This window comes from Eschrichtius robustus, chromosome 13, assembly GCF_028021215.1.
Source record: "Eschrichtius robustus isolate mEscRob2 chromosome 13, mEscRob2.pri, whole genome shotgun sequence".
Classification (NCBI taxonomy): domain Eukaryota; kingdom Metazoa; phylum Chordata; class Mammalia; order Artiodactyla; family Eschrichtiidae; genus Eschrichtius; species Eschrichtius robustus.
The window spans coordinates 21,371,831-22,373,821 of record NC_090836.1 but is presented as its reverse complement, the minus strand read 5'-3'; the positions used below and the strand labels follow the sequence as shown (position 1 = coordinate 22,373,821).

The 1,001,991-nt window shown below is 39.0% G+C and overlaps 5 protein-coding genes, 1 long non-coding RNA gene, 1 other non-coding gene and 2 pseudogenes across 11 annotated transcripts; 6 read left to right on the top strand and 3 right to left on the bottom strand.

Moving 5' to 3' along the window:
• Positions 1-74,867: 74,867 nt before the first annotated feature.
• Positions 74,868-115,223, bottom strand: SSPN (sarcospan). The gene is made up of 3 exons (XM_068561411.1): positions 114,707-115,223; positions 84,886-84,972; positions 74,868-78,998 (listed from the first exon to the last, which is right to left on the bottom strand). Exons 1-3 carry the CDS (start codon positions 114,983-114,985, stop codon positions 78,633-78,635), a joined length of 732 nt encoding a protein of 243 aa, XP_068417512.1. The 5' UTR covers positions 114,986-115,223; the 3' UTR covers positions 74,868-78,632.
• Positions 114,576-126,759, top strand: LOC137775488 (uncharacterized). Its single transcript, XR_011076029.1, has 3 exons — positions 114,576-114,625; positions 123,763-123,879; positions 126,391-126,759. It is a non-coding gene; the product is annotated as an uncharacterized lncRNA (long non-coding RNA).
• A 73,790-nt stretch (positions 126,760-200,549) lies between these two features.
• On the top strand, positions 200,550-204,326 carry BHLHE41 (basic helix-loop-helix family member e41). Its single transcript, XM_068560770.1, has 5 exons — positions 200,550-200,858; positions 200,994-201,057; positions 201,399-201,506; positions 201,832-201,943; positions 202,407-204,326. The coding sequence occupies exons 1-5, from the start codon at positions 200,797-200,799 to the stop codon at positions 203,510-203,512; spliced, it is 1,452 nt and encodes a 483-aa protein (XP_068416871.1). The 5' UTR covers positions 200,550-200,796; the 3' UTR covers positions 203,513-204,326.
• Positions 204,327-239,419: 35,093 nt separating this feature from the next.
• Positions 239,420-369,619, bottom strand: RASSF8 (Ras association domain family member 8). 4 transcript variants are annotated; one of them, XM_068560980.1, is made up of 7 exons: positions 369,545-369,618; positions 328,094-328,190; positions 317,371-317,523; positions 257,601-257,806; positions 246,708-247,597; positions 244,261-244,405; positions 239,420-243,628 (listed from the first exon to the last, which is right to left on the bottom strand). In XM_068560980.1, the coding sequence occupies exons 4-7, from the start codon at positions 257,701-257,703 to the stop codon at positions 243,507-243,509; spliced, it is 1,260 nt and encodes a 419-aa protein (XP_068417081.1). In that variant the 5' UTR covers positions 257,704-257,806; positions 317,371-317,523; positions 328,094-328,190; positions 369,545-369,618; the 3' UTR covers positions 239,420-243,506. The 4 variants fall into 4 exon arrangements, with proteins under 4 accessions (XP_068417081.1, XP_068417080.1, XP_068417083.1 ...); XM_068560979.1 differs by having other exon boundaries at positions 317,440-317,523; positions 369,545-369,611; XM_068560982.1 differs by lacking the exon at positions 317,371-317,523.
• On the top strand, positions 329,510-331,786 carry LOC137775766 (developmental pluripotency-associated protein 3-like). The gene is made up of 3 exons (XM_068561928.1): positions 329,510-329,942; positions 330,311-330,409; positions 331,647-331,786. Exons 1-3 carry the CDS (start codon positions 329,510-329,512, stop codon positions 331,784-331,786), a joined length of 672 nt encoding a protein of 223 aa, XP_068418029.1.
• A 516-nt stretch (positions 369,620-370,135) lies between the features above and the next one.
• LMNTD1 (lamin tail domain containing 1) lies at positions 370,136-815,621 on the top strand. 2 transcript variants are annotated; one of them, XM_068560487.1, is made up of 15 exons: positions 370,136-370,612; positions 377,101-377,165; positions 377,513-377,585; positions 393,897-393,956; positions 472,478-472,656; positions 522,864-522,940; positions 674,193-674,277; positions 756,419-756,537; positions 765,279-765,514; positions 768,238-768,433; positions 794,654-794,840; positions 795,379-795,498; positions 797,372-797,586; positions 798,190-798,360; positions 815,063-815,621. In XM_068560487.1, the coding sequence occupies exons 8-15, from the start codon at positions 756,449-756,451 to the stop codon at positions 815,103-815,105; spliced, it is 1,257 nt and encodes a 418-aa protein (XP_068416588.1). In that variant the 5' UTR covers positions 370,136-370,612; positions 377,101-377,165; positions 377,513-377,585; positions 393,897-393,956; positions 472,478-472,656; positions 522,864-522,940; positions 674,193-674,277; positions 756,419-756,448; the 3' UTR covers positions 815,106-815,621. The 2 variants fall into 2 exon arrangements, with proteins under 2 accessions (XP_068416588.1, XP_068416589.1); XM_068560488.1 differs by lacking the exons at positions 370,136-370,612; positions 377,101-377,165; positions 377,513-377,585; ... (4 more) ...; positions 756,419-756,537; positions 765,279-765,514 and adding an exon at positions 767,487-767,499.
• Positions 461,118-467,749, bottom strand: LOC137775524 (protein FAM32A-like; annotated as a pseudogene).
• Positions 694,062-695,825, top strand: LOC137775765 (tigger transposable element-derived protein 1-like; annotated as a pseudogene).
• On the top strand, positions 705,693-705,764 carry TRNAK-UUU (transfer RNA lysine (anticodon UUU)). Its single transcript has one exon. It is a non-coding gene; the product is annotated as a tRNA-Lys (tRNA).
• Positions 815,622-1,001,991: the final 186,370 nt, after the last annotated feature.

Genomic DNA, 1,001,991 nt, shown 5'->3' with positions numbered 1-1,001,991 from the left:
TCAGTTGCCTGAAAGCTATAGATGGAGATGCAATAATCGCAGTGTATTTTGAGTTTAGTTAAGAAGGACCAAGATTTGCATCAAGTTTTACAATGCTTTAACATATGGTATTACTTTTAATCCCCCTAGTAATCCTAAAGGTAGGTATTTAATATCCTTCCAAGGTAATATTTAATATCTTTTCAATTTTGAGGAATTGAAGTCAGTTGTGTTAGTGATCACACAGTTAACAGTGGAACTACAACTGGACCACCTCCTTCTACCTTTGCCTGTAGAGAGAAACCATCCTCATGAGACTGCAAAGCCACTGAGGTCAGAACTGGTCTTGTTAATTCTTATGATTCTGATGTTTATCACAATGCCCAGAGTATGGTAGCACCAAATCACTGGATTTATTCGTTTGTGGAATGAAGATATGGATGACACACATCTAACATTCTAGAATTCTTTACTTTGTTAAAATAACACGATTACATTCCTGAGTAAATATTTTCTTGGAAATGAAAAATTAAAGATATTAGGCAGGTGTTATTTCTTGTGACAAAGTTTGGGAGAAAGGGTAGATTCCATTAGCTAAAATAACACTGTGGGAGGCGGTAATATTATAAAGAGAATATATAGAAAGAGATATTTCCATATAATCTAATTCATTTCCCATGCTGCTGGCAGGAAGACCCTGTCCTGAATCCCACCTGAACAAGCCTTTTCATTGTTGTCTTTCCAAGAGTGTGCCTATACACCGACTTCTCGTCTTCTCTGCCTGCCTCTCTCTATTTTATTACAGGACATTTTCATTGAGCTATCGAAATTGGATGTGTCAGACACATTAAAAGCAATGGCAGTTGTGGCAAGTTAGTTGATATATTTTAAAATAAACCAAGAGGGCCATGTTGATGTCAGGGGAATAAATTGCTCTATTTAGCAACAAGTGATTTATCTAACGGCAGTAGACAGGGTCCAAGGGATGCCAAGCTGCATACATTTGGGGAAGAGCTGAGCTGTTTCCTCAGAAATCTCTCATATGGGACCAAAATAAGAGCCAGAGAAGTTTGTGAGAAAATTAATTAAATTCTTGATTTGGGAATGACCCCAAGGAATAAATTTTATTTCCCATGTGCTGCAAAATTGACCTCGTAGCATCTCTGAAGGTGAGACACATTCTAGAAGCATCAGGTATGAGCACTGACCCAGACTTCATGGGTTTTCCTCAAACTGCAGCAGCAGCATTTTCCTGGCTCACCTCTGAGGACAAAGCGTGATGTTGCCAAAAGTGCGGGAAGCTGAGAGGCAGAAGTCTGGGACTTCACTCTTTCTTCCTCCCCCCATTCAACCTTGGTTGCTGGCTGCTAGATACAAGGTAATCAACACATGTGAATTGACTGAAATCTAAAGTTGCAGAAGTACAGCACAGCAGCTAAAAGCACGGGCCCCCATTCTAGAAGGCCCTGATTGGCCTCCTGGTTCTGCCTTTTATTCACTGGCTGACCATGAACAAGTTTCTGGCCTTTCTGTGCCTCATTTTTCTCATCCGTAGATGAAGATAGTAGTAGTACTGATCACATACAGTTAATGTGATGTTAAATGAGTTACTACAATTACAGAGAGGACCACCTGCGATTGTTCCTTCTCTTATCATCGACAATTCCCTCTCCATTGGTTAATTCCCCTCAGCAACACATCTACTGTAATAGCTCCCTTGAAAGAGAATCCTTGATCTTACATCCTTCTCTAGTTTTGACCTTATTTCTTTTCTCTCATTCACATAAAAACTCCTGGAAAGGATTGTACATTTGCTCTTTGACCCATTCCATTCAGACGTTTATCTTTACTATTCCAATGAAATTGTTCATTAGAATCACCGGTGACCTCCATCTTGCCTAATCTGAAGGTCAATTCTAAAGGTTCTCTCATGGGATACAACGTTCAGCAGCATTTGACCCATCCTGTATTCCCTCGTTCTGCAACACAACTCTTTCTTGGTTCTTTTCTTACTCCACTTGGCCACTCTTCCTTAGTCTTCTTTGCAGGCACTTCCTCACTGGACTGCCCCAGGGGTCAGTCTCTGGAACTTCTCTGTCCTTTTTCTATGCTCCCTGAATGATTTCATTCAGTCTCACACTAACTACAGATATAGATTTAAATACATGGCAATGACTCCCAAATCAATACCTGCAGCCCCAGTGTTTCCCCTGGAATCCCCCAGAATCCAACTCTTTTTTCACATCTCCACATGGATGAACAATAGGTCTCTTAATCTTAATTCAGTCAACCCTCATTGTTCGAGGATTCCATATTTGCAAATTTGTCTATTTGCTAACATTTATTTGTGACTCCCCAAATCAATAGTCATGGTGCCTTCTCAATCATTTGTAGACATGTGCAAAGCTGCAAAAAATTTGAGTCATCCAACATGCACGTTCCAACTAAGTTCACATGGCAACACTCTGGCTTCTTGTATCAGCTCCCACAATGCAAATAAAGCATCCTTTAGTGATCTCTTTAATACCACATTTTAAAAATTTGTGGGCTTTTCTTGGTAATTTCACTGTTTAAAATGATTCCTAAACACTGTGCTGAAACACTGTCTAGCATTGCTCCGTTCCGCAAGAATGTGGTGATGAGCTGTATGGAGAAAATACATGTGTTACATAAGCTTCATTCAGGAATGAGTGATCATGCTGTTGCAAATGAGTTCAATGATAATGAATAAACAACATATATTAAGTAAGGTATCTTTTTTTTTTAACTTGAGGAAATTAAAGAAGTTTTGAAGTAGATACATGTCATTTTAGATAGCTAAAAAGTGATCCGCTTTTCTACTGCATGAGTCTTGGTATCAGGCAAAGGCTACCACTTACTCTAGAAATCAAAAGATCCAGAAACTCACTTTCCCATCCCCTTTGCACCTAGAGTGAGGGGACTTGAACTAGGTTTGAGCATTCAAGCTCAGCAACACTGAATTTGTAATATGGAGTGGAAACAAAGGGACAGGGAAAAAAGAATTTTGGTTGCAAAGTCAGCCAAGGCAGCTATATCAAGACTGCAGCAAATGTATCCTGTATCTGCACCAACTGCATTGTGACCGTGAGCTGTGGCATCCAAAGTTCAACAGCAGTGATAGGAGCTCATTTTGAGCAAGTGTAGGGATTTGATTTTGCCTGTTGTCTCACTGTATTGCTTTCTTCTATTCCTGCCCATTTTTCAGCTGATTCCTCCAATCTCCCTGGACTTTCTATGTTATTGTCACTTTCCATGCAACTGACTAATATTCTGTTACAAACAAGTGCCCTGGCTTTAACCAAAGCGATATAAGGGAGAGACCAGAAGGATATACTGGGCAGAGTGATCAGAGAAGCAGAAGGGAGACAGGAGAGTTGAGTGTTGTGGACATAAAGAGACAAAAGACACAAGGACATAATGAAATGCAGCACCAACTGGCAAGACGAATGCTGTGGTAGAACCATGAGTGAACAGAGATCACTGAGTATGGGAAATAAGAGATTTTAGTGCCTTTAGTGGGAGTGGTTTCCAGTTTAAGATAGAGTTGATGCCAGAGAATAGTGTGAAATGAAAGGGAAGCATGGTGCACAACATGAGGTGTCTTTAAACAGAAGCATAGGTCATGTACTGGTCCATTGACAAAAAGATTGTAATCAAGGTCATGTTTTGATCAGTTGACAAAAATAGTGTAATCAGGGGCTCGCTGGAAGCCAACTCTATATTCCCCCTAGGAGCAAGGGTTCAGTATTCATTAATTCAGTGTTCATGATGACTTTGTAGAATATAGCTATTGTGAATGACAATCCATTGTATATCCAAAGCTTATCTGTGAATTCCTCCCACCCCATTCTTAATCTCTGAAAATAACTTCATTCCCCTAGCTGCTTGGGCCAATCAGTTACCTTTGTTCATCTTTTCCTCTTGCCTCCAACATGCAATCAGCCAGTCCTTTCATATCTTCCTTTGAAATTGCTCCACTTCTTACACCTTCATTCTTTCAAGCCTGGTCCAAACCATGATCACTATGATGATGGCAATAGCATCCTAATTGGTTACCCTGCTCCCATCCATCACCATGCCCACCCTTCACATTCAGGTAAGTCAGATCGTGTCATTCCTCCACTGAGAACCTTCCAATGGTTTCTCTTCTTATTCAGAGCAAAGGCCAAAGTCCTCACCATGGCTTTCAGCTACACTGTTATCTCTCTTGATCCTCTAACACATCATGACATGCATGCCCCTTAAAACCTTGCACTTTCTCTCTTTTCTTCAAATATTCGTCCTGCAAGGATTCACATGTCTCACTTCCTCGCCGCCTTTGTGTCTCTCCTCAAATGTCAGCTTATCAGAGAAAGCTCCCCTCGGTACTACTCCACGTAGAGTTGCACCTCCCTCAATCTCTCTCTCCTTTCCCCGCCTGATTTTTCTTCATATCAATTATCACTCAATATATTATATACCTGTTTAATGTTTCCTCTCAATAGAATGTAAGCTTTTCGAGGGCAAGAACTTTACCTGTTTATGTTCACTGCTGTTTCCCCAGTGCCTAAAACGGTACCTGACACAGAGCAAATGCTAAATAAATTAGTATTCTGATTGATTATTTGATTTCTTTTACGTGAAATGGAGATAATATTATTCCTATTTCACACTGTGATTTATCCGTAACAATGTTAAAATATACTTCCGACTGCCTTCCCTCTTTACTGGGCATGCCCCTGGGCTATCTTCAACAAGTTTGCTTAGGGAAAGCACATGCTCACTGCTGCCCTAAGCAACGCATCCCAAGCCAGGTATCAGGAATGGTGAGGTTATCTACTGCCCCGGCCTCTTGGCTTTGGTAAAGGGGATTAAGAATGATGGTGTTGGTTCAGAATATCATCTTGAAAACTCCATGGATCATGGGTTCTGATTGTCCCATAAATTACCTGTTTTCTTCCCAGCATGAATTATGGAGGAGACAGCTTTCTTCTCAAAGGAAGATGTGCCATTTGAAAAGTTTTGTTCCCACGCAGGGTGCATCACAATGAGATTACCATCCAGCCAACCGTGGAATTGTGACTCAGGACATTTCGTGTAGATTTGATGCTTAAGAAGTTAGCTGCATGATTCCCAGCTGTTAAGGCCCCTGACCAAGAATGTTTGCTTAACTTTGAAAGAAAGGTTTCCTTTGGAACATAACTTCCTGGTGAACAGGATCGGGTGTTGCTTAATATATATGAAATGGATACAGAGTGAACCATGGGCTTATGCAGGGTAATTAACTGTTTAGGCAAACTCACTCTTCAGTTTTGGTCATCAAGCCAAAATTTTAGGCAGTCAGGGCTGGAAGCCACGTGCACTGAGGGTCTGTGAAACCACCCACAGAGTCATCATTCTTCCAGGCTCAGGCTCCTCAAACAAAAATCCCACTCTGTTCCCAGGCCGGAGAGCCTCCAGGGCTGGAATTGCTCAAGCCTCAGTTCACAGACATGTCACTGTATTCATTTGCTGCATAGGTATGCGTGCAGGTTGGCCCCATACACGACAGTCCCAGTTAATAGAGACTCAGGGAATGGATGTTTATGGCAAAAAGAACACATGTTCATTGTGAAAAATTTGGAACCTACAGGAAACATCATGAATAAAAAAGGGACTCATAATTCTAAGGCCCAGAAACTAAACTGTTAACAATTTAGTGTATATCCTTCCAGCCATTTATTATACGTGTGGCAGTATGTATAGTTTTAAATAAGTTGGATTATTCTCACGTTTTTTCATAATCCTTTTCTACTTACTATTTTATTGTGGACATTTTCCCAGGTCATTAATTATTCTGCTATAGTGATTTTTTGAATAGCTGTCCACTATTCCAACATATAGACGTACTGTATTTTATTTAATAATGCTTTACGGCTTAACATTTAGATAATTTCCAGTTTTCCATTATTAAAGACAATGTTGTGATGAACATTGTTGAACATAAAGTTTGTGTACATCTCTGATTATTTTCTAAGAATAAATTCACCGGAGGAAAATCATACAATCAAAATGTATGAATGGTTTTAAGGCTTCAAAAAGTTTTTGGCCAGTATATACCCTTACTCACAGAGCAGGCAAGGGTCCCCTTTCCAGAGGTGGCTTTTAGAGGCGGCTACCCTGGGAGTCCCTCTCAGGGTCTCCCTGCCCCTAATGGATCTAACCTGTACCCCCAGAAGCTGCCCCAGGGAAGTAGTGTGCAGAAGGCTGTCTCTGCCCCTCAGGGCCTTCCGGGCTGCATTTATTCATCTCTACAGCTGGGCCAGCTGAAGCATGTGGAGGTCAGGTGATGTGCGTGGGGTCATGCAGCCAGCGGTGACTCAGCCAAACCGCTCCAGCTCCTGAACCTTGCTCAGATCACAAGGTTGAGAGCACTTGCTTCCCTGAGGCCCATTATTCCCAAGTAATTAAAAGAGGCCACATGCACTTGAGTTTGTGGATATTCAGTTTGGGAATGACTGGTCCAGCCCCATGACTTTGCTAATTGGTGACACTAAATGCTGTACAATCCTGTTTTCCTTTTCCTTTTTGGAACCAGTCAGAGAATGAATTGTAGAGTTTCCCTCCACAACATAATTTGCAGTCCAGCTGTGCGATGGGTGTCTCCCGGCGTCCACCTGAAACTCTCAAACTCAGAGGCATAACTGCTGAACTGGATCAAAACAAAATTCTGATTCATTATGACTCACACATAAAACCCAAGCTGCCTAGTAAGGCACCAGAACACCCTTAGCAACATAAGAAAACCTCTGGTGACACAGATTGGCCCTAAGATGGAGGCCTCTTGTCTACTTAATCCTTCATCCATTAAGATGGATTAAATTCAGGTGACCCATAAGTCAGCAACCCTAGTAAGACTGAGTCTTTGCAGATGATTGGGCCAGTATGAGGGATGACTGCATCTGACTCACTATGGGTCCATGCTTCCAATGGTTTGCTGTCCCTGGATTACTCCCTGGAATGGTGCCTATGAATTCAGGGTCCTCCACGGACATTGTGCTTTGTTCTGATATTCAATACTTAGCCATAGACAGTGGGAGTTGAAACCCAGATGTTCCTCTACTTGCTGGCACCACTTGCACAAGGGGTAAGAGAAAGTGGAAAAGATCAATTCAATTTTTTAAGTAGATATACGCCTATTCAGATTGCCTATTTCTTCTTGTGTGAGTTTTGGCAGATTGTATGTTTCAAGGAATTGGTCCGTTTCATCTAGGTTATCAAACTTGTGGTCATAGAGTTGTTCATGGTATTTTTGATTATCCTTTTAAGGTCCATGAGATCTGTGGTGATGTTCTTTTTTCATTTCTGTTTTTCATTTCTGTGTCCTCTCTCTCTTTTTCTCAGTTAGCCTGGCTACAGGGTTATTGATTTTATCGATCTTTTCAAAGAACTGGCTTTTGATTTCATTGTTTTTCTCTATTGATTTCCTCTTTTCAATTTCATTGATTTTTGCTTCACTTTTTACCATTTCTTTTCTTCTGCTTCTTTGGATTTAATTTCCTCTTCTTTTTCTAGCTTACTAAGATGGAATCCTAGATGGTTGATTTTAGATCTTTTTTCTTTACTAATACATGCATTCAATGCTATAAGTTTCACTCTAAGCACCACTTTCACTGCATCCCACAAATTTTGATAAATTGAGGTTTCATTTTCATTTAGTTAAAATTTTTTTAAAATTTCCCTTAAGATTTCTTCTTTGACACATGTTTTATTTAGAAATGTGTTTTTTAATCATTAGGGAGTATTTTGGAGTTTTCAGCTGTTTTTCAGTTATTGATTTCTAGTTTAATTCCATTGTGGTCTGATAACAGGCTTGTATGATTTCTAAACTTGTAAATTTGTTAAGGTATAGTTTATGTCCCAGAATGTGTCCTATCTTGGTCAATGTTCCACGTGAACTTGAGAAGAATGTGTATTCTGCCATTGTTGGATGATGTAGTCTATAGAAGTCAATTATATCCAGTTGATTGATGATATTTGTTGAGTTCAAGAATGTCCTTACTCATTTTCTGCCTGCTGGATCCATCCATTTCTAATAGAGGGTTCTTGAGGTCTCCAACTATACTAGTGGACTCATCTATTTCTCCCTGCAGCTCTATCAGATTTTGCCTCACATATTTTGATGCTCTGTTGTTAAGCACAGAACACACTAAGGATTTTATTCTTGAAGAACTGATACCTTTATCATTATGTAATGTCTTTCTCGATCCATGATGACTTTCCTGGCTCTGAAGTGTGCTCTGTCTGAAATTAGTATGGCTAGTCCCACTTTCTTTTGATTAGTTTTGGCATAGTATATCTTTGTCCATCCATTTACTTTTCATCTACATGTGTCTTTATATTTAATGTGGGCTTCATATAGGCAGTTATATAGTTGGGTCTTGACTTTTGATCCACTATGACAATCTCAGTCTTCGAACATAAATTTTTATGTGTATTTCTGATGAAATTCATATACATATAACAACATATTTAATATTGTGCCTATCCACTTAAAATCAAATTTATCCTGTTATAAGTTGTATGTTAGTACTATTCACATATGTTAAGTATATAATCTGATGACTTTTTATAAATATATACAACGTGTAATAACCTCCCCAACCAAGATGTAGGATATTTCCATCTCCTTGGAAAATTCCCTTGTACTACTTTACAATCTCTCTCCCCTCCTTATGACTCTCCAACAATCATTGATGTGATTTCTATCACCATAGATTAATTTTGCCAATTCTAAAATTTCATAGAAATGGAATGATACAGTATATAATCTTTTGTACCTGGATGGTGTCACTTAGGGTAATGTATTTGAGATTTATTCATGTTGTTGTCTGTATCAGTGCGTTCCTTTCCATTGCTAAGATTCCATTTTATGAATATGCTCCAATATATTTACTCATTTTACTGTAGATGGTAATTTGGGTTGTTTTCCAAGATTTTACAAATAAAACTGCTGTGATTATTTCAATATGTCTTTTTATAGACATGTGCTTCGTTTCTCTTGAGTAGATACCTAGGAGTGAAATTTCTGGATGGTTTGATAAGTTTGTGTTTAAATAAGAAACTGCCAAACTGTTTTCCAAGTTGCTGTACCATTTTGCACTCCCACCACCAAGAGTTCCCGTTGTTCTACATTTTCACCAACACTTGGAATTTTTAGTCCTTTTAATTTTAGCCATTCTAGTGGGTATGAGATATCATCGTGGTATTAATTTTCATATCCCCAATGACTACTGATAAGTACCTTTTCATGTACTTATTGGCCATTAATAGATCTTTTTTAAAATTATTATTATACCTTTCAGGTGCACAACATTATAGTTCAACATCTGTATACACTGCAGAGTGATCAGCCCCACAAATCTAGTTACCATCCATCACCATACATTGACCCCCTTCATCCATTTTGCCCATACCTCAACCCCTTTCCCCTTTGGTAACCACCAATTTATTCTCTGTATCTATGAATTTACTTTTTTATTTTGTTTATTGGTTGGTTTTGTTTAGTTTTTTTTTTTTTTTATTCCACATATGAGTGAAATCATACGGTATTTGTCTTTCTCCATCTGACTTATTTCACTTAGCATACTACACTCAAGGTCCATCCATGTTGTCACAAATGACAGAATTTCATTCTTTTTTATGGCTGATCGCATTTCATTGTATATAGATATACCATATCTTCTTTATCCTTTCATCCATCAGTGGACACTTAGGTTGTTTCCTATCTTGGCTATTGTAAATAATGCTGCAATGGACATAAGGGTGCATACATCTTTTCAAATTAGTGTTTTCATGTTCTTCAGATAAATACCCAGAAGTGGAATAGCTGGGACATATGGAAGTTCTATTTTAAATTTTTTGAGGAATCTCCATACTGTTTTCCATAGTGGCTGCACCAATTTACATTCCCACCAACAGTTTACCAGGGCTCCCTTTCTTCCACATCCTTTCCAACATTTGTTATTTCTTGTATTTTTGATAATAGTCATTCTAACAGGTGTGAGTTGCTATCTCACTGTGGTTTTGATTTGCATTTCCCTGATAACTAGTGATGCTGAACACCTTTTCATGTGCCTGTTGGCCATCTGTATGTCTTCTTTGGGAAAATGTCTATTCAGCTCCTCTGCCCACTCTTTAATCAGGTTGTTCAGTTTTTTTGTTGTTTAGTTGTGTGAGTTATTTATGTATTTTGGATATTACGTCTCTTTGAATATATGATTTGCAAATATCTTCTCCCATTCAGTGGGTTGCCTTTTTGTTTTGATGATGGCTTCCTTCATTGCGCAGAATATTTTTAGTTTGATGTAATCCCATTTGTTTATTTTTGCTTTTGTCTCCCTTGCATTCAGGGTGAGATCCACAAAACGTTGCTAAAACCAACGTCATGAGGTTACTGCCCATGTTTTTTCTAGGAATTTTGTGATTTCGGGTCTTACATTCAAGTCTTTAATCCATTTTTATTTAATTTTTGTGTATAGTGTAAGATAGTGGAAAGTATTATTCTTTTGCATGTGGCCATCCAGAGTTCCCAACACCATTTATTAAAGAGACTGTCCTTTCTCCATTGTATGTTCTTTTTTGGTATTTTCTTCCATTCCTTTCATCAGTGTCTTAAGGTTTTCAGTGTAAAGGTCTTCACCTCCTTGATGAAATTGAGATTGTTTTCTTACTTTCTCTTTCTGATGGTATGTTTTTAGTGTATAGAAACATCACAGATCTCTACTGGTTTTTTATTCTGTGACTTTACTGAATTCATTTACTAGTTCTGTCCGTTTTTTTTTTTTTTTTTTTTTTGGTTTTCTATATATAGTATCATGTCATGTGCAAATAGTGGTGGTTTTGCTTCTTCTTTCCAATTTGGATGCCTTTTATTTCTCTTTCTTGCCTACTTGCTGTGGCTAGGACTTCCAATACTATGTTGATTAAAAAAGTGGCAAGAGTGAGTATCTTTGTCTTGTTCCTGATTTTAGAGGAAAAGTTTTCAGCTTTTCACTACTGAGTATAATGTTAGCTGAGAGTTTGTCACATCTGGCCTTTCTCATGTTGAAGTACATTCCCTCTGTATCAACTTTGTTGAGTTTTTATCATAAATTGATGTTGAATTTTGTCAAATGCTTTTCCTGCATCTACTGAGATGATCATATTTCTCATCCTTCATTTTGTTAATGTGATGTATCACACTTGTTGATTTGCAGATGTGGAACCATCCTTGCATCACTGGAATAAATCTGACTTGATGGTGGTGTATGAGCTGTTAAATGTATTGTTGAATTTGGTTTGCTAATATTTTGTTGAGGATTTTTGCATCTTTGTTCATCAAGGATATTGGTCTATAATTTTCTTTTTTGTGGTGTCCTTGTCCGGTTTTGGTATCAGGGTAATGCTGGCTTTGTTTCCCTTCTCCTCAGTTTTTTGAAAGAGTTTAGAAGGATAGGTATTAATTCTTCTTTGAATATTTTGTAAAATTCACCAGTGAAGCTGTCTGGTTCTGGGTTTTTATTTGTTGGATTACTGTTTCAGTCTCCTTACTAGTAATTGGCTTATTCAGATTTTCTATTTCTTCATGATTCAGCCTTGGAAGATTACATGTTTCTAGAAATTTATCCATTTCTTCTAAGTTGTCCAGTATATTGGCATGTAATTGTGTGCAGTAGTCTCTTATGATCCTTTGTACTTCTGTGGTATCATTTGTAATTTCTTCTCTTTCAGTTATGATTTTATTTATTTGAGTTTTCTCTCTTTTTTCTTGATTAGTCTTGTTAATGGCTTGTCATTTTTGTTTATCTTTTCAAAGAACCACCTCCGAGTTTCATTGATTATTTTTATTTTTTAGTCTCTATTTCATTTATTTCCTCTCTGATCTTTATTATTTGTTTCCTTCTACTGATTTGGGGCTTCATATGTTCTTCTTTTTCTAGTTCCTTTAGGTGTAAATTTAGACTGTTTATTTGGGATTTTTCTTGTTTCATGAGGTAGGCCTGTGTTGCTATGATCTTCCCCTCTCAGACTGCTTTTTCTACATCCTATATGTTTCGGTATGTTATATTTCTGTTCACATTTGTCTCTAGGTATTTTTGATTTCCCCTTTGTTTTCTTTGATGACCCTTTGGTTATTCAGTAGCATGTGGTTTAATCTCCATGTTTTTGTGGGTTTTTTCCCCTTTTTTCCTTGTGCTTGATTTCTGGTTTCATACCATTGTGGTTAGAGAAGATGCCTGATATGATTTCAGTCTTCTTGAATTTATTGAGACTTGTTTTGTGGCCTAGTATATGATCTATCCTAGAGAATGTTCCATGTTAACTTGAGAAGAATATGTATTCTGCTGCTTTTGGATGCAGTGTTCTGTTTATATCTATTAAGTTCATCTGGTTTAATGTGTTACTTAAGGTCAGTGTTTCCTTATTGATTTTTTGCCTGGATTATCTATCCACTGATGTAAGTGGAGTATTAAAGTCTGAATATTATTGTATTGTTTTCAGTTTCTCCTTTTAAATAGTTAATAATTTGCTTTATATATCTTGGTGCTCCGATGTTTGGTGCATGTACATGTATAGATGTTATATCATCTGCTAAGTTGACACTTTTATCATTATATAATGCTCTTCTTTGTATTTTATTAGTCTTTATTTTAAAGTCTATTTTGTCTGATATGAGTATAGTTATTCCAGCTTTCTCTTCATTTCCATTTGCTTGGAATATCTTTTCCTTCAGTCATTGTGTATCCTTACTTCTGAAATGAGTCTCTTGTGGGTAGCATTTAGATGGGTCTTATTTTGTCATCCATTCAGCCACTCCATGTCTTTTCATTGGCAAATTTAGTTTATTTACATTTAAAGTAATTGTTGATAGATATGTACTTATTGCCATTATATTAATTATTTTCTGGCTGTTTTTGTGGTTCCTCTCTGCTCCTTTATTCTTCACTTTTTTCTATTCCCTTGTGTTTTGGTGGTTTTCTTTAGCGTTGTGTTTAGATTTCTTTCTCATTTCCTTTTGTGTGTTTACTAAATTCTTCCTGTGGCTACTGTGAGGCTCACATGTAACATTCTATGTAAATAACAGTCTGTTTTAAGTTGGTAGCAACTTAAATTGAACACATCCCAAATTTTTACTCCCCCGCCCCACATTTTAAACTTTTAATGACATGCTGTATCTTTTTATTTTATATCCCTTAACTGATTATTGTAAGTTTAGTTAGTTTTACTACTTTTGTCTTTTAAGCTTCATGCTTTTTATTTTTTTTGACACAAAACTTAATTTAATAGAAATTTCGTTTGTAGTTCTCACATTCTCAGTATGAGCCAAGTTAGAACCCCCTGCCCCACTCGGAACTGGCCCAGTCCTTGGGGTAGGGGAGAAAGGAGAGAGGGAGGTCAGAGCTCAGGCCTTAGGAGCCCCATTCTTTCTCAGTGCTGGGGAGCTGGTGATGCCACCCTCTTCTCCTACCCCCCTGTGGGATCCAGGAAGGAGAGCAGATGGAATCTTGGGCCTGGGGCTTCTCCTCCATGCCACACCTCACCCTGAGTCCCCAAGTTGGAGGGGAACTAAGGGATCTGGGGAGATAAGGGGACAGCAGAAAGCAAAGATGTCAAATCAAGAAAGATGAAGGCCAGGGGTGAGGGGTGAAGGAGAATCAGAGACAAAACACCAGTTAAAAAAAAAAAAAAAAAAAACTTTAAAAAAAAAAAAAAGGGAGGGGGAGAACAAAAACAAAATCTACCCCAAATTGGAACCTGCCTGGAAAAAAATGAAAGTTCTCCAGTCTCATAGAGACATTATTTGGTGCAGCCGGCTCTGCGGCAGGAGTACTCGGGCCTCAGTCCAGCACTGGAGGCGGCATGGTGGCCCCTACAGCTCATCCTTGGCCTGGCCGGAGGCAGCATCTTCCTCCTCCTCTTCCTCTTTCTCATCCTCATCCTCCTCATCTTCCTTGTCTGCCTCCTCCTCTTCCTTGTGTTTCTTCTTCTCCTCCTCCTCCTTTAGCCTCTGCTCTTCGTCTTGCTTGTCCTTCATTTGTAATTGATCCACTACTTTTATTATATATTTACCCTTTCCTGTGAGATTTCTACTTTTGCAGGTTTTTCTTAATATTAATTAATGCTATTTCTTTTTATTTTAAAAAAGTCCCTTTAACATTTCTTATAGGGCTGGTTTATTGTTGGTGAACTCCTTAAACTTTTGCTTATCTGGGAAACTCTTATTCTTTCCTTCCATTCTAAATGATAACCTTTCTGGGTAGAGAATTCTTGGTTGGAAGTTTTTTACTTTCAGCACTTTGAATATGTCATTCCACTCCATTCTGACCTGTAAAGTTTCTGCCAAAAAATCTGATGATAGTCTTTTGGGGTCTCTCTTGTATGTAATGAGTTGTGGTTGTTGTTGTTTTCTTGCTGCTTTTAGGATTCTTTCTTTATCCTTAACTTTTACCATTTTAATTATAATTTAATTATAATGTGTCTTGATGTGTGTCTCTTTGGCTTTATCTTTCTATAAATCTCTGGGCTTCCTGGACCTGGATTTCTGCTTCCCCAGATTAGGGACATTTTCAGACAGTATTCAAAAAAATTTTCTGGACCTTTCTCACTCTCATCTCCTTGTGGGACCCCTATAGTGTGAATGTTACTCCATTTGATGTCTGAAATGTCCCTTAAGATATCTTCACTTTTTTATTTTTTATTTTTTTTATTGGAGTAAATTTGCTTTACAATGTTGTGTTAGTTTCTGCTGTACAATGAAGTGAATCAGCTATATGTATACTTATATCCCCTCCCTCTTGGATCTCTCCCACCCCCACCCCCCATCCCACCCATCTAGGTTGTCAGAGAGCACCGACCTGAGCTCCCTGTACTATACAGCAGGTTCCCACTACCTATCTATTTTACACATGGTAGTGTATTTATGTCAAACCTAATCTCCCAATTCGTTCCACCCTCCCCTTCGCCCCTGTGTCCACATGTCCGTTCTCTACGTCTACGTCTCTATTCCTGCCCTACAACTAGGTTCATCTGTACCATTTTACCAGATTCCACATATGTGCATTAGTATATGATATTTATTTTTCTCTTTCTGGCTTACTTCACTCTGTATGACAGACTCTAGGCCCATCCACATCTCTACAAATGACCCAATTTCATTCCTTTTTATGTCTGAGTAATATTCTATTGTATATATGTACCACATCTTCTTTATCCATTCATCTATTGTTGGACATGTAGGTTGTTTCCATGCCCTGGCTATTGTAAATAGTGCTGCAATGAACACTGGGGTGATGCATCCTTTTGAATTACGGTTTTCTCAGGGTATATGCCCAGTAGTGGGATTGTTGGGTCACATGGTAGTTCTATTTTTATTTTTTTAAGGAATCTCCATACTGTTCTCCATAGTGGCAGTATCAATTTACATTCCCACCAACAGTGCAAAAGGGTTCCCTTTTCTCTGCACCCTCTCCAGCATTTATTGTTTATAGATTTTTATGGCCTTCACTCTGACCGGTGTGAGGTGATACATCATTGTAGTTTTGATTTGCATTTCTCTAATAATTAGTGATGTTGAGCATCTTTTCATGTGCCCCTTGGCCATCTGTATGTCTTCTTTGGTGAAATGTCTATGTCTTCTGCCCACTTTTGGATTAAGTTGATTATTTTATTGATATTGAGCTCCATGAGCTGTTTGTATATTTTGGAGATTAATCCTTTGTCCGTTGCTTCATTTGCAAATATTTTCTCCCATTCTGAGGGTTGTCTCTGTGTCTTGTTTATGGTTTCCTTTGCTGTGCAAAAGCTTTTAAGGGTAATTAGGTCCCATTAGTTTATTTTTGTTTTCATTTTCATTACTCTAGGAGGTTGGTCAAAAAAGATCTTGCTGTGGTTTATGTCAAAGAGTGTTCTTCCTATGGTTTCCTCTAAGAGTTTTATAGTGTCTGGTCTTACATTTAGGTCTTTAATCCATTTTAAGTTTATATTTGTGTATAGTGTTAGGTAGTGTTTTAGTTTCATTCTTTTACATGTAGCTGTCCAGTTTTCCCAGAACCACTAATTGAAGAGACTGTCTTTTCTCCATTGTATATCCTTGCCTCCTTTGTCATAGATAAGTTAACCATAGGTGTGTGGGTTTATCTCTGGGCTTTCTATCCTGTTCCATTGATCTATATTTCTGTTTTTGTTGCAATACCATACTGTCTTGATTACTGTAGCTTTGTAGTATAGTCTGAAGTCAGGGAGCCTGATTCCTCCAGCCTGTTTTTCTTTCTCAAGATTGCTTTGGCTATTCGGTGTCTTTTGTGTTTCCATACAAATCGTAAAATTTTTTGTTCTACTTCTGTGAAGAATGCTATTGGTAGTTCAATAGGGATTGCACTGAATCTGTAGATTACTTTGGGTAGTATAGTCATTTTCACAATATTGATTCTTCCAATCCAAGAACATGGTATATTTCTCCATCGGTTTATGTCATCTTTGATTTCTTTCATCAGTGTTTTATATATAGTTTTCTGAGTACAAGTCTTTTGCCTCCTTAGGTAGGTTTATTCCTAGGTATTTTATTCTTTTTGTTGCTATGGAAAATGGGATTGTTTCCTTAAATTCTCTTTCTGATTTTTCGTTATTAGTGTAGGGGAATGCAAGAGATTTCTATGCATTAATTTTGTATCCTGCAACCGTACCAAATTCTTTGATTAGTTCTAGTAGTTTTCTAGTGGCATCTTTAGGATTTTCTATGTATAGAATCATGTCATCTGCAAACAGTGACAGTTTGACTTATTCTTTTCTGATTTGTATTTCTTTTATTTCTTTTTCTTCTCTGATTGCCGTGGCTAGGACTTCCAAAACTATGTTGAATAAGAGTGGTGAGATTGGACACCCTTTTCTTGTTCCTGATCTTAGTTGAAATGCTTTCAGTTTTTCACCATTGAGTATGATGATTGCTGTGGGTTTGTCATATATGGCCTTTATTATGTTGAGGTAGGTTCCCTCTATGCCCATTTTCTGGAGAGTTTTTACCATAAATGGATGTTGAATTTTGTCAAAAGCTTTTTCTGCATCTATTGAGATCATCTGGTATTTATTCCTTAATTTGTTAATATGGTTTATCACATTGATTGACTTGCATATATTGAAGAATCTTTGCATTGCTGGGATAAATCCCACTTGATCATGGTGTACGATCCTTTTAACGTGTTGTTAGATTCTGTTTGCTTGTATTTTGTTCAGGATTTTTGCATCCATGTTCATCAATGATATTGGTCTGTAATTTTCTTTTTTTGTGATATCTTTGTCTGGTTTTGGTAACAGGGTGATGGTGGCCTCATAGAATGAATTTGGGAGTGTTCCTCCCTCTGCAACTTTTTGGAAGAGTTTGAGAAGGATAAGTGTTAGCTCTTCTCTAAATGTTTGATAGAATTCCCCTGTGAATCCATCTGGTTCTGGACTTTTGTTTGTTGGAAGATTTTTAATTACAATTTAAATTTCATTACTTGTGATAGGTCTGTTTATATTTTCTAATTCTTCCTGGTTCAGTCTTGGAAAATTGTACATTTCCAAGAATTTATCCATTTCTTCGTGGTTGTCCATTTTATTGACATATAGTTGTTTGTAGCAATCTCTTATAATCCTTTGTATTTCTGTGGTGTCAGTGTGATTTCTCCTTTTTCATTTCTAATTTTATTGATTTGCGTCCTCTCCCTTTTTGTCTTGATGAGTCTGGCTAAAGGTTTATCATTTTGTTTATCTTCTCAAAGAAACAACTTTTAGTTTTGTTGACCTTTGTTATTGTTTTCTTCGTTTCTGTTTCATTTATTTCTGCTCTGATCTTTATGATTTCTTTCCTTCCACTGACTTTGGGTTTTCTTTGTTCTCCTTTCTCCAGTTGCTTTAGGTGTAAGGTTTATTTGAGATTTTTCTTGTTTCTTGAGGTGAGACTGAATTGCTATAAACTTCCCTCTTAGGGCTGCTTTTGCTGTGTCCCATAGGCTTTGGGTCTTTGTGTTTTTGTTGTCATTTTTTTTAAATGTATTTTTAAGTTTCTTCTTTGATTTCTTCAGTGATCTCTTGGTTATTTAGTAGTGCACTGTTTAGCCTCCATGTATTTGATTTTTTTTTTTTTACAGTTTTTTTTCCTGTAATCGATTTCCAATCTCATAGTTTTGTGGTCAGAAAAGATGCTTGATACGATTTCAATTTTCTTAAATTTTCCAAGGCTTGATTTGTGACCCAAGATGTGATCTTTCCTGGAGAATGTTCGATATGCACTTGAGAACAAAGTGTATTCTGCCACTTTCAGGTGGAATGTTCTATAAATACCAATTAAATCTATCTGGTCTATTGTGTCATTTAAAGCTTGTGTTTCCTTATTTATTTTCTGTTTAGATGATCTGTCCATTGGTGTAAGTGGGGTGTTAAAGTTCCCTACTATTATTGTGTTACTGTTGATTTCTCCTTTTATGATTGTTAGCATTTGCCTTATATATTGAGGTGCTCCTATGTTAGGTGCATAAATATTTATACTTGTTATATCTTCTTCTTGGATTGATCCCTTGATCATTATGTAGTGTCCTTCCTTATCTCTTGTAACAGCCTTTATTTTAAAGTCTATTTTATCTGATACAAGTATTGCTACTCCCGCTTTCTTTTGATTTCCATTTGCATGGAATATCTTTTTCCATCCCTTTGCTTTCAGTCTGTATGTGTCCTTAGGTGTGAAGTGGGTCTCTTGTAGACAGCATATATATGGGTCTTGTTTTTGTATCCATTCAGTCAGCCTGTGTCTTTTGGTTGGAACATTTAATCCATTTACATTCAAGGTTATTGTCAATATGTATGTTCCCATTACCATTTTCTTAATTGTTTTGGGTTTGTTTTTGTGGGTCTTTTTCTTCTCTTGTGTTTCCTGCCTAGAGAAGTTCCTTTAACATTTGTTGTAGAGCTAGTTTGGTGATGCTGAATTCTCTTAGCTTTTGCTTGTCTGAAAAGCTTTTGATTTCTCTGTTGAATCTGAATGAGATCCTTGCTGGGTAGAGTAATCTCGGTTGTAGGTTTTTTTCTTTTATCACTTTAAATATGTCCTGCTACTCCCTTCTGGTCTGCAGAGTTTCTGCTGAAAAATCAACTGATAACCTTATGGGGATGCCTTTGTATGTTATTTTTTCCTTTTCCCTTGCTGCTTTTAATATTTTTTCTTTGAATTTAATTTTTGTTAGTTTCATTAATATGTGTCTTGGTGTGTTTCTCCTGGGGTTTATTCTGTATGGCCCTCTCTGTGCTTCCTGGGCTTGGGTGACTCTTTCCTTTCCAATGTTAGGGACGTTTTCCACTATAATCTTTTCAAATATGTTCTCAGACCCTTTCTTTTTCTCTTCTTCTTCTGGGACCCCTATAATTCAAATGGTGGTGCATTTAGTGTTGTCCCAGAAGTCTCTGAGATTGTCTTCAATTCTTGTCATTCTTTTTTCTTTATTCTGCTTCTCAGCAGTTATTTCCACCATTCTTCTTCCAGCTCACTTATTTGTTCTTCTGCTTCAGTTATTCTGTTACTGATTCCTTCTAGTGTATTTTTCATTTCAGTTATTGTACTGTTCATCTCTGTTTGTTTGTTCTTTTGTTCTTCTAGATCTTGTTAAACATTTCTTGTATGTTCTCAATTTGTACCTCCATTCTTTTTCCGAGATTCTGGATCATTTTTACTATCATTACTCTGAATCCTTTTTCAGGTAGCTTACCTATTTTCTCTTCATTTATTTGGTCTTTTAGTTTTTCACCTTTCTCTTTCATCTGTGACATATTTTTTTGTTGTCCCACTTTTTTTTTTTTTTCTGATGGGTGGTATTGTGTTCCTGTCTTACTGGTTGTTTGGCCTGAGGCTTCCAGCACTGGAATTTGTAGGCTTTTGTGTAGAGATGGGTCTTGGTGCCAAGATGAGGACCTCTGGGAGACCTCACTTTGATGAATATTCCCTGGGGTCTGAGGTTCTCTGTTAGTCCAGTGGTTTGGACTCGGAGCTCCCACCGCAGGAGCTCTGGCCTGACCCCTGGCTCATGAACCAAGATCCTGAAAGCCGCAGGATCAGTTCAGTTATACTTCTGTTTGGTATTTTCTTATATTTTCTATCTCTGTGTTGAAGTTCTCACTGTTTTCATACATTTTTCTCCCAAGTTCAGTGAACATCTTTATGACCATTATTTTATTTTATTTTATCATGTTTTTGGAGTATAATTGCTTTATTGGAGCATAACTGCTTTACAATGTTGTGTTAGTTAGTTTCTGCTGTATAACAAAGTGAATCAGCTATACATATACATATATCCCCATATCCCCTCCCTCTTGCATCTCCCTCCCACCCTCCCTATCCCACCCCTCTAGGTGGTCACAAAGCACCGAGCTGATCTCCCTGTGCTATGCAGCTGCTTCGCACTAGCTATCTGTTTTACCTTTGATAGTGTGTATATGTCAATGTTACTCTCTCACTTCATCCCAGCTTACTCTTCCCCCTCCCTGTGTCCTCAAATCCATTTTTTACATCTGCGTGACCATTATTTTAAATTGTTTATCAGGCAGGCTGCTTATCTCTGTTTCTTCAGTTCTTTTTCTGAGGTTTTGGACTTTTTCTTTTGATTAGAACATTTTCCTCTGACTCCTCGTTTTGCCTAATTCTCTGTGTTTGTTTCTGTGTATTAGGTAAATCATCTACGTCTCCCATTCTTGATGGAGTGGACTTATGTAGGAGATGTCTTGGGGAGCTCAGAAGCACAATTCCCCCTGACCACCAGAGCCAGGTGCTCAAAGGGTGTCCCCTATGTAGACCGTATGTGCACTATCTAGTTGTGGCCAGGCCATGGCTGTTGCTATGGCATGCTGACGGGGGCAGCTGGCTCCCAGAATGGCAGCTGAGCCTAGATGTGGCAGCTGCTGTGTGCTGGCGTGTTGGGCTGACACTCAAATGGCTGTGGGGTCTTGCCACAGTGGCTGCTGGGTGCTGGAGGGAAGGTTATTGCCCAGCCTGCTGTGCGGCCCAGCTGAGTTTCAGGGGTGAGGTATGCCCAGTGGAACTGACAGATTAGATGGAAATTTCCAACATTGTGCCCTCCAGCACCTCCAATACCTCCAGTATTAGCAAGGTAGCCTGAGGTCACAAAGATGATTCCCTCAAGCATCTCAGTTCTCAGGGAGCATCCCAACTGGTTCCTGCCTCTCTAGCAGATGCTTCAAGGTAAGTAAGTGCCTCTCCTTCACCTATTGTCCATGAGCTTTTCAATCTGGTATTTTTGGGCTGGTTTTCAGGTCAAGTGAGCCTACACACAAGCCTCTACCAATGGATTTTTTGTTCTCCTTAGTTCTATAGTTTTCCTAGACATATTCCTCATTGATTTTCAAAACCAGGTGTTTTGGGGCCTCATCTCCCCTGTGCATTATTTAAGGGTTGGGACCCCTGATGTGGAGCCCAAATCCCTCATTCTTCAGAGAGAGGATCTGTATCTTTATGATCCTTCTGATTGTGGATCACCACATCTGGGGTGTGGTCTTTTTCCTTGGTATGATCATGTCTCTGTATCTGTGTTTCTCCTATCCATCTCAGTGCTGTCCTTTTACCCTTTGTTGTGGAGACTCTGTTCATTCAATTTTCAAACCTTTTTCAGAGGGAATTATTCCATATGTAGTTGTAGATTTGTTGTGTTCGTGGGAGGAGGTGACTTCAGGAACTTCCTATGCTGCCACCTGTAGCTCTCTCGTAGATCTTTTTTTGTGAACTTTCTGTTCACATCTCACCAATATTTATTTGTGTTACTTCTTACTATTGAGTTACAGGAGTTTTATTATTCTGGGTTCAAGTTATTTTCCAGATACATGTATTGAAAATATTTTTCCCAGTTTGCCTTTTATTTTCTTTCTTTGAAAAGCAGGTTTTAACTTTATAAAGTCCAATTTATCGATTTTTTTCTTTTACAGCTAATAAAATTAATATTTTGTATGAAATTAGGAAAAAGTATTTATCTATTTTTAACACTCTAAATAATCTAACGTTTACAATTGACCAAGTTCTATATGATAATGAGCAAAGGACAAAGCAAGCAAGCAAGCAATCAAGCAAGCAAACAAACTTTTCTTTCAAAAGCTTAACTACAAAGCAACTTAATGCAAAAAGTCTGAGGTTTCGTAAAAGGATCAGAGGTCGTAATTAATCATTTTCCAAAGCAGAATATAGAACAATAATATCCACCTGTTGTATACATGTTGCCATGCACTTATAGTCTTGAAAAGGACTCTCTTGTTTAGCTTTCTTGTTTAGCTTTTTCTTCTGCCTATTGACTCCCTTAAAGGAGGGAATTTGGAACCCATTCTGCTCCCAGAGTCTGTTTCCTTGTGACTGATGCTATAGAATAACAAAGTAGCTACAGGTTTTGTTTGTATTTATTTGAAAATACAACTGAATGGCAGTTTTGCAAATAATGTAGAAACATATAGAAACGTGGTCTTCTACCTCTTTCATGTTGGACAAAAGCATGGTGCTCATCTAGGCCTTGCTACTGCATAGACTGATTAAGGACAGACAGTGTAATGGATGCCAGAAGTTCCGCTGGCTATAAACATCATCAGTTTTCTGCAGAAGCTGAAAGCTCTCCATTAGTGAGTGGACAGGACACTTCCCTTGGGTTAGAACTCAGCTTTCTTTGACTTTCAGCAAATAAATTACCTTTTCTGAGGCTCTGGATTTTCCTTTTTAAAGTAGGGATGCTACCTTACATGGTTGTTATAATCATTAAATGATATTACACTTGTGGGAACATCTAAGACAACACCCTGTGTTATCTAACAGGGAAGGTACTCAATAGAGTATGTTTAATCTGAATGAGTTGCATATTCAAGGTTGCTATTTAAACCAAAGGATTCTATTAAGTTACCACAGGCCATTAGCACCTTATTTCAAGGTAGCTTTTCAGATTTGCCTGTTTTCTAGCAAAGACCTCACGGGAATGCACCACTAGACAGTCACTTTTGAGCAGGGGAAAAATGTCATATCCAAGAATGAAGAAGAAAATGTCAAAGACATAGGTATTTCCCAAAGTGGTTTTCATTTCTCGAGTGGGGTTTCACCTTTTGACTGAGGTTTCACACTAGGGTAGCCAGAGTGGATTATGTTGACTGGGTGCCCTGGGAGGGAGAAAAGAAAGCCATAAAGGGCACAGTAAATAGAAGGAAGCAGAATGCAAGATCACCAAGTCAGTGTTTTCTTATTTGACATTTAGCCCTTATCTTAAATCATTTATTATTTCAACAAATCTTTTTCAAATCACAGTGGACCTAACATTCTGCCAGATACTATAGATAATTCAAAAACCAGTACCCATATTCTCCAATAAGTAAACCATATAGATATAAAGTAGTGATTCAAGGCCAAACTTATTGGCACAGACTGTGGTGGTTAAATACCCTTCTAGTGGTATCAAGGTAGGGATTGTAGTGGAGTCATCATGGGGATTAGAACATATGCTTATGTCATAACAAACTTGTGCCAAGAGCTATCTGTGATTCACCTTCCACCATCAATGGTCTCCTCACTGCCAGCCAGCAGTCAAAACCTAATTTCTGCCTATGTTACAGGACCACTCCTAGACTGGGTTCCCCAGAAAGAGACATGGAGACAGAGTTTGGCATCAAGATATGCATTAGGGATGAACACCTATAAAGGAAGTATAAAGGAGCAGGATTAGGGAGAGAAATTTGAATGTGGTAGGGAGCCCAAGAGCTAGGATTGCTCATCAGTCATCCTGCAGGGGGGTGAACTAGCTGAGACTTTGTTTTTGCTTTCCTCAGTTATAGATGTGGGCCACTCTTATAAGGATGTGAGGTCAGGCAAGGCAACTCTCTGCAGCTGAAACAGACTCTGAAGGAGCTGACACTGAAGATTGTTACAGATAACATTGCCCACAGCTGGGCAGCAAATCATTCCTTCAAGGGGGATCTGGACAATGTATCTCCAAGTCTACCACAAGACCTGAGCCAAGATGGATACCATGAGGTGTTTTAGATAGATAGATTGATAGATAGATGTATTCAGACACACACACACACACACACACACACAAGGGGAGCGAGAGAGAGAAGAAGGAAGAAGGGGAAGAATTATGAAACAGAATTAGTATTTTCTATAAATTAAAAATGCAAATTAATTTGTGAAGATCAAGGATGGCGTGGCTGGATATTTGAAGAAGATGGAGCATTTGGAAATATCAACTGGGAGGAATGTTTTAAGTCTTCTGACAGAATTTTTAAATTGCCCTACAGTTCAGGTGAAGTTTATAGTGTAAATTTGCAGAAGACAAATCCTGTAAGATTTTGAATCTTTATTGCATGGTCTCAGATTGACAAGAGTAGCTCCAGAGAACATAGTGGGTGTATACAGTTTGGGGTTGGCATGATGGACTTGGCAAAATGCCAAATGGATAAAGGCATCTAGGATGATGGGGGCAATGTTATAATAGCTGACTATGGAGCCCAAGCTGAGTGAAGCATCCAGAGGAGTTAGAAGGGCTCCTAGGTGTTGGTGTTGTAGAAAGAATAATAAGTAATTGAAGCTAGCATAAGGGTAGAAGAGGACTTTTAGTTCTTGTGAGTGAATGAAAGAGAGACTAGATGAAGAGGTTGCAATAGAGAAATGAAAGGACCAATTTGAGATCTTGGTTGGGAAATTTCTCATGAAGAGACTCAGGATGTAGCTATGCAGGTAGAAAGTTGGCATGGACTGGAAATGAAGGCTCCTAAAGTCATATAAGGCATATAAGGTGAATGTGAGGTCAACAAGTTATCATCCTTGCCATTAAGAAGATTTTAGTAAAGGCTGGAATAATCAGATTTGAATGTTAGGTGCTGCACAGGGCAAGGTAATAGTTACCATGTCCAGTCACTAGGAATTTATCATCAGAAACCCCAGAAAGGAGGTGAAAACCAATTTCCCCATTCCTGAAGAAAAGTCCTCACTTGCTTTTTCCAAACTGAGAGGAAACAGAAGAATGTTTTGGTGAAAAGTATTAGGTCTAAAATGCAAAAATATGTTGAAATCTACTTTAGTGGATTGAGGGTCAGAACACACTTTTTAAAAAACACACATTGAATGGCCTCTTCTTTCACTTTCTGCCACAGTGTCTGCTAGGCAAGGAAAATGACTCATTAATACATTTAACGCCAGAGGCCTGACTCATTCAGAAATCTCTTAACAACCACGTCACCAATCTTACTATACTTTAGCTAATGATATTCTGCAGCTCAGGCTGTCAGAATTATGCCTCACACGTGGGTAATGGGTTTTATAGCTTGTACCAGAAGTAGGCTAGTAGTATTAATTTCTATTTTAATGATGTAGAAGTTAAGTGAATCACCTTAGGCTAAACATTGAACAGAGGCTGAAACTGTACTTCTTCTTACCATCAAAATTAGCAAAGTGTCCACAGCAAAACACTGACTTCTAGAGCAGACACTTCAGGTATTGTTTGAGGTCTAAACCCAGTGACTGCACAGAAATAACTGCTACCACATTTGAAGAAGTGACAACATGTCTACTAATGAGCAAATCGAGGGCAGGAATAATTTTTAATCCAACTTTCTATTTCCTGGGCCTAGCACAGAGCTTGGTAATAAGTATTCAAAAAACATGTCAAATGAATGAAGGAAATATCTTAAATATCAATTTTGTGATTACTGTCTTTCCTGAGAGGACTATAATAAAATGCATGCTTTGTCTCTGAGACAAACTTTGTAGTTCTCAGCAGTGAATTGTACTCAAGTGCAAGTATCAAAGAAAAAGATCTATTGCATTACAGAATTTTCTGTCTCCTTGGTCTTACTCTTTTGATCAGAGTTTGATGCTAATACACATGCAGTCCTGAGCCAGAGGTAGAGAAGGAGCACATGATTCCAAACAGACCTCCAGCTTTCTGGGCTTAGGGTCTCCAAAGCCTTATAATTTTTAATTTTATCATCTGAAACTTAGAAATTTCCATTGCATTTTCTGTGCTCATGAAGTAGAGAACGTAGTGACTCTCAGAGAAGTCAAATCCAATCAATAAATATTTACTGACATCTACAAGAGAGTCATTTGGGGGTTACAGTATGGAAGATATTAGCTTTCTCTCAAGCTGTTTGCCATCTACTTGGGGAGAAAAGATATAAAAAATATGAAAAGGTGACAATAAAAAGGATAAATAGTCAATTCAAGATAATGAACATTGTCACAGGACAGCCTGTGACTATGCAGCATTCATCTTCCCCTTCTTGATTCCTACCAGCAGCTCAACTTTATTCAAGTATCCACTCATCCCAGGTGCCAGAGGGGAAGATGACCTTCTCCCCAGACCCGGTTTAGGTCCTAATTAGTAAAGACAATTAACATGTGACATTCCCTGTGCTACTGTTATTGGTCCAACAGTGGACATGTGACCAACGCTGGCTCAAGCCAACTGAGGGAAACTGATAGCCACTGCTCGGGTAGAGGGTTCCCATTCTCTGCCACTAGATGTGAGCAAAGAAGAGAGTGTAGCCCCAGCTGCATTTGGCAGCCCTCTTATGACCACGAAGAAACCAGACATGGGATGGCAGAGTGGAGAAAATTTGGGTCTTCAATGATGTATTTGAGTCCCTGAATCAACCTCGGAGCCTCTCTTAACTCAAGGCTTCCTGCTACATGAGATAATAAATCTCCTTATTGCTTAAGCTGGCTTGGTGGGGGATTTGTTTCCAAAAGGATCTCAAGGAGACAATGACCAATTGCCAAATGTGTGGGCAGATAATAATTACTGTGAGAGTTCAGAATGGGGAGAGTTCACATCAGGCCAGAGTGGTCAGGACAGTATTCAGAGAAACAGAGCCTTTAAAAATGAATAGAATTGTACAGAAGGAGAGGCCAGAGAAAGACCTTCCAGGCAAAAAGCAGGAGGTGAAAGGAATTTGAAGAGCAATAAAGGAATAGAGGCTGCAAAGTGAGAAAGGAAAGGTCAGATCAGACTTTAGAAGACCTTGAAGATCAAGTTAAAGTACCAGGGACTCTGATATTTAGGCACCAAGGCTACAATAAAGATTTTTAAACAAGCAAATTGTCCCTGCCTGAGCATTTGAAATCAGGTCCACCTACCACCACATTATACTCCTGCTGGTCCATAAAAACAGTTTCAGACATTCATGGGTGTTTTAAGCAAATGGCCCACCGCACCCCACCGCCCCTTCACCTTGACCTGCCTATACTTTGGTCTCATTTCTCTGGCTCCACACTTGTGGCTCTGAGATTCTGACTTTGATCCTATGCCTTTGACCTCTGCAGATTAATCTTTCATCCTGTTCACCCCATCATTTAGTCTTTGTTTCTTCTGTCTCATGAACTCTGGGGTACTGTGCCTTCTGCATTGGCGCCCCACTGTGTTCTTGTGGGATGCTGTACTTCCTCCCAGACCAATCTCCAACTCAGGTACTCAGGAGAGAAGAAGAGGGGGGAAGATTCAGGTAGAAATGACAGTGCAGAAGTGAGCCGGACATGGTTGTGCCCATGGTTAGAACCAAGGTTGTTTTAAGGGAACTCATGAGGATTTAATATATATGCTATACAAATAGCTCTTAGAAGTTGACAAGAAAGATACAAGCAACCCAGTAAAAAAATGAGTAAATGGCTAACCGACCTGAAAGTGTGCTTGAATTTCTTAAAATGATGGGAGTGCAAATTAAAGAAAAAATGCAATATCACTTTACTAATACCTATTACTTTGGCAAAAGTAAAAAAGAGCTCTACTACCTACTGCTGGTGGGAATGTATGGAAAAGTGCACTCATACATTACTGCAGGAAATATGAAGACTTACAGCCTTATTGGTGAGGGCAAAATGGCAGCATCTTAAAATTAAAATTACATGTAGACTCAAATCCAGCAATCCGCTCCTGTTTTAATCTCATAGAAATAAAAGCAGCAATACAAAACACATAAGCACACATAAATACATATTTCAGTGCTATTTGTATGAGGGGGAAAATACTGGAACAAAGAGAATACTCATGAAATGAAGAGGAACTGAGTAAATTATAGAATACTATACAGCCATTACAGTCAATTAGTGCTCTGCCGGTTGACATGGACAGAATTACATGAGGAATAATAATGACCCTGATTTATCTGGTGCTTACTAAATGCTAGGCACAGTTCTAAGTGCTTCACATGTATGAACTCATTGATCCTCATAATAACCCTATGAACTAGGTATTATCATAGAGAAGTTGAGTAACTTGTCACAGTTAGTGACAGTAAGTGGCAGAGCTGACATTTGAACCCCTAGGGGTGCAGAGCTGCTGAAATGAGTGGAGTAGGGAGAATAAGAGGGGAAATACAAGATTAAAAAAGGAAAAGAAACACGTCAGACTTTAAAAAAAAAAACCCAAACAGCAGGTATGACATAATAGCATTCATGCATTATAAAACCATATAGTTGTGTGTATAAAGAAACTTGACTTTTTAAAAATGAGAAGTCATGTAATCATAGAACCTTATGGTTGGATGGGGAATATAAAAATCATGTAACACAATCACCCATCTGAGGCTTGGAGCACATAGTATCTGTGCTCAGTAGTTGGCAGACATACCAGGATGAGAAACTTAATATATTTTTCACCTAGCCCCTATTTTGAGCCTCTGATTTTTATCAACTAGCCCTTGTTCTATCACTTGGATGTCATACAGAATAAGCCTGTTTTCTCTTCCACAAGGGAGCCCACCAAGTGTTTTAGGAAAGGTATTGTATCACTTCTAGGTATTCCCTTTTCCAAGTGCTGAGTTTCTTCACTGAGGCTTCAACATGGTTTTGAGTTTCCATTAAATTGATCATCCCTTTACAAATATAATCTGGTTTCTCTATATCTCTTTTTCAAGGGTGATACTCACAGTTGGACACAACACTATAGGTATGGCTGAGATACGTGATTACCATTCAAGGTTCTGACCCTATGTTGATGTAAGCGAAAATCATTTTAGTTTTTGTGATCACTGAACCATGCTGTTGGTTCTAAATGGGCTTACTGTCAACTAAAACCACTGTCTTCATCACTGCAAAGCTCTCTGACACACACTTTAAGTCAAGAGTTGTTTTTCAGATGCAAGTGACATAATGGAACAATCTTTGTAGAGAGACTGACCTGGTTTGAATCTTGGCTCTCTGGTATCCTATGAGACTTCAGGAAAGTCAATTACTTTACCTAATCTCAGTTTCCTCAACAGTAAGTATAAGGATTCCACTAAAGAGTTGCTTTAAGGGTTAGAAATAAGGTATATTGAAGCTAGTCCATATAAGTACACAATTTAAAAATATATTTTTTTAAACCAATTTATTGCCATTAGTAGATTTAGGTCACTGTAACGACATTTGAGGGCCATTTGGGATGGAGATTATAGCCTCTTTATGTTAATCCTTCACCCCTGCTTTCTGTCAGTTGCCACCAGAAATATCTTCTGATTAATCTTCATCCATTGGATAAGGTCAGCAACTATTCATGTTTCCATCTAATTATCCTCTTCTCCAGTAGTTCTTTGGCTATTGTGCAGAGAAAGAAGGTAGCTTCTTTCTTGAAGTCAGAACCCTTACCTATTGCCAACATTATTTTATTTTTTCACAGTTCCACAAAAATCACCAATATTGAATTCAGTGATCTCATGAGCCAGGAGAGTTGAGCTCATTTAGAGCAGATAAGGGAATCATACCGCTTTCTCTCTAAATTCCCATCAATTTCACTTTCACCAAGACATTCTTCCTTGTTAAAGTAGAAGCTGTCCCTGTCTCTGCCTCCACTTACTGACTGATGATTCTGTCAGTAAGACAAGAATTCGTCAGATGCTCTACTTTTAGCCAAATGAGATTCCCTGCAGGTACCCTCTTGGTTAGAGTAGCCTTCTAAGCTGTGTTGAGATCTGGGTCAGGAAAGTATCCTCTCAGCCAGCTGGGCCCAAGTATGTTCTTCTTGAAACCACCCATATGCCTGTGTGGTGTCCTCATCCTCAAATTTATACATTTCTACACTTTTACAGAGGTGTACAACTTCTTGACAGGCGGCTAAACTGCATCCCCTCCTATAAGGTTAGATATTTTTAAATCTATTGAGCCTAGAAAAGTTTCACTATCCATCAGCCCCCTTCATGTCCCCACTTCCCTCCTTAGTGAGCTTAAATTCCATCATTAAAATAACTGAACAAGCATCTCAGATCTCTTCCTCTTTTTCCCTTCATCATACTCACCTGGTTAAACTCTGGTCCTGACTACATCCTATATTGTGCCCACATCCTTAAATCTTAACGTTTCTGGAAAAAAATCACAGAACCATGCTGAGTAGTCTCACTTAAATTCATGACCACAAACCTCAAATGGGCACCCAGCACTGCTTGCCACACCACATCATTTCTCTAGTAGTAGATTTGTCACTCTCCTAAGTTGACTTTTTTCATACAGCTCTTTACTCCTCAAATACCCAGCATCCACCCCTCCTCCCTCCCACTGACCTTCTACATACTAATGCCCTTTCTGTTTATTTGTATTTGTTGTTGTCCTGCCTTGAATGTTTCTCCCCTGACCCTCTTAACTTCATGATTTACTCCTCCATTTCATTCATGTCTTCGTTCAGGTCTTCCCTAAACAACTTAGCCCGGAGGGCACTCTCCATCACCAATGCTCTTTTTCCTTCATAGTACTTATTTCTACCTGAACTGTTTTGTGTACATATTTTCTCTACTGTTTGCTGAAAAATTTTTTTTAAATTTCACTTTCATAATTTGCATATGCATATTCTTAATTTTTTCTGGATGCTCCCTCACGTTACCATCTATAGTATCTACCCTATTGAGTTTGGATACCTGTCTCCTAAGCCCCCCATCCTGCCGTTTCAAACTGTACAGATTGTTCTCAATGTAGGTTGTGTAGTTATTATCCTAAGTCTTCACCATCTCCTAAGTTGAATCCAGCCTTTTCTAGATAACATGTTTTGCTCTTTCACAGTTTACTTGTTCTTTGTGCTGGAGCACATCTTCTGGGAACTAGGGCCTCCAGACTCACAGAGCCCAGAGCTGTAGGGACAGAGCCCAGAGTTGTAGGGACAGGAAGCACACATTTCCCAAATGGGTCACTGGGAATGATGGTAAGAAGGACCACTCCTACTTTCCCCCTTATTTTCTAGACCCATTTATGCTACCTATTGGAGGCACAGCACAATGTAATGGTCATTGATTTATGGCAGCTATTCTTAACAAGGATTCTCCATGATAATCAAGCCCTAATGCCCTAATGCATCCGTTATATATTATGAATTAACTTTCCTCCTAAGAGCTACGGATCATCCTTGACAAAATTGAGAAAATAGTCAGTCCAATAATTTTGGGTTTGGCTTAAATCTCTCATGGAATTCTGATTGAGAAAGACTGAGGGTATGTCCTCTACCCCAGAGGATGGCATATCTACACAAGGTAGTATCTCCAAGCAGGCACTGTACTTTCAAAAGACCATTTCTTCTTGGTGGTACAGTATGTGATACAACCAGTAGATATTATGGTCAGATGCCCAATGCCACATCTTCTTTGCTATTAAAAAAGTAGTTCTCAAACATTAGTGTACATTAGAGTCATTTGGAGGGCTTTTTAAAACACAGACTTCTGGACCCTACCTCAGTCTCATTTAAATCCTTGGGTGGGATCCAAGAAATTGCATTTCTAATAAGTTCCCAGTTGATGATGATGTTACTGGTCCAGGAACCACACTTTGAGAACCACTGCTGTAAAATGAGTTTGTAGATCCAATGTATTGTTATGTAAGATCCCAAATCAATGGATCAGATACTCTATAAACTTTTCAATAGCAGTGCAAGCTGAAGCCCTGGGAAAGACAAACCCACACCCAGAATACATGCCACTCTCCTTTCCAGGTGGAGGGGACCCAATGTAATCAACTTGCCATCAAGCAGCTGGTTGATTCCTTGAGGGATGAGATCATATCATGGGCTTAGAATTGGTTTCTGTTGGTAGCAGATTGGACATTTGGCAGTAGGAGTATCTATATCAGCCTTGGTGAGTGGAAGTCCCTGTTACTGAGTCCATGAATAGCCTCCAACCATGCTACCATGGTACTCCATTCACACACCCATTGTGCCAGCACTGGAATGACTAATGACAGAGGTTTGCTGATGTCAACTAGTTAAGTCATTCTGTCTACTTGATATTTTATGCTTTGTTTGTGGTTGATGCTATCTGGTATGTAGGTAATGTGTAATACCAAGATTTTCACACTTTGTGTTCACTCCCATACATCCATCCAAATCATTTTCTTGAATTTGTTAAGACTTGTCTTGTGGCCTAATGTAAGATCTAGTCTAGAAAATGTTCTCTGTGTGCTTGAGAAGAATGTGTATCCTGCTGCTATTTTATGAAATATTCTGTTTATGTCTGTTATGTACATTTGTTCTATAGTGTGGTTCAAACCCACTGCTTCCTTATTTATTCTCAGTCTAGGTGAGCTGTCGATTGTTGAGAGTGAGGTAGTAAAGTCTCTAACTATTATTTCATTGCTGTTTATTTACCCTTTTATTTCTGTTAGTATCTGCTTTATATATTTAGGTGCTCAAGTTGCATGCATAAATATTTACAATTGTTATATCTTATGGATGAATTGACACCTTTATCATAGTATAATGACCTTCTTTTTCTATCATGACCATTTTTAGCTTAAAATCTATTTTGACTCATATAGGTATAGCTACTTCTGCTTTCCTTTGGTTATCGTTTGCTTTGACTATGTTTTTCATTTCTTCAACTTCAGCCTAAGTGTGTCTTTAAGGCTAAGTGTAGGCAGCATATTGTTGTATCTTGCTGTTTTTTTGCTTTCCTTTTAGTCATTCAGCCATTGTATATCTTTTGATCAAATAATTTAACTGATTTACATTTAAAGTAATTATTTATAGGTAAGGACTTACTATTGCCATTTTGTTCATTGTATTCTGACTGTTTGGTAGTTCCTTTGTTACTTCCTTCTTTTCTTGCTCTCTTCATTTATGATTTGATGACTTTTTGTGGCAGTATGCTTGATTCCCTTATCATAACCCTTGGTGTATCTACTACAGGTTTTTCCTTTTTGGTTACAGTGAAATTTATATAAAATATCTTATAGTTATAAAATCCTATTTTAAGCTGATAGCAACATAACTTTGATAGCATACTGAAACACTATGCTTTTACTTTTCCTCCCCTCACATTTTAGGTTACTGATGTTACAATTTAAATCATTTCTATACTCTGTGTCTACTAACAGATTACTATAGTTATATTTATTTTTAATGTGTTTCTTTTTTAACTTTTCAATTAAAGTTGTAAGTGATTTGCACATCACCATTACAAGATTAGAAAATCTAACTTTGACTATCTATTTACTTTCACTGGTGAGTTTTACACATTCATATGTTTTTACAATGTTGATTAGCATCCTTTCATTTCAGCTTGAAAAATGCCTTTAGCATTTCTTTTAAGGCAGGTCTAGTGGTGATGAACTCTTTCAGCATTTGTGTGTTTGGGAAAGTCTTTATGTTTCCTTCATTTCTGCAGAACGATTTTGCCAGGTATAGTATTCTTGGTTTACAAATTTTTTCTTTCAATATTTCGAATATGTCATCCCACTTTCTTCCGGCCTGCAAAATTTCTGCTGAGAAATCCACTGATAGTCTTATGGGGGTCCAACAGCTTCCTATTATACTTAGATAGGAATCCAAATTCCTCACCATTACTCTCAAATATTTGCATGATCAGGCCCTGTCTACCTTTCCAACCTCTTATGATCCTCCAGTTACTCTGGCTTATTTTCTGTTTGAAACTTTCCAGGTAGGGTTCTCCTTCGGGGCCATTGTGAATGTGGTTCCTTCTGCTTGGATCATTCTGTGTCCATTTCTTCACGTTGTGGATCCAGCTCATAATTCAGGACTTCATTCAAATAGTACATCCTCAGAGATGCTACCCTGACCACCTCCCCATCTGAGTTGACTGCCCACCACATTACATCTCCACTGGCAGTCTTTCAATCTTCTTTTTTTTTTTTTTTGATATGGACCATTTTTAAAGTCTTTATTGAATCTGTTACAACACTGCTTCTGTTTTATGTTTTGTTTTTTTGGCCACGAGGCTTGTGGGATCTAAGCTCCCCGACCAGGGATCAAACCGCACCCCCTGCAATGGAAGGTGAAGTCTTAACCAGTGCACCACCAGGGAAGTCTCAGTCTCTCAGTCTTATCACTTTTTTTTTCATAGTACAAATCACCATGTGAAATACTCTTATTAACGGAATTACTATCCTGTTACTGTTTTGTCTCTTTCCCTCCCATTTTTAAGTTAAGCTCCATCATTGAAGGGCTCTTGCCTCTTTCATTCAGTGCTCTATCCTCAGCTCCCCAATAATGTAGGCACTCGGTTCATATTTGTTGAATAAATAACTCAGTAAGAAACTCTACCCAGTTTTATTAATGTGTATGAAATTAAGCCCAAAGGTGTATTTTTGGCACAGCCATAGGCCTTTTAACAAGCTAACCTCCACTCATCACCTCCTAAGCATATACATTAGTCAGTCTGAATAACCCTTTGCAACCTGGAAAAGATCCAGCCTACTTCTTGAACCCAGTCACTACAACCCACTCTGGGATCAAATTCACAAACTCTTTCTGCCTCGCTGCCTCCTGGCCTCTTGCCTTACTCCCCACCTAAGCTGTGCCCTTGCTTTGAAGTTTCCACCGACCCCCTTGACAGAGGACCAAATCCCCGCATCATCATCTCTAGCTCCCCTTGTGAACTCCTCACACTCTATGCACTGATATGGAAGGCTACTCCCCATCACACTTGTGACTCACCATGCCTCTTCCTTCTCGATTTCTTCTTTCCATGTTTCTACCTGCCACCCTCCATGGTAACTGTTTTCCCAGGTTTATCTGTTTTTCTCCTTCCCCCACTATATTGAGTTAAAAGCCTTCTAGTTCTCTCAGTCTAGCCTCTAGGCAGACACATTCTTTCTGTGCCTGTGAAACGTGAACCACCCGTGGCCAAGAATCCAGTATTCCAATATCTTAAGCCAATGGGCCCCCAATCCAAATCTAGTTCATCAACACTATCTGGACAGGCAATCACTGATCTCTTAGCTCTTTCTCTTTCATCTCAAATCCATACTCTCAGTAGAATTAAGTGATAAAAACAGCACCTGTATCCCAAGTAATTTGTAGTTGTTGTTCAAGAGTTTATATTCTCTAAAGACTCTTCCCTGAGAGCTTCAGATTTTCTCTGTTTTCAGACTCAAATGCTGCCTCTCTGTTTTCTCTTTGCTGCAGCAGCCAGGTTTCCTGTGGGCAGGTCTGGGCTTTGAACATCTCTTTACAATCAATTTTGATGCAGGCCAACAATTTCTTTGTCCCCATACTTTCATATACCTCAGAGATCTTTCCATCAGATATACCGGAACTCTTCATGCTTTAAAATGTAGTTCCTTATAGAGTGAAAATCCCAGAGTCAGGAGATCTGCAGGAGAGCTGAGGGAGAATGAGCAGATGAACACAAAAAAGAAATGATAGAGGAAAATGAGCCCAATTCCTAGGCAAGAATTATGATGCCCATGGATTATCTGAAAACTTTTAAAACATCCAAATGAAAATGGAAGAATCAATGAGGTGAGCTCATATTGCACTTTTTTGCCTTTTATCTCATACCATAAACCTTGCAGAATAATCTGCCTCTGAATCAAAAATTTTGTTGGAACATCTGCCCCATTTAAGTTATAGCTACAATATTAAACAATAATAACTACAGTACTGGGGAGATGGAACATCAAGCTCTTTTCCAAATTGATTAGTCAGTTTATTTATGTAATTATGAATGCAGCTAATGTTTCAAGCTATAAAGCTATAGCATAAAGTGTTTGAAGAAATAAGTCGTTCAAATTATTCCCCCACCAAGAGAATAGAATCCAGCAGCACCATGGGGTTTAGAATCAGACCTAGATTTAAATATCAGGTCTATCAGTTATTAGCCTGTAGCACTTAATCTCTCTGAACTTTCCTATACTCATATGTAAGAATGGAAGCGAAGACTCCTTTCTGGGTTGTTCTAAGGATTTAATGACACAATCTATAGGAAAAAGCACCAGCATGGTGCTTGACACCTGATTACTCAATAAGTGTTTACTCTTCTTCCTACCAGAAGACCAGCCCAAACTCTGAGATTTTAGACCCCATATAAATATTAGACATTCATAGCTCTTCCCTTTTAAAAAGGGGAACAAAAGTAGCTTTGTTCCACCTCCCTAAGAGGTCATTGGTTAGAACAACCCTTCTATGCCTATTCAATAGTGTTTGGAAAGGAGAATCTCAAGTTTTACTGCCAGTGGATGTTTGATGTTGGAACATAGAGAGTGTCATGGTATCAATGTTTCAGCCTAGTGGGAATTTCAGTTCCAACTTGAAACCAGAAAAATCTTAATCCTATCCAAAAAGTGTGTACAAAGAAGAGGAACAACAGAAGTAGATGAATCAAAACTCAGTGAGAACAAAATAATCAGGTACACTGATCTTGTTTATTGGATTAGTGATGAAAATCTGGACATTCATGTCAAATCTCACCCCAGGTCCTTAATTTGCTGTGGACAATTTTGTTTAAATTAATGTAAAGTAAAATGTAAAACTAGGGTCTCATTTCAATTCATGGTCTCAGTCATTCTTGGCAAAATATTTAGTTGTCTCATGAAGTTAATGAAGCAAAACCTCAGGAAGGAGAAACCATGGCCATGGCCAGTGTGCCTTCAGTCTCCCCTCCTGTTCCCACAGCAGACATCACACCATGTCACTCATTCCTACTGACCTTGGATGTGGTCTCAGAATTGCAGCCAAGGTTGCAGGGCCTAGAACAAGTGAAGGCAGGTGAGCAGCTCTGGTTACGGGTCGTCTGTCTGTCTAGGTGTTCTATGTTGGTCATGGGTGGAGTTGTCTTCTCAAGGAAGAGGAGAAGCAGGCTCTATCAGAGGATGTCAACCCATATTTGCTCCTGATTGGCCCCAAAGAGCTTGCTTCTCTGTTTCTACTCATTTGGCTTGGACTTTTGACCTTACCTCCTTGGCTGTCACTGCCTTTGCTCCTGCTTTTCTGAAGGCCAGGCCTGCCCCTCTGAGGCACACAGCTCTGCTTCTTCCCCAGCACACACTTAGCTCCAGACCTCACTCCAGATGCTCACTTGGTGCTGCTTTTTCTCACTGAAGAGAGGTCTCAGGACTTCTCCGGCAACCCACTGCTTTCTGCTACTCCTACTGGGCAGAGCCTGCTGTGGCCTTAGCAGGTGGCCACTCTCCGCTGTCCTCACCTCTTCTGATTAACCCAGTTCTGGGAAGCTGCTCTGTGGGACCCAGCCTGGCCCGCCCTGGCCTTGTCTGGCCTTGGCGTGGGGGGCAGGGTGGTCTTCAGAACCCACATCTTTCCTCAAGGGACAGCCTGTACCTGAGTCAGCCCACGCCAAAAAGGCGGCCTCTTCTTCCTTTTCGGGATTTGTGGTTCACTCGTTACTCCTCAGGCCTACCACAGTTGCCTTGGCAGCAACACACCCTGGGGCCCGCTGGGAAAATTCCACACTCTGATTTGGCACCTGTCGCTGGTAGCAGACAGGCCTGAACTGCTGGGGAGGGACAGAGCCATGATGAATTAGATATTGAACCGATTGGGGCAGCGGCGGAGTCCCTTTCTATGACAGTGGACGGCAAAGCAGTGTTAGGGAAATGACTTCTTTTCTTTCTTCTGTTAGCAATCAATCCTTGTGCCCCAGGACGGCCTCAGCTTGGCAGGTTGACACCCAGATGATTTCTGATGGCCTACGTGCCGACCACAAGGCAAGCTCGAGTGCTGCCAACTCAGTCCCACAGAGAATCCCTTCTCTGGGGATGAGAGGTGCCGTTCCAAACCCCAGCAAGCTGGAATGCATCCACTCCTATCCCTTGCATGCAGCTACAGTGAACAGTGGTCAGCCGAAGCAGAAGAGCAGAGGCATGGCCTGTCTGTGCGGGAAATGTTAGTCTATGCTCTGAAATCTGAGACATGAAGGGAAATTTGGCCACGGAAGAGCTGTGGTTCCAAAACTGATAAAAATGTTCCAAAATCCTGCTCTGTCATATGCTTGATTACACCACTACTCAGGATGACAAATGAGCTTCCATCTTAATTATAGCTTGGGAAAGGATGTATAGACAGTTCTTTGACTTCTGTTTTGTTCTGTCCATTCCAAATAGCTACTTCCAAAAGCAGGAGTGTAGAAGAAGAGACATAAATAACACTCCATGGACTGTCTCATTTGCTCTGGAAAATCCCCTAAAAGGTTAATGTTGCATCTCATGCTTCTGGGCATGTGCGGGTCACATGCTGGGAGCTGGGAAGCAGCTCCTGACTCCTGCTGTGGTGAACCGCCAACCAGGCGGATAGGGAAGGACACCAGGCAGCACAGACACAAGCTCTGGTAAACCAGTGTTGACTTCAGGATTACATCCATGGCTAGAAATCACATGAGGAGAGAACTCTCAGTTTCCTTCCCTGGGAGAAGGATGGAGCAAGAGAGGAAAGGGCACAGTGATTTAACACTTCCAAGGTGTCGAGAAGGGAGAAAACCCCTCAGACAATGTGGAGACAGAAGCCACTCTCTCCAGAAGCTTCCAGAAGATGCTGGAAGCATCTGGATTCCCGAGGACAAAGGACACCTTAATTCCTGGTTGGCACATGAAGAATCTCCAGTGCCAAGTATCCTGACCAAGGCATTCTGTGGCGAGGAGAAAGGAGAGGAGGAAAGAGATCAAATCCTACTGGAGACTGTCTCATGGGGAAAAGCCAAATAGCTGAGTTCCCTGTAGTCTAAGAGTCCTCACACTTAAGGCAGGGAGCCCAAGCCTCACACAACTTCACAGGCAATAGGATGCCAGGGGACCTGGCCAGAGTTGCTTTTCTGTGGGGGAGAAAGTGGCTCCATCCTGCTAGAAGGTTTGGGATTCCTTCGGTGAGGATGTCAGTGGAGAGGGTATAGAAGTCACCCCCAAAAGAGTTAGAGATGGAGGGTTCCTGTGAAAGTGAGGCGGGAAATGCAGCTGGAGCAGGTTAAAGACAAATATGGCTGTAAATGCAGCTGCCTTAGGCAGGCTAATGGAGAAATGGACCAAGGCCTCTGAGGGCAAGAAAAGCAAGAAGATGCTGTGAGCTTGGCACCATGATGGCCTGGGCGTGAGAATTCACCTCCCCCCATCCCACCTTCCCCTGCCACCTCCCAGCCTCATGCAGTTCTCATGTGCCAGCAGAGGCTCTTGGATCCATATGAAATCTGCTCCCACTGGTGTTGGAGGCAGGCCGCGTGCCCGGATGCCCTATGAATCACCTGCAGCAGGAGGAGATCATCACTCTCCCATCTGCTGCCCCTGCTCTCAACCTCCAAGTAGAGCTGGCAGCTGGGAATATGTCCGGGATCTCAGCCTTCTCCCTCTCTCCTGCCCCGTTCACCAGAAGTGGTGGGCCTCGACCTCTAACCTTACTGCTCTCTGGCTGTCCGGGGTGGGACCGTTGTAGCTGCCGGAGACCCCCAGCAGATGCAATTGCTTGTGAATGATGTTTGAATGGGTCCCTGGAAATAAGGAAGTAAACAATCTGTCTGGGGACTCCAGGACCAGCCCCTCATGGATCAGGAGAGCCTCGTCTGCGCTCCTGGGGAAGATGGCTGGGGATGTAGCACAGGCATGGCCATCTGAAGGAGCCTGGTTTTGTCTCTTTGTTTGTTTGTTTGTTTTTAGCCATTTGGGATGGGCAGCCTGTAGCAAATTCGTGTTGTGCTTTTGATTCTCTTAATATTCTTCAACGTGACCACATTTATTTAGGGAATCAGGGACCTCCCGGGGGTCTTCTGGCCGGGTCTCTTGCTGCCAGGGAGGTCTGTGCCATGAAATCAAGAGAGACGAGGAATGATTTTTAGCAGCAAAGATTTGTCCTCCTCCCACCTCCAGCATCTGCCAGACGCCCCGAAAATTTCACAGATCAGAGTCTCTCTGTTAACAATAATATGTACGAAATAAAATTTATAGTGGAAGCTTGGATTGATCTCTTTAAAAAAAAGTTATTGATTGCTTAGTATATACCAGGCACCAATGAGACTAAGGCTTAGAGAGATTTATTAACTTCCATGTAGACATAGGTGGTACGAAGGAGGATCAGGGCTGGAAGCCACATCTTCTCAACTCCCAGTCCAGTGTTCTTACCATAACGCCATAAAGAAGGAAAGGAAATAAGATGTCTGATCTTTAAAATATTAACTATGGAATTTCTTTTAAACAATACAGTTTGCAAAAAATATTTGCAAAAAATATTTTTGCCAGTTAAATTCATAAGAGATCTAAATCGTGTATAATCAGTGCTTCTAAAACTTAAGAAAGCAACATTTTCACTAACAAGGTGAGCCTGGTCCTGATAATTTGGTCTTCTGATACTGTGCTTAGCAAAACCCTTTCTCCTGGCCACTCCCGTCTTAATGAGAATGAAACCAAACGAGTGGGATCCTGAGGAAGGAGGGTCATGGCCTCTCCTATGGTGAGGTAAGCTGGCTATACGGCCATGTGATCCACTGACACACTTTCTTTAAGAATCAGAAAGCAGGAATTCCCTGGCAGTCCAGTGGTTAGGACTTTGTGCTTTCACTGCTGGGGGCGCAGTCGGGGAACTAAGATCCCACAAGTTGTGTGGGCTCAGCAAAAAAAAACAAACAAACAAACAAAACGGATCAGAAAACACTTATAATTTCCCCGGCTGAAGCTTTTGAGAGATGGGATCAAAGGCTCTTTCCCAGTTGGTCCTTGTCAGCGCATCTCCTACCTCAGAGTTGGCAAACTTGGTAAAGGTAGGCTGGTACTCTCCCATCCCTCACCCATGACAGTCATAGCTAATCTGGCATGGCTGTCTTTCCCACTGACCTTTGGGGTGACTCAGAATCCTTCTCAACACAGCACTCAAGACAGCAGCTGTCAACAGAGAGAAGTGACATGTGAACTGACACCTGATTGCCAGCAAGGTTTTACCGGCTCCTTTTCACTCAGAGGGGTGCCAGATGTTCCCACTTTTCTCTGCAGTTTGCTCTTTGCTTCCATTCGACTGTGGTAGGGTTACAAATTTACTTAGGGTACACTGAGCTGTGTAGATAAAAAGTAGTTTCATATTGTGCTGTAGTTGTTGTAGTCGCTGTTACTGGACAATGGGGAAGGGACAGAGAAGGATTCTGTAATTTAGACCAGTGCATCTCAAACTTTTATGTGCATCCAAATGAATTATCTAGGGATCTACTTAAAATTCAGATTCTGATTCATGAGGTCTGAAAGGCATCCTGAGTTCTACATTTCTAATGAGCTCCCAGCTGAAGCTGTTGATTTGGGGCCCACACTTTGGGTAGTAAGGCTTTTAGACACTGCAATAAACTTAGTCTGATAATAAATTTCAACAGTCTCCTTATGTAGCTCTTTGGTCTCTCTTACATTAAATACTTAGTCCATCAGAGGTCCATTAGATCTCATGGTGGAATGGGAAAATGGTACCTATGAATCCACATGGAATCCTCTGGATCATCCCTAGCCTCTGTTATGCAGTGGCTGGTCTGGACTGCTCTACAGACTGGTGACCACTAAGGTTTAACTAGTCTCTTCTCTGGGCCTGATTGTGTTCAGACTCTCAGAAGCAAATCCGAAAAACTGATCTTGTGAAGATACTGTGAATGGTATAGACTTCCTGTGCTGACACAGAGAATCTGTGACCATTTAGTGAATTGTAAACAAGATGGCAGGCTAAAGTTTGGGGTGGGGGGTTTTCAATGCTCTCAAATCACAGGTAGCTACCTAGGGATAAGACCACATTAAAGGCTCAATGTCTCCAAGCCTTAGTTTCTTCTTCTGTAAATCATACTCATACCATAGGGTTTTTGCCATACACAAACTGTACTTTTTAGTGTTTTCCCACAGCTGCAAGGAAGCATAGTGAATCTGCTTTTGGTTTCACCTCAATCCAAGCGAAACTTGGACTCTGCTGAAGAGGATGTAAGTTAACATCAAGTATGCCTGAGGATCCTAAACCCCAAATCTTGAGAATTCCAGAGCAAGGGTGAAACTTAACAGCAGGTGATTTTCTACTAACCAAGATTTAGCCATCCATGCATCCATCTCTCTGGCCAGAAACATTCGTTAAGCATTTAAATGTGACACAGGCAGAGCCATGCACTAGATGTGAGTTCATCGTTTGCAGTAACTGAACATATCACATTCAAGGCCACAATTCAAAGAAACAAATTTCAAGTTGCCTTAACTTAAAAAAGGAATATAGCATAATTTCATTCCTACATAAAACTTGCTTCAAAATGGTCTTAAGTCTTTTTGAAAGCCACTCTAAGTAACACTCTGAAGAGTCCCTGACATTTTCTCTGGATGCTGCAGACCAGAAGCTTTTAGAATGCTCTGCAGATTGCTGATGAGAGCTCCCATTTACTTGCAAATTCTCTTGACTATCAAAAGTGAAATGCGGAGAGGAGCCAAAGTCTTATAAATAGAAAGAGGTCATTATTGCACTGAAGGAACCAAGTTGCTCAGACCTTTCTACCAAACTAATGAATTCTCCCTGCTCCTTTTTGGGTTGTTTCACATTTTGGAAAGAAGGAGCAGACAGATTGGATGACTTGCCCAAGGCCAGAGAATGTGCCACCAGCGGACTTTGGAATGAGACGTATCATTCTTGGCTCTCCGGACCTTTCCCTGACAGCCTTACCTCTTTTTGGCTCCAGGGATACTGGGGTTGCTGTGAAGAGTAAAAGAAATGAGTTAGAAAGAGTCCTGCAGCTGTATTATTTTTATAGTCCTATTGTATGTGACATCTGCCCCTTGTGAATTTGCTCAGTAGCTGAGGAATGCTAAGGATTTCATTATTCAGACAGCAAATAAGGCCTGGTCACCAGTCCTGGAACTGACGGGAGGGCTGCCAGGCCTTGAGTCTTTGAAAAGGGAATGCCGGTGGGCCTTCCCTGCAAGCCTATCTTGGCTTGAGCCAACTGGGTCAAAGGCAGGCAGCTTAGCCCTCTACTACAGAGCAGGGAATTAACTCGTGATGTCAGTAGTCCCAATATTGGAGGTGTGAGCGGGTGACACACTGTGAATGAGCAAGTGTATCTCATCCTCAGCACCCCTGCCTCTCCCAAAATGTTGACCCAGTTCACAAAATGAAAATGAGTCGTCTTGCCCAGCACCTTCATAACCCACTAAAACGGGAAGACAGTCCTAAGGCCCACATCCCTTAGCTGGCTCTCGCTAACTCCCAGCCCTTGGCATCCAGGGGCGCTGGATGGATTCTGTTCTTCAGTCAGTCAACACCTGGCTGGATCTGGGACTGGAAGGGACATTCCAGCCCAAGTCATGCTGCTCTTCACGTCCCTGCACATCACTCAGGGGTTGGAACTCCCATAGTGATCCCAGCCTGAGGGATGGGCTCTCCCTGGCAGAGTAAGTTATGTAGGCTCTCTTCCCAGGGCTGTACATCAGTTGCCTGGAGAAATGGCCTTGATGACCTCATGAATGTGACATGCACAGAACCACCCTTAGATCTGGCAGCTGGCCCCCTGCCTCTATCCTGTGCTGTAGAGGTCCCCGCTCTGACCCTTACCCAGATGAGTGAGCGTCCACAGGTCCCACCCAGCACACATACTGTCCCTTCTGACCACTCTCCAGGGCGCTGGAATTCCTTCCAACAGCTCAAGGCCCATTTTCAGGACCAGCCTTGGGCCTTTCCCCCAGGTTCACCCCTGACTAGTGGACAATAAGTGCTGTGTATGGAGAGAGTGGTGGAGATTGGGGGTTGTACACAAGGGGCTGGGGTCTCCACACATATGTACATGAGGCCCCTCCTGAAGTGGCTTTAGAGCCTCTGTGTGTATTCCTGCCCAGGGGCCCATGCAGGCCAGGGCATAAGAAATCCCCAAATATTCTTTTCTGGAATAATTTTCTACTCCCCATCTACTAGGTCAGTTCATCAATTCCCATGGGCTATACCAGCTTCATGCTAATGACATCTTAATTTATATTTTTTCTTTGCTGAACTCTAGAATATCTACTTGGTATTCCCAGTTAGATATATCTGATGTCTCAAACTTAACATGGTTAAAACAGATTTCTTGGGTTTTTTTCCCGCCAAGTATTGTGCTCCCATCGTGCTTTTTCATCTTAGTAAACGGTGTCACTATCCACCCAGTTGCTCAAGCTAAAGACCTAGGAGCATCCTTACTGGATCTCTCCCCTTCCCCCTCACCCATGTCAAATCCACTGGCAAATTCTATTGGTTCTACCTCAGATCTCTTTCTTCTCTCCCTTTTCACTGCCATCCCTTTGGCCCAAGCCACCAACACCTCTTGCCTGGACAACTGAACTAACTTCCTAAATGGTTTTTCTGCTCCTATTCTTGTCCTCCTATGGTCCATTCTCCCGAGTGACAGAAATGCTCTTCTTTCCATGTAAGTTAGATCATGCCTTCTCACCTGGCCCCTGTGCAAAAGGGGGAAATGTCTTCTCACGCCTAATGGATGTAGTCCTTGCCTATGCCTCCATCCTTGTCTCATGCGTCCCTCCCTCTCTTCCACTGCCTACTCAGGCCCTTCAGTTCCTCCAGCGCCCTCTGCTTTCCCACACCTTATACAGCCAGCAACATCTCCTCATGAGGGTCTCAGCTTAAATGCCACCTCCTCTGAGAGCCCTCCCGGAGAGATCCAGCTAAAAATGGTCCCGATCCCTTGCCTCCTGCATTGATTCTCCTTCTTAGCCCCTTATTTGTTCCCTGCATAACACTTATATTTGAAAGTATTATTTTATGTGATTGTTTTCTTGTCCTTCTATCCTACTAGTCTCTAAGCTCTTTAAAGGCAGGGCCATGTCTGTCTTGTTCACAGTTCGGTCCCCTGTGACCAAGACAGTTCAAGGCAAATAGTCAGCGCTGGGGAAACATTTGTTGTACGTATAATGAAGGTGGGGACAGGACTGATGGGTGTGGAAAACATATAAGTAAGAACAGCATCTTTTGCATCCCTCAGGGACCCAGGCCTAGTTATTTTCCCACAGTCCAAGGGTCAACCGCCGATGTCAGAAGATCCCTTTTCTTCTGATCGCTCATGTTGGTTTCTAGATCCTCTGTATGTGTTCTCAGAGGGCCCCTTCTAATCTATAGAAAGAATGTAAGACCTTGGCTAAAGCTGAAGCTGAGAAATTCCCCTGGGCCTCAGAGATCCAGAGAAAGCCCTGAGAGTGACAGGTTATAGCTCTGCTCATGGGGCAGCCCGGTCCTGAGAGCCTGGTGGGGTTGCTTGGGCGCAGACATTACAGAAAGCCTCTCTGTTCGGGGTGGGTTTCCTTCGCTTTGTTTCTTTGTGTGCTCCACAGCTTGTTCCTAACTCACGGCCAATCACCACACTGCCAGATGGTGCGAAAGATTTACCGGAATTTCGTTTTCAAATAAACCACAAGCTTGGATGAGTTAATGTTGTTCCACATAAAAAAGCCACAAAACTGGACAAATTAGCGTTGTTTCAAGAAAAGAAACTTGTCCAAGCCGTCAGCTCTGCCTTTCTCAAAGGGCTCTGATAGCTGCACGAAGACACTGGGGGTGGGTCACTCTCGTGTGAGGCCACCACACCAAAGGGTGGGTGGGGAGGGAGCACCCCTCCCGCTCCCGCTGACTCCGCAGAATGACTTGGCAGAGCCGTGGGGAATTTCATTCTCCCGTGGAACTGGATCGTGTCTGTCGAGTTCGTCTCAGTTACACCAAGAGCCCAAGGATGGCAACGGCCTCTTCCAGCCTGTCAGCAGAGGCTGCAGTCCCCCCTCAAACACAGACCGGCTGCGAGCTTTCCTGGACGGCGAGTCACCTGACAGCTGACCAGCAGGGATGTGAGGACAAATGATTTATACGCCACATTTATATGCTGCTGGGGGTGTTTCACGTAGCATCCCCTCCCCAGCAGTAACGGCAACATAGCCTGGTAGACAATGCATCCAAGTTCAAAACCTAGATCCTAACCCCAGCTGCACCGCTTACAGCTGTGGGGTCATGGGCAGATTGCAGTTCTCTAAGGAACAATGTTTTCTCGTCCTTTAGATAGAGGTAATAATCCTAAAACGACAGGGTCATCTTAAGAATAAAACTGAGATAAAAATCCTTTGCACCCTAAATGTGGGAGCTGTATGGGCTGATGATGATGATGGTGTCAGTTTTGCGGCCGCCCCCCAAACCCGTCCTTAGAGCACTCAGAGCCAGTCTCAGAGGAGGTGTGTCATCTGCTTCCTGTGGTCAAAATACCATGAAGTAAATCAAGCCAAGAAAGCAATCAATATAGCTCAACCGAAAGAGCCCTTCTTGAAGAATCTAAAACATCGCCTTTTCTTTTCTTGACCACACATCAGGTTAGGTCCCTTCTGACCTTTGTGTTAAATTAGAATTCTACCGCTTGCCTCCTTTTGGAAATTTTATATCATAAGTATATGTAGAAATACTCTAAAGGGATGTCTGTGATCTGTGTCTTGGAACTTCATTTTGTTACATGGGATAAAGAAATCTGGAACTTATTTGAGCAGAGATTCAGGTTCACGAACTTAATAATAATAACCAAAGTATCTACCATGGATTGAGTACTTTCCAAGCTAAAAAACTTTATATCCTTTATTCTAGTGTAGTGTAGTGTAGTCTAGTGTAGTGTCCTTTATTCCACTATAAATCTGCAATATTTCCCCCATTTTACAGATGAAAATACTAGAGAAAAATTGTACTAGTTGTAAAAAGCCCAGATCTGCTTCACCGTAAGGTCTGCTCATGCTGTTCTACTTGTTTTTTGGGGTAGAAGTCACTAGAGAGGAACAAAATAACAAAGATAATAATGGTAACGATAATATCACTGTTATTATCATTATTGAATGTTTAAAAACCATTTAAAATGTAGAAGTTTTGCCTCAGAACTCACAACCACCCTACAAGGTGGAGACTCTCATTGTCTCCATTTTACAGATGAGGGAGCCCAGCAGAGAAGCTAATGGCACGTCAAAGCCACTTAGCTGGTGGTAGGTAGCAGAGCTGGGATTGAAGCCCAGGCAGTTTGACCTTGACCTCTGTGCCGTGTGACTTCCCAAGGGCAGAGCTTGAAGCCTCCTGAAGCTCTGTGCAGTGAAGAAAACGTTCCCAACATCATTCATCAAGCCAGACGCCCTGAAGCTCCTGTCGCATCCCCACAGCATAAGGTAGACCCACCGGCTCTGTAAGGGATCCCTGTGTAAGCACGCAGATTTGGGTTGTGACTTGCTAAAGAGGCACAGTAAAGGCTGTGACTTCTTCCTGCGCCTGGGAAAAAGCATCTCAGGGGGCGGGGAAAGGGGTCACGAGAAACCATTTCCTGATGCGAAAACTCTACAAAGTTTGACTGGATTTCTTAGAAACATGAAGAGGGACAAATAATTTTTGGTCCATTTTCTTACAGGGCTTAATTTCGTTTCCTCAGGTTCTTGTTTGTTTTACCTCAGAATGTGATCATCAATAGCATATCTTAATTTCTTTCTTCTTTCTGGCTGAAAGCAAAGCTTTTAACTTCTCAGTTGATAGAAATATGCCCCTCCTCCCACCTCTCAGATTTGGTTCATTTCTTAGGGTTCAGATGAGGTTTGGAGAAAGCTCTGTTCATTTTGAAGCCTCATGTCTGGGGCCTGGAAGAAGGCTACACCTGCCCAAGATAGGAAATCCCCTGTCAAGTCAGCCACAGGCCTAAATAAACAGTGAATCTCCTCACATAGTGCCCAGCTGAGCTTCAAATGCCCCCAAGTCCCTTCAGCAGCTCCACATGCAGGTCTGGTGGGAGCCTGTGTTTCAGGGCCCTCTGGGGCGCTTTCCCTTCCCAAGGCTGACGTCCCCAGCCACTGACTCACCGCTCGTCCTCCTTTACTAGAAGTTCTGGAGGAAGCAACGCAGGGGAGAAATTCACTGTTTCTACTCCCTAAATCTGACCATGACTCATTATTCAGCAAACACCAAATGGTTCCACATCCTCCTCCTGAGAAGGAGGGGCCGGGCGGTTACATAAGCAGCCGTGTACGGCTGCTCTTGGGTAATTGAAAGTGAAGCCCTTCTGACTGGAAGCCTGGTTGGCAGGGACGTGACTCTTTTCTCACCCCATGACACCAGTCTTGATGAGGGGAGAAACTTCTCCGGGAGAGGGCCCCCAAAGCCAAGGTGTACCGCGGGGGGGGGGGGGGGGTTTGTTCTTTGCACAGTAGGCCTGATGGTTGGCATAGCCGGTATTTTCTGCCTTATCAAAACAGGGCCCTGCCACAGTGTCTCTGATCTTATCTCTTGACAAGCTGGAGCTCAGCTTTGTGGGGCAGACTCTACCCGGCACGCTGAACAGAGGAGGAAGCATGGCGAGGGGCTTCTGTGACCAGGGACCAACCAAGAAGGACCACCCGGGAAGGATCATCTGAGGGAGAGGATTCACAAGGGCTGCTTTTGTGTAATAAGCTCAGCGCTGTGATCATAGAAAATAGAGTTGAATTGCAAAGCTCAGAGTACAGGAGGCAGTTGTTTTTCTGGTTCAGGGAGAAGAGAAGTGACTTTAAATTGCTCTTCGAAAGATACAGAGGGGTTAGACGGATCTTCGCTAGGCTCAGTAATCCTGTGCTCCTTTCCAGCCTGCATTACCAAGGAATGACTTTTGAGGAGCGGTGGGAAGCAAAACAAAATCTGAACATCCATGTCTGGAACCTGCTACACGCAGAGAAGCCCTGCTTATAGACACCACAGGAAGTTCCAGCTGATGAAGGGAAAGCTATCTTTTTGAATGCCATCCCTGAGGGGCTTGCGGGTGTATATACCTGGCTTCTTGGACAAGACCACGGTTCTCCTTAACTGGGCGTGGTTGTCTGCTTGAGCGGAGCTGGGCAGGGCCTGCAGGGGAGGGGCGGTGGCTGAGGGAACACAGTGGCCTCCAGCTCGGCAAGGCTGCCATCCTCAAGAGGAATGTTCCAGGAAATGTCCGCGACACACAGAGAAATGAGATCCTGGAGAAGACTGGCCTAGAGAGCTCAGGAAGGCCAGTAAAACTGAAGCATTTGGTAAGAGATAGAGATGGAATGGCATTGTTGGGTTATCTAAATGTGGTGTGTCGCCATGAGTGGGGGGCTGCCTTGAGGTTCCCAGCCATAGACATGGTATCATAGTATGGTATACTATGATATGATATATGGTATAGACATGGCACCATAGTATGGTATACTATGATTGATACGATATAAGGTATAGACATGGCACCATAGCATGGTGCACTATGATACGACCTATGGCATAGACATGGCACCGTAGCATGGCACACTGTGATACGACCTATGGCGTAGACATGGCACCATAGCATGGCGCACTATGATACGACCTATGGCATAGACATGGCACCATAGGCTGAGTTATGTGTCCCCACCCCACCACCAAATTGATATGTTGAAATCCTAACCCACCCGCACCCCCGCCCCAGTATCGCAGGACGTGACTATATTTGAGATAGGGCCTTTAAAGAGATAATTAAGTTAAATTGAGGTCATAGGTGGGCCCCACTCCAATATGACCAGCTTTCTTATAAGAAGAGCCGATTAGGGCATAGACACAGGCAGAAGGAAGCCCATGTGAAAATACAACCTGTCCCTTTTATGGGTGGTTCTCGGAAGATAAGCTAAGGCAGATAGAGAGAGAGGGCTTCCTGCCCCCATTACAGTCCTGAGTATAAATGGAGCTGTGGAGACTGGGTTCCTGAGCGTTTTGAGAAAAATTACGAAGGCTCATACACTCTGGTACAGGGAAGTCTAAGAGTCTCCAAACGCCCTAGTGAGGAAATGCAGTTCTGTGGGCCTTCTTCTCCAGGGCGTTCTAACCAGCACTGTCTCAACAGTGTGCTCAATCCAGGGGCATTCTCCTCAAGCCCCGCTTTACAACCCCTGTACCTGGAGCCCCGCCAGGCCCTCCAGCAGCCCCATCTCAGTTAAGGACCTGCCAAAGGAATGGTTTATCCATGTGCCTCATGTATATCAAGGGAAAGTAATCCTAGGTTCTGGCTGAGAGGGTCTTAATGGACCCTTCAGGAAGGAAGCCTGCCTGATAACACAGGGTTAGACAGCTGGCTGTTTGCTTTGCTAGAGCTTAGTTTTGTGTTCTCTCTTCTGAGAGGCAGGGGTTGGACACCAGCATGAACAGGATAAAATGCCCGAAGGATTAACAACTGGGTCCCTCCCCCGCTCTCCCACCACCTCCTTCTCAATTATTCCAATTTTAGTCTTTTCTCACCTTCCCTAAATCTGATATTTTAACTACACATTCTGGTTTTGCGTTCTTCCTTCCTTCCTTTATTCCTTTTTAAAAGTCTATTTTAATGAAATGCTCTCTGGCTCCCAGCAAAGCTCACCTCCACTGTGCGTGCCCCTGGAGTGGGCAGGAAAGGATGAGTCCTAGCTGCCTTTCAAAGCTTCCCCCATCCCTTCCCCCTTCCACACCGCCCACGCCTACATGAGGATGAGAGACAATAGGGCACCAGTGTCTCAGGACGGTTCCCCAGAGCCACTTCCCCTAATACTGCTCTTCCCTCGGGGCTGGCAGCTGTGGGTGGGGCCTGAGAGAAGCTTCTAGCCTCATCATTTTCTTTGAGACAAAATTTAGAGAAGCGTTAAGAAGCAAACGGAGCATAAACCAATGTCTTAGCAAGTGCTGCCATTCAGAGATGAAGTGTATTTAGGAGGAAAAATGCAACTCTGGACCCATAGGTAAGAGCTAAATCCCGACATAAATACCTCATAAACTTGGAACTTCCAACCCAGCCCTGAGAATGCCGTGCTCTCCCACGCACTGACGGCAGACCTGGTCCTCGTCCAGGGAGTTCAGTTGCAAAGCTGGAAACTCCCTGACTTAAAACAATGTCTGGGTGTTTTCTGCTTCCTAGGAGCTTGGAAGGAGAGTAAAAAGTTTAATAAATGTGTTGCTTAATTTGACTTCTCCTACCTTGCATACCTATTGTTTCATCCGGGTTCGTTAGATGCGCCAGCCATAAAAGGTGAGCTGTAGAAAACTCCGTGAGGCAAACGAAGAGATTACTTCATGGCTCCTGCCCAGTGTGTAGCAGTGTGCTCGGGTATCGTATAAGACAAGCACCTCCACCCGCAAATAATAGGACGTAGTCCTTGCATTCTTTGAGTTGATAAACCAAGGAGTCCAGAGAGATGGCTGATCAACGCTTCAGATGCCCATTTCTTCAAAAAATTTATTTTTCTTTTCCATTATGGTTTATTACAGAATACTGAATATAATTCCCTGTGCTAGGAACTTGTTGTTTATCCATTCTCTATATAATTGTTTGCATCTGCTGGTCCCAAACTCCCAATCCATCCCTCCCCTGTACCCCCTCCCCCTTGGCAACCACCAGTCTGTTCTCTATGTCTGTGAGTATGTTTCTGTTTCATAGATAAGTTCATTTGTGTCATATTTTAGATTCCACATATAAGTGCTATCATATGGTATTTGTCTTTCTTTTTCTGACTTACTTCGCTTAGTATGATAATCTCTAGATCCATTCATACAGCTGCAAATGGCATTCTTTCGTTCTTTTTATGGCTGAGTAATATTCCATTGTGTGTGCGTGTGTGTGTGTGTATATATATATACCTACACACACACACACACACACATATATATATATATATATATACATATAGTACATCTTCTTTTATCCATTCATCTGTCGATGGACATTTAGGTTGTTTCCATGTTTTTGCTATTGTGAATAGTACTGCTATGAACATAGGCATGCACGCAGATACGTGTTTCTAATACCCATTTTCTTTTTCTGCTTCACCTGCTTCTTCCTCTTCTTATTTCCCCTATCCTTTAACCTCCCCCTCCCCTTCATGCATTCCTTGCCCTTTCCTCCTCCAGGTCCTGCTTTACTGGGCTAGAAGTGAAGAGCACAACAGCTCTCTCATTGCTCTCAGCGTCAAGGGTAAAAGGAAGTGACCTGGAGTTAGTTGTCTTACCTTCTCAACCCAACTTCTCTTGGCTGAAGTTAGCTTTTAGGAGGAGTAAAATAAGAAGGGAAGAGAAATAGATGTGGGAACACCTCGTCAAAAATTATTTGCTGTCAGGGAAGCATATAGGTGAATACATAAATGGTAAATCACAGAATTACAGAGAAGGAAGAGGACTTTGAGCCTTGAAAACTTACTCCCTCACTTTACAGATAAGGAAAATGAGACCCAGAAGTTTGGTGATCTTCACAAAAAGGGACCATCATCATAAAAGGGTCTAAGACTCAGGCCTTCTTGTTTCTAAATCAATGCTCCTTCCCTGGGTAGACTTCCTCCTAGATGCCAGATAAATATATGTGATTGGGGAGGCCATCCGTGGGCCTAATCCTACCCCACCTTCACCTTTGCCTGCAAGTTCTCTCATCCCATCACATTAAATGAAACTGCCCGGGGATGTCATGTTAAGCTCTTATCTATCCACTATGTCTCCATGTAAATGAGTAATGTGAGAATGGTGGTTTGGAGAGAACACTGAGTTAGGACCACAAGTCCCGACCTGTCTCCTATGATCTGGGCAGAACAATCTGGATCAGTGCTATCCAACAGAGTTATAACATGAGCCACAAGGGAGAGCCACTTGTGTAATTTTGAATTTTCTAGTAGTCACATTAACAAAAGTAAAATGAAACAGGTGAGATTCATTTTATTTTATTTTTTAAAAAATATTTATTTTGGTTGCGGGATCTTTTAGTTGTGGCATTCGAACTCCCTAGTTGCGGCATGCATGTGGGATCTAGTTCCCCGACCAGGGATCAAATCTGCGCCCCCTGCATTGGAAGCATGGAGTCTTACCCACTGGACCACCAGGGAAGTCTTGAGATTCATTTTAATATATTTTATTGGACCTAATCTATCTTAAATATCATACTAACGGACCATCAATTTAAAAAATGTATCAGTGAGATATTTTACATTCTTTTGTTTTGGTACCAAGTCCTTGGCATTTTGTGTGTGTGTTGCACTTACAGCATCTTCAGTTTGGACCAGCCATTTCAAAAGCTCTGTGGCCACACGTTCCTAGTGGCTACCACATTGGACAGGGCAGATCTAGATCTCTTTTCTCGTCTGTAAAATAAGAAGCTAAGACCATCAGGGATTTTCAAACTTCTCTGCTTAGAGTCCTAGGAATTCTTTAGAGGAGCCTCAAGGAGTGTGTGTGTGTGTGTGTGTGTGTGTGTGTGTGTGTGTGTGCGTGCGTGTGTGTGTGATGGATTTGGGAGGGGTGGAGACAGCTAGCTTTGGATCATCTACTTCCATTTCATGCCAAATACTTCCAGCATTAACTGTTTTAAATATTTGCCTTTGGTGTGAGATTTTGTTGTGAGAAGATGTTCCACAGCTAAATAAAGATGCTAAAAACCCTTGAATAGCATAACCTGTTAATTTCACCGAGTACCCCAGCCTAGCTTCTGGAAGAATGGAAAAGGAGCAAATAGTTACCTGCCAGGAAAGAAAAGGGCCGGGTGACAAGTGTGGGAGTAGCCCAACACTCCAGCTGGTTGTAAAAGTTATGGCTGAGGCCTGTAAACTAGTGTGTCAGGCACAGACTGTCTCCCACCTGGTCAGGTTAATGGATAACAGTTTGAGTTATCAACTTGGGTTTTGTCTGCTAGGGCTGTCCTGGGGCCCTAGCCTTTTCCATAGGCCAGACTGTCTGCAATCTGGGCTGACTGATACACAGAGGTCACAGAAGGACAGGCTTTTTGTGGAACACGGTACCTTGGTTCTCTTGCTCCGTAAGCACCCCAGCTTGAGGACACCCTGCCCAGGGAGGCTCTACATGTGGCTCCAAAGACTTTATCCTGTTCTCTTCATTTTAAACTGGAATATACAAGAGAATACGCACAGCAGCAAAACAGCTGCAAGATTCAAACAGCTATACCAGCAAAGGATGCAGTGTTGGAGGATATCAGTAAATCCAGGTTCACGGCCAGCCGTCAGCCCACCCACTCACTTCCCAGGGCCACGCCAGGATGAGATGGAGCTCGTGGCCACAGTCCTTTGAAACTCAACTGCTCAGGGAATTCACACATTTTTGTTAGATTATTATTCTTCATTTAATGGGTTATTAAGTAGCCCCACTGAGTTCAGTTAGACACATGGTCTCCACCCTTCTGGAATTTCTTAAATATTATGGTAAAATGAAGATGTCCTGCTCTTCAGTTGGCTAAAAATTCCCAGAATCTTAAGCAAGCTAGAGATGAAAAAATATATAGCAGTCCATGACATGTTTATATTACCAAGGAGACAATTAAAAACATAGCCTGAAAAGGCTATTTCCTCAAAAAATTAAAAATAGAGCTACCATATGATCTAGCAATTCCACTTCTGAGTATTCATCCAAAGGAAATGAAAAGTCTAACCCAAAAAAATATCTGCACCCCCATGTTCACTGCAGCTTTATTTACAATAGCCAAGATATGGAAACACACACACACAATGGAACATTATTCAGCCATAAAAAAGGAGGAAATCTTGTCATTTGCAATGTCATAGATGGACCTTGAGGGTATTATGCTAAATGAAATGTCAGACAAAGAAAGACAAATACTGTATGATCTCACTTATATGTGGAATCTTAAAAAAAACAACAAATAAGGAATTCACGGATTCAAAGAACAAATTGGTGGTTGCCAGAGGTGAGGAGTGGGGTGTGGGCAAAATGAATGTGGTCAAAAGCTACAAACTTCCCGTTATAAGATAAATAAGTAAATAAGTTCTTGGGATGTAATGTACAGCATGGTGACTATGGTCAATAATACTGTATGGTATATTTGGAGGTTGTTAAGAGAGTAGATTCTAAAAGTTCTCATCATAAGAAAAAAGAAATTTTTAACTTTGTGTGGTGATGGACGTTAACTAGACTTATTGTGATCATCATTTTGGAATACAGGCATATATTAAATCATTATGTTGTGCACCTGAAACTAATGTAATGTTATATGTCAGTCATATCTCAATTTTTTAAAAAGTGAGATCTAGTCCCAGATCTATCCCTTAAAAGAACACTTATAATAAAGATGTTTCTAAGAAAAACAAACAAACAAAAAAAACATAGCCTGCACATTTCCCACTTTCCAACTCTTCTCCATTTACTTACCTCTCTTTAGTGGTATCTGCTTCTTTGGATCGAGTATAAACAGAAATCCTCTAGATGTTTCTTCAGGTACAAGGGAGGATACCGCCTAAGTATCTAGCAACATACAAACAATAACAGTAGCCATTTCTGTGCCAGACATTGTGTTGCACATTTACTCTGACAGGTTGCTTCATTTGATTTTACAATAACCTTCATCAGTCCGTGATTTATGAAAGAGACACTGGCTCAGTGAGGATCAGAGGCTTCCCTGGCATCACAAATTTAGGGTAGAACTGGGATTCTAACTCAAGATTAAAGTATATGCCAGAGCCTCTGTGCCTTATGTACAGCAGTCTCTTGCCATCCTATACGTGGCCCAATCTGTGCATTTTTGAAAAAGACAATTCTGGAAAATTTATTAGCCACAGTTGTACAAAAGAGGACAACTAAATATGTTCCTGCTCAGTATTTATTAATTTTGGAGGGGATATTAACTAAATGACATATATTTAGGTTTGATAGACACAGAGAAGGCCCCCCTAATCGTTAACTATAATTATTGGTCTGGAAAAACTTACCTCCTGTAGGAAGCCGCTTTCCTCCTTTCTAAGAACAAATGTCTTTCCTTACCCCACTCTTTGATTCCTGGCGAAGGCCTGGACTTATGTCATATTTCTATAGGGGAAAAAAAATGGGCCAAGTGGGTTGAGGAATTATTTTTCTAATATGTGGATTTAATTATATTAAATCTTGCAAAGATTTTCAAATGAATTACACTCAGTTCTACGTTAATAACTTACTTTTCTTGAAGAAAAATGAAATGAAGTAAAATTTAGATTTCCCAGGAAAAAGAGAGTAAAAGCATCGTGACCTGAGGGATCTCACTCCCAGCGGTCTGACAACTCAGACACCTTCTGATACGAATGTGTTACACAATAAAGCCCACTGAACAGCACTTGGGCTTCTAAGTATCTGCATTTTAATAGGGTCCTCTTGAAAATCAAACTTTTCTAGATCCCAGTAATGGGACTTTAATGATGGGCTGACCTGTGGTTGAGCGAATGTTTTGGATAATAGTCCTCATTTTCCTAGATGTTCATTTCACAACTTTGCTCTCCTCAAAGCTCCAGTACTTCTTCTGTCCTCTTTCAGCTTATGACTTTTTTCCAATTTCACCGAGAAAAGAGAAGCAATCAGAAAAGAACTTCCACAAATGTCAACCACATCTCCCCACATAATTGCATCTATCACCGTATATCCTGCCTCCCCTCCATTTACCAAGAGATGAATTGTCTCTGCTTCTATCTAATCCAAGCCCTGTACTTTACCCTCCTCTCTCATCAGCTCACTAACATCATTTAATCTCCTCTCTCCTGTATCAACATTTTTTTCCTTTTCCACTGGACCGTTTCCATCCGCATACAACTATGCCATAATTTCACCCATCTTTAAAACAAAAGAAAACAACAACCCTCCCCCCAAAAACCCTCTATTGACTTTATCGATACTCTTCTCTGACTGTTGCCATATTTCTCTATTCCTCTTTAAAGGAAACGTCTCAAAAAAGTTCTGTTTATTCATCATTTCCTTTACTCCTCCTCCTATTTTTTCTTGACCCCATTTGCACTACAACTTTCATCACTACCACTTAATGAAATAGCTCTTTTCAAAGTAAGCAATGGATAAGTTCTCAGCTCCCTCTTCCTGGACCAAGCTGCGGCACTGAACACAGTTTCTCACCCTCTCCTCCTTTGCTGTCTTCACTTGGCTTCCAGGATGTCGAGCTTTTTGGCTATTGCTCTGTCTTCTTTGATACTTCATCCTCATATCCTCATTAATACTGGATGCCCTCAAGCTTGGTGCTTGGCCGTCTTCTCTGCTGGATCTCTACTCTCCTAGAGATGTCATCAAGTTTCGGGGTTCTAAATACCATCTTTACACTGAGTGTGTATCTCCAGACCAGATCACTCTCCTTAACTCCAGTCTTGCATAACCAACCACCCGCTTGGCATCTTCACACAGTTGTTTCAGTCTTCTCAACCTTAACACATCAACTTGAACCTGCTCTACACATACTCTTCCCTCTCTCAGTCTTCCCTCTCTTCCCCTTTATCCTCCCAGCTTCTCAGAGCCAAAACCTTGAAGGCAGGAAAAGGAGGACAAAAATAGTACTTATCTCAAGAGCCTATTGCAAAGATTAAATGAGTCAATATTTGTCAAGAAAGTGGAACAGTGCCTGGCATATAATTAGTACTACATAAACTTCTGTTAAATAATTAAAATAAATCATCATCTTTGGCTTTTCTCTTTCTTTCACACCCTGTATCTAATCATCAGCTAATCGTGTTGTCTCTTCCTTAGACATATGTATGAAACATGGTCTCTTCTCATCTCTCCCATTGCTCATACCCTGATCTAAGCCACCATCACCCCTTGCCAGGATTATTGCAATAGTGTCTTAACTGGTCTCCCAGCTTCTGCCTCTGCCCTACTACAGTCAATCTCAACATAGCAGCCAGAGTAATCCCTTTAAAACAGAAGTCAGATAGTATCACTTCTTTGCTCAAAATCCGTCAGTAGCTCCCCTTTCATTCAGAGTAAAATCAAAGGTCTTAAATGCCCCGCAAGGCCCTTCATGCTCTACGAGCCACACCACCTCTACCACTCTGAACTAATCTCCATCATGTACCCGCCTCCACTCTGTGCCATACCCACGCACGTGCCCTTCCTGCTCTTACATGAATATACCCAGAGTACTCCTGCCTACAATCCCTTGTATATTGTGTTTTCTCTCTGCCTGGGTTGCTTTTTCCCAAGGGAGCTGCATGATTTTTTTTTTTTTTCCCCCCTCCCTTGTTTCCTACAGAGGTACTAAATGTCATCTTGGTAGAAAAGCTTTGGGCGTCCACTCCGCATACAATGCTGACTGCCACCTCCACCATTCCCATTTCACCCTTTCCTGCTTTTCAGGGTTTTCCAAAGCCCTTACAGGCCAAACATCAGTAATTATTTGTTTAGTGGTTATCTCTCTCCCAACTGCAGACCCCACGAGGGCAGGAACTTTGTTTTGTATACTGCTGCACTTCCAATATCTAGAACAGCGCTTGGCACAAAGCAGTTGCTCAATAAACATTTGTTGAGGAATTAATGAATGAAGCCCCATTACTAGTGCAGCTGCCCACTTGCTCCCTCATAAGACTGGCTTTTGTGTGCATACAGCCCAAGGAACCCACATTTTGGAAAAGTTCTGAAACATGAGATCCTTCATATTCAACATTTGCTGAGGAAAAGAAAAAGATTTATTCTATGAGTGTGAGTTAAATTTGTCTAAGCATACCTGATAAAGGCCCTCTTTAGTCTGTGACTACCTAACTAACAAATGGCCTGTTTAAATAGCGTGTTTTCCTCTTTCAAACTACCCTGAGGTCTTTTGATTAGCAATGAAGCTACAAGTGCCAAAAGTACCACCTAGTGGATGAAAGGCACAGCATGAGCAAAGGCTCAGAGATGAGAAATGGGTACAAAAACCTGCTTTGAGGGAAACAGAGTAGAGAGTAGAGAATAAGTTGTAGCAAAGACATGTAATAACTTGAATGCCAGGCTATAGGTTGCATAGTCCATGGAACATGGTTAGTTTTTAAAATCTCAATTGAGTAAACTACTAAAGATTGATTGAGCAATCTTAATGAGCTGTGCTCCAAAGAGAACATAGTAAAGGTACGCTTTTGGCCTATAGCAGCTTCTACTGATAAGAATTAAACACCTTAGGCATTTTTTGTTTTTTTATAATAGCTACACTGAGGTATAATTTGTGTATAATAAAATTTATCACAATTAGATGACTGCAGTAAATTTAGAGAATTCAGAAAGCATCACTACATCCACAGGTTGGAGAAATTCCCTTCTATTCTTTGTGTGTTGCGAGTTTTTTTTTGTGAATGAATATGATGTTTTGTCAAATGCTTTTTCTGTATCTATTGAGATGATCATGTGGTGTTTGTCCTTCATATTTTAGGTTCATTTTCAGATCTTGAACCAACTTTGCATTCTTGGAATGAATCCTACTTTGTCTTCACTTTTTATGTTGCTGGATTCAATTAGCTAAAATTGTCTTAATTATTACTGTGTCTGTATTTATAAAGGTTATTGGTCTGTAGTTTTCTTTTCCTGTGATGTCTTTGTTTGACTTTGGTATCAGAGTAATACTGGCCTCCTAAAATGAGTTGGGAAGTGCTTCCACTTTTACTTTCTGGAAGATTTTTTGAAGGATTGTTATTACTTCTAAATAATAGAAATAGTATTAATATATTTATATTAATAAGTATAATTATTCTATCTAAATATTAGATAGAATTCACCAGTGAAACTCTCTGGGCCTGAACTTTTCTTTGTGGGAAGATTTTTAATTACCAGTTCAGTTTCTTTACTTATTGTAGATCTATTTCAATTTTCTATTTCTTCTGAGTCAGTTTTGGTAATTTGTGCCTTTCTAGGGATTTGTCCACTTCACCTAAGTTGTTGAAATTATTGGCATACAGTTATTCATAAAATTCCCTTTTAATCCTTTTAATTTCTCAGGGAAGAGAATTAGCTCTCAGCTTAAACTTCTTTGTACCATTTGATTTTTTAACTTATGTGCATGTATTATGTTGACATAAAAAATGTTTAAGAGTTTATAGTTTTTTCAACAAGTGAAGAATCAATGCTTTCTATATGGTTAGTACTAAAGTTGTACCAGCCAATATGACCTAGATACTATCCATTTTTCTTTGAAGAAGTTGTGTGTACTAAACAATGAAATAAGTACTGTGCTTTACTCCTCTGATACAGAAATCAGATAATTTTTAATGCTGCCTCATTAAAAAAAAATTCTCCTGCCCCCTCACAGCTATTTTTACTCCTTTTAAGATTTCAGCGTGTGTTAATTCAGAATGCCTTTTTGTGTTGGTTTCCTATGGCTGCTGTAACAAATTACCACAAACCGGGTGGCTTAAAACAATAGGGATTTATTCTCTCACAGTTTGGGAGTCCAGAAGTCCAAATCAGTTTCACCTTACCAAAACCAAGGTATGGGCAAGGCTGCAGCCCCCTCCAGAGGCTCTCAGGAAGAACCCATCCCTTGACTCTTTCAGTTCCAATGGCTGCTGGCACTCCTTAGCTTGTGGCCACATCACACCAACCTCTGCCTCAGTGCTCACACTGTCTTATCCTCCTCTGTGTCAACCGCCCCCTCCTCTCTCTTATAAAAATACGTGTAATTATGTTTAGGGCTCACCTAGATAAACCAGGATAATCTCCCCATCTCAAGATCCTTCACTTAATCACATCTGCAAAGTCCTTTTTTGCCCTATAAGGTAACATTCAGAGGATCCAGGGATTAGAACATGGATATCTATTGGGGGGCCAATGTTCAGTCCCCCATACTTCTTTAGATTTTTAGTCATTGAGTTAACTTCCAATGTCTATTCAAATGAAGGAACTATTTCTGAGGTAAAAATGAAATTTAAAAATCTAACTTATTTAGGGCTCTGAATCACTGTGAAAATAAAATATGTGATGGCAGAAAGTGTCCACATTTTTCAGAGTTAAGTATTTTGCTTAATTAGAGTAGCTTTTCCTACTCTTTTATGTATACTCTCCTTCTTTTACTCTCTTAAAATATTTTGTCTTTCATTATGTCTTTAAGATGGCACAGGATTAATGTGATGAACTGAATAAAAATATATCTACAAGTAATTCATGTTTTCATTTATTCTTTGTTAATAACTACTCTGCCCAAGTCCATCATAATTTTTCTTCAGACATTAACTTTGTTATGTAAAAAATTATGTGTTTGACTTTTGTACATATTTGCTTTAGACAACAAGAAATTCTGTGGGTATGCAGTCTCTGCTTACTTGTAGTCTGAAAAATGCCTCTAATCACTAGGTGTTTAAAACTTCATCCTTTTACAAGAATAACGTTATGTAATTTTAGCCATATTAGACACAATCACAGTTTGTAATAAAAATCATCTCCCTTTTCTCTCAGATTTTCCTTTCCTTTCCTTAAAATTCTTGAGGAAGAAAGAAAAAGAAGAAAGAAAGAAAGAAAGAAAGAAAGAAAGAAAGAAGAAAGAAAGAAAGAAAGAAAGAAAGAAAGAGAAAGAAAGAAAGAGAAAGAAAGAAAGAAAGAGAAAAAGAAAGAAAGAAAGAAAGAAAGAAAGAAAGAAAGAAAGAAGAAAGAAAGAAAGAAAGAAGGAAAGAAAGAAAGAAAGAAAGAAAAAGAGAAAGGATGGAAGGAAGGAAGGAGGGAAGAAAAAAGAAAAGAAAGGAAGGAGGAAGGAAAAGAAGGGAGGAAAGAAAGAAAGCAACATAGTAAAGGAATATTTGAAGGAGTTTCATAGGTCAGCACCCCAAAACATTTACTGTACTTGTTCAAGTCCTTTCATTGACTGGGTCTTCCAGCTTGGTGCCAATGTCCTGGAACAAAGAGAAACCACTGTGGTTAAACAAGTGAGTAAAGCTGAAGGTTCTCGTCTGGGTCTCAGACGGAGACCTGGTACTCTCTGCAAATATGGATAAACCACGCCACTTGTAAATTACCGGTTACTGGTTTCTTAAACCAAGTCGTGCCTTCTCTTAAGGGATATGTAAGCCCTGGGGACTTAATGAGAGAGCCGTCTAGCTTTCTCTTCCTTATTGTGTCCCTGTTCTAGTCATAGCAAAATATCTTAAGAGTGGTCATTGAAAGATTAATGTCCCCCATGACTTGTGTGTGGATGGCTCCATTCCATTTCAGGTATTAATTTTATAAAAAGGCCTCAAGGAAACATTTGCCTTATTTTCCAACATAGCCCTTCCTCTTGCATTTCTGAGAAAGCGTTCAACCTTTTAAATATCAAATCTAAAGTAACATCCAATTATAAATATGGAAAACATTTTCAAAATCTAAACTCAGTTTCTACCCTACGTATCTTCCCTGTGTGTGTGTGTGTACGTGTGTATGTGTCATATGTGGGAATGGGAAACAGAGAGGTAAAGTTCCTGTGAATACACTGCTTACAAACACTCCAGTGGCTCCCAAACTCTTTTCCCTGGCCTACAGATACCTATGAGGTCTGACCCCAACTTACCTCCTCACCCCCATCTGGTAGCAGCCTGCCCCTCTGACACTCTGATCAAGCTTCCTTCATCTTCTTTCTCTTTCTCTGACTGCCTAACCTCATTCCTGGGCATGAACTCTTGCTGTTCCTTCTGCCTGGAATGCTTTTCCCGCAAGATCATTGCATGGCTCATTCCTTCTCATTACTGAGGTGCCAGATCAAATGGTATGTCCTGAAAGTGGTCTTCCCTTACCATCTCAGTGTTACCCTGCCCCTTCGCTCTCTCCCATAAGACTCTGTTCTTCATAATACTTACTGCTATCAAAAATGTTCTATTGGGGCTTCCCTGGTGGTGCAGTGGTTGAGAATCTGCCTGCCAATGCAGGGGACACGGGTTCGAGCCCTGGTCTGGGAAGATCCCACATGCCACGGAGCAACTGGGCCCGTGAGCCACAATTACTGAGCCTGCGCGTCTGGAGCCCGTGCTCCGCAACAAGAGAGGCCGCGATGGTGAGAGGCCCGCGCACCGCGATGAAGAGTGGTCCCCACTTGCCGCAATTAGAGAAAGCCCTCGCACAGAAACGAAGACTCAACACAGTCATAAATAAATAAATAAATAAATAAATAAATAAAAGAACGTGAATTTCTTTAAAAAAAAAAAATAACATGTTGTTGCTTTCGATTTAAAAAAAAAAAATGTTCTATTTACTTGTTTATATTTTGATTGTCTATTTCTCCTGCATCAATATAAGCTTTGTTAACCTCTACACATCCAGCTCCTAGAATGATGACTAACACAAAGTAAGTATTCAATAAACATGTATTGGAGAATTGAATCTTTTACATTTCCTTTTCCTCTTGACCTTGTTTTTTTAATCCTGTGAACCAAGAGGCACAGGTGTTCTGGAAAAGCTCAGAGTATTCAAAGATCTATGGATCCAGTTAAAATAAAAGTCACCTTGGGGCAGAAGACCAGTTATGGGCTTGGAGTGCTAAGATCTTGAACACTTGGGGATTTGGCGATGAGAGATGATACCCACCCTCTACCCACCACATTCCCATCCATCCACCCCCATCTCAGCTGGCCTAGCACAGCCAAGAAGTATCTTCCTGGTCACCTCTTCCCCAAAAGACACTTGGAATATGGAGTACAAAAATAATTTAATGATCCAGGTGCTACTGGCCATTTCTAGTAGATGAGCTTTGGGAGAGCGAGAATAAGCAAGCTGGAAAGAGGGCACACACGCCCACAGCCACATTACAAGCTCCCTGCCCTGTTCCCACCCTGCAAGTGGCTGCTTGGCTGAGTCACTCTGGGGGGGGGGGTAAGGCTGGGGGAGAGGAGCCAGCTGAGGGGACAGCCTCCTTCTGGAGCTGTGCTTTTCTTGTCTCAGAGGAGGAGAGCTGGAATGGAAACGTCTAGCTAAATGAAATTGGAGGGTAGGGAGCAAGGATAGTGGTGGTCCTGTCTTTCTGCCCCAGGCCGAATTACTTTCATTCTTGCTCAATTTGAGTTAGGCTAAAAGCAGACAGATTGTCTTTTCAGCCTTTTTTCTCCCTTCAGTAGGTATCCAAAAGCCTAGAAATTGATATAATTTAAAGTTAATGAAAAGAAAGTTCAGCAGCTGCATCGTATTTCATGCCATTCTTTCCTTCTCCTTGGTCAGGCCTCTCCCAGCTCCCGCAGTCTTCTGTTGTGTGGCCAAGGGCACCGCACTGAGCGGAGTAGCCTGTTTGGAGGCCGTGGCAGGCTTCCCCGTGGCTGATTTCATATTAGTCACTTACTTCGCAGGAGATAAGCAGGAGCCAGGTCATTTTTTCACGTTGAGCAGGTGAAGAATCTTTCTAGCTTTTCTGGTGGCATTGACCAATGATGGTGCTTGTTTCTGTTTTACCTACTGCCTCCAAAGTCCAATGTTTTTTAGCTTTAAGTTGCATATGTGATTCCTCTGTCAAATGCAGTGGGGAGGGATAATCCTGAGTGCTTTGGAAGGAGTTTACGCAATTCACCAGCTTCTCCAGTCATTGGGCATGTTGTGTGTTTGCATTGGAGGTTGTACACAAGACATAGATGAAAAAGCAGAAGCAGTGGAAGGTTCTCTAGCAGCATGGTTCCATTAGCGTCATCAGGGATTCCCAGATCACTGTTTTTCTTCCTAGCATAAAATGGCCTTCAGAATCTTCTGGTGTCAGGCCAATTAATTGCCATTGGAAATTTTCTTTACCTCCCCTCCTTACTTTTTTTTGTATTACGTGATATTTCCTGAGAGGTCCACTGCAACCCCACTAAAGGCAAAAGGATTGACACAACACTGGAAAGACTGATGATTTGATGAAGGAGAGAAATGTCTCATTATTTGCACACCAAACCTCTTCATGCATCTAGAAGGGCTGGCTCCAAAATCCTGGTGCTTTTTAAAAGTATCAGCAGGTATCTCCCCAGAGGACAAGTCCAGCTTTGAAAAGGACATCACCAAAGGCACAGGAAGGTGACTCGGAAGAAGCAGCTACTGCTTATTGACAAGGAGCATTTGGAGCAGTCTAAAAGTAACCCCGCGTATGAAGACTTGAGGTTGGTGGGACTGTCATTCCCTTTGTAGATCTCATTCCACATTGAGAAAACCCGGTGCATATTAGATACAGAGAGGCTTGCTAAACCAACCAGAGACCAGACTTTAATCTAAAAGTTTGGAGCCTACCAGAAAGTTCTCTAAGAAAGCATGTTTTGGAAACTGCTCTCTGTTTTGCATGTTAATTGTGAGCAAGTATGCCTTGATGGTTACAGCTGGGTTTAGGGACAGGAGAAAGGGTTCCTCCTTGTCCAGTCAAGATATGACTGCGTTGTTTTCCTGAGCACCTTCTTAAACATAATAAAACATTTCCTCTCCTCTTCCTTCTCTGGCCTTTATTTTCAGATTTAAAGTTGGGCTGGGAAACAGGGTTCATAATAGGTAATGATAATAATAAGCATAGATTGAGCCCTTAGAATGTTCCAGGCACTGTTTCCAGCACATTACAAACTCTTGCAATCTTCACAATGACCTTGTGAGGTAGGTGCTGTTATTACTCCCATTTTATGGATGAAAGAATGTAGGCATAGAGTAGTTAAGAAATTTGTCCCAAGTGTCTGTAGCTAGTAAATGGTAGAAAAACCTAGACTTGGACCTTTAGCAATCTGACTGGCTCTGGAGTCTGTGTCTTTAATTGAGGCCGACAGCAGCTCCCTCAAGGATTCCAGTCACCAGCGTCATCTAATCAGTACCAAGTGCACAATCGCAGAGGGGCTGCTTGGTCTGCCCCTCAGTATTCCCCAGCCACTCAGAGCTACTCCTCTTCAAGTGGGCTCTTGGGTCCCCCTGAATCACCTTTTCCTTTCCTCCACTCACCCAGTGTCATTGAGGTTGGAAGCAGATGAGAAACTTTTATTTTATTACTTTTTTTTTAACATCTTTATTGCAGTATAATTGCTTTACAATGGTGTGTTAGTTTCTGCTTTATAACAAAGTGAATCAGTTATACATATACATATGTTCCCATATCTCTTCCCTCTTGCGTCTCCCTCCCTCCCACCCTCCCTATCCCACCCTTCTAGGTGGTCACAAAGCACAGAGCTGATCTCCCTGTGCTATGCGGTTGCTTCCCACTAGCTATCTATTTTACGTTTGGTAGTGTATATATGTCCATGCCACTCTCTCACTTTGTCACAGCTTACCCTTCCCCCTCCCCATATCCTCAAGTCCATTCTCTAGTAGGTCTGTGTCTTTATTCCCGTCTTACCACTAGGTTCTTCATGACCTTTTTTTTTTTTTCCTTAGATTCCATATATATGTGTTAGCATACTGTATTTGTTTTTCTCTTTCTGACTTACTTCACTCTGTATGACAGACTCTAACTCCATCCACCTCACTACAAATAACTCAATTTCGTTTCTTTTTATGGCTGAGTAATATTCCTTATTTGATTCTAAAAAGAAGTTTAGAAGAAATGTCCTGGAATATGTTAGCAAAATGAAGGTGGGGTTTTCACCCTGTCCCAGAAAAATACGAAACCATGCTTAGTCTCCTTGGGCATATTGAACAGGGATTTCCAATTTGTTGAAGTCAGAGTGTGTGTTATTGCAGGTCCCAATATGGCAAAGAGTAAAAAAAAAAAAAAAAAAACAGAAAGAGAAACTTATGCCAAGACTTACGTTAAATAGAGAAAAAGAGAGAGAGATTGAGCCGAGTAAACTTGAGCAAGTCACTTACCCTCATTTGGCCTCAGTTTGCTTTTCTGTAAAAGGAAATATGGTGGACGAGAGGCTTCCTTCCCCCATGAATGCAACAATTTTAAGATAAGACGTAAATGCCAAGGAGAAAGATTTGGGAGTAAACTAAAGAAATTGTAAAACGTTTTCTTTTCCCTTTTCATATTTTTTCCTTATTACAATAAAACAAATGTAATAAATAACTGATCCTGTAAATAACAAGACAATATTTAGAACTTGAGAGCAGACAAACATTTCTCCTTTTTGATTTATGTCAAGGGCCCTGACTGCACTTGGAGAAAAATACAAGGATGTAGAGTTTGGAAGGGAGTATAATCTGGGAGTCAAAGAAGAGAAATACTATTTCTAAAAAACATTTTAAAATCTGATAATTTCATTAAAAAAAAAAAAACACCTGAAGCCTAAATCCTCTTGCAAAAGGGTACATGGACCTTCAGTAAATCCCAGGTTTCCATAGAACATGGTATAAAAAATCCTGGTGCTTCTGAGTCCCTCACATGTTTATTCACTCTTACCTTCCAACTCTTTTCCATCCAGAACTGCTTTTGTGTTATAGGAGGAAAGAATACAAAACTCTGCAGGCGAATATCCTATCCCCACTCCCAGCCCTGCCCTGCTGTGCTGCGTCTTACTCTGCGTGAAAGAAAAGCAGGCGGAATAGAGTGAACTTGGGGCAGAAGTGGAGGTGGTTTGAGGTCAAGGGTAGTATTGGCTGTGTCCTAGTTCTACAACTGTCGGAGTAATGGATGTGGCTTGGAGTGTCTGCTGGTGGTCAGATGAAATCTCACCACATTTCTCCTAAAGGCAAGGGAGGTGCGTCCCCCCAACAGGGTAGCTTGCTCATGTCTGTATATAATTTCTATTTTTAATGCACAGACATGCTGTGAATCTAAATCTCATCTCTCTTAGCTCTTCAGAGTACCCAAGATGTCAATTTATAGAACTCTGCCTACTTCTGGCACCAGCCCCTGGGGCCTCTGGGGCAGGCGAGGTGGCCTGGTAAGAACAGCTTTGAAAAAGTCCTCTGCAGATTTTATCTTTTGGATTCTAGGGCTGACCTTGGCTATCTAGACATGGATCCAAAAAGTTCAAAGATCCCAGTCTGCTATGAGCCATCTTACTGTCACACAGAGGTCCCTACTAGGGCTTAGCCAAGGTCCTGTCCCAGTGTAGAGCCTGGTGCTGGGCAGGGACTCAGAGCTGATGCATGGGTAGGAAGAAAACAATTCTGCCGGCTAGGTTTGAAGAAAGAAGTCAATGTATCTGTGCAAACACTTAAGTCATAAACCCACCAGTGTCTCCAAAGCAGAGATGGTGGGTTGCCCTTCCCAGTGGGTAGTACCCATTGTTGGAAGCTCTCTGTGACTTTTTTCTCCCTCAAAGGCTACATGAGGTATTTCTTATCACCTGGGGTCCCCTGTATCTATGGGAGTAGTGGAGTGGCCCACGGTGTGGCTCTGGGCTCTAAAAGTCTTACTCTGGCCCTGGTATGTCATCCAGTGAGGTCAGTGAGACTCAGGCTTCCCAGGTGCCGGGACTTGAAAGCCCTAATCCAGTCTGCCCACTGAGTAGAGATCACGGCTGGGAAACAAACACAAAAATATCATCTGAATTGAACTTCCAGTGTTTGCAATGGGCAGAGGGATCACTGTTTTGTACTTAGGCTCCAGAAGATGGAAACTATTAATTTGTATGTTCCTGCACCGTGCTTTGCTATAGGAATTACAGGTGCTACCACTCTTTTCCTGCTTTCCTGATGCACCCCTGAATTTCAATTTGTTGCAGTTTATACTCATCAACATCGTCACCATCACTTACACAGCATTGACCATAGGCACTGTTCTAAATCTATTACAGATAATCATTCATTCATTTACTCACCGGTTTATTCTTCACAAAAGCCCTATAATTACCCTTCAGATGAGGAAACTGAGGCAGAGAGGCACAGAGAGGGTAGTTGGCTTGCCCAAGGCCACACACTGGAATTCAAATCCAGGCTAGAACCATGTTCTTAATGACCATAATATATATATATATATATATAGCCTCTCAAGTGCATATAAACACAGAATACAAAGAGTCCTTAAAATAGCGTTCTGGGATTTCCCAAATCTAGTTAAACAGAACTGTGTTTTTGCATATTATTTTCATGTATATACTTAAAATATGTAACCTAAGCTTAAGGATTGTTTTCATTAAATTTTATTTTTATGGCACCTTAAAATAATAATTTGATATTTCAAATCTACTCCTATCTCCTGTCCCTTAAATTCCCTACTTTTGACTCTGTCTCCAAAATTCCCCAAGACAGAAGTATTTTTAGAGATATAAGAGACCAGGAGACAAATAAAAAGGGAGAGTGACAACATTAGAAATCTGTTGGTTTGGTAAATTCCCATGATTTACCGTTGAAGGAATTTTTTTCTTATAAACTTGGGGTAGGATTTGAATGAAGACATTCTAGAAAAAGAATTGTGTACTATTTTATTAATAATCTTCAGATAAGATTATTTAATATTCCGGAGGGATTGGGATTCTACAGTAATTCCTTTGGTAATTTCTTCCATATCTGACACATTCATAGTTAGGAATGTCATTCTAATATGTATTCTAAATCCTTCCTACACAGCCAGGTAGCATTAAAAAGGAAGATGGGTTTGTAATGACACTTCCATTAGCTATGATGAGTTGCCTTTTGAGTTGTTCTTGCAGTAAAAGTAGCCCTCACCCATTTTTGGATGCAGGTTGTGTTCAAATAAAATGGAAACTATCCGGTTTTCTTACTTGAGGTGGACTTGAACTCCACTTTGTCTCCTGGAAATCAGAAACCATAAGAAGCAAAATTTTTTTCTTATTATTTTAAAGTTGGTTGCGATTTTCAAATTATGTGCCCTAAAATTTTTCCCTGCAATGTAGGCAAGTAGCTCCCACTACTTGTGGCAGCTTGGGCTGCAGAGATCCTTGTGGAAATCACTCGTGTTAAGCCAGAAGGGAAGCCCCCTTCTACTCTCAGCTTTTGCTAACAGAGCGAGCTGAAGGTGATGAGAGCTGGAGCCACATTTGCACACGAGACCCAGCACAGCAAAATTTCTTACGTGCTTAGATTGGCTGCTGCTGTCCAGAGACCCATGCATTGCACTTGGTAGACTGGTACTTGATACAGAGGCATTGAGGAAATGGCAGGGGGCAGCTGGCACAGGGGGAAGCAGCCCCTCACCTCTTCTCTTCAGGCTGCCCAGGTATGCTTCCCGAGGCAGTTGGAGAGGGCTGCCCTCCACCAAGTTCAGAGAGGGATCCTTTCTGAAAGCTGGGCTGAGGGCTCACATGTCACTGAGCAGGGACAGAAATGTGCCTCCATCTGAAACTAATCACATAGCTTGTCCCAGGTGAGACTATGTCTGCTGCAGGAAGAAATGAGTAAGAGCCTTGAGGGATCCTTGAAAGACTGTGAGGTCCGTGGGGAAGAGAGAGCAGGCTGAAGCAGGCTGTCTCCCCTGTCTCTCCAGCTCCTCTCCCCAGGGCTGCTCTGGCAGCAGAACCAGATGGAAATCTCACCTAACGCAGAGTGTTTTATTTGTCCTGGTCTACAGTCCTGCCTTATGCAGTGAAAGCTCCTTGGCCACCCCATGCAGAGGTTCTTCTCGTTTTTAATTGAATCCCGAGGTATATTTTTTTTTTCTAGAGGTGCCAGCTTAAAGTAATTACTAGAATTCCCAGCAGGGCTAATCAGAGAGTCACAGAAAATAAAGATGGAGGAGAAGACCTTACCCAATGGGTTTCTGTCATTCTGCTCAGAAGGTTCTTGCAATCCAGGGCAGGGATCACAGTTCTTGGCATGGTGGGCTATTAATAGGAGCCCTGAAATAAATCCCTGCCCAGCGAGATAAGAGAAACTGATTTCACTGCCTGGGTATCTCTCCTCTGGTGACCAGACACCTTCCATTTTCATCAGCTGTTTATCAAAATCAGATTAGTAAGAGAATCATCAGATCAGAATTGTTTATGCCTGTCTCGATCTTGAATTACAAATGACTTTCTTGTGCTGCTTGAGCGAAAAACCATGACCTACAGATGAACCAGGCTTTGTATTTCCTGCACCTTGTCCTGAACTTATAATTCCCCAAAGACCACAGTTGTGAAGTCTCGTTGGTGATCTAAGGCAGGTGAGGCTTGCTTTGTGGGGATGTGGCTACGTGGGTGATAGATTCCATCTTTGTGATAAGTCATAAGTCACCAATGGGTTATTTTGAGCTCTCCCAAGTGGAAGACAATGGAGCATTTAGTAAGCTGGCGGTTATGTAAGACATCTCTTTCCAAACAAAGAGGAGGCGGGACACCCAGCCAAAGGGTTGAGCACAGGAGGCTGTGTGGTCTGGTGGTTCCAGGGGGAGACGTGGGGTCAGGGCTTCCTGGGTTCAGCTACCAGCCGGGGCTCTGACTCAAGGGGAGCAGAGCCAAGTCTCTTGGCTTGAGGCAGAGAGACTGTAAAACCCAAGAGAGAAAACCGCAGGTCTGTGCTCAAGGACTCTGGGGGAAAAGCACATTTTGGAAATGAAAAAAAAAAAAAAAAATCACCCTTTTAAGTTACAATTTGGGCCTTTTTCAATAAGACGTGAGCATTTTTTCCCTGCTTATTGCCTGACACAGCCTTCTCCAGGCAGCAGCGTGAAGCCAAGCCAGGCTCCGAGGGTGTTCTGTGTGGGATGAATAGAGGAGCCCGGAGGAGGTCCGAGCAAACGCAGTCGACCTGGGCGCGTTGTCACCGGCGGTGCTCAGGGAGCCGGGCCCTGGCGGCAACGAGGTTCTGCGTGGATTCTTCCCTTTGCCTCCCCATTCTGCCTTCCACAATCAAGAGCCCTCTGAGATGCTGGGAGGAGAGAGCCCTTCCCGCAGACTCTGCGCGTTTCCCTTCCACGAGTCTCAGCCGGCGTTTGCTCAGCTGTAACCAGCGGCCGGAGCCTCCGCCGACCCACGCGGGTCCCCAAGCCACAGCCCGAGCCGAGGCCCGGGACAAATGTTGTCCACCTCCCGCCAGCTCTGAAACTCTTTTTCCTCTGCCCAGACAGAGTAGATGGCTGCCTGCAGGGTCGGGTTGGGAGGACAACTGGGCAAGGCTCCCCTCCCGGGCATCACACCTCCTTTCTCTGCACCACAGACGTTTTCTGATCTTTAGGAATCACTTATGGAAATGAAAGCCATGCTTATAGGGATCTCTGTATTTAAGGTCTTCACCCCCAGCACAGGACTTAACAACACCTTAGTTGAGTCTCATAGACGTGGGCCAGGGCATGAAGGAGGGGGAGGTTTGGCTGTGGAATGAGGTGGTGGGGAGAGCAGTCTCTTTGCTGGAAGAGAGGGATATACATCCCAGAAGTGGAGGTGGCCTTCTAGGTCACTTGACCCAGAGCTGTCTGGGCAATGTGGAAATCTGGCAGCGGCGGCTGTGAGGCTTGGAACAGGATGGTTGCTTTTACTCTAAGCCAGGCTAGGCCAAATGGAGTCCAGGTTCTCGCTCGTGGTCCACTCATCCACCCCCAGATACACTCAAGATGTCACTTCTCCCTATGTTTCTCCGAGGGGACGTTCCTTGCCACTGGCTACGTATAGCCAAGCTCCCTGTCCCACATTCTAAACTTCTCTATATTAAAATAAATAAGCTCTCTCTCTCCTTTCAGTTGTATAACCATCTTTTGGTCACTTTTGTTGCAATCTAGAAAAAAGTTTTAATAAAAAATTGTAAGTCTACTCTTACCCATAAAGGTATCTGTGGGAACATTGCCTATTTTGTAAGAATATGTGAATTCTATCCTGACTGAAAGAGAAGTAAAAATAATCCATTGAGGCTAGTGACAACTTTAATCCCATAATTTTCAGACTCTGGTCCCTCTACTTGACAGTTCACTCTGGCTGGCACACCACTTTCACACCGCCCTAGGTACCAATAGTCTATTAAACACATGCCTAGGAAGATGTAGGGAGAAGAGCTGGGGGTGGGTTTCATGAGATTACAGTCATCTTCTCTGGTCACAAGTGCCACTGCTTCCTGTGGTCCTTGAGAATCATCCTCTTGCTCTCTACAAGGACACCTGGTCAGAAAGACAACACGCTGAGTTTCTGGGGAGAAGGGTCTGAGTAGAAAGCCAAACAGAGTAGACAGTGCACCCCACCCAGAGAGAGATATCTCCAAAGTGTCCAGGTTCAGAGACCCCAAAGTGCCTGCTGACATCTCATTGTTTAGCCCCTCCTCAGGCACTGTCCAAGCCTCCTCCGCAATTCCTGGCAGGAGCTTCCGGGCGACCCCTGCCTCCTTCTCCAGCAAGATCCATGTGGAAGAGGAAGAAGCAGCACAGGTCCCACAAATGAATCTCCAGACCTCCCCACCCCCATCCCCCCACCCCTCGCCCCAATCACAGGGTCTTGTTAAACAAAAGGCTTCATGTCTCAGTTGAAATCGTGTATTTGGATTCTTGCCCTAGTATCTGCTTTTCCCCAAGAATAACAGCTGAGTATACATCCCACGGGATCTTTCTGATGACCTTTCCAAACAGGAAAAGACTTCCTCTAAAACCCATGCTTTGGGAGGGATCAATAAACATATAAATATCTGTTGGAAAGAAATAGAAGAATGAATTGTTGTCTCCAAGCTGGCATCATCCCAATGTATTAGTTTTATTTTCATTTGCTTACAATCTGAATTTTAAAAGTGCAATAGCTGATATTAGTCCTGCACTTCATAAATACTAACTTATTAAAGATGAATCTGTCAAATGAAAAAATAATTTATAATAATTTGTCATGAACTACAAAGATAGATAGACCCTGTCAAGGGAAAAAGTAGATTTCTGGCTGTAGTGTTTTAATGATTAAATTTGCCACCAATTTAAAAATTCATATGAGTGTTTTCCTATCCAGCCTGGAGAATGAAGTTCCAGCTGGTATTTTCTGACTATACTCAAAAGGAAACCCTTTTATGATTCTTGGATGAGAATCAGTGATCCACAGAGTCAAGCACATTAAAGGTGCTTGATGGTTGGTTTTTAAATAAATGAGGGATTGTATGTTACAACCTAACATGCAGTAGACCGATAATGTACCAAAGCTCAATAAAGCTTCACTTTTAAAAGTTGGGGTTAAACACGCTTCTGTTACATTAAATTCAAAGGGCTATGAAAATCAGGAGAAATGTCTCAGCTTCTACTTCTGCCTGAGAGAAGAGCTGAGAGAAGGTGGCCACATTCAAGTAACACCCAGATGTGTAAACCGATAAATAGGGATCCAGCCAGCACATGATTCCATGCACATCGTCAGTAAGATTGGTACTATCTTATTTTAAAAGCAGAATTTCTCTTTGAGGCCCATTTGATAGACTTTCTGGCTTATAAAAAGGAAGTCCCAGAAGGGGACAGCAATGCAGAGACACTTTTCTAGTTGGATGCGGGGACTGGAGCCGGCATCAACGAGAAGGCTATGTAGAACCCAGCTGGAAGGAGGAAACCAAATATTTATCAAGCCACTGCTATGAGCCACTTTGTTAAGTGCTATTTCATTTAACCTTTCCCATGAGGCTGTGAGGCAGTTACACTTTTCTCCACTCTACAAATAAGGAAACTAAAGACTAAATGGTTTGTCCAAAGCCACATAGCTAGAAAGTGGCAGTCAGATTTCCAACCCTAGGACCTGCAGCCTTAGGACGAAGGATAGGAAGTCCAGCTCAGAGCATGTGTCCTAAATCGTTATCCCTTTCCTTTGGCACTCTACAAGCTTTTCTAACTAAATTAGAGAAAAAGAACCACTGCATTTTACAGTATAATCAACTATTTAAATTGTCTCAGAGTTGGTAAGAAGGAGCCCTTGTTTTCAGATTTGAAATGGAATAGGCTGTCTGTTTTTCCATATAATTCAATGTCGAATATGATTGCGCCTATAACATTCGACATGTATCCCATTCTTTAGGCCAAGCTTTAGTTGATATTAATAGGTGTAAATGAAGATCAGCATTCGAAGCATCTTCTGCAAAATTTTTTTTCCAGCTCAGGCTCCCTTTGCCTGGGGAGCATTTACAGCCTTGACTTCGACAATGTACCAAAAGAGAGACAGCCCCAGGAACAAAGGAGTCACAATGCATATTGGTCCTTGTCTATTCCAAACCCAGACTTTTGCTGTAAACACTAAGTTGAGAGATTTTATGTAGACCAGTTCATGTGCAACGTACCATCACCTTAAAACACATCCAAACAAGTTTTCAGAGATTATGAAAATTTTATTAACAAAGAAAATCTTCAGTATACACACCCCCTTAAAAACAACCGCCTTAAACGTGTAGGAAACACTTTGTTTTCTACTCATTATACCCTCAATGCCAGAAGAACAAAACTGCAACACCAAAGTACAGACCAATATTTTTGAAGGGGATAATTGTTTGAGATAATGAAATAGTAGAAAATTAGAAGAAACCAATCAAGGTATTCATTTCACAGGCTGAACCACTGAACCTTTATCCAAATGAATGTTTCCACTGTGAGTCAATATATGTGGCCATCGGCTCTTTGTAACACTACCCTGAAAACACAGTGTACATCTAAAAACATGATCAAGTTCTTTGAGTACAGTAAGAACTGAGGGCCAGCCTGATTCACAGGCTGTGTGTATGGCTGCACAGCAATGGTTCAGCGACAATCACTAGAAAATGTAAAGGTATGCTTCATGATAGGATGCAATTAGTTTTTCAGGGCAACTTTTCAGTTCATTTCTGACCATCATTAACCGATCCACCGCTGTCCCCTGGAATCTCCCTTGGATACCCTCTACCCCACCCTTTACTAAACAAATCTATAAACATATTGCAGATATACTGCATGCAAGAGAGGAAGTATGAGAATATGAACAGATTCTAATGTCCTGGATACAAATAGAAAACACATAACGGGTTCTCGCTGTCAGAACACACTGATGTCTGCAGCTGAAAGCCCCTCAAAAGAGATCTTATCGAGATTTAACTCAAGGAAGGAAAAAAGTTAGGCCTGTTACTTGACTACAGTTTCTAGGGCCTGGTGTAGCTATATTTTTAGGAATGGCTCCAGGGATCTGCCTGCACAAATTTGGATGGAGCGAGGGAGGCACAGATGGTGGTCACGTGAAGGCACAGACCGATTGGGTGGGCTCAGTTACAAAGTCTGCACATTTAGGCTGCTGTATTCCTCCTATTTCAAGTGCTGCCAAGTCCCGGCTGTTCGCCTTCTTTCCAAAGTCTTGATTCATTTAATTCTCCTAAAGGAGGTGGAAGAGAAGGAGGATTGTGCAAATCTTACTGTTTTATGGTTTAGAAGAGACAGTCACCATCTTGGCACCTTGTCAGATTTTAAATGTAACATTTTGCTAAGTGTAAAGCTCAGTATCTGTTCCTTTTCTGTTGCCATTACTGTAACTTCAATATTTGCAAAACACAACCTCAAAATACTTCAAATCCAGCCCAAAGCAGTTTGTTATTCATGCAACACAATTCTCACATGTATCAATACACAGTGAGTTTGCAGCACAGAAATCTTTTCTTTCTTTCCTTTCTAATTTTTTCATTTTATTTTTTGTTTCTCCTTCACTTATGAATTTTTTCTCTCTTTAGGGATTTAAGAATGATTCAAGCACCAATAGCAAAATCCCCATTATATATATATTTTATATATATATATATATAATGTGTATATATATACACACATTATATATATACACATTATACATATGTGTGTGTATATATATATATATATATGTATATATATATCTCCTGATTATTACCAAGCTTATCACCATGTCAGTTCTTACTGGTTGCATTATTTAGAAAAAGGAAGCACATAAGCCAGAGTTATTCTACCATTTGAAATACCCTGTGAATCGCTTGTAAAGCATAGAGCACCTTAGTGTTGTGTAGAATTTAATTTTCTGATAGAAAAATTTGTAGTGTTTGCTATAAAAAATTGTTTAAGGTATTCAGGATGTGATTCCAATGATGCCTTATTCATAGTCATTAGCATTAAAGCACTGGTTTCTCACTCTTTAAAAAAGAGCCCACAGATTATCAGTCATTTTCTTTTGTAGGAAACTGTCAAAATCAAAATGGATTCAGTTATTGGAATTTTTTTAACAGGGTACAAAGTATTTTTTTAGGTCATCATCAGGAGGCTTGGTGTGTGTTGATGTAATTTTTGTGTATCAAACCTCTGCTCCAGAGTCATCCATTAAGCCCCCGATGTGCATTTTTGGCCTGAGCTAGTGTGTAGGAAGGCCATTTTTAAAGCAAGTCAATACATAAAAAGGTTTTAACATCTATCAGGTGTTTTATCTGGAGGGCATAAAATATATTTACAATTCTCCAACTAACTTAACATTTCCCTTTTTATTTGGATATTCATATCATGTAATAATCGACACTATTGTCACAATCGATGGAATTATTCATATACCTCTTAAGGCAAACAAGGAAATGATTTTTTTAGAGTAGGATTTAATGATTAGTAAAATATATCAATAGGCAATGTGGAGAAGCAAATTAAGCTCAATTATCTTGAATTTCTGCTTTCAACAGAGCATACTAATAGAGAAACTTTTTGGTAACATTTATGCTACATGAATTTGCATTCTGAGCTCCTTCCTTAAAACATTGATATTGTTCCAAATTCAATGATAACAATAACTAGAGAGAAAAGTCTCCCACCATAGGGTAGCTGTGCTCTTTTAAGTCGCAGTCACTTCAAAACAAAACCAAAAACTACCCTCCAAGTCAACGGCCAAATGTTCAAATAAGGACCTCAGAAAACATTAGTTTAAGGCTCTAGTTGACTGTGCATACAAATCAATAATAAGATTACATAGCAAATATAATTTCATGAATGGGACACTTCAGCATTACTCAATCTTCATCAAAAGTACTTAGCTGCCAAGAGAGATACTTTACAACATATCACAAATGTGCTATTTGTATAAACATTTCCCATTACAAATGCTCTTGTTTTCATTTAAATGAGTATTTTTAACCTGAGCTATTCATAAAAAAAATTTTTTTTTTTTTCTCCCTTGTAAAGCTTGGCTTTCAGAAGAAAGAATCTTTAAGCCGTCTCTCTTGTGAGAGTAATTTCTCCAAATACCGACAGTGCCACGTAAGTACAGCCAGGGCTCATTAAATAGACTTCTGAGCATAATTATAATTAACAATTAGCTAGAAATTAGTTTTAATGATTTGTTTTAGGTGACAGAATAGAAGCATAATGTAATTATTTTTAAACCTTCTATATCATTAAGAATACAACTACCACCAGCTTTCAATTACTGAGAAGCAGACAATCACCCAAAGCATTCACTAAGTGATCTATTTACAGATCCAAAATAAGGGAGCAGAGGGAAAAGGCCAGGGGCCCCAACACAGGTGTTTGTAATTATTTAGCCTTTTGCAAAGTCTCTTCCTTTTCTACTCTGCTCTTTTAAGCTGTTTCATGCCTTGAAGACATCTCTACCAGGGAAAATAGAGAAAGACAAGCTGGCTGTTCAGCTCTCCCCCTCCTCCTGCCCCCTGCCTTTCTCTGAGTCGTAGTGAGGATCACGGCGGGAGGGGGGAAAGGCCTGAAGGAAGATCCTACAAAATTTAGCAAGTGGGTCTGAAACTGTCCAAATCAAACTGGACTAACAGGAAAGAAGATTATATCAGTAATAGATAAAATGAGTATTAGGAATAGACTCCAGACTTTAAAGATAGCGCTATACCACTCTTTCCCTGTACCGCGTTCTTTTAATATCCCAAAGTCAGTTTAGATCTTAAGACTTAAAAAAAAAAATACTATGGAAACCTGAAGAAATGCTCTTTCATTTCCTGAAAAATATAAAAATATTCATTTAGAACAGTGAATATCAGTTATGGTCAAATTTCATTTTTTCTTCATTTTCTTTCCCTTTTTTTCCTTTTTAAAAAAAGCTCAGCTAGTCAGGGTGCTGTTTTCTCTCCCACCTGAGAGCAAGAACGTCAGACCTTTGGCTGCTGACCTTCGGAAGTTGTCAGGGAACACATCCTGACACCCACGTAAAAGACCTGGTACCTGTGTTTCCACATCACAAAGCAGGCCAACAAGCACACAAGGCCGCAGACCAAGTTCAGAATCATCTGGATGAGTAAGAACAGTTTGAAAGTGCCAGTGATGCTGGTACAGTCAGTCACATCCCGGTACACAAAGGTCCTGCTGAGGGGCTCGGACGAGGGCAGTTTGCACTGGCAGGCGTCGAGCGTGGTTCCACAGGTAAACTGTGTGAGCTGTGCATAGTGGTGAGCGGCGAACGCCACGGCCAGCACACAGACCGTCAGGCCAAGGGCGCTCAGCAGAAAGTACAAGAGCTGCAAGAAAGCAGAAGAAAACCTTTCCAGTTACGGACAGCGTTGGATGACTATTGACAAAGCTAATAAAGAAAAGCTCTTCTTCTCTCCCAAGAAGCTCCCTGATGGAGGGGCTGTCTCTCCTCAGAAACATGGTACCCAAGACATGGCAATGGCTCGTTATGGACTGTTAGTGAGCAATCTGATCACAATCTGAAAAACTCTGATCATATTTTCATTCGTCGTACAGATGTCGGGTGTTTATCATGAATTGAGTCAACATTATTTGCTTGATTTGGGGATGTTTGTATATGGATGTAGCAGGCAGCTTAGATGACGCCCAAACACAAGAGCCATCCCTGAAAGGCATACTGTGCTTGTTTTGACCTTAACAACTGCTGATATAAAGACTGAAACAAGACTAGGAAGGAGAGAACAAATTTCTTCAATGTCAACACTGTGTTGGCCAAAATTGTCAATGATTGGCCAACTAGCAACACGGGTTAATAAAAAAGACTATATTCAATGGAGTGGTTGCCAAACTATGTCCAGGAAGGCCAGGATCCCCAGTGAGAGGTTGCTGGGAGAAAAAAAAATTATGGTTCCAGAAGGTAGGTGACTTGATCACCTACAAGTCTCATCCCAAGTCCACCTATAACCATGTAGTTTCTGAGCATAAAAATAAGCTGTAAATGGTCCCTCGGCCACCAAGGTTCTGAACACCGTTGGCTTATGTGTTAGCCTTGGAATGGAAAAGTCTGGTTAAAGTTCTAACTCTGCTACTAAAGAACCATGGAATCCCTGAACAACTCAGACATTTACCCTACACCTGAAATATTTTGATCAAAAATTGTGGGTGCTTGTTGACATGGCCACAATGTAAACCATTTTACAGAACAAGAAATCTCGTGATTGGACTTCCCTACTGAAAACCTTTCTCTTAATGGCCTGACCTCCTGAGGATCTAGATAAGGAACAGAGTACCCAGCTGCTGGGACTGGTGTACTGAACTCAGTTCTTAGTGCAAGATTTACATTCTCATAGTCAGAAGTTGCTCATAGAGCAATTCTGCTGAACGTGAACTCTTCAGAGGAAGATTAGTCACGTCCAGGTTCAGATGAAAGTTACTCTGAAAAGATTATGCCCTCCGCCCCGCCTCCAACTAATTGCAACTCAAAATAAAAACATGTATGCAAGATTATAAAATATGTGTGCATAAGTCCTCCAGATGAGTGATTTTGCACACAGGGACAATTTCAAATGTTTTCAAGCCTTAAATATAGAATACTTAAAATTTTATTTTTTCTTTCTTGACTGGTGTGTGTGTGTGTGTGTGTGTGTGTGTGTGTGTGTGTGTGTGTGTGTGTGTGTTGTTGCCCTGAGCATGTGTCTGGTTTGCTTGGAAGCTTCACTGTGGACACAGGAAGAGAGTGGACCCGTTTCATCTTCCTATGGCTGCACGAGCAAAGAGTGCAGGGGTTCTTTGGATCTTCTCATCAAAAATATCTTAAACACGCACTCTCTTTTTCATTTTCAAATCATACGAAGGATTGTCAAATACAACCCACATTTCTTCATCTGTGAAACAGTTTATGGAAACATCTATCTCAGGGACATAACAAGGATAACTTATACTGAACACGTTTAGCCTCCCTTGGAGGAAGGGAACCAGAAAAACACACAGTGGCACCATTTCAAAAATTTAAGAGGAAATATTTAATCTGTGCTATTGAATGCATCACCTTGGTCCTGCTTGTCGCCCAAATATTCAGTGGCCATATTTTCTGCAAAAAAAAAAAAAAAGTAGTTCTTGGGCTAAAAAGTATGGATTTATTTTGTGGGGCCATTGGGGCAGAATATTTGAATTATTCTGGGTTGTTTTGAAATATTCAGGCGACGACTGACTTCAAACTCTTGATGCCAAGGGCCGAATTAAATTGTGTTGGCCGTGTCGTGCGTGCCTGCCCATGGCAGCTGCATTTCCAGTGCCGGCGTCAGGGAAATGGGAACAATTTGCTCTGGGAACACAGAGACATGAGTGACTATACCAGCAGGGAGGGCCCAAATTAAGGGATAATTTTTCACCTGAGAGTCATCTGCTTAGCAGAATGGCCCCAGTTGGAGTTTTCTTCATACACTTTATTGCCATCAGTGGATGGGACTACGGAGGTCCTGTCATAACTCTCTCCCACACACTCATCCTTAAGATAGAGAATTTCTATAACATCCACCGGGGCATTATCTTGAAACAATGACAATAATCCCTCATTCTCGATCTGTAAATTATTCAAATACCTGCAAAAAATATTCTCTCATAACCATCACAAAAATCCGTTTGCTGAAATGAGAGTTTTGTCTCTTCTTAAAAGATAACTTTTGGGCCCAAAGAGCAAAAGATTTGCCCAAGACTTCTACCAAGTACACAGCAGTGCCTGGTGATGGTTACAGGCATGGACTGGGGAGCAGACAGCCTGAGTGAGAATCCCGGTTCTCCCCTCCATAACTATGAACCTTGGGCAAATTAAATCAATCCCACGGGTACCTTTGTTTCTTCATCTAGCACCTAAGTCACAGGATTACTCTAAGGATCAAAAGAATTGATACATGTAAAGGGCTTAGAACAGTGGCTGGTAGGCAGTAGCACTATTTAAGTATTCTTGAAATGAATAAACACATTAGTAGCCCTGGAAAGAGCTGCCAGTTCTCAGGACTTTTAGGATATCAACCCTATACTGGCTTTGTGTTATTCTATGTCACGTGGGAGTAACAACACACCCTTGGCTTGTAGAAAGGATGTGCACATTTACACAAGCACAGAGACTGCTCACTTTTAATTGAGCATCTTAAATATGCTAGAAGCCTCAAGAGCACAAACAAAAGCCATGCCCCTCAGCTCCTTTAAATATGAATACATTTTCATTGGTGCATTAGCTCACACATTGTGATTCTGCCTCTCCCACTGCAGGAAAGCATCGGGCCAAGTAAGCAAGAGTGGGCCACAGAATCAAGTTTCTTATCCATTTCAAGACATAAATATAGACTTGATCGGCCAAGGCCTGTGGGCTACATCTGCAGCGCTGTAGCATTTTTCCTTCGCGGCTTTTAACTCAGCTGACAGCAACAAGCTTCTGGGTCAGAATCTGTAATTTAAAATCAAGTGGCTTGTTTTACCTATACGGCACGAATAACTATCAATAAGAGTGTTTACGATGACCTTGGGAAGGCCAGCAAATATATTTTGATACCAGCGGGGCTCGGGACGCATCTGTCTTGCCTGTGTCAGTCCGGGCGGCCGGCACTGCGCAGCGGGCGGAGGCGGGCGCCCCCGGCGCTTATGTAACCACAGCGCCCGGGCGCGCCCCGCGCTCGCCGCCTCTAATTGGTACCCGGCCGCCGCTTCAACGTTCAGAGGCTTCGGGAGGAGGGCGGTTCGGCTTCGATTTAATTACCTTCCCGGTGGCAGGCATGGTAAAGCCCCTCTGCTCCTCGACGTGCAGGAGGCTGCGGAGGTAGCCCGGGGGCCTCCTGGATGTGGGCCCCGGGCCACTGCGCCTGCAATGCCCTCGTGGGGAATGTGCCCCGGAGTGTTTTTGCACGCACACGAACCAGACACGTTTCTGAAAATCATCAAGGTGAGCCCCGAGAAAACAGGGCCAAGAGGATAGGCAGGAGGCCCAATCAGCGGCCGGATGGCCCGCCGAGCCCAGGAGCAGAACTTGGGAGCAGAGCCCGGGGAGAAAGATGGAAGGCGCCGGCGGCTTACAGGGCTTGCCAAAGGGCCGCCAGAGAAGACTGTGCTAGCTTGAGATGAAAAGACAAGCCCCCGTGGCCACTGTCTGTAAGGAAAAGGGAAGTGTGTGGGCGTGTGTGGGTGTGTGGGTGTGCACGCGCGCGCGCGCGCTAGCGCAGGCTGCAGTAAGCGCGGGCATCACCCCTGTATTGCTTGTCCTATCTGGGCGTTCAACAGAAGGAAATAAATTCGCCACCAAAGCTTGGTCCAGGGTTATCAACACGTAAGCACTAAAATGCGGTTTTGCTAGTGAGAAACACCTCATGAAGATGCATTTTATTCCTTCTCCCCCAAATGATGTGAGGAGCACAAGGGAAGTCCGCTGTAACCTGTTGTGCCTTTGGAAAACCTGGAGATTGACGGAGCTCATTTTCGACCTGAAGGTAATATAGCAGGCACCTTAGAGAGCTGGCAGCAAGCATCACTAAAGGTCACATTCAGGAGAAGAGAAAAGTACCTCTGTATTTGTCAGTGTCTGTCACAGGTGAAAAAAAAAGATAGTTAATGAGATCTTCCTAGCGGTGAATTCTCAGTCTGGCTGACATTGGCAGTGACTTTTTTATTTTTTAATTTTTTTGTCCTTGCTCCTTATTTTAAATGCAGACGTTGAGATGGCTTTAGGGGCCTCTGTGAAGATGTTTCTGCTGTTTGCTGGGATCATGGTGGAGAGGGGGATGAGGGCATTTCACAGAAACTGGTGAACCTAGCTTAGAGCCCTTTTTACCTAATGAATGAAATTCCCTTAATTTAACAGATCATTTCTTACTAGGCTTTAAAAAAAAAAATCATCACTAAGCCTTGCAGTTTATTCAGACTTCTACCAAAAAAGTAAACATGCACTGATGTCTGCTCTATCTGGCCTTCTTTTAAGGGACACCCTCAGACAGAAAAAGTAAAATTTCCAAGGTCGGGGCGGGCGGCATATCCACCAAAATTGTAACTCTATCAATTTTTAAAATAGCATCCATTGAATTTTTAAATTAGAAGAGTTACATCTAACTATTGAAGAACATCTCAAAATTGAAGAAAAAGACTACACAATGTAGGTATAATCCCACCACCCAGAGAAACTATTTTTTCTATGCACATAAGAGCTATTTGTTTAATTTCCGTAGGATCATAGCATACATTTTGTGTAGCCAGTTTCTTTTTGCTAGTTAAAATAATTTGAATATTTTATTCACTAATTACTCTTTTATGACATGACTTAAATATATATATATGTATGTATATATGAGCACATTGCTTTTTTATGTCAATAGCTTTTATATCAATATACTAGAATATACTAACATCTTACAAAAGAGTATCCAGTTTTTATGTGTTTTCTTATAGAAGAAAAGAGACAATGTGACTAGACCCCAAAAACAAAACAAAACAAAACCAACATTACAGAAAGCTTTTTGTTCTCTGCTACAGGAGTTGAAAGAAAATGTAGGAATTTGATTTCTACTAACTCTGATTTCTGAGTGGGGTGTTTATCTCCCTAAACTCTGAAAGGGTGTGTCTGTGTTTCCCTTTGGAGCAGATTCTACTGTGCAGTGAAAATGCTGTGTACTTGAATTGGCTCCAACCAAACGCAGTGTCTCTAAAAAAAAAGGCACTCAAGGAAAGGCACACACACTTGTTAAACCAAGCATACCCCAACCTCCTGCCTTTGCCCTCAGATTCTTGGCACAGGTCATTTGGATGCACCCAATGTACTTTTTCTGTCTCAGTGATCCCACCTACCAAGGGAAATACACTTAGACTGCTTCATTATTAAAACATTCTAAAAAAAAAACCCCAATATGGGGAAGTGGGCACTGATATAGACACTTTTTCCCTGGCCAAGTGTTTTGCTGAACTGATGAATTTTCAATTTTCCTTTTAAGGGCATTGGAGGGCACTTCATATGCTCCGTGCCAATCCAGTTCATGGAAATTAAGACTTAAAAAAAAATAAATCAGCATTACCTTTGGGGCCTGGATGAATGCCCTCCTAAAACATTTTTTGGCCTGTCTAAAAATGCAATTTCTAGAATAATCAGATTTACAACCCCTTAAAAAGTCCTCCTTAATTTTGTACTCGTGTTTCCTTCTATGTGATGATAAAAGAGAAAGAAAAATGACAACTTACTTTCATGGCAAACTGGATACATGTCCGTTCATCAACTTGATAGGAGACACAAAGCATAAACAAACCAAGATAGGCCACTAAGCAGACCTGCAATGGAGAACAGGGATGAAAGGTTGTTATCAAGGAAAGCTGTGCATTCTAATGACATCAATCTCAGTGTCTTTCACCAGTAACGTCCTTGTTATCAAGGTGTTCATTTCATTTGCTTATCTTTATGTGCTATTTTTCCTCAGCTTGTGGAACAGAGTTTTAAAACTAGGAAAATCAATTTATTTCAATTTAGCCAGTATTTATTAAGTCCTTTTGATGTGCCAGGTGCTGTACAAGGTCCTTCAGCGCATACAATGATGAACAAAATTTCCTCAACCTCAGTAACTGTACGGTCCAGGCCAGGCCACGATAAGTGCACACACTATTCTAAGGCAGGGCATTCTGTGTCAAATGCTATTCAGAGAAGTACAAAAAGAAGAAAAAAATAACATTGAATTGGGCAATTAAAAAAGCCTTCACTAAAGAGGTGGATTTGAAATGGTCCTTGAAAGGGATGGTGATAATAATAATGATCACTACCAGTTACTGAATACTTACTTTGTGCTGCGGCTCTTCTAAGGCCTTTGTATGGATTTCTTCAAGTAATCAGCACAAACCCCTATGAAGTAGGTGCTATTATGACCCTCATATTATAAATGAGGAAACAGAAGCACAAAGCTAGTAAATGATGGAACCAGCCCTCAAACCAGGTAGCTTGGGTGAAACAGTATGAGCGCAGGCGGACGCAGGACCGTGTGTGGAAAGAATAGCAAACATGTATCTACAGTTGAAATAACAAAATATAGAGCAGAAAATGTAGGTGGAAAGTCTGGGGATGTAGAACTGATTTAGGAAGTAGTGGGGTTCCCTTGAACATTTCTGAGCAGGGGAATGACATGATTCAAGACATGTTTCTGGAAAATGAGCAGTGGTGTTGGGTGGGTTGGCGATGAGAACATCAGAATCTTATTTTACTAATCTAAGCAAGATTAATCTATCAGGTGAGCCAGAGCTCAGAGGGTGGTGGGCAAAGTCAGAGAAAGAGGTGAGAGGAAAGGTGTAGTAAAAGTAAAATGTATACATCTTGGCTATTGCATGACCAGTGGGAGGACACTGGAGTGGGAGAAATAGAAAGCCATCTCCAAGTTCTTGAATGTCAGTGATGGAAAGAGTGGGGGGGTGCACCTGACCCAAAGAAGGCTGGCAGGAGGCATGGCAACTTTGAGAGAAAACATACTCCATTTTTAAAACAATTTTTTAAATCGAAGTGTAGTTAATTTACAATGTTGCGTTAGCTTCAGGTGTACAGCAAAGTGATTCAGTTATTTATATATATATTTAGGTTCTTTTCCATTATAGATTATTACAAGACATTGAATATAGTTCCCTATGTGATACAATAGGTCCTTGTTGTTTACCTACTTTATATACAGTAGTGTGTATCTGCTAATCCCAAACTCCTAGTTTATCTACCCCCTCACCCCCCGCTATCCCCTCTGGTAACCATAAGTTTGTTTTCTATGTCTGTGAGTCTATTTCTGGTTTGTAAATAAGTTCATTTATATCATCTTTAAGAGTCCACATATAAGTCATATCATATGTATTTTGCTTTCTCTGTCTGACTTACTTCACTTAATGTGATAATCTCTAGGTCCATCCATTGTTGCAAATGGCATTATTTCATTCCTTTTTATGGCTGAATAATGTTCCATTATATATATATATATATATATATATATATATATATACATATATATATATATATATATATATATACACATACATATATATATATGTATATCCAGAGAAAACACTAGTTCGAAAAGATACACGCACCCCAATGTTCATTGCAGCTCTATTTACAATGGCCAAGACATGGAAGCAACCTAAGTGTCCAGCGACAGATGAATGGATAAAGAAGATGTGGTATATAAAACCTACTCGATTTGATTTTCTTTTTAGTGGTGCATTGGAGTTTCTTAAACTGTGATTTAGAGTTTCTAATCAAAGCATACCTATTCACACTCAACTTTGGAAACCTTAAAAGGTTGCTAAGTTCTACTTTAGGATGAAAAACATAAGCAACAGAATTGCATTTTCTGATAAGCACAATTTTCCTAGAGACGATGTTGGAAGGGTGGCTAAGAGTCACCCAGCAAGTCATTAGATGGCTGGTTTGGTGGTACTCATAACTCCTACCCCCAGGGCCAGCTTTGAACCTCGGACCTGCTAGGGTGGTAGAGCTGTTTATTTACAAAGCCAACACAACATTTTAAGGTAGCACCTCTATCCTATTCTCCCCTTGATTACAAAATCAATAAGTGGCTTGTGCCCTCACTGGTTCCCAAGCTGCAGGTTTAGGTTTCCACTGGACTGTGAAGCCAGAAGCCAAGCCTTCCTTGAGTACAGGCTGTTTTCAGGGTTTTCCACCATTAGGACAGGCTGATGGTTAAAAGCAGAGATGACATTCCTAGTTCCAGAGACAAAGCGTGGGCTGGAGAGGGCTGGGTAGAAAACAAAGCAGATAGGACCCACAGAGACAGCTTTTCAGCAGAGCACCGGCAGATGTGGAGGTAATGACACTGAAGTCGTTTGTGTAACCCACAACGTGGCCGTATTTCCAAGGCAGGGATGAAGTTCCTTTTCAAAACTCTTTTAAAAATATATCTAACCAATATATCTAATTGAGGTATAAGTTTGATAAGGCCTGTAATGGCTTACTATGTATTTTCAAATTAAGAATTTACGGAACTAGGGACTTCCCAGTGGTAAAGAATCCACCTTCCAATTCAGGGGACGCGGGTTCGATCCCTGGTCAGGGAACTAAGATCCCACGTGCTGCGGGGCAACTAAGTCCGCACACCACGACTGCTGAGCTTGCACGCCTCAACGAGAGAGCCCATGTGCCACAAACTACAGAGCCCACGCACTCTGGAACCCACGAGCCACAACTAGAGAGAGAAAACCCGCCCGCCACAACTAGAGAGAAGCCTGCACGCCACAACAGAGAGTCCACGCTGCAACGAAAAGATCCCTCGTGTCTCATTGAAGACCCCTCGAGCTGCAACTAAGACCCGAAGCAGCCAAAAATATAAAGAAAATAAATAAGTAAAATTTTAAAAATGCTTTAAAAAAAAGAATTTGCAGAACTAAAACAATGGAAGAAAGACCTTTTTTTTGGTTTATTGGCAAGAAACCCAATGGAAGCTTCTAAACTTGCTTGTGGGGATGGTTAGATCCCTAAGTACGTGCCTGGGCTCACTTGTTAGCATCTGTCTGCAGGTGCACGGGGTCAGGCTCTCTCCTACATAACTATCTTTGTCCCTAGAGGCTATTGTGAAGTTGGCAATTGCCAAAACTCTCCCCTTTGTCTTCATGAGAGACACATTCCAACAATCGAGCCTAAATGACCAGTATCTTAAAAATCTGACTCTGCCTTCCTTGAACAAATTTTTCTACTTCAGTAGTGTCTACTTCTGTGAAGCCTTAATTTAGCCTGGTTTCCAGCAAGAAGTTGCACAAGAACATATAACCTCACTCTAGAGTATTTCACTTAGTCAGTCGACAGAACTCTTTTTGAGGCCAGACTCTTTTAACAGCTTCAGGAACTGAGCGGTGAAAAACCAGTCTCAGCCTTCAAGGAGCTCTCAGTTCAGTGGGAAAGAGAGGAGAGTGAAGTTACAATACCATGTAAGTTTTAGGACCATGTCTGCTGTAATACACTGAAGGGGTGATTAACCTGAAGGCAACTTGAAGAAACTTCCTGGAGGAAGATGGATTTTGAAAGGTAAGCAGAAATTAAGCAGAAGGATGTTAGGAAGAGTAGAGCAAGTACTAGTGAGTACAAAAGCATGGAGAAATGCAGAGTAAACATTGAGGTCTCCCAGAGCTCTGGTGCAGAGGATGGGGGAAGAAAAAGCCAAAGGTGAGCTTGTAGAGATGGGCAGGAAGTAGGTCACGAGGAACTTTTATTTCAATCTAGGACATTTGAAGCAAGGGAATCATGTGATCATCGTTGCCTTTTAGAATGGTCTTTCCGGCTGTGAAGAATGGATTGGGAAGGGAAGACCAGCTGGGAGGCTGTTCTCCATCTATGGAGAAATGATGAGTGCCTGAGCTCAGGTAGCAGTAGGGACCGAGCGTAGGTGTGTTTGAGTGATGTTAAGGAAGCAGAATCCAAGGCTCTAAGAACTGATTAGAGGTGAGGGCTGAATGAGAGGGAGGAGTAAGCAAGGTGCTCAGCTACCTGATTTGAGCTGCCAGGTGGATGGAGTTCACGTTTAGTAAGGCACAAGATACAAGAGGAAGAGCAGAATGGGAATGGAAACCGATAATGCCCACATGAACTCAAATCTCAGACACGTGGGCCTAGAACTCAGGAAAGGGGTCTTAGCTGAACATAAGCCCTTAAAGCAATGGAAACCATCAGAAATGCTGGATCACCCAGAAACAGTCTAGGGAAAACAAAAAAAGGCCAAGGAAGTTACCCAGTTATGAAGAACCATTGAATAGTTTGAACAGAAAGCATCTCAAATACACTTCGTATAACTTTGGTTGTACATCATGACATGTCTAAATACTATGAAACTGATCATCCTTCTGGATTTTTGGAAGTTTCACTTCTAGGTCCTAGTGTAGGATATTTGCTATAAAGCCTGGATCAATCCAACATATTTTATTTTATTTTGATATTTATTATTTATTTATTTGGTTGCGCCGGGTCTTAGTTTTGGCAGGTGGGCCCCTTCGTTGCGGCTTGCAAACTCTTAGTTGCGGCATGCATGTGGGATCTAGTTCCCTGACCAGGGATCAAACCCGGGCCCCCTGCATTGGGAGCGAGGAGTCTTAACCACTGCGCCACCAGGGAAGTCCCAATCCAACATATTTTAATTTCTTGGCCTTCTGATAGGGCTCAATCAGCCCTGGGAGGGGGTGGGGAGTTCATTTTCTTACCTACAGATTTGCATATTAGAACAATACTTCTTTATCAGAGAGTTTATTGGAGTTTAGAATGCAAGCACTTTATAGAAGAGTAGTATTTATTGAACACTTTGAAGGCTTTTATGAAGGCTTTATTGAAGGCTTTATGGCCACGGGGAGGAAACCAGATTTCTCATGCCAGACTAAGGGTCTTGTTTTCTGAGTGGGCAGGACGTGGGCGCACTAGGAAGACAGGGTGTTCTGGCTTCCCAGGGCGGGGAAGGAGGAGCTCTTGTTAATGAGTAGTGATACTCGCCAGGCCTCTCTGGGACAACATTCTTGGATTCTGGGCCAGGGCTTCCACTGGATATGGTGAGGTGAGGCCCATGGAAGAGGAAAAAGGCAGTTACATAAGATTTTCAAGAAGGCACCCATTGGACCAGGGGCAGACAGGTGGTATCACTGAACACAAAACCAGACAAGACGTGGGTGGCACTGGGAAAACTAGTGCTGAAAGGGCAGCTAGCCCTGAAGAGCTTGTGAACATTTAGTTCATGTACAGATGGATAATTATGTTGATAAAAGCTTGAAAAGATTTTTTCAGTGAAAAAAATCCCATTATTTTAAACCTGTTTTTGGATGCATGTTTCTGCAAGCTGTTTAGCAAGAAGAGAAAACCTAAGTCGCAAACTCCACATTCTGTCTAAAGATGTTCTTTGTCTGCTCAGAGTGAAGACTGCATTCTCTCTTGAGAGTTAGAAAGTTAAGCAGAGTTGAAATGTTCTCTGAATGTTAAATCCATTTCTAGATGTACGAGTCCTGAGTCTTGTCACACTTTGTTTGTGTTATTCCTGCAGTTGTACCTTTTGAGGACTGGCTTATTATGAATAAAAAGTGAATGGTGGATGGACCAGGGTCTTGGAGATTTACCTACATCTCATTTTTTTCCTTTTCATTTTGGCATAGCTAGAAGGTATCACCCTAAAACATTCTGTGAGAATGCGAATTATTGGTATTTACTTCGCTCCATGTCATATTTATATTCTGGTCTTGTGACATTCACACAACCTCCAATTTATTTGTTTTCTTCTTTTGGTTGTTGACAGAGCTGCTTGACAGGGCTATCTGGAGAATACAACCTCCCCTGTCAAATGTCTTTCAAGGTTTCTCTCCTCCTTCCATCCCCCCCTTTCATTTGTGTACCTGAAATGTGACTCTATTTCTGTTAATCAATTGTTCACCTTTGTATTTAAAGTGCTTTATTTCAGTCAATATAGTAACAAGATGAACTCTCCTCTCATATTTGCACAGCCAGTTGATCAACAAGAGATGTAGCAGAACTGTACATATTTCTCTGGATATTTCTTAAGAGAACGTCTATGGGTTTTCACCTATTTAATAGAATTTAAGGTAGAGTATTAGAAATAATTTTCAACAAATGATAGATATATTGCACTATGTCAAATGAATGCAGTCTCACTCAGGAGAATTGCTTATTAATACATAGTTTATCAGAGATTTAAATAATATACAAAAGAATATTTCATGAGAATCTATTAAAGGCTGTTTATTGGATCAAGATTTCAGAAGGATGGGATAGAATATTTTAGCATAACTTAAGCATTTTTACTAGATTCTCATTGCCACTGCCTCTGGTAAGACAATGTCTAAGCTAGTGGTTCAGAGTTACTTGGAGGGCTTGGTGAAAACTCCCTTATCTCCAGAATTTTTGATCCAATAGGTCTGGGGTGGAGACCGAGAATTTGCATTTCTAATAAATAAGGCCACACTTTGAGAACAATTAGTCTAAGCTAAAAACATAGTCTTCTAAATGCTGATGCCTAGTATGGGTTTTATCTGAACGGTTAGGGGTTAGGAGTTATACACTGACCAGTGGAGTTTCCTATAGAAGAGTTGTTTATTATAAGTAATAATGGGATGTAACAACAATAGTTTCCCCATAAATAAATTTAGTCATGGCTATTGTAGCAAAATTCCTTAAAATTGGAGGGAAAAATCCTTCGTCTTCATCACTTCTTAAATATGACCTCATTCTAGAGCCTGTGGCCTCAGCGAGTGTGGTTGATGGTTTGGGAGCATCTCTAAATCATCACTTAGTGTGATGTGGCACTCTGCTACTGTTGACAGGCAAAGCCCACTCCACTGCAAGCCAAAGCAAAGCAATCATCCAAAACTGGACCATCTCTCCATCGGTGTGCTGGTAAACGTTTAACAACCAGCTGTAGGGGTGGGAGCTGCTATTTGTAGCACTTGCTAATTTCCATGGTATAAATACTTCTACCAGTGCTGCTTTCAAGCTACCGATGTGAAGTCACTGAACACAGGGTTGGAAAGAGATGTGCACAATCAGCTTTCACGAGCCCATCAGAGGTGCCCTAGGCACCCCGCACCCCTACCACACTGTCTGCCCACTGGAGTCCCTCCTCTTATTTTAGAAGCATCTGGTTACCAAGTGGGATTCGTTTGTAACTAAAGAGTAAAGTTTGGCACATTACTCTTTATTAGTTGTTTGGAATCCCTGAAACCAGCCTACAGAATCAGTATAAAGGTGCAGGGGAGTGAGCCAGGGAGAAATCCTAGTACTCAGTTCCTAATTTGTGAAAATGGAGTAAGAATCATGGCAACGTAATCTTTGAGATCTTGTTATTCACGGCCACCCCAGTGAAGGTATCACTCCCCAGCTGAGTCGAGCTCAACAACTTTTATTGTGGTAGGCGCTAGGGATATGCAGAATAAGATATGGTCATTGCTCTTTAGAAATTTACAGTTTAAGCCCCACTTTGCAGAGAAACTGAAGTACAGGAAAATTGATTGCCATGGGTAATGCCATCTGACCAGGCTAGGCCAGGTGTAAAAATGAGCAGCCCACAGCAGCTCATTCAAAGCCCTCCTTCCTGGTCACTCATCAAAATCTATCATGCTTTCTATAATGTAAGGGACATTGAATCAACTGTGATTTTTTTTCCCTGCTGTGCATTACTTTTTAAAGACAACAGAAAGTTTGGTGTTAATCAGATAGGATTTAAATATGGTAGAATGATGAAGTCATCCCTCCCCACATTTATTATTATTATTAATTATTATTATTTTAAATTGCATTTTAAGGTAAAAGCAAGATAATAGGATTAAAAAATAATCAGATGAGGTAAGAAAGGTAAAAATAACTCTCAAAAGCATGAAACATCAAGTAACAGTTCATTCAACTGGTGGTTACTGCTTCTTTAGTTTTGTTAAAACCAAGTCTAGAACTACAATCAAGGAGACAGTGTTGCATAGTGGAAGAAATGTGGGCTTTAGAGCCTGAATCTTGACCTGCTGCTTTACTAGCTAAATGATCTTGGACAGAGCAATTTAATTCTTCTTAGCCTTGGTTTCCTTATCTATGAAATGGAAACAATAGTGCCTTCTTTTGATGGTTAATTCAAGGATTAATGATAATGCAAGTAAAGGGTCTAGTATAATACCTTAACAAATAGCTGTAGAATAACTGGTAGTGATTACTACCATAATTATTATTGCAATTAGAATCACTCATACATTTATTACAGTAGGCCAAATTTAGAGTATATTTCAGGGGTCAGAAATGTATTACCAACTTAAGCAGGTTTAGAATTGATAACACACATACTGTCTTGGTTACAAATATCGCATAGTCTACTTTTTATTAGCACCAATGGATACTTGGTGTGGTCTTTATATTTATGTAAGGAAAACTAATTAACCAGTATAGATGGTTTGACATTTTAATGCTAATATTGAGCAGTTTTACGTGCCAGGCATTAAACTAAGCTCTCTTTGTAAATTATCCCATTTGGTCTTCATAAAAATCCTTGACGTAGTCGCTGTTATTAGCCCATTTTATAGATGATGAAACTAAAGCTCAGAAAGGTTTTATGCTCGAGGTCACATAGCAAATACAGAACTCTAAGCTGTACATGTCCGAGTACAGAGCCTGGCTCTTAACCATTACACATCCCGGTTGCCTCCCTGGAGGAATCTGGACAGCCCTATAAGTGAAGTGAGAACTGCAGAAATTTGGATAACTTTCCATCATCTGCTCCTCTCCTGTGTGGGGTGGCAGGAAGCCCTGGTCCTGAGGTATCATGCGAAGACCAGTCTTTGAGATCCAGACACTGTCCAAGCTGAGGGAATGGGACACGGCCTTTGAGACTCAGTCTCATCATGTATAAAATAGAAAAAATAATACTTTATAATTTAAGGATCATAAGTAATGTGCCTGGAACGGTAGTAGGTATTATTTTTTCCATCTCATATGACCTCAAACTGTGCCAGTACAACTTACTCTGAAATTTGAGCTGAAATGAGTAATATATATAAATGTAGCCCTCTCTCACATCTTAGAAATAATCTCATTCTCTTCACTTAACAAGTTTTCATTGTGTATCTACCATGTGCCAGAAACTCTCTGAGACTCTGGAGATACCACAGTTAACAGAAGAGGCAAAAGTCGCTGCCTTGATAGTACCAATGCTTTAAAGTGGAGAGGCAGACCGTAAACAAACAAATAAGTAGAAATATAATGTATCAGTCGTTGAGAAGAGTTATGGAGAGCATAGCACTTACCATCATAGCTTCTTTTTCACACAAACATGACATATAGTAAATAGCAAAATACAAACAATAAATCCTTAAAGTGATATGTTCTCCCTAAAAAATGAATTGGTAATCCTAGCAACCCCTTAAGAAAAGACGGTAGACTCAAGATTGTTTCTTATGAGAACCTTGTTGATTGTTATTCCAACAACACATATCCACTATAAGCTGTCTAAGACCTCACAGGCTCTATAAAAGAGAACACATCCGTGACCCCAGAGAAGGGGCAACAGAGGGTAACCACAAAAAGGTTTACAGCAAAATGGGCTGCATCCAAAGGATAGAAACTGGGGCAGTGTCTCTTAGCTCTGGATCTGACAGACCTCGGTTCAGAACCCACCTCCACCACTTTTTTGCGTTGGGCCTTGGACAAGTTAACCTCTTTGAGCCTCAGTCTCATCATCTGTGGGGTGATAACCACAGTGGCTACTTCATAAATTGCTGTGAAGATTAAAGAAGACAGCATGTGTAGAAGGCTTATTATAGTACCAGCACATATGAAGCAGTCAATACTAATTTGTCAAATAAACGAATCCATTCATTGAGAGACTTGGGCTACTTTTGCTTTCATAGCAAGGACCCACTTTTCAAAAATATCTCCAATAATGTTAACGTAAACAGTTTGCAAACACCTGAGAGTTATAAAACTTCTTTTTCTGCGTCTTTTCCTTTCTGCCACAAGACTGTTTATTATCTACTACTCAGGAAATGCCAGTCTTGGTAAACATACCAAGCTGTATATGTTTCTCTGATAACACTATTGTTGCTTTACAAAGATAAGCATTTAATTTCTGAAAACAAAATGCCATTCAGCTAAAAATATTTTCTATCCATAACAGATCCAAAATTAATATTGCTTTTTAAAAAAAAGTGAAATTGTTTCAGCCACACTTAGTGCACAGATATTAATAGGAAGTTCCAAAAGTGATAGGCATGTAAAAGTAAAGGTTCCAAATCAACCAGAGTTTATGGCAGAATTGAACATCAGGATGAGAGAGTAACGTACTTATGGTCAATTAATCTACAACAAAAGAGGCAAGAATATACAATGGAGAAAAGACAGTCTCTTCAATAAGTGGTGCCAGGAAAACTGGACAGCTACATGTAAAAGAATGAAAGTAGAACACTCCCTAACACCATATACAAAAATAAACTGAAAATGGATTAAAGACCTAAATGTAAGACAAGAAACCATAAAACTCCAAGAGGAAAACATAGGCAGAACACTCTTTGGCATAAATCGTAGCAATATTTTTTTGGATCTGTCTCCTAAAGCAAAGGAAATAAAAGCAAAAATGAACAAATGGCACCTAATCAAACTTAAAAGCTTTTGCACAACGAAGAAACCATTTACAAAATGAAAAGACAACCTGCTTAATGGGAGAAAATATTTGCAAATGATATGGTGGATAAGGGGTTAATATCCAAAATATATAAACAGCTCATACAACTTAACATCAAAAAAACAAACAACCTGATCAAAAAATGGACAGAAGACCTGAATAGACATTTTTCCAAAGAGGAAATGCAGATGGCCAACAGGCACAAAAGAAGATGCTTAACATTGCTAATTATCAGGGAAATGCAAATCAAAACCACAATGATGTATCACCTCACACCTGTCAGAATGGCTGTCATCAAAGAGAACACAGATTACAAATGTTGGCAAGGATGTAGAGAAAAGGGAACTCTCTTACACTGCTGGTGGGAATGTAAATTGGTGCAGCCACTGTGGAAAACAGTATGGAGGTTTCTCAAAAAACTAAAAATAGAACTACCACATGATCCAGCAGTTCCACTCCTGGGTATACATACATGAAAAAAACAAAAACACTAATTTGAAAAGATACATGCACCCCAGTGTTCACAGCAGCATTAAATACAATTGCCAAGATATGGAAGCAACCTAAGTGTCCATCAACAGATGAATGGTTAAAGAAGATGTGATATATACACACACACACACACACACACACACACACACACACACAATGGAATACTACTCAGCCATAAAAAAGAATGAAGTTTTGTCATTTGCAGCAACATGGATGGGCTTGGAGGGTATTATGCTAGGTGAAATAAGTCAGACAGGGAAAGACAAATACTATATGATAACCACTTATATGTGGAATCTAAATACAACAAACTAGTGAATATAACAAAAAGGAAGCAGACTCACAGATAGAGAACAAACTACTGGTCACCAGTGGCGAGGCGGGGAGGCGGCAATCTAGTGGTAGGGGATTAAGATGTACACACTATTATGTATGAAATCAGCTACAAGGATATATTGTACAACACAGGGAATATAGCCAATATTTTATAATAACTATAACCTTTAAAAGTTGTGAATCACTATTTTGTACACTGTAACTTACATAATATTGTACATCACCTATACTTCAATAAAAATAAATTTCAACAAGAAAAAAAAAGATGAGGGGTAAACTGTAACTATCTGTCTCTAAACACTACAAACATCAGTATAAGCATTAAAACCTAGAACACTAATCATAATTTTGAAAAAATGTTTCTTCTTGGTTTTTATTAAACTAAGCTCAAAATAGCAGCTTCTTTTCTTCTACAAATAAAACTATTGCTAGCAACAACTTTTTATAGATAGTAAGTTTTTATAGATAGTAAGTTTTGCTAAGGAGTGTTTTATTTGGCCTATCTTCTTAGGAAGATATTTAATGCCTTTCCATCTGCCTTAGGAATCTACAACCCCAGAGCTTCATTGCTCTACTCTTTCTATTTTTATTTTTCCATTAGAGTAAAAGTTGCCAATGAAGAGCTGTAGTACAGAAATACTCTCTTCATCTAAGGGTTAAATTCCGCCTGGCCCAGGAAGAGTTTGGGTTTTGACACACATCCCCATCTGTGCATTTCTACATATTTCTTGGAGGGAACAATTTGGAATCTTTAGTTTGCAAGTTAAGATTATTTTCTAAAGAAGCTGGTAGAGATCCAGGTCAAAATTTCTCAGCAAAAAGGTAATTCTAGATGACGAATTCTCTCACAGAAAATTATTTCTTTGCAGAGTCTAAAGAGAAAAGACACTTGCCGAACCACACCTAAGCTGAGCTCATCTATAACATCCCCTCAATCTTTTTCTTCTCCTTTGTTATTATCATTGTCCTTTTGCCTGAGGAGTTGATACCTGACAGATCTCTGTCTAATTACTGTAACTCTATGGACTTTTCATATATGAGTATGCAAAGACATTCCAACTGAATCAAAATTAATGATTTATGTGCTAATTAATTAAATTAAAAAACAAAAGCAGGCCTATCATCACCTAGAACTTTCTTAAATCTAGATCGCTTTGGAAAATAAATTGTAGAAATAAAATTTCTAAGAACTTATGAGGCAACTTCAGGAACTTCAGGAAATTACTGCTCATGCAATTGCCAGCAGCAGAGAATGGATTCACCTGCTTTGCTGTGACAAAAGGTCTGATTGGTTGGTCAAGAAGTATGGAGTGTTAAGAAGCACTTACATACCAGACCGAAGTCCTTTGTTTGGTAAAATACATCCTTTCTAATTCCAAGTGGTGGGTTTTATCATGATTTGAAACTATCCAATAACCAGAATTTTTTATCTATATCTTTATTTTGATATTAATATAGCTATATATCTTTATATATAATCTATCTTTACATATAGAAAGTATATATGTATAATTCATGATATATAGAAAGATAGACTTTATATATGTATTTAAAAAATTTTTTTAACCAATGTTGCATTGTACTTTGCATTGCTGTGTAGTTTAGGCAGATCTGTTGTACAAACACAAAAAGAGTGCGAAGGACAAAGTGACTGCCCTATTTCTTAGCACACATTGTGTTTTGCAGATGTTCACTTATACCTCCTATGTTGCTTTAGAAGATACTAGAAAACTATCCTGATGGAACTGATAAAAAGGAGTTGGAACTTGTGACCAGCGGCTGGATGAAGGGAGCCTGAATCCCTCAAATCCTGTGGATATAGTGTGCTTTCCTTGATGTTCCTGCCAAAATAAGGCTGGAAAGCTAAAGAGATCTGCAAGAGATGTGCCAGCACAAAGTTGCTACAATTCCTAAGTTCCAAAAACCTTGCTTGAAAACGATTGCAAATAGCTCATAATTTTAAACCAATGAATCTCACAACTGAGTGTTTCATCAAATCACTTACAGAAAACAGAGAGAAAAATCCGACAACTAACCTAGTGCATGACTTATGCAGACATTCAAACAGAATCCCTTTAGTTTGGGTTTTACTTTAATATTACAATGCAGATTTGCGTATCTGTGCTGAGATACATATTTTACAGGAACTGCTGGGAATTTTGCAGTTACACCCTCAAAAGACTGAATTAGCACAAACAAAAGAATTGTGGAGCAATGAAGTTGGTTATGGATAAAAATTGGGCGTAATAGTCATAGGACAAGAATTGTGCCTTTGAGCTAAAATGTCCTTTTACTTCTTTATCATCCTGGTATAGTACTCTTCCTTCAACCATTTTGAATCCAGTAATATTCATTCTTCAAACTCTGCTCAAAGATCTTCTCTACCCAGAAAGGGTACCCTTTTTGCATTACCCACTTTGTATACATTAGCTCATTTATTCCCTAAAACAGTGTAATAAGAAAAAAAATTTACCTCATTTTATAGAACACTGTCACTTAGAGAGGTTAAGAAACTTTCAAGTTGATCCAAAGAAGATTTTTTAAAGCATCAAGAGGTTCCATTTCTGCATAATATTAAGGACTAAATTATATGAAACCCTTCTCCCAAAAAACACTTTCAAATGCACTGAGCTTCTATAGGCTAAGGGTGGAACCAAGACCATGGCATAAATGTGGGCCCCTAAGTGGCTACACCCTTAAACTGCTATACCCTAAATGGCTACTAGAAAATAATTAATCCACTAGCACTAAAGTTCATCAAGAAAATTGTTCTGTCTCAGCTGATGAGGTGGGGTAGAGTTTTGAGAGTTTTCTGCTACTTGCACAGTCCTGGCAACTATGAAGATGAGAAAGTAGAAAGTAACATGAAAGTGACCCTGAAAAAAAAAAACAACTGTTTTTTTCAACAAATAAATTGTAAGAGGGAGAGGGATGGAAGGATGGAGGGAAGAAGAGAGAGAGGGAAGAGAGAAAAGGTAAATCTTTGAGAAAAGGAGATATAAGAAATATATGAACCAATTGCAGTTCGTGGATCCTATTGGGATCCTTATTTTGACAAACTGTGAAGAAATATTCATGAGTTAATCATGAACATTTGAACTCTGATTTGAACCTATTAAGAAATTGTTAACTTGTTAGGTGTGATTGCTATTTTGATTATTTTTTAGTCTTCATCTTTTGACTTACATAGTGAAATATTTATAGATGAAATGATATAATATCCAGGATTTACTTCAAAATAATCCAGTGTGTGGTGTGTGAGTATGGAAGGAGTACGGGAATATACAAATGAAGCAACATTGATCACCACTTAATAATTATTGAAGCTGAGTAATGGGACCATAGGCATTCACTATACTATTTTATCTACTTTTGAGTATGCTTGAAATTTTCCATAATAAATAGGTAAATTAAGAAAAAGGTGGCTCTTGGATCATGATACCATTGGGACACTTGGCAAGACAAACCATCTGGAAGGGTTACATCCTCAAAAATAGCCCACACCGAATTATCACACATAAAGCCTCTTAGAAAATGAACTCACAGACCAATTATAGCAAACATACGAAAAATCAATTCATTAGTGAAGGCCAGCACTCACACGCATATAAGTTTGTATGCATGTACACACACACATTCTCTCTCTCTCTCTCAGAATTAAAGCCACATGAATTTCAAATAGCAGAACTAACAAATAGAGCCTATAAAAGTACATTCAATATATAACTATATTATTTGTTTACAAAATGATTTTATATTATATATGTGATTTGTAACTATTTTTTTACATAACCATCTACTGTGAACATATTTGAATAAATAACTAAACATATTAAAGTATCTTCCAAATAAACAGATGTGAAAGAAGGAATTGAAAACATGAATAAAGAGCAGGGCACTCTTGAAGATACCAGGAATATATTAAAAAACCAACAATAACAACAAAATAGGAGTTCTAGAAATGAAAAATAAAATCATTGGAATTAAAACTCCTGGACAAGTAACAGGCAGATTAAAGTCAACCGAAAAGGGGAATAGTGAACTAGAAGGTATATCTGAGGAAATAACCTAAAATACAGCACAGAGAGACACAGGGAGATGAAACATAGTAGAGGGACTTCCCTGGTGGCACAGTGGTTAAGACTCCACGCTCTCAATGCAGGGGACCCGGGTTCGATCCCTGGTCAGGGAACTAGATCCCACATGCATGCCACAAATAAGAGTTTGCATGCCACAACTGAGGAGCTGGCAAGCCGCAACTAAGGAGCCCGCCTGCCACAACTAAGACCCAGCACAATCAAATAAATAAATAAAATAAATATTAAAAAAAAGAGAAAAGAAACATAATAGAGAGGTTGAGAAATAAGGAAAATAAAAAACAAGAATGTCCAAACATACATCTGATAGCAGTTCCAGGCAAAGTGACTAAAGAGAAGAGGGAAACAATATTGGAAAAAATAAATAATGGCTGAATTTTTTTCTAAATTGATGAAAGACACAAAAATCTTAGATTCAGGAAACATATAATCAAATCCACAAGTAGGCACATTGTAGCTAAACTACAGCACCCTCAAAAACAAAAAGAAAATCAGAAAAGCAACCAGAGAAAAGAGGCATGTTATCTATAAAGGAACAACAATTAGATATTTACCAAACTGCTTAGCAGCAATAACTGAAGTCAGGAGACAATGGACTGATATATATTTTTAATGGGAGAAAATAGCTATTAACCCAAGACTAAAGAAATATTTTATAATCATTATCTTGTATGTAGTTATTAAGTAGATTAAAAATGTTTAATGAAAATGGGAAGAAAACAAGGAGAAATAGATTCCTCTAATGTTGGGAAATCTGAATACACATCTCTCAGTAATCTTTAGATCAAGCTGAAAAATATTAGTAAGGATGTAGAAAATTAAACAACATGATTAAAAAGCTTGATTTTTAAATTGAATACAGAACTGTAAATTTCAAAATGAGAGAATCCACATTTTTTTTCCAAGCATAAGTGGAATGTTTATAAAAATTAGTCACATACTAGATCACAAAGTAAGTCTCATATAATATCAAAGAATTGATAGTATGAAAAGCACATGAACTGAGCACAAAGCAATTCAGTTGAAATCAGTAATCAAAAGATAAGCAAAAAGGACATTAGAGAAAACCCAAATAACTGGTGAGGTATTCTTTGCTTGCATAGAAAGTACAAACTGAATGAAAATACCAGAAGTATTTTTCTTGGAACTTGAGAAGCCAATTCTAAAATATATAGAATTTATATTCTTCCCTGGCGGTCTAATGGTTAAGACTTCGCCTTCCAGTGTAGGGGGTACGGGGAAGATGGGGCTCGGGGGGGCGAGCTGCTTATGCCATCACCTTTATAACAAGATGCTTTATAGTGCTATTTTAATGCAGACAGTGTGATATCAGCAGAGTGACAGACAAAACAATGGGATTGGAGAGGATCACAGACACACTCCTCAAATCTAATATGGAAACTTGATAGATGATAAATGGAAATAGCAGATCAGTGTGAAAGTACTGAGTATTTACGGTACTAAGACAATTAACACTCCAAAAATAAAATCTGGACATTATCTCACATCCATATGCAAAAAGTAGACCACTTAGATTAAAGATATAAATATAAAAGCAAACCTTCAACATTTTCAGAAAACAATATAGAAAAATATCTTTTTGACCTCGGAGTAGGGGGAGATTTCTTTAAAATATATTAAAGCATATACCATAAAAATATTCATATAGGTAAATACATTAAAATTAAATCTTTTCCTCAACAAAGCCACCATAAACAAAAGTAAAAGACATGATACCAACTAGGAGAAGATATTTGCAGTACCTAAAACCACAAAGGCTAAGTAACAAAGATAATACATCTTATAAATCAATAAGTAGGAGAGAAACAACTCATAGAAAACATTTGTTGAATAAATAAAGGATAGAAAACATAATTAAATGGTCAATAAACATATATGTTCAACTCCAGCAGTAATCAGAAAAATATAAATTAAAATAAGATGTCATTGCATACAAATAAGATAGGCAAAAACTAAAATTGTCTGCTACTTGGCCATAAGAAATAACGAAATTTTGCCACTTGCAGCAACATGGATGGACTTGAAGGGCATTATGCTAAGTGAAATAAGTCAAACAGAGAAAGACAAAAGACAAATACTGTATGATATCACTTATATGTGGAATCTAAAAAATACAACAAACTAATGAATATAACAAAAAAGAAGCAGAGTCACAGATAGAACAAACTAGTGGTTACCAGTGTGGGTCGAGGGGCAATATGGGAGGGGGTTGGGAGGCACAAACTGTTAGGTGTAAGATAGGCTCCAGGATGTATTGTACAACACGGGGAATATAGTCTGTATTTTGTAATAACTGTAAATGGAAAGTAACCTTTTAAAATTGTATTAAAATTTGTTAATTAAAAAAATAAAAGATTTTTTAAAAATTAAAATTGTCTGACAGTAACAAAAGTTGGCATATATATAGATCAGTGGAAATTCTGACTTGCTGGAGTGTAGATTTGTACAACTTTGGGTTTGCGGTACTGATTTGGCAATATCTAATAAGTTGAAAATGCCTATATCTTAAGACCCAATCATTCAACTCCTAGGAATGGTCCTTTAAAAACTTTGAAATACATGCATAGAGAGCCATGGAATAGAATGTCCATTGTATCACTGTTTGTAATTGCAAGAAAAAAATAATCTTTTGAAAACAACCTAAATTTTCATCAACAGGAAAATGAATAAATTAATTGTTGTATATTCCTATAATGACATATAGTATAGCAAAAATGAATGAATGATATCCATGAACTATTATAAATAAATCTCAAAAACAATATTGAAAAAATATATTATGCTACCATTTATAAAAGATTTAAAATATTGTAAACAACATTAATTATTGGTTATGGATATATAGATATAAAAAGTATGAAAACATTCATAGGCATGACAGATATCAAATTCAGGATAGTAGATACCTCTGGAGAAGGAGGATGGGGTAGGAGAATATGATTAAGAAAGGAAACAGGTGACTTCAATATATTGCAATGTTTTCTTAAAAAAATGAAAACAATTATGACAAAATATTAAAACTTGATGAACCTGAGGCTGCTTTATTAGTCTGTCTATGCTATTATATACTTAGAAATTTTCATAATTAAAATCATAGGATGGTATAGAATTGCCCATACTTGTTCAAACTCACACAAAAATAAAAATAAAAATCATAACCTAAATTTTTTGAAAATGGTAGATCTGGGATTCTACCCACATGTGTTTTATTCCAAAGTTGAGGCCCCTCCTGCAGTTTCAGGCCCCCTCTCCTTGCCTTTTCTGATCCTGCCCGGACAGGATGAATCACACCTTCCTCTCTGCCACCTTCTTTAGAGCACCAACTTAACACTTGGTTTTTCAACTGTATCGTAGCTGGTTGTGTGTGTGTGTGTGTGTGCCCTCTCCCAGACACAGCTCCTGGGGGTAACGCACTTGGCATATGCAAAGACACAGGGAGAATGGCTAGATGTGAAAGGTTTCTGTTTTACAAGTAGGTACTCTTTCGTTGATAGGCTTCTGTTCTGTTGCTTATCAACCACCTAACTCACTCTTGTGGTAACTTATCAGAAACTAATCATCAATAGGGTCTATAAGTACCTACTTTTGCAAAATAATCCATTTTCAAAGAATATAAGAGAAACAAAATTGTGTTTCAGCATTTCTCATGAGTTGACACGAGGGGTAGAAGTGCTACCTATTTGTGGGAAAAATAAACTACTACAGTTCATTTGTTTCACTTAAAAAATTTTCAGGGGCTTCCCTGGTGGCGTGGTGGTTGAGGGTCTGCTTGCCAATGCAGAGGACGCGGGTTCGAGCCCTGGTCTGGGAAGATCCCACATGCTGCGGAGCAACTGGGCCTGTGAGCCACAACTACTGAGCCTGCGTGTCTGGAGCCTGTGCTCTGCAACAACAGAGGCCGCGATAGTGAGAGGCCCACGCACCGCGATGAAGAGTGGCCCCCGCTTGCCGCAACTAGAGAAAGCCCTTGCACAGAAACGAAGACCCAACACAGCTAAAAATAAATAAATAAATAAATAATTTTTAAAAATAAAGGCATTCCTTTAAAAAAAAAAAAAGACATTTAGAAAAAAAAATTTTTCAAATCCTCAGAAGGGAAAGGAATTTTATAAATGTGGATTTAGCCTACTGCAGAGGTATAGAGATAGGCTGAATTTTATGATTCAGGCATAATTAAGTAGGTTCTCAAATTAGGTCCCACTTCAGAAATGATTGTGCAGATAATTCTACGTTAATACGCCTGGGTCCATCTATCTGAAACAGTACAATAAATAGAATTTGATGAAATGGTACAGTATATAGAAATTATACAGTAAATCAATATAAATTCAATTATAGCAGGAGCGTAAATGAGAGAACCATCCTGTTCAATCTTTAAAAAATATTATCAAGTGGCTTTTCTAATTAAGAGCACTTTTTACCAAAAAAAACACAAAAAACAAAAAACCACACACACACACACACAAAGGATATAATGGAACATTAAGTAATATATAGTAACATTACTTCTTTAAAAAGTTTTTTGTCCTTTTCATCATGAGGTTAGTGTCCCCAGGCAGCCTGCAGCCTCTCCCGCATTTCCTCTCTTCCCTTCCATGGCAACATGGGTTAGCTAGACACTGAGCTTTTTGTGATGTGTGTGTGAGGACGGGGAGAAGGGGAGCGAGGCTTCAGGGAGGTCTCCAGGTGGAAAAGTTTGTGACGCACTAGATTCGGTGACTGAATGAGTATTTATCGAGGGTTCTCGAACACAATAGTTACGGTCACCCTATGTTCATTTTTAAAATTATGTTTGGTCTCAGAGACCTTAACTCAGAGGGAAACCCTTTCATAGGCATCCCAAACCACTTGTTCATGAAAAGATTATGCGACAAAGCCAACCTGCGTGGGTTTGATCCTTCTGTTTCAGAATCTGAGTAGCGAGCGCATGAGAGACATGCATAAACTTACTGAACGTGGAACATGTGCACTAAAATGGTTGAATTCTGTCTTTCATCAGTATGCAGTCATGGAGAAGTGATTTTGCATTGGTTATAAAGCGTGTCCACCTTACGGAGACCTCGTTTGCCCTCTTGCTGCCTCTGAAGCTCCACCCCTTCCCTGAGACCGGGATAGTGGCCCTGTGTTCGTCTCCATAGCTGAGCAACCTCCACCCTCCAACAGAAAGGATGAAGGCTGAAATGCTGTTTCCCTTATCTTGGAAAAGGCCCCTTTTATAGCTTTCCTGGCACAGCTAAATGGCGCAGGTAATGGCCTGATAGGTGTGCCACACCTGATACTTTAGAAGGAAGCTGGTAAGTGTTCTGTTTTTCCCTAGCAATAAATCGAAAATTCTCTCCCTAGTTAGGGTCTAGTTAACACATTAGCAAGTCCCCCTCTTTTCTCCTCACCTGTCATTATCTTCCACACAAGAGAGAGGTCTTGATAACAACCTATCTTAATGGGATTTTAATGGCTCATTACAGTGAATGCTGAATCCAACACTTTCACAACAACAGTTGAGTGGGATGCTGATAAAACAGCATCCTCGAGGTTTCTGCAGCCTCTCCCAGCCAGGGGGAGTTGCTCATTTTCTGCAACAACAGAAGCAGCCCCAACCGAACTTCTTCAGCAGAACGTGAGAATGCTTATTTGTGAACAAACCATTTGCTTTCTAACATGCAGGCACTTACCAGCCTTTTGCCAGAGTGAGGAAACACAGCACTGAAACACTCACATTCAGGACTGTGTTAGGCAGTGCACGTTGCTTAGCAACCTTAGATCAGAGAGCATCAACTTTAAATATGCTCAAAAACCAAACCAGCGATATTCCAGCATGTGTCTGGAACCATGGCCTCGCCTTTTGTTTGCTACTCATTTTGGACTCGGATTGGACCAAAAGGTGGCATATTGGATGGTTCTACTCGGTCTTCTCTAGTTTTCCCCTCTGGGATGGTTTGGATTTGTGCAGCACTTGTTAAAGTAAAGCAGAGACCCTTAGAATGTTTAGGGTTTTTAAGCTGGACAAACAGGATCAAACGAGAAGCCCTGACAGTGTACCTAAGGAGGATCCACCAGGAGCTGCACGCTCGTCCTGGAGGCTGTGACAGCATGAGGCCCCAGGTGGCAGCACCCTCAGGGTTTTATTTTGACCCATTCCACAGAACAAAGAGTGTTCATCTAATTTTCAGAATCATCCTCAAAAATGAAAGCATCAGGGCTTCCCTGGTGGCGCAGTGGTTGAGAGCCTGCCTGCCGATGCAGGGGACACGGGTTCGAGCCCTGGTCTGGGAAGATCCCACGTGCCACGGAGCAGCTGGGCCCGTGAGCCACAATTACTGAGCCTGCGCGTCTGGAGCCTGTGCTCCGCAACAAGAGAGGCTGCGATGGTGAGAGGCCCGCGCACCGCGATGAAGAGTGGTCCCCACTTGCCGCAACTAGAGAAAGCTCTCTCACAGAAACGAAGACCCAACACAGTCATAAATAAATAAATAAATAAATAAATAAAAGAACGTGAATTTCTTTAAAAAAAAAAAGCAAACGGGGCTATTTAAAAAAAAAAAAAAAATGAAAGCTTCAGCTGCATATTATAAAGAAGACCTGAGAGCGGGCTTCCCTTGAGTTCTAGAAAGACCAAGCCTGAGATCACCGCTCCCAGATGCCAGAGGGCTCATCTAATTGCTGAAAATCTGAGCATCCGCCACCAGCAGGGCTCAGTCAGCTACCCTCATTTTCTTGCCTCGGAGGCCAAGGTGGCATGTAGCTAGATCCTGATAGCGACTCACTCCCGGAGCAGCCAAGAAATGCAGAGATTCACTAAATGGTGGGTCCTAAGCCTTAAAGCTAAGGCAACAAATGGAACGCCTAAGCTACCCTTAGAATTGTAGGCACCGGCTACATCTACTTGATTTTATTTTTACTGAAATTTGACAAAAGAAGCAATCCGTAAATGCGTTGAAAACACCCTCCTCCATATGTTTCACTACTGGCATGAGACTGAGCCACGCCACCCCGCTGCACTGCCAAGTGCCAGCTTACTGGTTCAGAACCCTCATCAGAAACATTCAGACTTCTAGCTGTTCCATGAAAGCCACAGGGCCTTCCTGAAGAAGCTGAGAAACACACTTAAGAATCACTGAGGTGGCTGTACAAACTGATATTCCTCACTGAAAAGGCTATGGATTGAATTTTGCACACCCGCCCCCAATTCACATGTTAAAGCCTTAACGCTCAATGTGACTGTGTTTGGAGACAGGGCTTTTAGGAGGTAATTAAGGTTAAATGAGGTTGTAAGGGGGAGGTCCTAATCCTACAAGACTGGTGACCTTAGAAGTAGAGGAAGAGAGTGAGATCCCTCCCTCTCTCCAGGCACATGCACCAAGGAAGGACCACGTGAGCACATAGTGAGAAGGTGGTCATCTGCAAGCCAGGAAGAGAGCCCCTCACCAGAACCCACCGTACTGGAGCAGGCTAAGACAGAAAGGAAAATGTATTTTAGTTATTGCCGTATGTGGAAGCGTACACATATGAATTTTAAAATCTACCAGGGTGATCGAGTGAGCTGCCTCGCTCAGTCATCTAACAGTTACTCCTGCCAAATTGTATCTCAATACACTGAGATCTGAGGTAGCATCCAAACCATCTGAAAGACGACATGCCTCTGAAATAGGCTTTTATATAGTTTATGCTACAAATACTGTTCCCAACATCCATTTTTTAAAAGAAGATCACCTTCAGCTTATGAACTCATCATTGTAATAAACCTAGACTTGAATAAACCTAGACTTGAATCCAACCCTGGATTTTAATGGGCTCTTTTGAGCAGCATTTCTCTAGTTTGCCAGGATCTAAGTCCTAAAAATGAACTGTACTTTGCAGTGAAATGGTATCTAATTAAAGTTTAATGACTAGATTCCATTCCTATCCTACAGCAACATAGAAATATGCACACTGAACTCTTCACATTATCTTGTGTGTATCCTTTAATGTTTATGCCAACCCTTCAGGGTACAACACGGGCAAGTGGACCCAGTTAAAGAACACCCTTAATAGAAATGTCATGGACAAGGTTAATGGGAAGAAAAAGTCCAGAAAATATCCATTTCCTCAGACCAAACTGAAAGTGGACATCATAATGGCAATCTATAAAACTATTGGACCAAATATTAGGGAAATCTTTGCCATTGCTTTCTTTATAGAAGGTAAGGATGGTAATATTGGCATCTAGCATTCAGCCCCATCGATCCTGATTTGTCCTAATTTATTCAAGTTAGGGGAATGCAAAATAAGTCACGTGACTTCTTTCTTTTTTAGATCCTGCAGTCATTTTATAACATGAGATAAAATATCTCAATAATGCTAAGTTAACATGTTCTGAATATTTCTGGAACCCAAGGGCCCACAATGGGGTAATAACACACTCCTTATTATCACCTCTTACTTCTTTTCAACATTATCAATAAACTTAAATTTTTCTATATTGGAAAATACAACTGTATGTTATTTCTCAAACCATAGTTTAAAAATGGATATATGTAAGTTCAAACAGAAACTCTAATAATGGCAAATATGGAATAGAGTTTGGTTTAACACATTGGATACCGCTATGTGTCAGGGATAAATAACGGCCCCATGGACACATAATATACTTAAAGGGAATTAATTGCTTTACTTTTTATTTGATTATCCCCGAATTCTATGCACTACTCTTTCTACCATAAAAAAATAAAACCAAAATGATAATTGTCAATATTAAAAGTTTCTAGAGATTGAATATATCCATAATACAGGTTGAAAAATATCAGAAGCTGTCCCTTCTCCTCCTTTTTTAAAAAGAGAAAGGAAGTTCAGGGATAATTTCCTCATTGTATAAGCATTCCCTTGGCCTTTGCATATCTGGCTTAGTATGAAGCTAGCAATAGAAGTGAAAATACATTCTCCTAATGATTCTAAGCATCTAATGATTTTGTTCCAAGTTTACTTATTCTTTCTTAATTTTTTTTGTTGTTTTATTATTAACTTTACTTATTCTTTATTCAGTATTCCTAAATTTCTTTCAGAGAGCATGTCACCAAATTCTTGAATATTCCCTTTTGTGTTCATACACTTATTAAAATTAATTTTTTTCCAAATTAATCCAATTACATTCCATTTCTAGACTTACTACAACAACTTCATGTACCTATAAGATAATTATCCTCTCATTACTTATTATACATACTCAGTGGAGACTGAGTTAGGCCATGGGATTGTCACTCCTCAGTACCTAACTATCCTGTGACAGTTGCTATAATCAAAATTATTTCCCAGTGGTACTAGAGATGCAATATTAAGTTTTGGAAGCATATTAAGGCCCCAATATGAAAAATAATGTACTACTATGCAATGTGTTCCTAAAAATATAATTCCAGATTAAATTCTCAAATGTCAATACACATATGTGGAAAATTGACATCATTTTTTTGCTTCTTGACTTGTTTAGGGTCTATCCAAAACCCCAGTGCCAAATCTTTCTCACTTCCAGTTTTTCTTCAAAACCATGATCAAATCATCTAGGCAAACCATCATGTCGCAGTCTCTCCACTTATAAATTGCGGATAATAATAATATCTGTTCCTTACTTGCTATATGTCATATATCTACTTGTGAATTTCAGGGTGTATTCTTTTTTAAAATAAATAACCACCCAATTTTCCCTTCCATTAAGTCAAGATTAAAAATAGATTTAAAAAATCTGACTACACCTGCATTTTGAATTCCTTAGAGTAAGTTAACATATGAAAACTGTTATTGAAATTCTTGACAGTACTCTTAATCATTACAGATTCATACGATAAGTTTTATGAATGACATTATGGAAAGGAAATAGTCTTCCCTTTAAGCTCTTTCCTTAAACTTTCTAATGTGACTACTGTGGTATATATCTCAGGGATTTTATTCCAGGGGGATGGGGGATGGGAGGCAATGGAGCAAGAGTGAGGAAAACTAACAAAGCACAATAAGGCAAATAAATTCCCACTTTCCATGGGAATATTCCCTACAAGGGCCAAGGAACTAACAAACACTAAACATCCCCATTGGGGAAGAGAAGCAAGAGTTTGCTCTTAAATTGACTTCAGATAGAGATGCCAAAGCAAATAAATCATGGTAAGTGAAACACTTTGAAAGGTAAATGGACTTTAAAAATATTTGCGTAGGTTAAATTTTTTAATCAGAAGTATTCATTACTGTCAGATAAGATAAGGCCACATGTCCATCAGGATCTCTGGAGATCTCCTCCTTGTATATGATTCATTATTTTTAGACCAATGCCGAGCTAATCAGACATCCCCAACAAATGCTGCCAAATGAAAAAAATAAGCCAAAGTTCAAAACATGTTATGCTTCACCTAAACCAAAATTGTATTAATTTGAGTAAGAAGTAAGTAAAGGCCCCAAAGTTCTTAGATTTCTTCAATCCTTACACATTTTTTCATCAATAAGAATTCTGGAATGACGTGCAAACTTGAATGTCTATTCGACCCAGCTACTCAAGCCATTAACGGAATAAAATGCAAACTTCTGTTTCCTAGGATCCCTTGCCCCTAGCCAAGTTCATCCTCAAAGACCCTGTTTCACTTTGTGTTGTCCTTGTGGAGTGACTTGCAACCCTCAAGCCATGTAGAAAGAATTTTGAGAGAAGAATGGCACTTTTACAGGTTACGTGGTGTCCAGAGCAGCTCCATTCTTTTTTTTTTTTTCCTTTACGGGAATCTTTCGTAATTGAAGTAAAAAGACTTCAGTCATGTCTCTGATGGAGAGTGAGAGGAGTCATATTTACAGGTAGGTAAGAAATAACCTATTTGTTTTTCTAAAATTCCTCTGGACATAAATCTCTGATTGGAGATTACCAATGGCTTTTTTTATAACTAGAATTTCACTGAATATTCATCAAGCCACCCAGATATTGGTCAAGAAGAAGTTGCCTAAGTGAATTTATCCGTATACCTAGATTCTATCATGGGAATGGTGATACCCAAATCCCAAAGTAATGCGATAGCAAACCTTGTAAAATGAAGTAGGTGTCACATGATCAGAGGCAACCAGTATAAACAGAAATAGAAGAGTGAAGCAGGCCAAACTGTCGATGGGGCGGGTGCCTCAGTCTGGGGGCCCTGCTTGAATTCAGCGTAAATTCCGGAAACAGGTTTGACTCTGCCTCAGCCTCAGGGATTGACCTGTACTGCTTTGGTCTAACAGGTCTGCTAAATAGGGCAAACTTTCCAGTATTCCCTGGGGAATATACCAGACTAGAATCATTCCACGTCCCTAGGGAAAATGACCCTGAGGAGGCCCTTTTCCCCCAAGTTAATTTTTATAATCCTCCAGAAAGATTCAGAAAGTACTGGACTCATCTAATACCGCTGATACTGCTAACAGTAACTTGGCTGGCATCAGAGAAAGGTGAGATGGCCGAACTGATAGCTTCTTCAGGGTTCAAACTGGTTTGGGAAATGCAGCAAGTCCAAAGTGACTGTTCTGCATGATTAGAGATAAAATAGAGCCACTGCTACTTCGAAGAGCGCCACTACCAATGACTGCTCCACTCATCGCTAAGAAAAAGGGCGAACTCACTGAACGCTTACCGTGAGCCAGCACTGTTCTAAGTATTAGAACATGTATTCATTTATTTATTCCGCAGGACAACCCTAAGAGATAGGAATTATTATTACCATTCTGATGTCATCAACGAAGACACAGAAGCCTAGAGAAGTTAAGTAACTTGCTCCAAGTTATTCAGTGAATAATGGCCGGGCGGGAGCTCAACACCAGGTGCAGTGTTTCCGCTTCTGTACTTCACCACCCGGCCTCCCTGCCTTTTCCCTTCCTTGAAAGCTTGGAAGAGTGCCCCAGGACCAACCACAGACAGCCTGAGGAGAACAACAAGCACAGAGTCTGTGGGAGACGGGGGCAAGTTGCCTGCAGCTCTGGCCCAGCTGGGATGAGATTTTCCTTGCCCGGCTCCTCAGGGCCCCTCCTCACTTGTCTCAGGCCATCCCCACTAACTGCTCTGCTCTGCATATGCTCTCTGTTGAAAGACAAGATTACAGATATCATCAATACAGATGTTACTACAAGAAAACTTCGAGTGGATCCCAGATTATAACTGAGAAAACTGGAAAAAACAGAGAACTGGCTGCAGATAATGCTCTTTGCACCATATCCAGGGAGCTTCCAAGGGCAACTAGGAGCATGGGCTGCTCCTACAAGGAGCTCATGAAATTTCAGAGCTGCAAGGTTTTGTACGTTCCTGTCTTAAACATTAAGACAAATTTTCCCCACCTAATTTGCTTTTTTCGTACTGGACTTTCTAAAGTTGAAATAAAGAAAGGTTAGAAAACACATTTGTAAATGATATTCAAAACCACTGAATGAGAAGTTTCGTTCCTTTCTTCTTTGAATTCACCTAGCCTTGAAGAACAGACATTTTTTTTCCCTCTGAGTATGTTAACAGTCGTTGAAGTGACTAAAATACCCAGTATATCTTAGTGAAAAGCTATTTTTAAAATCACTTGATTTAGAAAACTCTAATCATGATAATTTCATGGGACTTCTCAGTACACAAATTAAAAGTTTTAAATTACTCTGCAAGAATTTGGAGTTCGAATAATCTTAAATAGAAAATACCTGCGTCAATGCATACTTAATCAGGTGTTTTTAACATCTGTCCCTGATCCAAAATTATTTTGAGGGTTGTTTTATAAGGTACAGTTCTTGTGGTCAGTAATAGCAGTAATGATGCAATGTGAGACTAGGAGCCAGAGGTGTCGATTCTGGTCTCACCTGACTCCACCACTTTTCACCTCTGGGCTTTGAGAATGCCATTTAACTTCTCTTAGCCTGTTTCCTCGTGTCCACAGATGAATAACAGTTCCCACCTCGAAGTGTTGTTTCAGGGACCAAATGAAATAATGCACGTGAAAGAGATTTTAGTAAGCCCGAGGCACTATAATAATAAAATTACAAACTAAATGTGGGAGCAGCATGGCCCAGTGAGGAAAACGCAGATGTAGTCTGGTGCTAAAAGGAATCAACTTGGTTGATTTGCCAACTTTGCCAACTCATGACCTTCAGTGGGTTTGCCCTTGGTTCTCTCATTTGAGAAATGGAAGGATAATAACTATCCCATAAGGCTGATGTGGGGATTAGAAATAATACGTGTAAGGCCTGTAGCAGGACAGGCCCACAGTAGGTGCTCAATAAATGGCACCCATTTCATATCAGAGAATCCGTTTAATTAAGCCAAGTATGCTGTGTCCAAACACTCACTCACAACAGCTGAGTGGTGTTCTGCTTAGACCAGTACATTCATTAGCAGAGTCCCAAATAAGACTCCTGCCACGGCCAGCACCCTGGGCTTATCCCACTTTAGATTCCAGTGGATTAAGGCTGTGCTTGCTGTATTCACATTTCCTGCCTTCAACCACTGTTTTATAAACTTACTACCGGAACCTCAGATTTAAAAAATAAAATCAATTCTACCCAATGTGGCCACTCCAAGTACAGGATTTTTCCTAACTTGCTTTTACAGGATGAACTTATTCACTTTTTTGCTACTTCTGCAGGGACGAGGGTGGGGTCCGCGGGCGAGGAGAAGGAAAAAACCGAAGTGAATATGCTGTTGTTACTGAGGCTGTTCAGTGTGACCAAAGTAAGCAGCCTGTGCCTCGCCTCCCCAGCTCCAGCGCGTGAGGGTCAGGCCTGTCGGAGGCGGAGGCGTTCGGAGCCACAAGCAGGACAAGGGCACGAGCTCCGCCGCGCCCGGCCCGAGCAGACCCGGGGCGGCGGGCATCGGTCACCAAGCAGAGGGCGAGTTAGAGGCGTGGAGCCGGGGAAGGGCGCATGCAGGTGGGTTAGTGGTAACTCGACCATGCGGCGTGGCATTCCTGTCTGGCAAACGCGCTCAGGCAAAACAGACTCGATGCTTACAATGATCCCAGCCCAAAATGGAGTGTCTCTGACTAGCAGGGAGGAGCTGATGCCGGCCATGAGAAAGCCCACCACGGTCACGGCGACGCCCAGCGCCAGCTGCAGCAGCGCGAGCAGCAGCGGGAACCGGCAGCCGCAGCACGTCCGGGCCTCCTCCTCCCCGCACTCCTTGGGGGCCCCCGCGCCCCTCTTCGGCCCCATGTCCTCGGGCCCCGCGGCGTCGGCGGCCGACGGTCCCCCCTGGCTCCGCGCGCCGCGGCCCGGCCGCTCCCTGCCCATGGCGGCTGCGGGGGCGACGGCGAGGGCGGCGCGGGGCGGGCCGCGCTGGCCCTGCTCGGCGAGTTACGGAGGCTGAACAAATATGGCAAACATTTGGAGCGACTCGCCGAGCCTCCGAAGGCCACGGGGAGCCCGCGGCGGCGGGGGAGTCGAGGGGGGTCGCCAACTGCCAACTCGCCGGGCGGGACACAGCGCCCGCCGGCTCAGGCAGGGTGGCCCCGCGCCTCCTAAACCCCAGCGCACTTTAGACAGGCTGCGTGTGAGCGCGCGTGTGTGTGTATGTGTGCGCGCACGTCTGGGTACGCGGCCGTGTGTGTGTGTGTGTGTGTGTGTGTGTGTGTGTGTGTGTGTGTGTGGTGTATGTCTCCCACTCCAAACCCCAGGATTTTTTCGGTTTTGTTTTTGTTTTCTGAGAGGTGCAGTGCAAGGTGATGAATGTTTAAGTCATTTGAGTTTAATTAGTAGAAAATTTAATCCGAAAGAGGCGTTGCTAGGCTCCAAGCTGTGAAGTTCCAGAAGTTAAATTGTTCTTTATTTTCCAAAAAAGGCATGGGCTCTTTCTTTTTAAATTCTGCAATCCTGCTGACAAATCAAGGCATTTTTCCCACTGAGGTATTTGCTTTTGAAATTACTATTTATACAGATGCTGGGTTAATTGGGAACTCTCTCACATGTTTTTTTTTTTTAACATCTTTATTGGAGTATAACTGCTTTACAATGGTGTATAACAAAGTGAATCAGCTATATGTATACATATATCCCCATATCCCCTTCCTCTTGCGTCTCCCTCCCACCCTGCCTATCCCACCCCCCTCGGTGGTCACAAAGCAAGGAGCTGATCTCCCTGTGCTATGCAGCTGCTTCCCACAAGCATCTGCTTTACATTTGGTAGTGTATATATGTCAATGTTACTCTCTCACTTCATCCCAGCTTATCCTTCCCCCTCCCCGTGTCCTCAAGTCCATTCTCTACGTGTGCGTCTTTATTCCTGTCCTGCCCCTAGGTTCATCAGAACGTTTTTTTTTTTTTTCGATTCCATATATATGTGTTAGCATACGGTGTTTGTTTTTCTCTTTCTGACTTACTTCACTCTGTATGACAGACTCTGGGTCCATCCACCTCACTACAAATAACTCAATTTCGTTTTTTTATGGCTGAGTAATATTCCATTTTGTATATGTGCCACATCTTCTTTATCCATTCATCTGTTGATGGACCCTATTTGTTTTTAAAAGCTCTTTTAATCATTTATATAAAGTCCCTAGCCAGTCTTCGCTAATCTCCACAACGGTGCCTATGGGGATTATTACACACTTTGGACGTGGAGGATTTAACTCAGTCCACGTTTGAGCTATTTTTAATGCACCTACAGCGTGCTAGAAAATAAGGATGCTCAAGGTAGATTTGGTCCCTGCCAAAAGTCACCGAACAAATCAATAAAACCGATTATTCTTATTCCCACATACCTCTCCTCAGTAGCACTTAGAGCAAATTTAAGTGAAACCACTCAGAAATGATCCCATCACTTTACAGTATTTATATCTACCTTGGTATGGTCATTTTAGCATTCAGAAAGCTTTATTTTAAAAAAAATGATGTTGCCAAGATGCTAGGATAAAGCCTACTCCTAGATTGTTTGCTATCAGCTAATTTAAAGAAAATCTAACTCCCTGCTTTGTCTCCAAAGAATTAGAAACTAATCATCATCAGCTCTCCCTGGGTACCTTTGAAGGTATAAAATATATTCTTATTTTATGAACTTCAGTGTTTTCCTTATACCTTCCTTCTGGATCAGTGAGAAAAATATGGTCCATGGAACCAATGCAGTAGTTTAAAAAGCAGAAACCAAACTGCACATCCCAGCACTCCCCCTAGAAGCAGTAGAAACAGCGCTCACTCTCACGAGAGGAGCAGAGGGGCTGAGGAAAGGTCATTGTCAGCTTTGGGGCCATTACACCATTAGGATTTCTAGTGAGAACAAATAATAGCTGGTGTTCCATCAAGGTACCCATGTGACTTGTGCCTGATTGAGAACAACCCAAATGACAAAAAGGGAACAATACTTGGTTTTTCTACATAAACCAAGAAAACATTTTTAGGAAGCTGAGTACATGGAAGTAATTATTTGTTCTTACGAATAATGTAGCTACCAGTTACTGAGTATCTATCTGTTCTGTAACAAGCACATGCTAGGTACTTTACATTCTTGACAGTTACTCGTTGTAATTATAGCTTCTTCTTTTAAAGATGAAAAAATGGAGTAGCAGAATCATTTAGTAGCCAGATTATTGGGCCACTCGCCTAGTTAGGGATGTGTGAGGGGAACCAAATGTAAACTCCTGTGGATTACCTGTTTTGTTAATTACTTCTTGTAGGCAAATAAGTGGATGGACTGATTTAAATCATTTGTGATTTTAAACAATTTAATGATCATAGGTAGTACTTCATCTATCACAGAATTAGCTATTAGCCTTGACTCTAAGAGTATTTGAGTACTTTACAAAATATCTTGATCCACCACCACAATGTATGTGATAGTTGACTGAGACTGTTATTTCTGTTCATAATTTATAGCTAGATACAAGCTCTATTTGCTGACCATACTGCTGGGCTGTCAGTTAGTTAAGAATAAAATATTCTTAGCCTTTCCCTCAATATCTTAAATTAGATGTTAAGTGAGAATAGGTAAACAAAATAATAGGGTATTCCTGTAGGTTTGTCTTCTAAGTTTCAGAACTAGTGTGGCTTACAGTTGCACATAAATTCTTGTAATGAAGGCTTACTTTTAACTGCCTAGGTGAGACAAGTTACAAATGAAACCAGTAGCAGTGAACAACAGCCCAGATAAATTGTAATCCTTCTAGTCTGATTACAATTTTCAGCTTCCAGCAAAGGAAGGCAGTAGTAGTATGGGGAGCCTTACACCTGCTCAGATTCCCAACCACACGCGTGAATCTGTGTCCGAGGGGGCCTGGTCTTTGGCAATACCACAAGGTGATAGTGATGAGGATGGTAGTTTCACTTACTTAATGTGAGGAAGTAGAAACAAAGAAGAGGATGACAAGTTGTCAGAAGGTTAGTGATGAAGAGTAATCAAGGCTAAAATGGTATCAAAGGGTCTTTAAAAACAACAACAAAAAAGGTCTTCCTTTAATATGTCCTTTCCACAAGAAAAATCACCATTTCCAGCTCACCACATAGTTTAACAGAAATGAACAGGATTTTTTTAGTATTCATAAGTTATAATGTCTCTGTTTTATAGGTTAAGCAATAACCTCTTCAGATATTTATATTACTGGGAAAAAAGGCAAAGTAGAAACAAAGTGTTTTCAGATACTCTACTGGCTGCTCCCATAACTCAAAACTGACAGAGATGGTAACTTAGAAATTATAGGAGAGTAGTTAATAAAAGGTTTGAGATTATTTTGATCCTGTGAGGAAAATAACAAAAATAAGCTTAGTATTTCTGTGTTTGCTGCATTTCAAATTCAACATTATTTGGACGTATTTATGCTTCAGAAATTCAGAACTGGGGAAAAAAATTAGTGTCATTAACAAGATGTCCTTAGGAAATACGACTAGAAATAATCTCTAAACCAACTTATTTTTGAACACATGATCTTAGATTCACCAAGAACAAAAAAGATTTCATAGGAAAAATTATTACAGTTTCAAGGTCTGTGTCAAGTCTCTTTAATATGTAATGACATATATTTTAAATGTTCAATTAGATTTGATTTAAGGAAGTATCAGATATTCTACAGAGAACAATTGAGAACTCATTTATGATATGCAGCACCATTGGTCTCCGTATCTAAAATAACTCTAGGGATATTGCTGACATGCATGTGTGTACAACAAATAAAAGAAAATCTAATTTTTTTGTATTTTCTTTATTTATATATCATTAGTTCTAAATATTACTTTTGGCTCAAGTTTTTCTCCAAAGAATTGACCCATTTATGATCCTTGTATTGCAGTTTGTCTTTTCAAGTTAAATGTCATATGTGCAGTGTACTCTCTGTGGTTCACATAGGGCTTATAACTTTCTCATTCTATAGAGTGTCCATAGCAACGCTAACTATGAATCCTTTCCTAATGCATTCCACCTATTTATATGATGTTATTTATAATATCAAATTTTTCTACATGCAATTTGTACATGTATTTTTGTCTATATAATTTCGATGTGTGCACTGCATATGATAAGGTAGAAATAACCAAACTTATTATAATTAAGAAATATAGGGAGAAGAATGGATAAAAAATTGTGGTATATTCATACAGGGAATACTACTTGCTAATAAGAAGGAATGAACCATTGATATAGTCAATGACTTGAATGAGTGAAAGAAATTAGACACAAAAAATAAATACTGCATAATTCCATTTATGTAAAAATAAAAATAAAAAGGTAAAAATCTATGATAACTGAATTTAAAAAGAGGTTGTAGAGTTGGGATGAGAGAATTGACCAGAAAGGAGCAAGACAGGATTCTCTGGGGTGATGGAAGTCTTATATATCTTGGTTTGGGTGGTGGTTACGTGGTATAAACCACTGTGAAAGACTCGTTGAACAACACTTAAGATCTGTGCCTATTATTCTTTGTAACGATATCTCAATTTTTGAAATGTAATAAGAGGAGAAATACAGGACGTCATTGTATATCCATCAGTTATTAACAATAGAAAAAGTAAAGTTTCTTTTTTTTTTAATCTAAATTATCTTACTAAACTCTCTTCACTTCTCTCCTGCCATTCTGATTCCTCTGTATTAATTATCTATTGCTGCATAATAAATCACCCAAAGCTTAGTGGTTTGGAATAACAGTAGTTCTTTATTATTTCATAATTTCTGTGGGTCAGATATTCAAGTAGAGTATAGCAGGGATCATTTGTTTCTTCACATTTTCTGGGGTCTCAGCTGAAAGACTTAAAGACTGGGGCCTGGAACCATCTGAAGTTTTGACTGAGGCAGAAAGATTTGCTTTCAAGGTGGCTCACTCATCTGGCTGGTAGGCTGGCTCCTTTCCATGTGGCCTCTCCGTGCATTGGCCTCTCCACAGGGTTGTTTGAGTGTTCTCACAACATGATGGCTGACTTCAACAAGAACAAGAGATTCAGAGATTGAGAGAACAAGACAAAAGCTATCCTTTTAATGATGCAGCCTTAGAAGTCACTTAGCAACACTTGAGCCACACTCTATTCTTTAGAAGCGAGTCACTAAATCCAGCCCACATTCAAGGGGAAAAGAATTAAGATCCGTGTATTGAAAGAAAGAGTATTAAAGAATCAGAGTATCAAAAGCATATTTTAAAACCACCACATTTAGGTATCACCACATTGAGATATGACTGATATACAAAAAATTGCACAAATTTAATGTATATATCTTGATGAATTGGATTTTTTATTGCATAGGGAAAGGGCATGTATGCTACACGTTCCATGGCTTCATCAAAGACTCCAAAATCTAAGGAATCCAGACTTCTTTCCTTAGCTCTAGATCTGAAAATGTAAATACCTACTTACAACTCCATTTGAATATCCCAAATGTACCTCAAATTCACCCTATCCTTGAACTCCACAGAGAAATCAAGTAAGATAAACACAAAGTGTACATAGACCTTAGTGGCAAGGTGGTCATTGGTTGCCCTTGCCAAGAGCAATCCATATAGAGTTTCAAGATTCCAGTGAGTTTAAGAGTGAGTGGGAGGTGATGAAGTGGGGAGAAAATTATCTATGGAAAAGCTTAGCTGTGAAGGGAAAGAAATAGGAAAAGCTATAGCTAAAGGGATAATATAAAGTTGAGGAAAAGTGTGCCTCTCTTTTTTTTGGACAATTGATCAGATAAATTCCTTGAGGTGGGAGAATTAGTCAGAAGGAAAGTCCCTTCACAGGCTGAGATAGAAGGAAAGAATGTAAGATAAGATAAAACACAGTTAAGTTTGCAGGTGTGTGAGGAAGGCAGTTGAGGGAATTTTCTGGCCTCCTCTAGGATGTATACACAACAAATATAGTACCAACATTCTCCTAAATGATGCAGATTTTAGATACAGAGCCAGTCTACTTCCATAGCCTATCCCACAGCACATTTTATTGCTATATCTCATAAGTATAGATTTAATGAAACTATATCATTTTCTGAAAAATTTCTCTAAAATAACAAAAACATGATTTTCTGTAAATTACAATAATAATGATGTCTGGAATGTGTATTTGTATATGTATATATATACACACATACATACATATATTTTATAGGTTACAAAGTACTCAAATTATTACTCTCTAAATCTAACCAAAACCCTATGAAGTCGAAATTTCTTCAGTGGTTAAGTGACTTGATCAAGGCTACATTTTTTTAACCATTTTTAAAAATTGAAGTATAGTTAATTTACAATGTTGTTAGTTTCAGGTGTACAGCAAAGTGATTCTGTTTTATATATATATTATATATATATGTATGTATATATATATATATATATATATATATATTCTTCTTCAGATTCTTTTCCATTAACGGTTATTACAGGATACTGACTATAGTTCCCTGTGCTATACAGTAGGTCCTTGTTGTTTATCTGTTTTATATTCAATCGTATGTATATGTTCATCCCAAACTCCTAATTTATCTCCCCCTACCCCCACTATCCCTTTTGAAGGCTACAAGACCTAAGCTCTAAGTTCTCTGCTCTTGCCATTTATATTTTAGCTGAATGACTTGGATTTTTTAGCTTTATTGCGATATGATTGGTACACCACACAAAAATTGCACAAATTTACTGTATGTATCTTGATGAGTTGGATTTTTATTGCATAGAGACATGGCATTAATACATTGCACGCATAAGCAGTCATGCGTGGTAAGGGCAAATGTGTGCTAATATACACGTTAAACGTGTTAACATATATGTTAAACATGCATGTTTAGGGCTATGCTCTCAATTCCGATGTGTGGGTCTTCTCCCCACACCACCAAGCAGTTCTCCAACACCAGCTGGGTGTCCTACAATTCAACTCAATTCTGACACTATCTAGCCAGAGACAGCATCAGATTCTAGGTGTTGAGGGCTTGGTGCCACAAGACTGCCCCTACTTCAGATATAAATCTCGAGTCCAGATGGTTATCTGTGCTCCTGACCCATTGGTTATAAATCAGAGGTTTCTGCAACCCTTTCCTTGGGCTTAACTTAGGACTCAGGAAACTATTTTACTCACTAAATTGCCTGTTTATTACAAAGGATGTTAACAGATACGAATCAACAGCCAGAGAAAGAGATACATAGGGCAAGGTCCCAAACAAAGGAGCTTCTGTCCTCATGGAGCTTGGGGCTGTGCACAGTGGCATGTGGAAGTGTTCTGGTTCACCAACCTGGAAGCTCTCCGAATTCAGTTTTTTGTTTTCGGTTTTTATGGAGGCTTCATTACATAGGCATGATTGATTAAATCAATGACCATTGGTGACTGGTTCAGCCTGGGGTGGAGGCTCTCTCCTCCCTGGGTGTCTGGAGGGTGGGACTGAGAATTGCAACCCTCTAGTCACGCGGTTGGTTCTCCTGGCGGCCAGCCCACATCCTTAGGTGTGTTCCAAAAGTCATCTCGTTAGCATAACAGAAGACACTTTTGTCACTTTCCTCACTTAGGAAATTCCAAGGATTTTAGGAGGTCTGTGCCAGAAATGGGGACAAAGACCAAATATATATCTTTTGTTATAAATCACAATATCACAAGGGCATAAGTGCTTGGTGCATAGATATCCCTGCTGAGTCCCAGGGTAGTGAGAACAGACGCTGTGTAGAATCTGGACCATAAGCACCGTGAGGACAGACATCTTGCTTTTCTTAATCATCATTGTTTCCACAGTACCCAGCACAGTGCAAAGAACATTGCATGGCTTTAATAAATATTTATAGATCCTAAATAGTCATACAAGTTACACACAAGATTCATCTGGATTCACATATTTCTGATATAAACAGTATATCTTTAAAATCCTTGAATGCATATTTTGTTCGTCCATTTTTCTTTTTCTTTTAAGAGTTGTCTTTAGGAATAACTCAATCGAGACACTTTGGATGAATTATAATCAGGTTTTCTAAATAATAACATTGAAAACACCATAAAGTCATTTTAAATATCCTATGTGTTATAAGCAAACTATACGATTTTCAATTTGACCACTGCTCTTCCTCTTTACAGTAAGTGAGTCACTGTCTGACTCCAAGCCAGACTGACATCTTTTTTCATTTTCATAATATGCAGGTTTCCATAGACTTACAACTCCCTGCATTTGGTTCCATATCCAGTCATCACCTCCTTTAAAGACATCTTTGGCTCTAAGACAAATCTTTATAGGCTGTGTTCTTTTCCTCCTACCATTTTTCTATAAACTCTCTCTCATTTTTAGTGCATCAGTGAGTGCAAACATCGGACTCAGTCCGCCTGAGTTCCAATCCCGGCTCCAATTCTTACCAGCTGTATGATGTGGACATGTTCCCTCACCTCTCTAAGCCTTGATTTCCTATCTGTGAAATGTGACCATTAAAAGTACCTATCTCAGAAGGTCTCTATGAAGTACAAATACAATAGTTCATGAAAACATGGAGGACATTTCCTAGCATGGATAAGTAATCAGTAACTGTTAAGCTATTATCCTAGCTTATCATTCTTGGCTTACACAAGGGGCTCAATCAGTATTTGCTGAATGGTTAAATAAATAAACAAGTCAACAGATATTCCTTTTGTTTAATTACTTCTATCCCTTGAAACTGAAGGTACCCTGACCGATGCTCCCGCCCAGGTGAATCTCAGCACTGCCACGGGCATCCTCGTCTCTGCAACAATAGACCTGCTGTTGTCTAAGAAAACCATATAGGAGTGACAAGTGAGTGGTGAGTGGGTTTTTTTTTTTTTCCTGTCAAATTGTATCAGAAGATATGAAGCCATTGTAGGGCAGGATAGATATTTTATAAAGTTTCTATTTACAATACTTTATCAATGTAGCATATAAGGAAATGCCAAGTGCTATTTTATAATCCACACCACTTTCAGCTTAGGTGTATTTGTATGAGCATTATGCTCAACTAGCTAATTATACCTGGAAATTTTGTTGCTCTTTTACTAGCCTAAATCATAAAATTAAGTAGTAGGTTAGCAGATACTTGTATGCACTGCTTTTTAAGCCAGGGTTGCAGGTCAGAATCACCTGTAGAGTATTTGATACATGTGTTTGTTTTTAATGTCTGACTTAGTTATATTTTAGGTGGGGTCTAGGCAGTTAGTACGTTTGGGATGTACCCCTGTGATTAAGTCCCACTCTGAAAACCTGCCCAGGACACACTACCAGCTAAGCTCAACACTCTCCCCATCCCCTAAGGCAGTAAGAAACATTCCTTTGTCAAAGACTGATTGTAACTTTATCATTTTATTTCTTCTTGGTACCTTTTTCTCAGGAGTGAGTGCCTGTACAGCATTCTTTCTTGAGTTCATTCAATAAACGTTTAATGAGTGCCTAAGATGGCCAAGTAAGCCAGCAGGCACTGACGGTAAAAAGGCAGCAGGTTCCTGCTCTCAAGGAGCCCACATTCAACTGGAGGGAGACAGACACATAAACAGGGAAGTGTAATAAAGTGTTACGTGTGCGAGGACAGAATTGTGTGTGAGGTACAGCAAGGCATGAAGGCACCGTGACTCTACTAGAGAGTGTCACAATCAGTGTCATTTGCCTGCATTCCTGGGAAACATGTGGCATAGCAGAGTAATTATTCATGCCTTGTGGGTTTTTATCTATGGGGTGACTCTGGAGTGTGTCAGCTTGGACCTACTGGTTCAGACTTACAGCACCATGTCTCCCAGCCAACAGCTCCTTCCCTGTGCCTAATCCTTGGAGACAAACCTTCCTAGTTTCACTTTTTTGCTCCTCCACCTCAGGGTAGTAAAGGTATAATCAGACCAGGGCAAGGCGAGAGGAGCTGACCGACTCTCAATACCCAAGCATATTGCTGGCCCCTAGGAAGATAGCCCTCTCTCAACTCCCCTGAAGACTGAAGAACCAAGGTCTTGCTGGAGTTCATGAACCCCATGCCTGTCAATCATTTTCAACTTTATTCAACATCTATTTTTTTACTTAGTCATATTTTTTTATCCCTAAGCAATCTGTAATAAACATGTAGTACACCATGCAGATTTTGGGAAAGGGCATTTTTTCAATGTCATGCATTATTTTTTGTTCTGTTCCTAAAAGCCTAAACAATCCATATTTTAAATAAAAAATAATTTAATTTTCTTATGCATCCTGTTTAGAGAGAGTAGGGGAAGCATGTGAAATGCTTATTGAAGGAAGTTGCTTGAGGTTTAATAAGAATGAAACTAGCACCTAGAAAAAAACTCATCAAGATGCTAAAAGCAGTTGCTTGGGGGCAGTGGGACATGGATAATGTTCTCCTCTTCTTCCTGTTTTTCTGTTGTCCTCGAATGGGCACAATTACATTATGATGTAACCAAAACAAAACACAAAACAAAACAAAACAAACACCCCCCAAAACCCTTAGTTTTCAAAAGAAACTCACTTCAGTAGAGATTGGGTCTTAGATTTATTTTAGAGTCACCTAAACAATGGAGAATTAGGTACATAATGGATGCTCAATTAAAAAGATATTACACTTGGTAGATTGAGAAATTCTCTCTGGATTGAGTCGTCATATATTAATTGAATTTAGTTTCAATAATGAGATGCTGCTAAGATAATATTTTTAAAAGAAAGTTTGTGAAAAGAAGAGATAAGTATAATATACTAAGGTAAAGGCAAAAATTTCTGGAAGTATGAGGGATTATAATAAGCCAGTGGTTCTTATCCCTGACTGTGTATCAGAATCACCCATGATACTCTTTTTAAATGTCTGTGACCTAGACTTTCCTCTAGAAATTCTAATTCAGGAAGTGGGTTGACATACAGCATCTGCACTTTTCAAAGGCTCCATAGATAATCTTGATGCAGAGGTAGGATTGTAAACCATTATTCCAAATGAAATGAATCAATCAATCCAGGCACCAACTAATGCATCTGAAATGACCTGGGTCCTTCAACTTTGTCAATTAAAAGTAGTTAAACTTTTACTTAGTAAAGCTATAGTTGCTCAAACACTTGGCATTTTTCTTTGGGAAATTTCATCAAAGATGATTTAAGAGCCGCCCAAGATAATCACCCTTATTACTTAATGCTTGTGTAAACCTAGCCTGCTAATTTTATTTTATTAAAGATTGATTACCAACTTGGGACAGAAATGTAAAGGCAGAGGTAATCACCTTGTCCCTCCATTCCCATTATCTGCTACCCCCAGTGAATGCTTGATTAGCCTCTGATGAATGAATGAATGAATGGTTCTTCTTCCTCATTTTCACAGATGAGCCTCCGAGCAGTCGTGCCACTTGCCCATGGACTCACTACTAGTTGACGGCAGTGCTGGGACTCAAAAATCAAGAAAGCCCATTCTCAGGGCTCGAGTCCTCCCATGCTGCCACATGCTTTACTCACCTCCAAACAACTGTTGATTGTCCCAAAAGTTAAATCCATCCTTCAAGAATGCTATTATCTTCCATAGAGAGCATTACAAATAATGTACCACAATTCTATAAACATAACTGACAAAAATACTTAAAGCAGCAGTAACACCATGTGAGTGGAATGCCTTCCAAAGTGACTACTTCGAAAGAGACACGATTTCTACATATAAGTTCTGGTTCTTAAAACTCGTAAAATAGATAGCTAGTGGGAAGCAACCGCATAGCACAGGGAGATCAGTTCTGTGCTTTGTGACCACCTAGAGGGGTGGGATAGGGAGGGTGGGAGGGAGGGAGATGCAAGAGGGAAGAGATATGGGAACATATGTATATGTATAACTGATTCACTTTGTTATAAAGCAGAAACTAACACACCATTGTAAAGCAATTATACTCCAATAAAGATGTTAAAAAAAAAAAAAAAAACCCCTCAGTCTTTGATTTCTAAGTTGCACAATGTACCCTCCACTTATATATTGTTCCAATGAGGGGCATCAATGTGCCAGGTTTAGTTATTAGTTTCCTTCAGGTCAGTATCTCACTGGAAAAATTTGGCTCCTATCACCTTACCAAAAAAAAAAAGCTAAACTTTGACCTGTAATTAATTGGTGCCTCTGTTTTCACAACTGTACATTTTTAGATAAGACTGCCAGATTGCCTCCCTAATTGCCTTGTGTAAACTGTCCTGTAGAACCAAAAGAAACTGTAGGGTTTTTTTTTTAATGCATTTTCACCATACCCCTTTTTAAAGCCACCATTGGAGAAAAAAATTATAACAATAAGACAGGACAAGAGGGCTACCATTGTTGACCAATCTCCCTCCAATAATAAGAATGTTGGAGTAGGACTTTGGTCTTAAATAATAACTTTTGTTTTACAACATAATTTTTGCTGCTATCATGTCTTCAAACAGAAGGTAACACAGAATTCGGATAAACAGAGAAGTGGATAAAATTAAAGTTGCCCCAACTATAATGAGAACAGCTTCTTTGGATAAAAAGAGGGGGGGGGAATGAGTATTAAAGTCTAGGAAAGGAAAAAGATTTTCACAAAGATCACAGTTTTTTACTGATATGACCAAAGTGAGAAAGAAAATAGATCCTCATTAAGCAAAAGTAAAACTTGCATGAGATTCTGTGCAGTGTAAGAGAATCATTCTGGTTTTTGTTAAGCCTGCTTCTTGTCTTCAAACAGTATCTTCCCTGGAGCACAGCCAGACCAGCAAGGATTATGGTGGGTACATCAGTGTGTACATCTGAAAGGACTGGCAGACAATAGAGATTGTTTGCCCCTCGGAAATTTTTAATCCTTCCTTCGAAACCTATAAATTCTGCTGCATATCCCTCCACTTTTATTCTTACCATCAGGATGCTTTATGTGTGCAAACAATCCTTGATAGATGTTTAGCTTAGAGCTGAACTCAACATTTGAGTCCCTTACTTGTATGAGATGCTATACGATTCAGGAGAAAATGAAAAGACAAAACAAATCTAATTTCCTCTCCATTCCTCTCAAAAGATCTCAAACGCCTTTCAAGTTTTCTTGTATCTTAAAGTAGTGTTTCTTTCACCCCAGAATATCTCTCTGGACTAAAACTGTTTAGTTATTAAACCGTGAACTTTAAAGTTAAATTTTAGATCCGGGAAAAATACGCTGTGTACCCAGAACATCCAGGGGACAGTTAAATGGGAGGAATCGAATTTCTTAAGTTTAGAGGGGCAGTTTCTGTTCTGTAGCATGAGATCGTGTATCTCATGTTGTATGACGGCGGGGCTATCTGAGGTGGCGTGGGAGGTGAAGTAGAAAGTCCCTTCCCTTGTCGTTGCCTCTGACGAGGTTCTGCAAGCACCCCAGTGTCTAAAGGCGTCGGGACACTCAGTTCATTGTGTCAAGAAAAGAAACCTCACCGCTCTGTGCACGATCGTGTGAATGAATATTCAGCACCTCCAACTCAGATTCACGGCTAATGATCTAGATTCTGAATTTTCAAGGGCCGATTGTGTGGCCTCCTTCTTGCATGCTGCCTTTCTTTTTTTAGTAGTTTCATTATTTGTTCACACCTCCAGGAGAAGAAGTGAAGAAAGAAGATGAAACATAAATTCATCAACTTTTTTCAACTACATCCTCATTGCCAAATTTCTCTGGTTCCAAGAGGGCTTGTGGGAGAGCACAGAACAGTTGGGGGAGCAATCTTCTTGCTGTGCCAACAAAAATGTAACACAGGGCACACTTCCTCACATCAGGACCAACTGAATCCTCTTCAAACAGAAAGACAGCATCCGAAGTTAATATTTGACTATGGCACTGAAAGAAAAAAAAAAAAAAAAAAGCCTGGCTAAACCCAGGATCCAACCACCTGAAGGTTTCAATTACCCAAGTGCTGACCTGAGCAGAGAGACCGCAGCACCGTGTGTGTGTGTGTGTGTGTGTGTGTGCGCGCGCACGTGCGTGTGTGTGTGACACATACAGAGTGTACACAGCTGAAAACGGATTGGCTCTGTTGCCTCCTTCCACAGGTAGCCTTAAACTAAGAGGCATGAGATTTAGTTTTTTCTTGATGACCTTCATATAGTTTGCTGGCACCATTTGGTAAGGCCTCTTAGGAGGCATTTGGAACTAAGGCCATACACAGGACAGCCAGTGTTTCTGATGCCGTTACGGGTACAGTCATGAGAAACTGAAAATACGCCCATGCCGAGCTTTTGTTTATTGGTGATGGTTTGAGGAATACAGAGCCCACAAGCAAAATTGTGAAGTCGAGGGGACTTCTCTTGACACAGGCCTGCCTCTCTTTTGAATCCTCCTGTGTCCTGATGGTACCACCCCTCACCCCCACCCCCGTCATAGTGCCTGGCTCCTGTCCCCAGCAAAACAGGGGAGGACAATCCATCAGGACGAGTGAGACCCAGTCCATAAGTGACAAGCTTAATCTCGTCCACCCCTTCGCATTACCCTCAGTATAAAAGTGCAGACCTCTCAGCCTGACTCCCTTGCTGCCCGCTCCGCCCTCCCCTTCTCTTCTCCGTCTCGTCTCCAGCCACACGAGGGTCCCTTCCTTCCACAAGCTCTGCTCCCTTCTTGCTGCTGGGCCTTTGAACACTCTGTTCTCCATGCCCGGAACACTCTCCTTCCCGCTCCCCCAGCCATCTCCCAGGAAGCCGGCCTTGACCCTGCAGCCTTGCTCAGCTCTGCCCCTCAAGCCCTTTCCTAGATTACCCGTGCTTCTCCTTTGAAAGTCCCCATGTCAGGGTTGGTCTTTCATGTCATGTTGTGTTCCCTCCTCAGTTGTCAGCCTGTGAGTGTCTGAGCTCTTACGTGTGTACTGCTGCAGTCCCAGCACAGAGCATGGCCCACAGCATGTGCCAAATAAATATCTGCCGTGCTCTTAACTACACTTTATTGTTTCCCATGTGTTAGGGATACCTATTGCCCTGACCATGTCAATTTCTGCAGAAGTCCTCTTTCTTAGTCCCTCCTCAATGCGCATCAAAGCATGTGACCTTGCATTTCATGGCGTAAAGTAATTGGACAACTGCTAAATAGCTGACACAGGCGATTTGATCCATAGGCCAACAGTGAATTGAGACTTGGGGCCTTGTTCAAATGACAATATGGGCCAATCAGATTCCTCTCCGGAAAGTCTGGAGTTGGGATATGAGCATTAGTCCCATCATTAGTGGATGTCAGAGATAGCCAGTCCTGATATACATGATATATAGAGAATTGGATGGGGCCGTGTGGGGTCTTGTACGGTTACTAAAGTAGAGAGCTGGTTGAAGCAGAAGAGCAGAACATATAGTCAGAAACAGATGTGAGAGAGACCAGGTGTCACTTAAGACTGAGAGAGACCAACTCCAGCTCCTGATTTTTCCAGTTCCCAGTTTCTGGGATTTCTGTTCCTTGTAACCAAAGGATTTGTGACTAGAACCCATTGCCTGAAGATTTCTAGGCCCCAAGGACCCCAGTTAGCCCTTCCAGGTGAACCCAAGAGGAAAAACAAGCAACACCTGTTGCCTCCCCTCTTTGATGGGAGGGGAAGCAACAGGTGGTGCTGATCCCTGGGGAGCTTCTGTTACCTCCACAGTCCCTCCCCGGGGATGACCCTGACTGAGTACCCACATGGCAGCATGACTGCTCAAAGCTGAGCACCTCTAATGACTGGGGATGCAAGCAAAGGTGCCCAGTGGTACAGCTTTGATCTGAGTGTTCAGAGCCATGTAGCAACCAACCCCATATGCCAGGGTTTCACGAGTCTAGGCTGGAGTAGCAAGCCACTTCAAAGTGAAGTTCTGGTATTCAGTAATGCCAAAGATTCACTGAGAGACAGAAAGGAATAATACTTATATAATGATGGCATTGAAATAACATTTTATGTTTCACGAAACCCTTTTACTTAAACCACCTCATTGGATTCTTGCCGCAATCCTCTATTCCGTCACTGAGCTTTGCTAATTTTATATTCTGAACTTCCTTTGATTCTGTCTCCCTCTGTTCTTATATTCTTACTTCCTTAAGAATAAAGTTCAATGTGAAGAGCCTTGCAAAGTCACGCTAAGAATTTTGAACTTTATTCTTAAGGTAATGTAAAGAAAGCTCTGGCCAAGATTTGAGCAGGACAGTAATGTGTTTAGGTTTATATTTTGAATGCATCACGGGGCTGCAGTGTGGATAATGGACTAATGGAGGGGAAGAATGGAAGCAGGCACGTTGGCAGCAAGGCTGCTGCAAGCACCCAGCAGAGAGACACTGGTGGCTTGGATGAGGTAGAGAACTGGGTATGAGGGCAGAAAGAAAAGTGCCCAAGGTGGGGATGGTGTTTCCATGATAGAGGATTAAGTGACGTCCAAAGAATATCTAAATCACACAACTTCCATTACTTTTGAAGGAATATCTACTTTTATTCTGATGATTTTATGGGTGTATACATATGTCCAAACTTATTAAATTGTACATTTTAAATATGTGCAATTTATTATATGTCAGTCAAACCTCAATAAAGCTGTTAAAAATGGAAAAAAAAAATACATGTGGTCAGTATTTGTGGTCTAAGTAGAACCTGAAGAAAAATCAGTGTTTAACCAAGATAGTATTTGAAGATCAGGTGTGTAAATAAGTTAGTGAAGATGCCCCGGAGTGTGAGTTTGACCTTCAAATGTCTAACATTTTTTTGTGGCTACTGTGAGGAAGTTTCCTGATTTATTTTTACTTCATCTTTACTAGGTTGTAAACAAGGTGTATTTATTTTCTTGGTGATCAATGAAACCCTGGCCATTTCCTCCCTAGGGTACTTTTAACCATGAGAGTTCTGCCTTCCATGTTTTAGGATGTTCCACTAAAATTTATGAACTTAATACAGAAATCTTATGTGTCACATATTTCATTTGAGTTTTTGATAGTTGCAAATGAAAGTTTCCTTATCTACCAGTTTTATGATATTAAATAAATCTCCACTTCATCATTCATCCTTGAAGGCACTATTTAAGCTTAATTATCCACATACATGGGCCACAGTCAACATAATAACAAAAAGAAATAAGAAAAATGATCAGGGCAATACATTTTAATGTACTGGGATTTAGCTTCCACATTTCTTGAAACATAAGATTTGAAGGTATAATGGCTAGTCCATCAATCCTTAAAATAGCTTTTTAAGAAAAATAGTATGAAGACAATGCTCAGAATGGGAGAAAATATTTGCAAACAAAGCAACTGACAAAGGATTAATCTCCAAAATATACAAACAGCTCATGCAGCTCAATATCAAAAAACAAACAACCTAATTCAAAAAAAATGGGTGGAAGACCTAAACAGACATTTGTCCAAAGAAGACATACACATAGCCAACAAACACATGAAAAGATGCTCAACATCACTAATTATTAGAGAAATGCAAATCAAAACTACAATGAGAAGAAGAAGAAGAAGAAGGAGAAGGAGGAGAAGAAGGAGGAGAAGGAGAAGAAGAAGAGGAAGAAGAAGAAGGAGAAGAAAAAGAGGAAGAAGAAGGAGAAGGAGAAGAGGAAGAAGGAGGAGGAGAGGGAGAAGGGAGAAGGGGAAGAGGGAGAAGGAGAGGAGAAGGACAAGGAGGAGGAGGAGGAGGAGGGGGAGGGGGAGGGGAGGGGAGGGGAGGGGAGGGGGAGAAGAAGAAGGAGAAGAAGAAGGAGGAGGAGGAGGAGGAGGGGAAGGAGGGGAGGAGGAGAAGGAGAAGAAGTAGAAGAAGGAGAAGAAGAAGGAGAAGAAGGAGAAGAAGGAGGAGGAGGAGGAGAAGGAGAAGAAAAGAATAAGGATATAAGAGTAAAGAGGAAGGGAAGGAGTCATCAGCATACAAAGGAGATCAACAAATATCTGGACATTGGGAAGAGGAAGGGAGCATGTTGACAGGAGAAGCATCCCTGATTATCCCCCAAAAGAAGGGTTCCAGAGTCAGCATTCTCAGGAGAGCCCTAGGGAGGCTCTGGGCTCTGAATCTTCAGGAATAGAAGGCAAAGCTCAGAGGAGGACCTGAAAACTGGGGACCTAATTAAAAATCTCTTTAGAGAACAGCTGCACTCATCATCCCTATCTCCACCTCCACTCTTCAATGCAGAACTGCACCCTTACACACCACCCTGACATTTACCCCCATGCTCTTTTCTAAAGAAATGAAATAAATTGAGATTCCTAGTTAGCAGGTCATGCCCCAGAGTAAAGTTTCCCCAGTTCTGGAAATTAGAAGTCACCTGCCAGTCATTATATCATATCCCTTTGTCTAAGCATGAACAGGCAACCAAGGATCACAGAATGTGTAAATGAAATCAACAGCACAAAACGGAAGGATCAAAATGAACAGCCCTCAAAAAGAAAAGGGAGAATTGGAGAAACAGAAGAGGACTAGTTAAAATTTTTCATCAGTATCCTCAGGCTATCAATGAAGATATTGCATCCATAAAATAAGAATTGGAAGCTACCAAAATAGCAGATGGGAACAAGAGGTCAGATGATTCAGAGAGAAAATGAGAGAGATCTCTGTAAAGGTAGTAGATTTCTTATAACTAATGATTAAAAATCAGGATATTTTTGAGTATATGCTGAAAGCACATTTGCCTTTTAGGCTGGAAACATTCTCCAAACCTTCAGCTGTTCAGTGACAGTTCAATCAATAAACAGACACAATGTAGGAAGAATAACTTGATACAGGACAAAAATGCTATCAGCTTTGACAATGTGAAATATACACTGTCAGAAATAGGGAAGCAGAAGAGAAGGATAAAGATTGAGGTAAGGCTAAGAAAGTTGTACCTTCTTTCATAGGGTAGAGTCGTGAGACTGTCTAAAAAGGTAATGGAGTAAAAGAGGGAAAAGAGGTAGTGGGGGAGCAAGTAGAGCCCTAATTATCTTATTTATATTTAAAATACTATATTAGCATCTAATTAGGGATAATACAATATACTGAGCTATAGCCCCATCTTTCACAGCAGGGACCTTTTAGATACTGCCTAACATTTCCAATCAAAGTAGGGGCATAACCCTGTTATTTAGAGTTCTGATGGGAACTACCCCTGGAACTGGAAACAGCAACGGATAAGAGCAGATATTTACCTCTGGAGAGTGGGAGTGATAAGACCAGGAGATATTTTGCCCACAACACTCCTTCTGGAATATTTGGATTTTTTACCATGTTCTTGAATTATTTTCACACATATTTAAAAAATTCTAAAGTGTGTGTATAGACTTCACACTGAAATAAGAAGGATCTATTGCCCATCAAATATTATGAGTGACTCATGGGATCTGGGGAAATTTCACATACTTTATCTTATTTGATCTATAACTAGTGAGGAAGGAGGGGCTGCTTTCTTGTAGCAGGGAGAAACCAAGACTTGGTACATTTAGTTGGCTCCCCCCATGCACCGAGGTGATAAGTGGCACAGGTAAAGCCTGAGCTGAAGTCCTCTGATGCCACCTTCAATATTCTTTCTTCTGTACCAGTGGTCCTCAAACGTTTGGTTTCCGCATTCCTTTATACTTTTTTTTTTTTGCAATATTCCTAAGATTTATATTTACCAAATTTTAAAATCAAATATGTAATATAAAATTAGGATGAACACATTTAAGTGTATATGCTCAATGTAAATTAGATCTATGAAATCATATACTAGGGTGTAAACTCATGTATTAAACCTGAATATGAAACAATGACAAACTAGTGTCATGGCAGTTAATCAGTATAGAACCTTGCTGACTTTTCTTTTTTTTTTAATTTTTTTAACATCTTTATTGGAGTATAATTGCTTTACAATGGTGTGTTAGTTTCTTCTGCATAACAAAGTGAATCAGCTATACATATACATATATCCCCATATCTTCTCCCTCTTGCGTCTCCCTCCCACCCTCCGTATCCCACCCCTCTAGGTGGTCACAAAGCAAGGAGTTGATCTCCCTGTGCTATGTGGCTGCTTCCCACTAGCTATCTATTTTACATTTGGTAGTGTATATATGTCCAAGCCACTCTCTCACTTCGTCCCAGCTTACCCTTCCCCCTCCCCGTGTCCTCAAGTCTATTCTCTACGTCTGAGTCTTTATTCCTGTCCTGTCCCTAGGTTCATCAGAACCTTTTTTTTTTTTTTTTAGATTCCATATACATGTGTTAACATACAGTATTTGCTTTTCTCTTTCTGACGTAACTTCACTCAGTATGACAGACTCTAGGTCCATCCACCTCACTACAAATAACTCAGTTTCGTTTCTTTTTATGGCTGAGTAATATTCCATTGTATATATGTGCCACATCTTCTTTATCCATTCATCTGTTGATGGATACTTAGGTTGCTTCCATGTCCTGGCTATTGTAAATAGAGCTGCAATGAACATTGTGGTAAATGACTCTTTTTGAAGTATGGTTTTCTCAGGGTATATGCCCAGTAGTGGGATTGCTGGGTCATATGGTAGTTCTATTTTTAGTTTTTTAAGGAACCTCCATACTGATCTCCATAGTGGCTGTATCAGTTTACATTCCCACCAACAGTGCAAGAGGGTTCCCTTTTCTCCACACCCTCTCCAGCATTTACTGTTTGTAGATTTTTTGATGATGGCCATTCTGACTGGTGTGAGGTGATATCTCATTGTAGTTTTGATTTGTATTTCTCTAATGATTAGTGATGTTGAGCATCCTTTCATGCATTTGTTGGCAATCTGTAAATCTTCTTTGGAGAAATGTCTGTTTAGGTTTTCTGCCCATTTTTGGATTGGGTTTTTTGGTTTTTGATATTGAGCTGCATGAGCTGCTTGTAAATCTTGGAGATTAATCCTTTGTCAGTTGCTTCATTTGCAAATATTTTCTCCCATTCTGCGGGTTGTCTTCTAGTCTTGTTTATGGTTTCCTTTGCTGTGCAAAAGCTTTTAAGTTTCATTAGGTCCCATTTGTTTATTTTTGTTTTTATTTCCATTTCTCTAGGAGGTGGGTCAAAAAGGACCTTGCTGCGATATATGTCATAGAGTGTTCTGCCTATGTTTTCCTCTAAGAGTTCTATAGTGTCCTTCCTTACATTTAGGTCTTTAATCCATCTTGAGTTTGTTTTTGTGTATGGCATTAGGGAGTGTTCTAATTTCATTCTTTTACATGTAGCTGTCCAGTTTTCCCAGCACCACTTATTGAAGAGGCTGTCTTTTCTCCATTGTATATTCTTGCCTCCTTTATCAAAAAATAAGGTGACCATAGGTGCGTGGGTTTATCTCTGGGCTTTCTATCCTTTTCCATTGATCTATATTTCTGTTTTTGTGCCAGTACCATACTGTCTTGATTACTGTAGCTTTGTAGTATAGTCTGAAGTCCGGGAGCCTGATTCCTCCAGCTCTGTTTTTTTTCTCAAGATTGTTTTGGCTATTTGGGGTCTTTTGTGTTTCCATACAAATTGTGAATTTTTTTGTTCTAGTTCTGTGAAAAATGCCATTGGTGGTTTAATAGGGATTGCATTGAATCTGTAGATTGCTTTGGGTAGTATAGTCATTTTCACAAGGTTGATTCTTCCAATCCAAGAACACAGTATATCTCTCCATCTGTTGGTATCATCTTTAATTTCTTTCATCAGTGTCTTATTGTTTTCTGCATACAGGTCTTTTACCTCCTTAGGTAGGTTTATTCCTATGTATTTTATTCTTCTTGTTGCAATGGTAAATGAGAGTGTTTCCTGAATTTCTCTTTCAGATTTTTCATCATTAGTCTATAGGAATGCAAGAGATTTCTGTGCATTAATTTTGTATCCTGTTACTTTACCAAATTCATTGATTAGCTCTAGTAGTTTTCTGGTAGTATCTTTAGGATTCTCTTTGTATAGTATCATGTCATCTGCAAACAGTGACAGCTTTACTTCTTCTTTTCTGATTTGGATTTCTTTTATATCTTTTTCTTCTCTGGTTGCTGTGGCTAAAACTTCCAAAACTATATTGAATAACAGTGGTGAGAGTGGGACAACCTTGTCTTGTTCCTGATTTTAGAGGAAATGGTTTCAGTTTTTCACCATTGAGAACGATGTTGGCTGTGGGTTTGTCATATATGGCCTTTATTATGTTGAGGTAAGTTCCCTCTATGCCTACTTTCTGGAGAGTTTTTATCATAATGGGTGTTGAATTTTGTCGAAAGCTTTTTCTGCATCTATTGAGATGATCATATAGTTTTCTCCTTCAATTTGTTAATATGGTGTATCACGTTGATAGATTTCCGTGTATTGTAGAATCCTTGCATTCCTGGGATAAACTCCACTTGAACTTTATAGTCTTAAAAATTATTAAGAAGCCCAAAGACATTTTGTTTAAGTGGATCACACCTATTGATGTTTACTGTATTAAAAGTTCAAACTGAGATCTTTTAAAATATTTATTTATTAATCCATTTAAAAACAAAATAAACACCCATATAGTAACATATATATTTTAATAAATATAACTATAATTTCCAAAACAAAACATAGTCAAAATGGGGACATGTTTTTAAATATTTGTAAATCTCTGGATTTATGGAAGACAGCTGGGTTCTCATAACTGCTCTGCACTCACTGTGTTGTGATAGCACGCATCAAGTAGCTTCTGGGAAGACTCCACTGTACAGATAAAAAGGGCAAATAATGTCTTAGTATAATTAAGAAAATAGTTTTGAGTTTATAACACCCCTGAAAAGGCTTCATGGACCTCCAGGACCTCCAGACTCTACTTGGGATTCCACTTTTTCAGGAAGTTTTCCTTGGTCTCCCCAGGAAGAATTCAATCAGCTTCAGTGTTGTTCCCACAGTTCATCCCTTGAGCCTCAAGTTAGTCCTAACGTTTGTATAATAGTTGTTGACAAATCCACATCCTTTACTAAGCTGTGAACTCATCTCTGGTTCGGTCCCCACTCAGTGCCTAATACAGGGAGATATAGTAGGAAATAATCATTGTGGGATAAATAAATAAACGAAGCCCAACACAATGTACCAAAATACCACAATAGTATGAGCTAGAGTGTCCCGGTAGAGAAGTAGGGCAACCAAGCTAGAATACAGTGGCATTGTTAAGAAGAGCTAGCAAGTTAAATGAATGGGTTTGATTTGCACCTCTGCCACTTACTAGCTGTCTGACTTTTGAGCAAGATAGTACATCTCAGTTTCCTCATCTGTAAAATAAGGATAAAAATAATTCCGACTTGTAAAGCTATTGTGATGGTGACATGTGATAATTTATGTAAAGTTATTATCTTTATAATGCCTGAAAAATTATGAGCACTTTTACATTTATTATTACATCTATCACTGAACGGGCAAAGCTGGCACTCTATCTCCACCCTTTGACTAATAAGTGGGGCAAAAAAGGGGGGAAAATACCTCACTGGGAAGAAGATCTTGCTCAATGACTATTTATTCAATGAATTTCAAAATATAAAATATCAGATTTTGAACTGAAGCAAATTTCCTCTAGCTTACTTGGAATTAGCAAATCATAGACCACAGGGGAAAATTAGAGTAATGACAATAGATGATTAGAGAATAAGAGGTGAGACATACAATTCATGGATGTTTGTATAGATTTTTCATAGCACTTTGTTACTTTGAAAGGATTTCAATAGTGGTAATCAGTCCACTTGTTTGGATCCTATTAAATACATGAAAACTCAAATTAGGTCTATATTCTGAAGGCTCCTTTAAGGTCATTGGAGGAAGATGGTCTGATAATGGCTTAGGACAGTTCTTACTTAGAGCAATTGGAAATAATGCCATACATTTTGAAGGCAAGTTTCTTAGTTCAGCTTTATCCTATACTTATTGAGTCACACTGAGAATAATTTATTGCAGTCAATCCTCATTTAACTCCTAATTTTAATGATGTGTAGTAGCGCTGAATGTTCACTTACATGGTGTACACTCAGATGTACCAAAAAATGCAGTTTCTTTATTTCATTATAACTTTTCAGATTTCTTAAGTCCCCACATCTTTGGGGGGTTGGAGAGTGTGAGGGTGGCCAGTGGGTACATATTTTGTTTAATCTGTAGATGTTAATGCTATCCAAACATTTGCACTATCTCTTCAGATAACTCAGCTTCTGCTTGGATGACTTCAGGTAAGTGCTCAGCCATTCAGAAGTCGCCTCCCTCCTCTGTTCTTCTCTTTGAAAGCTTCTGGGTGTAGAAAAGGGGGCTGAGGCTTTGCAACCTTATAGGAGGAGCTTAGGGGAGATGCAGGGGGCACTGATCCTTGGACTGGTGACTGCTGAGGTGTGACAGGTGCTGTCTGACTTTTGAAGGTGAAAACTTAGTTCCCAACACTGGAATCTGGTTCAGATTATTTGCCTCTAAGTCTTTAACTCTTTAGCTTCCCCTCTCTGTACCTAAGCCTCTGCTGGTCTATAGGCTCTTTCTGCACCCTTGGGACCCTTCAAGGAGAGTCCCCTTTAAGGTCACATATGTGAGCAGGAGGAAGCAGTTGCTCACCTCTTGACCCGTGTTGTCCTCTGCCCCGATGCCATCTCCTTCACGCCGTCTTTGATGTGTATCAAGCCACAGGCTGGAGCTTTATCTAGGGGCCACAGCCTCTTCTACACTAACCTCAGAAAAGTAAGACATTAGTCCAAATGTCCTTCAGCTTCCATATACCTATCTGGGTGTTTCTAAAACCTTACTTACTAAGCCTTCAACCTCACGTGGGAGATAGGAGTGTGAGTTTGATTATCTGACATCCATCAAACTTCTTGTCTTCCTTGCCTTGGACCAGAAAGGGCAGGATTCAGCCTTTCTGCTTCCGCTGTGTCATATCCTCTTTTCTCCTCCCTCAGCCATCCGCATAGCTTAACTCTCTTAAGGGGGAAGAGCTATCCTCTCTGCACTACGGAAGAAAATCTATGATTTGAATTATCATGGCTTAGTCTTGATAGTTAAAGAAATTTAGAAAGTTCTTTCTTTCTGGGCAAAATCTGGCTTAAATGACTATTGTCTTTTTGAAAATCCTATTTTAATGTCAGAGGCTAAATTCTAACCCTAGGAAAGCCCTTCGCATTCATTCCTTCCATAACATTCTTAAATCCTCTCAAGGCAAATGGATGTTTCTGGAAGAAATAGGAAAATATATGAGAAAATCTAATTAATATATTTCAAAAATATCCCCCATTATGAGTGATTGTCATTACTCCAAATCCAGGCAATATTATTGGACAACATTAATTTGCATATTAACTGAGAGCTTTCCAACTGCTTTTGAAAGGCTGAAACAGCCAAAATTGTTAGTAGAAAGCAGAATCAATTCTTTGGGAGTTTCAAAACTAATGCTTGCTGAATATAGGAATACTTTTCAAAAGTTCCCCTAGAATTCCCTAATTCCTGTCAGCTAACGAGACATTTGATGTTGGATGACTCACCATTATCTTGAATTATTTTTTCTAAAACTAGGCTCAGAATCTTTCTTTTAAAAAATCTAGCCTGCTTTCTTTATCTTTTAATCTTGTTAATGGTACCACATTTCTCCCAACCTGACAATCATCTTCAGCGCATTTCATTCAAACCACATTTGAATCAGTTATACATATACATAACTGATTCACTTTGTTATAAAGCAGAAACTAACACACCATTGTAAAGCAATTATACTCCAATAAAGATGTTTAAAAAAAAAAAAAAGAATAAATCAAAAAAAAAAAAAAAAAACAAACCACATTTGAATGGCAGGTACCATGTTAGCCACTGTGGTTTGTCTAGGGCACAAACTCCACCCTCAGGGAAACTTCTATATAATGTCCTCTATCTAATCAATCACTAAGTCATACAGATTTTTCCTTGGAAATGCGTCTCATGTTTCCTCTTGTCTCTCTTTTCTACTGTCACCATGTCCTCACATCTGAATCACAGCCATGGCAGTTTGATGGCCACCCCCTCCACACCACCTTTCTCTTGCCGCCCAGAACACATCATCTTCTGATACTTCTTAACCTCACTGTTGTTGGTGCTCAATAAATACTTCTTAGATTTAATTCAGTTTTCCAATCTGTGCACAGATGACTCTGACCAGCATAAGAACTGTATCCAGAGGTAAGGAGAGAGGACGGTCTGTAATGCCAATGTGATTTCATTCATATGGAGCAACCATCCATGCTTGCCCCCTCCTCCCACTGGGTGGTCCACTACTGCCTCAGGATACTGGGTCAGATGGATTCCTCTTTGGATCATTCTGGCATTTTTTGAAATTCTTTTCTTCGTCTTTCTATGGATGCCTTATTGCATAATAATTTCTTAGTGCCTCTTTCTTCAGTGTTTTGTGTCAGCCACAAATTTAATCCTATGAATATGTTTTCCTTGCTATCATTTCATTCTTACTGTCTCAGAATATTGAACCGCAGTGTTAAGGAATGGTGATACTATTGTCTTAAAGACTGCAATGTAATGTGATTAATGGCTATGTTCGTCACTGGGGAAAGAGGGGAAAGAGCAGGGTGTTTGGTATCTAGATTCCAGAACCACTTCTACTTCAGAAAAACTCCCACTTCCCCTTGCTCCCGTGTGAGTTCTTAGATCATCATGAAAAACACAGAATACCACTACATCTCTTAAGAGAAAAACTTGCAGTTTTCTCAGATGGTACGACTGTTGGTAAATAAGCTTATCTTTTTTGAACGGAGGGAAGGTCTTCCATGCCTATTGGCTCCTTGGGTTGGTGGGGGTAGAAAGCAGAGATTTTTTAAAGGAAAGCCTGCTATTTTCTTTAATAAAGAGAAATATGGTAAATGAGGAGATAAAGACTGAGAAGTTGTTGGAGCACAACAAGCCACAGACACCAATATCAAGGGTCCCCTGCAAACCCCACCAGGCAGTTTCAGTCTTACAGAGAGCTGTTCATTGTCCCTTTGTGTATTCTGATGCTTTTCCCAATCTTTTTTGATAAGATTTTTAATATGTAAGTAACATAAACATCATACAGAAAAAAACCAAAATAGAGATGAGAAAAAAAAATCAACAAATACAACTTTTTCTACATATAAATGCTTTCCAGGTTTTTTTCCTCTCATGTATATACCTCAATAATATTCTAGCCTCCAATAAACGTTTGTTGGATAACTAAATTAATTGAATGACTAAAGGCTATAATCATACAGTTATACAAGTTGGTGCTCTGATTTTTTTTTCCACTTTAATTAACATAACCATTTTATTTTTCAACACTGTTAGTCATTGCCTTCCTTTGAGTGGATATGACACAATTTACTTAATAATTTCTATATACTTGGGGAACATTTGCATTTTTTCTCAGTTTTTCTATTATAGATAACACTATGATGACAAGAGTATTCCACATTTTGTGGGCCACTTCTTCTGGATAGATTCTCTAGATCAGGAGTAGGCAAACTTTTCTTGTAAAGGGCCAGATAGTAAATTTGTTTGGCTTTCTAGGCCGTATGGTCTCTGTCTCAGCCACTCAGCTCTGCTGATATAATGCAAAAGCAGTCATAAATAATACATAAATGAATGAGCATGTCTGTGTTCAGATAAAACTTTATACATGTGCAATGAAATTTGAATTTATTTAGTTTTCAATGGGTCATGAAATATTAGAGTTTTAAAATTTTGCTTCAACCATGTAAAAACTGTAAAAAACATTCTTAGTCCACAAGCTGTACAAAAATAGGCAGCAGGCTAGATATGGCCAGATAGCCTATAGTTTGCTCTAGAGTCCAGGGATACTGAGTCAAAGGATACACAACCAGCCAGGTCCTTGCTGGTAATTTTGATGGCTACCTTCAACCATATTTCTTGGTTGTTAAACTTCCAAGTTTAGGTATTTAAATAAATAGTCAGTGTTTTCATCCTGGACCACATAATTATTAAGAGACTATGCAAAAGAGCCATCCTTGCAGTTTGTTACCTCTAGCCAGTAACCATTTTCTTGAAATTGACTTAGAGTGATGAGATTGTATGAGAGATCATCTGGTCCAACCTTCTGCAGTGGCCATCTGAAGCAAGAAAAGCCCTAGTTAAAGGACGCCCAGCAGGAGCATTCCAGAATTTCAGCATCTAACCTCAACCTTCTCAGTTCAAACACATTTCATTCTAATTCTTCAGTTGAACCTGAGAACACCTGGCCAGCTGCCACCTTCAAACACTAAGACAATTATTAACTTAATAATCCCTCTGCATTTCTTTCTCTATCCTGGGTTGATAATGATGAACAAGAACTATTTCCTTTTCTGGATTGTGAAACTGAAGTATAAAAGTACCTGTTTTCTGATTGCATGGTGATTCAGAGAAAAGGAAAACCACATTCCCTGCTTCTAGGGCTAACTCTCATGGCCATAAATTAAAATTTATTAAGCATCTACTGCTTACATTCCATTGTGTGAGGCAAAATGCCAATTAGTCCCAATCATTACAGTACATTTTTTCAGTTTTTTCAATTTATTAAATTGTATCCTGGATGATTAGATTGCTTCAGGCCATAAGTACAAAATTGAAAATATTTAATTAGGACGCATATAACAAAGCAGCAGCAGTTAAAACCTGGTGCATTAAAATATCAGCTTGACAGTTACTATTCTCAAAATCCAGAAGGGGCAGATTTACAAGATGTCCTGAGGGCCAAAGGACTTGGTCAGACCAAGAAAGACAGTGAACTCTTTACAAAGAGGAAACCCTTTCCCCAGAGTTCTCTATAGATGGAATTTGGGGCCCAAGATTTGTGATGGCTTATCTTCCAGAGCTTTTTAAAGTTATTTCTTAAAGATATGAAGAAGGTATTTATTCTTATTCCAACTAGAAATTAAGAATCTTTCAAATAAAAATACTCATTCAAGAACTCTTCTTTATATAACCACCCCCCCATGCTCTAAGTATTTTTTTTATGAGATGTTTGTATAAACCAGGCCATAAACTACATACAAAGAAAACAGCATTTCTCTTTATGGGAATGTCACAAAAGTTAAGACCAAAGTTACTCATGGCTGAGGATCACTAATGGGTAGAGTGGTATTCCACAGAAATCAGTTTGAAGAGAAGAGTTAGGAGGGGGTTTGCTTATCTGTATCTTTACAAATAAAAGAAGAAATCAAATATGAGCTTAGTAAATATGTTACTGGTAGTAAATCATATTGAACTGGTGATAAATACTACAGAGAAAAGAGGTAATTTCAAAATAGCTTTAAAAAAATAAATAGCTTTGATTAGATATTTTTAAAGATCAAAATGATGAAACTTAATAGGGACATTTAATAGGATGAAATCCAATAGGAACAAATATAAAAGGATATACCTACAGGGCAATAAAAGTCAACCAAGAATACAAATGCAATATAGGAAAGAACTGGTTAAGTCTCCACATGATAGAAAAGAACTCGGGCTCATATTTGACAATGAACTGAATGAAATTAATAATAGAGTGTCATTAGGAGATAAGCCAATATAAATTTAGGATATTTTGATGTTTGTCACCATGTCATAAGTTCAGATGTGTAAAAATCATTCTGTGTTAAACCCAAATAGCATGATTCTGAAACAATGCCTGAGAACTACCTGGAGATTCTTTAAAACAAAGACTCCAGCACCCAACACTGCAAATATGACATGGTAAGTTCTTGAGAAGGGTCTCAAGAAACTGTATTTTAAACAAGCTTGAAACATGATTCGTATGCAGGTTAGTCTCTGGACAAGGCTTTGAGAAGCATTACTCTAGAGGGTGATCAATTCTTTTTTAGTCACTCTGCCTGCAGTTCAGGTATCTACCCTTGGTATGTGGTGCTGATGTGACTTTCAGTTGAGTGATCTGCTTACTGGGCTTTGTACAGACCTGAGAATTAAGGCTATCTACAAGCGATCCACTTCTGTTTTTTTATTTTTTTTAAACACAGCTCTTTATTAAAACAACTGCTCAAATGATATACACTATGATCAGAATATTCCTCTGTCCTCTGAGCTTCTTGAAAGCAGGGACTGTTTTTGTTCACCCTGGTGGCGTTAGTGCTTAGCACAGTGGAGTTCAATTATATTTTTTGTAGAATGTTAAGCACAATGGTATTGATTTATTAATGTTATAAGATATGCTATATAATATATAACATATCAGTATTAAAGAAATATAAATCTTTAACAGAGTAAAAGAGGTTGCCACTTATATTCAAGCTTTATCACTATGAATAGAAAACTTTTTCTCACTTATTCTTGTACTCCACATTCACTCATTTCTCCAGCTCTGGCTGAGGGCTTCAGAGCTGTTTTAGATTACCTTAACAACTGATTATAATTTATCATAAAAAGGTATTGAATGCCTTCTTAAGAAAAACACTGTGTCTCACTAGCCTCCCTACAATTAATTCTCAGTCCATTCAGGTCTAAACCTGCCCTCTCAAGAAAAACTTCTTTCCTTGCCCTGCGGGTGGGCTTGGCCTGGCCTGGCACTCCCCCACAGCCCTGCCCTGCCAAACCCAGAAGGCGTGCAGTGCACATAGGGGACACCCCTTGAACATCTGGCTCTGGTGGCCAGGGAACTTGCATTTCTGGGCCCCACAGGGCTGAAGCAATCAGAGAGACAATTCTTGGCAGGCTGCCACCCCAGGGCACTGCACAGACAGCAGACAGAAACACAACACCAGTGTTCCTGTGACCACTCCTTCAAGATGGGAAGAGGTAGCTGCTTCACCTAATACATAGAAACAAACAGAGAGTCAAGAAAAATGAGAGTCAAGAATATGTTCCAAAGGAAAGAACAAGACAAAATCCTGGGGGGCGGGGGGGATCTTAGTGAAATAGAGGTAAGTAATTTACCTGATAAAGAGTTCAAAGTAATGGTCATTAAGATACTTACCAATCTTGGGAGAAGAATGGGTGAACACAGAGAGAACTTTAACAAAGAGACAGAAAATATAAGAAAATACCAAACAGAAGTCATAGAGCTGAAGAATATAATAACTGAACTGAAAAGTACACTAGAGGAGTTCAACAGAAGAGACCAGATGAAATTGGAAAAAGGATCAGTGATCTGGAAGACAGGGCAGTGGAACTCATGCAAACACAGCATCAAGAAGAAAAGAGAATTTTTTTAAATCTCCTTAAGGGACCTATGGGACAACATCAAGCAGACCAACATTTGTATTACGGGATCGCAGAAGGAGAAGAGAGAGAAAAGGGACAGAAAAGCTATTTGAAGAAATATTGGCTGAAAACTTCATTAACCTGGAGAAGGAAACAGATATCTCGATTCAAAAGTCTCACTGAGTTCCAAATAAGTTGAACCCAAAGAGATCCTCACCAAGACACATTATAGGTAAAATGTCTAAAAGTTAAAGAGAGAATCCTAAAAGCAGCAAGAAAGAAACAACTTGTTACATACAAGGGAACCCCCAGATTTTTCAGCAGAGACTTTGCAGACCAGATGGGAGTCGCATGATATATTCAAGTGCTGAAAGCAAAATAACTTCCAACCAAGAATACTCTACCCTGCAAGGTTATCATTCAGAACTGAAGGAGAGATAAAGAGTCCTCCAGATGAGCAAAAGCTAAAGGAGTTCACCACCACTAAACTGGTCTTACAAGAAATGTTAAAGGAACTTCTTTAAGATGAAAAGAAAGGGTACTAGTTAGTAACAAGAAAACATATGAAAGGAAAAATCTCACTAGTAAAAGTAAATATATAGTAAAGGTAGTGGAGTAATCACTTATAAAGTGAGTACGAAGGTTAAAAGACAGAAGTAGTAAAAATAACCATAACTACAATAATTAGTTAAAGGATCCACAAAATAAAAAAGATATAAAATGTGACATCAAAAACTTATAACATGTGGTGGAGGGAGTAAAAATGTAGAGTTTTAAAAGGCACTCAAGGGACTTCCCTGGTGGCGCAGTGGTTAAGAATCTGCCTGCCAATGCAGGGAACATGGGTTCGAGCCCTGGTCCAGGAAGATCCCACATGCCGTGGAGCAACTAAGCCCCTTCGCCACAACTACTGAGCCTGAGCTCTAGAGCTCACAAGCCACAACTACTGAGCCTGTGAACCACAACTACTGAGCCTGTGTGCCACAACTACTGAAGTCCGCGCACCTAGAGCCCATGATCCGCAACAAGAGAAGCCACCACAATGAGAAGCCTGCACACTGCAACAAGGAGTAGCCCCCACTCACCGTAACTAGAGAAAGCCAATGCACAGCAATGAAGACCCAATGCAGCCCAGAAAAATAAATAAATTTATTTTTAAAAATATACTCAAATGTAACTTAATATCAACTTAAACTAAACTGGTATATGTATGTGTATATATATATGTATATATATATATATGCCTCATGGTAGCCACAAAGCAAAAGCCTATAGTAGCTACAAAAAACAATAATGAGGATGGAATCTAAACATAACACTAAAGAAAGCCATCAAACCACAAGGAAAGAGAACAAGAGAAGAAGAAAGAAAGAAACAGAGAGAAACCACAAAAACAGCCAGAAAACAATTAACAAAATGGCAATAAGTACATCGCTATCTACAATTACTTTAAATGTAAATGGTAATAAGTATAGACCTATCTATAATTAATTTAAATGTAAATGGGCGAAATTCTCCAATCAAAAGACATAGAGTAGCTGAATGTTTAAAATATGCTGCCTAAAGAGATTCACTTCAGAACACACACAGACAGAAAGTGAAGTGCTGGAAAAAGATGTTTCATGCAAAAGGAAGCCAAAAAAAGCTGGGGTAGCTATACATATATCAGACAAAATAGATTTTAAAACAAAAATTGTAATAAAAGACAAAGATGGGCACTACATAAATGATAAAGGGTCAATCCAACAAGAAGATATAATATTTGTAAATATTTATGCACCCAACATAAAATCACCTAAATATATAAAGCAAATATTAACAGACCTAAAGAAAGAAATTCACAAAAATACAATAATAATAGGAGGCTTTAATACTCCACTTAATCAATGGATAGATCATCCAACAGAAAATCAGTAAGGAAACATTGGCCTTAAATGACACACTAGACCAGATGGACTTTATATATATAACCACCCACACGCACATGCACAAACACACACACATATATATAGAACATTACAAATCATATATGTGATAAGGGGTTAATATCCAAAACATATAAAGAACTCATACAACTCAATAACAAAAATACAAACAATGTGATTAAAAAACGGATAGAGGGTATGAATAGACATTTTTCCAAAGAAGACATACAGATGGCCAACAGACACATGAAAAGGTGCTCAACATCACTAATCATTAGGGAAATGCAAATCAAAACCACAATAAGATACCACATCACACCTGTTAGAATGGCAAGGATGTGGAGAAAAGAGAATCCTTGTGCACTATTGGTGGGAATGTAAATTAGTGCAGCCACTACTGAAAACAGTATGGAGGTTCCTCAAAAAACTAAAAATAGGAGTACCATCTGATCCAGCAATTCCACTCCTAAGTATATAGCCAAAGAAAATGAAAACACTAATTTGAAAAGATACATGCACCCCAATGTTCATAACAGCACTATTTATAATAGCCAAGATATGGAAGCAACCCACAGGTCCCTCAACAGATGAATGGACAAAGAAGATGTGGTATATATATATATAATTAAATATTACTCAGCTCTAAAAAAGAATGAAACCTTGCTGTTTCCAACAACATGGGTGGACCTTGAGGGCATTACACTAAGTCGGACAACAAAAGACAAATACCATATGATTTCACTTATATGTGAAATCGAAAAATACAAAACAATCAAACAATCAAAACAAACAAAACTCATAATAGATACAGAGAAAAGACTGGTGGTTGCCAGAAGGGAGGAGGTTGGAGTGTGGGGAAAATGGGTGAAAGGGTCAAGAGGTACAAACTTCCAGTCATAAAGGAAGTCAGGATATAATGTGCAGCATGGTGATTAGAGTCAATAATATTGTATTACATATTTTGTAACTTTGTATGGTGACAGGAGGAAACTAGACAAATCATTATGTTGTACACCTGAAACTAATATAATGTTATATGTCACTGTACCTCAATTTGAAAAAGAAGGAAGGAAGGAAGGGAGGGAGGGAGGGAGGGAGGGAGGAAGGAAGGAAGGAAGGAAGGAAGAAAGGAAGAAAGAAAGAGAGAAAAGACTGCTTTCAATTTCTTCACGCTGTGATGCTGTGGTTATATTTGTATTCCAAGTTCCAAGGTCCCAGACCTCATGCTTTCTTGTTCTGTTGATTAGCACTCCCTCCTCCCCACCCCATGACCCCGCACACGTTGAAACATACAGTGTTTGATTCTGGTTAATCTTCTTTGTCTAACCTCTCTTGTCCACTCTAGTTAAACTTCCTCCTACCCACTTACCAACTTCATTTGGGTGTCATTCTGTATAACTTGTTTTCAGATAACATATTAACTCATCTTCCCAAGCTTTCAGATCATTATGAAGTTGTATCTTTCTTTTTCCCCCTCCCCGTGCCACATGGTACGTGGGATCTTAGTTCCCCGACCAGAAGAGGAACCCACGTCCCCTGCATTGGGAGCGTGGAGTTTTAACCACTGGACAGCCAGGGAAGTCCCTAAAGTTGTATCTTAATGGGATTTCTCCTACCATGAATATTTTAGTGTTTAAACAAAACAAAACAAAACTCTTTTAAGACAAGTTATACTGTGGTTTTCTCATAAAGGCATCCTTGCTCACCACTGAAGTCTGAGCTTTAGTCAACTGTTGTAGTCAGTAAATCATTGTGAAATATACTTGTTAAAGTGGCATGTTTTCAGAAAAAAATTATGTCCCCTGGAGAAAGATTAATGATATTGTTCTGTAGACTAGAATGCTGAGGGTTAGATTTACTTTCTTCAGCTACATGAAGGGCTTCTTGGGAAGAGATGTCTGGTGACTAGTTTTCCATGTACGGAGAGAATAAAGAAGAAATTCAGGGCTTAAGTTAAAGCAAGAGAGCCACAAGTTTAACAGCAGGAGGAACTCAGCTGCAGCAGTCAACTGAGAACAGCAAACTCATTGGATTTTCACTTGCCTAAAAGCAGGACCTGGCTGAGAAGCTCTCTTGAAGCCTTATGGAACTGGATGAATGATAAAAAGAAAGCACAACTACATGGGTGAATATGGAAATGATTTTTCTCAACTTAAAACAAAAAAAAGGAGAATTTGATACCATTGCATGCAAGATGATCAAATGAGACAGCAACAGGTACCCAAAGGACAAATGGGGTGATGACTGAAAGAACTGGCCAATGACATGTTACACAGAAGGATGACAAAGGTTTGAACAAACTAACGTGCACCACAATATTCATTTGCTCACTCATTCATTCCACAATATGTACTGGGTACCTACTACATGACAAATATTGTTCTAGGCACTTGAACAAAATATAGATCCCTGTCTTTGTGCAGTTTACATGCTATTAGAGGGACACTAAAAGTAAGCAATAAATATAATACATAAGTAAACCATAAGGTACATTAAGACAAGAAATAAAGGAAAAAGTAGAGCAGGTTAAGGTGGATTGTTGCTGAACCAAACTTGGGTCCAACTTGCCCGAGCACAGTCAAGTCAATCTACTGACTTGGGGTTATGGTGAAGGAAAGTGCAGCATTTATTGCAGGGTGCCAAACAAGGAATCCAGGGCAGCTAGTGCTTAAAACACCTGAACTGCACAATGGCTTTCAGGAAAGCATTTTTAAAGGCAAGGTGAGGGAGGAGGAGTCCCCAGGGTATGCGATCAGCTCGTGCACAATTCTCTGATTGGTTGATGGTGAGGTAACAGGGCAGTGTCACAGAGGTTCACATTATCAACCCCTAGGCACCAGTCAGTCTGGGGGCTATGTGCTCAGGGTCATCGAGTAGTTAATTTGTTCCACTTGGTGGTGGTTTTAGCATCTGTAAAACAACACAGAAAATGTGCATCAGATACTATTATCTAGGTGCTCCAGAGAGAGCTAAAGCAGAGGATTTGGAAGAGGGGTCTGTCCTGAGAAGGCCCCATAGTGCCCTGCTAGGTTACAGGATCAGGTGCGGAGAGGTGCGTGCTAAGTTGCAGAATTAGAGAGGTCAGGGCAGGCCTCGCTGAGAACAAAGATTTGAGTAAAGATTTGCAGGAGAGAGGGAGTGAGCCCAATGTCTGTCATTGGGGAAGACTGTCCCAGGCTGAGGGAAGAGTTAACGCAAGGGTTTTAAGGCACAAAGCACTTGAGGGGTTCCAGGGACAGTATGGAGGCCACGAGACTGGAAGGGAGTGAGAGAATAGAAAAAAGAGGAGGTTAGAAGTAAGAGGGGTGAAAACATCTCATGAAGGGCTCTGTAGACCTTGCTCAATGCTTTGAATTTTACTGTGAGTGAAACAGGAGCCATGGCAAGGTTTTAAGCAGAGTGACAGGATGTGACTTTACTTAAAAATGCTCACTCAGACTGCTGTGTTGGGAACAGGCAGAAGCAGAGTGACCTTCCCGAGTCTCTTGCAGTAAGACCACAGGTGGCAGCGGCTCCGATAAGTGAGGGGGAACCAACGTGATAGCAGGTTAGAAAGAAGGAAGAAAAATGGCCCAAGAGCTGCCATCGACAAGTTGTACCTATAAAGGAAAAATTCACACATTCCTTTCTTTTATCAAGGAGACAAAATAAACCACTGTATGTTTACGTTGAATGTTGCTGCTTGCATAATTTCGCAAAATGACTGACAGCATTTGATGTAAAGATGGGCTTGCTCTGGCAGTTATCGTAGAATAGCAGAGTAATTTCTCTTACAACCTAAAACACCGATGTTATTTGTGTTTAGGTGGCAGTGATTACTTGGGTCTGCAAACAAAGTATACTGACTTAAAAATAAATAGGAAATAAAAATAAAGAATAAATTTGAAAGTAGAAAACCATTGGGGGGCATGGGAAAATGAGAAATATAAAATGAGTGTCCATTTGTATTATACACTATATTGGCAGGAGGGTGTGGTCAATGTCATGCCCATGGTATGAGAACAATCTTTCTTTCTTTTTTATTTTTTAATTTCATGATTTATCAAAAATGTGGGTGCTTGTATTGTGTTCTCTTTTTCTCCACTACCCAAAATGAGATGAGAAAAATGAGAACAAAGTAAAACCATTTACTGTGAACAATTAGATAATACAGATAAGGTCGGGGGAAACCCAAATAATACAAATCAGCAAAAGTCCCACTAATAATCACTTTGAACATTTTGGCTTCTACAGCTCCAGCCCTCTCCTATGCTCAAGTATACAGAGTATCTTTTACATATACTTACATAAGTAAAATTATATACATACATACAATTTGAGAACAGTCTTGCGACAGCATTCAGCTGGGATTCACAGCACCTGGCTTTAAAGGGGCCACTACGTGACAGTGAGCAAATCAGAGCGTCCTAAACATTAAAACTAAATGGGATCCTAATGGTCTGCTTCGGCAGCAGCCCTTCCTGCTGGGGCTCCTCAGCTCTCTTTGTTTAGCTACCTTCCATCCAGCTTCCCTCAGCTAGGACCTTATCTGCCTCTTCTGGTTACAGCAAGAATTGCCAGGGCCCTTCAGAGTCAATGAGCACAGTCAGAGGAACTTCCTGCAGATCTGTGATGCAGGTGGTAAGGAGCTCTGTCATTCAGAGCCTGAAGGTGCTACAACTAAGCTGTTAAACCATCTCCATCCTGACCAGTTTGTTGCCTGGGGATGTTAGATGTGGCCAGGAAGTTACAGAACCCGGACAGCGTGGCCTCACACACGGTCATGTCCTGGGAAAGAGGAGGTCTAGAACAGGAAACAGGTAAGGATGTACAAATACAGAAAAATTTAAAACAAAAGGAAGAAAGGAGACAGAGTGAGAGGAGGGAAAGGAAGAAGGGAGGAGGGAAGAAGGAGAGAGAGGGGAAGGGAAGGAGGGAAAGAGGGGAAAAGAGAGAGTAGGAAAGAAACGACAAAAGGGAGGGAGGGAGGGAGGGAGGAAATACAGCGAGGTGAGGAAGAGACTGAACGGTGAATAGGGATTAGCACTTAATCTTCTCCCACATCAATCTACACTGATCAATATCCCACCTCTGTCTTTTGTTATATTAAAACAAACATGTTTTCTACCTTCTAAAACAAAACTTATTCTCCATTTCTAGTTGCCTTGGATTTGAGATTTTGAGCAAAGAAAAAAGATAGAGTAACTAACTACCCCTTTAAGATGACTTTACCACAGCTCAGAAGGTAGATAATGAGATTTGCGTGCTTTTTCTTGTAAAAATACTTTGAATCCTGAACAAACCGTGTCAAAAGGAGAAATAATCAAGCACATCACCCATCTGGACTCAGGAGATAGCTGATTCTTCATGAAGAGTCTGGCTAGTGGTCAAGGCATTGATTTTTGTCCCCTGATTTGGAGTTGACATGCTGCCAATGAGCCACTTAATCTTATTGATACCAGAGAATATTTATTTTATCCAAATGGAATAAAGCAGGGGTGTAGGATATAGGCACGAAGTGTCTAGAAACATTCAACAGTAAACTTTAAAATCACTTTGACTACAGTTTCTAGTGTCTCCTACTCATCCTAGTACAGAAACTGGGGCAGGAAAGCTGGGCATTCTCCCAGATTTCCTTGAAGAAGGAGCAAAAATAGTAATCTGAACAGCCAAGAGTGTCAGCATGCATTGATAATTGTGAGTATATCCAATATAAAGTTTTGTGGGCCAAAATGAGTTGATTCTATTCTAAATGGGCCAGAGTTAATTCAGTCCATTTTACTCACACATGCTTAAGTGTGAAACAAAGACTCCAGGGTCGGGGAGGGGATGCAGGTCGGTGGGGAGGGGCCGTGGTGTATTTCCCAGCTGTCAGTTTACTTCTGTGAATAACATTCAGGTGGCCATCAAAGAATTGCTTTCAGAGGATCACTGTATCCTGGACGGCTGCAAACAAAAGGACCTGCAGTCCAATCCTCAATCACTTTGTGAAGTCAGCGTCCACCTTTGTTAATTATTAGCCCGTACAAGGTTAAGGTTCTATATGAATCTGCACCTGGAAAACACTACCACAACCAAACACAGCATTAACAAGACTGAGCTGAATGTCATTTTCATCTGGAAAACAAGGTTGTTTGTATTAAGAACCAGATCATTTTTTAAAAAGAGCTACCGGTATAGAGTCCTGCTCAAGAATATTTCCCCCATTATCTGAATCTCCAAATTCACCATTAGAAACATATTTCTTTAAATTACAAATGGTTCAGTATTAGGCACACTTGATTTAGAGTCTGACATCTACAGTCTAAAACTTAGGCACCTCGGGCAAGTCCTCAAACTCTGTGGGCCACAGTTTCCTTCTATGCAAAATGGTGATAATAAAACCTACCTTACCCGCTTTGTAGGGTTGTTTTTCATCCCCAGCCATGTGGCTCTCTATCCTATACAGTAACCACACTTCCTGCCAACCACCTCTACAGAGTGTGTCTTCCTGAGCTCCCCTCTGTGTTTATCCCTTTTTAAAATTTTTGTTTTCTGTGAAGCATCTGTTGCAGTCAGCAGTATGTCAGTCAGTATGTCCAATGTCTGGAATCTTTCTTGTCACAGCTTGGGGTTTCTCCAAATCACATGTTTAACAACTCTTAACGTTTCATGCGATGACCCACGTTGGCCCTTCTGAGCCACTCGGTTGCTTTGTTTGTCACTCAGAGCCTTGAAAAGAGACCTCTTTGGCCAAAGGAAAAACAGGTGGTGTGAGCTTAATTATCACCCTGTGGTCCTCCCTTTCTCATTTCCTTTTTTTGTCTTTCTAGTCATGCTTTATTTGCATTTTTTGCCCCACCATTCGAAGGAGATGCCATTTCTGCTCTCTCACACCCAGCCTCAGCACTTCCTTTCCCAAGGCAGCTGTTCGAATGGAAATACTGTGGGCTTTCTAACGCTGCCGACAGCAGTTCTAATCCTGGCTCTGGTATTTAAGAACTCAGTGATTAACGGTGACTTCTCTGCACTTCGATCCCCTCATCTGTGTAAACGGAAATCATGTCTATTTCAAGAGTTCTTGGGTGATGAAGGGAGATTGTATATGTGCTCCTGAGTCCACAAGGTGATCAATAAATATGAATTAAATGTTTTCTTCTTTGCTGTGTCTTACTTTCATTCTAAAATTCTTTAGCATCAAAGTTCTTGGGGCTTCCCTGGTGGTGCAGTTGTTAAGACTCCAACTACCAATGCAGGGGACACAGGTTTGAGCCCTGGTCTGAGAAGATCCCACATGCCACGGAGCAACTAAGCCCATGTGCCACAACTACTGAGCCTGTGCTCTAGAGCCCATGAGCCACAACTGCTGAACCCGCGTGCTACAACTACTGAAGCTCACGTACCTAGAACCTGTGCTCCACAACGAAGAGTAGCCCCCGCTCACCGCAACTAGAGAAAGCCCGTGTGCAGCAACAAAGACCCAACGCAGCCAAAAATAAATAAATAAAAAAATAAATAAAATTAAAAAAAAAAAAAAAAGTTCTTTGTAACTCCCTTCCTGGTCCTTTCCCAATCTTCGTCATCTTCTCTCAGCTCTTTGGGTGCTGTGGAGGAGCTTTTGTCTCGGAGACCCTAGATGTAAAACTCAGATCTCCTGCCTCCCAGATCCATCTCCACAAAGTTACCAAGTTACCGTGTTAAATGGGGCTAACCAAGGACTTATCTTATGGGTCATTGTGATTCATGGCGGTGGTGCATGTAAAAAGCTTGCCATGGTGGGTTTCATGTGTGGTAAGTACACGGTTACTACAGTAGTGTTAGCTCTAATCTTCGTCCCCCTGATTCATTATTAAACCTTGCTCTTTCCTTTACATTCATCATGAATGATCTGCTTTCCTGTTCTTCTAACCTCAGATTTCCTCTTTCAGATGAACTCTTCCCCTTTCTGCCAAATCACTCTCTTGCCTACACACCTATTCCAAAACCATTCAAGGGGCATCAGTCTATTACTGGGCCAGGAGACACTTTCTTAAATGTTAAGGTATTTTTGCTTTGAGGTCTTAAAATTGTATGCTCTAGCCATTTAGAGATAAAGCCTGGGTCATCTTTACATTTTGAAGGCTTGCTTCTCTCTCATTTTTCCCCTCTACCCCCAATCATGTCCTTCTATTTCAGATACCTGCTCCTATTCCCCTTTTCTGTGGCCCTCTTCTGTGTTCACAATTAGTTTTTCTTTAATTTTTCCCCACTTATCTAGTGATTCACCTCTCCTTGATCAATCTGAACCAGTAACTTTAACTCATGATTCACTCTCTATTATTTGACCTACCCAATATTAGAAGAAACAGAAGTCATCCAGTGGCCTGGCTTTATATGATGAATACACTAGTCATTCATTTAAAAACAGCCAACTGCCAAGTTGTTCTAATTCAATGGTCTTAGAACATGGTTTTGCTTTTTTTTTTCTCTAAAAAAATAGATATTCAGTGAAGAATAGAGATTCTCCAGTAGTTTGATAGATATCCAGATACCATTCCTAATAAAATTTTCCATCTATGAAAATTGAACTATTCCTGGGTTTTCTCTGTCATTCTATTGTCATGAGCAACTTTCTCACTCACACCTACCATCATGGTGCCCCAATCTCCGGGCCCAAACTCCACTTCTTCCTAACACAATTCTGGCCCAGGATCTGCTATGACTCTGTGTTATTGGACCCAGTTCTATGGTGCTCTAGACATACCCCTGCCCCTTAATCTGCTTGCTGATAATATGCAAATGCACAACACCCTACAGCTTCTAGTAATTGAACTCATAGTAGGTACCAAATTCTGGGCTAAAATGTTTCCATACTCTTTCTCAGTTAATCCTCATAGGTACCATTTTTATTCCTATTTTACAGATTAGAAAACTCAGAGAGTTTAACACCCTATGAGGAAAGTATTACAGTTCCTTCCATTTAACAAATTACAAAGTTGAGGCCTAAAAAGGCTAAGTAATTTGCTTGAGTTCATGGGAATGAGGTAATGTGACCGAGAGTGGTGATATGGGGAGTGGGAGCTACTTTAGATAAAATCGTCAGGGAAGACTCTCCTAGGACATGATATTAGTCAGAGTTCTCCAAAGAAACAAAGCCAATACAGAAGATAGATAGATAGAGAGATGATAGATAGATAGATAGATAGATAGATAGATAGATAGATAGATAGATAGATGAATGATGAAGAGTGAAAGATTTATTATAAGGTATTGACTCGTGTGATTATGAAGGCTGAGAAATCTCACCATCTGCCTTGTGCAAGCTGGAGACCCAAGAAAGCCAATGGTATAGTTCAAAGCCTGAGAGCCAGAGAGCGAGTCCAAGTCTGAAGGCCTGAAACCAGGAGCCAAGGATCAGGAGAAGATCCATGTCCTAGCTCCAGCAGGCAGGTGAAGACTGAATTTCTCTGCCTTTTCAATCCACTCAGGCCCTCAAAGGATTAGATGAGCAGCACCCACACTGGGGAGGGCCATCTGCCTCATTTAGTCCACCGATTTCAAATGCTAATCTCTTCCAGAAACACTCTCATAGACACAGCCAGAAATAATGTTTAACCAGATATCTGGGCATCCTACAGTCCAGTCAAGTTGACACATAATATTAACTATCACAAGTCCACCCCTTGTCAATCTGGCAGCATACACATCTTCAGCCATACTTAATCTCCAAATAAAGACAATAACAAAGTCATAACTCCACCTAACATGATCAACCTATCCTGCGTACAACCCAAAACTTTCTAACCTCTTCCTCAGAAGAAGAGGGAAAGTCCTTGAGTGATGTTGACTCTTCTCCTTGATTTCTCATAACTTAAATACTATGATGTAAAATTAACAGTACTTAAATACTATGATATAAAATCAATACATCTTATGTTACACGATAAGGGAATAAGAGAGGAAAATAAACGAAGATACATGATACACACACGTATTCATAACTAACTAAGGAGGAAATACTCATTATAATAACAGCCCTCATTTCGGTGACTGGTCACAGGGTATTTATAACTACCTGCTTCCGCTACTCACTCCATATCCCCCTTGCCTTCAGTAAGCACCAAGCAAAGTAACAACCAGAAGCACCGCTCGAAGTTCTGTCCCCTGAGAGGATTTCCCTTCACCACTGTCCTTCAGGGATGTCCCAGAAAGGGGTTGTAGCGCTGCAGCTCTCCACTTTCTGCTGCTGCCAGCATATCATGCAAAACCATCTATATAACAGGCCTGAGTCTCCTCTCTTCCTCTGTGAACCGATCTTAGGGAACTCCCCATGAGGCCTCAGGTACAGTCTGGGAGAGAGAAGCCAGTGCAGCAGGAGTGGGGACCATGGGCATTTGGGCCACTTCTTCATGCAACTTACTTGTGTCTTCAGAGCCTGCACGGGCCTGATCAGAGATACTCAACTTCCATTTGAGGATGGAGTGCTGCTGTACGGCTTGGTGGGTCAGACAACACCCAGTTCATGATGGGCAGCTCAGGCTGCCTGGTAACTTGGTGGCCCATGGCTAAATGTTCAGTCTCTACTAAGACCCAGGAGCAGGTCAACAACTGTTTTTTTTCAAAAGGAGAGTAATTATCTACAGAGAATGGCAGGGTTTTGCTCTAAAGGGCCCGCGCTATGATTCTCCTATAGCGGCTGCTAAATGCCCCAAAGAGCATCCCTATCTGCCACTGACACTTCAAGGACCACTGGATCTGCTCGATCATATGGCCCAAGCAGCTTGCATAGCAGCCTGGACCAGTGGCAGAGTCTTCTCTTGTTCCGGGTCCCACTTTAAAACTAGCAGCTTTTCAGATCACTCAGTAAATCGGCCACAGTAAGACACCCCAGATGAGGAATATGTCGTCTCCAAAATCCAAAGAGACCCACTAGGCGCTGTGCCTCTTTTTCACTTGTAGGAGGGGCCAGATGCAACAACTTATCCTTCACCTTAGAAGGGATATCTTGACATGCCCCACACCACTGGACCCCTAGAAATTTCACTGAAAAAATTCGTCTGAATTTTTGTCAGATTTCTTTCCTACCCTCTGGCATGCAAATGTCTTACTAATAAGTTTAGAGTAGTTGCTGCTTCTTGCTCACTAGGTCCAATCAACATAATGTCCTCAATTTAATGGACCAGTATGATATCTTGTGGAAGAGAAAGGTGATACAGATTCACCCAAATTAAATTAAGATGTATGGCTGGAGAATTGATATACCCCTGAGGTAGGACAGTGAAGGTATATTGCTGACCTTGCCAGCTGAAAGTAAACTGCTTTTGGTGGATCTTATGGACAAGGGTGGAGAAAAAGGCATTTGCCAGATCAATAGCTGCATAGCAGGCCAAAGGGAAGGTGTTAATTTGCTCAAGCAATGAAACTTCATCTGGTAAAGCAGCTACAATTGGCATCACCACCTGGTTAAGTTTACAGCAATCCACTGTCATTCCTCAAGTTTCATCTGCCTTCTGCACAGACCAAATTGGTGAATTTAATGGAGAGGTAGTGGGAATTAACACCCTTGCATCCTTCAAGTCCTTGATGGTGGCACTAATCTCGGCAATCCCTCCAAGTATTGCTTTCAGCTTACTTTTTTCCTAGATAGGGGGAGTTTTTAGTTTTTAGTTTTAGTGGCACATGGCCTTTCCCACCATCATAGCTCTCACTCCACAGGTCAGGGAACCAATGTGGGAATTCCGCCAGCCTCTGAGTATATCTATTCCAATTATGTATTGTGGAACTAGGGAAATGACCCTAGTTCAGGTCATTTCCCACTGTGGGAAGGACCTGAGCTAAAAATCCATTGGTCTCCTGAACTTCATCAGTCCCTATTCTGACTAGGACCACAATAAACTTTTTGGGTCTCCTGGAATTAGTGTCAGTTGAGAGCCAATGTCCAAAGGTCCTGAAAGGTCTGATTATTTCCTTTCCCCCAATGCACAGTTACCTTGGTAAAAGGCCATAGGTCCTTTTGGGGAAGGCTAGGAGAAAGGTTAACACAATAAATTTTTGGTAGTGTACTGGGGTCCTTCCTTGCCTTAGTCAGTTTGGGCTGCTATAACAAGAATACCGCAGACTGGGTGGCTTAAACAACAAACATCTATTTCTCACAATTCTGGAGTCTAGGAAGTCCAAGATTAAGGTGTCAGAAAATCCTGTGCCTCCTGAGGCATTCCAGCGGTTTGCAGATGGCTGTCTTCTCTCTGTATCCTCACATGCTGAAGAGCAGAGAGAGGGAGCAAACTATCTTGTATCTCGTCTTGTAAGGACACTAATCCCATTCATGAAGGCTAATTATCTCCCAAAGGCCCCATCTCAAAATACCATTACATTAGAGATTAGGGTTCAACATACAAATCTGAGTGGGACAGAAACATTCAGTCCATAGCATTCCTCAAGGGAACCCAGCCTCCGCTTCATTCAAGAGGCTTTGGGTCTGTAAACTGGCTCAAGTCTGGGATTTGATTAAAGGGCCATGACCCTGTTCAGGTTAGACTTCAGCTCACTTGACCTAGAACTTTCTTGCTTATAAAAAAGAATTTAGTAGGCGTCCTATATATTGATTTCTAGAAACACCATGATCAACACCATAGCCAACTCCATAGGTCTGCATGAGTCAGTCTATTCTGATTGATTCTACTACTCATTACAGTGACCACGCTCACCGTGCCATTGGTGTTGAGTGCCGCCACTTGGCCCCGGCCACCATGGGATCCAATAGATCCCACTGCATTTCAGTTTCCCAGTTCAGTGACTACAGTTCTCACTGTGAGGACTGGCCTGCAGAGAACAATCACAGGGCTCTTTAAGGATGTCAGGGTTCCCCTCACAAATTGATTTCTCATGGTATTGGTGAAAGGTATGTCTTCTGGATTCTCCCAGTATGGGTGAGTGGGTCTTAAATGACAAATCCACTCTAACATTTCAGTATCCCTAAGCCTTTCAATCCCTTCCTCTACTTTAAACCAAAGCAAGGGGGCTTCCCTGGTGGCACAGTGGTTAAGAATCTGCCTGCCAATGCAGGGGACACGGGTTCGAGCCCTGGTCTTGGAAGATCCCACATGCCGCAGAGCAACTAAGCCCGTGAGCCACAATTACTGAGCCTGTGCATCTGGAGCCTGTGCTCCGCAACAAGAGAGGCCGCGATACTGAGAGGCCCGCGTACCGCGATGATGAGTGGCCCCCGCTTGCCGCAACTAGAGGAAGCCCTCGCACAGAAACGAAGACCCAACACAGCCAAAAATAAATAAATAAATAAAGTAATTAAAATAAAAAAAAAAACCAAGGCAAGTTGGGCATTTTCAATTCATTCACTTGGGCCACTTTTTCACCTATGTTTCAGCCAACCAACCAAACTTTCTAACTTCCTGAGCTATAACATTAATTGCAGAGTCTCTGCTTAGTGGTCCATATCAATAATTTCAGTCTGATGCAACTTTGTGTTCCTTTCTCCATTATCCCACATTCTTAGTATCCGTTCCAACACATGTTCTCTGGGTTTTTATCTGTATAAATCAGAAAACTCAAGTAGTTCTTTTGGACTACAGCATACTTCCCTGTGGGTCACACTTTGTACCTAACATTTAGGGGCCTGCTGGGACCCAAGTCTAGTTATAGGTCTAGAAGCAAAGCAGGTGGTAGGGGTGGGTCCTGAGGAGAAGCAACATTGTCTTGCATGGCAGCTGCTTCAGGAGATGCCTTTACAAATTCTCAGGCAATACAGGGTTAACCCCCTCAGACGGGAGTAGAAAGGCCAATACCACTGAGGGCAGGGATGCCGTTGCCAGTGGGGATGAGGACAGCACTTCTACTGGGGGCGAGGAGGTTACTCCCACCGGGGTGGGCAGATCACTTATACTCGGAGTGGGGAGAGCTCTTCCACTGGCAAAGGGGACTAATCAGAATCTAGGAGCTCAGTATCTCCAGCTTCATAAGGGTCTCTCCCAGCTTCATCAGTGTTTTCCCGCATGTCCCCATCGCAGCTTAGAGGATCCAATTCTTTCCCAATCAATGCCCTTACTTTTATGGTAGACACCTTGCAAGGGTGGAAGTTCAACGTACATTGTAATTCAGCCAGTCACAGGATGAGATTCTGCATTTGATTTTCAGCAATCTCAGCTCTGCATCTCTAAGGGTCTCATAACGGCACACAGAGAAGCTTTCGGGTCATTTGTACAGCATTTGAGCAGGGAATTCAAATCCCTGAGCTCATCCTCTTCTTTTACCACTTTGTCCAAAGACATTAGGAGCTGCCCACCAATGTCATTATATTTGTTAGTTTTCCAAAAATGTTCAAAAGCATTACATACACAGTCATTAAGCTCTTTGCTTCTTATAAGTTGTTGATTAGGAGTATCCAGGGCAGGTATTTGCATACCTCTATTACGAGGTCCACTCCATTAACTATCAGTACTTTCTTTACTATTGGAAATAAAGTCATTAGGGTCTTTAAATCTAAATAGATGAGAAGGCCAATTTCAGAAACCGCAGAAGCAACTCAGAAAACTCGTCCATAAAATGCTATTCCCCTAGAACCATTCAGTACCCAAATCTGTATTAGTCAGGGTTCTCCAGAGAAAGGAAACCAACAGGAGATATATATATATATATATATATAAAAAATATATAAATATGTTTATATAAATATATAAATATTATATTAATATCATATTTATAATATATTATATACTATAATAATATAATATAAATATATAAGTATATTTATATGTTTATATTTTTATATATATATATTTATTTATTTATTATCAGGACTTCCCTGGTGGTCCAGTGGTTAAGACTCTGCACATCCATCACAGGAGGCATGGGTTCGATCCCTGGTTGGGGAACTAAGATCCCACATGCCACGCAGCATGGCCAGAAAAAAAAAAGAAAACAACAACAACAACAAAAAGATTTATTATAAAATATTGGCTTATAGAATTATGGAGGCTGAGAAATCTCACAATCTACCACCTGCAAGCTGGAGACTCAGGGAAGCCAGTGGTACTATAGTTCAACGACCAGGGAAGCAGAGATTCTAGTCTGAGTCTGAAGGCCTGAGAACCAGAGCACCAAAGGCAGGAGGAGCCTGATGTCTCAGCTCCAGTGGTCAGGAAGAGAGTAAATTAATCCTTTATGGCCTTTTTATTCTATTCAGGCTCTCAATGGACTGCATGATACCCACTCACATTGGGGAGGGCAATTGACTTTACTCAGTCAATCAATTCAGATGCTAATTTCTTTGGGAAAACCCTCATATATACACCCAGAAATAATGTTTAGCCAGATATCTGGGCATCCTATGGTCCAGTCAAGTTGACACATAAAATTAACCATCACAGAGTGATTTCACGGAAACCTAATGAGAAGAAGCCAGGACTGGAATGCTGTGAAGGAAGAAGAGCATTCCCAGCAGAGGGAACAAGTGCCAAAGCCCTGAGATCAGTACGTTTTAGAAAAGGAAAGGCCACTGTGGCTGGCATGTAGTGCTTGAGTAGGACGATGGGCAAGATGAAGTTGTAAGGCAGGCTGTAGCCAGATGATGTAGGGTCTTACTGGGCGTCATAAGAGCTTGCGTTTTCTTCTAAGGACAACGGGGAAATGTTAAAGAGTTGAAGATGGGAAGTGATACTGATACAATGTGATGTACATTTAAGAAATATGACTGGCTACTGTAAGGAGAATGGACTGCGGGTATGTTAGAAGTGGTGGCAGAGAGAGCAGTCAGGAGGTTTTGCAGGAACACAGGTGAGACGTGCTGGTGATGAGAACTGTAATGGGAGCAGGGAAGGGAGCGATTCAAGGTATGTTTTAGAGGGAGAGGCAACATGATCTGCTGTTGGACTGAAGGAGAGTGATAAGGAAATTAAAGAGATTATTTATGATTTACTATGGTTTTGGCCTGACATAGTGACTTGTGAGAGTCAATGGTTAAATTTTTAGGAATTCTGTAAGCCAGTTGTTAAACATAGCCATTATTAAAAATTAAATTATATAAATTTATAATTAAATTATATTAAATTTTTAAAAGGTAATAAACTCTCAAAATTCATCACTTCCTAATTGTTTTATTTCTACTACATGTTTACTTATCTAGGATCTTGAAGTCATCTATGGCTACATATCTGTTTGGTGGAAAGAGTACGCAATGATGAGCTATTGCACATCTTTTCTACATTCAGTGACATCACATTGGTAGCTTGAAATCAACCATGGTCAGAGTATTTACACCATGGAAATCATAAATTCTGTAATCAGATCTTGACTTGCTGTTTTGTTGATTGTCTAAACTTACGAAAATAATGGGGGAAATGTTAGTAATGTCAATTAGACTTAAAAGTGTGTTGTATCTGTAGTATTGAATTATGAATAGCACAAAATATTGAGAAAATAGTCTTCCAGCATCCAGAAGTATTATCTGATGCAGCACTTCTTCTTTCAATCTAGAGACTAAGCATTACCCAAAAACAATAGTTAAATTGTTGCACTGGAGGAGAAGAAAATCTAGCTGTTTTGTTTTGTTTTGTTTTCATTTTCGTTTTCTACCGGGCAGGGGCACATAAGGAAGATTAGATCAGGTATAGACAAATTTTAAAAAAGATTTACTTTCTCCATGTCTGAGTGTAATGTGTTAGTGAATTTGCAGACACACTACAAGCAATTTGTAATCGACCCCCTTGGGCCACAGGGATCTTTTAAGCATGTTGAAGTCTGGGTCTTGTCATGCGCAGATATGTTAGAGGCTCTGTGTGGGCTAAATTGCAAGGTCCATGGGGGCAGGGAGATTTGTCTGTCCATGGATGTATCCTGAGAACTTTGAACAGCTCCCAATACACACTAGGCATTTAATAAATATGTGTTGAATTTTTTAATTGTGATAGTGAAACTTTATGTGAAAAAGTGCCTCCAAACAGAAGTTTAGAGACTCAGCTGAGGATTTTAAGAAGCAGTCATGCTGGGTAACAGCAAGAAAAAAATTAACACAATGTATGTGACTATTTTTTTCATGGTTGAGAAGAGATCTAAATAGGAAAATAATGCCAATACTAATCTGAATATACCAGAATTAACTTTATTTCCTTTACTTTCTCTCCTTGCTCTCGTCTTACATCTCCAAAAGGATTCGGTAAAGCTTGATGGTTTCACTTGGGTATTTGAACAAAAGCTGATCTCATGCTGGCGTTATAGCACGATTGTTTTTCCAAAAAACCTGTTCAAAAGACTAACAGGCACTTCAAAGTTCTCTGAGAGAAAGAACGCTCATGGAGATTTTTAAACATATACTAGCCCTTTATTTCCAAGTCCCACCTGAAAACTCCACCAAGATTTGTCTTTCCAGGGCTTGAAAAGCAATGAAGAAGAATTTCTGTATCTTAACAAATTGTGGAGATGATTGTTACAGCAAATCATTTCTCAACCACTGTCCACACTGGCCAATGAATAGCATTCTTGAGTTCTCTAGTGAGCAGAGCCAAACAAGTGACTTCAGGCTTGAGAATCCCAGGAGTGATTTTGGCCTGACTCTTGCTTTCCCAGAGGCAAAATTATCCTCATGCAGAATACATCACAAATCCCAATGATGACTCTCTTTCCAGGTTTTAAGAACGGTCTGAAAAAGAAAAGCCCTATGCCTCCTTCCAAAATCCACTCGCATTCGTAGCACTGGGCCTTATGCTCATTTATTACAAAGTGTCCTGGGCTCAGGGGTCTCAAGGGTCTCCCTTAATACTTTTTTTTAGTAGGCAAGTAGATTATAATGATTTCGATGACTCTCCAAATTAAAAATATACAGGGATTTGTACAAAAAGAAAAAATATGACTTTTCACTTGACTTTTTTTTTTTAAAGGACACATAAACAAGTCCTTTTGGAAGCAGATTTAAACTCTATGCCTAGGAGAAAGAAACAACTTAGTCATTCCTGGGAAAATAAAATCAGTAGCTTAAGTGAAAAAATAATTCAACCAGTTTTATAGCATCAGTATGTAAAACTATAACTGGTCAATAGACTAAAATGTGAGGGTGACATTTTGGGGAGAGTGTCATATAGACATTAACAAAAGCTTTCACAGAAATGTGTTGTTCAGTGTTAGAATATTTAGCTCTGTGATGTTGCCACAGTGCTTTGTGTGAAGTGTACTGTGTGAGAGATGGGTAGGACAATCACAGCACCCCTGTGCTGCCCCAGAGTCCAATCCACATTTTGCTCTCTCCAAAGTGCTTTCTTTCTTTGGGCGAGCTTGGCCTTGAGCCCTCCTGACACAATAAAGAGGGAGCTATAAACCATGGGTGCCCTAGGTTAAGACGGTGTTCAGTCAGCTGGAAGTGTCTTCAAGTTTGAGACAGTGTACCATATTGCATAGTTATGTGCTCATGTTTCTTCCTACATTTGAGAAGACCTGAGACAGTATTGACCTTGAGAATATATGTATCCTAATATAGGAGGATTTAAATTCTAGGACCTCTCCTTAAAAACTTCAGGTGCAGTACGTATGGACTTGTGTGTGTGTGTGTGTGTGTGTGTGTGCGCGCACCTGTACCTGTATGCATAGCTACTATATAACCCGCAGAATAAAAGGTATAGTAATTGAGTCATAGGGTATCACATTAGTTGGTTAATAAAGATTACAACAAACGCCCCACATAGAATAACACATATTTCCAAAGTATTATTAGTATTGCCATTGCTGTTGTTGACAATAGCAAGAGGCAACATTTACTGAGTACAAATTATGTGCCAGACAAGCCATTATGTGTTGGCTTGCTTAATTCTCACAAGAAACTTATGAGCTATATGTGATTATCAGTGAAAGAGAGAGGAGGAAAATGAGGCTGAGAGGTGAAATAACTTGCCCAAGGTCAGAACTAGAAAAAGATGAAGCTGGGCTTCAAGTCTGATGTTTGGCTTCTCCAAAGCCTTTTTTTTTTTTATGCTAAAATAAAATGAATTCATTAGGAACAAAATTTATTCTTTCTTTGATGATTTTTTAAAAAGCCCTATTGTCCCAGTGCCTCTGAATCACCAAATTTGGTCACAAATTACCACATACAGTAAACGTATAAAAAATAGAAAGCATTAGGATTTCCAATCCTGAGAATTACAAATGAGTAAACTTCTACTGGATGCTTATGAATGCAGCAACACAAGCGAACAGAAATAGTACTTTTGAGGTGGAATTTATAAACGGCATCACATTTATAGCTAATTTAAAAATAGTTTTTATACACCAAGTAAAGTAGTAAGCCCTGTATTCATCAATTTATAGTAAGTGATTCTCCACAAAAGATAAATGTTCCAGAAGGAAAATCTACCACTACTTTATTTATTTATTTATTTAACATTTTATTGGAGTATAATTTCTTTACAATGGTGTGTCAGTTTCTGCTTTATAACAAAGTGAATCAGTTATACATATACATATATCCCCACATCTCCTCCCTCTTGCGTGTCCCTCCCACCCTCCCTATTCCACCCCTCTAGGTGGTCACAAAGCACCGAGCTGATCTCCTTGTGCTATGTGGCTGCTTCCCGCTAGCTATCTATTTTACATTTGGTAGTGTATATATGTCCATGCCACTCTCTCACTTCGTCCCAGCTTCCCCTTCCCACTCCCCGTGTCCTCAAGTCCATTCTCTATGTCTGCGTCTTTATTCCTGTCCTGTCCCTAGGTTCATCAGAACATTTTTTTAAATTTAGATTCCATATATATGTGTTAGCATACGGTATTTGTTTTTCTCTCTCTGACTTACTTCACTCTGTATGACAGACTCTAGGTCCATCCACCTCACTACAAAAAACTCAATTTCATTTCTTTTTATGGCTGAGTAATATTCCATTGTATATATGTGCCACATCTTCTTTATCCATTCATCTGTCGTTGGACACTTAGGTTGCTTCCATGTCCTGGCTACTGTAAATAGTGCTGCAATGAATATTATGGTACATGACTCTTTTTGAATTATGGTTTTCTCAGGGTATATGCCCAGTAGTAGGATTGCTGGGTTGTATGGTAGTTCTATTTTTAGTTTTTTAAGGAACCTCCATAATGTTCTCCATAGTGGCTGTATCAATTTACATTCCCACCAACAGTGCAGGAGGGTTCCCTTTTCTCCACACCCTCTCCAGCATATATTGTTTGTAGATTTTTTGATGATGGCCATTCTGACCGGTGTGAGGTGATACCTCATTGTAGTTTTGATTTGCATTTCTCTAATGATTAGTGATGTTGAGCATCCTTTCAAGTGTTTGTTGCCAATCTGTGTATCTTCTTTGGAGAAATGTCTACTTGGGTCTTCTGCCCATTTTTGGATTGGGTTGTTGGTTTTTTTGATATTGAGCTGCATGAGCTGCTTGTAAATATTGGAGATTAATCCTTTGTCAGTTGCTTCATTTGCAAATATTTTCTCCCATTCTGAGGGTGGTTTTTTTGCCTTGTTTATGGTCTCCTTTGCTGTGTAACAGCTTTTAAGCTTCATTAGGTCCCATTTGTTCATTTTTGTTTTTATTTCCATTTCTCTAGGAGATGGGTCAAAAAGGATCTTGCTGTGATTTATGTCATAGAGTGTTCTGCCTATGTTTTCTGTGTTCTGCACTAGTTTGATAGTGTCTGGCCTTACACTTAGGTCTTTAATCCATTTTGAGTTTGTTTTTGTCTATGGCATTAGGGAGTGTTCTAATTTCATTCTTTTACATGTAGCTGTCCAGTTTTCCCAGTACCACTTAATGAAGAGTGTGTCTTTTCTCCATTGTATATTCTTGCCTCCTTTATCAAAAATAAGGTGACCATAGGTGTGTGGGTTTATCTCTGGGCTTTCTATCCTGTTCCATTGATCTATATTTCTGTTTTTGTGCCAGTACCATACTGTCTTGATTACTGTAGATTTGTAGTAGATTCTGAACTCCGGGAACCTGATTCCTCCAGCTCAGTTTTTCTTTCTCTAGATTGTTTTGGCTATTTGGGGTCTTTTGTGTTACCATACAAATTGTGGAATTTTTTGTTCTAGTTCTGTGAAAAATGCCGTTGGTAGTTTGATAGGAATTGCACGGAATGTGTAGATTGCTTTGGGTACTATAGTCATTTTCACAATGTTGATTCTTCCAATCCAACAACATGGTATATCTCTCCATCTGTTTGTATCATCTTTAATTTCATCTTTAAGTGTCTTATAGTTTTCTGCATACAGGTCTTTTACCTCCTTAGGTAGGTTTATTCCTAGGTATTTTATTCTTTTTGTTGCAATGGTAAATGGGAGTGTTTCCTTAATTTCTCTTTCAGATTTTCATCATTAGTATAGAGGAATGCAAGAGATTTCTGTGCATTAATTTTGTATCCTGCTACTTTACCAAATTCATTGATTAGCTCTAGTAGTTTTCTGGTAGCATCTTTAGGATTCTCTATGTATAGTATCATGTCATCTGCAAACAGTGACAGTTTTACTTCTTCTTTTTTGATTTGGATTCCTTTTATTTTTTTTTTCTTATCTGATTGCTGTGGCTAAAACTTCCAAAACTTTGTTGAATAATAATGGTGAGAGTGGGCAACTTTGTCTTGTTCCTGACATTACAGGAAATGATATCAGTTTTTCACCATTCAGAACGATGTTGGCTGTGGGTTTGTCATATATGGCATTTATTATGTTGAGGTAAGTTCCCTCTATGCCTACTTTCTGGAGAGTTTTTATCATAAATGGGTGTTGAATTTTGTCGAAAGCTTTTTCTGCATCTATTGAGATGATCATATGGTTTTTCTCCTTCAGTTTGTTAATATGGTGTATCCCATTGATTGATTTGAGTATATTGAAGAATCCTTGCATTCCTGGGATAAACCCCACTTGATAATGGTGTGTGATCCTTTTAATGTGCTGTTGGATTCTGTTTGCTAGTATTTTGTTGAGGATTTTTGCATCTATGTTCATCAGTGATATTGGACTGTAGGTTTCTTTTTTTGTGACATCTTTGTCTGGTTTTGGTATCAGGGTGATGGTGGCCTCGTAGAATGAGTTGGGGAGTGTTCCTTTCTCTGCTATATTTTGGAAGAGTTTGAGAAGGGTAGGTGTTAACTCTTCTCTAAACGTTTGATAGAATTCGCCTGTGAAGACATCTGGTCCTGGGCTTTTGTTTGTTGGAAGATTTTAAATCACTGTCTCAATTTCAATGCTTGTGATGGGTCTGTTTGTATTTTCTATTTCTTCCTGGTTCAGTCTTGGAAGGTTGTGCTTTTCTAAGAATCTGTCCATTTCTTCCAGGTTGTCCATTTTATTGGCATAGAGTTGCTTGTAGTAGTCTCTCATGATCCTTTGTATTTCTGCAGTGTCAGTTGTTACTTCTCCTTTCTCATTTCTAATTCTCTTGATTTGAGTCTTCTCCCTTTTTTTCCTGATGAGTCTGGCTAATGGTTTATCAATTTTGTTTATCTTCTCAAAGAACCAGCTTTTAGTTTTATTGATCTTTGCTATTGTTTCTTTCATTTCTTTTTCATTTATTTCTGATCTGATCTTTATGATTTGTTTCCTTCTGCTGACTGGGTTCTTTTTTGTTCTTCTTCCTCTAATTGCTTTAGGTGCAAGATTAGGTTGTTTATTTGAGATTTTTCTTGTTTCTTGAGGTAGGATTGTATTGCTATAAACTTCCCTCTTAGAACTGCTTTTGCTGCATCCCATAGGTTTTGGGTCATCATGTTTTCATTGTCATTTGTTTCTAAGTATTTTTTGATTTCCTCTTTGATTTCTTCAGTGATCTCTTGGTTATTTGTAGCGTATTGTTTAGCCTCCAAGTGTTTGTATTTTTTACAGTTTTTTCCTGTAATTGATATATAGTCTCATAGCGTTTTGGTCAGAAAAGATACTTGATACGATTTCAATTTTCTTAAATTTACCAAGGCTTGATTTCTGACCCAATATATGATCTATCCTGGAGAATGTACCATGAGCACTTGAGAAGAAGGTATATTCTGTTGTTTTTGGTTGGAATGTCCTATAAATATCAATTAAGTCCATCTTGTCTAATGTGTCATTTAAAGCTTGTATTTCCTTATTTATTTTTACTTTGGATGTTCTGTCCATTGGTGAAAGTGGGGTGTTAAAATCCCCTACTATGATTGTTTTAGTGTCGATTTCCCCTTTTATGGCTGCTAGCATTTGCCTTAGGTATTGAGGTGCTCCTATGTGGGGTGCATAAATATTTACAATTGTTATGTATTCTTCTTGGATTGATCCCTTGATCATTATGCAGTGTCCTTCTTTGTCTCTTGTAATAGTCTTTATTTTAAAGTCTATTTTGTCTGATATGAGAATGCTACTCCAGCTTTCTTTTGATTTCCATTTGCATGGATTATCATTTTCCATCCCTTCACTTTCAGTCTGTATGTGTCCTCAGGTCTGAAGTGGGTCTCTCACAGACAGCATATTTATGGGTCTTGTTTTTGTATCCATTCAGCCAGTCTATGTCTCTTGGTTGGAGCATTTAATCCATTTACCTTTAAGGTAGTTATCAATATGTTTGGTAATGTTCCTATTACCATTTTCGTAATTGTTTTGGGTTTGTTACTGTAGGTCTTTTCCTTCTCTTGTGTTCCCTGCCTAGAGAAGTTCCTTTAGCATTTGTTGTAAAGCTGGTTTGGTGGTGCTGAATTCTCTTAGCTTTTGCTTGTCTGTAAAGCTTTTAATTTCTCCATCAACTCTGAAAGAGATCCTTGCTGGGTAGAGTAATCTTGGTTGTTGGTTTTTCCCTTTCATCACTCTAAATATGTCCTGTCACTCCCTTTTAGCTTGCAGAGTTTCTGCTGAAAGATCAGCTGTTAACCTTATGGGGATTCCCTTGTATGTTATTTGTTGTGTTGCCCTTGCGGCTTTTAATATTTTTTTCTTTGCATTTAGTTCTTGAAAGTTTGATTAATATGTGTCTTGGCATGTTTCTCCTTGGATTTATCCTGTATGGGACTCTCTGCGCTTCCTGGACTTGATTGATTATTTCCTTTCCCATATAAGGGAAGTTTTCAACTACAATCTCTTCAAATATTTTCTCAGTCCCTTTTTCTTTCTCTTCTTCGCCTGGATCCCTATAATTCGAATGTTGGTACATTTATGGTTGTCCCAGAGGTCTCTGAGGCTGTCATCAAGTCTTTTCATTCTTTTTTCTTTATTCTGCTCTGCAGAAGTTATTTCCATTATTTTATCTTCCAGGTCACTTATCCGTTCTTCTGCCTCAGTTATTCTGCTATTGATGCCTTCTAGAGAATTTTAAATTTCATTTATTGTGTTGTTCATCATTGGCTGTTTGCTCTTTAGTTCTTCTAGTTCCTTGTTAAACATTTCTTGTATTTTCTCCATTCTATTTCCAAGATTTTGGATCATCTTTACTATCATTACTCTGAATTCTTTTTCAGGTAGACTGCCTATTTCCTCTTCATTTGTTTGGTCTGTGGGTTTTTACATTGCTCTTTCATCTGCTGTGTGTTTCTCTGTCTTCTCATCTTGCTTAACTTACTGTGTTTGGGGTGTCCTTTTCTCAGGCTGCAGGGTTGTAGTTACCGTTGTTTTTGCCGTCTGCCCCCAGTGGGTAAAGTTGGTTCAGTGGGTTGTGTAGGCTTCCTGGTGGAGGTGACTGGTGCCTGTGTTCTGGTGGATGAGGCTGGATCTTGTCTTTCTTGTGGGCAGGACCGTGTCCGGTGGTGTGTTTTGGGGTGTCTGTGACCTTATTATGATTTTAGGCAGTCTCTCTGCTAATGGGCGGAGTTGTGTTCCTGTCTTGCTAGTTGTTTGGCATGGGGTGTCTAGCACTGTAGCTTGCTGGTTGTTGAGTGGAGCTGGGTCTTAGCGTTGAGTTGGAGATCTCTGCGAGAGCTTTCACCATTTGATATTACTTGGAGCTGGGAGGTCTCTGGTGGACCAATGTCCTGAACTCGGCTCTCCCACCTCAGAGGCACAGGCCTGACACGCAGCTGGAGCACCAAGACCCTGTCAGCCACACGGCATATCAGCGTGGACTTGACCAGCTGTGTGCAGTGAGGCACTAGGGGCCTCTCTGTCTTTGCGGGGAGTCGTGGTCCAAGGCTGGGGTCTGCAGCGATGGTCAGTGCCAACTGTGTCTCTGTGGGACATCATGAGAACAGCTGAATGACATGGTACAGGTTTTTTAACCTCTCTGCAGCTCTGCTTTCTCACCTTCCCTGCAGGGATGAAGAGAGCAGCAGAGGAGTCTTTACTTTTCTCCCCGCACTGGGTCCTTGGAAAACTGGAAGGGCATTCAACCTCTACCAGTACTTTAAAATACAAGAAAGCTTGATGGTGTTCTAATTGCAAACCTTAAACAGGAATAATGCTTGATGGGGAACAGAGAGAATTTCTGATTTTAAAAAAAAATTCAGGCATTTGTGTGGGGCACCCAGCAGGTCTGAGTGTGTAATAATACAGATGAGAATGGTAATTGCACTAAGATCAGCCAGTAATGAAAGGACAGACACAGCATTTTGTCCACTGTGATTCCTGTAAAGTCTTCATTTATTTTCAAGACATTTCTGAATGCAAATGTCACCTAAGAGCACAACTGAGAGAATCTCATAAGATAAAGTTAGCTTTTTTAAAAAGAAAAATTCACCATGTTACAATTCGTTGGGTTCATGTGTTCACTTCATGTACACACAGTTTTAGAAAGCCATGCTTGAAACAAGGTGGAATTGAGTTGAAATATTATACAATATGAGATGCCAAAAACATAAAACCAGAAGTAGAGGAACTATAGCTTGCTTCAACCCCTCAATTTTTCACTTACCTAAACTCTACAAAGCAGCACATCACGTTGGTCTATTTTTTTTATCATCACACAAGCCTATAGTGTTCATATTTATCTCACAAAGTCAGTTCTAAAGCATTCAACAGGATTACTCACTGTCTTGATTTTATTCAAAACGATTTAGGGTTTCCTCCCCATCAGTGCCCAAAACAAAAACACAAACCAGGCAGTATCTTATTTTATTTACTCCACGATAGCATAAACCTAGGCCATTCCACCTAATTAGAATCTGGGGAAGAAGGCTGGTGACTCCTCAAAGTAAGGCTGAGACACACAAAGCCACAGAGATAACCTGACATTCAGCGAATAAAAAGAAGGGTAGTTGGAGAATGGAAAAGGAGCCAGGGCCAGACCAATACAGGTCCGTAAGAAGTAGACCATATTAATTTATGGGTTGTCATCCACAGATGAGATCTTTGAGTCCCTCCCTTAACAGAAATTCACGTAATAGAATTCCAAACCACAAAATAAAATCTATTCATTATCTTATAATCCTTGGCCATTTCTCTTTTTGAAGTGAAGCTCTTACTTCATTATATAAATATTAAGATGTATTCTAAACTCCAAAAAGTTCTCTTAGATACAATACGGACATGTATTTTAAATACTACTTTTTAGGTTGAATCAATGAACTCTTAAGAGTTTAAAGTTACTTGAGCTTATGGCCAGTAAATTAAGAGAGATCATGACTTCACATGCTTCACTTTGACATTTATCATGTCATTTATTAAAATATCCCTTATGATGTGGAGAAATTAAAACCCTCATATAGTTCTGGAGGGAGTGAATGATGCGGCCATTTTGGAAAGCAGTCTGGCAGTTCAGTTACCCTATGACCCAGCAATTCAACTCCTAGGTGCACACCCGAGAGAACTGGAAGCATTTGTCTACACAAAAACTTGTACATGAGATGTGACCTTCAAGGTGGTGGAGGAGTAAGACGTGGAAATCACCTTCCTCCCTACAGATACAACAAAAATACATCTACAAGTGGAACAACTCCTACAGAACACCAACTGAATGCTGGCAGAAGACCTCAGACTTCCCAAAAGATGCCTGAGGGCGACCTACAAGCAGAGGTGGGGCCAAAACCAAAGCTGAACCCCAGGAGCTGAGTGAACAAAGAAGAGAAAGGGAAATCTCTCCCAGCAGCCTCAGGAGCAGTGGCTTAAATCCCCACAATCAACTTGATGTCCCCTGCATCCGTGGAATATCTGAAGAGACAACAAATCGTCTCAAAATTGAGGCGGTGGACTTTAGGAACAACTGTAGACTTGGGGTTTGCTGTCTGTGACTGATTTGTTTCTGATATTTATGTTTATCTTAATTTAGTTTTTAGTGCTTGTTATCATTCATGGATTTGTTTATTGCTTTGCTTGCTCTCTCTTTTTTTTTAATTCTTATTTTTTATGTTAATAATTTTTAAAAATATTTTAATTTTTTTAATTTTTTTTTCTCCCTTTTCTTCTGAGCTGTGTGGCTGACAGGGTCTTGGTGCTCCAGCCTGGTGTCAGGCCTGAGCCTCTGAGGTGTGAGAGCCAAGTTCAGGACATTGGACCACCAGAGACCTCCCAGCCCCACGTAATATCAATCGGCAAGAGCTCTCCCAGAGATGTCTTTCTCAATGCTAAGACCCAGCTACACTCAACAACCAGCAAGCTACAGTGCTAGACACCCCATGCCAAACAACTAGCAAGACAGGAACACAACCCCACCCATTAACAGAGAGGCTGCCTACAATCATAATAAGGTCACAGACACCCCAAAACACACCACCAGACATGGTCCTACCCACCAGAAAGACAAGATCCAGCCTCATCCATCAGAACACAGGCACCAGTCACCTCCACCAGGAAGCCTACACAACCCACTGAACCAACTTTACCCACTGGGGGCAGACACAAAGAACAACGGGAACTATGAACCTGCAGCCTGCAAAAAGGAGACCCCAAACACAGTAAGTTAGGCAAAATGAGAAGACAGAGAAACACACAGCAGATGAAAGAACAATGTAAAAACCCACAGACCAAACAAATGAAGAGGAAATAGGCAGTCTACCTGAAAAAGAATTCAGAATAATGATAGTAAAGATGATCCAAAATCTTGGAAATAGAATGGAGAAAATACAAGAAATGTTTAACAAGGAACTAGAAGAACTAAAGAGCAAACAGCTAATGATGAACAACACAATAAATGAAATTTAAAATTCTCTAGAAGGCATCAATAGCAGAATAACTGAGGCAGTAGAACAGATAAGTGACTTGGAAGATAAAATAGTGGAAATAACTACTGCAGAGCAGAATAAAGAGAAAAGAATGAAAAGACTTGAGAACAGCATCAGAGACCTCTGGGACAACATTAAATGCACCAACATTCGAATTTTAGGGGTCTCAGAAGAAGAAGAGAAAAAGAAAGGGACTGAGAAAATATTTGAAGAGATTGTAGTTGAAAACTTCCCTAATATGGGAATGGAAATAGTCAGTCAAGCCCAGGAAACACAGAGAGTCCCATACAGGATAAATCCAAGGAGAAACACGCCAAGACACATATTAATCAAACTATCAAAAATTAAATGCAAAGAAAAAATATTAAAAGCAGCAAGGGCAAAACAACAAATAACATACAAGGGAATCCCCATAAGGTTAACAGCTGATCTTTCAGCAGAAACTCTGCAAGCTAGAAGGGAGTGGCAGGATATATTTAAAGTGATGAAAGGGAAAAACCTACAGCCAAGATTACTCTACCCAGCAAGGATCTCATTCAGAGTTGACGGAGAAATTAAATGCTGTACAGACAAGCAAAAGTTAAGAGATTTCAGCACCACCAAACCAGCTTTACAACAAATGCTAAAGGAACTTCTCTAGGCAGGAAACTCAAGAGGAGGAAAAGACTTACAGTAACAAACCCAAAACAATTATGAAAATGGTAATAGGAACATACATATCGATAATTACCTTATATGTAAGTGGATTAAATGCTCCAAACAAAAGACATAGAGTGGGTGAAAGGATATAAAAACAAGACCCGGATAAATGCTGTCTACAAGAGACGCACTTCCGACCTAGTGACACATACAGACTGAAAGTGAAGTGATGGAAAAAGATAATCTATGCAAATGTAAATCAAAAGAAAGCTGGAATAGCAATTCTCATATCAGACAAAATAGACTTTAAAATAAAGACTATTACAAGAGACAAAGAAGGACACTACATAATGATCAAGGGATCAATCCAAGAAGAAGATATAACAATTGTAATATTTACGCACCCAACGTAGGAGCACCTCAATACATATGGCAAATGCTAGCAGCCATAAAAAGGGAAATCGACAGAAACAAAACAATAGTAGGGGACATAAACACCCCACTTTCCCCAATGGACAGAACATCCAAAGTGAAAATAAGTAAGGAAACACAAGCTTCAAATGACACACTACACAAGATGGACTTAATTGATATTTATAGGACATTCCAACCAAAAACAATAGAATATACTTTCTTCTCAAGAGTTCATGGAACATTCTCCAGGATAGATCATATATTGGGTCAGAAATCAAGCCTTGGTAAATTTAAGAAAATTGAAATTGTATCAAGTATCTTTTCCGACCAAAACACTATGAGACTATATATCAATTACAGGAAACAAACTGTAAAAAATACAAACACTTGGAGGCTAAACAATATGCTACTAAATAACCAAGAGATCACTGAAGAAATCAAAGAGGAAATCAAAAAATACCTAGAAACAGATGACAATGAAAACACGATGACCCAAAACCTATGGGATGCAGCCAAAGCAGTTCTAAGAGGGAAGTTTATAGCAATACAATCCTACCTCAAGAAACAAGAAAAATCTCAAATAAACAACCTAATCTTACACCTAAAGCAATTAGAGGAAGAAGAACAAAAAAAAAACCCAGTCAGCAGAAGGAAACAAATCATAAAGATCAGATCAGAAATAAATGAAAAAGAAATGAAAGAAACAATAGCAAAGATCAATAAAACTAAAAGCTGGTTCTTTGAGAAGATAAACAAAATTGATAAACCATTAGCCAGACTCATCAGGAAAAAAAGGGAGAAGACTCAAATCAAGAGAATTAGAAATGAGAAAGGAGGGGCTTCCCTGCTGGCGCAGTGGTTGAGAATCTGCCTGCCAATGCAGGGCACACGGGTTCGAGCCCTGGTCTGGGAGGATCCCACATGCCGCGGAGCAGCTGGGCCCGTGAGCCACAATTACTGAGCCTGCGCGTCTGGAGCCTGTGCTCCGCAACAAGAGAGGCCACGATAGTGAGAGGCCTGCGCACTGCGATGAAGAGTGGCCCCCGCTTGCCACAACTAGAGAAAGCCCTCGCACAGAAACAAAGACCCAACACAGCCAAAAAAATAAATAATAAATAAATTAAAAAAAAAAGAAACCCAGCAGATATTTAAAAAAAAAAAAAAAAGAAAAAAAAGAAATGAGAAAGGAGGAGTAACAACTGACACTGCAGAAATACAAAGGATCATGAGAGACTACTACAAGCAACTCTATGCCAATAAAATGGACAACCTGGAAGAAATGGACAGATTCTTAGAAAAGCACAACCTTCCAAGACTGAACCAGGAAGAAATAGAAAATACAAACAGACCCATCACAAGCATTGTAATTGAGACAGTGATTTAAAATCTTCCAACAAACAAAAGCCCAGGACCAGATGTCTTCACAGGCGAATTCTATCCAATATTTAGAGAACAGCTAACACCCATCTTTCTCAAACTCTTCCAAAATATAGCAGAGAAAGGAACACTCCCCAACTCATTCTACGAGGCCACCATCACCCTGATACCAAAACCAGACAAAGATGTCACAAAAAAAGAAACCTACAGTCCAATATCACTGATGAACATAGATGCAAAAATCCTCAACAAAATACTAGCAAACAGAATCCAACAGCACATTAAAAGGATCATACACCATGATCAAGTGGGGTTTATCCCAGGAATGCAAGGATTCTTCAATATACTCAAATCAATCAATGGGATACACCATATTAACAAATTGAAGGAGAAAAACCATATGATCATCTCAATAGATGCAGAAAAAGCTTTCGACAAAATTCAACACCCATTCATGATAAAAAACTCTATAGAAAGTAGGTATAGAAGGAACCTACCTCAACATAGTAAAGGCCATATACGACACAAACCCACAGCCAACATTGTTCTCAATGGTGAAATACTGAAACCATTTCCACTAAGATCAGGAATAAAACAAGGTTGCCCCCTCTCACCACTATTATTCAACATAGTTCTGGAAGTTTTAGCCATGGGAATCAGAGAAGAAAAAGAAATAACAGGAATCCAAATCAGAAAAGAAGTGAAACTGTCACTGTTTGCAGATGATATGATACTATACAAAGAGAATTCTAAAGATGCTACCAGAAAACTACTAGAGCTAATCAATGAATTTGGTAAAGTAGCAGGATACAAAATTAATGCACAGAAATCCCTTGCATTCCTATACACTAACGACGAAAAATCTGAAAGAGAAAATGAGAAAACACTCCCATTTACCATTGCAATAAAAAGAATAAAATACCTAGGGATAAACCTCCCTAAGGAAGCAAAAGACCTCTATGCAGAAAACTATAAGACACTTAAAAATGAAATTAAAGATGATACAAACAGATGGAGAGATATACCATGTTGTTGGATTGGAAGAATCAACATTGTGAAAATGACTCTACTACCCAAAGCAATCTACAAATTCAATGCAATCCTTATCAAACTACCAATGGCATTTTTCCAAGAACTAGAAAAAAAACATTTCACAATTTGTATGGAAACACACAAGGCCCCTAATAGCCAAAGCAATATTGCGAAAGAAAAGCAGAGCTGGAGGGATCAGGCTCCCGGACTTCAGACTATACTACAAAGCTACAGTAATCAAGACAGTATGGTACTGGCACAAAAACAGAAATATAGGTCAATGCAACAGGATAGAAAGACCAGAGATAAACCCACGTACATATGGTCACCTTATCTTTGATAAAGGAGGAAAGAATATACAATGGAGAAAAGACAGCCTCTTCAATAAGTGGTGCTGGGAAAACTGGACAGTTATATGTAAAAGAATGAAATTAGAACACTTCCTAACACCAAACACAAAAATAAACTCAAAATGGATTAAAGACCTAAGTGTAAGGCCAGACACTATAAAACTCTTATAGGAAAACATAGGCAGAACCCTCTATGACATAAATCACAGCAAGATCCTTTTTGACCCATCTCCTAGAGAAATGGAAATAAAAAGAAAAGTAAACAAATGGGACCTAATGAAACTTAAAAGCTTTTCTACAGCAAAGGAAACCATAAACAAGAAAAAATGACAACCCTCAGAATGGGAGAAAATATTTGTAAAGGAAGCAACTGACAAAGGATTAATCTCCAAAATTTACAAGCAGCTCATGCAGCTCAATATCAAAACAACAAACAACCCAATCCAAAAATGAGCAGAAGACCTAAATAGACATTTCTCCAAAGAAGATATATAGATTGCTAACAAACACATGAAAGAATGCTCAACATCATTAATCATTAGAGGAATGCAAATCAAAACTACAATGAGATATCACCTCACACCGGTCAGAATGGCCATTATCAAAAAATCTACAAACAATAAATGCTGGGGACGGTGTGGAGGAATGGGAACCCTCTTGCACTGCTGGTGGGAATGTAAATTGATACAGCCACTATGAAGAACATTATGGAGGTTCCTTAAAAAACTAAAAATAGAACTACCATACGACCCAGCAATCCCACTACTGGGCATATACTCTGAGAAAACCATAATTCAAAAAGAGTCATGTACCACAATGTTCATTACAGCACTATTTACAATAGCCAGGACATGGAAGCAACCTAAGTGTCCATCAACAGATGAATGGATAAAGAAGATGTGGCACATATATACAATGGAATATTACTCAGCCATAAGAAGAAACAAAATTCAGTGTTTTGTAGTGAAGTGGATGGACCTAGAGTCTGTCATACAGAGTAAAGTAAGTCAGAAAGAGAAAAACAAATACCGTATACTAACACATATATATGGCATCTTAAAAAAAGAAAAATGGTTCTGATGAACCTAGGGCAGGACAGGAATAAAGATGCAGACTTAGAGAATGGACTTGAGGACACGGTGAGGGAAGGGTAAGCTGGGACGAAATGAGAGAGTAGCATTGACATATGCACAGTACCACATGTAAAATAGATAGCTAGTGGGAAGCAGCTGCATCACACAGGGTGATCAACTTGGTGTTTGTGACCACCTAGAGGGGTGGGAGAGATATGCAAGAGGGAGGGGATATGGGGACAATGTATATGTATAGCTGATTCATTTAGTTTTACAGCAGAAACTCACACAACATTGTTAAGCAACTATACTCCAATAAAGTTGTTTTAAAAAAAAACTTTTATGTGAATGTTAACAGCAGATGATTCATAATAGCCAAAAGTGGAAATAGCCCAAATGCCCATCAACTGATAAATAGATTTTAAAAAAATGTGGTATATCCATTCGATGAAATACTATTCAGCCATAAAAAGGAATGAAGTATTTATACATGCTACAACACCAAGGAACCTTGAAAACATTATGTTAAGTGAAAGAAGCCAGTGGCAAAGGACAACATGTTGTATGTTTCCATTTATGTGTGTTTTCCAGAATAGGCAAATCCATGGAGAGAGAAAGTACATGGGTGGCTGCATTAGGGCTAGGGAGAGAGGAGGGGGGAAATGGGGAGTGACTGATAATGGATAAGGGGTTTCTTTTTTGGGCTGATGAAAATGGCCTAAAGTTGATTATGGTAAAGGTTGCACAACTCTGTGAATATACTGAAAACTAACTGTATACTTTAAATGGGTGGATTTTACAGTATGTGAATTATATCTCAATAAAATTATTAAAAAATTTACAAACAGTAAGTTTGCCTTAACTCACTGTCTGCATGTTTTAAAATATTAATAGTTATGTGTGGAGGGTGGAGGGCTCCTATTACTACTAAAGGTAATGTGAATCTGCACTTTGAGAAATTATGCAGATGACTAAATCAACTGATATCAAAGAATCATTCCTGGGGGATACAATTTAACAGCATAAATGTCCCTTACACCTCTTAAATTGAAATGGTCCCAACAGAGGTCAGAATGAGTTCCAGATCTGTCTTGAAGGTCAGTGGTAAACAAAAATGGCAAAGCCCTTACATCCTAGAGCTTATACCTGCCTCATACTGCAAAAATTGCTACAGGTTGCATCCTATTCATTGCTAGCTCTTGTTTTGTATTTGTTACAGAATAATGGGAAAACGGAGCTCTGTTCTTGACAGGCTCACAGTCTGAGGGAGATACAATTTATATGTTATAGGATACAGTTTTAACAGGCCAGTGGGAACAAAGACCATTCCCTGCCTTGCTGTTAAAGAGTAAAGAGCCAGGAGGACTGGCTATTACTACTAGGGCTGCAGCAACAATCTCTCTTAAAGCTCACATAATTTGGGCGCGAAAACCTCTTTGGGTCTTTTACTCCGTTATATTCACTTGTTCTTGCCTTAGAGCAAGGTGGCCAGGATGAGATTTTTGTGCTCTCGTATACCATGGCAAAATTCTGCATCCTAAATCTCTTACTAAATGAACTGATCTTATTCTAGTATTTGTTTCAATCAGCAAGTCTTTGTTTTAAGGTACATCCAAAAAAAAATGCAACTATTTGTTTCACGTGCAAATATATCGGATTTTTATTTCTAACCATTCAAAATGCATACCTGATTATGGACAATTAAAGTAGCAAAATCCTTTGGCAGGTGTCTGAAGTGTCCCTCCTGTACCCTACTTCCCTTGGCTCGGGATTTCCTACAATGTCACCTGAAAGGCACTAGAGAGACAGAGACAGGCTTTCCAGCTTTAAATCTTAGCCTTTTAGTGACTGTGTGATCTTGGGGAACTTAACCTCTCTGAGATTCCTATCCTCCATCTGTGAAATGGGAATAATAATAACGTCAACCCCATAGGTTATCATGAAGATTAAATGAAACCATATGTATAAAGTTCGTGACAGAATGTCTGTGACCATAAGCATTCAATAAATACTTCTCTATTATGACTACATGAGAACTCAGAATGATCAAGTGTATCAACATGATATACTCCAGTCATCTTGAAGAAATACTTTGCTTAACTGTTTGGTATCGTCTATATTTATTCAAATGATTACTATTTTCTTTAAAATATGAATAAATGTTGCTTTCCAAAATATTTGGTACATTCAGTGGTCATATTTGTCATAAGTGTGTATTTGTAAGATATTCTACTGAGAACTACAAGACATGAAAACTAAGTAAGTCATAGTTTCTGCTTTCAAGAAATTTACAATTTAGGAGGGAGATAATTAGACCAGAGTACAAAAAAATTTACAATATAACAATCACCATAAAATTGGTACATGTAAGGAATGGAAGTGATTCAATGAAAAGTAACGGCACCCATGTGAGAGGACCTGGAAGAGGCAACATTTGAAATGGGTGCTAAATCACAGGTGCAGATGAAGAAGCCAGTCATCCCTGGCCATGAGAGCACATTCCTGATTCTTTTCCTTCCTCTCTGACTATTCCATCTTGTTTCCATTCTTGGATTAATCTTCTTCCATCAAATGCATAAAAATTGGTATTCTGCAATGTTCCACCCTCGATCCACTTCTCTTCTAATCTCTGTGTCTGCAGAACTATCTCAACCACTCACATCATGTATGCCATTGACTCTCAAATCTAAATCTCTAGGCTGATCCTTCCCCCAAGCTTCAGATCCAATTATCCAAGTGCCTCTGAGATGTCTCCTCCACCTTCATGGCACCTCAAACATGTCATAGTGAAGTCTGTCTCATATCCTCCTCCTGTACTCCCTATTCATGTTGGTGGTACCACTCTCTGCCCAGTCACCCAAGCCAAAACCCCAAGAGTCATTCCTAATCCTTCTTCTCCTTCATTCCACACAATAAATTGGTCTCCAATCCCATAAAATCTACTTCAAAAGTATTTCTCAGATCTCCCTATCATTCTCCATCTTCATTGCTACTTCCGTAGGGTCTTTTATGTTGACAATGGCCACATCCACCCAACTAATGTCCTGCTCCAGCACCCCTTCCCTTCAGTCTATTCTCAACAGTATCATCAGAGTAAATTTTTTAATTCAAAACTGACACAGCTTACAGCCCTTCAAGGGCCCCTAACTGCCACCTAGACAAATTTACAATCTCTTTGTAGGTCATACAAAGTGCTCCGTGAAGAGGCATTTTCTTACCTTTCACTTTAGGCTCCCAGGTAACCAAACCAACTGCAGTGCCCATAATAACTTCCTATTTCACACCTCTGTGCCCTTGCCCTGCCAACAACCTCTGCTGGAAAATCTACCTGCTCTTTTTTTCTTTTAACCTGGCTTCACTTTCCCACTTTCTTTTTAAGATTCTTCCCAGTAGTCATTCCTCTGGAAAACCTGCCAAGGTGCTTTTCTGATGGATGCCTAGAACGCCGCATATGAACCCCGTTCACAGCATTCATTACACTGTTCTGTAATCATTGTTTCATTCATCTTCTCGCCCATAGACTGTGCATATCCTCAGGCAAGGCACCATGTTGTCATTCATTTTTTCAACAAATATTCACGGAGTGCTTACTAGGTGAACATGGTAGACTAGATCCCTGATTTCGTGAAGTTTCTATTTTAATGGTGCGTGTCTGGTAGGGGGTTACAAAGACAATAAACATAGTACTAAGACAATTTCAGATCTGGATTAAAGCTATATAGAAAATAAAATGCAGATTAAAAAGTGACTAGGGGATGGTGCCTTTCTGAGGAGGTTTCAAAAATCCAAATGATGGAAAGCCAGCTATGTGAAGATCTGGGGAAGAAAGTTATAGGCAAAGGAATAGCTGGTACAGAAGCCCTAAGAAAGAATCCGCTTGTTATGTAGACAAGATGGAAGTGTAGATGGGTAGAGCATGGTGAACAAGTGGAAAGAATGACAGCAGATGAGATCAGATTGACAGGAAGCAGATCTTGTAGGGTCTTATAGGCTCTTGTATTTGTTTCCTATTGTTACTGTATGTAACAAATCGTCAGAAATTTAGCAGCTCAAATAAGGCAAACTTATCTTACAGTCCTGTAATTTAGAAGACTGACATGGTTCTCACTGGTGGTTCTCACTGGTGGTTCTCATGGTTCTCACATGGTTAAAATCAAGGTGTTTGCAGGGCAGCATTTCTTTTGGGAGGCTCTAGAGAAGAAGCCATGCCCTCGCCTTTCCAGCTTCCAGAGGCTGCCCATATTCCTTGGTTCTTGCCCCCCTTCCTCCATCTTCAAAGCCAGTAGTGTTGCATCTCCCTGATCGTTCTGTAGTTACATCTCCCTTTGACTCTCTTCTACCGCCTTTTCCCGCTTTTAAGGACCCTTGTGATTATGCTGGGACCACCTGGATTATCCCCCCATCTCAAGGTCCTTAATTTAGTCACATCTGCAAAGTTCTTTTTGCTGTGTAAGGAAATATTTATTCACAGGTTCCAAGGATTAGGACATGGACATCTTTGGGGGCCCATGATTCTGCCTACCACAGACACAGAAAGAAATTTGGACTTTATTCTAATTGTAATAAATAGCCACTGGATAGATCTTAAGCAAAAGAGTGACATGAGCTGGGTTATATTTTTAAGAGTTAATTCTTCACAGTGTGTGTAAAGTTAGATAAGGGAAAAAGTGGAGCAAGAAGATCAAATGAGAGTCTCTTCCTAGTCCCAAGGGGAGACAGTGCAACTGACGAGGCTGACAGCACTGAAGATGGTGAAGACGGTCCACATTCAGGAAATATTTTGCTACAGAAAAAACAGAACTTGTTGTTGGATTGGATACAGAAAGGAAAGAAGTGAAGGGCCAAGGATGTGTCTTAAATTTGGGGCTCAATCAACTAGTGTACTGTAGAGTCACTGACTGAGAATTGTGAAGAATAGAGGAAGAGTGGTTGGATTTGGGGCAGAAGGTGGACATTAAGATGTCTCCGGCTGAGATAGTCAAGTTTAAGATAACTAGTTTAAGATATCCAAGGGGAGTCATCAAGTAGGCAGCTGGATTTATGAGTCTGGAGCTTGCAGTTGAAAATGGAGGTAGAAACATAAATCTGGAAGTCATCAACATAAAGACGATATTAAAGCCATGAGCCTAGCTGAGATCATCCAGAGAGAAAAAGTAGGTAGAGAAGAGGGCAAGAGCATATCCTGGGCAGGCCTTGCTCATATTTATAGCCCTAGCACTTAGTCCTGGCACAGAGCGGGCCCTCAATAGATTGCTGATGAACACAAGACTAATTCTGGGCTAGCCATTATTAGGAATTAGGTTATATAAACATAACTCAATAAATCATATTAAGAATGAAAGTAACACCATTGTAAAGCAATTATACACCAATAAACATGTTAAAAAAAATAAACAAAAATTTTAAAAATTTTTAAAAAAGGGAAAACAAAGAATGAAAGTAATAAATACTCAAAACTCATCGCTTCCTAATTGTTTTACTACATTTTGCTATTCTCTATGCTCTTGAGATTAATTACGTCTATTGTAGCTTCCCAACCCTGCGTTCAGTGATGTTGCATTGGTAGCTTGAAATTGCTAGTGGTGGGAATGTGTATGCCGTGGAAATTGGCAAGGGCTACAAATTAGGGCTTGGGTTATTATTTTGTCAATTGTTAGACTCAAGAAAGTGAAGGAGAAAATGTTAATCATGCAGATTGAACCTAAAATTGTGTCATGTCTATAGTCATCAGCTTGTGACTAGCACAAAAATTTCAGGAAATATTTTTCCAGAATGTGAAAATTATCTGGTTTAGTGAAGAAGTTGCTCATATCACTGATATGAGTGAGTGAGGTTCTAACAAATGTCTTCATTGTTTCACTTTCACCTTACTCATGAACATAATGACATAACATTTACATAGCAACTCATAACAAATAAAAAATCAACGAACATTCATGTAGGCATTACACTTGTGAATTAATTGCAACCATAGGTTGGCAAGGGATAAAGAGTTTGGCAAAAATCAATAAAAGCATTCAGTGAGAATCAATTGGCTACATGGAGTTTAAAGGAGTAGTCTTTGCTTCATATCCTTCATAACAGTAAAATGTACAATAAACTATACACACACACACAAACACTTTGTATGCACACACTTTCCCTAGAGAACCAGTTAATCGTTTACCAACATACCACTGCTTACATACAAACCCAATAGGCATATGGTATTGTTTGCAGTATTAGAATTATTATATTACTATCTATTTATGGGAAGTGACTAAAATATTCATAGCAAATTCATGATCAAAATGTTGATAAGTTATGTCATTTGAGTTCCAGTAAAATTAAAATGGATCTGTCAAATATCATAAAACCTAGAGACTGAGGGCTATATCTTCTGTTTATTTGCCTGAATTTGTGCTTGATAATTAATATTTTTTCTTTCCTACACAGAGGTCTTAGACACCTTAGAAAAAGAACAGGCTAAGAAACTTACTTGGTCGAGAAACAGATGTAGAGAACAAACGTATGGACACCAGGGGGGAAAGTAGGTGGGGTGGGGTGGTGGTGGTGGGATGAACTGGGAGATTGGGATTGACATGTATACACACCAACATGTATAAAATGGATAACTAATAAGAACCTGCTGTATAAAAAATAAAATAAAATAAAACAAAATTCAAATAAAAAAAAAGAAACTTACTTGGCTTTCTTAAAAGACTTATCTGCTGATCAACTATTTGGACCTGATTAAAGCATCTACACTTTCACTAGGCAATACAATACCCACTAACCACATCTGGCTACTTAAACTCAAATCTCGATTTGTTAAAATGAAATAAAATTGAAAAATCAGTGCCTTAGTTAAACTAACCACATTTCAAAAGCTCAATAGCCACATAAGGCCAGGGGCCACCATACAGGGCAGCACAGGTTATAGAACATTTCCGTCGTCACAAGAAGTTCTACTGAACAGCACCGATGTAGAAGATGCTTTCCACATAGATGCTCTACATTATTAACTGAGTGATCCAATTTTACCCTATTTTTTTTAAGCTGAAAAAGTTAAAAGAAGTCAAGAATTTAATTTTCAGGAGAAAAGAAACCACCAATAATTGCATATTTGGATATATTTAGATATTAAGTAAACAAGGTAGGGACATACTTCTTGGGCATCTCCTACGTGTTAGACATAATATTAGTCACGCTCACAACAGGTATATAATAGCTCCACTTTGTAAACAGTGAGGACGCTGGGGTTTGCAGAAGTTCGATGCGTTGCCTTTCACGGTCAGGCAAACAAGGGGTGGCAAAGTTTAACCTTCTGCCCAGAGTTTCAGACTCCAAAGCCCATGTTCCTTCTGGCACCATGAACCTCTCTTCTCTAAACAAAAGTCATGGATGGTGAATAGAAATGTTCCATTTTCCTCTGGATACTGGGGAGGCCGCTGTGCAGAGAGGCTATAAAACAAGAGACTGTGGAACCCTGGCTCTGCCATTTACTAGCTGTGTGACGTGGGCAAATTGCCGCATCATGTGCCTCAGTTTCCCCCTTTTCTGAATGGCATCATCACAGTTCCCATCTCAAAGGACCATTGAGCAATTAAATGAATTAATATTTGTAAAACACTGAAACAGAGCACGGCACCAAATAGCTGCTACAAAAGTGCTTGCTAGTATTCTTAGGGTAGATGGCATAAAAAGAAATCAGTCACTGTATCTTCCATGGCTGGATAACAAAACTTGAAACTGAACTTAGGCATGTCATTCATTTAAGACCTGAACAAGACTTTAATTTATGACAAAGCATGGGCTGACAGCATCTCCCCACATTCGTGCACAAATATGGAGCTGTGTGACCTCTCAGAAGAGCACTCTGAAAAGTATGATTCAAAAATCATAAGGTTGTGGCCGGTATTGCCTATTTTCAACCAGCACATGAAATAAAACTACATCTCATTAATGGAAAATCACAGTGACAGGTCTGGCCCTCTATTTTATTGTTATTCACCTATTAGTAAAGGAAAGGATAATTGAAAGCAATAGGTTTACCTCTTGAACTTAAAATATGTTACTTAATCTATCAATTATTTTCAAACCATACTCTATGATACCCATAATTTTAACCAGGCTGCTAAAAGAGGACAATAATAGCTACCATTTACTGCTCACCTACCATGCTGTAGGGGTTCTGAATGCATTGTCGCCAGCCTGCACAAAAGCCAGGCAGAGGTAGGCATCGGTACCCCTGTGCTACATTTGAGAAAACTGATGCATTCATAACTTGCCCAAGGTCAGCTAGTCAGGGGAAAACAACATTTGAACGCAGGTCTCCTTGGTCTTAAAGCCAGAGCCCACATCACTCTGCCACCGTAAGCAGGAATATGAAATAATATGAAACAGGAGAGAAATACGTGATGTATCTATTTCATTACTCTCAGTATGTCTGAGGCAGAATTTCTAAAATATTAAAACACCACAGATCCCAGAAAAATCATTAGCATTACTATCCAAAATCACAGTAGGCTCAGTAGTTTACGGGCTGGATCACCAAGGACAACGCAGGCCTGTTGAGCAGATGTGAACTCAGGCCCAGGCCTGCTGACGGCTCGCCATCCCCGGGCTGGGTTTGATGGGCGTAGTCTTTATTTTGCAACCTCGTGACCAGGAAAATCCATGCTGTCTGTCTGAATACATAATTAGGGAAATGGGACCTCTGTGTTTCTGCAAGTGTGAGCGCCAGGAGTAAATGCAAAGTTGGTTTGGGGATGTGAGGGTGGAAGTGGTCCTGCCCCTATTTCCAGAGTCTCGGGAGCATGACTGACCGCCCCGGGGAGAATCCCCCTGCATCAGCAGCATCTTATGCCGACCGGGGTCCTGCCTCCCGTGACTTGCTCCAGCTCTCTTTTGTCTGCACTGACCCCTCACTGCTTGTCTCCTCTGTGCCTACCAGTTTGGCATTCTGATGGGTTTGCTTCACTGGCTCCCCACCCTCCCACTTTGTTCCACAGTCTGAGGCTTGACTCCTTCATCCTGGCCCGGCGATTGTCTCTTTCTGCACTCCTGGTAACGGAGCTCCCTGGCACTGCCCCAGGACGCCGTCCCGTGATCCACTCAGCCCAGCAGACCTGTAAACACAGCCTGCCATGCCAAACTTTGCACCCCCTCCCCACTTCTGGCCTCGCAGAGCCGTGCCCTGGGTGTCACTTCACCAGCCCACGGTCTCTAGAGCACCTGTGGAATTCAGCTGGGCTAGTTCCAGCCCCTGAAGTCTCTGCCTTGCCCATGCACACTGTGAACGGAAGTAAAATTCTGTGAGTCAGAAACGCCAGCTTACCAAGACTTGTAGGGAGCACACTGGCAGAGTTTACTGCCTTCTGGGCACAGAACATGTCCATCCTGGCACAGTGACAACAGCCATTCCAGAGGCACGGGCCCTACACCCCAGCAGAACTGCCCACCACTCCACGAAAGATCCTACCAGGCTCCTGGGGTTCCCACTATATCAGAAGCACCTTTCAATCCTCTGTGCTACCTACTTCCTGATCTTCACATGCCTGGTGAGGCCAAGAAAGAAATATGCAGCACCCCAAGTGCAGTGAGGGTGCCCCAGCTCAACAGAGCCGCACCAGTATGGGGAAGTCCCAGCAGGAGGATGGGAGGGTAGGAGCCAAGACGACATTCTCCACCTCCTGCACCTATGAGGACCCTTCAGATGCTATGTGGCTGGGTTATGACTTGTCCTTCAAGCCTTTTACTGGAACAAGGCTTCAGTTCAGGTGACACCTGAAGGATGAGTAGGAGGAAGAGAGTTGAAGGGAGTTGGGGACGTGGGAAAAAGCATTCCAATCAGTTGGGAAGTCGGGACAACTTAGTGAAGGACCTGAAAGTTCAGGGTACATTAAAAAAAGAAAAATTGAAAGGAAGTAGGCATGCTAGAGTATAGAAAAGAGGCAGAGAAATGAGAGAGGACACAGAGGATGTATAGAGGCAAATCATACAGTGTCTCTCAGGCGACTCAGAGTTTTTATTTTTATTTTAACCTGATGGAAATGGGAAACAAATGGTTTTGATGAAGGGAATGATATAGACAGAAAGACTGCTCCGGTCACAGTGTTGAATTGAATTAGGTGTGGTGGAGGGAGAAGGCATGCCTACACAGTGGATGTGGGGGTGAGATGTCTGTTGTCAACTCTACCCCAGATCCACTGCCTTCTCCATGGGCTCTCATCACAGGTGGGAAGTTGGGAATGACATTTTGCACTCTCCCTTGCCCATAGGGGAGTTTAGATGATGCCAGTGAGAGACCCTTGTGCAAGAGGTGGAAAGTGGAAGAGACACACCATGTTTCTCCAGCGGTGTCAGTGGCTGTGTGCAGATGTGAGGTTCACACTGGCTTCCAGGCAAGCTCCTGCAACTCAGCCTCTTCAGCAAGGCAGGCAGCTGAGCTCAATGGCATTCAGGTTACCCTAAAATATCTGGCTGTCAAGATTTCCTTAAAGTTAGTAGCTGGTTTTCCCAACCTTGATTGCCTTAGCTTATGTATCCAAAGGTTACGAATGCTTCTAATCCCCTCTGTTAAATCCCTCCCACTTGAAATATCTAGAATGGTTTCTGTTTTCCTTACTAAACCCCAACTGTTCAAGGGTTAAAGGAGGTTAAGAAGTTCTCGCAGTATTGGGGGTGAGAAATTATGGGGGCTTGCTCTAGGGTATAGGCAGTGAGGATGGAAAAAATAGGATGGATTTAATGTACATTTAAGAAGTGGCATCTAGGGCTTCCCTGGTGGCGCAGTGGTTGAGAATCTGCCTGCCAATGCAGGGGACACGGGTTCGAGCCCTGGTCTGGGAAGATCCCACATGCCACGGAGCAACTAGGCCCGTGAGCCACAACTACTGAGCCTGCGCGTCTGGAGCCTGTGCTCTGCAACAAGAGAGGCCGCGATAGTGAGAGGCCCGCGCACCGCGATGAAGAGTGGCCCCCGCTTGCCGCAACTAGAGAAAGCCCTCACACAGAAACGAAGACCCAACACAGCCAAAAATGAATGAATTAATTAATTAATTCAAAAAAAAAGAAGTGGCATCTACAGGACATTGTTATTAATTGGATGGGGGGAATAAGGGAGATGAAGGGGTCAAAAATGACCACCAAGTTTTTGGCTTTAAGGTCAAGCCATCTTGCTAAATTTGCCATACATCCCACGTAGCTGGAAGGGGTGTGGACATCAGGCTGCCCCGAGTGGCCAGCCCTACCAGGGCTCCTTTCCAGATTGAAGCACTGAGGCCAAAGAAGAAGTAAGGAAGTCAACAGTATGATGGTGAAGAAGATGTGCCCTTTGGCTGGATGTAAAAATCTGTACCCTGGATGCTAAGGGCCATTGTAATGGCTTATCATCTTTTTCAAAACTGCTCCAACCTGTTCTAGAGCAGAGGAAGTCAGTTAAGCCAAGTTCTGTCCAAATCTCCCCCTAAAAGGAGGCTGCTAGGGAAACGACCAGGCAGCTGGGGTCAGGGTGAGGGCTGAGTGACTGGGATGGAACAGGAGCTTCTTACAGGAGACGACAGAGGATGCGGAACACCAAGAAGGCAAACCAGTTTAAAAGCCACAAGGCAAAGTTTAGATGCAAATACCAAAGAGAGAAAGTTCAAACACTAAGCTACGAGAAGAGAAGATCACAGTATATGTCATGGGAGATGGCAGAATCAGAGACAGAGCAGATCAAGAGCATATAAAGTTGTATATGCTTGGAGGGGGTGGGTAAGGGGGCGTTCCCACCAACATCAGGAAGTCAGGGCAAATTGGGGGAGGGTAATGATGGTCTCGACAGCTTATGGGAGTGGGGCAGATAGTGTTTTCCTTGCCCATCTTTCCATTCAGGGATGTTCTGATTACAGGAGGACAAGGCTTATCCATAGACTGAGGTCACTGACTACACCTTCTGGAATGATTTCTAAAGTGCATTGTTGAGAAGCATAGCTGTAAGTGATTCTCAAATGCACCAAAGAGGAGGTATCTGAGTACTGCCTTTGGAATATGTGAAGGCTTTAGGATAACCACTCCACTTCCTCAGTGATCACCCTTCTTTAAGAAATTATGATCCATTAGATCCTAAGGTTGTTGAAGACAAGGTTCCATATTGAATCCCTAATGCCCCTCACAGTGTACAATAAATATCAGTTTAACAGATGAAGATAGAATAGCAGATTCCAAGACATTGGGCAGCTTTATCCAGTGGGCTAACCACAACTTTTATCCATGTGTCTATCTGTGGGGAAATACACCCAGAATTCCCACTCAAATGTCAGGAACACCACTCCACAACTAGAATGGGATCAAGAACGGCCCCTCTCACCACTTTCTTCATTTCTCAGCAACTCCTCGAAACAGCCTCTGGTGATGGCTCCCAAAGCCTGGAGAAGGGGCTTTACCAAGGGAGGTGAAAGTCTTGGCTGGGGGATCCCCTTGGGGGCTGAAGGGAGAAGTTGGCTGTTAGAACCCTAGACTCCTGCCGGTGACAACCCCAGGAGCACACGTCAGGCCTTGGTTCCCTATTGCCTGGCTTTGCTACTTAGTACACAGCCAAGACGAGTTATCTAAAGCCTCTAAACCTGAGTTTGTCTATCTATAAAGTGGAGCTAGTGGTGCCTCACTCAAAGAATGGAGAGAACTAACTAATGTTTGTAAGACACCTGCCTTAATACCTGTCCACTAAAATGTTCCAAAGCTGCATTCTCTTCCAGAATTCACCTCCCAATTCCAGCCTTAGCGACTGGCTCTGCTGCTCCCATTCTACTGTACTCACATACCTCTTCTCTCCTCCCTCATTTGCTCCAGAACCCAACACAGTCACAAAGCTCTTCTCCTAACCTCCTGACCCCAAAGCCACTGTATCCTATATCAACGTGTCTCGAAGTAGATGAAGAGCAAAATCCAACTTCCTTCAGGTGGGAACTATCAGAAGGTGCATTTTTGCTGGAAGTTGCTCTCTTCAATTCAAATGCCGGGTGCAGAAGGCATAGCTAGAGGACAAATGCCACTACACTAAAAGGAAGACAATCATTTCCCAGAAAACACGCAGCTGCAATTTGCATTCTACTGGAAGTAGAGCAAAGCCTTTTAAATTCCCTCCCTAAGCAGATTTCTGCAATTATTAGAACTTAAAAATACAGATGTTAAAGACCATGGCTTAAGGAGTTAGTTAAATATGCGCAATTGCAGATGGAAAGACTGAAAATTTTCTGAAATTGGTATTAAATACCCTCATACAATAAAGGAACACTGCCAACACATATGGCATAGTGGAGAAAAAACGACCCACTGAAGAAAAAAAAAGAGAACTCGAACAAGCTATTTCCTTTAGTTGGACCACCACAGAGATGGCTAGTGCCAACCCAATATCCATTCTCTGCTCCCTCTTTACTAAAGAACTCCCTACATTATTGGAGGAGCCTTAAATAAAAAACTGTATTTCTAGTCCCTTGTGATAGGATTGGACAAAGCAGAAGTCATTGGGTAGAGCTTATAAGAAAAGCTCTTTAAAGGATACTTGCTCAGCTGGTAGACACCCTTTTATCCTTCCCTGCAGGAGCTCCAGCAGCCATCTTATGACTATGAGGCAATCTTGAGGATGGATGGAAGCTGGTGTAGAATGGAGCATAAGTCTGGGATAGTGACAGCACTCTTACTACTTCACATTACCCCTGGACTCCTTTCCTCTAGACTTCTTTCATGGGACCAAAAAAGAAATTCCTAATTTGTTTAAGCTGCTGTTATTTTGGCTCAAATGCAGTTCTTAACTGATACTCACACCTAGCGTAGGTTTCCATTAGTTTCCTTGTGAATGAGGATTATAAGTTAATATCAGGAACATAATACTTTTTTTGGTAATTATATATGAATTCTTGTTTTAATTTAACTATTGAATAAAATTTATACCAATAGTTCTAAGTGTAGTTAAATCTAGTCTTTTGTTGCCTTTGTCCCTATTACAGATAGCTCTCTGCACTGGGTGGAAACCATCTGAAAATGGATTCAAGGACCATGTCCCTAACGGGCAGGTGAGGTAAGTGGCTGTTTAGCATATCTTATTCCTAGTTGTGTCTCACACAATAACACAAACATGTATCTCTCTGAAGCATTTCTAAGGATTTTCATCAGCAGTGACAAGGGAAACACAGGAATTAAAAGGTCCCCTCTTCATGCAGCCTCTCTTGTTTCCACTATACAGCTAGGCCAGGAGAACCCAGAAAAAGGCAGGGATCACTTTGTGGAAATCCTTATGGATTTGTCATCTGCTCCTCACTCTACTTTTCCAGTCTCATTCTGGATCAACCTCAATCAGTATGAGAAGCACCTGGGCATGGGAGGGACCAGGCAAATACTTACGAAGAGAAGAGCCAGGGAGATCCCGCTACAGTGGTCTTAGACTTGGCTCTCCCCTAGCTGTCTTTTGTATGTAAGAACTCCAGGAACATCGAGCATATGTTAAATTCGGGACCACATGCGTGAGTGTTTATGATAATCACAAAACTACAGATAATTTCAGCAGTAATAAAATTCATTTCCTATATTTAATATTACCTGCTCTGTGATGCTATGCAAAGACTAATAAGTGCATAAATTTCTTGAGCAATGTTACATAAACATAAAATGTGATTCATGTGTATGTTTACAACCACAAAAACACATTAATTGATAGTCTACAGAAAGACTGAAGTTCTTTTACAAATTAAACAGGGCGCTTCCCTGGTGGCACAGTGGTTAACGATCCACTTGCCAATGCAGGGGACACGGGTTTGAGCCCAGGTCCGGGAAGATCCCACATGCTGTGGAGCAACTAAGCCCGTGCGCCACAACTACTGAGCCTGCGCTCTACAGCCCACGAGCCACAACTACTGAAGCCCGCGCGCCTAGAGCCTGTGCTCCGCAGCAAGAGAAGCCACCACAATGAGAAGCCCGCGCACCACAAGGAAGAGTAGCCCCCGCTCGCCGTAACTAGAGAAAGCCCATGTGCAGCAACAAAGACCCGGACACAACTCAGCCAGGAAGGAAGGAAGGAAGGAAGGGAGGGAGGGAAAGAAAGAAAGAAAAAGAAAGGGATTATAAATAGGGGTACTTGTGCTAATTTGCTGAGGCTGCAACTAGAAAACCCAGCTTTCTATTCTGGGATTTTAAATCTGGTGCCTTTAGTAAATAGCATTATCAATGGTTTAAAGTCATATTTGGCTTCTGGTGAATAGCAGTGGGGTTTCTCTTCTCCTAAGATCCTCCTGTGAGACGATGTACCTTCCTCCATCGGTGTGCCTGAAAACACTAACCTTTCCCCCCTGAGAGCAGTGTGCACGCCCAAAGGAGGGATTCCGAGGGGCTTCACACATCCCTGATCTATCATCCCACTCCGCTCCCCGCCCCCCATGGTCCCCACCTTGATTTTAGCATCAACCCTAAACTTTTTCTTTTAGATTTTCTTACACTGATTGATGACGTTTTTGATGTAAAATAATGTAGAATGACTAAATTCTTGTCCACTACCCAAAACAGAGGTGATTAAGAAAGGCATCTGCACACCTGATGGTACATCTCTGCAGCAGTAAAGGCAGGAGGCTCCACACCCCTGGGCAGATCCAGGGCCTTTAAAGCCATTAGAGATGCACAGGTAGTTTGTCCCAAACACCCTAGTCACCTCTCCAGGAGAGTGGCAAGGCTTGTAGAACCCTAAAAAGTCAGAAAACCTCTTCTCCATGGAAACGTTAATGCTCCCAGGAGAGTTCGCTTTCTGTAGGAAATTCAAGACTTTGCAAGCAAACATGATAAGACCTTGCAAAGTCACAAGGTGACTAGAATGAGTGTCGGGCTTAGAATACTTACGCAGGGGTGAGGAGAGAGGGGTGGGACCTGGGGTGTTTCCTTTAATTAGAGTCTCTATAGGTAGTGATTTCCCTACTTAACCAAAAAAAAGCAATGGAAGCAGCTCCCCCGCCTCACCCTTAAAAGGAGAAAGATGGGTATCTTTAATTGAAATCAAAGCATCACAGAATTCTTTAATTATAGGTTCAAAGGGGTTTTGAACTCATCTTGCAGCTCCTTGGCTTTCAGCAGGATGGTATTAAACCCTCCTGAAAAGATAAGACTCAACCTATTTTTAAACATACCCAAAGAGGACATTCTAGTCTTCTGTTCCTTTGTTAGACAGGGGAGTTTTTTTCCCTTTCTAACCTCACCACAGGTGAACTTTCCTATTACTAACCTGAGCCTTCACATTAGAGTTTGGCTTAGTTTGCTCAGTGGAAATGAACTGCTGGCCATCATTAGCCTTCTTCTAAACTGTACTTCCATCTGTCCATATGTATGAAATTATAACAATTAATCAAGATATTTGGGTTTAAATCAATACATTTGGAGCTAGATGCCAATGGAATTACTGACAAAACACTGCCACCCTTCTTTTTTTCATACCTTTTTCTTTCTCTACCATGAGCTCCAATACATTTGAACACACATACACACTACAACAAATGTGCACAGTCACACTGGTAAATTAAAAAACATCCCTGAAACAGCTAGTTAACATTTAGATCTTGGCCCTCACTATTCACATCAGGCGGTAATAGTGAAGGGCACGGACACTGCAGCCTACTGTCTGTGCTTAAATCCTGGGTCTGGGACCATGGGCATATTTTGTAATCTCCCTATGTGTCTATTTTCTCATCTGAGGAATGGCGACAATAACAGTATCTACCTTATAAGATTGTGGAAAGGATTCATGAGTTACTATATTAAAAGCCCTTAGAATGGTGTCTGGACTCTAATCTTAAATGCTATATATTTGTTAGCTGTTGTTACGTCCTCCTTGCAGCAAAGGGACATTCGGAGCCTCGATGTTCCAGAAGGCAAAAGTCTGAGAAAGAAAAGAGTAGGACTCAAGTTTAAGGGGAGTGAATAGCAAGAAGAGTGATCAAGGTGAGAAATTTAAAAAGACAAAAAGCAAATAAGAGAACAAAAGCTACAGGGAAAGAGTAAAAGCAGACATTTAATGGGGGGAAAGGTAGAAAGAGAAAAATATAAGGTGAAAAAAAAGAAAAGTAAAAGGGAAACAAGAATAAAAAGGTGGGCATGAAAAAGGGAAGAAGAAGAAAAGAAGGACTGAGAATAACAAAGGAGACCAAACATTAGAAAAGACTCCACTTACAGCTTGAGCTGGGTATCAGAAAAAGAAAGGAGTGAAAGAGAAAACAGAAATGTTGGAACAGAAGAGATGGGGAGAGGGGAGATAAGAGTGGTAACAGGAAAGGCTTCATTTGCAGCAAGGCCTCTTTGCCTTTGAATTAGGGGAAGCTTACATCCAAAATTAACACCTCTGATCTTCTAGACTTCCTTCCCAATTTCTCCTACTGCCTTTGAGACTGCCCCAGACTTGCCCCCTAAGGTTTGCCCTGATGAGCCGTCTGACTTGTGTCTGGTCCGCTCTACCGACAGAGCCAAGATGCAGTGATCTAGTCTTCACTTCATTTTCACTAAATACTCCAGCCATACTTATATTTATATACACCCTCTTCCTTCTCCAAACCGTCAGAAACCTATAAGGGGAGCTGGTATTTCATTTTTAAAAATTATTCACCTTGACGACATCCCTCCCCCCGCCTCCTCTGCTTTTTTGGGGGCGGAGGGGGTGTCAATTTAGAACAAGAGGACAAAATGATACAGTGCTGCAGGGGTATGCCGCTTTTAGGACTACAAATTGTCCTCCCTACCAAAGGGAATTAATCACACAATCACTTGAAAACAAGAGAGAGGCTGGCTCTAGGTATAAAGTAGAATTAGGATTTTTTAAAAAATACTTTTTCTTTTAAGTATTATCATTATTAAATTGCCTACTTGGTGCAAATAAGCCTCCCTCTTGGAGAAAGTCGAGAGACCTTAAAGGGCCCTCTAAGCAGATGAAGTGGACGGACCGCGAGCGTCTCCTCACGCGGGGGTGAGCTTGGGCCGCCGCCGCCGCCGCCGCCGGAGTCACGAAGCCAGACGCGGCGCGTCTCCGCCCAGGACTCGGGAGACTGCAGCAGCGCGGCCGCGGCCGCGGCCCCGGCGGCTCCAGGAGGCTGGGAAGAGACGCGACTCCTGCAGACACGTGACCTCCTCCCAGCCGCCGCTTCCCGCGACCCAGATCCGTCCCCGGAACCCGCGCTCGGCGGGGCGGGCCGTGGGACACGTAGCGACGGCCCCAGTCCCTGCTGCGCCCCGGTGCGCGTGCATTCGGCGTAGTTCTCCCCTTGGTTCACGCGCCACTGGCAATAAAGAATGTTTCGGGGATCACCCGGGAGAATGCAGGAAGGAAAGACATTTGGTTTGCCGTCTATCTACCTGTATAGAGAGAGATTAATATCTATTCTCTCCATCCCCGCCCTGGCAGACCCGAGCGGCGGCAGCGGGACCGGAGACCCGGGAGTCCCGCAGGACGCGCTTTCCCCGCGGCCTCCAAGGCCCCTTGCCGTCCGCTGTTCCAAGCGGCAGGGGCAGTGCGCAACTGCGGGCACCTCCCGGTAACTCTCACTAGCAGTGAGTCATGCTCCCGGGGTGGCTCTGGGGAAAGGTAGCCCGGCTGGTGCCGGCCTGTGCTTTCCCCGCGCCGGGCGCCGCGGCTGCAGGGCGAGCGCGCGCGCGCACGGGTTCCCCGCGCAGTGATGTGGCAGCAGCTGCAGGTCGGATCACGTTGCTGGCCCTGTGCTGGTACCCGTTTGAGACAAGATTAAGGAGGGAGGCTTTGGAGGTGCCAGCGGTAGTAAACGTGGGCTCTGCACACTCCCGGAGTCGCTTATCACACGAGGGAGGAGGGGGCGGGGAAGGCACGCAGCGCCACCCGAGGCGCGGCGGAGTTTAGCCAGCGAATGATAATGCTGCATCGCTTTCCGCGGTAGCCCCTCTCGTGCCACCCCATGCTCTCCCCCTCCCTCCTTGCCGCGTTCCTCGGGGAGCGCCTGAGGCCCCAAACGTCGTCATCTGCGGCTGTGATTAGTGGCACCGCAATTCCGACTGCTGCGGGAAGTTTGGGTGGCCCAGGGACACTGTGTGGCCGAAAGACACTTGGATTGCGACATTCTGACCCACTGGCTACATATTCGTTTATTTTAAATCCTTCAGGGAGCGGATTTCAAGTTGTCCCCTTTCGGGGCAACCTCCAATCAGGGCTAAGGGGTCCCCGCCGGCCACCGAGCGGTGAGCAAACAAGTCTCCAAATTGTCCTTTGGGACTGAAGTTGACCCACCGCGAATTCCCTTTCTCTTTCCTTTTTCTGGTCCAAACCAATAGCACAGTCGGTGGAAAAGCAAAAAGCCACGTTCACGTTCCCGAACCGCAATGACGGACGGATTGAGGGAGTCGCACTTCCGAGCCGAGGAAGCCCTGGCTGCCCTGCACCCCCCGGCGCCCTCCCCCCCCCCCCCCACACACACACCCCCAGCTGACTGCACCGCCCTCGGGAAGATGAATAGCTTGGCTGAAGTTGTTTTTCCTTTCCGGTGGCCCTGATCAGGTGTCCCCGCCCCCTCCCGCCGTTTGCCCTCCCTCGCAGCTTTCTCCAGACGCCCCCTCCCGGCCCGGCCCCTCCTCCCCCGCCCCCCTCCGGGCTGGACCGCGGATGGTACGTTCCGCACGTGAGCTGGGTGCTGGTCTGGCCGGCGACGCGCGTGCCCTGTGGCCAAACACTGCCCGGAGTGAGTGCAAACTACCAGCGCAGTGGGGCCGGCGCGAGTGTGCGTGCGTGTGTGTGCGTGTGTGTGCGAGAGAGCGAGCACGGTGGGAGGAGGGGACCAACCGCTTCACACTTTCAACACTGCACTGAAGAGGGAGAGAGAGAGAGAGACTGGAGACGTACAGATCCCCCCAAGATCTCCCAAAGCTACCGTCCCACAGATTATAGGACAGAACCCCAAAAATCGAAACAGAGGAAACGGACAGCGGTGGAACATGGACGAAGGAATTCCTCATTTGCAAGAGAGACAGTTACTGGAACATAGAGATTTTATAGGGTAAGGTGCACGCACCCTTGCGAATATCTGTCTAGGCTTCAGTTTGATTTTTTTCTTCTCGGGAAAGTGGTATGGAGCGGGCGAGGGCAGAGCCCCTCCCCGAATGGATGCCTGATGCTGATTTCTGTTTTGCAGACTGGATTATCCCTCTTTGTATATGTGTAAACCCAAAAGGAGCATGAAGCGAGACGATAGCAAGGTAAGTGTAAGTTTCTGATGTTCCCCATAACCTGCCTGGACAGTTAATTAGGGCCATTGATTTCACAGCGAAGCTCTGCCCGCAAATATATTCCAGCCCCTGAGCTTCCCCGACTGTGAATTTTAAGTGGTTTGCGGGATACTCTCAAGGGGAGATTAAACATCATACCTGAATTTAAATTGCATTTCAGAACAGTCCAGAGGAAAGAGTTGTCTTGGGCATAGTTTCTCACATGGTGTTTTTTTTTTTTTTTTTTGGTGGTGGGGCGGCGGTATTGTAATATCCAGTAAATGAATGTTTAGCTTATTGTTTTCTCTCTTCCATGACTCTCATATATTAAGGATACCTACAAATTACCGCACAGATTAATAGAAAAGAAAAGAAGAGACCGAATTAATGAATGCATCGCTCAGCTGAAAGACTTACTGCCTGAACATCTAAAGTTGACAGTAAGATGCAGATTTTTATTCTTTGCCGCTCTCCAAGGGCGTGTTAATAGCCTGGTACTACTCCCAGAGATATAAAGATAAATGTAAATATCAGATTCCTTACAACCTGTGCTATAGGGTAGAGTTTCCTGCAAACTCAAGAGTAGGTGTTCACAACTGAAGGCAAGAAATCATTTATAACCTGTATTGTGGAAAGCTCAAGAAGTATAGGAATAGTACTTCTTTCAGAGTGTTTGCTTAAGTTGCTGTGCTGACTGGAGAGCCAGTGAAGCCAAATGTGTGTTTTTAAGTCACCAAGTGCCCCCTTCTTTTTTTTGCACTGCAGACTCTGGGGCACCTGGAGAAAGCGGTGGTCTTGGAATTAACTTTGAAACACTTAAAAGCTTTAACAGCCTTAACAGAGCAGCAGCATCAGAAGATAATTGCTTTACAGAATGGTAAGTCAGTTCAGGGAGGCCAGCCCACCCCGAGGAAGCCGGGCAGCCCACAGAGGGGCAGTGTTAGGACTCTTCCCCCAGCCCCACCTCCTTCCTGGGGCCCACGGGCTCACTTTCATTTGTTAAATTGCTTACACTTTCCCTTCACTGGAAAGTGCCCATTTCCCGAAGCATCCTAAAGGCTTTCAGCCGAACTCAGAGGAGTCAGATTTGTATTTAAAGTGGCGGCTGCGCCCTCTCCACTTCGGTTTTTCAGCGGGGAGTAGAGCGCCTCCCCCCCTCCCCACTCCTCCCACCTCTGGGCAACCGGTGGCTTATATCACTCGAATACGGAGGAAAAACCGAGATCACTTTAGTCAATGCAGGGCCCACGTGATAAGCAGATGTTTTAACGTCGGTATTTTTCTTCTTGCCTCCATTCCTCTGTTTCCCACCGCCGCCCCTCACCCCTTCCTCATCCTAGGGGAGCGATCTCTGAAATCGCCCATTCAGTCCGACTTGGATGCGTTCCATTCGGGATTTCAAACATGCGCCAAAGAAGTCTTGCAATACCTCGCCCGGTTTGAGAGCTGGACGCCCAGGGAGCCGCGGTGTGTCCAGCTGATAAACCACTTGCACGCCGTGGCCACCCAGTTTTTGCCCACCCCCCAGCTGTTGACTCAACAGGTTCCTCTGAGCAAAGGCACCGGCGTGCCCTCGGCCGCCGCCCCCGCCGGGTCCGGGGCCGCCCCCTGCGTGGAGCGCGCCGGGCAGAAGCTGGAGCCCCTCGCCCACTGCGTGCCGGTCATCCAGCGGACTCAGCCCAGCGCCGAGCTCGCCGCCGAGAACGACACGGACACCGACAGCGGCTACGGCGGCGAGGCCGAGGCCCGGCCGGACCGCGAGAAGGGCAAAGGCGCGGGGGCGAGCCGCGTCACCATCAAGCAGGAGCCTCCCGGGGAGGACTCGCCGGCGCCCAAGAGAATGAAGCTGGATTCCCGCAGCGGCGGCGGCCTGGGGGGCGGCGCGGCGGCGGCGGCGGCCGCGCTCCTGGGGCCCGACCCGGCCGCCCCGGCCGCGCTGCTGAGACCCGACGCTGCCCTGCTCAGCTCGCTGGTGGCGTTCGGCGGAGGCGGGGGCGCGCCCTTCGCGCAGCCTGCGGCCGCCGCGGCCCCCTTCTGCCTGCCCTTCTACTTCCTCTCGCCTTCGGCGGCCGCCGCCTACGTGCAGCCCTTCCTGGACAAGAGCGGCCTGGAGAAGTACCTGTACCCGGCGGCGGCCGCCGCCCCGTTCCCACTGCTGTACCCCGGCATCCCCGCCCCGGCCGCCGCCGCCGCCGCCGCCGCTGCCGCCGCCGCCGCCGCCGCCTTCCCCTGCCTGTCCTCCGTGTTGTCGCCCCCTCCCGAGAAGGCGGCAGCCGCCGCCGCCGCCGCGACCCTCCTGCCGCACGAGGTGGCGCCCCCTGGGGCGCTGCACCCCCCACCCCCGCACGGCCGCACCCACCTGCCCTTCGCCAGCCGCTGCGAGCCGGGGAACCCGGAGAGCTCCGCTCAGGAAGATCGCTCGCAGGCAGGAAAGGAAACCCCCTGAATCCTTGCTCCCCTTAGAAGGGACCCGGGTTCACGCGGAATCATAATAAAACACCCTTAACGTTTTCAAGGGAGGAAATGTAAGAGATGCACGACGGGCTTAAAAGAAAACAAAACAAAACAAGCAAAAAAAACCACAGGTGTTTTGTGTACGTTTGGAGTTCCTGTTTTGCTCATCCCTCACCGCCCACCAACCTCCACACACTAACATCCCTTTCTTCTCCCACCAGTTGTAAAAGAACCTCATAGGTATTCTTTTTTCTTTAAAGAGCTCCCCATAGTAAGTTTTGCCTTCTTTTAGGCCACGTTCCATTGTCTTTTAAAATATAAAATATAGAACCGAATTCTCGAGGAAGTGAGAAGGGTCTGCTCTGCGAGTGAGCTCGCTGAACCAGGGTAAGGGAAAGGTGGCGGCGGAGCTGACGTGGAACCGCAGGTAGCGGCTGTCTGCCTGCGTCTCAAAGCTGTCCTGCTTGCTTTAGGAAGATTTCCACAACTAGAAGGAGGACCTTTTAGAATTCAACTTAGTCTTCACTATTTTATAATGTTCAGCTTTTCAAAAGGCGTATATTTTTCAAAGAGGAAGAGGTGAGGATGCAGTCGCTCACTTTGCAGCCTATTCTGAAGTGGTTTGAATGGTGTCTCTTAGTAACTTGCGCTTGTTTAAAGAGATGCGGAGTTGGGCCAACGTCAGAACTAAGTCAGGGAAGGAGATGGATGAGGAAGGCCAGAGTCATTCTCAGTACATTTGCTAGCACTTTATTGAGAAATTGACCATGAATGAATTAACTCATCTTAATTTCATATATATATATATATATGAAATTGAGTGCATCTATTTTCACCCTGTCATTATTTAATCCATCATGTTTCTAAGTTTGTATCATCTTGGTGTTAAAAAACAAACAAACAAAAAAAGAATGTGCACTGAACTTTAAAGAAAAAAAAAGAAAAGAAAACAAGTCCGAACTGATTTATCCTGTATTCTGTTAATTCACAAGAGTGGAGGAGGAAAGCATTAAACTGGTCCGTTTGGGTTGGAAATGCTGTAAAGATGTGGAATGAAGCCCTGTGAGGCCTTCCTATCTCCAAGTCTATGTATTTTCTGGAGACCAAACCAGATACCAGATAATCACAAAGAAAGCTTTTTTAATAAGGCTTAAACCAAGACCTTGTCTAGATATTTTTAGTTTGTTGCCAAGGTAGCACTGTGAGAAATCTCACTTGAATGTTATGTAAGGGGTGAGACACAACAGTCTGACTATGAGTGAAGAAAATATCTGGGTCTTTTAGTCAGTTTGGTGCATTTGCTGCTGCTGTTGCTACTGTTTGCCTCAAACGCTGTGTTTAAACAACGTTAAACTCTTAGCCTACAAGGGGGCTCTTATGTACATAGTTGTTAATACATCCAATTAATGATGTCTGACATGCTATTTTTGTAGGGAGAAAATATGTGCTAATGATATTTTGAGTTAAAATATCTTTGGGGGAGGATTTGCTGAAAAGTTGCACTTTTGTTACAATGCTTATGCTTGGTACAAGCTTATGCTGTCTTAAATTATTAAAAAAAATAAATAAACACTGTCTGCAAGAAACCAGCTGGTTTAGAAAAGTTTAGTATGTGAAGATAAACTAGAAATTATCTTTATATTCTAGTATTTTCAGCACTTCACAAATTCTATTACCTAAAATAAATACTGCCACGCTATTTTGTGATTTTAAAATTCTTACTAAGGAATAAAAACTTTAATATACGTACGCTATGAGATTGTCTAATAATTAAAAAGACATAATGGATGCTTGGATAGTTTTAAGATAATCTATGAATATAGGGATAAAAGTCATTTAGGTTCTCAGATACACAACTTTATTTGTCACTGGCTTGATATCACACATTTGTAATCTCTTGCAAGCCTCTAGGCTCTGGCTGTGTCTACTTGCTTGTTCCCAATGTATCTACATGAAAAGTGCAAAAGGAAAACCTACCAGTCACTTCCATGGTGTACGTTAGACCCAGTTTGCTGATGTTTTTATGACTGACGGATGTTTCGCTTTTCATCTTTGACACCAGGTAGCCTCTGTTGTGTGGTCTGGTGCTTCTCTTTCACTGGATCCCGTATAAATACTCTATCACTTAGGGGTGGTTAATTTCTCGGTATATTTTAGCTTCTTAACCTTTATAAAATAATTCTCTTGTGGGACTTTATCATGGAATTCAAGGAACAGAAATAATTATTTCTAGACTTCTCTCAAGTTTATAATCAAATGTGTGATTTGATACCAACTGTGCAAAAGATTGTCAGTATTTAGTTTCAATAATGTTCTTCACAAACCCCCTGATTTTTGAAAGGTGTTGAAATGATAGTCAAAATTTATGAGATGTAGAAAAAGTGCTCCCTCTGCTGACTTCATGGCAACCAAACTGCAAGTCATAGAAAGTGGAGCCGGAAGGAACCTCGGAGATCAGCTGTCCAGCCCCTGCCTTTTAAATATGAGAGAAATGAAGCCCAGAGATATCAGATATCTTCCCAAGGCCACAAAGCTACCTGGAGCCAGCACTAGAGGCCAGATCTGTTGTATCCCCCAGTCAGTGACCTACTTCCTGCTGCAGCATCTTGAACCAAATAAACCGAATTTGGGCAGCATTCATGAAACATCATGAATAAATCACAGGAAAAGGAAATAAAAATTAACATTACAAAACCATGTAGGATTTTGAGCATGGTAAGTTACTGAACTTTAAAAAAATATTCTGTCCGAACCAGAATAATGGAAAAAAGTAGCATTTTAAATATTTTGAGTTACATGTTAATGTCATATTGTAATCATGTGTTTCATAGCCAAAAAAGATGCAAAGTAAGTCAGAGGATAATAAAATGTTTTAGCATTTGTATAATTTTGGTATAATAAAACAAAAAACCTTAGGGTTGGACCAGATTTTATAGATTAGTTGTTTAGTCCAAATACCTCTATACTAGCATGGTAATAGGATAAAGTTAGTGAGGATAGAACTGCAAAATAATATTGTCTATATTGCATCTGAAAAATGTTATTTTGGTCATAGATTTATTTTAATGAACCAAAAGACTGGAGTCATTATAATTTGCTAAGGAGGATTCTATACCTACAGCGGTCAAGTTTAGCCTAAACCCTTTGTATTATATGTGATTTTTCAATATACGACAAATATGAATCTTGAGTCAATAATGTTTTACACATATAGTATTATACGAATTAATTTTACACACACATATCTCTTAGCAAAGTTTATATTGAACTGATAAACATCCTTTCCTCCCGCAAAGAGCTAAGGCCACTTTTAAGGCACTAGAAACTACATTTTAATAGCTCTTTAAAATATGACTGGAGTTTTAGTTCCTATCATTGTGAAAACTGTTTTTCATTTAGTTCTCTGTTACTAGCCATACAGGCCATAAATTTTGTTATTGCCCATTACTTGAGATTTGTTCAAAAGTATGTCAAAGAAGCCTCAGGCTGTTCCTGTCTATGTCACAGGTCGATTCTGAACCTCTCCACGGGAGGCGATTGCCATTTGAGGTTCTGGGAAGACAAGGCTGGGCAGACTCGGGGCTTTTACTTTAGACAGAAATGAACAGAGCCCTCGTGAACGAGTTAAGCCCATTATAACGCTAAAAGCTGGCTGTACTGTTGTGATCATAGTATTTTATTTCAGAGAGCAATCTGATGTTTTTCATTAAACAAAAATTCTTAATCTATTGGACACTCAGATCAACATATTCAGGCCCACCCATTGCTCTAACTGTGCTGTTTTAAATAAGTTCAAAATGAATATACAGTGCATGCCTAAGTCCAATGTAAGTTCCAGTTTTTCATAGAATTTAATAGGGGATTGACATGGAAAATTATCACATATTTTCTGTGATTAAGATGGGATTTATACTAAAAAACATGTGCAGCATGTACTTTTAAAAAATGCTCCAGGGACCTCCATGGTGGCACAGTGGTTAAAAACCCTCCTGCCAATGCAGGGGACACGGGTTCGAGCCCTGGTCCGGGAAGATCCCACATGCCTCGGAGCCACTAAGCCCGTGTGCCACAACTACTGAGCCCGCATGCCACAACTACTGAAGCCCGCGTGCCTAGAGCCCGTGCTCCGCAACAAGAGAAGCCACCACAGTGAGAAGCCTGCGCGCCACAACGAAGAGTAGCCCCCGCCCGCCGCAACTAGAGAAAGCCCGTTCACAGCAACAGAGACCCAACACAGCCAAAAAATAAAAATAAAATAAAATGACTAAAAATAAAAATGCTCCAGGAAGAGTCGGACACTTGTTTTAAATTGGGTTTCTTTCACTTGTTCAGTGATTCTGTATTCAAAACTCCAAACAAATGTAAAACTAAACCTTTTAAAAAGTGATGTTTTAAAATCCTGAGTTCAGTGATGCCCAATTTATGTGGCTTCAGGGAATATGTGCCCCCATGAAACAATGGTTGAGAAAACGGAAGCTTCTATGTTCAGGTGCCAACATTGTTTACCTTTATTACTTATTTATTTTTAGTGAAAAGCTTAGTAAAATATGTTACACATGTCTTAGAAAAAAAATACCCTACTGAGAAAGTTAACCTTTCTCAGTAATTCAGGGTCATGATTATAAACATCACTTTTGCACTACACACGTCATCTGGGAGTACTGGCACCTGCACAGAATTCTTTTTGAGTTCTTATACCTGCTTTTTATAGGTTTTTCAGTCTCTTTACTCAGGGTCAGGCTGCCAGCTATCACTTCTTGATGTGTCAGAGCGCCTGCCTAAGTCTTATCTAATTTGCTACTTCTGACTTACTGTGGGCTGGGAAACCATTTAACCAAAACCACACCCATTTGAAATGCGTCTAAAATCAGAGTAAATAGGTTTTAACAGAGTACCTGAGGGGCACTTCTCTAAATTGTGTGAGCTTGTAGAGGCAGTGACATGTTGATCCCGCCAACTTCTTTTCTCCATTTAACTTTCACATTCTCAGCAAGGTTCCATATCAGAACACTTATGCAAAAGCCTTCAGACACTTTATATATTTTTAATCATTTTTATTACACACAAAAAAAATGGTTTTATACTACAGTAACTTCAAAATAAGGAAATTCCCGTGCCAGAAGCAAATTTTTTGATTTGATGAGCACTTCTTTCTCTGATGATGATGGGAACAGGGGACCAAGAGCCTTCAGTGAAAACTGGTACTGCATTTTGATTCATGGATGACCCTGGACCCTGCTTCTGGTGTGATATCTCTGCCTCTGGGTTTTGGACATCTTGGGTGGCAGGTCCAGCTAAAGCATTCTGGGGAACTGGCAGGGAGGACGTGTAGGCCCTGACGCTGCCTCTGAATTTAGATGCAGCCATTGGCGATCCTCTGGTGAGAGGTTTCAGACTCCCTGTGGATTGCAACACATTCCTTTCTCCTTGAGCCTACAGTTTGAAGAAATAGTGGGTATGGGGATTCAGGCATTTGTTTCGCTCCTACTATATGTGAGGTGCTGTGTAAGTGCTGGCTAATCAAAGATTAACAATCTCTGAGGATCTCAAAGTCTATTGGGGGTGGCAGACCCACACTAAAATAAATTACAATGAAACATAGTATGTGCTACGCAGGGGTGATTACAATACTTGGGGGTGAAGGTTGCTAACTTCATCTGGGTGGGTCAGAGAAGACCTTGAGAAGTAGCTGGGGTTTACAGAAGGAACAGGAGAGTGAGTCCATCTCCAAAGGGAAGGCTCTGGCACACTCTGGCCCTGTGCTAAGCGCCAGGACAGTTTAACTGGCTATACTCGACTTGAGGTCTGAGCAAGTAATTCCTAACTTCTCAGTCTCTTTATAACTTGACTGCCGTACTGACTCTCACCATCATCTCCTCCTGAGGATCTGCACCATAAGGTGGGATTGAGGGGTCATGATATTTCCTACTACAAAGAATAGCATTCATAGCCTGATAATATCTAATGAAGTAGCGGGGGGAAAAACAGTACCTCACAAGCAGCTCTGTCTCACCTCATCCATCTGTCTTACAAAAAAAAAAAAACAAAAAACACTAAGGGTGACTTCCTCTCCTTAAGTAGGGGCATGATGATTCATGTTCTCCACTCAGTACCCAAAGGGGAAATGAGAGAGAGGAGCCCTAGAGGGAAACAAGGAATCCTAAAGCCTGTTTTTTGAAACCTCTGGGAGGAAGCTGAAGCAGGCAACTAGTCCAAGGTTACATAGCTCAGGAAGTAGCAGAACCAAGATTGGAACAAGATTTTTTGGTTTTTGAGTCCACTGCGCTTTACCCACAGTGTAGTAGTTAGGAAGGTGATAGGCTGTTTTCTCATGAAACGAGTAAAGCTAGTCCATTCGCCGTCTTAAGAGGCAGAGTATACGTTTTTGGTGGACAAGGAAAGATTATCACGGTAATAGCCTTTCCAAATTATGGCATACAGCATGCAAAATTTAAGATAGAGAAATTCTGGAAAAACAATTTTCGACATCCACAGAAAGAGCCAAACAATTTTGTTGTCTACTCAATTTGGAGACATCCAGAAATGTGTCCTCCTTGGTTTGGAAGTCCCCACATGATCTGGTGAGCTTTCCATCTCTGCCTCTACCCCTCCGTACCTAGTGGGTCTATTGAACTCTAAAGGTTCTCCCCGAAAGAAGGGATCAAAGCAAGCCATGAATCTGGACAGAGGGAACCTTTAGAATTGAGGAAGTAGGAAAGAGGGCGATCTGCTACAGTTTTTATATGGGGTATTTTTAGGGTGTTGTAAACTTCAGCTACGGTTTCAATTTGAAGTCTTTTACATACGTGTTTGCTCATGTGTATACATAGAATATCAAATGCCTCACGGCAGACACACTGAGTATCCGCCACATAACTCGGTAATAAACTTCGCTTTCATATACGGCTTTACAGGTTCAGCAGTGTTTCAAAAACCAGTTTTGACAGGGGGACTTCACCCTGGATCCAATTCCTGAAGACCTCAGTTACTTAATCAGAAAATTCCCTCTGATAGGACATTTTAAAGATACCAGCGTCTCTTTCTGTGACACCTTAAGCAGGGTTTGATTTTCGAGTATATATTGCGTTAACAGGGCTTATCTGCATCGCTATAACGTAGCTGTGTGATCCGCACGTGACCGAACAGGTGAAGAAACCTGACTATATGCCCACACCCTGCAGAGCTCTGCAGACACAAGTGGGCGCGATAAAGGATCTAGTTCTGAGCTCTGTGTTTGAAGCGTACTCATTTAAAAACTGGAAAACCAACCCTAGCTCTGAAATCGCCGCTCGAGCGCTGCACAGTGAGGGAATTAAAGCCGAGGGGAATAATGTCACCAGCCTGGAGATCTTCAAGGAGCTCTAGGATTGGAAAGAGAGAAGCATTCTTAGGTTGCCTAGCGATAAATCTGCCGATGATATCATTCTCGGAGAGGCCGGCCTCCCGCTCCTGTCCCCGCCCGGCTGTCCTGCCTCCCTCCCGACTCTCCCTCCTCGCCCCCCTCCCACGCCCGGGTTCAAAGTACAGCGGCGCGGGGTGAGGGAGCCTGAGCCGGACTCGGCGCTGTCACATGCGCCCGCACATGCCTGCGCGCACGCTGCGCGGCACGTGAGAGGGGGCGGGGCGGGGGCCGGGAGGCTCTGGCGCACCGCCTTCTGCGCGTGCGCACTGGCCCCTGCCCCCGCCTTTACCCTGAAACGGGCTCCGGGGAGCCGGCGAGCTGCCGAGTGGTGGGCGGCCAGGTGGAGGGCAGAGGGCCTAGGGCCGAGGGCAGGGCAGAGCAGGGAAAGGCAGGGCAGGGCAGGGTAAGCCAGGGCAGGGCAGGGTAAGGCAGGGCAGGGTAGGGTAGGGCAGGGCGGGGCGGGGCGGGGACGGGGACGCGCCCTCCCGACAGCTGCGCCGCACCCTGCCGCGCCGAGTCCTAGCGGGCCGGCCCGAGGTAGTCATTCATCCCGAATTAAAGCCGGCTGTGACTTGGTGCTCCTCGAACCATTCTGACACAGCAGTTTCCGAACAGCCCTCCCGGCACGGGTTAGAGGAAGGTCGACAAGCGCCTCGGAGGGCCTTGGGGCGGGAACTTCAAGCCTGGGCCGGCCGCAGCCTGGGGAAGTGACAGGCTGGGGGGTGACACACCGTGACACACCCAGCGGCGCCGGGAAGCGGGCCAGACCCTGGCCTGACCTGGGCTCGTCTTGCTGGAGAAACCCCTGGCAGTGGGTGTGGGTGTGGTGAAGTATCTTTCATTGGTCTCAGTTTTGCAAATTGAACTCCCACTAATTAAGCACTAGGGGATTTAGTTAACTGTGATCGATATACTGGGACTTCCCGGGGAAGGTGTAAAGGAAAAGAAGTGATTTTATGGCCCTGATGGATTCTGCATGGTGCCGTAAACTGAAGGAAATTAATGTAGTCAGGGGCTGAGGGATGGGTTTTTTAAGTTATATTTTTTAAAAAATATGTAGAGACACTTTCTCTTAGGAAAGATGATCAAGTCTCACACTTTCACTTTTTGAAGTGATCACAGGCTGATTTTGTAACACGTCTGGAAACGTGCATGTTTATAAAGGATGTGAAATGAGTAATTCCTTTGGAGGAATTTGGGGTTCATGATACCCTTTGGATAACCGGGTGCACACAGCAGTGTTAAAAAGATTGGGAAGCACCGCTACCCCTCTGCAAATTTAGTTTGGGTCATGTGATGGAAAGCGATCTCGGGGGTTGCCAGTAATATTTGGACAAGTCAGGTGCCAGTATTTGCTAAGACATCCTAGAGTGGTTGTAAGCTCTCCAGCGTAAAGGGCACAGTGAGTGCCACCCTGGAGGCAGACTGGTATGAGCTAACAGACGTTCACAAAGCACAAAACGAATTCATTGTTTGTTGTCTGCCTGGTAATGATATGTATGCATAATGTCCTATAGGTTGAGTTTGAATAACACTTCCCTACCACCCAAACCGTTTGTACGAAACAGCTTAGTTATTAATAACACTCTGCAAGTTGAAAAAGCAAAGGTAGACTTCCAACATTTAGCCAACAAATATATATCGAGCTCTTACTATGTGCCAGGCATTGGGGATACAGCAGTGACCTATACAGACAAATTCATCACCCATCATGGTGCTCAAAACTTGCAATAACGCCTCCCAAGTTCCCAGGCATTTGCTAACCAATTATTGTTTATGACAACTAGCAATTATATCCCTCTGCACTGGATTTTTTTCACTTGGAGCTTAGGAAGATGCCAGACAAAAGGCATCAATTTTCATCCCTTCCTCCTGTCCCCTCTCCCTTCCCTTAACTCTCTGGACCCACACTAGCCTCCCTGCTCCTCTTCCAACAGGACAAGCTTGGTCTTTCTCAGAATATTTGCACTTGCTCATCCATCTGCCTGCAACACTCAGTCCCCAGATGGCGGATAGCTGATTACAACTGCACCCGCACCTCTTTTTTTTTTTTTTTTTGGCCATACCACTGGGCATGCGGGGATCATATTTCCCAGACCTGGGATCGAACCCGCGCCCCCTGCAGTGAAAAACGCAGCATCCTAACCACTGGACCGCCAGGGAAGCCCACCCCTACCTTTTTTTTAGGTCTCTGCTCAAATGCCACTTTTTCAGAGAGGCCCTCCCTGAGCATCCTGTAGGCAATATATAAAGTGCCACCCCTCCATCATTATTTTTGATCTGTTTTTTCTTCATAGCAGGTATTACTCCTGACATTATGTATATACTGATGTATATGAATACACAGACATATTGTTTGTTTATTGCTTCTCTGTCTCGTTAGGATGAACAGGGACTTTTTTCACAGCTATTTGTCTAATGCCAAGAATGGTACCTGGCAATAAATAAATATTTATTTATTTGCCTTTTAAAAATAAACATGTATTGATTCTCAATAGACATTTGCTGGATGAACGAATGAATCTCTGGCAAGCACTTGAGCTTGATGACCTCACCAAAGACAACACAACACTGGCCTCTCAAATCATCCCCTTCCATGTTAAAGTTCATTTCACCAACACTTACTGAGCAACTGTGTGACACAGAGACATCAACAAGTGGTAAGGAGTCAAAGGCAGTTAACATCTGATACCTGCAAATCGGAAAAGACTCGGAGTGAGTTGGAAGCTGATTGGATTTTATTGTCGCAATAAAATTATAGATACAGTATTTAAGCATTAATAGAGTTCCCCTAACAATAGAGTTAATATCACTTTCACCTTAGTCTAAATGATTACATCTTATGTTAAAAGAAATTATTCACTTACTGAGATACCTTCTTTGAAATTTAAAATTAGAGTCTGATCATTTCTCCATCCCCTGAGTCAGAGAGAACAAACCTGTAGAAGAAGTAAGTGTCAAAACAGATTGTATCTCAGCTCTCAGATGGCCACTGAACCTGTGTGGAACTCAGTGGGACCAACTGAATTCCACCCCTGTTGGAATGTACAACACATGTGACTAGGGCTTGAAGGTCCCAGACGCTTCTGCTCTTCACCGGCTGTGCCAGGTGTGGTAAGCTTTGTCCCTTAGGCAATAAGCTTCTTCAAGGCAAGAGCCAGTATCTGTTTATCAGTGTATGCTCAGCACCTAACACAATGCCTGGCGTACAGTAAGCACTCAGTAAACAGCTGTTGAAATCCAAACTCTCCTCCCCATTCCCACAATCATTGTCCTAGTTCCAAGCGTTATCACCTCACACCTGGATTATTGCAGGAACCTGCTCAGTGGTCTTTGTCCCGTCTTCCTTTCGCATGCATTGGCCACACTCCCAGCTCAGTTAACTTTTTAAACACCAGTAGTGCACTAAAGAATAGTTAGGAACAACCCATTACATGAAGAAGGCATGAAAGCTTCAACTTCCCTTCTAGTTTCACTTCCCTTTACTCTGTCCCTTCTCCTATTGCCCCCAACCAGACGATGGGCATCGATTGCGCTTGTTGCACTGAACTACCACAAATGCCTCTGCACTCTCAAATGTTTGCCCTTGGGTAGAATAACCTTATTTGGAGGTCTCCTACTCAGTTGTCAACACTCAACCCAAATTACATCTCCTCTGTGAAAATTTCCAAAACTCTCTGAGTCAAAAAGTAACCTCACCCACTCCTTTGCTTTGTGTTTTCTTAGCCCTTTCTTTAAATCTCCACTTGGCTGTTTAAACTCTCACTCCACAAACATGCGTGTGCAAGAAATTGTGTCCTTATTTCTCTCATTAAGTCTAACTTCAAGCCACCTCCCCAGGGGCTGGTGGGAAATAATCTCAGGCATTGTGGGCTGTCCCGCTCCCACCCTCCTTAGGATTTTACAAGGACCTGGGATTTTCACAAGGAAAGGACCTGTTCATACTCAGACTGTCTGAGATCATTGTCAGCATCCAAGTTGGCCGCTTTCTGGATGGGTGTCTTTGCTGAGGCGGAAAGAGCCAGGCCTTGGGGCCGTTGAGTCCCCATTCCCGTCTGGGCCTTTGCCACATCAAAGGAACCGCAGACCTGTGACCCTGCTGCCTTATTGCTTCTGCCTCTACTCCTTCCTCCTGACATAATCTCCAACTTTGGAGAGGGTTATAGGGACCAGGCAGTTAACCTAAATGAGTGACGTTGGCTGAGAATAAGACCACAGAGAACAACAGGGACCACAGTGAATCAGAGGTTGTACCCCCTTCAAAGGGGCAGACATTACACAGCTCCAACTGATTGTAGCCAGGTGAAAAGGTAGCCCGGGACTGCCAGGTCATCGGATTTTTCCAGGAGAAGCTGAAGTCTAGATTTTAATGTGAAATCTACTCTCAAAATGTTGGCAACTATTTTTAAAAACCTCAAAACACTATTCCTTATAAATGAAGCATATCTGTCGAAGTATTAGCCTGGAGAAGCCCACTTTGAGACCTCTGCTTAAAGAAGGGGGGGGGAAATAAAGGCCTGATGTGAGGTTTCCTTCAAGCACTGAACTCCAAACTTCCCCGATGTAAGTAGCCCTGAAGTCATTCTTGAAAATGGGTGGAGGGAAAAATGCAATGAGAACAGACACCGATAATGTCTCAATAAATCACCCTGTCACGCCTGGGACTCTTCACGTTATGTTGTAATTAATTGGGTGTGTCTCCCACACCTGGGCACTCAAAACACTGCTGCTGCTCAGACGGGCACCACCTCCAGCCTCACTTGGCCCTGGCTGCTGTGACTGTTTACTTGTCCTTAGCGCCTTCTCAAGTTTCTCTTATGACCCTCCCAGACCTCTCTGCCACTTACCTCAAGACCTCTGCTTATCTCCCCAGTCTCCCTACTTCATCAGGAGAATTCAAACCATGGGGCATGTCTCCCTAACTTTCACCCTTCCTACCTCCCTCCTCCCACACCCTTGCTTCCCTTCCTGCCACCGCAGAGGGAAAAGTAGCCCTGCTGCTCAGAGCCAGTCCTTCTATTTGTGCCACTGAGAACTGTTAAAACTCCACTATCCTTTCCACACAGTGGGTCTGGACCTCTGTTAAGGGAGTTCTGTTATTCATTCATCATTGTATTCCTGGAGTCTAGTACACTGCCAGGGACAGGCAAGATGCCCAATAAGCATTTATCGAATAAACGCTTTTTTTTTTTTTAATCTGGGGGCTGTACCACAGTTCCTAAAAATTGTCTAGAGACATAAGACAACTGTTGACACCTGATGCTTCGTGGGTTATTGATATAGAGAGAGTAGTTTCCCCTGACTCTGAGAGTGGGCTAAATTTGGAGGAGATAATCCAGGAGGGAATGTGGCTGGCAGGCTAGGGAGTTCCTCCTGGGTCAGGTCGGTGCCATCCAGCTGTGAGTTTGCCGTATTAATACCTCCTATTTGTCTTTTCTGATTACTGCTGGTGAGGCTGGCCTCCGGCACTTGCTGAGGGGAGCAATGGGGAAGGCTTCACGTCCAAGGTGTCACATTGTTCTCTGTCCCCTCAGGTTCCACCTGAGGACACCACACTGCATTAGCAGATTGTCCCTTGGTGAAAGACGATAGGCACCAAGCTTTCTTTTTCCTTGTATATTTTGAGACATTTTTCTATTTTCTTTTCCTCTAACCTTTAAACCTTTACAAAAATATTTTGATGGTATGTTAGAGTCTGTATAAATTAATTATACTTACCTTTAATCCTACTCTCATATTCTATTTTACATCTTCCTTATTACCCTGTTCACCTTCAACCTTTTCTTATTTTGAATTTCATCTGTTTAAAATTATTTCATAAATAACTTCATTCTTATATTATTTTAACAAGTTATTTTAACCTCCTGGTATCCTTTCAAACTTTATTTTCTTGTTCTCATCTTTAGTCAGCATATTTTATAGTCCATGTTGTACTTCTGTTTTATGAGTTTTTATAATTCTCCTGTTTTAAAATTTTGCCTTACTATTCCTTTAAGATTTTCTTATTTCTCAGTTTTCAGCTTTTAATTGGTTTTAAATCTTCCAGAATCTTTTAGCATCACATTTTAATCTTTATTCTCTCTTCAATTCCTTTTTGACACTATAACTTTTCTACATTTTTTCTTATTTATTATCTGTCAATCAGTCTAGTCTAATTATTTGTAAGAAGCACATTGAAATTAAGAAAACTTCTCTGCCCCTGCCCCACTTCTGCCAACCATCACCGTAAGTACTTTTTTTTTTTTTTTTTTGCATTCATGTTGCCTTTTTGACACAGCATTCTGTGCAATCTTTAGTTTCATATTGTATATTTTTAAATCTATGGTTTCTAATTGTTTTAATTAATTTCTTTTGGTTGCGAGGAACAAACTTATTCCAATTACCTCAAGTGATGGGCATTTTATTGTAAGAATGAATGTGCAAAAGAGGAAGCAGGAATCTCACCCACTATGTAGGCCAGGCATCATGCCTATCCTATGGGACATCCTCAGAAAGAGCTGGAACTGCTGTGGATTTGGTCACTAGAACAAAACAAAACAAAATTCAGAAGCAAATGTAATATCAAAGTGGGAATTTTCATTCTATTGTTTGTTAATACATGTAACCTAACGAAATCTGAATTTCAAAGAAGAGAATCATATGGAGATCCAGGAATAAGAATCAAGCTACCCAAAAGGGAAAAAAAAAAAAGGTAAAAACATTCAAGTAGCTCCAGATTCCTCCATAGCAATATTTACTACAGAAGACAGAGGAGTACCATTGCTACCCAGAAGTGTGATACATGAGCCAGCAACATTGGCATTATCGGGGAGCTTATTAGAAACGCAGAATTTCAGTTGCCATTCCATAGCTGTTGAATGAGAACCTGCGTTTGACCAGGTTTTCGGGTGTTTTCTAGGCTGCTTCTCTGAACTTTGCTTGCAATTTTCTTTGGTCTTCTTCTTTTTTTTTTTCTCTTTCCTGAGAAAGCCTGCTTACGTAATTTCTTTGAGATTGGAGATATTTGTCTGCACATTAGAACCACTTGAGGGATGTTTTTTAAAACTTACATGGATCATACCCTCAGAGAACTTGATAGAATTGGTCTGGAAGGATGGCCAGAAGTCAGTAGTGTTTCAGAAGCTCCCAATGTCATTACAATATACAGCTAAGGCTGAAAATCGCTGAATCAAGGAAAACCAACTCCATGAACCCGTCTTGAAAAAAGTACTGAAAGATGGACACCAGACAACAAAGAAATGAATCAAAATAAAGAGTTCAAAAATGAAGAAGCTGGGTTGAAGTCATTATTGAACTAAATAAAAAATAAACTACAACTAAATACCTTGGAATTTTGGTTAAATAATATAATAATTGGAGCTCTAGAAGACAAACATGTTATCGTGTACCCCCTAAATTTCTACTTATGTTTGGTGCACTCTCTCAACAAATCCATTATTTTCTGGGTTTTCTATCATTCATTCTCAGGGGTTCACACAAGTGATGGCTGCTCCATGTCCCGCTTTTTGCCACCTCACCCCGGGCACACTCTTCTTCAGCTGAGAGACTTGACATTGAAAATGGTGACTTACCTTGCCAGTCTGCTCTGGGTTTCTAAAAGAGAGCCAGAAGTATGGACTAGAAAACTAGGGAAAGCCTTGTGATACTAGATCAGAGTTAGAGGGATCAGAGTGAACTCATGATGATATTTATATAAACTGCACAGCTCCTGCCTCTCTGAGGCCCTGCCTTGCAGATTCCAGTGCTTCAGCTGCCCTAACCCCTGATCTCCTCCTCCTTAGCTCAGAGGGACTGCCGCTCTCTGCTTGGATTCCAGATTGCTACACTGCAGTCAGGAGAATTTCCCCAGGCAGACAGCCAGGAGTCATGAGGCTCACCTCTTAGGTTTCCCTGCCTTCAGGGATTGATTGCAGTCTTGCATTGCCGGCTCTGTCCTGTGTTGCTGCTTCTCCAATGTCTGAAAACACTTGCCTTAGACATTTTGTCTAGCTTTATAGTTAAAGCAAGAGGGTTAGTACCAGATACTTCATCATAGACAAAAGCAGAAGTGCTGAACTATATATTTGATAACAGTATTGTATTAATGTAAAATTTCCTGAAATTGATCATTATAATGTGGTTACGAAAGAACTCCTGTTCTTAGGATATACATGCGGAAGTACTTGGGATAAAGCTGTCTACAACTTACTCTGAAATGGTTTAGTCAAAACAATAATAATACAAATAGTATTAATTCGTAGATTTGTAGAGGGAGCAAGAGAGAGAGAGAGATTGATAAAGTATATATGGAAAATGCTATTGGGGAGAATCTAGATGAAGTGTATACGGGAATTCATCACACTATTTTTGCTAACTTTTCTAGAAGTTTGAAACGTTTTCAAAATAAAAGGTGAACAAAACATCCCCTTGAGTGCGGACTGGACTTAGGCTTCACGTCCAAAGTTAGTACGGAAAGAAAAAATAGTAACTTTATAGTGAAGAACCCTGGCAAGCACCACCTTCACTAGGTGATCAAGGTTGACATCACCAGTTGTAAGTCATGTGGACGTCATGTACCCGCTGATACTATGTGATGAGCAGATTTTCTTACTCAAGATTTATAACCCAAATTAAGAACTAATGGGGATCCTTAAATACACTTTTCCTTAAATGCCTTTTCAAATAGGGTAAATATTAGCCGTTCCATTTACGTCCACCTAATTTAAGTGGCATCTGTCTCTAGAGAAATGAGGATGACACGTGTGTATTTATCAACTTTATTCTAATTTTAGAGTCCTGAGAAATTTATGACATTGCGAAATCAGGTGCTCAGGCCATTGTCCCCCACTACCCAGCCCCATTCATCAGAGCAGTAGTTTGGATCACCCTCGCTGTGTGGCCCCTTTACCTGTTGATGAAGGCCTCTTCTCGTACAGTTGACCCGGCTGGAACCCAGATCACCCGGTTTCAGGGAATGGGTTAGCAAGTTGATGAGTTGGCTTGCCAAGGTTCTGGCCACTTTGAAGGTCAGTGGGACTCCATTCCTTTCTAACCAGCAAACTCTCTGACGCCTGCCTATGGAGAGTAGCACAGGGTTTAGCATCACAGGGTTTAGCATCAGCCTGCAAGACCTCTGGAATTTTAATACTCACTCCCCTCCGCACATTTGCGGCTTTAGTCATTTTTTCTTTCTGGTTGCTGGGGAATATGTACTCTGGCAAAGGTAAAAAGTGAATTGCCCATCTTTACATCTGTCAAGCTCCAAAGCACTGTTATCAAGCATCCAAGGCATGTTTCAGGAATCTTTTTCCTTCAGTTTGGATCTAGGTTTACAATAAACTGTAGTTGTTTTGTCTTAACCTTGACACTTTCTGCCCAAAGCACATGTGGTTGGTTTGGAGTGCATGTCACCTCTTTCCTCTCACAGTGGGAGAATGTGTGCTCTCCAGCTCACACAGAGAACAAAGTAATGGAACCAGAATAGGGCAAAAATAATGTCTCCTAAATTCTATCTTTGAATTTTCCCCAAATGTCTTCACTTAGAATACTTCTGATGTACTTACCTTTCTCATTCCTGCTCATGAAATTATATTGATTATATTGACCAGGTGGGCTATTGGGTTTTGGTTCATTATTAATCCGGATATCCCTAGTACCTAGCACCGTGCCTAGCATTCAGTAAATATTTTTTTAAATTAGTTAATTCGTCCATTCACTGATTCATTCATAAAATGAATGGCCCTTCTAAAGTTTTAATGTCTCTAATATTGAAAATAGGTAAAATTGGGTGGTATTGACAATTTATTACGCAGTTGAGAAAAGCATTGCATTACCTTTTACTTCATGGGTTGAAAATATTTTTGAGGAGGTTTTATCTTGAGAGAATAGTATACTCTACATTTATTATAAATTGATAATAAATTAACTAGATAACGTTAAATAGGTTTTACAATAGAGCCTAAAGGGATAAACTAGTGAAATATTGTATCATGTTTTTTTTGTTTTTTTGTTTTTTTAAATTTTTTTAAATTTATTATTTATTTATTATTATTATTATTATTTTTATTTTTGGCTGTGTTGGGTCTTCGTTTCTGTGTGAGGGCTTTCTCCAGTGGCGGCGAGTGGGGGCCACTCTTCATCGCGGTGCGCGGGCCTCTCACTATCGCGGCCCCTCTTGTTGCGGAGCACAGGCTCCAGACGCGCAGGCTCAGTAGTTGTGGCTCACGGGTCCAGCTGCTCCGCGGCATGTGGGATCTTCCCAGACCAGGGCTCGAACCCGTGTCCCCTGCATTGGCAGGCAGATTCTCAACCACTGCGCCACCAGGGAAGCCCTGTATCATGTTTTATAGCTGAAAAAAATAGTTTTCCAGATGAATATATGCAGTACCCTGTAGGGAGAAAAATGTAGTGAAATGGGAATGAGGTAACTGATGCTCGTAACTCTCTTTTTCCTTTAGACACTAAGGTCCCTATGATTGCAGACCTCCTGGAGCTCACAAAGCTTCCTTGTGGTGCCTGCCAGTGTTACGAGACCAGGCACCACAGAGGCTCAAGGCCAGCTCAGGGGAGTCAACTTTAACAGAGATTGCTACTGGTTATTTCCTTTCTCATGCTGGACAATCCCCTATGGATTCAGCAACTCTCCCCTCACCAGACCTTCTGAAATCCATAGTAAGCAGTAGGTTATTAGATCACAGTAGTGGAATGAGTCTGAAAATGGCACTTCCACCCCCCCACCCCCCCAATTCAGAGATTTTTGTCCTGGGGGTGCGGTGGAAGAGTCTCATCTTGTGACCTTCTTCTGAGTCTTGGCATCTTGGACCGATAGTACTTGCTCACTCACCCTGGAAGGATTTCCATGTGGAGCGGAGTATTCCTGACATGTTACTTTAAGGATACTGCTTAAATCTAAAAGTGCTCTCTCCAATACCCATCTTCAATAGACAAGACATTTCCAGATTATACAAATCCTACATATCATCTAGAGAAAAGTAATGTTTCTAGAATGTACAAATGCAGTAATCAGGATACAGATTATCATCAGGTAATTCTATCCATGTAAAAGTGTTGTCTGGACAGGCAAAGCAAAGGCAAAAATAGGCTAAGGTCTTGGCCTCAGAACTCTTTCCCCTTAAGCTGGGTGCTCGGCATAGCTCACCCCTTTCCATTTGAGCATTTGAATTGTAAATTCTGCTGAGATTCAAGAAGCCTGGGGCACAAATCCTGGCTCCACTACCTAACTGCATAAACTTGGGGAAATCGCTCACACGTCTTTCTGTCTGTTTCCTTATCTGTGTAAAGAAATGGTGATGGTGTAAGCTCCACGAGTGTTTGGAGCTCCGTGAACGTTCAAATGCCAAACAAACATTAGTTGTAGTTGGTTCTTAGGAGGCAGTCTAGCATAGAGGTCAAGAGCGTGGACCCTGAAGTGAAGCAGTCTGGTTTGAGTCTCACTTATCAGCATCATGACCTTAGGTGTTACTTCTCTAATCCTGTGTTTCCTTGCCTGTAAAAAGGATGATTTTAATGAGCTAGAATAGCTATAAGGATTAAATGACATAATCTAAAACCTCCTGTATTTGCATTTCTTTCTGGGTGAGTTCTGTGGCCATGAACTGCTGTGGGAAGCCCGGAAGGACGGAAGACAGATGTGGCCTCCACTGGGGATGATGGGCCGGCATAGCCCAGCTGCGCTGGGCCCTTTGTGGGGCCACAGCGCTGCACAGGGCTCTGCAGCCCATTCCCACACGTGAACTCTATGCCCTGTGAGGTGCAGTGGCCCTGTTCTTCCTGCTCCCCAGACAATGTGAACAACCGGCAGCCACTGGATAGGTTGTAAAACTAGTTTTCTTGGTGTCTTGCCATCTCATCAGTTCTCACGTGAGTGTCTTTCTGGGTCAGAGGATCATGAGTTCTTGGGTTCACTGCGGTCAGAGTCAATAGCCACCTAACAGGAAGTTGCCTCACTAACGAGATAATTCAGAATTTCTTTGGAACTTCAGTCTGTTGCTGGGTAACAAACTCCAATATCTAAAATCCACACAGATCTTCCATTTTTCTAACTAGCACAGTTGCATATCGCTTAGTCAGGAACATCCTAGGAGTCCCAGGCTGTCAAACACCCTTAATTACATTCAGACTGATTGACATCTCATACCTGGAGCCCTAAACTGCTAGGCAAGTCACCTGAGTCTAGTCAGGTCATGATGACTCTTCCTGAGTTAGGCAATTGTTCCCACGAACAGTCTTCATGTTTCTGGTGTGGACGAGAGATATGACAGTGGCTATTTGCTATGTGTCTCTTACTATAGATGCTGGGCACTCTGCTAAGCACGTAACATGTACTAATTTATTAAATTTATGAGGTAGGTGCTACCATATAAGGAAACCCAGAGGTTAAGCAACTTGCTCCTAGCCACACAGCCACCCTTCCCTAGGCTTGTTTTGCCCTTTGCTAGTCCATACCTGATTTTAGCAACAAGTCAGAGGGACAAAAAAAAAAAAAAAAAAAAAAAACCCATAGTAACATTTAATTTGTCTCTAATAATTGCTGAAGACTACTTCTTTCTATCACTAAATTTACTATAAAGAATTTGATTCCAAACAGTCATATAAAAGAACTTTAAAAACTGGACTGATTTTACAGCCATGTAATTCTGACTCTAAAAAATGTATATTTGTGTCAAAAATAATGTATCCTCATTTCATTAATGAGTTTTTTTCCTTAAAAATTGCTTTATCCCCCTAATGTGAAATCTTATTAAAGTTTTATCCTTATTTTTTTCTTGCATGTCTATTCTGATTTTGGCTTATTGAGACCTAACCTGCCTAATATGCATAGGATACAAATTAAATGCTTCCAAAAGATCCAGAGGAAAATTTCACCCAGTCAATTGTTGTGTCACCTATAGTAATATCCTTTTAAGTCCATTTTTTTTGTTTTGTTTTGTTTTTCCAGAAAGAGCTTTTCTTTAGGGTAGCAATGATTTTGTTGCTATTTAGACACTATCTGTTCAACAGCAAAATGCCTTAACACCTGGTAGGTACTTAGTAATACTTAATGAACAAAATTAATTAATATGTACTTTTCACAATACTATATTTATATCATATCATATGAGAATGCTTAATTTACAACTGTTGGTTTAAAAAATTATTAATCAGAAAAAAATCTGTTCATGGGCTAGCTACTAACCATTTCTTGTTACTGACTATTCCCTTCTGTGAAAACATCAAGGGTAGGGTGGGGAGGGAGGGAGGGATGGTGAGGTAGCTACACATGGAAGGGGAACCCTTAGAGCCTTGGATCTCAAACCTATGAGACTCAAAGCCTCTTTTTTATAACAAATATTTTGTTATCCTCCTTTACTACCCTGAAACAAAATCCATAGAAAATATAGTCTATAATACACATAATTTAAAAAATATATAATACCTTCACTGTAATATAAAGGAGAAATAAAAGGAAAGAAATATATATATATGAAAATACATAAATATAGCTCTACTATAAAACATAATGAAGTAGTCAGATACTTAGACTGATAAAATGTTGGAATTTAAGAGATGTAGGAAAATCTGCAAGTTGATTCTTCTTATATTTGACATTATGAATGAAGACTGAAAAGGTATATTTAAATGTACACATAGAATCAACATGAATCAAGAGTTACTGCCACAAACTGTTGCCAGTGCACTTTATTGAGGACTCAGTTCCACAAGCCGAGATGCTGCTGGTGACATGATCTTCAGAGACTTAGTTTCTAGGCTCATAAAATTATACACAACTTTTTCACCAGTAAATTTAAGGCAGGGTGTTAAAAGCTGTGAGACACATGTGATGATACTTTTTCATTGTTTGCAGCTGCTCTGTACGTGTGGAAGGTTTACCATCCCTGCTCTTTCCTGTATTACATGGTGCCTCTGATCACTGGGACCACTGGAAACACCCCTGCAAATTTCCAAATGCCCCTTGTGGGTAGAACCGCCTTCCTTGAGAAGCACCTCCCTGGAGGTTTGTAATAAGCTGGGATCCTTTTTTTTTTTTTTTTTACTAAGTCTTGCCAAAGAGTCTGGAATACCCAACAGTTGTTTCCTAGTATATTGCTTCATTGAACTTTCAATCCACTTTTTATAAAATTTTTATTTGGGAAATCTTGTTGGAGCAATTGAATACAATATATATGTTTGAGCCAACTCATCTGTAGGGCAATGCCACTCTCACTTCAGGCTAACTGAATAACTTTCCATATCCGGGCAAATATAGTCATCTTTGCAAATTATTTCCTTCAAAAATATGGACTTTAGATTCTTGTTTCTATTTAGGACATTCTAATTCTTCAATGATTCAAGGCAAGTTGAGTGAGTGTGGACTTTGTAATGGTTTACTAATCCCTTGTCTTGTCAGTTTCCCTCTGAAATCTGCACACCCTTCATGAGTTACAAAATGATCACTTGACAGCTGCTAAGTGGCCTCAGTGAAATGAGTTGTTCCTTTTGATCAAATCCATAGTGGATAAAAATGACTAATGGCTGTTAGGCTTTACAGAGAAACTAAGTTTAAAACTTTCAAACTACTGTTACTTTGTTACATTAGAAATGAGTCAGGGAGTGTCAGCAAATAAAATACGTTTACTATTATTTCTTTTTTTGGCAAAGAAACACTTTAAGTCCTTGGAGTAAGAGGCCCATACGCTTTCAAATCCAATGCAGCAAGGCAAATTAATATAAAGATAAACAACCAGTTTCTTCGGTAGCGAGTATCTTCATTTTCTCCGGGTCTCTTCAAGTAAGGAATTACCCTAATCCTGCGGCGTTGGAGCCCCAGAAGGTTGATGGACGGTAGCTGCTGCCCCCTAGCGTAGGACTCCTTGTTACTACACACACTGGGTTGGAATAACCAGAAGCCCGCTGCCAAATGCATAGGAAATAAACAAAGGTGCTGTGTTTAAATGATGCAGATAATTGAGAACTTTTTAAAGTATATCATTCTATTAGAACGAGTAGTTATAACACTTTTTTGTAATTGTTTGAAGAAAAAGTCGTTTAAATGTTTTCCTGTCATTGCTTAGAGTTTGACGTTCTCATCATCATTTTCTGCTCTTCCCACTTCAGGGCTGGCTACATAATTTGCAGCGCCCACTGATAAATGAAAATGTGGGATCCTTTGTTTAAAAAACAGGACAAGAGAGCCATTAAAAGTACTAAAATATGTACCAAAATACTTTTTCCTTTCTTTTTCAACCTCTCCCTCGACTTGTTATGGTGGTTTTTATTTGCTATTTAATGTAAATAATGTAAAGTTTTTTGAAATTTTTAATTAGTTGAATGAATTTTATCATTCATTTTTATATTGCGCAATGCAAATTTTAAGTGCAAATATAAGAACAAATATAATTGTATTAAGTGCAAATTAACTCACACTGTGAAATTACTGAAACTATACAATTCATATTTTGTAGCTCATACACACTTATGTATTTTGTTCTTCCCAGACCAATGGAAATGGTAAACAAAAGTACTTCAAATGTTTTTATTTCACTTCCTGATTCATGCACATTCAACCAACATTCTCTACCTTTGGCTTACTGATGAGTAAGTAAGGACTGAATGGAAAAGGGACTATGGGTTGCCCGATCTTTCCCTTTTCTTCTATGTCAAAATATGCAGCATAAGTGCTTGGCTAGGTAACAGGAGGAGGAAAGAATATGATAGGGTTTCTTGGTCATTTCTGTTTCTTAAAACACTTTTGCCTTCTATTTGCATTAGGAGCAAGTTATGGTTCCAAAGGAAAGAATGGCCTCTCGGGGCTCTCAGTGCCCGCATTTACTCAATCATAGATGTAGAACACTTGGGGACTTCCCTGGAGGTCCAGTGCTTAAGACTTCACCTTCCAATGCAGGGGATGCGGGTTCAATCCCTGGGAGGGGAGCTAGGATCCCACATGCCTTGCGGCCAAAAAACTGAAACATAAAACGGAAGCAATATTGTAACAAATTCAATAAAGACTTAAAAAAAAAAAAAGATGTAGTACACTTATCTTTTACTAGCTTTGAATGTCCCTGAACTTCCTGGTGTTGTGGGCCCACTGGAATTCTGTGTTCATGGGATGTGGAGAATGCTTTCTGCAGATGGGGAGCTAAGGAATGATGGACACGCATGTTTTATCTCCTCTGCTCCTGTGCTCGCTCCACTGTCGCACCTAACTTCACTTACAATTCACAAGGTCAAAAATCAAATTATCAAGAATTTCATGACAGTGACAGCAGAGCATTAAACCAAGCACAGGGAGGGCCCCTCTGAGTTCAGGACCTTGTACAGGTTGCCGGCCCATGAATCTGGCCTCTTGTAACTTGAATCAGTTCCACAAATGTACACCCAAAATCTGTTTTGCTTGTTTGGACTTCCATTATTTCCAAATGGGAATGTGTAATTCTGGGTCTTTGGGAGAATGTGGAGAGACTTTTCTGAGTGTACAATCACCAGTCAACAGTTACTTGCAGGCAGGGACAGCTGAAGTGGGATACTGTGGCTGGAGCCTTGTGCCTGGGCCCTGGCCCGGGGGGATGGGGGGAAGGTGGGATGGGGGAGCGGGGTGTGGTGCCATGGTTTCATTCAGAGCCATCATTCTGAGGCAGGGATAAAGATGATTATTGTAGGGATTGTGAGAGAAGGTTTACTACATCTAATGGGGCATGCTCTAAAAGACTAGAAGGGTATTTGCTGTAAAGAAATAATTGTGACAAGAGGCAAACTTAATTTTTTTTTTTAAAGGAATTCCTTTATTTTTTATTTATTTATTTATTTATTTGTGGCTGTGTTGGGTCTTCGTTTCTGTGCGAGGGCTTTCTCTAGTTGCGGCGAGCGGGGGCCGCTCTTCATCGCGGTGCGCGGGCCTCTCGCTATCGCGGCCTCTCTTGTTGCAGAGCACAGGCTCCAGACGTGCAGGCTCAGTAGTTGTGGCTCACGGGCCTAGTTGCTCCACGGCATGTGGGATCGTCCCAGACCAGGGCTCGAACCCGTGTCCCCTACATTGGCAGGCAGATTCTCAACCACTGCGCCACCAGGGAAACCCAAGTTAATTTTTTAAACTTCATAATATTAAGGAATAGACTAGTAATAGTGTTTTTTCAGCGTAACCTTTCAAAATGTGACTAAATATGCCTGGTAGCAGGGCCGAATTTTAGTTGAAAATTTATGAAATCAAGGATTCAATCAAAATGCACTTGTTCTGTGAGTACCAGGCTTAGAGCCCGTGCTGAGGGTGAGGGAGCCCAGAGGTTGAAGGCAAAGTTCCTGCCTTCCAAGACCCATCTGGTTTGGAAATCAGAACAATAGCCACGAAATTATGAAGAAACAGTAGAAGGGCCAGTTTTAAATCTTTTTCTAGTCTAGTAATGAAATTTTATCTTACTCAATTTAGACAAAAATCTCTTAAAGACATAGCTTGGTTCCCTACCCTCTCCAAGGGTATCTTGAATGTGGTTTGATTTTTTTCCTTGATGTCCAACACTCATTGGCATTAGCCCGTTAGAATTTTTAAATTATTTCTTCTCCTCCTCCAAGAAATTTCTTTCTCCTGTTTTCTTCCCTGGGTGTGGAGTTATCAGCTCTTCCTTCTCTGAATGATCAGCGTATGTTTCTACCAAACCTTCTATGTGTTTCTACCATTTCTTCATTTGCTGCCTCTAACATGGTAGAGGCTGAATACCAGCTAATGAAATTGGTATCCAAGTAGAGCTCTTTATTCCTTTGTGTAGATCCATATTTCCAACTGGTATCATTTTCTTTCTGCCCAAAGGACTTCCTTTAACATTTCTTGTAGTGCAGGTATTTTGGCCATGGATCCCTTCAACTTTGTTTATTTCACCTTTTTTTTTTTTTGAAAGATGATAATGATCTTCACAACCAGCCAGATGTGAGATTTGTTTTTGAATGCATGTGCTCCTGTTTTAATGGAGTAAGTTTTTATTCCACTGATCTTGTGACCTGGACCAATTGGTCCACCACTGTAGATATGTATTTGGTTTTCCTACAGTGGAAGATTCCATGGATTTGGCTTCATTTCTGCTAGACTTTATGAAGAAGTAAAGTCTTGCCTCTTATCAATTATTGAAAGCACTGTATAATTAAGCTATAAGTCCAAACCACAGGCCCATAAGAATTAGAATGAATCTTAGAATCACGGAGTCCAATCCCTGCCCTAAGTCCACACAAAAAACTTTCGTATTTTAGAGATAAAGAAGCTGTGGCAATGACGTAAGAATTTTCATTTGCCACATGGATACGACAGAAGCCATATTTTATGTATGAAGATCGTGTTTCTCTGCCTGAGATTATCTGTCCACATCAAGGAGTGTAGTTCCAGTGTCACATCTTTGATGTGAGTTTTGGGATAGAGCAGGAATGATGAAGAGTAGATAGCAGCACATTAACCTCTAAACATACAGGGTCATTTCCTCTTAGCCTTTAATTTACAGGGTCCAGGGTTAGTCTGTCTTTGTATTCATAGCATCTGGCAGAGTGTCTGACTCATATTAGGTGCTCAATAAATGTTTTTATTGTTGGATGATAAAAGATCATTGAAAATTATCCCTGATTCAGAGACTGATGCTGGATACTAAAGAATCTACTGAGTAAAGAAACAGCTAAGTAATACGTAATTTGGAAAGGGGATGGTGAAAAAAAAACCTTTTTTTTTTTTAATTTAAAAAGATGACCACAATGACTGTGTCATTGTTTTTCTTGAAAGATCTTTACGTAAAATCATTGATCTCTGTTTAAGAGAAGACAGCAAATGCAACAGAGCCATAAATATGACCATTAAAAGGTAGGAGATAAAAGTAATTATATGACTTTTTAAAAAAGTGATGAATATTGACAGAGAAGCATAATCCAGGAGGAAGCATAAGGTGACTAATTTTCAGAGCTGGAAGAAATCATGGGAATCATTCTGGTCAGTCCTTTAATTTTACAGAAGATAATGCCAAAGTCCAGAGGAGTGAGATGGCTTTTCAAGGCATCACAGTCAATTGCAGAAAATGAGGCCTAGAGCCTAATTTCTCTCTCACTACAACCCTTTCTACTCTTCAGCTCAGCCTGCTCCAAGTATTTCCTCTTCAGTATGGAAGACCAAATAAAAATAGAGACTTGGGGTAAAGATCTAGAACAAAGGGAAAACAAGAAGATAATTATTTTTATATGCCAAGGGATTTTAAAAATAAATTAAAATCTGAACATGAATATCCATGTCAGGACTTCCCCCCAATTTGAAAACCTGCCAAGCACCAGAGTTTCTTTGTAGGTAGAATTTTTTAAGTGAAATTTTGCAGCATGAAAACAAATCCCCAACCTTAAACAGATGGGAATTTGTGGGGCAAATACAGCTAATATTCACAATGTCACGAGATCAAGCTTCCAGTTGTGTGAAGACTGCAGGAGCGTAACTTGAGGGAGATTCGGATACAGTAAAGCCAAAACGGAGTCCTCCTGCAGGGGGCACCGGCGAACAGGCAGGGAGAGCACGGCTGTGGCGCACTGCGTCCCCCTGGAAGGTGGGAGCCCCTCTTAAATCAGGCTCTGATCCATCATCACACTCCAGGAGCAACTGGAACAGGAAAGATGCAGTGTCAGGCTTTAACTACGTGCTCCCCGCAGGCAAAATTCCCCACTCTTTCTACACGTGTTGTCGGTGCTGCAGGCTGGTTTGGAGAAAGTTAGGCTTTTTCTTAACCCAATGAACGGTCAACAGAGGTGAAGGAAAATGTATGGAAAATGCATTTTCTCTGAGTTGTGATAAATAGAACAACCAAGTAAAAGAATCATTAAAAAGCACCTCGAGCCATTCAAACGTTGAGAATTTGCTTCAATGACATTATAAGGTGAAGAAATGTAGTTAAACTAATTTCCATTTAGGCAAGAATGTGTTTATTCTCTTTATCTTAGAGATATTAAGCCTAATGGAGTTTTGAACAAATATTTTATTTTATTTCATTGAAATATAGTTGATTTACAATGTTATGTTAATTTCTGCTGTACAGCAAAGTGGTTCAGTTATACAGATATATGCATTCTTTTTTATATTCTTTTCCATTATGGTTTATCATAGGATATTGAATATAGTTCCCTGTGATATACAGTAGGACCTTGTTGTTCTTCTATTCTATATGTAATAGTTTGCTTCTGCTAATCCCAAACTCCCATGAAATATTTTAATAAGAGGGAACCATGGGCATGGAAGAGAGAGGGGGAGGTAAGCAGATATAGCAGACGGAGTAGACATGTTGAGGAATGTAGCTCTGGGCAAGAGAGAGGAATTTGAGGCAAAGGACACCTGGGCTTTGGAAATGGACCTCGAGCTTGCTTGGTGGATCAAGGACCAGCCTCAGGTTATATAACCCAGGTATCTGGGACAGAGACGGAATTGCTGCATTAGGAATGAGAGGTGATCCTGTCCATTGGAGAAATACTGTCCGAGTACAATATATTTACTTGAGTGTTCGTGTACCAGAGTCCGTGGATGAAGAGTGTCTCCTGCCGTATCAGTAAACGAACGATGTTGCAGCCATCAAGCCTTCAGCCACTGCAGCCGCCCACGACTGTGCACCCTGAGGAGATTCAGGATGGAACAAAGCAGGATACTCTCTAGATAGATAGTTCAGGTGCATATCAAAGGAATGATTTCAATGAGCCCAAACTCTTGCACCTTCCCATACACAGAAAAGTACTAACTTCATTAACTTGAGGTGTCTGGTTTTCTTAACAGTAATCTTTTGATGTTCCAACTACCTGGGTTTTTGTTGCAAAAACTATACACCCTGGCTCCTCCCTGACCTCTTGGGAGCCGTCCCTCAGCGCTATCTGAGAGGCTGCCTCTCGGGCTTTAGTCCTCAGAAAGTTCACCGAATAAAACATAATTCACAAATTTTAGGTTTGTTTTTTTTTTTCCCCCAGTCAACAAGACCATGATATAGATGAAGGTGGAGGAGAAGTGAGAGGTCATGGTTTTGGATATTTCAATATGACCTTCCACATGAGGGTTAAGGTCATTGGGCCACAGATGCTAAGACCTTCTGCAAACGGGCAGACTATTTTCGGTAGGTGCCGAGTTAATATTCATAGAGTATATACTGAAATTGGTGAACAAACAGAGAAAGGGCAAGTGAGAAGGGACCAGTCCAGAGCTATCTCTGTGCCTGCTTCCCCCTCACCACCTCGTCCAGCACCAGTGCTACTGCCAGGAGACTGAAGTCTAGAGGGAGATGAGGTGCCTTCTGGTGTGGAGGACGGGTAGGTGGTGGGACCAGTGGGAACAGATCCATGCTTCTGTATTTCACTTGCTAGTGATTTGACTTGGCTAATGAGTCTTCATCTTCTCATAGGCAAGATGAAATTCATTCATCTTTTCATTCCATTAATATTTATTGACTGCATCTCATGTGCCGGGGCCTGTGATAGGTGCTGGAAATAGAGGGGTAACAAAAGAGACACGGTCCCTGCCCTTGTGGTGCTTACAGGATAGTAAGATAGACATTAAATGATCTATAGGAGCTAGATATTAAATAATCAGACAAATCACTATCTAATTATGATAACTTCTGTGATAGGAAGTAAAGGATGCTATTAGCATATAACAGGTGAACCTAATTGATGGGGGGGACAAGAAAGGGAGTATGTTAGGTCAAGTTTTTTAGCTAAAGCCAGTAGGGCAGGTGTGACGATTGGAGACAGAGGGGTCTTCATGCAGGGTCAGTCTTTAAGCACAGTGGGCAGCCTGATGTCTAAGGACACCCTGCAGTGAGGGTGTGGGAGGGGGTTAAGTTTTAGCCAGAGAGGTTCCGTCCAGTCACACGGAGTAGGGAGACTGGATCCTCATCTTATGTTTTAGGAGTTATTGACTGTTAATCTGTGAGAAACCACTTCCAATGAAGTCTATCAGAAAAAAAGCAACTCTGGTGGCAATAGAGGGTAAACTAAATGAAACAGGCATAAATTTCTCCAAAACAGTAAAAGTTAAATAAATATCACATTTGTTCTTTTTCTTAATTACATACTATATCAGTCAATTTTTGGCATTTTCCCTACCCTCCTTTTTTCCACCCCTCTGGATAGCACAAGAAGCCCTGGACTACAAAATTCAGGGGCAGAGGTGAGGGGCTTGGTCCTCAGTCCCCGTTGCGGGAGAAGCGCTGGAAAGCGGGAGCCTGTGCTAGCAGCTCTGCCCTCCCCACCTCCACGCGGGCGCGTCCCAGCTGCCCTGAAGCCTCAGAAGCCCTGCGGCCCGCAAACCTCACGGCCTCTCCGTCTTGGTTGATCCCATCTCCAGGTGTTGGTTATTCCTCCCTATTCAACCCTCGCTCCTCAGGCCCAAGCCAGTCTATTTGTTTTGTTGGCCTGTTAACCTTTAAATCATACTGTTTGCAGGGCCGTCTACTCCCATCTCAAAATTCTCTTCACTTACCCTAAATCACCCACACACAAAAAGCAATTTGCCACCCTAAGAGGTAAGAAGAGCCCAGATATTTGGATACTTGGTGATCTTTTCACCCTTTCTGGGCATGGAGGCCAGAAGAGCAGAGAAAGGTGATGCTGTTAATATTCTCTAGAAAATCTGGAGTTGCTGAAGACAAAAACGAAAGAAACTAAAAACTAAAAGGCATTGCTTAACTTTGTCCTCATATCGCCCTCTTACCCAAGTATAATTCGTCTAGACTGGTGTTCTATCATCTGCTCTTAGACCTTTCTCTCGATGTTTTCAGCTTCTGATTCTCCTGGTCTTGCTTTCAAGTCCCTTCTGTCTGTCAGCCTCATAAATGCAGCTGTTCCTCCAGCTCCTGCCTTTGGCCCTCTCCTGGGTGCACTCCAGGACTCCTCCAACGCAGACGTGCATGTGAATAACGTGGGGATCTCACTAACATACAAATTCTAACTCACGGAGTCTGGAGTGTGGCTGGAGACTGCATTTCTAAACAGTTCCTAGGCGACACCGAGGCTGCTGGTCCTCTGACCATACTGCATAGCAATAATATACACTTCTCCTTGAGAAACTTACTTCTTCCTTTAAAAATATATTTGTATGTTTTTTTTTGGGGGGGGAGGGGGGCGGTCTCTTGCATTTTCAACTGTTGCCTCAGTGCAGATAATTTCTGTATGTCAATCTTCAGCTTTGTTTCCTGCTCAAGCTTCACACCTGCATATTCAAATGCTGTCTGGAAACATCAATGTGGATTCTACCAGCATCTCAACAGGACAAGTACAAAACTTGAGTCACCACCCTCTCAATAGCTCCTTTCCCATGGATCCCACCCCCGTGAAAGGTATCACAAAGTAGTGGAATTCCAGAACGATGTCTACCAGCTCCCCAGTGCCCTAAACGGACCTGAAAAACATGCCACTGTTTGTTGATTTGTAAGAATCAAGGATATAATTTTGAGGCAAGAGCAAATGAAAAGAAGTGAAAATCTGGTTTGGAAGCATTCTATCTTTATTTGCTTGTGTCATAAAAGAAGAAACAGTCAAGGCAACAAGAGATTTATGGTTAGATAGAACTGGTTCCTAGCGAACAGGATTTCAAGAATTTGCTTAAAGTTCTATTTGGTAGTTTCACTTGAAGTTCCATTTACCACACTGCAGAGGGGAGCTCGCCAAGAGTGTTTGCTTAGGGAGGACTATGTAAAGGATTGAGACACTGTTTTCTTTAAATCTTATACATTTATTTGGTGTCAGAGCTCTTGGCAAGAGAGATATGGTCAAATAGCAATAGCGATTCCAGTGGTTTACTTGAGACATACTGGAGAGTTTGTACACAGTGGTATTCAGTAAGAAGAAAGGTTTTTATTTGGCTGCTATTGTATGTATTATAATCTAAATACACACACACACACACACACACACACACACACACACACACACACACACTCTGATGGTTAATTTTATGGGTCAACTTGACTGGGTCTTGAGCCAGATGCCAGGCTTTGAAATTTTTGCTGTGCCATCATTTGAGCAATTTCTCCGTATCTGTCCTTGCACTGCAGAGTCTAGGGATTTTCTATTTATGTCCACCTGGGATTTTTTCATGGGCTGTATTAGACGTATGTTCAGGGCAAAATGGTGACACAAGGTGAAGAACTGTCAATGCTATTTATTGGAGTTTGGAGGGGGTGGATATTCAGGACAGTTTTCACAGAAGATATTTAAGCAGGTCTATTACAACTGCCTTCCACGAGGTTCCCCTAAGACCAATCTCTTCCCACTGCACCCCGATCACTCCAAGATTGCCAGAGTAAGCTCTCTAAAAAGCAAACTAATCTTAAGGCTCCTTTGACCCTGTTTGGCTCTCAGTTGCCTACCTGATGAGACTCAATGTCCTTCACAATATGGCCCCAACTCCTATCACTCCCTCCTCATCTTACCCCAACTCAGCGTACTCTCTACTTTTCCACGACCTCCCAAATGTCCATATTAGGAGTCTCTGTACAAGGAACCTCTGAAACCTTTCCTATGAGTCCATGGACTCAAGTTACAGATGCCGTCCATAAACAGAGACTGATCAATATGTGGTAGGGTACCTGACAATGGCTTGTTTTTGTGTAAGATCTTGCATCGAAAAACACATATCTTTAGGTTATAAAGCTGCATTAAATTTGGAGAGGATGTCTAACAAAACAAAGCTTCTTTAGACCAAAGGTATTCCTTTAGCCACTATTTGGAAAAAAGAGTAGGTCGGGTTTGAATCTATTCATAGAAGTTTATGAACTTAATTTTAATTTGGGAAGGATTAAGTTTAGCTCAATTTGAATTTTAAACATTTAAAAATATCTTCTCCCTTCACTTTATTAGATTTGAGAGGATCGACCGAATGAATGATTGGGAGAAGGGGTTGTCAGCTCACGGCCAGAAAAGGACTGTATATTCCGAGTCAGTTGCTTGGAAACAGAAAGCTGGACTCCGCAGTCTCTTCGGGCACCTGGGACTCCGCTTACAGGAGCCGAACGCGGGCTGCGTGGCCCAGGTACCTCCTTTTCATGTCTGCAGGCATGTCACTTTTTGAAAATAAATTTATTTATTTATTTATTTATTTATTTATTTATTTATTTATTTATGGCTGTGTTGGGTCTTCGTTTCTGTGCGAGGGCTTTCCCTAGCTGCGGCGAGCGGGGGCCACTCTTCATCACGGTGCGCGGGCCTCTCACTGTCGCAGCCTCTCTTGTTGCGGAGCACAGGCTCCAGACGCGCAGGCTCGGTAATTGTGGCTCACGGGCCTAGTTGCTCCGCGGCATGTGGGATCCTCCCGGACCAGGGCTCGAACCCGTGTCCCCTGCATTGGCAGGCGGACTCTCAACCACTGCACCACCAGGGAAGCCCAATGTCACCTTTTAAGAGAGGATTTCTGAGGCCACCTACATAAACTTTCAGTCTTTCCTCAACCTTTGGCACTTCCTATCGGTCTTTGCTGCTTTTTTTCCCCCTCCTTTGATCTTATCACAATCAAAAATACTAAATATTTTACTTCTTTGTTCCTCTGTCTTTTCCTCTAAAATACAAGTTCCACGTGAGGAGGGATTTTGGTCTTTTTTGTTCACTGCTGTATCTCCAGTGACCACCACAGAGTAGAAACTCAATAAACACAACTGAGTGAAAGCCTACTAACTCTTCCAGAGCCTAATCTACTTCCTCCATGGAGCCTGTCCTGATTTTCCTGCTCACCTCCAATGTGCTCCGGCAGGACTCTGCCCTCCACAAAAGTAACCTCATGATTAATCTGACGTTAAAGCTCACTTCTTCCTTCTGGGATTTATTACTTTCAGAGTGTTTAGAGATGATAAGTATTTTGATCAATTAGGATGTTGCACCTGCATCCCAAAACTCAATTCCACACATACAAATTAGGAACGATTTCACTAACAGCAGAAAATGTGAAAAAGACAGGATTTCAGCGAACTATCCGCTCAATGACTCAATACCGGGATGGAGTCCACAAAAAACTAACCAACCGCCCACACTCCCACCCACCCAGTTTAGTTTTAGGCTTCATAACAATGAATCAAGTTCCTGCACGTTGACCTGGTCAAATCACAGATGGAGTTTCGTGATCAGTCCTAGCTGACACATTCTCAAGTGTGGAGACTGGAAATTATACTTATTTGAAAGAACTGGGAATATTTAGCCCGGGAAAGAGAACACTAGATGGCATAAGAGATGCCTTCAAATTTCTGCAGTGCTGTCATATTGGTGAAAAATTGTTTCTTCTGTGAGATCTTAAGGAAAGTTGGAAATTATAAGGAAATCTATTTTGGCTCAATCAAAGGGAGACCTTTTTAGCCCGAGGTGGCCCGTGTGGGTCCAGTCCTTGGGGTTTGGCGGGGATGGTGTGGAAGCCGTCAGGCGGTGCTGTGACTGCCACGCTGCGGCCCTCTGGGCTGAGAGGGCGGCTCCTGGTGTATCCTGCACGCCCCTGCTCTCCCCAGCCTCCTGCTTGCTGCTTGTGGCTGCACGGCATGTTAGTTCATTGTGTTCTTTGCGTGAAGTGTCTGTGATTTGCGTTGTTCTTTAAAAACAGCATGATACCAAGTATTCCAATTCACTTATTTGATTTTCACGCTCTGGGCAGTTGCAGGAAACTTGTAAATACTGGCTTGGCATAAACGAAGGTGGGTCTGTATGGTCCGTTCTCCCTTCGCTTCCTTTCATTCTGGACCACAGTCAGACCTTTCTGTCATCGTGGACACACACTCATGGCAGATGAAGGAAAGTGGCAGATATATCAATAGAACACAAAGTTAAGTATAATGCTGGGAAAACAGGATTCCAACACACCAGATTAAGAGACTGGGGTGTTTAAATTTGGTGCTGCAAAGAGCTTTTCCCCCAAACCACAGTTTTCTTGCAGGAAAGCCTCCAGGGGCTGTCTACAAGGGGGAGACTCGTTTGAAGGCCCCCCTCTCAAATACATATTTTCTGTGTCTTCATCCTCTCCCTTCCCTTCCTCCTGTCCCAATCTTTTGCCACCCAGCACACAGAACAGAGTATCTGTGACTACTCATTGAGACTCACGGCACCATTTCCACCATTTAATTTAAGGCTGCGGAGAGCTGTCAAACGTCTGAGGTTTCTTGGATTCTTTTTTTCCTCCTCCACCATTTAAACATCGTATCCTTTTGCTACTGTCTGCTTCAGATGTCTATGATCTCTTTGGCTCTCCTCTTCTCTGGGCGCACTGTAGGTGCTCAATGAGAACTTGTTACTGAATAAACACCAACAGCCTACTTAGTTCAGGTTACCACCACCTCTGGCCCAGACTCCCGCAGACCTCGTATGCTGTCCTTCGTGCCTCTAGTCTTGACCCTTCTTCAGGTGGTTCTTCATGATGCCAGTCAGAAGGATCTTCCTAATATGCTAATCTGATCGTTTCATTTCCATGCTTAAAACTCCTCTGTGGCTCTAAGGATAAAGTCTAGACTCTTACATGGCAACCAAGGCCCTTCATGATCGATGGTTACCTTCTCTTTTAGCCCTCCCAGCCTCTTCATCTTTCTATCTTCTTGTCTGTGCCGGCAGCCCTCTCCAGTTTATATCCCCTTCTCCAGGGCTTGCCAACACCCTGGGCTGGGGTGAAGCCCTCCTTTAATGGTGGTCGCTAGACTGTAAACCTCCCTGAGGTGCAAAACAAATCATATTAACTTCAGTCCAGTGTCTGGCCAACAAGAGAGGCTCTCTGAATGTCTGCAGAAAGCATGGATGTGCCCAGCATGTTTATGCCCATTTTATAGAACGCCGCTGGTCTTTCTTCAGGGAGGCAAGCACTAACACATGGAATGGGCAGCAGGTGAGGAAGACAGGATGGAAATTAAAATTCTAAAAGTCCAAACTAGAACATAGAATAATTTACATTTTGAATTAATGTTTCTCATTTTCTCTTCACTTTTATAACATTCTATTATTCATATGTATAATTTCATGAACAAGATCGAACTTCTACTGGTAAAAAATACAAAGATAATTTATATACTTCCACGTTGAAAAGTGGTTAAGATGTAGAAGCTGGGCATTGTAAAGCTTATTACTCAGCTTTATTGTGGAATACAGGACAGTACCTTGGTATCCGAAAGGACTAAATTCAAGGACCCTAAGAGCTACTTATCAGTTACGTGAGTTGGGAGAAGTTCCTGGATGGAAGAATGCACCTCCTATTGTGCCCGGCAGGTGGGAAGGACTGAATTGTTCCTGCTCTTCCTCTCGCTTGTGGGTTTAAAGAGATCTGGGAATACAGAGCTTCAATACTAAATAATTTTTTCTTTTACTTTTGAAATAAAAGGGAGGCATATTAGTTTCTTAATTCAGTGTCACTCAGATGAAGCAGCTGCCTTGGCAGCAAAAGATAATTCTTTACTTATAATTAACATTACTTTTAGAAAAATGTAATTCTGTGTCACTGATATGCAGACCTTTTCTCTTGGGCATCTTTTAACGGAAATAAAATTACATTTTAAAATACTACATACGTAAGAAACAAACCAGCAATTGTAATGCCCCAGTGAATCCTGAAAATTTATTATTTGGGAGAATATCAGATATTGATCCTTTGTTTTACAGCTCATGATAATAATCAGAAAATATACATTTTGAAATGAAAGTCAAAAGAAAAGAACACTTACATATAATACAGATTACAGATATTTTACTTGTACATAAGCAAAGCAGTACTAAAAGCATATTTATGTGTCCACAGTTAGTGAACATGGCATTTTTCTGTTTAAAGCTGCAGCAACTCAAATCCTCTTCGGGGCAATAAAGAAAGACAGATTGAGAAATACATTTAGGGCTATCACCGTGTCTGGCTGTAAACCTATTTTTAATCTTTTCCCTCCCCCCCATATATATATGTATATACTTTATTGCCTTTATATTTCTGCTGGTTGAATATAATTAGTATACTAAATAGTTATCTGCATTTATTTGGTTTCTAAAAATATAGAAAATGCATTGGAATAGAGCTCCTGCAGCTTTCAAGCAGTCACTGCCCTGGCATCAAAAGCTTACTCTGGAAATGTAAAGCAGCAATACTGAATAAATAGTGATTGTTCGGTCTTCTCCGTGCAGCTGACGGGCCTTCAACCAAAACTGAAAAATACTGTAGCAAACAGTATAAACATGCAACTTAAAAAAACTGACATAATATAAAAGTAATACTTATGAGCTAAATTTAATACAATATGGACTAATAAAGACAACTTTAGGTAGAAGAGGGATGTGAACACAGCATCGTTATTTACATATAAGTTAAGGCCCAATTTTTCAAAGGCAATGCACACAAGGAACCGTCCATCTGCCCATGCCCTTTGCGCACCTGAAATCAAGAGTTTCTGCTTTTTCCATATTGTCTCCTCAATCCATTATTATAGTTGTAACTTGGAAAGATGTTCACAGAAATGGTTTTAAATGAAGTTTCTTTTCTCTAAAGGCCACTTTGCTCTTATTCACAAAGAACATTTTCTTTTAACGCAGGTGCAAAATGTATTTACGTTCTGGAAGCAAGTGCTTATTTGTTCTTCTTAAACATGGTTAAAATTCACATTTCACACCGTAACTTTTACATTTTTACTGTATTAGTCTTGTTTTAGCTCTAGTTTGATTAATTTGAACTACAGAAACTGATGACTAGCTCAGTGATGGCTGAGGGATTTAAATGGGTAACTCCTATTAACACCAATCGAAGTCTCACATATAAATACCCTGTGCGTCAGGGAAAAAAAAAAAAAAAAAAAAGCTAACAAACCAAAATATCTCATAAGAACAACGAAAGGATTGAGGCAAGCCACCACCTCGGATCATCCGCTGAGGATGACAAACACTCAACAGGGTCAAATATACCAATACTATTTCAAATTATTCCTTGGTAAGAAAAAAAAAAATCTTCTAATGTATTTAATACTTGTAGAAAATCACAATAAAACAACTTTCAGTGTAATAATAATTTTAAAAACTTACAATCTAATGTAGTATTCAGCACCTGAATATTCTCCCAGATGCAAAATTTTCTATTTGGTATTTTTGTGTACCATCGCCCACTTCCCCTCTGAAATGTATCCAAAGATGTGGCACTTAATCTAACTCATTTGTATTCACAATAGATAAAAATAATCAGAAATAGACTAAGATATTTTTAAGATGCTTAGGGAAATGAGTTTTCTTTCCTCTATTTTAAAAAAATACTTAGAAAATATTTCTTAGAGATGTGCTTCCAGAAGTGTTGATAATATAACTGATGAAAAAGTACAGCTGCTCATTGTATTAATCAAATTCACATTTATATACTCTTCTCATCTAGGAAACAGTATTTCTATCTGTAGTTAGGTCTGTGAAGATTATTTGGCAGCTTGAAAATTCAGATGAAGTTGTCAGAACCCTACTACCAGTCTTTCTTTAAAGTTATTAGGTTATATATGATATGATAGGTTATATATGATAATAATTTACAACAATTAAGTTGGATACTTTGTGTTTTTCACGGCATGCCCAGGCGTCATTGCAATTAAAAATTGCGAAGTCTAATATATCTAGGTTTAACATTTTGATTTAAATAGAATGTGATCAACTTATAAAAACGTTTTTCTTTGTGAATAAGATCTCAATTTCTCTGAACAACAATAACAAAATGACCCAGTATAGAATGGAACCCTTTAAAAATAAGGCATATATCAGGCATACATAAACCATTATTGTCACAAAATCTACAAATTATTCTGATTTTTTAATTCTAATTTTTAAATATATATGGATATGAAATAACTATTATAAACTGAGAGCAAATGTGTATAGATTGTGGTTATTAGATAAGAATCATTTATTTCTCAAGTTTTTTTTTGCAAAACAATATAATGGCAAGGTCAACTCGATAACTCCAAGAACCCAAAGAATATATTTTTAGTTGAGGTCTGCCATTTAGCTAGACTAGAAAAGGCAACTATGCATTATTACTTTCAGTCCTCTAGAAGCTTCTATATATTGTCATAGCCATTCTTAAAAATTTTCATTGGAAACCTAAATATAGCAGCATTCTCAGCATTCATTAAACCAAGAATAAGTCAAATGCATTTAAAACATCAAAAGTTGCCCTCACGCATAGGATATAACTTACACCTTTTTGTTGTTACCATGGCATTAATATACTAATCCACTTTTATTTTGTTGCATGTAAATAATACAGACAATATGTTTTCCTCAGAATAAAAAACTACTTTAAATTTTAGATTAAAGTCCTAATTCTATTGTACCAAATTCTGATCACAGGGAATGTAAAAATGGCTAAGAAGTATCTGACCACATCCATCTAGATACTCTTGTGCATCTTAGTTAAGTCAGTACTCATGGGAGGGGTGTTGACTCATTTTTGGTTTTATAAACAAGAAAATATATGTACAAATGGAGATTAATGTCCTGCAAAAGTCAAGCTGAAAATTAATAAAAACGAACACTGAATTTAACTTTATTTCCTTGGTAAAAAGTAACTAACTCCAATCTACTTTCTATTTAAGTGACTGGAAAAATTGCAATAGTTCATAATGTACACAGTAAATTATGTGCAAGCAATAACTTATCCATGGGTGCTTACACCAATAGATCATACATATAAAGTGGGTTATTTTAAAATAAAAAAATATCACTTAAAGCAACCTTCCTGAAGATATCCTTGGACATCTCTTTTTTTTTTTTTTTTTAAAAGACATCTCTAATTTATGTATGATGGCGACTCTGAGGCTCCATGAGACTAAAATAATGAGGCAGGGCAGAAACAAAACACGTAATGTATCAGGAAACCCCATGCCTGTTTGGATAGATAGTCAACAATTACATTTTTGTTCAACAGTGTCTGAAGCACTGCAAACCTTTTAAACATGTAACTTACTTCATGAAAATATTTCTGTTCTTGTATGTGGTTCATTCATATGCTAGAAATACTGTAAAGGAAAGATTAAACACCAGATTAAAAAGAAAACCTGAATTATCTCACCTAATTAAGCAGTGGCTACGATGGGTTCACAAGGTAAATGCAAGTCAGTTCTTCTGGAGTCAGTTTCCATGGCGGAGCCCCCTATGACACTTGTGTAGCTGTAATTCAGCAACGCGTGGAGTCTGGCAACATGCACACAAAGTCATCATCACACAATATGCAATGTAACTCAGTCACAGGATAAGTATTAATAAAAAATATTAAAACATCAACATTCACTCCTTAATTGATTACATGGAATAAATAAACTAAGCCAGTCACATATTTCTCTTCATTCTGAAGTCATGGTTTTATTTATGTATACACACAGTATAATACTTTCCTAATGCTCTCAAAATGCTACAAATAAAAATGAAGGCTTTGCATTACAGCTGCTGGACAAAAACATCAACACTGTGGATGTGTGAAAACACAGTTTCTTTGTTCTTTAGCATCAGTGCACAGGGTATGGCTCCAAGTGGTATGCAATTTAGGACAGAAAAAAGATACGGTGGCTTGTGAAATATATCCTCTGTTCATCATTGGCACAAAATCAAAGAAGGAATTTTCACTGTCCTTGGTACCTTTACTGGGTCTCTCCCCTGAAGACAGATAATGTTATACATATATGCCTTCAGGATTAAAACCAGACGAGATAGGATTCTGTAGAATACGAAGATTACTGGGGAGCTGCCGAGAGGACCCAGGTCGCTTCAGAGACCCCGACTGGAATGGTGCCTCTAAACAGGAAACAGAGAAAGTCATCTGATGTTCGCAGTAACCTGGAGTACTTAGCAATATGAAAAATTAGAACTTTTCCTGCTCTCAAGAACCAAATAATATACAGTAACGACTGCAACAACCCCCTGTGGGTCCTGGGTGAGAGGAGAGGTTACGTCTGCTTGACCCTCTCAGTTGATAAAATAGTTTTCAGTGATTTGAACAGTTCATGATCTTTTCTTAAAAGGTGAACATTTTGCTTCTCTTTCTGGGTTGTTCAGATTATATGCATATACAGATTTAGAAGTGTCTTTTAATATCAGCACAAATTAATAAAGACTTTTAGGAGAGGAAGAAGGGGTATTAGGAACAGGGAGAAGCTAAAACTCAATTAATAGACTACGACTCACACATTTCAGGAAAAGTTTGTAAGGAAGCAGTTTAAAACTAATGATAGGATATCTGGTCATCTAAGTAAATAAATAACCTAAATATTATTGATTTTCCCCAGAAACAGTAAGTACATCAAAAATTCTTTTAAGCGGCCCAAGAATTAGCTTTGAATGGTAGGAGAACATTTTAACCGAATGTAAGCAGTTTATTCCAAGTTAACAGAGTAAAGTTTTTTAAAAAGCGATTTCTCAAATCTTACCCCTTTCTAGGTCTGCATGCGAGGCCTCCACTTCGATGGGCTCCGCTGGCAAAACGGTGACTTTCGTCCCCGTCTGCTGGATAAACTGCTGGAGGTTGACTTGCCGCAGCTCCTTGGTCAGCTGCTCCAATTCTTGTTCTTTGTCCTAGATGGGAGTAAAATGCTTTCTAAAATTTGAGGATTCACTATTGGCCAGCTACAGACATCCTGGTGACAGCCCACCTGCTACAAGGGTTGAATGTGGGGACACCTTTCACAAGAACGCATTTAACAAACCTGGTTTATATCGACGTAATGGGCTAAGGAGGTCACTTTCACTCTGTGGCATGGGCCAAAAGTTAAGCAAATAAAGGACAACAACTTCTTCAGTCTGTCCTCTTAAATGTCATGCTTTCCTCCGTTAGGAGTATATACTATGCACCTGATGAAATAAACATATGTCTATGAACTTTCATGAATAAAACACTGGATTCCATCCATCCTGGTGTTTACAGCAAGCTTGCTAAGCTGTTCACAATTAAACTTCCTTATTATCTACTTCATAACTGACTGCAAAATTAATAGTCACTTGGTCCATGAGATCCAGGGTTCTTGTTTTTTTTAAACTGTTTAAGTTTTCATGGGATCCATTATTGAGATTTATATTATAGCAAGGAAAGCAAGGAGAGCAAGATTCCCACTATGGGGTTTTTTAATCCTTGATGAGCAGATCTGAGAACTGAGGAGCGCTAAAGTAAGGAGACCAAGTTTGGACGGCCAGAAAGCTCCAAAAGCAAGGAGAGGCATTCTATTATCAAATGGACTTTCTTCTCTTTCTCTCCTTTAGGGCACTATAAGAAAAAGTGGCAAGGCCTCATCCAAGCTGGTTGTGTCAGAGGATGTGGTAAGGGTAGGGAAGAGAAAATAGAAAGGAGGGGTTTTCCGCTACCTTGAGTGTAGGGGGTACTTGGAGATATGTTAGTAGTTTGACTATTAGATACTTTTCACAGGTAGTGGGGTTTATTAGTAACAACTGTCACAAATTAGTGTCTCCTGTAATATCAAGGCAATACAATTTCCAACTGCACTCGTTTTGTGTTGAAATGAATCCAAATAGTAAAATGCTGACAAGTCACACGTTAACAACCTTCTATTATATGAGAAATTCCTGACTTTGCAAATTCTGGTGGTAGTTCTACCTCTCACTATAGTTAGTGGCAGAGAAAGGAAATCACATCAGTTCTTCCTGAAACGTCAGCTTTCTCTGCTTGTGGAACTGTTCCTACCCTACGGCAGCTCTTCTCAAACTCCAGTGCGCACGGGCACTATTTGGAGATGCTGTTACTACGTACACTCTGAATTTCTAACCAGTAAGCCTCACGGTTCACTCTTTGATCCACGATCACACAGCTTCTAAACCAGCACTGTCCAATTCAGCAGCCACTGCACATGTGTGCTACTGAGCACCTGAAATGTGGCCACATGTGACTAAAACAGAAATTTAAATTTATTTAATATTTTTAAACAGCTTTACTGAATATTATTTAACTTTATTTAAATATAAGTAGCCGTATTATAATCAATTGTGTCTCTTTCTCATTTCAGCTGTTAGAAACTGATAGCTCTTTGCAACTCCCATTAACATTACCACACTGTCTTTTCAAGAATGGGTATCCAAGAAATATAAGCTGAGTGATCATGGAGTAAGTGTGAAATAGAAATGTTCTCGTACCCACTAGAGATGGGGAAAAATCAGAGAAGAACCTGCCCCTCTCCTCAGGGAAGCAAAGGACAGTTACGGGAGAGGGAAGGAGGTGGGGTTAGCAACAAAGGAGACGTGATAGATAAGCAGCCAGCTAGCCGCACAATCCTTGGTGAACCAGTCCTTGGTAATCTCTTTCAGCTTTGGTTTCCCTATCGCTAAAGGGAGAAGGTCAGATTTGCTATCTCATCATTAGTGTCCATTCCAGCTCTGAGATTCTCATCTCCTGTATCCGATTACCTAATGCTATCACTGCCGCAGTAAGAAAGCTTCTTCCGTGGAAAAGGAGCCGTGTGGCTTCAGCTCTCATCTTTGTTTTGGTCTCATATCTTAGCTTTGTCATAAGTCACAGAAATGCTAAGAAAATGATAAACCAAAGTAAGTTTCTAACTTTAAATGTAAGAGAAAATGAACAATCAGTAAAGAAGATGCCAAAATATATTTAATTCTTTTTTTAATATATATATTTCCAGTCAGCTTTCTGTGTTTTATTGAACATTTTCTATTTTCAGATTCTTTTCCATGACCAGTGATGAAAATAAAGGCATTATCATTTTGGAAAATCAAGAGCAAACCTACAGTGATTTGGAGAAATACAGAGTTTAAGAAGCTTCCATGAGGAAAGAAAAAGAGGAGTTCAGTTTTTTAGATTCCAAATATTTAATTCTTTTAAATAGATGAAACATTCTAATAAAAGTGTTCTTACCTGTAATCGTTTGGTGGCTTGTCCGAGAGATCTTTCCACAGCTTTAATACCATTTTCCAGCCTCAGGCTCTGCTGGCCTTGAATGTCAATTTCCCCTCTGACCTTACCGATCTTTCCTTTAACCTCTTCTTCATTGACCTGTGCCTCTTGAACTTCCCGTTGCAATTTTTCTGCTTCAAGACCACTTTCCATAGTCTGGATTTGACCCAAATAGTCCTTTAATTTGCTCTCACATTCTGTTATTTTCTGTCTTATTTCTTGAAGTTGATCTTTCAGCTGTTTTTCATTTTCCTGTTCAATCTGTAATTCATTTTCCCAAAATTCTTCCTCTTCAATTTCTACATCGTTTCTTTTGATCTTTTGCTCCAGGCGGACAATTTCCTCTTCAAGGCTAGAATTATATTTTTGCTCCCAAAATCGTATTTCTATTTCATTTGATTCTAGCTCTTTCTCAATGGATTGGAGCTTCTCTGTCTGCAAATGGATCAGCTTCTTTAACTCATCTGCTGTTGTTTTGCAGTTATTCAGCACCTTTTGCTTAAATTCAGTTTCTTTACCTTTTCCAAAAATGTCCATTAACCCTTTGGCACCTCCTGTAAATGTTAATGATTTCCTTTTAGGCTCTCTCCTTTTGATTGCTTTGTCAATCTGAGGCCTCAGTTTAGCTAAGGGGGGCAAACTCTGCCTGCATAAAGTTCTTTCAGGAACTCGAGCCACACCATCCGACGTGGGCCGCTCACTGAGAGAGGGCCCCGTTCGACGTAGAATCAGCTGTACGTCACTAGCGTACTGCCCCCATTTGTTTAAGGATATGATAGGATTTTCATGAGGTGCTAAGTGTCTTTCAGTATCTCTCCATTTTTCTATAAGCGTGTACCTTCCAGTTCGACCTAGATAAAAAAAGATAAGAATAAATTGTCAAAAAGGGATACGCAACAGCTAAAATAATGCCTCCAGACATAGGACACTATTTGATAACTTTAAAGTTAACTTTTTAACTTTAATTAGCATCAAAGTCCAGCCCATGATGTCTTTAAAACTTTCACTTGAGGATACTGAACTCCTTAAGATACGTAACACATAAAACTATGGGATGTGAACTGCATACGCTCTTCAGACTCGCTTAGCAAGTCATCTTTACACCTTAAACCTCAATGGGAATCTTAATCTACCCTCTTGTCAAATGCCTGACTGCCTAGACCTTGTTTGCGGCAAGACCTCCAGCTGAAACTAAGGAGGGCACAGAGTGTCCTGCTGGAAGCCAGGAGGGCCTGGTCCCAGGAACCAGGCAGGACTTCAGAACTTGAGCAGACTTCCACTTGAGGAATCCCTCTGATTTCTCTGCACATCAGGACTTGGGAAGGTTGGAGCCCCCGTCTCTCCTCCTGAAAGGAGACATGGAGACAGTGGAGGACCTGCTACTCAGCTACAGGTGCTGGGTAGGCCTTTCCTTGCCCATACCTTCCGGCATACCTGTGGCAAATAAAAAATCACCTCAGTGAAAACAACCCTCAAAATAGTCTCATATAAAGAGTGGGGCCTGAAGAGAGGTCTTGTTCAGTTTTGATAAGTAATAGCTTCAAAGAGTCTTTTAAAAAACATTAAAAAGGCAAAAATGACATTATTAAAAAACAAAAGTAGAATAAAATTACATTTATGTTAAAAATATCCTGAATCTAACAGTAATTATGGAAGATAAAGATTCAGAAGACAATATAATGTCATTAGCTTGAATACACTTCCTAAATATTTCCATTTAAGGTGTGTGGGTCAGATGGAAAATATTAATTTTGTTAAGAGTGTCCACTAGACATCTGAAACTAATGTAAGGTTATATGTCAATTACATCTCAATTTTAAAAAAGTGTCCATTAGTAGTTAATATTATTACAAGGAAAAAAAACTCACCTTGCCATCTAGCAATTATCATATTGGCATATACAGCTACTGATTTGTCTTCCCTGTCTTCTTTTTTAATTTCATGAGCTTCTGAACCAATAGTAGTATCTCCTTAATTACTGGGCCAATAAATGGAAATCTGGATATGTACTATGAACACCCACTTGTGCTATTCAAAAGTAGCAGATGAAGAGTGATACTGCTCTAAGCATATGTGTATGTTCGTCTTTAAGGAAACCTGAATCTTGGGTGCAGCTGAAAAGTTGAAACTTTGAAAGCAAACAGACTAGAGTTTTAAGTTCGGGTAAATTACTTGCTGGATAAGTAGCCTAACTTCACTTCTCAAGTGGGGAGAGTGGCAGGACCTCATAGGTTCTGAGAGTCAGAATCAGGGCTAATAAGCACCTGCCATACTGCCTGGCCCGTAGCAGGTTTTCAATACATGGCAGCCATCATTAATTGAAAACACTGTTATTCACATGACAAAAGGGCTGACCAGAGACCTGCTTTAAATAGTGACATGACGCGACAACAATCTGACTAAAGGAATCCTTAATCAACTTGCAGCAACTCCCAGCTACGTAAAGCTGGACAGAGTGGAAAGAAAGAATAAGGGCTCTCTGGAGTCAGAAGGCCTGTTTTCAGATCTGGCGCTGCCATATATTTACCTGATTTGCACAAATTATTAAATTTCCTTCAGCTCTGATTTCTTCATCTATAGAGTGAGACTTGTATTTTCTTACCTGACAATGTTGTAAGAGTTAAGTGAGATATAAAATATAAAAATGTTTTATAACATTGAAAAGTGCTATACAAGTATTAGTTGTTGCTATTATCAAAATACCTGGGCAGACAAGGGGAATGCGAAGCCTTATTAAGCACACTGGATTTGGCTTCTTGGAATAAAAAAATGTTTCTTAAGATTTTCAAGTTAAAAATTACTGTAATTATACCAAGAAAAAACACCCAACAAATCTTCAAGGTTAAACTCGTTCCAGATGTACACACTGCTTCAGAGATCACAGCACTTTGTGTTCCTGGCTCTGCTGTCTATCAACTACTTTTAGGATCTCACTCCTGCTACCTGGACCCTGTGTCCTCATCAGTAAATATGAAGGGTTGGACTAGACCAGTAGAGCCCTCTCTAATCCTACCAGGCCATGAAGCATCTTTAAAAAGAAAACTGAATCATTACATTATATGAGTGAAATTAAAAATTTTAAGGACTCTAATTTAGTCAGAATTAAATATAAAGCTGATTTTTCCAATGCTTAATGGTACTGCTACTCTATGAGAATGTCTTGGTAGATTGTTTAGGATTGCTTTTACTGCTAGCGTTTCCTTTTTGTTAAATAATGCATATTTAGTGCAATTAGGCAAAAAAAAAAAAAAAAAAAAAAAAAAAATCCAGCAATAGAAAAAAGCTTTTTTAAAAAGTAAATGAATTAATACTTTGATTTTATTACAGAAATTGGGTTTTAGATAGCTTATGTAAGAGTTAAATTCCACAGTCATTGGAATTTGAATGCCTATACTTGGCAAGGCCCTACAGAACCTGAATACTTCATTTAGACAGATTCCAATTCCTCCTGCAAAACTTCTTTTATTGCAGTTTATTAAGTGGATACATTTAGTTCTACCTTGCATACTATCTTGATGTAGCCCTAAGACTAATAAAAAGGAACATCTATCTATCTATCTATCTATCTATCTATCTATCTATCTATCTATCTATCTATCTATGGCATTTGTAGTTTAAACTGTTTTGGCTACTGAGGCCTGTATGCCACAATTTGTAATGATAAATAAAATATTGACTATACTTCTGAAGAGCTGAAGCAATTGAGTGCAATCCCAAGAATCATTAACTTCATATAATGAGGAAAATCACAAAGAGATTTTAGTGCATCAGTGGACTCTCACTGGACGACTGATATAAATGTACAATAGATAGCTAGTGGGAAGCAGCCACACAGCACAGGGAGATCAGCTCGGTGCTTTGTGACCACCTAGAGGGGTGGGATAGGGAGGGTGGGAGGGAGACGCAAGAGGGAGGAGATATGGGGGTATATGTATATGTATAAGTGATTCACTTTGTTATAAAGCAGAAACTAGCACACCATTGTAAAGCAATTATACTCCAATAAAGACGTTAAAAAAAATTTAAAAAAAAAAGGAGATAACAGACTACTTTCACCTAACTTAAAGTGGAATATTTGACTGTGAAGTAATATGAAGTTTTAGAAATATACACCAAAACTCGAATACTCAAATATGAGTCACCCAGAAACATTATGCTCTTATTTCAACCATTTAAAAAACTGTAACCATGTTTTTACAATTTTAGGAAATTTCTCCTTAGAGCCAAAAAAATAAAATCATCATTTAAAAGTGTCACTTCTTGTTATGTATTCAACAAATATATAATGAACAAACATTTGTCAGAAATAGTGTCAGGCCCTGGGAATATATTCTATTAGACACCCTGATCATGAATGCTCTTCAGAAATTTTAGTTTTAACTGACATTTGATCTTTTCTTCAGTATGAAATCCTCCTTACCCCAAAGATGAACACTCTATGTTCTTCAAAAGGACATGACAGAGAGCTGGCATTAACCTCTCACGAATTTAATGCTAACATATCCTCCTGTTTCTGGACATACTGTAAATAATGCCAGTTAACACCTGACTTATTCTTTATCTATGGTGAATAACCTATACCTACCCCACTCAGTTTTTCTGATAATAGATACTTTTCTCCTTGAGCTACAAACATTTTGCAATCTTATGCAGAATCTAGTGAACAAAACTAATTCATTCCATAATGACTTAGAATTCTTACCGTAAACATTGCTCTCTGTAACAGAACTTACATTGTAACATTTTATAGTCTGTTAAATGCTTTTGATGCTTTCATATATATATATATATATATATATTTATATTTTAAAGCAATTTCCCAATGATGTACAACTATTCTGAAAATTTGTCAATGAACTTTCTGTAAGTCCTGTGCTATTAAGATAACTCTTACCATAGAGTATTTATCTTATGATGACAGTGGTACAAGAATATCTTTGAGTATAACCTGTCAGCTAGCTGTGCATTCAACCCATAGTTAAATCATTCACAGTATACTTAGGATTTTATTATAAATTTACTATGACTAAAAATAATGAAAACATTTATTGATTTCATAATGATTAACATTTAATATGCCCACTCTTTGCTAGGCTTTGTGCTGGTTACTTTACATAAATAATATTAACCAAAATAATAGCTAACACATCATTATAAACCACTAAGGTTTGGGGGATTATTAATGCAGCATAATCTTACCCATCCTCACTGATGCATGTTGTGAATTACATGTGTTCACATTCATTAAAATAATCTTTTATGGATGTGGAAAATATAGAAGATACTTAGAATTATGGATGATACTTAGAATTATGGATGATATACTACAGTACTGCTATAAATATCAAAATTGTAAAAGATGACCTTGGCTATAAAACAGCAATATACTTTAGTACTAAGGATTTTTAGTTTTTGTTTCAATGTAATTCAGTCGGTAACTATATTTTCTAACAGTTGTCCATTGAGATTATAAGGGATATAAATAACATAGTATAATAGTAGTTAAGAGCAGGGTTCTTGAATCAGACTACTGGTTTGAATCCCAGGACCCTCCTTACCAGCTACGGGCGCTTGGGCATGTCATTTAACATCTCTGTGCCTCTGTTCCATCATCTCTGAAATAGGGATCATAACAGGGCCTTCCTCGTAAGACTGCTGTGAGACTGTTAAATGATGTGGAAAATTTAATTCCCAATTCAGTAATGAAAAGGGGAACTTTAAAACTATGAAGCATTAGAGTGAAATCTTTTTTTTAAAAACTCATCTGTAGGTACATAAAAAGCATTGCTTATAGTGTTTACTTCTAGGAAGCAAGGTCATGAGTGATTCTTTTACCTTCTTTGTGTTTTGCTAAATTTCAAAATAGTCTACAATGGATAGTACTACTTGTAGACAGACACAAAACTAACCAATTTATAAATTTCTAAAATTGATAATTTATATATGAAATTAAGAGTTAAATGTGACAATATAAAATATATTATTTTCTTTATCTTCTAAAGGATCATATAATCTTAGAGACGAATGGGACATCACCAAGTTCAGCCTGTAATTCACAGAAACTTAAAAAAATTCATTCATTTATTCACAAGTAGGTATTGAGTATCTACTACATGCTAGACATGGTTTTAAGCTATGAGAATAAGCAATAACAAAAGAGTGGCAGGCAATACACAACACACTAAGGAAAGAATGTATGTCTACTGTCCATTAACCAACAGCTTTAAGGTCAGATATGCTAAACATTCAGAATTTTTTGGATTATAGGAAGGTAGCACAGTGCTATCCTGCAGGTCTGTAGTCAAACACATTGAAAATTCTAAAGTAAAATATATAAATTTCATACCAAATAGAATAAATATAGATTAAAAGCAGCCTCAGCCTCACATCAAATCAGATCAGTTTTTTACTACCAAATGAGTTCAAGCCATGCCAGGTACGGCTAACAAATTAAGTATGATAAACTTTAAGCTTTCAAAATTTTTTAGGTTTCCAAAATGTGGATAATGGATTGTGGCCTGTATGTAATACGTCGCAGGGGCGGTGGCGGGGGGAGCACGATAGAGAAAAACAGAGTATGGCAGGTGGGGAGTATGTGTGCGTGTGTGAATGCGCAGGCGGTCAGGGAGCAGTGAGCCAAGGGAGTGAATCTGGAAGAGCGCTGGGCGCACAGTATTCTCAGCAGACAGAAGAACAGGTGCAAAGACTAAGGCGGAACTGTCTCCGACACGTTTAAGAGGAAGCAATCAAAAGTGAGTGGGAGGAGATGAGGTTGGAGGTATAGCAGGGATTCATTTAAGGGCCCTGAAGACCATCGCATGGACTTTAACATTTTCTGAGTGAGTCCGGAAACCACTAAGGGGTTTTGAGCACAAGAGTGATGACGATGGACAGTTTCAAAGTATTACTTCAACATACATCTGTCGAGACTAGGCTGCAGGAGACCAGAATGATACAGGGAAAGGAGGTGGAAGGCCAGTGCGAAAATCTAAGTGAGAAACGATGGTGGCTTACATCAAGGTCGTAACAGAGGCTGTGGAGAGAAGCAACAAGATTCTGGATATATACTGAAGACAGTACAGGGAGGATTTACTGATGGATTAGTTGTAAGGTATTAGAGCAAGAAAAGGACCAAAGATCACACAAAAGTTTTAGATCTAATCAATTAAAAGCAATAGTTCCCATTTGTTGAGATGAGGGGGAGGAAATCTGAGGATGGGCAACAGCTGGGACACGAAGCTTGGGTTTGGACGTTTTAAGTCTGAGATACCAGTTAGTCATCTTCTAGAACTGCGCTGTTCACTACAATAGCTATTAGCCACGAGCCACATTTAAACTTTAATTAAAAATTCATTTCCTCAGTTACACTAGCCACACTTCAAGTAGGTAATAGCTACATGTGGCTAGTGGCTACTGTACTGGACGGCACAGATAGAGAACATTACCATCCTTGCAGAAAGTTCTATGGGGAAGCACTGTTCTAGAAACTATGTTTTGTAGAGTACCTACTACTTTAGGCAAAGCAATGGAATAAGAAAGATAAATAAGCAGGACCCCTACTTTGAAGAGACTTCCAGAGAAGAGAAAGAAATATTAACAAATAATAAAACCAGAGATCAGCATAAAATGTGTTTGTTTGAAAACTGATTTTGTTGGGGCAAACTCTATGAAACATGGCTTTTTAGAACAATCCACGCCATCTTGGGCCCCAGCCCCAATCAATTTGTTTGTATTAAATGCTAGCTCTGGCCCCAGTTGAAAAAGATATGGGACAAGATCATCAGAAGTGGGAACAGAGAAAAATTCTGAATCTTCAGTACTTTAAATGGCACCAGGCAACAAAGCAGTGTGAATCAGAAAACCTTTCCCTCAGTCTCCTTGATTTCTTCCTCCTCTTTTTTTCCTCTCTAATCTTTTGTTAGCTGTACTTTAAGTTCTAAGCTACTTGAGGGCAGAAGTACATTCTTTTCATATTTTTCGTTTGTGATTTTGTAAAAGCAAATGCATTTTCTCAACTTAACTTGAGACAGATGAATTGTTTAAGGCTTTCTGTTTCACATACAGATTTGAGAAGTAGTTTGAACTCTATTTTGAAATAATGGCACTTCTGGGATAGTTTATGGGAAAAACAAGGTTGAATATTTAAAATTGGGAATGTTTCAGAAAGCCCAGGGTGTACAGTATCCAACCAGCGCGTTCCTGCTGGGCAGTTTAACCACTTCATGCCAACTGAGTGTCAATCATCGTTTCACTTTTAGTTACTGTCTCCTATAATTTGGGAATATGTTCTATTTCTACCACCTAAATATAACCTGTCAAGGTAGTCAAAGATCAGAGCAGAAAGGATTTCCTTCTATACTAGTAGCTAACATTCAAAATCTTTTATCAAATTATGTTCCGTCTTTAGTTCTTTTCTAACTTGATTTGAGTGATTAGTAGCATTGGGTCAGAAAACGTTAGCTGTCATATATATTTGCAGACTGCCAATATGTATACATGTCTTTATATCATGATGGTTTCCTGAAAGCAATTTTAGCTACCCAGAAAAACTCAATAATCCCTAATCATATATATAGTGCCTCCCCCATGGGCAAATATGTGGACTTTAACTTAAGAAGCTATTCTATATGTTGCGTCACTCTAAATTTTTTAGAAACATCTGCAGTTTCGCTCAGTCAGTCCATATGCTGCTATTAGTGTAACCAAACCTTTTACTGTGTGAAGTCACAGAGATTCTGCAGGTGTTTGTTACAGCAGCAATTTTCCCTAATTAATAAACCCTCTATCATTTCTTACAGTATAAATAAGGTCAAAATACTAGAACATTTTCATTTAGTGTTTAGACTCGGAATACCAATAACTTCCGTGACAATGGAGATAAATATTTAAGTGTCTATTAGAAGCATACTGAATCTGAGGCTGAGAAAATTTTATGGCACAACAGAAGCAAGGATCAACAGTGCTCGCTGGTTGCCAGTTGAATCATCTCTCAGGTGAATTCTGAATTCAATGAAGTATTTATGATTCAGCAAGAGAGTTGTTTAGCCAGGTTTGGAGAAATATCGTAAAGCATCTGTACTCAAGATGTCAGCTTTTCAAAGCAGTTCTGGACTGAGTTATTGAGAAAGCAAATATGGCGGGGGGCAGGTTCAGTTAAAGCTTCTTTTTATCAATAGCTTGGCCACAAAGAAGTACACTCTTTAGTCCAAACGGATTAAACACACACCTGGTACATCTGGACAGTTTCTCCTTGAAATTCTGTGTAGAGAACATGGTTACCATATGGACAGATGCAGCTTACTGCACTCTTCAACGACCTTGACTTTTCTAAAAACTACTCGTTTTTTTAACCACTGTCCATGGCTTGATTCTCAAATATAACAAAGAATCTTAGATTTGACACTTGCTAATTTTAGTTTTCACTAAGCAGAAAAAACCCAACAATGCTTAATATTTTAATTCAAATAAATTATGTGAGGCTTTCAAAAGGGGCAATGACTAAATAAGTTGGTTGCAAAGAATATGAAATAAAATTAAATGCCTTAATTTCCTCCTCTTTAATAATTAAACTTAAGTCCACAAATATAATACTAGTGCCAAACGCAAGAAAATTTCATGGGATGTGAAAGCCTAGGATTCTCAGCATTGTTTTAATATATGAGTGTGCTATATAGTATTTCGGGAAAAATCAAAAGATGTTAGTATTAAAAGAAAGCCTCTGTCTTTGTATAGGGCTATTGCCAACTTCAAACAGTGCACTTGCCACAATGCAGGGGCACAAGCACCTCTACAAAATGCTAAGGTGCCATCGTGACAGTGACTTGTCTCCATCCTGAGCTAACCTGACACGCTTCCAATATAAACTAGCACTATATAAAAACAAACTTTTGATAAGGAGCTCAAAGACAAAGAGGCACTGAGCACCTAGCATGGTGAACACACAGTTTTCTCCTCAATACAGCTGACCCTTGAACAATGCAGGTGTTAGGGGCGCCAACTCTCCACACAGTTGAAAATCTGCATATAACTTATAGTCAGCCGGCCCTCTCTATCTGCAGTTCCTCGTGGATTCAACTAACCTTGAATCGTGCAGTACTGTAGGATTTACTATTGGGAAAAAAGCCCCATATAAGTGGACCCTCGCAGTTAAAACTTGTGTTGTTCAAGGGTCAACTCCACATGTTTGCTAAGTGATGGATTTAAGATGCAAATACAAACTTTAGCCCAAATTACTGGCTTTACTGATGTAGGTGTTTATGTCCTCATCATGTTCCAAACGGAATTATGGCAACTAAAAAACATGCATAAAATATCATAAAGATAAACTGAGAGTAAATAAGAAAAGTTGCAACGGGATAAGTGAATAAGATGGAGCCAGTAAGCATGGATTTGACTACTTCATCTTCACTGTGTAAGATTTAAAAAGTACACATTATCTTTCTAATGAAGAACCATGTCATTTAATTTGTTGCAAATTTCTTTTCTGAAAGTATTCAGAATAAAAAATCGGATTTTGCCTAATGAAGAGTCTGGGAACTTGAAATCTATGTTTTGGCTCAAGAAAACAGTTTTAGTTCCATAAATCATTGTTTAGGATAAACAACAGGTGAGGAGAAGACAGTGCAGACTCTAGACTCAAGACCGGTAAAATCTCGGTGAGGCAGAGAACAAGTATCTTCACAGACTGACCTAAGCTGGAGGCAGGGGACAGTAATAAGTAAAAGTGTGCCTGAGAGATGTATTATGGAACCAAATGAACAAAAACCACAGAACATCTATATTTAAAACAAACAAAAACAACAGGAAGCATAAGCATAAACCACTTTATCTCAGACACCCCGAGAGTTCACTTACCTATCGCTTGAGCTAAGGCTATGACAACTTCCTGGCAAGTTGTGACTTCGGTGACCCCACAAACAATCCTCTGAACTCCGTCCACCCATACTTTAAGTTCCATGGTGCCCCAGCCAGTCACCCAAGGGCCCTGAGACTGGTCATCAAGGCGTCAGGTCATGTCTCTGGCCACGAAAACACGGAAAAGGCAGAGTCTGTGTAGTCAGCTAAAAAGAGGAAAAAACATTTTTAATAAAACAAAGCCTTACCATTTCTTCTAGTAAGTAAATGTTACCAAAACAAATTTTAATATATCATAGTCCTACTACCATTAATGACCATGGGCTTACTTATTCACAGAACTGAATTTAGCAGTGTGAATACAACCATGGCCACCTCTCATGACACCGCATGGTACTGCTATTTCCACAATTAGAATATTAATCATAAAGTCACTCTCCATTGACCAAAGAAATCTTATTTACTTGACCAAGCCCTATTGCTCAACATACAAACTATTTTTTTACAAAAATTACTTCATTAGGATAATTTCTGAGGTTAAAAAAAAGAAAAAAAACGTTTTTTGGTCATTTTAGGAATCACAAATAATTGAACCACTTTCCGCAGCCTTGCCAGCATCTGTTTGTTCTGTGTCCCTTGCCTTGCTCTCTTGGCCAAGGGACCGAGAGTGTTGTCTTCACCACTGAAACTCCAACACCAAATTCAGCATAAGGCACAGGTATGCAGAAAATATTAGCTGAAGGAAATTAATTCTTTCGTTGGCTGACAACTTCCCCATTTATGAACTGCTTGTCCTCTACCCATTTATTTAACTGGAATTTGATAACTGTCTTCAACTTTTTTTTTTTAAACATCTTTATTGGAGTATAACTGCTTTACAATGGTGTGTTAGTTTCTGCTTTATAACAAAGTGAATCAGTTATACATATACCTATGTCCCCATATCTCTTCCCTCTTGCGTCTCCCTCCCTCCCACCCTCCCTATCCCACCCCTCTAGGTGGTCACAAGGCACCGAGATGATCTCCCTGTGCTTTGCGGCTGCTTCCCACTAGCTATCTATTTTACGTTTGGTAGTGTATATATGTCCATGCCACTCTCTCACTTTGTCCCAGCTTACCCTTCCCTCTCCCCGTATCCTCAAGTCCATTCTCTAGTAGGTCTGTGTCTTTATTCCTGTCCTGCCCCTAGGTTCTTCATGACCATTTTTTTTTTTTTAGATTCCATATATATGTGTTAGCATACGGTATTTGTTTTTCTCTTTCTGACTTACTTCACTCTGTATGACAGACTCTAGGCCCATCCACGTCACTACAAATAACTCAATCTCGTTTCTTTTTATGGCTGAGTAATATTCTATTGTATATATGTGCCACATCTTCTTTATCCATTCATCTGTTGATGGACACTTAGGTTGCTTCCATGTCCTGGCTATTGTAAATAGAGCTGCAACGAACATTTTGGTACATGACTCTTTTCGAACTATGGTTTTCTCAGGGTATATGCCCAGTAGTGGGATTGCTGGTCATATGGTAGTTCTAGTTTTAGCTTTTTAAGGAACCTCCATACTGTTCTCCATAGTGGCTGTATCAATTTACATTCCCACCAACAGTGCAGGAGGGTTCCCTTTCCTCGAAACCCTCTCCAGCATTTATTGTTTGTAGATTTTTTGATATGGCCATTCGGACCGGTGTGAGATGATATCTCATTGTAGTTTTGATTTGCATTCCTCTAATGATTAATGATGTTGAGCATTCTTTCATGTGTCTGTTGGCAATCTGTACATCTTCTTTGGAGAAATGTCTATTTAGGTCTCCTGCCCATTTTTGGATTGGGTTGTTTGTTCTTTTGATATTGAGCTCCATGAGCTGCTTGTAAATTTTGGAGATTAATCCTTTGTCAGTTGCTTCATTTGCAAATATTTTCTCCCATTCTGAGGGTTGTCTTTTCGTCTTGTTTATGGTTTCCTCTGCTGTGCAAAAGCTTTTAAGTTTCATTAGGTCCCATTTGTTTACTTTTGTTTTTATTTCCACTTCTACAGGAGGTGGGTCAAAAAGGATCTTGCTGTGATTTATGTCATAGAGTGTTCTGCCTATGTTTTCCTCTAAGAGTTTGATAGTGTCTGGCCTTACATTTAGGTCTTTAATCCATTTTGAGTTTATTTTTGTGTATGGTGTTAGGGAGTGTTCTAATTTCATTCTTTTACATGTAGCTGTCCAGTTTTCCCAGCACCATTTACGGAAGAGGCTGCCTTTTCTCCATTGTATGTTCTTGTCTTCTTTATCAAAAATAAGGTGACCATAGGTGCGTGGGTTTATCTCTGGGCTTTCTATCCTGTTCCACTGATCTATATTTCTGTTTTTGTGCCAGTACCATACTGTCTTGATTACTGTAGCTTTAGTCTGTAGTAGTATAGTCTGAAGTCGCAGTATAGTCTGAAGTCAGGGAGCCTGATTCCTCCAGCTCTATTTTTCTTTCTCAAGATTGCTTTGGCTATTCGGGGTCTTTTGTGTTTCCATACAAATTGTGAAATTTTTTGTTCTAGTTCTGTGAAAAATGCCAGTGGTAGTTTGACAGGGATTGCATTGAATCTGTAGATTGCTTTGGGTAGTACAGTCATTTTCACAGTGTTGATTCTTCCAATCCAAGAACATGGTATATCTCTCCATCTGTTTGTATCATCTTTAATTTCTTTCATTAGTGTCTTATAAATTTCTGCATACAGGTCTTTTGTCTCCTTAGGTAGGTTTATTCCTAGATATTTTATTCTTTTTCTTGCAATGGTAAATGGGAGTGTTTTCTTAATTTCACTTTCAGATTTTTCATCATTAGTGTATAGGAATGCAAGAGATTTCTATGCATTAACTTTGTATCCTGCTACTTTACCAAATTCATTGATTAGCTCTAGTAGTTTTCTGGTAGCATCTTTAGGATTCTCTATGTATAGTATCATGTCATCTGCAAACAGTGACAGCTTTACTTCTTCTTTTCCGATTTGGATTCCTTTTATTTCTTTTTCTTCTCTGACTGCTGTGGCTAAAACTTGCAAAACTATGTTGAATAATAGTGGTGAGAGTGGGCAACCTTGTCTTGTTCCTGACCTTAGTGGAAATGGTTTCAGTTTTTCACCATTGAGGACGATGTTGGCTGTGGGTTTGTCATATATGGCCTTTATTATGTTGAGGAAAGTTCCCTCTATGCCTACTTTCTGCAGGGCTTTTATCATAAATGGGTGTTGAATTTTGTCGAAAGCTTTCTCTGCATCTATTGAGATGATCATATGGTTTTTCTCCTTCAATTTGTTAATATGGTGTATCACACTGATTGATTTGCATATACTGAAGAATCCTTGCATTCCTGGGATAAACCCCACTTGATCATGGTGTATGATCCTTTTCATGTGCTGTTGGATTCTGTTTGCTAGTATTTTGTTGAGGATTTTTGCGTCTATGTTCCTCAGTGATATTGGCCCTTAGTTTTCTTTCTTTGTGACATCTTTCTCTGGTTTTGGTATGAGGGTGATGGTGGCCTCATAGAATGAGTTTGGGAGTGTTCCTCCCTCTGCTATATTTTGGAAGAGTTTGAGAAGGATAGGTGTCAGCTCTTCTCTAAATGTGTGATATAATTCGCCTGTGAAGCCATCTGGTCCTGGGCTTTTGTTTGTTGGAAGATTTTTAATCACAGTTTCAATTTCAGTGCTTGTAATTGGTCTGGTCATATTTTCTATTTCTTCCTGGTTCAGCCTCGGAAGGCTGTGCATTTCTAAGAATTTGTCCATTTCTTCCAGGTTGTCCATTTTTTTGGCATAGAGTTACTTGTAGTAATCTCTCATGATCCTTTGTATTTCTGCAGTGTCAGTTGTTACTTCTCCTTTTTCATTTCTAATTCTATTGATTTGAGTCTTCTCCCTTTTTTTCTTGACGAGTCTGACTAATGGTTTATCAATTTTGTTTATCTTCTCAAACAACCAGCTTTTGGTTTTATTGATCTTTGCAACTGTTTCCTTCATTTCTTTTTCATTTACTTTTGATCTGATCTTTGATTTCTTTCCTTCTGCTAACTTTGGGTTTTTTTTGTTATTCTTTCTCTAATTGCTTTAGGTGTAAGGTTAGGTTGTTTGTTGGAGATGTTTCTTGTCTCTTAACGTAGGATTGTATGCTATAAACTTCCCTCTTAGAACTGCTTTTGCTGCATCCCATAGGTTTTGGGTCGTCATGTTTTCATTGTCATTTGTTTCTAGGTATTTTTTGATTTCCTCTTTGATTTCTGCAGTGACCTCTTGGTTATTAAGTAGTGCATTGTTTAGCCTCCATGTGTTTGTATTTTTTACAGATTTTTTCCTGTAATTGATACCTAGTCTCACAGTGTTGTGGTTGGAAAAGATACTTGATATGATTTCAATTTTCTTAAATTTACCAAGGCTTGATTTGTGACCCAAGATATGATCCTGGAGAATGTTCCATGAGCACTTGAGAAGAATGTGTATTCTGTTGTTTTTGGATGGAATGTCCTATAAATATCAATTAAGTCCATCTTGTTTAATGTATCATTTAAAGCTTGCGTTTTGTTATTTATTTTCATTTTGGATGATCTGTCCATTGGTGAAAGTGGGGTGTTAAAGTCCCCTACTATGATTGTGTTACTGTCGATTTCCCTTTTTATGGCTGTTAGTATTTGCCTTTTGTACTGAGGTGCTCCTATGTTGGTTGCATAAATATTTACAATTGTTATATCTTCTTCTTGGATTGATCCCTTGATCATTATGTAGTGTCCTTCTTTGTCTCTTGTAATAGTCTTTGTTTTAAAGTCTATTTTCTCTGATATGACAATTGCTACTCCCACTTTCTTTTGATTTACATTTGCATGGAATATCTTTTTCCATCCCCTCACTTTCAGTCTGTATGTGTCCCTAGGTCTGAGGTGGGTCTCTTGTAGACAGCATATATATGGGTCTTGTTTTTGTATCTATTCAGCCAGTCTATGTCTTTTGGTTGGAGCATTTAATCCATTTACATTTAAGGTAATTATCGATATGTATGTTCCTATTACCATCTTCTTAATTGTTTTGGGTTTGTTATTGTAGGTCTTTTCCTTCTCTTGTGTTTCCTGCCTAGAGAAGTTCCTTTAGCATTTGTTGTAAAGCTGGTTTGGTGGTGCTGAATTCTCTTAGGTTTTGCTTGTCTGTAAAGATTTTAATTTCTCCATCAAATCTGAATGAGATCCTTGCTGGGTACAGTAATCTTGGTTGTAGGTTTTTCTCCTTCATCACTTTAAATAGGTCCTGCCACTCCCTTCTGGCTTGCAGAGTTTCTGCGGAAAAATCAGCTGTTGACCTTATGGGGATTCCCTTTTGTGTTATTTCCCCCTTGCTGCTTTTAATATTTTTTCTTTGTATTGAATTTTTGATAGTTTGATTAATATGTGTCTTGGCGTGTTTCTCCTTGGATTTATCCTGTATGGGACTCTCTGCTTCCTGGACTGGATTAACTGTTTCCTTTCCCATATTAGGGAAGTTTTCAACTATAATCTCTTCAAATATTTTCTCAGTCCCTTTCTTTTTCTCTTTTTCTTCTGGGACCCCTATAATTCGAATGTTGGTGCGTTTAATGTTGTCCCAGAGGTCTCTGAGAGTGTCCTCAATTCTTCTCATTCTTTTTTCTTTATTCTGGTCTGCAGTAGTTATTTCCACTATTTTATCTTCCAGGTCACTTATCCTTTCTTCTGCCTCAGTTATTCTGCTATTGATTCCTTCTAGAGAATTTTTAATTTCATTTATTGTGTTGTTCATCACAGTTTGTTTGCTCTTTAGTTTTTCTAGGTGGTTGTTAAACATTTCTTGTAGTTTCTCCATTCTGTTTGCAAGATTTTGGATCATCTTTACTATCATTATTCTGAATTCTTTTTCAGGTAGACTGCCTATTTCCTCCTCACTTGTTGGGTCTGGTGGGTTTTTGCCTTGCTCCTTCATCTGCTGTGTTTCTCTGTCTTCTCATTCGTCTTACTTTACGGTGTTTGGGGTCTCGTTTTCACAGCCTGCAGGTTCGTAGTTCCCATTGTTTTTGGTGTCTGTCCCCAGTGGCTAAGGTTGGTTCAGTGGGTTGTGTAGGCTTCCTGGTGGAGGGGACTAGTGCCTGTGTTCTGGTGGATGAGGCTGGATCTTGTCTTTCTGGTGGGCAGGTCCACGTCTGGTGGTGTGTTTTGGGGTGTCTGTGGCCTTATTATGATTTTAGGCAGCCTCCCTGGTAATGGATGGGGTTGTGTTCCTGTCTTGCTTGTTGTTTGGCATAGGGTGTCCAGCACTGCAAATACGCATTCATTTTCTAACTGTCTTAAATTTAAGAGTTATTCTAATAATATAAACTTTTTTTTAACTTGCTGTGTTTCCCCAGTGTTTGATATTTTGTTTAGCTGCATTATAGGTGAAGCAGAAAATTCTGCATTCTCATATGCTCAAACAATATGCCTTGATTTTTTTCTATTGATTAGAATGTTATTATTAGCCTACTAAAAATCAATTACACACAATTCTTTTTTCTGTGGGTTTTTAAAATCTCAACACTTCCTGTGTTAATAAATCTTTAATCAATCTATGATTTGTTTGTCCATTGTCCTGTGATCTTCCTATTTCTTTGCTGTTTTTAAAAAATAATGTTAAAGTTTATGAGATGTAATAAACATTGATTTAATTAAAGAAAACATTTAATTTGTTTAACGGTTTACAATGGCACTGGCATTTCAGTATAAATTGATTATTTAAAACCTTATTTAAAAAACAATACAAACTTTTCCTATAAAATAGTATTTACTACAAATAGTAAGTTAGTCCTTTTACATTCTGTTAAAGGACCTAAGACAGTTCTAGGGTACCTGGTCACCTGGGTAGATGAGTCAGAACACATGTGAGATGAACGAGAATAAACCTAATTACTTTTTCTAGGAAAGGTACAAAAATACTTTTTGTTGGGAGTTCCCTGATGGCCCAGTGGTAAAGAATCTACCTTGCAATGTAGGGGACACGGGTTCGATCCCTGGTCGGGGAACTAAGATCCCGCATGCTGTGGGGCAACTAAGCCCACGTGCCACAACTACTGAGCCCGTGTGCCTCAACTAGAGAGCCTGCATGCTGCAAACTACAGAGCCCATTCACCCTGGAACCCACGCGTCACAACTAGAGAGAAGCTCCCACGCCAAAACGAAAGATCCCACATGCCGCAACTAAGACCCGATGCAGCCAAAAATAAATAAAACAAACAAATAAATAATAAATAAGTCTTAAAAGAAACCTTTTTGTCATGCTGTAATTTCCCAGAGTGCCGCTTCAGCTCTCTCTGCTTCCACTGCAGCGCCAAGTCGGCTTCACTAACCCCCTTTATGCCCAGAGGAAGGACCATCTGCCCCCAGCAAGCTGATTCCCAAACTGTGTTCCTCAGTTAGGAAATACTGTAAGATGTTAAATTTCTGGGAAAAAGGGCTCCAAGGCCGAGGAAATGTAAGAAATCCAGTAAACAAAGTTTAAAAAGTTCCTTTGCTGCCAGACTTCTTTGAGCATTATATAGGCTGGTGTGCACTCCAAGTGTCAAATAAGAGGTTTATATGCTACTGTCCCTAATCCATTTAGAGAACATTTAAGGAAAGGAAACATTAAGAGTTCTGACTTAAAATAAGATTTGTTTCCTTCTCTGCTAGGCACTCTACTTACTAAAAATAGAATATGTATTATTCTTCCTTGGGATAAGTTAAGATGAAAAAACGGTCAAACATTAATATATTGTGTTAAATTAATATATTAAAATTAAATTGTTTTATTAAAAAGAAAAACAGCTGAATTTTTAAAGCTGAATTAAAATTTATTTAATACATAGTCCCTTATGTTTCATTAAAAGATTAAACTTGGACCTTTCAACTTAAAAGTTTTCACACAGCAAAGGAAACCACTGACAAAACAAAAAGACAACTTACTGAATGGGAGAAAATATTTGCAAATGATATGACATAAAGGATTAATATCCAACATATATAAATAGCTCATACAACTCAACATCAATAAAACAAACCACCCAATTAAAAAATGGGCAGAAGAACTGAATAGACATTCTTCCAAAGAGGAAATGCAGATGGCCAGGCCAATAGGCCCATGAAAAGATGCTCGACATCACTAATCATCAGGGAAATGCAAATCAAAACCACAATGAGATATCACCTCACACCTGTCAGAATGTCTATCATCAAAAAGAACACAAGTAACAAATTGTTGGCGAGAACGTGGAGAAAAGGGAACCCTCCTACACTGTCGGTAGGAAAGTAAACTGGTGCAGCCACTGTGGAAAACAGTATGGAGGTTTTTCAAAAAAACTAAAAATAGAACTACCATATGACTCAGCAATTCCACTTCTGGGTATACATCCAAAAAAACCAAAAACACTAATTCGAAAAGATACATGCACCCCAATATTCATAGCAGCATTATTTACAATAGCCAAGATATGGAAGCAACCTAAGTGTCTATCAACAGATAAATGGATAAAGAAGATGTGGTATACATATCCAGTGGACTACTACTGAGATTTTAAAAATAACGAACTTCTGGCATTTGCAGCAACATGGATGGACTTGGAGGGTATTATGCTAAGTGAAATAAGTCAGAGAAAGACAAATACTATACGATATCACTTATATGTGGAATCTAAAAAATACAATAAATTAGTGAATATAACAAAAAAAGAAGGAGACTCACAGATACAGAGAACAAACTAGTGGTTACCAGTTGGTGGGGGGCAATATAGGAATGGGGGAGTGGTCAGTACAAACTATGGAATGTAAGATAGGCTCAAGGATGTGTTGTACAACACGGGGAATATAGCCAATATTTTGTAATAACTGTGGATGGAAAGTAACCTTTAAAATTGTACAAAAATTTAAAAAATTAAAATAAAAAAGTAAACACCATTATTTTAAAAAAGATAGTAAACTTGGGAAACCTAACACAGCAGATTATTAAAAGACAGCAGATCTCATTAAAAGTTCTCCCCACCCCCCAAGAAACCTATTATTTCAAAGAAACTTATGAGGCTCATTATTAAGTTCCATTAAGGTTTTAGTATACCATCACATATTTTCCTATCTGCATTATCACCATTTCACCTTGAACTTTTAATCATTGAGTGAATAAATGAACATAAAACACATATACATCTGTTAAATCTTAAGAGTATAGTAATGCTGTGGGAAAACACTGAGAATAATACTGCTTAGTTAATATAAACTTGCAGGGTATTTATCCTCTTGATCAGAGACTTCCTACCACGGCTCATCACAGAGAAGATCAGCATCTGCGTTTTAAACACCACTAACAATATCTTTCAAAGTTGAATCCTTAAGGAGGGTAAGAAATGCCTTCATGGATCAGATCAATGAACCACATGGTCCAAAATTTTATTATAGGAGGGCCACTTTTTTTAGAATATGGCTTCTGTCAAGTTTGGGGCTGCACTGACAATCATCCCTCCCTTCCCTTATGATCAGGGTTATTCATGAAAGTCATTTGAAGAATGTGCCTTCCCAGCAGAAGCCCCTAGTACTCTCTTTTAGAAGCTCTGACCCTATTCTTTCCTTTACACCCTCCGAGTCTGACTCCGAAGCTCTGCTCCCAGCCTCAGAACTAGACTAGAGGGGAAAATGCAAGGCCTACACTGTAGGTGCGTGTGGCGGATTGGTCATCATTGGAACTAAGGACTCAGGAAGCAGAAGGGCTTTGGCATCTCAGTTGGAATTTGGAATACATTTTCCCATGGAAACCTACCGATTTTGTAGGTAGAAGTAAGGTTCTACTGCAAGGGTATTAACAGAGTTCAGTTATTGTCATTGTGAGGTTTCTATATTCAAACCACTATTATTTTAATAATTTTTATAATGAAGAACTAGGTTTATACAGTAACATGCTACTGGGGAACAAGTGTTCTTTTAGCCAAGAATCATTTATTATCTTAAAAGTCTATTGGACCCATGCACTTACAGTCAATTAATCTATGACAAAGGAGGCAAGAATATACAATGGAGAAAAGACAGTCTCTTCAACAAGTGGTGCTGGGAAAGCCAGACAGCTACACGTAAATCAATGAAATTAGAACATTCCCTCACACCATATACAAAACTAAACTCAAAATGGTTTAAACACCTAAATATAAGACATGACATCATAAAACTCCTAGAAGAGAACATAAGCAAAATATTCTCTGCAACAAACTGTAGCAGTATTTTCTTAGATCAGTCTCCCAAGGCAAAAGAAATAAAAGCAAAAATAAACAAATAGAACCTAATCAAACTTAAAAGCTTTTGCACAGCAAAGGAAACCATGAACAAAAGAAAAAGACAACCTACAGGCTGGGAGAAAATATCTGAAAATGATGCAACCGACAAGGGGTTAATTTCCAAAATGTACAAGCAGCTGGTACAACTCAATATGAAAAAAACAAACAACACAATCAAAAAATGGGCAGAAGACCTAAACAGCTATTTCTCCAAAGAAAGCATACAGATGGACCACAGGCACAGGAAGAGATGTTCAACACAGCTAATTATTTGAGAAATGCAAGCCAAAACCACAACAGGGTATCACCTCACACCAGTCAGAATAGCTATCATCAAAAGGTCTATAAATAATAAATGCTGGAGAGGGTGTGGAAAAAAGGGAACCCTCATACACTGTCGGTGGGAATGTAAATTGGTACAGCCACTATGGAAAAGAGTACGAAGGTTCCTTAAAAAACAAAATAGAGTTACCATAAGATCCAGCAATCCCACTTCTGGGTATATATCTGGAAAAAATGAAAATGCTAATTCGAAAAGATACATGCACCTCAATGTTCACTGCAGCACTATTTACAATAACCAAGACATAGAAACAACCCAAATGCCCATCAACAGATGACTGGCTTAAGAAGATATGGTATACATATATACAACGGAATATTACTCAGCCATAACAAAGAATGAAATTGCCATTTGCAGCAACATGGATGGACCTAGAGAATATTATACTTAGTGAAGGAAGTCAGACAGAGAAAGACAAATACTATATGATATCACTTATATGTGGAATCTAAAAAATAATACAAATGAGTCTACATACAAAATAGAAACAGACTCACAGACATAGAAACCAAACTTATGGTTACCAAAGGGGAGAGGAAGGGAGGGAGGGACAAATTAGGAGTATGGGATTAACAGATACAAACTACTGGGAATTCCCTGGCGGTCCAGTGGTTAGGACTCCACGCTTCCACTGCAGGGGGCATGGGTTCAATCCCTGGTCGGGGAAATAAGATGCCTCATGCAACGTGGTGCGGCCACAAAAAAAAAAAAAAAAAAAAAAAAAAAGATACAAACTACTATACATAAAATAGATAAGCAACAAGGATTTACTGTATAGAGCAAGGAACTATATTCAGTATCTTATAATAACCTATAATGGAATATAATCTGAAAAGAAAATAACTGAATCACTTTGCTGTACACCTTAAACTAACACAATATTGTAAATCAACTATACTTCAATTTTTAAAAATGTCTATTGGAATTAAGCACCTGAATTTGTGGAGACATGTTCCCCCAAGACCAGTGCTTTAGTAAAGTAATGTATTCAATCCTCGTAATTTGTGGATTCCTTATTTGTGAATTCACCCACTCACTAAAATTTATTTGTAACCCCCAAATCAATACTTGTGGCACTTTCATGGCCATTCACAGACATGAAAAATTGGAGTTGCCTGACCTATACATTCCCAGCTGAGGTTGGGCAAAATCAGTGCTCTGTCTTGCTTCAGCTTCCATGCTGTCAACAAGTGTCTTTCCTCAGTCTATTTAGTGCCATGCTTTGCATTTTTGTAGTTTTTGTTGGTGACTTCACTGTTAAAACCAGTTCCCAAGTACTGTGCTGAAGTGCTGTCTAGGGTTCCTAAGGGCAAGAAGGCTGTGATGTGACTTGGAGAAAAATAAGCTTTGTTCAGGCATGTGTTATATAGCGCTGCTGGCTGTGAATTCAATGTTAGTGAATCAACAACGTATATTAAATGAAGTGTCTTTAAATGGAAAAACACATAAGACAAAGTGATATATTGATCAGTTGATGAAACTGTTGTGACCGAAGGCTCTTGCAAATGACGAGAATTGACTGTGTACCTCTAAATGGTATAACTTCCTTATGATGGCAATCATCAAGCTCCTGAGCAAATCCCATCATTCCCTGGACGCTACACACAAGCTTACAGGTGGCTTATTGCCAATTTTAACATTTCCTTCATTGTTAGTTTCGCTCAAGCTCTGACGTTATTGCGTATCAAAGAATTCTTTGTAAAAACAGTATACAGATAAACTGGGTTATAATAAAATCTTCACAATCAAGCTAGTTACTTTAATTAAGTCAAATATTAATGCTAGCCCCAGTGCTTTCTGCATCACAGAGAAAGAGATTCACACAATGAACACGATACATTCTGAATAGTACTTATTAGAACTACTAATAATCAGATACTAAAATTATCCTTTGTGTAGAAAACTGGTAAAAAAAAAAAACAACTACTAAAGGGAGTTTACATTATCTCATTCTAAAACTAATTTGATGTGGGAATTAAATGAAGTTATGTAGAATAACTGCTACCAACTAAAAAAGTATTAACTTTTTAATGTTTAAATATTACTGATGTAAGGAAAAAAATGTCTATGGGTACCTGCTGCCTGAAGATGAAAAACAACCTGGAGAGCATGACAGGATGAAGCACAACGTGGGAGGAGAAGAGGGAGAGTGAAAACACATTAGGAAAAAAAGAGGCGATGAGAAACCAGAATTTGGCCGATACAGGTAACGGTTTTTGGAAAACTGTCTCAGACGCCAGTCATAGGTTACCTGCCCCTGAACTGCAATGTTCAGGTTATGCATGTTTGACACTCTTGTTCTGTATTTTGGAAACTCAGTTAAATGTTAAGTTGCTTTTATCAAGACCATTATTTTGCTATAACGCAGTTCTGCAAATGGTGTCACAGAAATGGGTTGTTACAAAAAGGTACACAATGTCAAAAGCGGTGCTAAGGAAGATGACCTTAGTAATAAAAATAAGAGCCTCCCAAAATGAATTCTTGAGAACAGCAGTCCTGAGAGATGCACCATGGGGAAATAAGGTTCCCCAGTCCAACAATTTTGAGAAACATTTCGTAACATGTCATCTCTGGGAGATAATGAGCAGCAAGATAAAGGTTCTGATACCCCAGGGTAGAGAAACTGGTCAAACTCTGTTAAACTTACTCAGTGACTTAGCATGGCGGGTGGGGAGTGGAAGGGGGCACAATGCCTATAAAATATATTTTATACTATAGGATGCAAACTTCTAACTTTTAGAAAATTTGCCTATATGTAAAAATAAGATTTCTACCAACTCTTTAATGTATTTTGAGGCACTCAGAAGTGGTGATGGATACACTGTTTGAAGTTTTACTTGCAGGAACAATATAGAACAAATGAGAATATTTAATAGAACCCTAGCTTTCTCTTTTGCTTATACAAAAAGTCTTCATTGCCACGATAAAGCCATCTCTTCTAAAAATGGGTTTTATATTTTTCTTTTCAGGGACCTGTCTAAATCATAGGATTTTTCTTTAATAGTATGTTTTTAGAAGTTCTCAAAGCTAAGCAGTATGTGCATATTAACTATTAAATCCAATAAACACATGCTCTTTCCTCTATTACTCATCGTCCTCAGATCACAGCATTCAAACACATGCAACGATCTAACATTTCCCAAGTATTACATGTGCACATGACCACTCCGCAACCATGGCGAGGAATGGCACGAACACCGACCATCTGCCAAGCACAGTGTATCGTGTCTCATTTATTCCTCACAGCACAATTCAGTGAGTTAGGTATCACTGGCCTCATTTTAAAGGTGAGAAAAGTGAGTCTCAGAGAGCTTAAATAACTAACTCTCCCAAGGTCACGAACCTTGCAATTTGGGGGCATATATTCAAAACTGGGGTGAATAAAGAAACTAAGGAATGAGTAAGGCAGGCTTCTCCAAAAGGATTCACTGTACCTAAATAAGTGTTCTTAAAATGTCCTAAATTATACTAAGAGAACTCATCTATCACCTCCTGGAAATTTATTTCTATTAATAAACAACAATCAGACAGTAGGTATAAACTTACCACTCCAGGAGAAAGAGAAGAGGTAAACCAACTGAATCGTGCTAAGAAACTACAGTTTTAATTCAGAGAACCTATGATAAATAAATGCTCATGCCAGCAAAATGAGTGTCTCATAGTCAGATTCATTTTTCAGTGCCAACAAATTATTCCTCCAGTTTTGGAAAATTATGTCCATATTTATTTTACAGAGGCCTAAATAAAATCTGTTTGCATATTTGTGTTAATTTTAAACTCTTGCCTTTAATATTAAGCAAAGCTTCTTAGAGATTTCCGGCATTTTCTTTAAGTTCGCATCATTAAAAACTACTTCCTGGAATAAGCCATTTTTTCCAAGGGACCATTGATTTAGTGGACATAGCATTTACCAAGGTTCAAACCCTGAGTCTATTACTTAAGATGCGTAACTTTTCAAGTGGCATGTGTGAGAAAGAGAATGCCTTTTAAAAAAATGTACCTAGTGCGGGGCTTGGCTCAAAATGTAAATTCAATAAAAGTTTGCTCTGTGTATGGAAGTAAAAATTATAATTCAAAAATTAGAAACTTCTTTTCCTGAAGGAAAAAAATCAACAGAAAAGCAACACTTTGGAAACATTATTTTTATTTTAATAAGAGCACCTGAAAATAAAGACATTTTAGATTATGACACCGTGTACCTAAGAGCAGCCAACACTCTCAAAGTTTTTAAATGGAGATTAGAAATGATAATTGGGATTAGCACCCATATTAAAAAATTTCAGTTGCATCTGGTATAAACATGATACAAATCAAGTTAAAGTTACTGATATGAAAATATTGATCCTTCTACTAAGAACCACCTTTTTTAAAAAAATAAACTTTTAAAATAAATATGACTAGTAACTTTAGTTTCTTTATTTAGCATCAAATTTAGTGTTAGAAGAGCCATTATTTTCAGTTGAGTTTCTTATTCAAAGCTCATCTCCAGATAGCTTACAGACAATTATATTTTTCTAAATCACATATAATGTTAAACCTATATCTATGATTTTGAAATGGAGACTTCTTCCATACCCAGAGGTGTAAACCAACAGGTCACAGAGCAGTATCAAAAATCTTTTGGCAGTACAGTACTTCGTCAGGACAGTACTTATTTCTGAACTAACAATCTGAGTAAATTTTGACCTGTCAATTAGAGCTCTGAGCAGAAATACAGGATTTCTATGTAATAATTATAACTTAAGAAAAAGCAAAATCTTTACAGTTACCCATTTTAGAGAATAGAGAGATATATTTCCAGTAACCAAAGCTAATCTCAAAAGCAAGTTCTTATTCGAAATAATTCTTTTTACTAATCTAATACTAACTGACACCACCAAAAAGTCATTTATTCTCTAGTCCCCTCAAAATGGTTACCATTTGTAAAATCATTCTGATACCCCATGGAAATACAAGGACATGGTTATTAGATTGAATTCTTCTTTGAGTTCTGGCTGACAGAACACTGATAAAGGAAGTGTTTTGCTTGGGAATTTAACCTGGAAATTCATACCTTGAAAAGGGTCACAGGAGAACAAGGCATGGAGAGGCCGGGGAGGGTGGCATGAGACAATGGCCACTCGGTGGGTCTGAAGGGATGTCATAAAAGTGATGGAAATGAACCAAGACCAACACATAAAAATGAACAATTCAGTCTAGGTCAGGGGCTCCAAAAGCCCCTACAGCCCTCATTGTAAGCCAATTCATGATGGTCAAAATCTCTCTAGTGGTAGTAACCCTGAGTCAGCTTTAACTGGAATGCCACCACTCCACACGAATGCTACTAACCATAACACGTGCATCTTTCTTCTTTTTTTCTGCTATTCCAGCCTTGCCGTATTCTTCTTTCCAAGTCACAAGCCTACCAAAATCACTCAAAAATAATTTGGCTCTATGTGGTGAAAGTTCAAAGGAAGCTGTGGATTCCTTGCACCTAGAGATGTCAAGGAGGGATGGGCACATGATGGTACTTTCTCCAGACAGATAAAGGTCACTCATTTCATAGAGTTCACTGACACCAAACGGATAAGATATCTTTCCTTTTGGAGCTAGCAACCTGCTGGCCAACAACTAGTATAATCATTTCACTGAACACAGAAGGCTGAGGTCTAGCCAAATTTCATCATTCGATCCAGGTCACATGGATGGATGTTAGCCAGTCTTTGGAATAATACTAATTTAGATTATTCTGAAAACTGAAATTAAATGATTAAACTTAATTAAGTGCCCAGTACAGAAGATGTTGAGGGAGTTGCTCTTGTAAAGAACTCTAATGAAAATGGACCATAAAATGGGGGTTGCCACTGACATAGGAACATCGGCTTGAAAAAACTATGTGTTGCTTGTTCTTGATAATTCTCTTAAATGTTCATGGAAGGTGGACCTTACAACTTGATTTTACTGGTACAAAATCTAAGTAAAAAATACAAAAATAATATACCATTGGGTTCCATTTCTTGCTGCAGTATTATTTTTAAAAAGGAACATAAAAAGCCATCTGTTTTGCAATTACATCTTCTGTTGGTGTCCCAGTCTACCTTATGGCCCTTTAGAGAAAGCTGGAGGCATATGTGTAGTGCCAAGTTCTGTGATGGTTTAACTCCTGTTGAGCTCCCAGGACTGGGAAAGATATCACACTCTCCAAGTCTTAATGTGAAAAACCCTGAATTCTGGCATCAGTTAAATCGTGCTTTTTACTATGTATGCTATTTCATGGCTCTCTTTCATAATAAGTTCATTGGAAAACTGCCAGTGAGCAATAATGTTATAATGTATTTCTACTAAAAAAAATTACTGAAAACTTGGTGACATTTTAAAAGATAGATGTAAGTACAAATAGATTTGTGTTATTGCTCTGAGAGCAGATACACTTTGGTACCTTGATTGTAAACCAAACCCTTCAAATGAAAACATGTTTTTGTTAATCTAGCAACAACAATAATAAACAGCTAACACGTACTGAATTCTACTATGTGACAGATGCAAAGTTAACTGTGTGTATATATATTTATATGTATTTTATATATTATAATATACGTGTATGTATAAAATTTTATTTAATCCTTCTGATACTCATCTATAGCTCTGTGTGACATGAATTATCATGAAACAAGTGAGGAAACTGGGGTATAGAGGAATCAGTAACTCGGCCAGAGTCACTCAGCCAGCAAGTGATATTAAATTATGTTCAAGGGCTTCCCTGGTGGTGCAGTGGTTGAGAATCTGCCTGCCAATGCAAGGGACACGGGTTCGAGCCCTGGTCTGGGAGGATCCCACATGCCGTGGAGCAACTAGGCCCATGAGCCACAATTACTGAGCCTGCGCGTCTGGAGCCTGTGCTCCGCAATAAGAGAGGTCGCGATAATGAGAGGCCCGCGCACCGCAATGAAGAGTGGCCCCCACTTGCCGCAACTAGAGAAAGCCCTCGCACAGAAACGAAGACCCAACACAGCCATAAATAAATTAAAAAAAAAAAATTATGTTCAAAACTTTATAGCCTCCATTCAGGTATAAGGAATCTATTTCCTTAATTTAGTATTTATGACATTCTACAATGAAACCCACTGTTTTACTTAACAGAAGATAAAAATAAATGTATTTTTCATCTACAGACTTCTCACTCATAAATATCAAGCCCATTAATTCTGACAAGCCCATTTTTACAGTTATGATGAATTAAGCTCACAAACTTTTCAACAAAACATTGTCTTGACTAATGACTACGAGGGTGACTTTAAATAGGCAAACTTTATATATCAAACATGTTCCTTTTCAGGTATATATTTCTAAGCTAAATTAGTATGTAAACATTTCAAAGCCAAAATAAAATACTTTGGGGAGGAAATAGTAATAAAATAAACATATAAAATTAAGGAAAAGTGAGCACCCAACTTTCTTTGACTGACTGTCAAAGTGGCTGCTTGACTATAAACCTTTCTACTAACTTCAGTTTTAAGAGTTAATTAACACAGTATAGAAAGGGTATCAGTTGGTCTTTCTTAAATACAAATTGGATTCCACACTCCTGCTCAGAACGCTTCAATGGCTCTCCACTCACTGCCATCGGGACCTGGCTGACAGTGAGGGACTGTAGGGGCTGCTGGAGGCCTTGACTAGACTGAATTGTTCACCTCTGTGGGTCGGTCTTAGTTTGTTTCCATCACTTTTATGACACCCCTTCGTACCAACCAAGTGTCCACTGTCTCACGCCACCCATGGCTCCCTGGCTTTTCTGTACCTTCTTCTCCTGTGACCAGTTGATTAAAGTACTAAATGCCTTAAGAGTATGGAAGGCAGAAATTATATTTGGCAAAATTAAACATGCATGATCCCTAAGAATCTTTGTTAAACTAGAACTACTTCAACTCACAGAAAATTTCAAATGTATCCATTCAAACAATTTGAAAAGGTAGTTTTCCCTTAATCTTTAAGAGCCAAAAATAATTCTGCTTACTCTACGTATTTCCTGAAGAAAATGTAAGTCAGTTAAGTAATGAAATCCCTAGATGATATGCAAAAATTGCTGCATCTTTTGGTGATATTTTAAAGTACAGGCATACCTCACAGATATTGTGGGTTTGGTTCCAGACCGCTGCAATAAAGTAAGTATCTCAATAAAGTGAGTCTCGCCAATTTTTTTGGTTTCCCAGTGCAATATAAAAGTTTTATTATATTGTAGTCTATTAAGTGTGTAATAGCATTATCTCCAAAAAAACAATGTACACACCTTACTTAAAAAATACTTTATTGCTAAAAAATGCTAACCACCATCTGAGCCTTCGGTGAGTCTAATCTTTTTGTAATAGCAAGATCAAAGATCACTGACCACCATAGCAAATATAATAATAATGTAAAAGTTTGAAATATTGTGAGAATTACCAAAATGTGACATAGAGACACGAAGTGAGCAGATGCTGTTGGAAAAATGGTGGCAATAGACTTGCTCGACGCGGGGTTGCCACAAAACTTCAATTTGTAAAAAAACACAATCTCTAGGAAGGGCAATAAAAGAGGTATGTCTGTAATAGGTATTTTCCATGTAGCGAAATTCTAAATGAGAGTTTAATTATTCCGTGTAATGAAACAAATAATGCTATTCCATAATGTTCCACACTTTATTCTTCACACTGTCTTTAGTTGCCACTCTCTTTAAAGAGATACTCTGTGCTGCTCTGCATTTAAGCTGGGGAAGTTTTGCGCTTCAAATAATCCAGGAAGTGTTGTGTTGCTATAGGAGCATTCAATATTATTTGAAAAGACAGATGCTAATTTTGAGACGTGCACTGTGAAATTTCAGGGAAAAAGACCTGACATTTATTGTAAACATCATTAGTGATGCTGGTCCTCTACTTGACGATATTCTATTTGGAGAACTGGGCTTAGGCCTAGTCCCTGCCCTTTACTGCAACTACAGTGTCAGGGTGAAGATGGCTGTGACTGGTCAATCAGCAGTCAGATGCAATGAGGAAAGCTATACGTTTAACCTTGAGCACATGAATAAATATAAATGGCTCAACTGTAGGGTGCAGCAACTAAAGCAATTGACTGTTTAAAATCCTAGTACACTTTCCAAGTTAAACTGCTTGTTTAAGGGGGAAAAGGCCCCTAGTGTTTTATGTTCAAATAAATTTATTTGCATTTCATTAGTATATCTGATTTCCACAATGTGTTTATATTTCAACAAGCCCTACATGTTCAGAGTAGAGAGCAAAGCTCAAGCACTGCTAATCCAGCAGTTATCCTGGTGAAGGTCACTTGCAGAAGTATCACCCCATGGAACAAAATGGGTCAAAAAAATGTGGCCAAAGACTACTCCAGCAGTCACTAAAACCCACCCCCTGCCTCAGTGAGATGCAAAGTGGGAGGGAAGTAGCAGCAAGGTAATAAGTCACTACTTAGAAGGGAGCTGGGAACGGTACTGCAGTTGAGAAAAGTGGATTTTTGAAGAAGCAGTTTAATTAAAGTATAACATACTGCAGAAAAATTCAGCAGTTTTAAGTGTGATGAATTTTCACAAGGCAAACGCACCTGTCTAATCACTTCCAAGATCAAGAAGAAGCCCTCTCCTAGTCCTGACCCCTCCCTGAAAGGACCTCTTTCGTCACAGACTGGTTTTGCCTTGTTTGGGATTTTGTGTAAATGGACTCCATCGTATGAAGTGGTGGCTGGTTTCTTTGGTGACGGCGTGCTTGCTGATCTTCATCCACATTGCTGTTCATAGCATGTACTTCATTCTTTCTCACTGCAGTAGGGATTCCCCGTTGTACAAATATACCACAATTTATTCATCTGTCTTCTGTCGATGGACAGATGGTTGTTTCCAGTTTGGGGCTATTACAAACAATGCTGCGTAGCTTGGAGTGGAGCTGCTCCAGTCTGCAACTGCCTGCCAAATGGTCCCTCTGCCTTCCTCCTGTCTCTCCCCCTGCACATCCACTTTATACATTATTGCTACAGAAGATCTTTTTTTTTTTTTTTTTAATAAACTTTTTTATTGACATGTAACATATATACAGTACACAAATGTTAAATGCAATTACTACCCAGATCAAGATCCAGAATATAACTGACAGGATTAAAATGAAAAATAGACAAATCCACAATCATAATTAATTATGTCAATTTTTATATATTTTGAAGTTGTATCATTAAGGGCATACATGTTTAGGATTGTTTTGGCTTCCTGCTTAATTGATCCTTTTTCATTATGAAATTTTTTTTTCATATTTTTCAATAATTCTTGCAGTAAAGTCTTCTATGCCTGATATTATTATAGCTATATTGAATTTCTTTTTGTTACAGTTTATATGGTATATCTTCTTTCATTCTTTTACATTTTTCTTTTTTTTTTTTTTTTTTGATAAGAACCTGCAGTACAAACAAACAAACAAACACGAAAACAACTAATACTAAACTTTCTTTGGGTTATTTGTATGGAAATATGTTAATATAAATGTTTCAGACATTACATGAAATTTCTAAAAATCTTATATGCTCTGGTATAATGTTATAAGTCATAATTCTAGTTATTACTTTAAAATGTATACCTCAGAAATAAAAAACAAAACAAAACAAAACAAAAAAACCCAGAAGATCTTTCTTAAACACAAATTTGATTCCATACTCGTGCTTAGAGGCCTCTAATGGCTCGCCACTGCCCTCAGGGTACCGCCTCTTGGTCATGTCGCAACTCTCCCAGCTCCCCTTCGCCCTTGTGCCAAGACATTTCAGTTCTTTGGAGACATCATTCTCTCAAGTATCTTTGCCCCGCATATGCTGCTCTCCTTCCTTGGAAAATGCTTCTGATTCCTGCATATCCTTGAAGCTCATTTTAATCTCCTTCCAGGCATCTTTCCGCAGTCTTTCGGCCCCTGTTCTGATCTGGAGGTGTCCACTCTTCCCCGTGCTTCCAAATCACTGTTTTGGTTTTACCATGGCAACTCTCAAAGTGCTTATCTGCCTAACTCCTCTGATTCTCCTTCTACCCCCTTGAACACTTCAGCACAGTGACTGACACATAGTGGATGCAACATATGTGTTTGTTGTATAACACAGGTGCTAACTGCACAGCACAGAGACTACAGTTTACATTTTATTGGGGAGAAAAAGCACAGTTCTAGTGAGAAAGTATAAGTGTGAACTGAGAGGTGATAAAATTGGCATTCAAGTATTTTAAGCCAAGTAAAGCCCTATTGATTTAAACTCTGGAATAACGGTTAAACCTTACCATTAATGACGCTACTGTGAATATTAAACCACATTGTAAAATTCTTTAATATATCCCAAGGCAATACCTAGAGAAGGAATACTATTGTTTTAATCTATAATTTGTGACTTCTCAAATGAAACATTTAATTTAAATAATTTTAGGGATATTAATTTTTAAATACTCAGTGAAAGGAAATATGCAAGTAAATCATACTTATGAAAGAGTAGATAGAAAAATGATTGCAAAAAATAATGTCTAATGTTCAGAAATGGGAAAAAAAATCAGTGTAGTATAAAACTCTCCTGACACAGCTCTTTCTCAACACCTTATCACTTAAGCAAAGCTTTTCCCTCTCTAAAAACAAATTAATCAAAATAGGCCAAATGTCACCAGTCAAGAAGAAACAAAAGCACCACCCTACAAACTAAGAGGGTTTTTAATAAAAAGAATGTAAGGAATCTAATGAAATCAAAACAAAGGAATTGATAAAAGTAAAGAGCACAGACTTCTCAAGCCATTTTCAGATTCTGGTTTATAAATTACCTATCTGAATAACTTGTCTAAGATTATGAAGATAAATAAACCCATAGGTAGACTGTATTAATATTATCCTCTCCTGCTTCATAGCCTGGGAATATACAGAGTGAACACAACATATGCTCTTCACCCAATTCTTCCTTCAAATATGTTATTTGTTTTCTCAGTCAACGAGTTCTTAAATTGCTATGTTTAGCTTCTTTAGGTGGGGAAAAGATAAACTTTTTTTGACTTATATTATTTCATGATAGAATTAAATAAACATACACCTCATCTCATTTTTAACACTAGACTCTAAAAGTTCCAAAACATTCACTGTTCATTTTCCTAGTATGATTCTGCCATAAATGAAAAGTTATTAATTAAGTTTTGGATATTTTGAATTTGTAAGAGCAATAAATATTTCTGTAGAGCATCCAGCAAAATTAGAAATTTGCATCTAAAGCTGAGAAGACAGATCTAACACATCAAAGTATCAGAGAGGTGACATAAAGCTGTAAAACTCACTCATATATACTCTAATTATGCCCTTAAATAGTATCTCTTTAGCATTATTGTACAGATTTATATCAGGTTGTCTTATGCTTCCATTTTAAGACTGATCTAGACTTGCAATTTAGTATTTTAATATATGTATCTGTGTATACACATATACATGCATATATATTTATGTATATATGTGTGTATCTATATTATGTATATGTATATACCTACACACAAGCACCCACATACACACATACACACTCTCTCTCTCCTTAACTATAGTTTAACCTAGAAATGAGGGTTCCCCCTTCTTTCTAACTATTAATTTTGTGAACATACTGCAGGCTCATTAATTAATGAATTACCCAGTAGATAACTGTTCAAATTATACAATCATCCAATGTCAAAGCCAGGAGATTTATGCATTTCTGATCGCCTAAATGTCCACAAATCTATAATAATATTAATCTGAGTTCCCAAAGAAGCAAAATAGTACAGACCTCTAAGGAACAAACTAAACAATGAAATACTCTGAAAGCCGTATGTATGAAAACTAATGCAAGAAAACTCATGGTTTGTGTTCAATGTGATGGATAACAATATATTCAGGAGAGAAGATAGATTAAGTAAATTACAAAATTTTAGACTATGAAAAAAATCACACAGAATAAAACTATGTAAATCACGGTCTAAAAGATGAAATAAAATATACATGTTAGTTCTATATATTCAGTGCTCAGGAAACAATAAAAGTCAAAGTCCAATAAAGAGTCAGCAGTTACCTCATTAATAAAATGGGAATCAAGGATTCAAGGCCTAAGGAATTTACTGCTGAAGAGGTGGCAGGGAGGGCATTAAGGAGGTTTCCACATTGTAACACAGGATAGATGTTTTCACGGTCAAGAGGCATCTATAGCCAGTCAACTGAGGCGCTAGTAGAAGCATAAACTTGGACTCCTTTTGAAAGTTTTCCCACTGCTCAAGCTTTACCTAGTAGTGGTAAAATGACGACGAAGTTGCTAATTTTGATTCAAATCCAAGGAAACAATCATTTGTGCTTAGCTACTGAACGAAAAAATCTTACATTATGGAGAGACAAAATGTCTTAATTTCTTTTCTTTTAAAATCAAGAATACCAATATGCTTAAAGTTATTATTCAACAATAACTAAAAAAGCAAAAACAATGAGACTCTTACCAAAAACAAAACAAAAAGGCCACTGTTTAAATGAATCCAATACTCAAATTTGTGGAGAGAATGATCAAAGTCAAGGAAACAAAATAATGATTTAATTTTAAACACACGATGCGATTCTCATGCTCTTTGTTAATCCTGATACCACCAGGGTCAGACATTCAGTAACACGCGATTATATAGAAAAAACACAGACAACAAATACTCTTTTTCTTTTTATAGTTACTCCTTAAATCTAGGCAAATCAGGTGTTTTCTCTAAATTAAGCCAGTAGTTATAATCTTTTATTTAAATAAATCCACTCAAGAACTAAATAACAAGTAAAAGAAAAAGTCACCCCTTCAACTCCCAGGTCACAGGCAGATTCCTTTGAAGGCTAAGAGCACTAACGTGAAAATCCCAGTATTACAAAAACCAGGGGAAGATGACATGGAAATCATCAATTACTAGCGCTGCTTACAGACCATGAAGTTTTCCACAATTGACCACAGTGTGAGAATCATTACAACCCCGAGATAACACCTTCTGTTTTTTACCCTGAAAAATTCAAACAGTGTTGGTAAGTGTTAGATAATTTATAAAATTAGGCAAGGCAGTGATCACTGTCATTTTGTTACACCCCCTCCTACCACCAAAGACAAAACAAAACAACAAAACAGCTGGCTAACTGATCTGCTCAAGAGTTAAGTTAAATAAGTGAAGAACTCAGGTCTCCCATCTTCAGTCCTCTGCCTCCGGTCCCAATAGGAATCTACCATAAAACGCTATCCACTCAGACCCCTATCGTCTCCCCAGATTCATCACAGGGGAAGTATAAGCAGCAGATGAACAAAGAGGCCACTTTACACCTGCCTAAGAAAACCCAAGGAATGGAGGCTGACCTATCCACTTAGCAAAACTAATTCTTCCAGAAACGCGGTGCAGGTCCCCTTCTTGACCCTTTGGAGACTGACCTATCCACTTAGCAAAACTAATTCTTCCAGAAATGCGGTGCAGGTCCCCTTCTTGACCCTTTGGAGCCTGACCCTGAGCAGGACGCTCAGTTTCACGAGAGGAGGAGCCTCACAGGAGCCCCCAGCCTTGGATCCTGTTTCCAGCTCAGTCACGAGGAACACCCATGATGCCCCTTTCAGTCCTGTGATTCTAACGCCTCACGCTGTGAGTGCCATTAAAGTCATTTTTAAAAGAAAAGACAACTCAAAAACAAACTTGAAGAATGTAAACATTTTCTCGGGGCGGGGGCGGGGAAATAAGTCCTACAATTATGTAGGAAGAATAAACATCTGTGAATGTTCCACAAATCTCTAAGTAGGAAAGACTGACAGAGACCTGAGTGATGGGAAGGACTTGTCTTTGGAAACAAAGGAGTAATTTATTAGGCCAATAAGTTCATTGTGAAGACACGAAAGTCAAATTAAATAAAACTAACAAGAGACAAAGCAATGTCCCAGTTTTGTGTGCTGGGAGCTGAGGCTTCACTGAGCACTAATTATATCTGTTTGGAAATGAAGCAAATTAAATATGTTCCCTTTTAAATGGTGGGGTTTTTTTGTTTTTGTTTTTTTAAAAATCTTTTAAAGAACAAAGCATTTTGAAGTATTTTCCCAAATTAACCTTGGGAATTAAAGAGTAGGTTATACTAGTAATTTTTTTTCTGACACGCCCTGGGTAACAATGATGAAAGTGTACACTGAAGATGTATTTAAAAGCCAAATATATAGTTCTATAGTTTTGGGCTTTCCAATAACATGCCTCAGAAGCTGGGGTTCTAAACACAAAGTATAAAAATACATAAGTAATTATGCAGGATCTGCGGTGCTCATAATCAATTGAGAATGTAAAATACTTTCAGGAAACTGTCAAAACCACGTATTTTAGCTTATTTGTCTTTGTGGTCGTCATTGCATTTTTTTTTTTTTTTTTTACTTCTAGTCAGTTCTATTTCCAAAAGGGCTTAGGATGTTCTCCTTTGAGACTCTGATCCTGAAACAAAGCTTCACTTCTAAGAATAAAAGTATAACAGTAGGGAAGACATTATTCAGAGAGCAAACTATTTTATTACAGTGGAATTAGTTCATCCCAAACGCATATACTACATAAAGCCTGTTTACAGACAATCACAACTCAGTATGTTAACTGACAGTGGAGGCATGTAGGGTGGAACGACAATATCCCAAAGAGGAAGTGAGACTGTAAGTGTACACACATCACAGGCACTCAAGTTCAGGTCAAGAACTGAGCTGGGCTTGGTTTAATACATACCTGCTTCTCTCTCTCTTTTAAAAACTAAATTGTTTCACACTGAGGTTGGCTGGGCCATTACTTTCCTTTAGTCTCTGACTCTTGGGAAAGTGGTGACCTTTAGAGGCAGCTCTTGATTTCAGGACACAGCCACTCCTCTGAAGCTCTTTCCCCTGCATCCCGTTTCCTTCTCTCTTAATGTGTGTTCATGAACGTGTGCACGCACACACATCCTCACTCCCCCAACACACGCACAAGTTGTAGAGACGCCCACTGAAGCAGTCATGGAGGTCCACCAGCCATACAAACGCTGTCCATGCTATGGAACAGATTTGCTTTTGAAAACAATTACCTAAATTTATTGTGCTAAACTTGTCATTTCAATGCTAACCTGACTGCTGGTTATAAGTCTAATTAAAAAAAACAAGACATTTACTAATCAAATACAATTTGGTAATGTTTAAAAGTGGGATGAAGACTTTGACAAAAGAGAAAATAGAATAGGATCTTGGTAGTAAAAAATTTTAAACTCTACCCTACTTCTAAAAATACCCCCCCAAAGTATACAACATACAAAAACTATACAAAGTAACTTACATGAAATTTTAAATGTGCTTTTAAAGAGTTCACATTTTTAAGAGCATACCAACGAGGGTAAGGAGTGGGGTTGGTGGAAGCAGTGATTCACCGAGGTGAGGGAGAATATTCCATCACTGATATTGTTTAGAATCTCTGCAACATGGTGACAATAAAAGGAAGAATGGCTTTTAGGAATCTTAGTTTCATTATTGTTTGTTTCTAAATTCTCTAGACAACCGCACTACTGCCTGCACCACGGCAACCTCTTCTACTGTCCTGCCCTTGGTGCACAACAGAGTCCAAATTCAGTTTATAAGGTCGTAATGTCACTGGGCAAAGTTTCTCAAACAATTTTTATTAAAAAGGGATTTTAAAAAATCATTAGACAAGTAATAGATGATGCTGATAGAAAAATCAGATAAACTCCAAGATATACAGGGGGAAAAAATCAACTTCTGATCAATTAGATACTACCTGATCACACACATACACACACTTTTTAAAAATTCCAATTACCAACCTTCTGGGCTATGTTAAAGACTAGTTTCACAGCCATGTTAGCTCTTTTAAAATAAAAATAAAACTAAGAATTCCTACACTAAAAAAAGAAAAGTTGTTCTAAGTAGCAAATATATGAAGTTTCTAAAAAATAATAAATCTTCAAAGTATCAAGTTTCCAATAACAGCTGAACTTAAATTTTTGCTAAATAATTTTCTATTTATTCCTCAGTTACAATTTTCCACTTCAGAAAAGAGAAGTCCTTGTCAAAAGGTTTGAGATGAATCTATACACTGAGTCATAGATTTCCCTCTGACACGCACTGCAATCATAGAGGTATGATTTACAAAGAATATTCAGACGGTTTCTATCACCACTGATTTAAAAATTCATTAAGCCAGTTGTTTCTAACTCTTGTCAAAATGTGGGTACAGAAGCAAGAAGAAAGAAACACCATGGAGACCACAGAAACCTTTTAATGAAGATATCTGATGTTACCCAAGGTAATGTAGGTATACGAATCAGCACGTTCTTTTCCATATTAAATTAATTTGAGAGGCTGAAATGGTTTTTCGCCTTGTTTCCTTCCTATTTCTCCTTGCTGCCTACTAAAAGACGGTAATTTAACAAACTCTGAGGAAAACAGTGCTAGACGACACCGAATTCCCTATCTCCTAACTAGTCTGCTTTAACATGCTCCACTTCAGAGAGATATTCAGAACTCACTGAAACATACATGCTACATCACCAGGCTCAACTGCTTCTCCCCTTTTTGTTTTAGGATAGTCTCCCCCACAGTAGTTCTTTAGTAGCAATTACATGCATTTGAAAGGATGCAGACTTCCAGCACTTGAAAGGACCTAGAGATCATCTGGGTCAGGGTTTCTCTGTCTGTTTTCCAGCCCCTACACCACAGGGCCAGGACACACAGTGGCCAAGGGCTGGGGCGGGGGATGGAGGAGATGTGTCCACAGGGGCAGGAGGAAATAGCCCCATGCCCTACCTAGGATTTTTATCACTCTTACTACTTCAAAAACTAAGACTTTTGAGTGGAAATGATCAAACAAATAATCTTCTTAAAAAGATTATTCATTATTTTTTTCTGACAGGCTAAGTAACTCCTTGTCTCCAGCATTTACTGTCCGTATTTCAAAATCAGGGAACTCTGCAAAACTTCCCGCTTCCTTATTAAAATGCAGAGGAGAAAGGGAGGGGAAATCAAACAAGGGTGGGATAAGGTCCAAATACAGCAAATTATTTATTATGTCTTTTCTACATAATGTACCCATTAAAATTTGTGATATTGGATTAAGAATTGCTTTAAAGTCCATCTAACTAAAAATACCATATAGCAGATTCACCAACAAGCTATACAATTGTTCTAATTGGTTTGTTGTAGACTGCTTTTACCTTTCCAGGTACTTTCTATTTATTGAAACAGTTTGGTTTTAATTTCTATGTGCATTAGTCGCTATGAACTTTATCCTATTTTTGAGATTTATGAGATAACTCCACTGTTTCCCTATAAACTTTAATGGGCATTTTTCCAATTGTCCAATACTATTAATAAAAATTATTAACTTCTAGAGGTAAGGTTAATGAACTTCTTTTCTAGGCTGTACCAAGGCACTGACCCCTCTTGTGTGGGCATGACTGTCTGCCAGTTTTACTCCTGCTTAGTTAAGTTGTACAGTTTAATGATAGTCCATCCCTATCTTCACAGTTGCTTAAGAATAAATCACCTGGGTTGAAAAAGAGCTTTTTCATATACTTAACATTTCTTTAAAAAAAAAAAAAAAAAAGGTCATGGGAGGGGGGAAAAAAGCAGAAAATACTGAAAGCATGAAAATATAAAGCCATCCATTCCTCATTCCACTAATGATAAGGGCTCAATCTCAGTCTGAATAGCAGATATCAGACTTCCCTGGAGGTCCAGTGGTTAAGACTCTGTGCTTCCTCTGCAGGGGGCGAGGGGTTCGATCCCTGGTTGGGGAACTAGGATCCCACATGCTGCGTGGCACGGCCAAAAAAAAAAAAAAAAAAACCAAAACACCAGCTATCACGACAACCTCTTAATTTTAGCTTTTTTTCAGGCAAAATGCATCCAAAAGCAACCTGGTTCATTTCCTCATTGATTCCTTCCTTCCTTCACTCTTAATATATACCTGGGCCTCTCTTGCTCAAATCCATGAATGTTTCTCACTGACTTTAGGATAAAGTCCATGTTCCTACCATTGCCAACGTCACTGCAGCCCCTTCCTTAACTACACTTCCCCTTTGTGAGGCAGCCGTATCTCCCTGCCCCACCAGGTACAGTTTTCTCTGCTTAGCACATCTTCCTCCTTCCTGCCCACCTCACCAGGTGAGCGCCAGGAACCCTCTGGTCCCCGCTTGATGAGGTGGTGGTAGCAAAGAAGCACCAGCAGATGCTGAGCGCTTCCTCTAGGCCAGGACATACGTAAACTCAGAACACCGAGGAAGTGTTATCATCATGTCCATTTTACAAGCGGGGATGTAGGGGCTTTGAAAGGTTAATTAATTAATACAATACAGTTAGTACAAGATGGAGCTGGGATTTAAACTGAGTCTGACTCCAGTCCTTGCTGTTAATCTTTACCTGGAGGGTGGCAAAACCCACAGGGATCAGGCAGGTTTGCATATTAAAGGCAAAGAAACAGCTTTCACCTCCACAAAGAAATATGCTTAAACGAAACAAAACAAAACCTAATGACCCTTTAAGTTTATTTCTATGAAGGTGGGTAATATTCACTTTCATATTATATCTACCATAAGAAAACCAACAGCCCTTCCTTCTGTTAACCATTTTCCCTCTAAAATAAGAATCTGGATAATTAATGTGATTTTTCTAGAGAAACCATTTGTATTCTGGAAAATTTTAATGTGCTTTAGGATGAAAGAGTGTGATAATAACTTACTAAAAGCATTCCTTAGTTTAAGAAGGAATACAGTGGAAAAAAATATAAAAGGATATGGAAAAGCTCACTATTCTTGTTGTTTTATGTTGTAAAACCAAAAAATGCTACAAACAATTTGTGGTTCTTCTGTTGCAACCTGAAAGATCACAAGTTTTACTTAGAGCTTCAGTATTTATGTGAACAGATACCAAACGCTTTCGATCAAAGGAGCTCCAACAGATTCTGTAGCCGCCTGGGAGCTGAGCCACACAGTTTTGGTAAGAATTTGATTTCCAACTTATCCTGTTCTGTCTTATTATGGAGTATTTGGGGGTTGAACTGAACTCTTTAGCAACATTTAACCTGTCCTTATTTTTACCTTAGAGGAAAAGTCACATCTCAAGGATGGCTAAAGTATCTGATATATTTAGTTCCTAACATGTCTGTTTTAATATAAGGTCACACACAACAATTGCTCTCTGTAGGACATCTGTGGGTAAGAAGCTCTTTTAACTGATTAGGTAATATTTTAGTTTTGGTAGTAAAAGATTCCAGATGTTTACTCTAGCAGCTTTTGTACACACACAGGATTAATGTTAGACACGTCATCCCTGGTTTTGGAACAGGGCCAAAGTATGTACATATGCTGTTTAATTATGTTGGCACCCCAGGCATTTCAAACATTATCAGAATTTCTCAGCTGATATTCCCATTACTAATCATGTTTTAAATAATCATAGAGGAGTAAAGAAATTGGCATTGCACATACTAATGAAACCTATCTAGCCCCTTTTACTTTTAATAGATTTGGAGGTTTTATGGATGAAAAATTCTCTTAGGCTATAAACACAGGTAAATATAATATAAAAACTGCCAGAAAATATTTTCTTCAAAATCTTTGCTTCACACCAGTGTAGCAATTTCCAAATTCTTTTTTGTTATTGTTCTTCTTTCTAAAAATTCATCTATCCCAAGGGAACCTTTGACTAAGCCCTGAAAGTTTCCCATGAGTCCTCGAACTTGACTTTGGGATATACTTCTCTATACAAACAGTGCTAGAAGTTTGTTTTGAATAAACATTCCAAAGTTCTTTACCTAGATGATTCTGAACAACCTGCTGTGAATCTAAAAGCATACAGACACAGTAGAACTGTTTTATATTAATGACTCAAATTTCTCCCACTTCCTTTTAGGAAAAATGAAGCAACAACAAACATAGTATTTCCACAAATTTTCCAAAAGACATTTAGAAGTTTTATATGTGAAAGTAAATGAGTAAATCATCATGAAAAAAATGGATGAAGTGAGCTAAAAAAAGTGCTACAGACTATCTTAGAGGAAGGATCTTTTCAGTGAAGCAAGCTCAATGGAAAAATTCCTAATCCAGAGTTTTCCAGATATAAAATTTCCAAGTTTCCCAAGACCATATTTTAGTCACTTGCTCTCCTGGGATATGGGAAGTTTCCTTCATGTGCTGTAGGTTGCTGTATCATGCACATAAATTTAAGCTAAACACACACACACACATACATTTCATTAAAATAGCATATGATGATGAGAAACAAGATATTTTGGTAAATTTATCTGGAACATATTTATAAGTAAAACATAGGTCAGATCAAACCATTAAAGCATTTTTTCATATTTTGTGAATTTCGTTGAATAAGAAATATTTTCAATAATGATGGGAATAGCTGTAATTTTACATGTATAGCTGATACTGAAATCTCTAGTAAACCCTCTTCTCTCAAGTTCTCCTACCCCAACTGATTGCTCAGACTTAACAAGCACCTTTAGAAGCAGACACTTGTTTCCCAGTCTGTTACTTTAAAGTTTCTCAATCAATTGTTTGCCATGCCAGTGCACCTGGCCCACTGCCATCAAATCCTACCGTTCCCTAAGCCTGGCTCAAATCTGGTTTGTACCTCTATTAAGCACCACGACAGAGGTATAAGAAAAGGTGGGTAATCCAGCTCAAGAAATCTCTATTGACTTCACAACATCTTGATGAGTAAGGATGGGTCCCAAGTGTAACACAGAGCCAAAATATACTCTGAGAACCCAAGTAAGTGATACAGTTGAAAAGGAAAAGGAAAAGGAAAAAATCTAACCAAATTTCAGTACCTTGGAGTGCTGACATTTTAAAGGTTTGGCAGTTGGCAAAATCAAAGTAACCCAGAAATCTAGCACAATGCAACTCCCCAAATCTACACCTGAGGTATGGAGATTGTAACACTGGCAAGATAAAAATAATATGAAAGAGACCCTGGCATTGTAAAATGCTTCATTAATGGAGTGGCAGAATATCATAAACTCCCAAATACCTCAAAAAATAGAAGAAAAAAGTTTGCAAGTCAAGATACTGGTTATGAAAGAAAGTTTACTGCATTGTTTTGTCAGGCATTATATCACTGTAAAGAATCTTTATTTATAGTGGAAGCAGCAGCAGTCAAGCAGGTTAGAAATCAGATATTTATACTGCTTCAACTTGCTATCTCTATGATCATGTTGCAGGGGTCGGCAAGCTATGTATAGCCTGCTGCTTGTTTTTGTAAGTAAAGTTTTACAGAAACAGAGTCATGCTCATTCATTTACCTGCTGTCTGTGGCTTCGATGTGCTACAGTGTGGGAGTTGAGTAGTTTTACCACATGGCCAGCAAAGCCTAAGATATTTACTGCCCGGCCCTCTACAAAAACAGTTTGTAGACCCCTGACTAGATGATGAAATGTAAGATAACCTTGATGATATGAAGTGCAGCCATAAGAGGTATGGTAGCAAATAAGCTATTTTTTTCTTCTTTACATTAAGGAGCACTGAGGATTTTCTAACCGTATGTTTCAACAGTGAATATTTTTGATAAAGATAGGAAACAATACTGATTAAAATACAATTATGTTTATTTTAAAATTCTGTAAACACAGTACTTGGATGTATGCTTTCTACATATGCTATAGTATATTTGTACTTTATAGATCATCTCCATGGTACTGATACTCTGTAAAACATATTTGCAAATACTGGGTAATTAGTACATTCTTTCTGTAACCAACTACACAGTATCTGTATTGTTTTGTTACTATAGGACATTGAAATACTATGTTTCTATAGGAAATAGTATATTAAAATAGTGCATCATTTGTATCTGTGAAATTAAGATGTCTTAGATTATCAATAGAGTAGTGGTTAATGGTCCAAGAAATGTAGTAATTAAGCACAGTCTGGCTTTTGACTTAATTGCTTTCTTTGTGCCATAGTTTTGATATTTTGTGATACACAATTGACCTTGAAAACTAACCACTTGCCGGTACAGTATGTGTAAAAAGATGCTTTTTGAGTCCTAACTTTGTTCTAGATGTTAATCTGAAGTTGCTTATCTATTAAAATCTAATTCTAGGAAAAAAGAGAAATTCAAAGATAGCTATTTAATTTACAAAAGAGGTTAAATATTGTCCATTAGAATACACTTTTCTACTACATTTAGAGTAACATGGGAATTTTTTGTTTCACACCAAACACCTGAGCAAAAATGCCTATGGAGTGAGTAACCGTTCTGCAGAGGATCACAGGTTGATAATTCTGTGTATGATAGACAAAAACTCAATAATGGATTACAAAAGAATAGAATCCATCCTATCTAGACAAGCGGTTTTAAAAAGTCGTCCTACAGAGCCTCCTAGAAAGTTTTTTGAAAACAAGTAAAATTATGTGGAATGGATTCACTTCTGCTTCTTACAGCCCCATTACTCAGGGTTATAAGGCATGAGAAACAATGCAGGTCTAAACTGTCACACAAAAATTCTGAAAATCATGGCTCCTGAACAAGACAGCTTTTTCTTTTCTCCCGAATAAAGCATTCTTTTGATCGTGGGGAAAAACTACCAAGAATTATTTTATCATTAATTGTAACTATATTAATCACTATAACATTTATCAATTACCTATTAAAAAACAAATGAATTAAAATTAACTTTGAGAAAATTTAGACATACAATAGTACAATCTGTACCCCAAGAGAAAGATACTTTTATCTCTTTTGCCTCATTTTTCTTTTGCCTCATTTTTCTTTTAAAATAATTTTTACCTTTTTTAATAATAGGCCTTTGTTACCCTAAATCCTTTTTTTTTTTTTTTTTTTTTAAACAAAGTGAGGTAAAATAACCAAACCAATGAAGACTGACCTGAAAACAAAATTGACAATTTGGTTGCCATTTACTGATGGACTAAACAAGTTAAGGATAAGTATCTCTGAGGAAGCAACTCAATTAAATATTGGTTAAAGTGTTGATTCAAAGATAAACAGAAGCCAGGAGTATAAATCAGACAGCATAATTTCAGATTGATAGTTTCTTTAACCATTAGGTAAAATTGTTTTTCTAATTAGAATCATCACTAACAATAAGAACTTAAAACTAATAGAAAAGTTTTAAGTTTTAATTATATAAAAGAGTACCAAGGAGATAGTCTTGTTAAGAAATATTCTGTTAAGGAAATATTTTGGATCTTTAATTAAGGCCAAGCATGAATACAGAACACAGGTGATAAGTAACAAAAGATACAGCATTTAAAAATGGTGGCAGAGACATTGATTTACTTGGAATGAGTACATGGGACATTACAAAAAATGACAAAACATGAACATATGCACACAATTTGAGCAGAAATGAGATATCTCAAGCTTTAGCTTTTGAATTTGGGGCTTATTGTTTTAGCCAGCAGAGGTCACCCTTCCCCAGAGAGATGAAAAGCAGGGTTTGTGAAGCACTTGCCACTTGTTGTGTATTTGTTATAAGGATATAATTAAAAAAAAAAAATACACGTTTGCAACATTCTTCTCTCCCCACCCGAACCATATATGAGGATGGAACCACCCCCCGACCTTGCCCCTTAATGCAGACATACTGGTACTGGAGAACAGAAGTGAAAATAGCCTGAGAGGCTAACATGATCTACATAACAGAGTTGAGTCAAGCAATGAGGGATGGGTGGAGGGGATGCAGTTCCTGGGAGAAGTGAGATTTGTGGAAGGCTACCATGCTAGTGAGAGAAAATGCAGAGAACTGGATGAAAGAGATTTCAAGAATTTTTACTGTGTATTATAACCATTCCTGGACATTTTCAGCTAAAGGCTGCAGTAAAGATTTATGTTGCTTTTTAAATCTAGTTTTGCATGTCAAACTTAAATTTTATCTACCAAATCTGGCTTTCAGGAAAAAGCAAATTAGCCAGGGCTCTTTCAGGGTTCAACAAACATATATTTACAATCAAACTGGAGAGAAAAAGACCCTGGCTTCGTCATAGTGTCTTGCACAAAATATGTGGTCAGTAAACACTCTTCCCCACTCACCCCATCTCACATGTAATACAAGAAAGAGCTGACAACCGAAAGTTTCAACCTCTTTTGTTTCAATCCCATTAGGTAAGGGCCCCCGTTCTCTCCATTTGCTGCCACTCTACTATAGCTACAGGTAGAAATAAAATTCAAGGGATAGAATAGGTTTTCTATAATTTCATGTATGTGGATTACAGCAGCCAAGAGGCAATTCAGCATAGACCCTTATGATTACCCAGGGGTTTAGAACTTTCTAAAACACAATTTTTCTTATTCCATGTAGCACTAAAGGAAATTACAAAGAAAAGGGTCTTTAGTAGCCCAGAAGTCCTTAGCAGTTTGTGAAATACTTGTTTAGAAAACATTCTTTCATATTCCAACATATTGGCAAATAAGGCTATTGCACATCATTTTATCTTCTGGATACATAACAACTTTCTTTCCCAACTACAAAGGCAAAATATGTTCATTACAGAATATTCAAAAAATGAAGAAAGGCTCCAAGAAAATAAAATCACCTATAATCCCATAGAATATGAGGAAAGGGAACGAAGTTCTGAATGAAACATTTTCAAATATGCAAAATATTAAATTTATACATGGTTCAAGTTTTTATAATTATAATTCATTTCCATTCAGCTTACAAAATCCACTATAACCTGTCCTCTGTTTACCAATGAAATATTCCCAATAAGTTTCCCAAGAATCTCATGCTTTGTGGGCCATATTTTCATACTCAGTTTACTCTTTCCTTGTACCTTCTTTGACATGTCTACAGCATTAGTACTGTTGACCATTCTTTTGCAAACACTCTCTTGTCCTGATTTCTTACACCCTATTTTCCACAGATTCTCCCATCCATTTGGTCATTCTCCATTAGTCATCATCGTGGGCTGCTCTTTTTCAGGTTAATGTTAACTACCGAACTTCCGGCTCTGTCCTCTTTGCCACTCATTTATACCCTCTCCCTGAGTGACCAAAGTCATTGGCATGGTATCAGCTACGAGCTACATGTTGATAGGCCTAACATACAACAGATGCTTAATAAATGTTTAATTTTATTAATGATTTAATGACTTTCAAACCCAATCTCCAGGAAGTTCTTAGCTTCAAGGCAGAACCCCACAGCAGAAGCCTCCTACCTACTACACTTGAGAATGGTAATTGGCTGGTTAATTGTAAAAGTGGGTTAGGCAGTGAACCATAAAACATGACAAACATTTTACATGTTTGACATTAATCAAATACATGTACAATCATCTGCCAATATTTTTAGAGTCAAGGTCATTATATAATGATAATGGGTCAAATCCACCAGGAAGACAAAACAATTATAAACATACATGAACTCAAAACCACAACGTCTAAATATATGAAGAAAACACTGACAGAACTAAAGGGAAAAACAGACAGCAATACAATAATAATAATAGGGGACGGCAATACCCCACTTTCAACAATGGATGGATCATTCAGAGTAGATCAATTAGGAAACAGAGAACTTGAACAACACCACAGAGCAAATGGACCTAAAGACATACAGAACATTCCACCCCACAACAGTAGAATATATATTCTTCTCAAGTGCACATAAAACATTCTCCAGGATAGATAAAATATTATGTAACAACAACAAAAAATCTTACCAAATTTAAGACTGAAGTCATAACAAGTATCTCTTCTAACCACAATGTAATGAAATTAGAGATCAACAGCAGAAGGAAAACTGGAAAATCCAGAAATATGTGGAAGTTTAACCAGTGGGTCAAAAAGCAAAAGAGAAATTAGAAAACATCTTGAGACAAATAAAAACCACAATATAGCAAAATTTATGGATCAGTAAACTCAGTACTAAGGGGATTGTTTACAGCAGTAAATACCTATATTAAAAAAAAAATCTCAAATAAACAACCTAACTTTATATCTCAAGGAACCAGAAAAAGAAGAATAAACTAGGTGCAAATTTAGCAGAAGGAGGGAATTAATAAACATTAGAGCAGAAATAAAAAAATAGAGAACAGAAAAGCAACAGAAAAAAAATCAATAAAAAGGTTTTTTAAAGATTAACAAAATAAATAAAACTTTAGCTAGACTAAGCAAAGAGAGAAGACTCAAATAAATAAAATTAGAAATTATGGGAAGAAATCACAACTGATACCAAAGAAATGCAAGGGATAAAAGATTACTACAAAAAATTATATGCCAACAAACTGGACAACCTAGAAGAGATGGATAAATTCCTAGAAATTTACAACCTACCAAGACTGAATCACAAAGAGAGAAAATCCAAGCAGATGAATAATTAATAAGAAGATGAATCAGTAATCAAAAATCTCCCAAGAAAAAAATCCATGCAGAGTATGGTTACACTGATGAATTCTACCAAACATTTAAAGCAGAATTAATGCAAATCCCTCTCAAACTCTTGCAAAAAAATTGAAGAGGAGGGAACACATCCAAACTTATTTTCAGGCCAGAATTACCCGATACCAAAGCCAGACAAAGATAGTATAAGAAAAGAAAATTATACACCAATATCCCTGATGAACGTAGATGCAAAAATCCTCAATAATATACAAGCAATCCAAATTCAGAAGCACATTAAAAGGATCATACACTATGACCAAGTGCGATTTAGCCTTGGAATACAAGGATGATTCAGAATACAAAAACCAATTAATATGACATCCCACATTATCAGAGTGAAAGACAAAAATCACATGATCGGGACTTCCCTGGTGGTGCAGTGGTTGAGAGTCCACCTGCCAATGCAGGGGACACGCATTTGAGCCCTGGTCTGGGAAGATCCCACATGCTGCGGAGCAACTAAGCCCATGCGCCACAACTACTGAGCCTGCGCTCTAGAGCCTGTGAGCCACAACTACTGAAGCCCGCATGCCTAGAGCCTGTGCTCCGCAATAACAGAAGCCACCACAGTGAGAAGCCTGCGCACTGCAATGAAGAGTAGCCCCTGCTCGCCGCAACTAGAGAAAGCCTGTGTGCAGCAATGAAGACCCAAAGCAGACAAAAATAAAAAAATAAATAAAATATATTTATTTTTTTATTTTATTTTTTTTGAATTTTATTTATTTTTTTATACAGCAGGTTCTTATTAGTTATCCATTTTATACATATTAGTGTATATATGTCAATCCCAATCTCCCAATTCATCACACCACCACTCCCCCCACCACTTTCCCCCCTTGGTGTCCATACGTTTATCTTCTACGCGTGTGTCTCAATTTCTGCCCTGCAAATCGGTTCATCTGTACCATTTTTCTAGGTTCCACATATATGCATTAATATACGATATTTGTTTCTCTCTTTCTGACTTACTTCACTCTGTATGACAGTCTCTAGATCCATCCACATTTCTACAAATGACCCAATTTCGTTCCTTTTTATGGCTGAGTAATATTCCATTGTATACATGTACCACATCATCACATGATCATCTCAATCCATGTAAATGTAAAAAAGCATTTGACAAAATTCAACACCCTTTCATAATAAACACTCTCAACAAACTAGGAGTAAAGAACATTACCTCAATTTATAAAGGCCATATATGAAAAGCCTATCTATCATCATCCTCAAAAGTGAAAAGCTGAAAGCTTTTGCTCTAAGATTGAGAATAAGGCAAAGACTCTCACTCTTGCCCCTTCTATTCAACATAGTACTGGAATTCCTAGCTAGAGCAATTAGGCAAGAAAAAGAAATAAAAGGTATCCAAATCAGGAAGGAAGAAGTAAAATTATGTGTTTGCGGATGTTATTATCTTATATGTAGAAAACCCTAAATAATCCACACATACAAAAAATCTGTAACAACTAACAGATAAATTCAGTAAAGTTTCAGGATGCAAAACCAACACGCAAAAATCAGTTTTCTATACACTAACAATAAACTATCCATAAAAAGAAATTAAGAAAACAATCCCATTTACAATAGCATTAAAGAATAAAATATTTAGGAATTAACTTAACCAAGGAGGTGAAAGACTTGCATACTGAAAATGACAAAACACTGATGAAAGAAACTAAAGAATACACAAATGGGAAGACATCCCATGCTCATGTACTGGTAGACTTAGTATTGTTAAAATGTCCAAACTATCAAAAGTGATCTATACATTCAATGCAATCCCTATCAAAATCTCAATGACATTTTTCACAGAAATAGAGAAAAAAATCCTAAAATTCATATGGAACTACAAATAACCACAAATAGCCAAAAAAAAAAAAAAAAAAAAAAATCTTGAGAAAGAAGAACAAAGATGCAGGCATCACACTTTGTGATTTTAAAAACATATTATAATATATCCATAAGTAAAGAAATGAAATTGGACCCCCAATTTACAACATACACAAAAATCAACTCAAAATGAATTAAAGATGTAAATGTAAGACCTGAAACTGTAAAATTCTTAGAAGGTAACATGATGGAAGTTTCATGACATTAGGCTTGGCAATAATTTAGATATGGCACCAAAATCACAGGCAACAAAAGCAAAAACAGATAAGTGGGAGTACATAAAACTAAAAAGCTCTGTACAATAAAGGAAAAAGTCAACAGAGTGAAAGGGCAACCTACAGAATGGGAAAAAATATTTGTAAACCATATATGTGATAAGATTTTAATGTCTATAATTTATAAGGAACTCTTACAACTCACCAAAAACAAACAAAAACGAAAAACAAAAACAATGCAATAACCTAATTTAAAACTGTGCAAAAAATTTGAATAGATATTTTTCCAAAGAGGACATACATATGGCCAACAGATACATGAAAAAATGCTCATCACTAATCATGGAAATGAGACATTTCCTCTCACACAATGAGACATCACCTCACAACTCTTAGGATGGCAATTATTGAAACAAAACAAAAACAGGAAGTGTTGGTGAGGACATGGAGAAACTGCAACTGTTGTACACTGTTGGCGGGTGCACTGCCGTGAAGTGGTGCAGGCTCTATGAAAAACAGTATGGAGGTTCCTCCAAAAATTAAAAATGGAACTACCATATGATCCAGCAATCCCACTTCTGGGTATTTATCCAAAATAACTGAAGTCAGGATCCCAAAGAGATTATTGGTACTCCTATGTCCACTGCAACACTATTCACAATAGCCAAGAGCTGGAATAATCTAAATGTCCATGAATGAATGAATGCATAAAGAAAATGTAGTATATACATGCAACCAAATATTATTCTACCATAAAAAAAGAAAGAAATCCTGTCATGTTACAACACAGATGAACCTGGAGGACATTATTAAGTGAAATGAGGCAGTCACAGAAGGACAAATTCTGCAGGATTCTACTTATATGAGGAATTAAAGTAGTCAAATAGAAGCAGAGAATGGTGGTTGCCAGGGGATGAGGTGGGGGGCAACGTGGAATTGCTGTTCAACAGGTATAAAATTTCAGTCATGCAAGATGAAAAAGTTCTAGCGATCTACTGTATAACATTGTACTTATAGTTAACAATATTGTAATGTACACTTGGAAGTTTGTTGAGTGTAAATCTCATGTTATTACTAATTTTTTTTAAAAAAAGAACTTCCTTTTTTAATTCTTGCAAGGATTACTTGCAAGGCGAATCTGTAAGCAAAAATTCTCTTGAATTTTGTTAATCTGAAAATGTCAATTTCAACTTTATTTTTGAAAGACAGTTCTACAGGACATAAGATTCTTGATTGACAATTTTTTCTTTATCATCCTTCTGACCCCCATTGTTTCTGATGAGAAGTAAGCTATTAATCTTAATGAGATTCCATTCTAAGTGAGGGGTTGTTTTTCTTTTCACTGCTTTTAGATTTTCTCTTTGTCTTTCTGCATTTTATAACGATGTGTCTGAGTGTGGATCTCTTTTTGTTCATCAAGGTTTTTGGATGTATAGGTTAATGTTCTTCATCAAACTTGGGATATTTTCAGCTATTATTTAATTCCTTTTTTTTTTTTTTTCTGCTCTTCTGTCTTTCCTCTGTCCTTCTAGTACTGCCATTACACCTATGTTGGTGCCCCAATAGTGCCATTCTCTGAGACTCTGTTCATTTTTCTTCATTCTTTATTCTTTTTTTTTTTTTTTTTGATTGCATGATCTTCTGTCAATCCATCTTCAAGTTCATTAGTTGCTTCAGCCAGTTCAAACCAACTGTTGAGCCCCTCTAGTGAATTTTTCATTTTGGTTACTGTACTTTTTATCGTACTTTAGAATTTCCATTTGGCTCTCTTTTATAATTTCTATATTGATAATTTCTTCATTCTCTCAATTTAATGAGACAGTGTCATCATAGCTTCCTTTACTTCTTTAAGCATAGTTTCCTTTAGTGATTTGAATAACTTTACAATAGCTGCTTTGAGGTCTTTTCCTGTTAAATTCAACATCTGAGTCCTCACACAGGCAGTTTCTGTTACCTGCTTCCCACCACCCCCCCCAACTGTATGAACCACAAGTTCTTATTTCTTTTCATGTCTCATAGTTTTTTGCTGAAAACTGGACATAATATATTGTATGAACTCTGGTTTCTGTCCCCTTCTCTCTGGGACTTCTTTTTTTGTTGTTGTTTGCTGTTTGTTTAGTGACTTGGCTAAATTGTTTCAGAAAGTCCATTTCCCCTGCAGTGTGAAGCCTCCGCTGCTGCTCCTCAGAGGTACAGTCTTGGGCACGCACACAGTCACCAGGGAATGACAGTGTCATGTTAGCAGGGCTCTCTTTGCCCATCTCTTTCCCTTATCTCTATTAAGGTATCTACTTAGCTCTTTGGCTTAAGGAATTGCTGGCCGATTGCTCTACTGTTGTAAACAATGTTCTGGGGCATAGGTTGTTTCACAGTCTGATGCAATTAAGTGTGGGCAGTAGCAGTTTTTTTGGCCAGTCTTTGAGGTTTTTTCTGACTTCAGGAAGGTTTTTCTTAGCTCTTTCCCTGGTTCTCTTTTGTGAAGTAGCTGGCCTATGGTTTAGCATTCTGCTTTTACTAAGAGGGTCTACCAGGCTCCCTTTTTTTTGCTTACTCCAGAGATTTCCATTGTTTTTGACAGCGTCCTGAAAATTAAACTTCCCCACACGCTGTTTCAAATCAGTTCCTTTGGGGAGAGCTTTGAAGCTCTCTGTTGTTATAGCTGCCCCTTCCCCTAGGCAAAATCTCTGAGACACTGCTTCAGGGGCTGAGTGGAAGCAGTAGTCTCTGGTCTCCTTGGCTTGCCTCTCCCAGTGGGGAACTTCTGCCCTTGAAGCAAGACAGAGTGAGAGCAACTGGAGCCCCAGTATTCTAGGCTCACCATATCTGCAATGGAATCTCCATTCTACCAGCAGGGGCTGGGTGATGGAGCTCCTGACCTCTTGGCTGCACTCACCAGGAATCTAGCCTCTGTAACTCAATGTGGGAGGGGAAGAGAGGTGCTGGCAGCCTACCCTCCTGGTAAGACATGGTATCCTTTCATTGGGAGATGAAAGGAAAGGGAGCCCATTTTCGTAGCCACACCTATTGAAAGTAGAGCTATTTTAATGGTGAGCTGGTGGCAGTGGTGCAAGGTAGGGAGCAGGTCAAGGCTTTGCTGACATACTGGTGTTCTTACCAAATGTTAGCAGAGTTTCTTGGATAAATGTTTCTTCATTTGGTATATATCTGTGGGGCAATACCCAGTGACTTTAATTTTTATTTTATTTATTTATTTATTTTTGGAGAGATTTGGCAGTTCTTTATTTTTTTAACATCTTTACTGGAGTATAATTGCTTTACAATGGTGTGCTAGTTTCTGCTTTATAACAAAGTGAATCACTTATACATGTACATATATCCCCATATCCCCTCCCTCTTGCATCTCTCTCCCACCCTCCCTATCCCACCCCTCTAGGTGGCCACAAAGCACCAAGTTGATCTCCTTGTGCTATGTGGCTGCTTCCCACTAGCTATCTATTTTACATTTAGTAGTGTATATATGTCAGTGCAACTCTCTCACTTCGTCCCAGCTTACCCTTCCCCCTCCCCGTGTCCTCAAGTCCATTCTCTACGTCTGCATCTTTATTCCTGTCCTGCCCCTAGGTTCTTCAGAACCCTTTTTTTTTTTTCTTTTTAGATTTCATATATATGTGTTAGCATACGGTATTTGTTTTTCTCTTTCTGATTTACTTCACTCTGTATGACAGACCCTAGGTCCATCCACCTCACTACAAATAACTCAATTTCGTTTCTTTTTATGGCTAAGTAATATTCCATTGTATATATGTGCCACATCTTCTTTATCCATTCATCTGTTGATGGACACGTAGGTTGCTTCCATGTCCTGGCAATTGTAAATAGAGCTGCAATGAACGTTGTGGAACATGACTCTCTTTGAATTATGGTTTTCTCAGGGTATATGCCCAGTAGTGGGATTGCTGGTTCTAGTTCTAGTTTTAGTTTTTTAAGGAACCTCCATACTGTTCTCCATAGTGGCTGTATTAATTTACATTCCCACCAACAGTGCAAGAGGGTTCCCTTTTCTCCACACCCTCTCCAGCATTTATTGTTTGTAGATTTTTTGATGATGGCCATTCTGACTGGTGTGAGGTGATACCTCATTGTAGTTTTGATTTGCATTTCTCTAATGATTAGTGATGTTGAGCATCCTTTCATGTGTTTGTTGGCAATCTGTATATCTCCTTTGGAGAAATGTCTATTTAGGTTTTCTGCCCATTTTTGGACTGGGTTGTTTGTTTTTTTGATATTGAGCTGCATGAGCTGCTTGTAAATTTTGGAGATTAATCCTTTGTCAGTTGCTTCATTTGCAAATACTGTCTCCCATTCTGAAGGTTGTCTTTTCGTCTTGCTATGGTTTCCTTTGCTGTGCAAAAGCTTTTAAGTTTCATTAGGTCCCATTTGTTTACTTTTGTTTTTATTTCCACTTCTCTAGGAGGTGCGTCAAAAAGGATCTTGCTGTGATTTATGTCACAGAGTGTTCTTTGTATGTTTTCCTCTAAGAGTTTTATAGTGTCTGGCCTTACACTTAGGTCTTTAATCCATTTTGAGATTATTTTGGTATATGGTGTTAGGGAATGTTTTAATTTCATTCTTTTACATGTAGCTGTCCAGTTTTTCCAGGACCACTTATTGAAGAGGCTGTCTTTTCTCCATTGTATATTCTTGCCTCCTTTATCAAAAATAAGGTGACCATAGGTGCGTGGGTTTATCTCTGGGCTTTCTATCCTGTTCCACTGATATATATTTTTGTTTTTGTGCCAGTACCATACTGTCTTGATTACTGTAGCTTTGTAGTATAGTCTGAAGTCTGGGAGCCTGATTCCTCCAGTTCCATTTTTCTTTCTCAAGATTGCTTTGGCTATTTGGGGTCTTTTGTGTTTCCATACAAATTGTGAAATTTTTTGTTCCAGTTATGTGAAAAATGCCATTGGTAGTATGATAGGGATTGCACTGAATCTGTAGATTGCTTTGGGTACTATAGTCATTTTCACAATGTTGATTCTTCCAATCCAAGAACATGGTATATCTCTCCATCTGTTTGTGTCATCTTTAATTTCTTTCATCAGTGTCTTATAGTTTTCTGCATATAGGTCTTTTGTCTCCTTAGGTAGGTTTATTCCTAGGTATTTTATTCTTTTTGTTGCAATAGTAAATGGGAGTGTTTCCTTAATTGCTCTTTCAGATTTTTCATCATTAGTGTATAGGAATGCAAGGGATTTCTGTTCATTAATTTTGTATCCTGCTACTTTACCAAATTCATTGATTAGCTCTAGTAGTTTTCTGGTAGCATCTTTAGGATTCTCTATGTATAGTATCATGTCATCTGCAAACAGTGACAGCTTAACTTCTTCTTTTCTGATTTGGATCCCTTTTATTTCTTTTTCTTCTCTGACTGCTGTGGCTAAAACTTCCAAAACTATGTTGAATAATAGTGGTGAGAGTGGACAACCTTGTCTTGTTCCTGATCTTAGAGGAAGTGGTTTCAGTTTTTCACCATTGAGAACAATGTTGGCTGTGGGTCTGTCATATATGGCCTTTATTATGTTGAGGTAAGTTCCCTCTATGCCTACTTTCTGGAGGGTTTTTACCATAAAATGGGTGTTGAATTTTGTCGAAAGCTTTTTCTTCATCTATTGAGATGATCATACGGTTTTTCTCCTTCAATCTGTTAATATGGTGTATCACATTGATTGATTTGCATATACTGAAGAATCCTTGCATTCCTGGGATAAACCCCACTTGATCATGGTGTATGATCCTTTTAATGTGCTGTTGGATTCTGTTTGCTAGTATTTTGTTGAGGATTTTTGCATCTATGCTCATCAGTGATATTGGCCTGTAGTTGTCTTTCTTTGTGACATCTTTGTCTGGTTTTGGTATCAGGGTGATGGTGGCCTCGTAGAATGAGTTTGGGAGTGTTCCTCCCTCTGCTGTATTTTGGAAGAGTTTGAGAATGTTAGGTCTTAGCTCTTCTCTAAATGTTTGATAGAATTCACCTGTGAAGCCATCTGGTCCTGGGCTTTTGTTTGTTGGAAGATTTTTTATCACTGTCTCAATTTCAGGGCTTGTGATGGGTCTGTTCGTATTTTCCATTTCTTCCTGGTTCAGTCTCAGAAGGTTGTGCTTTTCTAAGAATTTGTCCATTTCTTCCAGGTTGTCCATTTTATTGGCATACAGTTGCTTGTAGTAATCTCTCATGATCCTTTGTATTTCTGCAGTGTCAGTTGTTCTCTCCTTTTTCATTTCTAATTCTATTGATTTGAGTCTCCTCCCTTTTTTTCTTGATGAGTCTGGCTAATGGTTTATCAATTTTGTTTATCTTCTCAAAGAACCAGCTTTTAGTTTTATTGATCTTTGGTATCATTTCCTTCACTTCTTTTTCATTTATTTCTGATCTGATCTTTATGATTTCTTTCCTTCTACTAACTCTGGGGTTTTTTTGTTCTTCTTTCTTTAATTGCTTTAGGTGTAAGGTTAGGTTGTTTATTTGAGATGTTTCTTATTTCTTGAGGTAGGACTGTATTGCTATAAACTTCTCTCTTAGAACTGTTTTTGCTGCATCCCATAGGCTTTGGGTCGTCGTGTTTTCATTGTCATTATGTTTCTAGGTATTTTTTGATTTCCTCTTTGATTTCTTCAGTGATCAATTGGTTATTTAGTAGTGTATTGTTTAGTCTCCATGTGTTTGTATTTTTTACAGATTTTTTCCCTGTAATTATTATCTGGTCTCATAGCATTGTGGTGGGAAAAGATACTTGATACAGTTTCAAGTGTTTTAAATTTACCAAGGCTTGATTTGTGACCCAAGATATGATCTATCCTGGAGAATGTTCCTTGAGCACTTGAGAAGAAAGTGTATTCTGTTGTTTTTGGATGGAATATCCTATAAATATCAACTAAGTCCATCTTGTTTAATGTATCATTTAAAGCTTGTGTTTATTTATTTTCATTTTGGATGATGTGTAATTTTTATTTTTTAATAGTTTCTACCAGTTATGCTTGTTTTGCTGTGGGGCAGGTCTGCCATTCTGGAAGTGGAGCCTTTCTTCAGTATCTATATTTCAAGTGCAGGAAGAAGGAAATGGCTTTTGAAATAATCAGGTGAAGAACTCTCCTAGATTAAAAAATTTTTATTCCATTATATATTATACACAAACAAAAACCTAAGTAATATATACTGCACACTTAGAATATGCTAGTCATTGTTTTGAGCACTCAGAAAATATTAGCACATTTAGTCCTCTATAAGTTGTATAGGTTGCTTTATCACGCTCATTTTATAGATGGAAACAGAGGCCCAGGAAGTTTCACTGATTTGCCCAAGGTTGCATAGCTAAGAAGTGGAAAAGCAAGGATTAAGTAAAGGCAAATTTGCTCCACAGGCTGCTTTTTATTTCACATTTCTTTTTCTATGAATAGATAACTAGATACTTCAAATTTGGTTCATAATGTTAAAAAAACATCAATCCTGTTTTTACTTAGGATTATGTGGTAGTCATATTTTTTACCTTAAACATTCTTTGAAAATAGTTTCTAATACTTAGCTCCATAATCTTGTTCCATCTTGCAGTGTAAGAAAATGCTTGTCTCATTATCTCCTATCACTAAATACAATACTGTCTTTTAAAATACAATTGTCATTCTCTTTGTAAAATATTTTCTCTTATGGTTGATTTATCTTATATCTACATTTTATTTTTACATTTGTTTCATTACTTAGTATTTTAGTTCAGGCTGCTGTAAGAAAATACCATAGACTGGATGACTTAAACAATAAACATTTATTTCTCACAGTTCTGGAGGCTGGGAGGTCCAAGATCAAGATGCCAGCAGATGTGTTGTCTAATGAGGGCCCACTTCCTGGTTTGTAGATGGTCACGTTCTTGTTGTATCCTCACATGACCGAGAGAAAGATAACTAGCTCTCTGGTCTCTTCTTATACAACCACTAATCCATCATAAAAGCTCTACCCTCATGACCTCATCTAAACCTAATTAACTCCCAAAAGTCTCACCTCCAAATACCATTACATTGGGGTGAGATCTCAACACATCAATTTTAGGGGGAAACAAACACTCAGTCCATGCACTAAGTGAACAACAAAGAATTTTCTCTTACAGTTCTGGGGGTCAGAAGTCCAAAATCAGTTTTGATTTTGCACCAAAATCAACATATCAGCTGAGCCATGCTCCCTCCAAAGGTTCTAGAAGAGAAGTCTTTCCTTGCTTCCTACCGGCTCAGCTGCAGTTCCTCTGGCAGGGCATGAGGCACAGGTGGCTGCCTCAGTGTACAGTCCTGCAGCAAATGCAGTCTCCCCAGTGCCCAGATCTTGCAGGCAGAGGGCCAGTAGAAGCAGCAGCTTCCCCAGCACCAGTGTTGGCTGGTTTTATGCGGAGCGCCTCTGTTAAGACACCTCCTCAGCAAGTTCCGGGGGAGGATTTCTGTTTACTTCCATCAACGAGGCACCACAGTGACTTTTCTGCCGCGCAGTGAACCACAGCCAGGTTCTCTGCAACAAAGTCTGAACCTCAGTCCCAAGGGCCTCTGGGTATTCCAACTCGGCCTTCGGGCTAGTGGTTATTAAGATCATATTTTATCTGCTATTCTGTATTCTACAGAGTTCTCTTTACCTCATCAATCTCTCAGTTCCAAGCCCCTGTTATATTTACAGTCTTTTCTTTTAAACTTCCCCTGTTCAAATGACCATGTGGTGCCTCTCTCCTGACCAGACCCAGGCTTATCCAGCAATAGAAAGCATTGTTTTCCAATTCTTTGTGTATCTTAGGATAAATATCCCTACTAACAATTAGCTACACTGATGTAATTTTTTTAAAAATCAGAAAAAGTTGTTTTAAAAAAAATATATTTTATTTATGTAATCCTATATAGCTTTCAGTACCACATGAAAAACCAAAGAAAAACAAGTAAGGATGTTTTCTCATTTAATATTATTCATCTCTAGGAAAAAAAATCCAGTAAAAAATATGAAAAATGTGAAGCCAGAACTTTCATGAAGAAAATACTTGCCTAGTTTGTGTATAGCAGAGAAATAAAAGAATCAAGTCAATTTTACAAACCACTAGAAATGGAATAAAAAAAGAAATGGCCTCATCTAATGAATGACCTTCAGATAATATTTTCATTACTTATTCTGTCTTGTTCATATGAGTAAAAAATATAAATAAACATTTATATAATAGGGCAGATTCAAATCAAACAGCATAGAGCAAGAAAAAAGGGAAAAAGAAAATATTTTCACACCTTATTAAGTGGGCTGACATGAACAACTGCTAGCAAATAACTTTATCAGAAACAAATTATGAAAAAGTTTGCTCATTTTTATACTTTAATTATCTAAAAACAATCTTCTCATTCAATATAAAACATGCACAGAACTTAGCAAATTAATAAATGTCTTTCTCAAAGACTCTTACATGTAGATAATAATAATATTAACAAGAAAGATCTCTCCTAACGAACTATCAGAAAGAGAAGTTAAGAAAATAATACCATTTACAACTACATCAAAAAGAAAAGGAATAAATTTAACCAAGTAGGTGAAAGACTGTACATTGAAAACTATATGACACTGATGAAAAATTGAAGAAGACACAATAAATGAAAAGATATTCTGTGCTCCTGGATTGGAAGGATAAAGATTGTTAAAATTTCCATACTACTAGTGATTCCTGTAAATGCAATCCTTATCAAAATCCCAATGGTATTTTTCATAGAAATAGAAGTAAACAATCCTAAAATTTGTATGGAACCACAAAAGACCCCACATAGTCAAAGCATTCTTGAGAAAGAAGAACAAGGCTGGAGACATCACACTCCCTGATTTCAAACTATACTATAAAGCTATAGTAATCGAAACAGTATGGCACTGAACTAAAAACAGATACATAGGTCAATGAAGCAGAAGGGAGAGCCCAGAAATAAACCTTTGCATAATTGGTCAATTTAGTTACAATGAAGGAGCCAAGAATATATGATGGAAGTAGGACAGTTTGTCCAAAAAATGGTTTTGGGAAAACTGGACAGCCACATGCAAAAGAATGAAACCAGACTACTATTTTACACCATACACAAAAATTAACTAAAAGTGGATTAAAGACTTGAATGAAAGACCTAAAACCATAAAATTCCTAGAAGAAAACATAGGCAGTAAGCTCCTTGACATTGGTTTTGATGATAATTGTTTTGAATCTGACTCCAAAAGCAAAGGAAACAAGAGCAAAAAATAAACAAGTAAGGCTACATCAAACTAAAAAGCTTCTGCACAGCAAAGGAAACTCAACAAAATTAAAAGGCAACCTACTGAATGTGAGAAAATATTTGCAAATGATATGCCTCTGATAAGGGGCTAATATCCAAAATATATAAAGAACTCATACAACTCAATATCCAAAAAACAAACAAAAAATACCCCCCCAAAAACCAAAACCAAAATTCGGAAACAAAAAACCAAGCAACCCAATTAAAAACTGTGCAGTGGACACGAGTAGGCACTTTTCCAAAGAAATATGCAGACTGCCAATAGGCACATGAAAAGATGTTCAACAGCACTAATCATCAGGGAAATACAAATGGAAATCACAATATCACCTCACACTTGTCAGAATGGTTATTATAAAATGACAACAAATAACAAGTGTTGGTGAGGATATGGAAAAAAAGGAACCCTGGTGCACTGTAGGTGAAAATGTAAATTTGGTGGAAAACAGGTTCCTTAAAAAATTAAAAATAGAAGTACATACAATCCAGCAGTTCCACTTCTGGGTATTCATCCGAAGAAGAAAAAACACTAACTCAAAAAGATATACGCACCCTTATGTTCATTGTAGCAGTACTTATGATAGCCAAGAAATGGAAACAACCTAAAGGTCCTCCGATGGATGAATAGGTAAAGAAAATGTGGTATGTACACACACCATACATACACACGAATATTATTCAGCCATAAAAAGGAAGGAAATCTTGCCATTTGCAACAACATGGAGGCACCCTGATGGCATTCTGCTAAGTGAAATAAGTGAGAAAAAGACATATCATATGATCTCACTTTTATGTGGAATAACAACAAAACTCCAAGTTTATAGATACAGAGAACAGATTGGTGGTTGCCAGAGGCAGGAGGTGGAGGGGTGGGCAAAATGGGTGAAGGGGGTCAAAAGGCACAAACTTCCAGCTATGAAATAAATAAGCATGGGGATATAATGTATGGTACGGTGACTATAGTTAATAATAGCGTACGGCATATTTGAAAGTTGCTAAGAGAGACCTTGAAAGTCCTCATCTCAAAAAAAAAAAAGTCCTCATTTCAAGAAAAAAAAAATTTTGTTAAGGAGGTGGTGTTAACTTACCATAGTGACTATTTCACAGTACATACAAATATCAAATCATTATGTTGTACACCCAAAGCTAACATAATGTTATGTGTCACTTATACCTCAATAAAATATTAACACATTAAAAAAGCCCACCTTCGTTTCTAACCCCCCACCCTGTGCCACCCCTCAAATCCCAAACTGCAACCCTCTGGAACAGACAGCAAGAATATGCAGATTAATTAAGGTAACACTGCATGAAAAATCCTGGACATGCAAGCCATGGTCCAAGATTACTGAGATATGTTAAAATTAGCAAGAAACTAGTTCTTTATCTAAAGGAACACTATACATGAAGCAAAGAAAAAGCACTGGTTAGACATTAGAACCAGGGAGTGTCATAAAATCCCAAAATGAAACAAAACAAAAATACCAATCAATCAAACAAACAAACCCCAAAACAGCCCTTAATAACTTCCAGGCTTTTAAAAGTTTAAAACAAAAGAAAATGAATGAATTTCTCATGTGTTTCAAGGATAAATAGGCTCCTCCAGTCTCTAGTTAAACAAACTCTTCAGTTGAAGGTTCTGCCTCTACAATTTTGGAAAGTATGACTGCCTGACAGGCAAAATACAGGATGAAAATAAAGATAACAGTAATTTGGTAACAAATTATAAACTCCAACTGGCCACCAGCACTTCAAAGTAACCATTAGTTAGAGTTAGTGGGGTCTGTGGTCACAGTGTTACAGAGAAGTACTATCTTCTGTTTTTAAAGTATGAAGAGCTAGACCCTTATCAATAAAGAAAAAACAGAAACGGTAGGGACTTCCCTGGTGGCACAGTGGATAAGAATCTGCCTGCCAACGCAGGGGACACGGGCTCGATCCCTGGTCCGGGAAGATCCCACATGCCATGGAACAACTAAGACCATGCGCCACAACTACTGAGCCTGCACTCTGAAGCCCGTGTGCCACAACCACTGAGCCCGCATGCCGCAACTACTGAAGCCCACACGCCTAGAGCCCGTGCTCCGCAACAAGAGAAGCCACCGCAATGAGAAGCCCGCACACCACAACAGAGAGTAGCCCCCGCTCACTGCAACTAGAGAAAGCCCGCGCACAGCAACGAAGACCCAACGCAGCCAAAAAAATAAATAAAATTTTAAAAAAAGAGAGAAAAAAACAGAAATGGTATTACTGAGAACAAGCAGAGTGACTAAAGAAACACAACTAATGAGTTATTTCTCTTAATCTCATTCATTTTTCCAAAAAGCACATTCAAATCAGCATTTCGTATTAACACAATAATGGATCATCTAACTTTAGGTATTATATATTCTCTTCTCCTAACAACATCACTATGAAAATAAATACGGAAAATTTTCATTTCTCTGCAAACTGAGATCGGTAACAAAGTATAATGTTACTTAACTTTAACGACACACTCAAAAGATAAGCAATTTTCCATGACCTTACACATGAATTTGGATAAAATCTCACCGTAATCTCTTTGCTGGTAGAATGGCCTATCTATGAATACATATTTTGACAAATTATTTTCTATTTCTCAGATTTGTGTCTCAGATTTCAGAGGAGAAAAATGAAGAGTGCATTTTCTAGAAATGTGAACACCAAGCAGCAGACAGGAATGACAATTTAATATTGTAGGTATTACTGGTCTTTGGCTCAAAAACTCTGACCCTGAAAATCCTGTGACAAGATGCTCTTCAGGGGTTTCCCTGGTAGCGCAGTGGTTAAGAAACCGCCTGCCAATGCAGGGGACACGGGTTTGAGCCCTGCTCCGGGAAGATCTCACATGCCACGGGGCAACTAAGCCCATGAGCCACAACTACTGAGCATGCGCTCTAGAGCCCGTGAGCCACAACTACTGAGCCCTCGTGCCACAACTACTGAAGCCCGCACGCCTAGAGCCCGTGCTCCGCCACAAGAGAAGCCACCGCAATGAGAAGCCTGTGCACCACAAAGAAGAGTAGCCCCTGCTCGCCGCAACCAGAGAAAGCCCACGCACAGCAACAAAGACCCAACGCAGCCAAAAATAAATAAATAAAATAAATAAATTTATTAAAAAAAAAAAAGATGCTCTTCAATAGTCCCGCAGTGGGTGGAGCCCCTTTATATCAAGGGGTCGGAAGAGACATTGGAATGTCTATCTGACCATATGTGGAATTTAAAAAAGAAAACACTATCTTCAGCTGAAGTAGTAGTAAGGTCGAAAGGAAAAAGGACTAACTAACTAAAGCTGTAATCCTAATAATTTCCACAATTTTAACTGAAACACAGAGTATTAAATTCAATTCTTAAAGGATTAGTACTTTGATCGATGATTAAAATTTAATGAAGACTCCACAGCCAGTTTTGGCTGATTGTAAAAAAAAAAAAAGAAAAAATCTAATTTCATGATAACAAACTCCATGAACACTGTCAAAATTTGCTCTTTTATTTCAAATATCCATTTGAGAAAAATTTCAAATAAATAAGCATAAATCAGTAATCAACTTGTCTTACATTTTTTTTGACATGGAGATGATTTTATGTTATTTAAAATGGAATTTAACCTGTATTAAATTCAATTTTCCACTTCAATCAAGACTTCTATAGAAAAATACTGCATGTTTGTTCTTCCTATAAAATACAGCAATTATCTACCTTATTTATTATTTCCCAAAAGCAAAATCAGCCCAATTTCAACACACCACTGGAATTTAGGAGAAAGTTAATACAGGAACATTTGCAGTTAAGGAGAGCACATGTGTTTTACCTTGCCTTCTAAGGCTGCTGGACTACAGATGCCAAGGATGCAATGCTGAAAAGGATTATCAGGCTCAGCACAAACACATACCACAATCAATTAATTATGTCTGCTAGGAACACAGGCAGCATACACACATGACATATTTCACCATCCCTCCTATGGAAGCTGGTGGTTAAGAACACATTTTAGTGGTCAGACAGCCCTGGGTTCAAATCCTGACCTCTCCACGTATTAGGTGTATGACCTTAGACAGATTTACTAGCTTCCTTGGCTCTAACGTGGGAATAATAATCCTTAAATTTGTCAGAGCTAAGTTACAATGAACATGAAGACTTAAATACAACCTGGCATGCAGTCATTACTTTAAAATAGCTACTATGTGTAATATTACAGGAGTTTGAGTCTTTCAGGGCTCATTAGTGACTGATCACTGAATGTGATCTTGAAAGGCAGGTCCCTGCCCAAATCCGCTGCTGTGGTGAGTGAGCTCTCACTCAGCAAGTCACTGGATTTACGGCTCCAGCCAGCTGTGGCTGCACCTGCTGAGCAGAGGCACCGGCAGCTCACGCAGGGCACACGGACACAACTCCACGAAGCAACGAAGGGCCAGGGCCACCCTCTCATACTCCCCAGACCAACGCTACAGGTCTGAGGTCTGTCCACGCAATATAGAAATGTGCCATTTACTCAGAATGAGGTTTAGGAAAATAGTGGTTACAAAAATAGAACCTTTTTACTCTTCCTGGGACCACTCACCTACCTACCAAGTATGGGATAGGAACCGGTAATCACACTCTTCCAAGAATTTCAGAGTCTTAATCTAGGCCTACTCAACACCAGCGGCAGTGAAAGAAAACAGACGTCAATCAACATGAAATCTACTTTAACGACAAAGTATATATATATATAAAATGAAAAAAAGACCTTTAAAAATGTAAAGCTAGATAGAAAATGCTTATGATATATAACCAGGAGAATGAACAATATCACTAAAAGGAAACTAGATCCTTTTATTATAAAAAGTAGTTTTCAACAGCTAAAAACAGTGTCAAATATGACAATATTGCTTGAAATTCTGACTCCATGATGATGATTTCTAATTAATAGGGTTGGCTACTACTCCAGGTCTTATTACAGTATATGATTTTACTGAGCCTGAGTGAATCTGATTGGAAAGCAATGAAAATGGAAGGACACAGGATTTAAAGAGTCAGCAGACCTGGGTTCACTGCTTATTTTAACCTTTTAACCCTGAACTTCCTTAACCTCATGGATGCTCATTTCTCCACCTGCAGAATACTGATAAGACTATTTCCCTCTTTAGTTTGCTGTGAGCATCAAACTAGACTCTTCTACTTCAAAGTGTTATACGAACACTAAAATGCTGCCCCACCAGGTGACTGCTGCTAGAGAAGCCACATCTTACCATGGGTTTATGAAACAGACTTGGATTACTGGGAACAGGAGAGAAGCTGGGAGGGCAGTGCCGTGGGCACACCACACAAGAATAAGTCTGCTCTCATTACTGGGCACAACTGCCAAGCTCCCTGAGGGCGAGCCCATGCCAACACAGGCCCTGTGGATAACACGCTACTGACTGCACGGAAATCTCACCTTTTTTTAAATTCTGGAGATAGTTTCCTTTAATTTGATTCTATAAATTTGGGTGGAGGGACAGAGCATGAAGATGGACAAACTCACATGAAATGCAGTATCACGGATAAAGAACGCCCAAGAAGAAACAAATCTGGATACTAAACATAGTCCCCACCAATTTTTAAAAATCCAACTCACTCATGTGATTAGTAAAGATATAAATAAATAACAAAATAATATATGAGCACAGTTATGTTTAGGTGTCAAGAGTGATATATAGACATGAGGCCAGATGGGAAGACGTCTTCTATTCCTCCATCTTCAGAAATACAAGAAGCTGTTTACAGACATTGAAAAAAGGCTAAATAACTACAGTTCACAGAGACAACACTCAAGCGTTCATTGCCGGTTATAATGCTATTTGGGGAAGAAGCGGAGATTGAGTTTCCTCACTTTTAAAATATTAAATGCCTAACAGCTTTTGTTAAAGTATTAACAAGTGCTAAGTGCTTTGAACGTATCAATTTATTTAACTCTCATAATAATCTTAAGAGACTGGTACTACTATTGTCCCTACTTTTTAGAAGAGGAAACCATGCCACAGGGAAGTTATAAAACTTGCCCAAGATCACACACCTCATTAGGGGAAAAGCCAAGACCTGAATCTAGGCAGTCTGCAACCCTGAATTAATATATACTCTACCATCTAATAAAATAAACAATTAAGCAGACTCTATACTCGTTTCAAAAAGCATCACCTAAAGGCCTACTATTGCTACACGTATGACAACAAAACCTTTAAAGACACTAGATTTAAACAGAAGTTCATGGGTCATCTCCATTTATTAGTTAATTAATCATGTCATCACATATATTTGACTCAGATGCTTGTGGGATTGGACGTAAAGAGGAAGCAAGGGCCTAGGAGAGTAACTACCAGTATCAAAAATAATATTGCTCATCTGGGAAATACCTGACTAATCTATTCCAGTCTTCATAAACAGGATTGATTCTAACCAGTCTCCCTTGTATTCCCAGTCCCTGTACCCTGGCCTCGTAGGGACCCAACAGTCCCTTATGTTGCCCCTTGTCGATCCAAAGGCTCCAATCAACTATCTCCTGCTCTGCCATCACCAACAATAGAATTTTGCAGCCCAGAAACACTTTTCTTCTTCATCAAGTCCTCTTTATGTTGGTTCCAGTGGTTGAAGTCGACTAGACATTAAGGGGGAAGAGGAATATCTGACTAACTAAAGCACATTAACTTCATCTCCAATTGGTAGTATGAGAAGAGATAATTAGGCCAAAGAGCTTTCCTACTGTCCCTTAAACAAATCACAGTGCCCACTCTCAGGGCTGGGGGAATTCAGGGGTGGCAAGCAAGGCACAAAACGTAAGGAGGCATCATTGTCAAGTGCCAATACTACCTGCACGACTCTGAGAGTGAGTGTCTCCTTACATTTTGTGCCCTCCTAGGTGCCTCACTTTACTTATTGTAAAGACCTTGCACCATTCTGCCTGCAAGTCTAAACGGTTAAGATGGTCCCAGTGGACCGGAAGGAAAAACTTTAGCTGCTCTCTGGTCGCTGCCTAAGGAGAAGCGACTGGTTCTACCTTCCCTTCTAATTTTCCACTAATTTCTAATTTAGTTTCTGGCGAAAATCTAAGCTCTTGTTTGGTGGCTGACCAACTTTCCTAAACAAAAAAGAAACACTAGTGAGTGAGAAAGCCTCTGGCCCCAGGGCCTCAAAATCTGTTAGGTATCAGTTAGCTCTTCCTGGGTTGCGGCCTAGAAAATGAGCGCTACAGCCACAAGAGCCCCGTGGGGGACCAGGGTGCCGGCCCGCCCATCTCTGCTCCAACATCACCACTCTGTCCATTGATTTTTATACTGGATCAGAGAATAAACCAGTAGCTACCTTACCATCTTAAAAACAGCAACAACAAAAAACAAAAACAGCTTTCTTCTGATCCCACTTTCCCCACTACCTATCCTTCATTTCTTGTCCCTTTTCATTTTCCTACCTCCCACTCTACTGAGCTCGTTCCTGTCAGGCTCTTACCCCCATACTCCACCAAACCCCTTCATCAAGGTCACCGATCACCTTCATGGCGCTAAATCCAGAGTCAGTTTACCCCCCTCCCCCCTCCTCCCAACACACTTTCTGCTTTTGGCTGCTAGGACACTGCGCTCTCCTGGTTTTCCTCTGTCTTCACCGGTGTCCCTTCTCAACCTCCTCTTCTCTACGCTTTCCTACTGTCTGAGTGTCCCAAATCTGTCCTTGGTCCTCTACTCTTTCTATCCATATTCACACCCTGGGCAATCTCATTCAACTTACCACAACTTGAAATGCCATATACTTGACAATTCCCACATTTACATTTTTAGCTCACCTCAGCCTCACATTCAGATGCCAACAGAACATTGGCACTTGGACGTCCTGCAGGCAACTTGGACTCAACATGCCTCAAAAGGAACTCTTGATCTTACCTCCCTAATCTGTTGCACCCACACTCTTTCATCTCAGTTCAAACCACCCAGGATGCACCCTTTTAGGTGTTTAGGCCAAAAGGCCTACAGTTAATCTTGACTCCTCTCCCTCACTACCCATCATCCAATCTGTCAGGAAATCCTGCTGGCTCCACCTCTACCCACCCTACCATGCTCTCCCCTGAGTTACTCCACTGGCCTCCTGACGGGTCTCACCACTTCCACCCGCACTTCCTCCACCTCCAAATCTCCCATTCCCAACACAGAAGCCAGAAAGAAGAGAAATAAAAGAAAACAAACAGAGACATGAACTTAAATACGTAAGTGACAAGACATAATGAAGTACAGTTGACCCTTGAACAGCATGAGTTTGACTGTGTGGGTCCACTTATACGCAGATTTTTTTCAATAAATACTACAGTACTACACGATCCACGGCTGGTTGAATCTGTGGATGCAGAACTACGGATACAGAGGGCCAACTATGGGACTTCAACATCCTCAAATTTTGGTATCTGAGGTGTGTCCTGGAACCAACCCCCCACGGGCACTGAGGGATGATATTCACACCTATATCATGACTGCAACAGTTGTAAGTGCAGGCTGCTAACAGGTATGGTGATAGGAAACTCGAGTACTACAAGGGGCACTGCTGTCTAGGACACAGTTTTTTAAGTCAGGGGACAACTGTTTTTCAAGTTCTGCATTAAGTACGTTTTCCCTTAATTTGCATAATAGTTTCATTCCTGGAAAACTAATTGTATTTTAAGACAATGCAAAAGTGCTTTGTGTATGTGTGTAAAAAGTTATGTCCAGTTGTGGACTTTCACTGGTAAAGCACAGTGGGCCATTTTTAAGTTTTTGTGTGGGACTGACCTGTGCATGATAGGATGGCTGGCCTCTCTGTCACCCATTCACTAACTGCTGGTAGTACCTCTTCAATCACTGTAGCGACCAGTGATTGAATGTCCTCACAAATGGCATCGCAAATGTCCCAAACACTCTTGGTAGAGGAACCTCTCCTGCTTAGACACACTACTCTAGAAATAAAGGCCACAATCCTATAGCATCTGCTGATTCATAGTTTGATCAAAAGAAGTGTGAGCAACATGCTGAAAAGCACAAAGTGCCATCCATCTTGAGCAAGGGAGTAAAATTTATTCAAGAATATCCTAGTATATCCATCGGTTCTTAGCCCAGATAGTCCCCTTGCCCTAACATGCTGGTGAGCTTGGCTTTCTTGTGAGATGGCGGTGGGATTATAATAGCTGGCAACTACACATGACACATAACTTGAAACCTTGGGAATCTGCTACTATGTAAACCCATTTTGCAGTATGGGGAAGTACCAGTGTGCAGGGAAGAACACTGGACTGATTGGGAATCAAATGATCTGGGTTGTAATTCAGGCTCTGCAAACAAAGAGATGTATTTACCTATTTGACCGATCTTTATCTACCGGCTAGGCAGCACTGAGACCACAGAGAAGAACAGTGAATTTTTACCCTAGAGAAGAAGTCTAGAGGCAGCAGATCAGTCCCCAAATGCGTCTTCCTTTCTTCAACCTCAAATCTGAATCTTCAAAGTACCTTCCAAGTAAAAAATAACATTAAGATTTTATGTATATGCTTGCAAGATGCCATGGTGCTTCACAGGGAAAATACAAAATGACGCCGGCAAGATGGTGCCAGAAGTAAATAAGGTAAAGTCACCCATATGACATTATTTTGTTTTTCACATGAGGATATAAATATAACACTACTATATGAAATTACTACTTGGTTAATAGTAAAAATCACTATTTATATTTCTGCTTTTTGATATAATGAAAAGATAGAGAGTATACATTCAAATGATCCTTGAAAGCAAAATGGAATAGAAATGGCAGTTAATACCAGCCTGTTTTTCTGAAAGCATTATTATATGTTGTATCAAAAAAGTACAATCTTTAATCATTTCATCTGTCACACAATTCCCATTCTGACAAGGCAAAGTTTGCAAAGAATCTGCACAGTAAAATTGTCCAGTGGCTGGAGCAGCTAACAGAAGAAAATGTTAAAGTGAAAGGAACATTAAACCAATGGCCTGGAAACAGTATAGCTTTGAATGTTATCTATTTATACTTATTTTTTAAAGTGAGAATATTTTAAAGTAGCAATATCCTTTTGAAGAATAAAGATATGTTAAATATTTAATTTCTTGAGACTATAAAGAAATTACCAAGAATAAAAAGTGTGAATAAATTTTCTCCTTACAGAGATATCTTAAGTTTAGGTTACTCCAAACCATCAATATTTCTACTTATCCTCCAACTAGAACTTTGTTTACTTATAAATAATTTTGATCCTTTCAACTACCATAAAGCCCAGAGCCCCTAAAAGAAAAGCTTGTTTCTATCAAACTAGAATAAGAATCTATTTTTTAAAATCAGCCATCTCCTTCCTATCCATATTCATATTCACACCAAGATGTACTTGTTTATCCCCAAACACATCATGCTCCTTATGTGCCTTTCTAGATTTTGCATATGCTATTTCCCAGGCTATTTTAGAAGGCCTTCTGCTGCCTCCCTAAAGACCTACTCACTTTTAAATACTCAGCTCAAATGATCTCTACAAGCATCTCTCCTTAACCTCTGCAGTTACAGTACTTCCCCATGTGCTCCCATAGCACCTCCTTCATTCCACTGTTGTGTAAATAATAACATGACCATAACCATTCACCACCTGTCTATCCCCCAGTAGACTCTCTGTAAGCCAAAGGACCGGGCAGTACCATGTCGAAAAGAATTGCTAATGAAATGAACAACTATGGAAAATTATGGTGAAAGGCTCTTATCCTTCTGCAAAAGATCCAAACCTTAAGGTCTACTACTTCCTCCAGATTTGTGTTATTTTTATTTTTTTTGCTTATTGATTATTTATTTATTTGGCTGCGTCGGTCTTAGTTGTGGCACACGGGATCTTTCGCTGAAGCTCCTGGGCTTCTCTCTAGTTGTGCGGGGCGGGCTCCAGTGCACTCCGGCTCAGTAGTTGCGGCATGCGGGCTTAGTTGCCCCGCGGCATGTGGGATCTTAGCTCCCCAGCCAGGGATCGAACCCTCGTCCCCTGCATTGGAAGGCGGATTCTTAACCACTGACCACCAGGAAAGTCCCCAGATTTGTGTTATTTATAAATTAGTGTAAGAAAATCAAATTTGGTATGTATATTATGTATATTCTATCAATTTTCAAGGTTGAGCTAACAGATTTTTTCCCAAAAGAAGAAATACATCTCTACAATTGATGTCCAAAACAAGTGCTTTTGATTCACACAACGTCTATTAAATGCATATAAACATTCATGCTTAACAGATATTTACCAAAAAAAAATTCCCCTATTTAGATTATGATTCATCCAAAAAATAGGAAGCACAAAAGAAAAAAAAGCATACCACAGAGAAAGTAGGTGTGGTTACTGAACACCACAATTCATGCCTTTCAATGTCAAAAAGTGCTTAATTGAAACAATATAGACTAAACCTCCACTGTAAACTGTGGAACCATGTGTGCAGTTAGTTATGATTGCCACCTACAATGTCCGGTCAAAAGAAACAGAAAGGAAGTATGAGAGGTAAGTGCATAACGCAGCAGAAACATCTATACACAAAATTTATCCATCAGTGCCACTAAGGTAATTTGCACAGATGGCGAGGGGATTTAACAGGTATCCAATTTCCAGCTGTACTCCATGCTTTATGAGATCACAATTTCATTTCATCTTTACAGCCACCCTGTGAGATAGTTATTGTTAACCTCAATTTAATGATTTAATGATTTCTGATAAGCTCAGAAAGATAAATGTGACCTTACTTGTCCCATGTCCCCCCTCTCACTCAATGGACAATGGCCCGAGCCCTCTGAGCCTGCACCACAAATCAGGCACTAGGGATATAGGTATACCCAGGGTGACCACTCATCCGGGTTTGCCTGGAACAGCAATGGCTTACATTGTTATCACAGCATAATTACCAACAGTACCATGTTTCACTCTCCAAAGTGTCTGGTCTGAACAATTATATAGTCTCCTTAAGTATAAAAGAGTGAAAGTCTACTTACATAAAAATATATCTAGCCTGTGTCTGAAACAAGACTGAAGCATTTGGGAAAAATGGCACTCTTTTAATAAAAATGATGACAGCTATCATTCATTGAATTTTTTACATACAAAGTCCTTTACGTATATAATTTACTCTTACCCAACATTCAAGTGAGAAAACTGCAGTTTAGAGAATTCAATGTCACACAGTTAACAATGGGTTAAGCTGATTGGTACCCAGATTGATGAATCCTGACGATATGTGGCAATTTCTGAAACTACAGACACAGCTCTTTGGGATATCCTGGAAGGAAGGGATAAGGATGAAGTGAGCGGCCAGGAAGACTACCAAGGGTGCCTTTCTTGCAAAGTGAGTCTCTTTCCTCTAACTCCTTGGTCTTTAGTGGAACCACTAAGTGGGGTTGTGTGTGTGTGTTTGAAATAGAAACCACTTTTAAAAGAAGCAGGTTTAACACTGGGCAGAAGTGAAGACCACACACAGAGGCAAGTCAGACAGATGAAGGGATACTCACTTGACACAGGACTCTAGACTGAGCAAGATCACGGGGAGATTTTCATAAGTTTTGAAACTGGAGGTTCAGGATAAGTTTCCCTAAATTTCTAAGAAGCAAGTACACTCCAGCTGAAATGTGAAAGAGAGGAGGAGTGAAAGAGACGGAGTGTATAAGTTCAGCTGTTGATATAACGTGGTATTACTTGGCAGTAAAAACTTTGTTTTTCCCATCTGATGTGAACCTTTTTTACTTGGTGAGACTATATGTTCCTTAAAAGCAGAAACCATGAACTCCATCCTCTTCTATAACTTTCACGAAATCCACTTTAGATAAAAGAAACTGCCTTTGCAAAATTAGAAAGAGGGTTATAACATTATTACTACCTTAGTAGATCTTAAAAACAAAAAATGATTTTGTATATTCTCCCTATTGCATTCAGGTAGATGTAGGCACTGTCTCAATTTACTGGGACAGAAACCAGGTCATAGAGAATGACTCTACTAAAATGATAGTCACCGGTGCAATCAGGAGGAGATGCGATCACAGTCTCACGTAATTACATACTAACCTCATTTTTACAAACTCAGACACATGGAAGAATGCAAACCAGCAATAAATATTCACTGAACTCTGACCAATTCAACGTGTAATCTGATAATCATATCTGCCTTTAAGATTATTCTGGCAATTAAAGGAGTCAACCTGCAAAGAATCCTATGTAACACACACACACACACACACAGAGCTATAAATTTAAAAAAACATAAATACATGTTCTTTGTACATGAAGATACCCAAGAAACTGTTAACAATGGTCACCTTTGATTGAAGGCTGAAAAATGAAAGGAGGTAACCTTATTTTGCATTTTAAACCTTTCTGTACATTTTAAACTTACTGGATTACTTTAAGTTAGTAATCGTTTTAAATACAGACGTTAATCCTTAGTCACAAAGGGGCTGTGGTGCCCACAAATCCATTAGCATTACTGAAAAAAACAAGGTCACCATTAAGAGCCATATTCAGGAAAAACAGCACAAGTAAATTAAACAAAATAATACTTAAGACTTGAGAGGCACAGTATCTCTGAAAGCGCAGACGGGATAGAAGGGAGACTGGTTATTTCCTAAAAATTCCTTAAATTTCCTGCCCAGATATAATCATTGTAAACAAAACAGTGGAGTCAATGGGGAAGTGGAGCAGAGATAAATAATAAATCAAAATATCTGTGGAATTAAAATAAATGTCCTAATTCTCTCATTTAATCTATAAAGACTTTAACTTTGATTCAATGTCACTGGCAATCAATATTTGAACATTTAAGCTGCTGTGACACTTGATATAACAGGCACAGGGAAAGGGCTAAGATTTAAACCTAGGGACACCCTGCTCTTTATCATTCCCAGGGATGCTGGACCCCACCCTTCCAGGGAACAGGATCCCGATACACAGGTATATACCACAGTCTAATATGAATGGCAGCCTGGGAATGCAGCCTGTTCAACGCTGCACAGAGACTGATGATCTTGATTCCTTACTTGATTCTGTGTATAGTCCATCTCAATAAATATATCTTTATGGTAATTTTTTTTCAATAAGGCATATGAGGAGATCTTAGACATTTGGTCAACCTTAGATTCTCTTAAAAAAAATCTACTTTCAAATTTCTGAATACAAATACATTTGTTTTAGAGAATCGGTAATAATAATGTAATATTAATAATAATTATTATTTTCCTATAATTCTACCCACTTGGAGATAATCATCAACACTTTTGTATATTGCCTCCTTGTTTATTTTCTGCATAAATACAGTTAAAAAATACAAGATTATAATTTATATTACATCCTTATGCTGTCACTTTTTAGATTACTATCATTTTTCCATTCATTAAATGGTAAAAAAAAAAAACTATCTACAGATAAAGAAGTAGGTAGACAGACAGACAGATAGATTCCATTATTGGCTACAGAGTACTAGTCTACCTTCTAGATGCATTATATGAGCATTTTGATCTTTCTTACTTCTCCCACTGCCAATGTTACGAATTACATATGTCTGCTTATGTTACATTTTATGTACAGGTCACTCATATATATGTCATGCACATGTTTTTTTAATCTTTAATAATGTGATATACTAAATATGATATTAAAATTAAACAAATCTTTAGATCTACATCTGTTTGTATTCTTTTTTAAACTACTAGGAACTACTAACTAATTTTTCTTTTTCTTTTTATTTTATACTGGAGAATAGTTGATTAGTAATGTTGTGTTAGTAGCAGGTGTACAGCAAAATGATTCAGTTATACATATACATATATCTGTTCTTTTTCAAATTCTTTTCCCATTTAGGTTATTACAGAATACTGAGCAGTTCCCTGTACTATACAGCATGTCCTTGTTGGTTACCTATTTTAAATATAGCAGTGTATACATGTCAATCCCAGACTCCAAAGGAGACATACAGATGGCCAAGAGGCACAAGATGCTCAACATCGCTAATTACTAGGGAAATGCAAATCAAAACTACAGTGAGATATCACTTCACAAGAGTCAGAATGGCCATCATCAAAAAGTCTACAAACAGTAAATGCTGGAGAGGGTGTGGAGAAAAGGGAACCCTCCTACACTGTTGGTGGGAATGTAAATTTGTACAGCCACTATGGAGAACAGTATGGAGGTTCCTTAAAAAACTAAAAACAGAGCTACAAACTAATTTTTTTAATTAGGTGTTGATTATTTTCTTACTGATCTGAAGTAGTTCTTTACATATGGGTATTAACTCTAGTTATATATATGATAATATATATATACATATATATAGAATACTTTTTGTGATTTGACATATGCAAATTTTAATTATTTTATTTTTAATGTAATTACATATATGAATCATTCCTTTTTAAATCTTTGCATCTGTATTTTAGTTTATCTTTCCCTAAACCCAAAATCAGATATTTATGAACATTCTCTTCTAGTATATTTATTACTACATTTTTATATTTATAATTTTTAATCAATAAAACATTCTTCTGGGCTTTCTATTCTGTTTCAAGTATTTGTCTACTTTATCAACATCATATTATTTTTATTATTATTATTTTTTACAGATGGAGAATATAGCCAATATTTTATAATAGCTTTAAATGGAGTATAATCTATAAAAAAATTGAATCACTATATTGTACATCTGAAACATAATATTCTAAATCAACTATACTTCAATAAGAAAATTCTGTCTTTTATTTCTGATAACTTGACTGTAATGCATCTTTCTGTGGATTTCTTTGGGATTATTTTATTTGGGATCCTTTTTTTTTTTTTAATTTTTGAATTTTATTTATTTTTTTATACAGCAGGTTCTTATTAGTTATCCATTTTATACATTAGTGTATATATGTCAATCCCAATCTCCCATTTTAATTACTATATTTATATAAATATTTTTGGCTCTTATTTTATAAATACGAAATTCAGAATCACTGACCTGTGAAAATTTCCTGCTGAGATTTTGATTATATTAAACTTACAAGTCAATATAAAGAGATCAAAATAATTAATGAATTGTCTTCCATACTGAGTCTCTGCACCCTGAGAGAAAAGTTTAATGGTTTTCTTCCTAAATACCATTCGCATTTCTCACAAAGTTTAATCCTCAGCATACTTTTTGTTGCTACTATGAATGGGCTCCTTCTTTCTCACATTTTGGAACTAGTTATTATTACTATATAGATCATGATATTTCCATTATTTACAATGGAACTTTACTACATTCTATTATTTTTAGTTGACCGTCTTTGTGATTTTTTTCATTATCTACAAATAATTTTATCCTCCTTTCCAACAGTTCTATTTCTTACTCCTTTTTCTTTTCTTAATACACTAACTAGATATTTCAAAGCTATTTTAGATAGTAGTGATGACAGCTGGTATGTTGCTAATTCTAACAGGAGGTAAAATTTTTGTGTTTCACCATTATTAGTATTTTGGCTATTAATAGCTGGATCCCGATTTTGTTTATAAAATTATAGATACTTCCCATAAAATAGAAAGAGTAAATATCTCTAAACTGTGAGATAATGGGTGATTTTATTTTCCTTCACATTTTCACAGTAATTATCTAGGATTTCTAAATCTACCTTTCTATATTTTAGAATTCAAATTTTATTGATTTATGTTTTTAAAAAAATCATCCATTTGATTAAGTTTCTCAAACATATGTGGAAAAGATCTACAAAAGTATTATTACTTTTCATTTACAGATAACTACAGTTATATCCCATAACTGCTAATTTTGTATATATTTGTAAAATTAGACTAGCCACAAACACTTCCAATTTATTTTCCAAGTTTCCTAAAATGAATGGATGCACACATCCTTAACTCACTATTTCTCTTAATGTTCCTTGCTTCAGGAGAACATTTTTAACTCCAAATAATCTTGGTTAGCAATCAGTATCTTGCAGAAGGCAAGAGAGAAGCAAACCCTAAGAAGTTTTCTCTTTAGAAATAACATTGTACTGTTCCTTGTAAAAGACAGCAGATCTAAAGATAATGTCTGGATACAAATTTCTCAAAGTAAACTTATTCTGCTAATAAAAATGATACTTCATCCTTTTTATTAAAATACATTCATGCTTATTAAGACTACAGTACAAGATGCCATAAAATAAAATATTAACAATTTGGTATTAGGAAATTCATAACATTCCCAGATCAGAGCTCCATGAAAACCAGATTCTAACACTGTTAATATTAAGACTTGCATGTTAATAAATGTTTGTGGCAATCTCTTCAAGTCCTCATCAAATCCTGTTTCTTTCATATTTCATTAAGTAACCATTATACTGAATCTGTCTTACCATCTGAAATAGTTTGAGATACATTATCAGAAAAATATATCAGCTTCCAATATAAACAGCTAAATTTTTCATTTTTACTCTACCAGGGAAGTTTCAAAGCACTAAAAAATGCGAACTGCTACCCATTTTCTAAAAACAGAAATGAAATAATTAGGTCACAATAGATGGCTTCTTTCTTAGAGAGAAAAAAAAAAGATGATGAATGCAACTGGAATGTTTATTGTCACTGAAATTCTTCAGGCCTGGATTCCAAGTACATGTCTTGATGCAGGTTACTATGACAACTTAAATTACAGAAAATATCCCCCCTTCTATCAAGTTGTTTTCTCCACAAGGCCATTTCAAGCCTCCTAATATCTGTATGCATGGATTAGTTATAACAACAATAAACATCTCTTCACAAGTTTTATTCAGAAATGTCCCCATCTAAACCCTTAAAACCAAGAACAAGCATATAAAAATAAATTCCATTAAATCTACACGGGACAGAAAACCTAACCTGAAAATACACATACAAAGCTTAAAATATAAAATGTTGAGAGTACTCTGAAACTACTCCCCATTACCAGAGGCACAGGGTGTATTACCACCATATGCTTCATTACAGAAACTATGGGAAATCACTTGCAAGGCAGTTTTCAAAGAAGATTATAGAACTAAGCCTTGTTTACCATTATTTTCCCCTCACTAATGCTTTTTACAGGAAAGTATCAGAAAAGGAGGGTGGGAGAATATTGCAGTCCTATTTATGACAGAAAGAGAAACAAATAAGCAATCTGTAAAATTTAAACTTGTTTTACCTAATCTGTCTTTTACACAAAACATGGGCTTTATGGTTTGCTCTCACACAGCTTCAATTTTATACTCTCACACAGCTTCAATTTTATAAACCTAACAAAAATGCCTTGTGATAAATAACAGTGCGAATTATTCTCTATCCTCATTCTCTAAGAGAATAATGGCTTGGGAATAATTGCATCACTATGGAGAAATGTGATTTAGTACAGATATTCTGATTTTAAGACAGTAAAAATTTAAAGTAGCTCCTTAAAAAAAAAAATAAAGGTAGTTTTACAATGTAGCAATACTAAGAATTTCAAAGCTGGTTTTGCTGCTCACCAAAGTTAACATAACTAAAAATTACATGCTTCCTTTGGAAAGGCTTAGGGAACTCATATACCCTGTTGGTATGAGTAAACTGGCTCAGTATCCAGCATAGGCAAAAAAGTTTCGTAAGTTCAAACAAAGCTTTATTTAAAAAAGAAAAAGAGAGCAGTATGCTAAACGCTAAAGGAGTCTCTTTGCTCTTGAAGTCACGAATCAGACTGTTACTGAGCATTTGAGAACAGCAAAAAATGAAATCTCCTCAGCAGTAAACTCCAAGCAACTCATATCTCTCTCTCCTACCTGTATTAGTAAATAAGTACTAGTGTTCCAAGAGAAACAAAATAACTGAAGTGTTCAAATCCAAATGTACACAATCCCTACACTTAAAGCTGAAACACAGTTCCTTCTTGGTGTAACTTACATATAATGCCTCCTATATAGAAAATAATTAACGTGTACAAGAAAGATCTGCAGAACAGCTTCATCAATAATGGAAGCTAAAACTAAAATTTAAGTGACTATCCAATCATGGAGAGAACTTTGGTCAATGGAGCTACATAATACATTTTTTCCTTATGCTTTTCTTCTTTTGACTGTATTACAAGTAGCAGGGCACTACAAATAGCAGGGCTCAACTAGGAGTTTTCAGCTCTCACATGGATGTAATGAAATCACCTTATTAGAATCAGGCTATCTTTTATTCTCAACACTTGGAGACTTTTAGTCATGGTTTTCCCTAATGCCCGAGCAATGTAGCAGAGTCCACAGGAGAACTGAACCAGTGAGGATATGAACTTGTGTTTTTAGGAATCCGCTCCTTCCACAGAGTCTAGCAATTACTAGAAGGCTCTAAGGGGAAATTAATTTATGTGAGACCTTCAAAATTCATCATCTGGGCAAAAATGCAAGCACATAGCTTTGGCAACTGAGGGACTAAGGAATTTATGTGACAGCACAGTGGTTGGTGCCCTTAAAGAGTTTATTCACCTGTAAAATGTGAACAGTTTATTCATAAGTCATTCACTTACTGCAAACAAGGTCAAATTATTTCCCCTCCTGAGACCAATAAGTCACTTTAATGTTCAAGAGACAAGAGACTATACACATCAAGCATACAAAAAGCAAGTGGAGAATAATTTAGTTGTATATTCCTACCTCAAGGGATTTTGTACCCCCTTTATTTAATGAAGCCAATTATTGACACCGTTACAGAGATGGAAGCCCAAACTACAGGATATATTTCAGACTTACCAAGACCTTCTAACCTTTCACTGTTAGAAATACTCCACTGTTTTACAAGAGGCTGCCGATTTAAAGCGTTAGTAGAACAGTGCTCAGGAAGCCCAAGACTGGTGATAAAACCAGTTTGCAAAATTTTGCCTCAGACCCCAAATTTGAATCTCAAATTTGTAACATAGTGGCAACTATTGCTAACTACACTTTGTACTTATTTAAATAAAGGGTTTACAAATGATGATTCAACAGTGAACACAATCTCTGAAAGTCTCCCAAGACTTTGAAAAGTTTTCTTAAAAAAGTCACTGTAAGTGATACTCTTCTAGGATGTATGGAAGAGTACAAATTTTCAGACTCACCTTGCCGTGCTGGAGTGCCCAGGTGGGAGCAGTGTGAGGTAGTCTTGAGGAAGGGTAGAGCACCAGACAGGTATTCTAGGAGGAGCTACACAGGCACCTGAAAAGGTACACAGTGTCCTTACAGTCCTGGCTAATTTTTATCTTAGAAATGCTGAATCACCCCATTTTAACTTCTAACCAAAGAGCAAAATACACAAGCTTTTAGCTTCAAATGGTTTTTCCAAACAGAATTTTTCCTCCCCTCTTGGGCCCTCTCCGCTAGTCATTTGAATTGCAGTACTTGTGGGGTAGATTTGTTTGGTTTGGTTTGAATTAGTATTTTTGTGCCTTTGAAAAAGGAATTTCAGTTGTTTCTTTAAAAGGTCATTTGATGGGCCCATGGTGTTCTAGGAAAGACTTTGTGCCTTCTTTTTCTCCTGACCAAAGTTCCCTGCAATACCACAATAATTTCTTGAAAGCGGTTTAGCAGTTAGACATTTGGAAAATTGCCTAAAGCCAGGGCCTAAAAATGAAGTTGAAGTTGAAGAGAACTCAGGTTTTCAGTCTTAAAAAACAAAAACAAAAACAAAAACAAAAACATGCCTCATTCTTCCTTGGTGAGTACAACTGACAACCATTGGCTAACCTAAGAAAGAGGGTAACTTGGCACCAGTTCTTTTGACCATTCTATTGCGTGATACTGTGAGAATGTGAAACTCTGCCATGACATTAGTTATAAAGAAAGCCGAAGAAAGAAATCTTGGCCACAAGACAGGAATTGACGCAATTCTTATGTCTGCCACATTCAGACTATGCCCTTAATGCAGATGTTTCTGCATTTATTTATAGAAAGGTTTACTTCAGTAACAAGACCATCTTCCATTAACCATATATTTTTAATATACCAAGACACTGAACTACTTTTATTATGAATAGGAAATACCACCCCCAAAAGTTAACAATCCTTAAGTTCTTAGCTATGAAATAATATGAAATATCAAATTAGAAATAGCGTAAAGGGATTTCCCTGGTGGCGCAGTGGTTAAGACTCCATGTTCCCAATGCAGGGGGCCTGGGTTCGATCCCCGGTCAGGGAACTAGATCCCACATGCATGCCACAACTAAGAGTCCACATGCCACAACTAAGGAGCCTGCGAGCCACAACTAAGACCCGGCACAATCAAATAAATAAATACTAAAAAAAAAAATAGTGTAAGGAGAAAGAACTGGTGGACCCCAAATCTGATGCAAGCTATCAGAAAATATATACATTGGTTGGATTCTTCTCTCACCATGGTGTGTCAGCTTGGATTTTTCTCCCTCTTTCTTAACTCTATAGTTCTTCCAGGCTACTTTGTAGCAATTTGAGTCTAAAGCATCACCTTCCACTGGAACCCAAAGGTCTAGGAGGAGCTTCAAGCTGTGACAAGACTCCCAATGGATTCATCTGAGGTTAACCCAACCTGGATCCTGGAGTCTCCTCAAATGTCCATTGATGAAAACTCCCAGGCAATTCCAGTTGCCTCTCAACCTATGTCTGAAGTGTTAATAAAGAACCTCTGTAACTCGACGCTCAACCCTAGTACCAAATTGTCATTCATTCTACCAGAATGTCTACCTCAACCAACTGGGCGGTTACTTGGTGAAAACATACGCTATAGGAGAGGGGTGAGGACCGTGTTAACTGATCGGAGAGATAAGACGGAGGGGCTGATCCAATCTATTAAAAAACGCTATGGCAAAGGAGTTCCTTGGTCTGACTCTCAAAGAGAACCACAGCAGAATGACACTGAGACTCGATCAAGAGAGCAAAGATTTAGATGTAGCTGTCGTTTTTGCCGGTTTCGTAGAGATCCTTCTGAGGATAATTTTTTTAAAATTAATTAATTAATTAATTATTTTTGGCTGCATTGGGTCTTCGTTGCTGCGCGCGGGCTTTCTCTAGTTGCGGCGAGCAGGGGGCTACTCTTCGTTGTGGTGCGCGGGCTTCTCATTGCAGTGGCTTCTCTTGTTGCGGAGCACGGGCTCTAGGCACGCGGGCTTCAGTAGTTGTGGCGCACGGGCTCAGTAGTTGTGGCTTGTGGGTTGTAGAGCGCAAGCTCAGCAGTTGTGGTGCACGGGCTTAGCTGCTCCATGGTATGTGGGATCTTCCTGGACCAGGGCTCAAACCCATGTCCTCTGCATTGGCAGGTGGGTTCTTAACCACTGTGCCACCAGGGAAGCCCTCTGAGGATAATCACGAGAATTATTACAACAATAAGTATTACAGTAATTATTATGACAGACACAGAGTTGAAGGAGCCATAAACCTTATTCTTGTACTATTTTTTCTTGCTGGTAATTTTAGGATCATTATGAAGCAGCTTGGGAAAGACTGTGCACCAATATTTTGATAACCTATAAATTCTGTGATGTCCTTTTTTCTTGCATCTCTTTTCTACCTTAATACAGTAACTTATAAGGAATCTATGTAGCTTGCATTTGAATGACTTGAATATACTTTAGTTCCACTTTGTGAAACAAATTAACTTGTGTGGAACGAAAGTGAAGAAAACGTTGGGTGACTTGGCCACAGCACTGTTAGAACAGCATGTTGAATTGTAACAAAAATTTTTGATGTGCTGTTTCGGAAAAAAAAAAAAGAAAGAAAAATATATACATATATACATTTCAAACACAACTGAGGAAGCAGGAAGTCAGTCCAAAGTTTTCCCTTCCAGAGCCGGGTTCTCCCTGCTCAGCTTCTACAGCCCTGGATGGAGACACTGTTTCCAAATCTGGTTACTAGACAAGTACTTCATATAAATTAATAGTTGTTATAAAAATGCCATTCATTTCCAGATTACTTTTTCCATGGTGTTATAGCTGCAAGTGCAAAAGTGCATTAGTGCATGCTTCCAAGTTTTAAAAGAGAGAGAGGAGCAGTCACATTAAAATATTTTTCCAATGAAAATGAATAGGCTTTAAGCCAACTAGACACCATAGAACTCCTGTTTCATCCTCTTCCATCAGATGGGTTAGAGCCATCTGGCTTCAACTAGACCTACCTCCTAAAGAAGCTAGAAGACAGACACACATTTGAAGCTGATGCACCTTTGGGAAAAGAGCCTGTCCATGGACCATTATATCATCCAAAACGTGAGGAAGGGTCAACTCTGCTGGGAGAGAGGACTGGGTGACAAATTCAGAACCATGTGAGAAGAGGCGAAATAGACCAACCACGCTGATTCCCACCTCGGGCCTAGAAGCTATCTGGAATCCAGTTTGGTTGGCAAAGGGATTCTTATTTATCGAATTCAAAATTTCTTTTCCTACCCATCTTTTCTTCTTTAAAGCCTCACCACTCTTTTTAATTTTGTTTTCAAGAAAGTTTTTTGGAAATGGGAAGTGGGCACCTGAAAAGTAGTGTCTGGAATTGACATAATCGTTATCTTCTTTTGTCCATAAAATAACGTTATCACTACTAGAGCCAGACATTTAAAGGCCAAGATGATTACGGTGCTTATTCCCTCATATATAGTTCAAAATGACACTAACTTACATGTATGCTGACATTAAAATCTCTCCTTTTCAGATCTTTATAACTGTAAAATTCTGGATGAGTCGAGGCTCTTTACGATAGGATGGCACGTGTCCCAGTCCTGCCAGTGGCCTGGGAAGGTGGGAAATGCCAAACCGGACAGGAAGGCCTCAGTCCTCAGGACTCAGCTCTGATAGACCGCTCCTCACCTCTCTGGTCCCCAGTGAGGTCTCAGTCGTCTCCCCACCAATTACTGCAACCATCCTGACTATTCAACCCATCGTCCACCCTTCAGCCAGACCACTTTAAAAAAGCAAACAAGAAAAGAGCAAATCCTATCATTCTACTGTTTTTAAAAGCCTCCACCAAAGAAGTTCAAACTTCTTTTGTTTGGCCCGTAACTGTAGTGACAATATTTTCCTCACTGCAAATACAGACATAAGATCTGGCAACTGTGAGAGTACTCACAGAGGCGGTAAGAAAGCTGAGATTTAAACTGGGGTGCTCTCAGAGAGTGGACCACATCCCGGTGCTCTACACGAGCCTCTCTGCGTCCTCGCAGAGGATGCCGCTAGCTCATTTCCAGACACCCTCCCGAAGCCACCACATGACATGCCCAGCCTCACCCAGGGCTCAGCCTCTCGGCCTCTAGCCCTCCTCCTTCATGCTGGTGTCCCGTGCCGAGGCCCCACCAACTCACCCTCCAAGAGACTACCCAAAAGTCTCCCAGCGCCTGGAACCTTCCCCCATCCAAACTGATCATTCCACGTACTCCCAAGTGGCTGGCTAACACTACTCACTGGCACTGCTTCCTAAATCCTCACAGCCTGATGAGGTGGGCAGGCTGTAAGAAGGGAAGACCAGGAGAGAAAACTCGATAGAAGGGTTCAATAACTGGCCCAAGGTCATACAGCTAATAAGTAGGGGAGCCAGGAGCTGAACTCAGGCAAACCGACTTCAGAGCCCATGACCTTCAACAACCGACCTCACCATCTCCACTATGTATCCCTACTGTAATATTTAGCACAGATTATAACAAACTGTTGGCTCTGCTTGAGGGCAGAGACCTTTTGCACTGATACTGCCTAGCACATCAGAGGTGCTCAGTAAATGTCAACTGAGGGCTTGATGAATTCAGAGGGTTTTACAGAATGGTAACGGGTTGTTGAGAGGTGCTGAGCTTATCATCAGTGAAAGCCCTGCCTCGCTAAACGATTTCTTTTACCTAGATATAATTCTATGACTACATCTCTGAAAAATAGGTATTTATTATATAAGCAATTGAAATGGACCAATAATCAACTTATACCAACATGTGCAATTTGGGAAAAAAGGGATAAAAATTGGAAACCTCTACATTTCAATAATTATATTATTTTTGTTAAAGTTAAAATTAAGGTTATTTAAACATCCACTGGACACCTCTAAATATGTGTAAGGATCAGACATTCTCCTACTTTGGTAGCCAGCCTCCCAGATAACCCCCAAATATCCCTGCCTCCTGGTCTTCATATCCTTGTGTATTCTCCTCCCACATGAGCAGAGTTAACTTGTAGAGCCAGTAGGATATTGTGGAAATGATGTGTGACTTCCAGACTAGGTCATAAAAGACAATGCAGCTTCCATGTTGCTCTCTTTGATCACTTATTCATGTTATACAGACATTCAAGCAGCCCTATGGAGAAATCCACGTGGTAAGGAACAGAGAGGCCTCCTGCCAATAACCAGTTCAAATTTGCCAGGCTTGTGAGCAAACCACCTTGGGAGTGGATCTTCTAGCCCCAGTCAAGACTTCCTGTGGACTACTTACAACACGGGAGGAAATCTGGGCTGCAACCTTATGAAAGATCCTGAGCCAGAGCTGCCCACCTAGGACATTCCTGGATTTCTAATCCAGAGAACCTAGGTGAGATTAAAAATGTCTATTGTTTTAAGTCCCTAAGTTCTAGGCAACTTGTTTGCAGCTATAGATAATTAATATTTCTACTGTCACCCACACAGCCTTTATTTAAATTAGTTTATAAGAATGCAAACAGAAGCTGGTGACGTAAATGAACACAATATCAGGTTATTGCAACTCCTATACACTGAGCACAAGAAAAACAGAATGATTAAGAACAACTCAAGAGCAAAGTAAATTCCAGTTTCAAGAGGTGTTGCCTTTTTTTCTTTCTTTTTTTTTCATCAGTAAAGAATGCAGGCCCTTCATTTGCTTGTAGATGTCTCTTAATGACTGCTGATTAATTGTTGGATATATTCTCTTCCTCCAAACTAGGCCCACCAGGATGGATAATCAATGGACAATAGGGTCATTTTTATTACTGTAGAAACCAGAAAAGAGCTTATTGCTCTGGCTGTTCAAGTCTCACGGGTGATATAAGAAAAAGTCTAAAGGTTTGGAGGAAGCTACTCTCTACTCTCCAAGATGCCAGAGAAGTTCAAAAAGCACATTTCTTTCTTATTGAAAAGAGAAAACCATCTAAATATTCAACTCTAAATATCCAACTGTAAATAAAACGTGATAGCACATTTTCATGAGTATTCACAAAATAAATTAAAACCACAAATACAAAAATTGGAAAGAAGGGAAGGAACATTCAAAGTTTTTTTTTTTCTTCTTCGACACCAAACTCACAGATATCGTACATCTCTGAATATAATTCAGCTCTGCTAAGAGCAACATCCGATGGTAATAAGAAAAGTATCTTGGGTTTTACATATTCCATATGTAATGTTAAAACCATAAAATGACTACAGAGACAATGAGGTAGATTTTCTGTGGAAATGAATCCATTATGATGCTATCAGCTACATTAGTTTGTAAAGCAGAGGGCAATGGTAATAACAAAAAAAAAAATACACTTTTAATAAACATTTACTAAGCCCTTACTATATTTAAAATACAGGAGAAATTATAAAGGTAAATAAGATATGTATTCCTTTCTATCAACTGTGCAATATTTGTGAGATGTAACTAATATCTAGTAATAATAATACCAAATAAATGTTTTGGAAGCACCAAAGAGACTTGAAAAAGAAAACCTATAGTAGAGTTCATATCCTGGTGGATATTCAGGGAGCCTTTGTGAAATAAGTCATTATACTTGTATTACGTTGTAAATTTTCTGAGCTTTTTCATATTAATATGTTAGAAGTCCCCAGATGACAAAGCTGAGATTCAGAAAGATTAGATGACTTGATTTGAACACAGTCCCTGCCTTTTAAGAAGTAATAGTAGGCACACAGTAAATAAGTGCCTGGCCACACACTGTACAATCCAGCCACTATTCACAACCCTGTGAGGGTAAATCCTACAGTCCCCATTTGGCAGATGAGGAAACTAAGATTTCAGAAAGATTTGGTACCTTTCCAGGTTCACACAGCTAGTAAATGGTGGAGCCCTGATTTGAATTCAGGTGCACTTGATTTCAAAGATCCTGCTTTTTTCCTACCAGACTCCCATCCCAGGTTAGTTCACATAACCCAGGCAGGTCCTAATAAGTGTTCTCACTCTATTACCCCTTCCCTTTCTGGCCTAATAAACTGATCCATAAACCATAGGAATTCAAATGCATCCTTGTTATTTTAGTCTTCTGATTTGTTATTAAATGTCATACAGGAACTCAGAAGAATAACACAGGAGAAGGATACGACAAGCAAAGGACATGATCAATTATTTTTTAAATAGCCGAGCAATCATTTTTCTTTAGGCCAATTTGAGTAATGCATTTTATAAACTTTACCAGACAAGCTATCCAATGATTACTTTCCCCTGGATAACACGGTCATATCTCACACACCAGAGAGTTGTTTTCAGAAGATGAACTACAGAGTTTGGATAAAGTATTCACCAAATTATCTAGGTGTCTTTACTGAAGATCTTTTACTCCAATTGGAGTTGGCAAAAACCCAAAAACACTGTTAAATGCATATAGATTAAATGACAAACATAACCACAATAACAGAAGCTGTGTTTCCCTATAGAACACTTATCAGACAAATGTGATACTGGGACATATTAAAGAAAGGAACAGTATGATCCTTGGTGTGGCCCAGTGATTAGGACAGAACACATGGCTGGGCCAAAGTTTTAAGAGAAAACTTCAAACTGATAGAAATGTTAGGAAGGGAAAAGACCTGAAGAATAGAAAAGGAAGCAGACACAGGCTCCTTCTGCAAAGGAGACATCATAAAGCTGTCTTTACTGCTGCTCAGAAAGTACAAGGTTCTGCAAAGGCACAGTGAGTTTGCAGAAGAATTTAGGCGGAATCGCTATACCCCTCTGAAAGAGCTGCCTTCTGAGATTGGGAAAAACTCAAAGAAGTTAACTGGCTTCTAACTTAAATGAAGTAAACTACAAAGATTAAAAAACACAACAAAACCCCGATAAGGTTGTGAACAGCCCTTCAGCAGATACAAATTTCTCTAAACGTACTGAAAGGATTCTTCGGATGTTTCCACGCTGTTCTGTGTTGTTAGACCCACTCCCCTACTGCACCATGGAATTATGTCTCATTTCTTCTTTATAGTCCCAGCACCTAGCACCAAATCTGGCACCCTCAATAAGCGAGGATGAAGGGAAGGCCAGGAGGAGGGTCTAGAGAAAGCAGGAATTTGACATGCTATTTCCTGAGGTGGCAATGCAGGCAGCTGGCTGACGAATTTCTCTCTTCCTTTTCTCCCTACAAGGAAGGACTGGATCAGAGTGGGGGGTAGGCGGGAGGGGGGTTATTTTTTAAATGAAAGAAAACAATTGTTAATTAGCAAACAAACTTGTGGCTTTTTATTTTTGCATTAACACAAATGAAATCTCAAATGTTGATTTCAGCCACCACTCCCCAATCACCCTGGAAATTTTTCTAAATACTACAGATTGCTCTAGTTAACCTCTTCTTAGCTTATCAGATTTGATTATCCAGCTTTATTGCTATCAATTAACCATCTATTCAATACTGTTACCAAACAACAAGAAAAGTCCCAAGACTGCTTTTAAAGACCTGACAGTTCTGACTATAAGGTTCTCGGCATGGACGTTTTAAACTTTCTCCCTTTTTTTTTCCTAATGGTCTCAAAAGAACTAATTTTAAAGAGACCCTGCCATAAAGAAGAGTGAGTTCAAATATGAGGGATTTCTTTTTTAAATAACACGAATTAATTTCAAGTGACAATGATTTTCATTCTCCATTTAAAACGAGAGTTGGTAGAAAATTTTTAGCATATGTTCAAAAGGCAAAAAATAGAGAGCAAGGAATATTCTACTATTAAAATTGAAAATTACTGTAGTATGTTGGCATGTTCAAGCATGCTTTAAACAATTAACCTAATTTCCTAAATTGCACTATTTCAATATTATGTTAATCTTGAATAAATGTCTTCATTTCAGTGAAAAGAAAAGCATAAGCAACAAAGCTACCTTAAGCTGAAGAAAAGAGCATCTTTATGTTTAAACACTACTTATGCCAGGCACTTGTGCAGATCACACTTTACCTATTTCTGAAACCTTATCATTTCCTGCCTTAGTGTTTTAAGGAAGGGATGCCCTTAGATCATTTCTGGAATTACAGTCTCCCACAGTTTTTGGTCCATTTCTGGTGTACTCTCTCCCCTTGCTGAAAGCATATGGTATTGACTGTAATGCTGTGTTAATAATGTCCTCTTTGGCTCCAGGCTCATCAAAAGAAAGCTGAGAGGCAAGACTGCACAGATCACATGACATATCGTTGATTCGGTTCATACCATGTTCTACTTCGTACCAGCTCACTGCCTAGTGAGGGACCCCCAGGTACAGGAAAAATGGCAGAAACACACAAGGGTCACAAGGGGGGAAAAGGCAATAAAGAAGGGAAAATTATTAAGGCCAAGAGAAGTGGCAGCAAGTAACAAAGAACTTCATCAGGATTGTGAGAAGCCAGTGACCACAGGATACGATAGGTCAGCCACGAGGGAAACTCACGGAAGAAGCCAATGGATGTCTAATCTCCGCACAATTTAGAAAGAAACTGGGTTAAGAGGAGCGGGCAGCAGAGGTACTCGCAGAAGAGGCAAGTTGCCCTGGCGTGACTCGGAAGCCGGCACAGCCTGCACCTCGTAGGCCCCAAAGGGCATGTGGAACCCAGGAGTCTCGATGGTCCAGCTGACCCAAGAAACAAGAGGTCATCCACACTGTGGATCACGGCTCCACAGAGAAAACTGGCCTTGTCCTCTTCACGGTCTGGAGGTAGCACAGACCACGTCCTAATCCCAGCTCTGCTGAAGTGACTTTGGAGCAGTCATAACCTCCTTGAGCCTCGGTTTCTCATCTGCAGAGCAAGCTCTTAGGACTAAGTGCAGCTGTGTGTCTTTTAATTGGCAACATCTCAACGGCCCTGGAAGACGCAGGATCCTGGAGGAGGATGACCTGACGTATGTAAATCATCAAGGCCACTCCTACCTTCTCGGTGCGGGGAGAACCCAACTTGGGATGCTGGGGAAACCAGACTGGATGTAGCTACCTCACCCCTTTCAGACTGAGGGCAGGCTCTGCTACAGGGCCACAGAGACCAGGAGAACTGCTTGCCGTAAGCCAGAGTTAGGAAAACATTTCTCTAAACACTTCAGTTTATAGCCTTTTCTATGTGCCAGGCCACTGTTCTAGTACTTTATGCATATTAATTCATTTACTTCTCGTAACAATCCCTCGTTTTCTGATGAGGCAAGAGACTTGAGGTAGTTAGATAACTTATGACCCAGGTCCCCCGGCCAGCAAACAGCAGAGTGTCTGTACATGTGCCCAGCCCTGCTACTGCAGTCTGTGCTCCTAACCTCCCCCAAACACTGCCTCTAGCCAGGACTCGGCAGCTGGCTCTCCTGACAGGAAGGCCTTCTCTCCCCCAAATACCGATTTCAGCCATCCTTCCCTAAGTTCCACATCAGTAAGATGGGGTAAGGCCACTTTCTTCCCAATGGAACAGACTACTTTTATGTGATAATGACTAACAAACGTATGAAAAGATGCTCGACAGCATATGTCATCAGGGAAATGCAAATTAATACAATGGGATCCACTACACACCTATTAGAATGGCCCAAATCCGGAACACTGACAACACCAGATGATGGTAAGACTGTGGAGCAGCAGGAACTCATTCATTGCTGGTGGAATGCAAGGTGACACAGTCACTCTGCAAGCCAGTTTGGTGGTTTCTTCAAAACTAGACAGACTCTTACCATCCAGTCCAGCAACTGCTCTCCTTGGTATTTACCCAAAGGAGTTAAAAACTTATGTCCACACAAAACCTGCACATGGATATTTGCAGCAGCTTTATTCATAACTGCCAAAACTTGAAAGCAACCACGATGTCCTCCAATAGATGAATGGATAAATAAACGACATCCAGACAATGGAATATTATTCAGCACTAAAAAGAAATGAGTTAATGAGCCATGAAAAGACACAGAAGAAACATAAATGCCTATTACTAAGTGAAAGAGCCAATCTGAAAAGGCTATACACTGTATAATTCCAAGTATATGACATTGAAGAAAAGGCAAAACTATGGAGACAGTAAAAAGATTAGGGGATGCCAGGGGTTAGGAGAGAGGGAGGGATGAATAGGCAGAGCACAGAGGATTTTTAGGGCAGTGAAAATACTTTGTATGAGGCTATAACGGTGGATACATATCATTATTTGTATGTCATTTGGATACATCTGTCCAAACAGACAGAATGTACAATACCAAAAGTGAACTGTAATGTAAACTATGGGCTTTGGGTGATAAAGATGTGTTATTGTAGGTTAATCAGTTGTAACAAATGTACCACTCCGGTGAGGAATGTTGATAATGGGGAGGCTATGCGTGTGAGGGGGGCAGCGGGTAAATGGGAAATCTTAACTCCCCCTTAGTTTTACTGCAAACCTAAAACTGCTCTAAAAAAATTGTCTTAAATGCCCAACAACAGCTGGCACATTGCAGACACTCAGTAATTGCTAATTTACTCTTTTACTTCAAGTAATCATTACCTAGACAAAGGCCACAATCTGCCCAGCCCTCCATGTTTTTAATCTAGCTAAAGCCCTGGTCAAACTGATTCCCTGCACAGCCAAAGAGCAACCCCTGGACTGAGCCTGCCTCTCCCCCAAAAGGCACCAAACTAAATTACCCGCATGTGTGTCCCTGCGATGGACACAACCTGAGTCTAGAGCTGCCCTCAGGAGCTATGGACAGCAGAGGGCTTGCCTGACCCAGCAATGAAAGATCCCGTTTCTGAGCTGTTATTTGGTATATTATAACATGCTACAGGGTCTACAGTTACAGCATTTGACAGAAAAACACAAAACCTTTAGCAAACTACAGAACAACTGTGGGACTTTTTTTTGGAATGCCTTTCTGCACAGTGCAGCAAAAGCACATTACCCTGAGAGTTTACAGACCAGAGTTCACGTCCCACTTCTACCAGCCAACAGACTGGGGGAAATCAAAACTCCTCACACTCAGAACCCACGTGATCTGCATCTGAAAAATGAAAGGCTCAAGACCAGGTTTATACCACTACCCTGGATGTTTTCCTATGGACATATTCCAGTTTGTTAATGTTCATAAAATTTGGCCCCCAAAACTAAAGATGCCTTTCCCAAAATGGCCTGATCAGCACAAAAGATTTATTACCTGTGTTGATCCCTCCTTGGCTTTTTTTAAAATTAAATTATTTTCACTGAATGTTAAACAGGTACAAAATATAAAGAATTACAAAGGAACACTCGTGTATCCACAACCAATTTTACAAAGAAAAACTAAATTACTAACACCTCTGAAGCTCCTTTTGACTCTTCCTTATCCCCTCCCTCATCCTCCACTAACAGGTAATAACTCTCCTAAATTCTGTGTGTACACTTGCCTTTTAAAAAACAGTCTAATCACATGTTTGTATCCCTGAACAATATACTATTTAGTTTGCTCAAATCTCTGAACCTCATATAAATGGAATCAGACTATATATGATCTTTTTTTGCAACCTGCTTTTTCCACTCAACATTATGTTGATGTTTGAATCAGTGATGCATTCATTTTTCAAAGCTGGGAAAAGGGCCGACAGGCACAGGTGTGGGCTGAGGCTGGCTGTTTCCCGGCAGTATCCACTCTGACGGGGTGGTGCCCATGCTGTACTGGTTGTTCATCCTTTTCAGTATCACCCCAGTCCTACAGTACTCCACTTGTATAAACCACACCGTAGGGAATTCCCTGGCGGTCCAGTGGTTAGGACTCCGCACTTTCACTGCTGAGGACCTGGGTTCAGTCCCTGGTTGGGAAACTAAGATCCCCACAAGCCACGCAACGAGGTCAAAAAAAAAAAAAAAAAAAAAAAAAAAACACCACACCATAGTTATGTTTTATACAATCGATGTTTTGTTTTCTTCCAGATTGTTTTGTGGTGGGCCACATGAAGTGCTATGAACAGTGGTGGCCATATGCTAGGTTGTAGAGTATCCATATTTTCAACTTTATTAAAATCAGTTATCTTCAAAACTTTGGTCATGACCATTGTGGTTCATAAAATTTCCTAGATTAAATCCAACTTTTTTTTTTTTTAATGAAAAAGAGTAAATTAGAAAGAAAAAAATAGCACAGAACACTACCCTTAGGAGGATATGATCGGTTTCTCAAAACGTTGACTTAAATTACACACATGTGTCATATGTATACACGTCAGTAAATGAATTCCTTACTATAGGTCACAGTCGAAAAGCTCAGCACTGTCTTACAGTTGACTAATTCTCTCTTTGCCTATGTCAAATTTACCATTAAGCTTGTTTGTTGATTTTTAAATTCCAATTATATATTTAATTGCTCAAAGCTCTATTTAGTTTTTTCAGACCTCCTTTGTCATTTTTATATTCACTTGCTATTTACTCACATTTTTAACCTCATTTCTTTAAAACAAAGTTATTTTACATTCTCTGTCTGACAACTATATCTGAGATCACTACGTGTCTAATTCTGTTCCTACTATTTTGGCTTGTTCTATTCATGATACTTTGCTTTACTTGTCTGTTTTGTAATTTTGACTCTGAGTTAAATTTTCTTGTAGTGATATATTTTGAACTCTTTGAGGCCTGGGTTAAAGCAAGATTCCTCCGGAAAGAATCTGCACCTGCTTCTGCCTTGAGGTACTATGCTGGAGCCACTTTACAACTATATGTATTTGCCCATTTTTTGGCCTACCCAGGTAGGTCTGAATTAGGACTGTAAATGTGCATGAATGTTGGTTATTGGTTATGAAATATCAGATAGGCAGTTTTCTTTAGAGTTGCTGGGGGCTGGGAGGACGTCAGGGGAAAAGTAGTATTTCTAGTTTTAACACTACACTATGGAAGTAGCCTTTAGGTGGTCCCACATTTATGTGGAGACATCTTCTATTAAACTTTTTTCCCTAGCACGGACTCTGGGCTTTGTCTCCTGTCTCCAAAGCAACAGGAGACCAAGGAAATCAAAGCACACATTTGCTGAATTCAGCAAGTGTTCTCATATTGGATGTTTTGCTTACCTCTCTGAGTTCTCACTTTCACTTTCAGGCCAATGTTTCTTTCTTGCCATTTAAAGCCATATTTTATACAATTTATCTAGCATTTTTATTTTTAGTTTGTGGTGGAAGAGTAGTTTAGAGTATCTAGTCTCACAAACCACCAGAAATGAAAGTTTGTGCTAACTTTTATTTTTTTATTTATTTTTTATTTATTTATTTTATTTTTTATTTTTTTAACATCTTTATTGGAGTATAATTGCTTTACAATGGTGTGTTAGTTTCTGCTGTATAACAAAGTGAATCAGCTATACATATACATATATCCCCATATCTCTTCCCTCTTGCATCTCCCTCCCTCCCACCCTCCCTATCCCACCCCTCTAGGTGGTCACAAAGCACAGAACTGATCTCCCTGTGCTATGCGGTTGCTTCCCACTAGCTATCTATTTTACGTTTGGTAGTGTATATACGTCCATGCCACTCTCTCACCCTGTCACATCTTACCCCTCCCCCTCCCCATATCCCCAAGTCCATTCTCTAGTAGGTCTGTGTCTTTATTCCCGTCTTGCCACTAGGTTCTTCATGACCTTTTTTTTTTCTTTTCCTTAGATTCCATATATATGTGTTAGCATACTGTATTTGTTCTTCTCTTTCTGACTTACTTCACTCTGTATGACAGACTCTAACTCCATCCACCTCACTACAAATAACTCACTTTCGTTTCTTTTTATGGCTGAGTGTGCTAACTTTTAAACAGTCAATACTTCCTATTAGCTTATACTGAGCCCATGTTCAAAAAAAAACCATTAGGTCTTCTGCATATGAGCTGTGCTGAGATAAGTTTCCTCATTCCTGTACTTGCGTAACTGCTATTATTTTGAATCTAAATGCAGAAATTCATATTCTGACCCATTAAATTTAGTCTTTTAATGTTTCAGCCCTTATTTTAAGCCATTAAAATCTTTCTGAATTCTCAATCTGTCATTTTCAGATTTTATCTACATCTTCAAACTTTTTCATTCACAAACTTGATTAACATACTTACTATATATTTATTCCAAGTTGAAAGAGATGTGGGATATCATATTATTCAGCATGTGATTCACTATAAAAATGATTTCTGAAAAAAAGTGATACATCCAGAAAGCAGCACCCAGTATCTCCAATTTTATACAATAAAAGATGTTTGCCCAGAAATGTGCTTTTCTAAAATCAATGTTTTATTATCTTTTGCTAAGTGTCCTTTAAGGATGATTATGAAGAATTTTTAGTATAGATCCTTGACTATGCGGCCATCACATACCACAAATCAAATGTGATACAGATGTGAGAGTAGGTTAAAGTTAACAAGGAGGATGCCTTTGAAAGCTATGATGTAGAAATAATCAATCATGCTTTAAATGGTGTTGACAAGTAAAACCCTGACAGCAACAGCAAAGATCCTTCAGGCAAGGCTGACAGAGTCACTCTGAGGTGAAGACGCCTTTGCTTCGATGATTAATTTTACAAGAAGCAGCAAAGCCATCCAGCACACTTGCCTCATTCCACCGTTATGAGAAAGGGACCAGCAACTAAAAAACACTTTAATGTTATATAGGGTGACCAAATAATTTATCATCCAGGACAAAAGGTCCTATTATTATGCCAAAACAAGAGTGAAGCAGGACTGATCCAGGACAGAATTCACCCTAACAATATACATCTTTTGTCTTTTAATAAAGCAACTGCCTCAGTATTTCCTTATACTGCCCGTAGAGACATTAAAAAGTGCTCATCCACTGCTTATCTTCTACTGGACAAAATCTAAATTTATAGGATAATATGCTAATAATGTCCTTCAACACCCCCTCCCAAATATTATGTTTAATATACTGTTTGTTAAAGTAGGCAGTTTGATATCCTTCGTTCTTAAAATGAGTTTTAAAGGAATTTACGTCATCTAAAAAATTCACTGAATTGAAATATCTCATTCCATGAATCTTTTTTAAAAATTAGCTTGAATTTAAATTATTCTTGCAACGAGATAATCCTGACAGTCCAACATTTACATCCCCTGTGGTGCAAAAATTAAATGAGGACATTTATAAGTACCGCCCTTGCCCTGGCTCAGCCCGGGCAGCGGCTGCAAAGGCTCCTCAGGTAGCCAAGGAGCCCTCTCTCACAAGCCTAGGAGCTCAGCGCTGCCTCCGCCCCACTCCCACCAGCTAACGGGAGGCCAGTGATCAAACCTGCAAAGCACAAAGCCACCTTCTAGTTCGTGGGTTTTTTTTTTTGGGGGGGGGGCGCAAAGTAGTGGTTTTCTTTTTTTAAGGATGGAAATCACCCCAAAATTCCACACATATGGCTTCTCTGAAAAAACCTGAAGATCTGTCGAACACTGGTCCCGCCACACGTCCTAAGGGCATAACCAGCTGGAGCTGGGGGAGGGGGCGTAACCGCCCCCCTCAGGTAAGTCGAGTGCTCTCTAATTTGCCACGGTCCTAACCACTCATCTTGACACCAAACCCACTCTTCCCCTTGATGCCACCTGTCTGACTGCTGTAATGAGTGCAAATGCCTGCCATAAAGTGTCTGCAAATAAACACGCACCCACACAGAGAAGGCTAACTTACGCAAGGGCGGGGCACCGGGCACCCAGAGCCCCCGGCGCCAGCCAGGCTACCAGGCGGTCCATCTGAGCTCTCATCCTTCGCCCACTGCAGGCTCTCCCTCACCTCTGCTGCTTCTCCATGTGTTGGCCTCGTTCTCTCAGACCAGCTTCCCCCACGGGGCGTTTAGTTAACTTTCCGTAGTTTAAGAAATCTCTCCAAAGCTATTTTCTCATTTGTTAAATGAGTAAATTTACCTTGCAGAATTGTGAAGATTAATGAAAATGTGGGTAAAGGACCCTGCACATATGATAACCATTTAGTTCATGGTTCTTACTATTATTTAGGTCAATAAACCCTAAAGTAAAAACAATAGTGAGCCATCGTAGTAAAACAACTTTTGTAAATCAACCATACTTCAGTTAAAAAAAAATTTAAAAAAAAAAAACCAACTTTGTTTTATGGAATTTACTGAGTTTAAAAAAGTTATAATTTGCTTGCTTTTAAAGAATAGATAACAAAACTATATAAATGAGAAAGAATAAACTCAGTTATATCACATAACCACATAATGGAGAGAGGGCACCTGTGGCACAGAAGGAAAGTCACTCAGAAGGGCCGGCAAGATTTCCAGAACTATTTTTTTTGCTGATTTCCCCATTTTCCTCATTCAGGCAACAATTTTATTTCTCGTAAGGTGCTTTTAATGAAAGCATAGAAATGATTATGGAAGAAGAGTCTTTCCCACCCATTACAGAAAGCATAACGGTTGCTGCATTTTTTAACCAAAAATACTGACCACGTTACTGTGTATATGTGTTTGCTTTTTTCTTAAAATAGAATACGCGAGGGAAGTCTTTGGTTTTTCTTTCTCTAAAGAGAATGCTGCATATAATTATGAGTAATAGAGCATACTGACCCACCTAGCCAAAACAAATAACAACAACAAAACGTTCACATTTGTGGGTTGAATACCTTGTTATGACAAACTCGCTGGAGACTTAAAGACATGGCATGTTTGCTTAAATCGGTTTTCAACCATGGGGGAAGGGTACTTAGAAAATCTGATAAGAACAGAAAGAAGTAGACCTAAGAATGAAATCCAGCTTCTCATACCTGGTTTTTTTAAACCACCACTCTGAAGTGTGCCAGTGTGAACCTCAGTTTAAGGGTCATCTTCTCCAAGAGGCCTTTCCTCATTCTCCTCTCCCACCTCCAACAACGAAAACTGGCCCCTGCCTTCCTGTGTCCTGACTCCACCACAGCAATGGAAACTACATGTGTTGTTGACCCATCCTCCCAACAAGCCTTGTAAGATTTCCGCAATGCGAGGGACTGTCTCTGTGTCACCATCACCCAACATGGGACAAAGAACACACAAGTACAGACCTCTCTCCTCTGCAGCGAAGCTTCAGCATGGAACGGCAGTTAAAATCTACAGTGGTGGAGCCACGCTTGGGTTAAAATCCTAGCTCTGCCCCACTCTTCCCACCCATATGAGTTTGGGCAAATTATTCTGTGCCTCAATTTTTGCATAGACTAAAATGGGAGGAGAAAAGTACAGATTCTATAAGGTGGTTGTGAGATTTAAATGAATTAATGCACACAAAGTGCTTAGGACCAGGCACATCAGATACATTATAAATAAAATGACCATTATTATTTAAAAATCAGCCTACATTTCCTCAGACTCCTCAGCTCAATGCTACCTCACTCTTCTGTGGGAAGATCACAAATGATCTCCTCATTGCGAAAAGTCAAGCCCTTATCCTACTTGGCTTCCATCTTCAGCTTCAATAATGCGGGCCAGCTCTTTGTTCTTGAGGCTTTCTCCTTCGCTTTTGGGAGGGCAGGGCTCTCATCCTTTCTCTCTGACTTATCATCCTGCCTGGGCCAGCTGCTAGAGCTCCCCGCCACCTGACTCTCTTCTTTACCTGCTTCCAGGACAAGCTTATCTATTAATTGTTCTTCAACTACTACCACATGTGTTAACTACCACCATATGTTGGTAAGCAGAGTGGAAAATTCAATATACTTTTAGTTTGGGGGATAGCTATAGATTATAGCTACATATAGGCAAAATTTGAATGAAAATTTAGGAAAAAAAATAAATGCATGCCATTGTCTCACATCTATTCCACAGGTAATGTATCCAACCTATCCCCCAAAATCATCTATATCAAGTTTAACTACCAAACTGCATCTACCACATACTTGAATGTGTAAATATTTACACAGAGCATTCACCAGGCTGTACCTTGTTTAAAGTGTTTGGGTGGGTGTGAAAACCTTAGCTTTACCTCAGTAGTAATAGAAATGTTTAAATCTTTGGCCCTCATTTTTTCTTAGAAAATTACACCTGAGATTCACTGTCATTAGGCTGTATGAAGTTGATATAACGCAAACAAGCACTAAGCAGATATAATACACACATGTCCTACGCATGCTGCATTAATTTGGGCAAAACCCACTTTCCACATTTTGTCAAGACTATTCTCTAATCAAATGAATGTCCCTGGTAACAAGCACATTTCTCTATTTTATTGAAAAGAGTACACAAATAGTAATGTAACCTTCCAAGATACCTCAACAGCCTAGATGTGTCCGAACATCTATAATACACTTTTGGAACCATTTCAGCGAACAGCCTGTGACAGTCTGTGACAGTGCTTAGGCTAGGCACTAACCTTGACGGGAGTAGGAGTGCACTGTCCAGGGCAGGTCTGGTGGGCTCCAACCAGGAAGCCCATACTTGAGAGGTGGTTACAACAGACAAATGCTTTGGGGACACTTTGCTCATTACCTACTGGATGGATTTTCTTTGGTGGAATCAGCAGCTTGCTAATTAGCATGATGAGTGTTAGAAAGAGGATCACATTGGTGTAATTAAAGGATTCAAGTAAGTGAGCTTGCTCAAATGTTTTAGAGACACTCCACCCTTGAATGAACAGGCTATAATAATCTGATAAAGCCTAAGCCTCTGATGGTAACTGAAAGACCAAGAATCTCCTCTGCCATGCTGTGTTGTCTGCTTTGAGTAAGCAGTCCTCGAAAGCTGTACAAGAACACCTAAAAACACAAAGCTCGGAGCTTATAAGCCAGGCTGTATCAACTGTTTTGTGCCACTTGCCAGCAAACGTTTACCTAAAAATCATCTGCATGTGTAGTAGCTTAGTCAAAACTTGCTTTTACCTGATAGTGAGGTTGTAAGAGAACAGGGAACTCCCACTGCTTCAAGCTTCTTTGGTAGATACCATCACCTACCTAGTCCCTCAAAAAAGACACCTCGGAGTTGGGCAAGACCAAACTGGCCGAGGAAGAATGTTTTGGATAGCTGTTATATTAGACAATGCACAGTCTTTCTATGACTTGACATGGAGAATGTGAACGATGTTTTAGCCTACCATTCTCACAGGTTTGCTGTGACAATCAAATAATTTAAAAGATGTGAAAATAACCTGAAAACCATAAGGCCCCATAATCGTGTGCAATATTATTCCAACCTTATTGATTACACTTTGAAACTGAAGGATGCTGGCCTAGTCGTTGCCCTGCCTCTTTCCTGGATGTTGATTTTATCCATGTGCCTGCCTTTTTAAGACCCTCATCCCGTTGCTTTTGAACCCCCTCCCCACCAAATACATGCAGGCACACAGGTTTCTGTCTAAAATCTAAGACATTCTGGACTGCAAATGAAATAAGCAATATTTATTGTCTATTAACACAATTAATATCATTATTAGCAAAATTATACATAGTACATATATAATTAATATAATATTAAATAAGAATTCATAAAGATAGGAATGAGGGCGCCTGGAGGTTTTGCGACCACCACTGCAGGTGCTCTTACTAGACAGGAGAGGTTGGCCAGTCTGGCTGCCAGACATATACGGGTATTATATTTAGGCCTCATCCCATTTAGGAGCTTAAAAATAACTTGATTTGACCTTAGAATCGAACCAAGTGTTCCAGATCAGCTCTCTCTATTGGAAGCTCAGAAGCCTCTGCATACTCAACTAGAGTCTATTTTATTTTATTTTAATAGTATGTCAGAAGAGTTCCATCTTCATTTCCAAGACAGGTCTGAAAATTTATTGTCATTAATATAATGCCATCTAATTGCATTCACTCAGTGCTGATCAACATGTACTTACTTTTATCTATTCTCTCTTCTGTGCCTTTGTTATCAGACTTGAGGAAATGCCTTCACCTCCCACAATCCCTTCAGAGGCAGAAGGGCCAGGCGGGGGAGTTTAGGCCTGGTCCTCCTGGTAACCGGGAGCACTGAGGATCTGAACAGGTAAGCGTGGCAAATCCTAGTCCCACATCTACCACTAACTACGTGACCTTTCATGCCTCTTCTTCGGGGGCTGCTCTTCTGAAAGAGAATATGGTACAATGACCTCCCAAGTCTCTCCCAGGGTCAACATCACCACATCTCTATAGGAAGTCTACAGATTTAGTATTCGATGTCAGTGGTCCTCCATTATAAAAACTAGTATCTTTACCCATACCATAGCTGCCTCACAACCTATTTGTTCTCAATCGTGACTTTTAAGAGGCCAACCCTGTTGCTCTTGACAAAATCAAAGAGTGTATTTATAAAGCAAGATTCTCCATTTTTTTTCTGTCTTACAAATATTTTAAGTTGTGTACTTAACTTGGCAAGTCCTATTGCCTAAAAATGATTCACAAAAGTAGTACACACTTAACTCTGTTAGCTTGCTAAATATCTGAAAGACGGGAAAACAATTTTCCTGCTAAATATATGAGATTAAGAATAAAAACTCCGATGATTTGGGTGGATTATTTCCAGAAAAAAAAAATCAAAATTATCAGTTGAATGATAGAGGCGTACGAAGAAGTTAGGCTGCTCCTTAAATAGAGAAAAAATAAATAATAAGAAGGTTATGGGCAAACTCCCATATAAGCCAGTTGATTTCTGTCTGTGTAATGATTATGGATGTAACCCATTATCTCAGCCAATTTCGAAATACTTAACTCACACCCAACGGGATGAATCCATGCAAACATCTCAGCGATGCCATAACAACACGGCAGGCATGTATTCATCAGCAGTCAGAATCGTGGAGTGGAAGGCCATGGCATAATGACTTAATGGAAGGAACCCTGGACCAAACAGGGCCGTGAACTCGCTGTTTCTAATCGCTCCTCGAACTTTCATTGCTGAATCATCTTGGCCTACTCATTTAGGCTTTCTGAACGGATTTCCCTAACTATAAATGGTCTGATCTGATTATTTCCTATAACTGTTAACAAATTATATAATGGACACAAAAGTGGTTGAAAACTGAACTGTGGGCTGCAAAAATCTAAGGTGAGGAGAACCAACACTGAGGGATTAAGCTTTCGACCAGGGAAACATCCTAAGATTCTAAACCAAAATCACAACTTTCCTGGTAATCTGTGCAAAACCAGGAGAGTCCCTGTCATGTGGTGTCAGGATTAGGTGTATTGGGTTTTTTTGGCCACGCCCTGAGGCATGTGGGATCTTAGCTCCCCAACCAGGGACCGAACCCGTGCCCCCAACCAGGGACTGAACCCGTGCCCCCTGCCACGGGAGCGCGTGGAGCCTTAACCACTGGACAGCCACGGAAGTCCCAAGGTGTATTGTTTTGAACACAGTAGGTGGAAGGAGACTAGAGACAGTGATGGTCTGGGTCGGAGGGAAGGCCCATAGAAGACTTGTTCATAAAAGGTTGGAATGAAGTCCAGATCCCTCAGTGCATTAGGTAAGACCCCCACTGCTGGGGCCCGGCCACATTTCCAGCCCTGCTTCTCTTCACTCCCAGCCACACACCCACACTGAGTGACTCCAGACAGCACACTATCTCCCAAGGGCACTCCGAACACCCGCACTCCTGGGCTGGTCTCCACTGAGCTCCTCTAGCTGGGGGGCCTCTTTCCAGTCCCCGATCACCTGGGCCCACCTTCACACCACTGTCGACCCATCACCTTTCTTTTGGCCCTTCAGTCCTTGATCAGAGTGCACTGTCTTCTAAATAGATTTCTCTGCTTCCCACTGTTGTAAGGAACCAGCCCTTCCTCTTTCCTTTTGCTATTATCTTTGTTGTCATAAGAGGGCTTTTGAAAGTTCAAGTTTCGCTTTGCTAACTCGACTATAAGTTTCTTGAAAGGCAGAGGCCATTTCCTGTCTCTGTATTACCAACCACAGCAAGGAGAATTTCTTTGACTTAACATGTGCTTCATGAATGTTTGCGGACTGAATATAAGTAAGGTGATCTCTACACTGAATTGGAAGGCACTGAGCCCCAGCTAATTATGAAGCAATCTCAACATTTCCCAATGTAAAAATCTGAAGAGGTAGAACTCTTAATTCAGGACAGAGATGGAAAAACTGTGTTTCTCATAACCAATGTTGGCATCAACAAAAAGCTAAACAGACTTTAGGGCAACGTGATATCCTTTCCCCAGGGGGATAAATTACTCTTATGCTCAGCTCCTGCCATTCCCCACCCAACACTGCACATCTAACTTTAGTGACACCAAGATTATTTGCAGTTCTCCAACAGACCATGTTCTCCGTCCCACACTGTGCCTTCATACCTACTATTCTATCTGTATGGAGTATACAGGGGAGAAAACGCCTTTTCATCCTCAAGTCTTAGCTCAAGAGTGAATTTTCCTCTTAAACCTCCCCCAATTTCCTCAAGGCAGACTTTGGAACACCTTTCCAGTGGCACTCACTTCCAACACCACCCCAGGAACCTACATCTCCATTTTATCCATTATCACATTCCAAAAATTACTTCTTTAAATGCCCAGCCCAGATAAAAAGGATCTAAAAGATAAGACTGGTTCTTTTTTACTTTTGCATAGCCAGCCCCAAGGCATTCAAAAGATACTATCTGAAGGGATCAACAATGAGTAAAGGTGTCTGACAAGCTACCAACCTCATTTATCTACAAATAGCTAACCTTCTACAATGGGTTCAGGATGAGTTGCTCACCCACTGCTTTCCTTGGAAGAGGCCGGCAAGCTGGAGTGCATCTCCAGAAGTTTTCACGGGACCTGAGTACCACTCCCATAGAAACAATACCACCCATGAATAGGGCTCCAGGCTAGCCCTTCAAGCCCCATTCTACTTGAAGGGATCTAAAATAGCTAAAATTGCTAGTGATTTTAGGACTCTCACAGACAGAAAACGTAATACAGGCACACTTCATCTTACTGCCCTTCACTTGATTGAGCTACACAGATAATGCATTTTTTACAAATTAAAGGCACGAGGCAATCTTGTGTTGAACAAGCTTATGGGTGCCATTTTTCCAACAGCACTTGCTTCATGTGTCTGTGTCGCTTTTACATAATTTTCACAATATTTCAAACTTTTTCACTATTATCATATTTGTCACAGTGATCTCTGATTAGCTATCTCTGATGTTACTATTATAATTGTTTTGGGGCACCATGAACCCCGCTAATAAAAGATAGAGAACTTAATAGATAAATGTGTGTGTTCTGACTGCTCCACCCACTGGCCTTTCCCCTGTTTCTCTCTCTCTCCTTGGGTCTCCCTATTTCCTGAGCCACAACAATATTAAAATTAAGCCAGTTCATTTTTCACAGAACTAGAACAAAAAATTTCACAATCTATATGGAAACACAAAACACCCCGAATAGCCAAAGCAATCTTTAGAAAGAAAAACGGAGCTGGGGGAATCAGGCTCCCTGACTTCAGACTATACTACAAAGCTACAGTAATCAAGACAGTATGGTACTGGCACAAAAACAGAAATATAGATCAATAGAACAGGATAGAAAGCCCAGAGATAAACCCACACACATATGGTCACCTTATCTTTGATAAAGGAGGAAAGAATATACAATGGAGAAAAGACAGCCTCTTCAATAAGTGGTGCTGGGAAAACTGGACAGCTACATGTAAAAGAATGAAATTAGAACATACCCTAACACTATACACAAAAATAAACTCAAAATAGATTAAAGACTTAAATGTAAGACCAGACACTATAAAACTCTTAGAGGAAAACATAAGCAGAACACTCTATTACATAAATCACAGCAAGATCCTTTTTGACCCATCTCCTAGAGAAATGGAAATAAAAACAAAAATGAACAAATGGGACCTAATGAAACTTAAAAGCTTTTGCACAGCAAAGGAAACCATAAAGAAGATGAAAAGACAACCGTCAGAATGGGAGAAAATATTTGCAAACGAAGCAACTGACAAAAGATTAATCTCCAAAATTTACAAGCAGCTCATGCAGCTCAATATCAAAAAACCAAACAACCCAATCCAAAAATGGGCAGAAGACCTAAACAGACATTTCTCCAAAGAAGATATACAGATTGCCAACAAACACATGAAAGGATGCTCAACATCACTAATCATTAGAGAAATGCAAATCAAAACTACAATGAGGTATCACCTCACACCAGTCAGAATGGCCATCATCAAAAAAATCTACAAACAATAAATGCTGGAGAGGGTGTGGAGGAAAGGGAACCCTCTTGCACTGTTGGTGGGAATGTAAATTGATACAGCCACTATGGAGAACAGTATGGAGGTTCCTTAAAAAACTAAAAATAGAACTACCATACGACCCAGCAATCCCACTACTGGGCATATACCCTGAGAAAACCATAATTCAAAAAGAGTCATGTACCACAATGTTCATTGCAGCTCTATTTACAATAGCCAGGACATGGAAGCAACCTAAGTGTCCGTTGACGGATGAATGGATAAAGAAGATGTGGCACATATATACAATGGACTATTACTCAGCCATAAAAAGAAACGAAATGGAGTTATTTGTAGTGAGGTGGATGGACCTAGAGTCTGTCATACAGAATGAAGTAAGTCAGAAAAAGAAAAACAAATGCCGTATGCTAACACATATATATGGAATCTAAAAAAAAAAAAAAAAAAAAAAAAGGTCATGAAGAACCTAGTGGCAAGACGGGAATAAAGACACAGACCTACTAGAGAATGGACTTGAGGACACGGGGAGAGGGAAGGGTAAGCTGGGACAAAGTGAGAGAGTGGCATGGACATATATACACTACCAAATGCAAAATAGGTAGCGAGTGGGAAGCAACCGCATAGCACAGGGAGATCAGCTCGGTGCTTTGTGACCACCTAGAGGGGTGGGATAGGGAGGGTGGGAGGGAGGGAGATGCAAGATGGAAGAGATATGGGGACATATGTATATCTATAACTGATTCACTCTGTTATAAAGCAGAAACTAACACACCATTGTAAAGCAATTATACTCCAATAAAGATGTTAAAAAAAAAAAGGATGTAGCACATATATACAATGGAATATTACTCAGCCATAAAGAGAAACGAAATTGAGTTATCTGTAGTGAGGTGGATGGACCTAGAGTCTGTCATACAGAGTGAAGTAAGTCAGAAAGAGAAAAACAAATACCGTATGCTAACACATATATACGGAATCTAAAAAAAAAATGGTTCTGAAGAACCTAGGAGCAGAACAGGAATAAAGACGACACAGATGTAGAGAATAGACTTGAGGACACAGGGAGGGGGAAGGGTAAGCTGGGATGAAGTGAGAGCGTAACAGTGACATATATACACTACCAAATGTAAAATCGATAGCTAGTGGGAAGCAGCTGCATAGCACAGGGAGATCAGCTGGGTCTTTGTGACCACCTAGAAGGGTGGGATAGGGAGGGTGGGAGGGAGGTGCAAGAGGGAGGAGATATGGGGATATATGTGTATCTATAGCTGATCCACTTTGTTATAAAGCAGAAACTAACACACCATTGTAAAGCAATTATACTCCAATAAAGATGTTAAAAAAAAAATTAAGCCAGTTGATAACTATACAATAGCCTCTAAGTGTTCACGTGAAAGGAAGAATCGCATGTCTCTCACTTTAAATCCAAAGCTAGAAATGATTAAGCTCAGTAAGGAAGGTATGTTGAAAGCAGAGAGAGGCCAAAAATTAAGCCTCTTAGGCCAAACAGCCAAGTTGTGAATGCAAAGGAAAAGTTCTTGAAGGAAATTAAAAGTGCTACTCCAGTGAACAGAGAAATGATAAGAAAGTGAAACAGCCTTATTGCTGATATGGAGAAAGTTGTAGTGATCTGGTTAGAAGATCAAACCAGCCACAACATTCCATCAAGCCAAAGCCTGATCCAGAGCAAGGCCCTAACTCTCTTCAATTCAGTGAAGGCTGAGAGAGGTGAGGAAGCTGCAGAAGAAAAGTTGGAAGCTATGAGAGGTTGGTTCATGAGGTTGAAGGAAAGAACCTCATAACATAAAAAGGCAAGGTGAAGCAGCAAGTGCTGACGTAGAAGCTGCAGCAAGTTATCCAGAAGATCTAGCTCAGATAATTCATGAAAGTAGCTTCACTAAACAACAGATTTTCAATGTGGATGAAACAGCCTTCTGTTAGAAAAAGATGCCATCGAGGACTTCCACATAGCTAAGGAGGAGAAGCCAATGCCAGGCTTCAAAGGTTCAAAGGACAGGCTGACCCTCTTGTTAGGGGCTAATGCAGCTGGTGACTTTAAGTTGAAGCCAATGCTCCTTTACTATTCTGAAAATCCTAGGACCCTTCAGAATTATACTAAATCCACTCTACCTGTGCTCTATAAAGGGAACAACAAAGCCTGGATGACAGCACAACCAGTTTACAACATGGTTTACTGAGTATTTTCAGCCTACTCTTGAGACCTACTGCTCAGAGAAAAAAAAAAAAAGAGATTACTTTAAAAATATGACTGTTCATTGACAGTGCACCTGGTCATCTAAGAGCTCTGATGGAGACAGACAATGAGATTAATGTTGTTTTCACGCCTGCTAACACAACGTCCGTTCTGCAGCCCACGGATCGTGGAGTAACTCTGGTTTTTAAGTTTTATGATTTAAGAAGTACATTTCATATGGCTACAGGTCGCATAGATAGTGATTCCTCTGATGAATCTAGGAAAAATAAATTGAAAACTTTCTGGAAAGGAATTAGCATTCTGCATGCCACTAAGAACATTCGTGATTCATGGGAAGAGGTCAAAATATCCATTCACAGGAGTCTGAAAGAAGTTGATTCCAAGCCTCATAAATGACTTTGAGGGATTCGAAACTTCAGTGAAGGAAATAACTGCAGATGTGGGGGAAATAGCAAGAGAACTAAAATTAGAAGTGGAGCCTGAAGATGTAACTGAATTGCTGCAATCTCATGACCAAACTTGAATGGGTAGGGAGTTGCTTCTTGAGGACAAGCAAAGAAAGTGGTTTCTTGAAATGAAATCTACTCCTGGTGAAGATGCTGAAGATGCTGAAGATGGAGATTGTTGAAATGACAACACAGGGTTTAGGCTGGTATATCAACTTAGTTGATAAAGCAGAAGCAAGGTGAGAGGATTGACTCCAATTCTGAAAGAAGTTCTACAGTGGGGAAAATGCTAACACACAGCATTGCACGTTACAGAGAAACCATTTGTGAAAAAAAGAGTCAATCAATGAGGCAGACTTCATTGTTGTCTTATTTTAAGAACTGCCACGGCCACCCCAGCCTTTGCAATCACCATCCTGATCAGTCAGCAGCCATCAACATGGAGACAAGACCCTCTATCAGCAAAAAGATTACGACTTGCTGAAGGCTCGTATGATGGTTAGCATTTTTTTAGCAATAAAGTATTTTTTAATTAAGGTATGTACATTGTCATTTTAGACATATGCTATTGCACACTTAATAGACTACAGTATAGTGTAAACATAACTTGAAATGCACTGGGAAACGAAAAAACTGGTATGACTTGCTTTACTGCAGTGGTCTGGAACCGAACCTGCAATATTCCTGAGGTACACCTGTATTAATAAAAGTTCCCTGCCTGTTCTGCGGGCTAGACTAAAATCTTAGCCCTCCCTTTTAGTGTAAATACCCTTGGAGAAAGATCTCCTAAGTCCTAAATCACCATGGACTCTATGGCGCTCTCTCTGTGGATCAGTCATGGCATTTCTTATGTGTCAGGTGGGCTTTCCTCCTCCTTCTCTTTTCTACCTCCTCTACTTGTATGATCAGGAAGAATCAGTTTAATATTAGCCCAGATAAAATATGATAAACACATCTTCTGGAGGAAAAACTCACACACTACATGCACGTTTATGCTCCCACCGTGGCTGGGCCCTCAACACTGCTGAGCTCGCCCTCCGTTTTCCCTGGAACCGCCAGCTCACGGAGGACTCAGGGGCTACCTGCCCCAAAGCTTCTCTGCTACGCTCAAACTCCCACCTCAAAGCTACGTACTTTCATTTGCAAATAATCCTCACCCCTCACTTCCTAGAGAAAATTAATGGCAACTGGACGGGAGTTCCCTCCCTAGGCATCCACCCTCTCTAACTCCAAATTTTAAATGAAGGACTTTGCCATCCGGCAGACCACCTCAGAGACTCATCATATGATCTCCAGTTAATCCTCATGACCAGTAAGGGAGATACCATCACACCCAGCTGACTGATGGATGAGCAAACTGAGGGTTAAAGGGATTAAAGGATGTGTCCACAGTCCCATGACCACTAAATGACAAAACAGATAGAATCTGGGCCTCAGGACGCTCACTTCACATTGCACTGCACCACATCTGTTTCAGGACAACCTCAACCGACGTCCTCAAGTTCTCAACTCTCCTCCACACGTCCCATGGTCTAACCTAATCTACCCAAGCGCTTTATAAGTAAACTTGCCTTTGCCTCTTTAAAAAAACAAGTACTATCTTTTTCTGATTATAGAATACATACTCATTATAGGAAATTCTGGAAAACATAAAAAGATGAAAGAGTAAGATTAAAAGTCATCCATAATCAATAACATGAATGAACAATCTGCAACTATACACAATATGGATGAATCACACAATACTGAGCGTGAAAAATCAAACACTAAAGAGTACACGTTGTACGATTCCATTTACATAAGGAACAAAAAGCAGCCAGAACTGTGGAATGCCATTAGAAGTCAGGAGCATGAGGGGGCTTGTGGAAATGAGGATAATATCCTATTTCCCAATCTGGGCACTTGTTGCATGGGTATGCTCAGTGTATGAAAATTCAATGAAATATAATTTATGATGTGTAAATGTGTATATATGTACACGCAATTGTACACGTATACACACACACACACACATATAATATACTTGAAGTCAGATGAAATGTTTATATTTTGGCGTGTTTTCTTCCTGGTGCTTTTTTTTCCTTTTGGTATTCTTGTTTAAAAATTATTTTTTAAATTATGATCACACCGTACATATAAGTTTATATTCCATCATTTCACCTAACAAAAAGCATATGCATTTACCCAAATTACTATAAATGCTTCATAAATACTTTTAATGGCTGTATAACAGTCTACCTGGCGCCTGTATCAGTGCCCTGCTATCAACCATTTAGATGTTTCCAATGTTTATTATTACAGATACTGCGGTAGTGAATACCTTTATCCTTTAAGTCATTTAGCCACGCTCTCCTCCGACTCTGCTTTATATATTGATAATATTTATCTCACAACATACACCGCCATGTGTAATCACTTACGTACTTACCATACCCTCATTGTTCATAATAAGATTCCCCAAGCCACAGACCCACATCACCCTTCCTCGTACCCTCTACAGACCCTTACTTCTGAACACAGTAGGTACTTATTATTTGTTGAAGTGTTTTCAAAAGCCAAGGAAAACCTTCATTCTTACCAACCTAGATTTCAGTACCACCTCAATCACCCATGTAAAATGAATGTTTCAGTCAGCTATATTCCAACTCTTCATTTAGTCTGCACAGCTAAATGCTTAGAGGCAGTTTAGCACGGTTCCCCTTGAGGGTATAAATACTAGCCACTGTACTGAATTCATCCAACAACTAACAGTGCCAAGTCCCAAGGATCTAATGAGAATCAGACAAGTTCCTCTCATTAAAGAGCTTACAGTTGGTGGATCATTGAATATGGATCTTGCTTTCAGGAGACCCACAGTCTAGCAGGAAAGGTGACGTGAAACAAATCTCAACTCCTCTACTCCTAAGCTTTCAAATCACAAGTATACAGATGGGTACAAATACCGGCCCCAGAGCCAAACTCTGAAAACTTGGCCTGGGTGGGTGCCTTCATGTTCGTTAGTCTATGAATGAAGGTGTTTGCTGCACTTAAAACACGTTTTAAATAATTTTACAAACATTATTAACCCCATCATATCTGATAATGCAAAAGTACAGTACATGTTTAAAGTGCTAATAAAAAAAGAGACACAATTATGACAGACACAAAAGGAGAGCTAATAAAGATAGTTGAGAATGGTGAAAAATATTTTTCTTTTTTCCTTTTGCATATGGAATGAAGACTGGGGAGAAGCCTGGAGAGCAAAGGATGAATGAGGCGAGGGTGAGAAAAGCTAACCTATACCTATGATAAGCTAGCAATAACAATTAGCCAAACAGAAGAGAGATCTTCCGAAGTTTTTCCATCCTGAATACAACAGGATGATCAGAACCAAAGGTGGAAACTTGGTCCAAAGTTAGTTCAGGAGGCCAGGAAACTGTTCTAGAACAGAAAGGCTGAGCACAGCCAGGACTGAGCCCACTGAAGGCTCCTACAAATCAAGAGGTGACAAGTGACCTTGGACACCAAGGGCTACTAAAGAGGTCCCCAGGGCTCCAAAGAGACCATGAAGGAGCTACCTGTCTCAAGAGATTTTTAATGTAGACAAAGCTGCTCCACTTTAGAAAGAGATGCCAAACAAAACATCCAGTAGCAAAGGCATGACTGGTTGCAAAGCTTCAAAGAACAAACTTAGACTCCTTGAACTGGATCAGGGAACTGCAAGCTTAGAGTCTTCTTAGTCACTTTGAACCTGTGAACAAATGAGCTTAAGAAGAGCCTCTCGGAAGCTCAGCTGTTTGAAGTAGAGAGCATCTGAAATTACAATGCAAAGGAAGAGAAATATACATGAACATGGTGGAGAAGGAAAGCAAGATGGACTCCTATGGGAGTGACCACCTCATTCAGGAACAGGCTGGGTTTTAGAGCTATAGGGTTCTATAGCTCTTTAGAGCTATAGGGTATTTCCTTTTGGAATACCAAAAGGAAAAAAAAGCACCAGGAAGAAAACACGCCAAAATATAAAGGTTAGCCAGGCTGGGTTTTAGAGCTATAGGGTATTTTGGTACGTAAGGGAGAGGTTGAACCATTTTTTTCGTGTGATCAAATAGCATGTTTAGATGTTTCAGCATCAATGTATTAATTTAGTTCTGCTAGAGCCTGGCACATGAGGATGGGGAGGGAGGGAGAGCTGGAGGGCAGCCAAGCAGGGAGGGAGGGCAGCCACAGGGCAGGGGAGCAGAGCCAAATTTCCTGCGGGCTGCAACAGAGTCAGAACTCAACCTTGTAGGCAGTGATGGAGTTGAGTTTTTAGCAAGTCAGTGAGATTTGTGTATCTGAAAGCTCATCTGGCCACATGTAGAAGATGGGTCTCAGGTGGGGAGACCAGTGAAGCGGCAACAGTCTAAATGAGAGATGTTAAATTAGGGTAGTGAACGATGGAGAAATGGAAAAGATTTCCTGAGCTATCCAGAAGGTACAATCACAACCAGATGAATTAGTCAAGGTGAGGTGGCACAGGAAGGTCAAGATTAGGAATAAAGTGGATGATGATGCCAAAAACCCAGGTAGGAAATCAAGGAAGAAGCCAGGAGGCACGCTGATCCAAAGGGATTGCTGTACGGTTCAGTGGAGAGGGGTCTGGAAGTCAGAGTACAGGGCATATAAACAAAAAACATTTTGGAAAATATTCCAGGCAGCTTATAGGCCCTCTGCTGCCCACATAGAACAATGGGTTAAGAAATCCTGGACCTGGGGGGCAGGGAGGGAAGGTCTCAAGCAGCACTTCTCAACCAGCATGCTACTGGCAAAGTACAAGGGACAAGTCTTCACCACGAAGGATGCCGAGGACCCCTGGCTCAGCCCTTGCCCACTGACCACCAGAAATACCCACAACCTAGACTCTATGACAACCAATCTACTTCCAAATGGTACCTGTGTTCGAGAGCCTCTAGTCAAAAGGGAGAGGAGGCAGCAAAGAAGGCTTAGTCTGAAAGAGCAGAGAGGGAAGGAAAAGCAGATCTCACCCTCCAGCCAATAGGTCATCCCCATTTCCAAACACACCACTATGTGACGATTCTCCCACCTCCACCACTAGCACTTTATCTACTCCATCCCTTGCCTGAATTATTGCAATCATATCCTAACTGGTCTTCCTGCTTCAATTCTTATTTTTTTTTCCCTTTTTATTAAGTCACCATACCGTACATGACATCCCCAGGACTTATAATGTAAGTTTGTACCTTTTGACCCCCTTCTCCCATTTTACTCCCCCACCTCTCCATCCCCACGCCTCATTTGTGCAATTTTTAAAGACTGCACATATAAGTGAGATCATACAGTATTTGTCTTACTCTAACTTATTTCACTTAGCATAATGTCCTCAAGGTCCATCCATGTTTGTGGCAAATGATGGGATTCCTTCTTTTTCCTGGCATAATAATATTCCACTGTGTATATATACTACATTTCCTTTATCCATTCATCCACTGATGAGCACTTAGGCTGTTTCCATGTTTTGGCTTCCTACTTCTATTCTTAATTTCCCTTGACAAGCCCTTTCCACATGACAGCAATGTGAACTTTTTCAATTTTACTAATTTTATTTAATAAGCACTTTTATAATACTTACGATCTGCCATGCTCTGTTCCTTACAAATATTAACTCATTGAAACCTCACAACACTGGGAGATAGGTATCATTCCTACTCCCATTTTACTGATGAGGCCCAGAGAAGTTACTGGACTACTGCAGGGTCACAGAGCCAGTAAGTGTAGAGCTGAGATCTTAACCCAGACAGCCAGCTCCAGAAGTCATACTCTTGCCGACTCCTCCACATTATTCTCCAATTCATTCATTCCTCTGTTCAAGACCCTTAACAGCCTTCTCACTCAAGAGTAAAAACCAAGATCCTTGTCACAGCCAATAAGGCCCTAGTGTAGGGGTCCCCATTACCTCTTTTACTTCATCTCCTGCAACTGGTCTGGCTGCTCTGACGTGCACACACCCGTATGCGCCTGCTCCAGGGCCTCTGCACTCACTGACCCCTTGACCTCGAGTGTCTTCCTCCAGACAGCTACAGAGTTGGCTCCTTTGCTTCATTACCATCTCTACTCAAATGTGCTCTCCTCAGTGAGGACTTCCTGCCCATCCAATACCAAATCACACCTCCACTCCCACCCCCAGCATTCTCAATTCCTCCACCTTGCTATATATTTTTCCTCCAAAACATTTATCATTAGATAAAGAATGTAAAATTACTCATTCATTTATTATCTAACTCCCCGTAATAGAGTATGCTTTCCATGAGAACAGGAGTTCTATGTGTTTTGTGCTGTTACAGCCCCGTGCATGGAAGGGCATGCAGTTCATTTTGAATGAATGAATGAATGAACAAAGAAAGAGTGGTGACAAGGAAGTCAAGGAGAAATTTCAAGACAGAGGGAGGCACTTCCCTGGTGGCGCAAGGTTAAGAATCTGCCTGCCAATGCAGGAGACATGGGTTCAATCCCTGGTCCGGAAAGATCCCACATGTTGCAGAGCAACTAAGCCCGTGCACCACAACTACTGAGCTTGAGTCCTACAGCCTGCGAGCCACAACTACTGAAGCCCGCACGCCCTAGAGCCTGCACGCTGCAACTACTGAGCCCTCACACTGCAACTACTGAAGCCTGCGGGCTCTAGGGCCCGCATGCTACAACTACTGAGTCCGCGTACTGCAACTACTGAAGCCTGTGCACCTAGAGCCCGTGCTCTGCAACAAGAGAAACCACTGCAATGAGAAGCCCGTGCACCGCAACGAAGAGTAGCCCCAGCCAAAAAAAAAAAAAAGAAAAGACAGAGGGAGATCGCTCAACAACATGAACATGCTAAAAAAGCTTTGGTCATATTGGGGTGAGAAGCTTCCATTGATTCTGGCAATTAAGATATTGGTACCTGTGGCAAGACATGTTTCTAAGAAATGGTACCTTTGGAGAGCGAGTTGGCAGGTGATGTGGCAGAAGTATTAAGCATAGACGGCTCCTGTAAGAAGTTGGCTGAGAGAGGAGACAGCTAGAAGGAGCAGCAATGTCAAGAGAGACCTCAGCATGTTCTTTCCACGCTGAGGGTCAGGAGCCAAGGGAAAGTGAGATTGAAATTCAATGAGAGGAAGCATTACCAATGGAGAAAGGCCTTGGAGATAGACACCTCCAGACTGTGGTGAGTGGGGAGGGTCCTCCATGTCAACCAGCAAGCGTTCTACTCCCACCCTTGGATGATCTACACTGACAGTGCTTTCTCTAACTCAGGTGCTCCCAGCCCATCGGTCTGGACACACAAAGAGCCCTGAGGCCTGTTCAGACTCCCAGTTCAGACAGAGCTCACTGGAGCTGGGTGAGGGAAAGGTGCTAACTCCTCACTGAGACACTTCATATACATTCATTTCCATACAGAGACACACACAGACACCTCTTTTATTCCAAACTAGCCCTGAGTGACAAATTAGTAGCCCCATTTAAAGATCAGGAAACATGAGGCTGGGCCAGTATCATAACTTCCCTAAGGCTACCCAGGTCTAGCCAGGCTTTTAACTGAAGTGCACTCTTTCAAATATGCACTGTATGTCCGTACTCAGTAGAATATAACAGGAGAAGAGACAGGTAATCAAGACTAGACAAATTACAATGGAGGGCACGAGCTAGGTTCAGAGATTATAGATCTATTCAAATATTTTAAGCAAAAATAAAAGTAAGAGCTTACTGGGGAATTCCCTGGCGGTCCAGTAGTTAGGACTTCAGCTCTCACTGCTGAGGGCCTGTCTGGGTTCAATCCCTGGTTGGGGAACTAAACTCCCACTTTGATTCTGTGAGCCTTATACTTGCTTTCTATTACTTGTGCATTTGCCTCACCCCTTCGACCATTTTTTTTTTTGGCCGTGCTACGGGTCATGCGGGATCTTACTTCTCCGATAAGGGATCAACCCGCGCCCCCTGCATTGGAAGTGCGGAGTCTTAACCAGTGGACCACCAGGGAAGTCCATTTGACCATGTTTTAATCACCTTTGTATCTCCTTAGCTGCTCAGTAAATATTTGAATCAAAAAAAAAAAGTAAGAACTTACTTTTCTGTCCAGTATCTACCCATTAGGAGAACCCTAATTTTTTCAGTGTATATACTTATATCTGGAAGAATAACTTAATGTGATCTTCCAATAATAAAACTACTATAATTAAAGATAAACATGACTTAGCACTCAGAAGTCTATGACAGTTAACAAGAGTGACAAAATATATCACCCACATGAATAAAACCTGGTAGAAAATTATCACAATTCTCCTCTTGTTACAACCTGTATTTATATCTGATTTCTTATCAAAACAAAGAATAAAACATATACTGCTGAATAAGAAAATATCTTTCTCAATGCATAAAACTTGGACAGCACTGGAGTTAACTGTAATGAGATTTGTGATATATCTGAATGTGACAAAAAAAAATTGCCCAAAATAAGTCTTCTAAATCCTATAGCAAGGCTGTGAAATAAATAGGCAATAAATATGATTGGTGCTGAAAAGCTCCAGGAAACTTGTTCAAGGCCACCCAAAGTAGCCAGTAAGCATGTATACATGAGGGAAAGAATAACAAGGGCTCCCAACCAGAACTTTCTTCTCGGGCATATGGTGGCTAGTCCTGATGCAAATGTCCTGGGGGCACAAAGACCTCCCACAAAGGCAAATCACATGATGTGCCCCTCTCCAGCCCCACTCCCAGTATTTTTATACAAGGAAAATCAGGTCTAAATAAGTACCAAGGTGAGGTAAAGGGTCTGGCTAGAGAGGACATCTCTACTTGTCATGCCTTCCCGACTAGAAAATAAAAGGTGGGGAAATGAGGAAACAACAGGGACAACTTCCTTGAGTGAAGCAAATGTATGAAAAGCTTAAGAGTCCTCTTCATGATGTTGACCAGGTGAACTACTCCTCTTTTGTGAGAGCACCTAGCCCAGAACCTGGCATATAATAGGGGGTTAAAAATGCTTTAACCCTCCCTGCTCTGCTCTCCCAACCCAAGGGCATCCAGCTTCTGGCTGGCAAAAACTCAGGGTCCAAACCACAAAGACGTGTAACATTTTGGGGAAACCTAGAGGTTGAGTGCAAAGAAATAAATCCTACAATCAACTCCCAAGTTCCCTGTACCCTTGGTGACCCACCATATACCAAACTAGAAAAGAATTGGAATTACTTCATTCTAGGGTGTGAGGGAAAGTTCTAAGAGGAAACTAAAGCCCTAAAGAACTAAAGTCAAAAGAAAATGTGGGTGATTATGTAAGAAGTAGAGGCCAGAAACATTAATAAAGACACAAGTACTTAAGAGTTATAGTACATCAAGCTAGTATTTGGTAAAGAGCAACCACATGACAAAAACACTCAAAGCTTTAAGCCTTCCTTGGCCTTGGAAAGTCATGAGACTTTTTTGGCTAAAGCAAGGAATGCTTTAGTGAGAGGGAAAAAGAACTTCCAGACCTCTAGGTGGCTCCCATTTTTAAGCAACTACCTCTCTACCTTAACTAAATGGCCAAGCGACACTAGTTATTTATGCAAGTCACGGCAATAGCTGGACCATACTAAACATCCTTAGAACTAAAACTCTCCTTTTTCTACTCCAGTTTGCCCTTTCTTCCTTTGAATTCGAGCACTGGTGCAATCCACAGCTGCTGACTAACATGTTATCATATGACATGTGCAAAATAATGTGACATGGTAAGTTTTTTTTTCTTTCAGTAATCCTGTGCTGATGAAAAAACCATAATTCCTTTAATGATGTACTTAGAAAAAGGATTATCTACAACAGAAAATCACAAGGGTAACACCAATTAAAAGGTGTCTCAATTTATTTATGAATTTTCCACAGAGCTCCAATGTATTCACATTTTACCTGGTATCCGCAAAGGATATTTCATGTTATACATAAAACCAACAAAGAAAGAGTGTAGGAGACAGCCAGTCTGACTTTTGTGTTAGGAGAAGCAGATTTAACAGTGATAAAGAAGGCAATCAATATACAAATCACAAGTTGTATTACTATCTTATTCATTACAACAATAACTATTTATTGAGCATTTACTATATACACACCAGGCACTGGGTATAGACTGGTGAATAAACCAGGCATTATTTCTGCCCTCAGGGGCAAGAGAGAAACATTAAACAAATAATACATAATTATAAACTGTGGTAAATATTTAAAAGGAAAAGATAACTGCTATGAGGGAGACAATCAAGGGGTTCTAAGTGGCATGACGATACAGGTGGCCTTCTCAGGGAAGACTTTTATAGAGGATACCTGAACCAGCACCCAAGGATGAGAAATTACTCAAGGAGGTGGTCCTGAAATAGACCACCAGCAGGAGCCCTGAGGTGAGTCTGCTAGAGAGCTGGATCACGTGGCTGGCCAGAGATGAAAATGGGGGACGGGACCAAATGACACAGGACCTTGTGGGAATGTTGAAGATTTTGTATTTTATCCCAAGAATAAGAACTCTGAAGACTTGAAACAGCAAGTGACTTCTTTTTTCTCCTTCTGGCTGCTGGTGGAAGAGGGATTGGAAGGGGGGGGCAGAGTGTGAGCCGGAGGCCTCTGCAGTGGGAAAGAGGATGGTGGCTTGAACTAGGATGCGAGCATAGTGGAGACTGAAAATCAGGTTTGAAAGAAAATCAGGTTTGAAAGAGACTATGCCCGAAAAGTAGACAGGACTTTGTGACAAACTGGTTGGGTGGGGGATGACAGAACAGAACACAGAGTGGAAGATAACTCCAGCCTTCTGGCCTGAGCCACTCATTAGATGGATGAGATGAAAAACTGAGGAGGAACAGTCTGAAAGGTTGAGTAATCATGAGCTCATTTTTCAAGAAGTCACAGATGCTGCCATTTACTGGCTAAGATGGGCCAGGCACCATGTTAGGTGTTCTACTTGTCACAGCATCGCTCTTAGTAATAATATCCCCATTTTGCAGAAAGCTTTGAAGTTTGAAATCTCTTTAGGGTTGGAGCAAGCTAGCAGGAGAGAAAACAGGTGATACATTATTTTTAAAATCCAATCCTCAGAGTTATGATGCACAATGTTTTCCTATCCCACTCCCATCTCCACTCCACTGCTACCCGCAAAGAGTTTTGCTATGTTTTGAACACCAGCAAGATATCTAGGACCCTAATGGTTTACAATAAATGAGCAAAGCCATTATGCCAGGAATCAACCATAATGGAAAGAGCAACAATATTCAACACTGAACAACATTTTTACTCTCATTACCTACATCAACATAAGACAGACCAATTAATGAGTAAGAAACTCTGAAACACTCATCATTTCTCAAAATGACCAAGTCATTCAAGTCAAAAATTAATGCAAGCCACCCAGTACAGAGGCTACAAAAGCCAAGCATTGAGATTCACATTAAAAAATTGAAACCTTAATAAAAATAAAATACTAGGCAAAAAGAAATGATACCACAACCTCACAGAATTTAAAATCTGCAATTCCTAAATATCTCAACCGAATGCCAAATTCAGGAAACATGCACACTAAAAACAATCCAAATATTCTCACTTCTTTTTAACTGCTTTTCCCTGCAGCATGCTGACACTTCAGCAAACTGAAATGCCTTTCCTCTCTGCACAGTCCCATGATTTCCTCCCTCTCTGAGCTCTCTGACGTCCCCCTCAGCTACTGAAGCCCCCAAATTAGGTCTTATCAATGAACCTAGAAAGAATTCAATGCATTACGCCAACTGTGTATCGAGAGTACCGTCTTAAGACTCTTAAAAGGAGAGAAAATGAGGAAGGGGAGGATTTTTGAAAGGTTTTACCATCTACAGTACAAATTATATTTTTGTTGGGTCTGATCCTTCAAAAGTCCAATCATCAAATTATGTTCAGTCTTCTTTAAGTAGGGTATGGTCACATATAATATTTATAGTTTGGGATAGTTCCCCATGGGGATAAATAGAATTAAAAGTACAATTGATATGCCAGCTAAAAGATAAAATCTCACACAAACCATCCTCCAAAACAATACTGCTCTGTCCTGCCTCCTGACTCCTGTGTGCACGCAGTACCTCTCCCTGCAGAGGGCTAGCTGGCATTCACTACTGCCTCACCCAGGCAAAGGACGGGATGCTGAAAATCCATTAAGAAAGCTTCCCATTTTTCTGTTCCTTCACAACATGACTGCCAACTCCTGGCAACCCAGAGATGAAAGACTTAAGAAAAATGAAAATTAAAAAAATAAAAGACTGGGACTTCCCTGGTGGCACAGTGGTTAAGAATCTGCCTGCCAATGCAGGGGACTCAGGTTCGAGCCTTGGTTGGGTAAGATCCCACATGCCTCAGAGCAACTAAGCCCCTGAGCCACAACTACTGAGCCTACGCTCTAGAGCCCGCGAGCCACAACTACTGAGCCCACGTGCCACAACTACTGAAGCCTGTGCGCCCAGAGCTCAACAAGAGGAGCCACTGCAATGAGAAGCGCCCGCACAGCAACGAAGAGTAGCCCCCCACTCACAACTAGAGAAAGCCCGCAGGCAGCAAAGAAGACCCAACGCAGCCAAAAATAAATAAATAAAACAAATAAATCTAAAAATAAATAAATAAATAAAATAAAAGATTTCCTGGGGCCTCCTACCAGAATGGGTGGTTAATCCCACCGACAGAAAATCGGAAATCTATCCATATTTAAAGGTGCTTCCTGCAGACAAAAGAGATCTAACGAATTGCTGAGACACATTACACTGGAAAATCCATAAATGTTCGTCCCTCTGTGTCACCAGGCTGGAGGAATTTTTTTAACGCAATGCTTTGATGTATTGACACGGTTAACCTGACGGGTTTAAGTCTGCTATGAAACGTGCCCTGCATCTATTTCCCGTCTAAATGCCTAAAGATCAGGGGCAATACTGACCCGCAATTGTATGCAGCGCTTGCACTGCTCAAGATGCCGTTTGATGCTGAGAAAGTAGTGGTTCAGCAACCAGGCGGCTCTAGGATGCTGAAATAACAACGTAACGCTCGATTACGAGCCCAGGTACTCGGCGTGAAAGATCCTGTGCTACACGAGGACCCCACATTCAAGGCTCACGTCCCCTTCGGCTTCAATCTTACTAAGCTTTCCGCGACGTACCCTCTTCAAAGTTTCTAGTTTGCTAAACGGAATTACTTTGAAAGTCCCCTCTTCTGGACTCCCCTCCCCAGACGGGTTGGCGGCAAGGGGAAATAGGCACGGAGGATGGTTAATCGTTCAAACATTTAAAAACCTGTAAACCAATCATCTTTTCAGAGGAAAAAAATAAGCGTTCACCAAGCAGTCGCTCGGCAAGCGAGCATCCGATTTCCATTTGGAGCGAAAAATATTAAAGAAGCCAGACATACATTTCCCTTTCCAACAAAAGTGGCCTCTAAACTCCCCGGCCAAGGACACTAGGAGGAAACAGAGGCTGGAAACAAGCTCGTACTCTCGGTCAAAGCGCGTGTGTGCGGCGAGGAGAACGCGCAAAGGGGAGACAGCGGGGAAAAGGTGAACTGGAGGAAGCTGGAGCCCGCGGCGGCGGCGGCGGCGGCGGGGCGGGGGCAGATCGGACGAAGAAATCCGAGGTGCAGAGAGAGGGGCGGGGAAGGGGGAGCCCGGAGGCTCCAGGAGGAGGAGGGAGGGCTCCCGGACGCTGCCCAGAGATCTCGGCCGCCTAGTAAAGTTAATACTTACTCAGTTTCGCAACTGCGCCGCCGCCGCAGGCCGCCCCGCGGGGCCGGCCGGGGCGCTGGGGACGCGGCGGCGCCCGGCGGCCGCCCAGCGCCGATCCCCGGCCACGCAGCCCGGCGCGCCTCGCTCCCCGGCGCTCCTCCGGCCGCGCGCCCCGCACCGGCGGGAGGCCCCAGCTCCCCGGCGCGCCCTCTCCGCGCACCTCCTGGCCAGCGCTAGGTGAGCGCGGACGCCCCGGGCGGGGGTGCCTGGGTGTGCGAGCGCGCGGGCAGCCGCGGCACCGCCGGCGGGAGCCGCTCCCAGCGCTGCGCCGATGCCGCGGGCCGGCGGGCAGGCGAGGCTGGGCAAGGAGCGGGGCGCCGGGCGCGGTGCGGGACGCCGGGCGAGCGTAGGCGGCGGAGTCCGCGGCCGGCTCGCTCCCGCGGCCGGTGCCTCTGGGCGGGGGGCCGGGCTGGGGGCCGGGCCGGGCGGCTGGCGGCTCCGCCCCTTCGCCGGGCCGCCGGCTGAGCGCGCGAGAGCGGCGGCGCGGGGGCGCCCCCCTCGGCCGGGCGCTCGGGTTACAGCCGCCGCTCCCCTGCTCCCCCGCCCGCGCCTCGCCGGTTCGCCCGCGCCGGGAGACAGTGTAACGGAACTGGGATGCCAGCGCTGCATTGTGGGAGCTTTTAAAGCGGCGGGGAGCGCGGCGCGGCCGCTCGGGCTCTCGGTTCCCCGCCCCATACCCCCTGGCACGGCCCCCACGCCGCCCGGCCGGTCGCACACCCTCAGCCAGCCGAGGCCCGTGGACCCGAAAGCCAGAAATGGTGAGATGACCGGTGCCTCGCTGACTCTCACAGAGCAAAATCTTCCATAGCCCGGGGATGAGACTTGCAAAACTGCCCTCCACCGTCACCCCGGAAAGTAGGAGGCTTTTTCTGCGGACGCTTTAAAAAAAAAAAAAAAAAGGCCCTTCCATCCCCTCAGGACTGGGTTTGAATTGCTTTTCATCTGGAGTGGCAATGATTCAGCGACCCCCTTCTCAGCAGCAGGCAGTGACAGAGACAGGAGACGAAAAACACAGCGAATGAATCAGACGTGAGTAACCAAGTTTAGAACGAGCTGGGCTCAGATTCAGAACACCGCTCCCCACTCCACCACATACACACACGCACACACACGCACGCACACGCATATGCACACGCATCTACCTTTAAATATAGCAAATTGTCAATGAAGGAAAGCAATGGTTTTATGTGGAAACGCAGATGTGTGTGTTGTTTTCACCATTCCACCTCTTTTTTACGGCATGCAAAATTACTCTAGCCACCAGACAGAATCCAGTTTTTGGGCCAGACTTGTGCTCACACAAGCCCACAACTCAGGAACAGCTATCAGTTTGTAGGGAAATGGGATGAGGATGAATAATGGATGAGGTGCAAGGAAGCATTCCAATTATAAAATGTCCCTTTTGATTCTCCAGACACTCGGTTTTTTGGGGTTTTTTTTTTTTTTTTTTTTTGCTTTTTTGCTTTTTTAATCATCGAAACGGAAATATTACATTTGAAGCACAACTTGTTACCGCTCGTCTTACTCAGGGCTTGATTTGTTTTGTTTGGAGTTTGGGTTTGTAGGCTTTTTGTTTCTTCCTCTTTTTATTTTGCCCTTTAGTTATTGCACAGCTCATTAGTTCCTCTACCTCAGAGGTGAACTGAGGAGAGGGATGGTAAGACTCAACTTAGGCTAATCAACATTTGGAGGATTTGGGGACAAGTAAAGTTCTCTATGATTCAAGTGTAAAGCCCGAGGGAACTTTTTAAGGGACTCTGTAGGGCATGGATCCTCTTCCCTGAGGAGTTTTCCAGCCTTAATGTTAACATTTCCTAAGCTCTCATTCCCTTGTCAACCTTTAACTCCACTGAGTAACGTCAGTCACTGCCTAATTGCCAAATCTAATGGAAAAATTCAGTACCCATCTTCTGGTGCCCTTTGTGGCATTTGCCAATGTTGACCCCTCCGTCTTTTTTAGGATCTTCCTCCCTTTTTTTGCTGTGATAGTCATCCTTCTTTTTTTTATTATTATTATTAATTTTTATTGGAGTATGGTTGCTTTACAATGTTGTGTTAGCCTCCACTGCACAACAAAATGAATCAGCCATAGTCATCCTTCTTTTATGGAGGTCTTGAAACAGGGATGAGTGATAACAGGAAGGAGTGTGGCTATTGTTAAACCAGGACTCAGGATCTTACCAAGTAGAAGAACCTTAATCTAGTTTCTGTTGGTCACCAGGAGGGTCCTGACCTCGATTTTATCATGCATCCGGAGGTGAACAAGTTGACTGACTCATGACAGCTACCTTTCATGTCACCAGCATTTAAATCAAGATGAAATTTGCTATGATTAAATATCTGTGTCCACTATTTAGGGGAAGCACTTACTAGGATCCAGGTACCTGGTGAGGTATCCCCACCTCCAAATCAGAGTGTGCCTTACTGGTGGCTGCAGAAGTCAGTGAAGTTACCTCTGTCCAGCCCGGATAAACCCAGAAAAATCTCTTCCCTACCTCAGCCCCATGTGGTTAATGCATTCTTTCTTCAGCATATAGTATAATTTGTTTTGAGCTTTCTTAGCCATAATCACATCCCTGTTAAGCCTTCCTGAGATCACACCAAATGTCCTTGGCAGGATTTGTAAACGACCCTTACTTCTGCTTTCTAATTATATTCCCTGAAAGTAACCTAACTAGATGAGTGAGTATTCATGCACTTCAAGCCCTGTGATGTAATCAGATTTGATTTTCAAGAAAAGAATCTGAGAGGATGGATTCAGAAAAGAGGAGAATCTGGAGGGAGAGAGACATACATGGAGAGCAAAGAGAATGAACAAGCGGGGTCAGCACCTAGAGACATATTGAATGTATTATCAGTTTCCTACTGCTAACTATAAGCAAGTTACCACAAACTTAGTGGCTAATAACAATAAGAATGTGTTATCTAACAGTTTTAGAGATCAGAAATCCTAAAATCAAGGTGGGGGCTGTTTTCCTTCTGGAGACTCTAGGGGAGAATCCATTTCCTTGCCTTTTCCAGCTTCTGCATCCCTTGGCTTGTGACCTTCCATCTTCAAGGCCACAGCATAGTATCTTTAAATCTCTCGCTCTCTTTGTGACTTCTGCTTCATTGTTAGGAGGATGTCTCTTTCTCTAAGCTAGGCAAAGAAAATAGGAATTGATGTAGATACATCTCTAGCCATATATGTTATGAACTGAATTGAATTATTTGCAGGAAGAAAAGATGTTGTCTTCATTACTAGTGAAATTGTCATTTGGATAACTTTTTTGACTGTGTCATTGCTGAAGTGGTGACTCATTAGTTCAACTAACCCTATAACCCTCTGGTGACCCGTGTAACTGAAACCCAACGTGTTAACACACTAAGAGACCAAGTTCCCATCTGCTCTTCCTGGGGATAAATTCCTTTCTCTGGTAATCCCTGGCAACTTTTTCTTTTTTGTGTCAGTGGAATCATATTGCTAAGCTTGAGAAATATGTATCTGGACCAGCACTTCCCAAACAGGTCCACCAGGGAACACCACCTTGTAAGATGGGATGCTGGGAAGAACAGTTGTACCATGCTCGGATAAGGCCCATGGAACACAGTTGTGACTACAGTTTAGGCCAGAAGAAGCTTGTTAGTGGGTCAGATCCGTTAAGGGCCACGTGTCGGGAAATCCGTTCATGAGGAAGTCCAAGGGAGAAACAAATTTTGTCAGAAACAAGTAGGTATGTGTGCTGGAAGGAGTAAATTATGGACTTCTGAGTATAACTTACACATTTCTTTATTGGCTAGTCCCACCTATCTTCCCTTCTCTTTTGCTGCTTCTGTCCCCACTCTGTGTTTCACCCAGACTACTTACAGCTTACTAACCTCAAACGGTGGTTCAGGATCACTCCTCAGTTCTCTTACCATGTGACCCTGAAATTGCTTGTTTACCAGTGGAGCCCTGGCTATCCTCCTCCAACTTCGCCCCACCCCCACCCCCACCCCCTTCTTAAAGCCAGGGGCTCTGTTGTATTTATTGCTATATCCCCCATGCCTGACACAGGGCCTGGCTCAGACTGGGAACTCAATTAATATTAGTTGAAATAACAATTAAATGAATGAATGATAGTATAAATGCAGTAAACTCATGTCACCTACTCATCTGTTATACTTGCCTTGGATCTTCTTCCTTCTAACCTATAACGAGCTGAGAGTTGCATTTCGTCATTAATTTATAAACATAATAAATATGGTATTGTGCTAGTTCTGGGCTTACAAGAATTAATATGACAAAATTAATATTAATATGACCTCACAGGCCATCTGAGGAAAGAGATGCTAAAAGAGAAAATTAGGTAGATAATGCTAGTTACCTATCCCATTCCCTTTCTCCACTCCTTTCTTAGTAATAGAAACCTGATTTTGTGCCCAGTGAGAAGTTTTCTTTCTCAACCTTCCTTGCAGATAGGGGTTACTAAGTATTGACCATGTGGATATGGGCCTTTCAGGAAAACTCATTTGTGTGTCCTCATTTATGAGCAGGGCTGACTCAAGCACTATTTTTGCCTGAAACACAGATGTAATAGCTGGAGTTACAGCAACAATCTTGTGATATCAAGGCTACCTTGAAGCCTGAAGTCATGTACTAAAATTTGTACAAATGGGATCATTTAAAGTTATTCAGCCTATCTTACCAAGCCTGCATTTAGTCACTGTTACTGACAAGTTTGGAAGGAAAAAAAAAATCATCTCTCTTCTCTTCAGTATACGTGTGTAGAAAGCAATTAAATGTGGTTTTCTTCACCATTCCTAGTGAAAATCTTGTACACATACTGAAACACTGCAAGGATCTATAAATATTGTTATTTATTTGACCCACATAAAGGGCCTTTTTAGAAACAACCAACAGTTCTCAGATCTGTAGGAATTTTTAATTTAATGATAGTTTCTTGTTAAAAAAATAATAAAATGTTTAGAGACCAAGTCATAAATAACTCCTTAAAGGACCCTCCAGTAATTTGATGGAGCAGGAGGGTGATGAAAATTTTATTTTGTTAAATAGCGAAGTACAGTATAGAAAGAAAATAAAGCATAAGCTATAAATGGAAACTATAACAGGTTATACCAAAAGGAATAAATACAAATATATTCAGAAATAGGATTTAAAATATGATTGACTTCTTATTTAGGCAGACGTATTTTGAGAGGATAATCCTATGAAAATGAAAGTCTTGGTTTTTTAATTGTAGGCTAGAAGAATGGATTTAGTCAGCTGAGATTAACTATGGGGGACTCCACAAGAGCCTATACTAGGATCTGAATACTGGGGAAAAACAGTGAATGTGGTGCCTGATGTTAAGAAGTTGCATCTTTGTAAATACGTGCAGTAAAATCTGGACTGTCTCTCATTCTTTCCACCTGAATGCCACTCACCAATCTCCCTACACTTCTCCAATGCTATAATTGAGGTTTATAATGATGTCCCCAATATGACTCCTGAATCATAGCAGAAAGATTAAATTATCTTCTGCTTTGCCTTTATGTGTTTAATTATATTTTTATTAATTGCAAACTGGAAATCTGATCTGTTTATAATGCTGCTGGATTAACCAGAGCCTCGTTATCAGGGACCCAATCATTCACGGTAACAGAGTTTATAGTTCTTGAAGGGAAAACAACCCCACAACTGATTTAAAATGTGAGATTTATATGATCATAGTAAGAATAATTATTATAAAATAATTTAGAATCATCCAGCCACATTTGAAAGAATTATAACAAATGTATTAATAATAAATGCTACACATCTAATTCTTTTAATAAGTATAATAACTCATATTCTGTAGAAAGAGAAAAATTAGAGTATGAATAAGTAAATCTTCATTTAGGCATAGGCCCAGGAATATTATAAATTGAGTTGCGTTGTATGTCCAAATTTGCCTTAGGGTCCTGTCAAGCTGCTCCTCTTCTCACCCTTGGTTTCCTCAGAGATGTATTGCTCTGGTGACAGTAAAGGACCTCTAATAAACATGAAATGAGCATGTATCTTAGATCAGGTTTTCTGGAAGCAGAGCCTGAGACAGGGATTCTTGTGCAAGTGACTTATTGAGGGTGTGCCTCAGGAGAAGGGGCAGGAGGGAGGTAGCATAGGGTAAGGGGGATAAAAGCAAAGACAAGACAAGGCCTCAGCTGGAGACCAGCTTTAGCATGATCCTGTGGGGAACTCTAGAGCAGGAATTGGACCACAGAGTTGGTCCCTTGGGGCAAAGAGACTGGCCTTTTGCACTCCTATTATCAGTCACTCATTGACTGAAGGTTGGTGGTAACCCCTAAGGCAAGGCACCTCCCGTTCCCCCCAAGGGCAAAGGCAGTTCTCTGAGAAAGAGGCAGCTGCATTTAGCAGCCAACACTCACAGCAGCTAGAGATGCACATACTGGCCCAAGGAAGGGATCTGAGAAGGGTACCGACAGTACCCATGACACATCATATATGGATAGGTTAGAGCTCCACACCCAACCCTTAAGGATCCTGTAACAACCGAAGCATACTACTAAAAGTACTGCGGAGACCAAGCACCATGTATGGCCTTGTCTCTAAAGGAAAGTATGCTCAGAACACAACTAGGAATGTGAGGAGCCCATCTCTTCTTCCAGCACAGGCTTGGGAACTCCCTCTCTCCTCACCTACATTTTGTGCCAAGCAGTGGCAGCTGGTGGTGGCTTCAGGGACTGAGGCGAAGTGCCCAGTAAGGAAGGAACTAAGGATGTTAGGAAAATTTGAGATAGATCCAGACAGGCTGGGATGGGACAAGGGGACCACTGGGTTAATGCTTATGTCTGAGGCCACTTGCTAACCTCCCCCTTTGTCCTCTTCCACTGGCCCTAGAAATGTACTTGCTTGCTTATCTTTCCTCTGTCAGTCTCTCAGCTGCTCACTAGGGTTTCTATTTCCCCTGGCCGCTGGAGCTGTGTTTGTCTGTCTTCAAACAGCTTTTCCGCCACTCTTTTTTTTTTTTTTTTTAATTATAGTTGATTTACAATTTTGTGTTAGTTTCAGGTGTACAGCAAAGTGATTCAGTTTTTTATATATATATATTATTTTTTTTTTCTTTCTCAGATTCTTTTTTCCACCACTCTTAATATAACAAACATTCAACTTCAGCTTTGCAACACCTTCTAATAGTTTGACGGCTAAGTATGATGGTGGGTGTGGGGAAAGGGAATAGAGTAAAAATCCTTCCCATGCTATTCCCCTTCCTAAATGTAGCCCCATGAGCCAGGTGTAGCGTGGGTGCCACGGGTGGGTCTTTGGGAAATACAGAGGCCATGCTGTTGATTCACCTGCATTTCAGGGGAGCACCCAAAGGCTGTCCTGGGAGGTGCTGGGTGAAGGCTCTGGGGTACAGTGTGGGAGTGAAGGGGGCAGAGAGCCCCAGAGGAGATACACGTGTGGGCAGGTGGTACAGGAGCAGGGACAAGGCTGTGCATGGTGTTCCTCTAGCAAACTTGGGCACTTTCCTTCTCTCTCTCCCCTGGTCCTTCAGCCCCAGACCTTCCGCTGAAGACACCAGTTTAGACTAATGGAAGATACACTGACAACTGAGAATTGGTGAGTGTGAGGCAAGAGTGCAAAATACTGGCTATTACAGGCTCTGAAGGAAGGGAGGAAAATCATAATTTTTTTTTTTTTTTCTAATCTGGGAAAGGAAGAGATGTTCCCTTTACCCTAAGGCTGGGGTAGAAATAAATGACTCCCCAGAACTACTGACATTGAGATTACAAATAGTACCACTTTGGCTGGAATCAGAACATTTTCTAATACTGTACTCAAATAAGTAAGGGGTCCGGGTGGCCTCAGCAGTACAGCCCACGTGGGTGCCGTGTGACACGGTGGAAGGCAGGGTGGGCTGGTTAAGACATTAATGGTGTCATCGTCTTATGCCTGACATCTTCCAGGAGAGACCCTTCCCTTCCTGCTGCTGCCCTTCAGCCTCTGTAGGGATTCCAGTCTTCCTGACCTGTATGGGAGGTAAGGCAACCCATTTAAGTAAAAGAACTTTAAAAGAACTCTAAGGCTCTTTTCTCAGAAAGATTGGGAAGATACCAAGACAGATTTGTGTTCAAGTCCTGACTCTGCTTCTTACTACTTGAGACCTTAGTTTCCTTATCTGCAAAAAATAAGGGGTAGAAGAGAAGAGGATGATATTAGTAGCATGTAAAGACTTACTGTGATTAACTGGAATAATGTGTGTAAAGCGTTCAGCACAGTGCCTGGTACATAAGTGGTGTTGTTGCCATTATTATTATTATTATTATTATCATCATCATCTACAGGCTTGTAGGTGAGAATATACTTCAAACAAAGCCAGTAATTATAATATTCCGATTCAGTATACTCTGTGCCAAACATTGTTCTAAATACCTCTCATATAATAACTTTTTAAATACAACAACCCTATCGGGTATACTGTTATACCCATTTTATAGATTAGGAAGCCAAAACAGAGAGAGATTAAGTAATTTACTCAAGAGTCCATCATTAGATAGCGGCAGAGCTGGGATCCAAACCCAGGAAGTCTGACTTCAAAATCCGTACTCTTTACCACTGTAATTAGAGTGAGGCAAGACTCAAAAAGGGCTGAGAGAATGAAGCATAGAACTGGCAAAGGTTCAGGTGCAAAGATTAGAATGGAATTGCAAATTGAGGTCTGGGTTAGGCCGGTTCCTTCCACCTGGTGCCCAGAGCGTGCTGAGGGTGAGGGCTGGGGAGTGAAGATCAGGCAGCCCCAGCAGCGTCACAGCTTCCTCGTCAGGGACTGCTCACCCTGCAAAATAAGTTAACCTACTATTTGAGAATGATTGATGTTTCCAAGTCAGTTTACAAGCAAATTGGGCGCATAACCCACAGGTGAACTATGACTAAGACAACAGTGTGCATTTTCAAGGACATTCCTGGTCTTACGTGTCTTTTACCAGGTAAGGGACCATCCTAGGAAATAGCCCAGTGAGTGCTAGTTCTTCTGCTTAATAAGCTTTTTCACCCTGGGTGAGTCCCTTTGCCTTCCTGGGCCTTTCTAAGGTGGAAGCGTGGTCTGACAGAGGTCTTTCCTCTTCCACTGTTCCCTGTGTACCCTCCGTGTGTTTATTCCAAGAGGGCCGGACATCCAGGTGGGGCTGCATTGTTCTTAGAGCAAGGGCTTCTAGAATTACCTTATATGTCACATCTAGCTCTAATATTTTGAATATATGCATCATAAATTGAAATAATTGGTGTCACTGAAATAGATGAGACATGGCAGAATAGGCTTGTTCCAGCTTCTAGTAATGACCCAAACAGCAGTTCAGAAATCCAACTAAAGGGCTTCTCTGGTGGCGCAGTGGTTGAGAGTCTGCCTGCCAATGCAGGGGACACGGGTTCGAGCCCTGGTCCGGGAAGATCCCACATGCCGCGGAGCAACTAGGCCCGTGAGCCACAACGACTGAGCCTGCGCGTCTGGAGCCTGTGTTCCGCAACGAGAGGCCACGATAGTGAGAGGCCTGCGCACCGCGAGGAAGAGTGGCCCCCACTTGCCGCAACTAGAGAAAGCCCTCGCACAGAAACGAAGACCCAACACAGCCAGAAAGTAAATTAAAAAAAAAAAAAAATCCAACAAAAAAATCCAGGAAAAAAAAATTGAGTTAGGCTTAATTTGTACCACGAACATAATATTCAGTGAATATGATTCTGTTATTTATTTTTTACCTTATTCTGTGACTTCACTCATAGCATTCAATTTATATATTTATTTCTAAGCATTGGTTTCCAAAAAAGTCATTATCCTGTGAGCAGTAGGGGCCACTAGAGCTTTATAACAAATAAACGGACGAAGAGTGGATGCCCTTTGAAGAAATAGCCTCGTGTTACTTGTTGCCCTCAAAACTGGGATGTCCACATACTAATAGGGGTCACGACAGCATGTCAAACTGCAGAAAAAACTGCATAATACTTCAGTGATTTTAGACAGAAGTAGATAATCAATTCAGCCCCGGGTAGCTTCAGAGAGTAAGTCAAAAGAAGGAAATCTTTTTATTCTCCTCAGGGCAGAGATGTTTTTCTGGTTCTGTGTTTTAATTTTAGCATCTGCTGTTCCCTAGCGAAGTGTTGGTTAAAACAAAAACCACTGTTTATTAGAAGCAAGTGTCAGAACTTAATCAAAGATGAGTAGCATGTCAGTTTCCCTACTCCTGTAATAAAAGAATAATTGTGATTGTACTCTGGGGGTCCATGTAGGTAAGGGGTCTAGTTCTGTCTGGCCATTTCATGTAGAAGCAAATAAGGGGATAAAAAAGAGTTATTAAAAACAAAAGCAAAACAAGCAAGACAAAATGAAATATGGGAGCTAAAATTCCAGTCCTTGGCAATCAACCCCCAGGCCTGGGTGTTATGCAGAAAAAGGAAAACGTTGGAGACCCCATGGCAGTGTCGGTCAAGGCAGGTGATTTTAATTTCTGTTTTTCTAATAGGCTGGAGTTGGAAAAGGGAAGAAGTGGTGATTTGGGGGAAGAACTACTTTGCACATAACAAATAGTTTACTGTGAGCACTCAAGGACATCCTTAGGGTATATTTTAGAGATAGTGAAAAATTCACATGAAAGATTAAAATTCAAATTTCTAAAATTGAGAGAAAATAATTCTTAATTATTTATTAATTAGAATTATTTAATAATTCTAATTTCTTAATGTTGGCAGAAGGTAACACAGGCAGAAGAGAAGATGCGTTGGGAGGTTACATGGCTTTAAAGGAGGGCTGACAGGCTGCGTACAGGACTCTGATCCTCCTAGGGCGAGCACAGCATCTTGGCGCGCCCTCCTCTCCTTTCAGACCTTCTCTCCAGCAGCCAGTTCAGTAGTTACCTTGCATGTAAGAGGTGCTTGAGTGAGTCTTTGTTAGATAAATGAAAAGCAAATTAATGCACTTTTCAGAGCTCCCTTCAGAGACCGGAGCCTGAATGAGGACAATTATCAAAAGGATAGACTCTTTGAGAATGAAATATATTGAAGTCTTCTGATGCTGGTTGTCAGTCCTTCTTCATCCTCCTGGCTACTCTCACCCACCCCAGAGGACAGAACCCTGTAGATGGCTCCAGGTAAACTGTGAAGTGAGTGGATTAGCATCTAGGGTGGGGCCGGTGGGGCTGACTTTGGGCAATTTATTTTATCTGTCTGGGCCTCAGTTTCTGCCTGTGGTGGTGACGGTGGTGGTGGTGGTGGGATGAACTGGGAGATTGGGATTGACCTACATACACTAATACATGTAAAATAGGCAACTAATAAGAACCTGCTGTATAAAAAAATAAATAAAATTCAAAAAAAAAAAGAATGTTTACCAAATAGAGTGATCTGACCTAGAGTAGGCCCCAGTTCAAGGTAGCCTTTATCCTTACTCTTACTATTGAAATCAGAAGTTTCATGTCAGAGGCCTGATCTTTTAGTGAGATGCTTTCCCGAATCTGTCTCATGGTGGGACAGGGAGTCAAGTGTGAGACCAGAAACCCAGCTTCTCAGGAGCGGGAGGGAGGGCACTGATGCCCTGGTGATGATTCAGAAATGAGCAACGGTGCCAGGCGGGCCAACATGAGACAGAAAAGTTTCTTCATGTGCTTATTTGTTTTTGTTTTGGGTCCATTCTGCTGATAAACCTCCTCACTCAGAGGTTATTACTGCAAATGAAAAATACTGGTAAACCAGTATTTTGGCATTAGCGTTCTGAGTGAGAGCTCCAGTGGCAGGGAGGGGCTGAGCCTTGGTTGAAGGGTTTCTTTGTGTTGACTGGGAATGCCTGTTCATCACTTTGTAAAGTTGGCTGAGGGTCTTCAGGTTATAGTGGAAAACCTTAAGAGTCACATGGCAGCTTTTCCAAAAGTCTTTATTGCTGGAATTTCACTGGCTTCATGCCCATCCAAGCAGCCTCTGTCAGAAGGAACCAGAGCAGCTGTGACATGTCTGTTCAGGGCAGTATTGTATAGGCGTGAAGCAGTAGCTCCATCTTCCCAAAACCCAGTAAAGTCCCCTGTCACGGCACAACTGAAGCTGAAAAGACTTGAATTACTGCCTGCCGAGCTGGAAGGGGTCTTAGAGCTCATCTCATCCAATCCCTTCGATTTCCGGTTGAGGAATCAAATCCAGAGATGTCTGAGGACCTGCTCAAGATAACGCAGCTAATTAGGCTCAGAGTTAAGACTCAAGATGGAATACAAACAAACACTTATATTTATTAAACTTCATGTCGATTCCTTGTCTCATAAACTTGTATCTCTCTGCAAAATACTTAAGACAACAGTAAGCTGGGATAAGAGAAATTTGTGAAATTGTGTTAACATGTTTGGGGTTGTCTTCATATTCTCTGAAACCACAAAAGGCATTTGATTAGTTTGCAGCCAGTTTGAGAATTTGTATTTATTTTCAAATGGTGCTTTCATTTTCAGAAGTTAAAGAAATCATTTTTTCGTATTCGGGCTTCAAAAAGGCTGGGTGGGCTTTCGATACCCATGGCGATGGTTCCTTATTGCCAGAGCCACTGTTAGACCAAGTACTGCTTGGAAGGCAATTCGAGGCAATTTCAGAGGAGCCCCATGTCATGTCTCTCTGATTATAGTACGTGTGGTTGTCAAGCGAGAGAAACCACATCCCTTGGTGAGCTCCGCAATCAATGGGCTGTGAGCAGTCAGTCAGGCTCACCGGGAACAGCCTTCCACTGTACTTAAGACACAGGACTTACCCCCAGATCAAGCTGCTCAAAATTGCCTTTTTACTCAAGATCAAGCATTTCAGAAGTCATGCTGCACGCAGTAGGGGAACTATTAAGTTGTAATGAAATAGAACAGCTACAAAGAAGAAAACAAATGTGTACTTCAAAGATGCAAAGGAGTGTCTTCATCAGGGCCCTGTTCAGATGTATCTTTTCTGCCATGAAGATTCTTCTAATTTTCATTTTGATATGTTTTCCTTTTCTTAATTTTAAACCACGAACTCTCCTTGTGCCAATTAACAAAAAGTGAAATAGAAGTCAGTCACTCCCTAAATTCCTCTTAGATGGCGAACATTCTTTCTCTAGCCGTGGTTGCTTGCATGCTGCCTCTTCTAATCTGAGACCCTCACTGCAGGCAGTAATCAAATTCCTGGAGATGGGGTCAGGGAAAACTCAATCCCAAGTTGTCCCCATCCTTCCCCCCTGAGAGATCATGCCTATGTCAGTCTTGGTTCCTTTTCTCCACCCTCATCTTTGTCTTTCCCTCTGTTTAGCTCTTTCTTTATACCTTGTAGACTAGAGACATGAGCATATGAGATTCTTCCTCCCCTCCCTTCTCTTTCTTGGTTACCTTATAGACTTCTCTCCTCCTACACCTCTGTTCATTATATTCTCCCTCCCATTTTGTTCCAAAAATCTACCTGTAATGCATGGCTGATAAGCATATTCATTTTGCTTATGATTAACCTCGAAGGAGGAAAACACATTTTGGTGTGTTTTCAAACTAAAGAACCACTGCCAGAATACGTCTGAAAGTTCGCTTTGACTTTGCATTAAAGTATTCATTTCCCACTCCCCACGGCCCTCACCTCGTCCTTCTCTAATTAAACTTAATTTCCATGTTAAAAATATTAAAAAAAATTATTTCTAGCTCACGTTTTGAGTGCTACACTACCGTGTTGCGTTCCACTGCCTTTTCAATGCAGATGTACCACAGGAGGTAAATGAGCCCTTTTGAAGTAATTTTGGAACCTGGCCATTTTTAGAACATTGTTTCTATGAGAAAATGAATTCCCAGCTTTTAGAACATGATTTATTTTAAGTTGGGTATTTCCTCTCTGTGTTTGGTACAAAAAAAATCTTTTTGACGTGGTGACATAAAATCAAAGAGAGCTGACTTGGTTTTTACCTTGCTGAATATTTTCATAATAGAAGAAAATTAACCTGTTTATTTCTTACATTTTGTTGTGTTTTGTATAACGTTCTAGAGACCTTGAGATGCGTATTGTTGGTAATTCATAATTTTTCATAACCAGAGATACGCGGAGACTGCAGTTGTACACCGTTTCTGTTTTTCCCCTCTTCCTGGGCACGTGGAGAGACTGTATTTTCCAGTCTGCCTTGTAGCTAGGTGTGGCCATGGGAGTGGGTACTTGCCAATGGAATACGAGTACAAGTGATTCGAGGAACTTCTGCCTCATCTGCTTAAGAGGATCTCCCTGGCCTGAGACTCCCTCTCTTTCCCCCACGTAGCCACCTGGACCAGAGCAACCCTGCAAGCCAACTGTGGATGGCAGAGTTATTGCCAGCCTGGGTCTCCAGTGACTGGCTGGAGCAGAGCTGCCCACCAAGCTGGGACACTTGTCTTGCACTGTTACCTGGGAGACAAATGAACTTCATTGTTCTTTGAGCCACTGCATTTTGGGGCTCTTTTTCTTACAGCAGCTTAGCCTACTCTATAAAACTACTACAAAAATTATTTTACAAGATGTCCTATTGTAAAGTATTTTACCAAAATATACTGAATAATCAAAAACTACATAAGCAAAAAGTAATTTTCTTCCAAAAACAAAACTCTAGACATTTTTTTTTGATCCTGCTAGTGTATTTCTCTATATATTAAGAAATGGATAAGGCTAATTTAATCCTCGATTCAAACATAAAAGTCTGTTTACCAAAGCCAGACATGTTTTCCAAAGAGTTGTTATTTGAAAGGGGTAATATGTTCTGGCTTGCATTATATCTATTAAAGGAAAACAAGTAAAAGAATACCCACCTCAGAAGCACATTTGTTTGATATAGTATCCCATAATAATCCCATTTTAATTAGGGCCAAATTCTGCTTATGATCAAATGCAGTCTCAAGAAACAAAATTCTTCCAGGGTCACGTTATAATACAATAGTGAAAGAAGAATAAAGCAAGGTTAACATCATTGAATTTCAAAAAAAAATTATAAATTGGAATGAGGGTAGAATCACACACATATTCATGGTTTATTTTTTATACCACAATTGGTGTATCTAATGGTACTTCTTTGCTGAATATTTTTGTGTATTTGTTGGTGGCTTCGTTTTTCTCACAAAGTAAAGTAACATTTGTAATTTAGGTTTTTCATAAAGTTCTTCCATTAGAATATATATTAAGATAATCTAAAATATGAAAGTTAAAATAAATAGGGCCAAATTGGCCCATGGCTAAAAAAACAAACATCTAAGCCCTGAACGAAGTAGGGATGAATTCATTCCTCAAAATCCTAAAACGGGAGAGTTAGGAAAAGGGGTTACGAAAGAATCTACGACCTTAATAACATTAAAAAAACTAAATGAATATTACGGTATTCTTCGTAGAACTCAGAACTCTGGGTGAATTCTGAGACAAAACATTTAAGAGGATAAAATAGGCATTAGCTACAGGAAAATAATCCATTCTCTCTCTACATATTTTTAACTAGTAGCAAATTCATCTCACTGTATTTTTTAAAAATTTTCTTTTGTTTTGTTTGGCCACGCTGCACAGTTTGCAAGATCTTAGTTCCTGGACCAGGGATCAAACCCGCGCCCCCTGCAGTTGAAGCGGGGAGTCTTAACCACTGGATCGCCAGGGAAGTCCCACTTTTTTTTTCTTTAAGTGCAATACTGGACTTTAACTCTGTCTGCCAGTATCAAGATTATGATAATTGTAATCTAGATCTTCTTTATGCATACGATGATGTCTACTTCAACCTTAAACTGACATCTGTGGAACTTTGCTCTAGTAAACATTCCTTCCCCTCTTCCACCAGTTCCTGGCTGCCTGACATAACCAGCCATCAGACGAGAGAACGTGCTTATAGCATTCTGTAAGGGGGATAGAATGCAATATGGATAGAATGCAGTGTGGGATAGAATGCGATATGGTCTGAAAAGAATCAAGGTTCTTAGGTTTTCTACTTCTCGGTTTCTGTGTTTAAAAATATAAACCCACAGGGACTTCCCTGGTGGTGCAGTGGTTAAGAATCTGCCTGCCAATGCAGGGGACACGGGTTCGATCCCTGGCCCGGGAAGATCCCTGGCCCGGGAAGAACATGTTGCGGAGCAACTAAGCCCGTGCGTCACAGCTACTGAGCCTGCGCTGTAGAGCCCACAAGCCACAACTACTGAGCCCACGCGCCACAACTACTGAAGCCTGCGCACCTAGAGCCTGTGCTCTGCAACAAGAGAAGCCACTGCAATGAGAAGCCCACGCACCACAACGAAGAGTAGCCCCCGCTCGCCACAACTAGGAAAAGCCCGCACACAGCAATGAAGACCCAACGCAGCCAAAAAATAATAAAATTAAATAAATAAATAAGTAAAATTGAAGTTGCTTTAAAAAAAAAATATATATATATATATATATAAACCCACATTATAGTAACTGACCGCTGTGTGACAATTCATCTAGAGTCTTGGTCCAAAGAGTCTTCTAATGCTGGCTTTAGTGCTACTCAACTCTATGACAGATCCAAGCTGGGCCTCCACTTCCTTATCTGGACATGGGAATACTTTATTAATATTTGTTTTTCCCAAGCCCACTGTAGAAGAAGTCTGTACCTGCAGGAAATTACATGGCACACAACTCTTCACTTAAAGCAAAAATAAAGACAGCCTTAAAGAGGAAACAGTATCACGATGGGGAAGGAGGAGTAAATGGCTGAGGGGCATGTGACCGTGGCAGTGCCTCTGGGATGGGTCAGCCGGTCGGAGGGCCAAATCCAGCCTGCTGCCTGCTTTGTTAAGAGCTAAGAAAGACTTCTCCATTTTTAAATGATTTTTTAAAATTCTGAAGAAGAAGAGTATTTCGTAATACATGAAAATTTTATGAAATTCAAATATTAGTGTCTATAAATAAAGTTTTATTGAAACACAGACATGCCCTTCCATTTATGTGTTGTGGCTGCTTTCACACCACAACAGCGAGAGTTCAGCAGTCATGACAGAGACCGTACAGCCTGCAAAGCCTAACACATTTACTAGCTGTCCTTTATAGAATTAGTTTTGCAAACCTTCCTCTAGAATGTTCAAGGTAGAAATGTCCAGTGGCAGTTGGAATTTAGATTTTTGGAATGATCCACAAGAAGCAGTAGTTTAAAATGTGGGAGTTGAGGAAGTCAAGAAGAGATTCGAGAAAAGAGGTCTGGAGAAAGCACCTGTGGAAGATGACTTTGATAAGTTGGGAGAGGAAGGAATCCCTGAAGGGAGGAAAGAAGGCACAGGTAGAACACGGTGGGTGTTCCAAAAGCCAAGCAAGGAGTGAGTTGGTGACAGCAGACATGTCAGAGAGATCAGGTAAACTGAAGATAAAACAGTTTACTGGATTTGGTGACTAGAGGTCATTGGTGGCCCCCGAGAAAGCGATTTCTAGGAAACAATGTGGCATTTGCCAGTTTTCAAGAGGTCCAGGAGCAAACAGATTTGCCCTGGAAAGGAGGCCAACATTTGTCTGCTTGCTTGCTTGCTGTTTTTCATAGAATACTGAGAGTGTTTGTAGGCCTAACAGAAGCATTCAAGAGATGGAGATGAAGAGAGGAGACAGAGAGCTGAGGAAAGGAATAGAGAAAAGGTTGAAGGGATGCCTAAGTTGAATATAGAAGGGGCACAGCTCCCTCTGAAACAGTGAGGAAGGTAAGAGTGGACACACAAAGAAAATTTGAAGGGGGAGGCCAAAAAGGGCCTGATAACATTAAGTGGCAAGGTTAACTACATAGAATAAGGAAGCTGGAATAACAACGGGGCATTTCAGGAGGGTAAACCAGTAACCATCGTGCGTGAAGCTGTACAAAGTCTACTGGAGTGTCTGAAAGGACTGCTGAGGAAAAGTATTTGATATGGTTTTGAAGTCTTTCCCAAAAGTTTGGTAGCTTAGGTGTGGAGATGGAAAAGAAGTTGAAAGAGGCTAAGATTAACATGAAAGACTCCAGAAAAGGTAACACGTGGAATGACTGTTCAAGAAGACAGTGTTGAAACCACTTGTCCTGGAGTCCAGACTGGTTGGTAGAGCAAGGGAAACCAGAGGGAACTTGACCAGCTAGGATTAGAAAGAAGACTTAAGAAAGAAATGAGACTGAAGTGTCATTTCTGTAAGGTGAAGGAAGTACAAAAGATAGAGATCAACGAAGATAAAATCAGAAAGGAGGACTTCTATCATCACTATCACCAAATGAAAGATCTTGGAATATTGAAAATAAGGTGTAAGATCTGGCTGTCATGGGGACTATGGGACTCTCAGAAGAAATCTGAAGATGCAGCTGCTTTATCCTGGAAGGCTCTTGTTCCTCAAGGTTTCTTGTCCATGTATGTGTCCCAGGGTCATGTAGGTGGAAGGTGATCAGAGACCAGATAAGTGATGTCTGAGCTGTTTCCAGTGGGAGTAGATCACAGAGAAAAGTCTTAGCCAGAGAATCTTAACTTGAACCTAAGGGGTTTAGTTGAAACTGAGTAGTCCTTTGGAATGGAGCTGAACAATGACTCAACTCATTGACTTTGGCTCACTGGGCACCCTTTCCCTCCCTCCCAGGGAAACTGAGATTGAATGAATAATAGCTGTGAAATGCCCCTTTGAGAACAAGACTCCTACACACTAATAAATACTAAATGCTTTTCATTACAATTTAAGTGAATGACTTGCTTCCCCGCAAAATGCGTCATAATGAATGGCATGAGAAAGAATGACATTTCCCCAAAATGTTGCACATTAACACTAATTTATTATAGACTCATGAATGTCTATAAATTTTGTTGATTGAAAATTAATTTGCATCAACATTTGAGGAATGGTAGGAGGGAAGTTAATAAGTACCTGAACCATTCAATTATTTGAAGTACCTAAACTTAGCTAAAATTTACTAAAGGATAATTTAAAAACTTATTCATCAAATTAAATTGTGACATTTGGGGGTCATTTGAAATGAAAAACATCTTTTGTTTTCTCAGCTCCCATTTTACCTCTTCTCCCCTTGCCCCTGGTCCCAATCCCCATCCCATCCTTGCTGCCCCTAGATATTCTTTCAAAGATTCGGCAGTGGTAGGAAGGAAAATATTCACATATTCCAGAAAGCAAATAATTTCTTGGTCTTCATGACATAAGAATACTAGCTTTCCCACAGAGAAGCAAATTGGATGACAATTTTAGGATAATTGAATTGCTTGATGCTTTTCAAGTTGTTCGGAAACCAGTGCTGTGAAAACCAGTTTTTTTCAGTGCTACCTGTAGTTTCCTGTGCTAGGAGATTTTCTATTTACCTGTTAAAAACAAAACACAGAGCAAAGGCTTGCAGATTTGTGAGTGGGTTTATGTTATACAGTGGCTTTGAAAATGAAAACTTGGTAAACTAAATTAAAACAAACTGAGTTGCCCGAATTTTCAATAAGTTAGGTGTAATAATTTGGGGTGGACAAAAAAAAATCTGTATAGAAGAGACCCATAGATCTTAATTTTAAATCATTTGAGGGCCAAATGGTCACCCTTTTCCCCCCCTTTCTGGATGGAGATGGAGGGTATCAGGGCTTTCAGGTATGAAACAATTGATAATGATACCAAACAAAATGGTTGGTAATCACAAAGAGAGTAAGGCACAAAAAGAAAAGTATCTGGGCAGAGACAAATCATGGAACTGATCAGAAACTGAATAATGTTGGCCTCTGCTTCTGAACCTTGACCATGCATCAGAATTACCTGGAGGGCTTATAAAAATACAAATTGCTAGCCCCCACCAACAGTTTCTGATTCAGTAGATCTGGGATAGGGCCTGAGAGTTTCCTTTCCACCAAATTCCTGAAAGATCCTGACGCTGCTGGTTCTGGGACCACACTTTAAGAACTAAATTTAGGTTGATTTAGGGCAGTGTCTAAAGACAGAAAGAAGAAATACTAAAGTGTGGAAGACAATGATGAGAGATAGAAGAAGCCAATTTATTGGAGGAAATTAAAAGGAAGAAGGAATTAAGACAACAGGTGATGACTAAATTAAAATTAAGAAAAGCAAAGGAAGGTAAACTTTAATTGAATGCCAAGCCCTGTGCTAGGCACTTTACATTCACATTCCTGCCAGGTAGGTAAAATAACATCCAGAAGAGGAACAAGGTGTTCAAAAACTTGACAAGTATGAGTGGATAATGATGACTATAGTAAAATAGCTTTTCAAGGTCAACACAGTTAAAAAACGGTCCTGAGTTCTAAGCCACTTAAAAGATAGACAAGGAGAAAGATGGAGATCAGAATACCATACTTATTACTGATTAAGGCTGGGAGGGATGATGTGGCTTAGGAGTGCAGCAACGGTGGGCTTCCCAATGCTGCTGCTCCGAAACAGACCGGTCTATCGGGCCAGGCCAGGTGGACATGTTTCCTCCCGTGGGGCCCTCCCCTTGGAAAATTTCCAACATGGAAGATAAGACATGAGTATGGGCATTACTGTGGCCATTCCTCAAGGAAGGAGAGCATGGCAGGGGCTGAGCTTTGCAAGCCCTATTTACTCTTCTCAAATTTACCATTCAAATAATTTGCTTTTCATTCTCTGAGGCAGAGTGGTGAAAGAGTAAAGAGGTTGGGAATGTTACATGAACTGAGGTCTCTCTAGATGCAAGGAAAAACATCAGGAGCCTGGAATAAATATCCTCTCCCTATAGGTAGGTGAACCTAGCATAAATGCAGACTCTTTCCCTCTAAAGCCTGCTCGTTTCAACGATTCTGTTGGTACTTCCCTGGCAGTCTGGTGGTTAAGACTCTGGCGCTTCCACTGCAGAGGGCACGGATTTGATCCCTGGTTAGGGAACTAAGATCCTGCGTGCCACACTGCGCGGCCAAATATATATATATGATTTTGTTGCTTCTAGAAAGAAAGCATGACAAAGATTGGGGAGTAGTAAAGAATCCCAGGAAGATGCAAGATGAAGGAACCAGTACTGTATTTTGGTAGCATGGTAACTTGAATTACTGGTGCCCAACAACGGGGGATTGCTTGCAAGACTAAACACTGGAAGTGGGCCTGGCTGGTGGCCGGGTCAGTATCCCGAGGAGAGGCTGGTTGATCTAAATTTCACACGTGGCTTCCGAGTCTGCTTCTGTCTGTGGCCATTTTTTGACTAGTTTTCGTTTTCTATATTCTGCTGGCCATTTAGTTTGTTCCTGAGGAAAATGGCTCAAATTGACATTTGGACACATTTGGAAAGGAAAAAAAGCACTAAAGAGCAGCCTCATTCTACTTAAACAGTGTGCAATCAGACTAATATTTCCAGTAGTTCAACCTGCTATGAGTCCCAAGTCATCACATCATCAGAGGTTTGTGCTCCGTGGCCGTAGACGTGCAGAGCCTCTTCAGTTCTCCTTCCGCCCTGTCGCTGCGGTGTCAGCTTGCGCTCCGGGAGTTCCCGCAGCGGTGCACACGGCCTCCTACAGTGGATGAGGGTGGGCTGTACCTCATGGAGGGCTCTCACCACGTGACTTTCCAATGTGCTCGTGCTTAGTAGAGCACCTCCTTGGCACAGTGAAAGTTCTTTACGTTGGACTTTGTTGAATGAAATGCCCCTGGAGGCACATTTTAAAGCTGAGATTTTAATTACAGACCATTAACTGCTGCTGCGTCTGTGTCTTTAATTGAGTACCGTATATATAGTTCTAGGGCCCTTGAGGATTTTACCCCAACAGGTGAAGTTTTATGTGTTCAGTGGATTTTTGTTGTTGCTGTTTAAGCGAAAATGTTTGAATTCCGATAATTCTTGCTAGGAACACAAAAGAGGAAGCAGAAGATGCCCAGGAACTCAATAATTGAGTGGATGAAGATGAATATAGGAAAAAAAACAGCAGGAAAATGGTATCTGAGCTGACTGAAGTACATAAAGTCCTAGAACCTTCACACATTTTTATTACTCAAAGAATTCTATTTTTATTTGGCAAACCAGAGGGTTTATATTAGTTTTATTATCTTATGGTTGGGATGATCAGCACACTTAAACCTGAACTCAAACCTAAACCTGAACCTGAACTCAGACCTATAGTTTCGTCAAAATTTTAGCTAAAAACGAGAGAAAAACTTTAAAAATAGCTCTTTCAGAAGTTCCAAACACCTATATAAAATTCTTAACACTTAGAAAAATTGTAAATTTACAAGTATTAGTTACCATAAATGAGTCTTCCTGATTATTTTCTTAACATGAGTAAAATGTCTTCAGAACTTTCTTCTCTTGAATATTCACTGCGGTTAATGAGTGTTCAGTGTAGTTTATAAATGATCGTTTAAACACAGAGATAGGAAGAAAATGAAGAGACCAAGCTTCTGGTCTACATTCTGCCATAAACCAGTGGTATGATCTAGGGGCCAGTTAGTGTTCTCATGATTAAAATACCTGTTGTAGAGCATTCAGAGGTATCTCATAAGGGTAAAAATGAGGTCATGTATACAAAGCACTGAAAAAAAATTTAAAGTGTTATATGACTTTTAAAGTAATCAGCATCATTTAAAATGGACGAATAGCATAAACTGAAGATGTTTAGCTTAGGGAAGGTAAGACAGAAGTGGTAAAGCAAAAGTGTCTTCTGATACTTGAGAGCTGCTCAGTTGATCTGGAGGACAGACTTTAAAAGCGGGTGGAGGGCTTCCCTGGTGGCGCAGTGGTTGAGAATCTGCCTGCTAATGCGGGGGACGCGGGTTCGAGCCCTGGTCTGGGAGGATCCCACGTGCCGCGGAGCAACTGGGCCCGTGAGCCAAAACTGCTGAGCCTGCGCGTCTGGAGCCTGTGCTCCGCAACAAGAGAGGCTGCGATACTGAGAGGCCCGCGCACCGCGATGAAGAGTGGCCCCCGCTTGCCGCGGCTAGAGAAAGCCCTCGCACAAAAACGAAGACCCAACACAGCCAAAAATAAATTAATTAATTAAAAAAAAAAAAAAAAAAAAGCGGGTGGAAATTACAGCCCAGTAGTTTTCAGCATAACATAATAAAACAACTCTCTACAGCAGTGGAGTAGATGGTCTTGTGAGAGCATGATCCAACTGTCCATGACAGCGTGCATGCCAAGTTCCTATACTGATTGTCAGAGATGCCTTTTGTGACATTAGCTGCTATAATTTATTATTGGACCAAGAGCTCTCTAAAATCCTTTCCAACTTTCAGAGCCTTAGTTCCTGTGTTCATCTAAAAAACTAATCAATGAATTTTGTGGCAGTTGATTCTATTGATAATGTTTATATGACAGGATACAATCAAGTGGAAAAATATATTCACTTAGGTGTACCATGAAGATCCTAATGTGTTCTCCAGAGAACAGTGGTATTTCTAGAGCATGGGAGGGATGTATGCTTAGTGGGGATTCCTTAGCCCTCCCAGAAATGCCTTCACTAAGCAGCAGTGCTTTAAGCAATCATTTGATGTTAGCAATAAAAATCCAACTGAAGTTAGTATATACTATATTATACCGTATTCTTTTTCTTCACATGAGAAATACCTTTGGAATTTAAAATCAAGGAAAGCCTTTCTTTTTCTGAGCAACTAGAATATTTCCTTATTCCAGTAACAAAGCTTTGTAATTTAGTGAGCCCATTGTCCTGGCTGCTAGGAAGCTCAAAGCAGATTTGAAATAACCATGGCAACTCTGACAATTCTCAGAGTTGGCATGCTTACATTATCTCTTTTTCCCTTGGTCTGAATTTTCTTTCTCTTTCATAATGTTTTAAACTGTTAAAAAATTTTTTTAAAGATGGTCATACTTTTAAAGTAGTCACTGTAGATACCTTCAGTTGATTTTGCAAAAAAAGTCTTTTATGCTCTTCTTTCTTTAGCCAACCTTGCTATTTTCCACATAGACACAGAAGCACAAACACACACACACGCCAGTGTACTATTTTCTTCTTTTCAAAATATGCAGAAAATAAATTTAATATAACACAGTAAATTATTTGCAGCTCTGAAGGGTTTGACAATCAAATAAATCTGATTATGTTCTCCTTGCAGATGATGCCATATTTACCTAAAGATCAGGATGGTTTGTTCTTTCTTGGTCTTCTAAGGGTTACAGAACCTGTGAAATATATTACTTCACCGTCCTCATGAAGTGTTTTAGTGATGGCCAAGAGGTTTTGGACAGTGAAGAATTTAGGACTCTTTTGAAGCTTATGACAAACATTAATTTGAAGTTCAAAGATGCATAGTCTCTGCCAGTTTTTCTTGCCATTTATTTATTTATTCAAATTTTATTCCTGTACTCCTACCCGCATTCCTGATGATAGCACTTAACCCTTTCATAAAGAAGCTTCCTTTTGTCTTTTTAAGTTCCCTTGGAGTCAACTACTAGATATCATGGACATTGTTTTGCTTTTTCAGAGAACTCTGGAAAGCAAGCAGCTTCCTCTTCATGCCCGAACCTGCCACACGTCTAACATGGTAAGTTTTTGTATTTCATTTTGATACAGATTCTGTAGGCCCTCTGTTGTAAGCAACTAAAATTTTTTGAAAAGAAGTTATCTTTTAAAAATTTAAATATAGTTGATGTAAAATATTGTGTTAGTTTCAGGTATACTACATTGTAATTTGACATTTGCATATACATTACAAAATGAACACCACGGTAAGTCAAGTACCGTCTGTCCCCATTCAAAGTTACTACAATATTATTGATAATATTCCTTATGCTGTATATTATATCCCTGTGGGTTATTCATTTTATAACTAGAGATTTATACTGTTAATTCCCTTCACCTGTTTCACCCAACCCTCCACCTGCCTCTGCTCTAGCAACCATACATCTGTTCTCTGTATCTATGAGTCTGTTTTCATTTTGCTTTGTTTGTTTGTTTTGTTTTTTAGCATCCACATATAAATGAGATCAGACAGTTTTTTTCTTTTCCTGTCTGATTTATTTCACTTAGTAAAATGCCCTCTAGAGTCATCCATGTTGTCACAAATGGCAAGATTTCATTTTTAATGGCTGAGTAATATTGCATTGTGTGTGTGTGTGTGTGTGTGTATGTATCACATCTTCTTTATCCATTCATCCATCCATGGACACTTAGGTTGCTTCCATATCTTGGCTATTTTAAATGATGCTGCAATGAACATTGGGGTGCATATATCTTTTGGAATTACTGTTTTTGTTTTCTTTGGGAAAATACCCAGAAGTGAAATTTCTGGATCATATGGTAGTTTTATTTTTAATTTGTTGAGGAAACTGCATACTGTTTTCCATAGTGGCTGCATCAATTTACAGTGCACAGGATTCCTTTTCCACCATATCTTCGCCAACACTTGTTATTTGTTGTCTTTTTTGGATGATAGCCATTCTGACAGGTGTGAGATGGTATCTCATTGTGGTTTTGACTTGCATTTCCCTGATGATTTGAGACGTTGAGCATCTTTTCATATGTCTGTTGGCCATTTGCATATCTCCTTTGGAAAAATGTCTAGTCAGGTCCTCTGCCCATTTTTGAATCAGGTTGCTGGTTTGTTTGATATTGAGTTGTATGGATTCTTTGTGTATTTCAGGTACTACCCATTATCACATATATCAGTTGCAAGTATCTTCTTACACTCAGTAGGCTGCCTTTTCATTTTATTGGTGATTACTTTCACTAAGCGAAAGCTTTTAGTTTGATATTGTCCCATTTGTTTATTTTTGCTTTTGTTTTGCTTGCCTGAGGAGACAGATAAAAAAAATACATTGCTAAATCCAATGTCAAAGATATTACTGACTATGGTTTTTTTTTAAAAGGACTTTTATGGTTTCAGGTCTTACATTTAAGTCTTTAATCCATCTTGAGTTTATTTTTGTATATGGTGTGAAAAGTAGCCCAGTTTGATGCTTTTGCATGTAGCTGTCCCGTTTTCCCAACAACATTTATTTAAGAGTCTGTCTTTTCCCAGTTGTATATTGTTGCCTCCTTTGTTGTAGATTAATTGACCATATGAACTTCAGTTTATTTCTGGGGTCTCTCTTCTCTTCCATTGATCTACGTGTCTGTTTTTCTGCCAGTACCATACTGTTTTGATTATTGTAACTTTGTAGTGTAGTTTGAAACCAGGGATTGTGATACCTCCAGCATTGTTCTTTCTCAAGGTCGCTTTGGCTATTAGAAGTCTTTTGTGTTTCCACACGAATTTTAGAATTGTTTGTTCTAGTTCTGTGAAAAATGCCATTGGGATTGCGTTGAGTCTGTAGATAACATAGGGTAGTATAGTCACTTTAACAATATTAATTCTTCCAATCCATGAGCACAGTGTATCTTTCCATTTGTTTGTATCCTCTTCAGTTTCTTTCATCAATGTCTGATAGTTTTCAGAGTACAAGTCTTTTACCTCAGTGGTTAGATTTACTCCTAGGAATTTTATTCTTTTTGATGCAATTGTAAATGAGATTGTTTTCTTAATTTCTCTTTCCAATATTTCATTATTAGTGTATAGAAATGCCACAGATTTCTGTATATTAATTTTGTATCCTGCAACTTTACTGAATTTATTGATGAGTTCTACTAGTTTTGGGGTACCATCTTTAGAATTTTCTATATATAGGATCATGTCATCTGTAAACAGTGACAGTTTTACTTCCTCCTTTCCAATTTGGATTCATTTTATTGCTTTTTCTTGTCTGATTGCTGTGGCTAGGACTTCCAATACTATGTTGAGTAAAAGTGGTGAGAGTGGGCATCCTTGTCTTATTCCTGATCTTAGAGGAAATGATTTCAGCTTTTCGTCATTGAGTATGATGTTGGCAGTGGGTTTGTCATATATGACCTCTGTTATGTTGAGGTATGTTCCTTGTATGCCTACATTGTTGAGAGTTTTTATCATAAAATTGATGTTGAATTTTGTCCAAAGCTTTTTCTTCATCTATTGAGATAATCATATGATTTTTATTCTTCAATTTGTTAATGTGGTGTATCACATAGATTGATTTGTGGATATTGATTTGTGGATAAATCCCACTTGATCATGGTGTATGATCATTTTAATGTACTGCTGAATTCACTTTCCTAGTATTTTGTTGAGGATTTTTGCTTCTGTATTCATCAGTGCTATTGGCTTGTAATTTTCTTTCTTTTTTTGTGTGGTGTATTTGTTTTGGTATCAGGGTGATTCTGGCCTCATAGAATGAGTTTGGAAACAGTCCTTCCTCTTCAATTTTTTTTTTTTTTTTGAAGTAGTTTGAGAAGGATAGGTATGAACTCATCTTTAAATGCTTGGTAAATTCACCTGCAAGGCCATCTGGACCTGAACATTTTTGTTGGGAGTTTTTTTGTTTTTGTTTTTTTTAATCACTGATTCAGTTTCATTACTGGTAATTGGTCTACTCATATTTTCCATTTTTTCTTAAGTCAGTCTTGGGATATTGTATGCTACAAGGAATTTCTTCATTTCTTTTAGGTTGTCTGTTTTATTGGCATATAATTGTTCATAGTAATCTCTTATGATGCTGTTCATATTTTCTATTTTTTCCTAAGTCAGTCTTGTGAGATTGTATGTTTCCAGGAATTAATCCATTTCTTCTAGGTTGTCCATTTTATTACCATATAGTTGTTCATAATAATCTTTTATGAGCCTATGTATCTCTCTGGTGTCAGTTGTAACTTCTCTTTCATTTCTGATTTTATCTATTTGGGCCCTATCTTAGTCTCTATTTCACTTGTTTCTGCTCTTTATGATTTCTTTCCTTCTTCTAACTTTGGGTTTTGTTTGTTCTCCTTTTTCTAATTCCTTTAGGTTTAAGTTTAGATTGTTTATTTGCTATTTTTCTTACGTCCTGAAGTATGCTTGTATTGCTGCAAACTTCCCTCTTAAAACTGCTTTTGCTGCACCCCGTAGATTTTGGATCATTGTGTTTCCATTTTCATTTTCCTCCAGGATTTTTTGTTTCCTCTTGATTTTGTCAGTGACCCATTGGTTGTTTAGTAGTATATTGTTTAGACTCCATATGTTGGTGTTTTTTTGCAGTTTTTTTCTTGTAGTTGATTTCTAGTTTCATGCCTTTGTGGCAAAACCTGGGGCCCAGGTTCAGGTTCAATCCCTGGTCAGGGAACTAAGATCCCACAAGCCACGCTGTGTGACCAAAAAAAAACAAAAATAGAATATCTAATTTTATAGGTAATTTCCTATTTTTTGACCTGTCACTATAAAATTTTTTTAACTTTATAATCATTATTGTTTTCAAAATTACATGAAGTATTTTTTAGAAGTGTCAGTGCAAGGTTTACAAAAGATTTCTGACACTACTTAAAATTATATCATTTTAAAAAATGACAATAAGAAGTATATCTATGAAAAATTACGTTGTAATTTTATGTATTCTTATTCTCACTTGTTTCCTGATTAAATTTGCTAATTAGTTCTGTAAATAATATTTTTAGTTGCACCCACTGCTGCCATGTTCCTTGGGATATGAAGGCTTGAAGGCTTTCTGCCTCTTATATCTTATAAAGATTTTGTAAAAAGAATTCAGATGACTCTAAGGGTGATTCATAAACCACACTTAGATAAGGTTAATTTTCCTTCATCAGATTTGGGGTGGGGGGATAGTTTTAATCTCTCAGTGATATTAAAAAACTCAAAGGCAGCAAGATTGTATAATTAATTCTGGGTTTATCTTGATAATTTTTTCAATTGTAAAGTTCAAAAATTATTCTTTTTTATTTGAATTTTATTTATTTATTTTTTATACAGCAGGTTCTTATTAGTTATCTATTTTATACATATTAGTGTATATATGTCAATCCCAATCTCCCAATTCATCCCACCACGCCCCCTCCACTTTCCCCCCCTTGGTGGCCATACGTTTGTTCCCTACATCTGTGTCTCTATTTCTGCCTTGCAAAGCAGTTCAGCTGTACCATTTTTCTAGATTCCACATATATGCGTTAATATATGATTTTTTTTTTCTCTTTCTGACTTAACTTCACTCTGTATGACATCCGTGTCTCTACAAGTGACCCAATTTTGTTCCTTTTTATGGCTAATACTCCTTTGTATATATGTACCACATCTTCTTTATCCATTCGTCTGTCGATGGGCATTTAGGTTCCTTCCACATCCTGGCTATTGTAAATAGTGCTGCAGTGAACATTGGGGTGCATGAGTCTTTTTGAAAAATTATTCTTCTAAACTAAATGTATATTTTTTTCTTTGAAATTAATATATGGGAGACACTTTGAAAATAGGTAAATAACGTTATTTCTCATAAAACTTTTACCCAACTAGTTTTAGTATCCATTGTTGATCTTCTGTCTCCATGATTGTTTTTCTTTATTAGTTGATATTCTACTATAAGGAAGCACTGTCCCTTCTTATTTATTTATTTATTTGGATAGGGACTCACATATTCTTATTTTATTAAATAGGTTATGATCCATTACTATCATCATTTATTTTGATGCTCAAATTATCCTAGATTTGGCTAGGGGAAGCCCCAGTAGTCCTTCTGTGTCATTTTTACATACCCCATTATTTTTTGAAAAATCCTTTACTTTTTTGTGAAGTATGATATTCCAAGCTCATCTTGTACTTTCTCTGCCCCAACCCTGAAATCAGCCATTTCTCCAAGCAGCTATATTTCGTTTTGATAGAGAATGATACCAAGACGAGTGCTAAGTGTGCTCATTTCTACTCGTATGGCATTATTTCCAGGCCCTTTCAGAGGAAAAAAGATAGGTAGATAGATAGATAGATAGATAGATAGATAGATAGATAGATAGATAGATAGATCAAACTATGAGTTCACATATTGGAATATGATAGCTGCAATTCCAGTCCAACACCACAAGCTACATTATAGTTTAGTACTGTGCAATGGGTACAAATGTGAGCCACATATGTAATTATAAACTTTCTAGTTGCCATGTTTAAAAAAGTAAAGAAACAATTTAAATCTATTTTAATAATGTATTTGTTTAACACAATGTATCCTAATTTTTACCATTTCAACATATAATCAAATAAGACGTTATTAGTGAGATATTGTACTTTTTTCCCCCTTGTAGTAAGTTCTTCCTAAGCTAGTGTATATTTGATGCTTACAGCACATCTTCAATTTGGTCTAGCCACATTTCAAGGGTTCAGGAGCCATATGTGGCTAATAGCTGCTGTATTGCACAGCAGAGTCTTCTTACTTTCTGTGTTGGTTATCCCATTCCTCAACAATGAAAAATCTGGCTCCCATTATTTTCAGAAGCCCAGAATTTTGCTCAAGCCTGGAATATACAGGAGGTAGCCTCAGAATGGCTAATTTATACCGCTGAAAAAAAGCAAAATTACTAATTAGTGTTTGTTCTCATTTTTTATATCAAAAACATACAGTGAAAGCCATAAGTCTTACCTGTGCAATTCAATGAGTTTTAATCAGTGCCTACACCTGTGTAACCCACATCTCTAGCATTTTCATCACCTGAGAAATGACCCCTGTGCTCCTTCCTAGTCAGTCCTCTGCCCCTTCCAGAGGCAACAGTTTATCTGACCTTTTCCATTATGGAATAGATTTTCCTCTTCTAGAAATTACATAAATAAAATCACAGTGGATTTTGTGTGTGTGTGTGTCTGGCTTCTTTCCTCTTAGTATAACGTCTGTGAGATTCATCCATGTTGCTGCATTTTTTTTAACTGCTGAAAAGTATTGCATTGTATAAATATACACACTTTGTTTATTCATTGCACTGTTAATAGACATTTGAGTTGTTTCCAGTTTGGGCCAATATGAATAAAGCTGCTAAGAACATCTTTATCTTAGTCTCTGTGAGGACATACATTTTCAGTCCTCTCCAGTAAATACCCAGCAGTGGAATAACTAGGTCATAAGGTAAATGTAATAATTTTCTTTTATATGGTTAAATAGTGTTAACACTGAAATGTTATTAACTGTTTTTGAAACCATCGACAATACTTTTATCTACAGTTTGGCTTTAAAAGCTAACTAAAGGCATTTATATTATTATGACACTTTTTCATGCTGGGTCAAGTAGTGTGCCAGGATAACATTTTCTCCTTTCCAAGTCCATTATCATTTCACCCTTTCCTCCTTCTGCACCCTCCTCTCCTCTCCTTCTCCCGTGGACTGGAATTCTCTCACTCATCCTTCAGGCCTCTCTTCAGACTCTACTCCTCTTGGAAGCCCATCGTGACCTTCCCAGTCTGGTGAGATGACCCTTTCTCCTCTGTTTCCTCCTATCATGATCTGTCTCACCCAGCATTGTGAACACTGGCGTGTGTGTCAGTCTTCTCTTTTTCATTGCGAGCTCCTTGAGAACAAGAATTGTTTCCCATTTTTCTTTGCATACCTGTTGCCTAAGCATATCTGGCACAGTAAGCCCTCAGCAAATGTTGGTTGAATGAATAATGAAAAGTCAGGTAACTACTTAAGGTCTGTAGTGAGTTAGAGGTAGAACAAGAACTCGAATTGAAGTTTGTTTTTAAATTCATTGTTTTCCTCTTAGTTTTCTGGATCATGCATTTTGTTTCAGCCAAAACAAATGTAAAAGAGATTGTTCACACTTGGTTGAGATAAAGAAACTAATAAATCTTTAGAGGCCAGATGTGAGTATCTCAGAGACAAATAGTTGGCACTAGCAGTGGTACCATTGGATTCATGTGTGGGTGAACAGCAGAACCTGTGGAGCCAAGGCAGGTAAAGGATGAGAGCAGGACCCATGGGGATGGGAATCTCCGGAAACACTGGGCCCCTTTTCAGGGCTACTCTTCCTAATGAGAAAGAGCACTGACATCAGTTGCAGCAACAGATACCAACACAATTTTACTCACAATCTACATTTTAGGTCACTTGGCCAGATTTTTCAGTATCCATGGTGACGGGTTGATCTACTATTTCCAGGGCTGGATTATACTCCAGGGGAAAGAGCTGCATGATGCACAACAGTATTTACAGACATACATGTGTGGACAATAATATCATTGTCAGTCACTGTCAAACAAAACAAACTTTATGGTTGTTTTCTTCCCCAGCCATTGTTCTAAGTGATATTTCAGGCTTCATTTTAAAAACTGGGACTGTATAGTGTTCAGAAATCTTTAGTTCCTGTTGTGATTGAAATGGAATTCTAGCCGTTAAGAGTTGCAGAACAGGACCAAACAAACAAACAAAACAAAACAAAACAAAACAAAAACCCAAATGCTAAACATGACATCAAAGCTCCTGATCAATTCACAATCCGTCATCCAACATTTATTTACATTTTTTAGACTGCAGAAGGGTTGATTGAGGCACCTTAGTGAGAACATTACTAATGGTAAACCCAGTATTCTTGGTGTCAACCCAGGATATATTTATATTTTTTTAGACTGCAAAAGGGTTGATTGAGACACCTTAGTGAGAACATTACTAATGGTAAACCCAGTATTCTTGGTGTCAACCCAGGATATATTTATATTTTTTTAGACTGCAGAAGGGTTGATTGAGGCACCTTAGTGAGAACATTACTAATAGTAAACCCAGTATTCTTGGTGTCAACCCAGGATATATTTATTTTTCCTCAGAGCAGCAGCACACAGAGTGTGGACAGATTTTTTTAAATTCAGTCTCTCTGCCATGTTGATAATAAATAACCACAAGTTTTGATTATAGGACTGGTTTTTGTCCTTCCTGAGAGATAAAACCTCAATGTTAGCCTTCCATTTGTTTTCTTTTTTCCTTCTGCTTTGCCTTATCCTTTTTCTGGTTCAGCCACGTGTCCCAAGGCATGTTGATTATAAAATGGAATCTGATTTTTTATCTCTAGGACATATTTTGTGATTATAAAACATTAAAAAAAACTTACATCCAAAAACGTTTAACATAGTGTAATCAATCCTTTTTCAGTTAGTGATACCAGATAGTGTCGTAGCATTAATCCAAAAAAGCAAATTATATTGGTCACCTTCAGCAGCATCAGAAACTAAGTTGCTGATTTAAAAAAATCAATGACCACAAAAGTATTGATGGAAATGCCTGGCACCTTCATAGTGTTTGAACTATGCTGGTTTAAACTCTAAAAATACAGTTGGTGATGTATTTATATTAATAAATACACAGTAATAGAAATAAATATTACTTTTACAAATGAGTAAGGACCCTGTGCTTTTTGAGTAGAGAGAGACAAAATTCAGCTCAGAAGTTACCCTTTTCATTTGTGCATGTAGACACAACTTATTAATCAGGTCTGGTCGATTTTTCCTTTTTTCAGGCCGTCTTAAAAGGGGAATCATGAGTTAGGAAACACTGAGGGGGGCCAACCTAAGGTAGGCCCCAGCTTTGTCTGTAATCAAATTAAGTGACATCCTCAAGTTTTTAAAATTGCCTGTTTAAACATATCCCTTGCTTGTTGGTGATTTGCTCCAGATGCCATAAAAAGAGTATACTTTATAGGGCCTGGCTTCCATGGAGATCAATTATGACTTTCCTCAAGTTATGAGGAGTTGGTTTTATGAATTGGTTTGTTTGTACATCATTGTCTGAGATGTCTGTCTGAAGACTTTATATGGAGAGGATATAGACATGAGATCCTATATGTTTGAGCTATTTTTCCACATGTACTGATATATTAAAATTCTATCACATACTCTTCATTTGAGAGTAATTGAAAAAATTTTCAGGTATATTCTCTTTCAATAAAGAAGTACTTAACTTTATATATATATATTTTTATAGATTTATTTATTTTTATTTACTTATTTTTGGCTGCGTTGGGTCTTTGTTGCTGTGCGCGGGGTTTCTCTAGTTGCGGTGGGCGGGGGCTACTCTTCGTTGAGGTGCGCGGGCTTCTCATTGCGGTGGCTTCCCTTGTTGTGGAGCACGGGCTCTAGGCATGTGGGCTTCAGTAGTTGTGGCACACGGGCTCAGTAATTGTGGCTCACGGGCCCTAGAGCGCAGGCTCAGTAGTTGTGGTGCACAGGCTTAGTTGCTCCACGGCATGTGGGATCTTCCTGGACAAGGGATTGAACCTGTCTCTCCTGCATTGGCAGGTGGATTCTTAACCACTGTGCCACCAGGGTAGTTCCAAATTTATATTTTTATAAAAATATTTTATGGGCAGATATTTCAGTATGTATCTCTAAAAAATAAGAACTCTTTGTAATTAAAAAAAAAAAACCTTCTCCTTGTTATAATTCTCACACCTGAAACATTAGTAACATGAATTTAAGTTTTAAAAAGTTGGGAAATAGGTTAGGTTGTATTGTATAGCTATAATTGTAAATAATAAGTTGATATTATCTGGATGTTAGAGGAATTGCCAATGTCAGCTGTGATTATAATCATTGATGAAGAATGAGGGTTACACCTTTCCTGAACCTGATAATATTCTCTGTTGTGACTCTGGTATCAAATAGAGTATCTAATTCACACCAATCATTTGATATCTGTACTAAGAAGCAAATGGAAAAAATGGGAAGATGATTTTGACAGAATTGTGGAGTTATGTCAAAGAAGGGTCTTACTAACGATTGAAAGCCCTTTGTACCTTGATCTTATCAACTCTGTTAAATCTCAAGTTTGAGTAAAACCCCATTATACATTTTCAGTGCCCTATTCCTCAGTTAATGAGTATTTCTTGAGAAATTCAGTCTGTATATTTGTCTAATCTTTTCCAAACCCTTAATGCACTTTGGTAGTCTTTTAATTGATCCACATTTGACTTCCTATGAAATTTATCATTGCTTGTGATTCCTCTATCACATCATGTAGAAGATGAGGAGTCAGACACATCCAGATGAGCCCCACGGGGACTACTGAAGGGCAAAAGGGTGGGGCATAAAGCTGGAGGACACATTTCAGGGGTCAAATAGTACTAGGGACTCATCATCATAGCCTAGAGAGGAGATAAAGTCACAACTTCAAACTCAGGACCAGATGGAGAGCAGGAATTAAACAACACATCAATTACAAAGTTATCTGGAAAATCCCCAAATATCCCCAAATGACACATTCTAAATCTATGGGTAAAAGAAGAAATCACAAGAAAATTTAGAAACTGTTTTGAACAGAATGAAAATGAAAATACAATGTATATATAAAAACTTGTGGGATGAAGTCAAAGCAGTTTTAGAAACAAATTTATAACATTAAATGCTTATATTAGATAAGAAGAAATTTCTCAAAACAAGGATCTCAATAAAACTAGGAAAAGAGAAGCAAATTTAACTCAAAATAAGCAGAAGGAAGGTAATAACGAAGATCAGAGCAGAAATCAATGAAAGAGTAAACAGAAAAACAATAGGAAAAAATCAGTTAAATTAAAAACTGGTTATTTGAAAAGATTAATAAACTTGACAAAACTTTATCCAGACAGAATAGGAAAAAAAAAAAAGAGAGAGAAAACACTAATGAGCAATATTACAAATGAAAAAGGGAACCTCACTACAAATCCAACAAATTAAATTTTATTTCTTACACATTCAATGAGTCTATCCTTAATTTTGTTTTTTATCAGCCCCAACATTTAAAGGATGATGAGGGTATATTATAAACAACACATAAAATTGACAAATTCCTGAAGAGGTGCAAACCAGCAAACCTCACTCAAGAAGAAATAGAGTACATGAATAGCCTTATATCAATAGAAGTAATAAATTTGTATTCATTTAGCTGCGTCCATCCTAGATTTGTTTGACTCCAAAGCCACTGTGCAATGAAGTGGTCAAAGCTGTTCAACAAAAACTCTCCTACTATTCCGCTTACTCACCTTAAAATGTCTCTATGAGCCCATCTAACCAGTTTTCTATCCCTCGGGACTCTGAGGATAAAGTGTTTCTAGTCACTGATTCTCAAATATACTTGGTTTTGCTCATGCAAGCAGGATGAGTTACTTCTCAAATAGGAATAGAATGAATCACAGAAAACTTCACAGAGGAGACAAAAGTTAATTTGGGTGTTAAAATGTAAGGATTAGTGTACATGGAGAAAAGGTAAGAAAAGGTTTCCCAGTTGTAGTGCGATGCTAGGACATTCTTGATGGATTTCCAGAATGGCCTCCATTCATTGGAAGGGTTACTGAAATAGAAACTACAGCCTAGAATGCTTTATTTCTATACCTGGAATGCAGTTGGAAGCCAAGATTAAGTAGAGATTCATTAAATGACAAGAAACATAATTTATTGGGGGAAAGGTTTATTTTCCTGTAAGGAGACAAGCAAGCATTTGGTCAGGGCAAACTTTTTGAGGAAGGCTTTTCTTTTAAAAAGTTATCAAAGGATTGAAGAACAAATTCTGTCATGGATAAATGACTAGTTTGGAGACCTAAAACAAAAGCATAAATAAGTATTTTCTAAATAAATAGAATTACAATTAGTAGGATTACCTGGGATCAGGACTAGAATTGGCTTTATTTAAAATTTTTATAAATGAGTGAAAACTTCAAATTCACAAATGATATGATATTTTTCTAGGTGGAAAGATGCCAGCTACAAAGGGAAAATCTGAAGCAATATCTCAGAGGCTGAGTTAATGGACAGGAAAGTGGCAAATGGGTTTCTTTCTGACAAACATAGGTTATCATACATTTATGGAAAAATAATTCAAACTGTATTTATCAAATGATGAGTTTCAGTATTTAGTCACACTTCTGAAAAGGAATCCAGGAGTTACTGTAGACTATTGCTATTCTCCTGGTTTTAAAAGGACAATTAAATAAATAGGAGAGAAAAAAATGTTTGTGTGTGCTTGTGAAAATATTTTTGTGTCATTAGAAATGTTCCTCAACTTCTAACCAATGTCGCCAGGCATCATAAATTGCCTAGAAATGGCAGAGTGTTACATTATACTCAAAATTCCATTAAATTACAGAGAAAAGGAGTCATCATTTTAAGAAATCCAGCAGAGTATCTTTGAGTAGATGGCAAAGATGAGGCACAGGTTGTAATTTGTAATTACATCTGTGAGTATAGTCACATATTTACTTCTTGATTTCAGTCAGCGTGAAATAATTATGTGTTCCAGATTGGAGTGCATTCAAAGTTATGTTTAAAAAGTTCATGCAGATTTCCCACTTTGCTCTAAGAAAAATCTGCTCCTAATGTTATGCTCCCCTCCAGCATTCCATAAATGGGCACCCTAGAGATCAGAATAACTAATAAGTAGCACAACTTAAGAATAGCCTCTGGCAAATCAAATTGGAGCAAATGTGAGATCCATCTAGCAGTAACCAAATACATGCTTCCCCAAATCATATACACCCATTTAAGCTCTGAGTATATTCTATTAACAAATTTAGGTTTGAGCCTCCCTGTAGGCTCTAGTAATGCAGTTTAAGAAGTGAAAAAGGCTTTACCTGTTCAAGAAAACTTAAGTAGAATATTAAACAAAGAATATTTAACCCACATTTCCCTTGTGGAATATGATAGCCATCATTTTTCTTTGGTTTAGTCCTCATACACCTCAGTGCAACATTTAGGTGAACATAACAATCTTCCTTTCAGCTCTTTTTTCAGCAGCCTGCACATTTGTGAGGTTTTTTTAAAAACATACTTGAAAATCACGGTCATGGCTGCTTTCTCAGATACATCTGTGCTTAGGTCATGCAGTAAAAATAGTGAATGTTCATGGGGTAAGGTAGGGCACAAGGAGATTCAATCATGAAAGCAATTACAGGTGACAAAATTCTTCCATTTTCCTGCTCACAATTCTAAGAGGATCATTATTCAGTTGCCCTACCCGTTACTCCGAATCCCTTCATCTTCACATACTGAAGAAGTCTGTGTGATACTTAGTTCAGAAAAGTTCTTGAGGAAAGAGTCTGAGTGGTTTTGGTCTCATAGGAAACAAAGGCTGAACTTATTAAGTATAAGAGTACAAAAGTTCCGTAGGTACATGCTGAATGCATTCCAGTTCAACGGCTTAAATCAGGTAGTCTCTAAAGAATCAGAGATTTGGTCCTTCACACACACTTTTGATACTGAGTGAGTGTCCTTGTTCTGGGCAGAGAGGTAATCTTCTGTATGGAGTAAGTGGCTCATATCTCTTGAGTCCACTTTTTACCTTACATACTCAACTGTGTGTGATGCAAGAGCTCAGCAGAGAGCATCAAACTGTTGAGGATCAGCATCTTTGACTCGGGGAGTGTGCCCAGGGCTTGGAGTGACAACTGCACGTGAGTCCTGGCTCAGATGAGTGACAGGAGAAGTTCTCTCCACCAACCTGAGTCTCCTGGTTTGGAGGTAGTAGTAATAATAACAACAGCAAGGCTACTCATCTGGTGGCTTTCCATTATGAAGATGGAAAGGGCTGTGTTTGAAAATACTTTGTAATCTGTAAAACACCCTACTAATGTTCATTATTGTTATTGTTTCTTGTATTTGATAACAATGCTCATGGCATTGTTATTTCTTAAGCCAGTTTTCAGCTAGCCTCTGGATGGATTCTGAATTGTTTGGACAATGAATGGCAGTTGATCATTGCCCTCTGCTTTCTATGCACATGTGGTCCAGAAGCACACAGTGTAGAACCCTGGGCAGGTGTCCAATCATTGTCTCAAGAGCCAGAGTGGGCTTCTCTTTTGCATCCTACAGCACTGATGTAAGCTCAGATTCCCCTTGGACTCTTTTTAGCCCTGCCTTCAATTGCATCACTTAAGATACACACAAGTGGGGACTTCCCTGGTGGTGCAGTGGTTAAGAATCTGCCTGCCATTGCAGGGGACACAGGTTCGAGCCCTGGTCCGGGGAGATCCCACATGCCGCAGAGCAACTAAGCCTGTGTGCCACAACTACTGAGCCTGCGCTCTAGAGCCCACGAGCCACAACTACTGAGCCTGCGTGCTGCAGCTACTGAATCCCACATGCCTAGAGCCCGTGCTCTGCAACAAGAGAAGCCACCGCAATGAGAAGCCTGTGCACCACAACGAAGAGTAGGCCCCGCTCTCCACAACTAGAGGAAGCCGGCGCGCAGCAACAAAGACCCAACATAACAATAAATAAATAAATAAATAAAACTGATTTTTAAAAAAAAGATACACACAAGTGGTTAAGTATTTAATTATCTGGTTTTTGCTTGATATTCAGAATTCATAAAACATTAAAAAAATTCTGTGTGACCTTGGACAAGTCATGTAATCTTTCCAAGTCTTGTTTTTTTTTCACTTCTGAAGGAGGTTAAACTACATACCTTCTGCGTCTTCTCCAACTTAGAATTTTTATGCTGTTACTGTAATGTCTCCCTAAATGGTTAAAAAATAGCAACAAATAGGCATGCTATGTGTAATAGGGATTCCCTGTTTTTAGAATGGATTGATGTTTTTAGAAACTGTTTGGCTAAAGAACTTTCTGTTAACTCAGTGTCACCCACCAACTTGTTGACCTCGGGGTGCTTTAAGTGAACTTAAGAAAGATTACATTTTGACACCCACAGGTATTATCATCTCTGTTTCAAGCTTTTCATGAGTATAACCTGTCAGAGTTACTACCCTACAAATCAAAACGGTTATTAACCATCACAATTCCAGGCACCAAATAAGCAGAATAACCCTTTGTCTCCATGGTACATCTTTAGATATGGGCCTGAGCAGTTCAGGCCAAGATCTAGGGTCCTGTCTTCTAATGTATTCCTTTATTTGCTAGAGAGAAGCCTTCTCAAAGTGAGGGATCAGAGCCCCAGGGGAGAGTGTGGACCCCTGGAGAGCTCAATGGAGCTGTACTTTTGTCCTTTCTAGCTACTCTGCCCAAGGTCATTACAATCTCAGATTCTTATAAACATAAAACAAATAGAGTTTTAGGTAGCTTGACACATACACATACTCTACATATAAACATGTGCATTTACATATACATAGGTGTGTATAAATGTATGAATGTGTGGATAAGTATTTATTTAATCATTAAATACATTATCTTGGCTCTCAAGAAATTTACTTTCTTGAAGGATGGAGTTAAAAATGTGCAAGTGCTCTGGTAACCTAGGTGTTCCTAAATAAAGATATACACATGGACTATCCAAATGTTTTATGACAGCTAGCATTTACTGAATATATACCGTGTGCCGGGACTAATTTAAGCTCTTTACACATGTTGGCTCAGTTAATCCTCTTAAACAGCCTTATAAGGTAGGTGCTATTTGATTCATATATATATGTATGATATAATATAAATATTAAATATATTTGTATGAGGTAGATAGTATTATATATTCAACTTATAGGTACTATTATATATTCAAATTTCACAGAGATTAAGGAATTTGCTCAAGGTCATATGCCCAAGCAAGTGGCAAAGAGGTGGGATTCTACCCAGGCAGTTGGCTCTAGAACCAGGTGCTTATCTTCCCCCACCCAGGCTGCGTCTGTGGTAAATGCAGGTTTCCAGTCAGCCTTTGGTGGGCAGGTACTCTGAGCACGCACCCCCCTGCTCCCTCTGGGTTCTCGCTGAGCAGCTGTGCACGTGGATTGTCAGGAGCCTCACCGGCGGGATGGTCCTACCAGATTCTGTCCTTCATCGTCAAAGGACATGGACAGTCTACAAAATCATTGTAGCTTGATTTTCTTACATAGGCTCCGAGATGGACGTATGCGTGCAGGGAGTTAATTGGCGAGAGCTCCTAGGAACACCTATCAGGGAGTGAGGGAACAGGGAAGAGTCAGCATCCACTCGGAGGGGGCAGACTTGGACGGTGATGCAGTTGCAGCAGAGGCCCCAGCAGACCCCGTGTGAAGTTCTAGAGCTGAGATCCCCTTCCTGAACTGAGGCAACAGTGCAGGGCCTTAGTATCCTACCGCAAGTGGTCACGGGGTGCAGGCTGCCCGAGGAGAGCAAGGCAGCTCCTTTTGGTTGAGAGCCGTTCCTGGGGAGGGAGTGGAGTGTGAAGCAGCCAGCAGGCAACTGTCCCAGCAGCGGAGGGAATGAGAGGCCCAGCCTGCAGGGGGATCTGCAATCACTATAGACCTTCAGCAGTCATGGCAAAATGGCAGGTGTTGGCCGTAGTACTTTGAGAAAGGAGTTCCCTGCTGTTTCCCTGCAGTGTTCATCTGCCTTGGAAAGGCAGATAGTGTTATGGAGAACGATGTGTATATATGGTCGGGGGGTGGTAAGCAGGAACGAGGAACAAGGGAGAGAATGTTATCTCCCCCTCCCACTTCTTTCCATTCTGTGGGTGGATTACCAAAGCTCTTGCAAAACGAGGTCGGGTGGACTCAGACTTGTCAGTCTCTGGGAGGTTATGACGGATGGGCAATCTCTCCCACTCCCTCTCCCTTGAAGAAAATTTCTCGCCTACTCTCTGGGAAATTAAAGTAATATATCCCTCCGGATGGAAGCCGACTCAGTGTAAAATCCATAGCTCAGGTAAATTCTATACTAAACCTGAAATGTTGAAATGATAAAATAACAAAAATATGTTTCTATAGGCTTCTCCTTTCTCAACAGCGTAGAATTATTGCCCCCTTCTCTCCCCTTCTCTTCTCTCCCCACCCTTGTTGTGTGTGTGTTTGTGTGTGTGTGTGTGTGTGTGTGTGTATGTATTTTGGGGAAAACATGGAGATTTGTTATATATTTACAGCAATGTTTATCATGTACTGAAAGCTGCCTATGTGCCAGATACTTTATGTATATTATTGCTGAATATCCCAATAACCTGCACAGTAGGTATTAATCACACTGTTTTGTAGAATGAGAAATTGCTGCTCAAAGAGTTTATGTGACTTGCTCATGGTCCACAGCCAGTAGGTGATAGAAGCACTTTGGGCAGATCCTGAATTCACATTGCCTCTCTGTGAAAAGGGGTTTGAAGTTCCTTGTGCCTCATTTGGGGTGTCTTGGGGTAGATGTTAGCAAGACGAAAGGCAAGAAGATGAATTTAGGGGTGGAGAAATAGGGCTGTACTTAGACTCCTGCCCACCTTCTACAGTGCACTTTATGTATCCTGTGTGCGATGGCAGGAGCTAATGGCTTACACATCCCCAGTAACACACACAGTCTTTAACCAGAAAACTTTAATAACTGGTTTTTGCCTTGCTAGAAACAGCCTCTAATCTTCCTGGTAGAAGGTGTTGAATTTTCCTCTCACAGATGGTATGGGCTTCCATTACAAAAGAATAGTTAACTTTTCATCTGCAGCAGGAACTTGGATAGGAATATGCAGAATACAATTGAATAATGTTGTAATCCAAACTCAAAAGGGTTTGCCTTTAAATGTTGTCCACAGGATTTTTCCATCATATCTAACATTGAAGCTGGTAAACTTATCCAAGAACTTAAGACCCTTCCTGCTGGTTTTTCATGGGGGACATCTGAAAAGAATGCCATTACCTAAATGATTGCTCCTCAAGGTAAATAAGATCGGCTTTAGTGCCTTCCAGTTAGAGAGGAGGACCCTAATCTTTGCCACTTGCTCCCAGGTCAGGAGCAAAAAAAAAGGTCAGTATGAGGGCACATCGGTCCTTATCTTGGAGCCAGGATGGATGAAGATCTGTGTTCTCCCATCTCCCAAGAGCCTCCCCAAAGATGTTTCTTCCACAGGTTAAGTAAGTTTGGTCTCTGGCATGCCCAGCACACAGCCCATGATACTTTTGTCTTAAACAGTACCAGGTTTTAGAAAATGAAGTCAGATTGTCAAATTGAAGCAGGTTAAGTGTTTGTGCAGGTTAAGGCCTTTACTCAAGGCATTGAGTTACTGAAAGATTAGCCTTATGCTGAAATACTAAATGGCTGTAGAAGAAATCTGAAAAATGCCATTTAATATTATTAAAGACTTGAAGAGAGAAGAACTGAGTCACGAGAAAAGAAAGAATTGAGGAGCAGGGTCAGTTAACGAAAGACTTAGAGACAAGTTAGGATCCGTACTGGAGAGAAAAGGAGGAAATAGAAATGTATTCGTTTTTACTGTAGTCAGTTTTTGTACTGTCTTATATCAGTGGTACACAGATGGTTAAACATTGCCTACAGGTCACTTAAGTGACTAAATAGCAGTGTAGCTTTCTGAACTGTGACCATAGAAAGATGAGTGTATTCTGCTTATGACATTGTTTGGTAAAAGATTACAACAAAACCTTTAGTGACAACATGATACATTAGCCAATACAGCGCAACAGGACAGAAACATAGTAAGGCACACGCACTGAGCAAAGGAGGCCATACCAGGGAGGACCCCACAAAGTACACCTTGAAGAGCGATTTCGTTTAGCAGAAACCCCATAGGCATTAGCAGACAACTTAGGACATGAAGACATGAAGGTCTGTGAAATGTTAATCCCGTGTAAAGTTGTTAATCTTATAGCAACCTTATGAAGAAAGGTAAGTGCTGTACAGTAATAAAAACCCTGTGCCACGGACAGTGTTGTACCAAGTTCACCCAACAACCTCTAAGCATGTTATAAACATGTGGTTTTGCAAGGGGGAAAGCTCCAGAACAGAGAGGATGGCCGTTTTACCTGAGGGCTCACAGCGGAATGAGTCCAGCCAGACTGTAGTTCTTAGTACCTCCTGAAATTATGCTTTATGTTTTCCTTCCTGATCCATTGCTCATGATTTTCCTTCCAGCCTGAGAAGGAATGGTTTGACCTTACCCCACCACCCCCTCCTTCTCCTTTCTTTCAGGTTCAGTGCAAGCCTCATCACCTTCTTTCTCAATCACTATGTCCCACTTCTCCCTTCTGCCATCTTTGATAATGCACAGTGCTTATTGTTTTTAGTGTGTTTGAAAAATCTAGATTGCCATGAAGTTCATCTTGATTTTTAAGATATGTCTGTCTTCCCTTAAACAGAAGAAATAGGGATTTACTTATACTCTAAGACTATTCTTATACTTTTTTCTGTTTTTACCCAAACTTCTCAAATAATGCTGAAGTCAGAACAGGCAGTCAGCAAATGCATGGTAGTCAATGAATGAATGAATGAATGAATGAATGAAGTAGTGTGTCTATTAGGAATTGTCGAATCATTAGTAACAATTACTTGATAATAGTGACCTTTAAAAGATAGGTGTTTATTTTCTTTGACATAAAACAAACAAACAAAACTCTGCAAGCAGGAAGTCCAGGGCTATATAGTAACTATCCAATATTGTCAATGCCCTCAGGCTCCTTCTATGTTTCTGTCCCACTATCTTTAGCATGCAGAGACTTTTTAAAGGTTTCCTCATGGTTGTAAAATTGCTGCTGAAGTTCCAGCCATTATATCTCAGTAATGAAGAGGGAAGAAAGGGGAAAGGACAAAAGGAAGCAGACCTCCCAGATGAGTCAGCTCCCTTTAAAGATCTTTCTGGGACCCCTACCCAGATGACTACTGCATATATCTCATTGGTTACCTCTATTTGTAAGGGAATCTGAGAAGTGTAATCTTTGGCTATGCACATTGTCATGCTGAAGAAAATTGGATTCTAATAGGAAGGAAGAAGGATATGGGATAGGCAATTACCAATCTCTGCCGTAAGTAGTGGTCAAAGTTGCCTCCTGATTGGGGTTTAATATCTTAGTATGTCTATAAGATTAGATGTCCTCCCAATATAATGCATCTGGGGGTGGGGGAGAATGAGCAAGGCTTTGGAATTTAGACAAGGAAATATAAAAAGGAGTTATATCAGTCATCCTAGTTGGAAAAGAGGAGTCAAAGATTTGGAGATGTCAAGTTGAGGTTGTAAGGAACTGGAGCTTTTGATGAAGTTGAAAAGCAAGTATCATGGGAATGATAGGCATGAAGGAGCTAGAAAGATAGGCAGCTGTGGTCTGAGGGTGGAACACAGGATTTAAGATTCCAGAGGCTTAGCTGTTCCAGTGAGTGAGGGAAAAGCTTCAGGGCCTGGTTTCCAAAGTACACTGAGGTGAGGGTCATTAGAGTAGAAAAGATTTATAGGCTCCCGTGGAATAGAATCATATCTATTGAATGTGCTTTATATATTTCTTAGCTGTGCCAAGCACAGATGGACTTTCTTTTTGCTGTAAAAATAATATAATTACATTTTAGAAAATAGAGGGGGAGAATCCTCACGTTTCCACCATCTGCACAACTCATGTCTCAGTTCCACATGGTGTATGTGGTTGCAACCATAGCTTACAGATAATTGCCTATCCTTTTATTTTAATTCAACATTATAATGTGGCTACTTGGATATTTGTGCTCTTGGCTATCACATGGGCATCTCAGGATCAAACTCATTATATTTTATAAACGTTAAAACTTTCTCGTTATAGGTTCTACATCTATCCAGCCACCAATTCAGAAATCTGGAAGGATCGTTTACTGTTCCTTTTCTGACACCCCACATAAGTATAATCATATTTTGTGCATTCTATCTCTTATTTTCCTTCAAATCTGTCCCTCCTCTTCACTTCCGTGCTGGCTACATTAGTCACTCCCCCAGCATAAACGGCAGTGGTCTCATAACTTGTCTTCCTAACTCCAGAGTTGCTTCCTCCAAGCCACCCTCTTTTCTCTCAGGGTCTTGTAAAACACTAGTGTTCATAGTACTTGGTCTGCTTAAAGCCCTTCAGTCAGCTCCCCCATTACTTAGAAAAGGGTTAAATTCTTTAATGCGGCAAACAAAGCCCTCGGTAAATGGAACTCAGTCTTACCTTCCTAGTGTCATCTCTTGCCTCTACCGTTCTCCTGCACTCAGTCACACGGAACATTCATTTCAGCAAACGTTCCCATCTTTTACACTGCGCCGTGCTGTCCCACAGCTGTTCCACTTTCTGCTGATGATCTGCTGCTCTTTTGCTGATTCACCTGCTTCCTGACCTCTAAGCAGAGACAGGGGCTTTCTCCCCCCTCTTCCCCTGGTTCTTCCATCACACTGCTATCACCACTCTCATCACATTTTTCTGTGGCTATTCATGTTTCTGTCTCCTGCACTGGATTATGAGTAACTTGAAGGCAGGAACCAGATCTCAAGATAAAATTATCTTCCTAGTGTCTGACATATATTAGATAGCTAGGAAATGTTAAAAAAAAAAAAACCAAAACAAAACAGAAAAGCAAGAACCCTCTTACACTGGGTTCCCTGTAGCTCCCATCTTGCACTCATTTCCCTCAACCTTCTTGAACGAATTGTCAATGCCATGTAGCTCTCCCCTTTTACTTCCTATTCACCTTTCCACCTCAGGGTACTCGATTCCTACCGTCTCCACTTCCAAGAAGTGCTCTTGGAAAAGTCAGCAATGCTGGCATATTGCCAAGCCCCATAAACACTTTCCAGTACTTGACGTAACTGATTTATCACATGCCTTTGACACTGGAACTACTCTCTTTGTTGGAAAGCGCGCTCTCTCTCTTTCTTTCTGACACTGGGCAGTCCTCTGCCCTCTCAAACCCTTTCACCTCCTTTGTAAACTCTCCTCCTCTTGCCCTTCTCGAAGGTTTGGTCCTTAGTCTACTACTGTCCTTATCTTCTGCTCTCAGTGTAGAAAACCTCCACAGTGTCATTTTAGCTCTGCAGTTTTAACTACCACTTACACTCTAATAGGTCTCTCAACTACATCCGGCCCCCATCTCTCATCTGCACTTCCAATTTGAATATCCAGCTGCCCACTGGACATATATATTTGTATGTTCCGTAACCTCCTTAAACACAGTGCTAACCTGAATTAAACATCTGCCCTCTAGCCTTTCCTCATCGCAGTGCAACCCTCCCTCTCCCCACCGAAGGCTCCTTCTGATTTCTTGTGTGAGTCAACAACACCACCAAGGACCCGGTCAGCTTCCAGCCATCGGTGCTCTCTCTCTCCTCCCTCCCCCCACAGCTAATTCACCATCTTCAGTATGGCACCGCACCCTACGTCCTCCACTAAGTAGAGAGATCTTTTGAAACACAAATCCCACCTTGTTCTTCCTTATTTTAAACCTTTGAATAGCTTTCTGTCCTCTAGGATTAAGCAGACATTCTTTTTTTTTGTTTTGTTTTGTTTTTTGGCCGCGCCGTGGACATGCGGGATCTTCGTTCCCCCATCGGTGCCCCTTGCAGTGGAAGCGTGGAGTCTTAACCACCGGACCACCATGGAAGTCCCTAAGTAGACATTCTTGAGCAGGGCACAGCCGACTCACCTTGACCTGGCCCCATTTCCACCTCCATTTCACCTACTGCCGCTCCCCGCTTTGCATTTTTATGCTCTAGTAACCTTGAACTACTTGTAATTCTACCTTAAGTCCTTGTCTTGTTTGTGGTGGTCCATCTGCCTGGAAAGCTCTTTAACCCTTATTCGCTCTGATGATCCTAATCATCACCCCAGCTCTCCAGGCTGGACTGCTCTTTCCTGCACATTCTTGCTTAACACTCTTCCTCAGCTCTTACCACTTTATACCGAGATTGTCTTCCTCTGTTACCATTCAGCGCTTATCACTTTACACTGACATAGTCTTTCTATGTTACTTTTCCCTCATGGAAAGGCTAGGGGCTCCAGTTCTGGAATTACTCTCTTTGGGCTCAAACCCTGTTCCACACCTTATTAGCTGAGTGACCTTGGAAAAGTTACTAAACCCCTCCAATTCTGAGTCTCCCCAACTAGCAAAATGGAGATGAAAATAGAATTTAATTTTACAAAGTTGTTAGAAAATTAAATGAGATGCACAGAGCCTGCCTCAAGGTAAAAACTCAATAAATACTTCATAACGTGATTATCATTCTTCTGCACTTTGCCTTGTTCATTCTTCTATCACCAGAGCTAAGCAGTGCTTTGCATACTGTAGGTACTCAACCTACAGTTTTTTAATTGAATGAAATTAAATGAATTAATGAATGAACTAGAGAATATTTATGCATGGTGGCCCATTAAGAGTGTACAAATGAGCCAGACAGAATAAATCTCAGTTAATAAGTGCCAACTTCTCAGTCTTACAGGTACGTTCCAACATTCTGTTGTAGAAAGAGGCTGACGTATTTAGTTCGCTGGTCGCTGTGAGCACTGCTCCCTTCCACCCTTCAGGATGGAAGCACTCCCGCCTCCTGCTGCTGGCAGTATGATGCTGACTTCTCGCAGCTGAGTGAACGTCCCTCTCTGGTCACTGCACTGGGCTGAAAAGAGCCACTTTACCCAAGGTGCTGCCCCTGCCTGCATCTAAACACTGGTTTCCAAGGGGGACCTTGCTTCAACTCCGGACAGCTTGGCAGGGCCATCCCAGCTGCAGAGCTCCCCCGTAGGACTGGGTGAGGCTCTGTTGGGACTTCATTGCAGCCCAATTGCTCCCTCTGCCCAATCCTACCTAATTCCTTAACATCTGTACAAATATTGACCCCAAGAACACACCTTGTAACATCCAGTGCACAGCTTTCTGTTTTAGGGTCTGTTTCCTGGAGAATCTAATCTGCAACATTTTGTGAAGGATGAGAGTTTGGTGAATTACGTTTTTTTTTTGGCCCTGCCCCGCAGCTTGTGGGAGTCTTATTTCCCAGACCAAGGATTGAACCCAGGCCCTCCACAGTGAAAGCAGTGTCCTAACCACTGGACCGCCAGGGAAGTCCTGTTTTTAGACACAATGTATATGACATGCATATGAAATGACTACCAGTATGGCTGGCACCAAAATGGAAGATACGTTGATGATGATTTTTTGAGGGGTGATAGGATTTAGATGGGGGTGCCAAGATAGAAGTGGCTGGTCATGGCAACTCTAACCCTTGGCTCATGCTGTACCTTGAGTAGTGTCAGTTGTGAGTCCTTTAGGCTCTGTGCCCACTTACATGTATTTTCCATCACTTGTGTCCACTGGGAAGTGCAAACGTGGAAAGCAAAAGAAGTCCCCAAGTTTCCCTGCCCATGGCATGCTCCTGGGGAAACTGGTAAACCCTGAGTTGTGATCATGTATCCCCTGGCAGGCAGTGATTGAGTCAAGTGGTGTGCTGCATTTTTATTCCTAAAAAAAGGCAGTAACATTAGAAACAATATTACCTGTTCATATGACGTTAGAATTTCACTTTAAAAGTATTTGTGATAGAGAAAAACTCACTACATAACTAAAGCTAAGAGGTTTTAGTTATTAAACTTACCACAAGGGTCTAGCTCAGAATAAATTAATTCTTAGCATGGATGGCCAGGACAGGTTGGGTTAAAACATAGGGTATATCATAGTTTCTGCTTATGAATTACAAAGGAAACAGCTATACATTTTATTGTGTAAAATACACACACGTAAAAAATTAAACTGCAGAATCATACAAATTAAAAAGTGAAAGTCCTCCCCAATCCCATTCCGCACGACGTCACTCTTCAGAAATAGTCACCATTAAGAGTTTGGTGTACATCTCGGAGAATGTATCTCTCATATATTTATATTTATAATAACATGGTGAAAATAACACATAAACATGGATAGTGAATCTAAATGTTAAATTTCTTAAGCTAATAAAGGTAGATATGAAAACGTCTACTCTGTCATCCTTCTGTTCAGTTAAATCTCCTGAGTACATAACACAGGAGCCTCACATTGCTAGAATATTGCCAGTTTTCCTTTTCCTTCTTTCCCAAAACAACTTCCCATGAGAACACCAGTGGTGGGACTGCTGTGTGTTTCTTTGGAAGTTCAGCTTCTTTTGAAAATGATGATATCTCATCATATTGCAACCTCATTAGAAGGACTTCTTATTTTTCCCCTTTTATATTTTTAGTCCCCATATTTATGCCGCACTGAGATTTGTTGCTTTCATTAGTTCATATCACTTTCGGCTCAATAACAACAGAAAATTAGAAAGTTTCTGCTTCTAACAACATTGCTAGTATTTCTCTTTCAATTTGTTTTTACCTGTTGTGATTTGTTCTCTCTCCCATCCCCAAACCAACTGTCATGTGTACATGACAGCAAAAGGCCTCAGTCATTACTGCAGAAATCATTAAGAAAGAACTCCAGATTTTGAGGCCTATAAGCCATGAAATGCACTACCATTGAAAATGATACCAGTTTCCTTGGAGAATTCTAAAACATAAAAAGTTTGAACATAGAAGATTAGAAACCATCCAATTTCATTTCACTGAAGATGTACTTTTAACAGCACAGCAGAATAATCTGATATGCAAACATAAAACATGTCAGATCTCTGAGTGGCTTAGATTCAAATGTGTTTAGACACCAGAATCTGGACAGATACATTTGGATAAATAGATTCAATGATTTGATGAAAGACCTTGACCGAGTCCTTTGCATTAAGAAAGGAAATGTTACTGCTGCTTTTGAATATTTGCAGAAAACTGGGCAGAAACTAGCCAAACTAAAATTGTGCCAGTTATGTGATGAAATTTTTTTAAAAAGGGGGTGTTAGCCAAAGCTGGAATTTTTTTATTAAGAAGTTATAAATTTAGATTTTTCAGGTTTAAATGAAAACATATGGTCCTTAATTATAGACAGCTACTGTTTTTCTTATAAGAAACAAAGGACTAATTTATATTCGTGTTTTCTTCGTCATTTTATAGACAACCAAGAAGACTGCCTTTTACATGATGCATCTTACAGGCCCAGAACTTTGATCTTAACATGATCATCCTTCTTAGAACAAAGACAATGGTAGTCAGGGAGGTGGGTAGTGATCTTCAGAATAAAGAAAGGCTACAGATTTTTCAATTGCCACCATGTTTTTGTAACCATATACCATCTGCATTTTTTTTCTTAGTCTATTATAATAAGCACACTTGAGCCAGTCAAGCACAAACTTTCATACGGTAAATGTTTTGAATGCAGTGGCTATTAGACCTTGGCTGTTATTTACTCATACCTAATGCAGTTCACCATGCCTAGATAAATAGAGGACATTCCCCCTGCAACTATCAGCACAGCCGGTGCCTAGGACAACACACAACAAATCTGGCTGCAGCTGCCCCAGGAATCCAAGCCTGAGATTGGCGATTTTACACTGATATTCTGTTGAAACTTCCTGACTCCCATGAGGTTAAAATCTTAGAACATCTAGAGGAAAGAAAGTAAGTACTTCTAACACAGTGCTGGAAAAGGGGCTAATAAATTCTTCAGCATTAACACCAAAATCTGATGCAAATGAATTTAATCTCCATTATATTCAGGGAGAAATTAAAGCTAGTGAATTAAATATGCAAGTCTTCTTTTGTTGAAATTCTCTTTTGCAAATATCACAATAATCTTGCATTGTCAACATTACTGGAAAACTACTTTTTATCTATTTTGAACATATTTCCCTGCTGAACATTTGTACACTTAGAATTTTGATGTTGAGTGCCTTGACTAATTTTCAAGATCCTGAACTCTTTCTTTCATAATATTTTGATTTTAGGAAATAGACAAAGAAGTTTTATATGTATGTGTATGTTATTATACTAGTATCTTTTGAAATAGATAATAAGCTGTTTTAGTTTTGCCATAAGTGTATTGTAAGTCTTTTTCTGCTATCTTAAAAAGATATGCTAACCATAAGGTTTTTATAAGAAAGCAAAAGAGATTAGGAATTTTTAGACTTTCTATCTAATACCAAAGTATCCACAAGATGATGAGAAATATGTTCTCATAGTAAATATTTTCTGTTATTTTTTTATAGCCAAATGTTTCAATAAGATATTTCAAACTCTGGAATCACTCCTAGTCATATGAAGTCTAAATATGTATTTCTCAAGTCATTAATTTATTAACACATTGGTGGAGTATATTTATGTAGCTTAGTGTATTACACTTTCCACTGGTACTAAGCCAAGGACACGTTATGGGTTTGTACTTAGTCTAGGGCTCTTTCTTTGAACTAGGGAGAAGGTGTATTTTTGGTTTTGTAATGTAGCTTGAAGTGAAAGCAGAACATGTCTCTTTTCTACCACCATATTAAAAAAATTTAGTATCTTTGATGACAGCAATTCTAAGATTGGTTGAATTGTCAAATTAAAATTCTTAATCCAGGTTCAGAGGAACCAGAGATTATATTATCTGAAAAGGTCAATGGAAAGCTGTAAGACAAGATTTTTCACCAGAGTGTGTATAAATACTCTACCCAATAAAATATTTAATGTAGGGATATTTAAGCCAAGTTTCATTGAACATTACATTCCTTGCTTGGAATGCATGGGGCAGTGCTCAGTCTACCTGCTACCTTGTGCATGGATTCATTTGAGTTTGCTGGCCTCTACATAAAAGACTGCATTGCCTGGAATTATTTTATTTGCTCAGTGAGACCATATACAGCTTTAAAAAAACCTGGGATGCCAACAATGGTCTCTTCTCCTCCCCACCCTTCTTTTTCTTTTTCTTTTCTTCATTTTTTAAAAAAAGCATAAATCTTCCCTGGAGCAATCAAGGGAATGATAGACAGTCTCCACCGCTTCCTAATTTCCTAAGTGCTACCTACAGTGGATTTGGGGATGTTCTAAAAAGCCTGATGGCAGAACCCTCTGTTTGCTTTCCAAAGATGAATTCTCACCACACACTTCACCTAAGATGGTCCTAAAAAATCTGATGGTGGCATTCTCCCCATTCCCCGCAAAAATGTGACGTCTTTTTCCACTCAGTTAACTAAAGGCTCAAAACTATCTCGTCAAGAGCTGGTGGGACAGTGCCCTAAAGGGGGCTTCTCCAGGAGTCAGAGCACTCAGGCCATGCTGAGTCCACCCACACGGCCCATAGTCTCTGGTGTTTTTCACTACACTCCTCAAGTGCTTGGTGTTAAAGACTTGGACTGCTCTTTTTTTTCAGTTACTGATACCAAGAATCATTTTCTAGTCCGAAATGGCTTGGAAAATAAAACAGATTTAGAGAAATATCAAACCTCTATAGAACATTTTACTAAATTCTTACCTCCTCTGGAAAGTCTTAAGTCTTAAAGAATCATATTCTAAAAGGGAAAATAGTGTTTAAAAAGGAAGGAGAAAACCAATTTTCCCAGTTTAAGAATACAAAGGTAGAGGATTATTTTTTTTTCTCCAAAATGAAAATTAAGGGCATTAGGGTTTAAACTAAACCTCAGTTTAGTTTATTTCGGTTCAGATCAGCTCAGCACATCATTACTGAACATCCACAGGTGCTGGCATCAAATGAGGTGCTGGAGATACCAAGATGAAGAAGAAACAGTCTCTTCGTTCAAGTAAATCAAGGTCTGATGGGGGAGACAGGAACATAAAATGGACACTGAAAAATATGGCAAAGGCTATGATGGAGTTGTTCTCAGGATGCTTTAGGAATCTAGACGAAGGGCACTGCATTTAGCCCAGTGATGGATGGGTGGATGGATGCTGTTGGATGATGATAATGCCTAAACTGTGTTTATAGTGTGAAAAGGAGGTTGCAGGCTAAGGGAGACTGGGGTGGGGAAGGGGAAAAGAAGTGAGGTTGGGGAGTTTAGAAGGCAAGTCAGGCAGAAGGAATAACATGAGCAAAGGCGGAAAGACACAGAATGAGATGTGCTAATTGGAGAGCTATGAATATCTATGAACCATGAGTAAATATTAGGAGGAGGAGAATAGTAGAGGATGGGGCTAGAGGGACAGGTCCACTCGGGTCACTAAGGGCTTTAATGAGAGCATGAAGAGTAGAAAGAGAGTTGAACCAACGACGGAACTCTAGGAAGCGTTAACATTTAAGGGCTAGGCTGTAATTAGGAGGTACCCAAACTTCTTCAGATGTGACATCTTCTTTGCACGTGTGTATGTATGTGTGTGTGTGTAAAGAAGGGATTAGAGAATGCACTTTAATGCTAAAACAAAACAACTCTTCCCAAGACCCTCAACTCTGAAAATCCTCCAAATTTTGTCATTCATTCTTCATCAGGATAATAGAAGGCTTCTAAGAAATTTAAGAGGCACACTCATATTTTTTTCTCTTTTCAATGTGTGATTTTGAGCATAAAGTTAATTAAGAAGGACCTTGGTTAGCCATACTGAGACCCAAACTACTTCCATTAGAATCTAGTTCTTCATTTCATCTGGGAAAGGCATACAGGTGGGTTTGTTTCACTCTTTTCTGAATAGAAATAAGGCGGCAGTCATTAGTTATTCATTTATTTGGTCAGAAATTTGACAAATATTTAGTGAGATCCTACAGTGTGCATAGCTGGGCACTGTGGAGGATAGAAAGATGAATAAGACACAACTTGCCTGTGTTTAAACCAGCGGTCCCCAACCTTTTTGGCACCAGGGACTGGTTTCGTGGAAGACAATTTTTCCACAGACCAGGTGAGGGGGATGTTTTCGGGATAATTCAAATGCATTACATTTATTGTGCACTTTATTTCTATTATTATTACATCGTAATATATAATGAAATGATTATACAACTCACCATAATGCAGAATCAGTGATAGCCCTGAGCTTGTTTTCACTTACCACTCACTGATAGTGCTTTGATATGAGTCTGCAAGCAGTTGATTTATTATGGTCTCTGTGCAGTCAAACCTCTCTGCTAATGATGATCTGTATTTGCAGCTGCTCCCCAGCGCTAGCATCACCGCCTCAGCTCCACCTCAGATCATCAGGCTTTAGATTCTCATAAGGAGCACACAACCTAGATCCCTTGCATGCATGGTTCACAGCAGGGATCGCACTCCTGAGAGAATCTAATTCCGCTGCTGATCTGACAGGAGGCGGACCTCAGGCGGTAATGCGAGTGATGGGGAGCGGCTGTAAATACAGATGAAGCTTCGCTCACCCGCTGCTCATCTCGCCTCCTGCTGTGTGGCCTGGGGGTTGGGGACACCTTGTTTTTGTTTTTGTTTTGTTTTTTTTAACATCTTTATTGGAGTATAATTGCTTTACAATGTTGTGTTAGTTTCTGCTGTATAACAAAGTGGATCAGCTATATGTATACATATATCCCCATATCCCCTCCTTCTTGCGTCTCCCTCCCACCCTCCCTATCCCACCCCTCTAGATAGTCACAGAGCACAGAGCTGATCTCCCTGTGCTATGCAGCTGCTTCCTACTAGCTATCTATTTTACATTTGGTAATGTAAATATATCAGTGCTACTCTCTCACTTTGTCCCAGCTTACCCTTACCCCGCCCCTTGTCCTCAAGTCCATTCTCTACGTCTGCATCTTTATTCCTGTCCTGGCCATAGGTTCATCAGAACTTTTTTTTTTTTTTTTTTAGATTCCATATATATGTGTTAGCATACAGTATTTGTTTTTCTCTTTCTGACTTACTTCACTCTGTATGACAGACTCTAGGCATCCACCTCACTACAAATAACTCAATTTCGTTTCTTTTTATGGCTGAGTAATAGTCCATTGTATATATGTGCCACATCTTCTTTATCCATTCATGTGTCAGTGGACACCTAGGTTGCTTCCATGTCTCGGCTATTGTAAATAGTGCTGCAATGAACATTGTGGTACATGACTCTTTTTGAATTATGGTTTCAGGGTATATGCCCAGTAGTAGGATTGCTGGGTCATACAGTAGTTCTATTTTTAGTTTTTTAAGGAACCTCCATACTGTTCTCCATAGTGGATGTATCAATTTACATTCCCACCAGCAGTGCAAGAGGGTTCCCTTTTTTCCACACACTCTCTAGCATTTATTGTTTGTAGATTTTTGAGGATGGTCATTCTGACTGGTGTCAGGTGATACCTCATTGTAGTTTTGATTTGCATTTCTCTAGTGATTAATGATGTTGAGCATCCTTTCATGTGTTTGTTGGCAATCTGTATATCTTCTTTGGAGAAATGTCTATTTAGGTCTCCTACCCATTTTTTGATTGGGTTGTTTGTTTTTTTAATATTGAGCTGCATGAGCTGTTTATATATTTTGGAGATTAATCCTTTGTCCATTGATTCATTTGCAAATATTTTCTCCCATTCTGAGGGTTGTCTTTTCGTCTTGTTTATGGTTTCCTTTGCAGTGCAAAACTTTTAAGTTTCATTAGGTCCCATTTGTTTATTTTTGTTTTTATTTCCATTTCTCTAGGAGCTGGGTCAAAAAGGATCTTGCTGTGATTTATGTCATAGAGTGTTCTGCCTATGTTTTCCTCTAAGAGTTTTATAGTGTCTGACCTTAATTACATTTAGGTCTTTAATCCATTTTGAGTTTATTTTTGTGTATGGCATTAGGAAGTTTTCCAATTTCATTCTTTTACATGTAGCTGTCCACTTTTCCCAGCACCAGTTGTTGAAGAGGCTGTCTTTTCTCCATTGTATACTCTTTCCTCCTTTATCAAAGATAAAGTGACCATATGTGTGTGGGTTTATCTCTGGGCTTTCTATCCTGTTCCATTGATCTATATTTCTGATTTTGTGCCAGTACCATACTGTCTTGATTACTGTAGCTTTGTAGTATAACCTGAAGTCTGGGAGCCTGATTCCTCCAGTTCCATTTTTCTTTCTCAAGAGTGCTTTGGCTATTCGGAATCTTTTGTGTTTTCATACAAATTGTGCAATTTTTTGTTCTAGTTCTGTGAAAAATGCCATTGGTAGTTTGATAGGGATTGCGTTGAATCTGTAGGTTGCTTTGGGTAGTATAGTCATTTTCACAGTGTTGATTCTTCCAATCCAAGAACATGGTATATCTCTCTATCTGTTTGTATTGTCCTTAACTACTTTCATCAGTGTCTTTTAGTTTTCTGCATAAGGTCTTTTGTCTCCTTAGGTAGGTTTATTCCTAAGTATTCTATTCTTTTTGTTGCAGTGGTAGATGGGAGTGTTTCCCTAATTTCTCTTTCAGAATTTTCATCATTAGTGTATAGGAATGCAAGAGATTTCTGTGCATTAATTTTGTATCCTTTTACTCTACCAAATTCATTGATTAGCTCTAGTAGTTTTCTGGTAGCATCTTTAGGATTCTCTATGTATAGTATCATGTCATCTGCAAACAGTGACAATTTTACTTCTTCTTTTCCGATTTGGATTCCTTTTATTTCTTCTCTGATTGCTGTGGCTAAAACCTCCAAAACTATGTTGAATAATAGTGGTGAGAGTGGACAACCTTGTCTTGTTCCTGATCTTAGAGGATATGGTTTCAGTTTTTCACCATTGAAAATGATGTTGGCTGCGGGTTTGTCATATATGGCCTTTATTATGTTGAGGTAGGGTTCCCTCTATGCCTACTTTCTGGAGAGTTTTTATCCTAATTGGGTGTTGAATTTTGTCAAAAGCTTTTTCTGCATCTATTGAGATGATCATATGGTTTTTCTCCTTCAATTTGTTAATATGGTGTATCACATTGATTGATTTGAGTATATTGAAGAATCCTTGCATTCCTGGGATAAACCCTACTTGATCACAGTGTATGATCCTTTTAATGTGCTGTTGGATTCTGTTTGCTAGTATTTTGTTGAGGATTTTTGCATCTATGTTCATCAGTGATATTGGCCTGTAGTGTTCTTCATTTGTGACATATTTGTCTGGTTTTGGTATCAGGGTAATGGTGGCCTTGTAGAATGAGTTTGGGAGTGTTCCTCCCTCTGCTATATTTTGGAAGAGTTTAAGAAGGATAGGTCTTAGCTCTTCTCTAAATGTTTGATAGAATTTGCCTGTGAAGCCATCTGGTCTGGGGCTTTTGTTTGTTGGAAGATTTTTAATCACAGTTTCAATTTCAGTGCTTGTGATAGGTCTGTTTATATTTTCTGTTTCTTCCTGGTTCAGTCTTGGAAGGTTGTGCTTTTTTTTCTAAGCATTTGTCCCTTTCTTCCAGGTTGTCCATTTTATTGGCATAGAGTTGCTTGTAGTAATCTCTCATGATCCTTTGTATTTCTGCAGTGTCAGTTGTTACTGCTTTTTCGTTTCTAATTCTCTTGATTTGAGTCTTTTCCCTTTTTTTCTTGATGAGTCTAGCTAATGGTTTATCAATTTTGTTCATCTTCTCAAAGAGCCAGCTTTTAGTTTTATTGATCTTTGCTCTCATTTCCTTTATTTCTTTTTCATTTATTTCTGACCTGATCTTTATGATTTCTTTCCTTCTGCTGACTTCGGGGTTTTTTTTTTTTTTTTTTCTCTAATTGCTTTAGGTGTAAGTTTAGGTTGTTTATTTGAGATATTTTTGTTTCTTGAGGTAGGATTGTATTGCTATAAACTTCCCCCTTAGAACTGCTTTTGCTACATCCCATAGGTTTTGGGTCTTGGTGTTTTCATTGTCATTTGTTTCTAGGTATTTTTTGATTTCCTCTTTGATTTCTTCAGTGATCTCTTGATTATTTAGTAGCGTATTGTTTAGCCTCCATGTGTTTGTATTTTTTACAGATTTTTTCCTGTAATTGATATCTAGTCTCATAGCGTTTTGTTCGGAAAAGATACTTGATTCAATTTCAATTTCCTTAAATTTACCAAGGCTTGATTTACGACCCAAGTTATGGTCTATCCTGGAGAATGTTCCATGAGCACTTGAGAAGAAAGTGTATTCTGTTGTTTTTGGATGGAATGTCCTATAAATATCAATTAAGTCCATCTTGTCTAATGTGTCATTTAAAGCTTGTGTTTCCTTATTTTTTGTCATTTTGGATGATCTGTCCTTTGCTGAAAGTGGGGTGTTTAAGTCCCCTACTATTACTGTGTTACTGTCAATTTCCCCTTTTATGGCTGTTAGCATTTGCCTTATGTATTGAGGTGCTCCTATGTTGGGTGCATAAATATTTACAATTGTTATATCTCCTTCTTGGATTGATCCCTTGATCATTATGTAGTGTTCTTCTTTGTCTCTTGTAATAGTTTTTATTTTAAAGTCTATTTTGTCTGATATGAGAATTGCTGATCCAGCTTTCTTTTGATTTCCATTTGCTTGGAATATCTTTTTCCATCCCCTCACTTTCAGTCTGTATGTGTCCCTAGGTCTGAAGTGGGTCTCTTGTAGACAGCATATATATGGGTCTTGTTTTTGTATCCATTCAGCCAGTCTGTGTCTTTTGGTTGGAGCATTCAATCCATGTACATTTAAGGCAATTATTGATATGTATGTTCCTATTACCATTTTCTTAATTGTTTTGGGTTTGTTTTTGTAGGTCTTCTTCTTCTCATGTGTTTCCTGCCTAGAGAAGTTCCTTTAGCATGTGTAGTAAAGCTGGTTTGGTGGTGCTGTATTCTCTTAACTTTTGCTTGTCCATAAAGGTTTTAATTTCCCCATTGAATCGAATGAGATCTTTGCTGGATAGAGTAATCTTGGTTTTAGGTTTTTCCCTTTCATCATTTTAAATATGTCCTGCCACTCCCTTCTGGCTTGCCGAGTTTCTGCTGAAAGATCAGCTGTTAAACTTATGGGGATTCCCTTGTATGTTATTTGTCGCTTTTCCCTTGCTGTGTTTAATATTTTTTCTTTGTATTTAAATTTTGATAGTTTCATTAATATATGTCTTGGCACGTTTCTCCTTGTATTTATCCTGTATGGGACTCTCTGTGCCTCCTGGACTTGATCGGCTATTTCCTTTCCCATGTTAGGGAAGTTTTCAACTCTAATCTCTTCAAATATTTTCTCAGACCCTTTCTTTTTCTCTTCTTCTTCTGGCACCCCTATCAGTCGAATGTTGGTGCGTTTAATGTTGTCCTAGACGTCTCTGAGACTGTCCTCAAGTATTTTCATTCTTTTTTCTTTATTCTGCTCTGTGGTAGTTATTTCCACTATTTTATCTTCCAGGTCACTCATCCGTTCTTCTGCCTCAGTTATTCTGCTACTGATTCTTTCTAGAGTATTTTAAATTTCATTTATTGTGTTGTTCATCATTGTTTGCTCTTTAGTTCTTCTAAGTCCTTGTTAAACGTTTCTTGTATGTTCTCCATTCTATTTCCAAGATTTTGGATCATCTTTGCTATCGTTACTCTGAATTCTTTTCCAGGTAGACTGCCTATTTCCTCTTCATTTGTTTTGTTTCGTGGGTTTTTACCTTGCTCCTTCACCTGCTGCTTATTTCTCTGTCTTCTTATTTTGTTTAACTTACTGTGTTTGGGGTCTCCTTTTCGCGGGCTGCAGGTTCATAGTTCCCGTTGTTTTTGGTGTCTGCCCCCAGTGGGTGAAGTTGGTTCAGTGGCTTGTGTCAGCTTCCTGGTGGGCGGGACTGGTGCCTGTGTTCTGGTGGATGAGTCTGGATCTTGTCTTTCTGGTGGGCAGGATCACGTCCGGTGGTATGATTTTGGCTGTCTGTGAACTTAGTATGATTTTAGGCAGTCTGTCTGCTAATGGGTGTTCCTGTCTTGCTAGTTGTTTGGCATGGGGTGTCCAGCACTGGAGTTTGCTGACCATTGGGTAGAGCTGGGTCTTAGCATTGAAACGGAGATCTTTGGGAGAGCTCTTGCTGATGGATATTACGTTGGGCCGGGAGGTCTCTTGTGGTCCAATGTCCTGAACTCAGCTCTCCCACCTCAGAGGCTCAGGCCTGACACCAGGCTGGAGCACCAAGACCCTGGCAGCCACATGGCTTGTTCAGGGGTCAGAAGATTCAATATGGTTAGGATGTCCATTCTCCTGAGGTTCTTATATAGGTTTGGTGCTATCCGAATCAAAATCCCAATCTGATTTTGAAACTTACATAGAAATTCGGAGGACTTGGAAAACGTGAGAAGTTTGAATCCTAAGCTGGTAGTGGAGAAGGTCAAGAATCAAATCAAATTACATTGCATGACCACAAAAAGGCTCAGGAATTGGCAGCACCAGGTGTCTCCTCTCCACTCATCCCTTGAGGCATTTCTTGGTGAGATATCCAATAGATAAGCAGCTCACAGGGATGTTGTGATATCTAAACCACTATGAGCATTGGAGGCACATAGACTGAGCCCAAGTTCCACTCTCTACCGCCTTTGGGCCAGAAGTTGGGGACCCCTTGTTTAAACAAAATAATGGCAACACCAGGCAGAATATGATCAATGTCTCAAGAGATGGTCACTAAATCTGCAGTGATGCTCTTGGTGTGTTTTCTTTGCTACTCTGTAATTATGCTTAGAAACTTCCAAAAAAAACCCCAGAAAACCATGACTCCATTCTTTTATGTCATAGTGATCTATGGGTACAGATAGAGGAAACCACATGATCTGTCAGATGATTTAAATTAAACCACATGATCTGTCAGAAGGATTTAGGGTAGGAGGGATGAAATTCAGTCAATGCTATTGCCATCTGAGTTATAAAAACAACCCTCTTTGGTAGCTTGTTGAATATACTCATGTTACAAGAGTAGAAAATGCCTGCTTTTAAAAAAGAAATATAAGATCACATGAAGATAATGATATATACACAAATGAGTTTGACTTTAGTTCAAACAATGTTTTTTTAATCTAAATGACAACAGATAATTTTATATCTTTAAAAATATTTTTAAAATTAAAAAAAATTTATGAACTGCTTTAGAGTTATGTAAAAAGCAAGCAAACAAATGAAAAGCAGAGATTCTTTCTTGCTTTAGCTCCAAAATTGAAAAATCTAATATTTATGGGAGAGGGTAAATTATATTGTCACAGGATTTTAAAATTTTATTATGAATACAAAATAAGCCAAACCAATAAATAGGCAGTTTCTTAATGTCACAAGCGTATATCAACATTTGAATGTGAAACAAGTCCGTATTTCCTTTCTTGAATTATTCATTTTTGATTCAGATATAATGTCTGGTTTATGCAAACCAATGAAAATTTGTTTGCTGTGAGTACATTCTTTGGTGGTATACAGTTAGCCCTCCAGCGAAAGAAGCTATAATTTTTACTTCTCAATTTTGATTTTAATTCACATAATTAAAGAATCCCCTAGATTATTAAAAGCAATTACATGTTCTCCTGGAGGATCTATTGAGTCATCCTTTTGAACACTCATTATGGGAGTAGGTAATGTTAAATCACAGCTGAGTTTAGGTACTATTTTTCACACAGCATTTGCATCTTTAAGTAATGGTGATTGTGAAAAATGCCTATTTTTGTTCATCAGAGTAAATTTCTTTGACTGACTAGTTCAATAACAGATCTGACAGGGCCTTTGGTAACTGAGTTCCCTCAAGGCTCATGCAAATGTTGGTTTGATGGGCCCCTCCCCCCTCATTATTTTGAAAGCCTATTTGGAAATTGCAGTCTAACTCTATAACAGCAAATAACGTGGTTCAGCATGATCAGAATCTCGTATTTCTTGTCTACCCAAATCTGCCCCTTAAAGAAGAGGGCACATTCCTCCAGCCCTGAGTTGATCAGAATTAAAGAAGATTGTAAATGAATAAAGATATATTTGAAAGATCTTATTTCCCCCATTAATTTTGTAACAAAGCTTAATGAACAGTATTACCTATACTCAGCCCTCACATATATATGCTTCTAATGTCACCTCATAAATGCTTTATGTGTTTTGGCTCCTGCCCTTCTTCAGATCCTCCTTAGCAAGTGTCTGATAAGTGCAAGTGCATCTTAAATATAACTCTTAAGTTCATTGCTGAAGTTAATTTTGTCTTCATTTGGCTTTGAGTTTCTCTGGGGAGGGGCTACCTCTGCTATTTCCTTTACAACTTTCCTGATAGCAAGATACATGTTTGCAGTTGGGACTCAGTGGATATTACCACCTGTTTGCCCTCAAAACTTTATTAATAAGAAGCAAAGAACTGAAAAATAAGGTTGGTTGGAACCTTATGGGCTGAAGCCCAATAGTGGAAGGCCTTATCTGCCAGGCAGATTTGGACTTGATGATGTTTTGTGAGCAGGGTGAGTGGAGCCACAGGAGCTGTGCCAGAGGCAGCCAAGCTCGGGAGGTGGACGGGCCGTGGGGTTGGGGTGATGAACCGGGCAGTGGGCAACTGCTGAAGTTTAGGCAGGAAGAGTCAAAGGCTATAAATATAGAGTATAAATATCACGGTGAAGGAAAGCCCTGATCATTGAAGTCTGAAGGAAGAGGTGAGATTCACAGAGTAGAAAGAAAATATTTGAGCAAAAAGAGAAAGGGAGAATATTCTAGTGTGCTAGAGACATTAATAGAATTAATGGAATTTCAGCAATGAAAATATTTTTGTCAAAAAATTCATTTCTTCCTCACCAGGCTGAATAGGTCTTTTTTTCCTCCCTCCCTTCCTTCCTTGTCTCTCCTCCTTCTCCTCTTCCTTCTTCAACAAACACTGCCAACAAATCCTACATTTTATTTCCTCTGGTTTCATCCACTTCACATTTCCATGCCTCCTGGTGTCTCAGTATGATTTTGTTGACTGGAAACTGCCTTCCTTTGGCCTATTCTTTCTGCAAAATACATTATCAGACCTTAAATGAGTGACACAGAGAAGTTGAAGAACTTCTTCCCTGGAGATTTTTTTCTCAGATAAATATGCGGAATTTTACTGGATTTTTAAAGACTCCTTTTTGTTCCGTGATTTCCCTGAACTCCCTTGGCAGAGGTCAGGAAATTCTTTCAGGCTCTTTTATCTAAGATTTATGCCTATTAAATAATGCCTAAATCTCTGTAAATGGAGGGAAGTACATGTTGCTTGCTTCCATCAGCATAACCTGCTTCTCTTGCCACACCTTCCTTCCCTCCTCTGTATGTGTGTGTGTTTGTGAGGACGGGAGATAGTTTGGTGAAGGTAGGGTCCCTGGGCCCAGAGATGGGGGGCAGGTGAGGTGTCATTTATCAGAAGTATTAGCATATAGGGCCAGAGGACTGAACACACTCTTGTGTGTCCTAGTCTAAATTGAGTAACCAAGCAAAAGGCTCCATTAAGAGAAAGAGTTTGATAAGAACCCAAAATAAGGGGGGCAAGGTGGCATCAGGGGAGTGGAGCTCTAAATATAGTGGATGCTGGTCTGAGAAGTTCCAGAAGAGTAATGCCAATATTGGAGTCATTCTTTAGGAGAGACCAGTGTGACTCAGTGAGGTGGCTAAATTTACCTAAAGGGTTGGAATGGAGTGGAATTGTCTTTCCTGGTCCAAAGTCACTGAAGTAATGAAGCTTAGGAAAAGCACCTCTCCAAAATATATCGTTTTTCATCTGCAAAAAAGGGGGAGAAAATATTCCTTGTTTTATAACTCATCAACTGCTCTAAATCTTTAATCAGCTTTATTCCAGGAAAGAGGGAATTGATTGAACTGTATGATTTTCAAAGACAGTATATTCTTGGCAGATTGAAGATATATAGCTTTATGGTTTAAATTTCAGTATCTGGAATCAAACAAACCTGGGTTTGAATCTTTGTCTGATACTTATTAACTTTATGAATTGGGGGAAGTTGCTTAAACTCTGTAAGCCTCTGTTTAACAATCTATAAAAGGAGGCCAACAATAGTACTTATCTCTTAGGATTTGGGGGATAATTTAATGAACTAATGAACATAAAGTGCTTGGAACTATGCCTGACATAGAGTAAATGCTCAATAAATATTAGCTATTGTTACCATTATGATTATTTTCAATCTAAGTTTTCCTTCTCTCAGATTAATATCAAATTGCTTCAAATGTCTTTATTATAAAGAGAGAAGTTGGTTAAAAGATCATGTATACTCCCAAATAATTTTTTTCTTCTAATCTAACATTTGGTGGAAATTGTACAAATGAAAACACTTAAAATTCAACACAATAGAACAAAGTATATTTTCTAAGTGGTCTACTGTTGGATCTGACTATTTCCAGACTCCATGTCATGGAAATAGAAATGCTATTCTTAAATGAATGTATTGATTCCTATCTCTAAAATCTCAATATACTAGAGTCAGCTGTCTAATAATTTAGCAATATTTTTTCTTATTTACTAGGTACAAATGACTTTAGCAGATGCTGTGTGAGAGATGAGAAAGAAATGAAAAATTGAATATTAGCCATGGGGCTCCTATTGACAAGTTAAAGAGATAGAAGATAAATACACAGAAAAATAGAAGAAAAAGTGCAAATGAATATTTTAATAGATGAAATAATTTGCTATTAACTGAAATAGTAAAAGGAAAATAAGTGCTGTTGTTATTATTATTAACATTAAAAAAAATTTTGGTTAAATTATCCATACTCATGGAAAATGGAGACAGAACACAAAAGTGTACAGTGATGTTCCAAGAGTCCTTCTTTGTTTACTTTCTGTTTCAGGAACTTCCTTTAGTCATTCTTTTAGAGTAAGTCTATTGGTAGACAAATTCTCTTTGTTTTACTTCCTCTTATAATTTCTTGATTTTCTCTTCATTACTGAAGGATACTTTTGTTGGATGTAGAATTCTAGGTTGATGGGTGTTTACTTTCAGCACCTGAAAAATGTTGTGCCACTTCCTACAAGCCCTCATGGCTTCTGGTGAGAAATTCTGTCATTTGAATTGTTTTTCCCCTGTAGGTAAGGCATCATTTGTCTATTGCTGCTCTTAAGATTTTTTTCTTTGCCTTTGGTTTTCAAAAGTTTGACTATGATGTGTGTTATTGCAGAATTCTTTGAGTTTCTCTTTGGAGTTTGCTCAGTGTCTTGAATATGTATGCATTGTGCCAAATTTGGGTAATTTTCAGCCATAATCTCAAAATGCTTTTTCAGCCCTGCTTCTTTCTCCTGTCCTTCTGGAACTCCAATGACACAAATGTTAGCTCTTTTGTTGTAGTCCGCCAGTCTCTGTCCTTGTTTTTTGTTTTTTTTTTCTAGTCCATTTTCTCTCTGTTGTTCAGATTGGGTTATTTCTATTGTTCTATCTTCAAGTTTACTGATTTTTTTCTTCGTCCTCTCCATTCTCCTGTTGGGCTTATCCATTGAGTTTTTCTTTTCTTTTTTTGTTTATTGCATTTTTCAATTCTAAAATTTCCATTTGTTTCTAATTTATATCATCATTATAAAAACTGCAAGTTTCTATTGTTTTCATTTTTTTCAAGCATGTTCATAATTGTTGAAGCTATATGGCTGCTATAAAGTCTTTGTCAGATAATTCCAACATCTGTGTTATCTCAGTGTTGGCATCTGTTTATTGTTTTTTTCTCCTTCAAGTTGAGATTTTGCTGTTTCTTGTATGACAAGTGACATTCAATTGTATCCTAGACATTTACAATATTATGTTATGAAACTCTGGATCTTACTGAAATCTTCTGGTTTAGGAGAGTTTATCTGACACTGTTCCAGAGGGGAAGTGGGTGGGAAGCTGCCTCCTCACTGCCAAGTGGTGGTAGATGTCTAGATTACCAACTTGGTCTCTATTGACACCCAGGGGACAGAGTGGGCGGGGGTAGTCCTATAACTGATAGGTGGGCAGAGGATTCAGGCTCCACCTGTGATCTCTACTGACGTTGTGAGGGAGGGGCATTGTTATGGTCAGGCTGGGATGAGATTCTTGACTCCACTAAGGGAGAAGGTGTGCCCAGCAAATCTATAATCCCCTCTCAGCCTTTGCTGACAGTGTTGGGAGTGGGGCTGCACGTTTTTCTGTCACCACTGGGGTGGTGTCAGCAGAGGCCATTTGGACTGCCACCTCCACTTTGTGGTAACAAGGCACCTCTCCCCCATAGCACTGATGGTAGAGACCATGTGGGGAGCAGTAATGAGGCGCCTCTCTCCCTCAGGCCAAGGTGGCTGGGGTAGTGGCAATTATAGTCTAAATGTTTTCTATCTTGCTTGGCTATTCCTTTCCTAGTCCTTTGGTTAGAGAGAATTGTCTCTTCTTGGGGCTTTTTTTCCTCCTCCTTGTGGGTGCCCGTTGGCACTTACAGGTGACTGCTTCTCTAGCAAAAAGAAAACCCAGGGAACTCACTTCAGTGTCTTTCCCCAGGTCCTGAGCTGGTCTGCCTCCCCTCTACCTTTCAAAGTCTTCTTATGTTTACTTTATATATAATGACTAGAGTTTTAGTTGAACTCCTTTTGTGCCTATCTTTGAGCCATAATTCATAACTAGTGAATATATAAATTGGTTCTGACTTCTTGTGTTATAAATGATTCTTCAGTGAACATCTTTATGTCTAAAACCTTAGGATAGATTATTAGGAAAGGAAATACTGACCTGAAGTATGTGAACATATTTAAAATTTTTGATATATTTGCCAAATTGTTTTCCAGAAGGAACATACCCACATGTACTTTTACTAGCAATGTGTAAAAGTACTCATTTCAAAAGATACCCTAGACAACTTTAAAATTTTCCTAATTTTAAAGGTGCAAATTGGTATGAGAGTTAAATTTCTACCATGGTTTTGAAAGATATGAAGGATTAGCGTGATTTATTATAAAATAATCCACCAAAGAAAAGGTATAACAATAATATCACTTTTTTGAATGCTTAAAAAGTGCCAGGCATGCTGCTGAACCTTTAACATTTTATTCTCATAACAACTTAATGAGGTAGGTATTATGATCTTCATTTTTATGAGACTTGGAGAATGGAGGTAATTTGCCTAGGTCACATAATTAATAAGTGGTAGAATTGAAATTTAATCCATTGTTCTCCAGCTCCAAATCCCTCGCAAGGATTCACTGTGGGCAGCAATAGTGTGCTGATTTGCTTAAATGATTCACAGGCTCATTCATTGTCAGAAATGAAGGGCAGCATTAGAACATTTCCTCGTTCAGTATCAGCAGATGGCATAAAGGAAAAACCATTCAATCTACTGATTCCAATTTCAATATACAACTATTAATAAGTGGTGATGGAGAGGATCAATCAAGTATGCCAAATCTTCACCTTAACTGCAGGCTATTAAAAACCTTCAAATCAATATCTAGTTGTAAAACATGTGAATGATTTCTTTTGTGAGAACTGCGTTCTGTAAAAAGTGATCAGATCTGGCAGAAAACAAGCTGAGTTCTGTCAAATTGGGGTTTAGGTGGGGTTGGATGTAACTAATGCTTCAGTATTCTAAGGGATAAAAAAAAGATCTTTTGCTTTTTAAAAATTTTTACTCAAACCCTTTAAGATGGACTTTGATTACCATTAAAGCTCTACTCTGATGACAGTGCTTTGAAATACTCAGCAGAATGAGCCAGCAAGATACTGCCTTTCCAATCGCATCTAATATAATGATTACAACTTGAATCAGAGCCAAGGGGATTATAACAATTGCACAGGGTCAAATGGCAGGAAAACCGAGTTTTATTCCTCACATTTAGACTGTCATTAGTGAAACCCTGTGGACAGTTTTGAGAGTTCGAAGAATGTCATAAATTACTGCAGGTGATCTTATGCAAAGTGGACAGAGGTGCACAATTACTGTAAAAATAATTTTTATCTAATAATTTGGAAGTCTTGTTTGAGACTATGTCTGTACACATAGATAAATTAGGCCTGAAAATTCCAGTTCAGCTAATTTACCACAGCTGATTAAGTTGACCCTAAATAGGGAGAGATCAATTATTTCCAGTTGCTGTTCAGTGGTATCATTTGAACAGCCCAGATTTTGCCTTTATGTCACTTGTTGAAAGGGGTGGTATGTGGAAACGATAAGGCCTTGTTAGACATAAATCAGATTATAATAAAAATACTGGAATCCAACTTTAATGCCTGTTGTTACTTGCAATGGGGTTTTGATAAAACACAAAGCCTATTATATCTAAAGTTTGAATATTATGTTAATCAGAATTCCTGCTGCTAATTTCTATTTTTATATTGAATTTTTGTTAATTAATGAACAGTGTGTTTACTTAGAGAAAAGACAATATCTTATTAAATAGCTTTTTCATACAAACACAAAGGAAGGATTATTTGACAATCAACACGCAAACAGCATGTATGCATCTGAGAAAGTGGGGGAATCTTTGCCCACAAAGTATTGAAAGAGTGTTTGTTTATGCATATATTATATATAAAAATATAAATATATGTATATATATATCTGTTTGTTTGTTTGTTTATTCATTTATTTATATTGCTTGTTCTCTGTTACTCTGGAAACCATTAAACATTTTCTCCAGGTGAGGAAGCCTGTTATCTCCAATTCTTCATGAATTATTGAGAAAAATGATATGAGTAACACTTCAGTTGTCAACTCTATGCTAGGATGACATACAATGCAATTCGTTGTGACCTTGAACTGAAGGTTAATTCAACCCTGATGAAATTTGTTGAAAATAAAATTAGGAAATATAGTCAAAGCATGAAAAATGCAAAGAATCTGATTAAGTTTTGCTTCCTCTAATGAGATGAGATTTTATGTGTAGGAGCTAAAGTGATTTACATTCAATACGTATGTGTTTGTTGCACTCAAATTGTAAATAAAGTATTTATTTTTGGAAAAATAAAGAATGTAAAATTTGGAGAAATAATATATACAAATACAATGACTCACAACATATTCAGTGGCAGAGCATACCTGTCCATAGTTCACAATACTTGTGTACCGTTGGGATATATATATGTATATATATGTGTGTATATACACACATACTTTTAACTTTGGAAGATGAGAAAATTTGACACTATGTTTTGTTATATGTATTTTAACCATTTTTGGAGAATCAAAATATTGGTGAGTAGAGCTGTAGAAAAAAAATTTATTTCCATGCTATTGGGAAAATAAGTGAACTACTGGGAGAATATATTTACAACTTATATATTATGTCACACTTAATATAGAAGAATACCTACAAATTAATACAAGGAAAAATAATCCCATTGAAAAATGGGCAAAATATATGAGGTAATCTGAAAAAAATTGAACCTCAACTGTAATCAACTGTAATGAATGAGATATGATATATTGCCCATTGAACTAGCCCCCAAAATGTCTAATATCCAGAGCTGGTTGGTGACAGTGTAGGGACATGGCTGCTATTGATAGAAGTATAGAATAGTATAGCTTTTTAGAAAACAATTTGACAGTATATAAAACATGTAAATGTATATACCCTCTAATCTCACAACTGGACATAAAGAATTTATCCTATAGAAGTATTCATATACATGCAGTAAGTTATATGTGTATGAGTTTCATTGCAACCTTGTTCATAATACCAAAAGGGGTGATAACTAAATGTTCATTTATAGGGTAATGATGACAAAAATTATGGTTTTATAGACTGCTATGAATTCATTAATCAGACAACTTTATATTAGGACCATACAACTTACTGTCCAAACTAGGCTACTTTTGATAGTGAAAAAGGGCACTGTTAATAGTTAATCCAGGAAAATAGGATAAACCCAGACAAATGTCCAAAACACAGTGTTAGGTAAGGAAAACACAAAGAAAGAAAGAAAGAGAGAGAGAGAGAGAGAAAGAGAGAAAGAGAGAAAGAAAGGAAGGAAGGAAGGAGGGAGGGAGGGAGGGAGGAAGGAATATATATTTGAATCTTCCAAAACTAAAACTCTGGATGTGCATATTTGTATAAATGCATAGAAAGAAGCATGGAAAAATACACACTAAACTGCTAATATTTGTTAACTTCTGGGGAGGACCATGGAATTAAGAAGAGTGAAGGTGAACTTATTTTAAACTCTATCTACATGTGTATTTTTTTTTTTACAGTGAGCAATCATTTATAATTATAAAATGAAATAGCAATAAAAACCTTCCAAAAATTAACTATTAAAAAAAAAACCCAGGCTTCCCTGGTGGCACAGTGGATAAGAATCCGCCTGCCAGTGCAGGGGACACGGGTTCGAGCCCTGGTCCGGGGAGATCCCACATGCCGCGGAGCAACTAGGCCCGTGCGCCACAACTACTGAGCCTGCGCTCTAGAGCCCACGAGGCACAACTACTGAGCCCACACGCCTGGATCCTGTGCTCCGCTACACGGGAAGCCACCGCAATGAGAAGCCCACGCACCGCAGCAAAGAGGAGCCCCCGCTCGCCACAACTAGAGAAAGCCTGCGCTCAGCAACAAAGACCCAACACAGACAAACAATGAATTAAAAAACAACAACAACAACAACCCAGTTTTGTATGCATCACCCAGTAATTTAGTTTTGTTAATTATGAGGATTGCTTTGGCTGGTATGGTCACCTCCAAGTGAAGATCCTACAATGTCTAAGTACAAAGCTGAAGGCAGTGGAATCACTTTCAACAAAAACCTTCCTCAATAGTAGTGAACAATGAGTGTTTTGTTGCTCTCAGATAGAATAGAAAGGTACAATTATGAATAAGCACAAATTTTATATTATGTTAAAGAATTTAACACAGTTTTATAGTCATTAAATGCCAGGTGAAAACTGTTTATAACTTAATTATTCTTATGATCCAAGTTCTAATTATAGTGCCTTATATGAACTTCTGTGTTGATGGAAACAGTTCAGACATATCTGACTTTGCTAGTGACTTCCTGATGGAAAAAACAGTAACTAACTGCAGGGTTCTTTCCATAGTAATGATTTTGCTGGTCAATCCGTTAGGTCTTTGGAACACCACGATTGACAGTTATGTTAGACTAGAAGTTTATTCATTCAGTCTTTTTTTTTTTTATTTTTTAAAATATCTTATTGCCAGAGTTTTTTTGTTTTTTGTTTTAAATTTATTTATTTATTTATGGCTGTGTTGGGTCTTCGTTTCTGTGCGAGGGCTTTCTCCAGCTGCGGCGAGCGGGGGCCACTCTTCATCGCGGTGTGCGGGCCTCTCATTATCGCGGCCTCACTTGTTGCAGGGCACAGGCTCCAGACGCGCAGGCTCAGTAGTTGTGGCTCACGGGCTTAGTTGCTCCGCGGCATGTGGGATCTTCCCAGACCAGGGCTCGAACCCGTGTCCCCTGCATTAGCAGGCAGATTCTCAACCACTGTGCCACCAGGGAAGCCCCATTCAGTCTTTTACCATGTGCTTGGTACTGTTTTAGGCACTGGAGGTTCAGAAAAACATTAAAAAATCCCTGCCCACGAGGAACTTATTTTCTAGCTGTGGGAAAGTGGGAGACAGATACTGAACAATAAGTGAAATAAAAGTCTATTAGATTGTGGTGAGTGCCATGGGAAATGTAGATCGAACAGAGAGTGCTGAGTGGGAGGGATATTTTATTTTTAAATAAAATGATAAGGAAAGGAAAATATCTGAAGGAGGTGAGGGAACAAGCCAGGAGGATAACCGGGAAGCAAGAGGAGCAAGTGCTCAATGTGCAAGCGTACCTGGAGACCTAGGAACAGCGAGAAGGCCAGCACGTCTGCCCCAAAATGGGGGTGGGGAGGGCTTCCCTGGTGGCTCAGTTGTTAAGAATCCGCCTGCCAATGCAGGGGACACGGGTTCAAGCCCTGGTCCAGGACGATCCCACATGCCACGGAGCAACTAAGCCCGCAAGCCACAACTACTGAGCCTGCGCACCACAACTACTGAAGCCCACGTGTCTAGAGCCCATGATCCGCAACAAGAGAAGCCACCGCAATGAGAAGCCTGCGCACCACTAGGAAGAGCAGACCCCGCTCGCTGCAACTAGAGAAAGCCCGCCCACAGCAACACAGCCAAAAATAAATTAAAAAAAAAAAAAATGAGGGCAGGGAACGGACTTGAAGAACTGAGATCAGAGAGGTGAGAGCCTGCTCTTGTAGGGTCTTGTGGGCCATTATAAAGACTGACTTTTAACAGAGCAAGGTAGAAAGACACTAAAAGATCTTAAGTGAGAGTGAGATGATTTAACTTACATTTTAACAGGATCACTCTTCAAGCTCTTTCTTCTATCAACTGCTTTCATCCATTTAAGAAGCCAACTCACTAGGGTTCTGATTGGTTATTAAATTCTTTTACAGCATGTACTTCCAGGGAAGAGTAGATAAAAGGTATGTTTAAAGATATACTTATATTTAGTTCTTAATGTCAAATAACCACAAATGAAAATAACATTAGACGATTTTATCCAGTGCACGGAACAAGAAAGTGAAAAGGTTTTACTTACATATACTTAGATTCTAAGGAGAAATTCAAAACAATAGGCATGTTGTATAGAAATTAAGAGACATCAAATCTCTTAAATCCATCTTTATTTGTTTATTTATTTTTTCATCTCTATTGCCTCAGCCTTGTTTCAGGACAACAGCATTTCTTCCCTGGAGGATTGTGGTAATCTCTTCCTAACTGGTTAGGGTACTTTAAACTAAACTTCCCTTCTGTCGATACCATAATTCCGATATCATTTCTTTTCTAATGTACTATAATGGCTTTTCCTAACCTGTTTTTCTGCCTGCATTCTTGCTCTGCCTTCAGTACTTTCAATTGTGTCATCACAGAACTTTTTCTATTATGGAAATGTTATTCTCAACTAAAATTTTTCAATGGTTATATAGAGGGTTCAGGTTAAAGCTGAACTCCTTCGGATGGCAGAGAGGCTTAATGTGTAGTCTCACACTATCAATGTTATCTTTAAAGAACTACTTAAAGCTTCCTGAATGTGCTATGGTTTACCTTGATTCCATGCCTTTTCACATGCTACTTCCTTGGGTCACTTCTACTTGTCATTCAAGACTCAGGCCATGTGCTGCCTCTTTTTGGGAAGTCAGGGTTACCTGCCTTTCCTATAGGCAACCACAGTACATTTTGTAAATATTATAACTGTTGATTTACTCCATTCGTTTATATACTGTTTGAGGGGAGAGTCTAAGTATTATTTGCTTTTGTATTTCCAAGACCTAACGTGTAGCAGATGATAAATAAATGATCTCTGAAGGAGATAAAGTACCATGAAAAAAGTAAAGAGGGAAGATTGGTATGTAATTTAAACATGACCTCTGTCCTGGATTATAAAGAGAAATGCAGTAGAGATGCCAACAATTGACTGAAGTTATATGAGGCAAAAGAAACTGGGTCAGCACTGTTCTGTGCCCAGAGTTCATTAGCTACTTAAAATAAATCAGAATATTGAAGCAGAATTTGCAAGTTATAGCTGCCTTTACTATTATTGTCATTAGTGTTTCAAATGAAGATTTTTACAATTCATACATGTATCTGTTAGATCTACATTTTAATGTAATTTTTTTCCTTAAAATTCCGAAGAATATGAAGGCATCACAGTGGCCTCTTGGAAGGTTAGACTAGAGGAAGAACTGCTCCTCTAATAGCTGTTGCTACATTGATTGAAGATCTTTCAGTAGATTTGCGAAGGCGATATGGGAAAGTACTTCTTCTTGTGATAGTCAAAGTCTGTGACAGTTAAATGGAGTTGGGTATAGATAACAGAATGCATTTATTTAATTTAACAAATATTTGACCAGCTGCAATGGGCCAGGTGCTGACCTACGTACTGGAGATACAATTTTAAACTAAAAACAATGCTACCATCATGTAACTTGTATTAGAATGTCTTTTCTCATTTCCATTCTGTAAATGAGTATGGGGGTAGAAATTGTGTGAGACCAAAACATTCAACAGGTCTGGTTTGCCCTTGAAAATGGAGAAGTGGAAGGAATCTAAAAGCTTAGCTTTCTGTCATACCCCTGGCAATTCTGTAAAGTCTGAACTGAACAAAAGGAAACTTCATTCATACCAGTTTCCCCTGTGGGTGTGCTTCTCTTATGAAGCAGAGACATGTTTACTTTCAACATAATATTTTGCAATTCTGCTTTGACTAAATTCCTTCTCCCATATATGGTTTTCGGTGTCTGTGTTGGAATTTCCAGAAACTCTTGGTTTTTTGTTTTTGTTTTACAATTTTTCATCTTCATGAATTAGGCCACTCTATATTTGTGTTAAAATATTTGCAAAGAGAGTAATACTTCCAGCTAGTAGAGTGACATATTGAGGACATATTAAACTTCCTTAGTTAATATTGAATTCAGTGTGGAACTCAAAATGCTAAATAACTTATAACTTTTGCAACTGAGTTATAGGGTAAATGAATAGTCTGTTATGGTAATAGAAATTGTTTGTCACATTTTCCCAATTATTCCTTTGGCATTCATAAATATTCAGTGTACAAATCCAACTAAAGTAGGCAGTTGCTAGGTCATCACCATAGCAGTAACTGGAAGTTACAGACCATATGTTATATTAACGAATGGGTACAAAGATTTGGTCAATTCAGTTGGAGGTATATGAAGTGAATTTGATTTTAGTCTTTAATTTCCAGGGAGAATCTGGTGGGGATATTGCCAAAAAAAGGTTGAAAACAATGATTCAGAACTAGGGTCATAAATAGCAAAGTGTTCTGGAGCTGGTGTTCTTGGCCTGAAGGACAACTTTCATTGCATTACAATATATTTTTTCTATTGCTCTAATATTTTTTCTGTTATTATTACTACCTATTTCTATTTACTAATATATCTCTCTCCATATATATATATCCATATATGTGTGTATATATATATATATATATATATATATATATATATACATTCCCATTATTAGCCTGTTAAGACAAATCAATGGATTTTTTAAAAATGTTCCCAAATTTACCTCTTATTTTAAAGTGTTTGACATCCCACTTATTTTTGTCTCATTGATTTCTCAATCCATAGCAAAATTTGCTCCCATGATCTTAACAATTGCCCATATTTATGTTTTAGTCAGTTTTCTCTCTTGGGCTCAGACCAACACTTTTTATAGCTTATACGGCACCTCTGCTTGAATAGCCTACAGCCACCTCGAAACCTACCTGTGCAAAATTGCATTCATTATTATCAATCCAACCCCCAAAGCTGTTCCCATCTCCTGAATTCCTAATCTCAGACTTCACCATCCATTAGTCCACCCATAACCAAACTGAGAGTCATTCTTGAATACTACCCTTCTCTTATTTCCCATATCCTAATGGCCAGAGAACCCTATAGATTTTAACTCTAAATTGTCTCCCAACCCTGTATTCACCTCTTCATTACTACTGATGTTGCCTTAGTTTAGGCTTTACATGTGTATTCATACCTCTTTGCTTTTGCACAAAATCTTCTGTCTGCTGTATGTACTTTTCTCCCTTGCCTGCCTGGCACACTCCTACTAATTTCTAAAGTTCCAGATATCCTCTTCTGTAAAGCCTTCTAACTTGCTTCTACTACTCTGCTGCCCACCAGAGTTAGTGTCTTCTTCCTTGCTGCTCCCATATCTTTTTTTAAATTTGAAGTATTGTTGATTTACAATGTTTCAGGTGTACAGCAAAGTGATTCAGTTCACATATACATATATATGACTATTTTTCAGATTCTTTTCTATTATAGGTTATTACAAGGTATTTAATATAGTTCCCCGTGCTATACAGTAAGTCCTTGTTGGTTATCTATTTTACATATAGCAATGTGTATATGTTAATCCCAAATTCCCAATTATCCCTCCCCCCTTCCCCTTTGGTAACCATAAGTTTGTTTTCTATATCTGTGAGTCTATTTCTGTTCTGTAAATAAGTTTATTTGTATCATTTTTTAGATTCCACATATAAGTGATATATGGTATTTGTCTTTCTCTGTCTTCATTTACTATGATAATCTCTAGGTCCATCCATGTTGCTGCAAATGGCATTATTTCATTCTTTTTTAAGGTTGAGTAATATTCCATTGTGTGTGTGTGTGTATTTTTATATATATATATATATATATATATATATATATATATATATATCTCACATCTTCTTTATCCATCCATCTGTCGATGGGCATTTAGGTTGCTTCCATGTCTTGGCTATTGTAAATAGTGCTGCTATGAACGTTGGGGTGCATGTATCTTTTCAAATTATAGTTTTCTCCAGATATATGCCCAGGAGTGGGATTGCTAGATCTTATGGTAACTCTATTTTTAGTTTTTTAAGGAGCCTCCATACTGTTCTCCATAGCGGCTGCACCAATTTACATTCCCACCAACAGTGCAAGAGGGTTCCCTTTTCTCCACACCCTCTCCAGCATTTATTGTTTGTAGACTTTTTCATGATGGCCATTCAGAGCGGTGTGAAGTGGTACTTTGCTGTAGTTTTGATTTGCATTTTTCTCATAATTAGTGATGTTGAGCATCTTTTCATGTGCCTGTTGGGCCATCCGTATACTCCCACATATTTTGTAACATACCTTTATGTAATACTTACCAATTAAAATTATAGATACTATGGCCATACAGTAATAAATTACTATAAACTTTAATAAGTTAAATTTTAACAACTCAGCCCCTGGCTACTAAACAAATATTTGTTGGGTAAATTAATGAATTAATTAACAAATCTGGCAAGTTGGCAAGTTGTTCAATCTTGAACAGAAAAAAGACACTAGCAGAAGAAGAGGGAAACATCTTTAGGGACTGAATTTTTAGGCAGGAAACTAGTGAAGTGTAGGTCATGTTTCCATTGTTTCTTTTTCATTGGAGTAGGACATGTGAAAGATAAAGGAATCTCTGGGAAGGGAACTACTGGCAGTGTAGTTAGTATTCATGAAATGGGCTTAGATACCTGGACCATGACTTAATATCCTGGAAAGATAGGCTCTTGGCTAGAGTGAGATGCATATTGCAAAATGGGGAAGAACAAACATGTTTTCCCAGAGGTTAGCTGACCTGTTCAAGAAGGTTCTACATTGAAAATGTAGAGAAAGCAAAATAAATTCCCAGATAAAGCCATGATGCTGATTTCTTTGGAGGAGAAAAGATAGGATATGGAAAGAAAAACAAGACTGAGGGAGCTTCTCAGTGATTCACATGAGAAAATAATTTAAAAAGACTGAAAATATTACTTAGAAATTCAAATACCAAAACACATGTAAAACACATGGATTGTAAATAAAACGAATGCACGTTGCAAAATGTATACACATATGGGAAGTACTAAGACTTGTTGGAAATACTTTTATGAAACAGTTTATCTCATGCACCAAATAAATAATTACTAAAAATCTGATAGGAGGGAGTGTATAATAGTATGATATGTCAAGAAAATACACCTTTAAGGATATCCACAAAATATATACCTTACAAGTGGATGAAAGAGGCAGAAATGATGTTGAACTGACTTTACAGAGGCAACAGATGATGTGTTCTTGATATATTTTACAAAACTGGCAGAGAATCAAGATATAGTAGTAATGGGGATATAATCTGGCCATCTGCTGGAAGCCTTAGTCAGCCAAATACAGAGCATCTGACAAGTTCTTGACTTGCTTGATGAAAATTCTGACTCCCAGAGAGTGAAGGAAAATGTCAAAACTCATCCTTGAAGTGGCAGAGCCAGTATGCTAGCATTTTGTATTTTTATAAAAAAGAAAGAAAATGTATATGATTATGTGTTGGATGCATTTTAATACTTATTTTAAAAACCTCTATAGGGACACAGGAGGAACTGGTAACATTGGCTGCCTCTGGGAAAGAGGGCTGGTGGCTGGGGAACAGGTATAGCAGAGATACTTTTAACATTTTTTTTTTTTTTTACTTTAGAAATTTTGAAGTGTGCAATTCTATTGCTTATTCCAAAGATAAATTAAAATAATCAAAGACACCCCCTAAAAAGAAAAAGTTCCAAATTAACATTTATTCTGGGTAACAGGGAAGGACCTTTTTAAGATAAAACATAACATTTTGCATAGCTTTTATTAAACCATTTATATTGTATTGCAGTCATATAATATGAGTAGACCTCTTAAGCAATTTACCAGATTAACCAGAGAATCCCCTGCTGTCTGGAAAATATGCTATTTGATACTGAAGGCGCACTGGATGCTCCCAGCTGGGGGTCTCCCTTTCTTGTACTCATGCCTTTGCCTCTCTCCAAGTGGGGTGTGTGCTTAACAAGACTCAGTTGTGTGTGTATTCAAACCTGATTATGTCCATTATACTTGATATTTTAAAACATGTAATTTAATTAAATACTAAACTGATGAGATTTTAAGTGTGGAGTGAAAGAGTTATTATTTCTTGTAAACTTATTTGAATGCTTTGGAAAGACTATAAAAATAAGATGTGAAAACAAGTGCTGTCAGAATAGATTTTGAGCAAGACAACTGTAAAAGACTGGGAAAAAAATCACAAAAGTCTACATGGTTTTAGGACTCCAATACTTCTACAGTGTTGTTACATTTTTACTCTATTTTAAATAAACTGAAAATAGAAATGATAAATGATGTGTTATGGCTCCACAAGAAAGACAATGCAAAATTCCAATCAGCAATCGAACAAAAGGACTTGACCCTCTGTGTTAAAGTTGGATGAGTGAATGTATATTTAAAGGTCTAAGTTGAAAATATACACTTCAGTTTTTTATGTGTTATGATTCTCCACTTTAATAGTTTCTGTTTAGCTCACTGACCACAGACCTTATCCTGTGTTGGCTTAAGTACCTGACTCTTCCACAGGACTCTTAACTTTAGAAGAGGGGCCATATCTTGTTCATCTTTGTAACCCTTGTGTATCATATGGATCTTAGAACACAGTAGATGGTCAATAAATGTTTGTTGAATAATTACTGTGCCAACAGAGTTGAGAGTGGCACATGTTTTTGCTTAGTCCTGATACTGGGGAGTCACCAGGCCTGTCAACAAAACTTGAGAAGAGTAGAGTAAACAGCCCCGGGGGAAAACTAAATTCAGGAGCTGAGTTAAGAGAAAGAATAACCAGGTTGATGGAAGGAGCTGGACAATCTCATCTTTGATCACTGTGTAAGAGCTAAAATATGAAGAAAATTTAGAGTCAAAGCCGACAGAAAAGGACAAAGAAACAAGAGGAAAAAAATCAATATATTAGGAGTTCCAAAGCAAGAGTAAGTTCATCTGAAGTGTTATGGCCATGTGCTTCTCAACATTCCTCTACTGACCTTCAAGATGAAATACTCAGAGTGAGCTTTCAACAGATGAAATTCTGGAAACAGTTAAGCTAGACCTAATGCTATAGGAGTTTGTCGGTAAGGGGAAATGAAAGTTTTCTTGGGAGAAAATAACTCAGTCATTTTAGAGTTTGTGATAACCAGGGAGGGGGAAACTTTTCTTAGATGCACATAATAGACCAGAATTTCCCTAAGTGTGTTCTATGGAACATGAGATTGCAATATTCTCTGTACTGCACAGAGTACATTTTCTTATTTATTTATTTGTTCTCTATTCTCTGTCTCTCCTTCTGGAATGTAATCTCCACAAGAGAACTGGCTCTTCTGGCCTGCCTTGCTCACTGCCACAGGCCCACAGATTTAAATAGTGCCTGGCACATATTAAGTGCCTCAGGAATATTTATTAAATGAAGGGCCAGGGAACAACATGGAGAGGCAGGAATCCAGACAGCCCCAGAGACAGCAGGGACAGAGTTGCACAAATAGGATCACAGGTGAAGGTCATTGTGAAGCAGAAAGAGACATCAATTACCCAAACCTCCACCACCAAATGGGACATTTTATTTATAAACTGAAAATAAACGGAGCTCCTTTTTTGCCCTCTACAAGGCACTGCAGTAGAGACGCAAGGTTCAAGGCATAGATGCCTGGGAGACTGGTGGTAACCTTGTTAGAAATCGAGAAGACATATCTCTATGGAAGGTGAAAAGGCTCATTAATTACTTTTATAGAAATTCTTATCTGCTTAGTTTATAGCAAAAAAAAAAGTTCGTTAGCTGGTGAACATAGTTTCAATAATTTAAAAATACAATTTATGAGACTGTTTCATAGTAACTGCAGGAGATACTTTAGCATTCCTCTCTAAATCACTCAAACGAACAGACGGACTCATTATGCAATCATCTAAGTACTCTTAATTAAAGAGATAATGTTCATATCATAATCTTTTAAAAAAATGACTAAGTTGTGAACCTTAAGGACAAAAGAAAGAGAAAAGAGTACTTCCTGCCTTTGCAAATATAATTCCACAGAGAGCAGTGGCTCTCAGCGGTGCTAGAATCACCTGAGAATTTTAAGGAGCAAACCGATGGCAAGTCACACCCCAGAATTTCTGGGGGTGGGGCCCCAGCCTCAGAAATTTGTAACATGCTCTCTGGGTGAGTCTAATATGCAGCCGGGCTGAGGACAGTGAAAGCAAGAGATGTGAAGGAGGGGAGTACTGGAGACTGTCTTTTATGAGAGTAAATCTGAACTGCAGTGGGAAGTTGGAACTGAAATCCACATCCACAGTTTCAAATCTGAATGCTCTAAATATGATATTTTATGTGGAACTCTTTAACTTCTCATAATATTAGATATTTTTTTCCATTAAGGATTCAATGTACTGATCTGGAAGTAAACCCTTCAGAATGAATAAGAACTGATCATTAGAGACAGAAAGTCATCACACACTGGAAATGGTCACTATATAGCCAATCAGATTTTTTCATCTTTTTGATGTAAAGATTGTGAGCTGCTGAAATAGTTTATTCATAGAGTTTATTAATAGAAAATTATTAATTTTAATTTATTAAAATTATTTCTCTACAAATACTTGAAATTAAAGTCATGTTATATATTTTGGGATGTTTAAATTGAACTCTGCCTAGTGAAAGGGAGACAGACCAGATGATTAGGGAAATTATTTTCAAACAAGAAAGCTTACTTATTTTATTTTTTAACCATGATTAAACTTTGCTGTAGGACTCTTGAAGTTGGTTCGGTGGTACGTGTGGTTCTGGTACTGCAACCACACGTTCCATTTTTAGGAAGATGGCTAACAGGCTGCCCAGTGTGGGTGTGGACAGATGCCCGTTCCCTGACTGCTGTGACAGTGTGGCTGACTTCAATAAAGGGACACTCCATTTCCTTCTTCTACTCCTCCCCTTCCCTGTCAATCAGCTTTCCCAACATCATTGTCAGTCCACTGGGCTACTGTTCTATCCCTACTCTAGACTGAATACTTAATTATATGCCAGGAACATACAATACTGCTACAAGATGATACTATTATTATCTCCACTTTCTAGATGAGGAAAGAGGGGCGTGGAAACACAAGACAACTTCCCTAGTCACTCAGCTAGGTTGGTGAGTTGTAAAGCCAACCTTGGAGCTTAAGTCCATCTGACCCAGAAGTCCATCTCAAAAGCATTATATTTGCTCTTTCATCCTTTCACTGTGGATGGATTCCCAGGTCACACTCTGAGCTGCTGCCCACTGGAATCAGATCCTGTCTAGCCAGTCTGCAAAATGGAACATTTCTGCCGTTTCTTACTTCCCACTACATGGATCAGTCACCCTGACCATGGATACCACACCCAGGATATGTGGCATCTAGGAAGATCCCACCAAAGGAAAAAACTAGGGATAGGCTGGAAAATCAAAGCATGCCCCGCTGCCCATGACCTGTAGTTTTGCTTGAAGAGTGAGTCCATCGGTACTTTAGTCTCTCTCAGCAACAATTTCCTCTTATTCCCCCAGAGAAGGGATCATGGTTGCTTTCTGGCTATTGCCATTAGATTTTCCCTCATGCAATGGAGCTAGACACTTCTGCTATGATTTCTCCCATTGGAAGGCCCCAAGAGCCTTCTCCATAATCAGTAGATCAGGTCTCCTTGCAATCTTTATAACCAAATATTAAAAAGATATATATTTAAAAGCAAATGATGGCTGTTACTATTGCTTCCCTAAAAGTATTACAGTTCCATGAAAAGGAGGTGGCTGGCTTTTATCCAGCACTACAAATATTTCAAATTAGAACCATTGACTTATTGAATGCCTTTGCATAATTTACCCTAAGAAGCAAAAATTCACCCACTCAGAACCTGGTTAACTGCCAGGAGAAATAAATGTCATGCTCTTTAAAAAAAGAAAGAAAGAGGGAAAAAAATGTTAATTGTTGTTTATGCTGACAAGCATGGTAAATTAGTCCCCTAATGGCATAAAGGTATCCAGTGTTGCTTAATCAACATAAAATTATTTGGAGGCTCAGAATATCTGGCTCTGTGAGTCACATTAGACTCCAATCTATTCTCATTTGCATCTGAAATGATACTGTTCACAAACGCAGTAGATCTTGTCTGAGGAGACCCACTTAGGTGAAGAGTTCTCTAAAGATAATAAGTATTACCTTATAGTAAAAATATTTTGGATAAATCATGAAGATGATCAATTATATACAATTAAAATGCCTAGGAAAGTACAAGTATGACTTTGAATCAGGGTGCTAAATTTGTTTTTGTTACTGACAACTTCAAATATTTTAAAAAGAAACTTACTCAGAAGGTCCAGTTGCCCCAAGTCAATTTTTAAAGAAGTGCTAAGCACATTAGACTCTAGCTGCTGAGTCTTGGGCCTTATACAAGGCTCTTTAGTTGATAATAATATAAGGATTTTATTATAAGTAGGTAGATGCTATACTTAAATTCCATAAAGAAGATCCTTGAAGAGAATATGGTAACAAGTATACTAAACAGTGTTTGTCCTTTGAAAAGCTTAGTAATAAAGCAAGTTGAGAATGAGTAGGAAATTTACTGGGACTCAAATCTTAGAACTTGGAAAGTGAACAAGAGAATAATGTTTGCTGATCTATTTATTATCATATTAAATTCCATGCTTGTTTTCTTAATGTTTCATCACTGCATGTAATGTACCATACTATGGAAAATATCAAGTCAATGCCATAAAGTAAACATTCTGGACTCAGCTGCATTAACAGCTGCACAAATAGATTGAATACTAGAGTGTGTTGTTTAGGGACTCAGGTTGATAGAATGCTATCAGGAGTTAGCATAGTGGACACCTGGTGTTTTGCTTGCTCAGTGTTCCTTCTTCTTAAATATAACATGTCTGTCCTTTTGGGGATCACCCCTGCACCCTGAGTCCACATGGTTCCAATCAGGTGACTATATACTTGACATCAGGGGTGGGGTACATGTTCCAGGCCTGGCCAATGAGAATACAAATCCTCTTGGCCACTGGGATTGCTTCAGATTTGGCTACCTGACCCAAGTCAGGCCAATTAGAGTCCATCTCAGGGCTTCTGGAGCTGCCAGGAAAGATATGCACTTTTGCAACAATGGGGTTGCTGAATTCATGGGATGTAAAGATGAATGAAGGGCTTCCCTGGTGGCGCAGTGGTTGAGAATCTGCCTGCCAATGCAGGGGACACAGGTTCGAGCCCTGGTCTGGGAAGATCCCACATGCCACGGAGCAACTGGGCCCGTGAGCCACAACTGCTGAGCCTGCGCGTCTGGAGCCTGTGCTCCGCAACAAGAGAGGCTGCGATGGTGAGAGGCCCGCGCACCGCGATGAAGAGTGGTCCCCACTTGCCGCAACTAGAGAAAGCCCTCGCACAGAAACGAAGACTCAACACAGTCATAAATAAATAAATAAATAAATAAAAAGAACGTGAATTTCTTAAAAAAAAAAAAAAGATGAATGAAGCTAATGGTAATTATTTTTAATGTTACACACACATAAAATATATGCCTGGAAATAAACCAAAAACAAAGAGGAGCTTAGACATGGAGAGAGGCAAATACCTGAGGATGTTTGAACACTTGGATTCTGTTCTACCCAAAGCCCTTGAATCTCCTAGATATGTGAGTCATCATTTTTGCTTTTACTTCAACTAACATGATAGTATGCTCTGTCCCTTACAAATAAGTTATCTTATTAATACACGTAATTCGGATAGTGGTAGCAATAAGTAGCTATTTTAAAAGTGGCAGAGAAATGTGATAATTAGGCAGAAATTTTAGAAGAAAAGAATGTATGCACATCAAATAGCACACAAAGCAAGAATATATTTTTATTAGACCATTTCAAAATTTAGATAGGATTATAGAATGTTAGGACTATAGAGATTACTTCTTTCAACTTTCTAACTTTAAATTTATAAGTATGTAAACCGAGATCCAGAAGGAAACATCTAAAATGTTCAGTAAAGGTTATTGACAAATGCTTCCATGTGATTATAAAAATGGGAGTGAATATTGGACTGCTGAAGGATCTTAAAAGATTTCAATTTCTCAAGGGCAACTGTGAATATTAGGAACCAAATCAATGCTATTTTTCATGCAGTTTAATCTAGCCGAAAAGAACCTCCAGAGTGAAATAGAATGTGATTACTAATTTTTTTTTTTAATTTTTATTTATTTATTTATTTTTTGGCTGCACTGTGTCTTCAGTGCTGTGCGCAGGCTTCTCATTGTGGTGGCTTCTCTTGTTGCGTAGCATGGGCTCTAGGTGCGCGGGCTTCAGTAGTTGTGGCACCTGGGCTCAGTAGTTGTGGCTCGTGGGCTCTAGAGAGCAAGCTCAGTAGTTGTGGTCCACAGGCTTAGTTGCTCCATGGCATGTGGGATCTTCCTGCACCAGGGATTGAACCCACGTCCCCTGCATTGGCAGGCAGATTCTTAACCACTGTGCCACCAGGGAAGCCCCATGATTACTAATTTAAAAAACAGTTAATTCTTTTTCCTTAAAAGTGTCTTTGCTCTTCCTTCAACTAGGCAATGTAGCTAAAATTGACAAACAGATATGCATTCAAATACATGAGTCTGTTTATATAATATTAAGATATTAATTACTTTGTTTACTCTTTAAAGAAATAATAAACACTAACCCTGTTGAAGTGGAACTTTGGTTAAAATTATAGTTAATTATAAATTAACTTTAATTTCTAAGTAACTATCAGTATTTTCCCATTACAGAGTTGATGTAGTCATTAGGAAAAATGGACATCATGGAGCCCAAACAGCTGGCTGACATAGATAGCTTTAACTCTTCCATAAATTGACTGTTGTGAAATGCTGGCATCACGGCAGAGGTTTTGAGGACACTGCATTTGTCTTTTAAAATTACACTTGGGAAAAATAAAACCCAGGTGACTGGTACTTTGAAATATGTTTTGTTATTTATTTTAGTCATTTACTAACTTATAATTGTGAATCTGAATGTTTGTGGAATTATGGGTTGGACTTTTTATGGGCAGATTTGAAAAGTTTCAAAACAGAAAAGGAACCATTCATCCCATCTTTGAAAAACAACAAAACACAATGGAAATATTTCACACCATATGGAGATAATATATAAATATCGAGAGGATTGTGTCATTTCATTGTCAGTATTAACACAGGGCACACTTCCTACTCTTTATCTTTTGTGAAAAATATACATACTAAAACAAAGCTAAGCCCATTGTTAGCTTTAATTCCGAAAGGTAACAGTTTACAGCAAGTATGCTCTCCTGAAAAAATAAGGTTATCAAGTCTCATATTGAAAGCTCAAAAATTGAAAAAACACAACAAAGGCATGAACATTGATCAGAAGAAAATATAAATAGACATTGAATGAAAAAGACTGAAACCACTCAATTCATGTTGGAAACTCCATGATTAGCAGCATTTTTGGTATTGATACATAGACCAGCGACTTGAGCTACAGTAATAATTTGGCAAATGATTGACCACATTCTGTGTCGTTAAAAAGTCATTAAAATTTTGCTCAGCTGATTACATGGTAATTATACAGAAACTGTGGTATGGAAGAGCTATTACTAATAAGCATTGAGAATATAACATGAAAAAATACAAATAGAAGCAAACATGATTATTTATATAATAAAAATGCTGGTAGTATTTCCTTTGTTCAAAGGGTCAAATGAAAATCTTCAGAAATTATGTGGAACTCAACATGAAAACCAGCTCAAATATTAACATGTTGCTAGTCTGTAACGGGCCCCAGACTAGAGCAGGTCTTTCACTGCTGTTTTGGTCTCTACTGTTCCCTGAGGTATAGGCTTTAATAAACAACTTGCTTCAGGTCACATCCTTCCTTAAAAAGTCAAATAATATAGAAGTGAAAAATGTTAAAATGAAAATACTCCTTTATTCATGTGTGATTATTCTCAAAGATTTTTCTATATACATGCAAACATATCAGGGCCAGGACTAGGGTATGGTGAGTGAGGCATCTAGGGTCTAAAATTTACAGATACTGAGAATTTTGTGCCCTAGGCATCTCACTCACTTCCCCATAGTCCTGGTCCTGAAACATGTGCAATTATATGTGTACAATTTTATACAAATTTACGTACAATATATTTGAAATCAAAATGGGATCGTAGTGTATGGGTGTAACTTGCTTGATTCACTCAGCAATATATGGCAAGCATCCTTCCTTGTGAGTATATATAGATCTGTATCATTTTTTCAAATATCTGCATAATATGTTATAATCTGAATGTAGTATAATTTATTAAATCCCCCCTCTGCTGATGGACACATATCACTTCCGGTGTGGGAGTACTGCTAATAATATTACAATTTTATGCACACAGTTTTGTGCAATTGTGACAAATTATTGTCAGTAGTGCAATTGTGCATTCAACTAACGTTCACATTTTAAAGGTTTGTGGGTACTGACAACTTTCCCTCTAAACTGCAGCAATGTCAAATCAAACTTTCGGAGATGATGGAAATGTTCTCTGTGTTGTCCAGTATGGTAGCCACTAGTGACATGAGGCTATTGGTCGCTTGAAATGTTGTTAGTGAAACTGAGGAACTGAATTTTAATTTAATTTCATTTTTTTGAAGTATTTATTTATTTATTTAATTTATTTGGCTGCATCTGGTCTTAGTTGCAGCACACGGGCTCGTTATTGTGGCACGCAGGCTTCTCTCTAGTTGTGGCGTGCGGGCTCTAGAGCACGCCAGCTCAGTAGTTGTGGTGCGTGGGCTTAGTTGCCCCACGGCATGTGGGATCTTAGTTCCCTGACCAGGGAGCGAACCGGCGTCCCCTGCATTGGAAGGTGGATTCTTAACCACTGGACTTCCAAGGAAGTCCCTTTATTTCATTTTAAATCTAAAATTTTCAATTGATTGTCTTTGATTTTCTTGGTTTATGACCACTGGCTGGGGATCCATAAAAATATTGAATAATAGCTGTGTATAAGCAGACTTTTCTTGTTCTGAGCTTTAATCAGAATTCTTCAAGAGTCACGTCTTATGTGTGACATTTGTTGTTGGTTTCTGATAGGTTGTCTTCATCAAAGTAACAGAAAGTGCTCGTGGGCTACCCTCAAAGACATTCTGTAACCTCTAACTATGGATGCTGGAGAGCCAGTTACTTACTTCCTCTGTTAAGGGGAAGTCTGCTGGCATCTTAAGATAGAGATCAATTGAATCCTCTTAAGGGTTAGGCATCAGTGCGTGTGTGAGTGCAGAGCTTGTTGGCAGTTCTCCTTTTCCTACATCCAGTCTTGAAGCCTAGAGCTGTGGCAGCCCTCCTGATAATAAGCAACCAGCATGAGAATGAAGAGCTGACAGCTAAGCATGGTCAAAACACAAGGCTGGAATGAACCTGAGTGCCGAGTTATATTTTTAGCTCACTGACCCAGTTCTGAGACTGTCTGCTTCTGAAATTCCTGTAAAATAAATACAAAAATGTTATTATAGCTTAAACCACCATTCACAGAGTTTTCTGTTACTTTCCACCAGAGCATTCTTAACCAGTACTTCAAGTTAAGAACACTTTTTTTCTATTCCTAGTTTTATAAGTATTATTAAAACCAGAAATGAATGTCATGATCAATCACATATCTTTTCTAATATAAATTTCAAAGAACAACAGCAAATACTTAAATAATGCCAAATATGTGGAAGGCATTGTTCTAAGTTTTTACATTTATTAACTAATGTAATCTTTATAAAAACCCTATGGGGTAGATACTATTATTATCCATATTTAAAAATGAGGAAATTGAGACACAGAGAGGTTAGGTAAATTGCCTAAGGTCACATAGCTAGTAAGTGACAGAGTCAGTATTTGAACCTATACAGTTTGGCTCCAGGATCCTGGATCTTAGTCTACCTCTAGCACTTATTATAGTATTGAAAAAATGATACGTGGACCACAGTATGTATTTCTCAATTCTATCATTATTTTATTATTAGTTGTCTTTATCATAAGAGTTACCAACAGAGCTATTTGACTGAACTAATGTCAAGTGAATATGAATTATTTTATTACTTTTAATTGAATTATAATTAATATACATATTACATTAGTTTCAGGTATATTACATAGTGATTCAATATTTTTAAATATTATGAAATGATAATAATAAATCTAGTTCCCACCTGTCACCAAAGTTGTTACAATATTATTGACTATATTCCCTATACTATGCATCACATCCCTGTGACTTATTTATTTTATAGCTGGAAGTTTGTACCTCTTAATCTCCTTCACCTATTTCATCTGTCCCTGAACCCCCCTCCCCTCTGGTAACCAACTGTTTGTTCTCTATATATGTGAGTCTGTTTCAGTTTTGTTTTGATTGTTCATTTGTTTTGCTTTTTAGATTCCACGTATAAGTGAAATTATACAGTGTTTGCCTTTCTCTGTCTAACTTATTTCACTTCACGTAATACTCTCTAGGTCCATCCATATTGCTGCAAAGGGCAAGATTTTATCATTTTAATGACCGAGTAATAGTCCATTGTATATATATATATATATATATATATACCACATTTTTATCCATTCATCTATCAATGGACACTTACGTTGCTTCCATATCTTGGCTATTGTAAATAGTTTTGCAATGAACATAGGGGTACCTATATCTTTTCAAATTGTGTTTTCATTTCTTCAGATGAAAACCCAGTAGTGGAATTGCTGGACCATATGGTAGTTCTATTTTTAATTTTTTTTTTAGGAAACTTTATACCCTTTTCCATAGTGACTGCACCAATTTATATTCCTACAAACAGTGCATGAGAGGTCCCTTTTCTCCACATCCTCACTAACACTTGTCGTTTCTTGTCTTTTTGATAATAGCCATCCTGATAGGTGTGAGGTGGTATCTCATTGTGATTTTGATTTGCATTTCCCTGATGATTAGTGACACTGAGCACATTTTCATGTGTCTGTTGGCCATCTGTATATTTCCCTTGGAAAAATGTCTATTCAGGTCCTGTGCCCATTTTAAAATCAGGTTGTTTGGTTTTTTTGATATTGAGTTGTATGAATCCTTTATATATTTTGGATATCAACCCCTTACTGGATATATCATTTGCAGATATTCTCTGGTTCAGTAGATTGCCTTTCATTTTGGTTGCTGGTTTCCTTCCCTGTGTGAAAGCTTTTTAGTTTGGTGTAGTCCCATGTGCTTAATTTTGCTTTTGTTTCCCTTGCCTGAAGAGGCATATCCAAAAATATGTTGCTAAGACCAGTGTCAAAGAGATTACTGCCTATATTTTCTTCTAGAAGTTTTATGGTTTCAGGTCTAACATTTCAGTCTTTATTCCATTTTGAGTTTATTTTTGTATATGGTGTAAGAAAGAAGTCCAGTTTCATTTTTTTGAATGTAGCTGTCCAGTTTTCCCAACATCACTTATTGAAGAGACTGTCTTTTTCCCATTGGATATTCTTACCTCCATTGTCATAAATTAATTGACCATGTAAGTGTGGATTCATTTCTGAGCTCTCTATTCTGTTTCATTGATCCATGTGTCTGTTTTTGTGCCAGTATCATAATGTTTTGATTATTGTAACTTTGTATTATAGTTCAAAATCAGGGAATGTGGTATCTCCAGACTTATTCTTTTTTCTTAAGATTGTTTTGGCTATTTGGGGTCCTTTGTGGACCCATACAAATTTTAGGGTTATTTGTTTTAGTTCTGCAAAAAATGCCATTGGTGTTTTGATAGGGATTGCATTGAATCTCTAGATTGCTCTGAGAAGTATGGACACTTTAACGATATTGTTTCTTCCAAATGCAATACTGTTGCATTTCTATATACTAATAATGAACCATCACAAAGAGAAATGAAGAAAACAATCCCATTTACAATTGCATCCGTATATTATTTTTGTATCCTGCAACTTTACTGAATTCATTTATTAGTTCTAATAGTTTTTTTTGGTGGATATTAATTCAGTATTTTAATGTCAGTTACATAATTTGCTATAAAAAGAGAGCACCAGTAAAATTCAATCGATCAAGCTTCAAAGCAAATCTTAGTTTTTCATACTCAATTTATTTTCTTAAAAAGTTTGATTCACAAATTCATTTCTTAGACATTTTTTTTTTCTGGGACTCGCAAGAATAATATCCTTTTCTTATTCTTCCTAAAATTGGAGTTATAATAGATGAATTAAGGCAATTTTTCCCATTTCTTTAACATGTCCTTACTTTGGCCAGAATTTCTTTCTTTTTTTTTTTTAATAACTTTTTTTGTTTGTTTTATTCTGCATTTCTCATATGACAGTCCCAAACCCAACACTTGGTTTTGTTTTCTGCCTTTCTTATTCTGTCAGCATCTATGTCAGCACACTTTTTCCCAATAGCATATGCAATCTGATCCTCATCTGGTGGGGACACATAGGCCCTCAAAGACCCTGGCTCTCTAGCATGGGAACCTGAGTCCTTCCTTTCGACTACACCCATGTATGTCTGTGCTTAGGGCTCTGCCTTGGTCCCATCACCTTTGAGGTGTCCTTAGGCCAGGAGCACCAAACACGTTATATGCCAACTCTGAATAAATACAGGGGGCTGCTTGGAGCCCAGGGTTGAGGGTAAGATGGCAGGCTGTGTCTGGGTTCCATTACAAAGAATGCTGTGCTTGACTGACAGTGTCTGCCATGGCAACACCAACTAGACATGTCTGGAATGAGGATATTGGGAGAAGAGGCTACACGCTGGCCACAGGTTTAGAAATGGACAAGGTGTACGTTCTATCCCTGCCTTAGGTGGTTGTTCTGTTTCCCAGGCTGTGTTGTCTCACTGGCCAGGAGGCTGAGGGGGCAGTCTAAAGACCATGAAGCTGCAAGTGGCTTCCCCAGGCCCTGGATCGGAGAGCATGAGCCCCAAGCTACAGGGGGCTTGGAAGGACAGCCTGTTCTGGGCCCTACAGGGGTCTACATGCTGCAGGCCATGCTGGCATTAGCTCCTTGTCCTCTGGAGTCAGTTTCATCCAGGCAAACCAGCTGGCTGGCTGTCAAAGAGTCAGATACAACTGGGGGGTAAAAACACTTTTCCATGGCACTTACATAGAAGTGTACTGGCCGTCAAAGAGTCAGATACAACTTGGGGGTAAAAACAGTTTTCCATGGCACTTAATCTCTGGGTACACTTTCCAAACTAAAAAGGTTTCTCTTCTATTTGCTACTGAGAAATCAAACTGGAGTAAAAGGACAGTCTTACTTTAATCAAGTTCCAGAATGAGGACATACAGCTTAGAAAAACACGGTCTCAGCAGAAGATGCAAGGATGTGTGTAAAAGAATGTTTCCAGAAAATACCAAAGGCACCAAATATAACCCCCGCTTTGCCTTCTGCTTCTCCTTGATGCCACTCCATACCCCAGGCGGGGAGGCTACTTTGTCCAGCTGACTTTGGGAATGTCATAGTGCTCTGTGAGTGTGTCCAGGTGTCTGTTGAAGTCCTCTTCTCTCTGCTTGTGAGTATTAAATGCTGTCTTCAGGGTTTGCCGCTTCTCCTGCATCTTCCATTTGCCGCTTCCCCTGCATCTTCTCGAAGGCTGCCTGGGCCGGTGTCCACTTGTGAAGGCTGCACCGCTTCTCCTCCTCGTTCTTTTTGCTTGTTCCCATCACATCCAGGAGTTTCACCTAGTCTTTGTCCTTCTTTCTCTTCTTCCGCTTAGTCACTCCTAGCTCTGCAATGCCTTTCAGCTTCAGAGGCCCCTTCTCCACAATTTCTTCCTTTTTCTCCCCTCCTTCTTTGATCAAGGACAGTGATGCTTTTCTCCTCTGTCATCCAAGAAAAAGTTGCATAGACAAACAAAAAAAGGGAGCAAGGACTTAATACTCCCACCTACTCCTGGGTTTTTATGTCTCATCTCTTTTGTTCTGTCTTCACTGTGCATGACTCAACATATGTGGACAATATCTTAAAATCCTGTTGGTATTCCATAAATTAAAATAACAGAGCCTCCTGACAGCAGTAGTTATATAAGTAAATGTAAACCAAGATTATCTATGATGCAGGGCACAATGGGAATTACTTTTCAGCTTTGTATAAGTTGACAATAGAGAATTATATTGATACTTGATAATCTTTAAAGGCATTTGTTATATTTTTCCTATTTCCTATTCTTTATGTATCCATTGGAAGTATAATGAATTCAAATTAACTAAGAATGAGTTGTGAAAAAGATAATATTAGTAAGATGACTCCAGTCTAACCATCATCATAGGCTTATTCTTTTACCATCACCTAAAGAAGATAAGGGTTTTTTTGTGTGTATATAAGTATAGTGACATTTAGTTCATAGATTTGTCATCATCATCTTTATTATCATTTCAAGATGATAATGATAATATTATAAATTATCATAATCATAATTATCACCATTATGTGAGATTTTGTATATTTATCATTTAATATAATTCTTTTTCTAGTGATTCTTTAAAAAAAATTATTGCTAGATGTATAATTAAATGTCAGTGAATCAAGAGTGGCCAAGATGGTGGAGTAGGGAGACCCTGAGCTCACCTCCTCCCACAGGCACACCAAAATTACAACTATTTACAGAGAAACTATTGATGAGAAGGACCTGAAGACTAGCAGAAAAGATCTTCTACAACTATAGATATAAAGAAGGAACCACAATGAGATGGGTAGGAGGGGCAGAAATGTGGTATTAGTCAGACCCATACCACCAGGTAGGCAACCCACAAGTGGGAGGATAATTACAATTGTAGACGTTCTCCCCAAGGAGCTAGGGGTCTGAACCCCACACTTGGCTCCCCACTTGAGGGGTCCTGCACTGGGAAGATGAGCCCTCAGAGTGTTTGGCTTTGACAACCAGCAGGGTTTACTTTTGGGAGAGCCAGGGGACAGTAGGAAACAGAAACTCCACTCTTAAATGGTGCACACAAAATTTCACATGCTGTGAGATCAAGGGCAGGAGCAAGCACTTGAAAAGAGCTTGGGTCAAATGCACTTGCTGATCTTGGAGAGATTCTTGCAGAGGCAGGAGGCAACTAGGACTTACCCTGGGGACATAAACACTGGCAGCAGCCATTTTTGGGAGTTTATTCTACCACAAGGACAATAGTACTGGCAGATGACATTTTGGAATCCTCCCACTATCTTATTCATGCTGGGACCCAGTTCCACCAACCAGCCAGTTGGCACCAGTCCTAGGACACCCCATGCCAAAGAGCTAGCCAGACAAGGACACAGCCCCAACCACCAACAGGGCAGTTGCTTTAGGACCGCCTGAACCCCCAGCCTCCCTGGGACCTGGATCCATCCACCAGAGGGCCCAGGACCTGGTTCCACCCACCAGTGGGCAGTCACTAGCCTGGACTCCCAGGGCCCCACAATTAGTTGTCAGGACATGGCCCTACCCACCACCGGGCCAACACCAGGATCCAGGACCTGTGGGCACCAGCCTTGGGACACCCTGGGCTCTGGTCTTGCCCACCAGCAAGCCCACACCAGCTTTGCACCCCTGGGCCACAGCCAGCCACCCCAGGACCTGGCTTCACTCACTAGTGGGCCAGCAGTAGCCCTGGGACACCCCCAAGGGCTCTGCAGCCAGCCGCCTCATGACCTGACCTCACACACCAGTGGGCCTGCACCAGGACTGGGACTTTGTAGGCCATGAACAGCCACTTGTGGCAGGAACTGGCCCTGCTTACCAGTGGCCAGCAGTTTCTGTACTCAGCAAGGCCTGCTGACTAACTGGACTGAGGGTCAGTCATGCCTACCAGCATGCCCAGAGTAGTCAGCCCACCACAACAAAAGGCTCACACAACCCACATAGATGATGCCTCTAGAGCATATAATGCTGGTGACCAGAGTGGAGTGTGCTGCTAAGCCCCATAGGACATCTCCTACATAAGGCCACTTCTCCAAGATCAGGTAGCCCGACTACCAAATACATAGAAATAAAAATGGAGAATTAAGCAAAATGAAGTGACAGAGGAACAAGATAAAGCTATGGAAGAAGAACTAAGTGAAGTGGAGATAAGCAATCTGCCTGATAAAGAATTCAAGGTAATGATCATAGAGATGCTCAAGGAATTTGGGAGAAGAACAGATGAGAAGTCAGAAGTTTCTAACAACAAGTTAGAAAATATGAAAAAGAACCAAACAGAGATGAAGAATACAATAACTGAAATAAAAATTACACGAGAAGTAATCAACAGTAGATTAATAATACAGAGGAACAGATCAGCAAGCTGGAAGGCAGAGTAGTGGAAATCACCCAAGCTGAACAGAAAAAAGAAAAAACTTTTTCAATGAGGGCACTTTAAGAGACCTCTGGAACAACATCAAGTGTACTAATATTAGCACTGACATTAGGGGTCCCAGAAAGAGAAGAGAGAAGATGGCAGAGAACATATTTGAAGATATAACAGCTGAAAACTTCCTTAACCTGGGAAAAGAAACAGACATCCAAGCACAGGAAACACAGGGAGTCCCAAACAAGATCAACCCAAAGAGGATGACACCAAGACACACAGTAATTAAAATGGCAAAAATTTAAGATAAAGAGAAAATATTAAAAGCAGCAAGAGAAAAGCGACTTGTTATGTACAGTGGACTCCCATAAGGCTATCAGCTGACTTTGCAGCAGAAACCCTGCAGGTCAGAAGGGAGTGGCACAATATATTTAAAATGTTGAAAGGGAAAAACCTACAACCAAGAATACTCTACCAGCAAGGCTATCATTCATATTTGAAGGAGAGATCAAGAGGTTACAGAGACGCAAGAGCCAAAAGAGTTCATCATTATGAAACCAGCTTCACAAGAAATGTTAAAGGGACTTCTCTAAGTGGAAAAGACTATAAATAGAAATATGAAAATTATATAAGGAAAAATCTCTTTGGTAAAGGCAAATATTCAGTAAAGGTAGTAGATCAACCACATATAAAGTGAGTAGGAATGTTAAAAGACAAAGGTAATAAAATCATCTATATCCACAATAACTAGCTAAGGGATACACAAAACAAAAAGAAGTAAAATATGACATCGAAAACAGTAAACATGGTGGTGGGGGAATACAAATGCAGGATTGTTAAAATGCATTCAAACTTAAGAGATCAGGAACTTGAAATATATGAACACATATAAACTATATATATATAAACTTCATGATATATATATATAAACTTCATGGTAACCACAAACCAGAATCAAAAATAGATACATACACATCAAAGAAAAAGGAATCCAAAAGTAACACTAGTCATCAAATCACAAGGAAAAAGAGCAAAAGAAGAAGAAAAGAACAAAAACGAACTATAAAAACAACCAGAAAACAGTTAACAAAATGGCAATACATGCATACCTATCAATAAGTACTTTAAATGTAAATGGACTAAATGCTCCAATCAAAAGATATGGAGTGGCTGAATGGATACAAAAGCAAGACCCGTATATATGATGCCTACAAAAACTCAATTCAGATCTAAAGACATGCACAGACTGAAAGTGAGAAGATGTAAAAGTTATTCCATGCAAATGAAAATGAGAAGAAACCCGAGGCAGTAATACTTATATCAGCCAAAATAGATTTTGAAACAAAGACTGTAACAAGAGATAAGGACATTACACAATGATCAAGGGATCAATCCAAGAAGAAGATATAACAATTGTAAATATACATGCACCCCATGTAGGAGCACCTAAACACATAAAGCAAATATTAATAGACAAAAAGGGAGAAATTGACAGTAACACGATAATATTAGGGTACTTTAACACCACACTTATATCAATGGACAGATCATCCAGACAGAAAATCAATAGGGAAACATTGGTCTTAAGTGACACATTAAACCAGATGGGCTTAATAGATGTATATAGAATATTACATCCAAAAGCAGCAGAATGCACATTCTTTTCAAGTGTACAATACATGGAACATTCTCCAGGATAAATCACATCCTAGGCCAGAAAACAAGTCTCAGTAAATTTAAGAAGATTGCAATCATATCTAACATCTTTTCCAATCACAGAACTATGAGAATAGAAATCAACTGCAAGGAAGAAAACTGCAAAAAACACAAACATATGGAGGCTAAATAATATGCTACTAAAGAACCAATGTGTTGCTGAAGAAGTCAAGGAAGAAATTAAAAAAAAGAGAAACACCTGGAGACAAATGAAAACAAAACCACAATGATTCAAAATCTATAGGATGCAGCAAAAGCAACTCTAAGAGGTATGTATATAGCAGTATAAGCCTACGTCAGGAAACAAGAAAAATCTCAAATAAACAACCTAACCTTATGACTAAATTTCTAAAAAAAAAAACGAAGAACAAACAGAAGTCAAAGTTAGTATAAGGAAAGAAATCATAAAGATCAGAGCAGAAATAAAAATGAAATAGTGACTTAAAAAAATAGAAAAGATCAATGAAACTAAGAGCTGGTTCTTTGAAAAAATTAAAAAATGGGCAAACCTTTAGCCAGACTCATCAAGAAAAAAAGAGAGAGGGCCCAAATCAATAAAATCAGAAATGAAAAAGGAGAAGTTACAATCAACACCACAGAAATACAAAGGATAATAAGAGATTACTATGAACAATTATACACAATAAAATGGACAACCTAGAAGAAATGGACACATTCCTAGAAATGTACAATCTCCCAAGACTGAATCAGGAAGAAATAAAAAATATGAACTGACCAATTACCAGTAAGGAAATTGAATTGGTAATTAAAAACTCCCAACAAAGTCCAGGCTCAGACAGCATCACAGGTGAATTCTACCAAACACATAAAGAAGAGTTAACACCTATCCTTCTCAAACTATTCTAAAACTTTGCAAGGGAAAGAATGGTTCCGTACTCATTCTTCAAGGCCAACATCACCCAGATAACAAAACCAGACAAAGGTATCACACACAAAAAAGAAAATTACAGGCCAATATCACTGATGAATATAGATGCAAAAATCCTCAACAAAATACTAGCAAAGTGAATTCAACAGCACATTACAAGGATCATACAGAATAATCAAGTGGGATTTATCCTAGGGATGTAAGGATGTACAATATCCACAAATTAATCAGTGTGACACACCACACTAACAAATTGAAGAATAAAAAATTATATGATCATCTCAATAGATGCAGAAAAAGCTTTTCAAAAACTTCAACATCTATTTATGATAAAAAACTCTCAAGAAAGTGAGTATAGAAGGACCACACCTCAACATAATACAAGCCATATACGAGAAGCCCACAGCTAACATCATACTCAATGGTGAAAAGCTGAAAGCATTTCCTCTGAGATCAGGAATAAGACAAGGATGCCCATTCTCACCACTTTTATTCAACATAGTATAGGAAGCCCTAGCCACACCAATCAGACAAGAAAAAGAAACAAAAGGCATCCAAATTGGAAAGGAAGAAGTAAAACTGTTACTGTTTGCAGATGACATGATACTATACACAAAAAATTCTTAATACACCACCAAAAATCTACTAGAACTCATCAGTGAATTTGGTCAATTCGCAGGATACAAAATTAATGTACAGAAATCTGTTGCATTTCTATACACTAACAATGAACTATCAGAAAGAGAAATTAAAGAAATAATCCCATTTGTAAATGCATCAAAAAGAATACAGTACCTAGGAATAAATCTAACTAAGGAAGTAAAAGACCTGTACTCAGAAAACTATAAGGCACTGATGAAAGAAATTAAAGACAACACAACCAGATGGAAAGATATACCATGTTCATGGATTGGAAGAATTAATATTGTTAAAATGACCATACTACCCAAGGTAATTTACAGATTCAGTGCAATCCCTATCAAAATACAAATGGCATTTTTCACAGAACTAGAACAAATAATTCTAAAATTTGTATGGAAACACAAAAGACCCCAACTAGCCATAATTTTCTCAATCTTGAGAAAGAGCATAACTGGAGATATCACACTCCCTGATTTCAAACTATACAAATGAGGTACAGTCATCAAAACAGTATGGTATTGGCACAAAAACAGACACATAGATCAGTGGAACAAAATAGAGAGCCCATAAATGAACCCACACTTATATGGTTAATTAATCTATGACAAAGGAGACAAGAATATACAGTGGGGAAAGACAGCCTCTTCAATAAATGGTGCTGGGAAAACTTGACAACTACATGAAAAGAATCAAACTGGACTACTTTCTTATACTACATATAAAAATAAATTCAAAATGGATGAAAGACTTAAATGTAAGACCTGAAACCATAAAACTTCTAGAAGAAAACATAGGCAATAATCTCTTTGACATTGGAGTTAGCAATATTTTTTTGGATATGTCTCTTTAGGCAAGAAGCAAAAGCAAAATTAAACAAATGGAAATGAGACTACATCAAACTAAAAAACTTTTGCACAATGAAGGAAACTATCAAGAAAACAAAAAGGCCACCTACTGAATGGTCAAAGATGTTTGTAAATGATATATCTGACATGGGGTTAATCTCCCAACTCTACAGAGAACTCATACAACTTGACATCAAAAAACCCCAAAGAACCTAATTAAAAAATTGGCAGAGTATATGAACATTTTCAAAAGAAGACATACAGGTGGCCAACAGGCACATGAAAAAAAAAATGCTCAACATTACTAATCATCAAGGAAATGCAAATCTAAACCACAATGAGATATCACCTCACACCTATCAGAATAGATATTATCAAAAAGACAACAAATAACAAGTGTTGATGAGGATATGGAGAAAAAGGAACCCTTATGTATTGAGTTGGCCAAAAAGTTCATTTGGTTCTAAGTAAAACAAAAAGACACATTTTTCATTTTCACAAAGAACTTTATTGAACAACATATTCACTAACCAAACTAACTTTTTGGACAACCCAATACTATTGGTGGGAATGTAAATTGGTGCAGCCACTATGGAAAACAATGTGAGATTCCTCAAAAAATTAAAAATAGAATTATCTTATGACCCAACAATTCCACTCCTAGGTACTTATCCAAAGAAAAGGAAAACATTAATTTGTAAACATATATGCGCCCCTATGTTCATAATAGTCAAGATATGGAAGCAACCTAAGCTCCAGTAGTAGATGAATGGATAAAGAATAAGTTATCTATATAAAATGGAATATTACTCAGCCATGAAAGAGAATGAAATATTGCCATTTGCAACAACATGGATGGACCCTAGAAGATATTATGCTAAGTGAAATAAGTCAGAGAAAGACAAATATGGTGTAATTTCACTTACACGTGGAATCTAAAAAAACAAAACAAATGAAGAAATGTAACAAAACAGAAAGATTCATATATATAGAGAACAAACTGATGGTTGCCAGAGGTGGGGCAGAAGAGAAATAGGTGAGGGAAATTAAGAGGTACAAACTTCCAGTTACAAAATAAATGAGTCACAGGTATGAAATGTATAGTATAGGGAATATATCAATAATTATGTAATATCTTGGTAAGTTGACAAATGGTAGGTAACTAGACTTAATTGTGATGATAATTTTGAGATGTATAGAAATATTGAATCACTGTTTTGTGAACCAGGAACATAGTATTGTTATACTTCAAAAACAAATAAACAAACACATAGAAAAAGAGATCAGATTTGTGGTTACCAGAGGCGGGGGTTGGTTGGGGGGTGGATTGGGATGAAGGCAGTCAAAATGCACAAACTTCCAGTTGTAAGATAAGTAAGCACTAGGGATGTAATGTACAACATGATAAATATAATTAACACTTCTGTGTGTTAATACATGAAAGTTGTTAAGAGAGTAAATCCCAAGTGTTCTCATCACAAGGAAAAATTTTTTTCCCATTTCTTTAATTTTTTATCTACATGAGATAATGGATGTTCATTAAATATATTGTGGTAATAATTTCATGGTCCACGTAATTCAAATCATTATGCTCTACACCTTAAACTTATACAGTGCTGTATGTCAATTGCATCTCAACAAAAATGGAAGAAAAAAAATGTCTATGAATCTATACAATTAATCCACATTCTGGATAAACACTACAATCTCAATCTGAAATAAGTCCATGAATTATCATATGTCTTTGTATGTCTTTGGCAAATATACACACAAGAGATTATATACCTGTTATCTATTATGTAAATATAGGGTTTACTTTAGCTATGCCAGACAAAGTCAGAAAAATAAAGATGCTGTAGGCAGAAGGATTTATAACATTCACGGGGCCGGGGCAGGGGTGTTAATAATGTTCACAGCCACAGAAGAAATTAGAAAGAGTAAGATGGACCACAACAATGAAAACAGTACAATACAGTGAGAGAAACTGAATAAAGGCAACAAGATTTAGAGACTTGCAAGGGAGGCTGGGAAACATTGCTTTGTTACAGAATACAATGGAACCAAGTAAAGAACAAAATAAAAATAAGTTGGTTGAAAAAGGAGACATTCTAGGGAATTCAGGTAAGGAATTTGAGTTTGTTGGGTGTGAGGGTATTTGAAAATGCATATCTCTTCTTCCAGTTTCATGCCTGCAGGAACACAGATGGGAACCTAATAAGAAAAAAAGGCAAGGTCTTTAGTTGGGGGCTTTAAGGGTGTTACCTCGTTAATATTATTCCTGAAGAGTACCAGCTTTCCATGTTCTTTAGTTTTTCTTTTGTTTCATAATGGCATTTGGGTAAAATTGCCTGTGTAATACCCTCCTAGACACATCAAGTTTTGGGAAAAAACAATACTTTCCTCTTTATGTCATCGCTTCATGGTGGGCGAAGCTTGGGCTTCTCAGTGTGTTTGGACCATTGTCATGCATAGCTTCCTGTGTGAGGAAATCTAAAATTAACTCTGAGTACAAGAGGGCATGAGTTCAAATCCAGATTCTAGCAGTGTACATTTTGGTTCTGTAAACTTCTGTTTCCTTATATGTAAAATTTGGAAAACAATTGCATCTAACTCAGAGGTTGTGAGATGTGAAATAAGCATAGTGAATGGAACATAGTGAATGTTCAGTAGCTGATATTGGTTCTTTAATATGAACCATCATATAGCCATCAACTTAGTCTTTATCTACCAGTTGCTTTGCTTAATGACTGCGTATCGTACTGATGGGAAAGCTCGTTCTGCCTAATCAAATGTTAACTTAATTCCAGGCATGATGGGGTATTTACCTGGTGTGCTAATTTAGTTTAGAAAGATAAATAATGTTAGTGCATATTGGTGATAATATTAAAATTACTATAAATCAGGAAAAAACTGTATTTTAAAAGACACCTATTGTTTGGAACTGCATAGAAACCAGTCAGTATGACCTTGTGACTCCAGCAAGATGAGGTTTTGAGTGTCATGTAGTCGTGAGACTACAGGATGAAGAGAGGCAGGGCAGGCAGGGGCAGGGGTGATGCCTCTGGGACCCATCTCACCTAACCAGATCCCGCCAATATTTGAAAATGAGAGGAGATCAGTGAAGAAATGGATAATTCACAGGGCTGCATGCAAAGCAGGTTGGGCTGATAGCTTAATGGAGTTATCATACTTTCATCATTCTTCAGATCATCAAGTTCACAAGCAAATGCAGACGGGCATAGCTTCTGTGGTTGCTACCACTTGATTTGAAAGACATTTATTGAGAGAGTTGCTTTGGCAAAGAAAGAGCAAGAGATAATTTCTTAACGTTTAGGACCATGGTTCTTTATCCCCAGTACAAATAGTGCATCATAGTCTTTTACAACTGCAATTTTTTTTACTCGTGAAAGAATGAAAATCTTACTTTATTTATTTTTAAAATTTATTTCTTTATTTGGCCATGTTGGGTCTCAGTTGCAGCAGGCGGGCTCTTCGTCGTGGCGCGCGGACTCCTGAGCGCAGGGGCTCAGTAGTTAAGGTGTGCGGGCTTAGTTGCCCCGTGGCGTGTGGGATCTTAGCTCCCCAACCAGGGATCGAATCTGCATCCCCTACATTGGAAGGCATATTCTTAACCACTGGACCACCAGGGAAGTCCCTGAAAATCTTACTTTAAAAAGACAATAAATTGCTTAGATTTATTTTTGCTTTTAAAGTTCCAGTGATGCATTAACTTTAGTTAAAAGGGAACTTCAAAATCATTCTTTTATTCTATCTTATCTCCCTTGTCTACAGATCTATAATGTAACAACTCAATCTTCATGTGTAGTTTCTGCTAGTTCAGACTCAAGATATATTGCTTCCACTGTATTCTTTAGAACATTCCATGGCAGAGACATCAAATTAGTGTATATATTTTTTCTTCACTTCAACTATATTTAAAGTCTCACCAAATTTTTTTCTTCATCTTAGCTATATTAAATAAAAACATAACAAAAAAAGGGCAGGTACCAAATCCCTAATGCCTACTGTTTGCTTCTTATTTTTAAGAGAACTTCTTACAATAAAATCAGAATCAGAATATAAATGTGTCACCCAGAAATCTCTTAGCAGTATTGGTAGCTTTTCAAACTACACATTAAAATTTAGTCTTGTATTATTTTTTACATATCTTAAGGAATCTGAAGAATTTCTTCACCTTAAGCAATTTGAGTAAATGGGATTTTGTAGGGTTTTTGGTTGGGATTTTCTCAATAGCCTCAAGGAAGATCTGACTTTCTCATCCATCCTTCTGTAATTAAATGACAGGCTTTTAGAGAGATGAGAGGCAGGCTGCCCACTCAGAAGCACCATCTCACCCTTCAGGAAGAGCTCCCAAATTAAGGATCCCAAAGATTCCATACAAGCAGCTACATAGAAATGAAGCTGGCGCTGCAGAGGTGATCTGGATGCAGTAAGAAATGCAGGAAGATGCCCACAAATAAAAAGTAAGTCTGTAATCTCTAACATGTGCTCTTCCTTGTCTTCTTTGGAGAATTTTAAACACTATTAGAGTTCACTCAACTGCTCTCCTCATCCAAGGCTGAATCATGGCTAACGTTTACTAAAGGAAAGTGGATTCTATCTCTTGGTCTTAAGAAAAATTGTTGAGTTTTTTCTCAGTCTCAGTGAAAATGGTAGTTTTCCTAGTGGAGGAATTAGGTGGTATAAATTATTTTGGGGAAATTGAGTTTTATCTTGCAGTCTTGCTCTCTTCCATTTACGAGCTATTTGATCTCAGTCACTTTCTAAATCTCTGTCCACCAGTTTCCTGATCTATATAACTGAGATAATAATAATACCTATAAATGCTTGATAATTGTTCTATATTAATAATTATTGTTAAATTAATATGCTGGAGTAACCTCTCTACCTGATGACTTTTGGGTATAAAATGTCTTTGGTAGGTAAAGGACAGTGACATCAACACTGGGCATTACTGTTGGGCGTGGGATTAAGCTAGGGGTTGAGAAAAATGAAAACATGGTCCTGACCTTAGACACATTAAATTTTATTTTTGTGCATAAAAATATACAGTAAAAAAGTTGTTTTCAGTTTTGAAAATTTATTGAGCTATGCACTTAGTATACTTTTAATGCATATTATTTATCAATAAAAAGATAGAACAAAAAATAAACAATTTCTATGATAATCCTATAATGTGGAGTGTGAAAAAATGAAGACATTTATAGCCTAGTTGAAATTAGAAATTAGAATTAATAGCTTCCCTTTTTTTGGAACAACCACACTGATAATAAAGTAGAAATCATCATAAATCACCACGAACCTGGTTACCTTTCGAAAATTGGAGTTGGTTCCCAAACTGGATGAAAATATATGCCTATTTAGGGCTTCCCTGGTGGCGCAGTGGTTAAGAATCCACCTGCCCATCATCAAAAAATCTACAAACAATAAATGCTGGAGAGGGTGTGGAGAAAAGGGAACCCTCTTGCACTGTTGGTGGGAATGTAAATTGATACAGCCACTATGGAGAACAGTATGGAGGTTCCTTAAAAAACTAAAAATAGAACTACCATATGACCCAGCAATCCCACTACTGGGCATATACCCCGAGAAAACCACAATTCAAAAGGAGTCATGTACCACAATGTTCATTGCAGCTCTATTTACAATAGCCAGGACATGGAAGCAACCTAAGTGTCCATCGACAGATGAATGGATAAAGATGTGGCACATATATATATATATAATGGACTATTACTCAGCCATAAAAAGAAACGAAATTGAGTTATTTGTAGTGAGGTGGATGGACCTAGAGTCTGTCATACAGAGTGAAGTAAGTCAGAAAGAGAAAAACAAATACAGTATGCTAACACATATATATGGAATCTTAAAAAAAAAAAAGGTTCTGAAGAACATAGGGGCAGGACAGGAATAAAGACGCAGACGTAGAGACTGGACTTGAGGACACAGGGAGGGGGAAGGGTAAGCTGGGACGAAGTGAGAGAGTGGCATGGACTTACAAATACTACCAAATGTAAAATAGATAGCTAGTGGGAAGCAGCCGCATAGCACAGGGAGATCAGCTCGGTGATTTTTGACCACCTAGAGGGGTGGGATAGGGAAGGTGGGAGGGAGACGCAAGAGGGAGGAGATATGGGGATATATGTATATGTGTAGCTGATTCACTTTGTTATAAAGCAGAAACTAACACATCACTGTAAAGCAATTATACTCCAATAAAGATGTTTAAAAAAAAGAAATGACATTTTCACATTGTAAAAAAGAAAAAAAAAAGAATCTGCCTGCCAATGCAGGGGACACGGGTTCGAGCCCTGGTCCGGGAAGATCCCACATGCCGTGGAGCAACTAAGCCCGTGCACCACGACTACTGAGCCTGCGCTCTAGAGCCCGTGAGCCACAGCTACTGAGCCCCCGTACCACAACTACTGAAGCCCACGCGCCTAGAGCCCATGCTTCACAACAAGAGAAACCACCGCAATGAGAAGCCCGCGCACGGCACCCCAGCGAAGAGTAGCCTCCGCTCGCCGCAACTAGAGAAAGTCCGTGCGCAGCAACAAAGACCCAACACAGCCAAAAATAAATAAATAAAATAAGTTTATTAAAAAAATAGTTAAAAAAAGAGAAAATATATGCCTATCTATGGGACAACCAAAAGAAATGACTTGCTCTTTTGTGTTTACACTATTTGAATATGGCCTCCAAGAAAGTTTCAAGAAAATAAGTCTTCCAGAGGAATTTGCTAAATTAATCTGTGACCCACTAAAAACAAGAGAGAGTTTTTCTTCTTATTCTAGCAGAGAAGTCCTGGGACAGAATGCCTGACCCTACTCTTATCGTATGCCTCTCTCTGAACCAGGCATGGAGTCTAGGGGGATGGAGTTCTCACTGCCTGGCTTGTAGCATCACGGGAAGTGAGAGCACTGTGACCAAAAGTCCCCAAGGCAGCATGTTTGGGGAAGATGGTTTCCTCAAGGAAGTGAAGATAGGCGGGCAATTCGTGTAGCGTGTAAAGAAGTGTAGACGTTCTCCTGCTTGATCACAATTTCATAGTGGAGACGGGGGACTGATTTACAGATGACAGGTGCAGTTTCGGCAGGACCAATGAGGACAGTAGCTATGGGGAGGAGATGTGATAAGAGTGGTCTGATATTAAGATGTAGTGTCTACAGAAGTGACTATGAACTAAAAGTAGGATCCAGGGTTTCCCCAGATATCCAGTTTGGGTGGCTCGAGGATATGGGTGACATTCTTACTGAAAAAAGAGATAAGAAGAGAAGTCAGTTGAGGCAGAAGGAAGATAATGAGTTTAGTTTTGGACATGATAAGCTGTAGAAAATTATAATAAGTTGGGAAAATATAAGTGAAACCATACAGCAAAGTTTTTAAAAAGCTAGATTCTTTCGACAAATCGAAGATTTACGTAATTGAAAACAGAAGGAAAAGGAAAAAGAGAAAGGAGAGTTCAGTAACTGAGTTTCTTCTGGCAAAACAAGTTCATTGTGTAGTCAGCTTTATTTGGGTAATGAAGCAGCTTTAGCCTTCTATCTAGAATATCTTTGTTTCACTGCACTTTATCATTACTAAGAATACCACTTTAAAGAATATAATGTTTCTCATTTCAAAGTAATTCATACGTTTTAGGGACAATTTGAGAAAAGCAAAATAAAGCAGTTCATCATGTACAATAATAAATATCTTGACACAGTCCCAGGTTTTCAGTTATTAAAAATCACTTTTGCCATTATAAGAAACAGCCTAGCAGTACAGAAGAAGATCACCTAATTAAGATCACTTAAATTTCAATACCTTGAGTAGCCACTGATAGTATTTTGACTATGTTTTCATGCATTTCATACACACACACTTACACACACATATATACACATGTAGATGCAAATTTATTTAAATAGAGTCATATCACATATACTCTTTTATCATGGACATCTCTATATTTTTTTAAACTATCTTGTTATTATGGTTTTTCTGTGTGTTCCTTCTTCTCTTTTTCATTTCTTTATTCTCTCTCCAAAGCAACTTAATTATATATATATATAATTAGTAAAGTATGTATTTTGTAAATATATATATGTTTATGTGTGTTTATAATGTGTGATATGAAAATATGGAGGAATCAGTCATTGTTTTAAAATTGTTTTTAAAAACTGGAGTCATATTATAGATACTTTTTGTACTAAGGGGCTTTTCCCCCTTAATAATACATTGTGAAAGTCCCCCCAAGTCAGTTGCATTAGGTATAATGTAAGAGCGTCTCATCTGCTTGAGAGTAACTTTCCTAAGAGCAGGGACAGTATCATATTTGTTTTCTGTAGGACCTAGTATCTCACAGTATATAGCAGGGACTTGAGTATGAATATGCTGATATTATCAATAGTTTGAAACCAAGCACTTGAGAATAAAAATATCTGGGCTGAGCAATTTGTCAAAACTTATTTATGTGAATCATGAAGTAACTTAACACTCCACGAGGCTGATAATACTTTTACTCCCATTTCACACATGAAGAAAATGAGGTGCATAGACTTAAAATCACTTTTCCAAGAACACAAAACCTGTGCATTGCAAGCTACTGCCCTCCACTCTCACAAATGCCAAATGGTTGTTTTGTAAAGTAAATGGTAACCATGATAAAAATCAACATGCCCCTCTCATAAGAGGGTAATTCATCTTGAGGACTCACACCACATTCTTTGCCTGGAGCTTTTCACGCTTCTCCCATGGTCACAGTTTTCCTCTTTAGAGGTCTTCTACGATGTGTAGCGGACATCAATTTTCACATTCCGTTTACAGAGGAGAAGAATGAGACACAATGAGGTTAAGTTATTTGATCAAATGACGTAGGAGAAGTCAGTAAAGGAAAGAGACAGAGGAAACAGTCCTATTGATCCCCAGGCTAGAATTCTGCCTCCCAATTAAACCTGAATTCTGGAAAACCCCACACAGCTTAAGTTTTGTTATAAATGTGAATCTCAGCACTTAATGTATAGCTTTTACGGGGAAGAAAAGCAGGAAATGTGGTGCCTGGTTTGGAGCCGGTGCGTAGTTGGGAATGCAGAGCCAGGCTGCATCTCTCCTGAGCTGGGTGTGCTGTGCAGATGGCCTGCATCAGCGTCCCCCAGGGAGCTTGTTGAAAGGCAGAGCCTGGGTCCACCCACTGAATCAGAATCTGGACGATGGAGTCTGGAATTTGGGGGATGCACTCTGTGGTATACACTTTTAATAAACATGTCAGATAACTTTCATGCATGCTAATATTTGAGAACAATTGCTGTGTCCTCCAAAGGACCCTCTTGGGCGTCCTGGCTTAGTGGGAAAGGCAGCCATTTCCCGTACTACAGGCTCTGGGGGAAGTTACTTAAATTCCCTGATTCTTGGTTTCCACATCTATAAAATGGGGATATTAACACTCATTAATGCATAGGGTTATTATAAAATTAAAAGTAATGTATGTAAAGATTCTGGCACTCAGTGATTAACTCTGAAGGGCATTCAGCCTAAATCATAATAAGAGCAAAATCTTGTGAACGTATCTTAGAAAACATGAACCTGATTAATTTCGTATGGTTTTCGGTTGGGAAAGAATTTCGAAGAAAGGAAGTTAGAAATCCAGTGATATGCAGTGACTAACCCCTAATGAAGTTCAAGATTTTCAAAACCTATGTGAAGCACCATCACTCCCTCATGGCGTTTTTTAGGAAGAGATGGACGGGTAACGTAACAGGAAAGCAGACCCAGGCACAGGCATGGAGCAGAAGAGGGCAGCTGTGAAGTACATTCAGATGGTGTGGTACTATTCAGATAATGGTGATAAAACTATGTTGAATTAGGTGCCAAAAGCTGAAGCAGTGATGCCAGACAAACTGGAAAAGAGCAGCACAAATATAGGCCTCTGGGAAAAGATTAGGGTATGCCAAATCAGAAAAACAAAAAACGCAGGACCCTCATGAATTATAACTTTGTCAATGCATGTGATAGAAAAAATTCATACGTTTTCTCAAAAAGAGAAGCAAACAAAAAATGAAATTTAGAAGCAATTCTGATGAACAATGTGAGAAATTTTATCAAGGGAGCTTTTTCGATGAGACTAGGAGTAAGTCACCATCTCCCTTTAGCTTTAAAGATCTCAACTGTGAAGAGAGTAACTAATTGCTTCTTAAGACCTGTTTCAGTGGGAAAATCCCCTGATTCCATAATAACATAATAAAATGCCGGCTTTCCTCTAATTTTGTTTAAGTCCTATCTGAATTGGGAATTTTAACAAAAGATCATTGGTAGGTTTTCCTATGTTGTGCATCTTGTTTTATGTTCTATTATGTGTTGTTCCTTTCTACAAAACCAAGTTAATCAAATTGCGGGAAGAAAATATGAGCAGTTACCATTTTTGAGCGCTTAGGCGCTTAGGCTCAACTAACTTAGGCTTAGTTAACTTAGGCTGGGCACTTAGTTAAGTCCTAAAGGTAAGTATCAATACTATTATGATGCCCATTTTATTTATGAGGAAATTGAGGAACAGGTTAAAAATCACCAAGCTGGTCAGGGTCACAGGGGGCATTGGACCGGTGCCTCAGTCTACGCACTAGTTACAATTTGGAGACAGGGAGGGACCACTCCCTGTTGTTCCAGGTACAGAATTTAGGAGGGAAGGTCTTGATTCCATCAGCAACTGGAGAAACCTTAACTTGTGTTAGATTCTGTTATACATCCGCTCCTGTATTTGCCCTGCTTTCTATTCCTGGAATCATCCCCTCAGAGACCCAAAGGGTAACATTACAACAATGAAATGAGCCATCTGTCCCTGAATGTTTTGGCTACAAAGTTTTATTTTGGATCCAGTAGGCGGGGGTGGGGTGGGGGGATCTGACAGGGATTCTGCAGGGTGAAGTCCAGGGCAAAGGTCTGGTAATGACTTTGCTTCCACCCCTGAAGGGCTTCCACCTGCCTGCTCCTTAAGTTTATTTTGATGCTCTTGGAAATATTAGCAGGAAATGATTCTGTCTACTGTCATACTGCTTCACTTTTGTTATCTGGAATGGAGGAGAACTTACCTCATGACACAGAGGGAAAAGAAACAATATTTTAAGAGATGGGGCTTCCCTGGTGGCGCAGTGGTTAAGAATCCACTTGGCAATGCAGGGGCCAAGGGTTCGAGCCCTGGTCTGGGAAGATCCTACATGCCGGGAGCAACTAAGCCTGTGTTCCACAAATACTGAGCCTACCCTCTAGAGCCCGTGAGCCACAACTACTGAGCCCACGTGCCTAGAGCCCGTGCTCCGCAGCAAGAGAAGCCACCATGATGAGAAGCCCGCGCACAACAACGAAGAGCAGCCCCCGCTCACCGCAACTAGAGAAAGACCACGCACAGCAACGAAGACCCAATGCAGCCAAAAATAAATAAGTTAATTAAATTTTTTTAAAAAAAGAAAAAATTCCTTAAAAAATATGTTAAACGATGATAAGACAATTTTCAGTCTGTGGCTAAGAATACTTAGAATATTCTTTATTTTTAAAAATTAAAAAAATATGTTTACGTTTAGATTCCCAAAAGTTATTTTTGAAGCGAAGTTTTCTGCTTTGATAAAGATTCCCCATTAAACAAAAAAGTGTGGAGTTTAACAAGGCTTGCATTTCAGCTTAGGAAGCCAGGATAGGTAACACATTTAAAAAACCTGAATGCAGGAAGAAAACTTCATTATACTTGCATGAATACATCAATTATTAATCAAAATCAAAATCAAAATCCATGTTTAGTGACTAGAAAAAAAAAAAAAAAAACTTCCTGACACTGGCCTCAGAGATGGGCTTGAGTGTACAGGAACCAGGAGATGTACTTACCAGGAAACTAGCTAGGAGCAACTTTTGTTCCAGCCATACAGAAAAAAGCACCTCAAAATTCTTACTTCTATTAACTTCTCAGCTTTCAGCAACGTGGCTGGTAATTTACCATTTATAAACCTGGGCTCATCTTAATAACCTCATAGGTTTGGGCATTTGGGCAATATATAGGCATTAAATTGGTTTAGGATATCTACCTAGAACACCTCAATACCATGATTGCCATCATCCCTCGGCAGATAATTCACAAAGCATTTTAACATTTGCTAGTACCTTGTTGTCCACCTGCAAGAGATAAAATCGACCCTTGTGATAAAGGAGACAAGTCATTTTAAATAAGCAATTGAGTAAAATAAATAATGTGATATATTTTTATCACATGTAAATGGAAGAACAAAGTGCATAAAAGTGGCATGGCAAACAAAGGGAATTCAAAAGATTTATAAGGTTAGCCAGGAAAGAACCAATTATTCTTTGCACAGAGTAGGTTTTCTTGTCAGGTGATGTGAGGCTGAGAGAGCTCAATCACAGGGGTCCCCCATCTCAACAGAGAGGGAGTTCCTGACACTCTGCTTACAGAGTAGCCAAAAGCAGTGCAGACCTGGTCAGGGAAAAGCTACTACATTAATCCCAGAGGAGCCTGATGGGTGATAGAAGGCAGCAAACAGAGCTGTGTCAAGGGCTCAGGACCTGGGGAACAGGTCAGGAGATGAAGTGCAAGATGGGTCCAGGCTGATTTCAAGACATTAGCTATGAATGAAAGAGAGGATATAAAGGTATTGTTGAATTAAAAGTGTGGAGTCAGCAGGACAGCTGTGGCCTCTTATTTTTTGTAGAGCAAGGTTGGATATTTTAGCATGTTTTCTAAAATCATGTATTCAGGAGAATTGGTTGCTGAAGAATTGTTGCTACTTTCTTCAAAGGACCATGGTTGGTTTCTTTAAGATACTTCTTTGGAGTGTAAACAGTACGCCATTTAAACTTTGCAAGCTTCATGTCCAGAAATTTAGACATGATTCTCAATATTATTTCTTTTTTTTTTTAATATAATTTTATTTTTGGCTGCGTTGCGTCTTTGTTGCTGTGCACGGGCTTTCTCTAGTTGCAGCGAGCTGGGGCTACTCTTCATTGGGGTGCACGGGCTTCTCATTGCGGTGGCTTCTCTTGCTGCGGAGCACGGGCTCTAGGCACGCGGGCTTCCATAGTTGCAGCACGCAGGCTCAGTAGTTGCGGCTTGCGGGCTCTAGGGCGTGTGGGCTTCAGTAGTTGTGGCGCACGGGGTTAGTTGCTCCACGGCACAGGATGTGGGATATTCCCGGACTAAGGATTGAACCCGTGTCCCCTGCATTGGCAGGTGAATCCTTAACCACTGCGTCACCAGGGAAGTCCCTCAATATTATTTCTAACTGCTTCTTCCCGTACTTACAATATCTTTATCTTTTGAGGCTATGACAAGCCTAACAACATTTTTATTAATTCTACTGGCTAAGTGTGGTAGGCAGAAATCTAAAAAGGGTCCCCCAAGATTCCATGCCCCCCAATCCCTGGAACCTGTGAAAGTGGTGTATTATATAGCAGAGTTAACCTTTTGAAAGGGAGATTATCCAGGTAAGTCTAATCTAATTACAGGAACCCTTAGAAGCAGAGAGCTTTCTCTTGCTGATGGCAGAAGAGGAAGAGAGTTGCAAGGCAGGAGCAGGAGTTCATATACTATTGTTGGCTTCACAATGGAGGGGGTCACGTGACAAGGAATGCAGGTGGTCTCTAGAAACTGAGAGCAGCCTTGGGCTAAAGGCCAACAAGGAGATGGAGGCCTCCGCCCTAGGTAACAAGGAGCTGTCTTCTGCCCACTGTTTGAATGCATCTGGGAGGAGATTCCTCTCCGGAGCATCCGGATAAGAGCTCAGCCTATGTGGCACTTTGACTTTGGCCTTGTGGAACCCTAAGCAGAGAACTCAGCCAAAACCATGAGACTTTCAACTTACAGAACTGCAAGATAATAAATGAATGTTGCTTTAAGTTGCTAGTTTGTGGCAATTTGTCACCCAGCAGTAGATAAACGTGTTATCTGTTATGTCTAGACCAATGGGACTCCTGGCTGAGTGATGGAATAAATAAACCTCATCTAAGCATTCATTCTAAATTTCCATGGTCCTGTAGCTTCATCTTCTATGACATTTCTTTTTTTTTTAATGTATATAAATTTATTTATTTATTTATTTATTTTTGGCTGTGTTGGGTCTTCGTTTCTGTGCGAGGGCTTTTCGCTAGTTGCGGCGAGCGGAGACCACTCTTCATCGTGGTGCGCGGGCCTGTCACTGTCGCGGCCTCTCATTGCGAAGCACGGCTCCAGACGCGCAGGCTCAGTAGTTGTGGCTCACGGGCCCAGTTGCTCCGTAGCATGTGGGATCCTCCCAGACCAGGGCTCGAACCCGTGTCCCCTGCATCGGCAGGCAGACTCTCAACCACTGCGCCACCAGGGAAGCCCTATGACATTTCTTCACTGGCATTCATTCTACTTTGTCGGGCACAGGAGTATGATGAGGCTTCCGTGTGCTCTTCTCTGACAGCCTGGAATGAATGAGGCTGCACTTAATTGCAAATCAGCTGGTGCAGGATTTAGCTGCTGCAGTCAGGTTCCCCTGCTGCCCTGTGCAGTGAAATCACCCAGATGGTAAAGATTAGCCTCAACTGTCTCTCACTCCTTGAAATTCTTTTCATTTACTGGGGTAAAATGTAAAAAAACAAAAACAAAAAGCAAATTCATCACAGGCTGCTATGATTGGAGTGTTGCAGATGGAAAAACAACTCTTTAATATCAGGCAGATTTTCAAAAGGTTGCTGGGGAATGCAGCACTTGCTGCTATTGCACTTGGACAAATGTTCTGGAGAGTTTGTGCTGCTTACATTTTCATGAAGGAGCTGTCGTTGGGTACATCTCAGTGTGAAAGAGAGGCAAAGCCAACTAAATCTGGAAGGTTGTCCCACCTTCCCTTTAGAACTGGGGCTTTGAAACCGTTTAAAAATGTGAACAGAAAAAATGACCTGCTTTGTTTTATTGTCCTTCTCTCCTCGTCCTAAGTGTGAAAAGAGGCAAAAGTCCAAGCAAAAGCTCTATCTTTGGGCCTGATAAACTAATGTCAAGTTACCCTTAAATGTGCTTAGAAGGACACAGTCCCTATCTACTGGGTAGAACCATGGTGTAGCAATCATGAGTCCCAGTCCTGGATCTTTTCTTATCAGAAAATTAGAATTTTCTCATCTCAAAAATAGGGAAAACAATGCTTATCTCCTAGGGCTGTCGTGAGTGTTAAGCGGGAAGTGTTTGGAAAGCCTTTAGCACTGTGCCAGGCAGTTGTAAGGGCTCCATGGAACAGCTTTTGCTGTTATTTTTACTTCCTGCTTCTCTGGAAAAGGCACAGAGTTGTGTGCCTGGAGCACACTGGTTAATTCCTGATATGGCTCTTGCAGCTCAAGACTTAATTCTTTTAGCTTCCAGTGAGCAATAGCTAAGCAGCACAAGAATTACAGGACCCTCTGAAGCTGGAGGGTTATTAACTTAGTTAAAATGTGCCAAGCACTTTCAAATACAGCACTACTTTAAGGGCTATGTTTAGAAACGATCCTGATAGACATATGACATTCTGTGTACATGATTATATCTTTGGAAATACACACCTAGTTGACAATCATTCTCAATTATAATATAGGTCGATGTGGAGAGTACAGAGCCTTATAGCAGGATTTTGAAGGTAACTAATGTCTGTATCAGATTTTATAGTTTATAAAGTGTTCCATAGCAATTATTATAATAGTCCTTTTAGGTTATAATAAAGCATCATCATCATTATTATTATCTCCATTATATGAATGACATTATGATTCAGGAAGGTAAAGTGACTCACCCAAAGTTCTTCATTAAATTCCTAGGGAATAAGATTCTAATTTTTCTCTCTAAATATCTTTCTGAAGGACAACTTACTTCTAAGAAATTATTGATACACTTAATTGGGGAAAGACAGATTAATTCTTTTATGCCACCAGAAAACCAAATTAGAGATTATCTCTATATAATACAGTGATTTATAACAATCTCAACTGGTTATCAAGACAGGTAAATTAAGAAATCAAAGTTACAAACCTTCTATGTATCTGTACATAGAATATAGTTGAAGAATGGAGTGATGTTGTATTTGCAATATTTAGAAAGATGGTGGAGCCACGCAGTGGGTTTCCTAGGCAGTTCAATTTCTTCCTTTACTCATTCACAACATAAACTTTAGAGAAAAGAGAGACACATTTTGTCATTTACTTTCACTTCTAATTGTATATCTGTGGTTATGGAAAAGTAAACCTCTTGCCTGTAAATTCAGAGAGCTGAAAAAAATTCTGGAGTCGTAGCCACTTAGAAGCTCATTTATAACAGATCCATAATTTCAGCATTGTGAAGTCACTTCATACAGCTCTATCTCTTCATCTGTTTTCCTTGCTCTGTCTACATTTTGAAACAGGCGGACTCTCGGTAGTAAAACCACTAAGGGCAATGTTACTACATAAACATTGCAGAGGAAGAAGTCATAGACTGACCCTCTGGAGAGTGTGTTTGAAGAATGGGCAACCTTACCCCATTTCCTTGGTGATACTGTTAGAAATTACAGATTGCTTATGTAATCAAGATATTTGTGTTGTGCACCCCACTAACTAACCAGCTGTTGCTTTTCCTCCAATAGATATATTCTCAGTTGCTACCCAAGCATCAGTGTTTTCTGTGATTCCCAAAGCACAGGGCCTTGGGCAGTCGTTTGCAATTTGCCATAGGTTGCCTTGCATTAACACATACATTTTGATACCTGTGATAGCAACAGTTCTACATATTTAACTCTAGTGCAATTTAGAACGATACCGCTAAACTCCCGTGGACTTCTGCCTTGAGGTTCTGAGATTTAGATAATCTGACACAGTTAGTGAAATCAAAAGGAATCTATCACCTGGGGAAAAGCATAGGTCTTTTAGATAAGTATGAACGTAATCATAAACCAGGGGAGTCCAATATGTTCTTTCCTTAGGGGTTGAGGAAGGATGGGGGGTGATTTCAGAGTATTCTGGTTTGCACTGTAAAATGGGTACCCAGAGGAGGTTGTTGCAGGGGAAGGTGAGCTGGGATGCGTGCAGGGGGTCCTTGGGAAAGTGAACGGAGGAGCTGAGCTGTCAGCACACATTCTGCCCCTTGGTCTCTCCCTCTCACTCAGTTTGTGGTATATTTTGATGTTATCAGAGCATCTGAGTTAATGAGGAGTTTTGGTCTTTGTGATGACAAGGAGAAATGTACTATGTACCAGGTCTTATTCTGGAGCTGGTGAGGACCAGGGAGTTGCCTGACCACTGCCAAATATCAGTCAGGAGGACTGAGCATCCAACGAGGCAGGAGCAAGAGTCCAGGACCCTTTCTCAAGTGGACCAAAGGGCAGGGGGCTGCCTCAGCGACTTGTCCAGATCAGCCCATACGGAACAGGATGTGAAATGGGAGTTTTCCTGTTGCATCATTGGGGGATTAAAAACACCACGTACCTCACATTCTGCATTTAGACCGACAGCAGCAGGAAGGCCAGCTACTACCCCCAGGGTGCAGTGGGAGGTGCCAGTGCCGAGAACCGGCCCTGTAACCAACCACCTTCCCTGCTTTCCCTCCCAACTAAAGCCCCCAAGTTAACATGGGGGGAGGGGGAGATAAAACGCTGCCTTTAAAAAGGTGCTGTACTTGTGCAGAGAAGTTATTCTTTCTGCATATATATACATTATCACCTCCCAAGACAAGGAAGGGAGATCCCAAGATAATTGCCAAGACAGTTTGTGGGGTGGGGTGGAGTGAGGGTGGAGAGTGGAGTGAGGGGAAGGGGTACCTGAACTCTTCTGCTCTCTCCAACCCCCGCGGAGCACATAAGTTATCAGTTGATTTCATGCCCTGGATGTAAGAAGCAGTGGCTAAATCAATACCACTGAACCCATTTGCAAGAGGAAAGAATTTTTAAATAAGTTTTCCTAGGCACACAAATAGATGAACTGCCGGGATAGATTATTCCTCTCATTTCTAGAAAACAGAATAGGAATAGATTCTTTCCACTAGAACAGAAAGAGTTTCTTTCTTGTCATTCTTTATACTGTTTAATGCCCAAAGAGTAAAGCAACGTCTGTAGTTATTTGGATAAAGTGTTGCCACTGAGATTGCCTGCTTTTTGATTTAAAAAAATACATTTTCTTTTTTCTTGATCAAGGAAATTTTATCTGCCTTCCTACTTCCAACATGACTAAATGTAATCATCAAGTTGCCAAAATAAGCTACCTTTAAATTGAGAGTTTTATTGGAACAATCAACATAGATGGCTACCACAATCACAGTATGAAGGGCCACAAATACATCGCCTTGAATGCTCGGAGGAACTTTCTGGAAGAATATAAATTTTACTCCCACATGTTTTTGATTTTATAGGCAACCATAACTTCTGGAATTCCTAATAAAGAAGAAAAAGAAAGGTTATTTTTAGTGGATGCTTTTAGAAGAAACAATTCGACATACTCTGCCAGCAGCCTTAAAGGCTGTGCAGGTGCCTCATAAATACCCAGGTTTCACCTATGTTAGGAACACATTTACTGCTTTGATGCTATTAATAATACAGACATTTACTATCCGGTATGACTCCATAGGAGAGCTTACATCAAGCGCACTTAGATCACAGGATCTAAGAAAAGCTGACTTTTGGGTACACTTGAGAAAACAAAGTGATGAGATATACTCTTGGCTGTGGATTAGTGACTATTCATAGATATCAAAGGTTTTTCTTTTTTCTGCTCAAGATCTTCTTATACGAAGTGACGCGTCATTTTTTGACTTTTATATATTTATATATTTGAATATATATACACACACATGATCATTTTCAAAGAAGTTCACCATGTTTTAAAACTACTGTTTTCTAGATTCCTTTTCCATAGACTTTTTTTTTTCTCACACATCAATGAAGGTACTTCTAAAAATAACAACTATAATGAAACATTTGCAGTGAATTACTAAACTCTTCAAAGGGATTCTTTTTTCTCTTTACTTTTGGGTATTCTGGAAGGGTTTGTTTACCCCTGTCTAATCCACCTCTGGTTTCTCCAGGCTAGCTGTGAGAGTAACCTCAGGCCACAGCGCCAAACTTCTTTGCTCCTGACTAGAGGAATTTTTTTTTTAAAAAACTATGCACCTTTCGATCATTTTAAAACCGACATCTATATTTTTAAAAATTATATTTAAATAAATTCTTTTTTTTTTGTTACTAGGAGATAGAAAGTATTGAACATCTTGTAAAATGACATGAAGATTGAGCTGTAATTGGATAACTATTTCACGATATGATTTGATGAAATATGTTTTAATTACCTTATGAAATAAAGCACACGGTACAGCAAAGAAGGCATGTGAAATTTTATAGCCATGGGGTTTTCCAAAGTATCTTAAATTTTTTGGTAGTCCTGCAAAGCACTCTAACTACAATTAAAAGAATCAATGTCACTGATATATTTCCTCAGTTGTTTTGAATTCAGAAAAATTACAAAATGGGCTAATATACCTACCTTTTAATGCAAGCCTCACCTTAACGGATAAATATATAAAACCGGGAAAGCTAGGAGGCCCTGTTTAAGATGCCTTAATTAATCACGAAGGAGTCTTCTCCCAAACCAGTCTTTCCCTGTATGCCTTTGTTTGGGGACTTGGAGACTTTTACACCCCAGGGAAATGCCCAGTAGTGACATTTGGTGTGTATGTGTGTGTAGGTATGCCTTTCTTCTGTAAAACGGGAGAAAGACTGTGGAGAGGTACCCTCATTCTCAGGGAAACAAGTTTTTAGAAAGAGCACATATGAAAGTTGAAGATCTGGAAATTGAGTCTCTTAAAGTTATTTGTGTATACAAACCCCTGAGCATTTGCAAAGCCCAATGTAAAGACCAATTGTCTAGGCAGTATCTTCCTTGATCTCTTACAAATCTCTTACAGTTTTACAAGGCACCAAGGAAGTGAGTCTCAATCTACTCTTAGTCCTTGGTTTCCTTGTTGTAGTGAGGTTGACTAATTAATAAACATGTGAATATGACAATGTCAAGATTCCATGGTGTGCTAGTAAATGTTTAACAACTGGCTCTTGGGGGAAAAGGAAGCCTGATTTATAGCATTTGCCCATTTCTGTGGTGCAAATACTCCCACCATGGTCTATTTCAAGCTACACCATGAAGTCATCTGGCTTGCAAAATTCCTGAAATTAGCAGTCAGGTCTCAGGCTCTCATGAGCTGGTCCGAGCCAGCTCCAGCACATCAACATGTCATGATTTATTAATTACGCTGTTCTGATCAGAATCAGCTGGAGGGGCAGTGGGTTTGCGGTCCCCAAGTATTTTTCAGTATGCATGCTTACATTAACATACTTATAAAAAAGCAACACCTCTCTTCTGGTTTCCACTTGACACCTCCCTCTCCATCTGTACCATTCTCTGCCCTTGTACCTGGAAAGGTGACTAACCTGTCCTTCCTTGGTGACAGCCCTTACTGTGGTTTCCTCCAAGTGTGTGCAAACCACATTATGCTTCTGGGACCAAAGTTAGGCAATTGAACATATGTCTATTTTCTAATATGTTTTAGAAAACATAGTTGTTGTTAAAATGTCTTGTTTTGTTTGTTTCTTTATCTTTGCAATTTGGGTTATATATTTTGTGTACTTGTAAAATACTATTTGAACATGAAGATACCATTATACTTAATGAGTCATGTCCTCTTGATTTAGTCCCTTGGAAGCAGACCCTGAGATAAGTATTTTAGTGCAGCTTGTGCAGTACAGGAAACACCAATAGGGGAGCAGGGAAATAATACAGGGAAAGGAAGGCAGCCAATAAAAGGTGCATTATTAAGGCAGCTACTAAAGTGAGTGACTAGTGCTTGCTTCTCTGGGTAAATTCTAGTAAGCAGTGTAAACACAAGCTTCAGAATTCCCCTGCCTGAGAGGCAGGGAGCTGGGACATGGTTGAGGGCTGCTTCGGAGATTGTTCATTCCTGGTCCTTCCATTTTGTTAGGTATGTGGGCAGGTTGGCCCTCAGTCCTCAGGCCAGAGATGCAAATATTGGCAGTTGGAAAAGGCCCAAGCACACTGAAAGGTCAAAGAGTAAGGGTGGGCACAGACAACGGCTGCTGTGTTTAAAAACTTTCACCAAATATGGGTGTGCTTTTTTAGTATTGTTATTTTGTCTAGAATCTCCAGTTTCTTATGCAGCATGTGCATGGCACCTAAGGAGACCAAAATCAAATCAATCACATCTGTTGACCAGGGCTTCTTGCATTAGGTGGATGTTCCTATAAGAATCTCATAGGAAAACAGTACCAAACACAAAAGCCAGAGACCCCACTTATTCTTTTTCGGCCGCGCCATGCAGCATGTGGGTGGGATCTTAGTTCCCCAACCAGGGATCGAACTTCCACCCCCTGCATTGGAAGTGTGGAGTCTTAACCACTGGACCTCCAGGGAAGTCCTGACCCTACTTATTCTTTAATGCATCAAAATTTGAGAGTGTTTAGAAGCTGATTCCCAAATACTGGAAGAGGAAAGTCTATTATGAAACAATCATTTGGGGTTCTATGGATCCTGGGATGCCCTGCAAGACTTCCTTTCTCTGGAGGTGTGGCAATCTCAGAGAGCATGGAAGCTCCGCGCCCCTTCCCACATACCTTGCCCTACGCATCTCTCCCATCTGGCTATTCCTGAGTTTTATCCTTTTATAGTAAACTGATAAACATAAGAAAATGTTTTCCTGAGTTGTGTGAACGACTTGAGCAAATTAATCAAACCCATGGAGGGGGTGATGGAAACCTATAATCTATATATAGCGGGTCAGTTGAAGCACAGGCGACGACCTGGACTTGTGATTGGCATCTGAAGTGTGTGTGTGGGGGGTGGGAGGGGCAGTCTTGTGGGTTTAACCTGTGGAATCTGATGCTTCCTCCAGGTAGACAGTGTTAGAAATGAGTTGAATTGTAGGGCACCCAGCTAGTGTCCGAGAATTGCTTGGTGTGAGGGAAAAAACCCACACATTGGAATTGGTGTCAGAATCTCCAAAGCAGACATGTGGATGTTCACCAACTCTGCTTAGGCATTTTAAAGAGGAACTCTTCTCCCTTTGTCTGTGACACAGTTTAATAATATTTTGCCTCCTCCTCACTCCCATCCTCCAATATATGTCTTCCTAGATTCTCTGCCATAAACACGGAGTATTTTTAAAATTTCTTTTATACAGACTGTTTTCTTAAAAATTAAATTAGAAATTGTGCTAGTTACAGCAACTCTTCCAGGAAGTCTTCCCTGACTTCACATCTCTCTGGCTTCCTATCCTCCAGTAGAGGCTTTCCTCATGGCACTTGCCACTTGTATGGAAATGATGTGTTTTGTAATGGTGGTTCCTGCAAGACTGCAGGCTCCACCAGGCATGGACCTTGTTTTCTCATCTTTGTATCCTCATCCTTGAACAGTGTCTGGTAAATAGTGGGTATCAATAAATACCTACTAAACAAAACCACATTGCTCTTTAGGAGCATATGAAAGAAAGTCAGGAAGATAAACATTCTTTGTGAAACAAAAACATTTATGAGTCCTTTTGAAAAGTGAATGTTCATTTTATAAGCTATAAAAGCTGATAGACTTTCATAAACTTGCATTTGTCGTTAATTCCTAAAAGGATTGATTTTGTTAGTGTTCCTGCAGCAAAAATATTCCAACTATCCATGACCTTGGACCAATCACCTATGTGTGTCTGTGTGTGCTTTTTTTGTTGTTGTTACGTCAGAGAATGAACATGGGCCTTTTAAAGGACACCGTAGACAGCAATATGATCTATGATGATCAAGATCATTATCAAGGCAGTTTGACAATAAATCCCTTAGTTCAAAGAATTTTTAGTAAAGATTACATCATTTGTTGAAAGGCACTAAAGGCAAGAGAAAATAAGAGAGGCTAAAAAAAAGACGGCGAACTCGTTAAAAATTTCATCCTAACAACTTGTATAAAATTATGCAAAAAGGAAAATGTTGGTCTGATGACCTGAGAAATTCCCTTTGGGGAATATGACTAAGAAATGAAAAATTTTCAAGAATGGTTTATGGAAATATGTTTTGTTTCGTTACTGTAGGGTCACACCCTGTATACTCAAAGCTGCAGAAGTTATTGGGAGGTGTTACAAAATTTCTTTCCTTGGAGAATCGTAAGACTAGGTTTAAAACCCCTCTACCTGATGGATCCTAAGAGTGGTCTGGCTTAGAATGGAGAGCCCCTTGAGTTTTCTTCAGTCCTCAGAATCTGTGATAGTGCCTGTATATTTCAAGTTGGATTAGAATAAATTTATTTCAAGCATAAATTCATCTTTATAAAAAGAGAAAAGTACTGCATTTCAGTGATAATGCGACATTTATTTGGGGCTCCTGGGATTCAAAGTGATATGAATCTGAATCATATAGAAAGCATAGTATGCAAATGAAGTAGTTGAGATGGTGGAACTTGCTCTCATGATATTAAAATTAATCTTATCAGGGGATGCTGAATGTTAAGCCGGGAAAAAATGTTCTCAAATGAATATTTGATTTCATGTTAGAAAAACAAAAATCATCATTTTGTATCTTTGATTCTGGCTGGTAACTTCTTGGGATAAAACAAGGTTTTCTCCCTCCCCTCAGCCCCCTTTCTTTTTTGCCCTAGAGGTTAAGGTTACCTTGTTAGTTCTTAATTTGGTAACATTTTTATGCTGCCCCTGATAGGAGCTCATGAAAAATAGAGGAATTGCTGAGTCAGTGACAGCGTGAAAAGCACAGTCATCTCCCTTTGTGTTTACGAAGAGGAAGAGGAAAAAGAAAGAAGAAAGACTGTATGAAAACATCAGCTTTTAAAAAATGGAAAATGATTAAAGTGCTCTTAAAAATGGCCAGATTTGTAGCCGAAGGACTAACGGCCCCATTTATTCACAGAGGAGACGCGGAGGAGTTATCTGCGCTGGCTAGTGACTCATCCCGCGGAGCTGGAAGGTTCGCCTGAAGATGGGAGAGTAATTTAGTTTCTAGGATGGTTCACTCTTCTTCAGTTTACTCACAAAGGTGCTAATTAAGGGAAATTGTTATGGTGTTATTTTTTCACTTTAACATCTGTTCCTCATGAGCTGGAACACAGAAAACTAAGTCATTACGTAGAAGCAGCCAGGGGAGCTGGGTGGCAGTGATTCTGAGTCATTGTCATAATAAATTAGAGTGTAAACCAGAGGCCTGTGTGTGAAAGGATCAGAACCCTATAAATCATGAATTTCACATGTTCGGGTAAATAAACTGTTCATGCCAAGATTAGGAACCACAACAGCCAATCCAGTGAAAAAACAGCTTTTGCACAAAAGAGAGATGAGGAAATACTGAGTACATTTTCACTTTTTTTTTTTTTTTTTTTTAGAAATATGAATAATATTTATGCCTGGCATTGTTCTAGGTGCTTCACATGTGTGAACTCATTTAATTCCCACAGCAACCTCAAATGTAAGGTAGATATTATTATTCTCCCCATTTTACAGAGGTCAAACAAGCAAGCACAGGCATGCCACTTCAATGAGGCATGAAATGGTTACGTAACGAGTGGTGGTGAGTCTAGGATTCTAACTCAAGCAGTCTTACAACTAAAAATAAAATAAAATATCTTTATGTTTATACTTATATTTAGAGAAAGAAACAATCAGGACATATTGTATAATAGAAACCTGGTAGTCCTTGAATGAAGAGTATACCTCAAACTAACCCAAGTATATCATTCAAGTTTTGCCTAGCAAGAAAACATATTTAGAACTTGGAATTAAAAACCTCCAGAAGCTAGTACCGCGATATTTTGATACTTGCAAGAGTCTCCCCTACTTTATGTGTATTCCTTCGCCCACAGCTCCTCACCCAACATTTTATATGACTTCAGGCGTGAAACACTAATTTGAATGTCCAAACTAGGATCCAGGGGAGAAGCTACTATAAAAGGTTAAAACAAACTCTTGCTTCCGTTGTACACTGCCTGTGGGGAGCTATCAAATATCTAAGAGAAGTTGTAAAATAATACTATCCTGATGATCTATTTTCCACTACTATATATGAAGCCCATAAAGTGTTAATTGTTATTGCTGTTTTCTTTGCCCATATTGTAGAATGCAGGCCATACAAAGGGACAGTGAAATCTAGTAACTTTTCACTAGCTTTGGAAAAAAGATTGATGGAAAATCGTTTGTAGTACAGAAAAAATGCTATTTAAAAAAATATGGGTCCCAAGTAACTTATGCAGCAAACTTGGGAATCTATAGAAACTGAAGATTTTAAGTGTTTGATTAAACTCTCCTATAGTGTGCTTTCAGTTTCAATTTCCTGTCTGTAGGAAACTTTCCTCTGCTGTTTCACTGTTTGTGAAGAAAGTAAGATTTTATCACCCTTTCATTTTCATTTGTGTCTATTTCTTGGCATAAGGAAATCATTCTCTATTGGTACCATATTATTCATTGAATAGGAATCAAAAGGATCCAAATTAAGCTTCTAAATTACAACTTTTCAACTTCTGAAAAATATTATTTATTTTTACTGATTGGAAGATGGTTTGGATACTATCAATCTCGTATGTAGTACCTACCATCACATTTATATCATAGTTCATTCCTACTGTTGCCATAGATGATTACAAAAGAGATGGCCAAAGCTTCTTGTTTAAATTATATATGACAGATACAGAATACTTTTGGAAGCTACATCAAAACTATATTTCCATATCTTCTTTGGCATATAACACTTTTTAAATTTCATTTTTATATTTATTCGTTTCCTTTATTTACTTATCCCAATGTAAGTACTCAGGTCTTGAGCTGTTTCTGTTCCGGGAAGTTTGGAGAGGCTATTTGTTCAAGGTCATTGTGTTACTATGTGATGGCAGGAGATGATTTCTGTCGCTTACTCCGAAAACATTTAACCTTTCTCCAAGTAGACCCTGATGCAGTGTATGTTTCAACTTTCCTCTATTCAGTCACACACTTCATGAACAGCCCCAACCTGAGCTGAAAGGGAAGAGTTATAGTTGCTTTAGCTGTGGACAAGTGATGCAGTTCTGGCCAAGGAGACAAACATTATTATTCCCATTTCACAGAACAAGTGATGGGGCTCAACTAGAGCCCAGGTTCCTGAGCCCAAGGCCAACCACTGTCTTTCTTCTACACACGGGACCACCTATGGAAAGGGTGCTTTTTCTTAATAATGTGTTTGAATATTTATTTACCATCTGTACTGTTGTATGTTGCTGCATAACAACCCCAAAACTTTGTCGCTTGCAACAACAAACATCTATAATCTCACACAGTTTCTGAGGTGCAGGAACCCAGGAGGGGCTTAGCTGTTGGACCTGGCTCAGGTCTTCTCATATAGTTGCAGTCAAACTTGACTCAGTACCAAGAAATTTTGTGGCAGCTTCCAGAAACAGAGAAAAATAAGGATACAGGGATTTGGGTTAAAAGTTCTCTTAAATTTTCTCTCAGTCTTTCTATTATATCAGAAATTTCCCAATTATAATTTGTGAGATCTTAGGGAAAAAGAGAATAGTTATTGTAAATTTCCATATTTAGCATTTATCATACTATATTGCAATTATTTATACAATATGTAATAACCTACATTGTTATATATAATGATGACTCTCCTTTTAGACCAGGGCTCCTCAACACTCCCAGCAAATTTTAATTACTTAGGAGCTTTTAAAAAATGTTAATAACATGGGCCCAACTCCCATCCAATTGAATCAGAATCTCTAGGTATGAGTCCCAAGAATCATTAGTTTTTAAAAGCTTCCTGGGAGATTCTAATATATACCTAGGACTGAGAACAGCTGTTATCTTAATTAATTCCTATTTTTTTGTTTATGTTATACACACTTTTGGGAACCTCAGGAAAACTATGGATCTTTCTCCATCGATAAATGTGATCTGTCCATTCATGAAAATTTTTTGTATAATTTCAAGGGATTGTGCATCCCTGATTTAGACTGTGAGCTCCTCAATGGTAGTAACTGTGTTTTTTAATCTATGTGTATTTTTGTATGAACTTTTCTCTGCCCTTACCCACCTCTACTTCAAGAAGTGAGACTCTGAGTCTTGGCATAGGACAGACATGTAGACCAATGGAATAGAAATGAGAGTCTAGTAATAAACCCACACACTATGGTCAACTGATTTTTGACAAGGGTGCCAAGACAATCCAGTGGGAAAAGAATAGTCTCTTCAACAAATGGGGTTGGGATAACTGGATATCCACATGCAAAAGAATGAAACTGTACCACTACCTCACACCATATACAAAAATTAATGTAAAATGAAACAACAACCTAATATAGTTAGAACTATAAAACTCTTAGAAGAAAACATAGGCCTAAATCTTTGTGACTTTGGATTTGAAAAGCATTCTTAGATATGATACCAAAATCAGCAAAAGGAGAAATAGATAAATTGTACTTCACCAGTATTCAGAACTTTTGATCATCAAAGGATGTTATCAAGAAAGTGACGAGACATCCTACACAATGGGAGAAATTATTTGCAAATCATATATCTGATAAGGGTGTAGTATTGAGAATATAGGAACAATTCCTATAACTTAATAACAAGAAGACAAACTACCCAATTAAAACATGTACAAAGCACTTGAATAGACATTTCTCCGAAGAAGATAGACAAATGGCCAATAAGCACCTGAAAAGATGCTTAACATCATTAGGCATTAGGGAAATGAAACTCAAAACCACGGAGATGCCACTTTACACCCAGTAGGATTACTACTATTTAAAAGAAGCAAACAGACAAAAACCCCTAAAACCCATAAAAACTGAGAATAGCAAATCTTGGCGAGGATGTGGAGAATTGGAACGCTTGTACATTGCTGGTGGCAATGTAAAATGGGTACACCCACTGTGGAAAACAGTTTGGCGGTTCTTCAAAAAGTTAAACGCAGAATTATCATGTGATCTAGCAATTACACTCCTGGGTATATATCCCAAAGAACTGAAAACAGGTACTCAAATACTTGTACACGATGTCCATAGAAGCACTATTTACAGTAGCTAAAAGGTGGAAACCACCCAATGTCCATCCACTGACAACAAATAAACAAATTTAGGATATACGCATAACACAGTATTATTTGGCCATTGAAAGGATACCTGCTACAATATTGAACCTCTAAAACATTATGCCATGATTTCATTTATGTGAAATGTCAGGAGTAGGTAAATCCATAGAAACAGAAGACAGGTTGGTGGTTGCCAGCGACTGGGGGATGTGAGAATAGAGAGCGACCACTTAATGGGTGAGGGAGTTTCTTTTGGGGTGATGAAAATGTTTTCAAACTAGATAGGGATTGTGATTGCACAACATTGTGAATGTATTAAGTGTCACTGAATTGTATACTCTAAATGATTAATTTTATGTTATATGAATTTCATTTCAATTAAAAAAAAAACAGAGGCAGTCCCAGACAAACTGGCACAAGCTGGTCATCTTATTCCTATGTGAGAACATTTGTATGCAAAATAACTGTCTTTGAGTTATTCCTTGAAACTACATAAAATACTTACTGGAACACACTAAGCGCTCAATAAATATTAGCTGATATAAAAAAATAGAAGTGGGAGTTTGAGGCAGTTTATAGAGACATGATGCAACACAAACTCTGTATCCTTGGCCCCTAGCACAGTTTCTGATACATGGTACACAGACTCTTAATGTGTTTGAATTGATCCAACTGGGAAGTCTCTTTTCTCTAGAGACATTCAGGAATGGGCTATATATAGCATCACTTCAGACCTCTGAAGATTTGCTGATGGATGCATCAGGGGACAATGAAATTTGGGCAATAACTATTACTCCATACATGAATTCATGTAAAACATTGAAATATTAATGCAATGGAACAACTGATATGGCAGGAAGAACCATGTTTAGCCTTCTATGAATAATCTTGTACAATAAATCATTTGTCCTGTAGTCGAGAACTTGAACTAAGTAAATCCATGTGTAAACTCTGGGAGTCTCCTCAACTCTAACAGCACAGAAGTCAAAGAAAAGGGGAAGAATCTCATCCCTAAATACAATGGACTTTACTTCAAATAAGGCAATGATACTTTTCCAGATTGTGAGATTTCTGAAATTACTTGCTTCCATGCTCACAGACTGTTAAACTAGGCCAGGATCCATGAACAGGAACAAGGTCACTTGTTAATCTGTTACAGATAGTATTTTGTGCAGAGGAAACTATGCTACTATGTTTAGACCTCTACTCTTATTTTTAACACTACTGCATCTAACAACACATTCCTGGATACTAAATTAATGAGCCTTCCACACATATTCAGTACTTTCCTCTGAGAAGCTCAGAATGTGCTGTGCATTAAGTGAGACTCATTACAGTTCTCACATGGTTATTGTTATACCAGGTTGAGAGGAATAATTACAGTATTCAGTTTTGTAATCCCTTCATTTTATAAAGCAGATATTTCACAGCTCAAACAGGATCAGCAATGAGGTTATTTGTAGGTGGATTTCTGCTTATTGCCAATTCTGACAGAGTAAATCTACAAAAAGTGCATTACAAAGAATTTTTGATTTCAGTCACTCTATCCTTCCCTCAAATGTGTTCCCAGTTTCTGGTTTTAACCCATGTCAATGCATGCCACCAGTGGCCACCCAGATGTTCAAGGTTGGAACCCAAGAGTCACTGTTGATTCTCCCCTTTTCTTGCATCCCGACACCCACTCCATTGTCAAGCCTCATCTCTTCACTTTTGTCCATCTCCTCTGCCCCGTCTTAGTCCAGCAGCCCACTTCTCTTACCAAGGCTCCTGCAACAGGCCCTCTGCTTTTGCTTTTGGCCTCCTGCAGTCTGTTCTCTGTAAGTCAACCAGAGCAATCTTTGAAGAACCAGTCACTGGGGTTTCTGCCCCTCACACTCTTTCCAGCTCAGCACCAATTGTGCTAGTTATTTTCCCCAGGAAGTGCTTCCCCATCTTCCTACGTGGCCAACTCCTCATTTAGCCTTGAGTGTTCTACTTAAAGTGGGTGTCCACCCCCAAGGCACAACAGCCATTATTATCTTTCAGCCCTTGTTTCTTTCATAACATTTCCAATTTTATAATTATTTTATTATTATTTGTTTATTTGTTAGCTTTTCTACCTTTAGAATGAAAGTTGCATCACAGTGGGGCTGCATCTTACTGACTGTGGTAACTCCAGCATGGTCAGTGAGCCTGGTCACTGCTTAAAGAATGAATGCGTCACTTCTCCTAGGTCCTTCCCACTTCCTCTGCCTCTTCTTCCACAACCTCAGCCTTCATGCCTCTGAAGATTCAGTAGGAGCAGGAAGAATGATTGATAGAGGTTAAACACTCTGTCTTATTTGCCACCAAAATAACTTTCTCTTTCCTTTTCTTTTTCTTTTCTTTTTTTTTTTTGGTTGTACCATGAGACTTGTAGGATCTTAGTTCCCTGACCAGGGATCGAACCCAGGCCCTTGGCAGTGAGAGTGTGGAATCCTAATCACTGGACCACCAGGGAATTCCCAGGATTTTCTTATATATTTTTGAAAACTTTTCTTTCCCACTAAACATATGCGTGGGTAGGAAAGATGAGGGTAGGGAGGAGGAGTGTGGAAGAGTTCACATATTTTGCCCCCAAACCTGGGAGATGTAGAAATGAGAAGGGGAAATTTTTTGTAGAAAGTGTGAAAATTAAGGAGATTGGTTCAAGACAGCAGAGTGGAAGGACGTGCGCTCACTCCCTCTTGCGAGAGAACCAGAATCACAACTAACTGCGGAACAGTTATCGACAGGAAGACACTGGAACTCACCAAAAAAGATACCCCACATCCAAAGACAAAGGAGAAGCTGCAATGAGATGGTAGGAGGGGCGGAATCACAATAAAATCAAATCCCATAACTGCTGGGTGGGTGACCTACAAACTGGAGAACGATTATGCCACAGGAGTCCACCCACTGGAGTGAAGATTCTGAGCCCCATATCAGGCTTCCCAACCTGAGGGGCTGGCAACAGGAGGAGGAATTCCCAGAGAATCAGACTTTTTAAGCAAGCGGGATTGGATTGTAGGACTTTGACAGGACTGGGGGAAACGGAGACTCCACCCTTGGAGGGCACACACAAAGTAGTGTGCACATCAGGACGCAGGGAGAAGGAGCAGTGACCCCAAAGGAGACTGAACCAGACCTACCTGCTAGTGTTGGAGGGTCTCCTGCAGAGGCGGAGGGAGGTTGTGGCTCACCACGGAGACAAGGACACTGGCAGCAGAAGTTCTGGGAAGTAATCCTTGGTGAGAGCCCTCTGGGAGTCTGCCATTAGCCCCGCCAAAGAGACTGTAGACTCCAGTGATGGGTTGCCTCAGGCCAAACCACCAACAGGGAGGGAACTCAGCCCCACCCATCAGCGGGCAAGGGGATTAAAGTTTTACTGAGCTCTGCCCACCAGAGCAACACCCAGCTCTACCCACCACCAGTCCCTCCCATCAGGAAGTTTCCACAAGCCTCTTAGAAAGCCTTATCCACCAGAGGGCAGACAGCAGAAACAAGAAGAACTACAATCCTACAGCCTGTGGAATGAAAACCACATTCACAGAAAGATAGACAAAATGAAAAGGCAGAGGACTATGTATCAGATGAAGGAACAAGATAAAACCCCAGAAAAACAACTAAATGAAGTGGAGATAGGCAACCTTCCAGAAAAAGAATTCAGAATAATGATAGTAAAGAAGATCCAGGACCTCAGAAAAAGAATGGAGGCAAAGATCAAGCAGGTGCAAGAAATGTTTTAACAAAGACCTAGAAGAATTAAAGAACAAACACCTAGAAGAATTAAAGAACAAACAAGCAGAGATGAACAATATAATAATTGAAATGAAAAATACACTACAAGGAATCAATAGCAGAATAACTGAGGTAGAAGAATGGATAAATGACCTGGAAGACAGAATGGTGGAAATCACTGACACAGAACAGAATAAAGAAAAAAGAATGAAAAGAAATGAAGACAGCCCAGGAGACCTCTGGGACAACATTAAACGCAGCAACATTCGCATTATAGGGGTCCCAGAAGGAGAAGAGAGAGAGAAAGGACCCGAGAAAATATTTGAAGAGATTACAGTCGAATACTTCCCTAACATGGGAAAGGAAATAGCCGCCCAAGTCCAGGAAGCGCAGAGAGTCCCAGGCAGGATAAACCCAAGAAGAAACACGCCGAGACACATAGTCAAACTGACAAAAATTAAAGACAAAGAAAAATTATTAAAAACAACAAGGGAAGAAAAACAATATACAAGGGAATCCCCATAAGGTTAACAGCTGATTTCTCAGAAACTCTACAAGCCAGAAGGGAGTGGCATGATATATTTAAAGTGATGAAAGGAAAGAACCTGCAACCAAGATGACTCTACCCGGCAAGGATCTCATTCAGATTCGACAGGGAAATCAAAAGATTTACAGACAAGCAAAAGCTAAGAGAATTCAGCACCACCAAACCAGCTCTACAACAAATGCTAAAGGAACTTCTCTAAGTGGGAAACACAAGAGAAGAAAAGGACCTACAAAAACAAACCCAAAACAATTAAGAAAATTGTAATAGGAACATACATATCTATAATTACCTTAAATGTGAATGGATTAAATGCTCCAACCAAAAGACACAGGCTCGCTGAATGGATACAAAAACAAGACCCATATATATGCTGCCTACAAGAGACCCACTTCAGACCTAGGGACACATACAGACTGAAAGTGAAGGGGTGGAAAAAGATATTCCATGCAAATGGAAATCAAAAGAAAGCTGGAGTAGCAATACTCATATCAGATAAAATACTTTAAAATAAAGAATGTTACAAGAGACAAAGAAGGACACTTCATAATGATCAAGGGATTAATCCAAGAAGAAGATGTAACAATTATAAATATATATGCACCCAACATAGGTGCACCTCGATACATAAGGCAAATGCTAACAGATGTAAAAAAGGAAATTGCCAGTAACACAGTAATACCGGGGGACTTTAACACCTCACTTACACCAATGGACAGATCATCCAAACAGAAAATTAATAAGGAAACACAAGCTTTAATTGACACAATAGACCAGATAGATTTAATTGACATTTATAGGACATACCATCTGAAAACAGCAGACTACACTTTCTTCTCAAGTGCACACGGAACATTCTCCAGGATAGATCACACCTTAGGTCACAAATCAAGACTCGGTAAATTTAAGAAGATTGAAATCATATCAAGCATGTTTTCTGACCACAAGGCTGTGAGATTAGAAATCAATTACAGGGAAAAAACATAAAAAACACAAACACATGGAGGCTAAACAATACATTACTAAATAACCAAGGCATCACTGAAGAAATCAAAGAGGAAAGCAAAAAATACCTAGAGACAAATGACAATGAAAACACAACGATCCAAAACCTATGGGATGCAGCAAAAGCAGTTCTAAGAGGGAAGTTTATAGCAATACAAGCCTACCTCAAGAAACAAGAAAAATCTCAAATAAACAATCTAACCTTACACCTAAAGGAACTAAAGAAAGAAGAACAAACAAAACCCACAGTTAGCAGAAGGAAAGAAATCATAAAGGTCAGAGCAGAAATAAATGAAATAGAAACAAAGAAAACAATAGCAAAGATCAATAAAACTAAAAGCTGGTTCTTGGAGAACATAAACAAAATTCATAAACCTTTAGCCAGACTCATCAAGAAAAAGAGGGAAAGGACTCAAATCAATATAATTAGAAATGAAAAAGGAGAAGTTACAACAGACACTGCAGAAATACAAAGCATCCTAAGAGACTACTACAAGCAACTCTAGCCAATAAAGTGGACAACCTGGAAGAAATGGACAAATTCTTAGAAAGGTATAAGTTTCCAAGACTGAACCAGGAAGAAATAGAAAATATGAACAGACCAATCACATGTAATGAATTGAAACTGTGATTAAAAATCTTCCAACAAACCAAAGTCCAGGACGAGTTGGCTTCACAGGTGAATTCTGTCAAACATTTAGAGACGAGCTAACACCCATCCTTATCACACTCTTCCAAAAACTTGCAGAGGAAGGAACACTCCCAAACTCATTCTCTGAGGCCAGCATCACCCGGATACCAAAACCAGACAAAATACTATAAAAAAAGAAAATTACAGACCAATATCACTGATGAATATAGATGCAAAAACCTCAACAAAGTGCAAACAGAATCCAACAACACATTAAAAGGATCATACACCATGATCAAGTGAGATTTATCCCAGGGATGCAAGGATTCTTCAATATATGCAATTCAATCAGTGTGATACACTGTATTAACAAACGGAAGAATAAAAACCATATGATCATCTCAATAGATGCAGAAAAAGCTTTTGATAAAATTCAACACCGATTTGTTGTAAAACCTCTCCAGAGAGTGGACATAGAGGGAACCTACCTCAACATAATAAAGGCCGTATATGACAAACCCACAACAAACATCATTCTCAATGGTGAAAAACTGAAAGCATTTCCTCTAAGATCAGGAACAAGACAAGGATGTCCACTCTCACCACTATTATTCAACATAGTTTAGGAAGTCATAGCCACAGCAATCACAGAAGAAAAAGAAATAAAAGAAATACAAATTGGAAAAGAAGAAGTAAAACCGTCACTGTTTGCAGATGACATGATACTATACATAGATAATCCTAAAGATGCCACCAGAAAACTAATAGAGCTAAAGAATGAATTTGGTAAAGTTGCAGGCTACAAGATTAATGCACAGAAATCTCTTGCATTCCTATGCACGAACAACAAAATATCAGAAAGAGAAATTAAGGAAACAATCCCATTCACCATTGCAACAAAAAGAAGAAAATACCTAGGAATAAACCTACCTAAGTAGGTAAAAGACATGTACTCAGAAAACTATAAGGCACTGATGAAAGAAATCAAAGATGACACAGATTGTGAGATACACCATGTTCTTGGATTGGAAGAATCACTATTGTGAAAATGACTATACTACCCAAAGCAATCTATAGATTCAATGCAATCCCTATCAAATTACCAATGGCATTTTTTACAGAACTAGAACAAAAAAAGCTTAAAATTTGTATGGAGACACAAAAGACCCCGAACAGCAAAAGCAATCTTGAGGGAAAATAACAGAGCTGGAAGAATCAGACTCCCTGACTTCAGACTATACTACAAAGCTACAGTAATCAAGACAATATCGTACTGGCACAAAAACAGAAATATAGATCAATGGAATAGGGTAGAAAGCCCAGAGATAAACCCATGCACCTATGGTCTCCTAATCTATTACAAAGGAGGCAAGGATGTACAATGGAGAAAAGACAGTCTCTTCAATAAGTGGTGCTAGGGAAACTGGACAGCTACTTTTACAAGAATGAAATTAGAACACTCCCTAACACCATACACAAAAATAAACTCAAAATGGGTTAAACACCTAGATGTAAGATCAGACACTATAAAACTCTTAGAGGAAAACATAGGAAGAACACTCTTTGAAATAAATCACAGCAAGATCTTTTCTGACACACCTCCTAGAGTAATGGAAATAAAAACAAAAATAAACAAATGGGACCTAATGAAACTTAAAAGCTTTTGCACAGCAAAGGAAACTATAAACAAGAGGAAAAGACAACGCTGGGGTTGGAGAAAATATCTGCAAACAAATCAACGGACAAAGGATTAATCTCCAAAATATATAAACAGCTCATGCCGCTCAATATTAAAAAAACAAACAACCCAATCCAAAAATGGGCACAAGACCTAAATAGACATTTCTCCAAAGAAGACATACAGATGGCCAAGAGGCACATGAAAATATGCTTAACATCATAATCATTAGAGAAATGCAAATCAAAAGTACAATGAGGTATCACCTCACACCGGTTAGAGTGGATATCATCAGAAAATCTACAAACATCAGATGCTGGAGAGGTGTGGAGGAAAGGGAACCCTCTTGCACTGTTGGTAGGAATGTAAATTGATACAGCCACTGTGGAGAACAGTATGGAGGTTCCTTAAAAAACTAAAAATAGAACTACCATATGACTCAGCAATCCCACTACTGGCATATACCCTGAGAAAACCATAATTCAAAATGACACTTACACCCCCATGTTCATTGCAGCACTATTTACAATAGCCATGGCATGGAAGCAACCTAAATGCCCATCGAGAGATGAATGCATAAAGAAGATGTGGTACATATATACAATGGAATACTACTCAGCCATAAAAAGGAACGAAGTTTGGTCATTTGTAGAGATGTGGATGGACCTAGAGACTGTTATACAGAGTGAAGTAAGTCAGAAAGAGAAAAACAGGTATCGTATATTAACGCATATATGTGGAATATATAGAAATGGTACATATGAACCGGTTTGCAAGGCAGAAATAGAGACACGGATGTAGAGAACAAACGCATGGACACTAAGGGAGGAAAGCTGGGGTGGGGTGGGATGGGTGGTGGTGGGATGAATTGGGAGGTTTAAGAATTTGGAAAGAAAGACATAAAAAAGACTCTTTATGGTTTTTCATAAAGTTTTACCCTGAGTAAGTAGCTGTAAGAAATCTCCTTGTCTTCTGATTAATTATATAGTTTAGAGTTATCTTTATTTTTTAATATCAAAAAGAGGTAAAGTGTTTACTTGCTGTGGATTCTTCCTGCTGGTGCAATTTTTGTAACATTTTGCCTACTATCTGGAAAACAAGATTGACCTCTGTAGTTAGAGGCTAATTTTACTTGGGTCGTGTAGGCTTTTTGTGGATTCATTCACTAACCACTTACTATATATGTAAAAATGTGCCAGGCACTGTTGGTTGAGCAAGCTTAACCTTTATGCACTGATACCCACTGTCTTCTGCCAGAGTGACTTCTGTTTTGCCTTAAGTGTGCCAAGTTAGGCATGAGATTTAAACTTATATCAGCTTATCATTTGTTTTCTCTCTCTTGACATACTTTCACCCTTTTTACTCTTGTACTTTCACCAGATGTGGTCCATCGCTTCACTTGGTGACGCATCTCGTGTGATTCAGCCAGTTTCTTTAATACCCTTTGTCCCATCAAAAAGCTGTATCTTTTAAATTACTTTCCGAAAGAGACCATGTCTCCAGAAACTTTTGGATATAGCATACCTGGTTCAATTCAGAGGATGTATTCCCAAAAATGGTAGGATCATTTCTATATGGGTTCATTGGAGGACAGCCTTAAGGAGATGCTCTCCAGACAGTCAACACGGACAGTCTGTCTTTGCTGGTCAGTCCTCCAGCTTGCAGTGATGTTTATGATGTTTATGAAGGTCAAAGGACTTTCAAATATAAGTAAGTGCCTCATGATATTTATTCTATGATTCCTAAGTCATTTTCTTGAAGACGCATTGTGGTCTTCTTATCTCCTTACCACCTTTTCTAGGTGTAAGTATTGCTTGCATACTTTTTGACTTTTGTCAGATGTTATGGGTCAAAACTGTTCACCATAACACACAATAAATAGTAGAAAGAACAGACATAGAGTAGTAAACAATACATGTTTTAGAACCCACTCAACTCAGGAAAATGAGGTAGAGTACTCTTTGGCAGAGGACCTTTGCAATGTGGTGGACTAATGCTCTTTAGCCAGGAATATGTGTACAGTACAGTGTGTTGGCTAGATCTCACTGACCGAGAAGGTACCTAGAGCATGAGCGGGGTGGGGCGGGGTGGAGGAGAGACATATATATGCATAAAGTTTACTGTAATGCATATATGTGTGTGTATTACATAGGCACCCATATACACAAGTTACTTTTTAAAAGAAACTATTTCAGAGATTTATAGACATTTAATGAATCCGCACTGCGTTCAGCATTATCATATTGGGTCTATGTGTATTCCCTACATATGAATTTCCAGAAAGTGCTTAAGTGAATGCTCCCAACAAATTATAATTAGGTTTAGATTGTCCACCTGATGTTTCATTTCTTTCTGCAATAAAATTAGTTGATGATATATTCATTTACAGTTGACAACTGAGAAAACAGAAATCTTGCTATATAATCCAAGGGATTCCACTGGACCCTGCTGCCTCTCAGAATTCAGTGAAACTCAGGTATTTGGACGATGAAACAATTACTTACAATTTTAGTTTACTTTGCCATGTCATTCCTTACAAATCATCTGTATGCTGCCTTCTAAGTGCCATGTGGTTACTTTTAATTAAAATCCTAAAGAATAAGAACCAGCAAAGTGTATCATCATTATTATTCATGGTGCATTGTTGGCTAGACCCTTCATAAAAATGTGTAACACAAAATTGTACATTGTGAATATTTATGGAATTATCCTACAAAGAAACTGAGCTTTTAAAAAAAATCTAAACAAGCTATACTTCATGAGGAAAAATCTAGTTTATAAAAGAGAAATGTATCAGATAATCTATTGTAATGATTAAGTGAATGAACTTGTTAAAACATGAATTGGCTATAAAATGTCATAAAATGTAGCAGATTAAGCTACTTTTTCTGAAGTCTTGCCAGATTTTTTTAATGAGTTAATATATTGCTTTTTAACAAAGAACTCCTGCAGGCAGAAAAGAAATTATATCTGACTTAAAAATTCCCATCATGCTTCATTCTCTGGTGTACTTTTGCAGCTTTGATGGATTTGTTACATAATCAGCTTTCAATGGCTTCTTTTATTATAAAACAGAGCATTATTGCCTAAAACAGCCCCACTCCCATTTTTTTTTCTTCCCTCAGTTTCTGAAATTACAAATGCATTTAAACAATGATCAAGTCATGCTGCAGCAAGCACAGGGAACAAATGAACAACTGCAGCAAGAAATTGCTAAACTTGGGTCTGAAATGCCAGCATTGGAGAAAAACCTGAGATCAATAGTGCTCAAAAGTGTGAGCTGATGGAAAATAGGATATAACTCCATTGGGCTTCCTACCTGCTATTTATGCTTGCTCTTCACATAACCCATGGACAGTTGGCATTATGGAAAACATTATAAAACAGTTACTTGCCATTTCTAACTATGCTGTGTATTTGGAAAGTGTACCGATGCAGCTGTCATACTTTTTTTTAAAACTACTGGGCTATATAATAATTAGAAAGAGAGATGGAATTTAATTAATGCAATAATAAAAACTATCTGACTTAAAATTTGCTTTACAATCAACCCAACATGTAGTAGATAGAACTCGTTAAACTCAAGGTATCCTTGAACCTTCAGATCCCATTGAAAATACGTTGCTGCTTTTTATTTATTTCAGATCAAACATCTTAACCTTTCTCCACGTATTATATTAATTACCCCCAGACTAACTCAATGTACTTTTCTCAGCAACAAAAGCCAGATTTCTCACTACAAAATGAGAGACATTTTCTTATAATCATGAGTTGTTTAGAATTTACCAAAGATATGAAGGTTATATAAGTATCACCAGCTATTGCTACACACTCTTTTAATCTAATGTTACTAGACAAAAAGAATAATTCATGTTATCTAGTGATAATGATTCCATAACATTGTGAATATGCTTAATGCCACTGAACTGTACATTTTAAACATTGTTAAAATAGTCAATTTTGTATTATATATATTTTGCTATAATTTAAAAAAAACAAAAAAAAAATTAAAGTATAACTATGCAGTGTTCCCTGGACCCCCACTACCAAGTTTAAGAAGAACACTTTAACGTTGCTATCTTATGAGAGTCCTTCTAAGATCTCATCTTTCCACTTCTGTCTTAACAGCCCATCCCTGTCCTGACCTGAATTTTGTGTTCCTATTCCCTTGTTGTATTGTTTAGTCTTGCATGTCAAAGAGCTTTATAAGTGGAATCTCATGCCATGTATTTTTCTGCAATAGCTTTTTTGTTTAATCTTTAATCTCTGAGATTCATTCACATTGTTACATGTAGTTGTATTTCACTATTTTCACTGTTATATAATATTCTATCCCATGGCTATACCATAATCTACTTATTTGTTTATGGTTGATCTTTGGGTTGCTTCTCTTTTATCCTTTTTCTTTTTCTTTTCTTTTCTTTTCTTTTTTTTTTTTTGGTTATTACATGGAGTGTTGCTATGAGCCTTTTTTCTCCCTGTATATATGGGCAAAATTTTTTATAGTGGTATTTTAGCTGTCCCTGGAACAAATGACTGCTCCATTGATTTCCCTACCTCACTGTGCAGAGTTTATTCAGTAGCCGTACAATCTGACAGACATAGAGATGCCTTATTTTGTAGTCAGACGGACCCAGTTTCAAATACTTCCTCCTTCACTTAGCAGATGTATGAGGTTAGATAAGATCTCTGGGCTTCGATTTCCTTATCTCTATCTTGGGACTAATAATAGCTGCCACACAGCGTTTTTGAGTAGATTTAATTAGATAATCTACTTAAAGAACTAATTATTTAATACATGCTCAGTAAATAGTAATTATTAGTGGTATTATAATTACAGAATAGATGGCTGTACCAAGAATCACTGTGCAGAGATACTTCAATTTTATTCAAACAAAGGAGTAGAAATTTAAACTCCAGGGAAGGTAAAACTTACTGCAGTCAGATCTCAGAGCTAGGAGCAGTAGGACAAATGAGTTGGTGCCGAAGCACCGGGGCTGACACCCATAAGGTGAGACAAGGGTACAAAATGTCCTCACCTTCTCCATTGTCCCCAAATCCCCATTAAACTTCTAGTTTAATCCAGCTGTGCCACAATAAGCAACAAGGAATAGAGTAATTAGGGAGATGGTGGCACAAGAGCACATTTTATTCCCTTATTGCACTTGGAGGGTGGAGTAGAATCCTTCCCCATGTCTCTATTCATGTTGAGCTCATGGGTAGCACAGAGATCTTGTGATTAACCCTAAATCGTGAACAAAAAAGACATATTGCTGCCCTTGAGGAGTTTATAATATAGTTTATAATCTAGGGAAGATAGCAATCCCTATGAAACAATTGGAGAGTAATGAAGAAAAGGTAATTGTCCAACTGTGGGGTTTAATTTAATAGCTACATCCTAGAAAAAGCTAATTGATATAATAAAGCATTATTAATTAAAACTGGCTATATGTTTCAAAATTGACCACTTGTTTTTAAAAAAGGCAAACGTGCTTTTAATCCAGTATTTTGTTCCCTATCCGAATATCATCAGTGGTGGTGCAACCTGATGTCATATCCGCTTCAAGTTAATTTGCTGCATTGTCTTTGTGTTCATCATTATTTTAAAAAGTAGTTGTTCATTTGATTGACAGGAAAGGTGGATCAACTCTTTGCAGCTTAAGTGAATTAACCTGGCCAAGGTTACCTACAGACAGGGAGTCATTTTCACAGACAGAGCTGAAATATTTAAACTTGTAGCTCTATACTTCTCCATCCCCCTGCTTTTCCAGCTCAGGTGAATATCTATTTTTGTCTGGGAAGTTTAAGTAAGGCATCGTGTTGGTGACAGGGTGAATGGCTCTCACAGGGAACCTGAACTCTGGCTTCTCAGTGAGAGCCTGAGCCTGCCTCTCCGCCAGGATGCTTTGCTACTTATCAGGGGAACGAAGACAAGTGGATGTAGGTCCCACTGTGCTGCAGCGCCTTCAAAAATACAGCACCTGTGAAATATAAATCAAGACTTCCATTTCTGAAGCAACTGCATCAACTCTTTAGGCCAGAGGATGGGTACAGTTTAAGAAGATAATTTGCAAAAGCCTTTCAAGAGTCATCTTACATTAAGATACTCAGAAAACAAATGACTGAAAGAAACAAAAGCATTGGCCACTCCATTGTAAAATTTAAGATGTATCTCTACTTATACAACTTGTTCTGAAATAAGGCTATTATTCTCCCCAGGTGGCAAATATAGATGTAAACACCCAGCTAGCAAAGTCTTCCTCTCTGAGTGTATAGATTGCCTCGTTTCCAAGAATAATGGTTTAGTGAAGGTGTCAGCTGTCATACTTACAGCCGTCACTCATGCTACATTTGAGATGATGTGCTGTGTGCTCATCCATGCTTAGGGCAGGATGCTCATCATTCGACCAGGAAATGAGGCTTCTGACATTCTTTTTGGCTGTTAAAAATAAAACGCCTAAATATGTGTGCTAGCTCACTGCTGAGTAAACATCTTCATTCACAGTACACCTTTGATAATCTTTCCTGAGGTCATTAGAGGATGTGTGCTCCCTCTGACCACAATTGAAAGCGCTTGGGTACAGCTAGCCTGTCTTCATGGCTTAAAGACGGTGACTGCTTTTAGAAAAGGAAATATTCTAATAAAAATAGACACTCTTAAAAAGAGGTAAACCAGAGCATTGATTTCCACTATAATTCTTGTGTTGTGTTCAGCAAAGCAAATAATTCTGCAAGTAATTAGGGCATACCACCTCTTTAAGGTTTTCATATATTCAAGTATTTTTCTCATGTGCTTCCTTCTAAAATAATTCCTTATTATTGAATTAAAATCTGTTGAAATCAAATGTGAATCTGAATTTGTTTTATACTAGAGAAAGTGGAGAGGAACTATTTCACACTGATTGGCCCATCAGAAAAAACTTTCGATAGAAGGATTTGTTAATCATTTAGATCCCAAAGGATCTATCTTGGGAATCACCATTGGCGTATGTGATGGAATGGCCCAATTATTTATTATTGAGATGTAAATGACACATAACACTGTATTGCTTTCAGGTGTATGGAATGGCGTAGTTCTGATAAAGGCAGTTGGTTAGGTATCTGGTCTTGTTTTTGCTCTTTCACCTCAACAGATGATGTCACCTTGTTATGGTTCTTCTCTAGTTACTTGATCAATGTCCATCAGGTTTCTAGATAAAGAAATGTTTCCAGAGTTTATGCCTCTGCTTGTGGATAAGTCAGTTTTTAGCATCAAAATGTCAGAGAGCTGTTGTGTTAGAAGATGAGGGACTCCAAACGGCAGGTGGCTGGTGGTTGAGTTTTCAGATGTCTTCTGTGATGCTGAGTCAGAGGGCACATGGCAGGCTCCCTCCCTACTCATTTCTGAACTCTAGATTCTTCCTCACTGCTTGAGTGTGGTGGGGGTCAGTAGCATCCTTGATCCTGGAAGTTGTTTGAGATGCAAAACCTCAGTCCCCACCCTTAGGTCTACTGAATCAGAATCTGCATTTTAAAAAGATCTCCGGCTGACTTATAGGCACGTGAAAGTTTGAGAAGCCTTTCTCTACTGAAACAAAGATTCATTCTATTTGGACTTTGCTAACCCCTCCCTTTGCCCTATTACTTTAAGCCATTCCAAATAGTCTTCACTATTCAATTTAATTACCTACAGATAGGGATTACATGTTAGATTCTGCCTTTTCTGGTAGAATATGAACTCAGGATTAAAGAATGGCAATACAAAAACTGGGACATTTATAAATTAAGTCTTAGACATTCTAAGAGTGTTACATTAAAAATGTATTCTTAATGGATTGGTCTACTCAAAACTACTGGCTAAATACAATACTTCTTAAATAATGATAATTACAATAATAATATTCATACATGAAATAGGAGAATGAGAATTCTTTTTACCTCAGAATTTCTGTATTTTGTGCTTTTGTTGGTATCATAATTGCCATCACATTGGCAAAGGATCATATTGATTTAAACCTGAAGAAAATAGGTAAATAGATGCCAAAGTCTTAGGGAAGGTTCCTGAAGATAATGTCCTCAGCATTTGAAAATTTAAATGAAAATGTTTCTTCTTTTCTCTTCTTGAAGCTGGATACCATGGATAGTTTTTGAGTCACACATGTCTGTGTCACAAAAGGCCTAGGCTTCTTTGGGGGAATGTCGCAGTTCTATTGGCTCAAGCCACATTCAGAATCCTGGGATAGTCTCTTCATTTGACCACTCTAGGATAACATCAGTAATAGTGATTTCAGCTCAAATCTCTGTAAGCATGTTATATTAGATGGGGTCAAACTTTTATGAAAAGAAAAGAAAAAATTATTCAAAAGTAAGCAAATAGGCAAATTACAGTACTCTAACACCCCACAAGGAAAATTATTTCCTGTATGCTAATCACTATTAATTACTTAGTGTACATTATCTTCAATTCTGTTACATAGGAACCGTTATTCTTAGAGTTCGAGAAACTGAGGCTCGGGAATTCCCTGGCAGTCCAGTTGTTAGAACTCCGCACTTTCACTGCTGAGCACCAGGGATCAATCCCTGGTCGGGGAGCTAAGATCCTACAAGCCGCGTGGCACGGCCAGAAAAAAAAAGAATCTAAGGCTCAGAGAAATCTAAAAACTTTCCCAAGCTTATACACATAATAAATGATGGAGCTTTCAAACTGAAGTCTGTACTTCCCACAGATAGGATCTTAATAGGCTACATAGCTGTTAATCACTTGACATATTAATGAGTAATTGCCATTTCAGGCATTAGGGAGAGGCAGCTGCAGGTAGGAGGCTCCTACAATACTCCTCAGCCCTGATCACTGGAGTCCTTGGTACCGCTGGCTAAGAGTAACTCTATTGAAATGCTAGATTCAAGTGAGCCCAGGTCTCCGAAGGCCCGGCTTGAACTGCCCGTAAGGGGTTTGTGTTCATTTGGCAATTTGTTTTTATAACTACTGTAACTTTGATCAATGCTGCTCTTATATTCTATTTCCGGAAGGTATTTTCTATATTATTACTCTTTCTCATTTTTATATTCCTCCTCGTAAGTCCCTTTCTTTCCTTGTTATAGGCACACTCAAACCTCCATCCTAAAAAAACAACCACCACCACCCACAAACATTTTTCCTTGACCCCGATTCTCCTTCATACTATTGTTCCTTTGTTCTACATCCCATTACCCTCTCATTCTTCTTGAAAGAGTAGCTTTATCAATTACCGTCTATAAATCATTATTTTTCATTCATTTCAGAACCTGTTACCCTCCAGTTTTCTCTTCCATCACTCATTGAATCAAACGTAACCATGATTAACAAGTTTTATTACGGTAACGTCCAATAGCCTTCCTTATGGAGGAAAACGGAAATGGAAACAGAATATAAACTATGTTTATGGAACATCTACTGTAAGCCATCTTTATGCAGTGAATTTTATATATATTTTCTCATCTAAGCTTCATAGTAACCTTGTGATATTTTATTTATTTATTTATTTATTTTAACATCTTTATTGGAGCATAACTGCTTTACAATGTTGTGTTAGTTTCTGCTGTATAACAAAGTGAATCTGCTATATATATACATATATCCCCATATCCCCTCCTTCTTGTGTCTCCCTCCCACCCTCCCTATCCCACCCCTCTAGGTGGTCACTAAGCACCGATCTAATCTCCCTGTGCTATGCAGCTGCTTCCCACTAGCTATCTATTTTACATTTGGTACTGTATATATGTCAATGCTACTCTCTCACTTCATCCCAGCTTACCCTTCCCCCTCCCTGTGTCCTCAAGTCCATTCTCTAGGTCTGCGTCTTTATTCCTGTCCTGCCCTTAGGTTCATCAGAACCATTTCTTTTTTTTTTTTTAGATTCCATATATATGTGTTAGTATACGGTATTAGTTTTTCTCTTTCCGAATTACTTCACTCTGTATGACAGACTCTAGGTCCATCCACCTCACTACAAATAGTTCAATTCCATTTCTTTTTATGGCTGAGTGATATTCCATTGTATATACGTGCCACATCTTCTTTATCCATTCGTCTGTCAATGGGCATTTACGTTGCTTCCATGTCCTGGCTATTGTAAACAGTGCTGCAATGAACATTTTGGTACATGACTCTTTTTGAATTATGGTTTTCTCAGGGTATATGCCCAGTAGTGGGATTGCTGGGTCATATGGTAGTTCTATTTTTAATATTTTAAGGAACTTCCATACTGTTCTCCATAGTGGCTGTATCAATTTACATTCCCACCAACAGTGCAACAGGGTTCCCTTTTCTCCACACCCTCTCCAGCACTTATTGTTTGTAGATTTTTTGATGATGGCCATCTGACTGGTGTGAGGTGATACCTCATTGTAGTTTTGATTTGCATTACTCTAATGATTAGTGATGTTGAGCATCCTTTCATGTGTTTGTTGCCAATCTGTATATATTCTTTGGAGAAATGTCTATTTAGGTCTTCTGCCCATTTTTGGATTGGGTTGTTTGTTCTTTTGATATTGAGCTGCATGACCTGCTTGTATATTTTGGAGATTAATCCTTTGTCTGTTGCTTCGTTTGCAAATATTTTCTCCCATTCTGAGGGTTGTCTTTTTGCCTTGTTTATGGTTTCCTTTGCTGTGCAAAAGCTTTTAAGTTTCATTAGGTCCCATTTGTTTATTTTTGTTTTTATTTCCATTTCTCTAGCAGGTGGGTCAAAAAGGATCTTGCTGTGATTTATGTCATAGAGGGTTCTGCCTATGTTTTCCTCTAAGAGTTTTAGAGTGTCTGGTCTTACATTCGGGTCTTTAATCCATTTTGAGTTTATTTTTGTGTGTGGTGTTAGGAAGTGTTCTAATTTCATTCTTTTACATGTAGCTGTCCATTTGTCCCAGCACCACTTGTTGAAGAGGCTGTCTTTTCTCCATTGTATATTCTTGCCTCCTTTATCAAAAATAAGGTGACCATATATATGTGGGTTTATCTCTGGGCTTTCTATCTTGTTCCATTGATCTATATTTCTGTTTTTGTGCCAGAAACATACTGCCTCGATTACTGTAGCTTTCAACCATAGTCTGACGTCAGGGACCCTGATTCCTCCAGCTCCGTTTTTCTTTCTCAAGATTGCTTTGCCGATTTGGGGTCTTTTGTGTTTCCATACAAATTGTGAAATTTTTTGTTCTAGTTCTGTGAAAAATGCCATTGGTAGTTTGGTAGGGATTGCATTGAATCTGTAGGTTGCTATGGGTAGTATAGTCATTTTCACAGTGTTGATTCTGCCAATCCAAGAACATGGTATATCTCTCCATCTGTTTGTATTGTCCTTAACTACTTTCATCAGTGTCTTATAGTTTTCTGCATACAGGCCTTTGGTCTCCTTAGGTAGGTTTATCCCTAGGTATTTTCTTCTTATTGTTGCAATGGTAAATGGGAGTGTTTCCTTAATTTCTCTTTCAGATTTTTCATCATTAGTGTATAGGAATGCAAGAGATTTCTGTGCATTAATTTTGTATCCTGCTACTTTACCAAATTCATTGATTAGCTCTGGTAGTTTTCTGGTAGTATCTTTAGGATTCTCTATGTACAGTATCATGTCATCTGCAAACAGTGACAGCTTTACTTCTTCTTTTCCGATTTGGATTCCTTTTTTTTCTGTGATTGCTGTGGCTAAAACTTCCAAAACTCTGTTGAATAATAGTGGTGAGAGTGGACAACCTTGTCTTGTTCCTGATCTTAGAGGAAATGGTTTCAGTTTTTCACCACTGAGAACGATGTTGGCTGTGGGTTTGTCATATATGGCCTTTATTATGTTGAGGTAGTTCCTCTATGCCTACTTTCTGGAGAGTTTTTATCATAAATGAGTGTTGAATTTTGTCAAAAGCTTTTTCTGCATCTATTCAGATGACCATATGGTTTTTCTCCTTCAGTTTGTTAATATGGTTTATCACATTGATTGATTTGCGTATATTGAAGAATCCTTGCATTCCTGGGATAAACCCCACTTGATCATGGTGTATGATCCTTTTAATGTGCTGTTGGATTCTGTTTGCTAGTATTTTGCTGAGGATTTTTGCATCTATATTCATCAGTGATATTGGCCTGTAGTTTTCTTTCTTTGTGACATCTTTGTCTGGTTCTAGTATCAGGGTGATGGTGGCCTTGTAGAATGCATTTGGGAGTGTTCCTCCCTCTGCTATATTTTGGAAGAGTTTGAGAAGGATAGGTGTCACCTCTTCTCTAAATGTCTGATAGAATTCACCTGTGAAGCCATCTGGTCCTGGGCTTTGGTTTGCTGGAAGATTTTTAATCACAGTTTCAATTTCAGTGCTTGTGACTGGTCTGTTCATATTTTCTATTTTTTCCTGGTTCAGTCTCGGCAGGTTGTGCTTTTCTAAGAATTTGTCCATTTCTTCCAGGTTGTCCAATTTATTGGCATAGAGTTGCTTGTAGTAATCGCTCATGAGCCATTGTATTTCTACAGTGTCAGTTGTTACTTCTCCTTTTTACATTTCTAATTCTGTTGATTTGAGTCTTCTCCCTTTTTTTCTTGGTGAGTCTGGCTAAAGGTTTATCAATTTTGTATATCTTCTCCAAGAGCCAGGTTTTAGTTTTATTGATCTTTGCTATTGTTTCCTTCATTTCTTTTTCATTTATTTCTGATCTGATCTTTATGATCTCTTTCCTTCTGTTAACTTTGGGGTTTTTTTGTTCCTCTTTCTCTAATTGCTTTAGGTGTAAGGTTAGGTTGTTTATTTGAGATTTTTCTTGTTTCTTAAGGTAGGATTGTATTGCTGTAAACTTCCCTCTTAGAACGGCTTTTGCTGCATCCCACAGGTTTTGGGTCATCGTGTTTTCATTGTCATTTGTTTCTAGGTATTTTTAGATTTCCTTTTTGATTTCTTCAGTGATGTCTTGGCTATTTAGTAGCGTATTGTTTAGCCTCCAAGTGTTTGTATTTTTTACGGATTTTTTCCTGTAATTGATATCTAGTCTCATAGCGTTTTGGTCGGAAAAGATACCTGATACGATTTCAATTTTCTTAAATTTACCAAGGCTTAATTTGTGACCCAAGATATGATCTATCCTGCAGAATGTTCCATGAGCACTTGAGAAGAAAGCATATTCTGTTGTTTTTGGATGGAATGTCCTATAAATATCAATTAAGTCCATCTTGTCTAATGTGTCATTTAAAGCTTGTGTTTCCTTATTTATTTTCATTTCAGATGATCTGTCCATTGGTGAAAGTGGGGTGTTAAATTCCCCTGCTATGACTGTTTTACTGTCAATTTCCCCTTTTATGGCTGCTAGCATTTGCCTTATGTATTGAGGTGCTCCTATGCTGGGTGCCTAAATATTTACAACTGTTATATCTTCTTCATGGATTGATCCCTTGATCATTATGTAGTGTCCTTCTTTGTCTCTTGTAATAGTCTTTATTTTAAAGTCTATTTGGTCTGATTTGAGAATTGCTACTCCAGCTTTCTTTCGATTTCCATTTGCATGGCATATCTTTTTCCATCCCCTCAGTTTCAGTCTGTATGTGTTCCTAGGTCTGAAGTGGGTCTCTTGTAGACAGCATATATACGGGTCTTGTTTTTGTATCCATTCAGCCAGTCTGTGTCTTTTGGTTGGAGCATTAAATCCATTTACATTTAAGGTAATTATCAATATGTATGTTCCTATTACCATTTTCTTAATTGTTTTGTGTTTGTTATTGTAGGTCTTTTCCTTCTCTTGTGTCTCCTGCCTAGAGAAGTTCCTTTAGCATTTGCTGTAAAGCTGGTTTGGTGGTGCTGAATTCTCTTAACTTTTGCTTGTCTGTAAAGGTTTTAATTTCCCTATCATATCTGAATGAGATCCTTGCTGGGTAGAGAAATCTTAGTTGTAGGTTTTTCCCTTTCATCACTTTAAATATGTCCTGCCACTCCCTTCTGGCTTGCCGAGTTTCTGCTGAAAGATCAGCTGTTAACCTTATGGGGATTCCCTTTTATGTTATTTGTTGTTTTTCCTTGCTGCTTTCAGTATTTTTTCTTTGTATTTAATTTTTGATAGTTTGATTAATATGTGTCTTGGCATGTTTCTCCTTGGATTTATCCTGTATGGGACTCTCTGTGCTTCCTGGACTTGATTGACTATTTCCTTTTCCATGTTAGGGAAGTTTTCAACTATGTCTTCAAATCTTTTCTCAGACCCTTTCTTTTTCTCTTCTTCTTCTGGGACCCCTATAATTCTAATGTTGGTGTGTTTAATATTGTCCTAGAGGTCTCTGAGACTGTCCTCAATTCTTTTCATTCATTTTTCTTTATTCTGCTCTGCAGTATTTATTTCCACTATTTTATCTTCCACGCCACTTATCAGTTATTCTGCTATTGATTCCTTCTAGAGAATTTTAATTTCATTTATTGTGTTGTTCATCATTGTTTGTTTGCTATTTAATTCTTCTAGGTCCTTGTTAAACGTTTCTTGTATTTTCTCCATTCTAGTTCCAAGATTTTGGATAATCTTTACTATCATTACTCTGAATTCTTTTTCAGGTAGACTGCCTATTTCCTCTTCATTTGTTTGGTCTGGTGGGTTTTTACTTTGCTCTTTCATCTGCTGCATATTTCTCTGTCTTCTCATTTTTTTTAACTTACTGTGTTTGGGGTCTCTTTTTCGCAGGCTGCAGGTTCGTAGTTCCTGTTGTTTTTGTTGTCTTCCCCCAGTGGGTGAGGTTGTTTCAGTGGCTTTGGTAGGCTTCTTGGTGGAGGGCACTTGTGCCTGTGTTTTGGTGGTGGGTGGGGCTGGATCTTGTCTTTCTGGTGGGCAGGGCCATGTCCGGTGGTGTGTTTTGGCATGTCTGTGAACTTAGTATGATTTTAGGCAGCCTCTCTGCTAATGGGTGGGGTTGTGTTCCTGTCTTGCTAGTTGTTTGGCATGGGACGTACAGCACTGGAGCTTGCTGGCCATTGGGTGGAGCTGGGTCTTAGCACTGAGACGGAGATCTCTGGGAGGGCTCTTGCCAATTGATATTACCTGGGGCCAGGAGGTCTCTGGTGGTCCAGTGTCCTGCACTCGGCTCTCCCACATTGGAGACTCAGGCCTGACACCAGGCCAGAGCACCAAGACCCTGTCAGCACATAGCTCAGAAGAAAAGAGAGAAAAAAAGAAAGAAAAAAAAATTTTTTAATAAAATTAAAAAAAATTTTTAATTATTTAAATAAAAAAGTAATTAAAAAAAGAAGAGAGCAAGCAAACAAATAAACAAATCCACCAATGATAACAAGCACAAAAAACTAAACTAAGATAAACATAAAAATCAGAAGCAAATCAGTTGCAGACAGCAAACCCCAAGTCTACAGTTGCTCCCAAAGTCCACTGCCTCAATTTTGGGACTATTTGTTGTCTATTCAGGTACTGCAGAGATGCAGGGTACATCAACTTGATTGTGGAGATTTAATCTGCTGCTCCTGAGGCTGCTGGGAGAGATTTCCCTTTCTCTTCTTTGTTTGCACAGCTCCTGGGGTTCAGCTTTGATTTTGGCCCCACCTCTGCGTGTAGGTCGCCCTCAGGCATCTGTTTCCTGCCCAGACAGGATGGGGTTAAAGCAGCGGCTAATTAGGGTGCTTTGACTCACTCAGGCCGGGGGGAGGGAGGCATACGGTAGTCACAATTGGAATGCGGGGCGAGCCTGCAGTGGCAGAGGCCGGTGTGACGTTGCAACAGCCTGAGTGTTCTCTTGGGGAGGTTGTGCCTGGATCTCGGGACCCTGGCAGTGGCCCGCTGCACATGCTCCTGGGTGGCGGGGGGTGTGGGTAGTGACCTGTGCTTGCACACAGAATTCCTGGTGGCAGCAGAAGCAGCGTTCGTGTTGTTCATGCCCGTCTCTGGTGTCCACGCTGATAGCCATGGCTCACACCCGTCTCTGGAGCTCGTTTAGGCGGTGCTCTGAATCCCCTCTCCTCATGCACCCCGAAACAATGGTCTCTTGCCTCTTTGGCAGTTCCAGACTTTTTCCCGGACTCCCTCCCAGCTAGCTGTGGTGCACTAGCCCCCTTCAGGCTGTGTTCACACAGCCAACCCCAGTCCTCTCCCTGGGATCCGACCGAAGCCCGAGCCTCAGCTCCCAGCCCCCGCCCGCCCCGGCGGGTGAGCAGACAAGCCTCTCGGGCTGGTGAATGCTGCTCGGCGCCGAGCCTCTGTGAGGGAATCTCTCCGCTTTGCCCTCCGCACCCCTGTGGCTGCGCTCTCCTCCGTGGCTCCGAAGCTTCCCCCCTCCGCCACCCGCAGTCTCCGCCCGCGAAGGGGCTTCCTAGTGTGTGGAAACCTTTCCTCCTTCACAGCTCCCTCCCACTGGTGCGGGTCCCATCCCTATTCTTTTGTCTCTGTTGTTTCTTTTTTCTTTTGCCCTACCCAGGTACGTGGGGATTTTCTTGCCTTTTGGGAGGTCTGAGGTCTTCTGCCAGCGTTCAGTAGGTGTTCTCTAGGAGTTGTTCCACATATAGATGTATTTTTGATGCATTTGTGGGGAGGAAGTTGATCTCCACCTCTTACTCCTCCGCCATCTTGAACGTCCCCCCACCTTGTGATATTTTAAATCATCATCATTATTATAATTTAAAACTTAGGGAACAGGTTCAGAGCCTTTAATAAAAATTAAGTAGAAATCTGATCCAAACCCAGTTCTATCTGATTCAAAATCCCATCTTCTTTCATTACACAAGGAAAGAAAGGAAGAGAGGGAAGAAGGGAGAGAAATCAGGAAGAATGGAAAGAAAAGATGAGAAAAGGACTGAAGGCAAGTAAGGGAGTAAAGATTTGAATTCAGGAAAGTTTCTCTGCAACAAGCAAGAGAGTCAAATTGACCATTCCATTAATTTCGTTGCTCCTACTGTGTTTTAATTTTATTGTACAGGAATACCTTAATAGAGGCCTAAACACAGATCATAGAAATAGGGGGGAGAAAAATCAGCATTGGTAACAAAAATGTAGTATACTTAATGGAAAGACCTCTGATTCTCTGTTCAATTATGTTTTCTACTGAAATGAAGGCGACATTTAGGGTATCTACTTGCTAATACTGCCACCTTGCTCAACTTTCTGAGGTTTTCGCTAATGCCCAAGAAACTAGAATATAGAGCTGATGGTGAAGGAATTTACTGATCCATGTGTGCTATTTGAATTTTCTTGAAATTACTCAAATTTCCCTGGCCTAGAAATCAGGGCAGAATCTCAGGACAGATGGCTTGGTAATGAGTTTTTCACCTCTTTCAGCTGCCAAGCAATTTGGAAATTGCACGAGGCCAGGCTCTGTCAGTGCAGTTCGGCACTTCAACTTGAAGACTAGTCTGACACCAGGAAATTGTCATCATCAGCTAATGCTTAGCAAGTGTGGCACGCCAAGTGTCATGAAAATGGAAAGAAAAAAAATGCTCTGTTCTGATTATAACTTCCTCACAAGTTTGGGATGCAACTGATTTCTCTGTCGAGCTAGAAGTTCAACTTCTATCTCCAGTCCAGGCACCCTTCTTAGTTTTGTCCCCATGTATTTATCTATTGGACATTTTTACTTGGATATCATGCAGATACCTCAAAGTGCCTACGCTCAAAACTGAGTCCTTGACATTACCCAAGAAAACCCTTCTTGCTCCAGTGTTTCCTATCTTAATAAGTATTAATATCATCCACCCATCTAATGGTTCAGACCTGAAATCTCTCTTGATTAATCCCCTCCCTCCCTGCACCATATCCATCCAATCACCAAGACCTGTTGGTTCTACTTCTTAAACATTTCCTGAATCTGTCCACTTCTCTCCATCCCCATCCCCATCATTAACTTTAGGTCACCATCAAATTTGACCCATACTCGGGTGTAGATCCCTCACTGAAGGTCATTAGTTTTTCCTATTCTGCCCAATCCATTTTCTCTATGGAGCTGGAGTGGTACTATACATCACATCATGCCATTCTCCTGCTGGAAACCGTTGCATGCTTTCCACTGGTTGGGAAATGAAGTCTGAACATCTCAGCATAACTTAGAAGGCTCTTATCCACCTCCTCAGCATCATTTCTTACCAGTTAGTCATTTAGTTAGGAAATATTTATTGTGTTCCAGACCTTGTTTAGGCTCTGGAAATATGGTAGAAACTTACATACTATTGGGAGCACACAGACAATAAGCCTGGAAACAAATAAATGAATAATGATTTTAAGTACTGACAAATATTCACCAGGGAGATATTTGTGGGACCTGCCTCTTATAAGCTTTTCCCTATTCCATCTAAACTAACTTACATGTTTCTGACATGTGCTCCCCTATAAGCATATGTTAAAATTGTTATAATTTAGCACCCTTTATTTCTTGCTTATCTATCTTCTGTGCTGGATCATTACAGATTTGGCAAGAGCAAAGATTCTTTTTAGATATTACTATCTGATCCCAGTGCCTAGCTTTTGCCTGGCATACGTCAGGTGTCTAATAAATATCTGTGAAATAAATGAATGTTACTTCCTTAGTATGAATTGATTAATAAGTTCTTATCCGGGTGAAAATAAAAAATATATGGTGAAATTAAAAATTGGATGAAAATAAAAAATATAGGCCTTCTGAAATTTGTAACTTTTCAGATATTGTAGGCTTACATGAACTATGTTGAACTTCCCAATATAGAAATTGATTAAACTTATTCACTCCAAATCACTAAATCCTTGCAGATAATAAAATTCTATGCATTACTGATTTCTTAGCTTTTCTCATTTGCTGAGAAAACCAAATTGAGAAAGATCTTTGGGGAACTGCGAGATGAAAAAAATATGGTCTGTAATTAAAACACTGCAAGGAAGAAACATAGATGGCTTCAGTGGTTGTATTAGCAAAGAAACAAGAAAGCTAGTTGGGATGATCATTTTAGGTGTCGCTATGTTAATAACGTCAGTTTGTTCAGTACATTTATCTTTCCAAGATTTATACCTATTAATCTGTTTTATCAAATTTTAGGTTTTTGCAAGGAGTAGTAGAACGGTGTTACACCCTTCTAACGGGAAATGCAATGATCACATGATCTTCCATTTTCAGGATCTGTGGAGAACATTTTGTCTACCTCTGCTCACCACAAAGCAAGAAAATCACAGCAAATATCAGCTTGAATAAAGGTTTGGATTAGCTTTTATATGCTTTTTAAAAAAATAGTTTGTCCCACCCTTAAAACAAAGTATTTGGTTACTAATTTTTACGGTTTTATCCTGCTATGGGTGAAAGAAACTTCTGGGAGACTTTGAGTGCCAGTCCTTTATTATTTTCTTCTTAAATTTTTTCTTACAACATCCTGTAGTTTTTCTGTGGTGGTTTAGAGTGTGTATCAGAGTTTCTGTTAGAAACATTAGCTTTCAAAAAAAAAAATCTTGGCACACAACCTCCAAGAATATTTGTCTTATCAAATTATTTTAAAGATGAATACTGCTTTTTCAATCACCACCATTCCTCACCAAGCTCATTGCTTGCAAATATTCCATTATATATACCTATGGTTGGAAATCAGTTACTGGGTTCCCAAATGGAAATAGTTGCAGACAGAATGCAACTAGACAATATTGTGGAAAAACCATGGGCTTTGGAGTTAAAAACCACTAGGCCAGTGGTGTGTGATGCACACCACCCCCTTTTCATCTCTCCTCAATTCCTTATCTAAAATTTACCTCTTGAGTCCCTCAGTTCCAAACCAGTCAAGGACTTGGTTTTGGTTTCTTTGCTACTGCTGGTTTAGCCAGCTTACTGTCTTTGTAGAAACTCTTACTTCTATGCAAACTCAAGTATGTAAACCCTTACTGCAAATAGAAAACCTTCCACATATTTCTCAACAACTACAATGTACCCTACACTTTTCTGTACTTTCCTTTAATCTTAGGTAGCTGTTCTCCCATTCCGTAGCTTAAAACGTGAGTGAAATATGGACTAGTAAGAAGAACCTGGCCTGGAAAAATATCTAGCTAAGGAATTCTGCAAACCTATGTGGTAGCCGGGCTTTTCAGACAAAGACTCTGACGTCCCAATTGTTTAAAAAAAAGAAAAAAGTACAAAGATCACAATTACCAGTGGCAACATGGAAAAACCCATAGAGCATGCCACTGGCAAAACTCCTCAGAGAGTTGGTTTCCCAAATATGGAAAATATAAAACAAAACCTTCTTTATTTATGAAAACTATTTGAATTTCTAATTCTTTAGGCCTTACAGGTTTATTATGAAAACCAAATTCAGTTCCCCTAAGGGGTGAGAAAGAACCACTTCCTATTGCATCAAGTTATAGAATAGCACATTTTAAAACTCCATCATTTGTTTCTGGGGTAGCATTACATTGTCCTCTTCTGGGTTACGTAAGTCTGCCTTGACCTTTCAAGCACAGAAACGTTTTACCCTTGACACAGTTTGGAATTTGGAACTGCCTGTGAAAACATGAATAGCTTCATTTTTCCATTTGAAAAGTCCCTAAACACAAATTGATAAATTCTCACAGAACTTCAGTGCAGAGTTTTCAGACTAGCACTTCAACTACTAAGACCTATATTCAAAGTGTTTGAATTGGCAGAAAAAACACAGCTGTTAGTCTATATCTCAGGCAATCTGTACACCATCTTTTAGGTAGGAGAGATTACAAAATGGGCCAAAGGTTAGATGCAAGCCTTAGAAGAATAAAAAATCAGTACTGGGAGGGCACCTACCCAAAGTGCCAAATATTAGCACTAACTTGGAATATCAGAAGTTTTAAATTACTACCCCCCAAAAAAGTCACAGGCATCCATCAGCCAAAAGTTTTCTCCCAACCTGCAATTCTACTCTTGATAAATGCTCTTGTGTTTTGTTTTCCCTACGATTTAAAGGGTTGTGATGGCCTAGAAACTGGCCACCTGGGATAATTTCATGGCCTTGTGGATGCAGAGTGGTGTCTCATGAGGTCAGGGCGGCTGTGACAGAGACAGTCTCTGACATTTTCATAAACTAAATTGAATTCTTGGCACACTCTGAACTTAGATAGCATGAGTTTCCAGCCCTGCTCCTCCTTAGCTATATCAATTCTGCTTTAATTTCTGCCCTGATAATGTGATAAAATAAAGTGGGCCATTTTTTAGTTGAACTTCAATAATGATCTGAAGTACAACAAGCTGCTCAAGTAATAAAGGAGTTTGTTTCTTAAAATGCGAAAAGCATCTTTGGCTTTTCTCAGTGTCTTTTATTATTAGAGTATATGTTCATATGTCTAAGCCCCACCCCGGGTTAGTTCAGATTTTGACGGTCCGGCTGCTATAGAGATAAGATAAGCTTTGGGCTACGTGTAATTTCCTACGCTCACACTCTAACTCCTGTCTTTTCTCACCACTGGTGCAACTCCCCAGTGTGTTAGGATATTCTCATGAGAAACCCTGTCCTAGATATTCTGGGATCTGCTAAACAAAACCAGTTGGTTGCTCATATTCTTTCACTTCAATAAACATTTCTTGAGTCTATATATCTACCTTATGTCAGCCTATATAATGTTTTGATTAATCCTCACATAATCCCTATTTTGCAGATGAAAAAAATGAGTGCAGAGAGTTTAAGTAACTTGGCCAAGGATACACAACAAATAAGCGGCATGCCAAGATGTCAATTCATGCTGTCTGGAACTATTTTTAGATACCATTAATCACTTTGAGATCCCTTAAGCTGACACAATAGTAGCATATATCACAATGGAAGCCATGTGTCTCCGGAGCCCCTGGGACTAGTAACGGGTTCAGTGAGTTCCCAATATGGCCCAGGGAGTGCGTTCAAGGACCTGATTTGCATTTTCTCCCTGACATTGGGTTTTGTGGCTGCTGAAGATGTAAAAGTTTGATCGACAATATACCAAACTGATATTTCCATTTCAGAAAACTTATACAGCTTGTAATTAATATTAATTACATCAAATATCAAAGTCCTATTATTCCATAGGCCTCAAGAGAATTATAAGCAGCACCTAAACATACACATTTCCTAATTTAGAATTTAATGAACTCCCTCCTAGCTTCTTGTTACTGGCTACTTTATTAAATGTAATGAATGGCTTCTCTTAGGCAGCTCCTTTTTTCAGGATGCAGGTACACTGAGACTCTCTCCTTCTGGCAGCTGTAGCTGTGATTTTAATTGGATTGATGCCACTGTGATCCAAACTTCAGGATCTCCCAATGGAAATCACAGAACTGTTTGAGTAGGGGGAAACCTTAGAAATCAACTAGTCCCAAAGTCTCAAACTGACAGCCCCCAGGCCACAGATGGCCTCGTTGTTTGTTCGTCACAGTGATGACCCTAGTTGAATCCTTATAATTTTTTGAATTGGTTGCCAAAATTTTCAAGCAAGTGTCTTTCAAATAAAAATCTAAATGTTAGGCTTCTCTTGAAAAATTGGAATATTAGGCAGCACTGGGCCTGCATTCCTGCATAGAAGCCAGCAGCCCCAGTGGATAGCAGGTGCTTCTGCAGATGGGGGCTGATGTCTCCAGTGTGACTCCATCGGGGCATTCCCTGATGGGCTGGCAGTGTTGGAGTCAATGGTCTGTTGACGTTAATCATTGTGTTTGTGTTATTATTTTCTTGTAGTACAGTTAAGAAGAAAGAAAATATTTCTGTCTTTGTCAGGAATGGGAAAACAAAATATAATCTGAGGGGGTACTGTGTTTAAAAAGAAAGAAGAAAGCAAGTGTCTTTGCGGAAGAGAAGAATGTGCCTTTTGGTTAATATGCAAATGAAGCATCTCAGCTTCAAGTACATTTATGCTATTTGCTTGGCCCTGTAAGCATTTGAGAGCCACAATGGTAGTCTTATTTTAGCGATCTGAACACAGTGATGGAAAGAAGTTAAATGGCTTCCCCAGGGCTAATATTTTTAGGCCATAACTAGAGTGAAGGTTTCCTTACCTTTTAGTATATTGCTTGCCATGTGGGAGATATCAAATACTGGAATTAATTTGTGGGCTGAAATCTAAAAAAATTTATCTTAATGTTTTGAAATGTTTTTAGAAAAAGAAGGTGAATTAAGACATGATATTAAAGAAATTTATATAAATTTAAAATGGGCACACAAACTGGAGGGTGTAAATTTCATTCTGTGTGGACTTTGGAGTTAGCTAAATCTTTCCTCTTATCAGGTACTTAACCAAGAGAGCCTTTTACCATCTTCTGTGTCTGTCAGGTATTGTCCAACTACTGCAGAATTGTACTGCAGTGTATCTCAAATCAAACTATTAGGCTAGAATAAATACTTTTAAGAAAAAGGTTTCTCTCTCTCTCTCTCTCTCTCTCTCTCACACACACACACACACACACAAGCTCTGAAAAATAGCCTGCAAAATTTATATTTAATCATTCATAGTTTTCAGGGTCACATCCTTTTTTGTCTTTTTCCTCTATTACTATAAGATTTAAATAGCTCTTTGGTTAAATTAAATGTTTCCCTCCTACCCATAAACACTAACAGAGAGTCTCAGGAAAAACTGAAAAATAAAGACATAGAAAAGAGAGGCCTGTTTTCACACCTTAATTTTTTTCAATCCAAATTAATCACAGGGGTCAGCTCTTCAGGGCGCAACTATCTCGAGAAGATAAGGGTCCATTCCTTACCTTCTGAAACCACCCAAGAAATCAATCCAGACACTTTTCAAGGTCCTCCAGACACAGTTGTTCTACATCTTAAAGGGAGGTAGGGAAGTTTCTATACATGCCAAGTTTCTAGAACCTGAGTGTACCCTCTTAATATTTCACACTATCTCCCAAATTTTTTATTGATTTCTGTGATTAGTATGATTTTCTTTCAGAGGAAGAGATTCCAAAATGACAACCATGCTTAGAAATCACTCACAACCTTTCTTCATTGCCAGGAAGGTGTTTCTCATGTTTACCCTAGACACTGCATGAGTACCTTTACAATCATTGCCTCTGTTTAGTCATGTTAAACAGAAAACAGCTGATCACCATCCTCAAAAGAAAATTATTTTTTCCCCTCTAATTAGTCTCACCTCAATCTTCTTTTCTGTCATTTAATAATTGTGGATTTTAAAAAAGTGGTTCAAAGATAAGACCTGTGTGATGTCAGTGATCCCAAAGGAGGGTTAAAAGGTGGCCAGGAATCCCGGTGCTGCATTATCCCAGCATATCTGGAGGTCCCAGACCCTTGGGTTCTCCTGAGCAAACACCACAGATTTGGTCCACTCCTGCTGCCCTGCCCTGGTGGAAAGGCCCAAAGGCATCAGTAATCTTGACGGGGAGATATATACCTCAAGATGCCAGCATTTGTTCTTGAGGCAGCACATCATGGCAGGAAGGGCACAGAAGGTGGACCATCCACCCTGGCCTGCATTCCTCCTCTACTACTTGTTTAAGTTTAATCAAATTACTTCACTTCTCTCAGCCTCTCTTTCCTAGTATGAATCATGGGGAAATAATGATAATAGTAATACCTACTGTCTTAGGTCCGTTCCTGGGGAAATAGACTCTGAGATGGGGATTTGCAGGCAGGGGGTTTACTGTGGACACCCCGGTATCCACATCTGTGGGAGAGTGAAGGAAACAGGACTGGACAGAGGGCGGTGTTGACCTACAGCTCAGTCACAACAAACACCTCAGCTGATGGCACAAGGAGCCGAGGAGCTAAGGTGGCCCTTCAGAGTCACCCACCTTGCATCAGTCAGTCAGGGAAGGAAGCATGACCATGTGTGATGTGGCTCTCTTCAGCAGAGGGCAATTCCCGAAGAGTAACACAAGCCCCCAGCACTGCTGGGACACAGGGAAATGAGAGCATCAGTTCTACAGGGGAGATCAGAACAGGATGCCGTGCACCCACGCCACCTGCCTTGTGCGGTTCTGTGGGGCTTACATAATAAGCTCCATTAACAGGATTTCATGCAGTGACTGGCACACAGTTTGCTATAAATATTATTCAGTAGACACTTCTAAAGAATTCACTATTTGAAGATACTAGAAGAGACACTGAGGATGCTTAGGAAAGTATAAAAATAAATAATGAACAGACTCTGCCCTGAAAAGATCACAGTTGAATGGTGTAAGACCTGAACTAGAAACTATAGAGAGTCTAACCCTCCTGATCATTGCATACTCCTTTGTAATATCCTTCGATGACCAAATGGATACCAAATACTCTCTATAGTGTATTCCTGACCTTAAGCATCTTGTCGTCTCATTGGAGAACCAAGACTTACATGCACGGAGAAACCCAATAACAGCATGCTGTACAATTAAGTGTCAAAATGTGTGGCAGGGACGCTAACTGGTGAGGCAGGTCAAGCTTGGAGAGATGGGGTGCTGGATTCGTCAGGAGAGATTTATGGAGGAATGGATTTGGCTTAGACATCGTCACATGCCTAGACGTTGGACGGATGGAGGGAATGAGGGAACTCCAGACTGAAGAAGAGAATGAATGAAGGGTTTGGCCATGTCTGTGTGTGGTGAGGAAGGCAGCTGGACAGCAATGGAGATTTTATATTGACACATGCTACTAAACAGACCTCTACTAATCAGTGGAATCGGACTACTTCTGTGACAAATTGTGGCATTTATGTCTAATCCTACAAGCACTCTAGGAGTTTTGAGTAACATGGATGAAACTTGGTAACAGAAAGATTGATCTGTTGGTACTGAATAAGATGAGCTATACAAGGAAACCAATATTATGGGGAACCTCCCAGGTACTTTTTTCAGTCTCTTCTACTGTTTTTGGTAAGTAATCCAGGGGACAGATATTGAAGCTGAGACAAGAGGCTAGAATTGGACACCCAGATATCAGATGCTTTGTGGGGAGGTTTTGAGCAGAAAGGTAGTTTATACAGAGGAAAAAGCATAGGCTTTGGATCCAGACTTACAGTGTAGGAGTTCAAATCATGATTCCACAATTTATATGACATATGACATACGACCTTGGACAAGCTTCACCCCGCACCTTTATGTTTCCATCTGCAAAATGAAGTCAATTGTTCCCACCTTACCATGTTGTAAGGACAAAATGATAACAGATATAAAATGCATCAAAGTTGCCTGCTAGACTTACAGAAGATATTCAATAAATGCTATTATTATTGTTGTCAATATTATTATTACACCCATGTCAGGAGTCTTTCTTCTCTCTCTTCCTTAAACTTATATTTTGGATTTGTCTCTGGTTGTCTGGGAACTCATAGTGCTTAAAATAAAATGTAGCACTTAAATTCCACTCTTAAGGTCTTTTAAGGTCCATCATCCTTTCTCTTGAGTGTTGGAAGGAGCAAGGCTGAAGTTAACTGGTACCTTCTGTTGGTAGGTGGAAGTGCCTTGATGAGACGTTACTGGTAGGAGGCACCACCCTTTAAATTTCAACTCCATACTAATTATTCCACCTTGAGAGCATTTATTTTTGCAAGTCTTGAAGTATTTTCTAGAGCAGCCTATTAAACTGTCAACATCTCCGATGGAAGGTCCCGCTAGATATCTCTGTTCAGACAGGTCCCTCTTTTCCATCTCGCCATCACCTTGCCCTGGAAAGGGGTAGAGCCTGGTGGTCAGGAGCAGACCAGCAGGTCAGGAGCTGTGCCTATTAAAATTAAGTAAAATTAAAAATTCATTTTCTCAGTGGCAAACAGCCACATTTCAAATGCTCAATAGCCACATGTGGCTAGTGGCTGCTGTATTGGACAGCACAGATTATAGAACATTTTGATCATCACAGAAACTTCTTTTGGACCTTGCTGTTCTAGAGCCAAACCGACTGGATTTAAATGATGTCTAACACTTATTGTCTGTGTGACTTTACCCAGGTAATTTAAGCTTTCTGTGCCTTGGTTTTATCATCTATAAAATGAGGATATAAGTGTCAACTTTTGGGAGCATTTATGAGAATTAGATGAGTTAATATATATAATATATTTAGAGCAACCCCTAATTATCATCTTGTATTTTCTCAGTAACTGTTAGCAATTACTATTTATCAAAAACCAGAAAAAACAACACCTATTTCAGAAAGAAAACATAGAATGTATAGATGAAGGGTGGGGAGCTCAGAGTAGTTGCCCATTACCTGTGTTCCCAAGGTCCGTATGATACAAAATCATTGTGGGACTCATCATAAGACATTATGATTTTCTATGTCTATGTCTGTTTTCTTTACTAGACTCCATGCCTTGGGAATTCAAGGACTAGTGTCTTATTCTTTTTCATACCCCTGGCACCTGCCATGGGGCCTTGAGCACACATGACACTCAATAAGTACTTTATTTTCAACATTGTTGAACTAACTTAAGTGCTCAAGAACTGGCAGCCTTCTTATTGATTAATATCTTAGTGGGAATAGTAGGATTGGAGTTTTGCTAATTTCAATATATTTTTAACCAGATAGAGACAGTGAACTTATAATTAGGTTTAAGGACAATGGGGAAGAATATTTAAAATCAGGAATGGATGAGAATATCCAGAATGGATGATCACTTCACATGTTGGGGACAAATTGAGAGGAGGGAAAAGAAAGAACAAAGAGAGGAAATAGAGTTGATAAGTTGTCTGGGAGAAAGTTCAAAGACAAATTTTCCCTTCTTCAACATTTTACCACAGGCATATCCTGAAACCCTAGATATAATTATCTTGGCTGGAATGCCTGGGCTAGAGTAAACAGAAATCTGAGTGTGTCAACAAATTATTTAATTAAGCAGAGTAAGTGGCAATGTGAAAGCAAAATCATAATGTGCAACAGGATAATGTGATTGAAAGCTTCAGCTGTGATGGAATGTAGAGAGAGTAAGACAAGAGAGAAAAACGACACAGTCCTGGAGACCAGACTCTGGACCTGGTTAGCCAATGTGGAAAATGAAACAAGAAATAAGATTTTTTTAATGGAACTCTATTATTCCAGAAAACACTTCTTGAGGATAAATATAAATGTAAAAGCAATTGAGATTAAGCCATCACTTTAGTTGAGCAGGGGTCAGGAGCAGGACGGCGCGTGGCATTAAAAAGGGCCTCAGGATTTGTGCCATCAGCATAAAAGTGGCAGTTACAATTAAAAGCAGAAATGAAATGACTAAGGAGTAGAAAAGCTAGAAATGAACAGATGGCCAGGCAGGCAGCTTGCTAGGCTGCTCAAATTGGGTATATTTTATATTTCATTCCAAGTTCACAAATATTAGGACATTAAAATGCATGAAACATGGTGTGTATCTCATCTCGCCATGTTTTTATTACTAAATTAGAAAGAATTAGGCTGCACGGAATGTATGCAAATGCATCAGTCTAAGCAAATGCTGAGTCAGGGGAGATCAGGAAGGTCAGCTGGGTTTCTCTTTTCCAAAGAAGAGCCTGGTCAATTGTACACTGAGCAGCCTTTGTGGAGCTATTCCTAAAGTGGCCACCTATGTCCAGAAAGACTGTGAAGAAGGTTAGATTGCTGATGACACTTTCTTTAAAGGTGGCGGTGGCCAGGCCTCCTGTTTGTTTTCAGTAGTAGGATTAAATTTAGGGAGTGTGTAGAATGTTGTCTCTATACATGGAAGATGTTTTTTATTGGACTTTAGTATGTCATTTACCCTAAGCAATCATTAATACAAGGTACCTGTGCTATGATCAGTAGACCATGGGTAACACCAGAGTGTCATTATGACACTGTTTTTCACACATTTTCTGCTGAGTCTGAAGCTTACTTCATGGGTTGACTGAGGCCACATGGTGAGAACAAGGTTTTCGTTGGTTCACAAGTTTATTGATTAAGAAATATGAGTATGTTTAGACTAAGTGACCTCTCTTCAACTTTTTTGTTTGATCTTGGCCCATGTCTAGGGTTCTGTAACCAGATCATGACTCTGATTCTCTAATGGAAAACTTGTCAAGTTTCTTTCAGCATGATTGGGAAACTGCACATGCGTTCTGGGCCACCAGGTTCTCATCTCTATCTTCAGAATACATAGTGATGCATCCCTGGAAATGAAGAGAAATTTCATCCTCCCCACTTTTCATTTTTACTTGAACCAAGATAGCACTATATTGATTCAGTCAGTCAGCCATGTAATGTATATATTTTGAGTGCCCACTATGTGCTAGGTACTGAGCCAGGAACTTGGAATACAAGGGTCTTTACACTTATGTTTTAAAAAAAAGACCAACTTTCTCACAGCCTGTGTTTATTAACTCTGACTCCTTTTGACATAATCTAAATGCAGTGTAGAAAAACATCCAAACCTAACACCTATGGAGGCCGCAGCTGCACATATAAAGAAATACCCAAAAGAATGTGTGCCATTCCCCTATTTGCAACTCTCACCTGCTCTGAGGTATAGCCTAGAAATACTGTATACAGAAAGGGGATGTCTGTAAAAGGCATCATTTGGCTCCCAGGTTGTAGAGTCACTGGGAGAAGAGTATTTAACTTCCTCTGTGCACCATATTAACAGCTGAAAGGAAAATCACTCTTTGACTAAAAAGAAGGAAACAAAATTGTGTGTGGTCATATATATAATTACATACTTTTATATGTTATACCTAAAGATATAGATGTGTATATAAATTAATATATATTTTTATTATATATGTATAATTTACCTATGTACAAATACAATAGAAAATAACATAAGTTTTTAAACATGGTTAAGGCAGCTTTCATTGTAGGCATGGACTTGAAGAAGTATCATTGTATGTGTGTGTGTGCGTGCACATAGGCATGCATGGCCCATGTGGGTGTGTTGGGATAGGGATGGAGGCTAGGGGAGGATGGAGATACCATGAGAAGGAAAGCAGAGCACAGAAACACAGAATTCCTTGGCATCTTCCATCATAATTATTGAATGGGTATGGATGGTACAATAATCATGACCAGTAGAGATGGTAATAGAAGGGACAGGATGCAAAAAAATGATTAGAGGATGTCAAGGTGGTACCTTGATTGCATTAGTAACATATACTGCTGCTAATTTAATATGTAATACTATATATTTATATGTAATATATTGGCATATATGTACACAGATAATATATGCATAAATTATGCACCAATAGTAAATAGAAATGTCCTTTACATTTCCAATGTTTAGAAACTGACAGTAAGCTTTCTTTAGATGATAGCAGGGTTAAGCCGCCTTTATTTATAAATATAAACTATATATCAAAAGTAATTTAAAAATCCACCTGTATGAAATTTGGTATAAAGAATGAGTATATTTTAAAACTGATGAAATATATATATCATTTATATCCATACCCAGCTATGATTACATGATTTTTTTAAAGCCAATAATTATTTCAGTATTCATCTAAAATATTCTGATTGAATGAGGAGATAAACAAATCTGCGATTAGAAGATGAAAGGAGCATGTATATGTAAAATCATCAGAGAGTGTACTTGAGAAAATTACACAAATGCTTGAGGAAAATTTATGTAAATATCATTTTTTTAGAAACTTAAATGCAAAAAAGTTCCAAAAGTGGTATATTATGTCATAAATATGTATCATTCTAAAAGTAATGCTGAAGGCATAAAGTATTTCTCTTTGGGATAAACAATATTTAATGAAAATAGGAAAACATTTCCAAAGTAACTTGATTGGAAGTGTTTATTTACATCAGCTACAACTGTTTCACTAAAAAATAAGCATAGATATTTCAGTGGAGAGGATACGTGATGTATGCTTTTTCTTCCACATAACTGGCTTAAGGGTTAGATATTTCAAAGATAGAAATTGTTTTAACAGCTTAAAAATAAGATTTACAAAGTTGAACAATAGAGTATATTTCCTTTCACTAACTCTGCAGTTACTCTCATTCTCACAGTTGTGGTCTCATGGTCTTAGAACAGAGAGAACAGAAACCATGGACAGAAGCATGGTTAAAAGAGACACTAGGCTTAGGGAATGGCATACCCACTAATGCTATCAACTTGAGATCCACTTCATAAAAATAAATAACTAATACTGAGGGCTCACTACGTGCCAAGTATTGTGAAAGATGGTTTTCATTTATTTTAAAAAGTTAATCCTTCCAAAGCCCTAAGAGAGTTACAATTATTGCCCCCGTGTTGCAGGTGAAGGAACAAAGACATAGCATGATTTATGTGAACCTGCCCAAGGTTGAGCAACTACAAAATGGCAGAGCAGGGTGAAACGTAGAAAACTATACCTTTAACCACTGTTCTGGACAGCCAACCATATTAAACACAAGTATAATTCTTTTTATTTTTAAATTTAATTTTATTTATTTTTTTATACAGCAGGTTCTTATTAGTTATCCATTTTATACATATTAGTGTATATATGTCCATCCCAATCTCCCACTTCATCCCACCACCACCGCCCGTGGCCACTTTCCCCCCTTGGTGTCCATACGTTTGTTCTCTACATCTCTGTCTCAATTTCTGCCTTGCAAACCAGTTCATACGTACCATTTTTCTAGGTTCCACATATATGCGTTAATATACGACATTTGTTTTTCTCTTTCTGACTTACTTCACTCTGTATGACAGTCTCTAGATCCATCCATGTCTCTACAAATGACCCAATTTCGTTCCTTTTTATGGCTGAGTAATATTTCATTGTATATATGTACCACATCTTCTTTACCCATTCATCTGTCGATGGGCATTTAGGTTGCTTCCATGACCAGGCTATTGTAAATAGTGCTGCAATGAACATTGGGGTGCATGTGTCTTTTTGAATTATAGTTTTCTCTGGGAATATGCCCAGTAGTGGGATTGCTGGGTCATATGATAATTCTATTTTTACTTTTTTAAGGAACCTCCATACTGTTCTCCATAGTGGCTGTATCAATTTACATTCCCACCGACAGTGCAAGAGGGTTCCCTTTTTCTCTACACCCTCTCCAGCATTTGTTGTTTGTAGATTTTCTGATGGTGCCCATTGTAATGGGTGTGAGGTGATACCTCATTGGAGTTTTGATTTGCATTTCTCTAATAATTAGTGATGTTGAGCAGCTTTTCATGTGCCTATTGGTCATCTGTACGTCTTCTTTGGAGAAATGTCTATTTAGGTCTTCTGCCCTTTTTTTTTTTTAAATTTTATTTATTTATTTATTTATTTTTGGATGTGTTGGGTCTTAGTTTCTGTGCGAGGGCTTTCTCTAGTTGCGGCAAGCGGGGGCCACTCTTCATCGCGGTGCGTGGGCCTCTCACTATCGCGGCCTCTCTTGTTGTGGAGCACAGGCTCCAGACGCTCAGGCTCAGTAGTTGTGGCTCACGGGCCTAGTTGCTCCGCGGCAAGTGGGATCTTCCCAGACCAGGACTCGAACCCGTGTCCCCTGCATTGGCAGGCAGATTCTCAACCACTGCACCACCAGGGAAGCCCGTCTGCCCATTTTTTAATTGGGTTTTTTGTTTTTTTAATACTGAGCTGCCTGAGCAGTTTATATATTTTGGAGATTAATCCTTTGTCCGTTGATTCATTTGCAAATATTTTCTTCCAGTCTGAGGGTTGTCTTTTTGTCTTGCTTATGGTTTCCTTTGCTGTGCAAAAGCTTTTAAGTTTCATTAGGTCCCATTTGCTTATTTTTGTTTTTATTTCCATTACTCTAGGAGGTGGGTCCAAAAAAAATCTTGCTGTGATTTATTTCAAAGAGTGTTCTTCCTATGTTTTTTCTAAGAGTCTTATAGTGTCCAGTCTTACATTTAGGTCTTTAATCCATTTTGAGTTTATTTTTGTGTATGGTGTTAGAGAGTGTTCTACTTTCGTTCTTTTACATGTAGCTGTCCAGTTTTCCAAGCACCACTTACTGAAGAGGCTGTCTTTTCTCCATTGTATATCCTTGCCTCCTTTGTCATAGATCAGTTGAGCATAGGTGCGTGGGTTTATCTCTGTGCTTTCTATCCTCTTCCATTGATCTATATGTCTCTTTTTGTGCCAGTACCGTATCATCTTAATTACTTTGGCTTTGTGGTATACTCTGAAGTCAGGGAGTCTGATTCCTCCCGCTCCGTTTTTTTCCCTCAAGACTGCTTTGGCTATTCGGGGACCTTTGTGTCTCCATATAAATTTTAAGATGTTTTGTTCTAGTTCTGTAAAAAAATGCCATTGGTAATTTGATAGGGATTGCATTGAATCTATAGATTGCTTTGGGTAGTATAGTCATTTTCACAATATTGATTCTTCCAATCCAAGACCATGATATATCTCTCCATCTGTTTGTTTCATCTTTAATTTCTTTCATCAGTGTCTTATAGTTTTCTGCATACAGGTCTTTTGTCTCCCTAGGTAGGTTTATTCCTAGGTAATTTATTCTTTTTGTTGCAATGGTAAATGGGAGTGTTTCCTTAATTTCTCCTTCAGATTTTTCATCGTTAGTGTATAGGAATGCAAGAGATTTCTGTGCATTAATTTTGTATCCTGCAACTTTACCAAATTCATTGATGAGCTCTAGTAGTTTTCTGGTGGCATCTTTAGGATTCTCTATGTATAGTATCATGTCATCTGCAAACAGTGACAGTTTTACTTCTTCCTTTCCAATTTGAATTCCTTTTATTTCTTTTGCTTCTCTGATTGCTGTGGCTAGGACTTCCAAAACTATGTTGAATAATAGTGGTGAGAGTGGACATCCTTGTCTTGTTCCTGATCTTAGAGGAAATGCTTTCAGTTTTTCACCATTGAGAATGATGTTTGCTGTGGGTTTGTTGTATATGGCCTTTATTATGTTGAAATAGGTTCCCTCTGTGCCCACTTTCTAGAGAGCTTTTATCATAAATGGGTGTTGAATTTTGTCAAAAGCTTTTTCTGCATCTATTGAGATGATCATATGGGTTTTATTCTTCAGTTTGTTAATATGGTGTATCACATTGATTGATTTGCTTATATTGAAGAATTCTTGCATCTCTGGGATAAATCCCACTTGATCATGGTGTATGATCCTTTTAATGTGTTGTTGGATTCTGATTGCTAGTATTTTGTTGAGGATTTTTGCGTCCATATTCATCGGTGATATTGGTCTGTAATTTTCTTTTTTGTAGTATCATTGTCTGGTTTTGGTATCTGGGTGACGGTGGCCTCATAGAATGAGTTTGGGAGTGTTCCTTCCTCTGCAATTTTTCGGAAGAGTTTGAGAAGGATGGGTGTTAGCACTTCTCTAAATGTTTGATAGAATTCACCTGTGAAGCCACCTGGTCCTGCACTTTTGCTTGTTGGAAGATTTTTTTTTTTTAATTAATTAATTTATTTTTGGCTGTGTTGGGTCTTCGTTTCTGTGCGCAGGCTTGCTCTAGTTGCGGCAAGCAGTGGGTGCTCTTCATCGCAGTGTGCGGGCTTCTCATTGTCGTGGCCTCTCTTGTTGTGGAGCACAGGCTCTACACACGCAGGCTCAGTAGTTGTGGCTCACGGGCTTAGTTGCTCCGCGGCAAGTGGGATCTTCCCAGACCAGGGCTCGAACCCATGTCCTCTGCACTGGCAGGCAGATTCTTAACCACTGTGCCACCAGGGAAGCCCCTCTTGGAAGATTTTTAATCACAGGTTAAATTTCATTGCTTGTGATTGATCTGTTCATATTTTCTATTTCTTCCGGGTTCAGTCTTGGAAAGTTATACCTTTGTAAGAACTTGTCCATTTCTTCCAGGTTGTCCATTTTATTGGCATAGAGTTGCTTGTACTAGACTCTTAGGATGTTTTGTATTTCTGCGGTGTCTGTTGTAACTTCTCCTTTTTCATTTCTAATTTTATTGATTTGAGTCCTCTCCCTCTTTTTCTTGGTGAGTCTGGCTAATGGTTTATCAATTTTGTTTATCTTCTCAAAGAACCAGCTTTTAGTTTTATTGATCTTTGCTCTTGTTTTCTTTGTTTCTATTTCATTTATTTCTGCTCTGATCTTTATGATTTCTTTCCTTCTACTAACTTTGGGTTTGGTTTGTTCTTTTTTTCTCTAGTTCCTTTAGGTGTAAGATTAGATTGTTTATTTGAGATTTTTCTTGTTTCTTGAGGTAGGCTTCTATTGCTATAAACTTCCCTGTTAGAACTGCTTTTGCTGCATCCCATAGGCTTTGGATCGTCGTGTTTTTGTTGTCATTTGTCTCTAGGTATTTTTTGGTTTCCTCTTTGACTTCTTCAGTGATCGCTTGGTTATTTAGTAACGTATTGCTTAGCCTCCAGGTGTTTGTGCTTTTACATTTTTTCCCCTGTAATTGATTTCTAATCACATAAGGTTGTGGTCAGAAAAGATGCTTGATATGATTTCAATTTTCTTAAATTTACTGAGGCTTGATTTGTGACCCAAGATGTGATCTATCCTGGAGAATGTTCCGTGTGCACTTGAGAAGAAAGTGTAATCTGCTGGTTTTGGATGGAATGTCCTATAAATATTAATTAAATCTATCTGGTCTGTTGTCTCATTTAAAGCTTGTGTTTCCTTCTTAATTTTCTGTTTGGATGATCTGTCCATTGGTGTAAGTTGGGTGTTAAATTACCCCACTATTACTGTGTTACTGTCGATTTCCTCTTTTATAGCTGTTAGCAGTTGCCTTATGTATTGAGGTGCTCCTATGTTGGCTGCATGTATATTTATAATTGTTATATCTTCTTCCTGGATTGATCCCTTGATCATTATGTAGTGTCCTGCCTTATCTTTATCTCTTGTAACATTCTTTATTTTAAAGTCTATTTTATCTGATATGAGTATTGCCACTCCAGCTTTCTTTGGATTTCTATCTGCATGGAATATCTTTTTCCATCCCCTCATTTTCAGTCTCTATGTGTCCCTAGGTCTGAAGTGGGTCTCTTGTAGACAGCATATATATGGATCTTGTTTTTGTATCCATTCAGCTAGCCAGTGTCTTTTGGTGGGAGCATTTAATCCATTCACGTTTAAGTTAATTATCGATATGTATGTTCATATTACCATTTTCTTAACTGTTATGGGTTTGTTTTTGTAGGTCCTTTTCTTGTCTTGTGTTTCCCACTTAGAGAAGTGGGAAGAAGCCTACCTGGCTCTTTGGTTGGGCTAATGGCGGACTCTGGGAGGGCTCACACCAAGGAGTACTTCCCAGAACTTCTGCTGCCAGTGTCCTTGTCTGCAGTGGGCCACAGCCACCCCCCTCCTCTGCAGGAGACCCTCCAACACTAACAGGCAGGTCTGGTTCAGTTTCCTATGGGGTCACTCCTCCTTCCCCTGGGTCCCGATGCACACACTACTTTGTGTGTGCCCTCCAAGAGTGGAGTCTGTTTCCCCCAGTCCTGTCAAAGTCCTGCGATCAAATCCTGCTTGCCTTCAAGTTCTGGTTCTCTAGGAATTCCTCCCCCCGTTGCCAGACCCCCAGGTTGGGAAGCCTCATGTGGGGCTCAGAACCTTCACTCCAGTGGGTGGAATCCTGTGGTATAAGTGTTCTCCAGTTTGTGAGTCACCCACCGAGCAGTTATAAGGTTTGATTTTATTGTGATTACGCCCCTCCTACCATCTCATTGTGGTTTCTTTGTCTTTGGATGTGGGGTATCTTTTTTGGTGGGTTCCAGTGTCTTCCTATCGATGATTGTTCATCGGTTAGTTGTGATTCCAGTGCTCTCGCAAGAGGGAGTGAGCGCCTGTCCTTCTACTCTGCCATCTTGAACCAATCTCCCCAGCTATAACTCTTAATGATTAATTTTCTCTCTGGAAGTCAAAGAATTGTTAAATAACCTGCCCAAGGTTATTTCACAGATTAAGTGTCAGAGCAGGATTTAAACCCAATCTGTCTGACTCCAAAACCACCTTCCACTGTGCTTTGCTGCCTTTCATTTGAGATGTTGCCAAGTACTTGTGCCACATACTGGCACCTGCAGTTTATTGGGCTGGCACCATCTGGTCAAGGACCCTCCCAGGGTGCTAGCTCATGAGCAGGGGCCAGAGGAGGACCCTTGCCTAAAAGTCCATCCAACTTGTCCAGCTGCAAGTCACGATCTGTTAACTTTGTGCCATGGTGACTCCTCAAGGGACCTGCATTCTGTACAATACAGAGCTGACCACAGTATCTCAAAATGAGTTAAAATGTGTGAATAGCCATAAATCATGAAAGGTAGCTTAGAGACAAAAAGTCAAACGGGACCTATTATTAATAATAAGAAGAATAAGACTATCATATACTTACTGGAGTTTCTAGAAATTAATTGGACATTAAGAAATTTATCTGAATACGTATAATCTATTATGCAACTAAAACACTGACTATTGCTTAGAACCAGACTTTTTAATTAACGTAGCCTTATATGGAGAGTAATCATAATACTATCCATTATCATGAATAGTAATCAAAATAAACATTATTCTTTGGAAAAGCATGATGTCAATAATGCACATCCTATATTATTGAAAAAGAATTCTTCTGCTTCAATGCCAATTATGTCGATCTGCAGATGAATTTCTTCAGAAAGGTCCATGAGGGTCTAGATACTTAAAATGTGTGTGCATGTTTTACAATAGCTTGAATGTGGGTATGCTGACAATGGAAATAAAAACTTCGGAATTATTACAAATGCACTCCCCCAAACAGATCACTTTTAGTGAGTACAGAGGCTATTTGAACTTGGCCAAAACTGGTGTTTCATACAGAGAAGCCTGCTGAAACCAAATGCTAGGATTATTACGGGACCATTAGAGAGATTCTAGATGGAAAGAGTGCAATGAAAGGATAGAATTTTGTGAGACAAATGACCTTTCAGCATTGCTAAGGAATTCTTGTGGTGGATTTTTCTCCTTAATTCAATAGATAGCAAATAAAGCAATAAATCTGAACATGCCCGACTACTAGGAAATCATTTCTCCTGCTAAATGGAGTTGTAATAGGAAGCAGAACTCAGATGGTCAAGCTGATGAAGTTCTGCTCCCACAGGGCCCATCTTTCAGTGGTGAGCTTTCCCGAGAGCCCCAGGGCTGATAAGCTGCTGACTCCTGGAGTCCTGCCCCTGCCAGCTGACATTGAGTGGCCAGACACAGAGCAGACCTGTCCTCCTGCATCAGCCAGCCTCACCCTCTTCCTTTCCCAGATGGAAGGGGACTCCAGGGCAGTCAATGCAGACCCAGTGTGACACAGGGACTTCTGCTATGCACTTCTTTTTTCCCTCAGTCTGTTGATTCCTTTAAGTCTGTAGAACTGGAAATTATCCCTGAAGAAATAGACCTAACCTCTTTCCTGCCAGGAGACACTATAATTTAAGAAAAATGGTCTTTTCTTCCCTAAGGAGCAGATGTTATTTAGATTGTTTTAGGGCTCTCTTTATTCTGGCGAAACTTGCAAAAAAGTACTTGCTACATAAAATAAGCAAAGCCTGTCTAAAGGATACTTTACACCCAGTGTTCCCATTATGCACCAATTTACCATTCTTTGTAAGTTATTGCACTAGTAAAGTTGTCACCAAGTGAACCGTTTTTAAGGATAGAGTTATAGCTGGGGTCTAGATCCTGGACCAAGTACTTGTTTCGTTTTCCTGTTTTGTTTTGTTTTCCTTCTATCCATAACTTCATTCTTCTGTATTTCAAGAAAATCTGATTTGGTTAACCATAGAATTAAATTGTACTTTCACCAGGATTACCTGTTTTTTGTGATGCTAAAACATTAAGGGATATGTCCTTTAAGTGATTTTAGTTAATTGCATGAAAGTTCTCTAAATAACAGAAGAAAAGGCTAATGAACTTCAAGTGAGATTCTTGAAGGACTAATTCACTATTAAATCTACTCTTCTGTTCCTCGTCCATGTGTGGTTATCAGACAAATCTTCCTTTCAATGTCTTGCTCAAGGTGCAACCATATCACTGCTTAGCTCTTGAAGTATGTTGTCAACACAAACAAGATCTCTATTAGGAACAAAATTCTTAAAGCCAAAGCCCTAGGAAAAGATGGTGCAAAACAATGTGTTTTCAAGAAACAAACAACCTTGTTTCTAATGAGGCTGATTATCTGACCCATCGGGAGAGGCTCCCTAGTCCACGGGGGTGGAGTTGATTTAGTCTGGAAAAGCTGAGAGATCAACTCTGGAGAGGAGCAACCAGGAGTATTGGGCTGGGAACTGGGACACTTGGGTTCTAGTCCTGGATTTGCCAGTAACATGCCATGCCGAGTTACGCAATGTTACTGTACCCCTCTGGGTTTCAATTCCCTTCTTTATTAGATGAGGAGGAAAAGGCTTTTTAGCAGATCTCCATGGTAGTTGCCAGCCTAACATGCCATGGTCTCGGATTGCACTTGAACTAGCATAAATACCTAAGTTAGAAATATTGTTTAATAGTAATTGGAAATACCTTTCACGTTCTCATGTACGTGTATTTGGGATTATACAGTGTGTGCACACGAGTGATTTTTTTCTCTAGTTATTTCTAAGTAATCATGAATTTAAGATAGTTTCATTACATTTTTAGTTCTAAGAAAGGAGAATATGGTTGTAGGATAGTTTGGGCAGGTTCTGTATTTAAGGGACAAATCACTTTTACTAAATTCCTACTTAAAATCCTAAGTGGAATATTGTATTTCCAAGGAACTAAAGATCCTACAGGACTTTATAAAAATATTCCTGAATTTTATCCAAGAAGAGGTCTCATTTGAAATTGGTGGGAGTCTATTTCTTAAACAATGATTTTTCTACTTTTTCTTCTAATCAAGTAATTAGAAGAAACTAATTCATTAATTCATTTTGCTATTTCTGAGTGCCTACCAAGTGTAGATCACTGCCAGGAATTGTGGGGATTAGAGAAATAAATAAGACACAATTCCTGCCCTCAGTATAGGATTATGTTTATATACTCACAAGATTCAGACATTCAAAGAACTAATAGAACGTATCAGTTATTTCCATATTATATATATATTTTTCTTGTTCCACTTACCTTATATCAAAGAAGGGAGAAGAAACATACCACTTTTGTAAGACCATATTGATAGGGGAAATGCTTTATCACCAGAAAGAAAGTTTTTGTGGTGCAGAGAGGAGTCATCTTTTGTCTGGTGATGCCAGGGTTGATACAGTGCACAAACCATGTCCGTTTTGAAACACAACCTGCCCTAATCCTTAGGCATCTGGGTGTGCCTGACATTCATGTCAGCACTGCTTTGAAGGCTGCTGTTTTGCATCACAAAGCAGCTTAAGAGAACCCTTGCATAGGAGTAGGGAGCATGGCTATCTATCTCTGCAGCAACTGCAACATGAGTTGTCTTTCCATCTATACAAAGACTGAAGGTGTGAGAAATACCACAGGGCAGAGGGTCTGGGGTCCTGCAACACTGGATGGGAGTCACTTTGCTGTACCCTTGGATGAAGTGTGGATGAAGAATCCCTAATCTAGGACTTCTCTGCTTCCATATTTTTCATGCCAAACTGCATCAGAAATTGGATCACTACAGCCTATAACCTTCAGACAGTGAAGGCTGGCTACAAACGACACAGTAAACACGAGAAATACATGGTGACCACACCCAGTTGCAGTGAAAGTCTTGTTTTACTGCTCTTTGGTGGTAAGAATTGACTTTATGGAGTAACTTGGAGGAGAAAGGAGATACGTTAGGAAGTGGAGAATTTCCAGCCAATTAAGAATAGTGTGAAGGTAGTATTGGCTACCCATCTGGTGTTCACAGCACAGACAAACCAGGAGTATGTTACCACCGGTTGGAGATGAGGCAAATCAAGTAGCCACTGGGGATTTGAACTGTCCTGTCTCTGTGATTCTGTGATTTAACTCATCTTTCTAAAGGTCTCTACTGGAGACTTTAACACAGATAAGTGTAGTACAGATTTTCCTAAATTCAGTCCCATGCAATATGAGTTCTTGGAGATTCCAGTTATGCCAGAAATAAGAGTTCTGTGACAAAACAGGTTTGGAAAACGCTGGATACCAGACACTAGACCCTTCCATTGGAGATTCACAATGCGTATTACCAGTGCATTTGACAAAGTTGGTAGCAAAGAAACTTGTTTAAACTTTAACTCAGTATTTCCCAAACATATTTATTTCAAACATTATAACTCTCATTGTCCATAAAACTAGTGTTCCAAAATCCATGGCTTGAGAAATGTCCTGTGGGAAAAGGAACGTGACTTTTTGAGTCATGTCAACTTGGTGGTAAATCTGCTTAAGCCACGGATTAATTGCTTGAGCTTAAAGAAGCTTGTTACCATGGCGAGCTTCAATGCCTTCATCTGAAAAATGGAGGAAATGCTTTCCCATGTAGGGTCTAATGAGTATTAAAATAATTCTTGTAAAGTGCCTAACAGTACCTGGGCAACAGCAAGTGCTCAATAATTTATTTATAATTTATGACTACTTCTACCAGTTATTGTTATCAGGACACTTTTTTTTTCACTTGGGCACCTAATCATTCCTCTTGTAGTTTAAAATCCACTTCCTTTTGTCTATCTTTGATAGAGATAGGAATAATGTCACTAATCATTAAAATAACCCCGATTGCATGATTTGGTGAAACAGTTTCCTGGCCCAGCCTTTGGCCATGGGACAAAAGGCCTCAGCTGTGTGATCCCCAACCCCTAGTTTCAGGGAGGAGCTTTACTTTAAACACTCCTCCTCGACAGACCAGAGCTCAGGGGCACAGTATTACAAAGGAGTCCTAAGCAGGGTGCTTGAAGGTAGAAGAACACCCACTCAAATGGTATTTCCCTTCTTTGAACTTCCACAAAATTTTGTTTCAACTCCAGTTATGGGACTAACATCTTAGGATTGGGGGGGTGTTGTGTACCTATGCCCCCTCCCCTTACATGCATGACATTTATTGTCTGGATCTGGCATTTTAAATATTTGTTGTCCTGAATGCAAAGATGGTCCTTCCAACCAATCCATAATCTGGGTCCCCAGGTTCATCCTCAGAACTTAGGCTATTATCTCTATTTTGGCTTTAGTCCTTATAGGAGCAAAATTCTAGTTGAGAAAGCCTAGTGCTGTACAGTGTTTCAATAATGCTTTTCTTTGCAAAACATGACTTCTTCCTGAAATGAAAGACTTAAAAGAAAAAATGCATTATTATTGTAATGAGGTCAGGAGAATGCTCAGAGTGGGTATCCACTCTGTGGTCAATGTTCGAGGTGCAAATTGAAATATATTTTTTGTTGATGACTACTCAGTGCTCTTGTGACTGCATTCTTCTCTCTCTGTCTTTTGCCAAGAGCCCTTTCTTTGGGGAAAGCATGGTGATTAAGGGCACAGACAGACATGGGTTCAAGTGGCCTGGGGCAAGTTGCCTTATCTGATCCTCAGATTTCCCATTTGTAATAGGGGATAATGATTCTAGGGGTCATTGTTAAAAATAAATGTGTATGTAGAGCTTGACACATAGGAAGTACTCAATCAAAGTTAGCTCTCATCATAATCTTTTAGAGTTTATTTCTTAACAAATAATCGGATGATTATCATTATATAACTTTTTATATGTGTCATTTTATTGGGTATTGTAAGATGATTAATACAAAGAAAGCTTCATTCCCACTAGGGGTTTACAGTCTGCTCTAAATGTAATGTAGACATGAGTCATTTCATCTAAACACAGGGAGGAGAAAAGTTTTCTTAATGGGTTCACTGAATCTTCACTGAATTAAGAAATTCGGAAGTAGTATGTATTCCACAACTTTTCCCATCAGAGACAAATATAGCCTAAAATTAGAGATACTTAGGAAGGGCTATTTTACAAATTTAAACTTCATTTAAATTTTATACCAGGCCTTTAAAATATTGTATTCATCAGATTACATTAGTGATTCCATAATATTATTATTCTCAGACTGCTTCTGGTAGTTCTTCTATACAGGGGTCAACAAATATTTTTGAATAAAGGGAATCACGACTAAATGAAGTTCAGTGATGTTTAGATGGCACAATATATGGGCATGTCATTGCAAGAGAAATTTAATAGCAATAGCTAAAAGAGGGAAACGTTGATGTTGGTAACAATCCAAATAAAGGTGATAAGAGATTAGCTGACAGTAAGGGAAAGTGGGAAACTGGCAATGCCAGTTTGCTAGAAGGGATTTATAAGGATGAGTTTTCCTACCAGTATTGCTGCTACACAGTGCTTTGGATTTTCACAGCTCTGAGCTTTCCACTTCATTTGAGGGAGAAACATTTCTTACGTCAACTAAATCTTTTCATCATTTCTAAATTTAAATAATGAAGATGAATGATCCATAATTATTCTGGTTTTTTTCTCTAAACCAAAATATGACTTGAATTATGAATGTACCTTTGGTTTTGCTGATTTCCCTTGTAAATTACATCGTTTGGCTCTCTGATAGGAAAGTAGGAAAGAATTGTGGCATCTGGGGTTACAAACAATCAACGTTTGAGAGTTCCTTAGGCTAATATTGCCCAACTTATTTTCATATTGTAAACTGAATAGAAATCCTAACTTGCAGTATCTCAAAATGAATTCTTCCTGGGATTCATACATCCAGGGCAAGGATGTTACATCACTTCCTACCCCCTCCAAAACATCCAGACTTTCCTCGTGTTAATGAACTCAGTATCTTCCAAACTAGATCAGGTCTCTTCAGCTAAAAATTCCAGATTTACTCTGACTCACAGATTAAAGCAATTATGTCACTTAGTGCTTTCTCATACAAACAACATAAAGGGAGCCCATATGTTTTGCGTCTTTCTCAAAACTTTCTAAGTTTTCTCAAAACTTTCAGGACAGACATAGCATATCTAACTTTACTGCAAAGATTAACCAGATTATTTAATTTTTTTCTTTGTTAATATATAAAGTCTCACTGTTTCAAAATCACTTGCTTTTCTAACTACAGGTTTACAAGAAAAATAAACGTGTCGTTAAGTACTTAGTAATAGCAGGTGCCAGGGTGAAAAATAACGGGAACTCTCATACGCTGCTGATGGGAGTGTAATTTGGTATAATCACTTCAGAAAGCCATTTTTCAGTATCTGCTAAAGCTGAATATATTCGTACCCAATGACACAGCAAGGGTTAAAAAAAAGTATAGCTATGTTCATCAAAAACCATGCATAAGAATGTTCATAGCATCACTATTCATAATAGCCAGAAACTAGTAACTATCCAAATGCCTGCCAACATTGGAATGGACAAGTAAATTGAAATATACTTATGTAATTGAATACCCCACAGCAATGAGATTACACAACCCACTGCTACACACAACCATATGCATGAAATGCAGAAAAATAATTTTGGGCAAAAGAAGTACCTGCTGTGTGATTCCATTTATATAAAATTCAAAAACGAAGCCAGGATAGTGATTGCTTTGGGGTGCTAGTGACTGGGAGAGGACACGGAGGGCACTTCTGGGGTGCTGGAGGTGCCCTGTTTCTTAAACTCATCAGGCTGTGCACTTGTGCCTTGTGTACTTCTCTGAACATGTGTTATACTTCCCTTAAAAGTATATTTAAGAGCTCTAGTGTCAAAGTTAAGATATTGAACTGATGGCATCCAAATAAGGCTATATAAATTAAGATGAAAATTAGTCATAACTTTTTCCAGAAAAATCTTAAATGATTCAGCACATTTATGACTCAAGTTTCATGAGCTTTCCCTTTTACACTGAGCACCATCCTGGACATTTTGATGTCCTATTTCCTTCAATGCATGAATTAGTCTCTTCTCTGTATGTGTCTGAGATGTAGCTCCCCAAGGTAAAGGATAATTAATTTTATAACTTCTGTTTACCAGAAATACCCAGAGGCCATGAATAGCATTTCCACAGTCTTTGCAGAGGTAGGAGAAAGCAATGATGCTCTATATATGACTCCTAACTCAGTTTTGCTATAATTGGATTAAACAAGATGAAGTATGTAAAAATTGCTTTGTAAACTTAGTGCAATTCAGATGTTTGATGTGATGCATTTTATTATTTCAAAACATCTCTCAGTAAAATATGCAACATTAAGGAATCAATTAAAAAAGCAGTCAGAAGTGAAATCTCCTTTCAATGAAAGTATCAACTGTAAGATAAATCTCTAGATGGTGTTTGCCCGTTCACATACATGCGTTGAAAGTGTTTCAACATTTTAAGTGACCATAAAAAGAAGGAAACGAAGGTTCTCAGTAAGGAAAAATCACTTACCTTTCCGTACTTTTTGTACTGTTGACATGTCACCATTGAAGATCAAGCATTCTCTGTTTCACAGGATGTTATTTTATGTGCAATTCACAATTTCAGTGTGGTATTAAAGAATGAGCACCACACTCTAATGAAGAAGTTTCTTGAGCACCAGACGTGCTTCTATCAGTGGCTGGAGGACCTTGGAAAGGAATTTAGAATGATAGAAAATTAGAGGTGAAAAATACTTAGTCTCAACCCGCCATTTTGCAAATGAAGATGCCGAGACCGAGAAATATGGAATAATCATAAAATACTGCTAGTAATGGCTCCAGGACTAGCACCAAATTCTCTAAAAACTAGTATGCCATTATTACTTTGTCCAAAGAGAGCAATTTTTTTAGTTACATAACTTAAAATATATAAATCAAGTCAATCTCAAAGCCTTAAAACTTACATCTGACTTTACGTTTTTCAATTACTCAATCTTTTTATTTTTATACTTCACTTTTACTTAACTTTGAAGAGTTGATATACAACTATCTAGGCTTTTCTGTTCTGCACTAAAGCATACGTTTCTCTGTATTAGAATTTAAGGATTACACAGTCATACGCTCACACACATACAAACATATATATTTTAGCTGAAAAGTAGCTCATTTAATTCCTTGTAGTTGGGATCTCCCATAATTTTGAATTGCGATTCATTCTAGCATTGAAGATTGGTGCAGAGTTGAGGGTCACGGGAGGACAGATAGTACAGGAAAAATACAAGTTGTCTTCCCAATATCATAAAATTTCTTATATATATATGCCTCATTGTTATCAAAAGTGGAAAAGCAAGTCCCCATCTATTTCACTGCATAGAATGGTCAATGAAACTTTACTACTTTGAAGTTGTAAGAAGTTTGTTTGCTAACCAAATTGAGAAAATGAAGGCATAACTTTTCTTTTTGCCAGAGGAGATGAAATAATATGAGAAAAAGTTTAAAATTAAGATTTTCATCTACACCCTTAAAATATAGTTCATATCTGCTAAGTGCAAAATTTTGTGATGACTAAATGACTTGAAGGCTCAGAAATGGTAAAAAAGCAATGAGAGCTGGTTTTGAGGTAGCATCCTGCCACTTTCATCTTTGGCAAGCCACTTGGTCTCTCCTTCACAGATTTCAAGTGACAATTAGGTAAGATACGTTACATCTGTGAAAGTGCTTTGGAAAGTGAAATATACAATTGTAAAATGGTATTATTGTTATTAACTCATTATATATGCCTGCTGAGAGGCTGGCATCATTTTACAGTGCTGGAAAGTACTTTTTATTTTGCACCTTCCTCCCTACTTCCAAATTTTCTTCAACATTTTTTGCAAGAATGTTTTCCTGGCTGGCCAAACGTAAATACTCAGTAGGAGAAAACGTTGGATTCCTAGTACATTACAGAGAAAAATAATTAGTTAAAATGAGAAAATTATTTCACAGTTTATTTTTTAATGTGTATTTTTTTTTTCTTATTAGTCACTCATTTTATACACATCAGTGTATACATGTCAATCCCAGTCTCCCAGTTCATCACACCACCACCCCGCTGCTTTCCCCGCTTGGTGTCCATACGTTTGTTCTCTACATCTGTGCCTCAATTTCTGCTCTGCAAACCAGTTCATCTGTACCATTTTCTAGGTTCCACATATATGCGTTAATATACGATATTTGTTTTGCTATTTCTGACTTACTTCACTCTATATGACACTCTCTAGATGCATCCACGTCTCTACAAATGACCCGATTTCGTTCCTTTTTATGGCTGAGTAATATTCCACTGTATATATGTACCACATCTTCTTTATCCATTCGTCTGTCAATGGGCATTTAGGTTGCTTCCATGACCTGGCTATTGTAAATAGTGCTGCAATGAACATTGGGGTGCATGTGTCTTTTTGAATTATGGTTTTCTCTGGGTATATGCCCAGTAGTGGGATTGCTGGGTCATGTGCTAATTCTATTTTTAGTTCTTTAAGGAACCTCCATACTGTTCTCCATAGTGGCTGAATCAATTTACGTTCCCACCAACAGAGCAAGAGGGTTCCCTTTTCTCCACACCCTCTCCAGCATTTGTTGTTTGTAGATTTGCTGATAGTGCCCATTCTAACGGGTGTGAGGTGACACCTCATTGTAGTTTTTTTCTTTTTTTTAATTTATTTATTTATTTTTGGCTGCGTTGGGTCTTTGTTGCTGCACGTGGGCTTTCTCTAGTTGCGGCGAGTGGGGGCTGCTCTTCGTTGTGGTGTGTGGGCTTCTCATTGCGGTGGCCTCTCGCTGTGGAGCATGGGCTCTAGAGTGGAGGCTCAGTAGTTGTGGTGCACGGGCTTAGTTGCTCCGTGGCATGTGGGATCTTCCCGGACCAGGGCTCGAACCCGTGTACCCTGCATTGGCTGGTGGAATCTTAACCACTGCACCACCAGGAAAGCCCATCATTGTAGTTTTGATTTGCTTTTCTCTAATAATTAGTGATGTTGAGAAGCTTTTCATGTGCTTCTTGGCCACCTGTATGTCTTCTTTGGAGAAATGTCTATTTAGGTCTTCTGCCCATTTTTGGATTGGGTTGTTTGTTTTTTTAATATTGAGCTGCATGAGCTGTTTATATATTTTGGAGATTAATCCTTTGTCCATTGATTCATTTGCAAATATTTTCTCCCATTCTGAGGGTTGTCTTTTTGTCTTGTTATGGTTTCCTTTCCTGTGCAAAAGCTTTTAACTTTCATTAGGTCCCATTTGTTTATTTTTGTTTTTATTTCCATTACTCTAGGAGGTGGATCAAAAAAGATCTTGCTGTGATTTATGTCAAAGAGTGTTCTTCTTACGTTTTCCTCTAAGAGTTTTATAGTGTCTGGTCTTACATTTAGGTGTCTGATCCATTTTGAGTTTATTTTTGTGTATGGTGTTAGGGAGTGTTCTAACTTCATTCTTTTACATGTAGCTGTCCAGTTTTCCCAGCACCACTTATTGAAGAGACTGTCTTTCTCCATTGTATATCCTTGCCTCCTTTGTCATAGATTAGTGGACCATAGGTGTGTGGGTTTATCTCTGGGCTTTCTATCCTCTTCCATTGAATTATATTTCTGTTTTTGAGCCATACCATATTGTCTTGATTACTGTAGCTTTGTAGTATAGTCTGAAGTCAGGGAGTCTGATTCCTCCAGCTCCGTTATTTTCCCTCAAGACTGCTTTGGCTATTCAGGGTCTTTGGTGTCTCCATACAAATTGTAAGATTTTTTGTTCTAGTTCTGTAAAAAATGCCATTGGTAATTTGATAGGGATTGCATTGAATCTGTAGATTGCTTTGGGTAGTATAGTCATTTTCACAATATTGATTCTTTCAATCCAAGGACATGATATAACTCTCCATCTGTTGGTATCATCTTTAATTTCTTTCATCAGTGTCTTATAGTTTTCTGCATACAGGTCTTTTGTCTCCCTATGTAGGTTTATTCCTAGCTATTTTATTCTTTTTGTTGCAGTGGTAAATGGGAGTGTTTCCTTAATTTCTCTTTCAGATTTTTCATCATTAATGTATAGGAATGCAAGAGATTTCTGTGCATTAATTTTGCATCCTGCAACTTTACCAAACTCATTGATTAGCTCTAGTAATTTTCTGGTGATATCTTCAGGATTCTCTAGGTATAGTATCATGTCATCTGCAAACAGTACCAGTTTTACTTCTTCCTTTCCAATTTGCATTCCTTTTATTTCTTTTTCTTCTCTGATTACCATGCCTAGGACTTCCAAAACTATGTTGCATAATAGTGGTGAGAGTGGACATCCTTGTCTTGTTCCTGATCTTAGAGGAAATGCTTTCAGTTTTTCACCATTGAGAATGATGTTTGCTGTGGGTTTGTCGTATATGGCCTTTATTATGTTGAAGTGGGTTCCCTCTATGCCCACTTTCTGGAGAGCTTTTATCATAAATGGGTGTTGAATTTTGTCAAAAGCTTTTTCTGCATCTATTGAGATGATCATATGGTTTTTCTTCTTCTGTTTGTTAATATGGTGAATCACATTGATTGATTTGCATATATTGAAGAATCCTTGCATCTCTGGGATAAATCCCACTTGATCGTGGTGTATGATCCTTTTAATTTGTTGTTGGATTCTGTTTGCTAGTATTTTGTTGAGGATTTTTGCATCTATATTCATCAGTGATATTGGTCTGAAATTTTTTTTTTTTTTTTGTAATATCTTTGTCTGGTTTTGGTATCAGGGTGATGGTGGCCTCATAGAATGAGTTTGGGAGTGTTTCTTCTGCTGCAATTTTTTGGAAGTGTTTGAGAAGGATGGGTGTTAGCTCTTCTCTAAATATTTGACAGAATTCACCTGTGAAGCCATCTGGTCCTGGGCTTCTGTTTCTTGGAAGATTTTTCATCACAGTTTCAATTTCATTGCTTGTGATTGGTCTGTTCATATTTTCTATTTCTTCCTGGCTCAGTCTTGGAAGGTGATACCTTTCTAAGAATTTGTCCATTTCTTCCATGTTGTCCATTTTATTGGCATAGACTTGCTTGTAGTCATGTCTTAGGATGCTTTGTATTTCTGCGGTGTCTGTTGTAACTTCTCCTTTTTTATTTCTAATTTTATTGATTTGAGTCCTCTCCCTCTTTTTCTTGATGATTCTGGCTAGTGTTTTATCAATTTTGTTTATGGTCTTCATGAACCAGCTTTTAGTTTTATTGATCCTTGCTATTGTTTTCTTTGTTTCTATTTCATTTATTTCTGCTCTGATCTTTATGATTTCTTTCCTTCTGCTAACTTTGGGTTTTGTTTGTTCTTCTTTCTCTAGTTCCTTTAGGTGTAAGGTTAGATTGTTTATTTGCGATTTTTCTTGTTTCTTGAGGTAGGCTTGTATAGCTATAAACTTCCCCCTTAGAACTGCTTTTGCTGCATCCCATAGGTTTTGGATCGTTGTGTTTTCATTGTCATTTGTCTCTAGGTATTTTTTGATTTCCTCTTTGAGACCTTCAGTGATCTCTTGGTTAGTTAGTAGCGTATTGTTTAGCCTCCATGTGTTTGTGTTTTTTGTGGTTTTTTTCCCTGTAATTGATTTCTAATCTCATAGCGTTGTGGTCAGAAAACATGCTTGATATGATTTCAATTTTCTTAAATTTACTGAGGCTTGATTTGTGACCCAAGATGTGATCTATCCTGGAGAATGCTTCGTGTGCACTTAAGAAGAAAGTGTAATCTGCTGTTTTCGAATGGAATGTACTGTAAATATCAATTAAATCTACCTGGTCTATTGTGTCATTTAAAGCCTGTGTTTCCTTATTAATTTTCTGTTTGGATGATCTGTCCATTGGTGTAAGTTGGGTGTTAAATTCCCCCACTATTATTGTGTTACTGTCGATTTCCTCTTTTATAGCTGTTAGCAGTTGCCTTATGTATTGAGGTGCTCCTATGTTGGCTGCATATATATTTATAATTGTTTTATCTTCTTCCTGGATTGATCCCTTGATCATTACGTAGTGTCCTTCCTTGTCTCTTGTAACATTCTTTATTTTAAAGTGTATTTTATCTGATATGAGTATTGCTACTCCAGCTTTCTTTTGATTTCCATTTGCATGGAATATCTTTTACCATCCCCTCACTTTAAGTCTGTATGTGTCCCTAGGTCTGAAGTGGGTCTCTTGTAGACAGCATATATCTGGGTCTTGTTTTTGTATCCATTCAGCAACCCTGTGTCTTTTGGTTGGAGCGTTTAATCCATTCCCATTTAAGGTAATTATTGATATGTATGTTCCTATTAACATTTTCTCAGTTTTGGGGGGTTTGTTTTTGTAGGTCCTTTTCTTCTTTTGTGTTTCCCACTTAGAGAAGTTCCTTTAGCATTTGTTGTAGAGCTGGTTTGGTGGTGCTGAATTCTCTTAGCTTTATTATCTTTATCCTGTATGGGACTCTCTGCGCTTCCTGGACTTGAGTGGCTATTTCCTTTCCCATGTTAGGGAAATTTTCGACTATAATCTCTTCATAGATTTTCTCTCCTCCTTTCTCTTTCTCTTCTCCTTCTGGGACCCGTATAATGTGAAGGTTGTTGCATTTAATGTTGTCCCAGAGGTCTCTTAGGCTGTCTTCATTTCTTTTCAGTCTTTTTTCTTTATTCTGTTCAGTGGCAGTGAATTCCACCATTCTGTCTTCCAGGTCACTTATCCGTTCTTCTTCCTCGGTTATTCTGCTATTGATTTCTTCTAGTGTAGTTTTCATTTCAGTTATTGTATTGTTCATCTCTGTTTGTATGTTCTTTAATTCTTCTAGATCTTTGTTAAACGTTTCTTGCATCTTCTCGATCTTTGCCTCCATTCTTTTTCCGAGGTCCTGGATCATCTTCGCTATCATTATTCTGAATTCTTTTTCTGGAAGATGGCTTATCTCCATTTCATTTAGTTGTTTTTCTGGGGTTTTATCTTGTTCCTTCATCTGGTACATAGCCCTTTGCCTTTCCATCTTGTCTGTCTTTCTGTGAATGTGGTTTTTGTTCCACAGGCTGCAGGATTGTACTTCTTCATGCTTCTGCTGTCTGCCCTCTCTATTTCACACTTTAAGAGATCTCATCTAAAACTCCTTGGGTGAGAAGAAATCCAATCTCTGAGTCATAGATCCACCTACAGATAACACAGTGTAATGGTGTTGTCAAACTATCATCCATTTTGTAACTGATAATTTCATGAATTGAAATACATGGAGAAATGTGCCTTGTGGAATGTATTTTTGGTGTTGATTGCTATGTTTAGGGATAGATGTATTCTAGGAAGAATATTTGTATTTTTTAATGGAACATATAATAGCATGCTTTGTACTTACAGAAATATAAGGAATTGTCAAAAATCTAAGCACACCTAGAGAGAAGGCTAATTCAAAGAAGTTCTATTAATGTTATAATGGATTTTACTACTTATAAATGTCTAAGATTCCATATTTGCAAGTCATATTTAACTAATATTGATTAAGTGCCATGGCAAGGCATTCTGCAAGGTGCTAAGGCTTTGTATAGGTGACGAAGTGCATATTTTTCATTCAACAACATTCCTTTCCATCTTATTTCTGAGTTTCTCATTTCTCTAGTTTAGGTTATAACCTCTGGGCAGAAATCATGTTTTATAGTGCAAAAAAGGCAGATGAGGGGAAAAAAGGACATAAAAAAATTTCTTAGTAGAAAGAAAGAAAGAACCTAAGATAATAAAAGCTACAAGAAGGAAGTTATGGCTCTTAGTTTTATTAATTTATTAAAGGAGCCTATGGATAAAGACTCAATATGGTCAAGATATCAGTGCTTCCCAACTTGATCTATAAATTCAATTCAATCCCACTCAAAATCCTGGAAGGTTACTTTGTGAATACTGACAAACTTATTCTAAATTTAATATGAAAGGCAAAAGACCCAGAGTAGCCAACAGAATATTGAAGGAGAGGAACAAAGTCAGAGGACTGCTGCTATCTGACTTCAAGATTTATTATAAAGTTATAGTAATCAGGATGATGTGGTATTGGTGAAAGCATAGACAAATAGAGCAATGGAACAGAATAGAGGGCCTATAAAGAGACCCACAAAAATATAGCCAGCTGATCTTTGACAAAGGAGCAAAGGCAGTACATTAAAACAAAGATAGTTTTCTCAATAAATGGTACTAGAATAATTGAATATCTATGTGCAAAAGAGTAGATCTCAACACAGACCTTACACCTTTCACAAAAATTAACTCAAAATGGATCATACTATAAAACTCCTTGAAGATAACATGGAAAAAATCTACATGACCTTGGATTTGGCAATGGCTTTTTAGATGCAACATAAAAAGCACAATTCATGAAAGAAAAAATTGACAAGTTGGACTTCATTAAAATTAAAAACTTCCATTCTGTGAAAGACACTGTTAAAAGAATGAAAAGAGAAGCCATGACTGGTAAAAATAAATTGCAAACCACATATCCAGTAAAGGACAGGTATCCAAAATATACAAAGAACTCTTAAAACTCATAATAAGAAATAAGAAAACAACCAGATTCAAAGATGGGCAATAGACCTGAAGAGACACCTCACCAAAGAAAATATACAGATGGCAAAAAAGAATATGAAAAGATGCTCCACATCATAAGTCATCATGGAAATGCGAATTAAAATAACAATGAGAGGGACTTCCTTGGAGGTCCAGTGGTAAAGAATCTGCCTTCCAGTTCAGGGGACGCGGGTTTGATCCCTGGTCAGGGAACTAAGATCTCACATGCCGCGGGGCAACAAAGCCCACACGCCACAACTACTGAGCTCAACTAGAGAGCCCATGTGCCACAAACTACAGAGCCTATGCACTCTGGAGCCCATGCCACAACTAGAGAAGAGAAAACCCGCACTCCACAATTAGAGAGAAGCCCACATGCCGCAACAAGTGCCACAGTGAAAAATCCCACATGCCGCAATGAATATTCCATGAGCAGCAACAAAGACATGATGCAGCCAAATAAATAAATAAATAAATATTTAAAAAAGAAATAACAATGAGATACCACTATGCACCTATTAGAATGGCCAAAATCCAGAACACTGACAATACCAAATGCTGATGAGGATGTGAAGCAAGAGGAACTCTCATTCATTGCTGATGGTAATACAAAATGGTACAGACACTTTGGAAGACAGTATGTCAGTTTCTTAGAAAACTGGACTTTTACCATAAGATGTAGCAATCACACTGCTTGATATTTACCCAGATGAATTGAAGACCTGTCCACACAAAAACCTAGCAGTTTTATAGCAGTTTTATTCATAATTGCTAAAACTTGGAAGTTACCAAGATATCTTTCAATAGATGGACAGATAAACTGTGGTACATCCATACAATGAAATATCATTAACAATAAAAAGAAAGGATTTGTTAAGTCATAAAAAGACATGGAGGGAACTTAAATGCACATTGCTAAGTGAAAGAAGTCAATCTAAAAAGCCTACATAACGTGTGATTCCAACTATACGATATTCTGGAAAAGGCAAAACTATACAGACTGTGAAAAAAATTAATGCTTGGCAGGGGTGGGGGAAGGGAGAGATGATAGGAGGAGCGCAGGGAATTTTTAGGGCAGTGAAGCTCTTCTGTATGGTACTATAAATGGTGATACATGTCATTATACATTTGTCCGAACCCATGGAATGTACAACACAAAGAGTGAATTCTAATGTAATATATGTACTTCAGTTAATAGTCATGTATTAATATTAGCTTACAAATTAAAACAAATGTAACACACTTAATGCAAGATGTAAATAATAGGGGAAATCTGGAAAAGGGTGGGGGGATATGGGAACTTTCTGTACTTTGCACCCAAATTTTCTAAAAACCTTAAACTGCTAAGAAAATGAAGTCTATTCATTAAAAAAGAAATAAAAGGATCTCATGTTTAGCATTCATTAGGGGCAATTAGCTATTCATTTGGCAAACATGTTTTTAAGGGTCTTTCTAAAATCTGCTCAATTGTTTGAATTTAGATGAAGGTCATACTGTCTAATTATAAATTGTAACAGTTCATGACAAGAGAGTTCAAAGTTCTTACTACAGCAGTCGTATTTACTGTTAAATCATCACACTGTCTTTATGCCAGCATTTTCCAAATTAAAAGCCTAAAGAATGTTAATCCTACAAAATGGTCTTGGAAGAAAGTTTCTATGGTCAAACTAATTAGGGAAATACTGAATAATAGTCCTCTACTGGAAATTCACAATGCATATTTGCATATTAAAATCTCCCAGAAGTCCTGCCCAAAAGAAATCAATTAACTGTATTTAGTTCAGACTTTTTCAATTATTAAACCACGGAATACCGTTTTTGAGTAAAATCTATTAAAATCCATGGAATGTTAGTTCTGAGGAACATACTTAGAAAAGTGCTGCATAATGCACTTTTGAAATGCTTTATTTCAAATAAATTGGACCTAAATAATTTTTACAGCTGTACTGAAGTAAAATAAATATACGTTATGGTGTGAATGTTCATATACCCCACGTCCACGCCAAATTCACACCTTGAAATCCTAACCCCCAAAGATGATGGCATTGGGAGATGGGACCTTTGGGAGGTACTTAAGACATGAGGGTGGAACCCTCATGAATGACATTAATGCCTTATAAAAGAGGCCCCAGGGAAATCCCTAACCCCTTCTACCACGTGAGGACAAAGCGAGAAGGCATCATCTGTGAACAAAGAAGAGGGCCCTCACCAGAATGCAACCATCCTGGTGACTTGATATTGGACTTCCCAGCCTCCAGGCCTGGAAAAAAGAAATGTTTGCTGCTTAAGCTACCCAGTCTATGGTAATTTGTTATGTAGCCCAAACTGACTAACACATAGTATGTACTCTCTTTTTTCTGGCTTCTTTCACCCAGCATAAATATTTTGAGATTCATCCATGTTGTTGCACGTATAGTTCATTCTTTTTCATTACTGAATGTATTTTATTTTATGGCTATACCACTATTTTTTTTTTTTTTTATCCATTAACCGGTTGATGAACATTTGGATTATTTCTAGTGTTTGGCTATTACAATAAAGCTGCTATGCACGTTTGTGTGCAAGTCTTTGTACAGACATATGCTTTCCTTTCCCTTAATACGTAGAAATGGAAAAGCTGAATTATATGGTAGGTGGATGTTTAACTCTTGAACTGTTTCTCAAAGTCATTGAACCATGTTACAGTTCCATAAGCAACGTATACAAGTTCTTTGTCAATACTTTGTATGGCTTGTTAATTTTTGCCATTTTAATAGATGTGTAGTAGTATCTTGTTGTTTTTTTAATTTTCATTCCTTAATGGGTAATGACACTGAACATTTTTTCATGTGCTTATTTGCCATTTGTAGATCTTCTTTGATGAATGGCTGTTGAAATCTTTTGCTCATTTTAAAAAACATTGGGTTGTTGGTTTTCTTGCTATAGAGATTAGAAAGTTCCTTATATATTTGGGATATGATTTCTTTGTCAAATACATGAAGTAAAGGTATTTTCACTCAGTCTGTGACTTATCTTTTCATTCTCTCTTAACAGCATCTTTCAAAGAGTGAAAGTTCTTAATTTTGATGAAGTCTCATCTATCAACTTTTTTTCTTTTATGGATTGTGCCTCTAGCTTTGTACATGTTGTGTGAGGAATGGATGGGAGTATTTGTTTGGGGTTTTTTTTCACATGTGGGTGTTCAATTATTCCAGCATAATTCATTGAAGATGCTCCCCTTTCTCCACTGGATTCATTGCCTTTACACATTTCTCAAAAATCAGTTGCCCATCTAAGTAACGCACAGAAAACTATCAGAGCTAATAAATGATATCAGACTGTAATTGTGGATTTGTTCACTTCTCCTTGAAGTTTTATCCATTTTGCTTCACATATTTTGGAGGTCTGTTATTAGATGTCTAAATGTTTGGGACTATTATGCCCTCTTGATGAACTGACCCCCTTTATCATTATGAAATGCTTCTCTTTATCCATGGTAACTTTGTCTGCTCTGGTATCAAGGTAACTATGCTAGGGTTCTGATTCATATTAGCAGGCTACATCATTTTGTATCCTTTACATTTAACTTATTCGTAGCTTTCATACCAGAAATATACTTGGGTCTATTTTACCTAATATAACAAGCTCTGCTTTTAATTAATGTGTTCAGATCCTTTACATTCAATGTGATTATTTTAATCTATCATCTTCCTATTTATTTTCTATTTGTCCCATATATTCTTTTTTTTTTTTTTTTTTTTTTTTTTAATTTATTTTTGGCTGTGTTGGGTCTTCGTTTCTGTGCCAGGACTTTCTCTAGTTGCGGCGAGCGGGGGCCACTCTTCATCGCGGTGTGCGGACCTCTCACTATCGCGGCCTCTCTTGCTGCGGAGCACAGGCTCCAGACGCGCAGGCTCAGTCGTTGTGGCACACGGGCCCAGTTGCTCTGCGGCATGTGGGATCTTCCCAGACCAGGGCTCGAACCCGTGTCCCCTGTATTGGCAGGTGGATTCTCAACCACTGCACCACCAAGGAAGCCCCATGTCCCATACATTCTTGATTCCATTTTCTCTCTTTCTCCCCAATAGTTTTGGATTGAGTATTTTTTTTATGATTCCATACCATCTCCTTTGTTAGTATATTAGCTATGGCTAACTTTTTGCATTATTTTACTTGTTGCTCTAGGATTTATAGGCTACATCTTTAACTTATCACAGTTCAACTTCAAGCACTAGTATACTTCAAGTATAAGATCCTTACAAAACATACCTCCATTTCTCCCCTCCAAGTCTTTGTGCTGTTGTTGTCATACATTTTACTTCTATATCTGTTATAATCTCCACAATGCATTATTAATATTTCTGATTCAATCTGTTAATTAACTTTTACAGAGATTTAAATAATAAGATTTTTTTAAAAAATATTTACCAAGGTAGTTACTTACCAGTTCTGGTGTTCTTTATTCTTTTTTGCAGGTCCAAGTTTTTATCAGATATCATTTCATTCTGCTTGAAGGATTTCCTTTAAAATATTTTGTAGTTGTGTTGTCTGGTTATTTTTTTCTCCTTTTTATTTGTATGAAAAAGTGTTCCTTTCGTCTTTGTTAAGATATTTTCATTGGGTGAAAAATTATACATTGACAACTTTTTTTTTCTTTTTAGCCCTTTAAAGGTGTTGCTTCTCTACCTTCTGGCTTGTATTGTTTCAATGAAAAATCTGTTGTCCTTTTTATCATTGTTCCTCTGTATGTAACATATCACCCACCCCACCCCACCCCCCTGTGGCTTTTAAGATTTACCCTTTAATTTGGCTTTAAGGAATTTTATTATGATGTACCTTGGTAATCTTGTTAATTATGCTAGGAGATTTTTGAAGCATTTAAATCTGTATGTTTATCATTTTTATCAAATTTGGAAAAAGTTTGACCATTATTTCTTCAAATATATTCCCCCCACTCCTTTGAGGACTCTAATCACGCATATATTTGGCTACTTGAAAGAGTCCCATAGTTCACTGATGGTTTTCTTTTTCTATTTGTGTTTCATTTTGGGTGGTATTATAGCTAGGGCTTCAAGGTCACTAAGCTTTTCTTCTGAAAAGTCTAATCTGCTCTTAATCTCATCCAGTGTATTTTTTTATTTCAACATTATAAGTTTCATCTCTAAAAGTTCAATTTTTGTCATTTTTATATCTTCCATGTCTTTATTTAATATGTTCAGTTTTTCTGCTAGCTTTTTGAACATATGAGGTATAACTGTAATGTTTTTTTTTTTTAATTTATTTTTGGCTGCGTTGGGTCTTCGTTTCTGTGCTAGGGCTTTCTCTAGTTGTGGCAAGCGGGGGCCACTCTTCATCGCGGTACGTGGGCCTCTCACTATCGCGGCCTCTCTTGTTGCGGAGCACAGGCTCCAGACGCGCAGGCTCAGTAGTTGTGGCTCACGGGCCCAGTTGCTCCGCGGCATGTGGGATCTTCCCAGACCAGGGCTTGAACCCGTGTCCGCTGCATTGGCAGGCAGATTCTCAACCACTGCGCCACCAGGGAAGCCCTAACTGTAATTATTGATTTAATGCCTTTGTCTACCAGTCCTATCACCTGTGTCATTTCTGGGTCAGTTTTGATTGTTTGATTTTTTTCTCATTATACATTTTATTTTTCCTCCCTGCATGCTTTGTAATTTTTGATTGGATGGTAAATATTTTGTAATTTGCCTTGTTGAGTGCTGTATTTTTATTCCTATAATTATTATTGAGCTCTGATCTGGGACATGGTTGAGTTACTCAGGATCAGTTTGATCCTTTTGGACCATTCCTTTAAATTTTGTTAAGAAAATGTTTAATCTAGAGTTAATTATTTTCCCCCACTGTTGAGGCAAAACTCTTATTAATATTCTAATTTAAACCCCATGAATTATGAAGTTTTCCATTTTGGCTATTGAAATTAGACCCTGTTCCTGCCCCTTTGTGAGCTTCAGATATTGTTCTTCTAATAATTTCTACTGGAAATAGAAATACCCAGTGTGGATACCTTTCTCAGACACATGCCTAATCAGTACTCAGCTGAATACTTGAGAGGGACCATCTACAGTTCTTTAGAGTTCTGTCTTTATGCAGCTCTCTCCTCTTCTATACTATGCCCTGAGGACTGTAGCCACCTTGACTTCCCCAGATTCCTGGCTCTGTCTCCTTATCTCAGGGAGACTGCCAGACTTTGCCTGGGTTCCCCTTCTCTGTGCTGTGGCCAGAAAATGTTCTCCAAGCAGTAGGGTGCAGCAATTATACTGCCTCACTTTGCTTGTTTCCTTTCTCATAAGGTCATTGTTTTTTGTTGCCTGATGTCCTGTTGTTTCATATATTTTGCCCATCTTCAAAGTTGTTTTAAGTAAGAGGGTAAATCTATGTCCTTTTACTCCATCTTGGCTGGACATGGAAGTCTGAGTTAACTATTTTTAGAAATAGTATGACAATTAGATCTTCAATGGAAGAGGAAACTAACATTTACTGAGGCCTTCCTGTTTGGAGCACTATATTCAGTTCACATTATCTCAACCACAGTGAGAGATAAATACCAAGAACTAAAACTGTAGGTAAAACAGAGCCTGGAATAGTTCATACAAAATCATATAGCTAGTAAATAGCAGAGCTGAGGTTTAAATCTCAATCTTTTGGGAAAGCCCAATTTGTTTTCTTTTTATACGACACTCCGTATAGACCTCTGCTAATAAATTTTCCTCCTTAAAAGTGAATTTTAACAACCTACCAACAAACAGTGTTCTATTGGAGCCTATGTGTTGAGGCTTGGCTCATAGAAGAATGTATAATATATGCTTTTCCTAATTAAGCCCAGTATGTCACGTTGCTCCCACAGAAAGGATGAGCAAGATACCATAATGCATCTCAATGTGACCACGTAAAAGTAAGTCAAAACCTATTTCCCACTGATGGTGGTTTACTAACATCATCTATATATTCAAAGGCTTGATGCATCATTTTTGTGTACTGCTTGAAGCTGAGACCCTCACACGTTAGTATGCTAGAGAATTTTTACTCTATAGCCAATGTGCACATTTTTTGTTAGAATTCAAAAAGTGGCGTGATAAAGGCTTTAGCTACAATTAGCATTATGACTATCGCAAAATAATTTCTGGATTCAATAGTTCTGGATTTATGATCACCTAAGAAGGTAATTTTTAAACGAGTTTTTCTTATCACAGTAACCCTGTATTGTCACAGGGCAGATGCAGGGTTTTGATCCCCTGGAAAGACCCATGAGTGAGGCTGAGCCACTGAGTAGCCACAGAATATCAGTGTTGGCTCTGCTTCCCCTTAGCCTTCCTTGTGGCATTTTTCCTCACTAGAAACCAGTTCTTCTCTATCATCATGCTGTGAGATATTATCTATGTCCCCTTTGTCCTCCCAAACACCTTCCCACAATGAGGCAGAGCCTGGGAACCCGATCCTCTTACTATTGGAATGAGAGAGTTTTTCAATTTAGACATTGTCCTCATCTGCTCATCATGTGAAGACGAGAAACATTGACATGAGTTGTTGATAATATGCGCCTATCAAATAAGTTCTAGTAAATTCTTCCTAGATGAACGAAGTTTTCCTTGAACATTTAAATAAACGAAAAAGCTATCTGGGTGCCAGTTTCTACACTGGCTTTTATACATTCTCTTATAGCTGAATGCATCTACATCTGGCGCTTAAAAGCAAGCCACTTGGGGGAAAAGCTGTTAAACATAGAATGTCATATAGATCAAGTATAATGTGGAAATGTTGAACATTAAAGAAGAGAATTGGGAGTGAGTCTGTTAAGGGCCAACTGTCTCTCAACAACATTCCACATTTATAAACGCAACTGTTTACATAACTCAAACAACACATGTGCATTACATTTGTACTGTAAAATCCATGACACGAGTAAGCTCTGTGAAAGGACAGTAGCTGCAGCTAGAGGTACAATGAGATAAAAAGTTTCATTCTTTAAAATTACAAACCCCTTATACACCTAGCATAGGTGTCTTGCACAGAGAAAGTGCTAAATAAATGTTTGCTAGATTTGAATCAAATAAGGATTGATCATACCCATGAATACTGAAAAAGTTATGGAGAACTTGACTGCTTGTCTACTGATTCTCCAGGTCACCCACTCCCATGATGGCCCCACTGAACAACTATTACTCTCATGCCCTTGGGCATTGTACTTCTGACCCTTAGACTGAAGTTGTGGCAAAATCCTCATGTAAGTTAGCCTGGTCAGTGGCAGCCAATGATGGTGGTCCATACTTGAATTATCCATATGATTAAATACGTGACTTACAGCTTCTCCAGTACCTCATTAGGACAGCTTGAAACAGTTCTAGTTGTAGTAGAAACTTCAAATTTCATTTCAATTATATGTAATAGTATAGAAGCTCCCTTCGATGTAGGAAACTGGAAATAGTCTCTTCCATTTACCTTTTAGGAAAATGACCAACAGGCAGAAAAGGAAATGTACTCACTAGTTGATACCAAAAATGATAAAATGTGGTTATATGTATGTAGCAGGCTATTAAGCCAATTACCAAGTCTAATTCAAGAACACATGGCAATGCACCTGGTGATTCCTAGATATTCCTGGGAGGGAGACTGCACTTTCTGCACTCAAGCAAATGGGAATTGGAGACATTGGGATTAGGAAATTAAAATTATTAATTGATTATGTTAGATTGTTATTCCATATCTGTACTTTGACTCCTTCAATTCCTTGAAATCTCTCTGTTTAAATGCCCCTAAGTAGAGAGGTCTTTCTTTTTTTTTTAATTTTAATAACATTTTATTAACCCAATATAGCCAAAATAGTATCATTTAAACATGTAATCAATATAAAAAATTTTAATGAGACACTTTACTCTTTTGTACTGAAGCTTTGAAACCTAGTGTATATTTGACACAGTATATCTCAATACTGGCACTAAATTTTCATTGGAAACTATTTTTTCTTTTCTGTTAAGGCTTATTACAGGATATTTAACATAGTTCCCTGTGCTATACAGTAGGACCTTTTTGTTTATCCGTCTTATATATAATGGTTTGCATCTGCTAATCCCAAACTCCCAATCCATCCCTCCCCCACCCCCCTACCCCTTGGCAACCACAAGTCTGTTAGAGAGGTCTTTCTTTTCTTTTCTTTTTTTTAATATTTATTTATTTATTTGATTGCACCAGGTCTTAGTTGCAGCAGGCAGGCTCCTTAGTTGTGGCTCACGGGCTCCTTAGTTGTGGCATGCGAACTCCTGCTTGCGGCATGCATGTGGGATCTAGTTCCCTGACCAGGGGTTGAACCCAGGCCCCCTGCATTGGGAGTGCGAGTCTTAACCACTGTGCCACCAAGGGAAGCCCTGAGAGGTCTTTCTTGATCACACTCTATCTGTATCTAGTACCTTACTCTGTTATTCTTCATTCCCTTTCTCCTTACTCTTTTATTTTTCTTATTAGCACTTATACCACTTACCATATATTTATATTGATTTGTTTATTTCATTAGAGCAGGGTCTTTGGTTCATTCACTTCTATATCTCTAGCCCTTAGAATAGAAGCACATAGTAGGTGCTCCCTCAATCATTCAATGGATCAATATTAATAAATATAATTGAGTTTATGGATGATTTATTATTTATTTAGTACCTGCTCTGAACTAGGCTTTAGGCAGATAGTAAAGAACCAAAAGTTCTAGATCCTGGGTATCTTCATGAAATTTGCCATTTTATGGGATGATCAAGTGAAGCCTAGGTACTCCGTTTTCTCAATAACCTCTCCCTTTATTCTCTCCTTTCAAAACCTAGCAGTACTGCCAAGGAAACAACGCCCTTCACAGGTTCACAGACCGTCAGGTTGTCGTTATGACTTCTTCTTTTGAACTTCAAAGCTGTCTTTGATGTTCATTTTAGTGTCTGGAGAAAGCTAGCACACGGTGAGCTTTGCCCTCATATCTGTTTGGCTGACCTTATTGTTCTGCGCTCTCTGAGGCCAGAGGATCCGTAAAGGACAATGACGTATGAAATATTTCTCTGACCCTTTCCTCTTCGAAAACATCCATCCTGACTCACCTAAGTGTCTTGGGTCTGGGGTTAAGCTATTCCCATGACATGGTCTGGAAAATTTCTAAGCAGTTTCTCAGAAGGCAGAGTCCCCTCTTTTCCACAACATCACCATTCCTTCTCTAGAAAATACAGAACACAAGTTAGAAACAGGAAACAGGAAAGCATTTGGCTGACCAGAATAGAATCAGAGTGTTCTGTGTTAAAGAAGAAGGTCGGTGCTGTTGGGGCAGCATGGTACAGCAGAGAGAAATCAACTGAGAGACCAGAGGACATGTATTTGAATCTAAGTTCCACACTTGCTGGCTCTATGACCTTGGGCATTTAAACTCTTGACGCTTCCTCTGCTGAATAAATGCCAAGGATAATAGCAGTACTTATCTCCTATGAAAGTTTTGAGGATTAAAAAAGAGAACATATGTAAAATGCACTTAGCACTTGGTACCTAGTCTCACTCAGAAGTTTTCCTGTCATTAACATTAGAATAACAGCTCAGATTTCTTAATATTAGACACTTGAGTAAAGCATAATGTAAATACTAGATTCCAGACCAACTTAAACAGCATCTTCACTTAGATTTAAATTGCAGTGTTAAAAATGAGAGATTTGTTTTGCATTTTCCAACTGTTGTATGTCAGTACATGTCTGTAGCTACTCTTTGTATGTGAATATTTGCACGTTTGTATATCAGCGTGTACATCAATGAACTGAGCAGTTGATTGATTGATCAACCAACAGATGTGTATATCCTGATTCCCCCAATCAAGTAAAAAAAAATTATCATCAGCTTTCTGCATCTCCCATCTCATACATCTCCACACCTTGCACCCCACAAAATGCCCTACTTGCTTCCTTGAGCTATGGCAACATTTAATTCCTCTACATTTATACAAATTAATAAAATTTATACAAATCAAGTAAAATTAAAAGAGAACCACCAATTGAAATGTCCTATAAAGTTTATTACTTGACGTGACCAGTGTCACTTTCTTATTATTTACTGATTTTAAGTGACCAGTGTTTCAGAGAAAAGAAAATATAATTCCCATTGCTATACCTCAATACCAGGGTGGGGTTTGTTTTATTTATTTTTTACATGAATTATTTTGCATTAAAAGTAAATTATCAAAAAGTAAGAGTCATAACAATGACAACCTTTGCAAGATCTCACTGTTCAAGTTGAACCAAAATAGCACTCTGAGGTAGAATGTGCCCTCTGTACTCTTGACTGTCTGGCTCTCAGAGATTAAGAGTTTCTTAAGGCTGACAGAACAAAGTACTGGAAGCCACATGGGGTGAAATAAATAAGCTAGAGGTTGAGGTGGACATAAAGGAATAAGTAGGAATTTTCTTTCACTGCTAAGCAAAGTCAATTTAAATTATGAGGGCATGACCTGGCAGTTAGAAGTTATGATTGCTGAGAACTCTCTATGATCTTGAGCAAATCATTTAACCTATCTGACTGGGCTTCCCATTCTAGAAAACAGGACATGCGAGCTAGGCACCTGGGAACTAAGAAAATTAGTCAGTACTTATGAAGCTATTGGAATATAAAATAGTTCTTGGTAAATGTTACTGAGGTTATTTATATTAGAAGAAAACTAAAATGATGCAGAAGATTTTAATTAGATAACTCTGGAGGTTCGATTATGGTATTACAAATTAATTTAAATCCTCCCCCTCCCTCAATTATTCTGGAATTATCATTGGGAAGATGACAGTTTTCTTGGTCAGTAAATCACTGAATTGAGGAGTCAAAGACTTGGACTTAAATTCTTGTATTCCAAGACTATGGGAAAGCCATTTAATCCTTCTGAGTTTACTCATTTTACATATGAATATCAGTGCCTCACCTGGAAAACTATTGAGAGGATCAAATGAGATAATTTATGTGGGAACCTTTCGTAGCGTTTGGTAGAGCAGAAAGAGCACAGACCCTAGAATTAGAAAGACTTTGTTTCAAATTCTCACCTTACCTCTCTCATCCAGGAGACCCTGTGGCCATAATTTGCACATTGTGAATCTTTTTCTTCACCTGCAGAAGGGGTTAAACTATCTACCTGAAAAATAGGTTAAGAAGAATGTCTAAAAATTCATATATATTTGGCCTTAGAATATTCATTCCTCCAAGCAATAAAACAATTACCTGTAGAAATTATAATGGTGCAATGAACCTCAAGAAGGCAGCTCCTTTGTTTTTAACTTTTAAAAATTAAATATTTAATAACAAGAAAGGAATATTTTACATGTGTATAAAAAATTAAGAATTTTAAAATATTAAAATTGACATCTGTATATTGGCCCTTAATGTAAGAAATACAAATTCCATTACAAATATCTTTGAAGTCTTTTGTGGGCCTCTACTCAATCTGATTTCAGCCTCTTCCCCGCAAGGTAATTACAATCTTGAATTTGGGTTTTTCTTTTTACTATATAAGCAAGTATTATCAAACAACAGATTAGTTTTTTTTTAAATTTATATTAATGGATTTTTACCACATGACTACTTCTCAGATTTTTTTTTACTCAACCTCATGTTTGTAAGATTCATCCATGTTGTTTAGCTGCAGATCAGTCATTTTCACTACTATATGTTATTTCATCACATTTATTCATTCATTCTTTCACTGATAGACTTTTGGTTTGTTTCCATTGTTTTGGTGGTGCAAACAATGCTGCTACACATATTCTTGTATATTGTGATTTTCTTTAGGGTGTACATGCAAGTAGGAGTGGAATTGGTGTTTTATAGTTTATATATCTTCACCTTTACTAAAAATGTCAAATTGTTTTCAAAAGTGGTTGTACCGATTTAGACTCTCACAAACAGTATGTAAGAAGTTTCCATTGATCCACAATCTTGCCAACATTGGTGTTGTCAGACTCTTAATTTTTGCTAATGTGTTAGGTGAGTAATCATATCTTGTGATTTTAAGGTGCATTTTCCTGATTACTTATGAGGTTGAGCATATTTCATATGTTTATGCCCATCCATGGTTTAGAAGTTGATATGTTAAGATTTGCTTCTATACATAAATGGCACGACTGACTCAATGTGCAAGTTATTCCCTTTGAATTTGGTAGAAGTCCTTTTAATATGGAGTCATCTTGAAGTATTCCAAAGTCCTTTCATAAAGAAGAGAGGTTTCTAGTACGTTGCCTGGGAATCTTCTGGCATTATTTTCAATTTGTTGTATCCTCAGCATCTAGCAGAGTCAGAGGAGCCATAGCATATAGTAAGTATGTAATAAACTATTACAAGTAAAGCAAAGTTAAGGTTCCTGGATGTAAACATTTAAGTGATGAAAGGATTCAAATTTTTCTTCAGAATCCCCAGTGTGTTCAATGATTCCAAAAAGTTTAAGAACCACTGACACTGTGAATGAGTTATGCCTGCTGAGTGGTTTTAAGGGTTCTTTTCATAGGAAAAGTTAAGAGATCCACTGGAAATGTTTACCTGTTGCAGTTAGAAAAGAGAGAATAAAATCTGTTTCTCTTACTCTGAGCCCAACATAAATTATTGTAGTTTAGGATGAATTATCTTAGAACTAATTCTTTTTCAGTAAACCCACAAATAAAAAGAAATGCGTGGTTTGATGAAAATGTTCAAGGACTGTGCATTCACTCTTTTCCTCTTCCCAAACAATTCTGTCCAAATTTCATTAAATTGGGTTGAGCAAAATAGGGGAATTGGGGTGGGAAGGTGGTACTAGAATGTCTAGAGCATGGTGTCACAGTCCAAACAGAGCGAGGGGGGAATGTGTATGGGGGGGAGCCTGGTTTGGAGTTTTGGGGTGAGGACATCTGTGCCAGCAGAGGGGACAGACAGTGGTAATAATGAGAGATTGGTTATACATGAAGGATTGATCAAATAAGAAATACATTAAAGATAATGGCAGCTAGGTTCCACACCGTCAATGAAGAGGGAGTACAAAGATGAAAAGAGAAAACTAGAAGGAATGTATGGTATTGGATTGGAATTGGAAATAGCTGTTTGAACTCATGCTTTTCAAAGTATGGAGCTAGATATAGAAGTAAATATATGTGTATGGATTCATAAGGAGTACGCCTAACACAAATATCTCTGTTTCTAAGTACCATTCTCTACTAAAAAGAACCAGGGCATCTTGAAAAAATGCCTGATCCCAGATTCAGGGCTGGAAAAGTATTAAATGAGTCTGGCACACATTTATGTACCAGAAACAAGGATGGGCTCAAAGAATAATGGAGACATGTCAAAAGGACATAGACAGTCATGTACTGCAGGGGAGGGATGTTGATAATAGGGGACACTGTGCATGTGTGGGGCAGGGGGTATGTGGGAAATCCCTGAACTTTTTCCTCAATTTTTCTGTGAACCTTGAAATGCTCTTTAAAAAAGTCGTATTTAAAAGTAAAAAAAGGACATAGACCAGATTGAAGGAGCTCCTAGGCCAAACCTGTGACAATTTGAGCATCAGAATAAATATTTATAGTAATGGATTAAAACTAATGAATCCATTAGTTATTTATATCCATGAGTCCATACTGATATAAATAAATGAAAAAGTTGATAGTTTGATAAAGAATGTGATATTTATATAGTTTCAAAGTACTTTTCCACAAAATGCTTATTAATTTCAAAGGGAAAAAGAGTAGCTTCACAGAGGAGAATTCTGGCAGACACCTTAATCACTGATTTCACATCACCAGTGACGGGACAAGTAGACATGGATAGGATGCAATTTGAAGAACACAGCATCACTTCCGTGATGTTCCTGCCAAAGAATCTAAATCTAATCAGGAGGAACCATTGGACAAACCCAAACTGAGGAGTATTCTACAAAATAATGGACCACCTAGAATCTTCATAAGTGTCAAGATTATGAAAATCCAGGAAAGACTGAGGAACTCTCTAGATGACATGGCAACTAAATGCAGCATGTGATTCTGGACTGGATCCTTCTTCTTTAAAAGAAATTATTGGGACAATTTGCAAAACTCCAATGGGGTCTGGAGATTTGTTTTTTGTAATGCATCAATGTAATTTCCTTAGTTTGTTGGTTTATTGTGATTATGTATGGGAGAATAACCTTACCTGAGGAAATTCCCAATAAAGTATTTGGGGATTATCATATCATATCAGCAGCAAACTGTTAAATTAGTTCAGGAAAATAAAAGTTTTTATACAGTTTTTGAAATTTTTCTGTAAGTTTCAATTTGTTTAAAAAATAATAATGTAGCTATACACTCAAAGAGACAACATAAATAAAATCAAGACAACTTATTTTAATTAAACTTGTACATAGTATTCAAAGTCCAGTGCTCAGAAAATACATATATCTTAATCCGATTAATTAAATCACATCAGAGATGAGTAGTAACAGAGGGTGATATATGTTTACTGAGCATTAGATCCAGGGAAAGGAAACTGTACACTTAAGTATAGACAAAGCAGCCAGACAGTTTGAGTTTAATCCCAGCCCCATCAGTTACTAGCTGTGTCACCTTGGGGACTGAGCCTCAGTCACTCTGATTTATAAAAAGGGAATGGGAATAATGTTTATTTCCTAGGATTTGTGTGGATTCAAGAAAATAATCTTAAGCAATTAGCATAGTGCTTGGCGCCTAGCAAGTGCTTAAAATGGTATTTACTGTTAATGTCACTGTTATATGTACTTTTATAATCCTACTTTGCCTGTTAGGAAAACTTACCTATGCTTGCATCATTCTCTTTTCCTTTTCCCGTGTTGACTTTTTGGACAGAAAGGTCACATATATTCTTCCAAGTGTTTCTGAACCTAGAAGGTGGTGTAAAGATTAAAAACAATAACAGCAAAATCAACATTTTACATACATCATTTCATTTAACCATTTAATCTGTGAGGTTAAGAATACTGCTTTTATAGATGGGGAAACATGTGTAGCATTCAGTATTTTCATGACCACTTTGTATATGCTACATAGCAACAAAGGTTATGCTCCTTTGACTCAAGGCTTTCTCTCTCTTTTTCAAATGTAGGCAAGTTTGCCTCTAAAAACCAAGCTCATTTTTTTTAAACAATAAAATATGTCAAGTTTTATTTAATGGTTTTTGGCCATGTTGAAAGTTAAAAACACAAATGGCCTCTTCTTAAGGGGATTACAATAGATTAAAATGAATGAAAAATATGTAAATATATAAAAATGAAATGCCACATGACATCATTAAATCGGGCTACTTCTGTGTTGCTGCTGGATGTCCAAGAGCACAAGCTTCTAAAGTTCATAGAGGAAAGGAAGAGTCAAATTCCTTGGAAGGGAGTAATTGTGTGGTCCATAGAAAGACATTGACCAGAGTTCTCTGAAGTGGGCATAGCCCGGTATCTGTATTGTATCAAGAACCAGTGTTGAGCAGGTGGGGATTTGATTAATCCTTTCAGTGTTATTAGAGGATCCATCAGATGAGACACAGGAGCTGGAAACTGTACACTCCAGATGGAGTTCAGCAGAAATTCTTTGGTTTATAGGTAAGCCAGGAATGAATGACAGCTCCATCATAGAAAACCTGTATTTCAATTCCAAATTGACAGGATAATCAAATTCAAGTTCATCTGGTTGCACTTCAATTGCCAGACATCCAGTTCCCAGAAATAATTCACAGGACCTACCAATTCATCTTTATAAAATAGTGTTCTTTTAGCCATAGCCCCAAAATTAAAACAGCTACATTCCACCAACACTGGCTCTTGCCCAGAACACATACAAATCAAGGAAACAAGTAGAAGCAGTGGTCCTCCTAACTCCACAGAGAACTTCACAATGCTTCATCCTGGCCTCAGAGCTCCTCAGGCAACAGGAAGTTCATATACATATGAACTTAACTTATACACACTGCTATATATAAAACAGGTAAATAACAAGGACCTACTGTATAGCACAGGGAACTATATTCAATATCTTGTAATAATCTATAATGGAAAAAAATATGAAAAAGAAGATACATGAATCACTTTGCTGTATACCTGAAACTAACACAACATTGTAAATTAGCTATCTTTCAATTTTAAAAATGGCTAAAGAAAAACAAGCTCTGGAAGCTTTTGGATAGTATGTACAAAAAAAGCCTGATTCTCAGTGAGAGCTCTAAAAATATTCATTGCCTTGAAGAGTAATATGTTTAAGTGTTACTAATCTGAGTTACTTACCGTAATACGAATTACTTTATCAGATCTTTTATTGAGACAGATTTGATAGGGAAGGCAAAAAAAAAAATAGCAAGAGTCTTTGGTGCCTTACAGAATGAGAAGATTGAGGTTGCTGAATTGGTAAAGAAGTATAAAAAGCCAATGACATGCATTTCTCTAATAATTAGTGATGTTGAGCATCTTTCCATGTGCCTCTTGGCCATCTGTATGTCTTCTTTGGAGAAATTTCTATTTAGGTCTTCTGCCCATTTTTTGACTGTGTTTTTTGTTTTTTTGATATTGAGCTGCATGAGCTCTTTGTATATTTTGGAGATTAATCCCTTGTCGGTTGCATCATTTACAAATATTTTTTCCCATTCTGTGGGTTGTCTTTTTGTTTTGTTTATGGTTTCCTTTGCTGTGCAAAAGCAAACAAATTAGGTCCCATGTGTTTATTTTTGTTTTTATTTCCATTACTCTAGGAGACAGATTGAAAAAGATTTTGCTGCGATTTATGTCAAAGAGTGTTCTGCCTAGGTTTTCTTCTAAGGGTTTTATAGTATCCAGTCTTACATTTAGGTCTTTAATCCATTTTTAGTTTATTTTTGTGTAGGGTGTTAAAGAATGTTCTAATTTCATTTTTTTACATGTAGCTGTCCAGTTTTCCCAGCACCATTTATAGAAGAGGCTGTCTTTTCTCCATTACATAGTCTTGCCTCCTTTGTCGTAGATTAATTGATCATAAGTGTGTGGGTTTATTTCTGGGCTTTCTATCTTGTTCCATTGATCTATATTTCTTTTTTTTTTTTAACATCTTTATTGAAGTATAATTGCTTTACAATGGTGTGTTAGTTTCTGCTTTATAACAAAGTGAATCAGTTATGCATATACATATGTTCCCATATCTCTTCCCTCTTGCATCTCCCTCCCTCCCACCCTCCCTATCCCACCCCTCTAGGTGGTCACAAAGCACCGAGCTGATCTCCGTGCTATGTGGCTGCTTCCCACTAGCTATCTATTTTACATTTGGTAGTATTTCTGTTTTTATGTCAGTACCATAATGTTTTGATGACTGTAGTTTTGTAGTATAGCCTGAAGTCAGGGAGCCTGATTGCTCCAGCTCCCTTTTTCTTTCTCAAGATTGCTTTGGCTATTTGGGGTCTTTTGTGTCTCCATACAAATTTTAAGATATTATTGTTCTAGTTCTGTAAAAAATGCCATTGGTAATTTGACAGGGATTGCATTGAATCTTAAATTGCCTTGCATAGTATAGTCATTTTGACATATTGATTCTTCCAGTGCAAGAACATGGTATATCTTTCCATCTGTTTGTGTCATCTTCACTTTCTTTCATCAGCATCTTATAGTTTTCTGTGTACAGGTCTTTTGCCTCCTTAGGTAAGTTTATGCTTAGGTATTTTATTCTTTTTTATGTGATGGTAAATGGGATTGTTTCTTTAATTTCTCTTTCGGATCTTTTATTGTTACTGTATAGAAATGCAACAGATTTCTGTGTATTAATTTTTGTATCCTGCAACTAAATCAAAACTACAATGAGGCATCACCTCACACTAGTCAGAATGGCCATGATCAAAAAGTCTACAAACAACGAATGCTGGAGAGGGTGTGGAGAAAAGGGAACCCTCTTGCACTGTTGGTAGGAAGGTAAATTGGTACAACCACTATGGAGAACAGTATGGAGGTTCCTTAGAAAACTAAAAACAGAGCTACCATATGATCCAGCAGCCCCACTCCTGGGCATTTATCCAGAGAAAACCATGGTTCGAAAGGATACATGCACCCCAATGTTCATTGCAGCACTATTTACAATAGCCAGGATATGGAAGCAACCTAAATGTCCATCAACAGATGAATGGATAAAGAAGATGTGGTACATGTACACAATGGAATTTTAAGCCATTAAAAGAATGGAATAATGCCATTTGCAGCAACATGGATGGACCTGGAGATTATCATAATAAGTGAAGTAAGTCAGAGAAAGACACATATCATATGATATTGCTCATATGCAGAATCTAAAAAAAAAAATCATACAAATGAATTTATTTACAAAACAGAAACCGAGACTTAGAGAAGGAATTTATGGTTACCAAGGGGAAGAGGAGGGAGGGATAGATTGGGAGTTTGGGATTGACACACTGCTATATTTAAATAGATAACCCACAAGGACCTATTGTATAGCACAGGGAACTGTCCTCAATATTCTGTAATAACCTAAATGGGAAAATAATTTGAAAAAGAATAGATAGTTGTATATGTATAACTGAACTCCTTTGCTGTACACCTGAAACTTAACACAACATTGTTAATCAACTATACTGCAATATAAAATAAAAAATTTTTGAAAAGAGTGAAAAAAATTTTTTTAAATTTATTAAAAAAATGCCAGTGGTAAATTTGACCTGACTCAGCCTCTGGTCAAAACATTTTTTTAAAAAATTTATATGCAATTATTTTCAGTAAATATTTTCTTGAGTCTTTTCAAGAAAGAGAGGAGAGGGAGGAGAGGAGGATGAATAACTATCTTCCTCTTGATAACTACCCTTCATGTGCTTGGGAACCATGTGTGAACAAACTCTTTTCTACAGTAAGCAAGAGCAGTTGCTTTCCCCATCTGGTCCATTTTCCAATAATTGAACATGTTTGTCATTTTCCTTCAGGATTGCTTCCAAACCTCTCTCTTCTTTGCATGTGAGGCTCCAGACTGTATCCACTATTCTAATGGAAGCCTTGCACAATCCAAATATAGGACTTGGAGGGATAACCCAAGTTTATTCCTCTGTTCATCTCATTACAATGTGAGCAGCATATATGGTTTGTAATTTATCTTCAGATAATTTTATTAAGTATCAATGGGTGTGATTTTGACATGCTGGGGCAATAAGTAACAAAATAAATGGGTAAAAGCCCTCCTTTCTAAGAAGCAAAAATAAATCAGATAATGTGATTTAAAAGGCTCACAAAAAATATTAAGGCATTTTAAATGGTACATGAAAAAGAGGGTTACAGAATAGCAAACCTCAAAATTAAGAAGTTATTAAGCACAATATATATAATTAGATTCTTCTCTTTTACCTGTAACAAACAACTTCCCCATTTTATATAGAAATAGTTAACATTAAGGGAAATGAATAAGATTGGAATACTGTCTCAAGCTATTGGAAAATAAGAAAATTAGAGCAATATTCATGAAATTGGTTTATCGCAGCTTTTTCTGTTTCTTTCCTGATTTATTTCGCAAAGAAAACACTTCGACAATGTATAAGAAACATTTTAACTGAAATAATTATAAATTATAATCACGATTTCCTAAATAGCAAAAACATTAACATTTTTTTCCAGCTTTGTTGAGATACAGTTGACATATAACATTGTGTAAGTAATAATAACGTATGTTAGATCGGAATTTCTCCTCTTTGCAGGTACTAACAGCTTAAGAAGTAAAGCAAAAAAATGTTTATCTATTGTTCAAAGAAACATTTTCTTTATATTGTTACAAGTAAGACAAGTCTTTTATCCGAGGTTACCCAACATTTGGATCTCACATAAATAAGACTTAAAATCCAAAGAGAAGCCGTGTTGTTGTAAACAACAGCTATGCTGGATGAACTTGGTCCAGTTTTTGAAAATCAAGGTACAAAGAGATTCCTTGTCCACAGCAAGGCTCTTACACATGCACGAGGAAAATCAGGCCTATGCCCTTCGTTTAGTTGAAGCCTAGGGTAAAAATCCTAGACAGTTAATTTTGTATCAATGAAACCTATTTGTAGAAATAGTGCACAACATAATGAGCATGATAAGGGCTAAGAACATCATCCCTCTTCCTTTCTTTTTTTCTCCTTTGAAAATCAGCAGCATAAGTGGCCTGTGGACCTCCTCTACTGGGGGAGGTACATTTATCCCGATGTTCATTTATAAAGAATTTAGCTTAAAAGGTAAAAAAAAAAAAATTATTCCTAGGTAATCATTCCTTAAAGCAGATTTATTATGAATAGAACATTTGTGTTCTATGTTCTTGCGTGTTTGGGAGTGTTGTTTTCCCGGGCACATACAGAAGACAGATTGTTGACAGTAAATGTTTAGTCAAGGGTGAGAATACTTTTGTTTTAGTTACAGATCCTTTCTACCAGCCAGATGATATTTTCTCCTTTCAATCAGTGCCGCAGAAGCTTTTATGTGTTATATAGCAGTGCTGCTAAATATGATGGAATGGCTGCATCTTTTAATTTAGTCCCAGTAGGAGAATAAGCTATTCTTCTTCTACTAGGCAACAGACGGGGACTTTTTATGCCGTGTGAAGCTCAGCTGGGTGAAGCCTTTTGAGAGATGGTGCTATCATGTCGGATTTTCTTGAATCATTTTTCAGAGGCAAATTGTTGTCTCCATTTTCTACAAAGCATTGCTTTTGGATTAGAATGCTCTTTGGAAATGAGCCTGTACAGGCAACGTGTACACATTTAGGGCATCATTTGACAGCCTTATACTTAATAGGTGTGATGGGACGAATGTAATTAACATATGAGGAAGGTTCTGGCTTGGCCTGCTCAGTTCCCTATCTTTCATGCAAATGAAGGAAGGCTCCACAAATTCCAGGCAATTCTTTGGGCTTTTATGATGGAATGAAGATAAGATAGGCCAAAAGCAAAGCAGATGGGTTTTTGACAGAAAAGAAAAGCATAGAAGAGCCCTCATGTCCAGGGGTCTGTAGACAATGTATATATCCTTTGGTAGGGGACTCTGGGAAGAAATGATGAACTTTTGGAAGGAATGATGTAGAAACATAATCAGTTCTTCTGAGGAAGGAAAATGGAAGGCTTCCAGAGGCTTGAGGCATTATAAAATAGGGAAAGAGAGGATTTTAATGAGCTTTGTTGTTTATGTACTTGTATCCTCTTTAAAGATGTTGAAATGTGTACATAAACATCGGACGTCCTATCTGAATTATAATTTTTTGAATGTAACAGCCTTCTGGGACTGAGCCAAGTGACCATGGCTTCCTTGGGATTATATCTGTAGGATAGTTATGAGCTTTTATAATGGGCTTTTTCTCTGGGCGTTTCCTACTTCAGACACATTTTGGTACACTGGAAAATTTCCAATGACGAGGGGTTTCTGTGGGTATATGAATATCTGTGAACCGATAGGCTTATTTATCTACAAGGCTATGAAGTATTCTCTGTGTCATCAAGCAGTATATCTGCTGACAATGCTATATCATAAAAAAGATTTGTGATATCGTTAGAGATACAAGATGGTGAGTGATGATGTTGGAGCACAACATCTCAAGAGCTTGAAGGTGAACTGGAAAAAAATAAAATCAAGTTTTAAGAGATTTATTTGCCAATATTAGTCTAGAGAAAACTTGGCAGGGTGTGTAGAAACAATTAAATAGACAAGTCAGCTATCAAGTCGCTAGTCTTTCTTTTGTTCAAAATCTTCCTATTGGGTAGAATCCTAATTGATTACTTGCTGAATTGTATCTCTGAAGTTTTTCTGGGACTTGGACGTTATAGCAGTAATAAAAGATTTTCCAAGGAAAAATCTAAACATCTGTCAAGAATAATTTCCATTTCTAAGCATACATCTCTGATTCTATATAATATAATCAGTTTTCTAACTTTTAAAGTCCTCTCTCAGCCCACTTGTTATAGGAATCACAGGGTACCACCAACGATCCTGAAAGACAATGGGTTGTAATAATCCCAAAGGTTTAAATCTTCAGCAAGGCTGTGCAGTCACATTGGGAGATCCTGTAGCCCTGACTGCAGACAAGGTCCTGGGGACTCTGGGAAGGATGAGAGGAGCCTTGGAGCACAGACTTTTGACCCCAGGTCACGTTTGCCCTTCCTCCCTGCTGCTCTCCTCATTTTATATAATCTGCTTTCACCCATTTTTGTGTACCGATAGGCTGTGTTGTCAATCACAATGAGATGCTTTACATGGAGAACAATGATTTCGCATGAGGTCTACATTACCCTCTGGCTGTAACAAAGAATTTGGAAAAAGAGATTCATGGAGATACTTTTCCTTCTATGTTCTGAGAGCACATTTACACCAATACCTTATGGATACTTTAGTGCTTGAAGTAACCCTGTGAGGTAGGAGTTTATACTAGTTGGGATAATTCAGGATGCTTTAATAAACACCCCCCGCCCCAACTCTCACTAGTTTAACACAATAAACACTGGTTTATTTCTGTTTTACACAGAGTCCAAAGTGGTTGGTCCTACCTGGCAGTAGGACTTCCACAAGGTCATTCAGAGACTCAGACACCTTCCAGTCTGTGGTTCTGTCATCCCCTGTGGCCCTGGAGTCCTCTGTTAGATCCTCTGATTTGATCCAGAAAAAAAGAATGTGGAGTGTCACTTTGAAGGTTTGTACTGGCCAGATCCGAAGGTGGCATCCGTCACTTCTGCTCTTATCCTAACAGCCAGCACATCTGGCCACACTCAACTGGCAAGAGAGGCTGGGAAATACAGTCTACGTGTGTGGCCAGAAGGCAAGGTAATTGGGTTTGGTGAAAAACTGGCCAGTCTCTGGCATAGTGTTACTGTCCCCGCCTTACTGATGGGTAAACTGAAACATAAAGGGGTTAAGTAATACACCGAAGTCACCTAACATGTGGTAAGCAAGAATCTGAACCCAGGAATCTGACCCCAGAACAGCCTTTTAAACCTTTTAAACTACAGGGCTGCCTCCCAGATAATTAATACATGGTGTTTCCCGTTACTTCAAATGAGTAAAACAAGGCTGAGGAAGATAACATGCCTCCTCCTAGTTGACAAAATGCAGCAGACACAGGATTAATATTCCTTTATTCTATGGAATTGCAGTCCCATTTAGGATGAGTGCAGGACCCTCTGATTTCAGTGGCTCTTTTCCTGAGCATCTTTGGGGAAGCGGGGTGTGTATTCCAATCTCAGTGAGTATTTTAAGGTGAGCCAACTCACTCTATCACCTGAGACCCGTGGTTCCAACAGCATGCAACTAAGGAGGCAAATGATTAAAATTAGGGATCATGGAGTAAAGCAGACAGGCAGAAAGACATGGGGTTAAGAGGCAGAGTCTGGAACCAGGGCTCCCAAATCAGAAAAATCCAACGCTGGCTCTGCCAGCAGCTGGCTGTTCCTACCTCATTTAAATAAATGTCAAGTTTTTCCCTTGGTCTCAGTCTCAGAAAGGGGCATGTAATTCCTTAGTAGGGTCCTAGTTTGTTCAAGACAATCTTAGCTTATACTGTTGTTCTAGGATTATTGTTAATAGCACCTCCTTTCACTCTCAAAAGTGTCCTGACTTAGATGATAAATTATATGATTACCCTACTTATGGCACCTGAAGCATCTTCACCCAAATAATACTTGGTAATAAATCTTTTGGGGAGGAGGTCACCCCCTAAATTAATTAAGCTCCATAAACCTTAATCACAAAGCTTGAAGAAATTTGATTATAATACTGAAGTTTGAATTTAGTTTGATTAGCTTTTTGCTGTATTTTAAAAGAATCCGTGAGTTACTTGTATGTGGGCAGCTCTGCCCCAAGCCCTGCCTTCTTTGTAGAGGGACTCAGCCATCTCTTCAGCACAGCCTGAGTCAACAGGCTACCTCCAAGCCACACTTTTGCTGTTACATGTAGACCCCCTGGTGGACTGTGGACCCTGCCTCCACAGACAAGGAAAGATCCGGTCTCCAGCTACCATACCAACCTCCCTTCGCTCCCTCTCTGCTTGTACCCCACCTGGAGCGGCGAGAAGCCTTACCCTTCAACTCCCCTTTTTGGCTGGGGAATATCTCTTTTCTTCTCCACGTGGGATTTGGGAAAACAGAAGGGAGCCTCTAACCTCACTTGTTTGCACCTACTCACGCCTTGTGGAGCCATGTTCTGTGTAAGATCTGTTCACTGAGAGAAACAAGAAACTACTTCTAGTCTTTAACAGACTTTTATGATCTGGCCTCTGCCTACCTCTTTGACTTCAGCACCTTTCACTCTTTCTCTAGATTGGCCACACTGCCTGCCTTCTTTTTGTAGACTATGCCAAGCATGATCCTGCCATATGGTTTTTGCTCTTGCAGTTCCTTCTGGCTGGAATGCAGTTCCTTCTGGCTGAAGTGCTGTTACCCGGATCTGCTTGAATCAGCTTAAACGTCACCTCTTTGAGGGGCCTTCTCTGATGATCCAATCTAACATAACTTTCACAATCACTTTCTCTGTCAAAATCCTGTTTTATTTCCTTCACAATACTTGTCACTATCTAAAATTATTTTGCTGATTTAATAGCTAACTTTCTTTCAAACTCCTTGATAATAATAATAAATAATAGTTACTAGACTTGCTATTGTTGCCAACCCTCTGGAGTCAGTCCCCAATAAGGGTCCTTCTGCCCGGTGTCACTTGCGCCAGTAGAACCAGACCGAGTTCAGTTGAGAAGCAAAGGAAAGCTTTATTCTTTGATCAAAGAATGGAGAGGTGTGGGCTCGGGCTCTAGAGCACATGCTCCCGCAAAGACCATCAGCAGGGCTGCTTTACAGGGTTCTTGTCTGAGGAGGGAGGGGCAGAGTTCTCCAGGGTCCCGTGAGGGCGAGTTGCTCACGGTGCCCCAGATCCAAGCGCTGGGCGCAGCATGTCTGCACACGGACTGCTGCCGCCTTCTTGAATGGAGGGGTCGTGTGCAGTGCTTCTCCATGTGTCTCCAAGTTGGGGTGTCAGGAACATCAATTCCGTGCTGGAAACTCTAATCCAACACATTAGGTGTAAGATCTCTGCACTCGGCCCCCTACAGGCAAGCACAAAAGAAGAGGTAAGACCTTATCACCTAGATTCCATCTCATTCCCCCCTCCCCAGGACCCCAGTGGGCTTTGTTGATGACACTATGAGCCTAATCCTCTTCTAAGTACTCTACATTGACTAATTTTTAAAATCTTGATAGTCATCCTATGAGATAGGCACTATTATCATTCCCAATTTTTATTTATTTATTTATTTATTTATTTGGCTGCACTGGGTCTTAGTTGTGGCACGTTGGATCTTCATTGCCACGTGCGGGATCTTAGTGGTGGCATGCGGTATCTAGTTCCCTGACCAGGGATCGAACCTGGGCCCCCTTCATTGGGAGCACAGAGTCATAACCACTGGACCACCAGGGACGTGTCCCATATCATTCCCATTTTATTATTTTTTTAATTTTTAATTTTTAACAAAGAAACTGAGATTAAAAGAAATAAAGTAACTTACCTAATGTTTCAGAAAGGGAGCCAGGATTCAAGCCTAGGCGGTCTGGTTCCAGTGTCTAATCTGAACCACCAGGCAAGGCTCCCTCCCATCAAAGTCATCCCCAGAGGACAGAACTTCCATGTCTTGTGTGCCACTGTATCAACTTCTGTGATATTGTGATTTATAATAAGAGATATATATTTTGTCTTTGTCTGGGTTCTGGCACAGGGCTCCTAAAACCATTGGAATTTCCTAAGTGTTGAGAGCAATAAAAAATGTCTTTTGTTAGTAATGAGTGACTTCTGGAAAGCACCTAAGGATGGGGGCTGGTTGCCAGAGAGTCCAATCATGTGATTAGAGGGTTGGAACTTTCAGTCCCACACCCCCTGATCTTGAGGGAGAGAAGAAGTGCTGGAGGTTGAGTTCAGTCACGAATGGCCAATGACCTAATCAATCATGACCATGGAATGAAGCCTCCGTGGAACCCCAAAAGGAGAGGGTTCTGAGAGTTTCTGTGCTGGTGAACATGTGGAGATCTGGGGGAAGGGCATGGAAGCTCTGCACCCCTTCCCACATACCTTATCCTATGCATCTCTTCCATCTGGGCTGTTCCAGAGTTAGAGCCTTTTAAAATAAAACAGTAATCTAGGGAGTAAGATGTTTCTCTGAGTTCTGTGATCTGCTCTAGCAAATTAATGGAACTTGAGGAGAGGGGTCATTGGGACCCTGATCTATAGCTGTTTCAGGGGGAGTGGCAGTTTTGTAGGATTGAACCCTTAACCTGTGGAATCTGACGCTACCTCCGGGAAGATAGTGTCAGAATTGAGTTGAATTGTAGGACACTCAGCTGATGTCCGAGAACTGCTTGTTGGTGTAGTGTAGGGAAACTTCCCCCACTCCCACCTCCGCCCCCGCCTCCCGCCATGCCAGCGTTGGCTCCTACAAGACTTGGCTCAATTAATGTTTGTTGAACTTTGGGTGAATAAATGGTGTCATAAAACCTTGACCTTGTTTGATTTTTATAAACAGGGAAGGAAACCTCTCACTTGCCTATCTAATAGAAATGCCAGAGCCGAATATCTTGTTTCAAGAGCAATTGGAGGCAGGGACCCAGCCAAGGATGCCCCTGAAATGCAGATGGGGGAAGAGTGCTGCGTAGCCCAATGGCAGATCCTGCATGGAGCTTTGAGAAACTTGTAGGAGTGGCTTTCCATGGGGTTTCTGAGTTAGTCATAAAATAGGCAATCTGGCACCAGGTTACTAATGCCAAAGGGAGCAAGATGCAGACATAGAAGCAAAGCATAGAGTGAACTAACAAATCCCCTCACACCTTCCCCACCATCAGGGGTGGGCACAGAAAATTAAGCTGTCTTGGATTGAATTTCTACTACTTGCAGCCAAGGGAACCTTCTCTCTACTTCTCTGGCACACCTCCTGGGCTTCCCAGCATTCTGCACAAAACCTGGATCTCTTCACTCATCACATTATGTAGAATTTCACTATTCATCTGTCTCCCGTCCCCTCTAAAAGGTAAAGTCTTTTAACAATACCATGTCTAGTTCATCCTTTACATACCACGACATAGTTAATAACGTATGCTTCCTAATGTTACCTGAGTCAGCCTGACCTGCCTTAGTTCACTTCTCTGAGAATGAAGGAGAGAGTCACACAAATAATCTGCGAGTTGTTTTCCAGCTGCATGCACTGCATCAGTCAGGTGAGGACTGTGTATTACTTTTGTTTTGGATTCAGGCCCTGCTACAAAAAGATGAGTCTTTGTCTGTATGCACTGTGAATCTGGTCGTGGTCCAACTAGTTTTTATCTAGATGAATACACCCTTTCAATGTCATGTTCCTATTTGTCCCCCTATCTCTTCCCTGCACTGCTGGTTATTTATGTATTTAATATGCAGATAAAGATGCACCAGCTCATACATCAGAGGCCTGCCCCCTACATCCCTGGGGCCTATTAGAAGCAGATCTGTATATCTTGACTAGAGCAAGTCCCTTTGAGGCGATTCATCTGGGCTGGCCGTGTTATAAGCTTGGGCTTCTCTTTTTTCTTCCCTTTACTTTCTTTGTATTATTGATGTTTGTACAACCCTTGTTCAGTTCTCATTTTTGTGGACATCTGTTATGCAGCCAATCATTAAAAAAAAAAAAATCTAAACTGAATTAAACATATCAACCACAACACTTCCCTCAGTCCCCAGGGAATTCAGACCTATTTCTATAGCTGCTGAATGTAAAAACACTGTGAATTCTATCATTTGTATTATTCTAAAATTAACTATGAATGTGCTGGGAGCCTTAAACAAGTTCTAGGCTTTCTTAATCATCCGCTTCTTTACCACTGAAAATGAACAAGAGAAACTGAACCACTGTGTTTTTACAACATTAATCCTAATATTCATTAACTAAGTAGAAGGCGTTTAGCTCCACACATATTGTGTGCTGGTCGGATCTTTGTTTCTTCTCCCCTCAAATTCACTCATTCAACAAATATTAAATATATATGTTGAATATCTTATGTGGAGGAAGTAAAACTCTCACTTTTTTCATATTGAGTCCGTTTGCTGACCATCTTTTGACATGTGCAGTTGTCTAAATGCCTTTGAACACGTTCTGTGCCTCCTTGGACTACCTTAGGTCCTCCATTTCTTTCTTCAAATGTGAGACCCAAACAGTATTCTTCCAGGCCCAGCACAGAGTGTATAGAACAAGGGCTTAATGACATTCCTTTCTGGGGAAATTGGAGAATATTTTGTTTCCTGGCACAAGGAAGGTAAGCAACATGGAGTTTTGCATAAAAATGAATGGATGAAATTAAACTCAGAAATTTTCAAGTGATACTGCACAGGCTGCCTACCTTCCCCCTGTTACCGTCCCTCTTTTCCTTTGCCATCAGCAGATCCGTTGGTCTGTGTGAGCTGAGAACATTTCTGTCCCGTTTCCTCTCCTCGTCCTTGTGGCTCTCTAGGAACAATATTCTGAAGGTTTTAGACAGAGAGAAAAATTCATGGTCACGGGGTTAAATTTCGTTCTGACTCTCATGACAGCTATAATGAGAGGAAGTGGAAAAACAGAGGAAAGCATCCATTTAATTCAACAAATATTTATTGAATATTTTACATCTATCCCGGTTTTAAATACTGAAGTTAAAGAAGTAAACAAGACGAACAATGTTTTTATTCTTATAACGGGAGAAGAAAGTAAACAGACCATTATAGAAATAGAAAAATATCAGTGAAGTATTTGGGGGGGGATTAAAGTGGAGTGATGTGATAGAGCGTGACTGCTGATCACTTCAGCTTGGGAGATCAGGGAAAGCCTCCCTAAGGAGGTGGTTGGGATATTCATGCTTCTCATTTTCTGTGTTTTATGATGTGTTGACATCTTGGGGCCTTGCTAATCCTGGAGAGACTGCCCCCCACCCCGCCCCCCAGGTTGAGCTAATTCCTGGAGAGAGCAGATGACTCCCCAGGGGCATGCCTTCGCTATGCAAACCTGAGTCCATACCTCCATCACCTCCTTTTATCAGGCTTCTGCAGTGCAGGACACTATTCCCTTCCCCACATTACCCCAGGGCCGGGTACCAGACAACTAGGAGCCACCCCTATACCCCAAAGCCTGCCAAAGTTACTCAAACTATCCAATCCTAAACTTACTCATCTGCTTACACTGCCTTGCCCATTCCTTCCCATGAAAACCACAATAAAGGCTCAGGACCATGCTTTCCTCTCACCCTTTTTCTGTTTCCTGACCAACCTCGGTGCTTCCCCATGCGGCTCTTTGTGCCATGCCTTCTATTTCTAGGACCTATAAGTATAAAAATCTTCTTTCCTCATAGTAATCATTTCTGTGTCTGCATGTCTTACCATACCTAATTAAAACAAATCCTAATTGAAACAGTGATACTTAAGCTGAGATCTGAATGACAAGTAGGACCAGTCACACATGGATGGAGATGAGAGCATTCTAAGTAACAGCGCAGAGACCCTAAGCTTGGCAAGATCAAGGACCGCATAGAGGCATATGCCGGGAGTAGACTCTCCTCTCACTTCCTACTTCTTTTCATTTACTTTCCAGACACCCACTGATCTCTGATAATCCAAAGATTCTTAAAGGCAAATATCTCTGAGGAAGTCAGATGTCCCACCATCCTTTTTATACAAGTCAACGCTTATATAACTACATGACTGATGAGAAGAACTGAAGGTCTCATTAAAGCAATTCACACTAAGGTGTGAAAGAATCTTTGCTAATGTATTTTCATTGAAAGAGGGAATTTATTAACTGAAACACATTTTTTAATCAGTTACACTCAATAGTTTTGTGTCTTAACATCATTCAAATACCCAACATGCACTTATCAAATACATCTCTCATTACACCCAGGTTCTAGGGATGGAGTGAGGAGGAATCATCTTTCCTAAGGAGTAAATGAGTGTTGTGATCACTCTTTGCACTTGTGATTTCTTGTTCAGTGTCCATATTGTCCTTTATATTATAATCATACCCAAAGCTACATGAGGGCGGGAGGTATGTTCAACTCCACATCACTAGCAAAATGCAGTGTCTGGCAGACTGCAGGCATTCTATTAATGACTTCAAAATGAAAATTATTAAACCAACTTATACTAAGATAAAGTGTAAATATGATAGATAAAAGTAATTTCCAATATTTTAGTCCCTCAGGACCCAGCAAGGCTAAATTTCTTAGACTTATGGGTTTCATTTCTGGCTGAACTTAAAATCAGCCAGGAAGCTTTTAAAATATAACAGTACCAATCCCCATTACAATCAATTGAGTCAGAACCTAAGGGAGGAATCTGGGTATCAGCATTAAAAAAAAATTTCTCTAGGTTATTCTAACATGCAGCCAGGGTTGAGGAACACAGATCTAGGCTAAAAGGTTACAAACAGTAAAGGTTAATGTACCTGCTGGTGTCTTTAGGCAATGTGAAGAACAGCTATCAGAATTTGCACAGATCGCTAAGAAAGTAGAATTCTCCAGGACGCAGAGGTTCACAAAGGTCTAGGCTTCAGGGACAATCAAGTAGAGAAAGTCGGGCAGAGAAGCTTTAGACAGAGACCCAAGCTGTGCAACCAAGAAGGAAGAAAGCAGATTGGCATTTGCAGCAAAATGAGTTCTTTCATATTCATTTTTAAAGTGCTTACAGGATTTCAGGTGACTGAAGTCACTGGCAGGCATCTTTGCAGAAATACAAATCATAATATTTGAGAAACAAAAAGGTGATGCCCTGAGAGCAAATTTTATATTCATCTTTAAAAAAGTGACCTGGAAAATTATACGTCATTTTGCTGCAAGAACTTACTATGCTGACAAATATTTGTAAAATGTTATCTCAGCCCATGAATTTTATTTTAGTAGACATTCAGAGTAAGTCACAGCTTCATAGAGCAAATGCCAGCCTTCCTTTCCATTCCCACGTCCAGAGTCTCACCTTTCAAAAGAGAATACTGGATCTCAGTTGACACTTTCTTATAATGAAATCTGCCATGAAATTTTAAGCTAACAAATGGCTATGATTCACAAAATCTATCCAAATGAATCTTTATCGACTGGAAGCCTTGTTAATGATATGATATCTGAGTTTAACACTAAAAAATTATTTTGGAACAAATTCAAATACCAATTAAAAATCACAATAAAAAGTCTCATCTTCCATGGTTATCTAGATTATCATTCTGTTAGTTGAATATAAAGTTTGCCCTCAACTTCTCTCCTTTTTTGTTTCCTAAATATTATGGTTTGTATTTCTGCGAAGATGCCTGCCAATAACGTCAATCACCTAAAGCTCTCCAAGGACCTTTAAAATGAACACTAAAGAATTCACTATGCTGATAAATATTTGTAAAATATTGTTTCAGCCCATGAATTTAATTTAAATAGGACTTAATAACTGAAAGTGGTCTCAGCATAGGGTCATGATTAAAAGCATGATCTCCTGATCAAATCCTGACTCCACTATTTCATAAAATCAATACCTGTTCGACAAATATTTATTCAGTACTTGCTAGTGATTGATAGGCACTAGATGTTTTAGATGATTGGAAGATATTGGTGAATGAAAGAGATAAAAATCCTTGCCTTCTTGACGCTTACACACTACTGAAGGAGGCTGACAATAAAAACAATACAATAAACTTAATTTATTAACAAATTGTTTAACACATTAAAAGGTGATACATTGTACATATTTTTTATATAAGGGGAGTGGGGATTCTGGGAGGGTTGGGAGTGCATTATAATATTAAATAGTGTGGTCAGGGTAGCTTTCACTGAGAAGGTGATATTTGAGTAATTGCTTGAAAGAGGTGAAAGGGTTAGCCTTGTGTATCTAGGGGAAGTGTTCTGGGAAGATGGAAAAAGCAAGTGCAGAGCCTGGTAGCAGAAGTTTGCTGATGTGTTTGAGGACCGCAAGGAGGTCAGAGTATCTAGAAGAATGTGAGCAGCGGGGAGAGAAGTACAAAATGAGTTCAGAGAGTTTGGGAGAGGGAGGCAGGTCACAGGGTCTTACAGGCCATTGTAGGGGCTTTGGCTTTTCTCCTAAGGGAGGATGGGAGTCCTAGGAGGATTCTGAGCAGAGGAATAGCACGATCTGACCTCTGTTTTAAAAGCTTACTGTGGAAGAGAGTTCCACTTCTGGTGTGACAGTGTGAGAAGCTCTACAGATCCCCTCCCCATGGAAACTGGTAAAAATTATTTTTTAAATCAACCATTTAAGGTCTCAGGAAATGGTCCAGAGAGCATACAGCAGACAAAGAAACATTTATTCAAGAAATCTACTAAAACTCTGTAAAAACTACAAGAAGTTGTGGTATTTGAACCAAGATCCCTGAGCTCCCTTCCAGCTCAGTGAGATGAAAACTCTGCTCCAAAATTGTACAGCCATGAATACAGGGTTCTCCCTGCCAAGCCCCCAACTGGAAAGGCTATCTTTTGGGGAGAGGCAATACATAAGCTCTGCTCATCTTGCCTTCAGTTACCTATTGCTGAAGCTAAGTTCCAGGTGAGTGTGGCTGAGAAATGGAGACTCCTTCTGCCTCACCATCATTGATGGGATGGAGGCCATACTGTGCCCACAGCACCACTGAGAATACTAGAACCCTGATTGCTCTTTCCTTGGCTTGTGGGGTGGGAATCCTATGCTGAAAGAGGCAAGCCAAGGAGACCTGGGGCTGCTGACTTTCCAACCACTGAATGTGCAGCTTCTGAAGAGGAATGCCACTCAGAGAAAAGGGTGCCATTGTCCCCATCCCTAGCATCAATGACATGACTCAGAGATTTTTGCCTAAGAGGAGGAACAGGCCATAAAGTAGAGAGCTTGAAATCCCTCCCCAATGGACTGATTCCATTTGTGACAGTGTAGACCTCATTTTCAATAGTTCAAGCCTAAGTTCACTCTCAAAAACAGTGGAAGTTTTCGTGAAAGTTCATTGGGAGGAGATTGATACTTCTTTGGAAGTAAAGGCTAAAAAGTAAAAGCTACATAGGCCAGGTAGCTTTCCAGAGAGAAATTGGGAAAGAGACAGCTGCGAAGAGCTTTCCTGGGGTCAGAACAAATCTCACATGCTGACTTTGGGAACTATCCCTTTCAAAGGAACCAAATTTGGATTGAATTAGTCTGTGTAGTAATTTATGTACCAATGCACTGTTGAAAACAAGAAAGCAATCAGTCTATAATTAGTGGCACTTGATGATTCAGTGTGGTCAAGGAAAGAGACAGTCAAAGAGAGCCCTGCCAAAACCACTGTCATCCCAGAGTAACTGTGGGCCTCAGAGAAATGTGGGACAGCATTAAGTGCACCAACATAGTTGTAATGGGAATACCAGTAGGAGAGGAGATAGAGAAAGGAGAAGGAAAATGTTTGAAGAAATAATGGCTGAAAACTAATGAAATTTATTTTAAAACATTAATTAATACATCCAGGAAGCTTAATGATTTCCAAGTTAAGATAAACACACAAAAATATATACAAGTAAACACATGTCTGAAAGCCAAAGACAAGGACAAAATCTTGAAAGCGGCAAGAGAAAAATGACTTGTCACTTACAGAGAATTGCAATGGGATTAACAGCTGACTTAGAAAAAATGGAGGCTAGAAGGCAGTGGGATAATATATTTGAAGTGCTCAATGACAAAAAAAATGTCAAGAATCCTGTATCCAGCAAAATTATTTTGTTGTAATGAAGGTGAAATAAAGACATAAAGACATTCCCAGATAAAGTCTGAGCGAATTTACTGCTAGCAGATTTGCTTTAGAAGAGATACTAAAGGAATTTCTTCAGGCTGAAAGCAAGTGACCCCAGATGTTAATTGGAATCCACATGAAAAAAACAAAGAGCACTGACAAAGGTAGTTATACAATTATAAAAAACAGTAATAATGCATATTTTTCTCCTTCTCTTAACTGATTCTAAAAGTAACTGTATAAAATGATATGTATATAATGTATTTGGGGCCCTATAACATGTAGAAATGGAATGTGAGTAGGAGCAAAGATGTATTGGGTTAAGGAAATGACTCCATATGTGAACTCGAATTTACAGGAAAAAATGAAGAGAGCTGATGACAATAAATAAGGAGATGAATATAAGAAAAGCTAAAAGTATACACTTGCTATTCTTTTTCTCTCTCAGCTTCTTTAAAAGACATAAAATTACATAAAGTAATAATTATAACAATGTAATTTTGGATTTGTAACATTGATAGATACAATTAGTATAACAATAATACCACAAAAAGGGGAGAAAGGGAATAGAACTATATAGGAGTAATGTTTCTATAGTTCATTGGGATTAAATTAGTATGAATCTGAAACTACTTCTAATAAATTAAGATAAGCCCCAGAGCAACCACTAAGGAAGTAACTCAAAAAATATGGTGAGAAAAATCATTAAAGAAATTAAAAAGGTACTTTAGAAAATATTCACTTAAGACAAAAGAAAGCAGTAAAGGAGGAAAAGAGTAACAACAACAACAAAAAGGCATAATGCATATAGAAAACAAAAAGTTAAGTGGCAGATGTAAATCCGACTATATTTATAATTACCTTAAATGGGAATGGATTTAAAAGTCCAATCAAAAAACAGAGATTGTCAGATTTGATAAAAAATAAACTAGATCCAACTGTATTCTATCTATAGGAGACAATTTAGATTCAAAAATACAACAGCTTGAAGGTAAAAGTTTGAAAAAACATAATCATTCAAACATCAATCACAAGAAATTTAGAGTGTCAGACATAATATGCTTCAAAACAAAAAAAAATGTTACTAGAGATAAAGAGGAACACTGTGTAATGACAAAAGTCAATCTATCAGGAAGATACAACAATTATAAACATATATGCACTTAAAAACAGAGCACTAAAATACATGAGGCAAAAACTGAAATAGGAAATTCAACAGTTATAGTTGGAAACTTCAATAGTCCACTTTCAATAATGGATAGAGCAACTAGGAAAGAGATCAACAAGGAAATAGAAGACTTGAACAACATTATAAACCAAGTATACCTGGCATACATCAATAGAACATTTCACCCAACAATAGCAGAATATGCATTTTTCTCAAGTGTACATGGAACATTCTCCAGGATATATCATATACCAGGCCATAAAACAAACGTCAATAGATTTTAGAGGATAAAAATAACAAAAGAACACAAAACATATTCTCTGACCACAGTGGAATGAAATTAGAAATCAACAACAGAAAGAAATTTGGGAAATCCTCAAATACGTGGAAATTAAACAACACATTCCCAAATAATTAATGGCTTGAAGAAGAAATCAAGAAATACTTTGGATGAATGAAAGGGAAGATACAGCATGTCAAAACTTTATGCAGCTAAAACAGTGCTTAGACGGAGATTATAGCTGTAAATGCCTATATTAAAAAAAAAAAGAAATTTCAAATCAGTAACCTGAATTTCCATCTAACACACTGGAAAAAGATAAAACTAAACCTAAAGCAAGCAGAAGAAAGGAAATAATAGAGAAAGGAAATTAATGAAGTAAATACTGGAAAAACACTAGAGAAAATCAATAAAAACAAAAGCTAATTCTTTGAAAAGACTAATAATTTTAACAGACCTTTTGCTAGATTGACCAAGAAAAAAAAAGAAGACTGAAATTACTAGAATCATAAATGAAAACAGGGAACATGTCTACCAACCTTAAAGAAATTAGACAATTTAGATGACATAGGTAAATTCCTAGAAAGATGTAAAAACTTACTCTGTTTACTGTGTTTAAAATTTCATGTAGAGTAAGGGTGGAAGTAGAGAGAGCTATTAGTTGTGAATGGCAAGACATGATGCTGGCTCAACAAGGGTGGTAGCAGTGGAAGTGGTGAAAAGTGGTCAGAGTCTGAATACATTTGGATGCTAGGGCCAGTGAGATCTCCTGATAGATTCAACGTGAGAATCAAAGATGACTCCTTGTTTTTTCCTGGAGCAAAAAGCAGGAGGGCTTTTCCATCAACTGATAGGGGGGAGACCCTAGGTGCAGTTGTTTTGGGAGTGGGAAGGATATCTTTTATTTGCTCCTTGTAAATTCACTGTCTACCCTTCTTCAATTTGTTCTGTGCTCCACGAGGCTGACCTCTACAGAGCTCCTCAGCTCTGCTCTCTGGCTTTCCAGGTATGTTCAATTAATTGGGAACACTAAGAGATTCAAGGGTAAGAGGAGTTGCTTTAAACTTCTTGTACTTCTCCACCAAGGATCAAAGCTCCTGTCAATTGACCTTCTACGTCTTTCTGTCTCTCTGTCCCTCCCTCTGCACCCCAGTAACAACTGCTTCCTCCCTTTACTCCTTTACCCTTCAGGGTTGATGGGACAGTAGTGCCTTTGTTAGCACTGGAGTGTTGTGCTATCTTTTGTGGTTTCCCTACACCCTGTAAATAGCTCCTTTATTAAACTGTCCTCAAATTACCTAAATTAAGTGTGCCACCTGTTTCTTGCCAGAACTATGGCTGATATGGGAAGAAGATCAGAAACTTGGTTTTGGACATAATGAGATATCAAAGGGGGGATGAGAGTAGGCAATTGGTTATTTGAGTATGGAATTCAGGAGAGTGACATAGCCTAGAGATAAGAATTTGGAAGTCATTAGCAGAAAGAAGATATTTAGAACCAGGGGACTTGATGAGATCATTGAAGGAGTGAAAAAGATAGAGAAAAGAAGAAGACTGAGACCTGAATTTTGGACTCTTTAATGTTAAGAGGTTGGATAGATGATGGGGAACAAGCAAAGGAGAAGGAGAAGCAAGGGAGGAAGGAGGAAAACCAAGGGAAGCCAACTGAGGAATGTATATCAAGGAGAGGAGTGATTCACTGTGTCAAATGCTGCTGAGAAGCCAGGTGCAAACGAGACTAAGAATTGACCATTGAATTTAGCAATGTGGAGGTCATTGCTGACCTTGGCAAGAATATGTTCAGTGGTGTTAGGGTAACAAAACCTGTTTAGAGTGTGTTTTAAAGAGAAGAACTGGAGAAAGCAAGTATAGACAAATGAATTTTGCTACAAAGAGAACTGTATATGGTTAGTGGCTAGAGAGGAAAGAGGAATTTTGTTTTGTGTTCATTTATTTTGTTTTATTAAGATGGGAGAATAACAGCATGTTTGTATGCTAATAAGTATGATTCAGTAGAAAAGAGAAAAATAATAATGTAGGCGAGAAATGGGAGAATTGCTGAAGGATGCCCCTGAATAGGAGAGAGTGGGAGTCTAAGACACAAGGAGAAGGGTCCCCTGAGACAGGAACACAGAGCACATAGTTCATCTATAGTAACAAGAGAGAAGGCAGAGTGTGCAGATTCAGAATTTCTCTTCTGATTGTATTTTCTCAGTAAAGTAGGAAGTAATCAGCTGTGAGTGAGCACAGTGGGGAGGGGTAGGAAGTTTGAGACGAAGTTGTGAATGGTTGCCTACGAGTGTAAAAGTTAGTGACCTAAGGAAGTGTAGTATGAATGCTGGCAGCATCAAGAAATTCCTTAAGGTTCACTATCATGAATTTAAAATGGAATAATGTTCAACTGAAGGGATGCAGTTAGAGAGTAAGCAGGGAGTTGGATTCAACAAGGAGTTGCGGTTTTCTTAAGCAAGATGTGTGGCCTCATATATAAAATGGGGATAATAATACTTACCATGAGAGTTGCTGTATGCATTAAATGAGATAACACAAATAAAATGCTTATCACAGTGTCTGGTACATAGTAAGTACACGATAAACGTGTGCTAGAATTATTGCTATTGTAACACCTAGTAGGGCTAGGAAAACTTCCGAAGTGGAAATTATCTGTTTTAATCGTACCATACCTGTAATGACCAAATGCTTCTGTTAGTTAATTGCAGTTTGGTTCAACTGTTCTTAGCATGTGTCTTCTTACCAGGTGGGGACCTAAAGACTACATCTATGTTGCCTTTATAACACTTCACTTCCGCTAGGCATAAGCTTGCACAAAATAGCTCAGGGAACCATTTGCTCATCTCTGCAATGCTTCAATTCCCATTGTAGAGCAATAGTTGGATAACCCAGCTCCTTCTGTTTGTTACAGACTTCTGACATTTGATCTTTCTGCTAAATTCTTGGCAATGGCCTTAAGGCAAGTAGGAATCCAATTGCTTAGGTTAGTATAACTTTGAAGTTATTCCTCTGTTTCTAACACTGGTACTCTGAGAATAGGAATTCCAAACAAGCTCAGATAGCTTGTATGCCTTTCCTGACCTTTTCAAACATCATTTCTTTCATTTTGGACATTGATTGTACCTGATTAAGCTATCTATATCACATTTTTTGGACTATATTTACTGTTATTACATCAGGTGCTGCCTGAAGGAATGATGCGGCATCCCCAAGCCAGGCCACTTGGGTGTCTCTTAGTCTGGGGGGGGGTGTATGGTGGCATTTTCCCAATTGGTGCCCCCAAGCTGCCTGGTGTTTCGGGACAAGGAAGGGATATCTTGAGCCCCTGGGGACAAAGAGCCTTCCCAGTTCAGACCATTTGCTGTATAGCTGAGTGCCTTTTGCCAGTTTCATTCCTCCTACTCCTATTCTGAAGCCTTTAGGCAGTAAATACAGTTATTCAATGTAAATCATTCTCCCTTTCTAAACAACAACAAGTTTTAAAATAATATGAAGAACACTGACAGTATAATTAAATAAATAAATATATAGAAAGCACTTAATTTTTTTTAAAATTTCAAACTCATGGAAAAGTTGAGTAAAGAACAATGAACACTCATATACCCCTATCTGAATTTATCCACTGTAGAGTTGCCAGGTAAAATGCAGGATTCCAAGTTAAACTTGAGTTTCAGATAAATCATGAATAATTTTTAAGTATGAGTATGCATGCAGTATTTGGGACATACTCATACTAAAAAATTATTTGTTGTCTCTCTGAAATTCAAATTTAACTAGGCATCTTGTGTTTTTTTGGCAAATCTGACAGCCCAAACTTACTGTTAACATCTAACCTCACTTGTTCCCATCTTTTCTCGTATACATTTCTCCTTTGCCAAACCATCTGGGGAACATTAAAAAAAAAATCTCAAATAGGCCTTGTATACGTATATAAAGAAAATTCATTTTCATTGGCTTTTTTTTTAAAACTAGTGCTTGCAACTGTGCTTTCCACTTGTTATTATATAGTGCTAATTCCCTACTCTTGCCCAGACTCCAGGTTAGTTCTAAGTGCACATCCATATGCAGTTACAAAACCACTTCAACACTCATGTCAAAAAACCAGTTGCTATCATGTTGTGAAAATGACTATACTACCCAAAGCAATCTACAGAGTCAATGCAATCCCTATAAAGTTACCAGTGGCATTTTTTACAGAACTAGAACAAAAATCTTAAAATTTGTATGGAGACAAAAAAGACCCCAAATAGCCAAAGCAATCTTGAGGGAAAAAAACGGAGCTGGAGGAATCAGACTCCCTGACTTCAGACTATACTACAAAGCTACAGTAATCAAGACAATATGGTACTGGCACAAAAACAGAAATATAGATCAATGGAACAGGATAGAAAGCCCAGAGATAAACCCACACACCTATGGTCAACTAATCTATGACAAAGGAGGCAAGGATATACAATGGAGAAAAGACAGTCTCTTCAATAAGTGGTGCTGGGAAAACTGGACAGCTACATGTAAAAGAATGAAATTGGAACACTCCCTAACACCATACATAAAAATAAACTCAAAATGGATTAGAGACCTAAATGTAAGACTGGGCACTATAAAACTCTTAGAGGAAAACATAAGAAGAACACTCTTTGACATAAATCACAGCAAGATATTTTTTCATCCACCTCATAGAGTAATGGAAATAAAAACAAAAATAAACAAATGGGACCTAATGAAATTTAAAAGCTTTTGCACGGCAAAGGAAACCATAAACAAGACGAAAAGACAACCCTCAGAATGGGAGAAAGTATTTGCAAATGAATCATCAGACAAAGGATTAATCTCCAAAATATATAAACAGCTCATGCACCTCAATATTAAAAAAACAAGCAACCCAATCCAAAAATGTGCAGAAGACCTAAATAGACATTTCTCCAAAGAAGACATACTGATGGCCAAGAAGCACATGAAAAGCTGCTCAACATCACTAATTATTAGAGAAATACAAATCAAAACTACAATGAGGTATCACCTCACACCAGTTAGAATGGGCATCATCAGAAAATCTACAAATAACAAATGCTGGAGAGGGTGTGGAGAAAAGGGAACCCTCTTGCACTGTTGGTGAGAATGTAAATTGATACAGCCACTATGGAGAACAATATGGAGGTTCCTTAAAAAACTAAAAATAGAATTACCATATGATCCAGCAATCCCACTACTGGGCATATACCCAGAGAAAACCATAATTCAAAAAGACACATGAACCCCAATGTTCACTGCAGCACTATTTACAATAGCCAGGTCATGGAAGCAACCTAAATGCCCATCGACAGACGAATGGGTAAAGAAGATGTGGTACATATATACAATGGAATATTACTCAGCCATAAAAAGGAACGAAATTGGGTCATTTGTTGAGACGTGGATGGATCTAGAGACCGTCACACAGAGTGAAGTAAGTCAGAAAGAGATAAACAAATATCCTATATTAATGCATATATGTGGAACTTAGAAAAATGGTACAGATGAACCAGTTTGCAGGGCAGAAATAGAGACTCAGATGTAGAGAACAAACGTATGGACCCCAAGGGGGGGAAGCGGCGGGGGATGGGGGTGGGGGTGTGATGAATTGGGTGATTGGGATTGACATATATACACTGATATGGATAAAATGGATGACTAATAAGAACCTGCTGTATAAAAAATAAATAAAATAAAATTCAGAAGAAAAGAAAACAGTTGCTATCACCAATGAAACAATAATCAAGTGGCCTCTGAACATCACCCTTCTGGAATTAATACTAAAACCATTTTAAGCTAAGGGTAGGCACTCTACAGAAACTCTTTGTATTGACTAAACAATTACCATTGCTTGGTTCTGGTGGATCTTCTAGCTTTTCTCAGTTTCTTTAGTATGAGAAATCTCACCCAAATTCTCTTTTCTTTAGACACATCCATATTTGTAGGTACTTTAATGAAATTGTTAAGAGCACAAGTCCAGGAGTCAGACAGTCATGGGTTAAAATCCTGTCTTTTGTAGTCATGGTTAGTTCAAGGAAGTTATTTAACTTTTTTGTGACTCACTTTCCTCATCTGTAACATGGAGTAAAATATATACTTCATGCACCTGTTGCAAGGTGAGCCCTGTGCCTGGCACAAGTATACTGGCAATCATCATGTAGATCTCCACTGTAATTTATCACACTTTCACTGGAGCCAGTTTTGCATTGTGTTTCCTATCTTACTCTGAAAATAATTTCCACACTGGGTATGAATACTTCTAAACCATAGCTACTGCTCACAACCTTCTTGTTACAACAGACCCAAATAGTCATATATAAAAACAGAATGGAGGTTAAAGGGGATGAGGTCTAGTTGTATTCTTAGATCCCTGATGGGGGTCTAAGATACACAGATATGGGTCAGGGACCATCATCTAGATAGAGGTATAGTAGAAAAGGAATTTGACTCCATCATCGACCATATGGTGTGTGTGTTTGTGTGCATGTGTGTGTATTGTGTATGTGTGAGTGTCCACATGTGTGTGCTAGGGATGAAAAATGATACCAAGATATATACAAGTTTATGGGTCATATATGGAAATTGATCTTTCCTCCATACTTCATATTAGATGTTATCAGATCAAAGCGTCCAGCTTGGATCATCAGACCTTTAAAAGAATGTGGAGAAACTGGAACAGATTCAGAGAAAAGAATCATAAATATGCAAATATTATATGAAAAATATTGAGAGATTTGAAACTTAAAGAAAGTCAAGGATGACTTGGTTTGTTTTCAAGAATAAGAACAGCTTTTCTTAAACATGCAGATCAGCTATTCCTTGTGTCCACAGAGGACCAAACGAGGGGAAAGGAATACATTAAAACTGTGTACTGCCTGCTTTTTATTTTGTGTAAGGAAGAACTTACTGCAAATTTGGTGATAAAATAGTCGACTGGACTGCTGAGTTAGTTATGGGGTCTGCAATGGGGAGTTTTGTCTTAAAGCTTTGTGGATAATCACCAGACCTAGCTATTTTCAATTTGGCATCTACCTAAACCAGGTTGCTGCACCAGATGAATGCTGAAGGTTCTTTCTAGCTTTGGAATATAACTAGAAAATACCAAGGGGCTGCATATATAAGACATGTTGCACAATTAAAAATCTATCTATCGAAGAGGTAGGTCAGCCACAAAGCAGAGGTGAGCGTTTTAGCACGCTCTGGCTGTTACACAGAGCACAACATGAGACCCATCAGTCAGCTTCTAACAGACAATACAGGTCAGCCAGACTGATGGGATTTTTAGTGTTGATTGTGTTGGATTTGCATTTGCTGTTACGAAAGGGGCAACCAACAAAGTCTTAGAATAGTGTGCATGCGTTGACCCATAACCAGTGAAACAAACAAAATAAAAAAGGCTGCTGTTAAATTAATGATTCTTAGTATGGATAGGAATGTTTTCCTTATTAAATTCAGAATGGATTCATTCTAGGAACAATTTTGGTCTAGAGGCTGTCACTTGCTATAGATTACTGACTTTAGTGCTTGGCTGCCAAAATACTTTGGCTCATTCTCAAGCCCCAAGAATTGCATAAATTTTCCCTCTCATCATGCTCCAGAGCCATCAACAATATCTCTAGATGTCTTTTCTTCTAATTTTATTTAATTCTTTTGTCTCAAGTCTCCTAAGAATTTCTGTGTACTATTTATATTGTATTATATTAATTATGAGTCATAACCATACACTGATTCACATGATCCATATATTAATCACATGATTGTGTGCCTTTGTTCCTTTACTAGGTTTCTATTTTTTCTTAACCTGTCCACAATCTCAGATAAGCATCTTCTGCAAGTCTGTAGTTCTCCTCTCACCTGCACATGGACTGGCACAGATGTTGACAAACCGAATGTATTTTTCAGCCAATGTTTATTGTCTCTGACCAGATCTAAAAGGCTTGATTGTTTACATGTAACAAACAAAACAGAACAATAACAATAACAGTGAAACAAATCAAAACAAAAGCCTTGTGGTTAAAATCAGCTGGGACTTAATTTTTCTCCCACATGAAAAGGTCTGGAAGTGAGAAGTCCAGGGCTGGTGAGGCAGCTGCAGGGTTACACAGTTTTGGATTCCTTCTGTTCAGCTACACTGTCGTCCTCAGTGCATGGCCTCATGGTCCACGTGGGTTGTTGTAGCATCAGCCGTCACATCCACGTTCCAGGAGGCAGGATGGAGGAAAAGAAGGGAGAGCTGACTCACCTCCTTCAAGAAAATTTCCTGGAAGTTCCACATATCACTTCTAGTTGATTCTCACTGACTAGAACATAGGTACAAGGCTGCTTCCAGCAGCAAAGGAGGTTGGTAGTTTTTTACTCCAGGTGACAGTGTGCCCCACTCTCATGGAGAAAGGAATCAATGAATGACAAACTGGACAATGAGCAGTCTTCAGCCCAGAGCCCAAATGTTGTGTTGGCAAGAGAAGTTCAATACAGATACAGTGATTTTAAATGTCAGCGTGGTGTGGACATTTCCCTGTGGTAACTATGCATCAAAACACTGTGCATAGTTTATTCATTAAGAGCTACATCCAAAATTCTTCCTGAAAACGTGGGAAGAAGGTGCTGCTATTATGTCTCAAGGTGTACCAAGACTGAGAACCGCACAGTTCATGGTAAAGTTGGTAGTTGAACCCAAGCAGTCAGATCCCTGAACCTGTACTATTAACTGTATCACTGTGTTGTCTGTAAAGTAACATAGAAACATTGCCTTTCTAGGAATTTTTCAGCACAATCCGTGGCAGAACTCTCAGGGACTCTGTGATGCTGCCTTCATTATGACAACACACGTGCACATATTTGAAAAAATTGTATCTGTGCCTTCATTTGGACATGATATGCAATTTTCAGGAGATCCTGTGCACTCATGTAATTTGTTAGTGGTGATATCCTGCTCCTACCTCATCTTTCATTTGTTAAATGTTGTCTTTATTTTTTGGCTTCCTAGAAATTTGGAACTATGTAAAGTTTGTTTTAATTAAGCTCAGTTGATTCAGTGCATTCATTCTTTTGCAGCATTTTATTCTTATAGCTGTAGTTGAGATATATTCATGATTCAAGATGGTGATGTCAGTCTGTTTGGTTGGGGAATGGCCAAATTGTTGTGAAGCATTGTCAACTCAGGTACGTGATTGATGACAGGCTTATTGTAGAAAACAAGATTAACAGGTTTGGGGGGGGTGTTTATTTTAGTTTAGAAAAAGCTGTCCTATTGTTTTGATTGTATGGGAAAAAAAATCAAAATTTTAGTCATTATACAGTGACAGGTGTTTGGCAAATTGGAAAATATACCTTAGTCCTACTGAATGTCAAATTAATAGAATGTTACCTTAGGGGAAAACTAATCTCAAAACAATCTTTTTTAATTCGTATTTTTTCTAACTCAATTATTGTATTTCCTTCAGATGAAATCAAAACCTTCAAGTCAAGGGTCCTTTCTATAAATATTTCATGTCAGTTGATGCGTGAAATAGCCCTCTTTTTCAATAACTGATGAAGGGTAGGGAAGATTTGATGCTTAGGGAATTCATTATTATTTCAGACTGTTCTTAAAAGGGATTTTCATAGTTCTTTATTTCCATAAGTCATGTCATAGTTTTCCAAAAAGAACTGAAAGAAAATGAAATAAAGATACCGAGACAACTTTTTAAAAATGTTTATTACAGACATTGTCAGACACATAAAAAATAGGCATAATACTATTATGAACTGCCAAGGACCCATCCCCCAGTTTCGACAGCTATCAACATATGGCCAATTTGTTTCAACTTCCCCTCTACCCCCATCTCCTTCCCTTCTACACGTTGGATTATTTTGGAGTAAATCTCAAACATCATCTCATTTATCTTTAAATACTTCATTATGAACTTATGCAAAATATGGATTCTTTGTTTTTTAAAAACATATACCCAAACATAATATCCCTTCTGCAAAAAGTAATAATGATATTGAGAACATGATATGTTTATTCTCTTTTTCTCTCCTCTTTTCAACAGTTGGTATGTTTTAATCAGAATCCCAGCAGGTTCACATATTGCAGTTGGTGTTCTTTTAGTATATAGGTTCATTTTTCTTCTGTTTATTTTTCTTGCAATTTATTAGTTGAAAAAATATTATAAAGTATCTTACATTGTGGATTTTGCTGATTTGTTTTCCTGTGGTGTCATTTATTATGTTCCTCAGTCCCTTGTATTTCTGTAAATTGATCAGAATCAGGTTTGATTTTTTTTCTTTTTTACAAGAATACTTCATAGATGGTGTTGTGTACTTCTTATTGCATCATATCAGGAGGACATAGTGCTTAGTTGTCTCTCATTTTACGATAAAACTGATCAATTTTTGTTAAGTAATGTCAGCCAAATCTTTTCATTATATAAACTTTCCATTTCATCAGCAATTTTAACAGCCATTTATGATGACCACCTAAACCAATTATTCCATTAGGGATTGCAAAATTGAGATAATCTCATTCTATAATTTCTTCTTCATTTATTAGCTGAAATTCTTCTGTAAAGGATAGCTTTCCTACATCAACTATGTGGTTACCTTAAAGTATAGGAAAGGCATATAAATGCTTGATTCTTTTCTTCATTAATTTTCAGAATAATAAGCTAATTCCTTAACATCTGGCAATGTTCACCAATGGACTTTTAAGTATTATTGTAAACAAATGGTTTAAAAACACATTTAATATGTTTCAGCCTACTGTTGTTGTTATTCCTTTCTATGCTCAAATTGTCCTGTCTTTGGGCAGGGAGAGCATCTTCAAATTAGATCTTGAGGTTTTTTTTCAGGACTTTCTGGTTCAACCAGATGATTCATGTTCATCTTGTACATTTCTTGACCTAGATCTTGAATCAACTTCAAGGTTTCTTTTCATGGAGAATGGTATTTAGAATCTCCAGGTTAGTTGCTGGGTCATCATTTGTTTTCAGACCTTTTCGGTAGTCAGAGCTAAGAAAAGAGTTGAGAAGTTCATACTAATATTTTCGATTCAATTTTTTTTTTTTTTTTTTGGCTTCGCTGTGCAGCTGTGTGATCTTAGTTCCCCAACCAGGGATTGAACCCGGGCCATGGCAGTGAAAGTGCCGAGTCCTAATCACTGGACCACCAGGGGATTCCTTCGATTCAAATTTTGATTACAGGATTTTTACTTAGTTTGTATTTGTATCTTTTTTTTCTCTTTCACTGAAAACCTTGATTCCTAAATAGAATAATAAAATTATTTATTTGCTTTGTCGTATAAAATTTCAGCAGGAAAATATATTTGTACTAACATTATGATTATTGAAAAGACTTTTTATTATTGAAAAGACTTTTTTTTTTTTTTGCATTCCTTTTGTCCTTAGAATATATCCCACCAGGGATAAACAGCAAAATTACTGTTTTAAAGTCACCTTGAAATAACCCCTCTCTGAGTGGTTAAGTCACAAAACTCAAAAAATAAGTTACTATTTTCTTTTAGCTTTCTAACTTTAGGGATTTATTTTTTAAGTTTTGATTTTTTAGGATGATATAAAGCCTTTATATGTTTCCAAAGTAAAATCTACAAAGTATTTTGAAAATTGAACTTCTGTCCCTATTCCCTCACCCAATTCCCATTCTCACTAAAGGTAAACGTTGTTATTAGCTTTTGGTTTAGCATTTCTAAAATAAACAAGTGTGTGTTTGTATTGCTTCTCTTTCTTAGCTCTAAGATGGCATAGTATGCATACGCTACACACATTGCTTTTCTCATTTAACAATATATCTTTATGATCACAGATGCATAGTAGTCATTTTGTTAGTGTGACCTAAGTTTATTCAAGTAGCACACAATAAATGGGCATTTGGGTTCTTCCTGATATTTTACTATTCCAGAAATGTTACAGCCTTCTTTACCAATTACAATTTGCTTGACAAATATTTTGTTAAGGACATTTGGATTATTTCAAACCTTCCTTTTTATAAACCAAAGTGTGATAAGCATTCTTGCATATGAAACTATGGTTGTCCTACTAGATTATAAGCTCCTTGAGAGTAAAGCATTTTATTTCTGCTTTGTGCATAACACGAAGCTCATCAATTTGAAGGTATTGATTGATTAAGCTAAATGGGTCTTGAAAAATACATCAGGAAAACACATTCATCTTTTTGGAAAACATATGCGCATCAACATGTTACCGATCTTCAAGACAAACAAAATAAAGATTCTTTTCTACCAAATAGATTTGTCTGTGTATCTTGTTTAGGGAAAGTTTCTATAAATAGAAATTATTCCCAAATAAACACTGGATGAAGTTAAAGGAAAGAGTAGTACTATTACTGAGCAGCTACCAGACTCAAATTAGTCAAACAGACCACAAAAATTAATTGTGGTTAAGTAATTCAGGTGTTGGGAATAGTGTTAATTTAAACAGGTGGCATTCTTGTCTCAAAGAGCTTATTTTCTAGTGGGAAGACATAAGTGGAAAACATAGATAATAGACACATAATGAAATACATAATGTATTTTAGAAAACTGATAATGACTGGAAGGAAATCCTCAGGAAGGGGAGTAGGGTGGGATTCAGAGCACAAGTGGTGGGTACAGCCTTGGATAGGACCAAGGGTTGGTGGATTTGGGGAAAAGGGAATAAAGTAGTCCCTTTTTATTTCATATGTTTTCCAAGGAAGAATGCAGTGAGAGTGAGTAGTGAGAGGGTACTAGAATGGGTGAAATAATTGATCCAGAGAGTGGGAAAGTAAAGTTACTAGGAGAATATAGTTGATATCATGCTTGGTACTTCACTTATGAGAGATTATTTAACAAAAGTTGTTCTTCCAATACCTTCTGTTAAAGGAAATTTTGCTGCCTGTGGTCTGGCCAGGGGGGTTAAGAACATTTTTTTCCCACCCTCACTAGGCTGATGGGAATAATAATTAGCACTGGACTAGTAGGAAATCCATAGATAGCAATGTCTAGTGTGCAGTGTATCACCTTTGACACGAGTACCTTGACATACAATGATCTTAGCAATCAGTTTCCTTTCTTAGGAATTTGGAACTAGGAACCTGAAAGAATGAGGCAATTAGCAGACAGTGCAGAAACAGAAGGAGAACAGTAAGAGATGCTATTAGGTAGAGTCAGGGCCATAACAAGCTAACGTCAGGAGAAAGCAAATCTATGCTTAAGCTGAAGAAATCTATAAGAAAAACCCAGAAAGCATATGCAGAGAGAGGCAAAGAAGGAAGAGAGGTGGAGCAGAGTCTTTCTAGCTGCCTCATTTCCTGAAAACATTCCAGGCCCAATTTCAATTGGCATGTTTCCTTCGAGAAAATCCACCTTGACTTGAACGAGGTTGAGCTGGTACAGTGGACTGCTGCCATTGCAGTGTACCCAACATCTATGTGCTCTGTTTTGCTAGTAGTGCACTGATTCTTCTCTAAGAAAACTATTCTTCCTCACTGAGGTCCATGAAATTTGGATGCAACTGATTTGTAGGCAGCTCATCATTCTTCTCCACCTTACTGCAACTTTCTTGTTTCTAAAATAGAAGGCACTAGAGCTGACCTCTAAGGCAGGAAGAGAAAACACCTGGTACTTGTGTTCCCACCTCCTCTACCCACCCACCTCGGCCTGGCCTGTGAATCACTCAGCCCATATTCTGCCTTAGCAATTTTCATGAGAGGTAAATCCTGTTTGCTTTATCTGCTTGAGGTTTCTTAGAGCCCTCTATTATGTGATACTTCCAAAGAATAATTTGATGGAATTTAGCATTTCATTATCTTTACCTTCATCTCCTGACATTAATTTCTTTTCATAGATAACTGGTAACAATTAGGAGAGAAACTTAATCTTAGAATTTTAAAGTTTGTCTAAAAGCTTAGTATTAGGGTGTAGGCTATATAAATGAATTCTGGCAGCTTCTAGAATTAAGTACAACTAAGATAAAGAAATTGTGCCATTACGGTGAATAATTTGCCAAATATTCTTTTCTTAAGAGCCTTAAGATTTGAAACATAGGCTAAAGTGACTGCATCACCCTATCATAGTCACCCAAGCTTAAGATACGCCATCATCTATGGCTGCTATTAACATCAAATCAGTCACCAAGAACTTTCGCTACATCTGTTCCTTCATGACCATTCCCGTTGCCACCAACCTGGTCCAGGGCTTCATTATTTTGTGCCTAGAACATTGCAATATGGTTACAATTCGTCTCTCTGACTGGATACTTTTTCACTTGCTTCACCATACACACATGTTCCTATGGCCTTGCTAAGACAATAGACTGTTACAGCATCTCCCTGATCAACACCCAAACTCCATTTCTTAGCTCTACAAATCTCCCTAATTTGGTCCATACCTGCTTTTCACTCCTCTGTGTGAGCTTTCTGCCTAGTTCATCAAATAATACAGTCAACAAGTATTTATGGGGTAGCAGGATCTGTGCTATATGGCTGGATATGCAACTAGGAATAAGATACTGCCTTTATCAATCATCCCAGAGCAAATATTCTACTGGAGCAGCCAGGCAAGTAAAGAGGAGACAGGGTCCACTGGAGGGAATTCTACCATGGTGGAGAGCATGGAGAATTATAGGACACCAAAGCAGTAGCAACTCACCCGGTCCTGGAGGCCCCAACAAGACTTGTTGAGAAGATGACATCTCACTTGCATCCTGTAAGACAAGTAGGCTGCTCTGTTCATTGGCCCAACCTATGAGCAACACCCTTCCAGATGCGGCTCAAACCTCAGCCCATGAAATACTTCTTCACCATCTGGTTAGTGCCTCTGATCTCCTCTCCCCGCTCTGAGCTGCTGTAGCATTCATCTATTCATTCATTCAATCGGCAAATATTTAATGTGTCCTAGTAGGTACCAGGAACTTCTAGGCTCTGAGATACAGCAGTGAATAATTAAGTCCTTGTTCTTGAGAACTTATATTCAAATGGAGCAAGGAGATAGTATCAAACACACAAATATATAATATGTCATGTGGTGGTAGCACCTGTGAATGAAAAGAAAACACAGTAAGAAAGAGAAAGTTGGGGTGGGGGAGTGCTATTTTAGATAGAGTGAAGTCTCTCTGCTAAGGTAACATTTGAGCAGAAAGATGCATAGAGTTCGGATAGCTGAGGGAAGAAGTTTCCAGGCTGAAGGACCACTGAGCGTAAAGGTCATGCAGCCAGGAGTGTGTGGAGTTGTAGGAAAAGTGCTGACCTAGTATCACTCATTTGACTTCTCATTGGCTAGCGCCTCAATTCATTATTGTTCTTTTCACATGGCTCAGAGCTGTTCCTCTCAAACCTGTTTTCGGTTTATGGAGGCTAAGACTGTAACCTCACCTTCTTTATAATGTCTCTACCATTCTTCTCGCTCCTAATGCCCTGCACTCAGTCCAGTGCCTCTATGAGGCTATCAGGAAGTGTTCACTGACCAAATGAAGTGGGATTTACTCATGCTGTTGATGCATTATTTGTGCTATAAGGCACTCGTAATCCCCTTACCTGCCTGATAATATAAGAGCACGCTCCGTAACCAGCGAAAGAAAAGGGGGTGTGGTGGGGAGGCGGGTACAGAAACACAGAAACTATCCTCGGAGTATCAATTTCAGGGGCCTGAGAGTCTGCCTCTAGGGCAAGAACTAGAATACTTCTGGCAGTGTTTCTGTAGATTTTAATGTAGTAGGGATGATCTGGGAACCAGAATTGGATGGGTGACTCCAAAAAACTGATATAGTGAATTGTAGTCTGTAGGTTGATTAAGTATTGATCAGTGACCCAGCTCAGGTTTGAAACAGCCTCAGAACTACCTTCTGAGTAAGCCATAAAGTAAAAGAACTGGTCACTGATTTAACTGGCAATCTCATTGGGGAAGCTGTGAAATTCTTTTGGAATAGGAAGTTAAGAACCTTTGAAAATTCACTTAAGTGTTTGATTTTTTAAAAACTGACACTTCAAATATCACTGAGGCAAAAAGATTAATTAAGGAACAGAAGGCCCTGAAATCTCCAGATTCATTCTTATTCGAGGCTCAGGAAGTGCCTGATTCACTTTGCATTAGGTATTTTAGTAAATGCTTAGCATGTAAATTCTTTAGGTGCTGAGTTTGAATAGTGTGGTCTGTGGACCCCTGGGGACCCTGTGACATTGAAACTATTTTGATGTTAAGATGATGATAATGATGCTAAGATGTCATTCTCTGTTTACTGTGTTAACATCTGCACCGATGGTAGGGAAACCTGCTGGTGTCTTTGCAGGAATCAAGGAGGTAACCCCCAGATATCGTGTTCTTCACTGCCATGTACTCACAGTTAAAAAAGATGCAAGTTCTACCATGTCCTTGATGAAGCAGTGAAAATTTATTAAATCTCAGCCCTTGAGTACACATCTTTCAAATAGTCTGTATACATTAATCACTACTTTTGCATACCAAAAATGGATTATCTATAGGAAAAGCCATGGTTTGAGTTGCAAGTTGAACAACGTTTTTACCTAAAAGAATAACTACAAACTATCATTGTATCAAAAATGAATAAAGTAGGTCTGTCACTTCAAGGAAAATAACTGACATTTGGTACCAATGATAAAATTTAAGCTTTCAAATGAATATGTAAATTTTGGGAAAATTTGCATCTTGAAGCTTCCCAAAATTTAAAATGGATTTTTAGGATGAGATCTGTGTTTATTATGCAGATATTAACAAATGTGATATTTTGATAATCCTTAATGAAATATGTCAGCATTTGGGAGATGTGCATAACTCAGGGAACCAATATTTTTCAAATGATCCACACATGTTGTTACAAAAGCAAGCATGGGGGGGCTTCCCTGGTGGCACAGTGGTTGAGAATCTGCCTGCCAATGCAGGGGACACAGGTTTGAGCCCTGGTCTGGGAAGATCCCACATGCCGCAGAGCAACTAGGCCAGTGAGCCACAATTACTGAGCCTGTGCATCTGGAGCCTGTGCTCCGCAACAAGAGAGGCCGTGATAATGAGAGGCCCGCGCACCGCGATGAAGAGTGGACCCCACTTGCCGCAACTAGAGAAAGCCCTCGCACAGAAACGAAGACCCAATGCAGCCAAAAATAAATAAATAAATAAATAAATAAATAAATAAATAAATAAATAAATAAATAAATAAATAAATAAACCCAAAGTTTAAAAAAAAAAAAAAGCAAGCATGGGTAAAAGACCCATTCAAAGTATAACATAGACCAGTGAATTTTTTATTTTTTTATTATTTATTTTATTTTTTATTGGAGTATAGTTGCTTTACAATGTTGTGTTAGTTTCTGTGAATTTTAATGTAAAACAGTATGAAAAGTTCATTGATATGGTTTCAGATTCCACATTGTAATAACCATTCATAAACTAGCATTTGTCAAGTTTTGGTATTGTATCAAAGAAGAATAGCCACAATTATTTGAAAGGCCATTACAATATGGCCTTCCTTTTCCAACTACATATCTGTGTGAGGGCAGCTTTTCTTCATATACTTCAACCAAAGCAACACATGACAACAGAGAGAATGCAGAAGCAGGCATGTGGATCCAACTGTCTTCAGTTCACCCAAGCATCAAGATATTTGCAAAAATGTAAAAAAGCGACTCCCTTCTTACTAAATTTTTTGTTTTGGAAAATATAGTTATTTCTCATTAAAAATAGGTTATTTATATTAACATGTAATGGGCTTGTCACTGTTATCTTTTAATTAATTAACAAATATTTAAATATCCTCAGTATTAACTTTTAATATGATAAATATCAATAGACACAAATTGATATAAACATCTCCTTAGGCTATAAACTCTTTAGGATACTTAATCATATAACTGTTAATTATATAATTGTTATATAATAAAATAATATAATAATCTAATCAACAACACAGAAAACCATCTCACTTTCCCTTGTTGGCGTGAATGAATACATAGATAAGAGGATTCTGTACATGCATGGATAAATATTTAGATAGATGCTTTCTCTCTGCTTCAGACTTGAGATCAGAGGGTTGAGTTAATCACAAGCCTCAGTTCATGATTAATGGTCCCTGTAAAGCTCTGGTCCTGTTTTCTTTAAACTCTTCTAATGTGTTTCCTGTAGATCCTTTTTTGTTTTTGCATGTGTACTTGTAAAACATGTATTATGGTTTCATGTTGCATATATGTTTAATTTACATAAATGTGATTTATTGTGATATGTATGTAATTTTCTTTCTATTTTTCATGTTAGCATTATATTTTAAAGATCTAGCCACTGCATGTTAATAAGAAAAGCCATACAGACAGAACATCTGATGTGTACATTTTTCTTATCATATGCAGCTAGAGATTTTATGGCAGCATTAGAAAATTTTGCCTTTTAATATGACAAACATGAAAAACTGCCTCTAAGCTGTAAAATTTATATAACCAAATACTAATGACTTTACCGTTTGATCTCAAAGACCATACCACTGAACAGCTTTTATTGATGGTCAGTGTGGGCCGTGTGCTTGTTCACACCATGAGGGTTTAGAATAAACACGAGACAGACTGCAGGGCTTCAGAATCTTGGCTCCACAACTATCTGATTGTGGAGGCAAGTTACTTAACCTCTCTGTCTCTCAGTCTCATTATCTGTAAAGTGGGGTTAATAATCGTACCTACTTCATGCTGTCGACATGAGGATTAAATGAATTAATATTTGTAAAGTGCTGAGAACAGTACCTGGAACATAGGAAGCATTATAAAGGCATTTGTGAAATGAAATGAAATGAAATGAATGACAAGAATATGCCATCTGAGAGCATCAGCTTGTTCGTATGAATCATAATCTGCTTTTCCCGTTAGAGCATTTCTCCCCTCTGTCTTCCTGAGGAAAATGTTTTGGTAATAAAAGGCCACTGAATGATCATGGATAGAGGTAGAAGGATCATATTCTTGTTATTTTTATAGGCATTCAGTTTTCATATATCGAAAAGAAATTTTAAAAGCTCCGAGAGTGACATCACATCCTTTGAAAATTTTATATAAAATATTCAAAATAGCTATTAGAGTCTCATTATAAGAATGAGGAGCAGAGATTCACGAATCAAAAAGATTCATGTGCATTTAGACTAAGAAAAGAAAAGGACTGTATACTTCACATCAAATGTAGTAAGTTACCAAGTTCTTTAGGGGCCACAAGCCATCCTCTTTTTCCCCATCAGGACTTCTATGACTTCACTGTTCCCTCCTGGCCACAGAAAACAGAATTTCCAGTCTGGAGTTGTGAAGTCAGAGCAACCACAAGAGCCTCCAGGTGCTTTCCATGACCAAATAATTCCTGGCATGAGGCACTACAGCTTTCACTGCTTTTACCCTTATCACTGATGATGATGTCATTCTGGAAGCACTAACGGAGTATCAGAAAAAGATGAGCATTTTTAATGGGACTTGAAGAAGGCTTTCAAATGAAAAACCAACCATGGGATGAATTTCTTAATTTGAAAACCAAGCTAAATTTAATTGTTCCAGACTGTTTTCCATTATAGGCTATTGTTAACTTCTTTTCCAGGAGTGCTTGCAATCACTTTTCAGACTGGGCACCCTGGGATATAGCCAGATTAACTCTGAGCTGTGAGTTTTACACATGCTCTTGTTTAACCTATAATCGATTTAAATAGAGCTATTCCACAAAATGCAAACGTGGTAATTGGTGGAATTTTATTTTTTTGCATGAAACAGAGTACAAGAATAAGCTGGCTTTGACTTTCTGGATCTTTGCACAGCCAGAAGTCTGACAGAATAATCACTGAAGTTCAAATTAGAGCCCCAGATGGAAACACAAACAGGGGCCACCACTGTGCCTTTTTCATGCTTCAAAGCTCAGTTCTGGACAGAAATGTGTTCCAGTTAAAATGTAATCCTTTCCAATTCCTTCTGATCACTGGATCATATTGGAAAGAAGCAGCCTGAAGACTACAGTTGCTTTTAATTACACTGAATGTTGACTGAAATTATCATTTCCTTCCCATGCATTTGTATTTTTATAGAACAAACAAGAATAAAATAAAGACATGGCTTCTTTAAGTATATTTTGAGAAGGATCTTTGCTTAACATTACCCCCTTTGGGTTAGAATTTCTTTGTCAGGATTGGATTTTCCCAACTTACCTCACGATGGATTGCAGAAAGAGCCAGGTCAGTTCAACATCCTTGAATGGTCAAGTTCTAAAATTTAGGTGGCATTTTTAAAATTTCAGTAAGATTCAGGAGAGTTCATGTGCTTCTCCGATTAAAGAATTAATACTGTAAGATACTTTGGACAACGTTTTTTTCTAACTGTACCATCTTCCTATTTTCCCACACCATTTTGAAAATGAATGCAGAGATTATTGAGAGAGACAAGTAAAAAAACCAAAAAGCCAAAACACCCTCTTTCACCCTAAAGTCATGGTATATTCAATATTTAAAAGTTTACAATAGTTTTGATCTTCATATATTTTTGAAATGCTATAAATAAAAACGATTCCTCTTCTTAGCTGGAACCTGAGAAATGTATCCTAAAATCCAGTAGTGAATAGTGGCACTAAATTCTGCTCAAAATAGGAATGAATGGCAAACAAGAAGAGATCACAAGCCTGACGTGATTTCTTCTTCAGCGTCTCAATTCTGAACAACCTACGTGGCTAAGGTGATGTACTCTCTGATACTTTCCTGATTATTTCAAGATTTCTATCACAAATTAAAAAGAAATGTCTCTGGAAATTGATTCTATTGTAGAAAGACACAATCTATAAAATGAATCCCGTATTTGGGTTTCCCAAGGAGACACTGGCAATAAAGAGAGAAAATTTATATGCATGTCTGGCAAGATCTCATAAAGCAGTATGTTTAATCGATCCACAGAATGTTAATTAATAGCATAAACTGTGGAGTCAGAGATACCTAGGTGGTTCAAATCCATCATTACTAATTCTGTGACCTTGGGCAAATAATTCAACTCCTCTGTGTTTGAATTTTCTCACCTGATGAATGGCTAATTATAGCCCCTCCCTCCCTCCCTCCCTCCCTCCCTCAAGAGTTCTAGAGCGAATTAAATCAGATAAAATGAAGTATTTGGCAAAGCAACAGAAACATTGTTGGTCCTGAATAACAACTATTGTTTTTATTCTTGGTATACGGCAATAAACAAAAAAGAATAAACTATTGTCCCTGCCTTCAGGAATATTATCCTCTCACTGAGGTTTTGATACACATACATGAAAGTTACATATATTGCAAATCAGGATATGATTCAGTGAGCTTAGTAAAAGCTTTAGGACTCTAGAGAGAAAGAAATTGCTGTGGAATGCAGTGGTGTGATAAGGTTTAATGGGGGGGAGAGGATTTGAGTTGGACCATAAATGAAATGTAGGATTCAGATCTTGAGAAAGGAGATATGGTTTATTCCAAATATGAACAGTGGAGGGAAAATGGTCTTGTGCATGGGACTTTGGGGGATGCCTCTAGACCAATGGATATACACATTTGGCTACAGCATAAGGTCATTCTTGTAAGAGAGAGTATGAGAAGTTGTGGAAAGGTAGGTTCTCTTTAAAGGCCCTGGGGAGTTTTGAGTAAGGCAATGAGATGATAACCATTGAGGAAGATTTACTTGGTTGCTTCTTGTTCAATGGGCTGAAGGAAGGATCAGATGGAGGAAGGATGATGAATTAAGAGGTAATTTATGTGTAGACCAAGACGGAGGTCATGAGCTTGGAAAGAGAAGATAATGGTAATACTAAATTAAATAATGAAGTTTACAACCATCACCTGGTTCAATCCTGCCAACAACCCCAAAGAATAGATACCATTATTTTACCCACTTTATTGATGAGAAAACCCAGGCTATCAAGGTTAAGCAATTAATAACCTTAACACAGCTAGACTGTGAAAATGATGGGATTTAAAGTCTGGTTTTCTGATTCCAGAATTCAAGCACTTGAACACTGTGCCCTACTGCCTGCTACTTATGAGAAAATTGATGTAGTATTTACCTTACAAAGTACAGTTTCTTCTTAGATCACATCCTACCTTGATTAATACTGTGGAAAAAAAGAAAATCAACCAATGAGAAAAGCAAAGTGGGAAATCTTCATAGTGGAGAAAAAGGAAAGGCTGCAGGTGTGCCATGATTGAGTGTTGTTGGCATGGAGAAGCTGTAGGCAAGGCTAGCTAGAAATGGGGCATCTTATGTGATTGATGAGAGGTGCATACCTAACTTTCCTTTGTTGGTTCTAAGTTGGAAGTGGGGACAAAAATGAGGGAAGCTGTCAGTCATTAATCAAGTCCTGGCCATCTGGGGCTGATTGTTACGGAAGTTATTGTTTAGTTTCCTGGATTGTCACTAGAGATAGCAATCTGGTTTCCTCAACCAGACTTATAGCTGGCTGGCTTCCTGAGTTGTTTATTATACATAAAGGGTTTGGCTTCCTAGGCAGGTTGTAGATCAAAGTTCTATTTTTATATATGGTCTGGCCATTTCCTGTTTGTATATTCAACCTCTCAATACTTTTTTAGGGCTTAGTTGCCTTCAAACTCCTCAAGGTACTTTCTGATTCTGGAGAAAAACATTATTCAAGATATATATGTTAGAAATTTAATTGAAAATGTATTTGACAGCACAAAATTGAAACTGAGTATTTGAGGCTTACAGCCGTACAATATTTTATCCCAGAACCAACAACAGGCCCAATCTACACATGCCTGGTTCTATATCTCAGCTTCATGCCCACCCTCTTTCTATATTTTCCTTGCCTCACAGGGGAGGAGCCTGGGAACTACATTTCCCAGAATCCCTAGCCAAAGAGGAAAATCCATTATTCTACTGTGGCAGCCATAGGCAGGCAGGTGGGGATTGGTGGATGGTTCACATGAGGTTTTGCCAGTGGCTTCCAAGCATTCTCCTAGGATCACTTTATCTGTTGAAACAGCTGAGGTCCGTGGAGGCAGCTTTTCTGATAATATTGTACTTTTAGATTTCCTGAAAGCTTGCAGGGGCTTTCCTGACCTTTGTTCTCCTAGCCCTTGGAATGGTGTAGTAAATCTTTAATTCCCAGTGTTAAACCATGTTTTATTCAAAATCTGTAGAGTGATTTTTGTCTTTCTGACTGACCCTGATTGAATGATCAGACACTATGCCAAAAATAGGGGTATACACAATCCTCTGAGAATGTTCTGGATGAAACTAGAACATGCTTTATTGTTAAACAACCAAGACAATTGAGAGAAAAAGAGTAAATGCTTTAGGTCTCATATATTATACTTAGCTTCTTAATATGGGTGTCTTTCCTTATTTTATCTTCCCAGTGTTCAGCACAAAGCCTAGCACAAATCAGTCGCTCAATAATGTCTGTTAAATCAAGTTGAATTAAATAAACAGATGAAAAGAGGACGAAACAGGAATTTTGAAGCAGACCAAGGCAGAAAAGCAGTTGATCAAAAATGAAAGTAGATACAAAAAGGAAAATAATTAAATCATAAGTGACAGTAAAAATATAACCCTTCTACAAAGAGGAAATTCAAGATCAAAGCATTAATTAGGAACAGTCTTAGAATTATCCTACGGTTTACTTCTGGTTGTATTTTACCTTTTAATGCTTTACCTCACATTCCTTCATGTCTATTTCTCTTAACTCCTTCCAGACTATTCTCAAATCCATTCACTTTCTGCCATCTCTATTGTTACTATCCTAATCCAAGCAGTGCTTATCTCAGCTTCTGCAGTAGCCTCCAATCTGGGCTCTTTGCTTGCATTGCAGTCCCTCTGATTCATTCTCTGGAGCTGCACCGTCCATAAGGTAGCCACCAGCCACATGTGGCTATAGAGCACTGGAAATGCTCCTCATTTGAATTGAGATGTTCTGTAAGTTTAAAATACACACTGAATTTCAAAGACTTAGTATGAAAAAAAATGTGGGATGTCAACAATTTTTTACATTGTTTATGATAATGATCTGATAGTTTGGATATGTTGTGTTAAATAAAATATATCAGTAAAATTAATTTAGTATGTATTTTTTTACTTTAAAAATATGACTAATAGAAAATTTAAATTCCCTATGTGGCTGCTCTAGACAATAGTCAGTGATCTTTTTAAAACAAAAATTAGGTTATATCATTACCCTGATTTAAACCTTGCCCATAAGATAAAAACCAAAATGTGCACTGTTGCCTTCCAGCTTCCAGCTGTCTAATGTGGCCCCTGCCCACCTCTCCAGCCCTGTCTCATGCTCCTCACCGCTGGTAATGTTGTCCTTCTTGCAGTCCCTCAAAGGCATCCTTCTCCTCTTAACAGCACTTCCTTTTCACATGTTCTCTCCAACCTGAAATGCTTTTCTCATTCTTCACATGTCTGGTTCCTACTCATCCTTTAGGTCTCAGCTGAAATGTTACTACAGGAGAGAAGCACCACTTGATACCCTGTCTTAGTCGGCATGAGCTGCCATAACAAAATACCACAGACTGGGTGGCTTAAACAACAGAAATATATTTTCTCAGAATTCTGGAGGCTAGGAGTCTGAGATCAGGGTGCTAGCATGGTTGGGTTCTAGTGAGGGCTCTCTTCCTGGCTTGCAGCCTGCCACCTTCTGGGATGTGCCCTCACATGGCAAAGAGAGAGACACAGAAAGCTCTCTGGTGTCTCTTCTTATAAGGGCACTAATCCTACCATGAGGGCCCACCCTCATGACCTCATCTAAATATAATGATCTCCCAAAGGCCCCAGTTCCAAATACCGTCACATTGGGGGTTATGGCTTCAACATATGAATTTGGGGGAGGCACAGTTCAGTCCATAGCACTCTCTAACTGTATTAGATCCCTTATTATTTTTATCTAACACTGGTGACAACCTGGATTTACAATTGGTGGCTAAAGTAGGGGGGCAGGAGGTAGTTTTGTGGGACTGAGCCCTTAAACTGTGGAATCTGATGCTAATTCCAGGCAGATAGTGTCAGAATTGAGTTAAATTGGAGGACACCCAGTCCAGAAAGTTGGAGAATTGCTTGGTGTGGAAAACCCACACATCTGTGTCAGAAGTGAAGCGTTGTGAATAGTAGAGGAGTAGTAGTGTACGTTTTCCATTACTAAAAATATAGTTTAGTTTAAGATAATAAACTAGTTCTAAAAATATAGGACTAGTTTAAGATAATCACAAATATTCTTGTAGGCCTTATGATTCTTTCCCCAATTCCTGCCCTCTCCCTTCCAATATGCACTGTTTTAGAGGTAGTTATTATTATGGTGTCAATTTTTTTAAAAAAGAAAGTTACAACTAATGGGAAAATAATTCCACGCCTCCATGGCTTTTTCTATTTTTCAACCCCCCACTCTTTTTAAAAAGATCTTTCTTTCTTTCTTTCTCCCTTCCTTCCTTCCTTCCTTTTATTGAAGTACAGTTGATTTACAATATTGTGTTAGTTTCAGGTGTACAGCATAGTGATTCAGTATTTGTGCAGATTATACTTCATTATAGGTTATTACAATATATTTCTTTCAATTACCCAGACAATTGAGGGACTCTGGAGAAAATTTAAATTAAACTGTGTATTAACCTATTGTCATATTTTATAAGATCAGCTACTTTTAACATAAAAATTACAAACATAATTTATATTCACCAACAATTTTGGATGCATATGTTTTATTGAAAATGAGAATCTCTCTTGAGCACTGTGTACAGCCAGTCCTGTTCAGTACCAGTGACTCACCTCTTATCAGCTCTTTTTAGACAAAAAGATGAAGTTGGTGAAAGAAGCCTTATAATAACCCTGATTGTCTATACTACATAAAGTCAAATTTAAAGAGATTATGCTGTAACACAAGGTACCATCTTGGGTGCCTGAAAAAGCACCCAAGATAACATGATATATTATAACACATACGTATGATGAATATGTTAGTTCTAAAACTTACTGTGTTTTATGAACATACACTTTGCTGTCTGCTTATGTGTATGTATTTGTTAAAAATCAGGACGGCAATTATTAGTATAACCCTGGAATTTCAAAAAGCTGCGTGGAGTTAAGGTTTATATCATGGGAGAGTGCCCCTTTGTCAAAACCTAAAGCCCCACCAGGGCTGAAGGCATAGACATTAAATTTCTGTCACTCAGAATGGGATAACACAAGGAAGTGATCCCTATTTAAAGGTCTGAAGCATTGAGGAAGAGTAAAACTTATTTGTACTGTATCTTCTTCAAGGTGAGTATTATGTACAAACACCCCATCTTTTCAAAAGGAAACTTCAGGCCAACTATTCTATTATGCCATTTCTTTGCCAGGTTTTTTTCCTTTCAATACAGTTGTGGTTTGATTTTCCCATGTACTATCTTAAATGAATTGTCAGCAAGATCTAGTCTCAATAACTTCACAACTGGGCACTGTTATAACTCTATTTCTTTCTACTCCATCTCATCACAAAAACCCATGATAGCTACTGAAGTCTATTGTCATCATTCGTCATTCTATCAGCAGCTTTTTGATGGCCTAGGGTCTAACTAAACCACATTGATCCTAACTGTTCATTCCACTGTGGAACCTGCAACAAAATACTCCAGGAGACAGATACAACCCCAAGTTGAAAGCTGTGTATTAGGCCCTCTCCTTTTAAATATGCAGCCAAACAACTTGATACAACCACTCTATAAATTTGATGCATGTCTGCCTTCCAAAAAAAGAGTTCTGATTATTTTAAGTGTCGGAAAGTGACGGAATATTTGTTAATCCAGGTCTTCCCAAATGTAGATGCCAAGATGGGATTAAATGCAAAAATATAATTAGGGAAATGCCTATGAGAGAAAAGGTGAAGGGAGACAGAGAAGGCTGAGATTCCTCTGATCACAATGCAAGGATAGTGAACACGAAGAGGGAAGGAGGGTCGGATGGAAATATCTTAGACTTCCACGTGACCTAAGGTTAAGCAAGGTCCTCAGGGAGTCTTCACGCCAAAACTGGCCATCAGAGGAGTCCTGAATTCCCAGGAATGGCCAGTCTTTGTATCCCTGCTGTGCTCAATCCTTACTGGAAGAAGCCCATGCGAAGCTTGGCCTCAGTACACACACAGGGATGGATTTGAGAGTATTGCAGCTGGGGCCCTTGATCAAGTTCTCTATGGTTAGAGGTGGGCAAGGTACTTTCTCATGCCCACTACAATTATCATATTAAAATTTTAAATATAGTCCAGGATTCAGGAATTAGTTTCATATAAATTATCCAAATCCACCTAATTACAATTTCTATCACAGGAGGACTTTTATATTATTACTGGATGCAATATGAAGTAAAACAACTATTCCTCAGAACAACATACTTCATAAGTCCAGAGCAAAGGAATCTTACTGCCAAGGTCCCAGTGATGAACTGATTTCATTTACACCTTAAATCTGACTATGTATGGCTTAGGCAAAAACAGAAATACATTAGGCTACACTTGTTTTCTTCTTATGGCAAAAGTAAGCCAACAAATGTAACATTGGAGGCCATCTTTCCTGGAATGAAACTCAAGCAGGAATTTGTTACTTCCTTCCCTGTACATAGAACACTCACTAACATAATGGGTCATATCTCCAGTTATGGGTTTACAAAAGGATCAGAAATGCAGTACAAGGACATGATTCTTATATCGACCTTCCCTCACATAGAGGACTTAATATTAAACTGTAGCTTGGTCAAAGAATTTCTATGTCTGGCTTTAATAGCAAAACTCCTATTTTCTAAAATAGTACTGGGTCAGAACTTAAAGAATTCAGAAAAGATAATAAGCCTGCTCATTAGACTAAGCTAGATGTTCCCAATTACCTAATATAGTGGGAAGATCGTTGGCCAATCCTTAATAGAGGTCAATTTATATCAGGATTTATAATCAGAGTTTCCTAAATTGCAGTATGTATATCACTCATAGCCCAAGAGAAAATTAGAAATAAATTTCATTTTAATACTTAATATGTTTTAGAAAAAGTGTAACTAATCCATTGAAACCTTGAGTTTACAGATAAGGTTAAGTAAAAAAAGAAAAATTTAAGAAAAATATTAATAGTATGTTGGCAGGGATGTTTGGCCTGAGGTGACCCAGCACTGGAGCCTACCCAGCTCTTTGGTGAGGCTAATGGTGGACTCTGGGGGGGCTCACGCCAAGGAGTACTTCCCAGAACTTCTGCTGCCAGTGTCCTTGTCCCCACGGTGAGCCACAGCCACCCCCCGCCTCTGCAGGAGACCCTCCAACACTAGCAGAGGGCAGACAGCAGAAGCAAGAAGAATTACAATCCTGCAGCCTGTGGAACAAAAACCACATTCACAGAAAGATAGACAAGATGAAAAGGCAGGGGGCTATGTACCAGATGAAGGAACAAGATAAAACCCTAGAAAAACAACTAAATGAAATGGAGATAGGCAACCTTCCAGAAAAAGAATTCAGAATAATGATAGTGAAGATGATCCAGGACCTCGGAAAAAGAATGGAGGCAAAGATCGAAAAGATGCAAGAAATGTTTAACAAAGACCTAGAAGAATTAAAGAACAAACAGAGATGAACAATACAATAACTGAAATGAAAACTACACTAGAAGGAATCAATAGCAGAATAACTGAGGCAGAAGAATGGATAAGTGACCTGAAAGACAGAATGGTGGAATTCACTGATGCAGAACAGAATAAAGAAAAAGGAATGAAAAGAAATGAAGACAGCCTAAGAGACCTCTGGGACAACATTAAATGCAACAACATTCGCATTATAGGGGTCCCAGAAGGAGAAGAGAGAGAGAAAGGACCAGAGAAAATATTTGAAGAGATTATAGTCGAAAACTTCCCTAACATGGGAAAGGAAATAATAGCCACCCAAGTCCAGGAAGTGCAGAGAGTCCCATACAGAATAAACCCAAGGAGAAACACACCGAGACACACAGTAATCAAGTTGGCAAAAATTAAAGACAAAGATAAATTATTGAAAGCAGCAAGGGAAAAACGACAAATAACATACAAGGGAACTCCCATAAGGTTAACAGCTGATTTCTCAGCAGAAACTCTACAAGCCAGAAGGGAGTGACATGATATACTTAAAGTGATGAAAGGGAAGAACTTACAACCAAGATTACTCTACCCAGCAAGGATCTCATTCAGATTCAGTGGAGAAATCAAAAGCTTTACAGACAAGCAAAAGCTAAGAGAATTCAGCACCACCAAACCAGCTCTGCAACAAATGCTACAGGAACTTCTTTAACTAGGAAACACAAGAGAAGAAAAGGACCTACAAAAACAAACCCAAAACAATTAAGAAAATGGTAATAGGAAAGAACATACATATCGATAATTACCTTAAATGTGAATGGATTAAATGCTCCAACCAAAAGACACAGGGTTGTTTAATGGGTACAAGAACAAGACCCATATATATGCTGTCTACAAGAGACCGACTTCAGACCTAGGGACACCTACAGACTGAAAGTGAGGGGATGGAAAAAGATATTCCATGCAAATAGAAATCTAAAGAAAGCTGGAGTAGCAATACACATATTAGATAAAATAGACTTTAAAATAAAGAATGTTACAAGAGACAAGGAAGGACACTACACAATGATCCAGGGATCAATCCAAGAAGAAGATATAACAATTATAAATATATATGCAGCCAACATAGGAGCACCTCAATACATAAGGCAACTGCTAACAGCTGCAAAAGAGGAAATCGACAGTAACACAATAATAGTGGGGGACATTAACACCTCACTTACACCAATAGACAGATTGTCCAAAATGAAAATAAATAAGGAAACAGAAGCTTTAAATGACACAATAGACTAGATAGATTTAATTGATATTTATAGGACGTTCCAATCCAAAACAGCAGATTACACTTTCTTCTCAAGTGCGCACGGAACATTCTCCAGGATAGATCACATCTTGGGTCACAAATCAAGCCTCAGTAAATTTAAGAAAATTGAAATCATATCAAGCATCTTTTCTGACCACAACGCTATGAGATTAGAAATCAATTACAGGGAAAAAACGTAAAAAACACAAACACGTGGAGGCTAAACAATACGTTACTAAATAACCAAGAGATCACTGAAGATCTCAAAGAGGAAATCAGAAAATACCTAGAGACAAATGACAACGAAAACACGACGATCCAAAACCTATGGGATGCAGCAAAAGCAGTTCTAAGGGGGAAGTTTATAGCTATACAAGCCTACCTCAAGAAACAAGAAACATCTCAAATAAACAATCTAACCTTACACCAAAAGGAACTAGAGAAAGAAAAACAAACAAAGCCCAAAGTTAGCAGAAGGAAAGAAATCATAAAGATCAGAGCAGAAATAAATGAAATAGAAACAAAGAAAACAATAGCAAAGATCAATAAAACTAAAAGCTGGTTCTTGGAGAAGATAAACAAAATTGATAAACCATTAGCCAGACTCACCAAGAAAAAGAGGGAGAGGACTCAAATCAATAAAATTAGAAATGAAAAAGGAGAAGTTACAACAGACACCACAGAAATACAAAGCATCCTAAGAGACTACTACAAGTGACTCTATGCCAATAAAATGGATAACCTGGAAGAAATGGACAATTTCTTAGAAAGGTATGACCTTCCAAGACTGAACCAGGAAGAAATAGAAAATATGAACAGACCAATCACAAGTAATGAAATTTAAACTGTGACTAAAAATCTTCTAACAAACAAAAGTCCAGGATCAGATGGCTTCACAGGTGAATTCCATCAAACATTTAGAGAAGCGCTAACTAACACCCATCCTTCTCAAACTCTTCCAAAAAATTGCTGAGGAAGGAACACTCCCAAACTCATTCTACGAGGCCACCATCACCCTGATACCAAAACCAGACAAAGATACAAAAAAAAAAGAAAATTACAGACCAATATCACTGATGAATATACATGCAAAAATCCTCAACACAATCCTAGCAAACAGAATCTAAGAACACATTAAAAGGAGCATACAACATGATCAAGTGATATTTATCACTTGATGTGATAATATCAAGAGATGGAAGGATTCTTCAATATACGCAAATCAATCAGTGTGATACACCATATTAAGAAACTGAAGAATAAAAACCATATGATCATCTCAATAGATGTAGAAAAAGCTTTTGACAAAATTCAACACCCATTTATGAAAAAAACTCTCCAGAAGGTGGGCATAGAGGGAACCTACCTCAACATAGTTAAGGCCATGTATGACAAACCCACAGTAAACATCATTCTCAATGGTGAAAAATTGAAAGCATTTCCTCTAAGATCAGGAACAAGACAAGGTTGTCCACTCTGGCCACTGTTATTCAGCATAGTTTTGGGAGTCCTAGCCATGGCAATCAGAGAAGAAAAAGAAATAAAAGGAATACAAATTGGAAAGGAAGAAGTAAAACTGTCCCTGTTTGCAGATGACATGATATTATGCATAGAGAATCCTAAAGATGCCACCAGAAAACTACTAGAGCTAATCAATAAATTTGGTAAAGTTGCAGGATACAAAATTAATGCACAGAAATCTCTTGCATTCCTATATACTAATGATGAAAAATCTGAAAGAGAAATTAAGGAAACACTCCCATATACCATTGCAATGAAAAGAATAAAATACCTAGGAATAAACCTATCTAGGGAGACAAAAGACCTGTATGCAGAAAACTATAAGACACTGATGAAAGAAATTAAAGATGATACCAGCAGATGAAGTGATATACCATAATGTGGGACTGGAAGAATCAATATTGTGAAAATGACTATACTACCCAAAGCAATCTGCAGATTCAATGCAATCCCTTTCAAATTACCAATGGCATTTTTTACAGAACTAGAACAAAAAATCTTAAAATTTGTATGGAGACACAAAAGTCCCCAAATAGCCAAAGCAGTCTTGAGGAAAAAAACGGAGCTGGATGAATCAGACTCCCTGACTTCAGACTATACTACAAAGCTACAGTAATCAAGACAATATGGTACTGGCACAAAAACAGAAACATAGATCAATGGAACAGGATAGAAAGCCCAGAGATAAACCCACGCACCTATGGTCAACTAATCTATGACAAAGGAGGCAAGGATATACAATGGAGAAAAGAGTCTCTTCAATAAGTGGTGCTGGGAAAACTGGACAGCTACATGTAAAAGAATGAAATGAGAACACTCCCTAACACCATACACAAAAATAAACTCAAAATGGATTAGAGACCTAAATGTAAGACTGGGCACTATAAAACTCTTAGAGGAAAACATAGGAAGAACACTCTTAGACATAAATCACAGTAAGATATTTTTTGATCCACCTCCTAGAGTAATGGAAATAAAAAAAATAAATAAACAAATGGGACCTAATGAAACTTCAAAGCTTTTGCACAGCTAAGGAAACCATAAACAAGGTGAAAAGACAACCCTCAGAATGGGAGAAAATATTTGCAAACGAATCATCGGACAAAGGATTAGTCTTCACAACATATAAACAGCTCATGCAGCTCATTATAAAATAAACAAACAACCCAATCCAAAAATGTGCAGAAGACCTAAATAGACATTTCTCCAAAGAAGACATACTGATGGCCAAGAAGCACATGAATAGCTGCTCAACATCACTAATTATTAAAGAAATGCAAATCAAAACTACAATGAGGTATCACCTCACACCCATTAGAATGGGCATCATCAGAAAATCCACAAACAACAAATGCTGGAGAGGGTGTGGAGAAAAGGGAACCCTCTTGCACTGTTGGTGGGAATGTAAATTGATACAGCCACTATGGAGAACAGTATGGAGGTTCCTTAAGATACTAAAAATAGAATTACTATATGATCCAGCAATCCCACTACCGGGCATATACCCAGAGAAAACCATAATTCGAAAAGACACATGCGCCCCAATGTTCACTGCAGCACTATTTACAATAGCCAGGACATGGAAGCAACCTAAATGCCCATCGACAGACGAATGGATAAAGAAGATGTGGTACATATATACAATGGAATATTACTCAGCCACAAAAAGGAACGAAATTGGGTCATTTGTTGAGACGTGGATGGATCTAGAGACTGTCATACAGAGTGAAGTAAGTCAGAAAGAGAAAAACAAATTTCATATATTAATGCATATATGTGGAACCTAGAAAAATGGTACAGAAGAACTGGTTTGCAGGGCAGAAGTTGAGACACAGATGCAGAGAACAAACGTGTGGACATCAAAGGGGGAAAACAGTGGGGGTGGTGGGGGTGGTGGTGTGATGAATTGGGCGATTGGGATTGACATGTATACACTGATGTGTATAAAATTGATGACTAATAAGAACCTACTGTATAAAAAAATAAATAAAGTAAAATTTTTAAAAAAATAGTATGTTGGCAGACATGGCCAAAATCAAATGGTAGAGATGATGTTTTAGGCTGGATAATCCCCACCCTCACCCCCCACCAAATATCCACGTACTAATCCCAGAATCTGTGAATATTACCATATATGGTAAAAGGGATTTTGCAGACATGATTAAGTTAAGGATTTTGAGATGGGAGATTATCCTGGATTATCTGGGTGGGCGCATTGTTGTAATCACAAGGATTCTTCTAAAACAGAGGCAGGAGGGTCAAAGACAAAGGAGTAGTGTGATAAGGGAAGCAAGAGGTTAGAGTGATGTGAGGAAAGGGCCACTAGCCAAGGAACATAAGTGGCCTCTAGAAACTGAAAAAGACAACGAGTGAATTCTCCCCTGAAACTGCAAGGAGGAACCACTCCAGCCAACACCCTAATTTTAATCCCATAAGACTCACTTTAGACTTCTGATCTCCCAAACTGTAAGAGAATAAATTCCTCTTGTTTTTAGCCATTAAGTCTATGATAGTTTGTGACAGCAGAAATAGGAAACTAATACAGATGGCAAGCAAATGACTGACATTTGTGAAACATTGCTTTAGCAAGTGTCTGAGTGCAGGTATTTTATGTTGTTGATGAAGGCAATAGTCATAAGCTACAGATACCAGGCTTTGGTGTACTTTGTGTATTCATCATTCAACAAATATTTCTGCATGTTGTTCACTACCCTGGTATATAAATCATCTGGATCTGGAGACGTGAAATCATTTTTGTAATTTAATGATAATAATTATAATAATTAGGTCAGGCATTGTTCTAAGAACTTTATACATATTACTAACTATGGGATATTATCTAAACTATGGGATAGTGTTTGTTATAATCCCCATTTTATAGATGACCTTGCTGAGGGATGGAGAGGTAAAATACTTAGCCAAGATCACACAGTTTCGGAATCAGCTTTGAAACTCTAGGTCTGTCTCTGTCTGGAGCCTGGATTTTTACCAGGTTTAAGGAGACCTAAATTTCTCTTCCAATGTCCTTGCCTCACTTGGGCTTCAGTCCCCCATTACAATGTTGGATCACTATCCTGGCTGCAGAAGACAAAGCAAAATAAGATTGGAATAGTTCTACATTCCTTCTGCCATCTGATGACATTAAATAATTTCCTATCCATACATGCTGTCAATTCTGAATGCTCGTCACACAATATTTACTAAGACTGTGTTTGCTAAAAATTTTCTCAGTATGAAGCTACTTCAAATATAAAATAACATCAAGTAAACAGTTTTTAACAATACTAAACAAAAAAAATCATAGAGAAGTAGTAAAAATGTAATGCTCAGTTAAAACGCCGTTAATTTCCTTTGCAGGAATTTAGACTAGTCTGTGCTTTTGCTCTTGCTTTTTGGAAAAGCGGTAGAGGTTTTCTCCTCTATTTAGGCACTTTGGGCATCAGGTCTCTCTTCTGAAAAGTTGACGTTGGACTGGAAGATCTCTGTGGCTTCGTTCAGTTCTTAAATTCAGTGACATCAAAATATATTTTTGTTTGTTTGTTTGTTTGGGGAAAAAAATAACTCAGCAGAATCCTGCCTGTTAATATGACACGGGACTCTGGTTTACCAGTAAATATCCCAGCCGTTTCTGACAAGTGCCTTTGATGCTAGACTTCTTGCTGATCTTATAGGCTACTTATGAAATGGGCTTCTTTTCAGTGGGTGGGACCATTTCGTTGTGGTTACTTAAACGATCTACCTTGATCCTCTGAACTTCCTACCTCTTGGAGAAAATCGGAAACTGAGTTCTCATTTATTTTAGCTTGATCTACTCTTCTCCAAATACTGCCTGCTTCAGCCACATCAGTTATTAACATCACTTAGCTGGCAGGCTTAGAAATGTGCAAAGTCAAGAATGCTGCAGAAGAAATCTGTGCATTAGATATATGGTTGAACTAGATGACTTCTTAGGGTGATGAGCTCAACTTTCCAGGGACTATCCCAATGTTAACACTGAAAGTCCCCAAACCCAGGAATCTCTAAATTCTGGGGAAACCAGGATGGTTGGTTGCCCTTTCTGAGGTTCTTTAAATCCTAAGACTCTAGATCAAGTGCTGTCCAGCAGAAGTTTCTCCAATGATGGAAATATTCTATAGCTACACTATCCAATTCAATAGCTTATGTGGCTATTGAGCACCAGAAATGTGGACAGTGCAATTGAGGAACTGGATTTTTAATTTAATTCCCTTAAATATAAGTAGCCACATGTGACAAGTGGCTACTGTATGGGACAGCTCAGCCCTAGGTGCTGCCATGAAGATGCTCATTAGTGAGATGTTTAGTGCAAAATGGTACGATTGCACAAGTGTCTGACACAACCCCCCAGCTTTATGACCTGTATCCATTGTTATACTGGCAAGGCGGTATAAAAGTTTGTCCGGGAATATTGATAAGACCTACCTTTATCACACTCGAAGTCAAAAGATAGAATGGCCCTTAGAGAAACATGTGATTTAAGTTGTGTAGTAAGTCTGAGTTTCAGTAGGTGGGTAACCACATCCAAATAAAAACACTCTGGTAGTTAGAACTTTGTGGATTTGCTGCTGTGACATAAAAGCGGTTGTGGATTTTAGGTGTATGAAGAGTGAGCCCTTTTGACCTAGCCTGGTGGTTTAGTGAAGTTAGGGATATTATACCAAATTAAGTTCCAACTTGGAATGAAGACTGATTTAAATTTTTCCTCTCTAAGAAAAACCCAGGGAACTGAAGTTTGTTTCATTATATCAAAGTGAGCCTTCAGCAGAGAGAAAAGCACAACATTACATCCTAAAGAAGAAAGAGTATTTTCTTGAATTGCAGAATGTTGACACCATACATCTGTTCAACATCAAAGCTGTTGGTTATAAATCTTGCAGATAACTGATCATCCTGAATCCACAAAGTTGAAAGAGAAGTTGGAACGTCAGAGGAGGCAAAGAAACTCCACAGCCCCTGCACGAGCTGAAGCCAGTTACAGTGTGACATAAATCTTAGGTTTCTGTAGGACAGGGCTGTCTATTTAAATGCTAATGTGCAACCTGGCATATCCTAGGAATTAAAGTGCTGAAGCCGGCAGCAGCACTGGAAATTTCAGAGTGTTGTTGAATATTCAGTATCCCTGTGCTAAAGGGCTCAGGTGTACTTTTAAATGTCAGAGAACAAAGCACAGCTCTCCCTATGCTCTGCTCTGAATTCTTTGGCCACATTCCATTTTTTAAAGAAAGTATGGGTCAAGTTTTGAATTTTCAGAGATTTTTATTCAGTTGGTCTGATAAGCAAAACGAGAGGTCATCGCCTGTGATTTTTACACAGGGTATTAATTAAAAGGCAAATTCAAAATTTCTTCTTGGTTAAATTTTTTTTAAAGATCTCTTAAAGTCTCAATCATTGTCAGCTGTGAGAACTGAAAATTTTCAGGTATTTAAGGTGAATTTCAGGGTTTTGTCTATTTTCTTACTCTGTATTTATGCAGCACATTAAAGCCATATTAATATAATATCAGTGAGCCAGCAATAGGCAGGCACTTTGAGAGGTAGTAATAACTGTTATGAAAATTAGTGCCTTGAGGAAAGGAAGAAGCTGTCTAAAGGCTGAGTTTCCAGAAGGTCAGTTATATAGGGAAGTATCACTGCTATATGGATAACTGCTACAGTCTCCAGAGAACATGGCTTCTTGGAATTCATTCTATACTTATATAGTCTTCCACATGTCAGGCATAGAGCTAGGTGCCGGGGATGTGATAATGATAATACTAATGAACACTCATATACTAACTGCCCTGTGAATAGCACTGTGTCAATGCTTTACATATATTAACCCATTTAATCCTGTAAGGTTGTAAAACACCCTTATGAGGTAAGTATTTATGGATGGGGAAAATGAGGCATGGAGATTATGTAACTTGGCCAAGCTAATACATCCTGTAAGTGACGAAAATGGGATTCAAGCCCAGATAGTCTAATCCCAAATTCAACACTCTTTTAAAACCTCTATACATAGTGCCTTAGTCTTTAATGTTACATTCTACTGTAGTAACATTTTGACCAATCCTCTCTTCCAAATTTCTTCAGGTATTTTTTTTTTAAATAAAATCCTAGTTCTCACTAGCCTTAAGGTTTTCGCCATAGTGACTTGCCTATATTGGATGTCACAAATGTTTGTGGTACAGTGTAGTGTAAGGTTTTGCAGCCAAAGGAGGTGGGATTGGAATCCCAGCTCAGCCACTTCCTCAATGCATGATTTCAGTTTATTCATCTGCAAAATAGAAATAATGGAGTTATTGTGAGGATTCAATGAGATAATGCTATAAGGTTTTTAGTACAGTACCTGGCACATAACCAGCTTGCAATAAATGCTCACTGCTATTGTTTGAGTGAATTATTTGTTTTAAACAATCTTTAAGCATTACTTCCACTTTGAACTAGAAATGAACCTAGAAATATGGAGCCTGAGAGACCTGAGAGGATCTGGGCCAAACCCTAGAGCTGAGAAGTGAGGTCCAGTCAGACAAGAATCCTGATCACTTAATGTCCACTGGAGTTTCTTTATACAGAGAGATCGTTGCTCCCTCCCTCCCTCCATCCCTTCCTTCCTTCTATTACAAACTCACTCCTCACTCCTCACTCACTCAATATACTTTTTATTAAGCACCTGCAAATGTTCCAGGCTCTGTGATAAGGATAAAGCCAGAGCTGGGTTTCAACTCCTGACTCAGTTTATGTTATAGCAGTGGTTCTTAGAGTGTAGACCCTGGACCAGCAGCAGGTTTCCTTGTTTTGATGGTTAATTTCATGTGTTAACTTGACTGGGCCATCAGACACCTAGATGTTTGGCCAAACATTATTCTGGATGTGTGTGTGAGGGTGTCTCTGGATGAGATTAACATTTGAATCGGTGGACTGAGTAAAGCAGATTGCCCTCCCCAATGTGGGTGGGCCTCAATCCATCAATTGAAGACTTGGATAGAACAAAATGGCTGAGTAAAAGGGGACTCCTCCTACCTGAGTACGTGAGCTGGGGTATCGGTCTTCTCCTGCATTTGGACTTAAACTTAAAAATCGGCTCTACTTGGGTCTCAAGTCTACTGGCCTTTGTTTTTTTTTTTTTAACCTTTTAATTTTTTAAATTTTCAAATTTTTATTGGAGTACGGTTGATTTACAATGTTGTGTTAGTTTCTGCTGTACAACAAAGTGAGTCAGTTATACATGTACATATATCCACTCTTTTTTAGATTCTTTTCCCATATAGGTCATTACAGAGTATTGAGTAGAGTTCCCTGTGCTGTACAGTAAGTTCTTATTAATTATCTATTTTATATATAGCAGTATGTATATGTCAATCCCAATCTCCCAATTTATCCCTCTCCCCTTTTCTCCCCTGGTAACCATAAGATTGTTTTCTACATCTGTGACTCTTATTTCTGTTTTGTAATTAAGTTCATTTGTACCATTTTTTTAGATTCCACATATAAGCAATATCAAATGATATTTGTCCTTCTCTATCTGACTTACTTCACTCAAATCTCTGGGTCCATCCATGTTGCTACAATGGCATTATTTCCTTCTTTTTTTATGGCTGAGTAATATTCCATTATATGTGTGTATCACATCTTCTTTATCCATTCCTCTCTCGATGGACATTCAGGTTGCTTGCATATCTTGGTTACTGTAAATGGTGTTGCAGTGAACATTGGGGTGCATGTATCTTTTCGAATTATGCTAGCCTTTGGATTAGAACTCACATTATCTGCTCTCCTGGGTTTCCAGCTTGCTTACTGCAGATCTTGGGATTTCTCAGCCTCCATGACCACATGAACAAATTCTTTTAAATCAATCAACCAATCAGTCTTACTGGCTCTACCTGAGAGTGGGGCCCTGCAACCTGTGTCTAGCCAAGCCCCCCCGACATAACTCTGATGTGCACTAAAGCTTAAGAACTGCTGTGCTCGAGGCACATGTCCCTGATTGACCTGACCAGTCAGGAGGGCAGAATTTTGACACCAGCAGAGTTAACCTCCTGAGTCATTACTTATTTTCAGATATCACAAATGAATGTTGCTTGCCTGATCTAGCCCATTTTGACAGCATATCTTCCCTTCAGTAACAGCCAGGATACCCTGGTTATCCAATCTCTCTTAGTGAGTTTAGTGTATATAAATATGAATGTTGGATAAATAGACATATATATAAATAAATATGCTGGCTATTTGTTCTTGGTGTTGTTCAATATAAATATATTCTAAAGACTAACTGAAACAGGCAAGAAAGCTCGCCTCAAAACCCCCAAGGATTCGAACTGCTTTTATTTTTCATGTGTGATGGACCTTATCTAAGGCAAGAGGGCTACAGGGACGATATGACATTTTTACACTACCCGGAGTTCAGCAGAGCCTGCCGGAGTTCCATGGTGCTCCCTCCCCGGGCGCCTGGGTCTCTATTATTCCTTCCCCATGACTGAGCATGCAGCTCTGTTTTTGGGCTCTTCAAGGACAATCAGAGGCGCTGCAGGAATTCACATTCTGCTGTGCTACTAGCAAATCACGTGGTGCGCTGTCCTCAGGGCTGTTCTGGGTTCCTGTGAACTGTTGGTGGTGCCCAATTGCCATTTTCATTGAAAGTAAGAGTCCGTAATGAAAGTCACAACTTTTTTTTGCCTCAAGGAAGATCATCCAGAAAGAGTTTCATTTCTTTCCTAATAGAAGGAGCACTTGAACAGGTAACAGATCTTTTGTGTCAAACACACTGAACTAATATGTGGTCAATGTATAATGTACCCACAGGGGAAAGACAGACCTTCCGTCAAATAGGACACTCTGGAATTCTTTGCAGACAGAGCAGCAGTCTATTTTTTAGTAAATAACGCATAACAAATAGATTGTAACATGTAATGGGCTACTAATCAAATAGTCCAATCTTACATCATTTGTCATCACCTGCATATATTCATTGAGAGCTGCTGTGTACAAGGCAGTGTCAGATGCCATGCTACAGACACACACACACACAAACCTTACATCATCATCATCACCACCAGGTATATACTAGTGCCTACCATGTACAAGCCAGTGTCCTAGGTAATCATGCACAGACACCCAAAAAATAAAAAGCCCTTTGCTGAGTGCTTTTATTAAGTCACCATATATATGTATGTGTGTGTATATATATATATATATATATATATATATATATATATATACACATACACACACACTACTCATATCCTCTCAACATCAATATGAGGCAGGCATTGTTGTTACCATTTTATAGATGAGAAAGTGGCATACAGAATTGTGGAATAATTTGCTCAACATCACTTATTTTGTGAAATGGAAAAACCAGATCTTAAATCTACGTCTTTCTGAATCCAAACTCTGTAAGTTTTTTCTGTGCTTCCAGCAGTTTTTTATCTAAGTGCTAAGTCATAACACATACATTAACAAAAACAAAAACAAAGAAGCCCTCAACAGTAATGCAAATCTGCGAATACCAAGTGACAGGTGAGGGGTAAGAAGAGTACGTATCAAAGAAACAGATGGACATGGATACTGTTCTACCAAGGTCCAGCCAGGAAATCAGAAACCACACCAGGCATTTTCATGAAGAAATTGACCAAATGGGTATTGGAGGACTGAAAATGCGAAGGGGAAGGAAGCCAGAGGTAACTGCAGGCGGCAGCTGTAGGAACAAAGATGGGAGTTGGAGTTATCAGGACTTAAAAGCTCGGAGGAGGGGCCCTGCCCAGTAGAGGCAGTCCTCTAAGGAGGGGGCACTGACTGGCTGGTGGGGTAACTCTGAAAGGGGGCGGTAAAGCTGGTCCTGCGAAGCTGAGGGTGGAGTGGTATCTGAAAACTGCAACCAATTGTCACTGCAACTGCTGTGGATGAAAATAAAAAGACATCGCTGGGCAGACCCTCAAAGGAGTAGGAAGCAGCCAGGATGCCCAGAGGAAGCAGACAGAGAGACAAGTTCCCTTCCTCTCCTTCAGCCTTGCAGCCTGCTGCTGTGAGCAGAGCCTGGCAGGGACCCAGCCGGCAGAGCAGAAACGTCTGCTTCTGAACCGCTCGCTGCTCCTCACTAATGACACCCTCCTCCGCCCTAACTGGTTCATGAACTTGGAGGCAGGGCCCCATGTATGCGGGGTTCAGTCTCATTTATACCCTTGGCTCCATTTGGTGCGGCTCCACCCATGATCTTGGCTCAGTTCTCTCTAGTGGATTTAAAAAGGTAACATTTGCTGGGTTGTCCACCACAACTCAGTAACCAGTACCTGAGTCCACTGACTTAACTCTTTAATTTCAGGAGTTGCTCCTGATACATTTCCCCCTTTAATAGAATAGATTTTACTCCCATTTGGTAAGTATTTCTGATTTCCTTCTCTTTTTACAAACAGAAGCCCGCCAGTGTTTATTTTTTCTTTTTCCACATTATTTTCTTCTGATCAGAACTAGTCATGATTTTTATCCCAAGTTGTGGATGAAATTCCTGGGATCTGGGACTTCAGAGGGAAGGATAGTTATGGCAAAAAGAACCCTCAAGTAAAATAAATCAGCTCTCCAGGCTTCAGACCAGTGCTGGTTCATGATGAACTTTTCTCTAGTGAAAAATACAGACAATGTCAGGAACTGTGAGAGGCAACAGGGCACCATGGTTAAGGGTGAGGGCCGTGGAGCCAGTCAGCCTGGCTTGAATTATGGCTCTATGATCTTCTGTATGTTACATATCCTTTCTGCACCTCAGTTTTCTCATCTGTGTAATGGCTGTAATAAAACTAGCTGTAGCAAAGGTACTTATGAAGATTTGTTGTTATTACATGCAAGCATATAGAACAATAAGTGCTCAATAAATGCTAATAATGTTATTATTTTTGGACAGGTTAAAGATGCTAATGGCTCTTCCTTGGGAAGGACTGCTTATATTCAGAGATGACATCATTCCTACTATTTTGATCTGAAAATGCTGTTTCTTGCATAAAATGGACTTGACAGTAAATGCAGTGAAATCAAAGTCTTAGAACACTGTAATGAAATACTCCTAAGATATATAAAGAAATGAACAAACATCAAATGAGAATTTGCTCAGGGCTTTTGAGTTTATAAACTAGTAACTTACTCATTCAACATCAATATACTGGTTGCCAGCCATGTACCTGCCAAACCCTGAGACCATGCTGGAAATACCATGACAAGCAAGGCAGACATGGTTCCTGTCCTCAGGATGGTAACAGTCTACAGGGCTGTTCACATAACTTGTTTAATTTGACCCCCCATAATCACCCTGGGAAAGGGTAATGTTATTATTATCCCTGTTTTCAAGAGAAAACTGAAACCTCATGAAGGGAAATGTCATTCCTTGCACAGCACAGCAGAAGAAATTTGGGGTTCTTTTCATCATAACATAATGATATACTGTATGTTGGTCTAGTCCTTCTCCCAGGAAACGTATCTCTGCTCTTATAATGGAAGGCTGTGGGAAAATGTGCTTAATAAACTTGTATGAAGCTCAGTTTTTCTGGAACACATCTAGTCTGTGAAATGAGACTGAGTATAGATTTGGAAGTTTTTTCCCAAATAGAACACTTGGCTCTGGAATTTAACAATTAGGTCTCCAACCATCTTACCCCTTACTATTTGTGGACTGAAGGGTGTGAATTGTATCTTTAATGCCTTCTGACCTCTTCTTTCCACCTTCTTTATGACCTTTGTGCGTCTCCTATCCCCCAAGAGGAGACTTTACTATGCTAATATGCCCTGTGGATCTCCAAGTGGGGGAACAGAGCATACGTTGGTTCTCTTCTCTTTCTACCCATTTATTTTTTTCTCCCATTATCTTTTAAAAAACATTTTATTGGAATATAGTTGATTTACAATGTTGTGTTAGTTTTAGGCATACAGCAAAGTGATTCAGTTATACATACACATGTATTCATTCTTTTTCAGATTTTTTCCCCAAATAGGTTACTATAAAATACTGAGTATAGTTCCCTGTGCTATACAGTAGGTCCTTGTTAGTTATCTATTTTGTATATAGTAGTGTGTGTATTTTAATCCCAAGCTCCTAATTTATCCCGCCCCTCCCCACCCCACGTTTCCCCTTTGGTAACCATAAGTTTGTTTTTGAAATCTGTGAGTCTGTTTCTGTTTTGTAAATAATTTCATTTATATCATTTTTTAAAATTAGATTCCACATATAAGTGATATCATATGATATTTGTCTTTTTCTGTCTGACTTACTTCACTTAGTATGATAATCTCTAGGTCCATCCATGTTGCTGCAAATGGCATTACTTTGTTTTTATTTTTTTAATGGCTGAGTAATATTCCATTGTATATATGTACCACATCTTCTTTATCCATTCCTCTGTCAGTGGACATTTAGGTTGCTTCCCTGTCTTGGTTATTGTAAATAGTGTCACAATGAACATTGGGGTACATGTATCTTTTCTTTCTTTCTTTCTTTTTTTAATTTTTTGAATTTTATTTTATTTATTTTTTTATACAGCAGGTTCTTATTAGTCATCAATTTTATACACATCAGTGTATACATGTCAATCCCAATTGCCCAATATCTTTTCGAATTATGGTTTTCCCTGTATATATGCCCAGGAGTGGTATAGCTGGATCATACGGTAGTTCTATTTTTAGTTTTTAAAGAAAACTCCATACTGTTCTCCATAGTGGTTGTACTGTTTTACATTCCCACCAACAGTGTAGGAAGGTTCCTTTTCTCCACATCCTCTCCAGCATTTATTGTTTGTAGACTTTTTGATGATTGCCATTCTGACTGGTGTGAGGCGATAGCTCATTGTAGTTTTGATTTGCATTTCTCTGATAAGTAGTGATGTTGAGCATCTTTTCATATGCTTTTTGGCCACCTGAAGAAATGTCTGTTTACATCTTCTGCCCATTTTTTGATTGGGTTGTTGGTTTTTTTGACATAGAGCTGCATGAACTGTTTGTATATTTTGGAGATTAATCCCTTGTCGGTCACTTCATTTGCAAATATTTTCTCCCATTCTGTGTGTTGTCTTTTCATTTTGTTTATGGTTTCCTTTGCTGTGCAAAAGCTTTTAAGTTTAATTAGGTCCCATTTGTTTATTTTTGTTTTGATTTTCATTACTCTTGAAGGTGGATCAAAAAAGATCTTGCTGCAATTTATGTCAGAGAGTGCTCTGCCTATGTTTTCCTTTAAGAGTTTTATAGTGTCCAGCCTTACATTTAGGTCTTTGATGCATTTTGAGTTTATTCTTGTGAATGGTGTTAGAGAATATTCTAATTTCATTCTTTTACATGTAGCTGTCCAGTTTTCTGAGCACCACTTATTGAAGAGACTGTCTTTTCACCATTGTATATTCTTGTCTCCTTTATCATAAGTGCATGTGTTTACTTCTGGGCTTTCTATCCTGTTCCATTGATCATTGATATAGAGGGAACTTACCTCAACATAGTAAAGGCCATGTATGACAAACCCAGAGCTAACATCATTCTCAACAGTGAAAAGCGGAAAGCATTCCCTCTAAGATCAGGAACAAGACAAGGATGTCCATTCTTACCATTTTTATTTGACATAGTTTTGGAAGTCCTAGCCATGGCAATGAGAGAAGAAAAAGAAATAAAAGGAATCCAAATTGGAAAAGAAGAAGTAAAACTGTCACTGTTTGCAGATGACATGATACTATACATAGAAAATCCTAAAGATGCTACCAGAAAACTACCAGAGCTCATCAATGAATTCAGTAAAGTTGCAGGATACAAAATTAATACACAGATATCTCTCACATTCCTATACACTGACAACGAAAGATTGGAAAGAGAAATTAAGGAAACAATCCCATTTACCATCAGATCAAAAAAATAAAATACCTAGGAATAAACCTACCTAAGGAGACAGAAGACCTGTACTCTGAAAACAATAAGATGCCGATGAAAGAAATCAAAGATGACACAAACAGATGGAAAGATATACCATGTTCTTGGATTGGAAGAATCAATATTGTGAAAATGGCTATACTACCCAAGGCAATCTACAGATTCAGTGTAATCCCTATCAAATCACCAATGGCATTTTTCACAGAAGTAGAACAAAAAAATTTTTTAATTTGTATGGAAACGCAAAAGACCCCGAATAGCCAAAGCAATCCTGAGAAAGAAAAACAGAGCTGGAGAAATCAGGCTCCCTGACTTTAGACTATACTACAAAGCTACAGTAATCAAAACAATATGGTACTTGCTCCCTTTATCTTTTAAGCAATGTTTCCTAAGGGGTGAGTTGATAACAGTTTAAGATGATAAAAATGTTAAGTCTCAAAGGAAAGGAATTCTGAAGTGACAGGCAAGAGTGTTGATGATTTTAGTATGCACTCTCCCCTCAAATCACAGCACACATTGGCTTTCTGCTCTTTGTTTTAGCTTTTGTTCCATTAATCTCTCATGAAGCTATAGTCACTGGAATAATATATTCATGTTACATACACACCATGAACTTTTGAGGTAGTATGGCAGGTGCCTTTCATACACAAGCTTATAAATCCTTACAAGAGCCCCAAAAGGTAGGTACCTGGTATACAGAAATGGAAACAGAAATTGCCTTTAAATCTCCTTCCTCCTCTGCCTCCTTTTTTATAACAATGTGGAAATTTAATTAAAGAAAGGATTTACATGTAGGTTAAGTGAATAAGTCACCCAACTAAAAAGCATTGGAGCTAAGATTTGAACCTAGAGCTCTTTGGCAGCAAGGTCTGTGCTTTTCCACTTATACTAGCACTTCTCAAACTTTATACAGCCAGACATGAATTCCACAAGCTATTAAAATGACATCCATGATCAAATATGCTTGTGAAACACTGAATGCAGTCAATTTATTTGGAGATTCACAGTGCATGTTTAGCAAATTTAGACATTAAGGACTGCTAAATAGAAGAAAAAAAAACCTATTTATTTAGCTTAACCTAGAATTTGAGTTTCTATTTCTTTCCTGGTTTAAATACTTAAAACACTCTCTGCAGGATGAAGAAATGGGTCTCTGCAATGCAGCAGTCAAAACAATGAGAAAACCAGGACAACTGCTAGGCTTAGATAAAAGACCTCCCTGTGTAGCTAGGGTCACTGTCTGGGTCAGGATGATCTGTTAAAATCTAGAAGGCAGTGTTAATTATGGTCTTAGGAACAGAAAGTGTCATGTAGGGAATGGAAAAGGTCCTTTAAAAGGGAGAGAGGTCTAGGTGGAAAGGATTCCATTTAGCTGGAAGTAGAGCTACAGTATGCTAAGTAAGCAGGAAGAGGCTGTAATTAAAAATAGAATCATCAGGTTGTAATTTTATATACAGTTATAATTGGGTCCTTTCTCATTTTTCATATCAATACCAACAAGAGACGCTGATTCATTTTCCCAGGGTGACCAACCATCTCAGTTTGCAGTACTTTCAGTCTAAAATTGGAAGAGTCCTGGGTAAACCTGGACTGTTGGTTACCCTACATTTACTGAAAAATGATTATTTGCTAAGGTTGTTACTAATACTCAGGTACCACATCCATGTAATCTGAACACATTTTTTTTTAAATTTTTTTAAAATTAATTAATTAATTAATTTATTAATTTATTTATTTATTTATGGCTGTGTTGGGTCTTCGTTTCTGTGCGAGGGCTTTCTCTAGTTGCGGCAGGTGGGGGCCACTCTTCATCGCGGTGCGTGGGCCTCTCACTGTCGCGGCCTCTTTTGTTGCGGAGCACAGGCTCCAGACGCGCAGGCTCAGTAGTTGTGGCTCACGGGCCCAGCCGCTCCACGGCATGTGGGATCTTCCCAGACCAGGGCTCGAACCCGTGTCCCCTGCATTGGCAGGCAGATTCTCAACCACTGCGCCGCCAGGGAAGCCCCTAAACACATTTTTAAAGTTTGTTAATTTCATCAAGGGAGTTCATTACACGGATAATTGATGATACAGTTTTTATGTAGAGTAAAGCATTCTTGCACATTAGATGCTAATCATATAGTTTGGGATTTATCACGGACCCATCGAATTTTTATTCTTAGCAAGTCAGATCAGAGGGCAGTGTAATTAATCTGATATTGGCCCCCTTAGTAAAGTAGGCCTGGTCCAAGGAGAACTGTGCCAATTCCATGGCTGACAGGATCCACCTGGGAGGCAGGAAACACCAAGTTTCAAGGTTGCTGCAGCCTCCAGCAAGTGCTCAGCCCCAGAAGTCCATGACGCAAGTTCATAGAGGTTCACAGCCTGAAGCCAGTTGGCCTATGTAAGAGTAGCAGGGATGTGGGCCCTGAATTGGAATGCAAGGCAAAGCTTCAGCTTCTGGGTAGGAGAACTACCAAGAGCAAAGGAGGACCAGTTCTCAAGGGCAAGGCAAGTGCAGGAGGCCCATGGGAACATCTAGGAGGAGTGAGAGGCAATGTGTGGACCTGCACAGAGGGCCTCACACCCAGATGTAGGGCAGCCTGCAAGGTGTTTACTTGGATTACTAGCCTAATCCAAGCCAGTGGACTCCCTTCAAGACATTTTTTTTTTTTCACACACACACAGTGTATTTTATTTTTACAAGAGATAAATAGACTGACACGAAGCATTGTACATGGATGACCACAACAAAAGCAACAATGATTGCAATTACCAAACCTGAAACACACCCATACTATGTCATAATATTGACATTCAGTCCAGTAATCCTCCACTGTAACAGCTCCTTTACTTTGCAGTGAAAATTGATTTGTATATTCTTTGCCTCTGAGTCCTTGTGGGATTTTTTTTTTTTAAATTCAGACAGAAAGTCACAAAAATTATACTCATCCTCATCAGTTCACTCAGTCCCATGTAATTAAATTTTTTTTTCATCTTGATCTTTTGTTAGCACTTTTTTGAGTTCATCAGTTTTTCATTAGAGTTCTGAAAATGCTTATTCATTCAGTTCAGCAGTACAGTCAGTTACCAGAAACCTGTACTTGTCAGAGTCTTTTCCATGAATTTCTTGAAGATGAAACCCTTTAATAGGAACATATTTGCCAAAGCATCAGAGTACACCCAGAACTGTCTGTAAATGAGAAAAGACTTAAAAATGACCACAGTTAAAGATTTGATGAAAGTTCATAATAATGCAGTTGACAAGAAAATTAGTTATTTCTGAGATATACATTTTAAAGTAATAACTAGGATTATTACTTATAACATTATACCAGAACATATAAGATTTTTAGAAATTTCATGTAATGTCTGAAACATTTATATTAACATATTTCCATACATATTTCCATACAAATACAAATATAAGATTTTTAGAAATTTCATGTAATGTCTGAAACATTTATATTAATATATTTCCATACAAATAACCCAATGAAAGTTTAGTATTAGTTGTTTTGTTTGTTTGTTTTTTTATACTGCAGGTTCTTATTAGGTATCAATTTTATACACATCAGTGTATACATGTCAATCCCAATCGCCCAATTCAGCACACCACCATCCCCACCCCACCGCAGTTTTCCCCCCTTGGTGTCCATATGTCCATTCTCTACATCTGTGTCTCAACTTCTGCCCTGCAAACCGGCTCATCTGTACCATTTTTCTAGGTTCCACATACATGCATTAATATACGATATTTGTTTTTCTCTTTCTGACTTACTACACTCTGTATGACAGTCTCTAGATCCATCCACTTCTCAACAAATGACTCAATTTCGTTCCTTTTTATGGCTGAGTAATATTCCATTGTATATATGTACCACAACTTCTTTATCCATTCGTTTGTTGATGGGCATTTAGGTTGCTTCCATGACCTGGCTATTGTAAATAGTGCTGCAATGAACATTCGGGTGCATGTGTCTTTTTGAATTACGGTTTTCTCTGGGTATATGCTCAGTAGTGGGATTGCTGGGTCATATGGTAATTGTATTTTTAGTTTTTTAAGGAACCTCCATATTGTTCTCCATAGTGGCTGTATCAATTTACAGTCCCACCAACAGTGCAAGAGGGTTCCCTTTTCTCCACACCCTCTCCAGCATTTGTTGTTTGTAGATTTTCTGATGATGCCCATTCTAACAGGAGTGAGGTGATACCTCATTGTAGTTTTGATTTGCATTTCTCTAATAATTAGCGATGTTGAGCATCTTTTCATGTGCTGCGTGGCCGTCTGTATGTCTTCTTTGGAGAAATGTCTATTTAGGTCTTCTACCCATTTTTGGATTGGGGTGTTTGTTTCTTTAATATTGAGCTGAATGAGCTGTTTATATATTCTGGAGATTAATCCTTTGTCCGTTGATTCGTTTGCAAATATTTTCTCCCATTCCGAGGGTTGTCTTTTCGTCTTGTTTATGGTTTCCTTTGCTGTGCAAAAGCTTTGAAGTTTCATTAGGTCCCATTTGTTTATTTTTGTTTTTATTTCCATTACTCTAGGAGGTGGATCAAAAAAGATCTTGCTGTGATTTATGTCAAAGAGTGTTCTTCCTATGTTTTCCTCTAAGAGTTTTATAGTGTCCAGTCTTATATTTAGGTCTCTAATCCATTTTGAGTTTATTTTTGTGTATGGTGTTAGGGAGTGTTCTAATTTCATTCTTTTACATGTAGCTGTCCAGTTTTCCCAGCACCACTTATTGAAGAGACTGTCTTTTCTCCATTGTATATCTTTGCCTCCTTTGTCATAGATTAGTTGACCATAGGTGCGTGGGTTAATCTCTGGGCTTTCTATCTTGTTCCATTGACCTATGTTTCTGTTTTTGTGCCAGTACCATATTGTCTTGATTACTGTAGCTTTGTAGTATAGTCTGAAGTCAGGGAGTCTGATTCCTCCAGCTCCATTTTTTTTCCCTCAAGACTGCTTTGGCTATTCGGGGTCTTTTGTGACTCCATACAAATTTTAAGATGATTTGTTCTAGCTCCGTAAAAAATGCCATTGGTAATTTGATAGGGATTGCATTGAATCTGTATATTGCTTTGGGTAGTATACTCATTTTCACAATGTTGATTCTTCCAATCCAAGAACATGGTATATCTCTCCATCTGTTGGTATCATCTTTAATTTCTTTCATCAGTGTCTTATAGTTTTCTGCATACAGGTCTTTTGTCTCCCTAGGTAGGTTTATTCCTAGGTATTTTATTCTTTTTGTTGCAATGGTAAATGGGAGTGTTTCCATAATTTCTCTTTCAGATTTTTCATCATTAGTGTATAGGAATGCAAGAGATTTCTGTGCATTCATTTTGTATCCTGCAACTTTACCATATTCATTCATTAGCTCTAGCAGTTTTCTGGTGGCAGTTTTAGGATTCTCTATGTATAGTATCATGTCATCCGCAAACAGTGACAGTTTTACTTCTTCTTTTCCAATTTGTATTCCTTTTATTTCTGTTTCTTCTCTGATTGCCGTGGCTAGGACTTCCAGAACTATGTTGAATAATAGTGGTGAGAGTGGACATCCTTGTCTCGTTCCTGATCTTAGAGGAAATGCTTTCAGTTTTTCACCATTGAGAATGATGTTTGCTGTGGGTTTGTCATATATGGCCTTTATTATGTTGAGGTAGGTTCCCTCTATGCCCACTTTCTGGAGAGTTTTTATCATAAATGGGTGTTGAATTTTGTCAAAAGCTTTTTCTGCATCTATTGAGATGATCATATGGTTTTTATTCTTCAATTTGTTAATATGGTGTATCACATTGATTGATTTGCATATATTGAAGAATCCTTGCATCCCTGGGATAAATCCCACTTGATCGTGGTGTATGATCCTTTTAATGTGTTGTTGGATTCTGTTTGCTAGTATTTTGTTGAGGATTTTTGCATCTATATTCATCAGTGATATTGGTCTGTAATTTTCTTTTTTTGTAGTGTCTTTGTCTGGTTTTGGTATCAGGGTGATGGTGGCCTCATAGAATGAGTTTGGGAGTGTTTCTTCTGCTGCAATTTTTTGGAAGAGTTTGAGAAGGATAGGTGTTAGCTCTTCTCTAAATGTTTGATAGAATTCACCTGTGAAGCCATCTGGTCCTGGACTTTTGTTTGTTGGAAGATTTTTAATCACAGTTTCAATTTCATTACTTGTGATTGGTCTGTTCATATTTTCTGTTTCTTCCTGGTTCAGTCTTGGAAGGTTATACCTTTCTAAAAATTTGTCCATTTCTTCCAGGTTGTCCATTTTATTGGCATAAAGTTGCTTGTAGTAGTCTCTTAGGATGCTTTGTATTTCTGCGGTGTCTGTTGTAACTTCTCCTTTTTCATTTCTGATTTTATTGATTTGAGTCCTCTCCCTCTTTTTCTTGATGAGTCTGGCTAATGGCTTATCAATTTTGTTTATCTTCTCCAAGAACCAACTTTTAGTTTTATTGATCTTTGCTATTGTTTTCTTTGTTTCTATTTCATTTATTTCTGCTCTGATCTTTATGATTTCTTTCCTTCTGCTAACTTTGGGTTTTGTTTGTTCTTCTTTCTCTAGTTTCTTTAGGTGTAAGGTTAGATTGTTTACTTGAGATTTTTCTTATTTCTTGAGATAGGCTTGTATAGCTATAAACTTCCCTCTTAGAACTGCTTTCGCTGCATCCCATAGGTTTTGGGTTGTCGTGTTTTCATTGTCATTTGTCTCTAGGTATTTTTTGATTTCCTCTCTGATTTCTTCAGTGATCTCTTGGTTATTTAGTAACGTATTGTTTAGCCTCCATGTGTTTGTCTGTTTTACGTATTTTCCCCTGTAATTCATTTCTAATCTCATAGCGTTGTGGTCCGAAAAGATGCTTGATATGATTTCAATTTTCTTAAATTTACTGAGGCTTGATTTGTGACCCAAGATGTGATCTATCCTGGAGAATGTTCCGTGCGCACTTGAGAAGAACGTGTAATCTGCTGTTTTTGGATGGAATGTCCTATATATATCAATTAAATCTAACTGGTCTATTGTGTCATTTAAAGCTTCTGTTTCTGACATTTTTTTTTAATTTAATTTTTTTTTTTATACACAAGGTTCTTATTAGTCATCTATTTTATACACATCAGTGTATACACGTCAATCCCAATCACCCAATTCATCACACCCCCACTCCCACCCCCCCACCACTTTCTCCCCTTGGTGGCCATACGTTTGTTCTCTACATCTGTGTCTCAATTTCTGCCCTGCAAACCGGTTCATCTGTACCATTGTCTAGGTTCCACATATATGCGTTAATATACGATATTTGTTTTTCTCTTTCTGACTTACTTCACTCTGTATGACAGTCTGTAGATCCATCCATGTCTCTACAAATGACCCAATTTCGTTCCTTTTTATGGCTGAGTAATATTCCATTGTATATATGTACCACATCTTCTTTATCCGTTCGTCTGTTGATGGGCATTTAGGTTGCTTCCATGTCCTGGCTATTGTAAATAGTGCTGCAATGAACATTGGGCTGCATGTGTCTTTTTGAATTATAGTTTTCTCTCAGTATATGCCCAGTAGTGGGATTGCTGGATCATATGGTAATTCTATTTTTAGTTTTTTAAGGAACCTCCATACTGTTCTCCATAGTGGTTGTGTCAATTTACATTCCCACCAACAGTGCAAGAGAGTTCCCTTTTCTCCACACCCTCTCCAGCATTTGTTGTTTGTAGATTTTCTGATGATGCCCATTCTAACTGGTGTGAGGTGATACCTCATTGTAGTTTTGATTTGCATTTCTCTAATAATTAGTGATGTTGAGCAGCTTTTCATGTGCTTCTTGGCCATCAGTATGTCTTCTTTGGAGAAATGTCTATTTAGGTCTTCTGCCCATTTTTGGATTGGGTTGTTTGTTTTTTTAATATTGAGTTGCATGAGCTGTTTATACATTTTGGAGATTAATCTTTTATCTTATGATTCATTTGCAAATATTTTCTCCCATTCTGAGGGTTGTATTTTTGTCTTGTTTATGGTTTCCTTTGCTGTGCAAAAGCTTTGAAGTTTCATTAGGTCCCATTTGTTTATTTTTGTTTTTATTTCCATTACTCTAGGAGGTGGATCAAAAAAGATTTTGCTGTGATTTATGTCAAAGAGTGTTCTTCCTATGTTTTCCTCTAAGAGTTTTATAGTGTCCGGTCTTACATTTAGGTCTCGAATCTGTTTTGAGTTTATTTTTGTGTATGGTGTTAGGGAGTATTCTATTTTCATTCTTTTACATGTAGCTGTCCAGTTTTCCCAGCACCACTTATTGAAGAGACTGTCTTTTCTCCATTGTATATCCTTACCTCCTTTGTCATAGATTAGTTAACCATAGGTGCATGGGTTTATCTCTGGGCTTTCTATCTCATTCCATTGATCTATCTATCATGGAGAATGTTCCATGCGCACTTGAGAAGAAAGTGTAATCTGCTGTTTTTGGATGGAATGTCCTATAAATATCAGTTAAATCTATCTGGTCTATTGTGTCATTTAAAGCTTCTGTTTCCTTATTTATTTTCATTTTGGATGATTTGTATATTGGTGTAAGTGAGGTGTTAAAGTCCCCCACTATTATTGCGTTACTGTCGATTTCCTCTTTTATAGCTGTTAGCAGTTGCCTTACGTATTGAGGTGCTCCTATGTTGGGTGCATATATATTTATAATCATTATATCTTCTTCTTGGATTGATCCCTTGATCATTCTGTAGTGTCCTTCCTTGTCTCTTGTAACATTCTTTATTTTAAAGTCTATTTTATCTTATCTGATATGAGTATTGCTACTCCAGCTTTCTTTTGATTTCCATTTGCATGGAATATCTTTTTCCATCCCCTCACTTTCAGTCTGTATGTGTCCCTAGGTCTGAAGTCGGTCTCTTGTAGACAGCATATATCTGGGTCTTGTTTTTGTATCCATTCAGCAACCCTGTGTCTTTTGGTTGGAGCATTTAATCCATTCATGTTTAAGGTAATTATTGATATGTATGTTCCTATTACCATTTTCTCAATTTTTGGGGGTTTGTTTTTGTAGGTCCTTTTCTCCTCTTGTGTTTCCCACTTAGAGAAGTTCCTGTAGCATTTATTGTAGAGCTGGTTTGGTGGTGCTGAATTCTCTTAGCTTTTGCTTGTCTGTAAAGCTTTTGATTTCTCCATCGAATCTGAATGAGATCCTTGCTGGGTAGAGTAATCTTGGTTGTAAGTTCTTCCCTTTCATCACTTTAAGTATATCATGCCACTCCCTTCTGGCTTGTAGAGTTTCTGCTGGGAAATCAGCTGTTAACCTTATGGGAGTTCCCTTGTATGTTATTTGTCGTTTTTCCCTTGCTGCTTTTAATAATTTTTCTTTGCCTTTAATTTTTGCCAATTTGATTACTATGTGTCTCGGTGTGTTTCTCCTTGGGTTCATCCTGTATGGGACTCTCTGCGCTTCCTGGACTTGGGTGGCTATTTCCTTTCCCATGTTAGGGAAGTTTTTGACTATAATCTCTTCATATGTTTTCTCTGGTCCTTTCTCTCTCTCTTCTCCTTCTGGGTCCCCTATAATGTGAATGTTGCTGCGTTTAATGTGTCCCAGAGGTCTCTTAGGCTGTCTTCATTTCTTTTCATTCTTTTTTCTTTATTCTGTTCCGCAGCAGTGAATTCCACCATTCTGTCTTCCAGGTCACTTATGCGTTCTTCTGCCTCAGTTATTCTGCTATTGATTCCTTCTGGTGTAGTTTTCACTTCAGTTATTGTATTGTTCATCTCTGTTTGTTTGTTCTTTAATTCTTCTAGGTCTTTGTTCTTTACTTCTTCTAGGTTTTTGTTAAACATTTCTTGCATCTTCTCGATATTTGCCTCCATTCTTTTCTGAGGTCCTGGATCTTCTTCACTATCATTATTCTGAATTCTTTTTCTGGAAGGCTGCCTATCTCCATTTCATTTAGTTGTTTTTCTGGGGTTTTATCTTGTTCCTTCATCTTGTACATAGCCCTCTGCCTTTTCATCTTGTCTATCTTTCTGTGAATGTGGTTTTTGTTCCACAGGCTGCAGGATTGTAGTTCTTCTTGCTTCTGCTGTGTGCCCTCTGGGGGATGAGGCTATCTAAGAGGCTTCTGCAAGTTTCCTGATGGGAGGGACTGGTGGTGGGTAGAGCTGACTGTTGCTCTGGTGAGCAGAGCTCAGTAAAACTTTAATCCACTTGACTGTTGATGGGTGGAGCTGGGTTCCCTCCCTGTTGGTTGTTTGGCCTGAGGCAACCCAACACTGGAGCCTACCTGGGCTCTTTGGTGGGGCCTATGGCGGACTCTGGGAGGACTCACGCCAAGGAGTATGTCCCAGAACTTCTGCTGCCAGTGTCCTTGTCCCCACAGTGAGCCACAGCCACCCGCCGCCTCTGCAGGAGAGCCTCCAACACTAGCAGGTAGGTCTGGTTCAGTCTCCCCTGGGGTCACTGCTCCTTCCCCCGGGTCCCGATGCGCTCACCACTTTGTGCCCTCCAAGAGTGGAGTGTCTGTTTCCCCCAAGTTCTGTCAAAGTCCTGCAATCAAATCCCAGTAACCTTCGAAGTCTGATTCTCTAGGAATTCCTCCTCCCGTTGCTGGACCCCCAGGTTGGGAAGCCTGACGTGGGTCTCAGAACCTTCACTCCAGTGGGTGGACTTCTGTGGTATAAGTGCTCTCCAGTCTGTGAGTCACCCACCCAGCAGTTATGGGATTTGATTTTACTGTGATTTCGCCCCTCCTACCGTCTCATTGTGGCTTCTCCTTTGTCTTTGGATGTGGGGTATCTTTTTTGGTGAGTTCCAGTGTCTTCCTGTCGATGATTGTCCAGCAGCTAGTTGTGATTCTGGTGTTCTCGCAAGAGGGAGTGAGAGCACGTCCTTCTACTCTGCCATCTTGTTTCCTAATCCAGTTTCTGCTTTATAACAAAGTGAGTCCACTATACATATCCCTTCAAGACATTTAATATCAAACTTCTCATGACTATGAAGAAATCAAGGGCCCCAGGCTTTTAAAATCCTTCCTGTCTGAGAAGGTCATGACTGAACCTATAGATGGGAAGATCATTAGAACCAGCCAGGGGAAGACAAGAAAAGAGGAAATAGGGTCGACTAATTGTCAGGTGTAGCAATGCTCATTCAATTACGGATGACTTGGAAGTTCTGTGAATTAAGCAAAGAAACCAACTTTGAAGTCACAGTAGTCTTCAACCCACTCAATTTGTGAGAAATGTATGTGGAACACCCATTAATACTGTGTTTGCATGCGTTACCCTCTTCAACATCCCTTTTAAGCTCTTCTGGAGAACAGATGCTTGCTGTGGGTAGGATTTCTCATAGACAAAGGCTTGGAGAATGTGGGACTTGGGCATTCAGCTCCAAGTCATCTCACATCAGGGCAAATGTAAGTGGTTGCTTTATTCTTAAAGAAAGAAGAAATGTTCATTCTCTAAGTCTGTGAGTCTGTTTCTTCTGTTTTGCAAATAAGTTCATTTGTATCATTTTTTTTAAGATTCCGCATATAGGTGATATCATATGATATTTGTATTTCTCTGTCTGACTTACTTCCCTTAGTATGATAATCTCCAGGACTATCCATGTTGTTGCAAATGGCATTATTTCACTCTTTTTAATGGCTGAGTAATACTCCATTGTATACATGTACAACATCTTTATCCATTCCTCTGTCAATTTAAAATTGAATTAAAAATGAATGTAGAATCCAGGCTGAGTATATTCCAGCCAGGTGTGTTATGTCCAGAACAACTGTAAATGAAGCTCACCATATTGAAATCATGACAAAATTGAACTTATTTGATTGTTGAAGGTTTTGTTACATAGGAGGTATACAAAAAGAGTCACTGTGGTTTTATTAAAGGGAAAATAAGAAATATCAACTGAGGGCATAATGATTTCACCAGGAGTAGGAGAAGAGATAGCAGAATCTGAATTTAAATATGGCACATGTGTCAGCTGTATAGAATTTCAGAAGCAAAAGAAGACATTCACCACAAGCTTCTAGATTACAGGCAGAAATCTGTGGACTAGATTTATTTACCTATAGCAGGAATAAGCATTTAATTATTGTAAAGGATTACAGAGGATATTTGAAATAATACAACTTCTCACTACAAAATGCATTGCAACTGGTCACCTACAAACTCCCTAGAAAAGATGGTAAAAAAAAAAGGCGGGGGGACTTGGCAAAGCTGTCATCCTTATTATTTATCATGTAGGACCTCTTTTACAAAGAAGGTAGTGGTCTGTTTATTTTCCAGTTAAAAAATGAAAGAGTTACTTTCTGAAATTTCAGTCTTGGAGTCCACGGTCCTGCGTATCTTCTGAACCTACATAAAAACATCTGATTTGAAGTAGGCTGGTGTTGAATTATGATGCCGAGAAGAGTGCCACCACACTCTAAAACTTTGCAAAATGAAAGCCCTTGTAAAGTCCCTGTTAAAATATTACTTTTTTTCAGTAGGGCATCTTATAGAACACTTCAAATGACTGGAGGGGAAATAAAGAGATTAATCACTTTATAAGCACCAATTAATGTGGCTCTATATGCTATTGGTGTCTTACTGGACAATCAATTTTTAAAAAGAAATAAAAGTTTCTAGGACTTACATTGCTATGCTTCAGCTAATGACTGTTTATTATTTCCTGGCTTAACTACTCACTGATTTATATCCTTAAAGCAAAGTCCTAACAATTATTTCTTTTACTTGAAAGTCCAATTTCAGATTTACTACTCTGTGGTCAGTTTCTCTGAAAGGGAAGATCTAGAAACAAAGAAGTGGTATAATTTTCCAAAAACGACTCTGTAGATTAAGTTATAAGTGGGATTTCTTTGGGTAGCAACTTTCCCAGATCTCCTTCCTACACCTCTGGGCTTACCCTGTTATTCAATTATTATTCTATTAAGCTCACTTTTTGCTACTCTTTTTAATATGGATAATGTTAGGGTTTTGCCACCTTTTTGGCTCTCCTCATGTACTTTCTCTGGACCATGTCCTCAATAGCCATTACTTCAAATGACATCTCTAAACCAATGGCACTAAATTTATAGCTCTACCCAAGACTTTCTCTAAAGCTCTTAACTGCCTTATTGACACCTTCCCTGGGAGATTTCAGTCATCTCAAACTTGACATCTCCAAAACTGAACTGGCCATCATCTGCTTCTCTTTTATTCTCTATTTCAGGAAGTGGCACCACCACCCAACACTTATCAGTTGGCCAGGCCAGAAAGTTATGTTTAAAGCCTCTCTCTTTTTTTTTTGGCTGCACCGTGTGGCTTGTGGGATCTTAGTTCCCCGACTAGGGATTGAACCCGGGCCCTTGGCAGTGAAAGTGAGGAGTCCTACCCACTGGACCGCCAGGGAATTCCCCAGGCCAGAAATTTATGAATTATCTTAGACTTACTCTCCCTGCAGAATGACCCTCTACAGCAAGTATTGCTCACAGTCTACTGTGAAGTTCCTGACAAGTCCCCTCTTGCCATGTGTGGCTCTTGATGGCTCCTGATCATCCATCTCACACTGGGTGTTGTCATTAAAGTTCTCTTGCGGTGCTAAAGCTGCATGAAGGTCTGGAGTGAGGTGAGAGGGGATGTCCCCACTACCCTCTGGGTCATGGTGTCTTAAAAGCCAAATCAAGCCTCCAACTCCTCTCTCTCCCTCTCCACCCCCCTCCTTCACCTCTTTCATCCAGTTATGATTCGTGACACTGAGCAGAAGACAGCTGCCAAACTGTACTGAGAATCATTCCTATATTCTAACTGCAGATGTGTTTCTGGAAACAGTATAGAGGATCCTCAAAAAATTAAAAATAGAACTTCCATATGATCCAGCAATTCTACTACTGGATATTTATCCAAAGAAAATGAAAATACTGATTCGAAAAGGTATATGCACCCCTATGTCCACTGCAGCATTATTTACAATAACCAAGGTATGGAAGCAACCTAAGTATTCATCGATGGATGAATGGATAAAGAAAAACATATCTATATAAAATGCAATAGTACTCAGCCATAAAAAGAATGAAATCTTGCCATTTGCGATAACATGATACCATGAATGGACCTAGACGGTATTATACTAAGTGAAATAAGTCAGAGAAAGATAAGTACCATACGATTTCACTTATATGTGGAATCTAAGAAACAAAGCAAACAAACAAAACAAAGTAGAAACAGACTCATAGATACAGAGAACAAATTGGTGAGCACCAGAGGGGAGGGGAGTGGGGGTTGGGCAAAATAAGTGAGGGGGATTAAGAGGTACAAACTTCCAGTCATAAAATAAATAAGTCATGGGGATATAAGGTAAAGCATAGGGAATATAGTCAATAATACTGTAATAACTTTGTAAGGTGAAAGATAGTTACTGGACTTCCACTGTTGTGATCAATTTGTAATGTATATAAATGTCACATCACACCGTTGTGCACTTGAAACTAACATAATGTTGTATGTCAACTATACGTCAATTAAAATTTTTTTATTTGAAAAAAAAGACAGTTCTGAGTTCTCCAAAAGACGCTCTGGGATATCCCTTTGTACACATCCAGGATGTCTAAACCCAGTTTAGGCTCAGGCTGGGATATCAATCATCTACTTAGACAAATGATATGTGCAGCCTGAGATTCTAGACAACTCCTGAATGCCTTTATTTACCAGGTCTGGGACTAAGATTTGAGGAGCTGCCTGAAAACCACTGTTCGCTTGTCAAAAAACAGCAGTTCAAGATCATAACATTTGGAAAGTGTTTTGGCGTTTACATAAAGAAGTCAGAAAGAGGCTCCCTTCCCATGGTCCCTGCACCTAAGGCTCTTTGCTAAACAAACGTGCTGTTTGAGATACGGTTTTTTAAGCCCTCTGCCCACTAGAAAAGAGGACGCTGATCACCCAGTTTGTATAATGTGGTCTTGAGGCAGCAATAACTCGTCCCTGTGGCCCTGCTGAACAAGGGCTGAGTCACCCACCGAGTGGGGAAATGTGAGAACGTCACTTGTACCTATTGTCTGGTGATCTCACTGGGAGTCATTGCTGAGTTTCAACCAATTTCCAAGGGATTTTTTTCTTCAGTGACCATCCTAAGTGTTATACTACTCTCATGAAACAAAAGGCCTGAGAATTTTTTCTGACACTTTTGTGTGGAAGATAACTTAAGCTTTGCAGAAATTTGTGGCTCATTTCAGAAAGAGTCTGCCCTTTTGTACTAACTAGTATGCATCGTCTTCAATGCCTCAGACATTTCACAGATATTTAGAGAAATATTGAACTTATGATGTTATCTGATTAAATGAATGAAAATCTAAGAGTACAACCAACTAAAATTTGGCTTTCTGCGGATAAGCCCACTTGAATCACAATACTTTCAAACAGAGGTCATTCCTTTTTCCCTCCCTACTCCTTGGGGGCAATGTCAGCATTTTTTTCCTTACATTCTACTACTTCCTCTTCTTTTTTCTTTTTCATCCTGAGAGTGATGGGAGCAAGCTGATATTTTAGAAGGACCAGCCCAGTATCTGAGAGGAGGATGGATGGGAGGGGAGCCTGGAACAGGGAATTAGGCTGGGGACAGATGCCACATCCAGGCAAGCTGAGAGCCTGGCTGAGAGAGGACTGGGGGGCCATGTCAGTAGGCTCAGGTGTGGGAGGAGCCAGGACAGCTCTCCTCAGCACAGGTGTGGCTTATGGAGATGGATGGGGGCAGATGGGGAGGAGGGAGTTGCTGGCATTGAGATGCCTTTGGGACGTCCAAGGAAAGTGCTCAGAGACAATTGTCTTGGAGGGTCTGGTGTCTGTGAAGCATCTGGGTTTTACTCCCTAAAACAGATCTGAACTTCCCCACAAGTCCCTAAGCACTGGGTAGCCAGGGTGGAGGGTGTAAGGGAAAGCCAATCAATACGTAAACATCACCATTTTTCTTACTAGTTTAAATTATTCAACCCCTTTGGGTCAGTGCTCGGTCTTTGTTTTGTTTCTTAAAATGTAATTTAATTTTCTTTATTTTTCTCTTCCTTATGAAGTCCATAGCATCTGATTATATGAGAGCCCACCCCCATCTCTGTCTCTGTGGGTCACTTTATTGTCTCCATGTTTCTGAGGAGCAAAGAGAAGGCCCATGTGCCCAGAGAATAGAGAGCTAGGGGAGGGTCTCTGCCAGGTGAGTCTGGGATGTCACAGGGGCTGGATCATAATGACCTGGTGAGCTGTACTGAGAACTTTGCTCCTTATTCTAAGGAAATCAGAAGCCTTTTAAGGGTCTTAAAAGGGTGAAACAATACCTGATGTGTTTTTTTAAAGACAAAGACAATGCAAAGAATGGAACTGAGCGAGGCAGGAGCAGATGTGGGAGAGCAGTTAGAGGCCAAGGCAATAGTTAGGGCAAGATGATGACAGTGGCAACTGTGGTGACAGTGAAGGTGGGGAAGTGTTAGGAGAAAAAGTGGGCAGAACTTGGGGATTGTTTAGATGGGGGTTCCTAAAAGATAGAGAGGAATCTAGCATGATTCCAAGGTTTCTGCGAAGAGCAAAGGAGGGCACAGTGGTAGTTGCCTGCGAGAGATGAAGAAGAAGAGTAGGCTTGGTGGAGTGAGGGTTCCCCTAGATTTCCACACCCATGACTCTCCCACACCTGCCTGGCCAGTTTGAACTGCCGCTGCCGTTCCCACACAATCAACTGTGGCGACGGAGATAACTGGACCTCTGGCTCCACAACTCACACACATTATCCACCCTCAGCTGGGCCTCCCGGCTCTTTGGAAAGATTTGTATTAATTTCAAATTAGATCTTTTTTCTGTTCCTCATATGAAGTTTTAAAAACATTTTTACTCTTTCTATATTTCCAGTTCTATCTTCCCTCCTCAGTTTTAGCAAACTAGCTTGCCTCTTAATTTACTTAAAAATGTAGAGGCCAAATGATGTGATTTTCCTCAAATTTTCTTACATCCACTTTAAAACTTCTCTAAACCTTCATTTTGTTCTCTTTTCTTTCTTTCCTCGTGGGAGAAATGTCCCTGTCCCCTTCCTAAGCTTTTCTCTCCACCTGTGTTCCCATACCACTCCATTCCACTTTTTCTGGAACATTGTCTCTTAGACTGTCCCCAATCTCATATCTCATGTTGAAGGAAATAGTGTTTTTCTCTGAGTCCAGTATTTATACACTCAATGTAGAAAATTTGGAAGATACAGAAAGGAACAAAGATGAATGCAAAATCCACCTACGATCTCATACAACAGAGAAAACCACTCTTGATTTCTAATTTTTTAAAAAAATTTCTCTTGCTACTGCTCCCTCCCCTCAGCCTGAAAACATGTTCAATTCTTCTCTTATTTCTTCTCTTGGTTTTCCTATTTCAGTTAGTGGTATTACCTTTTTAATCTTATTATCTTTTATTCAGGCAAGGTAGACAATAGGGAATCATCTCTGAGGCTTCACTTTCCTCAATTCAACATAAAATTCTGCTGATAATATCATACTGATTACTTACTTGTGTCAGGCACATTGCTAAGTACATTAGCTGCGTTTTCCCAATCAATCTTTCACTGCACTGCATTATTCTTGTTTTATATGTAAGAAAAAAGAAACTTTGAGGTTCACAGCTAAGTGATGAAGTCACAGTTTGAACTCAAGCCTGTTTGTCTCCAAAGCTGGTGTCTTGATGTCTTTTCAATTTGTGCTGTCCTGTCTTTTTCCACTGCCGTTGCTCTAGCTCACATCATCACAGCGGAAGCTCTGTTAGCAGATCCCCAATTAGCCAAATCAACTCATTAACAACACTTTCCCATCCTCTTTCACACTCATCACTGGAGACTAGTAGGAGATTGCCTGCTACGCTAAACTTTCCTGGTCCCATCAATTTAGTTGTATGTTTACCAAGAAACAGTTGTATTTTGTTCACAAGCCAGTCAATGCAGTTGTACTTTTCAATATGTTACAGCATTTAATTAAATATTATGTAAACCAATGAAACCTGAGTGTGAAAGAGAGCTGTTCCTATGAAAACTAAGTTGTAATTCTTTGGGAAGACTTGGTGAGAGTGAGTGGCTGAAAATATTATAATTCAAATAAGTATGAGAAATGTGAACCAAACATAATTGGGAAAAGTTTGTAAACATGTCTTTAAGATTCTGCACTCTGGTCTTTGCTGCAATATAAAGAAATGGAAACATGAGTGTGGCTCAGGTAAGAAAAATGATACAATTCCAATTAGCAAACTTACACTCAGAGGAAGGCCTTGGCACTCTATTATACAATTGCTGGATGAGTGTACTCATATATATCTTAGGTTAAAAATGTAATCTCTAAGGAAAGTGTATATATCTTTTCTTAATTCCCTACTTGTTAAAGCAAATGACTGATCAAATTCAGTCCCTGATTTCATTGAATGGGAGACCTTCCACCGTATCTCCCATTATCTCCCAAATAGTAACAGCACGTTTCATCTGATCCCCTAGTCTTCAGTCATCATTTTCTCCATTCAGTTAACAAATATTTCTAGGAGCCTACTAATTACCAGCATTACCTTCTTAAAACTCAGATCTAAGCCTCTCACTCCTCTACTCACAATAACTCAATGCCTTTCCATTGTCTACATAATGAAGCTAAAATTACTTAGCAGAATATTAAAGACCTGCAGGGATCTGATTTCCACCCCCCTTTTTAGCTTCGGCTTCTTAACACAGCACTTCATGTCCTTTAACCTCATCACTCACACCCTGGCTCTTGCCCAAACACATGATACCTTTCAGCATTCATCCTGAGAGAGGCTGGGGTGAACTTTATATTTGCATTTCTCATCAATTTACTCATTATAGAAAATAGTAGTTAATGGTGAGAAATATATTGTTCATAGAAATTACATATTACAGAAAATGCTAAAAGCATCTGAATAAATTTTGCTGAATACACTTCAAGTTGTAAAGTCAAGAGTATCACACAATTATAGTCTGGGGGTGGAGGTGGGGGAGTGTTAACTTGTCTTTAAATAAGCAGAAGTTTAGATTTCCCTGTACTCAAGAAAATTTAGTAAAGGTTAAAAAGTCTGCATAGAAATGATGACTTGACTTTCCTTATCCAGTTGTCCAGTCAGGAAAAATATCTAGTTCCTAGGTGACAAATATCAATGGACGGTTGTCATGACTGTCCTCCGTCTTTTGTCCCTCTCACTCACATTCTTTCCCTGGGAGTCTTACTCCTGTGGGCTGTCTCGGCTGCCACTACTGCAGAGAACTCTTTAAGTGTCCATCTCAGCTAGGGCACCTCTGTCAGTTCCACTCTTCTCTTTCCCATTGCCGTTGTGTATTTTCCATGGCAAAACACCATCCAACACACCAGAGTTTAAAATGGAACTTTCCTGGGACTTCCCTGGTGGCACAGTGGTTAAGAATGTGCCTGCCAATGCAGGGGACACGGGTTCAAGCCCTGGTCCGGGAAGATCCCACATGCCGCAGAGCAACTGAGCCCGTGCGCCACAACTACTGAGCCTGTGCTCTAGAGCCCCTGAGCCACAACTACTGAGCCCACATGCCACAACTACTGAAGCTCCCGTGCCTAGATCCCGTGCTCCACAAGAAGAGACGCCACCATGATGAGAAGCCCACGCACCGCAAGGAAGAGTAGTCCCCACTCGCCGCAACTAGAGAAAGCCTGCGCGCAGCAACAAAGACCCAATGCAGCCAAAAATAAATAAATAAATAAAATAAATTTTAAAAAAAATAAAATAAAATGGAACTTTCCCAGCAAACTCACTTTCCTCCACTTTCTGTCTGGGGGACCACCACCTCAAGGTTTTGGAATGATCTCTTTTGCTCTGGGGGATCTGTTTTGCTCTTTGCTCTTCCTTAGGCCACTGTTGCCCATTATTTCTTCCTATAAAGGTTGAATGATTAAGGGCTTTGAAAACTGTAAGCATACTTGCCCCTTTACAGTCAAACTTCGTGAAATATTTGTCCACACTCACTGTATTCATGTTGTTACTTCCTGTTCACGTCTCAACCCAGTGTAATTCGGCTTCTGCCCCCAAACTTTTACTGAAGCTGTTTGCATCGAGGTTGCCAATTACTGCCCTGGTGCTACACTTGATAGATGTGTCTCAGCTGTCAACCTAATTCCTTGTAGACTTTGATATTTAGACCACTTCTTCTGCTTGAAATAAATCTTCCCCTCAGCTTCTGTGACCCTTCTTTATCTCACAGGCTACTTCATCATATTGTTCTTTTTAGGCTCCTTTCTCCTGCCTTTTAAAAAGTGTGTCTGATCTTCAGAGTCCTGAGTCTCCTTGTCTCCTCCCTCTATGTCCTCCTCTAAGCAATCTCATCGATTTCCATGGCTTTCCTTACCACCTCTATGTCCACGGCCACCAGCTCTGATTCTCCAGCCCCGTTCTTCACCTGAGCTCTCAAGATGCGCTTATCTAACTGCCTCTTGAATATTCCACATGCACATCGACTTCAACCTGCCTGGGACTGAATTTACAAAAATGCAAAAAAATACTCCTTTTTCTCTTTTTTTTTCTTGGCAAATGGTACCACTGATCATCCCGTTACTCAAGCCTGAAACAAAGATACCAGTCTTGACTTCTCTTTCTTCTTTATTCCCTAATCAATGTCAAGGTTGTCAACCCTACTTTTGAAATATTTCTTAAATTCCACCGCTTTTTCCATCCTTTCTGCACTATTATGGTTCAACCCACGATGATATCTCCCATCGATTTCTGCAGCAGTCTCTAAACGGGTTCCCTGCCTCCATGCTGGCCCCTCTCCAATCTGTTTTCCAGGCTGCAGCAGAATTCCTCTTTCTAAGCATTCCAATTTAATCACGTTGCTACCCAACTCTCCTGTTCATGTGTCTCCACACTGCCCTCGGCATTAATTCTAATCTCTCTCACATGGTTTAAAGGGCCCTTTAGTGATCAAGCCTGCTCACCGCTGAAGATGCATCCTTTGCTACCCACTCATTCCTTCCACGGTGCTTCTCTAAGTTCCCAGACTGTGTCAATTCTCTACCTGTGGACCCCGGCCATCCCCATCAACCTGCTCGTCTCTAATCAGGCTCTCCTCTCTGCTTATGATCTCTGCACCCTCCCCCCTGCACTTTATTCCTCCAACATATTTTTTGAACACTAACTATGCACCAGGCGTTGTTCCCCATGCTTAGACCACAGCAAGGAGCAAAGCGGGCACATCGCTGAATTCATGAGGCTCAGAGGAGTCCACTGGACACCCAGAGAAGCCAACTTAGGCCATTGCAGTCCTTTGAAATAAGAGGGGACACCGGGAGCTCCAAGAGCTCCGATGAGGGCATCTCACTCAGGCTGGGAGCAGGAAGCTTCCTAAGGGCGGTGTTATTTAGAGTGGTTGTTAGACCTGAGATGACATAGAAAGGTAAGAAGCCAGGGAGTTTATGAAAGACCTCAAAATGCAAATCTTTCTTATGTCTTCTGCTTTTCCTTCTCCCTTCTCACTCCTCTAACTCTTGTCCCTCTCCACATCCCACTACCTCCATTCTTCAAATAAACACTTTTTTCCTTCACTAGTGGCATCCATTTTTCATACAGACATTCCCAGCTCTTCAGCAAACCCACCAACTCCCTTTCTTCAAGTCTCTCCTCAAGGCAAAAAGGAGGAAACCTCATCCCTTATTGCAGCCCCGTCATCCATCTCTTGGACAAAGCTATCAGCTAACTTATAGCTAACGAAGGGCATGCCCAGATGTTCTCTTTTTATCCTTCTGCTGTACACGTTTTTCCAATCGTCCATTTGTCTGATCATATTTCCTAATTGTCTACAATGTCAAATTGTCTATAAGAAATGGGCAACCCATGATCTCCTCTCCAAAATAATACAGCACACATCAGGTTAAGAAGCCTTCTCTCAGAGCCTTGAGATTCCTGTCAGACCTCAGGCTCGCCACAATAGCATGGTGGTAAGCTTTCTAGACTTTCTTGAGCCATAGTTATACCTCACATACAGGAAAAATTAATGATCAGCTAACCCCACGAATCTCTCAACCTTCTACTTTTAAAGGGTCATATCATGTTAAAAAGAATTAGTCCCCTTAGGGCTTGTCATTTTACATAGTCCCTCCATTCAAGAATGGTTCCCATTTTAAATCTAAAATATGGCACAAACGAACCTATCTACAAAACAGAAACTTATAGACATAGAGAACAGACTTGTGGGCAAGTGGTGGGCAGGAGGGAGAGGGATGGATTGGGAATTTGGGGTTAGTAGATGCAAACTATTACATTTAGAATGGATAAACAACAAGGTCCTACTGTATAGCACAGGGAACTATATTCAATATCCTGTGATAAACCATAATGGAAAAGAATATAAAAAAAGAATGTCTATATGTGTATAACTGAGTCACTTTGCTGTACAGCAGTAATTAACACAGCATTGTAAATCAACTCTACTCCAATAAAAATATACATGTAAAAAAGAATGGTTCCCATTTTAAAAGATTTTAATAAGATGAGAAATATCCTAGGATAAATTTTCAGTCTCCCCACCTCCCTTTCTCTGCCAGGGTAAAGAAGAGGGTGGCCTTACCTGCGATTGGTCAGTGGCTGCAGGTGACTCTGCCTTGCATCAGGAATGTCATTGTTTTCCTCACTCACTACAGCCTGAAGATTTGGCAACAGGGCTGGTACTTATATATAGAAGGAAGCTAATCATTTCATTCTTTTGTCGGAACATTTTCCTACCCACTTGCAAATAATCTTCCCTTTCCTTTAACGGCTCCTCTCTGAAGAGACCAACAATAGCACTTTCATGAGAAGAGCTGCAGTCGGAGCCCAAGAGGAGACAACGGAAGGCTGGGACCAGGGGTCCGGGCTAGAGGTCAGTGTCCACTGGCTTCTGGCTAACTGGCTCCCAGTCTCTCCAAAGGGAGCTCTTAACAGAGGCAGATGGAGACTTCCATTTAATTCCATGTGGCATAAAAAAATGTAATTGTTTCACCCATAAAGGCAGTCATGTTTCTATAACAATGGCTTCATTCAGGGCTGTCGAGAGTCATTATTGCCAGTTCTTTTGGGGACTTTATGAGCAATCATTTTCTTGGTCTGAAGCAAAAGAAGAATCAGAACACAAGGCTCTCTTTTTCCATTTTTGTTTTTGAAATATAAAAAGAGACATCACCTGAGTGCTTTAATCATGAGCACCTTTGTGATGACACTGGAAGCGGGGGGTGTTCTATGCATCTCTGACCTGTAAAGTCTTAGCACTTTAATCACTTTTGATGCCCTTTCACAGAGAAATTAACAGGTCAATAAAGACAAGTCATAGAAGGGGCAGGTAATAAACCAAGATGTGGGTACTGTTACATACCATACGGCAACTCTTGATAATACAGAATGGCTGGAAATTTCAAGAAAAGGCTCATCCATTCTGAGGGAGATTCTATGTTTATTGTTCTCTAACATTTCCAGTATATATTTAGAAATTTAAGAGCAGAGCTGCCATATATGGGATCTGATCAGAGGGGTGAGTAGGGCTGAAATCAGACAGGTTCTTTGGCCAGCAAGCCTTACACCCTGACTTCCTCTAATTCATATATATGGGCTAGTGGAAGCTCTGTTTCAGAGAGTAGGTAATAGAAAATTAACAAATAATCTAAATATTCAATAGTAAGATACTGGTTGAAAAATAAATATAAAATCATTGGGACTTGCCTGGTGGCGAAGTGGTTAAGAATCCACCTGCCAATGCAGGGGACATGGGTTCGATCCCTGGTCCGGGAAGATCCCACATGCCGCAGAGCAACTAAGCCCGTGTGCCACAACTACTGAGCCTGCGCTCTAGAGCCCATGAGCCACAACTACTGAGCCCGTGTGCTACAACTACGGAAGCCCGCATGCCTAGAGCCCGTGCTCCGCAACAAGAGAAGCCACTGCAATGAGAAGCCCACACACCACAACGATGAGTAGCCCCTGCTCGCAGCAACTAGAGAAAGCCCGCTCGCAGCAACAAAGACCCAACACAACCAAAAATAAATTTTAAAAAATCATTAAACAAAATCATTAAAGCAATGGTATATATGAATATAACTACATGGAAAAGCAGGTTAAAAATAGAATATAATATATAACCCCATTTTGTGAAAGAAATATATGTAAATACACAGAAATACAAACATATTCTATATATGTGTATATGTATACAGTCATACAGTCTATCTATTTATCTATTCAAGAAAAAAAATTGGAAGACACACCAAAATGTTGACTGCAGTTGTCTTCATCTGATAAGTTTTTGAGAGACGTGACTTTTTTCTTCTGCTGAAGAAAGTGTACTAACTGTGTGTGTGTGTGTGTGTAAGAGAGAAAGAGAGAGATGGTTATTTTTTATGTGATTAAAAAAAAAGTTAAAACCCCAAATAATGGATTGGGGCTTAAAAAATAACAACTAATAATACCAATAGTTACTTTAAAAGAGATAATTGTGAACTAGAAACCTGAAATAGTGTTTAAAACTACCTGGGCAAGTTAAAAAGAAAGTGTAAATGGTCTGAAGACAAAGTATTATTGACTGTTTGATTTGTCAGTTTTCCAACTGTAATAACTGTGGCTTTATGACAACATTTTCATAAGCCAAAAATAGCTGTTAAAGTGAATCATCAGTTTAGAAAGGTAATTATAAAGTAATTCCACCTCTGATATTGATTGTGTTCAAAAATTCCATTCAGAAGGGTAATATTATATTCCCGTTACTCTAAGCCATTTTTTACTACAACATTCAAAGAGATATAGTGTATAAAGGAATTAAATATTTTGGACTCTGCATTAGGAAATTTTATTAGGAAAATGGGGGAAAGGAGGTGTGTTTAGATGTGGTTTCCTTTCCCTGACTTCTCCCTTTGGAAGAATTACATTCTGGTTAATCCCTGAGGTAAGAGTCTGAGGCTAATATTTATCAACACATATTAGAGTGTCTACCAGGCATCATATTGGTACATTTAACATTCACACCAATCCTGTAAGATAGGTATTTACCATTTAAGAGACCAAGGCTCAGAGGAATTTCCTAACTTCCCCGTGGTCACACAGCCAGTAAGGTGGTGGTCCCAAGATTCATACTCAAGACTTTCTGACACCAAAGACTCTGCTCTTTCCAATTAGGCCACAGTTATAATGGTCCATGGTGATAGATTGTATTGTTTTTTAATATTATTCAATCTCCCCTTTTCTGTAAGATTATACATCCTGCCCCATCACCTTTGGTCCTGGTTGTGTGGCCTGCTTCGGCCTTTGGAGTGTGAGCAGGTGTGATGAACACTACATATTTTAAGAGGCATCATGGGCTTTTGTGATCTCACTTGCTCTTTTCCCTCTGTCATATGAATGTCCCAAATATAGAAGCTCCTTCAATATGGGTCCCAGAATGTGAAGACTCGTGGAGCAGAGCTGAGCAGGGTCTCGGCAGCTGCCAACACAAAGCCGCCAAAATGTGAACAAAATGTGCATTCGTTTTCTATTGTTGCAAACAAATTACCACAAACTTAGCACCTTAAAACCACAATGTATCATCTCACAATTTCTATAGGTCAGATGTGTGGGCATGAGGCTATCGGATACCGTGCTCAGTGTCTCACTGGGCTGAGATCAGGGTGTCAGCAGCTGTTTTCACTGAGGTTTGGAGTTCTCTTCTGAGCTCACTGGTCATTGACAGAACTTATTTCCTTGTGGTTGTAGGACTGAGGTCCTGTTTTCTTGCTGGCTGTGGGCCAGGGGTTGCTCTCAGTTCCTAGGGGCTGTTCTCAGGTCTTTTCAGTGTGTCATCTTTCATCCTCAAGCCAGTAACGGCACTCTGAATCTCCCTCCTGTCAAGTCTCTGACCAGAAGACACTCTGCTTTTAAAGGGTTCATGTAATTAGGTTAGGTCCACCCAGATAATCTCCTTATCTTCAAGTCAACTGATTCATAAAGAGGAGGTCCCAAGGAAGCCAGCAGGGCCAGAGCCTGTGCAACTGCCAGCTCCATAAGAGGGTCTGGTATGGCGCTCCTGGGGACCCTGGGTGGTGTGGGAAGGAGCTGGGCGGGAAGGGCCAGCGTCAGGACAGAGGCACACACAGGGGCTGGACCTGGAGGGCAAGGAGCCCAGCACAATCTGCAAAATCCCTTTCCCATGTAAGGTAACACAATCACAGGAGTAACACCAAGGGATGGAGACCATGGGGGCCTTCTTAGAATTCTGCATAGCACAAAGAGAAAACTGTGTTGAAAGCCACAGAGATTTTGGAAGATTGATCTTTACTGCACCAAAACTGACTAATGCAACTGGCTACCTGAAATTGTATGTCTGCACATATAGAAAAGGGCACACGTATGGACACCAAGGGGGGAAAGCAGCTGCGGGTGGGGGTGGTGGTGGGATGAATTGGGAGATTGGGATTGACATGTATACACTGATGTGTATAAAATGGATAACTAATAAAAAAAAAGATGTTAAAAAAACAAATTAAAAAAAAGAAAAGGGCACAATTCATAAGGGGCAGCTCAATGAATTTTCACAAAATGAACACACCTGTACAACCACCACCCAGATTAAACAAATAAACTAAAACAAACAAATAGACAAAACCCAGAAAATTATTAACAACACAGAAACCCCTTTCCATTTCCCAGCCCCTAAGATAACCACAATCCTATCTTCTAACACCATAGATTATTTTTGCCTGCTTTTGAAATCTTACAAATGGGTTCTGACTTCCTTCTATTAATACTGTATCTATGAATTTCATTTCTTTTTTTGCATACAGTTTTAGTTCCCTTCCTGTATAATATTGCATTATGTGGATATTCCACAGTTTCCCATTCTACTGTTGTTGATAGGCATTTGGTTAGTCTCCAATTTTTAGCTATTACAAATAATGTTGCCCAAACTGTTTCTGCTGAGCTTCTCTCTCCCTGTCCCTCTCCCCACCCCCCTCCTTCCTCCCTTCCTTCCTTCCTTTTTTCTTTCTTTCTTGCTTTTCTTTCTCTCCCTTTCTTTTTCTTTCTTTTGGATGCCTTTACATCTTAGATCTAACCTTCCCTCTCCCTAAAAAGGAGGGAACCCAATTTCCTAATGTCAATAACTTTCAAAGTTAATGTTTAAGAAACCCTCTCTGAAAGATTATTTGGAAAATCCCAACGAATGGATTCAGACCAAGAATGTAGGGAACTGAAGGAAGGGTAAAAAACAAGATATGATTTCATACCCTTGGCTTATCTCAGGGCAGAAACTGCTTGGGCGAGACCAAGATCATTTCAGCCATCACTCTGAGTGGAGCCATGCAGTGTAGTGGGGAATGGGGTAGGCCTGAGGCACCATTTAGGGCTCTGAATTGGTTCCTTCTTCTAGGTGATAACATTGGCAAGTCACTACCTCTCTGAGCTTCATTCCCTCCGTCTGTCATGGAGGCAGTGGTAACCTTCCATTGAAATGTTTTGGTTCCTTCTAACACTTCTACCCCTTATTTGGAAAGCAAGAACACATTTTGCCCCAGCCCCAGTGCACCATCTGTTCTCTGGTCTTCTCTGCCTTGCTTGTGCCCCAGAAAACTGGCCTCTGTAGACTGCATCACCTGGTTCTCTTATTGATTTGCTTCGAACTGGGTTCAGCCAATGGAAGGCACTGGCAAGACATTGGAGGGAAAGCAGGGAAAGAGGTTGGATTATTCCCCTGCACACACACAGCTCCCTCCCTGCCTCACTGTTATTCAGGGGTGGCTGCATTCCTCCCAAGCCACAGCTCTAGCAACCACTTGTCTCCAGACACCTTTGCCCCTCTTCTACTTTTTTTAAAAATTAAAAAAAAATTTTTTTAAGATGTGCCACGTATTTTATTTTATTTTTAATTAATTTTTATTGGAGTATAGTTGATTTATGATGTTAGTGTTAGTTTCTGCTGTACAGCAAAGTGAATCAGTTATACATATACATATATCCACTCTTTTTTAGATTCTTTTCCCATACAGGTCATTACAGAGTATTGGGTAGAGTTCCCTGTGCTATACAGTAGGTCCTTATTAGTTATCTATTTTATATAGTAGTGTGTATATGTCAATCCCAGTCTCCCAATTTATCCCTCCCCCTTCTTTCCCCCCCAGTAACCATAAGATTGTTTTCTACATCTGTGACTCTATTTCTGTTTTGTAAATAAGTTCATTTGTACCATTTTTTTAGATTCCACATATAAGTGATATCATATGATATTTATCTTTCTCTGTCTGACTTACTTCACTCAGTATGACAATCTCTAGGTCCACCCATGTTGCTGCAAATGACATTATTTAATTCTTTTTAATGGTTGAGTAATATTCCACTGTATATACATACAACATCTTCTTTATCCATTCCTGTGTCGATGGACATTTAGGTTGCTTCCATGTCTGGGCTATTGTAAATAGTGCTGCAATGAATATTGGGGTGCATGTATCTTTTCAAATTATGGTTTTCTCTGGATATATGCCCAGGAGTGGGATTGCTGGATCATATAGTAGCTCTATTTTTAGTTTTTTAGTCCCTCTTCTACTTTAAACTTAAAGGTGATCATGATTTCTCATTCATTGGTGCTCCACCATCCCTTGTTTTCTTAACCCAGTCCCTATCTCTGTAAACAGTCCCTTTATTATACTGTCTTCAGGCTTAAGCCATTTGAAGTGGGTCAGCCTTTCCTGCAATGCCCCTGATACTAGAGGAGGGAGCCTAATCATATTGTCAAACATAATGGGGAACTGGAAACAGTATCAAAAGCTGGAGGCCTACTATGGAGAACAGTATGGAGGTTCCTTAAAACACTAAAACTAGAACTACCATATGACCCAGAAATCCCACTACTGGGCATATACCCTGAGAAAACCGTAATTCAAAAAGAGTCATGTACCACAATGTTCATTGCAGCTCTATTTACAATAGCCAGGACATGGAAGCAACCTAAGTGTCCATTGACAGATGAATGGATAAAGAAGACGTGGCACCTATATACAATGGAATATTACTCAGCCATAAAAAGAAATGAAACTGAGTTATTTGTAGTGAGGTGGATGGACCTAGAGTCTGTCATACAGAGTGAAGTAAGTCAGAAGGAGAAAAACAAATACCGTATACTAACACATATATATGGAATCTAAAAAAAAAAAGAAATGGTTCTGATGAACCTAAGGGCAGGACAGGAATAAAGATGCAGACCTAGAGAATGGACTTGAGGACACGGGGAGGGGGAAGGGTAAGCTGGGACGAAGTGAGAGAGTGGCATGGACATACATACACGACCAAGTGTAAAATAGATATCTAGTGGGAAGCAGCCACATAGCACAGGGAGATCAGCTCGGTGATTTGTGACCACCTAGAGGGGTGGGATAGGGAGGGTGGGAGGGAGAGGCAAGAGGGAGGAGATATGGGGATATATGTATGTGTATAGCTGATTCACTTTGTTATAAAGCAGAAACTAACACACCATTGTGAAGCAATTATACTCCAATAAAGATGTTAAAAAAAAAGAAAAAAAAAAAGCTGGAGACCAAAGAAAACCAGGGATTTAAAGAACCAGAGAGATGAGATGGAGAAATGATGGATCTAGTAGAGTCATGTGAGCAGTTTCTATAGTCTCTGCTAAGTTCTTTACATGCATGGCATTTAAACTTCACCCTATGAGTTAATATGATCACCTAATCTAGAGGTGAGGAAACTATGCCTTAGAGTGGTTAAGTAATTTGTTGAGATCACTCTTTAGTAACTGACAGAGCTAAGATTTGAATCCAGGACCTTTTACCTCCCAAACCCCTGCTCTTACCTAGAACAGAAACTTACTTTCTATTGCAGAAACAAGAGCTGTGGTTGACTGCTAGCTTTACATACTTTCAAGACTTAGTATGTGGCATGACTGTGTCTCGAAGACACATATGGGACAGCTAATTTGGAGATATTTAGGAAGTTTATATGAGTTTGGATGAATACAGAGTTGGAAGGTCGCGATGGGAGCAGCTGGCATCTCTTCTCTGCATCACTTTCTGCTCTCAAAGCTTTGGCAACTCCCCATTGACCCCAATAAAATCCAGCCTCCTTGGCCTGTCCTTTAAGGTTCTCTGCAATCATACTGTAACTTCCCTTTGGGGATTATCTCCCCCCCATCACACATTCAACTTGCTCTGATCAAACTGACTTTTTCTTTGTGGTTCACTTGTTTCTTCATGAAGTTGCCTTCTTTCTATTTTTCTCCTTTGAAATCCTCTTAAGCCTTTCTGTCCCACTTCAAAGCTACTTCCTCCAGACAGATCTTTTCTTATCACCTCCACCACAAGTTACCACCTCTCCCTCTTCTGAACATTGACAGCTTTGTTTACACTACTTTCTCTGCACATATCATATGCTGCTTGGACTTCTAGTTGCCTACATTCATCTGTCTTAGCCGTTAGGAGCTTAGAGGATGGGGAACACAAAGATGAGGAAAACAAAACCCCTGCCCCCAGGGTGGTAAGAACACAAAGGACTGTAAATACCAATGCCTCTGTATATTTGGGGATTTGACTTTAGGCAACTGATAAGAACTGTGGGCAGGTAAAAGAGTAAATGTTCACATATAGTTGAAGGAATCAGGGAGGGTTTCTTGGATAAAAAGACATTTGTATGTACCTGGAACTCTGGTTGGACTGTCCACCATCATAAGTCGAGGAGGGCATTCTTTGGAGAGACAGAAGCCTAAGACAGCTTCAAAAATGTTGCTTTCATTGTGCATCCCAGTATCTCTGGTAATTAATGAAACTAGTAATAGTGTCTATCGTTTACTGAGTGCTTAACACATGCCAGACGTTATGTTAAGTGCTGTTTGTACCTTATTTCATCTAATTCTCGTAAAAGCCTCCCCATTTTACAAATGAGAAAACCAAGGCCTAAAGAGTTTTGGTAACTTGTCCAAAGTGGCCCACTTAGTCAGTGGCAGAGCTGAAACTTATACCTATATCTAACTGATAAGAAAGTCCAGAAGATGAAATATGAGGCCACATTGCCTTTCTTGTTACAACTTGATATGATATATATTCCTTCTTTATGCATCTACAACCAATATTCCAGAGAAAATTCAAACCCTCAAAGAGGTATATGGAGCCAACATAATCCTCGCATAATATTTATAAACTGACATATTTTAAGGATCTAGTTATTTACAATGGATGTCTGAGAGTTCTTTTTAAAAATAATATTTCGAAACAACGTTCCATTTATCTTCTATTATATTGGGGCAATAAAATTATGACTCTTTAATCTTAGGTACAAAACAAATTCCAAAATGTCTTTGAGTGATATAGGTTTTCTCTTGAAATATTTCTAAAAATAAAATATGGTCCCACAGTAATTATGTTAATCACCATTCAAATCACGGTCTCTATTTAAATTCAAAACTGTATCTAGTGAGTTAAAAACTATTGGTCTTTGATATTTTTATCAGGATAAAAAAATGTCACAGTGCCTCCCAAATTTACAAATGAAATTATAGGATATGGGCAAAATTTACCAAAAACAATGAGCTTCCATTTTCCAGATGCTCAAGTAATGAACATTAACATTGGAGTTTCCTGCGTGCAAGTTATAAACTAGCACAAGCTGAAAAGGAAATGTCAGTATTTTTTTTCTTGTCATAAAACCTTTTTTTCCCAGATGTTATGAAATGTTTCTGTGCCCAGTGTGGGAACAGTAATGAATTTTCATATTAACAAAATATGACCGTGCATCAAGATGTTGACAATTATGTGACGTATAGTCTTCAACCCCAGGATGAATTGAAGAGGCAGTCACTACATTGCACTGTGTTAGCAAAAGAGCCCTGAAGTAAGGTCAGCTTGAGGACAGATTGCTAGCAAAATCTGCTAAAAAAGTGAGAGAAAGAGAGAGAGAGGGAGGCTTCCAGGGGTAGATTATTTTCTACCAATAGGCAGAAGGATGGCAGGTGTTCACAAGTGTGGTACCACCAGTTAGAGCACTCTTTCTCGGGCCTCTTGGTGGATGCCTTGCTTTGGTGCAGAGGAGCAGCTCTGGAGAACTACAGGAAATGTTAGCTTTAGTAGAGACCCCAGTGCTAGAGATTTGGGGGGGAAAAAGTCACATCTGAAAGACATAAAGTTTGGAATTGTCAGGGCTTTGGTTCTGTTCAGAATTAAAAGTAGCCAGAAACGAAAAGGCAATGGAAAATGGAGTCCTTGCAGTTTTATCCAATCGCTATTGTATGCATGCATCAACATATGGACTTTTGGGCAATTAACAAACAGTTTTTCAGATCATATATTCTTGTAAGAAATGTAGAGGTCTGAAAACATCTCCCAGAATGACCACAATAGTCTATTGTTAGACTTGACAGAAATTAGGCCATAAAATGGGTAAAAGTTTGATTTGTTTAAACTATTTTTCACTCCCTAGGAAATACCGCCAGCATCATGAACATCAGTGGTCTGATAAATATAACGTATCTCGCGGAACAAGACTTAGGGTGACCAACAATCCTGGTTTTTCTGGGACTGAGGAGTTTCCCCAGGACATGTGACTTTCAGTGCCTCTGAAACCACCACTAGCCTGGGGTAGTACCAGGCAAACATAGATGGTTGGTCAGCCAACAATAAGATCAAATGTTTCACTTTCTCTTTCATATGCTAAATTGATACGCAATTTAAAAGTGCTAAGAACAACAAAAAACAGCTCTTTTATTTTTAAGCCACTAACTTCTATTCCATTTTTTAAATTACAGATTTGTTGGAAAGCTAAATGATTTTTTTTTTAGAAATAAAATAATGCAATAAAATGTTACCTTCTTTTATAAACTGAAGATGTTTTTTTCATAGCTTATAAGGAGTGATTCAGTCATTTCATTACTTTAAAGCACATAAAAGCTTTTGCTTTAAACATAGAACAAATAAATAAACTAACCCCAAAACACGAAATGCTATGACTCCTGAAAACTAATACACTGAAAGAGAAGATATAGCGATATGGGCGAGAGCTATTGCATTGGTGATGCCCGTGATTCTGACTGGGGCTCTGTCCTGTGACGTGTTGAAAAGAAGAGCTCAAAGAAGCTGAGAAGCAGTGTTGTATTTGGGAATACAGCAGGTATCTGCACATATGGATTGATGAAAGGAAATGATGGGAAGGGTTGAGCTGCTCAATGCCACTTCCTCGCTCTTGGGCCTCCTTGACAGAGGACAAGCTGCAATTGAAGTGGGAAGAATAGGGGGATAGAACCTAGAAATGCACACTAAGACCTGAAGATCATTCTTTTTTTTTTTTTTTGCACTTAAGAGCAGGGCTTCAGGCAATTCTGTTTATTGCGTTAGAATTTAATAATAGCTGAGTGGTTTTAAAAATACATTTTAGAAGGAACATTGCACCTGTTTGTGATTCATGCTAATTTAAAATATAAGGTGTTCTATTTTCATTCCTTGCTTTTATATTGTGCTAATTGTACCTAAATGGAAAATGTTTAACTTTTGTCAAATGAATGGAGCTGGATACAAAGCAAGATGGCAATCATGGTTTTGATTTCTTTTAAAGGGCATATTTTTACATACACCAAGAAAAATTAAGTAAATTAAATTTACTAAATGTTATTAGTGTAAGTTATTTCCAGGTTGGAAAATAGCAAATTTTAATTTTATTTTGTATTATTTCCCATTTCTCTAAAATGAATGTGCATCATTTTTAGAGTAGAACTAATAGTCTTTCAATAAACATTCTTCTTCAAGAAAAATGAAACATTTTGATTACTTTCATTTTCTCTATTAGAGAAAGTGATAAATTAATAAGCATTTGACTATTGCATACAAATAAAGGAGAAGGCATGATCAATACCCTCAAAAAGTGTAAAATATATCAGGAAAGGCAGACTGAACCTGAAAAAAGAAAATCATAAATATTAGATTGTGATAATAAAAGTCAATGTTATTCAAGGTCATTCATTAAAAAAGCAATCTTAGTATTATTTTGTGCTATGTACTACATCATACATATATTGAAAAAAAATCACTGATTATTAGAATCTGCCTGCATTTTAGAGTACAAAATATGTTCTAGAAAGTGCCCCCTTGCAAAAGCTTTATACCTAATTTCCCAAAGCAGCATTTAGTCTAAAATAACCCAATTTGCGCCAAACATTGATGAATGCTCAGCCTATCTTCAATCACTTACAACTCTCCATTTGTCATTCATCTCACTAATAGGTGTCTGTGTTGAATCTCCTTACTTATAGAGTCAATGGAAAACCAAACCAAATGTAAAAGGAGAAAAGGACCACATCTGCAGAACTTTAAAATCATCTTTGGATTCTAATTGGATCTACTTTGATTACAATTCTAATCATTTGAGTCAGTCATTTTCATTTTGAGCTGAGATAGATCACCCATAATGTGATACTTCTCTTTACTCATCTGTAAAACGGAAATAAAGCTGATCACATAGAATGAAGGTGATGCTATCTCTTCCACTTGCTGAGAAAAATTACCTTCTCTAAAAAAGTCTTTGTGGGAAAATTAAACATCAAAACAATTATAATGATTGGCCACTAAGTTTTTAAAGGATAAGATAGTCTTTTTTTTCCTCTGCACCCAAATAAATGGAAACATAAAAAACAAGAGACTGTTCCCTAAACAGAAGAACCGAAAATAGTTTTTCACCTTCCCTAAGAAATCAAGCTTGTTATTGTTACTATGGCAACAGGTTGTCAGTTGAAGACTAGAGTTTCTCTGGTCTGCCTGATTATTGAGCAGAAGGAAATAGAACATTTTATTAGTATTATTTTTATTTTAAAATAAATAATCAATGTCTTTATGCTCTCAAATGGTTGGAATACAGGTACAGTAATAAGAACCACACTGCAAAACGAATTTGGGCACTAAATAAGGGAGCTAAGCTCAAGGCACAGAGTATGCCATCTGTGACCTGCTGGTGATCTCTTGGTTGTCTTGACTGGACTCTAAGTCCCTTCACTTGGCCTTGTTGCCCTCTCTCTGGTGGGAAATACTTGGTCAGTAATAATGTGTGGATGAAAATCCATTCCCTCACCAATCAACAAGTACTTATTGAGTGCATACTACATACCAGGTACTATTTCAGTACCTGACACAGTGTTTGAATAAATGGACAAAATTACTACCTGGGCTCACATTCTTGTGGTGGATACAGGCCAAAACCAAACAGGTAAACCCATTAAATAATATCAGATAGTAATAGCAGCTATGAAGAAATATAAAGCATATTAAGTATTAGGACGATTTTTGAAAGAAGAAGGAAATCCTGAAAAACTAAAAGCTTCAAGAAAACCATAATATTTTAATTTACCTATAACTAGGCCTGATAGATGTAGATTATATATGCATATACCAGTACATCAGTCATTTTCTTTAAATGAATATAGATTTAATAGGACCCTCTATGTGTCAGGTACTCGGATCATTGTTGGGAAGAGTGAGACATGGACGCAGATCTAGAGCTTAAAATATTCAAGGCCCTAATACTGCTAATGGAATCCCCAAATTTGAGACCTCCAATTCCTTTAGGACTCTATATTTTGTCCCTCTCTTGAGTAAATTCCTTAAAGTTTTCCAAGTATGCTTTATTGCTCTAAAAAATGCCTTTGGGGTATTTTCATGTAATTTCTTACAGAAAAAAGAAGGTTCAAATTTTCACTGTCTACCTTACCATTTTACATAGAAAGTTCTTTTGTGGAACTCATGACTTTGGGAGGTAGTAAAGGAAGAAGATATACGTGAATTTTGAAAGAATTTGAACAGTTTTATGAACGGCAGATCCATTCCTAGCAACTAAGAAAAGCTGAAAGGTTTGGAGTGTGCATTCTGCTAAGGAGCCTATAAAACAGAGATTGCACTGTGGGATGAAGAGAATTGGGAACGGCATACAGTTAGGAAGGAAAACCAAGCCCTCCCTTCCCTGCTGAGGTTGTGCTGGCAATAGATGACAGAGCTGCAGGAACACTGGACCACCCACTGTGTCAGTTCCTGTGTTCTTATCTGACTGTATTTATTCTTTATTGTCTCATAAAGGACCTTGCACTGACTTGGCGACTTTGCTGGACAACACGTAGGCGTTATATTTTTATGCGGCCATAAAACAACTGCAGCGATTGCGGTAAGCACACTTATCTGCTTTTTTCATGATCAACGTTGGGCATGGATTATAATTGTTTGCTTCCTTTACCTGGATTGAAGATCATATTCTGCAAATAATTCTAAGGCGCTTTATGAATACTGTATGCAGCCAAATAGAAATGTTTGTTTTACAACAATAGCCAGGGTTGAGCAAAACAGGGTGTTCACACCGAACTCTTGGGAAATCCTGATTCTAGAAACTTGCGCAGATACATTTCTAAGGGTTACAAGCTGTTCTCTTCCTCCTCTAAAGTTTTTTGTTTGTGTGTTTGGGTTTTTTGTTTGTTTGTTTTGTTTTGTTTCAAGTACTTGTTAATCTTCAGACCATCAGGGTCATGTCCTATTGTCCTCGAGTTAATCTTGCTATCCCGGATTGGAACACGACTGTATTGTGTCAGGTGCCTTTGAGAAAGAACCTCATCAAGCTGAACAGTTGACAGAGTTGAGACCTACAGCATTTCTGATGAAACCTTAGGAAAAAACTATTCACCTAGGAGCTTGTCGGGCTCTGAGCCCTGTGCCCAGACCTCTCTTTTCCACTCGCAATCCTCCACGTACGCCCATTAATTCTCCTCACACAGAGGCATTTGTGGTCCTTTCCAATTCAGAGAATATTGCAGTAGGAGCACCATTAGCACGAGTTCTGGGTGGTGGAACACGGTGTTTCAGCCCATTTCTTCTGACAGTACGGCCTGTACCGAGGCGGGCAGCAGCAGTCCTTTGGAAGATCCTGCCAGTGGGTTAATTAGTGGCAGAACCCACATGTGCCCAGGGGATATTATGACATTTTCCCTCTGAAAGATGATTTCTATTCACATTCCAAATTCTGAAACATTGAAGTCAAAATGTTAATAAGCTAATGAGCCTATAATTTTTTTTCAGATTTGGAAACTGATTTTATTACATTGTAGAATTAACACATTCTCCTTTTCCCTCTACATTAATTAATTTATTTTGAAATGTACAGACTGTGGAGATTGTGTAAACTGAAATTTACACCATCTCAGCATTGCCCTGTGCTTGCTTCAGGTTTACAGCATTGATCTGCCTCATTCAAGTTTCCTTTGTTTTCCTTAATTTCCAGCCATGCCTGGATATGGGCTCTTTTGCCTTTCTTTTTTATTTATTCACTTCCACAATCCAGACCAAGGCTCAGCTCTTTCCTTTAGCTGCCATTTAGTCCTCAGAAGAGCCAGGCTCTGCTTTGACTTTTGAAATACTTGTCTGCCTTCAGTACTTTACCAGTTTATATTATTTTGGTCAGGTCATCATGACATACTGCATCATTTCTTAAGTTGTTTTCTTACATCCCTGCCTGTAATTCTATTTGATTAGATATAAGTGGCAAAGTCACTTTGGCCTTACATTTGAATAAAATCTGCTGTCTCTCAAGCTGTGTGTGTGTGTGTGTGTGTGTGTGTGTGTGGTGTGAAGGCTGGTGGTGGGATGATGGGGTGAAGAAGAAAAGCTGGGGAGAAAACATTCTTATGCCTGTGGTATCAGCAGCTTCTCCCAATCCAAGGAAGGATTTGAAATATACCCTCAACACCCTTGCCCTTCCATTCCTGAAAGACTCTGGAATCGAATTGGGCAATCTCCTGTTGAGATTTCCCGGAAAATAGGGAGGTTCCCCAGAAATTGCTTACAGAGCAGCCCGGGTTTCTCTCCAAATCTAGGCAGTCTTGGGCTGCTTGGCAAAAAAAGCAGAGAGATTTCTGGAAGTAGGAATTTGCTCTGGTAATGCCCCACACCTGTCCAGGCTGTTTTTTGTTTTTTTTTTTTTTAATTTAAATTTTATTTTAAATTTCAGGCTATTCGAAATGGTTAATTTTTCAAATCTCCTCGGGAACCTGTATCATGTGGGGAGGAGGGGAATAATGGGCGAGAGAGGGATGATATAGACGTTCAAATATGATTGATTGAAAATGTATGGAAGTGAGCAAGTCAAGCTCTTTCTTTTCATTGACGGTGAATGATCTGTACACAGTGGGCACTCAGAAAACATTTAATTTAAAAATATTTAATATTTAATGTTTTTTGCTTACCAAAAAAGCTTTTGGTGGGGATAAAAATATATATAAGCTAAAATGTTTTAAAGTAACTTCCAGAATTCTGTAAAGCAACCATCAGGCAGAGGTGGACTAACCAGCATTCAGCAAGACCCAAGAAAGGGATGGAATGAGGAAGACAGGAAAATCCTGCTTAGCACGTTCTTCAGGGGCCACTGCCTGGGCAGTAAACAGGCATCTCCACTGTTCCGCCCTAATTTGGTTTCATGACCCCAGGCTTTGAAGGGTCACCTTGAGAGATGATCTCAGCCCCAGATGCCATGGTCACTGACCTGGCATGACCTCTCCCACATCTGTGTAGGCCCCTGAGCTAAGGAAGTTTTCGCACTCTCGGATCCCAGTAACTCTGTGGGTGTCCCTGTCCTGGTTAGGATCTTCCCGCAGGCTCTTGTTCTTGCTGACCCACGCCTAACAAGAAGCATGAAATCGGGCAGAAGCTATTTGCCTCTGTACTCTACCACATCCCTCAGCCCGCCTCCCCTGTACCCCAGGAAGCATGTCCCCTGAAGGTGCAGTCTGGCCAAGTACCAATGCCAATCAAACCAGGACAGAGAGAAGCTGGGAAGTTTCTGTCCTCTCCTAGTCCTCCCACCCCAACCTCAGCAGATGAGGTCTGGAGTTAGTCTTGCAGATGTAGACAAGAGATCCAGAAATCTGGGGGTAATCACTATGTGACCTGTGCCATACCAGGCCCTTCTGTATGTCTGCGTTTACGCCCTGGACTTCCGTTGAACGCGTCAGTGCCCTGATGTCCCTCCTTACCCTCAGCTCGGCTGGCTACCTGGGACCCGCCACCCTGCCTCACTTTTACTCAGCCCTGTTGCATTGTCTCCAGTCTTTCAACAGACTGACCACATGGCTCCACTATGAATGCGAGGGTCCCACTCCCCGGAGTCCTGCTTCTCGTTGCTTTGGTGCTCCTGTGGGTATCTACCTAGGCTGGACGAGAACTTGATGCGGCCACACTCACTTTTGACTGCATATTCAGGCTATTGGCTATTTTCTGGGACGTCAGAGCCATAGCTGGGTCAGTTTTCAGGATTGTAGTTCTTGTTTCCTCTTCTTGCCTACTGGCATTTGCCACCGAGGTCCCAGTATACATTCATGCATCTATGTGCAGGGTTAAGAGCACATGCCCTTCTTTTCTGCCTGTTAGAGCTGTTATCTGACACGCTGTCCGGACCTCATGCTGCCCCTAGCTGGCTGTAGTACTCGCCAGTCCTCTCCAAGAAGGCTGGCCCCGCGGTCCTGATGATCCTAGCTCCTCTCCTGTAACTAGTTATGTCCTGGCGGGACAGAAGGTCCTTTCAAGTCATTATTTTTCTTAGTGATTCTTTTACTTTAGCAGTCAGCATCCTGGTTTATTCCATCATCTTCACATGACCAGGTGAATCTGGCCAAGCTGCATCAATTTACTGTGCTCAGTAAATGTTTGTTGCCAAGATTTGCCCAATTATGGTGTGCCTTGTAAGTTGTGCTCTCTCTAAGAAACTCAGTGAAAATGAACTGAGCTAAGACAAACAAATTGGGTGATAGTAAATGGCTTTAAAATGGGTTTATGAAAAATATCAACAGAGAGTTCCTTTATATAGTTTTCTGGTGCATTCCTAACTACTGACAGAGATAGAGAGACAGAGAAACAGTGTCAAGAACATTACTGATAGACAGTTAAGCAGGCAGAATGACAAAGTATATTTAAATCAATAGGACTTGATTTCTGAAGTTTTATTCAGTCACAGCTAGTCAGTAAGAGCAGATTAAAGGAAAGCTACATTAGAGACTAATTTGTGTATCACAGATGGAAATTTCTATATTCTCCTTAAACCTCCAACTCCATGTCCTCTTAATGCTGGAATAAAAGTAAACCACTGTCAATCTCATCCTCCATTTCTTTTTTTTTAATTAAAATTTAAAAAATAGAAGAATAGTTTGTTTACAATATTATATTAGTTTCAGATATACAGCATAGTGATTCAGTATTTTTACAGCTCATACTCCATTAAAAGTTATTACAAGATAACAGTTGTAACTCCCTGTGCTATATCCTCATTGCTTGTCTATCTTATATATCATAGTTTGTGTTTCTTAATCCCCTACCCCTAATTTGCCCCTCCCCACTTCCCTCTCCCGTTTGGTAACCATTAGTTTGCTTTCTACATCTCTGAGATTGTTTCTGTTTTTCACATACATTCATTTGTATTATTTTTTAGATTCCACATGTAAGCGATATCATACAGTATTATAATATCTGTACACTGACTCCTCAGCCTTTTTCTCTGGGATGCAATGTGGTGAAATGGGGGGATGAATATGGGTTTGGGGCCTATAAGTCTGTATGTGCTACTTGTTAGCAGAATGGCATATAACTAGATAAATTACTCATGTAGGCATAAAATAAACAGATAATCTGTTGAAGGCATCTGTAAAATGAGGACCACCATGTATCATTGGGACCTTTTTATGACCAAATGATGAAATTTCTGTAACAGAACTTGTAGGGTGTCCAGCTCAACACATAGCAGTTTCTTATCCCTTCTTTCTTCCCTTTTCATAGTTTCTCCCAAAGGAAAGGAAGAGCATGTCCAAGGCTGTCAAGCCTCTTGTGCTGACCTATTGCCCCAGCTCTCCCACAGTGGGCTCCCTCACACATCTGCACCCATCCCCCGCTATAAAGCGTGTTATCTCCCTCTACCCGGGCACTTTCTCTTCTGCCTTTGATGGGTTCTTGAAAATAAATTCTACCTATATTTTTTTCTTAATTTCTGATGATTTTCTTCTTTTCAAAACCAATATACTAAAATGAGTGGTGTGTTTTCATCACCGATTTTCTCACTACATGTCATCTCCTTAATTCTTAATGGCTTGCACAGACTTTTAAGTCCCTCTAGAAGGAAATTTCCAGAGTCTGGAATGCTGTCCTTCTGGCTTGGTGGGATTACGTACGAGTAACTTTGAAGTGTCGTCCATGCTCATCAGATGATAGGAGTGTTTCTGCATGTACAAAGCGTTAAATACATTAGAAGTATCGTATTGAAAAGGCTGCCTTGGAGAATAAAAGAAGATACAAGGAATTCCGGTCATAAAATATGAAAATTATGTAATCTTATATTTTCATCAACACTAAAAACTTGTATTTTTGAAGCAAGATATAATCTCTAAATTGGCCAATATAATATCCTATAGGAAATGAACTTTAGATATATATGAACAAGAAAGACAGAAGGAAAGAAAGAGAGAAAGAAGGAAAAAAGAAAGAAAGGAAGGAAGTGAATTGTGTTAGTGTCCCTTTAAGAAACATCTGTTATTATTTTGACCTGTTTTGCATAGACTGAAACCCTTCCAGAAGCATCATACATTATACATTTGGTAAATTACAGCACTTTTACCTAATTGCTCCTTTAGGAGCTAATGACCCCATTTGCTGCTTTGTCTAAGACACCTGATGCAATCAACACAGAAAGGGTGTGCTCAGTCTCATACACTGCCTAGAAAATTTGCATTTTGTTCAAAATTAAATGCAATTTCAAAGTGTCTTTTTTTAAAAAAATTTAATCAATCTAGTATACTGTAGGCATTGCTGAAACAACACATTCGCTAAAATTTGTGAAGGTGACTTTGGTGAACGGATTTTTATCTTTAAATAGACTCAGCTTGCTGTATATGCAAAATGACTACTTGTGCAGAATCAACCATGGAAATTCACTGAACATGCCCTTTGCTCTCATAACATTGAAAATCACAGCATAACCTGAAGGACCTCATTTAGTTAAGAAATCAGTGTGTGATTTATACAGGTACCATGTAGAAACCTTATCATGGGTCTATGCCCAGCGTGCTTTTCTGTTATAATTATTATTTGTAGAGGTCGATTTGTGGTTTGGACTGTCTTTTATTTTTGAATGAATACTTGATTTCTTGGCCAATAAAAAATGTGTAAGCGTCGTATAGTTTAAAAATAACTGTCTGTAAAAAGATGAATAGTATAGTTCAAAACTATTTCTCTATTCATAGAATTTGAGAATTGTAGAGCTGGAAGAGACCTAAAAAAATAATATATTCCAATGCCCTTATTAGACAAGCATGCAAAGAGAGGCCCATGAGAGACCAAGTGACTTGCCAAGGTCTGTTTCTCCCTGCAAACTTGTGACCAAATTAGGATAAGAACCTAGTTTATGAGATACTTGTTTCCACGGAAAATACTTATGAAGGGACTTTTAAAGAATTTAAAAATCACTTTATCCAACTCATGATAATATAATGCATAAGTAAACAGACTTATGTCGGAAAACCATTATTCTAATTAGTTGTTTTTTTTGTATATATAGAGTATCATTTTCCAACTGAATTTTGTATTGTCACATTTCTTTTAAGTGAAAATGAGTAATTCAATAATTCTTGTCATCTGGAGTCTCACAGACTAAGGATTTAATTAGATCCACTGATAGAAAAAAAATGTCTTAGGCAAGTGTGGTGTATGAAAATTATAATGAGAAAGTTTACCTACATACTATAATCACCTACAAGTATTCGCCATTTATATATAAATATAGCCAGTGGATTGTTAGTTTTGCTAATTACAGACAATATTTATCTATTCATTATAAGATATTATCTACTAGTTTAACCTAGCTTTGGTGGTTATTTATAACTGAAAATAATGAAAGTGGTAGAGTTGAATATAGACTATATTTTAATTCTAACTTTTCACTCGCATCAGTCTGTATTACAGTATACAGTGTTTTATAGTATAACAACTCAGAGGATTTGCTTATGGTGATATTTCTCTGAAATGTGTTTTCTTGCTGCATATTTTTAGCCTACTTTTTCCTCCTATAATAATCAAAGCCAGGGAGTATTGAAAAACCAGGCCTTTGGGTTAACACACATGGGTAGCTGACACCATCAGTCTTAACACAGGCGCCTCTCTAAGGGGCTTTGATAAAATTGCAAGTTACCAAAGAAAAAAGAAATCCCGGGGCCAGGTTGGGTACTGGCAATCCATCAACAGGAAAGCAGAAGACCATTTAAAAGTAGACTAGATCCTATAAACCAAGATGAATTGGGGAAGATAGAACGATCAAATGACAAATTAGGGGCAAATGAGAGATCAGAGCAACAGGAAAGGGCTGTGAGAGATCAGAGGGAGACGAGAGGCAGGTAAAGGCTAGGATGGTTTCTGAGCCCATTTACAAACACTGAACTCTAATTGCCACAGACTATCTGGGAATAACTGACCAGCTCTTGCTGAGCTGGGATAGGTCTGCCACCACACACCATCTAGACCACTACCTTGTCTCCTAGTTTTGGGTTCACCATGTGTCAAAAACATTAATAAACATCTACTGTGTGTATGCGTGTGCAAAGTATTGAGACCACAAAGAGGAATAAGACAAAGTTATAGCTCTTCAGTAGTTCAATCTAGTGGAGGGCAAAGGAAACTCACATATACTGAAAACCTACCATGCGCCAGCCGTGGTGGAAGGATTTTATCAATACATACACCATCTGTGATGGGTTGAATTGTGATCTCTGAAAAGGTTTGCTGAAGTCCTAATCCCAGTACCTCAGAATGTGACCATATTAGGAAATAGGGTTGTTGCAGATGTCATTAGGTACTGGAGTAGGGTGGGACATTAATCCAATATGACTGGTGTTTGTATAAGAAGAGGAGAAAAGACACAGAGACACAGGAAGATCCCAATGTAAAGACACAGGCAGAGATTATAGAGGGATGCATCTATAAGCCAAAAACACCAGGGACTGCTGGCTGTCACCAGAAGCCAAGAGAGGCATGGAGGAAACAGATTGTCCCTCAGAACCCTCAGAAGGAACCAACCCTGCTGACACCTTGAGTTTTGATCTAGCCTCCAGACTGTAAGACTGTGAACAGTTATTTGAAGCCACCTAGTTTGTGGTACCTTTTGACAGCAGCCCTCAGAAACTAACATACCATCTAATTTAATCCTTATAAGAATTTACGTGGTAAGTAGTATTAGCCCCACTTAGAAACTAGATTTTTTTTTATAACTACCCTTATTTCAAAAGAAATAGCTTTGAGATTAGATAGAACTGAATTCACATACTGGTCTGCCACTAACTAGCTAGAAAAACTTGGACAAATGGTTTAAAATTTCCTAAGCCTACATTTGCCCTTATGTAAAATGGAGATCATCCTGCTGGGGTTCATACTTCCTTATTTACACTGGCCGCTAGGAAGCTAAAAACCAAATTTGTAGCCCAAGTATACAGGATCCCAGACATGCTATTTTGTGTGTTTAAAAATCTTTTGGTAGCATACAAACTTTTATCAAGCTGCTGTAAATTTTTGAGGGGGTAAATTAAGTTAAACATAAAGATAATTTTAGATAAGGCTGATGCCCATAGAATATCACTCATAAATCACATGACAGGATTGATAACATTCCACCAGAGTCTACATGAGTGGCCTCCAAAGCAGGGTCCTACACCCCATGAGATGAGATGATCCCTTCAGGTGAAGGAAAAAAATGTTAGAGCTAGTATTTATATTTTTATTTATCAAAAAAAGAAAGGGAATAAGCGTTCCTAATATTTACTAAAGTTGACAATCATACCTCACTTAGTCCGTATCAGGGCAGTCAAGTGTGAGACAGCCGGAGGGCAGTGGATGTTCATGGCTGACTGCAGTGTACAAACTGGTTCTTCCGAGAAGGCGTACTGAAAAATGGTGCACCTGATATGTGCCTACTTAACTGAAGTTCCAAATCACATTGTTTAGCATGAACTAAGCTTACCCTCACAAAACGGACACGTGGCTTAAATAGAAGCCTGCAAACAAATGGTAGATAGAAGATAATATGCAAATGCCAGTGAACAAGAAAAGTGCAGGACATACACTCCTACTCATAGAAAAAAAGCTCTTTTTCAGCTTCATTGTGCAATGACAACAATGATGATTTAATTATATATAACAAGAAGTTAGCCCCTGAAGTTCGAAATCATCAGTAAGATTATTTGAAATGTGAATTGTATCAACTATCATGAATGAGCCCTAAGTATATACTGTGCTTTGACATTTTGTGTACAGTTTGTGTACAAAAATGTTTTGTTTAAAAGTAGTAGTGTACAATTACAAAAAGTTTGATGATCAATTGCCTTGACAATGAGCATATGCTCGTCAACACCCTCTTCCTAAATCTCCCTTTAAGCTTCCTTACAGAATTGTTTCTATAATTACAAAACCAGCATAGGGAGAGTCATCAAAATGTTTTGAAGGATGGATCCAATGTGATAGGTTCAGAAACATAATTTATTAACAGCTTTGATATTCTCTTAGTGTCTCCACTAGCATTGGCCAATGGAACTATATACAATGATAGAAATTTGTATATCTGTGCTGTCCAATATGGTAGCCACTAGCTACATGTGGCCATTAAGTAATCGAAGTGTGGTTAGTGTGACTGCGAAACTGAAGTTTCAATTTGCTTTAATTGTAATTAATTAAAAATTTTAATTTAAATCGCTACATGTGGGTAATGCCTACAATACTGGACAGTACAGCTCTAGAATATGAGGTCCTTGAGAGAGGTTGCTGAGTTCCTTCTAAGATTCCCCAGCACTTAGCACAGTGCCTGCTACATATTTATTAAATGAAATGAGAAATCAGTAAATGCAGCACGTATTATAGGAAGATAAAGAATAACCACCATGGCACACACATATATCATTACAATGACCGCTGCACTCATTAACCTAATATGTAATGTGGAAAGAGTTTACTTAGGAAAATAATTGTCAAAAGTCCTTTGTTTACAGGCTAATTCATATAAGGTAAAATATTTTAAAATAAATTTTCTGTATGATTAACCTGGGTTATCAAGCAGATAAGATCTCATAAAACCTATAAAACTTGTTAGAGCCTTGCCAGAGCATGAGAGCAGTAAACTCATGGGCTGACTTCCTTTTAAGGTGACTGTCCCTCTGGGTGAGGTAGGAGCACATCCCACCTCATGCTGGGTGCTCCAAGTCACCACCCCAAGCAGGCACTTCAGGACAGCCATCCTGTCTTTTCACTGATGTGTAGCTAAGAAAAGCTGGCTGCCTGAATTGTTACTAGGACTCTGTGTGCCAGATTTCCAGGTCTGAGTAAAACAGGAGAAAAACTAGGGGAAGTTATTTTCAACAGCCATCAAGAGCAGACAGCTCTGGCATCTCCAGAGTCCAGACCCATCACACTAAATGGGAAATGAATGCTGGATTTTTCCCATCAGACAATTAACTGGCTTACCTCATTGCCTTGCTACACTATTAACACCTGACACCAGAAAATGGTCATATTTGTCATCACCACTGATATGAAAGAATAATATTTCTTCATAAATGTGTTAATGAAATTTCTAAGATAATGAAAATGGCATGAATTAAAAGGCTGTTTCTGAGCAAAACATAATACAGTCTATTGTGAAGTGAAAAAGAATGTTTAAGAGATATATAGTATGATCCCAGGATTGTAGAAATAAATATGCTATAGAATAAAAACAGGAAAGATGTATGGAAGCATAAACAGGGGTATCTCACAGAAGTGGACTTTTAGGTGATTCTTCTTTTGCCTTATCCGTGTTCCCCAAGTTTTCTCCAATATATACACATTACTTCTATAATAAAAATAACACTATATTTTTAAAACTACATTCTCTATCTTGAATAACTAAATAATCCTCTGGTAATAATAATAGTAACATAGTAACAGAACAGGCAAAAAAAAAAGAAAGAAAGAAAATGTAGAAACATCCTCTAATTTGTCCTAAAACTTCTACTTTTACTAATTTTCAAAATTATTTGACAGTTGCTATGAAATTGGATGTTTTTACTAAACTCTCAGTCAAGAGGAACCATTTTGGTCAACTGGAGACAGTCGACCCAGTTTCAAGATTTTAAATGAAATAAATTCATTGTAAAATAATAATAATGAATTTTTGGTATATAATACTAGGAACTCAGTAGATCATAAGACTAATTTATTTATTCATCCATTTAACTGATGAATGCTGGGAACTAGGCAACCTGCTAGGGATAAAAGAGTGGCCAAGATTGAAATGGAGGTATTTGTAGTGAGGTGGATGGAGTTAGAGTCTGTCATACAGAGTGAAGTAAATCATAAAGAGAAAAACAAATACAGTATGCTAACACATATATATGGAATCTAAGGAAAAAAAAAAAAAAGGGCATGAAGAACCTAGTGGCAAGACAGGAATAAAGACACAGACCTACTAGAGAATGGACTTGAGGATATGGGGAGGGGGAGGGGTAAGATGTGACAGGGTGAGAGAGTGGCATAGACATATATACACTACCAAATGTAAAATAGATAGCTAGTGGGAAGCAGCCGCATAGCACAGGGAGATCAGCTCGGTGCTTTGTGACCACCTAGAGGGGCGGGATAGGGAGGGTGGGAGGGAGGGAGATGCAAGAGGGAAGAGATATGGGAACATGTGTATATGTATAACTGATTCACTTTGTTATAAAGCAGAAACTAACACACCATTGTAAAGCAATTATACTCCAATAAAGATGTTAAAAAAAAAAAAAAAAAGAAACCAAGAGTGGCCAAGATGGACACAGTCCCTCCATCACAGATTTAACCACATATATATATGTATATATTTTTACTTATATTATAACTACTTCCAAAAATGGTTTGTGCTGGATTGTAAAAATTCCATAAGAAAAATATATATTATTTTTGGAACACAACATTATGGAATGGCCAAACAATCTATTAGATATAAAGGCATCAAAACCCTATTCTACCATCTTAAAAAATGACACTGTCGTACTTGAGAAGTTACCGGAAGAAAATCCAAATTATTCTCATTCAAGAATACTAGATAAGGCATTTTTAAAATATGCCCCTTTTTTCTGCTTTTTTTTAGTTGATGGGTTTTAGACAAGGTATATCTTGCCATCTCTCATATGTAATATATACATGCTATGGAGTTTTCATATTAATGAATTATAAAGTTTAAAGACCAAAATGTAAATACTTCCTCTGAAAGCAAAGTCTCTAGAGAAAAGCTGGGTTGCACTTAAACTTTCTGAGCCCTAGTAGATCCCACCTACTTTATAGGGATTTTCTAAGGCCACCAGGACATTATATTTGAAAGTTTTTGCAACTCGCTACTATTGGAATTTTGTTTTGGCTACCTGTTCAGTTAGTGGTGATCTCTCCCTGACATATGGTTGATGCTTCCTTGCTGCACATGTTCAGTCTACTTTTTCCTCCTGTAATAATCAAAGCCAGGGAGTATTGAAAAACCAGGACTTTGGGTTAATACACATAGGTAGCAGACACCATCAGTCCCAACCCAGCTGCCCCTCGAAGGAGCTTTGAGAAAATCACAAGGTAAGAAAAAGAGATCCCAGGGCCAAGTCGGGCACTGGCAGTCCATCAACAGGAAAGCAGAAGACCATTTAAAAGGGAGATTAGATGCTATAAACCAAGATGAATCGGGGAAGGTAGAACTATCAGATGACAAATAAGAAATCAGAGCAACAGGAGAGGGCTGTGAGAGATCGGAGGGAGCTGAGAGGCAGGTAAAGGCTAGGATGGTTTCTGAACCTATTTACAAACACTGAACTCTAATTGCCACGGACTGTCTGGGAATAACTGACCAGCTCTGGCTGGGCTGGGTTAAGTCTGCCACCACACACCATCTAGACCACCACCTTGTCTCCTAGTTTGGGGTTCATCATTTATTTAAAAAACATGAATCCAGATACAGTGATTTTATTTCTGATCTCTAAATGTCACTAGCCAAAAATTAGACCTTCATCCCTATCATCAAAACTATTATGTATAATGCAATAACCAAGCCAGGTTTCACCCTCACTCATGATAACCCTATAAGGAGAATCCTTTCCCTGCCCTTCTAGTCGACACATCCTTTTACCACCTACACTCAGAGCACAAGCTTCCTAAATGGATCCCAAACTTCCATGCAGCAGTAGGAACATGGCACCTTATTTTCCAGAAGTTAATATTTACTGAGAACCTATTCCTTCTAGGCACTTTACATGTATTACCTTTCTTCATGTGCATAACAACCCATTGGCGGGAGGTAGCAATACCCCAGTTTAAAAGGATAATCCAGGGCTCGGAGGGGTTAAGAAATATGCTCCAAGGTGTATAGCCTCTACATGTCACAGTTGGGGTCTGAATCAGGTTGCTCTGACTTCAAACCCAAGCTCTTTTCCTTATGCTGTGATGTTGCCCTATTGTTCAGATCTAATGTTATGTGGTCCATTTGACCATGTCATTGCTGAATTAGCACATTACCAACTCCCTAATCACATGGCTGCTTCTTAGTCACACGTAACTGTACCCTTTACTAGCAAGCTGGGCACAGCAGGTACTTTGATCTTTTTGAAAAGGCTGCAGTAAATGCAAAGTAATAATGTATGAGCACTTTAACTCTTAAAAGTGGGAACTTGTTCTGATGGTCACGACCCCCTAGTCTTTCAGCTCCCTTACTCTAGAGCCTTCACTGCAATTATTTCTTAGTTTTATTGAAGCCTCTGGTCCATTGATGCAGCCACTTTTTCATAATCTTCACTACTCTCTTGGCTTCTCTTTATACCCAGCTTACGATTCATGACCCATTATTAAAATAATCTACTTGAAAACACGCTCAGTTCAAGTACAGGCCCCACTCTTCCTGTACCTGCCTGGTTAGACCCCAATACTACATGAATCTACTAGCCATCTTCTCTATGCCTGTACCTACTGGAGATTATATCACAATTGTCTGCTGGTTGCACTTTAAATTTGTGATCCCAAGCCTCAAATATGCCCACATTACTGCCAAAGAGCCTTACTATCTTTCCCTAATAAAGTTCCCTTTGGAGTCTTTGAAATAACTGTTTCATATTTCCTCTCGCCTCAAACCTCCCACACTCTCTCCATCCTCATTCTTAGCCGATGACTTAGACTCATGCTTAATTGAAAAATATCTAAGCCATGTTACAGGAATGCCTGCATCTTATTAAATCTACACACCTCTCAGTCTCTGTGCCCATATTCTCTCTGTATTCCCTCTTTTTGAAATGGAATAAATATCTTTTCGTATCAGAGGTCAATCCTTCCACTCATACTCAGATCCCACCACTCTCACTTTTCCAAGGATTTTGTTCTTATATTTTGTTCTATTCAACACCATCAATGTCTTTCTCTGCACCGGATCATTCCAGGCAACATACAAACATTTCTATAATCGCTCAAATTATAATAACCAAAAGCTTCCCGTGTCATGATTCTCTCCACTATATTTTTCTGTACTTTTCACAGCAAATCTCAAAATATTTCCCCAGCTTTCATTCATTCTTTGGATACTCTGTCAATCTTCTGCTTAACCATTCACTGAACCAGCTCTTGTCAGGGGCACCGACAATCTCATTATTGCTAGAGCCTGTGTATACATTTCTCTCAGTAACATCTGATGAACTGCCCAATCCTTTTTTTGGAAAACTTTTCTCTTTTGGCTTTTAAGACAAATACTCTCCTGCAACTAGGTCTGGCCAGTCCTTTCTTTGTTTCTCCTCCTTTACCTGATCTCTAAACATTGGGATATACCAGAGCATAATACTGGGCTGTCTTCTAAATATATAAACAGTCTTTCCAGGTGATCTCATCCCATCCGTAACCTTAAATATCAGCCATTTGTGGAAGACCTCATCTGCCAACCGTCTGATACCCTTCCCTGAATTTCAGACTTGTATAATTAACTGACTACTTGTCATCTTCACTTGCTAACAAAGGTTTTCTGTGGTACTTTTTCCATCGGAAGCCTACCCAACAGGGATTTCTCCCTTCTTCCTTGCTAACAGAAACCTCAATTTTATGTGGTTACCAGGAGACCATACCCCAGGGTGATTAGACATCCAGGTGAAATTTGATTAGTCATGGCGCAATCATGGTAGCTCCATTCCTACTGTCAGCTATTGGTTTAAAAATAAAAAAATACTAATCCTCCCAGACTTCAGACAATACTACAAAGCTACAGTAATCAAAACAGCATTGTAGGGCTTCCCTGGTGGCGCAGTGGTTGAGAATCTGCCTGCCAATGCAGGGGACACGGGTTCAAGCCCTGGTCTGGGAAGATCCCACATGCCGTGGAGCAACTAGGCCCGTGAGCCACAACTACTGAGCCTGCACGTCTGGAGCCTGTGCTCCGCAACAAGAGAGGCCGCGATAGTGAGAGGCCCACACACCGTGATGAAGAGTGGCCCCCACTTGCCGCAACTAGAGAAAAGCCCTCGCACAGAAATGAAGACGCAACACAGCCAAAAATAAATAAATGAATAAAATAAATTTAAAAACAAAACAAAAAACCCCAGCATTGTATTGGTGCAAAAACAGACATATAGATCAATGGAACAGAATAGAGAACTCAGAAATAAACCCACACACCCATGGTCAATTAATCTTCAACAAAGGAAGGAGGAATATACAATGGAGAAAAGACAGTCTCTTGCATAAGTGGTGTTGGGAAAACTGGACAGCTTCATGTAAATCAATGAAATTAGAATACTCTCTCACACTATACACAAAAATAAACTCAAAATGGCTTAAAGACTTAAATATAAGACATGACACCATAAAATTCCTAGAAGAGAACATCAGCAAAACATTCTCTGACATAAATCTTAACAATATTTTCTTAGATCACTCTCCCAAGGCAAAAGAAATAAAAGCAAAAATAAACAAATGGGACCTAATCAAACTTATGAGCTTTTGCACAGCAAAGGAAACCATAAACAAAAGACAACCTATGGAATAGGAGAAAATATTTGCAAACGATGTGACGACAAGGGATTAATTTCTAAAATATACAAACAGCTCATACAACTCAATATCAAAAAAAAAATCAAAAAATGGGCAGAATATCTAAATAGACATTTCTCCAAAGAAGACACATAAATGGCCAATAGGCAGATGAAAAGATGCTCAGTAATAATCACTAATTATTACAGAAATGCAAATCAAAACTACAGTGATCAGGATGATCAGGATGGCCATCATCAAAAAGTCTACAAATAATTAATGCTGGAGAGGGTGTGCAGAAAAGGGAACACTCCTGCACTGTTGGTGGGAATGTAAGTTGGTGCAGCCACTATGGAGAACGGTATGGAGGTTCCTTAAAAAACTAAAAATAGACCTGCCATATGATGCAACAATCCCACTCCTGGGCATACATCCAGAAAAAAGAACACTCTAATTCAGAAAAGGTACATGCACCCCTATGTTCATAGCAGCACTATTTACAATAATCAAGGCATGGAAGCAACCTAAGTGTCCATCAACAGTTGAGTGGATAAAGATGTGGTGTGTGTATGTATATATATGTACATATATATGTGTGTATATATATATGTATATGTGTATATATATATATATATATATATATATATATATATATATATATGCAATGGAATATTACTCAGCCATAAAAAATGAAATATTGCCATTTGCAGCATCATGGATGGACCTAGAAATTATCATACTAAGAGAAGTAAGTCAAACAGAGAAAGACATCATACCATATCACTCATATGTGGAATCTAAAAAATGATACAAATGAACTTATTTACAAAACAGAAACAAACTCACAAGACATAGAAAACAAACTTACGGTTACCAAAGGGGAAAGGGGGGGGTGGATAAATAGGAGTATGGGATTAACAGATACAAACTACTACATATAAAATAGATAAGCAACAAGGATTTACTATATAGCACAGGGAACTATATTCAATATCTTGTAGTAAACTATAATGGAAAAGAATCTGAAATATACATACATATATATTCAGTTATATATATAACTGAATCAATTTGCTGTATACCTGAAACTAACACAGTATTGTAAATCAACTATACTTCAATTTAAAAAAGGGCATGTGATACAATTCTGGCCAATGAATTGAAAGGAAAGTCTGCAGCCAAGCCTCCAGGGAAATTTTCCTTGCTATTAAAAAATAATATGTAAATCAGATCCTATCTCTTCCCTGTTTATCCCATGCCCTACTGTCTACAGGCCCTCTACAATCAGTCCCTTGCTTACGTTTTTCATTTCATGCCATTCTTTCCTTTGCTTATTCATCATGCTCCTTTTTTTCCAGTACACCAAAGTTTCAGAGTCTTCACCCTGTCTGGTTCCTCCAGTTCTTTGTATGTCTTGCTCCTTCGTATCACGCATGACTTAAATGTCATCTGCTTCCCTTGTTTCTTCCATTATGACTCATTTACTGTTTAACTCTTATCACAATCTAAAATTGCTATTTTTATATGTCTATATTCTTTATTTTCCATCTTATCCACTTATCTTGGAATATACGATCCTTGAGAAATATATTCTTGAGGGAATATTAATCTTTCTTCAAGGCTATTATCTTGTGTGTTATTTCCAGTCCCTAGAACAGTGCTTGGCATATTGTATTTGCTGAATCACTGAATGTGTTCTGACCTCTAATATGGAAAATATGTGATAGACATGACATGACCAAATAGTACACTTGAAAATACAGTCCTGAGAGGTCTGATTTGCAGGCAGTATATATATATTATTTCAATTGACTGAAATTGAGCTCAGATTGAAATTAATCCAGATATGGCACCAGAATGAAATTAATCCACTAAACATCAGCTCAGGTAGCTCTGTCTCAAAACAGAAATTCTTAAGAAACAGTTTCTCAATGCTTTTCTTTTCTGAAGTGAGGAGGGGAAAGGAGATCAAAAGATAGGTTTGTTGTTTATGTATTTTTTGAAAGAAAAAGTTATATTTGGAAAATAGAGCTAACATAAAAGCCAGCTATTCTCTGGCACCTGTCAGCAGACATAGCCAGAGAGAGATGGGGTGTCTTAGTCTATTCAGTCTGTGATAACAGAATGCCACAGCTTGGGTGGCCTAAACAACAAACATTTATTTCTCACAGTTCTGAAGGCTGGGAAGTGCCAGCATGATCGGGTTCTTGCCTGGGCCCTACTCCTGATTCACAGACAACTGCCTTCTACCTGTTTCCTCACTTGGTGGAGTGAGAGAGCCCTGATCTCCTCATCCCCTTCCAAGGACACTAATTCCATCATGGGGGCTCCATGACCTGATCTAAGCCTAATTACCTCCCAAAGGCCCCATCTCCAAACACCATCATGGTGGGGATGAGGGCTTCAATGTAAGAATTCGAGGAGGACACAAATACTCAGCTTATAACATGGAGGTACTGTGAACAACAAGCTTCCTTATCTCAAGATTCAAACGAAACAAAAATTACCCTAGATTCTTTAACATATGTTATTTTCTAAATGGTATCTAAGTCATAAAATTTATTTGGTTAACACTGGGGAAATTTTTTAAAATTATAGTTGACTTACAATATTACATTAGTTCCAGGTGTACAACATAGTAATGTGATCATTTTATTTTTTAAAGTTTTGGAAGAAATTTGGTAGTTGGGTTAAAGAGGAGATTGTGCAGTGAGCAAAAGCCCTTGGGTAGCAAAATTGAGTTTTAGAGTTTCTGATCGCAAGTGCACAATTTTTTAAATATAAATAATCCCAAGCTACCTAAAAAAATGGAAAGTCCTATTATAATTATATGAAACAGTACAAATAATAATGATATATTTACTACTCAAGAGTAAAGAAGATTAAAATGGGAAAGCAGAGAAATCTCAATGGACCAGGTTTTCAGCAATTGTTTAATTTCTAAATTGTATATCTCAAATTATTTTCTGTGGAATTCTAGAGTTACATGATGTTTCTCTTTTTTTTTTTTTAATTTTTATTTATTTATATATTTTTTATTTTTGGCTGTGTTGGGTCTTCGTTTCTGTGCGAGGGCCTTCTCTAGTTGCTGCGAGCGGGGGCCACTCCTCATCACGGTGTGCGGGCTTCTCACTGTCGTGGCCTCTCTTGCTGCGGAGCACAGGCTCCAGACGCACAGGCTCAGTAGTTGTGGCTCACGGGCCCAGTTGCTCCGCGGCATGTGGGATCTTCCCAGACCAGGGCTCGAACCCGTGTCCCCTGCATTGGCAGGCAGATTCTCAACCGCTGTGCCCCATAATGTTTCTCTTATTGTTTATCACAAAGCTTCATGTGACATAGCAATTATGCATTTTAAATGCTTACCATTGTGGACAAGTAATAATACAGTTATTATATTACTTGCTGAATTAAGGCAAATTCATTTAAATTTAATGAAGATACCTTCCATATTTTGAACGTTATGCTGCTTTCTAAATATACAGTATAGACAAACCTCGTATTACTGCTCTTCACTTTATTGAGCTTTGCAGGTATTGCAATTTTTACAAATTGAAGGCTGTGACACCCCTGCCTCGAGTAAGTCTATCGGTGCCATTTTTCCAACAGCATTTTCTCCCTTTGTGTCTCTGTGTCACATTTTGGTAATTCTCACAATATTTCAAACTTTTCATTATGATTATATTTGTTATGGTGATCTGTGATCAGTGATTTTTGATGTTACTATTGTAATTGTTTTGGGGGCTCCATAAATTGCACCCATATAAGGTGGTGAACTTGACAAATGTGTAGGTCCTGACTGCCCCACTGGCTGGCTGTTCCCCCATGTCTCTCCTCCTCAGGTTTCCTTATTCCCTGACACACAACAGTATTTAAAGTAGTCCAATTAATAACCCTACCATGACCTCTAAATGTTCCAGTGAAAGGAAGAGTTGCGGGTCTCTCACTTTAAATCAAAAGAAATGATTAAGCTTAGTGAGCAAGGCTTGTTGAAAGCTGTGATAGGCTGAAAGCTAGGCCTCTTGCACCAAACACTTAGCCAAGTTGTGAAGGCAAAGGAAAAGTTCTTGAAGGAAATTAAAAGTGCTACTTCAATGAACACGCAAATGATAAGAAAGCAAAACAGCCTTATTGCTGATACAGAGAAAGTTGCAGTGGTCTGGATAGAAGATGAAGCCAGCCATAACATTCCCTTAAACCAAAGCCTAATCCAGAGCAACTGGATTAACTTTCTTCAATTCTATGCAGGCTAAGAGAGGTGAGGAAGCTGCAGAAGAAAAATTTGAAGCTAGCAGAGGTTGGTTCGTGAAGTTTAAGGAAAGAAGCCAGCTCTATAACACAAAAGTGCAAGGAGAAGCAGCAAGAGCTGATGTAGACGCTGCAGCAAGTTATCCAGAAGATCTAGCTCAGTTAATTCATGAAGGTGGCTACAGGAAACAACAGATTTTCAGGGTAGAGGAAGTAACCTTCTATTGGAAGAAGATGTCATCTAGGACTTTCATAGCTAGAGGCGAAGTCAATGCCTTGGCTTCAGAGCTTCAAAGGACAGGCTGACCCTCTTGTTAGGGGCTAACGCAGCTGGTGACTTTAAGCCAATGTTCACTTACTATTCTGAAAATCCTAGGGCCCTTCAGAATTATGCTACCTCCACTCTGCCTGTCCTCTATCAATGGAACAACAAAGCCTAGATGACAGCACGTCTGTTGACAACATGGTTTACTGAATATTTTAAGCCCACTGTTGAGACCTACTGCCTGGAAAAAAAGATTACTTTCAAAATGTTAATGCTCATTGACAGTGCACCTGGTCACCCAAGAGCTCTGATGGAGACATACAATGAGATTCATGTTATTTTCCTGCCTGCTAACACAACATCTATTCTGCAGCCCATGGATCAAGGAGTAATTTTGGCTTTCCAAGTCTTACAATTTAAGAAATACATTTCCTAAGGCTATAGCCGCCATAGACAGTGATTCCTCTGATAAATCTGGGCAAAGTAAATTGAAAATCTTCTGGAAAGGATTCACCATTCTAGATGCCATTAAGAACATTTGTGATTCAAGGGAAGAGGTCAAAATATCAACACTATCAGGAGTTTGGAAGAAGTTGATTCCAACCATCATGGATGACTTCCACAGTTCAAAGCCTTCAGTGGAGGAAGTAACTGCATACGTGGTGGAAACAGCAAGAGAACCAGAATTAGAAGTGGAGCTTGAAGATGTGACTGAATTGCTGCATGATAAAACTTGAATAGATGAGGAGTTGCTCTTAATGGATGAGCAAAGAAAGTGGTTTCTTGAGATGGAAACTACTCCTGGTGAAGATGCTGTGAAGATTGTTGAAATGACAACAAAGGATTTAGAATATTATGTAAACTTAGTCGCTAAAGATGTGACAGAGTTTGAGAGGATTGACTCCAATTTTGAAAGAAGTTCTATGAGTAAAATGCTATCAAACAGCATTGCATGCTACAGAGAAATGGTTCTTAAAAGGAAGAGTCAATCGATGCAGCAGACTTCATTGTTGTCTTACTTGAAGAAATGGCCGCGGCCGCCCCAGCCTTTGGCAACCACCTCCCTGATCAGTCAGCAGCCATCAGCACCCTGGCAAGAGCCTCCACCAGCAAAAACATTACAACTCGCTGAAGGCTCAGATGATGGTTAGCATTTTTTAGCAATAAAGTATTTTTTAAATTAAGGTGTGTACACTTTTTTCTAGTTTATGGCACACTTACTAGACTACAGTTTAGTGTAAATACAACTTTTATATGCACTGGGAAACCAAAAGAATTTGTGACTCTATTGCAATATTCACTTTATTGCAGTGGTCTGGAACCAAACCCAAATATCTCTGAGGTATACCTATATTAATAATCTTACCAAGTAAGGAATATATTATCATTATTCCCCTCTAACTGATGAGGTAACCAAGACTTAAATAACTTATCTTAGGTCACATTGGTAGTAAGTGCCAGAGACAATATTTGAAACCATTTCTTCCTGACAATAAGCCCCAGAACATTTTCATTGCACCTAGCTTACTATATCAGCTAATAATTTTGTTATTGCTATTTGTTTTTGCAGCCAAGCTACTAGTTTAAAACACCTAACTTGTAAATGAAAGGAAATTAGGACATAAACGTTACCTATTCTTGGTAAAATTACATTTTTGATACCTTAATATAGTTTTATAAAAATAAATACAAACAGAACACTCTTACTTTCCAGACCCATTCTATGGTCATCTATCCATCCACTCAAACCTTATTTGTTGAGCACATAGTATACACCAGGCTTAGTAGTAGGTGCAGAAACTAGTTTTTGTTTAACTTCCCAGTACTGAGCACTTCCTGGTGTCCCATAAATGTTTGCAGTATGAGTATGAACAGAAAACTGAAATACACTTCAAATTAAAGATATCTTCTTTCAGTAGGCTGATATGTTATTACAACTCTGATGTTTCGGATAACTACTAAAATTTTTAACAATTTTATTGAGATATAAGCAATGATCCTTAGTATATTCACAGAGTCGTGTAATCATCACAATATCATTTTAGAACATTTTAATCACCCCCAAAAGAAACCCTGTACCCATTAGCAGTCACTCCTCATTCCCCTCCCTTGTCCCCTAGCTTGAATCAACCACTAACCTATTTTCTGTCCCTATCAATTGGTGTATTCTGGATATTTCATATAAAGGAAGCTTATAATTTGGGGTCTTTGTGGCTGACTTCTTTCACTTAGCATAATATTTTCAAGGTTCATCCATATTGTAGCATGTACTAGCCCTTTATTTCTTTGTATTGCTCAATAATTTTCCATTGTATGGATGTACTACATTTTGTTTACCCATTCATCAGTTGATGGACATTTGGATTGTTTCCACTTTTTGGTTATTATGAGCAATGCTGCTATAAATATTTATGTACAAGTGTTTGTGTGGACATATGTTTTTATATCTCTTGGGTGTATATCTAGGAGTGGAATTGATGAGTCATAAGGTAACTCTATGTTTAACACTTTCAGAAACTGCCTGTTTCCCAAAGCAGCAGCACCATTTTACATTCCCACAAGAAATGTACGTGGCTTACAATTTGTCCACATACTAACCAACACTTATTATTGTCTCTCTTTATTAAAGCCATCCTAGTGTATGAAATGGTATCTCGTTGTGGATTTAATTTTCATTTCTCTAATGACTAATGATGTTGAGCATCTTTTCATGTGCTTGATGGCTATTTGTATATTGTCTTTGGAGAAATGTCTGTTCATATCCTTTGCCCATTGTAAAATTGGATTATTTTTCTTTTCATAGTTGAGTTGCAAAAGTTCTTTATGTATTCTTTGTATGAATAGTGGTTGTATTTCCATATAAATTTTAAGATCAACTTCCCAATTTCTGCAAAAAAAAAAAGAAGGGTGGATGGAATTTTCATAAGATTGCATTGAATCTGTAGATCAATTTGGGGAGTACTGTCATCTTAACAATATTAAATCTTCCAATCCATGAACATAGGATGTCTTCCATTTATTTAGATCTTTGATTTCTTTCAACAATGATTTTTTAGTTTTCAGAGTACAAGTTTTGCATTTCTTTTGCTAAATTTATTCCGAAGTGTTTTATTCTCTATGATACCATCGTAAATGGAATTGTTTTCTTAATTTTGATTTTGGATTGTTTATTACCAATGGGTAGAATTACAATTGTTAGTTACTAATGGAGAAAAATACAATTGATTTACATATATTGATCATGTACCCCGCCACTTTGCTGAACTCATTTATTAGTTCTAATAGGTTTTTAATGGATTCCTTAGTATTTTCTATATACAGACTCATGCTATTTGCAAATAGGGGTAGTTTTACTTCTTTCTTTCCAATCGGAATGCCTTTCATTTTATACTGTTGCCTAATTTTCCCTGACTAGACTGGGCTGAAGAAAGAAAGATGACATCCTTCTTGGCCACACCCACCCAGATTAGAGCTTCCATTTCATTGAACTGGGGGGTGGGGAGCAAGTCGTAGCTCAAATGCTAGAGGCTTGATGTTCTTCATGAGATTTAGTAGATTTTCTTAAATAACTATTTCTCCATTTTCTGTATATCTTTAGGACAATTTCCAGATGCTTTAAAATGTTGTTGTTTGTATAATTTTCATTAGGGATGATTTTTTTCACTGAGCAGTGGGTCCATAGAGCTCCTCACACCACCAATGAGAAGTGCTTCTCCCTAATATGGAGCATTAATTTCCTACAGCTGCTGTGACAGATTACCACTAACTTAGTGGCTAAAAACAATGCAAATGTATTCTCCTACAGTTCTGGAGGCCAGATGTCTGAAATCAGTTTCACTGGGCTAAAGCCAAGGTGTTGGCAGGGCTGGCTCCTTCTCAAGGCTCAAGGGGAAAATCCATTCCTTGCCTCTTCCAGTTTCTAGAGGTTGCTGACATTCCTTAGTTTGGGACCACATAACTCAGATCTTTGCTTTCATTGTCACAAAGCCTTCTCTCTGACTCTGACTCCTCCTGTACTCCTTTTAAAAGGACCTTTGCGGTTATACCAGGCCCACCTGCATAATCTAGGATAATGTTATTGCAAGATTTTTAACTTTTGATCACATCTGCAATTTTCCTCTTGACATGTAAAGTAACATTCCCCAGGTTATGGTGATTAGTACATAAACATCTTGGGGCAGTGAGCAAGGGGGAGAGGTGCAATTTTTCAGAATTGTACAATTTTAGTGTTTGGAAGGAGTTTCACCCTTTGTGGATGAAGAAACTGTAGCTTGGATTGTTACAATCATAGTGAAGGTCTTATAACTAGTATGTGACAGAGCTAGAACCAGATCTCCAGACTCCTGTTTTAGGACATAACGTCTGAATGACTAAACAAAAATAAAAATATTATTTGTGGATTCTAAGCCATAGATATAAATTTTAAATCAGCAAATTATGAAAACACAAAATTAGTTTTTATCAAAACTGGCTATCTGAAGACAACTTAAAAATAATATATTCGATTCAATCATTGTATTCAAATTTTACCTTTTATAACATCCCTTGCCTTTTAAAGATAAGGGTTGGTTGCCAGCAAGATGTTTTCCCCGGGACTTCGCTGGTAGTTGGAAGACTCCGTGCTTCCACATCAGGGGACGTGGGTTCGGTCCCTGGTCAGGGAACATCCCACATGCTGCAGGGTGTGGCAAAAAAAAATAATAGTTAGAAAATTAGGGGCTTCCCTGCCGGTCCAGTGGTTAAAACTCCATGCTCCCAATCCAGGGGGCATGGGTTTGATCCCTGGTCCGGGGAACTAGGATCCAGCAGGCCGCACGGCACAGCCAAAAAGAAAAAGGAAAAAAAAAAAGATGTTTTCCCCAAGTTAATTTAATTCATGTTCATGAATATATGCAATAAAACACAGTTATTACCATATGCACTGTGGAATAAACATATGCACATTTAGATAATTTATGAAGAATGTGTCCTTTGGTGATTCCAAATGAGAGAAATTATCCACAATTTCAGAAGAAATCTGAAAAATTTAATTGAATGAACTCTGTGTGATGTGAGAGGGTCTCTTTCCAAAAAATATTTGCACTAATTTAAATTTATAAAGTGTGATTCTCTCCAGTGCTTTTTTTCTAGGGCTGTTTTTTCCCCCAGTTCCTGAAGGACGTTCGGAGCATGTTAACATTTCTCTGTGATATAAAATGACCCATGGAAAGAACTGATTAATGATTGCACATAGTACTTTGAGGGAAAAAGTCATCGTGAGAGCTGGAAATGTTCCTTTAACAACAGTGTCTGCGCTTAGAGTTTTTCAAAGCTATTTCACTTAAAAAAAAAAAAAAAGAAAGAAAGAAAAGAACACACCTCCTTCCCTCCCTCCCTCCCCCTCTCCCTCCACAGATGCCTTTCTCAGGCACATCATCATCACTCAACAAGAAGTTGAACAATAAGCTATTGTCGGTTATAAGCAGTAGTTACAGAGAAAGAATCTGGCCCTTGAAAGGGATAGATTACACTGCCAAAGAGATTTGATCTGACCTTCTCGTTAGCATGTAAAATTCCCTTTGTAGTATCAGTTCAGAGAAAGGAAAAAAGGTAGCATGGGGGTGTTTTCTGGGCACAGAATTTGGGTTCTGTAAAATAGATCCTTCTTTTATTGTAGAGTATTCTTTACTAGACTTACAGATTTACTACTCTTCTATAAATTGAGTGCAAAAATACATCAAAAATTTTCTCAAATGACTGAATTTAAAGGCTCCCTTTAAAAGAATCATAAAACAAATCTCTTTAATCAAGAAAAGCCATTGTTTGATGTATTCTCAAGGGATGTTCAAGCTCATTGAGAATGTTTTTGAGGTTTCAGGTTGGGTAGGAGCAATTTCTTATGATTATTCTGTTGAAAGTTCTATCAGCTGCATAGAACTCCTCAGCCTGGAAATAATCATGGAGAAATAGTGACACAGTGCAACATTTGTTTAAAAATTATAGAACAATGTTTCCAATCTCTATTGTACTCTACCCTTTAAGTAATACGTGCCTTGCCTTTTTAGTGGGAAAGGACAAACCTCTTAGGTTCCAGTAAGTGCTGTTAGGAAATTCAGCCCAGAGAATCACTAGATATATTAATCAAATTGTACTTAATACATGTTCACAAAACATGAATTTTTTAACAATTCCTACTCCTCTGGAAAAGGAGTTTTACTTATTGTTTACATAAGGGAAAAATATCATTGATATGGAAGCATTTTAAAAATCATGGTCTGTTCACTTAACTTAAAAAATATTTGTTGAATGCACCCCAATGCTCATAGCAGCATTATATACAATGGCCAAGATATGGAAGCAACCTAAGTGTCCATTAACAGATGAATGGATAAAGAAGATATAATACACACACACACAATGGAATATTAGTCAGCCATAAAAAAGAATGAAGTTTTGCCATTTGCAGCAACATGGATGGACTTGGAGGGCATTATGCTAAGTGAAATAAGTCAGACAGAGAAAGACAAATACTATATGACATCACTTATATGTCGAATCTAAAAATTACAACAAACTAGTGAATATAAGAAAAAGAAGCAGACTCACAGATATAGAGAACAAACTAGTAGTTACCAGTGGGGGGGAGGGCAAGATAGGGGTCAGGGAGAGGGAGGTACAAACTATTAGGTATAAGATAGGCTCAAGGATGTGTTGTAAAACACGGGGAATAGAACCAATATTTTGTAATAACTGTAAATGGAAAGTAACCTTTCAAAATTGTACAAAAAAATTTTTTTTAAATTGTTGAACTACAACATATGTACAAAAAATATAGATATCATGAGTATTCAGGCCTATTAATTTTAGCAAATTTAACACACCTATGTAACCAGCACCCAGAACAACCAATTTGTGAAGAGGACTGAATTATTAGTTTTAAATTCAGACTCTTGAAGACTGTAACTTTAAGGAACAAGTTCTGTGCACAGCCCAGGCTGCTGGAGGCCACAGCTAGAGGGCGGCAGAGTCACCACCCAGGCTCAAGCTTCTCTGGGGCCATCACCTGGGCCTGTCCTGCTGGCGGTGAGGCCAAGGCCCAGGCAGGGCTCTGCCAACCATCAGGCAGAGAAAGTCTTTCTGGACAAAGAAAGTTCACTGCTCAGATGATGACAGGAAGGTAAGGAGTAAGCAGAGGGGTCTGAAAAGAGCAGGTTTAAGAGAATAAGCAGGACCTGAAAAGACCTGAGCTGGAAGAGGCAGAGAAAGTTCTAGAATCCCTCAGAGGCGGCAGACCAGACTCTGGGGTCCATTTCACAGAAATTGTTCAGTGACTTCCCTAATATTATCAGTAGAGAAACAGAGGCCTGAGAGGTGTTCCCGGTAGTAGGGATATAACTGGTGGAGCTTGGACCAAAACATCCGTCTCCCAGTGTCCAGAGTTAATTTTGTTGTTTATTATTACTCAAGTCAGATTCTTTTACTACTTTGTATTCCTGAGTTGTGTCGGAAAGATGTGATGGTTCAGGGGCCTGAAAAATACAAGTTGAAAATTAGAGCCAGGCAGCTCTGAAAGCTGTTGGTTGAGGGTTGCTGTGAAATCAGATATGTTATTATCCAAACAGAGCTCATTTTGCTCATTTGGCTAGGAAAAAATGAGGAGTAATGTAAATGCAAAGGACCTAGCTACAGAGATATGTCCATTAACACTCTGCCCTGGTGGGGTCGTGTGTGTGTGTTTGTGTGTGTGTGTACATGTGCGCCCAACACTCTCAGATCTATTGCGGTTATTGTAATGCTATTACGTATTTACTTTTGGTCTACAGAACTCACGTTTTTCCATAGCAACTGAAAAATAGTAGAAAGAAAGTTTCAATTGCAGGGGTAATGTGTGGACACTGGAATGTTTGCCATTTTATTTGCCTTGAGACAGAGGTTATAGATAACTTCTTTTATAAAAGTGAGTTTGTGGTCTATATGTGTTTTGAAATCCAGGTCACATGGTTAAATGTAATTAGTTTTAAGCTAAAGAACACACACCTGAATAATGCAAACAATGGTCACTTAATCCTCCTTTACCTTGGACAAAAATTAACGTTATTAAAAACTTGTAAAATCCAGTGGATTGGTTTGGGTTGTTCACTTATCTCCACAGTCAGGCTCTCTAGCTGTGGCTGGCTAGCTCTTTTTTCTACTTTAAACAAGCAAAGGTCACTGGTTTAATCCTTACATTAACTCTTTAGCTATAGTCTATGTCACAGCTATGGACTGAGTACCTCTTCCTAGTTTTCTGTTTTGTAAATGAATATTTCCGAAGAATGAGGGAAACCCATGAAAACTGGAAGAGTTTAGTAACTTTGCAGACAGCATTCACGTTAAAACTGATGGCAAACTTTAAGGATAATTTAAGCCCAAGATTTATGATTCTATGAGTTAACCACTTCTAAAAAGAAAGATCACTAACTCAGGAACAACTCAAATTGCATCCTCACTGATGTTGTGTTGCTTGTGTCCTTTTCATATGTGAAAGGTGTTTTCTGTGCGTGTTGAATGTAAGAACAGTCATGGCAAGCTCCGGGGGTCCAATCCAAGTACAAGTCAAGTTTGGGCTAAAGCTGGGGTGGGCTCTGCAGTGCAAAAGCCCAGTGAGAACTGGTGGGTACCTGATGTGCACACCTGCAGCCACGTCCCAGGGAACTCCAAAGGTCAGATGCAGGGAAGCTAAATTCTGTCATCAGGTCCAACTATGAGTGCAGGCAGCAAAGGGCAGGCCAGAGCTTTGGAACAGAGGCTGGCTGAACGCTGGAATGGAATTGGGAGGAAGAGAGGGGGCAAGTGATGTGGGAGGGTCTGGGGCAGTTGCTAAAAACAGGAAAGCATGTCTGAGGGTGTGTTTTTAGTGTCTGTTCACCATGTATGTGGGCATGTATGTGGCACACAAGCCAGAGTACTGGATCACAGCAGAAACCCAACATTATTGGAGAATGAGGTATTTCACTTTGACAGATTTTCCAAATACCTGAAGCAAATCCTTCTAAATGTGTGCATTCAACATTTCCAGAGAAATCTTTTAAATTGATTGTATGTTTCCTGACTTTTTAAGGCAGAGCGTATGAGTTTAATGTAAACCTTACTAGATGACCATCGCTGACTGTACTGTGCTTTAAAGTAGCGAAGCCGTCAGGTTTATTAAGCTTTAACACACTTCTTGTCCATATAGAAAATATGAAGTTTCCCCTGACTTCCACATTCTTTCAAAAATTGTGTTTATTTATTAATTTTTGTATGTTTTTCCCTCTAGCAGTGCAGTGGTGTTTCTTATTACAGCTAACCCTTCTCAGTGTGCCCATCTCTACTACTGTTCTTCCCTTCTCCTCTTCTGCCAACTTATTTCTGATTTATCTATTTTGGGCTACGAAACAGATGTTTGGATTTGTTAAAATTATGTGTGAAATAAGAAGGGAGTCCTGAAAAAATGTCATATGAATTAAGCATATAAACTTTAATGCATGAATGCCCAACTTCAAACATCTATTTAAACTACTCAGAATCCTCTTAGAGGCTTTATATTTTGTTCTGTTTTTTTTGTTTTGTTTTGTTTTTTAATTTTTTATTGGAGTATAGTTGATTTACAATGTTGTGTTAGTTTCAGGTCTAGAGTGTTTTGTTTTTCTCATAGTTGAGGTTGTCAGTGGTTATCTCTGACTACCTGAGGTAGCAACATAATCTGAAATGTTATTTGGCACTATCCATTTGCTGTCATGTCTTTTCTAGAACTGTGAGTGGCGGAGTGAGGGTTTAACAAATATTTGTTGTAAGAATAACAACATTCATCGATGAATGAAAGCAGGATGTGCAGTTTCTATCCTACAAAATTCAGCTACATGCCCAGTTTAGCAGAAGGTACATATCAGTATTAACTAAGAATGATGTGGATGAAAGCCAGTGATGTCTGAAATCATTTTGCAGGGCTCGCAAACTCAAGGTCAAGGGCAACACGGGCCACGGCAACTTTTTGTTTTATGTCAGTGCCTGTGGATCATGCATGAATTCTCTAGTTCAGTGATCTCACCACTGCTTTGCTGTTTTTGTACTTGGCCATGGCATATGGTTAGGTTACCTGCTTGGTATACCCTAAGGGTGTTTAGATTTTCAGGTCCCTGAGTTGCTGTCTTATATAATCATTATTGAATATGCTCAGCATACGAAGCAGTACTAGATGGTGAGAAACATGTTCAAAACCCAAGCTCTTGATTTCCCTCCAGTTCCAAGCCTACTCTTCCCAGAGCCTTCCCAATTCAGTAAATGCCCTGCTTCAAATGTCTAAAATCTAAGGGCTGTTCCTCTCTTTCTTTCATATCCCACATTGACTCCACCAGCAAATGATACCACCCTTGAAAGATATTTAGAATTTAATTATTTCTCATCACCCCTATTGCTACTACTTTGGTCTAACCTACCATTGCCTCTAGCCAGGACTATTGTAAGATCCCCTGACTGGTCTATCTGCTTCCATGTGTGCCCTCTTACAGTTCTCCCCACAGGGAGATCCCTTTATTAAGGAAGTAAATCTCATAAGTTCTCTGTTCAAAACCATCTATTAGTTTCCCATCTCACTCAGTATAAAAGCTGAAGTTCTCTCCATGGCCTATAAGGCCCAGCGCTTTCCTTTCCTCCACTTCTCTGATCATCTCTCTTATTACCGTCCTCCTTTTTCACTAGAAGCATCCACACTGACTCCCTCTTGTCCCTGGAACGCGCCCAACATGCTCCCACCTCATGGCCTTGGCACCTGCTTTTTCTCCTCTTTGGGCCCCTCCCCCTGGATAACCAAATGACTCATTTCCTTCCCTCCTTCAGGTGTCTGTCCAAATGTCTGCATTTTAGACAAGCCTTCCACAACTACCCTAGCTAAAAGAGCACTCCCCCATCATTTTCTAGCCCCTTTACCCTGCTTTTTTGTCTTCACAACAACTCATTACCCAATTATTAAATATTTATTAGTCTGTCTTTTCCATTGAGAATGTAATCTTCTTGGGCGCTCCCTAGTGGTCTAGTGGTTAGGATTAGGCACTTTTATTGCTGTGGCCCAGGTTCAATCCCTGGTCAGGGAACTAAGATCCCACAAGCTGCATGGCCTGGCCAAAAAAAAAAAAAAAAAAGTTATCTTCTTGAGGGGAGGGACTTTGTTCATTATTGCCTCTCGTGTGTGTAGAATAAGTCCTGGTGTTATGGGCTCAATCAACATTTGTTTACTAAACAAATGAAAAAGTGAAAGGAAAAATTAACAAAGAGATGCATTCATTCAAGAAATATTTATTGTGTGTTAACTACATGTAGGCATTGTTCTAGGCCCTTGGAGTACTTCAGTGAACAAACCAGAGGGACCCGATCTTGTGGAGGTCAGATATAGCAATGCATGGAGATGGAGGATACAGACAGGAGGCAGCCCAGGACGGTGGTTAGGAGCCCGACCCTGATGGCAGCTCACCTGGCTTTGAGGCTTCTCCCTGCCACTTGCCTATCTTGAACAAGTTACTTAAGCCTCTGATGCTTCAGTTTCTCTCCATCTGTCAAATTGGGGTGAAATATCTGTTGCATAAGGTTGGGGAGAATTACGTGACAAGGTGCACATAAAGCATTTGACACATGGCAAGGATTCAATACATTTTGACCATTATTAGAGCAAATGAAGACATGGAAGCAAATAGTAATGGCTTTAGAGATGAATACAACCCACACGAGGTTTTGTGAGAGGACCAAGGTGACCTGGTGCCTGAAACTGCTGCGCTGAGTTTAGACTTTTGTGTTCAACGCAAGAAGAGGAGTCAGTTCAGAGAAAAGGCACAGAGAAAAAAGTCAAACTGAATGACTTGCTCTGTGAAAAAGCTAGCATGTCCCTGGAGACCATTCAGATGGACCACTCACATAGCAGTAGCAGCAGCTTTTGTTTTGCTGTGGTAGGAAAAGCTAGTAGCTTTACTCCTATCGTGTTGAAGAAAAAGAAATATTTACATTGAAAAGGTGCATTTTATCATTTTCTTATGCTTTAGAGAAACAACAACAACAAAACAGATCCATTAAATTTGTTTTGCTAACGGTGAAAATTAGAACTGAATACGTAGAACTAAATGGAGTTAGACTGATAGGGTGCTGAAGTTCCTGTTAACATTAAAAAAGGCCTGTTTGGGGTATTTTTCCTTGTTTTTCTGAAATGTCCTTTTAAAACCTTGTATGGAAAATTGCCATAGGTATTGCTATTCCATCTAAAATACGATCGTACACGGGAACACATGGTTTCCTCTGGAAGGGCAGCTCTGCCATAACTGGAAGTAAACTATGGCAATAGCTAAGCTTTTTTGTTCTTTTTCTCAGCATGATACCCCCGAATTTCAAGTACAGTTAAAGTGAGTCTGCATCATAAAGTACACATGGTCACCTATATATGTCTTCCACATCTCTCAAATATTTAAAAGCTAAAGCTTTTGGAGATACAGAGTTCAAAGGATTCCCTGAGAAGGGTCAGACACTTCTACTCTGAGTTATTTGATTACAGAGAGAATTTACATATTCGGACAAAAATCTTATAATGAGTGCTTCAAAAAAAGGGGGAATTAGCAAATCTGTCTATGATCAACCTTGGTGAGAATTCTCTTGCATTAGTTATGCCCAGGAAAGCTTGACGGTCCAGTTTGCTAAAACTAGTCTGTCCCTGAGGGGTGAGCAGGAGGGAAAGGCAGGCATGCCAGGGAGGGGCTCCAGGTGGCCCTGCGTTCTGCCCCACCCGCCAAGGGCTGGGAGTTTGCTTTGGAAAAACGGCAGAATGATCACCTGCAGTCTTAGATCATCCGTTCCTGGATCTCAGCTGCACTACCCTCAGCCAAGCTGCCCTGAAGAACCATCTGGAGATGTGAACATTCTCCTAAACAACTTCTTGGGCAAAGACAGACACAAGAGGGGTGGGATGCTAGTTTTTCTTAGCCATTTTATGAGCTGATTACAAAAGGGGAACGTGGAACCTTAAGTTTGTTTATTATATTGTTTACTTGTACTGGAAAGAAGTGAAAAGAGCTACAGTATGTTTTAGCTTGTTTATTATATATTTTGTCATTTAGAATTTTTATACTTTAAATCAAGTTGATAATCTTTTTCTTCATATTTTGCATTTTGTGTATTATTTGGAGTACAAAGTTGGAAAACTAGTTAACAGTGTACAAAATGTTGACGAGCACATACCACCAACCCAGCAATTCTACTTCTTTGGATATATTCTGGAGAGACTCCTCTGTGAATGCACAGGCAAACATATACAAAGGTGTTTTTTGTATTGTTTTTAAGAGCAGAAAGTTGGGAACAATCCAAATGTCACCGAATAGGGAAATATATCAATAAATTGGAGCAAGTTACGTAATGTTCTTACAATAGTGTGGCAAACACTGTGAATCAGTCACCAGACTTGTTTTCTCTTCTGGGGCAAATCATTTCACACGGATGAAGATGGATGATGAATTTCACTCATTCACCAGGTGTGTGATGATGGCTACTAGGTGTTAAGTACTATGCTAGGTGCTGTGGATACAGCGACAGAACATCTGCTTTCACGAAGCTTATAGCCTGGCCATCTTCGTACTTTACTCACCAAAGTATGATCCTAAAATTTATTTAGAGTTATCTTTAGATCATTTTAGCAGTTGGTTTGGTCTTGGGGTCAATTATTAAATTACACTGACAAATATTCAAGTTAATGTCAAGTGATTTTACTAAGAACAGAGGAAACCCTTGGCTTTCTAGTCAACCTTGGCTTCTCTGATTCTACTGCTGGCCCTTCCTGAAGGTCTCACAAGGAGAAAGGAGAGTTGATAAAGTCACTCCCACTAGGATCTTTCTAGAGACTTAACATGTTGCTCCAGCCTCTTAGAGCATTTCCTTTTTAAGAGAGAAAATTCTTAACCCAAAGCAATGGTACTGCAAGTATCGAATTCTTTTATCTACCCCTCAGAACTCTTTTCTTTCCGTTGAAGTCAGTGATTCTCAGCTCCAGCTGCACATTAGAATGACCTGGGGAATGATTCTAAAAAACACTGTTGCCTGAGCCCCAATCAAGACCAATTAAATCACAATTCCCAAGGGTACAGCCTGGGACTTGGAATTTTCGAAGAGCTCCCCTGGTAACCCTAATAGGCAGGTGTGGTTGAAATCAATCAAAATGTCCATCTCAAGTAAAATCTTGCAGTTAGCTAATGCATAAACAACCACAGAGGGACAAACAGGAGATTGAAAAGGCAGTTCTTAAATCGTGATGGTGTTCATCTATAAATGTTAAGATTGGGGAAGTGATTGAGAGAGCAGGCTCTGGAGTCAGACTAGGCAAGTGTGTGTCAGTGATGCACACATTAGCTGTGTGGGCGCGTACATCAATCCCTTGACCTGTGAAATGGGGGCAAGAATAATACCTACCTCTCATAGGACCATTATGAATAGAAATATTTAGAACAGTGTCTGTCCATTACCATTATATCCTTCCAGCGCTGCTTCAAATTTCGCCTACTCTGTAAAACTTCCTTTGAGTCACTCAGAAAGAGTAAATCACTTGCTTCTCTGGCCTCACACTTTCTCCACTAGGAATAATATTATTTAACTATTTATCACTTGGCATTGCAGTTGATGTTCTTCCTGTCTATCTCCCTCTTAGGATAGTTTTCTGTTAAGTCTGAGGAAGTGTTTCGCACTAGGGAAGATTACTTTATCACTAAAGAAATAAACATCAATCCTTATTTTACTGGTTTTTTTAAATCACTTTTCCTATTTTAACTCTCTGAGAAAGGAGAAGCCACCAGAAGAGTTCTGCAAGCTACAACCCCCACCTCTACCCACCACCTGCCTCCATGCCAATACACCCACGTTCCCTCTTTTGCCACGGATACATGACCCACTCTCCTAGTAAAGGCCACCACCGCCACTGGTCCATGAGGTCTCATCCGTTCTTGTCTACTGAGATACCTGCCTTCTAGGCTTGACCAATATCAGTGAAGTGTCTGGTGTTTATGGTGACTCTAAGAGGCAGATGGTCCTCGAGATTGCACAGGGACACTGGAGTTCTATAGAATTCACTTCTTACCTAGATGTTACTCATTAAAAATAAAGGAAAACCCTATACTCAGAAGGCCTCAACTTTAATATTAACAATAATGTTAATATTAATTTGGGGCCATTATCCATCCATTAACATTAATGTTAATATTAAAGTTAATAGTAATATTAATAGCAGCAAGGGAAAAAGCAAGTCTCAGCCAGAACTTGTGAGTCTTACCAGAATGTGTAAGTTACTGGGCAAGTTATTTAACTTCCCTGATCCTCAGTTTCCTCTTTTGTAAAGCAAATCATTGTAAAGATTCAATGATACAGAGCTTAGCACAAATGTCTGGCACATAGTAAGTGCTCAATAAATATTGGCTGTTGTTCATCCAAGTCTTTCCTTAAATATTTCTTTCTTAGAGAACCCTTCCCTAACCACACTGTCTAAAATAGTATCAGTCATGTCACTCTCTTTTAACCTGCCTTATTTATCTTCTTCACAGAACTTATCACTACCTAACATTATGAGCGTGTGTGTGTGTGTGTGTGTGTGTGTGCATGTGTGCGTGTTAGCGACTTCAGATAGAGATGATTAATTATAGGGAATGACATGATTTTCAGGCAATTTATTCATTTATTTTAACAAGAAACATTTGAGTTTCTCCTAAAAATGCTAATTTTGCTGTGTTTCTATCAAATGCCATGGTGTTTTTCTTATTTCTGCAGTTAGCAGTGGAAAGAAAAGCTCTACCTCATTGAACACACACAGAAACCTTTGAATAGGTCCAATTACGTTAAAGGCTAAAATGGTAAAGCAAGCTTAATAGGCATGCTCTACTCCTGAACTGAAGTTTTGCTGTTTCAAGGAAAAATATCTTTGACTGATAAACATTTACTCTTTAATCTACCACATACAATAAAGGGAAAGTGGCCAAAATGGTGAGGAAAGGAAACTTAAATTTATAAAGAACCATTTAAATAAGAAATAAGGTTGGCACAAAATGAGTCTCATTCTAATCTCGTATTTGATGCAAAGCTCTTGTTCTCTCAGGACCTAGGATTAGGATTCAGCACCAAAAATGTTTGCATTTTACTTAATTTACCTGCCCATGTGAAATAATTTCATGGTCAATATGAAGTTAAGTTGGCTTATCAAACCACTTGCCTGGGAAATAGAGTCAAAGAAATGTTTTGGAAGTGCTCATGGCTCTTTGTGTGTGTGAGAGAAAGACAGACAGACTGAGATGGCAGGAAGACACAGAAAGAGAGGCAGGAAAGGCAGTGCTCTATTTCTCAATCATATTTTGGGAGTTTTTCCATTAAATTTTTGTCCTTTAAGGTAATATGCTGTAAATGTCCTCAGGTGGAATACTTGAATACTAGCGCTAAACCATTATGTTTGAGCAAACCATGGATAGGATATACTTAACTATCTCAACTCACTTACATAGTCAAGGATTCCACAGTATATGTGCTCTTACTCCCTCCCTCTTCACTTCACTCCTTTTCACTGCCTGTGCTCAGGTGTCCCCATGCTAAACAAAACCAACAACACCCTCAGCAAAACTATCAAACCTCTTCCTTCAATCTTGTTAATCTTCTCCTTCACTTGAATAGCAGTGTTCTTTAACTCATTTATCTTTGTGGTCTCCTCTTCCTTGTGACCTACTCATATCCTAACATCTTATATAATTTCTGTCTGATACCCCACTAAAATTGTCCTTTAATAATATGTATTCTTAATCACCAAATGCAATAGCTTCTCCTCAGTTTTTATGCTCCTTGACTTCCCTGGCATTTGATGATTAAAAAAACTTGACAGTTACAGATGTAGACAACTAACTTATGGGGAGGGATAAATTGGGAGACTGAGACTGACATGTACCCACTACTATGTATAAAATAGATGACTAATAAGAACTTACTGTACAGCACAGGGAACTCTACTCAATACTCTGTAATGGCCTATATGGGAAAAGAATATAAAAAAGAGTGGATATATGTATAACAGATTCACTTTGCTGTACACCTGAAACTAACACAACATTGTAAATCAACTATACTCCAATAAAAATTTAAAAACAAACAAAAACTTGATCCCTCGCTTAACACTCCTACCCTGGATTATAGTAGTTCTCTTCACTCTCCTTCTCTGCTTCTTCTGACTCCTGTAAACCCCTAAAAGTAGGTGTTTCTCAAGGTTTTCTTCTCTCTTTAAAGACTTTGCTTTGAGGGTCTTACCCACTCTCACAGGTTCAACTGTTGAAGGAAGATGGCTCCCCAATTTTCCTTCATTCTTAGCCTCTGCTGCCACCTCAAACTTCTTATGTCCAAAACCAAGCCCAACATTTTCCCCTGAAGTTGTGCCTTGAGACTTTCTCCTTATATCTGATTAATGAGACCACTATTTTCCCAGTCCAAATTAAAAGACTTCTGTGGCTTCTCCCTACCCCCATCTAATGAGATGTCAAGCGCCATGGTGTCTACTTCCCTATACCCCTCCCATCACTCACTGTCTGCATTATCACCACTCTAACTCAGCCTCTCATTGCCTTTTTCCTGGGCCATTATCTTAATTTCCTAATAATCTGCCCGCCACCCCGGCCTCCATTCTCTCTTTTTTTAATGCAACTCTAGCCACTGGCCGCTGTAAGCCTGTGCTCAGAAGCCTTCAGTGTCCTTGCATTGCCTACTAAACTAAATATAAATGAAGGGGGCCTTAGTCTGCATCAGTTACATTAGGATGTCTATGAAAAGAGAAAGGGGGTTATTAGACTGCTCCACTGCACATTAATGTCATCGGAATTGTGTCCTATGGAAGTGTTTCACCTAAAGGGGGATATAAGAGACACCAACTTTAATCAGAATACAGTGATCAGGATGGGGAATGACCAATGACCATATCATATAACAAGTGGTTTACAAAAATGGAGATATTCTGGCCATAAGGACCACATCTGGAAAAAAAAAGATAGATGACTTTGGAAATGGACTTTGTTCTGTGTGGCCATAAGAGGTAGAACTTGAACAAATAAGATGGAGCCATAAGAAAAATGATTTAGGCTTACCATAAAGAGAAAATAGAACCAAACAAAGTTGGGACAGGAACTCTCAAGAAGTAGCAGATTCTGTTATCAGAGGTCGTTATTTAAACTAGATGCATGTGTGAGAATGTTATAGAGTTGACTCAAGAATATAATTCTTTTCAGTCAGGCAGTTGTTTGTTTGTACAGCTCTTTCTTAGTCTAGCAGGCAAGACCAGCCCACTTTTCCAGCTTTCTCTCTCAATTTCCACACATATCTATGCTATTTCCTAGCTGTAATTTCCTTGACTTACAGTTTCTCCCATCAAAATTTTACTCATTTTTCAAGGGCCAAATCTTTTTTTTTTTTTAATTGAAGTTTAGTTGATTTACAATGCTGTGTTAATTACTGCTGTACAGCAAAGTGACTCAGTTTTACACATAGAGACATTCTTTTTTATATTCTTTTCTACTATGGTTTATCACAGGATATTGAATACAGTTCCTGTGCTATACAGTAGGACCTTGTTGTTTATCCATCCTATATATAATAGTTTACATCTGCTAATCCCACACTCCCAGTCCTTCCCCCCAACCCCCCTCCCCTTTGGCAACCACAGGTCTGTTCTCTATGTCTGTGAGTCTGTTTCTGTTTTGTAGATAAGTTCATTTGTGTCATATTTTAGATTCCACATATAAGTGATATATATGGTATTTGTCTTTCTCTTTCTGACTTACTTCACTTAGTATAATAATCTCTAGCTGCATCCATGTTGCTGCAAATGGCACTGTTACGTTCTTTTTTATGGCTGAGTAATATTCCATTGTCTATATTATATGTACCACATCTTCTTTCTCCATTCATCGATGGACATTTAGGTTGTTTCCATGTTTTGGCTATTGTGAATTGTGCTGCTATGAACATAGGGGTTCATGTGTCTTTTTGAATTATAGTTTTGTCCAGGTATATGCCCAAGAGTGGGATTGCTCAATCATATGGTAATTCTATTTTTAGTTTTCTGAGGAAGCTCCACACTGTTTTCCATAGTGGCTGCACCAACTTACATTCCCACCAACAGTGTAGGAGGGTTCCCTTTTCTCCACACCCTCTCCAGCATTTATTGTTTGTAGATTTTTTGATGATGGCCATTCTGACCAGTGTGAGGTGGTACCTCATTGTAGTTTTGATTTGCATTTCTCTAATAATTTGTGATGCTGAGCATCTTTTCATGTGTCTACTGGCCATCCATATGTCTTTTTTGGAGAAATGTCTATTAAGGTCTTCTGCCCATTTTTCGATTGCATTGTTTGTTTTTTTGTTGTTGAGTTGTATGAGCTGTTTGTATATTTTGGAGATTAAGCCCTTGTCTGTCGCATCATTTGCAAATATTTTCTCCCATTCCATAGTTTGTCTTTTCACTTTTTTTACGGTTTCCTTTGCTGTGCAAAAGCTTGTAAGTTTGATTAGGTCTGAAGGGCCAAATCTTATGTTACCTTTTTAAAGAAAATTTCTCTCCTCCCTTCTCAGACCCCACCATGAATTTTTGAGTTGTTCTTCCACTCCAAAACGTCAGTGCTTCATGTATCCATTTTGAGGCATTTAATATTCTTGCTCATGTTATTGGTGTATATTTCTCCTTTTGCCTAATAAGATGTCAACTTCATGGGGCAGGAATTACCTTTATGTCCTCTATAGGACCTGGTATAATAAAATTCCTTTCTTAATCATTCAGCATACATTTCTTTTTCTTTAGAATTAAAAGACTATACTAAATCATCTCTAAAGAGCCTTCCAACCTAAAAAAAAGTCTATGAATCTGGTTCTAGAACTTATTTAATAATGAATGTACAAAGACCTCCTTGTTCCCATATTGACTATGAGTGCAAAGAGTCACATATGCTGATGTCACACTGGTGTTGTAAGAAAGTTTTTAAAATCTGATTTTGAAAAGTAGGTGACTTTATTTTTTAAGAACTTTGCAACATTCCTATTGAAATATACAACATATGTTCCTGATAGAATTTTGAACATTAAAAGAATTACACATCTGGTTATATTTTTATGAAATTAAGTTACACTAAACCAGCGCTCCACAAAGTTAAAGGTTGTATAATTAAGAACATCCAAAAGGTAAACAGTGAACTCTGGCAAGACTTAAGAAAGGGAACATCTTATTGTGATATATCAGAAATTTTTATCACTCATCTATCTCTACCATTTCTCCCTGCTCTTTATAGCAGTACAGATCATTTCCATTGTTGCCGATTTCTGCTTGGCAAATTGCTGCCAAGAGTCCAGATGTTTCTCACTGTGCATTTATAGAAACTTGTGCTGTCCGAATTTCAGAAGAAGGGCTCTAAGACTAGGTTAGATAAAACTAGGAAAAAACCAAAACAAAACCCAGAGCAACTTAGAAAACTAAGCCTAAATTTTTTATTTGTTTCAACTATTTCCCCCCTTTCCTCTTCCCATCTGTGTTTGGTTCTCGATGACTCAGATTAGTGGGGCTAAAAGCCAAATTTGTTGAAAGTCATGACCTCCACCTCCAGGAAAATCCAAGTATATGGGAGTCTAGTGGGATGGTTTGATCAGGTCAGAAGTGTCTTTTACTTTTGGTCCTTCTTAGGAAACAATCTGGAATCTTTTGACTGTTAGTCATTAAAAGCCCCTTAGAAAAAGTTTGAGAGAAAACTCTTCCATGCGGGTCTGAGGCAAACGTGATGCCACAAAGAAGAGGAAGTCCTGCAACTCCCTAACCACGTGGGCACCTCAGGAATGAACAAAACTCAGTGATTTTCCTCAAGGCACGGCTTATGCTTTCTGCTGCTTGCCCCTCTATCCTCTGACTTCCCCTCCCTCTCAGCCTAAACAAGAAAAAGTCATAATGATATGGTCCAAAAACAATCAGCAAGAAGGTTGCGAGTATTTTTCTTTTCACCTCGATGATGCATGCTCTAAAGAAAGAAAAATTTAGGATTAACAAGTTGCAACCAGAGTCATGCTGCCCAATTACAAGTCTGATTTCATACTTTTCTGATGAATTGATGAAGAGGCTAAAATATACTAAAATTTCATATGGCCCCCCTTCCTGCTTTTTCTGGTATTATTAATTAATTAAAATAAATTTCTAGATATAAAAGGAGCATGGTTAAAAATAATCAAACTTTCTGATATTACCTAAAACATGCTTTCTAACATTATGGCATAGGCATTAAAGTGTTGACAGACCATTCAGTAAAGAATTAACTTGGTTTTCAGCAAGAGTAGAACATGAGGACTGATGATTAAGTATTGATTTTCTTTTCTTATAAACTTGTATCTTGTGTTTCAAAAGCATTAGCTTTGTTTTGCAGGAGAATTGAATCTTCTCTTGAGCTTTAATCCCCACACATGTATGATTTCTCTGTAGTAACGTGGGTAGGATAATGGTGGCTGCTTTGGGCTCAGCCTTGGTGTAAAACACTTCTGCCAGTGCAGAGACTTACAGAGTAAGTGGATGTGGGGTATCTGCACACTGAATAATTGCTGTATGCAATCTACACTCTCTTAAGTCTAATTGGTAGACCAGAAAGCATTTTTTATAATTATTCCATGTGGAATAGTCTTGCCATAAAGATTTTAAACCTCACAATCCCTTCCTGGAAACTTGTCTGGTATCTAGAACATCAAAGCAATAATTAGACTCTTTACTCTTTTTTTTTTTAAATTAATTTATTTATGGCTGTGTTGGGTCTTCGTTTCTGTGCGAGGGCTTTCTCCAGTTGCGGCGAGCGGGGGCCGCTCTTCATCGCAGTGCGCGGGCCTCTCACTATCGCGGCCTCTCTTGTTGCGGAGCACAGGCTCCAGACGCGCAGGCTCGGTAATCGTGGCTCACGGGCCTAGTTGCTCCCCGGCATGTGGGATCTTCCCAGACCAGGGCTCGAACCCGTGTCGCCTGCATTGGCAGGCAGATTCTCAACCACTGCGCCACCAGGGAAGCCCTAGACTCTTTATTCTTAAAGTAAACAATTTATAAAATGAAAGATGAAGCATAATCAAAAAAGCTTATGTAAAGTATATGTAATTTAAAAATAAGTAAAATGGGGACTTCCCTGGTGGCGCAGTGGTTAAGAATCCGCCTGCCAATGCAGGGGACATGGGTTCGAGCCCTGGTCTGGGAAGATCCCACATGCCGCGGAGCAGCTAAGCCTGTGTGCCACAACTACTGAGCCTGTGCTCTACAGCCCGCGAGCCACAACTACTGAAGCCCGTGTGCCTAGAGCCCGTGCTCTGCAACAAGAGAAGTCACGGCAATGAGAAGCCCACGCACCACAACAAAGATCCAGCGCAACCAAAAATTAATTAATTAATTATAAAAAAATAAGTAAAATGAATGAACTTATATCTACCACCCAGCTTAAGAAATAGAACAAATAGAGCATTAACAATGTCTTGAAGTCACCTGTGTGTCCATCCCCAATCCCAGCCCCCAGTAGGCACCATCAACCATTACCCTGAGTTTTGTGTTTATCAGTTCCTTGCTTTTCTTTGCAATTTTACCACTTATGTGTGTATCTCTAACGTGTGTGTAATTTTGTGAGTTTTTAATTTTATATAAAAGAAATCATACTTTTTTCCTGGTGACTTGTTTTCCTTAACATGTTTATGAGATTCATTCATGTAGATGTGTGTAGCTCCAGTTAATCTATTTCTGACAGTTATATAAGTAGAAATGTTATTCTTTCTCCTGTTAATCAACATTTGGATTATTTCCACAATTTTGCTGTTATAAATGATGTTGCTATTTACAGCCTTACATATCTATATCTTGGACAGTAATTGCCGGGTTGTAGGGTATACATGTCTTAGCTTTGCTAGATAATGCCCCAGTTGTTTTTTAATTTGGTTTCCAGCAGCTTATAGGAGTTTCTGTTCTTCCATAGCCTCACCAAGACTTGATATTGTCATACTTTTTAAGCACATTTGGTGGGTCTCAAGTGGTATCTCATTGTATTTTTAATTTGTATTTCCCTGATTACTAACGGTGTTGAGCATATTTTTAATGTTTAATGACCACTCAGTTCTGATTTTTTGCCCATTTTTCTATTGGAATGTTTCATTTTTATTTATTGACATGCAGACCTTCCTTTTTAATTGTGGAATGTAGTATACAAACAAAACTACACAAAACATCTATGTAAAATTTAATAAACAATTTCAAGGAAGTATTCATGTAAGTACAACCTATGTCAAGAAATAAACATTTCCAGTATATGTAGGGAGGAGATCAAGACGGTGGATGAAGAGGATGCTGAGCTTACCTCCCCCGATGCACACATCAAATTTACACCTACGTGTGGAGCAATTCTCACTGAAAGAACTGGAGACTGGAAGAAAGACTCTTCTACAGCCAAGGCTGTAAAGAAAGATCCACACAGAGTTGGGTAAAAAGGGAGGAGAAGCAATCAGGTCAGGGCCTGCACCCCCAGGAGGAGACACAGAAGAGGTGGGGAATTACACAAGATCAGAGGTCCTCCCTGGGGACTGAGGGATTCAAAACACATATTGGGCACCCCAGCCCTGGGATCCAACACCGGGAAAATGAGTCCCCTTTGCTGGTTTAAAAACCAGTGGGACTTACAGGAGGGCCGTAAGAAACCAAGGCTCCATTTGTGAAGAGTGGTCACACACTTGCTTATTTCCCGGAGCAAGGTGGGAGAAGAAGATTGAAACTGCCCAGGGCTCTGGCCAGCAACCTGCCCCTACCCCCAGTGCATGCCCCAGCCCCTCTAGCTTCAGTGCATGTCCTCACTAGGGTGAAGTCTGCCATGCCAAGGAGAGTGAACACATGGAGGGAACAGAGACAGCTCGGACCCAGTACTGCATCTGAACGGGGTGAGGGCAGCCATTGCTGGTGTTCTCGGGGGAAGTGGATCTGGAGCAGTCTGGATCTCAGACTGGTATTCCAGGACCATACCAGCATGTACCCTGGCCCACACTGGGTGCCCACTCTGGCCCCACTTCCTTTAGCACTGTTCCTCTCTGGAGTGAAGGTGCCATTGCCAGGAGATAGGAGCGTGCACACTTGGAACAAAACCAGCTCAGACCAGAACATCAGGGCTTCTGATCCAGAACCTTGGAACACAACCCCAGCCCAGAGAGGGTGGTGACAGCCCCTGAGGATAGGAGAAACCCCAGATCACACATGGCTCTAGCTCTAGCGTCTCCATCTTCAGCCCCATCTCCCACCAAGGTGAGAGCTGCAAGTACACCCTGGGGGAAGATGTGACCCATGCTCACTTTAGATCCAGCTCTCCACCAAAGCCACTGGGGATATGCGGACTGCATAGGGATGCTCCCACACAAAGAAACCCCTTCAAGACCTGGATAGATGACTGTTTAACCTAATAGAGACAAAGAAAGCTAAACAAAATGAGAAGTTGGAGGAATTCATTTCAAATGAAAGAACAAGAAAAAACCCTGAAAAAATAACTAAGAAAACAAAGATAAATAATTTACCAGATAAAGAGTTCAAAGCATTAGTAATAAGAATGCTAACTGAACTTGGGAAAAGAATAGATAAACACAGTGAGAATTTTAACAAGGAACTAGAAAATATTAAAAAGAACCAGTCAGAGCTGAAGAATACAATAACTGAAATGAAAAAGAAGGAATTAACAGCAGACTAAGTGATACAAAGAATGCATAAGTGATCTGGAAGATAGACTAGTGGAAATCACTGAAACAGAAAAGAAAAAAGAAAAAAAATAATTTTTAAATGAAGACAGTTTAAGGGACCTCTGGGAAAATATCAAACGTACTAACATTCACATTGTAGACGTCTCAGAAGAAGAGAGAGAGAAAAGAGTGGAAAATGTATTTGATGAGATTATGGCTGAAAACTTCCCATACCTGAAGAAGGAAATAGATATCCAGGTACAGGAAGCACAGAGAGTCTCAAACAAGATGAACCCCAAAAGACCTGCACCAACATATCATAAGTAAAATAGCAAAAGTTGTTAAAGAGATAATTCTAAAGGCAGCAAGATAAAAACAAAGAGTCACATACAAGGGAACCACCATAATGCTATCAGCTGATTTTTCTGCAGAAACACTGCAGGCCAGAAGGGAGTGGTATGATATATTTAAAGTACTGAGGATGGAAGAGGCGGAAGCAGACCGAGGGCCCGAGAGCACAGTAAGGCCAGGCAGTAGGTGTGGGACGGAGGTGCCCGAGAGCTGGTGGGCACAGGGGCCGATGTCAGAGTATAAGCTGGGGGGACAGGCAAATATTTACTGCTGAAAACTTGGTGAGAAGAGTTCCGGGGTCAAGCGGTCACCTTCATAAAACCGAAGACGGTGACTGGGAGTGGAGTGACGACGAGATGGATGAAAAAAGTGAAGAAGGGAAAGCAGCTTTTTCGCAAGATAAGTCACGAAGAGTAAAAGAAGAAAATCCAGAGATCGCAGTGAACGCCAGCAGCATACCCAAGCAGATACAGTCCCTGTCTGTGCAGGACTCTCAGGGCTTACTCAATGCTAGTGAAGACTACAGAGAAGCTTCTTGTGCCGTGAACCTAGTTTTAAGATTAAGGAACTCCAGAAAGGAACTTAATGATATACGATTTGAGTTTACTCCAGGAAGAGATACGGCAGACGGCGTTTCTCAGGAGCTCTTCTCTGCTGGCTTAGTCGATGGTCATAATGTAGTTATAGAACGTCACTTATTGGAGATAAGACAAAGAACGTAGAAGACCGAAACGTCCATGACATAGCAAACCCAAGATACTATAAATTCCGTGCAGCAAAGTATGGGAACTTCTGAGGTCTTTTCTCTGAGTTTCTCTATTCTTTTTCCTAGCTCTTAGCAAGGTTCATTCTTTATAAAGTTTTAAGGTTGGCTAGGACTTAACGATCATTCAGGCCAGTTCTACCATTGTGTAGACAAGGAAGTGAATTCCTAAAGTGATTCAGTGGTTTGTCCAGGACCATGCAGCTGGGTTGTGGCAGAATCACCACACTTTGAGACCGTGGCTCTTTCTACTACTATTAGAATCAAGAAAAAGCTGTGTGGACATAGGGGAGCCTGCTAGCTCTAGGCATGCTGACAGGAGCAAGAAGTGACTGCTGGCCAAGCGAGGCAGGAAAGCTGTAAGAGGCAGACAGTGTCATCTAAGAAAAAGCGTAGCCTGATTCTACCTAGGGTGAGGGTGAAAGGCTCCACACTCTTCAGCAAATTCTGAGTTTATGAAGATTTTATAATGTAGCCTATTACTGCATATTGGTAATGATGACCCTAAGTAATTAAGATGAGTTAATATTAATGTTAATTATGACATTCATTATATTGTTAATTACGTATAATATAATTATAATAACACTATAATAGTATTATGATAAAACTTTCTTTAAAAATATTCAAATCAAAACCAATCCTTGAAATAGCTTGGGCCCCTTAAATGATATGTTTTAACTTTAAAAAAAATCACTTACTTGAAATAAATCCTTCCCCAGTAATACTGGAGTGTGTCACTAAGAGGGAGCTTGAGGTAGATCTACTTACCCATCAGAATAGTTTGTTCTTAGAATCTCTGTAATTATTTTATAAAATAAATAAATAAATAAATAAAGTACTGAAAGAGAAAACCTACAACCTAGGATACATTAGCTGGCAAGGTTATCATTCAGAATTGAAGGAGAGATAAGAAACTTCTCAGACAAGCAAGAACTAAACGAATTCAACAAAACTACACCATCCTACAAGAAGTAAAGTGAAAATGAAAAGCCTACCATAAGAAGTAAGAATTTATAGGAAAGGAAAAATCCCACTAGAAAAGCAAATATACAGTAAAGGTTGTGGATCAACAACTTAAATAAGCTAGTATGAAGATTAAAAGGCAAAAATTGTAAAATCAACTATAAAAGGCAAAAATTATAAAATCAACTATAACTACAATAAATAGTTAAGGGATAAGGGATAAATATGACATCAAAAACACATAATAAAAAAATAAATTAAAAAAAGTAAAAAATAAATAAAATAAATAAAATTTTAAAATTTTAAAAATTAAAAAAAAATTAAAAATTAAAATAAATAAATAAATAAATAAAAGCACAAAACATGGCTGGGGGGGGTAAAAACGTAGATCTTTCAGAATGTGTTTGAACTTAAATGACTATCAGTTTAAAACAAGTAGATATAGTTATAGGCCAACATGTATGAACCCCATGGCAACCACATATCAAAACCCAACAACAGATATGCAAAAACTAGAGAGAAAGGAACACAAGCATACCACTAAAGAAAATCATTTCATGTGTTTGTTGGCTTATGACCCAAGATATGATCTATCCTGGAAAATGTTCCATGAGCACTTGAGAAGAAAGTGTATTCTGTTGTTTTTGGATGGAATGTCCTATTAATATCAATTAATTCCATCTTGTTTAATGTGTCATTTAAAGCTTGTGTTTCCTTATTTATTTTCATTTTGGATGATCTGGATGCTCAACATCACTAATCATTAGAGAAATGCAAATAAAAACTACAATGAGGTACCCCCTCACACCAGTCAGAATGGTCATCATCAAAAAGTCTACAAACAATAAATGCTGGAGAGGGTGTGGAGAAAAGGGAACCCTCTTGCACTGTTGGTGGGAATGTAAATTGATACAACCACTATGGAGAACAGTATGGAGATTCCTTAAAAAACCAAAACTGGAACTACCATATGACCCAGCAATCCAACTACTGGGCATATACCATGAGAAAAGCATAATTCAAAAAGAGTCATGTACCACATTGTTCATTGCAGCACTGTTTACAATAGCCAGGACATGGAAGCAACCTAAGGGTCCATCAACAGATGAATGGATAAAGAAGATGTGGCACATATATACAATGGAATATTAGTCAGCCATAAAAAGAAACAAAATATTGAGTTATTTGGAGTGAGGTGGATGGACCTAGAGTCTGTCATACAGAGTTAAGTAAGTCAGAAAGAGAAAAACAAATACCGTATGCTAACACATATATATGGAATCTAAAAAAAAAGCAAAAATGGTTCTGATGAACCTAGGGGCAGGACAGGAATAAAGACATAGATGTAGAAAATGGACTTGAGGACACGAGGAGGGGGAAGGGTAAGCTGGGACGAAGTGAGAGAGTAGCATTGACATATATACACTACCAAATGTAAAATAGATAGCTAGTGGAAAGCAGCTGCATAGTACAGGGACATCAGCTCCATGCTTTGTGACCACCTAGAGGCGTGGGATAGGGAGGGTGGGAGGGAGACTCAAGAAGGAGGGGATATGGGGATATATGTATACATATAGCTGATTCACTTTGTTATACAACACAAACTAACACAACATTGTAAAGCAATTATACTCCAATAAAGATGTTAAAAAAAAAAAAAAAAGAAAACCATTAAGCCATAAGGGAAGAAACTAAAAGAAGAAGAAAAGAACAAATAAAAACTACAGAAACAACAGAAAACAAGTAGTAAAATGGAAATAAGTACTTACCTATCAATATTCATTTTAAATGTCAATGAAATAAATGCTCCAACCAAGAGACATAAGGTGCTGACTGGATTAAAGAAAAAACAACACCCATCTGTATGCTGCTTACAAGAGACTCACTTCAGAGCTAAAGACACACACACAGAGTGAAAGTGAGGGGATGGAAAAAGATATTTCCTGCAAACAGATACAACAAGTTTTGCTGTGGTAGCAAAACTCACATCAGACAAAGTAGACTTTAAAACCAAGTCTATCACAAAAGACAAAGAAGGGCATTACATAATGAGAAAGGAATCAGTACAAGACGACAATATAACATTCTTAACATATATATACCTAATGTAGGAGCACCTAAATATTAACAGACATAAAAGGAGAAATTGCCAATAATACATACATATAGACAAATAATTACCATATAGTTTAAGGGCAATAATAGAAGCAGGAACAAGGTGAAAGTCACGTAGAGGAGAAAGTGATTAATTCAGAATTCAGGGTTTTAGGGGAAGGTATCACAGAAGAAGGAAGTGTCCAAACTGGTTTTTAAATGATGAGTAGAAATTTTCCAACCAGAGGAAACAGGCTGGGCAAAAGCCTGGAGGTTACAATGAGTTCAGTGATTCATTATTGCTGGAGCTTTAAGCACAAAGGGGAAGCATGAAGAGAGTTGAGGCTCCAGAGGAAGTCCAAGGTCAGATCACAAAGGGTACCCTATGGCTTATCAAGGAGTTTGAACTTTATTCTACAAGCAGTAGGAGGCCCTTTAAGTATAGGGACATGATCAAATCTATGTTTCAGGAATATTACCTTCAAGCTATTGTGGAATTTAGGTTGCTAGCTGTATAGTGGGTACTAGGGTTGGCTTGACTGATAGTAACCCAAAATAACACTACTTTAAAAAACTATGTCCAGAGATCCAGTTCAAGGCTAATATGGCATCAAAGTCCCCATCATGTCAAAGACTCAGCCTCTTTTTATATTGTTGCTCTCATGTGTGGCCCCAATCTAATGTCTAAGATGGAAGTATCCACAATACAGGCAGCAAACTTAAGTAGGGACACAGTAAAAGAGGGCAAACTGTGCCCACCAACTGTCTTCTTAAGAAGATTCCCAGAAACTGCCACATGACTCTTCTACTTACCTCCCAATGGCCAGAGCTTAGTCACATGGTCACACCCAACTGCAAGGTAAGCAGGGAAGTGTAGCAGAACAAAACAGAAACACAGGCAACTGGTAGTTTTTGCCACTGAGAAATAAGACACTGGAAGCAAGGGGGATGGCAATAAAGAGACTACTGCAGTATTGCAGTGAGAAATAATAGGGACTGTGTTTGTGAAGATGAAGAGTGAAGGCAAGATCTGAGAGCTGTTTGGGAAGCAGATAGTTTAAGAGTTGGTGATCTAGTGAATGGGGTGATGGCTCTTGGTTTCTGGCTTGAGTGATTGAGTAGCTAGAAGTATCACCATGGGGAATTTTCACCATCATAAAACAGATAGAAGGAAAAAAACAAAATGAGAAACAAAAAGCAAAATAGTTTGGATTTGACTTAAAAGCGAAAGGGGAGATACAAGTATCCAAAGAACATAGGATGCTGGGCATTTCCTTCCATTCAAGACAGTGGGATAGGAAAACTTCCAGACCTAACTGACACCAGCTAGAAGAAAGACTGAGGGCAAGTGAGTTCATCCTCTGGACCTTAATTTTCTCATCTGTAAAATACGAAAGTTTCACTAGATAATGTCTAAGTTCTCATCAGCTGTAAAACTATTTGATTCACTAATCAGACCAATCACCTGTGCTAACCATCAGGATGAAGTACACAACCTGGCATCACTCCAGTCCATGCGCGTTCCTTGCCAATGGAGAAAAGTAATTGAGGCGATATAAGTTCAAGTAAACACAATTTCCTGTGTAGTTGTTTCACATCTCTTTTCAACCTGGCTGTTGGAAACCTGGTTTAGTGCAGTCTGGTGGTATTAAACTTTGGCAAATTTACAAAATCTCTCATTAAGGTGGAGGTGGTTTGGCAAATTTCATTTCAAGATCACTTTAAAAGGTTTTACTTGGGGGAAAACGATTACTTTTCCTATTATGTCCATAAGTCTACATGTGGTAGCCGAAAATATCTCCCTTGAGTTAAGAAGTATTTTCCCTTTTGGTTGGTCAAGTACACATTGTTCCACCTACTACAAAGGATTAAAATGACTTGTTTCATCACAGAGCAAAGTAATGGCCACAGCATGTTATTTTTGGCAGAAAGAACACTTTGTAATTGCTAATTTCCTATATCCAAATTCAGCTGAAGATTGCAGCCTGAGTCTATGGTACTTTGCAAGTCTTAACAAGCAGGACCCAAGGATGCTACCAGGCTTTGTAAAATGCCAGTGAATCTAGACTAGCAGGGAGTTTGCTAAGGATAAGCCTTTAGAAAGGAATGTTCAAACTCAAGACCCCAAGTGCCTTATGGAGATGTGAAAGAGTCTGCAGGACACAACTAGTAGACTCAGATGTTTGCTTTGGCCGGTGTCTCTCTTCTCATCTTCACTGTGTTCTGTGCCTACAGGCAGCTGTCCTCAAGGTCAGACTCTTTTTTAAAAAATCAGCAACTTAAATGAGAACCAGTAGTGTTTTCAGCAGGTATAATCCATTTTACTTGGAAAGTGTTTCAACTATTTCTTTTGATACAAAAAAGTTTGGAAATCTGATATAAATATAATATTTTTGAACTCATCTCTTAGCACCAAATTTACATTTCTCAGCCAAAGAAAAATATTCTTTACTGAATAAGTATTCGATCTCAGTCTACAGTGAAAACACACATTTTCTAAGTGGCCTAAAGAAAACAAATGCTAAAAAACTATGATGATATAATCAACTTTGAAGCCACAGTTTTATACCCCTCTGGTTCCCAAATAATCTTCAACCCTGTCAGTCATATTTTTTAATTAATTATTCTTTGCTCTTGAAAAACAGACCTTAAAATGCAAACGTCTTTACTCTTTATCAAAGCATTACATTTAGGCCCATTTTCAGGATATGGGACCTGGAGTTCGGGGTTACAGCTGATACCACCGAAATACTGCATACCTGATTAGGTTTATAAAATATCTTGAATTATGTAAAATCTGTGAATTCTCAAAATCCCAAACACTGTGTAGGACTTTTGCCAGCCAAAAACTTGAGATGTGTGCAAGAGCCACTGTGCTATTTGGCAAAAAGAACAGGCTCGTGTAACCACTGAGCAATACTCAAGGCCAGGGGTTCCCAACCCCCAGGCCATGGACTGACAGTGGCCTGTTAGGAACTGGGCCGCACAGCAGGAGGTGAGCGGCGAGCTAGCAAAGCTTCATCTCTATTTACAGCCGCTCCCCATCGCTCGCATTACCACTGAGTTCGGCCTTCTGTCAGATCAGCAGCTGCATTAGATTCTCATAGGAGAGCGAACCCTACTGTGAACCATGCATGCAAGGGATCTAGGTTGCGCGCTCCTTATGAGAATCTAATGCCTGATGATCTGAGGTGGAGCTGAGGCGGTGATGCTAGCGCTGGGGAGAGGCTGCAAATACAGATTATCATTAGCAGAGAGGTTTGACTGCACAGAGACCATAATAAATCAATTCCTTGCAGACTCATATCAGAACCCTATCAGTGAGTGGCAAGTGACAATTAAGCTGAATCTGGTGGCAGGCTTTATAGTGGCAAGTACTACAATTGTACAGCTGCATCTTGTGGCAGTCCTTAAGTCAGAATCTGACACGTATTTTAGTCCATGCGTGGCCCACCCATTATTTTATTTACCTCTTCCATCCACTCCTCTTTCCCACACTGCGCACTTGTCTCAGTCACAGTTTTGGTAAGCCCACAAGCTAACCCTAGCCAAAATGAGTAAAAAACAAACGTCGCTGGAGAGCTTCTTTGAAAAGGGGGAAAGACACGATGATGAGACAGCAGGAGACTCTAAGACTGCCAACAAAAAGAAAGCTGCATTTAAAAGAAAATATCAAGAGTCCTACTTAAATTATGGGTTCACTGCAACAGGTGATTCACATTCTCCAAGCCCACTTTGTATAATATGTGGTGACCAGCTATCCAATGAAGCCATGAAACTTTCAAAACTGCTTTGCCACATGGAGATCAAGCACCCTGCATTAAAAGACAAGCCTTTGGAGTTTTTCAAAAGAAAAAAAACATGAACACGAAGAACAGAAGGAATTATTGAAGGCCACCACTTCATCAAATGTGTCTGCACTGAGAGCATCATTCTTAGTGGCTAAGCGCATTGCTAAAGCTGAGAAGCCCTTAGTATTGGTGAAGAGTTGATCCTGCCTGCTGCTGAGGACATTTGTCGTGAACTTTTAGGAGAGGCTGCAGTTCAAAAGGTGGCACGTGTTCCTCTCTCGGCTAGCACCATAGCTAGACAAATTGATGAAATAGCAGAGGACACTGAGGCACAATTTTTAGAGAGGATTAATGAGTCACTGTGGTATGCAATCCAGGCTGACGAGTCTACCGATGTTGACAACAAGGCAACAATACTCACTTTTGTGCGATATCTTTTTCAGGAGGACGTGCGTGAGGATATGTTATGTGCACTTTTGTTGCCAACCAACACTACAGCTGCAGAACTATTCAAGTCTGAATGATTACATAACAGGAAAACTGAATTGGTCACTTTGTGTCGGTATGTGCACGGACAGAATGGCTGCCATGACTGGACGGCTTTCTGGTTTTATTACTCAGGTCAAAGAGGTCGCTTCTGAATGTGAGTCTATGCACTGTGTCATCCATAGAGAAATGCTGGCTAGCCGAAAAATGTCACCTGAACTTAACAGTGTTTTGCAGGATGTGATTAAAATTATCAACCACATTAAAGTACGGGTCCTTAGCTCATGTCTGTTCGTGCAGCTCTGTGAGGAGATGGACACAGAGCACACACGTCTTCTCTGATACACAGAAGTGAGATGGCTTTCTAAAGGTAGATCACTGGCCACAGCTTTTGAGTTACAAGAGCTGCTCCAGAGATTACTTTTAGAAAAACAGTCACCGCTGGAAGCACATTTCAGTGACAAAGAATGTGTCGTAAAACTTGCTTACTTGTGTGACATATTCAACCTGCTCAACGAACACACTCTGTCACTTCAGGGGAGAATGACAACTGTGTTCAAGTCGGCAGATGAAGTGGCTGCATTCAAAGCCAGACTGGAATTACGGGGGCGATGAGTAAATATTGGGATTTTTGACATGTTTCAAACATTAGCAGAGATTTTGAAAGAGACTGAGCCAGGGCCTTCTTTCTCCCAGCTGGGGCATGCTCACCTGTCTCAGCTTTCAAAAGAGTTTGAGCATTATTACTTCTTAGCCACAAAAGCCCGAACTGGGAAGGAATGGATCCGCGACCCATTTGTGAATAATCAACTTTGTCTGTGCTAGAAGAGGATCAACTGCTTGAGATCACAAATGACAGCGGCCTTAAAAGTATGTGTGAGACAACTTCAGATCTCCATACGTTCTGGATTAAAGTCAAGCCGGAATATCCTGAGATTGCCACAAAAGCACTGAAAAGCCTGCTTCCGTTTCCAAATTCCTATCTTTGTGAAGCAGGGTTTTCTGCAGTGACGGCAACCAAAGCGAGATCACGGAGTAGACTGAACATAAGCAACACACTTCGGGTGTCACTGTCTCCCATCCCCCCCAGATGGGACCATCTAGTTGCAAGAAAACAAGCCTAGGGCTCCCACTGATTCGGCATGATGAGAAGTTGTATAATTATTTCATTATATATTACAATGTAATAAGAATAGAAATAAAGTGCACAATAAATGTAATGTGCTTGAATCATCCTGAAACCATCCCCCCACCCCGGTCTGTGGAAAAATTGTCTTCCATGAAACCGGTCCCAGGTGCCAAAAAGGTTGGGGACTACTGCTCAAGGCCAAGCTTGTCCCTTCCTAGCAAGGTGACCTTGGGTAAACCAGTTAGCCTCTCTCACACAATTAATTTCTGATTGTTTCAATTGTTCTTTAAGTGAGAAAAATCATGAATATGTTGCATATGTTCGATAGATAGTCTATCTATCCAATCTATACCTATCTATCATCTATCTATCTATCTATCTAACATCTATCTATCAATTAATAAACTAGCAGCTTAATTCCTGTAGTTGCTGAAGCCTAAATCCTAGGACTCATCTTGTCTCCTCACCTCTCACAGCTCACTTCTAATCTACCACTGAATTCTGCCAGCATTTCCTTCCGAATGTACCCAGAATCTGACCTTGTCTCATCGCCTTCATTGCACATTGTTGAGCCCAGCACCACGAGCTCTCCTTCGATGATGGCATTCTTTTTTTTTTTTCTTTTAGCTCCTTCAAGCTATTTTCAATACAGAAGCCAACGTGGGCTTTTTAAAGCCGAAGTCAGATTGTTACCGAGTCTAAGCTTATACTGCTTGTCACATGACAGGCCAATAATCGAGAGATGAGTTGTTGGGAAAAGGAATAGTGACTTTATTTGGAAAGCCAGCAAGCTGAGAAGATGGCGGGCTCATGCCCCCAAAGAACCGTCTTGCCTGAGTTAGAATTCAGGCTCCTTTTATGCTATAAGGGGAGGGGTTAAAGTCAGACACTTCCTGGTTCCCATCTGCTTCCCGAAGGATGTGTTCATTTCTTCCTTCCTGCAGTCATTCACAGGTGGGCCTGGTGAGGATGTTTCCTGTGAGCTAAACAAAGGTATTTTAGCTTAATGCTCATTACCTGGGAAGTAGGGTTCCCAGAGATGGACCATTATGTATAATTGAAGCTTATAGGCAACATCCCTTTAGTGATTAACTTGTAATAGAATACCAATGTTCTTCCCTATTACAAGATCCTGTCAGCCCTTGGCTCAATGACCCATCAGACCCTGAGGATCTGGACTCTCCATCAGTCTCACTCCTCTCCCATCACTCTCTAACCCTTCCCCCCGCCTCTGGTCCCTCTGCCCCAGCCTCACCAGCCTCTTGCCAGACAGCCCTTGCCTCAGATCTCCGTATTGTTGCTTCCTCTGCCAGCAGAGGCTGGTTACTAACCCAAGTTTGAGTTAATAAGGACAAAATATTGGCATTGAATCATTGGGAATGAAAAAGGTACAGTAAATCTAGAGCACATTTAAGAGTGAGATATTGTAAAACTCAGTGACAAATTGGAGCAAGGGGATTAAAAAGGGTAAAAATAAATCTATGTTCCTATATTAACTAAAGATATTTAAAAATATTTTGTTATATTATTAAATAACATTATATATTATGTAACATAAAGTTTTTCAGGTATGGAATTAGTATGCATTTCAAAGTCAGCATTTTCAAAGTATCTCCTAACTCTAAATTCTATAATTAACAAGTACTAAAAAATAATTATGTAAATCAAATACAGATATGCTTTCCCACATAACTGTGCTTATAGAATATTGATGCAGTCTTAATTAAATACCAGATTTAGGTTACTGTATGTAAGAAAAAATATTTTCAGCTATGTGGTCTTATGAGAAGTATTTTTCTACTTTCAGAAATAATTTACTGAGAACCAATGAACTTTTAATTTTCTTGCCTAGTGAGATCTCATTTTGAGCATTCCACCTTTCTCTTGAGAGACTGGATGTGTGTGTGTGTGTGTGTGTGTGTGTGTGTTGTATGTGTGTTTAATGAATTCACTAGTTCATCCACAAGCCAAAAAATTTAAATGGGTCACCGATTTGGGGCAACTCAGCTACCTATTATTTCTTGTATGCATAAAGTAAGACTGGTATTTTTAAAAAAAGGAACTTGTATTTCAACCTACGTGGATCAGATAAAGAAAGGCTCTCCCTGCCTGTCCCATGACCCAATGCCAAGGAAAAAAAAAAGTTTAAATAGTTCTAACTTATTAATAGTCTATCCAGAGAGCAAGGCTTCTGCCTTTGGATCATGCTGCAGTTTCTTTAAAGCAGTATGTGCACAGCACATTAGAGGAACACTTGTTAAAAATGCAGATGCTTGAGCCTCATCCCAGACCTTCTGAAAGGGATCTCTAATGCTGGAGCAGGAATTTGCTCCCCTAGTTAACTTACATATGTTAAAATTTGAAGATTACTGCAAAGAAAGTATATTCCACATTTGGTATGAAAATGAGCACCTAATGAGCATTGATTGAGGATTCTAAGTCAATATATAGAAAATATTCCCTTAACATATCAGGCATATGTTTTGTGCTAGGCACTAGGCACTGTTAAGAGCACTGGGTGTACAGTTGTTATTATATTTATTGTTATTATTATTGTTATATAGCAGCTTTATTCAGAGGTCATTTATATATAATACAATTCACCCATTTAAAGTGTGCTATTTAACGGTTTTCAGTATATTCAGAGTTGTGCAACCATCCCAACAATTAATTTTAGAACATTTTAATCATTCTCAAAAGAATCTCCATAGCCTTTAGCTATAACCCCTCACCTCCCCAGCCCAAAGCAAACACTAATCTAGCTTCTGTCTCTATGGATATGCGGTAAACATTCGTGTACAAGTTTTTGTGTTGACATATGCTCTTAGGTTCTTACATAGAGTGGAATTGCTGGGTCAAATTGCAACTCTATGTTTAACTTTTAGAGCAACTGCCAAACTGTTTTCCAAAGTAGCTGCACCATTTTACATTCCTACCAGCAATGTTTGAGGATTCTGATTTCTCTACATTCTCACCAACACTTGTTATTATGTCTTTTTGATAATAGTCATTCTAATATGTATGAAGTGGTATTGATTTGAATTTCCATCATGACTATGTCAAGCATCATTTCATGTGCTTATTGGCCACTTGTATATATTCTTTGGGGAAATGCCTATTCAGATCCTTTGCCAGTTTTTAAAATTGAGTTGTCTTTTTGTTATTGAGTTGTAAGTATTCTTCCATATAGTCTAGATAGTCCCTTATCAGATATATGATTTGCAAATATTTCCTACCATTCTATGGATTTTTTCATTTTCTTGATAATGTCCTTTATTACACAAAAGTTTTTAATTTTGATGAATTCCAATTTATTTTTTCTTTTGTTGCTCATGCTTTTGGTGTCATATCTAATCATCTGTTTCCAAATCTGAAGTCATGGAGATTTACTCCTGTATTTTCTTCTAAGAGTATTATAGTTTTAGCTCTTACATTTAGATTTTTGATCATTTGAACTAATTTTTGTATATGGTTTGAAGTAGGAATCCAACTTTATTCCACTGCATGTGACTGTCCAGTTGTCCCAGCATCATTGGTTGAAAAGATTATTCTTTCCCTCATTGAATAGTTTTAGCACCCTGTAAAAAGTCAATTGACCATAGATGTGAGAGTGTATTTCTGGATTCTGAATTCTATTCCACCGATCTATATATCCATCCTTATGCCAGTACCATACTGCCTTTACTACAGTGGCTTTATAGTAAGTTTTAAAATCAGGAAGTGTGAGTCCTTCAACTTTGTTCCTCTTTTAAAAGATTTTTTGGCTATTCTGGGCCCCTTGAGTTTCCACATGAATTTTAGGTCAGCATGTCAATTTCTACAAAGAAGCTAGGTAGGATTCTGATAGGGATTATGCTAAATTTGTAGATCATTTAGGGGAGTATAGCCATCTTAACAACGTTAAGCCTTCCAATCTATAAACGTAAGATGCCTTTCTATTTATTGAGATCTTATTTAATTTCTTTCAACAATTTTTTATAGTTTTCACAGTGTATGTTCTGCACTTCTTTTGTTACATGTATTCTTATGTATTTTACTCTTTAATGCTACTGTAAATGGAATTTTTCTTAATTTTATTTTTAATTGCTCATACAAGTATATAGAAATAAAATTGACTTTTGCATATTGATTTGTATTGTGCAACCTTGCTGAACTTCTTTATTCTAATAGTTTTGTAGCAGATTCTTTAGGATTGTCCATATATAATATCATGTCATTTGCTAATAGAGATAGTTTTACTTCTTCATTTCCAGTTTGGATGCCTTTTATTTCTTTTGCTTGCCTGATTGCCCTGGACAGTACTTCTAGTACAATGTTGAATTGTACTAGGCAAGAGTGGACATCCTTCTTTTATGGAGATCTGACCTTAGGGGGAAAGCTTTCAGTTTTCCCCATTCAGTATGACTTAAAAACAAAAAACACAAACAAATATAAAAAGAGTCTTACCCTTATGGAGTTTACAGTCTAATAGAGGAAACAGATAAGAATCAAGTATTTGCAAACTCTTTCCTTTTGGGCTTTTGTGGAGGTTTCATTACATATGCATGATTGATTAAATCATTGGCCATTGGAGATTGAACTCAATCTCCAGCCCCTACCACATACCCAGAGGTCTGAGGGGTGGGAATGAAAGTTCCAACCTGCTAATCACACAGATGTCTCCCCTGGCAACCAGCCCCCATCCTTAAGTGGGGTCCAAAAGCCACCTCATTAACATAACAAAAGACATGTTGATCACTATCATAACTTAGGCAATTCCAAGGGTTTTAGGAGTTAGTTCTGATTATACTGCTGAGAAATGACCATATGGCTGGTGTTATGTACTAGGGGTAAATTAAAGGCCCAAGACAGCTTTCTCTTTGTCAAACAGGAGTTACTATTTTTTTGTCCCTAAAGCATCTGGTTTTAAAACATCTGAATTCATCTCCAATGGAGGAATCTCTTTTGCTGACGAAATATGAGGAGCAACTAGGCAGTACAGTTGGTTAGTCAGTTGTCAAGACTGGTAATGTAATCATAGTTATTTTATTTCTCTGACCCTCTGAACCTATTAGGACTAGGAAGGATCATTCTGAGACAAAGAAAATTTGAATACCTCTAAGTCACAAAATTTAGTAGAAAACAAAAATTGTCCCAAATTTATCACTCTTTTGATTAAATTCTATTATTCTAGGCATCTACTTCTAACATGGAAAATTGACAGATAGGAATAATTGATATTAAAAGGCATTAAATCTAGGTTAGAAAATGTATTGACTTTTATTTTCCCCTGACCTCTTTCCCTCTCTTGAAGGAGTGGTCTTCTATAATTTAATCCTGATTCAGGACCCTTCCATAGTTACTAAGATTTACTTTTAATTCTTCAGATAAGGCTACATTTATATACAGCATCTTTTTCAGCTCTGAATTTGGAGAAATTCCAAAGTCTATGTATATCTGTAGATTCCCAAGTGGTAAACCACAAAGGCAAAGGAGCTTAGTTCAAAGAATAAGGAGGGCAAGTAACCTGAGGCCTCTGTGCCAACAATATCCACAACTTGGCCAAAACGTCTCAATTATAGGACCTAGGTTGGGGCAGGGAGAAGGAGCAAGGATCTTAAGAAATTTTTCGGAATTATACGAATTTTTCTTTAGTTCATACCTGTTTCTTGCTGAAGCTGACAATGAGATTATTCTTAATTATAGAATCTTTAAGTAAGTGATTGTTGTGATTTTTTATAGGTTCCAGAGCAATATTGTCATTTGGAGACAGACCTCCCTAAAGTGAATTATGTCTTTGTATGCAATCTACTGATGAACAGGTATGAAAATAACAGCTGATTTAAGTTAATTGTTAAATTGTAGAATGATAAGTTTGAAAGTAAACTTTGCACATCAACTTGACCATCTTCTGTTGATACAGATATATAGACTGGGCTATTTAGATCTGAATAAATTGTGAAGCAGACGGTACTTAAAGGTGAAGGGAGGAAACCACCAAGTTTTTTGGCCACTCTAGCATCCTTGTTAAGTCTTGAAAAACATGGAGCTAACATATAATCTCCTTTTCCTCAGTAAGGAAACATTTCATATTTGTTGGCTACGGGGCCCATGATGCCAGGGTTTTTATATCTTCACATGGACAAGGAGGGATAAAAGTAGGGTAGGGAAAGAGATCAGGGGAAATAAAAGTAAACACATTATCCAGCCTAGATTTAATCCCTTTTAATATCAATTATTCCTATCTGTCAATTTTCCATGTTAGAAGTAGATGCCTAGGATAATAGAATTTAATCAAAATAGTTTGGAACAATTTTTGTTTTCTACTAAACTTTGTGACTTAGAGGTATTCAACATTTCTTTGTCTCAGAATCACCCTTCCTAGTTCTAATAGGTTCAGAGGTCAGAGAAATAAAATAACTATGATTACATTACCAACCTTGACAGTTGACTTACCAACTGCACTACCTAGTTGCTCCTCATATTTCATCAGCAAAAGAGATGCCTCCTTTGGAAATGAATTCAGATGTTTCAAAACCAGATGCTTGAACTTCCAGGTAGGTGAACACGTGGAGATGTGGGCAGAGTTTTGGGCCTGGAGAGGGCATGGATGCTCCATGCCCCTCCCCCATGCCTTGTCCTATGCATCTCTTCCATTGGATGTTCATCTGTATCCTTTATCACAACCTGTAATAAACTGCTAAACGAAAAAGAGGACAGCAATAATAATAACAGAGAAACATTCTGCATGATAAAAAGCCATCTCTTGGCCAGCAACGACCCTAATATTCTACCCCCGGGAAGCCTGTTTTGCATTTGCAGCAAGAGGGCATTGAGCTTCTTGCATGTTACCCTTCATATACCAGGTCCTTGAAAAAGGGATGATGGTGATGAGAAAGATGATGACGGTTTCCACCTAGTAAAAAAATCAAGTTTATTTTGTGTGAGCAGCTTCACCATAGAGGAAATGTACACAGACACAGATTCAATGTTCAGAAGAGTTCCTGTACATAAAATGTTCCTCTTGCAGGCAGCCTCTAATTGCAGACCTGACACCACAGTTTTAGCCTATGTTCCTGGCACAGGACAGCGATGATCAGGTCTTGTGTTCTTGTGGTATATGGACGTCATTGCAGCTACAGGATGCCATTGACTCATGGTGATTTCAGTCAGCATATGAGGACATAGAGGATATAATTGTTTACAAGAATACTTTCCAAGCAATATGTAATAGAGAACTGAGTCAACCAGTAGTCAAGAAATGGAGCCTCTAATCCCAACTCTGGAACGGACTCACTGTGTGACAATGGACAAGTGACATAACTTTGCAACTCTGCAGCATCCTCATCTGTAAGCAGACTATACAATAAGTCCCGAGAGGACTTATGATGAGAAAAATTTCAATCACAGCTTTAAGCCTTTGGTTTGGAAGGAGCTAATGAGAAAGAGGATTGGAAGGGGATGTATGTACAATTTCATTCACAGAAAATCGGTAAAGGATGATACTTTTCCCTGCATTATCCACCCCGAAAATACACTTGTGCTCCTGGTGCTTGAAGAGTGTCCATATCCTGGTGAAGAGAATTCCCATTCTTGGGCAGCTGACCCCCTTTCCAGCCACCTGGGTGACCTGGACACCCCCAGCTCAGACTGAATCAGAGGAGGAAGACGTGCTGGAGCCGACACCTCTGCTGCTGCAGCTCCTGCACTGACTGCTGGCCAGCTTCCTAGGAACTAGAGGGAGGCGAAAACCCAGGCCTCCCTGCCACACCCATGGCCCGGACGCTGCCTCTGGGGCACTCTTCTGGCTTGCACACATTGCCTCCGTGTTGTCTGCAATGAGCCTCATGGGCCACTGTCCTCCTCTAGCTCAGACTGGATCTCACACCTCATCTCTACACCCAGCACGAGAGGGTTACCCCACAACTTTCAAGTCATCTTTATGTTCTATAAGGAGACTAAGATCATATTAGGCCAAACAGATTTGCTATTAAACTATGATGATCAACAAAAGAATGGAAATTGTAGAAAGAAGAGAACAATCCTTTGTATCTAGTCCTGCAGTGACATGCTATTGGGACCACATGCATACACCCCTTCTCCTACAGTTTCCCCCATTCCAAAGGGATAAATTGAGTCCCTGCTTTTACTCTTTTAACAAAGGCTTTTATCCACTTATAAATAGATAACGAGGTAATCGAATGTTTCAGTGACAAATCCTTCCATTGAAAATTAAGAAAAAGGTAAACGGTGAAATAAAATGAAATAGAGACAATGTCCTACTGAAAGAGAAGAAGCATTGCTCCGTAATAGTTACCACTAGCCCAGTGGTTCTGAAAATTGGGCATAACCTTGAGAAATTGTTAAAACACAGATTACTGGACCCAGAAACTCCCAGAGGTTCTGATTTAGCAAGTAAAGGGTAGGCCATGAGAATGTGTGTTTTCACCAAGTTTCCCACTGTATGTGATACACTGCATCAGTGATACCCCTGTGTCAGCATATTTGTCATTATGGTGTTTGGCTGAGTGCAAATTGGCTTTCAATTTTTCTCATATATAACTTAGAGATACTCTGCTATGCTGAAATCAGACAGGCAGGGACTAATACAGGAAGGAAAAGGAAACCACCCAGAGCCTGATTGGTTTTGTAAAATATGACTTATCCATTAAATAGCTGCTGATATTAAACTCTCTTGCAGTTCCTTTCGGAACCTACTACTCTGTATTTCTATTGCTGCAGAAAAAGGAAAATGAAAACAAGGACAAAGCAAACAAACAAAACCTGGCTTGATAAGATATGATATTGCAGAGTAGATTGCTATGTTCCATAGAGCAATGCACCACATAGGGATATTAAAATGGAAAGAACACACACTTGAGATAAAAAAATAAAATGTTTACCGTCTCATAAGGCACCATTTTATAAAAAGATTAAGAATTAACTAATTCACCTTCCTTTCAGGAGAAAAATATCTTGTGAGAAATAATAAAATAACAGGAAAATAAATTCTTTTTAAATAAATAAATTCCTTTTTTTTTAAACATCTTTATTGAAGTATAATTGCCTTACAATGGTGTGTTAGCTTCTGCTTTATAACAAAGTGAATCAGTTATACATATACAATATGTTCCCATTTCTCTTCCCTCTTGCATCTCCCTCCCTCCCACCCTCCCCATCCCACCCCTCTAGGTGGTCACAAAGCACAGAGCTGATCTCCCTGTGCTATGTGGCTGCTTCAATAAATAAATTCTTAAAAAATAAATTCTTTTTAAATAAATTCTTTTAAAAATGTTTTTAAAAAAACCAGATGCTTTAGGGATAAAAAAAAAAAAATAGTAGTTCCTGTTTTGACAAAGAAAAACTGTCTTTCGCCTTTAATTTACCCCTAGTACATAACACCAGCCACATGATTATTTCTCAGCAGCATAATCAGAACTGGCTCAGTAACAGGCATGTTGTTCATCGTGATAGCTTATGTACAGCTTCTCTGGGATGCTACCAGTGAAACTGTATCTCATATGCCTTTTCTTACTCTTTTTCTGATTGGAGAGGTTGGTATTCAAAATGGAAAATTTATCTACTAACTTAAATTAGTTCCAAGGAGACCAAAGTTCACTGTTCATGCAGGATTATATCCCATGTCCTTAAATACATGATTTCACTTAGTTCTTGTAACAACTTTGTAAAGGAGGTATCTATTTTCTGTTTTTGAAGAAGAGGAAATAGATCTCGGTTAAGTAGCTAACCAAAGTCACATAGTTTTTGAGAGATAGCTCTCAATTCAATTTGAGGTTTGTCTGATTCCAAAGGCCAGGCTTTTCCAACCTCGTTTCAAGAAGGAAAAGTCCTGAGAGTACCCAAACCACTTGTTATATCTGGCCCCCGAACATATCAAATCCATAGTGTAGCTTTGATCATAAAAGAGGTTGATGATCATTTGGGTATAAATCTGGAAAACTTCATAGTTATTAAGATAAAAGTAATTTTTTAGATAAAAGTAATGTATTTTTCAACAAATTACTATAAAGACTGATTGTCTACATATTATTAATCTCACCAAGCATACAGGGCACATCTGTGGTATCATGCCAGTCCCTGGAGATATGAGGATAAATAAGATAGCCCATACCCTTTATCTCACAGCGTCATGATAGAGATAGATCTGAAATAATGTCTATAATCAGGAGTGTCATTCAAGATGTTTACTAACTATACTGAAAAAGCACCAAGTAATCAGAATAGACACTGGCTATCTATAGCTAGTATGGCTGAAGTGCATACTTATTGCCTATCAGCTTTGCCTTTAATAATGTAATTGATACTCAAATAGAGAAATGTGGAGCATAGATGGAGAGGGATGGAGGGCAGGGATGAAGGTGGTCATGTACAACTACAAATGATCTGAACCTTGAGGGATAAGTGGGAGTTTCCATTGAACAAAAGAGGACAGGACATTTTAGGCAGAGGAAACAACTATAATAAACAAAGGCTGCATATGAGGTATCTAAAACAGTGAAATTTATAGAATCAGAGTGGAATAGTGGTTGCCAGGGCTGGGGAGAGGGGGATGGGGAGTTACTAATCAACAAGTATAAAGTTTCAGTTAAACAAAATGGATGTGTTCTCAAGATCTGCTGTACAACATTGTACCTATAGTCAACAATTTTTGACACTATTGTACACTTAATTTGTTAAGAGGGTAGATCTCATGTTAAGTGTTATCACAATAAAATAAAATTAAATATAAATAAATAAACAAGCAAACAAACCAAGGATGGGCAGCACTGAGAAATATCTAGTAACCTGCTGTGGTTAGATTATGGGGCTTGTGGGGAGTAATGGCTAGAGATGATGGTGGAGAGTCATGTAGGCCAAATCATGAACTAAGCTAAGGATTTTTTACTTTCTTCCCTGGGCATCAGAGAACTCAAACAATTACATCTCTGCTTCAGACAGTTTTGGTAGAGAATATACTAGAGGGAGACCATTTAGAGGCTATTTCAATAGTTTAGGAGAAATAGGATGTGAGTCTATAATGGTATTGTTGCAAAGATAAGGGATGGAGGCAAGAGACATTTTTGACTATCTGTAATGGCTGATTGAGTATATTGAGGTGGAGAAGAAATAATCAAGGAGTCCAAAGCACTTGGCTTGAGCAACGTTATTGATTTTACTTGAGATTTTACAGGCAGATGGAGATAATATCTCCAGTATGTTTGGAAAGTGAGCAAGATAATTATCCTGGTTCTGTGCATAGCATGTCATGCGGAACACCCAGATGGTGAAGTGAAATAGGCAATTGGAAATACAGATGATGGACAGTACCTGTTCTATACCATATGGATGGATATCCATATATATCCTTATATATATGCATATGCATATTTTTTTAACTTAATAGACAACTCACAGCCTAAGGAGGAAACACTTTAAAACTAAGATATGTAGTTTTATGGTTTGAGTCAATTTATAAATCACATATCATAATTTATAAATATCAAAAGTATTCAAAAACTAAGTTTGGTTTATTTGGATATCTCATTGAGCTAACAAGTCCAAGGTTAGATCTTGATTGCCTTACAAGTGAGTTTGATTAGCAAATATTCCTGAGACAAGTCTTTGAAAAGTCTTTTTATTATTTTGCTCTAGTGAATTTCAAGATTGCATGTTGTTGTATAGTAACAGATGGCACATAAAACTCCAGTACTGACTCAGCAAATGACAACCACGGGAATTGCTCAATATTGATGCATGGTCTGAATCGGCTCTAGTCTACTCTAATGGTAGTGAGTCTTCATTGGAGTATTAAACAGCTTCCTCCTTTACATGGTTTGGCATTAAACCAATTCACGTATACATGTAATATGTTGTGTGATCAGTATTTCTAGTCATACAGAAAGCGTATTCTATTGTATTTGGTTACCTGTCCTCACGAGGCTCCCCAAGGAAAAAAACTACAGAACTGAGTAGTTTGTTTTTGGCACATTCTCACCTACCAGTGTCACTGCTTTCCCAACCTTTAGGCACCTAAGTCGTCAAACTTACTCTGCTTGCCCAAAGGCACCACTAAAGTATTTCACTCAAACCTGCCCATTCCGTGTGCCTGGACCACCTTTCCTCATCCTCTCTGGTGTCATTTAAACTCCCATTTAAGGAAACATCATGTTTTAGGGATTTAGGTTTATTCACAGTAGTATAAAAATGATCAGCTAATCTTCCCAGTGTGTGTGTGTGTGTGTGTGTGTGTATGTGTGTGTGTGTGTGTACATGCACACATGTACACAGGTGTGGCCCATGATGTAAAATGTCTGTTGCATAAATGACCTGCTTCCTATTGTGCTCTGTGAGATGGGGGAAGGAAGACAACTAAGCAGGTGGACAATCAGGCAGGTGAACAAAGCAAGAAGCCTCTCAGGGGAGTGAAGTTGAGGCCCTAGTGTGTAGAAGGAGTCAGTCCATTGGGACTAGAGAATGAGTTCTCACCATCCCCTCCCCAACCCCAAATAGTCTCCCACCATGGGCTTTATAAGACAGGACAATGAGACCAGCACAGACCCTGAAATGCCCTACCCTCTCGGAATCTATTTTCTGAATGCAGGGGTACTTCCTAATGGGTCTCTGGAAGAGAAGCAATTGGTCCCGGTCAAAATGTCAAAGAAAGAGAGGTTTGGTTTTACTTTCTATCTCCTTCACTGAGTTATTTGCAGACCTTCTCAATACTTAATGGAAACAACGTATTACATCAATTCTACGATGATATTTTTTCACAATTTAACACCTCTGAAATTGAGATGCATCATATGATCAATGGCAATCTATGACATTGGTGTTGCCTGGATTGAATTTCTTATATAAACATTTATTTCCGACAGTTACCTAGGACCACTACCGACCTGAGGCCACTTTAAATTAAATGATATTCCTGAGTTTTTTTTACAATACATTGGTGGTGTGAATGCAGACCTCATACCTATGTGAGTAATGGCTGTGGTTCAAAATCTCAGGGGAGAGTTTTCTTTTCTCTCTTACCAGGCTAAGGTTGAAAAATTCAAGTTGTCCCTTGGGGATCCCGGCTTTATGCCGGGGTCTTTTATTAGATTCGCTATCTTGGATTTTTTTCTTGGTGGTAGATAAAATAATGGTATATCTTATAGCCAAAAGAATTGAAGAAATTTGATATTGGAATTGAAAAGGTTCGCCAGGGACAAACATTCTTCCCAGTTTCTGACTTCTGAGCAGCAACACTGCCTTCTTCAGGTCTTCACTTGTCTTTCAGAGCCTGCCAACACCTCTCAAAAAGAATCAGGTAATCACCCTCCAGATGAATGATTCCCTGTGCAATTTGTGGGTATAATGGGATTTGTTAATTTGTAATTTCATCAAGATGTAATTTGTGAGTAAAGAATGTGATAAAGCTATAATTACCACTGTGGTGAATCTGTTCATTGCTTTTGCAGATACTTATAAGGTATCTATTCTGTTCACTGGAGAAGGAGCAAAGATGCCCAAGAAATGGCCCCTGACCTCGGGGAGCTTAGAGTCTATTATGATTGGATAAGGCATGTGCTAAACAACTGTAATGTAATGTAATGTATGTAATGTAATGTAATGTAGAATGTGATAATGCCATGGGAAAGAAATGGAAAACCTATCCCATGGATATTCAGGAGAGAAAGAAATCATTTTTAGTTTGGGAGAATCAAAAAATACTTTATGGAAGATATGGGTAATAAATATTAAGAATAAAAATAATAATGATTACCATTTAAAATGCTTTACTTACATTATTTTATGTAGTCCTCTATGAAATAGATGTTAATTCCATTTTACGGCTGAGAAAACTAGTTTTGAAGACTGAATAGATTTTTAGAGGCAGAAGCAGTGTTGGGAAGGGTGATGCTTATCAGTGGGAAAAGTCAGAACAATGGCATGGATGTGGGAAAGCCAGGGGCACATACAAAGATACCACATAGATCAGTTGGATTGGAGCATCAGATAGGTAAAGGCAAGTGATAAGAGAGATAAAACAGTATTTTGTTTTAGCTGGGTAATGGAGGAATCGATGAGAGTTGTCATGGAGATAGAATAAAATAAACTGATAGATGATTTATTGAATTCTAACAAAGGAGGAATATTTGTCAAAGATGAGGAAGTGATTCGGAGATTGAGTGTCTGGGTGAAAGTAATACTAGGAGAAGAAATAGTGAGCACAAGAGAATACAGGACATCAAGGTCCTGTCCTAATGAGCTCAATTATAAATGTCCTAATACTGTCTGTGCCAATAGAGTAAGAGCTTGGGGGGGAAGGGCAAGCAAGGTGTGGGATGTAATCGGTGGTGGTAGGGTTTATAAGGTCCTGAACATCAAGGCTAAAGTCCATGGAAGGATAATCTTAACCAGAGTGCTTCAAACTCAAATCCGGTTCAGGGAGGTACCATGATGTACCAAAAGTGATCCTCATAGCATGGACCTTGGTGACTCATGAAGTAGGGGAAGACTGACTCTCATCAGGGAAGACTTTCAGTGTCCAATGAGAGAAGCTGAGAGCAAAACTGAACCACAAGGAAAAGGACTGATTTATGCTAAAAGGGTTGATTAAAGCCACTTCTGCCCCACTTCTAGTTACCAATTTCCTAGTGTACAAGGTTGACCTTTAACAAGGATACTCTGCATTCTAACATCTGGTAAACTGGCATAAAAATTGGGCATCAGAGACCTAAGCAGAAGGACCAGCCAGAAAGCCTTCTGCTGGGGCTTGTGGTCTTTCAATGAAAGACTGAAATGTTATGCTCTCCACCTATTTAGGGATCTGTTAATTTCAAAGCACCCTGACCTCAGGCACGAGGAAGTCAAGAATTACATTATTTCTAGACCTTGTTTGTTCACAGGGAAGGTAGCTGGTATCTCCTGCCAGCCTGAGTTCTCATTAATTCTAGGACTGGGTTGAGATCTATTTCCGTCAGGGAGGTCCTTAGCAATTAGGGGCAACTGAGTAGGGTTGGAAAAATCTGAAACTTGCAGTAGGCAGTTGAAATTGCTGGATTAGTTTAAGAGGAGAGCATAAACTAGAGATTTTAGAGTCATAAAGGTACAATGGTTGCAGGTATATAAAAAAAAATGGTGAAATTGTTGAAGGAAATAGGAAAGGGAAAAAGCAAAGAGAGGGAGGGCCAAAGACTAACACAAGGGGATCCTCTGAACTTGGAGAAAAAGAGGAGGAAGGGGAGTTGGTCAAGAATTTGGAGGAAAAGAGGCCAAGAGAGAAGAGAATGACATCATATAGAAACAGAGCAGGATTAAAGCCGTTAGATGGGTCTACTAGGAGGTCATTGTGATCCCTAAGAGCAGGCATGATTTATCCATGAGGGAACAAATCATATCACAGTGGATTTAACGTTGAGTAAGCAGTAAGGAAATGAAAGCAGTATAGCTTTTCCCCCCCAGAGATATTTGGCTGTGGAAGGAAAGAGGGAGGGAGGGAGGGAGGGAAGGAGAAATATGCTAGCATAGTAGCTCAGAGTTGAGAGAAGTTTTTCTTTTTGATTTTCAAATCTTTGAAATTTTGTCTTTGAAAATAATTTTCTCGAATTTTCATTGTCTTACTGCTTCTATTTCATGCCATGGGATTAGATTCATAGGGTCCTGGATTCAGTCCCTGCTGCCATGTATTAGCTTTACCTTTTCCATTAAGCACAAGCTGTATGATTTTGACAAGTTACTTAATCATACATGTTTCATGTGCAGATGAACCGTTTCACTTTGTTTACTTTGTGATTCTTCTTCCCAGGAGAAGATCTGAATAAATCGGTTGTCATGATTCAGTGCAGAACAATACTTCTGCCAAGAATGGCCCACCAAAACCCTCTCAGAGGTGCTAAAATATGTGTACAAGGTTTTTACAAGATAAACAATGATGAATCTAGAATAGTAATACCACCTTATACGTATATTGTTCTTTAAACATTTACAAAGACCTTTCACAGGCATTTTCTTAAATTTGCATAACACACTGTGAAAGCAGGAGGAGAAGAGTGAAGTAGCCATAAAAAAGCTAGATAATGAGGCCAAATAAAAATTGCCAAGTAACAAAATAAATTTGAATCTCATCTTAAATTTGTCGTGGAACATACAGGCTATAGGACCAGCTCTTTTGTCTAAGCACAATACTAAAGATAATATTTCTTTTATTGACTGAAGCCACCAATATAGTAAATAGATGAACTAAAAGGCATAGAAATATTTTATTTAAACAATATGAGGATAAGGATTTAGTAAGGGCTGCCCAGGTAATTTGGACTAATTCTCCTACTGAAAACAAATAGAAAAGCTGGGAAAATGTAACAGAACTAAAGACACCAGAAAACTATCAAGTCAGTCAAGCATCATGATTCCAAGACCCAGAAGAATGAAAAGACCCAGAAAGATAACCCATCTTTACAGCCATATTTGCCCTAAATTTGTCAGGTTATTTAGGAAGAATTGGTTGAGAAAATGAACAGAGGTTTTACAGATTTATGGACATGGAGGACAAAAGTTGAAGTTCAAGGTCCAACAAAGAGTAGAAGCACTGGTAACACCTCCCTGCAGACTTCTGGTTGGAACCTTGAAAGTCAAACCGTTGGAACCTTAAAAGTCAAACCCTAGGAGTAAGAATAAACCAGACATAGATTGGCCTTCACAGAAACTGAAACCCAGCTTCAAATTGTCTTAACCCCTGACTGAATTGATTTAGTTAATATGGACTTTCTAGTGTCCCTAGCTGCCTAATAGATACTCTCTAAAGGAATGTATCAATTTAGGCCTAAATTACATCTATAATTTTTTCATAAACTGCGTTTGTTACTCAATCAAGAATACTCAAGGGCTTCCGTGGTGGCACAGTGGTTAAGAATCCGTCTGCCAATGCAGGGGACACGGGTTCGAGCCCTAGTCCAGGAAGATCCCACATGCCGCGGAGCAAGTAAGCCCTCAAGCCACAACTACTGAGCCCGAGCTCTAGAGCCCACAAGCCACAACTACTGAGCCCGTGTGCCACAACTACTGAAGCCCACGTGCCTAGAGCCCGTGCTCTGCAACAAGAGAAGCCACTGCAATGAGAAGACCACGCACCACAACAAAGAGTAGCCCCCGCTTGCCGCAGCTAGGAAAAGCCTGCGTGCAGCAACAAAGACCCAATGCAGCCAAAAATAAATAAATAAAATTAATAAATTTATTTAAAAAAATAAGAATACTCAAAAATATGAGGAAACAAGACAGGTGCCTGAACACAGACAGAAATAATAGATATAAGGAACTTATACTACTCAATAGCAAAAATATATATATAAAATAATCTGGTAAAAAAAATGGGCAAAGGATCTGAATAAACATTTTCCCAAAGAAGACATACAGATGGCCAATAGGCACATGAAGAGGTGCTCAACATCACTAATTATCAGACAAATGCAAATCAAAATCACAATGAGATGTCACCTCACACCTGCTAGGATGACTTTCATCAAAAAGTCAAGCAATAACAAGTGTTGGTGAAGATGTAAGGAAAAGGGAGTCCTTGTGCACTGTTGGTAGAAATGTAAAATACAGACAAAATTTGCAAAAAAATGATGAATTTTCATATACTTCTCTCTGTAATTTTTATAATAAGTAGGGAAAATCAGTAAGGATAAAAATAATTTGAATAACACAATTATTGCAATTAGTCTAATTGAGACATATAAAACACTATACTCAGCAAATTCAAAGTATGCACTCTTTTCAAAAATACAGAAAAATTTTTACAAAAATGGACCATATGCTTGCCATGAGGTAAAATCAACAAAATTTCAAAGAGCTTAAATTATTCAGAGTATGTACTCTGACCACAGAGGAATTTAGTTAAAAATCACTAACAAAAAAAATAACTTGAAAGTCTTCATATGTTTGGAAATTAAGCAATAGCTATCTAAAAATTATGTAAATTTAAAAAATATATTTAAAGAAATGATAATTAAAATACTACATAGTAAAATTTATGGAATAAAGCTAAAGCCATGCTTAGTGGGAAATGCCATTAAGCCTTAACTGCCTATATTAGAAAATAAAAATAGGCTGTAAAGTAATTATCTAAATAGCCATCTCAAGTATTCACAAAAATAATAGCAAACTGAACCCAAAGAAAGTTTTAGAATGTATAATAAAGAGGATCAAAAGCCAGTGCTTGGTTCTTTAAAAAGACTGATTAAATTAACAAAGGGGAAAATATATAGAAGAGGCAAATAACCAATATCAGTAATGAAAAGGGAGATAACATCACAGATTCCTTTTGAAAAAATTTTGGTAAAAACACAGCCTACCAGAAATCAATGAAGAAGAAATAGAAAATATAAACAGTCCTAAAACTACTAAAGAAATTGAATTTTAAAACTGCCCAGAAAGTAAAGTCCAGAACCAGAATGTTTCACCAGTAAATTCTGCCCAGGATTATAAGGAAGTAATAATGCCAATCTTGCACAATTTCTTCCAGATAATGGAAAAAGAGAAAACACTTGTTTTATGAAACCAGCATGATCTTTCGTTCTTTCTTTTTATTTTATTTTTTTATGAGGTAATGGCTATAATTCCCTGTGCTATTCAATATATTTTTGTTGCTTATCTATTTTATACATAGCAGTTTTTATCTCTATATCCCATCCCCCTAACTTGCCCCTTCCTCTTCCCTCTCCCCACTGATAACCACTAGTTTTTTTCCTATATCTGTGAGTCTGTTTTCTGTTTTGCTACATACATTCATTTGTATTATTTTTTAGATTCCACATATAAGTAATATCATGCAGTATTTGTCTTTCTCTGTCTTTTTTCACTAAGCACAATATTCTCCACATCCATCCATATTGCTGCAAATGACAGAATTTCATTTTTTTATGGCTGAGTAATATTCTATTGTGTATATATACCACATCTTCTTTACCCATTCATCTGTTCCTGGACACTTGAGTTACTTCCATTATCTTGGCTATTGTAAATAGTGCTGCTATGAACATTGGGGTGCATATATCCTTACAAATCAGTGTTTTCCAGGTATATACCCAGGAGCGGAATTGCTGGATCATACGGTAGTTCTATTTTTGGTTTTTTGACCATAACGTTTTCCACAGTGGCTGCACCAATTTACATTCCCACCAACAGTGTACAAGTGTTCCCTTTTCTCCACATCCTTCCCAACATTTTTTATCTATAAACTTTTTGATGATAGCCATTCTGACAGGTGTGAGGCAATAGCTCATTGTTGATTTGATTTGCATTTCTCTAATAATTAGCAATGTTGAACATCTTTTCACGGGACTGTTAGCCATCTCTATGTGTTCTTTGGGAAAATATCTATTCAGGTCTTCTGCCCATTTCCTTATTGTGTTATTTGTTTTTTTGATATTGAATTGTATGAGCTGTTTATATATTTTGGGTATTAACACCTTGTTGGTTGTCATTTGTGAATATTTTCTCTCATTCTGTAGGTTGTATTTTCATTTTGTTGATGGCTTCCTTTGCTGTGCAAAAGCTTTTAAGTTTAATTAGGTTCCATTTATTTATTTTTGCTTTTATTTCAGAGCCCAGCATAATCTTCATACCAAAACCTGACAAGAATATTACCAGAAAGCAAGATTAGAGATAATCCATTCTTTCCAAATTGATCTGTAGATTCAGTGCAATCCCAAACAAAATCTAAGCTGGTATTTTTTTTTTAATTGACAAGATGATTCTAAAAATTCACATGGAAATCAAAGAACCTAGAATAGTCATGATAGTATTGAACAAATTTTTTGAAAGACCTATATACTATACTATAAAATTACCCTAATTAAGACAGTGCAGTAATGGCACAAGGATAGACAAATAAATTAATAGAACTGAATAGAGACCCAAACACATATGGCCACATGATTTACAACTGAGATACTATTGTCTTTCAATGGGAGAAATGCTGTCTTCTGGGAGGAATGCTGTCTTCTCAGTAAAGAGTGCAGGGTCTACTGGATAACTCTGTGAAAAAAAGGACTAAACCTTGAATCCTTCTGCATATTATACACAATAATTAATTTAAGGTAGTTCATAAATATTAAAGGTACAAAAGTAAAACTTCCAGGAGAAAAAATAGTCTAATATTTCCATGGCCTCAATTTAAATAAATATTTCTTAAATAGGACACAAAGTCATTAAGAAAAAAGATTGATAAATTGGACTTCATTAAAACCAAGAATCTCTACTCATAAAATGCACCTTTCAGAGAGTAAAAAGACAAATTACAATCTGAGAGAATATAATTGTAATACATAAATCCAGCAAAGAACTTTGATCTGGAATAAATAAAGAACTCTTATAAATCCAAAAAAAAAAAAGAAAGAAAAGAAAAGAAAAGAAAAACATACACACACACACACACTCTTACATACAAATAGAAGCAAGAAACTCCTGAAATATCCAGTAATTAATATAATTATTGAGCCATTAGGAACAAGTAAATGGCTAGATAATGCATACTGAGAATGTATTCTACTCCTTGGCCTGGTTCACAGCCCTCCCTGATCTGGTCTCCCCTATCTATCTGACTCTACCTAGGACTGCACACCCAGCCCATCTCTCTGCCTCAGCCATTAATATACCTACCCCATGTCTACCCCTGGATTTTGATGCTCACCAGAAAAGTACATTCAACACTGTCTAGTCACAACAGACAATTAATATGTATTTGTTGAGTGAACACATGCATGAACATATAAGATAATAAATGCCTTCCTTCCTGTTCTCTGCTTTTCCAAATCCTATCTATCCTTTAAGGTCCACACATATCTCATCTCTTCTGTGAAGTCTTTTCTAACCACAACAGCAGAAGTACTAATTCTTCCCTGAGTTCTTCTAGTTCTTAACAGAACTATCCTTTGATTTTTATCACATTCTGTCATGCATTATTTTTTTCATATTCACAGATACTACTGTCCCATCAAAAGAATAAATTCCAGAAGAGCAAGGAACATGGCTGTCACCTATTTATATCATTATAGAGTATCTGTCCAATTGTCTTTTAAACAGTGGTGCTCTGTATTTTTCAGGGAATGATGGAGTATAATGATGAAGAATACAATCTCTAAAGTCAGACAGACCTGAACTCTGGCCCTGGTTCTGCCACTTCATAGCTGTGTGACTCTGGGCAATTATCTGACTGCTATAAGTGTCAGTTTCATCATCTGTGAAAGATGGATAATTACACATCCTTAAAAGGATGAAATGAAATAATATACATAGAGTACTTAACACAAATAGGAAATATATGTTAAATGATAGCTAGTAGTAGTAGTAGTAGTATTCACTATTGATTATAGCTCTGAATTGTAAAAGCATTTACTCAGAAAATAAGGGAGAAACAAGCATGAACACAGAACAATAACAACAAAACTAAGGGTAATAGAACAGCCAAAGAAAATTTCCAGTGTATAAAAATGTCCAGCTTGTCTTTCTTCTACTACAGACTAATCTACACGTGGCCAAAGGTTAGAGAGTTCCATTCCATCACACTGCATGAATTTTCTCATTCCATCTCAGATGTCTGGTTTCTCACCTCCTTCTAACATGCAGGGTCTCAAACAAATGACACAGGATAATTTCAGACACAGTATTATCCACCCTGATAATTTATTTTCTGTTCCTAGTGAAGGTTAGAGGTGTCCTTTTCTTGCAAAAGACATAACGTGGACCTCGGGGTCCTTAATATCCTTAGGAGCCTCTCAATTTCTTCTGTTCTCTCATTTGCACATGAGGAGAAAAGCTGCTAACCAACTTAAATTTAATTTACCAGTTTAAATTTGCTTGTACTTCAAATTGTTGGGAGAATAATGAAAGCAGCTTCATTTATGTAGACAGAACTATCAGGGGGGTTCTCAAGAGTAACGAATCCACCCTTAGTGAACTGTACCCCTCCTTGCCACCTATTGCCATCATCAGTCATGAATAATGCTGACAGTAGCTACAACTGATCAAATTTGTTACGTGTGCCCTAGCCAGGGAAGAAGGGTTGAAGCCCCTCCTTGCCTGGGTGTGCTTCCACAGTGAGCTGGGCCAGGCTCCATTCAGTCTTATATTTGTGCCTGATGCCATGGGTAGGGCTCATATTCAGGCTTCCAATAAGTCTCTTTCATACTCCTTTAATCCACTGCTGTTCGTACTTGTTCCCACGGGGCACTAGTGTCCCATAAGCTGTAGAGAGGGAGCGTTCGACTGTAATATTGAATAATGATCGCCTCTACCCTGTGTGCAAAAGAAACAAAGTTAATGGATCGCATTTTCTCAATTGAAATTGTTCTCCAATCCTTTTTTACAAGTCTTTGGCCCCAGACACCACTTTTCTGCTTAAGGTTGCCAGTCGATGAGAGAAGAAAATGAAACTGCAAATTCATATCAATAGGAAAACTCAAAGCCAATCGTTCATTCTTGGCTCAACAGTTTGTTGGGTGTTTTATTTTGTTTTAAAACATGTGAGCCGGTGGTTATGAGTTTACATGGTATCCAAATAATATGAAGTGCATTTCTTGTTCCTAGTAAAAATATATAAAAATGGTGTGTAGAGGAAATAAAAATATATTGATTTGTATTTTTAAAAATATTTTACAAGAAAAGGGTGTTCTGCAAATAAGAGCATACGTTCTGGATCTCTGCCATTCTGAAAAAGTCTGAGATGCCCTGTCTTAGAATAAGTATTTTATTCCTCTAAAGAAGATGTGTAGAAATGATTCGTGGATAAAGGCTGAGCCTCAATACGTGTACCCTGTGTGTGAAGTAACCGTGCAGTTATTTATGAACCATTGCTAAAACTGGTACGAATGTCTGAGGATTCAAACCACTGTTTGACGTTTAGTATCACGTATGCAGATATTCTTAGTGCTGTTTGGCAATAGAGTTTTGTGATTGGGAAGGGCCATGAAGGTATTTGAGCAAGCTATCTGAAACTCGAACCTCCCAATAAATGGTCCTTTATCCTCTCTGTGAACACCTACTGTAGGACCTTCACATGACCTTGACGTCAAGGTGAAATAATAGCATCTCTGTTCAAGGCTGTGTTATTTACATGTGGTTCTGTGTGAAGGAAATGAAGAAACACAGTATATTTTTAGACTAGTAAGATGCTTTACAATAGGAATTTATACTATAATATGGGTGCAAATGTGAAACTGTATTCCTATATATACAAACTCTTTGAATCTTAGTGGAACATGTCATGTTTTAAATCGTAATCTTCAATTGCATATTACTCGGTTTGGAAATTTCCACCCATGGCCTGAGAGAGGAAGAAAATTCTCTTTATATATACAACCTTCATTCACACAAGACATTTTATTTATATTACTAATTTAATAAAAAAATCCCCTACTGTGCAAATGTTCTCCATATGTGAAGACAGAGGACCAGGATGCATAAAGCCAGTTCTTTGTGTTTTTCAACTTTTAAAAAATTATGGACATATAATATTTTTGTCTTTTTTTGATTACTGAATATGGTGGTATTTTGCCACTTTTAATTTTTTCTTAATCAAGGTAAAAGCTCATAATATAAGACTCAGTTTTCATCATCTTATTTTGCCCTATATCTACTCTTATGGGGCTTCAATTTCTCATGCAAAATTCTGGTGTTTTCCCAATAGAGGATAAGGCCAAAGAGAAATGACACAGAGTCCAGAAGTTGGGAGAGAGTGATCTGAGACCAGTGCAAAGAGAAAGATCAGGACAAAGCTGGTTCGGGAGTAGGTAAGTGGTTAGGCAGTTACCATGGAAGGAGTTAGGAAGACATTGGACAGGAATTACAGCAGAGAAACAGGGAGTATGGTGAAGGGGATTTTGTAACAAATGGATGTGAGACCAAATCCTGGCTCTGCCATCTATTGACCATATAACCTTGGAAGAGGTATTCATCTCTCTGAACTCCCACTTCCTCATTTGGGAAAATGGGGAGACTCCCATCTTCCAGAGCTGTGGTGAAAGAACCTGTGTGAAGGCTACTGAACCTCATAAACAGTAAGTGTTTCTGCTTTTCCCTCTCAGCTCTATCTTGACTCTGTCCTTCCTGAATTAGAGACAGCCATGAAGATGATGCTATCAATGTGTGGAGTCTACACATCCCCAAATGATCCTCCCTTTTCACAACAGAGAATTTCAAACATTTATAGAAAAAAATAAACATGATGTGTAACAAACCTCCAGTACCCATTACCTAGCTTCAACTATTACAAGTCACTTCCCATCATTTTCATCCACAACTCCATCCACTCCCTACCCTCTGTATTATTTTGAAGCAAATCTAGACATCGTATCATTTTATCTCTAAATGTTTCAGTATGTATTTCTAAACAACAAGGAATCTTGTTTAAAAAAGTACAATCATAATACCGTAAAACACCTTAAATATTTAACATTTATTCTTTAATATCATTAAATATCCAGAGTACTTAAATTTCCAATGTCTTATGCATTTTTTACAGTTTGCTTGAATTAGGTTATAAATTATATCCACAAATTACAAAGGGTGTCTTTTAAATCTCTTGATCTATTAGCTAACGTGCTCTTCTGTTCTCTGTATTTTATGTAAGTTAGAGGATTCATCAGATTCAGGTTGATTTTGTTATTGTTGCTATGGTTATTACCTATATCAGATAAGTTATAACAGCCACATGAATACACCAAGTGGTATTGCCATTGATGATGTAATTTTTCCAAACTGATGAACAATTCTTGGAAAAGGTCTGAACAAACCAATCTATAATCTTCCCTCAATGTAAGTAATTGTGTACAAAATAATTAAAAGGGTACAAAAATATTTTGTATTTATATGTAATATGGAGCTAGGCTTTAGGCTCAAATAATTATAAACTATTTTTCATCTACATGAATGTCTGGCAAGTCATGTAGTACATGGGAAAATTCTTTGCCAAGTAGGATTATCTGCCACATTTCAGAAAATCTACCATTTCTGGATCCTGTCCGCTAAATGCCAGTAGCACCCCACCAAATCTTTATGACTACTATTAATGTCCCCTCATATTTACAAAATTCCCCCTATGATTCACTTCATCTCCTTTTGAAAACCACTGGCTTAGTTTGAGAAGCAGTAAAAGAGGAAATTGATTTTAATTGCATATATGCTCTAATTTGGGGAAGGGAAATAAGGAAAATATTCTGTGTGGGAAATAACTATTGAAACGTTCACAATTTCAAAGCTTTTCAAAGTTGTTCTCAGTTGGCAGAACTTTGTTTCTCCAAACTATGCTGGAAAATGTGGATAGGTGCTCTGATAAAACAAATGAGGTCATAATGACATCATGCTAACATATGTGGTTCAAGTACAGAAATTTTTACAGCTAGGAAACCATCCAGACAGGTAGATTTAGGGAAACTGGGACAGTGGCACGAAATAATAAATCCATTTTTAAATCTTTTCTAAACATAAGTATAAATTTATAAATCTCTTTATGCTGTATTTATGCAATTGGCCTATAATGCTGATAAGGAATTTCTCTTCATCTCTGAGATGAAGAAAATACAGTCAAATGTTTACTCTCCTCTCGTTTACTTGCCTCATTATGTGATATACTTCTTGCCTTTTTCTTTTATTAAAAGAGTTACTTTCTTCATTGTCCTTTGTATTTAAATACTGTTCATCATTCCAAGATGGAAGCCATTTTCCTTTTTTTTTTAAAAAAATATACATCTATATATTTTATTTTATTTTATTTTAACATCTTTATTGGAGTATAATTGCTTTACAATGGTGTGTTAGTTTCTGCTTTATAACGAAGTGAATCAGCCATACATATACATATATCTCCTCCCTCTTGCGTCTCTCTCCCACCCTCCCTATCCCACCCCTCTAGGTGATCACAAATCACTGAGCTGATCTCCCTGTGCTATGCGGCTGCTTCCCACTAGCTATCTATTTTACATTTGGTAGTGTATATATGTCCATGCCAGTCTCTCACTTCGTCCCAGCTTACCCTTCCCCCTCCCCGTGTCCTCAAGTCCATTCTCTACACCTGTGTCTTTGTTCCTGTCCTGCCCCTAGGTTCTTCAGAACCTTTTTTTTTTTTTTTTAGATTCCATATATATGTGTTAGCATACGGTATTTGTTTTTCTCTTTGTGACTTACTTCACTCTGTATGACAGACTCTAGGTCCATCCACCTCACTACAAATAACTCAATTTCGTTTCTTTTTATGGCTGAGTAATATTCCATTGTATATATGTGCCACATCTTCTTTATCCATTCATCTGTCGATGGACACTTAGGTTGCTTCCATGTCCTGGCTATTGTAAATAGAGCTGCAATGAACATTGTGGTACATGACTCTTTTGGAGTTATGGTTTTCTCAGGGTATATGCCCAATAGTGGGATTGCTGTGTCATATGGTAGTTCTATTTTTAGTTTTTTGGAAGCCATTTTCTAATCTAAATTGGAAGATATTTTATCATTATTCCTTGAGGTGGGAATTATTTGTTCATAGTAACTTGCTGGTTCCTGGTACACAGTAGATGCTTATTTAAATATTTATTGAATGAACTTACTCATCCAGTAATCATCATCATTCTGTATCTTATTACTGTGTACAATCATTTACTTTCATATGGGTTAATTTTATTCCCATGCCATTATTATCATGACACATTGTGTGGATCTTTTACTCAAGATAGAATCTGAATTAAGTGATTTCTTCTAAATCATATTGCTGGTGTAACTAGAAGAATTTAGAACTCCTGGTTTTGATTTCACTGTTTCTACCAATAGGTTTCTTTTCGCCTTAAAAGTATACTGTTCCTGCTGCCTAGCTGTTGCCATGTGCTCAAAGAGCATTTGTCAAAACAAAACAAACAAAAAGACAAAAAACAGTGATTAACTCCCCCAATATTTGCATACTAGCCTTAATCCTAAGAAATCCAAAATAGGATATCAAACATTTTGATGGCAAAGTTTGTCTGGTAGGATAAACAGCTCTCTTAAAAGCAAGTTACTGTTATTTGATGTCTGCAAACTGCAAACAGGTGCAGCATTAACATAGTAATTGTTCAGAGACTGGAACTTTGTAACTATGGAGACATTACTTCACAGTGTTCTAACAGGCAGTGTTGGCCAGATGTGAAAGTTGTAATCATAAAGGTAGCTTTGCTGGGTTACTGCGCTGCCTCTTGAGTTGCTTCCAGTGAGTGCTACACACCTTCATCTTGATTTGTTTAATATTTTTAGCCAATATCAGTATTGGCTATATCAGTGCTTACATAGTCATATTAGAATCCTGGTTCTGGCCCCAGCTTGGTTAAGAAATCATGAAGTCTGGCAGGTGCTTTAAGGTAGTTAGATTAACAAGTGAGGTCACTCAAAAAAGAAAATCTGCCTTGAAGCTCAGCTCTATTCACTGACTAATGTCATGATTTGTTTTCCCAGAAAAGAAAAGAGACTTCTTTTCCAGCCAAGATGAAATACACACAAGCCACTCAGGAAATTTCAGCGGTCCTGCAGAGTGAAGTCCATGAGCAGGAAGATAAAATGGAAAATCAAGCGCAGTAAGACAGGCACAAATGAGTTTTAGAAGTTGAGGATGGAGTATCTGACCTCTTTGTTTCAAAACAGCTTATAAAAAGTTAGAACTAGAATCGAGTCTACAAATTTCCTAAAATTAATTAATGATAACATACAATTTCCCCAACCACTGTTTTATAAGATTTAGTCTTTGAGTAATGTAAAAATTCACCTAGACAGATCTCCATCATATCAGACCTGGTTGAGATTCCAAAGCTCATATCTAGCATGTTAATTGTTTCTTTAAGGTAATTGGCAGGCAGTTTCTTTAAAACTACTTTATTAACCTGGGGACAGAGAACTGCTAGAGAATTTTGGTTTGGGAAATGTCTGTGAGGATGTTAAATAAAAGCGACAACTCTCTTTTTACTACTAATGTAAATCATTCTATCAAATAAAGCATTAGCATTGGTTTTCCAATGTTTTCTAGAAAATGATCTCTAATACTGAATATACACAGTTTAAGGCTAATGCTACTTTAGATCTAGATGCCCTGTGTTTACTGATCAGTTCAAGTCTATTTTTTTTAAGTTTTTTTATTAGTTATCTGTTTTACACATATTAGTGTATACATGTCAATCCCAATCTCCCAATTCATCCCACCACCACCACAATCCCCCACCCCCAGCTTTCCCCCCTGGGTGTCCATGCGTTTGTTCTCTACATCTGTGTTTCTATTTCTGCCTTGCAAACCAGTTCATCTGTACCATTTTTCTAGATTCCACATATATGAGTTAATATACGATATTTGTTTTTCTCTTTCTGACTTACTTCACTCTATATGACAGTCTCTAGGTCCAACCACGTCTCTACAAATGACCGAATTTCATTCCTTTTTATGGCTGAGTAATATTCTATTGTATATATGTACCACATCTTCTTTATCCATTCGTCTGTCGATGGGCATTTAGGTTGCTTCCATGACCTAACTATTGTAAATAGTTGTGCATTGAACATTGGGGTTCATGTGTCTTTTTGAATTATGGTTTTCTCTGGGTATATGCCCAGTAGTGGGATTGCTGGGTCGTATGGTAATTGTATTTTTAGTTTTTTAAGGAACCTCCATACTGTTCTCCATAGTGGTTGTATCAGTTTACATTCACACCAACAGTGCAAGAGGGTTCCCTTTTCTCCACACCCTCTCCAGCATTTGTGGTTTGTAAATTTTCTGATGATACCCATTCTAACCGGTGTGAGGTGATACCTCATTGTAGTTTTGATTTGCATTTCTCTAATAATTAGTGATGTTGAGCAGCTTTTCATGTGCCTATTGGTCATCCGTATGTCTTCTTTGGAGAAATGTCTATTTAGGTCTTCTGTCCATTTTTTGATTGGGTTGTTTGTTTTTTTTAATATTGGGCTCCATGAGCTGTTTATATATTTTGGAGATTAATCCTCTGTCTGTTGATACGTTTGCAAATATTTTCTCCCACTCTGAGGGTTGTCTTTTCATCTTGTTTATAGTTTCCTTTGCTGTGCAAAAGCTTTGAAGTTTCATTAGGTCCCATTTGTTTATTTTTGTTTTTATTTCCATTACTCTAGGAGGTGGGTCAAATAAGATCTTGCTGTGATTTATGTCAAAGAGTGTTCTTCCTATGTTGTCCTCTAAGAGTTTTATAGTGTCTGATCTTACATTTAGGTCTTTAATCCATTTGGAGTTTATTTTGTGTGTGGTGTTAGGGAGTGTTATAACTGCATTCTTTTACATGTAGCTGTCCAGTTTTCCCAGCACCACTTATTGAAGAGACCATCTTTTCTCCATTGTATATCCTTGCCTCTTTGTCATAGATTAGTTGACCATAGGTGGGTGGGTTTATCTCTGGGATTTCTATCCTGTTCTATTGATCTGTATTTCTGTTTTTCTGCCAGTACCATATTGTCTTGATTACTGTAGCTTTGTAATATAGTCTGAAGTCAGGGAGACTGATACTTCCAGCTCCATTTTTTTTCCTCAAGATTGCTTTAGCTATTCGGGGTCTTTTGTGTCTAGAAGATGTTTTGTTCTAGTTCTGTAAAAAATGCCAGTGGTAATTTGATAGGGGTTGCATTGAATCTGTAGATTGCTTTGGGTAATATAGTCATTTTCACAATATTGATTCTTCCAATCCACGAACATGGTATATCTCCATCTGTTTGTGTAATCTTTGATTTCTTTCATCAGTGTCTTATAATTCTCTGAGTACAGGCCTTTTACCGCCTTAGGTAGGTTTATTCCTAGGCATTTTATTCTTTTTGTAGCAATGGTGAATGGGATTGTTTCCTTAATTTCTCTTTCTGATCTTTCCTTGTTAGTGTATAGGAATACAAGAGATTTCTGTGCATTAATTTTGTATCCTGCAACTTTACCAAATTCATTGATTAGCTCTAGTAGTTTTCTGATGGCATCTTTAGGATTCTCTATGCATGGTATCATGACATCTGCAAACAGGGACAGTTTTACTTCTTCCTTTCCAACTTGTATTCCTTTTATTTCTTTTTCTTCTCTGATTGCCATGGCTAGGACTTCCAAAACTATGTTGAATAATAGTGGTAAGAGTGGACATCATTGTCTTGTTCCTGATCTTAGAGGAAATGCTTTCAGCTCTTCACCATTGAGAATGATGTTTGCTGTGGGTTTGTCATATATGGCCTTTATTATGTTGAGGTAGGTTCCCTCTATGTGAACCTTCTGGAGAGTTTTTATCACAAATCGGTGTTGAATTTTGTCAAAAGTTTTTTCTGCATCTATTGAGATGATCATATGGTTTTTATTCTTCAATTTGTTAATATAGTGTATCACATTGATTGATTTGAGTATATTGAAGGATCCTTGCATCCCTGGGATAAATCCCACTTGATCATGGTGTATGATCCTGTTAATGTGTTGTTGCACTCTGTTTGCTACTATTTTACTGAGGATTTTTGCATCTATATTTATCAGTGATATTGGTCTGTAATTTTGGTTTTTTGTAGTATCTTTGTCTGGTTTTGGTATCAGGGTGATGGTGGCTTTGTAGAATGAGTTTGGGAGTGTTCCTTCTTCTGCAAATTTTGGAAGAGTTTCAGAAGCATTGGTGTTAGCTCTTCTCTAAATGTTTGATAGAATTCATCTGTGAAGCCATCTGGTCCTGGACTTTAGTTTGTTGGAAGATTTTTAATCACAGTTTCAATTTCATTACTTGTGATTGGTCTGTTCATATTTTCTATATCTTCCTGGTTCAGTCTTGGAAGGTTATACCTTTCTAAGAATTTGTCCATTTCTTCCAGGTTGTCCATTTTATTGGCATAGAGTTGCTTGTAGTAGTCTCTTAGGATGCTTTGTATTTCTGCAGTGTCTGTTGTAACTTCTCCTTTTTCATTTCTAATTTTATTGGTTTGAGTCCTCTCCCTCTTTTTCTTCATGAGTCTGGTTAAAGTTTTATCAATTTTGTTTATCTTCTCAGAGAACCAGCTTTTAGTTTTATTGATCTTTGCTATTGTTTTCTTTGTTTCTATTTCACTTATTTCTGCTCTGATCTTTATGATTTCTTTCCTTCTACTAACTTTGAGTTTTGTTTGTTCTTCTTTCTCTAGTTCCTTTAGGTGTAAGTTTAGATTGTTTATTTGAGATGTTTCTTGTTTCTTGAGGTCGGATTGTATTGGTATAAACTTCCCTCTTAGAACTGCTTTTGCTGCATCCCGTAGGTTTTGGATCAGCGTGTTTTCGTTGTCATTTGTCTCTAGGTATTTTTTGATTTCCTCTTTGATTTCTTCAGTGATCTCTTGGTTATTTAGTAACGTATTGTTTAGCCTCCATGTGTTTGTGTTTTTTACGTTTTTTTCCCTGTAATTGATTTCTAATCTCATAGCATTGTGGTCAGAAAAGATGCTTGGTATGATTTCAATTTTTTTAAATTTACCGAGGCTTGATTTGTGACCCAAGATGTGATTTATCCTGGAGAATGTTCCATGTGAACTTGAGAAGAAAGTGTAATCTGCTGTTTTTGGATGGAATGTCCTATAATTATCAATTAAATCTATCTGGTTTATTGTGTCATTTACAGCTTGTGTTTCCTTATTAATTTTCTCTTTGGATGATCTGTCCATTGGTGTAAGTGAGGTGTTAAAGTCCCCCACTATTATTGTGTTACTGTCGATTTCCTCTTTTATAGCTGTTAGAGTTTGCCTTATGTATTAGGGTGCTCCTATGTTGGGTGCATATATATTTATAATTTTTATATCTACTTCTTGGATTGATCCCTTGATCATTATGTTGTGTCCTTCCTTGTTTCTTGTAACATTCTTTATTTTAAAGTCTATTTTATCTGATATGAGTATAGTTACTCCAGCTTTCTTTTGATTTCCATTTGCATGGAATATTTTTTTCCATCCCCTCACTTTCAGTCTGTATGTGTCCCTAGGTCTGAAGTGGGTCTCTTGTAGACAGCATATATATGGGTCTTGGTTTTGTATCCATTCAGCAAGCCTGTGTCTTTTGGTTGGAACATTTAATCCATTCATATTTAAGGTAATTATCAATATGTATGTTCCTATTACCATTTTCTTAATTGTTTTGGGTTTGTTTTTGTAGGTCCTTTTCTTCTCTTGTGTTTCCCACTGAGAGAAGTTCCTTTAGCATTTGTTGTAGAGCTGGTTTGGTGGTGCTGAATTCTCTTAGCTTTTGCTTGTCTGTAAAGCTTTTGATTTCTCCATTGAGTCTGAATTGAGATCCTCACCGGGTACAGTAATCTTGGTTGTAAGTTCTTCCCTTCCATCACTTTAAATATATTGTGCCACTCCCTCTGGCTTGAAGAGTTTCTGCTGAGAAATCAACTGTTAACCTTATGGGGGTTCCCTTGTATGTTATTTGTCATTTTTCCCTTGTTGCTTTTAATAATTGTTCTTTGTCTTTAATTTTTGTCAATTTGATTACTGTGGGTCTCAGCATGTTTCTCCTTGTGTTTATCCTGCCTCGGACTCTCTGTGCTTCCTGGACTTGAGTGCTTATTTCCTTTCCCATGTTAGGGAAGTTTTCGACTATAATCTCTTCAAGTATTTTCTCGGCTCCTTTCTCTCTCTCACCTCTTTCTGGGACCCCTATAATGTGAATGCTGGTGCATTTAATGTTGTCCCAGAGGTCTCTTAGGCTGTCTTCATTTCTTTTCATTCTTTTTTCTTTATTCTGTTCATGGCAGTGAATTCCACCATTCTGTCTTCCAGGTCACTTATCCGTTCTTCTGCCTCAGTTATTCTGCTATTGATTCCTTCTAGTATATTTTTCATTTCAGTTATTGTATTGTTCATCTCTGTTTGTTTGTTCTTTAATTCTTCTAGGTCTTTGTTAAATATTTCTTGCATCTTCTCGATCTTTGCCTCCATTCTTTTCTGAGGTCCTGGATCTCCTTCACTATAATTATTCTGAATTCTTTTTCTGGAAGGTTGCCTACCTCCACTTCATTTAGTTGTTTTTCTGGGGTTTTATCTTGTTCCTTCACCTGGTTCATAGCCCTCTACCTTTACATCCTGTCTATCTTTCTGTGAATGTGGTTTTTGTTCTACAGGCTGCAGAATTGTAGTTCTTCTAGCTTCTGCTGTCTTCCCTCTGGTGGATGAGGGTATCTAAGAGGCTTGTGCAAGTTTCCTGATGGGAGGGACTGGTGGTGGGTGTAGCTGACTATTGCTCTGGTGGGCAGAGCTCAGTAAAACTTTAATCCCCTTGTCTGCTGATGGATGGGGCTGTTGGTTCCCTCCCTGTTGGTTGTTTGGCCTGAGGTGACCCAGCACTGGAGGCTACAGGCTCTTTGGTGGGCCTAATGGCAGACTCTGGGAGGGCTTATGCCAAGAAATACTTCCCAGAACTTCTGCTACCAGTGTCCTTGTCCCAGTGGTGAGCCACAGCCAACCCCTGCCTCTGCAGGACACCGTCCAACACTGGCAGGTTGGTCTGCTTCAGTCTCCCCTGGGGTCACTTCTTCTCCCTGGGTCCTGATGTGCACACTACTTTGTGTGTGCCCTCCAAGAGTGGAGTCTCTGTTTAACCTAGTCCTGTCCAAGCCCTGCAATCAAATCCCACTAGCCTTCCATGTCTGATTCTCTGGGAATTCCTCCTCCCATTGCCAGACCCTCAGGTTGGGAAGCCTGACTTGGTGCTCAGAACCTTCACTCCAGTGGATTGACTGCTGTGGTGTAATTGTTCTGCAGTTTGTGAGTCACCCACCCAGTGGTTATGGATTTTTATTTTATCGTGATTGCACCCCTCCTACCATCTCATTGAGGCTTCTCCTTTGTCTTTGGATGTGGGGTATCTTTTTTGTTGAGTTCCAGTGTCTTCCTATCGATGATTTTTCAGCAATTAGTTATGATTCCACTGCTCTTGCAAGAGGGAGTGAACTCACGTCCTTCTACTCTGCCATCTTGAACCAATCTCCCTCAAGTCTATTTTTTAAATATTTGTTCTTAGAGGTCATCTGAGAAATAACTGTTGTCAGTATTACCAATGCAGCGTTGAAATAACATTGAAATGCTGGAATTAAACTTTTATAACTGCCTCTGGTTTAGTGCTAATCAATTACAGAGGGAGCAAAATACCAAGTAAGGGCTTGTAAAATTCCACATGGGAAAGGGAAACCTAGCTAAGCACTAGGAAGAAAATCTCTCATCTTCCAAAAGGAGTCTAATAGGTGGGTGAGTGCAGGGCTCAGACAATGGGCTACATCATGCTCATCTCTTCCTGAAATGTTTCAGCTCTTCCAACGGTGTGTGCTGCCATTAGAAATTTCTTATTCAACTACAAAAACAAGAATCCCCTGTGGCCCTAAACTGAAGTTCTTTGATCACAACATTTGCAAAGGCTTATTGGGAATCTTTTGTGGAATTAAATTTATTTGGAAATGCTATGGTTTTACCAGTGGAAGAAAAAAATTCAGAGCTTATAAAATGAACATGCTGAAAAGATGTAGCCAGTTGTCTGTAATGAAACCCAGATGTAAGGAACTTTGAAAGAGAAAGGTCCTTTTCCTGCTTATTCTAGACAGTGTCAGGGAAAAATTATGTCATATGATCTGTCTCAGTTTAGACAGAGATGAAATATTTGTCATTTGACAATAGACCTCTGTAGTCTCCTTTTAGTTACCACCACAATCATACTCAAGAGCATATCTTCATGGGTTAGAGGTTTTTGACAAAGATGAGTGGTTGGGGAGTCGGTAGAATGGCATGTGCTCAAGCTTGATAAGTACTGGGCTAATAATAATGCAGTTTCCAAAGCCAATGCCATTTAACTATTTTTAAAAATTGCCTGAGATATCTATGCCTTGTGAGAGGCACACTTAGAGAATTCTGATTTTGAATACAGAGCTCTCCAGATATAATATTTCTGATGAAGGAACTTACAAATTATATAACAAAACGATTATGAATACCTCTTGGGAAACAAAGAGATTGAGAGTAACATCAGCAAGATGGCAGATTAGGAAGCTTCAGGCCCTTGTTCCGTTATGGAAAGATCTGGAAAAACAAAACCAAAGAACAGAAGACTGGCTAAAATAACATTATAGGAACTCTGGAAAACAAAGAGATCAAAATAGAGACAGTGCTTGGAGGCAAAACACTTAGCTCCGGACTTATAGTGGATAGACATTTGGCCCCCAGGAAGGGAGGGCTTGGGCTGGCCAAGTGTCTGGTTTTTCAGAGAGCCAAAGGGTTGGACCCCAGGACTTTGTTCACAATTCAAGCATTAAACACACACACGTTCACACACACATGGATTGCTTTGAAGTTACTGAGAAGAGCCTCAATGTGACTCATAAAATGCAGTTGTCATAAGCCTTTTCATGAGCTACTCCATGAGAATATTGTTTTACTTGTAAAATAAGTGTACTGTACCTTAGGGATTTTGTTTAAATGCTTGCACACTATACTTTTACATTTATAAAAAAGAAAGAAAGGAAAATCTTTATTCATATAGTAGAATTTACTTACAAAAATAATACCTGGAAAGTAAGTCTTTCTTCTCCCTCTTTTGTGCTAGTCCCTTCAGCATTCACACATATACATACACAGATACACACAAACATACACATGTGAGCTGTATTTATAGTTATTAATTTGTAAAGTGCATTTGATAGCACACATTAACTCTAGAATCTTTATAAATACAGGAAAATTAGTTAAACAGCAGGAGAAATTAAAGGAAAAAGTATAGTAAACCATTACATATTAAACAGAAATGATAATCATGTTTTTCATGTTAATGGAAAGGGGAAATATAATAAGTGATAAAAGTGGGATATAAACGATTTATAGAGTCTCAATTTTGAGTGAAAAAAATGCATTAAAGGCCTGGAAGGAAAAAATATTGAATCACTATGTTGTACACCTGAAATTAATATAATATTGTAAATCAACTATATTTCAATAAAAATTTTTTTAATAAAAAATAAAAAGCATGGCAGGAAATGGTAAAATTTTTATTTGGTGGAATATAGTAATTTTTATTTTCTTCTTTCAGCATTTACACTTTTGCAAAACTATCTGAAGTAGGAGTTTATTGATTTTTAAATAGAAGAGAGAAAAGCATGGCTTGACACCAAGTGTTTTATTTAGATTGTTAAAACTAGAAATATAAGATGTTCTTGTGCTTGTGTTAGATGCATAATATCTTTGAAAAGCAAAACCCTGAGTAATAATGATAATTAATGCTTCTTGTACTCACAGTCTATCATTTTGACTTTCTCACTTTGTTTATTATACTAATTTTTGTACACAGAATTGAAGACACACGTGACGATCTCCCAAAGACACAACGATCTTTAGTACATTTTTTTCCAACGTCAACGGATTCAGATACCACTACACTGCCATGTTCACAGTCATTATCCAATGAAACACCTCTCAGTTACTATCTGTCTAGCCCTCAGGTTAGTGGAGTAACTTTATCAACAATTGGACCAAAGCCTCTTAAACCTGTTCTAGTGAACCATTCCCAATCAGAAGACAGCTTGGGTAAGCAAAACATGTACCAAGTTTTTTAGACTACTTTTAAAGCGTATAGTTCAATAGAGTCTTTATGTGCCTAGAAGCCAGAATGATGTTTTATTATTTGTCTCCAATAATACTAATTTCTTAATGTCATATGCAGAATAACTTGACTCTGCTCACCATTGATTCTAGCACTGGAGTCATAATCAAGTCACGTAAACATATGTGGCCAAGTACATCATCTCTATGATTAAAATATCTTGAGTTATCATAATGATTCATGGGTTGACCACTTAGATGCTCTAGAATTGCTAAATGATTAAAAAGTCTAATGTATAGCATTAACTGCCCTTTCTCTGAATGCTACCAGAAAGATTAACAACGTCTTATGTATGTTATGCTTTAGGAGACTATGGCTTAAGTAAGGAAAGACGGGTAGATAAGAGAAAGAAGAAATATAAAGTAGGTAATAAAATGGTGGAGAGAAAAGGGAAAAACAATAAAGAATTTGGAGAAGAGGAAAATGAAAACAGCAGTAAAGTTTTGACAGTTGCCAATGCACTCAGCAGTGCTCACACTATGAGGTGTATGTTCCTCACCATGTTTAGGGAACTCTGAGGGTATGTTATCAAGGTTTACTGAAAAGACCACTGTCCTTGGAAACAGAGGACCTAGGTTCAAACCACCTTTCTAGTCCCAATAACATGGGACATTAAGTAAGGTATTTAGCATCTCTGAGTCCCATTTTCCACACCTACAAAATGGGGATTAAAATATCAACTTCACAGGGCTATCCTAAGAATTAAATGAGATATTTATGAAAATCACCTAGAACATAGTAAGTGTGCTCAATAAAATTAGTTGTGAATCCGAATGTATCTGTAAGTACCTTCTCATAGAATAGGCTAGATTTGGGGTCTGTTTTACCAGTCAACTAACAAGTTTCAAAACTGTTAGCACGAATACACCCATGACTACCTGATGTCTTCATTTTCCTCTACCATTCTGTGGACATTTACAGCCTTGCTCCTTCCTATCTACATTTCATTTTGTTCCTGGTATTTTCCTAAGCCTTTGACACAGTGTTATACAGGATTTTGATCTATCTACTGCCATTATTGTCATATTCTCTGTGCTTCATTGTTTGTATGCCTAAGATACATTTTTTGAAGAAACCTCCTAAATTCACAATGACCTTTAGCAATGACCAAAATCTATATGCTTAAAAGTGAAAATACACATTTTATATCTAAGGAGGTAATATTTCTCATCCTTTGTCACTGTATCATTATGGTATATGTTCTATATTTGAGTTGAACTGTGAAAGCTCCTAGTATTGCGGGGGTGGGGGTGGGGGAACAAATATACTGGTTTCACCTTGCAAGATGAGAGTTGTACTGGGATGAAGTCTTCTTCAGTTACTGTACGTTCTGACTCTGTAGATAGATGGCTGAGTCTACCAAGACTTGTTGCATTTGGTTCATTTCATTTCTAGATGAGATAATAACTGGAACTAAAATCAATATGTCTTCTTTCCTTTTAGAATACAAAAATTTTCATCCCTCAGGATGAGCTATTAAGAATGCTATATATTCTCTTTCCCCAAAGGAATTTAAAGATTAAGCAAATACTCACTTGAATGGGAATGAACTAATTTAATTCCAAATATTTCTTCTAAACAAAATACTCTGAGAAATCCTCTTTAGGAACTGTGTGTTTATTTTTTTCCATCTTTCACATTGCTTTGGTTCTGTTAAAGACACAAGAAGATAAAGCACACTCTAGATTGTCTTAATCCTTTGATGATTTTGGATTCAGGGTCACATTGACCAAAGTCCCTGTGCTACAATAATAGCTATCATTTATTGAGTACCTGCTAAATGCCAGATACTGTGCTAGACACTTACCTATACTATCTTCAATCCTCACATCACCTCACACAAAGTAATATTATCCTTATTTTATTTTCAGGAAAACTGAGAATTGGAAGGTTTAAATCACTTGGCTTAGTAAGTGACAGAGCTGAGGTACAGGTGTGTCTAAATACAAGACACATTGCTCTATCTATTTCATCATGATGCCTGTCTGTAGTGTTACTCTCTCTTTGCAGATACATAATTAGATTTATCCAGCATGATTCTTTCTATGCAAAATCTTGAAACTTATTTTGTATTTGAATCTTACTACTGAGAATTTTAAAAGAGTAAGAGGTTACTAGAATCTGCTTAAGCATTACTTTATCTTTTTAATAAAGTATTTTAGTTAATTAGAGGAAATTTAAGTCTTTACCTGGCAAAATACAAACTATTGGTAGGAAAGGACTCATTTGAGACTTTAATTTATGAGTAGCAATTTGGGGAGAAAAGCTAATACAAAATAGAATAAAGTTGTACTTACATATAATGTACCAAATTTGAGAGACTCAAATGTTTTACCTACTCAAAAACTTATGATGCTTCTAGTACAACTTAATCAGTTAAATTGTAATTATGCTGATGATACAATTGATAGTTTAAGATAACTGCAATAATCTCTAGGAATTGAGTGTCACTAAAAATAATCACTTACTCATTATTTTATAGACTGGTTTAAAGCTTCTAACTATCCTCACTTAGTTTGACTGTGACAGTAAAATGTATAAAGAATATCATTTTGTAGAAGCAAAGAATAAAGATAGTAGCTTTGGTTTCTTTTAATCTTTTATTTACTTCTCCCTCTATTGTTTCCTTCTTTGGTTTCTTTGAAAGGACTCAACAACTTCAAAATTCCAAAGAAACACACTATGCCGGTCCTTGCTTCTCAGCCAGCTGTGATTGGGGAAGGGGAGGATTATTTCCTATCTTTGTTTGGTGATTCAAAGAAACTTGTGCACTCATTCCACACCAAGAAAACTTGGAAGCACTTTTCTATGATTCTTGAAGAAGTGGGCCAATCTAGATCCAGGTAAATACTCTATTTGAATTATTTAATATCTTCTATTGGGGTAGGAGTAATAAATTCGTAGGAAATAAAGCTCTAAACTGTTGTTAGATCCATGATCTCATCTAAGACCCTAAGCAATCCATTAAAATATAACTGTTTCATATCCTAGGCAGTTAAAAGGAATCAATATAACTTTCTAGGGAACCAAACAAGGAAAGTTAATTCTTCAAAGATGCCAGAGAAAACAGCACTACATAACGCTTACCAATAGAGTTAACTCAATTGTTCAAGAAAATTTTCATTATTGGCAAATCATTCAGATGGATTTAGAATCTTTTTTTATCTGTCTTGAGTTCAAGACAGAAGGAAAAAGGTGGACTTATAACTTACTGATCCATTTTTATGGTTATTAGTATCTGTAGAAAAAAAGAATTGATCAGGAAGAAAGTTGATATTAGAACTAAAATAAAAGCTGACTCATCTATGCATTTACTTAACCCTGCTTTTCTTGTTGCACAAACAACAGATTAAATTGTGAATTTTTAGTAATAAACACACATTTAAAAATTTTTTTTATTGAAGTATAGTTGATTTGCAATGTCGTGTTAGTTTCAGGTATACAGCAAAGTGACTCAGTTATACATATATATACATTCTTTTTCATATTATTTCCATTATGATTTATCACAGGATACTGAATATAGTTCCCTGTGCTATACAGTAGGACCTTGTTGTTTATCCATCCTATGTATACTAGTTTGCATCTGCTAATCCCAAACTCCCAATCTTTCCCTCCCCCACCTCTCCTCCCCCTTGGCAACCAAAAATTTGTTCTCTATGTCTGTGAGTTTGTTTCTGTTTCATAGATATGTTCATTTGTGTCATACTTTAGATTCCACATATAAGTGATACCATATGGTATTTGTCTTTCTCTTTCTGACTTACTTCACTTAGTATGATAATCTATTGGTCCATCCATGTTGCTGCATATGGCATTATTTCATTCTTTTTTTATGGCTGATGTATAGATAGATAGGTAGATAGATACCCCACATCTTCTATATCCATTCATCTGTCAATGGACATTTAGGTTGTTTCCATGTCTTGGCTATTGTAAATAGTGCTGCTATGAACATTGGGGTGCATGTTTCTCTTTGAATTATAGTTTTGTCTGGATATATGCCCAGGAGTGGGATTGCTGGATCATATGGCAACTCTATTTTTAGTTTTTTGAGGTACCTCCGTACTGTTTTCCATAACGGCTGCACCAATTTACATTCCCACCAACAGTGTGTGAGGGTTCCCTTTTCTTCACACCCTCTCCAACATTTATTATTTGTAGACTTTTTAGTTAAGGCCATTCTGACCGGTGTGAGGTGGTACCTCACTGCAGTTTTGATTTGCATTTCTCTAATAATTAGCGATGATGAGCATCTTTTCATGTGTCTTTTGGCATCTATATGTCTTCTTTGGAGAAATGTATATTTACGTCTTCTGCCCATTAGTGATAAGCACATGTTGATAGAGGGTGTTTGAGGACTAAAAGAAGTTGTTAGCCAAAGTTAAGGGTCAAACATAAAGGAAAACTTTTCCCCCTTATGTCAGATTTCCTAAAATCAACCACTTTTGCCACTTAATTGTAGTGAATACCCAAGTGTTCTCTCAATCATCTAAAAACACTTCATCAGGGAGGGAGGGGCAAGATGGTGGAAGAGTAAGACGCGGAGATCACCTTCCTTCCCACAGATACAGTAGAAATACATCTACACGTGGAACTGCTCCTACAGAACACCCACTGAACGCTGGCAGAAGACGTCAGACCTCCCAAAAGGCAAGAAAATCCCCACGTACTTGGGTAGGGCAAAAGAAAAAAGAAATAACAGAGACAAAAGAATAGGGACGGGACCTGCACCAGTGGGAGGGAGCCGTGAAGGAGGAAAGGTTTCCACACACTAGGAAGCCCCTTCGCGGGCGGAGACCACGGGTGGCGGAGGGGGGAAGCTTCGGAGCCACGGAGGAGAGCGCAGCCACAGGGGTGCGGAGGGCAAAGTGGAGAGACTCCCGCACAGAGGCTCAGCGCCGAGCAGCACTCACCAGCCCGAGAGGCTTGTCTGCTCACCCGCCAGCTGAGGCTCGGGCTCGCAGGGAGAGGACTGGGGTTGGCGGCGTGAACACAGCCTGAAGGGGTTAGTGCACCACAGCTAGCCGGGAGGGAGTCCGGGAAAAAGTCTGCAGCTGCCGAAGAGGCAAGAGACTTTTTCTTGCCGCTTTGTTTCGCGGCGCGCAAGGAGGGGGGATTCAGAGCGCTGCCTAAACGAACTCCAGAAACGGGCGCGAGCCACGGCTATCAGCGCGGACCCCAGAGACGGGCAGGAGACGCTAAGGCTGCTGCTGCCGCCACCAAGAAGCCTGTGTGCGAGCACAGGTCACTCTCCACACCTCCCCTCCCGGGAGCCAGTGCAGCCCGCCACTGCCAGGCTCCCGTGATCCAGGGACAACTTCGCCGGGAGAACGCACGGTGCGCCTAAGGCTGCTGCAACGTCACGCCGGCCTCTGCCACCGCAGGCTCGCCCCGCCTCCTCCGTACCCCTCCCTCCCCCCAGCCTGAGTGAGCCAGAGCCCCCGAAGCAGCTGCTCCTTTAACCCAGTCCTGTCTGGGCGGGGAACAGACGCCCTCAGGCGACCTACATGCAGAGGCGGGTCCAAATCCAAAGCTGAACCCTGGGAGCTGTACGAACAAAGAAGAGGAAGGGAAATCTCTCCCAGCAGCCTCAGAAGCAGCGGATTAAAACTCCACAAACAACTTGATGTGCCTGCATCTGTTGAATACCTGAATAGACAACGAATCATCCCAAATTCAAGAGGTGGACTTTGGGAGCAGGATATATTAATTTTTCCCCTTTTCCTTTTTTTGTGAGTGTATAGGTGTATGCTTCTGGGTGAGATTTTGTCTGTATAGCTTTGCTTTCACCATTAGTCCTAGCGTTAGGTCCGTCCGTGTATATATTTTTTTTTTAACTTAAAAAAATTTTTTTTCCTAATAAATGTTTTCTTAATAATTTTTTCCTTATTTTCTATTTTTAGAAATTAAAAAAATTTTTAATAAGTTTTTTTATATTTTTTATTTTAAAAAATTAAAAAAATTTTTTTCGTAATAAATTTTTTTCTTAATAATTTTTTTCTTATTTTTTACTATAAAAAATAAATCTATTTTTAAAAATTAAAAAAAAATTTTTTTCTGAATACATTTATTCTTAATAATTTGTTTTCGTATTTTTTATTATAATAGCTTTATTTTATTTTATTTTATCCTCTTTCTTTCTATTTTTTTCTCCCTTTTATTCTGAGCCGTGTGGATGAAAGGCTCTTGGTGCTCCAGCCAGGCATCAGGGCTGTGCCTCTGAGGTGGGAGAGCCAACTTCAGGACACTGGTCCACAAGAGACCTCCCAGCTCCACGTAATACCAAACAGCGAAAATCTCTCAGAGATCTCCATCTCAACATCAAGACCCAGCCAGCTTCACTCAATGACCAGCAAGCTACAGTGCTGGACACCCTATGCCAAACAACTAGCAAGACAGGAACACAGCCCCATCCATTAGCAGAGAGGCTGCCTAAAATCATAATAAGGCCACAGACACCCCAAAACACACCACCAGACGTGGACGTGCCCACCAGAAAGACAAGATCCAACCTCATCCACCAGAAAACAGGCACTAGTCCCCTCCACCAGGAAGCCTACACAACCCACTGAACCAACCTTAGCCACTGGGGACAGATACCAAAAACAACGGGAACTACGAACCTGCAGCCTGTGAAAAGGAGACCCCAAACACAGTAAGATAAGCAAAATGAGAAGACAAAAAGCCACACAGCAGGTGAAGGAGCAGGGTCAAAACACACCAGACCTAACAAATGAAGAGGAAATAGGCAGTCTACCTGAAAAAGAATTCAGAATAATGATAGTAAAGATGATCCAAAATCTTGGAAATAGAATAGACAAAATGCAAGAAACATTTAACAAGGATGTAGAAGAACTAAAGAGGAACCAAGCAACGATGAAAAACACAATAAATGAAATTAAAAATACTCTAGACGAGATCAATAGCAGAATAACTGAGGCAGAAGAACGGATAAGTGACCTGGAAGATAAAATAGTGGAAATAACCACTGCAGAGCAGAATAAAGAAAAAAGAATGAAAAGAACTGAGGACAGTCTCAGAGACCTCTGGGACAATATTAAACGCACCAACATTCGAATTATAGGGGTCCCAGAAGAAGAAGAGAAAAAGAAAGGGACTGAGAAAATATTTGAAGAGATTATAGTTGAAAACTTCCCTAATATGGGAAAGGAAATAGTTAATCAAGTCCTGGAAGCACAGAGAGTCCCATACAGGATAAATCCAAGGAGAAACACGCCAAGACACATATTAATCAAACTATCAAAAATTAAATATAAAGAAAACATATTAAAAGCAGCAAGGGAAAAACAACAAATAACACACAAGGGAATCCCCATAAGGTTAACAGCTGATCTTTCAGCAGAAACTCTGCAAGCCAGAAGGGAGTGGCAGGATATACTTAAAGTCATAAAGGAGAAAAACCTACAACCAAGGTTACTCTACCCAGCAAGGATCTCATTCAGATTTGATGGAGAAATTAAAACCTTTACAGACAAGCAAAAGCTGAGAGAGTTCAGCACCACCAAACCAGCTTTACAACAAATGCTAAAGGAACTTCTCTAGGCAAGAAACACAAGAGAAGGAAAACAGCTACAATAACAAACCCAAAATATCTAAGAAAATGGGAATAGGAACATACATATCGATAAATACCTTGAATGTAAATGGATTCAACACTCCCACCAAAAGACACAGACTGGCTGAATGGATACAAAAGCAAGATCCATATATATGCTGTCTACAAGAGACCCACTTCAGACCTAGAGACACATACAGACTGAAAGTGAGGGGATGGAAAAAGATATTCCATGCAAATGGATATCAAAAGAAAGCTGGAGTAGCAATTCTCATATCAGACAAAATAGACTTTAAAATAAAGACTATTACAAGAGACAAAGAAGGACACTATATAATGATCAAGGGATCGATCCAAGAGGAAAGTATAACAATTGTAAATATTTATGCACCCAACATAGGAGCACCTCAATACATAAGGCAAATGCTAACAGCCATAAAAGGGGAAATAGACAGTAACACAATCATAGTAGGGGACTTTAACACCCCAATGGACAGATCATCCAAAATGAAAGTAAATAAGGAAACACAAGCTTTAAATGATACATTAAACAAGATGGACTTAATTGATATTTATAGGACATTCCACCCAAAAACAACAGAATACACATTTTTCTCAAGTGCTCATGGAACATTCTCCAGGATAGATCATATCTTGGGTCACAAATCAAGCCTTGGTAAATTTAAGAAAATTGAAATCGTATCAAGTATCTTTTCCGACCACAACGCTATGAGACTAGATATCAATTACAGGAAAAGATCTGTAAAAAATACAAACACATGGAGGCTACACAATACACTACTTAATAACGAAGTGATCACTGAAGAAATCAAAGGGGAAATCAAAAAATACCTAGAAACAAATGACAACGGAGACACGACGACCCAAAACCTATGTGATGCAGGAAAAGCAGTGCTAAGAGGGAAGTTTATAGCAATACAAACCTACATCAAGAAACAGGAAACATCTCGAATAAACAACCTAATCTTGCACCTAAAGCAATTAGAGAAAGAGAGCAAAAAAACCCCAAAGCTAGCAGAAGGAAAGAAATCATAAAGATCAGATCAGAAATAAATGAAAAAGAAATGAAGGAAACAATAGCAAAAATCAATGAAACTAAAAGCTGGTTCTTCGAGAAGATAAGCAAAATTGATAAACCATTAGGCAGACTCATCAAGAGAAAAAGGGAGAAGACTCAAATCAATAGAATTAGAAATGAAAAAGGAGAAGTAACCACTGACACTGCAGAAATACAAACGATCATGAGAGATTACTACAAGCAACTCTATGCCAATAAAATGGACAACCTGGAAGAAATGGACAGATTCTTAGAAATGCACAACCTACCGAGACTGAACCAGGAAGAAATAGAAAATATGAACAGACCAATCACAAGCACTGAAATTGAAACTGTGATTAAAAATCTTCCAACAAACAAAAGCCCAGGACCAGATGGCTTCACGGGCGAATTCTATCAAACATTTAGAGAAGAGCTAACACCTATCCTTCTCAAACTCTTCCAAAATACTGCAGAGGGAGGAACACTCCCCAACTCATTCTACGAGGCCACCATCACCCTGATACCAAAACCAGACAAAGATGTCACAAAGAAAGAAAACTACAGGCCAATATCACTGATCAACATAGATGCAAAAATCCTCAACAAAATACTAGCAAACAGAATCCAACAGCACATTAAAAGGATTATACACCATGATCAAGTGGGGTTTATTCCAGGAATGCAAGGATTCTTCAATATATGCAAATCAATCAACGTGATACATCATATTAAGAAACTGAAGGAGAAAAACCATATGATCATCTCAATAGATGCAGAGAAAGCTTTCGACAAAATTCAACACCCATTTATGATAAAAGCCCTGCAGAAAGTAGGCATAGAGGGAACTTTCCTCAACATAATAAAGGCCATATATGACAAACCCACAGCCAACATTGTCCTCAATGGTGAAACACTGAAACCATTTCCACTAAGATCAGGAACAAGACAAGGTTGCCCACTCTCACCACTATTATTCAACATAGTTTTGGAAGTGTTAGCCACAGCAATCAGAGAAGAAAAAGAAATAAAAGGAATCCAAATCGGAAAAGAAGAAGTAAAGCTGTCGCTGTTTGCAGATGACATGATACTATACATAGAGAATCCTAAAACTGCCACCAGAAAACTACTAGAGCTAATCAATGAATTTGGTAAAGTAGCAGGATACAAAATTAATGCACAGAAATCTCTTGCATTCCTATATACTAATGATGAAAAATCTGAAAGTGAAATTAAGAAAACACTCCCATTTACCATTGCAACAAAAAGAATAAAATATCTAGGAATAAACCTACCTAAGGAGACAAAAGACCTGTATGCAGAAAATTATAGGACACTGATGAAAGAAATTAAAGATGATACAAATAGATGGAGAGATATACCATGTTCTTGGATTGGAAGAATCAACATTGTGAAAATGACTCTACTACCCAAAGCAATGTACAGATTCAATGCAATCCCTATCAAACTGCCACTGGCATTTTTCACAGAACTAGAACAAAAAATTTCACAATTTGTATGGAGACACAAAAGACCCCGAATAGCCAAACCAATCTTGAGAACGAAAAATGGCACTGGAGGAATCAGGCTCCCTGACTTCAGACTATACTACAAAGCTACAGTAATCAAGACAGTTTGGTACTGGCACAAAAACAGAAATATAGATCAATGGAACAGGATAGAAAGCCCAGAGATAAACCCACGCACCTATGGTCACCTTATCTTTGATAAAGGAGGCAAGCATATACAGTGGAGAAAAGACATCCTCTTCAATAAGTGGTGCTGGGGAAATTGGACAGGTACATGTAAAAGTATGAAATTAGAACACTCCCTGACACCATACACAAAAATAAACTCAAAATGGATTAAAGACCTAAGTGTAAGGGCAGACACTATCAAACTCTTAGAGAAAAACATAGGCAGAACACTCTATGACATAAATCACAGCAAGATCCTTTTTGACCCAGCTCCTAGAGAAATGGAAATAAAAACACAAATAAACAAATGGGACCTAATGAAACTTAAAAGCTTTTGCACAGCAAAGGAAACCATAAACAAGACCAAAAGACAACCCTCAGAATGGGAGAAAATATTTGCAAATGAAGCAACTGACAAAGGATTAATCTCCAAGATTTACAAGCAGCTCATGCAGCTCAATAACAAAAACACAAACAACCCAATCCAAAAATGGGCAGAAGACCTAAATAGACATTTCTCCAAAGAAGATACACAGATGGCCAACAGACACATGAAAGAATGCTCAACATCATTAATCATTAGAGAAATGCAAATCAAAACTACAATGAGATATCATCTCACACCGGTCAGAACGGCCATCATCAAAAAATCTAGAAACAATAAATGCTGGAGAGGGTGTGGAGAAAAGGGAACACTCTTGCACTGTTGCTGGGAATGTAAATTGATACAACCACTATGGAGAACAGTATGGAGGTTCCTTAAAAAACTAAAAATAGAACTACCATACGACCCAGCAATCCCACTACTGGGCATATACCCTGAGAAAACCATAATTCAAAAAGAGTCATGTACCAAAATGTTCATTGCAGCTCTGTTTACAATAGCCAGGACATGGAAGCAACCTAAGTGTCCATCATCGGATGAATGGATAAAGAAGATGTGGCACATATATACAATGGAATATTACTCAGCCATAAAAAGAAATGAAATGGAGGTATTTGTAATGAGGTGGATGGAGTTAGAGTCTGTCATACAGAGTGAAGTAAGTCAGAAAGAGAAAAACAAATACAGTATGCTAACACATATATATGGAATCTAAGGAAAAAAAAAAAAAAAGGCCATGAAGAACCTAGTGGCAAGATGGGAATAAAGACACAGACCTACTAAAGAATGGACTTGAGGATATGGGGAGGGGGAGGGGTGAGATGTGACAGGGTGAGAGAGTGTCATGGACATATATACACTACCAAATGTAAAATAGGTAGCTAGTGGGAAGCAGCCGCATAGCACAGGGAGATCAGCTCAGTGCTTTGTGACCGTCTGGGGGGGTGGGATGGGGAGGGTGGGAGGGAGGGAGATGCAGGAGGGAGGAGATATGGGAACGTGTGTATATGTGTAGCTGATTCACTTTGTTATAAAGCAGAAACTAACACACCATTGTGAAGCAATTATACTTCAATAAAGATGTTTAAAAAAAAAAACACTTCATCAAATTATTCATACAGTATTTACCATGTTAAAAATGATGACTTATTTTCAGCAAAACTTCAAAAAAAAACTTATGAATATGGTTTTAAGAAATTTTACTCAAACAGATCATGAAGACCTGCAGGTAAGGATCAAGAGAGAGGCAAGTAAGGTAACAAGGCATTCAGAGGAGAGCTTTCTTCCCAGCAGAGATTGTCTGGGAAGATTTTGTGAAGGAGTTATCATGGAAAGCATCTTGGAAAGATAAGTACATTTTGGATATGCAAATTTGGAGTCTCTGAGAATATTCTAGACCATTGGTTTTCAACTCTACCCACAAAATTGAATCACCTGGGGAGCTTTTAATGTCCTGACTTTACACCAGACTCTTTGAATCAAAATTTCTAGTGGAATTGGGCATCATATTTTGTTTTTTTGGTTTTTGTTTTAAATGCCATGGTAATTCTAATGCACAGCCAGGGCTGAACAAAGGAGCAGCATAAACAAAATGAAGGAGGCAGAAAAGCTAAGATCAGATATGAGTATAAGCATGGCTGTACTGAGCAGTGCATGAAGAGGTATAACAGGGTTGTAGGCGTCAGGGTTGGAGACAGATCACAGGGAGCGTTGAATACCAGACTATTTAGACTTCACTATGGGCAATGGGAAGCAATGGGAAAGTTTCAAACAAAGGAGTGACAGGATTCTGATTCAGAATATTTGATCTGTGGCAATGAATATATGAATGAATGCTGGATTTTGTCAAATGCCTTTTATACCTCTATTGAGATGATCATATGATTTTTTATTTCTTAAGTGTTAAAGCAACCCCGCACTCTTAGAATAAACCTCCCTTGGTCAGAATGTTTATCTTTTTCATATATTGCTGAATTCAATTGGCTAAAATTTTGTTTCAAATTTTTGCATCTATGTTTGTGAAGAATATTGGCCTGTAGTTTTCTTTACCTGTTAATGTCTTTGTCTGCTTTGGTATCAGGGTAATATTCAACTCATTAAATGAGTTGGTATATATTCCCTCCTCTTTTACTTTCTAGAAGAGTTTGTGTAGGAGTAATATTATTTTTTCCTTAAATATTTTATAGAATTCATCATTGAAGCCATCTGGGCCTGGAGTTATTTTGTGAGAAGGTTTTTACCTACAGATTTTATTTCCTTAAAATAGATGTCAGGATAGTCCGGTTACCTATTTCTTCTTGAGTGAACTTGAGTAGTTTGTGTCTTTCAAGGAATTTGTCCATTTCATCTAAGTTGTCAGATTTATTGTTGTAAAATTATACATAATATTCCCTTATTATCCTTTTAGTATCTATAGAATCTGTAGTGATGTCACATTTCTTATTGCTGATAATGGCCATATGTGTCTTCTCTCTTTTTCCTGATAAATCTTGCCCAAGAGTTATCAATTTTGTTGAGCTTCAAAGAATCAGTGTTTCATTTAATTGATTTTCTCTAATTTTGTTGCTTTGTTTTCTATTCATAGATTTCCATTCTGATCTGTATTCCCTTTCTTCTGCATACTTCAGGTTTCATTTGCTTTTTTTTTCTAGTTTCTCAAGGTGGAAGTTGAGATCATTGATTTGAAAACATTTTCTCTTCTAATACAAGCATTTAGCACTGTAAAATTTCCCCTAACTACAGCTTTTAGTGGAATCCCACAAATTTTGATGTGTTTTATTTTCATTTTCACTTCAAAATACTTTTTTTTTATTTAAGTAGAGTTGATTTACAATATTGTGTTAGTTTCAGGTGTATAGCATAGTGATTCATTTTTTATTATATTCCATTATAGATTATTACAAGATATTGAATTCCTTGTGCTATACAGTAAATTTTTGTTGCTTATCTATTTTAGGTGTAGTAGTCTGTATCTGTTAATCCCATACTCCTAATTTGTCCCTCCCCTGCCCTTCCTCTCCCCTTGATAACCATAAGTTTGTTTTCTTTATCTGTGAGTCTCTTTCTGTTTTGTATATAGATTCATTTGTATTATTTTTTAGATCCCACATGTGATATATTATTTGTCTTTCTCTGACTTACTTCATTAAGTATAATATTCTCTTGGTCCATCCATGTTGCTGCAAATGGCAATATTTCATTCATTTTTATGGCTGAGTAATATTCCATTGTATATATATATATACACCACATCTTCGTTATCCACTCTCTGTTGATGGGCACTTGGGTTGTTTCCATCCCTTGGTTATTGTAAATAGTACTACTATGAACATTGGGGTGCATGTATCTTTTCAAATTTGAGTTTCCACATTTTCCAGATATATGCCCAGGAGTGAGATTGCTGGATCATATGGTAGCTCTATTTTTAGTTTTGAAGGAACCTCTGTACTGTTTTCCATAGTAGCTGCACCAATTTACATTCCCACCAACAGTAGGAGGGTTTTATTTTCTCCACACCCTCTCCATCATTTATTATTTGTAGACTTTTTTTTTTAATGCTATTCTTGTCTGCTTACATTCTTTTTATGTATGTATGTATGTATGTATGGCTGTGTTGGGTCTTCGTTTCTGTACGAGGCTTTCTCTAGTTGTGGCAAGCGGGGGCCACTCTTCATTGCGGTGCAGGGGCCAATCTTCATAGCGGTGCGCGGGCCTCTCACTATCGCGGCCTCTCGTTGCCGAGCACAGGCTTCAGACGCGCAGGCTCAGTAACTGTGGCTCACGGGCCGAGTTGCTCCGCGGCATGTGGGATCTTCCCAGACCAGGGCTCGAACCCGCGTCCCCTGCATTGGCAGGCAGATTCTCAACCACTGCGCCACCAGGGAAGCCCTATTTGTAGGCTTTTTAATGATAGCCATTCTAACAGGTGTGAGGTGATTCCCCATTGTGGTTTTGATATGCATTTCTCTAATAATTAGCGATGTTGAGCATCTTTTCATGTGTCTTCTTTGGAAAAATGTCTGTTTAGGTCTTTGCCCATTTTTGGATGTGGTTTTTTGTTTCTTCGCTATTGAGTTGTATGAGCTGCTTATACATTTTGGATATTAACCCCCTGTTGGTTGCATCATTTGCAATTGTTTTCTCCCGTTCCATAGGTTGTCTTTTCGTTTTGTTGATGGTTTCCTTTGCTGTGCAAAAGCTTTTAAGTTTGGTTATGTCCCATTTGTCTACTTTTGCTTTTATTTCTTTTGTCTTGGGTGACTGATCTAAGAAAATATTGCTACAACCTATGTTAAATTATGTTCTGCCTATGTTCTCTTCTAGGAGTTACATGGTGTCATGTCTTACATTTAGGTCTTTAAACAATTTTGACTTTACTTTTGTATATGGTGTGAGGAAATGTTCTAATTTCATTGATTTACATCCAGCTTTAGCTGTCCAGCTTTCCCAATACCACTTGTTGAAGAGATGGTCATTTCTCCATTGTATATTCTTATTTCCTTTGTCATACATTAATTGATAATAGGTGTGTGGGTTTATTTCTGGGCTCTCTATCTTGTTGCATTGATCCATAACTCTGTTTTTGTGCCAATACCACAGTTTTGATTACTGCAGGTTTGTAGTACAGTCCGAAGTGTGGAAGAGTTACACTTCCAGCTTTGTTCTTTTTCCTCAGTATTGCTTTGGCAATTCTGGTTTTTTTGTGGTTCCATATAAATTTTAGGATATTTGTTCTGGTTCTGAGAAAACTGTCATGGTATTTTGATAGAGGTTGCATTAAATCTGTAAGTTGCTTTGGGTACTATGGCCATTTTAACAATACTAATTCTTCCAATCCAAAAACATGAGATATCTTTCCATTTCTTTGAATCATCTTCACTTTCCTTTGTCACTGTGTTATAGTTTTCAGCATATAGGTCTTTTACCTCCTTGGTTAAGTTTATTCCTAAGTATTTTATTCTTTTTGATGAGATTTGAAACAGGATTTTTAAATTTCTCTTTCTGTTACTTTATTATTAATGTTTAAAAATGCAAGAAATTTCTGTATATTAATCTTGTATCCTGCTACCTTGCTGAATTCATTTATTAGTTCTAATAGTTTTTGTGTGGAGACTCCATATAGAGTATCATGTCATCTGCAATACTGACAGTTTTACCTTCTTCCCTTTCAATTTTTCTTGTCTGATTGCTGCGGTGTTGAACATCACTTCAAGAGGTGTTTTTATGTGGGAACATCCCTGTGTAGACTTTGTGTGTCCAGCGTTTTTGGTGTGAGGACTGCTTTTGGTATGGACATCTGCCATGTCTTTCCTAAAGGTGTGCTGGCCGTTATCCCCTTGATAGGGGTGTGGTTGGTGTTGTAGTGTGTAGAGCCTGTGCAGGTTGTGAGGCCGGACTTCCTCTCTGTTCCATGGCTGTTGCTGCCCTGTCAGGAGCAGGGTCTACTCCCCAGTTGTTGGAGCAGAAGCCCTGAGGATCAGGTTCAGTCAGACTCTGTTGCCCTTGAGTGCATGCCCTGCCCCAAAGGAGGTGATTGCTGAAGCAATGAGGTCTGTGCAGTCACAGAGGACCTATGCACCGCTTGTGTAGGTGTCCATGGTTCTGCTCAGAAGCAGCACCAAGGTCACTTACCTTTCTTTGTTGTGTTTGTCCTAAATCTAGTGCAAAGCCGTGATGTGAAGTAGGCTGGGGCTGGGGGTTGAGGTATTGTGGCTGCAGGAATTGAGGTGGTTCAGCTGCTGCCTGAGATCTGGGCTGCCTCTGTGGCAGTCTTCTTCCAGGACCCAGATCTAGTGCTAAGCTGCAGTATGGCGTGGACAGAGCCCAGGGCACTCTCACTGGGAGAGCTGCTGTGTACTCCTGAGTGTGCTGACAGTGGCCACCGCCGCTCCACACAGAACACACTCCAGGCTCTCCTTGCTATCTCTGCATAGCTAGATTGAGTCCCCTCCCAGGGACAGTCTGCCCAAGATTCAGCACTTAGCTGTGGCATCAAAATACTTTCTAGTTTCCATTTTTATTTCTTCTTTGATCCTTGAGTAGTAAGAAGTCTATTATTTAGTTCCCAAATATTTTACAGATTTTTCCAGTTCTGATGATTTTCAGGATATCTTTTGTTATTGATTTCTAATTCAGTTTCATAGTGGTCAAAGAACATAATTTATATGACTGAGTCCTTTTAAATGTATTGGGACTTGCTTTATAGCAGATATTGTCTATCCTGGTAAATGTTCTGGTAAACATATTTATCGTTGAGTGGAGTGTTTTGTAAATATTGATCAGGTCAAATTGATTGATGGTGTTAAGTCTATTGTCTTTTTTGTTGATTTTATGTCCATCAATTATTGAAAAAGGGGTGTTAAAATTTCCAACTATAATTGTGGATTTGTTGATTTCTTCTTGCATTTCTATCAGTTTTAGTTTCATGTATGTTGAAGCCCTGTTTTTAGGTGTATAAACATTTAGGATTGTTATATCTTCTTCCAATATAGAATTGATGTCTATATCATTATGAAATAAACTTCTTTATCCATGGCATTATTCTTTGCTCAGAAATCTACTACGTCTAATATCAATATAGCCATTCCAGCTTTCTTTTACTGGTGTTAGCATGGTATATCTTTTTTTATCCTTTTACTTTTAGCCTATTAGTGTCTTTATATTTAATATTATGTTTTGTATCGATAGGTAGCATGCAGTAGGCTTGCTCTTTCATCTTCTGACAATCTCTGTCTTTTAATTTGGGCATTTAAACAATTTAGATTTAAAGTAATTTTTAATATGGTTAATTAATTCTGTTATCTTGTTATTTGTTTTCTATTTGTCCCAACTGTTCTGTTCTCTTTTTCTTCTTTTTCTGTCTTCTTTGAAATTAATCATTATTTATATTCCATTTTATCTCCATTGTTGGCTGATTAGCTATAACTCTTTTACTTTAGGGGTTCCTTCCAGGTTTATAGGATACATCTTGAGCCTATTACAGACTACCCTCATGTTATATTTTACCACTTCACAAATAGTATAAGAGCCTTAGAATACTATAATTTCATTTCTCTCCTCCCAGCCATTGTGCTTCTGCTGTCACATATTTTACTTCTACATATGGTGTAAATCCCATACTCATAGTTATTTTGGTTTAAATAATCAATTTTTAAAGAAATTTAAATGATAAGAAAAATATTATATATTTACCCTTATGTATTTTCACTGCTTTTCTTTGCTTTTTAGTTCTTTTTGTTTGTTTGTTTTGTTTATTTTTTTGATCTATAAATTATATTTCCATCCATTATAATTATGCTAGTACCTGAAAAGAATTTCCTTTAACGTTTTTTGTAGTATGGATCTGCTTATAACCATTTCTTCTTTCGCTTTTTTTAGACAGTTTTATTGAGATATCATTGACATAATTGCATATATTTAAGATGTACAACTTCATTTTTTTGTCTTTTGGGGTTTTTTATTGAGATATAATTGACAAATAACATTGTGTAAACTTACACAATGATGATTTGATACTCATATGTATTGTGAAATGATTACCGTAATAAAATTAGTTAACACATCCTTCACATAATTACCTTTTTTTTTTTTCTGGTGAGAACATTTAAGATCCACTGTCTACTGTCTTAGCAATTTTCAAGTATATAATACTGTATTTTTAACTATAGTCACCGTGTTGTTCATAAGATTCCCAGAACTTATTCATCTTATAACTGGAAGTTTTTATCTTTTGACCAATATTTCCCCCATTTCCCCTACCTTCTATCTCCTGGCAAACACTGTTCTAATTTCTGTTTCTATGAATTCAGCTTTTTAAAATTCCACATATAACTGAGACCATACAGTATTTGTCTTTCTCTGTCTGATTTATTTCACTTAGCATAATGTGCTCAACATCCATCCATGTTGTCACAAATGGCAGGTCGTCCTTCATTTTATGGCTGAATAATACTCCATTACATACATAATATATGTGTGTGTGTGTGTGTGTGTGTGTGTGTGTGTGTGTATATATATATATATATATATACACAGTTGACTCTTGAACAACACAGGTTTGAACTGCTGCATGGGTTCACTTATAGGTGGATTTTTTTCAATTAATACTCCAGTACTACATGATCTGTATTTGGCTGAATTTGTGGATGTGGAATCATGGATATGGAAGGCCGACTATAAAGTTACATGCTGATTTTCCACTGTGTGGGGGGTCGGCACCCCTAACCCCGGCACTGTTCAATAATCAACTGTATTTATAAAATAAATACCACATTCACTTTATCCATTCATCTGTCAATGGACACTTTGTTTCTGTGTCTTGGCTATTATGAATAATGCTGCAATGAACATGGTGGTGCAGATAACTCAACTAATGGTAATTTTATTTCCTTCAAATACCTAGAAGTGGGATTGCTGGATCATATGGTAGTTCTATTTTTAATTTTTTGAAGAACCTCCACACTGTTTTCCATAGCACTGCATCAATTTACATTCCCAACAACAGTGCACAGGGTTCCCTTTTCTCTACATCTTTGCCAATACTTATTGTTGTCTCTTTGATAACAGCTATTATTACAGGTGTGAGGTGATATCTCATTGTGGTTTTGATTTGCGTTTCCCTGTGATTAGTGATGTTAAGCCCCTTTTTGTGTACCTGTTGGCCATTCACATATCTTCTTTGGAAAAACGTCTATTCAGGTCCTTTCCCATTTTTTAATTGGATTATTTGATTGTTTGCTGTTGAGTTATGTGAGTTCCTTATATATTTTAGATATTAACCCCTTATCAAATATATGATTTGCAAATATTTTTTTCCCATTTTGTAGGTTGCCTTTTCATTTTGTTGATTGTTTCCTTTGCTGTGCAGGAGCTTTTTTAATTGAGGTAATCCCATTTTTCTATATTTGCTTTTCTCACCTGTGCTTTTGGTGTGTTAGCTAAGAAATTACTGTCAAGACCAATGTCAAGAAGGTTTTCCCCTATAGTTTCTTATAGGAGTTTTATGGTTTTGAGTCTTACCTTTAAGTCTTTAACCCATTTAGAGTTGATTTTTGTGTATGGTGTGTGATAGAGGTCCAGTTTCATTTTTTGCATGTGGATATCCACTTTTCCAGCATTTATTAAAGAGACTATCCTTTCCCTATCGTGTGCTCTTGGCACTGCTGTTGAAGAGCAGTTGACCATAAATGTGTGGGTTTGTTTCTGGGTTCTCTATTCTGTTCCATTGGTCTATATGTCTTTTTTTATGCTGGTACCACACTGTTTTAGTTACTTTAGCTTTATAATATAATTTGAAGTCAGGAAGTGTAATACCTCCAGCTTTGTTCTTGCTCAAGAATGCTTTGGCTATTTGGGGTCTTTTGTAGTTTCACATACATTTTAGGGTTTTTTTTACAGCTTCTGTTTAAAAATGCCATTGGGATTTTGATAGGGATTGCACTGAATCTCTAAATCACTTTGACTGGTATGAACATTTTGACAACATTACTTCTTCCAATCCATGAACGTGGAATGTCTTTCCATTTATTTGTGTCTTTTTAAATTTCCTTCATCAGTGTTTTGTAGTTTTCAGTGTATAAATCTTCCATTTTTTTGGTTAAGTTAATGGCTAAGTATTTTGTTCTTTTGTTGCTAACATAAATGGGATCGTTTTCTTAATTTCCCTTTTGGTTAGTTCATTGTTAGTGTACAGAAATGCCACTGATTTTCGTATGTTGATTTTCGCATCCTACAATTTACTGAATTTGTTTTGTGGTGTTCTTAGGGTTTTTTACTTATATGATCATGTCATCTGCAAACAGAGATAATTCACTTTTTCCCTTCTGATTTGGCATTTCTTTTTCTTTTTCTTTCCTGATTTCTCTGGGTAGGACTTCCAGTACTAAGATGAACAGCAGTGGTGAGAATGGGCATCCTTGCCTTTTTGTGGATCTTAGAGGAAGTTTTTCCTCACTGATTGTGTTAGCTGTGGGCTTTTCATATATGTCATTTATTGTGCTGAGGTATGTCCCTTCTTTACCTATTTTTTGAGGTTTTTATAGTGAAAAGATGTTGAATTTTGTCAAATGTTTTTCCTGCATCTGATTAAAAAGTGTGATCATGTGGTCTTTGTCTTGCCTTGTGTTAATGGCAACTATAAACACAGGTGCCAATTTTCATAGATAATGTTAGATAGATACATATTGGAAGAACTGAAATGCTAAAGACAAGTTTAGTAAACTTTAGAGTAGCAAAAATCTAAAGGCAGATAAGTAAAGTAGCATGGAGCTATCAAGTAGACTCCAACAACTAGAGAAATCAGAGCTTAAATAATGAAAAATTGTCATTTTTTAAAAAGTGATATAGCCATTTGTCTTTTCAATCTCTATAAATCAAGACCATGCAAAGGCTACTGACAGAATGATTGGTACATCACTCTACACTCTCAGCCAGTCACAACTTAGAGGTTTCAAGTCATTTTCCTACTATACAAAAAATGGGAAGGCTCACAGGGAAGAAAAAAAAGATAACTACAAAAGGCTGTGTGATAGCAGATTAACAGCCCTGTCTCGGTGAATTTCCATGTATTATGTGAAGTATTTTCCTGTAACTTTTGGCCTTATATCAAAAGGAAGGCAAATGAAGTGGCTAGCCCTGATATGAACAATGGTATTTTTTTCTTTCAGACAAGCTAATTTATTCTACTTATGTGCATAAAATAAAAATTTAACATCAATGAATAAACGTTTCACTTGAATAATGAAATGTTTTTGAAAAGCAACTGTACATATCCAATTACATATATGATAACAAAAGGATAACTGAGCTATTCTAGGGTCTTATCTGGTTAAAAGAAAAACTAAACTACTGCTCATCTTCCCAGGCAGAAAAAGCAAGTCTCAAAAACAAAAAGGAATTCTGTCAAAAAATAAAAACATCCCACAGAGAATTCAGTAACACTAGAATGAGGATGACATAGAGAAATTCTAGGGCTATCAAATAAGAGTAAAAATGTTATATCTACAATTTAGTAAGAACCATAACAGTAATGTAAAAGAAAGGAACAGGTATATACATTGATCAAAAGTGAACCTCTCTACAAAACAGGCAACCTCATACAATGTAGTATGGGTATAAAGTGAGACCACTGAATGCAGTTTGGTAGTGTAGATCAAGGTTTCATAGATTGGGACTTAACTGGTGGCACAGTGGTTAAGACTTCACACTCCCAATGCAGGGGGCCTCAGTTCAATCCCTGGCCAGGGAACTAGATCCCACATGCATGCTGCAACTAAGAGTTCTCATGCCACAACTAAGGAGCCATGTGCCACAACTAAGGAGCCGGTGAGCTGCAACTAAGGAGCCCGTGAACCACAACTAAGGAGCCTGCTTGCCACAACTAAGATCTGGCACAACCAAATAAATAAATAAATACATAAAGATTTCATAGATTTTACATCTTATATTCTCACAAGTCCTCTTCTAGGAGAGGAAACTCAGAGTGACAGCCTGACATTTGGAGCCACTTTTCTCCTCAAAACAGTTGTCAATTTGAAAGCAGCAACTAAGAGGCTGAGAAATTATTCAGAGATTTTGGCAGTCTCACAGGACTGGGTGAATAAAAATTGGCTTGATTCAGGGCCTGTCAAGAAGGATGGTCACTGATAAACACCCCAGGCTTTCAGTTGTAACTTCAAAGGTACACACAGTATTAAGGCTATCTTCAAAATAAACCAGCCTAATTGGGGCCAAAGCCTAGTGTCAAATTATTTCACACCCTGATTGGGTTAAAGTTGTTTCCCCCCAACGTAGATGGCTGCCAGAAGTTAAAGTAAATCCTCTCTGGATCAAGAAAACATTATACATAGCTTTAAATTACCTCTGCAATGTTTAATCTATCATACTAGGCACTAAGTCAAAAATAACAAGGCATACAAACAATAAAAGTTGACCCAATAGTAAAATTTAAAATGGACAATAAAAGCAGGCCTAGAAGATCCAGATATTATGGTTATCTGACAGGGATTTTTAAATAACCTTGACTAAAATAGTCAAGGAATTAAATGACAAGATAAAAATTTTTAGCATAGAACTGGAAACTAAAAAGAATCAGTAGGAAATTCTAGGAAAAAAAATCCAATAACAGAAATTACTATTTCAAAAGTAGATGAGTTTAACAATATATCTGATGCAACAGAAGAGAGAATTATTGAACTGGAACATTCTCAGAAGAAAACATCCAGGCTGAATTATAGAGAGCAAAGAGATTAGAAAAAACAAGCATAAGGAAAAATTAGGGCAAGATTTTTAAAAATCTAAATGCTTGTAATTGAAGTCACTAAGGAGAGGAGAGAAGGACTGAGGTAGAACAGTATTGGTGGAAATACTGGCAGAGAATTTTCCCAAAAATGAAAGACATCAAGCCACAGGTACAAGCAACACTACCAACTCCCAGCAAGAGAAAACATGGGGTGGGGGGGGGGGAACCCTAGGTACGATGTAGAAAAACTTCTAAAACAGGAGAAGTAAGGAAAATCTTAGTCAGCCAGAGAAAAAGGACACTTACCTTCAAAGGAACAACCAAAAGATTGGTAGCTGGTTTATCAACAGAAAAATAGAAAACAGAAAACTCTGGAATAAATCTCTGGTGAGGGCATTGGGACCAAAGCTGCAGGCAATATTTTTAGCACCGTGATTCTACAATTCATAAGAAGTGTATGTTAGTTTTCTGTTGCTGTCATAGCAAGTTATTACCAACATAGCAACTTAACATGGATAATACCCACTTATTACCACACAGTTCTTTCAAAAATTTCTGTATATATTTACATACTATACTATAAATCCATCATAAAAATGTAAAACAACCCTATAGAAATGGACTAAATTACATGAAAGACAATTTTCAAAAGAAAACTGAGTAGCCAATAAGTAGCTTACTCAACTAACTATAAACAGGGAAAATCAAATTAAAATAACAATGAGATATTTTGTACCCAAGATATTAAGTATTAAGAAGTCTGAAAATTTCAAGTGTTGTGGAACAAGAAGAAGGAATAGCACATGCATAGGCAATGGGTGAAGCATGCAATGACATGAATTATCACAAGTCTTGTGAGAAATTCTTGTGGTTGCAATTTAAGCAAAGATAGGAAGTAGGGAAAAAAAGAAATTAAAGAGGCTGATAGATTACGTAGGGCCTTGTTTCTATGCTGTGACATTGGTGTTTTCTCTAGAAAGAAATGGTCAGACTTTGAAGGATTTATCCTTGTACAAAGATTGCTCTGGAAGCAAAATGTTGAATGGTTAGGAGGGAGCAAGACTGGAGAAACCAGTTAAGACACTGTTACACTGTGACACAGAGGTGATGAGGGCCTAATGAAGACAGCAGCAATAGGGATGGAGAGAAGGAAATATATACCGAAGATACTAAAGAGTAATATTAATAGAACACCATCACAGATAAGGCAAGAAGGATAAGAGAGCAGGAAAGTAATAGAAGTTTCAGGCGTGGCCAACAGGATAGATGATGATGAAATTGCCTGGAATAGGTTTTCTACTTTCCTAAAATTATGAATTCATTTTGGGGCATGTTGATTTAGAGGTATCTTTGGGGTCTTTCTTTCTATGGGGTCAGTTGTTTCTATGGGTCTGAAGCTCAGCAGGAAAAGGATTAGCAGTCATCAGTGTATTAATGGTTACTGAAAGCCCTGTTTGTGGGTGATATCAAGTATATAGAGTGTGATGGGAATAAAAGAGGGTTAAGGGCAGAATCCCAGGGATTCACACCGAGAAATGGCTGAAGGAAGAGAAATCTGAAAAAGAGACTATAAAGGAGCAACCAGACTGGTAGAAGAAAAACAGTGGACTTGGGGAAACAAGGAGAGAAGGACCTATCTGGCAGAGGCAGATATCACAGAGACATTAAGACTAAGACTGAGTGATGGGAATGTAAATTGAACCACTGTGGAAAACAGTACGGAAGTCCCTCAAAAAACTAAAAACAGAACTATCATATAATCCAGCAATTCCACTTTTGTGTATTTATCTGAAGAAAGCAAAACCTCTAATTCAAAAAGATATATGCACCGCCATGTTCATTGCAGCATTATTTACAATAGCCAAGATATGGAAACGACCTAAGTATCCATCAATGAATGATTGGTAAATAAAATGTGGTATAAATATAAAATGCAGTATTATTCAGCCATAAAAAAAGAATTACATCTTGCCATTTGCAACAACATGGATGGACCTTGAAGGCATTGTGCTAAGTAAAATAAGTCAAAGAAACACAAATACCATATGATCTCACTCATCAATGAAATCTAAAAAAAAAAAAAACTCATCGATACAGAGAACAGATTGGTTGCCAGAAGCAAGAGGTGGGGGGTGGGCAAAATGGCAGAAGGGGGTCAAAAAGTACAGATTTCCAATTATAAAATAAACAAGTCATTGGGATGAAATGTACAGATAAAATAAATAAGTCATTGGGATGTAATGTACAGAATGGAGACCACAGTTAACAATACTGTATTGTATTGAAAGTTGCTAGCAGAGTAGATCTTAACAGTTTTCCACAAGAAAAAATAATTGTAACTGTATATGGTGATCAATGTTAACTAGACTTATTGTGGTGATCATTTTGCCTTATATACAAATACTGAATCATTATGTTGTACACCCAAAACTAATATAATGTTATATGTCAATTATACCTCTATTTAAAAAAAGACAAAGACTGAAAAGTTACCACTCAATTTACTAATTGATGATCAATTTAAGAGGGCATTATTCCTCTTGGTCTAAGGCAGAAATATACGGTCGTGGGTTGAGGGAGTGAATAAGAGATGAAGAACTCATGCCGTAGTCTTTCCAAAAGCTCGGTTGTGATGGCAGTAGGAAGTGGAAGCCAGAGGAGGATTGTGTTTTTCTTTTTTAAGGTTATAGCAGTTGGAAGATATGTACATATTTGGGGGAAAGAGGCAGGCTAGAGGGAGAGGTTGGTGTGAAAGGAGAAAAATGAATGGGACTGAAACACCAAAGCAGCAGCAGGAGGTGGTAAGCAGAGTTTCACTTTAGATGCAAGAAGAGTTCCTCTTGCACTGAAACGAGGTGGCTGGAACGAAGAGGTCAGTGTGGACATGGGTGAACCTGCTTCTAAGTGGAAAGCAGGAAAACACACTTCTCTCTGATGGCTCTATTTTCTTAGTGAGATCATTTTCTGACAATAAAACTGGAGATGTGAGGCAGGGATTTGAAAGTTGTTGAGGGAATGACAGAAGGTGCTGGCTCAGCTTATGAAGAACACAGTTTGCTGCCAATCACTAAGGGCCCACATGTGGCTGGAGACCACTAATTCATTTGGTGGCAGCAGTCTATACTGTGTGTGTGTGTGTGTGTGTGTTTTCTAGCAGTGCTCAACCACCAGGGTGTATACAAAATTTAAACAATTTGAATGGTTGGATCAAACTTCTTTGAGACTTTACTAGTTGCAAAAGAAGAACAAGAACTAACATTTATTGAGAGAACTTGGACATGGCAGTTAATCTCTCTAAACCTCAGTTTCCTTTTCTATAAAGTAGGACTAAAAATAGTACCTGTCTCACTGGGTTGTTGTGAGAATTAAATGAGATAATACAGTTTTTTTCAAATTTTTGATGGTGAACTTCAGTAAGAAATATGTAGCCTTTTGTGAGAATTAAATGAGTAACTACCAGCCCACAATGCCTTTACCAAAACATTTTGAGACTTACATTTTTCCAAATTCAGAATTTGGAGGATTTTAAGAAAGTAATATGGTGACTAGAACACATATTACATAACACCCCAATAGGGCTTGGAGAAGTATCCAAAATCAAACAGTAATCTTTCCACAGCCAAATTTATGAGTAGTCACGCAAGTCATGAACGAAGACAGTAACTAGCCTCTCCTCAGTTTCAGGTCAGGTTTTGCCACCAAAGGAATTCAGGTCAGATTTTGCTTCAAGTGTGTTTTTTAAAGAAAGCTTTTGGTTTTTCAGATATTTTTGCATTTCGGAATTATAGATATGAAATCATAGATATATTGATAGTATTTTAAAAGTGCCTGGCACATCATAAGTATTGGTTCCTATTATTGGTAGGGGTATATTTCATTTTTTAAATTATGGCCCTAACCCACCAAAGGGATTTCATGGCGTATTGGGTTGGCCAATAGTTTCATTCGTTTTTTTTCCGTAAGATGACTCTAGTAGCACTTAGTTGTCTTTAACTTCGTTCAAAACAATTTTGTTAGATTGTATGTGACAGCTGTCATATTAGCATGCATTTAAAAAAGGACATCAAAATTGGTGAATTTTTGTGTAGCCATTTTAATATTGAAATGGAAGAAAAAAAGCAACATTTTCGGCATATTATGCTTTATTATTTCAAGACAAGTAAAAATGCAACCCAGATGCAAAAAAAAGATTTGTGCAGTGTATGGAGAAGTTGCTGTGACTGATAGAATGTGTCAAAAGTGGTTTGCGAAGTTTCGTGCTGGAGATTTCTCTCTGGACGATGCTCCACGGTTGGGTAGACCAGTTGAAGTTGATAGCGATCAAATCGAGACATTAACTGAGAGCAATCAATGTTATACCATGCGGGAGATAGCCGACATACTCAAAATATCTAAATCAAACATTGAAAATCATTGCACCAGCTTAGTTATGTCAATCACTTTGATGTTTGGGTTCCACATAAGTTAAGCAGAAGAAACCTTCTTGACCGTATTTCCACATACGATTCTCTACTGAAACGTAATGAAAACGTTCCGCTTTTTAAACAAATTGTGATGGGCCATGAAAAGTGGTTACTGTACAATAATGTGGAATGGAAGAAACTGTGGGGCAAGCGAAATGAACCACCACCAATCACACCAAAGGCTGGTCTTCATCCAAAGAAGGTGATGTTGTGTATATGGTGAGATTGGAAGGGAGTCCTTTATTATGAGCTCCTTCCAGAAAACCAAGCGATTAATTCCCACAAGTACTGCTCCCAGTTAGACCAACTGAAAGCAGCACTCAACGAAAAGCATCCGGAATTAGTCAACAGAAAACACATAACCTTCCATCAGGATAAGGCAAGACCACATGTTTCTTTGATGACCAGGCAAAAACTGTTACAGCTTGGCTGGGAAGTTCTGATTCATCTGCTGTATTCACCAAACATTGCACCTTCGGATTTCCATTTATTTAGGTCTTTACAAAATTCTCTTACTGAAAATTTTCAATTCCCTGGAAGACTGTAAAAGGCACCTGGACCAGTTCTTTGCTCAAAAAGATAAAAAGTTTTGGGAAGATGGAATTATGAAGTTGCCTGAGAAATGGCAGAAGATAGTGGAACAAAAGGATGAATACGTTGTTCAATAAAGTTCTTCGTGAAAATGAAAAATGTGTCTTTTATTTTTACTTAAAAACCGAAGGCACTTTTTGGCCAACCCAGTACTTATAGGTTGTGACCCACACTCTGAAAACTGTTAATATATAAATGTTTAACCTGGTCCTTGATACATACTAAGCTCTCGACACGCTAGAAGAGGAAAAAATACCATCTTATATTTGTATGTTTTAAGTTTGCAGAATTCTTTTAAGCACATAGTTGCAATTCATGTTCACAGTAACCTTATGAGAAATAAACTGAATAGTTTAACTTTCCTCTTGATCTACTTGAGAGTTTCATGTCTCAGTGTTTCTTGTGAAGAACAGTAGGAAATTTAAATAATAATAATAGTACCTCCCAATGGCATTTTTACCTTGATACCTAAAACATTTTTCCGCCCCCAAAGGGCAATCCTTTTTTTTTTTTTTTTAATTTTTATTTATTTATTTATTTATTTTTGGCTGCGTTGGGTCTTCGTTTCTGTGCGAGGGCTTTCTCTAGTTGCGGTGAGCGGGGGCCACTCTTCATCGCGGTGCGCGGGCCTCTCACTATCGCGGCCTCTCTTGTTGCGGAGCACAGGCTCCAGACGCGCAGGCTCAGTAGTTGCGGCTCACGGGCCTAGTTGCTCCGCGGCATGTGGGATCTTCCCAGACCAGGCCTCGAACCTGTGTCCCCTGCCCTGGCAGGCAGATTCTCAACCACTGCACCACCAGGGAAGCCCACCTAAAGCATTTTTACAGTTTATTTTATGTGAAAGATCATTTTGTTGCACAGATAAACAAACAGAACTAAGAAATCAAGCCATTTGCTTAAGGCACAAAATACACTATTTCTACATGGAATTTGTCCAACAGAATACACAGCTTAGGAACAACTTCCAAAGCATATTTATTATTCAGTCCTTAAAGTGAGCTAAAGACATACTCTAATGAAGGCACCTTATAATCTTTGGGATTTATTTTCTAGTGCTCTTGGAGACATTAAAATAGCTGAAGTGAATGTCAAAGGTTTATGCGTGAAGCTCATTAACTCTTCCCTTGACAAAGAACTGGAAATTGGAAATCATATTCTCCAACAAAATGTGGATGGACAAACAGTCTCTGTGTACCAATTCCTTCCCAATATCATAATGCAGGCCAATTCCACGGTAACAGTGAGTATAAGATATAAATACTATGAACTAGATTTGTTCAGGAAAAACTCATTTACCCAGTCAGACGATGGCTTAGCACCAGTGGTTCCTTCATCCCTTGATCTCTCTGTTAAATGTGATTTTTTGGTTGTTGTTGGTTAATTGTGCCACTTTGTCCATCTCTGGATATAAATTAATACCCATAATTAAATTTCCATAGCTTTCTTCAATTTGGCATACAGTACTTTGTGCTTTTATGATTTAACTATCAAAATAAAATACCTAAGTTCCTAAAACTAAACAAACATACTCTTTAAAGAAAAAACAAAGAGAGGGTTTGCTTAGGTGACACTGGAGAGTTCCCCCCTCTTTCTTGGGCTTTTCTTTAAACCACATACAGTAGCTGTTCAGTTACACAGCTTGACATTACATATTATACAGTCATTATATTTTAAAAACCTCACCTGTTTAGAAAGATGTGTTGCAATAACCCTCTGACATTTATAAAACTATGTTGAACTCCAATGGCAATTGTTATTAACAAACTATTTTCTCACAGGTCTGGGCAGCGGCATCTGAAGCAAAGCACCAGCCACCATCAGATTTTCTTTGGAAGGAACAAAACAGATTTAGGACAAGCCCAAATTGTACAACAATCCTGTGCAAACCTAATGGTGAAGTCAGTGTCCAGTTCTTTTTTTTTTTTTTTTTGGCTGCGTCGGGTCTTCGTTGCTGCACGCAGGCTTTCTCTAGTTGTGGCGAGCGAGGGCTGCTCTTCATCGTGGTGTGCAGGCTTCTCATTGCGATGGCTTCTCTTGTTGCAGAGCACGGGCTCTAGGCGTGTGGGCTTCAGTAGTTGTGGCACGCGGGCTCAGTAGTTGTGGCTCGTGGGCTCTAGAGCGCAGGCTCAGTAGTTGTGGCTTGCGGGCTTAGTTGCTCCTCGGCATGTGGGATCGTCCCGGACCAGGGCTCGAACCCATGTCCCCTGCATTGGCAGGTGGATTCTTAACCACTGCACCACCAGGGCAGCCCCGAGTCTACTGATTTTTAAACAGGGCTAGATATTTTTCACCAACCACATTGTTGTCCTATATGATTTGTAGCCTCTATATTATATGTCAGAAATTTAATAGACATCTTATATGGTTCAATGCCTGGGACTTTCCCAATACACTGTTTTCTATTAGAGATTCAGATATGGAACAGACCATTCCTGTGCAGTAGGAACTCATTGAAGGGCTATTTATATGTACATTATCTCCTTTGATTCTCAGATTATTTAAGCATTTTACAAAGGAAGAAAATGGGGCTTGGAAAGTTAAATGGCTTGCTCAAGGTCACATGATAGGCAAAATGGCAAAAGTAAAATAAAACCAGACAAAAGAGCCTACAAGGTTCATATGGTCAACATTCCAGAGGTGAAATTAAAACATCATTTTATCACATTATCACTGTCATTATCGTCAGATGTTTTTAAGCCCCCTATAATACAGGAAGAAATAAAATATTGCCCTTGGCTAGGAAAGGCTTAAAATCTAATTGAGAGAGATGGCACTCAAAAGATCATAAACATATTTGCCATGCAAATATCTATGTTTGAGCTGCAAAAAAGGAGAATCCCTAACTGATGAACTGAACCAAAAGTGGGCTTTTCCTGCTGTGATCCATGAAATTAAACCTTTTAAGAAAGATTTCATCTTTCTCTTTCTTTGCTGTAGGCCTAGCCTAGCCTGAACTTGCTTTGTGTTGCTTTTATGTCTATTTAGCTGGCAAACAAAGGGTTTTGCAATGGTTACAGCATCAACCCAAACCTCTAATTTTATAAACTAAAAACAGATCACGAGAACAAGTAGAATGACAGGGCGCACTTCGGTGCCTAACTTTTCTCATGTTGAACAAAAACATAATTATTAGTCCCTACACATGATTTTTCTGAATAATTTTTGCACGTGTATGTGCACATATATGCCACATATTCAGGAAACCAAAAAAAAAAAAAAAAAAAACCTGCCCACCTAGGATTCTAGCCTGGAAAATGTGGTTTCCTCTCCATGTCTTTAGTTCTAATGCCCATTTCCCCATCTCAAATAAGATTAGATAGATAGATGATAGATAGATAGATAGATAGATAGATAGATAGATAGATGATAGATAGATAGATTCTTAACTATTAAAAATTTAACTTATTAATATTACAACTACTGTTTGCATAGTTCTTTATAGTTACAAAATTCAGTAGCTTAACTGAATCTCACCACACCCTCATATAACACCCTCACCACCACCATCCCCATTTTACATATGAGGACACAGCCCAAGACAGTAGGTGACTAATCTGCCTGAGGTTATGCAGCTTGTAATTTTCACAACTGGAAACTAAGGCCAGGATGTCTTAATACAGCCTCATCATGTGTTTCACTAATCCTTACACAGTACGTAAATGACATTACAGTTTGACTTTGAAATTTTATTGCAACAAGCCTATGTCATTTAAAAAAAAAAAACCTATCTAACTCCAATAGTATTTCATGTTAATAAATCATTTTTGTTAGGCTGTTGCCTGGTACACTCTTATTCACTGGAAGCAAGCATGGGAGAAATTAGAGACTGACATTGAATGTGACAGATGCTCAGTAGTAAGTCCAACATCTCAAAGGCACATGTTTCATTGGCCAGCAGCTACAACTACAACTAAAGAAAAACAAGATCAATCTAAGAAAGATATCTCAAAATATCAGGTGGAACGAGTTCGAGCTTCTCTTACAAGGTAAAAGTTGCTTGTTTTCTTTTTTTTTTAATTGAGTCCTTCCCACAATTAATAAGGGCTGAGCTGGTGGGAGTGACTGGCTGACAAGTAGATATATGAAGAATCGGTAAATCAATAAAGACCAAAAAACTCCTATTTTGAATAAGACCGTAAAAACCATAATAGCTTTTATGTTTTAAAACATAAAAACACAGAGCAAGTAGGGTGTACTCTTGGGACGATAAAGGCTGGCAATTTCCACTGGGTGATATTAAGACCCCTCTGGTCATTTCACTCCATAACAGCACTGCTGTTAGAGGTAAGGCCGTGGAGTAGTGCAGAGATGAAGTTATCACCACACCTTTAGCAGTGCTTACGTGGAGGAAGATTTGCATCGTCTAGAATTTTCATCTTGGATCAAGAGCTGGCTGTGGCTGAAAGAACAGAATTTATGTTATTCATTTGTAGGCAAATGCTTCTGATGTGATAATGGTGCTGCCCACAAAGTCTAGAAAAGCCATATTCTCTGGTCTTGGAAGATTCACTCTAATTGAGCTTTCATTATTAATGCCACTGTATGAAGTGCCTTTGGGGTTCAAATTGGGCTTAATTTTTCTTTTACAGAGAAAAAGAAATCCCACCAACCCTTTTCCCCAATCGCAGCCCTTGGTGCCACAGTCCCAATGTCTCTGCACACCCTTACTGTCCCCTGATTGATCCTCACAACACCTACATGACTGAACGCAGCTTAGACAGACAGCCCAGGTCTCAGTCAGCCAAGTCTGATCCAGCCAGGTAAGTCAAAGGGATACTTATTCCAGTGGAGAGTAAGTGGTGAGTGTGTGTGTGTGTGTAGAACTGGTGAAAAGGTGGTTAAGTTGTAAAAGTCTCTAAGTATTAAAAAGTATTCATATCCTCAAGAACAGATGGCCTCTAAAGCAAGTACCGTGAGCTGTTCACTTATTTGCTCTAGCACAGCATCTGAGTGCATCAACGAATCCAAAGAACAGCATGGCCAGCAAGAGTACGTAGGCTTCTTGAAGTTTGGTCAAAACTATATTTTGTTTTTCATTAGGCAGGATAAATTGGTCTGATAAGTTAAGCTGTGCTAAAATATATCCATCTTTTCCAAACACACTCGAATATTATTCCCAAATTCTTATTATTTTTCACCCAGAAATTTCTTATTTAAATCCTCTAAATAAAGCTTTTAGAGTTGGTGTTATTAGCCCAGGATCTGTTAATGGACTTCAGGAAGTCCATGAATCTGGCTAAACTTGGAGAAAAAAATGTATGCCTATATGATGTTCTCTGGCAAGAAAGTCCATGAGGTTCACCAGACGCTGCCAAATGATTAAGAAGAACTGATTAGACACAGTGCAGATTCTAAGCTGTGGAGAAAGACTTTCATGGAGCAGCTGTATCCTGGTGAGGTTATAATGATTTGCAAACTTATACTTAGCAGAGGGATGCTTTTTTAAATGAAATCTTTGCAGAATCCCAGTATATGAAATGGATAAAAGGAGACCCATCCAAGATGAAGAGTGATTCCCACTACCCACTACACCCATCTTCTTCTTTCCTCCTTCCCTGTGACCTTTGAGACACCTCTCTGGAATCACAGGATTCTCTACACACAGTATAAGAACCACCATGTTAGTATGCTAACACATGTTGGGAAATAGCACCCTCCAAAATAATACCTTTTAGAAGTGGAGTGATGGAAATTCTGTAAATTCCTGAATGTATTCTATCGCATAAAATTAAGTATCCTATATCTTTGTGCCTGAGTTTCTTCATCTGTAAAGTAGGAGACTTGTGTCTGATATTTAAAGAGCTCTTTCAGCAATGTTTTATATACACATATACATTTAATATACATATATATATTTTATAGACACACGTATTTAGTACTTTATGAGTTAGATTTGAGATTTCCAAGAAGTACATTCACGTTTTTCGCCAACTAATGATAGCCTTCACTGTTTTACTTATTTTGAACAACTTGTTTTCCAAAGAAATTTGACTTCAAATTTTCTTGTTGCACCTTTCTATAGTGATGGCAACTCACCTTGATTATTCAGTAATTTTTTCTATTCAACATAAATTTCACTGTATTTGTGTATTTTTTTATAAATTTATTTATTTATTTTTGGCTGCATTTGGGTCTTCATTGCTGCATGTGGGCTTTCTCTACTTGCGGCGAGCAGGGGTTACTCTTCATGTGGTGCACGAGTTTCTCATTGCAGTGGCTTCTCTTCTTGCGGAACACGGGCTCTAGGCACATGGGCTTCGGTAGTTGTGGCTCGCAGGCTCAGTAGTTGTGGCTCACAGGCTCTAGAGCACAGTCTCAGTAGCTGTGGCACACGGGGTTAGTTGCTCCACAGCATGTGGGATCTTCCCGGACCAGGACTCGAACCCATGTCCGCTGCATTGGCAGGCGGATTCTTAACCACTGCACCACCAGGGAAGTCCTGTATTTGTATATTATGTAATGACAATTTTAAAAGAGAGTTGCTTTGATACCTTCAGGGTCTCTGTTCATCATTACGTACTTTTTAAATTTTCTATTCATTAAATTTTCAATATTAACAGATATACATCAGAATTTTAAGAGTTTTTCTTTGATTTCAATTGAGAAAGATGGCCACAAAGAGACAGATGTTATGAATGACTTGTTGATCATTGATTGGGTAACAGCAGTCCCTGAATCAACAGTTTATTTCCTTGAAAAAATATGTAACATGATTCTTCAAGGGAAAGTTACCTTGCTAATTAGCCAGTCTCTTTTTAATTTGCCTACCATTGGGCTATTTGCTATCAGTAGCACACTCCTCAATAACTGACTAAGAAAAAAAAGAGATAAAACAAAAATTCATCAATTTTACTTATAGTTTCTTCAATCCTGCTTCTTCCCCTCTACAGTGATAAATAGGCTAGTTGGCTGAGTTACAGAAGAAGGAATCTCAGTTGGATGTGACTCTTCTACTGGGAATCGCTGCCTTGTTTTTAACTGTGCCTCTCAAATATATTATAGAAGAGCTTAGAGACTAACAATTAAGATAATTTTAAAGAAACATCTACACATCTCATGCTTACTTTATACCAAGCACATTTTGTTTTTTTAAACATGTTAAAATACAGACAGTATAGAGGATAACGTTAAAAGCACCCATGTACTTATCCTTCAAGATTAATGCATGCTAACATTTTGTCATATTGCTTCACATTACCAAAAATCCCATAAATTTGAAGTCCCCTTTGATCTTCTTTTGAGTTCTGATATGAAATAGGAATAAATCATTCTGGTCCTCATTATCACACTTTAATTACATATATATAATTCATAAAACATGTATAGTATAATTGATGTATTTTTAATTTACATAAATGGCACTAAATACAGCGCATGACACATAATAGCTTAATACATGTTTGATGAAGGACAGACAGAATAGGAGACACTGAAGGTTTTTAAACAGGCATCTTATAGAGTTATATCTGCATTTCAAAGAGAATTTTAGAAGCAGTGTTGAAAATGAAGTGGAGTGGAAAATATTCCAAAATCTAGGAGGAAAGAAGGAAGGAAAGAAAGAATAGAAAAGTAAGAAGAAGAAAAAGAAGAACAAAGCAGGTTAGAAAAAGAGATTGGGGACAAGTCTGTCTTGTAGAGTTATAATTTGAGTCCCAAAAGGACAGGAGAGCAAGACTGGGGCAGAAGTAATATTTAAAGAAATAATGACAAAAATCTCAAAAATTGATGAAAGACATCAAGCCACAGAAACAAGAAAAATAAATTCGAAGCAGCACAAATCCAAAGGAAGCTACACCTATATATTATAATAAAACTTCAGAAAACCAAATAATGGAAGTCAGAAGACAATGGAACGAAATCTTCAGTGCGCTAATGTACTAAAAAGAACTACTATCCTAGAGTTCTATACCAAGCAAAAATCAACTTCAAAAAATAAGGTGAAATAAAGACATTCTCAGGCAAACAAAAGCTGAGAGAATTCATCAACAGCAAACCCACATTAAGGAAATACTTCAACTAGAAAGAAAATGATCTTAGAAGGAGGCACAGAGATGTCGGAAGAAGTGAAAAAAAGAATGCAGAGTCAAAACATGGATCAACATAAATGAATATTCACTACACAAAACAATGCTAATATTGCCTCATAGGGTTTAAAATATAGAGAGAATTTAAATACATGACAACTGTATTAGTTTCACAGGGCTACCATAACAAAGTACCATAAACTCGGTGGTTTAAAACAATAAATCTATTCTCTCACAGTTCTGGAGACCAGAAGTCAAATCAAGTTGTCACCAGAGCCAAACACTCTCTCTCTCTGAAGGTTTTAGGGGATTATCCTTCCTTGCCTCTTCCTACCTTCTGTTGGTTGCTGTCATTCCTTGGTATTTCTTGTCTTGTAGATACATCACTCTAACCTCTGCCTCCATCTTCACATGATCTGTGTATCTGTGTCCATACTTCCTTTCTTTTAAGGACACCAGTCATTGGATTAAGGCACACTCTAATCTAGTATGACCTCATCTTAACTTGATTACATCTACAAAGGCCCAGTTTCCAATTCACAACTTCAAGGGCTTAAGACTTCAACATATATTAAGGAGGGACACAATTAACCTATAATAACAACAGCAATAGCACAAAAACTGGGAGGGGAGTAAATGGAGTTAAAGTACTCTAAATTCCATGATTTGTCCAATAAGTTGTAAAGGTAACAATTTATATTAGACTTTAGTAAATCAAGTGTGCATGCTGGAATCTGGGATAAACACTAAAAGAATAGTATATGAATGTTGTGTTTCTGACATGACATATGTCATACTTTCATTATCATTCAGTTCAAAATATATTCTAATTTTCAATGTGACCTTCTTTGATACATGGGTTATTCGGGAATAATATATCACAAACAAAGTGGATTTATTTCAAGAATGCAAAGTTGGTTCAAGCTCTGAAAATTAATTAATTAGTTAACAGAATAAAGAAAATTATAACCATCTCAATAGAAAAATCACTTGATAAAATTCAATACCCACCCGTGAGGAGAGAACCTTAGAAAATTAGGATTATAAAGAATTTCCTTTATATCTACAAAAATCCTAATGCAAACTATCATACTAAATGGTGAAGTAATTGAAGTTTTCCCCTTGAGATTCAGCTCAAGGCAAGAATTCTCTTTATGATTACTTCTGTTCAGCATTGTACTAGAAGTCCGAGTGCAATAAGGCAAGAAAAATGAATTTACAAATATCCCATAATTCATCAGTTTTATTCCCAGGGATCATATATGCCTAACAAATACATACACGTGTGGACCAAATGACAAATACAATAATCATAGCAACTCTATTTGTATTAGCCAAAAAGTAGAAGCAATCCAATTGTTCATGAAAAATAACACGGATAAGTTATGATATATTAATACAATCCCATAAGCAACGAAACTAACTACTGTTACATGCAATAACACCATTGAATCATATAAGCATGATATTGAACAAAAGATGCCATAACGAAAGGAACATATATTATACGATTCCGTTTATATAAAATTCAAAAACATACAAAACTATGCCATGGTGTTAAAGGTCAGAATAGTGTTATCTCTGGAAGAAAGAAAGGAATGGTACTTGAAGGTTACACAAAACTGCTTCTAGAATACTAACAATATTCCATTTCTTGATCTGAGTGGTGTTTACATGAATCACTGTTTTCATCGTGCTGTGCAGTTATGACTTGTGAACTTTTCTGCATGTATACTTATAAAAGTTTATTTTTAGAAACTTGATGACAAAGAAAAGGAAAATTAGAAAGGGAAGAAAGCATAGTTACAGTAATGAGCACTGACAACTTATACTCTGACAAGGAAGGAGAAAGAAAACCTAAAAAAATAGACTGATGAGCTCAAAATAAATGTGAACATGAGGTTTATTTAGTGTAGGAGAAAAATAGTCTTACCTGAAATATGTCTAAGCATATCAATATATTGCAATGTATTAGTCTTATTATAGTTCATCAGAGTGCAGTCATTTCCAGGAACATCTCATGGCAGAGATGGCTAATTACTGCCCTTAAACCATTGTTCCTTTAGACACAAGACCCATAGGTCCAGGGAAACCTAAACTCATGGCCACCAAGAATAAAGCCTGTTTTTCTCAGTCTCTGTATGTAGGCGGAACCACGTGTCTACATTCTGTATGATAGAATGTGAACAGAAATCGTGTACACAGCATCTGGATCATGCCCTTGGACAGTGTGCTCCTCTGTGTCACCTCTGTGCCATTATTACAGGGTGGAGCTGCCATCTTTCAACTCAGGGATGAAGCCATGTGTTGAGGATAGAAAAGCCATCCTAAATGCCCTGTATTGGCACATCTCCAGACTAAGTGAGAGAGAAATGTGTCGGCCACTGTTAAGTCTAAACGAGATGGCCCACGTGGGATCACTACCATTTAGTTTCACTTAACAGACTACTTATCAAAAAGAAAACAAAAATCTCAGCTAGAAAGGACATTTTTAAGACAATTAGGTAAATTTAAACATAGAATGAATGTTAGATATTGACAAATCGTTGTTCTTTCCTTAGGCGTGTTAATTTTATTGAGGTTATATTCGTTGTTCATAGATCCATATAGAAATCTTTACTTGATTCCTAACGGTTTGGTGTGGTATAAGCATAGATAATGCAAATGTGCCAAAATATTAACTAGTGAATCTGGGTGACAGGTATACAGATGTGGTTGTATTATCCCTTCATATTTTCTGTATGTATAGAATCTTCTGCAATAAAAATTTGAAAAAATAAAAAACAAGAGAGACATTTTTGATAGAAAGTAGTATGCACTTGGAGATATTAGAGCAGGAGTCCCCAACCCCTGGGCCACGGACTGGTACTGGTCTGTGGCCTGTTAGGAACTGGGCTGCACAGCAGGAGGTGAGCGGCAGGCAAGCAAGCAAAGCTTCATCGGTATTTACAGCCGCTCCCCATCGCTCACATTACCACCTGAGCTCCGCCTTCTGTCAGATCAGCAGCTGCATTAGATTCTCATAGGAGGGCGAACCCTACTGTGAACTGCGCATGCGAGGGATCTAGGTTGCGCGCTCCTTATGAGAATCTAATGCCTGGTGATCTGAGGGGGAGCTGAGGCGGTGATGCTAGCGCTGGGGAGCGGCTGCAAATACAGATCATCATTAGCAGAGAGGTTTGACTGCACAGAGACCATAATAAATCAACTGCTTGCAGACTCATATCAGAACCCTATCAGTGAGTGGCAAGTGACAATTAAGCTGCATCTGGTGGCAGGCTTTATAGTGGCAAGTGAGTTGATGTACTTCAATTGTACAGCTGCATCTGGTGGCAGGTTTTAAGTCAGAATCCACTTATTTTAGTCCTTGCCTGGCCCACCCATTATTTTATTTACCACTTCTGTCCGCGCCTCTTTCCCGCACTGTGCACTTCTCTCAGTCACAGTTTTGGTGAGCTCACAAATGAGTAAAAATCAAATGTCGCTGGAGAGCTTCTTTGAAAAGGGGGAAAGACCCAATGATGAGACAGCAGAAGACTCTAAGACTGCCAACAAAATGAAAGCTGTATTTAAAATAAAGTACCAAGAGTCCTATTTAAATACGGGTTCATTGCAACAGGTGATTCACATTCTCCAAGCCCGCTTTGTATAATATGTGGCGACCAGCTATCCAACGAAGCCATGAAACCTTCAAGACTGCTTCACCACATGGAGACCAAGCACCCTGCATTAAAAGACAAGCCTTTGGAGTTTCTCAAAAGAAGAAAACATGAACACGAAGAACAGAAGCAATTATTGAAGGCCACCACTTCCTCAAATGTGTCTGCACTGAGAGCATCATTCTTAGTGGCTAACCGCATTGCTAAAGCTGAGAAGCCCTTAGTATTGGTGAAGAGCTGATCCTGCCTGCTGCTAAGGATATTTGTCATGAACTTTTAAGAGAGGCTGCAGTTCAAAAGGTGGCACATGTTCCTCTTTCGGCTAGCACCATAACTAGATGAATAAATGAAATAGCGGAGGATACTGAGGCACAGTTGTTAGAGAGGATTAATGAGTCACTGTGGTATACAATCCAGGTTGACAAGTCTACTGATGTTGACAAGGCAACAATGCTTGTTTTTGTGCGATATATTTTTCAGGAGGATGTGCATGAAGATATGTTATGTGCACTTTTGTTGCCAACCAACACCACAGCCGTTGAATGATTACATATCAGGAAAACTGAATTGGTCACTTTGTGTCGGTATATGCACGGACAGAGCGGCTGCCATGACTGGACGGCTTTCTGGTTTCACTACTCAGGTCAAAGAGGTTGCTTCTGAATGTGAGCCTATGCACTGTGTCATCCATAGAGAAATGCCGAAAAATGTCACCTGAACTTAACAGCGTTTGGCAGGATGTGATTAAAATTATCAACCACATTAAAGTACATGCCCTTAACTCATGTCTGTTCGTGCAGCTCTGTGAGGAGATGGACGCAGAGCACGCACGTCTTCTCTGATACACACAAGTGAGATGGCTTTCTAAAGGTAGATCACTGGCCACAGCTTTTGAGTTATGAGAGCCACTCCAGAGATTACTTTTAGAAAAACAGTCACCGCTGGAAGCACACTTCAGTGACACAGAATGGGTCGCAAAACTTGCTTACTTGTGTGACATATTCAACCTGCTCAACGAATGCAATGTCACTTCAGGGGAGAACGACAACTGTGTTCAAGTCAGCAGGTAAAGTGGCTGCATTCAAAGCCAAACTGGAATTATGGGGGCGACGAGTGAACATTGGGATTTTTGACATGTTTCAAACATTAGCAGAGATTTTGAAAGAGACTGAACCAGGGCCTTCTTTCTCCCAGCTGGGGCATGCTCACCTGTCTCAGCTTTCAAAAGAGTTTGAGCATTACTTCCCAACCACAAAAGACCCCTGAACGGGGAAGGAATGGATCCACAACCCATTTGTGAATAAGCCAGGTGAATTGGCTTTGTCCATGCTAGAAGAGGATCAACTGCTTGAGATCGCAAATGACGGTGGCCTTAAAAGTATGTGTGAGACAACTTCAAATCTCCATACGTTCTGGATTGAAGTCAAGGTGGAATATCCTGAGATTGCCACAAAAGCACTGAAAAGCCTGCTTTCATTTCCAACTTCCTATCTTTGTGAAGCAGGGTTTTCTGCAGTGACAACAACCAAAGCGAGATTACGGAGTAGACTGAACATAAGCAGCACACTTCGGGTGTCACTGTCTCCCATCACCCCCAGATGGGATCATCTAGTTGCAGGAAAACAAGCTCAGGGCTCCCACTGATTCTGCATGATGGTGAGTTGTATAATTATTTCATTATATATTACAATGTAATAAGAATAGAAATAAAGTGTGCAATAAATGTAATGCGCTTGAATCATCCCGAAACCATCCCCCCACCATCCCCCCCCCCACGCTGTCCGTGGAAAAATTGTCTTCCACGAAACTGGTCCCTGGTGCCAAAAAGGTTGGGGACCGCTGTATTAGAGCACAGAGGCAAGGCACTGCCCACAGCATAATAGAGTCGCTCTTGGAAAGGCTATGGACCCTTTAACAAAGCAGATGTGTTTGCACTGTTCTGCCGCCATTGTTCCCAGTGCAAGCATGAGCTTTCTTCTTGCTGAAAATAGCTGACAGACTGTGGACAACTTGGTCAGATTTCTTCTGTAACTCGAATCAAATGGCAGAAACTAGCCGGCAGAGATTATCCTACAGACATTGCTTTAAGCTAACAGTGTGGAGGTGTGTGCCCTGTTTAAGGCACTGTATTTGCACACTGTCTAATATGCTTGCCTATCATCTGTCATCCATGTTACACACTGCAGTGGCATTCATTTTAATTGTGGACTCCACAGCTGCTACTGTCTTCCATACAAATGTTATTATAGTAATAATAACAATAATGTTTCTTAGATTCTGAGGGTTGCAAAGCCACACTTTAAAAATCAATCTGTTAGAAAACAAATGAAACTAGAACATAGATAACAGTATGCAGGAATGGAACAGTTAAAATCTCATCAGTGTAAGCTCTATAGTAAGATCACATTTATGGAATTTTACTTTAGACTGTGGGTCTGACTCATTGCATTTCAATAGATCCAGCCTATTTGTTCTGGGATCAAAGTAGTTTTTTCCGATAAGAATATACTTCCAGAGCTTCCCTGGTGGCGCAGTGGTTGAGAATCCGCCTGCCAATGCAGGGGACACGGGTTTGAGCCCTGATCCAGGAAGATCCCACATGCCGCGAAGCAACAAAGCCCGTGAGCCACAACTACTGAGCCTGCGCTCTGGAGCCCGTGAGCCACGGCTGCTGAGCCCACACACCACAACTACTGAAGCCCGTGCGCCTAGAGCCCGTGCTCTGTAACAAGAGAAGCCACCGCAATGAGGAGCCCACGCACCGCAACGAAGAGTAGCCCCCTCTCGCCGCAACTAGAGAAAAGCCCTCACACAGCAATGAAGACCCAACACAGCCAGAAATAAATAAATAAAATATAAAAATTAAAAAAGAATATACTTCCAATCCATGATGGTAACAAAGCAAAACAAATACAAGTTTGAAATAAATTTTCTTTATGCATCCTTCATATTAGTATCTGTTCTGTTTACTCGTGTTTAGACCTGTATTGCATTGTTTACATTTACCAGATTAAGAATTTGGAACGTCGAACGTCACTTCTATGACTGGCCAGATTTTCAGTTAACATATGTGTGTGTATGTATATATACCTATATACATATGGCAGTATTAGTCAACAATATAACTAGAAATTGTATGAATTGATATACAGAAATTTTAAAACGAAATACCTGACTATCCTGTGGAATACAGAAGGCCAATTACTTGGACCTCTTACAATCACACTGAATAGAAAATAATTACTTGTAGGAACACTACAAAATGCCAAGGGTTTCAGTTCATTTTTTATTATCAAATAATAACATCAAAAAAGTAGGAAATCTTTTATAAAGGAAAATCATATTAAATCATGTATTTAAAAGTAATGATTTTTCTCTTCTGTTGCTTGATTTCAGAAAATTCCGATTGCAATATCACAATACTTCTGTAGGAGTTTCTTTTTTAAAAAAATAAACAAGTGAGAACCATTTATATGTCTCTTCTTAGAGCTGAAATAAATGTTTCTTTAATGACCGTATAAAGAATTCCAAGGTATTAGTCTTAATGACAGAATGATTGTGTAACTTCATGACTAGGTCTTTTATTTCAAAACATTTCAACATTACACAACAAAAGTATTTTAAAGTTATGAAAGATTATAATCTCATTTATGGAAATATGTCATTAAGGATCCATTTCTTCACACAAGTAAAAAAATTACTATTTTAGGAAGTCAGAGTATTCAGATTAAAGTTACTAAGTGTTAAATATTTGGGGCTCAAATAACCCCAAGAAATTATCATCACACTCTGAAATGGAAACAAACACCACTACCAGTGGTGTTAATGATGGGATTCATCATTAAACTTAAAGAAATTATAGACGGGAATTTTCTGTAAGTGTTTTTAGCTCTAAAATACAGTACTTTGCTGAAGAACTCGCTTTCAGGGTGCAATTCAAAACCTTCATCCTCAGGCTAGTCAGTCTGGAAGGACACATATAAAATATTTAATCTGTTTCAGGCCAACAAATTGCTCCAGAAGATGAGAAGTGATGACTAGATTGTTCTATCTAAACCACTGCCTATGTAAGGAAAATATCTTAGAAGCCTGTTTATATTCCAGGTCCATAACTCACTATTCAGAAAGTTTACCCTGTGATGTGTCAAACAGCACCCTGATTCATTGGATTTAGAACCCTATTAGTGGCTGAGGGAAACACTTTGTTAAATAGAAACACCCTGCACTTCTGTTACTCTTCCTTGCCAATCACATTTTCACATCCAGCTTCTGGATATTGTTTATTTGTAATCAAATACTAGCAATTTCACTTGATAGTTCTTCTTCTGAGCTCACAGAGAAAAAGAAAGGGTTGAGTATAACTGAAGAGCTTTCCTGTAGTGGTTTTTTCCAGAGAAGCTCATTGTTTTCTGTACCTAGAGTATTATTTTTCTTCCCTTTCATATTTTACAAGAATAAAATAACATCTCATTGCTGGGCTGGAAGTAATTTGTACTTGGGGTCATCCATCCAGCACTATTTCAGCGTGATACACTTTTTTTTTTATGTAGGAATTATATTTCAACAAAGTGACTTTCAATCCCTGCCTAAATATATGGAAGTGAGGGAGGCCACCACTCTACCCTGGTGATGAATCAGCCACCTCATTCATCACCAGAGTAGAGCCGCCAAAATTGGCCGGCTAGGCGGTGTCTGCTTCTGTCCACACATCTCCTTGTATATCCCTCCTGATGAAGCCTTATTCCTGTACCTCCCTTCACTAGCTACTTCATCATTGCGGCTGCTGGAATTGTAGAAAGCATTTGAGGAATTTTACAGGCTGGTAAAGTTATTCTGCAACTTCAGTTTTAAAAAATATATCTTCCAGATATTTCTTCTCTCAAAGTTTTAATTAATTATATCTTGAAATTTATGTTTCCTTTTAAAATGACTCATTGAAAACTTGGACTTAATAATCAAATAATACTTTTCAAGTGGTATTTAAACCCTTTAGTTCAAGTTACCATTATATACTGTCCTTAAACCTTAGATTTCTTCTTCAAATGAAAGATAATCCTTTTGTTGTTAGTTTATTCCATGGTTTGTTTTAATGCGAAAAATCAGTGCTTGGCATATAGGACTGGATCCTGCCCATCCCCCTAACCGCCCCCACCCTCCTTTTTGGGTTTGCAGAGATCAAGGAAAAACAGGACGTCTGAGTTATAAAAGCAATAGGCAGTCAGTTCAACTTTTAAAGGTAAGTATATAAAGATATTGCAAATTTGCCTTCTTTGCAGAAAACTAATGACTAAAATAATTTGTAGATACATCTTTAAGAGCCATCAGAACATGGATTGTTCTCATATATCCTGTAGTGATTAATTTTCTGTTAAATATTTATGTTGCTTTTGGAGTCATCAGTTTTTGTCGTCTCTGTTGTATGATAAACTTTTTAAGAATGGGAAACAAAGAAATATCACATCTTTACTTTTTGCCCTATATCCTCATCCTACCCTTGTTGATGGACAAGTAAGAGTGACTGAAATCCAGGCTCACTTCAAATACTAAAAAATCAATTTTACAACTATACCAGTACATTTTAATTCCTATGAGCAACAGATTATTAATAGCATAACAGAAGTTATTCTGGCTAAAGAGACTGCAGAAGCTCTCTAGTTGTGTGTCTTTTAAATGGTGATGAAAGGGAAGATTAAGAACTCTGGCCTCTGCTACTCAGTTGATAAATGACTTTGCATCATTTAATCAGTCACTTCTTACATTGCCTCATCTTTTTCGTGCTGATATCAACATCTACGTAATTGAGGAAGATTTCAATGGCTTTCTGTTTTGTAAGTGGTTGTGTTTAACTCTTCCCCAAAGTGCTGATGACAAGGTGATTTTTGGTCAAGGAATCCTTTTGGTCAGTGTTCTTCTCTAGTTGACATCCTTTGTTGCCCTAGTCCATGACTAATCTACTTATATGTCTTCTTGCTCTTTTTTTTCTGACTAAGCTTTAGATTCACTCCTTGATTTAAGAATAAAGTTACAGCCACCCGATCCCCAACTTGTTAGTATTCTAAACTCTGCTGGCAGAAGTGACTTTACTTCTCTACACAGCCTGCTGGCCTTGCACGGTCCCACTAGCTACCCACGTCTGTGTACCAACCTTTCCAGTTTTCTCCGATTGCTCAGCTGTTCAACTTCTTTCAGCTTGTCTCTTCCTAGGTTTTTCCTAATCAACATCTATTTTTCTGAAGGTTACCTACTTTTTTACAAGCCCTCTCTCTCCATTTCTATAGCCTCATTATCCTTGAGCTTCCAAACTCTTAAAAAGGTGATGGCTACCTCTTCCTATTCTTCCGAGAAACTTTCTTCTCAGACACTTCTCGTAGAACATTGGGACTGTAAAGGGGTTTATTACAGCCACTTCATTTTAGAGCAAAAGAAACAGAAGTCTGTAGAGACAAGTTACCAAAATTCACCTAGTAATCAACCACAGGGCCAAAATTAAACTAAAGATTTTTTAATTGCAAAAAGCTGAAGAATCCAGCCTTGGCCTCCACTGATATAATCTCTGCTCCCAGAAGTCTTAGAGTTTTGTCTATACCGAGATCCATTTCTTCCAGTTGGCATAGCCCTGAGCAGCATGTCGTTGAAATGCAAAGGATGGGATCTGAAATCTGCCATAGACATTAGCCACCAGCCCTTCTACAATTCAATTACCCTTCACTTCTGTAGCCAGAAGGGAATTATACTGAATACTGAATGTGCAGTTGAGTTTTATTATATACAAAAACAAGGATTTTTTTGTTGTTGTTGGTTTTGGTTGGAAAAAAATGTTCTGAATCCTCTCATGGGATATTGAATAACATAATTTTGGCAAAAATTTTTAGCCTCTGTTGGTCTTCCTCAGTCATTATTCTGCTTAACTACCATGGTCACAGATTTGTTCACTGAACCTCTCTGTGGGAGATTCTTTGGTAGTTCTGATTTTTTTTTTTTTTTTACCCACTCTGTTTTGAAAAGTTCTAGGTTCCTTGGATGCCTTACTTTTGTCTTCTCAGAGCCTCCGTCCCCATCTGGTGACATCTTTAGGATGGACCATCAGTGTGCTCTCAGAATATTTCTGAGGTCGTTACTAGGAGCAAAGTTTTACTTCATTTGTCAGTGAATAATTTCTGTATTACAGTCAGCTCCTGGGTCTGGTATATCTATTCACGGAAAACTGTTCAGAGACAAAGTAATCATTCAGTTCTCAATGGTATTCGCGACCATTCCTTGGTGACTTGTATTGTTACACATTTGTACAGGATTTCACGGTTTTCACATTATCTTGTTTGAACCTATGAGGTAGGTAGGGCTGATATTATCTCCCTTTTATGGCTGAAGAAACTTCAGCTCAGTGAGATTCAGTGACTTCCCTAAAGTCACTTAGATAGTAACTGGCAAAGTGAAGACTAGAATCTTAGCCTAATGCCAACGCTCTTCCACATCACTCTGCTAATCAAGCATTAAGATTGTCTTGATTGGGACTTCCCTGGTGGTGCAGTGGTTAAGAATCCGCCTGCCGATGCAGGGGGCATGGGTTCGAGCCCTGGTCCGGGAAGATTCCCACATGCCGCAGAGCAACTAAGCCCGTGCACCACAACTACTGAGCCTGCACTCTAGAGCCCACGTGCCACAACTACTGAGCCCACATGCCACAACTACTGAAGCCCGCGCGCCCACAGCCCATGCTCCGCAACAAGACAAGCCACCGCAATAAGAAGCTCGCACAATGAAGAGTAGCCCCCGCTCGCCGCAACTGGAGAAAGCCTGCGTGCAGCAATGAAGACCCAATGCAACCAAAAATAAATAAATAAAGATTGCCTTGATCTACAAAAAAAGAGTTGGCTACTGTGAGAATCTTAAGACTTCTCCATACACCAAAAAAGATTCAAGTCCTATTTCCAAAATTGCTAAGTTAAGAGTGTCAATTATTGGTACAAACACAGAAAATCAAAGTTCAATCTCTAGATTCTTTAACTGCTAATCACATGTCTATGCTACAATTGAATAACTCCATACCATTGCACTTGGAGTCACAGCTCTCAAACGCTCTCTTTGCTTAGTTCTTTGCAAGGAATGTGTGAGAGTTCTGCTGTCTGACTAATGGGCAGTGCAGATGGGTAATGCCACAGAATGCTGCAGAAACAGAACCTTCCACAGGTTAGAGTAGAGAACTCTAGCAAGGCCACATCATGTCCCACCTGCCACATGAATGCTCAGATTGCTAGGAGACATGAGCAATCTAGGATGGAGAATAAAGAGGGAAGAAGGATCGGGGCAGGAGTGGGACTTGTTACGTATCACCAGCACCATCCTCAAGAGTGTGCAGTTGATTAGGACCTGGGAAGACAGCACCAAAATCGCAAGCATGGGATATTGAGTTCACAACTGGCAAAAGTTCTTACACTTACAAGATACTCTCGTGTATTGTATTAGGACTCCTAATAAAGTACCAGTGATAGCGTCCTTCCATGAACTGATATGTGTTCACACAATACTTATTGTTCTGAATGGACCAAATTGGGCAACTCAAACACGGGGTGTCCTTCTAGCCCTCCACTGAACCTTCCTTAGGACCCTGACAAGAACCTTCCATAACAATTTCTCCTCCTGGGGACAGTTTTTATGAGTGAGTATTTAACTCATAAATAGTGAGTTTTAAGAGTCAGTATTTAACAGCATAGAAAGGAGGACTAATACTTAATACTTTTTAATATGAAACCTTGCTAAAGGAGTTTTGAAAGTCTAATGATTAAATTTTCTGATGTCAGTGTTTTCTATCTGTATTTTGTTATATATCCCTTCCATATATGTACTAATATCTTTCTCCTCTCTGCCCTCAAAGTGGTCTATTTCCAAAATTCTTCCGTCAGTTGAAATTTCATGAATATTTGTTTCCTATAACTTCTTTCCTTCAAAGTCTGTCAGCTACCCTGTTCTCTGTCTTCCCAGCCTCACCTTACTGTGCCATGGCTAGGCTGTACGGGAGGAATAAAAAGACCTGCAATCTAGACTTTTCACCATGCTGGGTCAGAGGTATTCCATAGTTTAAAGGAAACCACACGCCCGTGCGGATGTCTCCAGCTCCATTTCCACAGAGGAGGGTAGAATATAAACATCTCAGGCTGAGGAGTCTCCTGCTAAGTCTCCTAGAGAAGCCTCAAGCAATTGCAAACAGAGAAACAAAACTTTCTCTTCTTTATTACATTTGTGTGCATGTTACCTGATATATTTTAAATCTGGGACACATCTTAGATATTTAATGGCAAAGATAATTAGGTACTACTTAAGTACCACCAAGAAGGAAATGAAGGGTATGAACATTTAGAAACAAGTCATTAAGCTGGTTGTCTCAGAATCATTTTGATCTTCGTATTTAAGACCAGAAGTAAATAGTATCCTTGACCAGTTAGTGAAATAGCTATGCTGCTTAGGAGTCAAAGAACCCTGCACATCACAAATCAGCATAAGAACCGTAACCTGAACAAGCACACAAGTTACAGAGTTGAGTTAGAAGGAGAGAAAAATGAATAATCCTTTCATCCTGGCAAAAGGTGAGGCATCAGGGAATAATTTCCTCCCTCCTGTTATTGACCCCCATCCATGAGTATGATCTAGATCTGCTGTTTCCTGGTCTTCATTTAAGATTAATGAGAATTGATCATCTCTACTTTATATTGCTATGACAATTTCAACATACTTACAGTTTGTATTATATTTCACCATGCATTGCCGTTTTATCTTTCGTTCAGGACAATAATATCCAAGTCTAGAGAACAACACAAGGATACCTGACATGATGCAGCCTGCCTTCCACACAGGAGAGGAAGCCAGCAGCAAGCGAGAACGTGGTTTCTTTTAGAAAAGATAATTCCTCAGGACTTTCCTGTAACCATTTCTTAAAGCAGGAGAGAGAGTTTGTGGAAAAGTTAAAACATTTGTTTTCTAGGCTGTTATGAAGAAAAACATTGGTCAAAAGCAAAACCATCACTGTTTTCATTTTATGCACGTGAAGTTTCCCAGTCACTAATTTCAGTCTTTTATACCCTGCCCAGCTGTTAGGTCGACAACTTCTGCCATTTCTGCAGATGCATTTTCCAAAAGCACATGTTTCAGGAATTCTGAATCTTGTGGTCTGATTCTCTACACTTGGAATCTGTTTCCCAAAAGCATGCGTTAATCTGGTTTCCTAATGGCTGGAAGTAATAGATGAAGTTTCTGTGGAGTAACTAGTTGGGAGTTTTTAAACCTGCCTACATGCAACTCAAATTCAGCCAAAATAATCTCTTCCACCTCGTGATACTAGGTACAAAATCCCACAGATAGGAAATGCTAAGAGTGTTTTAATTAAATAATCTGATAGAGCTACTTTTTTTTTTTTTTTTTTTTTACAATTCTCACTTCTTAGTCTTTGGAGATCTTATTCTATACCCATCAAGAGTATAGAAGCTGAAAAACTAATGAACTTGCTCATTTTAATGTTGACCCTCTTTATAGGCAGAAGGTATGATTGCTTCAGTTTCTGAGAACAAATCCTCTCTATACCTGGTAGCCCAGGTTAATTTAATTTAATTTCTGTTTATTTATATCACATATGCAGGAAGATGGGGCATATACAGTCTTGGAATGTGAGAAGGAGCAAGAAAAGTGAGGACCTTCCCCCAATATACTCTGTTTAAAAAAATAAACGTAAAATAACCCAAAAAATGATCATTAGTGGTGATCATTGAGTTTTGTTTTATTATATCCAAATATCAAGGGCTAAAAATACTTTATTTTTAAAAAGTCATGTGCCAAGGAACTCAAACATATACGTATACCAATATTAATAGCAGCATTATTCATAAGAGACAAAAGGTGAAAACAACCCAAGTGTCCATCAGCAGATAAATGGATTTTTAAAATACGGTATATACTCATAACAGAATGTTATTCATCCATTAAAAAAATAAAATGTTAATATATGCTACATCATGGGTAAACCTTGAAAATATTATGCTAAGTGAAATAAGCCAGACACAAAAGGACAAATATCCTGATTCCATTTTTCTGAGGTATTTAGAATAGGCAAATTCATAGAAGTGGAAATTACAATAGCTTTTACCAGGGGTCAGCAAGAGGAGAATGGGCAATTGTTGTTTAAGGGGCACAGAATCTCTGTTCAGGATGATGAAAAAGTTCTGGAAATAGTGCACAATATTGTGAATGCACTTAAAAACAGTTAAAATGGTAAATAAGCAAAACTCCAGTAAATCAGATTGGTATTTCCAAGATGGAAGGAAAGCCATATGCCAGTCTAAAGCATCTGAGAAGAGTTATATTTCTTGACAAAATAATTTGTCATACGCTTTTTGGTTTGAGATAAAAAGGATTCACATTTAACCCATGCATAATGATGAAGCACAAATATTTTCTAGTCACCAAGCCACACTGATCACATTATTTCTTTAGTCTTTGGACACTTAGGAGTAGACTTCTACCTTTTCAGACAACTCTCAATAACACCTTATGTCACTTTGAACCATTATGTATGATCTTTGAATCACATGTTGGCTAAATTGTGTAGGCTCTTCTTTTTCATAGTTACCATAGAAACTGTGTAGTCACGGTATTTGAGGAGACAACAAGAGCATCCGAGAGTGTACAATCAAAGTTAACTTATTTCATGGTTCATAATTTCTTCCAGCTGCCTCCATCTGTGATTATCGTGTTCAAGTTGGGAGTATAAATGTACAACCCAAAGGGCTCTGGGAACTAAAGCCAATAAGCGAGCTCACCCGTGCAGGCATCCCTCCCAACCTTCTTCCCTCAAAGATTTGTGATAGAAACACATAAAAGAAATGGCATGTGAGCCTCAGGTGTTTCCAATTATTCCCCTCGAATGAGGAGAGGTTTCCTAATCCAAAACATATTTCAGCTCAAATAGTCTTCCTTATATTTGAAGATTGTGTAGCTTCAGAAGAATTTCATCTACATATCTGATTCATTGACACTTCATCAATGACAATATCCCCTCTGAGCTCTTCTGTAAGAACGCTTCCTCTCTGGGTGGTCAAAAATATGGTGCATTTAAGTATTGCTTGTTTTTATGAAGCGAACTCTCAGAAAGTGTATAACCTTTTGCTCTTGCAAGAAAAAGAGAAATAAATGCTCAGTGTGGTAGATTTCTTGTCAGTGACATCACCATGGAGTGTTCTAGCACAAGCCTCAACTATCTTCCTGCTCAAGGGCTATCAGTCTCTCTAGAACAGTATAGGAGGGGGAAGAATGACCTATCTCTGCTGGTATAAATCATTAACTACCTAAGTGGTAATACTCAGGCAAGACTATTCAGGGATTACAAAGAAAGAATGTGGGTTTGGAGCATTTTGTTTTCCTAAGTTTCTGAATGAAAGGTATAAGATTGATCATTTAGGCTTCAGCAGCCTTAGACAGCAGTGAGCTTTATCTCATGGTCCCAGAAATTTGCTACTTCATCGTTGCCTCTGCAAGTTGGCGGCAGCACTCTGCTTATAATCATCTTACAGGAGTAGTGAGGGTTATTTCATAAAACATCCGAGTAATGATCATTGTTAAATAATATTCACTTGGTTCTGAAGAACCTAGGGGCAGGACAGGAATAAAGACGCAGACCTACTAGAGAATGGACTTGAGGACATGGGGAGGGGGAAGGGTAAGCTGGGACGAAGTGAGAGGGCGGCATGGACATATATACACTACCAAATGTAAAATAGATAGCTAGTGGGAAGCAGCCGCATAGCACAGGGAGATCAGCTCAGTGCTTTGTGACCACCTAGAGGGGTGGAATGGGGAGGGTGGGAGGGAGACGCGGGAGGGAGGAGATACGGGGATGTATGCGTATGTATAGTTGATTCACTTTGTTGTAGGGCAGAAACTAACACACCATTGTGGGGCAGTTGTACTCCAATAAAGATGTTAAAAATAATAATAATAATATTCACTGTTTAGGGAAACAAATTCATCTACAGATGGACGAACTACATGAATTACAATGAAAATAAACCCAAAACTTTACCTACCGCTGAATATGCCCCAAAGTAGGTGAACATTTTAAGCTCTACCCCAGCACTTTTCCTCTATCTCTATCTCTCTCTCTCTCTCACACACACACACACACACACGCACACACTTTATTATTTTGGCATGAAATAGTGAAAGAAATTGTGAAAGGATAAACACTGTTCAGATGATGAAGTATTTTTGGTTAATTGCCAAAGAGCTTTGTAGAAGAATCCAAATTTTCAGATCAGCATCAGGGCTAGAGTTCTTTTCAGGGATAAACTCCTACCCTTGGCACTTAATGCCAAGTCCAAGTAGAGGAGGCGTTAGAATCTAGCCTTCTGAGTAAGTTTTAAAATGCGTGGTAGCAATACAACTTTGTGCTCAGATTATATAAATGGTTACCACTCAATTATCTATGTTTACAAAAATACTGACTTGAAATATATCCATATAGACATATCCATAACGTAGCCATATTCTTTGGAATACATTACAAGACAAAAACAGATGCAATAGAAACTTTATTTTTAGAGGAGTTTTATTTTTCCTAATATTTTATTTCTCTTAGGCTAAAGACAGTTTCAGCATGTTGAATACCATGAAATTTCATATAAGCCTGTTGCTTATATTTTACCACAGCATGAGAAATGTAAAACTTTTGGAATTGTTTGAAAACAGTATTGTCTGTTCTAAATAGGTTGTGTTTGTGTCTGTACTGTGGTCCTGAGAAAGAGGGGAAAAGGTTCTCTAAGTAAGAGGCCAACAGGATTGCCAGGCAGCCAAATTTTGCCTTAATATCAACAGATTGCAAAGGTGACTAATAATACTACCTTCTGCCTGAATTACACATTATATTTATATTAGTCAACCAATAATAATTTTAGGTCTAGAAGGAGGAACATTGTAACCATGAGCAGAAGTACCATAGGAACTGCTTTCCAAGCTTGTGTCTCATACTTCCTGCTCTGCTGAAAACAGGGGAACCACAAGGGGCTCGGGGACTGGGGTGGGGTGGGGAAGACATCCATTCCCAAGATGGTTCATTCACATGGCAGGAAAATTGGTGCTGACTGCTCTCCACAAGGCAGCTTGGGCTTCCTCACACAAGTTACTTAGGTTCCAAGAGTGAGTGTCCTAAGAAACAGGAAGTGGAAGCTACCAATTTCTCAAGATCTGGATGCAGAAAATGACACAGCATCCTTCCGCCATGTTCTGTTAGTCAAGCAGTTATAGAGCCCATACTCAAGGGGAGGGGGCATAGACACCACTTCTCTATAGGAGGCCTTATTTTAAAACAACCACTATGAACATTCTCCAGGATAGATCATATCTTGGGTCTCAAATCAAGCCTTGGTAAATTTAAGAAAATTGAAATCATATCAAGTGTCTTTTCCGACCACAACGCATGTATGCAGAAAACTATAAGACACTGATGAAAGAAATTAAAGATGATACAAACAGATGGAGAGATATACCATGTTCTTGGATTGGAAGAATCAACACACAGGGAGATCAGCTCCGTGCTTTGCGACCACCTAGGAGGGTGGGGTAGGGAGGGTGGGAGGGAGATGCAAGAGGGAGGAGATATGGGGATATATGTATACGTATAGCTGATTCACTTTGTTATACAGCAGAAACTAACACACCATTGTAAAGCAATTATACTCCAATAAAGACGTTGAAAAAAAAAAAACACTATGTATAAATCACCAAGAAAAAAAACATACTTCTTTTTAACTTGATCTTTCCCTTTTAATCTTAACTGAGCATGTCTGCCCCAATCTTGGAAAATTAAGACATCCCCAATTCACCATCATTCAGCTGGTGAATCCTGATGTTTCAAAGAATCCCACAAAACAGGCAAGAAACTGTGTGACCTTACCTTTATTGGGGGTATATTTTCAGCTTACCTGAAACAAGGGAAATCTGAAATATTGCCCTGAAGCAATAATTGGCTCTAGAGATTATAAATTTCCTCTTAATTTCTAGAACCACCTTTCAGGAACCCCTTAATCTTTTCCCCTCTTCCTTAAATCGCTAAAATCTATGTGGATTAGCTGGAGACATGTCTTGAAGGGCTTGTAGTTGTCTGTTGAGTTTGTATTTTGCAAACTTATTTTTCCCTGTCATGCATTCTTAATCACTAATTTTTTTGAGCGTCTATTATATGCTGGCATTTTTCAAAATATAATTTGTGCTTTTATGGGAGTCACAGACCAGTGGAAAAGATACTTGTAATAAAATAAAGAATCAAAGAAGTACTACAATAAAGCTAAATATAAAATCTTGTGTGTCCTTTGGAGAATGAAGAATACCAGATAGGTGCCATGGAGCTGATTTTAAGAAACAAGTGAAGTTGGTCCAAGCAAATGGAGAAAAGGAAGCTGATCACACACAGAAAATAAATGGAAGCCTCTGGGTGGCTCTGAAAAATGGTCATTCATATTGGTGTGCATTTAGAAGATGGAATAAAAGAAGGAACAAGGAAATGAGGCAAGAAAAGTAGAGTGAACCAAATCATGAGCTTTGTGTTCTGGGGCCAAGTGTTTGAACTTGCTCCCATATGTTATAGAAGGGAAATAGTAATTCCAGATTCTCCGTTGGAATCTGGCAGTACATTGGACGGTGACATATAGAGATAGAATTTATCCCACTATAATAAGGCAGTTATTTTTCTAAGAAACCTCAACTTTTCCAAATTTGCTTTTTATAAGACTGGCTTTAAAAAAAAAAAAAAAAACTTTTCAATGAGAAAAAAACAAATATGGAGTAGAGCATTTCTAGCTATAAATGTACATTATAAAACCTAAAAATCATTAAGCAAATATGGTGGTTGATTACACTGAGCTTTGGCTTGAGTAAAGGTCTGTCTCTGTGGTCAGCATGGGCCTCTTAAAATGTTTCTCACCTTCATCACCTACTGTTAGAACAAAGCATACAAATACTCAGAGAAGGCAGCCATGGTCTGTGTAACAGTTCCCCCTGACCCTGCCCAAAAATTAAGGCAATATCAACCTGTACAATGTAATTCATGTTCCCTAGCTAATAAATGGCATATTGTCAATCTTCATTATGAAAATACGCTATTGGGAAATTATTCAAGGAGCTGTCTCAGGAAGTGAGGAAGGTATCCTATTAAGGGAAAGGATGGGAGGTATGAACCTAAATTGAAAAGTTGGCTTGAGCTATTCTAAACCTATGTTTTATAAAATTTTCAGGTAAAAACTTCATGGGGGATAGGGAGATATTCTAATTTTAAAGACTTTTGAAAAATGTCCTAATAAGATTGACCAATATGCTTTTCTAAAGCTGTCCTATTAGTTTTGCCGAAGTGAAAATCTACGAAGTGAAAATTAAACACGTTACAGTCCAAGATCCCACGATGGCTCTTACTCCCCTATAGTTTGAAATCTCAAGTGAAATCTAAGGTGTGTTAAGTCTTCTAGTTTATTTCTAGTCACATGATGTCTCTCCCTTCTATATTTTTGTGCACATTACTGCTTCAATTAACACCTTATTTTTATCTAAATTGTCAACTCCCTAAATGTTCTCAAGGACTCATTATCCTGCTCCCAACATGTGAAACCCCCCATCTCTCCAATATCTCTGGGGATTGTTGATTGTTTAGGGAGTTAAGTCAATAATGACCTCCTGCTGAATTCAACATGGGCTATTCTTGTCTGGCCTTCTGCTGTCCTTTCCCACAGGCTGAACACAACCGTCAGGCTGGACATGACCAGAATCCTCCACACCCCAAAGTGCTTCCTACACAAGGCTGTATGTGTCCAGCACACATTGCCTTGGGGCAATAGAGAGGATTTGTGTCATTTAGCCTACAGCATAGCAAGTAACTTAGAATTGAATGTCTACCATCTCTGTTCTGAAGTCTTTTGAGCATTCCCATATAAGACTCTGCACCCAATTGCAAAGTGTGGGTTTTTTCCCCACACCAAACAATTCTCAGACACCAACTGGGTGTCCAACAATTTAACTCAATTCTGACACTATCTTCCTGGAGATATCATCAGATCCCACAGGTTAAGGTCTCGGTCCTATACGATGCCCTCTCTTACCACCACTTCAGACGCCCATCCCAAGTCCAGGTTGTCACTTGTGCTCCTGATGAACCGGCTATAGATTAGAGGTTCCAATGACCCCCTCCTTGGGTAGATTAATTTGCCAGAGTGGCTCACAGAACTCGGAGAAACATTTTACTTACTAGATTATTGGATTATTATAAAAGGACATAACACAGGACCGGCCAGATGAAAGAGATGCATAGGGCAAGGTATGCGGAAGGGGCTAGGAGCTTCCATGACCTCCCCCAGAGCACACCACTCTCCTCGAACCTCCATGCGTTCACCAACCAGAAGTTCTCCAAACCCCATCCTTCTGGCGTTTTATGGAGGCTTCACTACAGAGGTATGATTGATTAAGTCATTGGCTGATGGTGATTAATTCAGCCTGTCTTCCCTCCTTGGAAGTCAGGGAGGTGGAACTGAAAGGTCCAACCCTATAATCACATGGTTGGTTCCCCTGGCAACCAGCCCCCATCCTCAGATGGTTTCCAAAAGTCACTTATTAACATAACAAAAGACACCTTTGCTCTCATCACAGGAAATCCCAAGGGTTTGGGGAACTCTGTGCCAGGAATGGAAGACCAAATATATATTTCTTATTGTAAATCACAATATCACACCATCTCTGGGAACTTCTCAAGGACATTCCACCTATAAAGGCATATTGCTCCATCAACCTTCCTTCTTAACCCCATTTCCTTAGCTTCCTAGTCCATGTCTAACTCTCCACCCACCCACCACATCCACAGATGACTTCCTTCTTACTTCTCTTATGGAAAGTCACTCTTTCCAGCTTTTTTTGTTAAATAAAGCCAGTCATCTTCCAAAAGCAACACTGATTTCAATATATCAAGTAATGTCTTCTGCACACTACATGACACCCACTGGCCCATTCTCTAATCAGCATTTGATTTTATCAGTATAAAATGCTGAAACGTTACTAGGTTGTGTTCCCTAACAGTTTCATTTGGTAATTATTTTTATAGAGAGAAGAGGAAAACACAGTTACCTACCTGGTACCAGCCACTGAACTAGATACTTTCAGCTCTCATTTCATCCTCAGGCAACATCAGCCCCCCGACACCAGCAGTCGGCTGGAATTTGGTTGCAGCTGCTTTACTTACATCTGGCCAAGTGCACGCGGGTTTACTTCTGCCAATTGTCTACTGTATTTCACTTTCTCAAAGGCATGCAAATTTGCCTTTTGGTGTTCTGTAGTGCTAGTCAAAGGTTAGTCTCTAGAGCAGTTGCATTGAATCATCTGGGAGCTTATTAGAAATCCATCGCCTCAGAATCCACCCTAGACCCACAGGATTAGAATCCACATTTTAATTCTATCCCTAGGTTGTCCGTATGCACATTGAAGTTAGAGAAGCACTAATTAGAGTACTCAGTATATTTCTAGGATCACAGAAACTTCACAAATGCTTGTTCATTAAGTTCTGTATTCAACTAGGACCGCTGGCTCAGCGTTAAGAGGATGTCGATGGTCCTATATCTGCCCCCCCCACCACTAAAAAGCAAAATAGTTTAATAGTGCAAAAGTAAAGAGAAAGAAAAGGCTTTAGTTCTAAACTGAAGCTATTCACAAAAACTTAAAAAAAGTGATTTCCGTATTTCTAGCTCCCTTCCATAGCCCCATAAAATAAGGTTTCCTTTTCCCCATACCTTTGTAAATCCTTCATTTTTAAATTTTGTGAATTTATCTTCTCCTTCTAGATAATAAATTTGTTACTTTTGTTTGTTGGCAACTAAAGAATATACACGTCGTTAAGATCTGAAATTGCCGCATGTTTTAGAAATGACGTCCTTGGAGGAAGTATTACAATTTAAACTTCACTTATATTAGGAACACTTTATGAACATAAGTAAATGCTCTTTGAAATTGCCAAATGGAGTTTTTGCTAGTTCTTTTGCAGCTAACAAAAAACACTGTAGATGTCCATCATTATCCAGTGTTTCTTTGCTAACTGTGGGTTTATTTGCTTATTTTGCTATCTTTTTAGAAAGGAGAGATTAGAAAAAATATGGGATAGCATTACAGAAGAATAAATTACACATTACAGGCTTATTCAAAACCTTTAAATGTTGAACAAATGTCGGGGGTAGGTGGAGCAGGAAGTTCAAGAGGAGATTTGCTGAACTGGTTTTTAATTTAAACTCAAATAGTTTTTTCAAAAACAAACTTTCTGGTTTCCTTTAGATTTTATCAGAGAGGTTTTCACAGACCCTCTTTGGTATAAAAATAAGTCTAATATATTACTTTGAATTAAATAATAAATTTATAGCCATATCATAAAGAATTTGAAAGCTATAGAAACAGGTACACTTGAAATCAGTACATAACAATCTTTATATCCTGTTTTTTCCTTCTTTTTGTTTTTCAATAATATCACTGGATTTTCTTATGTAATTTTATCATAAGCATAGTACATGTTGCTTCATAGTCTTCATAATAAACTAAAATGGCCGTTGGGTCGAATCTCATAATTTATTTATCTATTCACCTATAGGACATTTAAATCATTTCCCAAATGTTTCCTATTATAAACAATGCTTCAAGAAACATATTCATGCATGTTGCTTTTCTACATGTTGGATTTTTTTGAGGGGTGTCCAAAAATGCTAAAATAAAATAAATTAAATTAAAATAGGGAGAAGAATTTAACTTTAATTGAAAACTCTAATCGGATAAAATATTTTCTAAATATTTTAGAAATGACTCCCCCTTTCTAAATGACTCCCCCATTTTTAAATTAAAAAATTAAAAAAACAAAAATCCAGAAGAAAAACTCAGAAGTAACTACCCAGGTAACTTAAACACACTTGCTTTTTTCTCAACAATTACCTGGTGAGTTTGAGGTTAATTCCCTTCCTGACTGAACTTTGCTTTGCGTGAACATACACAGTCTTTAGGGTTAGTCAGTACAGTTAAAGCTCTGGGTCCTCCAAGTCTCAGTTAGCTCTTCAGATTACTTACGTCAGCAAAGAAAAGTTTTGACCAAGAGTTAAATGGTTAGAATTCTGATTCATAAATTTCACAGGGTTACTACAAAGGAACTTCAGCTTCATCCATTAACTATTCATTCTTAGAGGACCACACTGATATTTCTTATACCCACTTTATTCTCTGCTGTCAGTCTTCCATTTTGAAGTGGTGTGTCAAAATCCAATGGAAATAAAATCTCAGACAAATGATGAGCAAATGCTCTAAAGTTAAGAGAAAAAGATTAGTGGAGTGTGGGACAGTAGTTTTACAAAGATACTGTCACTGCTTTGAAAACCTTAAAGCTGCCTTCCCAAACTAGATGGGTGATGTCAGTGCAGGCACATTCTGAAGAGCACGGTGGCCTGGCAGTGCTCTCTTCTGTGAACACAGAATTTCGGAGCTCAGAATGCTGTTGACAAATGATAATTAATTTAATTGTGAACAGCTGTTTTCTAAGCCGGTGCCTTTTCAAGTGAGGGGCCTAAACATAAACACAGTCACCAGGCAGGCACTGGGAGGATGGGACTTCAGAGAACACGCTGAGCTTGCTCTGGAGACATGAGAGGTACGTCTTCTGAAAAACAGGGAAATGAGATAGATTCCACTTTACTTCCTGTCTCTTCATTTTAGGAGGAACCATTTGCCTGTACCTCTTGAGTTTCAATACTGATTGTCACTTGGGAACATTAGCAAAGGATCTATCCAAAATGTAACTGATTTTGTCCATAAGGAAAAGAGATAAACCCAGATCATTCTCAAAAAGTATAACGAGTCAACAGATAAGTATTAATAATTCCTTATCATGGCAGTTAGATTTGTGTTAAGTCCTGGGCTTTAATTGTTTTTTTCTCATGAAAGTAGACTGTCTTAGAACTTCAAGATTAATGATATCTGACAACCGTAAAAAATATAATTAGTGGGAAATGTACAGTTAAGGATGCTGGAGACTTATTGAGGCTAATGTGGTTCTGGGATCAATATGCAGTGTTAAGTTATTGGGCCCCAATGTTATCTCCTGTTGAGACTCAGCCAATTAATCACTTTACCTCATAACTCAAATGCGTACTGCTGACAACAGCCATTTTACAGCCTGAAGTTTAGAGAATGTGGATTCTTCATTGTTGTTGTTTGTTTTTGCCTCCATTTTACTCTCAAACTTATTCTGAACTGTTTTCCAAATTATTTCACTTCCATCTAATCATCTACAATCAGCTATCTTCCATTACCACAAAGGAAAATACCGCTGAAGAGATTTGGGTTTCAAAAAAAAAGTATTGCTTGACTTGGGGCGTTTAAATGGAACCCCAGAGGAATTTATTTTCAATCATATACATACAATATAACACATATATCAGAACATATATATATATATATATATATATATATATATATATATATATATGAATGTATATAATCAGAAGAAGAAATAATGTATGAATATATGTTGGTGACTTAAGTACATATCCACTGACCTAACTTATTATGTAAACTAAGTGGTTACTTAAGTTTTGAATTGAAAGAAGTCTTGGGAAATCTGACTGCTGAAGAATCTCTCTACTGTCAACAACAGTTACACCAGATACCCTTTTAGGGTTTAAAGGATTTCTCCCAGGATTTAGCTATTTTCTATCCAGGCACAGTTTAGCCATGATAAGTTCTAGATTTTACAGGGCCATCCTGATTTCAAATCACTATTCCATTGTCTTTGAATCATGAACATTTCTCCAAAAAAAAAAAAAAAAAAAAAAATGCAGCATTTGTGCCCAAACTCTACAATTTGTGATTTACAAATGTCAGACCAAGTTTTGATTTAGAAAATACTTTGGTCATTGTACATATGATTTAGAAAAGTAATATATGAAACTATTTTCAAGCAATGTATTCAACATAGAATGACTGAGTGCCAGCTCTGTTCTCATGGGCTGTTCACCACGCTGGGGGGTATCCTGGACCCGAGCGGGGGCAGGAAACAGACAAAATCTCTGCCTTCACGGAGCTTATATTTTAGTGGTGGGAGACTAACAATGAACAGAATATGTAGTACATCAACGCAGCAAGTTAGAAGGTACTTTTAGGCTAGAAAACAAAACGGGGAAGGGTGATAAAGAAAGACTGGAGTTGGTTTATTGCAATTTTAAATAGGTTGGACAGGGAAGGTGTCCCTAAGAAGGTAACATGTCAGCTGATACTGTGAAGATGGGCGAACAAGCCAAGTGGAGACATGGAGGGGTTTCAGCAGTAAGGATGGCAAGCACAGGGACTCTGGTGTGGGAGTGTGCCTGGTGTGTGTGAGGAGCAGGAGGGAGGCATGACTGGAACTGGGGAGCATGGAGGAGAGTAGAGGAAGGTCAGATCAGAGAGGCAAGGGGTGAGTGGGTCTTGTAGAGCCTTATGGAATAAGGTACCTTGATGCCTAAGGATTCCAGATTATTTTTTTTTTATTTTATTTTTTATTTTATTTTATTTTATTTTATTTTATTTATTTTATTTTATTTATTTAATTTTATTTTATATTTTATTTTATTTTATTTTTTATTTTATTTTATTTATTTTATTTTATATTTTATTTATTTTATTTTATTTTATATTTTATTTTATTTTATTTTATTTTTTATTTTATTTATTTATTTTATTTTATTTATTTTATTTTATATTTTATTTATTTTATTTTATTTTATATTTTATTTTATTTATTTTATTTTATTTTATTTTATTTTATTTTTTATTTTATTTTATTTTCCACACCAAACGGCTTGCAGGATCTTAGTTCCCCAAACAGGGATCAAACCTGGGCCCCCTACAGTGGAAGCACGGAGTCCTACCACTGACCATCAGGGAATTCCCAGGTTCCTGATTTTAAAGAATGTCACAAGCTTCATATCTTCAGGCAACAAGAGAGACAGGTTGCCTGAAGAAGAAGGGGCTCTCTAGCCCATGACTGACCAACATGGACCAGTGGTGCCTTAGTGGCTCCACTGTAACTCTGTCATTATTCAGATTTCAAATCATTTCAGGATTATGAAGACAAATATATCTAATAATATAGTAATAAATATATATATAGTAATAAAACATAGTACCTTATGAGTAGCAGACAAGGTGCTGGCAAATAGACTTCAGCAGAAAAGAAAATCAGGTATTGAACTCAGGAGAGGATTTAGGAGGAAGGGAGAATAGGGCTAGGTTTTCAGCAATCCGTGGTATTTGCAAAAGAGCAGCACGAAGTCGGACCATTCTGCATTAGCTGAGGCAGAAAAGCACAGGTCTGTTCTGCAGAGGCCTGGTTTTTTTGACTTGCATCTTAGCACCCACCACATTATTTCTCTTACCCCTCTACGCTCAGAGCCGCTGCTAGACCATACAGCACCTTTCTGCCAATTTGAGAAAGGCTCCCCCTCTTCAAGACACTTTGCTTCCATTGGTTAGAAAGTTGTAGCATACTGATTTTGTGAGAAAAAGATGCTTTACTGCCATCTGCCAGAACGCCAGGATAAAACACACGCCCTGCGTCTACAGTGGGAGCATATCCTCCCGAGTTGCACAGTGCACAAGCTGTACGCCCGCTTGTGGCAGCTGTGAAGGTAGAAGGAGTCGTCAATAAGGCAGGGCAGCAGCACTTTAATCTGGGGCTGCCCAGAATGACTGAGGGAAATCTCATGACTGTGTTCATTGGTTCCAAAACAAATCCATGTTTTTCCATTCCAGCTGGGCCTCTGTGCCGGTTGCATCCCCCAAGGCAGCTTTTCCAAACTCATGTACTTTTCTCCCAACCCTAGTCTTATCCCTGACCTCTGACTTTTAACCGGTAATTTATCTTTCAACTTTTCTTCCTTCCAACTCATTATTCCCTGTCTTCCCCATCCGCCTCTCTCCTCACCAGAGAAGAAGTTGCCCCTGCTGCTTTCTTCCACAATCTGAGATCTTGATTTTGTCCCTACCCATCCCCATTAGAACAATGCTCTACTGGTCATTCTTCTCTGTGTCCTCAATCTTTCCCCCTCTGTTGCCTTCTTCCATTGAGATGAAAGACGTGCCAGCCTCCTTCATATATTAAAATAGACTTATGCCTCCTCTCTCCCTTCAAGATATCTTTACCATCTAACTTTCTCTTTAATGCCAAACTTCTTGGAAAAAAACAAAGGTAATGTTTCCCCATAGGAAAGCTATGGATTTTCCCGTCAGAAAAAAACATTCATATCACCTACATACAAAATTTTCACCTGACTTCAGGAGGTTAATGAATCCCCTGAAGCCCCTGCATGGACTCCAGGGTTCTGGAGATGGGGGCAGAGGGCATATAAGTTGCGCTGACTTAGGTCACTCACCTTAGTACAGCAGTGATGGCACTGGATGAGTTTGGCCACCGGTAGTAGCTGCACCTCAGCTACTTTTTAGATTAGCACTGCAAATCCTGAGAGAGTCCCAAAATATCATTTATGTGAATCAGTCCAGTAAATGACACTGAGGACCATATTCCATTACTCAGCCATCCAGGGGTGTGTTTCCTGCTTTCAGGCAGGAATGCTGCCCACCATGCTCACAGACGACTTTCCAATGTGGTTTTAATATCCATGTAAATGAAATATAGAGTCCAAGGAGGTCAGAACAAGGAGAAACCCTAGAAATATCTAGTCTAGATCTCTTAGTTCTACCAGGTCAACCCCACAGCATCCATGTGACCTTGGGCCAGTTTTTAACCTCTTTATTCCTTGGTTTTCTTACCTGTAAAATGGAGAGAGTAAACATACCTACCTCGTAGAGCTGTAGAGCTGATGCATTAAGTTACTTGAGAAGGAATGTGAAGAATTTAGCTCAGCGTCTGACACATGGAGCTCAGTAAGAGGTCCCTCTCCTTTTTGTATGATTCTTACTAATCTGGTCCACCCCCGCCCATTACTAGCAAAGTAAGAAAACTCAGGTCCACAAGGCCTATTCCAGTACCCTCCCCACTGTACCACGAGAAGGGAGAAATATCACATGTTTATATGTAAGAGGGATCCAAAACTTCGTAGTACTGTATAAAATTGGTGCGTGATAGATACTTGATGAAATGGAGAGTTCTGCCACATTTGCCTTCCAAACTCCTGAGAAAAACAAGCTTATAGCATCGTTAAATGGATAAAATTATTTGCCCTAGATTTCTCTTTTTAGTCAAGTTATTTTGGGTACAAACCTCACAAAAGGAGAGCATGTGCAATTGCTTAGCCATTTTACACTGAAGTATGTATCTTCCCTCATAACTGTGCCACATTTCATTAAATATTCAGTGGAAGCTTTGATTCCTCCATGGGATCCCTGCCTAACCACACAGCTGAGTGAGTAATACTCTTCCCTGATTTTCAAGATTATTCTTAGCCTACTTGCCCATTTTATTTAAATGATAATATTAAACTTGCATGGTTTTAACATATTTATTATTGTCGTTGCTGTTATCGTTGTTATTATTATTATTACAAACACACCAGACAGGTTCAGAGAATGAGTAGTACAGAATCCGAGTCACTTTTCAAAGAAGACTAAGAAACAGTGAGAACTGTATTTCAAAAAAATTTGAATGTTTTAAAGTTTTTAAAATGTTAGCATGCTATATGCTGTAATAGTTATAGTTATTAACTATGTAATATTTAAAGAATAGTCATTTGGTAAATATAAAGTAAATCCAATAAGAGCCATTTAAACTTTTGTTTATTTTCCATTAATAATTTTAAAAATCTATTAAAATGTAATTGGTTCATCCTCTTACTTTCAGGCAGGACCACACTTAGAAAAACTTGGCCAGACTTTCTTTCCTTTATCCATGAAAATCACCAGAGGAGGCTCTGTCATCTTCCTTTCTTTGCCTCACCAATAAAAACAAAACCAGCCAACAAACCAAACACACTGTCTCTTCATGCTCTTAATGAAAGTTAAGGACTTATTTTTCCTATCTTTATCTTTTACATTTTGCAAAAACATACTGCTAAATAAAGTGCTCCCAAGAGAATAAGGAGTTTGTCAAGTCAGGCAGGTCTGATGCCGGCGTTTCTCGGGTACGGTTTTTTGTTTAGGGTCCTCTGTGCCCTCCTCTGCTGTCTACCACATTGCTGCACCACCTCTGAGCAAACCCAGCATTTGCCTAAGATCTTGAAAGTGTCGCAAACACTTTAAATGCCTACCTCTACCCAACATCCTTTTTCCTCCTCTTCCTTAACAAAGCCCCAATTTATACACAGCAGCAATATGACTGGATAAGGACCGTATTTCCCAATGACATTCTGGCTTTGAGAATGCAATGGAAGTGCTTGTGACTTTCAGGAACTATTTCTAGACAGAGGGCATGCCTTTTTTCTCCTTCTCCCTCCCCCTCCCCCTCTGTCTCCTCCTCCTCCTTCCCTACCTCCTTTCCTCTTCCTTGTCTCCTGCTTCCAGCCTATAACATAGACATGCTATCAGATGGGTCACTAGCAACGATAGTGAACCATGGGGTAAGCATAAGAATGGAAGTCATGTGCTTAGGACGACAGACAAGGGAAACAAAAGCTAGGATCACTGATGCTATATTAAAGATATCATCTTACATCCCCAGACTGCTTAAGGGAGAAATAAACCATATCAAGTTTAAGTCCTGTTATTTTGTCTTGTTTCATATTGTTGTTTTGTCATGTGGAGCTAAACCTGATCCTAACAGCTACGTAGAGGCAACATGGACGTTACAGGACATGCAGAGAGAACAGCAGTGAGATAGCGCCATGCACCCCATCCACCATGCCCTCGCCAGTACAACACCAGAATTAGAACACACTCATGCGGAAACAACAATTTTAAATGAAACTTTAATTGAGGGTTATAAAATATCATGAATTGGTTTAAGGATTTCCTATCATGAAAAGATCATCCAGATTATGGACTATAATGAAATACGAAAACTACATTATAAATTTCTCTTCTCAACCTAAGTGTCCATTGACAGATGGATGGATAAAGAAGACGTGGTACATATATACAATGGACTATCAATCAGCCATAAAAAAAGAATGAAATAATGCCATTTGCAGCAACAAGGATGGACCTAGAGATAATCATACTAAGTGAAGTAAATCAGACAGAGAAAGACAAATATCATATGATATCACTTATATGTGGAATCTAAAATAGGAGAGAAATGAACTTATTTACAAAACAGAAATAGACTCATAGACATAGAAAACAAATTTATGGTTACCAAAGAGCAGGTAGAGAGAGAGATAAATTAGGAGTTTGAGATTAAAATATACATACTACTATATATAAAATAGATAGCTAATAAGGAGCTATTATACAGCACAAGGAACTATACTCAATATCTTGTAATAACCTATAATGGAAGAGAATGTAAAAGGGAATATATATATTATACATATATAACTGAATCACTTTACTGTACACCTGAAACTAACACAACATTGTAAATCAACTCTACTTCAATAAAAATTTTTTAAATAAATAAATAAATTTCTCTCCTCAACCAAAGGAGCCTTGCCCATAAACGTAATTTTCTTGATACTTAATACTTTCTCAATCCTCTAATCATGTGTTTACACTTTTCTCCCCCTATTCAAAAAGTCAAGAAGATTGTGATGAGTACCATTGATAATATGCATACTAATATTTACTGTTATATGAAAAGAAAATGGTAGTGCTGAAGTGTAACTTAGTTCCCAGAAAATATTTTGCCATGCATTCAATATGTTCTTCTAAAAGAAAAATAGTTGAATTTTTTGAAATAATATAAAGATAATAATAAATAAAGATTTTTTTTTAATTTTTGAATTTTATCTTATTTTTTTAAACAGCAGGTTCTTATTAGTTACCTATTTTATACATATTAGTGTATATATGTCAATCCCCATCTCCCAATTTATCACACCACCACCACCACCCCATCACTTTCCCCCCTTGGTGTCCATACGTTTGTTCTCTACATCCGTGTCTCAATTTCTGCCCTGCAAACTGGTTCATCTGTACCATTTTTCTAGGTTCCACATATATGCGTTAATATATTTGTTTTTCTCTTTCTGACTTACTTCACTCTGTATGACAGTCTCTAGATGCATCCACGTCTCTACAAATGACCCAATTTCGTTCCTTTTTATGGCTGAGTAATATTCCTTTGTATATATGTACCACATCTTCTTTATCCATTCATCTGTCAATGGGCATTTAGGTTGCCTCCATGACCTGGCTATTGTAAATAGTGCTGCAGTGAACATTGGCGTGCATGTGCATGTGTCTTTTTGAATTATGATTTTCTCTGGGTATATGCCCAGTAGTGGGAATGCTGGAACATATGGTAATTCTACTTTTAGTTTTTTAAGGAACCTCCATACTGTTCTCCATAGTGGTTGTATCAATTTACATTCCCACCAACAGTGCAAGAGGGTTCCCTTTTCTCCACACCCTCTCCAGCATTTGTGGTTTGTAGATTTTCTGATGATGCCCGTTCTAACGGGTGTGAGGGGATACCTCATTGTAGTTCTGATTTGCATTTCTCTAGTAATTAGTGATGTTGAGCAGCTTTTCATGTGCTTCTTGGCCATCTGTATGTCTTCTTTGGAGAAATGTCTATTTAGGTCCTCTGCCCATTTTTTGATTGGGTTCTTTGTTTTTCTAATATTGAGCTGCATGTGCTGTTTATATATTTTGGAGGTTAATCCTTTGTCCGTTGATTTCTTTGCAAATATTTTCTCCCATTCTGTGGGTTGTCTTTTTGTCTTGTTTGTAGTTTCCTTTGCTTTGCAAAAGCTTTTAAGTTTCGTTAGGTCCCATTTGTTTGTTTTTGTTTTTGTTTCCTTTACTCTAGGAGGTGGATCAAAAAAGATCTTGCTGTGATTTATGTCAAAGAGTGTTCTTCCTATGTTGCCCTCTAAGAGTTTTATAGTGTCCAGTTTTACATTTAGGTCTCGAATCCATTTTGAGTTTATTTTTGTGTATGGTGTTAGGGAGTGTTCTAATTTCATTCTTTTACATGTAGCTGTCCAGTTTTCCCAGCACCACTTATTGAAGAGACTGTCTTTTCTCCATTGTATATCCTTGCCTCCTCTGTCATAAATTAGTTGACCATAGGTGTGTGGGTTTATCTCTGGGCTTTCTATCCTGTTCCATTCATCTATATTTCTGTTTTTGAGCCAGTACCATATTGTCTTGATTACTGTAGCTTTGCAGTACAGTCTGAAGTCAGGGAGTCTGATTCCTCCAGCTCTGTTTTTTTCCCTCAAGACTGCTTTGGCTATTCGGGGTCTTTTGTGTCTCCATACAAATTTTAAGATTTTTTGTTCCAGTTCTGTAAAAAATGTCATTGGTAATTTGATAGGGATTGCATTGGATCTGTAGATTGCTTTGGGTAGTAGAGTCATTTTCACAATATTGATTCTTCCAATCCAAGAACATGGTATATCTCTCCATCTGTTTGTGTCATCTTTAATTTCTTTCACCAGTGTCTTATAGTTTTCTGCATACAGGTCTTTTGTCTCCCTAGATAGGTTTATTCCTAGGTATTTTATTCTTTTCATTGCAATGGTATATGGGAGTGTTTCCTTAATTTCTCTTTCAGATTTTTCATCATTAGTGTATAGGAAAGCAAGAGATTTCTGTGCATTAATTTTGTATCCTGTAACTTTACCAAATTCATTGATTAGCTCTAGCAGTTTTCTGGTGGCATCTTTAGGATTCTCTGTATATAGTATCACATCATCTGCAAACATTGACAGTTTTACTTCTTCTTTTCCAGTTTGTATTCTTTTTATTTCCTTTTCCTCTCTAATTTCCGTGGCTAGGACTTCCAAAACTATGTTGAATAATAGCAGCAAGAGTGGATGTCCTTGTGTTGTTCCTGATCTTAGACAAAATGCTTTCAGTTTTTCACCATTGAGAATGATGTTTGCTGTGGGTTTGTCATATATGGCCTTTATTATGTTGAGGTAGATTCCCTCTATGCCCACTTTCTGGAGAGTTTTTATCAGAAATGGTGTTGAATTTTGTCAAAAGCTTTTTCTGCATCTATTGAGATGATCACATGGTTTTTATTCTTCAGTTTATTAATATGGTGTATCATATTGATTGATTTGCATATATTGAAGAATCCTTGCATCCCTGGGATAAATCCCACTTGATCATGGTGTATGATCCTTTTAATCTGTTGCTGGATTCTGTTTGCTAGTATTTTGTTGAGGATTTTTGCATCTATATTCATCAGTGATATTGGTCTGTAATTTTCTTTTTCTGTAGTATCTTTGTATGGTTTTGGTATCAGGGTGATGGTGGCCTCATAGAATGAGTTTGGGAGTGTTCCTTTCCCTGCAATTTTTTGGAAGAGTTTGAGAAGGATGGGTGTTAGCTGTTCTCTAAATGTTTGATAGAATTCACCTGTGAAACCATCTGGTCCTGGACTTTGGTTTGTTGGAAGATTTTTCATCACAGTTTCAATTTCATTGCTTGTGATTGGTCTGTTCATATTTTCTATTTCTTCCTGGTTCAGTCCTGGAAGGTTATACCTTTCTAAGAATTTGTCCATTTCTTCCAGGTTGTCCATTTTATTGGCATAGAGTTGCTTGTAGTAGTCTCTTAGGATGCTTTGTATTTCTGCGGTGTCTGTTGTAACTTCTCCTTTTTCATTTCTGATTTTATTGATTTGAGTCCTCTCCCTCTTTTTCTTCATGAGTCTGGCTAATGGTTTATCAATTTTGTTTCTCTTCTCCAAGAACCAGCTTTTAGTTTTATTGATCTTTGCTATTGTTTTCTTTGTTTCTATTTTATTTATTTCTGCTCTGATCATTATGATTTCTTTCCTTCTACTAACTTTGGGTTTTGTTTGTTCTTCTCTCACTAGTTCCTTTAGATGTAAGGTTAGATTGTTTATTTGAGATTTTTCTAGTTTCTTGAGGTAGGCTTTTATTGCTCTAAACTTCCCTCTTAGAACTGCTTTTGCTGTATCCCATAGGTTTTGGATTGTTGTGTTTTCATTGTCATTTGTCTCTAGGTATTTTTTGATTTCCTCTTTGATTTCTTCAGTGATCTCTTGGTTATTCAGTCACGTACTGTTTAGCCTCCATGTGTTTGTGTTTTTAACGTTTTTTTCCCTGTAATTGATTTCTAATCTCATAGCGTTGTGGTCAGAAAAGATGCTTGATGTGATTTCAATTTTCTTAAATTTATTGAGGCTTGATTTGTGATCCAAGATGTGATCTATCCTGGAGAATGTTCCATGTGTAATTGAGAAGAAAGTGTAATCTGCTGTTTTTGGATGGAATGTCCTATAAATATCAATTAAATCTATCTGGTCTATTGTGTCATTTAAAGCTTGTGTTTCCTTATTAATTTTCTGTTTGGATGATCTGTCCATTGGTGTAAGTGAGGTGTTAAAAGTCTCCCACTATTATTGTGTTACTGTCGATTTCCTCTTTTATAGCCATTAGCAGTTGCCTTATGTATTGAGGTGCTCCTATGTTGGGTGCATATATATTTATAATTGGTATATCTTCTTCTTGGATTGATCCCTTGATCATTACGTACTGTCCTTCCTTGTCTGTTGTAACACTCTTTACTTTAAAGTCTATTTTATTTGATATGAGTATTGCTACTCCAGCTTTCTTTTGATTTCTATTTGCATGGAATATCTTTTTCCATCCCCTCACTTTCAACTGTAGGTGTCCCTAGGTCTGAAGTGGGTCTCTTGTAGACAGCATATATATGGGTCCTGTTTTTGTATCCATTCAGTGAGCCTGTGTCTTTTGGTTGCAGCATTTAATCCATTCATGTTTAAGGTAATTATATCTATGTTCCTATTACCATTTTCTTAATTGTTATAGGTTTGTTTTTGTAGGTCCTTTTCTTCTCTTGTGTTTCCCACTTAGAGAAGTTCCTTTAGCATTTGTTGTAGAGCTGGTTTGGTGGTGCTGAATTCTCTTAGCTTTTGCTTGTCTGTAAAGCCTTTGATTTCTCTGTCGAATCTGAATGAGATCCTTGCCGGGGAGAGTAATCTTGGTTCTAGGTTCTTCCCTTTCATCACTTTAAGTATATCATGCCACTCCCTTCTGGCTTGCAGAGTTTCTGCTGAGAAATCAGCTGTTAACCTTATGGGAGTTCCCTTGTATGTTATTTGTCATTTTTGCCTTGTTGCTTTCAATAATTTGTCTTTAAATTTTGTCAATTTGATTACTATGTGTCTCAGTGTGTTTCTCCTTGGGTTTATCCTGCCTGGGACTCTCTGCGCTTCCTGGACTTGTGTGGCTATTTCCTTTCCCATGTTAGGGAAGTTTTCAACTATAATCTCTTCAAATATTTTCTCGGGTCATTTCTCTGTCTCTTCTCCTTCTGGGACCCCTATAATGTGAATGTTGTTGCATTTGATGTTGTCCCAGAGGTCTCTTAGGCTGTCTTCATTTCTTTTCATTCTTTTTTCTTTATTCTGTTCCGCGGCAGTGAATTCCACCCTTCTGTCTTCCAGGTCACTTATTCATTCTTCTGCCTCAGTTATTCTGCTATTGATTCCTTCTAGTGTATTTTTCATTTCAGTTATTGTATTGTTCATCTCTGTTTGTTTGTTCTTTAATTCTTCTAGGTGTTTGTTCTTTAATTCTTCTAGGTCTTTGTTAACCATTTCTTGCATCTTTTCGATCTTTGCCTCCATTATTTTTCCGAGGTCCTGGATCATCTTCACTATCATTATTCTGAATTCTTTTTTGGAAGGTTGCCTTCCACTTCATTTAGGTTTTTTTCTTGGGTTTTTTCTTGTTCCTTCATCTGGTACACAGCCCTCTGCCTTTTCATCTTGTCTATCTTTCTGTGAATGTAGTTTTTGTTCCACAAGCTGCAGGATTGTAGCTCTTCTTGCTTCTGCTGTCTGCCCTCTGGTGGATGAGGCTACCTATGAGACTTGTGCAAGTTTCCTGATGGGAGGGACAGGTGGTGGGTAGAGCTGGCTGTTGCTCTGGTGGGCAGAGCTTAGTAAAACTTTAATCTGCTTGTCTGCTGATGGGTGGGGCCAGGTTCCCTCCCTGTTGGTTGTTTGGCCTGAGGCGACGCAACACTGGAGCCTACCCAGGCTCTTTGGTGGGGCTAATGGTGGACTCTGGGAGGGCTCATGCCAAAGAGTACTTCCCAGAACTTCTGCTGCCAGTGTACTTGTCCCCATGGTGAGCCACAGCCACCCCCTGTCTCTGCAGGAGACCCTCCAACACTAGCAGGCAGGTCTGGTTCAGTTTCCTATGGGGTCACCGCTCCTTCCCCTTGGTTCCAATGTGCACACTATTTTGTGTGTGCCCTCCAAGAGTGGAGTCTCTGTTTCCCCCAGTCCTGTCGAAGTCCTGCAATCAAATCCCGCTAGCCTTCAAAGTCTGATTCTCTAGGAACTCCTCCTCCCATCGCTGGACCCCCAGGTTGGGAAGCCTGACATGGGGCTCCGAACCTTCACTACAGTTGGTGGACTTCTGTGGTATAAGTATTCTTCAGTTTGTGAGTCACCCACCCAGCAGTTATGGGATTTGATTTTATTGTGATTGTGCCCCTCCTACCATCTCATTGTGGCTTCTTCTTTGTCTTTGGATGTGAGGTATCTTTTTTGGTGATTTCCAGTGTCTTCCTGTCGATGATTGTTCAGCAGTTAGTTATGATTCCTGTGCTCTCACAAGAGGGAGTGAGCATACATTCTTCTACTCTGCCATCTTGAACTCCGTCATGCAAGGTTATTTTTAAATAATTAACTCAAACAAGTTCATAGCAGCAGTGCTTGTAACAGCAAAGAGCTGAAGATAACCTAAATGGCCTGACAACAGAACAGAGAATCTGTGGTACGTCCATAGGATGAAACATGATACAGTCAAAAAAATGAGCAGCTACACACACACACATACACACACACACACACGTAGGTGAACTCACATACACAGTGCAGCACAAAAGAAGGCAGATACAAAAGAGTACTGACTGTATGAGTCCATTTATGTAAAGTTCAAAAGTAGGCAAATCCCCCATGTTTGTAGTTAAGATAGTGGTTTCCTTCATGGGAGCCAGTGATTATGAGGAAGCAGGATGGTGCTTCCAGGGAACGGTTAATGTTCTACCTCTTCATCCTGCACTCACTTTATATAAGGGTTAAGTTCACTTTGTAAAAATTCACCTAACTATAAATTTATGATTTTGTACTTTTATGTATGTAAGACATACATCAATAAGAAGTTTACTTTGATAAAAGCAAATTGACATAAACAAACACCACCTGATTTGATTTTCCCATCCTTGCTTCCCGAATCTAGCTGAGAAGTTAGAACATTCACCATCTTACCCTGCAGCCAGCACCAGGATTTTGAGTGACACAGTAATTACCTCTTCTCCATCCTTGTTTTCCTGGATAGTTCTATTTTTGAACAGAAATCATCTGGTCCCTACAAGTTCCTTTTGTATCTTGTCTAACTTCTCCTCCAGCATCACATTCAAAGGATTATTTTGGGGGCACTCAAATTCTAGCTTTCTTTCCATCCTGGTTCTTCTTTTTCCATTTTTTTCCATTTACTCCCATTGGCAGACAGGGAGCCTCAACTGTACTTTCATCCCACTAAGCGGCAGCCCTAAATGAAAAGATCTGCCTGGTCACTGGTGCTGGCTTTAGCAGTACATATTCTAGATGTGACCAGTCAATGGCTCATACATTATCCTAGCGGGTATTACACTTGGAACACTCACTTTAAATTAGCTCATCTGAAGAGGTTAATAGACTATTTGTCTGTTATAGCCTTGGCTTTTAAAGTTCTTTTTTATTATTATTACTATTGTAAATGTTCTCTGCACTCTTGCTATGCTTTTAATAATTGGGAACAGAGATCTAAACACCTCCAAGCCAGGCCCAGAGGACCCTCTAGTCAGAAGGGCATAAGCTAATCCACGGCAGAATCTCTTGGGAGCCTCAGGAGGCCTGCGGATGCAGGCATGATGCTGGAAAGCACAGAGCAACAGTGTCACAGCTGCACCGTCTCTTCTTCAGGGAATGAAGAGAGGACTTTGGCCTGCAAAGCTCTTGCCAGGGGTACCCTCATCCTCACATAAATTCCTCTGTGGATAAAATAAATGACAACCACTGTAAAGCAATTATACTCCAATAAAGATGTTAAAAAATAAAATAAAATAAGATAAATGACAGAGCAAAGGATGTGGTTGATAATGGTTGATACTATGGAATTGAGAGTGGTTTGCTAAACTTTCTTGACCTTGGAATACTTTATGCAAGTCCATTTAGGTAGAAGGGGGTCTGTCTGCCTGAATGAAGGACAGGAGAGGTGCCTTACCACCTAAGCTGCTCCTCTTCCATCAACAGCTTCTAAATGGGCTCCACTGGGTCACTTGGACACCACTGCACTGAATCATTGTTCTTATAAAGTAATATACTTCACAGGCCACTGGAAGAGCACTTCTAATCCTCCAATGTCAAATCTAATCCTCCAGTGGATGCCTGACTGATTGCATAATAATCCCTGGGAGAGTTGGTCAACATTCAGATTGCCAGATGTGATCAAATTCAGTAGTGGGTCCTGGAAATCTGTGTTTTTAACAAGGTCCCTAGGTAGTTCTGATGCACAGACAAGCTTGGGAAGCATGGACATGGCCTGGACAAAAATCTACACCCATGTTTCTGAAAGCGAGAACCAAGGACCATCTGCACCAGAATCACCCTCATGTCTAAGATGTGCACTTTAGGACTTGGGAGGCTACGCTGACACATGGAGCATGGGGGCCACTTTAGTTGAATTGAATGAGGGTTCAGGCCTTCGCTGTACTGAAAGCAGGATGCTCTTGGATCTGGAAACCTTTACATGTGGATCCAAGTTCCAGTCCACAGTTTCTCTGATAGAGTCTGTGACCTTAGGGTTGGGCCAAGGCCCCTTCTAGGAGACCCAGTGATGTCTTTGCTCGATTTGCTTACTTTCTTCTCTCCTCTTCCCCCATCCAAGAATCCTTTATCTAGGCTTAGGGTTAAAAAAAATTGGCTCAAATTGATTCATGTTCTTCTAAGTCTCTCATCTTCTTGGATCTCTGTCAAAAAGTCAAGTCCCTTTTCTCTGTGATCTGTAGATGCCTCCTTTACCCAAGACATGAAGTTGGAAAACTCTACCTACTTGAGGTAGAGAAAGGACCTCAGGGTACAGGTAAACGCAGAGGGAATGCACACCAGTTCATGGAAACATCCATTTCTTCAGTTACCTGTTAGGCACCCAGGTATGTTCAGCTTATAAAAACACACCAATTTGTGCAAAAGTACACTTATGATCTGTGCATTTTTCTGTCTGTATATTATACTTTGATAAAATTTACAATAAAAATTGGTTAATATCTCAAAACATTATTATGGCCATAGATAGATTGGTAGATCAGTAGAGACAAAGATAGAGATACAGATATATTCTGAGCAAAGATCGTTAATGGAAGGTGTCTCAGTATTGTAATTACAAGTGATTTTTATTTTCTTCAATTCATTTATCCACTTCCTTCAAATTGACTATCATGAACACTTTAAATTTTTTTTAGCTCGCAAAGTTTCTAGTCTAAATGTGGACAATAATTAACAGCAAAAGCAACTTCCCCGTCACGTTACCTGGAGGTGACCTTTGGGGGCTGCTCCAACAGGGAATTGTGAGCATATTGTCTTTTCCAACCATCACTTCATGGTTGTGGAGTTCATTTGCACAGGAACACTTTCCATCTCTGGATATATCTGTACACACTTGCTGGAGCCAAAATAAAACTTCAAAGAATGTATAAGAAATAGAATGCTTTTCAGAGGCCCTTGCAAAGTCAGGACTCTGTAAGTATTTGTATAAGAAGTCACTTAATGTCTACTTGACTGATGGGAACTCCAACTGCAATAAGGCAGTTGCTGAATAGAAAGGAAAGTGTTCTTAAAGATGAAAGAGACAATACTCCTGTCTGCTCTCTCCCAAGGGTCAGAGCGATACATCCATGCCAAAGACTCACATGAAGTCCTCCTGAATGACATTTAAGGCCAGCGTAACAGAAATTGGAAGCAGTCAGCACCGGCTCTGGTGCCCAAGCAATTTCCCCCTCAGAGCCCCTCTCCTTCCCACCCGCATCCCTTCTCCCACCCAACCACACACCATGTAGTTTCCTATTCTGTTTCCCTTTTTTGCCCTCAGCTGGAGGACATTACATGCAATCTTTTTGACAAACACACGTGAAGCAGGGACTCCAAGGGATGAACCGATTAGTGTTACCTGAAGACAGTTAACGTGGCCCCTGTGCCCTTCCCTTTGTAAACAGGGAATTCTAGAAACAGAGGCGTTTTCAGACAGGTGGTAGGATGGATATTTCTGGGCATAAAGGAGCCGTCTCCACCTCACCTCACTGTTGAACGAAGAGGCCTGTCTCCCCACGAAGCCGGCTCCATCCCTCTCTCTTGCTTTTAATCAGTTCACAGGAATGCCAGGCACCCACCTCCTCCGCTAACAGGCTCAGCAGCGAGGTGGCCTCTTGTGGGAGTGGCTTCCGGGGAAGGGTAAGGAACGTGTCTGCTCCCTCTCCACCACCACACACCTTCCGCGCTCTGCGAACAGGTAGGGGTGGGATGCACCCTAAACCTCTGCAAACCTCTGTAAAATGGGGAGAACCTCTGAATTTGCAGAAGTTTAGGGTGCATCCCGCCCCTCCCAGACCAGGCAGCTGCTTCCTGAATCACAGTCGAGCCTTCAGCACGTGAACGCGATGGTCGAGGGAGCTCTGCACCCCAGCCCACAGTCATACGGCCCTTCAACATCAGTCCTGCCTACTGCTCAGAGCAACGGGATTTCACTTCTCTGGGCCTCTGTTTTCTCATCTGTAAAATGGGAAGAACGACAGCGCCTATCTTACTGCATTATTAGCGATGAAATAAGTTAAAACAGGTAAAGTGCTCAGCACGGCATCTTGCAAATTGTACTCAACACGTTAGCTATTTAAGCATCCAAAAATCATTCCTTTCAGAAAGTGCTCCACACGACAGGGGTGAGAACTCCTGGTTAACACCTTATTAGCATTTTGTATTAGGATCTACGTCCCACAGTCCTCTACTCGAACGCCGTTCACCAACATGTCATAATTCCATTCACTAGTGCTCCCTACATGCCCGGCATGCTTCACCTGCACTGTCTCCCTTAATCCTCATGACAATCCTCTGAGGACAGTGCGGCTGTTCTCCCCATTTTACAGATGACAAACTGAGGTGCAGGGAGGTTAACTAAATGCCCATGGTTTCACAGCTACTAAATGCCAGGACTGGGATTCGAATCCAGGCAATCTGGCACCACACGTCTTGGCCACTGAACTGTTCCACGCCCTGTACTGCCTACTGTGTGCATCTGGGCCAGAAGATGCAAATACACTTGGTGGTCTGAGAGCCCGCCTAGCTTTAACACACCTGCCTCCTGCACTAGCCAGGGCTTGAACTCAAATGATGGCCCAGTGATGGAATGTTTAATGTTTTGAGTGCTTTGAAAATTTCAAATATGTTTAACACCCATAGTCTGTAAACTCTTCCCTTGGACAGTCGGGAATAAAAATAGCATAGCTTTTAAACAACAAATCCTTTTAGCAGTTATAGGGGAGGGAACATAATTTTGCCTCTACCCGCCTACGTTCTTTGGTTGAGACCCCCCATAATAAAAGACCGATTAACAGGAAAAAAAAAAAAAACCCGACAATTTTAAGTATGTATGTACAGGAGTCCCACAAAAAATATGAGATACCAAAAGTGGCCAGAAATTGAGGCTTACTTATATACCATCCTGAGCTAGGAAAAGCATCGGGGAACTGGGACTTCAAAGAGAAGTAAACAAAGCCTTCCCTGTTATGCTCAGGCAAAAAACTTATCTCTGCTGGTAGCTCTCTTCCTGGTACAGGCCCCCTTTCTAATGTAAATTTCCCTTCTACTCTGTTTTCAGAGTTTCTCCTGTGTCTGCAGTTTTTCAAAATAATCCTTATGCCAAAGAGGCATATTTTGGGGTGGCATAGTCTGTTCCCCTTCACAGTTAATGTATTGTAGGAACTGGGCTGAGTGCTTTACATTGATCCTATCACTTAATTTTCACAAAAAACTCTCTGAAATAGGTACTGTGGCTCCACTCGTTTTACAGATGGGATTCAGAAAGGGTAAGTAACTTGCCAGAAGTCACATAGCCAATGATAGCACCTACCTTGTAGGGCTGTTTTGGGGATTAAAGGAGATAATGCATGTAAACAAGTGCTTAGAATAGAGCCTGGTGTATCATTTGTGCTGTTCCCAAACTGTTTGATGAGTATTAGTAGGATTCTTTGTCTCACTCTCTTAGGCGAGACCATTCTGATTCAGTCAGTGTGGAAAGACATCTTTACCAACTAAAACAACCACACTAGTCACCAGCTAGCAGAAAGATTTTTAAATCAGCGGCCTATGAAGAATATCCTGATTCAACAAATTCTCCTTTTAACTCAAATTAGCTTTTGGATCCCCAACTTATTCAATTTAATAAATCTAACAGTAGGAATTTTCAGGGAGAATAAAGTATAGTCACATATCATATATTTCTCTTTTTTCATTTAATTATATTCTTGTTATTTAAAAATTCAGGATATTTTATATCCTGAAATATGTGAGTTCCAACAGAACAGACACTTTATTGGTACTTCTTCCTTTTCTATCCCTTTTCCCACTCAAAGGCTCTGGCTTCATCCTTCCCACTTACCACCTCTCCAGAGCCAACTCAACTATTGCTCCTGGTTCCAACTGGGATATAACTGGCTCCCAACCTCTCCAGTGGGATCCTGACCAAAGAGGTTATTAGGCAGGCAAACCTTCCTCCTCCTAATATGGACCACCTCTCACAGAATAACTTGGATATGTAATCAGATTAGAAGCCTCCTTCCCATCAGGGGTGAGGCTGAAAGGAAGAAGAGTGCAGAGGAAGAACACCCTGTCCGGCCACACTCTGTGTTACCTTCTCACAGTGTGTGGGAGGGCCAGCACCCAGACCCAGAGAAGGAGAAGCCGGGGTTGCCTCCTTAGTCCCCCTCCTGACCTCTTCTGGGAACCTGTGTCTTTAAGCTCCTAGAGTTTTCCAGAAACAGACTCACAGACATAGAGAACAGACTTGTGGTTGCCAAGGGGGAGGGGATAGGGAGACGGATGGAGTGGGAATTGGGGGTTAGTAGATGCACACCATTACATTTAGAATGGATAAACAACAAGGTCCTACTGTATAGCACAGGGAACTACATCCAATCTCTTGGGATAAACCATAATGGAAAAGAGTGTTAAAAAAGAATGTATATATGTGTATAATTGAGTTACTTTGCTATATAGCAGAAATTAGCACACCGTTCACCCTATTGTCCAGGGAAAGGTTCCTGTCCCGGGGTTCTGAGGGGACGACCAAGCACATGACACCCAATCCTGGACAGATGATGAACAGTCCTAGTCACATAAGCTCACAGCTCAGGGGAAGAAGACACAGCACCCACACAGGGCCACACGGAGTCTGCAGTCAGGGGCGAGTGAACAACCAGGGGGGGTGGGAGGCAGGCTTTGTAGTATCAAGAGGTCGGGGTGCCCCCTGGTTCCCACAGGAGAATGAATAATCCCACTGTCTGGCAGGAAATTAAAACCCATCCCTTGAGGATAAGCTGAAACTGCGCCTGGTCCCCTTGATAAGGACGGTTGTTTGGCTAGAGGGCCTTATCCGTGAGATCACAGTGGGAAGGGGGACATGCATTAGGCCACTCAAGGCCCTCCCAAATTTATCAGCCGTCAGGGTAACACATAATATTAATTATAGGCTTTACATCACAGAAGGTGAGCGCAAAGGGGAGTCTGTGAAGACAGCTTTGGCGTACACACTAGGGGAAGAGCAGGTTAAAAACCTGAGAGGCAAAGTCTGTCCTGCAAGCCTGGACGTCCTTCTTCAAAGCCAGAAACAGTGTGATGTTCAAAACCAAAGCTCTGCTCTCAAGTCTTCAAATGCTTGTCTTATTGTTTTCTTCTTTCATAAGATTCTTGGGACTTTAAACTTAGGTAATTATTTGGGAGAAAATATATTGTTAGGATTATATATGACACAGATATGGAAAGCACATGAATTATAAAGCCTTATATCAATATAGGGTTACTACTTAAGCAGGCCAAGAACAATAGCAAGTGTTCCCGTCTCACTCTGAACTTACTGTGTGCCTCTTGTACACCACCTCTCAGTTAATTCTCACCCCTGTCCTGCAAGGTACATGTCGTCCTCAGAAGGGAAAAGGCCACAGGGTCAGACGGTTACTAAGTGAGAGCAGGGATTTTACCTCAAGCCTGCAGACATCTAAGCATAATTTTTTGAAGTTTTACTATTAAGTGTCTAGTCTGGGGAAATGAAAAATACTACTGTATCTTTAACTATATAGTATTCATTCATTTTGTCTTTCAACAGATAATATTTGAACAACTGCTATGTGCCAGGCAATATCTCAGTGATGAGAAGTGAAGACCCTCAACTACCCGATTCAAAGAAGTGTGTGGAAGTCTGGACATCCACTTTTGACCATGACAGAGTAACAGGCTGGATTTACCCTCCCACCTTAAAAACTAAAAAGTGATGAACAAAATATAGAAAACAGTGGTTTTTAGACCCTGGACAACAGGAGTGGAGGGCAGGGATCCCTTAGAGAAGGGAAACAAGCAAGGAGAGCCCTACGACAGCCTGGCTTCCAGGGCTCAGCACTGGGAAAGGGAGCCCAAACAACAGGGAACAATCTCCCTGAGCTGCAAAGACAGAGTCGAGACTTTGGGGAGACCAAGGCAGCTACAAGTCACAGGAAAGAACTAGCTGAATGGAAAGGAGGAAGGTGCACAGAGAGACATTTCTGGAGATCTCTTGAGGGCTCCTCGAGTCTCAAGCTGAATACTGATCAGTGCATGCATGTGAAGAAGCTACCAAGACCATGAAAGGACCACCTCAAGAAACCAGCAGGAACATCCCTGGGACTCACGCAAGACTAGGAGTACTTTGTGTTCCCACCAGCCAGAGTGGAAAAATGCCCTAATATGCAGGGCATCAGACAGGGAACACAGCAGAAGAATAGCACCTCGGTAGTGAGCCTAAAGGCTGCTCTGGTCCCGCCTAGCAAGGTTCAAAAGCAAGCCTCAAAAGGATCAAACTATTTTCATGCAACTTAACTGCAGAAAAAAAGGCTCCAGAATATTTAAAGGAGTATTGCAATATCCAATAAGCAAAAGGTAAAATTCAGCATAACTGGCATCCAATCCAAACTTACTAAGTATGCCAAAAGGCAGGAAAATACAACCCCTGATGAGGAGAAAAAAAAACAATCATTCAAGGGAAAGAGTCCCAGAAATGACACAGATGATAGAATTAGCAGACTTGAACATTAAAACAATTATAATAAATATATTCCATATGTTCAAGAAAGTAGAGGAAAGATTTAGCTTGTTAAAAGGAGACACGGATGATATAAAAAAGACTCAAATTAAACTTTAAGACACGAAAAATAAACTGGATGGTATTTCGGGTGTCCCAGGACCACCCACATGTTGGGTGACTCACTAGAAGGGCTCACAGGCTCATTACCACAGAGGCAGTATAGTCACAGCTATGGTTTATTACAGCGCAACAATACACAGCAGGCCCGGCAAGGGGAAAAGACACATAAGGTGGAGCCTGGAGGAATTCAGACACAGGCTTCCCAAGTTCTCCTCTGGGGCTGGAATGGGGAGAGCCAGAAGGATAGTCACACAGAACATGCTCCTTCTTAAACAAAGATCAGTGTTTCTTCCCAGGGAAACCAGTTTAAGACTCAAAGTGCAAGGTTTTCATTGGAGGCCAGTCACGTTGGCCCTCTCTGCCTGTGTGACGACCCACAACTACCAAAATTCCAGACTCCCAGTAGGAAAGCAGGCGTTCACCATGAATGCACCATCTGTACAATTAATCTAGGCAAGCTGGTAGAGCAGGGTCAGGGCCCAGGTAGGCAAAACAGCCTTATCAATGTATCAATTCCAAAGCCAAGTTCCAAGATAGCGTCCAAGGGCCAGCCCCGCAAGTAGTCCTTCTAAAAGGTGGGCAAACTCTTTCCTGCCCAGATGAGATTAACATCAGATCAGTGAGGAATAGAAGTCATCCAAAACGAAAGCAAATGAATATGATGACCCCTAAATTTCCGCCTTGAGCAATCTAGAAAGTGGTGGCACTAGCAACATAAGAGAGAGCAGGCTTTCTATAATTCTTCTTAAAGTATAATTCAAGCACCAAGATAACCCATAATACAGTTTTGTGTAGTTACCAAGCACTAGCCAGGTCTTCAACTGAGTGTTAATTTCTGAAACATCCATAACTGAAGCTTCATAAGGATATCTCCATATAACAAAAAGCAAGAACAGCAAAAAATTTAGTAAACATTTTAGTAAATGGCCTCTGTCAGAAATAATCAAAGAAAAAAAGAATATAAAAGGATACAATGTACTGATGAATATGAGACTGGGATGGAGGGAACATTCATCGTCTGTCAGTAAGGCACTTCCTATACAATTACCTGACTTAATCGTCACAACAGTTTAAGTAAGATTTATCTTACAGATGAGAAAATGGAGGCTAAAAGGAGGTTTAGTAAATATTACACAAGAAAACACAGTTAATTTGATGGAGCAAAAAATAGAAACCCATAACTCTGTCCCCAGATTCTTTGTGCTTTCCATTGTCCTCTGCTTTTATTCGAACTAAGGACAGACAGAATGAAAGAGGCAATTTTTTAAAACAAATATAAAGATAAAGGTCTTCAAATGAGTCATTTGAACTGATAGAGGAAGCATGTCAGTTGGTAGGAAGGTGGTAGACCAAGAGTGTGAATTCAAAAGCCTGAAATCGCCCTAACCTCTGCTCTCTCATCTGCCTCCTGCAAAAACAAAAACAATAGTATAAGTAAACTCTATTCCACCTACAGAATTTTCTTTTATCTCTAGAGTTTTATCCCTTTGAAATGAACTAATTCTAGCATAACTAAAACCGTAAGGCCAAGATGGCAAATACGCAATCACTCTTTCCTTTCACAGAAGGGAGACATTGTTCATATATCATGGCCCTTTTCCCCTCTAAAACCAGATATAGCCCCAGAATTCTTCTCAACACATCGTTCCAGGCAGCCCTTTCCAATGATGGGAATTAGAACTCAGAATGAAGCTTCTTTGGCAGGTTTATGCTCGGGGGCATCTGTTATCGCATAATGGTTTCAGTTCAGGTTCTAAACCTTGGCTGCCTGGGCTCAAACGCTAGCCCCACCACTTGCTAAAACTCTAAGTGAATTTGAATAATTAACTTAACCCCTCTGTGATTCCATTTTGTCTCTAACTTGGGGATAGTAAGGGTGTCTACTTCAGAAGGTTTTGCGAGAATTAAAGGAGTTCAAATAAATGTAGTGCTTAGACTAGAACCTGGTACCCAGTAAACACTATATGCCTCAGCTGTTGCTGCTGTTGTCGTTTTTATTAAAACCAGATAGATGAGGTTTTGATCATTAGTTTTGGCAATAAACAGAGAGAGAAGGGGCTGAAGGTTTCGGGCAACTGAGCAAGAAGAGGGATAAAAGGAAATAGAGTGGAATAAATCCTTTTTACGATTTTACTGTCTCAGTCCGGCTTATAGGGATGATTAAAGGGTAGTACATAGAGGCGTGGACCAGACCATCTCTTAAGGCCCTTTCTATCTCTCTAAATTCTATAAGAGTTTTGTAAAGAAAAAGGAAACTTATACAAGCCCCCTTATCTAAAACGTTTCAAATGTCCAACAACGAAGTATTTGGTTAAATATAAGCTCTGACCTGTACATACAAGGAAATACCGAATGTCTCCATTAAAATGCATGTTTTAGAATCTTTGATAACTTAGGAAATGTCTCATAATATATTAAGTTAAACAATAATACTGCAAATCATATATAAAATATGTTTGTGTTTTATAAAATATATACAGATATTAATATGTGAAAAATATTCTACATGTTTACTTGGTGTATATATTGCCATAGTACGCATACCGATGTAAAATATATAAATAAAACTATATATATGTAAAATATATACATATCCTATCCATAGGAAATATGGGTAGACATATACCAAAATGTTAACATGGCTGTATTTGAATGGTAGGATTATAGCTGATTCTTAGTTTCTATACATTATTGTATTTATCAAGTTTCCAGATAAGTATGTATTACTTTTATTTAAATTTATTTTATTTTAACTATATATTTAGCCTTGGTCAAAATGCCAATATTTGTCAGATAAAGCTGACATTTTTTACTTGGCCACAACAGGGTGTTAATTCAAAAGACATATCCTATTAGTAAAGGCAGAAATCAATAAAATCAATAAATCAATAAAATAAAAGAATCAAGATATTGCAACAAATTCATTCACATAATTCGCTTCACAAAAAATCCCAAGTTAATTCCTTTCTATATAATTTAGAGAAAAGTTATTTTTCCTAAATAATTGTGTCTAACTTACATTTCCTTGTATCAGACCAAAACCAATTTTTTAAAAAATCCTTTCCAAAGCCCACAAGTCAAGCACTCAGACTTCAAATAGTGCTTCCCAATTTTCAGCACAAAGGACTATTTATAACATCAGGCACCCATGCTTCTAAACCAGGCTATATCCCACCACCTCTTGGCTCCGGTCCCCTAGAAAACAGAGCCTGATGTACAGTTTATGTGCTACCACTCCTATTCCCAGGACAGCAAGAGCCTGAGGGCAAAGGTGGAAGGGAGACAGTGAAGGAGAGAAAGCAAACACAAGGCAGTACATTACAGAGATGGCCGCAGCCCCACAAGAAGACCTAGTCCGTTGCTTTGCTGCACAGACATCTCTGAAAAGGCCATTGGAACCACTGAGCCTCAGAAGAATTGATCAAGGGGAGGATGAGAGAAGGATTTGTGTTCTGGCCCTCTTCTGTTTCCTGTCCAAGTGAGCTGCACAGAGCACCACCTCCCCCTGTACTCCCAGGTTGTGTTTCCACCACGTTGGGGCAGCTGCCGGGGAAGCCAGATCTCCTGTCCCATAGCAAGTACTTCCTCGGAGCCCGGAAGTGGCAGCAGGAGCCAGAGCCCTTGTGAGACGCTCAGTCAGACGAAGATGCCTGAGGAGTCCTCACCCACAACAGACTGAGATAGCAGGGGACAGCAAGTGGCCAGGGTTCCTCCCTGAGCAAGTTGCAAAGGCCTGAGGGGCAAGTGGGGCGACGTGAGTCGGGGAGATGCATAAATGCGTATGGTGCCCCCACTAGGCCTGGCCCACCAGCCTCAGGCCACAGTTTCTTCATTTTCCACAGTCCTTAAGAATGAAACAACCACTGCTAAAATGTGGGTTTCATGGAAACTGCTTTGAACTAAGTCAAATTCACCTACCAGGTGTGACTTGGCAAGTCACCTTCTCTGGAATTCTCACTAGAATTTTAATAATGTTCAATAATGTTTTCCTCAGTAAATTCTTCTTCAGATATTAAAAGAATGACATGTTGCCACTGAAATCATGAAACAATGCAAAAGGAAAATTAATAAGCTCACTCCCCTACTTAGTCCCCTTCTGTGTCATAACCGATATTTACAGCCCAGCCTTCATGTACATGTTTTGTCAGCACAGAGAAAGATGTGGAAGGAAGAGGTCCAGCCTGTATGAGCCTTCTATTATTTTCTTCTTATTCACGAGAAATTATAACACCAAGTTACTCTAAAATTTGTTTTTCTTACTTAATTATACATCAGAGATTTCCCTCTAGGCAAACACGTACAGCTCTAACTCATTCGAGTACGGTCTTCAAATTAATCCTGAAACATTCTCTTTCGGTGACTGCAATTTTATTTTCCAATGTAAAATTATTTGTTCTGTTTCATTAAAATTATCTCTAGATTATCTTCCTAACATAAAATAGAGGCAATATAGCATAGTGTCTAAGCATGCAGCCTCTGATGATAGAATGCTTGAGTGTAATTCCTAACTCCGCCACTTAGAAGCTGTACGGCAGGATACGTTTCTTAATGTCTCTGTGCTTCAGCATCCTTGTCTGTAAAAGAGATTACAGTTCTTACCTCCTGAATGGTATTGGAGAATAAAATGAGTTAATACAACTAAAGCACTTAAGACAGTGCCTAGCACATAAGAAGCACTTGGAAGAACAAAATTGGAAGCATCATGCTACCTGATTTCAAACTATATTACAAAACTGTAGGAATCAAAATAGTATAGTACTGGCATAAAAACAGGCACATAGATCAATGGAACAGAATAGAGAGCCCAGAGATAAACCCATGCATATGTGGTCAATTCATTTACAGCAAAGGAGCCAAGAATATACAATGGGAAAAGGACAGTATCTTCAATGAATGCTGTTGGGAAAACTGGACAGCCATATGCAGACAAATGAAACTGGACCACTATCTTACACCATACAAAAAAATTAACTCAAAAAGGATTGAAAACCTGAACGTAAGACCTGAACCATGAAACTCCTAGAATAAGAAGCTTTTGGTAAATGTTAACTATTACCGTTATAAGTACTAGCATCTCATGGTGCCTACATAAACAGAAACACACCCATTTAACAAAGAAACAAAGGTGAATTGAGGGACTTCCCTGGTGGTCCAGTAGTTAAGAATCTGCCTTCCAAGCAGGGGATGTGGGTTCGATCCCTGGGCGGGGAACTAAAATCCCACATGCCACGGGGCAACTAAGCCTGCACGCCACAACTAGAGAGAAGCCCACGTGCTGCAACAAAAGAGCCCGTGCGCCGCAACTAAGACCCGACACGGCCAAAAATAAAATAAATAATAAATAAATAAATAAATAAATAAATAAATATTTTTAAAAAGTGAATCGAGCCCTACTATATGTCACGTTCTAAGTATATAAGGACAACTAACACAAGGTCTCTGCCCCTGAAGAATGATGAAGAAGATAAATACAAAGGCAGGTAAATCACAGTATCACACGATAGATGGTCTAATAACAGTAGAAACCAACAGCTGTGAGGCTCCGTGATGGGAGTGAGTAACTGTGTCTCAAGAAACACTTCAGGCCTGAGATGGGTCTTGAAAGATGAGTAATAGGAATTTGCAAGTCAGAGTGGTAGCATTGGAGTGGGTGTTCTGAGTCAAGGAAGCAGTATACACAAAAATGAAAATATTCCTCTAGGCAGCTGACAGCATGTTCCATGGGGAGATAGTAAGATCTCACAATTTTCTTCCTATTTTCCAAAATGTCACATCACACTAGCTCAAACCAGAGCATTTGGTCATCTGTCAATAGGCACTTTGCAAAATGTTTTGGTTCCAGTGACTCACCACCACCATAGACTAATCAACTACTATGACTCATTTCAACCCTCTTGGAATTGTTGCTCTGCAAAGCATATCTCTACATGAAACATGCCAAGTGAGTGACTAAATACTCTTGTTAAGGACTACACCAGAGAGTCACTAAGCATAACTGTCACACTTGCTAGAGTCTGTGCTCCAACACTGAGTTCTGTACTGCCAGGGGATTTGTTAGGGAGCAAGAAACTGACATTGAGCCTAAGCAAAAGGTATAGATGAGCAGTCTCCAAATGAGGCAAGGAGTTTCATCTGGCTACTTTTTGATGTGGGCACAAGGCACTATGAAGCAAATACTGCAATGGCACAATTTAAAAGCCAAAGACTCACAAGTAATCATTAACGTTGATGATTCCCTTCTGTCTCCATGACTTCATATAGTCAGAAGGGATGAAGAATTTGAGAAAACCCTGTTCATCTAAAGTGTATGATTTTTTGATCATTTAGAATCAGACTTTTCTGTTTTTAGGGTATGTGGACCACATCACTGTTAAGTAACTGTCTTACAAGAAAATATAAAGAGGTGAAAGATATTTTTAAAATACATATGTTGTCTTAGCTTCGTTAAAATTCAAGACTCAGAAAGCATTCAGAACAAGAGGAGCTTATTATAGTATTGACAGCATAGAAGTAATGATACCGAACAATTGGAAACAACCTAAATGCCCATCAGTAGGGGAACATATTAATACAAAATGGAATAATCAACCAGGAAACACTATGAAGCAGTTGAAGCAATTGAACCTGGATCAACTTCAAAAATGTGATGCTGAAGACAAACATGCAAGATGGAGAATACGTACATATGATGCTGTTTTTAAAACACAGAAAATGTTACTACATACTTATATGTAAAATATGGGTTGGAAGTATATAAACAAACTCAATAGGGTCGTTTTTCTGGGAAATGAGGAAGGGAATGGAAAATGATGTTGGGGGCATGATGAAGATTAAAGTAAACTTAGCTTTATCTTTAAGGTTAAAAAAAGACAGTGAAATGTTGACAGTTATGACTTTTCTGTACTTTTTCATTTTTAACTAAAAATATGTGATTCTTTCTTCTGCTTTACAGCTTACTTTGCATCTTCCTATTTTCTTTACTATCAGAGATATAAATCAATCCTACCATTTGAACTTCAGACATGGACACTAAGTACAACTTTTTATATCAGAGTTCAATTAGAAAAACAGAAACTACTCTGTGCATTTCAAACAGAAAAGAATTAGTACATTGAAGTAGATGCTTTCAAAACCACTGGAGGAGCTGGGAGTAAAAATTGCAGGGGTTGGGGGATCATTAGCCTTCAGTATTTAGGTGTAGTTTTGGTCCAGAGAATCAGCAGGTTCCTGCTGCTGCCCATTGGTCTAAAAACTGCAGGAAACCACTGCTAAAAGTCACAGTTGCCTGCAGCCCTGGGGAGGGTAGCTGGCAGGGAATTATAGTAGGCAACTGCAAAAACCCACATTTGCTGAAGTTCACACACCTGCCCCTGATGCCTGAGGAACTTTCCTTTACCTTCTAAATCTCATATGAATGCATCTTGTTTTCATTATTTAAATTGAATCCAAACCTCTGCTGGAAAGGGAGTCTGGAGATGTAAACCACAGTCTTCTCAGCTCCAGAGGTACAGGGGCTAGCACAGAAAAGGATGGAAATAATGCAAAGTGCCAAGACAATATGTGGAATGCCTTTATTTTGTAAAGAAAGGTCAGACATTCAGTTCTTTACTTCAGTCACCATTTTTTCTTAGCCGGGGTTAAGAATAAATAAATAAGTGCTTCACTAACCATTTATCCTGTGTGATCAAATCAGCAAGGAGCCATCCAGTGACAACCCCCGCCCCTAGGCAGAACAGAGTCTTTCTTCTTACCAAGAGTTATAGACCACCTCTTCTCTCTGTGAAGCAAAACTGATTACTAATAAAGCAAGCTTTCCTCTGTCTTAAAATAGGCAAATCCTATATCTTTCCATATTGCCAAATAAATGATGTTATTGTGTCTGCTGACCCAGTGCTGAAGAGCACACAAAAGCAGGATGGCATCAGGGTTTGGTGGAAAGGACACTGAATCCATAGTCCAGAGACCTATATTCTGTTTCCAGCCTTACCACTCACTAGCTAAGAAACAGTGGGAAAATCAGTTAGCATTCCTAGAAAGATGAAGTATATCATTACTCAGTGTTTCCCAGCTCTCTAACTCAGCTCTCAAGTTATACTGTTATAGCAATGCAGTAAAACTAAATGTCACTCTTATATGCCATCATTCTCACCTTATCACAATTAATCCAGACTCTAATACCATATTTTTCTTGCAGAGAATGAGTAGTTAAATATTAGTTCCTCTTGGCACTTATAAACTGAATACAGCAGATGTGACTTCTAAACCCTGATGAAATACTAGATCTAAGTAACCATCATCAGTGGTTGCTAAAATGATTAGGTAAAAGGCTGATGGTGAACTTTATAACAGATAATCAAGTTAACAATATCTTAATGCATTGATCATTCTTAACATCACAAAAAGAGAGATGTGTAGACACTATGTGCTTCTAGATGGAATGTCCTAAGTACACAACTCTGCCTATGAAATATTAGTGTCCTCTTCCTCCGTCCATCAAATCTGCTTAGGCTTCTAGATCTAAATACAAGATTACAAGAAATACAGACTACAGAAATACTGGATTATAGGAAATACAGAGAAAGAAGTAAGATATTAAATATCAGTAAAATGCAGCAAATGGAAAATTCTATAGGACAATTTCTGTAGGAAGAAAATTGTGTAGGAAGAAATGCAAATGAAGCATATCTTCAAAAAATAAATGGCAAGGTAGAAGTGAGAGCAGAAAACCTATAGATTAAGAGAAACTTAATAGTTATATCAGCCAGATTCAATGGGTGAAACTTGTTTATATTTGGGACGCAAACAAGCCAATAGTAAAATAAAACATTTATGAGATAATAGAAGAAATGAACATTGACTAAGTATTTGATAATATTAAGGAATTATTGTTAATTTTAGGGGGGTGAAATGGCCTTATGGGTTGCTTTTACTTTGTTATTGGAGTTTTGTGCTATTTTGGATTTTATAAATCCTTAGAGGGGTGGGGAAATAAGGTGCTGACCTAAATAACTTTGGAAATGAGTGAAGACTGTAAGACTGAAGATGAAAGAAATTATACATAAGAACTATATTTTAGTTGATAACGTTGTTTCCATGGAGGTTGGGTTAACATTTTGGAAACCATTATACATGTATACGGGAATTAAATTACCATATAAATGGATGGCAGATGGCAAGAGCCAGGCTTCGCACTGATGGAGGGGAGATTACAAAGGGGAAAAAGCCTGAACGGCTTTATGTGGTATTGAATTAGAGTTGGAGACATCACTATGAATTCATTTTTAGCTTAATCTATATACAGATGGTTACATATAGAAATACTTATTGATATGTGTATACACAGGTGTACTTCTTTGCTCTGTCAGCTGAGAGAACCTTGAAGCAGTGACACCCCAGTAGTGATGATTACATCTAGCACCCAGTTCTAGTACCGTCCCCCAGTAAAGGAACCAGAAATGACTGATTCTAGGACTGGGGCTGGAAATACACAATATGGGCCTAAAGCATAGTAAGGAAGTGCTCAAAAAACAGTCATCACATTAAAAAACCCCACAGTGACGGCTATATGTCAAAGGGACACAGGCACCTACTGAAAGAGCTCCCAGTGGCTAAAATTGGAACAACTGGAGCAACAAATAAATAAGTTAGTATGGGATTATAACTCAAGATATAAGACAAATACCTATGAGTACATACTGCCATAAATAAATGATTGAATAACTAAGTAAATAGGAGAGAATGGACAAACCTCCCAGCCAAATTCCAGACAATCTACGTAGATATTTCCCTTCAAGAAGGTGGAACATAATTCCCCTCTCATCATGTAGACTGCACAGAATGTCGTCCTTTCGAAGAGTACAGTATGGAAATAGTGGGGGAAGAGTAGCTTTACAGTGAAGGAAATTGACAGCAGTATGTCAGCCAGGTGATCAAGGTTAACCTCTATCGTGACACGTGGTTTTAAAAGTATAAACCAGTGATATGATGTGATGAGAAGGGCGCTTCACCTCTGTAGTTTTCTTCCCCAAATTCCATGGTCCCAGTCTACTTCTGAGAAAAACATCAGACAATTCCCAATTAACGAATATTCTACAAAAATACTTTGACCAGTATTAAAAAAAAAAAAAACAGGGAAAATTTGAGAAACTGTTGCAGTCAAGAGGAGTCTAAGGACACATGATAACTAAGCGTAATGCAGTGCCCTGGATAAGATCCTAGAACAGAAAATGGACATTAGGTAAAAACTAAAGAAATCTGGGGCTTCCCTGGCCATCCAGTGGTTAAGACTCCATACTTCCACTGCAGGGCTGTGGGTTCGATCCATGGTCGGGGAACTGAGATCCACATGCCGCGCGGTGCAGCCAAAAAAAACAAAAAACAAAAACTAAAGAAATCTGAAAAAACGGTGGACGCTAGTTAATACAAATGCATCAGTATTAACTCAGTAATTGTGACAAATGTACCATACTAATGTAAAATAATAATAGGGGAGACTGTCATAGGGTATATAGAAACTCTGTGTACTATGGAAACTCTCTGCACTATCTTTGCAAATTTTCTATAAATCTAAAACGCTTCCAAAATAAAAGGTTTAATTTTTCTAAAAAAAGTAATGTACAGGAAACAAAAAGTCCTAGAGAATCATTGTGAAGTGCAATGTCTAGTACTTGCCTTAAAATAATCCACTTGGTGGTGGAGGGATTGGAGATAGTGCAAAATGGGAGGAAGCATACATAAAACAAGATTGGCCAAGAGATTATAATTGATTTAGCTGAAATTGAGTATGCCAGGGGTCACTATTTTTCTGAAGTAAAAGTCATATTTCTATATTCCCTGTAACAGGAACCACTGATCAGCATTTATTCATGTAACAGTGGGAAGATGAATGAAGTGTGGATTTTTTGGTCAAGGGTAGCCACCTGTTTCTCAGTGAACATTTGGTATTCAGGGTCAGGGAACATATCATCATGTCCTGGATGTAGTAACTGCCTGGTGCATCTGAGTCTAATACACTGAGCTTTCTCACCCAACAGATCATGGCCATGATGCTTTTAAACCATGTAAAGGACTCCTATCTCAAAGAACAACATGGACATTCATTTACCCTGGAATCTGGTAGAAATTCCAGAAGATCCAGTGGAAATCAATTTGATTTTTAGTTCACGAGAAATTTTATATCATGAGTCTTAACCAAATTAATACACTCTAACATATTTCCTGCAACATACATATTTTATAAGTTTTCTTTTAACCTTTACAGTGAAATCCAGGTAAAAATATTAATGCAAGATAGTGATATCCAGTGAATCTACCTAATGGAGAAAATACTTCTGTTTTTATGACCTCTGTCTGGACAGCTGTAAGTTTCTCAGTCGTTGAAGTTCCTTGTTCTTTTGACATAAAATATTTCTAAAGTAGCATTTCTATATGTTGCAGAATGATTCATTATTGATAAGGGTAGAGCAACTTGCTTCATGGTTCAGGTAAGAGAATATATTTTAAATAAAACAATATAATTTATTATGCTAACTCTGTTCTCTCATATTTACCTTTTTTTTTTTTTTGTAAAGGCATGGCTTAAAACAGATTTACTCTAAACATTCAGTTAAATGTGTATTTCTTCTATAGGAAATAATTAAATTAATAAAATTTAGCGCTGCAGTCTTCATCAAATGCTTTGGTGAATTATTATAAAATAATGCCTAAATGACCTTTTTGGAAGACATAACCAGCAGAATCAGGAGACAGAATAATGTAGTGCTGTTCTGTGCAAAATGCACTCCACACAACTCTAGTTCTGTGGAGTGTTACTCTCTATTATTTGCTGAGGTGGGGGAAAGTCCTGAAGTCAAACAAGTTTAGAAAACATTGTATTAAACAAGTTATTTACTGCAGGACTTTAACATGCTGGTGGATATCATGAATCTTAAAGAAGGGAAGATAGCCTGCAGCATTTCTTAGATTAATTCGACCACAGAACACTTTTCTTTTTCCTGAGTCACCTTACAGCAGTGCCTTTATAGTGAAAGGGGTAAAGTGCAGGGTGGGGAAGGGAGGTGGCACTAGCTCTGGAGGCATGGCAAGTTCAGCCTGCAGTGGAATTCGGACTCTGTCCTTTCAAATAGGATAATGTCAGGCAAGTGGTCCATTCTAAGCTTCATCTTAATCTTTAAGATGATATTCACCTTCAAATAAAGGTGATAATATCTAATTTGCATGGTTTTCATAGGGGTTACAAACAATTTAGATGAGTTCTATTTTAGGTTATGATGTAAAAGTCTATAGAAAATTATAGCTCTCACTGTAGGGGGAAAATGGATAAACTGAAATGAAGAAAAAATGGATGCCAAAAAGCCTAAAGAAATTAACTTCCAGACAGGGAAGAACCTTTTCCTCCCTAGTAGCACCTGCTAAGCTTGGGATAAGTAGATAATTGAGCTTGCCATGAGAAAAGGGATTCTTCTTCCAAGGGAAAGGAAAATCTAACAGCGTCTATAATAGCCACAGTAGCATGAGTGATATATTTGAATCTAGAGGAATCCACAAAAGAATAAGCAGCTCTCCCCACCAGTCAGTCTTTGCCCATGAGACTTCTGATGAATGCTGGGCAGCTTGGGCAGCTGGGGCACTAGGTTGGAAAGGTAGAGAGAGCTCCCCATAGCGTGAGTGATTAAATCTCCAAGTCAGATCGGGGGGAGCAGCTATACTAAAAACAGGACAGATCTCATTCTCAACACATTTGAAGCCAGATGGGAACCAAAGCAACCTAAAGCTGTAATCCATTCCTATCCCAACTCAATTCCTGATGGATTTGAAGTAATTAGTCCCTCAACCGTGCTGCCTGGTAAAGGAAAATGTGCCCTACCTGAAAAGAAATATAGTTACGTCAATAGCTACAGGTTTTTAATACAACATCCAGAATAAAATTTTTAAAATTAACAATAAAAAAGGACATGCAAAGAAGTAGGAAAACGTAACTTGTAATCAAGAAAATAATAGAAGTAAAACTAGAGATGACCCAGATGTTGGAACTGAGAGTAGATATAAGTATAGGTATGGCTGATTCACTTTGCTGTACAGCAGAAACTAACACAACATTGTAAATCAACTATACGCCAATAAAAAAATTAATTTTAAAAAAGAAGCAAGCTAAAATAAACTATTATAAACATGTTAAATTAAGGAAAAGATGGACAAAGTGGCTGAAAATATGAAGAATTTAAGCAGAGAAATGGAATCTCTAAAAAGAACTAAATGAACTTTCTAGGACTATACAGTGTACAAAATTAGGATTTCATGGAATGAGTCAGTGAATTCAAAGACAACTCAAAATAAATTATTCAGACTGAAGCACAGATAAGAAAAATAATTTAAAAAAAGAAAAAGACAGTGTTAAATGGTCTAACCTGTGTTCTGGAACTCTAGAAGAGGAAAAAGAGAATGGAGAGAAGGAATATTTAAAGAGATAATGTCTCTGGATTTTCCAAAACTGATGAAAGACATCATCACAGATACAAGAAGCTCAGTGAACCCCAAATAAGATAAATACAAAGAAAAAACTCCCAAAAACATCATGATTAACTGCTCAAGACTGAAGATAAAAGGAAATTTTAAAAGTAGCCAGAGGAAAAGAAAAAGATGTCATCAAGGGAACCATTATACGAATGGTGGAAGCCAAGAGACAATTAAATGACATCTTCAAAGTGCTAGAAAAAAATAAGAAAGAAAACTGCCAACCTAGAGCTCTTTACCCAGTGAAAATATCTTTCAGAAGTAAAGGTTAAATAAAGACATTTTCAAGCAAAGCTAAGCTGAGGAACATTTTGGCAGCAGATCTGCAATACAAAACATTCTAAAAGGAGTCCTTCAGAATGAAAGGAAATGATTACAAATGGAAGCATGAAATTTTTAAAAAGAATGAAAAGCTCCAGAGAGGATAAACATATGGATAAATGTAAAAGACTAATTCATTTAAAACTTTTTAGAAGACTAGTGACTATTTAAAACAACAAAAATAAATTTAAAAATAACATGTGGTAGAGTTTATAACATAGGTTGAAGTAAAATACATGACAATAAAAGCAAAAAGAGTAGTCATAAGGGCAGTTTTAGAGATAAAAGCTTTTTATATTGTTCATGAAGTGGTAAAATGCTACTTATAGACTGTAATAAGTGTAGATTATGCATTTTATAATCTCTAGAGCAGTGGCTTTCAAAGTACAGTCCCCAGACCAGAAGTATCAGCATCACGTAGAAACTTGTTAGAAGTGCAAAGCATTGGTTCCTATTCCAGACCTACTTAATCAGAAACTCTGGGGGTTGAGCCCAGCAATCTAGGTTTTGAATAGCTGTCCAGATAATTCTAATGCAAACTAAAACCTCAGTACCTCTGTGCTAGACCTGGAAAGACAACAGAGAGGAAATTCTTCTCAATGGTAGACCTGTGAACAGTGCAATTGCTCATTGGCTTTGGGTGAAAGGAGGAGTGATCCAAGGTGAGGATATATATAAATCCCTGGGCAGCATCCAATGGCCTGACTGTCTGGCTAGGGAACTGGAAGGAAAAGAACTGGAAGATGAGAAACAAGGAGTCTTGTGGATAGACATATGGGTAACAGCATGAAGTGTGAAAACTCATGCGTTATATATGAATACTGACCAGAAAGCATCTACCACACAAAAAGCCCTGAACAACCAAGGAGACAAAATGAATAGTCACTTGACATTAGCCCCAGTCTTTGTCATCGGTCACCCAGAGCAAGCAGGATAGACACACAAACAGAGCAAACATGGCGGTAGAAACAGAAGTTATGTGTGAGCCCAAGAGCATGGACCCCACTTACCGAGACCAATCTAGCTACTGCTGCCTTTGAATATCCAACTTGTCAGCAACAGAGACCACTACTGAACCCCCAACATGGCACTATTCCTCAAGGAAGTCAACCAGCCACTTAGTAGCAAGTTGACTACACGGAACCCCTACATCCTGGAAAGGCCAGCCACTCATCCTCACAGGGATACACACACATTCCAGAGCCCCAGCCAGTACTACACTCAGGGGCCTATGGAGCATCTCAACCACAGGCCTGCAAACCCACACGAGGCATCCAACCAGGAGACCTACTTCACCATGAAGAAGATGTGGGAGTGAGCCCATGACCATGGAATCCACTCATCACTTCAGTATTGCACCATCCAGAGGGAGCCAGCTTCACAGAATACTAGAACCACCTCTTCTTGAGAAGCAAGAGCCCTTTTGTCATTTTGACTCACTCTATTGACATATTTTGCCATGGAGATGCCAGACGTAGAGAATAATGATATACAGAGAGAACAGAATGAAGTAATGACATAGACAGCAGCAGACACAAGACACTGAGAGTATCCTGATAGATGTCTAGCTTCCAGTTCTTGTATTGGCCACAGTCCGTAAGACATCTCTGAGGTTTCCTGACAGTAAATTACCATCACCCCCTATTTTTTGCATAAACATGCCTGACTTGGCTTCTATTACTTGCAACTAAAGGATCGTGTCTAATACAATGAATTCTAGAGGCAAACTTTGCACATGAAGAACTTCCAATAAATTATACAATTGTCCCAAAATGGAAAGAACTTCTCTTATCATTTTTAGATTTCAACATCTGTGTGTAAAAGAGACTTCGCCTGTTATAAGTAGGCCCCTGATCCTCTGACAAATATCAGGAAAAGTATGATACGGAAAATGGAATTCTTTCAACTGTTTAGCAAATAAAAAATAAGAATGAGTCCCTAACTGTGCAATGATATACCAAAAGAAGATCTGCAAGAATATATAACATTTGAGGAGAAAAAAATAACAGATCTAGATTTAGAATTTGTTAGAAACCTGAAAAAAATCTTACAATTTGTTTTTTATTAAATTAATGCACCAAAAAAAGGCTAAAAGTTAAGTATTTGGGGTGCAAAACAGAAGAAAAAGATAGCAAATAAAGTATGCTTTGAATGTACATTATTATTAACTGGCTGAAATGAAAACTGAAAAAAATCTCAAAAAAAAAAAGACAAAATTCTTTGTTTTACTTTCTCTTGATATCCCTGCCAACAATGCCCTCTAGTGGTAAAGTAAGTAGGCACTGAAGAATGGAAAAAATGAAACATAATTAAGCATTGCTTAACTGTTTATGTTCAAACTCATTGCTAAGATTTTCATGAAAATATGAACTTTTACACTTCCAGTTGGTAACTGAATGTTATATTTGGCAAGAAAATGAGTCTTTACAAAGTATCACAGCATATACCTTACAGCACAAGCATTTCAAAGCCAATTTTCCCCTGTGGTTTCCCTGAACATATGCCAAACAGCACATGAAAATAGCCATCTGTAATGTCTTAGAGGGGCATTTCTGGGTCACAACTTCCAATGTGTACCTTAAAAGAAAGTAAAATCTACTTTTATTGAGGATGAAATCAATCTCTGAAATACTTCTGCTTTTAAACCCAATTACCTTCAAGAATTTTAGCTTCAGACAACAAATGACTCTTGTTACCACTTTCAAGATCTTATCTGAATTCTGAGCTCATCAACTAGACAAAATCCCTTTGCTTGAGAATTCTTCAAACTACAGCTCTCAACTGCTGGGGTGAGCCAGTCAAAACAACAGTTACCGTTACGGGAATGAAATTTCTCCAACCCAGGCTCAGCAAAGAGCTTCCCAAAGGAACTTCAGCTGAAGGAAGAGAAAGAAGACACTGTACATAGTTTACTCTCCCCTAATTCAAACCACCCAATTGCTGGCTCTAGTCTCTGGCTCAAGAGTTCTTTGTCTCTGCAAATTGTTCTCCTTTCTCTCCGCTCCAAGCCTCCTTTCCTCACACCTTCCAAATATCCTATGCTCCCTTCAGTAACTAATTATGTGTGTGATTTTGAGAGACACTTAGACCCTTTTGTGATAACTATATACTTGCATGAGAATATTTGCTCTGATGCTCTGAATGACTTTCACTAAGGCAATCTGTTCTGAGATTTCATTTACTTAAATAGAAAGAAACACATCCTCGGATAGCTATGCTGTGCGTTGATAAGGGCCATTAATATTAATATTAATTCCCTTAGAAAGACTGAGATGACCACATTCCGTGAATGCTAAACATTTCCTGGGTCTGCATTGATAAAATGGAATCCAAGTACTAGAAATAAGTGTTTGAAGAACTCTTGCCTTTATGAGACTTTAGACAAAATCTAATGAGGCAACTTGAACTTCAATAACATTTTCTCCATTACCATTGCTGATGTACTAGAAATACCTCAGCTTTTGGAGTCAGATGACTGGCCCAGGTGTAAACCCCATCATTACCATCGACTTGGCTGCACTTTTCAGTAATTAATGTATAAAAACTACTTAAGAATTTTTGGGAGGACTCACAAAATAATTAGCTGACAATTTCACCTGCACCTAGCACTAGGACAAATGAAAAAGTACTATATGCTGCCATTACAAGATGGCAGCATATTGTACTGTGTTTCACCAAATATGCTCTGGAGAATGATCCCTAATTTATTTGACCTTGCAACTCTTTTTTTCTCAGAGCATTTCAGGAAACCAAGGTATGAAAAAACTCTTTAAGAACTGGTAGTTTCTCTGGAAACTTTCAACTTCAAATGTTACCCCTTAAATTTTCTCAGTTGCACTAGCCACATTTCAAGTGGCTACCTATTGGACAGTGCAGAATTGAACATTCCATCATTACAGAGTGTTCTATAGGACAGCACTAGTCTATAGGACAGTCTATAGTCTAGAGTTTTCCTTCTAACCTTGTAATCATATTCAAACTCCAACCCTTAAAAATATTCACAAAATACTAACTTTACAGTAGAGAAAACTGTTAAGCAACTCCTTACCTGAGTGATCGAAGATAACAACCCAATAATGTTCCAAATAGACATAATGTACCCCCTGTAATACACATTAAGAAGAACACAACATCTCATGTGGTATTTCTGCCAACAATACATAACCTGAGTCTAATCATGAGGAAGCATCAAACACAAACTTAAAGATATCCTATAAAACAATTGGTCTGTATCTTTAAAATATCAAGGCCATAAAAGACAAAGAAAGACTAAAGAACTGAGCCAGATTAAAGGAAAATAAAGAGACATGACAACTAAATACAATGCATGCTCTTTGGATAGATCTTTAGCCAGGGAAAAGAATAACTATAAAGGAAATTATTAGGGCAACTGATAAAATTTGAATATGGACTTTGGTTAGATAGCAGTATTATGGACATGTTAAGTTTATTGATTTTGATTATTATAAGGTAGTCACATAAGAGAAAGTCCTTCATCTTAAGACATATTACGTTGAAGTACTTCAGAGCAAAGAAGAACTCTCTGAGTTCCAAATGAAATGGAGATAGCATACCCTACCCTCTCTCTCCCACTGAATGCAACTAAGCCCCTTGGAAAGGATGTATGGAGGACTTTGAAAAGGAAATGGTAGCAGGTAGATTGGGAAAGACAAACAGATATCTGAGAGCCACTAAACTGGGGGTGAGTTTCTGTCTTCCTGAAATCTAGCTTCTCCCAGCCTGGACTCAAAGGCAACCTAAAATCCAGAATTATGTACCAGAGCAGATGGAAAGTGCTCCCAAAACAGTCCTCTCTTTCTTGTCCAAGGAGCAGGAAGATGGCCTCTTATGGGTCAGAAAGATCGAGGGAAATCCTCTGCGTTTTTCTTTCCCTCTCTTGCCCCAGCCCCTGGGTAATCCTACAGTGACGCAGAGGCAACAATAGCAGAACAAATGCCTAAAACTTAGAGAGAGGAAACCCTTGTCTCTGACCAGAGGAACCATTGATCCAAGAGTGTAAGGGGGAATCCCTGTTGTTCTTTTCTCTCTGATCTCTCACTACTTGGTCCCAGTAGCAGACACAGTTGTGGGAAGAGCATAACAGACCAGGGAAATGAGAGCCATGGCTTTCTAGTTAGAAGACCAGGAAGGGGATGTCTAAGAGCAGGAAAGATTTCCCTGGGAGAAATCATAGAGAGAAGGAAGTTCCAGAAAGCAATGCCTTCAAACTATGTATGAACTCTTGGGCTCATCTCTGAGTTCTGCATATATGGACCTGACCCTAAATAAACAGCATTAAGAACTGATCTACAAGATGGACCACTGCCTAAGACCCAGACTGGTCACTGGTTGTTACACACATGAGACAGACACAAGTAGCACAGCAAAGGCTTTGAAAACTGCACTGATGTTGGAGTCACAGCCAAAAGGAGGCAGGCTAAGAACTTGCAAGCTAAACCTAAACTGTTCAATTGCCTACTACACAGATTTAAACAAAACCTAAAAAAAAAAAAAAAAAAAAAAAACAAACAAAAAAAACCCTAAAATCCCATAACATAATATTCAAAATATCCAGGATCAAATCCAGAATTATTCAACATATAAAGAATCAGTAAAATCTTGACATTTCTCAAGGGAAAAGACAATCAACATCCAAGAACAAAAATGTTGAAATTAGACCAAGATTTTAAAATGGTTATTAAAATCATTCTCTAATCAGTAAATGCGAAAACTCTTGAAACAGATGAAAAAATAGAAAGTCTCAGGAGAGAAATAGAAGGTATAAAAAAAGAGCCAAAAGAAAAGGTTAGAACTGGAAAAATACAATGACTGAAATAAAAAACTTACTGGATGGGCTCACTAACAAACTTCAAGATATCAGTAAAAATTATCCACTCTGAACAATAGGGGTTTTAAAAGTTTTTGTATAAGCAGAACCTAAAGGACCTATAGGGCAATACCAAAAGGTCTAATCTTTGTGTCATTGGAGTCTCCAAAGGAGAATAAAAGGAATCATGTAGAAAAATACTTAAAGAAATAAATGGTTTTAAAATGCCCAAATTTGGCAAAAGATAAACTTGCAGATTCAAGAAGCTCAGTGAACCTCAAACAGAATAAACAAAAAAACAATACCCAGATAATACCATAGCCAAACTGCTAAAAACAAAAGACAAATAAAATATCCTGAAAGCAGCCAGAGAAAAATGGTACCTGATATATAGGGGAATGATGATCCAAATCACTTCATATTTCTCATTAAAAACCATGAGAGGAAGGACCTTCGAGATGGCGGAGGAGTAAGATGTGGAGATCACCTTCCTCCCCACAAATACATCAGAAATACATCTACACGTGGAACTGCTCCTACAGAACACCCACTGAACGCTGGCAGAAGACCTCAGACCTCCCAAAAGGCAAGAAACTCCCCACGTACCTGGGTAGGGCAAAAGAAAAAAGAAACAACAGAGACAAAAGAATAGGGCTGGGACCTGCACCAGTGGGAGGGAGCTGTGAAGGAGGAAAGGCTTCCACACACTAGGAAGCCCCTTCGTGGGCGAAGACTGCGGGTGGCGGAGGGGGGAAGCTTCGGAGCCACGGAGGAGAGCGCAGCCACAGGGGTGCGGAGGGCAACGCAGAGAGATTCCCACACAGAGATTCCCACACAGAGGATCGGAGACGACCAGCACTCACCAGCCCGAGAGGATTGTCTGCTCACCCGCCGGGGCGGGCGGGGGCTGGGAGCTGAGGCTCGGGCTTCGGTCGGATCGCAGGGAGAGGACTGGGGTTGGCGGTGTGAACACAGCCTGAAGGGGGCTAGTGCGCCACAGCTAGCCGGGAGGGAGCCCGGGAAAAGGTCTGGAGCTGCCGAAGAGGCAAGAGACCATTGTTTCCTGGTGTGCAAGGAGAGGGGATTCAGAGCACGGCCTAAAGGAGCTCCAGAGATGGGCGTGAGCCGCGGCTATCAGCACAGACCCCAGAGACGGGCATGAGATGCTAAGGCCGCTGCTGCAACCACCAAGAAGCCTGTGTGCAAGCACAGGTCACTCTCCACACCTCCCCTCCCGGGAGCCTGTGCAGCCCGCCACGGCCAGGGTCCCGTGATCCAAGGACAGCTTCCCTGGGAGAACACACCGCTCACCTTAGGCTGTTGCAACGTCATGCTGGCCTCTGCCGCCGCAGGCTCGCCCCACATTCCGTACCCCTCCCTCCCCCTGGCCTGAGTGAGCCAGAGTCCCTTAATCAGCCACTCCTTTAACCCCTCCTATCTGGGCTAAGAACAGACGCCCTCAGGCGACCTACATGCAGAGGCGGGGCCAAATCCAAAGCTGAACCCTGGGAGCTGTGCGAACAAAGAAGAGAAAGGGAAATTTCTCCCAGCAGCCTCAGGAGCAGCGGATTAAAGCTCCACAAACAACTTGATGTACCTGCATCTGTGGAATAGCTGAATAGACAACGAATCATCCCAAAATTGAGGCGGTGGACTTTGGGAACAACTGAAGTCTTGGGGTTTGCTGTGTATGACTGACTAGTTACTGATTTTTATGTTTATCTTAGTATAGTTTTTAGTGCTTGTTATCATTGGTGGATTTCTTTATTGGTTTGGTTGCTCTCTTCTTTTTTTTATTTTTTATTTTAATAACTTTATTTTATTTTTTTCTTCCTTTTTTTCTCCCTTCTCTTCTGAGCTGTGGCTGACAGGATCTTGGTGCTCCAGCCAAGTGTCAGGCCTGAGCCTCTGAGGTGAGACAGCCGAGTTCAGGACATTGGACCACCAGAGACCTCCCAGCCCCATGTAATATCAATCGGTGAGAGCTCTCCCAGAGATCTCCATCTCAACGCTAAGACTCCACTCAACAACCAGCAAGCTCCAGTGCTGGACACCCCATGCCAAACAACTAGCAAGACAGGAACACAACCCCACCCATTAGCAGAGAGGCTGCCTAAAATCATAATAAGTTCACAGACACCCCAAAATACACTACCGGATGTGGTCCTGCCCACCAGAAAGACAAGATCCAGCCTCATCCACCAGAACACAGGCACCTGTCCCCTCCACCAGGAAGCCTACACAACCCACTGAACCAACCTTAGCCACTGGGGACAGATACCAAAAACAACGGGAACTACGAACCTGCAGCCTGCGAAAAGGAGACCCCGAACACAGTAAGTTAAGCAAAATGAGAAGACAGCGAAATACGCAGCAGATGAAGGAGCAAAGAAAAAACCCACCAGACCAAACAAATGAAGAGGAAATAGGCAGTCTACCTGAAAAAGAACTCAGAGTAATGACAGTAAAGGTATCCAAAATCTTGGAAATAGAATGGAGAAAATACAAGAAATGTTTAACAAGGACCTGGAAGAACTAAAGAGCAAACAAACAATGATGAACAACACAATAAATGAAATTAAAAATTCTCTAGAAGGAATCAATAGCAGAATAACTGAGGCAGAAGAACGGATAAGTGACCTGGAAGATAAAATAGTGGAAATAACTACCACAGAGCAGAATAAAGAAAAAAGAGTGAAAAGAATTGAGGACAGTCTCAGAGACCTCTGGGAGAACATTTAACGCACCAACATTCAAATTATAGGGGTCCCAGAAGAAGAAGGGAAAAAGAAAGGGACTGAGAAAATATTTGAAGAGATTATAGTTGAAAACTTCCCTAATATAGGAAAGGAAATAGTCAATCAAGTCCAGGAAGCGCAGAGAGTCCCATACAGGATAAATCCAAGGAGAAACATGCCAAGACACATATTAATCAAACTATCAAAAATTAAATACAAAGAAAAAATATTAAAAGCAGCAAGGGAAAAGCAACAAATAACATACAAGGGAATCCCCATAAGGTTAACAGTTGATCTTTCAGCAGAAACTCTGCAAGCCAGAAGGGAATGGCAGGACATATTTAAAGTGATGAAAGGGAAAAACATACAACCAAGATTACTCCACCCAACAGGGATCTCATTCAGATTTGACAGAGAAATTGAAACGTTTACAGACAAGCAAAAGCTACAAAAATTCACCACCACCAAACCAGCTTTACAACAAATGCTAAAGGAACTTCTCTAGGCAGGAAACACAAGAGAAGGAAAAGACTTACAATAACAAACCCAAAACAATTAAGAAAATGGGAATAGGAACATACAGATCGATAATTACCTTAAATGTAAATGAATTAAATGTTCCAACCAAAAGACGTAGACTGGCTGAATAGACACAAAAACAAGACTCATGTATATGCTGTCTACAAGGGACCCACTTCAGACCTAGGGACACATACAGACTGAAAGTGAGGGGATGGAAAAAGATATTCCATGCAAATGGAAATCAAAAGAAAGCTGGAGTAGCAATTCTCATATCAGCCAAAATAGACTTTAAAATAAAGACTATTACAAGAGACAAAGAAGGACACTACATAATGATCAAGGGATCAATCCAAGAAGAAGATATAACAATTGTAAATATTTATGCACCCAACATAGGAGCACCTCAATACATAAGGCAAATGCTAAGAGTCAGGCTCCACTTCTAATTTTAGTTCTCTTGTTATTTCCATCACATCTGCAGTTATTTCCTCCACTGAAGTCTTGAACCTCTCAAAGTCATCCATGAAGGTTGGAATCAACTTCTTCCAAACTCCTATAAATGTTGATATTTCAACCTGTTCCCATGAATCACAAATGTTCTTAGTGGCATTTGGAATGGTGAATCCTTTCCAGATGGTTTTCAATTTACTTTGCCCAGATCCATCAAAGGAAACACTATCTATGGCAACAGTAACCTTACAGAGTGTATTTCTTAAATCATAAGACTTGAAAGGCAAAATTAATCCTTGTTCCATAGGCCCTAAAATGAAGGTTGAGTTAGCAGGCATGAAAACATGAATCTCATTGCACATCTCCATCAGAGCTCTTCTTGGATGACCAGTTGCTTGTAAATGAATAGTAATATATTGAAAGGAATCTTTTTTTTCTGGGCAGTAGGTCTCAACAGTGGGCTAAAAATATTCGGTAACCCATGTTGTCAACAGATTGCTGTCATCCAGGCTTTGTTGTTCCATTGATAGAGCACAGGCAGAGTAGATTTAGCATAATTGTGAAGGGTCTTTTCAAAATGGTAAATGAGCACTGGCTTCAGCTTAAAGTCACCAGCTGCTTTAGCCTCTAACAAGAGGGTCAACCTGTCCTTTGAAGCTTTGAAGCCAGGCATTGACTTCTCCTCTCTAGCTACGAAAGTCCTTGACGGCATCTTCTTCCAATATAAGGCTATTTCATCTACATTGAAAATCTATTGTTTAGTGTAGCCACCTTCATTAATTATCTTAGGCATATCTTCTGGATAACCTGCTGCTCTTTCTACGCCAATACTTGCTGCTTCACCTTACACTTGTATGTTATGGAGATGGTTTCTTTCCTTAAGCCTCATGAACCAAACTCTGGCAGCTTGAAACTTTTCTTTTGCAGCTTCCTCACCTCTCTCAGCCTTCATAGAATTGAAGAGAGTTAGGGCCTTGCTCTGGATCAGGCTTTGGCTTAAGGGAATTTGTGGCTGGCTTGATCTTCTATCCAGACCACTGCAATTTGCTCCATATCAGCAATAAGGCTGTTTTGCTTTCTTATCATCTGTGTGTTCACTTTTAATTTCCTTGAAGAACTTTTCCTTTGTATTCACAATTTGGCTAACTGTTTAGTACAAGAGGCCTAGCTTTCAGCCTATCTCGGCTTTCAACAAGCCTTCCTCACTAAGCATGATCATTTCCAGCTTTTGATTTAAAGTGAAAGATGTGTGACTCTTCCTTTTACTTGAACACTTAGAGGCCATTGTATGATTGTTAATCTGCCTGATTTCGATACTGATGTATCTCTGGGAATGGGGGGTCTAAGGAGAGGGAAAGAGATGGGGGAGTGGCCTGTCCATGGAGCAGTCAGAACATACACATTTCTCAAGTTCACCATCTTATATCGGCACTGCTTGCAGCTCCCAAAAACGATTACAACAGTAACATCAAAGATCACTGATCACAGATCACCATAACAAATATAATAATAATAAAAAGCTTAAAATATTGCAAGAATTACCAAAATGTGTCACAGAGACACGAAGTGAGCAAATGCTGGTGGAAAAATGGCACTGATGAACTTGCTCAATGCAGGGTTGCCACAAACCTTCAATTTGTAAAAAATGTATATCTGCAAAGTACAATAAGGTGAAGCACAATAAAACAAGGTAAGCCTGTACATGGTCTTTAACCCATTAACATAGTCCCAAACAGCTCTTTTAGAGATAGCTTATAATGCTGCCTTTACTTAAAATCTTGTATCACTTACTATTTGCCTTTTCACATCTCTACATTTCTTTTTCTACTTTCTTCATCCAAATATAAATTCTTATTGGATTTTGCCTAAACAATGAACTTCAATCCATCGTACATTCAGTGGCTTCCTGAAGCATAGATTAGATCGTACTTATTGACTGCCTATGAACCAGAGTCTATGCTAAGCATGGAAGATGAATAGTATGAGGGTTCAATGCCTACCCTCACAAACTCAGGTCCAGAGGAACAGACCAATATGTAAACAGATGATTATAATACACTGAAAATTTTCTACTACAGTTTTCTTATCTATAAAATAGAAACAATAATTATACTTACTTCCCAAAGTGTGGAGAGGATTAAATGAGTTAATAGCTAGTTAAATGCTTAGCATATGGTCTGACACATAGTAATCATATATTAAATACCAGCCATTAATATAATTAACTCCCAAGTTCCAAGTACAGTGTTATGAACTACAATTGTTCTAATTTTCAGATAGTGAATTTAAATTATTTTTTCAAACCACCGAATGTGTCAAGGAATCTTGAACAAAGCCAAAATTTTGAAGTCTATTTACCCAGATCTCCCATGAAGGATGATGATTTTACAAATAAAATAAACTGTGTCCTTTTAATTTAATTATCTTTTTCCAATATGCTTTTGAAGGTATTTCCATGAGGAATTTCAGCAGAAGATGATTCCCATTCTCTTCTCAATCATGTGGTTTATACAGAGGAGCACAGTGACATAATCCCCACATTCTATTTCACTATGCCATGCCCTATAATTCTTGCCAGGACTCACAGCTCAGGCATTTTTTTTTCCTCTTCCAATAGTCATACATATTTATTGGCATAAAATGAAATCTCTTCTTCAACAAAATGAATTATGAATATTAGATTTAAAAAATAATAGCTACAATGAAAAGGCAGTCTGGAAAAATAAGATGTAAAACTCCTAACACCCTGAGGATTTGAAAAATAAAATGACATTATGCTTTCCTGAATCCCAAAGATAATCTCTGAAAGTGTCCCAAGGAAAGCCTGGAGGATATGGCTAAGAATCAAAAACGATCATCCATTTCCAAACATGCCCAGAAAAATACGTTTTCTCCAAGCTGCCAAGATAAATGCAAACCAGAAGTTTTTTCTTTTTTTTTTAATCTCACATTATGGCTTTTTAAATGTGTTCCAGAATAATTTAAAAAATAGACAGGCTGCCCTTATAAATAGGAATGCATCAGACTCTTGCAGTGCAGTGGGGTGGAAACAACAGAATGCAAAGACCTGTGTTCTGAAGTGAGCAGAGCACATAACTGACTGTGTGATTCCGCACAAGATACTTAATCATTATGCCAAAGCTACAAAAGTTGGAGATAATGACATCCATTTTGCCTATCTTGTCTATTGTTGTTATTGAGAACAATAGCATTTGTGCAGCAATCTAAAAACTTCTTCCTCACAAATACTGTTTTATTTAGTTACTACAACAACCCTGTGAACCAGGTATTATTATTATTATTATTATCATTATCATCACTACCATTATATTCTTTTGAAAACTGAGGAAGCTGACATTCAAAGAATTTTTAATCTACCTGCCTAAGGTCAGAGTAAGTGATAAAGCAGGACTCAACCCAAATCTTCTATCTCTACACCTGTGCTTGACTCACTGGATTATAATTCTTTGAATACAGGACTTCTTGTCATCATATCCTCAGTCTAAGCATCATCCCTGGCACATAATAGCTACTCAGTAAATATCTGATAAACTGAGAGGAACCATAACATTGTGGGAGGTCTGGTTCACCAAATGTCACCAGAAAGACACTAAATTCTATAGGATATGAGGGAAGGATCTGGATTTTTTAAAATTTCTATTATTTAAATCTAAAATATTCTAGATTTAAATAATATTCTATTATTTAATCTAAAACATCATACCAAAGGAACATTTATCTCCTTCATGGCTTTTAGGCCTTCTGTTTTAGGGCACATTTGGTTGGTTGTGAGCAACAAAGACCTACTCAATGGGGAAAAAGTGACAAATCTTCCTTACAGAAGAATTTCAAAAATCTGTAGACACTCCCCCAGCCAGGAGGTGGAGCTTATCCCCCCCCCCCAATCTTGAAGGTGGGCATGATGGCTAATTTTAAATGTCACCTTGACTGAGTCACAGGGTGCCCATATATTTGGCCAAATATTACTCTGGGTGTTTGCATGAGGGTGTTTTTGATGAGATTAACATTTAAGTCAGTAGACTGAGTAAAGCAAACAGTCCTCCCCAGTGTGGTTGGGCCTCACCCAATCAATTGAAGGCCTGAATTGAACAAAAAGGCTGACTACCCCTTGAGTAAGAGAGAAGACAGTCAACATCAGTCATTAGGGAAACGAAAATCAAAACCACAATGTGAACACACAATTGAAAGAACACAGAAAATCAGTAAAAATAAAGATGACCTGAAAAACAAAAACAAAAACAAACAAACAAAAAACCACAACGTGATATCACTTCATACACACTAGGATGGCTATAATAAAAAATGTAAATAACAAATTTAGAGAGAATGTGGATAAATTGAGCTGGTGGAAATGCAAAATGGTGCAGGCACTGTGGAAAGCAGTTTGGTGGCTCCTCAAGAAGGTAAACATAGAGTTATCATATGACTCAGCAATTCCACTCCTGGGTATATACCCAGGAGAATTGAAAACATATGTTTAAACAAAAACTTGTACACGAATGTTCAGAGAAGCATTATTCATAAAAGCCAAAAAGAGGATACAATCAAAATGTACATCAACTGGTGAACAGTAAACAAAATGTTGTCCAATTGATTAATGGTTACCAGTGGCTGGAGGAAAGGTGGGATCGAAAGTGACTGCTAATTGGTATAGGGATTCTTCTTGGAGTGACGAAATATTCTGGAGTTAGACTGTGGTGAGGGTTGTACAACCTTGTAAATATACTAAAAACTACCGATTTATTGTACATGCTTCAAAAGAGTAAATTCTAGGGTACATGAATTATATTTTGATTTTTTTTAATCGTGTGATGTCAACAATGCAGTGCTCGGAGGGAAATACATAACTTTAAATTTATAGAACAGAAGAAAGGTCCAAGACAATGTTGTAAGCTCCAATCTTATGAAGCAAGAAAAAGAATATCAATTAAAACCATAGTAAAAGGGAACAAGAGGAAAAATCAAATCAATAAAATAGAAAATAAACAATAGGGAACGTCAATGAAATAGAGACTACAAATTGGGAAAATATGGTATTTGAAAAGAAAAATAAATTTTATGAACCTCTTGCTCAGTTGATCAGGAAAGTAACAGAGAATACAGAAATTAACTGTATCAGAAACAAAACGGGACTTGGCTACAGAGCGTACAGACATTAAAAAGGTAATAGGAAAATTACACAAAACTTTTGACAATAAACAACTTATAAGAAATGGACAAATTCCTTGAAAGACTCATATTACCAAAACTGGTTCAAAATGAAACAGAAAATCTGAGTAGGTATAACTCTAATATAGGAATTGAATTTATAATTGAAAGCCTTCCCAGAAAGAAAATGCCAGATCCAGATGGCTTTACTGGTGAAGTAATAATATCAATCCTACCTAAGGTCTTTCAGAAAACAGAGGAGGAGGGAGCACTTCCCAACTCATTTTATAAGGTCAGCATTACCCTGAAACCAAAACCAAAAGTATTAAAAGAAATTACTAATACGCCATATGAACATTAGTGCAAAATTCTTTAATAAAGTAATAGCAATCCGAATTCAGCAAATAGATCTGGAAGAAGGCAATGACATCTGCTCTCACCACTCCTATCTAATATTGTATGAATGTCCTAGCCCATACAATCAGGAAAGCCAAAGAAACAAAAAGTCTACAGATAGGAAAAGGTAAAGAGAACTGTTTTTATGACAATATGATTACTTATGTAGAAAATCTTAAGAAATCTAAAAAAAAAAAAACTACTAGAATTCATACGGGAGTTTAGTAATGTCACAGAATACATGTAAAATATCAACTGCTATATATTAGCAATGAACGATTTGGAACTTAATATTTTCAAATAATGTTTAAAACAGCATTAAGAAATACAAACTACTTAGGAATCAACTTAAAAGATTGTGAAAGAGTGCTACATAATATTGTTTAGAAAAATTAAAGAAGACCTAAATAAATGGAGGGACATATCATGTTCATGGGTTGGAAGACACAATATCGCTGAGGTGTCAAGCCTCCCCAAATTGATTAATAAATTTAATGCAGTCTCAGTCAAAATCCTAGCTGATTTATATAGAAATGCAAAGGAACTAGATAGGCCAAGACAATTTTGAAGAGAACAACAAAGTTGCTTTTTCTACATGATTTTAAGACATACTCTAAAGCTAGAGTAATCAAGACAGTGTGGTATTGGCGTAAGAATAAACATACAGATCAATGAAACAGAATAGAAAGTCCAGAAATTGACCTATACATATATGGTCAATTTTTGACAAAGTTTCCAAAGTAATTACGTATGGAAAGGATAAGCTCTTTAACAAATGGCATTGAAACAACTGGATATCCACATGAAAAGAAAGCAAACCTCAACCCTTACTTCATAGCATGTATCAAAATAAACTCAAAATGGATCACAAACCTATGGATAAAAGCAAAGACTATATGAGTATAAGAAAAAAATAGGAGAATATTATTTGACCCTGGGTTAAGCAAAGATTTCTTAGATATGACAGAAAAAATCATGAAAAAGAGAAGTTTAAAATTGATTAATTGGACTTTATCAAAATTAAAAACCTTTGCTCTTTAAAAGATGTTAAGAAAGTAAACAGGCAAACCACAAACTGGGAGAAGTGTTGGAAAAACATATATTTCATAAAAGACATACATTCAGAATGTATAAAGAATACTTTTAAGTCAATAATAAGAAGACAACCCAATTAACAACATGGGCAATATCACTATACACCTATTAAACCAGCTAAAACAAAGAAAAAAGAAAGAAGGAAGGAAGGAAGGAAAGAAAAGTGACAATACCAAATACTGGCAAAAATGCAGAGAAACTGGATTTCCTATACCTTGCTAGCAGGAATGCAAAATGGTACCGCCATTCTGGAAAATAGTTTGGCATCTTTTTGTGAAATTAAACATGCACTTACCATAAACCCAGAAATTGCACTGTTGAGCATTTATCCAAAAAAAATAAAAACCTGTGTTTACATAAAAATCTGTACATAAATGTTCACAGCAGCTTTATAAATAGCCGAAAACTAGAACAACTCAAATGTCTTTCAATGAGTAAATGTTAAAACTCTGATACGTCTATCATACGATGGAATACTACACAGCAATAAAAAGGAACAAACTACTGATAGACACAACAACGTGAGTAAATCTCAAGGGAATTATGCTGAGTGAAAAAGCCAGTCTCAAAAGGCGGCATACTATATGATTCTATTTATTCTCAAAGTGATAAAATCATAGCGATAGAAAACAAACACTGGTACTAAAGGATAGGGACAAAGGATGGGATGGATTGTGTGATGGGGTATGCATGAGAGAGTCATTTTGTGGTGATAGAACAATTCTGTCTCTTGATTGTTGTAGTAACTGCACAAATCTTTGCGTAGGATAAAAATGCATAGAACACGCATACACATCCACATACCAAAAAAAGGCAGGTTTATTAAAGATAAAGCTGAATAAAGTCTGTTAACAGTAATACCAATGTAAATTTCCTGGTGTTGATACTATACTACAAGCTACATAACATGTCACTATTGGAAAGCCGGGAGAAGTGTACATCAGACTCATTGTACTATTTTTGCAACTTCCTATGAGCCTAAAATTATTTCAAAATAAAAAGGTGTTTTTTAAAAATAAAGAATTTGAATAGACACTTCTCCAAAGTATACCTACAAATAGCAAATAAGTGCCTCATTTAATAATGGCAAATAAGAAAATAGCAAAATTCTCATCATTAATCATCAGGAAAATGCAAATTAAACCACAATGAAATACCACTACACATGCACTAAGATAGCTAAAATTAGAAAGAATAACAATATCAAGTATGGACAAGAATGTGGAAGTAACTGGGCCTCTCATAAATTGCCAGAGGTGTAGCCATTTGGAAAACACTGGCAATTTCTTATAACGTTAGACAAACATACTCTTACCATATGACCCAGCAGTCCAAATCTTAGGTATTACTCAAGAAAAATGAAAACTGTGTTCACACAAAGACCTGTGCATGGCAAGTATATAGCACCTTTATTTCTAAAAGTCCAAAACTAGAAACAATTCAAATATTCATTCATTAACAGGAGAGTGAATTAACAAATCATGGTATATCCATACAGTAGAATAATTCAACAATAAAATTGGTGAATCTCAAAAACATTATGCTACGTAAGAGGATCCAGACATAAAAGAGTACATATTCCACAGTTCCATCTATATGAAAGACTTTAGGAAAGGCAAATTTAATCTACAGTGATAAAAAGAAGACTGGTGTTTGCCCGGGACCAAGGGTCAGGGGGGAGCAGGTGATAGATGTGGAAGGAGCACAAAGGAAATTTTTGGGTGATGGAAATGTATCTTGATTGTGTTGATGGTTATATAGATATGAGCATTTATCACAACTCATTGTACTATACATATATAATGTATGCAATTTTTTTGGTAAACTATGCTTCAAAAAAATTGATTTTTTAAAATGTAGACCTTAAGGTCTTCCTGGATTTTCAGAAATGATAGTGAGAGGTAAGTCAAAGAAGGTAATAGTTTTAAGTCTCACTTATTAGCAGAAATGATAGTGCCATTAACAGACACGTGTCTTTCAGGAACACTAAACTCAACATGAGTAAAATTGAACTAAAAACCTCCTTTCACCACTAGCCCAAAACTATTCTTACCTGGGTGTTTCCTGCCTTAGTGAATGGCATCCTCAGATATGCAAGGTACAGAACCAGCCAATATTTTTGACACTCCCCTTTTCCCTTCACCCCCCTATCTAATCAATTGTTCAATCCTTCCAATTGTATCTCCTAAACAGATTCCAAGTGTGTTGGCTTCTCTCCATCTCTATTATGACCACACTAGTCCAATCATCATCTCTCACCTATATCACTACTACCTACTGAATCCATCTCCCTGCATCTACTCTTACTTCCAGTATTGGTCTGGACTCTGATTGCAAATGACAGACATTCTATTCAAACTAGATTACTTTTTTTAAAAGGAAGTATATTCATTGCATCACATAACCAAGAGGGAATGAACTATTTATGATTAGATCTATAGATTTGCCTAATTTATTCAGGAATCCATCTTTCTCTCCATCTCTTAGTTATACTTCCCTCTAGGTTGGTTTTAGTCTCAGATGGCTCTCTCCAAATAATAGAAAAGATTACTGATCGGGCTTCCTTGGTGGCACAGTGGTTAAGAATCCGCCTGCCAATGCAGGGGACACGGGTTCAAGCCCTGGTCCAGGAAGATCCCACATGCCGCGGAGCAACTAAGCCCATGCGCCACAACTACTGAGCCTGCGCTCTAGAGCCCATGTGCCACAACTACTGAAGCCCGCGCACCTAGAGCCTGTGCTCTGCAAAAAGAGAAGCCACCACAATGAGAAGCCTGCGCCCTGCAACAAAGAGTAGCCCCCGCTCACTGCAACTAGAGAAAGCCCGCGTGCAGCAGCGATGACCCAATGCAGCCAAAAAAATTAAATAAATGAATAAATAAATAAATTTTTTAAAAAAGATTACTGATCTTTTCCCTATTGATCTGACCTGATCCTTACAGCTGACAATCCCAGAGAGACAGGGTTTATCTCCTTCCTGAGAATTTGAGCAGATGTCCTGGAGAGGATGTTGATTAGTCTGACTTGGGTCATTGCCCACTGCTGAACCAAACCCTGAGGCCAAGAGAACAGGAAACTCTGATTAGTTACATTTAGATGGATTATGTGCCCATCCCTGTGACGGGGGATGAGGGAGAGTCAAACCTTACCCAAATCACATGGAAGGGGTTCTCCACAACAGAGGGGTGCTGGGACTTCCCTGGTGGTCCAGTGGTTAAGACTCCTTTCTTCCACTACAGGGGGCCTGGGTTCGATCTCTGGTCGGGGAACTAAAATCCCACAAGCCACGATGCAGCCAAAAAAAAGAAAAAAACAAAAACAAGGAGAGGTGTACTGTTACCAGAAGTGGAGGGCAAGAAGTGAGCTAGATGAACAAAACTCTTAACTACCAGAGTTTGCTTCCATTCTCCTGACAGCAGTCAGTTATTCTATCTTATTCTATTTAAGTTATTCTCCTGGTTCAAATCTTTCTATGGCTTTTTACTACTCTTAGAACAAAATTCAAAATCTCCCAGGTGGCTCAAAGGCCTTCATGCGCCAAGCCTACCTCACCAGACTAAATTTTACATCACTCTCCCTTCATTCTCTATTCCAGAAACCATAGCTTTTGCTCAGTTTCTTTAACACATGTTTCCTCACAATCACTTTCCACAGCTATTGATTCCCCTGGAGACACAGTACCCCATAGTGGCTATCTAAGCATCTTTAGAGCTCAGCCTGGACACTTCTTCCTTAATGAACTTTTCCTGATCCCCCAGATTAGGACAGATTCCTCCAGTTAAACTCACTCATAGCACCTGTGCATCTCCTTCATCGCATTTGTCTCCGTTGAAATTATAGTCATTAAGATCATTATTGTTAACTATCTGACCTCTCCTGTTCAAATGGAAGTTCCATAAGGGCTGAGAATTACTGCCTCTTCACCACTGTAGTCCAAGCACCTAGCCCAGTGCCTAGAAGAAAACACCCAATTTTTTCTTCAACAAATTCAGTGAGGGACCAGAGAGGGATGATAAATTCGTTTTTAGACAGACTGAATCAGAAATAACGACAAGGCAAGAAGTTAGAAAATTTGTAATAGTTGAAAATGTGGGAATTCCATGGTGAATAGAGTCCATTGTTCCATGGGACTAATGCTGTTCAAAAAAAAAAAAGAGCAAATATCAAAATATCAAAAATGTATTTTGTTTTCCCAAATGAAGATTGATTTCCACTGAGGTGGTGTGAGTTGATGAATCTGAGAGTATAAAAAGCCCCAGTCCACTCTGGAACTATTTACTGTCTACACACCTGGTGCTTTACTTATAAGCACAACCCAAACTGGAATGCCAACCATGGGCAAAAAAAGGAGGGAAGAATATTGCAAAAAGAAACCTGAGGTAATTTCAGTTTTATTTACACAGGTCATTCACCTTAGAAACTGAAGTCAGATTTAGAGATTCAAACAACCCCTGTAACGGGTACATTTTCTACCACCCCTCCCCTCAGTAAACAGCTTTTAGAGACACTAAAAGCACAGAGACTAAAAGCACAGAATTTCTTTGTGAGAAGAGCCCAATGTTCTGCGTCTTTCTCAACACCCTCTTCTCCTCCAGATCCAAGCTATGCTAAACACAAAGGTTTTACTTGTTTGGGGCTTAAGGAGTACTTCTCAAGAGAGTAGTCAAAAGGGTGTTTCTGTATTTTCCTTCCTGAGGTGTGTGCAGGGGAAAGAAAAAAAATTCCACAGCTACACTCCCATTCAAAACAGTCCAGCAATCATTTTTCTTAATAATATGTAGCAGTGAGTGGCTAGAGTCCTGGAACTTTCAGGCATGTCAGTTCTTTAACAAAGAAAAATGAGACTGATGTTTTCAAAAAACAGTTTTGATTGTAAAATACAGATATTTGGCTAAATTTTTAAAATAGTAAATGTCCAAACTTATAGGAAAAAATGATGGGGAGGAGGAAAAGGCACAAGAGAAAGGAAACAGCTGTGCTTTAGCTTTACTCCAAAGTTAAACCAAACCCTTACTAAATTCATAGTTTATGTTGTCAGCAGCAAATGAAAAAACCTCATGACCAGGAGAAAAAAGCAGATGAGAAACCCTTAGAAGAGAGGGATGGTGCTGGGAGGAAAAAAAAGAAAAGACGTGAGCCCTACTTTGAAGCTGGGTTTGGACTTCAACATCTTTTTATAGCTTGTCCTCCGAGAATTTTCTCCATACACAAGCCACATGTGTTACCTACTGTATTTCCAAAGGGCAACAGGAGAATGAAGATTTAACTTGAGCTTAGAAATTGGTGAGGTGCTCGGCCACTTGTCCTCTCCCCTCCTCCATGTTGAAATGTCTTCTTCCTTCCCCTTTCCTGGCTCTTAACTTGGACAGAGAGAGGGGGAATAGGTCACAGGTGCCTGAAGATCAACCATCATCAGCACATCATATATGTGCACAGCCTAAGGGTTTAGAAATGGAAGGAAGGTAGGAAATACCATGCTAACCAGGCCCATACAGGACTAGAGGTCATCTGTATCTGATTTTTAAGTGCACTTGGACTGGTCCTTCATTTTTCCAAACCCTCCTTTTGTCTGCTCATTAATGCCTAAAATTTCAGGCTTAAAAAGCAAATTTTGTGAATGAAAAGGTAATTTGGTTAAATCCTTAAAATTGTGTGAATTATTGTTACTACAGTCTTTTTCAGAAAAGAAATTTTGACAGGTATGTGAAGAGAGAGAAGAAAGGAATGAGGGGGGACTTGTGATGGGCCAAGAGAAAGGGTATAGAAAGGCCAGGCTGGAAGTAGAGAAGACCAACTCTGTTTTTAGTCTCTGCTATTGAATCCATGGTATTTGTAGCAGCAAGGTGTGGCTATTCTCTAAGATGTCAATGTTAACAGATGAACAATAACACACATTTACACATAATTGTGATTAAAATGTCTAGGCAGTATAATAATCGCTATATAAGGAAGTGTGTTACTATGGATCGTGCAACTCAGTGCCAATCCCCCAAAAAGACAATATTTCTCCTGGTTATACACATTAAAATAATGCCAACCAGGGTAATTTGGAAGTGAATTGTGTATCATATACGTACTGCTATAGACCAAATTATGTACCACCAAAATTCATATGTTGAAGTCCAAATTACCAATGTGATGGTATTTGATGATGGGACCTTTGAGAGGTAACTGCATTTAGATGAGGTCATGGGGCGGGGCCCTAATCTGATAGGATTAGTGTTCTTTAAGAAAGTGACACCAGAGAGCTTGCTGCCTCTTTTTCCACCATGTGTGGACACAGCAAGAAGGTAGCCACCTGCAAGCCGGGAAAAGGGCCCTCACCAGGAACAGAATTGGCTGGTATCTTGACTTTGGATTTCCCAGCCTCCAGAACTGTGAGAATTAGATTTCTGTGGTTTAAGCCTCCAAGTCTATGGTATTTTTTTATGACAGCCCAAGCTGACAAATACAAATTTTGGCACCAAGAAGTGGGATGCTGCTATAACAAATACCTAAAAATGTAGAAGCAGCTCTGGAACTGGAGAGTGGGTAGAGGCTGGAAGAGTTTTGAGGTGCACGCTAGAAATATGGACGTTAAACGTGATTCCTATGAGAGCTCAGATAGAAAAGAGGAGAGATGGAGAGAAAGTTTCCATCTTCTTAGAGAATACATAAATAATCATGAACAAAATATTGGTAGAAATATGGATATTAAAGGCCATTCTAGTGAGGTCTCAGAAGGAATGAGGAATAGGTTATTGGAAACTGGAGGAAAAGGGACACTTGTTTTCATGTGGCAAAGAACTTGACTGAATTGCGTTTTATGTTTTGTGGCAGGAAGAATTTATAAGCAATGAAATTGGATATTTAGCCAAGGAGGTTTCTAAGCAAAGTGTTGAAGGAGCAGCGTGGTTCCCCCCTGGCTGTTTATAGTAAAATGCAAAAGGAAGGCAATGACTTGAAAAAGGAATTGTTAAACAAAAAGGAACTTAAGAGATTTAGAAAATTCTCAGTCTATTCATATCGCAAAAAAAAAAAAAAAAAGAGAGAGAAAGCTCGTTCTGAACGGAACACTAAGGGTGTGGCTGAACAACCATTAGATAAAAAGATCAGGGGTGAGACGCGTGGATTTAATCAGCCATCTCAGCAGAAGCCAGGAATAGAGATGGGATTACTAACAGGTGGGACTAAAGGAAACAGGAAAACGTGGGACAGAATGAAGGAAGGCTATTGGACTTCTTAGATCCTACAGGAACGGATCATGAGCTATTTGGCTGAGAATATATACTATTCTTAAAGAAAAGGAAAAAATAATGCCAAAGGTGATTCAGATCTTCTTCGGGGTTGCCTCCTCAGTTTCAAAGGCTGGGGCTACCACCTTGGTTTCAACCAGCCAGATGGTCTCTGCCTGAAGCCTCAGAGGTGGGGCCACCCTGCAGAGCCATGGGATTAGGGGTACCTGGAGCCTTGGGAGCACACCTTGCCCAGGAGAGCCTGATGGGTGGGACCACCATGCCAGTGGGTCCAGAAGGCAGGACCCTGCCCCTGTGGGTCTGGAAGGAGGGCATTCAGTCAAAGAGGAGCCTTAAGATTTAATGGAATTTGTCTTTCTAGGTTTTGGACTTGCTTGGGACGCATCATCCCTTCTTTCTTTTCTATTTCTCTACTTTGGTATGGGAATGTCTATCCTATGCCCATCCCACCATTTTATTTTGGAAGCACGTAACTTGTCTGATTTCACAGGTTTATAGCTGGAGAGGGATTTTTGCCTCAGGATGAATTATATCTCAAATCTCACCAATTTAGATATTTAAACGAGACTTAGACTTTAGAGTGGATGCTAGATGAATTAGAACTTTTGCGGCTGTTTGAATGATATGAATGTATTCGGCATGCAATAAGGACATGCATTTTGGAGGGCCAGAGGCAGAATGCTATGGACTGAATTGTGTCCCTATAAAATTCCTATGTTGAAGTCCTAACCCCCAAGTGTGATGGTATTTGAAGATGGGACCTTTGGGACCCTAAGGTTAAATAAGGTCATGAGGGTGGGATCCAAATCTGCTAGGACTAATGTCCTTATAAGAAGACACACCAGAGCTTGCTACCTCCCTCTCCACCATGTGAGGACGCAGCAAGAAGGCAGCTCTCTGCAAGCAAGGAAGAAGGCTCTCATCAGGAACTGAATTGGCCGGCACCTTGATTTTAACTTTCTAGGCTCCAGAGCTGTGAGAATTACATTTCTGTTGTTTAAGCCTCCCAATCTATGGTATTTTGTTATGTCAGCCCACGAAGACTCATACACATACTAACATGCATCATACACATATACAATGATTCATAATTGCATTCACCCTACAGAAATACCAAGAAGGCATAAAGCTGTGTGTATAAGAATGTTCGTTGTAGCAATCTGTAATAGCAAAATAAAGAAACAGCATTGTATTAGTTTCCTAGGGTTGCTGTAACAATGTATCACAAACTGAATGGCTTAAAAGAACAAATGTGTTATCTCACAGTTCTAGAAGTTAGAAGTCTGATATCAAGATGTCAGCAGGACCATGCTCCCCCTGAAATTTGTGGGAAACCTTCCTTGACTCTTCCTAGCTTCTGGTCATTTGCTAGTAATCTCTGGCATTCCTTGGCTTGTAGATGCAGCACTCCCATCCTCTGTTTTTACATGGAGAATATATGTCTTCATATCATCTTCCTTCTGTACATGTCTGTCTCTGTGTCCAAATTTCCTCTTTTTATAAGGACACCAGTCACATTGGATTAGGGCCCATCCTAATGACCTCATTTTAATTTGATTACCTCTGTAAAGACTCTGTTTAGAAATAAGGTCACATTCTCAGGTACTGGGCTTTAGGACTTCAACATATCTTTTTGGGGAGAAAGGGGAAAGGATGGTGCCATTCAATCCATAACAAACATAAATGTCTATTAACAGGGGAATGGAATTCTACATCCCTACAATGGATAACCCTACAGTCTTTAAGGAGGGTTGGGGGGAGGGAGAGAGAGAGAGAGAGGGAGAAATGTACTGACCTGGAAAGCTGTCTGAGATATATTATCAAATGGAAAAGGTAAGCATTTCAGCCCAGTATGTATAACATGGTCAAAAAGACCATGGAATCCTTATCTGAAATCTGGACTTTGTCTTGACATACCATTTGGAAAAAGTGCACCAAAATGTTTAATGGTAGTTAAATTGAAGAAAAGTAAGGGAAGTACTTACACTTTTTACAATTATACTTTTTAAGATAATTGTAGATTCACATGCAGTTGCAATAAATAATACAGAGATCACATGTACTCTTTACCCAGGTTTCCCCACTGGTAATGTCTCACAAAAACATAGTACAATATCACAACCAGGATGTTAATATTGATATAGTCAAAACACAGATTATTTGCATCACCATAAGCATCCCTCAAATTGCCCTTTTATAGCCACACCCACTTTTCTCCCACCCCTATATCCTCCTTAACCTTTGGCAACCACTAATCTTTTCCCCATATCTATACTTTTGTCATTCCAAGAATGTTACATAAATAGAATCCCACAGTAAGTAACCTTTTGGGATTAAGCTTTTTTTCACTCACATAATTCTCTGGGTATTCATCTAGGTTGTTGTATATATCAGTAGTTCATTCCTTTTTATTTCTGAGCAGTATTCCATGGTACCACAGTTTATTTAACTATTCACTTGTGGAAAGACATCTAAATTATCTCCAGATTTTGTTACAAATAAAGCTACTATAAACATTTTTCTACAGGTTTTTGTGTGAACAAAAGTATTTACTTCTCTGGGATAAATGCCCAGGAGCACAATGTCTGGGTCATCCAGTTATTGCATGTTTCATTTTTAAGAAACTGCCATACTGTTTTCCAGAGTAACTATACCACTTTACATTTCAACCAACAATGTATGAGGGACTCAGTTACTCAGCATTTCCTCCAGTAGTTGTCATTTTCTAGTTTTTATTTTAGCCGTTCAGATAGGTGTGTAATAATATACCATTGTGGCCTAAATTTGCATTTCCATAATGGCAAATGATGTTGAACATTTCTTCATGAGCTTATTGACCATCTGTATATACTATTCAGTGAGCTGTCTCTTCATATATTTTTGGAGTGTTTTGTTTTTTTACTGTTGGCTTTTTAGGTTTCATTGTATATTCTAGTTACTAGTCCTTTTTTTGGATATGTGTTTTGCAAATATTTCTCATACTTATCTTTTCATTCTCTTAACAGGGTCTTCTGCAGGGCAAATTTTTAAATTTTGGTGAGGTATAATTTATCAGTTTTTTCCTTTTATGAATTTTACTTATGATTTCAAGTCTAAGAACTCTTTGCCTACCAAACAGTTAAGAGCTAAGAACTCTTTGCTCCCAAAGATTTTGTCCTATTTTTTTCTAAAAAAATTTACTGTTTTACATTTGGCATTTAATTTTGTGGCCCTTTATGAGCTAATTTTTGTATAAGATGTGATCAAGGCTTTTTTTTTGCCTATGTATGTCCCACTGTCCTACCACCATTTGTTGAGAAGGCTGTTTTTCCTTAATCAAATTGCTTTTGCACTTTTGTCAAAAATCAATTGGGGGCTTCCCTGGTGGCGCAGTGGCTGAGAATCTGCCTGCCAATGCAGGGGACACGGGTTCGAGCCCTGGTCTGGGAAGATCCCACATGCCGTGGAGCAACTAAGCCCGTGCACCACAACTACTGAGCCTGCGCGTCTGGAGCCTGTGCTCCGCAACAAGAGAGGCCGCGACAGTGAGAGGCCCGCGCACCGCGATGAAGAGTGGCCCCCGCTTGCCACAACTAGAGAAAGCCCTCGCACAGAAACGAAGACCCAACACAGCCATAAATAAGTTAATTAATTAATTAAGAAAAAAAAATGTGAACCATGGGAAGCTATCAGGGTTAAAGAAAAAGATATATATACTCAGTCTGCTTTCTTTACCAGATAGCTATGTAACCACTTGTGTTAAAATATTTAAAAGAATAAATTAATAAAATTAAAATAATATTAATAAAATAAAATTAAAAAAAAAAAAATCAATTGGGCAGGGCTTCCCTGGTGGCACAGTGGTTGAGAGTCTGCCTGCCAATGCAGGGGACACGGGTTCGCGCCCTGGTCTGGGAGGATCCCACATGCCGCGGAGCAACTGGGCCCGTGAGCCACAATTACTGAGCCTGCGCGTCCGGAGCCTGTGCTCAGCAGCAAGAGAGGCCGCGATAGTGAGAGGCCCGCGCACCGCGATGAAGAATGGCCCCCACTTGCCGCAACTGGAGAAAGCCCTCGCACAGAAACGAAGACCCAACACAGCCATAAATAAATAAATAAATAAAATATTAAAAAAAAAAATCAATTGGGCATATTTGTGTGATTGAGGCAGTTTCTAGGTCCCCTATTCTGTCCCACTGATCCATGTGTCTATCCCTCCACAGAGTCTTGATTACTGCAAGTACATCATAATTCTTGAAATTAGGTAGATGGATTCCCCCCCCCTTTATTCTTCTTTTCCAAAATTGCTTTAACTATGCTTATTTCTTTACCTTTCCATATACATTTTAGAAAAATCTTATACAAATCTACAAGAATTCTTGTAGGAATTGTTATATGAATTATGTTAAATCTGTACATCAATTTGGGATTTTTGTTTTGGGGGTTTTTATCAATGCTCTTTGGTGTTTCTGAGTTGCCGGCTTTTCAGCTCCAAGTCTGGGATATATGAAGCAAAGAGAAAACTCAGAATACTTACCACCATGCTGGTCCTTGGGTTCCAAGGTCCCTAGTAAGCCTGCCTTCTTATCTCTACCTTTCAGATTCTTATGTTTGTTTTACATATAATATCCAGGGGTTTTAGTTGTACATAGTGGGAGGAATAGGGAAATGTACATCTACACCATCTTCCTAGAAATGTAAGTTGTATTTTCATTTTTTTACTTTATATAATAATTTTTTGTATATGGCCAAATGATTTTTGACGAGGGTGCCAAGACTACACAATGCGGAAAGGTCAGTCTCTTCAAAAAATGGTTCTGTGAAAAATGGATATCCACATGCAAAACAATGAACTTGGACCCTTGCCTTATACCATATACAAAAATTAACTCAAAATGGATTAGAGACTTCAATGTAAGATCTAAAATTATACAACTCTTAGAAGATAATATGGGAAAAAGCTTTAGCACCTTGGACTTGACGATGATTTCTTGAATATAACATCAAAAGCATGGCAACAAAAGCAAAAATAGACGAATGCGACTATAGCAAACCTTAAACTTCTGCATATTAAAAAAACCCAATCAGCAGAGTGAAAAGGCAATCTATGGAATGGGAAAAAAATTTATAAATCATATACCTGATACAGGATTAATATCCAAAATATATAAGGAACTTTTACAAATTAACAACAACAAATATCTCTATTTAAAAAGTGGACAAAGGACTTGAATAGACAATTCTCCAATTAAGATATACAAATGGCCAACAAGCATATGAAAACATTACTAATCCTAAGAGAAATGCAAATTACAACCACAGTGAGATATCGTCTCACATTCATTAGGGTGCCCACTATTCAAAGAACAGAAAATAACATTTTCATTGGAAGGATGCAGAAAAATTGGAACCCTTGTGCAGTACTGATGGGAATGTAAAACGTTGCAGCCATTATGGAAAACTGTATGGATGTTCATCAAAAAATTAAAAATAGAATTACCATATGATCTAGCAATCGCACTTCTGGGTATATATCCAAAAGAATTCAAAGAAAAATGTCGAACAGATATTTGCATAAAAATGTTCATTGCAGTATTAATCACAGTATCCAAGAATGTCCATTAACAGATGAATGGATAAAGAAAATGTGGTGTATACATACCACGGGTATTATGTAGCCTCTAAAAAGAAGGAAATTCTGTCACATTCTACAACATGGATGAACCTGGAGGACATTATGCAAAGCAAAGTGAGCTAGTCACAAAAGGCCAAAATCGGTATGATTCAATTCATGTGAAGTGCCTAAAATAGTCAAATTCATAGAAACAGAAAGTAGAATGATTGTGCCAGGGGCTAGCAGGGAGAGAAAGTGGGAATTCGTGTTTAATGGGTACAGATGAAAGAGTTCTAGAGATCTGTCAAACAACAATGTGAATATACTTAACACTACTGAACTGCACACTTTAAAATCTTTTTTTTTTTGGCCAAGCGGCATACAGGATCTTAGTTCCCCAACCAGGGATCGAACTGGCTCCCCCTGCAGTGGAAGTATGGAAACTTAACCACTGGACTGCCAGGGAAGTCCCTCTCTTGAACTGCACACTTTAAAATGGTTAAGGTGGGACTTCCCTGGTGGCACAGTGGTTAAGAATCTGCCTGCCAATGCAGGGGACACGGGTTCGAGCCCTGGTCCGGGAAGATCCCACATGCTGTGGAGCAACTAAGCCCATGTGCCACAGCTACTGAGCCTGTGCTCCAGAGCCCGCAAGCCACAACTACTGAACCCGTGTACCACAACTACTGAAGCCCGTGTGCCTAGAGCCCATGCTCTGCAACAAGAGAAGCCACCACAATGAGAAGCCTGCGCACCTCAACATAGAGTAGCCCCCGCTTGCTGCAGCTAGAGGCAGCCCGCACGCAGCAACGAAGACCCAACACAGCCAAAAATAAATAAATAAAATAAATAAATTTAAAATAAGTAAATAAATAAATAAAATGGTTAAGGTGGTAAAATTAAGGTTATGTGTTTTTTACCACAATAAAAAAAGAAGCAAAAATAATAATAATTACTCATAAGCACAGGCAACAAAAGCAAAAATAGACAAATAGGATTTCATCAAACTAAAAGGGTTCGGCACAGCAGAGAAAACAATCAACAGAGTGAAGAGACAACCTATGGAATGGGAAAAAATATTTGCAAACCATATATCTGATAAGGGGTTAATACTCAAAATACAGACGGAACTCAACTCAATAGCAAGAAAACAAATAATCATATTTTAAAATGGGCAAATGACTTGAATAGATATTTCTCAAAGAAGTCACACAAATGGACAAGAGGTCTGTGAACAGGCGCTCAGCATTATGAATCATCGGGGAGAGAGTGAGAGGGAGGAGAAAATAGGAAAGGAAAAGAAGGGAAGGGAAGGAAGCAATTGTATCACCTTATTATAATGTGTGATACATAATAGCTGAGAGTTTTATGATTAATTAATAAAAGAAAACTAAGCAAGCAACAAAAAAGACCATCATGAATGCCAATGAAAACAAAAAGTTGCTCAAAGAAGGAAATGGAATCATAATCCCCTACATGGCTCAATTGCAAGTAATCTTTACATAGTCCTAATATTATCAACACTGAATATCATCTAACCAAAAATTATGGTAAAATTATATCAATATGATAAGAAAGGGGAAATGGGAGTAAAGTCTTGGCTGTAAGTGAGCTAAATACTTACCTTCCACGGTAGGAAGTCAATTGGTAATATTAAACATTTATTAAAAATCAAGAGATAACAGTACAAGCAGGTTATTCCAATTGTAGAAGTAAATACTAGAAGCTCTAAGAAAATGTTTGCCTCTGGGGAACTGGAATCAGATGTAGGGAGAGTGAGAGATTAAAACCTTTTTTAAAAGAATATCATTATTAAATCTTTTTTAAAGTTTTAATTCTTGCTTTTATTATATGAAATCTCAATTCAGAGAATTGGGTTAACTTATTTTAAAATCTCTTCATTGGGAGTAATTATTATATACTCACATATCTAGTGCTTATATCCGTTTAGCCTTCTGATCCTTAGATATTCTAGGCAATGTTACACAATTATCTACGTCAATATAAATACAATTTAAATTTAGGTGCCATTTTCCACCTTCACTCAAATTTAACATCTATTCAGAAGGTATTCACAACAATTTACTTGACAAATTCTTATCCTAAATAGCTCAAAAATTGCTGTCATCATTATAGTTAATCATTTTATAATTATTTATCTGTGGTAAATGGTCCTTGTATTGGCCCCCAAATCATGACACAACATTTTCAAAGAGTGTTCCTCTATCATTTTTGCCTAAACCATAGTATGATTATTAAGAAGCACTTAAATAATAATCTCATTGAAGGTTTAACTAACCACCTGGTTCCCTAAATGAGTTTTGGAGATGTGCCATGGTTTTAAACTAGTGCTTCAGTCTGAGCTGTGATCTACTTTTAAAGACTGTATAAATTCTAGCGCATTGCAGCACCTGAAAATGAATGAAAAAATCAATTTATGTTCTGGTATCAAACAATTTGAATTTTAGAGTCTATTGTCACATAATGTGATTATATTTGTAAGTTCTTCTGAAAATCCAACAGTTATTCAAAATTTTAAAAATAAGCTTCCCTCTGTAACCTTGGCCAAATCACTTAATCTAAAAACGATGTAGTTTCCTCTTCTTTAAAATAGGAATAATAACCTCACATTGCTCTCTCTCATACTCTGTGTGTCTCACAGAATGATAGTACATAAAATATTAAGGGCAGGAAGTTTCCTTTCCTTCCCCACTTCTGTTTTAAGGTATCACAAAACAATCACGAAGCAGAGAACAATCTCCCTAAGGATATTTATCTATGAAGGGAAAAATAGTCATATTATACTGGAAAAACCCAGTAAGATGACATTATCAACATTACGTGTCCCCTGAAATGATAAACAGAGAAAGATATAGGATCATTTCTGGGGTATTCTTGCCAAAAATGCAGAATCTCAATTTAACCTTAAGAAAAACCCAAATGAGAGGCATTCTCCAAAGTAATTGGCCAGTACTCATCAGCAATGTTGAAGTCATTAAAGAAAAAGACAGAATGAGAAAACGTCACTGATTGGAGAAGACTAGAGACAACTAAATTTAGTGTGGGATCCTGGAATAAAAACAGGACTTTAGGGGGAAGACTTGTGAAATTTGAATAAGTTTAGTTAATAGTATTGTAACAATAGTAGTTTCCTAGTTTTGATACTTACATAATTATAAGTATTGACCTTAGGGGAAGCCAGGTGAAGGGTATACAGGAACTCCCTATCTTATATTTGCAACTTAAGAAAAAAATTATTTCCAAATAAAAAGTTTAAAAAGAAGTATCAGTGAACAAATTCTTAACATTCTTTTTTTTTGTCTATTTTTTCTTTTTTTTTGGAACGAGATCTCAATTTTATGGACTAAATTTTCTTCCAGAATTTCTATGCTGAAGCTTTAATGTAATGGTATCTGGAGATGAGGCCTTTGAAGGATAATTACAATTAAATGAAGTCATGAGGGTGGGGCCCTAATCTGATAGGATTAGTGTCCTTAGAAGAAGAGAAAGAGGTGTCTCTCTCTTTCTCTCTCTCTCTCTCTCTCCCCTCACCCCCCTTCCCAATCTCCACCACCCCCACTCCTAAGCATGCAGAAAAGAGGTCACAGCAAGATGACAGCCATCTACAAGTCAGGAAGAGAGCTCTCACTAGAGCCCAACCCTACTGGCACCCTGACTGTGGCCTTCTAGCCTCCAGAACTGTGAGAAAATAGATGTCTGTTGTTTAAGCCACCCAGTCTATGGTATTTTGTTATGGCAGCTGGAGCTGACTCACACACCAATTAAGCTACTAAGTGGTGATATATACCAAAGTGCCTTTTCACTGTAGTTCAAATCTAAAATAATGTTCTATAGATCTCAGCTATTTCCTAAAGTATTGCCTTTTATTGAATATAGCTGTGTTCCTACTAAATAATGGAGACTTATTTGGCTCTAAATTACCACTCTTAGGTCTGTCCTTGATAGATAACTGGCTGTTTTTCTCAATTTGTCCCCAAATCCATTCTCCATCCTGCTCTGTGCCCTAGAAGGGTGACCTCTGTGGTAGGAAACTCCTCACCCCGACCCCAGGCCCTTGCCCCCTGGCTTCTGGTTGGAGTGTTGATTCCTCCTGTTTATGTGTCTGCTCACCCCCTTCTGGCCATGGCTGGTCCTGCAACAACTATAACTCTTGTTGGAGGCCACTTCCAAGATCACCACTCTCACCCGCTCTGATAACAACCTTTCCTATCCTGCCCTCCAGATCTATGAAAGTAATGGCTTCCTGCTGTTACCCTGGGTATCTTAACATCCCTTGTTGGGTCCCTTAGTCCCTTAATCCACCCACACCTCTGTAAATAATTATTTTAATAAACACATCTGTTTAAAAAATTCCACTGTTACGCAGAATGAATAAGTCTGGAGATCTAATGCACAGCAAGGCGACAATACTTAATAATACTGTATTAAATACTTGAAATTTGCTAAGAGAATTGATCTTAAGTGTCTCACCACACAAAAAAATCATGACCATGTGAGGAGATGGATATGTTAATTGGCTTGATTGTGGCAATCATTTCACAATGTATATGTATATCAAAACATCAGATTGCACACCTTCAATATATACCAAATTTTTTTAGTCATTTATATACCTCAATAAAGCTGGGGGGAAAAAATCCCAGCTGAGTATGCTGTCAGGATTCTGACACAGATACGCCATTTAAAATCATTGAAGGGTTTCGATAGGCTTTCTTTTCTTTTTCTTTTCTAAAAAGTCACAAGTACTCAACACTTTTGGTTCAAGTCACATAAAACAACATCATGAATAGCACTCATTGCACTATAGATAACATCATTTATTCTTATCATTATATAGTGATTTTGAGATAATCTTTTATGGAAATTTGAAGTTTCTCCTACCCTAAAGACATTTCCCTAAAGCTCTCTGGAGAAATATCCAGTTCTAGTGACAATCTCAGATCCAAAACACAGCAAAAATGAAAATACCTACTGAAAAAAATGAAAATATCTACCTAAACAGAGGGTTGTGTGTTCAGGGGTGTGGTGGACTTGGGCTCCTATCCTAGTCCCAGGAATTAATAATTGCATGATCTAGGGCTACTTATTCTCTCTGTGTCTCCGTTTCTTCATCTGTAAATTAGACAACAACCTACTTCAAAGAGATGTTACAAGGATTAAATGAGGTAATCTAAGGTTTGCTCTTAGCATAATGCCTTACACATAGTAAGTGTTCATTTTCCTTTTTATTTATTAAATAGGCCTGTTTTATCTATAGTTGATAAAGTATGACCCAAGAGGAAGCAATATTCAGCCTAAAGGATTGTTGAATTATTTACTCAAAGATTTAGTAGATCATGCAGTATTTGTCTTTCTCTGTCTGACTTATTTCTCTTAGCATAAAACCTTCAAGGTCCATCCCTGTTGTCACAAACAGCAGGATTTCCTTCTTTTTACAGCTGCATAATATTCCAGTGTATATATACCACATTTTCTTTATCCATTCATCTGTTGTTGGACACTTAGGGTGTTTCCTTGTCTTGGCTAATGTGAATAATGCTGCAATGAACATGAGGACGCAGATAACTCTTCAAGATAGTGACTTCATTTCATCCGCCAGAAGTGGGATTGCTGCATCATATGGTAGCTCTATTTTTACAGGAGGAATGGGGAGATGTTGGTCAAAGGGTACAGATTTTCATTTATAAGATGAGTAACTTCTGGGGATCTAATGTAAAGCCTGGTGACTGTAGTTAACAATACTGCATTGTATACTTAAAAGTTGATAAGAGAGGGCTTCCCTGGTAGCACAGTGGTTGGGAGTCCGCCTGCCAAAGCAGGGGACATGGGTTCAAGCCCTGGTCCGGGAAGATCCCACATGCCGCGGAGCATGTAAGCCCACAAGCCACAACTACTGAGCTCGCATGCTACAACTACTGAAGCCCACGCACCTAGAGCCCGTGCTGTGCAACAAGAGAAGCCACCGCAATGAGAAGCCCGTGTGCCACAATGAAGAGTGGTCCCTGCTCGCTGCAACTGGAGAAAGCCCGTGCACAGCGACGAAGACCCAATGCAACCAAAAATAAATAAATAAAATTAATTAATTTAAAAATATATTTAAAAAATAATAATAATAATAATGTTTTTTAAGTTGATAAGAGAGTAAATAGACCTTAAATGTTCTCAACACACACACACACAATGATAACTATGCAAGGTGATGGATCTGTTAGTTAACCTTAATGTAATACTTGCACAACGTATACATACATCAAATCATCACATTGTACACCTTAAGCTTATACAACGTTATTTGTCAATTATGCAGGAATCCCTGTTTTCTGAAAGTTTGCTTTAAGCCACTTAGTTTTTACAAAAGACCTACATTAGTACCTGTTTTTGCCAACTGAAAGAAATCCAAAGAGGATTTTCACTTTTATGAAAAAAGGAGAAAAGCAAAAATAGCGATCAGTGTTTTTCAGTGAGCTATTATAGAGGCCCAGGGCACCCAGGGCAGTGAGAGGGGCCCTGCCAATCTCCTTCCCTGGAACTACACTCAGTGTCTCAGCACCAAGCCACCATAGCTTTGTACTGTGTCTGTGAGCATCTGTGCTTTGCCCCAATTTATTTTGTGCATCCATTAGCAAGATGTGTCCTAAGGTAATTGCTTCCTCGCTTTACACCATTTTGGCTTACGAAGGTTTCATAGGAAAGCTCTACTTTCGGATAGTGGAGGAAACCTGTATCTCAGTAAAGCTGGGAAAAACAAAACCAAACCAAACAAAAAAGACTTGGTAGAGCTCACTAGCACAATACACAAGTGAGTCAATTACCTAGAAAATGGGAAACAGAGGGAAGTCTTTTTTCTCCTCAGAACTCCTATAACCCTTCCTTAATATGGGTAAATATCAAAGAGAACCTGGATATAATACGGGAAGTTGTTACAGCATCTTGTTCTGCAAAGAGATAGGGGCAGCTGCTCAAGTATTTGGAGAAAATCCAACCCCAACTCACGTTTGGGTAGGGAGATGGAGACGGCAGAACAATCTTAAAAAACGTGTTGACTATTTTCCTTTTCTGAAACTCTCCTACTCCAGAATAAAAGGAAAATTGTTCAGGATATCCATTTTAATTTTTGATGGCCTTATTTTTAGATATTTATGGTAAAGAAAAATAATTCGTTTTCCCCTTTATTATAAAAGGAGTACTTAATTGTAATAAATTAAAAAATACTGACATGTATACAGTAAAAAATAGATAGTTGCCCTCTCAACACATACTTTTAAACTAAGAAGTCTCTCTTCTACTTCCAACTTTGATCCTTATGAGTGTATTGAAACACAAATCACAGTATGAACAAAGGGAATTGGAATGCATTACTTTAAAATTAAATTAAAAGATTAAGTTAAAAATTATTCAAAATAATTCTATCTATATGAAAATTCAAGGGACTTCCCTGGTGGCACAGTGGTTAAGAATCTGCCTGCCAATGCAGGGGACACGGGTTCGAGCCCTGGTCCGGGAAGATCCCACATGCCGTGGAGCAACTAAGCCAGTGTGCCACAACTACTGAGCCTGTGCTCCAGAGCCCGTGTGCCACAACTACTGAGCCTGCGTGCCACAACTACTGAAGCTCGCGTACCTCGAGACCGTGCTCCGCAACAAGAGAAGCCGCCGCAATGAGAAGCCCGCGCACCGCAACAAAGAATAGCCCCCGCTCGCCGCAACTAGAGAAAGCCCGCGTGCAGCAATGAACAGCCAATGCAACCAAAAATAAAATAAATAAAAATTTTAAAAAAAGAAAATTCAATATTTATTCATTCATCAAAATGATGTTTCCATCACAGTCTTGGCTTAATTGAACTCTGGCTGCTCCTGGGAACACACCTCCCCACGGTCCTCTCACTTCCTTTTACTTTTTTATATTTATATAAACTGCCATTTCCAAACCATTTCTCCTCCTCTGTCTCAGAAACTCCATCCTCTATGAAGTTATTCCAGCCAGCTTAACCAGCACTTGCCCCTCCTCACGCCGTCACCTATGATCTCTTCAGTTGCTTCAATGAAGAGCAGCACAGAGCTCGCTGTCTTCCTCTTCACTCTGTCTCTGTCTCCATCTCCAATGACTGCATCACCCATGCGCTGCCCCATTCAACATCAAGCCCCTCAGCGTCTTGATCTTTTTCTCTCCAATAATCCTTTTATTTTCTTCCATTTAATACCCTCAACCCTAAAGTCATAACTTCTCCTTATTATTACCAATCATTACATCACCTCCTAAAAAGTGACCTCAAACCTTTCCTCTCCTCCCAGTGCATTTCCTCTGGTACCCATTTCAGAAGTGCTTTGGCCTCGCTGAGAATTCTGATCTACTAACCCTACAAGTTTTTCAATATCCATTATGCACTTTTTTGGCACATCCCTCTTTCCATTTATTGTCTATTTCTCCCCAGTAAAATGTAAGCTCCATGAGGACTTTTTCACCCTTATCTCTAGCGTCTGGAACAGAACCATGCCTGGGTAAAAGAAAGCACTCAATAAACACTAACTAAATGCATAAATGCTTTCTGTGGGCCAGGTGTTTGGCAAGGATAAAGAAACAAAAACTGCCTCTCCTCTCAACAAGTTTAAACGAATGTGTATTATGCATACGTATTAGTGCATGCACACATATTTCAAGTATTCTTACTTGAACCAACTACTTATTCTTAGCCTACTTAAAAAATAATTTTAGGGACTTCCCTGGTGGTCCAGTGGGTAAGACTCCGTGCTCCCAATGCAGGGGCCCTGGGTTTGATCCCTGGTCGGGGAACTAGATCCCGCGTGCACGCTGCAACTAAGAAGCCTGCATGCCACAACTAAGAGAGTCCGCATGATGCAACTAAGACCCAGCGCTGCCAAAATAAATAAATAAATAATAAAAATAGTTTTACATTTCGTTATTCCAATGTCCTTATACTACGTTTGGGAAGTCTCTTACTAGCAAGAAAACCTTTGAACTTTCCAAACATATCTTTTAGGTGTAACAAGTAATAGTGTAAGGCGTTTAGAACCCTAAAAATAATTAGCTGTTTTTTAAAATCCATCTGACACAAATAATCTGTCAGTTCAAAAAAACACCAGAAAGTGATGATGTGAGCAGTGCACAAAAGGGAACAGGACCCAGTTGTTAGGCGTTTCATATTATTCCCACCTGTAGCGCCAATGAGAGTTCAAATGGCACCATTGTGCAAAAGAGAAAGACATGTTTTTGCCATCGCCTGGAAAAATGCTGTAATAACTATACAAATCCACAATGACTACAAGCATGAAAGGCTCCCACTAACGTTGCACAGTTCTACAGTTTTAAAATATTCGTTTAACCCATTATTTCCAAAACATTTGATCATGGAACTTTTCTTTTTCTTCATGCCATTCACACAGATCATGTGGAACTAACATTTTCTGATATATAATTTGGGAAGTATTGCTCTAGGATATCATAGAAAGTGATTAGTATTAAGCCTATGGCTTTCATTTTCAATTTTATATGTTTGCAATATTCTCTGAGGGTTTGACCTGGAGTCAGATGGACTTGGGTTTGAACCCCAGCTCTGACACTAACTTTGAGCAAGTTATGTACCCTCTCTAAGGGTCAGTTACCTTCTTCGTAAAATGCAAATAGCAATAGGACTGCCCTTATAAAATAAGGGTTACAAGAGACCTTGGTTGGTCCCTGATATATACTAAATTCTCATTAAATCATAATTCTACTAATAATATTCTTCAGGCCATGTGATGTATAGGGCAAAATTACATAAAGGGGGGGTGTATTTAAATGAGGAAGTGCAACTGTGAAGGAGTAATTTAAAAAGATGAAAGTCAACTGGATTTTTGTTATAAATTCATTTTTACCAAAACAAAAGTATTTTTGGATTACAAGCAGAATTTATGAGCTCCTCAATAGACAGTGTATACAAAACTCGAGTCCTATTTTAATACAGAAAGAAAACCACTTTTGCCAATAGTGAGTATACGTACTCCCATATTCACGTGGTATGGGTCATATAATCTCCCTGTCAAGCAAGGACATTGGTAACACGGTTTAGAGACTACCCCTTGGTCAATGGACTGAGAAGCCAGCACTGCAGTCCACTGCAAATTAATTAATTTATTAATCACCCCAGGATCTCAGGGATGTGTTGACCTAACTGCAATGAAGTTGGGCCAATTCATAAGCCTTTTGTCATGTATCCAGTCTGCCCCCTAGCTTGACATGTTTATCAAGTATGTGTGCACAGTAGAATGTGGATACAACAATTTGTAATTACCACTAAATAAATGGGGGAAAATAGACACACGATTGCCAGGCATATTCCCATGGCAGCAACTTCCAACGTTTATTTTCCACCTTTAGAAATGGCTTGAGATGTGGTGATCATATCAGCATCCATGTGAAACAGATGCAGTCCCTGCACCGTTAACTGGGAAAAGGGAGCCCAATTCACAGAGCATTTGGAACACGTGACTCCTGTGACAGTACTGTGCTGCTCACCCCCGGCTTACACAAGGACACAGTCGCTCTCTAGCCCTGGAGACTACTTTTTCTAAGTACACTTCTCAGCATCATAATGGTCTCTATTTCCATTTCTGCCTCTGCTACTGAGAGAGAATTGAGAACCACAGACTGATTCATGATCATTATCTGTATGTTTCTATAAAGAGTGGTAAAATGCTGATTGTGAGGAACGCAGCTGAAATGCCCATATTAGCATTTAGAGCAGGAGATAGACACCTCCCTTATCTCTTCATTTGTGGTTTACCAGCTATCCTCTTACCTCCTAGTGACTCAAAGCTGTACCAGCAGCTAACCTCTGAATATGTAGCTCTTTCCTCCTCAAGATGAGCAGCTCTAAAAGAGAACCAATGGAAGTAGCAGTCAAGATGTGCAGTTTTCAGCTTACACAGTTACTTGGGACTTTTTAAAATCTGTTTTCATCTGAGCATATTAATACAGACAACAAAGAAATGAATTAGTAAAAGAAATGTAACATTAGAAAAAAACTTAAGGAAAAAGGAAAATACTGTGAAAGTATAATAAATTAATACTATAATAAAATGACAGTCTTTATGGTGAAGAGATGGTAACCAAAAAGTCAGCGATTATAAGTGCATTTATACTTGGCCTGGGACATCAGAAACACTAATTAAGACAGAGGGAAATAAGCGGAGAAGCAAAAGGCTGATGTAAGATGATCGCCAGTAGTCTGTGTTCAAATCAGTCCATTTTAATGATTCATATGACACAGAGCTGAAATTATTGGAAAAAGTATTTCGATGATTAAAGCGTTTTTTTCTTACTTTGGTATCTGTTAACGCAGAGAATAACGACTGTAAAACAGGTCTATCTTCTGTTTTAGTATTGGTTTTAAAGCATAAACTTGTATGAATTACTATGGAAATGAGAATGGTATTTAAGGTAGTATTCACAACTGAATGATTCTGCTAGCTTGGCAGTAATGATTAAAATGGCTAGAATTACAAAGTGACTTACAAAAAAGATATTAGTGAAAAATATCTTAAAGTTCACCTTGCCAGCTTTGCGATGGGCATACCCCCAAGTGTTTCACTTTTCAGGAGCGTTGCCCATAAACTATTCGGCAGCAGAGGGCGCTCTTCTGTCAAACTCCGAAGTTCTTTTTTAAAAGCTTTTAGAGCCGCATACTCGCTAGTATCCAAATGACAGTAGTTAAAAGTGTCAAAAAACGAGTCCGTATGAGCTTTGAGTTTTATTTAAGGGAGAAGGACATCGAAGTAGAACATTTATGAAACATAACTGAATGGGACCTTAGATTTTTTAGCAAAAAAAAAAAAAAATCTCTTCTAAATGATGAATTTGTGTGATTCACGCCACTATTTTCTGAGGACCGACTAGGTGTAAGACACCAACATATACTTTCAGCGTCATCCCCGGATATTGTTACGGGAAGGCTTGTAACCTTAGCATGTGTTGTGTGCGCTTTAAGGGGAGGACATTTTAAAACAAAATGAAGAAACTGGAAGTCATCGTATTTCTCGCATTCAAAAGTAAGGAATTCACCATGTCACAGATTTTACCTAAAATGTTTGCAACAAACGGCAGATACAGTTCCTATTCTCAGTTTACCTTCTGTAGAGATAAATGATTTTGTAACATCTGAATACTAATATAAAACAATATCTGCACATTTATCACCCGCGCTCAATGAATGGCATCCTCTCGACAGAATCCTGGGTGCCAATATACTCCGCAACATCTGGTTGCTTCCCGAATTTCAAAGCGTGGTCTTTTTCTCCCTCTCTGACCCTCTCTGCCACCACCCGCCTTCCCAGAGCCAACCAGCTCCGGTCAGGGCCAAGTTGCTGAACATTTCCAGTCGCTACAAGAGATTCTCTTCCCCTATAGAACCACAGTGGGGAAACTTTCCGCATCGCCGCTTCATATTGGCTAATTGGTGCTTTTTTTTTAAACTTAGCTTTAAACATTTTGCATTTTCCGAACACGTCTTGTTTCGTTTTCAAGCTAACGAGATCTTACTAGTGATCGTGCAAAAGCCTTTTTTGAACACCCCAAGTCGCAAGTCATTGGACAGGGCTCTAGCTGCGTGTCCAGGTGTCACGTGGTGCCTCCGCGAGCCACCCAGAGCGTTTGCTCCGGTGAAACCCTGCAAACTTTTTCTTTCTGTGGAAAGCAAAAAGACCCAGTCTAAAAAGCGCCGGCCCTCGGCTTGCCAAAACTGATCCTCTGGGAGGCAGCCAGCGTCCCGGAAGACCGGCTGCATGACTCAAGGCTCGAAAGGTTCCCGAGTTCAAGCCACTCTGGACGTCGCCGCCGCCGCCGCTTCGCACTCGTCGCCCGGCCCGCGCAGCCGCCACCCCGCTGTCCCCGCCCGCCGGCCCGCGCGCCCCGCGCGCCCGCTGAGGGGGAGGGGCGCGCTCGGCCGATGTCGCCGCCCGGTTGAGCAATCCGGCTATGCAAATAGCGGGGTTACGACAGCCAATCGGAGGCTGGCTCTGCCGTGACGCGCGCGCCGAGAGCCCGTAGTATTTATAGATCGTATTTAAAGAGCCCTTGGGAGTGTCCCCAGGCTCAGCTGGGCGGCGGCGGCGGCTGCGGCTGCAGATGCGGCGCTGCAGTTGGCCCTGGGCGAGTGCGGTGGCGGGGCGGTCGCTGCTGGTCTCTTCCCTGTGGGGGTGTTAGGCGTGGAGGAGCGTCCGAGCACGTTCCTCAGTTTTTACCCACTTCCCAGCTCGGCTTCTGGAGATGGGGAGGAGATGCTGCAGCTCCGACAATAATTTTGCTTAAAACAAAGCCAGGGATATGGAATCTCAAAGCTGTAGGGCGGGTGGCGATGGGGAGGGAGACAGCAGGTTTGAACGACCCCGCCCCGGCCCCACATTTGAGCCACAAACCGACGCCGTTTCCTGGTGCTGGGCTATGTGTAGAGGCGGCCTTCCTGGGGGGAAGGGAGAACAATACCGCCTGAAAAGCCAAGAGTCGTGGAATTTGGGGGCGGGGTGTATTCGTGGAAAATAAACTGCAAGATAGTGGCCGTGGTTATCTTGGCGTTCAGTCCATTGATCTTCAGACTTCCAGGCCAGCGAGCTGCACACTGCAGTGCGAAAGCAGGAAACTGGCATTACGTCAGAGGAGAGAAAGAGACCCAAATTGCAACGGTTGCATCTGCAGGGCTGGCTCTTCTTTTTTCCTTGGAGAGGTTCCGCGGGCTCGGGCTCTCGGTGCTGCCTCGGCGCGGCACTGCAGGCTTTCACGCGTAGGGCGGGCGCTGGGGGCGCCCAGGGGACCCCCGGCCCGGGTGCCCGGAGCCCCAGCCCTGGGCCGCCACATGCCGTCCCCGGCGGGCTCTTTAGGAACCGCGACTAATTCCTTTTAAAGCTAGCCCCGCGCTTAGCTGGATGTCCTAAATTCCAGGAGGGAGGGGGGTGGCGAAGCGCACCAAATGTCAGCTGCTGCCCTTAGGAAAGCAGGTGGCCAAGGGGGAGGAATCCCAGCCGTGTGTAGAGCGGGACGGCTTCTCCACACCTTATCAGGGATCTTTTCTCAGTATTGAGGGACATGGTCACAAGAAACTTGTTCTCTGCCAGGGACCCTGATCCTGAGGCCTTGCCACTGCTTCTTAGAAATCTCTTGAGGACAGACACAAAGCAGGAGAATATCGTGAATTAGTACATTCTCTTGGAAAACGTTGAGCAGCCTCACCTGCTCCCTCATTCCTGGCTCAGGGTCATTATAAGGTAAGGGTAGTTACTACCCTTAGTAACCCTGGTAGGGTTACTACCAGTTCTCCTAGGGTCCAGGCCCACTCCACCGGTGAGCAAGCTTAGCACAAAAAAAGGTGGTGACAGCAGCTCATGATTATCTGTGCTGTGTGCTGAGTGCTTTGGCAGACTGTCTCGTTTAATTCTCACAATAGCTGGATGAGGTGAGTGCTATTATCCCCATTTTGCAGATAAGGAAACATTCTGAGAATCAGTGTGTTCCCTACCGTGAATGGGAACCAGGCAATCTGACTCCAAAGCCTGCCACTGTCTGTGGGGGCCGGGGGCTGGCTTTGATCAGGGGACCTTCCAGGCTCACCTCGCATCACACCGAGAAGGCAAGAGCCTTCATTCATCCCTGCTACCTGTCAACTACAATAAACCTAGTCTTGGGTAAACATGGTGGGTGTCAGGTGGCATGTTTAATCCCCTCAAGTAAGAGAGACTGCTCCTGGACACCCAAATTATTTAAGCCAATTTTCTCATTGCTCCATGTTTGCAACAGTCTTATAAAAGTCGTTTAATGATGAAACTTTACATAGCACTTCATTCCTAGCTCAGGCCATTGGATAATGTCAGATCTAAAGAACTGAGTGAGTTACCATGTAAATTAAGAGAGGGGCCTGATTCAAGGTCGGGTGAGTCCTCTCTTTGCTTTTCCCTTTGGTTGCATTATTCCCCCATCATTATCATCTAGGCAGGAGAGAGAGCCATGGAAGGGAAACTGGTTTTGGCAGATTGTCTGTGATTAGTGTCTGGGAAGGCAAATTCAAAGGAGGAAGAGTTAAAGGGGAGAAAGTTATACCTGTTTATACAATTACAATTTTGTATACTAGAAACAAGTGATTTGAAAGCCAGGAACCTGATGGAAGTTGAAGACCGTTTCTGCCTCATGCCAGCTGGAAAGCCGTAGACCATCTGTGGAATGTGAGACCCAATTTCCCTATCTGTAAAATGGAAGTAACCTGCTACCCATCTACTCCTAGCCTTGCTCCTGACATTTTCCTCTGCTGCCTCTTCTTCCCCCTCTAGTTTTCTGCATGCTCGTGTTTCTCAAAGTTCCCTCCTAGGCTCAGTCTCTTCCTACTCAACACACTCTCCTGGATGGTTCTACCCAGGTCATGTCCCCTGTTACCATTTGAAGTCTTTCTGTCTTGCCCAGGTCTCTTTCCTGAGCTCCAGATCTATATGCAGGACATCCCCACTTGGACACTTGGACACTTCAAACTTAAATGTTCCAAACTGAACTGCTCGTTATCCGTCTCCCAGCCACCTAGGATGAAAGGTCAACCCTATCTCTGCACATCCCTACTCAGTTATTCAAGCCAAAGCCTGGCTAATTCCACTTTCTCTTAACCCATATATCCAACTAATGGCCAACTCCTACCATGGATCAGGATCTTAAGTGCCTTCTGTCTACCAACCCCTAAAACCTCCTCCACCATGCAGCCATATCCCCTCCGTCAGTCCCCTTCAGTGGATCCCATTGCCCTTGGAATGAAGCCTGGTACGGCTTACAAAGCCACCCAAGAGTGGGTCCAGACCTAGGTCTCTAGCTGCTCCCCTTGCTTACCCTCCACCCTTCAGCCATTCTTAAATTCTTGCAGTTTCTCTCTTTTTTTTTTTTAATTTATTTAATTTATTTATTTTTGGCTGCGTTGGGTCTTTGTTGCTGCACGCAGGCTTTCTCTAGTTGCGGCGAACGGGGGCTACTCTTCGTTGCAGTGCACGGGCTTCTCATTGCGGTGGCTTCTCTTGTTGTGGAGCACGGGCTCTAGGCGTGCGGGCTTCAGTAGTTGTGGTTCACTGGCTCTAGAGGTGCAGGCTCAGTAGCTGTGGCGCACGGGCTTAGTTGCTCCGTGGCATGTGGGATCTTCCCGGATCAGGGATGGAACCCGTGTCCCTTGCATTGGCAGGCGGATTCTTAACCACTGCGCCACCAGGGAAGTCCCTTGCAGTTTTTCTAATGGCGCCAAATTCTTTTGTTGTTTCTCTGAGCTTTAGCAGAGGCTATTCTGAGAATGCTGCCTGCCGTACCATGTCATCTCATCCACAAGCCCCTTCTTCTGACTAAAAGCTCCTACTAATGCTTTCAGTTCTCATTGTGTCACTTCCTCCAGAAAGCTCTTTGAGCTCCACCCAGCTCCACTGTGGGTGCACCTCCAGCTTGTTCAAAGAACTGTGCTTTCCCATCACAGCACCGCTACCCTGTAGACTGAGTGTCTTTTAACTTAGCTGAATCTGTGTCCTCATTCGTGTAGAAGGGGACTACATCAGAATCATTCAGGGTACTTCATCAGCCTGCACCACAAAACCCCATCCACCCCTCACCACTCCCAGTCTGCCATGAGGGTATCCTAAAAATCAGAACACGATGAGCCCTTGGTACTAATGATGTTCTGTATCCCTCAGGTGTATTAGGGTGGAAGAAAGGTTGAAAACCGCTGCACTAGACTGGCAATTCCGTAAGGAAAGGATCATTATTTCCCGTGTACCTGGTTCAGTGTGAGGCACAGAGTAGAAGACACTCAAGAAGTACTTGTATGATTGATTGGGGATGTGGGGATCAGATCAAATATGTATATTGAGTCCCCAGGACATAACAGGCATTGGGTAAATCTGGACTGTCTTGCCCTCCACTTGCTAAAATAGAGCTTAGGAGTTATCATTTAATGCTTCGTGTCTGCCATCCTTGTCACCCTTTATCCCCTGGTGAGTGAAAGTAAAAGATATTTACAGTAGCTTCCCAGAGCCCTGCCACTTCACTGCAGCTGTTAAAAACAAACAAACAAAAAGCAAAAACAAAACAAACTAAAAAACATCCTGTGGAACCTGGGCCTGATTTTTGACTGACCCTGTTATTAGTAAGCAAACTGCCTCATATTTATTGTTTCTCTGTTGCTGTGGGGTTTTTTTGTTTGTTTCTGTTTTGTTTTGCTGTTTTTTAAAGGAGAAATATGTCTCCCCAAATCCTTTTTTGAGGGGAAGCCATCTTCAGAAAAGGAACTTTGTTCAGATTGTCTTTGAAGAAGTAGGGGGAGTCAAGACGGGAGGTAGCAGGGTGTAAGTTGGAGGCAGATGAGAGCCATGGCTCTTCCCTGAGTCTGGGCGGGGCTGTGCCGGTAGATGGGTGGCTGCGAAGAATTAATGGCCTGGGGTAGTTCTACCCAAAAGAGAACAAGATGCAGCTGGCTTTGGAGTCAGGTCTGCGTTTGAGCTTGGCTATGTGGCCTTGGTCAATAATAGTACAGCTTCACTGGGTCCATCCTTGGTTTCCTCCTTGATAAAGTAGGATTCCATTTGTCCTACAGTATACCCCATTGGTTGACCAATGGGGTATATTTGCAGAAATACCGTGTAAGATGTAAATGTAAAGTACTATATAAATGCAGGGTATTGTTCATATACTAAATAATTGTAAATATAAGGTATTATAGATTGGGAGTTAATACACATTTATTGTGTATCACGTGGTTAAGTGATAGGGCACAAATATGAGTGAAAGAGAAAAGGAATTTATATTTATTGATCCTGCCAACTTCTGTTCCAAGTGTTTTATAGTCATTATCTCTTCTAACAGCACCAAGATTCTGCCCTCAAGAGGCTCATATTCAGAAAGATGACACAGGTACATATAAAAATTCATATAAAGCAACTATGATAATGTCAAATTGTCAAATGGGAATACAGATGATAGAGCAGTTAATCTGCTAGTCTCTCAGAGGTGAGGGGGAAGGGTGAGGGAGACAAAAAGAAATAACGACATTGGTACTTGGGCCTTGAAGAATAAAGTAGGATAAACAGACCCATAAGGAGGGGAAGGGCATGTCAAGTGGAGGAAACTGCAGTGATAAAAGGATGGAGCTAGGAAGGTGTCAGTCAGTGAGGGGAGAGGTAAAAGTTGCAGGGTATAGTGTGGAGGGTGATGGCAGTGGGTGGAGATAAGGGTGAAAAGTGGAACTGGCACCGATCCTGGTCCTCTTTATATGTCATGCCAAAAAATAAGGATTTTATTCTATAGGTAGTGGTGTCAGACTCCCAGGACATTTTTTTTTTTTTTTTTTTTAGGAGGAAAGTGACATAGGTTTGTCTCTTTTAGAAAGGTAGTGGCCTAGAAGCCAGACAGGAGACAAGGAGGCAAGTTGGGAAGTAATTGCAGTAATTCAAGCACGTTATCGCGAAAGCCTAGAACAGTGGTTTTCAAATTGTGGGTCACAACCCATAAGTGGATCTTAAAGTAATTTTCATGGGTCACACTTGCATTTGGAAAAAATAGGGTTAAATGGAAAAGAAAATATTAAAGAGTCTTATGAAATAAGGATCAGTGTTTCATAAAGCTTCTATTTGATTTTCTCATTTGTTATGCATAAACTTTCTGGGCAATTTGAATTTTTAATAAATTCACTTCTACAATAGATTTAAATCTTCAAAATGAACAAAGTGGATTTATTTAAAATTTAACATGTTTAAGTTTCTATGTTTTAACATAGACACCATTGTTTTAGATACAAAGCATGACAGGGTTGAAGCCATTGAGTATAATGTAGGGTTTATTACCCGGAAAATAAAGGAAAAAAATGAGAAAAAATGGGTGATTAATTATTAGATTTCAGTCTTGAGTAAGTTTTCTCTTGGTTGCATTTTGCAAATTATCTGTGTCTTAGACGTGACTTTATTAAAAACTTGAACTGCGGAATGCATGTCCTGTGTCATGATGCCAAATGTATTTATCAGCGTGGGTCATGGTCAAAGAAGCTTGGTCAAACAATGACTTAGAAGACTGGGGCAGCGGCTGTGGGGTGAGAAAGAAGGATCAAGGTATCAGAGCAATTTCTGAGGTAAAATAAAGATTAGTTAACTAATTGGATGTGGGGATAAAGGAGAAGGAAATTGGGATAACTCATGGGTTCCTAGTTTGGCCTGCCAGGGTGCAAGGGGGTATAGCTCAGTTCACTTCAACCAGTATCTCTTGATAGGAAGTACAGAAACCCAGACAAATGAGGAAGACACGGCTGGGGCTCTTGAGGCACTCCAGCTAGATGAAAGAGACTCATCACAGGGTACGTTCATAAAATAGGGTAAATGTAGGCAGAGGAAGCATGGCCTGGGTCCTCACAGAAGCTTTCCAGAGGAGACATCTTTTTTTATTTTTTATTTTTTATTTTTTTAAATTTTTTTGGCTGTGTTGGTTCTTCGTTTCTGTGCGAGGGCCTTCTCTAGTTGCGGCGAGCGGGGGCCACTCTTCATCGCAGTGCGCGGGCCTCTCACTGTCGCGGCGCACACACTCCAGACGCGCAGGCTCAGTAGTTGTGGCTCACGAGCCCAGCTGCTCCGCGGCATGTGAGATCCTCCCGGACCAGGGCCCGAACCCGCCCCCCCGCACCGGCAGGCAGACTCCCAATCACTGCGCCACCAGGGAAGCCCCAGAGGAGACATCTTTGAGCGGAGTTTTGAAGGAGAGTTAGCCCCAAGTAGGTAGGTAGGACGGGAACACTGTGACAAAGACCAGAGAGGTGGAACAGCCGGATGATTTTGTGTGTGTGGGTGTGTGAGCCAATGTTGTAAGCAAGTTGGTGTTACCAGAACCCTGAGAAGCTAGAGATCAAGTTGGCAAGGGTAAGGAGACAGGTGGTGCAAAGCTTTGTCTGTCGTGCTAAGGAGCTTAGCTCTTGTATGAGAGGAAGAGCCACTGAAGGGGGGGTTTAAGAAGGTTAGTAACAAGGTCACAATAAGATGACCGTGTTTTAGAAAGCTCACTCCGGCTGCAATGTAGAAAAGGTCTTTAAGGGGAGCTCGACTGAAGATATTAGATCAGTCCAGGTGAGAGATGTTGCCTGCATTAGGGCAGTGAAAAAGGGATGAAGAAAAAGAGAGTCAAAAATTGGCAAGGCATGGTCACTAGTTGGATAGAGAAAATTCTGTCAGTCAGTGTCTTGATCAGGAAAGCAGAACCCAGGCCAGCAAATTTCATAGAAGAAATTTAACATGGGAATTATTGTAAAGAGTGTTAGAAAAATGGAAGGGCAAATAGGAAACAGTTGGAAACCCCAAGATTAGGAAGAGCAGGGATACTACCCCTAAGACTAGGGGGACCAAAGGGAAAGGTGGTGTCACCAGCGTCCAGGAACCGTGGCTGCCGGGGGGAAGCTGGGCCATGAAAGAGATGCAGTCACCTGAAGCGAAGAGAGGGAAGACATGCCCTCCCCTGGCCCTGTTATCTCTGTTGTCCAAGCCTAGCTAGGAGCTAGTTGGTAAGGGGGCCTGGGAAACGTGGCTTGCTGGGTTTGGCCTTTTGCAGGAAGAGCAAAGCAGAAGGTGATGAAAAAATAGATCCAAGCATAAACAGTCAAATTAATAAGGCACGACGGTAAAGGAGAAGTAGATGAATTCCTTCCTGCCATCTTGCTTGGATTGAGGTTAGATGGTAGTGTCGGAACCTGAGATTAGGAAGCTGGTGGGGATGAAAGGGGTGAGGGAGGAGAGACAGATAAGGACAAAAATAACCTGACTTTTCAACACTCCTTCACAGTAGTATTGCTATATATACACAGGATTCGTAGGTAGAATTTATTTTAAAAGAATAGTTTTAATAAGTGTTCGGAACAGCTTTGTCTTCAGAACAAGTGTCTTTTACAGTAAGATGGGGGAAAGTCCTCAATGCTTTGAAATGCACAAAGTTTTTTCCCCAGTACTTTAACCTTCCCCTAGGTCTCATTTGTAACGTTAGTGTTTGCTATCTATTTAAAAAAATAGGAGGAATTTATTGAATCCTTACCATGTGCCATCCACTGGATGGTTTACAGAGAGTTTACAAACAAAAGATGACATATACTATCTCATTTAAGCCTTACAATAATTTGATGAGGTTGGGGTGATTATTCTTCCTTTTTTACAGTTGAGCAAACTGATGTCTGGGGAGGTTCCCCTTCCCACCTAAGCCTCTCAGCCGATAAGTGTCAGCTGGGACTGGGACTTTTGGGCTGTCTGACTCAAAGCCTATGCCCTTCACTTGTGTACTACAAAACCTCGCACAAACTCCAAAAGAGTTTAAGTCCAAATAAATAAAACTGTGATAATATAATTGTGTCCACACATCCAGTTGCTTATGGATTAGTGAATATTTCAGTGGATTTTCTCACATCTTGTTCACTATAGATTTTAACAGTTATGGTGCTTTTGTTTCCCAGTCTGTAAAATGGAAGTGTATTAGTCAGGACTCTTGGTGGCAAGTGACAGAAATCTAAGTGCACATAGATTAAACAAAAAAAGAAGCTTATTGGGGCTCACTTGAAATAAAAACTCCCAGGGTTGGTTTGTCTCTGCCATGGCTATACATGGCTCAAACATTGCTATCAGGCTTCTCTTTTACTCTCCATCTCTTGGCTTCATCTCTTCCTTGGATTCATTCTCTTGCAGACTCTCTCCCAGTGGCAAGAAAGGTCATCTTCCATCATCCCAGGTGTACATAGCCTTGCTAGCTGGTTGTCCCAGAAGGAGAAATGACCTCTATTCCCCCGAAACCCTGCTAATCTCCAAGGCCCAGCCTGAACCTGTAGCCACCCTGAACTAACCACTGTATCTGGGGAAGGCAGTCCTCTGATGCTCAGGCCTGTGATGGGGCAGGCAGAGCTCTCTGATTGACAGTCCTATCAGAAGCCCATGGAGTGGGGAAGAGAAGCAATTGCTCAGAGCAGGGCCTATAGGGCAACAAAAAAAGTCACAGATTTCCACAACAGGGAACATGTGGAACTCTCATTTTGCCTGCTTGTCCAAACAGAATCCTGGAACTATTTCAAGACCCTTGGATAATTGTGCATTTTTTCCTTCATTTGGACTAAGAGGACATTTCCTCACACTTCTTTATTTTAGTAACACTTTTACTTGGAATTCTAAGGTTCTGTAAAGGCAGAGTTAAAGCATCAGGGTTATATCTAACTCCAGAAAACTTCCAGAACCTCTCTAGCGACACCACTTTTCTACTCCCCACTCTGTCCCCTCTACACTCCCCTCCCATCTTCCTTCGAGGAATCTAAATCGTGATTCTATAGAAACACTGGGTTTCTTGATAAGTGTGGTCATTAGGGTGGTCTAGGGTCTAAGACATTGTTCTGGCAATCAGTCCTGCTTTTTTTGAGGGGGGTCAGGAGGAAACAACTAAAGACTCTCATTTTATTATCAAAATATTTCAGAAGATTTCAAAAGAAGTAATAAGTAACATTTGATACAGCCATGTGCTGTTTTGCCATCTTTAATCCTAGCCTCGTTTATTTTAGAAACCAGCCTAAAATGACCAAGTTTATTCTTTAAAATGCTGAGACTGTGGCGAGGCAGATACCTCACAGAAAGTAGACAGGGACCCACGAGCCAATCATTTGTTTTTCTCCTGTTGGCATGGAGCCTAGCTTTAAAGCCTAAGTGCTACTACTGGATGTTCAAATCTGTCAGTACCTGTTAAGTATGCCCTACGCAATTATTCACAAAACTTGCTGTAACTTGCTAATACAGCTAGCTAGATGTCTATGTGAATTAGCTATTCTACTTCTGGAAATATCTACAACGGGTACAGTATGCTAGTCTCTCCATTCATGGTTTTCCCCATAATAAATAATAGTTGGAGTATTTCTTCTTATAATGAAATATTTGAATATTTATCTAGCAATCCATAGACACCACAGGAGTTCCATCATTCAGCCAGAGTTCCACTTTCCTGGTGTTTTTGCATTGTAGAGATTCTCTCAGCTGATCTGGCCAGCTATTTTGGAATCAAAAGGTAGAACCTGTTCTCACTTAAGTGATTTTTGTGGCAAATTTTATGTTCCTATTTATTTAATTCTATGCTGTTACTGTCTAGGTGGTTAGGATGTCTAGATGTATTTGTCTATTTTATTTTTATAGCCAGCTAAGTTACATATTAAGACCATTTAACCTTCTTATGGCTAAATAAAACCAGTTCCCGTTCCTTACCATTTTTATGCCCTATTTTCTAGCTCTTTAATCAGTCTTTGTGCTATGCTCTGTTCCCTTTCTGGTTTCTCCACATTCTTTTAAAAATATGAAGCCTCAGACTGGATGTGAGTTTCTAATATGGGTTTAACCATCCCTACATATATTGGGAAAAATTACTGCATGGTTTTTGCGTGTCCTATTTTGGTTAGTATACAGTAGGATCCTGTCAACTCTTTTTAAATAGCAGGTCCACACTGCTGACACATTCACCATGACATAACTTGCACACCTAGGTGGTACTGTAAGACTTCCTTTTAACTGTTTTAAGTTAAAGCATCATGAAAGTTGTTATGGCGGCTGTAACTACCCTTCAAGAAAAATGTGCTTCAGAATAGGTCATCATCATCATAGTCTACATTGTAAGGCTATTTTTACTTCTAATAGTTCAAAATCCTTTGCAATAAGTTGTCTAACATCAATTAATTATATGGTTTCAAAATAAAATTTTACACGTATATTCCGTAGGTGATTTTAGACCCCCAAGCTAAACTTTTCATGAAGGGCTCCCCTTTTCCTCTAGTACTCTCAAATACTTTGTCCATTAGTTCTCAGGGGTTCTCCTTTTTGGGGGGCTTTGACTTCTCACAGGCCTTGCTTAAGACTTCTCATGACTAAATAAAATCAGTAGACTTTCATAAAAGTAGCATATCTCAGAAAATTTTCTCTTCAAAAATATTTTTCACGTGGTTCAATCATTTATTGTCCCCTCCTACTTCTTCTTTTTTTTTTTTTAAAGGAAGCAAGGTCTTTTTTTTTTTTTTTTAATTTATTTATTTATTTTTGGCCGTGTTGGGTCTTCGTTTCTGTGCGAGGGCTTTCTCTAGTTGCGGCAAGCGGGGGCCACTCTTCATCGCGGCGCGCGGGCCTCTCACTATCGCGGCCTCTCTCGTTGCGGAGCACAGGCTCCAGACGCGCAGGCTCAGTAGTTGTGGCTCACGGGCCTAGTTGCTCCGCGGCATGTGGGATCTTCCCAGACCAGGGCTCGAACCCGTGCCCCCTGCATCGGCAGGCAGATTCTCAACCACTGCGCCACCAGGGAAGCCCCTCCCTCCTACTTCTAACAATCATGCCTAAAATCACTTTTAAATAGTGCTTATCAAAAGGAAAATAGAGTACATTAAGGGTCCTGATCCATGCTTTCTTATTTCAGGCAATGTTCAGTTTGCATGCAATATCTAGCCTTCTCTTTGGAGTTCATTAGATTACAAATAGACAATATCCATCTAAACAATGTAAATCTATTCCTTTTAGCTAGGCTCCGGAGCCATTTTGGTCATTAGATTGATTGACAGTACTGTGCCATCATCCATTTAATTTTTGTCTACAGATGACTATAACCCATGTCATTTCTCTATTGGTCAGGGTTCATCAGCCGAGAACAAAATCTACTCAAGCTAGTTTAAGGAGGAAAGGATTTATTATGGGGTATTAAATGGCTTAAGAATCATTGAAATGGCTGAAGAAACAGACTCAAGGTTGAGCTTTAAGGACAATTTGCAAAGCCACTCCACTGGACCAGCTACACTACCACTGCCAAGATCAGGGAGCTACTGCCACAGCTGCTGGCTTCAGAACCCCTTCATACCCATTACAGCCCAAACCAGTAAAATAGATGCTCCAGCCCCTGCCTTTGAAGCTAGTGACTGGACAGCAGGGGTGCTGTACTGATGCTGCGTCAGAAAAACTCAGCACCTCCAGAACCGTGCTTGCAAGCAGAGGCAAGAGAAGGATGATTTGCTCTTACAGAACTACACCAGGGAGGGACTTTCCTGGCGGTCCGGTGGTCAAGACTCTGCGCTTCCACTGCAAGGGGCGAGGGTTCGATCCCTGGTTGGGGAACTAAGATCCCGCATGCCGCGCAGCCTCTCTGGCTGACCCTAAAATTCTAGGACCCAACTGCAAGGAATCTGGGAGACTTTCCAGCCTCTGTAGGATCGGCAGGCACGTTAGAAAGATGATGGCAAGGATGTTGAGCACCAATCTACAAAAGCCATCGCAACCACAATCAAACGGCATCTTAAATTCATTGCAATGGAAACAAGTTATACCTCCAAGCCTTGCATGATAAGTGGAACTACTTTTTTAAAAATAAAACGACCGTCACTTTCAGGGATAAATTATAAATCAGTTTTGTTATGGATGATGGGAGAAGCCCTTCTCTGTAACTCTTAAATATACCTCCAAAAAGATTTTGATATAAGATTAATATTACATTAGCCTACAACTCTCTGTGATGACTGTTAATGGTCAGTTCTGTCCTTGTGCAACAGTATATGCACATCTGCTCTTTGCATTACGCTGAGGTAGGTATAGTAGAGATTGGAAATGAGTAAACCCACATTGCCCCTTCCTACAACTCACATTATAGTGGGAAATAGAAATAAACATGAAAAGATAGGTTTTTGCAATTGAAAAATCTAGGTTCAATCTCTCCTATTTTACTTAACAGACGTGTAACATTGCCATAGATGTATACACATACCAAGAATAATTATAATGTACGTAGTCTACTACCCCAATAAACAGCAAGAAAGTGTTTACATCAAGGGAACTAAGTCAAATGAACTCTTGTTAAAAATTGCCATATATATATATATATATACACATAGAGCGAGAGAGGGAGAGAATGAAAAGGAAAATAGTGAGAGAATGGCTTAGTAGGCCTTTAATAAACTATAGCTATTAAGTAGTTGTAATAATAAAAGCAAAGAGGAATAATAAGAGGATTCAGTAAATGATAAATAATCAAGTGAGTGATGAAGGTTAAGTACCCTGTAAAACATTTGGTCATCTGCATTGTAGGAGCTAATTTTAGCCTGTAGAGTTAAACCATCCAGATTGGCTTTTAAAAACTTTTTCTCATCAAGTTTTCTACAATGAAGATAAAAAGTTTTTGAACATCATAAAACCCCCAGTACCTGTAGACTCAATTTTTTTTCATGTTGTAATGTATTTTCAGCATCATTCAGTTAACTCTAACAGCATACTCCTTGTTCAAAATAGCTTAATATTTATATTTATTTATATTAGAGTTCAAGCTATAATTTACTTACATTAAAATTTATCTCTTTTAATGTACAGTTCCACTTTGTGAGTTTTGACAATGCACAAAGTCAAGGAATGACAACCACAATCAAGATACAGAACATTTTCTTCAGCCCAGAATGTTCCTAGTGTGCCTCTGTAGTCAGTGCCGTTCTCCCACAGCTCCTGGGAAGCACTAATCTATTTTCTCTTCCTCTACTTTTGCTTTTCCAGAACCTGATATCACTGGAATCAACCAGTAGCAGTCTTTTGTCTCTGGCTTCTTTCATTATACATATTATATTTTATTTTAAATATTATATTTTCATGATAAATTTTATATTTTTAAATGAAATATACAGTTGGGCCTTGGATAGTTAAGAAGCTTTTAACTAACTTGTAAATGTATACATGGAGTTATAGTTAGGGTGCCTTTAGTTAGCTTTGGCCTTTTATTTAAGAACTAACCCTCAAAAACTTTTACATGACAGGCAATCAACAAAGTCTAATTAACAGGATTTTTTTGTTGTTGCTGCTGTTCCAGAAGTAAAAAACTGAACTAAACAAAAAACTGGGCTTTTGCATATTTTGGAGCCACTGTTACATATATAAGGTAACCTATAGAAAAACAGATTTCCTCATAATCCTTTGAAAGAATTGAAATGCAAAATATCTGGTACACTTTGTTGCGGTGACAGTAATGTCTACGAAAAGCATGTCTTTTTCACTTGTAAGAGTTTCAGTTTTGCACTGTAGATTTGCCTTGATAGTAACTGCAAACAACTGTAGCTATTCTCTCTTCAGTTTTGAGGGCAAGTTCAAAGTCTGTCAGATTTCTTGTCCGAGCACAGGGTGAAGCATAACTTTCAGCTTAAAAGAGCTTCCTAGTTGTATTTCTTGTTCGAGAATTTCTTAAATGTACCACTGGGGCATCTCAAAATTTGATTTCAGCTTTGGTTGTGAACATGCAACTGCTAAGAAGCAGGAGGAAAACAACATTTGAACTAGAACCATTCTTTTGGTGACTTTTTGCACGCTGCTAATCCTTTAACTGAATGTTTTCAGGGTCATCCATGACAGTTTTTAAAAACAGCTTCATTGAGATGTGTTTATATTTCACAAAATTCACCCATTTCTAGTATGCAATTCAGTGATTTTTAGTATATTTACGTAGCTGTGCAACCATCACCATAATCTAATTTTAGCACATTTTCATCACCCCCAAAAAGAAACCTTGAACCCATTAGCATTCATTCCCCAGTCCTCACACCCCCAGCCCTAGGCTAATCTACTTTCTGAATAACAATGATTTTTAACAGTAAGACTTTTTTTTTTTAACCCTGTAGCTAAAAAGAGGCCACATTTTAATATTTACTCATGTTAAATTCTGTCATTTTAAATATTAACTTGGCATAATTTGTTGTTACCTTTGTTAGAATGCCTAGATCAATTTGAATTTTTCTGAAACTAGTTCTTTTTTTTAAAAAAATAGATCTTTCCCTTTCTTCCTTCTTTGCAATTTTTAATGCTCTTTCTTTGAATCCTTTGAATATGTAGCTGAGGGACGGTTGGTGCTCAGGAAAGCAAATATTAGCATGAATATTTCCCAAAACCCCTTCCTTTAGCAATTAACAAGAAGTTTACATAACTAAAAATATTTCAGTAACACACATTTTCTCAACAAGTTACTTAGTGAAAGTAAACGACAAAAATTTTAAAATATATGAACAGCATTTTTGTTAAATGTGATTTTAAAGGTTTATTTCTGTTTAGCGTTTAAAGGAAAACCTGTTGGGTGGGGTGGAGAGATGTTGCCCAACTGCTACTTTGTATTCTTTTACTAGTGACCTCAGCTGGCGCCTGAATTTTTACTACTGGCAAAGAAAACAGTGTTTGTAGTTCTCTCTGTAACAGAGATCTCATTGGCTGAAGACAAATGCTTAATTATTAGAAATAGAGTGCCTTAGGGATATGCCTTGCTCAGAATAGTAGACATAGCAGGAGGAAAGAATCAGAAAACATGTTCCTTTTGTGGTGACGTGGTCCAATTTGACGTCTTAAAGGGGGCTTCAGAGGAAAAGTGGATTTCAGAAGAAAAGGTTGCTATTAAACTTAACTGAGATACATTTGTTAAATTTATTTTGGTTAGTTTGTATATTAGTTATTATTGTTGTGTAACAAATAACCCCCCCCCCCCAAATTTAGAGGCTTAAAACAACAATAAACATGCATTTGTTCTCACAGTAGCTATCCGTAGACCAGGAATTAGGGAAAGGCCTCCCCTGGCAGTTCGGGCTCAGCCTTCTCAAGAGATTCTCTCAGCTGTCCCGTGAGGCTGACCTCATGTAAAGGCCTGACTGGGGCTGATGGTGACCCACTCCCGTGGTTGTCAAGTTGGTGGCCCCTGTTGGCAGGAGACCTTAGTTTTCCCCCCACGTAGGGCTCTCCGTAGAGCTACTGAGCACCCATGACGTGGCATCTGACTTCTCCCAGAGTGAATAATAAGAGGACAAGGCACAGCTTCAGAGTTTCCTAGTCTCGGAAACCATTACCTCTGTCTTACTTTATTGGTCACACAGAGCAGCCTTGGTTATTGTCAGAAAAGGCTATACAGGGGCGTGAACACCAAGGAGGTGAGAATCCCTGGGGCCCTCTTGGAGCCTGGCTACAGAGCTTATACTATAAAGCCTTGCAGATAATTTTTGAATGTTACCATAATGCAAAGGCATTATTTTCTTTTCATATATAAAAAATATGTATTTATATTATACATTAACTATATATATTACATATTAAATGTATGTAGTCATTATATATTTTATATATGTAATATGATGTGTATTATATTACACATATGTAAAATATATATGTAATATTTTCTGTATATATATATATATATATAATGTGATCTCCCCAGTGCATAACAAAGGCCTGGTGAAAATACATACCTATTTTAGATTCCAAGGCAGTTATCATCTACTCATTGAAAATATGCTATTCGCCTAGAACTAGGCTAGAAACATATGTTAAGGGATGTGGCAGAAGTGACAGAGTCATCTCAGAATTTTATCTGAAGGATATCTTTGTAACATCTTTTAAGAATGATGTCCTCTGCCAAAAGTTAGACAGGGAATTCAACCCCAGTCCTCAGGTTTATGCCTGTAGCTCCAAATTCTTTGGGGAAGATTCTGTTTTTCTCCTGGTCCTGAAAGAAGGCAGAATGCCACCTATTAGAAACGAGGACATTTTGTCCCTACATATTAACACCAGATATAGTATGACATGTCCCGTTTTCACAGAGAAACGTCAATTCTAGACACGCTTTGTTTTGAATATCGGGATGCATCCAGCATGAGTAGATACACTGGAATTTTCCTATGTTTCTACATTTGCTCACAAGAGAAAAGGAAGGTATGCATCAAACTGCTAACAGAGGGCATGTGAACAGTAACTGCTTATCTGCTTCCCACCTTTCTTTTCTTCTAGAAACAACAACCCACTCTATCTGATAAACGGCGCCTCTTCTTGCTCTTGTCAATTGTTCCAAATGGAAGCTGCCATTTTCCTCTCAATTCTATTTCTTTGGCTGCAGGAATTGCTCAACTGTACTACCCCAGGGCCCCTGGCCACAATGATTAGTTCAGAGTTTAGACTGTGACTCAAGTCCAACTAATCAGGGTCCTTGCTGAGGGTTTTTGTAACTGGCTTCTTTTAAGAGGAGAAAGACCTCTTCTCTCCCCAGTCACAAAATGATTCTTGGGCTGCCAGTAGCCAGCTTCATTCCTGGTGGAAAAGAATCAGTCTGAGAGAATGGAGTTAACAAGCAGAGAAAAGTGAAGATGGGGCAGAGCTAGTCATGAGTCCTGGCTTCCAGAGTCCTCAAGACCAGCTCACACACTTACCCCTCTGAAAGCTTGGTTATAGGAGCAAATAAATCTCCCTATTTGTTTAAGATGGACCAGATTGGGTTTCTGTCACTTATATCCATAAGCCTTGACGAATACCTCTTGAGAAGGGGTTTAGGAGGATTCCATTTTCAGTCTTATGTATTAATTGTACTACTCAGAATTTTTTTGGCTGCAAATGATAGAAACCCTATTTGAGCTAGCATAAACAAAGAGAGAGTTTACTGGATCACGTTTCCAAATGTATCAAGGGCATGGGTGAAGCAGGCCTGAGGAATATCTGGAATCAAGGATCTAAATGCCATCAAAACTCTCTGCTATTTTTCTTTCTGGTTCTTAGCTGTATTCCTCCCTAACTATGGGCTTGCTTTTTTCACCCAGTGGGGACATGGTCATTGCTGGCAGATTCTAGGCCCACATGTTCATGGTATCAGAGAAGAAAGTTCTTCCTGTCCCATCTTAGGTCAGCAAAAATCTCAAGAAAGGATTCTGATTGGCCTGGTTTGGGTCACATGCTCATTCCTGCACCATTCCTGTGGCCAAGAATGTAGGTACTATTATTACCCAAATTGGTTTGCATGCCCTCTCCTTGAGCCTGTGGCCAGGGTTGTGGGATCACTCAAGAACTTGGCAGTTACTGTTTAGAAGCAATGTCTAGGGTGAAGGAGAAGGAATTGCCCTTTAAATAGAAAGAGAAATAAGGAGAAAAACTGGCTCTGACATAGTCACTGGGGAAATCATTAAAAGTATGGCAACAGATGCCAAATTTTTGTGTTAACCACAACTCTATACTGTTCATATACTTTATAACAGATAGGTAACACTTTGAAAAGACATTAATCTATATTATATGCTTGTTTGGTTTCAGTATTAAATGCTTTTCTCCTGAAGTAATATCAAATTTGTAAGAAACCTCAGAAATCATCTGGTTTGACTACTACTAATACAAAATACTTTCTTATGTTGTCCTGGACCAGGGGCTTGAATATCTTCATATCTTCAGTGATGATGTGAAAAATGAGTGAAAATACATTTCTCTGTGAAACAAAAAAATTAGGACATGAGACCTAAAGCATAAGTTGACAAAACCAGGAGCTATTAATTGACCTGCAATCTTTGTATTACCTTGGGAAAATCACAATTTATCTGATTTCCTTTTCTTATTCAAAAATGAGCATAACAATACCAATACTATTAAAGGTTTAATATACCAGTGCGGGGCGGGGAGCGAGGGCTCCAATATCAAATAAACTGCAAAATACAAGGAGCGGTTTTAATCATTTCTTTCTACTGTTATGAAAATGATATCATTCCATTAAGGTATAAAATTAGCCTGAAATGTTTAATGGTAATTTAAGTTCAATTGGTGTATTCTTGAGTATTTATTGAACACTAACTTGTTCCAGATCCCTTATAGGGTACAAAATGTAGTCTGTGTTCTCCTGCACAATTCTTCAGCAGGAGTTTTGTTTGCTGTTCAGGGACACGGTCTTTTGTCAGTGAAGTGCTTTCCCATGAAGTAAACTGAAATCTTAAAGGTGTAAGTGGCATTCACAATCGTGAACATTTGAAAGAATGCAGATCGACTATAGCTGTCGTAAGTGTTGAGAAGAATATGACATTAAGTATCAAAGCACTAAGAAGGTAAAAATCAATATGAAAGTGAAAATTAAAGAGAGCAATTTTTGCAACATTATGTTTGTCCTACTTGAGTATTTAGGCAAAATAATAATAATAATGAGAATAGTAACAACAACAATAGTCAGTCTCTATAGGTAGGTAAGAAAAGCTGTTTCATCCCTGAAATTCCAGAGGGACTTTTGTACACCTAAGACAAGCTTTGTAGAAAATGGCCTGGGTCCGAGGTAAGGTGGGCACTAGTTGGCTAGGGATTTGCCAAGCGTGTGCTTCAAGTATGGGACAGTGGGGACAAACATGAATAAATGTACATTTCAGTCCTGGTCTACCTACTGGCAGTGTGAATTTTGACCTATGTGACTTAACCTTCATAGACCTCAGTTTCCACATCTAAATTTAAATATACGCACGCATATATATTTAGGTATATAAAAATGAATTTAGATATATATAAAACACACATACACATATTTTATAGCAACAACAACTAATTTGCAGACTTGTGTGGGCTACATGAGACGATTATGTGAACTATGGTGCCTGGAATGTAGTAGGCATTCAATAGATATTAGCTGGACTGTATTTATATTATTCTGTCTTGAGATAGCCTCACCTCTCTGAAGGGTAATATGATGAAATCAAGTTGAATTGCACAGCACTTGGATAGATTCGCCATTCAACAGCTGAATTTAGGCGGCTAGAATCATTGTTATAAGCAAATTTGCAGACAATTTTAAAAATGTATCTTAATGACTTGGTACTAGATTTTTTTCCCATTTCTTACTGTGTATGGGGGAAAATTTTTAGATTCTATTATCCCTAATGATTCCCGTCGCACAAAATTAAGTGGCTGACTCAAACTATAAGGAGTCTGTGTGACCTCAGGATAAAAAGGATTCCAGGGAAGCTCCTGGGTACTCTGTTTAAATTACCCCATGATTGAAATAGCTATTTTTTAAAAAGAACTCTATCAAAACTGGGAATTTTTAAACATTAGAGTAACAAGTAAAAACGGAGCAAACTCTTGCTTCCACAAACTGTGATAAAGGTTGGGAACCAATGTGTGCCATATAGGAGCTAGCCAAAGTCTAGACATAACAATTATTACATAACAGTGCAAAAAGTACGCGTTCTACTACTTCTTGTTTATTTTTGCCCACCTCCCAAATCCACTTTTTCTTTATTTCATACTGATACATAATTTTGGCTAATTATTACATTCTTTCCTCCACAGCTTAATTTGTAAATTCGAGAGCTAGTAACATCCTAGGTCTAACATGCTGTAGTTTGTTAGTCTTTTCCCCAGATCACTCAGGAGCTCTCTCTACTTCATAGCAGGATACCCAGTTGTTTGAGCTGATTCTGAGCACTTTTAGTATCAGAGAATCTTTAAAGTGTACAGGTACAAACACCTCACTGTATAACAAATGAGAAACAATGCTAATAACCAGTGATCACAATTAATGACAACATTGTGTTTCCTGTGACTGAATCACGATGACAATCCAACAGCTCAAACCTGTAAAGTAACTACATCTGTGCCCTAGTTTGCATAAGATATTGAACAAATCCCCTTTCTTGAAATACCGTCTATGTAAATCAGTTACGGTATATCAAGTAATAAACTCAATGCCTCTTTGAAGCATTTTTTTATTTTTTTCAATTTAAACTTTTAGTTGAAATAATTTCAAATTTACCAAAATGTTTCAAGAATAATACAGAGAACTTTAAAATACACTTTATACAGATTCACCAAATTTTTTAAATTTGCTACATATTTTATCACTCTATTATTTTTTGGACCATTTGAATGTAAGTGGCATACATCATGCCCCTTTATCCCTTTACACTTCAGTATGTATTTCCTAAGAACAAGGATATTCTTTGTGTTTAGAATCACAGTATAGTTATCAAATGGAGGAAATTCAGTATTGCTAGAATACTTTAATCTATAGTCGGTGTTGGAACTCTGTCAATGTGTTTAATAATGAACCTTGTAGCATCTTCTCTCTTCAATACAGGACTCAGTGTAGGGCCATGCATTGCCTTTGATTGTTATTTCTCTTCGTTCTCCTTTAACCTGAAATAGTTCCTCAGCTTTCTTTTGTCTTTCATGATGTTGACATCTTTGCTTTACAGATGTTTGTTTTATGGAATATTCCTCTACTTGGGCTTGTTTGATGTTTCCTTATGATTAGATTCAGGTTATGAAACCTTACATAAGAGATGTTATGTTCTTCTCAAGGTATTCCATCCATGATGGACACGTGATATCCATCTTTCTTCACTGGCAATTTAACTTTGGTAAATTAGTCAAGGTGTAGTCTTATTTCTCCCTGTGTAGTCACTGGTTTTCCCCCGTGTGACTAGTACACAACCTATGGGGTCACACCTATCTTTTAGACCAGGGTTTGCACCATATGTCAAGACCATTATAGAATTGTCAAAGTTTCTTTTCTCTAAGTATGTAATGATTCCTGCTATGTTTGTGTAAACAAAGTTAACATATCCATATATAGCATTCATACCTAATAGAAATCCAGCAGAATATCTAATAGAACATATCCATATATAACATTCATATCTAGTAGAAATCCAGTAGAAAACAGAATATAGTCCTGAGACTATAGCCTCTGGACTTGGATGGCTTGGGTTTGAATCCCTATTCCACCACTTTTCTGCTGGAAAGCTTTGGTAAGTTATCTTACCAACCTGTGCTTCAATTTTATCATCTATAAAATTTAGAAGGTAAGAATACTGCCCTACTTCATGGTGTTGTAGTGGAATTAATTGAGTTGATAATATATGCCTGGCACATAGTAAGCACACAATAAATATTGGCCTTTGTATGTAATATATATTTATATTTTACCCATAATACATATTTTAGGGTATTATTTTAAAAAATACAAAATAGTAACTAAAAATCCAAATAATGAGGCAACATTTTTAGATGTAGCCATCATTCTTCCACTACCAGATCCAAAACAAAACTTAGCCAGGTGTATATATTTTTAAACCTCTAAAGCAAGTGTTTTGACTTTCTTATTTATTCATTTCTTGAATAAAATTTACAACAAGCTCCTACAAGGTGCCAGGCACAGATGTGGGCACCGGGTGATGAACCAGACATCTCCCGTGGAGATTATATTCTAGTAGAGAATATAGATAAAACACAGCAATGTATAAATTAAGATAATTTCAGGTAGTTCAAAGCGCTCTGAAGAAAACAAAACAGGGCAAAGCAATAGAGAAAACCTGGGGTGACAATAATAGACGACTTGGTCAGGGGAAGCCTTTTTATGACCCACATTGAATGTCTCTTCACTGCTTATCTGACAAAAAATGTTATAGACTTTTGATGTGAACTGAAACAAGATCGAACAAATCTTTCCTAGTACATTAAGCTCTCTATGAATAAGACAGTATCATGACTATGTAATGTGTTTCAGTGTTGGGGACCAGGTGTCAGTTGCATTGATATTCAATAGTGCTGCTCTTAATTGAAAACGTGCCCCTATATCATCATCTCTTCTTAATTAAGCTGCTGATGTTGTTGATGACATAGTTCTATTTAGAAACTAGTTGCAGGGGCTTCCCTGGTGGCGCAGTGGTTGAGAATCTGCCTGCCAATGCAGGGGACACGGGTTCGAGCCCTGGTCTGGGAAGATCTCACGTGCCACGGAGCAACTAGGCCCGTGAGCCACAACTACTGAGCCTGCGCGTCTGGAACCTGTGCTCCGCGACAAGAGAGGCCACGATAGTGAGAGGCCCGCACACCGCAATGAAGAGTGGCCCCCGCTTGCCGCAACTAGAGAAAGCCCTCGCACAGAAACGAAGACCCAACACAGACAAAAATAAATATAAAAACAAATAAATAAAAGATTACTATTAATTAAAAAAAAATAAAAGAAGAAAGAAACTAGTTGCAGAAACACCTCTTCCTTCCCTCGGGCTATTTTCTGTCTTAGCTGTTATGGATGCAAGTCTTCCTTTAAAATATGCTTCATAGCTTGCTTGCTTCCAAAAGCAAACCAAAAGCTGAAACTGACCTCATAGCACACATCATCATTCCTTAATTTCTGCAGTCTCCCATTGGCCACCTCCACTGCTACACTGGCCTTAGGCATTAGAACATCCCCAGATTATTTTTTGTGCCTTTTGAGATCTTATTCAGTGTTTCTCCTGTGACCCTCTTGGATGTAAGGTATTCTGGGCTTGAAAGTCAGACAGACTTTCATTCGATCCTGGGATTTACCACTTACCAGCTGAGTGAACTTGGGAGAATTGCTTAACCTCTCTGAGCCTTATCTACAAGGTATGGTAATTGCAAGGCTTGGATGAAATTAAGCGGGACTATATATGGGAAAGCCTAATAGACTGTCTTATCTGGAGTTCAAGGTACTCGTCAAATACGAGTCCTTTTGCTCAGCTCATACCTCTGGGAACCTGTGTAGAGCTAATGAGTCTCTCTCCAAGGAGTCCCTGAAACTGGTCCAACTCCCTTCAGGATAGACTTTCTTATCCTGGGAAGAGGGCAAATATCTGGATGATGAGGTATTTTCCAAAACTACCTCAACAGGCTAGTCCAGGTTTTCTTTCTTTTTTTTTTTTTTTTTTTTAAATTATTAGATGAAGAAGGTTAGTAGCTTTATTTAGTTATTTATTTATTATTTTTGGCTGTGTTGGGTCTTCGTTTCTGTGCGAGGGCTTTCTCTAGTTGTGGCAAGCGGGGGCCACTCTTCATGGCGGTGCGCGGGCCTCTCACTATCGCGGCCTCTCTTGTTGCGGAGCACAGGCTCCAGACGCACAGGCTCAGTAGTTGTGGCTCACAGGCCTAGTTGCTCCGCGGCATGTGGGATCTTCCCAGACCAGGGCTCGAACCCGTGTCCCCTGCATTGGCAGGCAGATTCTCAGCCACTGCGCCACCAGGGAAGCCCAGGTTTTCTTATCCTGAGAACCATACGCCCTAAAGCCCAGGAACCCTGAAGACTGCCTGGAGAAAACTGGGGTTTCTCCAGCTTTCTCCATGAAGGGAAAGCCATGAAGAGCGAGCTTTGCCCGTCCTGATCGGTACATTGCTGTACGGGCTGACACAGCAGACATTCTTGCCCTTTCTAGTTCAGCTCCACAGGAGCTCTGCTCCGAGTTCTTGACAAAGTATTCATACAACAGTGCCTTTTAAATCCTAATAAATTAGAATCTAATGGTTTCATCACAATCCTTAGTTCACAGTACTGATGCACCTACCACTTGCATATCTTTTAGTGACTAAAATTCAGTAGGAAATCATAGGATATGTTGGGAATTTTGGAAAGTATTTATGGTAGCCTAAGGCAGCAGCTGGAGTAATTTTCTTTTTGTTAAAACTAGATGTTTGGTTCTGATTACAAAATAACACATTCTCAAAACTAGAAAAATTAGAAAGCAAGAAAAGTGATTGTGTCTATAGCATTCCAGAACAGTAATCCAGAACAATATTCCTCAAAAATGTGATCTGCTTCAGAATCTCCTGTTTGCTTGTTAATGGTGCCGCTTCATGGGCCTTCCAATAGTACTAAATCAGAAGTGACATTTAATGAACTTCACATGTGACTCTTCAGGCAGACTAAAGTCCCATAACTAGGCTCTTACCAGGTATTTAATATGTTTCTTGCCCTTCAACTGCTAATTTTTTTTTTCATGCAAATATATAAAAGCAGGTAAAGATTCTGAAAATGTCTTTTGTAAAATGATTTGCAAGTTTCTGTAAAACAATTTACAAGTTTCTAGTGAATTAATGCTTTGCCAGGTAAAGTAGGGTTTTCTACAATAAAGGTGTAAGAAAAACATTGATCGATTAGGAAATTAGGTGCCAATTTACATACATTTGCAAACAAATCCCACCCACCACTTATATGGAGAGGCAGTGGTCTCAAAAGCCTAGAGGGGCACTCACTGAGGTTGCTTGTGTTAGATTTTTAATCTGGTTTTAATTCTCATATACCAGGTGTAAGGCTAATAATACACAAAATGCACTCCTTATTCGGGGAAGCTGGGCCCAAGTCGGGCTCCACCCCAGCTTAAGGCATCTACATTTCACCACCCCTGTCCAGTGTTTGTTTTGAGTCCTGTGGCTTTGAAAAAGGTGTGGCAACCAGGGTGGAGATTCCACGAGTGCACAGTGGACAGGCTTATACCTGTAAGCATGGCTTTGTCTCTGTGGGTTTAGGACACCGTGTACAAGTATGATGTTTTGAACATCAGGACTCATTGACCACAGAAATGGTTGACTAAGTCTGATTTTTTTTTTTTTTTCCAAGCCAAGTTGCATAAAGGGAAAGACTTAGAAAATGGGCTGCAGGGTCAGACAGCCCTGACCTCAAATTCTGACCCTGCCATTCCAAATTATGTGACCTTAGGTCTCAGTTTTCTCATATGCAAAACAAACACAATTCCTAGCAGGAGGGTAAGGATTAAATGTCATCGTGTATATAAAGTGCAAGGCACACAGTAGTCTTGGTAAGTGGTGCTATAATTACTATCCTTTCACTTAAACTTTGAACACCTACTCAAATACACACCTGAGAAGGGAGGAAGATGAAATGGACCTAGCACTGACAGGTGGTTTTTCTTTTGGAGGGGGAGGGCAGCCAGTCTGAAGGTACTACTAGCCTCTTGATGAGGACTGGGTGACCATACCCAGGGCCAGGCTGTATGCCAGCCCATCAATGACTGCCCAGTACTTCCCAGATATTACAAAGGACACGTAATGGCTGCAGAGATAGAGGGAGAGGAAATCTGAGAATCTAGGGCACAGTCCTAAGCAATTGTGCCAAACAGAAAATTTTGCTGTCTGCTTTACAATATATACACGTTTATTTTTATATAAAAATGGTGGTTTTTCTCTCCCCAAATCTTCATGGTAAATTGCTACTCTAGGGAGCTGCACTATGTTTATCCTAAAGCCTCAGATGCCCCTGGGTGAGTACATACACAGCAGTTTGAGAAGCAGCCACCTAAAATCTGAAAGAACAAGCCCACATTCCTTCTTAAGGAATTTAAGTGCTATTTACTCTCCTCTTCCCAGCTTTCCCCACACACCAACTCTACCTCCATCTCCCAGATGCAGCTGAAAAGACACTCTGGATACATCTCAGGGTAACTCTTCCATTGCTCCAAGGAGAAGGACCTAGCTTTTTTTCATCTTTGTATCCTTGTAGTGGAGGGGATACTTAGTAAGCACTCAACAAATAGTTATGGACTTAATCAATTAATGAAAGGAAAACAACTGGAAAGGAGCTGTTTTAAAAAAGACCTCTTCCTCACACCCAGGATTGTCCTCTGGGCAAAGAGGCTAGAATGAGCCCAGCGTTTTAGAGGGAGACATTCTGAATGATGTTAGCTCATATGCATTAATGTGGAACCTGGAAACCTGGTACAAACAAAAGCCTTTGCATTCATCGTATGGCCTTATTATACTTTCTTCTCATATTATATATTTTTAGGGAAAGACAACTTTTAAGTTAAAACTTTTAAATTTTGCAGATAGATCCAGTGTTGGAAAGTGAAGCAAGACATGAGTTGCTGAAACTGATTCATTTTTGTTTTCAGATTTTTTAGTTTGTCACAGCAGGCAAAATTCAGTCTTACCGTGATTTTTCTCAGAAGTTTTCCCCATTAAATAGATAAGTAATGATGTGAAAAAGCAGACACACACACACACACACACACACACGGACACACAGCTGTTGAGAGAGGAAAGAAGTGAAACCATTATAAGGCTCCACTGCTCTGGGAATCTTGCTATATATGGTTTTAAATAGACAATAAGCACCGAAAATTGTTGGATGCAGCAGTTCGGTTCATTTAATTGCAGATACTAGAAATAACAACAACCAAGAAAAAAACAACAACAACAAAAATCTACTTTCAGACTGGTTTGCTCATAAAATGTATTACTGCCCTGGAGGTCTGCATTACCTCCTACCTATAGTACCTTAGTCATCCTATATATAGTGCTGGGGCATATCAATATCTTAAAGAAATATATGACCAGAGTTATAAGTTTATTTTTAATTTTCATTTCTATTCTTACTTATCCATAGTCTAATTGCTTTAGGGCCTGTTTGAGAGTCCAGTTCAAGAATTATTTATTGAGCTTCCATTATGTGTCTGGTCTGTGCATACTTAATGATTTCAGTCCCTGATCTCTAGTAACTGACAGTCTAATAGAGAGAGATGTAAATAAACACATACAATATAGCTCATTTATTAAGTCCAGGTTTCTAAGGCCTTCACTAATTGACCTCATTAGTATGTGCTTTATCTTTATTAACAAAATTATAAGCATGATTAAAAATCTCAAATCCACTTCAAAATGCAAATCTGTATATACACTCACTGATGTCTAGGAGGAGGCAAGAAGGATAGGAATTTGAATGTTAGAGTAGTATTTTTCATTGGAAAATATGCAAGATAAATTATTACAGTCCAAGCCTAGCTTTAAAGGAGAAGTTTTTTATTTTAGGCAAATACTGTAATAATTCTTTCCCACTGAAATGGAAAGTATACTCCTAAATTTAAAAAAAAAACAAAACAGGAAATAATTTAAAACCATGACTATTTTCCTCAGAATTTTACCCCTAATTCCACCTTATTGAATTACTTAATGTTTTCAAAAGTAGGAAATGTCAGCCTTTTCAGGGATGTTTTCTGAAGTTACTTGTCAGTGAATAAGCAAGGAATTTTGAATAAGGTTGCTCCCCACTAAGTATGGATCACTTCTAGGTGCTTCAGAGTATTGTTGAATTTTAATTATTGCCTTTCTCTTGCCTTAGTGAGTGTCACATGGTAAACCTCCATGAACAAAGATCACAAAGACCTCTATGGTTGAAAATTGATCAAAGAGAATTCATAAAGTCCAGAAAGAAAGGTGTGAGGCTATGAGGTGAATATTATCAGGTTCCTCACCCCAGAGAACCCAGACCTGTAAATGCTCAGTAAGTGTTGAGAGAGGCTAGCAATCTACCTTGAAATTCAGGTGAAAAATAGTAACCGTGAAATGGCTTAAGAGCTCATCACACACAGGGACTATGTCCAGTTAGAGATTTTGCTTCCAGGAACCACTGAATGTAAATACTCCAGGAAGAAAATCAAAATACTTTCAAGAGATCTGATTTTCCTGGAGGAAAGTAAGGCTGGTGTTCTTTAGCCAAGACATTTATACTCTTGCACCTTTACAAAAAGATCTGCAGAAAGATTTACTCATTAAAACAGTGATTTTTAATTTACTCATTAAAACAGTGATTCAGGCTTGACTTACAAAATGACTGTAATACCTATCCTTTTTGTTGCTGGCCAAGCTTGGGTTAGAATCCGGCATTCATATTCATACTTCTGGTTGTAGAAAGGAAAAAGGAAGCTTTAAGGATACTAATGAGCTATTCCATTTCAAAGCTATATTTGAAATTATCTGCTACTCATAAAGTTGTGACGTCAGAAGCTAGACCTCCAATAAATTAAATCTTCAATGAGTTATGGCAGATTTGGGGGAAAATCATGGTGTTCTTGTCCTCTATAGTGCATTGAACTTATTCCTACTGTAAAATTTGCCATACTCTATTTTATTCTTCACTCTCACCATACATTAATCTTTTTCAGGATTCACTTTGCTGTACAGCAGAAACCAACACAACATTGTAAAGCAACAATACTCCAATAAAAAAAAATCTTCTCCAGGGCATAGATGGTGTTTTATTCACCAACGAATTTCCAATGGCTAGTACACTGCCCAGTACATGTTAAATCCTTCAAATAATAGTTGTTAAAGGAACACATGGACATCCATTAATATATAATCTAATGACCACTAGGTAAGCGGTGCTATGTTACAAGTATAATGGAGCACCATGTTAGGAAAGTTCTCTTTCTTCTAAAAGCCTAGATTTTTATTACCAGTCTGTAATATTAACACAAATATTATTGCTAACAGGATTGTTGACACAATTTGAGCAGTATAAAGAACTGTTTCAGTGATACAAAGCTTTAAAGCATTACAATACAAAGGGAGAGAAGATTATGCGTTTAATATTTTTGTACAATTCCAAGATAATCTTGAAAGTTCCTTGCACATTCTTCTTTTTTTTTTAAATAATTGCAGGTACCATTAGGCGATTTTCTGAAACATATCTTTACACTCTGGTCCAATGGATTTTTTTTAAATGTCTTCAGGGGAAAGGAGGAGGGGAATAAATTAGGAATATGAGAGGAACAGATACACACCACTATATACAAAATAGATAAACAACAAGGATTTGCCATATAGCATAGGGAACTATATTCAATATCTTAAAATAACCTATAGTAGAAAAGAATCTGAAAAAGAATATATATATATATATATATATATATATATGTTTAACAGAATCACTTTGCTGTACACCTGAAACTAACACAATATTGTAAATCAACTATAGTTTAGTTTTAAAAAACAAAAAAAACAAAAACAAAATGTCTTCCAGACTGTATCTGGGAAAAGAAATAATAAACATTTGTGGATTTTACACTATGCCCTCAGATGCTGTACTAGATGCATTCTTTATTTTATCAAGATGATCTTGTGAAGTAGCTGTTAAATTCTTATTTCATGGGAAGGAAATTGATATCATTATTTGTAACCTTTCAAGGAATGGAAAATTTCTGGACTGGAAGATGTCTAGAGCGTGACTGTGCTCAGTCCTGAAATATATCAGTTCTGGAAGGTGTCTGGAGCAAATGAAATGGATCGAAACACTGCTCCCCAAGGAACAACCACATGTCACAGCAGCTACTGGAATAAACTCATACAGTGTTGTTGAGTGTATTCCCACAGGGTCTTTTAAATTAATTGAGATGGAACTAGGGCAGTTTAAGTCTTGTGGATGAGATTGCTAGTGGAGAATAGATAAGGCCAAGCTGCCCTGTTTGGGTCACAGAGAAATGCTGGTGTATTCCCCAGGGCTCAATCCTCACAATTCTTTTTTTTTTTTTTTTAACATATCAAAACATGTTTATTCACATATAGTTTTTTTGTTTTTTTTTAAATTTTATTTATTTATTTATTTATTTAGCTATGGCTGTGTTGGGTCTTCGTTTCTGTGCGAGGGCTTTCTCTAGTTGCAGCAGGCAGGGGCCACTCCTCATCGCGGTGCGCTGGCCTCTCACTGTCGCGGCCTCTCTTGTTGCGGAGCATAGGCTCCAGACGCGCAGGCTCAGTAATTGTGGCTCACGGGCCCAGTTGCTCCCCCGCATGTGGGATCTTCCCAGACCAGGGCCCGAACCCGTGTCGCCTGCATTGGCAGGCAGATTCTCAACCACCGCGCCACCAGGGAAGCCCCCTCACAATTCTTTATGTCTACAGATATAGATATATCTTTATATCTATAGATAGATATAGGTATATAGACATAAATCCCAAATTTATAAATAATTCGGCTAAGTATATATCCCAAAATTATAGCCCCAACTTGGACCTCTCTTGAGTTCTAGACTCATAGGTAAAATAATTCCTTGACATTTTCACAACACGTCGCATGTTGGGTTCTTGGTATTTCCTCCTCAGATCAGCTCCTCCCACAGTCTCCTTCTCCATCAATGGCAAGTCAGCTTATAAGGTCATTCATAACTGGCACTCTGTTACGTCTCTGAATTCATCTCCTACTGCTCTCACCTTTGCTCACTCTGTTCCAGTCACATGTCCTTCCTTGTTGTTCTTTAAGCACACCTGGCTAGCTCCTGTCTCAAGACCTTTGTACTTGCTGTTCTCTTTTCGGAATACTTTTCCCCTAGATATCCACATGGCTTTTGCTCCCTTACCACCCTCAAGTCTGTACGTGAATGTCCTCTCAATAAGACCTTCCCATCTAAAATTGAAATTTTTCCCCACCTGACTCCCCAACACTTTCTACCCCACCTTCTTGCTTTACTTGTCTATTTTGCACTTATCACTATCTAACCTATATAGAATAAAGGAAGTGCTTAATAATTATTTGTATACATGGAGTATTTAATCTCCTCAAGTCTGCTTTACCCACCCAGATCTAATAAAGTTCCAGAGAATTCTATTAAAGTCATTGCTTTGAGTGAAGTTGTAAATACTCAGAAGAATCTGATTATAAAGTAAATGTGCTATTTGAGCAAAGATAACATTAGCCAAGGGGCACCCATTAACACCTTAATAAGCACTGTTTGTCAGATGAGCAGGTTTTTGTTTTGTTTGGGGTTTTTTTCTTGTTTGTTTTTTTTTTAAACATTTCTTTCTTTGGCTGCGCCGGGTCTTAGTTGCGTCATGTGGGATCTTCACTGCGGCATGCAGGATCTTTTTTTTTTTTTTCAGTTGCAGCATGTGGGCTCTTAGTTGAACCCCAGCCCCCTGCATTGGGAGCGTGGAATCTTAACCACTGGGCCACCAGGGAGGTCCTGGGCAGGTTTTTATCTAATCAAAAACAAAGCCCTGAGGGATGAGGACAAGTTGGTTAGAGTAAGACCGTGTGGTTCAGAACAGGGACTCTGAACGTGAGGGTCCTGAGGGGCTAGTTTCCTGGGACCTGAATGGGAGATGGGGAAGTAGGAAGAACTAAATGGCCGAATTTGCCCTCTAAACTTTTGCCTAGGACTTGACTATGCCCAAGGGCTACGAATCCTCCCTTCCTTCCCTTTCACCTTTACCCTGTGAGTTTTCTCAGCATCTTTTTATGGTTGTCTCTACTAACCAAGAAAGAATAATCTCTATGTATTTTAGTTCCTTTTCCCAGCAAAAAGAAATAATACATTATTTGTATAATGCCATCTGAGATCTGAAACTTTTTTCAATGTCCACCTGTAATCTTCTTGCTGTAGTTTAAGCTCATTCTTTCTTTGCACTCTCTCTAATGGAAAGAAAATATCTGTTTAACAAATAATTCATAGAATATCTCTTCCTATATCCAGAGATCCTCAAATTTTGTACTTAATAGGCCAGCTGAAGAATAAAAAATTAGCTTTATTTGCTTTAATGTGGAGCGGAGAGAGGGGGGAATTTGCTGTAGGTACTTCAACCAGTATTTATAAGCCAAATTTAGTCAACCCACTTTGTTGAGATACTTCACCTTTGCTTTCTCTAGTTTAAATATTCCAGACCTTTAAACCTTTTCCTATGGGGCCTATTTCACAACTCTTTAATTAGTTTTTTCATAAAGTCATCTCAATTCTTTCTTTTCTCCCGAATAGCATGAAAACTTTTCAGTTTATTTTCAGTTTATTTTCAAAACATGTATTTATATCCTCACTGAAGAAAATTATGTATCTTTAAATAATTTATTTTCTTTACTTAAAACTCTATTATGCCAATCAGCTTATAAGTGTATCATAGGAATAACTCAATCTGGAATAAAGAGTTTGAAACTTCATACATAGACAACCCAGTGGTTATCAAAGGCCTAGACTTGTTCATTTGTATTAACCCTGTGTTAAAAGTCACATTTAAAAAAAAAGTCTTACAGGGAGGCTTTTTGGGTAGAAAGAATTATTCAGAATTTCTAAACTAAAGTTACAAATTTCTAAACAGTAGTTTTTTAAATTAAGGTGTTAAATTCAGTTTACAAATAATATTCTAAGTTCAGTAAATATTTTCAGTCACATTTGAGGGCCATCACTTAATGTTTGGTCTCATTTACAGTTAAAGGAACTCCTCTGAACATCTTAAATTCTATTTACAAATTTAAAATATAGTTTTTTTTGACACTATAATTTTCTGATTTAACAAACAAAATCTTCCTGGTACCAAATAAACCATAAATAAAATAAAACAAACTTGTAAGTACAATGAACTTTAAGATCTCTTAGCTACTCTAATATGTATTATATATCACCTCGATAAGATTTCAACTTAAATTACAAGTCTAAATCCGTTGTCTGAACAGATTTGAAAGGGGTTTGAAAGTGGTAACTAAAAAAACTGATCTGTTAACAAATTCCAAACATCTCAACAATACTAAGTATACACAGATTTCCTAACACAAAATATGTTAATACCATGAAAAACTTTCTAAATCTTCTAAATCTTGGAATTGAAAGATGCTTAGCCACCAAGGAAGTAATTATGTCATCCTTCACAGTTTGGACGGTTACCTCCCCATGAAATTTTTACATTGTCTTTTCAGCTTGCCAAAGCTTCATAAGGACCAGATGGTCCAGGCTGAGACAACATTGGATCCTTGTTTGTAACACTGGAGGGGCATCTGGCATACTGAGCCCTATTTATAGCATCTAACAGAGAGTTCATCGTTTAAAACAAAAGGTGGTCACTTAGCCAAGGACCTTAGATTTGAATCATTTTATCCCCTAATTTTCAAGCCATATTAGGTTTGTGACACCCACTCTTGAAACTGCCTCATTTGATTTTGTACTTCTTTGGCTTTCAAGATATGTAGAGTTCTTCTGAGTCAAACGCTTGTATTCTTTTTATATATTTTTAAAGTTTTGGAGCCACCCAACTCTTGTAGGTATTAAAATAACAATCCATTAAATTCTCTCTATGTCTCATGGATTTGTCTGGTTGTTTTATCATAAGTTCTAAAATCATCAAAATGACACCTTACAAATCCCTTTCTAAAAATGTATTCCAAGGAAGTATTTATATATGTGCAAAAGAATTTAACCACAGGGATTTCATCACAGTATTATTTTTAGTAGAAAATGACCTAAATGTCAAACAAATCGTTTTTGTTATTTAAAAATCCTATAAAGGCTGGGACCAAAGTTTGTTCATTTTCTTGTCTCCCTTTTCATTTAGAATATACCTAATGGCATTGCACATAGAAGGTGTTCAATAAATGCTTGTTAACTGAATAGATAACTGAATACTCTCTTGAATATTCCTCTGCAGCAATTTTGACACTAGGAGTATGGCTTAGGAGGACGTTATATTCCAAAACATCTCCGTGAGCCATTCTTTAAAATGAATAATATGTGTTCTACATCTCATGTCAAGTGTTATGCAAACTCACAGCTTTAATCCTCTCCTTATAATAATAGGACATGGCCCTTAGGCCCCTCTATGTAAAATTCTAGATCTGCCACTCCTCTGTAAGATGAGGTTTTGAAAAAAGAAAGAGGAAAAAGAACTTCCTCTTATCACATCTGTCCTTTAATGGGAGCAGAGAAAGTAGAGAGTGTCCCCAAACCAGCTAAGAGATGCCTCTGCCTTTGTTATCAATTAATCATATCAAAATGTTTCCATTTCCCAAAGTTTGTTCAATAAACATGGGTTCCTTTTGTAATAAAGTAAAATAGGCTTTAAAATTATGCTTAATTCTATAATCTGCTTTCAACTTTTTTCACTGGTCGTCTAGATGCTCTTGTTTGTCAGTGGCAGGGGTTTAGACACTCGACTGCAGTGTCACACCACAGGCTTTCGAGGCCGGGGCTCTGCTTGGCTGAAATTCATTATCATTGAAAACTTCGCCTATATCACACAAGAGTGAACCTGGAAACTCAGAGAGAGAAAGGAGTCCAGAAAATATCCCAAAGCTTCAGTGACAGGCCAGTTTGGCTCCTGGGAGCTCTGCCTCCATCCTTGAAATGGAAACGCTCACAGGTTTGCAAATTCAAGGTCTTTCCCAAGTCTTCCAGTAGACAGGAAGTTCTGTTTTCCAAGATGAGGCAGACAGATAACCAGATAACACTATGTGGACGATAAAAGAGGTGTTATTGTCAATGTTGAATAAAGGGGTAAGGTTTACTGTGAATAAACAGAAAGGTCAGCTGGCCTGAAGAGGAAGAATGACAAATGTGAAGGAGTCAAAGGGGTTCACCACTGTCTGCACTGGATGGAGTTGCTGGGAGCCCTTGCTCCTCGGCGGCCATCCTGGAAAGCTTGCTGGAGGAGACGGAGTTTCAGCAGCTGCTTATCTCAAAAACAGGTATCAAAGATTATCATAGAAATCAGCACAATATCAAATTATGCGCCCCCCCCCCCAATTGTGAGATGTTGTAGTAAATGAAAAAATTGGAAATATGTTTCCGGGGTCTCAGTGAGAACCTCAGGATTGGTGAATTAATAGCACCTTGGACAATGATCTTAGAATATGTCTACCCATCCCCATTTCAGTCCCACTGTTTACCTGCTCTACTCCCATCTCCACCCCAATAGCTCCTGATCTCCCTCCACGCTTTGACTCCCCCACCCTCTGTGCCCTTCCCCCAGTTATCCATCGGATATTTAAGAACGGAGTATAAATTCATTGTGATATGTGATATGAATATGGACATGTATGTGATGTGCAAGATCGTGGTTAAAGGCAAACACCCATGTTCTAATCCTGGCTCTGCTAGTCTCTCTGAGCCTATTTTATCACAGTTAAAATGAGGATAATCACTTCCCAACACTGTTGTCAGGATGAAATGAGATCATGTCTTCGAAAGCACCAAGCCCAGTGCTCAACTTCATGTGTGATTGGATGATAAACCAGTATATTTTTCAAAACATGAAAATATGGCCAATAACAGATGAGTTTTTCCATAGTCTGATTATTTTCCTTCATTAGTTTTGCAACTGGTCTCCTGTCAGCTCTTTCTCAGTTCTGGACAAAAGAAATTTTAGTCTTAATAACCACATCCAACTGAAACATGGTGTTAAAAACAATGTACTATACTACTGACTGTGAAAATGCAGAGATTTTGGATTTACAATCCTCCCATTGAAACCAAGTCCCCCTAAAATAGAGTTCCCTTGCCAAGTTTATGATTAACCTCTCTATGCAAAACCTTATTCCCTTTCTTGTCATACCCCAGTTCCCCTCAAGATTGAGGAGTATCAAAGAAAAGGGGGGATTGAAACCAAGCAGGACCCTATGGGGGCTTCCTGGGTACAAAAGCACCTCTGGGGTCCCCGTTTCTTGTTTGCAGAAAAAGGCTTTAATTTTCTAGGCCTTCCCTGAGTCCCAAAGAGTAAACTCAAGCAGTTACTAATTAGAGAAGTGAGGGAATGCCGAAACAAAGGAAAAGCAGTCAAGCAAGATAGCTTGAACAATAGTTCAGTATTAAAACAGGGTCCTACTTCCTCCCCAAGGGATGTGCATACCAATCTGATGTATATCTTTGAGTTGTTCTGCAGAAACTAAGACTCTCACCCAGGTAGAGGATGGTGACTACATGCTGACTACAAGCACATAGACCCCAGATTGGTTGGAACCAGAAGGTTAATGATTAAGATTCCAGAAACATCACCCTGTTACCTCACCACCAACCAATCAGAAGAAAGTCCATGAGCTGCAGCCCTCACCCCAAATGTTGCCTTTAAAAACCTTTCCTTGAAAGTCATCGGGAAGTTCAGGTCTTTTGAGCACAAGCTGCCCATTCTCCTTGCTTAGTGCCCTGCAAATAAAGGCTGTACTTTCCTTTACCACAACCCAGTGTCAGAAGATTGGCTTTGCTGTGCAGCAGGCAAGGGGACCCAAGTTTGGTTCGGTAACACCATGTGACTTTAGCATGTAGGTCTTGAGATCAAAGAAAGACTTCTTCCTAAAACCAAGCTTCTTCCCTTGCCTTTTCTACTGTCTATTGCTCATGCAGCTCTTACCTTTGCAAAGATAAGGCGTTTCTTGGCTGCTCTGCACTACATAAACCTTCCCTTACTGAGTACTACTCATAGTACTTGCCGTGAAACTCCAACAGAGACTTGGCCATGAAAATAATATTCATCATATTGTCCCTATTTATTGAGCATTTGTATTTGTCTAATCCTTACAACAACACTGCAAAGTAGCTATAATTATCCCAATTTTACAAAAGAAGGCATTAAGGCTAAAAGAGATTAGGTAGCAGTGGTACAGTCTGGATTCAAAGCATGAAGCTTTCACCACACTAACCTATCTTCCAAATATGCTTATTATTTATTCATTTGGTTTTTTCCATTTGTGGGTTAATTAGTTCATTTGTCTCCCTTTCCATAAACTATTAATGGCAATACCTCTGAACAATGGACTTACATTACAATGTGGTTTACTTGTATTTGTTTCATCTTCACTTCAAGTTACAGTCACCTGTTAAACAAAGCTAATGCCCTCCAGTTCTTAGGTGCTGCCATTGTAGACTTTCAGGACAAAGCTAGGGATGTTAAATACTCTCTATACATACTTATTAAACTAACTAAATTAATGAAGAAAAAGGGTAGTCATAATGAGAACCCCAAATCACTGCTATCCTTCAAAGTTTGAACCCGAGAACCTAAGTCAATAGGTATGAATATTGACTAAGAGTCTAGCTCAGTGTCACCAATTTTCCAAATGAAGGACTTGAGTTATTTGTTTTTCATGATGAGGTGAGCCAATGCAGGGCTAACTCAAATCCTTGCTTCTCAAATGTTTTTTAAAAAATAAATTTAAAGTTGATATTTAGTTATAGCCAAACACATTCAAAAGGTAGCAATGACAACCAATTTTTTTGTCACCCAATTTTTTAAAATAGCTTACCTATGTGTTACTTGTTTAGACATTCTGATATTACTAATATATTCTCTTACTGAAATGCTAACTGACAAGATTCAGCCCACAGGCATATTTTTATAGGCAAGTTAATATCCCTGAAAAATTATCGTAGCAATACACAATAACGCCTACATCCCCAGGTCCAAAATCCACAGCAGACCTATGTGCCACAGGAGGTAGCAGTTTTTCCCAAATGAAAAGAACTCATACAAATCTCAAAGGAAATGAAAACATCTTTTTAAAACATGAAGCATCAAACCATCCAGTCTCATAAGAAGGGAAAACACAGGCTAAAAATACATCCCGTGTTCTTTCCAACCCTGTTTATTGTACTCATAAATAAAAATGTCCTGTATATTTTATTCATGCCTATACCATAAATTTTATTCATATTTATTCAATAGGAACAGGGCTAGAGGTTCCTGCCAGTACCATGGCTTTGTCACTTATGCTCATGTGCTTCAGTCCCTATGGTCTTGGTTATTATCAAAAAAATCACGCCTGTGAATTACAATTGGGGCATAGAGAAATTGCATCAACAGTCAAATATCAAACATTTAGTGCGTGTTTACCACAGGCGAGACACTGTACTAGGCACTGTGGCTATATTCACAATGAAAGATACAATTTTTCTCTCTAAACTAAGAGCGAAACCCAGATATTATTACTAGGTGCTTAATATGGTATAAACAGATAACTGATTTCTATAAACCTTTGAAGACTGAGCCATGAAAAAAAAAATTTTTTTTAAGTCTGAGTTAAAAACAATTCGTCAGTCAATATTTCAAGATGATGAGTCCTTGAAATTATGAGATTCTCTCTAGCTGTATTGATTCTAGTACCCTGTATATTGTTGTTTAGAGTGACATTCGCCAAAATGCATTCCAGTTTGAACTGAGTGAAACAAAGTTAACGAGAATTTCTCAGAGCCTTTAACATGGTAATGAGTTCCCCAAACATATTCAACGATAGAAGTTTTGTTTTGTTTTGTTTTACAGCACACTTACTAACATCTAATGGTACTTATGTTTATGTCCATGTTTGTCTTCTCAGGAGTCTGGAAGTTCAAAGAGAATTTTTTTTTAATTTCATGCTTCTTTTGTTACCTAAAACAATTGAAACAAGTATCTTTTGAAAAATCAGAATGACTACGTTATACCTGAGTAACGTCATATGATTTCAGTGTCCTCATTTGCATTTCTGTTTTATGATGGGGTTAATAGCAAGCCAAGTAAAATCATGATATGTTGCACGAGTAAAGATTTCCCAGTAGTTTGAATAGAGGAAAGTGGTAGGAAAATTGAATCATTACATTGAGCATGGTGTATAGACTGGATGAACTCAAGAGAAACTGCTCTGGTTGATAACTTATTATCCTAGAGCAGGATTCTAGTGTATATATTGTGTCTCTGTATGTACATTCCAACTTATGACAGTTTATTAACATTAGCATATTTAAAATTGTAAAACTTTACAAAATTGTTCTAATTATTGTATTTTGCAAGGCGTTATTAAAATTACTAGTAAAACAAAATAATAAGTGATAGTCAAATATCAAAAAGAAAAAATAACTGCAGTGCTAATGGCAGTGCATCAAAGGATTCATCATGTGGGAAAGCAAAGAAACCATGTAGATAAGTAAAATAAAACCCACAAAATCCACCTTTCCACTATTTAATGCAAAAGTGACAATTTAGTTTCAGCAAAACAACATCAACCATTATGTTAATGTTGTGGATTTATATTGTGTTGGTTTTATTTGACTTTGACTTATAAATTTGGTTTGGTTTATTGTCATATGAGAGCCACAATAATTAGACGTTTTACCTAGTCTTATATATATATTTAAATCATATTATAATAAAGATAATTTGTCAACACTTGGGGTCTTCAAGATTCTTCCTCCCTCTTTACTCAGTTTTGAAAAACAACAGTGATATGGTGAAAAGAACAATAAAGTTGAAGTAAAAAAGAATCGGGTTCAAACTCAACATTTAAATCTCTCTGAGCCTCAATTTTCTCATCTGTGAGACTGGAATAATACTAAAACCACCTCTCTCACAGAGTTATTGGTTGAAGGTACCTAGTTCAATATGTGACACATAATAGGATTTTGATAAATAGTAGTTGATTTTTCATCAGTAACAATCTGTCAAAATTTGTCACTATACAGTTGTTTATAGTCCAAATTTGAAAATTACATTTGACACTTCAATTGGGCAGCAAAGGTAATCTATCCAACAATAAAAGAATGATTTAATCAGAATGCACATTATGATTCTGTTTATAAAATAATAATTATATATATATATACCAAATATTTGGTGATATGTATATATATATTTCAAATATATATAAGTGGTCATGTATTAAGCTCTATTTTTGGTGGGGCTGAAGCTTAATATCACCATTATAGAGTCAACTTCTGGGATACAAAAATAAATCTGAAGTGTTATTTTTAAAAACTTTTTTATGATTATAATTTTAATATTAAAAATTAGACAAATTTTATAAGTTTGATATTACAGTTCAGGAACAATAATTTCTTAGCACAGTCAGCTGTTAGATTGTTCTAGAGCCTACATTTGTGTTATTGGAGAGATGCTCCCTTTCAAGCAACATCACTCACTTTTCTTGTGCAAAGCAGCAAATGTTTTTCAGTAACATTTTCTGGAAGAAAATTTGTACCTAGGATTCATGGTGTGGTTAAGTCTGAAAAATCCTTCATCTTTTCATAGTTGGCAAGTTATACCAATCATTTTAGCTAGCCTTTTGCATACATTTTTTGAGTCCATGGACTCAAAACCATAAGAAAGTATCTTATAAAGCAGGGGTCCCCAACCCCTGGGCCACGGACCGCTACTGGTCCTCAGCCTGTTAGGAACCGGGCTGCACAGCAGGAGGTGAGCAGCAAGTGAGAGAAGCTTCATCTGCCGCTCGCCATCACTCGCATTACCGCCTAAACCTTCTCCCCCCGCCGCCTGCCACCGGTCAGTAGAAAAATGGTCTTCCACGAAACCTGCCCCTGATGCCAAAAAGGTTGGGGACCACTGTTATAAAGCATTCTTACAAAGTCTATTGTTTTGAAGTTTGGGTAGTGAGTACAAGGTATGTTTTGAGTATCTCATCTTTCTCTAAGATTATCTTCTTTCCTTCATGCATGCTATCTTCATCATGAATGTTATTGTACATACTTATAGAGCTTTTTATCCTTGCAGAATTTATATATGGTAACATTGAATATTTTAATTATCCTCGCAAGGTACAAAGAAATCCCAAATAGAGGCTTCTTTTTGAAAAAAATAGCCTAAAATGGAATTAAATACTAACAAAGAATTAAATACTATTTTAGAAGATGGTTTTTGTTTAATGTTATGAATCCCCGTTCACAAAACGACTTTATTAGATTAGCGTTATGGTATGATGTTAACAATATCTATCTCTCTTTTTCTGTCTTAAGTTACTACTTTTATGTGTCTGAACATTTGTTTGTAAAACATTTGTTATTTTTCCTAAAGCTATCTTGCTAATGTCTCCTTTTAAAAAGTCCACAATCCTTTAGCTGGAACTTAAATATCCAAAAGCTCTGAGAAATGAAAATATTTTCATAACTCATTTGGCTGCAAAATTTGTCTGATCTGAAGTGAAGCTTTGTAGAAGTAGTCATACATTTTATTAGGCAGTAATGTGTTTCATTATTTTGTTTCCCAGTCCCCCATTTTTACCCTCTGGAAGAATTGATAGATACAGTACATGTTACGTACAGTATTACCTTCCTAAAATCTGAATATTTCTGCATTCCATGAGAAATTTGGGACAAGGAATTATGGATCTATATTCATAATAACTGTCAATCTTTAAATATTTGAAGTTTCTTAATAATTAAAGGATATTTTTGGTTCATAAAATTCATAAGCTTACAAACATTATTATTTCAGCGTTTTATTCTCAGAAGTCAGAATGCATTTATGCTTCAGCTGACAAAATATGAAAAAGGCACACAAGTGAACTTTTACTCTAAGTACTTTCTAGAATGTTCATATTAAAAACATTATAATATTTCTATAAATACATATATTATAAATTTCATTATAATATTTTATTTCTGCTTATAGATATATAATGCATAAATATTATAATCACTTATATTTGAAACTGAATATTCAGATACTAATATTAATCTGAATAACATACCTTGTTTATGTTACTGATGCCACGTTATAGAATCAGCTATTCTGACTTTCAGAAACGAAAGTTAAGTCTGAAACTGAAGCCACAGTAAATTTTGGCTGAATACTGAGTTTGAGACCAGACTTCAGTGGATCCTAAATTATAAACGTTTGTGTATTTTCTAATTTTTCTCAAAGTACATTATTACATATATATCTTGAAGTAGTTTGGACCCATAAAATTTAATACAGAAATAGCATTTGTAACACTGGTGATTACTTTTCAGAAATCAAATTATGGAGCTCTCTTCTTCAGTACTTTTCTTTTTTTAATTTATTTATTTATTTATTTTTGGCTGCGTTGGGTCTTCGTTGCTGCACGTGGGCTTTCTCTAGTTGCGGCGAGCTGGGACTACTCTTCATTGCGGTGCGTGGGCTTCTCATTGCGGTGGTTTCTCTTGTTGCGGAGCACGGGCTCTAGGCACGCAGGCTTCAGTAGTTGTGGCTCGTGGTCTCTAGAGTGCAGGCTCAGTAGTTGTGGCGCACAGGCTTAGTTGCTCCACGACATGTGGGATCTTCCTGGGCCAGGGCTCGAACCCGTGTCCCCTGCATTGGCAGGTGGATTCTTAATCACTGAGCCACCAGAGAAGTCCCCTTCAGTTCTTAAGCATAAATTTACTGAAAAGCAAGATTTTTAAAAACCAAGGCAAAGAATAAGACTATGCCTGAGGGGGAAGGTGATAGTATATGTGTGGGTGGGAGTAGGGGGTCCATGGATAAGTAGCTTCCTATAGTGTAAAGACCATGGGCTTTGCATCCATACAGTCTATATTCAAAATTCACTTCCACATTTTTCTAGCTGAATGATCTTGGGGGAGTTACTTATTTTCAGACAGTTGGTGTCTTCATTTTTAAAACTGAGACAATAAAAGCTACCTTTCAGGGTGGTTGATTATATTAAACAAGTTAACTTATGGAAATATAAAACACAGAGCCTATCACTTAGTAAACAGTCCATAATGCATGGGGAAATAATTTCTTAGGGGAAAACATTTTAAAGAGACTAAACGTAAGATGTGATCCAACCTCTGCCTTTACTAAGCAAACTAAATGAATACCTGGGTGATTTTTCTGCCTTGTGCTTGTTACTGTGTCCATCCACGTAATGGGAATTTCTGGAGGCCAAAGATGTCTGAGCTCCTTAAATGAAAATTGTTGTAACAAAGAAAAGTGATGTTCTGACCAGTTCTTTCAACCACATTGCAAATGCACCATACAGGAAGGCTTTAATTTCACCACCCCCCTCTCACGTTTTCTCCTGAGCTTTTGGCTGAGACGGCTGCTGGATCCAGCTCTTTTCTGTGTTCCTCGGAGAGCTGTGAGAACTGAACCAGAGCAGCTGCATACGAACTCTTTCTCTACAACCGGGAAAATCCTGAGACCACTTGTTACACCCATCGTATCGCTAGAAAAATGGAGAAGTGGGGAACACTTTGCAGGAGGTTGGCTGACCTACAGTTTGGGAAAACTGGAAATGTTTCTATTATTGTTATCATCAACAGCCATGTTGTTACTTACACTGTGCAAAGATCTTTCTTCTTGCCTTGAAATAGGGCAAATGCAGTGTGAGGTACAATCATTAAAAGTAAAAACATGCCTCTCATTTTTCTAGCATGAGGCTTTAGAAAATGTAGCTGGTCATCTAAGACAAAGTTTAGTTAAGTGGTTTAACTATCACTTTTAGGAATTCACCAAAAAATCTCACTGGGGGTTATTTCACTATTTTTATAGCAACAGTTGCCATTATATCTTATTTTGTTTATTTATTTACTGTTTTGCTACAGTTGTATCCTCTTTTGGAATTTTCACTTTTTTCATAGAATGTTAAATACATTTCATAAGTTCCAGGAGAAAATGACAACACTTTCAAGAGCTGGAAACCTGCTGTATTTCATGCATGATGCCAACAAAAGCAGCTAACAAGCCAATAAAGGGAAGACAAGGGAAATACAATGTCTACGATGGGACGTTCAACAAAACTATGGCAGGAAACGGTGAAAGAGGAGGCCTTAGATTACTCTCTCTTCTCATGCCCTTTAGGTGCCCCTCAAGCCATTCAACTTCAGCAGATCATTATTTGCATCTGCTTTTTTGAAGAAGCAGAGATCGGGTAACACGGGCTTCCGTCACATGCTGCCCTTCACCATGAATTTCTCTGGATCTCTGAAGAGAAAGGGGCTTACTTCCTGTCCAGGGAAGGCTCCCCATCTACACGTGATCTCATCCTCCCCATTCTTCTCTAGAGCCTTGTTCTCCATCGGTGAAGTTCCAATCACCCTTGCTGACTTAACTTCTCCTCAACCTATAAACATGTTCTATTTTCCCCACCCCTGTCCTAATGTCCCATCTGCTTTTCTTCATTACCAACCCTTCACTTGCAAATCTAGGTCTACTCCTTCCACTCTCCTAAAATGGTTCTCCCAAAGGTCCCAGTGGCTTCCAAATCCACTGGCCTTTTTCTGTGTTCTTACCCTCTCTGATGTCAGCAGCATCTGACACTTGACCATCTTCTTCCTGCTGAAATTCTCTTCCTTGAAGTCTTGGACTCCCCTCTCTGACCTTTGACCTTGCTATGCTTCACAAACTTTTCTTTCTCTTCTACCCATTAAATGAAGTGCTACTGAGGGCCTTTCTTGACCCTCTTTTATCTTACTGTTTTTGTTCTCTCTTTTGCAGAGCTTATTTTAACTCTTTTGCCTTTTTGCAAATGATTTCTAAAGTTATGTTTCCAATCCTGACTTCTCTCCTCTTTCAACGCCTGAACTTCCAATTGCCTACCACACGCCTCCACACTCCAAAACAATTTAAAATTAAAAATTAAAGCAAAAGGAGTCATACCATCTCTGAAACTTGCTCACCTGGATTAATGCATTTCTAGCCTCCAAGAGCATTTAGGAGCACATTCAGCTCCTTCCTTTCTCTTGTTTCCTCCATGAACATAATCAGTGGAAAAAAGAAAAAAAAAACAGACCTTGGAACCAGATTGACTTGGGTTGAATCCGTCTTCTGCTGCTTTGAACTGTGACCTCAGACTAATTGCTTAATCTCCCTGAGTTTCTTCATCTGAATTAATCAAGCATCCATATTTACCAAACCTACATGTTGCACCAGTTAAATGAGATGTTTTACAAACCGCATGGTACATGCCTGACCTATAAAAATACACAAATAATTTTTCTTCATTTTTCTTTTTTAGTTTTGCTTCCAAATATTCTTTCCTGTCTTAGCATTTTCTCTCTCAATGTCACTGACATTGTCATCACCTTAGTTTCGTGTCTCATTATCACTTGCCTAGATCATTGCAACTTTTTGAAAAATATTTTCTTGCCTGCACAATCTCTCAGCCTCCTGTCCATCCTCCTTACCACTACTAAGGTTCTTTCTAGAACACTGACATAATCTTGTGATGCCACATGGCTTACAGAATAGCTTACAAGCTCCCCATGTTGGTATTCGAGTTACTCCAAAACCTGGTCTTTTTCAACCTTCTAAAATCAATACTACATGCACAGCCCCCTGAGCCCACTGCCTTAGCCATACTGGACTCTTAATTAGACATTCTTCACTTTCCCACCTCCTTACCTTTGCTCACTCAATGCTCTTTGTCAGCTAGGGTGTCCTAGGACCCAGTTAAGCCATAGAGCCATGAGACCTATTGTCTGCAGTTTAGTGAAGCGGTCCTGAGAGGAAACCATAAGGAGGTAACCTTTATTTAACACAGATATTATGTGCCAGGAACATTTCTAAGTGCTTTGGAAGTATTAACTCATTTTGTTCTTATAAGGGCCATGTGAGTTAGGTACTATTACACACCTAATTTAAAAGATTAAGAAACCAAGGCATCAAAAAAAAAAAAAAAGGTTATATCATGTGCCCAAGGTCATAGTAAAGAACTAATAAATAGCAGAGCCAAGCTTCCAATACAGATGGTCCAGATAGTTAAGAGTCTGTGCTCTTAACTAATCGCCATGCTGTCTCTCCTAAATGTTTGCTGGGGCAGTGCCAAGGTCAGCACTTCCAGCTAAGTTTTCCAGTCCAAGTGAAGCTGTACACCAACAGGCAGGACCAAGACTGAACGCCAGACAGGTCAGGAATGAGATGCATTGATGTGTGAAGAGGTTCAAGGCTGACAATTGCAAGATGAGCAGACAGGGATGATGTTGAGCAAAGTTCAGGGGCTCGTGACCGCTTTTAATGCAGTGTCCGCCGTGACCTCTGTTGTGGTCAAGTGGAGATCGGTTCAGGGATCCAACACAGGCAAGTCTATCTTGTTAACGGTCATTTATGTGTCCCTGTCCCCCATGAGAGACGAGCCTCCAGAGAGGAGGAATCATGTGTTCCTCACCTTTGTAGCCTCCATAGTATCTGATATAGAACATTTATTTAATCAACAAATATTTATCAAGTGCCTATATGTGTTATGAACACTGTAGAGTTTAGGACCATTCCATGGTTCCTTCCCTCGGAGCTGCTTTGGTGTTTTTCTCTAATTTAATCTCTAAATTGTGCAAGACATCTGATTGCTACGAGCTTTCTCCACAGTCTTAGCAGAAGCTGTACAAACTGCCTCAAAACTGCAAGGCTGTCTGGAAATGAACTAGGGCTGAGACTTAAAGAAACGACTCTGGGGAGTTTTAATTAGAAGTGCAAATGCATCACACAGATTCCTTGCCATTTGGCGAAGCAAACCTGATCCCAGTAAAATTGCTACACTTGGCTCAATTACAAGTGTTGTGCCTTATCCTTCTCTGTATTCCCCCTGGTGTCTTGCACAGATTCTAAATATAGTAGGTTTGCTATATATTCCAGTTGATAAGAAATGTAAGTGAAAATTTCATACCTGAACACTTTCTCTTTTTTTTTTAATTTTTGAATTTTATTTAATTTTTTATACAGCAGGTTCTTATTAGTTATCCATTTTATTCATATTAGTGTATACATGTCAATCCCCATCTCCCAATTCATCACACCACCACCCCCAGCCACTTTCCCCCCTTGTGTCCATACGTTTGGAACACTTTCTCTTTTTGTCTTTGAAGTTTAAACTTGTTTTCCTCGGGGAAAGTTGGCTGTTACAACATAGAAAAGTCTGGGTTGTTTGTCACAAGTCTCCAACTCTAGAATTTAATAATGGCAGAAAAAAAGTTTGAGATTATTGCCTCCGTTTTACAAGGTTACACAAAGTAAAGTTCATTCTATTCATTATTGACCAGCAACCTAGACACTCAATGTTTTGCTTCTACTTGGGATAAAAAAGAAGTTTTTATTGCCCTTTCCCCGAAATCATGTAATTATAGGGATTTTGAAGTTACCGGCTCTACTCTCTGACCTTCAGGCAGAACTATGTTTAAAAACCTCCCTGAGAGGCTGAGAATTGGTCCTGTTCTGAGATACCTTTAGAGCAGATTATACAACTACCACCAGTAACCTCCTGTAGTGTTTAAAAGCTGGAGTCATGTTGCTAATCTAATCTTCTCTCTGACATTTCTTTCTCTTCCTCTCTTCAGTGAAGCTTGACAACCACTAGGTAAGTTTGTGTAATTACTTTAGAGTCATTTCTCTTTCTTAAGAAGAAACATGAAAAAATTTAGGAAATGGAGTTACTGAATTGTATACTCCTGCATGTGGGGCTGTCCTGGACATCAAAGATGCTTACATAGATATAGAGAAAAATTACTTGCATATACTGCGTATTTGAACTTGGAGTACAAATATTTGGGGTTGAGTCCTGGTTCTAACTCTTACTAGCTATGTGGCTTTCAAGGAATATAATAACCTTTAGGAGATTCAATTTCTTTATGTGGGATCATTATATCCCACCAGAGTGATGTTTCATACACTGTGAACTATGTAAAACGTGACTGTCGGTGTCCCAAGTATAAACACCTCAATCCTTTCCATTTCTACTTTAGCTTTATAGAAGAGATTATTCTTTATCTTAATTTTATTTTTATTTTTTTAAATTATTTTATTTATTTATTTTATTTTTGGCTGCGTTGAGTCTTCATTGCTATGAGCGGGGTTTCTCTAGTTGGCAGCGAGCTGGGGCTACTCTTCATTGCGGTGCGTGGGCTTCTCATTGCAGTGGCTTCTCCTGTTGCAGAGCACGGGCTCTAGGCACGCAGGCTTCAGTAGCTGTGGTGCACAGGTTAGTTGCTCCGTAGCATGTGGGATCTTCCCGGACCAGGGCTCTAACCCGTGTCCCCTGCATTGGCAGGCAGATTCTCAACCACTGTGCCACCAGGGAAGCCCTATCTTATTTTTTAAAAAGATCTAAAACCATATTTCTTTTGGAATGGGAGCATGTCCATTTACCCATAATCCAATATTACTCAATTATCACAGAAAAATTGGAAATTATTCTTGTGTACCTACCTTCTTCATAAGATTGTATGTTTTTCAGGGCAAGGATTCTGCCTTATTAATCTTTATAGCCACCACGGTCGACACAATGTGCAGAGTAAGTACTTAGAAAATATTTATGGGGTTCAAAAATTGCTTGACTGAATTATTTATACTACTTTAAATGTTAGCTAGTAACCTAAAGGGAGATTTGATGAACCATTAATTACTAGTAACTCCTTAACTCCTTCTCATCTTCAAGTGTATAGAAAAATGTTTTTTCTTCCTCTCCCCTACATATACCATCATAAAGATACTTAATGTTGAGTAATATAGCATATCCTAAATCACAGAAACTCTTCTTTGCCCTAAAACTGTACGTTCATTCTAAAAGAGAAAAAAAAAAATTCGTGGTTACATAGATCCGTAAGATTAATTATTAGACAAAGAAGCAAGTAAGATATTAAAAAAGAGAAATGACTGAAAGAAACAAAGGACATTTAAATGGCAAATATTTTACCCCAGGGATCTGGCTAAAGCATTTGAAAATCTTGGGGCCAATTATGTGAAGTCTGGAGACTGTTGACAGGGTAGTCACAGCTATGTGGGTGCTGGAAAAGAATATGTCTTTTCTTTACACAAGCTTCCAGAACTAGTTCTCATGAATGCCTAAAATATTTGTTTTATAAAATCGTGTCAGGAGGTTTCTCCCCGCTTCGCTTTAAGAGAAACTATTGTCCTCTTGAGCTTCTTTTCAAATACAATTTGCTTCATGCTAGTGTGTGTTATTGGATATTTGTAGCAACTTCATAAATTCTTTCAAATTCTTCAGTTTAGCTATGTGATTTAAACCTTTTCCATTTAAAATGCAATTTTTAAAAAAAAGGGTGTACAAGAGAAATTTTATTTTACGTGTTCTTTTTGGTTGACCTTGTCAACTTAAAGAACTTCCACCTTCACCTTCCAAGGTCTGGGGGAGAGAATGCATGGAGACATTTTTCCTAAAGATCCTTGGGACTGGACATCTTACACATTTGTCCAAATGGGCCGATGGTCAAAGGACCTAGGGGGATCCCAGAACCACTAAACAGAGTTTTTAGGATGGGCACAGCCTATTCACGGCAGATGGGCTACAATAAGACCACTCATACCCAAATGCAGAAATTTGTGATCAGTCATAGACTCTTTGCTGCTCGTCATGAACGTAACTTTATCATTTCTCCAGGCACCTGATAGGAAATCCTCTTACCATCCCAGGTACCGAGAATTTTCACACAGTTAAAATACGTGCTTTGAATGACAGGTGTTGTGTTGAGGAATGTTACATTGTAAGGATTACTCTTCACAGCAAGGGGGACTCTGTGATTAGAGCCTGTTTAAAAACAAGATTTCAGCTCCATCCTCCATCTTGGGAGATTATCTCTCTATGTATTCATATATCTACCTTTCTATCTATCTTTATTCATGGATCACTTTCTCTGGGAGAAGTCATATCATAAGCAACCCAACGGAAAGGACAATGTGGTAAGGAACTAAAGCTACTTGCCAATAGTCATATGGATGAGCTTGAAAACAAATCCTTTAGCCCCAGTCAAGACTTCAGAGACTGCAGCCCTGACTGTTATCTAACTGCAACCTCATACAAAACCTTGAGCCAGAACCGCCCAACTAAGTCAATCCAGATTCCTGACCCTCAGAGATAATGCTGTTTGCTGTTTTAAGCTGCTAGATTTAGGGATGAATTGTTACACAGTGATAGATTATGAAGGCACAGTGGTATGGCTCTAAGAAATCTAAGAGGAATGTTAAATAGAGGAGAGAGACTTATATCTTACCAAAATCCCAGTTCATTCTCAGCACATCTTTTGAAATCAGGGGCTTTTGGTTGGACCCTAGTTGAGAGATAAGATGGTGGATTAGCTTGTCCTCATCAAATCTTCCAACAAAGGAGGGAAGAAAATGCCAAGTGTGGATAATAGAAACTCAACTGGAGAGGACCAAGTGGAGTCAGGGTCCAAGCTGAGAGAAGCTTTTGGGAATCTATTCAAGAGTGGAAGAGGGGCTTCCCTGGTGGCGCAGTGGTTGGGGGTCCACCTGCCAATGCGGGGGACACGGGTTCGAGCCCTGGTCTGGGAGGATCCCACATGCCGCGGAGCAACTAGGCCTGTGTGCCACAGCTACTGAGCCTGTGCGTCTGGAGCCTGTGCTCCACAACAAGAGAGGCCGCGACAGTGAGAGGGCCGCGCACCGCGATGAAGAGTGGCCCCCGCTCACCGCAACTAGAGAAAGCCCTCGCACAGAAACGAAGACCCAACACAGCCAAAAATAAATAAATAAAATAAATAAATTAAAAAAAAAAAAAGAGTGGAAGGAATTACCTACCAACATGCAGGAGTAATAGATTAATAGAGAAACTTGCTTCTCACAAATCTTCCTCTTCAAAAGGGAGAGGAAAATGACCATTCAAGACAAGAAGGGGCTCAACTTGTTTTTCACAAGCAGAGTCAGAGATCATATAGGGGAGGGGGGCCTGAGAGCTAGGTATTAATGGTGATTTTCTCCAAATAATCTTTTTGCTTTCTGGGGAAAAGAAGAGCACAGAAGTCCACGAATAGCTTCAAGTCAGAGGGAAGCAGGGAAATGGGGACCCAGGGAAAGGGGACTTTAAAAATCTTAACACTAAGAAGTCATTCTCTTACTTGATTAACTAAAATTTCTAAATGTCATATTTCCATGCGAGTGAGGTAAACCAAACAGCAAATTGGGTTACATGTCTTGCTCTGGGAAACCTACCCAGCTAAATAGAATACTCTGTAGAAGAAATTGCCTGACAAAATTTACCCCAGCAGAAGCATGTAGCATGCTCTGATAAATAGAGGATAGGGTAGATAATGATTGCATCCTGAGAAGTCCAGTGGATCCCAGGAAATAGGACTGATGGTCATGGTAGTAAGGCTGACTCTGAGATCTCAATAAAAGACACTAGTTTAGGAAAGTTTCCCAGAAGAGCAGAATCTTTCTGAGACCTTTTCTCTTGGGGATGGTGACAAACAGTGAGAGGTACATTGGAGGCAAGGGGAAAAAGTCGTTGAAGATTGAACTATAGACTATAGACCAAATTATTCTGCCATCCCCAACCAAAGGTTATCCCAGCAGGAGATAAGAGAAATTGAGAAATGAGACACTAAATAATAATCTGTAGGATATCCTAAGAGGAAAAGCAAATGGTGAGGAAAAAGTTAGTGACAAGTGTCCTTCTAGCATCCAAATGTAAATTCTAGATTTACTCTTGGGAATTCCCTGGTGGTCCACAGGTTAGGACTTGGCACTTTCACTGCTGGGCCCTGGGTTCAATCCTTGGTCAGGGAATTAAGATCCCACAGGCCACACAGCGCAGCCAAAAAAAAAATTAGATTTATTATTAGGGAAAGTAGCATCATGTTACAGGATTCCTCATCTACTTTTCACATTTGCTAGCCAATAATTTACTTAGACTATAGACAAAGTAATTCATTGATTATATTATAGAACAATAGGAGTTACACAGTGTTGAGAGGGAAATAAAAAGTAGGCTACAAACAGTACATGCAATATAATTCTAATTTTGTTTTTTAAAAGCATGTATGTTAGACACAGGGCCAAGACGGCAGAGTAGGAAGACCCTGAGCTCACCTCCTCCCACGGGCACACCAAAATTGCGACTATTTACGGAGTAACTATCCATGAAAGCAACCTGGAGACTAGCAAAAAAGATCCTCTACAGCTAAAGATATAAGAAGGAACCACAACAAGATGGGTAGAGGGGCAGAGACGCAGTGTATGTAGGACCCCTACCTCTGGGTATGCAACCCACAAATGGGAGGATAATTACAATTACAGAAGTTCTCCCCAAGAAGCATGAGGTCCAGATCCTCATCGGGCTCCCCTGCCTGAGAGCACTGCTCATCGAAAAGATGAGCCCCAAGAATGTTTGGCTCTGAAGGCCGAAAGAGCTTGCTTTTGGGAGACCCAGAGGGCTGTGGGAAACAGAGATTCCACTCTTAAAGGGCACACACAAAAGAGATGCTTGAAAACTCAGGGCAGAAGCAGTAATTTGAAAGGAGTCTGGGTTAAACACACTTGCTGATTTTGGAGAACCTCCTGCAGAGCCAGAATGCATTTGAAACTTACCCTGGAGACATAGACACTGGCAGCAGCCATTTTGGGAAGTACATCCCACAACAAGGACACTTGTGCTCATAAATGCCATTTGGGGGTCATCCCTCTAGGTTATTACTCCCGGGACCTGGCTTTGCCTACAACCCATCGGCACCAGTCCTGGGATGTCCCAGGCCAGGCAGCTAGCTGGAACACAGCCCAACCCACCAGCAGTCTGGCTGCCCTAGGACCCCCTGGTCCCCCAGCCAATCCGGGACCTGGTGCCACCCACCAGGGGTGGGCACCAGCCCCAGGATCCCCTGGGCCCTAGCCCCACCCATTAACATGATGACACCAGCTCCAGAACCTACAGGCCCTGCAACCAAAGACCCCAGGACGTGACTCCACCCACCAGCAAGCAGACACCAGCCTTGGGACCACTGAGGCCTTGCATCCAGCTGGGTCAGGACATGGTACACTCACCAGCAGGCCAACATAAGCTCCAGGACCCCATGGGCCCTGACCCTGCCCACTTGCAGGCCAACACCAACCCCTGAACCCTTAGGACCCTGCAATCAGAAACACTGGGACCTGGATCTACCCATCAGTGGGCCAGTACTAGCTTCAGGATCTAGCCTCACCCACTAGTGTGTGCGCACAAGCACAGGGACACCCTGTGCCCTGGCAGGCTTACACCAGCTCCAGGACACCTTGGGCACCTCAGCCAGCCTTGTCAGGATCCAGCTCTATCCACCAAGGGGCAATCACCAGCTCCAAGTCACCCCAGACCCTCTAGCCAGTCATGTCAGGAATTGACCCTGCCAACCAGCAGGCCAACACCAGCCCCATGCCCTCCCCGGGCCATGGACCTGCACATTGGCAGGCTAACACTAGCTCCAGGACCCCTAGTCCCATAGCCAGCTACTGTGGGATCCGACTCTGGCTACCACTAGGCTAGCACTAGCCCTGGAACCTCCTGGGACTCTGTAGCCAGTCACCTCATGCCCAGCTGTGAACCAGAACTAAACCAGGACTCCTCTGGCTGTGCAGCCAGCAGAGCCAGAATCTGACCCCAGCCACCAGTAGCTGGCAGCCTATGTACAAAGCAGGGCCTGGAAACCAACTAGACTGGGGGCCAGCCACGGCTACCAGCACACCCACGGTAGTCAGCCCACACAGAAGAGTACCCTTAAATGATATAGCCCAATAGTAGATTAGATAATACAGAAGAATATATCAGCAAACTAGAAGACACAGTGGTTGAAATCACTCAAGCTCACAGAAAAAAGAATTTTAAAAAATGGAGAGTTTGAGAGATCTCTAAGACAACACCAAATGTACTAACATTCATAATATAGGAGCCCCAGAGGGAGAAGAGAGAGAGAGAGAGAAAAGGGCAGAGGACATATTTTGAAGGCATAATAGCTGAAAACTTCCCTAACCTGGGAAAGGAAACAAACATCCAGGTCTAGGAAGCACAGAGTCCTAAAGAGAAACAACTCAAAGAGGACCAGAGCAGGACACATGGTAATTAAAATGGCAAAAATTAAAGATAAAGAAAGAATATTAAAAGCAGCAAGGGAAAAACAAAAAGTTACATACAGAAGAACTCTCATAAGGCTGTTAGTGGACTTTTCAGCAGAAACTTTGCAGGCCAGATGGAAGTGGATGATATATTTAAAGCAATAAAAGGGAAAAGCCTCAAACCAATAATATTCTACCTGGCAAGGCTATCTTTCAGATATGATGGAGAGATCAAAATTTTACAGACAAGCAAAAGCTAAAACAGTTCAGCACCACCAGACCAGCTCTACAAGGAATATTAAAGGGACTTCTCTAAACAGAAAAGAAAAGGCCACAACTAGAAGTATGAAAGGAAGAAGCTCATTGGTAAAGTCAAATATACAGCAATGGTCAAGTAGGAAATTTAAAAAATAAAAGTAGTAAAATCATCTATATCCACAATAAATAGTTAAGGGATACACAAAACAAAAGGGTGTAAAATATAATGTCAAAAACAGTAAAGGTGGAGAGAGGAGTGAAAATGCAGGGTTGATAAAATGCATTTGAACTTCAGAGATTAGAAAATTAAAATATATATATTATATATGTAACTCATGGTAACCACAGAGCAAAAATTTATAATAGACACACCCAAAAGAGAGAAAGAAATCCAAACATAACACTAAAGATAGACATCAAATCACAAGAGAAGAGAGTAAAAGAAGAAAGGAGCAAAAGAACCACAAAAACACCCCCAAAACAATTAACAAAATAGAAACAAGTACATACCTCTCAATAATTACTTTAAATGTAAATGAACTAAATTCTCCAATTAAAATATGTAAAGGGCTGAATGGATACAAAAACAGAACCCATATATATGCTACCTGCAAGAGGCTCTTTTCAGATCTAAAGACATACACACACAAAGTGAGAGGATAGAAAAAGGTATTCCATGCAAATAAAACTGAAAAGAAAGCCAGGAAAGAAATATTTACTTACATCAGACAAAATAGACTTTAAAACAAGGACTGTAACAAGAGACAAAGAAGGACATTACATAATGATAAAGGGATCAACCCAAGAAGATATAACAATTGTAAATATATATGCATGCAACACAGGAGCACCTAAATACATAAAGCAAATATTAAGAGACATAATGGGAGAAATTGACAGTTACACAATAATAGTGGGGAACTTTAACACTCCACATACATCAGTGGACAGATCATCCAGACATAAAATCAATAGGGAAACACTGGCCTTAAATGACACATAAGACCAAATGAACTTAATAGATATATACAGAATATTGCATACAAACCTGCAGAATGCACATTCTTTTCAAGTGCACATGGAGCATTCTCCAGTATAGATCACATGCTAGGCCACACACACACACACACACACAAAAGTCCCAGTAAATTAAATTTAAGAAGATTGAAATTATATCAAGCATCTTCTGCAAATACAATGCTATGAGACTAGAAATCAAATACAAGAAAAAAAAAACTGCAAAAACACACAGACATGGAGGCTAAACAATATTCTACTAAACAACCAATGGGTCACTGAAGAAATCAAAGAAGAAATAAAAATACCAGAGACAAACACAGGTATTTTTTGTTTTGAAAACAAAAATGCAATGACCAAAAATCTATGTGATGCAGCAAGAGCAGTTCTAAGAGGGAAGTTTATAGTGAGGCAAGCCTACATCAGGAAACAAGTAAAGTCTCAAGTAAACAACCTAACCTTACACCTAAAGGGACTATAAGAAAGAAGACAAAACAAAATGCAAAGTTAGTAGAAGGAAAGAAATCATAAAGATCAGAGCAGAAATAAATGAAATAGAGACAAAAAATAAAAATAGAAAAGATCAATGAAACTAAGAGCAGTTTCTTTAAAAAATAGACAAAATTGTAAACCTTTAGCCAGAGTCATCAAGAAAAAAAGAGAGAGGGTCCAAATCAATAAAACTGGAAATGAAAAAAGAGAAGTTACAACCGACACCACAGAAATACCAAGGATCAGAAGAGATTACTATGAACAATTATATACCAATAAAATGGACAACTTAGAAGAAATGGAAAATTTCCTAGAAATGTATAATCTCCCAAGACTGATTCAGGAAGAAATAGAAAATATGAACAGCCCAAATACAATAATGAATTTGAATCAGTAATTTAAAAAAACTCCCAACCAACAAAAGTCCAGGACTAGAAGTCTTCACAGGTGAATTCTACCAAACATTTAGAGAAGAGTTAACACCTATCCTTCTCAAACTATTCCAAAAAATTGCAGAGGAAAGAATGCTTCCAAACTCATTCTACAAGGCCAGTAATCACCCTCATATCAAAACTGGTCAAAGATATCACAAAAAAAGAAAATTACAGGCCAATATCACTCATGAACATAGATGCAAAAATCCTCAACAAAATATTAGCCAACTGAATTTGACAACACATTAAAAGAATCATACACCATGATCAAGTGGGATTTATCCCATGGTGCAAGAATAGTTCAATATCCACAAATCAATCAATGTGATACACCACATTAATAAATTGAAAAATAAAAATCATATGATCATCTCAATAGATGCAGAAAAAGTTTGAGAAAATTCAACTTCCTTTTATGATAAACACTCTCCACAAACTGGGTATGGAGGGAACATACCTCAACATAATAAAGGCTACATATGATGAGCCCACTGCTAACCTCATACTCAGTGGTGAAAACCTGAGAGCATTTCCTCTAAGATCAGGAACAAGACAAGGATGCCCACTTTCATGATTAATTCAACATAGTACTTGAAGCCCTGGCCACAGCAATCAGATGAGAAAAAGAAATAAAAGGAAATCAAGTTGGAAAGGAAGAAGTAAAATTGTCGCTGTTTGCAGATGACACAATAGAAAATCCTACATAGAAAAATCTAAAGACACCACCAAAAAACTTCTAGAACTCATTAATGAATTTACTCATAGGTAAAGTTGCAGGGTACAAAATTAATATAGAGAAATCCGTTGTGTTTCTATACACTAAGAATGAACTATCAGAAACAGAAATTAAGAAAAACAATCCCATTTACAATTGCATCAAAAAGAAAAAAATACCCAGGAATAAATCTAACTAAGAGGTAAAAACTGTACTCTGATAAGACACTGGTGAAAGAAACTGAAGATGACACAAACAGATGGACAGATATACTGTGATCATGGACTGGAAGAATTAATACTGTTAAAATAACTACACTACCCAAGGCAATCTACAGATTCAATGCAATCCCTATCAAAATACCAATGGCATTATTCACAGAACTAGAACAAGTAATTCTGAAATTTGTATGGAAACACAGAAGACCCTTAATAGCCAAAATAATCTTAAGAAAGAGGAACAAAATAGGAGATATCACGCTCTCTGATTTCAAACTATGTTACAAAACCACAGTAATCAAAACAATATGATACTGGCACAAACAGACATATAGATCAATGGAACAGAATAGAGAGGCCAGAAATAAATCCACACTTATATGGGCAATTAATCCACAACAAAAGAGACAAAAGTATACAATGCAGAAAAGACAGCCTCTTCAAGAGATGGTATTGGGCAAACTGGACAACTACACGCAAAAGAATCAAACTGGACTACTTTCTCACACAATATACAAAAATAAATTCAAAATGGATTAAGACTTAAATGTAAGACCTGAAACCATAAAACTTCTAGAAGAAAACATAGGTAGTGTGTTCTTTGACAGCAGTCTTAACAATATTTTTTTGAATACGTCTCGTTAGGCAAGGGAAACAAAAGCAAAAATGAACAAATGGGACTAGATCAAACTAAAAAGCTTTTGTACAGTGAGGACAACTATCAACAAAAAGGAAAGGCTGCCTATCGAATAAGAGAAGATATCTGCAAATGCTATATGCAACAAGGGGTTGATATCCAAAATATATAAAGAACTCAAACAACTTAATCAAAAAAATTTTTTTAATGGGCAGAGGACCTGAATAGACAGTTTTCCAAAGAAGGCATAAAGATGGCCAACAGGTACATGAAAAGATGCTCAACATCACTACTTATCAGGGAAATTCAAGTCAAAATCACAATGAGATATTACCTCATGCCTGTCAGAATGGCTATTATCGAAAAGACAACAAATAACAAGTGTTGGTGAGGATGGGGAGAAAAGGGAACCCTGTGCACTGTTGGTGGACATGTGAATTGGTGCAAACACTTTGGAAAATAGTATGGAAATTCCTCAAAAAAATTAAGATGGAACTACCCAACAATTCCACTTCTGGGTGGAAAACAAAAACACTAATTCGAAAAGATACATGCGCCCCTATGTTCATTGCAGCATTATTTACAAGAGCCAAGATATGAAAGCAACATAAGCACCCATCAATAGATAAATGCATGATGAAGATATGAAATATTACTCAGCCATAAAAAAGAATGAAATCTTGCCATTTTCGACAATATAGATGGACCTAGAGAGTATTATGCAAAGTGAAATAAGTCAGACAGAGAAAGATAAATACTGTATGATTTCACTTATGTGTGAAATCTAAAAAACAAAACCATTGCACAAACATAACTATACAGAAACAAAGTCATAGATACAGAGAACAAATAGGTTGTTGCCAGAGGGGAAGATGGTGAAGGGAGGAGAGAAATAGGTGAGGGAAGTTAAGAGGTACAAACTTTCAGTTACAAAATAAATGGGTCACAGGTATAAAATTTATAGTGTGGGAATATAGTCAATAATTATGTAATATCTTTGTATGGTAGCAGATGACAATTAGACTTATGGTGATCATTTTGAAATGTATAGAAATATTGAATCACTGTGTGTGTACCAGGAACTAACAGTGTTATAGGTCAATTATACTTCAAAAACAAACAAGTAAACAAAGTCACAGAAAAAGAGATCAAATTTGTAGCTACCAAAAGTGAGGGGTGAGGGAAGGCAGAATTAGATGAAGGCAATCAGAAGGTACAAACTTCCAATTAAGATAAAAAGTACTTGACATGTACAACATGACAAATATAATTAACACTGCTGTATGTTAGGGATGTGCTGGAGTTGATTTGTAACAGTCATTTGCTCCTAGTGAGCAAGCAAGAATGCAGCTAGAGTTTTTAGAAGTTTAGGAGAAGTTGCCAGAGTGTTTACAAGGAACCCTGGATGCTTCTCAAATCTGGTGGAATCTTTATTCAGCACAGGTGGTATTATATGTAGCTGTACATGCCTGTGGAAACTTAGTGAGGCCCATGTTCAACAGGGAACATGCTGGGTTATTGCTTTATTTACATATCCTTCTGTATAACTTTCCATATCCTTTGCCATTCCAAAAAAATTTTGAGGTGATTTATTGGCTTAGTATATATACTCTACAAACTTAAATCCCCTATTGCACTGTATTTTGCCTGGTCTTGTGTGTGCAGAACAGAAATGAGGCCAGAGGAGGTATGGGAATATTAATCAGCTGAGGAAATTCTATACAAGCATCAAAGTTGGAAATACTTGCAAAATATCCTTCCACTCCTGGCTGAGGGCATAAAGGGACAAGCGGGAGCTTTATGGATTTTTATCCCAACGTACCATCACCTGCTCCTCCATAATTGTAAAACTCTGTACTACTTCAAGCAATGAGGAAAGATTTGTGACTAAAATAAATACAAATAATTTTACATTAAAAATTGATATTAGCATGCTGTAATGGAGACTAAGCAGAATTTGGTATCAAAATACCTGAATTCAAGTTTGCCAAACCACCCCATATTTCTATTGATACATCTCCATTTCTTAATCTACAAAGCTTCAAGTTTTTGGAGGTAGGGAAAGAGTTCTTATAAACAAACAAAACAAACAAAATCAATAACCATAAAGGGAAAGACTGATAAATTGGCCTACATTAAAATTAAGAACTTTTTATCAGAACACATCAAGAAGAAAGTGAAAAAGCAAGCCATAAACCAGAAAAAAACAAGCTGTAATATAAATAAATGACAAAGAACTCATATCCAAAATACATGAAGAACACCTACCAATCAATAAGAAAGACACATAATCCAACAGAAAAAAATGGACAAGGGATTTCAACAGATACTTCACAAGAAAAGATATCCAAATAGCAATAAACACATGAAAAAGTGCTCAATCCCATTGCTAGTAACCAAAAAAATTCAAATTAAAGTGAGATAGTCCTACACACCCACCAGAAAGGATAAAATTAAAGACCAACAATCGCAATATGATAGTGAATAGCAAGAAAAACAAGAACATTTGTATGCCGTTGACAAGGGTATAAATTGGTATAACCAAATGAAAACAATTTGGCATTACCTAGTGAGCACATATTTTGTGACCAAACAATTTCAGTACCAAGTATGTTTACCCTAACTTATGCACATGTGCACTCCAGGACACATGTATAAGAAAGTTCATAAAAACATTATTTGCATTAGCTAACCTGAAAACAATCCAAATTTCCATCAACAGTAAATGGATAAATAAGTTGTGGGGTATTCATTCAATGAAAATACTTCATTGCAATGAAAATGAATGAGCTACAGCTGGAAACAACATTGGTAAAACTCAAAAACATCTTGAGTAAAAGAAGCCATGCACAAAGGAAAATAGAGTTTTCTTTACTCTGTTATTTCTATTTTCTGTATAAATCAAGTTAAACAAACAAACAAAAATCATAGTATTTAGGGATGCATAGATGGGTAATAAAACTATAAAGAGAAGAAAGAAATGATGGCCATAAAGTCAGGCCATAAAAGTGGTCAGCTGGGCAGTAGAGGTTAGGGTGAGAGTTGAGGAAGGCATGAGGGGATTTGGGGATCTGACAATGGTTCTTGATCTGGAGATGGTTACACACGTGATTATGTTAATTTCTTGAGCTACATGTTTTGCATGCTTTATTGTATGTGTCATATTTCATAATAAAGGAGTTACATTTTATTTTAAAGGACCTAATTCTATCAGCTGTATCTATATCAAATGTCTAAGTTAAATACGAAATTAAAGGCTTTTTAAAACTATAATCTACCATATATTTATACTATTGTTGTTTCTATCAATAACAATAGGCGAATACCTATAAAGAACCAAAGAGCCATTCTTAACAATGCCAATACTAGAATAACATATCCTCAATTGAAAAATCACATTTCTAAGGGCAGAATGGCTACCAGCTGAAAACTCTGTTAAAATAAATTCATCCTGTCTAGACCAACTCAGCATCAAAACTGAAAACAGATGACTTAGCTATTTCCTTTTCTTTTTAAATATGACTAGTAATGTTCATTGATATGACTTTGGGGCTAAATATGTGAAAATTAAGCTAGAAAACTCAAGGTAAGACTTGAAAATCAAGGAGAAAAATTCTAATTGAAGATCTAGAAGCATAATTTAAATTATGTTTCTTCCAATTTCTTGTGCATAGTTGAGGTTTATTTTAAACAATTACCATTTATTACTATTTATAACATCTATGATAAGATTAGTAATAATAAATAGTGCTGAATTTCAGGGGATGTTTTATTTAATATCATTCTCTTTGTGAACTTAATGAGGATCTTTTCTTCAATTATCAGTACCCTACCATGTCTGCAATCTGTTACCTATTATTATTAATAAATTATTAATAAATTACTACTTTCATTATACTATTCTCTCTTCAGTGATTTAGTGTCATCCATAAAGACAGGAGTTTTTATGGGAGAAATCATTTATATATCTCCTTGGGATTTTGTGTATCTCCTAGGAATAATCCTCAACTTCCCCCTTTCTCACTCCACAAATAATCAGTCAGCTGGGGTGGTTAAGAATCCGCCTGCCAGTGCAGGGGACACAGGTTCGATCCCTGGTCCTGGAAGATCCCACATGCCGCGGAGCGATTAAGCCCGGCGCCACAACTCCTGAAGCCCACACGCCTAGAGCCCGTGCTCTGCAACAAGAGAAGCCACCGCAATGAGAAGCCCGTGCGCTGCAACGAAGAGTAGCCGCTGCTCGCCACAACTAGAGAAAGCACGAGTGCAGCAACGAAGATCCAGCGCAGCCAAAAATAAATAAATTAATTTTTAAAAAATAAGATAATCAGTCACCTGGTCCTCCTGATTGTACTTTTGTCTCTTTATTTAAAAGCTCTGGATTCTGTATTTTCTTCTTTCTCACTGGCAATGATTTTCGTTCCCTCCTAGGAGTTATTAAAAAGACATCCTAACTGGCTCTTCTGCTTTTAATCTCTCTCTACTCTATTTCATTCTTCATGTGAAACACTTTCCAAAACAAGGTTTGATTGTGTCAGTCCCTCTCCCTGAAATCCTGATGGCTCATTTCAGCTTCTAGTTTTATCTCCTGCCACCAATCCCTCCCTGCACGTCCCCTGGACTCCAGACATAACTTATGCTACAGTTACACTGAACCTTTGGGCATTGTCCCAACCCAGCCTTCCTGTGCCTGTGTAAGCTTCCCATTTCTTTCCACTGGCACACAGTAGGCATTCAATAAGTGCACATTGGCTGTAAGGCTGTTAGACCCTTATGGAGGGGCTTCTGGCCCCCCCAGGCATTTAATTGCTTTCTGCTTTGGGCTCCCAAAGTGACTTGGTTCCCATCCTGATGATTGTTTTGTAGGTTTGCAGTCTTTCTTCAAGAATAGCAGCCCCATTTTATTGATCTTTGTATCTGAATAATACCTAGTACCTGAATAGTACTGTATATATTTATTTATCAGTGCCCAATAAAATGTAACTCTTCTTATTTTTCTAATTTTTATGAACGATAAAAACAATGGTAGCAAATGAATAAGGAAACTCCTTTGAGGGACCTGGCAATGGCCACTGCTAGAGAATTGACCCTTTCATTTAAGACTTTCAACTCCATGGACATTGAGGAAATGACAATTAGACATTTCCTCTGTGCCAGGTGCTGGGACACAACGAATCATAATCCCATTTTCATAGCTCTTTATACCTGGTGGAATAATGGACCTACCATGATTGTGTCTGAGAAAAATATTTCCTATTTGCCTTCACTCATAGGAGATGCCTGGAATATCCTATGCAGAAAGGATCGGCTTTTCTTTCTCTACCTTAGCCTTTAAAATAGTTCCTTTCATCATAAAGGCTCATACAAGCATTTCTCAGCTTCTCTGTCACTTGACCTGAGGTTTTCAAAGTATCCCCAGAAGAATCTGATTTGAAAAAAGAATCTTCAGTTGTGATGATGTGAAATTGATCCTCAGTCACATGTTCTCCTTTCTCAGACAGCAATACTAACCACGATCCTATTAAGTGGCGCCAACTATGTTTGAGAGTCCATCATGTGACCATGGGGCTATCTAGCCCCATTTGAATGAAATCCTTTAGATTTACAGGCCATCTAGAAAGTAAAAAATCACAGACCATCAAGTAAGCTTTACTCTTTGCAATCAGCTCTTAGGGTGAGCTATTCAAGACACGATGCTAAGGTATTCCTTTTGTTTAAGAAAATAATTTTCTTCCCTTCTAATGTAATCGATTTCACATATTTTTTTGCCCTAACAAAAAGACTTTAAGGAAAGTCTTTATGTTAATTATTAAACACACACATATTAAATTCTCATCTTCCAGACCAGGTTGAGAATGAAAGGCAAACATTCGGGTTAATTATATTCCTACGTATGTCATTCATAGGTGGTCAGCATTCCAAGATTGAGTTGATAAAATCTATATAACATTATAAATACATTGATATAGTTTAGCCTAGCCTCAGGAAGAATGGGTTAATAGCTAACTTTAGATACCACCCCACATTGCCTGAAATTCTCTTCATTTTGTCACATTTCTAAACTTGAACAAATCCAAGTTTTATTTCAATTAACAAGTTCTACATTGAGAACATGGACACTTCAAGGGGCCCAGTCATTCTCCGCTTAGTACCATTCAGTATCGGATTGGTTGTCTCCTGGAAACATTCTAGTGAAAATTAGCATCAGATGGATTTTCCCCTAGAATCCAGTTGAAAACAGAGGCAGTCAGATAATGAAAGTTTTAATGAATAATGAGCTAGAAGTAGTGGCGAAGTAGAGGGAGGAACACTGTAGAGGGTAGACTGGATCGTTTCTAGTGAAGGGCTTTGTGATACCAAAGGAAAATATGAGAATATCCAGTACTCAGAGGAAAGGCTACTTTTAGCAGCAAAATTGGCTTTGAATTCCAGTAGACTACAAACACAGAGTTCAGCTCCACTTCTCTGTAATCTCTTGCCTTTGTCTTTCTCTGCGTGTTGGCTTCACCCGCAGCCTAGTAAAGAAGGCTGTAACAACTCCAGATGCCAATTCCAGATACAACACAACAATATCCAAAGGAAGATGGCACGGTCTCTTCCTGTGTCACTGCAGGAGGGCCAAACCTTCTCCCGAAGCCCCCAAACTTCCCCATTATGCCGTTTTGGTTGGAATTATGTCACAAATGGGTGCCAAAATCAATCTCTGGCCAGGGGAGTGAGAACGCCATGAATGCCTTAGATCAATCAGAATTTAGCCCCTGAAGCTGGAAGTAGAGCCAATATCCCTTGAAGCACCTAGCCACATGGAGGAGGATGGATACCTAAAAAAGTGGGGGTCTGTTAGGCAGAAAAGTCAAGGAAATTGGTTATTGATTATGCAACCAGTGTCTGCTTGGTAAAGGATACACAATTCTACAAAGTGAAAGAGAGGGGAAGACACAAGAGGGGGAGGGCTCCAAATACAAAATTCATAAGCTTCAAACTTTTGCCTAGAGTTCAACTCTGGTTTTACATTTATTTTTAATTAATATCCATTATAATTGTACACCAGTCACAGAAACACTTGTCAATAGAGATTTTCTATTTGCCAAGTACCTGTTAATAGAAACAGTCTATTAATAGAATTATTGAATATACTAACTAGGACATGATGCTTCCTTTTCTCAACCGAAGCTAGTATAAAACAACTAATTTTTGCGATAATGGTTTCACAGACAAAATACTACATGTGCCCTGTAATTTAATGAAAAGGTAACTTGATACATGCATGGATCCCTAATATTTTGTGATTTAGTGCTAAGAGGAGATTATATGTTGTTTAATTTAATATTTAGATGCATAGTCATTAGTTGTGTTTTCTAGTATTCTGGTATCATGGCTGTTATTTATTCATTCATTTATTTATTCAAATAGTATTTATTATCTATATATTTTATACCAGGCACTAAGCAAAACTCTAAGAATACAAAATTTGGCAAAAACTGAAAGAATTCTTGTGAACAAATAGATGTTTTACATAGTAGGTTTAGAAGGGTTTTTTTTAACTTTTTATTTTATATTGGAGTATAGTTGATTAACAATGTTGTGTTAATTTCAGGTGTACAGCAAAGTGATTCAGTTATACACATACACGTATCCTTTTTCAAATTCTTTTCTCATTTATGTTGTTATATAATATTGAGCAGAGTTCCCTGTGCTATACATTAGGTCCTTGTTGTACACACTACTATATTTAAAATGGATAACCAACGAGGATGTAGGTTTAGAAGATTTAATCTCTTGAGGGATACCCATATTTTTAAAATCATCCAAATGTAAACAGACTGCAAGAAGTAAGAAAGAAAGAAAAAAAATTTTAAATAGCCGAATTTTATTCAAAGGGAGAAATGGTATGGTACGTAAATAATATGGTGTTTTAAGAATTATTTTCGGGACTTTCCTGGCAGTCCAGTTGTTAGGACTCGGCACTTTCACTGCCATGGTCCTGGGTTCAATCCCTGGTCGGGGAGTTAGGATTCCGAGGAACAGCCAAAAAAAAAAAAGAAAGTATTATTTTCTTAAAAGCTTCTTGTGGAGGTGAATTTGCATTTTGGAGGAAGCTATTGGGAAATAAAAGTCTCTCAGTCCCTGTTGCCTTATCTCCATAGATGGTAAACACTTAATGTGTTCAAACTGATGATAACATCGACCATTACACCTTCGCAAAGAGTTATCTCATTATCAAATGTGAATAGAATAATGAAAGGGGGGAAGACTCACAGAATCTGACAAATATATGCCTGTCCGGCTAACGAAGCATACATTTTAAAGAATTATATTTGTGTTTCATAAAATGTAGGAATTTTGACCGTCAACACCTTGGAGGCAGAGGCTATTTTTTATAATTAGATAATTTATGCAACCCCCTAGTGTTTACTATGATATTTTATATTCAACATTTGCTTGAGTATTTTCTACTGAGAAAAAGAGAATTCGTTTCTCATTGTCCGTTTGTAAAACTTGCTCATTTGGGGAAAAATTCAAAGTACAGTGCTAAGGGTTAGAAACACAAACACAGTTTTGAAACTACTGGCAACTGGCAACGCATTCAAACAGCAATGTCTATTTATACACAAAAATCTCAAGTTGACTGACATTAAAGCAGGAAAAGTTATGTAAACTCACAGGGAATATAAGTACATCCTTCATATCTAATTCAATTATATCCAATTCTACTAAATAAATACACTGCAAAATCCTAGATGAAGCTTAATGAGGGCATAACTAAAAACACTAACAGTTAGAATACAAAGACAACTGAGCAATATTGCTACACAGGATAAAATACCAACTCCTTAGCGTGGCATGAAAGGGCATCACAATCATGCTTCTGATTGCCTTTCCTGCTTCATCTTTTGCCAAACTACCCCAAGTTCCAGCCATTGAACACTATCTAGGATCCCCCACATCCTTCACATCTCCCTGCCTTTCCCCCAACATTTCATTTTTAATATCTACAAGCTTAAAGTTTTAAAGAATTTTACAGTGAGTACCCATATGTTCACTACCTAGATTTTGTTATTAATGTTTTATTGTACTTATCATATATCTACCCATCTCTCCATCCCTCGATCCATCAAAGTAAATTGCAGTCATCTGTAGCCTTCACCCTAAACACTTCATGCATATTCATTAACCAGAGATTATACTTGTTTATGGCCTTTTATATTCCTGCTAAGGTAAAATTTACATGTAGTAAAATATGCAAATCATAAATGTACCATTCACTGAATTTTGACTAATGTTGTGTAATATGAATCCCTATTGAGATATAGCACTTTACAATCATTCCAGGAATTTCCTTCATGCCCTAGTTCCCAGTTGATTCCAGACCCAGGCTTCCACTGCTCAAATTTTTTCTGCCAGAGATGAGATTAGTTCTTCCTGTCAGAGAATTTCATGTAAATGGAATTATGCAGTATACACCCTTCTCTCACCCAGCATACTGTTTTTGAGTATATCAGCAGTTCATTCCTTTTTTATTGCTGAGTAGTTTTCCTTGGTATGGGTATATCACAGTTTGATTACCCATTCTCCTGTTGAAAGACATGGGGCTGTTTCTGGTTTTGTCTATTACTAATAAAGCTACTATGAACGTTCTCGTACAAGTCTTTCTTTGAACATATGTTTCCATTTCTCTTGGATAAAAATTAGGGGAATTGCTGGGTCACAGGGTAGCTATATATTTAACTTTATAAGTAATAGTCAAATATCTTTCCAAAGTAGTTGTAATAGGTTACACTTCTCTGCCAATGTATGAGAGTTCTGGCTGTTCCACACACACACCCATCAACATTTGGTACTGAGCACAGGCTTTCTCTAGTTGTGGCGAGCTCTTCGTTGTGGTGCGTGGACTTCTCATTGCGGTGGCTTCTCTTGTTGGGAGCACGGGCTTTAGGCGTGGACTTCAGTAGTTGTGGCGCACAGGCTTAGTTTCTCTGTGGCATGTGGGATCTTCCCGGACCAGGGATCGAACCCGTGTCCCTTGCATTGGCAGGCAGGTTCTTAACCACTGTGCCACCAGGGAAGTCTCAGGTGTAAGTTTTCTAAATGTTTCTCTAGTCTGTGGCTTACCTATTTATTTCCTTAATGGTATCTTTTAATAATCAGAAGTTTTTAATTTCATGAAGTCTAGTTTACCAAATTTTTCCTTGGCTATTTTTTCCATAGCTATTGTTTTCTGTATCTTGTCTAAGAAACATTTGCCTATTCCCTATGGTTTTTTTTTTCCCCTTGAAAGCTTTTATGGTTTTAGCTGTTATGTTTAGATCCATAATCTAACTTGATTTATTTTTTGTATACAGTGTGAAGTAAAGGTTGAGAGTCATTTTATTTCCATATTGATATATAGTTATTTAAGAACCATTTGTCAAAAAAAATTTCTTTTTCCCATAGGATTGCTTTGGTATTTTGTCAAAAATCAAATGGTTAGGTAAGTATGTATTTATTTGGGAGCTCTCAATTCTGTTCTGTTGATCTTTGTTGATACTTACGCCAGTTACCATAATTTATTTATTATTGTAACTTTGTAGTAAGTCTTGATATCATGTAGTATAAATGCTTCAAATTTTTTTGTTGTTGTTTGTCTTGCATTCCAGGTCCTTTGTGTTTCCATATAAGTTTTGGAATCAGCTTGTTGAGTTCTGCAAAATATCCTTCTGGGATTATAATTTGGATGGCATTGAGCTACAGACAATTTTAGGTCTTGTCCTTTTAAAAAATTTTCTTTTTCTCCATGCTTTTTTATAGGCTAGTCCCCCTCCCTGAAACATACTTTTTCTGTCTTCAGTAAAAGGCAACTCCTATTCATTTTTTAGGACTCAGTTCAAACTGCACTTCTGTTAAATCTTCCCAGCCAGCCCTCTGTGCGATAGAATCAATTGCTTTTTCCTTCTTTTGTGCTCCGCAACCAGTTATGCATACTTCAATATAACTTATTATATAGTCTTAGGATTGCTTTTGGTTACATATTTTTCTTTCCTAGCCAGAAAAGTCATGAGCAGGGACCAGTATTTTATTCAGTGTTATTCCCCATCACCTCATATACTAACTGGCACATAGTAAACTATCCTTAAATTTTTATCCATTAAACTCTTTATTGTGTGTCAACTATATACCAGAGGCTACATCTTGGCTGAGGAATGCAAAAAAGAAACATCTCCACAGATAAATGAATAAAATAATTACAGATAATGCTAAATGATATAAAAACAATAAAACCAAGGGAAGGGATAGAAGGGACTGGAGAATGCGATGCAACCACTTTTCATCAGGTGGTCAGAGAAGGACTCCCAGGAAGTGATATTTGAGCTGAGAAATAATTGATAAAAATGGAACATCCATAAGGACTTCCGGGGGGAAGAGCCTTTCAGGCAAAATGAACAGGAAATGCAAAAGTCCTGAGGTGAAATCAAGCTTAGACCAAGGAAGGGACAATTATTGGGCAATTAAGTGCGTCTAGCAGAGAAGGGTGTCTGGGAAAGCTTCACAGAGCTGAGGCTTGAGAAAATGAGTAAGTGTTACCCTGTCAGAGAAGTCACAGGGAAAATATTCTAGGCAGAGGGAACTCTATAAGGCAGGGAGGAACACATAGTCAAAGGGGAGAGTGGTAGGAGATGAGGTTATAGAGGTTGGCAGAAGCCAAGCAATGCAGGTCTGTGGACCTTAGGAAGGAACTTGATTTTATTCTGTTTGCCAAAGAAAGTTATTAAGGTCAGAGGTCTATAGGGCATACACTTCATGAAGACCACTGTGGGTCCTAAGTAGCAGATAGACATGTGTGGGTAATGGGAAGAGTGAAGCCCTGAGACAGCTGGGCGACTCTTGCAGGGACTGAGTGGGAGATTAGGGAGATTTGTACTGGAGTTCCTCAGTGGAATGAATGGAAAGTGGTCATCTTCGGGTTATATTGGAGATGTCACAAACAGTTCTTATCTATGATTGACTATGAGACGTGAGGAGGACAGGATTGAGAATGGGTGCCACTTGTTCTGGCCTGGGTGTGTCATGCGGCCACTTACTGAGATGAGGAGAAGGTGCGCATTTGAACAGAGAGAGTAGAAAGAGGGAGAGGCCAGGAATCAAGAGTTCCATTGTGTAAATGTTGAGTTTGAGATGCCCGTTAGATATCCAGGAAGAGATGTCGAGTAAATGATTGGATGTATGAGTCTGGAACTCAGAGGAAAGGTCAGAACTGGATGTACTTGGGAGACATAAGCATATGGCAGCTATCCAAGGCCATGTGCCTGGAGGAGATCACTAGAGAGAAAAAAAAGGGGACTGAGGAACAATGGAGATTGGGAATGAGGAACTACTGTGATAGGATAAAAATCAGAAGCCTGTGATGTCAACAAAGCCCAGAGAAGTAAATGTTCCAACAATGGATATAAGTAAGAGGTTAAGTCAAATGATGGGTTGAAAACTGGCATGTAAGAACTTTGCAAAATGAAACTATTTGGCCACCTTAGTAAAATCCACGTCAGTCAAGTGGTATTCACAAGGCCTGATCATAGTGGATTGAAGAGTGATTTCAAGGGAAGAAAGAAGGAGACAGGTAACATGGACAACTTCAAAATTCTGTCCTGAAGGTGATCAAAGAAATCTATAGTAGCTGAAGAGGAAGTCAAAGGATTCGTTTTAATCATTTATTTTTTAACATAGATGATATTAAGGCATGTTTTCTTGTGCATGGAAATAACCCAGCCATGAGGGAAAGTGAAAGAAAAAGAAGATAATTTGGGAAACAAGATCCTTGTTAAGTTCTCACCAAAATTTTCCAAAACAGATAAATACGTGAGGTGATGCATGTGTTAATTAACTAGATGGCAGGAATCCTTTTGCAATATATACATATATCAAATCACTACAATGTATGCTTTAAATATCTTACAATTTTATTTGTCAACTACACCTCAATAGAGCTGAAAAAATTTACGAAATCTAATAACTGTTCCTTATTTTTTCAAAAAAAGCGTTTTATTAAAACAAAGCAGAAACTGAAAGATACTTGATTTACATAAGGAAAAAAAGGAAGGGAGGAAGCACATCAAATAGTATCCCCTAAACAAAATTTGCTGATTTTTCCTGTTATTTTCCAACTCCTCAGTCTGAAGCATAATTACAAAGATCAACATAGTATTAGTGACATTTTAAAATATACAATCTCTAATTAGTAAATCTCTCATCCATCTCCATTTTCTGTCAGTATTTCCCTGTTGGCAATGACTGAAATGCCATGAAATGTTGGCATTCACTGAAATGTATTAATTGAGAAAGTCCATCTTCATACATGACCCTGGAAAACTGAGAGTCAGAGTGTTCTAAAAAATTGATTACAACTCACTTTTATTTTATTATTTAAACTGTTTATTTAATAGACCAATATGAAAAAATGACTTTGCTACTTGATTTATGAACATATAAACAGACAATAAACCTCGTTAAAAATGAAGAAATGAAATCAAGAGCACAAAAGGAGGACTTGGCCTTGGACAGGAGAAGAAATATTTATTCCATCATAAGAGGAAGGAGAGCAGAGTATGTGGGAACTAGTGTAAGTAGGATGGTAGTTTGGGTGGTGGAAAAACAAAATAAAATAAATGAAGGAGTGAAAAAGTGGTAAGAGACTCCCTAGGACTTGAGGACTGATTGGATGTTAGGAATGGAAGAGGATTGACAAGCCCTCAAATGTTTCCAGCACTATGGATGAATGTGCGTGTTTGTTTGGCGGGACGTCCTGCTGACAATACCAGTGATCAGTTCAGTCATTCATTCGTTCATTCTCTCACTCATTCAACAAGAATGAGTATTAACTCCCTGAGGGCAACCATATTTCTTTTATTTAATAACTCTTGAGGGAACTATGCATAATATGAATATTATATATAATATATCCATTATTTTATATTTATAATTTAGTACAGTGTTGGGCACCCAATAGACTTTCTACAAATGCTCATTTAACATTCTCTTAGTGATAACATCTTATGTAACTATGGTACATTCATCAAAACTATTAACTAAACTACAGACTTTATCTGACTTTGCCAGTTTTTTCCCACTAATGTCCTTTCCCCATTCCACGATCTAGTCCAGGACACACATGACATTTCGGTGTCATGTCTTCTTAGTCTCCTCCTATCTCAACAGGGCCCCGGTCTTTCCTCATTTTTCATGATCTTGAAAATCTTGAAGAGTTCTGGTTGGGCATTTTGTAGGTTTGTCTGACTTTTTTTTCATGATTAGACTATGGATTTGGGGAAGAATTCTACAGAGGTGAATTGTCATTGTCCTTGCATCACGACACCCACATGACTTGTCACTGATGATATTAACCTTAATCTCGTTGTTAAGGTACTGTGTGCTAGGTTTCTCTGCTGGAAAGTTACTGTTTTGTTTTCTTTTTTCCTTTCCACACTTTGAAAGCAAGTCACTATGTCCAGCCCATACCCAAGGAGCAGGGAATTAAGCTCCACCTCCTGGAGCAGGAGTGTCTAAATATATTATTTGCAATTTCTTATAAGAAAGATTTGTCCCTTATCCCCAATTTCTTTATTTATTCAATCATTTATTTAAAGCAGTGTGGACTTCTGGATATCTATTTTATTTCTTGAATTATAAACCAATACTCTATTTTGTTGCTCAAATTTTCCAGCTTTGGTCCTTGGGAGTTCTTTGGGGTTAACTCCTGTGTCTTTTTGACATACTCCCATCCTTTTTGGTTTTTAACCATTCTTCGAAAGCATAATCAGTGACAACGCACACAAAAGTGTGTCATATACAATTTAAACACATTGGCATCCTCTGGAAACTTAATCTATGTTGGCAGGTACCTTTCATTATGGCATTCTCAATAAATACTTCTTGATATCACTGTTTTCGTTTGAAGTTTTGTTTTAAAAAAGTGGGGTTCCTTGAAATTTTTCACATGTTGTTCCACTATCAAAAAAAGAACTTGAAAAACAACTGATAGAACATTGAGTATTCCCTATGCTCTCACCCTCCTGGAAAGTGAGCAATCTGTTAAAAGAATGCTTTAATGATTTCGTTTTCCTATTAAAAATAATAGCACAGTAAATAGATCTGCTTGGTTGAGAGATGTGACTTAAAGTAAGGAAGGGCCTCATGATCTTGGTATCTTGTTGCTTTAGAAATTCTAGAATAGCACTGCTAAGTGCTCTCATAATGCCTTTCTAAATATTTATTTGAGAGGTTCTTGCAGAGGCTTTTCTGAGCCATCCGGCATTCATGAACATGAGTAAACTGGCAGTCAGGCAATTTTCTGGAGAGAAATGCAAATGCGATGAAGATCTTTGCATCATCTGCAAGTTCAGAAAGAAGCCAGGAAACTGAGCTGGAAGAGGAACAAATGAGTTTATTTAGAAACCTACAGAGTTTAGCAGATTTGTAATTTTAATATACTTAAGAAAAATCTAACAGTGTAAAGTAACTACTTTGTACTAGGCATTAGAACAGACGTGTTCGTCACCTTTCTTATAACTTTAGAGGTTAAATCTTTCCCCAAGATCATTGTATTATTGTATTATTAGGAGTTCTGCTGCAAGTGACAGAAAAGCCAAAACTGCAGTGTCAGGTATAGAAGTTTATTTCTCTCTTGTATAAAAGACCGTGAGCTGATATGATGTTTCAAGCTATGCATGGCCTTGACCTTATGGTCCAAGATGGCTGCATATGTATTCTAAGCAAGAGGAAGGAAGAAGAGGTCAAAAAGGGCACCCGTGCTGCTTTTTAGGAAGATTCCCAGAAGCTTCCCCGTGACCCTTTCATTTACACCCTGTTGGTCAGAACTTAGGCGGGTAGCCATATCTTGCTGCAAATTACGCTGGAAATGTAGTTGTTCCTTTTCCAAGTGTCTCTGTACCCAGCCAAGTTTTCTACATCTACAGAGGGGAAGACAGATATTAGGGACAACCAGAAGCCTCTACGGTAGTCATAACGGCACAGACGGGATTTGAACTCACATATGTCTTGCCCTCATAGTCTTTCTAAAACAGCTTGGTTCATGGAGAAAAGTATAGGAAATATGTTGAATTGGCCCCATTTTTAGCATTATCAAGTTAATCGAAAAAAAGGAACACGTATGCGACAGGGGATGCCGAGAAGCTGAAGAAGTGTAAAATGGGTTTTGAAGCTCCCTTTACATTGGCAAAGAGTAATCTTGGTAAGTCTTCAGGTCCTCCTGGAAAGGAAGAACAATACTTTGAGGACCACTGTCCATAATCCTAAACTAGACCTGCGCTGTCAGATAATACAGCAGCCACCTGCGATACGGATATGTGGCTATTGAGCATTTGGTGACTAGTTCAGATTGAGATGAACTGTATTTCAGACTTAGTACCAAAAAACTGAAATGCATCACAGTAATTTTTTATATTGATTACATGTTGAGAGTATAACATTTTTTATATACTGGGTTAAATAAAATACATTGTTAAATTAATTTCACATGTCTCTTTTTACTTTTTTAATGTAGCTACTGTATTTAAAATTACATACGGGACTCACATTTGTTGATGTGTTATATTTCTATTTCAGTTTGTCCTACAGCTGTCCTATCATTGAAACAGTTTTTTAAAATGCTCATAGGATCCGTGAGAAAGTCATCTCTGTGGGTTCCAAAAGGAAGGATGTGGCGAACTGGCTCAAATAAATGACCTCAGGTTCTTTCTGGGATCTCTTGCTCAGCTTCTGTGAAAGGTCAATGACACTGGCTGATCTCCGGGTAATTTGTGTGGATTGACTCTAACACTGGGATTGAACTGAGCCTCTCCAAATGACACTTCTGAAGCATATGGCCCTTGTTATTACTAGACAGATAAGGTGATTTGTTGAGGTTACTTTTTGAAAGCACCTCTATTTGGTTTATTCACATCCACAAGGGGAAATACTTCTGGGTTCAATTCAGTAATAACAGCTGGTCAGCACAGTCTACTTGAAGAACCTCATGATTTCTCGAAGATGACTGAAATCGAGTCCTCAAGCACATTTACAAGTTGTGTAGTAACTTAATAAGTCTTTGGCTGGCTCAGAAGTATTAAATTCATTAAAGCAATTAGGTGCTCTCTTGTTATCCTCTTATCTATCTCTAGCTTCGGGTGCCCTTTAGTGGTGATTGATCTACACTTTCCAGTTGAAAGTTCAGTGTTCTCTGCGTAGAAAAAGGAAGGAGGATTTGAGGAATTCTGCATTTTTTGGTCCATTAGTATTTTATAATATATTGTCAGCAGTGAGTATATCTCTTCCTTATTCTTCTATTCTGAATATGCTTATATATATGTACATGCATTTATGTAAATATATACATATGTATATAAATATAATATCTTCTTTTTCTGAATATTACATACATGTAGCTAGACAAATAGAGAATCAGTTTTTATGTCCTTAGCATTTTCATCAAATTTCGTCTCATTCCAGATTTCAAATATTCTATTTGTCCATTCTACCATTGTAATTATCTTTTATTAGCTTCACATTATTCAGCACCTGCATTGTTCATTTGAACTATTTGCAAATGGCATTTATATCAAAGTAAAATAATGCATCATCTATAGGTTTCAAAATAAACCTTTGATAAAGGACTTAAAAGACTTTCTTGTTTAACAAATACTGCTCTTGATGGCAAAAAATTTTAAAGTGTATTAATGATGAAAGGTGAGTGAAAGGAAATGGTGGCAGTGAGGAGAGGCAGCTGTTGCCTATTCAAGGTGGATTAATTTTTTTTTTTTAAACTGCCAACATGGCTGTTTTTTAGGTAACTTAAGATATTTAATTTTTGTAGACCACTATTATTTGGTTCTTTTCTTCTTCTAGGACCAGCACCACTTATTTTGGGAAGTTTGTCTGCCTTGAACTCCAACATGGTGGTTCTGGTGGTAATGGCCGACTGTAGTACCCAAACCAATGGCCATAAATATGATGATATGATGCAAGTTGGACCAATGAGAGTTTTTCCCCAGGATTTAGGAAAGAGAGTTGTTCTTCGCCAAAGAAAGCAAAGGAGCAGGGGTGTGCCTGACCATGTGATAGGTTTGAGAGCATATCACTGACATGCAAAGAGAAACAGATTCGTGGGAAAGACAGAGAGTTCTCAGGGTGTTTGTGTATCTTAGGGTTTTATTAATGTTTCAGGCACAGATACAGCTTACACTTAACGATAATTCAGTTATGTGAGTCAATAAATTTCCCTTTGCCTAAGTGAATTTGAGTTGTGTTTCTGTCACTTGAGAACAAAAAGTCTCCTGACTAATACCTTATCCTTTTTGTAGTCAGCCTACAGATGGCTGCCAAAGATCCTCAACTCTGGTAGTCACGCCCTTGTGTAGTATACTCATAGATTGAATAGGAATGTGATCTATAAAGTATAATAGATGTGATGGTCCATGACTCTGTAGCTAGATCATAGAAAGTAAGGCTTCTATCATGGTCTCTCCCATTGATTGCAGAGAAGGGAGCCAGCTGCCATGTTGTAAGGATGCTCAACTAGTCTCAAGAGGAGACCCACATTGAGAAGAAGTAAGGCCACTTGCCAGCAGCGAACACCAACTTGTTACCATGTGAGTGAGCCACTTTGGAAGCAGATCCTCTAGCCCCAGAAAAGCCTTCTGATGACTGCGACTTCATGAGACACCTGATTTAAAACCCCCTGCCAAGCCACACCCAAATCCTAAACCCATAGAAACTGTAAGAGATAATGAATGTTTATTGTTATTTTAAGTCACTGGTTTGGGGATAATTTGTTAGCCCAAACAAATGTGTTATCTATATCACAACAGATAACTCATACAGCTTTGAAGGAATATTGGAAAGAAAAGTGAGAAGCTTACTACAATAATATAGTTCTTTCCCAGAGAGATGGTCAGAGACTAAGTTGGCAGCTGCTGATACCCAGTATTCCTATCCTAACTGCTTTGCACACTTAACTTGGTAGACACATTAGCACCAACCCTCACAGAAGCTATTATCTCAATATAGAAGAAAAATAGCAAATCAACTCATTTGAATTCCATTTCATGACAAAGAATAATCTGTTAGTTTAAATAAGATTCTATATTGACTCAAACATGTTAAATCTCAGTTGCTGTTGCTCATAGAAAAATAAATATTAACTTCTTGCAGACGTTTAAACACATTTTCCCCACTGGTCAATATAATAAAGGTAAGACTTTCTGTCAGACAAATGAGTAATTGAGGACTTCTCTTATTATCATCTAAGGAGGACTCTAGTCACTGGATTTTCTGATTGGTTTCTCTATTAGAATATTGGATTTTTAGCTTGATATATTACAGTATAATACACAATTACAATACAAAGTTTTATTTTTTCATGTGGTGTTTGTAAGCTTGTTAAATAGCATTAAATATTTACTCTTTTTTCCCCTGCTTTTATTTTCCATGTTTTCTAGTTTTGATAATTATTACATGTGTTTTTTTTTTTTATGGAATTCAGTTCAGCTTCAGCCTCAAATGATAACTCAGCAAATGGTTGTAGGTGGTTGTTCCATTGATCTCGACATGAGCAGAGGCTTGAAAGCCAAAAGACCCATGTTTGTTTGTGGTCCCAACATTAACCATGGTGTGACTTCACATGCCTTCTCTGTACTTATTTCTCTCATTTATCAAATAAGTGCCCTGAACATGTAAAATCCTAAAATTCTATAAAATTGGGAAAGTCACTGAATATTGAATCTTTATTTATCCACCTTGTAAACTGGCACTTCAGAAAAATCATCATTTTTATGCGTAAGGCAATAGATTTTAGTCACACTCGTGTTCTTGATACCTGGAACTGCATTTTGTCCAACGATCTCACAGTTGGAAAGATTTTTGAAAAAGAAACATTATCAACAAGGTAAAATGAATGTTTTAAAATGTTGTTAAGAAAAAGTACCTAGAAGCCAGGAATGAGTCATAATTATAAAAATGATAATACCTTATATTTGAAAACCACAATATTTTCAAGAAATTATGATTTAAATGACAACTGAATTGCATATTAAATAATCTGTGTGAATAACCCAATGGGGTAATGCCCCTTCCTTATGTTCTTCCTAATTCCCTGATTATACAATGAAAAGTTTCTGGAAGGCTGAATTTTCACAATAATTGTATGGTTCAATATCTATTATACAATATAAATGTTTCTATAGCAAAACTGAAGGTAACTCAGTTAGTCAGCATTTTATTTATGACACTCCTGAAAAATCCTTCTCTAACCCAGTAATGAAAGATTATCATGACTAGTAGAATTATACTGTTCAGTATTTGATGTGGACAGGAGCGAACATTCATTTAGTTACAATGACCCTGGTGCATTGTATGCTGTATCTTATTAGATCCACACATCAAACCTATGAAAGAGGTACCATTCTCCCTGTTTTCAAAACGAAGAAAGAAAGGCAAAAGAAAGTAATTAATTTATGCATTTTGATATAACAAAAAAGAGGAGGAACTGGGATTTGACATATATCTCTTAGGATAGCTTTCAAACTTTGTGTTAAGCTATGGAATCTTTTCTTAAGGCAAAAGCTTCTGTGCATGTGAAAAATAGAAAACGAGTAAATTCCTGGATGCTTTGGTTGAACAGCTGGTTTTGCTGCTTCACTTCTCTTCCCGCCTTGTCCCTCCACTGCCCTGGAACATCCCCAGTTTGAAAACTACTGGGTTATGCCATTATGCCTTCTTACTCTAGTTTTTCTAAAGTCAACAATCCTCATTTAGACTACCAAACCGTCTTCTACTAACAAGAGTATTTGACAAACCAGAGCAACACACTAATTCAAGGTATTATTTGTCAAGCTTTAGATATTATTATACAAGGTAGATATGATGATGATAATGATGATGATAGAATTTACTCTCTATATAAATGGCATTTGTTTAGTTTCAAATTGAAATAATAACACATGTGCAGGCCTTTTCAGGCACCCAGCCAGTTTCACTCTTCTCTCCTGAAAAGCGTCAGGGTAGTTCTTTGTGAGAGGTTCCGTCTAGGCATATTAACCTTGTGTTTTTGCCATGTAACCCTGCCAACTCGACAGGGATTGACAAGGCCTGGAGTCTGGTGGCCTGTGATGAAGCCTGGCACGAGAGGCGTGCCCTTTCTTCTCTCTTGTAGAGTTTGAGTATGAAACATCCAGGGAGGGTCAGCATTGGGTAAATGCAGAAGTGAGGAGAAGGATGGCAGGAAACAGAAGCCATGAGTAAGCAAAGCCATGAGGTAGAGAGAAAGTGAGTGGTGTGGAGTCAGTAGCAATAGTTGGAAAAATAAGCAGGTAGAGAGAAACAGACAGAGGAGCTGAGTCATGTGCATGGCAACAAGCCAAGAGTTCCTGTGAGGTCACCAGAGGGTAGCTTATACGACTAGACCAGAGCTTTTACTCAGTTGTTGCTGAGTGGCTAGAACAAAAATCTAGTTTTCCACGAGGCTTCCATGAGACTTTTATCTATCTCTTCTACTTCCCCATATCGTATCCTTTTAAAGAAACTGACAGTAATTGAGCCAAGTGACCATTTCTCTGTTTTTGCACCCCAGAAGAATCTAATTAACACAATACTGAAAGCTTGCACAGTGCCTGGAATATAAGGGGAGCTCCGTGTATCGTGGCTATTATTATTTTCAAAGAGATTCTTCAAGCAAAAGCAAAAACTGCAGACTAATCCTCAAATCTGAGTCACAGTTAGTTTGGATTTGTAGCTTGGTAGCTTTTATTTCCCCTCCTCCTTTAAAGGTTTTTTTAATTCGAGGAGAGTGCCTAAATTGGATAAGTTTAGGTGTGGAAATAAAACACATGTTCTAACAATTTGGGAGAGATGGATGAAACTCTTGGGATATGAGGTTTCACAAAATATTTCAAATTATTTTTCAAATATTATTGGCTTGGCAAAAACAAAATGATTCTTTAAAAGAATTTCTCTTTTTAGCATTCAAATGTCCTCAAGGGAAATGTAATGTACATATTTCTAACTCATTTTACATAACTCAGTATTGTTTAATAGGAATTGATTGATGTTTAAAAATTCAATGAGTTTTTTAACTAAGAGGTGTTTCTGGACAGTTGATAGTGCCTTTTCAGAAAAGAGTTGAATTAGATGTTTTTTCAAAAGGGTCTTAGAGCTTGGCCTTCAAACCTTACCAAATATTTTTCCTTCCTTTGTATAATAGAAAAAAGCAATCTCTGAAAAATCTCCCTTCTTCCAGTTATGAACAAAAATACAGTAATTTGGGCTTCCCTGGTGGCGCAGTGGTTAAGAATCCACCTGCTAATGCAGGGGATACGGGTTCGAGCCCTGGTCCGGGAAGATCCCACATAAAAAAAAAAAAAAAAAAAAAAAAAAGAATAAAAATACAGTAATTTGAATTCCCAAAAATTAATGGCAACAGGGAAGAAACCAAATATATTCTTAATCTGTGTGTTAAAAAAAAAAAAAAGAAAGAAAAGAAAGGATAAAAGGGAAGAAGAACAAAGAGAGAGAAAGAAGAAAAAAGAACTAGTGAGATGATAAAGGATTATAGGTTTGTGAACTAAATGACATGTAATCAACAATCCAAATTTCTCTGTGGCATGCATGCAGTCTCAGAACTGGAGAGCTCAGCCAGTGTGAAATTATATTTTGACTCTGCTCCCTTGATACCCTATTTTGCTCCCATTATAATAATCATCAAACTTTATTGAAATCCCTTCATAATGGACCATATTTCCTCTGCACTGTGAACTGTGTGAGGGGAGGGTCCATGTCTGCTTTGCTCTCCATTATCCCTAGAGCCAGCATAATACCTAGCAGAGTAGGTGTTCAAATTATTTGTTGAATAAAACCTTATAACACAGTACTGTCTAGGGGTTAAAAGCACTGGAATCAAATTAGTGTAATTTTCCACCCCTGCAGAGTGGATAGAGCAACGGTGCCTGCCTCACTGAGTTGTAGGGAGGATTAGATGAAAAAATACAGCTACAGTCCTGAGCAAGGTGCTTGGCATATTGGTAGTGTTCAAAAAAATGTTCTCTGTAAAAGTAAGCATTAGTATTTCCCCATAGCAATGAATCTCAGCATTTTTCTTTAATAAAAAGAAAAGACAGTTTTTACAAAGGCCAAATGAAGATAGATTTTTTTTTTTTTTAAACACACATTGTGATGTAGTCATGCACATTTTATCAGCACAGCCTGAAGCATCACTGGTGATGCTCTCTTGTAAATCTCTTTTTTTTCTTCCAATTGGCTGGTTGGCCATTCTCACCATTAGTGAGTCATTCTATCTTACTCATTTCTGGCTGAATTCAGTTGGCTGTGGAGCAGGCATGTTGAAAAGTATGAAGGGTTGTAACTCTAGATTCTTCCAGCCTAATAATTATGTCAGTTGTCTAAAAGAGTGGCCATGATTTAACGGTTACATAGTCAAGAATTCCTAGAGTAAGATTTTTCTTTTTCCAACACTGGCACGACTCTGACCTTGAACAGAACGTATTCAGGTCACCCTGGAGATGTGGCCACTGCCCAAGTGTCCCTTGGACAAATGTCACAGAAATTGAAAGGCCATAAATGACTTGCCTGTAAGTCCAGGAATGACATTAGCCTTTAACTGAACCCAGTCACAAGGCTGGAGGGCCATAATAAGAGCTAGAATTTATCGAACACCTACTAACTGTGAGATATTTTATAAATATTATTTCTAATTTTTACAACAACCCTATGAAAACCACCCTATATTTCCCACTTTACAGATAAGGAAACCGAAACTCAAATAGACTGTCACTTGCTCAAAGGCTCATAGATTTAAAATCACTGTACTAGGCCATCTTTGCAATTTTTATATAAATCTAAAACTGTTCTGAAATATAAAGTTTATTTTTAAAATAAAATTAAAACATTTCCTTTGTAAACGGAAACCCTCAGGAAAAAAAGTTGATTAAAAAAATAAATTTCTAAAACATAGAATCTGAAAAAAAAATCACTAGACCTGAGAATAAACCGAGATCTGTCTTGATTTCAGTGCAAAGAGCATATGGTTTGCTGCCTTCCTAGTGCTTGCATATGGGATTTATAATAAGATGAAACCATTATGTGGGTGGGGTCTTTGTTTTGCTGCTGGGTTGTACTCTTTTTTTTAATAAATTTATTTATTTATTTGTTCTTGGCTGCGTTGGGTCTTCGTTGCTGCACGGGAGCTTTCTCTAGTTGCGGCGAGCGGGGGCGACTCTTCATTGCGGCACGGAGGCTTCTCATTGCAGAGCACAGGCTCTAGGTGCCCGGGCTTCAGTAGTTGTGGTGCATGGGCTTAGGTGCTCCGCGGCATGTGGGATCTTACCAGACCAGGGCTCGAACCTGTGTCCCCTGCATTCTCAGGCAGATTCTTAACCACTGCGCCACCAGGGAAGTCCCTGTATTCTTCTTGAGAACAGGAGTGTTGTCTGTCTTATTCACTGTTCTATCTTTGCCTTTCAAAATAATACACATTAAATATGTATTGAATGAATACATGTCCCCTTCTCCTTGGTGGCCTGTAAGAAATGCAATGAGTAGATACCACTAATTTATCAAACTTATTGTCAGGCATTGTTTTCATTAAGGTCTTCAACCAACAAACAGTGCAGGCACTCACTGCTTTATTAAGTCCCTTAGGATGGGAGAGACTCTAAGGGGCTCTGAGGATGCACCCCCAGTCTCTCTTACACACACACACACTCACACGCTTTAACATTCTCTCCATTTACTAGTCATACTGTCTAACTTGCACCACTTAAAAAATTGCTCCCGTGGCTTCCCTGGTGGTGCAGTGGTTGAGAAGCTGCCTGCCAATGCAGGGGACACGGGTTCGAGCCCTGGTCTGGGAGGATCCCACATGCCGCGGAGCAACTAAGCCCGTGAGCCACAATTACTGAGCCTGCGCGTCTGGAGCCTGTGCTCCGCAACAAGAAAGGCCGCGATAGTGAGAGGCCCGCGCACCGCGGTGAAGAGTGGTCCCCGCCTGCTGCAACTGGAGAAACGCCTCGCACAAGAAAACGAAGACCCAACACAGCCATAAATAAATAAATAAATAAAATTTTAAAAAAATTGCTCCCTAAGTGAATAAATGCTCATTTAAAGAAAGTAATAAAGGGAAAGTCTTACTGCATAGTCAGCCTTAGGAAGGGAAGAAGAACTCTATTAAAGGGCATGTGACAGCTCAAAAGAGCCTGCTGGAGTCCAGGCAAGGAAATCTAAGGAGTATGATTCTAGACAGTAAGGTGAAGATTGTGTACCGTGGATGACCTGAGACCTGGGCAACAGTAACTGAGTTCTTCACTCAGGGACTTCACAGGTAAAGTGGCGGAACCCACTTCTGCCTGATGGCAAAGCCAGGCCTCGTTCTACTCCATTGTGATTGGACAGTGGCAAACTGTTAGCATGGCTCAGCTCTTAGGTTCTCCACTCTGAGAGAATGGGAGTCACGTCTGACCTGCTCACTGGAGTGCCCTGAGCAATGATACAGTGCCTGTGGATACAAATTGGCAGCTGTAATGATTGTACAGCTTTTACAAGAGTGATTCTTATTCTTGATTCCCTTTACTTCTTTATTTCTATTTTTTAAAGTTATGTATTGTTTTATTTTACAAGTAGCAAACTTATTGCTAAAATTGTTAAATAATTAAAAACTTTAAATTTCACCACCCACTATTTTTCACCGTGAATAATTTACTGGATAGCCTTCTGAACACATATGTAAATATTTATTTCTTATTACAAAAACAGGATCATACAATTTTATAATCTATTATTTTCATTTAGCAATATATTAGGAATAAATTATAATAAATATACTTCTGGGACTTCCCTGGTGGCACAGTGGTTAAGAATCTGCCTGAGAATGCAGGGGACACGGGTTCAGTCCCTGGTCTGGGAAGATCCCACATGCCGTGGAGCAACTAAGCCCATGTGCCACAACTATTGAGCCTTCGCTCTAGCCCGTGAGCCACAACTACTGAGCCCACGTGTCACAACTACTGAAGCCCACATGCCCTAGAACCCACGCGCCACAACTGCAGAGCCCACGCTTCACAACTACTGAAGTCTGCACGCCTAGAGCCCATGCTCCACAACAAAGAGAAGCCACTGCAATGAGAAGCCCACGCACCACAACGAAGAGTAGCCCCCACTTGACACAACTAGAGAAAGCCCGTGCGCAGCAACAAAGACCCAACGCAGCCAAAAATAAAATAAATAAATAAATAAATGTACTTCTATATCACCATTCTTAGTGGCAATATGACATTCTTAAGTGACTATACTATAGTCTATATTAACAATCTCTTAGTCCATTTTTTGCTAGTACAACTATGCTAAATATGTATCTTATTTCTTTTCAAATATTGAACAAGTTTTTACTGAAGGCTGAGGTTAACAGGAAAGAAAAATACTGAAGGCCTAAACCTGGATAGTAGAGTTGGTAACTCTCAGAGTCCACAGGGCCCCCCAAGGGCCTATAGGCCGTCTTTAACCTTAATCATAGTCAGCTGCCCCACTGTAGTTTCCTCATCCCCATCCATCTTTTGATTTATCTTTAGAGTAGGCTCTGCCCCTTATTTTTTAGGAAAGCTTCATTACCCATGGTCCATCTTCACCTCCATTCTCCCTTTACCTCCATTCCCAGCCAGAAAATGTAATCCTAGCAGGGTAAGATTCAAGAAGAAAAGCTGTATCTCTTAGGGTGACCTCCCTGTTTCAACCAGCTCTTTGGCTTCTGCCCAGCTCTTTAAGGCTTACGCTCTTAGGTGGTGAAAGGGAGTTTCCTGGTACCTCTCAAATTACTTTTTTATGTTTTTAGCCACTTTCATCTCTGCTCAGCCAAGATCCTGAGCCGATCTTGGACTGGCACAGGCCCTGCCACAGTGACCCTGGACCACTTCTTCTGTTCCGCAAACCTGAGTCATCTCCACAAATCTTTCTCTCTTTTCAGGTCCCCCATTACCTTTGGGTGGGCCCCACAGCAATGTATTCATGTTTTTTCTAACTTTAGAAATGCCACAGGCCATGTCTCCATTGAACACAGAGAAACAATTATTCAATTCAACACATATTTATTGAATACCAGACACTGAGCAAGACTAAGTTGGAACAGGGGCACTGAATGAAGACATTGAGGGGATAAGAGACATCAAAGCATGGAAAACACATAGGCAAGCAGGTCTGAGGAAGGCAATACAGCACACCACTGAACCTCTTAAGACTCCAAGCTACACCAGGGCAGGGAGTTTTTTTGTTCTGCTTTGTTTTGTTTTTATACTGCTGTATCTCTGGTGCCCGAAATAATGACTGGTACATAGTAGACGTTTGGTGAATATTTGTTGGATGTATGAATGAACGAGACATGACTCTTGACCTCAAGAAGCTTACATTCTAGTGAACAAGAAACAAAGACCATACAAGAAGAAGTGCTCCTATAGGGATGAACACAGTGGGAGCAAAGGTACCAAACCCAGTCTGGAGGTGGTTTAAGAAGGCTGGGGACTAAAGAATTTGGTCTTCCCAGTTTGCCAAAGGCTGTAGTAAGGCTGGGATGGTGCGAAAACAAATATTTCTATCTCCTAGCCAAATGGTTCTGCTCAAGAGACAAAATGTGTTGAACTGAAGCAATGTTTTTATTCTCAGTCAGTTTCCTACTAGGTGTAGCTATAACTTTAGTTTTTCTTCATGGTTGGGTATACCTTGAACATGCCTATTTCCATTTTACTGTCTATCATTAGAGTCCAAATATAAATTTCTGTAAATAATTTTAATATAACCTTTTTTTATCACTGCTATAAGCATTGTGGTTTCTGATCAAGTATTAAAGGAAGCAGAGAAGGAGAAGAGGAAAAATAGCAGTATAGCCCCTTAGAACAATGAAACCAGATGGGGGCAGGGGGTCCTGTGGGTTACTGAGTTACTAGGGGGCCCTAATTCCTAAAAACTGCTCTAAATACTTAAAGAGAATTTTTCTCATCAGAGAACAAACTAGAAGTTTAAAGTAAAGCTGTCAAAGCCTTTCACCACATCATTCTACTCTAAATAAGTGAGGGAGAAAGCTGACGCTCAAGCCCAGTTGCTAGCTGCGCTTCTACTTTATTCGGTTATAAAATAATTTGTATTCTATCTTGAAAATCCCTTGGCTTAGGCCTAAAAAAGAAAAAAGATATATTCTTTTAGGAAAAGAAATTATCTCCTAAATGAAAACAAATTATGCTGTTGAACATTACATTACGGCTCCTTGTTCCCAAGTAAACACAGAAAGGATTCTCTAGCAGAAATTTTCAACTACGAGAGTACCTCTGACTCTGAACATATTGTTAGCGCTCACAGATTCCTGCAGGAGCAATGCACAGATGGCGTATTATATTGAGATTCTTGAAGGGCACTCCGTGTGTTGATGATACCAGTTTATGTACGTGAGTGACATAGCTTAATTTGCAAATAATAGAATAGAATGCCATTTGGGCTATTAAAGTTTTCATTAGGGCAAATGCAGAGTGGTTTGTAAAGTTTTGGGTAAATATGTTTATCTCTGTTAATGGTATGGATGCTTTGCAACAAAGAATTGCTGAATGTAAATTGAGGCTGATGGTGGTCATACATTATGTATAATATTGAAGAGCTGTGCCACAAAAGCCTGCATTTCCTGGGTAACAAAACATTTAATATGGAAACTACGTATATAATTTCCCAAGGCAACTCAAGAGCTTAAAACTGATGGATCATATACTGAAATAGAACTGTCTAAAGAATTCATCCTGTTCTTTTTTTCCAGTGGAAAGGCGAAACATTCATTTGTTCAATTCCTTAATGCTTTAGACTAGAATTATTCTCTAAACAGGGGTGGTGCTGTTTCATAAATTCATAAAATTTTTCTTACTGTGCATGTAACATTCATTCCTCTCATTCTTTCAGTTCAAGTAGCAATGTTTCTAATGAAAAAATTTCCAACTAAATGTCTAACAGAATGATTTTGTGTTTCTCTTTTCACAAACTAAGTGAATCACACAGGAAGAGCAAATAAATCATTCTCTTTTGGGGTGAAAGCATTCATATTTGATAAGTGATTTGAAAGTCAAATGAGATTTTACATAAACATCTTACATTTTTTATGGACTTATTTTTATTGGTATTCTTTCTAGGAAAGATCATTACTAAAAGAAATATGCAGTTATCAGAAATATGTATGACAAAGTACAGTTATACATAATTTGTGTTAGAGAAACAAAAAAATCTTGCAAAGTGAACGTGAGACAGAACCTAGTGATAAAAGTTTCTAGGAGAGTAGTGTTAAAGACAAAAAAATAAAAATGTTTTGTTTTATGTGAGCATTGGACCACTACCTAGAAATACAATCCAGAAGATATAAAGAAGAAGGGGAAACAACAAATTACTCAGAGAGAAAAATATATATAACAGAAAATGCACTAGTAAGTCTCTGTTTTCAGGATGTCACCCATATCTTAATGTGGCCCCTCTGGAGGGCTGCCAAACCAGAGCTGGACTAGAAATGTGGTTATGTGATCTAAACTTTGTTTCATATTCTTACTCCACCACTGAAGTTCTTTTCTACTACATTTAAATAATCAACTGGTAATTAGTTCAGCATTTCGTATGTATGTAGAGGCCCTAGGCTCTAGTGAAATCTTATAAAACTGTTCATAACATATCACAGTGGAGAAAAAAGCAAACTGACAAACAACCTGCGCCTCCCCCCGCCACCTTTGGCTTTGCACCCTTCTGGCTAGAACTACATATAAAAGCAGTGAAACTCTATTTTAGTGTGACGGCTGCTGAGAACAGGGGTGATGCACAACTACCTTAGAGAATAACCAACGCCAGATTGGGCTTTACAGCATTTTGTTGGGGGGTGTAGGGTTTATATTCGGGGTATAATCTTGGCACATAGCAACATATATTTATTGCACGTCTACTCTGTGCCAGGTACTGAAACTAGTCTCTATGGAGGATGCAAAAATGAATGGAACACAATTATGTCTTCAAGAGGGTTGCAATCCAACTAGGAGATATGAAACATTACAACCAGCTATAATAAAGGTATGTCTGGTGTGAAGCTTCTGTTGTCTGATATATTCATAGCCAACTTCAAAGAAAAACAGCTAAAAATTGTTACTTTAGATACACATGATGCATCCCAATGCTTTGAAGATTGGATTTGAGACCAACACCTAAATCCAGAAGCGGTCTGGGGCACAAGCTCTGCCCAAGACAGGAGTCCAAAATTGGTGAGTCCCTCACCAGCCAGCTTGATTAAGTTCACCTTCCAGAAGTTAATGTGGCTGAAGTTGAAGAAGTAGAGATAAACGGTCACTGTCATTGTGACAGCAGAAAACTAGAATAAGGAGCAAGCAATGACGTGCTACTTGAGTTAGAATGAGGACAGCTAGCTGAGCTGATCGCTAGAGCTGCTTCTAAGCCTGGAGGGTCCAGAGCACTGCTATGCCCTGGGTTCAGGCTCTCCATTGATTTGAGTGTAGAGACTGTGGTTCTTTTTCTTACTTCCCTACAGAGTTTTACAATGTATTCTTTTTTTTTAATAAATTAATTTTATTTATTTTTGGCTGCCTTGGGTCTTCGTTGCTGTGCGCGGGCTTTCTCTAGTTGTGGCGAGCAGGGGCTACTCTTCGTTGCAGTGCGCAGGCTTCTCATTGCAGTGGCTTCTCTTGTTGAGGAGCACGGGCTCAGTAATTGTGGCTCGCGAGCTCTAGAATGCAGCCTCAGTAGTTGTGGCTCATGGGCTTAGTTGCTCCGTGGCATGTGGGATCTTCCCCGACCAGGGATCTAACCCGTGTCCCCTGCATTGGCAGGCAGATTCTTAACCACTGCGCCACCAGGGAAGTCCCTCACAATGTATTTCTATCAATTAGGGGATAACCTGGGTGTGGCTATTCCTCGCACACTGAAAAGCCCCTCCTAACACCACAAAAACACGGGAGGGTCAAAGGGTTAAATGAAATACTTAGCAGCAGGATCATTCTTACCTTGTAGTTTGGGCACCAGACACCTAGAAGTCCCCACAGATATCGAATAAAAGAAGTGCATACAGTACGATGAGAGTTGAGAAGAGTGGAAATTACTCCTTGCTGAGAGAATCAGAGACAAGTTTTTATGGAGACAGTGTCATCTGAACAGAGCTTTGAAGTCAGAGGGTGCCTCGTTGGGAATGAGGGAGGGACTGCTGCTCCAAACATATTCTCTAAAAATGGGACTTTTAAATGGTTTTAAACTTATTATGTTGTCATGAAAGTTTTTAAGGGCAGGATGAAAATACATTGGAGAGGACACTAGGAAAATAGCAGTTAAAGGGTTGTACCGTTTGAAGGTACAGTGGTCCCTCAGCATCTATGGGGATTGGTTCCAGGACCCCTGCAGATACCAAAATGCAAGGCTGCTCAAGTCCCTTGTGTAAAAGGGCATAGGATTTGCATATAACTTACACATATCCTCCCATATACTTAAATCACCCCTCGATTACTTATAATACCTAATACAATGTAAACGCTGTGCAAATAGTTGCTGTATATGCGGCAAATTCAAGTTTTGCTTTTGAGAACTTTCCAAAATTTTTTTTTCAAATATTTTCAATCCGAGCTTAGTTGAATCTGCAGATGCAGAACCCGTGGATATGGAGGGCCTACTTTATTCACTGCCCCATAAACGCAAGGAATATTTCTCACACCTGGGTCTCTACTCCTCCCCCCATTAGAACCGGTTTTCGCTAATGTTTGAGGACTAGAGAGAATTCAGACATGAAAATAAGAATTCCAGTCAGCAGACAAATTCTTAGTGGCAGGAAAAGTAGGGAAGTAAGGAAGTTTAGCTTCTAATAAAGCACCTGAAGGAGGATACTAGTGGGAAATGAGGTTGGAAAAGTAGATTCAGATTTGAACTTTATTCTGTAGGTATTTGTGCTGTAGGCAATTATGATTTCTAAACGAGGGAGGGATGTCAGCATCGTGCTTCAAGTGGATTAATCTGAAAATAGCATAGGAAGTGGATTTAAAGAGGGAAAAAAATCATAGTGTACGGGGGCAGGGGTGGGGCAAGTTAAGAACCCAGCGCAAAAGCCCTAGTGAAAGGTAATGTGGATTATCATCAATGTAAAACTATATACTTTCCAGTGTTGCTATTTACTATTTGTGTAAGTGTCTTGCATTTATAGGCATCCTCATTATTTATTTATTACAGCCCTTTATGGTAAGTCAGTACCACAGCAATACTACACATCTTTCTTTAATTTATAGAAATAAGATTGCATGCAAGATGCAAAATTCCATAACAGCTTGTTTCTTCAACAGCACATAAGGAAAAATAAAAACCACTCCACACACTGTTTACTATTTCGGGTAGAGATGTTTCTGAAACCTAACCAGTCCCAAATTCTTTTACAAAGTAATGCTTTTTTCTCAGATGCTCTGAGAATTCTTAGATTTGAAAGAAAACCAAAAGCAATCTCAACCTTTGGATGTTGAGTTTCATATGTTAATATCTCAGTGCATAACATTACACCGTTTAGGATTTTACAGACTCACATTTCACCCTGTGAACTTACCTGAATCACAGCAGCCTGCCTTTAACCATCTGAAAGCAAGCTCATGATGAATGGTTTTCAAGTGTTCTACTCAAGAAATATTTGAAAAAGACAGCCCAACAATATATTGATAATGGAATCAAAGCTTTTCTTTTCTTTCTCCTCTTTCTTTATTTTGCAGGATTTCTGCTTTTCCTTAGACAAAGAACCAGACCGTTGATTCTCTGTATTTTCTCTCTGAGACAGAAACGATTGAAGATCATCACATTCATCATATACTCCCATGGGAACTAGCTGCAACTCCTACTCAAGAAAGCATATGAGAATTCAAGTCAGCTTGAGAAGCATGTGCTAGGGATAACTCTGAACATGAATTAAATTTTTTAAAGCCAACTCAAGAATGAAATATCTTAATATTAGTTACAAATGACTTGTGATATTCTCACAACTAAATCATCTCAACACCTTGCTTAGTTGACAGCTGCAGGCCTTGATGACGCCCTCACCAGTAAGCATTACTCAGTGTGATTAAAGCACACACAAAGCATACTCCCACACCACCCGGACGTGTGCACCTTCTCAGTCTTAACTAGACATAGACTCTTATATTTTTTCATTTTTACCTCTGTTTTCTGAACTTCAATTTTTTCAAACTCTATCAACAATTACATACGCTTGTATGGAATTTGCTCTTTGATTATATTTGATATATATAAGTATATATATAATTTGATATACTTATATAATTTGATATATAAGTATATCAAATTTGCTATTTGATATATATAAGTATATTTAATCACAACGAATTTTCACTTAGAAAATTCGATTGGTTATTAGTTCATTTTGATTTATTTTCATGAAACTGATTTCAGGCTAATAAGTATTCTAAACCATAAAGAGAAAACAAGAAATATTCAACATATGTTCAAAGGTAGAGGACCTTCTCTCAACTAAAACCATGAGGAGAATTTGCACGCCACTTACAATTTTATCTATTAAAGAACTCATTTGGGTAGTCCTACCATTAACTTTTAAAAAATGATACAAGCTGTACAACATTCTGAAGCCAGGAGAAACAATTGAGTGGAGTGTCGATTAGTCCTCGTTTGTTGATGTAATAGCTTGTTTCAGGATGGTTTTCTGGAAATACATATTTATTATATTTTAGTGTATTTTTGTGGTTGGTCCCATTCTTACCATTCTGACACATGTCAAAGTTCATTTGTTTTTTTTACTCAACAGATATTTTCTGAGTGTCTACTCTGTGTTCTAGTGGTGGGAATTCAACAGTGAGTAGAACAGACACAAATCCTAGCTCATGTATAGCTTAGTTTCTAGTTGGGGGGAAGACAGACCATGAACAAATACGTAAGTGAAACATACTGTATGACAGATGGTGGTAAGTTCTATGGAGAAAAGAAATGCAAATAAAGAAAAGAGACAGTTCTGAAGTGGAAGTTGCATTTTTAAATTGGGTGGTCAGGGACCTCACTGCGAAAGTGGTATTTCAGCAAAGACCTGAAGGAAATGAGGGAGTGAATCACGGGGTGATCTGAGGGAAGGAGACTCCCAGCTAGCAAGAACAGCAAGTGCAAAAGCTCTGAGGTGAGCATCTGCTGATCTGCCCAGGGAACAAGAGGAAGTCAGTGTAGCGACAAAAGAGGAGGAGGACACACCATTAGGAAGGTAAGGGGGTCTCTCATGGGTCATTTCGAGGGTTCTGCTTTTGAATGAGACGGTAAGCTATTGGAGGTGTTAAACAGAGCAGTGACAAGATTCTGTTGTGACTGACAAGCATCAGTGGATGGGATACGGTAAGAGTCTGCAGTCACTTAATTGATGACTTCTAGAAGGCCAAGGTACTTTATGGAGCTGGGCTAAGATTTAGTGTCTGAGGAGTTTCATAGTTTTGGTATTTTTTCAAAAAATAAGAAAGGAAGGAAAGAAGGAAGTAAAAAAAGTCAAGTATGGTTGAGACATAGAGTAGACACTTTCATTATAACGACATTATCCATACTCCTGACAAACCTGGTAAACTAAAACAAGCTGGGGAACATATAGTGCATTTATAGTCACAATAAATAGATGACAAATTCTTTGTTTTTGTTTCCAGCTTTCCTTCAAGCCAGGACAAGCCCTGCTACCCTGTTTGTCAGTTAAACTGTCTGCAAAATGCACAAAAATTATATTTGGGAACATTTCCTTGGTGACCTGGGAAGTTCAATTAATTAACGTCTGTAAAGGGCTTCAAGATCCTGAAGAACACAAAACTGACCTAAAAACAAGTTTTCAATTATTGCAAGAAGTACATTATTTGATGCCTCTGTTTTACCTTTGTATATTATCTTAGCGATAATTTCTCCCACATACCATTATCAGTAGATGCCGTCTAATATGGACTGTATTAGAGAGCCTGTTCTGAGAAGTAAAACGATAACTTTATAAAAGCTAACCATTGCATTGGTCTTTATTAAATTTGACCCTGTTTTACCAGCAAAAATTTAAGAAAGAGTTCTTTTGAACAGTAGTTCTCAAAGTGTGACCCAGGTACCCCTGGAGGTTCCAGGACCTTTTTAGGTGTTCTGCAAGGTCAAACCTATATTCGTAACAATACCTAGATGTTGTTTTCTTTTCTCACTTTCATTTCTCTTATGAGTATATAGTGGAGTTTGCTAGATGCTACCTGTGATGTCTAAACAGAGAATGCACGAGCCGATATGAGAATCTAGCTTCTTCTGTTAAGCCAGACATTTAAGAGATTTGCAAACACATTAAAACAACGCTACTCTTCTCACTACTTTTAGAAACATAGTTATTTTCACTGGATATTTGACAAGGCAAATAATCTTCCACGGAGACTAGAAGAATTTAGCAAAAAAAGAAAAAAGTGACTTGCTTCTTTCAACTGAGGACATATGGATACTGAATTAAACACCTGGCCCCAAAGGGTTAATACCCCTAGACTCCAGAATGTTAAATTGATATGCACAAGTAAAGCTCTCTTGAATGCACATTACCACAAATGGAATAGAAGCAACTTACAACATATCTAATAACTGGTTAAGGAGGAGAGACAGGAAGTAGGAAAATCAAGCTTATAATCAATAGGTCATCCAATGAGCACCTACTTGGGGAATTAAAAGGAAGCAATCTTAAAATATACCTCTGATTTCTAATTTTCTTAAAAACAAAACAAGCATTCAATAACGTCTTATTGCATTAGGTAGATAGAAATAAAAGCAAGAGACTTTAACTTGCAAAGACCTCACTTAGAGTGGATTATTAGTTCTTATATTTTCTTTAGAGCAACTTATCAGCAAATCTTTATTAAGTGCCAACTATGCGCTAAGCTCTCTCTGGGCGTTGAGGATTCAGTGGTCTCTGGCTCATGAAATTTATATTTCAGGGGAGAAACAGACAAGCAAACAAATGACCAAGATAATTTCAGATGTAAGTGCCAAGTAAAGGAATAAAACAGGCCGCTGTGCTAAAGAGGGATTAGTTGGAGGGCAGAAGTAAGGGAACAGGGTGGGGAGTGCTGATCTGGACCGGGTGTGGGAGAATCTCTCGCTGAAGTGGCGGTGTTAAGCTGACACCTGAAAGACAGGCCGAGGCTCTCTGGCAGGAGAATGCAGGAACCAGGCCCTGGGGAGGAAATGAGCTTGATACCTATGGGAAAGGAAGAGATGGCTAGTGTAGTTGGAGCCTAGTGAGGAGAAGGGTCGTGCGTGGTGTGACCCAAAATAGGTAGAAACTACCTCATGAGACATTTAAGGACTTTGAATATTATTCTGAGTACAATGAAAAATCGTTGGAGAGCTTGAGCTGGTCACATGATTCAATTTGCATTTTGAAAAGAATCAGTCTGGCTGCTCAACTATGGGACATGATTACAGACGAGCAAGAGTAGCAGCCAGGGGGCTTCCCTGGTGGCTCAGTGGTTAAGAACCTGTCTGCCAATGCAGGGGACACGGGTTCGAGCCCTGGTCCGGGAGAATCCCACATGCCACGGAGCAACTAAGCCCGTGCGCCACAACTACTGAGCCTGCACTCTAGAGCCTGCGAGCCACAACTACTGAGCCCACGTGCTGCAACTACTGAAGCTCGCACGGCCTAGGGCCCATGCTCCGCAACAAGAGAAGTCACCGCAATGAGAAGCCTGCGCACCGCAAAGAAGAGTAGCCCCCGCTCACCACAACTAGAGAAAGCCCGCGCGCAGCAACGAAGACCCAATGCAACCAAATATAACTAATAAATTAATTAATTAATTAAAAAAAAAAAAAAAGAGTAGCAGCCAGGAGACCCATTAGCAGATGACTTGTCCCCCTGGATGGGGGACTTAGACTACAGGGGTCGCAGTGAGGAACAGGAGAAGTGGACAGATATGGGACAGATGTGCTCTTTGTTTTAAAGAGTATATAAAACTTGTCTGGCTTGTAGGAGGAGCTTAACAAATGGTAGCTCTTACGTCACTGCCTCATTCTTAAACACAAAGCTTGAAGAGATTCACCAATTTGTTTTAGTTCACAGGACTAGTAAATTCAGCCAGTGCACCATTCCCACTCTCACTGGGTACTGTTATACCATCCACAAAACACCTTACCTGAGGTCTTTTTTCCTTCTAATCTTTTCTGTCTTTAGCTGCCATTGTAATCTTCCTCAAACATTGCTTTCATCATGTTTACCTTGCTGATAACAGCGTTATATGTATTCATGTAGTTATTGAGTAATTGCAGCGAACTAGGCTTGTATGAGTGGGTGGGGTCACACACCTAAGTTATGGTTCTTGCCTCTGGGATTTTATTTTATTTTTTTAAATAGATCTTTATTGGAGTATAATTTCTTCACAATACTGTGTTAGTTTCTGTTGTACACCAAAGCAAATCAGCCATATGCATATGCATACACATGTCCCCAGCCTCTGGGATTTTAGAATTTACTTGGGGAGACGATTAACCCATATGAAATAATAGAGACAGAGAGAGAGATGGAAAAGAGATGGCATAATTAAGAAAGCTTTCAAAAAGGAGGAAGGACTTGTTCTAGATCTTGAAAGAGAGAGAATTTTAGCAAAGAGAAGGGCAAAAAGGTACCTGGTGAAAAAAAGGAGCAAAGACACGATATCCTAGCTTTGTGGCACAGAGTGGAGATTTGCCTGAGGAGTGGAAGGCATCTGCTTTGGGAAAAGGTGGGGGACGAAATCTCAGGACAGGATGGTGCTTGACCACGTGTGCTATATAAAGCTGGGAGCCAAACATTTGGACTTGATGCAGTTATTAAAGATGTATCAGCAAGATTCAGTCTTAGTGAAGGCTTAGCTGGGGCCAGTGATCATTTCCCTCTCTAATTTTCTAAGGTAATTATCAGTCTTTAGGTATTCGTTAGGAACTTAGCTTGTAACTCTTTGCACTTCTAAAATATGTCATCTGTATGAGTGCAGCCTCTATGCGGCAGGTGCAGGGTAAATGTTTGATGATGATGAAAGACACGTGTAAGGAAGATTCACTCGGCAACAGCACAGCACCTGAACTGAAAAGAAGAAAGCCAGGAGGTAGGGAAGTCTTACGGAAGCCGTTCTAGAAACACAGGTGTGAAGGAAGGAATGTAGAAGAGGCAGATATGAGAAAACACTAGGAAGTATCACTACAAGGAACTTGCATGCAGAATGGCTTAAACATTAAGTTTTCAAATCTAAATGTTCTGAAGGATCATGAGAGTGATCAAGTGAGATGGAAAAAATTGGGAGAGGGAATTCATTTGGGGAATAAGATGGGGAATTTGGGTTTGGACAGGCATCTGAGATGATGCCTGGATATTCATTTAGAAATGATATGGGAAATTAGCTAGAGAAGATGAAGTAACTGTGTAGAGACAGGGCTGAAGTTTTGTTATAATTTCATTCACTGCAAGAAATAGAGGCCCTACTATGTGCTAGAGGATATAGAGTAAAATGGGGCAGGGACTTTGAGAAATTAACAACCTAGTGGAGAAAACAGATATGCCAAAGAGGAACACAAAAGTCTAATGAAATAAGTGTCCAGAGGAGACTATGTGCTGGGTAAGTGAATTCAATAGCACCTATTCAGCGGTAAAAATTTCCCACCTGAGAAAACTGATGGAGGGTCCATGAGAGCATCCATAGGTGGTTCCTCCTGTTTAACTTTCCCTGCTCTGTGTCCTGCTGCTTGGCCACCATTGTCTGGATCCAGGATTGGCACCCAAACAAAGGCAATAGTCTCTAAGCAGACATAAAGAAGGCCAGCCACCAATCAGGTGGCCCCATCAGGAAAATTATGTCCCATAAAGGCCCTCCCTATTGAATAATGAATGACATGCATTCAGATCCTCTCTCTTGGGATGTTTTAAACGCAGCTCACAGGGAGTGGTCACTAGAAGCAGAGACAGTAATAGAAGCTGAGACTGTACGAGAAAGAAGCAGGGGGGCGCTGATTCGGGAGAATGGCAAAATTACTAGAGTATGGGCAATGGATGCTTGTTAATGAGGGCCTGACCAAGGCACCAGAGCCTGTTGCTGGATCACGGGAACTGCAGTTGATTCCTGGAATGGACAGGAGTTCTGGCTGATGACATGATACGGTTTTCTAAAGTTTCCTAATTTCCTTTAAATAAACCCTCAGCATTTGCAGTGTTCTGAGCATGTCCTGGCATTTTACATCTCATAAGAGCCCAATTAACACAAGGGTATTCCTGTTGTTTTGGCTTTGATTATATCACAGGGTATCCCGTAAAGAAAAGGGTAGTATGATCTTCATTAAGCAAGATCAAAAGGATGTGTGTGTGTGCATGTGTATACGTGGCTGCCTTCCCAGAAGAGTATAACAGTAGAGGGTAGAAACTTCAGTTACATCTTAGAGCAAGTCTGGAAGCCCCAAGTTTATATTTTTTGTTATTCCCTCTCTCTTTTCCCATTGTGATCACCGTGCGGGCCTGTGCACTTGTCCTTGGGGAGGGCAAAGAAAGGGAGAGCCAGAGAGGCTATTCAATGTAGCCACCAGGCTTGAGGAATAGAAATCCCCAAAGCTAGCAGAAAGTGCAGCTGCCAAGGAGAGAGGAATTTGAGTAACTAGATCAGAGTTTCTCAATGTCCAGACTGCCAACCACCAGTTTAGGATCACATGATTGGTTAAAAATGAAGATTTCCGGTTCACCTTAGACCAACTGAATGGAATATCTGGATCAGGGGCCTAGGAACTTGCATTTTTGTAAGTATGCCTGGTGATTCATGAAGTGCTTTCCCTTGAGACCCACTGCTCTAAGCCCTGGGTCAAGGAAAGAGTGTTGGGGAGAAGGATGCTTGCTCCGAGAGAGCGCTCAGGACCAAATGGTGGAAAGGCTTGTCATGCATGTGTATCCATTACTACAGGTGAGAGAAGGAAGAAGAGAGAAAGTGTGTGAGGTGAGGCAGGGGTGTAGAGTGCACAGAACAGAGAGTGGGTTACAGGTCTGTTTTGGCAATCCTGAGCCCAGATGATAACTGAGACACGTGGATGGATTAGGTTTCTGCTAATGCCAGAATTTTCACACTCAGCATAAAAGTGCTATAGAAAGCTTTTCCCTCTTCTATATTACAGTCCTTTTAAGATTTATGGAGCACCAACTACAGGGAGAACACTGTATTAGTAGCTGTCAGAGAACACAAGAGCTTATCACGTACTTGAAGTTGGACAAAATAAATCTGTGATTTACACTGAAGAGTGACTACAAAGCAACGTACAAATAAGTGCAAATTCATTCACTTAACAAAAACTGTGTCCATTATGTGCAGACTTTTCTAGACTCCCTAGGGTGTGGTTTATCAGAAAGTGATGTGGGTGAGTTTAAAGGCAGATTTTGTAAGAAGGTGAACACAGAGATTACAGAGACTTTAAGGCATTGTGTCTAAGGAAGGATTTAGATTCACACAGTTCCAAAGCAGGGTACATAACTTCACTCATTCGACATTCCATACATTTACTGAGTGCCTATTGTGTTTGTAGCAGTAAGTAAAACAGACAAAAATCCCTGCCCTTATGGAGCTTATATTCTGACGGGAGAGAGACAAGAAAACAAAATAAGTAAGTTATATGGTATATTAGAAGGTGATAAGTGCTCTGGAGAAAAATAAAACAGGAAGAGAGAGAGGATTTGGGAGGAGGGAGAGATGCAATATCAGATGATCTTTTGGGAAACTCGTTAGAAGACATTTGAACAAAGATTTATAAGTAAGTATCAAAGGAAGCTTTGTGGGTATACAGTGTGTTCCAGATAA

What these genes read in the sequence shown, in the direction of transcription:
- SSPN (XM_068561411.1), bottom strand. Translation starts at nt 114,985, where the DNA reads ATGGGCAGGGAGCGGCCGGGCCGCGGCGCGCGGAGCCAGGGGGGACCG. An exon ending in CATTTTGGGCTGGGATCATT is followed by an intron (nt 84,973 to 114,706) that starts GTAAGCATCGAG and finishes TCTCCATTGCAG; the next exon opens with GTCTGCTTAGTGGCCTATCT. An exon ending in GTATCCAGTTTGCCATGAAA is followed by an intron (nt 78,999 to 84,885) that starts GTAAGTTGTCAT and finishes GCTTTCTTGCAG; the next exon opens with CTCTTGTACTTTCTGCTGAG.
- BHLHE41 (XM_068560770.1), top strand. Translation starts at nt 200,797, where the DNA reads ATGGACGAAGGAATTCCTCATTTGCAAGAGAGACAGTTACTGGAACAT. An exon ending in GAACATAGAGATTTTATAGG is followed by an intron (nt 200,859 to 200,993) that starts GTAAGGTGCACG and finishes TCTGTTTTGCAG; the next exon opens with ACTGGATTATCCCTCTTTGT. An exon ending in CTGAACATCTAAAGTTGACA is followed by an intron (nt 201,507 to 201,831) that starts GTAAGATGCAGA and finishes TTTGCACTGCAG; the next exon opens with ACTCTGGGGCACCTGGAGAA.
- RASSF8 (XM_068560983.1), bottom strand. Translation starts at nt 257,703, where the DNA reads ATGGAACTTAAAGTATGGGTGGACGGAGTTCAGAGGATTGTTTGTGGG. An exon ending in AGCCTTAGCTCAAGCGATAG is followed by an intron (nt 247,598 to 257,600) that starts GTAAGTGAACTC and finishes TTTTTTATCTAG; the next exon opens with GTCGAACTGGAAGGTACACG. An exon ending in GCATGCAGACCTAGAAAGGG is followed by an intron (nt 243,629 to 244,260) that starts GTAAGATTTGAG and finishes TTTCCTGTTTAG; the next exon opens with AGGCACCATTCCAGTCGGGG.
- LOC137775766 (XM_068561928.1), top strand. Translation starts at nt 329,510, where the DNA reads ATGGATTCATCTGAGGTTAACCCAACCTGGATCCTGGAGTCTCCTCAA. An exon ending in AGATCCTTCTGAGGATAATT is followed by an intron (nt 329,943 to 330,310) that starts TTTTTAAAATTA and finishes CTGAGGATAATC; the next exon opens with ACGAGAATTATTACAACAAT. An exon ending in TGTACTATTTTTTCTTGCTG is followed by an intron (nt 330,410 to 331,646) that starts GTAATTTTAGGA and finishes TCTCCTTTTCAG; the next exon opens with ATCTTTATAACTGTAAAATT.
- LMNTD1 (XM_068560487.1), top strand. Translation starts at nt 756,449, where the DNA reads ATGAAATACACACAAGCCACTCAGGAAATTTCAGCGGTCCTGCAGAGT. An exon ending in GTGGGCCAATCTAGATCCAG is followed by an intron (nt 768,434 to 794,653) that starts GTAAATACTCTA and finishes TTTATTTTCTAG; the next exon opens with TGCTCTTGGAGACATTAAAA. An exon ending in GTTCGAGCTTCTCTTACAAG is followed by an intron (nt 797,587 to 798,189) that starts GTAAAAGTTGCT and finishes TTTCTTTTACAG; the next exon opens with AGAAAAAGAAATCCCACCAA.